This window comes from Streptopelia decaocto, assembly GCF_964273445.1.
Source record: "Streptopelia decaocto genome assembly, chromosome: 6".
NCBI lineage: Eukaryota > Metazoa > Chordata > Aves > Columbiformes > Columbidae > Streptopelia > Streptopelia decaocto.
Window position 1 is genome coordinate 62833671 of NC_138660.1, and position 1153433 is coordinate 63987103.

The window sequence follows — 1153433 nt, forward strand, 5'->3', positions numbered from 1 at the left end:
GTCTGTGTCCCCAGCAGCGCCAGGATGAGCTGAGGAGGTGCCGAAACGCTTCACGCTGCAGCGTGTTGTTATGGACACAATGACTTCTTCGCTGGGGCTGCCAGGATTGTGTGTTTACAGGGTCAGAGCCCATACTGTGCCTAAAGTGATGGGAGCTACTTGCTGGTCAAGTGGTAAATTCCATTTAATTGGCTCTAATAGGAATATTCTAGCTATTTATTATATTTCTTCTTTGTGTTCCAGGACCCAAATCACTTTGCTTCCAAATTGTCTTAAATAATAAACTAAACAAGTCTTACCTAATTACCTTGGGGTACCCCAGTATGAAAATAGCCTTTGGATGACACATGTCCCTGGTCTTTTGGATGACCTTCCACTGCACTTGATTTCTGCATGGATGATCAGAAAGCAGCTTTTCCTGTAATCCAAGGGAAAAGAAACTAAGCAGGTCTCTGAAAGTGAAAAGCATAAGCAGTTCCTTTGCTTAGATAAAAATCACCCAAACTAAAATCATCCACTAAAGAGAGTGGAATTAGTGCCCACCATACAGCCACAAGCTCAGCTGGAAATGAACTTTTGATGCCTATACAGAAACTGGGAAATTTAACTCATAAAATGCAAAGAACAGGGTCACAAGCTTAACTTTTATGGGAATTAGACCTTTAAATATCTGGCCTGTGCTTGATTAGAGCAGTGGGCTGAAGTGCAAGAGATTTTCTAGTATTTTAGTATTCTCTCTTTTCAAGTTCTTTTTTTTTTTCTTCATTTAAATCTATTTCTTAAGCAATAAGATGGAGATGTTGGAAACCAACTATGCCATCAAGCAGTCTGAGTCACAGAAGACTTAAACATGTAATAGAGTGTGCAATTTAACAGGGTTATCACAAAGTAAAAGTTAAGGCTCTACTAAATTCTCACCTTTCCTTTGTTAAGTATTTGTAATTATCAGTATTTTAATGGCAATATTTAACAGCCACAGAAATATGGGGTCTCTTAATATCTGCCACAACAGAGTTCTCAATTATCGTAATTCTGTCCTTAATTTCTGTCATCGTAATTATCCTTCATTACAGCAACATTCTTAAATCTGACTCATCAAAGAAAAATTTTTCCTTGTTTCATTTGATTTGCAGCTCAAACTGGGATTTAACCTCTCAAACAAGTCATTTCACCCTATAGTTTCAATGAACAAAAAATCCCACATAGAACAGTTGCTGTATCAGTGCGGAGGACACACAATACTTTTTTCAAAACTTAAAGCCAAAGGTTGAGTGTTTATACAATCCTTATAATAACAGTACATTGTAGAAATATGTATATTTGCAACAGTCACATCACTGCGTGGTTGACCTTCAGAAAACCTAGCATGTTACAGAAAAAGGGTTCGTAGTAGATAACAACCTTCTTTCTGATAATTCACCTGTCTTAGAAAGAGCGATCCATTTGATATGCTATTAATTACATTAAAAAATACCGAGATACCAATAAGCTACAGGTCTTAATTTATTTAAACTGCTTATATGCAATTCACTTTTAAAGTGCCCCAGTGTTTGCACTTGAAAAATGTGATGAGCCTACAAAAAATTTAGATGTTCTCGGTGTCAGATCTTCTAACCTCCATTGGCTCTGACCTTACTTTGATGGCAAAACCAGGATAGAGTTGTCATCCTCAAAAAATGGCTTTCAAACCCACCGAAGAAGGGTCACGGCAGTGGGCGGTGTGCTGCTGCAGTGGGTTATTCCTGCACTTAGTGAAGTCAGTGAGGATTTTATTGCTGATTTTGTGGAAACACACTCCAACCCTACATCTTTTTGTCAGTATGCTTTCAAAGCCCCTTCAGCAGTGCTTCGTCCAACTCAATAACTCAGTTTTAAAAATTCAGACCAGAAAGACTACAAAACGAATACATGTGTAACAAGTAGGGCATGATTATCATGGTTTAACCCCAGCTGGCAACTAGGACCACACAGCCACTTGCTCATCTCCTCCCCTCCAAGTAGGATGGGGGAGTGAATCAAAACAGGGGAAGGAAAAAAAAACAGCCTCAGGGATTGAGATAAGAACAGTTTAATAGAACAGCAAAGGAAGATAAAATAATAATGGAATGTACAAAACAAGTGATGCATAATGTAACTGCTTGCTGCCTTTGACATCAATAGCCTGTGGTTCCTGAGTGGCAGCATTTGCCCCCCGGCCAACGCCAGATTTTATACTGAGCTTGACATCACATGGTATGGAATATACCTTTGGCCATTGTGGGTCAGCTGTCCTGGCTTTGCCATCTCCCAGCTTCTTGTGCACCTGCAGCCTCTTGGCTGAAAAGTCCTTGAGTTGGTATAAACATTGCTTGGCAAGAACCAAAACATCAGTGTGTTATCAACATTCTTCTGGTACTACATACAAAACCCAGCACTCTACCCGCTACTAGGAAGAAAATTAACTATACCCCAGCCAAAACCAGCACTGTGACAAAGGGTTAGGTACTTTGCTTCAAATACTTCTGCATTATTTCCTCTCTTAAGTCTGTGTGGCAGCCTCAGGCTAGAAAGTTTCTAAATTAAGACTAGAATACAAGACATACTACATTATAAAGCTTTAATATAAAAAAATAACTGCCAATCTCACTGTCATCTTCCGTCATTGCCCTGTGGGAGGCTGTGTGGTGGAAGGGGATGTGTGGTATAAAGGGATGAAGCAAGCCCTGGTCACCAGCTGAGCCTCTGAGTGGCTGTGTCATTTTGGACCAGTCACTTGACTTTCTTAAGACAACTGGAGAATCGGAGGTAACATATAGTCAGAGTGAAAACTGGACATTGCTTATAGCAGTATTTTCTAGAAAAGTAAATTACAAAACCAGAATTTTGTAATAGCAGTTCTGTTCAGTGCTGTAATGCATGTGGTACATGCAAACAGTGATTCTGTATGTACACAGTACAATATAAAGATGTATAAATGTATGCTTTCAGGTTTTGGCTGTGTGTTATACACTAGAGATCTTCTTGTAAGATGTACAGCTGATAAAAGTGCAGTCCATATGCAATTGCTAATTAATCTAACACCTTCTCGTTACATTTTTTAAAGTTTTAATGTAGCTGGTTATTGGGCAAAATGCAGGATTTACATAAAGGCTGCAGTTAGCTCATTGGAAGGGGCTTGAGCTGTCTTCTGTAACACTGAGGTCTTGCACACAGGAGTGCAATAGGCTTGGAAGCCTGGGGTTTTTCTCTCCTGTATGGTAGCTCTCATTAATCTGGTGTTGACTGCACAGTCTCCCCAGGAGGGGATAGAGTCATTTGCGTTAGACCACAGCTAATGTGCTGGTCAGGTCATTAAGGCTCTGCTGAGAGGTCCCAACTGGGACATGTAAGTGCTTTCAGCCTGAAGTGGGGACTAAAATGATTTCTTCGCATTTCCTTGGCGAAAGTGGAGGCCTTTGGGCACTTTGTGCGTGTTCTTGCGTTAATGTGGCTGATATCCTCCAGAGCCAAGCTCTGTGTACCACCTCTGAGCAGGCTCAGGAGCCCTTGGAAATACATTTCTCTTCATTCTCATGTCCAGCCATCTTACTTGGCCCTGGCTGACCTGATGTGTTCTTGATGATCATCCTGCTTCACGCAGGCTGGAGTAGATAACCTTCAGATATTCCTTCAACCAGCATATCTAGGCTGCACTGGTCTTTCCTGCTCAGTAGTGCAAAACCAGTTTAGCTTTGATGGAATCATCTCTGAGTGTGGGCAGCAGCTGGATTGTAGGTGTCTCATTAACCTTTTTAAGAGGCTGTCTTGGGGACGTGGAGATCCTCAGCAGTTCTCTTCAATTTGCATTTGCCCATGAACTCTTCCAGTTGTTCAAGTCTGGATCCAGGTCTTAGTCCTACCTCCTCTCTAATTGCTTTTCATCCAAAACCTGCAACTGTTGTAAAAGGGAGATGGTGGAACATGTTTATAAAAAGAATTGTGGATACTATAAAAGATATTTTCAATGTAAGATGATAGTTGACTTTTAATAAACTTTTCTGTCTCAACTGTTGCTGAGCTGCTGCCAATGCAAGAGTAGCAGCTTGAGAGCGGTTTTGTTTTCCTTTTCAGTAAAACTCCTTCAGTTGTCACAAATGCAGCAGCAGGATAATATTAGCACTGAGATCTACCTTTATCAGATAAATATGATTTCATTTTCAGTCTACATGTAGTCTCTATGTTGCTAGTCCATTCATAATTATGTAAATATTTGTTTTAAACATCAAGTGCAGTCAGAGTGACTGACGATAACTGAAATAATGAATGAAGATGCCAGTAATACCATGTGCATGTGCATAACACCAGAGAAAAAGTAATTACAAGGAATGGCTTAAATACTCCTACTGTAGTGGGAAAGCGGTGCCCTGGTATTATACTGCAATCTAAAGCAAAGATTTGTATCTTTATTCCCTGATGGCATTTTGAGAACCAGCCCCCATACAAGCTGGTGATCCTTAACTTAATACTGTTAAGAACTGTCAAGATTAAAGTAAATTTATGCACATGAAAGGGTGACCAAATGTATGTACTTGAATTTACAGCCTTGTTTTCGTGCAGTTCCAGTGTAACTGCACCTTCTACCCATAAAGTTAAGCAAGATCACAACTCGACTATTGCCCATTTAAAATCTTCAGAAACTATTAGCTGCCTTAGATAATGAGATGAGGAAATGTCATTTGCATGTAAGTGGCCTTTGGACCAGCTTTGTGCTGGAACTCTTGCTATGTAGAAGAATATTTAATTTTAAATAATCTTAGTGATATAAGATAAAATATTCCATCTGAATATAAGGAGAAGCTTCTTTTCTTTGAGGTGCCAGAGCCTGGAACAGGCTGCCCAGAGGGGCTGTGGAGTCTCCTTCTCTGGAGACATTCAAACCCACCTGGACACCTTCCTGTGTGATCTGCTTTGGTGACCCTCCTTTAGCAGGTGGGTTGGACTGGATGATCTCCAGAGGTCCCTTCAACCCCAACCAGTCTGTGATTAGTGCTTTAAAATATTTACTGAATATACTTTCACTTGCACAATGTTACCTGTTACACTTCAGCTTGGATTGCTGATGATGACATGTTGAAAATCAGTGTCGATCAAGTGAAACAGCAGAAAGTAGTGTCCCAAGCTGAAGTACATCTATAAACAAGTTATATCTGTCCTGGTTGCATTCCTAGCCCTTGCAGGTATTGCCACACACTAATCTGGTTATGGACCATCTGCCATTCAGCACGTTCTACTCAACATCTTCAGTATGATGGAAGCAAAATCGTGTCCTTTGCTCAGCCTCTACTGGAGCTCGTTCAGTGGCTCGTGAGAGCTCATTGCCCCACATGGGGAGAGCATCTGAGCACTCGGAGTCTGCTGCATCAGAAAATGGTTGGTTACCTTTCAGAAGTCCTTCACAGCTGGAATTTCTGTTTCATCTGTTGAAACTGAATCAGCTCATTTAATCCAAGCAGTAATTCAAGCCCGTAGAAGAGCCAGGCAGGCAAATTCTACCGGAGAGTCGAAATGTGGCTGTGAGTGGAGACTTGACTCTGGGCTTGAGTTACCTTTGTGAAAACAGGTGCATATTTCAAACTCGGTGAGCACATATGGTATTTGTTGGCAATTAGACATCCCCTGACAAGGTTATTTATCTTCAGAGTCAAAAAATACAGTGTGATTGACCTTCGTCTAGGTAAAGAACAAATACATTGAAGTTACTTATTTAAAATTATTTACTTTATCATTCATAAAAGTCTAGTCAGGATGTCATTTACTCTAACAAAATAATATTAAAAGACCCATGGCAGGTAGGTAAAATGTAACAGCAAAAGCTCAAGAGATTTTCTCTGTATTTTGATTACATTAACTTGCCGGCCTCGTATAAAAACACTAAGGAGAGTGGAAAACATTAATCCTGTTCACTTTTCTGTTACCACAATACTGTTTTGCCTTTTGTTTCCTTAGTGTCTTGTTTCCTCTAGTGTCCAGTGTTCCTGACTTGGAGACTTCTGAAATAATTTGGTAACAAAATAGATCCTACTGTTAAATTTTTCTCCTTTCTCTGTGTTGGTATGCGCCAGACATTTCACTCTTCTCACAAGGAGTGAATAAATAGTCTTCGCAGGGCTTCTTTACTAAGTACAGTGAAAACATGTATTGTTTTTAAAGTCGTACTAAAACAGCATTTGGTTATGAGCATGTTCATTAGAATTTAACTAGTTGCATTTGCAATCTTCGAATCTTTTTCCCTTCTAATGAATCATATTTTTGTGTCCTCTATCTCATATTTCATATTGATAAGAAGTAGCTACACTATAATGCTAGCAATCAAATCTGTTTTTCATAGGCATGTTTTCAAATGAAGCTGTAATCAACACATTATTTTCAACTGATCTTTCTTTTGCAAAAATGCATTTAATATATTGTTAGTTAAATAATGTATAAAGAAAAGCATGCTAAAGGCAACTATGTCAGCAGTCATGGGCTCACCACTCCTGCCCTTGATTGACTGAGGGAAAGCTTTTCTGCTTTGGTAAATATTAAGAGCAGAATTTGAAAAACGCTAATTAATGTGCACAGCCCCTATTGACTCTCAGAAAGACATGACTTTCAAGGTCCCTTAGCCATTTTTAATTATTCCATTCTTAGTCTTTAACAGGAAACTCACATCACCATGGCATTCAAGAAAAAAAAATATGTGCCATATATTAGAAACTGCCTTAACAACTGAAAAATCTAAATCCATTTTAGTTAACTGTTCGAAAGCCCTCATTAGAAGTGTCTTCAGCGGAGACTTGCCTGGGAATTGGGCGGGGGATCCAAATATTCCTTGGATGCTGTTACCTGCTTAGATGGGGAGAAATAAGTGTGTAGTTCCCTCTGATGGTGAATGCAACACCATCAGTCTTCCTCTGGCTCCAAAATAGTTTTGCCTGGGCACAAAGTAAACTGTCATAAAGAAAAAAAAAACATAAAATATGATTTAACTATACACAGCAAATAACATATAATGCTTTAGGAGCAACAGCAGGCTGAGTGACTGCTCATAGAAGAGAAGTACAGTTGTTATGATCAGCATCAGAGTAAAAATGAGTGTCTCAAAATGGATTCCTTTTTGGCTTGTTATTGGATGTAAAAAACACTACCTGACCTTCTCCAGGGAACAGTAGATTGTTTGTTTGTTTGTTTTTAAGGGAAAAAGCCAAAAGGCAATAAAAAGGAATCATACGATCTGCCAGCAGTGCAAACAGTGAAAGCTGAACACATGCATCTCATAATGCTTCATAAACTGACAACTGATACTGATAAATACCATCAGACCATACCTCTGTCCTCTCTCTGCTCATCTTAATCTTGCCTAAAAAAAATGGTAGATTAGTTACGAGAACAGAGATTCTCATCTTGAGACACTGGAGAGTCAGTGATGGGGGAAAACACTCAGCTAAACATATGATTTCATAAAGGAGAAATATTCTTTAATTATAATTAGCATAAGAAGAAAAATGAGTTATGTGCATAGCGAGTGGCTTTTTGTGACTGGAGACATTGAAATTTCAATTAATCCATGTGATGGAGGCTTATAAAATTCTATCATGGAAACATCTGTTGAAATGAACTGCCCTGTATCTTGTCTTATAATGCAGACCAAAGGTCTGTTTGCAGCGCTGCCACTAGAACCCCCATGACCCGGGGTGAGCCACCCACCTCTCCTGTGTCTCTGGTTCCGGCTATGAAAAATGGGTTAATAACACCCATCTTGCAGGGAGGCTGTGAGCTTGCATTTTTCAGCCAGATTGGGGACGGTAGGAAAGCGTGTTGAGGTAATTGACTGATACTTGCAAAGCGCTTTGACTGCAAATATCAACTGGCCTTACTTTATTCAGGTGTTCTTATCTTTAATTTCCCATTTACAAATCAGTGCACATGTGGCAAGTTTCTTAGTTACAAAAGACATTTTTAAGGAAGTTTACAAGCAGTAATGTATCAAAAGATCTGAACAGAGTGGATTTTTTTTTGCTGCTTTCAGATTAACTGTTTACAGCTTTTACCATTGAATTTTCAAAAGCGCAAGAAAAGAGAAAGAAACACCTATTCAGCGTTAAAAGCTGTTGGAAGGCTATAGCATGATTCTGTTACCCCACATTAAAGAGCCTGGTCGTTTTGGGTGACTTTTCTTCTTCCCATTTTTATCTTAATCTTGCACTTTTATCGGTTTTGGTTTTTCACCTTCTCTTCGATTTGTCCCCCTCTAAGTGCACACACTTACCGGCTCTCGCTTCCCAGCTGCCTCTCAAGGTATGAGCTGTTCAGTGCCACAGCTCTTGTGTTGCTCAAGGTCAAAGTCTTGCAGTTCCTGTGGCTTGCCATGTATTTTGTGATTCTTCCTGTGTCCCTGAAAATGCTGCTGCTACACCAGGAGGACACGAGCTGTGGGTGCGAAAGCCTAGATAGCAGCAGAAGTGTCCCATGTACCCCCAGAAAGAGGGCAAAAGGTGGGATGCAGCAAATTCACCACCGCAAATTTGTAGCTCCTACCCCACAGAAATGCTCCCAGGGAGCATCTGGTCTTCTGGTGGCTTTGCAGAGCTGGGAGCATCATCTCCCTCCTTCTTTTCCAAACAGATTGAGCCAGCACCGGTGCCCCAATGCACAGCCCAACCTATGGGTTTTGCTTAACCAAATTACCTGGCAGATCTGGCATTTGAGAGTTGAACCAATTGTGTGTAAATGCGCTGAGGATCTGGTGTGAACCCCATGAGCAGTGGTTTGCAGCCAGTGCTGGAGCGAGTGGCCCTAAAGTTCACCGCGACTTCCATTGTAATTTGTTTTCTAATCTGCTGAACAATCTTCAACATGACCTGGCTGGTGCTTCTGAACACTCACAGCCATGGTTGTTATTAAAACAAATATAGGAATTATTGTTCTCAGTCATCAAATATTGATTCAAGTGCTGTTTCTTCTGGATAGACATGGTACAGTCATGATTACATTTACACAACAAGACCAAGACACATGGATCAAGTCTATTTCCATTCTACAGGCTGTTTAGTTTTCTGAAGGATATAACATTTCCTTTGGATGATCTAAGAGAAACTTCTAGGGGTCTAACCAAGAGGCTTTTATAGTTCTAGTAGTATAAAAGACCATTTTAATTGCCACACTTTTTTGTGACCCTGATTCAAACAGGTAGGTAAAAACCTGTCAGCTGCAATAATAAGCCTTGCCACGCTGAAGTACACCAAGTCTTCATCAAAGTTCATGTTTTCCATTGTCTTTTCAAGCTTCAGAAATCTGAAGTTCTATCAACAGGCGCACAGGTATTTAGCCTTTGATTTCAAATTGTGATGTTGCTCTTGCTAAATGGAAGTCATTTTGAGACAATTGTGTTCCTCCTCTAATAGTCAATGCAGTTGCTTGTTTCCATCGCAGAACTTTCTCTGTGCTGGAGTGATTTGAAGTTTCTTCCAGTTCAGGAGCACTGCTGCAGACAGAGACTGATTAAAAATAATTCTGATATGCACATAATTTGGGTTTTTTTTTTCTTCGTGTCACTAATCATCTTATCTGGTCTTTAAAACGAAGGGTCATTGTGCAGTGTTGTTCCAGAGGCTTCAAAGTCATTGATCAAGAAATATGAATCCATCACAATGTGTAATTGGGTGTGAACTGTCATCCTTCCACAACAGGCACTTTGGCAACATCAGAAAGGATGCACTTTTACTTAAATAGTCATCATAGGAGGATCTTGTCGTCTTGGTAATACGGCTTTTACTAACTGAGATTGCGGAAGATAATTTGACGTAGCTGTTCAAAAAGTTAAGAGCAGCATTTCAGTGTATTGCACAGGCTCTCATGGCACTGCAAGTTTTCTCTGTTATTAAAATAGATGAATTTATGGTTGTAGTGTTGAGCAGGCAAGTACTCACCAAATTGAAATCACAGCACAGTACTCAGAGCTGCCAACTTTCCAGTTTTCAGAAGGGTCTTGGTGAAGGTCCAGCTCTTGTTTGTCCCATCCCAGTGGGTGAACAAATATTTGAGCTGCCCAGCTGTTGGGAGAAAAGGGGATGCCAGGAAAGGGGTATTGGGTGGGGACCAGTCAGATGGGTATTTGAACTGGTTTCTTGAGAGGGGAGTCCACCTGGTTTTCTGAGATGTCCTGAAATGCTGTCCTTTCTGCTATATAGCTTGTATTTCATGGTTTGCTCTTCTTAGGCACACAGTAGAAGTTCAGATGCTTGTCTCACATTTAACTCCCTCTTACACACTCTATTCTGCCGTGCTGTCTGTAACCAGTATGTAAACTCATTCTCTCACTTTATCCCTCTTTGCCTGTGAGTTTTGCAGAGGAGGGATTGTAATTGTGTTCAGAAGGCATCACGCTTGTAGGTAGTGCTACCAAAAACTAAATCGAATAAAAATGGAACAGAGATTATTTCCAAAACCAGATAGGTATACTTTATTGGCTGCCATCAGTCAATAGGATGTGCATGAAGAAGTCATGCATGCAGATGGAACATATATTTGCCTTCTAAACTAAGAATGCTTATAAATACTTGAAGTTACATTCAGCTGGCCTGTGTCCTTTTAAATGTACCTTGAATTCTTTTGCAGTATGAATTCAGTCAAATAAGGGTAGGGACCACTCCTTCCTGTTTTTCACATGATTTTTTTTTGACAAAATGTTACCAAAAAAGCTATGGCAGTGTGTGGCAGGCTCTATATAATAGAGGTTTACAATAGATTTTCTGACGGGCTCTTAGTGCAGCACTAGCCAACAGAGCTATAATAAAGAGCTTTATCTGGGATTAAAGCTCCTGGAATTACTCATTAATTGGATTAATGAACTGTAATTCATCATGCACGTCAGTCCTACTTTAGTCAAACTCCTTCTTCCGCCCTCCATGTAACATTCATCCAAGGAAGACCTCTGTTCTGGGTAAGTTCAAGAACAATGTTAAGATTTCCATGATTTCACATTCATTTTGAATCTCTAATGTGATCAAAGTTCCCTTTATTCCTTCCCTGAACAACTCTACATTTTCCTTATATGATACTTAGAGTACTTCAGGTATTTTTTAAAACCCCTCATTTCAGAGCTTGGGTCTGAATGTGGGGGTTTTTATTAGATTTCAAGGCTTCAAAAGTGTCTTCACTGGGCTTTTTATTTTAAAAAATTAAAATACTGGAAGTGTTTAACTTAGGGTTTTGGGGTTTTTTTGCTGATGAGTTGCAATGCATTCTATTAAACTATTTTCTTGAGTTAAAAAGAAATGCAGCTTAGAACTTCTGATAGTTTGTGGTTAAAAATTGTCTTTGGAGAACATGGGCTAGTCTTTATTTCCTCCCATTTTTTTTCCTATGTGCTGATAAATGATCTAAAATATTAAGTTGGGTTTTTTTAGCTTTTTACCTTAGATAAGCTATTTCATTTGCACCTTCAAAGGGCACTCCTTCATTGAATATACAGAATAAACATTACTCTAGTGACGGCACTCTGAAACAGTAACATTAGCCCTGCTCGCCGTCAAAAGCTGAAAAACAGATTCTGCAGATATGACTCCCCTGGAGTTGTTAATAAATTGCCTCCGAGTCTGGTTTCAGAAGAATATGTGCATGGCAGGAAGTCAGAGTTTGAAATGAAAATGTTTCTGAAGTTTGGAAGTTACCTAATCGCGGATCTTCCCGCTTGCTCTGTGTGTGTCAAAGCCCCTTGGTCTGAAACTCGGAGGGTGAGGAGCTCTCTGCTTTCAGATCTGGGTGGAGAGAAGGAGCCGTTTCATCTGCATATCCCAGCGATCCTCATTTTTCAGCAGACAGAGGTTCCTGAGGGAAAGGAGCTATCTACTCCCATTTATTTGTGGAGTGGAAGTCAAACATGGTCACAGAGACAGTTTAATGTACATATACTTTATGTACAGAGAATTTGCCATGAAACGGCAGGACTTTCCCTGCCTGGAAGTGCGGAATAGACTGAGGAGTGGAGCAAAAAGAGCTGCTGCTTTTTTATGTCAAGGAGGTCCCTCTGTGCTGGTGGGAGGATGCTTTGATGGAAGCAGTGAAAGCATCACCGAGATGCTTTACAAGCCCTTCTACAGGAGGGGACGGTGGAGATGAACCAGTGTTGGGGAGATCTCACCAGCTCCTGCATGTAACTCATGTCTTTAGAGCTGGATTAAGGTGCCTCAAGGGAGTGCCAGGCCTGGCAAATGAACTGGAAGGCAGGTCAAGCTGGTTGCACACTATCTCTGATATTATAATATTCCCTGGCAGCAATGCAGGGACGTAACTTAGCCAAGGAAGAAGGAGAGGGGGGAAAGCGATATCCAAAGTGACATTTTTCCACATGCTCTTTACTTTGTCTGGGGCAATTGAGTTAATGAAATACTGACAATGTTTCTCTGAGTGAATGCATTACCTAACATTAAGAGAAATAACATTTGTAAGGAAAGGTAATATCCCTTATTAAACCAAGTAATATAATTAGAAAACAGATAGGCTTTCAAGCCAGAGTCCCTTTGTCAGTCTGACAAGAAGAACAAAATTCAACCTAATGTAGGTCAGACCCAACAGCTCTTAATTCAGTCTAATTGTGTTAATCACTGTGGCAGTGGAGGGAGCCGGCACCTCAGCACGGCGAGGGCTGTCAGCAGGAGACAGGGACTGACATCTTCGTTTGGGAGCAGTAAGAAGGTTCTCAGGGTTGTAGAGTGAATTGAGAGGAAGATTGCAATGTACTGTAAAACCAGAGCTTTTACAGATTTATATTAATTGGTTACCTTCTAAGCTTTTTGTTCCCAGCCTGTCTTTTGAAGGTATTTTCCTGGGACCCCTGTGAGGATCAGTTTTGAGAGATCAGAGTGGAAATATTCCACTACTGGAGAAGTAGGAATTGTGATTCATACGGCATTGCTGTCTTCTAGTAGGACTGTTCACTCTTTTTTACCCCTATAAGTTTTGCTTGTTTTGTACCCAGACTCAGGGTGGGATTTATGTAATTGAAATTTAACTGCCTTGTATGAGAGAGCCATCACCCAATCAGTCAGGGCAATTACATTCCTTCAGGGAAGAATTCAGGTCACTTACCTTCAGGGCGGTCTGATATTGGAATAACGTAATGCATTTGACAAAAAACATTGGTCATTCAATAGCTATTGGTAATTCAACTGAATCCTACAAAGGGGCAATGACTCTGGGAAGCCCCAGTTGGGGATAGAAACCACCAAGGTTACCCAACCTAACGTGCTCTGGTGTTTCAGATAGATTTTAAGATGGGTTAGGTGATGAAACAGAGGGTACCAGGGTAAGAAGCTTCCACCTGTGCAGCCATCCCAAGCTCAGTGGAATTATATCACTGTTTGTAGATAGGGTTTAGCAAAATACTATGAATCCCAGGAATTCACAGAAGCTGCTCAAGCCAGAGGTAGTTTTCTTTTAAAGAGATAAGCTTGCTATTTGAATCTGACCCTTGCTGCTAACAGTAGGATTTGAAAGATTAAATCTAAAGGCAAGTAGGCGTGGAAGATACTTGCAATAAAAATTATGTACTTTTTTTTTTTTTCTAGAATAATTAAAGTGAATTGTTCTGAGTGTCCATCTGATCCCTGCGTTTTCAAGAAACGTGATGGAAAGTTGCTACTGCTCTGAGTTTTCTTGGCATGGGTAGGAGGCAGAAATGAGCACAGGGAACCAATAGGATCTTTTAAATAGAAGAGACTGCTCTTTTAGTATCAAATAGAGACATTTTATGTTGTGGCTTTTTCATTTGCGATACAAACTGGGATGGTGACACACGGGTTCTTGTGCCACAGATAATGAAGGTAAAGGGAAGAGCCCAGGGCTCCTGGGAGAATTAGGCCCTTGCAAGGCAGGTTCCCCAGCCTGGGGCTTGGATGAAGCACAAGAATGACAGCACTGAGTGTAACCAACTGCTCTCTGGGGTTCAGCTGCTAATAAACTAGGACTTATCCAGTCTCTGCAGCTTAGGTTGCCTAAACATACAAATTGCAACCAGCGAGTTTATATATATATATAATCTATAATCTTGATTTCCCTGTTTGCAAAGCAGAACACTACACCGAATACATGTGTGGTTTGTTCTGATTTATCCGATACGCAGGGTGTTAGACATACGAATTTGTGCCATGGGTTATGCCAACATCTTCATGTCAAGAGCTGACATTGATTTCATGCTAAGGTGAAGCATCGTGTGGGCTGCAGTCAGGATGTGTATGTCTGAGCTGCTGAAGGCCCATGGAGATTAAAAGCTGTCTACAGCTCCCGATAACACTGTCAGACAACCTCATTTACCAGCCGCCTTTTGGAGTCTGCAGACTCCAGGGTATGTCTCTGATACCATCCGCACCAGCAGTGACTTGGTGTGTGTCCATGAAGCAGCCGACTCAAAGCTGCGGTTACCCAAGGTGGAACTCTGCGCCACAACCTCAAAATCCGAGCAATTTGCATGAAGTTTAACACACACGGTTCAGGCTGTGGAATATGACAGCGAGCAAGCACTGCATAGAAAAGCCGCTGCATGTGTTAATATGCTAATAGAGCGTTAGGCTGAACTGAAATGGTATTTTTGGCTGTCATGTCCTTGGGTGGAAACCAGGGTTGCACATCTCACAGCTTGACCCACTTCTCCATCCCGCTTACAAGTGTCCTCTCTTCTGAAACCATCATACAGCCTAAGTACAACTCTTTGTACATTGAGATCAACCTTATTTTCTGTGGCTTGTTTTTCTCTTTATTCAAAGCAGACTTTGAGGGCTTTTTTTAAACCATAATATGCTCTGCAACTATCACAATTAATGAGTGGTTTTGCTCTCCAAACCAGGTAAGCGTTGATCTCATTCTGCTTCTGGATCATGTCTTGAGTTTAGTTTTGTGCTTCACAGAGCCCTGATTTCCCATCCTAAGCATTACTCCAAGCAAATGATGATGCTTTACTTATATTTGAGGATATAGACTGTGGCCTAAAATTGTTTTTCTGAAAAAAAAAAATCCAACATGTTCCACCACTGTGGAGCTTTTCTTCAACATAGCTGACACCAATTCAAATTGAACATTTTTTACGTGGCTGCCACAAAAACAAATCAGGCTCTTGTGTGTAAAAGTCAATGCCTGAACCCCAGGAAACACTGCTCAAAGTATGATTTAGAATGTCAGCACTAGCTATAATGAAGACTGAATTTTGTACTACTCTGAGAAGCACACTTACAAAGGGGTTTGTTTAGACTTTTGAAGATTTTGTGCTGTATGAGGGAGAAAACATCATTACGTGTATATATATATATATATATATATACACGCATTCTTGCAGAAGTACAGATTATATTTCATTATTATTTTATTAATACCTAATGACTGAATCACCCTAATAGGAAGATGACAGTTTCTGCACAACTGCAAAAAAAAAATGTGAGTGTAGCAAATAAACTCTGATTTTTCTAATACAGCACAAGATAAATTATGATATGGACTTTTACGAAAGGGTGAATGGCACAATACTAACGAAAAAGTTTATTACAGATAATTACTTGCTCTGTTTATGCTGTTGCTGTAGAACTTGGATAAACAATTTAAGTTACAGAGATTTATAACTGTTTTCATGAAGATGTATGAAACTAAAAAAAATGCAAGCCTTTTAAATCCACCTATAAATCATTTTATACATTTAATTTCTTCCGTATAAATTTTATGGGTTCTTACATAGAAGTTGAAATTGCTGTATGCTTTCAGATGAACACCTATTGCAATTCTTTTCACCTTTTTAGTATTATCTTACATATTCCCTTCAAGTATAATACGTTAAAATTCCCACAGGTTACTTAATATTTAACGGCTGTGATAATTCTGCATGTAAAAATATTTTTGCAGGGGTGTCAGTGGTGGGCACTGCCTGTGTTTCTTCTTGATAGGACGAGCGGTATATTCAATAATTTGGAAACCAGCGTGGCGGTGAGCGAGCCCTGGAGCTGTCTGGGATGCAGTTGCCAAAGCAAAGGGCAACCAGCTCAGGCATGAACAAGCCCCAGCAGAGCTGAGACTCAGTGCTTTTGGGTGAGGCCCAAGTCTTCTACATCATCCCTTGGCTGATCCCTGTGCTTGAGGCAAGCCCTAGGGGGCTGGGGATGCTGGAGCCGCAATTCAAAGTGTCTTCCAACCCATTATCTCTCTTTGCAAGATGCGGCAAAATCCCGCTTTTGCCAGCAAGAATCTATGGATTTAATTGAAAGCAAGTGGTGGGCGCCAAGGCTCTTTCTTCTCCCTGCCCTTGGTAGCTCGCGGTGTCCTGGTCTCCTCCCTTCTCCTTGTCGCACCCGCGCTGCCGCTGGCAGAGGGTCAGACCTGTTTCTGCGAAGTTAATGGAGGTTTTGATGTCATTTCAGTGGAAATAGGACCTTAAATTGTGAAATCCCCTAAAGGAACCTGTTAGTCTGCAACATGACTATGTCACTTCTATGGCAACGGCATGACATTGTTCACTCCTAATTGTTTTGACTGCTTATTCATCCGAGTGGATTATTATGCACATTTGTGCTTTGCAAGAACTGATTTCTGAAAAAAATACTGGTGAGGAAAATAGGTTTAAAATGTCCTTTTAGGAATTACATTTTGCAGATAGGCCACATACGTATGGAAAAGAGGCAATCCTTTTTTTTGTGTTTTATTTAATAATAGCAGAAGAATGATGACTTCAGGAATGGGGAGATCCAATCATTAAGGTTCCTTTTTAAAGCATAATTAGAATTTTTAAAAGAATTAGAGGCACGGTGGAGATAAGGTGTCCATTTTCCCCAAACACTCTGCAGAGGAAATCCGAAGAGTAAATTTCAGCTAGGGAAAAACCTAGCATAATTTCTAAGTGTGAAAGCTTGCTGGGACATCTTTTCTATTATTTGTACAGAATTCTTGTTTTTGCTAAACAAGGGTACAACTTAATCGTGCTGTGAAGAACACGGGTGCTGTGACTACAGGTATGGCACCGAGGAAAACAGCGTTAGTTGTATCTTGCCACTTGCCTTCCCATTTACGTTCTGTAAAGTGTCTAAGCAGCTCCTTCACATTTCATCTTCTCTTAAAATTGTCTCCTGGGTGTGGTAGCTGGCCTGTTCCCCTCACTTCTTTTGGAATTTTCCCTCTTGTTTATGTATGTGGTGTTGGTGGGATGTGCACAGTATACAGATCAGATAATGCAAGATATTCTTATTTCTGTGGAGGAGCCCTCCAGTTTGCTCCAGGACATCACATTGCTTACAGCTGGTCCACCAGCTTTCCTGTTTTCTTCCACCCTCCAGTGAACTCAAGAGTCTTCGTAGGTTATGTAAACATTTTTTCAAAAGACTTAACAAGGTTATTGCCGCTAAAGTGCTCATATCTCAGAGGACTGAGGAAAAGAAATGTGCAGTTTAAGCCACAGAACTTTACAAGATCTTCTTGGAGAAGAACCCTTCAGACTTTGTATTTAAGCATCTGGGACATCTACCTTGATGATATGCAAATATCATCAATGCACTGCTACATATATTTTAAATAAGACAAGACTTCAATTATAACTTGTTTCTCTATTATTTCAAATGCTAGTTAAGTTCAAGGCCATTTCATTACTACTGTGAAATTTATCTGTGGGGATATTAGAATAAAAAGTACTTATTTGCTTTGTTACTTAAATTGCACCATTGTGGGGTATCAGCTTGCATTTTAAAGCTGTAAATTCACAAAATTACATTATGTTTATAGTTGTCATCAAAATATAAAAAGGAGCATTAATCTTCTTGAATTTAATTTTGCCTGGATTTTAGTTCCAGTGCTTATTACCAGAGGGATTTATAGATTTTTTTTTCTTAATATCTCTGACTTCACAAAGTTTATGGTTCAAAAAAATTATATGCTACAGTACTGAAGTAATTTTCTAGTTGATAGCTTTAGTATTGGCCACTTGTTCTCTAATAATTTACATACGAGTATTACAGTACTCCATTTTTGTCCCAGTTAATAGAAATTTTATGCCTGCAATATTTCAGCCCTCAGCTGAGACACAGTCGGAGTTTCCCAGGTGCGGCACCAACTTCTCACAGCTTTGCTCACATTAGAGGTGGAACCAGGCGCCTTACTGAGAAAAGGTGCTCTGATAACTTCTTTTTGCTGTTAAATGTTTTTTTATTATTAGACTCAGGTTCCTTTTCCAGCAAACTTTACCTTTCCATCTCTTTCTGGTATTAAATGTAGAGCATGGGCTGGGTGTTGATTAGGTTTCGTGCATCCCTCTCAGATACATAACCTGAATGAAGGAAGAGAAAGACCCGTACGTGTCCTCCTTTGGGCAAACAGCATCATTCTCTATTGGTGTAGTTCAGAATAAACATTAACTCATTGATACCATGTTAATAGTTATCCTCTGTTGCCTTTTCATAGGTAAATACTTCAGTGAGCAGGCGGAACTCTGATGCTCCAGTATCATATAGCGTACATAAAATACAATATTCCTGGCTGCCTTGTTGATGCTGATATGAGAGGACCCTATTTCGTCCCACGGTTTTGAAGTCTAGGAAGAAGTAGAAGATGAGAAAGGTGGGTAACAAGGCAGACACACATTTATTTATCTCATGACTAGTGTGGGAACAGCAGCTGAAGTAAGAAGAGGTACTATAAGAAAACTATACTCTTGCCTAGAGCTCAAAATGTGTTTAACAGTTTAGGAGTATTATGTGTTCAAGTGTCTTAATAAATTAAAAAGAATGAACTGAGAAATGATGAGAAATTATTTGCACTGCTCATTCTTTGCTTCGTGGTCACTGGAGGGGCCTCCATGAGATCCACCCCTTCTTTAGTGACTGCCCAAGTTTTCTGTGACTTCTGGGGCTGATTGTTTTTTGCTGGTAGACATCAAGGTGAGGAGGTCAACAATTGCTGAACTGTCCACTGGGGCAAGTTTCTGATATTGGAAATTACCACCAGCATCCAAGATGGGGGGAAAATCTCTTTTACCTCTAAATAAGACACTTTTCATCATTTCCTACTCCGCTCTTCCCTTGCCTGAATTTTTATGGGCTATATTTTAGCTCTGTTGGGAGAACAGCAGCTCCTATATTATGAAACATTTTCATGCAGGGCAGCTTAGCCCTTCATGTATTTTCTTACAGAGTTCACTTTTTCCATTTTGTTGTACAAAAACAGGCAGCAGACCCAGCTTCCAAAAGGGATGGTTCACAGTGTTTGCTAACCTGACTTGAGAGAGGGAAGCAGTTAATTTGGACATGCTCATTTAGATGATCTTTTTACCGGTCCTTGCGGGAAGACAATAAATTACTTGCAGATATTAAAAATCTCAAAAATGCGACTGAGATGCTAGTTTAATAGATGTCAAAACTTATAAATATTCCATGTGCCTGGGATTGTATATTGCATTCCTGCAATTTTCATACCGCTGTTATCTGTTTTTATTATGAGCTTTATTCTATCAGCAGCTCTGATAACTTCAGTAAAAACTTTATTTAAGAAAACAAATCCAAAAAGGTTTTCATTGTAGACTAAGTTAGTGGGTTTTTTTGGACTGTCAGTCATTCTTATTTCTAATCTGGATTTATTGCCTGTTTGTCACTTGCAAGCTACAAATTATACTTATCAGTAAACAAAGACCTGTCTTTTATTATAGCTTATGCATGTCAAGGATGATTTTTGTACTTACCTTCCACATCAGACAAGCCAGTTTCTGAGTATCCTGCACCTCTAGTTTGTCAGTTCATGGGATGACATGACACCCCCATTGTCATTGTTGAGTGTCTAGCTATATTACTTATTATTTACTGTCTAATTCATGGGTCTGTGGCTGAAGGTACAAATGTGAACAAACTGATGGGTGGATTGGTTTTCAAAAGGCCATAAACACAATCAGAGGGCCGGAGCATCTCTGCTGTGAGGACAGGCAGAGTTGGGGTTGTTCTGTCTGGAGAAGAGAAGGCTCTGGGCAGACCTCACACCAACCTTCCAGTACTTAAAGGCGACCTACAGGAAGGCTGGAGAGGGACAAGGGGTAATGGTTTTAGACTGAAAGAGGGTAAATTTAGATGAGATACAAGAAGAAATTCTTCCCCATGAGGGTGCTGAGGCCCTGGCACAGGCTGCCCAGAGCAGCTGTGGACGTCCCATCCCTGCAGGTGTCCAAGGCCGGTTGGACGGGGCTTTGAGTGACAGTGGAAGGTGTCCCTGCCCATGGCAGGGGTTGGAACTAGATGATGTTTCAGGTCCCTTCTAACCCAAATCATTCTACGATTCTGTGATTCACTGAAGTTCCTTTGGATTAAGATGGTTTGGGGTCCAATTCAAACACAACTTTAAGAAAAATGTGGCTGATTTCAGAGTTTCAAGAGTTCTTTTTCTATGGACTATGTGCGAGGGAGAGAAACGAAACAAGATAATTTACCTCGTGTATAAAAACTCATCCAGGATCTTTCTGCTTACCTACCTGCATTGGTTAGAGCAGTCGCACGGTGAGGAGGCGGCGCCTGGGTGGGGCCACATCCTTCATAAGCATTTCAGACATACTAAATAAATAATACACACATTACTAATGTCTCAGTGGGATGATCTTTCACCCTTTTGCTCTAATCTCCAGGAAGCCATTGTAGTTCCAGTTCCAGTCATGCTCTTCTAATTTTTGAAAAGGTTAACACAGTTTTATCTTTAATAGCTGCTTGATCATTGCAGAAGCTAACAAGTCATGTTGGAAGCATTAGTCAGGGAGACAGGGGAATATATCTGGATGTCTCACACAATTATAAGGAGAGTTATTCTCCTGCTGTTATCACTACATTACCATGGCTGGTGTTGAAAAGACATATTTATTAGGGAAGAGTATATGAGGTTCAAGAAGCTTTGGGTGTCTGCCAGCAGTGAAGTGTTTGCCGCTCTCCTCCATCTGGTCATCTAGTTGTCCAAACCAGCTTGTGAAAATAGTCAGGCTATTGTCGCTTCTCTTATGTTCAAGGATCTGATGTTGGCACTATCATTAAAGGGTATCACCAAGATCGCTGCAATAGTGATTTGATTAAATGGCATAGTGCTGTTAAGTAGATAGCCAAAATGTACATAAATAAGCATATGCATCTCTCTGTAAATTGTCTTTGATAAATGAATTGTAATTCTATTTTTTTGTTCATTTAAAAGGTAATCGGGACATTTTTCCCATTTCTTCTCCCTGACCATAACCAGCAGAGCTCTCACTTCACCAGGAACAAGTAAAAACCCTCCATCCCTCCTGCTTTGGGTTTAATCTTCTCTGGATGGTCTGGTCGATCAGGATCCATGCAATGGTTTGGAAGACAATTTCTTCCCTCCTTCCCCAGCTCAGCGTTTAAGGGAAGGCTCCAGTATTGTGTGGTGGTGGTGCGAGATCAGCTCTGCTCTGCTCTCACCTCTCCAGCATAGAGGAGAACAGATACCGAGGTGAGGGCAACACTTGGGTGCATATTGCATGTACAGGATCCCGAAAGAGAAGGCTTTGCTGACACCGCCTCCTGTGTTCAGCACCTGCCTGTGCTTAAAGAAAAGCCTGGTTTAAGCTCTATAAACAGAGATAAACTGAAAAAAAAAAAACAACACCAAATCTGCTGTGATCAAATCTGCTACTTCCAGCCTCGTACCTTGTTTACGGTTACGCTTCTTGATTCCACCTGCACTCGAGCGTGCCATGCACAGAGACGTCGCTCGTTCCCCACAGCTGGGAAACCGTGCCAAAATAAGAAATAAAAAAATAAAACTCGGCAGGAAATGTTGGTTAAGGTTTTGTGGCTTGGATGTTGCATAATTTAACGGCCACACGCAAGTAGGAGAGCTTTTTTCTGCTTTGTGAAGTGGTTGGGAAACAAACGTAATACGACTGTGAAAGAGGATTGCATTTCTAATATATTTGCATGTTGAGCTCCTTGAAAGAGCAGAGAAGCTTGAAATGGCCTGGACAAGAAGCAAAATGACTACAGGAGGGAGAAAAGCTTGAGGAGGAGCTGGAAGAAGCCCCACTGCCAGCGCTCCTTTAGCTGCCCTGAGCTGGACCAGAAACAAAGCGTTTTGCACTGTGCAGATCAGGTACCAGGAGCTGAAGTGACATGAAAACTGGAGTCGTGGGACAGATAGAAACCAGTTGCCTTTCACGTGTTTTCAGCCACAAATCCAACCTCCTTCCAACAAAAGGGATTAGGAAATGTTCTAATTCTTCCCATGGTGTATGTAGCCATGTGCTCTGGGAAGGAGGTAGGTGGATGCAGATATTTCTAAGTTGCTTTTTCACTTGGAGAGAACTATATTATCTTGGAGATCAGCACACTGGTCTAATGTTACTTGGCAGCAGACTAAGACTATGGCTTATTTCTAGTATTGTGATGTATTTTTCCTTGCTTCAGTTCATAAAATATTTTGTAAAGAAAGAGTACAAACAAAACAGTGTTTGGTACATATTTTTGTTACAAAATATATTGTTATCCTACTTTACATACCGCATATGTATACATATGTGTACATATAAAGTCATATATCTGTATTGGTAGACATAAGTAGTTATCAATGTTGATACCAATATAGATATATATCAATATAGATATTTGCAAAAACATTTTGTGTGTAAGAAATAAGTAAAATATAACTAACAATATTTCAAAAATTTCTGCAGTTGTTAACATGGTTACTCAGGTAACTGTTAATACAGAAGTAACACAAAGAGTTTCTTGTATGTAAAATACAGTGTTTTAGTGAAGGCACACATGGTGAGTAGGGCACAAAGAAATTAGTGCAATAAGATCGACATTTGTCCATAGCTAACTACATTTTAGCTGAATATAGGTTAATATTGCAGCATCTTTGGTAACATTTTCACTAAAAGCAGTATTTCAGTGGCAATATTTGTAGACAATTTCACATCAAATGACTATCCGATTCTATTTAAAGTATTTTAGTGGTTTGGTGTTACTGCTGGACAATGCTAGTTAGTCACTGTAATTGCTTAAAGATTCCGTATTACTTTTAAATGGGGAAGAAGAAAGACTAATAAAGTGATATAATTAGAGTAATCATAGCTAATGGTTAAATAAGGCTGTGAATTGCATCTATGGTGCTGTTCTGGATTCTTCGATGCCCTGGGTTTAATCACACTTAGCTGAATCTTAAGAGCAGAAGCTGAAGAGAAATGGAATGTTCCCCATGTAGAGCTGATGACCTGATTGTGCAACAGCTCAAAAAGATTAAAATTCTTGCTGAAAGCCCAGCCTGCATTTATTATAATGCATTTATTGCAATAGCACTTTGATTTTTACTGTATCATCTGAAAACATTTTGGAATTAGAAAAACCTATAGAAGAGGTTGAGGGGCAGAAATATAACTCTTCAGCTTGCGCAGTTTCAGGAGATGTTTCTGCCCTGAGGTCCTGCCTTGTGGCCACCACCTGGTATGCAAGGTGAGAACTGGAGCTGCCAAGCAAACCTATGGCAGGGAGGGTGCTAGGGACATGGAGAACATCTTGAAGATGGTGAAAGTATCTTCCCCAAAACCTGTTAGATCAATGCCACGAGCCGGGAGGGAAATGCTTTGGATACCTGGAGGCAAGTCTGTAATGATTCTGAGCAGTCTTTGCAGCAAACCAAATGGCCACAGCAGAGTCCAGAGAAAAGAAGGTATAAGAGAGATACTTTTTAAACATTTTAAGTGAGCTCAAAATGCCAATTTTTGAGCTAAAAATTAAATGTATGGATTTTTTTTCCTACCTAAAGCACTCTTTTGATTTGATTTATTTATACTGTTTGCACTCATGTATCTTGTAATGTTGAGTTTCTCTGCTGCTTGATGTAAACACCGGGCGACGTCTCGGTTGTCGTATCAAGAGTGTTGTACTAAAAATGAATGTGTCAACATGAATAAACCTAGAAAAATTCAAGATAATTGTACAAGTAGCTTCCATTACAGCTCCAGTTGACTAAACTAATAGTAAATAAGAACACCATGATGGAAACATTGAGCTGTACAGTGCAGAAAATACAAAAAAAAGCTAAATTATTACTAGCTTTTTAAAATTATGGGAGCTGAAGGAGGTGCAGCAAGTGTTGTTTTTCACACAGGATTGTGGGCTTTTAGCTGACTGGTAATGTGTTTTTTGGGCGTTCAGCAGGGCCCTTGGGGACCCGTGTACCCGAGGTGGGTTTGTGTCCCAAGCACCTTTGGCAGCACCCAGCGCCTTCACTCTGTTTTCACAAGGAGAACACACTTTCCAACAGTTTGTTTTCCTCTTTTCTCTGGGATGTTTTACCTGTCACTGCAAACCTCAAGTGCTTCAAAGTACAGAAAATTGGAGCGCCTTCTTATGCTTTCTAACCTGGATAACTATTCCATGTCCTTACAGAAAAACATAATGTACAGAATTAATCATATCAATGACCTTTAGCTACAGTGTCTGTAGTATCTGTGGTATCATGGCCCATGATGTTGTGAACATCAGTGAAGAATCATTGAAAATTTGACATCACATTACAACAGTGAAACAAAACCTGGCTCCTGAAGAAGGAAAATGGAACTGTATCGGCTGAAATTTGTGACGGCCTTTGACCATAATCCACCACCAAAAGTCATATGCCTGTCCACTGAGTTTAACCCTATTGTAACGAGATCCAAACCCCAGCCTGCAGAATCCAAAAGAACAATGAGGGTAAGTTAAATAAAGCTGCTTCTGCCTTTTCCCCCAGGGGCTGCTGGTGCAAAAGTGCTGGAGTCACCTGAACTTCTACTGCAGAGCAAAACCAGGGTTGAGCAGCTCACAGAGCATCGCAAAAACTATCTGTAGCTACCAATACTGTCATTACAAGGGCCCCTTCAACCTGTCAGGTTTAAAAAAAACCACAGGAGATAGGAACAAACTTCCAACAGATGTAGCTGTCATTTAGGATTAAAGCAAAAAAACGGTGGTAAAAAAACCTTATGATATGTGCAATCACGCTTGTTTCTACCAAAGCAAAAGTGGCAACATCTCTAAAATATTTCAGTTAAAAAGTTAAAAAAAAACAAGTTCACCACCAATAAATAAATCAAGACACTGAGTAGGACAATATGTCCACACATACATCCTATAAGCACCTCAAAGCCCTGTCTTCAAGGACCAATATTGGCTCCAAGAAATCATTTACTTTCCTTTTCACAAAGCGTGCTGAAACATGAAATCATAAATCCTCCTTCTGACAAGAGAAAACTAAACCTGCTCTGGAAGTGAGAGAAGCAGGGGACTGGAATGGTAAAGAAAGCCCAGGACATAAAGCAGCGTCGAGTCTGGGCAGGGAGAGCTGCTGGAGTCCCTGGCCTGGGATCAAGCACAGCAAAGACAGTTGTTTTAGGAAAATAACCCCATTTCAAACCAAGCAGCCATCCTACATAGCACAAATTAGTAGTGCTTCCAAAACCAGGCCTCCCGCTAACCTGGAAATAAAGTAATCTTCCCATATTCATCTGTACCGTGTCCAAGCACCGCACGAGTCCCCTCAGCTGTAAATGGTACAGGTAGCACCCTATGGCACTGGGGTGTTTTTCAGCTTCTTGGGACTGGAGAGGGTTGAATGAAGGGGCTATTGCATACACAAAATGGGGATAATTGCTTTCAGGTGAAAGAAGCATACAGTCACATCCAAAATCCACTTGTACTCAAGTAGAAGCAAGCTCTCTACATATATATATGGAGAAAAAAAAGCTTCATGGAAATATGTCTAAACTCTTGCATATTTTCCCTAACTAATAAAAAAAAATCATAACTTTTTTGTTTCATTTAGATTTTTGGAAATTATCTTTTGTTCTACATATATGGCTTTAAACCAGTTGTTTTTTTTAATGTTGTTTTACCTAATACCTTAACACTTGCATTAAAAGAAATGTAATTTTCAAATTACTGCTTCTGCCACACATTAGAATTCCTTCCCAGGTGAGTAAAATCCTAATTTTTTAAGAGCCTACCCAATTATTTGTATTTTAAAAATCATCTTGGCTAATCACTGACAGGCTGCACAGTACAAGAATTCAGTTGAGTGTGTATTTTTTAAAAGTACTATATAATCAAACCATTTAACCAAGCATTTTATATGTCTCAGGACAAAACAAACCCCTGTCAATAAAATTACAAGGCATATTGCAATCTACAACAGATGCTTTATTGAATTTTTTAAATATATTACTCTATTAGCCTCAGTTCATGTCACTGTAACACTTCAGGTGAAACCTTCTTAAATGAACACCAGATAAAGGATGGACCTGTTGCAGCAATAGATTTACTGTTATGGATTTAAGAGGTCTCCACTGTATTCACATTACTTTATTACCATTTAGCACATTCTAATTAAAAAGACTTCTTCCCCTTGCCTTCTTCCCTTGCGCATTTTGAAGTGATTTAATTGTAAAGAGAAAGAGCAAGCGACAGATCAAAAGAAAATGTTAGACTATAAATTACCTGCTTCTCTGGACATATGGACTATTCATTAAGTACGAGGTTGAATGCTAGTGAAACTCCGTGCCTGTCAGATACGCTGATTCACCCAAGCCATTTCGCACGACATGGAAGACATTCCCATGCTGTGATTTAGGGAATTGCTTCTCAAGCGGAAGCTCCGGTTCCCAGAGGCTTTCCAACCGCATCTGTGCTGGTACAGCAGACATAGCACAACTCACTGGGGTCACTCCTGTTTTTAAATCCTAAAAAAAAAAAGGGAAAAAATACTTTGGATCACATCTCAAGAAGGCAGGAGAAATAGTCAAAAAAATTGCATGGAATAGAAATGAGAGATGGATGGACTTTCTCCTGCAAAGACTCAAGTCTAGCTATATGGAAGTAGCACCAGTGAAATGCTGGTTTCCCTCATCTGAAAGTCTCCCAATCGTTAAAGGCAGCCTGTGCCCAGCAGTGGTTTTGTTTCACACTGACAAGGCAGGGAAATTGCATTCATTCCAATGGAGTTGGAGTTGCAGAAAAATACAGCTGTACTGACAGCCTGAAAGGGTGTTAATGGGAGAGGGGGTAACCGATGCACTTTTGTATGTTGGGAATGATCTGTGGTTAAAAGGAAGCACAGAACTGTGTTGGACATACAAAGTTGGAAAGTGCCTATATTAATAATGCTACATTTTATTATTTATTTTTTGCAATATTTATGCAAAATCTGCAGTATGTTAAAACTGTCCTTATTCACGGGTAAAATCCTGAATACTCACTGTTGGCTTTTTTTCTTTTTTTAAATGTTGATGATTCTTAACATTCATAAAAATAAGAAGCCAATTTGCAGTGGACTGATCCTAGCAAAACCCTGCCAGAACCAGCTTAGCCCTCTCAGCGGAGCTGAGTGAATGCCATTTAGCATCCTCCAGCAATCCTTAGCACTTCCCAGGCTTCTTTTCAGCAGAGACTTGCCAGAGTATTTTGAACCACTTGCTTTTTTCTGACTTAGACAAACATCCTTTAGAAAACTAGATTAATGCTACTTCACAATGGAAAATGTTTATGACCCTGTTCATTATTACTACTCGGATCATCGTTCACATCATGAATAAAGATGTGGGTTATTGCTCCTGGAAATATATTATGCTGCTCTTTAAAGCTACCTTTACTTACCAAAGCAAGCAGCTACAGTGTCCGAAATGCAAAAATAGTCTCTGAAAGGTGGTGTCCAACCTGTGCTGATGACCCAGGTCCAACAGTGTCCTTCACTTTGCTGGTGCGGAGCTCGCTTTGCTCGATGTGGAGTTGAGATTGGATCATCATAACTAAGAATATAAGAATACAGATTAATGAGGCCGATTGTACCTCAAAATGTTTTTTTGCTGGGTGGGGTGAAAAGCACACAGTTAAAATTTGTTTGGGTTGTTTTCCTACATAGCTCACTGAAAGAAAATTCCCTTCTGTGATAGAAGAAGACGAACTTGTTTCACAGAATCACAGAATGTCAGGAAGGGACCTGGAAAGCTCATCCAGTGCAATCCCCCCATGGAGCAGGAACACCCAGATGAGGTTACACAGGAAGGTGTCCAGGCGGGTTGGAATGTCTGCAGAGAAGGAGACTCCACAACCCCCCTGGGCAGCCTGGTCCAGGCTCTGTCACCCTCACTGAGAAGAAGTTTCTTCTCAAATTTAAATGGAACCTCTTGCGTTCCAGTTTGTACCCATTACCCTTTGTCCTATTGTTGGTTGTCACCGAGAAGAGCCTGGCTCCATCCTCCTGACACTCACCCTTTGTATATCTGTGAACATTAATGAGGTCACCCCTCAGTCTTCTCCAAGCTAAAGAGCCCCAGGTCCCTCAGCCTTTCTTCATAAAGGTGATGCTCCACTCCCTTAATGTATGTATCAAACCAGTCATTTGGGGTATAATGAAGAATAGGGTGCCCAGTTTTAATTGGATATGCATGTCAGAGAGTAGACTTTAACTACTAAGCAGGAGTTCAGTTATAGAAATAGGGGTTATGACTGTCATTTTTGTGGAAAGCTCTGCTGATCAATCATGTTGTAGCAGGAGTCACCAGACAATTTTGTTAATGACAGTCTTAAGATTTTTTTGCCCTTTTTTTTTCTTCTCTTAGAGAAGGTAAAGCAGATTTTTTGTCTGGAAAACACCGCAGCATTGTTTGCTGTTCTTCAAAAGGCTCGTCCTTCAAGAGAAATTGTCAGATGGTTGAGAACTTGTTCTTTGATTTTTGTCTTCTGTCTTTCAAGGCAGTTCCCAGGACAGAGCAGCTTTCTGGGAACTGAACCGTGGTACGTGGGTTAAAGTTTTCAGAAGAATGCATTATGGATTGCTTGCATATGACTCCTTCCTATTATGAGATGGATGTGCATACGTACAAAGTTAAACTCAGACTATAGCCAGACTCTGCTTCACTGATTTCTCCTCCCCGAGAGCTACTCTCAGAGCCTCTAAGGGCAATTCCAGCCCTCAAATGTACATAACTTATTAGAATGACATTGGCCAATTAGTGAGAGCATAAATCTGAATTAAAAGATCCACTTCTAAAGAGTTTTGGTTTCTGACACTGATTGTGATCACCCTTGCTTTGTCATACCCCAAGAAGGAAATTGTGCTATGGTTTTGTTTGTATATATTTGATAATTTGTCTCATTGACAGTAGGTACTGAAGATTTACAGTGGTTGGAAAGATGAGGGGAGGAGCTGGCAGTTCACACTTCAATAGTCACAGCTACTAAACTTAAAATTCAAGCTACATTCCCATAAACCTGAAATATGAGGATGAAGAAGTGATTTGAATTTATGAAGAGGGAATAATGTTCTCCTCCTCTAAAACTCTCTTGCCGTTTGCTGTAGCTAATGATGGAAAGGTTTGTGAATTTACTTTGTGACTAAAATACAGATTTAACCAATTTCAGAACATCAGAGTTGGATGGCACGCAATAAGATGGAATTGTCAATTATCGCAATATATCTATAAAGACAGTCATTAAACAGCAGTGAAACTACAGATGGTTTGAAAGGTATCTAAACGTTTCTAAATTTAGCCCAATTAAAATAATAGACCAGTGTAAAAAAATAGTGGTTTAGGGAGTCTGAGGGGAAAAAAATGAGAATAGTGATCTAGCAGTCTGCGCTCTGTATAAATAAACTCTAAAGATTCAGAGACAAGAGACGGTAATTGAAGTCCATTAAAATCAATAGAGGAATAAAAACCAGACAGAAATAGAACAGGAAGGAAAACATGCCAAGGGACTTTCAAAGTACTGAGTGTACCAAGGGAGTTTCAAAATATCAAGTGCCCACCTGTAATTTTTACTGAATTAACAAAAGCTGGTGACGATCGAGAACTCAGGAAATCTTGGAAATCTGTCTGCTGATGATTTTTGGCCTGAAGTCCAAAGGACGTTCTGCCATTGACATCGCTCAGCCTGTGACTTCACCCCATCCCTCCGTTCTTTTTTACAAGGTTTGGACTGTAAATGAGTCGTAATGCTGGATCTTCCTGCAGTGCAGTATTATTGGATCTGCTGCATTTGCTTCATCTGAAAAAAAAAAAACAAAACAGCAAAACAACAGGGAAAAGTATTTATGTCTATCCTTAGGCTTGTAAATAAATACTCTGTGAGCACCCAATATCTCTATATATGTAATTCAGAGAATACTTGTTTCCACCCTGTCCTCCTGTTCCTTGTGGCTATGAGGGTCCTGATGGCCCTCACTGAAGTACGGGGACTATATATTATAACAGCAGTGCTGACCTTCCTGTTGTGTATTTGTGAGCCAGGCTTCAGCAGCAAAAGATTTTACTTTTCTCTGTGTTTTCCATCTGCTTTTTCAGCTTCAAGTGTCATTTTCAAGATTATTTTCCCATGTATGAATAATGCCATTTTTCTCATTCAGGAAAATTCATTTTTAAAGAACATGATTCTGTGTTGAAGCATTAAGAAAACATTAACTAGAATGAGATTTGTAAGATACAAATAAATGGGATTTTATTGCTACACCTTAGAGGATATTCTCCCTGATTTTCCTGATTCTTCTATTAAAATAACACAGAAGCAAAAAAAAGAAATCTACAGCATCCCCATGTAGTCATAATCTGAATTTACAGTGCTCTTGTACCCAGTTGACCCATTAGTGATTATCACTACAGCCAGATAGTGCTTATTTCAGGAAGAGCATCATATTTGATTATAAACTGTCAAATATGTATAATTTTAATATGCTATATTGGCCAGATTAACCAGTCCTTCCTCTTACAGTATAAGTAGCCTCATTTATACAGCACAAAATTAAGTTAAAGGAAAAAAAATGAAAGAGAAAATGGGTCAGTTTAATAGTCGGAAGGTTGTACAGCCTGTACCACTCATTCTGCTTCACCCGAGACAGGCTGCTGGGATAATTTTAACTCTCTCTGCCTGGTCAATGATGATGCAAAATACTGGCCAAATGCTGTACGCCTTGCTCATGCCAGCAGTCCCACCGAACACTGTTTTTTATAGCAGTTTCTATATTCCATCAGCCGAATGCCATGAAATGAGGTGGGATAGTCCATTAACTCCTTTTAGTGTAGGACTGATAAGTGAGCCAATTGATGGGCTGAATAGGGGGCTGGGAGGTTAGAAATGCACCTGATACTGAACCTTTGCAAAACAGCTCCAGTGAAAACGTTCGTTAATCAATAAACAGCAAAATGTGGTTTTTTCAGAGAAATATTTTTCCAATAAGAAATCACCCGCTAAAATGGCTGTCATAGGGAACACAAAAAGGCTGGAAGTTTTCCCATGTGGAGTGAGATGTTTGTATAAATTGGCTAATAAACAAAAGAAACAAGATTATTTGGCAGCCACCCTTAAAAGAAATTTTAGGCACATCCAGCAGAGATGATGTGTTACTGTGTCTGTGAGTGCATCCCTGGCTCAGAATTCTCTTTGCTTTCGTTTGATAGACTAATTAATTCCCATTTATGTTTAAGTAAATGGTTCTTCGTAGCATTCACTGCCTAAGTTCTTATAGGGTAAACATAAACAAAATTTATGGGTAACTCTAAACCCAAGTCGTTGGACTGCTGAGAGGACTGTCTTGAGATTTCAGCCTTCATTTTCTGACTTCTTAAGAAGTCCACAGTAAATAATGATGCTCAGTATATCAGCCTGATACTGCCTCTGCACATTAGCACTGCTTAGATGGTGTCCATAACTCTTGCAATGCTGAAACCTGCACTAAAGACAAGTACCATCATGAGGCTTTTCTCCCTCAATAAAAACATTTCCTTCAGTGAAGGCCTATAAGCCTGTATCAAAAGAACTAGTTTAACTAAATAGCCATTTGCTCAACATGCTTTGGGGAGCAGAAAGGCACAAGTTTCAGTGGTCTGACCTGCTTCTCTGTCTTTCTTTGCTGTCCTACAAAAAATAAATGCAAAAGTAGGTAATGCTTGATAAATGGACACACAAACTCGTATGTTTGTATTATCCTCATTAAGTAAACTGTTTTTTCAAACAGGAACGAAGTTTACTTTGGTAACTTGTAAATGCTCATTCTTAGATCTTTAGGCAAGGGCATAAAAATTAATACTTCTGAAAGAAAAAATCACAATTACTTAATTTTTCATCTATCATATCTAGGAATCATGTGCTGCCTCATCTTTGGCCAGATTTGGCCAAGTAAAGTGAGCATGGACCTGAGTAATGAGCACCGTGCAGGTGCAAGAAATCTGTGTAAGAAACAAAAGCAGGCGGGTATTTAAAAGACAGAAGCAAGCAAACAAAACTACATTTTCACTTAGAAAAGGAATTTTAAAAGGAAATGGGAAACAGGCTCTGAAATACCATTTTTTCTTAGCAGCCAGGCAGTTTTAGAGAGTATCCAGACTACAAGGGCATTAAAATTAAAATTAAAATGGAGCAATTTAACGAAGAGAACAAAACATTTCACGAGCACTAGGGCACATGTTTTACATAATGAAGAATTCAAAGAAAAAGGAGGGAGAGAATGAATTTTAAATACTGCTTTCAGTAGAAACTATCTTAAAGTCTCTAATCAAAAAACAAAGCCTTTAAAGAGCACAGCAATTACAGCTATCAAATACTCTATGTATTTGGGTTTTTTGCTCTTTTCCTTTCCTCTGAATCTTTATTTCTCCATTTCTTTTTCTTTCTACCTTACTTTCTTCTCTCTTGCACACACACACACACTCTGTCCCCTTTTCGTTACTTTTTCAGTGTTTGTTCTTTTTTCTTTTATTAAGTTATGTCTAGAAAACTTTAACAAATATTTGAAGTGAATGATGACATACTGAAAACATAAAATTCATTCCTCTTGAGATTTCTTAAAGTCTGTAATACAAACACTTTCTAAAAGTGTGTTTGGGTTTTGACTGTGAATAATTGTATTTAGGGTCTGCTTAGGTAACGTGACAAGGACATACCAAAGTGCTTTGGCATCAGGGTTCTCGCAACAAAATAAAATAGGAAATTATGTAGTTGAAAATCAGTTTGTAGCTGGGCTCCATTTGCTGGGACTGCAAACTTTGAAATGGAGTCTACATTTGTATCACCCTCAACAGCAACGGCATTACACAGGAGGTGTCTAGTACCCTGTTTTCCTGAAAATAAGACCTACCCTGAAAATAAGCCCTAGCATGATTTTTCAGATTTTTTGAGGATGCTCGAAATATAAGCCCTACTCCAAAGATAAGCCCTAGTTAAATCTCATTTTAAAAAGTCAAATTAAATAGTGTCCAGGCAGCTATACATGTTAAAAAAAGGTATCTTTTGGAGAAAAACTTAATATAAGACCTGTCTTATTTTAGGGGTAACAGGGTAATATAAATAAGCCCGTATTCAACCACTTTGCCAACAACAGTTACAACCAATAATTTCAACATCACAGACAGAGCATATAACCCTACAGCAAAAATCTGGGTGGTTTAAAATCATTATTCTTTAGTGTGCTTTTTTTTTAAGGTTTACATAATTTATCATTATAAACAGTTGGGCATTAAATTGCCTACATTAGAAAAGAATGATAAATAAGGCAGAAATCATTGTTTTATTTTATCCCCAGAACGTACTGAAACACCAAAATCATAAAAACATGAGAAGCTTTAAAATATCACCGCCCAATTTACTTAAGCAAAGCACATGAATAGTATGGATGGAAGGAGAAAAACTGCTGTTGCATAATTTACAATGTAAGGAAACACATGCACATTTCACTTTTCTCTGTTTTCCACCTGATACCGTGCTTTGTGAAAGAACACACCTTGCCAGACACACCTGAACGTCTTGACATCCACAAGATTGTCTACAGAAGATGCCGCAATGTCCTCACATGAAAACAGGTTCTGTTTTCTGCTATTATCGGGTAAGATAAGCTTTTTGATACACACTCCAGCTCCCAACAACATCGTTGATCTTGTTAACAGTATAAACGACTGTGAGGCAATGTGAAGCCTCCAAAATGATTAATGCCCATTGACATAATTTCCTTTTCAAGTGAAACCTTAAAAACATTTTAAAAGGCTGATATATTGAGCTTTTAAAAAGGCATTGCTGAAGACTAATTGTCCTCTATCACGTCTGCAGCTTCTAAGTCTTCTGAGCTGTTCATTTTCATGGAGATGTACATCAGAGAGAAAATTAAAGGTTTTAGGTTGAGCATGAAGATTATTAGATTGCAAATAATAAACCAAACGTGAGTGTCTGAATAAACTAAATTATTGGGACTTTCAGACACACCTACAAGAGTGTTTCTTTTATTACTAGTTCTACTGCTTCTAGTAATTCAAGATTTAACCGGAAAGAAAATAAATCCATTCCTTGAAAAAAACTTATTGTAGAATTAATTTAAAATAGAGCTTAAATGTTTGGCAAGAACCTTGGTATAATAAATTTTTACTACAAAAGTATCACTCTGTATCTTCCTCCACTGGGGAATTACTTAAAGAAAAATAATTGTATTGCTTTGGTGTTTTCTCAGGAGGCCTCCTCATTGCTGGTTCTTTTATGGTGTCTAGTGTCCCCAGAAGAGAATCACAGAAAATGACAGAAAAGTGGAAAAAAATGAGAAGGCGTTTTCTTTCCGCTTCTCTGGACTACACTTTACGTAAGATTCGCCTCAGTTTTTTCACCCGGGAATCATTTTCCCTCGGTTATCAATACTGACAATTTCACTCGTTTAGGAAAGACACGATTGGTTTTGACAGGTCATTGCGGAGGACTCACCAAATTGTGTGCGGCTCCCTGACTCTCTGCTCCGATTCCCATCCCAGAACATTAAATCTCTGCTCTTCTAGCAGGTCGGATGCCGTCGTCTTCTCCTGAAGAGATCAATTTCCTTGATGCCAGTAAATGAACGGATGAAGACACCTCTGTGTCAAAAATCATCGCTGGTTTCTGGTAGTTCACGCTAACAAGAGGAAGGAAGGTGGTGAGTGATTCCTACATTTAACCTTCACACATACACAGATGGGCCCAAGCGAAGGAAAATGCCACATAGAGCAAAATCGTAAAGGCAATATCAGAAAGACAAATGTTCCTGGTAGAAAATGATCTTTCACCACCAGGTCATTGGTTCAAACCCATTCAAAAGCTGCAAGAATGAGAAAGGTTAAAGGATTGAAGTTACTGGGAGCCCAAGGCTTTAAAAGAGTGTCCCTGTCTTCTCTATGTACTTACTTAAAAAGAAAAGATAAATAAGCAGCAACACCTAAGAGTACCTGGTAAAATTTTCAGTGGAACACAAAAAATGTCCTTTTCAAAATACAGAAAAATAGCGTTAATATATCTCTCGTATGCTCGAGGAAACTAATTCTAATGGCACGTACGGCCACATTATCACAGGAAATGAGGGAGACAAACGTTGAGTGGGAAAATGAACACTGCTCATAGTAACAACAATATGTAAAATGTGCTGGTAATAATAAATAAGTGGGAGAAGTTCTATTGATCCGCACTCTAGAAGATGATGTGAGAAAAGGATAGGGGAGTGGTAGATGTAAATCAAATGAACTTTCATGATATAAAGACAGTATATCCTGCGAGGTCACCCAGCCAGCACCACACACTTGCCAAAACATTCAGATCTCATTGGCACTCAAACTGGAGTAGAGATGACAATGAGTGATTATCTACCAAAAATAGCAGCCTCAGAAATATTAACACTTTTCAGAAATGCCACTGACCATATACATGAAAAAACCTGCACAGGTACCCACTTAAAATCCTGGAAAATTAGAATATGGTGCTTTTTCTGTCTCTTTCTCTGCTGCTCAAAGTTTACACCGCAACATTCAGAACATGTTTGGTTGTGAGGTAGGTTGTAATGTTGACTTTTGAATTGACTGGGATTGCTACATTTTCTGCACTGCTACGACTGCTGCTTGGAAAAATTGTTACTGAAGCATTCTCGTCATCTCAGAGGAACTTTGAATATGGCCTGGATCATGTCTATGACCTGCATCAGTCTGGGTGGAGCAAGTCATGGCACATTGCTTAAGAAGGAGTTAAGATGCCTAATTATAATTAAATATCTAGGGTCTACACGACTGGAAAACAGTAATCTTAATCACTTTCTCTTCTGTGGTTTTGAAAATTTTGCCTTTTATGGCATTTATAATTGTTGACATGTTAATAGTTTGGGAGAGGATTGAGAAAGAATAAACTTCACATGTCAGATGTTAGTACACAGAGTAATGTATTTCTGGAACACATGCAGTTGGTAGAAAATGAAGGTGATACAGGGGCCCGTGTGCAACAATACTTCTTAAGCTCTTCTCTTTTTGTAATGTTAAATAATATGTGATCCCTACATGCAATAATCTATTCCACCATTCAGTGGGTTGAAAAATTATTAATTTATACCTTTTTTTTTTCCCATTAGTGTGAGGTTTTAATGTTGAATCTTGAGTTTTGATGCATGGCTTATTGGATTGATGACAAAACCCAGCATGGTAATTAGCATACACAAGTACGAGGGAGCAGAGTGGAGCTTTCTGGGCAGCATTTTCTCATTTTCTTGCAAAAACAACCACACCAATTCCTCACGCTGTGTCTCAGAATTCATGAACGTGGAGAAGCCACTGACAAGTTTTTTCCAGTGCGGAAAGTTAATTTAATTTGCTAGTAGACTGGTTTTCATGCAAAAGCACTATGACATCTGACACGGCATGCTTGCTTCTGTGCCTTAAATTGTTTTCACCATTTCTTACGCCACCATTTGCTTCACTCCCCTTAATGGTTCAGTTACCAAATGAGATAGAGGAAAATAGTCTCATATCCCTTTAAAATATCCAGGAATAATTAACCTCTAGAATAAAATTTTGCCCTCCTTTTGGAGGAATCGTTAAGCAATAATGGAAACAATAGACTTTTTAATTAAACTTCACGGGGGAGGCAATTCTGGTATTTGCTGAGCTTGCCAGATGCCTCAGCAGCATTTCACAGAATCCCAGAATGTCAGGGATTGGAAGGGACTTCTAAAGCTCATCCAGTGCAATCCCCCCATGGAGCAGGAACACCCAGATGAGGTTACACAGAAGGTGTCCAGGCGGGTTGGAATGTCTCCAGAGTAGGAGACTCCACAACCTCCCTGGGCAGCCTGGTCCAGTGTTCTAGAAGTGTTTCCCACTTTTGCTGGCATTTTCCTACTTGTTCTCCCAGCCCCTCACTGAAGGTTACCTTTATTTTGGGAGTCTCAATGTTGACAAAGACGTTCCCAGGAAACTGAATTTCCGTCTCGCTCGCAGATGTTTTCTGGCTGCCAGTGTCACCTTGTGCCGCCTTTCTTATCTCAGCCAGGCAGATCAGGGAGCGGGGAGGGAAACATCCATCCTTTAAACTTTGCTCTGGGCATCGTCTCTCTGCTCGTATTTTCTCGTGACTCATCTGAATTCCTGACGTCTCCAGGAGCAAGCCAGGTCTTTGAAGGTATTTACATTCTGTTTCAAAGAGGTAGTCCTGTGAAATTTGGATCACCATTACGGAGCACTGTTCAGGAACTGGGAGGTAGAAAAACAGTGTTTTGAGGGAATCAGCTTACGAAAGGTCTGCAGGGGAAAGGACCAATAGAAGAAACACCATTAAGAATAATCTGTACAAGAGCACAGGCAAAACATAGAGTGAAAAGTGGACCAAAGAGGTGGGGCAGTAAATTAAGATGTCAGAAGTAAGGGAGCATAACGAGTTTATTGAGTCTGTTCTAGACACATGTAATGCTTGAATTATAGGAGAGAAAGTTGCTGGAGAATGACACACAGAAAAAACAGAGTTGTCAGAGCTGGAACTATATTTTGAAATTGGTGAGAGTGGTAAGACATTAAGTTGCAACCTGGTATACCAAGAGACTATAATAAAAGGAAATGACTAAAAATTGTATTATGAGATTATAACAAAAAGTGAGGTATACTGTCCCAACATGCAAAAAACCTTTATAGTTAAAGCTCAAAACAATTACTTACTGTATTATGAAAACTAGTTTCTTAAAATCAATAGGTATTTTAGTTGTCACTTACTTTTTGTGCGGTTATCCAAAAATCTCAGTTCCAACTTGTTCTTTGCCACCTACAGTAAAAATTTAAAATGAACTTATCCTATTCTTGTATTCTATGTATTCTTATCCTATTCTTGTATTCTATCACCCGTTTAAAGAATGACATTCAATTCCGTTATAATAAATACAAAAACCATACAAATATGTTTGGGTTTTTTTAAATTTCATGTAAGAAAAAATAATGTGTTATTTGAAAATTAGTTTTCAAGCACTGAGGCCTTAAATTTCTGACCAGGTGATTTTAATGAGAATCAGACTGGACTACTGCCAGGCATTACATGAAAAATATGCTCCTAAGTGTCTTCATTAAAATTATGAAAACAGTGCAGTTCAGCTAAATCTAAAAAACTTACCCCTAAGTAATCTTGCCATGACTTTTCATTATGGTGCATTAGTTTAAAGCACACATTGAACTCAGGCTAAATCAATACTTGATTTAAAAAGGAAGAATGGTGAGTTCTGTAAGACTCTAGAGGTGTCAGCACCTGTATGTGTCTTTCTTCCAATTACCGTGCATTGCAATAACAGAATTTCTACCCTCAGCTGTGTCACCGAGAAAACATTTGGTTGGTGTTTTCTACAGGCACAAAACCAAGCCCGATAAATAATACCTTAACATAAAATCTGTAAATCCAGCTGAGGCCCACAACTGTGTGAGGGTCATTTGAATAGCAGAATAAATAAGTGACCATTTTCTGACTCCGACCTGTTCATTTCTCAAATCACATAATTTGCGAAGTGCCGAGTTTTCCCTTCCAAATCTTCCATCATCAAAAGTGCACCCAGCAGAGTCTGATCTAATCCTCCCAGGAGTTAATTTCCATTGAGCTGAGCAAAACGTTCAAGACTCCCTATTTTCATCTTTCATTTATAATACGAGATTTTAGAATGGATTTCACAGCAGAAGTTTTTGCTCTGTGTGTTTTTGTAGCTTTATGAATATCTACGAAATCTCACTCAAATATCGCCAGATGAAGTTTTATTTTTATGCCTTTTCCAGTAATATTAATTAAAAAAATTAGCATTATGTTAATGCATAATTAAAATACTAATATTACATAAATGTTAAACAGCTCGATGATTTGTAGTCTGAACTACACCTGCAGCCTTCGGCACTGTTGCTATGGAACAGCCATCAATACCTGGGAGTTCTTGGGAGAGAGTTCAGTTTTTCTTCCTAATTTCTCCCTTACACATTTTCTGCTCTCAGACTCAACTCTGTGGCCTTTTGGGGGAATATTTTCCTTTCTGGACATACACATTTCAGTGCTGTGTCCATGGAAACTGGAGTCCCAAATAGGCAAGAAAACCAGAACAGCAGTTTTTTGCCTCCTCCAAGAGCCAGCACTTAGCCCCAAATCATCTTCTGCACTTTGCTTATCTTCCAGATAATTGTTCCTTTCGAACTATGTTTTTTTTTTCCTGAAATGCTTTAGTTTTCATCTTAGTTTTCAAGTATTTTTTAAGGCATAAAGATTGATTACATTCTCCTCCTTTCTTTTTGGCTGCCATTTGTCACTGTTGTGAAAAACATCAGAAGGAAGGCTACTTCTATTAAATGGGAAACACTATAATTCCCATGCAATCTGTCCTTGTATAAGAAGAAAAAGGAAGAAATAGCCTTTCCTCCATGGCTAGATTTGATTTCCCCACATAAATCCACACCTTCACACACCCCACCCACACATAATTTCATAGACACTACCAAGTTAGTGAAATGCCATGGTCTGCAAGCAAATATTTTAGAAACAATTGCGTTAATCTTGTGAATGGCACCCTCTGATTAGCTCTCTTATAATCAATCACACTGATATCTGATTCACAAAAGCTCATTTGTGCCTCTGTAAAAGCAATTAGATGGAGAACTTAAAAGAACATATTAAAAGGTTTGAATACTTGGAGAGAGTAATTTAAAAATATTAAAAGGAAATTACTTTTTAATTTTATGTATTCATCTATTTGTAAGTTAATGAAATTAATGAGGCAAGAAATGAAATGGAAATTCCACAACTCTGCATTTCTATAGTTAGTTTGCTTGCCAGGAGCAATCCCAGAAAAGCCATATTTACTACCAGTCTACAGCTAAAAATAATAAACAGTCTAATTGAAAGAGTATTTCTATTACATATTTTGCATCTTTTCTGTCATATAATCGACAAATATCCTAAATATCTCCTTGAAGGAGTCTCTGCTGGCCAGCATGAGGCCAAAACCCTACTGTAAAAGTGTATAAAGTGACCTTGGGAAAATCAAGCATTTTTACTAATATTGTTTTTTCCCTTCTGCTCAGCTTTCGATGTTAACATAACTTTGAAATGAATCATCTGAGGAACTGAAAGCTGTGCCCTAAGAACTGTGAAAAAAGCAGTTTTTAGAAGATACCCATGTACTTTGTTTTCTTCCCACTGCTACAGATGAGGGAAGATTTGCTCATTTCATTCACCTTAGCTTGGAAAAATCAGCACAATCAAAACAAATACAAGAAATAGGCTGGAACTCAACCTGTAGTTCCTTTGCAGCCATGGAACATTTGTAAATTTTGATCAAGCACCCAAGCTATGGATTAAATCTGATGATTGATTAGAGCAGGTAGGCTAACGAGATAGCTGGGGAGCATGTCCTGCTGCTGACATCTTCTTGAGATGGGTGGTTCTTGGTAGGCTGCCATCATCAGCCCTTTTCCTTTAAAAAAAATAGATCACAATTCCCTATCCCAGCTCTGGGACACACTAAAACATACAAGGAATTAATACTTACAGACGCAGGTTGGGTTATACTGCTCATAGCTGGTTTTGCTGTAGGCAAGATCACATCTCTGGATGAGGGTGGGTTGTGATACGAAATAGGAGTCTCTGAACAGGCAGTAGCAGAAAGTTTTGGGGTTTTTTATTCCCTAAAAAACATGGGCAGAGAGTGTAGACACAGAGTGAGGGAGTAAAAACTGAGAGCGCTGAAATGAAGCAGAAATGGGAACCACTGCCCTCGAAAATTCTCCTCATAAATGCTAGGAAGGTCATTAAGGAAAACCTTATTCAAGTAGGTATTAATATTTGACAAATATCTGAATATCAGGATCTGATTTGTGTGAACGTACTTGAAATGAGAAACTTGGGGTTTTGTTAAGCAAATTATGACAATTTCTATAAGAGCTCACATGTATCAGAAGACTGGGAAGAAGCCTTGGACTTTCTGCCTATGTCCTTAACCTCTAAACAAGCCAATAATCCAGTCAGAGCCCTGGTGTTAATTGCTTTAATATCGAATGTGTATGTTAGTAATTGTAGATTGCAATTCAGAAGTGGAGAAAGACTAGATTTTTCAAAATTCTTCAATGAGCTTTCAAGCTCATTTCCTGATGAATTTGAAAGAAAAGCAAGTCTGACGCTACTGCTCATGAAATCGGTGGGAGTCACTTGGTTGAACTCCAAGCTCCTTTGGGAACACCCTTAGAAGGAACAGGAAGGGAAACATGTAAAGCACCAAAATCTGGATGATTACATCTAAAGTAAAAGGGAGTCATTTGAAGAAATTGACATCAGTAGCCTTTAGATCTTGATAGGAGCAAAATGAAAAGATAACTTTCGAGAAAAATAGAAAAAAACTACATCAGGGCTGGTGTCCCACACTAATATATTACCCACTCAGAACATATTTTGCTTTTACTGGAAGCTGTGAAATACTTAATTAAAAAGATCATGTTAGCAAGAAGTCTTTTTATTAGTTATATCTAATCACAAGCAATTACTGTAGTATTAAGCAGGCAATATACCAAAAGTGTCATTTATTGTTATAGGATTCTATGTAGATTAAAGCTCAGTTTAATAATACCAACAGTGGTGATAATAACTATAATTAACAAAGCATTAATAGGAAGCTTTTGACACCTTTCCCCCTCTTGTCCTGCCCAGAAGAAATCTTTCTGGCAATTTTGGGTCTCCAATTGCACTGCCAGGACTTGGACAGATAGTCAATAACTAAGTTGCAGCGTTGGGGTCTCACCCCATCAAATATGAATGTCTTCAAACTTCTCTATATCAAAAACAAGGTGGATGAGCAGCTTCCTTTTGCTTTGAAGAGGTTTCCTTACTGAATACTTTGCTGTTGCCCCCCCATCCTTGGAAACCAGGATACACATGGCTGTTGCAGGGGGTCCCGTCAACGCACCTGGGACCCCAGCCTGCAAACCCTCTTTGCATTGATACCTTTCTTTAGGGTGAATATTTAAACTAGATTTTTTTTTTGTTTTCAAAGTCACTCCTCTAGAACGAATGGCTGAAGACAGACATACAGCACTTCAAAAGAAGCCGCCATCTGTCTGGAGATGCTCATTAGTTGCTCTTGCTTTGGCTGGGGTAACAAAGCCATCAATCTGGATTTCATAATAAAAACATGTAGGTATTTCTTCATTTTCTCCATTACTTTTACACATAGACCTTGATCTTAACAGTCTCTCCTGTATCTTGTTTCTTTTCTGTTAAGCAAGTATCCATTATCTCACCTCACCTGTGAGTTTCCTTCTCTTACTGGTCTCATGGTTGATCGGGAGCTACCTATAATTAAAATATCGCTTCTCCTTTTTAGTTCTTTCCTCCAACCTAAAGCTTTTTTTTTAAAAAAATGCCTCACACAGGGATCCTTTATAATTTCAAAGACCATTTAAAAATTATTCCCAGATCACCCTCAGGAGGTCAGTTAAGTGTTCCCCTGTGATTCTGTGCCCAAAACAGCGGGCATGTTTCAGATCTGATGGAGATCCATGTGCCAGTATGGTTATCAAGCTTCAACTATTTTCTCTTATCTCTAGAGAAAACGGTGCAAATGACAGACTACACGGGATGCAGTATCTATCGAAACATCCAATTAATGAACAATTTTAGCCCTCTACCCAGAATTCATAAATTCTGCATAACCAACACTGCTAAGGCAACTGTGAATATATGTGGGTAAGTGCAAGTGCTTATGTAAGTAAAATAAACAAAGCAGCAGAAGACATTATATGTTTAGCAACACTAAAATAAATCTCCAAAGTAAAAATTGGATTTAGTACACATTTATCTGAAGACAGAATTTGGCCTAAGGTGTCCAAAAACCTTTAAGCATGTTGACAGTGCACAGTAGAAAAATATGTATTGTCCCTGTTTGCAGCAGCCCACCAGCCACATTGAAAATATCAGGCCCTGCTCTGCAATGAACTATGAACTTGACTTTGGGAGGGTTTTGGATGCAACTGGAGTCAGTTGCAAGATTAAAAATATTCTACCAAAAGAAATCTATTACTGTATATTTTATATTAGATTTGAAGGATATATCCTATGAAAGTTCAAAACCAGCCAAATTTTATACTTTCTTGATAATCTTTTGTGTTATTTTTACAGGGAGAGATTTTGATGTCAGTGTCTGTCAACCAACAAAATATCTTCATTTTCTCACCCCTGTCATTAAACATAGAGTCATACTTTATTCTTTGATGCATTCTCATTGAAATTGGCATAGGTGATACAAAATATATTGGCATCTACATCATTTTAGGTGCATCAGTGCATCCTTAGGTATTTATTTTGTAGTTCTCATTGCTATCTTGTGTCTTTCTTGGCAGCAGCTTTCTCACCTCTGCTCACATCATTGTCTAATACAATTAATCAACAGGAAGCGCTGGTCTGTACAGTCACTGACTCATAAATATTACAAAAGCTTTGTAACTGCACCCTGACAATATCCAAATAATGATATCAAAATGTATTTCTATTAATCATGCAGTTACTTCTATGGAACCACAAGTACATCATTTTTTCATGGAAAAAAAATGGACCTTTTCGGTAGAGCTTGATTTCCAGAGAAAGAATTCACTGTAACTCTCCATTTTTGCTTGTTCTTCATTTGTGTCATGGATGATTATATTCAGAATATGGAAATTGTAATGACTGAATTTTGTTTTCAATGGCAGTTTGAGATGGAACTATCTGAATCTGCTCAGTTCACAGTAAATAACAAATTAGCTTTGTCTTACAAAATAAAATAAATAACGGGTTCTAACTTTATCAAGAAGAAGTATGGAATGTTTTCAAAATGTTAATTTAGAAAATTGGATGCTTACATTTATTTCATGCGTTTCAGGCTGATCTGCAAGTAGAATCACTTGTTAACCAAAGCAGAACAGAGAAGTAATAAATTTGCAGAAATAATTAGAGTAAACCTAACCAACAAAAAAATACATATTTTTCACTTAAAAAATGTTTAGCAATAGTGGGAGAAGTCCATGTGAATTCCTGTTTTTCTGTTTTCCACTACATTGTCAACTTTTGCAGTGTGGTCTCAGCTCTGCCAAAGTCCATAGCAAAACAAAAAATCCCTCACTGGACTAATATGAAGCACTTTGTGAAAAATGTGGCACTGCAAAAATTAAGACCTTGAAAACTGAAAATACTTTTTCTTTTGTCCTTTTTCTCTTGTTATTACCTCTGTGAGCCCTCAGAAACCTTCAGCTTATTTTTCAGGGACACATTTCTGGCTCTATTCTTTTAACTGTCCACCAGTGCAGAAGACAACACTTACCTTCTTATTTCAAAGCAGAGATTTGGAGCTATTATTTACCCATAAAAGAGACATAATATGGGCAGCAGCAGCCAGTAACTGTTGTCATGATCTGCACATTTTGCTCCAAAATATTCTAGCCTTTGGAATAAAATAATTGCTGGAGCTGGAAAAGCCCTTCATTCGCAATCCCCTCAATAAGACTGAGATTTTTTTAGCGGTCCCTGCCAATAAGACAGGACATTTATTTTGGCCAGGATTCGTATGTGTTGACAAGTGAATGAGCAAAGCCCTCACTCACTTTACACAGGGCATGAAATATTCCTGTCAAAGGGTAACACTGCTAAACTAGGTCTTGGGCTGATTTTAGGAGGTGAAGAATGCTGTATAAGCATGAATCCTTGGAGCAATTAAATCCTTCCAAAGGCAGCCATGTAACAGGATTTAATCTAGAAAAAGAAGTAAAAGACCTACATTCTTGGGTTGCATGAGAGATAAAGCTCAAATTCTGCATTTTTTTTTCTTTTCCCAAGAAATTTTTTGAAGAATATCCACTTTATTCAACTGCCAGGTCTAAAGCTTTCCAAGATAATATAGTTCTTCCTTTGATCCTACTTTGGCGCAGACACAATATGTCTCATTGTAATCCGAATTCTCTCTTTTGTTTCATGTTTAACATCAGACATCATGATGTTTAAAAGTCCCTGTTCCATCCAGGTCTCACAAAAATGCCTTCTCTGCATCTTTTTGTGCTACCTCTGGAACTGGCAGGTCTCACAAGTGGAAGATGCTGAACTCTGAACCTCCAATTTTACTACGTTTTTTTTTTAAAGTTTCCCTGTCCTACAGCTTTTGGGTTCACAAATCTGGAGTTTGAGCCCGTAAAACACTCTCCTTCCTCACCTTCTGAAAAACACCAAATATATGCATGTCTATGATCTGTGTTCAGTTCTCAAACAGTCGCACTTTAGGGAGCAACTTAATTCTGCTAGCTCTGAGGTCAGATAGAAGCTCAGCCTTACCTCCAGAATCGCCCGCTAATACATCAAGACTGTCCAGCTGAGGTTGCTGCCATGAACTCAAGCCCTCAGATTATCCACCCTGACAACCGAGAAGTCAAGCTTTAAATCTAGGCTCACCATCATTGACTACAGCTAGGATTTACGACTGAGCTTCTCTTAAATGCTTGTACCAATGAATCATAATTGCTCTTCCGAGACAAGTTGGGTTTTGCTATTCAGATCTTTCCACCGCGAAATCAGCTGGGTGCCCTTACAGTCACATTTTCAAGAAGTTTCACAAATTTGCTTCATATAGAGATTAAATATTAACCATCTGCAACACAGCAGGGTCCAGTCCTGCCCACAGAGCAATGTCATGGTGCCCAGTAAGGGGTGGTTTTGGAAAAGAAATCCACAACAAACCAGCCCATCACTATGACTGACAGATTCAGATGGCACAAGAACAGTTTTGTAAGTGACTGTGAATTCTTGGTGCTGTATATCTCTTGTTGGAAGGTCTTATATAGACTTATACAGACTTCTAAAGACTCATATTTCTTCTCTCATCATAAGTGACCACAACTATTGCTTAGAGTTGTTTGTCCTATATAGGCTTCAACTCATTGCATAAAGTCACATATTTTTTGTGTTAGCTTGCATTTGTATTTGAGGCAACCAGGTTGAAACCATTCATATTTCCCTTGAAAAGTGGTGATTTAGTTAATTATTGTTCTTATTTCCTTCTGGAGTTTGTTACAGTTTTGTGCTTGGCACGGAGCTTTCTCCCAAGAAAGGTGTTTCCTACCTACGTGAGATAAACAGCTACAGCAGAAAGTTTCATTGCATCTTGGCAGAAAATCTGTCAGTTATATTGCTCCTCACTAAGTTTTGATTACACTTTTATGTATTACGGACTCAGGTTTTTCTGACTACCTTGAAATAAAACAATATAATTTAAAATTTGTTTTTGTTTGCATTTCACTGCAACAATTTTAGTGAGAGTGGACACATCTGGATCGTAGAAGAACCTTTGCATGACTGAGAATCTAACATATTTTTCTGAGTGCAAAAGCATGGCCTGTTTTTGCCTCACTTCTTCAGATGAATATAAATGAGTGGGTCAGATGAGAATCTTTATTCTTTTTTTTTTCAAATATCTACTAATGGAGCAGTTGTCAGAAGGCTGAGTCATAATGTAAATGTGTTTCTGACCAAAGGTCTGACTATTCCATCACACTTCAAAGTATCCAGATAAGTACATATAATCTACATCTACTCCAGGTATTCAGCAGACTCCTGTAATTCTCTCAAGAGCACTGCTGGAAAGAAACAAGCAGACATGGAGAAATTGTTGGTGTAAATTTTGATCTAACTGAACTGAAGGTACTACTTCTATTATAGGAGGAAAGCTGCTTTACAGAGGCCAAAAACAATTACAGTAAAATATACTATAGTATATCTTTGACATCAGAAAGGTGTGTAATGAATATCTATTTTCTGCATAAGCAGTGTCTTCTAAGAGGATACTTAAGTCTATTCTTTTTGATATATAAAAGAGGGGAAAAAAGCCACCAAAGGAAAAGGGAAAAAGTGAAGGAGGGAGTAATGGTATTAGTACAAAGAAGAACCAGGGCATTGGGATGAAAATCCTCAAGTAGTTTACTAAGAAGTAAACTAACAGAAACAGAACTGCAAATGATATATTAAATTATTAATACATAGTGAAATCACACAAGATGCATGGCAAGATTTAGCATTACTCAGTTAAGTACAAAATGTATCAAGAACTGTAGTGTCCCTTCCCTTGGAGAGTATGTATCAGTCATAATTTTTACTCAAATTTAATGGATTCCACATACTTCTCTAACTACATTTATTCTAGATGGGTGGATGAAAGGAGGTCAGAGGTTTAGTAAGTATGTGGGAAGGTATCTAGTAAGTATATAGGAAAAGAAGGGACAGTTAGCAAACAAAAATAACAGTGAGAAAGAAGATGTTAAAAGAGAGAATTACAAAGAGAGGCACTGGGATATTTAGCAGCTTCTGCAAATACAGAAATCATTTGAAAAGAACTTATAAACCTTTTTACATAGGAAAGGTCTATTTGGTCAAATCCTCAAATCAATCTGTGCATTCCTGTAGATCTACACATCTTCCTTCCACAATTTCAAAAGATATTTAAAAAAATAGCCTCAGTATCTATTTTGTTAATGTTAATTGTTGTCAAAGACCCTGATCAGTTTTGACAGCCATGGTACATTTATATGCAGCCTCTCAGCTGGAAAGGAGCTGAAGAAGAAGGAAGGATTTTTCTAGACTAAACTGCTAAGCCACAAGTTTTTGGCTGTGCAAACAGGCTCTGACTCTCAAGTAGGTATGTGCATGTGCTTGCACAGTGCTTAAAGTATTTTTAGCTTTGGATTGCCACCAACTTGTAAACTTTCTGTGTGCCTGTGCACATTAATTCTTTTTCTTACTGTAAACTTCCTCACCTTTGGGGAAAAAAATAGCTGGAGATTATGTTAGGGGAGCAAACACACTTAGCCCTAGGTCTAGGTCAAACATTGACTCGGAGAAGCAATAATTGTGTCAGTAAATTATTTCTGGCACAATATCTGTCACCTGTTTCAACACAGTTGAAGGCAAACATGCCCATTCCTCAGCTTAAACAAACCTGGCCTCCATGCTGCTGAGCTGGCAAGAGATGGATACATTTATTTTCTCCTTTTTTTTTTTTTAATTGAGTTTTAAAAATCTTTGTTGCCAGGTTTCAACAACAGCCGTTATAAGCTCTGGGTTTGGGTGGTTTTTTTTGCATTTGTTTGGTTTTGTTTCATTTTTCCTGACAACTTCTGGTTTCTTCTTTGTTTTCTGAGGGGAAATTCAAGGGCACCCCTTTGCTGAAGGGTCCGTATGTCTGTCTGAGGAGGACTTGGGGAATCATTAGTGACTAGCAGAAGAAATACTCAATGCAAGTATTCGTGTAAACATCAGGAAATTAAAATCCTACGTATTGTTAGCATTATTGTATAGAAGAAGAATAATATTGGATAGATGTATCCCTACATCTGTTCTGGATAGCTCAGCTTATACATATAGTTCAGGACTCGCTGAATGCAGCAGCTGCTTCTGTTGATGCTTGTATAATACCAGTATAATGCTTAACAGCAGAGTTATTATTAGTTTCTTCTCAGTGTGCTTCTCACTTTACCCATTTCTGAAGTTTTTTGAACCAATCTTGTTATTTTCCATCCTAAATGAAGAAGACCAGATGGATAAGATGGGCCACAGACAGCTTTGAAATTTTGCTGTATTCTCCAAGGAAGGGATGAAATCCTGCAGTTTTATCATTTATGAGTGGCTTTTTACTTACACTGCCTCATACCTAGACTTCATTAATGACTAAAAATCAAAGACCCTGTAGCAAGCATTTATCTAAACCTTAGTGAGTCAAAAAAAAAATGTGTATTTCGGAAGAGGAGGATAACAATATCAAATAATCCAGAGTATGCTGCATCGTAAGAGTATCAGCTGTGGATCTGCATATAAATAAGAAGACACATAAAACTTTATAGCAAATGTCTTACTAATATTCTAAATTACCAGCAAAGTATAAAAAATTACTTTGCCTATGTCCTGTTAGCCAAGCAGGCCGAGGTCTAATGTTTTATCTTATACATTTATTTTAAGAATAGACTGTCTTTGAAAAGTATGCCAATGCAAAAATAATGGCTGCATGCAAAACTCTTAGCATAAAATGAAATTAGGCAAGAAATAAGGGAAATGATACAATACTATTTGAATGATTAAATCAGTGTAGGCTGGGGTCATGCTGCAATAAGGGAAGACACTGTATAGGCAGGACTCTATTTTCCCTTCCTTTAGAGAGGACCGAAGTTTATTTGACTCTCGTATCTTAGCAATACAAGTATCACAGTGGAATGTTATCTTTCACTCTCATTTTAGTAGGAAATGAAAGCTGTTCCTCTTGAATGCAAGTCTTGCTACTGCGACCCATGCGTTGAGTTCTGATTATTTGAAAAGGCTACACCGCTCGTCACCTCCGCAAATGAAATTATCAAGGGCAAGCATATCTCCCCCATTTAATCATGGAATCATAGAATCATTTTGGTTAGAAGAGACCTTTAAGATCATCGAGTCCAGCTGTTAACCTAACACTGCCAAATGTTTTAGCAGAAACAAATACGATTTTGTAAACAAGCTCTCCTCATCTACTGGTCTTTTACCCCTTCTCTGTACATATTCCAGTCTGAGTTCACCTTATCTGGACATGGACAACAAGCAATGTATGCAGCAACTCACTTCTGAGACTTATTCAGTAATCTAAATATTTCGTTATCTTCACTAGAAAAAGGCTGCAGTTGCTCTTATTCTAATACCGTACAGAGCCGCCCATATGCAGGATGCAACTGAATACCTCATGTTATATTTTTCCATGTCAAACTGATGGCTTCATCATCATCATCTCTACCTGAACTAACAATTTTCCACATTGTATCAAATCAGGTATTTTGCTGAAAGCCAAAACCCAATATATCAATTTACATTTCCTGTTTTTTCAAAAATATGTGATGTCAAAAAAAAAATCATTTTGATTTAGGTATAGTAAATTTATGGAGCATTTTACTGCATTTCCTCATATGCATTTTTTTTTTTTCATTCCAGATGAGATGGAGATGAGCCCAGCAAATGTACAGCAGTGGTTTCACATCTTGCCTCAAACCTTTTTTTCTCAAGGCCGCCTAAGAGTTGAAAAGGATACATTGAAATGTCTATGCAATGTTTGTGTGGAGTTGCATGTCAATAGATAGGATTATTTAAGATTTTTAAGTCTTTAACTTATTAATTACTTACATAGTTTAGCACCCATTTCAGCTTGAAAAATTCAAAACAAAATTAGGCTAAGAACAGGGTTTTAGACCGTGCATATGCAAATTGTTGAACTCATTGCTCTCAGATAATATACAGGGGAGCAGTTTAAAAATATTTAAAAGGAATGATTAGCCATTGGTAGGGATGGAGTGAATGTTGACTGAACATTAAATAGAGACATAACGAAGCTACAAACCCTTGTGCTTCAGGCCACAACAGTTAACTGCAGTGCTTAGCAGGAAAATACTGTTATGGCTGGGTCTTCCCATCACCAGTGGGATTATTCTAATTTCTTCTCAAACATCAAGCAATGCCTAAAGTGGCAAAGGATACTGCAGTAGATGGACCACAGAACAGTTGTGATATTCCAAAAAACAAACCTAGAAAATCAAACCTCATCACTTTAAACCTCTTAATCTACCCTACCATTTATTCTGCCTATTCTGTTTGTAAACTCCATTAAAGTGCATTAACAAACTATAATACTGAAGGCAGACAAGAAATCTAATTATCCTTAGTCGCAAAGCACCATATGCTTCTTTTAACTTCAAATAATAGACTGAAGAACATTAGTATTTTAAATGAATCTTTGATGAAGTTGAACAAGAGAGAGGAAAAAAATAAGCTAACCAATATATTCCAGATACATTGTTTTTTACTAGATGGGTTTACTTTTTCACATACTTATTTTGCAGCATACTAAAGGGTAAATGAAAACAGGTGACATGGTTAGTGACTTTTATGTCAGACATCATTTTGCTTCCAGCTGTGGCCCTGAGGAAGTTTTTGTTCAGGGTTTGTTTGTTTTTTTAAGTTATTATTACTGTATTTTTGGCATACTCATCTAGTTGCAAAAGCGCCAGATGTCTCCATTGACTTTTTGAATGAACAAGCAAACTAGAAAATAATAATTTTAAACCCCTTCATATATTGAACACACACAAAGGCTGCTCCTGCTCTTTGGGATTTGTTTCCCCCTCCAAAATGTTATACTGCAAAGAAATAAACACCACCCCAACCCACCCAAACAAAACAACCCCCAAAGCAATACCTTGTTGCGGCCGATGTCAAGTGTGGATCCACTGAAGATCCCTTATTCAGAAGGAGTGAGGCCAACACATTCCCTCCATCCTGCTGGGTGTCTGTGAGGCCAAATCAGCCCAGCCCAAGCCGGCACCTTCACCCAGGACATCACACTATGAATTTTTTGCTGAAAAAAAAATGTTTTTGCATAATTTTTTTCTGCTCTTCATCCTTTTCTGCAGCATGAGCCTTGTGTCAAATGTGTGTCCATTTTTCCAGGGGTATCTGCAAGGAGATGAACCCTCTTTACAAATGGCAACACTTCTGGTGATAAAAACAATGGTATGGAAAAATAGTTGCTTTAAATTTTCTTTTTTCTTCCTTCCTTGTTCACAAGTTTTACGTGAGAGTTTCTGAGGGAGCCAATGTAGTTTTACAGTTCTTTCTATGATCTGCAGCTACCAGATATTCTTTAAATGCATGACTAGTCTTTTAGAGTAATCCATAAATAAAACATAAACAAATGGCTGTTTAGAATATTGAAGTTAGACTTAAAAAAAAAAAAAAAAAAAAAGGTCATTCTAGATACTTGGCAAGACTCGTTTTGTCTCCAGCTCGAAAGAAAACAGAAGCCATTTGGCATGTCCGCAGGGGTAATGAAGACATAAAGACATATGCATGGACTATAACGAGTACCACTTTGTGAAGCCACTGCATGCTTTTCCAGGGGATTAATGCAAGCCTGTAACTTTAACAGTGTCCTTGAAAGAAAAGTGAAATAGTTGTGTGGATATTTTGGTGCTGGGCTTCTCTCCCTTTCTCTGTACTTCCCAATCCATTGCTCATTTCGTAACACGTAGTTACCTGTGCTGAAATTGCACTCCTGTTTAGGAAGGTACAGATTTGGTAGAAATCTTATAAATTTGGTAGACATTTCAGAAATTACACTTTTATGTTACTGATGTGGCATGATGTGCTCATTTCAGATGACGTGTCTTTGCCTTTAGGTACAACAGAAACGATGTACCTTTATAGTTGAGATTTAGGGAAAAGAAGAAAAAGGCCTTCATACATGCACACACATGTGCTCTGGTTTTCTTTTAAAGGATTACTCACATTCTTTCCAAAAGAAGTTGGCAATACTTTTTCTCAGAAAGGAAATTAATTATAACAGCAACTTCTGGTTTCCTTAAATATATTAGTAATTTAATATTTGATATTGGGTTAAGATCTGAAAAGAGAAATAAAAGCTGTTAAATCTTTAACACATCACTTCAATTTCCTCAGAAAGTCTGGGAAAGCAATTCCATCTCTTCTATTCATTATACAAAGCAAAAGAGGATTATTTTAAATGTGTTCAGAGACCTTAACTATGCAATATCCTGGTGGAATTTGCATATAGTGAAGATTTGAGACCAAATTCTGCTTTCAGATAAAGCCATAGTAATATCTTTGACTTCAAGACTGGTTTGACTGAAAGCAGATCTTGTCCATGTCCTGCTCTGGCAGGTTTTTTGGGCAATATCTCCTTCCCTGCTCAGAGACCTGTTTGGATGGGTCAGTCCTGCTCCGAATGGAGGCTCAGGGACCATCAGTCATCTGCAATATGTTGTCATTCTGAGCGCAGCGAAGGAATTTGGAAACTCGATAAATAAATGTAATATTGGTTAGCTAAAGAATTTTACTCAAAGCAAAAATCCACACATTAATTTTTTTAAAATGGGTGCTAAGAATGCCTGTTTCCAGTTTCACCCACAGAAGGAGAGGCGTATCTGGCTAATATAATTTCCAGACTGAAAAGAAATATTTTCCTAGCTAAGCATTTCATTTGGTTCCTGACAGTTCATTCGAGATCCTTTGGGTTTTCATCTCTCCACTTCAAGTATATTATTCCAGATAATAGCTACACTATTTGCCATTTTTATCTCCTCCTCTCAGTGGTTCTATAAAAGTGCTTTTTGAATATATTGGTCTAAAGTGTTTCTTGCAGGGCTTTTGAGTGCACTGACAGGCACTCCAGCCAGTGGTGGCTGGAAGTGGGTCCTTAAGACACTTTTGACCTGTTTTGTTTCCCGTGTTATCAACTACAATTTCATGTCCTCACTTTAAGATTAGTCCATCAATACCAGTCTTAATTGCGTTTCTTTATAAAGTCTCTCTCCTGCATCTTCTTTACAATGATTCCTTTGCAGCTGGCCTTGCTTTTTTGGGCTGCATGTTCAATTTTCCTGGACTAATGAACCTTGTATCACGTCTGAAATGTGGAAAACACAGGGACAGTGACAGCATCCCCCAGTGGGGACACCATGGAAGGGACTTCCCTCTTCTGGTGTCTTCCACTTCTTTTAAATGTATGTCTTCTTAAATATATGGTTGAGGATCCAAATAGTTGAGGTGTCTCCTCATTGTACAGTTTTGAATCTCAGATATTTTAGAGAAAGATTAGGATGCTAAGAGCTGAAATTTTTATTTTGCTTCTTTCTTTCAGTTGGACTAGATGATCATTGTAGGGCCCTTCCAACTGAAAATACTCTATTCTCTATTCTGTTCTTTTTAATGGGTTCATTCCTAAGCATCATTTGCACTAGTAGCTCCCCATCCCGTCTTTGGGCAACAGCTTTTTTAAGTACCCTGTCTTCGCTGCAGAGCGATTCTCTGATCGCCAGGAAAGAAGAGAGAAACAGACAGTTTCCCCTGAGCTGTCATAAATATTTCCTGCCAGGAGCCCCATGATAAGATGGAGCTGGTGATTTCATTTTGCAGCTGCATTACAGAATGGCAAAAAGGAATTGTGTGGTGTTACTGCTTACAGAGCTCATAAAGCCCTATCGAGATCTCTGTCCCCACATGCCCATGCTAAAGAATGGATACGATAAAGCTTGGATATCATCCAAACCCTGCTTTCTGTCTCCTGTTTTCTGTTCTCAGCAGCCGAGCTTTTCAAATACATACTAGAATAATGTGAGCTCAGGAGATCTTTATTTAAACAAATAGAATTAGGTTGTATAGCTGCGTTGCTAATGACAGTTCCTGAAACACATTTAACAGCTATTTGATGTTATTATTACAGCTAAGTAGTTTTCATAAGGCCCCAGTTAAATATTTCTCCACTAACTCATCAAGACAAAGAGTTGACCTCAGCTTTCTTTCGGAGTTCATCAATAGAGCTCCTTGTGAAGCAGAGGTGCCGTTTAAAACAAAACAAATACAAGAACTTCCACCTCCTCCTGTTCCATATTAGCTAAACACACTGAGCCTGCAGGGCTGCCCATCCCCTGATGGCTCGTAATAGCCATTTTCATTCTATTTTTAAGGGTAAAGTTCTTCATAAAGGTGGGCTGCCTGCTGGGCTCCTGATGGATTTAAGAACTTGATATTCAGATTATAGTGGAAGTAGCTGAAGAGAAAGGAAAATATGTTCCAGTCTTGCTGTTGTGTTCAACAGAAGTCTAATCACATCAGGCATTTTTTTTTCAAATTAGCATTATTTGTGTTTAGCCTTCATTAGCACAGTTTAGATTAAGTAGTCGGTTACAGTAAACACTACACAAACCAGGACGTGCTTTGTTTTAAATGCCATAATATAAAAATCTCTTAAGCTTCTCTACAAAGGGGCATAAGGGCTATATATATTTATAGAGAGCTATGAAAAGGATGAGAAAGGAAAAAACAAACAAACCTAACCCAAACCAAGACAAAACCAACCAACCAAACAGACAAAACCCCACGTAAGATGAAGCTATTAGGAGGAAAGAAAAAAATTCTGCCATTAAAGAAGCTTCACTGCATTTCATCAGCAGGATGGAAATGTTTTGTAGCCGAGTATTTTCTTCAGAATATGCGGATTGCAAAGCACACCAGCCCTGATGCTGCCCTGGAGTCTGGGCTCAGTGCCTCCCATATCCAGAGGGACACATTCCTTACCGCCATGTGCTCCTCTCAGTGTGGGCACCCCAGAAAAACTGGGCTCATTTTCCTGCCCTTCCTGCATATAGGCTGAGAGAAAACACTGGAAAAACAGACACACATTTCCCTCACAGCACAGCTACAAGAGACCTGCATGGATTTTTGAGGATGGCGTATACATTATTTGGTGCAGGATCCCTCTGGTCTTGGAAAGCGCTCCTGGACCCAGGGAAAGGTTTGGGCTGCCAGGCGGATCTGGTGTCCCAGAGGGGTGGCTAGCAGGCTCTCCAAAAGGTTTCTGAGTTACATTAAGTTTGTCTAATGCCTGGAAAAGTCCTTCTACCCCACGTCCTGCTCGCAATAGCATTGCTGTTCATGTTGATCTGTGAAGGTGTCCTGTTATCCTGGTTGGCCTTATCCACGCCTTCTACTTGCCCTCTATACTTTTAAGCCAGAACTAATGTAAATCTATATTCTCCAAAACGTCAAGGCCCATTTCCTTCAATCTTCCTTTTGTGAGCATTAACTCCCAAACAGTGTGGGATACGTACGTTTTCCTGACTGGCACGCAGCTCTCTCTTCCAGTTCTGGATAAAATTAACAGCGTGAGCTGCTCTTCATTTTATTCAAGGTCGGATTTTTGCACCAAGCCCTTGTTGTCTGGAGACTAAAAAAGTCATCAGACACCTCTGGATGCTGTGCCTGGCTGCTGGTGATCCAGGGACCTTGTCAGCATCTGCCACAGGCTCGTCAGCACATGGCAATGTACCAACAAGCGGAGATGACGCTACAGCAGAACGAGTTAACCCAACACTGGCAGAGCAGGACACTGCTGTGAGAATCTCCAGATGCTCTCCATGATCTAAAGAAGTAACTACGGAAAATATGATTGAGATATGATTGAAGCCCTTCTATGGAAAATTTGAAAGCAACCAAGGGACCATACTCTGAGTTTATAGGCAGGCCACCGTGTACTGCCCGAGAGTGAGTCCTTCCAACATCTGCTGTGTCGAAAACTGAATAAGCAAAATGATGTTTGTCCCTTTGGGGGAAACTCTGAAAGCACTTTTACCTCTTTAATATACCAAGAGGTGTAAAAGATTTTGTGTTACCTTCAGATGTCAGCATCAGATTAGGATGTGATGACAGAGGACATAAGGTATTGCTGGACAGCAAAATGCCTCTGGCCACAAGCAAGCCTGTCGTCGTTAATTTTATCTCAGCCCCATCTCCCTGATTTGTCACTGGTTCTGAATTCTTCAATCCCTTCTCTCCATAAAAATGTCTAGCTGTCTCTTAAATTCATTTATGTCATTGCCTTTTATGACCTTACTTGATAACTTACTCTTTGTGTTTTCCATCCTGAGTAAAAAGCCCTGCCTGAGTGAATTCCCTCATTGCTCTTTATTTCCTAATTTTGAGGTTGTGTGGATGTCTGCCCTGGTTATTCAATTCATCACCAATATGAGCATTATTTTAATGGACGTTTATTTTTTCTCACTAGTAAAAAAATGGTTGTTTTGTTTTTTAAATAGTAGTTAATCTACTAAAAGATCTGTGGTCAGCCTTTTTCACATTTTTATGCCGGCTCTAAGTTTGGAAAAAGTTTTAAGAAACCTTACATTTACACCTGCCCTGGTTTTGGCTGGTATAATTTTCTTCCTAGTAGCTGGTATGGTGCTATTTTTGGTTTAGAATAAGAATAATGTTGATAACACACTGATGTTTTAGTAATTGCTAAGCAGTCAAGGACTTCTCAGCTTCTCTTGCTGCCAATGGGGAGGTGGGGAGTGCACAAGAAGCTGGGAGGGGGCACAACCAAAACAGCTGAGCCCAACTGTCCAAAGGGATATTCCACACCATAGGATGTCCTGATCAGTATATAAACCTGGGGGAAGTGGCCAGGGACAGTCACTGCTGGGGGACAAGCTGGGCATTGGTCAGCAGGTGGTGATCAATTGCATGGTGCATCACTTGGTTTTGAATATTCTATTATTATTATTATTCTCCATTTGCTGTCCTATAAACTGTCATTCTGTATCCCATGGGGAAGAGGGAGCAGGGGTGAGAGAGGCTGTGTGGGGCTTGGTTGCCAGCTGAGATTAAACCACGACAACAACATACGTATATATACTATACATATAGCAGAGGCCTATTACCAGGGTTGGGTATGGACCAGATAAACACAGCCCTCAGCTGAGCATCTAGCTTTGGCAAGTTTCTTCCCAACATAACTAGTCTTCTCCCATTTTCTATGGACTGTATATTTTAAACCATCCTCTGCTACTATGTCAGCCATCAACAGATGAGAACATAGCTTCTACAAAAACATTCTTCCCAGGCTGTCCTGATAATTTTTGCAATGCTTAGTATATTAATAAACTTTCAGAAGCAGTCACAAGAATACTATGTTCACCTCTACTCTTCACACCTCAGCTTGGGTTATTTGTAAAACTCTCTTGTATGCATTTTCCATTTGGAGACTTTGTGCTCCAGTCCAGCTCAAAAGACATTATTAAGACTCGGCCGTTCCATTTCTGTGCAGATTTCATTGTCCGTCATGGTCAATATATCTTGCCTTAATTTTCACAGAGTCCAGCCAGGTAGGTCATGGCCAGATTCTTCTATAATCTTTTTATATATTTAGAGACTGTAATGAGATCATCATCCAGTCTGCTTTTTCTTTCAGGCTAAATATGCTACAATTCTTGAGTATTTTTCTCCTCTATGGAATAAATTTAACTCCTTCCATTTCCTGTGCTATTCTAAAAACTGACAAAAATGTCGAAGCTCTAGGTGGTATTTCAGTCTTTGTAATTTTGAGTTTAGGCATGATTTTAAAAATACAGTGGGTCCAGCTTAGGTACAGTTCTTACACCTTTCTGAAGCAGAAAGATCTGTCTCCAGAACAATACTGAGTGTTACAGAAGCTGCCATTCGGGAGCACTAGTTAAAAACAAACCCAAACCAAACCAAAAAATAACTGCTCATCTCTCTATGTTGGCTATTTCTGCTGGTTATACTGGGGCCTGATGGTTATCCTTACTAGCATCCAGCTCACCAGATAGAGGGAAAGATAAAGGCTCAAAGTGTTCTTGCCCCTTTATTACAAACCACACTGACCAGAGCTTTGATAGGAAATGGAGTAAATCCTCAGCAAAACAACCCACGGTCTAGCCTGGCATACACAGGGTGCCCTCTTATAAAGGTATTTTTCTTTTACAGGCTTATTAATGAGGCGAAACTGAAACACCAAGCCTATGGATTGTGCTACAGCATAAAATAATAATAACCAGTTCTTCTTGTGTTATCTGTGGGCTAGTAATGAAATGACTGTGTCCTTCCTCGCAGTGTTTAGCAATATTAATTCCTATGGCCCTGAGTTATGTGGAAAGCACAAGCAGAGAACCCAGGGAAATGCTGCATTTATTCTGCAGCACTGTCTCATGGGGCTGGCATGGTTTCTACCATGGAAACATAATAATTTGTTCTGCTTGCAAGGAAGGAAAAAATAATTGGGAGGGAGGTGGGGGGGGAGTGATATTTACTGTATCTGTATAAATACGAACATTTTGATGTTGATTTTGGAGGTAGATGTGATAGGAATTGTCAGGCATATAAAAGAGTCATGGAGCTGATGCTCAGTAGCCAGGACAGGCAGCAGCCGCACTTGGGACAAGGTCACACAAGTGCAGGATAGTGGGCTAATGTCTGTATTGCTGCTATTTGCTGCAAGGCTAGCACAATAGACATGCACCATGTAGCACTTTAAAATATTTGTTCCTAGCTGTAATTTTGTGTATGAGCTGCAGCTGCTTTGCTTGGCTGCTGTATGTCCTTTTTTGTGTGTGTGTTTGTATAAAAACGGTAAAAAATTCTAAGCAAAAAAGAACCATATAATAGATCAAGCACCACAGACTTTTTTTTTTAATACTGGCAGATTGGAACTAGCCAAAGATGGTAGTTATCAGGAAAAAAATGGCTTGATTTGCTCAAGTCTGGTTGATCACGCGAGCATAGAGCTATACTTTCTCACATCCGTCAAACCATGCCTAAGATCTATTCCTGAAATTGTATCCAAGTGCTATTTGTTAACAATTTTACCGTGCTTTTTTTTTTAAACATTGCAAATGGTAATGTGTGAACAACACAAGGGATGATTATGGAAGTGCAAGTATCAGCTCTGTAGTTATGAGCAGGTTTACACTTCCATTCAAAGCCATACAGCCTTTTCTGCTCCAAAGATTTGACTGCAGTAAATGATGTGTTTGCTTAAAACAGCAGATGAAAAAAATTGTTTCAGGAATTATAAATCTGGATTAAACACATTTCTGTGCTAATTAATAAAACATCACTTAAGTATCATGTTGTGCTGTGCTTTTATACGCATCTCCCACATCCAAGAAAATAACTAGGGCAGAGATGGACTTTAAGCCTTATCTGTCTCTGCTCCAGGAGCCAAAACAGCAAGAGATATTATTTAAGCAGCCCACCCTGGAGATGGCAATGCTGGCCGGATTTCCTGAGACGATGTGTGTTTTGACTTTGCATGCTTTACTTGAGCAAAGCGTTGGCACAAACCCTGATGTTGGGGTGTATATCAATAAGCATGGAACACCCTGGGGCTCCACGCAGCTGCCTTTTGCAGCACATGGAATAGAATCGGTTTGTCAGCGAGCTCCATGGTTTTAGTAGCTCACAACTACACGATTTTTAAAAGAAAGAAAAATCACATCCAGGGAAAGAAGATCTAAAATGTCTCCAAGAATAATGTGAGAATTTGAAGAGACAGGAAAATGTTAGAATCTCTCCCTAAGATGGGTATGACACCCATTCTGAAGGAAGCAAATGCATCCAAAGAAAGTTACGATGCAGGTTTATATTTATATAGCTATAGTGTAAAAACAAAGCAGGCTGTTTGTGTTATTTGTTACACATTAGCAAAAAAATGACTGTGCCATGTGCATGCACCGGCTCCCTCGGTAATACAGCAGGAGCCGTGCTGTCCTGCCTTCAGACAAACAAACAAGGAGGCCATGTCAGTACTGGCCACATTTGGGAGCTTTTTTGACAAAATGAATTGCCATCAGTGGAGAATAATTTATCACAGCTGAACTTTTTGGGGTTTTTTTTTTTGTAGGAAACACTGGTTGAGCAAACCCTTTTGTCAGGAAATACTTTTCAGCTGCAAGTTCTGTTCAGGATGAAAAATGCCTCCGCCAAAGTAACCAGCAAAATGATAACCAGGACAGACAATGGGGATGTGGGAGGAAAGGCCCTTTTTCCAATGAGTACAACCTGTATGGCTCAACCAAAAGACCACAATCCCTCTCTCCACGCAATGGTCAATAACCCCATGGTGAGGACTTGCCCTTGGAAGGTGGAGGAATGGCAGTGCAAGGACACGAGTGTGTGTCCTGTGCCTCCAAATGCCAGACCTCAGCTTTCCCCAGGAAAATTACATAAATCTCAGTATTTCCTAGGTAAAGAAAATTCTTCTCATGAGGGAAAGGCTTCTTTTTAGGAAGGAAGTGCTTGTTCCTTTGTGCTTTCTTTGAACAAGAGCATCACTGAACTAGCAACATAACCATGACCGCCACTCACTCACTCCCCTCACCCTCACCCCCAAATTGGGAGAGAATCGAAAGGGAAGGGAGAAACTCATGAACTGAGAGAAACACAGTTTAATAAAAAACAAAATGATACTAGTATACCACCACCACTTCTAATATATATAAAATGGAAAACAGAATATAAAATAAGTGATAAACAATGCAATTCATCATGAACTCTGTCCACACCAAGCCGCAAGTCCTGGGAAGATAGAAAGCACCCTGGTCCTGAACAGCCGAACCCAGAGAGAGAGAAAAAGGCAGAAATGCTCAGAGGTCTCTGTAAAATGGCAGGATGGCAAAAGGCTCAACTAAAGGACCTCCTGAACGGAACTCAACCGAAACGGAGCAGAACCAAAATAGCTCTCCATCTCTGGCCCCCTCCTAGCTGGAAAATCCGACTCTCCTTATATATGAAGCGTGATGTTAATGGCACAGAATATTCTCATTGATCAGTCTGGATGTCAGTCAAGCTCTGCCCCACTCTGCCCCCCTCTCCAGCTGCCTCACATCTGTGGGCAGAGCTCGGAGACCTTGGCTCCCAGACAACAACTAAGATAACAGCAAGTTCTTACATTCTCTTTGTTCCAACTCAAAATCCCTGTGAAGTTATTTGAAGGAAAAAAATTAACTCTGTCCCGGAGTGTTATCTTCTTGTTCTCAAACTAAATCCAAACAATGACTGTGCTAGCTTACAAAAAAATTAAAGTTTCTAACTGCATGAAGAAAATTAACTTGTTTTCAGTCAAACCAGCACAACATCCATGCAGCGTTGCATTGACACCTCCCAGCAGAACCGCTTTAGCCATGTGTGTTTGCAGGCTTTCCTGACTCTAAAGTTAGTCTACAGTATCCTAAAAAACCTCTCCAATATGTTACAGCTTCTTTGCAGGAAGAAGGAATTAGCTGAAACTAAATGAAACAATTATCCACGATGCCCCCAACCTTTGTGACAATTGGGCATGAAATAGTTTTCTGGTCTCACCAGAATTGTTGCAGTTTTGGACACCTGGAGTCTCACTCCTGGTTGTGAGAGGGCTCTGAGGCTGAGGGAGCCCTTTGGGTCCAAAGTTTTTACTTTTCTCAGGTTTCACTTCAGTTTTGATCTTGTAATGCTTACAATTCAGTGAGAGGTAACAAAACCATCAAAACTCATTTTCAGCCTTCAGAAAAAAAATAAAAATGGGTTTAGAATAGGGAGTGGAACACTTCAGTAATGTGCAAGTCTTCCTCTCTGAAGTATTTTACATCAATGGCTTTGTGGAAACAAACATTTTCCTGATTTCACTAGGCCAGTGTTTCTCATTAAAATACCTTTCAGCGTTCTTGTCTGTTCAGACTTCTGCACAGATCTCGATTCCCAGAAACCCTCTCACTTTCTTTAGGCTTTTTGTACCCTCCTGAAACAAAGGTACCATTTTCTATTGAATTTCCTGGTATAGAGAAACCTATGGATAATTGTGGTGTTTTGACCTTCCCTGGAATTTTGCAGCAAAGCTCCAAACACAACAGTTTCTCCCCAAGTTCTCCAAACCCCTGCACTTTACTGTTGGGGGTCTAGAAGAGAGCCAGAGACCCCTAATGTCTTTCATCCAGCACTGGTGGTGGGCACAGGCAAAAAGCTCCATGTCATTGGAATCCTGCTCTTAAATCTGTGAACCTCTTTGGGAAACCAAATACATGTCGTTCAAGCTCCACGAACCGAATGAGAGCAACCTGTCCATGAGCCAGCTGCTTCCTCATCTCACTCCCAGCATACTCTTAAGAAGCCCAGTGGGTAATAGAAATCTTGCTTTGTTACCACCCTTCTATGTATGGATTAATGCATTCACTAAAGCCTTTTAGCAAGACGACAAGTGCTCCCCTGCTCAAGTAATAAACTATAATATCCCTGACATTCAGGAGGAAACAACAGAATACAATTAAAACCAGAATATTTAATATTTGCTGAAATAAAACAGATTTCCAATCAATTAAAACAGACTCTTCTTCCAATAGCACCAGACAAATAATAAATTTACAAAACTAATCGGTTCTACACAAGCTGAGCTAATGAGTGTCATTCGGGTCACATCCTCAAATTGCAAATAAATGTTATCATTTATCAACCTAACACATTACTCAATAAATCTTCTGCACCACTGTTCATACTTATCAGCTGTGTCATTTAATATTCCTTTCTGATTTAGAAAACTATTTCCTCTGGTGCTTGACCCCTTGTAATGGAAAACTACTGAAAACAGACAGTAGCTAATTCAAGAATTGTATAATCTAGAGCTAAAGAGAGCTGTGGATTGCCTTGAAATGCTCTAATACTAATTACTCAGCGGGTTTCCTCCCAGGTTGCAAATCGTACAAGCTGTGAGGTAGAAGTTTCATTTAAGGAAAGTCAGACAATGTAGTAGACAATGCAATAAGAACTTTTATGGTGTGTAAAGTCTTGAAAATGATTACACTCTGTCCAGAGAAGGAGATCTGTCATTTATGCAACGGAGGATTGTGGACACTCCCAGTTACAGGCATAGACCCTCCCCATCTCATCTGATGGGCTGCACGCTGCTTTGTGTGTGCGCTTCTAGATTGATGACTTTGGTGATTTCTGCATTTCCCAACCCCTTCCAAGATGGGAATGGAAAAGGGGGGAGCTTCTAAATACTACCCCATCACCAACACCCCTCTCCCCCCAAAACAAGCAAACCATAAGGTGAAATAAGCCTTGTTGCCCCACAGGTGATACCTGGTGGGTCCTTTCCTCTGGCCCAGCCCGCTTCCCCAAAAGTGACATCCCTCCAGGGGTCACTGTAGCTTCTCCGCCTCGCATACACGTAGACCTTTTTCTGACTCGTATCTATTCCAGAACTGAATTGCAAGATTCATCTTCTTCATCACAGACAAGCACAGGCACACAGCCACTGGGACACATCTGAGAGGGACATCTTGTGACTGACCTTCCTAAGTGTGTTTGTTTCTGCGTCTCGAGAGCACGTTTAGATTGAGTGTCAAACACTAAAGGAGTTATGAACTGCCGTGTCCTCTCTGTGCACTTGCTTTACAACACAGTGCATAGCTGTACTCAATATATAGGTACAGGACCACATTTTACCAGAAGGGCCATTACTAGCAGTGCGCCGGGTAGTAAACGGTCCATTTGACAAACTCAGCTGAGCCGGGTGTGTTAGTGGTTGGCTGGCTGATGTTCTTATGTGGCTGTAAGTCGCTTCTCATTTTCAATTTCCGCAGCTCTGCTTGCTGGTATTTTCCCACCTCCTGCCCCACTTCTGCTCTGAGTAGTGCCCTTGCATTGAGTCAAGTCCCCATTTACCATCACCATCACTCCTGTCCCTTCTTCTTTATGGCTCCTAATATTCTTGTCGGCTTTCTTATTATTACTTTCACCTAATATCCCATCCATTTCCTGTGACCTCATTCTGTCCCCCTCCTTCACGTCCCTCCTTTTCATTCACATTGGTCCTTACCCATCATCATTTCAGTCAGACCAGCTTTCGTATCCCCTACCTGCCTCTGGCACCAGTATGACTAAAAGCAAAGGTGAAACAGGATTTTTGTTGTCACTTTGAGCCTTCTTGTGACAGAAACCCCAAAATGCAAGAAGATATGACTGGTCCAGCAGCTGGAGACCCACCATGAGTGATCTGAGTCACCCCTCAGCAGGGGCAGTGGGAGCACAGGCCCTGCACACCAAATGCAAAAGCTCTGCAACAACTCTCTGCCAAGCCTGGGGGGACCCAGGTTTGGAAATGTTCCCCCTTTGGAGAAATTTTTATTACAAAGTCAGAAAAAAAGCACCTCTTTGATGCAAGAGGGCTCTGCTGTTCCTGTAGGTAAAGCTGGAAATGAAATACAAAATAATGGGGCTTAAGTTATGTACCCAAAAGAGTGCATAAGTGTGGAGAGAGTTACGAGCAATTGAAATTAGAGATTGGTTACAGGAACTGTTAGGAAGCCTTAACTTAAACATATCATATTTCTCACTACAGATATGGTTCGCTTACAGCTTACAAAGAAGCCTAGATCTAACGAAATACTCCCGCCTAAGTGGTTTTGCAGTCCTCATGAATTGACCTTAACATTTGAAGTTCTATCTTATCTGATTTCACTGAGAATGTGCAGAAACCAGCGAATCTGCCATTTCTGATTTCCGTATCAACAAAACTCAGATAGACATGCCAACACTTAACTGCTTACCTGAACTGTAGTTTTGATCTTATTGCTTTCAGTGAGAGTACTGAACACTTAACAGTGCTGGAATATCCTAACTGGTATCTGCTGTGTACATCTGAGAGGGAACTTTACACTTGTCCGTTACACTTGTTTTAATGTTTGTTTATATAATTTAATAAACACAGGAGTACTATAGATGGAATCTAGCAATGTGTAAATATCTCAAAAATAGTATGCATAACATTTATGGCACAGGATAGCTGTAACACATCAAGCACTATTAAAAACACATTTACTTGAATTTTAAGGTTGCACTTCACACTGCTAAATGTCTTAGGTATGTTTATCCAGCCATTTCTAATGTAACATGCAACATTAAAGTTAAAGCAAATGCATTTGCAGTGCCTGTTGGCCACTTTAACCAGTTTAATAAACCATTCATAATAAGATACATGCACAGAAGTGTTGCAGAAGTATTGGATAAATCATCATTATTGAAATACTCAGCCCTCCAACTAAAATAAACACCTTTTCTTTGAATGTTAATATGCTGAAACTCGTCTGAGTTATAAAGTCTCTTGCACTTTCAGTAAATATTTTGCTTTGTGAGCCTAGTCTGTGTGTGTTGTGTGTGCGTGAATACTTCAGATGAATGTTTTCTGGCAGTATTTACTTTTCTGTATGCACATCACCTATAATGATAATAAACAATTGATAAGCATCTTGCAGAGCTGTGTCTTTGCTGCAAACCATTTCTTTCCTCTTGCACATAAAGAGCCTGTTTTTTTTTTTTTCCTTAACTAACTGTGTTTCAGCATTTAGAACAAACTTCAGCTTTATAACCTGGAAATATTTTTATTCAGTCACATTACCTACTTTATGCAGCTCTTAGATACTCTCATATGAGATAAACATGCAGGCTATTCTATTTTTGAAAACACAGAGGCCACAGGTGAGAGCTTTCACAAATCGTACTTCTAATATTTGTTATTTTACTCTAGTGTGTATTTCTCCATAGAATTAACAAGCAGATGTCCAGGGGGATGTGAATTTCACACAAATCCCCTGCCTGTTTATTCTGTGAAGATATATACTATACCCTTACTCCTTCACTAAACCATTCTTCATTTAATCACCTCTTTGTGCCACATATTCATTACACCCATGCACAACCAGTTTCCTCTCTTTGTGCTTTCTGCTTGCTCTTCTCCCATTCAATAGCATGCAGAGCCCCCGTCACTCCCTGCATATATCACCCCTCTTCCTACCGCAGCCTCTGCAAAGCCTGGCTTGCAAGCTTAGGATGAGCCAGTCTTGGAAAAAAAAAATTACCCACCATTTAACAAGACTCTGAGCACCAGTCATCTGGATTTACTCTGTGGGTCTTTAAGCTGGTATTTATTGACCACAAGGAGCAACTCTGGAATATTAGGGTTCTGGGCAAATAAATAGGAACAGCAGAGAGGTTGGTTGTTGTTTTTTCACCTGTGCTTCCAAGTATCAAATGCTTCCTTTATGATAGCCACTCTGGTTATAATTCCTCTTTTATCCTAACTTCCTTCTGCTGCTTGCTATTTTCAGTAGAACCTAATAAATAGTTTCTGTGGGGTTTTGCTTTCACGGATAGAGAGTAATGGTTGTAACTTCCCTCAGGTGCCTGTTCACCATGGTTACCACCTCAGGGCTCTGAGAGCTGCTCATGGGTCGAGCTTCAGTCCCAAAGACAGAGAGAGGCTGAAGGATTGAGCCCCTGCCAGGACAGGGGAGCAGCTCAGGGGCTCCTAAGGTAGCAGAGTAAATTAGAGGGTAATTGCTACTGTGTAAGCAGTCACAATCATTATTTATGTTCCAATTTATGTTCCAAAAAGATATGACATCAGAAATTTTAAACAACAGCAACAACAAAAACAACGTCCTTGGAAAGCCAGGAAAATCAACAGATAGGTATGTAAAGACTCATTTCTTTACAGTTATTATTGCAAAATCTTTGACCTTTTCCCCCCAAATTTCAGAATTTTCACTCTGAGCTCAGCCATTTCTGAACTTTACCCTGCTGCAACACTATGTGTTTGCTTTTAAAAAGATTTGCCCATAGCACTAAGCAGAAATCACAGGATGATGAATTTTAAACTTTGATTGCATGCAAATTACAGAGACAAGAACGCTTGAATATGTTACTGTTCTGAGAAATGATTGAAGTCTATTCTCTCATGGTTGTAGAAATCTGACTCGTATAAAGGTACTTTAGGTTTATTTAATTATATATAGAACAGGATGTACTCTATATAGCACAGTGTCTGCTGACTGGTTTTCCAAGATTAGTAAGTAGGCTCCAAATGATGACATTCTGAAAAACATCACCTAATCAGTGTGCTCTCTTGCCATGGGTTTTATTGCACACATTAGTTGGCACCAGAAGTCTGTTTTACTTCAGCCCTGCAGCATTTTGGACTATTCAAACTATTTCATAAAGTTTTGGTAGAGTGCTCAGGGTGTTAAGCACATGTTCACCATTAACAATAACGGGAGTCATGCACATGCTGCTATCAGGACTATGTTTACTAATTACCTCCAAGGTTTTTTTATTCTAAACCAAATCCATTAAGTGCAGCATTTGCCAAAATGCTCTTGAGTTTCATTCATACTTCTGTTCTGGTCTCTAGACAGATCAAATATTCTAATTGTGTCACTCTTTGATGCCAAATTGGATACAAATGTACTCAGATAATTAATCACATTCAGTTCTTATTGAACATCTTTCTTATTACTATATGGGCAGATTTTGCACAGCTTGTAGTTCGTTATCAGATTGCATGACAACAGCTGATTACCTTTCTTCTCATATAATCACATTAACAGCAAAGCCAGCTTCCATTCTCTATGTGTCTTTGACCATGTGAAATATTTCAGGAAAAAAAAGAGCAATATTTCACATCATCCAGGTTTCAGTGACCACTGTCAAATACTGTATGTTCAGAAATACCCAGTATTCCATCCCCATAGAAAGCAAAAGTAAAAGAAAGAGATCCCTTGTGCTGTCACTCAAGTTCAGCAGAAATAAATTCTGCTCATAGTTTCACACTTCTGCCTCTGCCTGGCCATGGTCAAGCTCAAGGAAAGACTCTGTCGTGTTATATATGTGAAGCATCTTTTTCTGTTACAGCTACAATCATTCAACTTTTCTCCATTTAAAAATAATTCACAGTCTATGGTCCCTGGTTTAACTTTTTAATAAGCTTATTCTATTATTTAGAAACATAACTTTGCTGAAAGCTGGCTTAATGTGATTTGGGGTTCACACGAGGACTCAGGGAGAAAATATAGTACTGACACAAATGCAGAAACACACCTAGACTGATCTGTTTACCTTTTTCACTGATGTCATGGGGTTTACAGTGTAAAACCTGCCTGAATGTGATCACCACCTTACCCAGGAAGAGTCACATTCTGGAAAATGTCACTAGTCCAACCTCCTTCCTTGACAGCAACACTCCTGAAGCAACTAAAGGCTTAACACTCACAGGGTACCCTAACACCCTAACATTCACAGGATGCCCGCAAAAGCTTTCTTGGCCTCTCCTTGATTCCCCCACCCAAACAAGCAAAACCAAAACCACCACAAAACCAACCAACCAACCAAGCAACACGAACAAACCAACCAAAACAAACAAAACCCCACCACAAATCAAAACCACACAAAAAGCCAACACCAACCAACCAACCAACCAAGAGTGCAGAAGTAAACTAGATTGATTTGGCCACAGAAACATGTTTTCTGTGAGCCCTTATTGGCATTGTTAATTATAATATTAAAACATCTCAAATTACCATGACCTGAGTTGCAACAAGTCACTGACTTTTACCCTTTATCCCCCTGGGTCTTTGAGGCGCAGATTTTTTTTACCTTATCCAGATTTTGCTTTACTCTGTGTCCACAGTCCCAAGAAAGTCTCTTTGCTCTTTTGGGGCCCTCCTTTGGGGTCGGGTGCTCTTCTTCCAGCCAACCCACAGGTCCCTCTGTCCTTCTGAAGTTGGGGACCTGCCCAGAGCCCTCTGCCTTCCCCTGGGCCAGTCGTCTGTGTGCTGTGAATAAGATGTGGATAGTTACTATTTCTGGAGCACCTAAAAGAGAAGTGAGACCCATTCGGACTTGAGATACAGCCACAGTTGAGCATTTTAATGATAGATAGTGCATAAATAGCTTCACATAAATTCATGCTGCTGATGTGTATTTTAAAAATAAACCAGAAGTGTTACGTGCTGGCTATTATTTTAATTTCAACTTGACAGGATGTATAATTTTTTAGTTTCATTAGATTGCATGAAAGTGCACATATAAGACTTCTAGCTTCCTTTTTGAGCGCACATATTAGATATTTAGCTTTGTATTGAATCTCTATTGTATTATTAGTAATTGTCCCTTTTTATCTGATAACTTCCAGGAAAGGGAAGAAGAGTGGCTTAAATTCTAGAAAGAAATTAAGAGATTTGGTGGCAAAAGATTCACATTGTGTTGACCCCCTTTAGTGTTCTTTTCAAGACTAACATTAAAGCAGAATTCAGCATCTAAACTTCCCCTAAATATGGAGCATTAGCCCATCTCCGATATAGAAAAATATGGCTACTCTTACTAATAGTAAACATAAGCCAGGAAAACTTTCTTCAAGATGCTCTAATTGGCTTGATTCATTGAAAATATATAAACACAAAACTGCTGTTTCCCCCAGAACAGCAGATAAAAATCACCCTTGTTCTTCCTGTGCAGCTTCTGCTGACTTGTACCTGCAGCTCAGCGGATGGATTTTATTCACTCAATATTTCGATAGGAAGGGCTGCCAATCAAGCATTCATTTCAAGGAGACGGATGAATCTGTGCGAGGAAGAGCTGCTGAAGAGCCATGGTTTCTTGTAAGTGTTTATAAGAAGATTCTTCAGTTCCATTCCGTCGCACAGTGAAGTTACAAATTCCAGTTTCTTACCGTACATCTTGTTTTGTTTGAAAAACAGAATGCCTGAGCAGTTAATATGCTGATTTGCATATGGGCATTTTACAGCACACACCAAGCACCCTGTTCCCTTATGTAATTATGTCAGTTCAGCTTTTTCCTAGGGCTTTCTTCTCCTTCTCATTATGCCTTCACCAGCGCTAAACTTCTCTGTGTGTGCCTCTAAATTATCTTCCTGGCCTAATCAGTGTTTAGAGCTTTAATCAAACTGAATTCAGATTCCACATCCTTTCTCATTAGTTTGGTTACACTTTAAAAACTGTAGAGACGAATAGCATTCATTTCTATTATACTTTGGAATTGCTCCTGGGATCAAATTATCTTTCACACCTGGATGAAGCTGTTGACTTCACTGGGATTGTATGAGCAGATATGAAAACAGAATACAACAGGATCATTGGATGCATAATAACATACTGCTTTCAGAAGATGCGCTCTCCTTTCTGCTGGGATAACACAGTGGCACAAAATCAACCATAAACACATATTTACAGTTCTGAGCCCTTGATTATTTTCCCAAAGGTTATCTTTATTTGTCTGTAAATTTACTGGTAGATCTCTCTGATAGCTTATGAAATTTCATAAACCTTTTATTTTCTTATTAATGATTTCCCTCTAACATTTGATAAAAAGGGGAGGCACCCCATGACCTTTATACTACTTTGATATGTCACAAGTATATTTAAATACTTACTACTTACACCTGTGTAGCAAATAGGGAAGGAAAACTTCCAGTTAACTTCTACAGTACCAGATATTCTTTCATCGCTACTTCAGACTCCTATGCTAGAGAAAAGGTCTTCACTGTTAATTTCACATATTAAGCAGAATAGCCTTTGAAACATCTATATTATTTTTGTACATATTTGCTATGAACACTAATGTGTACCATATTTTTCACTGCTAAAATATTGGAAATTTTTCAGATAGCAAATCATCCTCAAGCTTTATCTTTGCAAACAAGAGCATCATTATTTTCCTTTAAAAATATATATATTATATATATGAAAAGAGAGAAATGTCTGCCCTCAGATAATTACCAAGTTTCATCTTATATCAAAAGCAAGCCAATAACTGTGTTGCAACCAAAGATGTAAGCTAGCATAAGTGAAAGGGATTTTAATTACCCCTATCGTTACATGAGATGAAGGTAAAATTAAAACTTCAGGTCTCTGATGGGCAGAAGCTACATCTTCTCGTCTTCTATTATGTTTGTGGAAATCTAGGATGTTTCCAGTTATGCTGGTTTGAGGTATTGCTTTAGATTTCAATCTTTTCCTTCCTTTCCCTACTCCCATTTTTTATTTCTATTTTACTAAGAGCTAGAGTTTAATTTCTTTAGAAGACCAGCTTAGAGCATCTCTACATATGTGTTTGAGTTCATATACTCTGGGGTGCTTTGAAAATATGACATGAAATACTATTGTTCTCTTCTGATATTCCCCAGGACACGAGTCTCTGAGACAAAGACCTTCTCAAGCCCAGACTCCACTATTTGGATTAGCAGAACTTGTGGTATCCCAGGAGGGACACTCTGAAGGCAGCACAGACACGTCCTCCTCTTCTTGCTGCATCAGAACTAAACCCTGGATCAAACATCCTCAAAACCAAACACCCTTGCGACAGAAGAACAGATGGACATCCACAATTTAAAATCTCTCTGGAATTCCCCTGGAATACTTAGCGGTTTTTCTTTTGTTGTTGTTGTTTTATTAAACAGATTAAAAAGTATCATCTCACCAACGAAACTGAGAGTTGTAATGAGTCTTGTGGTCAGGTAGTAATTCTATTAGCTTTCCTTAAAAGTGGATACATTCAAACTCTCATCTAATTATGGTTTCCAAATGAGGCAGGGGAGACAAAGGTCATAGTATTATAGCCAGCATATTTTGTTTTCGTCTGGAAAGAGTACAAGAATAGTTTCAATGGAAACAGTTTGAGATTATGCTTGATAATTTGTAATTAACTCTCCAGGGCACTGTGAGGCCTAATTAATTACTTATTGGAAAGCATTTGGAGATCTTTGGATGAAAGTTGCTATAGTAATGCCAAGAATTGCTGTTATTGTTATCGTTAGGTATTTTCCATCCCCAAATGCAGTTAGGTGAAAAAAGTACCTTTATTACCTTACGATATCTTAAAACCAGGACTAATCTGCTGAAAAGCAGTACTTAAAAGCTGAGAATAATTCTCTCTGCAGTGGGAAGCTGAAGATATTTATTCTAAAACTGCGAATATAATTTATGAATAAGTCAAATACATAAATCGCATTTAGAAGTTCCACAGTAATAACACACTTTATATTCTCCATCTGCAGATAAGCAGGTGCATCTATTTGTAGAATTTGTCTTCTGTTATGAAACTGTCTCCAGTGCTATGAAACTACTGTATCATGAATGCCTCGTTGTTCTGAGCATCCAGCATTTGTTCTCAGGTCTGTACACAGGGACATGTCACCCAAATGCAATTAACCAAAATTAATATAACAATGGAGGGTCATTAAGAGATTAGGACTCCTATTCCAATCAGGATGATAACTCAGTGCAAAACACTCAGAAACTAATCCATCCCAATTTATTTTCCAAAGCACTCGGGTTTGCAGAGTGGATCAGACTCACATGTAAAAAAGAAGGCAGGTGTTACACCTTCTCCCAAAACCCAGAGGAGAAAAGGACAGCTTTAAAACAAAAAATTAAACAACCTTGCAGGAGGCTTGAGCTGGCTACAGTTTTCCTTTATTTCCCCTCAGTTCTTACTGGTTTATGGTATCTAATTCCAAACCAACAGCTTAAACTATGTTCTCTAACCCCTAACTACATCTATGTGTTTATCTTAAGTATCAAAACCCCTTGCAGTTGTGAAAAAAAGGATCTATTTGTGTTACACTGAGGAGTCCCAGGGATAGGAAATATTCCTGAGGTTTCCTTGCTGTGAAGAGCTAACAACCCGAGAGGCTAAAGCAGGAGGCTTTGCTATACTCTATTCAGACAAAGAAAAGCTGAAGTTTGAAGCTAGTTCATGTCTTCCAAACACATACCTACCCTGGAGGAACCCTGCTAGGGCTGTGAAAGTGTGGGTAAAAATAGGCATCAATATGCATGCAATCTATGGTACCCGTAATAGCTATATACAGAAATACGGTTACACTAATAGTAAGTCTTCATGCTTTCTTCACAAGAAGAAAAATCTTACAAGGTATTGCTTTTAATATTTTTTTCCCATGTCATAACACATTTATGAATAAATCTCAACATACTCATAAGATAAACATATAACACTATTTTTTTATGGTGTTGAATGTGTAGTTCCCTCAAGCGTTAGCTGTCTCTAACAAGCAGGTTGTGGTGTCTCTGTGTTTACCGTGTCAGCAGTATTCATTTCTGTTATCACTCTTCTGGAAGAGCAAAGTTTCTAGATATGCCTCAAAGGTGAATATAATTACGCTGTTTACATTTCTATTCCTACAGGGATCATAAAACAGTACTTAGAACAATGTTTACAGTCATCAGCGAGGCAGAAATCACTCTGCACATACCAGAAAGGCAGAAAACAATACCCTGTCACTAGCTAATTACAGATGGGACTGTGCTGTATAAAGATTCCCTGTCTCACGTGTGATCTAGGGGCTGGGTACATCAGTAGCCTGAAGCGTCCAGCAATTACTACGTCCATCAAACCAGAATTTCTCTAAGCTGTTTGCTTTTCATTGGGGCCCTGCAGACAATGTGACCTACCAATTTCTAACTTTGTCTTCAAAGTAACACAATAAATAACCTAAATGTAAGAAAGCGTATTTTAGTTTGCCAACTAAAACTCATCCTTCCTCGATGGAAAACATTTTCTTTTAGGGTTGGGGGATCAAGTAGAGTGAATCCCATAGAAGAGCTTCCTTTGACTTCAGTAGATTTTGGGTCAGACATTTGCAGTGGCGTTCACAAAAAGCAGGAGTGAAGGGGAGGGTGGTTGCTTGTCCTCCCCTCCACCCTGAGCTCCACCTCCTTCTGCACTCAAATGTGCATTGGGAACAGCTACACCAACATGTTTTAAAGTTACTTCTGTAAAATAAACAAGAAACACTGATTTAAGACAGCATAGAAAGGATAATTTGTGCATTGCTTGTAGATGACAACTCAGAGGCAGTGGGGTTTTTAGCACAGAAACAGGTATTCTCCTTATTTCCTTATTGATAATCATCAGTCAGTCTGTTCCATTCAACCTAAGGTAACTGTGATGTGATCTTGTATTCACAGTTTTCCTATTGTAATATTAAGCTTTTCCTGGCTGACACTTTGCATTCATCATTTTGGTGACTTGGTAGTCAAATATCCTTGCTGTTTGCTGAAGGGAGAGCTCAGGGGAGGCATCAGCTCCATCGCACATCCGTGGGAACGTCAGCAACAGAAGTTCAAACTAATCAGCCAACATCATCAAATATGTATCACAACAACCCAAAAGCTATCATTTTGGAGAGAGGAAAAATAATAAAAGAACTACAGAGTATGAAATGCATCAAGGATAGAGTAAAACCAATATTTGTGTGAATCCTTGGACCTTGTCGACACAGCACTGTTGTTTATGGAGGAAATTACGCTGCTATAAACATATTGCTGATCTAAAAGTGCAACTTCAGAAGCCAACCAGATGGAGGACATACCTGTACCCTGGTTAACCTGGGGGATTTTTTAAAATCTGTCTAAGAGTGAGAGCTGGTGAAGTCACTTAGCGCATAACCACGGTTGACAGCGAGGTCAGGGTTTCCACCAAGCTGTGAAGCTTGTTCTCAACACAGCGCTTCCAGCTGCAGAACACAGGCCAAATTCGGGTTACTGCTGTCACATGTATTTAGGAGGTGACAATTATGAAATAAAGAGTCCACTAGAGGTACAGTACATACATTATCAGTTCCATAGACCATCTGTTAACTCTTTATCTCTTTAGACCGATTTCCAACTCAACAAAATAAAGGTCTAAGAAGACAGAGGCATCTTCTAATCACCCAGAAGACTAAAATAAATCATTTTCACATCATGGTTTGCTGTTATCTTTTTATTTACCATTTGTGCAGCCTATTACAGTCTCAATTACTTACAGAATCATAGAATGGTTTGGGTTGGAAGGGACCTCAAAGATCATCTAGTTCCGAACCCTTCCCAGGGCAGGGACACCTTCCACTAGACCAAGCTGAGTTCTGCACTGACACTATTTAAACTGAGATTGGAGTGAAACTGGAGCCGGTGTTGGCTGCCACTGTCTTTACAGTTTCAAGCTAAGAATCTTACCAGGTTTTCAATACTCCAACTTTTCATCTGTGTTCAAATGATTACAAAGAGGCAGTTTTGGTGTTCTTGTCTTTTCAGACATTCATATTATCCTTTGCAAATGGTGAAATACTTAGAAGCCTGCACTACCTCTAAGGCATTGACAAAATCCGTTGTTTCTGAGCAAATTTTTTTGCATATATGGATTTTTAAAATTTTTTCTCATTTCATCTTAGACTAAACTCTCCAAGTTAAATAGCCATTCACATATAAGAAGTCTCATTGATTGTGATGGACTTCTTTCTGTATCTTTTAGTAATAATGGATAAATGGTTCAAATTCATTATGTAATTAGCTACCCTCAATATCATTATATAACTAGATTTTTTTTTAGCCATCTGCATTAACATGATTTAGCAATTAAGAAACACATCAGGAGGGTTAAAAAAAAAGAGAGAGAGAGAGAGACAAACTTCCAGACACATGAAAAAAGCACAGCTGGAAGCTGGAGTTAAACAGACAGACGGCTTCAGCATGGTGCTTCTACTTGTCCCCATTCTCTGGAGATCCATCCTGGTTGGAAAGAATCCTTCATTACAGCCCCGGCCACCCACACACCACTGCTACCTAATGCTACCTAATGACTGTTTTCCTTCTTTTTTTTTCTCTTTCTTTGGGACCAGAAAGGACTCTGGATCGATGCATCCAACCTTCCATAACATGAACACTTGTCTTACACAAAGACAATCTTGATATAAACTTGTTAAAATTAAACGTCATTTCCATTGCTGTTTTAAATGCTATCTTACTTTTCTGAGTATCAACATACGCTTCTTTATTGCAATGATTTTCATTTGTATATGGATAAATTCACTCATGCTTTCTTAGGTGTACCAGGAGGACTAGAATACATTCAAGAAATCTGCTTCTAGGAAGCTCTAAATTACATTAGCAATATATTTTAGTAATAACAATCAAGTCTGGCTCATTTGCTTGGGATTAATGACTAGCTGGGAGAGCTGATGGCCCCAAGTAGTAGTCATTATTTTATTAGAGATATTTTTGTTTTGTTTTTAATTAGACAAAGATTAGAAAAAAATCCTGTCTTCTCTGTGTGTAAGAGGAATGAGAGCATCATGGGAGAAAAAGCACAATCACTCAGAATAGGGAAAAAGTCTCTTTAAAACGTTTTATAACCTTTGGTAAGATCACCAGGTTAATACTGTAACACACCAATATTTTCCATGGGTTTCATCTGTTCTCTCAGTGTTTGCATTTCTCTTTTCTCAGAGGGTTTTTTTTTGTTGATGTTTTGAAAAATGAACCATGTAGGTTTTGAAGAACATTTGTAAATATATTGTGCACTTTTAGAAAATGTTTTACAGCACAATCTTTTATGAAGGGTGGCTGTGTCTGACTTTGTCAACTAGAATGGATTGAAAAGGGGGGAGGAAAAGGAAGCCTGGGAAATGTCAAAGATCTTTAAAACATAGAAAGAGCCAAAACCACCTTGAAGGGGGGGTACACACAAAAAAAGCCAGAGATTTACAAACCAGTCAAACTAACCCCTCTTACCAGGAAAATATCGGAACAAGTGGTTAAATTAACTAGTTGCAAATACCCAGGCAATAGTAGGAAAATGGGTAACAGCCAACACAAGTTCATCAAGAATTGTGACAAGATTCTTCATTGAGAATGGCATCAACTATTTTCTTCTATCACAAGGCAAGAGACTTGTGCTACTTTCATGAAATTTTCTGACGCTGACATGGTTTAGATGATGTGGCTACGGTGATTAGTAAAGAACAGTCAGAAAACCCAACCTGGGGAGGAAGGCGGGAGTGTCAGAAAGGAAGGACCCAGCAAGCAGCTCCGAGAGAGCTGCTGCATCCTCAGTCTCCTGCAAATCCATGTGTCACCAGTGACCGGCAAAGGTCAGGGGTCAGACTTATAAAATTTACACTTAACATGAAGCAGAAAGGAACATGTTGGGGGGAAAAAAAAAGGTGCTGTTCAACAGGAACAAATTTCAAGTTTAAACAGGAGCAATCAGCTGCACAAATACAGAATGGTGAAGACTGCCTAGTTAAGGGTGCAGGAACCACATGTCTTGTATAAGAAAAGACCCACCATGGAAAAATTGTTGTGCAAAGTTCAGATCAGTTTGATCCTCATTTTCAAAACAACTTATAAATTGCCATCATCTTGCAGCTTGACTCTCTCTTTAAATGTGCTATTTGTAACTATAAATGTTATAGCTAAGGAGAATTAGTGCCCGTGACAATGTCATTTTCAGTTCAAGTAGACTCTTGAATGACTTTGTCTTTGTTAACTTATTTGTCTTTGCTTTGTGAAATTATCTGCCATTAACTCATCACGTTCTGCAAATCCTCTGCAGTAATAACTACATGCAGCAGCCCTTCTGTCTAGCCAGTTGAGATTTGACAGCCTCTGTTTGCTAAACGTATCACTTCACTGAGACTTTGGAACACACTTTTCATCTCTCTCCATTCTCATTATCCAGCTAAGGTCCTTATAACATATGGTCCTATTTTGCTAATTGCATTCACTGTTACACGTCAAACCAAGCTAATCTTTCAAAGCGTCAGGCTAATCAGTACAAAATGCATGGCCACTGTTTGCACACATGCTGGTAACAAGAGGGGAACAGGACCTACACAAATCAGAAAATGCCACTGAGTCCCAGCTGGCTTGTTTATTCCTCCTTCATTTCCTAAGATTATCTGAAATGCATCTTCCTTCACAGAGTAATTTTCTCAGCAGAAAGCTATGGGCATTGGTGTCTGATGTCCTACCCAGCCAGATCTTCACCAGAAAGTCTGACTTTGGCTAGTGATTCCCCTGAGACAGATCTTAAGGTGAATGACCAATATAGTACAGTAAGTTATTACTAATCACAAGAAAATACAATGCATTATTTAACCCCCCTTAAGGCAGCAAAAATGTAGAAATAGTCGGTTTGGTAATTACCACTCGCTTGTAGGTTTCTTACTTGGTCAAAATAAAAGGTAACATGCAAACCTTTAATTTACCCATCATATCTGACATAATCACAGCAAGCCAGATCATTCTCCGAAAGGAGGTTAGCTGGGAATGGGCAGAGAGAGATTAGGGGACACATTGGTTAGTACATTTAAACATACAGCTGTAGATGTTAAGATAGCCGAAGAAAAACTTGCTTGCATTTGAAATGTATTTTTGGTATCTGGGCCAACTGATAGATCATAGAAAATTCCATCAAAGCTGCATGAATTCAGTAGACCTGACCTAACTTCTAATGCATCCTCAGTAAATCACTGAATTTTCTTTAATCTTGAGTAAATGCACCAGAAATCTGAAGCCTGAACCATCAGCACTCCCTTGAAGAACCTGCATTAACTAGATGCTTTGATTTAACCAAGCAGATTCCAACAGCTAAAAGCAGGATACACACACAGAAGAAAGGAATACTCATTGGGCCAGTTAGCAAATTTTCTGTTTACAAACTATTTTCCCTAAGTCCTCCTTAAAAATCTTACGGGTTCCCTAATCCAGAAGCCCAGTGGAGAGGCTGCTGCAGCTCCATGCCCTGAGACCCAACCAGTAGTGAGACTGAGCACATATTGCCAACAAACACACCACAGACACACATATACAGGTTGACGCAGCCAGTAACACATTAATATAGATGGTACCAATGGCCTCTTTCTGTCTTTGGCTGATCTGGATGAAGGTCCATGCATGGGAAGTACAGATATATATGCAGTATGGATCCCTCCACGAGCTGGACTTAGACACCTAGTCCACCCAATAGCCACCCCTGGATGTTCCCATCACACGCTGCCTCACACACATGTACAAGCAGGTCTCCCAGCCAACATTCAGACCTTATGGTCTTCCCCATAGCCACTGTGGACCCTCAGGTGACAGGCACCCCTGGCCTTAAAGCACCAGAAGCTTCCAGACAGATGGACCACTATGGTCGTATACACAACCGCTTGGTTGACAGACAAGGACCTTGACCAATGAAATGGTTGAGTTGAGAGAAGTTTCTAGACCACTACCATAAGGGACCACCAGCTCAGATTCAACTATGGTATAAATACTCTGCTGGAGATCGCCATTGAGTTGGTCTTTCTTGGAACAGGAGGTCAGCAGTTGAAGACTCCCCTCCTTAGGTCAGGGATGCCATCTAAGGAAACTTCCTCGAGGACTAAGACAACTTGCTTTGTTGGTGAGTGATTATATTTTCTGGGTTACCCTTGCATGTCCTCATCTTTTGTGAGTGGATAAATACGCATTTTGCATCATCATTCTAACGTTTTGGGATCCCCCGAGTCTGAATCAGCTGTGTAGTGTTTGAATTCCCAATTGGTATCTGAATCTGTGGTGTACAATGTTGTTGGAGTGCTGAATGATTTCTCGCTGGTTCTCTGCTAAACAATTCTGATTAGATTAAAGTCTGCTTTGAGCGTATCACCTGCCTAAATAGATTTTTGGGGTGCTTCTGCGATACCCCATTGCTTCAGCAGCCATCCCACAGACCTGCTGGTCTCTAGACGCAGCCCTGACTTGTGACTTCCCCCATCTTTGACTCCAACCCTAGACATCCCATAATGTGTCTTGTGCTGTTGTGCCCTGGACCCCTTCGAGTGTGTGTAGGGATGAGCCTTTAACCAAACCCACCAATTTTCTAAGTCAGGTCTGCAAGCACATGGTTTGTGCCGTTGAGCATCATTCCTCATGGCATTGCTCCACCAGCTGTAAATGTACCAGAGGAACAGCCTGAGAGCATCTTCTCAGTGGGCTGCATAAGACGTATAATCCATTTTAAATTAAAATCCTAGTGCCAAGGGATGATTGGTTTATAAGATCAGATTCTGAACTATTTTTAAGCATAAGTAAATGTTTCAAATATAATTAGTACAAATCCTCAGAAGCCTTCCTCAGAAATTAGTTTCTGCACAAGCAATTTAGGAGTCACTCCCCTTCCTGCTCCATGGGCAACCTGGTAACACGCTTCTGGTTACACAGATCTGGGGTTTCCTGCTCTTGCAACAGCCAGGCCTGTTTCTAACCCATAACAATGAGCAGCGAAGGAGAGAAAGAACTGTATTTTCTCATATAAAGGGGACAAATACAGAATTCAAGGGTCTTGCTCTCATTTCGCTCACACCTTGCGTGTCTCAGATTTATTTGAAACAGGAATTGTGGAACTGTCTTCTGTAAAAGAAACCTAAGTACTGCTCCATGGAAATGTACGTATTCACACTGGGACCCTATTTAGTGCTTTAGTTTGATCTCTAGTCCAAAGTTGTATCTGAAGTAACATCAAAGTATGATTTTTGAACAGTTTTTCTCACATGTATTACATAGAGTTGGCTTTATACAATTCAACTGACACAACTCAGACTAGAAACCAAGTAGGTAGTTATTTTAATGTGAGATACATAGTAGTGCTAAGAAAGGCGAATAGCAAAAAGGGAAGGACTGGTAGGTATAGGGAGCAGTCTCCATGTTAAATCGGTTGGTATGTAATCTGCTTGGGAAATAGATGGCTGAGGTGGGATGTCACAGGGAAAGTTATGAACAACAGAGAAAAAGTTAATAGGGAGCAATTATTTGGTATTTCTTACCACAGAAGAGTTTAGGAGGGTACACTAAATTAATTTATGTAATTTAAGAACAGGCAAAGGGCAGTGTTTTTATTTTCACACATTCACAATTAAACTGTGAAACTGATTATTAGAGGGTGTTACAAATGCTAAAATAATAAAAAAGGTTCAAAAAGCAATTAAACTAATACAGGGAAGAAACGTACTTCTGGGGCTAATCCACATAAGATACAGGTACAACCTGCAGTTCAGACCCCGCTAAGCTGCAAAGGTGAGAGCAGAAGTTCCAGACTGCAAGGGGACTCTTATTCCTTAGGTGTTTGCTAATAGCCCCTGCCAGAGATGAAACACTGAACTGGATGTCTTTATAGGCAGCACAGACAGCTTCATGTTTTATATTCTGAGATTGCCCTGTACACAGAGGCCTCTTAGCAGGTGGCTCCGACCTTGGCTGCTCCAGAGCAGGAGAGGACACTCGCATCCCACCAGCAAAAACCCCATCGTGCAGCACTGAGCAAGCGGCAACCGCCCAGCGATAATTAAAACTGGTCACGTAATCCATAAAATGACTTACTCCTAAACACATTACTGAAGTTCAGCTAATGGCCGAAAGAAAACAAACTGTAATTAAGAAAATTATGTACTTTGCTGTATTTTTTGAGGCTCTCTGAAGGAGGAAAAGGATGCTTAGGAGCTTGGAATTTCAGATTCAGATAATTAAGTTCTGCGTTAGAGGCTTATTAAAATATCTTGCCCAAGAGACCAGAAAGGATGTAAAATGGCTGGGTACAAAACTCTCAGAGATGGCGAGAACAAAGCTGCAAGGCCTAAATGACCTTTTACTATTCCTGAATATCTTATGATGTTTGAAAATGAAGATTATGAAACAGATGGAGCTGTTAACGAGTTTAAGAAACAACACGGCATACGCTCAGAGAGCTTTAAGAAAAAGCTTGCATTTCGTATGAAATGGCTGTGGGTCAGTTAAGATCGATGAAAAGTAGAAAGGAAAAAGAAAACAAAAAGTCATAACTTTTGTTGTTGTTGTTATTAAAAGCCAAAAGATACAAAGACATAGCTCCAAATCGGGTGCAAGTTTTGTTCACCCAGATGGTGCCCCCACTGGCTCTGGTGGACAGAATAGGTTGTGTATGGCTCAGGTGAAGGGAATTGAAGCTGGCAGGTATGTACCAGAGCTCACTGCCATGGTTTATGCCTAAATAAGTGAAATCACTTAAACCCAGCAAAAACTTAGGGATGTTGTACCAGCAGCCAATGGTTGTTTAAGCAAACAGCACTAAAATTTCAGAATTTTGTTTGAAAACTAAGAGAGAAATTAGCCTGTGCCTTTTCTCAGTGCAACCTTCAAAGCCTCTTTTCCATGGAGAAAAACCAGCAAACTTTATCTGCTGCCACCGGAGTACTAGAATATGTTCAACTTCAGTTTTCCAGCTCACTGGAAAACACAGTTATCAGTATGAAAACTGATCTTAGGCCTTTTTAATTTCATGCTAGCCAGCTGGATGAGCAATTCCCTACCTCTTGGAGCACAGTAGCTTGCTACACAGTGGATTGTCCAAATTGTTGATGTTACCCACTGCTATCATGATGTGTCGTCTCTGATAGTGCACGAAGCTTTGCAAGTAACACAGGTCTCCAGGTCTCCAAATTCATCAGCCCTGTGTCACTACAAAACTCGTGGTTGTCTGTTGCATTTTTGGGGAATTTGAGGAAAACTTCTCTGCTAAGTTTTCAGGCTGAGGAAATGATCTAGCCCTGCAAAATGCATTTCTGGACACCAACCCCCAGAGTGGCAGCACGCTTTCAGGAGATGAAGCCACATATCCTATTGTCCTTCAATAGCCTGACATGATCTTCTATTTTTTCATGATGTTAGCATTTAATTTTCTTGATTCTCTGTAAGGCATTGCTGGCAATTTTATTAACTACAAGACTAGAGGAACCAGGATCATTAACTTATAGCTTGTTAACTTTTACAGCCCCAGATGAGGAAGAACACAGCATTCAGCATTGGTACCCAGGTCCCTGAGGGCAGGATAGGTTTATCCACTATCAACATCTTACTCATTTTTTCCCCCCCAAACTTACCATTTCTTTGGAATTCCTTTGCTTTGAACAACTCAGTTTGTTTTCTGTGGCAGGAGAAATACTGTTCCTAGTAGGAGGTCAGGTGAGGGAGTTTAAGATCCCCAGAAAGCTTGGGTGAATGCTGCTTGTGTGTATTTTATCTATTGAACCAGGTCTGTGTCTTGCCAGCCCGCACCTGCCAAAGAGGTTAGATAAGCTTTCCGTTACATTTCATACCCACCACAGACAAAATATCAATGTTAATAATTTATTAACACTTGTCATTAATATTGCAAAGTCAAGCATTCATAAGTCAGGTTGCCTGGGCAACCTTCTTTTTTGCTCTCTCGTGCACTACGTTGATGCGATTTGTAATTACACCATGACATGCTATTATTTCCTTAGGACCCTTGACTTATATGGTGCACGGATCAGCCAGGGCTCCTTTAATGAGTACCGCTAATCAATATTTTATTTCAGCCCCACTGTTAATTGTGTCGTTGTATCACATTTACCAGCACTATTTAAACATCGTGCTGAGGACAGACCTGCTAAAATCCTCACCGACTTTTAAACCACGTTCATTATTTTCCTAGTTTTGTGTGGAGCGACCATTTGGTCTTCACAACAACACCACAACGACAGGATGGTAACCTTCTAATTTAATGGTAGGAAACTGAGGGGCAAACAGATGAAGGTCAAAACGGTTTGCTAATTTTGGATGTCCAGTCTGGGATCTCCGAGATCTGAATTTTTTAGAGTGCTTAGCATTATGTGACATTAGATGTGTGCAGTGCACCCATCTGATTGCAAGTACTCAGCATTTCTGCACATCACACATGAGGGTGTTGAGCTGCATACCCAGAAAATGTTGCTACTGAATAGGGCCAGCAACTAGTATGACTTAAAATATTTTTGAGTCATCTTCTGCCTTTGACTGGCAAAAAGACAGAAGAACTACCTGAATTATTTGTCCGCTTTATTTGCTTTTAAGCAAGAAAAATCAAATGCTGTAGGACAAGCAGCGGTGTTATGCAGCATCCCCACAATTATGGATATGAGATTTGGGGGAAGAGTCACAGATGTTGGGGCAGAAAAGTCCTCTGTAATTTTTACTCACATTTAATTAGTTGGGGTTTTGCCTTTTGTTGTTGTTTTGTTTTAATAGATGTAGTGGAATATTTTGAAAATTTGAAAATATTTCAGCACTTCAGAAAGAAAACATTTGTTTTGGACAAGGCCTCATTTTTCTTTCCAATTAAAAAAAAAAATAAAAAAGAAAGAAGAACAAAGAGTAAATAATAATAACTTGAAATGCTTCAACACTTACCACAATAGGTTGAATTAAACACTCTTGAATGTCCAAATTATGTTTCCATTTTGTAACTATTTCATGCTATTCAGACTTTCCTTCTCATCCCTCTCTTGCTGGATCATTCCAGAAAGCCAGAGGACTCATCCACTTCTGAAATTATCATCACTTGTGCTCAGGTGGGGATGGGATGGCCTGTTAGAGAAGGATGAAACTGAATTCTTCATTAACAGGAAGAAATTAAAGCAAGCAAAAGGTGAAAAAATCCCACAAATTCTCTTAACAGTGCCCTACTAATTTTTGTAACAGATGCAGGCTTGGCCCGAAAAGAACAATGTCTAATGCTCTGTTCAACTGGTAAATGATCTTTTATTGCGATACTGCAAACAACAATGAACTGATCCATGCGGTGCCCTGTGTCCTTCTCTCATTCCCTTACCTTCCCCCCATGCAGCTAAACAAACTAATACAACTTCAAGGCAACTAAGTTCGGAAAGGACAGTAGATGGTGTATTCTCTTCTCAAAGCCAAAATAATCTACATTTATTGTGGAACACTACCATGAATCACTGTAATCTTTCCTTTCTTGAGATATTTTTTATTTCTTTCTACAAATTCCATCCTTCTTCGGCTGAACAGTGTCTATTCCACTTGCATTTGAAAACTCCTCAGATGAGGGCTTTAGTCATTTACTTTTCGGTGAGTAATTGTACTCATTTTCAGCCAGAAGACGGTTAACCTTTTGAGACAGTCAATTGCCCTCTCTATGTACCTGTCGCTGTTTTTACTGGTAGTGTAAGACTAAAACTTAATAACCTAGAAAAGATGAAGCATTAACTTCGCTCTGACAAAAACTCATTCTAAACGGCCAGAAATTTTCAAGGGAACCTGAAGGATTTGGCTCTCAGAGAACCATAGTTTAGTAGAGCTGGAAACCTGAATAGCTTAGTACTTATTAAATCACAGTCTGTATGACTCAGACAACATCTATTGTACTTTTTTAATATTTGATTGTAATAACTGCTTGAGTTTGAAGACTACTGCTGAAAGATACTGTAAAATATAGGGAATGCACAAATGTGTATATCCCTTTTATCAATTAGAAAATCTTGTTTTGCTTTAGAAACAGAACTGTATGTACTTAAATTAAATGATAGCAATCTTTAACAAACACACAAAAAGAGACTGTGATTATCTATAAGCATACTTAACTCTACATATCTTTGTAAAAATTCCATTAAAAGAAGCATTACATATGCAAGACAAATATTGCAACGTGATACTCTTGGAATACTACATTCGATAGTAACTTAACAAACTCCAAGTTATAAAAGACTATGCAAACACAGGAAAGCAAAAAATCTGCAAATTCTACCCTTCTCTCTGGAAAGGCACACAATTATCCAGACAAAGCTCAAGGTGACCTGTAAAGATGAGAACTGTAAAAATAAAGCAAGGGAGTGGGCTCTTTACCCATGTCCTTGCAGTGTGAGATGGGCTTTAAGCACCTGCATTTCCTTCTGCTTTCTTTCCTTTTTACCCTGGACCGCCACCAGAAGTGCCTTGGCCAGGGATAGGAGACCACAGGAGATCAGAGAGTGATTAGATGCACCCAGCTCTAGTGATGAGCAGAAGGAGGGGACAGGAAGGTGGGAAAGACCAAAGCCTGGCCTATCCAGTTACCCGCCATCAGTCTGGGACTTCTGATGTAGCATGGGCACAGTCAGAAGTTCTGGGAGCTGTTTCTGAGGGGGAGGAGATGGGAGAACATGATATCTGTGAGACCTGGCAGGAGACACAGAGGTGGAGCTTCTCATCTGAGAGTCAAAGACAGGGAGAACGAGGTATGGCTTTGGGGAACTGGTTTTGTTTGCCTTTTATTTCCACCAGCTAGGTGAAGAAGGCACATGGCCTTTCCATTGGGTTTGGATGTAAAATGGATCCGTAAAAATAATTAATCACTGGACAGACTAGTTTTGCTGGGTGGGAATGGTGGAAGCTTTGAGAAAGAAGGTTTGAGAAAAAAAAAAACAACCAAACAAAAACCCCCAAACTGCTTAAGATCTTACGTGTAAAATGTAAATAGCACTGTGTGAAATACACTGAGCTTCTGCCTCTGGCCGAGAACACTAATGATGATGCTGCTACCTCAGAAGAGCAGATGTAAAGCTGAAGTTGCACAGGCAGGTGAGTCTCTGATTAACATACTTCATTCTTCCACTGTGCATCATGAAAAATCAGACTCTGGGAGTCTTATCTACGCTGTTCAAAGAAGATCTTGCAGCTCCTCAGCTACCCTAGTCTTATCTCAGTGTCTTCTAACCCACCACAACCTGGCCACCAGCAGCCTGTGGCAGGGAGCTCGAGATGCCCTCCTGCTCCCACAGCAGGAGAACAGCAAACCCCCTAACTGGCACATCTGTGGCACACCCTCATCCCCATTTGCAGGAGAAGAACTTATTTCTAGAAGCCTATGTGTGGGCTTGTAAAATTCTTAGTAAAATTAATCCTTTTTATAAGCATTCTAAACTCTTAATTCCTCAAATGTTAAGAACATTTACTGCTGAGATATGTTTTATAGAAAAAAGTTTCTTAGTGCTAAATCCATCTGCCTGCTTAAAGGTGAAAACTTACATGCATTTCTTAGCAGCCCCCAAATGATATGTTCTTCTGATGTGTTTGTTTTCAGGTTTTTTGTGTTTTGCTGCAATCAAGATTATGAAACTTTTAAAAATGATAGCTCTGAAATAATATTTTTATGTCATTTCGTTCTTCCTTCAACTGAATACAGAGTCAAAAAGCTAAAACATTAATATTCTTTAGCCAGTCATTATCTGGCAATTCTTAAGCAATTTCCTGGCCAAAACTAGAAAGAAATATCCCTACAAAGATACTTAAAAAGAGACAATACCTGCTTTGGTGATTACTCCATGCAAAGCCTTTGTGAGAAATGAATTTAAGAAGACATACTTAACAGTGGAAGTCTGTTTTTGTTCAAGTAAGAATGAACTGACCTGAAACAGCATTTTGGTTCCTTTTCAAACCCTCAAAACCTTAAAGGTGCAGCACAAGAAACGTCCTGCGTGAAAAAAAAAAAAAAAAAGAAAGATGAATTTTAAAAATATGCATTAATTTCTGCTCAGACAAAGGACACGCAGCCATCAAGCTCAGTAAAAATTATAACCCAGCTGCACATGTTGCAGCATATTAAGCAGTCAGGAGCTGCTCCTGCTGGCATGGCAATTCCATGGAAACACTGGGGAAAAGACAAAAAGGAAGGGAATGAGGATTTTTATCAGCCAGCGCCTGGCAGAGGTGGTGGGTGCCTCATGCTGTGTGATACATGGCGATGTCCCCAGCCCTGGCTCCACCGCGGCAGCGGTGCTGGGACACAGCCTTGCACAGCCCACCCTGCGGCTTTGGCTGCTGCTTTTTGCTGGTTTGGAGGAGCTGGAGTGGACCAAAGCTCTGCCAAAGTCTTGTAATGTTTTTATGGAATAATTAGAGGAGGATGTAAGACAAAATACCATCAGCTTCACTACCATACACTTCTCTCCACTTGAGGCGGGGCTATGCAACCAGAAAGGTGGTGGCAGTTAATCTTGATAAATGCTAAGAAACAATGGTATGCCATTTGCAATTTAAAATTCTAAATTTTAACCTATATGGCTGTCCCAAAACACTTCCTCCAATAACTCCTGAATAATTGTTTTCATTATTTTCTTTCATCCCACAGGGCTTAGCTGAATAATCAGTTTTGACCAGTTCTAAAAGTGTTTACTTGAAGCGGTTTACTATATGTAGCATGGTTCCTGTATTTTTACAGGAAATTTTTCTATCCCTTTATAACCAACTCCAGTTTTATCTGTAACATCAGAACAAGACACTCTGGGGCATAAGACATCGTAGCCTTGTCTCTCTAAGGACACATGGCTGTTCAAGCACTAATCCACTAGGAAATCTGTAATCTTCGGCAAAAACTCTGCAATAAGATTCTTACCAAAGAGGTGGTAACTGATGCAAGGTCCACTTTCCTTCTTTTTATTACTAAAATGTGCGGAGACCAAGGTACCCATTGCACACAAGATGCTTTGGTGCAGCTGTGCAGGGTGTACTCCAGCTGTGGGGTCATGAGAGGAAACAGCTGGAGGGGCTGTGTCTCCTGTGCTGTCACAACCTAGACATGTATTTCTTCCATCAGTTTACCTTCATGTTTCACATGGTGAATTTATTTACTATTTGGCACATCAGTGCTCACTGAAAAACAGTAAAAAAACATGTATTACTTCATTATAATAATTTCTTTTCTGCTTTCTTAGCTACTAAGACAGACAATGGTTTTCTAGAGTGTCCTTTTATTACAAGTCTTCTGTGTAGTCACATTTTTCATCATTGGGTTTTTTTCAGCTACTCCTCCTGACCTAATGCCTGGAAATTCAAGAAACATGAAATCTACTTGATTCTCCTAAGAAGCTTCAAATACTTCTTGAAATTACCAGCAAATCAGGCAATTATTATTATTATACCATTTTCACTAATCATAAAATATTGCAGAAAATCTCCCTTTCTTAATACATTCATGATTTAAGAGATGCAATTATCACTGCCAAGCCTTATTTTAGCGCTGTGGCTTTAACACACTGAGGGTACTGTAGTTTCATTAATAATCAATAAAAGACGCAATAGAAGCCTTCCCTTGAGGCATCCTATTCACCCTGAAGGATTCTTCCAGTGTAAGGCAAAAATGGAATGTGGATGGATGATGACACCATCACTGGAAAAATCTTCAGGCATTTACATGTTTTTCTGATTCTAAAATCCATTAGAGAAGTCAGGCACATTTTGCACTCACTTTTGAGCACTGTGAGCACCCTGAATTTGGTAATAAAAAGGGCTCCAAGTCACTGCTAGTGTAGCGCTAAATGCAACCTCTATTTCTCATAGTTTTTTTTCCTACGTGGCAATCTCGACAAGTCTAGACAGACTTTTTCTCTCACACATTCAGTGAATTCTTCCCATTCTGCGACTGAAAAATTCCAGCAGCTGCTCCAGTGAAACAGTGCAGCCAAAACCAAACAGAAAACCGTGCTACAAGCCTTCAGTCAATGGTTGGGGGAAAATACCTTTTTTTTTTCTACAAAAACTGTATTGATAACTTGAGCATCTTGCTTTTATATATATCCACGTAAAAAATTCATATTCCCTGATGGTATCAGGGGATGGCTTGCAGCTGAATAGATACTTCTAACATTTTCCTGCTAATATTAAGATAGTAGCATTGTAATAGATGTAGTGGTCTTACAATATAGGAGAAACAAGGATTTCAGGGGGAAAGGCAATACCTTTGATTAAAGCAGCTGACGAAGCTAGAAGAATGACAACTCTGTGCCCCTGGCAGAACTTTTGTGTCTGAAAATACCTGCTGGTTTGTTTGTTTTCCGCTACTGAGAGCAATTGGTCTTCTTCCTACAGCCACTAATAACTAATTCACACCAGCAATGCCTGGGAATCCTATAACCCTCACTATCTCTGGCACTGCCACAGACAGACAATAAAGATCTCACTATAAAGCGACATCCAGAGCTTCTCCACAACCTTTGGGGTGAAAATTGTCCAAGAAAAGATGGAGAGGAAAACAGGCAACCTCTGTTCTGGCTTACCTGTCCATGGAGGTAGATGAGACATAATGAGGAATAAACCATACCATAGGAGATCTTGAAAAAACTCAAGAAAGATGATGCACTGCGCAATCTCCGCACCAACGTGCAGACCCAGGCTGAGCTCGATGCAGTCAGAGCTTTGCACAGAGGAACCGTGGACATGTCCTGGCCCCTTGCACCAGCCTTGTCCCCAGCAAACAGGAGCAGGGCTGGTGTGGGACTGTAAGCCGGTCACCCGGGCTCAGCTCCTGCAAAAACAAAGCCAGAACCAGGATGGGGTAACACCACTTGAACTAACAAAGCCTCCCTGTAGGAGAGGTCGATATAGAAAATGACTAAGGGATTGCCTTAGTTGTCAAAAATGCTACATTTTAGTGAAAATGGCAAGCACAAAGTCATTTTTAATGTATTACATGGCAACACTTGTCTTGCAGTCAGGTATCACAGGCATGCTTTCAGCGCCGGGGTTTTAATGAGGTGCTTGATCCGTATGTAAAATCAGCACCACAGCCCTTATCCAGCAAGAACTAACAAGGAACTATAAATGGCCCAATTACCAGGCTGAAATGCCATTCACACATTTGTTATCTCCCACACCAACAAGGAAAAATAACACAGAGACACAGTAGCTGAAGGCAAATTGCAATTACTGTCGATTGAACTAGAACTTTGTGAAGCTCTTCGTGTAATTCAAAGCTTTAAAATTTAGTGTGAACTATATTTAGTTTCAAACATCAGTTGGGTTCGTTGACATCGTGGTTTAGGTTTGCCAGAAGTCACAATATCCTTATTAATAACATTAGCAGCTCCATGTGTTGCCTACATGATACTGCATTGAGTTCTTAACTCTTTAGAGACGTTACTTGGGGGCAGCAGTGCTGGGGATTGAAGATTTTGTGACACATGGTCCTGGAGGTCAGATGCTTTCCCTCCAAGTCCCCATTATTTCAGTGTAAGGCATGGTACTTGAAGAAGGGATTTTGCACGTCTGTCTTTCAACTGAATTTTTCGTCTCAAATCTTAATCATTCTATTCCTAAATCATATGCTGTTAATCTTTGAAAAACAGATGCTAATCCCATCTGATTTAGATGTTTATATTGGCAGTAGTGTAATACTGGAGTGCCTGAATAAAACCATCTTTTCTGGCAGAAAAAGAGGCCTGCTCATAGTATCATCGTCTTTAATGTTATAATAGCATTACAATAACATGAGCTATGCCAGATAGCAGTCACGGCATGGCAGCACCCAGCTCCCCCCAGATTTCCCCAGTTCTCAGGCACATCGGCTAATCCAAGCGGAGCTCAAAAATAAAGCCTTTCCACTTAGAGCTAGCGCAGGAAATTCCCAGCAAGTAGATGTAATCTAAATCCTTCACTGCTTTCAGAAAAATAAGGTGTTTTTTTCTCTTTTCCTTCCTATGCGCTGTGTTACTATTGATGGCTACCTGGATATGTATCAATAGGAGATGACGTGATCTCCCCAAAAGCAGTTGGGATGTAAAGATGAAACAAAGCTATGCGCTGAATGGCTTGTTTCTGAAGCGCTCAGGGAAGCTTCAGGACCTGTTTAGATACCAGCACTGTCAAGTTTAAAAAGCCTGCTAAGAGAACAGTGCTTGTATTCTCCCTTTTACCACGAGCTGTCAGTAAATTCACTAATTGGGGCAGCAAAATTGCTCATTGCTGGTGTTATCTGAAAGGCAAACGAGACAGGGATAAGGAGAAATGGAGGATGCTGTTTTGTGATTCACTTGATTCCAGACAGATCTTCCACAGGTGTAGATCAAATGTTTGTAACATATTTCTGTTGATTTCTGGCCAAGAAATATCAAGCAGATTTAATCACATGTGCTTAAATTTCCTTGCAAGAGCACGCTTACTTTGCACTGCGTATAAAAACTAATTATGGTGATACGTGTTGCTGAATGCAGAGAGATACAGGCACTGGAAAGAATAAACGTGTCTTATCTTCTCACCTCTGTGAGCGATAAGACTTCAGGACTTTAATAGTGAAATAACATTTTTTTACCTCTGACATAACTTGTTCATTCATTGGATTTCACTGAACCTTGGTACAGTGAAAGGACACAGCCTAATTTTCAGTAATTTTTTGTAACCTCAATTTACCACCCATCTTGAGAAAATACTGAAGTTTTTTATAGACAGTCCGTGTTATGAAATGGTTTGACTCAAGTGCATTGTTTACAAATTAAAGAACAGAAAGAAAAACAAAACTTAGGAAAAAAGGCCTGGTTTTCATCCTGACCGCACTTAGAACAAGAATTTTGCATGAGAACAATGCTACAAAGTATCCACAACTTTTTAAAAACAATTTTTAAAAATCCCTCCTGGAATTCTTCTATTTTTTTTTTTCTGTTATTGTACAAATCAGAAGGAGCTATAATACCTATTGCCATTTTTAGGTGTTATCTTTTTCTCTTACATTTTTACTTCTGTCTGGTTTCAGGGGGTGGCTTTTTGGAGGTTTTTCAGGTGGCTGGGGTTTTTTTGGTTTTTGCATTGCAACGACTAGGTTGGAAGGTCAAGATAAATGACATTTTCTACCCATCATCTTTCTCTTGGAGTATCCTTTACATCAGCATTTCCCTCAAGCTAAATTCATGCTTCACCAGTTTTTTAAGCACAACAAGCAATCTCAGGGTTGCCATCTCATAGCAGAGTCAATCGAGCTTGCAGGAAAGGATATTACATCACGCTGTCTACCCTGTGCACATCACTCCCTTGAAAGTACATGCTCCTTTCTGCTGTTTAATAAGGGAAGCCTTGGCCTTTGGATCAAATGTCACTCGCAATACCCATTGGAACAGAGTGTGTTACGGGTTTGCTGCAAAATCCACTACATTATGGACATTTTCCTTATATGGTGGTCAGTGGTTCCAGAAAAAAAATCCAATAAACCACCGATGGACACATCGACAACCACTAGAGTGGACAAAGCTACTGCACTTTATTCCTTTTTAAATATCACCTGAAGGAAGGTGTCTGGTTTTGGCTTGGGATGGCTGGATATGGAGGTCAAGCCAAACTCAACAGCTTCTTTCCTCTGTTGTGTAATGTGCTGCAGCCAAACAAGAATCCTGGCAGCACATGCAGCATGAACATCTGCTACGAGTAACGGCTGTAATTTACTCTCCTGATCCATCGTGTAGTCAGGGGAGCGAGCCACCCTTCTCCTCCTTCTCATGGAGCAAGGTTGGAGGGGAGTCCAACTTCCAAATCTCTAAGTACAGAGCAACAAAGTTTCTTCTCTGTTTTGGGGTTTTTTTTTGGCTTTTTGGTTTTGGTTTGTTTGTTTTTTATAATGATCATTAAAAATTTTGCCCATCTATGATGTTGTGTAAGGTTACACAGCAACTTAGCTGTAATAAAACAAGCAGTAGTGTCTAAAATACATCCCTACTTGAAGTCAAGCAAGAACATAATCCCTTTGCAGAAGTGGTCCCTACATTATAGCCTTACATGTACATTAAATTTGCCAGAGAACAAGAATTTTCAAAGGGCATAGATAATCCTATGGACATCCCAGGTATCCAGAGACATAATTAGTAGCTCCAAAAGAAGCTGGAAGGGAATTTAAACATTTATGTTTCAGATATTAGTGGCCTGGATTGCGTTTTGTATCTTTGAATCCTGAGTTTAGGGAAAGAGCTTCATTAGTTTTTTTTCAGGCATCTCACCGCTGACAGAGACAGATTACTGAAATATATGGTCTTTAGGTCTCATTTGGTTCCTAATCACTGGATCCTGTGATGCAGTCAGGTAACATTTTTCTCTCCAAGCACATTACAATTTGTAGGCGAACTCAGTAATGTTTTCTAAGCTTGTTTAATATTTCTAGGGTGGTTGTCAATTGACTTTTAAAATGTTTAACTTTACAGTGGTTTTTGGTTCCTCTCAGTGAGTTTCCTCTTTAGAAATTAAACCTGTCCATGATCTTGTGCAAAGGTATTGCTGGTTCTGCTGACCAGGAGTACCGAGTTTCCTGAGGCCAGTTTAAAATTGCATTTTGGAATACAAATGAGTTTACTCTATGAAGGAGATATTTCATTTGGATTCTTCCCAACTTTTAATTTATTTTTTAAACTGCATCACCCAATCTCATGCAGTCTATCACAAATTAAATATTATTTTCTGACGGTGCAAAGTAGTTCCTGTGTTGGATTCTGCCGTTTATTATAGTTTTGGCCCTGTTTTGTAACCTGCTCTCTGTGAGGCTGAAGGCCAGATGGAGCAAAGTGGAGGTAACCCAAAGCCAGTTTGACGTGCAAGGTTAAGTTGTGCATTGCTGTGCAGTGATGCTGAAATTGTAAATTCAGTAGTCCCCAACTCGCACAGCTGTGAGTCAAATCCGAATAAAACAGGCAACAAATTGCAAGTGGATGCTAGCTCAGACCACCCAGAGTCCCTCTGATTGAGTAATGCTGTCAAGTGGTCATGGTTATTATTTGAGCTACCTCACTGTGTGCAATTGGGTCAAAAATTTCTGGATTGTTCCTTATTTCATATGACTGTTTTGTGATTTCAAAAGCCCCGTGTGCCAAAGCCCCTCAGCAGTTCAGAAGTGAGATGTCCACCACTTAATATGTGTCCTGCCAGAAAAAAAGGCTGCCACCAATAAATGGTGATTCTCTCCTTGCATTCATGCTTTCTCATGACATTTTCCCATCTTTAACTACTAAAACACACATACATACACTAAGCAAGAGCTCATGAGATCCTTTGGTCCGTCCCCTGGCACTGTGATGTCCTGACCACCCTAATCGGTCTCTGTAAACATCTGAAGAGGGATTTTCCACTTTGTCCCCACATCACTGTGTTGGCTCTTCATTATAGTGTTAACACACTGAATTCTTCTGCTGCCCATGTTTATATCCTTTAAAAATTTCTAATCATGGTTTTCCAGCCAGTTTAGGCATAGATAGCTCATTTTATCTTTCTGCACAGTGCATGCTTTGCTGACCCGCTAACCATTTTCATAGCTTTTCTCTAAACTCCCTCCAAATTAGTCAACATCTTTCTGTTAATGATGCATTCAGAGTTAACCTAAAAGGTGAAAAAGCGTCGCTAAATGAGCTCCTTTCCACGTTAGCAGTGGCTTAAATGAAAGCAAGTTCAAGTGAAAAAGCTGATTTTAATGGTAGTAGCAGCTGAGTAGAAGTCTGCTTAGAAGTGGGGCCACTAGGCAGATGGATGGTTACATGAATTTTAACAGACTAATATGCTAATGTGGAGATGACAATAAACAGAACCGTTCGGATGAATATTTGATGGATTCGGAACAACTTCATAAGGATTTCAATTTCATTTAAAAGGTCTTGGAAATTAGAGAAAGATGGAAGCGTTCTTTTCATGCTGCTTAAAGGTAATTGCGGTGGGTTTTTTCAGTTGAACAATAGGAAATTTTTTAAGACGAGGAATAGTGAGTTTGCAGTCTCTATAGAAACGTCAGTCTTCAGGGAAGGACTGAAATATTGATTCTGACTAGAGCAGAAGGGACATTTGGGGCAGAGGGCTGGAGGTAGAAAAAGTTTTCCAGCATACTAGTAGGAAAGCAATGCACTGTGAATGGTAACTACATACTATTCATCTGTATCCATAGACTACCATGGAATTTCTTTGGTGTTGCAAGTGAGCAGTAACATGGAGTTGTGTGGAGCTGCTCATGTTATAAAATTGTGTTAGTTGTTTAGAGAGATTTGGTTTAAAGTTGAAATTGCATATAGTTCTGTACATGCTTTGCACAAAGCACCTAAGAAATTAAGTATGCAGTCCTTAAAAAAGTCAAGAAAAACAATAAATAGAATGCTGAAAGCTGGAAAACATTAAATGCCAGAGTTTAGATCCACAATTGCTAAAGCAAATACCTAATCTTTTGTACCTTAATTACATGAGTACTAATTCCATGATAAAATGTCTCTGGCTGGGCTAAAAGAAAAATACGAGTAAAGCAACTCAGATTCAACATCAAATCATGAAAAAGCTTCCAGTGCTTCCCACAGCTGAGGATTAAGCTCAGAACATTTATGGTAATTCATAAGAAATTATAACTTCTAACAAAAAGGAAAACAGTCCTTCTAAATTTTTAATATAAACAATACAGACAATTACATTAATAAGATTTAATTACATCATTAAATATTTAGTGTTTTTCTCTATGCTAACTATTATTTTGAACATAGTTCTAGAAAGATTTGAAAGCTTAAGAGACACCTAGAAACAGAAGAGGAACAAGTATTAAAAAATATTTTGATAATACGTATTCATAGTATAGACCAGTGTTTCCATCTTTGCTTAAAAAACTGAAATATTTTAGTCAGCTATTGCATTTTATTCTCTTCAGAGGTAGAGAGATAACATAATAAATACTTGGCACAATATGTTTAATTAATAGAAAAACAGCTCATGCATTATAGATTTCATTTTAACAAGTGTATCACATAGACTACAATTAACATCAAAGTTTTGGCAGAAATGCATAACTATTTATTAGTGTCTACATTTACTTTGTATTATGCCCAGACTAACCAGCCATATATTTACTATCATCCACAGTGTGACTAGCTAATTAATCCACTTGTGAAATACTGTTTCCTAAATTGTATGCTATTGCTGTTTTTGTTACATGGCTCTTCAGTCTAACACTAGATAATTGATGGACGCATGAAAATAAATACTTTATGCATCTAATGTGGCCAACGTTCGATACCCAGAAAGGGTCTCCAAGCACATACCTGGCTTCCAGGTGAGCATAGGGTAGGAAGAGCATCCAGAGCCACATGCTGGGGGCCCCATAAAAACGTGCAGAACGAGTCATTCCCTGGGTTGGCATCTCCTCCTGATTGGGAGTCAGTGCTAGAGAGGCTACTCTGAAAAAAATAGTGATGGGTTTTTGTAAATGGGAGGTCTGTCTTTAGAATCACAGAACAGCTTGTGTTGGAAGGGCCCTTCCCAGCTCCCCCAGTGCCCCCCCTGCCATGAGCAGGGACATCTTCACCAGCTCAGGGTGCTCAGAGCCCCGTCCAGCCTGGCCTGGGATGTCTCCAGGGATGGTTCATCCACCACCTCTCTGGCCAACCTGGGCCAGGCTCTCACCACCCTCTAATTTACATTTAATGCAGTTAATCCAGGTACTGACTCATATCTATACATTTTTTTAAATATCTATATGCATAACATATATATATATATATATTCATATGCACATACGCCTGTCTATCTATATGTGCATACAGACACAATCTATACAGAAACAAAGCCTCCAGCCTCCTCCCACACCAGAAATACAGATTATTCTTATTTCTGGAGGGCATGATCACAATTTGTGGAAGAAAGAGGAGCTTGCAGCGCTGCTTGGCACGGAGGGAGTCCATGCCAAGACAGTCTCTGTTATCCACAGGTGTCTACATGTCGAGGGCACCATGTGATTCAATAGCAACAGGGTTTGCAGCCTGATCCCCTGCAACGATGAGGTTTGACACAGAGAAGGGGGAAGGGGTACGCTGTATATTCAGCCCCAGCACTTCTTAATGTTTTATTTAATAATTTGTCATAGGAGGAGCTGCTATTATTAATTTTTAATACAAAACGAGCATGCTGTTTCACTAGGATAACCTGTTTAAAAGTTCTGCTCGTACCACACATGAATTGTGATTTCCTGCTTGTTGCAAGCCGCCTGTCTGCCTGGTCTCACAGCAGCTGGGGCACCACCACTTCTTCTGAATTTACCTTTCTATTCTGTTTTATGGATTTTCTCTGCTCTTTCTTCCCACCACTTTCTCTTGCTTTTTATTCTTTTTCATTATCTCATTTTTATCACTTTTCCTTTTGTCTATAACACCCTGTGAGTTTTAACTCACTGTATTTCCTTCCACCTACTCTGAGCGGCTGCAGTTTTTATTTGCTTCTTTCCCATTTTGTTTGGAGGCTGATAGAATGGGGAGCAGAGCGGCAGGGAGGCAGCACAAGGGCTGGTGCGTTGGAGCCTCCTGCCTCCCGCGATGCTTGGCAGAGAAAAATTACAGACGGGGAGCCTGTAGCTCCAGGAGAGAAGCTGCAGTAAAACATGGGGAGCCACAGCCTGGCCTTGGAGCAGATGAACAGATAAACCTGCCTGGGGATGAGAGAGAGGACTGCGCAGCTTGCTGCAGCTTGAGAAATCTGAATTAGCCAAAGCAAATCCCATGAGCCAGCACCGACATGCAAGTGCATGGCAGGGAAGGGAGGAGAAGATGCTCAGAAACCCTGCTGCTCAGCTCATGTCTTTGAGGTTGTTTTTTTCTGTGTGAGTGTTTTTTGTTTGTTTGTTTGTGTGTTGTATTTTATTCAGACCCATCTCAAATTGAGCTGGTTTGGGGTCCCATCACATCTGCCGTGGGAGACAGAGACAGGCATGGGCAGAGCTGGTCCCCCAGTTGGCACACAGGGCAATGCAAGAGATCCAATTTTGTCAGATCAGAAAATACTTTATACCTACAATTTCTCTCTCTTTTTCTTTTTTATCTTTTTAATACCTGTAAGAGCTAAGGGTATAAATTCCTCAAAGTTCCACATACTCAGGCACCTGCTTGGGCATTGTGTTACAACTTGTATGCAGTGAAAACTATGGCTTAGCTTTAAAATACACTCCCTCTTTTTATTTCCTCTCTTGCAAGCAGTGAACTGGGCACAGTAGATCTCACCTGTTCTTTGTAAGGTGTGGAACAATCATCCCTGTGTCTCTCTCACCAGCGTTCAGCCAAGTTGTCCCCTTTGGATCAGCAGCCTGTGGGTAGAGAATCAGTGGTCAGCAGCTGCTGCTACAGTCTCTCTCAGGCTTTGCAGTAAATTTTACAGTATTTGGCACCCCGAAATCTTGAATTTTCTTACCTCAGACACATGGGCAGGAGAAGGAGAAGAAACTGTTTGGGCTGGTGCACCATGGTGTTCAAATTTAGGCTTCCAAGACAGAGTGAGTTGAAAATAATCTCAGTTTACCTTGCTGACTTACAAGCTTTTTCTAGAACTCTATCTTTTTTATATAAAGAAAGCAATTAAGTGTCTGTTTTAATTTTCCTGTTCCTTAAAGGAGCTTTCACAGCAGTAACTATCCCTAATGTATTGAGAGATTATTCTCATTGCAAATATACCTGATACTTCAAATAAGAACTATTCTCTCAGTGCCCGGACAACCATTTTAGAGGTGACTTCAGCATCTGGGTGCAGCCTCTAAATACTAATAACACACAGTTGTTATGGTTTTATTTCACGTTCTGTCCTTACAAGCCATCATTGTAGAATCACAAGCTGATGTTCCTCCATCTCAGTCAGAGAAGGAGTCCCCTATCTAGGTCTCAGCTCCCTCTTCTCTGAATGCTCTTCATATTAACCAAAATGTCTTTACACCTAAAAAATTAAGCAAAGCAAAGACACAGACAAACCATGGAAGCAAAGATACTAAAGGCGATGTAACCCCAATCTCCAGGCAGTGCAGAGAGCTACAGGTGCCTCCTGCTGCCCCATGGACCTCTGCAGGGTGGACACCTGAAAGCGGTGGGAGGCTCCGTGGTGGGGTGCAGGGTCAGCTTTGGGAGGCCCAGGCTACTGCCCAAGTACAGCTCATCTTATGTTCTGAAAACAGAAGAAAATGGAAGTTGGCAAGTGCAAAGAGGAGAATTAAAAACAAGGCAATCTTGCAACTAGCAGAGGAGAAACGAAAATAAGGTTTGGCTGGAGATCAGATTTTACTCGGAGGCAAATCCAACAGGCCCTAGTGATAGCATTTAGTTATTATCCCTACAGTGACAGAGAAAAACATCCAAATAGATCATTTCCTTTGTGTCTGAAACAGGCCTTTGTCCCAGCTCCTCACACGTACAACCTGGGCTGGATAATACAACCAGCCTTATCGAGGCACTGATGCTCTGACAAGGAGCTTTGTGAGTAAAGCAGGGGCAGGTTTATCCTCATGGATCTGGTTATCGGTCCTAAGAATACTTTCCATTTTAGTTTGGTCATTAAGATGGATTCACTCAGCAAGTCTTTCCTTAGTGCCAGGCTAAAAATAAGCTGATGCTTTCCCTTCACCCACAACAATTCTGTTCTTTGCACACACTTTTCAAGAGCATACAAAATAGATCGACGCACACACATATATACAAAATGGCATTTTCACACACAAATATTAAAGAAAGCTCTTTTTTTTTTTTTTTTTTACAGCAACATCTGAGAAGCCTGAGATAAAATATGCTGGTTGAATTTAAAATGTTTTCTGCTGCAACAAAAAAAACTTCCAGGGACAGATGCTCAGATAAATCAGCACAGCTCCTCTGAAGTGAACTGAGCCATGACTGTGCATACTCCAGCTACAGACTTTTGTCCACAGCAGATACCTCTGCAGGCTGATCTGATCCTAGCGAAGTCAGCTATCAAATCCCATATATTTTCAATAGGGCAGGATTGGTCCCAGCATATAGATATAGTTGAATTGCCAAAAAGCTGAAGGAAGAAAAAGACATCGTAAAGCTCCTAGTTGGCTAAGCAGATGGGAAAAAGAAGACCAGTTATAGCATAAAGCATCATTTCACTAAAAGAAGTGCGAGTGCTGGAAGAGCTCTGAACAGAGGGGATTTTGCTTTGCCATGTGTAGTCCCTGGGAAACAAAAGGAAGGATGTGACTGAAATGAAGACGGGCAGAATGCAATATTTTCCTTTGATGTGTAAACAGATTTAATGCAACAAAAATCAATGAGGAAACTCTCCAAAGGAGAGTATTTTAATGTGTTATCATATTTCACATAGATTTCATAAAAATTCAATTTCAATTATAGCACAGTTTACAAACAGCGCTGTGCCTCCCTGGAAAACATATGGCCATCAAAACTTCAAACAAAATGCTGCCAAAGTCACTCATAAAAAATAAATAGCCATAAGCCAATGTGTTATTGTCCTTTTAATGTTTGTTGAATGCCTATAATTCTTCTCGAGTCCGCCTCGGCTGTCAGCTTTCTGACACTCGAGTCTCCCATTTGCACACCTCCCCTTGAAGATGTCTTGGAGCAGGAGCTGTATTGTGAGCAGTGCTTAATTATTTTGGATATTATCTTATGTCTCCAGCTGGGCTGCTGCAGAAAGAGACCTGAAATAACTGCACACACCCCCCCAAAAAATAGCAGCACAGCAGCAGCATGGAGAGGCTGAGCCGAGGCACCGGCCAGCGCTGCAGCGGCTGCTGGGTGAGGAGAAATGGCCCAGCCCAGACGGCAGCAAATGGTTTTGTGAGATTTCTGGGCTCCATCCACCATCTCCCGCTTTGAAAAACTGACAACCTGCTCCACGGCTTGGTGTGTCCCCACCAGTGAAATGTGACAGCCTTGCCAAAACGTGGGCACGCAAGGTGGGCAATGCGGTTTGGCATGGGGCAACTCACCTCCATCCACGCTGCAAGAGGTAGGACAGAGCTGGGTTCTAGCCCCATATAGGATTAAAGAGAGAGTTATCCATGCAGGTAGGGACCTATTTTTGTTGAGGGATTAGATCAGTTTTGGACTCGCAGCTGGCTCTTTCCACCTGGGTAGGATGTGTAGGGTGAGTAGGAATGAAGGTAGAAGTCAGGGCAGGAAGGCAAAAGTGGCTTTGAACATAATGCCATTGGCACAGGTGAGCTTTGATGGCAGCGCACCCTGTACCCCGATGACCACTGCCAAGATATGTGTGTGACAAACCTCATGCAACTGGGAAATAGGCCCAATTTTATGGAAATGAAGCATCACTTTCCTCCACCTTTACCTTCAAGAAGAGTCACTACACCTCTCTGTGCACTTTCCAACTGATGGAAAGATGAGCTTCTTCCATTAACAACCGAACTCTACCCCTTTTTCAATGGAGACATTTCTCTTTTGGACTTTTAAGAGCTTCCTGCTGTCGGATGAAGCCCAGAATGGACAAATGAAGGGATGCCTTGCTGACCTTTTCCCTGGTGCAGTCCCATGGAGGGTGCAAGGGTGGCCTTGAGGAACCGCTCTTGAGATAAAGCTGGGGGCAAGAAGGGCAAAGGCAGCATCCAGGGCAGAGCCAGCCTCCACAGCAACACTACCCAGCACCCTTAGATCCTAGATTCATTTGGGAATATGGTGGGGAGATACTGGTTATACAGGTTTTGTAGTGTGCTTGGGCTGGAGAAGGAAGCTGGGGGTGAAGGGAGGTGAATATGGAGCAAGTGCTCACAAAATACCAGGAAAGCAGCAGAAAAAGTGAAAAAAAAAATAATATATATATATATATATGGAAGAAGGATAATGTTATTGATAGCATTAGTGAAGCGTAAGCTTGGGGGAAGAAAACATGGTGTATGCTGGCAAGGGAGGAAGAGCTCACAAAACCGATGTATTTCAGCTGTGAGAGTGAGGACAACATTCAGAGCTATTATTTTTCCTTGGTACACACCTGTCGAGTGAAGACTGTGTGAAGGGATGGCAGGTAGTGGTGATGGCTGCATCTCCATGAGGGTGTTATAGGTGGTACCCACAAATTTTGCTCTGCTTTCTCTGGAACAGAGGACGAACATCCTATATTAATATAAAGAAGGAAAAAAAAAAAAATCTGCTTTCTCAATAGTAGCCTGCACCTAGGCTAGGCATTCTTTTTTTTCAGAAAGGATATGAAATGTATCATCCCTACGCTCCCATTGGCATTAATGTGTTGCCTCAAAATATATCTGAACCCCACTGTAGGATGTGTACCCTTTGGAGTAAGGCTGCACACCCACACATCTGCCATTAGGATTTTACAGGAAGCCATTTAGTGGCAAGGATTTCCCACAAGTAGTTTGTCTCCTCAATAAATGAGCCGTTTTGACAGCTTCTCGACCATCTTTCTAGGTGAACTCTTAGGGGCACTCTGGTATTATGGCTCCTCAGCACAGACAGTCACCAACTATGTGGTTTTGGTCGCTTCTAGAATAATAAAGACAAAAAGGAAAGACTGATTTTTTTGTTGTTGTTGTTTTTCATATTACGAGCAATAGTAACTAACTTCCCAGTAGACATCACAGGAATACTCAAATAATTCCCTAAAGGCCTGAGAAAGTAGCAATGATTAAATATTAAATATAAATGCATGACACTTTCAAGGTAGTTCAAACCAGCTTCATCAAGAAATATAATTTTATGGAATGACGAGTCTCATAGCATCTCCTGAAAAAACCTAAAAATGATGGGAACACTTCAAGTACAATTACAACAGTGGTAGTATCACAGTGCATAGAAATATACATTTCTGCACGTTAAATATTCTCCTTACAACCTACCACCTGACTTCAGAGAGCACCGCCTGTCCTCAGGACAAGGCTGGGGAAGAGGAAAGTGACTCAGATATGTCACCTCAAGTTTTCTAGCTGCTTCTGAAAACCGCAGTTAAAGCAACAGAGAAATACACCCCCTTCCCTTCCAAAAACTCCCCAAGGATCCACAAGAGTAAAATCAGAAAGCCCTAACCAGATGTTTATAAAGAGGAATATAAAATATCGTGCTGGTGGGTAAGCGGTTGGTTAAATCAGCTTGGAAAGGCAGAAAAATGATATGGTGTGTGACGAAACGCTGCTGGGAGGACATAGCAGTGGCAGGAAGAGGAGCCCTGAGGTGGCCAAGAGGGAAAAGCCACTCTTGTCCGGGATGCTGAGGCTTCCCATATGCTCTGGTGATGCACCCGCACCATGGATGGAAGGGAGAAAGGAGCAGAGGACGTGGCTATAGACCTCCAGGCAAGGCGAGGAGGAAGAAATGGCTTTGCAAGACTTAGACAGACTTCCAAAAATTTGCAAGCCCGCAGGGTTGTGCAGCAACCATGGGTATCACTGTGGGGAGCTCCCCTGCACGTGAGGACTTTCAGACAGGTACAGTAACCCCAGAAGAAGCTTGGTTTTGCACAGCTTGGCCCCACGCACGCTCTCCAGAATAGAAGCAGACAAGTTCTTCCCTCACCCTGGCCGAGGAGATGGGAACAATCGCCGTGTGAGAAAGCTGTGATGGACTTTAATGAGGATGCCTGTGAGCAAATGCGAAATGAATAAAAGACAGGTGACGGAAACAAATTATTACTTAAGAGTTCAGTACAGATGTGTTTAAGACACAGTTATGAAAGATGGGATTTAATATCTATTCCAATAAAACCTGTGTCGAATGACAGCCAAGCCTGATGCAGTTAATTAAAGCGCAGCGTTGAGACACTCATGTATAGAAAGCAATAAACAGCTTTCGCAGTTGATTAAGCAGCGTGGGCTGGGGCTTTTAAATTGGCACAGGAGATATTTGCTGTAAGTACACCTCAGAGTCACAGGTATTATTGCTTCAAACAGGAAGGTTTGTTCAGCTTACCTTTCCCAAACCAGGAGCTTCGAGTACACGGGCAAATAAATTATCACCGCAGCGAGGCCTTGGCAAGGGTGGCCATGGGCATGGGTGAGGTTGGGAGGTGGCTGGTGTGTGGAGCACAGGTGAGTGTCTGAAAGCAGGGAAAAGGGGTTTGAAACGGGCATTCATTTCCTTGTGGTTGTTTGGCTTTTCCTCTTCCATTTCACAAACAATCCTGTTGTTTTATAGACAGAGAAAAACCATGCCAGAGCTGAAAAGAAAAAGACTTTGGGAGTGCAGAGGCTCATTCTTAGAGCGTCTGGCTTTTGTAGTTCAGAGCTTTCAGCCCTCGCCCTCAGCAACAGCCAGATGTGCTGTGTGATAGTCTGGATACACAACAGCAAAGTGCCTTACCCCAGCTTGGGTTTATAGACAAAGAACAACAGAAAAGCAAGAGGAGCATTATATGCATTTCACAATACCCAGCCCTTAACAGCTGCCTCCTGCAGCCTTTATTCCTCAGCAAATAGTTTTATTGAACAGTTGACTGGGGCCACTGAGAACTAACGCTGGTAATGGGTGAATTTTTACTTTCCACCTCACTGGGTTCATTAAGGATAATTAACCCTCTATGAGAGAGTGCCACCTGCTGTGCCTTTGGTCTATAGTCTGCTATGCCACAGCCAGTGGCACTTCAACACCAGTAGCCCAGATTTTGTGAGCATAGTTTATATTACTCATTGAGAGTCCCACACTTATAGAATATTTGCATGGATAACACACACACAGACCAGAAGAACAAGGGTGAAATTTTCTTTATGCATTTTCTTTCTAAGTGACAATGTCCTGTTTCCCAGCTCTATCTACATGGTAAGCATTGTAAGAAATCACGTGAGAGAACTTCTATTCAAAATATCAGCTGAGAAATGCAAATATATAACATAACAACATAACATAATAAATACATGCAATGCAAACTGCATACTGGTGTCAGACTATTGATGGCAAAGACGAGAGAAGTTGCTAGATAGAGGGCTAATTGACAAAGCTGATCACCCTCATGACTGGGTAATATATATAAACCATTACTATTTGTATAGGATCTGGATTGCTGAAGGATGACAAAAACCATCTTGTTGTTCCAGGAGAAGCAAAGGGGCAGGATGAGTGGAAAGGAAGGGACACAGTTTTAATGATCTTGTGCTGCTCTCAGCGAACAGCCCAAGCTCTCCGGGCTTGGGAACCAAGCAGGGCTACCTGTCACATCTGTACGGAACTTAAAAGTAGAGAAAAAAGCAACTCAAAATGAGTTTTAGTAATGAAGCTGCTCTTTACTTTCATAACAATAGATTTTTTTAAAAGGTATGTCAAAGAGAATTGAATTTGGATCCATGAATACAGTGGTAAGCGATGCCATTCAAATTAATTAAATTCTCTCTGTCTCTCAAGAAGTAGACTTCTCCTTCTTGCAGCAATATACCCTAGATATTGTAGTCTTAGTTAAATCTAGGCATCCACTTTACTTCAATGTGTTTTCCTAGTGAAAAATATTCTGAATAGACTTTGAATGTATAAAATACACTACTGAGAATGAAGAAGATGGGAAAGCAGGGAGAGTGTGAATCACTTTGAAATTCTGTTGAAATTTTGGTGCATGTATAGGAGCGCTCCTGCCCAAGTCAAACCTGTGCTCGGGGAGATGCGCTACTGCCAGTCTCTCCCCTTTGGATAATACTAATTATGGGACAGCAAAAAGCTCCATCAATACACAAAGGAGTGGGATTGACCAAAGTGTTACTTGCAGCATTAAATCACAGGAAAAACAGGTTTTTCTCCTGGCTTGTGGAGGAGATGGTGCTGCTCTAGCAGGGTGATAAGAGACCCACTCTCTTTTCTGGATTTTGGCCTGTGAGTATCATTTCACATCGAGATGCCCATCAGCAGTGTCCAAATAATGTTCATTACAATTACATTATTATTATTGTTTTTGAAAAATGAAAGCAAACAAGATGCGTGTTCATAACAGCAAATCATAGGGCAACAGGTTTTACAAGCACTTTAAAATACATAGTTTTTCAATGTTTTCACTTGAGTACTCTCAATAGCAGTGTTGTGTGTTCTTACAAGGGCTTCAGCCTGCAGATTGATGCTTTAGTGAGAAGTACACTGCTACCTGCAGCAGTAAACTTGATTCAGGTAAAAAACCAACCCTGTGGTTGTGCCCTGACTGCACAGTGAACCTAAAAATAAAATTTCTATCATTAAGAAGCGGATTTGCTACACAGAATTTTGAGCAGTCTTTAATTTCTGCTGTGCATTCTCATGCACACTAGATGGTGAACTCCAAGCTCGCTTATGAAACATCTAGAGACAGGATTTAAATCCTAGAGCATAGAGAAACTGATATAATCACCTCAGTGCATGTTGATAAAATAGTTAAGTAGATTAGATTAAAATTCGACACTTACCATGTTTTATGAGCAAAGCTGTTCAGTCCTATGGGTGGCATTTTTCTTTGCTGTAGTCTAAGGAAAGCACCACAAACAGCTGCGTTATGTACACTGAATACATGTTACTTATATCATAATAACTGCTCAGTTCTTGGCAAACTCAGAATTCAGAGTACTCATAAAAAGCAGGTTATGCACATATCCATTTCCTATTAGAAATGTAATTATGCGAGACCAGGCTATGAAAACCCAGAATTTGCCTAGACTTCAGAAGTCATCCATGTGTTTCTTTGGCATGATAGCCCCAAATATTCCTAAAAAATACCTTAAAAGGTGAGTGCCACCATGTCTCGTAATGCCACAAGAAATACTTACCGAAGTGCATTTTGATACTCCGATTTGAAGGTGAGCAGCACCGTGAGCAGGATCGAGCAAAGCGGGTCCATCGCCGTGGTGATCGCTGCTGAGTTCCCCCAACCCGGCGTGCAGAATGTGCACAGAGAATGCTTAACAGCATTCAAAACTGAAATTGCAGGAGAAAAGGCAGGATAATGGAGCACTTTGCTTTGCAAGACTGCTGTAGGTTAGGCCAGATAGTACTTTCAATGGAAATAAACAATTTATGTGAAATCATAACAATGAAAACGAAAATGCAAGATGCTGTTATTATAGTAAACTTCAATTTTCCTAAGTATTCTTTAGAAATATAACTTTTCAGGGACTACAGTACTTTCTGAGGTTGTCATGATCCCCTAATCGCCTCAAAGCAAATATGTATCCTTACACAAAACACACAGATAGCCCGTTCAGCCGAGCCAGCTGTCCTTTGTGCCTCATGTCCGATGCACAAAGTAGAAACAAGAGCAAATGCAAAAGGGATTGAGAAGAGAAATGGCAGAATTTCAATTCCTCGGGGGCAGGAAACAGTGAGCGTGGTGCTGAGGGCAAAGAGGGAGAGGAGGGGACTGGAGTGCAAGTTAAGGGCCTCTAAAACCAGCTGGAGAGAAAAAGTGTGATCGTCACGATTACATGAAGACCTAATGCTTTACACAGCTGTAGCATTTACACAGAAGCATTTTCCAACCTTCATGAAGGGAATGTGTGCTTGGGTCCTTTCTGGGGTTGCTCTGCACACCCACGTTCACTCCTCCTGCCTCCTTTTCTGGTCTCTGAAATCCTCTTGTTAGCAGAGAGCGTGTGTGCCGAAATGCTGAGGGGGCGAGTGAGGGGAACCCCAAACAACAAAAACCCTACACCTCACTAGGAGACCTGGGAACATGACAAGACACCAGCTATTTGAACCATCATCCAGAGAAAATCTCTGCCTGTTAAAGAAAAAAAAAGGCCTTTATTCCAGCTACCCTATATCCTGAGTCTCTGAAGCCGATGAAAAATTCAGTCATTATCAGTTGTACAGTAAAGGTAATAAAAATACTTCTTGTTGTTGTTAATGGTACGAATACAACACTATTTTTTATTTTCTGAAGGTTAACAGCGTTCAGCCAGTTCCAAAATACAGCTCTAAGCACAGTTCAGTGGTGCAGCAAACCCCTGGGGTATTTGTTGACTTCCCACCACCAGCAGCCCCAGTGTGTTCAGTAAATACCATGGATCGCTCCCTAACTGCGAATCTGCACCAAAATAATCTACATCAGCATGGGCATTAATGATGCGTTCCTTTTCTTTCATCTTTTGGCTTAATTGTAGCAGAGGGAGGTGGCAGCTGAAGGGGAAACCCATGATTTGGAACCAAAGTGCACGTAGAGGTGGGACCTGGGTACCTACCTCCATTCATAGCGATGTCCCTCGGTTCTCTGTTGGTGGATCTACCATTGTAGTTCTTGCCATCAGTCGTTAGTGCTAAACTATTAATGGACTCTCTCATGTCAGGAACTACAAATGGAGCACATCATTGCTTTCTTGCTGATGAGTATCATCAGCCAACTTAATCACACACGTACTTGTGGCTCTCCATTTAAAATAAGGTTGAAAAATGTTGTGCCCATTAAGCGCAGTGTGTTACATGTGCAAAATATGTGACTTGCAGCTTACTACTGTAGTTTTTATTGTAGAAAATAAAATGGTACTGTTTTTAAATAAAACATGAAAGTGAACTTTACTGGTGTTTGGTGGGGTGGGAGGGTGTGTGATGAATGCTGCACCTCTCAGGAAGTTTCCAACCATGTACTAACTACTTTTGTATTAAGCCCACAGAATCATAGTCCCCATGGCCTTAACATCATGACCCCTAATGTAACATATATAACATAAGACCTACTTTAATTAAATCTTGGCTGAATTACAGAATTATCTGTTTAGGAAAAAAAAAAAAAAAGTTTTGATTTAAAGATGTCTGGTGAGATCCTCAGTAATTTTATTGAATGGTAAATATCCTCAGTGATTGAAAACAAAACCTCAGAACTAAACAAAAATACAATTCTATCCTGAACATCAAATTTCACTCATCTGATTCTAAATTAATCCCATGGATCCCACACTTGTCTATAGTCCTCTATTCTGTCTCATGGAGGGTTCTGTAGACTCTGATCAAATTGCCCCTTAAGCAGTTCCTTGTATTAAGAATTTTGCAAGGCCATTGGTATTTTTTTATCGATGACCCATTCCAGTCTCACAGCTTAGCTATGCCCTTCCTTCAGCAACCCTGCTCAAGATACTCTAAAATTTCATAGGGCTGGTATTCCAAATTATGACACTTAGGAGTTTCATTGCAGTATTGGCATTACTGATTCATTATCTGCGTTACTGACCTGATGCTTCAATAGGTTCAGGCTGCTACCGTGGAACAAGGCAGGACAGGGGCGTCAGCGGAGACCATCCCTGAAGGTAACGAGGCTGAGAGGTTTCTCTGGCAGATATGATTAGGAATTATTTCTAGAACCAAGTATTGTTTTTAAAGCTATAGAAATAATGAAATTAGATACATTAGATACTGTCTACATGATTCTCTGATGTCCAGAGCTTTGCAGAGGAATTACCTCTTGCTTTTTTCAGATATGGATATGGCCTTTTTTTTAAATCTGCTGAAATACAAAGATATTTGCTCACAGTGCCACCTCTGTTTGAGGATTATTTTCTTAGAGATTGTGCCTAGCATCAGCAAGGGATCAATGCTTGTCTTCATTTTAAGAGTAAGATTTATAAGCAAAGAAGTGACAATTTAGAGTTCTGTGTTCATTTGGACTGCAGTAAGGAGGAGACAGGAAGGAAAGTGACTCCATGAGTCCCATGCCGCTCATGGACATCTTCAGATGGTCCATGAGCTGCAGTGAATGACACTTCTGGTCTTCACGCTGCCAACCATAGTCTGGTTGGAGATGCTGTTCCAGCGGGCTCCTCCGTGCTCATGAGATGGGGAGCAGGACTGAGGTGTGCAAACCACAACAAGTTCACCTCCTCTGATTCATTTTAAATCTTCACTTTCTTAAAGGCTGGAGAAAGAAAGATGCTTTGTCCATGATGGATAGGATGGGCAGCTTTAAACTTCAGCAACAGAAATTGAGATGTGTGCATCACCAAAAAAAATAAACAAAACAAGGACAGCAAGTGCTGGAATTGGTTGTTTAAGGACATCGTTGTCACTCTTCAAAAACACTTGTGAGATGTCTATAGAGGCTGTTTTAGCTATAGCTGATGCTATTTGGAAAACACGGAGAGGCAAGGTAGCCCCTCGAGGTCCTCTCATGCTCTGTGATTCTGCATTTGTTATTCTTAATTAAATAGTTCCCTCCCTCAGTGCTGTCTACAGGGATGCTGTCATCTGTAATGAGTGTGACTCTGTTTTTCTGTCATTCAAATCTTGCAAAGAGCCTCACAAGTTTTTAAATTGTAACTCAAACTCTAAAAATACAATAAGTACAAATAAAAAGAATGGTTCAGTACAAAGAACTCTATTTCATATTATCTGTATCCATGGAAATCCAGTTAATTTCCCTGATTTTTTTCAACCTGCCAGTGAACTGCTTCATAGAAAGTTGGAAGTAAAAAACCCTAAAAAGACAAAGAATTGGAAAGGCATTTGAATACGTTGGATAATGAATCAGAAAGGTTGAAAATAATTTAGCAAATATAGATGCTGCTGGTCACTGAGTCCTACAGACCTTCGATAAACATACTCTCTAAAAGAGCTGAAAACAAGAACTAAATGAATCTCATCTGATTAATTTAATATATGTAATATATAACATGATTTACTGGCTAGACTCCTTTTTGTGTTTAAACAGTCCAAGGAAATTGAAATAGAATACAGAATTAGCCAAAACGGGTTAGTAAATAGGCAAGTACTGGGGATTAATTCTGTTTCCACTTGCTGCACTGGAATGCTGTGACTATTTTTAATCTGCAAGCAGCAGAATCCGGGACACCCAGCTCTGGACTCAGCCTCCCTTGTGTAGCCCATCACTACGAGTTCTGATTGCAATCCTTGCACAGAAAGTGACACATCACAAAATCATTGTAACGAGAGCCCTTGGAGGTCTTTAGGGTTCAAGTGCGTTCCTCAGTATTGCTCAGCCTGCTGGTGAAACCTTCTGGATTGCCAGAGAAGTGGCGGAGACTTTGTCCTCTCTTGATGTGTGCATTGAGCCTCTTCATAGGGCTCATGTGTCACCAGTGGAGGTTCATTTGGGTGTTCTGTGGATCCTCTCAAGGATACTCTGTGAAGCGAAGGCAACAGTTAAGAGGTATCAATGGTGCAATTCACAGTTTTGCCATACCTTCCTGTGTGAAGTGCCTGGTTGTTACCTTCTGTGTTGACCTCCCTCAAAGCTCCAGCCAGCAAAGGGAGAATCTGAGCAGAAGTGTTTCTTCGTAACATCGACATTCAAAATAGACCATGTAGTTGCAAATGAACGAAACCCAAAAATCATAGTCTCATTCTTTGTCCTCTTTTAATTTTAGGTAACTTGCATGTAGCCTTCCATGCACCTCCTAGAGTCTCCATCCCTTTGCACACCTCTGAAGCAGCTCCTTTGGAGACAGCCTCTTCTCAGTGAACAACACTTTTTCATGTAGCCAAACATATTTTGCAAGACCCCCACAGGCTTGTCCCAGATTTAATCTTGCTCTCTGAAACTTGCTCTTATAAGATTGCGTAGGTGTTCTTCTTAATTAAGCAGCGCATCATTTCACTTCCTCGGAGACACAACTGTTGCTTTATTAGGTCAAGAGCCTCCTCCTTTCCTGATGGACTAATTAACTGCTCCTTGTCCCAGCGAAGGGTAACGCTTCCTACTCCCTCCCCTTTGGAGAGTCACGGAGCACATCTCAGTGTGAAGTGTCCTCTTCAGTGAACTTCTGCATTTTACATTGCGTTGTATAAACAAACACATTTGATGCAGCATCTTAATGGAGTTTCAGTGTTCGCAGGTTATTGCTCGTTCCTGGCTGCTGCGATAGCAATTAACCACACTGGAGTGACAACGAGTGCGGGGTCACTGACCTCAACATTTTCCTCTTTGGTAGACTGAAACAATTGTTCTGATAATAACGATGTCCATGATGTGATACAGTAATATGTGACAAGATTCAGGTCATCATACTGTATTTATTGGATATGCTATTTAAACAGGCAAAATAATTGCTGCTTTTTGATTACACTGTCATTATGGTCAATGTTTTGCTATTTCATTTAGTGTTAACGTGCTTGTTAACCTAAAATATTTTATACCGTCATTAAAATATTTTTCGATTTTTCTATTTAAAGTTTATAAGACATGAAGAAGAAAATCAAGTTATTTTCAAATATTAAACTTTGTTATTCACATTTTAAAATACTTTTAGCAGTAGACATAAATGCTAATGGATGTACGAACTTCTTAGGATGAAAAAAGGGGTTTGTCCTACTGATTATAGTCCCTTAAAAGTGGTGTGACATTCTTGGTTTCAATTTTGATTTTGCTTAATAAAGGGCACTATTGTCTAGTCAGATGTGATTAATTAAGACTATTCACTGACAAGAAATGCTTTTCAATCCTTTAACACTTATTAATTTTACAGTAAAATGCATGATGAGAGCAGTCATATAGTTTGACAGATGTTCTTAAAACTGGGTGGACAATATTTTCATTAGGTCTATGGACAACAGCATGATTCAGTTTTGGAAATAACAAGTTAAGCATTTTGCTGGTCTACAGAAATGGGGCCAGAAACACTGGTTGTGGTGGCGTCCCCATTGGTCCTTCACATGGCAGAAGGGGACATGACGACCCATGATCTGTGTTTCTTGCACAGTCCTTCAGCGCATGACATTACTTTATAGCTGTCGCCACAGTATGAGGGGATTGCTTTCAGCTCTTCCACTTGCTGTGTCCCAGTGACCTTGCATATTTAATCATAATTGGAAGTCAAGTGACTTTTACGAGACATGACTGTTAATTAGCTTTCAAATTGCTGGAGAGGGTACTTTGTCTGGAGTTCCTCTGATTGTGATAATTAATTAGTTGTGTGAGGTCAGCCTCCTGTCTTGCACAGTTCAGTGAACAGCGTCTTTTCAAATATTTATAAAGATGTTTTAGTACCTATCACTGAAAGCTACATTTATGTTTTAATTTTAAGCAGAAAAAAGGACAAGCTAATACTGTCAGACACAGCTTTGGTAGTATATATAATAGCAGTCTCAAATTAGCCGTTTTATTATGTTTCATATTATTCACATTCATTAGGAATAGGGAAAAAAGATATCTGATTCTGCAATATAGGAAACAAACTTAAAAAATGAATTAAAGCTAGAATTGTAGAATGAGTTACATTAAAATACTCTTCAGGTCAATGAACTATTAGAACTTCAGGAATTTCAAGACGATTAGAACAGCTAAATGTATGCAGAAATTCATCACACATCTCTAACAAAGACTTAACATCTTCTGACAAGTGTCAGATAAGACACATCAAGGCAGTACAATGTATGAACCCAATCACACACAGACAAAACCTGAAGAAGGTCACTCTCTTTTCCTGACAGTCCTCTTTTCAGACTGCCTATTGAACTACAAAACCCTACAGGGTAGATACAGGTTTTTGAACCTCAGTAGCTCATCACAGCCAATTGAGAGGCCATGGGATCTCCAACCAGGGGAAGCACGGGCTGCACACCAGCCCACAGGCTTTTACTGCACAGCAACTCCCATTAATCTGTACAAAGCACCCTGGTATAGTCTTACTATACAAAAGAAGTTCAAGTAACTATCAAGGTTTTATAATTGGAATATTGTGACTCATGCAATAAGGACAGCAGTGCAACATTGCGCACTTTCATACCTTATGCTATTTCAACAAGTGGGCTCTGATCAGAGGAGGATGCACTGGCCATCTTAACACTAACTGGGTGCTACTTTCCTCCTACTATGAAAAGCTGCAAATACAATCAGAGTTTTAAAGCAGAGCATTTACAAGCCTGCGCAAAAAGACCCTCTTCCACCATGTAGGAACATTACTCAAGCATTTTTCACATTGCCTGCTTTTCCTTTTCAAATGAAACTTGGTTGTGGACCTCTGTCACCTCAAATTACCAATGTGGCTCTAGCTGCTATACTTCTGCAAGTTTGAAGCACCTGACTTACAAAATACCTATTTTTCATATTGCATTTCACCAAGCGCACAGAATTTCTGCTGGGCAGCAATCAAACTGATATTGAGCTACTATCTCCCACCTTTTTCAGAGCTTCTGGAATATTTGGTTAATTCCCGTGTGTTATGGGATCTGGCTCCCACAGGAGATGAGCTTTGCTGACTATATTGCAGCAAGTTCTGCACAAGGACGTCAGCTACACAACTAACACCAAAGCTTGTAAAAGACCCAGGCTTCAGCATCAACAAATACATTTTTCTTTTCATTCTAAAGCTCTTACAGTGTCAGTGTATGATTTTAGTATATTTGCTGTGATTCACGCTTGCCAACATGGGTGACTACTGTTTGAAATTCAGGACTCAGGCGAGTCACCAGGAACGATGTATCACCGTAAAAAAGGGCCACCTATGACCCATGTAATGCCATTTGCCAACCTTAGAGGCCACTTAAACTGAGTTATCAGCATGCTGCTGTCAGACACCACACAACAGTGATCACCGTGGTATCACAGGTAAAACTCTCTCCATTAAATCATCAAGATCTCCTCAGATACGCAGTCAGAAAACCACTTTAGAGACTTGCTCCAGCACAACACAGGATGGGACACACTCATTGCATCCGAACAACAACATAATTCCTCTCTGGAACAAAAGGTCATATACCTGGCACTGCTCTTCTTTAAGATGGTTTGCCTATATGTACACTCACACAGGAAGAATGTCTATATGCAAACACTGCAGCCACAGTAGCCATAGGGACACGTCTAAGCTTTCAATGTATTTTTTTAAGATCTCACGAAAGCAAAGGGAAGTAAACCTTCTCTTTTACTCAATGTTTTCTGCACCCTGTTCCTTGGCAGTGAAAAACAGGATGGTGATGCAAATTACATACAAACAAGTCCCAGAAGAAAACCAGCATTTCACATATTGTTATGAGTCCCCCAGGGCAAGGTGCAAGCTGCTCACCTGCATGAAAGGGAAGAGCAGCCTCCCAAAAGCAGCAGCATCCCTTCCCACCTCTGGTTGGAGTAAAACCCATTGCAAGTGTGAAGAGAGCTCCAAGCTGCTCTTCTAACCATCACAAGAACAGCAACATTTTGCTCGAGTCTGACACACAAGCCCACAGACGGTCAATTAGCCAAGAACCAGCCGCTGAGCTGACAGCTCAGTCAGAGGTACAGACGCTTGGTTCTTTCTGAGCACCATGAAAGAAAGGCTGTGGATGACAACGTCCACCACTGGGGCATGAGGACTGGGACACGGGTCACCAGATTTGGACACCAGCACATCTGGGTCTGTCGATGCAAATGGAAATCCATTCCCCCAAGGCTCACGTGCAATCCCTTCCCAACCGCTTGAGCTGTCCGGGTGGCTGGACACTGGTCTCTGGAACAGGCCATCTCTTCAGCCAGCACTGCTGTGAATCTGCATGTGCTTATCTCATTCTGGTAATCTACTAATCATCAAACCCCTACTTTTGTGACACAAGATTGCTGCTTGTGCGTTACCAACATAAAACACAAGGGAGAAAACAGTCCACTACAGAGCCTTTTTTTTTCTGAAATATCTGGAGGTGCCAACTCTTGCAATGATCAGATTTGTTTATTTAAGATTCAGATTTTTTTCCTCCATGTTGAACACTCACTTTAAAAGAGATTAACAGTTATCCTGTATTAATATATCCCTTGAGTTTCCATGGCACTTTCAGACCTTCCTTTTTTACTCACCTGTGAAAATGACATTTTACTCAGAGGAACTATATGTCAGTTCTGATATTGTACATATTGTGTACATGTACATACCTTGATATTTTAAAATTACCTTTTTTTTCCCCCCCAAAAAAATGGATCATTATTAGGTTTAGTAGCAGTAGTGGAGGTAGTAGCATCATTATATTTTTTCCAGGAAAAACTCATTTGACAGCCTCCAGCGGCAACAGAGCAGACAGTTCCCTCTATTCAAGGGTGACTTTGAAGACCACTGTCAGAGGTCACAAGAGTCACAACATGCTCTATGTGATGTGCAGCTGGCATAGGAAAGCAAAAAGATGCTTTATGCTTCTCGGCTCCTTTCTGTCATCTTACAATACAGGCACTAAATTAGAAACTCTTATTTTAATCAGATCTGTATTTCACACACGTGGAGATGGTAAGCATGATAAATTAGAGAACTAAGACGCTAAATCACCATTTCCTCTGACAGCCATACTTCTACCCATCTAAGACCTGAAAAATTCCAAATGTCTCAATATCTTTGCAGAGATGCCCAGGGCTAGACAAACAAGATTCAGTGTTGTTCTGCTTCTTCCACATGAAAAATGTCTGTTTTTAAGGCTGATTACCTTGAGGACCTTTTATGATCTTTGAAATGTCTTTCCTTTATCATCTTCTCATTCTCCAAAAAGGGGGATGCATGAGAAGGCACTTTTTTATTCTGATACATTATGCACTTCTATGTGAAACAAATTTTCTGAAATGTGTTTACTCAAAATTTTATTACATATGTGACCACACCAATTCTGGCCATTACGAGTTGGATAAAAAAGAAAATAATTACTGTTATATTAGAACCTTCTCCACAATCTCACTGACAGAAAACAAACTTAGAAGTTTAAAAGGCATTCCACTACAGAGCTTTCCTTCTGCAAACACTGAATGCTGTGACTGTCTTGGAAATGAGCAAACAAAATTATTCTCAACTGTTCTTCCTAGTTTGTTTATCAACAGGACTATATTCATGTTGGCAATCTTAGTTGTGTGGAACAACCAATCAAAGTAGCAAGAGCATCATTCATCTCATTTCAGCATTTTAAACTTTTGTTGTACTTATTTAGCATTTATGCAAACTCTTGCGTAGAACAAGAGGCCTATCACAAGGCAGAGACTCCACTGGGTAAAAAAAACAGTCCAGCCTCTGTGGAAAGAAAGATCCATTAGACACGGTTCCATAAAGTTGGACAAAAATGCTGCGCTTTTTCTTTTTTCCCCCATATGTTTTGTGTATAGCCTCTGCATTCAGCAAATAATTAGAGAACCTACTTCATGACAGAGCACATCATGTCACCCTTCATGCTTACATGTATTTTTTTCTTTTCTGTTGAATGAAAATGTGGGTAATGAAAGTAAAAAAATATACATAGAGCTGTATCATGGTCACCCAGGAACCTCGAACCACTCCTTCGCTTAAGAGTAAAAAGTGTATTTCATGGTTAGATTTATCAGAAGTTCAATTTCCCTGAATAATATTAATACCTGATATTTATGGAACCCACAAACTGCTTCACTTTGCTAAGAAAAATTATTAGTGCTATGGAAGAAAAATTTTACCCTGATGAATTCAGTGAAATAATGCAGTACTAGCATTTCACATGAAATGTCATTAGTATCTCCAGGAAAGCAACCACAAAAACTCTTGCAATTATACCCTGAAGAGACAGATATTTTAATCAGTTATACAGGCACATTTATCCAAATCCTTTTCTTCTAAGCTTATGTCAACTCAAAACACACATAAATCTGTAGCACTAATAACAGGAAGAAGGTTGTGGGAATGTAGAAAGTTAAAAATTTTTGTTGTTTCTTATAAATATCTATAGAATTTCCTGCCCAAACTTGTTTTACTGAAGCTATGAGGATGCACGTATAGGTTATTGATCAGGTTCTCAATCTTTCACCCTTCAGCTCCCCATGTGTTTTGCGCAGCTACAGAGCCTGGGGATTCTGGGGCTGTTAAAAGATAGGGAGAAACAGTTCCTATGGAGAACCTTGGTAAACTGGAAAACAGAGAAACAAAATCCACTGGGAATTATTACACCAATGTGTAATTTAAAGATCTTTAAGGCATGGCAGTGGTAGAGCTCAATAGCTCCATCAAAACTCTGCCTATAAACTTAAGACCAGATTCTGATCTAATACCTAATATCTAATGGCTCCATTGACATCAACTATGTATTTCTATGACAATAAATTCATCTTTTTTTTTTTTTTAAAAAAGTAATTTATACTTCAGCAAGTGTAAATTAAAGAAAAATGTCTCACTGAAGGGAAACATGAGACATCACAATAAGTAAATTTCATCAAGCCCTTATAAGAGTTCATGATTTCAAACTCATATTAGTTTTATACCCACTAGTTAACATTACGTTCTGCCAAAAAACAAACGATGTTTCTGAAAAGACCAACTACGTATGCCTCATAACCAACTACGTATGCCTAGAATAATGAAAAAATTGAGGGCCAAATCCATCTCTGATGATGTCAGCAGAATAAAGGCAGAACCTGTGGCATCATAGCTGTATGGTATGAAACTATTTAATTCAGTATTTTTATAGAAAATAAAATCATTTAAAAAAATCTATTGACATAATATACAGCTATACACCTAAGTTATCCAAACATGTGCAGAGCTGCAAAAACATCTGAATAGTAGTTGTATAAAAAGCAAAAACTGTCACTAAGAAAAGGAATTTAGCCATTTGTACAATGTTCTTTCCCTTCCATTTGCTCTTCTTTAGTTTTCATTTTATAAGTTAAATTTAAAAATTAGTCAACACACTGAATTAAGTATGTAGATTTTCATTTAAATAAAACAGTCAACATTTTTTTTATAAAGTATTTAACACTTCATTGTAGAAACATAGGCAAAATGACTATTTTAACCAAAATGAAAAATACTGTTCAATTTAAAAAAATGTACTTAAACAAGAACCTGAAAAAGTTTATGATATGCATAACATTGTTCAAGCAAAATTGCACTAGTATTACAGAAATCAGGAGTTTTATAAAGGCCCCAATATGGCAAAGTTTAGAAATAGGTAGTACGCATGCACAATAGTACAACAAAAACCTTTTATAAAACAGCAGTTATTTTTGTAATGCTTGTACAAAGGGAATAAAGAGCAACCACAAACATATTTAATCTGTTAGGATAATATATTATGACAGCTAAAAGTCAGTCATGTCTAGCAGAGGAAGGAAGAGTCCTCCACAGTATATGTGTGAATAAGTCTTTTGTGCCTTTAAAGTTATGTATAAAATATTTCGATTCAGTTCAAACCTGAAAGAAATTGTATTCTTTATTTCCATCAAAATTAAAAAAAGGTGAGTCAGATTTTTCCTCTTAGCAACAACAGAAAGCAGAGAAGGTCAGAGCAAGTGCTGGAAACTGATACTGATGCTTTTCACTTTCGACAATTGGATTTTGATATTTAACCCAGAATACTGAAACGCGGGCTTAGGTAAGATTTCACTAATATGCAATTTGGTTACATTTTACCTCAGCAATATCACAGTTCACCTTCGTTTAAAGAAACTGCTGTGTTTTCTGTTCTTCAGTATCTCAGGACAGGGATGACCTTGTTGTGATTGTCAAAACTGGATGCTGTGATCGTCTGCATGTGCTTAAGCTTTGGGGTTTGTTTTTCTCCCTACTGCTCGGTATGTGTTGGGGAATTATTAATCCATGAGTAATGCATGTGATTAAGTAAATAAACACATAATGTATGTGTAGGCAATGCCCTCTTGTGCTCTAGGGTGGCTACTGTCCTACACGACTGTTGGAGTTCATATGCTTTGTCCCACAGCAAGTAAGGTTTCAGCTTCCAAGATATATTGTTACTATGTTCTATAAGGTTTTAATAAATACAAAGCTTGTTTACATGGTATATATGTTTAGTATATCATGTACAGTCACTGAATTTCTGAAACATAATCATTGTGTTCATGCAGATCATTAGATGTTTCATTTCTATAGTCTCGTTTACTTCTTGGCAACCTAAAGCTAATTTAAAAGCAAGTTATGTTTGTGAAAAGTTATCTAGCTTCATCAGGATCTGAAGAGAAATTCTAATGGGCACAAAGAAGAGAGTAGACCATTCAATCATTCTTTCACCATTTAAAATAAACAAAATTACACACTGTACTACAGCTTCCAGACTACATAATGAAAAAGTGCAGATACCATCTTCATTGATTAAGTAGAACCAAAAAAGTTCATAGAAAATAGATTGCTCATTTTCACGCTACAAACGAATATGCTGTTTGCAATTTTAACAAATTTAAAGGTGTGTTATTTCAGCAGCATTGTTTTAAATTGTACCGTAGTGCAGTTTCTTTTTCATAAAAATACCTTACAAATGGTCAGTCAAAAGTCATCAGCAAAAGAAAAACCCAGAAAACAATCAACTAAACAAAAAACAGAGGTAATGCTGATGCCAAAACAATTATAATACTGTTGGTACATAGAAAAGTAATCCTTATATTTTATACATTTATACAGAGTATAAAAGGTAACAGCAGATTATGCCACAGTCTCCCTTATCCCAATATCTATTTTCTTTGGAAGGAGTTCTCTTCTTTCATCAACACTTGCTAAGGAGTTTCGACAGATTTGTCCATCCATGTATAACTTTGCATATACTGGATTGGCGTAATTTGTTGGCTGCAGAGAAATTAAGCATACATTAGATCACTTGGACTGAACCAAAATAAACATTTATGGAAATGGAAATGGTTTTGCTGAAGCAAGAACAAGGACACATAAAATATAATTGGACACACCAAATAGATACCTGTGTTTCTGCAAACCTGATAATGAGTTATTTAGTTAAAAATTAAATTCATGATGAGACATGCTATTAAAATAATCAATGATGTGACATGCAGCATTTTATGATATTAAAACCATAAAAACAATGACGACAATTAAAATAAAAACCTTGAAAAATGTCTCTGAAGTTGACTTGTCCACCTTATTACACTGGAAGATTTCAGAATAGGTATGAAGAAGTTTATAGGGAAGGTGCACTGTGAGACCATGTGACAAATTTAACAGTAGAAAACTGCAACCAACAGTTTCCATATATTACCTGTTCTAAGACATCAGCATCCCATCAATAGCTGACCATGTTTTCGAATTCTGTGGCCCAAATATACAACATGATTTGACCAAAAATTCAATACTTTTGTTATGTAAATTAAACTTTAATCATAAACCAGCAAAACTCTTAATATATCATAGTAGTTACAGATTGAGAAGTATTTTCTCAACAATTTTGGTAGTTTTGACTGTACTAAAAAAAATCTACTGAAATGAGTGGTACTTCAGTACAGGACAAGTCCATTTTTAATTCTGCAAATCACTTTAGTATATGAGAAATCTCCTGAGACTGACAGCAGAGACCGATGCGTAACATGGATGAAAACTTACTCTCCTATCACTCATGCTGAGGATGAAGCACTCTCCAAGGTTTGTCATGTAAACACCTCCAATAATGCATTTAGACTTTGTACCTTTATTATCTCCTAGAAGACCTTTGCTATCCAACTAGACGTTCAGCTTTTTAACTATAATAATTGGAAAGGCAACCTTAGGGTCAAAATCTTCCCCCCCCTTACATAAATTATGAGTGGAACACCAGTAAGCTATAAAATAGGTAAATTAATTAGTCTGGTGTATGTAAGAAGTAGTTAAAGTTTAAATTACCCAAACCAGAAAAGGGTAGATTTTCTTTACTTGCAAATACCCTGAGTACGTCCTGGGTAATAAGGAATAAAAGATGTCTAGGATCTTAGTTCTTGCTTTCCCTGTTGATCAATACCTTTTCTGAGCCCAGGATTCAGATTTTCCTTAGGCTGGCTACGGCAGCTATTCATTTAGTTAGTTAAAAGCTGCCTATTCCATCTAGTGCACACAACAAAGTGACTGCCTGGCGTTTCATACTATCCTGGAATGAAGGCAGAAAAAGGTCACATTTATTTAAAAAAATAAGAAAGAAGCAGCTACTTTTCTAAATTAACATAACATAAATATGCAATCGACTGCGGTAGTAATTTATGAAAGCAAACTGTCTGTCTTTGCATTTGTCATAATGATGGTAATCAGAAATTTAGGAGAACAGAAATCTAGTTCTATTTCAATTGACAGGACTTTTTATTTCATTGACCATCATTATTAAGGATGATAACCACAACAGAACAGAGACATTTGGCATCTACATGGTGCCTTCTGGCGTTATCTAAATTATATAAAATAGTAGGCTCTGCCTCATTTATACCTCTTGGAGTGGGTACTGATAGTATAATGCAGTACAGTGATGTACAGAAAGTAACTAGAGTGACTTCAATAACAGAAAGAGTTAATGTCAGAGATGGGCATATATTCTACCTTTCCTCATCCATGGTTTTGTGCTCCATCAGAAATATTATACCCTATACAAATTGTTAAACTTCCAAATACAATGTATTACAATAATGCAACAATGCAAACGGCACAAAAAATGAATATATATACTGAGGCACATGAAATGAATGTCATATGTGATGTCCCTTTTTAATACTTTAAATTTTAATGTTTGCAAACATCATGCTAAATTGGAGTCAAAATCTGATGTTTTAAAACTAACTATTTTATGATCAAAATGGATTGAAAGCCAAAGAAGCAAATAACGCATTGCAAATATTAAGAGGAATAGTTCATTAATAAAAGGACTTGTTTCCATTTATTTGGGAACTTCTTTCAGTTTGACAAACTTCATTAAATGACTGTAAATACTTATAAATTGCAAAAATATCAAGATATATGGCTGTGAATACTACCCTAAGCTTATATAATACTACGGAAAAGCATCATATTGCTTACTGGTTTTGCATTCTTTTGCAAAGACACAGTTGCAGTTTTAGATCATGTCACCATAATGGGTACAGATGAAATTTTGTATGCAGAGAGGGACCCTTTATTCCAAATAGAAAATGTATTATTTACTGTCATTCTTCTTGCCATTAAAAGACAAAAACCAAAAATAAACAAAAACAAAATTAAAAGCAAACAGAAAAAAATGCCTCTATTCTAAAATGACACACAAACTTTCTTCAGAAAGGGGCTGTGGTGGAATGAAATGGATTTGAATCGTCATTTCTCACCCCTGTTGACAGTGGTCCTTTCAAGTCAGAGTTTAGGTAGATTGATGGAGCTGTGTGGGGAAGCTTGAATGCAGTGGGCCCTCCCCCTATGTATCTGGCCTGTATAAACAAAAAATTTTAGTTTCTGTGCTAATAAGCATTTTCCACGTGCACTTATCACCACTGTTAAATAGACAGTGCGCTGACTAAAAACATTATTTTAGAATGATCCGCAATTAAAAAAAATCTACTTAGAGGTATTCTTCAGCAAGAAAAATTCTTGTATTCAATAAGAGAATCAAATCCAGCATTTTAAAGTCATTTTTCCATTAAGGATTAGAGCCAGACTTCACAATAAGCATCGGCTCAGTTACTCTTCCTCCAGTGAGTAACTCCATTTTCAGCTTTACCTCTTGTATTCAGCCCACTGACTACGCGATTCAGCGATGACATTCCTAGAGCTCAGAGTAATCCGGTTATTGCTTTGTCAGAAATGCCACAGAGTGACGGCTGCCCTTTGGTGTATGTCTGATTACGGAGCTCTAGGAAAGATATCGCGGCATTACCCTGCTCATCCCATGTCACATCACTCGGGGAGTTCAATCACTGACGAGTGGTGCTGCAGAAGCAACAGCATCTTTTACAAGAAAATGATAATACTTACTAGCTTTGTGTAGACATTTAATCTATCTATCCAGACAGAACACCGAATTCTTTACGCTTTTGGAAGTTTTCATATGTGAAATGAGTTAGCCCCACATGTATGCATACACTCTTTCATGCTTCAAAGAGTAGACTGTGCAGTAATGTATTTCCATTCAGTATTTGTGACTAGACTAAAAAGACTGGTTGCGATTTGGCAACTTAAAGCAGATGAGTCTATGACAAAAAACTCATTCTGTAGTTTAGTTCTAGCTCTGTTTTGCTAAAAAGAAGGCACTAGGAAAAATGTCCATCAGCAAGCATCACACTGCACAACAGCTGTTAACATATACATGACATTTTCTCTAATGAAATCTAATTTGCCTTTATATTCATTAAGTCTAAATGCCATTTTTTATGTTTCTATTAATTACATTTAAAGTCAAAACCTTTGTAAGACATAAAATAAGTAGTTGTTTTGCCACTAGAAAAAGAAAAAAAATTACCTTTTCTGCATTTACGGTAAAATCTGAGGCTAAAAGACCACCTTCACTGTGATCATGGCCCACCTCATACATGTTATATGATGGATTGCCGATTTCTACATTGATCCCTCCATTAATAATGGGTTGTCTTCTGATAGTTTTTGTCCTATAATGCATAAACACACACAAAAAAGCTAGTGACTTTTCAAGTCATTTCTTGGATGCTTCATCCTAAAATAGTACATCCTAAAATAGTATTTTATTTCTCTTTAATCATTAAGACCGAGAGGATGAAAAAGTGTTTCCCGCAGAGACAATCAGAAAATACTTCAATTTTTCAAACAAAGTAGCAATATATGTGTAGATCTCACATAAGCTGGAAGTAGCTTTTTATTGTTTTTCTCAGTTTGACTGTCGTAGCATGAATTCATACCAAGTGCTTGCTCTCTGTCTATAACCCCGAGTTCCACCTATTATTTCCAGAATTCCCTCACTTCCCAAGGAACACCTTGCAAATTCACTGCAGATTCCCTGCAGTAATGAAGATGGAGCCAACATGACTCATATTCCCTCGCTCACTTATTTCACTTCCATTTCAAATCAGTCATCCAAAGTCAGTTGTAATCTGAGGACAAGCAAATGGTTTCATTACGATGCATTAAAAATGTATGAACTTCTCATAGTTCCCGTTTGTATTCCCTGCCAGTGGTTACGAGAAAGCTGAAGTTCAACTTGAATTTTTTCAAACTTTAATAAAACAGAGTCTTATTTTTAACCTTGAATTAGATATCAGCAAAGATAAGTGATTGAGGTGAATTGTTTCAGTTGCTGAATTCATTTCTTTTAGCTAAAGAGGTGATTTTAGTTTGAGCGATCGAAACAACCTCAAGAGGGTAATTTTTCCCAATGCAATATGTTCTCTAGAATTACAAGGGAATAATAGGGAGGTCACGGTCAGGATGATAATAGTAGACTCCTCTTGTTTGGTTGAGAAAGATGCAGTCAGTGTCTGAAATCCAATATACTAAAGGATCTGTATTTTTTAGAAATGGCACGGAAAAAATATTTCCTAAAATAAGCACTTATCTCTAGCGTACAAGTGCTGAACATCTACACCTAGTTTAATACTTGCCAATCTTCTTTGAAGAGATAACAAAACCCTAAAATACATTTTCAAATATAATTTTAAGGAAAAAAAAGGCTTTTATTGAGGTTAGTTCTATTTCTTTACTGAAGATCTATAATTTAACAAGTTATTCTCAATAACTTAAACAATTTACAGACCAGCAACTGGTTTTCAGGATTTGGCTATTACTAAACTTGTTCTTTAGGTACTGCAGCACGCAATGACACCCACGGAGCCTGACAAGGTCATTGTTCCTAACGGTATGGTCAGGGAATGGATTTATGTTCAAAAAGGATTTAAAAATGAATGCTTACTAGTTAGCACCAGAGTCCGCAGGGGAGATGCTATGTATGGTGCTAGATCATGGTAACTTAGAAGATTCTTTTAGTCTGGACGACTGAAATAGTCTAATAAATGTCATATTTGCAAACACAGTAGATTTATCACATGTTTCTAAAGGACTTTACAAAAGACAACATTATTTTGGTTTCAGAGGTGGGGTAACAAGCCCCAGAAGAAAGGAAGACAGCTGCTCAAGACCAGTGAGCAGGCCAACTGCAGGCCTGAAGTAAATGGTTTGCTGTCTGTTTCCCTCTTCAGGTCTTCCCTAACTGGCCGTGTCCTTATTACCAGGAATCTTTCTTTGTTAAATCTTCATCACCACTAACATCACTTTCTTGTTTCTCTGAACACGAGAAAGTTGGCAGCTCTCTGATGTGTCTGCATCCCATAGAAACACTCTTGCTTCCCTTGCCCCCCAACATGGCCTTTGAAGAAATGGCCAAAGCCAAAATGTCTACTACACTCTCTAATGTCATCATCAGTGATAAGGCAGATAAATTAGAGAGAACAAAAGATTCACTGTTCAGTGCTGGAACTCAGCTTCCTATAGAAAATACTATAGAAATACAGTAATGATGACAAGGCTTGGGACTCTACAGTAGATACTTTGAACATTATTTACAACTTCACTGTAACATAAAATTGAAAAGAACTATTCAAAGTAAATAAATAAATTGAAGTGAACTGTAACTAGAAACTGGAAATTCTGCTCAGGCTCTATTTGAAAGTATTTGTAGACAGGAACAATATTAATTACATGGTTCCAATGAAATACATTAATTCTGTTTACTAAGTTCCCTAAGTATCTGGATAAAAGTGTTAACTCTATACAGTTTTGGTAGGATTGAGCAATCTGGATAAGAACTACACTTTCTTATCTACTGTATGTGGAATAAAAGTACAAGTAATAGACATGATTTTTTCAGCAAGAATCAAAATGTAACTAACGCCCTGTATCCAGAAATGTTTGTTGTTTTTTTTTTAAATCTGCTTAACATACATAAAGTGATTTTTTTTTTAAATATCAAAAAGCTACAAATACTTTAAAGATTTATCTTTTTACTCCATACGCCAACATAAAATTACTTACCTTCGTTTTCTTTTGCAAAGGAATAGTCCAATTACCAGAGTAGTGATCAAAGTCACCAGTAAAACAAGAGGAACAATGATTGCAATACTTCCTAAAACAGGAAAAGGAAATTTTATTAAATACTCACAGATACATCCAGTAATTTCTTCATAGCTGTAAAACAGTTAAATTTAATTTAAGAAACAATTTCCCTCACCAACAAATGCAATTTCATGTGATGAGCTTCATTGATTTGAATGTTGATCAATAAAAAAAATAGATATATATATCATTACAGGTAATGATGTAACACACAAGGACTTTTATCAAGAAATCACGAGCTTCTTCCTTCTGGATACCAATATACTTCGATAAACTCCCTGCCCTCATATGCAGCGATACCACATGGAATTGCTGAACAATGTGGACTGGAGTTGCATGGCCGCTGCCTTTAACTGCCACCATCATCTTAGCAGTTTATTTAAGCCACACAACCATTAACTCAGAGTACTGAGTAGGCTTGGCTCTGATTGAAGAATCCCATTATTAGCATTTATATGTATTTATTACTTCTATTTGTGGGGAAAAATAGAAGTAGTCAGAAATATTCATTTCTAGATGGTTGGTGCATTTTACTGCATTGTACTCAAGAGCCAATAATTTTGTTATGTTGATACAGGCAATCAAGGAAACGACAATAATGCTTAATGCCGCAGAAAAACAGTGTGCAGATTAGACAGCGATGTTAAAGGAGGGATGGGAACAGGGAAGAAGAAAATGGGCTCAACGTTATTTTGGCAGATAACTTAACTGAGACTACCTGCAAAGATAAGGTCAGCAATTATAGCCTTATATAATAATCTCTCAACTTTAAGGCATCTTGCAATAAAAGAAATACATGCAACAAATAATTTTATGCTATAAAAAACTAGCCTGACAAATTACAAAATTCTGGTATAAAGCCAATGTGGGATGACATGCATTTCCTTTAATATCACAATCCTTAACTGGTGGATAGCAAAAAGATTGCTGGTTGTTTCACTGGTTACATTTATTGCTTTATTAAAAAAAAAATAAGCTGTTGGCAGTCTCTGCTTTACATTAAGCACAGTCCAAATAAAGAACTAAAAAGACATCTTGAATTCTGCCTGAAGGCTTACTGAAGGTCAAGACAGGTTGTTAAAAGCTCAAAATGAAGTACTAATGAAGAAAAACTTGAAGCATCCCGAGTTCACCTCAGCTCATGAAGATTCAGCTATTTTAAGGTAAACATTTGAGAAATAACTGGATGAAGTTCTACTTAGGAGGGAAAAAAAAAATAATTAAAGAAAAAGGTCCATTTTGTCTTGGCAGGTAAACATTCAAGAAAAAGCCTGGAAAACAGCCCACCAGGCATGAGTTGCCATCGGGTGCCCATGGTGCGACCTGGAGTGCAACAGCATCCACAAGACAAACACCCATTTTCCAAATTGTAGCAGGTATTCCCTCAAAAAGAAATACCAATCTAGGTTCTGGGCTGCTTTTTTTTTTGCCCGTTTTCAGCTTGTAAGTATTATTACCCTTGTCTGAAATATCGGAAGATTTCATCTAAGCATCAAGCTGACCTGAATAGCGGGCAATTCATTCTGCTGCTCCAGTTGGGTTAAATGTTCTTGAGAGATGTACAGCGGGGAATCATCAGCATACTCAATGCACCGCAGGGAACCTTGTCCAGTTTAAACTGCCAATAGTGTAGCGATACCATCCTTTTATGCTTACAGACATGTTTAAGAAAATACGACAGGAGCTACTCTTACTTTCAGGATGATTTTCACAGTAGGTAAAATTCAAACCTCTGCAGACGGCCAATGCAAAAGTTAGGAACTACTTACAACTCTATTTTTGATGCTTTCAGTAGGACTTAAATGGTCAGAGGTCTCATACTAGTTGTCTGCACAGCAGTGGTATCACCAAGGACTTGCCACTTGATACACTTTCTTTAAGAAAAGTGCAGGCTAGCCTTGAAGCAGTGAGCGTATAACAAATTGCCTGTATCCAAACCACCTCATGAAACACCGAACATCCATCAAAAAGTTGAAAGAGATATATATTTGCTTTTTTTTAAAAAAAAAAAAAAAATCCAGGTAAACACCACATTTCATGACACAAACTCACATTCTAAAATATCACTAGGATGAAATTTCTAAACTGAGCCAAATTTGACAAGCGATAGCAGTTATTTGAAGTACTTACTTGTACTGATATTGTCAGACTTGCTGCTTTTGGGAGCTGGCCTCTCACACTGTGTGCCTGACCAGTTGGCTGAACATCTAAAAGGATCCAATTAAGATGGTAAAATTAATAGATGTCAGCTGTTAACACAGTAACCTATTAAAGAGACCACCAGCGTCTTCTCAAGAGCTACATGAATGACAACAGTGATTTTAGAAAATAAACAATAAGCTTCATGGAGGGAGTCAGCAGGATTCTGCCATGACACAACATTCTGAGTAAGTTTTTAGTTTAAAAACTACAGCTTTGTACCTTTAATTCCTGTTATTATTACTGAAATCTTCATGCCAGAGTCCTTCTCTAGAATTCTTGAATAATAAAGCAACAGGCATAACCAATGGTATATTAACATCCTGTTAAACCAACTGCTGCCTACAATGCGATAGTGAAGGAACACTCCAGCTGGATCTGACTTAGTCCAGCAGGGCTTATTTGCTAAAGTACTTTATTTGCACAACATTGTTTTAGGGTCAGCTTTGCTCTAGAAGCTCTAACAGTCACACTTGTATTGCACAAAGCATCTGACTGGCCATACACCGCTACATGCATCCACTAACACACAGTATCCATACCAGCTCCTTCCACAGTTCTGCTGTCCCCCATTGCTCAGTAATACAAAGTTTACTGTAGGATAGTTCTTACAGACCTGGATGTAATAACTTACTTGAACAATTAAGGCCTATCTGGCTAATATTCACAAATTAACTGAAGTTCTCCTTTGCTTTCAGATTTAAATGTTTTCCTGAAAATTCTACTGAACTAGTAGAACTGCTCCTGAAAATTTTTAAAATTTGAACTATATAACTAGATATGTATTTGTAGAAATATATACATGTACATGTGTGTAAGCAGGTGTGACAGTTAAAGCATAAAGAACTGTCCTTAAGGGACAGGAATATCTACTGGCTTCAAAGGGCCCTGAATACTGTTTATGTTCACAATATATGCTTCATGAGCTAGGTGCCTGTGTGAGTACACAGTCATCCTGCTATAATTTCCTTGAGTTAATAACAATATGCAAATAATTCTTCAGTTGGGATTCAGAATGCTCTCCATACATACAACCAACACAAAGAGCCCATGTAAGCAGACTCAGCAAATCCATCAAAAATGGAAACAAATACCTGAATGAAATTATTCATCCTGCTGTAAATGTGATTAACTTTACTACAGATCTTCAAACTCTCCTTGTGGAAACAGCAGGAAGCAGACACTTTTCATCTGCCTTGTATATTGTGCGATATATCATATTTTCTGTATTTCTGAATTACTTACGAATTTTAACGTGGGTTATCTTTAGGAAAAGATATAGAGCATTACATTGCACACAGTTCTAAGAACTATTGTTATCTGAAGGTTTCTGAGAACTTAACAAACTGTAGAATTTAGACTTAACGACTGACACTGTTCTATAACACAAAAAGGTTTGGAAATGTACAAAGTATTCCAGCCTTAGCCAGCTTTGCGGGTGACGCTTTCGACCCTCTTTTGTCTTTGCAGATCAGTGCAGAAGAATGGCTTCCAGCACAATCCCACATTCAGATAAATCTCTTTACTGGACTTGATATTAAGTTTGCACTTTTTTGGGATCTAATTTTATTTTTTGGTAGGATATGTTATGAAGGTGCTTAACTCAAACTTTATAGAGATGAGGCACAGGTGGTCTTTAAAAACATGCTTATTAAATGATAGTTGATTCAAAAATTTTCACACAATAGTAAATTGCATTACAATTTGCTAAGTTCTTAAATTTTATTGAAATAAGTTTGTTTGCTTAAATAAACATGGTAAAAACACACTTAAATTTCCTCACTGCAAAGGAACCTCCAGTCACTAATTAAATACACACATTATGGTTCACAATGACATATTTTAAACCTGAACTCAACTGACATTCCCACTCCTGCTTACTACCACTCTAGCACAACCTAAGCCACACGGAACACACAATTTTAATCTTTTAAAAGATGTATCTGTTCCATTTTATACAGATATCTTTTTAGCAGTTATATAGAATCAAAATGATTACACTGACAGCCTACATTACTAAGATACTATTCAGGGAACATGCTTTTTCAAAAGATCAATATTCAACAAATGACGGCAAAATAAGTACATCCAGTCTTGTAGAGAAACACAAGAAATTTTCATACTTAGAATATCTTACGTGGATCTAAACTGCTGGCGTGTGACAACCATGAAATAAAGTTTTTCAATGTCTTGGTGCAAGTTTGGCATTATTGCTGTTGGGAATTTAGCTCATGTGATTAAAGTTTGTTATGGGAGGCAATTTTCATTTTATATTACACTCTTCAAAGGGAAAGATTTCTTTGAGAGCTAGACATATCTTAACTTTGTACCTAAATCCTCACATTGAAGGTTTCAAATGCTCCTGCTGTATAAGAGAAACATTACTATAAATCTGCCTTAAAACAGTTTAAACAATACAAGATAGTGAGACTAGCAAAAGAATCACTATGAAGAGTGCAAGTGTAAGCTTATGAGAAAATTGTCTATAATGAATAATTATGCTCTTCAAAACCTTACAGCAGATATGACACCACAACAGCTGTTGAAGAAAGGAATCCTACAGCTATATATGTAGTAAACAGAGGAATAAATTAAGGTAAGAATATTAGCAGTTATTTATCTATGCTGGCATCTTAATTGGAAAAGTCAGCAATACTGAAACATTTCTGAGGTATTTGATAAAAACATTGTAAAAACATGACAGCTAGTTGTCACTTCATTTTCATTTTTTCCAAATGCTTGCTGTCTCCAATAAACTTCAATGGGCGTGAAGCTGACGGGATAGCAGTCATTTCCTTCACTACTCAAAGGTAAAATCATTGCCCTTTTCTGGTCCTGCAAGCTAGAAAAGACTTGTGTTGGGCTGACAGAAGAGGAAAAGAATGCCCAGGGGAAAGGTATATTGTCTGCAAGGGAATTTGACACAGAAAATTAGCCATGAGCAGGCACATAAATAATGAAGGGGCTGGGACATGGACAACTGTTCATGTAGGTAAGATGGGCAATGAGCAGGTCTTAACCAGTTACAATTTTCTTTATATACTATAAACAGAAAATGTTCATAATAACAACATTTTCTGGTATTAGGACATTTAAACTCAGCCTCCTCAGTACGTAGCATGGGAACTGAGTCCTGGTTCAATTTGATACACAGTATTTTGGTGAAGGGTCTAGAGAACAAGTGTAATGAGCAGCTGAGGGAGCTGGGGCGTTCAGCCTGGAGAACAGGAGGCTGAGGGGAGACCTGATCACTGTCTATAGCTACCTGAAAGGAGGCTGTAGCATGGAGGGGATTGGTCTCTTCTCCCATGTAGCAAGTGACAGGACAAGAGTAAATGGCCTCAAGTTGTGCCACGGAAGGTTTAGATTAGATAGCAGGAGAAATTTCTTCCCAGAAAGGGTTGTCAGGCATTGGAACAGGCTGCCCAGGGCAGTGGTGGAGTCACCATCCCTGAAGGGGTTTAAAAGACATGTAGGTGAGGCTCCTAGGGACATGGCTTAGTGCTAGAGTTAGGTTATGGTTGGACTCGATGATCTTGGGGGTCTCTTCCAACTGAAATGATTCTATGATTCTATGAAATCATTTGGTACCAGCAGCTTTTGTTCTATAGTGTTGCCAGTTGTATGGTCAGAGAAAAGACATCTGCAGTAGAGGCAAACAAAAAGGCGTTAACAAAACAGATCTACATAAAGCCACTGTTTTCATTGAAGACATTCGTATTATCAAGAACTGTGAAGAAAGAACAGCGGTAATGCCTGATCTGAGCTACACATAAACAAATACAGATGGAAACAGATCGGGAGTGCAGGGCAGGTTGGAGTCAGCTGAGGTGCTACAGTGAACATCTAGAGGTGTGAATCTCCAGTTCCCAACCAAATTGGTTAACAGATCAAAGAGCAACATTACCATAGAGAATTCCAATATAAAAACTGAAAGTAAATGTAATAAAGGCTGTCCATGGTCTGCTGCCATGGTCATTAATAAAACTATGCTACAGCTCTCTCTGTTACAATTCAGATCTACACTTATAAAGAGATGACTGCTTGGGAAACATGTTCCGAGATACGGACTGCCACCGTGATAGGAATTATTTATTTTGAGGAAACAGTATTACAGAAGAGAGATGTTTAAACTTTAAAGTGAAATTATAAAGGCAACCCACTTGTAATAAGTCACATTTAGAATTAAGATATTTATATTTCAGAGATTGATTAAGCTGCGGTTACAGAATCTATTCAGGAGAGAAATTGTCTCTTTCCTCTATTTTTGTATAACCCTTATAGGTCAGTGCACCGAAACACTCTAAACTCAATTATACAGGCACTTGACCAAAAGGAACCATTTGACTATGAAATGGCTAAACAAATAGAAAAAGCTAGAAAAAATGCTAATTTGGTGGTAGCATGCATTTTTTTTTGTTTTGTTTTGTCTCTCTATCTTTTTTTTTTCGTGCCACAGGCAGTGTCATAAAAATATAATACAGCAGACATAACATGCAGTTAAAAGTGCTTTTGTAGGCAACTGCTTTCCAACTCAGTATACCAGTATGTATCCAAAAAATGATAGAAAGCAGCACTGAAAGATTAGTCTACAAGTATATCAGAATCAGTGAAAGAGTCATTACAAAATCGAGGTTGAAGGAGAAATCAAAATGTTTCTTGCCAATTAATGATATTTCTTCATTATACAAAGTATTTTTTTAACTTTGCTTTTCTTTTCGGTCATGGCATAGATATAATAGGAATGTATAGTTAAACATCCTTATGAAAATACCCAGTCTCACTATTTTAAGAACAGTTACATTAAGATTTCACTGGAACTTATTACTATTAGAACTATTTGGAAGACGAGAAGACATCTGGATTATAGTTAGTTACTATCTGTATTAAATTGCATTGAAAGACAGAAATCAAAATAATCCCCTTTTTATCTCCAATCTCTGTAGGATGACTAAATCATGAAATTATTTCTTATAATATATTTAGCAATAGTTTTGGAAGCAGGCTTTCTTCATACAGGGAGCTGATACGATAAAATTATACCCCCAGATAAATGCTCAAAGCTACGAAGAACTTTCTTAACAACGAACGACCAAAAAACCCACCCCAACTTTGATCAACAGCACATCTTGTAGATTCTCCTGTTTTGTAGGATTGAATTATTTTCAAATATTACTTTTTCCTTAATATTTTGTATAAGAACAGACCACATTTTAGTACTTCTGTGTAATGAACATGTCTTGGTACCTTTATAAGGAAAACAAAGGGAAAGAATTTGATGTGGAAGCTCTACAACGTTACTTGAAAATTAAATACAGATTACCCTGAAAGTCATTAAGATTAGGAAAATTGTACAATCCAAAAGCAAGCAAAACTACAGAAAATTACTTTTGAGGAACCCAAGGAATCTGAAATTTACTAACGACATACATGAAAAATAAAATGTGACTTAAATATTAATTTAATTTGTGCATGACAGTACTATATGCAAAACATCATACACAGTTGCTGAATGGTGTTCACTGCAAAGGAACAAGCCTCCAGATGCAACTCAGCCTCTGTCATCCCAAGGTAAGAAAAAGAAGTAACTGAGGGACATTAAATACCATGATATTAGCAATATGCATACAGTATATATGCTATACAAGTATCAATACTAACGGAGTAAACATATAAAAATTAAGCATGTCTAGATGACTACTACTATAGCTGAAGTTACACTGAGCAATAAAGCAAAAGGAAAAGAATAGACTGAGGTGGTAAAAATAAGAAAAGAATGAGAAATAACTGGATCAATAGGTATATGACAAATCCCATTTTCCTCTCCTTGTAGAGGCAAAATAAGCAGTGATGTACAGCAGCAGCTACCAAGCAAGTTTTATCCAAACAATTTTAAACTCATGGATAAAGGATATCTCCATTACAGCCTAGCTAGTTAACGTTCAATGGAAAATATACATACTCCTCTTTTCCAAGGTCATGTCATTTCTTCCTTTGACAACCACTCTTCAAACATCTACTTGCGTTTAATCCTTGAACTAGCACTAGTTAGCACTACAAACTGAAAGACCTTCTATAATATAAAACTATAACCTGCTGATTGTGTTCAAATTCAAGACATTTAAAACAAAGGCATTTTTAGTTTAAAAAAGAAAGCTCTCAAAGAACTAGCATAAAACTGTGAAATTCCTGTTGTCATAGTAATTGGGTAGCTCACTAAATACACCCTAGGAAATCATATGGAAAATATTGATGGCAAGGTACTTGGTAAAATGTTCTGTTCTCTGACTTTTACTCCCTGTTATGGTTCCAGTTGCCTTCTGCTCTTGGGCAGTCTTCCCAATGCTGCAATTGTTCTAAGCTGCAGTAGCTTTTTCTCCTCAGCCTTCAGAAAATGCCAGTCAGGAGATTGCATAGTGCAGCCTCGTCCTTGCCCACAACTGGACTACGGGTGTATCCAAATCTTTTTTTGAACAGAGCTCTGCAGTAGTTCTGATTTTTACATTTACGTATGAAATACGTATATAAAAGGTGAGTGTCATGAGGATGGAGCCAGGCTCTTCTCGGTGACAACCAATGATAGGACAAGGGGTAATGGGTTCCAACTGGAACACAAGAGGTTCCACTTAAATTTGAGAAGAAACTTCTTCTCAGTAAGGGTGACAGAGCCTGGAACAGGCTGCCCAGGGGGGTTGTGGAGTCTCCTTCTCTGCAGACATTCCAACCCGCCTGGACACCTTCCTGTGTAACCTCATCTGGGTGTTCCTGCTCTGGTGGGGGGACTGGACTGGATGAGCTTTTGAGGACCCTTCCAATCCCTGACATTCTGTGATTCTGTGAAATTGCAAGTACTTCACAGCATTTGTGCAAGTCATACACACACTTACACAAAAACTGTTCAAAACTGAAGATTTCTCAACATGAAAGGAATGTCAAGAGGAAGGTATAGCATCACAGAAATGTGAGCTGCAAGGAAGTTCTTCCGTCAAGAAGAATGTACTCTCTTCTTTCCCATTTTCATAACACAAACACACGCACACATGCTAATAATAATTATACAAATAGACCACATCTATGTGCAGATGCAAATAATAATAGTAATACAAATAAAAAGATGGAATTATAGCAACATATAGTTACAGCAAAGATATAAAAGAAAAGGTGTGAGACTGATATTCTGTACTAAAGAAATTGATAGAGCACTGCCTATGTAACAACCAATGATCATCCTTTTCATTGGTATCACACAAGATATAATCTTCTCCTAAATCTTGCTTCTCTTGCATGAATGTATATACAGTTAGATAACTAGTGAGAAAGAAACAGAAAGGTAAATAAAGGTAATTATTAAAACAGACTGTTAGAACAGATGGAGCTGACAGTTTAGGAAATAAATAGATTATTTCCTATGTGAATCTGATTTCCTGTTATTTCTGTTTTCAGTGGATTTTTGAAGTTACTGGAGCAATTCAGACATATCTCATATCCTTCTAGTGTTACACACATCACCCCCCCCAACCATTAGTGAGTAGTACTGAAGATATCCTTAAAGAACTTAGCATGTGAATATGAAAAAGACAGTAACTATACCTAAGATAACATTTCTTTAAAAGACACCCTCAGCGGTACATTTTTCAGAAAGGTCATTGCCTCAAATGTTACCATTCCGATAGTAAATTCTCTCAAAGCCTTTTTTATTTAGCAATAAGGACAATAATGGGGGTGGGGTGTGAATGTTCTTTATATTCCTAAAGTAATTCTAAGAATTAATAATTCAGATTGAGGAGGACCTTATTTCCAAAGAGAAATCACAGTATATTCTGCATCTTTTAGAATCTGACATTGAAACTGGAAACCAAGTTCACAAAACCCTTTTTGGTGGCGTATATGCAGCCACAATGAGGCCTTAATTTCTTCCTAAACTGGTCAGGTGAAAAGCACAACTTCTGCTTCCAGTGCACACCCAATGTTTATTGCATTCAGGTTTAAAAATCTTGAGGTAGGAAGATGAAATAAAAATGTACCCTAACAGTCCAGGCTGATAAAGGGAAAGTATATTCTTCCAAGCTTATAGTTTCTCTGTATAATTACAGCTTTAGGATTGCCCTTTAGAACAGACAGATCTTGTTCTCAGTTGTCTTTATTGAATGATAATAAGGGCTTGATTATAGATAAAGTTTGCATTCTCAACTGATCTGGCTGTGAGAGAGAGAGGAGTTCCTGCTGAATGACAATAAACCCAGCCATTAGCTATTTCTCCTAAAAATTACCCACCCATGAATTGGAGACTGGTTAATAAAAACATTAGCCCTTAGGTAAGTGTCTCTCAGAGACCAGGGACAGATGTCAGACAGCGTGGCCAGATGTGCAGGTTGGAGGGATAAACCATTTCCCCTAACAATGGAGCAGAACTTGGAGAGAAAATCTTTGAGACTCCCATTCCCGACACAATGACTCCTGTGAAGGACGGGATTACTTCCTCCCTCCCTCATGTCTTCTGCTCGCCAGTATCAGCTTGGTAAAATTATAAAGAAGCTCCAGTTAAGAACTAATGTGGTGCCAAATCAACACCAGATACTGGGAACAACTGGACCTTGAACTGAGGTTGGCGAGGAGAACTGAGACATATCGAGTTACACTTTTTCCTCTCTATCACTGTCTTCAACTCCATCAAACAACTTCTGTTTGCTTTTTTTCCCTTTAATCTAAGCCTCCTTGGCTTTGTAAAGAAATAATTTAGAAGATTCTAACAATCCCTGGATGCAGACAATGGTGGCCGTACTAACCCAACAATCGGTCTGAAAAGACAACAGGAACATTAATTCCATCTCTGTTTATAGTCTGAATGTGAAAAAGTTAATTACCTACTTTTGTTTAAACTTCCTCTTCTTCTGATTACCTGTTCTTCTGATACGCTTCCTCACACTGAAGAAAAACTTGAATTTAATTTTCTCTACCACCTTTTTTCTTCCACGTTTCCCCTTTTCCACCTTTCAATATGTTTAATACAGGAAATTCCACAACTGTATACAAATAACCCTTGCAAGGTGAAAGCAAGAGGACAGTTCAGTTCTGCTAAAAGTCATATTACTGATGTGCTTTACTGCTTTTCTTTGTATTTGAGGTAGGATTATTCATGCTACTGTATAGCACAAGTGCCTAATAAAAGCAATCTTGGGAATACTGTCACAGCAAGAGTAAATAAACAAAATAAGTTAATATTCAAAATGTTGCAAATCCTTCCACATATTTTCTGTGGAACACAACCTTCTCAAAAGGAGAAACCACAGCTTTCATCAACATAATAGTCCTTTGGGCATCAGCATTTCACTTTCTGGAAGGAAGAAAATGGAGACTAACATTAATACCACTTCTGAACAAGTCCAGCTTTTCCTTTTTGTTCTGTCTTTAAGCCTTTGTTTTCCACTTTTCCGTAATTATATCTTTCAGAAAGAGTCTCACTTTGTCCTAGAAACTAATACTTTTCCTTGGATTTCTAAACCCTCTTTCATTACATTCTACAGGCGAGTCCAAACTTTGACCAATACATGTCCTCGGCAGGGCCTTCAAATCTAGCTAAAGGAAGAAAGTATCTTCATCTGCCTGGAAGAAGTGTTTGGCAGCACAGCTTTTCAGCATAGCTCCTATTCTAGCAATCCATCTCCACATTTCTTTCAATTACGCAGTTAGAGAAGGATGAAGAAAGGATCTGCAGATCCTACGCTACCTTGTTTTGGTAACATGGATTCTTGCCATTGTTGGCATTTGGCCTCACACAGAAGCTCTGAGAGGCTGAAATTCACGTTATCGATTCAAAGGCTCAGTAAGAGTTTCAAACATGATTTTAAATCATTGGTTTTAATACTTTTTCTCATTTTGACAGTAAATATGGTTAAATTAGATCAAAAGATCATGAGAACAGGCAATGCCACAAAAATAAATATCAATGCTACTGAGAATATTCCTAATTCAATTAACTTTGCTGAAATCCTACTGTCAGTATATATCAGTTTTGATTCCAGTGGAAACAGAAATTAATCCTTATTGGCTACAAAATTTTACAATAAAAAACCCACCACACAATTATTTTACCTATTTTTTCTGTAAAAATCCATCACTAAAGAAATTAAAACAAACAAACAAACAAAACCCCAACAAACCCCAAACAGCAAAAAAAACCCCAACCTTCACAGTTTAATTGTTAAACTCAGTCTTAAGAATTGCAAAAAGAGTATGTAAATCATAAGTGACTGTCAATGCTGTATTTTTGGAGTATTTAACCTGTCAGAATGTTTCACATGAAATTTTTCACCGTTACCTTCTTGAGAGCATTTTAGATAAAAAAAGAAGAAAGGTACTTGCAACACATGACCTTAAAGTCAGCAACACGTTGTTCTTAGGGCTGCATTATTCTGAAAACCCAACTATGATACAGGGAGATAAAACTGTTCCAAACAACCATGTCCCATTCAAATGCTGATCACCAGACCCACTCCATACTCTTCAAAGTTTAAGAAGTGGTAGTCAGACCACTAATCCAGTTCCCAATGGATTTAGGATAGCTTAGGTCATAGAGTTTCATTGCCTGAGAATGCTGACAAAGGAATTGTGATCATATTTTTCGAGAAAATTAGATTATTCACCATACCTAGTCACTGTCATTGCTAACCACCGGACAACCACATCACATCCCCACAGCATTTTATGTTTTTATAAACCATGCCTTTAGATAAGATTAAAGGTGTTCAAGTTTCATATTTTATCCCAAGCCTAGGTCTTTGGCTCATGTAGCTCACATCTTTTTGTTTAACTGTTTCTATTTTACAACATTATTTCTATAAAGTTAACAACTGGACTTAAGAATACAAGCTTAACTCCTGCTGTGGTACCCAAATAGCTCTTCTACTCCTTTCCCTGTACAGATAAGAAATAGGGAGTTATATTTGGACTACAGAACATGTGCAACACCACTGTTTGCTAAACTTTATGCTCTGTAGGATTAACTTGGCAAAATACCTCGAAATGTAGACAATAATAGCCAAGAGGCATTTTCAGTATCTTCAACTTATTTACTAAAAATAAAGTTTTAATTTCTTCCTCCAGTGATACAGACACTCCAACAGTATGTTTAAATATACTCATCAGTGCAACTATCAAAGGGTAAGTGTGTATTATAGAAACGAGCCCCCAGATTGAGTAGATATTGTGAAATGTATGTGAATGTGCATGACTTGAACCAATGAACTGTGGCCTGAAATGATGTCACAGAATGTGCAGCATTAAGTGGAAGGTTAAACCTACTTGCATCTCGGTTCATTAAACGCGGTTAAAGTGCAAATTCCCTCATTCTGACAGTAGTAATCACAAGGGTTCACTTTCTGGTCACAGCGCTGACTTTTAAACCCCACAGAGCATCTGCAGAATTTCAGTAAAATAGACCTATGTAAATATTCTGCCTTTTGCTGAACAGATTTTAAACGCATTATATATAATGATGGCAAGACACACACACACAGGCACACACTCACAGATAACAAAATTAATACTCTTTTTTCATGGAAGGTCCAATCTGACTATACTGAAAAGTTTGCTCGTTGGCATTGATCAAACACTCAGGCCTATATTAACTGATGGGTTCAGGAATCTAGCATTCTCAATGAAGTATTGTTGTCAAATGTACTATACATTCACATTGATTGATCCAGATTGCAATGGTCTTAAAAATTCTCATGGCTATTTTCTTAGCATTGTTAAGAGCGGTGGTGTATGCTGCAGTATTTATGCATTGTAAATCCATACACAAATTAAGGTATGAAACCTTTTTTTTCCTTGAGATGCTATGGTGTTCCACATGAATTTGAAAAAGAATAAGCCATTTTTAGAAGGAAAAAGAAAGGAAAAATCACAAGCTTCCAAAACAGCCATTCTAGCTGTGAATCACCAGACTTAGTCATCATATTCGGGCCTTACATATTACAGCTGAGATTTATGAGTCTCTCCAGTCCACAAAAATACATTTAAGGAGGTACAAAGAACAGGTAAAAAGGGCTAGAGGAAAGAGTGACATAGGCACCTAAAGCACTTACAGCTAAATAAGGACTACAGTGCAGAACTGCATTCCACTGCCTCTAACCCCAAAGCTGCAAACATCTATTGATAACTGCTTTTCCATAGCAAAACAACTACAGCTTTGCCCATTTGCACATCCAGAGTGCTCGAGCTCTCACAGGGAGGAACAGCTGGTCCATCTCTTACACCGGTCAGGCTACAATATCCAGGCATTGCTCTGTGTAACTTCCTTGAGAGTCTGAGTACAACAGGCACTCTCTTTTAAGATCATCTGCCTCATACACATCAACAAAATGAAGGGACGGCTGTATCTGTATTTACCAAGTTGCAATGCCAAATCCCTTTGGAAAATAACTTACTTATGTCACCCTGGAAATAAGCCACTCAAGTCCAATTCTCTCTGCCAGCACCTCATATGTTCCTGGAGGATGCTCTGACCTCCAGATTGCCCTGAGAAGTGGAAGACTATCCAGAAAGAACTTTTCTGCGGTGCAGAAAAGATCGGATCATTTATTAGGCAAAACTAAGAAAAAACAACCCAGAGTATGACTGAGAGCATGAAAGAAATTAATTTCTTGCTACCATGACTACTTCTGTATTTTATATTTAGCAGGTGAAAAAGAAGATACACCATAGCTCTCAAGAAAGGACTAGAAATGTAGGTTTGTCTGACTCTTAAGAGAGTACTTCACTGTCTAGACTACAGAATCACATTTCCTTTGGTATTTGGTGTCTGGGCTGAAGAAAAGCATCCCCTCAACAACAGTGCAGGAGGGAGTGATCTCAACACAGAACAACCAAGCTACTGTGGGCAGTGTGAAGGTAAGGGCAGAAACAAGAGATAAATGAGCATATCCTCAGACCCATAAAGGAAATAAATGCTGACACTCTTCCTCCTATTGTCTAGCCATCAGGTTCCTTACAGGGCTGTAGCACCCTCGACTCTGACCATCTTTCTGGGAGAAAAGACTAAACCCCCTTTTGAGAAGCAGGGCAGGCAACCAACCTGTACATCTGGAATCCATCCCAGAAAAAAGCCCAAACGGGCTTTAAATCTGGCCTGAAATGGTTAGACGTCTCAAAAAATACATATTGTGAATGTATATCTATACAAAGATGTATCTTAGTTATATCTTTCAATACACATATTGCAAAAAGGTAGACAAAGTATTGGGTTACAGAAATACTTAGAAAAATCCTCTAAGTATCAACCGCAACCAGCACATTGTACATCCCAGAGAGAGCAAAAATACAGACACATGCAAAATATTTTAATTATTTATTGTCACATGGATATTTTAATGATCTAAACAGTGCAGGATACTCACAGACAGACAGGTATATTTGTCTCTGGGTCCAGTTGACAGGTACCACCATTGTAACAGTATCCATCACATAACTGACAGGTAGAGGCAATCTTTCCATTAGTGCAACTGTCATGGTTAAAAAAGAAATACAAATAACAATCAGTATTTTATTAAATCTGGTGAATTCCCTTATAATTATCTACATATTAAAATACTGATTTTATGATCTGTATAAGTTCTACTGATAGCAAGAATTCTAGGTTTCCACTTTGAAAAGCCAGCCTAGGCAGTGAGCTTATTACACAAAATGTTTTTAATCTTTCCTTTTGTTAAAATAACCTATTATTATGTCCTCAGTTCAGGAAGGATGGGGAACTGCTGGAGAGAGTCCAGCGTAGGGCAACAAAGATGCTGCAGGGAGTGGAGCATCTCCCGTGTGAGGAAAGGCTGAGGGAGCTGGGGCTCTGGAGCTGGACAAGAGGAGACTGAGGAGTGACCTCATTCATGTTTACAGATATATAAAGGGTGAGTGTCAGGAGGATGGAGCCAGGCTCTTCTCAGTGACAGCCAATGGTAGGACAAGGGGTAATGGGTACAAACTGGAACACAAAAGGTTCCGCTTAAATTTGAGAAGAAACTTCTTCTCAGTGAGGGTGGCAGAGCCTGGCCCAGGCTGCCCAGGGGGGTTGTGGAGTCTCCTCTGCAGACATTCCAACCCGCCTGGACACCTTCCTGTGTAACCTCATCTGGGTGTTCCTGCTCCAGTGGGCGATTGGACTGGATGAGCTTTCGAGGTCCCTTCCAATCCCTGACATTCTGTGATTCTGTGAAAATAATCACTCAGCAATATAGCAGCACATCTTACTACATATGCTTTTTTTCTTAGTAGACAATATCTCCCTATCACTGTCACAGATACTGCAGAAGGAACAAATTTCAACAGTGGTAAAACTCGACTGTTAACTTCATGAAATATTCCAATTTTTCCAAGTGAAGACTCATTCAGACTCCTGCTGCATTGTGCCTCGCCCAGCGAGGAGTGCTCCAAGAGTTGATTTAAAAAGGCAGCAGCCATGCAAAGGAATTGTTCTGATGTGACAGGTTCAGGTCCTAGCCACTGTGTAAGAGATTTAAAGGATAATGCAAAATAATTGCTATTAAATATACCATTCTGAATGCAGTTCCCCCCCACAACTTACTTGCATACTATGTCATTACTGTCCTTGTTTATTATGCACTGTCCCCCATGACATCTGATACACTTGTCCACTTCACATTTTGGCCCTTCAAATTGTACTGGACAGACACATTCTACGCTTCCATCATCAGAAATAGTACATGATTCAAAATTCACACAATAATGGTGGCAAACATCTGCAAGCAACAGGAAAGCTAATTACTAAAAGACATTACAGAGTATCACGTAAAAATAATACCTTGCTTTTCTCTGTTTTAAAAGGTACTATAATAAAAATGAAATTGTAAAGGAAGCTGGTGCCTCACTGGTAACTACAAGAATCAAGACTACCCCATAAGCAGACACATAACATATTAATGATGTAGTCTTGAGAAGTGAAATAGAAGAATAAACTCATAAAGAGTTTCTTCTTTTTCCTTCTAGATGTCTGACCATTTATGGCATCATTCCACATAATATAAAGACTACTGATGAGAAAAGCGGAGTAATGTTAATGTATTTAATGGGACATTGGTTGAATAAAAATCTTTTGATATATTCACATTAGCATTAACAGCATTATGCTAAACTGAAATGGAAACAGTATTTTGAAGTAATTAAGTTTTATTTTTCCTTTATCCACATATTAAAATTTCATGAAGTTTTAATAATAATAATACATAAAGACATAATCCATAAGTTCTACAAAAAACTACATACATGCTTATCTTTATAGACTGTGCAAGACCCCATTATCTTATTTAACTGCTTAAATGTCAGTAGGACTAAAATTTCAAATAGTTCATTCTTTAACTCTTTAGAAGCACCATGAACTGTCTCATTTTTTCCACATCCCTTTAAAAATACCCCAAGTTACTTGGCTGAAGGAGCCTCCAGAGCTGCAATATACTGGTATCTTAACATTTAGGTTCATTTTTATTTACGTGGTAGTGACAACTTTTTTTCACTCAAAGTCTCTAGTTCTCCCTGTTTCTAATACTTTCTCCAGTTCTATGCAGCGAACATGTTGCATTAAGCTTTTGGTGGACAGATGAAATAAGTGATATATGATTCCTCTACAGGAATCAACTGTGAACTATGCACCTGTATTAGCTTAGAGGTAACCTATTCCATATTAATTAAATATTACCTTTCTGTCAAAACTAATAAATTCAAATCCTTTGAAGGTCACGATATTGCTGAGGGTGAATCAGTAGCAGCTGGGAGTAAGGGATTATCAAATTGTTCACTAGAAAGCAGAACTTTGGCCAAATCATAGAATCATTTTGGTTGGAAGGGACCCTTAAGATCACCGAGTCCAACCATAACATAATTCTGCCACTAAACCAAGTGGCAACTTCAGCCTTGAGCCTGGAATGTGAACTCTCCAGCTGGTGTTTGACTGGGGGCACGTTGCATGCGGCAAATTGCAGACTACTAAAATGGATATATTTTACTGACCGTACTCAAGATGGATGATTTGTGGGATATCTCATAAAGTGGGAAACATTTTACTTATGGTGCTCAGTTTTGCCAGACTGTTGGAGGAGTTATTTCTGTTTGATTATTCACTCTATGTCTCCACCTACCTATGCAGGCTCTAGACTCATCTGCTTGTGGAATCACTACTGAGTGACCAGAGAGGCTTAAAGACACTAAATGAAGTAGTTCATTGTTTGCCATACCCCAGTTCAGGGTACAGAATGGGAATTTGCAGCAGGGGGGCTGTTTTTTGAACAAAACCTACCTTAGTTGGAAAGATAATTTTGGGAGATGTTTGACAAAAAAAACATTGCAAGGGAGAAATATTTCCATGTACATTGGGACAAAAAAAACCCAAAGCCACACAAAACAAACCCAACCCAACACTTAGGCATAGGAAGCTCACATTCTAGAACAATTATTGGTTTTTAGTATTGATGGTAGTCACAACCACCTTTAATCTTCTGCTATATCTAAAATGTGTATGCTACATTTGTACATTTGGGCTGAAATGACACAAATATATATATATCTATATATATCTATATATATATCTATATATATATATATTTTCCTTTCTGCTAAAGAAAGGAATTTCAGTTTCAGGGAAAGTAACACCTTGTGAGATCACTATAACCGCTTTGAATGATTGTAACTGCATGAAAACGTTTTCTATTTTTTAGGTTGTTTGGGCCTTAAATGATACAAGAAATGAACTTTAACTAGTCTATATGTCTTTTTTCAGGAATTTAAAATAGGGAGTTATATTCAAATACACGTGTATATAATAACATGCACGATGTTAGTGGAATTCTATGTAAATTCATTCACTTAAATTTATTTCAGCAGTGGCAGTGCCTTGACACGGAGCACACATTTTAGTTATTAGTCCTTATGTGAATTAATCACAGGAGAAACTCTGCATTGGGTAATTGGAGACGATAAGTATGAGGAAAATAAGGTCTTTTCAATCTGGCAATACTGTGAGTAAATGTCTTCTCCCTGCCATAAAAACCACTAATAATATTTTCATCTTGGGAGCATGAGTAAAATACCTCTGCTCATTCACGTATCATCCTTCGCATATGAACTAGTTTCAATCACATCATAGAAAGACTGACAAAGATATTTTAAAGGCAACCGATCTTTGCAATAATACTCTATCAATCTATCCCAACACGCATACAAAGTGCAATTAATAAAGCAAAAAATCATACATATATGTGAATAAAGCAAAAAAAACATAGATGTGAATTTATATACACACTACTAACTGTGAACTTGTATAATTTCATAGAACTGTTATTAGCCACAAAAAATACTCCAAAAGATTGTAGACTTTTTTATTTTAATTAAGGTTTAAATAAACGAAAGCTTAATTTTATTTTGTATTTTATATGTGTTTGAGTCACCCTATTGTGGCATTTTTCCAGTGTCAGCAGACAATCCAAATCTGATAATGAGCGCTGTTTAAGAAGTACTCCGAAATTTACATTTAAATTAATTCTTTTTTAAAAAAAAGAATGTTTGCAGACCCATTCAACTAGAAACAATTTGTTTGGTTTTGGGTAAGCCTCAAGTAAATATTTTTTCTTAATCTGTGTGTCTGTCTGTGAATGATTTATGTACTATACTGTTTTCAAATACCCAATTGTGTTTGCAGATAGTTATTTGTGGATCCATGCAGTTTGTTTAATACCAAGTGGGAGAGAATCACAATTACTGCTGGTTTTCCATTCAAAGGTTTCAATTTATTTCATAGTCTCCCAACTGGAAATGCATTCAGCTTACTTCAGTATAAATCCTGTTTAAGATATATACACACTAACCCTTCCCTTGTTTGACAGACCTCTCACTAAAACTACATACTTCTTTTAATCTTGTAGACAATTCTGAACCAGACCTTTAAAACAGCTAATTTCCTTTCAATTGTATTTAAATCTAGCCTTCTACAGCAAATTCACTGAATTATGTACAAAAGAGATGATGGCTTTCACATTTAATGTTCTATATTAAGCTTGTCTGCCATGAGCACTGACAATCCTCTATTTTAGAGTCTTATAGGCAAAGCAAAACAGTAGAAAAAAAGGAAACTAAAAAGGAGATTAAACAAATAATTCTGATCTCAGGAAAATACCCAGTTTTTGGTTAGGGTTGCTAGTGAGTCATCAGTTTGAAGAGACACGAAGATAAACTATAATTTTGAAATGAGTGACCAAAAGAAGAAATTCAAGATTGCATTTAAATGTCTTGAGTCACTGCAAAACAGATAATAGTGATCCATGCTAAGAGAAAGCATGGAGAGAAAAGAGAGTAAGAACAGAAGGCCTATAGCTTGATAATGCTCTTTTCCCTCCCCTCTGTAAAAGAAGTAAAAAGAAAATTAGAGAAAGTTCTAAAAAGCAAGAAGAGCCTTTCTAAAAGCATGGAAATCTTTGGAAAACAGAGACTGACGGATCAGTGGAATGAAGAACTATGGACAACCTAAGTCCTGAGAATGAACGAAGAGTATATACTTAGAAATCCTGATTTTCAATACCAGGAGGGGGCAGAAACCGTTCTCAAGGTGATCTTAGACTAAGCAAGATGAAGGCATATAGAGGCGTGAAACTCAAGGGAGCTGTCAAAACACCACTTACTGGGGTTAGAAATAAAATTGAAAGGTAAGGCAGAAGTTCAAGACACGTGTTGGTGGGCAAAGATAAGGGACACCAGAGAATTAATTTAATCAACTACTTCAGTTCACTATGTTTAGATATTCCACTAGCATGAGACAACATATATGAGAAGATGGACTAGAAACTATTAACGCAAGTATCTCATTTCTACTGACTCAGTCAGCTGCCTTTTAGAGCTGCATTGTACATATTAATTCACGAAAATACTAAAATAACTAATTCCTAAGAAACATCTTTCTTCGCCTAAACACATAGATGGATACTGCAGTAATATGTTCAAAGATGACTTGAATACATCAAATTCCATTAACTTAGCAGTATGAATATTTTTGGAGCTACGTTTAGCAACGTGTTGAAGAAAAATCACTCAAATCATGTCAAAATTCCGTTTTGTAGATCTTCTATTGTAAAACCATTTTTAAGAGGCTTATCAATCCCAATTTAAGAGTCTGTGAAGATTACTTACAATACTGACACCTGTCTCCCGTATACTCAGCCAAGCAGTTGCAAAAGGGTTGATTCCCAGCAGTGACACTGCAGGTCCCTCCATTTTGGCAGAAATGATGGCAGACCGTCTGATTGCAGTTTGGTCCTGTAAAACCCAGCGCACAGTTGCAGGTTGGCCTCCCTATTTAAAACAAAAAACCAAAACAACAAACTATTTTATGATAAAAATAAACAAACATCAAAACAGTTAGCACTTTAAAGATAGATACATTTATCGTACCAGTACCAAGTTTTAATATATGAACCCAACTACATTTTTCTAGACACTAATAAAACACGCCCTTGCAAACACTGCTTGAATTCAGAACTTTTTGAAAAGCAAGTCAGCAGATATGGACACTGCAAAAACTGCATCCATGCATTTGACATTTGTGCATGTATGGTCATGGACTCTTTATTTGGAAATTCTTTTTAAAGATGGTCTTAAGTAGGAATTTAAGATATGACTAAGATCTTCAAATCATCCTGCCAGGCTGGGTTCCTCCAGTTGCAGAGGAAAAATGTTTGTATAATCAACACCCATGCCTCTTCTGAATACACTCCACTATTCTCAAATCTACAAACCTTTACATATAATCACAAGAATATAGAAATATTTAATGTGCTAATAATCAACTTTACATAACAATCTTTACTAAAACACAAATGTTTGTGCCTATTTTGTTATCCTACCCCTCTCATCTAATAAATGCTGTAATATAAAACTTGCTGGCTTGCATCAGAGCAAAAATGACTGTAAGGTCAATATTCAATATTGGAAAAGCAGTGAACACCTAGGGATCAACATCTGCACAAAATGAACTCCTAGGCTATAGCTTCTTTTTAAACAGTTTTAAAAGAGTGTTTAAAACCTGATGCATTTTCCTCCTATGATTCTTCCCTATTGTAATTTTCCCACTTATTTTCCTTATCTAAATCTCATGTCTAAAGGAGTTATAGCTTTGTTATAATTCCACTGTTTTATTGAAATCTTTCACTTTCCCTGACTTTTTTCTTAAGGCTTAACTTCTTTAAAATAAACCTCTAGATCCCATAAATGTTTTTCCATCTCCTGACTTTGCTTTTATATCTCATTTGTAATCTTCTCTTCAAGTAAGTGACGTGATGTGTCCAACCACCCACCCCCTTCTCACTTCCTAATACTCTATTCTCATCCTTGTTTATCTCTTACTAACTTTATTTTTCTTCCATGCTCCTTTCCCTTTGTTTTCATTCAAAGAGCCAGAGAGGATGGTGTTAATTTGAATTATAAAGCAAAGGCTCATCCCTTTGAGTAAAGTCACAGAAATACCGTATGTCTGAGTAAGGACCACACATGGGCTAGTAATAGTCAAAGAGTAAATAGGAATCAGGCAGAACAAAAGGAATGCCTTGTGAGTAGGAGAACAGAAAACCAAAACAGTAACACATGTGCTTTACATAAATGGTAAAAGTCTAAGAATTAAGATTTGAGAACCAAAGTGTTTGGCCTTGAATGGGAACATAAATATCATTGGCTATAGCAAATGTGGAAAAGGAAAACAACTAATGTTATAAAACTAGTGCACATTTCCTTGGTATCTAGTCTTTGCTGGTGACAGAATAAGGCTACAGGTTAAGTGTTAAAGTCATTCAGATTAGCAAGTTAGCTACATAGTGTACTGTATGTGCAATGCAGAATTTCTTCGGAATGGAATTGCAGGCATAAACAGGAAAATTTGCCTATTAGATTTTATTAGTGATATCCCAATCACAATAATGATATGACTATGGAATCCGAAAGAGGTCAGAGGAAGTCAGGGAATACATGAATAATGAGAAACTCCAATTATGTCTGCATTTATACTTGAAAAACTTCACATCAGAGCGTAAGGCAGAAAAAAACTACTAACATATAAACAATCCTAGTTCATGGATAGGTGGGTTAATGAGCACACAACAGAAGCTTTGCTTGACTTGGGCCTGACTTCGTTTAAAAGTTACAGAAGGGTACGTTTTAATATCCTCTCAATATCCTAAGTAGTCAAATGAAATAACATTAAAGAGTTACTTTTCTATATTAATTATTGCTCACCTTCATACTGATCTACCAATAATCCTTACCGCTGCCTGATTTCCTGATGCGTTATGACCAGGTCCCTCCCTTGCTGTCTTTTGTCTCATTGTTTCCTCATTTTAACACCATGTCTGGCGCAGGCACCCACAACTACTTTCACATTTGCCTTCTGATGTCTCTTCTAAAACTCTGAAATGTGGAAACCTTCTTACCTTTTTAAAAACTTATTCTCTATTTAGTTGGCTGTCTCACTGAAGTAATGTAGATTAAACTAAACATTCCATAAACTCCACAACTCTATGCCTTTCTTTTAATACTACACAATCTTTTAATATCGTATTCGTTGGAGAATTTTTCAGTGCAAGTGAAGCGCTCTCATTTTTTCTACTTTCTCTGATTCATGTAGAACAATTTATTTATTCTTTTTCCTTCACTTACTTCTTACTCTTCTTACATGAAACCCTTCACATAACTCTTTGCTGCATTTTTCTATTTTAAGCTATGCTAATTTAAAGTGTTTTGCAAATCATCCTAAAGACCATGAGATCAGTTAGTCTCTTCCTCTAATGAGTACAGCAGGAACAAAACCATTGACTTAAAAATAGCTCCAACTATTTTAATATGCATCAGCCTGGTTATTCGTATCTGTCCCCTGCGATCTAAACATCAAATCAAAGATGTTGAACTCAGATGTTAGCACAGATTCTTCTTGTTTTTCCCCATGTACACACGTATATTTAAATTTATCCCCCTAAGCCAGGGGGTTTCACATAATCCTTCATCTGAATCAGCGTTTCGATAAATGGGAAAATAAAATAGTCATAGAACATAGATCTAGAGGTCTGAAATAAGTTTTTTATTATTAATATTTCTTTTTTCTTTTAAATGATGGGACAATGATATTTTCCTAGTTTATAGAAAAGATTATTCTATTCTTTGCTAATGTAGGCTTATAAATATGCCAAACTGCTGACAGTTGTATGAAAATTTAATTCCACATAGCCTAAACCCCATTTTTGTCACTCAATTTAACATGACTTCCAGAAATGTTAATAGTTCATTGCCTATTTATACACAGACTACTGGCAACTAAAATAATACTAATAATGACATTTTTATCTGCCCTATTTCATACATTATTCCTGATACAAAATGGTTCCAAGAGCAGTTTAATAAAACTGCAGTACTAAACAATGCCAAACAATGCCAAAATGTTTTGTATCATAGAATCGGAATATAGATTTATGTTTGCAAAGAAAATAGTCACGTTAGACAAGATGTCACATATCCTGACTAATAAACATTGCATGGTATCTCCAGCATTTACATTTCCGTTACATAAGTTCTGCATTTACACTGGTCATGAAGTTTCAGGATTAGAGCTGTACAGACACAGAAGCAAAATGGTCTCTTAATTCCAGATCTTCACCACCACAGAAATGTTCACATGACAGTGTAGAAAATACGAATAAGGAAAGTGGTTTATAGAATGCTAAAAACTGCTTTAAATTCAGCAAACCATCTTTCTGTGCATTTTATGCAAAAATGGAAAAAAAGTTGCTGAAAGAAAACACAAAATAAGTTCCCTGTTTTGAGCTCTTCCCTCTTCAGTGCAGTCCTCACATGGATATACCGCATGAGAATATTGTCTCATTTTCCTCTGCCTATTGCAGATTAGCATTCTACCTTTTACCTCCTTTCTTATTTAGTCTCTTCCATAACGTAATAATCCCATCAAAATACTCCTGTTTTGGTTACCTATGTTGAAAAATGTTGTCAAAAGTGGCAAGGAGGACAAGGTGGCAGCACATTCTCAGCATCTCGTCTGTAAAGGATCCAGTTTCAAAACCACGCTAACAATATCGAGGGAGCAGGAAGTACATCTTTTTTAACAGGGATTTCTCCATTCTCAGTGATTTACAGTAAATGTGGATGCACTCTGCTGTTCACTATCTCTAATCTAATTCTTGGATACAGAGTTTCTCACTTTATTAATATGCAATGGGAGACATGATGCATATAGTCCTCATACAGAGGAGAGTATTTTGTATTTAAAATAATTCTAAATGACAATTCTAAAGAAATTAATTTCAGAGAATACACTGAAGGGCGTCTAGTAAAATACATAAAACTGTAATAAAAATTATAATGAAAAGTCCCCGGGGAAATTATGTACTTCCAAGTTACTCTTCTCTGAAGACTCTCTTTGTAGCCTGTCTCTTACAAAAATACAGATTTGGGGTTTTTTTTGGTCTTAATTCTAAACCTGATAGAACTTGAAGCAACCTTATAAAATTCTCACCTCTATTTTTCAAATGTTTTGCACAGAACTTAGTAAGTTAAAGGACAGTATTTTATGGTGACCCTAGGGCATATCAAGTTCTTTTTGGCAGCAGGACATGAGAAAAATATATGAAGTTTTTGGCACGAAGTTAAAACGCAGTTTCCTCCTCTCTTACAAAGAAAAATCATCCATAAGAGGATGACAGAGATGAAAATCCTGAAATGTTCAATTACGTTTTGATTACAGGATGTAGTTACTGTTAATTTGCCAATTTATTTTGCCAATTTAATGCAAATAACTTTTCAAATCACCTTTGAAAATAGCTACTGGATATTTTAGTATATTGACTCTATAACATAAAAATTATTTCTTTTGGAAAAATAGTCATATATCTTAAACTCCCTCTTTACTTTTTTTTTCAATAACCAGAACTCTAAGGAGATCAACTTTGATTCATGCTATTGCCTAAACAACAGAAAAACATTATGTATTTAGTGTGACCACAGAAGTTATTTTGCAATTTCAATTATTTTAGGAAAATAACACTATTTTGTAAACTTTCTGAAAGTTAAAAAAAAAAGAGATCATCCAGATGAATGCCTGCACCAAGACATCGATAATTTATTTCTTCCAGTCAGTGGTAAATTCACTACCAGCAATATGTGGTTTTAAGTTGTTCTGTATGAATATGCATGTTTAATTAGCATATTTCACTCGCTGTCATTATTATAGAAAACAATGTGGCCCTACAGCAGCCTACTGTAAGTAATATCACGTCTTCTAGAGTAGTTATCACAGTCTGTGGGAATCACAACAACTCACTTCTGTGTGGCTGATGAACCATAATTAGCTTTACTGAACCAACAGCGGTGGAGAGAAGCTGTATTACTGTACATAATTAATAGGTGAGCTGATTGGGATCAGTCCCAACAGATACACATTCTCTCTGTATTGTGAAAGAAAAGAACAATCTCTACAGATATTATTTTAAACTCATATTGATCCAAGCATCCTAATTCTACATGGTTAGACTTACTCTTTGTACTGTAAGTATAGTACAAATATGTATTTATCTAATTTTGGGAACTAGTTAGACCTAGTTAATGTGTTCAGGACATTTAGTAAATTATTGCTCCAACATTTTTACTTTAAACTGTAAGAAGAAAGGAAGTGCACTTTTATGGTAACATTATTTTTCCAAATTCCCCTCAATTTGCCTTACTGGAAAGTGTTCATTATTATACCCAAACTTTTAATTACACGTCTCAGATGTGTACTTTTAATTAACTGATGACATTTTCTTTGTTCAATTATTGTAGTTCAATACAACTGTCACAAACTTATAAATTTTAATTAAAGCTGCCCCAATCTCTAGCTATATAATGTTCACATAGGAATTTGCCAAAAGGCTTAGCAGTAAGTAAACCAACAGTGAATAATCCCTGAATTGCCAGTGGGATTTGTTTAACAAATTAACATTTGTGTGCAGATAATGAGGTTCTACAACTTACCACCATCCAGCAACGATTTAGCACAATCATGTTTGAAAAAAAACGGGTAATACTCTGCAATTTACTTAATTGGTTATCACATTTCTATTATATATTAGGTGGTGAAAGAGAACGGGATTTGCACATTCACTAGAGCACACGCATTCACTAGAAGAGTATTTTATATACTGCGTCATTTTCTTTATATTGGGATATGATGAAAGGCTTGTTTTTGGGATGCCTCTTCCCCGTTTTTGGGCCAGTAGCCAACAGTAAGGAAATTCCCTGAATTCCAGAGGAGCCTCCCAGCATCAGCTCATCCCCCATGAGGCTGATTTTACTGGTGGTCCCTAAGCTTTCCAAAGGGCACATGTGTGGAATGACACTCATTAGATTGGCTGTTTGAGTTGGATGATATACGAGAATTGATAAGGGCAATCAGAGCTTCTAAGAAGTCAAGCAAGCTGAAATTACCACAGGTCATTTATATATTTTGTAGGTAGGATTTGGATTGCAGTAGCACACATGTGGCTAATGCAGCTTCCAGAGGAAAAAGCTTCATAATTTTGAAGAAATATAAATAAAAAAATAAAAAAGACAAAATTGGGGGGATATGTGCAACTTGATTGCATCAGTTAAGCAGGACAGTTTGATGAGCCAATTGTGTAATGGATCAAAAGCATAAATGCTGCTTTTTGAGGAACTGGTTGTGAGCATTGTAGTGTGGTGCGTGGTACGCACAAGTAGTAATACCACAGTAGAAGAAATTAAGGTGCTATTGAGCTGACTTTATTTTGAAATGGTAATTTTATACTTTCCAGAAATGTTAGAGAATTCTCTAAAAAAAAAATGTGCAATATATACTTAATGCTAGTGGACAGGTCAACCTGGTAGGATGTAATATAAATCTAGACATAAGATAATGCTTAAGTTCTACAACCATTAAGGAAAAACTGAGCAATTCCTGGTAATAAGGAACCTTTTTATTCCTACATGTAGCGACGTGCAAGAATAAAGGAACACATACACTAATGACACTTACACGAGCCTGACAAAGCAGATCAGCTCTGCCCTGAGGGCTGAGAGAACGAGGAGGTGAGTGAACACTGTTCTGGTCTGGATTTCACACCCTCTGTCCAAACTGGGATGCCCTGCAGCAAAATGTGTACCCACCGATGCAAGGACCGAATGACATGCTTTGCATAGTGGTATATTTGACTGGAAGAAGGAAATGGTTGTTGCAAAAACACTTGAGGAATTAAGCTTTACTGACTTCATTACAGTTTTCAATGCTTTTGGGGTGCCCCGTTTAGCTTCTCTCTGTAAGATATTTAATGGCTTTACTATATCATGGATTAGATTCAAGTAGGATAAGGGGACATCTCACTGACATGCTAGTTTGTTTCACTAACACACGATTTATGGCCTGATATAGATAAGAAATATAGTCTGATAAGAAATAGAGATTTCTTCTTAATAGAATATTTACAGGGTTCAGGGGCTAGGCATGCAAGTAAGATGAGATGTGGATCAATTCGAAAATTTTATCTGGAATGCCGGATGGAGTCACCTTGATCTAAAAAGATATATGGTCGTTCTTCCACATCTCCAGCACAAAAATGTTATGGCACCGCCTTCAAGGCATGGCTACCCTCATGAATTGGAAATGGCAGAAAGGGAATCTGGCTAACTTGAAATACGATTATAAAAAATTCGATGAAACTGGGAAAGTGGACACAGCACAGCAGAAGAATATTCCTGTTAGTGGGTATGCCCAGTAAGAGTCATCGAAACCAGCTCTGTGTTGGTCTTGGCTCACTTTGGCCATGTGTGGTACAGCAAACTTCAGCTGCAGGTAAAGGCCTGGATTCCCAATTATTAGGCAACTGAACAATGAAATGTAGACTGTGGTGACATCCACGCTGGCTCTCCTGATGCATTTTTGCTGCAGACACATTATCCTGTTTGAGACCAAACAGAAATAGAGCTCATGTCTGTATCTCTAGGCCCTCTGCGGCGGCTGGGGCCACAATGAGCAACTTAGCAGAAGTATATTGTAGAATCTGCCCATATCTCTCCGTTACTCACTGGCAATCAACTCTACCACACTAATATTTCAGCAAGGCCAAGAGATTTCAGCGGCTGGATTTAGCAAGGAAAAAGAAGAAAAAGTATGCAGGTGATAGCAGAGCTGTGTGAGCACAGCAAGTGTCAGCTGCCTGGTAAAGGAAAACAAGAGCTGCTGTAGTTGAGTGAACACTACAGCTACTGCCAAAAGAAAAGGATTAAATAAAACCCCGGGGTCTCTGCAGGATTCAGAACCGAGATGAGTTCTAGGAGCCGAGTTATTAATTTTATGATGCCCTTTAACCCCACAAAATATCAAATAAATGCCAGACATGTAAAGATGTGGCAGTAAACATCCTCTCTTCAGATGACAAGGAGGTTCTACACATCATTTAAATCACCCATTACTTATTTCCATTCTCTTGTATGTCCTCACTAAACACGTATTGATCTCACTACATTGAGAAAAATCCCTGCTTATCATTTGTGTCAGTATTTCCATCAGCTGTTAGAAGCAGTTTCAAGTATGATCAATCAACCTGAAATATTCTCATTTTCTAATATTTAGTAATTATTAACAATATTAACTATGAACAACATTATTAACCCTCAAATATTCAGAACAACAAAAAAAATCCTCTGTTTGGCACACAACAGATTGCTAGATTTTCATTCACTTGGATTTTTGACACCACATCTCAGTAAACAAAATGAGGCTCCAGAGAAACTAGCATAGTAAGAGAAGCTAAATTACTAAACTATATAAGCTTAAGTTAATTAGTAAGGAGCGCTGACAAAAACATCAAGATCTAAGCCCCCTCTGTCACAGAGACGAAGATACGTAATCCTGTATTACAGGGAGCTCTCACTGCCAAACAGTCACAAACTTCTTCTAAAGTCAGATACTGTACTTCTGTTTCACTGACCAGGGTGTTGGTCATTTCATCACATAGTAGAAGATGATCCACATCATCTTCAGCAGCTCATAGACTTCTGAGAAGAGATGAGACAGCAAACTCTTCTCCAGGTCTTCTACTTTGAATCAAATAGTTAAATATTCCTTGGTGCAGAAAATATAATTCAACTTCTCCTTTCTCACATAATTACTAAATTTTAGAGTATTTCTTATCACATTTTTTCCAACTCCCAAACACCTGCATTTTGACAGGAAAATATTCCTCCAGATGAGAGAAGTGATTTCAAATTCCTTCACAAAAACAAAGGATCTTAATTCTGATCAACCAAATCTTCCTGAGAATTAGATTAGTAAAATGCCTACTTCGTGAATTCCAGTAAGACAAAGGTGAAAGACTGAGGTCACACCACCTAAAAATTTAAAGGGAGAAGTGAGATAAAGAGAGAGCAAGATGTCTGGTGTTCTTCCAGATGCAGTTTGACCGGATCTTATGCTTTAGAATTCTATTTCTACATCTCTACACATGCGTCTTTATACTGAATACCGACTCCCATGCTACCTTTTGTGGGATGCAGCTTCATTCTGCTGAAACACAAAGGCACATGGATGAAAAGCACTTTAAAGTATATGTATGGTTTATACTGCTATATTGCACATAGTATGGACAAAGCAAGTAAGTTACAAGGAGAACAAAATATCGCAAACAAGGAATAAACAGAAACATTGAAATTAAGGCAGAAGTAATAGTAAGATACAGCTGCTCAGCAATATTTACCAAGGAGAGAGGCTCCACAGGTTCCTCCATTCTGGCAGTAATTGTAGCAATGGTTCTTTTCACACCTTTCACCAGAGTAACTTGGCCAGCAGTGACATCGGGGATCCCCCTTCTCATTTATAATGCACTTTCCTCCATTTTCACAGGTTAATTTACAGGTATCATCTGCAGCAAGAACACACACACAGAGCCGGTTTTAACAATCCCATGTCATGTAACTGGCAAAAGAGAACCTTGCATCTTAAATAGAACCACAGATCCCCATCAATGAGGAGGAAAAAAATCACTTTTCAAAATAGAGAAAGTAAGCTATGACTTCTGTTTCCACAGTGCCCACTGCGCTGCATTCACCAAATGCTTATGGCACTAGTGCCACTGTCTTAGTGAGGTACGAGGTGACACCAATTCTGATTAAGCCAGATTCAGTCTTTCTATAAAGTTGTTTTGCTTTCCTGTCTTGGAAATACTTTGAAAAATAAATCTCTATTCATATCAGTGAACAAGATATAAAATCATTCAATGACACCAACAAGAAATTAATCCTAGAGTAGCACACATACAATGCTCGAACATCCAAATGACTGTAATCCTAAAGAAACAGAGTAGCATCTTCCCAGCCCAAATGCGTGCTTTCAGCAATAAGACCTTTCATTTTTCACATACCAAAACCAATCCTGCAAAGCCAGATCTGCTGCCTAACTAATCCAGCATTTGAACCTACATGGCTTTTAACAAAAGGGTTACCACAAACCCTGAGAATTCTTCAATAATATATCCACCAGCTGCAGAAGCTTTGCTGGATTAATCTGTTTTAGTTAAACCGCTAATGAAAAAGTTAACGTTCCTGTTTGTCCTACTGAGGTCTAACACTGACACAGGCATGCCTACACCTTTGTTTTGATGTTTAAAGAAATCCATTGCATTATTAATGCAGAATTTAGGAATGGTGGATGTCCTCTAGCTCCAGCACAGGCTTTTGCACAGTTCACTAATAAACTGTGCTTCTGCAGCAGCCTTTTCTTTGGATGTACCTGAGTCTTTCCTGCCCATGTCCGCTCCTCTTAGGCTGGTGCTGACATATAACCTGGGACCAAACCTATTTAAATACAACATCTGGGAACTGATCATCTATCAGGCAATTGCATCTCTCTCAAATTAAGCTAAAACTAGACAATGAACCTATAAGTTATTGTGGTGGGCTGACAGGCACATCATTATTTTGAGCGTTTAACAATAAAAATATGAAATACCACATGCGTTTAATTTTTTGGTATCCACCCTGGATACATCCATCTGCTGTAACAAAGCTTCTTTGTATTTGGGAGTTTGAGGATGCCTCAGTGTTTTATTTATTTGGGTGGTTCATTAAATCCTTTGATGTTCCATGAACCATTCTTCAGTTACTCATTATAGAAGTTGTTTAAAGGAATAATGTAGCATATCTTATTGGGGAGAAGGTCTATTTTTGTTTTGCTTATCTGTTTTACTTATCATTAGTCATGAGTTTATAGAGCAGAACTAGTTAAAACAGAATACATAACACCGAAGTACAGACAAGTGCTCATTTTTATGAACCTTTCTGATGACACATTAAGAACATGTTATGTTTCTCTCCTAGAGCAGTTACGCAGGAGTTATAAAATTTGAAAAGAAAATATGGAAATTAAGACAGACTATGAATCCAAGAGAAAAATAGAGTATCGAAAGGCATATTTAGAACTATAAAACATGAACTACAAACTTGGATGTTACCCTAACCACACCAAGAAATACCTGCCTTTGTATTGTCAAGAAAATACACTGAGCCAAAAATTGCCCACAGTAATGATTTTCTAATCTAATTGGCTTTCAAAGACTGGAACACTCATGACTTATACTTTTAAAATGCAAGGTTCCTGACAAAAAAACCCAAACATTTGTAATATTTTGTATCATCATAGGATTATTAATATCCACATTGATTTTTTTTCTCCATAAAACATTTTAAATTCAGGAGTTTCACCACCAATATGAAACAGAGAAAAGTTACTACAACAATTTTGGACTTTAAATAAGCTAAGAAATAGGATTCAAAGATGTAATGGATAAGCCAGTTTTAAAATACCACGTGAGACTTTAACAATATAGGTGTTTTAATGTTGCTGCTTTGTTGTCTGAAGGTAAACACTAGATTCAAATTACTTCTGCTGATTCACATCAACTGAGTACAAAAGAGGATCAGACGCCTTTGTGTGGGAGACAGGAGCAGAACGGTCCCATAGGAAGAAAAAGAACACAGAAGAGAAACAAAGAAGAATTGTTATAAAAAGGTGAACACTATGCATTCAAATTACTGAATAAAGACCTCTGAAAGAACAGCTGGGAACAGCTCCAGTAAGTACCCACTATTGGAAAAAAGTTCAAAAAAAAAGTCAGAAAAGTTTCTATCTGGAGTCAATTCAATAGTGCTCTGAGCTTGCTGGAACTTGCCCTCAAAGACCTCTCAGCTGCTCTTTTCACTTCTGAAATGACAGAAGTAAATAATTTCACTTGTTATACTTCTTCTAGTCTAGATACTGGCTCTCTCTAACATGAAAGAAAGGAAAGGGTTACAGGTCATGTAATTTTATATATTCTCTCCTAGCCTGGTTATTTAGTCTTCTGCTGCCTTGTCTATTTCAATATTAATATATATTTAATAAAGAATCAAATAACTTTGCAGTTTTTCTTATGTTTTTCTTTCAGGCTTGACTGTGTGACAGAAACATTAATACACTTACGGCTTATTTGCTCCATCTTTGACTCTTTCCTTTACCTGTAAGTAGAAGGAATATCTAACACAGAAGAAACACTGATAAAGCAGCAAAACAAAGCTTTGTGAACTCTACTGGTATTTTTCCTTCACTCGTTCATTTCTTTCGCATCCTATCCCTCTCCCTCAATCACACACATATCTTACATGGGCATTTCTAGAACAACCCTTTCTTTCTTGATAAAAACACAACTTACTTTTTGCTATTTTTCCCCCTTTGAAATATCCACTGATTTCTGGACTAGGCAGTTAAACGGAGAGATGACGCTACGGAGCACAAAGTTAACGAGCTACACACATTCTTTGGGAAAAGAACAGTTCACTCCCCATAGTGGAATATACTCATCTCATGGGGCAAAAAGGTATTTGTTCTTGGTGTAGCTGATTCTTTACAGAGTTGAATGCTCATATTAAAGACAGAGTGCAGAGTTCTAATCTTCTGGTAAGGTTGTATAAGTCTTCCTGCCCCTTCAGACAAGGGTCTTACTATCTGCCAGTTTTCTATTTGCTGAAATGTATCAAAACAAATTGTAATCCCCAAATTTTGACTGAATGCTGTAAAATCATCATCTTGGTTTTCCCTTCTCATTTTTTTTCTTTTTAAATCTGCTTGCTTTACAATTTTAAATGGAAGAGAAAGGCTAAGAAAAGGATGCACAGTGGGAAAAAACTTGACACCTGCTATAACATAACCCATTTTCTTCTGTTCCAGTAAACACCAGTCCCAATGGTAACCCCTTTGCAAATACAGAAGATACTGCGGTAAACAAAAGATTACTTTTCAAACCAGAAGCACATTCTGTGTGATCCCTGCTCTATTTCATATCTAAAAAGACTGAGAGCAGGACAAACCCCAAGAACACACCGTGGGCTGAACTGCCATAGCTCCCTGAGGTAGAATTTGTGGGTGAAACACAGGTATATAGGGATTAACCTCCACATCCCCAGCCAAAGCACTTGCTCTGCCTGTAATATATGTGTGCAGTGGGCACGTCCCCACAGAAATGTGCTGAAGGAAAACACCATGATAAATTAAATGTTTCATCTCTGTTCAGAAGCGACGTCAGATCTGAGTCTTTATCATTTTTCTCAGGCTTTTCATCCAGCCAAGAGAGCACAAGTATTCCCTTCTTAAAATGAAAGTGATAAATGTGCAGCTCCAGAATATGGAACTCTTGGAACTGTTCATTACTCTTGCTCATTCAGCTGTGGTATACACTGTCTTCCTCCAGTGCAAGTCTCTGTATTTTCATCCTCTTTGTATGTTTTTAGCTTCATTGTGCTACAGACAATTAGATACAATAAACCTAATAGATGCAAATCCAGTGGTCTCTTTTAGGTAAATGAAGTGGTATTCTATCCATTTGAAAACTAAAGAGTAGCTTCTAAACTGAAAACGTCAGGTCTGCCATAGGCAATAAATAAACCACAAGAGAACTAGGGTCTGTCAATCATAGTCATCCAGGGAGAAATGAGATGGAAGCTTATCTAAGAACACACAGGAGCTCGCTTTCATGTTGTTATAAAAACATTGTGAATGACATGACACACATATGTTGTTGTAACTTCGGCTTGAAAAAGCCAAATCAAACCCAAAAGCTGTTTCTCATCACTTGTCTGAGACGCTGATGAAGCAGCTGTCTGAAGCAATCTGGATTCAGTCTTACAGAAAACCAAGGAGGATTCAAAATTTAGAATTCCTCACACAGGACTTAGAGGAAAAATCAATTAAATGAATCAAGCCAGTAGCAGTATTATGCAGAATTTCAAGACCTCCAACGATCCAATGAGCCAGAACCTGAGCCTGTTTTGGGATATAGTCACAAGAAAAAGAGCAGGATGGAGATTACTTCCCAGTCACCAACCTTAAGGCAGACTGATGAATAAGCAATTGTACAAGGTGCCTTTGCAATAGTCATGCAAAAAACTACCAAAATGAAGAATGTCATAATAATGTTGAAAATAATAATTATTTTTTGGAAGGTATTTTTCCACAAGAATTAGAGACATAGGCAGTATCAAAATATAATCTTCAAAAACAGGCTCTCCTGTGGGCACCATTCAAGATGGACCAGAACTGGAGACACTTGTCCCATTTTGACTTTGCCAAACCATGGAAATCTACCACTAGGCTCCTAACTACATTTTAAAAGACCCAAAATACTTAAAGACACTAAAAGGTATAATGAATATTCAATATATTACTCTTTAATATTATAATTTATATTGTATATTCTTCAAAAAGAACAGTTTAGTCACACTAGTTCTTGATATCCACAATTACTACTAATTTGTGATACTAAAGACCACGTACATCACTTGAAATAGTTACCATGCAAGTATAAAACAACCAGCACACCTCACTTCTGTTGCTACTTTAATGATGTCTGCTAAAAATAGACTTAAAAAGTTGCATTTCAAGATCTGTACATTAGTGGCAGTGTATTTCTGAACATATAAAATATAATCTACATAAATCACCATAACCTATATACTGTACAACTACTGCGCTGTGATCAAACCAGTAACAAACCCAAAAGAATACATCAGTTAAAAAGCGTTTCACACTCTTGTCTCACATTCAAATCTTCTGAATTTCATTCTTTTATGGACAAAACAGAAGCCAACCAAAATCAACAGGAATATTTTAACTGACTTCGAATCAGAATTTTATTGCATACCAACAAAGAAAATCTGACTATATAACCTCCCTTTGGATTAATGTCAAGCCACAATATATAGGTTTTGACAGTTACATAAGGCAGGAATTGCTGTTTGAGGTTACTGACATCCATAACTACGCCAAAAATGCCCTGAGACATCGAAGACAATGCTAGATTTAAACAAGTTGAATGCATGCAGGGCATTTCATTTTAATTTTCTAGCTCTTAATTAGAAAAGCAACTGTATAACTTCCTAAAGGAAAAGAACCTGGTTTAGAACTTGACTTCCAATAAGAAAAGATATTTACTGATAATCTACATAATGTCTTTGTTTGCAGCCTCTTAGTGACCTATTAAGAATAAGTGGATAGTGAGACAGCCATGAGTTATAAACTTGTATTAATTCAAGATGTTGATCTTCAGGTCAACTCCAAGCTTTCCAGGAATCTTGGATGATCCTTGGAAGCCTAAGTGCAGTGTCAGCATCAGGCAAACATTTAACTTCCATTTCATACTTTATTTAAAAAGTCAAAATAGTGTAAAAACGTAAACTTGTCAGGATGCTATGATACTGACGCTTGTTTTGATGAATAATTTATAACCCGTGAGGCTACAAAACCTGCAATCTACTATTACGAAAATAACATACAAGAAAAAAAAAATGTACCAAAAAAGCCTATTGCTAGACATGGTTTTCTGATTACAGTTATGTTTCAAGTTAAGAAACACTTATTCAGCAGCCCTTTAAAAAGGCATAACAGATACTGTAGTTGTGGAAAGATACTGAAAATAATCAATATATTGAAAATACTTCTCTAGGCATTTTTTGTCTATTCATAAAAATTTACAACCAGCAGTGAAATAACTTTAAAGCCTCTTCAGATCTTTCTCTAATAAAAACATGCTTTCCTGAAAACTCTCCCCCACTAATAAAACTGTGGCATTACTGAAATTACAGGTTCAACTTGCAACCAGTCACCAGTGAAAAACAGTATTATTTTATTTGTCCTTTCTTCAACACAGAAGTAGTAACTATGGGTCATTTGAAATAATTTTTAGGTGGCACTGTATCAGCAGAAAATCTTGTAAAGGTATTGCTGCATTTCTGGCTCCTGATGCCAAGTCTGAGGTAGCCGGGCAGCCAAGGACCCATCTGAGATGAACACAGAGCTGGCACTCAGTGGTCAGGGAGGGAGATGAGATGACCTCTGAAGACAAAGGGCATTTATTCTGATTTCTCTCAAGAGTCACAAACCTTACAGAGTACACCGCTCTTTTTATTACATCTGGTTCAGTGTCATCACTTCACCCCTAACAGTGAAAACTGATGTAAAACAGCTGTAAACTACTTTATAGTTGTATAACTATTATACAAATACACACTGAGGGGGTAGAGTAAGAAAGCATGCATTTGCTGTTTTGTTGCTAGAGCATAGTGTAGTACATATAAAAGTTGGTGCTGTAAATGCACTGCATAAAAAGTACTCCTGCGTAAGCAAAAAACATGAATGGGTTTGTTATCTAGCACAAGTTTTCTAACACTGTTTTACTCTCTAATTTTTTCTTAGATTTCTTAATACAGAAAGAGAAATACTACTAGACAGGACAGCTTTATTAATACCACATCATATAGCACTAAACCAGAGTTGTATTAATTCAATTTTTAAGGACTAGGCAGCATAAACAGGTGAGATTTTCTCCACAGACTGATGACATTTCAGGTAAATGAATTGCTAAACTGAGCTTTTAAGTACTGAGGATCTCACCAAAATGCGCGTAACTCAGATTTCTGAGGCTGGAATTAAACATTTGGAAAAATATCTTAATACATTCCGACTTCTCATACACATATGAAAACCTATTCTGATTTCTAGAACCTTTTAAAATTCAAGCTTTCTTTCCAGCTGTCTGGTCTCAATTAGAGGGGGAAGCTTTAGAGTACTAATAACTTTCTATGGAAAAGATTTTCTTCCCCTAAAGTACAGCCAAAAACTTAGAAAACCAGACTTCATGGTGAAAGAGCTACTGTGCCTTGATATTAGTCATTATGTTACTGAAAGATATAATTTTAGATAAAAATATTTCAGCTGTTTTTTTCTTTTTGGCCTGTTATTTCAAAGTAATTATTATTTGCTGTGTTGCACTTACTGCCTTTTGACTATTGCTGCAGTCTAAGCAGAGGTGTTTCTTGGTGGTTTTTAAGGTTATTTTTCTCTCTTTAATCTGGAATCCAAAACACTTCAGAGCTTTTCAAACTTCTTTTAGTCAATATGTATACACATTTGCTTTTAAATATCATCTCATATCAGTTCAGCTGAGAGCTCATTTTTCATTCTGATGAATATAAACAGGTTTTATTGAATCAGGGATTTTGCTTCTTCATATTTTGTTTCCATTTTAGATAAATAATACGTATACTGAACAACATCACAAACTTCATAGAATCATAGAATGCTAGGGATTGAAAGGGACCTTGAAAGCTCATCCAGTCCAATCCCCCCGCCGGAGCAGGAACACCCAGATGAGGTTACACAGGAAGGTGTCCAGGCAGGTTTGAATGTCTCCAGAGTAGGAGACTCCACAACATCCCTGGGCAGCCTGGTCCAGTGTCTGTCACCCTCACTGAGATGAAGTTTCTTCTCAAGTTTAAGTGGAACCTCTTGTGTTCCAGCTTAAACCCATTACCCCTTGTCCTACTGTTGGTTGTCACCGAGAAGAGCCTGGCTCCATCCTCGTGACACTCACCCTTTGTATATTTGTAAACATTAATAAGGTCACCCCTCAGTCTCCTCTTGTCCAGCTCCAGAGCCCCAGCCCCCTCAGCCTTTCCTCACACGGGAGATGCTCCACTCCCTTCAGCATCTTGGTGACTGCGCTGGACTCTCTCCAGCAGTTCCCTGTCCTGCTGGAACTGAGGGGCCACAACTGGACACAATATTCCAGGTGTGGTCTCACCAGGGCAGAGCAGAGGGGCAGGAGAACCTCTCTGACCTACTGACCACCCCCCTTCTAATACATCCCAGGTACCATTGGCCCTCTTGGCCACAAGGGCCCAGTGCTGGCTCATGGTTATCCTGCTGACTTCTTGACTCGCAGACAGCCAAGCCTCTTCCGATGACAAAAACTGACCAGTTGCTTATTTTCTAGTTCTCACAGGGTTTTCAATACCTACCCAAGAGGCTTTGATCAATGCATGTTCCATTCACCAATGATTTTCCTTCTGGACAAGCACATGTTGCACCAAAAGGGTTGAGTAAGCAAATGAATTCACATGTCAGGTCCAAGCATGGATTAGGCACTGTTTAAAAAGACAAAATATTTAAAATATTATTTCTTAATTTTTTTTTTTTTTTTTTTTTTTTAGAATAACACTGTATTCTAGAACTGGGAAAAAATAATAAAATATAAAAATTCTGACATAATTCCAGTTTCCTGGATATCAAAAGCCTGAAGTCAGTGAACACACTCACTTAAATGGCAGTGCAAGACTCACACCAGGACAGAATTTATTACAGATAGAAAAAAATGTATTGGTAATGTGCAGTAAAAAACCTCATCTGGTTGTGGCTAAAGCTATTTGTATTCAGGTCTCATCCAACTTTTTCATGCTTCATTTACACTGTGGGTACACAAGGCAATCAATTGTGCAATGTCCTTTCAAATGAGAGAAAAGGTACCAAAAAATCTAAATTAAACTTATATAAAGAAATATGACTATATCTATTTTCAGTTTGTACCATCAGGCTCTGTTTTACATGTATACAACTTGGTTACTTCTTCTCGCCCGCCCTTGCCCGCCCCGAAGTGAACTTCTTCAATATTGAATTTAAAGTAATTATGCTTACTCACAGTCCATTTGTTTGTAGCGGTGAAAAACCAAGGCACTTTTTGCTTTATCAACATCCACACTTAGATATTCTACAAGGCTCCTGCCAAATTTGTGTACTCTAAATGCACCATTTTTGGGACCTGCTCCGTATATGTAATCCTCAAAAACGTCAATTCTGTGTGGATGTAGTAGACCTTAAATAAAAAGGAATGAATAAACACAAACATATATTCATTTTCAAATAATAAACAACTTTTTAAAATAACCACTTCCACTGCATTACTGCAACTACCACGTAAAGACATTATTGTTGAGACTGTTTTATAACCACAAAGACCAACTTTTAAAAAGCACCTTCTTAACAGGAACTCTTCCCTACTACAAGCAATTAAAATCTCAAGCCTTGTATTAGCTTTCCACACAATGCAGCCTCAGAAACTGGTTGAATATTGAAAATTAGGGAAAACCCAAAGTAAAACTAGCTAATCAGAAAAATACTTAGGTACAGCACTGTAGTAAGTATGTATGTAGTAAGTAGAAGTATAAGACAAAGAAGAAACATTATTTTGCTGAACATAAAGAAACTATTTTGCCAAAACATTTCTTCAGTTCCTTAACACATTTGAAATGCTAGTTTTTATACTATACTTATTTTAATTCATGACAAAACACTAAGCCTCTACCAATTCCTAATTTTTAAAAGCTGTTGATTAGATCACATACTTGGATTTCCTATGCACAACTGGCTGTCGAATTTCACACATTTACCCATAGAATCTTTTTGGTTGGAAGAGATCCTCAGGATCATCGAGTCCAACCATAACCTAACTCTGGCACTAAACCCTGTCCCTAAGAACCTCGTCTACATACCTTTTAAACACCACCAGGGATGGTGACTCCACCACTTCCCTGGGCAGCCTGTTACAATGCCCGACAACCCTTTCTGTGAAGAATTTTTTCCTAATATCCAATCTAAATCTCCCCTGGTGTAACTTGAGGTAATTTCCTCTTGTCCTATAACTTGCTACTTGGGAGAAGAGGCCAACCCCCTCCATGCTCCAACCTCCTTTCAGGCAGTTGTAGACAGTGATCAGGTCTCCCCTCAGCCTCCTGTTCTCCAGGCTGAACAGCCCCAGTTCCAACAACTGCTGCTCATCGCACCTGTGCTCCAGACTCCTCACCAACTTCGTCGCCTCCTCTGCACTCTTTAAGTATTTCAATGTCCTTCTTATGATGAGCGGCCCAAAACTGAACGCAGAATTGAAGATGCGGCCTTACCAGAGCCGAGTACAGTGGCACAATCACTTCTCTAGTCCCGCCGGCCACACTAGTTCTGATACAAGTCCCCAGATTCCTGTCTGCCACCAGCTTTCCAGCCACTCTTCCCCAAGTCTGTGGCGTTGCGTTGGGTTGTTATGACCCAAGCACAGCATCCAGCACTTGGCCTTGTTGAACCTCATACAATTGGCCTCAGCCCAACGATCCAGCCAGTCTAGTTCCCTCTGTATTGCCACCCTACCCTCCAGCAGATCAGCACTCCCACCCAATTTGGTGTCATCTGCAAACTGACTAAGGCTGAGCTTAATCCCCTCATCCAGATGTTTGATAAAGAGATTAAACAGAACTGGCCCCAATACTGAGCCCTGGGGAACACAACTCGTGACTGGCCACCAACTGGATTTGGTTCCGTTCACCACAACTCTTTGGGCCCAGCCCTCCAGCCAGTTCTTCATCCATCACAAAGCACACCAATCCAGGCCATGAGCTACCATGTAACATGGTGATACCTTCTTACTCAAACTTCTTTGACAGAGATGCATCTCTTCTTGATTTGAAGCCGTAAAGAAACAGAACTTATGATACTGTGATACTGTGTTTCTACTATGATCCCCATTTACTGTAAAAATGTTTTCAATTATCAGCATTTATTTGTTCCTACTGTATTCTCACTCTATCAATACTTGGTACTCAGTATTTTATTTCAATAAAAACATTTATGATTTCTAATTTGTTATTTTATGCTTGTTTAATTACATGGGTTGAAGTCTTAGTCTCATTGCAAAGTAATTTCTAAACTCCCCCAATCTTCCTTTGATCCTATTTCTCTAATTTTTCCATAGTTACTAAAAATGTCAACAGGAGACAAAAGCTGACATCGCTTTACTGATCTTGTATTTCAGTATTAAATGCTAAGTATGAAGGCAAAAAAGTCTTTCCATTCTGCTCTTCCGTTTATAAACATCAAATGTGCTTGGTTTGGCACAATGTAGGATAGCCTTTCCACACTGTCAAATTTTTTGAAAGTCAACAACTTACATGCCTGCTATTCTGTAGCACTGCTGTGTCTTTTTTCCCCTTGAAGGATAACCTCACATTTATTCTTAAAATACGAATGACTATTGAGACACATAAAAACACCATCTAGGATACTGTCAGTTTTCATACCAGCCACAGGCACAAGCACTAAGTATGTATTTTGTGATACATTACAATCTAGACACCACAAAATACTATAAGCAAAGGAAGTGCAAGCAAAGTTACAAGGAGGAGTTACTGTTTTCTATAATTTTTGGTCAGGCATCTGCTCAGTATGGTTCAGTGTTACAAGAGGTTGTAGCCAGATCCCTACACTCAACAAAGTGATCCTTCTTGAGATGACTACTTCCATGTGTATTGATCCATGTGAAATAAAATGCTCTTAAAGCAGAATAAGATTATTTAAATCTGGTCCTGTTCCATTTGGATTTTGGGAGATACTTCCTAGTATCTTCCAGAACCCCCTGGTGAATTCCAGATCACTGGTTAAAACACTCAGTAGCTTTAGATGCAATATCATCCTGATGAAACTCCACTACCAACTGCCCATTAAGCAATCCCTGCAAAATCCTACTTCTAAATATTTAATGTTTCCTCTATTTTCTAATCACATCTCATAAATTGCTACATATGTTATCAAATTGTTAAAGAGCCAACACACAACTCCATAAAAACAAAGTTAGCTTAACCACAATCTCTTTTCTTATGAAAGGAACTTTCCTCATTCACATTCTGTTAGCAGAATTCTGTGATTACTTACTGACCTGAAAGCCAAACCCATTATTTTTCCCTGAAATGATTCAGGTCAACTGTTCTAGAAGCCATACAATTCCTGTGCTGTGCAGACAGCTCTAATTTCTAACTACTCAAGGTCCTCCTGTTGCGTGGTAAGTCGAAATAAGGCCAAGCATAAACATTAATCACAATGTTATTTGATAATACCTAAGCTAATTATTAGATAATGATCTTGGAGATTTGCACATATCACTGAATCTTTGTTCCCCCTAAAGCAGCTTTATCAGATTATCTTGAAGCTTAAATATCTGTTTGTTTAGATAATATCTGAACAATATCAAACAAAGCAATGAATATTAGTTAATAATCACTGCTTTTTGCTTATGTAGTTTCTCTGAATAATGAAGCTTCAGCCAAATAAACTAAAATAGAAAACATGTTATAGAAAAGCTCTTCGTACCTTGTTTAGTGCTCACAGACACAACTGAATTGGAACCATCAAAAAGAACGCTGCCAATAACAGATAATTCAAAATCCGCCCAGAACAAGCGCTGACTGAACTGATCAACTACGAGACCTACAAAGAAAATAAAGTTCAAACGTATATAAAACCTGAAGAAAATTAATCGTTTCATTTTACTGTACGATTTAATAACGTCTCTATTCTTGTGTACACAAAATATGGTGACAACAAAAACACAAGACTGGAAACCAAGGAGAATAAAATATAAAACCTTCTGCTTAAATCTTCCCCTTGAGGCAAATGTGGTTTTTCACTTTTTTAAACTTACTCTTCCAAGGTCAGTACCTTTTCAAACCCATTATCCTCAGCAGGTAGGGATATGTACCAGGTGGGAATTAAATATAGAAGCTAATCCCTTAATTTGCTCTAACAATAAAAAAATCTATTATGTCAATAGATTTCTAAGCGGTGGCACCAGCGTGACCAAGTGTTAAAAACAGGGCACTCAGGTTTCAGAAAGTTTTCCCAAGTCATCCTGTTTCCACAAGAATATAACTGTATTATTTTTTTATCATCAATACTTCATGTGTAGTAATTATTACAGAATTAAAAATCAGATTATTTTCAAGTAGTGTTGCAAGACTTAAACAGCAACACTGACACATGTATGTATTTGCATATATATGAAAAGAAAGCAAAGTGAGTGACTAAGCATAAATGGGAATAAGAAATAGATAACATTGTGACTACCCAGCCTGCAGGCAATAACTAAATAGTTAAATCAAGCAGGCCATGTTTCACTAGAGGATGATTAAATTATTAATATGCCATTTTAGGTCATGTCAAAATCTTCAGCCTGAAAAAATATTTGAACCATAAAATAATTTAATTCTGAGCTTTTGAAGTTGTGGTGTGTTTTTAATAAGAATGGGAAAAAGTATTTTTCTTCCTATTTATGTAAGTAGGTAAGCCAAAAAAAAAATACATCAAAAGAAATTATACATAACAGAAAAAATTCTCCTCTTAAGGTCATAAATTAATCAGCTACAGATAGATGAGAGGAAGTGGAGGAAGTCTGACGCACAGACCGGCGAAATATGTTTACATTTGCAACTCCATTAAAGAAAAGAACTTCCTGTAAAGAAACACTGGCGTGCAGGCATACAGCTAAAGAGAATGAATTCTGGTAAAATATAATCACAATGTGTCAACCTTGTGTGAAACGTAGTGCCTGAAACGGGGAATATTCTAGAAACAGTCCCCAGTCTCTAGTTCTAAATTATTTGCATTTTAATAAGAATATTTAAATATCAAATAATAAATAAATTACATTCTCAATGTATCTTCCGTGGTATCAGAGATAACACAATGTAAAAAGGTACTTGGTTTTGTTTTACACACATAGGCCTCCTGTGATAGTCATTTGTATGCAAATCCTGTGAAGTCAAGCCCAAATGCTCAAATTCTCACTCTCCTTTACTTGAAATAGGAAAGGTATATTTAGTAATAAATTTAAGAGCAGTGAACACAGATGTTCAGTAAAATCTTAAACTTCATCTAAAGAACAGTCATAAAGTATCACGTGGGAGAAAATAGGAAAAATGGCTCAGAGTCTTCTTTTGCATTTCCTCTACAAAGACATGGATCTGTATGAAATATCTGGCAAAAAATTAAAAGACTCCAAAGTTGCCTACTTTCTAGCATGAAGCAAAGGAAGAGAAGCACAGAAAGATGCCATAGAAGTGTTTTCAGGCAGCACGTAAAGGAGAATGCAATACTGTGGCAAGGTATTTGGGAAATTCCTTCTTGTTACTGGTAATTCTGCTAATTTTCTTAATTTTCATTTGATTCATATCCTTGTAAGGAGACAGAGGTCTGGTTAAATGTTTACATGAAACTTTTCTATATAAAACATATCAAGGAAAATTTTATTAAGAAAAGCTCTTGCAGTTGTGCTTCTGGCCAGGGAAGAAGTAAATACTTGCATTTTCAGCTAAGTTTTATACCATTATTACCTATAAAATTCAATTAATTCAATAATCTAATACTGATGGGGAAAAAAAAGGGTTTAAATTCCCTTTAATGACCAAGGAAGTGGTGACTGGTGGAACAGGACATAAACCTGGCAGACAGACTGACAATAAGAGACAAAAAAGCATAATTCAGGCAATTAGAACTAAATATAATTATTTGTATATTCAGTATATCCATCATATTTTACATAAGAAGTTCAGCGAAGAATATGAAAGAATTCTGGTATCTGTTCTCTTTCAGCCTGAATAATCAGAAGCTTCTTACTTAATTTACTATTTACTATGTATTTATTATTATCTTTGCTGTTCTTACCTACGGTGCATAAGCTTCCTCTCCTCAAAGCTTTCCTTACCACATATATAATTGCTTAAGTTGCTGTATTTCAATCTAATCATGTCAACAAAGAGTGTTTCCTCTAAGGGATGAGTGTAAATCTGCATACACAACACCATAAGCCCACCTTAGTGTGGGACTTAACAGCCTCTTAAAATACTATTACTTGTGTCTGCGATAGTGGCAGATTCTGAGACACTCAGATTTTGAAACAGAATCCTCTTGAAAGAAGCCTCTGTTTCAACAGATCCGCGTACCAAAGTTGGACCACCCCTAATTTGCAATGCAATAGTAACAAATCATCATTGTAAGCCTGGAGAAACATTAAATATTGCATGAGAAAAGGTGTCATAAACAAATCATTTGTAGTTTCAAGACAGGATGCTCCTATTTAAGAGAGACACATTTCATCCTGCATTTACAGTTTCTTTTGTCATAAAAATTACTTTTATCCTGGCAATGGAGTCGTAATGGTAATTCATAAGACCTCAACATGTACTATCAAGCTTCAAAATAGTTCTGTAAAATACTGAGATAAATAAGTTGTTGCTTCTTTGAATACCTAAACCTTGTTTTACACTATTTTGCAGTGTATTAAGCAAAGTAACTTGAATAGGCTGTGAGATTTCATATGCGTTCTTAAAAAAAAAAAAAAAATGTATCTCACCACTAACTGGGGTTCCCTTAATTGATTTTGCTTGTTCAGTGTTATTGGACAAATCACATTTTAACTGATTATATATAGTCCTTTGATACTGCTTTGTCAAATCATCATGTTAAGCTTTGTACAGAAGTCAAATTAAGATGTATAATTTGAAAACAGAGCTAAGAATTTTGTTTAGTAACTGCATATGAATAACCAGAATACATATTTTATTTGTTTTACAAACTGAGAAACTGGAATTCACCAACAAATCTACACTGAGGAAAAATGGAAAAGCTGTATACCTGTAGGTCTTTGTAAATTCTTTTGAACCAATATCCTTCTCAGAGTACCATCCATAGATGATTCCTCTATGTGAGAGCGATCTCCAATAACTGTCCAGTACATCATCCTAAAAGTATTAAACATAAAACATAAACTGGATGCCTATACAGAACCTCAAAACACTTCACGGATATTAAATTATTATGGGGCTTTCAGCCTACATGAAAGATGGGATATAACTGATCCTGATTTACATACAGATAAAGCAAGCAGGGAAGTTAAGCAAGTGACTTGGAAAAAGTTAGACATTTGTAGATATAATTTTACTTCTCTTACTCTACTTTGTATTTTTGTTTGAATTACCAAAACAGAGTAATGTCGAAACATACACACCCCTTTTTAGGATTTACAGCAATTGCATATGGTTCTCCTGCCATGCTTGTAAGGAGTCGTGTACAGTTTGGTCCGTTCAATTGACCTACATTAATGGAGTATCTCAGACTAGTCCAATGAGTTGTATAGTAGCTGAACCAGTGCATCCTGGAATGATCAGTCCAATAAATATTTCCAGCAACCCAGTCAACAGCAATGCCTCTTGGTCTTTTGAATTCTGGACACTAAAAAGAACAGATGTTCAAGTTAGATTTTATGGAAATGATCTTTCATAGCAGATTTATGCAAGTTTCTTCACAGATCATTGATGTAACTTTTTAGAGTTAAGTAACTTTCACCTGCAATACAGTGAAACGTGTAAAAAGACTGCATTAGGAAGACAAATTCCACCTGTACGTGGTAAACTCTAAGTGATCTGCTGACAGTTCAATGTAGAAGAACAAGCCAGTGCTTCAAAACTCAAGCCTACGGTTACCCACATTAAAAAAAAATGCACTTAGGCATGAATTACTTCAGCTATTGATACTGAAGCTAATAAATGTTACATACTGTAATTAAAAAGGAAAGGAAAAGGAAGAGTCATTATACAGCTCTTATACTCTATGCAGAATACACAGAACTCTGGTGTGATGGCCCATCCCAAAGGCCTCACTGAGAACAGTGCTTGAGACCATCCATATGTTTATGGCTGCTCTGCAGTCTGCCAAGGATAAATAAAGTCACTGCATTTAGAAAAATACATAAAATTGCCACAGTATTCTGACCAATACTAGTATGTAATGGTAGGGAAATTTTCAGTGTTCCTCATCCCATGCTGTTACCTGCCACTGTGTTCCATCACTGATTAAAACCAGAATTTGTCCAATATTCAGCTTCATATATATGCGGTTTTTCTGATTACAAGTTCAAAATTATAAACTATAACATCTCTATTATGATTTCACAGTTATCATTAAGGCCTATATCCCCCAAAATGGTCTTAGGGATAGAAGTTCACATTGCATATAGGAGATGTATATGAAAATGTTTCACTAAATTTTACTGTAATGCGTGCAGAAAGGATTAAAATTTGTAAATAGGGCTACTCAACTATTTCTTACCTTAATTTAGCATATCATGAAAAATGCAAGACTTGCATGAGCTAAATACATATACAATTGTTTGTTTACCTATAATGATAGCAAGTTAAATTATGAACAAAAAAGTCTGTTCTTTGACAAATGCAGTAACAGAATGCTAACAAACTACGTAACTAAAAATCAGGAAAGAAAATGCTAAAATAACTTGTTTTCCTCAGGTGTCTGAGTTTCGTAATACCACAAGACATTTGTAGGCTATTTTCATCATAAAATGAAGGTCATTTCATTCTCTAGGTGAAATAATAGGACTGTAAGGGTGAATTTAGACAATTCATTGTTCACAAACCTTTAATTCTGAAAAAATATCATGGAATGCATGTTCTAAAAATGTACAGAACCCTGACTTTCTATTTTGATGAGTATTAAAGCAGCAAAATCAATCACTGCATTTACAAAACAGTATTTCTTTAAAACTAGGTGATAGTAATTTTTTTAAAGTTAAACAAAATAATGTATCATAATTCTTTGTTATAAAATGATGATATTGGCAGCTTTTGCATGCAATGTTTTTTTCCTTTGTTACATTACCCAAACAACATTCATGTAAAGGACATGATACCCCAAAATGTGGGTATTTGCTGATAGGCATCATTGTATTTTTAATCCAAACTTCTCCTCTATAGTTGAGAAGAATTAAAAGAAGTGAGATTCCACCATGTTAAAGATCAAAGACACAAGGACATTACCAGAAGAAATGAAAAGCAGCTGTGTAGAGTGAGAGATTTAAAAAAGAGAATAAAAAACCACTAGCGGATGCCGTGGCCATGTAATTCTCATGTTCATTAAGTTCCAGCCTAGGTACATCATATTTCTGATGTCTGATGCACCTCCTCATACTGTCTAGGAAATTTACTTACTGTAAATGAGCTTTTACCTAATAGCTTATTTGGATTATGCTAATTTTAAAGAATAATTTTGCATACAGAATAAGCATGAAAATACAGGAACAAAATCACATCAATATTTTCTATGGTTATTTTAGCCCACTTTGATGCTAAATATGTACAACTTAGTAGAAAAAAGGAGCTTTGAAGCCTAATCGCTTTCTAGCGTGTGATAGTTTCTGCAAAACTACTGACCATGTCAGCCGCCAACTTTTGATTAGAACAGCTGCCTGCTGTAAAATCTGTTTATAAGGTAAAGAATTAAGAAAAAAAACCAACCAAACAAAAGGCACTGGCACCACCACACAAAAAAACTCCAAACAAAATCAAACAAACCACACACAATTAAATAAGAAGAAAAGGAGAGGAAGAGAAGACAGAGGGAGAAGAGGAGAAGAGAGAGAGAGAAGAGGAGAAGAGGAGAAGAGAGAGAAGAGGAGAAGAGCTGCAGTAACAAGTTGGTTTTGGAAACCATTTTGATATAAGGGTACATTTCAGAAAAATTTTCAATCCCTAGAGTTGAGTTTGGAGAAAATATGTTACAAATGCACAGCAGGCACCCATCACCTTGCAATACACAGCATTTTAACACAGGAAAACTAAATTACAAATCTAATTTACATCATAAGCACATGGGAAGCAATATTTTCTCTATTTATTTTACAGATGGTTTTGGTGTAACATTGCTGTGAAATACTGTAAACCAATGATGTGGTGTTCCTTAAAATACCTTCATTAAAAATAATACGTTGTCTAATGATATATTATTATAACAGTAAAAATAAATGAGAAACAAAAATACTAAAAGACTTCTAGACTTTTACTCTCAGAAACAGAAATTTTTCATTGATAGACAAGAACCCCAGTAGGTGCGATGGCTCACCAAACCATCGTTTGTATTACATTTAAAAACATTTAAAAATTCCAGCTAGATGACTGAGACCGAGAGAGTCTCCTAAGTACATAATTAAACCTTATCCATACAGAGCTACAGCTTTAAGGTAAAAACATAAGTTAATGCTATTACGTTTAAGAACAGTAAAAACATTTTTATGATAAAAGAAACTAAAAAAGGAGCGCATAACCTTTTGGAAGCATAATGTTTAAATCAGTGAACAGCTGAAAGGAGCAGTGCAGATGTTCCTTAAATATTCCTGGGCCTGAATACCTGTTATCATCACCGAGCACTATAGAGGAGCTCTCCTGTGATAATGGAATCATGGGGTGTATCTAGACATCCCAAAGTTTGGAACTGAGCAGGAAATGCTTACAAATAATAACTCATTGCCCTTGGAAAACATCTTTTCTATAAGTAACACAGCACGAGGCAAAAAATACCCACGTTGGTTAGATTAATAGAACAGGAGAGTGACACAAAACATTTCTAAGAGTAAGCTGGAAAAAGTTTGTAAACCACACCTCACATTTTATAGATTTCAAATTAGTGTCTACGACATCAGTTAAATACTAAATTACCTACCTAATTCATATAATGTGTATTAACAGAACACATTTAGGCTATGATCTCTTTTAGCTGAAGTTTGTAGAAATTTTAAGTTTGGTCACCTCTTATAAGGCATGGTTTTCAAATATGAAACCTCATATTTTTAGTAAATTACAGACATTGTTGCGAAAAAGGCATATTTAAAGAAAACAATCTAGAAATTGTTTCCATTCACAGTGAAACACTGAATTTCACTGGGCCCTGGGGGGCAAACACTTGGAGTATATTCCTGGATATATCACACAAGTGGTTAAGGGCCCTTGTTAAGCTCTCAGAACAGTGGGGCTGGAGCAAGCTGCAAATATACTCGTAAAACCTGTGGGTTTTTTTCTTCCTGTTCTATGGTACACTTATTTTAACTGTTCAGCTTTGTTTCCTCTTCCATGAAAAACATGAGTTTGAGTGGCAAGTCACTCTGTGTTGAATATTCACCTCAGACAACTTCTCCATCGCTCTCAAAGGATTATGCCAGTAAACAGCTGCCCCAGTTATCACCAATTCACTTACACGGTCTCAACTCAATAGAAAGCAATCCTCTTCTGCATCTGTCAATACACTCTGAAGAGTTGATATTTACTATTTCCTTTAATGCTTCAATCTGTACCAAGCTTAAAACTCCTTTTGCAGAAAAATACAAGAGATACTTAACACTATTCTCTGAGGAAGGCTCTTGATATGCTAATTCCATGGAGCAATTTTAGTTGAGATGGATTTTTGCATTAATGTAATTACCTGAAAATGCAGGTGACTTTGTTCAAGTTTACTGTCTTGATTTACATATCAAAGTCTAGATACAAAACTTATAATGTAACTTTCGAAAACTTATCCATTAAAAAACTTAGGTTAAAATTAAGGAATTCTTAAGGTTTTCAAAACCAAATTTAAGTCACAATATTAAAGTAACACTATAAAACCAATTAACCTACTCACCAGTTACATATAAGGCAATAATATTTGAGTATTAATGAGGTAATGCTGGGAAAATATTCTGAGTAGTTTAGCACAGTGAGAATTAAATGCTTTACAAATATAAATGAAATGCGTCTAAGATATATTCAGATACAATCTGTGCATTTTCCACATACAGATTTATAAAATAGCTTTGTAAAGCTTGGCTCAAGCATCTTCATGAGCACCGACCTGCACTGAAGAGTGAGAGGAAAATGATGTATAAAGAAAAATACGAGTTTTTCAACAACCTTGAATTAAGAGGAAGTGACTAGAAAGTATTCTTGCATAAAGATGAAACAGAGATACAAGAAGGTAAAAATACTTCAGTACTTCAGAAAAAATAACAGTAATTCTAATAACATCTTTTCATTTTAGTTGAAATAGGGAGACAACATCAAATCAGCCAGGAAATTTTCAACCCTGGACTATGAAGAGGTCTCAAGGAAGCTTATATTCAGTTTTATGGACCTGTAAGAACGTATATATCCATCAGAGATGTTGTGGGTCAGCAGACTACATTTACTCCTTACAGAAGGCATCTGCATATTAACCAAAAAGAAATAAAACAGAGAAATCATGACATATCAAGGATAAAAGGCTCATTAGGGGCAGTCAACTTGGCTTCACCAAGGGGAAGTCGTGCTTGACCAACCTCATCACCTTTTATGAGGACATAACGAGGTGGATAGATGATGGCAGAGCACTGGATGTGGTCTACCTTGACTTCAGTAAAGCATTTGACACAGTCTCCCACAGCATCCTTAGAGCTAAACTGAGGGAGTGAGGTCTGGACAATTGGGTAGTGAGGTGGACTGTGAACTGGCTGAAGGAGAGAAGCCAGAGAGTCGTGGTCAATGGGGCAGAGTCCAGTATCTAGTGGAGTGCCTCAGGGGTCAGTATTGGGGCTGGTATTATTCACTATATTCATCAATGATTTGGACATGGGAATAGAGTGCACTATCAGCAAGTTTGCTGATGACACCAGCTGGGAGGAGTGGCTGACACACCAGAAGGCTGTGCTGCCATCCAGAGACCTGGACAGGCTGGAGAGTTGGGCAGGGAAAAATTTAATGAAATATAATAAGGGCAAGTGTAGAGTCTTGCATCTGGGTAGGAACAACCCCAGGTTCCAGTATAAATTGGGGAATGACCTATGAGAGAATAGCATAGGGAAAAGGGACCGACCTGAGAGTCCTGGGGACAGCAGGACGACCATGAGCCAGCACTGGGCCCTTGTGGCCAGGAAGGCCAATGGCATCCTGGGGTGGATTAGAAGGGGGGTGGTTAGTAGGTCAACAGATGTTCTCCTTCCCCTCTACTCTGCCCTGGTGAGACCGCATCTGGAATATTGTGTCCAGCTGTGGCCCCTCAGCTCCAGAAGGACAGGGAACTGCTGGAGAGAGTCCAGCGCAGGGCAACAAAGATGCTGAAGGGAGTGGAGCATCTCCCGTGTGAGGAAAGGCTGAGGGAGCTGGGGCTCTGGAGCTGGAGAAGAGGAGACTGAGGGGTGACCTTATTCATGTTTACAAATACATAAAGGGTGAGTGTCAGGAGGATGGAGCCAGGCTCTTCTTGGTGACAACCAATGATAGGACAAGGGGCAATGGGTTCCAACTGGAACACAAAAGGTTCCACTTAAATTTGAGAAGAAACTTCTTCTCAGTGAGGGTGACACAGCCTGGAACAGGCTGCCCAGGGAGGTTGTGGAGTCTCTTGAATGGAGGCATTCAAGACCTGCCTGGACACCTTCCTGTGTAACCTCATCTGGGTGTTCCTGCTCCAGTGGGGGATTGGACTGGATGAGCTTTAGAGGTCCCTTCCAATCCCTGACATTTTGTGATTCTGTGAAAAAAGCCTCCATACTTTAAATTCACAAGACTTTACAGATTTGTTATTTGTAATGATGGTACAGAGATGTGTCTATCAGGATTTCTTAGGCACAGGTACCTGCCACATTTCAATGAGAAAAATGTCACAGAAGATGACTCCGCATCTTCAAGACATACTTTGGTTCTCAAAGTATCCTTCCCCAAAACATGACATACCTGACCTGCTAGAAATGCTAGGAATAATCTTCTACTTTAGATCTACTTTACATACACTTTCTGTCAACAAAATCTAGATGACTCCCTTCTGCGTTGCAGATGGAAGTGGTGTTTTTTACCGCCTTTTCCCATATATATGCCATGACAGACACAAGGTATATTTAGTGTCCATTGGTGTCTACATCCCCAGGCTTTTGCCCTGCTGGCATCAAAGGTCAGGAATGTCACTTGTTTGCAAAGGAAGTATCCTTGGATGAAAGGTACTTAGAAGTGGTCACAGATGTGTAAGAGTTGAATGATAAATGAGAGATGAGTCTATTGTTGCTAAGGCTGTTTATTCTACTGGGTATATAAAAGAATTCATGTGAGGTAAGGTCATCCTTGTTACCTCTCCAAAGTTTAAGAAAACAGCCAGAGAGCTGTTATTTCTAGCCTGATCTATTATTGGCCAAGAAAACATAAAAAGCTCTCCTCAGCCACATCATTTAATAAAAAGAAAATAAAAAAGTAAATTTACAGCATTATAGAAACATCAGTGTAAAGATCACATTGCTCTCTTCAGCACTAACGCTTCCTTGAGAATTTTGTAGAAATATATTAGGCAAAATGACTATCAAACGGCATTTATTTTATTTTCAAGTAAAGACTACTTGAAATTACTCAAGGCTATAAAAATCCATGTTTGCTGTAAAGTGCAAAATGACATTTATGTTTATTCAAAAGAAGATACCATGCAGTTCAACATACAGAGGAATAAATATTTTTTATTCTAATTTTAAAATCTTTGTCAGAGCATTGCTAGTATTACTGTTTACATGGTCATTATAGAAATTGGGCCGGTCTTTGGCCTACCTACTCTTCCTGTTTTGCAAGTATTTGAAGTTCATGCTTTACTTTAAACTAGGTGTTGCTTATATATGTCTATTATATCCTTTCTTATCTCTTAAAATAAAAAAATCTTTGTAGTACATAGTCTTTTCCAAGCCTCCAGTATACTGCTTATTTCTCTGTGGAAAATTTTTTAAAGTACTATAATTTTAAACTTGTGGACACTCAACCACAGCCTTGAATGGAAAGGCATTAATAGACATACATACCATTTGAATAAAATCATTACCAGCTAGAGCTTTTAATTTACTAAATCAGCACATTATAGACAATCAGAATAGGAAAGTATCTTGAAAGAAACTTGGATCATATAATCTTTAATTTTGCTCACTTACTATCAAGCCGCTGTTACTTTGCCTTCTCTCTCTGTCATGAAGTTTTCTGTAGAAAATCCCTCCTGGATTAAATTGAGTGCTCCAAACAATCATGTCCCCTTGAAAATACGCATCCAATCCAGTTATCCTTGAATTATGTTCGATATGTGATACTTGATGATGAACATCACTGTAGTTGAATGGATATGCAAAACCCAGGATGTCAGTGTCATTAGCAACATAGAGAACTTGATCTTCAGAGCCTAGGGATTATTATAATGAAACAAAAATAAGGTAAATGTCAACTAATGCAAAAATCAGCATTTTTCACTCAAGTAGCTTTTTGGTGTTTATCTGATATAATTTCTTATATTGAAAATGTTTTCTGATTGTTGAAGACTGCAAAAACACACACACTCCAGGCAATAAATGCAACTCTTCATGCTCTGATACCAATATATATTACTTCAATCCTCTCCAAGCTCACATTATGACACGGGGGACTATAATTCAGGAGTATGTAATAGAAGAACGTGAAAACTTTAAGGAGTACATAAAAATAGATTATATTATGTATTAAAGACATATGATTCACTATGCATATTTTTATATGTGTGTTGTGTCTAGAGGGTCCTAAATTTATATATTAAAGGAATGCAAACTGCCACTATGCATTATTTCAAATTGCTTAATTGGAAATTAGAAGTGGAATGATCCTATCTTTATTGAAGGCAGTGAAGATTTGAAGTTACGACACCAGCAAACTAGAACAAAGCTGCTACAGAACACGTGCAGTTGTGCCTTCTATCTCCGCATTTCAGATAGTTAACATTTATAGATACCTGTGAATGGGTGATACTTACGGATACCTAGTTACAGTTGTAAAATATATTACTTATAAGAAAATGTCTCTGGTATCTATTCATTAAGTTCTGAGAAAGTTTCAGATTTGTTGGATACAATAGAAGGCACTTGAAATTGTTTAGATTTCCAATTTATATCCAATTTTTCATAGAGAACCAACTTAAAATAGCATCTGTCCAATATATTTCCTTCTTATGAGTATGAAATACCAAAAATAATTTGTTCCCTCACTCCTTCTAAATACAAGAGGGAAGAGGAGTTCTATTAAAGCACATATCAATGAGGAAAGAAGGAACCATTAAATGTATTACAATCAAAATGAAGCTCGTGGAAAATTCAGATGTAGAATAACAATTCCCACATTTTTGAATTATAAGCCCTCAAAATTGTGTCTGTTTCTATAATAACAAGCCACTATCCACAATTAAGAACCTTGTTCTTTCCCATGTCATAATCTGATTGTTTCTTCGGTAATAGGTAATGATGCTAAATCTTGGTAGAGTCCACATTACTTATAGAGGACATTACTAATGAGTCATTAATATGACCTTTCTGTAAGTTTGCTTCAAAATATGGAAGAAGTGTGTAGATACCCGACTATGACCATCTAGCTACCCAGCACACGTGTACCTGCATTACTGACTGATGTGCTACAAAGAAGGAAGAATTGAGATCAACGTGATAGAAGCCGTTATGGTTCTAGGATGTATGTCCACAACATGTGCCTGCTGGCCATAGGGTTCAGATCGGGTACTGCTCATTCTTGGGCACCAGATACACACAGAGATGTAGAAGGAGCCACACTTTGTAACTTCAACCCTGGGTCTGCACTGAAGACTCCAAGTATAGGTGTAAGTCAAATTCACACTAAAATCTCACAAAATCACAGGGGAGATTCTAGGATCAGACAAGACAGAAATAACATCTATATGTGCATGTTTCTTTACCTTCACTGGACCATGATCTAGGCAGCTGATTTATATGAGAAGTATATTCTTAGGTAACTAAGAAAAACTTCACTTAAATGACTTACGTAAGATTTCTCAACAAGACAAAGCAAAACATGTTAACTCTAGATATTACTTAATTTCTCCTAGAGGTCTAAAACATGCTTCTGTGAAAGAGTTAATTCTTCCCTCAAGCTTCTATAGCTTCACCAGAATGCTTACATGCTACTTTATATAGAATCTCTGTTTTTCTTATTTGTGTGTCTATGTTTGTAAATAGAGAAAGCTGGAGCTAGAAATGGACTTTCGTATTAAGTACATTCATTTACATGGAAGTGATAAGAATTTCCTGCTAAAGGGAACAAATCGTAAATCTGAGCAGTTTGGGGAATTAGTTCTGCGCACTATTCAAGAAACATTTATCTAAAAATAAACTGTATATGGAACACATTTGTGGTGCCAACCACGCACATAACAAACGATTTCGTACTGCCAGTCTATTTCGATTTTTATAGCCTTACCTTTTGCTATGCAACTGTTATTCCTCTCCTTATAATTTTTCTCACATGCACATTTGTATGACCCCTTAATATTATTGCAGTGTTGGGAGCAGGCACCAAATACCATACACTCATTGATATCTACGAGGAAGAGAATGGTAATTTATATACCTGCAGCTTAATACACTATTATTTAACATGTTCAGAACATCATGGAACAATGCAGATGAACAAAAGGAACTTGCAAGCACTGATATATCTCGCAACAGCAAAAGGAAGCCTCCTGCAATTATCGCTACTGTTATTTCTGCTGCGAATTATTTCTCCATCCTTCTTATATCAAACTATTATAATCAGAGCTTGAAATCAGCTTTAAGAATGCAAATGTTCCTTACAGTGATCTCCAACTTTCCCACTCCTGTTACAGCCAAAACTACGCCATCACCCCTTACTGGAAAGGCTCCTGTGTAAACCTTTTGCTTAAGAGCTGAACAATGAAGTTTTTGTGTGCAACTATCTATTCACTTTGATAGTCCCACTGATGTGATCTCCACTTTTTCTGTAAGTTACTGCTCACCCGTAAGAAAATGAATTCACAACCTATTCTTTGGGAAAGTAGATTTATCTTTCTTATCAACTCTTTCATTCTAACAACTATGTCATCCTTTTTTTTTTTTCTTGACCTATGTGGCATCGTATATATTAAGACTACATTTTCTAAGATATTTTACTTTCAATCTGTTTATTTTAATTTCAATTTGTCGCTTTATTCATCTTCGTTACTTTAAGCATCCCAAAATATTCTCATATCTCAATCTAAACACCAATCTCAATTGCTCAGTTAAATAATCTACTAGACCTTAAGTCACCCATTTATCCCTTAAATTACAAAATTATTGAATGCTCTGACCTGGAAGTTTTGACATTCACAATCAATGTTAATCTTTGATACCCTCTCCAGGTAAAATGCATAAATCTACATCCTGTAAATCCTTTCAGTTTCTTTTCTTGATTTCCTAATCCCATAGCTATGAAACAGTTTTTATTCTGTGGAAGAAAGTATGCAATATGTAATGTATATATGTAATACGTATCTCTTTCTCCAGCACAGAAAATTGACTACACAGTTGACTTTTAACACTTTCTAGCAAGGGATGATGAAGAAGATCTGTACCTTCACACTGCCTATTCCTCCTGTTCCTCTGAAATCCAGGTTTACACTGACACAGTATGGATGTTTTTGTTTGATTACAGTATGCATCATCTCCACAAGGATTCACACTATCTTCACATGTATATTCGGTGACACCTAAATATAAACAAAATGTCTAAAAACTGCTGACAAAATATGTTTGAACTGCTAAAAATGAGATCTAAAATAATAACAAATAACAGATTTATCTTAATGTTAAAAGAGTAACAGGTACATTTTAAACAAACATATGACATTGCAGTATTTACCTACATAGGCATATAAACTGACAATATTTAACTGAGATACTTCATTTCATATCAAGAATTTAATACTAAAATTTATCTTGTTGCAAATATAAAATAAAATGCAATCAACATAGAGCTAAACTACTTCAAAAACTCAAGAACTACTCTAAAAGCTACTACAAGCTGAATTGCTATAAAATCTGCCTTCGTCCTGTGGTACATCAAATAGAATTAACTTATTTTAACTAAAAAAACACCCCTTGTTTAATTAACTTCTGTGTTGCTCAGTAGGTTTTGCATGGATGAAAGTCTCAATTATTTCTTTTCTGCTACAATCATAAAAGCATATCTTGTCAGCCAAACTCACTTATTTTGCAGTCTTGCTCATCCGAACCATCTCCACAGTCATCAAACCAATCGCACTGGAGCTCCATTGGAATACATTTCTTATCATTACAAGCAAACTCATCTTTTTTACACGGTCTTGCTTTATATGTGATTTTATCTATATAATTACAAATTAATAAGAGAAAAATAAATCAGTATTTAAGATTCTTAGATTATTTTAGACACATACAAATTGGAGTGACCATGAAGCATTAAGCAACTGGAAATCATTTCGAGCTTAATTTCTTTCAGTTTCAAATTCTGATCTACTAACCTCCAGTTAAGCTTTACTGAAGGCCAAGCAGATTTCTGTAACAAAGTTTGCCTTCAAGTTGTTTTCTTTGATCTGAATGCCTTGAAAGGTAATATCACCTACCGCAGTGATCTTCATCCGAGTTATCACCACAGTCATCAACCTCATTGCAAATCTGCTCGGGTCGCAGACAAACCCTGTTGTTTCTACATCTGTACGGCCTTGTTGGAGGGCACGGAAACTTTACTGTGTATTAAAAAAAGAATTGGCTATTAACCAGCTAGTATTCTCAAACTTTCTTTAATGTCTCCTTATCCAAGCAATAAGCAGGCATGGGGAGACAGCTGTAGCTGACATATAAATGGTACATTATTTTAACTTCTGGTACCTAATAGAATAACACTTCAACAACATTTACAGTAGAAGTTCTTCATTTAGGGAACAAAATTATTTTGTGTGATAAGGGTAATTACAGTTCTGTTTGAGAATCAGTAAATATGACAGAAATAAAAGAAAGGAAGTAGCAAATTTAATGATAATCAGTATTTCAATGTAGAAGGGACTTTTTCCCATCTGTGCATTTCCTATTAATTTCTCACCGTATGTTATCTGAAATTACATGACTGGCAGTAACAACAGAAAACTATATCCCACGTTTCACGCTAATATTTTAAAACTCGAAGAAAACTTTGATGCGCTTGTCCTTATACATTTCTGTATGTTACACGTAATTTCTTGCTTTACTACACGAGCACTGAAAAAATTTCACGTCATACCGCACATTTCGGCAACTTCATCAGAGTTATCTCCACAGTCATCCTCGCCATCACAAACCCAAAAATGTAGTTTGCAGAGGGAATTGTTGCACAAAAATTCATCAGCTCTACATATATTTCCCCCTGGGAGGATGAAGAAAAAATGAAAGAAGGAAAACAGAAAGACAAAAGAATGAATGTCAATTCTTGATAAAACCAGTACAACCACTTATCACACACTATCTGAAGAGAATGACAGAGGTAGTACAACTAAATGAGAAAAAAAACAAATAAAAAGGTTGGAAAGGCAGAGAGAAATATTCATTTAAAAATCCCTTCCTTGCCCATACACTTTTTTCTCTTCCTTTTCATGACTGTTAGCCATTTGTTGGCTATTTGGCCTGATTAGAAAGGGCAGTTATCAAGGACAGACACTGAAAACTCACCATCTAGATATGTTCCCCTTGCACTTAGCCAGGAGATGCCTAAACTACCTTTCTGTCTGTAACCTGCTTTGGTGATGCTGCCGTTCAGAACAGACCTGGCTGGGAAAACCAGTAATTTGTGCTCTCAGAGACCGGTACAAACCAGCCGACAGAAATACAGTCAGACTTGTGAAAGGCATCTTTGGTCCAGGTTTGCTTCACATACATGTCTGATCCTCCACCTCTTCCTACTCCCACTATGAGCCACATCATGATCAGAACAGACAAAGCCATTGCAGTCCCTTCACCATGAGGTAACATCTGCGTCTTCTCCTGAGGAGTAATAGGCTGAGCCAGGCTTGACACTTCCACATCAACTATAAACTCAGTAATTAGGGCAGATCGCGCCATGTAGGCACAGAGTAGATGAGACTAGGTGACCTCTAACAGTCTCTTTCTTGTTTTAACTTCTGAAATGTCTCATTAGGCTGTTTACTGAACGCAGAATGCAGCAAGAACAAATCCTTCCATGTAACTTCAGTATTCATTGAGCTCTGAATCATTTAACAAAATGGAACAGAGGGTGAGAGAAAACGTTTTAAGCTGGAGTGCTCAAGCTTTAAAAAGTGGTTCAAGTTGGATACAGTTTTAACATGCGTAGCAGTAAGAATGTATTTTGTTTCAAAATTATGACTAAATTTTACCACTACCAATCAACAAAGTTATGGAAACTTCTTGAAATTAACATAAAACATTTTTATAGTAACTGGTTTCTCAGTTTCCTGAGAGGAGTAGAGTGTAAAATAAACAAAGCTGTGTACCTGCAGAGGAGGAAACAATGAAATTTTATATGATAACACCAGAACTCTCACTGTGGCTTCCCTCAGTGCATTACACCCACCCTAAGAGTTAGGTCAGGCTCCAGTGGCTTTTTACTGATTATTCAGTGCCCTGTTCACACCACATTAAAATCAACAGAAGGTTTTCTTTTGCTATAAAGGGTTCTGAATGGTTTGAATGTATTTTTTTTCCAGAAAATTAACTTGCATGAAATACCCACTGTGTAAGAGGATATTGTGAACTCTCACACTATGTTACCAACTAAAATTCTCTCCCATTGCAAATATAACTTGTGAACATTAACAGAAATATTCTTTTTTATTATCCAAGGAAAAGGACATAAAATTCAAGTATTCTTCATTATGAAAGACGTGAATATAAATAATTGTGTGTGTAATCACAATATAACCATAATTCTAGTTGTACAATAAGATTGAAAAGAGTTATGTTTATAAATATGTGCAGTGGGATACAGATAAATATTACAGAGATTGTTTTAGAATGCTGTAAAATAAAACTCCATTTGTGTTTGCCAGATTTTCAAAGAGGAAAATATTAGTTATCAGTGAGATAAACTGGTATTTGTTTCATGTGATTGCTCTGCCTGTCGTAATTCCTTTACAGAGTAGATTTTTATAACAGAAATCATAATTGTGACATAAATACGAAGTATTATAGCAATAACAAACTAGGCAAAAGGCTTCTTATTGCATTATAAGCAATTTGCAGTTCACAGAAGCTCCATTACACTATCCAAAGAATAATGTGGGCTTCAGATAAAAAAGCGTGTTACTGCTTACTTACACTTCATCGGTTTTTAAAGAGACACAGTCCAGCTATTTTAAAAGCAATTGTAAAATGGACTAGGAGTTTTTAAAAACTTTGTTATCTCAGTCTTCTTAAGTCATTCTTCAACACTTCCAAATATGATGTTTTTTTTTTTCTCTTTGCATCTAAATATCTGGAACATTTTCCCGTTTTCTTCATATTCTGGTCTCTATTTCAAACTTAATCAGCCCACATAACTTCTTCTTTTTCTTTTCCATAGTGGTAAGTGTTGATCAGTAGAGTTACAACAAAGTAAGGGAAGGAGATTTTACCCCATAATCGCTTGCTTCATCTCTGATTATTATTATTTCTTACTGTACCGCATTTTACTTCTGAAGTTGCACACGTATCAGGTGACTGTAGATGACTAATATACAAAACGACTCATTTTAAAGAAAAGGAAAGGAGGAAATTAGGAAAAAGCCCCAAGAGGTTGAGAAAATATTATTTAATTTGAGTGAGAATATCTGTGTTTGTCACAATTATGGAATTACTTCACTTCTAAGAATTTTGTACAGTTACACTGCTACTGCCTGGTAGCTGAAGACATGTTCAGTTCAAAAAAATCCTCAGCAACTATGAGAATACGATCAAGAGATGTATTTCTCAAAACCACATTTGGAAGCTTAATCATAAGCATGAAAGCCTGAGCACAGTGTTTAGCTTCATGTGAATCAACATGTGCACAGTTGTGCTCTCTAAGGAGAGCATGAATTCAAAATACCTTTTCATAGGTTCTGGTTAGTTGCAACATTTCAGGTCCAGAAAAATAAATAGAAAACTGGGGTTTTAGGATTAATTATTTAGCAATTTTTCATTATAGGCTATAGCTTTGTAATTTCTTGTTGCTTATAAAACTGTAAATTAAGTAGACTTATTACGGATTCCTCTGATGAAACAGAATTTGCTTCCAGTAATAATACAAACTTTCATACAAACAATATGTTTTGTTTCATCCTGCAAATTGCTTGTGAAGCTACTGTACTGTCTTCGCCAAAAAAGGTCATAGAGCTCTCATTTCATCACTCAGAATGCATTGCCAGGGTATCACTAACTTACAATGTGTGTTGATACAAAAAAAAAAAAACAATAAAGGAAGACTTTTAAAGAAAAGCATCTCTTGCCTTGGTCACAGTTTTCTTCGTCACTGCCATCCACACAGTCATGGATCCCATCACAAAGCCATCTGACCGGGATACAGTAGGCCTTATTTTTGCATCGAAACTGATCTTCTTTACATTCTGTTACACAATCCATCTGTGCAGATAGAGATATGAACTAAGTATTACTGGAAGAGAACAACTACACACTTAAAGACAAACCTAACAAAATTTACCAACACTGTTTTTCATTGCCCTGAGTATTTAATACAATAAAGTTGTTCCTGACGATGCGCAATTAAATAGTTTCTGAAGTCTAAATGAAATCGTAACTACACGCTACATATATTCTGATGTTACTTCTTTATGATGTCATTTAGTATTAACAATGGAAACAATGACTAGACTGACATTTCTGAAGTCAACTGCCCTAAGAGAACCAGCCCTGGAAACCTCCAGAGTGGATGGTGGCATTTGGCTCAGGGAGCCTTCAGGCTCTAACTGGCACCTTCATGGCTCTGAGAAATAACACTTATTTTCAGTCTTTTTTCTTGAAGTTATCCATGAAGGTTGATATTTTTTTAAAAAGATACCAACAGTGCAACACATAAAAGATCATGGCATGAAGGCCCACAGATGGTGAGGTGCCTACTAGGATTGTATTAGGTGAATCTAGAGGACAAAGGGAGCCAAATGTGACACAAACTTGTCCACACTGACAGTATGGAGTGGTTCCTGAAGGAAATTCCACCAGAACCATGCTCAGGTTTTGACTTACGGGACACAAGTTTGTCTACTCCAAAAGGTGGCCATGGAGCAAACAAACATAATGCAGTGTAACTACCAGGGAACCGAAATCATGTGGGCTAATTATCTGCCAGTGTTCAATGGATGCAAAAACCCCCAAACATTTGCCCTTTTAATTATTTTCAGATCTAAAACTGTTACAAATTTCATGTCAGACACTGGGAAAAGAAAAAAAACACAAAACCAACAGAAATTTGTCAGCTACCTCATCAGATCCATCAGCACAGTCATACTCTCCATTACATCTCAAAGATGCTGAAATGCATCCTCCACTTGCACACACGTACTCACTTGAAGAGCAGGTTGGTGATGCTGGTTACAAACACATATTTTAGCATAAAAAAAGAGACAATTTATAAATAAGTTGCTTTATAATTTAATGTTTTCACCTGGTTAACATTGTGAGCAAACATGTATTTGAAGCTGACCAGAGCTTTTCCCAACGTTTGCAACCTTTGATGAAATATTTGACAAAACAGAAATGTTGCATCCTAAGTGAATTGTATAACGACAGTGAAAGGATATTTGTGTTTTACCTCTGAGAAATTTCTTTTTGTGTTTTCCTCATGCTTGGTTACAATGGTAAATACACTTATGCAAATATTCATAGAACAAGTATATTTAAAAAATTGTTTTCTTTAAAATAGGCTTAGAGTTTAGCTAAAGCTGTGTAAGTACCTATAATTAAATAAGCTAAATCTATAAGAAACCATGGTTTTAGAAAGTATATGTTATTACACTTTAAAAAAATACATATTAATCAGTTTCATTTAAAATACTGATAGATATTATTGTCACACTTGAAATCAGGGGATTTTTGTCATAGACATCTATCAGTTGCACCCATCTAGATGAAGCTTACAAAAAATTAGCAAAATTCCTGCAAAAATAAACAACTATATTTTCCAAGACAGCAATATGGAAATAATAACAACAAAAATAATAATTTGCTAGAGAAAAACTTTGCATAAGGTCTAATAAAAATTGAATGAATACCACAAAGCCAAAACGCTCCAGAGACACTTTAGTAAAATGCCAAGAATTACAGCTTTTTTCAGAGAAGAATTTTATAAACTGAGTATATATTATCAAATTATACTTCAATAAATTAAAATTAAATACAATTCCTCTAACAAGCGTCATATTGCATACCTGTACCTAAGTGGGGTTTTCAAAATGTGAGTAGGAAGACAAAACAATACAATTTCTCTTTGTTTCATTCTGATTTATTCCTCGCCTCACTTTATTTCTCAGCATTATTTAAAACAATACCTGGTTCACAATTTTTCTCATCATCCCCAAGTTTGCAGTCTTCATGACCATCACATTTCCATTTTGCTGATATGCACTGACCATTGGAACACTGGAACTGATCTCTTGAACAGCCTGTTTCACAATACCTCTGGTGCAATAAAAACAATGCACAAACAAGATTAAGAGATTAATGTAAACACTGATAAATACACAGCTGATCACAGAAGCTACAGGCTGTACACCTCCACACTATGAAATACAGCAATGCCTTGTGAAATAGAATATATTTATAGATACAATTCAGGAAAGGTGGCTGATACCCTCTTAGTAGGTGGAAGCACCTGAGGTCCAGCACTGGCAGGAAAGGAGAAGGGACAAAAGGGACCCGAAAGAACAGAAAAAGAGCAAAGCATCATCCAATGAGCCTTTGCTATGCAACAGTCTATATTGTTTTCTCAAAAAAACCACACACCAATGCAAACCACTCTTGTGTTTAGAAAGAGTGGTTCCCCAACCAGGACACAACATATTTCCAGAATGGGAAGAGGTCCAGATCATTGCTGGGACAAAAAGACATAGACTATTGTTAAACATGGCTTGATTTTATTTGTATGTTCTTCTTTTAAGATAACAATTTCAATAGGTTCAGCTTTAATTTAGTAAAGATATTTTCATATATGCATTAACATGTAGAATTCCCATTGCTGCTTTTCAAAATATTACTATGTGGGAATCCATTCTCCAGCAATATAAAACTATCAATTTCCTAAAGAAATATTTTTTCTGGAAGAAGCCTACCTCGTCTGAGCCATCTGCACAGTCATAGTCTCCATCACACCAGAATCTTGCTGACACACAGTCTCCGTTTGCACAAAGAAAGTCTTTCAAAGTGCACGTCTGAGGCTCTGAATAAAGAAAAGTAACAGCCCTGGGATTATTAGCATTTCCATAAAATATTTTATACATAAACCCGCCCAATCAATCAGTGAATGACTATAACAGAGTCAAAACCACTAACTTGTAAACTATAGATTTTTTTTTTCTGTAAGATTTTGTTTCATGACATTTTATAACTATATTTCATTTACATACAGCAAGATAGTAATGAAAATACTTTCAGTTCTATCAAATTTCTTTACAAAATTAGGTGATGCTGACTATATAAATATTATTTATTTCAATGCACATATGTTCTTACAAGTTTTATGAGCTATGTACCACAGACTAGAAATCACTTTTCCACCTGTTAATAGCCAATGTAATTAGAACTAACCAGATCTTTGACTTTCCATCACACGATAGCATAACATTTATCATATACCTTTTAACGTGTGCGCATCAAGAGTCAGCTTATCCTGCACTATGGGGGGTAAGCATTCAGGTAAACAGTATTGAGATGGTAAATGGAATGCCTATGAGGCAAGGTTTGGTGTTTGAAGAAAAATCCATTTTTCCAGAAATTAAATATGGAAATATGATAATAATCCACCAACTTAAACACTGACAAAATTGTCAATTTGATGGAAAACACAGAAAATAAAAGAGAAGGATAGGGATGGAATTTTCAAGTAATTTTAAGGAAACCAAAGGGAGACGTTAGATAAAAAAGAATCTAAGGAGCTTACAGACAGGAGACAGGAATGGTTGGAAGGTAAGTGGGATGTTTTGTGATAAATGGGTATGTTGCTCTAATCTCTGGGAAGAAACAAAATGCAGAGAGGTCTGAAATCATTATTAAAGGTGGACACAATAAAGGAGAAGAGTAGACACAAAATTAATTCAAGGCACAGGCAAAGCAACGAGGGGAAACAGGGAGTGATGGAGTAATCCTGAGAAGGTGAGATTGGCTGTTTCAGCCTATTTACTTCACTGTCTGCACAGCTCTGTGTTTCCCCTATTGCTGCTGCAAAAACCCTGGCCAGGGGACCAGACTGGAAGATTCCTCAGCAGAACACTATGTGCTTTCCTCCTGAAAAGCAGGACGAATACAAAGGAGATTGGATGGAAAAAAGTTAGTGCCTGGACTTCGGACACAAACAAAGGTAGAGAAGGGTGTTGAGGGGAATTCAAGCAAGGCTTTCCATGCAATTTAGACTGCCAGTCAGAGAGCACTGGGAAAGCAGAACTGAAAAAACAAACAAGGATTATTTGTGGGATTATTTCCATCACAGTAAACATTGCATTATGTAAATAATGTAAAATAAAAAAAAATAAGGATTAATTAGTAAGAGCTTTTCAACAGAGAGATGGGAAAAGAATTCAGGCAAATGGTAAATGACAGTGCATAAATCAACAAAGGGTCAAAAAGGAAAAGGAGAGACTGAGAGCAGACTGTAGCAATGGACAGTAATGGACTGGGTAATGATAAAGGGTCCTTTAGCTAGTTACAGAAGGTGGAAGCAGGAATGCCTTTAAAAACATTCCATAGTGATCAAGGAAAGCAAACACAAAATTAGAGGCGTCCAATTGACAAGAAATCGGTCAAATACCAGCATGACAATACATGAGTTGCACAGATCTAAGGTAAAGTTTAACTTAGTTTTTCTCCCTGGATTTATAAAAATCAAAAACTCTTTCAAGAAATGAATAGTTTTAATAAACCTTTTAGCTGTTTTTGACAAAAAAAAGTCAAAATGATCCTGTTTGAAAGTTTTTAAGAGAAATTTTGTTTTTTCAGATAGGCATAACTTTTCATTTTGAAGCTGTAGGAAAGTCATAATAAAAGCAGATCTACAGCAACTGCATCAGTTCTCCAGCTATGCTATATTTAAGCAAACAATAGGTTAGCATTTATATGGAGTCTTAGATTATACACATACTAGTTTGCATTTTTTTCAAAGTAAAAGCACATTGAGAAAATGTTAGCAAATCACTGACATTTGATTCTTTTTTTTTGTAAACAGGTCAGGAAGAGGAAGTTCAAGATATGATAATTACATCAAGGAAATAATTTCTGGAAAAAATAATTCACATGCAAATAAACGTTTGTCATGTTTCCATATTGATTTGCAAAATATAAGCAAATACATTTTCTGTACTGCTAATGAATTATTTATAAGCAGAGATTCAATTCTGCAAAATGTACACAATAAGCTAACTTATCAATTCTCTGTTTGCAAGAAATATTTCTTCTGTTGCTGGAATATATCGTTTTGATTTACATCTGAACAGAGGAGAGTACTTTCCCATCAGTGCTCAGACTGCTGGTGAAAGGAGTAAGTATTAATAGACTTCTGTATAACCAATGAAGGACAGCAGCTTTCAGCTTCTGCTTTACAAAAACAATGGAACCCCTGAGAAAAGGATTTTTGAATAATTAGAAAGAATTTTATTTGAAACACAGCACGTAAGATGATCTACTTCTTTCACATACTTCTCTGCAAATAATCTGTAGAGTCAACGGACATTTGTCATCAACATAAACGGTAGCAAGGAAAGGATGCAATGAGAAACATTTAAAATCATTTCGTATTTGGGTTCAATTTTACATTTAACTTTCATATATATTGTACTAAGTCATGAATGGAAAAGATTTTTTGGGAGACCAATTACTTATATACAAAGAAAGAGGACGAGAGACAGAGTGCTGGGTCTGTTCAGCCTGGAGAAGAGAAGCTGAGAGGGGATCTCATCAATGTTTATAAATATCTCAAGGGTGGGTGTCAAGAGGATGGACCAGACTCCTGTCAGTGGTGCCCAACAACAGGATGAGGGGCAACAGGCACAGACTGAAGCACAGGAGGTTCCATCTGAATATGAGGAGAAACTTCTTTACTGTGAGGTGCCAGAGCCTGGACCAGGCTGCCCAGAGAGGCTGTGGAGTCTCCTTCTCTGGAGACATTCAAACCCACCTGGACACCTTCCTGTGTGATCTGCTCTGGTGAACCTGCTTTAGCAGGTGGGTTGGACTGGATGATCTCCAGAGGTCCCTTCCAACCCCAACCATTCTGTGATTCTTTGAAGTTACAAGGAAAAACCGTAGCTTTTTTCTTAAAATAGGATATGAAGTTCAAACTTAGAGTGTTCTTTTTCCTATATTTGTACTCAGAAGGGTAAAAGTTTGAAAACTTGTGGGTTGAGATAAAGACAGTTAAATAGGTAAAGCAAAAGCTGCGTGTACAAGCAAAGCAAAATAATAATTCATTTACTACCTCCCATTGGCAAACTGGTGCTTGGCTGCTTCCATCACATGCGACAGCCTTGGGATGACAAATGCCATAACTCTGAACCCCACCTTCTCCCCAGCTTTTTACATGCTGAGCATGACATCAATGGTAAGAGATGCCCTCTTTGGTCAGCTGGGGTCAGTTGTCCCCACTGTGTCCCCCCTTCCGGCTGCTGGGGCAGCATGAGGAACAGGAGAGGCCTGGACAATGTGCCAGCACCGCTCAGCAACAGCTCAACATCAGCGTGTCACCAACCCTGTCTTGGTCATAAATCCAGAACACAGCACCATATAAGCAACGGTGAAAAAAATTAAATTTAGCCCAGCCAAATAAGTACACTTGAGAAAATGGAAGAGGATGAAAAAAACCCCCACCCTTCCTATAATTCTCCATTACAATACTGCTAAAACCAATGACATGGGCCATCCTGAATAACGAATGCCTGTGAGCGTAAGATAATTAAACTGGTCATAGGTGGGAGTCTTTCTAACATATTTTATGTGGCATTAAATGCAAATTTTCTTATTTATTTCCAATAACCTAGCATTGTACTTTAGCAAAGAAGACACTTGTTCCTTTTACTCCAGGCACAGAACTGGTAGGTGTACATAAGAGCAGAAACCTTTGGTACAAGTCACTTTACCAGACCAAGTAGCATAGTTGCCTTTGGCTGGTGTTGACACCTGGCTGCTGTCAGAGAACTGACACTGGGCATCGTCTGACATGCACCACGTCAGCTGAGACTTAAGCAATGGAAAGGATGTGAATTTACAGCACTGTCCACTCCAAATTTACTCAAGCTTAGTTTCTTTCAATACACTGGTTTAAAACGTTTTCACTTAAATATTAAATAACTGGTAGTTCTCACTGCATTTGGGATACAAACTTATCCCAGCACAAAATTAACTAATTTGTTTTCTTGACAACTTGTAAGAGCAATAAAACAGCTTTGAGAAGATTGTCTAGCAACGGTAATATTTTTTACACTGATTGAATTCATGTCTTTCTACAGCATTATTACATTTGCTTTGCTTCAATGTTTACAGTGTATTAAATTTTCTTTAATTACATTCAATAAAACATCACTGGTGCCTTCTTTTCAGCAGGAATAAGACAGTCATTACTATGAAATTTTCCTTTTTTTGAAATTCCCTGAAAGTGAAAATACTATTTTGCTTAAATTTGTTTTTAAAAATCCAAATAAACTCTGAAAGCAAATTACTCCTCCCAAGAGATATTAACTCAGAAGAGTTAAAAATGCATTTGATTTGCTTAGTGCTAACTCAGTACAGACCTATAACCTTCATAATAACTCTTACTTATTTGGAAGGGTCCAAATACAATCTATTGTTCTTTAACTGTAAGACAAATACAGTTAAATAACATAGTTATAATGGGCACAACTATTTGTATTGTACCACTAATGATTTTTTCACATCCATATATGGTATTTTCTAACACACATTCTGCTTCACTTCTGGTAACTTCACCAGGATGCTGTGTGTGAATGCAAAGAAACTACCTAGTGAAATGTGAATAGCTGAGCTGCATTTCTGTAATTCAATGAATCCATTCTGCATTCTTGAGAAACAACTCATTTTCTGATACAGTTGCCTGACAGGCCCTTTGTAAATTCATGTGTGCTATGAACAACTTATCATAACGTGCAATGTAATATATTTTGTCAAATGCTTTTGAAGTTCTAATTTCATGTATATTTGTTTCATTATACTTTATTCTGTAAGTGGCTTGACAGTCTACAAAGAATTTTACACATCTATTTCAAACAACTGCGCAATATTCTATATTTTCCCAGTGCTTCCAAGATTTTGAATTTCACAACTGTGTCAGCCTGCTGTATTTAATTTAAACAGCAGAATATGGAACTCAACAGTTAGGAGTGAAACAGACATTTGACAAGCAAAGGAAGATGAAAACAAAAAGGAATCACCAACTACAGTTCACCCCTCCAGCCTTACATTTGATGCACTGGTTGCGTCTGGGTATTCTCAACTCACTAATTCCATCTGTTACAATTAACTACAGATTTCTTTATCTGAAAGTCTAGAGAAATGCCAAGAATTGAATATATAAATCAATTATTGATGTGAACACAAAGATGGCAAGCTTAATAAATAATTAAAAGAAAAACCTGATGGATGATTGCTCCTAGATTTTTTTTGATTTCTTTATCACTTTGTACTATGATAACCTAAACTTCAGGGAAGAAATTTCTGAATACTGGGTGATAAAAAGATCCCACTTCACACATGGCACATTCCAAATACGATGCTTGACACATTTCATAAATAGCAATAATGTTTTATGGAAACGGTATGTCTTTCTTTGATTTTTACATGAGGATAACAACATAAATAATTTCTTGTTATTTTTAATATAAATGTATGTGGAAAAAGTCCCACTGGCACTGAGAATCAATTTTTCACTAAATTCACCCCAAAAGTTAAGAAAGCTTTTGTGTGTTTACCCCTCACCCCAAGGTATAACAATAAACAGCACTCCTGCTTGCACAACATTTTCAAATCTAGACAGTAACCAAAAGGCAGCCAAATCCAGACATCCTGCTCCTATGGACACCACGTCTCAAATGGGAGAAAGACAGCACTTATGCAGCATGAGAATGCCTAATTTATTAAGCTTTCTAAGGTATTAGCTTGAAGACACTAAATATACGTTCATGATACAAAGTCAGGAATATGCATTCAAGATCATCTACACAACAAAGTATTAATTTATTAGATTTCTAAGAAAAAAAAAAAGAACAGAAATTGCCAACTGATGAGAAAGCACTTCAGAACTATTTGTGGACTTTCCCTCTTGAAGTATGCTATAAAGAGAATGATTATGAGATAAAATCATTAAGAATTTGTCATTTCTTCCTGAGAACCAGACCTACATTAACTCACTGAAAGTGGTTTATAGAGATTTATTAGGCATTCAGGTTCCTCATAGGTAGGAGAGTACAAGGTTAACTGAGCTAATTCCAATAACAACTTATACTTTTTAACGTGATTAATTATTATAGGAATAGACTTTCAAGATACCAAACAAGGAAAGTCATCTCAGGAATATACTGAATATAATGGGCAGACAGTGTTTGATCAAACTTCTTTGTTAACAAATGCTTATCGCTTTATCACCGAGTAGCTTTTATGACTCTTATCTAGAGATAAGAAACACAATATGTAACTTATTGGTAAAGGTAAACTAATTGTAATATTTTTTTAATCCATCAGAATATTGAGAATTCATAGGTCAGGCATTTTTGCATAGCTGATACAGAATTACAGCACTTCATAAGAATCAATAAAACTGGAGAATTTCAGCAAGGAACAATTTAAATTCTGGTCCAGCTGATTTTCAACAGATCAGATGGTGCTGTATAAAAACATACACGTGCAATTTAACAGAACTAAAAGTTTTCCTCTTACGTGTTGCTAAACTGACCCCATCCCTTGTAACATGTACTTAGGTAAAAGTTACTTACTACAGTTTTCTTCATCAGAGTTGTCACCACAGTCGTTTTGGCTGTCACATTTCCAATGGTCTGGAATACAGTTGTTGTTTTTGCACTGGAATTCATGAGGCCCACAAGTTTTTTTATCTGCAATTAAGATAAATATAATTTATATCATTGGAGACAAAGAGGCAAACCTGGAAAACTGTCACCAAACACATCAAAACAAATAACGCTGATAAAATGAAAAATTAAAATACAGACTGTATACTGTCATTCAAAGTAAAATATGTGGAATTCAGAAGTGATCATGAATTAGCTTGAGTAAAGGTTATTGCACATAATCTCAAAAACTGCATTGACTTTTCCTTGAATGTAACCGTAAGGTTGCTTTACAAGAGATCATATCACAAGAATCTATTGTCAAATGTACAAAACATATATTTCTCAAAAGCTATGTTTGCATAGAATAACTTATGACTAATACTTGACAGAAAACTTATATTTTGATTTATATTTTCACATTTTGATGTCTTGGACTGGAATTTTACTTATACAAAGTGAAAGAGTATTAAGCATATAATGCTAAACTGAGATTTGTTTTCTTCCTACAGTAGACATTCAGTGAGCTTTTCTGTTTACAGAGTAGCATCTTAGGCAAAGCCTCTTGGAGATGCACGAACATCCTGAACTCCAGCAGGAAGGAGCTGCCTCTGTGTTTTCTTTCTGTCTTTTATTTCTCAAGTAATTTTTTCAGGTTCTAAGGACTGAGATGAAATGAAGTAAATTAAAAAGATATCAGTGACATTTTCTTTGAGAAAAAAATGAAGATTGCTTTGTGAAAGCTTCAATGACATATTTAAAATTACATGTCACTGCGATGATATTTCAATAGAAATTTTTAAAATTTCCATTAGGCTATTTCATAGCATGTCAGTTCAGACTTCATATTGCTATCATGACAACTCTCTGATTTCTAATAACTGACAGAATGAAGAAGGACTGAAACACTAGCTTAAATCAATCCACTTTGCCTGTGAAATGGAAAGGCTGACAAACTAGAGGTATTAGATTGGATGCTACAGCCAAACTGCTGCTTTTTGTGCTTTGTTTTAGGTGTGGTTCTGGAACTAGAGTGATAAATCAAAACTACATTTGAATATCAAGACAGCAAAGTTAGATGGTGTTGCAGCTCAGTTGCATACACTCAAAAATTTGGTAATTATTATACGATACTGCCTTTTGCATTTGTTCTTTATTCTCTGCCAATATCATGATTATAAGTAGTTTTCTCCCAAAACACTTTTTCCTACAATCTTTCTCAAGATGACAGTGTATGACATTTCAATCATGACATTTCAAATAATTGCACTGGCAAGCACTTAAAAACATTTAAAAATAACTCCCTCCCCTGAAAACAAAGATGGTCTTGTATTTTGTTTCTGTATCTTTGCAAAAGGTGAAGATTCAAACCAGAAATTCATCCTATGTTTATTGAAGTGCTTCTACTAAAGTCTCCAATCTCCATTAACATATTTGCCCACAAAATAAGACCTAAAGAATAATGACAGATTACACTCTATTTATCCTATTCAATAGACATACCAAGATCTAATCAGTAATACATAAACACCAGAGTTGACATCCCTTCATTTCAGCTACCTGCTAGGATGAAGAGAACTTCTTATTCTTCATGAAGAATTATCTACTTCTCAGGGATGCTAAATCCATTTTCTAGCATTGCCTCTTTATAGTTGTGAAGAAAGGTTGGATTTTTTTTTATAATTTATCCATGTATAGTCTAACCTTATGATTACCACTTGAATATGAACCTTTATCTTCTTACTCTATTTTTACCAAACACATAGAAGTAGTGAATTCTTTATATAAAATACTTTGCATGTTTGTAAGGCTCACTCTTGTTCACTTCACTTCTGAAATCTTTACTTTTCCCTTGGGTTGACTCTGATCTCTCACAGCAGCTTAGAGCTGACAATGCCTTTTTAAACCAGATTTGCTTGTCTTGTATTTCCTTCTTCACGTTAATGAGAGATGAAGAAAACATTAGGATACTAGAACTGAGGTATAACAGATGAAGGTTTGGGGAAGTTGTGTAACAAATATCTGATCTTTGAGAAAGATTGATTTACTCAAATAAAATAGTGCAAGGCCTTAGTTTTTGAATCTGGGAACCCTGAAAACAATGCATGGACCCACACACATTTGTCATTGCTGTTTTCAGCACTAAATTGCTTTCCATTTTTATTAAAATGGGACCACGTTAAAATGTAAAAGTTCAGATAAGAATCGTACAAAGAAGTTAGTAATGATAACTCCATCATCATTTTTCTCTCCTCAAATTCTCATTAAGAGATCCATTGGTCTTCTGTAACAGGCAAAGGGCCATTTGAGGTAGCAGCTGGTTGTTGGGGTTCCTCTCTGATGCACAGCAAACTAGGATTTTATTTTAGAAGTCTAAATGAGCATGAAGAAAATAGGATGAAGGCATAAATGGAAAACAAAACAAAAGAAACCCCAAAATACTACATATGCACCCTAAAAGCATTTTCATTCAAGCATCAATCCCTATGAAGTAAAACACTATTTTGCCACTAATTCTACTACATTGCTGTTTGGGGATTTTAATTCCATATATGTACATTTTTGTGCATTTGTGTGTGCATGTGCATCCTTCAAATGCCTCAAGAAACACAGTCATCAGAAAAAAAAAAACCCAAACATTTTGAATCGGCTAAAAATGAAATTAATATTAAAGAAAGTGAGGAAGCAGAAAGCAGTCATACTACTGTTGACACACTATATTCACAAAGACCTGAAATACATATAACCTTTAAAGCAGATTTTAATAATTTTCCAAAACAGCACACAGCTTTCTTCAGATTCTAACTCGAACAGGCCCTTTGTGATGTTAAGTATTACAGTTGTGAGCAAGGATTTCCATAATCTAATGTGTTCTTTTAATTGCCTGGACAGAAAGCATGAATTAACTCTACCTCCTGTTCTATGAAAAACACCGTACACTCATTAGTAAGTGTATATTTCCTAATTCTGCTTCAATTGTCTGAGTCTGAAACTAAATACATTCAGACTACTTCTAACACATTTACTCAATATATCTCCAATAACACATAGTAACAAATGTTGACTAAGCAAAAACATATGATTATGGAGCACTTCAGCAAAAAAGGGATTATCCTTTACACAAGTTTTGCATTGTAAGCATTTTAGATATGAACTATAAATGATAACATGTTAGTATTAGTATCAACATATGCAGATCTTTATTATACTTGGCTTTCAACTTTATAATTTAATTCTATTAAATTTTGTTCATAAAAATAACCATGTTTAAATTAAAAACAGAATAACGCGGAAAACCAAACTGTGTTCAAACTACTGCTATAATAAGGTCACTGAGACATATTTCAAATGCTAAAATTATGGATAACTTTGAGATGTGATTAAACCCATCCTGTTCTTAAGTTTAATTGTTCTCTGAGTGTTCATACTACAAGCGGTACAGAGATTGTGGATTGTTCTGTCTCCTCCAACACAAAAACTAAGAGCATTATACTCAGCCAGCAGGTTTAAAATAAGAACTAAGTGTTTTTTCAGGGAGGCATGTAGTTAAGCTGTGGAACTCGTTGTTGCAGCATGTTGTGAAAGATTTACAAAGGTTAAAGGAGACTGAAACCCATCAAGGGCTATTGCACACAGAGACATATTTGACTCACAATATCTCCGAGCCTCAAATTGTTAGAGGCTGGAAGAGTACCCCAGGGAAGGTTCATTACACCCTGCTTCGATCACATATTCTTCCCTAGACACTGCCTTTCAGTCACTGCCAGAGACAGAATAAAAGGTAAGATGAGTTTTAGGTATGAACCAGCCTAATCAGTTATATATATTGTGCCTGAAAACAACCATTTAATTTGGGATTGCATGCATTGCACCTCTATACTATTTAATTGCTTGAGCAATTTGGACTTTGTTCTTTCTGTTCACTAGAATGATGAATCACAGTGAAGTACCTTTTATAAATCCAATTCCTCCCTTCATAAATCCAATTTTTCCTGTTCAGTGTCAAGGTTTTATTTTCCCTCTTTGCTTTTAAACTTCGTGTCTTAAGAATATTATTAGATGAATTATTCTAAGACCCTTTGCGTTATATAAGTTGGCCTTGCATGGGTTACTCAGAACATGAATCCACAGTTTGGAAGAGTGGCATGCTGTCCAGATTGGAAGACAACGTCTTGTTGGAGATCAAGGTGATGAGGGACAGTGCAGGAGAAAACACTTATGAAGTGGAACAGAAGGTGAGCAGTGCAGGGACACTCCCAGAAGAGCTCAGAACAGGATATAGAGTCTTGATGGCGGTGATTCATCTCTTCTTCTAAGCTTTGCAGGCACAATTTCTTTAAGCTTTTGGACTGTAATTTCACTTGATACAATTAATTAGTTTCCCCTTCTTGACAATTCAAATGATGGTCTTGCATTTTCAGTGTGAAGGAAGAATTCAATTTCCTAGACATATTCACCAGCTCCAGTATTTTCACATATGTGCTCCTGTCAACTGCTTGATACACATCTCTGGAAACAGGGCTATCTTTCAGTACTTTGTGCTTGATTACAGCCTTTAATTTTGTTACTCTGTTGTCCGAGTGGTAGCTTAATAGTGTTCAGACTCATGTAATTCATCAAAACATTTACTGATGTGTTGATGAGTAATAGTCAGCTTTGAATGTTCTGTAAAACTCTTTGTCCTGTTCTCTTCCATCTCAGAACATTCTTCCATCTTTTCCTTTGTAGGCCTGTCTCGAGATTTCCACAAGTTTTTCTGCACTTGGCTAGTGTAGCTCTTCAATTGACATCCATGTCCAAGGATTTTCCAACAATTCTGATTCACTTATTTTGACTTTGATTATTTGTAATCCATTTCCCATGTGGAATACTGTATTGATTACTTTCTTTCATTTACAACAGAAGAGTTGACTCAGTACTTTCCAACAATGGAAGCAATGAGTGAGAACAACTACTACTAATATACACTGTGAATTTTTTTTTCCAAGTGATAATGAATAGCAGGCATACACAACAATATCACATACACACCAATGTGAAAACTGCTTAGATATTTTTGACTTTCTATGAGTATTGTCTTAATAATTTTAACTGTTTCTGCAGAAATATAAACAATCAATCTGTTCTGTCAGTGAAAAACATGCTAAAAACTGTAGAGTTATAGTTGTGATCCAAAAACGTATCTTTAAAAAAGTAATTAAAAATTCTTGAATTCAAAGCTAGTACTTATGTTCTAAAAAATCTGCCTCAGTAGGGGAGAACAGTGTGGTTCTGGATACTGTGTAAAAACTAACAGAAATTAGGGCTTGGTTTGGCAATAGTGCTATTCTATCCTTGATCCTCTAGAGGATCTGCCTCCTCAAACCATCAGATTTAAGTACAAACGTTTCATAAGTATCAGGGGTTCTTGGAGAAGTCCTAAGGGGCTGCCAAGTTTGTGGAGTGGTGTGTTAGGACACAACCCCTGGAGCTCTCAGGCAGAGGTTGGTCATGTCAAGTTGCAACCTGCTCTGGGCCGTTCTGCACAGCCAGTCTTAACTAACGTGATTTGCAAATTATTATATTTTCCACTATTTATTAACTACAGCAGCAAAAAGGACACAGAACACACTGAGGGAAACTGGCTAATAGTATGAGAAAAATCAAGAATGTCACTATATTCTCATTTACTCATTATTCCAATACTCATTACAGTTTCTGCCAATAAAGTAGTAGTATAATATGAAGTTTATAGACTACCCATATAAAGATCACGATTCATCAAGAACGGCATGAGCTACAGACAGCTACCCTATCAGATACGTATTGTCATACATTGAAAGAGGCCATATTAAGTGGGATTATTTCCTTTTGCTACTTTTTTCAAAAATGTCCAGCTACAGTAATATACTGAAAACCACTGGCATACTCACCACAGTTAGCTTCATCTGATCCATCAGCACAATCTGGGTCTTCATCGCATACCCACAATTTCGAAATGCAGTGTTTCGTTGTTTTACACTGGAAATGGTCTGGAGAACAACTGTTCTCAGCTTTAAATAAAAGGATTCCAAATTAAAACTAGAAATTTCTGCTGATATTAAAAACATCTGTTTTAAAGAAAAAAAAAGGACTCAAAATTCGGAAATCGGATATCTCTAGCATCACTTACGTGACATCTCCAAGAAAATGGCATTCAGATTTATATTGTTTATCATTTTGTCTTCTGTTTTATATAACTTTTTATATAACAGCAAGGTTGAACAACTCTAATAAATGAAGTGGTCATTGTGATATTCTTTTAACAACAAATAGACTTAACATCGATGTGATAAACCACTTCAGTGAAAAGCAGTCAGATTTTTAATTTTTGTTTCTAACTTCTTAAAACATGTTATCCATTCTGAAAATCAGCTACTTTGAAGGACTAAGAGAGCTTTCTATGCTTTGATCAAAAAGGTAATCAAAATTATGTAAGAATTTTGGTGAGATTCTGTGCTCTTTATTAAAAGAGACCATGGGGAAATGGTGAGAAAAGTTTGAAAACAATTTCACTTTATCAGTTTAGCAGAAAAATAATTTAATGAATCCTGCAGCGTGATAAAGATGCAAAGACGCAGCTAACTTTCATCCTGTTCTTTCAGGGTGCTTGAAGTTAAAGCTTTAACTGCTTCAGTTTTAGAACAGCCACTTGACAACAAGAAAGATCCTCAGTGGACTCAGGTGATTCTACATCGACTCCCCCCCAACCATCTATGCCAGATCTTATTATTTCTTAAACTCTTATAACTGAGAGCATAGAGGCAAGATCAATACAGAATTTCTACCTGGTCTGTGAGCAATCTGTTTGTGATCAGAAGCTTAAGGATTTCTTTAGAGATAAGTATATGTATGAGAACGTTCAAATTCTTCAAAACTGAACTGAACATAGGTAGAGAACAGTTTGATCTGTTCTCTGATAATGTTTTCCCATATTAATGTTTGTCCCACTTTACCTGGGGAACTCCATAAGGTTTTTAACAAACTTTCCTGTCCCTGTTGAAAAGCAATTTGCTCCTTGATATAATTCTTGTTTCTTGGGTTTGGCAAGATGAAATATTTCAAGTTTGTTAAAAGTTGGTGTGTTATTTCTTTCAGTGCCATGTTTCCATATATAAATTTACAGTGCTAGAAATAAATAGCATGGCTATGCTGTGAACTATATTTATAAAAAAATAATACTGATTCTCAGCTAGGACACCTCACCAGGGGATTTCAAAGTGCTTTACAAAGAACACCAGCATAATTGCCTCTATTTTACTTATGAAAAACCTTCAGTATGAAATACGACCTTTTCAAGGTCACCTGATACATAAAACAAAATGGTGGTAAAGCTGAAAAAAGGTCTTTATTTTACAAATCCTAGTCCTGTGCAATTAGAATGAAACAGATAATGTTGGTGAATGGGGCTGCATCTAGCTGGCGGCCAGTCACTAGTGGTGTTCCCCAGGGGTCAGTGTTGGGTCCAGTCCTGTTTAACATCTTTATTGACGATTTAGATGAGGGGATTGAGACCATCATCAGCAAATTTGCTGATGACACCAAGTTGGGAGGGAGTGTCGACCTGCTGGAAGGCAGGAGGGCTCTGCAGAGGGATCTGGATAGACTGGAAAAATGGGCTGATTCCAATGGGATGAAGTTCAATAAGGCCAAGTGCCGGTGCTGCACTTTGGTCACAACAACCCCCTGCAGCGCTCCAGGCTGGGCGCAGAGTGGCTGGAGAGCAGTCAGACAGAAAGGGACCTGGGGGTACTAATTGACAGGAAGCTCAACATGAGCCATCAGTGTGCCCAGGTGGCCAAGAAGGCCAATGGTATCCTGTCCTGTATCAAAAATAGCGTGGTCAGCAGGACAAGGGAAGTGATCCTTCCCCTGTACTCTGCATTGGTGAGGCCACACCTGGAGTATTGTGTTCAGTTCTGGGCCCCTCAGTTCAGGAAAGACATTGAAGTGCTGGAGCAAGTCCAGAGAAGAGCAACAAGACTGGGGAAGGGACTTGAACACAAGACCTATGGGGAGAGGCTGAGGGAGCTGGGCTTGTTTAGTCTGGAGAAGAGGAGGCTTAGAGGTGAGCTCAGCACTCTCTAGAACTACCTGAAGGGCAGTTGTAGCCAGGTGGGGATTGGTCTCTTCTCCCAGGCAGTCAGCAATAGGACAAGGGGGCATGGGCTTCAACTCTGCCAGGGGAAATTTAGGCTGGAGATTAGAAAGCAATTCTTTGCAGAGAGAGTGGTCAGGCATTGGAATGGCTGCCCAGGGAGGCGGTGGACTCACCGTCCCTGGAGCTTTTTAAACTGAGATTGGACATGGCACTTAGTGCCATGATCTAATAAACGGACTAGAGTTGGACCAAGGGTTGGACTTGATGATCTCTGAGGTCTTTTCCAACCCAGTCGATTCTGTGATTCTGTGATCTGTTATCTGTCTTGTGACTGGAGCCCAAATCAATATGAACTTCATGGTAGACCTGCTTAAAACCTCCCCTTTTCATAATTTCCACAAAGGCAACTGAAGAGTTTTCAGAAGCCATAAGCTAGTTGGTTTTTTTATTATTTTTTTTTATTAAACTATAAACTAGCACACTTAACTTTCTGAAGAGAGAAGCTAATAAAGTCCAGGTAAAACAGAACAGGAATTAATAATGTATATAATTAACATCCCCCAGTCCCTGCTGTGTCTTTGCAGGTGGGTTGACAGCTGAGTTTCAGCCAACTCAAAAGCTTGCTGGATGTCACAGCAGACTGTCCTCTTCCCACTAATCCCTAGGATGTTTTCAACTCCGTCACCGCTGATCCTGACCCTGTTCTTCCCACAGTCCCTCAGCGCAGCTGCGCTGTAGACTCTGCTGCTCTGATTTAATTTCTGTCAGCTACACCTCAAGGTTTTGGGAACCTTCCATATACCACGTGCAGTTCTTTAGAACAATAAAAGCCATCTCCCCTATCTTGCGCAGGAGTTTACTTGACCCTGCTTAATCAGTTTTTCAATACATGTAACAGCAAGCCGACATGTAATACTGTTTGTCAGAGGCTACAGCTCTGCTGAGCTGTTTGGAAGATGGCCATTAAACATGACCATGAACAAAGCCTTTGTATCCTTAGCAACCCTTCCCTTGGAGGAGGTCACATTCTTTGCAGAAATGCAGCATATGCAAACCCTGAGAAAGCTAATTCAGAAAATAGGAATAAGCACTTTAGATCAGCAGTAGATCTGAATAATGAACTGAGTGAAGGACAGAGATGTATTTCAAGACGTCATCATTTTAATTACAAAATGACCAAAGAAACAAGATATTCAATACATTTTCATTCTAAATCTGAAAATGTTTTCTCTGCATATATCTAAGAAATATGGAGTGAAAATAAATTTATGAAAAGATGTATTAAAAGCCAAGTAAATGGAAATCTAGTCACATATACAAATCAATGAAGAAGTCCCCAGACGAAAGGGAATAGCAAAGGTAGAAAACTTCATCCAAGAAAAAAAATATATAGAATGAGCTTTGGATCTACATAATTTCAAATAAAAGACACAGAAAAATATCTTTTTCCATTGAAATGCATTGCTGCAAGGCATGGCAGATGAAAGCATCAGGATGAGTCATTTGTGAGGTGGTTAAGAGTAAAATTTCAGTCTAAATCAGAAACGCAAGTAAATGCTTGAAATTAATTGCTTACACACCCCTCTTCTTTGCAATGACTTTAAAAAATGAAGTTAGTAAATGACATTTTAATTTGTGCTCTTATAAACAAAGCAAGGTACATCAAACTATCTTGTGAATTAAGTGGTTTACATGTTCCTCAAATTATCTTACAGAAAGGACATTTACTGTATTACAAATTACTTCAGTTCCTTTTTTTAAAACCAGAAAAATCTAACTTCTCTAAATATAACTTACGACAGTCTCTTTCATCTTCTTCATCACCACAGTCATCCTGTCCATTGCATCTCAGATTTATTGGAATACACTTCTGATTCTTTGTGCACTTGAACTGACCTGACAGACACACATGTGTGTCTGTATGTTAAAAGAAAAAAAAATAAGGTAAAAAGATTAAAAGATTAAAACATTTAAAAATAGAAATAAGTTTCTTGTCAAAATTTAAAGGATGACATTTAAGTCAGTTCAGCATGTTTCTGAAGTCTGCAATACATATAATCACCTACCACAGTTCAGTTCATCAGAATTGTCTCCACAATCATTCTCTCCGTCACAGATAAAGGCTGGAAGTGCACAAAGTCCAGTTCCACACTGAAAACGTCCTGGTTGACATCTGAATTCAGCTGAGGAAAAAAACAAAACAAACCAAAACAAACTGCTTATCAATATTATTAGAGGAATGGTTAAAGTATCAATAATGTTGTTCTTCCTCTATGGACTAATCAAAAGTATTTTGATTAGAAACCCTTCTATCTGCCTATATAGAGTCTCAATCTGAGTAGATATGAGTAGCTAAAATGTGCACGTACTGCTGCAAGATCAATTTCAAAATCTGAGATTTAAAAATTGTATAACTATAGTTCTACTCTATTAATGATCCAGAGTGCAACGCTCTACAGGCTGATGCTTACTGTTAGCTCAGAGACTTGCAATTTATGATCTAAACACTAGAGCTGGAGTCTACATTTAAGAAACTCACTAACCCACCCTAATTCTGTTTCCCATGAAAGGCCCAACAATGTTCCTGCCATTTGAGTGAATGAGCAATTATGCACCTCTATAGTAATATTTTATATAAACATAGTGTAGCTTAACATATAATCTTATGTGGAATGATTCTGTGTGTTAAAGCTTGCTTCAAAGGCCTTTGCAGCAGAAAAAGAGAACTAATTACAAAATTGTAAACACATGGGTGAGAGATTTGAATTAAAAAAAGAATCAAATGAACAGCTACTTAACTGGAAGATTGTAAAACAGATAGTGGATGCATTTTGTGTGTATAAGTTTGAGGGAAGAAGACAAGAACCATTTGATTTATGTAGATTAATATAATAGTATAAGTAACTAAGACTGAAAAATAGTATCACGAACAGATTTACTGCCTACGAATCCAATACTTTTCTACATAAATAAATTTACAGTCAGCTACCACAGACGCCATCCTTTGGGATGCTGAAAGCATCATCATAACTGACTTCCAGTTGTCTACAATTCAATAGGGGAATACTACAGTAAGCTACTACAGTAACCTACTACATGGGCAAAGGGAGAAACATGCTTATATGCATCACCTTTGGGATAGTGTGTCAAAGTTACATAAGATGCGACAAAAATGTTCATTGCATAAAATTGTTCATGCTGGAGAGGTGAGATTTAGCTCTCCAAACTTTGACAATATTTATAAAACAAAACTGTTTATATAAAACATATCGTGAAAAATACACAGAATTTTAGTAGGAATCACATGGAGACCATTCTTGTTGTTCAGAAAATTGCATGAATAATAATGTGTAGCTGAACTTGTATAATTGCAATGATACATAAGCAAAGAGATTAGAATTCCACATTTCTATTATATACCAAAGCATGCTAAACTGGCAGAATTTTTTATTTATGTATAAAAATCAGAAACCTCAGAAATTAGGTATAAAATAAAAAATCTCTAGCCAAAAAAAAAAAAAAAAAGTAACTGGCATCAAATAAAGGTTTAAAACTTGAAAAACATGTTCTTATGATTTTCCAAAGGCCTTGAAAGACCCTCAGTACACAGGAGTTAATAAAAATATTTTACAGGCTTACAAACAAGAGCCTGCACCCATTGTAAATCTGCCAACAACCAAAGAAAACAGTGCTACAAACAAAAGCTTTAAAAAACCAACCAACCAACCAACAACACCTCTTCCTAACAACTACAAAATATTATATTTGACCTGGGATCTACTGACAAAACCAAGTTCCAAACTCAGAAAGCACTTACGGCATTCTTCAGGCTCGTCAGAGCCATCTCCACAGTCATCGACAGTGTCACATTTCCACCAAAACGGAATACATTTGTCAGTTTTACAACGGAACTGTAAAAGAAAGGAAAGACGGAAGAAAAACTTTGATATTAATATTTCTATATTTAACTTTAAACAGAAATAGTACAGTATATGAAAAATTAGATTCACTGCTTAAGTCATTATTTCATTAATCTACTCCGACTGTTATTTTTTATAAAATTTATTTTTAAAATATTCTTTTTTTGGAGACGTTTTGCACTGAGACTTCTACTGATACAAATCATTGTAGTTTCAACGACATTGTTACACCAAGTTACAGTGCCCCAGTATCACAGAATCACAGAAAGTCAGGGATTGGAAGGGACCTCAAAAGCTCATCCAGTCCAATCCCCCACTGGAGCAGGAACACCCAGATGAGGTTACACAGGAAGGTGTCCAGGCGGGTTGGAATGTCTGCAGAGTAGGAGACTCCACAACCTCCCTGGGCAGCCTGTTCCAGTGTTCTGATACCCTCACTGAGAAGAAGTTTCTTCTCAAATTTAAGTGGAACCTTTTGTGTTCCAGTTTGAACCCATTACCCCTTGTCCTGTCGCTGGTTGTCACCGAGAAGAGCCTGGCTCCATCCTCCTGACACTTAACCTTTGTATATTTGTAAACATTAATAAGGTCATCCCTCAGTCTCCTCCACGCTCAAGAGCCCCAGCTCCCTCAGCCTTTCCTCACACGGGAGATGCTCCACTCCCTTCAGCATCTTTGTTGCCCTGTGCTGGACTCTCTCCAGCAGTTCCCTGTCCTGCTGGAACTGAGGGGCCCAGAATCGGACACAATATTCCAGGTGTGGTCTCACCAGGGCAGAGTAGAGGGGCAGGAGAACCTCTCTGACCTACGAACCATCCCCTTCTAATCCACCCCAGGATGCCATTGGCCTTCCTGGCCACAAGGGCCCAGCGCTGGCTCATGGTCACCCTGCTGTCCCCAGGACCCTCAGGTCCCTTTCCCCTACACTGCCCTCTAATAGGTCATTCCCCAACTTATACTGGAACCTGGGGTTGTTCCCACCCAGATGCAAGACTCTACGATATGTAACACTCATTGTATTTTGCTGCATTCTATAATTTGATCCTTTAAGATCTTATTCAAAACAACCACCTCAATTCTTAAACAGTCTTTGTAGGCTGCTAAAGCAGACTTTGGATCATTTCTCCAGGTAAATTAAAACACCCAGTGTCAGAAAAGGGCCTTAACGTGCAGTTGTACTTCTGTACAGCATTGCTTCTATTGTTTGATTAAATGAGAAAATCAGAAGCTAGGTCTTCCAACCTTTCAAAGGGATAAAACGTTTGTACAAAAAAAGGAAAATCCTTTGTAAGACCTTGGCAGTGCCCTTCTCAGAGCTCAGGCAACACCGTACCTTTGTTCTCACTGAAAGAGGAATGCAAACAAAACAACAGGTAGAAATGATCTGATATAATTTTCCAGGTCTAAATATAAAATCAGGCTTCATTATGTGGTTGAATTTAGGAAAAAATTTGGACAGGCTACCAGCAACTGTTTTTCTTCTGAAATGGTTAACAGTCAAAGTGTTGTCAAAAGCATCGTAGGAACAGTTATGATTTCACAGAAGAATCTGAAGTAGCAAAGTATATTTTTGGCACCGAGATCTGCATCTTATGCCATCAGACTGACAAATTATCAAACAATAAACAGATTTCAAAATTGGAAGAAAATGACTAATGACCAATGTCAACTTGTAACTGTCTGAAGCAGCTTCGATTTAACCCAGCTCTCCCTCCTACAGAACTATCCAGAAATGATAAAATATTGCTCCTGGAGGATTCAAGATGTGATGCTATCTTTCAATTCAGGCTACTGAAGAATTATTTGGAAAGGAACAGAGCCATTCAATCAACTGTCAGCATATACATTCACCATGAATAAGTTTGTAGTGCCATATAACGAAAATTTTTAGAAAGAAAAATAAGTTGCTTTTTTCTTAAACCAAACAAAATTGAGCAGTTAGATATGGCAGAATATAGGTAAGAAATTCCACATTTCACAAGTGTTTTTCACTTTCTTTTTGTTCATCACTTAATGGGAAGAAACAAGTAAACAATCTAAACAGAAAAGCTGTCACACCAATGTCACACCAAACACTACCTCAAGGGAACAGAGGAAGACAGTGGGACAGTTTCTTAAGTAACAGTATTACTTAAACAAAACTGTACATCATTTATTAAAATGACCACTGTTCCCTAAAAATTAAGAGTAAAACCATTTCCTTAATGAGAATAGACAAAATGCATCATGATGTAGAACTCTGTAAGAGGTCATTAGCACACACACAATAGACGGACTTTGAGAAAAACTGAACTACAAGAAAGATTTTAAGGCCATATGCATTTTTACTATCAACTGACTTATTGTCAGGGTAGAACAGTCCAAAGACTTTTATCAAAGTGGTTCTCCTATGAGAAATCAATATGTGCTACTCAATCTACTTTATATTTTAAGAAAATAATCACCAAGTATTTATTTAAAGTACTGCAGAATCCAACTCCCATAATTAATCCAATGTTTTAAATGATGCAATTGTTAATTAATTGTATTAATTAGTTGTGCATTCATGCAAAGGGTTGTCAGGTATTGGAACAGGCTGCCCAGCGCAGTGGTGGAGTCACCATCCCTGGAGGGGTTTAAAAGACATGTAGATGTGGCACTTAGGGACACGGTTTAGAGCTGGACTTGGCAGTGTTAGGTTTACAGTTGGACTCATTGATCTTAAAGGTCTTTTCCAACCTAAATGATTCTATGAGTTGCACTTCAGCTACTTGATTGTTTTTAATGTAACCTCATCTAGCTAACAGGACTGGGTTCATTTTCTTGAATCAATGTTAACTTCATTCATGCATGAATACCCTCAAATCTTTGTTATATATGCTTTGTATTTTTGCGTTTCATATTTTATAGAAATGCTTTTTTCCAAGCATTTCTATGGGTTTAGTAGCTCTATTTGTTCTAGTGACTGGCAGAAACATCCACATTTGAAAGGGAACAACTTTTCCATTGTCTGGAAAAAGGCATTTGCAAGTCTATTTTCAACTAATTGTCTGGAAGATGAAACACTTCAAGTGCACCCCTGAGTAACCCAGTCTTCAGCTCCTTTGACTGATGCTCCCACATTTCATGGGCACCAGCATTCACTATTTAAAAGCCGGTGGAAACACAGTAAAATATACTCTCCACTCCCCCTCCTCCCATACGTATGCACTTACCTGACTGGCAGTACAGTTGGATAAGCACGTCTTGTTGTCTGCAGCGAGGTAGAAGTTAGTGGGACAGGCGCAGGTGAACATCTTGTCAGGGGCCAGAAGGCATAAATGACTGCAACCACCATTGTTTAGTGTACATTGATGTTTAGACACTGTGGGCAGAATAGGAAAAGAATATCAGAGCCTATTATTTCAATAAACTTCAGGATATCTGCTTTATAGAGGAAGAAAAACATACAGATAGTATTTTTACAACGGAATGTCTCAAATGAAAAACCTGTAAGAGGCCACCTTTTTCTTTTGCCTTTAAGCTATTATCTGTTGCATGCGAAAATGAATTATTACTATGGATGTAGATTCAAAACTGCAAGGATGAGAGGAAGAAAAAAGCGCTAGTGGATTTTTGTTTGTTTGTTTTAAAATGAGACAAAAAATTAGCTTTTCTAGGTCAAGTGCCAAATTGCATTCAGTTACAATTCAAACACAGGGAGATCAGACACAATTGTAACACCTACGTTCTCAGATACTCCCTCAGTCAAACAAGTTCCTAAACAACAGTAGACTTCTGTAAAATTAACACTCTCTTTTCAAATAAGAAGATTAAATATTTTCATAACATATTGTTCCTATCTTGATAAGCGGAAAATTGGACTGTAATGCAACTTAATGGTTCTGTGCTTCAAGTCAGTATTTTGGGTTAATTTTTAAGCACCCAAATTGGTATTTTGCCACTGAAAAAGACGTATTCTATTTAATACCAGATGTACTTACAACATTAATCACAGATTTATGTTTAAAAACACTAATTTGAAAACTTCCACAATTTGTAACAAAACAGAAATAAAACCAAATCACTGCAGATGGACGAGCTCCTATTAACTCAGCAACTGGCTACCAAGTGAAATACATCAATGTGTTGTATGGAAAGCATAGGCAGAATAATTACCATCAGGTTGTCTGTAGGAATGGTACACCTGGATGTCCGTTATGGTGTGCCATGAGTTAATCAGCGACAGTCTGTCTGATCCAGAGGTTTTGTGGGCACGGCTGAGCGATTTGGTTTTCCCATCTGTCCAGTAAATATAGTCTTCAAACAACGTCAGTGCAATCACCCCTGGAATATCTTGATTAGGGACTGTAAAAAGAGATGCTGGGATTAATGCTCATTCTTGAAAGACTGCCAGTTAAAATATTCCATACTGCAAGGGCTGACAGATACAACTGCTATATAATGTCTTGAGAATAATTGTCATGACAATATGTCAAGCCTAGAGGGTTCTTTATTACCAGTTATGATAAAGATGGATGGGGTATGAGCTTTGCTTGCCTAGAATTAGTTGGTCCAATCAGTGTCAAGGAAACGAAAGAACTTCTGTTCACAAAAATCACCTCCACGTTGTAAACCAATGACATGTTAAGCTTTAAAGCAGTACATAACGTAAATATAACTTAAACTACTCTTTACAGAAGGCCAATATTAATTTGCTGTCTTAGGGGAATAAGAGTTATTAGAAAATATCCAAAATGCAAGCTATACATGTTCAGATGCACTGTATTAACAAACTTTAGGGCAATTAATAGTATTTTAGTTTGGCAAAATATACTGATGAGACAGGCAAACAAAAAGTTTTTCATTAAAATAAACATAACAGTATGAGGGCTTATTGCTAGCATAAGCAATCATACAATTAAAAAAAATACACCAAGTGATGATAATAATACCCATTGTTACAATATCACAAGCTTATGAATCAGCATCATTTAAAAATGATGGAAGGACAAAAGGGAGAAAAAGCTTTGTAATCTCCTTTATCCTATTCAGGAGTTGGACTCGACAATCCTTGCGTGTCCCTTCCAACTCAGGACACACTATGATACTGTTGTACACTCTTTAATCTTGAACTATTTGCTCTTGATAAGCATAAACTGAACTCTAGGGTTTTGTTTGTTTGTTTTTAATGTATACAGCTGTTATCATGTCACAGGAGAATATCTGACCACAATGCTCAATTTGTAAATTACCATCTTTCATCTCTGAATCACTCTAATTACTGATAGAGCTGAAAAGGCAGATCAGAGCAGCTAAGTCTGCCATTTTTCACCTTTACCTTGATTTCTTAGATAGAAATAGCTTCATCTTGCTATGTGGAATATACTTAGAGTTGGGAAACCTTGGAACATTTAACAGTTTATTGACACTTATGACCAATACTGAGAACATGAAATGACAACGTAGCAAATGCACTTTCATATACAATAGTCTTGCCATTAGTGAACTCCAGTGCAGCGTATGTTGCCTTCTGGCCAAGGGAACCTTGCTTCTTAGACCTGAAATTATTTTCCCTTATGTTTACATATGCCATAGCTACCAGACTGAAATAACAGCATGATATTCTTTTGAAGAGCTTCGTAACATTTCTGAAAAATTAATCAAAGGGTAAAGAAGTCTTGATTTTGGCACTTATTACACAGGTAACTTTGGCGTGGTTCCTGGTTCCTCACATAGTGTAGTAGCCCCAGGAAAAGCTCTTATAATTTCCCCTATTGGTAGAATCACTTCATGAAAAGAGGGTCTACAAACTACAACTGAATCACTCCCAACAGTGATGGTTCCCATCCTGTTCCTCTGAGCGATGAAGGGAAGAGTTCTTGAAGTACCATCTCTTTTAGCTTTGCCGTCAAAATAACAAACCAAGCGTAACAAAACAAGAATACCCTAACTACAATTACAAGAATTTCCATTATACTGATTCTTTTTCCTGTTTTTTTTCTTATTTTCTCACCACTGGCTTTATCAGAATAAATTGCAAGAAAAACCTCACAGGTTTGGGAAAACACCCAAATGCTAGAGCAGGGTTTGTCTGTCCACTGGAAGACCTATACGTATTATCACCTAACTAGATCATCTACTTGCACATTAATTTTATCCCCACTCTGCTCTGGAGGGAGGTAAATAATTCCCTTGGTGGGGAAAATAAGCTGTAGATGATACAATAGTACCCATCCTCACCCTGGATGTTCTATGGAGTGTAGGGGGTGTCTGGTCCTGCAAACAGTGAAATGAACCCTGCATCTGGTCACAACGGAGCTTAAGCTGTCAAATCCCACTTATTACCTCTTTTCTTCTTTTTTTAATATTTACTTTTTTAATATTTATTTTAATATTTATTTTATTTTATTTAATATTTATTTAACATGTGTGATTTTCCATGAATCTTCTTGAGATATTTCCTTAAATTCTGCATACATCTTTGATAATGATGAATTCAACAGTACCGCTTCAGAAAAGGCATGTACCTCTGATTTTAATTTTAAGGAGTGAATGATCTTTAAAATGCTTTAGCATAATTATTAATTGGGAATACTAATAATCATATCCTATGCTTACTACCAGATTTCTGAAATTAATTAAGGAAGCATAGAACTTACACATTCATGTCATTCAGAAAAAGGAAATTATAATTCTGAATTATTTCAGAAACGTTAGCTCATTTAAATGAGTGAGCATGCGCTCTGGAAAAGAAACACCTTTTGGTCTGAATCATTATTCCATATTTCAGTAGATCCCTGAAAAACTGGACTCTCTCAGACTTCCTCTGTTGCCACTCTCCCTAGTCAATGGCTTCACTGAATTTAAGCCATTGAATTACTTTGCTGTGCTGTTATATTTACCATGGAGTTTTGTGTACACCTGGGCAGAATCCATTGTGCTCGCTTTACATACAGAGATTAAGGCATATTGAATTCACTTTTTATTTTAGATAGATTATAAACATTTGCTATTGAAAGTTTTCTTGTGACTTCTATGTCATGTGATTGTGCCATAGCACAAAAATTAAAAGACAAGCAGGAATTTTAGGTACATCTGCAAAACTCCAGGAAATTCCCCACTGATCTTAAAGGGCAGTTTCTAATGAGAAATACAAACCGCACTGACAGAAGAAGCAAAAAAACAGCAGAAAGAGAAACTGCTACTCTGAATGAAACCCTGAACCTATCCATAAAGCTATTTGTTTTATTTTTGCTTGAGTTCTGGAAAAATATCTGCTAATGTAAATTATGTACATTATGTAAATTAATGTAAATTATGACCCTTGCTGCTAACTTTTGACATCAAATTAAAGATGTCAAAGACACTACTTTCTAAATAAAATAAATGTGCTTTTTTTTTTTTTTTTTTCTTATTCTGATCACAGGTAAGATTAAAATCAGAATAAGTGGGCTTGTAAAAGCCTTAATGGACATGAAGAGTATTTACAGAGGAAAAATCTTTTGATTTGTTTGTTTTTATTTTTCCCCACCAATGAAAAATATGTCTAGCTGTCACTTTTTGGCCATCCAGGGCTTATAAGTAAACACCAAATCCTGCATACAGATGTATGAGTAACTGTTCACTTTTGTTTCTATGTATGTTTGTGGGTTGTCATAAAATTCATCACAGCTTCGATGGATTACGCATACACCAGATTCCAGATGAAACTTTATATTCATTAACTAAAAATTATTCAGAAGAATAACATGTACTGTCTGGGTTCTCTCATCACACCTTATTAATAAGGAAGTTAAGTTTAATGCATGGCTTAAAATGTTCAATACTGCACTTAGAGAGCTGTGTTTCAGGAAACAGCTGATGGCTCATCAAGTACATCTTTTTTTTAAAGCTACTTCTGTAAGCACCAGGTTTAGAAGCTTAGTTCTTCCAACTACCTTAAAAGCAAAACTACAATATACAACACAACGTAACAAATATTATATTACATCATTTTTTTAACTATGACAGAGCATTTCTAAAAAGTGGATTTTCCATTATTGCGATGTATTGGTCAAAAATTGAAAATGTCAGTGATTAAAACAGTCGCACATTAGGGCTGTAGTTTGTTTTGCCACTATTTCTGACCTCTAGATAAAGTTCATTCTCCAGAATGACGTTTCAGTAACTTTACAATTGTAATAGGCTTCTGAGTCACAGTAAACTTATCATTAAGTAATTTTCAATGCAAATTTGAGCAGAATTCTTTCAGGTGCTTCCATCATTTAAAGCTGTAAAAGTTAAAGGTATTCTGTTATGACTATGAAACTTAGAGAAAGTTATACTAAAACAAACAAACAAAAAATCAATCAAGGAAGCAATGAATGGACTGTGTTAAATAAAGTAGTAGAAATAAGTAAATGTAAATCAATATACATAAATTAACACACACAGAAAATACGTATAATGTCAATGGATGCAAGTATTTATCATAAAAATTATGCTAAACTGACCATACAACTCAACATATTTTCTTCCAGCTGGTGCAATTGTAAAAACTGAGTGAAGTTTCCAAAAACAGGCATTCAATGGCAGCTAACTCTGATTTCCTTTACTGTTTGATCAATAGTTCTATCACCCCAGGGTGTACTAGAAGCCGCGTGGTTAGTAGGTCAGAGAGGTTCTCCTGCCCCTCTACTCTGCCCTGGTGAGACCACACCTGGAATATTGTGTCCAGTTGTGGCCCCTCAGTTCCAGCAGGACAGGGAACTGCTGGAGAGAGTCCAGCGCAGGGCAACAAAGATGCTGAAGGGAGTGGAGCATCTCCCGTGTGAGGAAAGGCTGAGGGAGCTGGGGCTCTGGAGCTGGACAAGAGGAGACTGAGGGGTGACCTCATTCATGTTTACAGATATATAAAGGGTGAGTGTCAGGAGGATGGAGCCAGGCTCTTCTCGGTGACAACCAATGGTAGGACAAGGGGTAATGGGTACAAACTGGAACACAAGAGGTTCCACTTAAATTTGAGAAGAAACTTCTTCTCAGAGAGGGTGACAGAGCCTGGCCCAGGCTGCCCAGGGAGGTTGTGGAGTCTCCTTCTCTGCAGACATTCCAACCCGCCTGGACACCTTCCTGTGTAACCTCATCTGGGTGTTCGTGCTCCAGCAGGGGGACTGGACTAGAGGATCTCTTGAAACTGTACATGAAACTGTAAAGAAAATGTTTACATCTTATTTTCTGATTGAAGAGTAAAATAGTCTCTCATGCTCTTTATTCTTTGCCTTTGAGGACATAGGCATTTCAAACTCTCTGAAATTTCAGGTGGTGACAGCTATTGATTTATCATAAATATATACAGTAAAAGAACCACCCATTTTCTCTTTTCAGTCTTCCCTTTAATGTCAAGAGAACCTTCACTGCATTAGTGATCTACATCTTCACAAATTACATATATTAGCTGCAATACTAATTACTAATCTCACAGCATATGTTATGGTGTGAATCAGTTTTAAACAGGAAAGCAAGACTAACTGCTCTCCTTTCTTTGGCAAGCACCATGAAAATGGACCACTTTCTGCAAATTCAAAGTAAAGCCAGGTTAGTCATAACTGATAAGTGCCTCTGCTTCCCCTGCATCACCTATTTGGAAACATTTAATCAAGATGTCTACTTGACAATCCATTAGTAGGAAAGCAATATCTGCTGTTAAACATAAAAATTACATTAAACAAGCATAGGGGTCAGATCTCTACCAGCAAATTTGTGGAGAATAGTCATATTTTAACACAAGGCCATGAGAATTGCACTCACTTAGTATTAATTACTTTCCAGAATTACCCATATATTCAATAGATTTTTTTTTTTTTTTTTTCCTTTTAGGGTTTCTCATAACCATTCCAACCCGCCTGGACACCTTCCTGTGTAACCTCATCTGGGTGTTCCTGCTCGATCGGGGGACTGGACTGGCTGAGCTTTCGAGGTCCCTTACAATCCCTGACTTTCTGTGATTCTGTTTCAGAAAGCTGCAGAAAATAGGAGGAATAAATACAATGGGTAGTAAAAGGGAAAAAAGGGGAGGCTTGCAATAGATCAGAAGCAGTGGAATATATAAATTATTAGATACTTGAACGCAAATACAAATGACAGTACATAACATGCTAAAGGGAGATAAAGTGCTGCATGAAGAGGGAAGAAGAGCCACATATCTCCATAAGAGGGAACATGATTATGTAGACAAGAGAAATGTGTGCAGACTTAAAATGTACATCTCTCTCCTGCTTTTTGTACTAATTTTGATCCAAGAATATAAATTCACATGCTGTAAGTCATATCTGTGATAAAAATTTCTACTCTGTTTCCCTTATATTTTCTGTATACATCTACTTAAGCATAAAAAAATATTCATTTGATTTCAGGGATAAAAATCACACTGTGTAGGATTTCTTAACTACAATATATGCCTACAGAAGACCCGAAGCTCAGTGTCACTCAGCTCTTACTGAAATGCAACTATTTCCAAAAGCAAAACAAATACTCTAGTGAAAATTAATTACAACTACAACAAAGTCTCATTGCCAGCTGGTAAATTCCATGTGCCAAGAAAAAGTGTCCTTAAAAAGGACAAATGCTGACTTCTTCTAACCAATAAACTCCAGTGGCATTAGAGCAGTTTCTTTTTAAGAATTTTGGCACCAAAAAGACATAAAATCTACATTGGGGATCAAACCTTTAAAAACAGTTACGATATTTTGCCTTCCACTCTCTGAAACTCTTGATTTTCTGAACTGCAATAAAATAAAACCAAAAAGCCTATCGACATCTTGACCCAAATGGAACCAATGATACATTCTTAGCAAGAAGAAACAATCCTCCAAAGACAAACTGCATCACAGAAGAACACCACTTAACAAGCAAATAGCCATTATACATAAAAACTCAAATAAACTTTGAAATTGCTGATGTTCACTTGTGCTGCAACCACTGGCCCATATTTTCCTCTTTCCATTTGAACTCCCTCGTAACCTTTTTTGCCTCATTTTACATCCAACTTATACCCTCTTTGAAACACAGCCAATACTTTATTTCTTTATAGTACTTCCTACTGGTACTCGCTCCTTTTGATAAAGAATTTGAAGTGCTTAGGCAATGAAATTATAATGAATAATGACAACAAGATTATGTCTATTAAGCTTGTGAAAAAGTATGTAATTTTGATGGATGTAATTAAATTTAAGTATGTTACATTAAAACACTGATTTTTAAAATATATTTTATAATCACTATTACTTCTATTTAAAATGGCACTTTGTTTAAAATGCATTATTTCCTTTATCTTCCAGCACAGCAAGAGGAGCTGTTTATCGTACTGCAACTTTCTTCATTAAAAATCTCCCATTTTTGATTGTGTTGATATGAACAAGGGAGACCCGGTGACACAAAACATCCTGTATTTTACGTTCTCAGTTTTGGTTGCTTTCTGACAGGAACAACTGCACAGAAAGTAATGTCTGTTCTTTGAAATTTGTGATGGCGCATGTCCAGCTCACACAGAAATACACAGTGAATGTCTGCTAATATACAGTGAACGTCTGCTAAGTTCTGAATGAGTATGTAGGAAAATTATGTTCAGAAGTTTATAATCTCATCACAAGAACAGTGGAAGATGCAGAAACAAACCTGTTGGCAAGCTTCATAAACTGAGCTCCATTAACTTGAACACTGTGGAACCTTAAAATAAAGTGTGTGAATTGCCTGTAATAGACATGAATCTTTGTATTTTTCCTGAATATTATCCTTTAAAAGAGACAAAATACAATATAATAAAATAATCAGATTTAGGAAGACATATGAATTGGAGAATTTTATCTGAACAATTATGAAAACTGAATGCAGGATGCAAGAGTGGAGCTGAAGGAATTATCAGGTTTTGCTATCAGTTGTGGTTATAATGAGTAATTCTACAGACTCCTCCAAAGTTGGGCAAAAATTACTGTAATATCAGACCTACTGTTTATTATTCATGTGCTTTGAGAAACCCTCTTTTCAGACTTCTCTGATTTTTGAGCTATGAAAACAGCAGCACAAATCTGGAAGGAATTGGTTTCTGTCATCTCCTAAGTTACTTTTACATTAGGACATTTTAATAAATAATTGTATTGACCCTTTTATAAAACTCTGGTACTAGAATCAGAATTAGACACACTTTCTACCTACGAAGCCTTTACAATTAGCAATTTTTGAAATTACAAGTGCTAAAATGAAAAAAAAAAAGGTTATAATCTCCAAAAATCTTACAGTTGATACTTTAAAACTTGCATATATGTACACTAATCCTGAGGTAATACATTTAAGGTTCAACACTTTTTCATTGCTTCATTTTCATGTCCTTGTAAGATGAACCAACGCAGTGCCCAACTTTTGTTTTTACAGTATAAAACATCAAAGACCTCGACAGAGTTAAGGACTAATCTCAGCTCAGAGAAGCTTCTGTACTTCCTAAACCGGACTATCAAGATTCCACTTTCATAGTTTCATTATGCTGAAATTCTCATCTTCAAAGAGCGAAATGGGAAGTGGTGGTTACCCCTGGGTTTTAAGAGCTCTGAAGGACAGGAAAACCTGCATAAGACAAGCAGATACCTGGGGAACTGCGAAGCTTGCATCTCCTCCGGGCAACAGGAACCAAAAGCAGCCGTTAAGTCTGACAAATTCTTAAATGTATTTTTTTTTAAAGCTCACAGAAGTAAACCAGCTTAGTGCTTAGCCAGATTAGTGCTTCAATGCTTGCTTAATCATTTACTATGCATAACATTTGTGAATGCTGCAGTGCTAAACTGGCTAAGCTCTAAAGACAGTTTACATAATCAAGCGTTAAACTTCAAGTAGATAAGCAAGGTCATTGCTGCCCCTAGTGCCAAGAAGAGCTCCCAAGTACTGTAAGATTTCTGGCCTCATTAGAATGTTTTCAAAGTTCTTTCTAGGACTCTCCTGATAATTATAAAAGCCCGTTTCTGTATTGAAATGTGGATGAACTTTGCAAGAGAAAAGCAGTTGTTCTCATTTCCTGAAAAATCTTTAAGACGTGTTAAGAAAGAAAAAACAACAACAACCACCACAACAAAATCCTCCTTACAAAAAGTGTTAACACTAAGATCTGAACTCTTGTAAACTTCCATTGCATGGAATAAACACTCGTTGGTTTAACACACAGCATATCAATAATTAGCCTAAGATTGTTCTGTCTGTCCTCAAGAAATATTTAGTGCAGAGAACAGAACACTGCAGTCCATCTCATACAATATTATCTCTTTATGATAGAAAATCTGCCCCTTCTGACAAAATACTAATTTGCTGGGTCTTGTGAAATCTCTGTGGCGTTTTCTGATACCTTTTGCAACATGTAATTTTAAGATACAAAAAACATATTCTCAGAAAAAGCACACAGCAAGCTACCCTTGTCCTCAAGGGTCACAGAACAGGTGAAAAAATACTTAGCTTACAATAACGGGCACTTCAGATTGCGTCAATCACATGATGCCAATTGGGACTTTTTCCCATGAGTATCTTTTATATTGTCATCATATCTGTGCTTTTATCCTTTGCCATTGGAAAACACAAAGGATAGAATAAAATCAACCATCCCTTAGTTAACTTTGACAACATAAAGCGTCCATGAAATCCACGTGAACAATACGTCTTCAAGAAACACAGTTATCACAAGATATAAAACAGACCTTTCTCATTTAAGTGCTTATCAACATGGATTACAGTTTCTCATATGAAAGCTACAAGTGATCACAGTTTCACCTCCTCTAAACCCCCATCACTGAATTTCCCTGAGTTTCCCTTATTAAGACAATTAATTTGCAATAGCTACATTTTATCTTCCAGAAGTATTTCTAGTCTTGTGCTGAAACATGAAGACATGCAGAATGTATTTTGTAGTTTGCTCCAGGAGAAGGAGGGATGCAGGGAAAAGGTTCTGATTGAAGACAAATTGATCACTATGTAGGAGCTTTGCAAAATTCTCAAAGCACTCTTTGGAGCACCTAGAGGCATGTTTCATCTGTTTCAGACACCACAAATTCTATCTCTTCTTTGTTAAATCCACAGAAACTTTTCTACAACTTGATTTTGGTTTGATAATCACATTTTGAGTGAGGCTCCTGACAACAGAAAGTGACAAACAGTATTAGCTAAGGAGAAAATCTTCCTTCCCCATAATTTAAGTACCTCAGGATCTTTCTTCCAAAGCATGTTTCTTATTGCTTCAATATTTATATGCCACCTCTACTTAAGACAGACATATCCTCAAAAGTAGTATGATACCAGGTGGTATCCTACAAAGTCACCAGCAATTTTTAGCACTTGCCTCAGATATTAAACTGGTACCAAATTTTTAGGATTTTTCATTAACAAATGGAAATAGTAAAGCTATTAATATCAGGCATGAAAGCTTACAGAATGGAGAGTAACATTTGACTTTAATACTTTCACTGTAATAGCTGGAGAGTCACATGTGTTCCTTGAGCAGCCACGAACACATTCAGCTGTCTAAAGCCAGCAGTGGTGGTGCTTTGTTGAATGAGAAGGAGTTCAGTTCTGGGCCCCTCAGTTCAGGCAAGAGATTGAGGTGCTGGAGCGGGTCCAGAGAAGAGCAACAAGACTGGGGAAGGGACTTGAACACAAGACCTATGGGGAGAGGCTGAGGGAGCTGGGCTTGTTTAGTCTGGAGAAGAGGAGGCTTAGAGGTGAGCTCAGCACTCTCTAGAACTACCTGAAGGGCAGTTGTAGCCAGGTGGGGACTGGTCTCTTCTCCCAGGCATCAGCAATAGGACAAGGGGCCATGGGCTTCAACTCTGCCAGGGGAAATTTAGGCTGGATATTAGACAGAAATTCTTTGCAGAGGGAGTGGTCAGGCATTGGAATGGCTGCCCAGGGAGGTGCTGGACTCACCGTCCCTGAAGGTTTTTAAACTGAGATTGGCCATGGCACTTAGTGCCATGATCTAGTCAATGGACTGGAGTTGGACCAAGGGTTGGACTTGATGATTTCTGAGGTCTTTTCCAACCCAGTCAACTCTGTGATTCTGTGTGATTCTGTGAATTTTGTTCCATGAAAACCTGCTCCTCACTGGTCCCAGCTGTGGTTGTGTGACAAATTTCCTTTTTCTCTAGGTTCACATATGCTCAGGGGAAGACATTAGTTTCAGGAAGATAAAAGCATTTGAAGCTGATTTTACCCACTTGAGCAAGAGAAATCCACAGGCTGGAGACCGAGGCAATGGACACCAAAGACAGCATGATTGGAATTTCACAGATATCTTCTGAAATTGAGTGGCAGTAGGACATTTGCTGAGAAAGATCGATTCTGCAGCTTTCAGGTTGAAAGAGAAAATTGAGACAGGTTTGACCGTTTCCGTCAGGTTAGGGCTAAGAGAGACACGCTGGCTGTTATTTACTTATTTTCTTTGAAAGATTCATAAAGAAGTTTAAGAGGATAATTATAGGAGAACAAAATAGCACAGGGAATAACATCAAGAGGAATATGGAGCTTTGCTTCATCTGTAACAAAAATAGAGCATCAGCAGGAATCCAGCGGGCACTGGGGGATCTGTCTGGGCAAGTATTGCTTAGGCAAGCAGGTTACAATTGTCCTGTGGTCGTTACAAAATCTATGGAAGTTAATGCTGAGATTAACAGGGATGTTTACAGCTCTCACAACTATTGCTGTTGTCCCTCCAATCTGCCACATCAAATAAATGTCACTGTATTGTTCATTATCTATCTATAACTTACTATTCATGAATACAAAGGTTGGAAAACTTTTTTGTTTGTTTTCTTTCATGGTGAAGCTTCAGTTCTGAGGTTTGGGTAAAGCTTCTGGAGGGGAGCTCAGGTATAACTGTTTCATCTCAAAAAACACCCCAAAAAACAACAACAGCACACCAATACTCAGTATTTCATATATTTGAATTAAAGTGAAAGATCTTTAATTATACCATTTGGAATATCAGAACTATTCATCATAGTGTAAAACTTTTTTTTTTAATGCTTAATTGATAAAAGATATTAGCATTTTAATTATCTGTCAGGTGAGAAGCAGAGCATGGGGATAAAGATTACTTCGTTATATAAGTATTTCAAAAGTTATTATTTCGCGTCTATCAGGAAAGCCCCAAATTACATTCACAATACTGGTGTCCTTATTGACTCATGCTGAGCAGACTAATGGGCATTTCCAGGCTTTCTTAGCCCAGAAAAAATGCCACTTTTAGCCACATCCTCACTCAGGGCTCAAAGGACGTATCCCTTCTGCTTTGAACAGCCATGTTACCCTGGCTTTGTAACTTGGTCAAGAATGTGTGTTGCAAATATACACTTGAGCATAGGATTAAAGGGGCTGAGTCTGTTCACACAGTATCACAGTATGTTTGGGATTGGAAGGGACCTCAAAAGATCATCTAGTCCAATCCCCCTGCTGCAGCAGGAACGCCCGGGTGAGGAGCTTCTGTTTTCATTTGACAGTTTTTCCATGCATCTGTCTTATTGCATGTTTAAAAAGTACTCCTATTCATAACAGAAAAGGAATGTGAAAAGCATCTTTTAAAATTCTGATAAAAAGGAAAAAATGTATCAAAGTTGCAAAAATGTTTCAAAGTACAGTTTTTACACAATAACACATAACATGGAAAGCACATTCAATTTGAAAATTTTCCAAAAAAAGAAAAAAAATTCAAAAAGCTGTTGGCCAACCTTTATGTCTATGAGATCCATCCATGTCGGAGAACTCAATGTGATTTTCATCAGCCCAATACAGTCTGTGGTTGACATAATCTATCGTCAGAGCCATAGGTCTGGATATCTGTGTTTCTATGACAACTGATTGACTGGAGCCATCCATACCAACACGGCCAATGTGAGGATACTCACAGCAATCAATCCAGTACAAGTATCTATAAAACAAAATACAATGATTGCTTCATTTGGAGATGCAAAAATTATAATAATAAATAATTCATGTATTTAGTTGATCTCAACAATAAATCAGTAATTATCCTTTAAAGTTTATATCTTTCAGATGGCTTTTCGGATTCGTCCAGACCTGTCTGTAAATGAGAGGGAAATGTAAAGAGGTTGAACAGCGGAGTCCTCATGTTGTGATTTTATCTAATTCGTTATAGATTAGTAAAAAATGCATTTAAATTGCTTAGTTTGGATCCCTTAGAATTTGAAATACCAGCCAGGTTGGACTTCATGAATCTCGCAGCCTACAAAAACGCCAGCTCTACTAAACTTATGGCAAATACTATGCTACATTAAAATAGTTTGACATAAAGGGCTTAAAAATGGGTAAAGCAATGAGAAAGACTATTAGAGAGCTGAGTAGCAATTTTCTCCTCCATATGCTATTTTGCCAAAATACAGAGCATGTGTTTTTTTTTTTGTTTTGTTTTTTTGTTTTTTTGTTTTTTTTTTTTTTTTTAAAAAAAAAAAAAAAAAAAAAAAGAAAAGAAAGAAAAAAGAAGTGCCATCACTTAGAACCTCAGGACAGATCTTCCCAGCTGGGTAACTGATATCTCTCTACAGGCTTTGGACTGGCTCTCAAAAACCCAGATGCAGTTCATATTCTTAATAGCCACCTTGTGTAGTATTTGTGTGCAGGAGAAAATGGTGGCCCTAAAACAAGCTACAGGTATCAAAAAACACAGGTGCGATACGTTGGCACAGAGCCTGCTCGAAAGAAGCGGTAGAGAAAGAGAAGTTTCTGCATTGATTCCAGCAGAAAACTTTATCGTTGGAAACATATCATTACTATTGTATGGCATCAACATTATAATTGATTTAGCATTTCTCATTTGTGAGAAAAAAAACTATGATGAATACAACTTCAAACAATAAGTCTGAATTTGAATCGCAAACACAGGTTTTCTTTCAAGCAGCTTTTCATATTAAAATTAAAATAAATGAACGAGAAAATAAATACATTAAAAAAAAAGAAAATTAAAGTTACAAACTAAGTCTCCTTAAATAAACTCCTTAACTGAATGTATCCTAATAAGTAATAAGTCCAGTTATTAGAATGGTGTGAAAATAGAAGCCTTAATTGTATAGATATAAAAGGCAAAAGCTATCTTCAAATTATGCAGGATTAAACATTTTCTCTGTTTGATGAACATGCAAAAACTATCAGAAAAAAAGGCTTCAAATATGTGGTAACTGAATGGCCCAACCTATTTTCAAAACTGGTAAACACAGAAAAGCGCTAACAATACAGTTCACTTCAGTGAATAAATGAAGCAAAATGTAAGAATTATCTTTCATATAAATATGAACTTTTTGCTATTTTGCAACACACTTCTTTAAGAAAAATAGGGATATTTCTTCAAATATCTGCTTTTCTCCTACTAGAAGAACATTTATGGAGTAGTAAATATAACAAAACATGGTTTAGTACCTGCATTCATCTTTCTATTATACCAATTTGACATGTAACGATGATATAATAAGCATTGGTAATGCATTTTAGACTACTGATATCCACTGTAGCTGAAAGTCAGATAATAAAAAACTAATTAGTGCTTCCTATCTTTTATTCATAGAAAATATTTAAATATAAAATTAGAATTAAAAATGAATTACTGCAAAATGGTTGCTTCATACCCAGCTTGAGGATCTACGGAGAGATCTCTAGGAAACTTCACTCTTTTGCTCACGAGGACCGTAGGGTATAAGCCATTGAGTTTAGACACCTCGATAACTCGCTTTTCCGTATCAGACCAATAGAGATTCTTCCCAATCCAATCAACAGCCAGCGCATTGGGAACAGCTGTATTGTGGACTACCTAGAAAATAAAAAATCACATAAATTATTCATCTAAATACTGGGAAAAGGAACGACAATTCAAGAGTTAACAGTACCAGACTATTAAGAGGGTGTATGTATGACACAATGACATATAACATGTGAAAAATAGGCATTCCCTGTTAAACAACGGCACTTCTGAAGTAATGACACTTTTTAGGTGACTAAGATAATGTGACGCTTTCCTTATAGTAAGGGAGAACGGAAAATGCCCTGATATAGTAAGTACCCAATTTCTAACTTCCCTGTATTATGCACTGCCTTTAAGAATTTTTCATCTTAAGATTCTAATATTCTGTTTGTCTTACTTTAAAAAAAGGAGACTCTTTCCCCTTTCCTACTCCGTTTATTTTTCAGGATGGAGATGAGGCTCTCTCCTCATAACGTGCCCTCAAACACATCTGCTGATTAGCTCACCAGCTCTCTCTCCAGTCTACATCAGCATATATTTCATTTTAATATTGCAGCAGTGCCATGTGTCATCATGAGAGAGAGACCATAAGGGCACCCAACTCAGGCAAACAGAAAAAGATTACTTAGTTGGAAAGTAAACACCGCGCTCTTATTTCCAATATTCATGTAAGAGAGGAACTTTCTAAGAATTAGTTAAATTTCAAAAGGACTAAATTATTAAGGAATAAACTAAGAGACAGAAGCAATTTACTGACCTACTAGAAAATCTATGTTCTACTGACAGGGACACGTTATACTCAAAGGTTTTGATGACTTGAATATTTCTGAGACTTGAACAAACGTCTCTAGAAATACATGATTACAAATTCATCATGATTGTAGGACTCAATCTTGCTTCACTGGGAGTACTTCATGTTAAGTGTTGAGTGACATTTGAATATTCCCAGTCATCAGAGTCCAACAACTTCTAGGTTTATAAATTCTATTCCTGATAAGGTCTATTCTGACCTATTCTATTCCTGATTAGGTCCTGATTAGGTCTGTGCAACTGAACTTAAGGAAAAAAAAAAAATCAGATGGAGCAATACTTCAAAATAATTGAGATTTCTAAGTACTAATAATGGGTTTATTACTGTAGTGTGCATTCTAATTTATTGCCAACTTCATCACTAAAAGCATGTGCACTAGAATATAAACTTTACACATAAACCAGATTATGTATAACTGAATGTATTATTTTTTATTTATTTACCATTTGAAGATACTGAAAAGCCTTCAAGATAAGGAATACTGCAAGATAATTTAAACCAATATTATAGTTATGAATATGTAAAAGTACTCTTCCAGGTTATTACCTTATTTATCACCTCATAAAATCTTTTTAAAATTAAATCCAGGCATGCACCATTTTTTTTAAACACTAATAAAATACTTTATTTTCTAATATGTTAGCACTACCAGCTTCACTGTTTTATAAATGTGTAACAGCAGCAACAGTTGCACTGTAACATGGGACATTTCATGCAGAAATGGATAGCTCTGCAAACTTTATATAATGGTTTAGCTACACATCAGCCCAAGTAATTAGGCTCTTTTCTGATTACTTGTCCTTTGGAGGGTCACTTTAAGCTTATTCCAGTCACTGAGATCATCAATGTGACATTTAAAGGACACAATCCAGCTCACTACAGCATTTTCCTATAACAAACTTCATTTGAATTTACAATACTATACATAAAACTCTGTGCTAATGTTTGAACACCTTCACGTGAAAAAGTTGCATTGTATAAATATCTCTTCCAAGATCAGATACAAAAGAAAAATGAGATGCCATCAGATTTCTCCAACCAAGAAAGCTAGAGCTGGCATGCTAGAAAGATGCTATGTTCTATATCAGAAATCCTGGGTAATATATCAAACAATATCATTTACACTATGAGTATATTAATCTATAGTAAATAGTAAAACAAGAAGTACGAAGCAAATAAAAGAAGAAATGCATACTTCAAGGGAAAAGGTTGTCAACCATAAAAACTCTCATAATAAAAACTTACACAGGTTTACCGGGAAACTAATTATTTGTAACATCAATTATTAAATGTGTAAAGTATTAAAATCTAAGTCAAGGAGACAAAGTTACCATTTGGCACTAGATAAAAGATTACAGAGAGACAGCTACAATATATAATTCTTGACAATCCCTTGCACACATTTTCAGCTTTCAAAGGCCAAATCTGGGCCAAGTTTTTAAGTGAAAAATATTACAAAAATCTAATGCATTTATTTTCACAACTTTTATTTTGAATTTGACATACTATTTGAGTAAAATCTCCATCAAGATGACACTTGTTCTTTAAATTGCACAATATTAATGAAGAAAAGAAGAAATACCCACCATGCCCCCAACCTAATTTCCTTCTAATGTTTGTTCAAATTCCTGAAATTTTACTTAAAAACTGGAATAATTATTACATTCACAGAAAGCAATAGGATTTTTTTCTGTACTCCCCTGCCTGGCACACATAAGAGAATAAGCAAAGAAGAATTCTTTACTGCTTATCACAAATTCTGGAAAAATGCTCAGGTAAGTCAACAAATGTCCTTAATAGTGGATTTGTGAATTTATTCCACTAAAGAGGCAAAACAGAATGTGCAGAAATGGGAGTGAACTTTTACCCTGGATTATTCACAGCAGTTATTTTCATTATCAGTGTAGTGGAGGTGGGACAAAAAACAAACTGAAGACCACAGAAAACTGTATATGAAGAAATAGTATACCAGTCTATTTACGCAACTTACACATAATTATACCTCATTTTTCCTTTGGCCTCCTGTACACCATACTCAGCTGCCAATTCAGTCAATGGGCAATTAAGTCAAAAGGAATATAGCTCATAAATATAGTCCTCTTAGTTCCTACCTCTATTTCAAATAAGACCGAAATGCAATTACATTTTACTAGGACTTGCTACATCTTTCTGTGCTACTATTCTTATAGCAAAATCTGGGTTAAATCCATGAAGGAGCATTTCCCAAGATACTCAAAAAATGTAATTCTGGTAGTGACACCATTCATCCCCACTTACCTTGATGTCACTTCCATTTAAACACATTCTGTTTATGCGACTGCCATTTGGTCTGCTGGAATCAATCCAATAGATGAACTCTTCTCTGTAGTCAAAGTCTATTGCAATCACATTGTTCAGCCCCTAAAAATGGAAGAAAAAAGTTTGTTTATTCAGGTGTTTGAACACAAACCATTTGATAGCATTCAGAATGCAAAATACATTGCATATAATATTCAAGATATTTTATTTTACCAACTGCATATATTTGGACTCTCTCATTTTTCCATACACTACTTGTAAGCAATCATAAGAAGATAAAAATTGTAACAGAAATAAACCTGGTAAAAAAGAACTATCTCACTTCAAAAATGCAGGTGACATATAAAACTAAATGATGCTTCTGCTTTTTTAATTCCTGTTACTACAACTAACTTTAATGGTAAGTACTGTAACTCTTGCTCAATTCCTCTTGCTCAGTTCCTCTGCTAATTACTACCTTTGGCATCACTTTAATATTCATTTTATAACAGTAAACTTGGAAATAGCATAAAATTTATTCTCTTTATTTAATGAAATAATTTCATTATTAATATGACTTAAGCAGGAATCCAAAACTGTGATGTTCAAAAAAGCATTAATTTTAATTCCTGAATAAGAAGGTTTTCAATTCTTAGATATTATAGGTACTGTGTGGATATGTATGTGTATACACACACAGGTAGTATAAACATTAAGTGTGAAAGTGAAGAGATGTAGCAGGCATCTGGAAGTCTCCTATGTCTCCAATTATTAAGCCAATACATTGTAAGAAGGAGCACTGATCAAATTCGACATACTCCTATAGGCTGGAAAGAACAGTCATATAATAATGGCTTTTCATCCCAAATGGCAGATAAGAGAGAGGGATTCCATTCAGATGATGGCTTTTATTTCCTTATCTGAGAACAGGAAAGCCTTGTCCCATAATCTGCTTAACGTTCTGCCATGTAGCAAAATAATTATTCTTAATATATTAATACAAAGATGTTGTTATCAATCAAATACGGAGCAGCAGTGGTAAAAAGAACGGATGCAATTTGCACTCCGTGTAAAATCGCAGGATCGGATAATCAGTTCTGTTATCAGCCCAACGACATTCTACTCTCAGGTAGATCAGCAACCTCCTTTGTTAATGTAATTCACAGTTGTGGAGGGGATGTGCTGGACTAACCAACTCTAAAATACTAAGAACAACAATATTTAATTGCACAGAAAGTGATACATGGCGTTTCTGCCAGCTACTAGAGTATAATACTGTAAATCTATCTTTTAATCAAAATGCAGAAAGCTGCATAAACCATCATTAAAGAAAGTCTTAACCAATCCAGTGTTGGAGGGCCACTCTCATTTTCAAAAATCCCATATCCATGTACACGGGTTTTTAACAGAACCAGCTGCAGTTCTCACAGTCATAACTGTGCCGCAAAACATTTTTCCTGTCTCTTTTTTCTACTAGTAGTGTAAATGCATCTGCAGATAAACCCCCACCCCAAATTCTTAACAAAGGAGACAAGTGCATGAATATAAAAGACTATGACAAATATATAATGTTCTAGAAATCAAGGTCAGTAATTTGTATAAAAATTAGCCATACACCAACATATTCTATAACACTGTATGGTTTTTAAGCATCCAGAGTAATAAATAGAATTGACTCCCTGTAAGTTTTTGGCTTCAAGTGTTTTATTTTGGGTCAGTTTAGTTCCAATATTGATCAGAAGATCAACAGGTAAAATTATTTCTGTTCTTCTCCACTACGGTTTCTGTAATCTACATGTCCCTTTTAGGTCCCCCTAGCATAATTCTTTGTCACTTCTCATGTAATCTGCTTTTAGAAGGAACAGGGTCGCTTTCAGATGGCATCAGCTGCATTAGTCTCCCCTGGTTTTGGCTGCTGTTGTTACACACAGCACATGGTGTCCTAGGCCATGAATTGCTGTCCCTTGGTGCCCCAATTAGAAGAATGCAGGTAAACCCCACAAAAAATGAGGAGGAAGGTTCTGTTCTCTCTATCTGCTCTGTCTATGGAAACCCTAAGGATTTTGATGAGTAGGAGCGAAGGAAATGATAGGCAAAGAACATACATGAGACACAATTTGAAGAGTTGCACTGTATGCAAAAAAACCCAACCAACCAAAACAAAAAAACCCAAACAAACCAAACAACAAAAACAGAGACAAAAGAGCTGGCATGTAACAACTCAGAGAACACCGAACAAGCTCCTACTTTCAGCTCCTTTACTCTGAGTTTATGTGAACAGGTGTTAGAATGGCAAAGCACAGATCAAATACACAGAGAAGGGCGGTTTTGCTCCTTTGCCAGAGCAGCTCTGGTATTTGCCTTCATTTGGTAGATGTGTAAGGAAGAGTCGATCCATCATAACACGATGAGGAGAAAAAGGTGTCCTTATGAGGAAGACAGCCCACCTCTTCTGCTGGTATAGCTCCCTCTTCTGCTTTCAAATCTGGATGCTTTTAAAAATGCCATATTTATAGGATCAAAGGCCAGTAGGTTCAGTAACAGGGATATTTAGTAGCCTAGTTGAGTAATGTGATATGGAAAATACAGATTCTCTTCAACGGCTGGAGCTACACAGTCTGTAAAGCACTGGAGTCCATTAAATTCAAGACTGACGAAGCTCTGAGCCAATCTGTCTGCACCAACCATAAAGATAATTAACTGTTGCTCCCCTCTTTTCACAGGCTTCTATTACTAAATATACCAGCAAAAGAGGAGAGAGGCAGTGAGATGTAAACGAGAGGCAGTCAGAAGGATTTCAGAAGAAATAACAGACTTGAATGCAATGCTTGCTATGCTTAAATAAAATCAATGTTTAATGCAAGATGGTTAATTTTGTAATTACTGTTGTGAAGACCTGAACACCTCTCTTGTGACATTAAGATGCACAGTGTACTGACACAAAAAGTCAAAAAAAGCCTAATGCTATTGACTGGCATAACAGATTTTTCTCGTCTTTCTAATTAGTACTCAAGATAAGAGATGTTTTTATTAAAACATATTTTGAAAGTCTAATCTATGGTAAGTAACTACACTTAGGTGAAGCATAGAAGCAGAGCAGAAACTGCTACAATGACAGCTCTGTACTTACTGGGTGACTTTCTACTTTTTTAGTTTTTCAAATAAAGTGTTTTTCCTTTAAAATAATTTGTGGTAATTACATAAAAAGTTAGATTTAACTAAAGATATTTGTTCATGTATTTTAATACCATAAATCTTGAACTTCTGTGTCTACATCAATAAAAATATATTTGGGTTATGACAGTAAGTAGCTCAAATACTACATGGCCAAATACTTTTTGGGGTTCTTTTTGCAAACGGAAATATACATGTTGTTCAAGACATATTGTGATGGAAGAAGATCACAAACGTGTTTTTTTAGTACATCAGAATGACTGACAAAACAACTGCCTGAGCTTTAGTCATGTCAAACTCAGGTAAATTAGGCAATTTTAGATATTCTAAAAACTGTGGAGGTACTGCAGTTGTTCTGCGGTGCATACAATGCCAATTGTAGGATGATGTTTCTGTCAGCTGCACACTTTAGAAAAGAATAAAAGTATTGAGTTAAACTTAGAGCACGGTACTATGATTATACCTGTTTCAACAAAGTGTAGTTGGATCCATCAGTGCTAATTTTTCTTATTTCATGATGATCAGCCAGAATTAAGAAAGGTTCCTCATCTAAACCCCGGGAGAAAGAATATATTAGACTAGCTTTTACGTTAATTTATGGAAAATCAGGAATACAATGCTGAAATACAGATGGCTTGAAAAATAAATGTTACATGCTCTGATCAATGTTATGGATGAAAGAAATATTTAAGACATTCAAATGTTCCAAGAAAGATCAATGATGCAGTATAAAAATGAACAAAGCAATTAATTAGTATATCTTTCAATGTAATTTAATTTTTTGCCTTTGTAATATGGGAACCATACTGTATTTTAAGCTAATTTATTGTCAGAGATTAAATTTGAAATATGACTTGTTTTAATTTCAACATTCACTTTCAAATTACTAAGACTATTATTTGTCACAGTTGCAAATCCAGCTTGTTTTGACCATTGCTTTTTGAGATTTCAATCCTCTGAAAATTACAGACAAAGAAACAGCTATTCGGACAAAGCTTGATTCTCTAATTCTGAACTGAAGCCAGATTTGGCTTTTTTACCCTTGGCTTTCCAGTTTATTAAAAAGTGTTCCTTCAGATAATCATTCATGCCACAACTTACTTTGCAACATCTCTGATGCTGATATACATAATAGTAAAAAAAAAAAATAATTTATATATAATATATATTTAAAGTTGTCTTTATTTTAGCTCTATTAAGAGGGACTTTAGCTAAAATAAATAAAAAACCCCGCTAATATTTAAAAATGTATTTAAGATTCGTATCTACTGCTCATACACTCTGGAATGTAATGTGTTGTCCAACCTACTCTTGTACTGAATACCTTGTACCACCTTGCTTGCCTTTTATGTTCAACCCAAAGACATTCTCCAGTTCTGAAATGACCTGAGCATCATCCTCGGTACCGGCTGTCCGTGGTTTGTGGAGAATGGCTGTGATGATGTGCTCTGTTGTAAAGAGTTCAAGGCAACTTTTGCAAGAAATCAAGCATCAGGTGTGTTGGCACCTCCTCACAGCACAACCATCCTCACCACAGCACAAAAAGCTTTGTCATGATCACTTTTGAAGTTTGATATACAACAACTCCAACTGTTGAGGTTTGATATATGACAAGTCCAATAAAGTGCACTGTGATGTGCTCCAGCTCCCCTCCTCATTTGAGTGATCTATGGCTTCTAAATAGATGAGTAGCTTGCAAGGCGTGAGGCAGGAGTAAAGCAAAATCCAGACTATTTCTGCCCTCTCCTGTGCTTCCTCTTCCTTTCACTGATCTAGTGAACCCTACTCACTGAAGCACATAAAAATAACATCAGTGCCATGGACGTGGGTGTGAGGAAATAACCAATGTTCTTATATATCTTGAACTTTACTGTGTATTACATATAAGACTGCAGGATTTCATATGTTATAGGAATAATGGATTTTGCAATTTCTATTACTTTTTCCTGTTCTTCTTTTTCATACCAGGGAGTTTGACGTATATTCTAATTATCTAATGTTGAAGACATAAACCAGCAGAAGTCTTTTAAACACTTATCATAAACATACTATTATCATATGACTCAGAAGTAAAATTAAGTGATGTATTTTAACTTTTCTAATACTTTTTCTAATAAAGTTACTAATTCAAACTTCCATAATCCACTGTGACTATTCACTAAAAATTATTTGAGCATAATACATGCTAAAAATAGAACTTGTTATTACATTCAGACATTGAATCACATTCTTATTGTTCATTAAAGTAGTGTGCTTCAAAGTAACTCAGTTTACCTTTCATAAAGGGTAACACAGACCTTGGATTATTTTGGATACAGCAATGAATTAAAAAAAAAGTGATACCTGAAAGGGATTTGCAGCCATGTAGGTTATCAGGCTGTATTTCATACCCATCCGCACACAAGCATTTGTAAGTCCCGTATGTATTGATGCATTGCTGGCTACAGGGAAATCCCGATGAACACTCATCAATATCTACGCAGGTTTTGCCATCATCCTTCAGCCGGAATCCAGGCCAGCATTTGCACTGGGAAACAAATACAAATAGATTCATTTTGAATTACTGATTGATTCTGCTTGTTTTCTTAAGGACTTTCTTCTGAATATGATAGCATTATAACTTTTTTCATGTCGTCTCGTTTTTTCAAGTAACATCTTTCTTACATTGCTTTTTATCCTGTTTACAAGCAGACATACCTACATTTCTTTTCAGCTATTGCTGGTGTGATCCTAAGTACCACTCCTTCCAAAATAACCCTGCAAAATGAGTAATTATTCTTTCTTCTTTAAATGAAGAAAAAGTAAAATAACATCTGACAAACGTGGAAAGGATTCTTTCATGAAAATAATGATGGATGAACCCTTTGGAGTTCTTTCTTTTCAAGTATACACGCGCTTTTTGGTAAAGATATACAAGTTTTAATAATTTTTCTTGAAGTACTGATAACATCTAGCATTCTGTGTAACAGGTACAGTAATATGAATGAGCACTCTTGAAGGTGATTTTTATTGAGGTCTGCTGACCACCATGGCAAGCTTATCACATGCAGTGTGAGTGATGGAAAACACAAATGGGTGGGGAGGTTTGGAAACAGGGGCATATTTTCAGTCACAGAAAACTTTGTGTCATATTCCTTCCTGTATCCTCTACATAATCCTCTGCAGAGACCCATGATGTTTTCTCCCCGATGATGTTATTTCAACAAGGTTTTTGCTGTACCCAACCAAGCCTTCAGCTCTGTAGTCTATGGCCTCCTGACATGGCTTCAGAGGTTTGAACACCTTCAGAGCTAACCCATGTTGGACAAATGTTATTTACTTCTCAGCAGGTCAACATTCTATTAAAAAGATGAAATGATTAGGGGTGAAGTCAGGGTTACTTCAGAGTTAAAACTGTGAAAAAATCTCTCGTCTACTCTCGGCTTCCACTTACAGCTTAGTGCAGCCTGTGGCCAGGGTTTACCTGCCACCCACAAGTATTCCCCTGCACGCCTCCAGGCCAAAGAGCAGATGTAGGTGATTCAGAAAACACCATCACATGCAGACAACTAATGATTTTATTCTGCAACTTAGGCGATTATACTTTGTTTATACATTTCTGTGTCTTCGACTTAGAAAAAATATGGAGACAACTATTCACTCCTATGTCGTCTTCTTTTTCACACCTGATTTTCAGTGCTCTGTACACATCAGTATGATTTGCTGTATTTAAAACATGGTACGTTCTTTTCCATAGGTATAAAATATGCATTTTACTTTTTTTTTTTTTAATACAATTGGCAATTATTTGCTTACTGGAAATAAAATTCTGAATGTCCTTACTATGACAGGTAAGCTGTTTCATTACAATGAAATACAGCACGAGTTCTATTATAACCACACAGTAGTTAATAATTAAGAATTTGCATTACATTACATCACATTTTGTAATTACTTACCTTGTATCCAACAGGAAGATCCTGACAATCTTGAGAACAGCCACTAACTTTCTTACTGAGGCATTCATTAATGTGGCAGCTTTTCTCATCAGATCCATCACTACAATCTTCTTTGTTATCACAAACAGCAGTTTGAGGAACACACTTGCCATTTTTGCACATGAAAAAAGAGCTGTTACATGACTGCTCTGAAAAACAGAAAAAGAGAACACAACTTTGTGTAGTCTGTTAGTACTGGGAATGACTTTTCTCATGGACCGGCTGCAATGCGTGCATGGGAGATGAAACAATTGAGTATTCATTTTTTATTGATAGTTTAATTATACCTTTTACATTTCAGTCTCTTTAAAGGTTTATTCCTCTCCTGGAAAATGTGTGAATACTTCAACTTATTCCCTCCCACACATTTGTTTTCATTTAACTGAGAATCTTCTACCTTATCTCTACACAAAATACAGTTCCATAATTTGCAAAACTTGCAAAGTGTGGCTTCTCTCCCCTGTGGACGCTTGGGTGTTTAGTAACGTGACTGACTGAATTCTGACACATTCCTTGTCTGAGGACACGCATACATGTCTTTTTTTTCCTGTTGGGAAAAACTTGATTATGTCAGCTCAGCTACTTTCAGGTTCTTCATATCAGAATCAGAGCATTTCTTGTTAAAGGAAGATCGTTGCCTTACCTCAAAGCAAATGAGTGATTTCCATCAAAACTGGTATAAAGGACTGGGCTACTGTACAATAAAGTGGTAAGATCTAGACAGAAGAACTGGTCTTTCAAAAAGCCACAGAATAGCACATGATATCCACACCATGACTCATTTTCCACTCAAAGATGAGCCAGAGCTCAGCTAAGTTATGCCATTAGAAAATACCAATATCAACAAATCACATTTTGTCAGTAATTTGCTAATAAAAATAGACCATTTTTTAATATACAAAGAACAACCTAACATCCACTTTGGATGATCTACTTCAGTGTGATGAGTATATTGAACATTTATGCATTCATGAACTAGCAGCCATCTTATGCCAGAGGAACTGATAGCTTGAATTTTGTCAGCTGAGGTTTTGGATGCTGAGAACTGACAGACATTCTCCTTGCAGACATAAGGAATATCACCATGAAAGCACTGGAGATTTAAGCTATGAGGTTTCACATCTGCTAGTCTACAATTCTAAACCATTGCATTCCAAAAGGAAAGGCCTCATGTTACCAAAAAAATTAAATACAAACCTGAACTTTTGCATTTTATGTTTATAGGTGCTTCATCAGAATGGTCTGGGCAGTCAAAATCACCATCACATTGCCACTGGGAATTTAACAGGCACCTTCCATCAGCACAAGTGAACTCTCCAGGGCGACAGTGCCGATACCCTAGAGACACAGCAACCAATAACTTCATACTTGGCTTCATAATTTAAACATAAAATTTTCCATATGTAAGGCAATGTAAGTAAAATAAAAAATAAAGTATTATTATAATCTAAAATAAAAATATTTTTTTAAAGATATTAAAAAAAGATAAAAGTAAAGTTTGCAGTCAAATAAGAAATCTCATGTTTGAAATCTTGATGAATTAGGCTATTAATTTTAACATCCTGACAACACCTTGAAAAGTCTGGTTTGGAATTTGATTCCTACTCTCTAGGAGCAGTTCCCTTTCTCAGAAAAGAATGTAACCCTTTCCTAAAATTATGCTATAACAACTTTACCATACTAGTCACACATTAAGGTGTGTATTTGATTACAAGCTAACAGAAAATTGCATTGCAGCTGTGCAACACACAAATGTTGCTGTAGATTTCAGTTTACTCAGTAGAAATTAAATAGAGCCAGTGCCCGAAAGGCAGGTCCATACTACAATTAGATCAGGAATTTGTGCACCCTCTGCTTCTGTCGCAGTTTCTTCCTTCTGTCTCTTTTAAACTCTGTTAAACCATCACTATTTATCTGTCAGTATTTTAAGGGACCATGCATGTATATATCAATATTTTGCAGGTGTGACTGACCCATTGCATTGCTGCTATTGATACTGAATGTGTAGTTCACTGGTTTCCAATTGGTTATCTGTCATTAATAAATCAATAACTTGCTTTGATCCTGTCTTGGTTTAAACCACTTGAACTAAGCAGTTTTTCCCTACAACAGATTATTGCAACAAACTGCCCCTTTCAAAACTCCATACCGTTTACATAACCCAAAAGCAAATGGAAGGTGTGTTTGTTCCCGTCTTTCTTCAAGGATCTAGAAGTCTATGCTGGTGAGCGGTGTGGAGAGGGAGGAGCAGTAGAATGAACTGGCTGGTAAGGAGAACCCAACACCCTCAGTAGATGCACTTCAGGATTTTGTTTCACACGAGCTCTCCTCTGCTCTTGTGGACTTCACGCCCGCTACTGGCTGAAGTGTATCATAGAATCATTTTGGTTGGAAGAGACCCTTAAGATCATTGAGTCCAACCATAACCTAACTCTAGCACTAAACCATGTCCCTAAGAACCTCGTCTAAAGGCCTGTTCAACCCCTCCAGGGATTGAACTCCACCACTGCCCTGGGCAGCCTTTTCCAATGCCTGACAACCTTTTCTGTCAAGAATTTTTTCTAATAGCTAATCTAAACCTCTCCTGGCACAACTTGAGGCCATTTCCTCTCATCCTACTACTTGTTTCTTGGGAAAATACATACGTAAAAAACTAGAAATTGTAGACTGTGCACCTTAAATTCTGTTACATGTTATAAGCAATCAACTTTAAGTCACTACTATAGCAAGTAATTTGTCATTGTAGCTCCAGTTCCAAGTTAATACCAAGTTGTATTCATTAATGCATTATTTAAAAGTTAACATTACAACTATGTTAAAAATTGAAGGGCTTTCTTTTTCAATAGTGACTGAAAGTAACAGACCTTGCAGAGGGCCTTAGAGTTAACAGTTTGAAATTTTTCGGTTTACTCTACTTTTGTTATACTTGCCACATTCCAGAGATTCATCTGATCCATCTCCACAGTCATCATCATGGTCACATACAAACTGTTTGGGAATGCAGACTTTGTTATGGCACATGAAAGCATTCTCGTCACAAGTGTTATTAGGAGCTAAGGAAAATACAGTACATAAAAATAAATGAAATTGAGAACAGTAGGATTCAATGGAAATAACCATAGATTTTGAGTCATACAAAGATCACCACAGAATTCAACAGCAGAAAAAGCTACTCATCATGACAAAGATAGCTAAAAAAGTAAGGATAGTTAAAATCTCACGTAATCCAGGACAGAAAGGCCTCAGAAGCTGACACTGTCTACAACCAGCTGAAGGTCTGCCTCTGAGGACAAGAACATTTGGGAAGTACAGATGTGCTTACTATGTTACTATGCCTTGAAGAAAGGTTCTTTAAAATCCATAAATACTCAATATACATAACTCAGTCTAGAAATGGTAAGTGATAGAACATGCATTCAGTGGAGAGAATATATTTCAATATTTTTAACATATAACATTATTATATATAATAATAGTATAAAATAAACCCCCTAATGAAACTACTACTGAACTCCCGACACTTTTAAAAGAAATGTATCTCAGAAGACTGGAAGTAATAGTTCATAGGGAAAGAGATGTCAAGATCTGAACAATTAGCTGGAATAAATCGAAAACAGAAGTCTATCTCCCTTGACTTCAGTAAGGCACTTGACACAGTCTCCCACAGCATCCTTACAAGTAAACCGAGGGAGTGCGGTCTGGACGATCGGGTAGTGAGGTGAACGGCAAACTGGCTGAAGGAAAGAAGCCAGAGAGTCATGGTCAATGGGGCAGAGTCCAGTATCTAGTGGGGTGCCTCAGAGATCAGTACTGGGGCCAGTACTATTCAATATATTCATCAATGATTTGGACGAGGGAATAGAGTATACTATCAGCAAGTTTGCTGATGACACCAAGCTGGGAGAAGTGGCTGACACACCAGAAGGCTGTGCTGCCATCCAGAGACCTGGACAGGCTGGAGACTTGGGCAGGGAAAAATCTAATTAAATATAATAAGGGCAAGTGTAGAGTCTTGCATCTGGTAGGCACAGCCCCAGGTTCCAGTATAACTTGGGGAATGACCTATTAGAGAGCAGCGTAGGGGAAAGGGACCTGGGGGTCCTGGTGAACAGCAGGATGACCATGAGCCAGCACTGGGCCCTTGTGGCCAGGAAGGCCAATGGCATCCTAGGGTGGATTAGAAGGAGGTGGTTAGTAGGTCAGCGAGGTTCTCCTGCCCCTCTACTCTGCCCTAGTGAGACCACACCTGGAATATTGTGTCCAGTTGTGGCCCCTCAGTTCCAGAAGGACAGGGAACTGCTGGAGAGAGTCCAGCGCAGGGCAAGAAAGTTGATGAAGGGAGTGGAGCATCTGCCGTGTGAGGAAAGGCTGAGGGAGCTGGGGCTCTGGAGCGTGGAGGAAACTAAGGGGTGACCTTATTAATGTTTATAAATATATAAAGGGTGAGTATCATGAGGACGAAGCCAGGCTCTTCTCGGTGACAACCAATGGAAAGACAAGGGGTAGTGGGTTCAAACTGGAACACAAGAGGTTCCACTTAAATTTGAGAAGAAACTTCTTCTCGGTGAGGGTATCAGAACACTGGAACAGGCTGCCCAGGGAGGTTGTGGAGTCTCCTACTCTGGAGACATTCAAATCCCACCTGGACACCTTTCTGTGTAACCTCATCTGGGTGTTCATGTTCTGGCAGGGGGATTGATCTTTTGAGGTCCACTCCAATCCATTCTGTGATTTTTGATGCACAACCTCTCTGTCACGCAGCAACCTTTTCTTTGGGAAAAGGAATTAACCTGCATAGTCAATAACATGCTCATTTTCATCAGTAGATCAGTTGTATAATGTCCGTGATGTGACACAGACACTGATCTTCAGCTGGTGTGCCTCGGTATATATAAACAAAACCTGAAGATGGTAGTCTGGTTAAAACATCTAAGGATCCTGGTATGTGTACTCACATGTCACCTATCCATCTTTACTGATATTCTTGACAGTATAAAGGTAAAATATTACAGCCATAAAAAACATCTGGATATTGCAAAGGGAAAACTTCCAGGAAAAGAAATATTATACATTTTTAACATGCCAACATACCGCAGCCTGCTGTGGAGAGCTCATCGCTGCCATTCGGACAGTCTCTCTCACCATCACAAAGCCAGTGCCGGGGAACGCAGGCGTGGGAGCCCAAACAACTGAACGTGTCTGCTGCACAGGTCACTGAACCTGAAAAAACAATATGTGAGCCTTGAAGGTGTTCTAACTGATCTCTTCAAGGTAATGGATAATGACTGGGTAAGGTTTTTTTATATTAAAATAAAGCTGAAAGAAGATTTTGTTCTTTGCAGTATGAAAAACCTGCTGGCTAAGACTGTATTATATAGCGTACAATTTTTACAATCTACTATTTCTTCCGCTCTGTCAATTTTTTCAGCTTCCTCATTTTCTGCAAGGAAGAAATAAACAGAATAACTTTTCAAACCCATTTGGTCTTTATGTTTGGCTGCGTGTTTGGAGTGACCAAACAAAGGAACTTATCTTGTAAACGACATAATCCTCCCATCACTATATTCTATCTCAGGAAGCTAAAGGTATTCAAAACTTGCATGTGTCAGCCCCATGTAGAAGAGAACAATGTGTACCAAGTACAATAGTAGTGGGAGTAAGAAAATATCTGACAGTTCTAATGCAAGGAACTCATTGTCTATTTGACCATGATTTCTTTTTCAACAGGCTTTTCTCCAGTTAAGAATATTATATGCTAGGATTACTTTTACTCTGTTTGGAAGTAAACTTTGGTGCTATACATCACTTAATGTATTCTCCTAGATAAGTTAAATATACTTCACTGAAAAGGAGACATTGTATTTTCTATTAATTTAATTAGAAATTAACAAAACAGTATAACAAATTCTTTTTTTTTTTTGGTACTATTTATGCAGGAGAAAGACAACTCTTTTCACTTATCCTTATTTGCTACTTTTTGATACTTCTGGGGTTAAACTCATGTTCAATAAACACTCATCTGGTGAGACTGAAAAATCTGGAGTCATCTTGACCCCTCTTATCCTTGCAAATCAAGTCTGCCTCCTGCTCCTAAGGAGAAATACAGCCCTAACTCCCCTCTCTTTTTACCTAGGATGGATTTTTCCCTCTTCAGGCCTACAATTTAATGGGTGGACCTTCTTGTAATAAGAGATCTACAATGTATTGCAAGTCAAGTTATCAAAAGAAGTAATCCTGAACAATCAATCAATCAATCAATCAATAAGTAAGTAAATAAATAAATATGCTGTAGCAACACTTCACAATTTACTGGCCTTTGTTTTCCCCTCTCTTTTTCTACTTTCTGCCCTAAGTTTCCTATTAAGCTTCAGGCTTTGATGTTTCTTAGGGTTTGACGTTGCGCTGTAATAGTCCCAGACGAGGTGCTTTTCTTCTCATTTCACACCTTCTCCTAGGGGAGCGAAGCAGAGAGAAATCTTCCCTTTCAAACAGACTTTGCTTCCAACTCCCCAGTCCTCAGCATGACTTGAATACTAGGACAAAATAATTCGTAGATTGATGTCAACTTGAAGTTGATGTAGTAATTCATTCATAGTTTGCTGTATTAGAACAGTGTAATTTTGACCTTCATCCATTTCATTGGTTGGCATTTCCACATCTGTGTTGGATTAGGAAACTACTTTAACAAACCACAATGCCGAACATCAGTTGAGGAGATTTCTTCTCAGTCTACTTGACACTTCCAGTTAAGTTATCAACAACATTTTTCCTGTGGTATCACACATGAAATATTGAATAAAATACTCTTTGTTCTATGGACTTTAAGTAAGAGGATTTTTGAAAAGTAACAAATATTTAAGAGGTAAAATCTGAAATTTCTAAATAGCAAATCTTAAAATACAGCACAGGAAGGGTTGGAATCAAAGAATAAAATATCATGAAATTGTGACAGTCTGCCTTGAAACAATGTGATTTTTCTTTTAGAAAGAATTCACTGACACATTTCCACTCAACTGAACCCCAGAATGAAAGGAAAATTTTCAATCCCTTATGCAATTTGAAGGATTTGGGAATTTGAGAGGAATACTTTACAGTAATACTTATGGCTTTATATACAAAAAAAATTAAAGGGAACTGGAGAAAAAAAAAAAAGGAGGGAAAAAAGAAACTTCAGAGTGTTCAGGCACCTACCACTGAAATGTAAAACTCGAACAGCAGGGGTTTTACCTCAAGGATGGGAACTGGAGAAAAGTTTGGTTCTCCTTTTGCCCATGCTGGTGTGCCATTCACATCTTCACTGACAGACCACACACAAATCATAGAGTCCCTGTAAAAAGGTATCTAGCTGTTGGTTGGAGGGGGCTGATGGAAGATACCCTCTAATATCCTGTCCTTAAAGCACATTCTCTTTGGAGATGCTGTACTTGCTCCCCTTCCACCACTTTCTTGGATCATTTGGTCTCTTTCCGTATCCTTGATCTGACACACAATACAGAACAAAAATTATTCTACTTACCACAAACAGCATCGCTCTCATCTAAACCATCTCCACAGTCATCCTCACCATCACAAGTCCATTGCTTAGAGATGCATTTGTTTGCAGAGCAAGCAAATTGATTCCATGAACAAGACGAATCTAGGAATGACATCAGTCACTGCATTTGTCAGGGTCACAATGACACCCCTGTATTTTCTAGCAAAGTTTAAGAATCTCCACACCGCTCCTCTCTGTCCTCCCAATTTTAATGTATTGAAACACGGTATAATCCTAATCTTGGTATTCAGGATGCTATCAGTCTAAGAGTTTGCATTCATCAATATAAAAATACATAACAAATAAATAGTAAAACATTCAAAATGTTTACGTTCAAATATTTTTAACCATTTTGCTAGTTGGATGAGGACAAACACTTTAAAAACATTAGTCTTGATTGTATATTCGGATGTTATAACTATAATGAATTGCTTTATTTTGGTAGTAGGGCAGAGATGACACTGCCTTCCTCTTGGTACTGCGGTATTTAAATGCATCTTTAAAAGATTTCATGTTCTTTTCTCTCACAAGAAAACTGCTGTGTATTTGTATTCTGTTGTCCCATTGACACTTTTGTAGACACTGAAAATAACGGCATGTTTCTGCATTTCAAAATCAGTCTGCACAACTGTTCTTAATAAATGCTGCTATTATGACCTTTCCTGAAAACTTCAAATCATCCGCTTTTCCCAGACTTCTTTCTTTAAGAATAAAATTTATTTTGTTTTATTTGATGACAAAAAAAAAATCAATATTAACAATAAAATAATTTTAGGTAATACAGTCTGAATTTAGAAATAGAGTAACAACTACCTCAAAATGGGTAAAAGCAATAAGGAGAAAAAGAATGTACTAAAGCCCCTTCCCTCTCTCCCACAAAAATTGACAAATATGTTTTACAGTATTGCATATAAGTATGTATGTGTAATAAAACCTGGCAACGTGAACACCGAGTTACACCTGAAGAATGTGGTCAACCCAAAACTGCACAGAGTCCCTAATTTTGAAGTTATCAGATTTATATATACCATGTAAACTGCAAACCAAACACAGAAGCGCATTAGTGCGAACTGGGTCACGAAGACAGTAACATATAATTCAGTCATGTTAGGTAGCAGAGCAAGAAAAAATAAAAAAAAAAAAATCAGTTTTTATTTAAGTGGGGAACGGGAAAAGTTGACACTGCTTTTGCTGGTTGCTGCTACAATTCAATTATAGAATACTCTGTTCAGGTAATCTGTACAAATTTAAGTTAAAAGACAGCTCTCATATGGCAAATCAACTTGCACTGCTCCACAATGAGGTAGTGTCTAAGAATCTTGAAAGATCCAAGACAAAACAGACCATTAACCCAAGTCACAGTTTATTCTGTATTTTATTCACATCAGTTTTCTTTTTACTTTAAATAATTATATTTCTATAGCTTCTGAGGCAAAGAAATGCGTATTATTGTTTCATAAAGGTCTACTTTTGTTACTCACTGTTGGGAGTCACAAGATGTTGATATGAACTGGCCATATCTATAAAATAGTCCTAATGAGGAATTATGAAGAATTAATTAAATTGTGATATACTAAAGCAACAGAAAAGTCTGTATACAGATACACCTTTAGGAGAACAAATCATTTGATAGGGTTCTCATTCTCGCATGAGACAGGGTTAAAAATATTGGCAGCAGGAAGTATTAAAGAGTTGAATCTGAAAATGTAGTATTGAAGACCTTTTTGTATACCTCTGGATTCAATCTCTAAGATAAAAATGCATACTTCTTTCTGTTTTCAAAGTGCATTACTGATTAAAGAACTACAAAGAAGAGAAAATGCTCACCACAGTGCAGTTCATCTACTCCATCCTCACAGTCTTTCTGCCCATCACAAAGCCAGGTGGTCAGAATACATCTTCCACTAGGACAACCAAAATAATTTTCTTCACATGTGGGTTTGTTTTGAACTGTGATAAAATAAAGAATGTAATGTAAAATGGTCTCTACTAGTATGATTAGGAGCCTAAGACATTTCTGCTAAATTTCTGAATACTAATGGACAAAGTGTTTATGTCCAAAAATGAAGAAAGATCTACTTATTTTAATTTTATTTAAACAAACTAGAAAATAGTGATAGCTAAATAGTTTAGTGAGCTGAAATTATTTATGTAGAAAAGAATCAAAGCACAGCTTCAACCTAAATTAAAAGGACCTATAGAGGAAAGTAGTTCAGTTTCTGCGTTTTGAGCCCAGGTAGATCAACACGGCTTATTCTTTTACATCAATTGAAGAAACTGTCCTTCTGATCTATCTGCCAGCATCGACAAGGTAACCTAATTGTGGGAGTATTTTTGTCACATTCACTGTGATAAGCTACAGATCTGATGCATGCGCTGACTGGAGCTGTATCACTGATGCTGGAGCCATAGAGTTACTTTGTCACAAATTAAAAAGTTCTTCTTAGCCTTTTTCATTGTAGAATATGAAAGTCATTTAAGGTTTTACATTTACGCATGCTTAGAAAACAGATATGAGAAAAGAAAACATACCTTATATTTAGTTTCATGATGTAAGCACAAATACTAGTCTAATGAATGGCACAAGCTTTTTGCAAAATCTCAAGCAAGGTCTTTGCCTGGGAAAACCCAGTCAATATACACTAGTTCCAACGTTGGAGATCACTGAAGCTCTGCCAAGGTTTCTATTACTCCTTTAAGGCACTGGAGCTATTAATACTGATTTTATTTTTTCCCCTCTTTTCTCTCTCATTAAGAAAGTTAAAGTTATCATATTTATGGCTTCTACAGCTATATGGATAGAAAATTTAAAAAAATGATAAAGAAAGAAAAGGGATGCCTGTGGTGACTGGGTAAATATTAAAGATTTTCTAAGTATATCCACCCCTAAACGAATATTTTGTCTTAATTTTCTGTATGAACAACGACACTGAGCAAAGACTGTTAATGGGAATTATCATATTTGCAATAGAAACAACACTCAAAAACTTAATGTGCCCAAAATGTTGGTCAGTTTAGAATGAAATGGCAAAGGAAATAACAGGTAGGTTGAACTGGAATGGTATTGCTTCCAAGTAAAGGGAAGAAGGATTCAGGCAATTAGCCATACACTAAAATGATGGAACACTTGGCACACATTTGAAAGTCAGAAGAAAAGTAATACAAATAAACGGACAATGGAATAAAATGCAACATTAGTTCACTTATGTGATATTAGTTTACTGAAGCCATAGCATACTTCCTTCAAAATCTTCTTTGGTATGCAAAAAATAATATACACAAAGGAAATAAAGTAAAACTAAGATAATTCAAACTCAGTGAAGCAGACATAAAGCAAATTCTAAAGAATTATTAGATAATCTGGGGACTATGGATATTAGAACAAAATCTGCAATTTAATATGCATCTGGTTTTATAGGGAGGATGAAAGTTCTTAATATCAAGTTACTTGACATTAGTGCTGAAGGTCTAGGTTCCTTCTAGATCTTGGTAATACTTTCAGCAATAAAGTTAGCACAAAATATATGAGAATTCTGACAGAGACTTTTGGTGACCAAATGAGCTCAACACGCAGAATATTAAGTGGGAATAATCAGATGATGTTAATTGATAGTCCAGCAAATTTGGATTCTAATTAACAACATAAAATCAAACGTTTTGTCTTTACTAACTAATAACATTTATTAAATAGTAAGTATTTTTACTAAATAATAATTCTTAGAAGAAAGAGAAGTAATGGTCAAAGGAAGACAATTACAATCTGGCATGAGTCAATTATGAAAACAAAGAAAAATTTAAAATGTGTTTTTGTTGATACAAGGCAAAAGTTGGACTTCATTTGCTCTACTGGATGCTGGTCTGGTATATGCTAGGGAGATGCAGGTTGAGATGACTAAGATGACACAGACACATATCCCTGTGATGAAAGTAGGAATTCTAAAAGCTTGGGCTTATTCGCCATTGCATGTAAAGAGTAAGAATATGAAAACTGAAGGACTACAAGATCCTTCTCAGCATAACAACAGCTATAAACCGGAATACGTGTAGACTAGAAATTAATAAGTGAATGAGGTTCTGGAAGATGATAGTAATAGAGTACTATGAGCAAAAAGCTCTACTTATTTTTAATTCCATAGATCTTTGTACAAAAGCTCAAGGTGCAGAAGAGGAGACACAGACTTCACATCCCAAGAGTTTTTTTGCCAGAGCACTGTCTTCAGTGATCAGAATTTCTTAGGATGGGCCTAATCCTACAAATAAGTATCAACAAACCTGTGTCCATTAAAGTATTCTCACTCTAAATACAGATTATCACTTATTTATTTATTGGTGTGTTTCATATTGTATTTAATATTCTCAAACTGAAATGAGGGCTTCTGAATAACAAAGGAGCAAACATATCAATGCTATCCTTCATTAGGTTAGAATTAAATACTGTGAGTAATTCATTGGTTAGCATTAAATACGGTATTAAATGTCTCAACACTTGCAGTTAAGAATTGATAGCTAGATATTTATACTCATTCATCATTAAGAATTTCATTTGTACAACACTTCAGAATTTAGGGTAATCCAAATAACCTAAGAAAGAATAGAAAGCAGATGCTAAAACTGTGATTATGGGATAATGAGAATTTCTCAAGACTGTAGAAGAGACTTACACAAAACTATTATACTCCTGCACGAGGGATCTTTCCTTCCATCGCTATTAGACAGGCTCAGAGGGCAACACTATATAAACATTAAAAACTTCATGCTAACTTCCGAAGTTCATTAACACTCCAGTCATTCTGATGAAAACTGCATCATAAAGTCTCATGGAAGTAGAGGCTTTCCTTCAAATTTATATAAGCATATATCTTGAAAAATGTGTTTCTATTGTGTTAGTATTCTGCCTTCTCATGAAAAACTGTCAGATGAGAAAAAAATAAGACTTTAAAATGGGGGTGTCAAACTAATTTTCACCAGGGGCCACATCGCTCCTACATTCATACAGTCTTAAAATTACATTTGGCCCTTTGAAGGCAACCGTGAGGCTGATGTGGCCCCTGCTTCAAAACATCAAGTTTGCTTCTTGTTTCTTCCACACACGATATTTACCTCAGTTCTTGTTGTTATCGGTTCTTTGCTCATCTCTATTAATAAATTTTTCATATGATTCACTTTCCAAGACACTAAGTATATGATTTTTTTTTTTTTCCCCTACATGTCATAGGGTGCAATGTCTTTCCCTAGGAGAGCAGAAAAAGTAAGGAAAACCCTAGAGAAGTAACACAATCTCCAACTGTAAATAGCTCTTCTGCAAGCTGCAATCTCAGCTCTGGGACTGGGACTCAAGTGTACCATGATCTCTTTGTACTGGCTGAAAAGCAGAGCAACCACAAATGCAATAACCCTGGAATCTACCCTGGCAGCCAAGCCAAAATACCTCAATAAAATAAAGGAGAAAGTTTAAAAAGTAAATAATAAAAGAAATATCATCAACGAAAGTAGTAGCTAATGAAAGTTCCTGAGTGATTGTGTTCAAGCTTGATGAGTCTGGCATTTTAATGACTGATGTTTTACTTAAACAAAAATGATTAATGACAGACATAACCTTGAGGAAATAGAAAAACAGACATTAGAGATTTCTTCAGAGAAATGCATTAGTAATATGTAATAATTTGCATAATCTAATGAAACACGAAATAAAGACTGGTGAAAAAACTGCATTCAGCATTATATTAATCTTGGTATTAACTAAAAGTATTGAATGAATAAACATTTTGCAATACAATTAGGAAAAAATATAGGAATATATATATTACATATGTATAGGAATATATTTTTCAAAATGTAAATAATTTTTTTCTTATTTACAGTTACCTGGGCATTTTAGTTCATCTGTATAATCTCCACAGTCATTAGATCCATCACATATCCATTCTGGCAGTATACAAAGTGAAGTTGAATTACAGCTAATAAATCCTGAAGATTTTATTCCAAGTTTATAGAAGTAAGCACAGTTTGTATTATCTGCAAAGAGACAGCAAATTACTATATCACACCTAATAGAGATTGAAAGCCTTATAGTTTGGTTTCCAGGTTTACTCAAGTTTGCTCAGACCATGCAGCTGCTGGTATCCAACTAGAAATGACTATGAAATAACTGCTATGTAACAAGGAATAACCATGGAACAGATGCTACAAAACACAGACAAACACAAACTTACTACAGTTCTTTTCATCTGAAGCATCTGCACAATCAATGATCTGGTTGCACTGCGCTGATTTTCCAATGCAAATCCCATCTGAACAACGGAATTCTGTTGAAGCACACGTTGAATCTGTAACATATGTTCATAAAAGATGTAAATTGCGGTGCTAAACAGACTCTTGAGATGCATATTATATGTATTGTGTTCAAACCTTCTACCTTTTAGGATGAGGCATTCAGACTGTACCTTGCATAGCCAAAAATTCAGTAGAAATATAAGGTCTAATAACCTTGAAAGCATAAGTTTCTAATTTTTAAGTTTATTTTTGAGCCTAAAAGTCTGCCTCTCTAGATAGTTCGACTCAATTTGAGATAATCACAATGTGAGGAAGGAAGAAGCATTTTGAGGACTATCTATCAATCTCTCAGAATTCTTTCATGTAATGCCAGGTTGGTGTTTTTGCCTGTGTGCTTTTCTCCCTACTCATATTCAGCTAAATGATTAAAAACCATGCAGGGCTTTCAAAAAAATTGCTTTTTAGTACAACTACCCAGATTTTAGCCATATATTCTGGAATAATTTCCACTCCAATCTTTCTGAATGGTATCTAAGGATTTGTGTTGTCTGGTAGCTAGTCTGCATTAATTGGCAGATGCATAGATATAAATATTCATGTTTTAAGACAAAAAGAAAAACAATTCTGATATAAAAAGGAGAAAAATTCTGGCAAGTTTTGCAAAGGACACAGATATCATTGTGCATCTGAGAAGCAAAGAAATAGAACACTAGCTACTTCAAAGAAGAATCAGCGCAGCAGATGCAGAGAAGAAATCACCCATTTTCCAACGTTTTCGACTGTGGTAAAGTCACTCTCATTTATTACTTCACAGAAGCAGCAGCTGTGTGTTCTGAGTTTTCTAGAGCCAAAACCCACTCTCCTTCTAGAGGACTACAGGTGTAAACCAAAGTCGAACTTCGTATCAGTCCCAACACGTGCTGTTTCAAACACACCAATGTGCTGTGCAGTTTGGAATTCTAACAAAATGCACTTGTAGTTCCAATAAAGTTACATGCATTTTCTAGCTACTTTTGTGTACATACTGAGTATTTACAGAGCAGCCCAGCATAGGGCAACAAAGATGCTGAAGGGAGTGGAGCATCTCCCTTATGAGGAAAGGCTGAGGGAGCTGGGGCTCTTTAGTTTGGAGGAGACTGAGGGGTGACTTTATTAATGTTTACAGATATATAAAGGGTGAGTGTCAGGAGGATGGAGCCAGGCTCTTCTCGGTGACAACCAATGGTAGGACAAGGGGCAATGGGTCCAAACTGGAACACAAGAGGTTCCACTTAAATTTGAGAAGAAACTTCTTCTCAGTGAGGGTGGCAGAGCCTGGCCCAGGCTGCCCAGGGAGGTTGTGGAGTCTCCTTCTCTGCAGACATTCCAACCCGCCTGGACACCTTCCTGGGTAACCTCATCTGGGTGTTCCTGCTCCAGTGGGGGATTGCACTGGATGAGCTTTTGAGGTCCCTTCCAGTCCCTGACATTCTGTGATTCTGTGAATATTCTGAAATCACCTTGAAAGTAACTGTCATTTACCTTTACAGTCAAATTCATCAGAGTTGTCACCACAGTCATTTGCACCATCACATACTTTGTTACTTGGAACACAGCGACGATTAGAACACGGCGTGAAACCTTTCCGACAGCCTCTGTTTTCTACAAAGTTAAGTTCAAACACATAATTTTATTTAGACACAATATATAATTAAAATAGCCTTACATTCATGCCAGAAAAACATTTCAGAAAAACATTTTAAATTAAAATGCATTTGAAAGTACTGGAAAAATTTCAGAAATTGTTCATTTATCGTCCAGCAAAAGAACATAGACTGACAAACAGATAAGGAATAATACAGGAAAGCACAATGAGGAAGAATGTAAGAATGATAAAAAAAGGAAAAAGGAAAGCCTGATTCCAAATTTTTATTATCTCATGGTATAAAAAGCCCATCTGCTTTAAATGCATTTGTTTAGACACACTTTTGTCAGGCATGTGACAACGTTTGCATATAGTATCAGTAATTCTATCATAACAGAATGGAACATAAAAAAAATTGCCCTAAACCAGACTGGGAACAAATGGAGAGTAAAATATCAAAAATAAATATTAGTAGAAAAGTTTCTGGATTTATGAACACCGATACTGCAAGCGCTCTGCTCAAGTAGGTACACTATTGAAGAACATATGAATTTTACATATGTTGATATGTTTAAAAATCAGGAATTATTTACTAAAGCCCTAACCATTGCAGAAATCGTGCCACAGTAATAAATAAATGACCTAGTCCATGACAGAACCACAGTTCTTCCTCCTTTTTCCAATGTGTAGCAAAAAGTTCAGTATGGCTGGTTTAATTGAGGCAAAATGTATGTTGTCACACTACAAATTAATATAATGTCCTTCATAAAATCATGAAGCAAATCAATGTAAAGACAAATTGGATGTTGCATTTCCATTTTTTTCAGTATTGCAGAGTATAGAATAGTTTCAGCAGCTCAGTAAACCTCAGACTAATGACATACAAGACAACTTCTCCGGAATGATAAGAAAGAGTATTTTGAGATTCCTCACCAGCTACGACTTTCTTATTTATTCCCAGGTGATTTTCTCTCTATTCTTTCAACCTACTCTCCTAACAAAGTAAGAAACTATGAAACTTTAATGTTTCTTCCATGAACTGCGAATGAAATGAATGACTGCAGTTAATAGTAGAGCCAAAGAGGTTTAATCCATATAACAATATAACTGACTGGGTTTTTGGTGGTGAATTTTTTTTTAATTACTTCTTATGTCTAAGCAAGATGCATACATAAATACAAATATATATACAAACACTTAGCAAGCAAACCTAGGAAGGCATTCACAGACATAGGTCCTTTTCTTTTCAGTAATCTGAAGCTGTCACTTATAATTCAAGGGCGATTTCCCCTGGTAACTAGAAGCACTTTGTGTATTCCAGATACTTATTTCCTTGTCTGATGTGTTTTCTTCTTTTTCAGATTCAAACCTCCTTAGTTATCTACATGTAGATGATTTAATGGAATGTTTCTATTCGTTTTACATGTCATGATCAAAGCAATTATCACATAGAATTGTGAAAGCTATCGGGGCACAAACTGAAGATGAAAGAAGAAAAAAGAATACGTAGTAGCAGTTGCTATACTCAGATGTTGGTGTTGATTTTTTTAAGGTAAAAAAATGAGAAGAAAGCTATTCCATTTCTTTTTTATTCCAGTATCACCCTTGGAGCTGGACTCATGGATCCTTATGGGTCTCTTCCAACTTGAGATATTCTGTGATTCTATGAAAATAGCAGAGATGAACTCCAGGAATTAAAGCAGATATTTTAATAAAACTATAGATGTGGAATGTATAAACACAATGGGTGGGTTTGAAACAACGTGGGATTGTTCATATGGGAAACAGAAGGAATACCGAGGCTGTGATATAGATAAACAGAACAAGGTAAAGGCCAAGAGTCACAGGCACACAGGTAACGGGGAGATTTCACTGAACATGCAGGATACAGGAATTCACTAAGGCAGCAGTGATTTACGAGAATTATTGCAACAGTTGTGGTTTAGACACTGCAGCAGGCCAGCTCAGTTGGACACAAAACATCTGAAAGTGATTCAGTTAGTGTTTACAAGAGGAAAAAAGATAAAAGAGAGAAAGACAGAATCCCTCGGGAAAATTGTGAAAGTAAAGTGTAGACAGCCTAGCATCTAACTTGTTGTAAGATGAAAACTGACTGGTGTGAAGAATAATGGTATTATGAACTTAAACAGAAATTGGGTGGAAAGATTTCTTACACAACTGTTTTTGTATTTTATAATACTTACCTTTTAGTGTTTTCTATTCGCAATCAGAGAAAATCCCATTAAATATGGAAAACTAAATAAAAATTTCTAAATTAAAGCTGAAAATACTTCATTTTTCATCTTCAAAAAATTATCTAGCTGTGGTTTTCCTTATTTTTGTTTTAAAGACAGAAATATGAAAACATTTGAAATTCTTTTTAAAAATATAATTAAGCTAATACATGAAGTTTGTGAGGAAAATAGGTTTAAATAATTCCATCTATATTGTCAGGGTTTTTTTTTAACATACAAGTTGCCATTTTCTTGTGAATCTTGGCAAGCAGTTTGTATGAATAAGCAGAAAAGTCACAAAGCAACCAATACAAGCCTTTATAACCAAAATAACAACATGAAGGTGAAATGTCTGGAAATACTTACCACAGTAGAAAAGTTTCTCATCAGACTTGTCCTTACAATGAGCGATGCCATCACAAGTCAGCTGATAATCAATGCATTCACCATTTCCACATTCAAATTCAGAATAAATGTTGCAAGTAGAGTTTTTAGCTGAAAATAAACCATATTAACATGTAATTTTTGATAGTTTTGACTTCTAGTGTATTTAAAATATCTCCTACACCATTTTTGAAAACCTAAGTACAAAAAAACGCACCACAATATCAGAACATAAAACCTTTTATAGATTGGTGACCTAGTGAACTGGCTCTAGTGATCTTGTAGTGTCAAGCTGAGTGAGATCTGCTCGCTGATCCAACTAAAACTAGGTCTAAAACCCCCCAAAATCCCGATTGCAGTCAAGTTAGTTAAGCCATCATTCAGCCACACAGCTGCCATTGCTGATGAAAGGCATTCGGCAGAAGGGAGAATAAGACTGTCCTTAGCAGAAGTACGCTCCTTGGTCCTCTTCAACTGATCACTAACCAACGGTACTTTTTCCTGTTATGAAAAATACCGATATGAAATTACTATTGACTCAGATGTCCCAGGAAAGTCTAATATCATTCTAGCATGAAAAAAGCAGTAGCACGACCAGAATAAGCTCTGTTAGCACAGAAGTAGGTTTGCAAAATAAGCAGTACAGGTGTATCAGTGAAGGACTACATGTCTTCATATCCCACACCAACACAGCCCTGCCGATACAGCCCAGCGGTTTAAAAGTGACTCTATCAATAGGAGAGAAACCACTTGTTAGGCTGTTCAGGAGCAACAGAGTGCTGCAGAAGAGCCTGAAGCGGGCAAACTGTCTAAGCTTCTAGCAGGATGGTAAATCTTGCTAAATCATATCCAAAACTTAAATACAATTTTTCTTGAATGTTATAGTGACTCTACTCTTACGATCAAAAATTTTGATTTAAAGAAGGCAGGTGGGTCAACGCTATGAAACTAAAGCAGCAGAACAAGCATAGTTGCCAGATAGATATGGAAATGGAAAACATCTGAGAGATGGGATTTCTGCCCCACGGGGGTAAAGGTCCAATAAACCACTGGAATTTGGAAGGGCTCTCTAGCTGTGACAGAAGAGCCACAAGACACGTTAACAAAGACATAAGGAACCACACGCTTCCTTCCCAGCTTTCCTTCCATTCCAAATCCAGCCTGCTACACTTGTTGAGGGGAGGAGCACAAAGTCCTGTTCCACACTATGAATGTGGGTCATCTCTGGGGAAACAGCCCAAAACTTTCCAGTTAATTCTCTCCTGGCTAAGGTGCAGCATTAGCAAAGCGACTGAGATTTACTGAAATTATTAGAAAAGCTGGAGATGTGCAGGCTGTGTTTATATATCACATCTTTCCAAAATACCAACACATATTCACATGTTCGTAAACGTCAATTCTGCACAGGGACACTGTGATCTAAAGGAGCTGCAATGGGTGATCACACATTCTGAACCACTTTTGAACTATGAAGAAATAATTCTCATTTTTTTATCGTGTCCTGTGACATGACAACTTATCATAATGTAATACAGAACATTCTCCAACAAAACCAGTCTCCAAGGAGTCTACCAACTTAAAGTGATACATGCCCCAGTTACTAAAACACCAGTTTTACATGATTAAACACAAAAGCTGGTTACTAAGTTACAATTGCTTTGTATGTCTAAGGACATGAAATGAAAATATTTGTACTCAACAAACTGCAAATACAACGTGCTCAGTAGAACACAACTATCCAAGCTGGAATTTAAGAAGAATATAAGTATTAATGCTTTTTAATCCCCCCAAAAGCCATATAAGACATAAAATAATTAAAAGCCTGGTATGTGCTGAATCGCCAGATCAATTTTTACAGTATATAGAAGCAATAAAATTAATGGCTTGAGCCAACTGTCTTTGCTTATGATAGCCAACTGCATTGCACCATAGAAAAGCACTGTCTCAGCTAGTATTACTTACTCACACATCTGTTATCATCTATCAGCATTCTGTCCCCTCGACATGAACAGTTCACTCGTCCGTCAGGAGTCAGAAGGCATAAATCATGACAACCTCCATTCATTTGTGCACAAGGAGATAACTCGCCTGAAAAACAAATGATAAAAGATGAACTCTGCTTTATTAAATTTGCTTCAATGGCCGATGTCTTTGAGAGAGCAAAGATCACCGTATCTCGGATTCATGGGCAATTGATTCAAGTTTTATCAGTCAGATGAAAATGTCAGCATGCCTCAGATGTTAGCACACTGAAGATAAACAAATGGAGTTACCTTGAATATAATAATTTTTAAACCCCACAACACTCTAAACTGCTGATACTTTACAGGAAACGATTTAACTCCTATCAAATATGCACCGAGTCCATAGCAGAAAATGATAATTCAATAACATTTATATACTCGTGGAAGAGGTTATATCCCATCTTTTGTTAAGAGTTCCTACAATAAAAATAATTTATGAAACACCATAAAATGTTTTAACTAATGTAAAAGCAAGTAAAACTCTTGAAAGGAATGATACTGGAGTTAACAAAATAGTGTATCTTTCTTTGTAACTTACAACTGTTAGTATCATTGGCAACAGCAATAATGCCCATTGGCTGATGCGGGATATCAGAACGAAGAACCTTGGTATCTCCTCCTGTGTATTTACTGGAACGCAGAATAGCTCTCCTCACTCCATCTGACCAGAAGATATAATCATCATATACAGCCAGGCTGAGAAATGTACCTGGTCCAGATTTAACAATTACCTAAAATACATAAGTACAGAAGAGCAGCATGAGAAGGAATGTTGCTGCTGAATAAGAAGTTTAAAAGTATAACACAAACTGTGACTCGCATCACTTCATAGTTTGAGACAAAACACTTAATTCTGCTATACTTATACCATCTGAAAAAAAATGAGATAACAGCATTTAAAATGGTTAAAAGGATGCTAGAAGGCTCCAAATTTCAAAAATCTGTAAGTAAAAAAGCAGGGTTTATCTAAATGTGCTTGTGAAAATACTGACTCAACACAGTACCTTCCTAATAGCCTGAACAGAAAAGAACAAGAGGTACTGACTGTAGCGTGGCTGAAAGTCTAAAAACTCTGTGAATCAAAGTAAGAAGCATTTTCTGAACTGAAGAGCGTTCGGTGTGAAACAAAAACAACCATATAAAGACCCTGTCTTGACCTATTTTATCATGTCTAAACTGATACAAAAATTTTAACAATATATGTACAAATTTTAAAAAAATTAAGGAAATCTGAAGAAGATATCCCTACCATCCCTTCTGCCTGAACCACTAGAAGTCAGACTTGTTTTAACACTGAATGATGCCAACATTCAGTTACGACATGTGCTCCAAGTTCGGAATAACAGATGAAAAAGTTTTGTTGTTCTGCTCGTCATTGATGTGGTTGCTTTAATAAAAAGCAAAAATGCATTTCTTTTTTCATAAACAAATCTATCAACCTTGATCTGGAGTATTCAAATTTTACCCTTCCAACAATGTGGTGTTATTAAGAGAAAAATCTTATGACAACTAGAAAAAACAACTGGGGGCAGGGGAAGAGGTTAAAGACAGAAGAAGAAATAAATTGGGTCCTTGAGGACACTTGTGAGTCTAGCAATTCCCCATTGCTGTTTCTACAAAATAAATGACAATAATTTCTAGTCTAGTTTTAAGTTGGGTTTTGTGGAAGAACAATGACAATTACTGCTATACCCTACTAAAAATAATAATGCTTTTTTTGGTTGATATTAAATGTCACCATTATCCTGAATAAAGACTGTTTTTCCATCACTGTCATATCATTAATGCATGAATTTGCTTTTCGTTTACTGTATCTTTCAAAAATACCTTCAGAATAACTTGGAATGCAATCACATAGCAAAAGATACCAAGGACATACAGGAATACCACGGTTACAGAGAACAGTAAGTTCCTATTTCCAGAGAACTGTCCAAGTGAGATGCAACAAAATCAGAAGTGCTTCCTCGTCAAGAATTCATTTTTATTTCTCCATTAAGATATTGAAAATCAAACCGCAATGCTAAATTTGCAGTGTTCCAGCTGCTACTAAGATTTGCAGTTCAGCTGAATAATGTATTAAGCAACTTCTTAACAGGCCTGTACTTTTCAGTGCCACTCAAACGGAAAGCATACATCTATGTAAATTATGAGTATATTAACCAGGTTCTTTGCAACTACATGTCTATTGATGGCACAATACTTATTTTCGACATCATAAATGATGATGACCAACTTCAGCTAATGTAACATTTATGTCCATCTCCTAGAATTTCGTGGGATCCTGAGAATTTATAAATAATCTTGTTCTCCACAGCCTTGGAGATAATTTGTATCTTTTCATTAATTCCTTCTTTGAATTCACAGAGTCACAGAATGTCAGGGATTGGAAGGGACCTCAAAAGCTCATCCAGTCCAATCCCCCCGCCGGAGCAGGAACACCCAGATGAGGTTACACAGGAAGGTGTCCAGGCGGGTCTTGAATGTCTCCAGAGTAGGAGACTCCACAACCTCCCTGGGCAGCCTGTTCCAGTGTTCTGTCACCCTCACTGGGAAGAAGTTTCTTCTCAAATTTAAGTGGAACCTCTTGTGTTCCAGTTTGAACCCATTACCCCTTGTCCTATCACTGGTTGTCACCGAGAAGAGCCTGGCTCCATCCTCCTGACACTCACCCTTTACATATTTGTAAACATTAATAAAGTCACCCCTCAGTCTCCTCCAAGCTCCAGAGCCCCAGCTCCCTCAGCCTTTCCTCATAAGGGAGATACTTCACTCCATCATCTTCATGGCTGCGCTGGACTCTCTCCAGCAGTTCTCTGTCCTTCTGGAACTGAGGGGCCACAACTGGACACAATATTCCAGGTGTGGTCTCACCAGGGCAGAGTAGAGGGGCAGGAGAACCTCTCTGGACCTAATAACCACCCTGCTTCTAATCTGCCCCCGGTACCATTGGCCTTCCTGGCCACAAGGTCACAGTGCTGGCTCATGGTCATCCTGTTATCCACCAGGATCCCCAGGTCCCTTTCCCCTACACTGCTCTCTAATAGGTCATTCCCCAACTTATACTGGAACCTGGGGTTGTTCCTACCTAGATACAAGACTCTACACTTGCCCTTGTTATATTTCACTAATTTTTTCCCCGCCAACTTGAGATGGCACCAAGAATACGTTCCACCTAGGCAACCAAGGCTGGACACCAAAATAACTCAGCAAACAGTCCTGAACCATGTGTTGTATCAGTGTCAGTTACCTGCCCAGCTCACACAAATGTGAGGATGTTATTTTCATTGATTTGGGAACTCCTAAAAAGAAAGCCACTCAATGTCAATGGAGTGAACTCCTTAGAAAATACAATGATTATGCAGAGGGATATTTCACTCTTCTGGTTCTGGTCTTTTCCAGGCGAATGTTCACAGGAAACAAAGATTCTTTTTGATCAGACTTGCAAGAAGAAAACAAACAAACAAAACCCCACAACAAAAACCAGAAAGCTCCTGCTACAACTAACATATTTGTATTGTTGAACAGAGAAAATTAAAAAATCCACCACAACTTCCCTTTTAGTACCATTAATTTCCAAGATTATCCACACTATTCTATCTGCTTTTTAAACACAGAAAGAATGAATTGGTTAAAAGCCTTGAACCTAAAATTAAACTATTGTCACAGTTAATATCATAATAGGGGGAACAGAAGAGGCAAAACATGATTAAATTAAATGTCTAGGTGGTAAACTGTGTGTGTTGTGCTAACAATATCAATTTTTACTAGCATTTCTTGTTTCTCTACTACTACTTCTTCTAGTCTTATTTAACAACATCACAGGGAAGCAGTAGAAACTGATGAAATAATATCTGTATGGAGAGTAGGCTCAATTTTATTTTATTTGTAGACAACCATCCAAGCTTATTAAAACATCTGCCTTCTAGCTGACATTATTTTCCTTTGGGTCAGTTTTCACATCTGATTATTTATTAGTACTAATATATAGAGAGTACAGCAATTGCATTCGGGACCTGCATCTTTTTGTAACCACTCATGTTCAGACCTTAGTGAGAATCTTTTCTAAAACTTATTAGTACATTCTGATTTTAATGGGATTAGACACACAACATTTCTAATTGTCAATATCTTGCATGATTTATCTCTCTTCTGGTTACCACGGCCAATCTCACTTCTATCCTGCCATAGTGAGTTATTCAGCCACTTCTCAAGGTAAAATGATGTCATCATTAATATTATCCAAGAATAGACCAAAAATCAGTCTGCTGTCCTCAGTCATACTTGTACTACAAATAAAATAATGATATGTCTGAAAAGTAATTTTAGATGGCAATCATATATGCGATCATATATGCACAGCCAAACCTTTTAACTTCTACTTCTGCATTTACTAGACTGAAGAACAGATCTGATAAAATGATAACACAAGCTGAACACCAACACCGGAACTTGTTTGATTGCTTAAATACAGAGTTCCAACAGAATCAACTCATGTATTCTAGAAATTGAAAGTTATAACTACTGGAAAGTTGCAATTACACAAATAATATAATTACTGGAGACACCCCTAAACCTATACTCATTTTAACCTGTAGGCTCACAAAACTGTAACTGACACCAAAACATTCCAATCTTGATGTTAGAAAATTACTGGACTTCTGTTTACAGGAAATTAACTATATTCCTGGCTTCTTCACAAATAAAATGTTACAGAACACTCAACACTGAAGAAGAAAAGGGAAAAAAAAATTAAATAGCTCACCATTTATTGGAAAAATAAATCCAAAACACAAAACTTCATTTGATGATGACCCAGACTCTGTGTTCATGAGCAAAATATTATAACAAGAGCACTCAGCAGCTAGAACCAGCTGTACCCAAAATATTAAGTCCAACTAAGGGCAGGAGGAGAAATGGAAGAAAAAGGGGGATGGATTGTGAATTAACAATTGACTATTAAAAAAACAAAAACCAAAAACCAACAGGAAGATCTTACAGAGCAGAACAAAGACTATATCTTAACAAAAGTAACAAAAACTTTATTCCAAACTGAAAAGAGTACTCCAACAACTAAATGCTAGTATTAAAATACCAGCTTAACACAAAATCAATAAACTCTTACAATCCACTTAAGCGAGTCAATTCAATATTGCTAAATTATTTTCTACCCATTCATTGTACTACATTATTGTAGTGAGTAGAACAAAGAAAGAAGCTGCTACCTGGAATAAAATACATTATATTACATTAGCAATTCATTTTCTACTATACAATTTCTACTTTTGTTGAAAACAAGGGAGCATAGACAGTGAGGAAAAGGGTAATCTATTTAAACTGCTTTTGAGTGGTGTTTGATGGACATCGCTGAAACACCCTAAAGAATCTCCGATCACCAAAACATTGGAATGATTATGACTTGTTTTATTCTAATGTTACAGAAACCAGAGCGACTTAATTTTTTTAGTATGACAATCCCCATCTAACTAATGCAAGAAAAAAAGTGCCTTCAGAACCCCAGAAACACACACAATTCTGTTTCAAAGCTCACAGCAGATGAGAACTCAGATCAGTATTTTTGACAAAAGAGTTAGTTCATTCTCCCTCTACAGGCATTGGTGTAGGACAACTAAGAGCAGTACAGCCTTGTATAGGTAACGTGCTTAAGGTCCCAAAAAGCCTTCAGAAGAACATGCTGGGCTCAGCTTATTGTTTTCAGGAACTTTTTTCTTTAATATATTGGGGAAGAGAGTTTACGCGACAAAGCCAAACCAAGAGACAATATACTAAGAAAGCTAGAAAGTTCAATGTTCAATGGCTGTGAAAATTGAGTAACCAGTTTGTCCTGGTGATGCAAAGTGAAAGCCAGAGGTTTGATAAATTGGTAAGATTTGGTCACAGTTTCTGAAAGGAAGACTTCATGAAATACAAGAAATGTAGAGCTAAACATGCAACAAAATTGTGAGCACAAATCAACTACCACCAGTATATTCCAAGTAAAAGGTCTGCTTGAGCTGAAACTAATAGATTGTTGAAGGACCAAAATGTATTATAATAAAAGAGTAATGGACTGTGGTTGAATATATCTGAAAATGAAGAGATAAAAAATAAATTAAAAAAAATATTTATAGAGTAAAACTCAAGCATTATGCAAAAGAAATTCTAGTGCATTCAGGAAAGTTTGGCAGTGGAAGCACAATCATAACCATCCTCCATAAAGCTGAACATATCTCTACCTCTTCTACTGAAGTTACTTCTACTTATTTTTTTTCAAGCTGATACAAATCCTTTAGGACAGTGATATTTCAAGCTCAATACCAAAGTAAATAGATTTTGTGGTGAGGGTCTGCATCTCCAGAAGGTCATCCAGAAACTGGAATGTGTTGAGCAAACAGAGCATTACTTGTAGTACAGAAGCATTTTCAGTTTTAAATCTAATATACAACTAATATTAAGAGAAACTTAAGCAACTAGTGACCTTTCTGCAACATTTCCATTTTAAAGATGCTAACAAATGTAAACAAAGATTTACAATGAATATGTTTGCGAGTTTTGTTTTACTTACATATCTTTGTGATCCATCATATTCACACCTCTCAATTTTTCCCAGGCTTCCATCTGAAAAGTAAAGTTTCTCTGCCCTATGATCAATGGTAAGTCCATTTGGTGTCAGAATATCTGTACTAATGATAACCTGTGCATTTTTGCCTGAGAGGGTAGATCTCATGATGCTTGGGAGCTGCTCATTCCAGTTAGTCCAAAACATTAAGCTGTATTAAAATCAAAATAACAAATAAAACCATAAGATACATTTTATAATTTAATTCTCTATGAAATGAGCAACAGAAAAAACATATACTTTCATAGACAATTATGAATGGTATCTATAAATAATTGTGATAAGGTGAATAAGGAAACATGATTGCCAATATCCTATAAATTATAGTAGTTTCCTAGTTCATTAACTTGTTTATGAGTACAGATTTTTTTTTCTCTTCATGGGTCTATTCAATTCTGATCACATCTCTATGCTAATATACCACTACAGATGGATATAAGCTGTTTAACAATATAAACTTAATTCTGCTAATGTATATATTAGTAATTTCTAATAGTGAAATTAATCTGCAGCTTTTTCCATATTAAAACTGTCATACAGACTGAAGGGCTGGTACGCAGAAAGTAGATAATGGGCAATCAAGTGACCTTAATCTGCTCTGCAAGAGACACAATCAGCCCTTGCTCCTGTTAAAACAGTGTTGGACAAAATGTTATGGAAAGACATGTGGATGTAATTTATACGCTAATTAGAACCTGTGCATCTTCTCATTGCAATCTCCATCGATATTTAGTTGGTTTATTTATGATACCTAAATAAATTGTATCTTACAACACAGCATAAACTCTTAGTTTGCACGAATGGTACGTGAAGTCACACATGGAAATAACCTCCTTAACTACCCCAAGCAACACTGTACGTTCAGCTATCACAAATTAAAAATAGAACATAATAAAGCAGAAACTTAGCCGAGCATCCCCAAAGGGGAGCCAGTTACAAGAAACAGAAAAAACAGTTTGCCTTTCTTCCAGAATTAACAAGGAAGATGAAAGCAACTCAAGATTTTTAGGACACTTATTAGCAAAAGGGTGAAGTACAAATATAAAGCCTCCTATTATCTTACTAGGAAACAAAGTCTTCCTGAAAGTGGCAGGAAGGGAACTAAGTTAGACCTCTTTCCAGGATGTTGTCCACAAGCACTGTAAATGTACATCTCTTGTCATATGATGTTATACAACATTGATCTTCAAAATATACACATGGGCCTATCAATGTGCCACACAAGAAACTCAGATTCCTTTTGGTAAATGCTTATTTTTTTTCTTATTTAAGCAATGAAAGTAACATCTTACAAAATAAATCAGTAAAATGATCAGTCTTGATAATTTGCATTTAGTTCACTTTCCTTAAAACCAGCTTGAATTTTTTAATATTCCAAGAAAATGTAACATTTGCTCTGAAACATAAAAACAGAGAAAATGTTGCATCTTAACTTTGCAGTTGCTTTAACAAAAAATAATATGAACATCTGTCTCCTAAACTCAAAAATCTACTTAACCTTCATAGGGTTCAGCAGTATTAGCTGACTACGAAGCAGAGAAGCATTGCTGTGTCCTTGACATTAGGCAAAAATTGAAACCTGGTAAGAAAGATATAATACATACTTTTGACATTCGTCTAGAGCTAATACGTGTGGATGATCATCTTCAGACATTGTAATCACTGCTTCCCGGTTGAAAGCTCCTCGACGTCTTTGATCGACAGTGTGTCTTGTGATGGAGGATGTGGTTGAACTGGTCCAATAGAGAGTGTCCCAAGCCCTGTGATACGCAAGTCCCTCCACTGACCCAACATCTGCAAACATAGTTAAAGACAGAGCAAATAAAACTCCTTCTAACAAGACATTTTTCTTTTTCCTTGAAGATGATCCTGTAGAATCACAGAATTCAACTATTTCAGCCTATTGACTGTCAATTCTTTTATCGTTTCACCTGTTTATTTTTTTATTGGAATCAAAGTATTTTTACTTTACTAATAAATTTAAATAAAGAAACATAGAGTGCAAAATCACTATTAATATCCCTGTAATATATTTCTCAATTCTAACACTCATTAAATTAATATTAGTACAGTGTCCCCAGATAGTACATTAGAAGTAATAAGCATTTATTCGAGACAGTATTAATTTAGGCACAACTTCAAACATCATTTAAGCCAAGTCTTGTCCATTAATTACTTGTATTATTTAGCATTATCTTTCTATGTATTTTCTAACACAGATACACATTACATTAATAGGGATCAAAGTGTCCTGTTGTTATTAACTGTAGAAGCTTTTTTGAACCACCTGAAAAATACTGAAAAAAGACCAACTCTGAAAGTCTGAGCAGCAATACATCATTTCAATAAGCCACACTAACACATTCATTCTACATAAAAAAACCTGTGAGCTAGAAACAAAAGCAAATATTAATAAGCAGGTAAAGCATATATTTAATGTCCAGAAAAGATAAATTGTATCTGGTTCCAATATATAAAAGTGACAGGCTGTGAGAAATAGGAATAATTATTTCCTACCATTACTTTTGAATTACTACAGAAACGTTTGTTGATTACTTCACTTATTATTTTGTTAGAAAAAAAATGATTTTAGATCAGAAGGTTCATACAGCTTGTTAATGAGCTACAGAAGGAGAAAATCTAGAAATATAATAAGGATTAAATTATGCTGGTTACTACAATTTACATTTGGTTTGCTGGGAGATGTAACTTTTAGCATGCAATTCATATACACAGCACAGAAAGTCCCAAAATAAGCTTGATCACACTGGAAGTGCTAACCCTAAATCAAAACTATGAGGCAAATAAATCAAAACTGTGGAACAAACAATTACATATCAGTTCTTTTATGTTTCTCATCCTAAAGCACTTGGTTAAACTCCGACTACATTTTCATGACTTATCTGAAGCGTCAGTGACTTGCCTTAAAGAAGAAAGAATAGAAAGAAAGAATGACACTCCTTAAAGGGAGGTGAATATACATAAAAACGGCTTTCCTACTTATGAAGGAGAATTTATGAGAAGATATATTCAGCACACTTCCAAGTAACTCAAAAGAGTGACCGAGTGTAACTTTAAAAACTGTATTGAAGGCAACATGAAAATTACAAAAAAACGCTTCTGATCATTGCAGAGACAACCTTTAGATAAGAATTCTGGTTTTCTGAAATATAAGGAGGTTACAAGTATTCCTTCTTCAAATGCAATATTTAGTTGTCTTATTAATTTATTGTGAATTTTAAACATTAACAACATATTGAGATGCCACAATGGTTTTAATTTTTGCTCCAGAAATCACCTACTGAAATCAAAGATAAGCAGTTATTTCAAACATCATGACAGAGATGTGCAAACACCTATTGAAGTCGTTTAAAACTGTTTAGAATATGTCTGAATGCAGGTTTATTAGTAACTATGGTTTACGCCGTTTCTGGGTATGTCTGTCTGTACTATGAACTGAGACTCAGTTGCTTCAGTCTTGGGTCTCGCACCCCTCAGCCCCCACATCACTTTATACCAGGGGAACCTTCTGGAATGAAACAACTAATTCCTTCCAAAACATAACCCAAGTAATTCTTCTGGCAAAAATTCGCTTCTCCTTCTGAAAACCAAAATCTCTTTTGGGAGTATAAACAAGACCACACCAGGTTTTGTTCCTTTTGCCTACAGACACTCTACAATCTCTACACGTCAAACACACCTTAACTTTCTCATGCTATGCTTCAGGACATGTAAAAAATATCAAAATATCCATCTTAGGACTGACATACAGCCAGCACACAACTTTAGGTAGCATAAGCCAGAAAAACTAAACAAATAATATTGGTCACCTCTTGCAAATCTTCACTAACTGAAATTAAATGAAAGTTCAGTGTGATAAATGAGGAATACAATTCTAACTTAATCTACTAATTTCCACTAAAATGATATTCTAAATCCCAATCTACCACTACTTAAAATACTCTAAATTAAAAATCACACTCTTAGGTATAATTTGGACAACGCTCTTAGATAGATGGTTTAACCCTTAAGTTTCTCTGTGTGGAGTCAGGATTTGGTCTCAACAATCCTTGTGGGTCCCTCCCAACTTGGGATATTCTGGATTAATGACAGAAAAAAAAATGACAGAAGATGTATTGACATTTTCTGAGCAATTCTGCACTTTATTTCTAATGAACAAATCATCAGAGCATTTATTGCACTATTTTTACCTTTCACAGCTGTGAATGGCAAGTATTGCCTCATCTCTATTATGTAATCTCATGAATTTCTATGAACTTGAGCTTTGTTCCTTGTCTGAATCTGTCAGGAAATTTGAAAGCAAACTGTTTATACAACATAGCCTAAAACTCTTCTGTAGTAGACGACAGATAATGATGTTGTTCCTGCCACAGCTAAATGTGAGGAACTAGAACACAACTAGAATGATAACTGTGCTCTTCAAATATTAATACAAGATGCATAGGTTTACTTGTAATTTCTATGCTTGCAAGAACTCCATTTTTTCTGCAGGAATCAGAAAATACAGCTTCATGTACCTAAACTGGATCAACACATCACACTGCAAACTCCAAATCAAGGTCTGTAAATAGTGACAGAAGAAGGTTTAATTCAACATTACTATTTATAAATTTTCAGAAAACAGAATAATTGAAAATTATGCCATATATGGAGGCAAGCAAACTTCTAGTATATGGATCAAAAAATGCATCTTCCTCTTGTTTTAATAAAATATCAAAAATGTGCAGTTTTGAAAAACCTTGCCATATATATATATATATATATATATATATGTTCTGACTGAAGCAGAACTAAACCAAAGCATTCAACAAAGCATATTATTTGAAATAGAACAGCAGCAACAACTTTAAAAGAAAAGAAAGAAGCAAAGGTTAAAAAAAACAAATAAACAAAAAGACCCAAAAAAATGAAACCACAAGAAATCTCGATCATAATGTGAATTTCAGTGATAAACACTGTGACTGAAAAAAATAGATAAATCTGAAAATAACCCAGCAACAGAATCAGGTTGTGAAAGCTGCCTAAAATCATATACCGGATATCCGTTTACCAAAACGTTTTATCACAAATAAAACTTCAGGAACTGCTATATGTACATATGCTTTTAAAGAAGAAGAGAGGGCTCCTTAATAGATGATCACATCTTTGAGCAAATTAAGTCTGAAACTATCAGAAAAGTTCAGCTGACCAGCCTGTGGATGAGAAGGCCTTCATAAATACCACACACAGGAAAAGATCACACTAATTTTTTCTTAAATAAAACAGAAAAAAAAAAATCATTCAGAGGACTTCAATTGCCTTATATGACAAGAAAAAAACCCACTAATTAAGTATAAAACTGTCTGCTGCAAACACATGCTGTGTGAATTTGCTTTGCTCCACCAAAAGTATCCATTTTGAAGGAGTTATACCAAGCACTCTCTTTTTGCCAATAAACTTTGATCATGATCCTTACCTATGGAATTGAAAACTCTACTAATGCAGAAGAGAATAAATGAAAATTTTTAGAAACCTGCAAGTAAGGTGGTTTGAAAGTCAATGGCGTAAGACCTAGAGATGAGGTGCTAAAGCAATCCAAGATTTACGTAAATTCTTACAACAGAAAATACAACTAAGTTTGTTCTTATTAGCATGTACTAAGGAGTCACCATCCCTGCAGGCTTTTAAAAGGCGTTTAGACGAGGTTCTTAGGGACATGGTTTAGTGCTGGAGTTAGGTTATGGTTGGACTCGATGATCCTGAGGGTCTCTTCCAACTGAAATGGTTCCATGGTTCTCTTGTACGTAGTACGAGTTGGATGAAATATCATCAGTACGCTACTCAGGCAAATCTTCAGCGTAATAAGTTATTAGTGCTAATATAATATGTTTTGATTTTATATTGGTTAGTGAAGAATCCCCAAATTCCTATAAATCCTTTTCCCAATGATAAAACCGGTGGGAACTGAGGAGAGAAACAGACCTAGAAACGGTGCTGTAGCCACTTTCAGGTGGTTCCTTAAAATTCCATATTTCCACAGAAGATTCCCAAGCAACTGCATTCTAGTATTATATCACTACCAGCAGTTTGCACTGATATTAATTCATACTTATTTCAGACTTCCTTAAAGAACAGTGCCTTTTTTTTAAAAAAAAGTTAATCTATCATTAGATATTCAGTTACTATAAATGTATGTGAAAAATGTACTCCTCCTATCTGGTGCTACAGTTGGGGGATTCAGTTCCAAAATCTACTGAAAGAACGAAAATCAGCAATTTGTTTACTCTCAGCCGCATATTTTCACAGCATCATGTAATATTCTGAATTAGTAAAGCATAAAGAAACTGGAAATGAAAAGAAACACATTTGTTTCACTGACATATTGAATTAAAACACTGATGGCATTAGATGCCTACAGCACTGATTAAATTTATTCTAGCCATGAAGCAACAGTTTGTGATTTTCACATGAATAGCATACTTAAATGAAAGGAACATTAATACAATATGATATTAATATACAAATACTCACATTATTCACCTGCCACTGACATTCTGAATTAAATCAGTAATGGGGTGTATAACTGATTAAATATCTACACAAGAGAATGCAACAGCTTATGATTTACAAAGGCAATGGTAGAGTGATCACATCATTACGTTGCCAAACGCTATCTATCACTTTTACTGAGCTTAACGAAGATGGATTGCATCCCACAGCTGAGACGCAGCCTATAAATATTGTCACGCTGATCTTCATCTGACTTTCCCAGGGAACAGACAAGCAACAAATCAATAACTGAAGAATCCAGATTAAAGCTCCCTCATTAGTGCAAACAGAAAATAAAAATACTAAAGGACACAAAGCTTTAATTATCCAATAGTTGTTGCCACTGACTTTTGGTAATGTATATACTATTTCTCAGTTTCCTAAATTTTTATCTCCTACCTTCAACTTTTAAAACTCTCCAGAAAGTTTACAGTCAAAACTTTTCCAGTTGTACCAGTTCAATTACATTTTTCCTTTAATCTCATATTTTTACCAACTCCTTTTCTTTAGTGAAGTTGTAAAACAAAAACAACTGTCAACATCAAATTCTGAATACTGAAAAGCCATCATCATAATAAAATTTAATATCAGAACTTTGGAGAAGGCCTTAATGTTCAGTACTTAACATGAAACATCTGCTCAAACTTTATTTATTCTCTGAATTGGTTTTCACAATTTACCTTTCAGGATCCAGCCTGACAATTGTGATACCAGACTTGTCACAGGAGATGCTGCTGCTTTCTGGTCTCAGTTTGTTTGTTAAGATTACGGCACTAGATAACAGGTGGTCATCATTTGATCTGAGGTGAAGAGAACCCCTCACAAGCAATGGATACAACCATTCCATAGTTGTTCCCTGCCAGCTTACTGACAAAAACCACATCAACAGAGATGTAAACCTGCAATATTCTGTCCTCCGTTATCCTACATATAACTTACTCCTTGATTATGTTTAGGGACTGTCTCAGGGTCAGCAGGAAATATGTAGCAAAGGAATAATGATGCATCACATGCTTAAGGAAATATACGGAACTCAATTTAGAAATGCAATAGTATTTTGTATAACTGTAAACTATAACCCTTCCAGTATATTAATAGTTCAATATGTCATTACTAGTTAAAAAGTTACATCATAACTTCAAAATAGTTGAAGTATCCACGTAAAAGAGGCTTTAAAAACAGAAAGACTTTTAGAATGGAAAGCTAAGATATAGATATGAAGTATTTTACTTAGTTTTTTAAAAATCCATGATTGTTATGGAAGATTTTTTTTCCTAATTACAAGAGCCCACATTATCTTTTTATACCACTCAGCCTCACCACCTTCAAATCAATAAAAATTAACATTTTCATGAGAATGACTACCCTAAGACTAATAAGTCTCCTAATAAATACACATAATCACAGATCTTTCTTGTTACTGTTGAAGTAAAACCACACAGTGCAGGATATTAGAAACATTAACAGCCGAATAGCCTAATAACTTAATAATATTTGCTGGATCCCGTTGCTCCTTAGAATAAAACAAAGGAGAAATGTCAAGAGCTGTTCCTCTGTAGAGCTTTTTACTGACAATTTACCAAATACAGTTTTGCAGTTTATGCAACTAAGCCACGGCTGTTATGTAAAAGTTTCTATCAGCAAATATTTCCATCAATAAAAATCGAAAGGCAATATGGAAAGTTGAAGCAATCACAAAAAATATCAATTATTCACAAATAACCCCAAGTTTAATAGGCAGAAGCACCTTTCCGAATACCGAGGTAGGGAACGGTTAGGACATGTGGAACTGAAAGATTGGTGTATGGCAGCGTCCATCACAAATACATTTCAGAGTTTCAGACCAGGAACAGCTCAACAAAGCAGGAAATGTGCAGAAATACGTATTTCTAGAATAACAACTTCTTAAAAAAGAGTCAGTAAACTTTATCCACCTCCAGTAAGTTATTTACTGTACAGCTCATAGACCTTACCATTAATGACAGCATCAAGATACATCCAGAAACAATATATAGTCAGAATCTAGACACTATGGTTTTCACTAACAAGGCTGCAATGTTAATAACAGATTTTAGTTTTTGCCACATAAGTGTCCTAGACTTAACAGCCACCTCTCACTTTTACTCCTTTAAAAAGTGAAAATCACTGGACCTATATTCCAATATATACAATTAGGAATCCAATTCATTCATGTAATGAAAAGCAAAACTACTAAAGTATTAATTTTTAACAGACAAAAAACTTCTTTCCTGGAGAAGAAAGCTCCAAAACTAAAGAGACGTCATACAATGTACCAAATTTAATGCTCTGTAAGAGAAATGGGAACATAAATGCCTTTTTGACAGTTAAATTGGACCCATTTAGTTAGAAAGAATAGTAGCACACATTGGAACACCTTTAAAAGATTCAGATTGTAAAAAGCCTTACAATACATCACAGGATCTGACACTTTATGTTAGCAGTGAAAAGACTTTTGCCTTTATAGACACTAGTGCCTCAAGTTCAAAACAGAAGCACCATTTTTTTCACATAACACTTCCTTTTGTGCTGTGAAAGATGTTACACCGGCAAAATGTCTCAGTGCCATTGTTTACACAGCTCATTCAGCTCATCTTCATACTTTTTCCTCTTTTTCATTTGCTTTTTTTTTGCCTTTCCTTCACCTTTTCTCCTCTCTCTTTAGCTTTTTTCATTGGTCTTCTGTCTAATGTTGTACCACTACATTCAACCTACTTGAATGCTGCACTGCTTTTCTACAGATGCATTGAGGCAGGCTTTGGTTAATGAAAATATTATCTCTACCTATCTATTTAAAATAAATAAATAAATAAATAAAGGTATTCCTTGTATAAACAACTTCAGGCAACCAAAAGCAGTCTCCAGAAATGCTATGAGGGAGCTTCTCAACTTAGTCATTAAGCAACATGTCACCCACTGTCTAAATCTTAATTCTTAATCTCTGTTTTTACTGGAAGTTGGCTCACACAGACGGTTTATCAGAGAGATGGTTTAAGGTGGTCTCTTCACTATTCTCAGTTGCTAGATATTTCAGACTTTTTCAGAGCTGATGATACGCAATGTCGTGTTCACCAGGGACAGAAGACGGCAAACAGACGCTCCTCTAGTGCTCTGCTGCTAGGCAGGCAGAGTAGGACGGATGGCGAAGTAGAGAAGTTTAGCAGATGGTTTACTAATCAGGGCTTAATCGTGGATATGATAAAAGAAAAAAAAACCCACACATATGTTTATCTCATTCAATATAATGTATTTTTTGGCTTAATGGGTCAATCCGCGGTGGTAGTCATCTTATGCGTAATATGAGAGAAAAAGCTCATCATGCTGATCCTCATGATTCTTATTTAATTAAGGCTCCCATTAGTTGTTTTCTCCCCAGTTCAAAGAATCTACTTTGTGAACAATATACTGTCTTTCCCTGACTTTCTCTGGGTCAAAATGAGACCTCTAATTACATATGGAAGAAATCTCTATCCAGATCATCACATCACTAAAAATAAAGTCAACTTTCTGTTTATTGGTTGACAGAAGAAACAACAGTCAATGGAGATGTGGTATGAGAGGGGATAAGCACATGCTACCAAAAACTTTATATATCAAATAGATGCTTGCTTCTGTTGAAACATTTTCATTTTTAGTCATTTCAATCTACCTGCATGGAAGATAAATGGAAGATAAGTCTATTTAGATCTATAAAGATTTAAAGTACTTCATATATGTTTATCAGAGTGCTTTTGAAATGGCTTCCAGTTTGAACGCTACAGAAACTGGTTCAGAAGTTTGAAATAATAGAGTAGTTCTGTCTAGAAGTGATTAACGACAAAGAAAATAAGAGTAAAACTCTTCACTGGGCTCTCTTTGAGAGGAGAATAGACCTTATTGCTCCAAATGAAACTGATAACATGCAGCAATTTTGAACAAGTCAGATTTCCAAATAGCCTCTAACATAACTCTGTGTCTTTAACTGCTACTGATTTCTGTTCTTCCTGTCTGCAAACTGCTCCATTACCTCAGTTTAACTTAGATTTTCAGTAACAAATCGTCCCAGAGAGACGGGCAACAGCTCGAAGGTCTGCTTCTGATATGGCTGAACAGAAACCTTTTTTAAATTTTATTCAGAGATGTCCACCCCAATATATGGATTTAAACTCAGTGTCACTTTCGGGTAAATTTGTTAGCTTTTCTACCTCCTTTTGTACTTAATGCCTTCTTTCAATTTTCTACAAAGTTTACAGTCCATTGGTGGCTAAAATTGAATGAAAAACAACTTTCGAACTTGGACCTTGTCTGACTACCAGCTGAGTTCGGATTTGATTTGCTGAGGCATTGGTTTTCACAATCAAAAGCTTCAGCAAGTGCACATGAAATGAAAAAATACTCCTTTTTTGCAGAATGAGTCCTGCACGATTCCTCAAACTGGAAGAACTATGGAAGTATACATTGGCATAGATTTTCCAAATGCAATTTGTGGTGTTGTGTGGATTTAAACCGTACATGATGCCACTGGAATGAAAGCATGAGTGATGCTGAATCGTTAGATAATTCATCACCCAAAAGAGTAATTGTAGGAAATCACAGTCAAATTTTTTAAAACTGGCAATCAAGACACATTCAACCTATAAAGTTAGTTATAAAAATAAGAAATAAAAAGTCCCTACTGGCTGACCAAAGGAAATAATGCTCATTTTGTCAGCAGAGCTCAGAGATAGGAAAGAATCCGCTCCAAAAACCTATGCTGCACAAAAAAATCAACGTGTTAGGGTATGGCATACTATGCACGTGCTACACCGTTGTTTCTTCCTGCTGAAGACAGAACCCTATGAGGTGCTGGGTTCTCGGTGAGTTTTGAATCTGATTTTAGTGAACTGGAACAAGTTAGATAAAGTTGTTTATATGCCGTAAATCTACTTTCCCCAAGCCGAAAATGCGTTAGCTAATGGGTTGTTTATGAGTTGCAAATCTGTTCAGCGAGGTGAAAATTTGTCAGATAATGGGTTGTTTATGAATTCTAAATCAATATTCAGTGAGTCGGAACTATGTTAGATAATAGCTTGCGTAAGGGTTGTAAATCTGTTTTCAGTGAACTGGAAACATGTTAGATAATGGGTTGTTTCTGGGTAGTAAATCTGTTCTAGTGAGCTAAAAACATATTAGATAATGGGTTGCTCGTGAGTAGTAAATCTGTTTTTAGTGAGCTGGAAACCTGTTTAATAAAGGGCTCTTTATATATCTTAACTCCAGTTTTAGTGTACAGAAAAGTTCACGAATGTGTTAAATTTGAGTGGCGTATCTGATTTCAGGGAGGTAGAAAACCATCACCTAATGGATTCTTTATGAGCAGATCTACATTCAGTGAACTAAAAATCTGGGACAACAGTATCTTGTATACAATGTACTTTATTTTCTGTATTTAAGTCAAATACTGAGTAAAGGTTTGCATGATTTGTAGACTTCAACTTAACGAGGTAGAAAGGGGTTGTTAGCACCGCACTAGATATTTCCAATGTGGTTCTGAATCTCTTACTAGTAAAGTAAAATTTGCTAGAGATGTGTACTAATATGTTTGGAGCAAAAAGACAGCAAAATGAATGTCAAATATGTTATTTTTTAATCCTGCACTGAAATATCATTACTAACATCTCTCAGCTGGATTCGATTTAGTAAGTTCTAAGCATTCACATTCAGATAACAGGGAAATTGGTAAATTTTAGATTTTTATGTCTTCCCATGAAGGGAACCACTGGTATCAAGTGGTCTTAACCACTGCTTTTTTCTACATAGGTATCACTGTTGGTCAAATGCTTCCACTATATAAAGCAGCCTCATGAACTGTTTTCTGTTCACAGCGAGAAAAAAGCATGCACAGACTGTGGAAAGGAAGGCTACGTGGTACAAAAATACCAATGAATGACTCAACAAAATGAGTTGAAAACACATGAAGGAGAACAACAAACTAACATATACTGAGATGTGATATCTCTACTAATTTTCAATGAAAAAATAACTGAAACGTTTCTAGAAAACAAACACCACAGTTCACAAATACATCCCAAGCATACACAGTAAATATTTTGCAAGGATACAAAATTTCATCCGACATTCAATTATTCAGAGTGCTGACTCTGCTAATGAAAAATGAAATCAGGCATATTAAGATTACAAGTAGAAACACTTCCTAACAATTTCTTAAAACTATAATTCTCAGCTATGCTTTATGAAACATCTTTAGCTCTTGTACAACAACCTATTATAAAGTAATGTGGAATATGTTATTGTTCTTTAAAAAAAAAACAATTTGTATCAGCATCGGTGCTGCACCAGTATCTTTTTCTCCTCTTTGTCTGTTTTAAATATATAACTTGCAGTTGCTTTTCATGTAATACTTTTAATCTCTTCCTATAATACCAGAGTTAAAACAGTCCTTCTATGTCACCACTGCACATTTCTGTGCATAGGTTTTAATGCTTTCCTGGGAGTAACAAGAACAGCCCGACAATATTTCTTAGTTTCTCTTTACCATATCTTAATATAGATATCATTAATTCCTTTAAAACATGCAGACGTAAAAACTCAAAGTAAAAAGAAGGCTTTGTATTATATTTGAAAGATACTTCTCCGTTCATTAGGGTCAACAGTTTTCATGAACAGAAGTTCAGTGCAGAGGTACATGGTGATAGAATATCCAATGCAGTTGCAGAATAATATTTCATCAAATTAGAACTGTTTAATTTCTTTGTTTTCTAAAAATAGTTTCATTAATATCCATCAGCAAAGGGCAATATGTTCCACATCAAATGTACTTTCATTTTTCCTAATCACTTTCTTGCTATTAAACTGCCTGACCCAAACAAACAGCTAAATGTAGCAGCACCACAGGCAACATAACATATGACATCACAAAATTCAGATGGGAATTATCCACAAAATAAGTAGCAAAAACTACGCAACGTTTGAGACATTTTAGAAAATGCTTAGCAAAATGAACTAAGGCCTACAAAAACACAGGCAGTACTCAAAAATTACAAGGAAGAGAAGAAACACAGTAAATATATGTATCTGATAACTGACTACAGATGAATGAGGTTTACTGCATATTTTAGAACAATTAAATCAGAGAAAAAGGCACAAAGGCCCAGAGGCCTTTGCAAAATGGTGGGATGGCAAAAACCAGAACTAAAGGAACTCCCTAATGAAACTCAACTAAAATGGGTTTCCCCAAGCCAGAGAGCCCCAATCCCATTAAGTACGAGGCATGACACTAATGGTATGGAATATGTACATTGATCAGGATGGCTGTCAGTCAGGGTTTGTCCCACACATGTCCCCCCTCCTCACTGTTTCGCACCTGCAGACAGAAAGCCCAGAAGGACCTTGGTTCCCAGACAAAGGCTGAGATATCAGTAAGTTCTGACATTCTCTCCATTCCAACTCAAAACCACTTTAAAAAGTTACTTGAAGAAAAACATTAATTCTGTCCCGGCTTTTATCTTCTTGTTCTCAAACTAAATCCAAACAACGACTGTACTAGCTATGAAAAAGAGAAATTAATAAGTGCATGAAGAAAATTAACTTGCTTTTGGTCAAACCAGCACAGGCATTTACCATTAAGGATATATTTCTTACACAGCCGCATTTGGACAAACCACAATAACTTTTTATGTACACCTTGTATTAAAGTTACACTAGACTTTGTTGATAAATATTTCAGTGCCAGTTGCTCGGAAGATTTTACTGAGATCTTGGCTGAAAATTATGTTTTCTGTCTTGTTGTGAAGACTTTGATGATGATACTGGTGTCAATTCCTTGATTGCAGTGTCAGGCTTCAAGTATTCAGAGGCTAAAAAAGTGCCAGGTTTCATACAACTCCTACTAGTGTGGTGAGCAAAGGCACAGTAAACATGCAAAGCTACTGAGTAAGCCTCTACTGAAAAAGGAAAAAAATTGCAGGTTGGAATTTGCCTCTGATTCTCACTGACACAAGTCACTTTTTTGGGGCTCACTACAAGAGGGGTGAGTCAACTGGACACACTGGTCCTAGTATTTTATACTGGGGAAGAGGTATCTTACAGTACTTCACCCCCACTACCTAGAAAAATAAACAACCAACCAATAGGTTCTTGTGGTAAGGGGAATTCTTTCATTTCCAAGTATTGCACAATGAGGTTTTGTTTCAACAGTAAAGCTCCTTAAAATCTCAGTAATACAAATTAAGCTCTGTCATTACCACTTCTGTTTTCCAGTAAAATGCTTCATGTGTTGTAAGACTGTTATAGAATGAATAATAGAATAAGTTGGAATTCTAAAGATTTAAATGTATCTTATAGGGAAAAACTACAATAATTGTGTTATATCCTTTAGTATGGTAGAACATCATTGAGTATTTTTACTCTGTAAAGCCAAGTGATTATCAACTTTTCATTTAATCAAGTTTATTGAAATACGTATTTTTAGGAAATAGTTTTTTACTTACTTTCAATTAGCACTTTTCTGCCAGACCAGTTGTCTTTAATAACTTGTATATTTCCAAAGTGTGCATCACTGAAGAATATGCGATTTGTACCTCTTCCTTTCAGGCTATAGTCAAACGCAAGAGCTATCACATTTTTGAAGTACTCTGGATTTTCATATGGCCTTACTGGTGAATTTAGGTTGGTTTCATCTGAAAGATGTATACTTTTTAATATTGTTCTTCCTGAATACAACAAGTAACCTTCATGTCTCAGGCACGTAATTCCATCTTCTGCAAGATAGCCATGCGCACAAGCACATGTTCTTCGTGCATTTCCCCGATAAAGGCAAAGTTGATGGCATCCACCATTGTTCTTGGCACAAACATTAGTACCTGTAAAAAATAAAAATAAATATATATATGTATCTATATTAGAAATCTATCCTTTATAATATTACAATTAGCAACCTGAAATACTGAAATCAAATGTACTGTATTTTAAGAATTCTTCTCTTAAAATAGTTTCTACAATATTCACAAGTCAAAATAGTCACAGGTGAAAATATTAAAGACAGTAACTTTAATCACAACCTCAAGACAACTTTAGATAATAGAATTAATAAGAAAATATAATTTATGTTCTTTTCAATTCACAAGAATATATATTTTATTAATAGACAATGATAAAATGGGTTATTCCTCCATAATCAGCTGAAGACTTATAGACTCCTTCAAGTGCTTTGAAAGATGTCTCTCTTATTTTTTTTTAAAACACCTGTTACTGGCAAAAAGTCAAACAGAGATACCATCAGAATACAGCACTGTAGTACTATTTTTAGCCAATTGCTGCCAAAATGAAACCGTATATATTGACAGGTGCTAAAGTGTGTCAATCCAGTTTCCTGTTTTAAATAAAGACATTTCCTAACATTTTGTTCTAATCTCCTTTTGACTTTAAAAACTTACTTTCTGACAGATGCATACCATTAAGAAATCATTGTCAAATTAGTAGCTTCAATGACTTGAACTACATGTGTTGCAAGCAATATTTAAAATTACAGTAATTGTCAATAATTAGGAGCTCTTTTCCTTTGTCTTTTTTGGACTATGTATGAATTACTGTTATAGTTAGTTTAGATAATTCAGTTTCTGTTTCCGACAGTACTTTCCATATAACAACTCAGCTCCTTCAATATAGTCATTTTCCCATTTCTGAAGGTTTTCTGCATGGTGAAGAGAAGAAAACATTTTAAATAGACTGTTTTCAGATAGACAACTATAATAATTGTCAGGGAATATGTAATGTCTCAAAGTGCTGTTGATTGTTTTCTCTAACTGCTACATTTTAACTGAAGATACTTTAAAAAAAATAATGGAGGAAGACAGTTAATTTTCTCCTAAAATTAGAAGCATTGAGTTTTGTGTTCCTAGGCAAAATTACATGAGACGTACTCCTCTATAGTTATCTAAAAACATTTGGAGATTTAGCTGTACACATTTTTACATTTGGTTTGTTTTAAATATTCTTTTAAAGTTTTACTAGGCTAGAAAAGTTAATATCTGTTTGGAAGGGGTCTGGTGTTATTTTTCGGTTCATTTGGTGTTTTTGTTTTAATAATAGAAGGTCAGGAAGCTAGCTAATTCTTTTTTTTTCTTTATTTATTTTTTAATAGGGTTAACTATTTCTAGTTCAATGAACTTAAAAGTTATATGTAATAGTGTGATACAGAACAACAGTTGAAAAACATTTTTCACCTGTTTTTTCCCTTTTGTCCTCCTGGCTCACTGACAGCCCCTCCCAAAGACATTAACCATTTGTACCCTAGTAAAATTTGAAAAATGTATTAAAAAAAAAAAAATATCATTCAGTTATGTTTTTCAAACTAACAACAAAAGATTTTTAGCCTCAGTAACCACTTTTCCTATTCCTAATGCGATCAAGTCTTTAAAGCTATCAATAAAAATTATTACATGTAAAGAAGCATTTTTAAAATCCAATTGTTTTGTTTTCCTAAGACTATAAGATAAAGCGGCCCTTCCAAGCAAGCAGACATTAACTATTTCTAGCCTAGATTAAAAAAAAGATTTTTTTTTCCTGTGGTTTTTATTTTTATCCACAAAATATGATGCCCACTTTATTCTGAAATTACGTGCAGAAATTCTTGGTAAAATTAATATGTTCAAGTTTGCAAAGTAATGGTTTCCAAAATTATTTAAAATTCCCTTGGGAAAAAGAAAAAGACAGTTTTTCTTATTGATTGTAAAATATATTTTCTTTCAAAATGCAGATGTGTTTTACACGTCATATTTAATGCAGTTATTTAGGAAAGATGTACATAAAAGTAAAAGGGTCTTTGGATATGTAATGCTGTGATTTACCCAAGTCTTGAGAGCTACAAACACAACAGACACATTTGTATTAAAAAGTTTATATTGTATTATAGTAACATTTTTCTCTCTCTCCCTTTGAATATATTTATAGAAAATTTATTCTGGATTGCCTGCTAGTAGTTTGTTCTGAGGAAATCATCATCATTTTTTGTAGACTTATATGCACCATTGCTCACTGAAACAAGTTTTTCAAGGTCTCTTCCAAACCATAATTTTAGGGGGGTAAAGACAACTAAAAGCAAGATTATTCTTAGTCATTTAGTGGAGGATAAAATTTAACCATTGATACCATAAATCACAAGGAGTATATGATAAAACTTTTGTCTTCTGAATTCAGCTAAAAAATCGAATTTAAAGGAAATCCAATTATGCGCAAGGTCTTTTTCCACACAATAAAACTAGGACTCAAAACCAAGTAGTTTCAGAAAATAAATATTTGAGACACAGGCTGGGAATTTTCTGGTTGTGAAGAAAAATTCTGGTTTGCTTTCCAATAGTAATCTGAAACTGCCTGAGATTACTGCTCTTTAAAGCACAGTTCAAGGTCCTTCTCATTCCTAAGACTATTTCAAGAGCAAAAACTTGAGATAAAATCAGCGATTACTTAATTTTGGTATGCTTTAATATACATAAAAAGCAGCAGGTGATATTAAAACAATTAATAGCATCCTTAAGAACAGCCAACCTTTCTCTCGTGCTCTATTAAAGATTTTCACTTCCTTCAGGTTTATTCCCAGGCCAGTCCTCATGGTCACAGCATCCGTGGCCTCATTCTTGTGGCCTCTTCTAATAGAGCCATTTGCATGTGCTCTGCCAAAAAAGTTGAAGATGTCTCATCAACAATCCTCAACTAATCCACACCAAACCAATGACTGAAGGGCAGTGGAGAGTTCACCCAACAGAGGGTGAAGAAACCTGTTCTCATCTATGACACTGATACGCTTGAGCTTTCAGCATCAGAAACGCCCTTTCTTTGGAAATTGCGTATGTTTCTGCGATCTATTTGGTGACCTTGCTAAGGAATGGCTAATCCTACAAAGGTGAAGCACCTGGCACTGAAATAACACTCTGAGACTCAAATACTTATGAAAAATAAATTACCTGTCAGACCAGTAGATGTAAGCTCCGAACACCGCGACTGAAAACATATCCACATTGCTCCCTGACAGCACAATCTCCCGATTCCCTCCACTCTCAAGGTCAATTCTTTCTATCTTGTCGGTACGAGCATCACACCAATATAATTTATTTTCCTAAAGATTAATTTTAAAGGAAATATCAACAGTCTTGTCCAAGTATTTAATTAAGTCGTATTAAGATCACATAAAAGTGGAAGACCAGTGGCTTTAACGAAACATAATAAATACTGTAGATTTTAATATATACTGGAAGACAGAGGAACTAACCTCATAGTCGATGGAAATCCCATTAGGCCATGCAATCCCCAGGCTCACAAGAACAACTTTCTCAGACCCATCTAAATGTGCCTTGCCTATGCAAGGAGTCTGTCCCCACTCTGTCCAAAACAAATACCTAAAATGGTGTAAAAATTACCAATTAAAATTTAGCATAAGTGTTGAAAATATGTAATACTGTACTTTAGCTGAAGACAAAATGCATCATTACCTTTAAATATTTAAAAAACATAAGGCTCATGTCTCTAAATAATCTTAAGAGGTTAAACATATCATAATACTTTTTTCACAGAACACTTGAGAGATTTTTTTAAAATTATATATATGAAGTAATTCTTAAAACTGTAATCTATCCATATGCAACTCTGTGCCTAAAATAATTTAGCTTTGTGTTTGGGAAAATAAAAGCAAATTACAAAAAAAAAAATAAAAAAAGCTACTGGTACAGAAGCTTTCACATCTAATTACTAATAAATGTTGTGATAATGCGAGAGATGTATTTCTAATTAGAAATGCCTTAAATATGAAGCAATGAGGAGCACTGTGGGAAATGTAGAGCAAAGGGATTTTATTGCAGAAGAAAATATTTTTCATATTCTCCCTAATGCTCACAAGAAGAATCTGCATCTTTCTTACCTATTTTTATATTCTGTACACTTACTGGCACAAAAACATCACTGTTTCAGAGTAAAATTCTAGGTTAAACTTCTGCCTTGACCTCCTATTTTTCAGTCTGTTGCTTTAGGTATAGCAAAATGAGGTCGGTTAATCTATACAAAACTACTCCTTTATTGAACAGTAACCTATGGAATAGTTTTAAGTAAATGTCTATGTGTCTAGAAATACATATATGTATTTGTGTTAAAATATATTATAAATACACATGTAAAAAATACATATTCTGAGCAAGAAACCTAAGATAACCTGAGGTCCAGTATGTCACTAATTGCCTGAAAATAAGCATTTTCATAGCAAATATTCATAAGAACACACTAAAACATTGTTTGGTAACATGCTGTACACAAACTGAACAGAACATATAAACCATTCTGCGTCATTTTTTCCTGTGTGGAATGTATGTATCAATCTGTTTCTAAAGATTACAGAATTGTTCTGTACATTACTAAACAATTCTACCCATGAGTCTGAGTCTGGTGATGTGATTATACTAACCTGTTGTTATAAAGCTATATTTGGATGACTGCAGATACAAGAAATAAAGATGGATAAAAACAGGAAAGGGTCCTATAATGAGCTCATCAAATTTAGCTTCTGAAACAATGTCCACCTTACTTCAGCTCTAATTGTAGGGCTTTCTGGCTATAATAAAAATGAATTTGTTCTCATACTTCTTTACATAACAAACAGTAATATGAACAGCAACTGTAGCACTTATACTGCATTAGGAAAATGAACTTCTACATTAGCTAAATTACATATATGTTTTAGAACTTTTAAAATAGATGGTACTAAGCAGCTGGATACCAACAAACACTACTTAAGCTTTACTAGAACTTTAACTAGATTACTTACAGCTCCTCTAAGCAGAACCGAACTTTCCAGCACGTAGTCAGAGGTGCTGTCTTAACCCAGGACATCAACTAAATGTTGACTACAGAAAGGTGGGCATTCAGTCTACCTGAATTAAACATTCCCTGCTCTTTCCTTAGATTAGTCACTCTGAGGAAAAACAAAAACCCACCAAAAAAACCAAACACTAACCCAAACCATAGCTAATATGTTAAATGAATCTAGAATCCTCCAAAGAAAATCCTGACTAGCTGCCAATACTTAATAGTCTCTTTTAGCATTAATGATTATGAATATGTTGGTATATAAACGTAAATAAACTATTATCTAGTATAGAAAACACTGATCTTCCCATGTCTTTCACAAAGTTCTTGGAAGCACCACCTAAAATACTTGTTTCCTGGACTTCTGTAGGTAGCAATACACTAGCAATGCATTTGGAGTATATACTGCAATGTTAGAATTACTATGACTCAACTTATTATGGAACTATCCCATATATAACTTACACAGCTGACAAGAAGATACAAGTGGCAGAAATTTGATGCTGGTCTAGAATCAACTTTCTAAAAAACTTCTTTGAAAAAAATAAAATCAGAGTTTAAGTTCCCCCTTCTCCTTTCAACACAAATGAAATTCCCCAAATTAATTTGAAGGATGTATCTTCAAAGTCTAGGAATTATTTCAGTATGAGCTTAACTCAAAATTCTGAGCTTGATCAGAAAACACTGTTTAACTGGGAAAAACAATATACCTGATGAAGGACAAAGACATTCCTTTGTAGGGTTACACATTCTTAAATTTTTCCCTAGTAATAATAAATAATGTTACCACCCAGCTGAATGCTGGCTGCTTTAAGTCTTGGAATAACTGGCAGATTCAAAGAGGTCTAATAACTGCTATTTTCCTCTCTGTTCTTATAGCTGTCAACTGAAGCTTCAAGAGAAATGAAGAACGTGAAGCCAGGGCAAGGGGAGGGAAGAATACTTTTGAAAGCTTTGCCTCGTAAAGGGAAAGAGAGATGAAAAATAACATAGAGGCTAAAAAGGCCTTAATTTTCCACCAGAAAGGTATACTTGCACTTCACGAGCAAAACATCGCTAACCTTCTTGTGAAGAAATTTCAACTGGAAACATCTCAAGATATCATTTTGTGGCGTGGTATTAAGAAAAAAACAAGTGAGATGAAGCTTACCTGCCTTCATGGCAGATACACGGTTCTACCAGACATGTCAAACAATTACTAATCTGTCCTCTTCTCATCCTATGGGTGTTTTTAAGTATTCTAAACACATCCCAAACCTGACTATAAAACTCAACAAGACCAAAACATCTGAGGAATGATCCACAACATAAGTAAATTCTAACATTTAAGATTTCACTCTTTATTGTTACAAGAGCAATAATTCAAACTCCTCCATATTACATTTCACCCACTCTTATTAATATTTGCTTTTTGGTGACATTGGACTATTCTATTTTAAAACCTAAGAAGATTGTTCAGTAGCATCTCTAGATACTGATTAACTTAAAACCAGGAACAGTTTATTTCCAAAGATTCCTGTTAATATTGTTGGCTTATGTGCACACATTATTTTTGTAAAATAAAACCATGAAGTGTTGAGTCAGAAAGCATCGTGTGAGAATATTGTCATTAAAATTTAAAAAAAAATATCATGGGTTTTATTTATATAATTAATTGTAACATCTAAGGATACTCCAGAGAAACTGAATCTGCTGCACTTAGTCCCCACAGACTTAATGGGGGCTTTTCCTTTGATGTAAGGGGTGAAAACTTATCCATATATGTGTACAGCAAACACATTATACACTGTTGTAAGAGTCGGTCCAAAGATGGAGCAGTATCTGCCTGAACATCGCCATCAGGAACTCAAAGAACTGAGGCCCTGACAGAAAGAACGCGTGGACAATGACTTGGAGAGAGGCCCGAGGAGAAGCATTGTGTTGCACTGGTTTCTCCAATATGGGGGGGGCTGCTGCTGACAACAGCTGCTGTATGGACTTCGCTTGCTGCTTCAGCCAAACCAGCCCCCGCCTCCTGAAAGTGATTGTTATGAGGGTCTCTTCAACCCAGGGACAATAGCTGCCGTCCAGAAGATGTGTTCTCACCTGCAGCCTCAGTCACACCTGTTCCCCAGCTGCTCCCCCAAACAATGGCCAATGAAAAGGAGCATGCCCAGAAGCTCACCAAGGGTCTTGAGGTCACCCAATGGACCAGAGAAAGACCCCTGAATGCTGACCACATAAGCATTGGCAAAAGAAAGCATCAATCTTTCAAGCCTGCGCAGTATAAGCCTGGGTTGCAAAATCAAGGCAGAGAGACTGGCCTCAAACAATGGGAGCAAGGGGGTGAAGAAGCATAAGAGATGACTTCCAAATGGACACTGTTGAGATCTTCCCACCAGAGCATCCCGAACCACAAAGGATGACTGGCAGGACTCTATGGGACTGGAGACCAGAGGGCTGCTTCTGCAGCTCTACTGGTGGTAAATGCAGACTCACTTCCCATCTTTACTTTTACTCTCCCCGTTTCTTTTCCCTTTTTCTTACTCTCTCTCTCTATCATGTACTGCTTTATGGGCAAATTAATAAAGTAACACTGTTTGATTGAATCATAACCCCTTGGCCTTTTTGGTTGCCTTAACCAAAGGCAACGAGTCCATCACCGAATGGACTGTGACAACCATTGAGGAAAATTACCTTGTGCATTAGAAGAATCTTATCAGACTTCTGCACACTTACCTCTAAAATTCTGCCCCCCCCCAACAGAAGAGCACAGCTACTCTGGTACCTTAAGGATATAAGTATAATAATTAATTCAGCCAGATCCTGACTATGATCTGGAGAAGATCTTACTCTGAACAACAGCATTAATCCTAAACTGTTATCAGACACTGCCAAGCAACCAGTGGTGCTAGATGAACACATTTGCAGCAAACACTATTACATTATGCAGAAAATAAAACCCCTTATTGCTTTCACCTTCATTCTTAAATACATTCAGTTGCAATGCTCTAGACTGCAAAATACACACATCACTACTTCTGAATCCTCATAAAGGAAATCATGGCAAAGATTCAAACAGCATTTTGCACCACTGGTATCAATGCGGCCTCAGTGGGAAGTCAGAATTCTTCTTTACTACAGCTGCAAACTCCTCTGGAGTACAAGACTTTGCTGGAAACAGTGAGATGCTGATTTGATTGAATCTGGGGAAAATGAGCCACAGTGTCCTCTCTGGCTTTAGGGCAGGTAGTTGCTCAAGTACTTCTCTTAAGTTTTTGATACAGACTGTTTAGCACTTCTGTTTTAGCAGGGTAAGCATAGCAGTTAAATCCAGAGTCTTATTTAGGTGCCTTTTCCTCAGAAAGTACACTTTGTTTTCCCATGACCAAATAAGAAAAAAAACCAAACATGAATTCTTTGCAGAATTTAGTGCTTCTGTTTTAGTTGTAGGTCTGCTAACAATAGTTTTGGAGCCGGAAAGGGACAGAACATTCTTTATTTCCGTTAATGCTGCAGTGCAGTCTCTACTCTCACCAAAAAGAGCACAGTGTCATTTTTGACGACCATTACTCTCTCATCCACACGCTTCATCTCACATTACTTTCAGCTACCCTGGGCAATCTCCTTGGTTGTTGCAGTGGGATGTTACAGGATATCCGAATTTATAGCTACCAAGGATTACACTGTTCTATTATTTCATCATGATATCAAGGTCTTCATTAGCTAATGAGACTTCCTTGGATTTGCTGGAAACTTAAGAATAGATTTAAGCAGGTTTCCAAGCAAAGTCTAAACTTCGGCTGAAACAGTTGTCTTAGAAAATAAAAACTGGTTTGCAAAGAAAGTAAAGTATGAACACGACTGTAATGACGTATACGGAGACGAGTGAAAAAACTCAGCGTATGATAACACTTCCTTTCACCTGTGCTTAGTTACAGTACAACAGCTTCCAATACAGTTCTTTTGGGTTTTATTAAATGGTTCTCTAGTAGAACAAAGGCCTCGAGCTTCAGTGCTAACATGCAAACTTTCAAAGAAACGCAAGTAGCCATGGTCATGTTACCCTTTTTCTGGGTGTACCGCAATAGATCTTGGCTGGTCCAAACCCTGGGATATAATTACATATCGGAATGAGCCGTTGAGCCTGGCAACTTCAATTAAGTTGAAGCCATGATCCGTCCAATATATGTTACCTAGGAAAAATACCTTGAGGTTACTGGAAAAAGAAAAGACTGCTTGAAAAGAGTTTAGATCTTAAGTTAGGACCAGAAAATAACTGCTGCATTTTAACTTATATGTATCGTATATTTGTAATTTCTAGTCCTATTCAGCCTTCCATTTTAAAGTATAAACTTGTATTAGTGGTTGTCACCACTGAGACTGTCCATCTAAGATATATCCAAGATATTTAAACAATTTTTCTGTCTGTAGCAAAACTGAAAAAAAGCAGTGGTGGTATTTTCCAAGAAGATCTAGACATTTGGAATATTAGAATTAAGAGCTGAAAGCAAACCAAGTTATTTAGTCTTGAGCTGAAGATGCAAGAGGATAGTGTCAGAAAATGCGACAATTCCTGAGGCAGGTGGACACCTACCTGCTATCCAGTCCACTGCAATGCCTTCAACTCTTCCCAAACCATTTGTAACAATGTCTTCCTTCCACGTTTGGTCTCGTTTAGATCTGCTAATTTTGTTGAAACCCATGTCTGTCCAGTAGATTGTATCATTTCCTATAAAATACATGGCAAACATTCTTGCATTATTTTAGTTCCTGCAGTCCAACTACCTATTTCAGTAACAGTAAAAAATTGCCAACTGTAATTTAATTAATATGTCTCGGAGTAAAAAGAAGAATGGTATAAAAACTGTCATCTTTAATTCCTCATTCATTTTCCTTTAAAAACAATATTTAAAAAAAATAAATCAGAGTTCTAAGTTTTCTAGTGTGTTTGCATATATATTTTAATATAATACATACATATAAATAGAAGATAGACAACTTTTTAATATATACATATATATCTCAAAGAAAGGAAAAAGAAGGCAAAATTTACACAGATAACAGCCAATTCCAAGAACAAACCACTTTGGTATGCTCAAGAACTCTACCCACACCGCTTCATATTTTGGCAAATTATATCTGGGCGAAATGGTATGCAATAAAACAAATGACAAATTCTAACTTCAAGTATCCCAAACATATCATTTGACAATCACATCCAGGGGCCATGTTCTTGCTAGCTATTTCAAACGAATAAGAAAATTACACAGATCTTAATACTAACTGCACACAGATTCAGCAATGAGATACTGGTCTACAATTGTATGCAGGGATATGCCAAATGCCCTTCAGTGGAGTGTGAGATACACAGAATTAATCTGAAGTCTTATCTGAAAGCTCATAGTTAAAAAAAAAAAAAAAAAAGCAACTATATACTGTATTTACCAACCAGATAAGACATTCTACAATGGAAACTGATGCATTTCATATTCTAGTTTAATTCCTCTGCATAAAAACACACCACTTTATGTTCATACTATGGCCATTTAAGTCGGCCATGTGAGCAACTCTACCCACAGAACTTCTACAAAGCTCAGTTACGAGAAAACTGAGATCTCTGTGGTTTCAATTCCATGAATAAATGTTAACGTGTACAGCACAAGTGAATTAGTAGTGCTGTTTTCCTACAGAAAAGACTTAAAATGACTATTTCTTAAAACAGTGTTTTTCAGTAATCCAAAAACCTAAACAACTGAATTACCTGGATTTGCTTCCAGATAACAACATGTTAAAGAGAGAAAACCAATTAAAAACAAAATCATACTTCTCTTTAAAATATCATTACACACAACCATTAAAAGTCTCTCTGAATTACAAAATTACTTCCTGTAAAATGCAGCATTTTACAACACAGCTTTGTTTTGTTAATGATCAACGTATTTCCTTAATACACAATATACCTGACCAGAATATAAAGAGGTAGAAACAACTAATGGTTACTGTACATGTACAAACAGGGAGGGTAAGGACATACAAAATCAACATTCCCAAGACAAATACTATAGAGAATACTATTTTTAACATCTGTCAAACTGGACTTTCATTTAGTTGGTAGAGTTCCTGTAAAGTGATCAGAAATTTTAAACAGAACGAATCTGTTCTACAAACAAAAATTATGTAAGTAGTTTTGGGACTGGAACTAATCAGGGAAACTTAAGTAATATTTGCTGTGTTGGAGGAAGTTCAGGAAGCACATGCAGTTCAATGCTTCTAGAAAGTATCCTTACATGTAAATGCTAACAGCTTGAGTACGCAAAAATAATAATTACTCAACCATACAATGATATTGAATCTCGGTTGACACATACTTGCTTTAAAATTCTCATATTCTATTACAGTCCTTCACCTTACTTGCCTACATTATGTATCCTAAATTAAACCTCCAATAAATATAGCTGTAAAATGCATTGACTGTAACATTTTGATATAACTGTTCCAAGATGCTTCAAGGCATTTATTCACAATAATGCAAAACTTTTCAGTCCCTATCTTCTATAGATTACATTGGAGAATATTTTTTAATTTTCAGGTATTTCATGACAGCTTAAGAAAAGAAGCAAGCTATACTCTCATGCTCTGTGGTGTGAAAATATCCATGGAATTAATTTTCATTAAACTCTTAAAGATCCCTGTGGGTTTTAAATACCGATAATACTACAACATTCGCTGAGTTTCAGCTTGCATTTGGATACAGATGGTATGATGCACGTGACAAATCCCTCTCATTTTGCGAAGAAAGCAATTTTTATGGTTTCCTTACTGTTAATAAAGTTCCCTACATCTCAATAAAATGTAATATTCTCTGTAGGACTCAACCACTGAAGACCCATGCCATGCAGAACAAGCTAATAGGAACTCACATTAAACAACTGGCCTTTATTATTATCCCTTCAGCATCTGGTTCCTGAATCATAGAATAGTTTGGGTGGGAAGGGACCTTCCCAGCTCCCCCAGTGCCACCCCTGCCATGAGCAGGGACATCTTCACCAGCTCAGGGTGCTCAGAGCCCCGTCCAGCCTGGCCTGGGATGTCTCCAGGGATGGGGCAACCTGTGCCAGGCTCTCACTACCCTTCCTCATGTCTGGCCTAAAGTCAGTTCTGGCTTCAGACACATGGAAAGAAGGCCTGTACTCAATTTGGGACCTTCAGTATCTATTTAACTATCTGAAGAGAATTACTACCTGGAAATGACAGGCACCACAAAATGGGAAATGACTATCTGCAGCTTTACACAGACAGTACAAGCATTTTGCTAAGTGGTGAACATTAGTAACCATGGCCTCCCATTGACTCCTACAGTCCACAGGCAGCTTATCAGCAAACACTGAAAATTAATTCCATTTAACGCATTAGTATTCTGCCAATAAAATACTGTAACTCAAAATTCACTTACGAAGTATTTGTTGAATATCAGCCTTTTTGCTAGGCCTTGGCAGCTTAGCCCATGAATGTTCAAAATGCTTATCTGAACAGAGAATAAAATCTATTCTCCTGCCACCTACACACACCTGTGTGTACATTACAGATACAAATGCCTGGAAGCACAATGATAGCATGAGTAAGAGCGGGACAGAAAATGAACATAAAAGTGGGGAAAAACATGTGACAATGCCTCTGGGTTCCCAACTCCCACTAAGTTCAGCAAAACTCAACAAGGGACTGGGAAGACTCCGCTTTTCAAAGAGGCAAAAACTCGCAAATCTTAAACTGTTTCTGAGATGAAGTACTGCAGAGCTGAAAGAGGTTCGACAATAACACTGTATTCTTTCAAAACTATCAACAATTTTAACTATTACTTTGCCTTTACAGAGGCTTTTCAGCACTAATGAAAATATTAATTTAACCACTCTGCATTGTTGTGCTTTAAAAAGACAGAAATGCTACTACTCAAGCAGTAGTTTATGCCCTCTAAGTCAGTGGGAATTAAGATAGTGTCTCCTGGGGAACAGGATCAGTTCTTGGAGACATAGTTCTACCCATCAATTTGAAGACCATAATTCTGCCAATAAACATGATGTTCTCACTTCTTCAATTCCTAGAATGCCCTTGATATCTCAAATACAGTAGTGATTCTCTGCCCTGCAGATTCTCCTCCAACCAGACCAAGCTTGAGTACAGCGTACCTCCCACCATGTGAAATCATATTTTCAACTAATGCAAACCAGATACTAAGGTAAAAATACAATGAACTGAATAACATCAAGAGGGAAAAAAAAAAAAGGCTCACATTCAGTTTGGTAAACCTATGTCTTAAATAACAATGGAACCCCACTCCCCAATGACCTCTAAAGAAGTCCAAAGGTCAAAAGTACTCTTTTAGTTCTTTAATGAAAATTTGGAAGTATCGAGACATAGGGACAAAAAAGGTGTATTTATCTTCTATCCCATTTATCCCTACAAAAAATATTGCCATAAGTCTTTTAACTATAATATGCTATACTGCTAGCATATGTTAACATCTTTTTGTCACTCTGAATACCTAAACATTACTGAGAGTAGATCAGAATTTGGGAATGTTTCATGACTAAGAATGAAATACAAGCCACAGTCACTGAGTGGAAAAACAAAACAAGATGAAATCTGAAAGTACATCCACTTGCCTTCTGAATCATATGTGATGTACAAAGTTTTTAGGAATGAAATCAGAAAATTCAAGGTAAGATAGGAAAATGAGAAAAGCAAATGGTTTTTAAGCTGAAAAAATACATTGAAAGCCCTACTGTAACTTTTTATGAGAGAGTTTCCCCTTGTGATTTCACTGCTACAGAAGATTTACATTTATATTTAGCAATGCATTTGTCACTGTCAATCGTATTTACGTTCCCCGTGCTGTAACTGATCATCACAGAAATTGGAGAACATCACTCAATTTTCTCAAATCTCATTCTTTCCAAAAAGCTAAAAAATTAGTACATGCACCGTATTCTTCCAAAATATTAATTAGATGTTGACTAGGGAAGTCGAAACAAAGCTCTCTAAAGCAGGAGCTAGTGTATCTTGTAAGCAGACTATGCTAAAAAATAATCCCCAAACCAAAGAAAACACAAGATGCAAAATCCTCAATAAAATCCCAGTATCAGTATTTTAGAATGAAAAGGTCAAAGGCCAGATTCCTGTATTACACACCATAGTTTTGTAAAGCTTGTAAGACCGCAATTCAAAAATGGTATTTTGTAAGGTACGTTTACTGCAATAAAAAATATAATTCTTGGATAACCCAATTGCATTGTCTTAGTCCCTCTGTCAAGCACATGCATTGATACCACTTCTCTATCATCCTGTATCTTTCCAGACATAGATGAAATCAGCTGTATCATAGTATTTCCCATCTAAGATATGTGTATAAAGGCACTGTCTTTTAAGTGATTTTTCTGTCCCAGTAGACTGCAACTGTACTATACCTATGATATAACGCAAGCTCTGAACATTAGCTGTGAACTGATTTGAAAGCAAATTATAAGGGCACTGTAAAATGTCAAGTGAACTTGGAATTTTACTAGGAAGAGGTACAAGAGCATCAGTGAAGAAGGCAGGCCAGAAGAGAAGGATTTAATGCATTTAACTCCTAACCTCTTAACAAAAGATTAGTGATATTTGTGTGATGAAGTAGTCAAATAGAACAAGCAGAAAAAAATACAGTTTTAATATGAAGGCATATATTAACATATACTAAAGCCATAACTTAGGCTCTCTTAATGGATTCCCAGGTAAAATTTATTTAAAAATGAAAATCAATGGAGTATGACAAAATAATTGTATGTTTCAGGAAGCCAATATATAACATAGGTAACTTCAAATTTTATTTCTAGACTGATAGCTTGTAAACTCAATGAGTAACAGAACAGCTCATGAGAAAATTGGTTTAGAAGGAAGGTTGGTCAAAGAGTTAAAGAGTTAAAAATGTGGAGACACAAGCTATTGTCAGGTCATTACTTGGTCACAGATTTCTTACTCTCTGTAAATTAACTAGAACTTCCTAATGCCTTTGAAGATCTTCAGACACTTTTTACTATCAGTGGGATATGCATCCAACTACTTTTCAGGATCTGATCCTTAATGTCTTCCCACCTTCTTTCGCATGTAGGCAAATGCAAAACCTAATTTCACAGGAAATCTATGAGGATATCTTAACTAAAAATTTTCTATTTATACACTGTGGTGGAGAGGCACCTGCTTTCCTACAGATTTATGACCACTTCCTCTAAAACCAACAGTGTCCTACTCAAGTTCTCAGTGATGTCTACTGAAAACCAGCAGTATTGCTAGTGAAATCTACATATACATAATACACGTTTTTATATTTATTATAAAAAATAAATAGCTAGAGGTTAACACTGTAACAAACAATCAACTACCAATTCCTTCAGCTATAGATGTATTTATTTAGAAGGTTTAAAAACTGGGTTTTTATTTCATTTATAAGAATAGTATACAATATTTACCATACTTACAATAAACTATACATAATATTCACCTGCATGGAAGTCTATGCCCACAGCAAATGAAGTTCCAGATATAGGCATTAGAGCATCCATTTTATCATTTGGATCAAGAGGAATTCCTCTAATTCCTTCATGAACAGAATACATAAGAAACGATTCAATACCTATGGTAAAAATAAAACAGCCAATGAGAGCAAAGTGGAGACTTTTACAATTAACAAGACTTGAGGAGTTAACAAGAATAGACAGTTTTCCAGTACTGCTCCATTGTCTTCCAGAACGATAACTCCATCTCTCTGAAAAAAACATACATGAATTGTTATGGTATATTTCTAATAAAATGGCAAATACAGTCTTATCAAGAGAAAGGAATCAATATCCATTTCAAGCATCACCTTAGAGTAAAGTAATTAGCAGTAATTAAAATGGAAACTTAAGAAGAAAACGTTTTAGAATCATAAGGAATTTAAGAATATTTTCAGTGCATATCTGCACTTTCTGTATATATTCAGCAACAGACAATTTTAAAGAACTTTTAGAAAGCAGGACTCAAGACTCTCAATTGTCTGTCTGAGGCAGGGATTCATTTAGTCACGCACACCTGCTTTAGACAATGGAGAGAAATACATAGTTTTAGTGAATAATGCAGCTGATGCATTTGAAATGTCTACTTTTGTGTTAATCACACTCCAAATAAACCTATTTCTACTAAGAAGGAAGAAATCTGACTGTGTAGGGGTCTCGTTAGGTAGTCATTTGGAGCTAAGATGAATCATGCCTAAGTGTTGACAACCAAAACCAGAACAAATATTTTGTTGCCTTAATATATCAGATCACTTCTAAGTTAAAGGAAATCATGCAGCGTGATGACACATAACTCATATTCTTGAAGTATATTAACTACTATAAACAAAAAGTTCCTTTTTCTTCACATCAGTTCTTTGAAAACTTCTTTCTTTGTAAATAGCTAGCGAGTAGAAGACCCTGAAAATGTGGACTAAACATTTTTAGATCATTACAAAATTTTCTTCTAAGCAAGCTGGCAAATGAAAAGAGCAATGCTAAACAAGTATATGTGTACAGAACAGTACTTGTCAAATTTTCTCCGTGAATATTCAAGACAGAATAAAAATGTTTTTACTCGTGATCTTTTTAAGTGAAGAAAAACAGCCAAGATGTTATGATCCAGAAAACAGTATATCTAACATAAAGGAGGAATACATCTCAAATACACAACATCCACCGGTCTTACCTTGACCCATAAACTGAAAATTATAAATGTCTGAAGAAGTAATTATAAAAGTAAAAAATACTACGTAAAAAAAAGTTAAGAACGCAGTGTTGTCACATACAGAAAACACTGAGGAAGCAGAAAAACCACATTTATGTTGCTTAATTCTACTTTTATGTATACTCTGCTAAATAGAGGAGGTAACAATTCCTCATAGGAATAAATAATATTAAGTTTATATGACTATAAGGCATCTGGTTGTTCCATATTATTCAGGGAAAAATTAAAACTTTGGATGTAAGCTAGGCTTTGAATTTATTCCTGCTCGAATAGACAAAAAATTTAAAAAAATAAAATTCAGGCCTTACTTTATATTAACGACAACACAGTAAGATGAGATACTTAGCCTTTCAATACTGTAGCCTATAAGGTAAGGTACGTGACCCTGGAAATATACATACTGCTATTAATGTGGCTCAAATAGACTGTTTTTCTGCCTAGATTTAAAAAGAAACTAAAAAAAATAAGAGTTTCCACAAAATACTATGCAGAACTAAATAAAGAAATTAAAAGCTAAATTGAAATTCTGTCCTTACCACAATAGACATTTTACTGTTACTGCTTTGTAGACATGTTACTGTTACTGCTTTCTTCAAGCATATTAAATATTGTTATTTAACTTCAAATTAATAAGAAAGTTCATTTAATCATCACAGTGTTCTCAAAAGCCTGAAGTTAGTTAAAATAAATATTGAAATCCATTTTACCCTTGCACGCCATGCGGTTTTTTTGAAGGTTGTAGCCTACTGTACACACACAAGTCCTGGTGGTTTCTGATGTTGGCAAACAGAGCTGGGAGCACCCACCGTTGTTTAACTGGCAGGAATTGCTACCTATACCATGAGGGGAGAAGAGGAAACAAAACTTGAACAGTACAATCCTGACATCGATTTATTAATATTGCCAAAACCAAATTATGTTCAGCTAGCTTCATAGAAAAACTGAGATATCCATAAAATATTTCAAGCTATGCTACTATTCATATACTACTCTATGCTTCACTCTTACAGTATTTTACCTGCTCACTTTTTTTTCCTTAGAATTTCCTTAGAATTTTCCCTTTTTTTCCTTAGAATTTTTTAAATAATACAGTTTTCTGAAAAAGAATCTGCCCGTCTTAAAGAAAAAGCATATGACAAAACTGAAAATACTATAATACATTGAGTTTGTGAGTAGTAATGCTGAAGTATCATTGACATTATTCTAAAAGGTATATATTATTCTAGACCATGAACACATCACCAATCATAGTTTAGTCATTCATCAGATGTTATATTAACCTCATATCTTCATAAACCACTATTTATTTCGTATATGTAAGATACATTCCAATTCGATCTCACAGATCTATGCTCCAACTTAATTAAAACAATATTTACTTTTAAGTACTAGATGAAATTTTTTTAATAAGATAAATTATAAACATTATGCACAGTACAGTAAACACATCTCCGAAATGTGAAGCTTCATGAAGAAACATATGAGTCTACTAAGACATTCAAGGAATTAGTTGATTATGAGTTACCAAGCACCTATGAATCAGAGAGCTACTTGTCACATTCATTCTTGCATTCCTAATTTGGAAGTAGAAAGTACTTCATCTAAAATCATAGATGTTTTCTGAAATCTGTAAGCGCCCTCACATCACATCTGCTCTCATGTGACTTTGATTTAATGAAATGCAAGATGCATACAAAATATGCCGAGATTCTTTTAAAAACAAACAAAAAATCAAATGTAAAGCTGTATCCCATCTACACTATTTAATTATTGTATGCAAAACCCTGACATTCATGTCAAAATATAGACCAGCATATACGACCATACAACTTCATTGCTCTTGTTGCGGTTAAAGTTCATAGTACAGAATGATAAAACTGTTACTTTTCTTGACTTGTATACAAAGGAAGATGTATATTAATGCCACAGACACCAGATATCGTGGAAATTTGGGCACTCAGGATGCTATCTGTATTTCTCCATGGCAGGGAGTTCAAGCATTTTAAAAAGTCAGAGACATTACTGAGTGCCTAAATTTTTATTAGTTATTGTTCCACCACATTTAAAACTAAGGGCATGAATGGAAAACACCTTTGGTTTTTTCCTAGATTAGGTAAAAAGGGAAGTGTTCCCAGAAGTGCTCAGTATGGAATTGAATTAATGTCCTTTGCACAAGAACTACTTATTGTCCATCAGATATCAGGCAGCTCAGCTCCATCCTGGGTTCTTTTGGAAGCTTCTCCGCAAAACAAAATACTTGTTTAATGTATATCCCATCCTTATCCTTTTCAGTGAGACCATCAGCACTTTGAAAGTAGCTGGAATCAGAAATAATCTCTTTCTAAAGAATCTCCCAAGTTTTTAATCTCCCAATTCATAAAACTGTGTGCAGGATCCCAAATTACACTTCTTCATTTTATCTTACTTCCCCCTTTGCCAACTAAGTTTTAGCAGTGTTAGCAATATTCTCCCCATTTTTCTGCTGCCTCCCACTTGATTTATGCTACCGTCACTTCTGTGACTTTTGATGAATTAAACTGTCTCAAAACAAATAGATAATTAAGAATATTAATGAATTCTCCCATAACACTTCACTTAAAATTTCAGTTGAGATGACATTCATACATGAACTGTTTTTTCTTGACTAAAAATGTTAATTGTAGATTCTCTAAAAGAACTTCAAACTTCACCCCAGTGCAAGCGTCAAACTTCAGAAAACATCTGATAAATTATATCAAGCAGATATTCTAAATAAATTATCCTATTCTATTCAGTAATATATTAAATAATAAAACATTTTATAGTATTTTATCACCGAATTACAATGAAGTACATATTATTTTGTTCTAACATGGGAAAAGTCTAAAAGCTGGTTAAATGTGCCTAAAATTTAACATACCTTGCTGTGCTGCTTTATCATACACTTTCATATGTACAACACCTGAAGTTTTGTTTCGCAGGACAGTTGGGTTTCTTCCATCTTTCTTGTTACAGGTACCAATCTGAGCTAAGTTCTGGTCTGCCCACCAAAGCTTTTTATCTGTAAAATTTTCAAGTTTAAAAATTAAGAGGGCCATTAGCATATTATATATGTTTCAAACTTAAGGTGGAAAAAAGCTTTTGAGATTAATTCTCAGATTTCTCAGATCAATTTTAAGGAAAATAATAAATAATATTTTATCAATTTTTAAAAAAAGTTTTGAACTTATAAATTGACTTTTCTCTCTTTACGTCAGAGGTTTTCACATATTATTAAGTGGAAAAACTGAAAGTTATAACTGAAAGTTACAAAACTTGAATGATCTATCATATACTACTATAACACAGGGTTTGTTCTCGAGCTTTGCTATATCCATTCATTATGTATGTGAAGACTACAGGAATTCGGGCTCTAGGTTTTAATTTCTTGACCTGAGTGTTAAAATAAGTATGACAATTACCATAACATTAACTAAGATTCTTGTTACTGTCTTAAAGAAATTATCGAAATTACAAACCTACAATGACAGTAACTTTTTCACCACAATTTACACAAGATTTTAAAATAACAGAAAAAATAAGGCATATTATGCACATACTTGCATAAAACTTCAAACCATCCTCATCAATCCATACATGTAGAATACTTGAATCATAGTATCCAGGATTTGTCACAAATTTATGACAGAGAATTCTCACTTGATGCTGAATTGTAGTGTAAATAACTATTTTTCAAGGGTTGGATTTCAGGTGACTTTAGTCATAAAGATTTCACTTAAATCCAGACAGGATTCTAAGTGACAGGAGAATATAAACACTAAGTTTGTTTGTTATGCTGTGGCCATATTGGTTACTGTAGAATGTAAATTCTAATTTAAAAAGAAATTGAGATACAAATACCAGCATCAATGGAAAGACAATCTTCATAACCATTTAAACAACAGTGTATGATGACAAGCAATTTAAAAGAAATTTCAATAAACTGAAAGGTATACATGAGATGTATATCCTCCACTTCCAGGAAAATGTTATTTTTGAAGACCTATTCACATAATTTAAATAGCAATAGTAGAAATCGCTTAAGTTTTGTTCAGTGTTACCAGGTCATAATTTTGAGACTTTGACCATTACCTGCAGGAATTAATGAAAGAGCCTGTTCAGTTAAAGAGCTTGTTAGTCTTTTATTCATCTAGCAAAAGCGAGTAAGGTGCCTCAATGTCAATCTAATTTATTTAAGGCAATAAACTTTACTACTATTCCTCAAACCAGTATTGGGGTGGTATTCCTACCAAGTTTTGAATATTTCATGTTTCATACCATCACTTGAAACCATGCAAATGGGCTATAAAGAAAGTCACAACAAGCATGAAGAAAAAACCAAAGACAACCTATCAGGAAACAAAGCAAGAATAAATAATGCAAGCAGAAGAAAATAATATCATTTATATATATTTTTGAAAACCTTCCCAGCAGCTTTCATAGAAAATTTCTGTTTCTTATTGCTAAGGCTTGGAAGAGAGAATAGGTTAAAATTAGGGGAAATCAGAAGAAAGCCAGAAATGCCATTCACTCTTTGTATTTCTTTATACCTCATGCACACACTTATTAGCTTTACTGTAGCTCTGAACGATAACATTAAGATCATAGCATTGCTTTCTATACCAGTTTCTGCCCGTGTTTCAAGGAAGATGCTGGGTTGATGCTGGAAAAGCTCCGTACTTGTGACTTGCCATGTGCCAAGTGAGAAGGAACCCCAACACTTAAATTCCACATATGCAGGCACCAGCACCGCACACCCAGGGCAGAATCATTTGTTTAATGCAAACTAACATATTGTGCATAAATATCTTCCATGAAGTACATGGTGACAGTTGAGCTTAGAACAAACTAAAGAATGCACTGACATTTTGAAAGCGTATTTCTGAAAGGCAAACAAACTTTTGTCAGCTTCAAAAGAAAATAAATGTAGTCATGATGTTTATTGTCTTATTTTAACAGACTAAACACTTGAAAACTTAAATGAGCTTCCAAAACAAGGACTCAGCCAACTCATAGTGACTGAATGTTCACGGTGAAGAGCTTCTTATCCAACCAATACCAAGTCCTTCAGCTGTTTCTAAGAGTTTCATTTTTATCATAATTAATTTCAGCCAGATTATTCCCATTATTCATCAGTCTCAATGGTTCCTGGAAGCAAAGCAAATGAGCCCTTTCCTGTCTGGGTGAGACTGCAACACAGAGCATAACAAACATACAGAAACCACGTGGCCAATGCTAACGCTTCATGTCATCCTTCAGACACTGTATAAAATGTTGTTTCAGTGAAGAACTTCCTGACAATTCAAGCTGGAGACAAACAAATCCAATGCAAAAGCATCATCAGCTCCTTCCATCAAGTGTAACAGCCACAACATCCTGTATTTTACTTTTCACAGTAGAGGCATGAGATACTTCTGCTTGGTTTTGCTAACTATTTAAAAACAGAGAGGTAGCAGCCTGTGCTTTGTTTTGACACACAGAAAGTGGGGAATCGAGAGAAAAAAGCGCAAAAATTTAAGGAATACGTGAGAAAAACAGCGTACCGTGATAGCAAATTGTGGAATTGTGAATGGGGAAAGGCTCTACAATGTCTGCAGCAGAGACATCTGCTGTGCAGGAGAGAAACTGGGGTGAGGTCTCAGGATAAAAGACGTGGAGTGTTGCAGTGGAATATTATGGAGAGGAGGCTACAGAGAGAAGCTGAAGGTACCGCATCATTAAGATTCAGGAGATATAATAACCATCTTCACCAGTTACACTTTTGCTGCAACAACTTCTGATTTGAGGCTACTTCCATAGAAAGTCCTAAATTGAAAATGCCTAGTTATATATGGAAATTCTACTCACTTTAGGAAAGAAATTCATTCTCACAAGTGAAAAAAGATTGCTTGTAATGCTAAAACGCACTCTTCATTAAAAACAAATTACAATCAACAACTAAGAAATCATCAAAAAATGAAAAGCAGGCTCTACCTCCCAGTGCATCAGAATATAATTTTAAACCACTTTGATACCAAACTCTAACACTGAAGTCACAGCAAATCTTCCGATTTCAAGTCCTTAACACGAGTTCTCCCTGGCTCTGGAGGACACACAGATGTATGATGAGATGACCTCAGTGTCCCAGGAGGACAAGTCCCACAGTCCACAGTACGTTTCACAGTGTTCCTCATTTTCTTTGAATGCCAGAACACCCTGAGCCCTTACTCCCTTCACAAGACTTAAATAGTATGATGACCTCTTTCCAGCTCATTGTGGGTTCAGTTGCTCCCAACTTAGTCAAGTCATTCACCTCAGGGACCGGCTAAACACCCTGTGGCTCACACCTTCAGAAAAGAATTTACAGATTTTAAATTTAATTTAAAATTGTACTTCTGAAGATCCAGAACCTATATTTGTCCTATATAATAAATAATTTAAGCTATTTTGTTAGTAAAATTTAATCAACCAAATAAAATGTAGTTCTGGTACTAGTTTTCCAGGAAGTCTCAGCAAAGAAACAAAGTTTCATTGTCCCATCTCTGCTGTACTCTCTGAGTTAACAAAACGGTACAAAAATAAATGCAAGCAACTCCCCTCTGCTCTCAGCTTTTTGGAATCACAGAATCACAGAATGTCAGGGATTGGAAGGGACCTCAAAAGCTCATCCAGTCCAATCCCCCCATGGAGCAGGAACACCCAGATGAGGTTACACAGGAAGGTGTCCAGGCAGGTTTTGAATGTCTCCAGAGTAGGAGACTCCACAACCTCCCTGGGCAGCCTGTTCCAGTGTTCTGTTACCCTTACTGAGAAGAAGTTTCTTCTCAAATTTAAGTGGAACCTCTTGTGTCCCAGTTTGGACCCATTGCCCCTTGTCCTACCATTGGTTGTCACTGAGAAGAGCCTGGCTCCATCCTCCTGACGCTCACCCTTTATATATCTGTAAACATGAATGAGGTCACCCCTCAGTCTCCTCTTCTCCAGCTCCAGAGCCCCAGCTCCCTCAGCCTTTCCTCACACGGGAGATGCTCCACTCCCTTCAGCATCTTTGTTGCCCTGCGCTGGACTCTCTCCAGCAGTTCCCTGTCCTGCTGGAACTGAGGGGCCACAACTGGACACAATATTCCAGGTGTGGTCTCACTAGGGCAGAGTAGAGGGGCAGGAGAACCTCTCTGACCTACTGACCACACCCCTTCTAATACACCCCAGGTACCATTGGCCTTCCTGGCCACAAGGGCCCAGTGCTGGCTCATGGTCATCGTGCTGTCCCCAGGATCCCCAGGTCCCTTTCCCCTACGCTGCTCTCTAATAGGTCATTCCCCAACTTATACTGGAACCTGGGGTTGTTCCTACTCAGATTCAAGACTCTACACTTGCCCTTGTTATATTTCACTAAATTTTTCCCCGCCCAACTCTCCAGCCTGTCCCGGTCTCTGGATGGCAGCACAGCTTCCAGTGTCAGCCACTCCTCCCAGCTGGTGTCATCAGCAAACTTGCTGATAGTACACTCTATTCCCTCAAAGTAACTATTTTTAACAGACGGAACTAGTTAACATTTTAATACCTTATCACCTCGGACTTAGACTTGACCAACAGTCTCAAGGGCAACACAGTTTCTGTGTGAATGTTAAATTTAACCGTGAAAGGGAAAACAGACAAAGAAATTACAGTAGAAATTTGAATTCAACTTCATCTTCAGTTTGCCACGTGTATTTTTAAACTGGAACAATTCAAATGACGGTGTGTGGACAGTGCACTTGCTGAGGTTACTAACAAACCACTGCTCTGCAGTGAGTTAACTTCTCACTCATGACCGCATTTAAAGTATTAATTACTGTGAAATACAATCTCGCAGCAATGTTCTACATGAAGAACAAAAAAGTACAAACATTTCATTTTCTTCTTCAAATAGTTCTGTATCTTTTAAACATCTTAAATGAAATAATTAAATGGGGCAAGTCTTTATAATGGCGAGTTTAACATCATCAGCATTTTCATTTAATTTTGCATAGAAAAAGTTATTAGTGTAGATGAACCAGAAGTAAAACCCTAGATAGAAAAAAAAACTTTAAAACTTGAGGAACACTGCCTTTTCAACAAATACTGTGTATTAACTTCATTTCTAGTTCATTTTCTTTTCAGTTGAATGATTTGTTGCCTACGCTGCAGTTTTAATATTTAAATAACTAATTTATAGAGACAGTTGAGTGTTTCATGATGAAAGCTGCAGATTTTAAAAATAATTTCCATTGTGGTAACTGTAGAAAGTTACTGCAAAAAAAGAAAAGCAGCTCTGAAAATATCAAGGAAAAAAGGCAGTTACTCAGTCTTTACAGTAACGAGACAACAATATACAGAATGGAAATATTCTGAAGACTCGGAGACACAAATGAAGTTCTCCAGTGAAATCTGAGTAAAATTTAAAGGAAATCTACCATCTCATGCATTTAAAACTCCTAGAATTGACTGAATGAAAAGATCGTCCTGCGATATCAGCCTGTCAAATTAATAGCGGCTTGAATCTGATTATTATTTTATCAGACCATCCTTAGAACACAACATCTTTGTGCTCAATTTTGGTAGTGTGAATTATAACAAAAAGACAGATCAGAGATCAAAACATAAAAGTCATTATGTGATACAATCCATAAGTGAAATAATGGAAATTGGATTTTTTTTTTTTTTCTGTGAAACTATGACCCACAATAACGAATTATCTATCCTAAAGGTTTAGGCTAACTTTTTCAATGAAGCAATCTGTTGTGAAGAAGTTATTTCAGTCTTGAAATCCTCTATTTGACCACGAATCAGAATGGTCCATTAAATAATTTTGGTAATGATGGCCATCTTGTGCATAGAGTACTAGAACTTACCGATACCCATCCATCAAATATATATATATATATATATATATATTTTAAAGACTGGAGTACAGGAAGATGCAAAGCACAGAGCTTTGTTGTTTTGCATCATTTACTTCAAAGCAGCAATTAAACTCATTAAGGCATTTCTTCAGTATTTTGTGTAAAAATTCACGCTTGGCTATGGTTTCAGGACTTGCCTGTCTCTTTAGGGAAAGGAAATAAATAAAAAATAAACAAATAACCAACTTTGCATATTCTCTTACTGAGAGATGAAAGCATGGCACGTGCTTAATCAAGAATATCAATTACCAATAATTACTTAGACCACGAATAGTTTCCCTTCTCCCATTCAGTGTCAGTGTAGGGCCAAACCATTTCTACATCAACAACCGAATGCTCCATCGTGTGCCTCTTTTGCTCACCAAGCTACTGAATGAGACCAGCGCTGCTTTCACGTATGGTTAATGGTATCTAGAGAATTTCCATCAGTGGTGTCAGACACATAGATCACTGAGTTCTTCTTTCCCTCCCTCCACGACACAAGAATCATCAGAGCATAAACTCATTAGTAGCCCTTGAGTACCTGACTGTGAACACAGAGTTTGAGTAGTCTCCTACACCATCCATTCCATTAAAAAAAAAGAACAAATCACAAGTGAAAACTCAAAATACACTTCATAATAGCTCTTTTGTCTTCCTCTTCCATCTTTGCTAACATGACACCTGGATAAACATTTAATTAAAAATATAACTTAAAAAAACCTTACTGAACTAGTATTTATTTTCCTTTTACGTGGAGGCTTTATGTGGTGTACTACAAGTTTTAGGAAAATGTACGGATATAGAATGGGGAGTTAAATGAGAAAGACAACCTGAAAACTTCAGTAAGGTGAGGCTCATGAAAATCGTGACATTTAAGGTACATATATATATATATACACATATATAAAACTAAACCAAATAAAACAAACAACAACAACAAAAATCAACCAAAACCCAACACAAAACCAACCCCAAACAGAAAACAAACAACCCCAAAATGAAACAAAACCAAGACAATCACGAATTCTGAAGTACGAACATCTTGAGGGGAAACTTCTCATGCCTACCTGCCAAAAACCACGAACTGGTCACAGCTGGCCAGTTACACCCTAAGAGCTAAATAATTTCGTTTTTAATTGCTCAGAAACTACTGGGTGACCGATATACATCACAACACAGTCTCAAACCAAAAAAACCCCAACATGTTACACAGGTATTTTTGACTATGATTCTAAGCAGAAGTTTGGACTATGTATCTCTGCTTTATGAATATATTCTCTCCGTAGATAACTCATCTGTGATTTTTAGCATTAGGATGAATTTAGCTATTTCTATACTCAATTTAAAATAAACAAAATTATTTAAAAAACCCACTTGAATTCAGCATAAAGGCAACTTGCTTTCACAAGCTAGGGAAGAAACAACACTATTTGAAACGTTTAAATATCAAACTAAGGTTAAATGATTTATTTACTTGATTATGCTAACAAGAGTGTTGTTTGATCACTAATTGCAACCTTGTTGCTGAAACTGGGTTATAATATACATTAAAATTGTTGTATTTACCCTTTCTGCTGGATAATTAGCATTAAACACAGCAACATATTGGAAAACAGCAATTTCAAATGCCAAAAATTGCTACACTAGCATTGTGGACAGTCCTTTGGAGATTTCAAGCAGTACTCTGAATGCAAATTTAGATGGGCCATTAGTTTTCATTAATGGTGGTTTGAGTATTTATGGAAGACAACTATGCACTGTACTTAGTCCTGGGCAAATTGCCTAGATATATTTCTTATATTAATGCTAATGTAATGAATGGTGTTATGGCAATTAGAAGACTGATGACTTGGAAAATTAAGGTGTGTGTATTTGAAGTTTCCTGATCTAAGCAGCCTCTTTCACTTTGCAATTACATCGAAAGTCACAGCTCCCACCACTTGAGTCACTAGAAATGTATTCCACTGTTATTTTTGAAACTTTATCTAGGATAAACCAAAAATCAAATCACCAATAAAACATCATTTAACCACACAATGAAAGTAAATGGCAGCATGATTACATTTTGGTAATATGAACCCATATTTCCTGTCTAAAATGAAATACTGTAATTATTACTGTCTATTTTGATTGTTTGATAATACACCTTGGTGACTGTGTTATATACAGATTGTGTGCAAAAGACATTGTTCTAATATCTGCACTCCCATTGAAATGCTATTATATCTGTCCGATTTTGTTGTATTGGTGATTTAAATTTTTTGACATGTATTTCAACAGAAATAGCACTTTACATAGAATCATTCACTATATGAAGTTACTCTGTTTTATAGTAGTAAACAATAACTACAAAACTCCACTATTTAGAAACCCACTCAACCCACTGAGATTCTCTCCAATGTTTTAGCTCTTTAGACCTAGAAAGGTTCTGATGATCAACAACAACTGACCAGTGTGTGACCTGGTGAGACTCCTGTACAAAGGGAGTCTCAAAATACCCAGGTCCGTCTCCTCTTTCTGCCTCTGTGGAAACACAACCCCAAAATATAACATGATCATATACTTAAAAAAAAGTTATAAACTATCCAAAAAACTGCTTTTACCTGGGGAGATACTAAATGTAAAGACAGCAAAAGCCTACAGGACACTAGCACTGAGTGGAACCCAAATGCTACAAAAGAGTTAAGAGTATGGAAACAGATGTCATATATTTGTTTCAGTAATGATGAATTCAAAGGCTAAAAAAAGTTAGCTTAGTATATACACAGAGAAGAAACAATCCAGCTTATGCTGGTTTTAATATGCTTACCACCTTTTTAGATAAAAGCAGTCAAGAAAATTTATGAAATGGACCAAAAGTAATGCAATAAACATCGTAATTACTGTGATTCACCTGCTAAAATTTCCTTTTAAACCTGTGGGCAAACAGATCAAAAAGGGTAACTAAATTTTCACAGATTATCATGTAAAATCTTACATTAGAACAAATTATTAATTCTCCTTTTATGTGTTATTTGTTATGATCATTTCTCAATTACACATCTCTTATTTTGTTTTTTATCACATTGGATTATCTGTTTGGATCCATTTTATATGCACGGAAGCCTGATGTAAAGCCACCAGAACTTGAGGAAAATAGATGGCATTTATGTTCCACAATATAAAAACATACAGGAGAAATGAACAGAGATACTTGCATGTTTTTCAGTCAGCACATTACTGTTTATAAAACTGTATGTTTGCATTTTTCTCCAACAGATTTATTTATATACAGAATCATACCGCAATGTCATGTTGCAGTTTATCACAATCACGGCTCCAAAACAAAGACAAATCCCAAAAGTAAAACAAGCAGAGAAACCCAAACACACTAAGTTTTGTTTACAAATTTGAGTAGGAAGAACTGTCATTGCTCATAAAAACAAAGCATCCCCAACTAGCAATATTAGATGTATATATATTTAAAAACTACACAGCAGAAATACTCGCATCTCCATATCTGCAAAGGTTCAACTACTGTCATGCAAACAAGCAAAGAACACCCTTCTTTAAATGATAGAGATGAACTCTTTATTCCATATCCCAGATGCATCACCACTGTAGCTTCTGTGAATCACAGATGAAGACTCGATTCCACAGAGATCTCAGTGACACTATGGACAAATACTCTTTACAACATCTCACATTAAACACTTCCAAGAGCTTCCTGAAGCAAAGGTCATCTATTCATTCTATTTCTAGTCACAACCAAATCAACAAAAGACAATTTTTCTATATTAACATTCATGACTCCTTCGGACACGATACTGGCCAAAAACACATATAATAAACTACCTTAGCAGCTACTACTTTAAAATAGGACTTAATTTACACCATGTGCATAAAGTGTTCGGACTTCATTTAGCATAATTTTCACAAGCACGCCATCTAAACCAACATTATGTAATTCATTACTCAAACAAAATCATTTATAAAAAAATGTGGCAGCCCTCTGTCAAGGGCCAAGAAATTAAGATGTATATGAGAAACAGTAAATTTGAAATAGTATTCTCATGATATTAAGCAATCTGCAACTTAAAGGCTTCTTGATTTTTGTTTCAAGGATTTTTTCCTTATGTTACCTTTCTTTTTAATTTTTTAAAAATAATTTAGATGCTTTTAAACATTCTAAACATTTCTTATATGCCAAGTATAACAAACAGAACAACTTCTTTTTTTTTAAACCAATTTAATACACAGAGTATTAGCAGACATCTGAAAATCCAAATCAATTTATCCAAATCCTTGCATCAATTCATAATCTAAAGAAGCCTCCAGAAAGTGCAAGCCAATCCAAACTAAGTCTGTTACCTTCATCCTGTGTATATAAATGCAAGACTATATCTAGAAACATACACTTGCATTACAGATTGTAATTCTCTGTTCAATGAAATATAAAAGTGTTTTTCACAAATAAAACCGTCTCACTAGTGAAGGTACCGTATCTATTATTTACATTAAAACAACAATAGCTTCTCCAAACTTTTGCTATTTCATAATTAACTAGCTTGCAATCATTTAAATAACTAAGTTATTAGCCCTGGACTTACCCATGATGGTTAAAGCTGTGGCTTTAGTTAAGTCTTCCTTCATTGACTCTATTATTTCAAGATTACCACCATCCAAGTTGCATCTATTTATGGTTCCATTGCCTGAGCTGATCCAGTAAAGTTTGTTCTCTCCATAATCTATTGATAAACCTGTAATTAATGCATACAACTTTAACTGTGGCTTGAATAGAGAATACACATTTTGTGTTAAGCTATTGTCATAATAAGACTATACTTCAGAAATATATATATACACACAATTATGTTATCTATCCACTCAAAAAAATCAGGAAAACCAAACAAACCTGGCCATTCACAGTGAAAGAAAACGATACTTTTAAATAGACTTCGACCTTTTATTTCTCCCAACACGTACAGAAATCAGTGTCTGACTGATGAAAAAGCTTTTTCTAGCAAGGAACAATTATTTGAATGAACTAAGGTCCTAAGTAAGGTCATTAACTACTAGTAAATGCAAACCAGAAGCTATCATTTACATTATAAAATTATGAATACACAAAGACACAGAAAACAAGCTACTTTCTGTGATTCAGAACTACAGAAAGTTCGTTCTCTCCCTACATGCACAGCCCTCTGCTTAGAATGCTGAAATACCAAACCCTAGCAGTAATTCAATAAATTTATAGTATTAATTTTAAACTCACTTCATAATGAACTGACCTCATGATCAGTTCCTTGAAGTTAGAAGCAAGAGAACTGCAGAAATAAAAATACTTGCAAAATAACCTACTAAATTAACAAAGTATATAATTTTCTGGAAGTAAGAGCAAAGACATAATGTATTTCAGACTTCTAAAATCCTTTTAAAATTCCCAAGTGATCATAGCAGGATATTTTCCCCAGTGAAATATGCTTGGCATGGTGACGACACATGCCATAATAATCTGCTTTGGTACCAGACTTTTTCTCAGAACTCATACTCGGTATCCAGCAGCAAGTTGCCAAAAATCACTGCACTTCACTCCATAGGTCAACCTCTTGGTATTGTACAGTAATCTTCTTCCATCCTGTAAACTGCTTCTCTGCGGAAAGTCAGATCTATTTTCACAGTCCTGACAGGCGAGCAGAGCCACGTGCTGCCACACTTTGTGCCACCACTTCTTCACCCACATTTGACATAGTAGGCCAAAACGCGGCCACTTTCTAAGCTTTTCAAAACCAGCTTTCCTGTTCCTTTGCAGTTATGATACTTTATTCCCCTCTCCGCAAGTGTATCACCCAGAAGAAAAACAACTTTCAAGCTCAAGAGAGGATCAGGATACTGAGTAGCTGCTTCGGGAGAGATTGATCTCGCCGAATTTCTGCACATACGGATTTTCATGCTTGTACAACAAGCATTGCTCAGAGCAAAAAGAGAACTCCCCTGATCCAGGAGACAAGCAGAACTTGCAGGATGTATTAACAGACCTTCCATGGGAAACTGGGATTATGGCTGCACCTTGCTATAGGTTCCAAAGGTAACATACAAGTGTGAAGCACATGGGCGTTTGCTACTCCCCGTAGCTCCTCACTGCTGCCAGTCAGCTGCTCACCCATTCCACCTACAGATCTATTTATGAAGTTGCTGTGAATGCAATCTACACGGCAATTTCCATGTTATCTTGTCAGGTTTCCTACTTCTTCAGATATTAAACTGGTGTTTCTACACACGGGTATTCCAATTACACAGCAGCAACTGAAACAAATAACATTCCATCTCCTTCTACCCAAGTCAAGCACATTTTTCTTCCCGAAGTATTTCCCTGTTGTGTTATTTCACCTATTACTAACCTTTATGAAAAGATTTTATTTCTAATGTACATAGGCCATGTTTATTTTGATTTTTTTTTAAGGAATTGTTCTGTTTTTACTAATAAAAAGAGGTGACTCACTAGCCATAAGCATCACAGGTAATCATAATGTACTCAGTTGCCAAAGTCAACCTGAACGTGTGGATTGTAAAATATTGGTTTCTGTGAATTCTGTTGTTTTTTTTAAAAACAAGTATTACCATGACTTGGGCTATCAATGTTTTGATATGCATTTTCCAATTTCCTTACTTAAATTCCAGAAATACGCTACAATTTAAAAAGTATATCACAAAGGTTATTCCAGCAATGCATACACAGAGGTTCCAATCCTAAAGTTATATATGTAATGAGATCTTAGCTTCCACTACCAGAAAAATCGAGTTAGATATTTTAACTTGGTACATTCCTGAAGTTCAAGGAACTGACTCTTGACAGCATTTTTTGTATACTTACTGTTTAAATGATATATTTTCCTCTGCATTTATTTTTTACCTGTGGAATTGTTCTCTAAAAAGCAGTGGAAGCTTAAGGAAAAAGTGTGTTCCGAGAACATTAAAATGGGTTTCATTCTTACTAGCGAGATCAATTAAATGTTGGACACTCTATTAAAGCTCAGATGAATTATAGGAACAGCCTTTAACTGTTTACGGCTGATTACATTTCAGGTGAAAAAACAGTGCCTAAAATTAGGAAAACCTAAAGTTTATTTGTTTGCTAAAAGCACATGCATGCTTAAGAAATAACTTTTTTAAACAAAACAAAATAAATTTAAGATAAAAATTTCAAGAGCCATGCTCAAGATATTTGATTCTCATCTACAACAATGTTGTTTGTAGGCTGTTATATATTCAAAAGAAAGAACAAATTGGCAAGTGATATTCAAGTAGAGTCAGCCAAGAAAATGAAACAAGAACAGGTAAAACAGCAAATAGGGCTGCACTATAATCACGAGCAAAACAGAAACTCCAAGTTTGTTCAGAAGAAAGGATCAAATCTGATTAAAAACAAACAAAACCAAACCAACAAACCCACAAAAAGCCAAAGGAAAACAAAAAAAACCCCTAAACAACACCCCCCTGCCTATAATTATGGAGTTCTTTGAATACAGCTGAGAGAGTGATCCAGAAAGTTTTTAAACACTTACTCAGAATACAATACTCTACAACTGAATAGCCATTTCCTTAAAAACACAGATGCGTGGTCTGTATTTTTATAGTATTATAACAAACAACTGCTTAACTGAAAATAAGTTCAAGACACCAATAATCAAGTGATCTGCCTCACAAAGTATCAAGTTAAGCACTAATTCTGAATCCCTAAGAGTGCAGTTTAATGCAATTCCAGTGACTAGTCGTCTTTTTCGACTGATCTATATGTGTCAGTCTTTCAGCTTTTTAGAACTGCAGAATGGACTAACAATACCTAAGATTAAAATAACAGACACAATCTGTCATCCCAATATTATCAGTTTCGAAAATCATCAAATTACATAGTCTTCGTTTTAATACAAAATATTTTAATTGGAATAGTCTCCTCCTTTTGATGGAACTCAAACTGACCAAAAAAATGCCCAACTTTCCCTCATTCTTCATATTCTGATATTATGTCTCAAGAAAACTAAGAAAACCCCATCAATTATCATGACATCCAACTCTAACAAGCCATATATTTGTCTTTTCCAGTAATCCACCTGTGAAGTCACTTATTAGATCATTCACCTCACTCCCCAAATGCTCAAAATTAGCACTGCTTGAACTAGAGTTTCACTTGCGGAGAAAGACAGGTTCTCAGTTAGAAATGAAATATTAAATTAAGGTCTTAAGACTGCTGCTCTCTGGTTCATCAGCACTGATTTCATGTTCTTAGCATGGGAATGTCTTATGCTAATGCCAAGAATAATTTAAACCATTAAAACAGGTAGTTTGCGTATATTTAAATTTAGAGTTTGATATTGGGAATTCAATACTTGTTTTTTTCTACAGTGTATCTGATCATTTTCCTTAGACATGCAAGAGAATCTGTTTTCATGTCCACCCTAACTGACAATAAAGCTGAGCCAAGGTGGACTGCGAACTGGCTGAAGGAAAGAAGCCAGAGAGTCGTGGTCAATGGGGCAGAGTCCAGTATCTAGTGCAGTGCCTCAGGGGCCAGTACCGGGGCTGGTATTATTCAATATATTCATCAATGATTTGGACGAGGGAATAGAGTGTACTATCAGAAAGTTTGCTGATGACACCAAGCTGGGAGGAGTGGCTGACACGCCAGAAGGCTGTGCTGCCATCCAGAGACCTGGACAGGCTGGAGACTTGGGCGGGGAAAAATTTAATGAAATAGAACAAGGGCAAGTGTAGAGTATTGCATCTGGGTAGGAACAACCCCAGGTTCCAGTATAAGTTGGGAAATGACCTATTAGAGGGCAGTGTAGGGGAAAGGGACCTGGGGGTCCTGGTGAACAGCACGATGACCATGAGCCAGCACTGTGCCCTTGTGGCCAGGAAGGCCAATGGCATCCTAGGGTGGATTAGAACGGGGTGGTCAGTAGGTCAAAAGAGGTTCTCCTGCCCCTCTACTCTGCCCTAGTGAGACCACACTTAGAATATTGTGTCCAGTTCTGGGCCCCTCAGTTCCAGAAGGACAGGGAACTGCTGGAGAGGGTCCAGCACAGGGCAACAAAGATGCTGAAGGGAGTGGAGCATCTCCTGTGTGAGGAAAGGCTGAGGGAGCTGGGGCTCTGGAGCTGGAGAAGAGGAGTCTGAGGGGTGACCTCATTCATGTTTACAAATATATAAAGGGTGAGTGTCACGAGGTTGGAGCCAGGCTCTTCTTGGTGACAACCAACAGTAGGACAAGGGGTAATGGGTTCAAACTAGAACACAAGATGTTCCACTTAAATTTGAGAAGAAACTTCTTCTTAGTAAGGGTGACAGAGCCTGGAACAGGCTGCCCAGGGAGGTTGTGGAGTTTCCTTCACTTGAGACATTCAAATCCCATCTGGACACCTTCCTGTGTAACCTTCATCTAGGTGTTCCTGCTCCAGCAGGGGGATTGGACTGGATGAGCTTTTGAGGTCCCTTCCAATCCCTGACATTCTGTGATTCTGTGAAGATATCTACCAATTAAAAAGCTTTTCAGCAATAGACAGCTGCAAGCTTTATTTTGCCTTTACATACATACATACATATATATATATCTACACTCCTTACATGTTACATATCCTATGCTTCACATAGCTGATGATTTAGCATACTTTCAGACTGCCAAGAAGAAGGAAAACCAATTAAATCTCCATGGTCATCTTATTATGTGATATGCCTCATTATTATCCAGTAAGAATGTTCAATCTGGAATATAACTTATTTCAAGTTACTCTTACCTGATCTCAAAGATGTTAAAAATTAATCCAATACTATGGAAAGAAAACAAATTATCTAATTTGCAGCTCTGTGGTGAAGTAAAAAAACTTAAGTCACAACTGTCATTCCTGGAAGGGTTCAGGAATGTTTAACTGCATGAACAGTCCATCTGATATCAGTGAGACCACACATGTCCAGGAAGTAAAATGTCACAAAACCCACACAGATTTGCACATGTAGCCTCTGAGAGAACTGACAGACTTAGAGGAGAAACAAAACAAGGAATACTTACTGTTTTACCATGCATTTGGTTCAGTGGCTTTGCTGCTGCTCAGAGCAAACTCAATGACAGAAAACATAATGACTGCAATTTAGGACCTTGTGCCCTATGACCATAGGATATTCAGTGAAAAATGTTGCACACAGCCTTACTTCTTCATATTTTTGTAATATGGTTAAATGTATTTATGCTTCACCTTAAAATTAGTGCATTTACTACTCTGTTTTCACCAGGTAACTCTCCAAGTGGATAGACAGAAAATCAAATCAACAATAAACCAGCTACCAAATAATTTCTAAAAAAAAAGACCTAAAAAAACAAACAAAAAAACCCCTCTGAAATTTAGGGTCTAAAATGCTCTAATGTCCATTTTATTGAATTAGTTACCTAAGTCATCTTGCTTTAGCTTGCTTAACGCCTACAGTTAGGAAAACTCGTAAACGCTTTAAAAACGTAATCACATTATTGATGGGCCATTAATAAGGCAACAACAATTGACACAACCAGTTTAATTCTCTAAAAAGTGAAATTATAAAGAGATCTGAACTAAAAATATATAAACAGTTCATATACTGAGAGGTTTTTTTTTTAACCCTAGGAAGTGGTATAACTTATCATCAACTAATTACTTATCAAATACTAAAACAAAGGCTAAGTCATTATACAAAACGTATTCTTTGAATGTTGCTCTTTTCTTTATGCAAAAAGTCAAGACCCAAATTATTTTTTCATCATGCAGCTGAGATTCTAGGGAGGAAGTTCTACATTTCTAGTCAAAGTATCCTCTCACATATATCCAGAACTTAATAAAACCCTGCTCTCTATGTTTTTTTTACCCATTCTAAATCTTGCAAAGTACAGATGGGTTCTTCTTCACCTTCAGTCTTCACAGCTACTGTAACCCTGGAAGTTAATGCTACTCTGCTTAACCTACTACAGTAGATTTCAATTAGATTGGGCTAAAAATATCTTAAAATATGAAACACAAAAGTACATCAGTGTTTTTAATGTCTTAATGCATGTTCTTATCACAGTTGTATAGGATATTAAAAAACCCATCATGGTATACCTAAATAGCATGTCAAGATAATACCCATATTAAACCACTACCAAATAAAAAAGAAACAGGAAAAAGGTATTTACCAACAGGATCTTTTTGATTCTGAAAGAGTATTTTGCTGTTGCTGCCATCCATGTTTGCCATGTTAATCGTGTTTCCATCCGTCCAGTAGAGCTTACTGAAGAAGAAAACAATTATATTTGTAATGTTGCTTTGTGAACACAGTATTTTTAATGTTGTGAAAACATTAGTAAGTTTAGAAGCAGGCAAAATACACAACTAACAATTATATGATAAAAATCGACAGTAACTTTGGCAAGGAAGCAGAACTCGGTTAAGAAACTCTCAACAAAATATTTCAAATCCGTTCATTTACTTGAAGTTTGAAAGAAAACAGAACGAGCAAACTCAAAATCCGAACAACGAAGAAATCTTGTGATAAGCTTTATCATAGTTTATTTATCGAAACTACAAATATCTTACCCTTTCACTGGGTGGACTGCAAGACATTGGGGTTTATCTATTCCATGTATGACTGAGGTTTTCAATGAACCGTCCAAATGTGCCACATTAATTTGCGTTTCATCAAATTCTGAGCTAATCCAATATAAATTACGTGATATCCAATCCACTGCAAGACCTCTGATACTCTGAATATCTGCAAGAAGTGAAAGCAATTGTTCCTTTGATTTTTATTTATAGATTACCCTCAGTTATTCTGAAAAAAAAACAAGTTTTTCTACAGTTTGTTAAAAATAGTTCAATATTATATTGAGATATATTTATGGACTAGTTGTCAAGAATTAGCAAATCATTATTTTTATTCTTGAGCCTGATACACTTGCAATAAGAACATGAAAACTGCACTGAATATTCAGGAAATACTCCATAAATACTTCTTTAAAAATTAGCATAAAACCCATTGGCCAAAAATAATAATCAGACAGACGCTGTGTTTTTGCAGTGTATTTTTCTACTTAGGCAAGCATTTATTACTCAGGGCACTGTTAAAAAGTGTGGTTTGTTGTGTGTTTTTTTCTTTGAGATGAAGATTTAGAATGAGTTACCCTCCTCTAGGAAGTTCAACAATAACTTTTAATAATCATTAACATTCCTCATGACATAAGAGGAAAGTTCATACTTCTTTAGTTGTGAGTTACAGTGTACATATTGAATATTAAGTGGCTTTCAGAAACAAAACTATGCTGAGTTTAAAAGCCCACTTCCTTCTTCAGCACTGGAAAGATTCAGTACAGAATATCTGAATTAAAACCACTGGTCTACAGCATTGTACTATAACACAGAAGTAGGTAAGTAGTTACATCATTGAAACAGCTTTTTGGTTTTATTTCTGAAGAATTTGAGGACTCCAAGTTATTCCCCTACTTTCCTGGAAATGGTTAAACATCTGTCAGCCGGTGGGAAGTAGTGAATGAATCCTCTATTTTGCTTTCTTCATGAAGTTTATGCTTTTCCTTTTAATCTGTATTTGTATCAACTCATGAATTTTCGCACTTTTACCCTTCTGAGTCTCTTCCACACGTGGGGAGTGAGTGAGTGAGGCTGCGTGGGGCTTAGCTGCCTTTTGGGGTTAACCCACACTACCAGTATTACTTAAGGTACCAAACCAAGAGTAAGATATGATTAATTTGGTAGCTTCACCAGCATCTTTGTGTGTGATTGCCTTCTGTAGCAAGGTACTGACTAAACAAAAAGTTAGTATACATTTATATCTGACTTAAATGCAGGGTATAAAGTCACTGCTCACAATCTAAGCACCAACATTCCACTCTGCCTTGGCACAGCAATGGTTCATACTGGCCAGCATCTTTGTAGATGAGGAAACAGGCCAAGGGTGTTTTAATGATTCCATTCTAGTTCCGAGTTCGTACACTACCTCTTTGTCAACTTTATGTGCTTACTTCCACTGACAGAATTATTGTCATTGACAAATGAACATGGATGTGGTTGTGGACTTTCTTGCATAAACTTAAGATCTAATAGTGACTGGGCATTAGGAATTTTCCAGCTTTTGAGAACGTAACAAAGCTCACTGAATACGCAGCCTTGACCCATTTTAAACTGATCCCCTGTCTTTTTGGTTGGAGGAACTAGAAAACAAGCACTTCATACTCTTAAAAAGATTAATGTATGACTTTGGCATATTTGTGACATTGGTATAAGACTTCATTCAGTGAGAATCCCACTAGTATGTGCTTACAAAGCTTCTTATGTTCTTACAAAGAGTTTAAAAATATAACTGTGAACAAATGGAATAATTTACACATAATAAGTAGTCTTTATAATGTTTTGATGTGCCAGAACATGGTAATTTTGTAAATTTTATATGTAATCAGCAGAAAAAAAACCCCAAATCAACAATAACCAACCAACCTCTCACCACAGAAGCTATTGTAATAAAAAGGATATGAAAGAATGCCTGAAAAACAGGAGCACTCACATATACCATGTTTCATTAAGTTTCTTGACAAGTTTTGCCATTTTTCAATATGTATTTTATATATTAAAACAATGGGGTTTTTTTTCTACTACCATTAAAAAAAACCCCAACTCTGTCTTTTTTGGGCATCTCAATTCATGACGTATATATAAATTCATGATGTAAAGAGCAGCTCTAAGAGGTACTCATCGTTACTGATACTGAAAAACTTCTCCAATTTTTAATGAAGTTATCTCTGAGATAGTAGGGAAAATAAAAAGATAACCACATAAAATAAACTACTTTATCACCATGAACAGCCAAGTGGAGATATTGCCATATTTGTGCAATGACTTCCCAAACATGGTACTCCAGAACAAATTTATTCTATAGTGACACCTGGGGCAGAGCTTTAATTCATTTTCTGGAGTTCCAAAATAATCAACTACAGAAGTATTCTCAGGTTTTTAAAAATTTCTTTTCAAGATCAGAAAAGGTCTGACCTTACAGAAATGAGTTATTTTCTCCTCTTTCCCTTCAAACATATATTTAACAGGTGAGGAACTAGAGTTTTCAAAATGTGCCTCACACAGTATCACAGGCAGAATTGACGGGGTTGGAAAAGACCTCAGAGATCATCAAGTCCAACCCTTGGTCCAACTTCAGTCCATTGACTAGATCATGGCACTAAGTGCCATGGCCAATCTCAGTTTAAAAACCTCCAGGGACAGTGAGTCCAGCACCTCCCTGGGCAGCCATTCCTCCACATAGTCCCTGACAGTTTTCCTCTTTCCAAGCAGATAGTTTTATTACCAAACAGAAGAACATCACGTGTTGGCAGGAGAGGGACTGATAGTGGTCAGGAAAAAAAACAACAAACACAAAAACCCCACCACTAGCAAGGACAACAAATGGTATTAATATCACTTGAATACCGGAGCTACTGCCATAGAGTTAAAGCAATCAGGTACAGACTTTACAGTGCATTAAGTTTCTGTGTTCAAAGTGCAGAGCAAAAATGTCAAAACAATGAAGATGTTAACGGCAGAAAAAACTGCCAGTCACGATTTTCCATTTGCAATATTTTAAGTTTCCTTTTATTGCTCTAAGTGACATACCTATAATGAAAAAGCTCAGTAAAAAGGAAAAGCTGAATTTTAGTATTTTAAGTAACTGAAGCAGCAATGACAGAACAAACCTATAAACGATTCAAAGACACAGAATCAAGATTCCACTTCCTCATGGTATTCAAGTACAATAAACAGCCTGACAGCAATCAGTTTGAACATGACACAACTTGCAAGAAGACACCAGCTAAACGCATAACACCGGTATCACCAAAATTACAAACACTGTGTGTTTCACCAGTGGTGCCAAAGCCAAAAGTGCTACATGGACTGGAAAGGAAAAACAACTCCAATGGACCTAATTACTTTGTGAGGTCAACAGAGATAGCCAAAGGACAGGAAATCCACATGAAATTTTTCAATGCCAAGATATGTCAGGATGCTGTTGTTTTTCTTCTTTTCATCTTTTTTCTTTCTACCATCCCCAGAAGACATTATTTCTATTGTTTCCTACACATTTCAACCTTGTATAAAAGCAATGTACCAATGACATCCAAATTCATTTAAATAAAAATGAATTATGAATCTGTAAAATGAACGAGAAACCTAAACAAAATTGTGCTTTCTTATTGTTTATATCAACACCAGTGAAAGGAACAACCCCAGGTTCCAGTATAAGTTGGGGAATGACCTATTAGAGAGCAGCGTAGGGGAAAGGGACCTGGGGGTCCTGGTGGACAGCAGGATGACCATGAGCCAGCACTGGGCCCTTGTGGCCAGGAAGCCAATGGTACCTGAGGTGGATTAGAAGGGGGGTGGTTAGTAGGTTGAGAGAGGATCTCCTTCCCCTCTACTCTTCCCTGGTGAGACCACACCTAGAATATTGTGTCCAGTTCTGGGCCCCTCAGTTCCAGCAGGACAGGGAACTGCTGGAGAGAGTCCAGCCCAGGGCAACAAAGATGCTGAAGGGAGTGGAGCATCTCCCGTGTGAGGAAAAGCTGAGGGAGCTGGGGCTCTGGAGCTGGAGAAGAGGAGACTGAGGGGTGACCTCATTCATGTTTACAGATATATAAAGGGTGAGTGTCACGAGGCTGGAGCCAGGCTCTTCTTGGTGACAACCAATGGTAGGACAAGGGGCAATGGGTCCAAACTGGAACACAAGAGGTTCCACTTAAATTTGAGAAGAAACTTCTTCTCAGTGAGGGTAACAGAACACTGGCCCAGGCTGCCCAGGGAGGTTGTGGAGTCTCCTACTCTGGAGACATTCAAAACCCGCGTGGACACCTTCCTGTGTAACCTCATCTGGGTGTTCCTGCTCTGGCGGGGGGATTGGACTGGATGAGCTTTTGAGGTCCCTTCCAATTCCTAACATTCTGTGATTCTGTGTATATGTAACAACTTGCAATACTCATACTTTATTATAACACACATTTACCTACAAAAAGTATTTTTACTTCAATGTTATGCTATTTACCTCTTGAAATAATGGTTTCTAAGCCAGTCCCATTAATGAAGGCACGCTTGATGGTCTGTGTTTTCACATCGGTCCAGTATAAGCGTTCTTCAACAGCATCAAAATCTATGACGGTCACATCGTCAATGTCAGGAACAGTGAAGGCTGTGATGAAGTTGAAGTATGGGTTTTCTATGTCCACCCCTCTTATTTCTGAACGCCTTGCATACAGAAGAAATTTCTTCCTTTCTGTTAGAAAAAAGGAAAACATCACTCCACATCCTCTTCACAATATTGCTAATAGAAATCCAAGTCATTCATTTGAGATCACTTTACAAATGTGTAAATAAAGTTTATATGAGTGAATTAACATCTCCAGAAAATCTGCAGCGTAGTGACACTGAGAAATAAAGTATGTTACAGAGCAAGAAGATCACAGGGAAAAGACATTCCTTCTGGACACTGGACAATAAGTGACTACACCGCTACAACAATCTGATCTTGTGCAAGTCTAAGGAAGACAGTTAAATGGTATTTAAAAAAAAATTACTAATCTCAGCTTAAAAAATACTGTTTCATTTGTACATCATAACAGAAGTTAACATTCAGTGTCTCAGGGGAACAGGGTATCACTGTAACAGGGTTTGTTTTGCAAATGTGTAAGTGGTGAAAGCGAAACAGGCAGAAGAAGAATAACCTATTGATTGTTCTAATTTAGAAAAACATAGCTGAAAAGGGGTGATAAAAGCAAACCGGAACTCTATTTTTTTAACTCAGAAGTCCAAATTGTGGGAGCGGACATCTGTGAATGAACAGTAAAGGTAACTTTTTCCATGCAATATCCTTGCTACAAAAAAGCATTATTTTTTTTTTTCTTAAACATTATTAATCAACACTGAAAAGATTAATGTGTTACGAGGTTTTACAGACAATAGACGACTATTTGACATTTTGAGGGCTTTTCTAGCTTAAAAAGTTTTATTTTATTTTTTATAAAACTTGCCTGTGAGAATGCATGCCTAATATTTGCTCTTCATTTCATTTTCTTAATCGTTAAAAATGAAACTAAGACAATTTTAGAAGCACAGGTAGAGATTTAAACTATTAAGTACCTTTTTGTTATTCAGCTGCCCAGACTAATCATTTTCTGATGACACACTGTACATTGTAAATCTTTCTGTTTTGTAGAGATGCTTTACTAACATATCATGCACATGAACAACAGGAAAAAATGGGCGTAGTAATAAATATCCCATATATTGTATAGTAGAATAATTTTTCAGTTCTCAAAAAATAGATTCTCCTTTAAAATGTATCATTAAAATGCACTTTAGAGACTGGTTTGAAGATTATGTATTTTAATTTGTCCGGTTCAAAACCCTAAACCAAATAAACTGTCAAGCTTTAGGAGGAAAACTTACCATAACATGTTTTCTTGTCTAAAGCCAATTTCATCAGATGTGGACAGGCACACGCAGCACTTCTGTTGTGATTGATCAGACACATGTGAGAACATGGACCTCGGCCCTCATTAGCAGCGCACGGATTAGAAGCTAAAAATGAGTAATGAAATACACAAAATATCAAACCACCTTTTGGAACTACGGGTTGTTGAACTATTGCAAACTATACTGGGGAGAGAGTGGTGAAAATTCTGTTTGAAGACAAACCCAGTGCCTCATTGATTGAGCTTCAATTCTAATCACTTTTTCTAGGCTAATATTCAACTCTTGTCCAAGCATCTATTTTTTAATAGGTTTTGTTGTTGTTAGTACAGCCACAAATTTTATCATTGCAACTTCATGAAGCCACTGAATAAAATTTTTCCAACAATTTCTGAAGAATTGAACAGTTATAACCAGGACAAATGGCACAAAAATGTTAATATGATGAGGACCCAACAAGCAAATTCTAGTTGTGAAGAATTAAAGCTTGGATTACGCAATGAATTTTGGCAAAATCAAAGTTCCCTCTCAATTTTATCTACCTACCTGAATATTAGTTGGAAATCTCACATGCAAAAATAATTTGGAAATACATGCCAAAGTATTTCCTAAGTATATTATAGCTTTTTTTTCAATTAGCTTCCTATAGATCACGGATTGAACAAGATGTGCTGAAATCTAGTGATTCAACTTCCCGCATTTTTTTAGCATTCTTAACACTGCTGCAAAGAGATTTCAAATTCAATCATATGTTTTCTAAAACAGCATCTCCTTTAATTTATTTGCTAATCAAAAGCAGCAATTTCAGTGGAACCTCAACCTCTTTGCATGCATAAAACCATCTTTGGCAAGGATCTACGTAGAGCCTAAGAATAATAACCCCCAACTTTTCTTTCTGTGCAAGTGGCACATTATGTTCTTCCCTACCAAAGCTGCTGCTTCAGTGTGGAATTCAAAGAGAGAAGAACATAGAGAAGCAAAAATAAAAGGTGTACTGGTTAATGATCACATTAAAGAGAGAGTTGTGGTTAAAGTGTGCTACAAAGAGGAGATGGTACAAGTTCTGTACTATCTGCACACATCTCAATTCCCTTCATATATCATGCAATACAAAATTAGTGGAAAAAGAAGCGTGACAAAGCAGATGCATTCGTTTCTATGTGCATGCACAACTGGAGGAGTAAACTACCATAATCTAAAAATTACTTATACCAGCACTTGCGTATATATTCCTTCCATATTCATACTGATTTCACTGAATAGCAGCTAATCCCATTCTTTACTTCCTAATAATTCCCTCAAAGGCAAATAAATATGCTATTGCTTTGACTCTCAAAAATTTGGGGTTTTAAATTTCCTTGTGCTAGTTCTAACGCTTTATTTCTACTGTGAATAACCACAGAACGTTTCCTTATTCACCTTTCAGTGCCACTTCTGATTTCACAGATTGCCATCACACAGACGCCTGTCTATAAGCTGTACTTCAAGAAGCACCAGCTTACCTGTCTGCCTTCAAAAAACCCTCCCCATACTCTTGATCGGCCTGTCAAGGTTTCTCACTATCTTTTATATGATCTGGTGCAGCATTCAAGATACAGGGGTGATATGGATTTATACAGCACGGCTCATGGGCTTTGGTTATTTCTTTCTTTCCTAATCATTTCCACCAATCTATTTTCCCCTTGATCACAACAACCCACAGAACCGGCATTTTCACCAACTGGCCAGCCTTTCGTGTTATTTAATTGATTTCCACTGCTGATTGCCTGTCAATCTATTTCTCTTCCAGTACTGAGCACAGACATACATGTCACTCTTTGTCATCATATTTCTTCTTGACTGCTCTCTAAAACAGTATTTAAACAAAATGTTTATTTTTCTGGACCAGTAACCCTTAAATAAAACAACCCATAGACATTCTCTCACCAGTTGATAAATGAGCAGTTACTCTTACAATCTCAGAATATGCTCTCACTATGGACCAACTTTCCCTCCACAGTAGCTTCATATTGAACCTGTTCCTTCTCGGTATCAGGTTTAGCTAGGCAAAATTTTAATTTCACACTTTAATGGCGCGCACCATGATTAAATTCTGCCTACACCTTCAAATATATGCACTGCAGTTAAATCAAAAGGATACCTTTAAATTGCTGATGATCTATTCCCACTCCTATTTAAACCCAGTTATAGATCTAATCCTCTGCTCGCTGTCAATACTTTCTGTAGTATCGCTTTTCGTAAGGCCAAAGATCCTTCTGTCATCTCAGTCAAGTTAAAACCTTGATGCTGCCTGATGATATCTGATTATTTTAGCATTAATCTTTGAAATTCGCAAGCTAGGACTGGTCAGATAATGCATTAGTCCTAAGATATTTATTTCCCATCTTCACTATTTTTACTCCATTTTTTAATCATTCACTTGAAGAATTAGTCAGCATACCACCTAACAAAAATTTACATATTCAGCATGAAACAAAATAAACAAGAATATTATTAGCTCAACGTTAGCACAACTCTTCATAATACTCTAATGTACATGGTATGACAGCTTTGTGGTAATTCGGAACCTCTTTTTAATGAACGTCTCTGTTGCCCACCCCTTCCAGTGTACAGTTTGAGAGGAAAGGACACTAAAAAAATCCCCCCCCAAAACCAACAAACACCAACAACAAACACACACACAACCACAAAACAAACACCCACAAAAAAACAACTGAGAAAAATGCAAGAAAAATGTAATTAATGATATAAACCCAAAACTAAGAAGGTACTACCTGGAATGACTGACCTTAAAAAAGCATACTTACACAACAGGCAGATAACAAACACAGATGTGAAAGAATAACAGATGTTGTAATGCTAGGGTATTGCCATGCGGAAAGGCCAAAGGCAATAGTACTTTTAGGAATGGGTGCTATACTTCATAGGAAACTGGCAAAAAAATCAGGAATTTACTCTTAAAGTAAGTAGCAAAAAAACAGTAATAAAGGATTAAATTAAATTGAAGCTTGAAAAGCTACACAAGAGGTACATGAGAGACTAAGAAATAAAACATCTGATAAAATTCAATACATGTGTAGTAATATACAAGAAAATAAACAATCTCAAGTTACATACACAAGGATAAGCACTGAAATAATATCCATATCTAAAAGATCCTTTTCTAAAGGAACAGATTATACTTATGAAATCACTGTCTAATACTCCTCTTACTACAAAAGCCAGGAAACACTGAACAGAATTATCAAGTATTACGGTAAAAAACAAGCACGACGAGGTACTTTGGCACACAGGGCAGAGTTACGCACCAGAGGCATCTGCCCAAGAGGCTGCAAACATGGAGAGTTTGTCTAAGTTCAAAAGTCAACTAGAAAAGTCCACGCAAAAAGATTCAGTCAAAGGCTTCAAAGCCTTTGAAGCACAAAGACATTATCTGAGATTCAAAAATCATCGAGTTCCAGGTTCCTGGAAGCTGACGGTCTATCCAGGAGGAGCGTGGCTGTTGTATCTTCCCCCATGGCCATATATCCCTGTAGGCACCCTCTGACAATGTATTCCATTGTCAGAGACAGGTTGTTGAGTTAAGAAAAGGTAGGAAAGGCTGCTTTTCTAATTCCTGAAACAAACCCAGAACCTTCATAAGGCATAAAGGAATCCAATTTAAAGTTCAGACAGGCTGTATATATTTTGCCTAATTTACAATACATATACCAATCTTGCTGTTGGTTTTGAAGTACACAAGCAGCTTTTGATAAAATCTCAAAGCAATATTTTTTTTTTAAATCCAATATAATCAAAATAAAACATCCAAAACTTTGCTCATGTGCATCTTTAAGCTACATTTCCATAAAAAGTTACTTATTCTTAAGAGCCAGCTATCCAGGCCTCAGCAGAATACTGTAACCAAACAGTGCCATGAAGTTAAAATCTTTTCATGTTTTACTTAGAAAAGAGCCCAGTGGTACCAATATACTTTACATTCAGCAGTCATACTTCTTGTCCTAATTTTCAGTCTATAAAAATTCAATCTGCAAAAAGCAAAATAATGCCATGACCATCTGTGTGTTTGTTTTTTTCTTTTTTTTTTTTTTTAAATTCAAAGTAATATACTTGACATATACAAAAAACTGGGGAATGTGTGAGGAATTCACAGCTTTCTAACTGTGATCCTTCCGATGCACTATATTTACTCCTCTCATCACTGTCCTCAGTAGTACAACTTCTTGTGCCTACAACAGAAGACCTTATTCTTTGCAGCAAGTGGAATTTTAAAATATAACGGTAGTTGAGAAAATATTCTTCCTAGAAAACCTGTGTTTGCTATGTTAATAGCACTCCTGACACACAGCTTTGATTCTGTGAAGATGAGTAGGTGTCAAACTCACATTCCTGAGATGTGGCATTAGATCATGAAGCCGCCAAAAATCCCCTGTGGTTTACTAACAGAAGAACCTACCATCCACAAGCACACCTTGCTGTATCTTTACTACCTTAAATTAGCATCTGTCCTAGATTAACTGAAATGACGTTGCTTTAGGCTGCAGGTATTTATTTAGCTCTGCTCTACTTTATTTCAATCAAGATGAGTTGCATGAAATACTTCAAAAGCTAATAGCCTTTCACCTACATAGGTGACCCAGATGTACACCTACAGAGCCGAGACTACACAATGTTTGTCCTTTGGTACTGTATTTATACTGACATTTTGCAGTGGAAATCTACCATTAAATTTACCTTGGGATTCTAAACTGTATTTTATCTTGTTTCATTTATTGCAAAATTGCTACAAAATCAAAGGAAAAATTAAGAAGAAATTACATAGTGTCACCATTTTTCTCTAGTTCCAATAAAGCTACATAAGGGACATTTGTAGAAAGAAATTGCTTCCATTGGAAGAGAATAATTTAAAGCAAACCCAGAAAGCCAGTCCTAAGTCGGATTTTGGTGTTTTCCACATCATAAAACAAAAGCTGCAATTACACAACTTGATATTTGAACTTCTTGATTCTGGCAAAGAAGTGCTGAAAATTCTTTTACAACTTATCCCGTGCCTTGAGGCCAAGGTATCTGTGAGTATGGAACACTGATTCCTGTCTCCCTAGGCTACAGTTTCCCTCTAAAGACGTTGCCTGGCCCCAGTCAAAACAGAAAATAGTTGTGTTTTCTGACAGCAAGAAATGGCTAATGAGAACTCCGCTGCTCCTGTGAAACACCAAGTACCGAACACAGCTCCTCAAATCCCAAAGTTCAGGAAGTGACTAATTATAAAAATAAAACAAAATAACAAAAAAAAAAGAAAACTAAACAAAACCACCCAAAACCCCATTACTTGAAAGGGTTGTTCAGAAATGCGTATTTACTTCGCCCGTATTTTAAGATCCTTCTTTTGTCCAGAAGTCAGACAGGTGGTTTTTTTTTTTTAGAATAGTACAGTGGCCTAAAACGTAAATGTACAGAAGAAGCCCAAGGAACTCGACATCCACTGCAAACCAGCAACATTCTTCTTTAATGTAAGTTAATTATTTTTTTTTATAAAAATGTATCCTGACAGCATGTCACATACTGCAAGGCAGATTAGGAGATGTTCACCGTGAGTCCTTATCACAGTTGTCATCATGTTTAGACTCCCAAACTAACAGTGAGTTGCATTCATTACTCTGCCTTTTCTAACGCACGCTATTGAGAGCATTCTTCAAATGTGGTGACAGGGTGAATTTTACTTGCTGGCACTCATTTACATTAAAGCTATATCCATAGTCTTCTATGTATAACTAATGCAGAACTGGGTTCCAAGATATTTACAAAGCCGCACCGAATTGTCAGGATTTAATGTTTTCAAGTAAAGATTGCTCAGGACCTACTAACATAAAAGTCTGAATAGCTTACTGTGCACTAAAAAGCCTGTCTGAGAAGAAAAATAAAATAACATTTCTTAGTATATATTTTTAAAAAGCACACATGATACAAATTTTAAAGCCGTTTCCATTACCATCAACTTTTTGAATAAATTTCAGCTCTTCTGCCAGAGATCACAGAACACTCTGCAACTACTTGGTCGTGATTCTCCAGTGGTATTTGTTACTTTCCTATATTTACATACAAATAAAGTCACCGTCTTTTGTTATATTATTCTATAGTTACCTTGTGGTTGACGACTTGGATGATATATCTGAAGATCAAATGGCTGAGCACTTGTTTTTTGTATTACACTGACATTTTGTCCAGTCCATTTATTGGCTTTTGCAAGTGTATTGGTCCGCCAGTCTGTCCAATATACTTCACTCCCATACAAAGAAACAGCAAAAGGGTGTGAAAGATATTCATGACCACGTATAATCTCTATCATGCTGGTTCCATCATATAACGCAGAATAAATGGCATCTGATCTACAAGATAACCCCAATTTTATGATTACACAAAAATGCAATAAAAAAATCTTACAAGTATTACAACATTGGTGTAAAATGTATAAAAACATTACTCTTACATACTGGTAAGACTAAAGGATGTTTAAAGTGCCATCGTTATGTTCAAAGATGATTTAGTTCACATTATTAATTTACCTAGGGATATGAAATACTGTTTTGTTTGTATACTGGTTTTAAATTCAAATTTACCTCCAGCAGGAAATACAGCAGGAAAATCAGTTTCCATTCAGATGAATTTATGGAAAAAAACAGTGAATTGGGCTCCTGTGACCAAGGGCAGGATGGGTGGGGAAAGCTCCCTGAGAAGCCTGGTCAGGGCCATTACAATCTGCTGGTATGTACCATGAAAAACTATGTGTAACAGTAATGCAATAAAAGAAATATCCATACTTTACATTTGCACACAAGACTATGTACATAAGACTCTCTATGTATATAGTGTACATAACTACATTCCACTTACAATGTAGTTGACATTTCTGTACATAAGAACAAGGATTTATAAACAGGCGAAAAGAATAGTGTGAACACTTTACCTGGCATCTGTCCATACTATTCTTTTTTCAAAGTGATCTACAGTAAGGCCATTAGGCCAGGCTCCAGTATCCATATCTTTATATATGATCTTTCTTTCTGCTCCACTCATGGAAGCAGATTCAATGCGAGGAAAATTCGCATCCCAGTCTGTCCAAAACAGAATTCTGGTGAGAGGAAAGGAAAATAATTATAAGAAAACATTAAAGCATGCAAATAATTTCAAGTGGTTCAATAAGACAATAGTTGGGAAAAAGTTAATACATTCACATAGGAAAAAACATAGATGAATTTGGGTAACTATATAAATTCCTCGAAATAACAGGATAACATGGAGGTAATACTTCCTTTTTAGTCTTAGAGCAATCAGGAGACATACTAAGCTTTTTAAAAACTAGAAGTTAAGTAGCATCCCTTTTTTCACATCCATTAATACAAATAGTAGCTTCTCTTGTCTTCCTTCTATAATTAGAAACACAGCTCATTAAAAAAAATATATAATGAAAGCCTTTGAAAGCAATCTACAGATGAGGAGGATGGGGAGGGAGAAAAGGAAGAAATGTGTTTTGAGGTAGCAAGGCTTAAGGAATGTGCTGAACTAGAGATTTCCATTTCTAATTAAGAGTGGTCCAGTGAAGACCCCTAGATTTTGGTACCCCACTAACAAATCCTATACAGACTAATCTTGCTAAGAAATAGAAAAATTGTGATGTATGATACGTTCTTTCAGTTACAGAATCATAGAATCATTTCAGTTGGAAGAGACCCTTAGGATCATCGAGTCCAACCTTAACCTAACCTAACTCTAGCACTAAACCATGTCCCTAAGAGCCTCGTCTAAACACCTTTTAAACCCCTCCATGGTGACTGCACCACTGCCCTGGGCAATGTACTATTATGTTAGTACATACATACATACATACATACATCAGTAGTACATACTGATTTTTTTTTTTTCTAAGACGGAGAGCTTTCACCTGTATGACCAAAGAAGTTTCATATTAAGTAATAAAAGCAGTGTCACCAAAGGGCCAAAAATACACTCTAACTGTTCTTAGCTTACTAAGTTTTTGATAATACACTTTGCTTATTATTATTATTTGTTAAAGGAAAAGAATATCAGTGATATGAAAACTTTTAATTAATTGTGAAGAGCTAACAGAAGAGAGTCAGACTGCGACAAAACTTTTGACAAGTCACATTAGATAAAACACATATTCATGGTAGTAAGCTGAATCTCCTATAACTCAATTGTGATTGATAATATTCCAGTTTATAGAATATGCCTTACAAATAGGTAGAAAAATTACTGACCGAAGTTGGCAAGCATTAGCTCTATTTTCAGATGGAGAACTGAACACAAAAGATGGGTATACCTCACTCAGCTTTTAGTCTTCCAGTAACATGTAAGCTATATTTTTATAGTCCCACCAGAAACTCTGCCTCTAATTGAGATGAATCACCTTGGCACTAGGTAAATTTGTCCGTTAACCACACAGGAGGGTTAGACCAAAGGTTCCAGTTACTACCATCCACATTAATAGAAAAATCAAATGGAACGATCACAATTTGGCAACAAACAGACCCCCCCAACTCCCAACTTACTTTTTCTTAATCCTGTTTGTTGGAGCAAAACACGTTAATAACAGACTGTATATTTTGCACAAAACCTATTTTCAAGAACTACTAAAAATAAGTTAGGAAATATAGTTCACAACAAAGGAAATCAATCTCACATTGAAACATGCACTTTAAAATACTTTGCAACAAAAAACGTAATGTTGTCATAATTACCCATATCTGGGATCCAACGCAATAGCCCTTGGATGTTCCATAGCTCCTGCTATTAACGTTGTTCTCAAAGTGCCATCCAATTTTGCTACTTCAATTTGGTCCAAATTACTGTCTATCCAGTATATGTTTCCTGCAATCCAATCCACAGTAAGGCCCTCAGGTGTGGCCAGGCCGTGTTGTACTACCACCTCAATGGCACTAACACCTTGAAAAAAACAAACAGGGAAAAAAAAAGATTCTTAAAGAACTAATATAGTCTGATATGATGAACCTGGATATAATGGTCTATCATAGATGACCTCCAGAGGTCCCTTCCAACCCTAACCATATGCTCTTGCAGTGAGTTTTTGGTTAATCTAATGGACGATAATACTTCGTTCCACATGACATTTTTTCCTTACAAATGCAATAGAATTGCTGTAAAGAAGTATACTTTCAGCAATGTACTGATAAACTTCATTCCACAGTAACAGAAATTTATAGTTCTCTGATCATTTAGTAAGTTAAGCTCTGAAACCCTCCCTAAAGGTCAGACATGACACACAGAGTAACACAGGAGATGTACATGTGCCCTAATACCAGGAACCTCTTCTGCAGCATTCTTCACCTCACAGTGACTAGAAATAATAGAGAAAACCCACGCAGCTCTATCTCAGTTCTTTCTCAATCAGAAAAAGAGAAAAATCAAAAGACAGAAATGGCAGGGAGAACCTGTTTGGACTCCACATTTTGAAAAGCTCTATAGTAAATAGCCTTACTTCGTTTCTTCAAATTCACATGGATAATTTATATCACCACTGTCTACAAACAGTTCTCCCCTAGCTAATACTTCCTCTGGAGGGTCTCAACATTTTTCACACAAATGGCAACTACAAAAATACCCTGTTAGCCCTCAGGACTTCCAGGAAGGCATGGTGCTTTTTGCAGATGCTCATCAGTTCTTGACAGCTACAAGACTGAGGGAGTAAATTATTTCTCTTTTTAATACAGTACAGAACTCACTTGGATTCTGATACAGTGTGATTACAACACAACATGACCACAAAGCACTGTCTGACTAGTTTCTTGCGAACACCACAACCATTAATGAAAAGTAGCAAGTCTTTGGCTGTCTTTATATACTTAGCAGTGTATGATATTTCTTTCCTGGTCTAGATCTGTGGATTTAAAATTACTCACAAATGCCATCTACGAAGGAGAAGAAAAAAATCCAGAAAACAAACCAAAAAACCACGTTGGAGAACATATACACGAATGCATGTCAACTTTTACAAAAAGCAAATTAAAGATGCTTATGACTGTTAGCTCATGCAGGAATGAAAGCACCTAAACGCTATACAATTATGGTGAAAAATCTTTCACCTAGTGATAGCGGAATTCTTTTTTTAATAAGGTTAAGGTAAATTACAACAAAATGAAAAAAATAATATTGCAGTCATTGGACCAGGAAGAAATGACAGCCCTTTGCATTTGCCACCTTCTTCCCTCTGTAGCCTGTTGCAAAAGGAAACTTCCACAACTAAAAGTATTTTTCTAGCTCTACAACATGTACAAGCTAGACATAACACCTTTTCAAAAGCAGAATGCCACCCTAACTTCTGTTTCTGTGAATGATATCTCAGTTATGAGATACACCTGTAACTGCAGTTGTTCTTATTGTTAGGAAATTAAAGATGAAATTCATACCTCCAGTATCAGAGAGCTTGCCTCTGAAAATTTTGTCCTCTACCACATCCGTCCAGTACAGTAAACTCTGGCTGAAGTGAAAATCAAGTGCTATTGTGTTTCTTAAACCAGGAACTAAGAGGCTGTAGTCACGTTTGTGAAGGTCAATTTTTCTGATCTCATGTCGAATAGAAAAAATTATGAATGCCTCAAATGGATCTGGAGAAGATTATACATTAAAAAATGATATTGTTACATATTGATATAAATGGCAGGTGGAATAAGAACAACAGAAGACTCTGTCAGGAGAAACAGATGATTAAAACAATCCATTTTCTGATAAGGAGTCTTTCAAATATACTTTTAGTCCCACAGACCTCTCACTTCTCCCTTCCAGCATTATCTTTGATCATAACTAGAGATATTAAACATTAAAGTCAGGAATATCAGACTTAACTATTGAACGGTGTTTTGTAGTTCCACCACAAGGAGTACATAATTAGAGCTTTAAATGGTCTCGTGTTATCAAAATTAAAATGTGTTCTCAAAAGTTTCAGCATGAATCAATTAAATTATGTTTTTCCAAATGCCAGTTAGTTGAAACAATTAACAAAAATATACGTAATGTACCTTTTGAACATATATAATGTATCTCTTGTTTTCAATTGAAGTGAACAAAAATACCTCACCCCAAACTACTAAGCAAGAAAATTAACATTTTATATGCTTATTGATAGACCCCATCACAAATCCAACTACCACTAAAAGTTCTCTTTCCTTATTCAATTAATGCTAGATTATCTGTGCCTGTGATGTTATATCAAATTGCATATAAGTTGTATATAAATAACTGTAAGTGTTCTCTACATAGGTCAACAATACTGGCTTTTTTATTATAATTCTTACATATCCTAGATTAGGAAAAGTTTTTCGAACAAGTAGCTCTGCTAATAAAGCAAAAAAGAAAGACAAAAACTCGATTGTGTAAACTGTTGAATCAACTCATTATATCTACTTTAATAAAGAAATTTTTTCACACCAGTTCTTTTTTGTGGGAAAGAAACTGTTTTGGTTTCCCCCCCCAACACCCAGTTCTTTCTCCCAGACTGAAACACAAGCAATACGGAGGTTTTTGTTTTGCACAGAATTAAAGCTTCTGAATTCCAAAAGGCTGAACATAAACGTGAAATCTAAATATCTTACAAGAACAAATTCTTCTGTATGCTTACTATAATCTAAAAGAGTTCAAGTGCAATGTATCAGCACAAATTATTTTGAAATGTCTTTCAAGAGAAACTACGAAGAAGAGTACGAAAATATACAATTTATATTGACTTTCTATCTGAATAATGGAGCTCTGTAGCATACGTTCAGTTCAATCAATACAAATTTAAACGTGAATGCAACATTTAGTCTTTGGGAAGTCAGTAATGTAACAATAAATATGTCAGAAGAGCAAAAAGCAAACTAGATGAAAACAAGAGATATGGAAAGTGGAGAAACTCTGAAGGAGAAAAACACGACACTTAAAACCTTCAAGAAATGAAGAGAACAAGCAGAAATAAGGGCAAACAGGAGAAACTAAGGGAAAGACATTGAAAGGGACATGGGAAGAGAAACTAAGAAGAAAAGAACTGTTCAATTCAAGAAATGTATTTCTATATATTTATTATTCCATGATTCATACTTCTCTGGTAATTCATTAGATTCCTCTGACAAAAACACTGATTCTGATATGCGATCCACAAAAAAAAAAAATCACATATATTACATTTTCAGCATTCATATTCCCATTAGATTTCTGATGGACACTCATGTAAATGTTTTTAGAATATTTTGAAAAAGTGAAGTCCTGCGTACTAACTTTACATGTTATTGCTATGTACTAGTAAAGTGTTAGACTATATATAGGAAAGTGCAAAAAGATGTAGCTAAGGGCAAGGTAATAATTGTCGTCTGACTAATTTTTCTCTCCTGGAAAAGGGATTATGAATTACTGCTCTAATATAATACATATCTACCTCCGGTTCAAGGCATTTTAAATCACTATGGCTATTTTAAGAATTACTTTGTACCAACTGGTATAGAAGTAGTTTGGCATTTGGGGGACTATTTATCTTTGCAAGATCAATTAGAACTCTACTTGTAATAGTATTATCTGAAAGCTTTTTCTTTATGTTAATTTAAGATCTCACGCACAGAGATGTAAATGCTGTGGACATTTTGAGGCTAAAAGATTCACATATGGAATAATTTTGTTGCTGCTTTAGGCATTAGGATGGTATCTTCACAACTTATAAAGAAAGTTATCCTTTTTCTTTATACCAGCTGAAATCACACGTATGAGATCATATATTTAATATTACATTATTTGAGGAAATCCGTGAAGTTCAGTTTGTAACTTCAGACTCTCATCAACACCAGTAAACACTTAGAAATAGCTCGTGGACTTTTGAAAAACTGAGAAACCACAGTCTCACTTTTCTTACTTCTCATCAGGAGTATATTTCACTTTGGGGTTTTCTCCCTTAGCTTCCAAATACTATCCATTTCTATTTGCTTTAATTTAAAGTTTGTTTCAAGCTTTCCTCCACAAAGTTACTAACACTGTCTTAAATGCTTTTAATCCTTTCATTTCTGCAACCCAGTAGGAATACAGTTTTTCAGTTATTGGAAATGTCCATGCTAAAACAAATCTGATTGATCAAAAGTCCATGAGAGTAAGAGCAAGGTAGTGTCATAAAGTAAGAATTTTAACAGCAATAAAATACCGTTCAGATATACAGAACTAGAGTGATATGCAAGTGAAGCACGTTTTGAGTCTACTATCAGAGTAGCTCAGGAACATCTGAACAACATATGCTCCTGATCTCATAGTGTAGCAGTAACTATTCACATATGACAGTAACAATCATGGAGACACAAGGACTCAATCTGGAGATATTCCAGTTATTCCAGCCTGATGAATGCACAGCACATTCTTAATGAATTTTAAAAAAGGCAAGAAACGTAAATTAAGATAACATCCATGACATGAAACTACATCTTAATTATTCATTATTTTGGCAAAAAGAAACATTATTTTTTTTTTTTTTACACACAATAGATATTTTAGCCATAAGTAAATCACGGGCTCAATTACTACTGGAACAAAGTGTTAAAATTCTGTGTAAATGAGCTCAAACATTGTCAAAGCGGAAGGATTAGAATTTGCCTTTTCTAAAAGATGGACCATTAAGTTGGCTAACTACTAAACTACTTCAGGTGACTAGCAACGGGAAACGTGGGCTTTTATTTCCACCTTACTGATTCAGACTTTTTTCATGTGATCCAAGTCAGGAAATGCTGAGTATCAGCAATAAATGAAGACTATCTTAATAATTATATCTGTGGAATTATGAAACATCCAAATAAATAATAGCCAGTTCAGGAGATATTTCTATTCAGAATTTATAAGATACTATTCAAAGAATACAGATAATAAAGAATAAAAATATCAAATAATCCCAAACAGAAAGTTTGAAAATCTAAGACAGCAAAAGCAATGCTATTTTTAACTCCCTACAGGATGGTTAAAGGCGCGATGACAGTTTATATTGCACGTATGTGATTGTATTTCACACACTCGTTCATGCTGCACTTGACAAAGACACCCCTAACACAGTTTCTAAATCATGCTTCAGTACGTATCAATAGGGAACAACGAGGGGATTCCTCTCTCCCCTTTTGGCTTGTGTTGGTTTTCTTCTTGATTATTGAGCTGAATGGGATTTACTGATGTCAAAAAACAAGTACCAGCATGTCATAGGTGAAAAAACAGCTTAAACTGTGAATGCTAACAGCCAGCAGATAATTGACTACATGTGCGTGCATCCACATCCAGAATTCAACTTCTGAACCCTTAAATAATACTGATGAGTATCATGATGTCACATATTGATCCATTTCTTCAAATACATAGCAAATCTCTCATATTCCATCTATATATATATACATGCTCTATATATTCAAATAACTTAGACATTATTTGGTATTTACGTTCTTAGAAAGTCTTACAAGTAAAAAACTAATCCTGCAATATCCCTTCATCCTGCACCAAGAATAGGGACAGCTTTAATAGATTCTTCAGATTGCTATCAGCACCACATTTGGATAATCCAAGTCTATACTACTTATTACAAAAAACAGAAATAACCTTTCACTAAATGGACATAACAACTATTAACATCTCGAGTATGGAAAATACACTGAATTTCAGCTTACCAGTACTAATGCAATTTTCTCCATCCTTACTGAGCTTCCAGCCTTCATAACATGAGCACTTGATGGTATTTTTATGCTGTTCACATACTTGACTACACTTAAGGTGCTTGGTACAGTAATCCATAATCTCACAAGTTTTGTTGTCTATACTCAGACTGAATCCTGCTGGGCAAGAGCACATAATTCTTCCTCCAGGAACCACTGAACATTGATGGCTACATCCACCATTGTTAAGTGAACATTCATCTGAAATAACACAGGAAAACAAAAGGAAACAAAAACATTAAGGGCCACGAGGGCTGTCAGTCATGTTGCATATTCTTAAAGTCACCAGGTCAACTAAAACTCATAACAGGTCCCTAAGAAGCAGAAACTAAATCTTACATTTGTTAAGCAGCTTTCTATAGTTATTTTAGAATTATCTCATTTGTTAGTATTCAGCATGGTAGCTTTATGCCAATCTCTCAGGATTTTAGAATGCCAGACGTACAATGTATATACGTTTTTACAGACTTTGATGCATGTTATTTCATTCACTTAAGAATTAAAGAGTGTCCATAGTCAGCCCAAAGACCATTGTATGTCAACCACCTTCAGTGGCGACCAAAATACTTCTTTTGCATCCAACCACTTGAGATTTTGTATGCATACCCCAAGCAACGTGCCAAACAAACATGCCAAATAAAGATCTAAAATTAGGATTTATTTCTCCTCCTTTCCCAATAACAGTTACCATAGAATACTGCTTCTGCATTCTCTGTGTCACTGCTCCTACATTATATTCTGCAGGCAACGGAGGATTTGCAAAGCTCTGGCTAAACTGGACTGAAGGTGATTCGTGAAACCTTTAAAGCAGCTGAATTAAAACATGATAATTGTGTCTAAGAAATTCTGTGACCTCGGGGCAAAAAAAGCACAGAACTACTTCTTACCTCATAGTACTATTGATATCACTGGGAAGGCCAAACTAGTCCACTGCTGCACTGGAAACTAGGCTTCACTTTTTTTTGTTTTTTTAATCTATATGTGTCTTTTAGTTGTTTTGTTTGATTCTAACAAGTCTCTGAAAACCTTGCTCATTTGTGATAAGATTTATAAAACAATACTTTTCTACAGCAGAATTATTTCCTTCCCTCTAACATGCAAATGTGTTGCCCAACATCCCATATTTTTCCTTCGCTTTATGCTTAGGTATATTTTAAAACTATACAAATTAATGACTGCTGAAATACCTGTTGACTAATAACACAGAATCTAAAAGTTGTAAAAACTTTTAAAAACCAAGCTTGGCCCTACACAGTATCCAACAGGATACAGGTGTCACAATGGGCTACTACTAGTAGGAAGCTAATTGTCCATACACAGAAATAGCATAGAAATACAATAAATTACCTTATGCTATAATTTCTTTCACCTGGAGTCTAGACAGCATGGGATCCACAGGTAGCTCTCAGAGGGGGTCCTCTGTCTTTGAGCTACAACTTATAACATATTCCAGAGGAACACTGAATTTAAGAGGACCACAGTGTAAAGATCTCTTTGCCACATCCTGCAGCAGTGACCTCCTGCGCTCAGCAATGCAGGTGACTTGGCTAATTAACTTGGTTAATTAACTAATTTTTTCCTATAAACCATGTTTCATTTTGTATCCCTAAACCATCCCTATAGTACAACACTACCGCTCTAGTATTGTAAGTTCTTTTAAAATCTGTTAATTTTATCTTTGCATATATTTTATAAGAATGCAATTAGGTTATCTGTTATACTTCTGTCAGATTTATAAGATTATTTCGGTACATTTTTCACTGAATATAATCCACGCCGTATGATGTGCCATGAAATCCTTTCACCACAGTATCACAGTATGTTTGGGATTGGAAGGGACCTCAAAAGATCATCCAGTCCAATCCCCCTGCTGGAGCAGGAACACCTGGGTGAGGTTACACAGGAAGGTGTCCAGGCGGGTTGGAATGTCTGCAGAGAAGGAGACTCCACAAGCCCCCTGGGCAGCCTGTTCCAGTGCTCTGTCACCCTTACTGAGAAGAAGTTTCTTCTCAAATTTAAGTGGAACCTCTTGCATTCCAGCTTGATCCCATTACCCCTTGTCCTATCATTGTTTGCCACCGAGAAGAGCCTGGCTCCATCCCCATGGCACTCACCCTTTATATATTTATAAACATTAATAAGGTCACCCCTTAGTCTCCTCTTCTCCAAACTAAAGAGACCCAGCTCCCTCAGCCTTTCTTCATAAAGGAGGTGCTCCACTCCCTTAATCATCTTCGTTGCCCTACGCTGGACTCTCTCCAGCAGTTCCCTGTCCTTCTGGAACTGAGGGGCCCAGAACTGGACACAATATTCCAGATGTGGTCTCACCAGGGCGGAGTAGAGGGGAAGGAGGGCCTCTCTCGATCTACTAACCACCCCGCTTCTAATACACCCCAGGTACCATTGGCCTTCCTGGCCACAAGGGCCCAGTGCTGGCTCATGGTCATCCTGTTGTCCACCAGGACCACCAGGTCCTTTTTCGCCTACACTGCTCTCTAATATGTAATCTCCCAACCTATACTGGAACCTGGGGTTGTTCCTGCCCAGATGCAGGACTCTACACTTGCCCTTTCATTAGGTTGTTATTCCCCGCCCAACTCTCCAGCCTGTCCAGGTCTCTGGATGGCAGGACAGCCTTCTGGCGTGTCAGCCACTCCTCCCAGCTTGGTGTCATCAGCAAACTTGCTGATAGTACACTCAATTCCCCACCACCATCAAGGAGACATGTTAACTCCTCCTAGTCATTCCAGTGCATTTCTTCATGAACACAGCTACTGACAGGATTCTATCAACTCAAGCTATTGTAATTTGAGAACTGCAAATTAGCTTAAATGCTTTCATATATACCAGAGCCTTTTAACCTGTTTATCTCCAGGAGTATTTTAAGGGGTCAGGAAATTAAAGACATTCCTAAGCAACTATATTTTCCCTTATTTGAAGAAAACTAATACTTCAAGCACAAACCCAGTGTCATTTAAAATATATATCAATCCTCACACAGGCTACTATGACAAAATTTCAGTAAAATTAACACAAGAATGACTTTTCAACAGCAAGTATTGTGACACACAACAGCAAGAATAAGCAGGAAAATGTGTCTAAAAGAAGTACCACAAAGATCGCCTTCATCAGATCCATCAGGACAATCTCTTCTCCCATTGCAGAGCTTCTCAGGCTGTAGGCAGATGGAGGTATCATTAGCACAAGGGTATTTTGGTGGTCCACACATATAGCCCTCGCAATTATCCTCATCAGACTGATCCTCACAATCAATATCGCCATCACATAGCCACGCTTTGCTAATGCATCTCCCTTGGAGAGAAGAGACAATAAACAAAGGAAATCAGACTGGAAGCAAACTTGGGAAAAAAACCTTCAGCAACATTACACAGATTTTTTTTCTTTTTTAAATTATGCTTTTCTATTAATAGGAATTTTTTAGATGAGCAGAAAGAAACCAACTTGAACTTACGCTCTGAAGCATCGTCCAAATCACTGTTGACAGCCTAATTTTCCAAACACAACCAACTCTAATTATTTTTATGCTGAACAGAACCACATACAGGCAGGACACGTCTTTAGAATCTAAGTTGAATATACCAAATTATACTATTTTTTTTAAACTCTTATTTCACTTCATCACCTCCTTTATTTTCTACTCCAACAGCCTTCCACAGGACCAATGTTTTCAAAGTAAGACATGCTATTGGCATGGTTTTGAGAAACAGAGGTCTTTCTAGGAAGTACACACACTATATTTGCAGATTATGTCAGATAAATGACTATTTTTTTAGGCAAAATAAATCTAGCAGATGAAATTTCTTACGTTATTTTGGTTTTACCAAACCAGGGTACAGAGTCCTTCAGTTCTCGAAAGGGGGAGGGGAAATCCCACTTTTTGGCTGATCATCAACATTTAGAAAGCAGTTGTGAGCTTTAAAATCACCATGCACGCATTAAATTAGAATTGCTCAAGCCAGGGATTTTAAGCCAGAGATTTTAACAGGGAAAAATAACTAAGATTGTGAATGCTACCACTGGGGCGTGTGTGTGTGTGTGTGTGCATGCTTATATCTGAAACTATATTTCAACCTTCAAGCATAAACTTGTGACTTGTTAGCTACAACCAGTAGGGACCAGTTATAAATTTTGATAACACCCAGACTGAACAGAAGTGGCATGCATTTTATTTGCCAATTGATAAAGAGACAAGAGGTAGAACTATGGGTTAGGAAGCTGATCTTGCACTGTGTTTCCGCCCACAAACTATTTAGCTAGAGAAAAATCAGGCTGGAATGTGAAAGGAAGATCCTGGAAATGCACACAACAGAGCAACTGTCCCTAAATGTAACTGCCACAACACAGTAGCAGATTCAATATCCTTAAAAAAAGAAAAAAAAATAAGGCTTAAGATTAGCACAATGCTTTCCATTTGATATTTTAGACTTCTTTTATGGGAAGGGTGCCATCGTTCCCACAGAATGACAATGGGATAAAACACGGTGAAAATAGAACAACAGATATAATATGTTTCTGCAGCACCTCACAGGGCAAGTGTGAGACTGTTTTAACTTTTGGTGAAGAAAAGCAAAAAGTGAAACTTCAGGATCATACACAGTGAGTGTGGTTTCAAACAACAGAACATAATTTTACCAGTGCTAAATCACCTGAAAAACTCAAACAGGGAGTGGAGTCAATTCGAATGAAAAGCTTCCACCATTTTCTATAGTGGTCCAAGTCCCAGATGTCCTACACTGATAAGACAGGACCGCACAAAAAACAAACTTGTGTGCATGATATGTATGCAGCTTACTGTTAAATGCAATCACAAGTGTTTTTAAAAGTGTCCATATTCATTACTATCTTGAAATGATCATTGATTTTATATACGACACAGCAGTAGAATGAAAGTTAATGGAAAATATCAACCTCAGGCAAACTAACCAGATCCCAGAATAAATTGACGTTGCTTTCAGTGGAGGTCCTAATCTGTTTTTTAATGCTTTATACATACAAATGTTTAGAGAGCAAATTAGTTTTCCTGCCTTTCTCTTACCTTAATGAAGATATATTTCATAATGAAAGATTCATCTTTCACTATGATAGCTACGACATGTTGTTAAGTAGAATATACTTTCCAAGGAATTAATCTATGGCAGAATTCTAAAGAGACAGACTTAATGAAGTATTATGACTACCTTGAAATCACTACTTGAAATTCACTGAAGTATTTTTGCTTTATTGCCCCTTATTGAAATTTACATTTTTGGTTTCCAGGAACCTTTTTAGTAAAAGTCCATCATAAATTAATTGCCTCAATGGATATATCTGTTCTTTTCTATAGCTCTTTTGTGTAATACAGAAGAAACACATGTGAAGTAGTCAATCAGCAGTTGTGAAACAATAGATATGTGAGAAAGTCCAATCCAATATTCTCCAATATTTTTTATTTCCTACCACTATTAGTAAATTCTTCAGAATTAAGGGTCTATATACCGTTCAGTCCTTGTTGGGATACTGAGCCCATGAAGTTTCTAAACCATTTACATATTCAGCATTAGGAAAACTACTTTGGTGGAACATTAATTGCATTCGGTTTCCTCTTATAGTTACTTCTTACTGCCTAAAGCTGTAATGCATTCCTAACCCAGAGAATGGACTCAATCTCATTCCCATCAAAATTAAAGAATGTTCTAATCTGACATATTTACCAAACCGTTGTGACAGTCAATGACCTTGCTTGTCTTGTAGAACACACCTGAAACTTAGATTGAACTACTTTGTTTCAAGAATATGGTCCTTTCTGGTATTTAAAAGCTTTTAGTAGAAAGCAGATGTTGATAAATGTCTCCTGAATGAGACAGAAGAAGAAAATTCAGGCCCTGAAGAAGACAGCTGTTATCACAGAAAACAATGATACCTTAAACTGAGAATAAAACTAGTACTGGAACAACATATATAATTTTCTAGTTTACTTGGTGTGGTGGTTTCTATTTAAATTCTTAATGTCAACTGAATCCATCCCTCCAGTCAGAAATTTCATCATTCTGAACCATCATTATGTTCAAAAAGCTTATTACCTCACATCTTCATATCTTGCCTTACACTCCCTATTCAGACAGTACTATCCCTGTTGCTCTCACATCACTGTGATGATTGTCCCTTGACTTTATTTCCTATACACATTATTTTCCATTTCAAAGAAATCCTACTTGTTCTCATATTGTTTTGTTTTTCTCTAGTATATTATTAACATGTGAGAAAAAAGGTACAAAATAATAGCCCACAGAGCAGCATTAAAAATGGTATGATACAAAATGAACAGCTTCTTGAAAGAAATATAAAAAGCAATAAGTATGACAAATATACAATACAGTTACGATCTACAGCTTACTAAACTGAAGTATTCATGGCTGTCTTGCAAACCAAGTACTTGATTATGATAATTAGAGTAATTACATGGATTTTTAAGTAAGGTTGCACAGATTTTGCTCTTGGTCCAGTACTACTAAGTGTAATGTAGAAAAATGGAATAAAAAGCAGAGATTTATGAAGTACATTGTAATTTTTGGAAGACAGAATCAGAATTTAAAATTGGAAGGTGGATCTTGGTCTAATCTAATTTAGTCTAGTCTAATTTAAAAGAAATCTGATCTTATTTAAAAGGAGAAAATAACTGGCTAGAAGCAGCCCAATAGTAGTCAATCTCAATCAGGTAGTTATTGAATCTCGCATCCTACTGCTGTGCAAATGCTAGTATATTTTTCATCACATATCGTCACAAAATACCCCATGTGATATTCTGGAAAACTCTGAAAAATCATTCTGAAGTCTGTGAACTCAGGTGGCCTGCAGCATTGTGGCTGACTTTGGATACTGCAGCTCAAGAACTGCACAGATAGGACAATTCCAGGGAGAGCAACAAAAATCATCAAAGTTTATAGAAATATACATATACACACATAAAAATAGAAGTCATGCAAGGGGGGGTGAAAAACTATTTGTTTATTCAACAAAAGTTGTGTTTAAGGGAGACATACGATGGAAGTCTTTCAATATTCAGAAAAGTTTTACACCAGATAAAACATTAAGACAACTAAGCTTGCAGCAAATATCCAGAAGTCATATTAAGAAAAAACGTTTAACTATTAGAGGTATATTAATTAAAGGCTATCTATATAAGTCAGAATACCCTTTATTGGATAGTTTTAAGTGCATATCAGAAAAGGGACTGGGCATGATGGGCTCTTGTGACCACCATTACTCCAAGCATAAAAATCACATTTGGCTGAAGGCTGACAAACGCTGCAATCACAACGCGACTCTCACGCCTGTGGCATTGTGTCAAATTAACCAGAGCCAACAAAAACTACAATACGGAAAGACCCTGAAGCTCCTATTTACAGCCATAAACCAAAACAGATATAAGTAAAAAAGTGAGTAGTAACATTTCACTATCACTGTTTCCCCCCAAACATCATTTTGCTCAGAACGTCTTGGCTGTGTCACGTCCCCCTCCACACATGTTCCTACCCAGATCCATCATATTCTGTATTAGGAAATCAGATGCCACCACCTCGCAACCTGTAAGGGAAGAATTAGGCAGTTTCTCCTCATACAAACAATCCTTATAAAGGTGGAAGCCAGATTATTATTTCTTTCCAGTAATCTACAGAGAAAATGACGTTTATTCTGAAACCTGATATACTATTTCTCATAAAACCTTTACTACTCATTTGTGCCCCGATATGGAACTAAACAAAAATTTGCTTTTCCCGTTTTGTGTTCCATGTCTCCTCCACAACAGCAGTTTTGCTTCTTCCAGGATGGATGGAAGGAAAATAATGAAATAAAAAAAATTAAGGATGAAACTGTCACAACTGACTCTTAAAGTGATATTTCCACACAACCAACAAGCATGATTGCATTTTCCTCTAAATCAAAGGCATGTACCCTTGAATTTAGCAAATGTTCGAGGTAAATATTTTTTTGCTGTATTTCTATGTGACAGGTGGAGAAGTCACATTTCATCCGTCACTCTGTAAAGCGACCGAGATGTTGCCTTCCTTTCGCATGACTGTAAACACAGGTCCGTGCAGTGTAGTGAGAGAACTTTTCCCCATTTAAGCATTAGGAAAAAGACAGAATCAGGATTAAGCGTATCTCCTGTGCCAGGGTTTCTAGCAGCCTAGTTCAGGGAGCAGACCATTCTATTTAAAGTCAACAATCTTTTTTTTAACTTATCGAAGCTATTTCATTTAACAGGTACTTGTTCTAGATGTCTTTAAGGAAACTGCAAGAACACAAAAGGAAATGTTTGTTTTTTGACAAAATTTAGTATTTTATATTTATTTACCCAGACATTAAAATTTCTGTAAGTTTAAAATCCAAGTAGCAGCAAACCTCCAAGCATTTCTAAGACTTCCTACAGTAGTTCACATATTCAAAATGAACTCTCTCTTCACACTGTAGAATTGATTAAATTATCTCGCTGCATCCATACACATTCACAAATACTTTTGGACAGAGCTCACACAACTAGACTGCAACATTTATCATGCTTAGCTATAATACAGGCATTAGAATGGGTTCTCCTTTTCTGTAATAATTATAGTTGCCTATTGGCAAAAATATTGTTACTTATTATATCCTCAATTGAATTTTGCTTTTAAAAGTTATTTTATTCCCAATATTTCATTAGGCTTTGAAAGACAAATTTAAAAAGAATAATACAATGCTAACATATATTAATTTCTTCCTTAACAGGACTGTCCCTTAAGAAAATGTTCCACCTAAGCATTATTTTGCAAAATATCCTCATGTGAAGATTGTCACATTCATTTTTTAATGAAGCATACTTAGCCAAACTGGATTTTAAACATTCTCAAAGACTGTGCTTTTCTTCCAATATTGGGGTTCAAATTTCCATTGCTGTATTTCTAATTCTTTTAAGTCTTCTAGACAATTAAATCAACTTACTTCTAGGGCCAAAGACAAAAAATAGAAGAAAATACATGGACTCTGAAGAATTATTAAATGCTATGTTTAAATATTTGGTTTGATGTACTATCATGCAGAACATTTTCAGCTTTAAGTAATCTCAAAATCCATCCATTTTATATTGTAAATCAGAAAACAGGTTAGGAGAAGTATGTTAATATTGTTTTCCTGGTATGAGTATGATAAGTAACAACACCTCGGTAGTAAAAAACATTAAAAGCAATATTCAAATAGTAGATATGTGATCAAATCACACAGACAGACACACAATGAGTTAATGAGAGTAAAACATATCTGCAGGCACATACCTGTACTCTTGCAGGAGAACTTTGTTTTTTCATCACATAGTCGTATAGTTCCATTACAGCCCTTTTCATCACTACCATCTTCACAGTCTTTTTCTCCATCACAGCGCCACAACTCAGGAACACAATTCCCATCAGGACTGCACTGGAATTCCTTCCCATTGCATCTTCCAAGAGAGGGAGTTTCTTAGAAAAATAAGAATTACATTGAAGGACTTGGTCTCCTAAGCTTTTTCTGTGCCCATTCTATGATGACTTAGACTTCCCCTTCCCAACCAAAGCCAAAATCAGAGTCCTCAAGTTAAAACTCAAAACTCACTATTCCTTCCTAGCTCAAGCTTCAGACAAGTTCGCTCTTATCCTGCCCACTTCCTTCACCCCCCATCCACCACTCAAGGTAAATATAAGGCTTTTTTTGCACAGCTTTCAGGCAAGAACAAATTTGGAGATGTAAGGAACGCCAAAGCTGATGAAGTTTTCTGGGTGCTTCATAAGCCCTGCCTCTCATCCTCAAGCTACGTTCCCTCCTCCTCCTTCATTCTTCTCTTTTTTCCAACAAGGTCCATCTCCGAGTTCCCAAAACACGAAGGTCACAGCTCTGCTCTGACACCTGCCCGGCTCCTGCTATCACAGCACTGCCAGATTAGTTGTAGCCTTTCCGAATTCCACGGCAATGAACTTCAGTTCAGTGCAGCTATGGAACCAATCTTGAATACTTCAAAGCATAATAAATATGTGATTTTAATTATTCAGCACATACTTAATTCTCTAAGTATAGCCTTGTCAATTTTATCCTTGCCCTCTTTTTCCCAAACTCTTACCACTGTGAATATTGCTAGTATTTCACAACATACTAAAGACAATAACAAGTTAAAGATAAATTATACATTACTGTTTGTACACAAAAGCATTATTTGAACACATTCTTAAAGCACTGTCTATAAATATGTGGTTTACTTTATTAAAAGTTTCCTTCTTTTTCCCTAAGTAATCTGCATTCTTGCATCACATAGCAGATGTGTAATTACATAATTAGAGCACGATTTCCAACTTGACATGGTATTGTATAAAAAAGCAGAGCAGGACTTTAAGCTCTAAGATGTAAACAGAGGGGAAAGTGAGTAGTTCAGATCCAGACCAATTCTTTTGATAAATAATTATTATTTTTGTAAATATATAAAATTAAGGACTGTACACTAGTTATGCACCGCATTCTGCTAATTCGTCCATTTGTATTAGGTCTGCATCTAGATTTAGAATATAAACTCATGAAAGTGAATAAATGAAATGGTCTACACTTTGTTGTGGAAAAGTCACTATGAGAAAAATATGAGAGAAAAATATTACCCCATCCTTATCTCATCATTCTTCATTCTTTGCTACAAGCATGCTCCCTTGCAGTCCCCATCCAAAAAATACAATGTATGTGATTGAAATGGGACTGTAGTTTCTTAAAACCATTTTACGCTTCAGAAACACTATTTGGGGGGCGGGGGGGAAGCAAACCACCACCCCCCCCAAAAAAAGCAACCAAAACCAATCAACCAAAAAAACCCAAGCCACAAAAATGACAAATCAAAACAACAAACCCAACTTGGATCATGCAAAAATGAGAGTGCTACTGCATTAAAAACCCAGAAAATATTGATGGTAACTTAAGGAATGCTGCTTACTGCCTCTTATCTAGGCAGCATGTATCTCTGTAAAAGGACAAACATCACATTTAGCATAATTCAGTAAAGTAAAACCACAAAACTTATCTCAGTGTAATGCCCATTCTGCTTTTAAATGCATTCTTCTTCTGTGATACACTTCTGTATTATCATATTACACTTGACATATTTTCCATTCCAAGCTGTACCAAGGTTAAAAGCATTTTCTCTTTTTCCACTGACTGAAGACAGGTCCTCTGTGTTTATCATGAAGTATTCCCTGTGTTTATCAGCATTACAATGTGGGAAGAAAAAAATAAAACAAACTAACCTTCTTTGCTGCAGTTTGTTTTGGTTTCGTCACTGAAATCTCCACAGTCATTGTCACCATCGCACGCCCAATGACTTGGGATACATCTGCCATTGTAACATCTGAACTGATCAGAAGAACACGAGTGAACACAGCCTAGTTCATCACTTCCATCACCACAGTCGTCATCTGCAAATATTAATTTATTTTGTTATTATCATTAGAAGATAAAAAAAACGTGAATAAGAGATGTGATGAGAAAAAAAAAATCTATTTCCAAAAAGTCAAGAAAAAAATGACATGCAGCAAATAAAACAGTATGTTTACTGCCCACAGGCATATGACAAAATTATTTCTAATGTGAGCAACTCCTTAAATCTAATTTACCAACAGCATTTGACTCTCCGTCATTTTGGAGAGTCTAACCCCTTACACTTACTCACAGCTCCTCCAAACACCAGCAAGCATGAGAAGGCTGCAGATTTTCTTCCTTTCTTTAGTTGTGTGTAACTACACAGGCTTTCAAACACAGCAGTTTTACTTTATTCCAAGCGATTTGTTAAGTTATACAGTTAAGCACACTCACAAAGAGTTTAAAAAAAAAAACACAAACGAAAATCTGATGGTAAAATTTCTTCTCAATAGTATTACCAATGCTCTTCCATGTACTTGCAACATTGCAAGGTGAAGAAAGACAACAGCACATAAACAAGGGTGGAATGATTTTTCTCATTAATTTGATGTTGTAGTCATTACAGTGATCTTAAGGCAATTCCCATAAAATGATTGCCAAGGGAGGGAAATGATAAATATATCAGGTAAGCACTAAAGGGTGTATTTGCACAGAATTTCAGTAAGCACACTGTGAAAATTTGGCGAATCTGTCCATTTACAGCTATGAATTCCTGCCAGCTGTAGTAATATACAATGCTATGGAGGATGAAGAACCAACCCAATGGCAATAGGACAGGATGACAATGCTCCCCCACCCCAAGTTCTGAGAGAAGATTCATTTCAACAGTTGTCATTCAAATATTTGCTCTTTCAGACAAAATAAATAACTACACTGTAAAGTCTTCCTAGTCTTCCCTGTTAAACGTTGCTATATATTAAAATGAACTTACCCACAAGCAACAAAAATTTAGATATTTTGGTCACTGGAACTATTTGGTTTTCTAAAAGCAGAAAATACTTTCATAAGCAACAGCTTAGCTCTTTTTTTTTTTAATAATGAATGTTGACATCACACTTCATTCTACTGAATATACTCTTTGTAACTATTACAATATCCACTGCATTATTTGTTATATGAAGGTTCAATATTGCTGCTTTCCAGGTCAGGTCAGTAATTTAAAAGTACTAGATTTATCCTCTGACCATTTACAAGCCAAACTGGCAAAATCAGTCTCAAAAGAGTGAATATCAAAGCGATATTTATGTATTACCTACCATATTCATTTCAGATATAGAACACTCGATACTTGCCTGAATCACAGAGCCATTTGCTGCTAATGCATCTTCCATTTCTGCATATAAATTGAGTCAGTGGCTCACACGTTGGGAATTCTGTGAAAGTGTTCAAAAAGAAATAAAAAATATTTCAGGTATATCCTCTTTTGTAATATTCTTCCACCTTCCTGTATGCATAAATTCCATAAATGTATTGTATCAGATATTTGCACCTGACAGGTACTTAATCTGGAGAGGAAAAAAAGGTGAAACACCAAAAACAGAGGATAACGAGGCTTTTAACTGTAAATGCTGGACCAAACCCTGTCACTCCTCAACATGGACCAGTGAAATGCATTATTCTGTGTCATATAACATGGTCCCATATTCCCATTGGACCAGGGCTGTCTTTGCCACCAAGCATGCTAATATTTATGACTAATTATAGCTTGATGACTGACACAAACTGTTTTATTCTGTGTATTTATTGATATAAAAGGGTTGTTGCATTGCAAAAGCACTGCCAGTAAAAGACAAGAAATGGAAGACTATAAAATGAGATGGTTAAGTACCAAGCAAAAGACCAGTCAACAAATAAAGTTACTGTTCACTGACATAATAAAATCCAAAATTAAAATGTATTTACAATAATTTCCCCAAGCATTCCAGTAAAAGTAGTAGAAAACGGAGGCAATATCATTTATAGAGACTCATCTAGAGTACAGACAGAGATTTGCTTCTAGAATTTTCTAATATGCTTCTGCAAAGAGCAACTTGAATTTTTTCACACTTATTTTTCTTCTGAACCCAACTACGTGCATTCATACCATTGACATGTTAAACAGCGCTTTGACCCATTCGGTTTGGAAAATACAAGATCTATTTTACAATACCTGGCAATTCATAGGAAACAATCTGAAAACCTAACTTGATTCAAAACAAATACAGAGGAACCTAAATTCTCCATCCAGACCCTCGAGAGAAGATGGCACTTCTCAGTAACTGAAACCTAATGCAAACCAAAGATGACAACGTGACCAATCTGCCTGAACTGCTATTTGAAGGTCACTTTGTCCACTTTCTGGTGGGAAGTTCCTCCATAGTACGTCCTAAATGCAACAGAAAGAAACGTCCAAAATGGTGCATTGTCCTGTCAGCGGCAAAGTTGCCCAAGAGCTGAAGAAATCTCCAAGTGCATTCTCATTACATTACTCTAGCTACTAATACATTGGGTTGTTCTAGTGTCGTTACAACTGATATGACAATGCTAAACTTCACAAATGGCAATGCAATTAGTATGGAAAAGTTAACCAAGAACATCATAAGACTGAAGTGATTATTTGGCTTCAACAAAGAAAGGGTGGGAAGAAGATAACACTGATAAACCACTTAGTCAATTACTCCTAGAAAGGTGGGTTTAATAAAGAAATAAATAAATAAAGCAAAGCTGTTTTCCTTGCGGGGGGGAAACATTACAGTGACAACAAGAAACTGTTCCAAGACAAATAATGGAGATGTGCAACTATGATGGTACCTAGGTACAATATTTACCTTACATGCTTCAAGCAAAGTAGAAAGCAATTTTTAATTTTGCTTTTTAGCTGTTCAATATTTTTTCCACAAATTTAACTCATATATTAAATGTATTTCCCCCCTTTCCACATATGAATGCCTTCATGACCTCATTTTCTTTATGTTCATCTCTCTACCCAAGATCTATATAGAGAAAAGCAAATTGGACTGTGATTATCCTCCAGGTCTTTGATACTTCTTTCATTCCTCTCTTATTGAGTGCAAATGGTATGAAAATAAATTTATAAACAGATGGACACAAAAACTGACAAGTCTTGTTTCCTTTAGAAAACCAGTGGAAAAATAAGGAGGGTCTCTTCGAATTTTCTTCAGGAATGCCATGCTTCTTAGGAAATCCGGTAATCTGGTGGTACGCATCTTAAGAAAAAGCGTATTCATTATGATACTGGCGTCAACCTTCCAGTTCTGCTCACCCCAGCTATATGCCTATATAGCTATGTTTAAGTTCTTCAATCAATAGGAGCCAAAAGTTATTCATTGCTGAAGACTGGTACAGTTAACAATCAGCAATATTGGATAGTAACAAAAAACAAACCATGATTTTACTTTTAATATAAAATCTTGTGAATATGAGAGCACTTTAAAACTGTTTCATAGAAAACAAAAATCTACCAGTAAATTGCATAGGTAAATAAATGCCATTAGCATGACCATTAGACATCAAATTATAAGGCAGAATTAAAAATTAAATACTTGACACATCTGTACAATTATAGTGCTTGAGGATAAAGAAACAAGATTCTAAAAACGCTGCACATATGTAAAGTTTGGCCAAACTGAAAAACAGCAGGTGAGATAAATACTGATTAAATTATCTGAATAAATATTTCAGATCAGCTGACAGGGAACCATACAAAACACATGGGAAGAAATTACAAAGATGACAGTAACATCTGTGTCTCATTGAAGTGTCTGAGAACACAAGGTGCAGCTAATCAGATAAACAGGGATCACCTGTTCTATCTCTGTGCACAACAGAACTTACTTGACTTGAAACATGACAATTAGAAGTCTACCTTACTAATACTCTTACTTTTACTCACAATGATTTTATTTTTACTTTATCAAGTGTCATCTATTTTGAACTAACTGCTCAGATATCAATTACTGTCAATATAAAATTAGGTTTCTTTTTTTCTGCTTTATAACACTATTAAAAGAAAAAAAGGAAGGAAGTAGTAAGAAATAAGGCAAGAGAAAGCAGGTGATTATTCTAGGAAACATAACAACTATTTACATGAAAAAATTCTAAAAAATTCTGAAAAAATCTTGAATGCAGTTATGGAAGAAGGAGATGTTGAGACTCTCATATGGAGGTATTGAGATTTTGCAGAAAAAAAACCCCACTGTTCTCAGTAATAGAACTCCAATAACTCTACTGAAAAGGTTTACAGCAGTAAAAAGCTTCAAAAAAGAAAAAGCAATGTTTTACCAACTACACTTACATAGTCTGACTTGGTTTAAGCAGCTGTATATTTTTGTAACAGTGAATCAAGTTAGAATATCAGCTATATCTGAGAAGAATACAGTCTAACTACTAAGTATCTTAAAAAGTACACTTGACATTTTAATTTCTTTGTGCACAACCTCTCACTTCATGTTTACACAGTTGATACTAATAAAATCATCAGTCAGCATTCTTTCTTGAAAAATCATTTCAGAAACATATCCTATTATATTGTGACACACTTACCAATTCATATTAGTAAGTCAAATATCACAAATATTACCTTGTGAACAAGAAATGCCCTGACAATAACCTGCAGGCAGCTCACTGACCCTGTTGCTCTCAGACTCCCGGCAGTTCCCTGTGACCTGCCCAACAGGTGAACTCAGCAAAACCTTAATTGTTGATTAGTTGATTAGAGAGAGTGCACCTGGCTCTGCAATCCCCCCGTAAAGCACCAGTCAGCACAGCTGCTGGTATTCATCACATGCCCAAGAAAGACAATTTTTTTCTGCAAAATACAACACCTTCAGTTCAGACTTGAAACCATCTGATTTCATTAACATCTGGAATAAGCTGAGGGGGCCCATGTGAAGAGGTAAGCGTCCAAGATGAAAAACAATTTTGGGGGTTGACAGTGTTTGATAACGGGGTGTGAATTAGAAAAGTGTTAACTTAATTGTTCTGCATAGTTCGTATTGTAGTTAAAACTCATTAATAGAGAACGCAGGCTTTGGGTTTAACTCTTAATCAAATAAATTACATTTGCCATTTCAGAAACTGTTATCAGTTCACATAAAAACAAAAAGGGCCCTCATACTTTTTCTATCCATCGGCTCACAAGAAAAGAGATCCTGACATGTTTACCTTTTTATAAAACAATTTTACTTCTTTTCCCAAATAAAATACACTTACCACAGGATGTCATTTCATCGGTTGCGTCTCCGCAGTCATCCTCCCTGTCGCACAGCCATGATGTCGGAATACAGCGCCCATTCCCACAAGAAAATTGGTCAGCCTGACACGTTCTTGCTGTCAAGACAAAACACTCCAAAAATGCCAGGGAAATGGACTGAATCTGTAGGTCTTTTGGTGCGTGTCTACATGCAGATGTCACAAGTTTGGGGGCCATGTCCTCGCCTGCTGCACATTTTACTTGATCTGACTAAACACCCTCCAACTCCTGTGATTTCAGAGAAAACTGAGATCATCTGTAGGACTGTGTTGTACCTCTGTTACATAGAATTCTTAGTGGTTTCTTCAACATATGAGAACGTGGAACTTTATATGTGATTATACAAAACCAGGTAGTTGGAAGAGCATTAATGTTTAATAAAATACCATTAGTGCTAGAGTTGAAGTAAAGAAAAAGCAGAGCATTAAAATGTCTAATCACTAAACGCTTGTTTAGTGTACTCTACTGACAAGCACTAAACATCATTTCTATAGAAGCAAAGGACAGATATGGAACTCCATGATTTACAGCAGTGGAATCAGTAAAGAACCTTCATCGTGATATTTCCTTAAAATTCCACTATACAGTTAATAACTTACAAGTGAAAACAATTTCAAGGCAGCAAGGGGAAACTGAATAAATAATTATGCTTTTATCAGCATAAAATAAAATTTACTAGTGACTTGGCACTCATCACAGCACAAACAAAATTCAAACTGCCAAAAAAGATTTAGCAGGGAGAAGTTTGTACCTAAGCAGTGCTCTGACAGTCAACCCATATGGATAGATTAAGCACTGGATTGCTTTGGAAAGCACAGCCAAGCATAAGGATTAAGTAAAACATAATTTGTATTCCAGCCTTAGTGGCATCAAAATTTGAATTAATTTTTGAAGTGTCAATAATCAGATTACTAGTAGCAGAGTGATTCAGTTCTGAGCAGCCTTGAACTTTTGATGGAACGTGAGTTAGAGAATTGTATGCACAACCAAGTAAAACTTTTACCTGCACAGGTTTTATTTGATTCATCTTCATTATTACCACAATCATTAGCTCCATCACAAAGCCACCTCTTGGGAATGCACCGATTGTTTTGGCACTTAAACTGATCATCAGGACAACTGTGGTTGACTGAAGAGAAAAAACCAAAAACAAACCAAGTATTTTTTCTTAAGAATATAATATGAGAAAAACAGCTGAAAATAATACATTAAATGGTATTTCCTGATGATGCGGTTAGCATGGTTATCCTGTGTATATAATCAACACAATATAAAAACTGCTCAGCAAACAACTCCATTTTTAAATATTGCTGTACTTCAATCATAAATTAAACAATACATAAATTCTCCTATTATACTAGTGTCAATGAGATCCTCTTCTGTAACTAAGTGATAAAAGGTAGCAGCATTTTACAATGTTGCTATTTCCTTGAAGAAAAATGTCCTCGATCCCATTCTATCAACGTGATGAGGTTTAAAAACTGAAGTGCACATAAACAAAAGAAAACACCACAGGGAACAGATGCAAGCTGCTAAGTGCATATCCAAAATATTATAGACAGTGAGCAGGGATTTGGGCACGTTATAAAATGCTTCTAAAATGATGCACATTATTGTTGGTGGCCACATATAGATCTGTTGTTTACTTACCATGAAATTTTAGGTGTCAAAAAGTGAAATATGCAACACTGTAAAACTGACAAAAAGAACTGGTATTCAAGAGCAAACAAGGTATCTCACAAATGTGGTTTTGCTGGCTTCCAAGTCTCATGGAAAGAATGAAGACTGAATGCACAGAAAAGATGTAAATCCTATTGGCTTGCTCTTAGAGCTGTAGTTAAGTATATGTGTTCTGCTACTTTTACGATAATAACATGATCTATTATTAGCTGATTTTGCTACTCTATCTATACAACAGCAGGAAACTATACACAGTTTCAAATGCTTGGTTAAAAATAATCTCAAGCTGTTTTCCACCTCCTCAGCCATCCACGGTCTCTTTTTTAAAGTTTAACATATATCTGGAAACAAATGGTATTTAAAATGAAAGGATGTCTTGCAGGCTTATCCTTGACATTTCAGTAGCTTTTATCTTTGACCTTTCTACCTATTCTTCTATTGAAAACAACATAGAGCGAGTGTGATATCAATAGTACATGAACCCTTCATGAGTGGTTTGTGTGGAGGGCGCAAGAACATTGGAAGTAAAGATTAATTAATGATCTGATTAGAAAGCTATTCCAAGTCTCATAATACTTATGAAACAACCTGGTTTGCAATGTGACTGGAGAAGAAAAACTGTTATCATCAACATAATAAAATAAATAATTGAAGACATAGATACTGTTTTAAACGGCAGTAAAGCATTTGCTCATATGTATTTACTAACATATTCTGTTTGTAATTGCAAATATTTCAGACTAGCTAAAAAAGAACTATTGAAGTTACAACAGTGACTGCTAAAAAGATTAATGTTACACTGGTCACCTAAACTGTTTATCACATACAGATTCAGGACCAGACCATAATTTCCTTTGTATCTGTATAAATCCTCTGAGAATTACAAGCTTTTATCAATGAATTGGTCTATATTACACTAATTTCAATGAGAATCAAGCCAACTCTGCCATAGCCTCTCTGGACAATCTACTCCAGTGTTTGACTATGCTCACAGAAAAAAAAGAGAAAAGAAAGAGGGGAGAAAAGAAAGAGGGGAGAAAAGAAAGAGGGGAGAAAAGAAAGAGGGGAGAAAAGGAAAAAAGGAAAAGTGTTTTCTTGTGTTCAGATAAAATTTCACGCTTTCCAGTTTGTGTCCATTACCTCGTGTCCTGCTAGTGGGCAGGTTCTTCTTCTAAGAAGAACCTGGGTCCCTGTTCTCCATCCCCTCCCACCAGCTCCCCTCAGGCTTACATAATTTTGATTCCAATTTTAAAAATAAAGTATGAGTTGTGGGTTAAAATGTAAGAGCATACATACAGCAAATTTCAGAGTGCTCATCGCTGCCGTCCAGACAGTCATCGTCCCCATCACAGCGCCAGCGATCCTGGATACAGCGCTTGTTGTTACACTGAAACTGTTCAGCTTTGCACAACTGTGGGAGCACCTCTCCATGTTTAACTAGGAAATATTTCAAAGCAGCGCATCTATTTTATCAGCTTGATACATACAGAACACAATCCTAACTCTACATAAATAGATATGAAGCCTTTTTGTCACTCTTCAGAACATTTTTAGTAAACTTTGCTTATCGGAGCTGATTCCACCTGAAGCCTGTAGTAGCATGCATATGGTTGAGGTAACATATTTTTAATAAGTGAAAGAATTCAGAACAGAATGGCACTCAAACTGGTTTGTAAATTGGTGCTTAGATGATGGTGTAAAAATATCAGTTTAAAATATTGCTGTGCCTCATGAACAGTGAAAAGAAAATATTCTTACAGGCACAGACCAAATTCTGGTGCACATTAAAGGGCTGGAAAATGATTACTGAAAAGCTGATTCTTGTATCCAAGCAACAACTCAAACACCTGCATTATGCACTGGTACAGACTTGGCAAAGAAGAAAGGATAAAATTCTGCTGAGGTAGAATTACGTAGCAAGCTACAAGGTTATTGATAAATCCAGAAAGATACATTTCCCAACATAAGGTTCAGAATGCTGAATGTGTCAGCACCACACATCACTCCGTGACCCTCTGAGGATCACCAAAGTCCTTGGAAAAGCCGGGCAACGAAATATGTTGGGGGAAAAAAGCAGGAAATCTGCTTCGTTCAGCTCTGAAAGTGTCTGACCTCTCTTCCTAACGCTTACATTCCATCTTACCAGGGAGAAGCCCACCTTCCAGTATTTTCTGCTAAAAAGAAAACTAGTTTTCTTTAGCAACAGTGATGGCTTTGCCAGCCATGCGTTCGGGTCAAATTCAAGGTAACTGCACGCTCAAAAATGTTCATTACGTTCCTAAATAATCCTTTTGTGTTACTCATCTCTACAAGGGTTATTGTTGGAGACCTATGTAAAGTTTAACACACGACATGGCAAGAAATAGATTAATGAGATTAAAAAAATTAAAAGAGAATTTTGAGTAAGTTGCAAATATCAGGTCTAAACATAAAAAATACCTGTATTATCTGATGAGTTATAATTTTTAATTGAAAATTCCACAATTTATTATTAACACTATTTGTTTCATTGATGTTTCCATGAAGATATCAAAGGAAGAGATGAAAAGAAAGGCAGCAGAAAAAGTCTGTCATGACCTATTATTATATATAATTATATCTGCTTGACATTTTCTATGCCAGATTTCAATTTAAGGTAATTAGTTCATACAAAAATCTGCAACCAGTTTCTAATAGATCTAATATAATAACTTTATAGATTAACTTCTGATATTTCTGATATTCTTTAAAAGAGGTTAGTGAAATATTTAAGTGCTTTATCATATTGGACATTCTGAAATCTTTCCCAATGCATTTTATCCTCAAATATTGTGTACTTAGTATTTTGTCTTTTTTGAAAACCTTTATCATGTTTAATAAACTGTATTTCATTACAATCTTTATTCAAGGAATATTTATTTGTCTTATAGAACTACAAAAAGCCTCTAGGAAACCACACTATCTTGTTTTATTTTCAGATGTGACTTGATCCCTTAACAGTAGCACCAACTCAGATATTCTTTAAGAAAGATCTTACTCATGCAGGTTGTACTGTTTTCCTCCAAAAGCTGATTATCAGCACAGGCACAAACTCTGCCTCCAGGAATGGCTAAACAAAGAGTGCTGCAGCCTCCGTTATTAACACGACACGCATTATCACCTGTGAAAATAAAAAAAAAAAAAGCAACTTTAAAACTAACAGCCATGCTACAACTAGAACATTATATTTAGAATGTAAGCACATGAAGAATTTTTTGTGATGAATTTCCTCTCATTTTAGGGACACGTTATTCTTATACTTTGGTCACTACTGGTTATAATACGTAAACAATTTTTGTTATAGGTTGTAATAACCTGTAAGAATAAAAAACAACAACTACACCATCACCTCCCAACTTTGTCTCTCTCTTTTTTATGAAGGAAACAAATACCACAAAATATTTAATAGGACTCAGCTATGTGCATGCAGTAGTTTTAAGAAATTAAACCATATATAAAGGAAAGTTCCAAAGTATATCGGCGTCTGCGTTTGTTAAAACAAACACAGACTAAGTAAGAAGAGAAAGGAAACAAATTAGAAGTACAATGAGATCTGTGGCAGATAGATTACAAGGCAGATATTCCACTACTCTTTTCTGAACACATCTGCCGTTCCTCTGCCTTCTTTTCTGTTACAGTTTCCTCCCAGAAGCCGCACGCTGTTCACTGAAGATACCGACAGCTGTCAGGAGTTTTAAACCTCCTCCCAAGGGCTGCTGCACCCTCACTACCTCATTCCTTAGGCGAGCAGCCTTAAAAGCCAACTGAAGCAAATTTTACCATTTCTGTTCATGTTACTTTGGTCACGACCCAATTGTGTAGATATGCCCTGCTGAGGACATCTAACTTCTCATGATCAAAACTCTCTTAATTTCAGGTGTTGGTGGTAACTGACTACCATCAGGCAAGCTATCAAACTTAATGTCTGCTGAAAGTTTAGATTAAAACTCCATTTTTCATCTTCCTGTCCTAGTAAAAAGCAGGTGTTCTTTCCTCTGCTGCTCCTTTTTAGGTGTACAAAATATCCATCATGTTCCTGGCTTAAAACAGGCTCCACACAATTCCCTCTCCTCAAAGCACTACTACATCTCTTTCATAGAAAATATAATATTAAGTTCCCACAGAAGTAGCTGCAAACATATATATTAAACTGTCCTGTCAGAGTCATACCTGCATTAGTGAGGAAACATTTTGAAATTATCAAATGAACATCAGATAACTAGCAAATAAATTAAGATTTTGAAAATTTTCAAATTTTAAGACATAGGTCATACATCTTACAATATAGACCTTGAGAGTTTCATAATAGTCTACTCACAGACTGTTTTTTGACACACCATACATCATTTCTTAGAAGCAAATGTGTCTACAGTGCATTAAAACCCCACTGTACTTTCAAATGAATTTGTGTAAAACAATTAATACAGAATGCTGTGGTAATTGTACTTTCAATAGGCAGTGTGTGAGGGAGCTGACAAGAACAGAGTCGTATAAACAGGGAAAAGTGGAAATCTCTACAAAGCGTGAGGGCTGGATCACAAGTTTAGATAGAGCAGCTCTAGCTTGGACTGGACATTTAAACTACTTCATTGGATCTTGACTTCATATTTTAGACTATGACCTAAAACACTGTACAAAAATCAACTCCTTTTTTACATCTTTGCTCACCAAAACCCAAATAATATGAATGAAACATCAAAAGAATAAGAGATGCATTTGCATCTGTAATACTGGAAAACCTCAAGTACAACACTACCTCAGAAAAACTGGCCTTGAAACTCGCTGTATCTTTACAGGGCTACCCACTATACAAATGAAAGAATGTCAGTAACACAGAAGACATTCGAGAAGACACCAGAAACTGCCAAAACAAACAAACCAAAATATAATCTTAAAAAGTGAATCCAAAATTATAGACCACAAGGTCAAGGAAATTTGCAGTGATTTAATTAAAGAATATATGTGAGTTTGTCAGATCACTAATAAAATAATCAGGCTTTCAAATAAAAGACTATTTAAGACAACTATAGAAAACACTTTGAAACCCTGCAACGATTCTGAAGCCCGGTGCAAGCTTAAAATAAATAAAATCAAAATTAAAATACTAGATCAAAGTCAACTGGTCCATCTTGAAGATGAAAAGTTAACTCATAAAGTTACCTAACCTCATAATTGGGATGACAAACAACAGCACAGTAGGTTACTTGCTAAGTAAGTGAGAGGATGACGACAAGGAAAATACAAGTACCCAGAGTTAAGGCAACAAGGTTCCAGATAAAAAGGTTTATAAAGTACGCTTTAAGGGAGCCTTCAACCTGAAGGTGCAATGAAACCTTCAGTCCCATCAGTCTTGCTGAAGAGACTCCAAGGCTAAAATGTCCCTGAAATGCAGTACAACAAACAGGTTAAGTCTTTTTATTGAGTAAGCTGCGGAACTCATTTAGCTACCAAGCATTTATGAAATTAAATTTCCTCGACTGCTGTTCATAACAGCTATTTTATATGGGGGCTCTTAAAATATTACCATTATTCTAAAACTACTTGCAAAGATACAATCACATTTTTCATATTTTGCCAATTTTTAAAACAGCTGCTGCCCTGCCGCTTGCAAATGATTATATTAGGCTGATTCCTTTTTAATTTGCTCAAAAAATTAGGCCAGAGCTAAAACAACAATGTATCCGCATCTGTCATCATTCTCAGAAAAAAAAACAAACCAAAACAAACACACCACCACCAAAATAAGGCAACCATATACACTGCTTTAATCTTGTAATTTAAAATATACTCTAAGTATTTATTGCTGCTTAGCCATGTAGGTTACACGCATGTTTTCATGTGTATTCATTTATGTTTGTAAATACCCAGAAACCTGACCTCAAGTCCTGCTAAAGCTGCGTAAGCCTCCTTCTAGGATCATCCTACACATATGAAGAGTAGTAGCCTGGGGCTTGAGCAGCTCTTCTTTACAATCCTTGCATTAGAAGGTTTAATTTGGCAGAAACTACCCCCTCCTGTGCTCCAGCTTGTCCTCAGTATATTGCTGGGGGCCAGGGGTGGCTGAGCGTGGCTTCTGAATGATGCCCAATGACAATTACACCCCAACGACCTCAAGTCGGGACTCTAAGTCTGATCATGCTCAACAGCCAGTCTGGCATTACGTTGAACTCACACAACCATGGATCTGCTAATAGTGCATGGTCAGGTCGTGGTCATTGAATTTATGTGCTTGCACAGATTCACAAATAGTATAATATATGTCTGAGTGCATCCAATGAGAAATTCTTGCTACTAGATTCACAAATAATGAGGTTTACTAAAACAACAGGTGCAAGTTCTTTAGCTTGCCATTGATAAAATACGCTGCCTGCAAAAACACACTTTAGTTGTAAAAATACATTTTACTTGACACTTTGTTACCAAATATACATATTCTAAGACGACTATGTAGTGCTTCTAATGCGATTACAAATACAAGCTTGACGTCTATGTTTCCTGGGGGAACAATTGGTATAACCAAGTGTGCAAATCTTACCCAAAAGCGTCCTTTTGGGAGAGAAGATGGGCTCAGCCCATTGACTGATCCCAGAAGTCTGCAATGCTGTTTCCTCAATTTCTCAGTGATGGTGTCTTCCCTAACGTTCCCCTATTCTTAGGGTATTTCATACTATCTTCTATGTTTAGATGGATCTTGAGTGACTCTAGTTATACCATACCATTCTTATTGATTGGTGTAAAATCCTCTTGCTTGGTTTTAAAGGTATAGACTTAAAAGAGTTCAGAGAGTATGATCAAGGGCGCACGGAGGCGGGTAACTTTTGGGATGGAGGTGTGTTTTGGTAATATAATGAGATTATAATGAGCAAAGTTCATCCGCAGGACAAATTTTGCCGCAACTGCTAGCTCAACAACCAGCATTTTGGATGGAATGGAGTATTTCTCTCTTATTTGACAGCAGCCTTGTGCACAGTACCATCTAGTTCTGTACCTGCCTCATACACAGAGCCTGGCCATGGTATTTCCATGCTGCTCTAGCCTCTCCTCGGTGCCAGCACACCGAGCTGCCCCCATGCACTAAAATCCAAGAATGCAGGCCAGGTTGGGTGGGGGAAACCCTGCAGAGCAGATTCCTTGCATGATGAGAAGCTGCCTTACATGCCGAGGCTGTGGATATAATTTTATTCTCAATAAGTGTACCTACAACAATTAGTTTCAATAATCTGCCCCCTCAATAATTATTCTAGAACAATCTGAGGGGTTAAAATATCAACTTATTTCAAACGAGGTGATTTTTAACTGCTGCCAATGGACTTACACAAGAATTACTTCCACATGAATAGCAATCTTCCCTTACATAGCAGTGGAAACACCTGCAGGCATCGGCAGGTTCATATGCCAACTAAAGATCCAACTCCTATCATTACCATGTTTCCCATCACCTCCCCATTTTTAAGGTATTCCTGGTACATAGAGACTCAAAGATTAACCTAAGAAAGATGAATTCTAATATCTGAAAGTAAGAAAAAAAATACTTCCACAAAAATATCATGCCCCGTGGGATACAAAGACAGCGAAAATCACCTCTTATTAGGGAGATACCCAAAGAAGCTTAATGTCACTACCCATAGTACTAAACCAAGCAGGACTGGCACAGACAAGTATCCTGTAAAAGACCTCCTAAAAAGTGCCAGTCCTAACTCAACTATGCCAACATGAATTGACATGGTTTCTGCTTGTGTAGACATGAACAATAACAGCAGCATTGAAACAGTAACCTCAAAATACCAGAGACAAATGTTTCCAAGGTATGTGCGCATAATCTATACAATATCACTCATACCACAAAACGAGCTACTCTGGTTTTCTCTGTACCAAGTGATTCAGTCTTGATCTTGTTCTTTTAGAAGAAACACATCAAAAACTAAAACAAAACAGCAGCTTCACTTTCTTTAAAATAAATGCTTATGCTCTTTTGGGGACAATGCAAGATCAGCCTCACTGAGCATGACAAAAAGTGAAGATGCTGAAGGATACAGTTAGCTTACAAAATCCCAATTGCAATTTCAAACAAAGAATGCATTGATGAGCCATACTATCTTTCTCAAGATTTAAGCTCATTCAGCTAAAAATGTCTAAAAGGTAATATTTTAGTTTTATGCCTCTGCTGTTAATTTACTTGGAACCTAATAGCATTTGCATTCAAATTTCTTCTCTGAGTACCAAATAATGCAGCAGGAGTGTTTAAGGCCATCACCACATCCCTCTCTTAGCAGACCCAGCTCGAAGTATTCTGAAATTGGACGAACTTGAGGGTAGATTTGGGGACAGATTTTTGGCCTAAAAAAACCCAAACCACAACAACTAACTCTAAACACACTGTTTTTACATTATGTGGGAAGTATGAGAGAGTACCTGAAAATCAGCTGCAATAAGAGACGCGCTATTACAATGACCTCCACATATTCATATTACAGCTTGGTTCAAGTATTGAAAATTTAGATGTTAAAACATGAGAAAGCAGAAACTTCCAGCATTGCCTCCATACTCATGAAAGCAATTATAAGTTGGCTGTCTGGACCTCAGCACTCCATAATCAAGTATTAATCTCAAAGGCTTTCCCTAAGAAAGCCAAGATGGACATATAAAAATATTATTCAGCAGGAAAGAGACGACTTTGTATTAACCTGGTGTAAAGAAAATCACTACACTTTTCAGTAGGGTCTCTGATGGTTGAGTGAGACATGGTAAAAATTCGTTTTCCCAAGGAAAAACAAATTGGAAAATCAACTTTTAGATAGAGAAGTGTTTGTCTCCGCCAAAGAATATTAAGTACATATCTAACTCTTCAAATATATATTTAAAATAAAACAGCTCTATACATGCAGATGCTACATGCCAAGTATCTTGCCTATACGCATATGCCCTTCCCGTTTTATACTTTAGCACCATTTTGAAAACTAAACTACTTCTTCCCTTTGTAAATCACCGGTTGTTTTTTTGCTGCATGGAGAAAAAAAATGGTAAGACTAGATGGAAGAAAAGCAATAAAAAATATTTAGTATGTATGGTATATACATACTCTGAAATAAACCTATGCAAAATATTAACCCAGTATATATATGCAAAATAGTCACTATAGTTTATTTTCATATATACATGTATCATTTTTGTATACACACAGAGAAATATATATCTACACATTTGGCATATAAATACATGACTATAACAAATATAGAGGCTAAATATTTCTCTGTATCTTTGAGTGCCAAATATTTTTTTGAATATTTTGATTTTATCTACTCTGTACTAGTTTTATCAGTTGCTCTCTAAGCCATTCATTGACTACAAATGACAGAGACACAGCCAAATCTTCCAAGCGCTAAGGGCAACACACTGTACCCACTTCCAGATCTCAAGGTGACGATACCGTGAAAATAAAATTGGGCTTTATGCACAACTTACTCATAATAGGTCCTGTAAACTTTTAAAAAAAAGGAAAAAAAAATCAACATTTCAACAAGCACATTTTAATGTTGTATCTGTACTAAGTAGCATTCGGATAAATGGTGAAATTTACATTCTGTTACTTTTTTAGTTTAGGTACAGAATCAAATGTAGCAGGACTGCCAACACCTTAGTGTCTCTGGTTTTGTATAGGAACTGTTGAACTGTAAACATTCTACTTCTACCTGTCAAAAATTATGACCTATAGATATCAGCAAGATCTATAGACATCCACATTTAATATGGTCATCTTCTAAGTAGTATTTTATTTACAAAAATTCCTGATGTTCAGTTTTATGTTTAGTAGCAGACATTAACCAGAACTATGTTTTAATTAAAGAGAGTAAGTATTCAACAACTCATCTGAATGCTGTAAGCAGTAAATGGATTCCAAAATTTTCTTCAGTAAAACACATCTGTAAACTTACCTGTATAGTAGCAATTGCATTTTCTAAACTCTATCCATGTCTGTGAGCCAATGTGTATATATTACCTGTTCTATTTTATGTCTATAAGCCAATGTGTATATATTATTTATTATATTTTATGCTTACACAGTGTCAATAAAGGTAGTGTAAATACACAGAAGAAATTCAGACAGGTATAATACCATGATTCACTTTTAAGTAACTATGAGATGATCAATCTCAACATCAATGGTTTGAAACTTTGGAAAGTATCCTTCTCAGGCCACAAGTCATATTCTTTTTTTCTATTTTTGCTCACCTAGTCACCTCGGAAATACCAGGAGACTGTAAATATCCTTTTATAACAAACCTTTGGAGAAATAGTATGTTATGAATACCTTGCTGTTTACGTGGATCATAAATCTGGAGCCCAAACAAAGGTGGTCTCTCACTTCTTAACAGTGTCACATTTCTTGTAACCAGATCCAACTGGAAAATCGAACCATTCATATAATCTGTCCAGTAAATATAGTTTCCGTGATGCGATAGTCCAAAAGGATGATTCAAATCTTTTCCATTATACACTACCTGCAATTAATTAGTGGTAGATGAGCATTAGCAAGGTTAAAATAATTCCTAATTTTTCTTAGCGAACACTGCAGAGAACAGAAGACAGGAAATGGGAAAACTGAGGTAAGTACTGGCCCAAACGTAACAATGCAATAAAATCAAACAAAGAACATAAAGCCGTTCTATACACCAGGATCAATATCTAACTTCAAAACTTCATATAAATTCATTTTAAGTGTCCCCTGTCAGACAACACAGAGGAATGCAGGTAACCATGCAACCATTTTGTTCAGTAAATATCTACCTTATTCCCTACCAAGGAAGCGTGGTTGTTTACATAACTTTGAGTATCTGTCAAGTATATCAAATATCTGCTTCTTTTAAAGCAAAGAATAAGTGTGTATGAGTTGCTTATTTCTGTTGAAGTGTGAAGTGCGTGCAGAGATTGCTTATTTATTTCTGTGAGATTCCTCTCTACTTTAGGTTGTGATAACTCTAAAAAACAAACAGAAAACATGCCATAGTTTGTTCCCCAAATAATACAAACTTTCTTCCACGCACCTTCTACTTCTGGTTTATTGACTCCAACATAAAACTACAAATTACACCCAATGCTGTATTTCCATCTTGCCTTGAAAGAAAGAGGCGGTCTATCAGATGCCCTACTTTATCTCTGCTTAGAGACACAAACCCAAGAGAGCAGGGAGATAAAGCCCATTAAAATGCAACTGCTTTGAGGTGACAAACATCATGCCCTTTTGCTCTTAAAATTTTCTACTTGGGTTTGGAATTTTTTTGGTCAAAACTCCTCATCACAATTAACTGCTTTTGAGCAAAACTAATCCATCAGTCAGTTATCCATCAGTTACTGGTAGAATTCTTGTAGGATTTGCCCACCCTCCAAAATCTTTCCTATACTGACATGAAATTAACGACACTATTGACCCAGTTACATTTTGACCAAAATATCCTATAATTAACAACAAATAATTCAACATCAAAAGTGCCTTCCAGTTATTTCTGGCTACATTCATTTTATTCAAATAGTTATGCATTTTATTTAGTTACAGGATTATAGAGAAACACTTTTCAAAAAAGCCAGATTCATTCTGTGACACACTTTGAAATAAAACCTGTAAAGACAGGTGCTGCTTATTATTCACCAGTTCTAATGGGAGGCAAAACCAGCAATTCTCACTAGTAATCCATGACATTTAAGTTTCCTAGATATGTTCTGTCCAGGAGTTCACAGGATGTCTAGCATTGCTAGTACACAAGGATCTCTAATTAAAAAATGTCTTTCTGCCAATGCACTTGGCTTCCTCCTCCCTCCATTATGGGGCCATAATGGGTTTGGAGCAAAAGTAGAAGCACTAAATGTAAAGCCTGACTTAACCACTATAAGAAACTGCAACACTACAGCATTAGTATAGGCTTAACAACAGATCCCTCAATATAAAGGCTTTTAAAAGCAATATTAAAGCAATACGAGCTTGCACAGGGATGAGTTCCAGGGAGGACTGCGTACCTATCTAGTATAGCCATTAGTAACAACTAAAACAATCTCTCTCCATCTTAGCACTTGTTGAGTGCTCCCCCTCTGCATGTTAACACAAATGCTTAAATGGGGCACTGAGATCCATCAACAGTTGCTTTTCCAGTGAAGTTAAATAAAAGCCTCTCTCTGGAAGAACCATTTTTTTTTTCCTCCTGAAAATCTCTTTGTAGTTTTGTGGCTCAAGCAAAATGTAACTCACAGTCACATGAGAAAAATGGATTTAAAAAAAATTAAGAATCAGCTTTTGTGTCACTTGCTAAAGATAAAATTTTAGGCTGTATTATAGTCTCCCCCAGGAGGCTGCCAAAACCGCTTGTTTCAACAGGGATTACACTGGACATGCTGCAGGGTTATGCAGACTTAAAAACACTTTTCAAGCTTTTTAAACATAAGACATTGAAATCCAGAGAAAGAGCATGCCTGTGGCAAAACAGCAGTATTTTTCTTTTACCTTTCTGTCAGTTCCATTCAAAAATATCCTTTCAATATGATCATAATAGGCGTCACACCAATATAATACATTGGCATGATAGTCCAGAGTTAAACCATTTGGCCAGAGCATCTTTGAAGTGACAAAAATCTGCCGACTGTAGCCATCCATCCAGGCCTTCTCAATTCTTCCCACACTGTCATCTATTTCATCTTCTTCCCAGTCTGTCCAATACATCCAGCTACGAAATTAGAAAAATGAACATTCAGATAACATTTTTATCACGTGAATTATACTGTAGACTTCTAGCAGCAGTCCACAATGGTATATCCACAAGCCAGAGTGATTTTGGCTTTTGCTCGTTTCTTTCTGTTGCTATTTCTACGACTGTATTTACATTCCCTGAGTACTGGGCGCTGCTGAAATGACGGTTTTAGGGTGTTTTGCTTATATTGAAATGAATTACATGAATACCAGATGGGCTGACATGAGAACTGAAAGAAGTAAGGCTATATTTAATCACAGCAGAATTATGATTAACTTTTTAAACCAGTAATTTCATCACAAAGTTCAAACTTCTACTTTGTTTGTTTGTTTTGGCCATGTCTACTTTGCCTTCATGATGCAAATCTCTTCATTATGCTTAATACTATCCAAAAAGCTGCAATACATTAATTAATTGCACTCTAGTCTAACAGCTACAGGATAACCTTGACATTCTGTGAACTTCACACCCCCCATGAAAGCAGCTAAATTACTCAAAAAACTATTATGACCACTCTGTACTTCACAAAAATGTTCAGAAAGCTAGACGGCCATAAAAATGATTTGAAAAATAGCTCACAGGCAATTATAGCTTAGTTTTATGGTTTATAGTATAGCAATGTAACGATAATAATGCTGAAAAAATAAGTACCTACGCTACTTTAGAAAAATTAAGCAAGCATTGTAATAAGTCATCTAAAAGTATCAGCTCATCTGAGTTCTTTGTACTGTTCTCTATTGGATACTACAGAACACAACCTATGCAGGTGTTTTTTTTTTCCTCACTCAATAAATCTAATTATCGTATTATGTTACAGAATTTGCTGGTGACAACTCTGATTTCAACAATTTAAACTATACAACTTGAACTTATACAAAAGCAGAGGGCAGTACTTATGCCATCACTTTTCTCTCTCTCTCCTTTTTCCTTTTTTAATTTCCTCAAAGGAAAAACACATTCATGGGAAGAAATACATAGAAGCCTGTATGTAATTTATGAAGTGTCTAAACCATATTTCAGATCACATGATGCACAGTGACATCAATATGCTGAAAACATTTACTAGATAGTAGATGTTTACTTTTAAAGTCAAATATAGAATTTCTATTATTAAGTATTAAATAGAGAGGAAAAACATTACATGGATCTTAAATGGATGCTACTAGTTAAAGCTGCCATGATTTAATTTATATTTATGTGCCTCACTTTTGATTTCACTAGATTTATGTTTCTGGGATAACTTGTGTCACCAAACCCATTTAACCTGTCTGTACTTTAAGAATAAAGCCCTGGAATTTAAACTCTGAATTGACAAAGGAATGAAGCACTGAAAGTGAAAAACAGTTTTGTTATCAAATCTATGTAAATGATGCCAAATCTACTGGTCACAAATTTTATTCAAAACCACTTTTAAGTATAAGCATAATTTGTTTTTTTTTTAATATAAGAAACTGGAAAAGATAAAGAAAAAAATTGCACCATCATTACAGAGGTTTACAGATATCCAAATGTGCCTTTTTTGTTTCTTTTCTGTCACTTTCAAGTCACTTGCCAGAAGGTTGTTTAGGGTTCTTTTAACATATTTTGTAAATACATGCTAAGAAAATAAACTAATTTTTGATCCATGAGGCTTATAAACTTCATTGCACATTTGAGTCAAACAAGACTAGGTTTAATCACAGAATTATAAAACCTGCTAATGTCCTAAAGCTCAGACAGAGATGCAGGTCAGTGTGGTATTTATTTTACTGGAAGACAAAACATATTTTACAAATATTTACATGACTGTTCAATAGCAATTACTGAGCTTTTCTCCATTAACTTTTTGTCTCAACTTATTCTAGTTATCGTGTCATAAGCTAAAACATGCTTGCAGGAACAGACATTTACATTAATGTGCTTTAATTGTATCTCAAAATGCAGTTAATGCTCCTGTATTGGTTAAATCAAGACTAATATTTTCTAAACATAATTACACAATATGTTTATGTATAAATGAACACAAAATGCCATAATAAATGCTATCCCTCAGGAAAAGCTTCCATGAGAAGAATAATCACAAAGGACATGCTATTTTATTAGAAAAGTGTTTTATATAATAGCCCTTTTAAGACAATACATCTTCATACACTATTTCCTGTGTCATGCATTTACTGAGCTGGAAAATTTAACAAAGTAATTGTAGGTATGGTTATGGTTTGTGGTCTGATTTTACATCCTCACTATCTGACCTTAATTAATTGTAGCCTTTCCGTAGTCACTGCCATTCCTCAAAGGACAAGCTCAGAAGTGAAAACCTGATAGTGTAAATACGTTCTAGTATGAGGAAAACAGCCATCAATCCAGCCACACTAGAATTACCTGCCTACATCATTCTCTAGCAACAATTCCCTGAATAAATGTAACAGTGGATTTTCACATAAACGACATCTATACCATACTAAAGTAATGTTCTTTTTAGTATGCAGCCTATCAAAATTAATTATGCTACTAAGTAATAAAAGCATCTGTCTCATTTAGTTTTGTACACGAATGTGTACAAGGCTGTGGTCATAATTAACTACGGAAATTGAGACTTACAAAGAGAGAAATAAAGGAGAGTATTATAAAGTTCACTTACTATTAAAAATACATACAGGTCTGATAAACTCAATTTGTTTGAGAAAAAAGGTGAATCATATTCAGATTAACCAGACAGAGGTTCAGCAGTGACTGGGCATACATATTCTTCTGAAGGCTTCAGGCAAGAATACTGGACAGGAATTACAGATATTATAGGCTACTGTAGAATTAGAGATGAGTATATGACTCTACAAAGCCAATCCTAAGAAAAATTCAATCCCATATTTATACTATAAAAGACAACTGTTAAACAACATGAATTAGTTTACTTCATACCCATTGACAGGATCAACAACAATTCCTCTAGGGTGGGACATGTCTCCCTCCAACAAAGTTTTTCTACTCTGAGCAGCTTTTTCCAGTCTGGCTACAGCAATGGTTTTCCTGTGGCCATCGTTTGTCCAATACAGATTGTTTCCAATCCAGTCCACTGCTATGCCTTCTACATTATCAAGATCTGTTGAGAGAGAAAAAACGATAATAAGAGATTAATATTATACATTGATGTTTTAACACTATCCATTAGTATAAACAATAGACAATATATGGCCCCTATATCATAGCTAAATTAGATTATTTCCTTAAACCTGAATTATATGTGTCTTTCAGAATTAGTCTTTGCTGAAAACACCCTACAAAAGACAAAGACGGGTTACAAAACTTGTGTATTAAACCATAAGCCATCATATGTTAACCATAGCTGGCCCTGGGCAAATCATCATTTAACAAAACCCTACTTAAGTTTAATCCTAAATAGCAATATCACTCAAGTCAAGGAAAGCTTCCAGAATCAGCTCTAACAGTCTAAATTATCTTTTACTCAAATAATAAGTCTCATTCTTATTAAAAAATAAGCAAAATGTGCTCTGTCCAGAAACAAAATGAGTCAATACAGTGTGGAGGTTTCCCAATTTGAGAAGTAGCGAAACAATTCCCCGAGCAACAAGTTTTCCCCCCAAACTTACCCCACACAGTAACTGAGCCCTGCCCTCTCCCACGTGATCCCAATTCCTTAACTGACACCATAAAGTCTCTAAAAGCTTTTCCATCTCTCTTCATGATACCCCTTCTCTTTTCTTTCAGACAGATCTCAAAGTCCGAGTGGGCGGGGTGGGATATGGAGGATTTCCAGTCATTCTTTCCTGTCCCTTGTAGTGTTGTGAAGGTTGAGGCACTACCCGACTTTAATAACAGAGCTGATCTCACACCAGCCCTCTGGCATGTTCCTCCTGGTGGGGTCACTCCCCATCTACAGGATGATCCCGCCATTTCTCAGGTGATACCAGAGCCTCGTCAATACTGAGGGGAGTGATGGTTTCAACATCAGTGACCACCACCTCTTCTGCTCCCTCTCCAGGAGCCCAAGCACCTGCTACTTGCTACCCCCGTTTCCTCCGTCCCTCCACAGCACATTTTGCTGGGCAGAACGGAGCTACTGCTCCATTGACTCCTCCACCAGACAACACAGGAGCCATCCTGAGGCAGGGCAGAGTTTGCAAGTGAGACATGCCCAAATCACCCCGAGCCCCCTCTGAGGCAGCCATTACCATGGCTGAGCCCTCTGGGTTGACCCCCCAGCTCAGCTCAGCGGCCCCAACCCTTCCTGGAGAGCCTGTTTTGGCCACTTCTCCACTCCACTTCCCCGGCAGCCCCACGGCGCCCACAAACCTCCCTGACACATTCACCAGCCCTTTGGCTGTTTCCTCAGAGGCGGCCAGGACCCTGACTGGTTGGCGCCAAAACATGGCGCCCGGTGGCAGCGCCTGACAGGGCAGAGGGGCAGGTTACTGGCTGCTGCCTCCTACTGCCTTTGCTTGCTTTAGTATCCTTTCTGAGGTCAAATGTGGGGTGGAAACATGAATTTTAGTATTACCTTGTTGATCTCGTCACCTGGATTAAAAAAGACAATGGGGTAACAGCATAATAGCTGTGACTCCGGTGGAGTCCACAGAATCTGAGAATTCACAGCACCAAACTGGCGCCTCCCTTTGCTGTGATAAAAATGAGGTTGGTACGGCTGAAAAGGTAAAAAACTACCACCACCACCATTACAACAAAAAAACACAACCCAAACACCACACACACCACAAAAAAAACCACTAAAGAAACCCTCTCCTTACTATGATGCTTCTTGACAATATGTATTGTATTACATGTCATAACTGGATATACAGTTCTACAGTACAATGCCAATGACAGCAATCATCAAGACTTGAAAAAAAAGAAAGCAAATTGCTTTTTATGTTCACATTCACATTGGTAATGCCATCTACATGTAATTGAACTGTCAGCTTTCCAGACAACAACTTCACATGAACTCCTGAAGAGCTGGTTTGGGACGTTTCAGGTTGTTACCAGAATCATTTTTACTGAAACAGCACTATGCAGTTGTGCTATGTTGCCATCATCTAATCCTTCCTTCTGATTTCTCCACCAACATGCCTCCCCATAATACAATCACTAGGTACTAATGGAAAGGTCTTAGTAACATTTGTAACATCAGGATACCTACCAAAAAAAAAAAAAAAGGTGGCATATGCTGAGGGGTTTTCCAGCATGTGTTTAACATTTTTATCCATATTTATGATCAACCTAAATATCACTATAGTTTTATGGACCTATTTTAACTTGTGATCTAAGAAGCGTGAAGGAACCAATGGTATCACAATTCACTGCCCAGAGGTAAATCAAATACAATTGAAGTCAAAATACCCCACAGTAATTAGATATTAAATATATCTGAAAGTTTTAAAATAAAGGGGAATTCTACAGCACAATCCTGTAGACACAGTTCATATTCTTTTTGAAAAGTTATCGTTTAAAGTTCACTTTCATCTGACTGTCTTAAAGCTTTAAATACATTCCTCACTTTTTAGATGAGCTTCACATCAGGAAGTAAACAGGAACAAAATAATGGCCATTCTGGTTAAAAAGAAAGATATGACTACAGTGAGGCTTTTTTCAATGAAGCCCATTCAACATAAGAAGGATGAGGTGAATAAAACACAGTTTTGATCATAGTTCACTTGATAATTGAAAAATTAACATCTGTAATTCTAGAAATACTACCAGCATTTTACAATCAACAGGAGTATGTGGGCTCCAACTATACTGAATATAGGTATAAGATTTTTAAAAACTCATCTTTCAAGAGGCAATAATTTGCCTTAGCCATCTTTGCTAACATTTACAACTGAATAATATAAGACTTTAAGGCTCACAGCAACCTCAAACAACATAAGGGGACAAAGCCAAGTAAAAACCAAACCAAACCAAACCAAACAAACCCAGAGTTTGTGTTTATGTTACTTCAACTGAACAATATTCAAGTCCCTTTAAAATGCCTGGCTTGTTCAATTTTTTTTATTTAAAAAGCTGATTTCAAATGCAAGTTTGAAACTGTAATTACAGCAATTTCTTTTGCTGGTGTAAGTATGCTACTATTGCATTTGTGCCGCCAGCTCTAGGTTTGGCCGTGCTGCGGGCTGTCAAATAGTTATCAATACTACCCAGCAGTTTGTCTCCCAAAGTGAAGAATAAGAAATCACAGCTGAAACTATACGGGAAAATCAACCTCCAGCAGTGTGAGGTGCTCAGCGTTCTCAACTCACAGTCAACAGCTTGTAGGATCAGGCTCTCGTGTAGGCAAACTGTAATTATCTGAGTTACAATGCTGTTTGAGCCAGCATATCTGTTCTCACAAAACCTGACAGTCACAAAAAATGACAACTTCTAATCTGAGAAGTGACACCTACCACAGACAGAATTCCTCAGCACCACGCTATTCAGAGCAAATATTACACCACCTCCTGACACACCTGATTTTCTCTCGTAGCCTTCCACCATGGAATGATTTAATCTGTCCCTGCTGAGTTCCTGAGAGCTGACAAGAATAAAAGCTAAGGCCGTATGGCTGGAGGCCATATTAATTTTTTAAATCATGAAAAATACATTTACAAGTGTTCTTTAGGCACACTTTAAAGTTATGAAACTACACCAAGTTCTAACTAGCAACGTAAACTCCCGGGGAAGTAGTGGGGGGGAGAATGGCAGTGACATTTTTTTTGGTCTTTGTAAGTATAAGGACCACCAATAATACATCATCTGATAATCTATAACTCTTTTGTTATTGCATTGGTATTTTTGCAATATTGTATTTATAAAGAGCAGGAATTCCAGTTGAACATGATTTAAAAGAGTGTCTTCGATTTGCTAGTTTGGTATACAAAGTTTGTTCATGTTTCCATGTTTGATTAGACTACTCCCGTTTGACAGCTTTCACCAAGGATGCTCCTTAGTATTACAATTTTCAAATCTGCATATTGTCCTGCTCCTTCCTCTACTGCACATTTGGATTACTTCTTTGTAAAATAAAATGTGATGTTTAGTAAAAGAAGGTCAGCAATGGAAGTTCCATAATGTATTTTATCCATTTCCATATTAGCAGTGAAACCAAGAATTACCAGATTGACAGCTGAGTATTCGTTATTTACTCAGACAGCTGTGTTTTATTAAGCAATCACTGATATAGGGTAAAGAGCCACCTATTCCTTGCAAATACCGCTGAAGGGATCTTTGTGCAGAATCTGAGGTCAGTGGAGAGACCTTGTACCAAAACATCACTGTATCATCGCAAACTGGAGATAACTTCTCTGAGACGGATGGATTAAAACATGGGTTATGAATGACAGGGAGTGAAAATCCCTGTGCTTAACCAATGGTATTTTAGTTATTTTCATTGTCTTGAGCTTCCATTTACAAGTAAAGGTATTAAGCACTCTGAAGGCCAAGATGAATATTCACACTGCTTATTTTCTTGAGTACTAGAAAATAATTACTATAGAATGGATTACAACTGAGGCAGTCATTATCCCCATCCTCATGAAAGAGGCCCACAAAAGAAAAATAAATATGCGTTGACAAACTGGAGGTTTTATCATTGAAACGGCATTTAATACAAGAGACAACTGTAGACCAGGGAGATTCTATGAAGTGTGGTGGGAGAGGTGGAAACCAGAGAACTGCTGGTATTTTCTCTCATAAATGGTACAAACATCTCAAATTCAGGTTCTAAAAAAACATTTAGGTCTTCCTGTTACTCCACATAGACAATCGAAAATGTACCAGGAAACACAAAGTTTTTTTCTAATGCATTTTCAAGTGCTACAGGAAATCTCACTCTGCCAAACTTCTTGAAGAAGCTTCAGAATCCACATTGTGATACAGACTGGGGTGGAGAATACAGAGTCCACAAGGATATGGGATGGCTCAGTGAATGATTAAAACCCAACCACATTATGGATACTTGTAACAAACTACTGAAAGAATCGAGTGGAGATGTAGAGTTATTGGTAGGTATAACCTTCAATGGACAAAGGAAGAATTCACAACAGAGCAACTTAACCAAACTTTAACTTTCTGCAGTGAAAATAAAAATAAACATGAAGTTGTACAAAAATAAATTTTTCCAACTCTGTTCAAGGTCTACCTTGGGTTTATTTTCCATGGGCGATTTAAATAAAGCTTTATATCATCTGTAAATGTCAGTTCAACTTCTCCTTACTGAGATTCTCTGACTGTCACTATCAGTTAGCATTGCCTACCATCTTTGAGGATTGTTTCTCGCTCTGTGCCATCAATTTTCTGTCGTCCAATTAGGAAACTGGTAGTATCAGCAAAGTAAATGTAATTGGTTTCGGCATGGAAGTCCAGAGCACGAGGATTCACCAGGTTTTCTATAGGGATCATGTATTCATCAGATACTTTGGTATTCAGGTCCATTCCCCGTATTATTCCTGGGCGTCCCTTCCCATAAAAAAGAAACAATTCATTCTTTGGTCCTGCAAAAGAAAGATTACAAACATAAACACCTGATGCTGCCTAATCTTCTTTACAGTGCATAATGTCACTGTTTAATTAACTGGCACAATTAGTGGGGGAGTGGGAGTGTTACTCAATACCAAAAATTAAACTTTCACATATTCCAAAGGTATCTAAACTCAAGAAATCCAGCTAATTATATTGCTTTAATTAAAACACGAATTACTTCAGTGAGCTGCTTACATCTAATTATTTTTTTCCATAAAAATCCACACTGAAAAGCAATCCTACATCACACAATAACTTTGCACCTACTGTGAAATGGACATATATAGCTTCGTAGACATTTAATTTTACAATTCATTAGGTTCTATCAGGGTAATGCAGACCATGACTGAAGTAATCATTAAATCCAACAAGACCATAAACTCCAGGAGACAAAAAACACCAGGTTTTTTTTTCACCTGAAGTTTCCCAGAAACAAACAAGATGAAACATTACAATAAATTTATTTCAAATGGGAAGAAATACAACAAATCAACACACACTGTTCTTTCATACTGAGATACAAAACATGGATACCAATATTTCCTATTTCTGAGATTTTTACAATTTAATCCAAGAGGTTAATTATGAATAACAAAGCTTAATAAGGTGATTTTGTTTCCTTAAAGATACTTATAAATATCCTTAGAACCTTAATACTGTCAATATACCTCCAAAAATTCTGTAAGATACAGACTTTCGCTAATGCCTCTCAGGGTTTTTTCTTGGAATTGTTAGTGAAAACCATGTGAGGTTTGACTGAGGTCACATATATCCATCTAATTGCATGTTTTTCATTGTTTGATCAAGAAACCAGACAAAAACAGGTGTTCTCCCAAACTTTCAGGACTGTCCTGTTGGCTGTAGATGACCAACAGATTGTGCATACCTACTGTTAGGTATAGCCATAGTTTACAAATCAAACGTGCTCTCACAAACTATTTTGAGAAATACCTTGCTCAATGTATACGAATGGCCTGCTTCCAACTTACAAGTTGATTATGTGGGTAGAAATTAGATGTGACAAATTATTTAACAGCATTTCAGCATCTATGTACAAGAGAATGCATAGTATATGAAGAAAGAGTAAGACTGATTTAACTTAAAACTTGTGATGATTTTTAGAATTCTTTCATCATCATCCCAGGTTGAATTTCTCACTTCTATGAATTAAGCCAAATAAAATCCTTTTAAGGGAATGAAAGGAATATACAAAGCGTCAGGTACATGTTGCAAACAAGTATTACCCCCAAACAGTCCACATGTTTTTTATTGTTATAGATGAGCACGTCAAAAAACACCTAGAACCATACCCTAAAATATTATCGGCTGGCAAACTCTTTGATTTAAATAACATACTTTTGCATGACCTGCCATCACTCCCCAAGATGAAGCCAGTCCTGCAGCGACAAGTCCGTGCTTTGTAGTTGCTGCTGAGCAGACAGATGTGCGAACATCCCCCCGGCATTCCATACGGGTCCACTTCACACGCGTGGCTTCTGACTACGGCCAGTGAAAAAACAGCACGATTGAAATCCATTTAAAACAAGATAATTAGATGCATCAGCATGTATAAAGCTTAGACAGGAGAAAAAAGCCATTTTGTGGCTATCAAGCCATACACATTGTTATATGTTATCGCCCCTTTTTGAACAAGTTTGTGCACATGGTCTGCCAGGCAGCACTGCCCTGGGGTAGCTGGTGCTTTTCCCCTTTATGTCTTTGGTTCATTTGGTTGGTTGGCTTTTTGAGAACTGAGTGAAGCCCGTGGAAACACAGTTTGCTATTTATTCAACTCCATTAGATGGCACATTTCTGGGGCAGATACCTGTGCAGAAACTAAAAAACAGAACAAGCCCTGTAGTATTTTTTCCATATTTGCACAGTTGGGACATAAATCCAGCTGCAGAGACCAAATAATTCCTTTCCCTTGACTTCATATTTTCAAATGCACCATTGTAGATTAGCAGACTAATATAGCAAATTCAACTTTTAATTCTCTTTAACTTACATCTGATGAGAAAACAAAACCTACCTTGCTATCCTACATTTACTAAGCTGGCTTACAACAGGCCAGCAGTATTTTAGCTCTAAAAAGGTTTTTCTCTTCTTTCTCCTTTCCCTTAAGCTTTTCAGTTGTGTCAAAAAAGAAAGTAATCAAGTGGCTGAAGGTCGATATTGTTAAAGGTATACAGAAGCTCAACCAAGCTGAGACAACTATTACAGCGAATATTGACAAGCAGCAAACATGTCCATTCAAAACAAAAGTAGTAGCGGAGCGAACAAAGGGCAAGAAGAACAGAGTAATCACAGGATGTAATAAAAGATTACACTGTGCTCATGTCTCCTCTCTACTCCACCTCTACAACTCCCTCAGGGGTACAAGAGGGAGCCTAGAGCCAGGGAAGAGGCTTTGCAGCCTCCTCCCAACACCGACACCTGCAAATCAACGCCTTCAGTTATAAGGTGAAAAATTAGTTCTACATCAAGCTCGAGTTTGTTCCCACTTCAGAAACTTCTCTAAAAGCAGCCTGTCTGTTTAATAACATTGACGTTGATCAGTAGAATTGATGCGCTAGCTCCTCTGTCCAAGCAGTCACTGCAACAATTTATTGCCATCAGCCATATAAACAAAATCCCATAGAGTATTGCTGTAATCATTTAGGATCTTGCCATCTTTGCACAAAGTTCCACCAATCACACGGCTGTTCTGAATGCAGAAATTATGCGATCAGAGCCATGATCAGAGTCACACAGCTCTACGGACCTCAAAAATTGCTATTTTACCAAAAATTCTGAAATGATAAAGAGTTTTTCATTCTACACAAAACTGAAGATTTCACTCGCAGAGGTAGAAAACGGTATTTAAACAAATCAAGGAAAACTTAAGCGATTGCGGTGTGGCAGCCAGGCAAGGCCAGCTGCCCACATCTCGGTGCTTTTTTGGAAACCTCGCAGACAGAGGAGCCTCTCTGGGGGTTTGTCTTCTGTCTTAAATGAGGCCCAGAGAAACCAGGAATCTCTGAGGTCAGAGACCCAAGCATGTGGATGGTACTGAGCGTCTCGCAATTTCAGAAGGTGTTAAATTCTGAATGCGTCGAGTGTGTGGAGCCAGAACACCTGCAGACCAGGGCTCCTTGGTGGTTCTCCAAGCTGAATGCTCAGGAGATGCAGGAGAACTGGCAGAAAGCACGTCCCAAACCAGGTGAAGAAGCAACAGAGTTTTGCCACAATGACAAATTTTCACTGCATTTTCCAATACATCGTTGTGGAAGAACCTTTTTAACTAGGTATCCACCTAAGATCTAGTCTTATGTTTCCTAGAAAGAGGAATTTGGATCTTACCTGCTGTTTGAGTTCTCTTCTGGTACACGCGGATCTCTTTAGCATTGTCCAGTCTTGCCAGAGACTGAACGTCAGTTCCATTATATCTGTTTATTTGTAAAATGCTGAGGTTATCTGAATTAACAGTATATAAATAGTTTTCAAATACCGCCAAACCACGAAGATGCCTAATCTGGAAAAGAAAAAAATTATATTATTTTAGTGGAATATTTTAGGTGTATCTATGATTTGTAAACATCAAACACCACTGTGTACATACTAAACTGTACAAAAGGATTTCTGAATATGTCCGTACATGTTTGTACATATTAACACAAACTACACCACAAATATACTTCACATTCCTGTAGTTGGAAGTGTATAATTAGAATAGCTTTGTAAAAGAAAGGCAGAAAATTCAAAATATTTAGCAATCCAAATTAATTTATCCTCTTAATTTCCCTGTTTCTCTATCTTTTAAACCAAAAATTCCTGCATATTTTGTTATGTGCAACAACTTATTTTAGTATTAACTCATAATAAGATAAATTAATATTAACTAGCATTAACTAGAAATATAGATTTTAAAACCACAGTTTATAGGTGGAATTGACATATTTTTGATTATGCTATAATCAAAACAAGGCAAATAGTGCAGGATATAATCACTGAATATTTTATTAAGTAAATAAAGGAATAAATAAATAAATTCCCTCAGCTATATTTGTGTCCCTTTTGTGTTCAAGTCTCTGAATATGTTTGTGGTCACAAAACACTTGCGACTTGTTTCTCAAAAAGTGAATTCTGCAATTGCATTAATCTGTGGTGTGTCTGGGTACATTAGGCAAAAATTACCCAGTGTAACTTAGTCAGCAAATCACAGCTCAAACATGATGTGTTCAATAATCTAGTGGTTGTACTTGATTTATACATTGAGAAAACATAAAATATCTCACAGATGATTTTGAAAGCTGAACAAATTAGGGAGAATCTGTTGGCAGATGTTCAGATGCCCACAGGCTGAACGTCTCACTAGTTTAATCAATAAACTGTTCACCACAAAGTATTTACTTAGGTTTTTTTTATGCACAAATTCAGACATAAAACCAACAAAACAAAACAAAAAAAAACATAGGCAAAGCCTGTCATAAATCAAACAATATTTCAGTCCTTTTTGGAAACTACCCTGTGGGTGGCCAAATTTTGACATTGTGTTCTGCCCTTACCCAGGGAAAAAAAAACATAACTTGAGAACAATGGAAGTGTTTGATTAAGACCCCACAGAAATTCAATCCAATTATATTAAGATAGAAAATAAAAGAGCTTCGAAAATAATGATGCATCTGTAGCAAATTGTTGAATTCTCCTCTGCATTATAATCCTTTATTGTCTATTTCCATTTGCACTCAGTTTAAAGCTTTATTATTCAACTCCTGTAAGAGCTTTTCTGTATTTACCCTATTAAAGCTATGTGACTATTTTACAATGTGTTTTATAATGACTTAATTCTTTGCATTTAATTCATGCATGTGTTGGTTTTTGTGTCTCATGAAGCTTTACTGCTATGCTATACACGAATGGAAATGTTGCCTTCTACAACGAAGACTATCAATCATAAAAGCCTGTACGTATCACTTGGAAAGCATGTCTTTTGATACACTTGCACTAATGAAATAAACTTCAATCCTTAAAATTTGTTTAAAATAGTTTTCTCGTCTACTGTTTCCTTGGACTAATGAGGAGTAACCTGGAGTAACAGCCACTCTAAATCCTGGCAAATGCTGGCACAAATGTGAGTGGAAAGACAACCAGTGTGCTGCTCCTTTCGTGATGGCAGCGAGACACTTAGAGGCCAAACTTTTTAATACTCATCACCCATATTGAAAGAAAGAAACATCCTTCTCCTTCCTTAGCAAGTTTAGAGAAAAAGAAACCCTGTGAACTTGATAAAGAATCCTCTTTCACATCTAAATTTCAGAAAGAAGAGAATGAACAAGAATGTCCCTCCTATGACACCAGCATAACTTAGTTACAAGCCTGCAAAAGTATCTGCTAGCCACTTCTGAAAATGGCTTTCTTTTTTAAAGTATCTATTCCAAAATGTTACCTGTTCACAAAGTTTACAAGATCTGTTATTCCAGAACAACTGGCCAAAGACTGACAGTAATTTGGTAAAAAAAATTGAAGGTGTTTGCTACTTAGCCAGTTGACCTAGACTGTTTGTTGTCACATTTTCTGTCTATTTTTAAAATGGTAGGTTATGCTAACCAGCTGTCTCTTGGTAATACTTGGAAGCAAGGAAAAAATGACAGCAGAACAGGTAAAATGTTTGTTCTGTCTGTACATTTTTTACACACTGTTCAACTCCAGGCAGATGCAGATGTGCACATGGTACCCACACCAGCTCTCAAGAGTCCAAGTAGCAACCAGAACGGGTTGCTAATTTTCTGTTCATTTACATAAGCCCCACAACCGCCAGGGAATTCTTCCCTTCCCGCTACCCACTACCCGGCTCTCCAAGCCGCAGCAACAATAATCAATTTATATACTCCTGCCGCAAGGCTCATACAGTCTCAGCATTTGTATTTATGACTCCAAACATCTGCATCAATGTGGAAAAGCATCAACAGAATATGACTTAAGGGCACCCAGGTTGGTTTGAACAGGTGAATAGCTTTTGCTACTCTGTTTCTTTCACATTCTTGCACCTGTTAGTCTTTTCTTCATGAATTGGCAAGGACATGTCACTAATAATTTACTGGTCACCAAATAATAATTCTTGTCACCAATAATTTATTCCCCAGTTTTCTTTCCATCACCCCCTATTTTCTCTCCTGAAGTCTTTTACAGTGGGAATGTGACTCGGGTGTCGCATTGTCCGTGAGACACTGCACGGAACCTTGTCCATAGGTTGCAAAACGAGCTAAATTGCAAATAAAGCAAAACATGCAGATGGATCTTTTAACGTCTAATGCATTTGAACTAAAAAGACTTAAAAAAATCTGAAATTACTGTAACTGTTGGTATCATGTTCAGCATTCCACACATTCATTTATTGATATAATTACTTTTACTAATTTGCAAATAAATACCTACTTGTCTGCCTTTAATTATTGTGTGCCTCTTCCTCCCTTGATAGTCAACAACTTCCACACTATCCAGATATATGTCAACCCAGTACACATATTTATTGATGAGGTCTAGTGCAAGAGCAGTCGGCTGTTCAATTTTAGAGTCTACTATCCACGTCCTGTTCATTCCATCCATGTCACATCTCTCAACCTTGGCAGCATTCCCGTAGTCTGTAAAGAAAAGCTTTCTGTTGAAAGAAAACAAGATGATGTAAGTTGCAAAGGGTGTGAGCAGAGTCTAAAGCTCCTGGTGGCTCTGTGCAAAGTAAGTTTGTGTTCTTCATCATTTCAGAGCGTTCATCTCTCGATCACCCATAAAATCCATATTGATAATCATATAACTAGAAAAAAAAATCACTATATCTTCTAACAAATTTGCAATTACACAGAATTTTCTTTCAAACATAACGTACAGAAGTTCTAAATACATTTCCTTACACCACAGATACATAATTTAATAATTGTCTTTTAAATGGATGGTATTCATACATCCAGAGAATACATTGCAATCTCAAATATCTCCTTAAGTATTATTCGTAAAAAATGGCAAGATAGTTACAAAAAGCAGAGTGGCCAAACCACAAAGCACTTACACGGTTTGGAGAATCATTCATTGCACGTAAGGTATAATAAATACCGTGACCCACACTGTCAGGTTTTTGGAAAATACATTTCTAAAGGAGATGCTTTAGTCTGTAGTGCATTGGTACCCAGGCTATGTTTCCACAAATCCAAGGAGTCATTCCATCCAAGAATAATGGGAAACTATCAAAGACTTCAAATTGCTACTTAAACTTCCTAACCTGATAGTTGATTAGCATTCACCAGGTTTAATACACACAAATCAATTTTGATTAACCTGACAATATTTTAACAAGATTACCTATTTGGGACACTAAATTATACTTGCAAGCTGAAGACCACCTTGCCATGACTTTAACATGCTGTAAAGAATAATCTGATTCCAGACTCAGTATTACTAAAACTACTCTGAGAATCAGGATTTCATTTTCTAAATGAAGTGAATTATCTCCTGGTTATTACCACTAATAGGAATAACATTGGATCAACAGCATATAAACCTTGAGATATGTTTGTGTTAACCAGTAATAATTTATAGCCTTGTAACCTCTCATAGAAATTCAGCATTGTAGTATGTTCTAGGCTGGAAAGAATAAATATTTGCTAAAGAGCCAAATGAGACCCGTATCCTTTATTATTACCATCTTCAAATAAATAAGAATATATTTTACATGTAGTTAAAGTGTTTCATGTGCCAAATATGTAAATTAAAATGCATTAAAAGTATTAAAGACAGTAGAATTATCGATAGTATATGTACAGCAGCTGTCAAATGCCAAAATGAATTGATCACAGAATCATAAAACAGGGCTTGAGGAGAATTTGAAAGGTCATGTAGTCCATCATCAGGCCATAAGGCAGAATAAACTTTACCTATAACATTCCTGAGGGATAACTCCTTTCCTGACAGGGATTTCTATTTATCAAAATCATTTTGAATTCCTGTCTTGTCCTTCATTGTAACTCCGCATCCCAGCTGTACTTTAAGAACATTTTAAAAAAGCACATGCTTAACATTCAGGTCCATATAAATCAAAATGTGCACACCACAGATGATGTACAAAATAAAAATTATGTCTGCAAAGCAAATGTTTAATTTGGAATGAAAAGATACACAAACTGTGTGTATATATATGCATATACACATATACATATGTGTATATATGTATGTCATCAGCAATAACAATGACAACACCTGTAAGTTGTTAAAATATTACATATACTCTAGTCTACTATCTGTACTCCTGGATATTTGAATTACGTTATTTAATGGAATTTTGTATCTCAAGACTCATTAATTCAAATAATTCAAATAAAGCTGATTTCGCAGTCACAGAACCAAGTGGGTTTGCTGTGATCAGGCACATGCACACGTGTGTGTATATATAAATATACATACAGTGACCTGATGCTTGACTTCATACTGACTCTTTACTTCATTCCTTAATGCACTTTTCTTATACAAGATTTAAGATTTCTACGCGATCACAAAAAAGACTAAAATATAATTTTGTATGCCAATAACAAACAGATACAGTAAAGAGAATCTAATTTAAAATGCTTCTCCAGCTTTCAGGGATAGGGCATCAATTCTTTGTTTTCTTAATATCTGTTTTACATTAACATCATTTGTGCTAGGAAGATAGCATGTCTTCACCTGCAAATGATTCTTTTCATTTTAAAAATCATTACCCTTCTCCTGACAATAATAAAATTTTATCTTTTAATGTAGAGGTAAGAGACAGAGCAAGAAAGTAGTTGCCTAACGGCTGCCATATGATCAAAGCATTCTGGAAATTAAATCAAGAAAATTAAATGCTCTGCCATGTAATCTTGAAATGCAATTCTGCTTTTAAAGACTAATGCAGATTTCTTAGAATGAGGTTTAAATCAGAAATGCATTTACAACACATGAAGCTGACCCACAATTAAGCTGTATTTCCTTTGCTTTGGGAGTTCTCAAGGATACACTGCAGTAGTATTCATTTCAGCTCAAGATTAATATTCCTGCTCACAAATGGTGCTGAATTTGCCTATCCATTTTAAGCAGAGAATAGTGAAATATTTTCTCAATTCACAGAGCAGTTTTCTGAGGAATAGTGGCCACGTGCATCGCCTGACCAGCCCAAGCACTGTGCATTAGTATTGACCTCAAGGGACCAGCTCGGCCAGGGACAGAGCTGTGCTCATCACAGCATTTATTTAATGAGACTATCGATGAGGAGGCCCATTGAGGCTGCTATAAAAGAGGAAAAATTTGGCACTATAGACTTCTTCATGCATAGAAATCGTGAATATTCTTTTAGGTCTTTGAAACTCTACAAATCTCACGTTCTGCCCATTGCTAACCAAGGACCATCTTCTTCATCAAGTCCAGGTGCTTTGCAGGCATCCTGTACTGCTCTTTTTTTCCAGCTTCTTAAAATCACAAAAGTACCTCGTTGTTTTGACCTTATGTTCATACAGAAGCTCTCCCAGAATGTCTTTATTGTCCCAACAGTTAGGAATCTACATCTAATAACTAATGACGGTATCGTTAAGGCTAAAGTATACCTAAGGAACGCTGCAGCACACTTCTTTGTATTCAATAGTTCTTTTCACCTGTCTTCACCCCAAAAGTATTTCTTGATGGCAATCAAATTCGTTCACTCTTCCTCGTAGCTAAGGATAGGCAAAGAAAGTCAATCTTTCTCATCTGATAACACAGGCTCTTTCTGTTGCCCTTCCGTGCAGCTATTCCAATTTTAGGTCATGTTATTGAACATGTGTGGTCAGCACTGGACGCGCTGTTCCAGAGAGGAATTCGCCGGTGTCTGTACAACAACACTGTAACTTCCCCGCATCAGCTGGCGATTCAGCCATCACTGGATGACATTGGCTATTTTCACAGCTCTATTACACTCCTGATTTACAGCCACCCTCTCAACAGCTATTACACACATCCTCCTCCCTCTGCTGGTTTCCCAGGGTTTAGCTGACTTTCTCCAGCCTACAAAATACAACCCGCTTCATAACTTACCAACTTAAGTCTTGAAAAGTTACGTTTGGAGTTTTTCCAACAGGAGTTTGGTTTCAGCTAGGAAAACAGAGGAAACATTCCCTCTGCATCTGAGCAACAAAAATCTCTATAACATTTTAAGACACCCTCACTGACGAACCTACTGACTACAAATACCAATAAAGTCATGTTTCCAAATAGAACTAATTCCAGAGAAGAATGCCATCACGAGACAGAAGTGACACTGAACTTCCCAGTCCCTGTTCTCATATCAGTGGTCAGAGATGATCTTTCCTTTATTATTAGGCCCCCAAAAGACAGGAGGGCCTCAAAAGGTCTGCTGTTCATCCCCAGCAAAGACATCTGTCCTGGATAGACACTTCCTTTCTGACCCAGATATTGTAGTTACTGTCATAGTTCAGCTGCCAAACACTATACACCTCTCTTATCACCACTGGTTTTGTCCAGCAACTTCTCTCTCACCACTTGCTTTAGTTTTTCAAGCCTCCTGTCACCGCACTCGTAATCCACTTATTTAACTAGCAAAGAAAGGAATACGCTTTCTTTGTAAAGCTATGTTTGGCATTTGGGCGACTGAAAACTGTTAATTTCTAATGCACCTAAGAAGCCAAATACTATATAGCACACTCAGATGTTTAGGGGAGCAAATTTCACAACTCTCTGCCAAAAAAAATCCCACCGCTCATGTATGGAACAGTATTATAAGGTATCATGGAGTAGTTTTCAAGTGCTCCTTCAGTGGAGCTATGGAAGAGGAATGTTATTGCACGGTAACCTCAATCCCTTATGAGGAAAAGCAAAACCCAGTGTCAGGGATGCCCAAATAGAAGAGAGGTACAGAAAAATAAACCTTCATACATCTGACAGTGTAGTGTGATATGAGACCAAATGGAAAAGTGAAGGCTAAATGGACTCAGGTATCAAAACACTTCAATCACAGGTGTGTCCAAATCATACACCCTCCCCCCATCCATTCTATGGGAGGGAAGATGTGGAATCCTATAGACTTACCTAAAGCTCATATGTTAACACTACTGTCAATGTGTCCTAACCAGTGCCAGCTGCCACATACTAATGAAACGGCAATGCCAGGCAACGCCTCTGGTCTTCTCTTATCAGAGATAAAGATGCGTTAGTGTAAGCACTACTTGGTAGGAAAAAGATAAAGATTACAAACGCAGAGACATTTAAAGGGTAGCACCTTCTACTTAAGCTGAAGAACCAGAAGAGATGTTCTTCTGGCACAATCACAAGTCCAGTAGCTTCATCTCGAGAAGGTGGGAACTGCTGGGGCAGATTTTGAAGGGAAGAATGACACAACTTGGCAGTTCTTAGAGCAGAGTCAACTGCAATGCAATATTATCCGAGATAAATTATTATAGTACATATAGAAAGAAGGCTTAGATAAAGTTACTGCCATGGACAAGACCTATCCAGATTTAAGTAACAGGAGCTAACAGTAGAAAGAGCAGTGATTAATTTTCAGAAATTACACTGAAAGGATCATTATCAAGACAGAAATCTACTAAAACTGTTCTGCTGATCTTTGGAAAATGGATGAGTGACAACAAGTTAGAGCTTTTTTTCTAATTTAGAAGAGGGAATAATACACTGTGAGAAAAAAAAAATTCTGAATTGCAGTAACAGAAATGGGGTGCAATTCAATCACTTTAAAACTTAACAAGAAGACCATTGGCACTGAGTGGCACCAGCCAGATGGGCTATAGGACAAACAGTGATCACAGAAAGATGCACGCAGAATAACTAAAATCATGGGCACTCTGGCAAATGGGGAACCTTCTTCAGAGGTGATCAAAAGACCTAATTAAAAGGACTACGTGAAAATACCTGTGAGATTCTTCGCTTGTAAAATTAAAGATTATGGTATTAGGTGATCTACATACTGGATTACCAAAAGGAGACTGCCATGCAGTTCTGTATCTGACTTCTACCACATTTAATCAAAATGAATGTGATTTGATTTAATTTAATTTACACTGCCTTTAATTAACAGTATGCTTTATAGCCTGGTCCTGGAAGATTTTCCCCTCTATTGACTTTTAAGTTGATTTCTGGGCTCAATATTTTTCTTTTTCATCTTCATCTAAAGCAAAACAAAAACCAAACAAATAAAAAAAATCAGCCACACTTGGACCAAGCCCACTCTTGGTACTAAATGAGCCACGGCCCTTACCGAACCAGACAAATTTTAGGTACGTGAACAGCACTACTTGCTGTAAAGCAATTGGCACATTTGGGGCAAAGGCAAAATTCTCCCCAGGGCGGGAACATAAAAGTCATTGGATTTGGGCATTTGGGTTCCCCCCACCTTCTTTCTCGCACAATGCAGCATCCATCACCTTGAGGATAATTTCCCATTGCAGTTCACAACATTTTAGGGCATATAGAAAACATCAGGCTCTCTAGTAACATGCCTTAATTGTTGTAACCGATTTTGGAAGGAAATACTGGACAAACATTTTTTGTACTACATAGGAGTAAAATTGCATAAAAGCTCCTCCGTGATTTCTGCAATGTAAGGGAGGGCAGATGTTCCAAATGTTCCTGGTATGTTGGAACCCTAGCAATGAGTACGTAAAAGTAAAGTAATAATGGTTTCTCCCCAGAGAGAGCTGCAGATTTAGTGCCACACGGGAAGCAGCACAGAGCCGAGCTGCAAGTAAAACCCAGTTAGACAACTCATTTTCAGCCGAGCGCAAATCGCTGCTGGTTGCACAACAGAACACAGGCAAAAAAATCAGCAAAAGCTCAGCTCAAATGCCTCAGGGAGGACATCTGCAATGAAATATCTTTCTCTGTGCACAGCAACCACCAGCTCAGACAAAGGTTTTGTTATGTGCAGTACCAGGGATGGCAGCCTGGGCAGCAAACAGGGTGAGCGGCTGTGAATTTGGGGACGAATTTAAAAAAAAAGAGCAAATCTGGTTCACTGGTAAAGTAGCTACAAATTGTCATGATTTGTGGTGTTCTTATTGAATGGAACAGTACAATATGGGGGAAAAAGAGAAATATCCTGCAAATGTTTTTCTTCTTTTTTCTTCCTACTAAAACTGTCCCTGTACAAAAATATACCTAGTATAAAGCTCAGCTTGCCACCAACAGGACCCCCCAAAAATAATTTCCTTACACACAGAGAAATACATATTTTCAGAGATGTTAAAGTGAATGTAATACGATAATACAAGACTGTGATTTGTTACATTGTTACAATGTTCTACTATTGTTTTAGCTTATTAAAACTAAAACCCTCGTAGAGTTTTTCAGGATTAATCCTGAGGGGATAAAGCCTTCACTTTCTTTTGGCTGAGGAATGGCAACCAAATACATTCAAAATAAAGCTTTTTAAAGGTCATAACAAACCTTGAAATATTCTGTCCCTTCTGTTTTCCACCCAAATCTGCTTTCTCTGCAGGGAGGGAACTGCAAATGACTCTCCAGAGCGCCCATCTACCATCACCGGGTGCAGCAGAAATAATATACGATAGTGAGATGTACAGCAAACTTTCCGTCTTATGATGTCTTTTCACAGTTTCAATTTTCTCTCGCAATCTAAACTTCTTCACACTCAGAGTAAACATGCAGAAAACCCGTATCAGCCCTACCGTATTGTCTGTCTTGCTTCACTTATGAAGAGGTGCGAGTTTCTGTACATGCTAAAAAAATGCACGGCGGGAATATAACACCAATAAATCAAAGACGGACACCCACAGAAATGAAAATTTAATTCACGGGTTTTGCAAGAAAATATTAATAACAAAGAAAAATATTCTTAAAAAGACTTAAAAGTTTGCCTTGCACTCATTCTTGTCATAGTGAAGTCTGTTTTTTTTCCCCTATTGCACAAGATTACAGCTGTGAGATGTACACTTGGAAAAAATGCATCCCTTAATATATATAAGATTTATATTTGCTTATCCTGATTTCTATCTGAATACAATTCCATATCCTTTCATTAAAGCCATATAATTACCTTCACTAATTTTGTGCAGCAATTGCACATTTTCATTGTATCTCTTCTGAACAAACAAATGCCTCAGTTTTGGAAATCTATTCTCAATATAAAATTTTACTAAGTCAAACTTTTTACCTTTTATGTCACTTTTCCATAAATACATGCACAGTTTTAATAGCTGCTATTTTTAATTGAAGGGCATTGCAGATGTATTCATGGATTCATTACGGGCCCTGATCATTAGTATTTCATTTGTCAAGTTATTGCCATTCATCTGAAACTGTGTGGATTTGGATTTAAATCAGATGCAGAAATCTGGGAGTCCTTTCAGACTGTACATGTACGTGCCCACGTGTTACTACCAGCTCATCAGTTCAAATAAGAATGAAGAAACATTGATTATTCCCAGTTTATCACAAACCAGCTGCGTCAAATCACTGTGATGATGCACAGATAAAACTCAAGTGTTTTAAAGACTCTCAAACTGGCATGTAAAATGGTTTATACCATCACTTAAGTAGACTTTTAACATGACAGTCAAATAGTAGCAAGAACTCTTTGTAATATTTTAAAAGTAATATATATATATTACACAAACAGACTTTTATATATTTATAAAATGTGTGTTTACATCGAAACCACACATATTGCTTTTAGCTACACTTATATATATATATAACTCTAAGCCTGGAGAGAAAATGATGATGAATATAGTTCTTAGATTATCCTGAGTAATTATTTCTGAGGACTAGATGGCTAATTTCAACTGCTGTATATTTTATCAATATACAAGATGCAATCATTGAAAAACAGGTCTGACATATCTGTCAAACTCAACTAGACATCTGTATTTTTCATGTAATTTTTTGTATTATTCTGTTTTGAATTATTTCTGAAACAACAAGATGGTGCCACTTGACCCTTTATAATATTTACACAAACCAAAGTACATAGCAGAATAAGCATACCCAAATACTTATTTTCAAATATTTAATTAGAATTGTACTGAAGCTCTTTCACAGAAAAAATAAACACGGTACTTTTCCTGAAGCTATTTAATTTTCACAATATATTATTATATGCAGTCAGACCCTATTTTTTTCTTCCACTTAATAAACAACCTTTTCCTTTAGTTGAACAGAGACAATTTCTGAAATTACTTTTTAAGAATAGGATTCTGGGGGGAGACGGGAAGTTTTCATTATTGTTTAGCACCTGTAGGGAAAAAAACAACCCCTGAAAGTGTGTCTGACTTGCAGCCTGATGAGGAAAAAGCCCAGAACTTGGTGGGTTTAACTTCTGTCCTAAAGCCAAGTTCAGCTCCGGAGCAAATCAGGACGGCACCAGCACTAAGTGGCTTTTTTACAAATGACTGTCTAAACACAGAAGGCTTTTATTTCCCAAACACAATCCCACTTCTCCGATGGCTTTTCTTTCCCAGAATGTGAGACATGGTCCTTTCAAACCAGCCTGAGACACAGCAGCTTTATGGACTGTTTTGACTCTATGAAATGCAAAAAGTCTACCCGCTCAGTTTTCAGATTTAAAATCATGTTTTCTACATCACCTACATCTACCACTATACAGACATCAACTTTAAAATATGTATGTTTTATCTTGAAATTTATGATTTGTTGATCAGCTTTTTCTATTTAGAGTTACAGAGAATGAAAACGGAAGCATTTTTGCCATATTAATTTATTTAAAATTTATTGTTAACGTGAAAAATAAATTATAACAGTTCTTCCGCCTTGGTATTTTACGACCTATACCAGATTAAATGTCAGTAATAGCTGGCATTTGAGAACCTGTCTCATCCATCTTACACAGAAAACGCTACAATACTCATCATTATATAGGATTATATTAAATTAATCTAAAATCCACTGTTTGGAAGCTTGGGGAATCTCAGGGCTCCTCCTTCACCAGTTGACCTGATGAAAAGCTAGGATTACAATTAGAGGTGTACTCTTTAATTCCCCAAAGCTTCATCTCCCTGTTCTGAAAAGTGATGATTTAAAGTCAGGATGAATTAGCAGTGGACAGCACAGACGGGGATTTCTCCTCTCCAGCCGATTCATAGAAGAAGAATATATCAGTGGCTATTAAAAGCAATGAGGTGTCTAACTTTGAAAATGACAATACTGTATACCACTGGAAGCTGGTTTGCTGTGGGAACCACTCCTGTATTATTGTTTTTGTTCTTACTTTCTCATCTAAGTGTTGAATTTTGCCACAGCTATGAGAAGTCCCATACGGGTTGCTCTGCCAAGGGACTGTGTTAGTGCATTCACAGAATCACAGAATGTCAGGGATTGGAAGGGACCTCAAAAACTCATCCAGTTCAATCCCCCACTGGAGCAGGAACACCCAGATGAGGTTACACAGGAAGGTGTCCAGGCGGGTTGGAATGTCTGCAGAGTAGGAGACTCCACAACCTCCCTGCACAGCCTGTTCCAGTGTTCTGATACCCTTACTTGTATGAAGACAAAGGCTCTGCTGCACAAGAATTAATTTGTCAAAAATTACAGTTTATATTTATATTTAATATATATAATTTTAATTTATACAAAAATATACTTTAAAGAAAACTTTACACATGCTTATGATTTTCCCATATGCCAAAGAGGAGCAAATCCATTTCATTTTGATCCACACAAGCAAACACTGCTAACACAATAAACCCTTACTCTAGTTTAAATTGTGCATATGACTATGAAGCGCAGTGTAGAACAGAAAAGGGACAGCCTGTATTTGACAGCAATGGACACAGCTGATATATATCTCAACACACAGCTTTCCTTTGGTATGAAGCGGTAAACTCTGCAGGTTGGGAATTACTACAATCTCATTGATGATTCACATCTGTGAAATGCAACAAGGAGCTACTCAGGGCTCACCAAGGAAAAAAATAATAAGAATGTATCTACTCAAACTGTAACAACTGTGCAAAATGAAATAAAACCCGATTCTCACGCAATGCTTCCATGTTCCTCTTTAGAAACCTTCTTTCTTTAATGTTTTTTTGTAAGGTAATAAATTCCGACGTGAATACTAGAACTTGCCCTACATCCTGAGCTTCTGATCAAATATCTCCTGCTGGGGAGATCAGTTCAGATGCTGCTGCTCCGTGCAGGGCTTGTTAACAGCACATCTTCATGCGGGTCTGTAGAGCCCATCATCTGCCCAGCCAATCTCAGCAACAGCTGAATTATTTGATGCCATGCCTCACTTTGGCATTTGACAACAAGTAAAGAAAACCAGGCCCTTCAGCTGCCCAATTTACTGCCAACCAAAAGTCATCTTCTCCCGCAAATTGTACTTGCAAGTCAAGTTAAGAAACAAACAAACAAAAAGATCATAGACAATGAATTATCATGTTAATAGAAAAAAAAACCCGTATGCTTGTACTGAATCATAATATTTGGAATTAGATTCCAAGTATTGTACTTGCAGTATTTTAGCTCTTCTGAGATCAAAGACTCTTTAAATCTTCGTGATATTTTTTCTTAAGGTGTTGCAAACCAGAACTCAACTAAAGTGACAACTAAATCGGTTGTATCCCAACACCGAGAAGGCCTTAGTGGTTTTGCTGTTGGTATTCTGTCCTTGATCTTCTAACCTTTAAATTGCAGCAGCTAGTCCCCATGGGAAGACAGAATTATTCACAATACTACTAATAATTAGTGCCTAATAAGAAACTGCTGGAAAACTGTGTATCTATGCAGAATTTAAAGCAAACGAAAACAGATTTGGAAAAACAAACAAACAAAAACAACCCACAAACATATCAACAATGGAATTTCAATTTTTACTTCTAAAAGTTGCCACAACTGAGACCCCACTGATGACTTGTGACATTACTGGTTATAGTTCCACTGTGGCAGAGAATTTATACAAATAGTAATCACTCAAAAACATTCATGTGTGCTGCTTTAGTTAGCAAATATTGTCTGGTTTAGTGAATGTTGTCAAGAGCAGAAAAACTTCTCTATACATGGTTGTATCTAATAATAAGCAGATACCGATGGAAGTGCAACAGTAAATTAATGGAGGTTCTGACTTTTGATGCTCAAAGTGATTTTAATTGAGCTGAGACATGGAAACATGGTATCACACATAAAATCATAGAATCATTTTGGTTGGAAGAGACCCTCATGATCATCAAGTCCAACCATAACCTAATTCTGGCACTAAACCATGTCTCTAAGAGCCTCATCCTTATGTCTTTTGAACCCCTCCAGGGATGGTGACTCCACCACTGCCCTGGGCAGCCTGGTCCAACACATGACAGCCCTTTCCATGAAGATTTTTTTCCTAATATTCAATCTGAACCTTCCCTGGTGCAACTTGAGGCCATTTACTCTCGTCCTATCACTTTCTACTTGGGAGAAGAGACCAACACTCTCATGCACCTACATTAGTGAAATGATGGAACAATCATGTTACTCTGACATTTTTTATGGCAAGTGACAAGATATAAAATAACAGCTTCCCCTGGTTGAGAATCGCCACCAAGGTGGATTCCCTGGCTCAGGAGATCAGAAAGGAAGCGGTTATGGTGCTTCTAAGGGGGAAATTGAACATATTGAGACATCTTTTTGTTTCACTACCACTTACCATCAGATAATCATAAATTTAAGGCATAAGTCAGCAGTTCACACAGCTGTTTGGAAGCTGTGATATTGTCAGGTTTGCTCAGCCAAGCTATGATAAGAGGTTATTTTTAAGATGTTATTTTTTGGTTCTGAGGCTTTCTGATACTTTTGAATTCATGGCAATGACTAAATAGACATAACTTCTTAAAGCTGCATTATCCTCTCATTAAAAAGAACGTTTTTGCCTATGACAGTGACCATCAAAAGTACTTTTTCCTGTGAGTCTATGGACACATAAAGTTTGCTTTCAACAGCGTACTGCCTTGTCTTCCCTGAAAATTTTCAGTAGACATTAATTGATTCTTGATTAATATTTGTTGAGTCCCATACTCAGAACGCTAGTATATTGCTACCAATTACATAAACTGTATTCTGACATGGCTTATTGAAGGACTCTACAGCAAGGCTCTTTTCCTAATGACCCCTTACATGAATTAGACACATCAGGGGAACTGCTTTTCATTCCTTTTACTGTGAACAAATATTTGATAAACAAAGATTTGAATATTCATGTTTCACTCATATATTTGTAAATACTAAGCTGTGATGTTTACCTCAGTGTTTGAAAAGTATAACGGCTTCCAGTCCTGCAGAATTCTTATTATATCATAGGAAGAATGACAAACAGTTATTATCCCTCATTTATATAATCTTTATTTATCTATAAGTAAAATATGGTCAGGGGGTATTAAATCCTATTCCAAAATTACACCTTATCACAAGACTCGTATTAACGTCAACTAGTCAGAGTTAAATTTAATTCACTCAGAGAATCAACAGAAAGTATGAGAAGCTTAATAAGGTGATTTCCCCTCTGGAAGAAAACAAAATCTGACTTTTCTTAGTACAATGCTGATTAAGATCCAATATCGACAAACCACAGGCATAGAACCTGACAGTCAACTTCATTTTTTTTTTTTTAATATATTTTTGTTGGTGTTCATAGCTGTTCAATGAACAGCATGTGGACAATCAAATTGTATTCTTATAGTAGTTTGAAAACTGATAAAGAATTGTTACTGTTCGTGACAAACAGGGACACGGATTAACCCATTTTACATCTTTTACTGGCCTTTCCTATCTCCTATTTATTCAAAAACATTTACAACTGTTCCAAAGATGAATGTTTTACAAACTGCTATAACAGTAGTTCTATCTTAAATAGTCTTGAAATATACAGTCTTAGCGATTACTCCAAAATAATTTGTGCAAAACAAACTTCAACCACAATCTACAACTTAAGATATTGCTAAGAAATACATACTGTGGTTTTACAATATCGGCAAAGCAGATTGGTGGCTTCTATTCCCATAGTATTCATAGGCAACTTCTAATCCTGTTTTATCTCGCCCTTCATAAGGATTACAAATACTGCCTTTTTCCTTGTATATTTTGCTTGACAAACAATTAGTATCCAGTATTAATGAATTTGGTTTGAGATTTTCTGGGAGCTGTTAATTGCCATGAGCGCAAGGCATGTCCAAAACTTGAAAGATCTGAAAGATGACTGAAATTTTACTGATATGTACACTTTGGTAGTTGAAATTTCCCATTTCACTTGAGTGGATCACACTAATATATATTTACTAAATCATCTGCTGCTATTTTCCACACAAAGCTGGTCTTGTTTCAAGAACACTAAAGAACATTTTCCTGACGAGACAGATTTTCATAGAAAAGCCATAGCTGTTAGATACTTGCCATACCTGTTAGAGAATTTTGAACACAAGCACCGAATTAAACAAGAGACTACGGGAAGCAACCTGGGAATTACAGGATTAAAGAGGCTTGATCAGCTGATCCAGAGGCACAACATCCACTTCTACCCAAACACACCATTTATTTCTAAGATGTGCGCAAAAAGCATTAGTGCAAAGTTATACATTTTCTTTGTTCACAGAAACGACTCAAGAAATAAAGAAACAAAGACCCACAAAAAGAGCCATCCTCCCTCTCTCCCCTAAAAGAAATGAAATGCATGAAACAACCAGCCAAATAATTTTCCCCAAGTTATGTAACGACCGAAAAATACTATTTCAGGGGAATACTGGGAGAGGTAACAAGAGCACCACTATCTATGTATATCTGGCAGACACTTTCAGCTATGAGGTTGTGACTCCTGCTCCACACCTGCTTGTTCTCCTCTGGGGGCAAAGCACAGTCTGTGACAACATGTTCGGCATGGAAAGAACTACAGAAAGTCACAAACAATTACAGACCTAATGAAACAGAAAACTAAAGGCCATTTTACTGCTTCCCTTCTCCTCCTGATCTTGTCCACTGCTGGGCCTGGCCCCTGCCCACACCCAGAAGGCCTCATGGAGAATCATAGAATCATTTAGGTTGGGAAAGACCTTTAAGATAATCGAGTCCCAACAGTTAACCTAGCACTGCCACGTCCACCTCTAAACCATGTCTCTAAGAACCTCATCTACATGTCTTTTCAACACCTCCAGGGACGGTGACTCCACCACTGCCCTGGACAGCCTGTTCCAACGCCTGACAACCTCTTCTGGGAAGAAATTTTTCCTAATGTCCAATTTAACATCCATTGGTACAACCTGAGGCCATTTCCTCTTGTCATATCACTTGCTACATGGGAGAAGAGACCGACCCCCTCCATGCTCCAACCTCCTTTCAGGCAGTTGCAGACAGTGATAAGGTCTCCCCTCAGCATCCTGTTCTCCAGGCTGAATCCCCCAGGTCCCTCACCTGCTCCTCATCACACTTGTGCTCCAGACCCTTCACCAGCTCCATTGCTGTTCCTTGGACACACTCCAGCAATTCACTGTCTGTCTTGTAGTGAGGGAAATGGAGGACCTGCCCCCATTTTAACCACAGCCACAGGTTAAAAAAATCACCCACCTGAGCGGGTCTGCCCCAGGCTGAGCACATTACCCAGAACGGGGCCACATGGTCCCTTCTCACGCCACATTTCACCTCCTAATCTTCTGTGATCCAGTCCCCAGATTGCCAACTCAAGTAAGAAATCTCAGAAGCAAGTCTGAAGCGAGCACATAGATCTACCTCTCCATTACTTCTGAAACACCAAAAATGTAGAGATGTATCTGCAGCGCTGACTCCTGAGAACAAGGAGAAAGAGGCAGGAGGTCTGGAGGACATCAGTACACCCCAGTGACACCTGCCTACACCACTCCTGTAACAATTCTTTTAAATACAAACCTACCCTATGTAGAATTAGACAGGAAGACAATTTCTGAAAATGACCAAACTGAAAGAATTGCAGAAAAAGGAAACAAAATACTCTTCTGGCCAAGCACAGAATCATACTTATGTGCAAAGTAATTAGATTATGCCAGTATGAACTGATGCATTGACAGCTGAGCTCTACAAGATACCTCACAATTTTTAATATCAGTTCCAAGACAATTTTCACACCCAAGGAAGTTAGTTATGGCTCACGTCATTAAAAACAGATGAAAAATGGGATTCCAGCGTATTTATGATGCCCCTCACCTAGTCTGACAGGTTTTCATATGCCCAACATGTGTAAGTGGTCACTAAGTCACTCTTCCCCTGCTCCAAGCAGCATTGCATTTTAAAGCTAATTAATTAATTAATTAGTTTTATTAACTGATCAACTATTTATCTTTAGGAAAAGAAGAAACTATATTAAAGCAAATAATAATGCTGAGTACACCACATCACGTCACATGTGCAGCGGTGGCAGCAGAAAAGGAGGTAAACACCTCACACTGCGCAGGGAGCCACGTGCACCAGAACAAGATTTATCAATGGAGATATCTTTTATTAAAGCAACTGATACTGTTTGAGGAGAAGATTATCTTTCTGGTAGACAACCCTTCCACCCTGAAAGCATTTCACGGTGTGTCTACGTGTCACGAAGGTTTAACTTCCTTATTTTAAAAGAAAATTGATACACGCTGAGTGTTGATCAGAACACAGCCTTGTGGGTTTTGGAGTGGGGGGGGAAGGGGGATGTTTGTTTGCTTTACAAAATGAATTGAATTGTCTACAGGCTAAATTAACAAAATATATTTCAAGACTATTTTTGTTATACATTATTCTATTTGCTGTCAGAAAAATAATGAATATCTACTTTGCATATTAATTGCAATAGCAGTTAATTTACTCTAATCAGCCTGAGGTGAAGGGAGCACAGATTAACTTCAGGCTTTTTTTCCCCCACTTGGTTCAACATAATTGTCCTTCCCTGACATGAATAATCTTACAATCTCCAGCAGTATTTTAATCACTCAAGTTCTTCACTGTTCTCTGTGACAAGGTGGAAGATAGCCTGGGCTGGGACGTACAAGACACCTCCTGCTGCAGAACAGTTATTTCATTTCTTACCTTATTAAAAGATGTGTTGCTGGTCTTTTCACTTTTTATTGCAAAAGAGGGAAAAGAGAAGAGCAGTAAAGACACTACTTTATATTCTTTAAAGGTGTTCCTGTGTTCAGCAACCAGTAATTGCTTGATGGGACCTGGCAAGGGATGTGCTTACTTGCCAAGGCGTAATGGAGAGGGAGCAGCAGTGACAACCAGCACAGAGCATACGGTGCTCAAATCCCAATGAAACCCACAACATAAAGGATAAGACTTAGTTGTACAGATGATTTTGAGAATTCCAATTGCTTTCTTCTCATGTCTAAACATCTCTAAAATCTAGTCTTCATCCCTGGGAGGTCAGATTCAAAGAAGCACTCACAACACGAGTTATGAACCCCAAGTCCCTGCACAGCGACTAGAGGGAGTGAAGCACTTGAACTAGGATGCACAGTAGCACTATTCAATTACAATGCAAAACCACATCCTTCCTGTTATTGTTGTGTATTTTTTTTTTTAATTAAACTGGTAATTGAGGCTGTCCTATATGCTGAACTCAATTAAATATGCCAGGGTATGTTGAAAACATGCTCTCGAAACTCTGCCACTCAAAATCCCACCTTGAACATCTAATCTGCAAGCATCAGACAGCTGTAAACACGAAAGAGATTACCACCTGAGCATCACGCTGTTAAATATGTTTTGGAAAAAGCAGAACTCATTTCGGTATGTACAGTTGAGAATCTGAGAACAATTCCAAGGGTGAGGAAAAATTCAATCAAAAGAAAGTGGACATCGGGGGGGCAGGACATGTCTTTTATTTATTTGTTACATTATTCCTCATTAGGAATTTTTGCTTAATGTTTTATCAAGCAGTGATTTTGGCATCACACAAAATTTTCTGCTTAAGATGCACTGCAGTGCAACAGATACCCCACAGGCTGCATTAAATCTGCTGCTGACTAGATGGGTTTTTCAAATCTGTATGCACCTATTTCAGTACCTGAGAACGCATACCAACACCTCCTCATGAAGCTTTTGTGCTATTACTAATTAAACATAGAGAGCAAACACCATGAGAGCATGCATGAGAGACAAAAATAATTCTCATCTACCCTCTCATTCAAATTATTTAATTATGCATTGATAAAAAAAGCTTCAATGAGAGAATATCTGGTGACTAAACACTTGCCTGGTGTATTAGAGGAGTTGAGATACCTGAACCTGGAAGTCCCAGACATTATACAAGTATCTCCTGTGGCTGTGGCTGTCCCAAGATGTTTCCTCTTTCAAAGGAACTTTAGAAGTTCACAGATTCACCTCAATATAGAACACAAAATCTTCCCCAGCATAGAAAAAGTTTTCCCCAGCAGCTCTACTTTTGAAACACTAAACTATAAAAATCATTAGGCTTTCTTTACAGAAGTTTACATTACTGAAAACCAAAATGTATCAAAGTACAGAAGCTTAAATCTTTACAATCACGTGTCTGAAGAAGTAATGAAATCACGTTTTATGTTTTCTCATCCATTTCACAGCAAGTGCCATGGAAGCAGTTAATAAAATTAAAATGTAAAATAAAAACCACAAACACACAAGAAATTCCAAAACATCTTGATGCTAGAAATCATAGATACCAAGGTATTCTTAAATACTCTCCATGGAATCATACTTATAGCCTAAACTGAAGAAAGAAGCTCAGAAGGGCAGGTGTGCTGCTTGACACATTTTGTTTCCCTGCTCTGTTAAGGGTATCCAGCTATTCTCATATACTGGAAGACATAAGCTGTTTCAAATCAATGCTCGGTGTTCTTAAGACTGCACACCACCACCACGGATTTATGAAAACATTAGCTATTTATAGAAAAAAAATAATTAGACATAAAGCTGTTCAATGCTCATAACAGATCACTGGACATTAGTGAGGTATTCATTAATCTCTGTTTCAATTTGAATGGGAATGTATTCTGTTTGAAGTGCAGAAATGGAAGCAATAAGAGCAGAATACACATGTGTTTTATTAGCAGTTTTCGGAATGCATTCTCTAATGTCATATAATGAAGTCAGTGATCCAAGAAAACTAAGAAAAATCACAGTATAAAAGGACTGAAAAGGATGATATTTATTAAGCCTCTTTTCAAGTCTTCCTAATAAAAATACTGTCCCTAATCAGTCATTCATAACAAATACTCATTAATTTTCATCCTTCCCAGAGCACTCAGCAAAACTAAGGTATTTTTCGAAGTGGCAAGGTTGAGGTGTACAGCAGTGTGCTCACACAATCGGCAAGTATTAAAATAGCGAAAAAACTCAGGGCTTTTTTCTTTTTTAGCTTTATCCATCTGTTTACAGTTCAATCTTTACAAAACACCAATCAGGCAGCCTGCCTAGACCTTAAACACATCATCAATGACAGAGATGTATTCACATTACCTTGTTTGCTAGCTATAGCAAATATTTGCTTTCATTTCCCCAGCCCTGCATTGCTGTAAAATAATTTATAAATCTATTGTGTATAAAACCTCAGAATTGTATGATTTGGCTCATGCAAAATTAATTTGATGTGCTACAGAAGAAGAGAGGACTCTTCATGGCCATGACACATGCCAAAAATTTATCAACATAAACTAAGTGCTCAGTTCTGCCTTCCCTTGAACACACAGCTACAAAACTTGGTAACAACTCAGTTTTGCTAAGGTTTCACTAAGATCTTCTCTACCTTTTTGGTAAAGGTTTTCAGCCTCTGCCACAATACTGCATAATCACAATGGCAGCTGCTGTAATTACGACAAGATGCTCAGTTTTATCAAAAAGGGGAATGTATGTTCTTTGGTTTCCTCATTTCCCAGACATTATTTCCGTGCAGAAGATTCACTTCAAGGGACTGAGATTTTGCAGCTAAACTGCCTCATACTCACCAGCCCCTAAATTCATTTTTGCTGAGATCCAGTTGCATTTTGCATGCTGGATTCATAGCTCAGCTCTCAAGGACATGCACCTAACAAAACAAAAGATGCACATACTCTCTGTGGGTTCTCCCACCAATCAATTTTTCCATCACTGCCAACAATAAATATTCAGGTGTACCACAGCTCCCACCTGAGTGCTGAACACTTTTAGGCTTAACTTAAAGACTGAGACTGCATCACCTACCTGAGGCTTCTTTTCAAAATCATGGGGTTTCTTTATATTATCTCTTTATATCTACTCCCAGTATAAATGAGATGCACTTATTTTTTCTTTTGGCCCAAATTCCCAACTCTTTCAAAGTCTCTCTATCCACCTATACTTTCCTACTAACACTGACTTACTCTGGTCCTTAACTGGCTGTTTTAAAGTACTGAAAGCCATGAAGGTTGAGCAGCCTCAGCTGTCTCCATTTGGGAGATAAAAGGCTCAATTCTTCCAGCTTGTTTTTAAGATTTTGAGTTTGGCATTCAACATAGAGTAATTGCATATTCTTGAAAGGAGCTCATGTTGCACATAGATAAATTCACTGTATTTTAAACACACAATGAATTTTAAAATGCATATAATGATTAATAATATTTCTTCATTTCTGTCACAAAGCTGTTTAATTTTTTTTTCTTTAATCTATCATGACTGTAGCTATAAATCCACTGATGGAAAATAAGCATTTTTATTCGATTAAGCACTTTTAAGCAGCACTGAGTTTGCAGAACACTGGCTTGAAGCACAAAATGAAAAATAAAATGACACAGTGAAAGGTAAATGTCACCAATCTTATGATTTAAAATACAATTAGAGAAGATGTCAATCTTATAACAAATTCCATGGATTAATTTTTTTCTTTAAACTACACTATAGATGCAAATACGCATGTCACATAGAGAATTTCACCTATAGAGGCCAGGGCATGGTCAGGCAATGACCTCTGACAAATGCTCTGCAAAACTTCCCTGGTTATAACAGAACTGCAGCCTGACCTTTGCTTTATGTATCTCATTCGGGAGAACGGTGTTAGAAACAGAAAATAGTAGTAAAAAATAACATAAATCAGAACTGGAACGACCTTCTCGGTCATGTCTAGACCCAGCAGCAACACCTGCAGGCTTCTCCACAGCGAATTGTCCAGGTTTCTTAAAGTCTACTTTTTGCTATAAACAAATGAAGTAATAGGGCTATGAACGGATGTCTGAATTTCATGACATTTCCCAGTTAAGAAATTATATTTGTAGCCACAGACAAGATAAAATATGTATCTCCAGGATATCAGAAAGGTTAGTAAGTGCGACCTCCCAGATAAAAATTTAGCGTCTTACCTTTTTTCCCTGGTTTTATAGCTTAATTCCTGTCAAAGCAGCTTCCAGGAACACCTAATTCTACAGAGAATCTGAAATTTGAAGTACAGTTTGCCTGGCAATTAGATTAGGGGAATGGAGGAAGCAAAAAATATGGTCCATCCATATATCTCAAAGCTCGAGGGTGAGCTCTAACATTTGCAGCACTACGTCTGTTTAGCACTTCAATAGATTGGACGCGATGGTACCGGCTTTATAATGATACTATTTACTTTCACAGAGAGGCAAACAAAAGATGGAAACTATCAGAATGAGTTCGGCAATGTATACATAATGCCATTAGAGCCAGCCTAAGTGCCAGTTCTACCCAGGCTAAAGGGGTTGCTGAACACAAAAAGAGCTCATTTACCTTCCCTTCTCTTCCATAATTCTCAGTCGCTGGCATTACCCAGCTTGCAGCTTCCCAGAAAAAAACCTACTCCGTGATGGTACCAATTCCAGGAGTCAGGTAAAGCATTTTATGGTTAAAAAAAAGTGCTTGAACAGCTCTCATTTTATTCATTTTGGCTGCAAACAAGTGTGACTGAGAAGCGTTACGTATGCTTGCTTTTCTCCCCAATCTTTCCTAGCCCAAATAGAAATATATTTTCCCAGACATTTGGCACTGACAGCGACAGTCATTACACTTAATACTGAAATACAGTATCATCTCCAAAACTCATAACATCTCCACTTAGAAAAGGCACTTTCTGCAATCTCCATCTCGAGGTTTTCTTACCACTTGGAGAAATCTACACTATATTACAGTGGCAAAAGCTTCCTATCAACACCTGTGGATTTCAAATTGCAAATTAGGAGCTCCATTTCTCTGTGGTATCACAGCAGCAAAATAAAATACCAGCAGGACACCAGATGTGAAAAGCTGGGATTTGGCTCATCAAAAAAGATTTGAGTCCCATCCAAGGGTGAGGGAAAATCAGAGCTTCTACAGTTTTTTAAACTCGGTTTTACATGAAGGGGCCCATTTGACGCTCTTATTATCTCTTTAACAGAAATTGGTTAAATTTGTATGTAGTTCAATCAAAATTATTAAGAAATGGATATTTCTGTCACAGCACTAGAGAAGATATTTTCCCATCAGAGAAATATATTTCTGTCATTTTCCTTTGGGGGTACGGATAGGCACCCATTTAGGAACATATAAACTGTCTGTGTGACTGTATCTAGGAAGACATCAGGTAACCGTGTCATTTACATAGGATCACAGTTGCCTTCTAGCTGCTTGGAAGACTGAAAATATCACCAAGGATTATTTAATACACGCACATTTTATAACTACATGTAATTACATGACAGTAAGGCAGAACTTACAACTTCATAAACGTAGGAAAGTTACTGTCATAGCTTTTGTATCTACCATATTCTCTTTCAGCAGGTAAAAAATGGCCAAATTACCTTTCTCATCCACGGCGAGCTGTTAATATGAGCTCTCAAACCCACCACATGCTGAGGAGAAAATACAGCCCAGGTGCCCCTGGTTATTACTAGCTGTCATGGTTTTTCCTTCTAAGAGGTCTGTAAGACTTCATTATCTGATTTTACAGTGGTCCTTTACGGTTAATGAGTAAAATCCGAGTTAAAAAAGCACAGAGAAATAAAATTGTTCACCCTGGGAGGTGACCGGGCAGCCATCCCAAGAGTGGGACTCTCCACAGCAGACAGTCTGGGTTCCAACCACGGCCGACTCATCCTAAAAACCTGCAAATCAACCCAAACCTGTGCCCTGGGAACAATCCGCAAATTGCATGATTTTGTATGAACACGTGGGATCATGTTTTGTTCTTTTTTCTAATACCTACCCGCGTTGCCTCCATCTGCACCATCCTAGCACTCATCCTGAACATTTCTTCACTTTCTTCCTTCTTTCCTTTGACTGTTGCCCTTATTTTCTTCTCCAAATAAGGTTCCTCAAATACTTTTGTCCCATCTCACCCAGTTTGCTCCTTTCCCATTTTCGCTTGTATCAGTCTGTCTGATCTCAGATTATTTTTACTGCACTGCCTACAACCTGTCATTTTGTGTTGTCTTTTCCACATCTGTCCATACTCATTTTATGCACTAAATTTTCCTTTCTTTTCTACAATACATGATAAAAGAAAGGAATTGGAGCTTTCAAAAGTGATGTTTCAAAACTGAAGAATCAATGGCCTAGAGACACTAAAAACCATACATTTAAACTTGATCATGGAGAAGACACTGTAATTGTGTAGCTCATATCTTTATTACAGTCTGTTTTCCCCTGAAACATCTCTGCAAAGAAATAACATGATAGAATAAAGTACCCATCATTAAGCCCCAGGATGCGTGAATATGGAGGTAAGCCAAAACAGAAATAGATAGCTTATTTGGCTTTTGGCAAGATAATATTTGGCATTTAATATATTAAGTGGTAATCTGCATTGTATTTATTCAGTTGAGCATTGAGGGTGCATTTAAATGCGTGAATGATAAATAGAAAGGAGTTATACAAACTGCAATCAAACTGCACACTATTCTAGGGCTAGGAATTATTAAAATGAGATTTAATACAAAGAGAATTGGGGGGAGAGGGGGTGTTATTATGAAGGATACTAATAGCAATAGCTCTAGGGTTTTATGAGTAGGTATAATATTTTCTTCTCCCACTGGAAAACTGGAGCTCTAAGGCAGCTGTCTTACGAAATCCCATCTATGTTTGGTACAATAGTCTACATAGAAGCTTGCTTATTCACCTTTTACAAACCCTGAGAGGCAGTAAAAAAATTTCTGCAGATCACTGGTTGAAAGCCAGTGCAACAAACACAAACCCCCAAGGTCAGGCACTGACTCAGAATAAACTTGTGATTGTACTACACATTTAAATTTTTTAGTTGTTTTTGCAGCTTTATACTGTCAGGTACCTGTGGCCCAGCTCCAGTGACGTGCCTTCAGATTTGCCCCCCCTCGCCCTATGATTCAACTGCCAGATATTTACATGTTATTTATCATATATCATTATCTTCCGGGGACAGATGTTGAACAGCTGCACAGGTATACTACCTTTTGTATGTGTAAGCAAGGAAGTTTGTATTTCTGCCTTGAATTCTAATCCTTCTCTGAAGGATACCCAACCTTTCTGCAAGATAATATTCACACTTATATATTAGAGGATAATCCACGTTGTATTTGTTTAGTTGTGCTACTTGGAACATAAAAAACCAGGAATGTTTATTCTGCAATGTTCTCAATCGGTTGCAGAAGCTGACAGCAGAATTTTTTGGAGATTTTGACTGCAGCTGTTTCTCTGTTTTGCTTTATGTAGCTTATTATGCATTACAGTCAGTACTACAGCTCCTTTATCCATACATTTACTTGAATGCAAACGCCCAAACTTGTTTGTGTGCATTTTTTTAACTAGCTGATGTTGGACGCAGCTGAGGCAAAAGGAAAAGAAGTGTTAATATACACATCAGTATTGCATTTCTCCAAAGAAAAAGAAAGAAAACTGTCAGCTTGTTGAAACAGCAGTTTGACCTTGTGTGTGGCTAAGGGTACCTAAACTTTGTGGAACTGAGAGCTCTGTTTTGCAGGAGCCTAAAGGTCAAACCTCTGGATGCAAAAGTGGAGCAGAATGTATACTGGGGATGTGATATATGTACAAATTCAGGCAGCACCAGACATGTTTGTGGTCTCCATGACAATGTTTGCCCCACAAGATCACCGCCTTGACGTCAGTGACTCAAACACAGCTGCGGTACTTCAGCCCCTGGCTTCAGGTCTTACAGTCTCCTGCAACCCTATTAACTCAGGAGTTTGTTAGGGCTAAACAATATGTCTTAAAATTAATACCACAACATCTATTCACTCCATATTTAAAGTGCTGTTAATGATTGTGCATACTTTTTCAATGAAATTGAGAAAAAGACCCCAGTACATTCTGAGAGATGACTGGGGCTTGCCTATGGGTGCCTGCAGTGAGTACACAAGTCTCTTTGCTGCTGCCATTTTTAATTATATTCTTGCTATCCTAGAATGCAAGCAAAACTTTCCATTAAAGTATTTCATATGCAGTATCAGTTGCTGCCTTCATCTGTTAAAGCTGATGCCTTCAAGGTGATATAGCTAGTTGGTCTTTGGAAAATAAAAAACCCCAAAACATTTTGAAATAATGATCTCACAGAAAGCAAAAGCACCATCTGACACAGCCAGCACAGAAACCGCCATGGGGCACAGGAGGCACCGAGGGCCCCATCTGCTGTAACTTGTATTGTCAGCAAGCACAGAGCACTCACTCGTGGATTCATTACTGCTTACGCGCTGTAACTGGTCAATGATGTTAATTACAATTAGATGTTCATTGCAGAACTTTATAGCTTGTATGGACAGATGAACACAGACTTGATTAACTAGCTACAGACTAAATGGAAATATTTCCCAAGCTAATGTTTCTGAAAACTATTAACAGAATTTAGTCAAGTAATATTTCCTGCTACTAACAGGCAACAGGGAAGGAGATAATACAGCCATATCTCTAAGGAGTACATGAGATGAAAGATATGAATATCCTTATCCAGTCTCCTGGTTTATGTGTGGATATTCACAGTAATAAATCTCTTGTCAAAAAGCTTTTGCATTGTATCTCTCAGCATCCATACTCCTACTAAAACAAGCATTATCCTGTATGCACTTATTTTTTTTCCTTTCACAGAAGGGTCAAAAGCCGGCTCACACACTATCGTGCTCATCAGCAACCGCTGCCAACTTCGCTCTTCTGTAAGCCGTGGAACGTTAAGGTGATGACAAGCAAGAGTTCTCACTCCCCACACTGGCAGCTGTGCCTCTCTGTACCTTCCAACATCACTTACAAAAATGGAAGTGAAAAGATGGTAGAAATAATTTTCTGAAGTTCTGCTGGGCAGAAGAAAACTTGTCTTTAAGAATAATGAACAGTGGATAATAGACTATAGAATATATCTTGTTTAAAAAACAAAAAACAGCATTAAAATGGAAGAGATGACAAGCAATACAGAGAAGAGAATTAGACATCAGACTGTTCCAACTGAAACAGGAGAGAGTTGAGTAAAGATGTGTAGGAAAATCTGCACGCCCACTTTGATTTCAAGAGAAGCTGCACCAACCCAAAGGCTCACCCTGTGCAAAATCCCCCAGACCCTCTTTTCAATGATTAGTGAATCATCTGCACAGGTACACACTATGGAGCACCAAGCTCAGCAAGAGGTCTGCAGGAAAGGATCTAAAGGGTGGGAGAGTCACAGAATGTCAGGAATTAGAAGGGACCTCAAAAGGGGACCTCCAATCACCCTGCCAGAGCAGGAACACCCAGATGAGGTTACACAGGAAGGTGTCCAGGCGGGTTGGAATGTCTGCAGAGAAGGAGACTCCACAACCTCCCTGGGCAGCCTGGGCCAGGCTCTGCCACCTTCACTGAGAAGAAGTTTCTTCTCATATTTAAGTGGAACCTCCTGTGTTCCCATTTGCACCCATTGCCCCTTGTCCTACCGTTGGTTGTCACCGAGAAGAGCCTGGCTCCATCCTCCTGACACTCACCCTTTACATATTTATAAACATTAATGAGGTCACCCCTCAGTCTCCTCTCCTCCAAGCTCCAGGGCCCCAGCTCCCTCAGCCTTTCCTCACACGGGAGATGTTCCACTCCCTTGAGCATATTCGTTGCCCTGCGCTGGACTCTCTCCAGCAGTTCCCTGTCCTGCTGGAACTGAGGGGCCACAACTGGTCACAATATGAGACCTGGTGTGGTCTCACCAGGGCAGAGCAGAGGGGCAGGAGAACCTCTTTGACCTACTGACCACCCCCCTTCTAATACACCCCAGGTACCATTGGCCTTCCTGGCCACAAGGGCCCAGTGCTGGCTCATGGTCATCCTGCTGTCCCCCAGGACCCCCAGGTCCCTTTCCCCTACGCTGCTCTCTAATAGGTCATTCCCCAACTTATACTGGAACCTTGGATCTCAAGGGAAACCCAAAGCTCCCAGTCCTGTTGGTCTTGACAGCAGCAGATACAGCTTGAGTTGGTGTCGCTCCCACACTGAGCCCATTGCATCTTCTCTGGCAGACGCCTTCCCACTCTGTTTGCGAAGTCACTTCCTGCTTTGACTACGTTCAAACACTGTTTTTAAACTGTGTTTTGTTTATCTGGATTCTTTCACAGCTCTGGTTTAGAGTGTGGCAACACAAACTGCTCTCTGCTCTACTTCCCTTGGCTGAGGGAGTGACAGCTGGAAGGGGGTGGAATAAACAAGTACGAGCAGAAAAGTGTAGCTGGAAGAGGGAAATCAGAATGACTAAATCACTTTTACCAAGGTAACACCTAACCCAGAATCCAGCCCCAAGCCAGTGCTAAGGAAAAACTCAATAAAAAAATAGCAAGTATGATACTGAAGTGTTTTCAACAGGAAACATTCACTTCCTAGGAAAATGGAGACTGAACAGACACTGTACAAAGAACAGCCATTAAATAATCAGAAGTATGGATGAAGGAGGTGCTAGTGATGGGGAATATATGGAAGAGTCTTTCAAGAAGTGACTTTTCTTGGTCTAGAATAAAAGGTGGTCTGTTAATTGTTCTAAAGTATCTAAAAAGTCACTACAAGAGGAGAGAAACAAACTGCTGCTCATGTCAGCTCACAGCACGATTAAAGGCTGGAGTTGTAAGAGGGATGAACGCATAGGCTCATGGAATCTCTTCTCTGAATATTACAAAACTGTTAGACAAAACCACCTCAAGGAATGTTGCACACTAGTTTGTTCTGCCTCCAAAGAAGGTGATGGAATACGTGACCCCTTAACCCCTGACTCTAATCTCTGTTCTTTTTCCTCTCAAACAGGAAAAGGTAGCGCAGGTGTGGATTTATGTAACTTTTCTCCACACTGTGAGATAAGTAAGAACAAAATAAGGACTTGCATCAAAAGCGTTACAAGCACAAATTCACGCATTCAAATGTTGGCAAGTATTACAATTCCTGCGTAGTCTTAAATTATCCCACGATATGCTCAATCAAAATTCTTTGATTACATCCGTGCTTATTATTCTTTCAAAACACCCTGCCTCATGCCCTGAAGAGTGACTGTTGCTTTCTCTCATTATGTGCAGCCTCGTGCCCTACGACACAAATGCATTTTGTTGAAACCCTGCTCTGAATACAAAGCTGTTCATTTCCAAATGGGCACTTTACCAGCGTTCGCACCTCTATCTCCTACCGCTTCCCATATATTAATGAATACGTCTTCACAAAATCCTCCCAAGCTTAAATGAAATAATCTCCCATAGAACTTAAACCCAGAATTTCAAGCCTATCCTAATTACGACTGCTCAACTTAAAACATGTTATGCTGGATACTGTATAGCCTGATTTTTGTCTTTGATATGGAGACATTATTTTCTCTAAACCTTATTCCAAATCACAGACAGTTGAACACAGTTAAAACTGCTGCATTCCAAGGATGCAGGTGGCTCACACTGGCTATTCATATCAGATAATATACATAATCAGTAGTGCTTTGTAGAACATTTGGCTAAAATAAATCACCAGCAACAGGAGGAATCCTCTCCTAAAACGTTGGACAAAGTCCTAAGTAAAAATCAGCCTGTCCCTACCTAATTCACGTCCTTCCTATGAAACAGAGAGAACAAATGAGGAAAGCTTCGTTAAATCTGAGAGTTACTGTGGTCTTCTATGCGCAAGAAATCTGCAGGAAGAGCAATGAATGTCCATGCATGTGGGTTGTACATGTACATCATACACACACATCCTACATCACCAGCTTACCTGTAATGACTCTGAACAGTCTCTGCTGAGAACAGACTTGGTTATGACCTGCTGGCATTCAAATATTTCAAAACAAAGTGTATTGAATGCTTAAACATGCATTTAAGTGCCAATATTAAGACTTCACTTCTGGAAATGTTAGAATGTGTATCAATTTTTGCAATGTGAGCTGCATATGCTATGGTATTGTGATACACTAAAATACTACTATGTTCAGAAAACTGTCTACATGACAAATAACAAAACAATAATTTTATAGGGAAAGTAATACATAAGCAAACAAAGAAACAAACAAATCCTTGAACTTTCAGAAGATGTAACGCTTTCACATCAGTAAACCACGTCAAGCACTCAGGAATACAAACGAGAGCTCGGCTTGGTGTAGTCAACCAATTTCTGTTCCAATTTAAATATTTTGGTTAGAAGTCTGATTTTCTGTTGAAGTCAGTATAATCCCTCTTGGAAAAGCCGTTTGCTTATACTCTTCTCCTTATGCTCAGACAAATGAGCCGAGACAGCAGAAAGTCCCATTTATCATCATTTTGCTGCATAAAATCAGCCAAGAGCTGGGGCTGTACAATTTCTGTCTCTGAAGGAGTCTATAAGCAAAATTGTACATTTGTAAAACTTAGAAAACTGTCAGATATTAAGTGGTTCTTTTTCAGCAGGTAAAAAAAGACAGCGATTCACAAACAACCTACTATTAATATAACGTTCTCATTTAAAACCTGTTAAATATGAATCCCTGAGTATTTTGGTTTGAGGTTTGTAGATTTGCTGTCAAATCCTAATGAATAAAAATGACCTAAATCAAGCTGCAGCAGAGTCAATGAGACCACTTTTCTTCTTGATAGCCTTCTTCTAGACTCCTCTGCGTTAAAAGTTTACATCTTCAATGAGCTAATTACCCATTGATTGAAGGTAAACCTGTTTTCAAGTGCCAGTCTGGACACTGTCCAAACTCATAAATTCTGTAGCTTAGAAACTGAGCCTGAGGCCAACTGCAAACTTGGGCCACATTTTCTGTGTGTTTGTGTGTGTGCGTGTCATCTTACCTCCGAAAATGAATTAAATAGCTCAAAGTAACGGTAATAAGCACAAAAAACCCCACATTTATAGCGGCAGACCATGTTCATTTCAAAACCTAAAGAAAACAAGTGCTCCCCGACTTTCAGTTATTTTTCTGTATTTTTCAATATGATAAAGCAGTGATTGATTCTCCTTCCACCACAGGTTGACATAGTGTCTGTTTTGATAGATAACTTCAGACAATTTATTTAACTGATCAAACGGGAGAAAGAGAAACTTGTCGGCAAATTGGAAATACCCATCTTTAAAGAAAAGCTGCTCATCACCCATCACATCCAAAACCTTCTGCCCAAGGCTGCAATTGGCCTTCTCAGCCACAGCAGGAGAAACCTGTTCAAACTGTTTCATGGATGCAAAAATAAAGTTTGAAATAAAGTTTTAGACTTACAATTCAATCACAGTCTCTGTTAAAATAAGGCAATACTTAAAAGGCAAGGATGCAGCCTGTGAACAGGAACTTTTGCATATGTTCCACTGTACATTTTTTATTTGCGTATCAAAATACTCTTAAGACCCACTTTTTGGTTTCATTTGCAGTAAATCCTACCATCTCTAAAATAAAAATAAAATTTAAAAAAAAGTATTTGTTTTTCCTTTTTCCTTAAAATCTCACCAATCCCTTCAAGTGGAGAAACAAAACAAATCATTACTTGAGTAATGTTTCAGCCATACTTTTTAAATAGCAACACTGAAATGTTAGTTAATAAATGAATTCACATTTATTCGTCTAGTATCTCATTCTTTGACATTATAAGCTTGTAGACCTGTATAAATATACAGCCTCTACCAGACAGACTCAGCCTTAAGAGTTTCTAATGATGGAGTTTAAAATTTTACATGGATCATGTGCTAACATCTCAGCCTTGTAAATTTTTCCTGTATCTATCAAAGTCTCAGCTAATTAAAATCATTTTTCCTGTCCTTTCTTTAACAAGGAGAATAATAAACCACCTTTCAATTTAACCGGTCTTTTATAGAAAATAGATACACATTTTCTCAACCTTCTCTTTTCTAGATGAGACAACCACAGCTTCTGCAAATTTTACACAGGCCATGTTTTTTTTACACCTTTAATTTTTATTATTATCTCCAGATTTCCTCTGGTGTTCCTATGTAAGCAGCCCCAAGAGAACAGGAGTTTCTATCAGGATGTGATCATCCTACTGCCAAGGAATTAACTGAATGGGTTTCATCATTTGTGTGAGTTTGTCTGGTTCTGGTTAATCCAGAAGAGTAAAGCCAAAGCTTTTATACTTCAAACCCTGGCCTATTGTCAGTGAGGAAGGAAATGAGTAGTATGACCATAGCTTATCAGAAAACCTGTGGCTTACAGAATTTTGTACTGCTACAATACAAAGATTGATGTAAAAAAAAAACAAACACAAAAAATGTGTGGTCATCACTAGAAAAAAGGTTTTGGGGAACTTTGTAAAATAATACAATATCTGTGTTAAAGAAATTTTGTTCATTTTATAGAAAAAACCCCTTAAACCCTTTCTCTCTCTCTAAATAAATATGCAGACATATATAGACACAGTCTCTAAGTCCATAATAATGCAAGTACAACTTTAAAAAGATGGGTTCTAAACAGCTATTTTTTAAGGTATTTTTCTGTGTTTCCACTCATGCCATACTCTAATTCATATTACAACCTGTCTTCAACATAAATGACCTTACAGAAGCTCATTAGATAATAAGACAATCAGGTAATAAAAAATAAAATAAAAGGGGAATTCAGATGGACATTAACATAATGTACATGCATTATAGACCTTTAAAATCCCATTTATATTCTCATTCAGAAACAAAGTGGCCTCAATTCTCCCTAGCTTAATTGCTTTCATCTTGAAGAAAATCATAGAGTGATTTAAATCACGTTGCTTTTGCCTGGACATTTCACTTATTTAAAAAAAGAATACATCAAGACTTCCATACTAGGCAGAATAACATGCTGATTTTCCATGTCCTTCACAAATTACAAACTGTAATTCTCAGATTCAGAGAAATTTCAGTAAAAGATGAGCATTTTGATCACAGGCTTAATTAGCTGTGGACTGACGGGCAGGGATTTGAGGACAGGCATAGGAGTAACTACACTAATTACGTAGAGAGAGAGTTGAAAAGCAAGTGTGAGGACACGTGATGCATCAGCTGTGAACTGCCCCGAGCAATCAAACTCATAGAGTTTTATTAGTGTTGCTGCTGTGCATGTGCTCAGCTTGGTTTGTGGAGACAGTTCAAACAGTTACAAACCAAAAAGCACCATCGAAAAGCAGATTTGGGTAAGGAAGAGTCTCTAGTCAGATACCAGCTGAGTTCTTCAGGTGGGTTCAGAGAACCTGCCCCGGTGAGGGACCTGTGATGCTGCATTTAAGGTCCTCTGGACCAATCCTCTCAGTAAGGGTGACAGAGCCTGGACCAGGCTGCCCAGGGGGGTTGTGGAGTCTCCGACTCCGGAGGCATTCAAGACCTGCCTGGACACCTTCCTGTGTACCTCATCTGGGTGTTCCTGCTCCAGTGGGGGATTGGACTGGATGAGCTTTCCAGGTCCCTTCCAATCCCTGACATTCTGGGATTCTGTAACTAGATCACAAGCGAATAGACTTTTACTGACTTATCAGCTATTTTAATTTTTGTAAGTTTGTTACAAACTACAGCTATTTTGTAATTTCATAAGTGCTTTTTAAAAAGCTCATCTATTGAAGCATTGTATTTCCACGGAATTTTTTTCTATAATTATTGAGGCTACTCAAATATTCTTCCCACTAGTAGCAACATAGCAAAAAATCCATTACTGGGCACACGCTACAATGGAAAAAAGCTTATTTAAGTTCACGTTGTGAGAGGCATTTCATCAGTATTACACTAGTTAGCTTTTTATTCTCTGGACAGTAGCCCTGATTATTAGATAATATAATCACCGAGAACATCAGCGGGCTATTCTAGTAATGCTGCCAGTGTTTGCTTCGCCAACTCTTTCACAAAGTTTTATGATCATTGGAAGAAAATATTCCTCATCACTCACAGATTATCATTGCTATTAGTTGTTTTTTTACTTTGGGTACTCAGTACAGTCCATCTTCAAATATACACAAAAGATTGGGTATTAATGGTAGTTATCTATTATTAATTTCAGGAATGTTTGATTAATAAAAAGGCGTGCCCAGCAGCAAATGCCTTCACGTAATTACTTGAAAACATGCGTGTACTAAGCCTGTTCAAGTTTATTCTGTTTTATTGTCTTTATTTTAGTAGTCACTTTGATCCAACTCTATAACCTGATGGTGGTAATGAGTTCCCTGTTAATGCACATTAAGTAAATTCTTGGTATTTTGATTCCTTCAATTTTTTCAGTGACCCATATCATGTTATTTTAGGAGAGACAGAGCAGATGAAGGGATCTCTACCTCTGTTTAGTTTATAAGCAGCAGCAGCATCCAAGGTTCCTAGTGAGCAGCGTTGTCCTGCTGCATGAGAAATAAAGTTTCAAAGGAGATTAAGTTCCAGGGGGAAATGTAAAGGTGACAAAGTTTTATGTCTCTGTTTAGTCAGCAACAATTAAAATTAAAATAAGGAATATTTTGGTCTGATTAAGTACCTTTTCTCCTCTGAGTTGTTTTGGCTCTACTGTTATAACATTTCCAACTGTACACAATGAAAGAGGCTGTGGAGGGGAAGGATTAATAACAAAATCTGAATTCTTAATGCAAACTTCCATATTATGATGAGTTATTACAAATTTTTTCATGAAATGCTTTTTTTTTCCTTTTTTAATGAAGAAGATTCTTTTACAGGTCACCTTTAAAACTTTCTAGAAGTGAGTGTGTCTTATATGTATCTTACGGCTCTTTGAAACTGCTTTGCGACACAAAAAGGAACTGAGCTCTTTTAATAATGGCATGTTATTAAAGTACTAATGATTTTGCTGTTTAAAAGTGAGCTTTAATGATTATAACACTCCTCTTTGATCAGCAGAAATTGGTGGCTAATCTGAGAGGAAACAAAAACAAAGTTTGAAGACTCAGAGATCTCTCCCAAGCCTCGTGACTGCTGTAAAAGCTCAGAAACAAGAGAGTAAAAAAGAAGATAAAAAAGGCAGCAGACAATAAGTGCAGATGTTTTATTTTTATCCTGAAAGACTCCCCTGCCTAAATAACAATGAAGCAAATAAAGAAAAATATATACTGCTTTGACCTCCCTTGCTTTTTGGGTTTCTGCTCTTTTCCTCCCCTGTAAGAAATTCGACCTCCTTGCTGATAACAAATCCCTCGACTTCCTCTCCCTTTTCCTTGTCCAAGAAATCACTCAAAATCCAATTGCCATTTACTGCAGTGTCAGGGAAGGCTGTCAGGTCAGGCTGAAGATGTTTTTCTTTCTCTGTGCCTATGGAGCGGCCCCTTGGGCATCACGATGTCTCCAGCTCCTGTCAAAGATGCAAAAGGCCACGTCCCCATCCAACCGCTTCACTAGTTGGGATGAACGGGAGAAACAATTCTAATCAAAGCGGTTCTAATTAAAAAAATAATTTTAAAAAAAGGTTTAAAATACAATCTCTTGCTGTCTAGATGGGATGGGGATCTATAAGGAAGCCAAAACATCTCCTGGTGCAGCCCAGGATCACGCTTTACTCTGTACCTGTGTTTTGTAACCCATCCATTCACTTACTGTCATGCTTAGCTCAAGGCAAATAAAAAGTCAAAAACCCCACTGTTCTTCATGTCTAAAAGACGGTTTTTGATTTTGGTTTTATGTTTTGTTTTTGTTTGGCTTTTTATTATCTTTTTGCAAGACACAGGTACAGAAAGAAGAAAAACTAAATTACTTTCAGTAAAGTTGGTTGGGAAAGGTCTCCCTCCACCTCCTCATGGGCTGACTTGCTCTTTTCTGGCTACCGCAGGTTTAAAAATAGAGGATTTTAGGCTTGGCCTCAGGCTCTGTCTAGTCAGATGCTCCATCAAAGACTTTACAATGTAAAAGTTTCCCTTTGCCTTTTTCTAAGATCCTGCCAAGCAGGATAGCTCTGACTGGCTTACAAGGCTGCCCATGCTGTCAAACAGTTTGAATTGTCTATATGACGTCTCACAGGTTGTTTTCCATCCTTGGGGATGGCTTTTCCATACCCCAGGCACCCTCTCCTGCGCACAGCTCTCTAGCAACGAAAAATTTTGGTTCAATGATGTGTAAAACCTTTCCCATTCCCTTGGCTTTTTAGTTTGAACTGCTCCATGGATCTGACGATGCATTTCAGTCTGACCAGCAAACGTGAATATCCCAGGAGGATAATCATCCACAGCCTGAGTGAGAATGGAAGAAACAGCAGCTCTGGGTGATAACTGCGTTCTCATCACCAACCTCCAACTTCTTCCGCTTGCACCTATCAGAATTATTACATATATCAAATAAATGTATAAGTAAAAAAGAAATGAAAACTTCAAAAGGCAGAAACAATTGATTCTTATTATTTTTCTATATTTTCTCACAAATAATGGTGTTTTAAAGATGCTGTTTAGCTCTGTCCTTATAGAGAAGACGGCATTTCAACGTGTCATCTTCCCGTTTGCTTTCTCTGGTTTTCTGAAATTTTGAACTGAGGCAAATTTCCCTGCTGTGTTTCGAAAATATCATTATGTGGTTTTAATTATTATTATTTTCATACTGTGGCTTTGATTTTAGCCAGAGAAAAAGCTGTGCTTAGAATCCTTAGAATCCAAGAGAAATTTAATGGAATAATATTTTTCTATTTTTTCCTCAGAATAAATTTCTGAGATAAGGAAGGAGGTAAGTTAGGCTATTAACTCTTCCCTTGTTCACCTCCGGGGACCAGAAAGGGATCAACTGACTGTTATTACAGACTTAAAATGCAATAGAAAATTTTGTACTTTTTTTGCTGTTGTGCAGTTGACACCTTTTTTTCCCCCTATCTTATTAACATTACCGAGAAATGGTACATAACACCATAACACATTAACAGATATTGTTCTTTTAACATTTTCATACCACAATCTCTTCCTGTACACTTTTACAAGTACTGTGTGAAAGGAAAAAGCAGAGCTTGTGTTTTTCCTTTCTTTTTAAATTTCTATAACATAGTAGAAAGAAAAGCCGATTAAAAGATTTATTCAAATATTTACATGACACACACTGTTGCAGTATGGAAGTGTGAGCTTGCTCCTTTTACAAATCTCTTCAGCAGGAAGTCTTTTCTCCCCATTGTTACTAATACAACTTTCAATGGTAGTTACAAGCTCCTGTTTTGACGACTTCAGCCTCTAATTGGGCACCTTCTCCAATTCTTCTCTCCCTCCTCCTTTTCTCCCCATCCTGGCCTGGCTGGTGATCCAGGGAGGACGTGTCCAACCCATCTCCTCGCTCCAGGACTTCTCTGCCCTCTTTTCCGCGCATCCTCCCTTTGCTCTGCGCATCCTTTTCATAATCCCGCTCTACACACCCTTTCTCTCCACTTCTCCTTACGTTTGGAAGAATTTTTAAAGTGGGTTCTAGTTCAGTACCCTCTGCGTTACAAACACTTTAAAATTCATCTCTTTCCATAAGCCTATGAAATGCAGTAGAGAATTACGATCAGCAGCCCAACTGGGATCAGAGCCATCGTTCCAAGTCACACATCACAGGAACCAGGAGCAGCCCTGAGCTAACAGCCCTACCTGCTGTTCCTGCCTTTCCCTGCTTCCTGGTGTTCCCAAAGAAACTGGAAAATGGGTTCCAGGAGAAATTAAGACACTCTGATATTTATATTACTCAATGCATGGAAGGTGTCTAAGCAGCATGGTCAGGATTGAACGTTTCCAGTGCTCCTGTTGGGAGGGAACCGCAGTATCTCCCTACTCCCACGCATTTTTCCTTTGTACAATGTCACTATACATTCTCCGTTCCCACTGTGGCACAGTGGAAGGCAACAATTTACCTTCAACACTGGAGGTAATTAAGTATAGATATTTACAATATAAATATGCAGATGTATACAGTTAGCAGTGCATTCTACAATATCAATTCCTAATGTTCCTGAACGCATCCAAGTATCAGATAACTTAAACAACACACATTTTATGCTCCCTAGTAAATACAAGAGGATGCAGAGACATAAAGAAAGTAAAATGCTTTGTCTATGGACATTTAGCTGGTTTGTGGCAGATCTATTCTCCTGTGAGTTTTAAATGTATTACCTTCCCTATTACATATGTATGGTGATCAAAGTCTCATGAATATGTGTGCTGGTTGCCAAATTAGTTGGAATCCTTTAAAAAGTCATTCCCCACGAGTGCAGCAGAGAGAAAATCATTCTAACTCAGCCGATATTTGTTTCTTGTAACAGTCACCAGCGCTATCATCAATTTTACACCAGTTTCAAGGACCAGTAGGAGTAATACGTTCTGCTTCTTGACCACTGGAGAAAAGAAGTCCCATACAAAAATTTATCAAAACAATGAACTGCGGACATGAGAAGCCAAACATCTCACTTCAAAGGGATTTGATAGGTAATATATTATGGCAAAACTATTTAATCTCCCTCTGTTTCCGATTGACATTTTATTTGCTACTAACACTGTTCTAGCTTTATCTTCAATAGATGCTTCGCTAACACGTCTGGACTCTGAAGTACTCAAAGGATCAGAGGAGACATAGTTTGTCCTGCTGGCAATGACTCCCTACCACAGCTCCAATACTTACACTGGGCTCCTCCTCACTGAAAACTATTTGATGTAAGGAATGAGGATTAGTACTGCAAGACCTCTAACTAGGCAAATTATTAGTTATTTTTTTGCAGCGGATGTAGGTTTGATTTTTTCACTGATTTTAAGGTGCGCTTCTATTAGACATAGTCTGGAATACTTAAAAATTGAATCTCAGGTCAGATTGATAAAAGTGCTGAAATCCCAAACCAAAGTAACATGATAAGATTAGAAACATAAAAAGCATGCTTGATCAAGCGGGTTTTGAATAGCAGAATCTTTCTCCACTCAAATTAAAGTTCAGTTTTAAAAACATAACAAAAGTTCTTCTGTTCATTGTATGATACGAAATAAACTTAGTCATTCACATTCCAGTGTCAGCTCATAGAAGAAAACATAAAACATCACCACTAAACACCTAATAAAACTTGCAGGCACAGAGATGTAAAATTAATCACACTCAAAATATATTCCTGAGTGCAGCGAGGGGAATCATTGAGAATTAAGAAATTTTCCACCGGTGCTTTAGTTGTTCTATTGATAAATGCAGAAGTTCTGGTTCACAGAAGAACTAAACGTATAACAGCACAGACATGAACATGCAAGAATAACAGGGTTTGACCCTGTGCTCCTACAGGAACTTTATCATAGATGTGAGGACTTGTGACCAAGCTCAGAATTCCGCAGCACAGGGAATGGTCTGCTCTGGGAGACTGGAACTTCAGCTTGGAGAACGCTGGGGCCGAGGAACATACTACCACAGCAACACACATGAGAGGAGCAAATACCTTACAATGTGATTACATTTAGTGCCTGAATACGTAATTCTTATAGGAGATAAAACCTCCAAGAGCAGTCTGGGTTTCATATTTATATTAAGAACAACAACAACAACCAAAAAACAAAAACCAAACCAACAAAACAAAACCCTCAGAAAAAACAACCAACCAACCCCCCCCTCAAAAAAAAACCCAAAACCAGCCAACCAAACAAAACTAAAACCACAACAAAATCCAAAATGTGATTTATAATCATATGCTTACAGTATATAAACATCACTGACTTAAGCTACTTAAGAAGCCATTGCACACTGACTTCTATGCAACTCATTCAGTGCTCAACTGGCAACATTTTCTTTCTACAGAATCAGAGAGTCATAGAACTGCTTCAGCTGGAAAAGACCCTTAAGATAGAGTCCAACTGTTTTTTGTGATTCTTTAAATAACATAAAACCAGCAAGTTACCTAGAAAGCAATATCATACTTTGACTTAGAAATATGTCTCAACTAGTATCAGCAAGAAACAGTAAAAAACCAAAACTAAACACAAGACCAAAAAAAAAAGAAGAACAAACCATTTTGAAGCAGCCAGAATGTGTTTTGATTATCTGTTTGCATTCTGTACTACAACCCAGGCACAAACAAGAAGGACTAATATATAAGGGGGGGCTTATCAGTTCAAATGTACGCTAGATATCCTTTTAACAAAACAACATATGTCAGATAATTAATAAAATTGCCAATAAACCCAGTAAAGAAATAACTGATGAAATGCAGAGCACGCATTCTGAGAAAAATTCCAATCCTGAAATAATATTGCTGTGAAGAATCACTCTGAAATACCAAAAACACTTGTGGTCTCTCCTGCACTTAGAGCTCCACTAAACCAGACGCTGTTCCTCTCACAGACGCACTGGAAACAGCGGCTGTCTGAATGAGAACAGTTTGTAGGCAGCAGATCCCAACCGAAGGAAAACCAACCTCTCTTCTTCTGTTCTACCTCCCCCCAGGGAATCAAGGGTTGGGTACAACTCTTCCATCCCCAACAGAGAAGATTTGCTCACAACAAGCTTTGGATTCCTCTAGTAAATCCAGCAAAGAATACACAAGCAGAGGCATAGAAAAAAAGGCTGCTGTTGGCAAGTTTGAGAGCTTCAAGTTGTTTCAGATCAGAGCTTGCAGAAAATCAATTTATGCAAGAATTCTTATTTTTCTTTTAAAACAACTCTTCAGTCAGATCAAGTTAAGCTTACCATCTGCTGCAGACAGAAATACAGCTATATTCAAGAATCACATTATAAAACTTCTTGTAAACTTTACATGCAAGCTGTTCTTGTCAGAATTAAAGTCATAGTGATAATGCATCTTAATATTCAACCAGGCTTTAAATAAAGAGTGACAAAAGTCCACATATGGATGGCAAGCTGTTCTACGGTAAATATTTTTGTATTTTTTGAGAAGGGGCTTATGGCAGTTTCCACTAGGCATTTCAGTCTAAACTACTTACACACTAACGAAAACAAGATAAAAACCCCGTTCAAAATCCTCACCAAAATTTAGATTTTAAATTAACTTGATCCTATTCCTGTTCCTATTTAATTAAGTTTTAACTTCATCATTCGCTTGAAGACTTTTCCCAGCTGGTGGCTGTTACAGAATGTAGAGCTTTAGTACCCTGTATTTTAAGCAAGGCTTTATTCCCAAGTGACACTGAATGTATATATGGAAAAGAAAATGCAAATACAATGTAATTTGACCATTATAGCTGACCCTCTAAGGCAGAGTAAAAATTCTAACACTTTTTTTGTGTAATTAAACTTGTTAAAGCCATTTCCAATGCTCCTTGCAACTGAGGGGACACAGAATAACAAAACATCTCAGAAGTTCCTTTTCCACAGCTTACAGAAAAACAGAGGCAAAATAAAACCTTACGACAAGTAAGAATAAAACTGTGTTTTTTTTCATTTCTGGTTCCATTTTGAGAAGTTACAAGGCACATGTTGCAATTAATATAGTTAACTGGTCACCACAAGTTCATTACCCGTTACTGTTTTGTTATGGAGACTATGCAAACAACTCAATTCAGCCCTGAAAAAGTAGTTTTTTGATCACTTGAATGAAGCAGATGTATAATATGGAGTCACAGACAAGCACACATCATATAAAATAAATCCTAATGCAGATAAATAATCTTACCCTGATGTTGGATCAACAGCTATGGCCTTAGGGTTGTTAAGATCCAGCTCGATGAGGGTAATGCACACTGACCCATTCTGGCTGCAAACGAAGATCCTGTCACTGACGTGATCCACAAAGTAAAAATTCCCGGTGATCCAATCAATTGCTATTTGCTGCACGTCTGCCAAAAAAGGAAAGAACAACAAAATCGCAGAAGTTGAATTGTAATACAAATAACTGACCTGCGAGCTGCTTCCCCAAGCAGATGCTCTACCCAGTTAAAGAGCTGAAGCTGGTTTTATATATATAATGTGGTACAAAATAAGGAATCCAATTCTCAACACAACAATACTGGTTGGAGGGAATTTTTCCTTTTTAAGTACAGAAGTCCGATTGCAACTTCAAGGGCGTGAAAGATACACATTTGTTTGCGGTTCTCTTAAATACTGTCACTGTGAACTTTTTAAGTTGTATATTCCGAAGCAGCATCACTGGATGTTGGGGCGTCTGTGAGCTGGGGTGGCAGATGGCGGGGGGACCACAGCCTCTGCAGTTCCTGCTCTGGGATGCCTGTCACGCTGTGGGGATGCTATATGGATAAAGCTCATGAAAGTTTATTAGCTACGTTTACAGCGGACTAAAACCAGGTAATAAACACTTCACAGAAATGTTTAAAACTCTGTGTAGATATGCATGTCCAAAACCACTGTATGTAATAGAAAAAACACGCATGTGCACGCATTCATTTATATTTAAATTACTTTTTTTCTCATAGTTGTGGAAAATTTGCTTTCTGACTCAACTGCCACAATAAGCAGCACTGAAGTACCTGTCTCTGTGATACTTTATATAGAGGCGTTTCTTACAATGATGATGGGAGTTTTCCTTCTCATGATGCTAAGGTCGCTTCACAACTACGTAACACAGCTGTTCTAAAACAGTCCGTTCTTTTTGTTGTGGGACCGTGGAGCCCCTTTTTGTTATTGTCTTCTATAACCTGCATTTTTCTTACAAGTCAATCCACCTGTCCATACACAGTCTTACAGTTACAGTGAGCAAAAGTATAAAGAAGTGCAAAGAACGTATGTTTATCAATTTAATTTAACTAAGATTTCTCTACTTCCTATTATTTTTGACAGAAGTGTCGTGATACCACCCCGGAAGACAGAATTAAATATTCTTAAAGTAAGAAAAACTCAATTTCTGTTGCAATATTTCATGTCAAATGTTTTCAATGTTAAATATTTTTCAATATGTATTCATTGTATTACAGTGGTTTCAAAATACTCCTAACATGAGTTGCAATTCTTTCATGATGAGAGAAGCCAGATGTGATACTTCACATAGTAGGGTATTTTTGGTTACTTTCAGTTTTCTGTATTTCTATCATGCTTCAGAATTTGCATTTTTAGTTTTTTTTTTTTTTCCACGTTCCTGATTCAGAAAAAAACCTGTAAAGTAAAGTAAACCTGATTCAGAACTGTAAGTAAAGTAAACCTAATTAAAGAACTGTAAGTAAAGTAAACCTGATTCAGAACTGCAAGTAAAGTAAACCTGAGTCAGAAAAAAACTGGGGTCATTGAAGTCATTTAAGTTTTTTGAAATAACTGAGGGCGCATGCATTTGTTAAATACTTAAAAGAAACATCGAGACTCATGCGTCACCCTTCAAAGTGCAGGTATCATAAACAAGATTTACTCCATAACACATCAGGAATAGCTACCAGCTATTGCTATTACACAGTTCACTGCCATCTCCTCTGTCCCAGGTTTCTCCCCTTCCGCTACTTATTTTCCTTTTAATTCAAAGTGAATATTATGCCTCTTCTTTTCCAATAGCTCCTATTACAAAGAAATACTCCATTTAGTCCAGTGTCCAACCTCCCGAGGAGGTCAATGTCAGGTGCACTACGAGCCATATGAAAGCACTAATGGTTTCTAGACAATAAACAAGCAGGAAAATGAGGTTTTCTTCATCATCCAAACAAAATACAGGACGTCTTTTTAAAAATGTATCAGAAAAAACTCTGTCTCTCTGGAAATCAGTTCAAGCATTTTCAATGTGTCTGCTTTCCATTTTCAGTCGGATTAATAAAATCAAACGTTTACAGCTCACTGATTCAATGAGCCCTTTGAAAATGGAAAACAGGCTTCCATGGAAGAAAAGCATCGCTCAAAATATTATTCATAAAGAATGGAAGTTGCAAAAGGGATTCAATTTTAAATAAATGTAGAAATGAAACCAGTAATTAAATTCCTGCAGTGAGAGCTCTGGAAATCTGCTACACATTGGGAAGTGCAGGAAAGGGAACAAGCTTAAGTAGAGACCCACTTGGAGAGGGTCCTGGTTTGTTCTTTACCTGTGGGAAAAGTACCTATTTTTATATAAATGCAATATATACCTGAAAGGCATGACACATAGGGATTATTAGATCCGTTGACATAACAATACTTGCATTAATATTTTTTTTCCCTTAGTTATTCATTAAGAGATCACAAGAAATGGCACTAAATAGGTTATTTTATACGGAAAACAAGGATAGTTGAAGAGCATATTAGAGATAATCATTTGCATCAAGCAGTTAAAACTGAGGTTGCTCAGCAAAAGCGAGACATTGTGAAGTGATTTCACACCATGACCGTTGTGTCAAAGGCTTCAAAAAGCACTGATAGCTCTTAACTCCTATTTGCCTGATTGCCATTCACAGGTAGGTTGTATTTGGGAAGGGCAGAGGCTGTTGGCAAGAGGAGGCTCATTACAGTGTTTCCTTGTAAAGCTGGTCACTACAAAGCATAGCAGACTTAATCACACTTCCAGAAAAAGAGGCACATTAATTCACATCTTTCCTCACAAGCGTGAAATGGAGGAGAGATCTCCCATGATGCAAAGAACACTTCTTGCAAAAATAGACCTTCTGGGGCTGTACCTCACTGTAATCTTGTAATTAGCCTGGACAAATAACCCACAGTAGCATTTGCAGTTAACAGCTGCAAACACGTTGTGTACTGTAGATACCATTGATCTAGCTTGAGTTTTGTCTACTTTGCACCATGCGCTCTGCAGTGAATTGGACACATCCCATTTCTCACAAGAGAAGTAGTTTATAAAGAATTGTTCACGTCTACTCCTCCATAATATTATATTCTACATTAAAAAAATACACTTAGCTAGCAGATAACAGTTTTTATGAATCAAATTTTTAATCTCCATGGTTTCACTAGCAGCTATTCATTAAGCTGTTCTGAATGGCTCTCCAGTTATCACACAATGGAATGCACTGTATACCACAGAGATAAGGGTTTGCTTGCACTGGGGACTTCTAAAATATATATTATTGTACTCAAGAAGTTACTGAATTCATTTCATGCCTATTTCTGGATTCATATATTAAAACCCAGTATGTATAGATGTCTACTGCACTTACATCTCTAAAGTAATTAATCTCTTTTTTCTTTCATTCACACTTTCTCAAGTCTCTGAAGTCTCTATGACTCCCCTTGAAAACACATATATTTATTCTGAGCTCTCTCATATATATTTTTGAAGGTTTTTCCTATTTTAATAATAGTTTCCTTGGAGCATTTCTGCCAAATGTGATCATCTTTCCTTTATTACTTTCTCAAAACTAGGATTTCCTCTTAAGGACTTCATAAAGAATAGTTAAGACATCATATAGCCTAAATTCTCCTGTAGTTAATGATATTATGTAGACCACGGGGACTAGCAAAAGTGTGGCTAGAAGCATACTTTTTCTATTTCTTTAAGCATACAAATATTATTATACTTTTAGAGAAAATATAAATTTTATATGAGGGTGGATAAACCTTCAAAGGATACTGGAAACATATGTCTTGTGGCTAAAACATAGCCTATAAAAATCAGTGCCATTTTGTATGACTGCCTTCTTTCACTTTAATTTTCAAACACCTATCTTGTACTGTCTGCATCACTATATTTATTTGAACTTCAAATCAAGACTTGCAATAAGATTTCAGTTCACAGAAGAGAGGGACAAGCAGTGCCATATTCTTGTTTATACTACTGTTACAATCGAGGATTCAGCACATGCACTGCCTATGAAAATCAACATGATATTAACAGATTTCCTTTCCTCCAGATATTGAAGAAATATTAGAAACAGAAGAAATAGCAAGCTTTCTCTATTTATCCACTTCAGTAAAAGCATCCCTTGTTTTTAATGTGAGAAATGATCTAAGCAAACTACTCAGTGAAACTCATGGTAGTTGGAGTCTTTTTTAGAAACTTCTGAGTGAACTGGAGAATGATTTCAGATGAAATATAATTAAAATTAAAAATGCTCAGTGCACTCTCCATATGCTTCTAGTTAATAATGAAAGAAAGAAAAAACCTCTCTCTATTTTAAGGGAAATAACTTAGCTTCTCGTGCCTTACATGCTTAAAATTTTCCTTGCACTGAACATGACTGCAATGAGCAAATGGACTTGGAAATCCACTCAAGATTCAAGGACCAACAGTTCCATTGGCAATTAGTATCAGAAATCAGAACCATGACTCGTTCTCGCTCTTTTGGTACTAATTTTTCTTCCATAGCCCATATGCATCTCTTCTGAATGACTACAACATCCAGACCTCTACACAGAATGTCTTCTGGCCTTCCTTGGGGAGCTGAGAGAAATGGAAATGATTTACAAAGTGGTGCCCTGATACCCCATGATTTCAGCCTCGAAACCTTGAAGTGTTTTCTCCTTTTACTGCATCAAATCATCAAGTGCTTATTTTATAGAAATATTTCCAGTTTGCAAAGAGCAGCTCAGCGTCGTCACAGGCAGTCAGGTCCGCTGAGAGTCACTTGTTTAATTTATTTGATTACACCAGCACGGTGGTTTTGAGGATTGTGCAACAGTTGGCCATATGCTGGGGGAATAAACGCTTTGGAGAAGCAAGAGAGGATCGTTGTAATAAAACTTTTAGGAGCTTTACTCTTCTGTCATGAGCATCCTAACACATGGAAGGTGTTAGGAAAGTCCCCACCAGCAGCACGATACAAAAGGACAAGTGTGGCACTGCCCAAGTGCCCTGTGTCAGGACATGTCACCTTCTGGTCCCTCTGCCTGCAGAGGCCAGGAGAACAGATCTGCACATCTCCTGGGCATGTTCACACCCGCTTACTCCTCAACCTGTAGTGGAAGTGTTTGTCTCCAGGGATCGCGTTCGCAAACCAGCCTGCAGTAAATAAGAGTTTGCTTCTCTGTATTTTGGCCAAGAAAGCAGCTCCTGCTTCTTGCCGAGTCAAAAGAGGTGAGACAGAAACAAAAAATGGGATTTAATGAAAAATAAGTAAAAAATAGGATAATATAGTGGAGACGTACTGTTTTTCCCTAAGTTTTCTCGATGTTGAAGTTGTATTTTTTCCCTACATAGGCACTTTACTTCTGCATGACTAGAAAGCTTCTTTAATTTTTTGGCTGAAAGCTGAAATTTTAGTCGGTGAGGCTTTGGGGATTGTGTAAGATGGGTAAAGGGTAAAAGTGCCAGGCATGGACAGTCCTGATTAGTTTATTTTATTATCTATTTAGGGTTTAAAAAGAAAAAATATGTATTTGCAAAGAAAACAATGAATTTTATTCCAAAGAACAAGAACAAGCAGCTTGGGCATAGGCATTTTGCCTCCACTTGAGTAAACAGCCAAGTTTTGAATAACAAGACAAACAGCAGCAAGCAGTTTTTTTTCTAAAATAGCCAATAATAGTGAGACCACGTAAATAGTGGGTAAAACTTGCTTAAGTGCCAGGCTCTGAGATGCTGCAGCAGCACGGCCTTTGCTGTGCATCACTTCTGAGAGTTATGGTCCTAATTAGCAGCCCAGACAACCTGATACTAACACTGTGGCCTGGGAAAGTTAAGCTGCCATAGATTTTCCTGTGCCCCTTCTACTGATAGCAATTTGCCTTAATTATGTCTGCAATGCGATTTATAAAACATGATTTTTATTAAAAATATCAGCATTCCATATGTTGGATACGCTGCTGTCTAAACTTTGAAGAGCCGTGTCCTGAGTGATTATTGCATATGTTTAAAAGTGGAAAATCAAATGAAAACTATCCATCTATCTTTTCCAAATGACTCACACTCAGATACCTATATTACTTTGAATTAAAACAGCCTTCTCAGATACTGTTTGTAAAGAGAATAATGGAAAGCCTAAAACATACTAAATTTAAATAAGTACTTTAAAGCATCCAGACTTCAAGTTCCTCAAAAGAAAAGAAAGCTTTTCCTCTTGTTTACTGAGTAACGTAATCTAAATTTCCATAAAATGGGTTACTGTCGAAAATACAGTTGGTATTCTTCCAACCCTACAGGATGTTAGAAGATACTGCTTTAAAAACCCGTAACTGTGAACATTTCACCAATAGCAGTTTCCCCAAGCTGAGGAGTTTTCAAAAATATGAGCCTAATCTAAATATTATTAATACTTAATGAAAGCATCCTGAGGGCTCATGAAGACACCCAGTCTCTCAAAAACGTTTTCTATCCAGTCACTCAGAGATTCAAGAATTCAGCTTCCAACTAGATACAGAAGACAATTCTTCTAGACATTTATCCTTTATGGGTATTCATTGTTGTCTTTAAAGACAGATTTTTATCCTTCAATTGAATGCATCCAGCTTATGGAGAAGAGGAGAAGGAGAAGGAGAAGGATAACAAGAGGAAGAAGATGACAAAGAAGAAGAAGAAGAAAAAGAAGAAGACGAAGAAGAACAAGAAGAAGAAGAAGAACAAGAACAAGAAGAAGAAGAGAAGATCCACCATCTGAAACATCACGCCATTTAGGAACTTCTGAAATGAGCAGTTCCATACACTTCAAAGGACTCCACAAAGACCATGACACAGTCTGGCTTACAAGATCCCTGCCAGTCCCCACATCTATGAATTGATATGTCAGCACTGATGATAAGATCTGGTCACACAGGCTGGTTCTGGGGCCTCTAAAGCTCTGCTCAGCAGACAGCCAACTAAGTCTGCTGCTCAGCTCAAAATACAACCTTAGCGAGACTTTTTCAGGTTTTTCATGGCTTAGTTTCTTAGGCCGTTATGAGCTGTGTTTTTAAGCCAGAGATGCTATAGTACCTCGGCTGAGATTGGACATTGAGCAGGTACTTCAAGAGAAATGGAGATTTAGGGATGAACTTCTTCCTCCCACTGAGAACCTTGGGATCTATAGATCAATAATTATTAAAAAAACCCCACATCTTCCTCTCCTAAAAAAATTTACAGGGCGTTCAGAGGAAAGGTGATGATGGTGGACCCCAGGTATGCTTGGGTCTGTGCCTTTTCCAGGAGTTTTAAAGCAGGGTAGCAAGATCTGGTCCTAATTTTTTTAGCGTATTTTGTCTTTTACTCATGTTAATGCATCTACCACCTGAGTTTCTGGAATTAGTAAAATGAATGAAATTTTCTGTTACCGGGCCTTGAGTCACAGGTAGGATGACAACAGATTAAACAAAGAAGGAAACAGTGTGAAACAATGAAATAAGGGCCTTATGAATGGCCCTATCTTTTAGTCCTGAGTGTTAAGATTTTTGTAAGGAGGGATTTTTCTGACATCAATCTCATGTCAGAAACCAGTAGGAAGAGTTGAAAACCATAAAGTTTCTAATTCCTGCATTACTGAGTTTCAAACACATTGCCCAGTGATTGTAAACTTGTAATGGGGTCCCAGTAGCCTGCATACATCTTGAACAATGAGGACAGATTTATAGAGGTACATAGCTTAACAGCCTATTTATTTTTTTTTTATCTGCACGTTCAAAAGCTTCTTATAAATCAGCTGAGACTGTAAATCAAGCCCAGTTATTTACTTCAAAGCAGTTAAGCCATCCACTGTTAAAATTAAAGCATAATTCAGCCACAATAGGCGTCTCCCATCACGCAAGTGGACTGAGAGAATGGGGAAAATGAGGTGGCTCCATAAGGCTCTAACACTTGCCTTGTGCAACCACTTTCCATCAAAAGCAAAAGTCTACAAGCTTCCACCTTCCTCGGACTGCCTGACACACGTATTATAAACTTGATAAACCATCATTGCACAAAAATAAGGACAGTTAAACATTTACCCACAAAGACACCAAGTAGTAGATTATTACAGTTTTCAAGACGGATCAATAAAATATGGAGTTACTTTTGCAACAAAAAATAATTAAGGAAAATGACTTCCAGATAAATTTTGAACAGTTTAATACCAGAGGTAGGCAGTGGTGCTTAAAGGAAAACTTTTTGGGGGGATAATGTAGAAGTAAATTATCTTTGTCAGCTCTGTATACTGCAGTTTCTTGCAGGTAAAATGCAGGTCATAATTTTGTAGGATAATTTAATTTTGAGCCCACTGTAGTTGCTATTAGCAATATATGTTCTAGACAATATGAATATGCAGTACATGACATGACCTAGTGCTATAAATCAATCAGTTTCTTTTCCCCAAAGGGCATTATTTCATTCAGTTTTAATCAGATGGCAATACTGACCATTGAATATTTCATCCTGATATATAGATATATTCATATTGGTCACAAAAGTCTTTATCTTCATCTCAAACATATTAGGGGAAAAGGAGAAGACATTACGCTTTTCAAAAAAAACCCCAAAACTTTTGCTAAAATAGGTTTTATTACAGAACTTGTTTATACTGTAATTAAAATCTCCATAAGGAGTCTAATTTAAACCCACTTTGAAAATCGCAACTTAAAGAACACTAGAAAATTGAAAAAAATACTTTCAATTATAAAAAATATAATCTCCACAGCTAGAAAAAATATACCTCATTGTTCCACATAATATCTGTAAAACAGAACCATATCATGTTCCTTACTCAATGAGATAGCTTGTTTTTAGGGTTGCTAAGGAAAGAAAAATAAATTGCTTCTTATATTAAAGGGTATGAAGATGTTTTCTTCATGTTTTCCCTGCATCTAACAGAGGAATCACTGTCACCACCTGATGCCATCATCATGCTCCCACTTCTGCAAAACACTCCAACCCACCGCTCAGCACCCACTAATGTCACACGCCTCGTATTGGAGTTTGAGCAAAACAAACAAACAAAACCCTTCACATCTACGAATGCTGACAGCCGACTGACTATAACAAATGCATTCCCATGTAATCATTGCTTCATCCACCCTTTCTTCCTCTCTCTTTTTTTTTAACCATTTATGACATCTTTTCAGTATCAAAATAGTGTTTGAGGAAAAGACTATGATTTATTATATTTAACCAGATCAACAAAGCAGATAACAGCCCAGACTTAAAATACAAGCATCATTGATGCACTTCAAACAAAAAAAAAAAAGAAAAAAAGAAAAAAAGTTATTTTTTCTTGTGAACTTACATCCAGTAAAGCAAGAAATAAAAATAAAACATGGCTTTAGAGTTATGCATTAATTATTTCTCTACCCATTTGTGATCAGGTATCAGGACACTGGTTGTCTTTTTTTATTTATTCCCATCACTAGAGTGGTGGGATCCAGATATTGTTCCGCACGAGTAGTATCTTAAAATGAAATACCACCATTAAAAATCCTCATAAACCCGCCAAACAGCTGTTGCAATGCTGTTGTATTTGCAGAACTTGCACTTTGCTCTCAGAAAGCTTCCATCCCTTTCTAAAACCAGCCACTTCAGAAAGATATGAGGCCATAATCCCACCTCTTCCCAACTACAGAAGTCTCGTGTACTTTGCACTAACTACCGCTACCTTGTGTATCCCCCATCACTTTAACATTTTGTTTTATAAACCTCAGAGCATCCCTGCACTGCATGGAAATACTGTTATTCTCATTTTATATTTAGAGGGGAAAAGAAGAGATTACTTGCTAAATGTCACCCTGTAAGTCTCGGGAAAAGCAGTGGTCTCCTGACTACCAGCACCTCGCCTTCCTTCCAAAATCACTCCTGCTTTCATGTAAACAGGAAAAAGAATTTGTCCCAACACTTGCAAAGAAATACAGGAGAGACGTAAATATGCATGGCATCCCTCCTCCACGTCCCCTCTGCTATGTATGCTCTTCTCTTCCTTGTAGTAATATTTTTTGCCTACCCTAATGTTAAATTATAGTACTTCTGTGTGGATCACAGGCAGCAAGACACAAGGTGTTGATCCCTCCAGCCCACGGTTGGCTCTGACCCGCATGAGGCTCCCAGATAATCTGACAGCTCACACAGAAATGTATTTCGATTCTTTTCAGAGCAGTTATCTTCAAGTATTTTTCTTCTCAGTCTGCTTTATAAAAGAATAACTCTATGTCCAAGTATCTGTTTGCAAAAGGAAAAACCCAAAAAACTCCAACTGTGACCCATTATTTTGGAAGATACAGAACATCGATTACAGTGTATGGATTCGCAGACTGTTATAAAACATGTTTTCCCACTGCTTCATCTTACTTGAGGCGCCTTTTCCCCACGGGTTCATTTCTGAAGCTAATGCGGTGGTTATGACTGCTCGAAACAAATCTGCATTTTGCAACCCATTGAAGAGACTCAATGAATAACCAATCTATCCTTCCAAATCTTAAAATGAAACTACATATTTTCAGTATATTCATAATTAGGAGAGAAACAGCACCGACCTTTTAAACACATTATACTGATGTCCTTATATATCAATATAAAATTACCTCACATTGAAAAATGGAATAATATACTTATATAAAATAAAAACAAATGACATGCAAGCAAGTCCAAAAACAACAAAAAGACTGAGGGTCTCTGGAACTGCACATTGTGGCTGGTATCCCCGCAAACTCTCCAATCAGCTCATTATTTTTGCTTATATAGTGTGACAGAGATTTTAGGCAATTACACATGCAAAGAGTATCCAAACTTTATCATCAGCTCAAGAGCTGTCATGCTGAATGCTGAACCCAACACATCAAACCGCAGCTGTTCTGTGACATGTTGATAAAATGCAGGGCTTCAGCTTTGTGCAAACAGACCAATGCTTTTTGCATATTCTCTCCTCATATGATTAAAATGCTTTTTTTCCAGAACTAAGAAATTGATATACCTTAAGCCTGACTTTAGCAAAAGTGAGTTACACTGCTTAAACGATTTGACACATGTAATTTTTCAATTTCAGAATAAGTGCGTCACTAGAACCATCAAAAATTGTAAAGCAAACCCAAGATTTTATTTTCTTGCAGCTAACTGACAAATAGTGAGAAGCATAGGATTTGTTCTTCCATTTTATTTATTTCATAATACTGACAGGATCCACAAGCTTTTGAGCATTTAAAGTTCTGCTCCAAAGCTGAAGTAAAAAAAAAGTTTTAAATCAAATTTGCTTCATTCTGAATAGAAATCCACAATCAAATTTTGTGGATTGAGAAGACAAAAGTATTCCTATGAACTGGAGAGAATACTTTTCAAGCTGACCATTGCTCCTGCCATTCAAAGAAGTTAAAAACTGAAAAGAGTAATTATATGTTAAACTCCTAAATCAGATGGTGGTTTTAATTTGCCACAACCACCACAGTGCAAATAATAATCACGATTTCACCAGCTACTGCAAACATGCAATTCCTCTTTCCGTAAGAGCTGCTGACAAAGTACCAAGTGCAGAACAAGCCTCTTCTTTTATTCTGATGCAGACAAACTCTTTTTAGTGTGTCCCCATCACTGACACAGCACAGAAACACGCGGGGAACAGTGAGCACCGAGAGCAGACCAGCCCAGAGCCCACGGGACACAGCTCATCCAATTGCTTAAAAAGCACCGATAAAGATGCTGAAATCGTTATTTTTTTTTCTATTTTAGCAGGTACATAACTTCTGATTTCAGCTTTATACGGATTGATGCAGTTTCTTAGACATTTCTAAAAAGCATTACCTTCATTTACCCTTTACCTTGTACAAGGAATTAGATCAGAATATGTGTTGCGAAACACAATTAGTAAAGGCCGCTGGCAAGATCACAACTTGCAATACTTGTGTTTTTTATTACAGTACTCTTTTCCTTGCATAAGATATGTAAGCAGGTTTGTTTTTATTCCTGCTGCTTCCTCAACACCAGACAACAGGCAGTTTTTGCATTACTGTGCATCTGATATAAAGTCACAGAGGATGTGATTAAGTGCCTGCTAATCTAAAGGGGTTGTGCTAATTCACTATCGGATGAACAGTGTTTTGGCTTTATAGTTTTTCTTATGTCCCCTTCTTTCCTATAAAGACAAAACCACTTTTCAAGAATCCACAGACTTTTTAAATTTTATTGCAATGTTGATGCAACTTGCGTTCTATGATCTCAGAGAAGAGTCTTTAGTCTTAATTTTAATAACACAATTCAAAGTAAATTGTGCAAAAAGAAAGGTTGCCTTCACTTGACATCCCCATGTTTTTCGGATGAAGTCTGAATGAAATCTTTGCATCAATAAAGTAATATCTGGAAGTAAGTGGCTGTCAATTAGTCTAATTGAAGCAAACTGGATTAGCATTGTATGTGACATGAATTTGCAAAGAAATACCTCCACTTAGGAAGAAAATCATTAGCTACATCATAACAAACATGACAGTTATAAATATTATAATACAGTAGAAAATAAAAACCATACATATATAATTAGTTGGTGGTATCTAAAACTAAAACTAAAATCATATTACAAAGAACAGTTCCAGCGGGTGCTGGGTAAAAACCAAAATGAAGCCAACATGGTGCATTTGGATGTCAAAGTCTTATGGGAAAATGTGTATCTAACCCCATAAAACATGCATTATTTAATTCCATGTTTCAGAAAAAAGAATAAGAAATTTTTTTTTTTTTTTGGCTAATATTTCCTTATTCCCCTATCTGGGGATGTAAATGCATTTGTAAAATATTCACTACAAACCTGTAAATTTTATATTTGCAGCCACCTAGTTATCTATACATTAGATCTTTGCAGCCCCCACGATTACTTTATTCTATCTTCAAAATCTTGTTAACGAAACACAAATGTTACTGTTTTACAAGGGGTATAGTAATTCAATTTAACAGAGAGGAAGAGTCCCTCAGCATTATGCCTGAGGAAGATAAATTTACATTGTTACTGATACTATGGCAAAGTGCCCATTTTTTTAGTTACAAAATCCTTCTGCTGCTGTGGGAGGTTCCCTGTTTGCTCTTGGGTTTCGTCCCTGGTACATGAGCTTTGGAGCGGTTGGAATGTAAGGAAGACGCACAAAAGATAACGTCATGCCCCACTGTTAGGACAGTAATGAAGCTAATTAAGATGGAAGTCTAAAAATGGTCAGTTAGGAAGCTGACAAACTGGGGAGAAGGGAATCCGACAATGCGGAACAGTGAGGATGTGAAGAGGCATCAGCTTTGCAGAGAGAACATTCGGGAATTCTGTCCCAGGCAGAGCAGGGCAACCAAAAATTTGCACTGAGAAATGCTGCTGAGATAAGACATTTTATTTTCTGTACTCAGTCTGAGAATTAACTGGCCCGGGCGTGACTACTGGAAAGGATATAAAAAGAAAATAGCACGCCAGCTTTGCAAAGAACTGAAGCAGGGCTTTGACAGATGTCAATTAAAGATCCGTTGTGGAGAGTAGATGAGTAACAGAGCTTGAAGAAACAGTAGTATTGTATCTTTGAATGACTGAAAAATTCTAGTCTCGGCAATTAACAAGCAGTTAATAAATAGCTCTTGTGTCAGAGATTATTAAGTGCAGGTAACCTCACTTTGAAGGGAAATGCCACCAATTCAGAGCATCTGCCTTGGAGGCTTGTGCCTCAAAATGCCATAATGTGGCATTACAGGGACGCTACTCAAGGCAGTAGCACAATCCTCCAAGTCAGATTGAATGGACTGTATCCACAAGATGCACCAAAAGCAGACAGATCCTCCACGGGTAACATTTAGAAGCTTCTAATATAGGGAAGGTCCTCTTAGGATCTCTGATATAAAGATTATATCTTAATTTTTGTGTAGATGACATCAAGCATGGAGATATACACCCAAATATATGAATACTATTCATAAAAAAAGATAATGGATTTGCAATACCCACCATGGTCAAAGGATGAGGTCCAGCTGATCATCCTTTTGGAACAGAAAGGTTGAATGGAAAGATATGACCCTTATTCTTAGTAAACCTGATAATCATCAACAAGGCTGTGCATAAATAGTAATCAGAAAAGAGTATCCAGGAGCTAAAAATAGGACCATACTGATAAAAGGAAGTTTCTGTTCAGCCTTGAGTCTCCAAAGGAGTCTTGTCATTACAGGGGGCAGAAAAACTGTACAATTATCAGATAGAGTTGTTTCCTGCACTAAAAAAAAGTCCATACTTCCCCAGGAAAACACGTTATCAAGGCTGTATCATATACTGAATAAAAAGTTCTGTAAGTCCAGGTACACCAGAATGAGGAACGAATGTATGGACAGATGCAAAGATGATGCAAATAAAACATTTCCCATACCAGGCCATAGTGTATGAAGGACATCTTGTGGCTTGCGCTTGCTCTGAAGAGGAATATCTTAAAGCACATGGAAATTAAAACAAAATACAAACATGGAAAAACATGAAAATCCAAAGAGCCATTCAGGAAGTCATGAGGGAAGACTCAGGAAAGATGACAGTGACGGACCCAAGTAACCACCTATGATGGGGGCCAAATCTGGTTCCCCATTGGGCATCACCAAGTCCCACAGCATCGCTCCGGGCTGGAAGCTCTACAAGAAGCTCTACAAGATAATGTTCACAAGTCACCTGGAAGGTGACAAAAATAACAAGGTGATAAAGTCCAGTTATAAAATTAAAGTTTCCAGAACAGCAAAGAGAATGGTCAGATTTGAAGAACTGCAGGATCTCAGGAGACTGAATGACTGTGCACTAAAAGGAGATAGGAAATTCAAACTGAATAAACATGAAATTTATGAGAAAAGTGTCCTAGTTTTGTGTATTTAATGATGGCTTTGTCTAGAGCACTTAAGAATGAGATATTGAGCCTATAAAAACCCCCACCTTTGGACAAAGAAAGGTCACTATCCCAGAAACAGTATTTTCCAGCCTTCTCAGAAATGCAAGAACAGCAATATAAGATCAGCCAGGCTCTAAGACTGCCAAGATTCCAGGTACAGGACAAGTATCCTGTGATATTTCCTTAGGATACTTTTCTCACATCTTATTCTGGCTCCCATTCCTGTATCAGATGCTCTGAATGCTCCTAAAGTGGCATTTGAGGTGTAAAAAGCCTTTGTCATGAAACCTTCTCATTTCTGTTCATCTTCTAGGTCTGTAAGCATGAGCTGCCTGTCACAGAATAAAAACAAAAATCACATTCTACAACTATATGGCAGGTTAAAACGCCTGCCTGGAGACAAGTTTGGGGCAGACTTTATGCAGGAATAAATGCCTTCCCCCAGAACTTCACAGTTGCTCTCCTCCTGAGTAAGCCAAATGGTGCTTTGATTTCTCATGAATATTCACCAGAACTTCACAGAATGGTTGCTGACAGAAGCCTCATCCCCAGTGCTTAGTGTTTCCCTCAATCACTGAGCCTCACCAATGCCAAGCTAAATGGCTGTAGCTATTCTGAAGGGCAGAGCACCAGCAGTTGTGGTCAATCACTGCTAGGAAGTGTTTTAGTTCAAGGAGGTGTAGTGCGGGGGCAATTAAGTAGACAAAAAACAGGGGAAAACTGGAATGTAAGCAGACATTGTTTGATCTTGGCCAAATCCTCTAGGCTCCCTGTCTGATGATCTTCACACCAACCATATCCAAAAAGTGAGAGAGCCAAAATGTTGGCTTTGGCTCATGCTTGTGAGGGCAAGTAGAATGGTGTTGGGTTCCATGAGCAGAGAGGCCAATACGTCTCCCCACTGGAGAGTATCAACCATCCACGTCCATGACCTATTTCCAACCTTGGGGCGACTGTCGCCCGTGCTATGGTAGGGCAGGGAGTTTAAAATTGAATCAGTACAGGGGAAGCAACATGTTTCTTTTCATCCAGATCGGTCCCGTACGTCTGCCAACAGAAAAGCCTGTGTGCCTTCCAAGGTGAGGTGTGATCGACTGTCTGGAGGTATGAAACACCACGAGGTGGCAAAGCCAAACACAAGCATGGCAGGATTTGTACTGGTGTACTGTGACAACTGAATGCCAAGCGAACCTGACTCAAATACCAGCCAAGCAGAAAATATCATGCTGTGAAGCATCATCCCAGAAGAGATTTTGTTATATTCTGCAGAAGAGTAGTGGCTAAAACCCAGACTGTGCTGCCTGGTGCTTGTCTGGAGAGCACATAAGGTGCTTGGTACTTGTAGTGATGAAGATGCAAAATGTTTATTAAGATGAGGAAGAAGGAGGTTCTGTCATCCAGAAGATGCTGCTCTTGCCAACCCCTCAGTCCAGCACACAAAAGCAGTAGTATAGGATTGCACATCATGGCTTTGGAAGGGCAGAAAATTGTTGGATATATTCCACCTTCATGCCATTAAAGAGAATTTTTGCCGGTTTGGTCCCAGAGGTAGCACTTTACATAAATTACGGTTCCTGGAAGTCTTGCTGTACTAACTGGAAGTGAACTGTGAGCCGCTATGAAGTGTCAAGGCACATGCCTGTTATTACGGGCAGTGATTGCACAAACCTGCCTTACATGAGAATCTTCCCTGAAAGCCTATTTGGCTCTGACACTGTCTGCATAAATCTTTCCAAAAGGAAATTTTCCAGCTGCTCTTCCAAAAACTTCCTGGTCTTATAAAGACAATGATTAAACAACATGCCTGTGCCTGGCTTTGGCTAAGACAAGAATGCCTGTGTTGACATTTCTGTGCCTACAGAAACCCATCCTTCCCTTAAATGATAAACCCATCAAGCAAAAAACTGTCCATGATACAATAAATATTATGAACCTGAAACTAGCTTAATAACTAAGCACACGGAATGCCATCACTGGAGTTGCACCCTGTTCTTCCGTGGCAAGCAACACCTGAGTGCAGGATCAGCCTCTCCACCTTCTCCACCATTATGCAGAAGAAGGTAGGGATGCTCCTCAAAGGCATCTGCTTGGAGTCACCTGGGACACACACACCCCAAAATGAAGGAATATTGAACTGTATTTTGAGGGAGAATGCTAGATACTGAAGTAAACAAAATTCAGGGAAGTGGCAGATTCACCAACATTGGACACTTTCAAGGTTCAGCTGGACTGGGTACTGGGCCATCTTGTCTAGGCTGTGGTTTTGCCAAGAAAGGTTGGACCAGATGATCCTGTGGTCCTTTCCAAATAGATATTCTATGTTTCTATAATTCTATGACTGTAATTTATTTTCCCGTGTGAATCCAAAGCTTATGCTCACTATCTAGAGTTGGTCTGATGTGACCAGTAATCTTCATAGTACCTGCTTTCCTAAATGTAATCTTTCATCTTAAAATACGATCAACATTCTTTGTTCCTAAAGACAAGACTTGCCTTCACTAAAACAAACACTACAAATAACTAACAAAAAAGAACAGATTAAAAGACCGGGATGGAAAAATTGAAAATTACACAAACACTGCTAAGAAAACTCTTTTTTTCCCCTAATTCTTTTAGGAATATTCCATTTTTATGTGAATAACTCCATTACACAACCATTTATTTGGCTTGAGCCGCCAGAGAATGCACTTGCACACTTGAAAATGCGCAGGCTGAAATTCCTGACAAAGATTTAAAACAAATGCATTTGCCTCATCACACATAGGTGTGATATAATGAAGAGAGATAGCAGAAGTCACCAGAGAGCTAACAGAAGGTCAAGGGAAGAAAGAATTGACTCAGTTTTGCAATAGCCACAAAATGACCTGTACATGTGTGCAGGCATATATACTAGATACTGTCACACCAGACTTCTGCCATGTCCTTGCAGACCTAACTCCAGATATATGTCTGGAATCACAGAACCATAGAATTATTTTGGTTGGAAGAGATGGTTAACATCATCAAGTCCAACTCTAACCCAACTCTGGCACTAAACCATATCCTTAAGAACCTCATCTACAAGTCTTTTAAACCCCTTCAGGGATGGTGACTCCATCACTGCCCTGGGCAGCCTGTTCCAATGCCTGACAACCCTTTCCGTGAAGAAATTCTTCCTAATACCCAATCTGAGCTGTGACACTCAGTCAATGGTGATGGGCGCTGCTCCGCTGCAGCAACCCAAGGAGAGCGTCTGTTGATGTGTGTGTCTGGAAAAACCATCCCCAGAGCTAAATCTGCTAGACTGTGTTAGTTAGAGCTCCAAACATGACTCCGAGCAATGTTTCTAAAGTCTTCAAGCACTATTTCCAAAATTAAAACTAAACAAGAAGTTGGAACGAGTGCAAACAGTTGATTCACGTCCATGGGAATTTCTATTCTTCATTTAGACAAGACTGAATGATTACAGTGAAGAATATTAGAGACCAACAGGCCGAGGTGTACTAGCACTATGAAAAATGGGTAGCTTATTAATTCCAGGCCCCGTTTTCATTTCAAACCCATCACACAGCCTTGATTTTGCAAACAGATGAACTAATGAAGATCAGAACACCACAGAGATTAGCAATTCTCATCGCATGCAGAGACCAGAGGGAAAGGAACGCGGGAGAGAACTGGTGGAGAACTACAAAATGCAGTGCTAAGATCCACTCTGATGATGAAGATAAGTGGCGGAACAATCACACATACAGTTCGATACAAAAGAAATTTTGCTAAGGGCTGTAGTTAATTTGATTGGTCTTACTAAAAGGAAAAGAAAATAAAATATCAATAACAGAATGAATTAAAAAACCACAATCAAATACTGCCACCAAGATTTTTAGAGCTCTTAGAGATCCAAAGTATGAAAAGCCCTCTAAAATAGAACATTCAAAAAAACCCTCAAATGTGGTTAAGTGTCTGTCTCTTTAATTAATCACTAATATTGTCCCACTACCAGAGAACCATCTTTGAGTTTTATGTAGCACTATGACAGAGAAAAGAAGCATTTTACATCCCTTCTTCGGCTGCACTACTCTGTTTTTGTAACTTATATTTAGTCTATAAACATGCACAACTTTTAAAACTTTGCATAGATATAAATATTGTAACTCATACTGAAGATAGATAGATAGATAGATAGATAGACAGATAGATAGATAGATAGATAGATAGAAGTGAGAAACATAGAAGTGCTCCAGTATGAGTTGCAATATTTAATGCCTTAAGACTATTTTCAACAGTGAGCTACAAAATACTTCTGAAGGCTCCAGACACCAGCGTTTTACTGAAACCCTGTCAAACACTTACTGTGAAGGTACTGAGCAATGTTGATTATCCACTCATCTGTTAACTCCCCAGTTTTCATTATCTTGGTACACTTGAGCTGACTCGAAAGATCTCTTGATTCGATCCAACAAACTGTGTCCTCTTTGTAGCTGTAGTCCAGCGTCAAGATTGAAGATCCCTTTACAGGAGTTCGGGTAGACATTTTGCTTCCATTAAGATATAATACCTCAATTGTTTCAGAGCTTGCAACCAGAAGAAGAGGAGGTCTGTCAGCAGGCTCTAAAAACAAAGTAAAGAAAATTTAAATGCTTAACAGACTGTCTATACCATATTTATCTGCTCATTTTTAATGTAGTTTTTAACATTTTCACCTGCCTGTTTTAAGAGATATAATGAATTGGTTTTGTTTTTATTTTCATAACTATCATATATTCCAAATTACTAGTCTATTTTATCCTGCTGTTCTAATGGTTCACATCATTAAAGAAAATTAATTACCCTAGCCCCACAGCTTCTGTTTAATTCCAAGTATCATTATTGCAACATTTTTCATGCCTAAGTCATAAAATGAAATACAAGTTATGCAAATTATTTCTATCCATTTCTAAAAGAATGAAGGCCAGGAAAACCTGCAAAACTTATGAATACAGATGAAATGGCAAAGTACTTTTCATATTACAGTGTGTAAAATAGGACAAAACCTGAGGAGTGGATGCTGCTTAAAAAAAAAAGGATCATCATGTATTCTTTCTAAAATTGATTTTGTTTATTCTTTTCCCATTGTTTCTTATTCCATAGTGTATATTCTACCTTGTAACATACTTTTTCCCTCCCCAATACACCCCATACTGTCATCTGCAAACCCACGCTTCTGTAACATTACTTTCCTGACTCACTGACTGTCCCCATCTTCTCTTCCACCAATACATCAGTTTCAGAAGATATCTAACAACTGAAGGGATTGAACTTATTCGTGAAACATCCTCTTGCATGTAAGCCATGAGTGAAGCTCCCTAGTTTTGCTTTCTCCAAAAGAGAAGGTGGTGAGGTTCTTATTAGGCGATTTTATTTGAAATCTGCTGGGTAGGTTCACTCGCAGTCAATAGGTGGCTGGTGTATGTAAATATCTCTTTCCTCCCTTTCTTATAAACTTCTGCTACCCAGAGAACAGAGACAGACTAAGAACTTCTACCTCTATCACTCTCTCACCCCAGAGAGTTTCCAGACTGGTACAAAAGGTGTTTCCATCTGCATCCTCCTCAGTTTGGGGATTTTTTTCTTCCATCTATTAATAACAGCTCTGTGCTCAGCTTCTCCCTTCCCACAAAATAATATCACTGCTTAAATCTGGATTCAACCCTTCCTTCCCAAACAGCAGCAGTGTGAAAAATCCTTTATTGTTATTTCTACTCTTATATTTTGTGTTAAGCAAGGTATTTCTACTCTCTGCAATCTATAAAGCCTTCAAGAGGAGGCAGCTCCACAGGAGCTGTTTGCAGCTCCAAACCCACCACGGTTGTTCCATTGTCCCAGGTTGCAATAGAGAACCAAACCCTTTCTTGCACTGCTTTGAACTGACCTATTGAAAACTGTAATGAGGATTTAATACCTCACTAAGCTCTGGAGAAAGGTGGTATTTCAGTATTAATATCTAATAGACATAAGGGAATTCTGAAAAAGAATTAGCGTCGAACCTCCTGAGCAGCAGTTGTAATCAAACCTGGCTGCAAACACAGGAGGGACCCGCGGCACCGCTAAGAGGTTCTGCTCAGCAGGCACAATTAAACATTAAAAATATGTCTGTGTTCTGGCAGAATTTATCCAGAAACTAGATTACTGAGCTTGAAATTGTATTTTTCAAGCAGCCCATACATGAAATAATTCAATGGATTGAATTAGTTAATCATGTTTTTTCACAGTAGGGTAGGTAACCTGCTTAGTTCAGTGTGGCTCAGACAAAGGCTGATTTCATAACTACTTATTAAAAAAAAAGTAAAATTATTATTATTATTTTAATGATAAAACTATAAAAAAAAGTTCCTACAAAAAAGATATTTAAAGCATCTTACTGTACTGTATAATGCAGATGAAAAACAAAGAAGATGCTGAAAAAAAAATCATGCTTACTCCCTCACAAAAACTGCTTCTGTTTCTCAAGAACAAAATCTACAAAGCTTCAAAGTTTAGTGGACAGATCTAGGATGAGTTACAGTGAGCTGACAGCAGCTTTTCAAATAGCTGGACATCACATGTGTTATTTTTTCAGGAGTTTTCTTTCTTTTTCCATTTTTTTTTTTTCTCATTTTATAGGAAAGATAGGAAGTGAAGAGCTCTCTAATCCAGGAAAGTTTTATGATTCATCCCTCTTGACTAAAACGAAAGCATCTTCCTTTGAATTATGTTTAAGCTAGAGGAGTGGAAAAGATGAAAGACTTGTGCGCTTCCCCCCTCCCTGATCTTGTCTAAAATACAGATCAATAAGGGATGTCACAACAAATCAGAAACGAAGGTGTTTTGCTCTGCCAGCAGCCCCACTCCTCCTCTGGAACAAATGCTTCAGCAATGATATAAAAAGGATAAAAAACTGAACTCAGTGTTTACAAGCAGTTTAAACAACCTTCTCCTGCGGTATCAATTGTAAATTACAAGTATTTTGCACTTACTGATACATGTATTGTGGAACAGTCTGAACAATATTTAGTAGTATTGAATAAAATGTAGTCTAATTTTATTTGGAAAATTATTTGTTGATGTTTGTCCACAATACACCCCAGAAATTCGCTGCTTTATTGCTAAAGCCTCAAAATTTATTTCTGTGAGATTTTTGCAAGAAAACTGTGTTGTGAAATCAATTTAAGAGTGATGAATGTTTTATAAATATCAGAAAAAGCTTTTTTGCTTTAATCATTATCAGTTTATCCTGTTTTATCTACATGACAAATGTTCCTTGTCACGTGGCATTTCTCTCCAGACAGGCTATGCAGATATAAAACATACCAGACGCTTGTTTATTCCTCAGCTAAAGATTTCCAATTCTGTCATTTCATTTCCTTAAATATTCTTTTCATCAAATGCAGGCCTTGCAATATAGGCATAGCAAGCTGGTAAACAAAGTTCTAAACTCTGTTCAGCAAAGGAGTATTTTGTTTCATTTTCACCTCAGAAGAAGGCATTAACTGCTGCTTTACTCACAGAAGAAAGTGTGGTTAAAAAGTGAGTTAAAAAACCCATGGTGTGCCCTCAGCTGTTTTGATACTTATTTTAACATCCCTCCCGAAGGTACTGTGCAGCTCAAAGTTTCCAGCTCCAAAGTTATTTAAATGAGCTGTGGAAGAAAATGCAGAATTTAATGGGGGATCCACCTTAGCACCTTCACAGCCAAGCACGTGCCTCCCCGAAGGGCGGGAAAAGAGTCGCTTCTGTGAACTTCTCTGCTAATTGTACCATTCCATGTGCGGAAAGCTGGTTGTGTGTGATGGGCTCCGAGGCTGTACAAGAGCTTCTGGTCATCTCCAGCGGCCACCACACACGTCCCTTGCCCCATGGGAGGGCTCCTCCACACCCTGCTCACAGACATGTCACCTGTTTGGACCCTTTCATAGCTGGGGCCTCCATCATGTCCTCTACTTCATAGAATCATAGAACAGTTTGGGTTGAAGGGACCTTCAAAGCTCATCCAGTGCCACCCCTGCCATGAGCAGGGACATCTTCACCAGCTCAGGGTGCTCAGAGCCCCGTCCAGCCTGGCCTGGGATGTCTCCAGGGATGGTTCATCCACCACCTCTCTGGCCAACCTGAGCCAGGCTCTCACCACCCTCAGTGTAAAAAATTTCTTGCTCATGTCCACTCTGAATTTTCCCTCTTTCATTTTAAAACCATCACCCCTTGTCCTATCGCAACAGGCGCTGCTAAACTTGTAAATATTCAGAAACCTCTCACTCAATTGGCAGAGACAACTAAGATGTTGGTCTTGCATACTGTACCCTATCTAGGATGTCTACGTGGACAGCAATTCATAGTCTCAGCAGATCTCCTGTTATTAACATTCAAAGATTTACATGATGCCTAACCTAACCTAAACCTCTACTGCTGCTTCTTTTCTTTCATAGCTTTTACACATAGAACAGAATATTACTTAGCTCACTTTCTTTATCTATTTGACGACTACTTTTGTCAAATGTAGACAAAGCAGAGAGCTCGCTCTTTGCATCCTCATTTTCTTTACACTTTTCAAGGTAAAAATTGTTGATAATTTTTCTAAGTTTTTTCCTTGAAGACCCCTGTTTATCCTGGATTCTGTTCTACTGCTCCACATCTGCCTTGTGTGATGCCCCTCACTGGATGTTGCATCCCATCTGAAAACTTTCCAGTGTAGAGTAAGTACCAGGACTACTTAATCTGTTTTGGAAGTAACAATCCTACCTATGCGTACCAGGGTAGTATCTCTCCTCCTGTGCAACGGGATGACATGGACTCATTTTTGACTTGTGACCCACTACACATTTTAGATGCTTTTCACCAGTCTACATGTGCAGGGCCACACTTCGCTTTTCTCCATGCTCAAACCTTATTCTACGAGGCAGAAGCCTGTGAAAAGCAGCTTGTATGATCAGTGAAGCTACGAACGTAAAGGTAAGGGTGCAGGAAAGCAACTTGCTGGTATGGGGAAACGTCACTATTTTCCACACTGTAAGTCAGATTCAGTGAAGCGACAAAAGCCATTGCAGGTCACTGCAGCTCTTGCAGAGCTCTGCCATAAAAGCACCTTCATTTCTCTGCCAGGCGTCTTTTCGACCTCTGTGCTCTATGAAGTATTTGGCGCAAATATTCATCATATTGATAATTTAATTTCAGCATTAATTCCAGTAAAATTGTGTTTACACAGAAGAAAATGTAATGAGCAACACTGATTTATTTGCAGCACCACGATCTTGACTTGCACTGTCCTGCAGTGACATCTCTGATTAATGACTACTGATTCCCTTCTGAAAATAACAGAAAAGATGAAAACTACTGTACAATAAACATGATGAAGTGTTAAGAAACATGGAAGAGTATTTCTTCTCTGTTAATCTGATTCATCTCATCACCACCTCCAGGACACTGGCAGCTCACTACAACACAGTTGTTACACAGTCTGCTGGATCCAAGAAGAGAAACTCAAAGGCTTATCTCAAGCCCAGTACTGGCAATATGAGGATTTTCTGATCTAAAATTGCATTATTGATTTTCCTGTAGTGGAGGAAGAAGAATATTAAAATATTTTTACTGTGTATGGACTTTCTTGTCTCACAATATTTTGCTGTGGATTTTTTAAAAATTGCTCATCTCTGTTGTGTGGATCAATAAAAAACCTGGTACAAGCAGCAAAAACCCTGTAACTCTTACTGGTGCTTAAGTCAGAACATATTTAGCAATGTTCTTTATGTGACGAGGTTGCAAAAAAAAATAGCAGACCTTCCTATTTTCTGATGGCAAAATAACTACTAAAAGGAAGGATCAAAAATATATAACAAACACAGCTTTATATTTGGGTGTTGAGCCATTGTGGATGTTGAATAATTGCTTAAGAAACTTTGGGGATTTTTTTTCATATAAAAGCATTGTTAATTTAATACACTGAGTAGGAAAATACTGTGTACAATATCGTTTCATTAAACACAATTCACTAATTTCCTCAAATACCCAATTTACTAGTACTAATGAAAACATGCACTAAGTAACAAAAGCCTAGTGTGAATACGTGTATAATAAAATCCACCTCTTGGGATATTGCAAGGACAAAGCAATCTCATGTCTTTTTTTATCCTAAGGGTACAATTACCTCACGATTATTTCCTCTGTCTTCTCACCATCTCCATTTGTCTTCCTTGAGTATTCAGCCTGTTTTGTTTGTGTGAGGAATATCTTTGATTCATTTATGAAAAGGGAAACTGGGAACTGTTCTCATCTTAGTCGAACTGAGTATTTCACTTTAATTAATAATAATCATATAATAACTTCTAATATTTTCCTTGGAGTATTGTTGTAATACGTGAAAAGTTGTTCTATGATTGTTCTGGCTTTTTTTTGCAGTAAAGTGAAGGAAAAACCATCTCTCTTGTGTTTTTCTCTGCCTATCTCTTTGTATCTACCCTCTATACATGACCAAAACACAAGATATTTAAATTTAGGTAAAAAGATGTTAAAACTTACCATTTTTGGCCTTGCAGGACTTGTTATCAGGCTGCAGCACATAACCCTCCACGCAGCTGCATGTGTATGATCCATCTGTATTTACACACATCTGGCTACAGCTTCCATAGGTATTACATTCATTCAAATCTAAAGGGACATAAATGAGAGCATGTTTAAGGATTAGGAAAAAAAAAAATAAACAAAAATCAGAATTCTAAGAGAAAAATTAAAGGCCCGAAGTCATTATGGTATGATGCTTTATGTTTTCTCCCTTCTCAAGCCATGACCTTATCATACAAGTTGGATGTTGAAGTTACTCCAATAACCACAGAGAAGGCCAGGAGTTTTCAAGTTTAATAGCTATTCGTTTTGAAAGATGACACGTTCATATTTTCAAGTAGTATCCAATGTCTACGTGACGTTAGGGAGACATTTGGGTTCTTGTTAGTACCAGAGACCACTAGTTATCAGGGTTGATGAAGGAAGCAACATTTCAAGACAGGAACTAACTGATTATCCTGATTATCTTCAACCTATTTATGGTGGCAATGTCTTACAGCTCCTTAAATGAACTGTCACATCTTCTACATTAAACCATCATCCACTACATCAAAACCTATGTATTTCTCTAATAAATTTAAAGAACAATTTTCTCAGCTAGGGTATATAGGCATAATACCATAAAGCCAAGATATGCTATTAAACAGCGGTTGAGAGTTTAAGTAATAAATTGACATTTTTAAAAATTGCTGTTGAAATTATTTCCTCAGATATATTTTCAATCACAAAACATGACAACCATAGAGCAAAAGAACTTATAATAAATTATATTTACAAAGAATCTGGCTTAGCACTATTATATGGAGAGAGGAGTAGTGAACACATATGTAAGGCAACAGAACTTCAATCCGCTTGTAAAAAGAGAAAAAAATAAAACAAGAAACAAATACCTGGATAGAGAATAACAAGGCATCTACTTCAAAAATGGAAAAGAACACCAATTTCAGTCGACAATTAATTAAGCCGAAATAACATTCCCAGCTAAGTTGTGTGATCTGGAGTGTTCATTTATCAAATTCTCATCATTATGAGCATGAGGCAACACGCCACAAGTTCTCCAGGGTCTCCTGGCAGCGAGGTCTGGAGAACGGCTCACAGGAATGGGCTGTGAGCTGGTCTGAGCACCGGGAAACGCTCCCACCTGCTCCAGTCTGGCTAAGGATGCTGCTGTATCCCAGTATCTGATCCCTTCCAGTATCTGACCAATGGTCACTGCTGGGGAACAGGACAAAGAGCCCAGCACCAGCCCCACCATCCACCAGGGAACCAGCAGGATATCTGGCTTTTAGTGTTACAGCATTTTTCTTGTTTACCTGTGCAGCTCCTTCCGTCGCTGCTGGTTTCGTACCCATCGCCGCAGTAACACCTGGTGCCGTTCCTGGTAATGGCGCATTTGTAGCGGCAACTCATCTGTTGGCATTTGGGGAGCAATTCTGAAAATGATATTAGTTAGAGCAAAATGTCACTAAATATCTGTATTATTCCCGAATTGCAAACTTTAGAAACTAATATATATTTGTAAATGCATGTCTCAGGAAGGAAACACCACCACTATTTACGTGAGCTGTTTTTGGAAATATACTTATGACATGTAATACATTGCAAAACGCTTGCTTTGAAAATTGCATTTCAGCAAGTTAATAAACAGAAATCAGCATTTTACTTCTATCAAATGTTGTTCAGAAGTTTATTATCACGGTATACTATTGCTCTGCTTCACCATCCATTCTTTGCACATCAGTCATTTTCAGTCAAAGCAATGGTTTTGGGGGAAAAAAAAATCTCAGAACATAGTTATAAAAAGCAGCGAAGGTTATGAGGAAGATTTCAACCTCTATGTCTTTCCTATTCCTCATAACAGTTGAGTTTCTATCTTTTAAAGCTTGTTTTGATTTACTGATACACATTTAACCTTCTCAGCAATCAACGGGAATACATTCTGCCTCAATAATTTAATGTTAGACACATTATGTTGGATAAACAGTGGACATAGTATATATCATTACTACTGAAGTCCCTCATAGAATCTATTGTTTGAATACATACCATCAGCACAACATATGATGCTAACAACGAGAGGAAATATTGTAGAAGCATACACTGCAATGATTTCCAGCATGAAAACAAACTAAAAACATTCAAACACTTCCCAGCCTCAAGCTGTATGACGTGTATCAATAATTTTGCTGATCCAAAAATTAGTATTTTAATGAACAACAACATTTTTTTTCCTCCAGGAAAATAAGAAAAGGAGTGAGGAAAACAGCCTAAACTGTTGATATGAGGCTGTTTTTCAAACATATATGCAGAAGGATCAGAAAATAAACCACAAATGGACAGAGAAAGGTTCTGTTACAGGGCTGGCTGAAAGTGTCTGGGGTAGAATGAAAATGAAAAATGAAAATGAAGAAGAGTCTGTATCAGCATCAGAGCACTGGGGATCCAATTCTGGAATGTTTGCCAGTGTCAAAATAAAGCTGACATTTTGGGAGAAAAGTGGATGTGGTTGGCACCCAAACTTACTACTTACTATAGTGAAACCATTTTAAAGTAAAAGAGGTTACACAATTATCTCAGGGCATTTCCTAGAACTCTGTAATCCACACAGTCTACAGACTGACTAGAGGCTGATTAACCACCCACTGTCTGAATCTGCCCATTTTCTGAGTGGTTTGTGAGTTATTTATCTGCCTTTTGTACCCTTGTGAATAGGAAAATAACACATTTTTTGGCCATATCTTGCTTTTTTGGTTTCTTGTCCCTAGTCCAGTCCTTAAATCTATTACACCTTTACAAGAACAAGTCCCACTCATTAGGTGGTATCCGTTTATTTAATATTTCTCTCTGAACAAGACCAACATATACATTTCATTTTCTAGGCAAACATGGATCAACCATCCTTTACAACCCCTAATTTCCTTCCTCAAATATTTGTCTGATGCTATAGAGCCAGGAGCTTTCACCGGGTGGTAACTATTTGACTCTCAAGCAGGACTTGGCTTGTTCGCATGCTTTCCCTAATGGAGCAGCCAGCAGCTCAAACCAGAATAGCGGGACCTGCACACAGCCAGGAAAGGCTGCTGGAGAACAGCAACAATAAATTAGCAAGTCAGATCCAAGGGAAAATTAATAAAAGCAGCCTATCTGCTCATATTTTTTACAAAAAGTGTTGTGTGCATTGATTTTAAATCATTGCAGTATCGTCTGGGTGGCTTTCAACAACAAAACGGTTGCATTTTCCTTACAGTGAGTACAACTGAAGTGATGCGGACAGACCATTTCTGCCAAAAATATTTCTTGCCACACATCTCAATCCTTATTCTTTCCACAGTTCCTTATTTTTTTACGCTGTCTCATACAACTTTGTTGGTGTCCTCATCCTATCTGCTACGCTTTTAGGAAGTGCTTCTCCGAGGAGGTATTCTACTTATACTTCCTTCTCTTATGCATGTCCACACACTAAGTTCATTATGAATAGTCTTATCCTGTTGATCAATTAAAGAATTAATTTCAAATTTGTTTTCTCAAAAGACATATTTTATGGTTCACTGTCATGAATGGTTTGAGACAGTTAAAACTGGACCAGTGAGAAAAACAAAAATATCTTCTCTTATTCTAGCCAGTTAGGAAAAGAAGTAACTTATCGCTTGCCTTAAGATTTACACTAAAAGTACTTTTCCCCGTTTCCCTTGAGGAGATGGCTGGCCAGGCAGCCAGCTGGGAATCCTTCAAACACACCAGCCTGTCCCACAAATCCATTTAAGCAGCACTGCTGCCCGCCATATGCTTCTGACTTCAAACTAACCATTTCCCCCCACTAAATTATCCGTTAGATGATCACAACAGTAATTGGCTCCATTCACAGCTCCAGTGACGAGCTTTGTTATTGCCCGCGAGAGAGACACCTTCATGCCCCAGACCATTTTTGCTCTGTTGCTGATCTGCTAAACCTGTCAGGGGAATCCACAGGTGGAAAAGCACAAAATACAGCAACAATGTTGAGGGTAAGCATGAATAGAATAGAATAGAATAGAATAGAATAGAATAGAATAGAATAGAATAGAATAGAATAGAATAGAATAGAATAGAATAGAATAGAATAGAATAGAATAGAATAGAATAGAATAGAATAGAATAGAATAGTTCAGTTATTGAGTTAGAAGGGACCTACAGTGATCATCTAGTCCAACTCCCTGGACACTTCAGGGCTGAACAAAAGTTAAAGCATGTTATTAAGGGCATTGTCAGAGACCCTTAATAAACAGAAAAATATTAAAATCGAAAACGTATTTTCTATTTTACTAAGCTGTATTGTTTTCTTAATTTTTCAGTAACAGATCCTGAAAACCTTTGGAAGAAAATCGAGTTTGCTTGTCTCTGGAAATGTTTGACGTATCGCAGGACACACTATGGAAAGCAGTGTATACATTTATGGATTGATTAGATTTATAACAGGCTACGTGGGAAGAAGCGAAGAAGAAGAATCATCAAGGAATGAACACTAATATTTGTTATGCTCCAGATGGGAAATTTAAAGAGATGGAAGTCAGCGACCCTCATTTCTTCTCCTTCCTACCTTGCTTTTGGAGTAAAATGCTGCACCCACTTTAGTCTCCCTTTCTCAGCATGAATGGGTTTACAAAGTACATAGGCAGTGAGGAATGAGCATCACTCAGCTTTCCACTTTTATCACAGCTACAGAACCTCTGAATTTGCCAAAGCGTGGTATTTCTGCTGCAAGATTTAAAGAAAGAAACTGCACTGAGGGAAAGCAACAGGAGAGGGCTTTATAGCTCACAAGGAAAGTCACAATTCAAGACACGGAGCTGCTGAGCAAGCCATGAGATCTGCAGAAATACAGGGCAGCAGAAGTAGCTGTGAGTGCCTTTAGGATGATCTATTTTCTCCAAGCCCAGGGAGTACTAACAATTCATCTAGCTCTGATTTAGGTCATTTTGTTCAGTGTTTTCTTTCCACCACAGGAAACAGGAGGGGTAATGGTTTTTTCTCCCCTATACCCCGATGAATCAGCCTCTCTAAAGTTGTGTTCTAGCTCTGCCACAAAAGCCCCTGCCTTCTCCAAGACACCCATGGCAATCTTATGCTTCCCGACTTTCCTGTGCCTCTAACTCCCAGGTGTGTGGTCCCAAAGGAGGGTTGTCCATCAGGCAAAGATGCTGCTGATCTCATCTCCCCTACACTGATATACCTTCAGCAGGGACTCGGAGGAGTTGTAAGCTTCTTGGACAAACTGCTCCCACAGGACTTCATAGTCATAAAATCCTGACTTCATTTATTCCTGCTGTGTTCAAGGAAATACACTGCTTATCATAGTTCATCCAAGATGAATGATATAAGGAATTATCATCTATTGAATGGCTTTTTAATGAAAGGATTAACCAATTGATCTGACTATCTTTTTTGTCAGTTCCTCCTGAGCTGACATGAAGTTCATCAAAGGTTCACACAGGTTCTCAAGCTCAGATGTTTTGCCTGTTTCTATTAACAAAAAAAGCAGTTCAGCTTGCAGTTTCTTAATATCATAATTTTTTTTGGCTCTTGGGGACTGTCGAGCTGTCGAGTGGATTTATGAAGATACCTCAGTTTGCTTCACCTTTCCTGAGAGGATGAAAGAGGAACAGATTCCCACCCAGCAAAATGCATTTAGGTGCAATTCTGTTTGAGCCACTTGGATGACAAGAAGGCCTTTTGGCCACAGGGAGTTCCCAATTATGTTTCTTAAGTACATCTGTAAACCCCATACAGTTCTTTTTGTAACGATAATATATGCTGGAGAGTACAGACACCTTTATGGTACTCTGTAAAGTAAAATTTACAGAATACATAATCACCAATGATAGAAATCTGGCATAAATAAAAGAAACTGGATGAAGTTTAACTGTTTAGAGTGCAAGATAATAGGGAATAATAGCAAAGCTTCTGCTGGCAGCTTGGGATTTCACAATTTGAAACAACAAAAGTTCCTTGTCAAATAGTTCATCAGAGAATGCCCATGAGGTACCAGTGCAACGTTGCCTGGGAAACAGGGAAATGCATCACTGGGAGCACTGGGATAAGTATTTCCAATGCAGAAAGTGTTGGTATCAAGGCCCAAGATGCTCGGGAGTCCTTGTCTTCCAGGATCAAAGAATGGCCTCGGATTAGCAGGGGAACAGAGAGCTGCAATTGGAGGGGACATTGTAAGTTTTTGTGTTGATTAGTGCCAGGAGAGGCAAATTAAGAGGAATTATGACCGCTGTCTATGAATATATCAGAGGATCAACAGCAAAGACAGAGACAATTTAAGCTAAAGGGCTATTGGCAGAAGTACAAATGGGTATAAATTGCCCATTAATAAATTCTGGCTGAAAATAAGAAGGTTCTTAGCTATTACAGTAATCAGGTTCTGGAACTCTTCTTTGAATGGCAACAGTAGGAACAGAAAATAAATAAATGCTTTTGACATGGATCATGATAGATTCACATTCGACAGCATATGGAAAGGCCCCTAAAATACCAGAAACTGTGTTCATGACCCACAAGGTTCCTTCTACTACTCTATTCCTCAAGCAACACACTCTCTTATGCTAAAACACATAATTTTTCATTATGGAAATAAGATTAATAGTTTTTCCTTGTCTCTGGAACATACCCAAAGGAAAACTTGGGGGTGCTTGTTACTGAACTAGTTTTCTAATTGTACTCCATACATATTCTTATTTCCTTTAAATATTTGTATTCTTTCTGGCATCTTTGTGTGTCATGAATTTACTTGATCTTATCACTGTATTATTCATTCAGTTTTTCTGATTCAATATTCATACACTGATGTCTAGACTACTCTTATCACACATATGCTGTAAGCCTTATTTTTCTTTTCTAGTTCATTTTCTGACTTTTTGAAGTACAATTATTTTGCAGATTAGACTCTTTAATGTAATCTACCCTAAGTTTTTTGTTTGTTTGTTATTGTCGATGTTACATCCGCAATATAAAGCTCTACGGTTTGCTTCTATGATAGAAAAGGGTAGCTTGATGGACAAAATTCAATTGCTGGATTGAAATACTGCAGCATGTTTTTATCTTACATTTGTTGGTCATTTTATTAGTTTTGACTATCATACCATAAAAAAAGATAAAAAATGTAATTAGCTTTGTCACACACCTCGGACCATAACTCTGTTATGGTAGATATACCACCAAAAAAAGGAGATATGGAAATCAGAGATCAGATTCATAACTGCATCCTCCTGCTATGGGTGACCTCTGTCAAAGTTCAGCAGAGAAGCAGAAGGAGTCAAATTTTAAAACAAAAACAAGCAATAAAGTAGGTGTTTCCACACTGGGAAACCTGGATCCCTAACACCAAGTTTTATTTGCAATAGTAAAAGTGTCTCCTCAAGGTAAGCACTTCTCAGCACAAAGGCACACGGATTGTACTTCATAAATTACACCCCATGTATCTCAACCCTCTGCTGGATCTTTCTAAACATCACTGTCTATGTGTTGGCAATCAGTTACTGAACAACTTAATATTTTAAATAGACATTAAAATGTATTTGTCTATTTTATGATTACAAGGAAATTACACATCTTGTTTAATGTACCTGTCAGTCTGCTCAGAACCAGAAGTGTCTCACTGTGATTATTGTTCAGTGAAAATGGGCACGTCTTGCTGAGTAAGTTCAGGCTGGCTGTGATTAACAAGATATTATTTTTAAAAAGACAGGGTTTTTTTCCTATGTATGTTTTGTGTGGTTTTCTATCTTTTTTTTCCCTGCTCAATCTAATGAAGTCAGAAAGAATTAATGTTGCAGGAAAAACAAGCTTAAATAAGCAAAGCAAATATTCCAAATCCACACCCCAGTCAGCACTCCTTTTCAGATGCAAGCATATCCATTTTCAAGATATTACCTAACAGTATCTCCCTAACATGTTCATGGATAAATTTATTTTTCAAGGATGTACTATTGAAATTTCTTCCTGCCCAAATCTTGACCTACAATATTTGGCTGAGCTTCAAAACAATTTGTTTTATGTGGTGTCCTCAACCATAGCATCACAAAACACTTAAAAAGACGAGATCAGCAGGTAGTAGGCATGTAGTAAAATATTAGCTTCACCAGTGGAAATGGCTCATTATTTTGACCTTTAGCTGTTTTAGTTATACCCTGGCTGCCATATACAAGCATAAGCATAAACTAAAGAGAGGTTCACATGGGAAAATTTGAACTGAGTAAGTGATTTCATGGCTGAAGAGAGTCATTTATCTGGTTATTAATCTGGATACAAGATATAGATTTAAAAGAACAGATATCCTTCATATGAGAAGAACGCCCATGTTTATTCAACTTTATATTAACCAGTTTATAGTTTTAGGTATTTTCACAGTATAGAATCCATCCTGAAGCAGGTTCACTGAGTTAGAGGGAGTCAGTGTTAAATTGTGTCTAATGAAATATGAAGCCTGATAATACTGAACATGTTTTTAATAATCCAGAAGTGAGATCAGTGACTAATAAAGTCTGTGAATGGTGATGAAGACTGGCAGAATGGATAAACTAGAGAGAAGACCGGCAGTCAACAGGAATAGAACACCTGGGCTGCTGAGTAGTCTGGACCTAGTAATACAAAATGCATCTGCAGAGTTAGCTCATGATTTCTCAGGCTCATAAGTAAATTGCATTTCAGTGCCCGAGGAATGATTAGAGAGGAAAAATGTAATGTGGTGGCAGGAGCAGAGCAGGGTTTGGTATGAATAAGGTTCAGTTATGTTTTGGTGGGGGGGTAAAGGATGTTGGGAAAACTCTCAGGCAGAGCTCTGGAAATCTAAATACAGTTGAGGAGTTGAGGAGTCTGTCTCCTCTTCTGGGCTGTCCTTTTACTAAGACTTGTCCTTAATTAGTCACATTCCAGAGGTATGAACTCCATTATCCGTCCCCCACCAAAAAAATCTTTCTGGAACTTCCACCTGAACAGAAGACAACACTTTTTCACCATGAGGATCTTATCAATGCTTACAAATATCTGAAGGGTGGATGTAAAGAGCATGGAACCAGACTCCTGTCAGTCATGCCCAATGACAGGATGAGGGGCAACGGGCACAGACTGAAGCACAGGAGGTTCCATCTGAATATGAGGAGAAACTTCTTTCCTGTGAGGTGCCAGAGCCTGGACCAGGCTGCCCAGAGAGGCTGTGGAGTCTCCTTCTCTGGAGACATTCAAACCCACCTGGACACCTTCCTGTGTGATCTGCTCTGGTGAACCTGCTTTAGCAGGTGGGTTGGACTGGATGATCTCCAGAGGTCCCTTCAACCCCAACCAGTCTGTGATTCTGTGACGGTTGCCCAGGGAGGTTGTGGAGCCTCCATCCTTGGAGATACTCAAAACCTGACTGGACACGATACTGGGCAACTTGATCTAGGTGACCATGCTTTCAGCAGAGAGTTCATCAGCTAGATAGTCTCCATATGTCCCTGCCAACTTCGGGAATCTGTGTACCCTATGCTGTCCCTTCCTTGCAAAGACCTTCCACCATCACTTCATCCCGTAGCACCCGGAAACGCATGATGGGGAAGGGGCACAATTAAATGTCATCTGCAGTGGGCAGGTGGCGACAGGAAGATAATAAGGTCAAGATGGAGACCTGGGGAATAGATGTCTCTTCCTCTCCCTTCTCCTGCAGGCAAGACGCTGGGGGGAAGGTAGATCGGGCAGTGATTGCTCCCTGTGGAAGCTGCTAGCACCTCCCTCTAACATCTCTTCTAACTCCATCAGTGAAAGCTGCAGAGGGCTGGCAGGACACAGGAGGCTGCTCCTCCTTGCACAGTAAATCTCCATTTCTTCAGGCAAAGCATACAGCATGTCACCTTCGAGACTTTTGCACTAGTCAGCTATCTACTTAGGCAATAAATAAAGCCAGCTCCTGTATCTTAATTCAACAAAAAGCAAAGTCACACAGTAGGGAACAGGAACCGCATGCTATGTTCACCAAATGAAGGGAAAAAGGGATTGAAATTTCATCATTGACAGGCACACGAATATAAATTCCCATCTGCTGCTGTTCTACGCTATCGGACAAGTGCTGTTGTAAGACTCTGTACGGTTAACCTTTGGATGTGAAAAATAGCAAGCAGTTGTGGAGGAGAAATAACACACTGACAGGACCAACACGGCACACTCATACAGCCCTTGCACTGGCTGTTTTTTAAAACTGAAAGTAATTGGAAGGTCTGGACATTGTAATGGGCTGTACAAGTGCTCCTCATGTGCTTTGGTGAGAGGTCAAACAAATTAAGTTCCAGAGACTTCTGTCTAAAAAAGTGAAGTTATGAATTTTAGAAGAGGTAATACATAAGCTTTCTCTCTGAGGAAACAACATCTTCCACTTCAGCTTCTTAAATATCCCTTACTTTGACCATCAAGTATTTCAATGACCTTGTTCACTCTCATATTTATATAGTCAGCCTTATTACACATTCTGCTGACGGTATTTTTAAATGTGCTCAAAGGTATCGCCGTTGAATCTCTACAACATTCATTTTTTATTAATGCTTTATACTTTGGGCTTTTTTGTTTGTAAAAAGATATGCGTATGTGCACACATACCTACATGTCACTAACTTCAAACATTTACTGAAGTCATCTCAGAAGTAACACTTTAAGCATTTTTTAATACAACAACCTCCAACTAAAAGCTACTGAATCTCCAAGTGCTCCGGAAACATTAAGTCATAACTGAAGCCCCAGAGTGTTCTGTTGTAAGAGTTATCCACCACATAATTAGTGTAAATTCACCCGTGATGCACCCTCTTGTATATGACTCTACAGCTCATTCAGCCACTGGACATCAAGGACTTCTTGGGGAAGAAGTGTGACTGTTACCGTAGTTTTAGACATGTTTTCCAGCTCTATTTAATGGGAAGCCAGCTCACAGTATGTCATCATCACTGTTCAATGTCTCTCTTAAAAGAGGCTCTTGTAGATGACTGAAACATCCGACTGCTTCATGCAGATCTTCTCATTCAAAGACATTTGCAATTAAAGTCTATCTACATCAAGCTACATAAAGTTCATATGAATCTGTTGTATAAAATAATATATTATACCTGCTACACCACAGGCCCAGACCATCACGAGAGTGCTCAGTTAACCAACCTCAGCCCATTTACTTGCATAAAATGCTTCAGCTGAAACTATTAAGAATGCAATTTTCAGTATTGCAATCTATATCTAATCAAAACAATTCAAAGTGCTTCTTTCAGTCCTAGTGGCTGTTAGGCCTGGACCTTACACCATCTCTACAGGCATTAATATTTCATTTTCTACAACCTGGGAGCCCCATATGAGGTCACTATAAGTCACACAAATCTTCTTAGGTTTCAATTGGCTCATCTTTGCCTACATTATAGAAACATCATCATTAGTGGTCATTAATGCATATCGATTCCCCCCAAATCAGGCACAGGTAATTGCTTCATACTCCTTGGCTTCTTTTTAGCCTTTCAGCCACCACTGATCACATTTTGATCACCTGTGCTAAGACACTGGGAGACAGTGGTAGACTAGGTCATATATTATTTTACATGGATACAATTTACAGAAGCATAATCTATATGGATAATAGTGACATGTCTTGAAGACTGTTACATATTCATGCTGTGGGGCACTTAGTTGGCTTGGGTACTCAGCTTAAGCAAAAAGATTAAGTATCCATTAAGCAACATATTTTAAGAAAAAAAAATATATATATATATATTTTTTAATCTATCTACAGTGTACTGGCTTCTAAGTGACCAAGATAATTCAGAAATGCAAAAAATGCTAATATCCCAGGTTATTCTGCGTACATGTGCTTTTGAACAGTGGAGCCCAAGAGCTCTGAATCAGCTCTTACAAACATATATGTCCAGTTCAGGTATGATCATGCAATAAATCCATCTGGACAAGAGGAGATATTCTGCTCCCATCTCCTAAACCTCTGTTCTCTGTTTGCAGTAAATTGTCGTTCAGTCTTTATATTCTGAATCAGAATAAAAATATTTTAAAATATCAAGCCTCTATTAAAAATAAAAACAGTGAGACTGCTCCAGAACACAGACTGCTGTGAAATGGTGGTATTGACCTGCGCTCCTTCTCGGTAAGAGCCCCGGATTTGGGAGAAGGTGCATGGAAGGAGTAGAGGGCTATTAGTTGGCACTTAAATCCACTACTGCAAGAAAGTGATGGCGGTTCTGCCAGACTGACTCTTACATGAGCAAAGCAGGATCCAAAGGACATTTCACACCGGCTTTAATAATGTTGGGGAACATAGTGCGTGGTCACAAGTGCTGTGTGGAGTGTAGGAGCTGGCACGTGCAGAAGCCCCTGGGCCATCTGACAACGTAAAGCAAAGAATTTGTGTTTTTATACAGTGATATATTGCCAAGTGTCCAGACCAAGGGCCCAGGACGTTCATCTGATAATCTCTGTTGTGCCTCAGGCAGCTCCAGCCTGGCAGCTGCAATGTCATGTTCCCCTTATGCAGCACAGCAAGATGTCTTGGTCCTCTTCTGGAATGACAGTTTGCAGAGATAAATGACAAGTTTAGCCTCTGTCTTTGTTCTGCTGCCTCAACTAGTGCTACAGGTATATTGGCACAATAGAACCATAGAATAGTTTGGGTTGGAAGGGACCTTCAAAGCTCCCCCAGTGCCACCCCTGCCATGAGCAGGGACATCTTCACCAGCTCAGGTTGCTCAGAGCCCCGTCCAGCCTGGCCTGGGATGTCTCCAGGGATGGGGCATCCACCACCTCTCTGGCCAACCTGGGCCACGGTTTCATCACTCTAATTGTAAAAAACTTCTTCCTTGTGTCCAGCCTGAATCTCCTCTCTTCTAGTTTAAAACCATCACCCCTTGTCCTGTTGTAACAAGCCCTTCTATAAAGTCTGTCCCCATCTTTCTTACAGGTTCCTTTTAAGTACAGAAAGGTCTCCCCAGAGCCTTCTCATCTCCAGGCTGAACAACCCCAACTCTCTCTCATAGAACAGGTGATCATCTTGGTGGCTCCTCTGGTCCCTCTCCAGCAGGTCCATGTCTGTCCTCTGCTGAGGACACCAGAGCTGGACACAGGACTCCAGGTGGGGTCTCACCAAAGCGGAGCAGAGGGGCAGGATCACCTCCCACCACCTGCTGGCCATGATCCTTGTGATGTAGCCCAAGATATGATTTGCCCATTGCCAGCTCATGGCCAACCTCTCATCCACCAGGACCCCCAAGTCCTTCTCTGCAGGGCCACTCTCAATCCCAATAGAGCTGGGAAGGGTGCGAGAGTTTAAAAACATTCCACAGAGGCCAAATGATGTCTACTTTTCTTTTCCTGATATTGGGAAAATCAATAAACAAATAATAAAAAGAACTAGCATCTTTATTTACCTTGCTTAGTTCTCCGTTATGTGGGAAAAACATAATTAAATCATTTTGAAATCATAAAAGACACCGATAATAGCTTTTTCCAACGTCCAATTTCATGCCTCTTCATGGAAATAGTACCTCAGAAATTGCTTCTCTTCATGAACACAACTTCACTTGACAGATAAAAATCCTCTAAAAAATTGCCAAGCAGAAACCTCAGGCTCACAAGGCAGTGCCTTCCTGGAAACTCAGCCAATAACTTGGAATCAATTATATAAAAGAGTTTGAATAACAAGGGATCGCAGAGAACCAAACGTGTGATTCGGTAATTGAACTTTTTTCACATCTGCAACTAAACCCAGTGAAGGAGAAGAGAAAGGACTTTACAGTAGAAGAGAATTAAAAACTGGTAGAAAGGAAAAATTATACTGGAGAAATAAAATTATTATTCAATTGCTTGGGTTTTTTTCCTTGGTAGACAGACATGTAAGACTCCTGAACTGTGGCAGGGTCTAAACCAGGTGATACATTTTTTCACAAGCAGCATTTACAGTGTCTGCAGACTAAAGAGACTGAACGTTTAAATTCTTCCCTGCAGCAACATGGGCTGGATTGCAAGTTGGCTTCTGCAGCATGTTTGCCCCATTGGGGTGCACAATTCATGACAAATTCCACTTAGAGTTGTATATTGCTGCTGGTGCCTCAAAAGACTCGCAATTGCCAATTCTTAAACTACTGTTGCAAGTGATTTTCTTAACAGCTCGCTTATCGGAGCGTTAGGGATCCGAGTGTTGTCTCGGATGGATGTCAGTATGTGTGAATGCAGGCGTTCAGAGCAGCTACAAAATATGACCCTTCAAATCCCAAAGCCTAGAAAATCACTGTGATTCTCTCCCGATGTCTGGGAGGACGCACCTGACTGTACACTTGGTGATTTGTCGTCATCCCACCTTGCATCCAGCAGTGACTTTGCTGGCAGAACTAAATACACTTAGAGCACCAGCTGAAAACGTGATCAGCAGTAACACTGTGAGGACTGGTAATATTTGCTGCCATTTTACCATGACTCATCTTTCCTCATTGCTTTTCTTCTATTTTACCAAAATAAGGAGACTTTAGCCTTTGGCAATGTGTAATTGATTCAGTGCTGCTGAGTTTGAAAGCACCAGAAGCACAAGAATCGCTTTTCAGTCATTGCTGCATTTAGTTCTCAGTCAGTGACCTATCCAGAGCAGCAGCATTGTTAATGCCCATACGTGCTACTGTCACAGGCACAAATAACACAAAGGAAAGCTTAATTTTCACTGAATATTTTCCATAGAACAATGACATTATTTCTCATTGTGAGTTCCCCAGCTGTTGATTCAGTATTTTTATTAAAAGCACTTCGAGGTTCTAGATCCCAAAAAAAAACCCTCCCCTGAGTCCATCCTATAAATCAAACAACTGGTAAATTGCATACTCCAGTGATTAATATTTTCAACCACACGTAGTTTTTATGGCTTGGTAACAGTTATATATTTGTGCAGCTCTATGTACCTTTGCATGTATTAAAAAAATGCAGTTTTTCACAGGAGATGTCACTGTCACATTTTATTAGTGGGGATAGTGTGAATAAATGTCATCCTTGTACCCTGCCCCTGTAACTTCATTCTCCAGGGCATAAGCAAAAAAGGCTGATAAATAAGTTAATAAAACATGATGTAAAAATCCTCAATGCCAATCTCAGCGTGCCAGAGCCTGAGGTTATGAAGGGCACAGCTGCAAAGGATAACACCGAAAATGAGCGACTCAGGTGATGTGCTTTAGAGGTCAAACCCTACTACAAAGATCAGCCCTATTTCGAGCCGCCGAGAACAAATAAAGAATTGCCATGGTATTTACACGAGGGCTGCAGGTATTACTTCAACATTTGGCTACCACATTCTGGCACGTCAGAAATTAACCTGGCGCTTCCCTGGCTTCTGGAGGGAGGGAAGAAAGCAAAAAGGTGGAGAAAAAGAAGCACCTGTTTATTTTTTTCTCCAGTTTCCTTTTCTAAAGCGTCTGATTTTTTTATTTCAGAGAACAGTCCAACCTGTGCCAAGTGCTTGGCTTGAGACAATGAATATTGTGACAGGTTTGGTGGGGGCTGCTGCTTTTCTCATACTCTGTTTTGATATATTCCCTCCACAAAGCACAGCAAAATTCTAGTATCTCTCAGTGTAGCTTTTCACAATGTCTTCAAGTAGAAACACAGGAGATGGATGTAACTCCAGTTGCTCTTGGCTCGTTCCAAGCTTGGCAGAGAACCTGACTGTTTTCTCATTAGAGAACTATTATGCTCCAGCTATGGAGGACTCAGTAAGGAGAGCCACCTACACCCAAATTAGGAAGTTCATAAATAAATCCATAACCTTGGTTTATGTTTGTAGCTATTTTCTGCATCTCAACATCGTAAGAATGGGTTTTTGCAAGACTAGATTACTCAGAAATAAAATTATTCAACGTGTCAGTATAACATTAGCATTACTGCAATACTATTCTCTCTGTATTGTATATAAGTAAAACTAGCATTTGTAGTCAATCATTCTAAGTAACTATTTGTAAGGAATTTTTAATGTAAAATATTGCTAAAATACTGTTAATTATGTATACATCTAATTATATTCTACATATGAAATACAGAATAAATACTGTATAATATATAGGTAACAGTATTTTTGGAAGACCTAAGTTAGAAGTTTCTCCTACCTAATATTATAATCGGAAGTTACACATCAGAAGAAAAACATTTTATCATCTGGAAAAATGAAGAATATATTCATTTACTTCTCTGTAAATGCTTCTCACAGGAGATTGTTTTGAGCATGCTGTAAATTCTGCATGTCATTTGAAGACTTTCATGAGGAGTAATATGGTTAATTTCGAGTAATATGATCATGTGGTGTAATCAAATACGGTTTTGAAATTGGACAAAATGTCTCATTATTAATGCATTTTCTGTATTCCTCCCCAGATCAAGCAACAAGAAGCAAACTTTTCTCCTGAACCCTGGTTGTTTGTTGGTAGGTTACTAGTTGTGCGGTCAAAGAAATCTATAGCAGCTTTTATCACTGTCAAGAGTAACAAAATCCTCTTCCTGGCAGAGCTGTCTGAAGGCAGGAAGCCTTTTACAGCCGTGGAACGTCTTTAGTTGGGATTAGATGTCTTTTTTGCTTGACTTAGTAGCAGAACTTCTTAGAGGATGCTCAGACTTCCAAAGAGCTTTTTCAACACAGAGATAACTACTCTCGTAATTTCTAGAAAATTTCATCATGCCATAAGTTTCAACAGCAATTACAAGAAATTCACCGTTATAGAATCACCTATTTTTATTTTTTTTTACTTGAAAAGTAATATTAAAATCAAAATGGGAAACAAGCATCTTGCCCACAATATATTTGTGTTATTACTACTTGTGCCTGAAAAGTTCTGCTGTTTACATATAGGTGACAGCTATGTCCTTATGCCTGTATCTGAAGAGACAGGCACAAATGTATTTATAAAATATCAGTGAAACAAACGTGATCCATTACACATGGCTCTTAAGTACTGTCTTGCTATTCCCTGTTACCAAGCATAGTGGAAAAGTGGTTTTACTCAAAGTTAAAGATGAGATTGGAGTGGATGAGCAGAAAATTTTAGTGACTTTTAATAGAAGCCATTAAGTATATGAATTTCAGTACAATCTGTACAGTAGAAAATCTGAATAGATGAAGACTAGGAAAATAAAAAGGCAATTAAAGAGGAGATGATTTAAAATAGTTGCCGTATAATTAAATTTTTCATGAAGAAAACAGAAAATGAAAATTAAATTGGAAAAGCATTTTCAGCAGCAGCTAAATTTCAGTGTGTACAGTTCACCTCCATTTTTTCCTAACAAACAGGATATAACAATTCTATTAAAATAGAGAAAAAGTGTTGCTTTATTTTGTAAAGCCTATTTGCACAAAGTATTTTTTTTTCTGTTCTGAAGTGCTGGGCTGCCCTGATACTATATAGAAAGTACTAGAATTCATCTGTCCATCATTGCTGCCAGGTAACTGAAGGGGATGCTCTATGTCAACAGCAAAGCAGCAGTTCTGTGCTTGCTTTCTTAGCAAAGAAGCCCCAAACACACCCAGTTTATTTGGATAATGTGATGTTTCTTATGTCTAGGAAACATGACCTTATAATACTGCTTCTGAGTAGGAGATTGGCTCTGAAGCAGTTTGAGTTTCAACCCTGCTCCTTGAATTCATTATTCCTGCTGTGCATTTTCATCTCCTGGACTCCTTTGCTTTCAGTTTATTTTGGCTATGGGTCAAATTTTCCTTCACCTACCCGTGACAGCTGCTGAAGACGTGTTTGTAATTGAGTTATTATGGCTTGATTATGTCTATATTAGTCACATTAAATAACATGATAGTGCAATACTATATGACAAATATTATATGTGACATATATAACATATATATAAATAATACAACTATTATACATTTATAATCTTTTATATATTATATATTGATTTCCTAGAACCACAGCTGAATCTTTTTCTGCATGTGTTACAACAGACAGGCCTTGTTTTCAGCCAAGGATTGGAGATGGAGTCTAAAAACTTACAAACACAATTTCTAATATGGAGTCAGCTATTACTTGTGTTCAGCAACAACCTGCTAGTTGCCAAACAAGATGCAAAATAAAACTTGCAGGCCTAACTGAGGGACCTGAATATGTTTTTTCAATAATTTTCCGTGACTTCCAGGTCTTGTCCTTGCACAGAACGAGTCCTGCTCTCTTTCTGATATCTCCCAAGTTCTTAATTTTGCTGCATGACCCCGGGTTCTGTCTCCCCAGTGCTCTACCAAAGGTTCTCCATTCTGATCACATTCAATAGTTCTCCAAAAAGCACCACTTTCTACTTCTCCCAAACTGGTTAACCATCCTCAGCCCAGGATAGAGAACAAAAGACACTGGAAACAAAAGGCTTTTCTGTCCAATTGACTCTGACACACACAGTCTCTCCAACTCAAAAAATAATACACAATACTTATACAACTGCTAAAACAATTTCTACTATCACATTTAAAAGAGTTTTCAGAACTCTCTCACCAAACTCAGAAGGAGATAACTATTTGTTGGATGCGTCTTTCTTTTAATAAGAGAAAAATAATTCTCTGGGTGGTAACGAAAAGGTTTTCTACTCTAGTCCTGGTGTTAACTTACTTTTTCAACTTAGCTTGTCGTTTCCCATCCCTGAACCTATCCATCCTTCCTGTTTTTTTCCCCACAGTTAGTTACATGCAAACACAAGTAAGTTGTATGCCTAGAATCCAGGCACGTACCATCTCCAGAAACATACCACAGGAACCATCTGATAACAGACACAAACGTTAGGAGAACACAGTAGATGATGAGATTAATTTGCACTAAGAGGACAGCAATAGAATGTTATGTGGTTTTTTGTTTGTTTGTTTTTTTCCTTGGCTTTTATATTTGTAATAATGCCTAAAATATCACAAACCAATCTCCATCTCTGTATAACATAAAGCTATACTTCGATGATCCCAGTTACAAAATCATGCCGTTTACTTCGCCCTACACTACACGGTGTAATTTAAGAACTGTGGTACAACATATGGTCTGGTTGTACTGTGTAAAAACAGCTGTTTAAACAGAGTTTAATTTTATGAAGATTTGAATACACATATATTCATCCATACATATTTAACACACAGTTTCGGAACTCCTTTCCAAGCCTTACCATCTAATGCAAACTCATCCTCACGTTTGCCTGATGTAACCTGCAACGTCCATAGAAAACCTAAAGCAGAACATGACCCAAACAAGACGACAGTGAGCACTCTGGCAGTCACAACCAGTTTCAAGTTATGTCCTTTAAGTAGCTGATGAATGAACATTATTATAAAGAGGTCTATAAGACAGGTCTATCAGACGAGCCCCGAATAAAATAGAGACTTCAAATACCATTAAAATTAATGAATTAGGTCAAGCCAGGTAATTCATCACCTGACTGAACTGGAATCCAATCTGAGGCATCCTTTAAAACAAGACACATTGAAATGAGGCAGTGTTCACAGGGAACTTCGCAGTGAAGATAATCATAATTTAAATGAGAAAATGCCTACATAGTTTTAACAAAGTCTGACAGGGATTCTGTGCAGAAGCAGCATGGTAAGCAAAGGCAAATTTCCACAAATTAATTTGACCTTGATGAAAGCAACATATTTTTATCAATCAGACTTAACAAATATTGACTTTAGGCATTAACCAAAGGCATACACAAACATGCAGGTTGTTAAAACAGTTGTCAAGCTCATTTTCCTTCTGAAATCACAGTTTGCTGATAAAGATATTGCTGAACTTAACCTCTTTAAAAAACAAAACAAAACGAAACCGTATTGCCTCATAAAGCAGGAGTCGCATGGATTAGTCTTCTCTGCCTATCAAATGCTAAAAAAAGACATGTCGCACAGACAGACTGAAACCTAAAGCCAGCGTGCTGGCCAGGACAGACAGACAATTGAAAGACGGTAGGATGACAATGACAACAGCCCCGTGCCTGTGGCCCATTGAAAGACAAAACAACGCTTTAATGGTACTTCATACTCTCCATTCTTAGTGGACAACTGCTCCTTCCCAAAAGGGAAGGATGGGAGCTCGTCTAGAATGGTGCTGTCTTCTTTCAAACAGTTGAATGAAAAATCAACCATCCCTTTGAGAAAAACAAGGTCCCCAAAACACATCCCGCTGGCTCGCTGGGAAGGTGTAAGATCTGAACTGCAAAGCAGGACAGGAGCTCCAAGCAAAGAAACACCTCGAGGCATTTCCTGACTATGTTGACATTTCAATTACACTGCATTTAAATAGATTTGGTTGTGCTGAGTCTTATTTCTCCCTCAAATATTTCCCATTCCAAATATAGATTCAAAGAGTTATTTACTAAGTCGAATTCCGACGGGGAACATACCAAGCAAGCAGCAAAGCAGAAAGTCACAGTATTTGCTCCCTATTTTAAAAAATTCTTTCTGTCTCCCCTCCTTTTCTCATCTGCTCCATGACTGGAGGTTGTGAAGAGGGCACTGCAACGACAACAGCCGAGCTCAGAAAGGAAGCCTAAAAATGGGTTTGACACGAGGAAAGACAAAAGAAGGGGTTTTCTTCTCTGCATCCTCCAAGAACTGGCTGTTAAGTGAGCTGGAGATCAATCCATCAGCTGGTGTGGCCAAAAACGGTGCAGAAACATAAGAAATCTGTGAACAGCCTTTTAGGAAGCAATATTAGGAAAGAACTGGAAGACTGAAATTGCCTGTGTAATTTAGCAGCCTCTGTGTAACGACTGATCGCTCTCCAAGGCACACAAATGCCCAGGCCTTTGCTGGCAGAGTTTGCAGAGCAATGCTGAGCAGCTCATAGGCAACAAACCCTTAAGAACGTGGGGGTTCCTAAACCATCTAATGCTTTCCGACCCTTTGGAGAAACAAGAAAAACTGAGAGTCAGTTCAGTTTCATTAATTGCTGCTCTTCTGCCTATTTGTGGCCAAAGAAATCAAAAGGTGGCTAATTCCAGACTCTCTGGGTATAAAGCTTTACATTAACATGTTTCTAGCTCAGGCTGTGCATCTCTGTTGCTTTAGCTGTTCTGCAAGTGACAAGTGTTATAGAGCTCGAAGATTTTCCTAAATGTATTTTTAAGATTTGTACTAACTGCTGTTTATCCAAAGGAAGTAATGGCTTTGAACCCTGTCGAAAAATATACCGCAATATTGGCAAAGTTTTTACTGAATCTGGTTTTATGAGAAAGAATAAAAACAGTGTGCATAGCCATTCAGCAATATATGCTACTCGCTTTTTTAATGCGCCTAGAAATCTTTGAGGGAAACGTGAAGGTGATCTCTTGAGAATATATCCAATTCCCACTGTTACCCTTAAAATCCCGTGCTGAAACATCATTGCCAAAAATAGCCCCCTGAAGGTGACACTTCCATGAAAGATGTCACAAGTTGCAGCAAGAGCTGCATCAGTATATAAGCCATATTTACAGTGCTACTATGATTTGCACATTCATTGCATGTTTTCCTATTTGATATTCCTTTTCCAATTTTACATGAGATGTTTTTGGGTTGGGAGAATGTTTTTAAGTACATGCAGTTATGCATCGAGCATGCTTGAAAAATCTCATTATTACAGGGTTGTGAAACATATTTATAAAATAGTGGTTTTGATCCAAAAAAAAAGGAATCTGGAAATCAAAGAGCAAGAGACCAGTGTTGTACACCACACTGTTATTTCATAGAAAAAACAAATTACAAGGCAAAGAAAGGAAATATTCCAACCAAGAATATAATTTAACACAAGAAGTAAAAACATAACCATTTCCCACATAGCAGGTAAAAACAGATGTTAGCACATCTGCTCACGCACAGGGTTTCACCTCTATGAACGTTTTACAGGTCAACAATACATAGGACTATTTACATGAGTTCTCATGCACATAGTCACTGGATGATGAGTGCAGAACTGACCTCCCTCCAGCTGCCTGCCTTCCCCAAACCACCCAGGCACTGGCTGAAAGAGAAGAGCAAGTGAAAACAGACCAGGACAAACCCTTTTGAAAACTCCCCAGGGGTTGCTGGTTGTCCCAGCCCAGGCAAAGCCCATCTCCAGCACCAAAACCTGCCCAGGAACACAAATATCAGCATATTAGAGAGCTCATTGGAAAGCAGCTTAGAAATGGTTTTTTAAAGTCTCAAGTCCATTGCAAGACTTCAGTGCAGCATCTTCTGAGAACAGGCTTTTCCCTACAGAGACCACCTGCTGCTGCACCGATTTGTGCTCTTCTTAGTACCACTTAGGCTCTAGACCTGGCTTAGATTTTGGCTTATCATATCTGGACAGCGGTAAAACAGTAAAATCCTATGGAATAGTTGAATAGAAAAAATAATAATTCTATTCAGGTGACTTAAAGGTTGGTGTGGGACCTAGAAGTGATGCTTATTTTAGGTCAAATTGTCAACTATAGTAAATAGCTTCTTTTATTTTGTATTTTATTTCACTTCCATTTGCTCTACTTGTCTCTGCAGTAGGTGATTCAGCCACAGGATGCAGATGAGCTGCAGGATCTCAGCTACTGGTATGAGAAATATTTCCATGGTTTTACTATAATGCTTCAGACTAATTTCACGTTCATGACCATTACTATAAAACATGGAAAAACAACAACCCTGAATTGTTAAATCAATAAGAAAGGAGTTGTATACATTAAGCAGTATCAGCATACCCTACTCTTTTCGTGGGGAGGGAAATAGGATTTTTTAATAGCTTTTACTATAACCTCAGAAAAATTACATTTAAGAAAAGAAGCTTGAACAAAATACTGAAGAAACAGAAATTCTAGCTTTCCTTCAAAAAATTTGCTGTATCAATACAACATAACTATGATACTCCTAGAAGTTCCCCTCCCCAATAAACAGTTCTTTCTCTTTTTTGTTGAGATAATGGGACATTGATTAAAAATGTCAAACCTAGCAAGTTTTTCGTCCTACACTGATTTAAATTCAGTGAAGTTCAGAATGGCTACCTTTTGCATAAAAGCAATATCTTCACAACCTAAGACTGAAGGAGGATTTATCCGCATCCTCTTGACTCTGACATTAAAGTTGATTAAAAATAATCAAGCTCTTTGTTTTTCGCCATGGTTGGTATAAAAACAAAATGTATGGATTGTTCTGAGGAGACCCAAGCACCGCAGTGATGAAGGGAGAAACAACCCGCTGACTGAGCAAATTAATATGTCCTTACACTTTATTGATATGCTACGGTATTAAAATTATTTCTGTTCACCCTGAGCTTAGATTGCGACAGTTTATATGCTTTGTATGTGTGGGGATGTGATGTTGTTAGCTACTCTCTATTGCAAAATATATATAGGAACAGACTATCACTTTCATCAGTTTACTGAAGGATCAGTAAAGGACACGTGAGGTTTGGGTTCCCACCATTTTTAGAGAAGAGGCACATATTTCAACAGTTCTCTATTGGTAGAGGTCTCCCTGTCTCTAATTAGTATAGCAAGTTGTTTGATAACTACACAGGCATGGAAACTGGCTTTGTGAAGTACTATATCCCTACTACAACTTGTTACTGTGCTGCTCTGACCCGCTCGGTTGATAAGGGAAGGACCTTGCTTGGCTTCTAGGATTCACTCAAATATATTTTAAATAAATTACTAATCACTATAACAATATTGTCTCCTTGGAGTAAGGATAAAATGGAAAAGAAAGTCAATTTCCTTGTGAGAATGAGGCGCAGTATCCAGCAGAGCTGTGCCAAAATTCAGACTTTGTCCTTAAAGGCAAAACCAGATATTTATTTCAATACAAATGAGAACAAAACTGGGATTATACTCTGATGTAAGGACTACTTAGAAGACTCCCAATTAAAATCATACCAGCCAAATCCAGCAATGTATCAAGCAGTAAGAAATCCAATTGTTCTGCAGATCCCAGCTGTCTACCAGGCTTAACTATCAGAAAAATACATCATCCAAAACTATTTCCAAAAATTCGTATGGAGAACTTTTAAGGGACCAGTATTATCTTTACTGACTTTTCACAATGTATAATGCTCTCTGAAGTGCTTTTATTAGTTCGTTCAGGGTTTTAATAAATTGAGAGACCATCCAGGATCAGAGATTTACTTTCTTTCAAGCAGTACCTCCAAAAACCCTTCCAACGTTCAGAAGTTCAAACCAAATGCTGACTATCACAGTGTGCTCTTCCTGACCTGAATATTTCAAATTCAGAGTTTCCTAATGAAAATCTCCCATCAAACATTTTTTTTATTGACAATGGCCTGCTCTTCAGAACAAAGAGAGCTACACCTTGCGAATAAGAAATGCGTATCTGCAACCCTCCATATTTTATTGGCTACAAAAGTTCTCTGACTCCATGCTTTCTCCATACAAAAAAAAAATGGAGTGAGAAAGCTGTGCCATTAAAATCATACAAGAATCAAGAGTGCACTAAGAGCCCATTATTGCTGCTAATGAGGCTGATACCGCTGCGTCGAGTTGTTCTTTTGCTACCGCAGCTCCACGATTCCGGCAGTCGTCAAACATCAAGAAAGCGGCGCGGGAAGGTCACAAAGTCTGTGCAGCATTAGGCACATGGGTAAAATCAGAAGAAGAAAGATTGTTTAGAAAGCTACGAGCACGCAAACGCCCTGTCTTTGCATTGGCACAATATATATTGAGCGTAGGAGACTATTAACAACCTGAACGCTCCCGCGCTCCACCCAGGCAGCTGCAGTATATTCCAGTATATTCCACAGCCATTGCAATGAAACTGAAAAAAATGTGTCACCACTTTCCGTGAGCAACCTGAGATATCACACACACACAAACAAACATGCATCCACATCCACGTGATTTCTGCAGCTTCCAACTCGGCATAAAATCACGCACTTCAAAACATGGCAATCATAATGTCACATTTTCAGATGGTACCATTTGTTACAGGATGCTTGTCTGCTGTGTAGTTTATCTTCTACATATGAAAAATTTATAGTCACTCTCGAAAATGTTTCTGAAAAATTCAAGGAACTCACTATCAACTTTCTGTATAAAGCAGCTCACATAAAATATCTCTTCTCAGTGGCACTGACACGTTAGTGCTGGGCGTCGGAAAGCAGGGGTCCCAAAAATGGCAAATGACTGACTTAAAATGGCACACAGAGAGTAAATTAACCAAAGGGGGCATAATCATATAGGAAAGGCTATATTGAACTCAATATTCCTGTTTTAATTGAAAGAATAAGACAGGAGGCAGAACATTCCAAGTATTGCTGCATCAGACAGGTCAAGGGACTAATATAATGGACTACTGGACCATATGGACTATAAAAATGTATCTATTTATATGCAAAACATGATTCAAAACTGAAAAAATAATCCAGAAATTTATGAAGTCTGTATCTAAGATACCAATGTCTCCTGGACTTTCGGCAGTCACTTCACATTTGGTTGTATTTTCCACGTTTACTTGGCCATGTGCTGTGTACATTGATAATCAGGTCTCTATCAGCTACACTTACCATTTAAATCCGTATTTAAGTGATTTAAGTTCAGATGAAATTATTTAATTTCGTTCTTCAAAGAAGGAGACAGAAAATATAAAAGCTGGATATCGATAAAAATCCGTGGAAAAGCGACTGAAAACTAGAAAAAAATTAATAGTAGAACACCAAAAAATAACTAGAAAAAAATTAACAGTAGAACACCAAAAACCCCAAGTTAAGAGACCTAGTGGGATGACAATTACAGCTGAAAAATAAAAAGCTAATGTATTTTTATGATCTCCCATTTCTTGCAAGAATGACTACATCCCTAGATAAAAATCTTTTCTTTAATGAAACGACATTCAAAAAGCCCTTCAAGAAGAACAACTGGCAGCAGCTGCAATATCTCCTTTAGATTTTTAAAAAGGGAGAAGATGACCCGATTGAAAAATGCTGGTCAGCAACAATAGCTTTGTCCCATCTCTTTTTCTCTTCTTTTTTTTTTGCCAAAGGAGAGAAGAGCTCCCTGACCGAGAAAAGAGTGGGCAGAAAGTATGTTCTCCTAATCACTCGCAGGTAACAGGCCCCAGCTGAGCTCTACCCGGCAACAAGCTCGCTATTTTCTCTCAAAGAAAGGCCGCTAGACCTCATTTAGAGAATTTAGAAGTTGGATGCTTTCTTCTCCCCCCCCACCCCCTGCTTCATGAATAGAAAAGGCTGCAAAATGGGCTGACTAATGCTCTTCACAGCCACATTGGTTTTATTGTGCTAAAGAAGGAGAACTCGATAGCTCTTCTGTGGGAAATAAATACGCGTGGATATCCACAGGCTCTTCTCAAACCGGCCGGCATTCCTAATTCTACAGCGAGTATTCATATACCTGTATTTTGATCTGTTAAGGTGTTTATAATAAACAACCAAAGTCTTTCAGAACAGATGAGAGATACAGTGCAATCCATATTTTAAATAACAAAAGTGTTGGGTTTTGTGTTGTTTTTTCTAATTTTTTTTTTTTTTTTTTCAAATTAAAAAAAAAGCCAATGGTATAATTTGAGCTCATTTCCTTGACCCTGGCAAGTAATAACACAGAACACATAGCCTGGGGTTAATCTGAATTTCATAATTTAATGGATGGAGCCTGTCAGAGAGGAAATGTGTTAATAAAATCAAAGCAGGTACAAGCGGGGATTAGAATTCCTTTCTCTGCATGGGACTACGGTGGCAAAAGGCCATCGTTCCGAATATTAAAACTAAAAGATGCTGATAAAACAGCTTAGCATGTTGAGTAGCTGGTGCACAAACACGATAATCATTTCCACACCGAGCACAGAATCAATACAGTGAATTACTTGCAAATGCCTAACGGAGTGTTTTCAATGTCACCAAGGAAGCTTCTGTCTCCAACTTCAGTCTTTATCTCTTTCCAATACATCTCCCACTCACTTCCCCCTGCGACACTTTTTTCTTAGCTCTGAACATCTTCTGCCTTTTCTAATAAACAAACAAAACCCAAACCCCAAACCAAACAAAACTACTTTCAAAATTAGTTATATTAGACTTAAATAACTTAATTTTCTTTTCTTTCCCACTTCCAATGTAATATATAAATCCTGTGGCCAGTTTCTATGTCCTCTCTCTCCAGCTTTATAATTCAGTGCTGCTTTCTTTCATAATTCTGTCTTCCAGTACTTTTTTTCCCTTTCCTTTTAACCTTCAGTGCTTTGTAGTTACTAACATATCTTCTAGGTCTTCTTGGTCTTTTGCCTTTCTACTAGTCTTTTATTGTCAAGTCTTTTTTTCTGAGTTTTTAAAGAATTTCTATAAAGCTTTTTCATATATTTTTTTAACTGAATATGCTGCCTTGACAAATCTACAACTCAGTGTTTTGTGCATCTCAAAGCAAACACAACCAAAACCCAACATGTCAAACAAATAAGAGCTGTACTAATTACAGAGTTAATCTACACCGAAGTGTTACATGAACAAAATCCACTTAAGAAAGACCAAGAAATAACAAAATGAGCTATTAAAAGAGAATGAGAGACTGAGTGGAGAACACCACTGAGTATCTATGAAAAGAAAAGCAAGCGGAGAGAACAAACAAGAACAGATGAGATCAGGCACAGTAAGATCTCAGACAGAAAGCACACGAGAGGCTTCCTGAGCGATGGACTCACAACAGAACAAGGTGGAAGAAATCGGTTTTATGTTCCACTGTTCTTTTCAGTATCATGAATTACGTTCTGCTGTCTTCTGTGCATGCCCCTTCTTTTAACATCCTCTACTTTTTTTTTTTTGTGATGAATTTTTGTGGGCAATAATCTGTATTTTTTTTTTCCACTTCAACCCAGTTTTCACCTGGTTCAAAATTTTTGCTTCTATATAAATGGTGAGATTTCTATCATGTACTTTTCAGTCTCCAGAGCAGCTCCCAGATCACCGATTCCCAGGTTGACTGGTAGAGTCCTACGGTTCACTGACAGTCACCATTTCACCTACTAAATGTTGGATATTACTTACTGCATATTTCTACGTCATCACACAAAGTCTACCTGCAAAATATTTCTTCTTGATACAAGCAATGTGTTATATTAAAATGGTATGATTAAACTGAATCCCTGAGTCTGGTGGTAAAGTATTTATGGTACCTGGGCATGGATAAGGTGCAGACACCTGGTACTTATATCTAACACTTTGATAGCAGAACTACCATTATCCGTATTTCATCCTCAAATAAAAAAAAACAACAACAAACAACAACAACAAATCAAAGAAAAAAAACCCTCACCTCTTCCAACCTGTGCTTCAATATTTAATTGCCAACTCTAAACTATTTGCAACAATTTCTTCCTTAACTGAACGAGTAAATAAAACAAACTAAACCCACATATACTATCAGGTTGCAAGATTAAAATGTCTTTTTGAAAATGAGATATAATTGCTCATAAAAAATCTTTAAGGGTACTAGATAACTCTAAGAAACTCTTCGCACACCCGTATCTTTTAAATGTTAAGAACTTATGTTCTCTAACATCTGAATCTCACTGCAAACAATCCGCATACCATTTTGTGTGAGTAGCAAAGAAAATCTGGAAAAAATTGTACAGAAAACCAACGTGAAGAACAGTATTTAGAGGAAAAAAATGTAAGCTCTGATATATAGGTTTGAACATACTTTTAAAGATGAAGAATATGTTGGCACCTGGTAAAAAAAAGCATCTAAAGCAAGGAAAACTTTTAAGTAAATTGATCATATTTGTCCAACTCACTTATTAAAGCCAAACTAGGACCAGTATTGACCAGTTTTTAAATCAGGAGTATAAAAGGTCCAATTTCACAGCCAGCAGCTTCCCTCTGTTTGGAAGTTTGCAGGCTCCTGAGCTTTTAACACCAGAGATTTTGAAGGTTCTGCACTGTAAACTCTCTCATGAGTCAAAGCAGACAGCTCATGTATTTTCCAAAACATCTGTAAATTCAATATTACTTTATGAGAATGAGATTTCAGTAGTCTTTTTTTGTCTATCAGAACACCCTACCTTCCAGCTGCACGTGCGAGTCGGAATATTGTTACAACACTAAAAAAATGAGAAGTTGGACAAGCCTATGGAAAACACATGGAAATACGAGGTTGAGGTAGAGATGGATTAGGACTGGGAGAAAAAGGGACTTAGGGGATAGAAAGGTCAACTTGAACAATTAAAAAAAATGCAGCTGGCAAAGGACACATTTTATATGTAGATGTAAGGGCTGTGTACACTATGCTGTACTGATAGTTGTTCGAATGCCTCAATGATATGAGCGTATCATAAAGAACATCGAGAATGATCGCAGGAATCTCCATTCTTTTGATGTTCAGGTTTGGGACAGTAGGGGTGCTCTGTGTGACAGCTTTGTTCCTCCGGGAGCTGTGCAAAAGGAAAACCTTGAGAGACGAGCAAATTGGCACGGCCAGGAGCTGGTGCTGAGCCCACCTGCAAAGCTACACAAGTTGCATAATGCAAATTAAACTAAAAACCACAATTCCTGCAGAGTAGCTCTTTTCTGTATCTTGCTGCTGATTGTCACTCATCCTGATGAGAACTGCTACGCTCTTCATTGCAAGCTGTTATTGTTTTTTCGCCGTGTATTTCAAGCATGCTGAATGCCAAGTCTTTTACTGCCTAGCTGCTGTTGTAAGGATCTTATCCTAACTTTATGTTTTTCTGCCCATTTCATCATTTCTTCATTGATGCAACTGGCTCTAGCACAGACTCATGCCCTGTTTTTCTAACAACTTGCTTAGTTTTGATTAGGTGCCTTTTTCTGCAGAGTAACAATTCTGAAATATGAACATTCATACTTCACACTTGATACATGAAATCCTGGAACAAACAAAAAACACCTGCCCTACCCAAGAAGCAGCAGGTTGAACACACCTATTATTTCTAGATTGTTCAAAATATACGTTTTTGATCCAGGGAATAGGGAGAACAGTTTCTTTCAAGTCTAATTTTGATACTCATAAGAAAATTAGATAATAAAACTTGGAAATATATCCCCAGATCATTTAATCCTGTTTCTACAATTTGTAGGATTTGGAAATCAGTTTGCAGGGTTTAAGAGCAGTAAGTCAAAGACATTAGTCCTACCAGCCGTCCTGAGAGAGCGGATCAGGAATTAGACCGAAGCGTTTCCAAGGTCATGCTCAAAATCTTCCTCTGAACAAAAAGGGACCACACCATATAGATGGAACAAAAAATGGATTGTTGGTCCAATTCTTGCTTATAGAATAGAAGTCCGCTAGCCCAAATTACGTAGTTTAACACAGAAAAGCCTCAATAATAATAATAGGGAACTTCAAAGCTAAGCCAGGTCAGGTGATATTTGCTTTGTACAGCCCTGTGTTAAAATAGCATTTGAGCTTAAAAAAACCCCACAAAAATATTCTTAATATTCTTTAAAACACTACTATATCACGTTAGAACTCTTTCTCACTAGAAAATATTTTGCTTATATTTTTCTGTGCAGTAAAATATTTTCCCTGCTAGTGTCACTAGAATTATCTTCTAATGAGATAACTACCTTTTGTTATGAGATGGTATTTTGGTTTGAAACTCAATAATTAATAAAATGTGAGATACAATGGTCACAGAGTTCAAGGGTCTCACATTAAGGTCTGAGATACTGTAGTGGTTAGTGTAGGAACCGCACCAGCACAAAATGTATTTTCCTACCAAAGAATATTATGAACTTGTTTTCCACATTTCTCTGGATTTTAGTTTGTACTTGGATACTAATGAACACTTTCAAAAATTAATTCTGTAGAGTAAATATTTTAAAATGTGTAATCTGTGCTACCCTGTGGCTACTCAACATAAATATAACCTTATTATACAAATTATTATTTTTTGCCAGTAACTGACGGGAGAATTCCTTATAACTGTAATTTACCCATTTTCTTGGTGATGCATGAACAGCCCAGTTTCTCTTTCTGGTTCACACTGAACAAATAGGAGAGATGTGCCTCTATTAAAAAAAGCTGCAGCCATTTTTTTCTTGCCTGTATTGAACACAGGTAGGTGGCAGATTTAATGTGTAATCAGATTCTACTTTTACACACTGAGATTTGAGAACAAACCCTCTTTTTAAGTTGGTGCTATCTGATGATGCATATTGGATCGGCCAAAAACTGAAGTATTAGAATGTTAATTAAGAAAGGCAATGTTAATGAAAAAATAAATATTCTAGTGGCTTAGTGATAAAGGAAATTACTTTCAGATCAATTTTGGATCATGCTTGACAGTACTACATAGAACTACACTGTAAAATTGCCCTTCTGCTTGCCTAGACGTCTGATCCTAGCTTAATTAGTAGCTTACAGTGAGAAAGCATAATTTCTTATCCTCTTCTTACTCACATTTTTTGAAACATTACTTACATTAAATGTTCTTTCCTAATTTGCTGTTTGGACCCTGGAAACTGAGAACTTTGGCCAAAGCCCCAAATGGTTACGACTAAAGATGAGCGAGTAAAACAGAAAGAAACACAAGCAGAAGAAAACCCAGTAGGAAAGGGGACAAGGTGCATCTTTTCCTTCTTTTCTTCTTTCTTACCATTCACACAAAAAAACAATGAGACATAAAAAGAAATCATAACAACAAAGAAAAGAGTACTAATTACTGCTGAGTAATAAGACAAAGTTGCATCAAACAAGTAAATGTACTGCATTTCAATTTCATTTCATTGTATTGGAAGAGGACTGCCTAATGACACTCTTTAGGAAGGTCTTATGTTAAAAAACAAACAAAGAAAACCACAAAACAAACAAAGAAATGCACAAACAAAAACACAAAACAAAACCAAAACAAACAAAACCCCAACCAAACCAAACAAACTCACAAAACCCAAACACTTTGCTAAAGATTGTAGAAATACATGTATAATCTTGTTTTTTCCTTTGGCCCATAATAAATAGTGGAAAGCGAAACCATTTCAGCAAGTTCATTTTTCCAACTGCTACAATTCCTGCTCATATTTTACCACCTAAAGGAAAAGTGGTGGTGTGTTTTTTTTTAATATACCATTGATGGTTACTTCATTTTCAAAGGGAAGTGGTGGAAGGCTCATCAAAACTGTAATACAGGGAGCAATCCTAAACTAAAACAGGGATGACCAGACGATATAATTATTTCTTCTCTCATTCTTAGATTCACTGATAACTCTGTGAGTTGATCACAGTAATTATTAGAAGAGCACTTTATAATTGATAAATAGACTGCTCACTAGCATTGTGCCCATAATACAAGAGTAAAAATCTCTCCACCCTTAGATCAAAACCTAGAAATCAGTTTACACTTAATAGCAATTAATAGAGAGAACTCCAGGATCACACCCTACTTGTTCAAAACTGGTCATTACCACTTAGAGTGTTCCAGTGAATAAATATTGACCTCTGTACTGGCTCTAGGAAATTACTGGATGAAAAACAAAAAAAGAATACTTGATCCATTTCATTTTTAATTGAATATTCATTTTGCATTTTGTCCAAGTCTGCAGCACATATACTATATCGGAATTCATGCTGAAGTTCCACTGAGTGTGCCTAATTGATAATAACATCTAATTAAATTTACAACTTCTATGCATATTAATTCTCCATTTTTATTTTGGCTCTCTGAAATTCTATCAAGCTTCAACTAATAAAGAATGCAACCATTAATATATAGCTATCTCTGTTGCTCAGTATACATCTGGAGTTTCAAAGCACAGGATGTACTACTTCTAATAAAAAATACACCTTTTGAACTCACTTGGAATATGAAACACAACCTCAAAAAAGCCAGACTTATCTAAACCTGTACAGATCAAAGTTGCGATTTGTGTAGGAAAGATAGCTATTAGAAATTTCTTAGATCAATATATATATATCATCATAAATTAAAAGCCTTACAGATCTGTTTTAATGCACAATATCAACTTACACTTTCCTTCCCCTGCATAATTTGCAAGAAAATATAATGCACAGTTTTATTAGCAGTTAATGATAGAAGCTTTTTGGATTGATCTAACTAAAATCAACACATTTTGCAAATTTGCCCTCCAGTGTCTGTCCTTATGTGATTTTTACTCTAACTTTTCATACCACGTGATTTGGAAAATCCTCCTAATCTGTGGATTTGTCCTTAGAATGCATGCACAGGTGTTAGAATTATATTTTTCCTTATTGATATGAGGCTTCTTATGCACACAAGAATTTAGTGTATTGTTCTAGTTGTGACAATCTCTCTCATTTTGCAGCCGCTTTCATAGCTCTGGTTACATAAGATTCTATTGGGTAAAAATAAAACACTCCTTCAAAAGCTCACACTTATTCGCTATCAGCATCATCTCACACCACCTTAAAGAAAAGTAAAATAACAAAGATGAGAAAGAGACAACAAATTCTTGGGCTAAGAGCAGTAGCACGACTCCCACCAATGCTGTACCTATGTCCAACCACCAGCATATTCCAAATCCAGGATTACATCACCCACGTGAGTGTTTGACTTATGAGACAGCAGCTGAGGAAAAAAACAAGTTGTAGGGTGAATGGGAGATCAATTTTCCTTAGAATACTTTATTCTTTGATTTATCTTTATATTTCAAGAGAAATATATTTTCTGTGCAGTTTGAAATGCAGAGAGGTATTTTCAAAACTGACTTAGATTATTTCATTCAATAAATTATTTTAACTGAAGTCAGAGAAAAATGATTTTGACAACCAATAACAAAACTTGTACGTTGCAGAATGTTGTGTTAGTAAGACTTGAATTTGACGGACGAATTTCAATGATCTCACCGTAAAACTTTTACATTATGTAGATGTCATCAACAGCACTCAGGAAGAGTAAATGCGCTTGTTGAAGAAGGCAATAAATGTTGATACATTGGCATTTATTAGCATATGATTGTTTTGTGAGATTACACGTTTATGTTTGAAATCATAATAGAATTCAGGTCACTGATAATAACCACCATTCACTCATGAAAGATGTTTTTTTAATGTAATCCTAGTGAACTTATATTGCTATCTATTCTACACTCCAGTTGTGTGCCACTAAATAAATGAAATTTACAGCCTTCAGGAGTAATTAGTAAGTGGAAAATTAAAATTAATAAACTATGTACTTTTCTGTATGTTAAGCTATCATAGGAAGACTAATTATTGCTAAGACTCACAAAAATATAGCAAAATAGATGACATTGTCAATAAAAGCTGTCAGTTATTGCTTACTTTATTGGAAAGAGTCAGATCTACCCTGTGTCAGTCCCTGAATTAGACAGTGGCAATAAGTTATGATATAACCTTCTGAAGACGGCTAAAATCCACTCTTCCACAAGCAAGCCCGCATAAAGCCGAGGCCAACAGAGGAGGAGAGTTTGGAGCAAGATGCTCGCGGCTCCTGTGGACCTTCCACAAATTGTCCCCAACCTCAGAGATGACACCAGGGCAGAGCCCAAGGGTTGATCTCACCCACCAAACTCCATCTATCAGGTTGAGCGGTCTTGAGTCTTAACATACAAAGTCTGATGGAGGCTGAAGATTCTTCAGCTGCAAAGAAGTTTAAGACCTGTAATACTCATCTCCTCCACGCCTCTTCTTGTTATAATCATTGATTGTATCGCAAGGAACTAAGAGCTAAGTGACAAGATTATGGCCACACTGTTACGAAGGGAAAAGTATAAAACATTTCAAAATAGGTGAAATAAATTCATAAACCCAGGCAGAAAAGGGTGATCCAGATGCAACATGACTCTGGAAGATGCTCATCTCCCCAAAACTGAGGGTACACACACCTGGTCTCTTTACTTCTAATATTTTTCCCAAGCACTGACTTCTGGCAGAGGCCAGATGGACCTTTGCAGAAAAGTTCTTTTGGGGTCAGAATTACAAGAAAAAGTTTCTCCTTTACCTTCTAATCCCCCTTACATTTACCTTTCTCAGTCACAGTACATAAAACTATTGAATTAGCCAATAAAGGCCAAGTATTAAAGCTATTATTTCTGCACTTTTGAAGTTACACTTGAGAATAGAAGGCTTGGAAGAAGTTCTGTTCGATTCTTAGGGGAGAAAAGGCTTATTTATAAAAAGTAACAGATGTACCTAGATGAAAAGACACCAACCATACCAGCTTAAAAAAAATAATAATACTTTCTTCAGCAAAAATAGATAACATGCAGTATGTGAACACAGTATTACAATGCTTCTGAAATTTTCAATCTAAGAAATGCATTTATTCATAAGTAAATCAAATTATTAGGGGAAAAAAAAGAATAATCTTAAAATAACTGAATGACTTGTGTAGGATTTTTCAGAGAATCATGAACATGGAAGGCTGCTCTAGTTTTACCAGTAACTATGTATTTCTTTTATTCTTCTAGTATAATTCTTACCTTCATTAAATGAGCTTCCGATGTCACAATTTACATTTGAAAATGGTTATTCTGCACCAAATAATTTGCACTAGTAGGCCAAGTTAGTGCATGCAATTCCCTAATGTGCCCTTAGAAGACATGTACAAGAATTTCGGCTGAATTCCAATACTGGGGAAGACAACAGAATGACACATGAATGACAAACGGTTACAGTCCTGCTCTCTGTGCAAGTTTACAGCCAATTTGAACACAGAATTCTTTCTGCACAGGGCTATACAACCATCACATGGTAGTACCTTCTCTAACAAGAGCACTGTGGCTTATAAACCTTAACAAATGAGGTATATTTTAATTCTTTCATCTACAAGCAATTCTCCCAGGTGGCTTATAAAGACCAAAATAACTTATATTTGTGTGACAGAGAAGCAGAGAGAAAGTGCAATATTTTATTGATGATCTGAAAAAGTCATCAGCATGCTGCAATTTGTAATCTAACAACCCTGCTATCCTGAACTGTGTTACCGCCATCCCTTAAAATGCCTTATCACCCAGTGAAAATTACCTTAACTCTTGTTTCGCAAATTCTACCGCAGATTCATACTATGTAGAGCTCAATGGGCCTAACCTAACACTATTTTTGTTAATAATCTGGTGAGTAATACAGACCTAATTCAGAACAACATCATTACAGACTGTGCTGGTGGAAATTCACAGTGCGAAGGATTAAAACAGAATGACAATGATTATCATCGAGATGTGTTTTGTATTTGCAAACTGCTTTTTATGTTTATCTCCTTATAGGAATAATTAAGCTTGTTCTTAGAAAGACTGAATAAAAGCCAAACAGGACATAAACATAAATACATAAATAGCTGTGGGTTGCAATTAGCAGCAACATAACAGCTATCTCACTTGATTCTTAATAAACAAAAACATGTTGTGCAGCAACAGAAGAAAATAATATGAAGTAATATCAACTGCAAAACCACAAAGTTGAGAAAAAAGTCTCTTCCATTGCTTATTTCCGGGATGCTCAAGCACAGCAAATGTTACTTATGCTGTCTTCTGTGAAAGTAAAAATCCATTTCTATGCATGGAAAACCCATATGCCTTTCAGTAGCACTTTTTTTTTTCAGTAACATAACAGAAGAGCATGAAGGATACTTCAAATACAAACATCCTAAAACTTCACAGAGCAGCAATGTCACTGTAAGTCTCCAGTTTCAGTTCTGGTCCATGCTCTTCAAAAGTAAAGAAACAACCCAACCTTTGGCTTAAACCATTCCCACTCTGAGCCTTTCTAAACAGAAGGGCCCCAAGGACATTATTAGCACAAGGTTTACATTTTTCTGTACAACAATTACTCGGAATTTAACATTTTTCTTTTGCATATTTACAGTTGATCAGGGTGCTGGATGTTATTTTCTTCTAGTATAAACTAAATAAAAGAGTACAGTATCAGAATCTACACCCAAGGGAATAACACCTTCAGCAGAGAACCCCAGGACCAACCATCCATTTTCTGTAACAGTTGAACAGGAATGATTACTTAAAGTAATAGGCTTTTTCAATGTTTTCTGAGATACAGCAGCAGTACTTCAGTACATTATTGTGGTGTTTGGTTTTTTTGGTTGGTTGGTTGGTTGTTGTTTTTGTTTTTGTGGTTCTTTGTTGCTGTTTTTGGTTTTGTTGTTTTGTTTTCCATTAGTCATTCTGTATGGAAACAGGTAGGCAGCAATAATTCAGTGTATAGTTCCATTTACACATAGATCTGAATGTGGAATTGAGACGCCTTTGTATAATTCGGGGCTCTGGAATTGTCACATTCAGTGTATCTCGCTAAAGCCCTGTATTATAGTCCGCAAATGCAAAGCAGCTGTTAAGTTTCCCATCCCTGGGAAAGTGCATGCATTGCAGATTTGGAGCTCTCTGTCTGCAGGAGAGAGCCAGCCAGAAGTTCTGTGCATCAGCTTTTCTCTTGGCCAAGGAAAAAGTGACCTTGTTCCCCGCCCTTCTTACCAGGTTTGAAAGACACCAGAGAAACTGCCTGAGAAGGAGCGAGAGAGGAGGAAAGTGGTTCACAGAATCACACAGAATCACAGAATCGACTGGGTTGGAAAAGACCTCAGAGATCATCGAGTCCAACCCTTGGTCCAACTCTAGTCCGTTTATTAGATCATGGCACTAAGTGCCATGGCCAATCTGAGTTTAAAAACCTCCAGGGACAGTGAGTCCAGCACCTCCCTGGGCAGCCATTCCAATGCCTGACCACGCTCTCTGCAAAGAATTTCTTTCTAATATCCAGCCTAGATTTCCCCTGGCAGAGTTGAAGCCCATGGCCCCTTGTCCTATTGCTGACTGCCTGGGAGAAGAGACCAATCCCCGCCTGGCTAGAACTGCCCTTCAGGTAGTTATAGAGAGTGCTGAGCTCACCTCTAAGCCTCCTCTTCTCTAGACTAAACAAGCCCAGCTCCCTCAGTCTCTCCCCATAGGTCTTATGCTCAAGTCCCTTCCCCAGTCTTGTTGCTCTTCTCTGGACTCGCTCCAGCACTTCAATGTCTTTCCTGAACTGAGGGGCCCAGAACTGAACACAATACTCCAGGTGTGGCCTCACCAATGCAGAGTACAGGGGAAGGATATATTATAGGTTATATTATAGGTTATAGGTTATATTATGGGTTATAGGTTATATATAGGTTATATTATCCTTTTGGGCTGTAATGCAAATATGCTCCATAAGACTGTAAATATATGTGTGTCTCTCTTCGTGCCTTTTTTTTTTTTCCCCCATATTATTTCACATTCACTTTCTCCGTCCTGCCTTTCCTGTCAGGCAGGCTAGTACTGTCTATCACCTCGCCATGGGACCAGGTGGCACCAACACATCATAGAAAGCAGCAGCAGCACTGATAAAGGATATGGGAGCCACAAAAAAACCCCAAAAATATAATTATTTGTGGAGGAGCAGCAAAACAACTGGCACCCAGCTCCTCTGTGTCTGTCAGCACGTGCAGCAAGTATCCGTGAAACTAAACTGCACTGTGGGAATACAGGGGGTGGTTTAAAAATAACCTGTCAATAGACAGAAAGTCTATGCAGACTTCAATTTGCTTATCGGCTCCAGTTGCATTGTTCAGCTGGGCAAGCTTTTATGTGGTAAGTGAATTAATATATATTCATATTCACATACACACACACATAGGTTCATGTAAAAATATGCCCTATACCTTGCACTGATCTCTACTGGATGTAAAATCAGCTTTGTCTGCATCCATGTGTCTAGGTCAACCTCCCGTCCCTGAGTCCCGCAGAGATGCTCTTGTCCTCTCTAAAAATACAGCTATCTGAGCAAATGTTGTGTGTCTCACTATCTCCAGAATCAGAAAGCATATATAAAAATATGCAAGAGAAATGCTGGGACTTGGCATGACATCGTTTTACAGCAAAGCCATCAGACACTCATTTTTGTTCATGTATAATTCAAAGTGGGAATTCAACCTCAAAGGAACACATTGTATGTGCAAGTTATGCACTCACAATAATGAAGAATTTAGGAATAAAGTTAAAAAAGAAGAGCATTCCTCTTCAAAACACAGCTACATTTTTTCAAGTGTTTTTCCACTTGAACAGTCCGCTTACAGTTTTTGAAGCTGTTGGCCTCTTTCAACCAAAATGAAGGTTGGGAATTTTAGAGGTATTAAATTCTGACAAGATCTGTGAAAATCCATAGCTTAGCAGGTGAGAAACTTATTTCCTTGCCTCCCCTATGTGGGACAGCATGGAGGAAGGACAGTACACGGGGGTGGCAAGGGGGTGACCAGCGAGGGGACATGTGGGGGTTTGGGGACACTGCAGGGAGCTGGAGAGCAGAGGTGAGGACACAAGGACGGCAGCAGAGGGAGGTCTAGAAGGAAAGCTGGGGTTGGTGTAGGATGGGGAATGATACACTTGGGGGTTTCAGGGAAGCATTTGGGGGAATGGGTGAAAACTCAATGATCTTGAGGGTCTCCTCCAACCAAAGTGATGCTACTATTCTAAGATGCAACACACGATTCCATTTTTTTCATATAATTTATGCTTATAAATCAAGTATTTTTCTCTTGGTCAATAAGGATCTTTTCAATCTCTGATTCACTACTTTCTTGACCTTTGCATTGTTTCCAACAGTTGAACCCTGTATTTCTTCTCATTGCCTCCAGCTTTGCAACCTTCCAATCCTCCTACAGAGCCTTGATTCACATCCCATGCTCCTTTCCCTGGTTTTCAGAGTCCTGGCTCCCCATCCTGCAATACCCAGTCCAGGCATTTCCCATTCACCTGCTGCCAAGCCCAGGCATCCACTTTTCCAGCCTCTTCCCCACCATCTATTTTTTATTTCCATAGCACGAAAATAAAGACAGAAGCAACATGGAGCCCCCGTCTCTTTGTCTGACTGCAGTTTAGAGCCACCTCTAGCATTTTGCCGGTCATCAAACTTCTTGAATACCCTGCGGCTGTTTTTCAACTGCTTTTACAAATGTCTGGAGGTGTTAAAGTGAATACAATGTGCTTCAGCCTGGATGGCTTGGAATCAGTTATTTCTCTTCTATACCAAAAGGCAAATGTGTATTTGATGTCTGTGATGGCTGTCTTTGTTCAGGGATCTATATGTCTCTGCTTGTAGACTGCTGCAGCATGATAAAAACCTAAGAAGCATTAAAAATATTAGCCGTGTTTCAACTGGCAGCACTTATATCTCAGCATTAACCATGAGTATATAAAGAAAATCAGCTTGTTTTCTGAACAGGCTCTGCTGCAATTGTAGTAATAGACCCGGCGCTATTAAAGAGTGACAGTTTGTTGCGTTTCCATTACGACTGTCAGGTTGCCGAATTGTACAGACCTTACACGGCTGCCTCTTGCAGCGCCACGGCCACGATGCGCACGGGAAGCAGAGCGGAAAGATTAACTGCAAATCAAACTAAACGAACTACACAGGTGAGGAGAAGTTTGTAGAAGGGTAATGGCTCTGTGCTCCTGGGGAAGATACAAGCTGTGAGGGAGAAAGTCTGTTTTTCTAGTCCAAGATGAGATCAGGAATGTCAGAGATTAAACTGCCGTCCTGCAATATCTGTTCGCACAAGCTATTAACTTCCAGATACTCCAGCAGGATGTTGTGAAGCTCGATTAACATTTGTAAAAATTCTGAAAATGAAATGCTAAGAATTAACCTTGCTATCGTGAAAATCAGTGGGAATTATGCCAAAAACCTCCTTTTCAGCTATTCATAATTTCTCCCATAGATTATCTTCTATAAAAGAGTTACAATCACTTCTTGCTTGTGATAGCCTATTATCCATTTGCCAGCTCCCTTTTAACAAAATCTTCTTAGCAAATGCTTCTGGTTTTCCCTATTTAAAACTGCTAATTCTTATCTCTCTCATGTTGTACTGCACAAATCCAAACCCCAATTAAAAGAAAAAAGGTAATTGTGTTGAGAGATTATTATCAATATTTTTAAAGGCAAAAAAATACTCAGAAATAACTACAAAGTACAAATGTTGTTTACAATTAAAATGCTAATTCTAGGCCTTTAAGCTGAAACTCAGTGCATGGATCCTGTGTGACATAAGCTGGTAAAAAGCGATATTACATTTCGTTTATCATTTCACATAAACAGACAAGAAGAAACCGGGTAGTCAAGTCTTTCCCTCTCAGATGTATGAAGTATTCTGCTGAGATCTGACACCCGTCAGGACGCCCTACAGAAACGTATTGTACTGCTAAGAATGATTTATAGCGTGCTATGAACGTTGTTGTTTCACATGGTGAGGTCTTGTTAGAATGCTGATGTATTAAGACAAAGTACGATCACCCCTAAAGTTAGCTGTGATAATATATAAAACCTGTCTTGGTGGCCACCTAGCTTCAGCATTGCCATCCATAAGAAACAGTATTTTTCATCTCTGAGGAGCTTTTCCTAACACAGCACCTTCCCTAAGAGCCAACAACTTCTGATCAACCTTCAGCATCCAAAACCACATCAAGGAAAGACATCTCGTACCTTCAGCACTAAACAAAATCACCCCCTCACCCCACCACTTAAACCAGCGTGTTAGTCCAATAAATGGTTCTGGTTTTACAGCTGGTGGCATTTCAGAGGCTTCAGCAATCAGAACACATAATTCTTGTGTTGTGGCTCTGCAGGGGTTTCACATCTGATAACTAATTTTTTTATTAACTCGCAGAGCCTTAAATGTAGGGAATTCCTCTTACGGCAGTTAAAACTACATAATACAGCATTTTGGCTCATTTGCCTATTTGAATTGTATTTTCGTTGTGGTTTAAAACCACATAATAAGATGATGTAAAAGCAGAGTAACAAACTATAACAAAACATTACATACATACTAATCGCACTGCCCAACCAAACTTCCCTTCTCTGATCACATGCATCTCTGATATTTCATAAACAACTAAAAACTAACATAAATCTCCCTCTGAGGCACACAGAACAATCAGAGATTTCAGCTTCATTGCATACCAGATATCAGAACGCAGATCAGAAAAAACCTGCAGAATTGCATCAAGAAAGAGTGAATTTTATTCCCAAGAGACGTTAAATCGATGCGAAATGTAGACCCGAATCTTTGTCTAACTGATGTACAGGCTTATGTCTTAGCCATGGAAACTCTATCTGAAAAAGCTGGTAGGAAAAAAAGAAACAGGGAAGCAGTCAAGGTGCTGCTTATATCAATTAGTACGTTAATCAAGGAATACGATAATAAGCTTGTTGTTTTGTTTGAATTTAGCAGACTGCTACAGCCTATGTATAAGCATATATTTAGCAAAATTAGCAAACAAAGTTAGCAGCCAAGTAGTGGAAAGAGATAATCCCGTGCATCCAGTGAGTTTATACATGAAGAAGATGAAGATGGGGTCTCGGGGTCTGTCTGCATTGCAGCAGAAAGGCTGTGGCACGGAGAGAACTGATCACCCAGCTGATCAAAGGAGTGGCTAATTGATAAGGAAGTCATCTGGGTAATTATGATTTGGTTGCTCAGATCTTCTGCATTTTTAGTTAAATAAATCTCTGCCTTGACAGATGGACAGTAGCCTGGTATCTCTTGAAGCTGAAAGGGTTGTATCTGAACAACTAATTGGAGGTTATAGAAGAGAGGAAATAATGTTCCCATCTGTAGCTCTCAGTCACACAATGGAAGCATTAAGTATCCGATATCTCTGATACAGAGCAGGGTCAAGATTCATTTTTCATATGGATGAACTATTAATGGATGAACTGTTGAGCAATATTTCCAAAATCCCATGATTTGATGAGAATGAGGTTGACTCTACCATTAGTACCCTTTAAAATAGCTGATGAAAATGCTTTACTGCCAAAGTAAAGTAGGAAATAGAGGTATCAATATAGGATTGGTTCTAACAAAGAAGAGAAAGGTTATCGCCAGTGGATCTTGTAGTCACAGGGTAAAAGGAGACATAGCTGAATACTTTCACTACTAATTAAACTGGTATCTTATATGACTATTAAATTGGCATCTTACATAACTATCTTATGACTATTAAAACTACATGGATATCTTGCAAAAAAAAAAAAACCATATTAGCACAGTTAGGTGGAAGTTTTACAAAAATGAAAGGAAATTCTGAATAAGATGGAACCTCCATCCGACTTTTGTTAGACTGCTAGCAGTTACAGATGGAAAGACTCGAGGGATATTTTCCTGTTCAGTGGTTAACAGAATGAAGGGATTTCTCTTGAATATAAGGGGGGGGGAAAGTGGACCTTTGCTGACTTTTCCAGAAGAGAAAAAGCTAATTTCTAACTATTTCCCTTTCTTATTTAATATAACTTCATCCAGATGCCTTTCCTCTATGAGAGCTCTTTTGAAAGGCCTTGCAGCACCTCCTTAAAATTCACCAAAGTTTCCTTTGCCCTTCCAGCTGCTTTCAGTGGAAATTACAGTTACTGTTGTGCAGGATTCGACCCACTTCGACTCGCAATACTTGGGGAAAATACCATACATTTCTCCCTAAAAGCTTCTGAAGCCTTGATTTCCACTAGTTTTGATGCTACGATAAATAATGCAATAGCAGACAACTTTACGAAAAGATGCTATGAAACATGAAGTGCAAAGAAAAAAACCAACCAAAACCAACCCACCAACCACCCACCCCACTTGCATTGGGATTTTGATCCACTGAATGAGTATCCAGATTTGAACTGACCATGTTACAAATTCCTAAGTACAACCTATTTTTCTAGCCAAAAGCATAGTTAACCTAATTACACAAAGCAGCAGGAATTGCTAGTAATTTTTACATTCAACAAACATGTAAGAAGAAGAGTTTGGTTTAGGAGAAGCTATAGCTGGGTACATGACTATCTGCTCTCTATATTCTTACCCTCAGCAAAAAACTGTTTGTGTTAAAGAATAAAATTTAGTGACAAATGCTCTATCCATAGATATCCTATTTATTCTCTGAGGATTGTAGTTTATCTGTTTTTTAAAAGAAATGTATGAGGTAGACTGTGATCTTTCTCAGATGCAGCAGATCTGATCGCTGTGTTTCTACAAGGCCAGGGAGCTAATACAGCTTTAATTTAAGGCCACAGTAAACTAAATAAATCTCGTTATTGTCAGTTAATGATAATCTTTTATTTACTTGGATCTGACACTAGTTACAGTAGAGCTTTCATAGCGATAATATCTTCTAAAACATTTAGTAAGGACAAAATAACAAATACTGTAATAAGACACTGACTTTGGGTCAAATTCTATTAATTTACGCTGATATAAATAAAGATTAATTCTTTGAATTTATACCATAATACAGAGAAAAAAATATGTTTTATACTTTATATTTTGATGCTGTGCCTCTTGAATGAAGTTAATTTAGACTCCATTGTACATGTCCAAGTCTTTTACGTGTCATTTATATTATTTAGTACAGAGCTAATAAGCATTTCCACACACATCTCCAGAACAAAACATTGCCATGAAACAATAAGGAAATCAAGGTCCTTATTGTTTGTTACCGAATGCTTCAAAATGTCTTTTGAAAATGGCATGGTTAAGTACAGCCAATAGATCTGTAACAAAAAAAAAAAAAAAAATAAAGCAAGCTTATGCAATTGTATGAAACACTCAGATTTTTAGCTGAATGTGCTGATAACAATCTGGCATTTCTCAACCCTCTCCTTGTCAGATGGCCACCAGGTGTGCTGAGATACACAAGCCGGCAGCATTTGGGACAGAAGCTTTTCGTAGGGAACAGTCTGATCACAATGGGCTGTTCCATCTCTCACATCTGGCAGGTCCCATCGCCAGTGGAATCGAAACCTCTGGAGCGAGATTTTCACGCCCCCTTGAACCGCTCTGTCTGGGTGTTTAGAGCAGAGAATCTGCACTAGGACATGCTGCTTGAACTAAAGTTTAAATAATCGTGTTACAAATGCAGAGATTTATGATGATGATTATTATTATTATTATTATTGATAACATTATTTAATATTTAAATAAAATATAATATAATGATTTTATAATTATAATATTTATTAATTATTTAATATCATAATAATGATGATAATGATAATAATGATAATAACAACAATAATAATAATAATACTGCTATCAGTATTGTGAACATTTGCTGAGGACGGTTCTAGCTGGGCAAAGGTGAGGAGACGTGCTGCTCCCCCTGACTCCACTGTTAATGTGGCTCAAGGTGCTACTCCCTGTTCCAAAAACGGGATTTTTAGGCAGTTCATTCCAATATCCCTTAGAGGTGCATTTCCAGGGGGTGCAGGGGCAGCGAGAGACAGTGGGCAGCAGGTGGGCAGGTAACCCCAGGCTGTGGGCAAGCAGGACAGGTAACCCCAGGCCAGGTAACCCCAGGGCATGGAGGCAGGTCTGAAGAACCTACAAGCAGATTCAAGAACAGAAAGGCTTTACCTCCCACTTCACCATGAGTCTGTTATCACACCTGCTGGGTTTTGTGAACATCTTTTTAAAAGACGTTTTAAAGGCACGGCCAGCCCTTCCTCCCCACTTCTGTCTGTGGCATCAAACTGACACGGTACAACCCCAATACTGTATGTTGCAGCAATGCCTTTTTAGAAATGCGTACCTCACTTCTTTGGGGTTACGTGAATATCTTATTTTAATCTCCATTTGAAATAAAAACGTACAAACTTGAAACAGGAAAGTATCGCTAAAGGCTATATAGTCACTATGCACTATGCTACAGCCACTGAAATACAAACTAAGAGATAAAGGCACAGAAATAAATCAATGAAGGTAAAGAAAACATACAGGTACCATTGCCCTATGAAATAGCACTTGTCTAGCATACAATGCAAAATATTAATAGAATGAGGCCCTTAAAGTTTGGGGTTTTAAAATTCATTAAAACTGCGCTATTTTGCTACAATGAAAAACATACAAATGCAATAAAAAGTGAATGCATCTGAGGCTCTTCAAATCCTAGTTGTTTTGTTTGTTTTTCCTATAGCACAGCATGCAAATAACTTGCACTGACTCAAAGCATAGCAACGTAAAGAAGAGTATGCACCAATATAACACTGAATTCTTACGGATGACTTTGCATTATAGCTCCCACTTCATGTCGCATTTTATTTTTCTGTACAAATGCACTTTTGTATTCCCAATTCCACAAATGAGTAACTCTAGTTTGCTTTGTTTTGTTTTTCTTACTTTGGAAAACTGGATAGTACACATCAATGGCACTTTGTTTGGAGACCAGCCATTAATTCAGATAGTAAGCATCCAATTTACATTTTTATCAAAATACAAAAAGACAAGAACACTGCCAGCAATTTAGCAGATCCTCCTGCTCCCAGCCTCCTTCTCCTCTCCTGCTGCCCTTACAGACCTTTGCCGAGCACAGCTGAAATTAGCCCATCTGTATCCACAGATATACACAACATCCACAGACATCTTCAGAGCTTCTAATTCGATTTTTATCAACTCAACAGGGAAAATGTGAATCTTCATCCTGCCTCATTAGGGACCAACCAATTACACTTACTTGAACTCTCAAGCAGAGATAGATAAATAATTAACAATTTACTAGATGATTTAAGATCTGACTTTTACTCATAAGTAGATGGTCAATTTTTTTTTGCAAATATTTTTATTATTGCCTTTGGAAATACCCTGTGAATTATTTCTGCAAATAATTCTTGGTCTGTCATTTCTACATCTGTTAGGGATCCTCTGGGGCATTTGTCATTCAGCATTTACAAGCTGAAATAATTGTCTGAAACCACAGATCACATATTATGTTTCTGTCGTGCACTGGGATGACTGCAATAACTATAATTATTTTCTGATGTGAATATTAAATTCCCTCATCTAAAGCAAAATTTTCTGCAATATTATTTTTAAAACTGAGTTTCTATTAGCATTCTTGTCACTACAACCGCTAGACGGTTTGAATCTACCTATAAACATGTTCCATTTGAGCTACTAAAATCACGTGTGTAATGGTGGTTTGCAAATCTTTCTGCAATGCCATTGGAGAGTAAGATATGAAATAGATGTATTGCTGTCTTGCTGAGGGTTGGGTCTGTTCTGTACTCCTCCAGCCTCAGGGGCAAGAGAGTCAAACACCAGCCTCAGATCTGGAGCTGGAATGGAACGAAAAGGGGAAAAATCTCAATACGCAAGTAACCGGAGATGGAATCGGCAGGGAGGAGTGAGGAACTACGTTAAGAACAGAAGAAAGATATGGAACTGACAAGGAATGAAAGAAAATATCCTCTGCTAACATAGTGTAGAATGTTTAATGTTTCTGTTCCAGGACCTAAACAGCTCTCTACATGAATAAAACATGCACCTCTCTGTTTCAAACATTATTCTTCCTGTTTTTAATATTTTTCACCAGCCTTCAGTCTGTCCAGAAACCAAGGAAGATAAGAGGGAAATAAAGGTGTGGATATGAAGGCATGTATAAGTTTGAAAATATGCACATATATAAATTCAGAGAGGTTTCAACTTAGAAAGCAAGACATTAAATGAATAGATTTAACCCATACTTAATTAACTCAATATTTAATTATTAAAACATCGCAACTATAGCTAAAAGAACAGCTGCCTGGAGACTATCCTTCTTTCCAAACTGTATAATTACAAATTCAACAATACTGAACTCATCCTAATACTGCCAAAAACCATATTTCTCTCTAACATAAAATGTTATGAATATTGCTAGAGAACTGAAATTGTACAAAACTATTCACTTATGAAAAGAATTAGGAAAATATTCACGTACACAGCTCCCGTTAAAGAAATGTGGAGGCATACAATTTTTTCATAGAGGAAAAATACCAAGAAATAAAAAGATATACTAAGACATCAAAGGAAAAACACTGAAATCCTTCTGGAGAATAAACAGTGTTAAAAAGAAAGGCACAGCAAAAAAAGTCCTCCTTTTTAAGACAAGCTTTTTTCCCCCCATTTCTATACCTAAAATTAGAGGGGAACAAAATCTGTGGTAAATATACATTAAGAATGAAACTCAGCAATTCTTTCAGCTTCTCAACATTCAAAAATAACTCTGTTTTAAAGAATTCTCTAATTTCTTTGAACAATTCCTCTTCTGCAGCCTATTTATAGTGGAGTTAAATACTCCATAATCCAAAAGTGAGCTGCTTTGATTATAAGCTTTCTATGTTCTGCTTCTTGAGTGGATGATAGATCTTAGAATTAGCTGTGTGAAGTCATTAAAGATACCGGTGAGAAGCTCGTAAGTTCCTTTGTGGAACCAGGTAGCTGAAACAATTTGAGATTTCCTGAAGACTCTGGCAACCGTCACTATTCACCTTTATAGGATACGCACAGGATGTTTGGGAACAAGAGTTTCACTGAGGATTATTCTGTGACCATTTTTCTGTTAATGAGAGACAAGTAGGAAGGCCAGTGAAGCAGAGAAAGAAAAAGCTGCAAATAAGCCTGGGGCACTGCCAAAGAGGTTCTGGAAGCTCTGTCTTAAAAAAACCCAAACAAACACACACAAAAACCCCAAAACTAAGAAGGAAAGCTACTGCGCGGAATGCTGGAGAACCAGAGATATCTGTGTCACAGCTCCTGGCCAACGGAAAAGAGCTCTAGATGCTCTTTGTGGCTAAATAGGATTGTGTAAAAACAAACAAACTTACATCATCATTTTTTTCTTCCTTCCTATAAAGAAAAACCCTGCAAGAGCCAGACTCTGGTTAACTTCTTCAAGAAAATGTTGCTATGTAAATGTTACATATAGACTTCAGTTTCCCAGGACAGTAGCTAGGAATTGATCCTCATGATGATCCATGATGGAACAGTGTAGGTACTTTCATAGCTCGTTGATGTCTCAGAAAATGAAAAATATGATTTAAAACAAGGGCTGGACACATAGAAATGAATTAAAGTAGTGTCTGAGAGGTTTCTAGAAAACTGCTGAGGGATGTCTTGCTTTTGGAGATCAAACATCTGTTAAAATAACAACCAGACCGTCTAGACAGATTATGAAGTCCATTTGTCTCCCAATGGTAAGACAAATCAGGACGAAGTGACTAGTAATGCAATTACTACTGACAAAAATATTTTTCATGGTAAAAGGGTAGAGAAGTTAAAGGAAACTTGCAATTTCTAAATAGAAAAGAACCGCAGCGAGGACTTCAGCACCTGAGAGAGGACTGGAAAGACTGCAGAGGGCTTATTTGCTAATGTTTGGAATACTGACAGAGAAAAAAGCCCAACCCTATTTCCAGCAACCAACCAAGGGTGCTAAAGAACTTAGAACTTAACTCACTAAGGTGGCTTGGTTATCCCAGTTTAGTGTCTGCTCCTTTTAAAAGGTTTTGTTCCAGCCATTAGTCAGAGATGGGCAAGGTACAGCTGAAAGCTGAAGGAGATATAAAGAAACTCTACCCAAGTTGACAGAGGACCATGGAAGACTTGCCTTCTTGGCATAACAAATTAACTGCTCCTAGGATAAACCAGAAATGACCTGATTTGTAGCTCCTATGAAATTTGTCATGGAACTTGCAGTGATAAGCAGGAGCTGAAGCATCTACCAAGGCAGGGAGAGAAAGCTGTTCGCAATTGTCCCCAATACATCCTGGTGTCTACGATATCCATGGGACAGAGGGTTCTCATCTGCTCCATGACATTCCTGAACAAATATGATCAGTTTGTAAAATAAGAAAAACAAAAAGTAGTGGAAAAAATGGAGGAAAGTAGCTCAGGGAGATACATGTAATACCATACTGGCTCAGTCACAAAATCCATCAGCTCACTGTCCTGTTTCTGAAAATTGCCAGAAGCAAATGCTTAAGGAAATAAACTACCAAGACATGTGAAGAGTCATCCTTCCTCTGGTTTATCTTCCCAGTACTGACAGCCAATGACCAGTGAACATCTCAAATGGATGGCTGTATCAGGTACACTAGCGACTGATCAATATTAGTACCAAGAATGTGAATAATCTCTTTTCTTCACCTATTTTTTTTTGAGTTGTTGGGATAATTTAACTATGTCCTGAGGAAAAAAGTTGTGAAGAGAATCAGCACAAAACCCAACACGCCCCACAACTATTAAGAAGTTCAGTTACACTGCAGACCACGTAACAAACATAAAATAATAAAATAAACATTAGTTAAAAGTCACTTTCCTGTTGCCAGAAGAGGCAATACAACCTGGAGGCTCCACTCTCTAAGTGTTGTTTACCTCTGGACCTCTGTTTTCCTTTGCTTACTGCAAAGTAATAATAACATTAGTAATGCAATTATGCACAGGAATAGTAGATATTTGCTGAGCCTTAATAGTTATCAGATCAGACATGCTGAGATAGCCTGGAGAATACTAGCTACTAGGTCTTGTGGATGTGGAGGAGGAATGCCATACCCACCCTTGCCTGATGAATGATCTAAATGGCAGAAAACGGTAGAGAAGGAAACACTGGGGCAAACCTGAAGCAGAAGCACTAATAAGAACTGAGACAGAAGAAATTACAGGGCAGAAGCGCTTCCCTTCAAATGGGCAACTCCATTTACAGGACACTTTCCCATTCGGGATAGCATTTGCTCTGTTCAATAAAAACAACCTTAACTGGTCTGACCAAAATCTGAAACGTGAAGAAACCAGAAGAAGTACTTCCATTGGGCTCTACCTGAGCCTTTAGTAAAGAAGGAAGAAATGTTCCAGGCCCTTTGGCCATTTATCAAAGGTATAACAGAGGCTTGGACCATTTTGTAATTTCCACCAGGTTCCAAAAACCCTCCCAATCCTCACTCAGGATACACTCCAAGGGAGCAGATGTTATATGTTGATCTCAATAATTGTATGTATCTAAATACCTTTTACCTATACTTACTGATGTATTATGGTGTCTAATTTTTATTTGGTATAAGAGTCATTCATTTATATATGATTTATATATCATATATATATATATATCATTTATAGTCTGGGTTGGAAGGGACCTTAAAATCCCATCGAGTGCCACCCCTGCCATGAGCAGGGACATCTTCATCAGCTCAGGTTGCACAGAGCCCCATCCAGCCTGGCCTGGGATGGTTCATCCACCACCTCTTTGGTCAACCTAGGCCAGGGTTTTATCACTCTCATTGTAAAAAAATTCCTTCCTTGTGTCCAGCCTGAATCTCCCCTCTTCTAGTTTAAAACCATCACGCCTTGTCCTGTCATAACACGCCCTTCTAAAAAGTCTGTCCCAAATCAGAATCAATGCTTCTTGTATTATTAACTTATCTGCATAAATTCTTACACTTGTTTTATTTCCTGACCAAAAGTTTAAATAACCTGAGTTATACAATAACTTGTTTATATCAGCATTCCCGCAGTTCGTTCCACTTAAGACCATGCAGGAAAACTCCTAATTAACTATGTCTCTCAAGCACCCAAATTGCTCCGCTTGAATTTCTGCAGAGCTAAAAATCTCAATAGGGTCAACATCACTGTAAAGGATTCTTATTCATTAACATCCCAGATGCAATAGAAAGTTCAACTGGTGTTTCCAGACGACATAAAAGGAAGGAATTGGCAACTGGAAGTGGATCGGAAGGAGAGGGAGAGATTATTTGCAGAGCAAGCCAAGGCCTGTCGTAACTTAACATCACGGTCCTTGAACCATGTTGAAAAGGCCAACAGTGGTGACAGGCCATGACCTGCCTCATCAGTTCATTTGTTACACTAGGTGAGAGATTATTTTCTGTTGCATGCTAAGACCTTTGAAATGTATGAAAAGATGTGCGAATAATTATGCAGAAGGATAATTTACACAGTGAGCATAAGCCATGAGTGAGAATTTCCTCTCAATTAATTAAAATGGAGGCACTGTAAAGGTGTGCATGGTCAGACACTGAGGTAGTGTTAACAACTCTGTTCTTAAAAAAAAAAAAAAGGAAAATATTGTCAATTTATTGCTTTCTTGGTTAAGATAATATATATATTATACGTGCTGAAAATAATTATATTTTAAAATCTGCTAAGTTTTGACAATATGACAAAATTTGCCATAAAACTATACAAAGCTTTGTCAGAATAATAATTCGCAATGGAGTACAGTACAACAGTAGTGCAAATTTTTAAAACTACACAGGTAAGACAGTTTCCATAGACCTCTGTGAATGGAAGATGAGGTCAACTAAACTACATCTTTTAGCTAAGATCTGATCATCATAAATCTCACCCATTTGAACATCTATTATAAAGCTGAACTGGGCATTGCTTAGCAATACACAGCGTTTATTACAACTGTTTTCCTAAGTTATGCAGCAAGGTTATAAATTCCAAACTTCTTTTCTTCCAAAAGACCATATTCAATAATTTTAAGAAATACACCGCAGTGGCTGAACACACTGATATTCCCAGCGCTACTCGGATGATGAGTAGTGCCTCACTTGCCAAATCCAAACATGATGAAAAGGTCAATTAAGAAAGGCTGGGATCTTAAAATAAAATAGGCAAAGGTGTAGTATATTTAAAAGGCAAATAAAAGGAGAAATGAAAAATTAATAAAAAATACAGCTGATGGAAATTTATTACTAGAAAACACAGTATTTGTTTCCCTTGGAGGACTCAGTAGACCCTGTAAGTATTCAAAGCCAGTGAGCACTTGCAACGGATATTTAATTTAGTGGGTGATATCCTACCCGTTGAAAGCATTAAGTTCAGATGTTATACGTTCCACTGGGATAAAGAAAACAAAATGCTTAACCACATACACATCTATTCCCAAAGTTCAGTTATATCTGGCCTATAATATGTATTTAATACAGCGACGCTCTCAAGAGAGTTCCGGTGACTAAATACTACTTTATAAAGGAGATCACATTTCATTTATATTGTGCACTCCTGAAAAATTATGTGCTTCTCTCACACAACATAAAGGTCAAATCATTAGCCCAGAAAATTTCTGCATTCAGAGTCAGACAGTTGTCTGATGCTTTCTTATTCAATGTCTATTTAAAGGTTTGGCTGGTTATTTCATAGGATATCTCAGATATCTTCAGAGTGGTGATATGTACTGCTCAACTTAATCATACAATGTTCTCAATAATGAAATTTATGTGATTCTTATTTTGTTTGCCATCAGAAGTTTTAGGCTAAGCTTAGTTTCTCTGTTTCAGTGCTATGAACATGTCTTTCTATATTGATTCTATTGATAGATTATGTATGTACACTGATTTTGATGTCAAGGTCAATTAAGTGCAGGGTCACTGATTACTTGCACCTTTTTCTTCTCTTAAGAACCACACCATTTTGACCTACCAAGAATCTTCCCACACCTCATTTCCATCAAATCATCTCAGCAAGAGAAAAGAAAAACAATTCTGGCTGAATGGGTTCTGTCAATTCTTTAAAATACTATATCACTCTCTGGAGTGATTTATGTGGCACATCAGATGAATGGGACCATATATCAATTGTGTGATCTATGATGCATATGTGTCATCTATTGTGACAAAAAATTGATGGAACACTAAAACGTAATAGGTGCAGTCACAACAGACCAGTATTTTTGTTAAACATTTTAAGGAATACCACAGAGAAAAATATTTCACATATTTTGATATTTACAAAAAAAAATGAAAATGTGGGGAAAACATAGACAGGAAATCTTGCTCCCACTTAACTTTCTTGATGTGGTGACATATTTAGGTGTAGCTTACTTTATTTTAAATACTTTGCATTTTTCAGGGTGGAGAAGGACTACCAATATAAGAAGACTTAATTCCTTATCTGCCAAAATCAGAAGCCAGTCAAGGCATATCGTATATGTTCAAGTTATTCAAATAGCTTGTACCAGCACCTAGTATCCTATTTTTTTAGGTTCATTCTTTCTTAGAAAAAGAAATAGCATGTATATAATTAAATGGGGATTACATAAATCATGCAATATCACAAATATAAAAATATTTCAACAAATAAATGAGGTACACACACTAATTAGTGGATGAAGGGACATGAGTATCCCATGGAGACAAGCTACAGATCAACAGAGATAAAGCACTTTGGGTCCTTACGATAAATGATTCCTGTAATAACAACATATCTCCAAAACAAATTGCAGCCTTTGCGTAGGGCGGGCACAGCTGACAAGGGATCTGTGGGATGCTCCTGTCCACGTGGAATAACAGCTCAAGACTGGGTCTCCTACAGCATGTAAAAACTGTCAGACGCTCATGTTTAATCCTTAAGTCTCTCTCTTAATGGTGTGTGGATTCTCTGGGAGCCCACAGAATGTTCACAGTGTATACACATAAAATGATATAGAGTTTTGCCTTTAATAAAGTGGTCTAAAACTCCAGTCTTGCATAACTTTAGTAAAAAGCCAACCTCATATATGCAAATTTACACCACGGAATTAGTATTTATTATTTCATTGCAATTTAGACAAAGCAACAGGTACAGTATTTTAGTGTAATTTGTTTCAATCTGAATTTCTGTCAAATAATATATATATATACATATCTGCTTTAATTTAATAATCATGTAAGATCTGGTCAAGATCTTTCATGATCAAAAGCAAAACAAATAAAGAGGAACAAAACTAACTTAGTAGTTGTCTCATCAGCTCTGTGCACTACAAACTGTACATTCCCTACCATTTTTCCAGATGTTTGAAAAATCCTATTCTAGAATTCCCGCAGTCATCCATAGGGATAAATAAATGGCTAAGAAGAAAAATAACTGGTGGTGATCTCAGTTCCTTCGCAGCTCACGCTTTAACAGAGCGTTTATTTTATTAAGTTTCCTTAGCACTGATGACTCCGTTCCTGCTCATTTCCACCAGCACGGCTGATGCTCAGGCTGGGGTTGATACTACAGCTGAAGCTGATCCACTTCAGCTCAAAGGAGCCAATGCTATGGGCTCAAAGGAACATTTTTCGAGCAAAACTCTCAGAGCTGCAGAAGCAGTTGCAAGGTCTGAGTCTTTAGCCTGTCTCAGTATTTTAAATATCTAAGATTGTTAGGTTTCTAGAGGAGTCTGGATAAGAAGAAAGAAGCCAACTAATCACTCAAGCTCACGAATTTGTTGCTACAGCATGTAGATATTTATAGGATAACTGTACACTCTGGCTGGAGCTTGACTATTGTTTTATTTTCAGAATTAATTTTCTTCTGTATCTTGATTACACCTCTGTGTATTCCCTTAATCTCGCTGTGTAATTTGGAACATTATCATTTCCTTTGAACTGGCTTCTCCCAACTGTTTAATGTCTTTAGCAAACTTCAGCATCACGATGCATTGTTCTCTTTAGAAATTAAATGCAGAAAAGAAAACCACATTGTCTGAAGACATCCTTTCAGTCACTATCTCGCCTCAGAAGACCCATCTGTCATCAATATCTTTATCAACTGAAGTTTTTCCCAGTTCTACTCTTGATATATTCAGTAATTAGTGTTTTGCATTATACTTTATCAAAGCTTTCCAAAGCTCAGATCAGGCAAGTACATTTACGTAAATGTTACTGACTGGAAAACACACTTTATCATGACCAGCTCATAGGCATCTTTCCTATGAGCTGTTTTCTAATTTGTTAGTAAGAGTCTCATGCAATCCTCTAAGCAGTTAACGTAGCTACACACTTGGCAAAGAGTAGCTACACACTCATTCTGCTTGAATGAATAAGAAGGAAGAATCTATAATGGTTAAAATTACGGTCCCAGTGCTTTATTTTGGGATAAAATACACAACAGTATTATAATGAGAAGATTTAAAACTACTCTCAAGTTCAGCACTTATTTTGTCACTAACACTGCAATTACAGGAAATACAGAAAAAAAGAAGAGAGCAAGGCATAAATTGACACATAAAACCATGGATTATATCATGTTTGACACGTGTGATAGAGCTTCCCTGAACAGGAATCAGAGCGACTCTACAAGCAAAACTCCCTGGCTCAAGCTGAACTAACTGATGTCCTAAGTGTGCTTTTATGTTTCAGTGTAAATTAGTACATAACACACCTTCACAATTTAAGATCATTGATCAGGTGTCTTAGCACATTTAAAACTTTCCATTATCCCATTTGAAAGAAAGTTAGACTAACATTTAGTATTTTAAATAGATGTTGATTTTATTTATTTTTTTCAACAAGGTGGAAATCACTATATTTTATCTACTGGGATTTTTAAGAGCTGAGATCTTGAATGCCAAGCATTGTAGTTACAGTGAAAATGCACACACATGTTTAATTATTGCATTATTAGGTGTGCTGATATGATAAAAACAACTTCATGCATCCTGTGATTTTGCCCTGATTGATTTGTGTCAGTAAGTCTCGTAAAAGCAAGGGGGGGGCACAGCGTGTTCTCCTGGTCTCTAGATGGCAACACGAGTTGTGGCCATTAGATCATTCATGACCTGTGTGCAAAACAGGCATCAGTGTGTGCACAAGCTGAGGGATCCTCTGGGACACAGATAATTGCTCCTACGGGTCTGTATCAAACTCTGGCTCCGCTGTGTGGGGTTTTTGAGCTTCGAAGATGAGAGATCTTTTCATTTGTGGCTTAGGAATGATAAATGGTGGAGTATGCTCTATTTTCTTTCTAGAAATGAGATTTATTGCTAATCCGAGGATAAAATAAGGATGATAAAACAAACAAACAAACCAAAAAGAAAACAAAACCCCCACAACAACAACAAAATAACCACACACACAGAAATAATCACAATAGAACCTAGCAGTATAGTAGTTGGAATAAGGCCTAGATCTGACCGCTCTTGAAAGAAAATACATAGGAAATTATGTGTCTTTCTTGTGACCAACATGTCTTATTTATTCATTAATACACATCTGTGTGTGGAAACAATAAGACTGTAAACAAGTTTAAATGAGGCAACTGTGACTATAACATTTTAACCGTATTTCCTTCACCTAATCCCTTGAGCAAACTGAAACACAGGAATTAAAAACATGTCTGAGTCAGCCAAAAATGTATATTCTCAAGTATTCGTTCACTTGTTTTTGGCAGAACCAGCTTTCCTCAAGATAATTTCTGATTCAGAATTAACAAAGCATTTGGCCAGTGGTGGCTCCAGCTCAGTCACTAACAATGACCATAATTGACGTCCAGGGCAGAGTAAGAACAGGTCACTTATGTGACATCTCCCCTTAGCAGCCTCTCAGACTCCAACTATACTCAGGACAGGGATTTTCTAAGGAATCTTTATTTGTTACATATTCAATAACCCTCAGTGGATTTTCCTACAATACACTTCTCCAGTTTGCCCTTCCAGCCAGCTAAACTCACTCATCTACAACATGCTTTGGTGAAGAATTTCATAGGCTTCTTATCCAACATGTTGAAGAAATACCTTCTACTCATTGTTCTGAAACCTGCCACCCATTGCTTTACTCTGAACCCCCATAATTTTTTGTTCTACAAGACATTCTGAACAAAAATCCCTATCCATACCACTCATGCTTCAATAGACCCCTAAAATATTCCCACATGGACAATAATTTTTGAGGATGAAGAGTCTTAGCTTGCTCCATTATTCCTAATTAAAGAGTTATTCCATCATTCTCATTAAAAAAAAAAACCACACTTGTTGCCCTTCACTAATTTCTCTCCAGTCCTACAAGTATTTTATTTCTATCTTGGGCATTTTTAACTAAATGAACCAATAAAACTTAAGGACAAATTTAGACATTTATTATTAATCAGTCATGAAGAAGCTGTCTTTCATTCCCTAACTAGTCTTGTTGATAACCAGTTTGTGGGAGACTGAAACAGAGATCCCACTTGCCTGACTTGAAATTATGTCTTCCCAGGAAAAAAAATCTTGATTAGGATGTTTCATTTTAAGAAGTTAAATATATAATAAATAAATAAATAAATAAATAAATAAAATAGATAGATAGATAAATAAATAAATAAATATAATTACTCTAGAATTCAGAGTTCATCCTCCCGAAGTATACACCTAGGTTCCTTTTTTTTTTTTTTTACTAAAGCATATCTCAGTAATTTAATGATAAATAAGTGTCAACAGAGATTGAGAGCTGCCCACATAAAATAACTTGCAGCATGTTGATCCAGAGTAAACTGTGTTAAGTCAAGCAGGGAGAAGTTTGGGTTGGCCCAAGCAGACAGACTTTCAAAGTATCTCTTGCTTCTTGATGAAATGATTTAAACACAGATATTTTAGTTAGAGTAAGGGCCCTTCCCCCCAAATTCTGTTTATCTCATTATAATATGTTCTGAAAATGTGATTAAAATTCACCATCACTTTCATATTTTTCCATAAAACCTGAAATTGTAACTAAAAAGTCACCAAAAATATTCACTGAATCCTAAAAAAATATTCACTGAATCCTAGTCTACTACCAGCCATTATTTTCCAGAAAAAAAACCCACTATCTTTTTAAATACAAATCAACTCAGTAGATTTATTCCCTACAACATTTCAGACCTTTACACAACTCAGTAACACGCAGCATTTCTCTTTGTGTGCAGGAATGTAATGTTTTCACACGATGTATTTTGCAAGGCAGCCGCCAAGTATAGAGTATGCAAACAAACATGCGCCCGCAACCTGAACAACACATTCAATCTGAAATTCAGAAAGGGAATAAAACGTCAAAGTTGATTTTTTAATAACGTGTGTCAAAGAACTGATGGTTGGAGTGAGCAGGTTAGGCGGTAATTACTTAGTGATGAGTCAACTGAAATAAGGAAATGAAGAAATATTATCACTAAAATAGAGGTAAAAAAAGGGTTTGCATCGAAGGAAGCATGGAGCGCCAAGTCTCCCATTGCATAGGTCTGGGTTTTCAATTTTTCACTTTTCCTCTAATTAGGTTAATAGCAAACTGACAAGTGCATCTTTGTAAGGCAGAAGACAAGTGTATCAGTTTTAAGCTGTAGGTTTCTGTTCATTTACCTGTATCTGTTCTGCATGTCAAACATGCTGCATGCAAATGGATGAGGAAAGTCCCAGAGCTCAGCAGGTGTTCCAGGTCTGTCTGAGAAAGGTATTCCCATGGTCTCCACAGCCAGTGAACAGTTTCCTTATGTCACGGTTTGTAGATCCTTGAGGACAACTCTCTAAACCACTTAAATTACTTAATTTCCTTATTTCCTCTTCTGACAGGAGGAATATTCTTGCAGTAATTTTGTAATCACGAAGGAAAAACAGCATTTAATGGCATTTTCAATTACTGTTCTTCCCAGATATTTTCAAAATTTAAACTCAAAAGTAAAACTTATTTTTTTTAATATTATTATATCTCTAACAGCTTATTTTACTGGTAGTAAGAGAGAGAGATCAATAGCTGGATTCCCCAACTCACATTTAGAGAGTCCCTGTCCTGCAACACTTAAAATTTCAATGCATAAAAGAGGCAAGGATTAAGAATATACATTACCTCTATCTTGCCAGTGGAGGGAAAAGTGCATTGAATGTTTAAGGGTTGTACAATAAACCATAATTTTATAAATAAGAAAAGAAGGGAAGCTGTTGCAGTTAAGGTCCATCAGTGGATATGGGGTCCTCGTCAGTGATTTAAGTGATCTGACTGCAATCCTACTATAGTTCATAGGAATCTTTCAATAAGAGATAATTAATTGTGTTGATGTCTGGTTACCCAGCAATAATCAGATGTGTCTTTCTACAGGTAGGTCTATAACTATAAAATATTACATATATATTATTTCAGTTGTGTTATCATTAAGAAGAAAATATGAGTTTATGAGTCAGCTTATCTCCAGTTTGGAAGCTGAAGAGAGTAAAAGACGACTAATAGAAATAACAAATGTCTCGGATTTTGCCTAAGTAGGGCTTTCAATTGGTAATACACAGTTGTTTCTGCTGCCCTTTCAGCTCCTCAGCAGAAAGATGCTGTGAAACGTTCTGCTGTTGTTATGGCAAAGGTCACCAGATGGCACTGTTAAACATTTAAAGATTTAACTGATAAAGATTTATTTTTAGATAAGCAAGGTTTTAGTCTTAAAAGAAAATGCTGTTGTGCTGTTGCTGGGACAGGGAATCGTTGAGGAAGCTCTGACAATTAATTAGGAAGTTTTCCGTCCATCATGATTCCTCTGACTAGAATCAATAACTGAGGACGAGTGACCTCCTGGGATCTCTGGTCCAAGTTCTCCAACCAGAGGCAATTGGCCATGTGGCTGCTTCTGGCTTCTTTGTTCTGAAGACCAACATACAGAGGGTAAAATCACACAAAAAGCATAAAGCTCTGGTTGTGGAGCGCTCATTCTTTTTGGTTGGAAGCAAGCCACAAAATTTTGATATTTGGTACCTATTGTCAAGAAGGGGAAAACTATTATTTACCTTGGAAAGGGGAGGTGGGGAAGGTCCCCCCAGTCCATAATACAAATTGCCTTCTGCTTTTCTCCATACTTACAAGTCCTCGTATTTTTTTCTGGAGTGACTAGGGAATCTTTTGTAATAACGGCTGACAGAAACTTCTTTGCAATGGTTTCTACTAATTGATACTGAAAAAACACAGTCATAATCTCTCAGGATTACCCTGTTCCATGGGAAATTCACAGTCTACTCAACAATGAAGATTTCTTCTTCCCAAAGATCAGTGGAGTTCCATCAATTTGTCAACCTGAAATCTTTATTTTCAAGAACTGGAAGATATATTGATCAGCATTCTGTACAGGATATATATATATCAGAATTGTCTACTTAGATCTAATAGCAGTGGAAGGAGTGGGAATGTGTACAAAATTGCACGTAAAATGATAAACAGTATAGTCATGTTTGACATGAATTTTATCATCTGGCTAGACGCTGAAGAGATTTATGAAGACAAGTTCTCTAACTGGACCCAAAATGATACATAAAATCTCACTGGCTGGTCACTCAGGCAGGGAAAGCTCTGAGGAATTTTAGACCACGCTTTTATATTTAGTGAATTTTCTTGTCACTTAACATGTTAGTATAAATAATACCGTATTTTTAAAACTTCATCCTCAGGAGTATAAAACTGTCAGCATGTATAAATTGTTATAATAATATATGACAGCACAGTTTGTGCGAGTCAGCAAAACTGTATTTAGAATTAACCCAGTGATTAATTTCATTGGCACCAATTGAAAAGAAAGTCAGCAAATACACTACTTTACACAACCATAATAATACAGAGAGGACCTATAGCCATGTATTTTAGGTGCTTTGCAATTTAATTTTATTTTCTTGTGAGGCAATAGACTTCCTGATAAGTCACTTCAACTCTTTTGCTTTTCCTCCTTACCTATAAAATGGAAATAACAATATTGTCTGACACCTTTTTAGCTGTCTTTTGAAACTATAGTCTGACTATTATCTCATTCTAGTTTACGACAATACCAGTGAGAATAATTCAGGCATTTGAGTCTTTAGGGTAGCACTATTTTCCTGTGTTTTGTGGGGAAGAGGAACCGAGAGTCTCTAATCCCTTCTAACATAAAGCAGAAACCCTTCTGAAATCTCTAAAAATACCATCAGAACATTAACATGACCTCTTGCACTGTTGATGCCTCTAGACTATAGAATTAGTAAATAACATTACCATAATACCTTCCGTGTTCTGGAACTTGCTGTCTCCTTTTATATAAAAACACAGATGTTCTTTGGGGAAAAACAGAAAAAAAAAAAAGTATATTTCCTTCATTGTAAACTTAAATTTGTTAGAACAATTAGTCTACCTATGTTTGGAATTCCATTAAGACTTTGAAGAAAAACAGCAAATACAATCAACTGAATATTACAGTACATTTGACCACAAAATAAAGCTTCAGAAATTGGTCCAGAAAAACAACAACAGGTAAGTCCAGTTCTTTAAACTAAAGGTTCTCAGAGGCCTCTGCTGTCAGTCTGAAACATTTATACATTTATTTTCTAAGTACCTGCAATCTTGCATACTGTAGGTCACGTTGTACCTGCTGTCCCTCTCTCTTTGCATAACCAGGGAGACAAGTTTGTATACTGGATTGTATTTTACCGAAGAACTCATCCAAAGCTTGTTTGGTTGTGTTCGGAAGCCAGTTCTGACAATTATAATTGAAATAATCTCACTGATATAAATTGTACTACACTGATTCAAATTTAAATTCTGATAAAATTTAAGAATCACTGAGACCATTACACTTCAACTTCTATCCCTTGCAGTCTTCCTGTGTATGATTGATTTTAATCAATGCATGGCTAAACACTAACACCTAAGGAAAGGAAAGCAGGAGAAGCTTGGGAAGACAGAACACTATTTTAATCTGTTGATTCAAAGGAGATGTCTGTATTATTTTCCTCTGCATCTTTAGTCAGTTAAATGACATTATAATAACTAAAATGCACAGACTTTTGGCTGGAGAATACTTGTCAAAAGTGTAACATCTCTTAAAGCTGTGGAAATGAACTAAATTTAGCTTGTATACCTGTAAATGGTATTTAGGGGGGGGGAAAATCAACCAAACAACCAAAATAAAACAGCAACAAAAAAACCCAACCAACCAACCAACCAACAAAAACCCATACACACCCGAAACCTCAGATACTAAAATAGAAAATTTCTATGCAGGATTCTTTTGTTGTTCTTGTTCAGTGAGCTTCCTTACTGTCAGGTGTGGTATTTATTTATTGCACACTAATGGGAATGAAAAAATAATTCAAATGGAAAACTTTGCAGGTCTCTCAGCCTTGGTTCCACAACCAAAGTTGTGCAATCTGTTATTTCACATTAATAACTGCATTACATACATATTTGTTGCCTCCCTTAAATGAATTTACTGCTACTATTGGCTCTTATCTCCTTCTAGTGTCAGAAACTGGTTATTGTGGAACAGGAAAAATTCTGGCACATGAAGGAAAGCTGATTAAAACAAAACTCTAAATATATGAGGAGGAAGACCAAGAAGAACAAAATGTCACTGGAATATAAGGGAAAAGGCAAATCTGCAAGAAAATGTTTGTCTTTCTCACACCCTGAATTTAATTGAGAGTAACAGTAGGAAAAGTGTCCCAAGTGGTGGTTATTAGCCAAGGCATCATGCCCATGCTTCATATACACACAGACCACTAGCAAATACAACTTTGACTTTGAAATTTTGTGCCAAGCTTGAAAATATCACTTATTTCAAATGGGAAGGTAAAGCACCATGTCTTCCTCCTACCCCCCGCTCAAGCGAGCACAGCTGAGCCAGAACCCAGCAGCTTTTCCAGACTCAAGGTTTTGCGTGACACAGCACCCCTGCACACAGCCATGGCCTCTTCTTCAGGTCCGTCTGATCTACCCAGCAGAAAGATCAGAAGTTCTTTGAGCAGATCTCAGATATAAGAAACTACAGAACACAGGTGCACACATAAGCCAGCAGATTTCCCACTGACTGACCGTCTGGAGGCTTAAGATCTGAGAACCATGCCTGTGAGCAACTACGCGCTTGGGTGCTTCTGGTGACGTTTATCACGACAAACTAACGTGACACGTCCTCTTGTCATATGTATGACAAGAACAGAAGAAACACATCCTTTCCAGGAACTTGTTTGATGTTTACCTACTTCATCCCCTAATTCACACAACTCAGAAAAGCAATTTGCAACCAGACCATTGGGTAGAACCAGAAGAAAATACAAAAAATATGAGAAGTCTCTCAATTCTGTCTTTACATCATCACAAGTCTCATATATGACTGGAATTCTACTTCTGGCCATTGGTGATTTTAGAGAATGGAGCAAAGCGGACAAAAGGAAAAGACTCAGAAATTGCCATGACGTTAAAGGTCAGTTTATAGCAAGTATTCTGCTGTTTTCAGTGGTAGTTAATGAGAGACTTACCAGGAACGGTCTAAGAAGTAGTAAGACTCTAAACAGGTTTAAATGGAGAGAGATGTATCTACATTAATCCTCAGTGGATTACAGTCTAGAAGCTTCTAAACTGTGAACCATTAGAGCTCACCAGGAAAGAGACAGGACAACTTAAAACGTGGTAAGACAAGAGGATGATACACTTAAAAGAGGAGAAAGTAAACAAAACAGATTAGCAGGTATTGAAGTTGGGACATTCTTTAGAAAACATGCAATTTCAGTGCCAGCTTGAACATACTGCAAGGGTCATATAGACTTATCTTTTTTCTTTTTTAACAATACATAGCAAATAGTACCACTATAAACAAAAAGGAGAGGTAAAGTATTAATACTTGTAATAGGACTGATTACACAACCAGTTATTGCATGGGTAATACACTGGATACACAGAGCCGATGTATGAGAGGTAAAATTCATGTATGAGAAGTAAAAAGAAGCACTCAGAGTCTTAGGATGCTGCAGTAAGAGGTTAGAAAATTTATTAAAAAAAAAAAAGAGTATAGCACAGTGACTATAGCATTGAAGAACACTCCAAGTGCCATGAAGTGCAATGAAGATGATGCTAAAAAGGACAGGGCAGACTGTTTATCTGCGATGCAGTCAGGACTAAATGAGAGTATATATAGATGTTCTCCGTTTACTCAAATGCACTTTGGAGTTCAAGGGTTTAAGAGACTGAGGGGAACATCAGGAGTCTGTTATGTGGACTTGGATTTAACTGACAATGAAAATTATGCTTTAAAGTAGTTATCTGTTTCAGGGCAGTGTATGTGCCTAAGTGGTAGTGCTGAGGAAACTACTACAACCTCCAGTTAAAAACAGCACTATAGGTTGTTGTATGTACTCCCACACATGCACTTACACTACCTGGCTAAAGCAAGTCACTTCTGAACACGATAAGAAAGCACAGATCAAACACATGACTAGGAGAGAGACTGGCATTTGCTTATGATTTAAATACACAAATCTGCCTTGTAAGCAATTGGAAAAGTTAAAAAAGTGTATTACAAAGCATTTTTCACTGTGAGGAAACACATTATCCACCATTGTTTGGCAGGATGGCCAAAAAATCTTCAAATCAGAATTTCTGGACGGGCAGCAGCCAGCAGGCACCACCTGGACATGTGAAAGTAACACCTAGAATCAGTTTCAGACCAGAGATCATGGACTGAGAAAACCTCTTCCTTTTGGACAATGAACCCAGCATATATAGCCTAGTAACAGAATAGTTCTCTCTTCAAGAAGATGGGCATATGAGCGTTCTTGATAGTGTCCATCCTCCCATGGGTTTCCCTTAGCATGGATAACAGATTGCAATTCTTCCCACATAGGAGGAAAATCAGTAGCAAAACAGTTATAATTTTCCTTCTAGAGTTCCAGCTTTATCGACTAACCTGTTAGAATCTGTAACAGAAAAGACCCTGCAGCTTGTCCTTAAAGAAAGAACATCTGATATGAGTAAGTGTTGGGGTGAACGCAAGAAAAATGGAACATCATTAAAACGGATTCTAATTTTGTGCAGTATGGAATATTAGAGCAGCACGTTCTCCGTTTGTTCTTGCCTTTGTGCTGGAGGGGTCACTCCCAAGGTTAATGGTCCTGTGCAGGACAGACAGTGGCTGCCGGCTGGTGTCACCACGCCAGGGCAAACGCCACAAGTATGTTGGTCACTCAGGGGCAAAGAGGAGTCAGTGTGAAATATTTAAGAATTTCCTTTGGAAAGCAAACAGCAAGGAAGATTGACAAAATCAATATCAAGATCCTCAGTTGCTTAACGGCTTTTCTTACGGCACGCAAGTGTCTCTGGGAGACTGAAATGCTTTTACGGTTTGTCGTGTCACCTTAAATTTTGGTGAGTCAAGCATCATAAATGACTTCCCTGAAGTACATAAAAACCCAGCAGGAACAGCAGAAGTAGCTAGTGAATACCTCTGGATATTCAGCACAATTTAGACTATGAAATATACATTTTTTTCAGTGCAACTTATCCATGGCAATAACACGCTGATATTTACAACAATACACTTGATTATTTCTGAGTATTGCATTAAAAATGAATAAAAAAAATAAAAGAAAATCAGGCAATCTGACAGCAGAGTGGACAGTGGCTGCTTCTGATGCCTTGGCTGCTCTCCACAGCCTTCATTACGCAGCTCAATGGGGTGCAAGAGAAGAAAGTCTGATTCCACCTGCGGGCCAGGGCGGCAAAACTCTAGCAGGGTGCATTGTTCTTAGGGAACCGTGTGAGCTGTAACCACAAACTGCAAACCCCTCTGTCGTAGAACATTATTATTCTTCCACAAGTCAATACCAAGGAGGAGGAGAACACAGGAGAAGGGACAGAAGCACAGACAGCGCAGTAATGAATAACGATTTTGTCTAAAAATTGTGTAAAAACGGCCTACTTTCATTCATTGTCTTCTTAACATGCACAGTTGGACTTCTCTCATATTTATACATTTTTGCCGATATCAACTTATTTCCACTGAAACAGTACATACCTTTCTTGTACTGCTTTATTTTGGCAAGAATAATCCTGTGCACTAGACTAAGTCAGAAAACAAATAAAACCACCATAATAGAAGTAATTTATTTTCTATTTCATTTCCATGCAGAAGATTTAAATGTGTTTTGAGAAAAAGGACTGAACAGACATTGAGAAGGAAATGTGCAGCAACCTCTGAGATCTGCAGGAGAACAGCAACCTTCATGCCACAGAAATCCACAGGAGCAATGTATCAGCCTCCCAAAAATCAAAGCATGAGCAGGACATTAGGATTTCATAACCCTTTCTCATAACCACTTCATACCACAGCACTTTGGTGTGGGAGGTTATGCTTTTTTTCCTGTTTTGCTTCAAAGTGCCAAGCACTTGTATTAATGCATAAGAAAAATAATCAGTGTCAGTGCTGAACAGTAATAATCTTCCATGCAAAAGGATCATAAAGTAATTGCAAACAGAGAGTCCGCCTCAAAGTGGAACTCATCCACGTCTGGGATGGAAGGCAGGGAATTTGTTACAGCAGCCCTAGTCCTTCTAAGAGTGATAACTCAGGATAAAGTAAAACACAGGGTCTACTTAAAGTTAAGTCTATACAGACCTCAGAGAACGAATATAGTCAAGATAACAAAGTCAGCACACCTGAACTTTGGAATAAAATACCCCAGGAACCAAGTGCTTTCCTAACCTGAGACATGTAGGTCTAGTTCTGTTTTCGACACATGCAGAGTACTTGTGAGGCAGGAGGGGTGCCAGGCCCATCACTTGGTTATTCCCGAGGCCTTTGGCACGACCATTCTTCTCTGGTTTGACTCATTTGTCCTTCATTTTCACTTTTAGCCCATGGCTGTGCAGGAACACATGCGTTTTGTTCCCCTTTTGAAAACCAAGGACATTGACGCAAGTTACACAAGCCTAAAACTGGAACATGCATGATCCGGTGCCAGGCAAACTGCCCTCCGTGTGACACAAAACTCTCTGTAGAGTTAGAAATAGATTGTATAAAATGGACTGAATCTGGCTAAAGCTTCCACTGTATAAATAGGTAAACGGTTCCCAGACTAAGCACACGAGGATCTGCATTGGCTCATCAACATTCATCACTTCTGCCATAACATAAAGGAGATAAAGCACAAACAAGCTCCGAAAAGAAGATAAAAGAAAAGCTGTTAAAAACAAGCATTCTTCTTCCATTGTGCAATTAATTTTCTCTTTAACAGATCACATTCCCAGTCTACCCCGAGCAAGGCAATCATCTCAGCCGTGGTGCATTTTGCAGCTCTCCCAGCAGTCGCACACAAAACCGCACCTATATAGGACACAGCTGCTTGAAATTCCCAGGCAGCCGCCAGATTTGTTTTCGTTTGGGAGGATATCCCCTCAATTGATGCACAGATGGAAAAGGCAGTTAACTAGCAACAATAATAATCATCCTCCATGACAGGCTTGGAGCTGAATCCAAATATAACGTGAGGAGCTACGGGAGATTTAAGGTATGGAATCCATGCCCTGATGGTTGGTGAGAACCTCAGCACATGATGCAAGATGTTTCGGTTGGGGATGGACTCTCCTGTTTAAGCCTTTAAGCCCAGACAGAGCTATTAGACAGAACCATTTATTAAGAGGCAGTACAGGACACAAACCAAAGAGAAGCCACTGTTTCAAAGAGCTATTAACTGTGGTGAGCAGGTCAATTCTGTCATCATAAAAACATGTTATCACAGCACAGGGAAGGACAGTCTCATCTCCTACCCCTCATGTGATTCCAGTTTAAATGATACAAAATCCCTCAGAAATAAAAGGTTTTGGTTTTTGGTTTTTTTTTTTCTACAGTCGCATTATCCCAAAGAAAAGTTAATCACACAAAATTTAGACCCGTCATCTTATTATCACTACCATTATCATAATATTAGTTTGGGGTAGAAAGACTGATCAGTTTGGTCTTGGTTTAGAAACACATGCCAATATACAAATGCTTAGGAAATTGAATTTTCAACCTAAGATGCAGTCCTCCGAGGCAGGCTTTCCAGTACTTCTGGCTCCACGCTAGTGTAAAATATGAATAGTGGGTGAAAATTATATCAATTCACCAGAGTAACCCTGAGCACTGTGTAAGATTAGAATCCAAATGTTTTTGAGTGCACCAAATTCTTGTTTTCAGAACGTTACATCATCATTTTCCCTAAGTACTGGAAACTAGGGCATAAAAATGTTCCCATCCCCCCAGTGAATACCTAATTTATTGTATTATTTTTTTAGTGCATGGAATGCTCTAAAAGAAAAATAATCTTGTACTTCGAACCTGTAGCACCAAATCAGAAGAGGAAACGTGTTGCAGAGATTTTGCAGTTAAACAAAGGCCAATTCATTTTGCTGTAAATAACTCGTGAAGCGATAATATATACATATATGCAACATATCTGGCTTACTACTTTTAAAACAATTCAAATTCAAGAGTCCCAGATTTATGATGGACCATCAGACATTTTGGAGATGTCTAGTTCCCCACGTTCCTGGCCTACCCAGTAGCTCTCCAGGTTGGACTGTCCCATTGTGTTTGGTCCCTTGCCAGAAGTCACGGCTGCAAACACAGCAGAAAATCAGCTAAACCTAACTGAGATTTATGTGCCACAAAAGTTTGGATTGTTTCTGTATTTTATCCAAATGGTTTCAACCGCCCTTACATTGCAATTGTGTGAGCAAAGGACAAAGAAGGTCAGCGAATAATGAAATTATAATTCAGCGACAAAATAACAAGCAACAAATGAATGCATTGGCAAATCAAGCCCAACAAGAGAACATTAGCCAAACAACAACAACATGATTAATAGATTCAAGTATTCCTGTCAATGATTAAAATACCTAGCTCTTGTACTTTTAAACTTCTTCATTTTTTCTCTGTACCAGCCACATGGTAATTGCTGCCTTCTTTAAGTCACTAGCACCAATTTAATGTGCTCAAAGTACAGCTATCACTGCTTTAAAGCCATGCAAAATGATTGCAACCTTTTTTGGCACCTATCAATAAAAAATGGGTTTGTGGCGATATTAAAAGATGAAAATCACTTTCTTTTACTCACTGACATCTCCTTTTTGAAGTTAACTTTATGACTAAAAAGAGAACAGCCACCTTTTGTCACTGTTGAAAGATGGATGGATTAAAAGGCGCACATATCAGTGCTGCAAATAGGCTACAGATCTCCATCAATATAAATCCACAAAGCATTTGACTGTACCAGGGAAACATATTCTGAAATTTTCATTCCATGAGGAGATTACGGGAACTTAAAAGGCAAACAGCCATTGATTCTTATTACACAAACTGTTAAAAGAAGGAAAAAAAGCAAACATTTATACTATTCCTTAAAAATCTCTTCCTTGACTTGTGATTCTTCTTTCTTAAATGCTAACTACTGTTAGCAATTTTGTGAAGTCTGTGCTATGTTTTCCCCCTTTAGCTTTCTTTTAGTTTGCAAATCAATCAAATTGCATAGAAACTCATCTGGTTTGTGTGTTTATTTGTTTCATTGAGGTACAGCATCCAACATTTTCTCTACTCTTATTAGCGTATTTTTCATTACAAGGGCCTGTTGAGTGTTCTGAATACAGCAGTTAAGCTGTTTGGATTTTATGCTATAGTACCCTACAGGCTCATTGATCCTGACTCCATGTAATAACCAACTGGTTTTCCCTTATATGCATTCTTATGCATGTAATAATCGTATTTGGAGTGACTAGTTATAATTATTAAAAGGTAATAATTATTACCTTAGTACCCCGGAGCTCAAGCCACAGAGCAGACGCTGTCTGTCAAGTCAGAGTTTTCCCTGTGACAGAAAACTTCTAATCTTTGACAAACCAGCTATGCAGGGAAATACGAAGGGAAACAATGACTGACAGAAAATACGATGGTCAGTATGAGAGGCAATAATCTAATGTGCCAAGGACTCCATTTCATACAGACTAATTAGACCTTTTTGTATCTTTCCAGAACATCAATACATTTCTTTATTTTCTCAAACATGTCAAGTTCCCACAATTAACACATTTTATTTTTGTAAACCATTTTGACAAGAAATATGAATGAAGATTATGAATTCCAATTATCTTCAAAAGAGTAATAAAAGCTTTATGCTGCAGTGTTTTGGATTTTGTACCTCTTTTCTCCCTGAAAACATCCATCTCCAGATGACTCTCTGAGGAGCCTAGAGAAATTTTAGCACTATATTCTAAAAGTAAATTACACTGCAGCTGGTGACACACATCTCTTTGAAAATAGCATATATAGGCTGAGGTAAAAAGAATTTGCAAGCCTCTTTACAAGGGCATGGCTATTTATTTCAGGTGCATCAGATGTGCTCTCAAACATTCCTACCAGCCACGCTCATATATCAGCATTAGGAGTTCTCTCCTGTCCATGGGATGGAATGTCCAAAACAAACAAGGGGAAGATGCCCCAGGAACAGCAATGATGCCCCGGAAGAAGATTCCTCATGTGAACCCAGGGATTTGAGGTACTTGATCAACTGTTACGTTTTCTCAAGTTCATCAACAAACTGTGCTTTGCAAGTTCTGTGATAAATTCAGAGAGTCAAGGCACCTCTGATCCAAATTCAGGAAATCTTCAAATTCTTAAAATACTTGGAATTTTGTGAGATCTTAATTTCCAGTGACTATTTTAAATTTTTGTCACAATGAACAAAATCTATTTTTCAAAACTTCTAGGTTCTAATTCTATAATATATAGTGTAATCTCTCTCTGAAGTAAACACCTCTATGTACAGCATGGAGTTATTGAAGGTTTCTTCAACTCTCTTCTTAAAATGCATCCGTATGGGGAAAAAAAAAAAAAAAGCCCCATATTCTTAATATTTAAAAGGACAGAGTTTCTATGATGTTTTACTAAAAAGCTAATATTATTGAGACCAATCGTTAACCTAACACTACCAAGTCCACCTCTAAACCATATCCCTGACACCCTCATCTATGCATCTTTTAAATACACTGGGTTTAGTAATGGCCACACTTTCAGGTATGACAGGACTTCCCAGAGTGAGAGGCAATGATTAGAGGCTTTTTAAAATTAAAACTACATTTCAATGCAGAGGTCAGTGAAGAATAGAAAAGTAAAAGTATGAAACAAGTTCCCGATATACGTTCAGCACTACAATCAACATTTCCGAGCTGCCTGCCAGCAGAACTCATAGCGCTGAACATCAGCATCGTCAGCTCCCTGGAAACCTCTGACATATTTTACGGAGCCAAAATAGACTTCTCATCGGCATTAATAATCTTTCACACAGGGAGACGAGCTCTTGAACAGAAAGTCAGGACAGAACGTGTATCTAAAGAAGAGCTGGTGAGGGAAAAGCTATTTGGCCTGTGCTGGCTCCTCACCTTTCCCCATGTTCAGGAGTAGGGAATGACCCTGAGAAAACTGCACCTGGATGTGTACAAAGTGGGAGAGAACGAGCAGAGTTAAAAGCTGCTCGTGTTCTCTTGTTTAGATCTCTCGGTTGCAGAAATCATCCAGCCAACCCCAAAAATGTGTCCCGCAAGAGGCAGTAATGGCAATCCGAGAGCACTAAAACTTGTGGCAATGAACGAGAAATGACAAAAAACAAACACACACTTCAGTAATTCCTAGTTGAACTAAATGTTTTCACATTTTACAGAGTCTGTGACTTGCTCATCCAGACGTCAAAATCAAATCGAAATGTCACATAAATTCTGGAAGGTGCAAATATTTACTAAATTGCTACACCTTTTCTGTGCTTATATGACCAAAAATGCCTACAACATGAGACAATAATAAATCTCACCAAGAATTAGTTGTTAATAACAACTCTTTTTGACAGCAGATAAATTGTGGAAGTCTAGAACTCCTAATCACCCTCTTTGTCAAGTCCCTAAATACACAGCTGTGCCTTCATTACAGGGGAAAAAGAAAGAAGTGAGAAGCACTTTCACAGCTGAAGTCAGAAGCAAAGCTCTGCAGATGTCTCCATTAACAAGAACTGTATTTCATTCACATCACTTTTTACTTGGAAGATGGTTGCAACGTGAGCCAACAGCAATTTCTACTTTCATTTACAGTCCATACATTGAGGAGAACTTGCTGAATCTTCTGGTGAACACTGATCGTGGCTTTATTAAGACCAACAGACCGACTTTATGCAAGTACTGGAGAACTAAATACTTAGAAAGCACTACGGTTCCTTTTCAACCATGTTGGGGTTGACACTGACACTTATAGAGCTGTGATTCAAAAATGCCCAGTTGCTGGGTGGTCCTATGTGAATTTACATTAGACGCAGCTTCTTTCCCTTGCTGTATACTGGGAACTGTGTTTTACGTCCAGCCTTAGGTGGGTGTCATGTGCATTATGGATACCCATACGTATGTAGCAAAGGTTCTTTCTGATGTGAAGCATTTCGCAAGTGGCTCCTCCCAGCTGTAGACACTTTTGGCAGCAGGAAGGAAAAATTTCCTACACTGCCAGAACAATTTTTTTTTAAGTTAAATATAATGTATGGACTTTATAAGGTACGTAAATCATAAGACTGCAAATTTCTGCATTTAACAGGAAATGTTTGTTAGTCCTCACATCCCACAAATGCAGCAGTTTTAGCACTAGAATGATTCATGTTTTTGCAACAGTTTCATCAGAAACTTGGCACATGTTGGTGGACTTCAAAAAGTTTTCAAATAGTAGAAAGCCTGATTTTCCATGAGGATCATGTAATGGCATTTTTTTGTCTTTCATCTCATTCTTTTTTGTAAACCCAAGCAGAACACATACGTGGAAACCAGTAACCCTTTCAGTAGGAGAGGAAGCATCCATTTACTTCAAATAGTAATCCATGTTGTCATTAAAAGATAGGTTGCTATTTAAAGCATTTTCCCATCAAGCTCAAGAGGAGGAATTAACAGTTTGAAGATCACTGTGTTTTAACCTCTCCTCTAATACCAGGCATTATGACCAACATGAGATTCAGTTTGAATTTGTGTATTCTTCCCTTCTATAAAAATCAAAACATCCAGCTCTCATGTTAAAGGCAGGAAGAAAACTCAGGTTTTCCTGAAGGGCAAGAATGGAACTTTACATTTTTATTCATCACAGGTCATTCCAATTTACCGGAATGCGTAAGTATGGGCCCCACACCATATTAGCTTAAATTTGTAATTCTCTGATTATTTTATAACATAAAACATTAGTGTCAGTTCATGGCAGAAAGCAGAACAGTTGTGCTTCGTAAGAGTATTTCTAATTGCAATGTACTTTAAATGCAGGTACTTAGGATGGCAGAACAGTTTTGGTTTTATGCAACTTTTCACATTTTATGTAACAATTTGCAAAACAGAAATTATTCCTATCCTGTCGGATCCTCCTGATGCCACCATGTGCCATTAGTTGGAGAATTTAAAACTATATCCACGGCTTTCCTGTAAAAAACAACTCTTACATCTAAAAATTATCTGCACATAAATGTTTCATGCCATCCTTCTATCACTTCTTTGTCTTTCAATGAAGTAAAGAGGCTCAAATTCGCTAAAAAACGAATTTGCTGCTTCTCTTTTTAAGCTACAAGTCTATGTCACCTTCAACAAGAATTCCTTGATCCCAGATGGAACTGTTCTCCCATAAATAATTAAAAATGGAAAATAAGAATGACTACACATCATTTTTATCTTTGTTCAAGAATTTAGTTTAGCAAGTAAATCAAGATCTGAATGCTCATTAAATGAAGATACTTGTTTTTTAATCAATAAATTGTAAGATCCAATAACAAAGAACGCAACTAAACAAGCTATTAAAAAAAATGATGACTAGAGATCTACCCTAAAAACAGGGAAAAAAACCAAACAGACCTAAAACCAACCAAAACAAACCTGCAAGGAAGAGTTTCTGGATAGGAAGAGTATGGTTCAGATTCCCAGAAAAAGGGGGTAGAGCAATCAACAGCTCCTGTCCTTCAAGCTGAGGGCCTTTCTTCTCTAAAATACGCCTTTCAGAAGGCGTCACAGCTCCAGTGTCCCCCCTCCAAAAAAATCCACTGGGACCCCGCCACCTCTGTAGTTGTGTTACAAATGTACGTAACTGATACAAAGAGCCGCCTTCACTTCTGCTGAAAGTCTAAGAGATGCACATCATTAAAAGAAGGAAAAAGCCAATTAAACAAGTGGCAAGTCCTATACCTGATGCATAATTTTGAAAGAGGCTATCAAATATGCAAGACCATTAGAAAATAAAAAAAGTGACTTAGACAGCAACAAATTGTGCTGAACTGGCTGCTGGTAATTAAAAAGTGCATTTGTTTAAAAGACCATATCTAGTTCTCAGAGAGCAAGGATTCTGACCTTCCATAGCAGGGTGAAGAGATGTGTTTGGGGCTCAAATTACTATAAATGAGTCTTTTATTTTAAAACACAGACATGTTCTCTCTGGCTGATCTGGCTCTGGGAACGTGACATCAGCTCCTCTGGAACCTCACACGAGTGTGGAAAACAAGCTGCACCACAAAGGGGTCAGAAATGTGTCACTGTGCTTCAGATGAACCTATTTTTGGAATCATAATCTGATCTGCCGTTAATTTCTCCTCTTTTTTAATCTTAGTGGTCATCACGTCTTTGAGAAAATGGGAAGGTTGACAATGGTCCCTTGTTCCATTAATCCATCCCATGTATCAGATATTTTCCAAACAGCATTTTTAATACTTTGCTACATGCAAATGGATTTTAAGAATGACTGGATAGACAAAAAATGTTTTAGAAAGATGTTACATAGAGTCTCAGAAATTTTGATTTCATAGAATATGTTCTACCACGTGATATCCCACAGAGATGCTCAGACACCAGCAACCATTGTTTTGCACATAGTGGATCCTGGTCACATCCTGAACTTTAAATATGACTCATACTTCTCCAAAGGCAGCATTTTTTCCTAGAGTTTCTAAAAAAACTCCAATCAAGCAACAAAAACCACAACCAACAATGAAACAAACAAACCCACAACCCCAAACAAAGTCCTTTTGCATATGTAAATACTCAAAGAGCACCTGAATACAAATGATTAACAAAATCAAGTGCGTTTTTTGTTTGGATAAGCCCAGTCCAAAAGTCTACAATACTGGGAATGTTGTAATTGATTCCAGTAAGATTCAGGTCTTATCTGAACTATTTTTTTTATGCTTACACATTTCTTATTTTATTTTGTTTTTTTAAACAAGTGTCTTCACACTTGAAAAAGTTGTTAATGAACTCAACTTCAGAGGGCATTATCTGCACAGAGAACAGCAAATTAGGTCTATATTTCCTTGGCATGTGTTTGGTTTAAAAAACAATATTATTAGAAATTACTAATCTGTCTATTCTGCTACACGCCAACAATGCAGAATAAATTATTCACATGAATTACAATTTTACTACATTTACTTAGCAATCAGTACTGAAGTATATATCAGTATCATTTTATATCAATTGCAAATTTTCTGAGCTTCAGTTTCAGGTGATTTTCGGCCTTTTCGAATTTTAGAGAATGGAAGTTTGTGGTATGCAGAATGAAAGTACAGGGTTTCTTCAATTCAAAATCTGCAAGAACATAATGACAAAGCAGAACTTCTGACCATTTAAACCTATGTTGTATACTATCTTGCATACTGGTAAGACAAGTGGTATGTGGAGCAACTATGGTAAAATCTGGGGTGTTCTGGAGGACCAGGACCAACTGTCAGAGACACAAAAGGGCTGAGGGTGTAACCACCTCTAAGAAATGATGATAAACCACAGAAACTGATACTGCTGCATGCACAGCAACAACCCTTTCGATACACCTGTTTCCACCAATGAGAAAATATTCTTAGATTATGGAATCTCCTAGTAGACTCTTGTTTTCTTAAATGAGTCAGTGCAGGGGAAACACGCTCCTACACTTTGACATGCACATTTCCAAAGAGAGAACTCTGATTTAAAGTAAGTCTGCTTCACTAGCCCTCATATAAAGGATTATACTGAACATTTTTGTTGTCTGGTTTCTGTATTTTCCCAGTTTTTATTCTTACTTGATTGCTTCCAGTCATTTTTCTTACTTGCTATTTACTGTCTGTACTTTCCCATGGCACCACTTCTTTTCTTTCTCCTGCAAGTTTTAACTCTTTCCATTTCACCTCAAAATATTTTAATCTGTACATTTCACAGATAACTCAAATTATAGGAATTACTTCTGTGAATTAAAGATTAAGTCACACTTTCTTGGTACAGATTTTTGTGGAAGAAAAGATGATTGAAATCTTCCAGAGGCGATATAATGAATTCTGGAAATCAGTGTTTAAATGCTCTGTGCATCTTCTGGCTTCTGAGTGGAAGACGAAAAGTTATTTCTCAAAATGTGAAGGTGAACCTCTTCACACCACTGAATATTATCAATCTCACTTAAGATTGCCGGTGACATCTTGACTTGTTTATCATAGTCTAAGAAATGATGGTAATTTATAATTTTTAAATTATATTACATGACTAGAAATGACTTAGACCTTTTGATTGTGTAGTTCCATGAACTTAAAACTGCAAAATGCAAGAAGTGGGCTGTTGGTGAGAAATTTAGGTCCTTGTCAAGAAGAAAAAATTAAGAGTTCTCTTTTTTCTGGCTATAAATGATATTGTGTGAAAAGGCAGAATAAGGTTTATCACTTATCTACATGGCCAGGTTCTATAGAGATATAAGTATTCCAGAAGGGATGACACCTTCCCCAGCTCCCAGAATTTACCCAGTTTAGTTAACAATACACAAATTAATTGTTGAGATGGGAACAAGTGAGAGACCAGAATTGACTCTTTGCCGTGAGGATTACAATGAACACTCCTGGAGCTTCAAGTTTTTGCTCTAATAAATGTTTAACTGTTTATTCCACAGAGAAGAGGACCAGGAGGAGTAAAAGCACCCCCCAAGCAGAACATGCGGTAGTTTGCTCGTTTGTTTTTCCACCTTGGGAAGAGAAGGAGCGGGGAAGACAAATCCCTCAGGCAGGGAGTGAAAGAACTTGAAACCAAGTCTCATAATTCAGCTTGGCTGAGGACTCCTGGGGCAGAAAACTGACAACTGCGCTTCTGACAAATTACGTGCTGCTAGCCCTGGAATTTGCTCTTTTCTTTCTTCTTTCCCATCTTCAATTTGATGCCATTCCGATAATTTATGTCGACTTTATAAATAGGTTTAGAAGGACTAAAACCATGTTTTTCTGCACGTATGCTTTTCACTTAATTTTCTTTCTCACTTCAAGTAACAGGTTGCTTAATTATTTTAAAACTCTGTTGATATGAGCAATGAATATGCTAATAACGTCACTGGAATAAGAGGCCATGGAAATCTAATAATCATGTGTTTTACTGATGGACAAGTGCCTCGGATGCATTCTTCCTCACCGGATATAATTTTACTATTAGTTAATGTAAGAAATATTAATTTAATTCTTACCCTGTAGATCTAAGTTTGAAAGTTCCTGTATAGTCTGAAAAGGAAAAAATGCTCAAAAGGAAACTGCAAAGAGCATTACTCCTTCTAAATAAGACTTCAGTAAACCTAAGCGATCCCCTGCACCTGAATATTGGTGACAACAGCCGAAGATAAACTTTGTGCTGTCGTTGTCCCTACGCCTCAAGGTTACAAGTGTTTCATAAGCATTTGGTGTCAGGCCCTGGTCTCCCCTCACTGAAAAGCTGTCTCCGACGCCTGTATATTGAAAATGCAGTTAAGAGATACTCTGTGACGTGAACTAATGAGACTCAGGCAGCAGATACAATTCCTGCTTGTGGGGTGAGTTTATGAGTGTCGGGTTTTTTGCCAAGTGAATATATCTGGAACTCCTGCCACAGAGGTTATGCCCAGAATATTTATCTTCATAAAAGTACTTCGAAATTTATTTGTCGAAAATAATCTTTCATTTCTTACATAAGAAAATTCCTCAGGGAGTTTTATTGTCTGTAACAGGGAAAAATAATCAGGTAACTATACACCCTAATCAACAGAAAGAGAACAAAAAATGTTGAATAAAACTGAAGAGGGGACGTTCACAGGAAGAGCTTAAATGTTTGTTTTCTTTTCTCAATAGAGGGCAGTCTCAAAGCAGTAACAGCAGGCAACATTAAATACCATTTAACCTAAGTCCCTGGAAAGTACAACAAAGGTTTCTCAGATCGTTCCATCACATCCCTCTACCGGACAGACTGTGGCTGTTTCCATCAGTTTTGTGTAGCCCTGAACAGGAGCCAGTTCAACCATCACCACAACTAACTGGCTCACTTAACTACCATAACCTTGTTCTCAATATTACATAGTAGCACGTCTGGTACACTTTCTGCATTTTATTAGGTAACAGGATCATAGAAAAAATGAAATATTGGAGTTACAATCTTTAATCCTCTATCTCATCAGGAAGACTACAAAGAACTCCATGGTGTAACCCTTCAACACTACACTTCCTACAGTAAACATGGTTTCCATGACCTTGAAGAAAGTGAATGTATTTAAAACACTTGCACTAAATAGGAAAACTAATCAGTATTTGTATTTAGGAAGGCCATAACTGACCAATACTTGATTTCGCCAGTAAGGAACATTATCCACCATTTTCTCTCAGGAAAATGAACTCAAAATGGAAGCACTGATTGGGAGCAGACAAGACATTGCCCCAGCAGTGGATAAGATCACAACACTCTATACAAACCATGTACTACATAATGATCTGTTATCAAATATTATCATCATCTATGGTCAAACATTACAGTTCTACATTTAATTTGCCATGCAGACAATGCTGATACCTTAACAATGGTGTTCATTTTGTGCATTCTGCCCTAAAAAATCTCTTCAGCGACAGCCCATAAAAGGTGGGATGAAATCACATCACTCAAATGTCTTCCACTGCTCTATCCCCCTGCCAGACACCTTTAATTTGCTTCACTGCAAGAGGACTTTGTGATAGAAAGTTATTAAATCACGAAGCCCAAGACTTCTTCGTCTTGACAGCAGAATAGACTAAATGACCTTGGCTAATTTCAATGAGCCACATCATGTTCTATTAAGGCAAAAAGATAGGAAAGAGAATAACAGACAAGAAATTGGATATTTGGATGGTGAAATGAGATGGAGAAATAATAATAATAATAATAATAATAATAATAATAATAATAATAATAATAATAATAATAATAATAATAATAATAATAATAATAATAATAATAATAATACTACAAACAACCAAAGTAAGCCTTCACCCAGACAAATGTAGTTATGTACTAGCAGTTCCGTTCCAAAGCAAAAATACCTATGATCCCCTTATTTTAGTGCCCTCACTTTTTTCTCTTTTCTGTCTTCTAAGTAAAAAGCCTGATGCAGAACACAGAGCGGCTGCAGAGGGAATAATTTTCCATGTTACTTGATGGTTTCAGCAGCCCCACTGGTACGTCAGGAGCACTGTGATATTTCCTGGGGGTTCGAGGTTTCCATAACCTGATGTGACACTTCGCACATCACAGGCTTAGAGAATGACTAATTTAAAGCTAGTCAGGATAAACTAAATGAGTTTACAGCGATTTCTTTTGCAAGTAGGTACTACTTCCAGGAACAGTCTCGTGTGAAAAAGGTGGGAACAGGAATAATTCTATACGATTTTTGATTTCCTTTGTTACCTTGTTACATGACTTCATGAAAAAGAGAGGAAGAAATACAAGAAGTTAAGACTAGAATGTAAATGTAGCTCCATAACTTTTAGTTTTATAATTCTGTCTCATTCTTGAAAGGCCTGAAGTTTCCATATAACTCCAAAATTTGTATTTTCCCTCTTGGTAAATACTACTTAAAACTTCTCAGTGTTCCCTCTGTAGAAGTGCCAGAACAAAAACATGATTGAGTAGTACCAGCATTTACTTTTGCCTTATGATAACAATTCATTCAAAAAGCCTAAACAGAAAAATAATACTCTGATTATAGGCTGCTACAAACATAACAACTATTCAGTCAACTCTTCCATGTGTTTTGCAGCTTTTTAATACTAAATCATCCAAATTTGTCTTTATATATTATATTGACTAGAGATTATGTCTCTGATCATGGTTCACAAAGATCCAAATAATCCAAAGGCTCAGCAGGTTTCTATGATATTTGTTGAACTGAGTGAAACTTTTAATTTTAATTAAAAAAAAAAAAATCTCTCTCTGACTATATATATATATCTCAAGTAACCTCTGTGAGCTCTCCTAGATTTTCTTAGTCTTAACCTAAAAATATGTTGGGTTACATCTGGTTAATACATTAAACAAAAATTTGAGGTTAGTTTCCTAAGATATTTAGTCTTCTGAAGGTAATGCAGATGTTCCTGTATAATGCAGATGTTCTAGTATATCCAGGCTCATCCTGTCAACAGCGCTACATCAGCAGACAGGTAGGCACACAGGCAATTAATTACCTTCTGCATGGGGACTCGCCTAATAGCAAAGGGCTTTAGTTGCTGTTGCAGCCTTGCTATTGTTATTAATTTCAATATGAGATAGTATAAGCAATCTGAATAATCAGTTTTTCAGATAGGAAAAGATAAGAGTCACGTTTTTCATGCAACTCTGACCTCAGTTGGGGGCTGCTGTGATTCAGAGCCAGGAACAGCATCATCTGGAGCTCCCCTGAGCCCCATCCTGCATCTCCTGCACGTTCCTGAGACAGAGTATTGGTGAGATACTACTGGAATTAGAGACACTGTCCTCAAAAACCTGCTTGCTCCTTTGCACTTCAGGAGTTTAGCACAAGTAGAGAAATCCAGAGAATCCCTATGGCATTCCTGCTTTCCCTTCCCAACGCATTGGCTTGTCTCTCCCCAAATCAAAGAAACACAAAGCACAATCCACCTCAAGGCTAGGACAGAAGACTATGGAATAAGATCCCAACGTACCCTATCGTTAATGTGTGCATTCAAGATGAGTACATGCAGACTAATAATATGATTTTGCCTTGTCAGCTAGGATGGATAAACTTGCTGCCGTATTCCCACTGCATAATACAACACAGTCCATAGCAATGCAACGGATACTGCCGTATAATGTAAAATATACTCCAGCTTTAAAGTCAGAGCATGAGTGTATAATTAGCAGCTTCACTGGGCTCTTACCTGAGACTCTTTTAATTCTGTGTCAGTTTTGCTTCTCAGTAATTATTCCAAAAATGTTCCATTCTATGATAAAATAGGATAAGCCAAAGATATGCAGAGGACTTGCGCTGGCACTTTCTTTCAGTATTCTATTAGTATTTTCTAGCTAGAATAATCACAATTTTAGCATAACTGTTCCTACAGTTATTAATAATAACTTGTCCCTTAAATTACTTAAGTGAACAAGGACATTTCTATATTATGTAAAAGTTCTAGTTTTCTACAGATCTATCGTCAGAGAAAGACCAAAAACTAATTTTGGCATATCACCTTCAATTTTTTGCCATATATATATAAATATATATATATACATATATATACACAGTTCTGATTTACGAAACTGTGCAGATCACCTCTGCAGCCCTACAAAAAAAACCTTTTCTAAGATTCATGGGAATGTGATTCTAATTCTCCAGAAATTATCTTAAGGATATATCTAATCCTTTACCTACTCAAGGCCAGGTTACTCCACCTAATCCTTGATGGATATTTGTGTAAGCTGTTCCTAAACCCTCCAGAAAAAAAATAAAAATAAAGAAAAGAGGTATTTTAACCTTGAAAAGACCACAAGATCAGAAGCTGAAGCAGGCTGTAGCCACATAGCACCTGCTTTAACTGACCACAGCCCATCCCAGTCCTATACCTGTGATGCTCATGGATATGGGACTAGGATGGACTACAGAAAGGAAAGACTTAAAGCTAAAGAGTTTAATTTGCAATAATTCAGCAACTGCCTTGTGGCAGAAGACTTCTTATTGCATGGCTGAGCTACAAAAATGCAACTGAAAGGAAGACATGGCTCTCAAACCTGAAGAACCGTGTTCAAGAAAGGAGTTTAACTGTCCAGAGCAGCTCCATGTTGGTCTTCTACCAGAACTACTCAAGGCTGGGTTTAGTTTTGGCACTAGTAAATCTTACCTGAGCCTTATCAAGCCTCCAAATAGTTGATGGCACCAACTGCCCTATTCAGTAAGATTGGATCATGGCAAAATTATCTGATGAAGCTCCGAAAGCTGAACAGCCCTAGCCTATGCTTTCCTGTAAAGGTTAGTATATACTTTGATCCCTTGCTTATTCAGCCTCTCTAAAGCATTATTTAGTAAAAAAAATAGCAAAGAACCCAAAATGACCAAATACAGATGTCTCATCACTGTTATACACTGTGAGTTTCCAAATCAGTGAACTATGCACCCCTCTCCGCTGAAGGACATTGAAACACATAATGTGAAACAACCATACATAATAAAACAATTTTTTATTTCATATTGTCACAGCCCTCCTGAATTTATGCATTATATCCACCAGCGAAAATGCATATGTGCCTGAAATAAAAGAGGATGATACAGGAATGTCATTGTATTTACTACTATTTCCTTGAAATCTCACATATAGTACCATTTCACACTGCAGATGTGCTCATATTTTTGCTTGCCAGGGAAAGGTGGAGGTCTGAATATATCTCTCAAAGATCATAATATAACTAATTAACATAAGAATGTTAAATTTAGAGGTTTAGAATTAAAATGAGAATAATTCCAGTTACTGGGTGCTTATAGTCCATTAGTTCTTAAGCATTATTAGAAGCTCTCACCACTGTGAGGTTGTGACCCATACACTGAAATGCTCTTTGATGTGGTCACACACCCCAAAATTCATATCACAACTTATTTTCCTGGTGCATAGACAGTGACTTATTTACACAGTGCTGCCAGTGGTACTTGCAATGGGATATTTTAGCACAGTCAACTCTGTGACCAACTGAGTTGTTTGCAATTAAATATTAAAAACCGATATTGTCTCTTTGATCCATCAAAAATTTCATCTGAAAAACGTTGTATAAAGAGGAACACACTTAGAATGCCCTTTTTATTACTAATATCGAGAAAAAGTTAGCTATTTGGATAGGTTTCTGAAGCAACTTTTCAGCTTTTGGCCACACAGATGATGGAAATACAGGACCTGTATATTCAGGACTTAGAAAGGACAACAACAGAATGACTCCACAGTCACCCATCCGTTGCTCTGATATATAGATGTATAAAGAGAATAATCACAATTATACTGCATTGACACCAAATATCCAATACATATGAATTAATCATGACACCTTAGTATGAAGCTACATGATTGTGATGCAAAGTTACTGTTTTTCATATTCTTTCCTTTTTTAGTAGAAATGTGCCCAATAATAACATCAAGAACTGCCTCTAATAAGCAAGTCAAAACATGCAATTGCTACAAAAATCAATATTAATGAGTTGTTAACCATTTACTTGATGAGGTACTTGGAGACAACTGTAAATTATTATTGTAGTATAGAAGAACTTCATTATCCATTTTTCCTGTGTGGTTTAGACCAAATGTTCGCTGTAGTATATTTTACTAAATTCTATGGGAATTTATTAGATTAGACATTAATTTTACCATAGGGGAATATTCATATTAATATATGATAATAAAGGAGTTGGAATCAACATGAACCTTACAAGGTGTATATGAGCATAAATTAAATGGGCATGAATAAAGATTATGTATTTCATGTGCTGTCACATTGCAAAGTACAGGCAACATGTACAAAATGCTACAGATGAAAACCAAACATACTTAATTGACACTAACATAGGATTTTACTTTTAGTCTATTTAGTTTTTTTCTGATTCCATTAAATCTCCTCATTTAAAGAGTTAAAATGACAATAAATAAAAATACCAGAGAGTTATAATACAGTAATTATTCAGCACTGAAAATTTTGATCCTCTGCCATTTACTCCAGAGTAATTTATCCAAATTTATGAATTATTGAGGAATATACAGTTAAACAGTGCTTAATGGATCCATATCATTCACTGAAAAACACTCCTCTGCAACTTTAGGAAGTTTCAGTATGGGACAAATAACTGCTGTGGCCAGTTGAACTTTGGGGGTTTTTTGGATGCTGGGATCAAAATCCATCTGCTGACACAATTTTTGACTTTGTGCAATGCTCATTGAACAAGGTCTATACAAACATAGAGCCTTCAAGAAAAGAAATTATTCCTATCACTGTGAATAACAATTGTCATAGATTTTAGACAGCCTGTATCCTCACCTGGTTACATAAAAATAACTATTTGCAGTTTTGTGAAGTCAGCGCTATTAACATTGATTAATTCCAGCTGGCACTTTTTTCCTTATTTAATTTTTTTTTCATATGGCTTATTTTTGGTATGGGCTTAGACTTGACTATGACAGGTCTGGAAATCTGTCCACATGAACTTTCAAATTCTAATTTTACTTTCTGAACCTTACCATTAATTGTATCTTTTACTGCATATTGTCACATTGGATTGTAGCAGAAGCCCCAGGAGCTATTCCTGAGTTTCTGCTTTTGAACATGAGATCTGTTGAGGATCATCAACAATCATTTGCCTACCAGTATAGTCTGCTGATTGAGACTAACTGACACATTAATGACTCATTGTATCCAAGACTTGGGCTTATTATGGCAGCCTTGTAACTATCCCCAAGGCAGAGGGTAATACATTTTCTGAGTAGTACAGCCGAGATATTAAAAACCTTCACCACCACCAATTCCTGCCTAAGATTTCTCATCGCCAGAATGTGGTAACTACACTCTTGAAGAGTAAATTATTAGAATAAAATCCCCACAAATGCAAATCCCAAATGCAAAATAATGCTCATAGCAAATCTGATGTATTTTTCAGTGGTATTCTTTGGCTTTTTTGTTTAAACAGAAGATATAAGGAAAAAAAAATATATTCTGTTAGACACTGCTGCCCAATCTTTGCTCCCTAAGAACGGGCTTCCTCATCTTTTGGTACGACCATTTCCATCATACAAGGTTAGCAATTGTTAAAGTCCAAAGACCTGTATGGGCTTTTTACTTCTATTCACTTCACACAAAACATTTTTAAAATGAACTTGAAACACACATAAAAATATGCCTCTATCAATCCACTTTTGTTTTATATGTATTCCCAAGATAAAGAAAGTCCCAGTTTTTTTGAACTAAATATACATGACAAAGACTTCAGGTTAAAGCATTTTTTCCTCAGCAAATTGACTTACCCCGGCAATGAACTCCTTCATCGTACCCATCAGAACAGTCATAAACACCATTGCAGAGCTGGGACAAGTGAATGCACTTGTTTGTACCGATGCAGTTAACGTAATTTGGGGCGCACTTGACATCTACTTCCTCAGGACCTAAAAAAAACACACAGAAAATTTCTTATAGGTATTTTTCTATCTACAACAAGGCAAAGGAAGTTCTACATTGCATTTCCATTTCAAAGCTAAGGGCGACACTCCATGTATTAGTCCATTTTGCAGATTTTCAGTGCATTGTCACTGCATTTAGAAGAATTAAAATCATCAAGAAATTATTAGTGCAATAAAAAGGAAACCAATGGGGCAGAGAGGATTATTTCCCCAAAATACAGGTGTTTTACAGATGTTAAAATTAAGCTTTGCAAACATTAAAAACTATCATAAGATTTTCAATTGTCTTGTGAATACCATATTGAGAGTAACAAGTACCAATATTACATTCAGTGTTGTGCTATGTAGATAATTCTAGATATTTATGAGATTACATATAAATATTACATACGTATGGCTGCATAAGATCAGATAAACTGTTCCTCCAGCCCAGGAATCTGCCTCTGAAACTGTGCAGTACAGGATGGGAGGGAGAGGACAAGGATGCTGTGATTGTTCCCTTTAGGGTACCAGCCTAGCTGCAATCGTTCTGTGGCCCCTTATCTCTGAAGTGTCACGTACAGGGACTTTTGAGGAAGTTTAGGGGTTTTTGAGGATCTCTTTTGTTTATCTCTTAGAGAAAGTTCTAACCAATAAAAGATTAAAAAAAAAAAATACACATGATAAAGACTTAGAGATTTTTAATGCACTGCAAAGAACATTTAGAGGTCTGAAGGGCTTAGTTCATTTAGAGGATGAATGATAATTTATGGACAGTACATGAAGCTCCTTGTTTGCATATACTGGAGCCTGAGTCTGTGCTAAACTCTTACAGCTTTTAAGAGTCCTCAAGGGAGACGCACCCCAGGACATACTATGCTCACGTGAGATTTGCTTTCACCTTCTTCAAGGCACTAATCCAAGCCAAAGGAGAGAAATCACAACCAGTAGCTCCCTTATAAGTGGGAAAATCTCCACTTTGGAACATCTTGTCTCTTGAAGTCAGCAGGACAGAGCACAGGAAGGCTCTTTTAAACAAATACATATAGTATTTTTACTTAGCAAGCTGTGCTAACGGCTAACTTAGAAAACTTGTCCTGACCATAAAACTTCAATTACAAATTTGCACTGCCTTGTTATTATACATGTCAGGGAACTGTCCACCTCTCAGAATGGGCACAACAATTACTAATTCTCGGCAGTTCACAATGCATCTGCCTGTAGAAGGTATTTGTCCCACCTCTGACCCTTCCAGCTTCTCACCTGGCACCAATGGAGCGACACCAAATATATCTTTGATGTATCACCGAATAACAGACACATAGCACACTGGTGCTATGGGGGATAAAACGGCAATGGATATGGCGATAAATGTATTCTGTCTCAAACAATTTACGTGCTTCCAGGATAAGAAAAAAAAACACAACACATTTTTTATTATGATGATACGGTACATACAGTTTTTCAAGAAAACTTATTTCCTAAGCTAAGGATGCGGGATCTAAATACCCTTTGAACTCAAAGAAAAGAAACAACTCTTTGTAAAGGTACTCAAACACTTCACGAAGAACACATTTTTCCTGTATTTTCCAGCAAAATATGTAAGGAAATTAACAAGAGGAAGTTGAGAGATAGTTAAAACTTATCCTAGATACTAGGATTTGAATACAATGGTTCTTAAAGACATGGTTTAGAGGTCGACTTGACAGTATCATGTTAACAGTTGGACTCAATGGTCCTAAAGGTCTTTTCTAACTAAAACAATTATATGATTCTAATAGGAATCAGAGAAGTGTAACCTCCTGTAGATGTTACTGCACCATGTAAGAAAACCAGAAGTGGGGGCAATAGGGCTCCATGTCCTTCCCACACAGCATGACCACTGGGTGGGGGGTTGTTTTGTATTGTTTTTTGCTTGAGATTCTGACATTTTACTCTTTTTTTTTTTTTTTTTTTTTTGGGGGGGGGGGGGGGGGGGTGTAAGACACTTCATCCCATGAAGTGTCCTATGCACACAAAGCTCTGGGAGTGCCAAGTGTTCCTCCAGGACAGGTTTAACTCTGAAGAGCTTCCAAAGAGGAATGTAAATAAAGCAGCTTAGGACAGCCAAGCACTCAGGGTCAGGTAGGGCATATAAAACTGAGAGGATTTATTTGATTCCAACTTCAGTTGCATCAGAACTTGAAAGCACCTAACATTTAACAAAACCGAGCTAAGTTTCTGACTTGCCATTTATAGTTTGCTTATTCGTTGCATTAGGGCAACTCTGAATAGAGTGTGAAGAGTAAAAGCATTTTTCTTCTAAATTAGAGGACATACATTGAAAAAGCCCCTTACATCTGTGAAGCATGTAAATGACAGTGCTTGCATTACTTACATATAAATCCAAGATTGCTAGAGAGCTTTCAGCATTCACAACTTGCCAAGCAGAAAATGGAGCTCTGTGACTAAAAATATATAAGCATGTATATATACACCTTCTAAATTCAATGAGCAAAAAGATTGAATCTCTTGATTAACATCTACAACCTCAATAGCACTAGTCTGATATGCTCCTGTCTAAATATTTGGGGATTTAATTTTGATTTGATGCTTCTTGCTTTTAAATTCCAAGACTGCTTCAGGACACAAACATCCTTCAATTTTAAACTTGTTATCTAACTTAAAATACTAGTGGGGGAGCTTCATAAATTAGATGCCTTTGATTGGGAACCGTGTATGAGGGAAAACTGAAGTACTCTCCAAGAAATATTAATGACTTTGTTTTGTTTCCAAGAGAAATTTTGTGCACCACTTGTGAAAACAAAAGGGTTATGATTAGAAGCAATTAACTTATTCACACGGTTAAGACAAACTCATATATATTTTCTGTTTCCTTACTAGCGTGATGCTTTGGAAGTCAACTTGACTTGAAATTGAAGAGAACTTCAGACCACAAAAGCCCTATTTTATAGGACTTGTGACCTATTTTGGCTGCAAAATGATTCTAAAGGGTTACAGGTCTCAATCATCCAATGTCAGTGGAACAAGACAGCATGTGTGAGACAGACTCCCCGCTCACAGTTCCTACCTCCTTCATCAAATAAAAAAATTAAGCTAAATGAAGCTGCATATCATGATGCCTTTGAAGCAGAACACGCTTTTCCCACTGAATCCTACCCAGCTGCTGCACTTTCTGAAATGTCTAATGCAAATAAAGATGAAGAGCTTTTTATCTTGTTTATTCCTCCTCCTTCTCCCTTTAACAGAGAGACACTTCTGGCAGCACTACCAAGTGAACTTTGGGAAAAGGACTCTAAAAGTCCTCCTTTTCAAAATAATCTCAGTGTATTTTACTTTAGCGTAAGAATGCTAAGAACATAGAAGACGGGTGGTGTCTTTTCTTCCCTTCAAAAGATACAATAATTCCTAGCCTTGCCAGTTGGTGGAAAAATAGTCAAAACTGCTGTTTGCAATTATGGTAATACACCACCTTGATGTTTCAAACACTCACACCAGGACACTGCTTGGCAGGTGAAGAGGACGGGAGCAGCGTCGCTCATGCAGCACTGTGCGGCTCGAGAGACGCTGGCTCAGGAAACTGAGTCTCTATGCATCTCCTGGGGATAAGCACCTCTAACAGATGGATAAATGAGAAATGGAAAAAAAAAAAAAAAAGAAAAAGCTGAGCAAGGGCCATGGGGGAAACCCCTGGGGATGGCATCCCACATGGGTGGCCTGGCCTAAGACATCAGGCATCTCCATGGGGATGAGCCTTGATGTCCACCCATGGGTGAGGGTCAGGATCAGGTGAGGGTACCAAGGTCAGAGGCAGCCCTGGGACGGACAAGCAGGGCCACAGGGATGGGTCACTGCTCCTTAGGCTCTTAGGGACATGGTTTAGTGCTAGACTCAGGTTATGGTTGGACTGTATGATCTTCAGGGTCTCTTCCAACCACAATGGTTCCATGATTCTCTCCCCAAATCCTCCAGAAGACAGGCTGTGCCCAGGAGCAGGCAGGCTGAAACCAGGAGGACAGAAGATTTCTTTGGTTTTTGAATTGACCAGGACAGCCATTTCTGATTTGGTCACACTGTGTCTGCCAAGACTCACTGGACTTTCCCAACATGTGAGAAAGCATGGAAGAAAACTGCACCGTGTTTTAGCAATACCCATGCAGTTTGTAGTGAATCCAGCTCAACTCCCTTCAACCAAAGTGCCCTTACTTGAGTGGAGGTTGAGAAGAGGAAAGAGATTCCTCATGATATCCTCCAGCAAGAGACAATGAAGAGACAACCTCTGGTTTCCCACTAAAGGAACGTCATGAGAAAGTACTAAAGGCCACTTTCAGAATTAGCAGTGACATTTTACCATGCTCTTTCGAAACGTTACCTGTCTTAAATTTGTACTAAATCAAAATGGTACCTGTCTCACTTCAGGCTCATACCATACTAAATTTCTAACTACAGAATGCAACTGAGACTCCACAAGCTGATTATTTCCATTAGTTTTTGTTATCATAAGCAATATATAAGTCTTTATTAGCAAGAATTATGGATCAATGTTATTTCATTATGTATGTTTTCTTCTTCTAGAAACACTCCTCTTAATTCAATGTAAATTAAGATACAACTTTGTGTGCTAAGTTTACTAAGCAGTTACAAAGTACAAATAAAAATATTTGCAAAGATTGTGGAGATAGCCAGACAAAAGAAGACATGCTATAAATCCAAGGTACACAAAAAGTTACTCAAGTACAGCAAAACACACCCCCCTACTTCTTGCAAATTCATTTAGATGCTCATATTTGATGACTGTTACGAAAAAAGCTCCAAAGCTGCTACTTCTGAGTTCATTTTTCACCTTTGTCTTTCTCAGCTATGTTTTTGCAAAGTGTTTTTCTTTCAACATCTCAGGTAAGTAGTTAGGCAGTAGCTTGCACTTTTAAATAAGAGACTTGGCAGCGAAACGTGGACCATCCCTTTTACATCACTGCATCCCATTTACTCAAAGACAAGCGATTTTCCAGCAGCCCTAATCCTGTGCTGTCCCCAGGCACAAGAAACAATTATACCAAACTCTGAAATGCCTTCAAAATTCACATTTGTGTTGTACTTCAATGATTCAGAGATCAAGTCTGTTCTCCCAAGTGCCCAACCTTGTCCACAGCGAGTGGTTTTCCTGAACAAACCCTCATTCCACTGGTTCAATGGACTTTGAATTCAGCGTGGGTGAGAAACCTGCAAAAGTTATTTGGTACCTTTTTGTACCCGGTACAAAAGCACCAAGAGTGCAGTGGATGGAATCTAACCCAAAATCAGCAATTTTGATGCAAGTAACAGTGTTGTCAAAAAACAAGTATTACTGTTCTGACTGCAGCACAAATTCCTCTAGAGAAGTTTGGTATAGCAACTACCCAGGTCTTCTCTGTCATATTATCAATGAAATTCATTAATGACTGTAACTAAGACAAAATAGCCCATGGTTTAAAAAAGAATAATCCATGTAACTTTTAGGATATCTCTGGATAAATATGTGCTTAAATGAAAATATTCCACTGCGGTACAATACAGTATCTGGCTTGTCAAAATCACATATAAGATTGTGAGACCTGTTTCTCCCCATTAACCCCCCCTGCCCCGTAGCATCACTGTGGACTCAGAGCACAGCATAGGATATTTAAGATTGCAGAATTGATTTAAGAACTTAATATTTATTCTTTAACATAGCTCCTGGCAACAAGAAACAACCTGCCACATGCAGTCAAGGCAACATAAAATAGCTGATACAGTTTTTGAAGTGTGAGAAGTCATACTCACATATGTTTTTTGAAATTTACTTTTTGTCCATTTCATCGACAATAACCAGGGATTTTAAAAGTGCTCATCTTTTATAAAACTTGAAATCACAACATCTTAATGTTTCTGACCCTGCCAAGCAGAGTAATACTGTACCATAAAGATATTTAAGTTTTAGGGCTAAATTATGGTCATTAGAATAGATTGTTTCTGTGGGAAAACGAGAGATTAATGGGAAAAAAAGAGATTATACTTCTATGATTAATACTTTTGATGTTAAATCTTTGAAAACTTCCATGAGGTTGGATACCACATATTCATTTCTGTAGTTACAGGTTAATATAAAGTGTAAACTAGGCACACGTGGTATCTCATGGTATCATAATTGCTTTAAAACTATTTTTTCACACAGACTAGATGCACACTTTTAATAGTAGGACTTTTAATCATTGGGTAGATTTATGGAAATTGCCTAAAATCTTTACTCTTTGGTATCTTATATATATGCAAAGAAAGGATTTCATATTTAATGAGGATTTATGTGTCTTAAGTAATCCCTTATTCGTTGCTACTTATAGTCATACGCTTTATTCCACCACATGGAATGATAATGAACGTAAGTTTGAAGTCACCTTCAATTAAATCAGGGATTCACCTGCCCATGAAAGAAGCGGAATAATAAACATGGTAGGACATGGTCAACTGAAAATAAAGAAGAAAGCAGGTGAGATATTGTGCTGTTCCCAGCACAATAAAAGCTGTAATCTCTGACCATGCAGACACAGCTTATTGTCACCAAAATATTATTTCATTAGAGAAAATAAAACTAATGGCAGCCAGTAGGTCTGTGAGCATGTGAATGAAGGAATATACTTCAAGTATGGCCTTGTGACTTAGGAGCAAATGTAAGAGATGAGCTAAAGAATGCAATACTGAAAAAAAAAACCAGAAACAAAAGAGAGAATGAAGAACTTTAGAAATCAAAATATGGCTTTGAGTCACCAGTTTGAAAAATCAGCCATCTGCGCTGATTCACAGCCCTGACGAGTCTGGTGTCTCATCTCTCCTCTCTTTTCATAAACAGAGGAGTGCAGACAATATCAGCCCTGGGGTATCTACCTGCATTTCCTAGAACAGCCTTTGGTTCACTGGGCTTTGCACAGGGAGAAGAAACACAGCTTTCCAAGCCAAAGTTCCTCAAATCCAACCAAGTATTTGCATTGATCTAAGTCGGTGCTTAGACTGCCAATATGTAAATTTAGTAACTCAAAAACTCATAATGAAACTTAAAAAATAAAAATTAAAAATAATAAAAATTAAGAAAACTGAAATTTACTTTGGAAGGATGGTTTCCAATTTTGTCTGTTACTGCAGACAAAATGGTTCACAAGGTTACCTCTCTGTACAGCTTAACAGGCCTCACAGTGTCACACAAACTCCAATTTCTATGCTGCTGTGCCAGGTTTTTAGCATTGGCACTAGCGCTATATCCAAATTAACTCACAGGTGCAAACCAGAGCATATGGAAACTGGTGTCTGATGTTCCACAGGTGCCTGCCTGTTCCTCTTCACGTGTTTTCTATAAGTACTAGAGAAAAGCAAACAGCAGACAGCCCAAATCTAATATTATACAATAACTTTGACTGTTTAAATACTTCTTTTTGTTTAAAAGCATGAAAGTTGTTTGCATACTACCATCATGAGAACTCTGGTTGAGCAAACACCCTCCCTTTGGCGATCTTTTTCCCGATCGCTGCTTTCTGTGTGTCAGACACTTGCTCATCTTCACAACACAGATGTAAATAATTAACGGAGCCGCAGGACTCATCTCTTCTATTGTAATGTAGCTGGTGCCACTGGAGAGCAGCACAAAAACTATGCTGATGGTTGCACAAAGGCTGACAATGAGAAAAAAAAAGGTAGGGAAAAAAAGAAGAAACCTTTCTAAAACAGCTCAGTTTTGGATCATTATCCAAAAATAAAACCCCCTGGGCACAGACAGGCTGGGGTGAGGACACAGATCTTGGGGTGATCAGCCCAAGAGCAGCCAGGATGGGGACCTGGACTAAAAGTGGGGTTTATGCAACATAAATCTACTTACTAAAGTTGTAAAAGCTTACGGTAATCAGGCTAATGAGAGTAAAATCAGCTCATAACAGCAAAATCGACCTAGATTCCTAAATGCAGTTGGACATTTTGCATCCAAAAATTACCTCAAATTTTATAATTCACCCAAAGTTCTACAAGACTGGAATAATTTTTCACTGAACGGATCTAAATTTAACCATTTCTGGATTGAACAGCATGACAATGTGATTTTGTGTGTGTATATATATGTATATGTATATATATGTATTTGTTGTTGTTGTTGTTAAACAAGGGTGGTCCAAGACATCAATGGACACAAAGGAAAACCCAAATTTTATGTGCCCACCAACTTTCCTGCAGCCTCTTTAGTTACAGAAAAAGAGCAAAGTACAAATGATGGCAGACGCAAAGAAAAGAGGAGAAGAAACAAGAGTAGAGTTTCCTGGGGTGTTCCAATATTCTTTCCAAATAATTCATGCACTGTGTCAGAAGATTGAAGTAATAAATCAATTAATAAATATATAGTGCTTAAAGACTGCCACACTGTATCAAAAGGAAAATTAGTTTAGGGCAGAGGGTTAATGCAGATACAAAACTGCACTTTATAGAGGAACTGACAGGGACCTAAAGTCCAAAAGATAGATATGTTTTAATGTGATTTTTTTCAGATGTCAGTGAAAATGTCTTTACTGATACCATCAGCAAGGCTGTATCTTTATGCAAGAAGGCAAAAGAGTGTACTCTGCATATGACACATTTCTATGACATTTCCATCCCTATAGATCACATTAAAAAATTGTGATCCTTACTAAAGGTAAGGTAAATATCTTTTTGCCTATTGCTTAAATTAAAATCCGCTATTCTCTCACTGCTTCATTAGATGCTACCATCTCATCTTTTCTGCACAAATAATCTGACTTCCACTGTCTCAGATTTAATAACTCTCCTTTTTTTTAACAGACTCTATAATACATGCATACATATATATAATGTCTTAAAAAGAACATATATAAGCTACTAGTGTGTTAGTATGGTAAATCACACTTCCCATTCCCCATTCTGTAATACCCTGGAGTTGTGAATATAATTATTGGAAATGGATCTCACATAGTTTTCAAACCTCTGATTTTTCTTAAATATTCCTAAATTTCACCCTTAGAGTTTTGGTTCGAGTTTGTCATAAATGGAGAAACGTAACCTTGCAAATTATATAGTACAGAAAAAAATGCATTATCTCATACGAACGACCAAAATCCCCCTCTTTGCAGTCAGAAAATACTAATAAAACATGTAGCTGTAGAGAAAACAGATTCGTGTTTGGAAGCAAGAAGAATGAAGATCCCACAAGAGGACACACGTATCATGAACTTTTCTCAAAAATCAAGTCTCTCTCTTATCTTGAAAAAACAAAATCAATGTGCTAGTGGTGTTTGATTAAAAACAACAATAAAACAATTCTCACCGTTATAATCTTCCATCACAACTGCCCGGAATAATATAGTTACGCATCAGTGACTTGTAGTATTTTTATATATGTGCTCATTGACCGCAGCTTCAACTTGTGCAACAAAACTTACCATATAGACAACAAGAGAATTTATGTTCTTTGCTACAGTCCCTAAAAATTATAAAGCTAAAACACAGTTTTATTAATCTCTTCATTGTAGGATGTATCAAAATCAAAATAAAAAGGAAGATCCTTATATGTACTTATACACAAGCAAAACGCTTGCAAATGTATATTCCGTGGTTATTTTTGGAGAATGGATTTGCAAACATTTGTCAATGAATACTACAGGAAGAGGGGAAAAAAAGCTCTTGGTTTTCAGGAAGCAAAAATAATTAATATTCTTTGTACTTGCAGAGAGAGAAAAGCTTTGCTAATGGTTTTTTTTTGGTGATTTACTATAACACAGTATAGCAATACTTCACAATCAATGAAGTAAAACATGAATATTGTCTCATGTAGATGGCCATTCCTCATTAGTTATAAGGAGCCTATTTTTAATTTGGAGATTTTTACTTTAATTAGTGTCACACATCTCAAGGCTGTCTTGTGTCAACTGTTGTAATGACTCGATGTCTACACGCAATACAAAATGGGCTGCTAATAGACTCTCAGTTTGAGAAAAATGATAAATTAGGTGAACAAAAGAAGTGTTAATTACTTCCACAATTAAAGTTTCTAATACCAGCAATATCGTAACACATCAACACTTATGTTATAGGTACTTACATATCCAAAGTGTATAAATGTCAGTGGAAAAATGCACGTGTAAGTTCTTTATAGAAAAATAAAGTGGTGTAATAGAAGGAGCTGGATAGAACACAGAAAATGAGATCTGAATCTCTGCAGCACATTCACTCTATTAGACATTATAAAAATGCATTTGACTATATTCACACACATCATCCATCTATTATTTTCCAGTTGGCTCTTCATTAGGCTGCAGAAATTCTATTAAAATAAGGGAATAAAGGAGTTATTTACTGGATCTTATCTGGAGCAAGCTCTGGACATTCTGATGGGAATCCTTCTGTAGCACCTACAGAGAACCTCAGAAATGACTATGGGTTGAGACAGAATTAACTCAGTTCATGTTTGCATCAGGAGAACCGGAAAGTTCACAGGGTTTGATGAGATTCATAACGTAAGACACAGGCGTTTTATAAACAAAAAAGGATTACAACATACACTGATACCTTGTCTTCTGATTTTAAAGAGCAAAAAAATGAAATTTTCAGCTTGTCTGCAATATATTAAAGCTTTTCCGATGCTAACCTCATCTACTAAAATCATGTGTTATTTATGATTTTGGGGTAGAAATTCACCATTAAAATGCGTAACTATATTCTATAACCCCATGAAAATTTAGCTTAGGGAGCCAACACTTCACAAGTATTTGAGCTTTTTTTAAAAAAGAAAATGTTATTACATCTGCATTACTTATTCATTTTAAATATTAACTTATATGTTTAATTCAACTTTACTGCAGTAACTTAGAAATACATCTCATGCATTTTTAAACTGAGCTAGGTACTTTGCAATCAAAGTTATTCATTTTTATTTTGTACACAGACACATTAATGTAAACTACAGCTAATTAAAATAAATTGTGACATGTTTCTTCTTATGCAGTCACGCACTGAAATGATTGAGAACCAATTTTAATTGTTCTAAGTACAAAATTTAACACTATAAAAGATTTAATCAGGTTTGTTAGAGTACACACTGCTTCAGAAAGGTAAAAAGCACAAGGTTTTGTATTATATAGACACTGATGGTCCTGTTTGGTTCCATATTAGCCTGTAACTATAAACTGACTTGGAATGCTATCAATTCCAAACAAAAAGCAATATAAGTTTTAGTGGATATCAAAGTAAAGTTTCCATCTCTGACAATAAATCCATGGCCTTACTTTCTTAGAAAGAAATATAGAAAAATACCACCAAAATAGAGAAATATGACAAAATTAGAACAGCTGGTAAGAAATCCTGTATTACTTACAGGAAACATTTAATTAGTAGTAATGATGAACGTTATACTGGTGTTATATATAATTTTCTACAGTTTAGAACTTATTACTCCATCAGATTCAATGTGGAATTTTTGTTCAGAACCCTTTTACTGTTTTGTCCTTAATATATTGTGACTCAATAGTTACAGTAAGATTCAATATAGAAATAAACATTATTTAACACTGGGTCTATATTTAGCAAACAACCTAAAGTTCTTGAACAGATCTATAAACAAATCCTTCACACTTAGACAAGGAAAGCATACAATTGTCTTTGTAATTTCATGATGATTAAAAAAACATAGCAAATCCTTTATGAAGTGTTGAGTAGAGGAATATTATCCTTCCCACTGATTTACTTTCAACAATACAGACCTAGGCCATTTTGGTATGCATGCATTTTCTGGTATAAACTTGGTATTTTCAAGTCTATACTGAGCTTTAAATGCATAGGCAAAGAATCCTGCCCTTCAAGAACAATGGTGACATTAATGACATCAAATTAATTATTCTTTTATTATATTAAAAACAAACAATCCATTTTAACCATTTAACATTTTAACACTACTAGTGAATCAGTGTTCAGTAATTTGGGCTGAGAATGAGCAGTATCTATCAAATGAATAGGTTGACTTGCAGCTCTGAATAAGTGCTGCAATTTAAGTGTCTTTTGAGTAGGGACATTTATTGTTCAGTTTAAAGAAAAAGTGGAAATTTTCCAGGAAAGTGATGTCACATAACAGATATTGTTGGGGTACCACTGCTCTTGTTTGGATGGTTGGGTTTTGTTTCTTTGTTTAAGTCTACAATAATGAAAGAAGGTATATATCTGATAACTGCAGAAGATGTATTTTACCTGAATATATTCCTAAGGACATTTAGGGCATATACACTTACAGATTTCATTTACAGACCGCTGCACTGACAATGTTATCCTATTAATCTCAACAGTTTCCCTTTGTGCTGTATATTTCTGGGTTAGGACCTAAAAATACCATAATTGTGTTCCTTCTCTTAGCATTGCTTGGCTTTCATCCCTGTTCAACTCCTATTAACCTTAATCAGCTTCCACAGGAGCAGGATGGGATTTTAGTCATCATACATTCATATTTTTAATCTTCAGTTTCTTATACCTCAGTGTCTCTTTATTTCCTTCCAAAGCAAAGCAATCAATGGCGTCGACAGATATTTTGCTTTAAAAGCATTTTGCAAACATTTAATTTTTTGTCTGTCCACTACCTCCTATGACTCCGCAAGTGCTGAGTCTACATCTAGAGCATGTAAGGCATGTAGAGTGAAATTAGGCAAAATTTAGACAACTAAATTCAATCTTGAGAACTGGAAAAGTCCACTAAGTCGAAAAGTCACTTCAGCGAGTGCCATCCATTGACATCCATTTTCATTTCCAAGCAGCCCTATGTAGAAACACCTGGGATAGCCCAAAGCAGGGGTGTTTGCACAGCACACTGAAGCATGGCAATAGAGTTGCAAGCTCAGCTGCGAAAAACAAACTTTAAAACAATTTAAATTAATTTACCTTGATGATTAACTGCAGCTGGGATCAACCTGGGCTTTCAGAGCTGCAACTAAACAAATGCTGGTGCTTATAGCCCTAAGGCAAACTGAATATTTTTTCTTATTTCCAAGCCAAAGACCTGAATTGCAAGTTAAGGACTGGAGTTGCTATAGTACACAGAAGAATTTGTATTGTCTTTTTGTGTTTTATTGGAGAAAGATGGAGTTAGGTACATTAGATGCCTTTTTGAGGGCTGTCCATTTGCTGCACAAATGCTCCGCAGGGGTACACGGTCTGAACACGCATAATATTTTAGTACAAAGCCTGTAGGGATCCAACATTGTGCCAAACTACCCATTTTTACTTTGTTAGTTTTGCTTAAAAAGAAAGAAAAGAACGTCAGAACCTCTCCCTGGTGAAACCTGCATTTGTTCTCTGACTAAAACCAGAGATTAAAACCAATGGTGTTTGTTTTACTGTCAATTTGTGGTAGTTGACTTGCCCATTCTACACAAGAATTTGTTGATGTCCTTCTAAATCCAAGAAGATCAGTAGCTAGAATGACTTTCTATCCCTGCTTTCCATCTTGCTATGTAAAAAAAATGTTGTTTCATTCTTGTGCTATTAAAATTTGGTTCAATTTTAAAAGAATGGAGGAAAATTCTTTTTTTCCTTCTCTTTGACCTTTACGTCTCAATTATAGAGAGTATAAGTAAACAATGGAGTTGGAGGGAAGTATTTTAAATGTAACTTCTATTCTTGCTCTTTCTCACAGAAGCTTTTTGCTTTTTCTCATGCTAGAGATGATTAAAAAAAGAGACGCCCACACCACGAAGAACAGTCTCAGCCTCTTCTTAACTATGTACAACAAATACTTGAAAAGTGATGTTTCCCTTTCTCTCTGCTATTGTCCCGTGGATGCTTTTAAGCAAAAAAAAAAAAATTCAACATGCTGTTTGCGGGATCTTTCCCCCATCTTTTGTTATCTCTGCCTACTGGTGGTCTTTGTTTCGAGTTTTTATTTAAAAAAAAAAATACCACTTTCAAGTGCTTTTTTAGTCCTGACTCATTTTCTGCCATACACATTACTTTCTCTGATTTCCTTTCTCTGGTTTTACCCTTTTTACACATAAAAAGAAAGGTATTGAAGCTGAGATCACAATGTAAAAATATTTGCCCCATTTTTCGTTGCAAACATACTGCCTAATTTTCAGATCTGTTCTTTGGAATCTTAGTCCTCAACTTCACTTGTATCAGGTTTGCTTGAAGGTAATTCTCCTTTATCACAAGAAAAATACCAAGCAAACCTCCTGGCCTGTGCACCAATATCCAAATAAATTTAAAGGACTTTATTTAACAGCTAAACAGAAGTGCTTTTCCCATTTATTCTCCAAAAAAAGTTGTGGGGCTCCTTGCTCCCAACGTGTGCCTTGGAACACGAATATTAGTTTTAAAAGTTTCTCCCCTCTCACTGCCTACAAAGTAGCTATAGAATCAGCAGTAAAAATAGATATGAAAGACAAATAAATAACAGAAATGGTATTAGTGTAAACATACCTGCATAGTCAAAGTAACATTGTAAGTATAACCCAGGATCAGAGACAATCAGTTAGGTAACAGAAATAGGCAGTAAATGGGGAAAGAAACAAAATTAATAATAAAAAAAAAAAAATCAAGAACTACATTTGCTATAACATTTTTGTGCACTTCTTCAAGACCTACAATGTTCGCTGAAAAGCTTTAATTGATGAGTAAGAAAATACGTTTTTCTTAATTTAAATGAGTTGAAAAAATAAGGTCTTACGTGTATCTCTATAGATTCAATAAATGTATTTCCATGTCTACAAATAGACACATATTCACTTTATTAACTGTCATTGAGGAACCTTTATGTGTAGAAAGACAAACAAGAGGAACATTTGTGGAGCTCCATAAGAGTTCCAAAGCCTCATCACTGCTTGCATTGTTTCCCTGGAATATTTACCGGTATGCAGACACAAACAACTATTACCTGAAAGATTATCGCTTGGAGCTCTAAGTGAAGCCACTCAGTCCCCAGGAAAGCTCATATAGAAATTGCCACGGTTTCTGAACAAAGTCCATAGACTTTGGTGCCTAAACTCCGGAACCTTTTCTTTTTTTTAATACCTAAAGTCTGAGACATTCTGGGTTTCCAAAAATCCTTTGTTCTCCATGAATTATTCAAAGTTTAAATTTTACATCCACAAAATATCAGAGTATTGCAATCCTGTCCACGCACTGCCAGGATTTTAACTGGTTCAACAAGTAGATTGAGTCAGGCGCAGCATTTCGTTCATCATTCAGCTTCTTTTTCAGAGGCGTTCCATTATTTGATGACTAATTGCTGTACCGAACATCCTCTCTCCTGTTGCACAGTTTAACCTGTAGTTTTTGGGCAGCGTGCAGCGAGCTTTGCTGTCAGAACCATCGAGGGAATGGAATTCACACTTGGCCTATTGGGCCAATTCTGCTCCTGCACAGCCGGTTCATAGAGCGACTTTTAGTTCACAGGAAATCCCCTCCCTTTCTGAACACAAACTACAAATCATATAATTAGTGTCTTTTTATATCTGAAGAAAGAAATCCAAATGTTAACTAAATGCATTTTTTCTTGATGCGCCTTCACAATGGCACCTCAGTCTTCTTAGTCCACCAGCCATACACTACTAATAGGGTTGTTTTTTTTTTTCCTTCTGACTTCCCATTTAATATCACTTCTAAAACAGTATTTACCACCAAAATTTGATTTTTCTGAGCACTTTTGCATCTTTTTTTGTTTTCATTAGTTTCAGTTAGTCCCTGTGCCATAGTAATTCCACAGAGACTGTATATTTTACCAACTTTCTCTTATCTTCTAGAGAAGTAGATTTCCCAACAGATCTCAATAAAAGCAAAAAAGATTTCTGAAAAACGTAGGCAGACTTTTGAATGACCCCTTTCATCACTTACAGAGGTTTATGCTTTTCTTAATCTGTCTTTATTATTGAGATTTTCTCTAGGTTTCCTATTCCTGTTCTTCATTAAGTGTTTTGCTACAGCTTACTTTTTCCTTTCTGAACAGAAATGGAATACGAAGAAGAAAATTGGTTTTGTTTTCTGAAAATGGTCCCCAGAATGTTGTAACCTCGTTGAGATTTCTCAACTGGAGCAGAAGAAACACATGAATTCAAATTTTCCACATCTTTGACCAATACTCAAAACACTGGATTATTCTGTGCTCTCTGATTTCACAACTTTCTCAATAACTTCTACTTAAAACTGATACTGTCCATGCAGTGGGTGTATTTCAACTTTCAGCATCTCTCATTCACCAACCAAGTCCATATAGTCCAACATAACCACATACCTCTTCACATAACAGCATAATTGTCTTGCATCATTTCATATTTTCATGACGATACCCCAAGTGTCTGCACTGTTTATTTCTGCAGCTCTCAAACAACATCAGTGAGATCAGTAAGTAAAATAATTTTGCTTTGCTTTGTTTTTAATGGGAAAGCTGAGACTTCTTCAGCCTGTAGCTTAAATTGTTCGGCATTTCAAATACCATCTGGTTTGTACTGGACACACGCCATCGACAGACAAACAATTACAGAAAGAGACTCGCTGTTATTGCCACATTCATCACTTGCCTCTGTCTTTTTTTTTTACACTGCAAGTCTTTCCTGGTTCATATTTACTTACATTTGCAGGAAATCATCCTCTTTTAACAGGCTACTTTACAATTTATTTTAAATACGAACTGAAGAAAACAAATCATCAGTTTTCATAAAGGCTGAGAATCTTCTGCTACCTCCCACCGCTTCTCATCTGGACTGCGGGTGGTGTCACCAGGTGGGCAACTCAGACCAAGCACAAGTGATGCACCAAGAGCTACTTCAGCCTTCACAGACAACTCCACCCCCTGGCCCGTCACGCAGACATTACCTTTAGTGAAATGAAAAGCAGTTTTCAGTGGGGAAAAATTGATTTTGTGCCTGTATTGAACTTGGCAAAACTGCCTCATAAAGAAAGGAGTAGATTTTTTTTTTTTTTAAGTTTTGAAAATTAGTTAAAACACTTTTTTTTTCTTCTGCCGTGGCCCTCCAGGTTTTATGGAAGGATCGTTCTTCCTATCAAAGACTGTTTGAAAGTTGGAGGCACAGTCACATGTACACACTCCCAGAGCTGGCAATCAAATACCTTATTTCTCCTTAGGTCTTCTAAGAGCTTCCCAGTAGAAAGTCATAGGTAATTAACCCCCTTCTCCCTCCTGTATGCAATTTTGCAAGCACTATGACTACTCTTCTGTTTTATTTTCCAGAATAGGACCAAAATCCAGTAACACAGTGTTGCTGGGATGTCAGTGCAATCTCATTCATCCCTTGAGCGTGGAAAAGTTTGATCATGTTCATCCTGAACGCAACAGTGTGCTGCATGTTGTAGAAATGGATTATCACTTCTGATTCCTGTAAGCGTCACCTACTCAGCCAAGCACGCCATCCTTCCTACCTGTACCTTTTTTCTGGTTGCAATGCCGTAACCACTAGTTTAATCCCTCGGATGAAAATTTCTAAAGCCAGACTGCTTGTTTGAAGGCTGCGTTGTCACAAGCAGCTGCATTAATTAAAGTAGAAATTTCAAATGCTTTTATAGTCATTCATGCTTTGAAGGAACTGAAGATTTTACAAGCTGCTTTTCCAGCTGTTATCTCACTTTTTCACCTCGCCCTCCCTGTGCTTTCTCGCAAGTGTTGGGGTTTTTTTCCCCTTGACCTAAAGTGATTTTCAACTTATCTACATTCAACAACCGGGAAGACTGCTTGAGTGACTTGACATCTGTTTCCATAGAGCTAGAGATCTCTCTGTCACCCTTGATCTGAGGACAGTTGTTGAGATGCACAGAGATTCAAATGATTGTCAGATCTGACTGTAATCGGCCTTTTGTAGAGCTTCAGTGAGCTGCTGAACAGAGATATCATCTCATGAGGACAATCGCCTCGGTGCACACGAGCTGACTGACATTTATTCTTTAGGCCAGCACAGCAATCAGGGTTTGACCCTGTTTTGGTGCTTAAAACAAAAACAAACGTAAAAGAAAAGGCAAAGGGGAAAAAAAAAAATACTTGCCCCTCTCCAATCTAAAACCTACACTCTCATCAACGACCAAACAAAGATAAATAAAAGTAAACTAAAAACCTACAAATTAGCTCTATAGATAAAGTAAATTCTACCTGACTTCTCAGTAAGGCACAATTCTCCCATTCTATCCAACTTCTTAGGTAAGTCGTAATCCTCTCCAGAACTACAATGTTTGATTCTGATTGAGTTCATTATCCTAATTTCATCAAAATATCTCTCCACCTCCTATGAAATGAGTAAACCAAATGTTAATCCTTCCAAACTACAGGGTGTAAGTGAAGGCCAGGATGTCGCACTGGTCTGCAGGACATGGACTCAATCTTGTCCATTCCGGTATGTCAGCAGATAAATAGGTGGGCAGATTGGTAGGCAGGTAGGTAGACAGATGGGAGATTTTGCTTATTTGTTACATTATCTGATTTTATGTCAGAAGAACCGACATTATGAAAGGAAGAGAGAGCACAGAGTGAATAGAGAAGTGTACCCATCATTGATTTTTCTCTTCCTGCATTAGATGAGGCAAACTGAAAGCATGTGAAAACACCATTTTACAGTGACAGAGAGAGCCTTCAAAAAGAAAAAGGCAAATGTCAGTAAAAAGATATAAAATAATATATGTGAAAGCATTTTAAGAGGATGACAAACAGCAAAAGCAGGAACGATGAAGAACAGTAACTACATTTATCACAGAAAAAAGCTTTGCAAGCTCTGGGTTTGAGAACTCTTTTAGTGGATACGCCTTCAAGAGCAACAGATGCTTTTATATTATTGACCCTTTAATGAAGTGCTACCAACTTTTAGCCAGGAAATCTTTCTGAAAACCAAGTCACTCAGCAGAAGCCACTCCTCACATATCTGTTAGATATTTATACCCTGATCTGGGTATTTGGTAGTAAACAAAATCTTTAATCTGAGCAAGTAGCTAATGTAATCAATTGGCAAGAGGCACTAGCTGCAGAAGGGAAAGAAGAACCAGATGAAATATCCAAAAAAGCCATAGTGGTAGCAAAGAGAAGACACAGCAACAAAATACAGGAAAAAAACCCAAAACTTACACAAGAATCTGATGCAGGTCTGCTGCAAGTAGAACTACTTAAAAACATCTAAAAATCTCCAGTTTGAAGAAACTTACCTAATGACTTGACAAATCATTAATGTACACATGTTGAACACACAGACAAGTGCTGAAGACTAACACAAACACAGCTTTATATAAAATATTGCTACTAATTACGTAGTATGTATGTGTAACTCACAGGTACCCTATAATAGTCTCTACATAACATAACCCCTCTATACTAACCTCACACAAAAAATAAGAACTATTAATGCAGTCTAATATAATTATGATCTTCACAGTCACCATTTACTTCAAATAAAAAAGGTTTACTGTACTATGGGACCCTGTGATTCCCTAGAAACACATATATTTATATAAATCAGCAAGAAATATTAATGTAAAAGTGTGAAAGATTGATTTAAATAAAATCTTCAAAAAAAGGTTCGGATCAAGATTTCAAGATTATTTTCATCCCAGTCCCTGAATTCCAGGAAGATTTGTCAATATTGATATGTCCTCCTCATTTTTCTGAAAGACATATTTAGCTCCATTTAAAATAACTAATGAGGCTTTAATTTGAAAAACATCATATCAGGGTCTCGAGGGTATGTTGATGGAGAGACAGTATGTAAATTATCAAATTCAAGTAATCAAATATACAAGAAATGCAAAAAATGCATGCAAGATCATGCATAATTGACTACATGCTAAGTGTAAGCACAATACATTTTTTAGTAATTTGTTTATTAGACCCATAATTGAACTTTTTCTTCTATTTGGAGATAATAATACTCTCTAACTTTTCAATAAGGCAGCTGATGTTCTTTATTTCAGACTTTCAAGTGTGACTCTAAGTGCCTAACACAGCTAACATCTATATAATTACAAGCAGATTGCGTGGCTATATTAGTTAATACTTTTACATTATTTGTTTATAGCAACATAAATCAAGAATAAGTTCACAGAAATCAAGGATATTACAGGGCTATAAAGTGGATGACTGTAAAGATGACCTGCCCCATTAGAATAAATGTTCATTATGGCTGCCTTTCAAGTAGGAAGAATTGATTGATGATGGGGGGAAATATTCCCCATGCCCAAGAGAGACAGAACCCTTTACCTGATAGGAATGATCACATTTACTCATCAATCAAGATCAGATGAATCATTTATGCAACACACTTGACAGCATAAGTTCCTTACTAGCCATTTGACTATTAATGTATCTTGTGATACTACTCATTTGGTTTCTGAATTCCAGTGACATTTCTTCCCTGCTTTGATTTCTCTTCAACCAAGCCAGCTACGAAAGTTATTCCACAGATGTATCACAGGTGTATCAATTCCTTTGCACAATGTTGTGAATAAAAGTATGTTTTTATTAATGTTGCAAGGAGAAAAAAGGTCTCAGGAATTTTTTTAAAAATAGATATCTATTCTTGCAACTTGGACTGGCCATTTGTAATATTTCCTCATGTCTAATTGCTGATATATCACGACATTTTTACTTAAACTAAAGATCAAATCAAGGTTACATGCAGTTCTAATTAAAGCTGTAAACCCTGAGTACCAACTGGGTGAAACACAGACTGTACTGCTGGATGAATTGGCTTTCAAACTTCTCTGTGCTGTTTGTTTTTACCTCTGTAATTCCACAGCAGGGGTAACCTGTCCAACATTAACCTTGAGTTTGAGACTGAAGAAAGATTCTATATACTACTATTCAGATTAACAAGAAGAGATGAAAGAAGAAAAAAAAAAAAAAATCTATCCTCCTTGCATCCCTGCTGCCTTTCCTTTCTCCTAAATTTTGTAAAATGTATTACATATGATAATCACAAAGTATCATTGAGGAAATAAGAAAATTCACACTATTCCAAAATGGTCTGTCTCTATTTAAACAAACTCACATGAGAAGGATATGAATTTCCCAGAATGGAAAGAACTAGTTTTGAAACATTGCTAATATTTAATCAATGACGTTTGATCTCCTTTATTCACTGAGGGCTGAACTAAAACATGAATGCAGACAGAGCCTGGCAGAATCATTGCTGGCTCCACTGAGCCAAGTGGGCAGAAAACTAACACAGGGAAAACAAAATTGGTAAAGATGTACACACTGACATGAGATTCATCAAAGCCTCACTTATTTTTTTGGAACCAAATTACAGACACTAAGACAGGAAGCTCTTTCTGACACCAGTAGCTGTCAAAAAACTTAACTAAACAAGAACCTGGGAGACAGTTCTGCATTTTAATTTCCATCAGATTTCAAAACTAGATATTTTTCAGTCCTACAGGCAAATTACTTCAGAACATGATGGTGAAAATGTACTGTTGTTTCAGCTTTCAGCTACTTTTTCCACTCCTGCACTTAAAATACTTTGGCCTTAGCCTTTAGCTCCTGATGCTTTTGCTAATATTCTTTTGCCCGCTATCTTATTTATGTTTCAGATTTTCCTGGTTTGGTCACCTACTCTGAGATTTCATGGGGCTTTTTCACCTACTCTGAGATTTCATGGGTTTTTTTCACCTACATTTATTAATTATCTGCTTTCTTTAATATATAAGCAAGCATGGTTTCTCACTGTAGTTCCTGGTTGCTTCTTACTTTCTTTTTCTTAGCTTCCAGTACGATTTTTAACCCAAGTCATCACAATAGTTTGCACACTCAGCTTAAATCTCATGAAGGAAAATATTTCAGATATCAGACTATCCCTGTCCAATTACAAGGTCCTTTTAAAGATGGTCCATCTGAAAGAACCTCCATTGCTGGTTTCTTCTGAGTTGACAAAGCAGTGACTTGGGGACACGCTCCACAGCTTGAACACAGACTGTTAATCTAATATTGATACAAATTCCATTATTATTTGTTACACGGGTGCAGGAGAAATATGCCATATGTAGTTCTATTAATTATCTATTAATTGAATTATATTTTAAAGTAGTTCGAACATCATAAGAGTTCAACAGAAAATTCTTCACAATACAGGCCCTTGCATATATGTCTTGACTTCTACAGATAAACCTTTACTGTATCATTCTGGATCAATAGAACTAAAAAGAGATTTAAAAGAAACTCTATAAATTTGATATGTCAGTACTCATGCCTCATTTTACTACTTTTTCCCCTTAACCTAAATAGTGTTTGGTTTCCATAAGTGTCTGCAGAAAGAAAAACTTTTGCATCTTTTCAGTGTTTTCAAAAAAATTAAGATATTCTTTATCTTCCCGCCATTTGTAAAAATGCAGGATTTCCCAGGAATTAACAATCTATTCACAGTTAATTACGTTGCAGACTAAGAGCTTTAATTGGTCAAATAATTATTCACTAAGAAAATTCCAGCGAATTATTTTGAAGTACGCTGGGGGCGGAGAGGGGGGTCGTATTAGTCAAGAGGATGCAGCTGCAGTAAACATTCCATGAAACCATAAAATAATCTGTGTCTGGATAGGCTGAGGAACACTTTTTTAAAAAAATTATTCTTTTCTTATTAAAGGGGTATGGAAGAATCACTATGCCAGCTCTCCCTTTCATCCAACCTCCTCGATAACTTCTAATCTTTCAAAAAGTGCCCTATGTGGGAATCTGTCCCTTCTCACAAGTAAGAACCACAAATTCCATTGGGGCAGATAGAGCTCTACATGAATAGCAGTCGTATATCCCGGTGCAAAAGCTGAGAGAAAATACTCATTTAATTAGCGTGTCCTGCAGTACAAACCAGCATTAATTACACCCCAGCTTCTAGTTCCTGTATATAAGACAACAAAGAAACTCTCAGCAGTCTGTTACAAACAGACTTGAGTTTCTTTAGAGTAGGATCTATCTACACCCAAGAATATAACCTTATCTCTGCAGCTTTGTTTGCTTTTCCCATTGATTTCGATCCAGAAGATAGAACTTATTTCAGTGATGAACTTCTGAACAATACAGATGCGGTATTTATCCTATTTTGTGCGATCTTTTCGCAAACTCAAAGCTTTTTTATTACAATCACACCTTCGAAATATTACTGATTTCCTGAGATGTGTCCCTCATGGTGAGTGTGTCTCACTTCATGAGACATGCAGAATTATAAAGCTCAGTTTTAAAGAAAAACATGTAAGTTTTCAACTTTTAAAATATTAAGATCTTGTCAAAGAATAGTAGGGGGAAACCAATCAGAACAGTATATAATAATTCAGAAAGACAATTTGCCAATCATTTGCTCTACTCTGAGCTTCTGTGGGGAAGTTCTCCCAAATGACAACAATTTGACTGGCAAATTGTAGAGCTGCAAAAGCTCATCTTTGGCATCTCCATTAAAAGGCTTTCAGCTATTCCTTAGCTTGCTGAATGTAGTTTTATTTTGTTTACTTGTTTGGCTGTAATTGCATGCAATTTGTAATTGTGCCTTCCCCTGTAATTACATATGACACTTTTCATAGCGAAAAAAAATGATGCAGTAACCACCAAAGCATGGCAGTATAAAGATACATGGGATGAAAATTGATAGATTTTCATGACTACGTATGTTTTTAATGCATATACAGATCATGTAAAAGAATGAAGACCTACTCATTTCTGTTGTGCATACATTTCAAAGTTCAAAGCTGCACCAATTTTTCAATAGAAATCTAAACATGCATTAATATTATTTTCATCTTATTGATCACAGTGTAATAAATACTTTGCTAAACTACAATCCATTCATTGTTTTACACCTTTTTTTCGGATAACTATACAACACTATAATTAACTGAAATACAGATATTTTACAAACTTCTGTATGGTATCCAGTGATCCCCGAATGTTATACAGTGCAGCATTTCACATAATATCTAGAAATTAATAAAATATATAAGTCTAAAATATAGAAGTCTTTCAGTAACCAAATGGATGCTTTTGATAAAGATAATGTGTTTGAAGAACACATTGCCTATACAGAAATGGAGACAAAGTATATATAGCAGAACTGCACAGTAAAGGAAACTGATGCCAATGCAGTTCACTGAAATGAAAATCTAATCCAGAGTTTAAGAAGTCCAAACCCAAACAATTCAGAGTTCAACCCAGAACTGAGTAAGGATATTGCAACCATGGATATGAAATGATGAGAAACTAAAGAGGAAATTCTCATTGTCCTTCTCCCCACTGATGGTGAGATGAAGAGGAGACAGTACCAGCTGTGCTGGTTGTTTCTCTCTCATTACAGCCATGCTTAGTTTAATCTCCTCCTAACAAATCTTGAATCTAACAGCAAAGTAGAATCCACAACCAAGAATTAAGCACTGAAGTCTCTCCATCATGCAAAATACGATGCTCACAAAGGACTTTCTGAACACATGCACAGGGAGCAACATTGGCTACGTATTAGACATCTTTTAATCGGAAACTAAGACTGAAACAAAACTGAATCCCCTAGTCCATAGCCTGTGGGGTGGGTATGAATCCTTCAGAAAGAAAAGGGTACAGAAGTGCCCTGACCTCTAGGCCATTACAGCTGAGTGGGATGGCAGGAACACCACGAGTTCTTGTATGTCAAGCACTAAGTCAATAACAGTGTCCCTGAAGTTTTAATTAACACACTATGTCTTACTTGTGGACTAGATCTGCTAAGCTTAGATGAGAATTTGCCCCTAATTCCTCTAGCTAAGGTGTGTTTCAGATGCACAGAAAAGCAAAACCTGGTATGCTTTCCTCTTAACAAGAGAACAATCCCAAAAACTTCAAGAGCCTCCATCTTCAGTGGGGCACTTGGCAACGGATCACACAGGGATCAGCTAATGATGGCATGATCAACTTTGCTTTAGTGCAGAAAATGGCAATTTTTCTCCTATTGCTTCAAATACATGCCACCAATAGGAACTTTCTGTATGGAAAAGCACATTGCATCAGTTTACCTAAGTATTTTTGCAGTATTGACAGAACACTAGCAAAATATTTGGATTCCTTTAGTTTCACTATTAACAAAAGCAAAGCGAAGGAGTAAAACATCCCAAGCAACCAGCCACAAGTGAAAACATTTTAGTCACTGAGACAAATGGCTGCAATTCCAACAGCATTACTGCCATTGCAAAAAAGCACGTGCATAAAACCCACTAAGTAGCAACGGCATCTGTGTACTGTGGTCTATACGCTCTCGTCTGGCATAAGAACACCCACATATGGTGTATGTCTGTATATTTAGAAAACATGAATTACAAACCTGGTGAGGAGTATTACAGCTCTGCATACGAATCATTGGTCACGTTCACGTGATGACAGTTAAATTATAGTTTATCTATCAAGTCACAGTCATTACCTCTGTGTGTGAATGTATGTGTCTATGTAAAATACACTCCATTTCCCAAGTATAATGCACATGGGTTAAGCTATCACATTTTATTTGGAAACAAGATGGAATACTCATACATATTTTGCTGCTCATTTGACAAGCAATAACTTCCTGAACTGTTGCCATTTTTCTACGTGTCACTATTCTGACCGCTCCACCCAGACTTCCTATTATACTCATTTTACAGATAAAATAACTGAGACTTTATAGTAAATTAGCAAAATTATGATAGATAAAAAGTTCTGATCCTTCATTTCTAATATGCCCTTTCTATTTCCACAGACTTCAAGATACAGTCAGTCTTCAATAGTCTTCCATACTTGACCTTTTTCAAGTTATTTTTTTGGGAAGGGAAGGATGAAGGAGGAAAAGCCACATTCAAATGCTGTGGAAAATTTCCTCTGAAACACAACCCAAATCTATTTCTCCATCAGTGTTCCAACTGACCTCAGAGGCACAAATCTATTTCTTACTCCTCCGAAGGAAAAGGAGAAGAACAGACCTAACGGACACTGAGTGTTTCTCAGTCAGGCTGGAGAGCAAAGGGATGTTTTCTGGTGACCTGCTCTGCTCTATCCCCACTTCCCACCCACCTGTAGTATGCAGCACCTGTTTGTGACCCAGGCACAATCACAATTGCAATACTTACGCTCTGGAATTCAAGTAGCAACTTACTGATGAGCAGGTTTAAGCATTAAGATGTTGCAGAGAGGATGCTGAGATGGGCTTCTGCAATGCAGCAGGTAAGTGATGACTGTAGGTAAGGGCAGCAGCAAGCAAGCATTGAAGCTTAAAGAACATTTTTAAAATAAGCACCAGGGCCTCATATATGCTCTGAAACTGTTTGTTTTACTTTCAGGGAATACTGTTCAATTTAATTGTACTGATTGTATTGTAGCAATGACTTTTTGCTATGCTCTCCCCCAGTTTGATGCACTTTGCACCAGACCTGGCTCAAACATCCTGACAGTCGTTGCTGCTTCAATGCTGTTGCTGCCCACTGGAGAGCGCTTGGTCAGCCACAACCCTGGGTTTGTGATGAGGGACCACACCTCTGTGCACAGGTACTACTTATCAGCTGTTTAAATGGCTGCTATCTGCTTCATTATGTGCAAAGTTTTATTTTCTGCTAATGAAAACCAGAAAGCACAAAGTAAGGGATAGGAAACAGTTACAAAAGCTGCACATGACGGTACAGCTGAAAGCAAAATGCAGGCAGGAGAATTGCAAATGCAAGGCCTGGAGCTACACAAGAGTGAAGGCAGCTCTGGGAGCACACAAAACCCTTTAACGTGTCAGTGTTGTTGTCTCTATTACTGGTAACTCCACAGAGGCCTTTTCCAGCAGGGTGCCTGCACAGGAGAAATACTCATCCCCTCCTTAGTTTGTATTAATCTATCTTAAATGCTCTTAAGGCACATTTGCCTTTATTCTTCATCTGGTACTTATGCCTCAAACTGAATAGCTAGTCACCTACATTCTAAAACTAACATTATAATTAAAAAATCATGTATGAAGCTACTATTCCAATATAGCCAGTTTTTATTCCATGTACTAGCACCAATCTAGTGCACCTATTAGCAAAAGAAACCTTTAAAACTTTGAAGAATCAAACCGATTACCATATGGTATCTTGACATTGAGATCAGTATAGAGAAGCTCAAGTTATATTCACAATAATGTCAAATATGCATCAAATCATGGGTATCTGGCATTCTAACCTTATCTGCATCAACCGTGAGGTCTTTGTCAAACCATTCTTGGGTAAATTGTGATTTTGCAGATATCAGACATGTAATATATGCAAGATTTGCATATATATATTTCCACACTAGCAAACACCTTCTGTGATGAACTAGCTCTTCTCCAAGACATTCTACTGCTGCAGATTTCCATAATCTATTAAAGATGCCTATTAAAAAGAATAAGTTTGCAGAAGCAATAGCTCATGGTTTAATCCATGTTCAGATTTCCTCCATGTACAGATACACGCAACAATAGTTGCAAGCGTAACAGGGGAAAACAGGGTTGCAAGTACTGTATGTATTTTTCATTTGAACTTAGTAATTCTTTAGAAGGCTTATTATGTCAAAATAAAAGCGTTAGTATCATTTGTATCCTTCTGAAAAATATATTACCTTATATATCAAGATAACTAATTAAAGTCAAGAACATTGTTTTCTTGCTCTTTCTAAATTGTACACAACCTTTTTATTGGCACAGTGAAATTGTCCCTGGTTGAAAGTGATGATTCCTTCAGAGCTAAACACTTAAATCTTTATTTAACAGTGGAGCAAGCCCCGAAGGAACAATATTCCCATGTGTCGAAGTGGTATATTTTTGAAAATACAGCCTTCTGCAGAACCAGATTTCAATTACAGTTCTCAGTGCTTAAAATAGTGACCTCATTGACTAATTTTCTCATTTAGTTTATACCTATAGAATATACAAAAATGTCTATATAAATGCAGCTGGCCATAACCAACAAAAACAGTATTTACTTGAGAAATCAAATGCTACATTGTAAATCATTGCATAAATGGACTTTCTACACTCACACATGCCACTAGCTCCAACCATGCCACAGCAATGACAAGTTACTATGGAAACTAATGTATAAATTATGTTTTAGAATAATTAAAGTGTGCATTTACTTCAGTGTTACAGTACTTATTAGAGCCACGTAGAAAATAAACCATCTTGCCCAAAGGCATCCACAACCCCAGAACTGACTCCTGAACCCCATGGAACTGAGAAAGAATGTACATTCCTGCTAATGAATACTCGATAGTTAATCTAACAACACTTGTCCTCTTTGAGAGGAACCATTATCTGTGCTTTGTATCTCCATCAGGCACCAGACTAAATGTAGAAATCAAAACCTGTGTACTCAGACGTTATTTCTCACAGACACAAGGACAATGCAGAGTTGAAGAAAGAAGCTACAATCATTTGGGATGCTCTGAGTGTTAGCAATGGAAAATATTTCTGAAGTGGATGTAGATCTAGATACATCTTCCTGACCTTCTACGTCTTCGCAGAATGCAGTGGTGTAACTAGTCATTTTCCCTCACATGTTAAACACAACGATAAGCAAATGAATAAAAATAAAAGCACCTTAGTCCCCAAAGAGCAAATCCTTTGTTTTGCAGAGCTTGTCAGTGTATCTCTGGAGGGATCTGTGAAAGGGATGGAGTTAATTGCTTTGTGAGTCCAATGCACTGTTAATAGAAATTCCTTCTGAATAAATAATGTGGAAATAGGAATATTAAGTAGTTCATGATTTTCTAATTTACCTTAATTTGCGCTCACTTTGAATTGCTGGAGCAGAACGTGTTCTGCTTCTCAGCTAAGTTAGGAGTGCAGAAAACCTGCCGTCCCCACGGAGCCCCCAGGAGGTGAGGGCTGGAGCAGGTGACCTCCTGGGCTGCTGTGACCATGACCTTGACCTTCTACATCCCCCATCCTCCCCTGGACGTGACACACCTGAGATCACCTATTCATGAAGATGTGAGACAGGAGCTCCCATAGCTCAAGGGTGGAAAACCTGATAGATTCCCAGATCCTGCCCCAGGACTGAGTGGGCAGGGGATGACTTCTCACCTCACAGCTCCTTCTGGGGGAAAATGGTAAAAAGTGACATTTTGTGGCACTGGCTTCATAAACACACCTGCAGTGGGACTTGACTCTGTTATTTTGGGTACTGTCCCAGAATCACAGACTGGTTGGGGTTAGAAGGGACCTCTGGAGATCATCCAGTCCAACCCACCTGCTAAAGCAGGGTCACCAGAGCAGATCACACAGGAATGTGTGGTGACAAATGTCTTCCATGCCTGCCCCTTCCCCATTCCACTTCTCATAACAATAAAAGGTGGAAATTCAAATCAAAAGGTCAACATGTAGTAGAAGAATTCAAAATAGTTTATAATTCAGATTTATTGTTGCTTTTCGGAAAACTGTGGACTCTACGCCTATATTTTTTCTGTTTTGACTAAGGAAAACCCTGTTCGCTAGCAAAGCTCTGAAGAGGAAAATAAAATAAATAAAAATAAAATAACCCCAAACCCTAGCTCTTTGTTCACATTTAAAGGTTGGCTGACTGCAAAGGCATCAGGGGAACCCGAGCCCAACAAAGAGATCTGTTTGCGTACTGGAACACCAAGTTGCAGCTTGGTTTTGGTCTCCTCAACAGCCACCTTGCCCTGTGTGCCAACCTCACCTTTTGTTGGCAATTGCATGTGCTCTGCTGCTTAGACTCTGCATCCATCACATGTACCCCAGCACAGGGCCACCAAAGTGACATCCTGATAAAAAAAATCTGCATCCCCCAAAGGTTTACTCACATTTACTCATTGCTCCCCAACATTTACCTAACTGAAGTTAACAGAATAGTAATTTGAGTAATTTGAGTGCAGAGTTAGCTATTTCCATGTTTTTAATGTAAGTTTCTTTGTTTTTAATAAGGTATATATGCCCAGTGATTAAGGGAGTGCCTGAAACTCAGGATTGCCTGGGTCTGCTCCTATCTCTCACAACATGACCTTGAGATAAAATACTGGTTTTCCCAACTTTTGCTTTTCCTTAAAATTACTTATAAGTTTATAATAGTAATCTTTGAAAGCATAATTAATTATGTGTATATAACATTTGAACTCCCCCCACTGGAAAGTGCTATATAAGCATTATTTAACCTCGAGTTCATTATCACTATTAAGTCTTATAATTAGAAGAACTGAAAAATCTTATTCGTACTAAGTCATCATCTACATATTAATCATTCAGAAGGTTAGAAACATTATTAATACCATTTTTTTTTTATTCGTTAGAGAACTTACATGGATTAAAAAAGAGGAAAAGTATACATTTTCAAGAGCAGTATAGGTTTTTAATTCCCCCCACCATGACCAACTCAAGAACACAGAACTGTGTCTTTGAGGCACCACACGGTGCCATTCCAGACAGTTTGTGTCACCAGAGCTGCTGTTTTAGAATGTGTTTCAGTGACAGAAAGTCACCATTTGACATTAATCTGTAATTTCTCACTGCTGGGAACTTATTTGAGAAAGACAATGTATCAAAACACACTTTTTAGCTTAAGCTAAGTAAGTTTCCTAGCAGTAATAAAAGAAAACATCCAATTTTGCTATTCAAAACACAGTACTATTCCACTGCTGAAATCAAACTTGAAAATTAGCTCCTAGAAACACCAATGGAAAAAGTTCTTTAAAGGAAAGCCCAGCAGGACTTCCTTCTTCCCATTTTCATGGGGTCTGCAACGTGTCATATTTAACTATTAAAGACTGAATTTTCTTCATCTTTCCCCCCACATAAGTTGATTACGGAAACTTCATTAAGAGATGGATCGAGATTTTCTAAATGAGTTAAAATTCTGTTTGACTATATTGCTACATTTAATCATGAAGGCTAAATTTATATAGAACAACTCTTCAGAGGAAAGTCATTTCATAATGTGAGCTTAGGAAAAATCCAGATTAAAAAAATTGCTAAGGGAATGATTTTATTTTTTTCCCATTCATGTAAATGAATAATCAAAATAATCAGAAAATCCAGGTTTGGACATAGACTCTTACAGCATCAGCTCAGGCATAGACAATTGTCTTAGTTCAATTGTCTTCGTTTTGTGCTTAAAAGGAATCATCACCTTGGTCACTATTGCTTCAGAAAACAGGAAAAAAAAAAAATATATATATATATAAAGAGCAGATAAAACTGTTCAGATATTCATGTTCTATACTACCATTAATCTGTTCTTAGCTGTCACAGAAACACAGAATGTCAGGGATTGGAAGGGACCTCAAAAGCTCATCCAGTCCAATCCCCACACCGGAGCAGGAACACCCAGATGAGGTTACACAGGAAGGTGTCCAGGCAGGTTGGAATGTCTGCAGAGGAGACTCCACAACCTCCCTGGGCAGCCTGTTCCAGGCTCTGTCACCCTCACTGAGAAGAAGTTTCTTCTCAAATTTAAGTGGAACCTTTTGTGTTCCAGTTGGAACCCATTACCCCTTGTCCTACCATTGGTTGTCACCAAGAAGAGCCTGGCTCCATCCTCCTGACACTCACCCTTTATATATCTGTAAACATGAATGAGGTCACCCCTCAGTCTCCTCTTGTCCAGCTCCAGAGCCCCAGCTCCCTCAGCCTTTCCTCACACGGGAGATGCTCCACTCCCTTCAGCATCTTTGTTGCCCTGCGCTGGACTCTCTCCAGCAGTTCCCTGTCCTGCTGGAACTGAGGGGCCACAACTGGACACAATATTCCAGGTGTGGTCTCACCAGGGCAGAGTAGAGGGGCAGGAGAACCTCTCTGACCTACTGACCACCCCCCTTCTAATACACTCCAGGATGCCATTGTCCTTTAATACACCTCTGTGCCTGTATTGCAAACACAAACTCCTCCATCCCTCTTAAGAAATTACAACCCTCAGAGCAAAATCAACACACCATAAGAAAATAGAGTATTTCACTCAATTTCTTTTGCTTCTTTGGACTGATGAATAACCTATATGTGACAGATCATGCTCACATCCCTTGAAGTATTACTAGTAGGTGCAGTATTACAGCAATTAGTATGTTATTAGTATCTACGTAAACCAGACATAAATTGGTATAAATTCAAAATGAGAGTTCTAATCTTAGAAAACAGGTGGAAATTGTATTAAAAAAAAAAAAAAAAGAATTAAGAGACAGATAAGAGAATTAATAGGATACATACAGAAATGGTTAAAATAGTGTTTAAGTACCCCTCAGGTCTATACGAGACCATTGTAAAAGCAAGAAGCTTCTGGAAAGCAATAATTAATATAAACTCTGTCTATACGACAATGTTTTCTGCTAGTGTCCTTTACCTAAATATCTTAAAATCGCTATATCGTCAGAAGATAAGAGAGAGGGCCATCTTATGAATTAAAGATTCTCTAAAAGATAAAAAGGATATGGTAGAATTAGTTTACATACATACCTAGATATAAGAGGAGATGTAGGTTATTTCAAGGATCAATGCTCAGATCTGTGATATTCAACATTAAAGTAAATCACATGGGAAGTCTGAATGTTTGTACCTAAGTTTGATTGAAAATGCACGGCCAATATAGAATGTTTGGTGATGAAATGGTAGATAGAGCGCCCAATGGCAATGAGCTGCACACCAGTAAAAATAACCCTGCCTAGCGCAACAATAGGTGTCAGATAACACATTGTCATGTACACAAGACATCTGGTGTCGTGTCAGACAGTTCTCTAAGTGTCAGCTTAATGCTCAGTAGCACTCAAAAAGGCAAATAGAAAAGTATTAAGAATATCTCAAAAGCACTGTTATGCTGTTGTATGAATTAATGATATATACCACGTCAAGAAATTTTCCATGCAATCCTAGACTTGCTACCTCAAGAAGGACTTAGACCAGAACCATGGAAAAGTACAAAAAAAACCCCAAAAAACAAACACAAAACACTGTACAGAAGTTTCTAAATAGAAATAAATAAATTGAAAAAAAACACAATTAGAGTAAAATTTTTCAGTCTGATAAAGGAAGAGAAACAAGACCACATTCTATAAAATAATGTATCATATTATGAAGTTGAAAAACAAAAACAAACAATATTATTTCACGTGTGTCACACAAAACAAGGAAGATAAATTTAAAAAGAAAAAAAAATGTTGTAAAGCCACCATTTCAAACCACAGTTTTGCAGCACACTGTTGTAGGATTTGATGGAAGTCAATGGGTTCAGACCCAGGTCAGGGGCAGAGTCCATCATCAGTTATGATGGCACGGATACAAATTCCAGCTGCAATTAAAATTCAATTCAAATTCCAGCTTCCAATTCAAGTTCCTTTCTTTCCTCCTGAAGTCAGCAGTTAAAACCTGTGAGGTATCCCAAGGTTGGGTACGTCCCCATTTCTCCTCTACCTTTTATGTTTCCCTAGTGGCCGCTTTTCAAAAGACACTATGGAATTGGTTGGGCTCTTGGTATCTGTGCAAAGGGGGAGCGCTGAGAGCACCCTGTGCAGTGTCAGGAGTGAAACAACATTTAACCCAGTGCGATCCTACTGATGCACAACTATTAGCTAACCGAGAGCTGAAAATCTGCTCAAAATTTGCTGTGCTGCAAAAAGTGGAAGACAACTTAATGGCAAAGGTCAAGCACTGAAATCAACAGAAACAGATTCTGCCTGAGCCATTGGAGAGTATTATCCAGTATTTTTCTCTACAACAACAACAAATTGCTAAATTCCTCCCGTTTGAGACATGCACCAGTCAGACAATACATCAGGATTGCAGTCCCGTGGTGGCTTAAAATACCTGCTCCTGATCTCCCGCTCTAACCTGGGCTCAGCTGTGCCCTCCTGTGCACCAACACCAGCGCCTGCACAGTCCAAGCCTGCTGAGAAAGCTGCAACGTGCAAAAACTCACCCTGTTAATCAAAAAAATGAATATTCTGCAGCCAGATCAGCTCCCAGCACGGTTCACTGTGCAGATGAACAGCAAAGAAGGAAACAACAGAGGAACCATATGCAAATAGTCTGATTCACTCTGTTTCTTATCATCATTATTATTGTTCAGTGGAAAACAAGAGCCTGTACTTCCATAACATCTCATTTCCATGAAAAAAGTCCTTACTAAAGAGGAAAAAGTGGGAGTTTCCCTCATCTTTTTAGATGGTTGTTCGCTTGTCTCTAGAAAGATATTTTTCTGAAGAGATTTAAAATTCTTTCAGTCCCGTAGAAAAATACCTTCCAGTAGTACAAGGAGATCATAACTGATCAGCATTAGCAACATGTTCAACTACATAAAAATGACTGAACTGGTCAATGAGCAACTGTCTGCTACTTGTGCAGCGGCATTAAGAGGGCACAGGAGAACCGCAGGAACACGTTGTTGTGAAGGTGTCACGTCAGGTTTTGTAGTGTTAGTATTATTACCAGACTACCTCTTGTTAAGGAACATCCCAGCTGTCAGGTAGCTAAATACAATGCAACAGCTAAATATGATGTAACGCGGTTGCTCCTCATGCATTTCATCCACGGTACGTTTTGGTGGGATGGGATTCAGACTGAGCAATTTGAGATTGAGCTATAGAGCTCTATTGTGAAATGGAAGAGATGACCCTTCACTGAAATGCATGACAAGCCATGGGATACCACAGTGAAGAGTAACATCCTAAATCCCTTCACTTAATAATTACAGAAAGCCACAAACACAGGCAGGCAGTTAAACCCTTGCAAGGCTGTGGCAATACCCTATCACAGCAATTTTGCTATTTCAAAACCTGCAGTTGTTCTAAGTTGAGTAAAGTAAAAAGCGTTCTGAATGGTTACCCAGTACTGCGAGGCTGAAATTACTCATTTCGAACTTATACTTGCACTCCTTGTTTTCAGAAACCATCTGTGTGTCTAGGACAGTCTTTGGGAGGAGTAAACACCCATGACAGCCCATGCTCGGGGTTCTGCTCTCCACCTCTCCCAGCAGCTCATCCAGGACACTCAAACACAGTTAAGTGTCGCCAGCACAGTTCTTGCTAACACGGTATTTTGGAAATCCCTCCTTCCATTCCCCTCTTCACCCAAAATATCAAACTGGCAGATCCCTGCAAAATATTTTGGCTTCATGAAGCCAGCAAGCTCTCCATATAATCTTTGCTGTTGTCTGTCGTAGCAGAGCAGCAGATCTGTTTCTGTACACTGCACAGCAATGGGGCAGCAAACCCAGATGCTCCCCTCTCTTGCATCAACCAGACTGTCAGTCACAAATACAATATATTAATCAAATCCAAAAACACTTCCCAGATACTAATGAGGCTGAGAAAAAAAAAAAAAAAAAAACAAGAACACTTCAGAAAGGGATGCAATTCTTTTAAAAAATATAATCATCTCTCAAAGCATCACATTTCAATAGCTAAGGTTTGGGATTACTTTGCCAGTTCACTAGGCTTCCAGATTTCCTTTTGCATCTGCTCATATCCTACATCTAGTGAATTTTATTTAACTTCTCCAAAGGGAATTTATGTAATAATTTAATTAAGGCTTCCCTTTGTTCGGCTAGCCAGCCTCGGTCAGAGGATTACAGGGATCCCAGGCCCAGGCAGGATGAATCCGTGTTCATGTGTAAGCCATACTGATGATGAATTACACCACAGGGATAGGAAAAAAAACTATTTAATATAGGGAGTGTATGATATCACCAGGCACTTTCCATACTTTTTAAAAATCTCTTTAAGTAAGAATGGTTAAAAATTGAAAAATAATTTTGCTTTCAAAAGAATGTTTGTTCAATAGCACTAAGAAATGAAGATAATTGAGCCTGAGGCTCAGTTATGAGGTGGTCCTTGGTGTTTCAGATGTTCGACAGAACCTTCTATTAAGACAGGAGATTTGAAACTCAGAAGACTGCCTCAAATTAAAGATTTATAGCATTCCTCATACTCCCAAGCACAGCACAAGGAAAAGCTTGCCTTATGTTATTTTCAGCAATTTCCCCCTCACCCTAAAATCAGGTCACGCACCAAAAGTACACGGGTCTGTATAAACAAAATATAGTATCGCTATGTTAAGCATATGGGTATTTGGGAATATTTAACCATATTTGCTTCCGGCTTACCTGAAATTGTAGTCTGGGGTTTACTAATGCTCTTGTTTTATTACCCTGTCTACTCTCCAGACAATCAGAATTTATCTAGTTTGATAGAGTAATGCACACTAAACAATAGGATAATTAAAAGCATATATAACAAAAGCACGACCATCTTGAGGATGAGCACTAGACATAAGATCGCATATCTAAAATCAGACTTATAACACTTATTATTTATAAGCATATGAATATAAGCATATTATTTATAAGCATATGAACAGTGAGCAAACTCTGTTCATTTTTATGTGCTCATAAAGGCAGCAGCAGAGAAGAAATAACATTTTAAATGTGCTGAGAAACTACACTTAGAACATTGTATAGGATCCTGTCAGAGATATGTTTTAATAAATTAAGCCCTTAAAACAAAACTGAATTTGGCATAGAATTTCTAAGTTAATTCTATATTCAAAATTAGCACTTCATTTCCTAATGCCAGTTTCTTATCTTCTCCCTACATGATCAACTGCTAATTCGTCCCGTTACTGAAAAGGACCTCTTAATTCTACACCAAAAAATAACAAAAGATAATAATAAAAAAAAAATCCTTGAGAATCATTTTCTATTTCATTTCTTCTAGCTGTAGAACTCTAAATCTCTAAATCTGGTTCTATCAGGATATTTACAATAAACTGAAGTAGAAAGTTGAGAAATTTTTATTGAAGCATTTAATCTCTTTTTGATTTAAGAAATGAACATATATGGACCACTTCCTCAAGGAAGATCAACTGTAATGGCTTCATTTGCATTATGGAATGCTGACAAAATTTCAGTCTTCTCTGTCCTATTTCATTATCCTTCCTCAGTTTTTAGCAACATATGCTTTGTCAGCACTCTTCATTTATAGCATAGTGCTCTTTTCTCTATGACTGTTCTACGTTGCTAAAAATAAAATGGGGAATTTGTCTTGCATAACTCTGGTATAGGGCTTGTTCTGTCTTTCTTATACTCTTCCTTGCCTTTCCAAAAGCCACTTACTGTCATTTCTGTCTTGAAGCTTCCCAAAATATATACACTAGTAAGGTATATACTGGTCTTTCTTGACTCTTGCTACTTCCTTAGCTTGATAAGGATTTTCCCTGATCTTACAGGCAGCACTAGCACAGCCAAAATTTGCACATGGAACTTTGTAATATGTCTCTGGCTATCAGAAAATTCCACATCATTACAATTACAACAGAAATGTTATAAGAGAGACTTGCATATTTACCCATACTGCAGTGTTTGGAAATTTTTGGTGGAACAAGTTCCAATGTCCTCACCGAACAAAGCTCCCGGCTCTGTAATTCTTGAATGTTTTGTTGGACAACAGCTCAGCTGGCCCCACAAATACACCAACACTGTGATGATGATGATGAGGATGAGGAGGATGACAATCCTTCAGCGTAAAATGGAAAGGATTGCTGCAGTGAGATAGTTCTGTAACTAAGGCTAAAAAAAAAAAAAAGGTTTTTAATTGTCCGCAACTTAAAAATTCAGCCAAAAGCATACACCTATGGTTTCAGCCTTTAGCTATTGTTATTGGTTTGAATGAAAACTACCCCTTCCCCTCTAATTTCCTATCAAATTATTGTTCCATGCAAAAACACAGGCTCTAACTTTCACTTCTACATTTTGGACAAATTAAAATCTTTTTGTTTCTTCCAGTTTTCCATAACAGGGAAAGCACACAGACTTGCCATCTTTCCTGGAAATAAGCTTTTTACGAGTATTGTTTAAGTTGTCAACACATGCCTTGAGCTGCGGACAGAGCTACATGACTTTCTGACAGTGTTTATAAATGAACAAAATTCAGAGTTACCCTTTCTCCAATCCTACCTGATACATCTTTTGTACACACATGAGGAGATTGCACGAACTCATATTTAATTCATTTCCATCAAAATAACAGCCTGCAAGAGTAATGACTTCCTAGGTAGGATGTTTCTTTCTGAAAGTGTGACTTTAATAAAGGCATGGCTCTTCTTGCATGCTGCTTGCTTGCACACAAGAAATTGTGGCCACTCTGAATCTGACCAGTCACTATTATTATTAACCGCATCCCCAAACCCTGTGTAACTGAAAATTTTATGACTACTCCTTTTATATTTATTACATGCAATAAAAAATGTTAAACAGCACAGAAAAAGAACCTCAAATCATATCTGAACAGTGACACCAAAATTGTTTTTAACAAATTTGTTTTAAAATACACCCGTTGCTTATTTTTAATTTACTGCACCATGTTGTTTTGCTGTTCTTCTTAAGGTATCATCTGCTATGGATATTTTTGCCAAGGCACGGGACTAATTTCAACATCTTTGTTTTATCCATCAAGCTTTTAATCTTGTAAAAACCAATACCAAGGTAGCTTGGTAGGATCTATTTTCCATCAGCCGGTGTTGTTAGCCATTAATTACATTACCTACCTTAAATTTTTATTACACTATCTTGCATTAACTACTACATTCTTTTACTCCAGATCAATATCAGGATAACAGACCAGCAATCACCAGGACTGCTGAATTTAGTCTTTTTAAATACTGGCACAACATTATCCTTCTGTCTGGCATCTGTATCTTCCCCAGATGAGTTATTTTAGTTATTGCAAGGAACAGTTCTATAAAAGCAACAAAAATGCCATTGCCAAAGTAACTTAATTTGACATTTTTGGTATGAAACTCTAGAATACATTTTCAAGAAGCCTTAGGCATCTAAACACATAAACATTAAGAGCTTATATCAAACTTTCTTGAACTCATGGGTACCCAGAGCTCCTCTTACAGAGCAAGCACAAAAATGAGGTCTGAAAATGTTCAATTTTATGGTCAAGACCCATCAGGGCAAGACTACATTCAGCTCTTTCACTTTGTGGGCTCATCGTGTAGGTAAATCCTGATTATTTTAGGAAATAAAAAAAACAGAACAAAACAAAAAAGGTGCCCCCTTGCCTACTACTGTCTCCTCTGCTGAGAAAACATTCCCCAGGGAGATCCAACTCCATATCCTTCTGCAGCTGAGGAGACTTTAATCCCCATTTCACACCTCCTCAGAGGGTTCCCAACTGTTACGCTGTCGGGAATTACGGAACTCCATCTGTTTCTGCTCTCAAATTTTGCAAGGATTATGTTTGTAGCCACTGAGCTAAAAAGAGGGGAAAATAAACCCGACTCTGCAGCATGGGTGGAGGGCAGGGCTGCGTCTCCTGCTTCTCCCACCATTCCCTGTTTCGGTGGCATGCACTGATTGAGGAACACAGCGTCAGATATTGCCAAAAAATATTGCAGATCACATAGTAACAGAAAGCTATTGATTAAAAACATCCAGAAGGAAAATGTTCCTAGAGTTTCTTAAACTATTTTGCATACCTACATTCATATATATATTCATGTATTCATATATCCATACACAAACCCACATATATATTTATATATTTAAAATAAAGACTGTAGTGAAATAAAAACTGACATTCCTATAGAACATGAATTGAGTTGGAAATTCTAAAATAAATGAAACGTCATTTCATTTTCCTTCTGGATATTATACTGCACTGTGTTACACAGAATGAGCACCCATGTATCTTTTTTACAAAAACAGATGTTGTTACAATATATATTTAGCTTCGTTTATGCATCTGGATAAGTGAATCAAAATTATGAAGAAAAAATGAAACGTTGCAGATGTCAAGATGAAAAGTTTTGACACTACCAAATCAAAACGAGGAGCATACGTAAAGCTACTGTAACTGAAGACATCAGTGATGCAGACGGGAGCTAATAATTTAGTTTTAGACCTTGAAAAAAGTTCATACTCAGGTCAAAAACATTGTAAAGAAAATTGGTATAACTGCTTTACTATTCATATCTCTTGTGCTACTTTTTTTTTTTCCCAAAAATACTTCTTTCTGAGAGGTAAGCCGCCTTCCACAACAATACAGTATTTCAAATCAGTGCAAGTTATCAAACTTTTTCCCTAAAATGTTAATGTCAGTGACATAATTACAATCATTCTTTTATCAGCAAGTTGTTCAAAATATGCAATATCACTTGCTTACGACATTCTGTTATACAGCACCCAGCAGATTTTCTCTTTACAAACCTTTTGCAGCAGCAACACCAGTAGACCAGAGTACACAATACCCACAGGAGCAGTTTCTGTTCACTGCCTTTCTAACTTCACCACTACATTTAACCATATTCTTAGTTACTGCTAATCTGTGTCTAATTTTTTAATTATTTTTTTTACTGACAGTTCACCGAAAACAGTAGCAAAAAGTATAATAACTCTCAACAACATGAAATAATGCTCCGTACTGGCACAAGAAAAATAGCACCTTTGATACTTGTACTTTTTCCAACTCTGCCTCAGAAAATCTCAAAGAAACATCGAGTGAGTCGGAACTCTCCCTGATATGTCTTTCAAAGTAACGGCACTCTGTTTGTTTTCTAAAAAATGCTCTGTAGCCTACCAAAAAGGAAAAATCTGCATTGTCTCCAACACTTTTATTCACCCCATTTAACAATGACAATTAGATGTTTGCATTTAAGTGAATATGTGGCACAACGTATGAATTCTACATTAGTGAGCTCCATGCGGTGTTAAAATGGCAAATGCTCGTCCATTTCACTCACTGCTACAACAAACACACATAAATAATACATAAAAAAAGATCACAATATCCAGATTCTCCACAGAAACCCCATGTTAACTGTTTTTTTCTATTAATTCTTAATGCACAACAAAATGGCTGGTTTCTCACTGAGTGCTTTGCCGGAGCACAGCAGCTGATCTAAATAAAGGGAAAGTCACGTCCTGTACCAGAAACAGGATGATTTTCACAAGCCAACACGGAGTGGATTAGCTCTTTTCTCTGTGATATCAAACCACAAACAAATACTTTCTAAATCTTTTGAACAACTCAACCCTTCCTCCAAACCAAGACCAGTTGAAGCCATGTCTAGACCACACTGCTCTCATAGAAATAATAATACTTTTTAAAAAAAAATCAATTACATGATTTAAAAGGATTAGAAAGTAGAGCTAGGGGTTTGGAAAAAAAAAAAAAAAAAAAGAGTGGTGGGGGGGAAATAGAAAAAGTCATCTAGTCAATTGATTTTTAGCCACAAAGAAATACAGGAAAGAAAAAGGGGAGAAAAGAGAAGAAAATGACTTATTCCAAAAACCTCTTATAGAATGCATATAAAGCCAAAAAAGCTATAAGACATTCCTTAGAAACATTGGTGTGGTTTAAATTAACCAAGCCTACTTGCCCTAATCCTATATATAATTTATATATGAAATCCTGTAGCTTTTTCAAAAGAAAGTACTCTTATTACAACAGTAGCCTAGAAGCTTACTGCTAATTATGATCAGTTATAACTTTTAACAGGCTCTGGGAATTGATACGGCTTAAGAAAAAAGAGCTCAAACACCCATTAAAGATGCTCCAAACCTCTCTGATCGGTCACATTTTGTTACAGCCATTTTGTGGCTGGTTCCTATGGATGTACCGCTCGCGTTGCCAACCCACAGCTTCTACCCCACTGTGTTCACAACATCTATATTTGAACATTTTCATTGAGTCTAGTCAGGAAAGGGCCATATTCCATTATGGTCCAAAGCAAACAGTGACTTGTGGACTCATTATTGCCTGGTTTTAACTAGCATAACGGGTTTGTAACAGATTTTCAGAGCACAAGCTATTAAAAGTAAGTAGCGCGTGCCAGACGTGAGGGTTGAAGTTCCTGCTGTGAATACCAGATCATTTTGTGCCCTGATCTTCATTTCCAAATGCTGGCTCACACACACACATCCTGAAAGCAAGATACTTCACCATCCGCCATGCAGATAAAAGAGAATAGTTAATTGCTGTCTTTTGTTAATTGATCTCCTACCCTTTTTTAAAAAGCATGGCTTGTCGCGGTCAAATTGAGGTTGGGTAACCAAAATAACTTCTTTAATGCTCCATCACTGACAGGGAAAAAAAAAAAAAAATATATATATATATGTGTGTATACATATATATATATATATATATATATATATATGTATATATCTCAAGTAATTTACTGTATTGCCACCTGCCCTACAAACCTTGGGAACAGCCACACTCAGTTCTTTCTCTTTCTTGGTGACCTGTAAATAGAACAGGACAAAACCAAACCTAGGGATGGTGCTCTAAGAGGAAGAATCAGGAAGACTTTCTCTTACTTGCCTCGAGTTTTGGAAAGGTAAGATGTTCAAGAGAGCAGAGATTTAAGAAAAGTTTACCTTTTACCTCCCCTCCATTGGGAGAAGGTGCTGCAGGAACCAAGACAAGGTTGGTCACATCCCAGCTCCGAGGTGACCATGACCCCTCAGCACCTCCATCCCATCAGCTGCCTCTTTCTTAGGCCTATATTCTCACCATGTTGTGATTATTTGAAAGCTTGGATATATGAGCCTTTTAAACTAAGAAGGTTATTTTCTGAAGATGCTGACTAGCCTTTCTGGAACAGGTGGAGAGATGTAAAGAACATCTCCATAGGCTCTGCCAGACACCTGCACAGGCCAACCTTGATACAAACACATTGATGGTGACAATGTTCCATCTGGGCAGCCTGTTTGCTCAGTCTGTCCACTAAAGCCCCTATTTCTTTGAAAATATCTCCATTTACTTACTGCCAAATAAACAGCTAGCGAGCTCTGGGAATTCCAGACATTTGTAGCTACCCAAAATGATTAATTGGTTCTTAGAAATCTTCAATCAGACTGAGGACATCTGAGTTTCAAAGGGTAGTTATATGTCTGAAGTAAAATGTGTTATACGGAACAGTCGCTAAAGACTACAGTAGAGGACTAGTTTAAAATTAACAAAAAGTACAAATTAAACAGCTACTTGGTAACATGATTTTAGTAATTAAATAGCACTATAGGAAACATGTCACAGTTTGATTTCAAGGTTTTTTTCACAACTCAAGAAGAAAGTTTTAAGACAATGAAATTTCTTAAATACTGCTTTCCAAATGAGAAATGGGTGGGTTTTGTTGGTGTACTTCTTATTCATTTGGACTCTGATACAGGTTCTATATTTTGGGGAATTCAGAGCTGGAGGGGAGAGAGCAAAGACAAGATGGAGAAAACAAAACATAAATGAATCCTATTAAACACTAAGTACACTTCAATGGAAGAAAATCACAGAAAATTAATATGCCTTTTATCTGAATAAGCCCTGCGTAGCGGAAAAGCCTGTAATTTGAATTCTTTACTTAATAATTATGTACAATTATAACCAGAAACGAGAAACAAAGCTGAGATGAAGTTTTCTGTTCTCTTGCTTCAGCCACTTTTTCTTTCAAAGAGACAAAGTTTGAAGAGACCTACTTGCAGTCTTGGTGGCAGCTCCATGTGCTGCCTTTTACCCTATAATGGAGCACTAAACCATGCAAAATAATGTATACACAACTTTCAGCCAGCAATTAGTGAGGTTTATGAGCTCGCTCCGAATGTTATTCTGTGAATTGATGGAAAAAAACCTGTTATTTCTTTCATGAGCAGTTGACATTTGTGAACAACAAGGCAGCAGACCATCAGGTGGCTAATTTAAGCATTAACAGTCCTTGGCAAGAAAGACAGCCAGACTGCATGCAGGCATTTATGACAGCATTTCTAAATGTAGGTTTTAGTCTGTAATCCTATAAATGAACATTCTTTTGTGCAATATTTTGACAAATCAAGGGAAAAAATGCCAGGAAAAATCCAGCAGATAGTATGAGTCACACCTTTCCTAAGCCACTTCAGGCATCTGTTACTATGGGACCATATGGATACAACAGAAGACACAGGTACCTTTTTCAGTCACAAGTATTCTGAAGATACGCATATGGGTAGGAAAATGTTAAAAAACAAAACAAAAAAACTGATTTAATTGCCTGTTAATACTATGTACTATGCTTCCAACAGCTTTTCTCTTATCACTGTTACAGTTAATTGTTATTCACTGCTGCTCTTTACACTCTGACATCCAAGTGCCAAAAACAAAAGTAAAACATTTCACTTCTAGAGTGTTGCTGTTGGGTATTTTTGTTTGTTTGTGGGTTTGTTTATTTGGTTTTTGTTGGTTGGTCCTTGTTAATTTCTTTTTTGTTGGTTGTTGTGGGTTTTTTTCATTGGGTGGGGGGAAGTTCTGCGTCCAACACTATGCTCCTCATTCCTCATCTGTAATTCAAAGTTATTTTACTACAAGCTTATTATACTGTTAGAAAATGAATTAGTTCAACAGAACAGGCTGGAATTGTATTTATTTTCCACATATTAGAAGGTCACTGGATGATGAATGTGAAAATAGCTTCGATACCATGGATTAATGGACCATCACCTACATTTGCATAAAATGGACTTAATCATCACTGTTCTTTCATTTTATAGCCAAAGAAGATTCAAGAAATACCAGCACTAAAAAAAATATAACAAAAAACCCTCACATATATTAAATACTATAAATAATGTTTGCTTAGCACATGTATTTCTATATATGGATTCCAAAAGATTGGCAGACCTACAAAGAACCAAACCCTTGGAGGCCAGATAGCCCCTGCTGGTATTACTTATGTCCAAATGCACCTTAGAGAGAGACGCCACAGCTAAAATCCCATTTTTAAACACAGATTTGTGAATCAAGGCACAAGTCTTGTGACGGTTATTCATCTTCCACATAAACAGATCATAAAAGTAAATTAACAAATTGCATAATTGTTTACTATTACTTTTTCTGCACTTAATCACGGTATGATGTATGAGCTTAAGATTTCTGAAAGTACCTGCCAGTTTTACTGCATTTTTTCCATTTTGGGTATCAAAAACATTTCAGGAACAGACCGGTAAGAATTTTTCAAGCTGTTCTCAAGGCGTGAATGCGCTTGAGCAACTTCCAAACCACAGGAATTAAAAAATTAGGGAACAGTGCCATTTTCAGGCACCTGAAGAGCTATCAAAACTAGAAAGCAAAGTCTAAAATAATGAGCCTTTTAAAAGGCAAAATCACATAGAAGTAGATATAAATCTGTACGTCAGTTTCAAGTCAGCTGGGCTTAACTGACTGCAGAAGGTAAATTAGAGAGTAACATTAGAGGAATTTGTCACAGTATTTTGAGGAATATTCAAGTCATAAAAACTATCACTATGTTGGGGCTTTTTCATACATATTTTTCCTTAAATAAGTGCTGCTGAAAAAGTCTTCTGCTTTGCTTTGAACTGGATTCCAGTTCTTTGATTTGTATGCATCCTTTTGGCCCTGATGCAGGAGTCTGTGCTGGTTTGGATCCAGCAAAAACACTAACATAGTCAGGGATATTTCCTTTTCTTCTCTCTTCCTTCCATCCTGAAGGTTTTTAAATATAGTATTTCCCCTCCAACTTCCTTATCAGTAAACCATACGCAGTGCTCATCATGAAAGCCGTGTTATCACCTCTGGTCTTCCTATGACAGTTCTGAGAGAAATCAGCTTTAAATCAATTACAGCATCAATCAACCTCCATGCACTTCCATTTCAACAGGACCTTGTGTTTGAAAATATCCACTGGAAAGAGGGTCTGAAAATATACACAGATGACTATCTTCTTTCTCTCAGTTGCAATGTCTTTTTATCATAATGATAAGCAATGACACTTGAAATAAAAGTGTTTGAAATCTGAATCTCACAGCCTGAAACATGTTAGTGTCTCAGGACATTAAAAAAAGAAAAAAACCCCAAAATCGAAACCTAATGCTGCCTGTTTGATCTTCTGTGCTTCTCCCTGTCAAGTGAAATAAAAGAGCAAATCTACAGAATACACAAGGAGTATAAAATGCTCTTTCTTTCCCTGCACACCCCTTGCTGTCCTGCACTGAAGGTAATTGCTGTTTAGTCAGGGATTGCTGGAAAATAAAAGAAGCTGCAATAGGTAAGTGCAGCTGTAGGGATAACACAGAGGTGACAAGGGGCCAACCTCTGAACGGGCTCCATGGCGAGCCAGCGGGCTCACATCTATCCTTGCCAATCTAGCTGGAAATAAGGTTAATTATCTGTTAGAAAGCACTTACAGATCCAATATATAAATAAAGCTTCTCTATATTGACATGTGTATTTATTATGTGTCTCTGTTTAAGTTCATATTTCACTGAAATTGTAGTTCTATATTTTTTCAACTGTTAAGTGTCCCGCCACAGTATCGCTAGCATCATGCTGGCAATCCAAATACTACAGAGAATATTACTAGAGCTTTGCATGATCGTAACAATCCTCTAGTCATCCTTCACAAATTGCTTTTATGATATCCTTCTTTGAGATTTTCATGTACGTAGTCCAACACACCACAGAGTAGATTTGAAGCACATCTGAAAAATGATAGTATCAATATAGTATTGACAAACACCCTAATAAGCATATGGAGGATTATTTTAAGCTACTTGTTTGCCAATGAAAATGAGTGGGGCTTTTAAATCAAAATAGATCAGGAACCATTATGCTGCTTCCTCTCTTTATTTTGTCCAGAGGAAGGAATCGAGTTCTATGTTGGAAACTAAAGGATATAATATTAAAATTATTCTACTAGCTATAATTAGAAAATAATTAATTTTCAGTTTTAACTAAGAAACTTAATGTGTTCTTACTGAAACATCAATTACATGTAATTTAATTATAACTTTGATTTAAAAAGTCCTCTCAATAAACCAGTAAGTTACATTACTTTATAACAACAGACTGCAGGTCACCTGCCCATGTATAGAATCACAAAAGACTTTGATACAAAGCAAATACATAGATATTTCATACTGAGGAAAAGAAATGGAACAAAAATTGAGGCCCAACTCTTGGTATCTGTCTTATAATAAAAATATTTAAGAATTTTAGTTTTTACAAGAACAGGCTGACCTTAAACATGTGCAAGTACAAGTAAACAAAAATGCTGCTAAACAAATTAAGCAAACAAATACTGGTAAGAGCCTATCTCAGTTCTTTCTGGTGGACTTGGCAGCGTTAGATTAATGGTTGGACTCCATGACCTTAAAGGTCTTTTCCAACCAAAATGATTCTATGATTCTCATTCATGGTTCTATTCCAAACCAAAATGGCAAGTTCAGTACAATAAATAGTACAGAAATGTGGGTTCATTTACCCAACTCCTTGGGTGCTTAGAAACTGTCTTTTTGGAAATTAGTATGAAAAGAGAATTCAGTGTGAGCTTTTGACCCAAACCAAGTCCCAACCCAAAGTGAAGGTTTTGTAATACTTCATTTGGAATAAGAAATCATACTTTGTTCTGTGAAATAACTTTTTTTTTTTTTTGAGTTTACACATTCCTCTATATAGACCACAAACTTCAGCAGTCATTCATTGTTCATTTAACAATCTATAGTGTTTGCTGACAAGATTTTCTCCCTTATTTTAACCCCTGTGTAAATATACCGCATCTCTAGCACACGTTCCATTCAAGTCAGAGGCAAAGGTGAGTGTACTGTAATAAGCAAAAAGCTATGTATCTTTACACAGATGCATTAGAAGATCTTATAAAGCACATTATGTCCTTGGGAAAGGCACCATGTATGGCTCATTATCCTAGCAATCTTTCTTTAGTGATAAGTAATATTTAGCCATGTAGTGTATTTAGAGCAAATGAGCAAAGCACATAACTACATTACTATATTTAAGGATGTGCCCAAGTCCTTCTCTACTCAGCACAGGCCACTGACCCCCATTCAACAAAGCACTTACGCATTTCTGCATCAGCCTGAAAGCACACGCACCTTTGAAAATAAACTATACAGATAGGAAAGTGCACAGAAGAACGTAAAGTATGAGATATTCTGGATTGACAAGGAGTGTTAGAATTTTGCTCTATTTCTGCAGTCCATCCCAGAATGCAAACCTCACTGGAATATGGTTCAACATCTAACAGTTAAATGGTTAAATGCATTCACTACTCACTCTCTTGGCTCTGAAACACCTGAAGCAAAATAGGCAACTTATAAGATACACTCTGCTTCACGTGTTTGTGTGCATGTTAGAGAGATAATAAGTTTAGATTAGAAAAAACAAAACAAAGTTACTGCCCCCTACCAAAGACACTGACATTGAAGTCATGTTGTCCTGTCAGTCCTAATTCTCCCAATAAGCACCAGCTTTTAAGAGAAAATACAAAGAGAGGAAAACAAGCACAAGGTCTGGCTAATGGTTGTGAATGGAGCCTGTAAATATCAGAATGACAGTTTTGACCTTTTGGAATTTGCTGAAGGACAAAGATTTCTGTAAAGTCTGTATTTTGGTTTGGGGTTTTTTACATAACTTTCTAGAAAGACAAGAATCAGAAACTGATTGTATACACATAAATTGGATTATGCTTGGCTCAAAGCTCATAAGTTTGCAAGTGTTACTGTGATCCAAAGTATGTTTACCAGACTTTTCTTCCATCTCCCACCCATTTTTTAATACTTTGGATGTGGTTTTTTTTTTCTCTGAAGTTCTTTCTTGGTAAATCAATAGATCTTAAAAATAAAAAAGTCTAAGGAACTTGCTTTGAAGAATTACATCAGTAAGTCACAAAACACAAGTAAAACCAACTTCAAGCACACAATCTCCCAAAGCCACTTCTGGGAAGACAAAACCGTACTTAATATCTGAGGTTATTCTATAGAACACCCTGGAGAATTACGCATTTGCAAATCATTTGAATGCCATTTTATGAAGGCTGGTTTCTGAGAGGCAGTTGGCACCTAGAGGCTCTCTAATATTAACAGCAAATCACTCCTGATAGTGTGTTTTGATTCAGAAGCAAGAACATGGTTATAGCATTTTGATCTTATGCTAAATATTCATGTAATGGCCACAGGGGTGAATAGTAACTATTCTCCAATGAAATTATTTTTTTGTGTGTAGGTGTAAATGTCACAGAAGCCAAAGATTAATCTTCCCCTTTGGTTACTACAGAAGTGCATGGACGGGACGGATGAGTTCTTGAAACTGCCAGCTCAGACTCCCAGGTTTTGCCTGATCGTTTGTATCATCCTGCCATGAACCAGAAAGATCTCGGCTCTACTGGATGCTAAAATGCTGCATTGCTGTTCCAACTTTTGTCCATTTGTTTCAGCGACTACAGTGAACTTTTCACTTTTTTAATATTGAACTAACATGACATTCGGTAGAAGGCAGAGATATATAAGGAAGCTATATCAAATGATTCCATCATAAATAGTTTTTTCCTCCCCTTTGTCTTGCTTTATATAATGTACAAACCAAATAGATCCAGCCTTTGCTAATCAACCACTAGAACCAAAATGCTTCACCCTGTTCATCTAATATAACCATCCTGATGAGATAAAGGCTGCTGCCATGGAAAATATTACACTAAATTAAACCCAATATTTAAGGCGTTGTGCAATTATGTTTGACTAACGATGACTCTCCTACCACTAGGGAGAAAGCAGAGTGTAACCTTAAGCTCTTTATTTATCTGTATCTGGCACATATTCTTTCCTGTGATGCCTGGCAGAGGTACACCCACTATGCTCTGCTATTCCCTTTCTACTGTTTATTTGCCTTGATAAGCGTTTTGACCACAACCAATATCTGCAACACATGAATACACCTAGAGCTGAAAGAAGAGAAATGGTGAATGAGAAGTGGCTGGTTTAGGGCTTAAACTTACTTTTATTTTAACTCTTTTGGCAGGCATCATGCCGTGGTGAGCCGGGATCAGATACCAACTGGCAAAACCATGCGGCAAGGCTGGAGATGCACAGCGAATGCAGAAGAAAAGGGATGCAGCCAGGATCACCAATCTTCGAACCGCCAGCCAACAACTTCTGAAGAGAACAACAACCCTAAAAATACCTGAACAAGACTAAAAGGAATCTTTAAACATCTTCTGAGGTGATGTTAAAGAGAATTAAATAAAAGGCTCTGTTCTTGAAACAGTTCATACCCCAAAGCTAGCTTGCTTCTATTTCATGCCAAATAAAAGCTGTATGAGTCACATAATAAAATGTTATGGCTGCTGGCACTATTAATTAGAGATGGAGGAGAGCACAACTTTCACCTCCAAACAGAAGCGCCATATTAGAAGAAAAGCTGTTCAAATATTGTGACCATTTCTAACTGATTCAGTACACAGATTAAGAGATGCTAAGAAAATAGTAATTTACAGGAATTAAAAAGAGTATGTATCACTGTAGCATTCCCACTACATGGTAATTTTTGTAAAAACACCTTCTGGAGATCATATTGTGATGGTGGTGGAGTCAGCACTTCAGATGGCAGATCTCTTAATTGCTCTGCTGCTACTTATGGCAACGAGAAATGCAGCAGTATCTTCATGGGCCAATTAAGTCCACGGGACAAAAAACTTCCACAATTAATACAGTAAGCACTAAAGCCCACCTTTATACTCCGAATATTCCTTCTACACTTCAAACAATTACACTCCTTTGAGCAATTTAGGAACAAAAATGAACTCAAGAATCACTCAGGATTGCTCAAGATTGATTCCCTAAATGAAGAATTATTCAAGATTGCTGCTGCAACATAATCCCCAGTGTGTATTTTATTTGTGGCCGGGTTCATAAAGCACCATCTTTATGTAATTTGAGCATGTGAAGTCCACGCACTACCTGCTATGGTGACCAGAACTGCACAAAAAGCCAGGAAATCCCCTAATAATACAATGAAGCAACAGTTTGGAATCAATGAGAATAAATACAACATTTTTCAACTACTATTTAGAGCACGTTATACCATACGTGTCTATTACATGCACCTACAGTTCCATTTAAACTGACAGAGTTAACGGTGCAACTGCTTAACCTGAACAAAAAACTTGAAGTTCTTGCCCTAAGTTTCACTTCTCTGAAGTCACATGGATGGTTGGTTTAGGAGAAATGTAAAAATAATAGTACTCAAAGAGTCACCAAAAAAAGTCAACAGAGGTCAAAACATACTTTCTATTCACTGAATCTAACTATGACCTGTCATCGCTATCAAAAGAGACATGGATTTAGGATCCAAGTTTTTGCCAAACGAGGATTAACCTGTTCATGTCCCACTCATTTTAATCAAGATAATGTGTCAAGCTGAGCAGCATGTCATTGTGTGACCTAATGATGACAACCAAGATGTCAGCTGGAACCGCTGCTATCTGATTATGTCAATTAGCATACATACTCTTTTAGAAATACTCATATACACAATGCAATTCAGCAGAGTTTGGGGATCCAGCTTTGCCAAAAGCAGACAATTACACAAGAGTTCGTTTAAAATCTCTCTGCACATTTCACTTATAAAAATGTCCATTTAGAAGACCAAGAAATTTCAATTACATGTAATTACTAAACATCTTCAAACTTTGTTTTGGTCTTTTTAAGGTTTCTCTAAAGACAGAGATGCCGTTCGCTACAGAATCTAGGAAACTTTCTTTGAAACAAGCTGTTAGTAAATAAGATTTTCCTTAGTCTCATATTTCGATATTATGGTTTGTATGGTTTGTTGGGCAAGAGTAACGCTCCACTGACCCAATACAAATTGCAACACTACACAGATATACATGGCAACACATTTCTTTCTCCACCAAACCTTATTAACAACCATGATTGACAAGAAGCTCTGTGTCTCAGAAATGAAACTTAGCGAGGTTTGCTTCTGTGTTGTCTGCCCACAGGGAATGAAGAAAGAGATGTATTCCTAGTTAAGAGTTTTTCCTCCTTGCATGTAAGAGCAACCAAGTTTCCCCTAGGTAGACATCCTTCTATGTTTACGAACAGATGTAGGAAGGAAGCATAGTTTATGGTATACTAGTTTTAAATTGACTCATTTGTGACTTCATTAAAATGCAGAATAAATTTGATATCCCCAGGCAATATTTCCACAGAATTCTTTAGGTTAAGATTTTCTGTTGCTCTAAAAAGAAAAAGAGATTTTGTAAAGGCTTGCTGGTTTCATTAAAACTGCTGTTGAAAGAGTAAAGGAGAAAAAAACCACCAAATTTCATTCCTCAGTGTTCTTCATTACTTCTTCAAACCACATCTATTTCATGAACCTGAGAAACCTAGGCAGAAAGTTTAGGACCTTCCACTTGCTGAGCACCTACGCAAAATCCACACAGAGTAAATGCTTTCATATACACTACACTTTTGACACCTTTGTATTTTCCTTCCTTTGCTATTAAAGGTATTTAGTCTGGATTAGATTCACCTGATTTTTTATGCAATAAAAACTGAAAGAAAGAGAAAGGTGTTGGTATGAAGTTGCATATAGCAAGAAACTACAATTTGTTCCCTTCACCTCGGGGGCCTATAAGATATGAATACAAAAATGAGTGACAGCCTTTGAGAAGGTGATTTCATTAAGATGATGGAAATGCTGGGAGCGGTGATCAGCCTGAAACTATCACTGCTACCACTTTGTTTTTTAAATACTGATCGGTAATACATCCTCATTATCACTACCTTTAATTAGGCAAATATTTGCATTCTGAGTAGTGGTAGAAACTTGGAGGGAACTGCAACTTTGAACTGATCACACCTTAAGAAGGTGCGACAGGCTGGTTTGGTGGCACAGGAATGTGGTATCACCCACCAACAGCAGCACCTCCCTCTGCAGAAAGCAGATGCTGGGGAAATCAAAACCATTCCATGCTTTATTTTCCTACATGACCTTAAAATACCGAGTGGCAGGCTGAGGGCACACGTCAGTAATATTTAGCTAAGGCACTATGGAAATGAAGAAAAGTGTTTGTTGTGTGAGATCGTGCCCCTTTTCCTTAAACTCAAAGACCAGAGATTCAAGTTGAAAGTGACAGTTAATAACAAACCTCAGCAAATCTCCTGCAAAGGTACCTGTGAATATTTCCTAAATTCTGTGACTGACCAAAAAGCCTCTACAGTGTAGCTTACTGCATTCTATGTACAATTTAATCTTACAAACTACTTTGATGATGAACTTTGACGAACAATAAAAAGCTTTCATGTACTTCTGGTTAAATATTCATTAGACCCAGATATTTTTTATCTTTCATGAAATGTCTAATAATGTCATTCAGGTGCATTAGTGACCCTATGAGCTATCCTTAGACAATTTTTGAACTAATGCTTGAAAATTTGGCAGGCACAGTATGCATCTGAAATGCCAAGATGAAAAATCAGCTCGAAAATTTTGTCATGGGAGATTTAGTCACAATCAATTATACTGAGGTTTTACACAGGCAGGCAAAGATAACCCCAGACCTGTACTGCAGGTGATCAAGGGGCATTATAATCTGCAAAACAGCCATTTCTTCAGTTCCAGCCACGGTAATTAGCCAAGATAGTGACAGGTACATACCCTTGATAAAGTAACCAAGTCTCACAGCAGAGGGTATGGTTTCCTTCAGCTCCAAGCTTGTGTTGGACTCCTGTTATTAGCTATTACCTGTTTATTCTTCCTGGCAGCAGTATTCCTTACACACTACAATGTATGGATCTGTTGAACACACAGATCTTAGTACCAAGTGTGAACTCTGTCAAATTCAGAACATCGTATTAATAGCTGGACTTTACTTCAGTACCAGAAATCGTTTACCAAATGTAGGAATTGCTGCTTAGGCAGCAGACATAATATATAGGTCATCTGAAAATGTTTTCTGGTCAGTAAAGCCCTAGGGCAAACAATACAATACAGTATTTTTTCTACTGTATTTATGATGAAGCTACAACAGAAATGTAGGAAGAAAGAAAATATAAGGTAATTCTTCAATAATGATTCCACCTTAGAGATTCATCATTACAGATACTATTCTGCGAACAAAGTACAAAATCTAGTCCTGAACATTTAAGTAAAGTTTTTGGTATAGTGACAGAACCAGATCAGATCTGTTTACTTCAAATAATCTCACTGCTCCTTCAGCAGTTCTCTTGTTTGAGTAACACCAGCCACATTGTAAGCAACCTAACAGACTCTTCCACAAAACCCATTCTGACAGATTAGAGGTTTTAACGTTTCTTGGTCTAACATACTACTACAAAAAGTGGAATAATCCTTGCATAGCATTTTCTGGTAATGTATGGTGCTTACTTATAAACTGGCAATTTGAAATTCCTAATGTTTGGATTGCTGCAAACTATTTCTTCAATATGGACAAAAGAAACAAAGACTAAGGGAGAAGGAAGGTCAAGAAACTGATTCAGAGTTCACTCCCCAATTAATCTGATCCACTGGAAGTCTTGAGCATTTCTAAAAATTGGAATTCAGGAGGAAACATGTAGCATCACCTAAGTATCTGTGACTGGCCTGATTTATACTGCGAGAGCTATGGAGACAACCTGACAAACACTTCTCTTCGCTGCATAACACAGGAAAGAAGTAATGTAAAAGAAGGCAGCATTTCCCAAGCGGCCACCAGACGGTAAGTATTGCGTCTGAGGTTTTTATTAATGCTGTCTTAACTGCTTATCTTCTGACAAGCTGTTTCTCTTTGAAAGAGATGAACAGTTCATTGCAAAGTTAGCGTGAGAGGTAAGTGTACAGACCCAGCGGGAACCTGAGGTTGGAAACAGGAGGCACCATTGCTAAGTAATAAGCCCTATTTACCACATTAGGGTTTTTCTTTCATTCTGGGTTTGTGTTGAAAAACTAAGCGAGGGGGAAAAGTCAGTGTTCAAAAACCTTAATTTACAAATAGCCTTCTGCTCTAGTCACGGGGTGGGGGGGGGCAGTATTCTACTTGATTAGGTTAGAACTGCTCTGAGAACAATATAAATGGAGTAGAAAATAAGTGTAGGCTATGGAGAGGTGCAGGGAGGAGGAAATCACAACTCTGATGCGAACTTCCAATTTCAGCTCAAGTACATATATTTCTTCCCATTAATAAGTACGTATCTTTAATAACTTGTCTACTTATCTTAACAGACTTAGTTCTTCTGTAAATGGATGTTATACCAAATATTTCAAGAGTCTATAAAACTAAACTCAGCCTCTGGAGCATATCCACAGATCTCAGTTTCCCTCGGTGCTTGCAAAAACTGAAATTCTTGTGCAATTACCTTTTTCTATATATTGTGCATTGCTCACTTCCTAATCACGCAGGACTAATTAAACATTTTTTACTTTTGCAAGGTTTCAGCTCTGACTAGTTACACTGAAAGGCGTATGTGAAGACTAAATATCTATAGGCAGAATCTGCTTATCTAATAAGCAGATTAATGTATATCAATTTTGATTAAGAATATCGATTTACCAGGTGACCTTCCCTGGGATGACACATAAGACTCTGCTTGGATTTCTCACCATATTCTTGAATACATTGGATCTCAGTTTTCTGCTGCTGGACCAGAAATCAACTAATTTATTTGGCTCAGATCCCCAGAAAGGAGCAAAATGAAGGATTTAGAGGAGGGGCCACAAGCAGCCTCACCTTGTCTACTGCGCCAAATACGGATACAAGGAACGACTATACTTGTGTATTTCATAGGTAGGACCAAGAAAAGAATTATATATAATCTCAACAACACTTCTTAAATGCAGCCTGAATAAAGAAGGTCATGGATCACTTCAGAAAACCATGGAAGGGTAAAGGAATTTGAGAAATGTGTCTTTGCTTGATCGAGTCTTTAGAGCATCTCAGTGAAAGGCTGTACCACTTATATGTAATCCCCAGCCAAAAGATGTATTTTCCCTTAAAGTCTCTTTCTCTTAAATACTGGACATATTTCGTAGACTGAAATATCCTATTATTTAGCTTAGCTCATATAACTGACATTGAAATTTCTGCCAATATATTTAAAGTTTAGCAGAAGATAAACAACTGAAAATCAGCTTTGATATGGGGAGGCAGTAACAACCTCAAATGTAACCCCTACTGCAAATTCTTCCAGTAACAAAGCAGAGTTTTTCCCATAACCTTCCAAATATACTATGGTAGATTAGTTTAAAGTCAAACCAATACAAGTAGTAGCCTCCTAGCAAACTGTGAACCTGTTTGTCCCTGAACTTATCTGCTCATGTGCTGCATCTTCTGTGGTAGAGCAGAGCAGGAGCTGTGACAGAGACTTCTGACATCTCTAATTTTTGCTTAGAAGAGTAACAGGAAAATTGGTCTGTCTGAAGAGTACTCCATCCAAAAAGCAATTTACATAACAAAACAAAGTACATCATTGAATGTACTTTTAAAACAGAAAGGGCACTTGCAAACAAAGTATTCAGCAGCATGTCTATTTTAATTATAACTATATACACAAAACATACACCACAGGCATATAAATGGATGGCAATTCTCTCTCATTCTCCATCCTTGACCTAATTTCAAAACATTAGATAAGATGTCAGAAAACCACTTTGAGGGACAGTGAATGTTTCCACTTCAGGACTTATATAATATTACTTTCTTCAATATTTCATCTGCCTGTTCTATGCCTTCTTAGTTGGAATGTCCTTTATTAGCCTTCACATAACAAGACCAAGTGCCAAAAATGCAAGCACTCTAAACACTCAGGATATTTCTCTTTTTAAAATGGTAAGTATAATTGAATACCATTTGCCTGAGGAGATTAGAGTTGCAATATGTCTTATACATCCTAGTTGATTGGATAATATACTTTATGGAACATACCTGGGAAGATGAACTGCTTATCTGGCCGTAGCATATGTCTCCAGGAAAGATAAGATACTTGACTTTTTTTCCGTTCCCAACTGATAGTTCTTGATAATTGACTTGTTTGTTCATTTGCATATGCTGCTATTTTATAGAGTCTGATACACCCACTCATCAAGAGTAAAATGCAGAGAGGAGCAGCAAGTGAGCAGCAGCTGCTCTGACATCTCCGAGCCCCCCTGACCCCCTTCACCAGCAGCTCTCCATGGATAAAGCCGCAAATCAAAAGACCTTCTGCACACCGTGTGCTCTGGAGAAGGGAGAAAACAGCAGGAAAAGCCGCTGCCAAGTGAGATCAGTCACTTGCAAAGGGCCTGGCCTGCCCTGTTAGCCCTTAACCCCATGATTAAGCATCCTGGCACGAAGTTAAACGTACAGATCCCTCATCACTCCGGAGCCCTCGGCTGCTTGTCAGCCACGGTCAGAAAGACACCTTGTACTTGCTTTTACCCCAACTAAAACTTCATTAATCATCATTACTACCTAGAGTTCACGTTTACAAAAACCTGCCTCACAAGCACGACCAGAAAGGTAGACATTTTCCTAACCCTTGATTCAAGGTTGGTAATTGTAATGTCTCTAATTTCAATTGGGTATAATGAAATTCAAGTGGGGGGTTCACTCATTTCTGCCAGAGCCTGTTACTGTGCTTTAGCCAATAACCATCTCAAAAACAAATTCTCAGCCACCAGCTATTGTTCTTACTTAACAGCTCATAATATATAGCTTACCAAAAATATCTTTTCTAGATAGAAAGCCTTGTTGTCTACTCATAATTGTGCTGCTTTAAGAAACATTATCCAAGTACTATGGCAGTAGTTTTATCTACTGGCATATCCCAAAGTCATCCCAAACACATCACAGACCAGGTAACGAAGGGACAATGTCTCCTCAGTCCTTTAATCAGATTTTAATCTGGAGGAGGCAGAAAGAGTAAGGAAACCAGTAACCTTATTTTATAATCCTTCTTTTCAGCAAACTGTTTTCTTCACTGAGATGAGAGCTGTTTTTCCATTAAAGGATCCAGCACACCTCCTCTGTAGCTACTTTGAGTTGCTATGTCCCAGATCTTTACTGAAAAAGTAAAAAGAAACTCAGCATTGTGAACAAGGGACAAGGTGGAAATGGTCCTGGGTAGGTCAATCTTTGCTTGGAGAAGGGGCTTTTGGTCCCAAGGAATCTAAGTGGGGTCCAGCTCTGGATAAAAGCTGCTGTCTGGTGGATTTCCATGGGAGGTTCATAGAGGACATGTCCTGTTGGGCTCTGAAATGCAGGTACGTGGGCGCTCATGAGCAGCGTGGCGCTCTCCCAGGCAATAAAAGCAGCATTTGTGGAGAACTGAGACAGGAAACTTGCTGACACAATAAATACCATTTCTGAAGCCATTTGGCAGAGTCATGGTCAAAGTCAAGAAACCAGTCATATGAAAAAAGGTCTACAAAACCTTAGAAATCCTGATGATTCTCAGGTGCATTTTGCTTTACCACATGTAAGTCCTAAACTGCCTAAGCCTCCAAGGATCAGAGAAGGGGGCACATTTACTCCTCTAAGGGCTCAGGGTTCTCAAAGTTCTACTTGAGAAAGCAAAAAGGCTCCTGAGAAAGATTATGACAAAGTACAGAGAAAGAAATTGGGTTTTGGCAAACTCATTTTTACTTACATTACTAAGGAATGGGAACAAACGCTTTTTAATGCCAACAAGCTCGCTACCCAGTAGCTCACAAAGAAATTACTTAATAGATTTGATAGGTGAATCATTTCCCGTATTAAGTTACCAATAACTATAAATATAGTTATGACAGCCAAAGTTCCACAGTCTTGCGAGCAGGTCACCCTAGGGCCACGTTTTCTCATACCAGCTGGTTCCCGATTTAAAGGTCAGTTTTAAGAGCTCAACTTTAAGAACTCACTGAGTCACCATCAGCACGGTAGAAACAGTTCCTGGCTCATGGACATTATATCACGTAAAATTTTTGACACTGCTTAATACTGAAGGAAAAAAAAAAATAGTTAAAACAGACCAAAAAGGAGTGGTAGAAGCTTTCTTGTAGCCCTTTATTTAGTCAATGTAGATGTTACTGCAGGTTGAAGACTCATTGTAGAAAAGAATGTGGGTAAATCATTGTAATCCCTCATGAAACTCAACTCTTCTCCCATTAGGTTTGGTAAGAAAGGTGTAGGAACTGGATTTATACCACTCAAAAACATTCCGATACTGAAGACATTCAGGGAATGCACTCCTGATACTCAAAATACTCCCCCCCTTTTATGCATTTCAAAAGCTTTCCTTTCTATTTGCTGCAAGCTATCAAATGTTGTGAACAAAACAGTTGTGTTAAGCTGAATACAAGATCCAAAATATAATCTTTTTCTACTTTTAATACAGGTCAGTCTTTTAGAGCAGGATAGAGCCTATGAAAAAAAAACCTCTTTCTGTGCCCCTGGTCTTACTCTCTGTTGTTTTTCTTTTCTTTTTAATGGTATTCCATATAAAAATCTAACAAAAGAATTGTTAAGTTTTATAGTCTAGATCTAAAAATGCCTTTCAATAAAGTGAACCTGCAGATGGGAGTAACTATTCCAACTCTGACAAAATGATACAATTTTATCAGCATCAATGATAAAGAACAAAACCAAGAAGAACGGTGAAAAGAAAGAAAAAACCTCTACCTTGAAACAGGTAATTCTGGCACTAAAGATGAGACAGTAAAAGAGAAAAGAAACAGCATTTGAGGGAAGGGGAAATCTACCCTACCATGGCATATCTCACTTGGACTGATGTGAGGAATTAGAGGAATTATTTCTGAAAATTAGGAGTTTGAACAAACTTTCCTGGAAGACTACTCTTAAAAACGTGGAGCAATTTTGTTGTTGTCTGTTTGTTTTTTACTGGTTAGCAACATGATGCAAAATAGCAGAACCGATACACTGATTCACACAAACCTCTTACTCAGAGTCCAACAGAAGGTAATACGTACTTCAACATCAATTACATTTGTGAACAGAAAATGAAAATTCTTCAGAACCAGCCAAATTGATACACAACACTGATACTCCTAAACATTCACTGTTAGCATAAAACAGACACCACCACACTAATCTGTTTTAAAACCCACAACCAAATTTCACCATGTGAGTGTGGCCTCTCCTCTATCTAAATAGAAAGTTAATTGAAATGCAAATTTTAAATGAAATATCCACGTGGCACAATAAATAATAAAATAATTATAAAGTTCTTTGAAGTAAATTTGATCCGTGTGTTTGCTCAGAATGGTCAGCTGTATAAGCAACACAACTCAACGCTTGCCAATAAAGCAGTCAGAATATAAAGTGCAATACCTGTGAATGCTTTCAGCCTTGATGCATGTATTTCCTAGAGCCTAAACTACAAAACTGATTTATATTTTCCTTCTTCCATTTTCCACAATAAATCCTCAAAAATGTCTTAAGGATAAAAGTTCAAGGTCCAGCTGCTCTCACAATCAACTTTATCTTTCAAAACCGTTGAAACAAATTAGGATAAAATGATTATATCAAATTTTACTGTGGTTGGGGAACATGCTGTTTCCAAGCATTCTGATTAATTATGTCCGTTTGAATTTTCCTAGGCCATGCTGTGGTACACGTAACCCATATGTTCTAACAAAGTGTATTTTTATAAGGAGAAATATGCTAACCTGGAGGGAAAAAATTACATCTGGAAGAGTGAAAGCAAAAGGAAAATGAGCATAAATAACCAAAACGCTTCTGCTCCTTTGACTGTGAAGCATGTTACCCATTTGGCTTCACATCTTTCAGAGACCACAGAAGAAACATTTAGGTTTCAGTTCTGGTCTTTAAGAGGAAGAATCAGCAGTTTTGATTTTCATCTAGATTTTCCCTTTCTGGTAAAAAACAGTGAGATCACATGGATACATGTGTCTTGACAGAGATTTTTGTGTAAATTAAACTCATTTGGATGAGTTTACTTGATTAATCAAGCCTCAAAATATTTCATTTTGATGGACAGAAAAGATAACACACCAGGCTGTGTGAGTGAACAAATTTGAGCATGTGTATGTGAATTAGTAGATATTGCCCCTCCCTAATCCAGTGGCATGTAACGGTGATAAAACACTTTCCAAAGAGTTGCCATGAGTGAATTTTTTCAATGGTCTACCTTTAGATACACTATAAATTGTAAGAATTTTTATAAACTCTCAGCATTGACCTGAGTTTGACAAGAAAACATGTTAATGACTTCAGATGAAAGAGAAGTAGGCCAGCACCTGAAATCCCATATATATTAGGTTATAGTAAGTGGCAGCTCCCATATACTCATAGTGAATAAAAACATAAGTTATCTTCATGACAATATTTTTAAATCAGTTTTGATTATAAGTAATCACGTAATCTGAAACTCTAAAAATGAGAAATTAATGTTATAGGCTAACGTGGAATATTTCAAGATCTTCCATCAGTTTAGTGTGCACATCCATATATCATTGACATTCATATATAATTTATGAAACATTCCTGCACATTACCAGATTAAAAACTGTGTTTCTGCTTTTGTTCTTTTTAAAAAAAAATCACAATGAGAAACACTGAAGGACTTGAGAAACTGCTAAGGCAAAATCACAGAACAGCATTTGCTAGAATAACCAAATCCTACCTGCGAAATCCAATCTGACTGAGCAGAGTATTTGTTGGTTTGCTGCTAACTTGACAGGATACACCACACTAATAGACCACGACTCCAGAAACCTTCTCATCACTTGTCAGCTTCGTACAAACATCAAAGCTTCACGGCAACATATAAAGTGGAGGAAAATGATAGGGGCTATCAAAAGTCACAGCAGCTTATACAGCAATGCCTATAGGAGCCCCAGAATGATTTAGGAGCCTACGTCTTCGCTTTTTAGTGATGCCAGCAGGTAAACCTTTGGTGTTAATGTGCTTATTGAACACCTACCCATGATGGTATACACCTGCATTCTTGCAACAGTGCTCTAATCATTGTGTTGTTTTAATTTGCTTACCAGACTTTAAATAATTTGCTTCTCTTTTTCACTGTGAGCCTGATTAAAAAAAAAAAAAAAAAACCAAAAAACAACACAAACAAACAATAAAATAAACAAACACCTATTTCAGCACATGAAAAACTTTAAGCACATCTGGGTTCACTTAGTAACTCCCAAGGGATTACTGTTAATACCAGTATCAACCATCATTTGCAGTAACAGATATAAAGAGGCAGGTAAAGACAGAGTTATCTTCAAGATACCCAGTGGAAAGGTTGCCTCAGTTTGAAAATACAGCAAATTTGAAGTTTTGGCTTTTCATGGAAACTTGATATATGTTTGTTGTAATTACAGCTGTAGGGGTTACTACAGTTGCTCTTTGTGCTGTTAATAAATCACAAGAATGAATATAAACATAATGAGAATATTTACAGAAGTGTGCTCATTAGAATAAAGTCACCCTTCCTGTCAAAATTTCACTCTTCTATGTAATAATTATAGCTCAAAAAACAAGGTTAACCTGATTATACGCAGCAAACAACACTCTTAAGCATCAGCACCACATTGCTCCCAGTAGGCAGCTCCAGGCAGAGTACGGACCAAGTCCAGACTATCAAATGGCAAAGGAAGGGGGAAATGTAAATAAAAATGACGTGAAAACTAAACCTATAGTGAAAGATCGGTTGGCCATGATACCGTGATGCACACGTGATTCACATATGCTCTCCTGTTTTTGGAATAAAGGCACCAAAAAGAGGGAAGATGGATGCAGGGCCCTTCTTTTTGCCACAGCACCTCTAGGTGATTTATATCAACCTCCTGGAAAAACAGCCTGCAAACCCCTTGGGAACAATGAGCAGCCCCGAGAGGGGGCACAACTCTTAGCACAACCATTTTTCTTATATGCCAGTTGGATTACAGACATTTTGGGACAATTATTTCTTTTGACTTATGCTTGCTCGCAAAGTACCTCTCTAACCTCGTATTGCTGTAAGGAACACCTGCATACAAACCCTGTCAACAAACAAGTCTCACACACTGCTGTTATTTCTGTTTTGAATTTTACACAGCAAATTACTAATGTAAGATGTAAGCTGTTTTTGCAGTAATGTGATTTTAACCTGTCTTTCGAGGTGGTTTTTTTTTTTCCTTGATTAATGGCAATTTACTGTGAATATTCAATGTATTTTAGCAGTCTACTTCTATGTATTAACATAGATAATTATAGGTAATTCGTTTTAACAAAATAAAAGTTTTCACATGCGCAAATTTCAGCCCAAAGATGATTTGCATTTATTCCAATACTAGTACAGATCCTGGAAAGTTGCCAGTATTTCCTGATTGCCAGTGCACTCCAGGAGTTTTACAGGGTTTTTACTTCATAATTTTGAAGTCCTTTTATTCAACTTCCAAACCAGAGGAACATCTCAAGTTTTTGAAATGAAGCCCAACATCATAAACAATCAGCGCAAGTAATTTCTGGTTTAATGAGGCTGTACGTATCTGGCATCCAGCAAATACCCTTGGTAGACCCTGAAGGGGTAGGGGGATTTATAAGTTGCCCAAATTTGCCGTGTTGATTTACAAACAAGCTGGCACCGGCTGCCTAAGTGACTATTTCAGCATCCTGTAGGACCTTCCGTACCAAGACATAGACTGGAATAAAGCCATACTCTGGTTTTCTGCCTTTTTTTAAAGTTTCTCTCACATTTGCCATTCAGTGTGAAGACCTGACCTTGCCACTGATTTTTTGCACAGCACTTCCCCATTGATTTCAGGTGGATCGATTGAAAACGCTAAGCCATAACCACACTGGAGAGGACATGGAAGCCTCTGAGAGGCAACCAGCAATTTAAGGGCACACAACAGAGTCACCTATATTACCCACAACGTTTAAGTTCACCTGCCAAGAGTCTTCACCACCCTGTCTTCCTCTATGTGAAAGAAATGCAGCAAAGAAATCAGTCATATAAATAATGGGGCGAATAAAAGTTGCTCCTGAGGAGAGACTTGGTGGAAAATAAATCCTTTAAGGCCTCCGGCTATTTTTATTTTTACCATGTCATTAAGACTCACATATTTCTGTCTTGGATTACCTCAACACAAATACATACACACCTGCATATGTCATATTGAGTGTATTTTATTTGTCTGGGCTTACCATGGAGCACAAGAGCTGATCTGTTGACCCACGGTCATTCAAGAGCAGACCTGGGTTTTTCCAGTCTAATCAAAGCACTGGCTCTGACAAGTCTACAGGATGTCTGGTCTGAAGTTTTCCAGCTCAGCCAGAGAAGATATTAATCAGGAAAATAAACATATTCGGGGAAATTCAGACGTGCAGTGTTCATACTTCTGCCAAACCAGAATGCAAAGGAAAAAAAGATCTGCCTTCAAACAGATTTCTGCTGGGTAATGTCAAATTGTACTATGTAATTTTCAGCAAGCAAACCAAAGAATCAAAACCAAAATCAAGAATAAGAAATCGCCGAAGAGGATAAAACACGACAGATTGAAAAAAAAACATATACATGAAATAATTCTCTGCCATGAAATATAATTGAGACAGGTTGCTCAGTAAAATGTGGTATAAGTTTAGACATCTATATTAATCCCTAAAAGAGTTAAGTTATCACCACTAAGGGTGGTTAATTTGACAGAACAATATAAAAAATGTATATAGTCAGTAAACAAATTTAGTTATTTGTACATACTAGGAGAAGCAAAATAAATGAGATTTCATTACAGACACCACAATGCCCTTCAGCTATCAGTTAGAAAATTATTTATTTCATCAACAATCAGCTGTGAAGAGAACACACTTTCTTAGGAGTCTCCAATTCAGATGGACTGAATTCTGGGTCACTTCCTGGCTTTTCCACACATTTTTGCTCTGCAATGTGTATTTCGGTTGTCTCCAGATGCAGCAATTGTTTTTAATGCCCACTAAGACAGTTCAATGGGTCAATACCGGGCACCGGTGCCACCACCTTCTCTGGTGACATTTCCCTCTGGTGCAACACCAAGTTTGACTTTACTAATCAATCCTAATTGATGCTATCAACTCATTTGGAAAGAAAACACACAGGCTTCCAAGGGAAGTCTCAGCCTTGCTAAATGTATCATCTGTGAAAGAATCTCCTAAGGAATAAAAGAAGTGACAACCTATTGTTTGGGAGCGTTAAAACACAATGTGACAAAATCCATTGTAAATATATCACCTGGAACGTTATTGCCCTAGGGGGAAGATTAACTTCTCTGTCTTCTCTCCAGCAACACTAAGCTTATTTGCTATGTATTGAGCTTTGCATCATCTGTTATTCAAAGCAACTTTGAGGCAAATCACTTATCACTAATTGCTATCTGTTCACTGTGCTATGAATATGTACACAGCAGTTTTTAGGGCACTTTTTCCTTATTTCATTTGTAATTTGAATTGACTCTCAAGTGAATAGGAAACATCCGTCTTTAGTTCAGTGACATGCTCTTAATTATTTCTGTAGTTATAAGAGCTATAAAAATCAATGTTGTTTTTATTAAGACAAATACTTTTTATGTAAGGCACAGAAAATACAGTTACAGGTTAGCTCCTTTTAAAACGTATCTTTTATTTTCTTAGTATTAAAAAAAGTCCTTATATTAAAATAAAAATTCAGTACATTCATAAATCGCAAGCTACCTAGGAAGTTTTCTAAGTGAATCAACTACACTTCAGGAAAACCCACAGATTCAGGCAATGAAAGTGGGGGGTGGTTTTCAAGTGCAGGAAAGCCATGATTTTTTGCTAAAGCAGAATTTATCTGCACAAGTTTGACTAACACACAAGCTGTGTAAGAAGCAAGAGAAGATCCATCCCCACAAAACACATTTCTGAGATCAACCCCCCACTCCACTCATAGAGTTAACTCAAAAAAATGTTCCACTGATACCTTTGAATATTTATGCAACGATGAGCTGCCGAAAAATCACTAACACTCCATTCACTATTAGGAGTTGCCTTAATCCACTGTGGTACTATGGACTAGAGGAAAAATTAGATATATTCTACCCCATATTCTCAAGAACCAGTTCTTTACACCCCACTTTCACACTAATACACCCACAGTACCAAGGGAGCCAGGCTGCACTTGCATTCTTCCTGCAACCTGAAGAAATAATGAATAACAGAAAACTATAAAAAGTAGAGTCTAAATGAGGTGGAAACAGAGAAGACAGAGCTTTGAGAGACCAGACTGAGCCATCAAAATCTGTCCTAAACCCTCACCCTTGGCCAACGCTGTCATTGGAGATGGTTGATCCATGAGGCTGAAGAGCTTCAGAGGAACAATTTAATGTATTTATTCATTTCTTGGCAAGGTGCAACTCAAAACCAAGTTCCTAACTTCCCGACTAACTGGAGACTGAAATAAGGAGCTGATGTACATTGGGACTTGCTTTCCTATTTTGTTGCCTCATTGTCACATTATCTCCCTTGTTCTGTTACAATTTAAATGTAAATCTATCGGGGTGTTTTATGCTAGTAACTCTACAATTTAGCATTGCAACACAGAGAGTCCATTTTAAGCGCTAAGTGCTCCCAAAAGGTATCTGTCATACTGCCACATTTTATTACGCTCAAACATCACTGGAAGGAGGGAGAGGACGAATGCTCACACATTATGATGCTTTACATTGACATTGTTTCCCTGGATGTGCAGGAAACTGCACAGCTGTGCAGTTTTGGATGAGCTCTCTATTATATTGATATAAATGCTCATAAAAAAAAAAATGTAATTTTACTTTTAGGGTCATTAATACTGAAATGTAAGGGATTTGATTCAAGCTACATCCTATTAAAGAAGCCCAAGTTATTTAAATGGATCTCTAAGCACCTTTTCATGTCCCAAAAATCTCCATGACACTGTCCCTAAACTCAACATTTTCCAGCAGTACATTGTACAGAAAACCAACACCTGGAGGTAGCACAGCCTGGGTCAGAAGGGTCAGGGTCCACTGGCCAAGAATTCCTATTATCACAACCAGCTTTTCAATAGTGATTTTAAAACATCATCAGCCAACAGGGCTATTTCAACAATATCTCCTTTGACCAACATCATCTGCTGCTTTGGCTGGAGATGACTCCCCTGTTCCACGTAGCATCATCACAACAGCTGCCCAATGATCAACAACGTCCTTGCCACAGAATATCTAAAATGCAGCTTTTGTTAATAACACCAAGCATCAGTGAAGTATTAATATGTAAGCAGGAAAGCATTTATCCCCCTTGATATGAACACAACGTTCTTGGGAATAAGACTCCATGTGGAAATTTATAGTTAAGAGAAAGCTGAGTTCTGAAATTTCTCCCTATAACTGAAAATTCAATTGATATTCCCTTTGGTCCACTTTAAGCATATGCTGCAAATAAGTGCTTCTGTACCAAATACACAATCACAAAGCAAGTATAAAAAAGCGTTTGAGAAAACTCAACATATACCATAAACTGGCAGATAGCAGGGTGAAAGTAAAGGAAAACTTGGGATATCTATGCATCTACTTTACAAACAAAATAAATAAATAAATCCGTTTTGCTTTTACCTTAACATTTGTTTCACGAAGGTCTATTCAAAACATCAGGTAAGGCAGCATTACAAAATATATTGCAATAATAATCGACCAGTATGATTAATTTTTCATAAAATGCAAATAATTTCTTAAAGAAGAAAAATCAATCATAATTTAGAACAGGAAAAGAACTCAGTGTATGGTCTTACGACTTCCTTATATAGCATGTTTGTCCTATATACAAGTTATAACCCTCTAAAGCCAAGTTTGTTTTGTAATAAAAAAATCCCTGTGATCACATGCTGCGCTAAATTGTGTGAGATGACCAAGAACAGCAGAATTGCTATTGCAAACCAGTTCAGTTTGCATGTTCCTTATCATCTACAGGATGGCAGATAAACTGATACTCTTTTTCTATACAAATATTGTTGATGACATTATTATTAAAAGGCATTTGCTATTCTGAATTCTTTCCGTCCAACCCAGAGTTTTATGCCTTCAGTAAAAACTCAGTAAAACAAAGCGATTTCTGTAGCTGCCCAGACCACGTCTCGCACGTTGGGCTGAGTTTCCAGCTCACTTTTGTTTAAGTCGGATTTAGGTGTTTCAGTGCTCTCACAGCTCTACGCAATATCTTCTCATTTGTATGTGTCTGACCTAATTTGATTCCATTTTCTTTCTAAACCTCAGAGGTAAGATATAAATGTCAATACAAATTAAACTCTGGTCAATGTAAATCTCTTTTTAAAAGCAAACAAAAAAGGAAGAAATGAAAGAAACAAAGAGAGAAGCAGGCTGCAATCTCCTATGACTTCAGTTTGAAAATCACCATTCAACTGAAAATAAATAGTATCCTGAGTTCAAATAGCTATATTGCCTTCCCCTAATTGGTAAATGTGAAAATGGTGAAAATTATCATTAATGGTCTTATGTGCACAACTGACATTTCCCTATTCTATGCAAATTCTATCTATGTCTTGTAAATACTCAATCCAGCTTCTCATTTAATGTCTATTGCAATATCTTCAAATTCAATGAACCTGTGGAAGAGATTTGTAAAATGGAAAGTTTACAATAACAGTAGATTCAGATCCTTTAATAATGTAACTTAATAATGTAACAACATCTTAAAAAAAATAGATTTTCTATGCAGCTAAAAGAGTAAGCTAGACCATTTTTCAAGGTACCCATGTATCATTCCAGCCTTCGCACTGTTTGAATGAAACAGAAGTGAGAAGAATTAAATATAAACAGAAGTAGACAGTTTTTCCCAATTCTGAGCAACGGAAAGCCTGTCCGTATCTTTCTCACCACAGTAGTCCATAGCTCTGATTTAAAAACACACGGGATGCATAATACACATTGAGACACTTGTGGGGTTTTGCTTGGTTGGTTGGGTTTTTATATCACTTCTTCAAATTTTTGTTCAACTTCCAAAAAAACCTTTGCAAAAGAGCCAGACCACGACAGTGTGAAATTTGGGACAAGTTCTATTCTCATCTTGCATCCTCTTTCTACTTCAATCTGCCAACCAGACACGTCCAGTCTTCAGCATTTATTTCTTTTTATGCTTTTTTAACAGCTCTTTGCAGTAACTTTTTTTTTCTTCCCCAAGAATTTAATCACACTTCAGCAGACATTCAGCAAATGTCAGCTGCCATATGAGAACTGAAGGATATATTATAGGCTTTTTATCTTCATAAAGTTCTATAAAAGCTACATCCCAGATTGCTGTCTGCCTTTTCCAATCAGTGCTGATAAATAAAGAGGTATAAAACAACTGCTCGCAGCCTCTGAATCTCCTAATGAATGAAAATGAAATGGCCGTGTTGGCGAAGGGCACAACCTGCGTTTCTCACCTCCCTTGTCTCAACTACAAGGTGTAAACCTCTTCTGAACCATCCCAGCGGTGAGTACCTGCTCAGGGCACAGAAATCCCCAACTCCATGCTCCTGAAAGCCCCTAATCCTCCCGTTTTCCCCCTCCCCTCCCAGCTACCTCTCCACATGGTGTTATTTTTGCAAATAGTTGTATTTCAACACTAAGTGCTGCTGTGCATCCAGAACCCCACACAGTTGAATATCAGGGTTGGTCTTCATTCTGGATTTACTCACGACTTTAATTTTTATTTCTTGGCACTGGGGGAGGAGGAAAGAAATGAAAGGGAAGAAAAATACATTCTTAGCAAGAGATTTTTTTAAAAAAATACATAAATAACATTCATTGCTCAGAAAACATTAAAGAAATTACATTCTACAGCAAACTGCTCGGAGTAGCTTGAAACAAATCCTGCTAATTGTACTTTTCAGAAAAAGCCCTGCGGTTCAGATAACTAATCAGCTGGGAATATTGTAATCTAGCAAAGAAAGCTGTCAATTGAAGGAGGAATTTTTAGCAGGACTTATGAGCCAGAATTAGGACAGCTACAAATGTTTCACAGCATTTGGCAATATTTGAGGAAAGGCTGAGTTTAAAGTAGGTTAAAAAAAAAATCAACTCAAAACTATCATCAAGAAAACAAGACAATTGGGAGAAAATAATATGTATAAAATATATATTTTTACCACTACATATATATAAGCACTATATAGAGAGACACACATACATACTATACATCTATTTAGTGCTAAAAAGCAGGACTCCGATGTTCCATTATTCTCATTTTCACTGGAGAAACCACATAACCACGTTGTGCCTCAGCATATCAGCTGAAAAAAACAAGGATAATAAGTGTTTATAAAACTTTGAAGTATACTGGGAGACTTCAGTGCCTTGAAATCCTCAGAAAGCGAGAGAAAAAGCAGCTGGCAGTTAAAACAAACAGCTCAGGAACCGGCACCTCCCCTGATGTGACCTTACACTTAAATCTTTTAATAAAATCCCTACTGCTGTTTTCTTGTCTCAGGTCCCAGCTCCTCCGTTCTGTCCCATGTCCCATTAGAAGCAGATGGGTTCAAATTGGTCAAAGATTTAATGATTTTTCTGCTCTGTTATAGAGGAATAATAAAAAACAAAACAACAGCAAAAGACAAAAATACAAATCTAAAGCCAGAAAATACTTTAATCTTTATAGGCTAGCTTCATAAAATATAAAGAAAACCCATATTTTTATAGACATGCCAAAGAAATCTCACATTTCCCCTCATACTCTCAGGTCAGTTAACATTTGTCATTACCATACTAGCAGTTCACAGTCACTGTAAATGGCAGAATCTAGAACACTAGGATTAAAAATCTACAAAAAAAAGATCACTAGAGGATGAAACCATTTTCACATACACACACAGAGACAGAAATGATGAACGTCTGAGAGCAGACAGAAGAAATACAGAAAAGTTCTACCAAAACTCTTGCTCGCTACCTCGCTTTTCAAATGACAAGTCTCTATATAGAAGTATTATCATCCACATAACACTGTATGTTCTGATTTATCATTTTTATATAATACATTATTATGTATCATTATCTGTCATGAAATATCAATAAAGTGTCCCTGGACCATGCTCAGCCCGTGCTAGAACAGCACTTACAAGGAATGGTACAGGGTACATTCTAAAGACTTGAGAGACAAAATATGTATGGAAATGCCATACCTTTTACTAGACTAGTCAATATAATTTTTGGGGGAAAAACGCAATAAACTATATATTTATATATAGTTTACATGTGTATATAAAAATATCTATAAAGTGTAACAAACAATATATATATAATATATAGTGAGAGTGTCACTTCATTTTCCTTCTTGTGAAGAAAAAAAGAAGACTAAAAATATCTCTGGATAAACATGCATATTTAAGGAGTTCCACAGACTTTTAGTTATTCAGTGGGATATATGAAGTATTTGTACTCAAGGCTAATAAGATCATCAGGGGAATAACCGCTAACGATTAAAAGTCAGAAAACAAAATTTACAACAGTGAATGGCACTCAGGCTTAAGTGATCTGGCACATTTAGGAAAGATCACATACCAATTAGCTAGAATATTTAAAGAGTTTATGGAAATGTGCAGTTTTGCTTCTTAAAGGGCAATAAATAAATTTCATGGGATTAACAACTGGTGTATTTGCCTGTGTACATTTTATATTATCTTTTTTTTAAGAATTACTATCAGATCTATACCAAAAACTGAAAGACTAATGAAACACATCTATAGCTTCTATATTAAAGAAAAAAAATCATGGATAATAGATGAGAACGACAACTAAAAGGTTGCTTTATGTAAAAGATTTGCATTGCTACAGTCATAAAGCAAATGAAGAAATGCACTTCAATTTACTTGACTTCAATCTAAAAGCAGCAATGTGGATCCATCGAAACAAAAATGACTCAGGCTGGAGTGAGGGCCCTGCCAAACAGCACCCGCGTACAGGGAAGCGCTGATTAAAGGAGGAGTACGAAGGTCATGTTCTAATTGAAGACTAATTGATGCTGGTCCACTGGAATCAATGAACCCTTTACCGTGGATCACAGTGACAGCAAACTGCAAAATCTATCTGTTGGAGCTGCTGGTAAGACACCGAAGCTCCCAGGCCTGCAATGGGGGTTTCTTAGGGCTGAAGCGATGACAGGGGTGGAAAGCCAACTATAAATGACACGCTCCTCGTGTATCACACCATGTGGTTCTTTATGCTTGGTAGTTTGACTCGGTAAAAATCACAGAGCTGTGAGCTGCAAACGTCCTGTCAAATCCAGGATATGGCACTCGTGTTGTAGTTTTAAATGAAGAAACTACAGAATATTTAAAAACAAAACTACATGTGCTAGCATAAACAAAGAAAAATAGGTGATTCAGTAAATAAGGAATGATTCATTGACCTGGTGATCAATGACATCAATCTGATGATCTATCACAAAAATTCAGAAGTTATCTTTGATGCAAGATGGGCAATTTTAAGAAGTGCCTTTTAGAGGATTTATTTTTATTCTGGATCTCCCATATATTAGCATGTTCTTGAAAGACTTAGTTTAGTGTTGTTCATAAAGAAACCACTGGTCCCTTCTACCCCTACTACCAGAACTGTTACACTTTTTTCCCCCAGCATAATGACTGTACAATCCATCTCTTGCTCTTCCTTGTACAAGTGCTGGTTCAACTGTGACTCAGTTATTTTCTGAACACATAGCTGCCACTGAAATGAACCATATGGATGAGCTTGTTGCTTTTGTTGCCTCTCTCAGTGAATCCACTTTATTCTCTTACTTGATTCCTGGGGACAAATTGTGGTGCAGCTGGAGCTGTTTTGAACCATCACCACAGGACTGGCAGCCCTTGCACTTCTAAAGAAGATCATCTCCAGATTTCAAACTCCAAAGGGAAACAAACCGGGCACAGACTCTTAGGAACTGCCCACTGACAATAAAGTTAAGACTGCACTGGACAAGAACTGTATTTCACATTGCACAGAGGGACATCGGAAGCCCTTGGTCATTACAGGGGAGTTCTACACCTATCAGTGCTCCATCCGTCAATGGAAATTATATTTACTGTATCATTGTGTTTTATCAGTTTCTGATTTTCTGTCACTGCAAAAAGAAGTTGCAATAAAGGCTATTCCAGATCCACACTCAGAACAGGGAAAAGTGCAATTTCAAAAGAAAGACAAACAACCGAACAATAAAACCCCAGCACTGCATAACAGCCATCCCAAGCTGAACCATTCCCACCCATACAGTCTCCAGCCTCTTCCCAAAAGTGCAATCATAGAATCATAGACTAGTTTGGGCTGGAAGGGATGTGTGTGCGTGCATCCACATTTCAGGTCAGCTCTGTTCAGCACAGCCCTTGGCATCCCAGGTTTGCATGGAAAAGGCTGCAGTGCCCCACGGGCTGGTAGAACAGACTGGTTGAAACAATAACAAGAAGCTGATGAAGCAGGTGCAAAATAACAGCAAAATCACCAACCTCATGCACAATTAAGTAAAGAAATTTCCAGCAAACTATTTTAAAATTAACATGTTGCTAAGCAATTCCAAAATATCTGTATAGGGTGCTATGAAACAATCAAAAGAGGCGATAATATGAACCATGGATGTCGTGTTTATACAAAGTCCACTGTTCACCCTCCAAGAGCATAATAATTTCTAGAAGGACCAAGGCACGCAAATGTATGAACTCTGATTCCAAAACCACAGCCAGATGTTGCAGACTTATCATTAACATCACATGCAAAGGCACTGTTTGCAAAACAATTCCATTCTACCGTCTCTTGAATGACGCTTGAACACAAGACCAGTTGCCAACTGGCAGCAGGTTGGGAAGGCTCAAGCAAACCAGCATGGTGCTGGTCTCACCCCCAGGGCAAAGGGGCAAATCTAAGATTTTTCTGGAAACAAAATCATTTAAGATTTCACTCCAGTCTGCTTATTTCCACCACTGTCCCTCCAGTGTTCCTCCTCAGTGAATCACAAATTCTGTATACGTTACAACACGAGGGTGGCTGTTCCTAATGTGCAGTGTATCAAATCTCTGTGTTTGAAAGCAGTATCGGCCTTCCTACTGCTATTCCACAGCTTTCCCTGCTTCACTTTGCCTTTCAGCAGCCAGTGTTTTCAAGTAGCATTAAAGCTTTCCCAGGCCTCTGTGGACAGCAGCTGAGAAAGAACGGAGAGTGGAACCTGCTATACTTTATTCTCCATTTTTTTTTCCTCCCGCATCCAACAATCAAACCATATGACCCACAGTCATTAGAGAGCAGGACTTGGGTTTTCAGGACCTGCTGCCCACCAGCAATTGTCCCCAACAGAGATGCTGTCGGGGTCCACAGCGGCACCGCAGCCTCCACGGGGCTCCCTAAGCAGCAGCTGTGCTGCCCAAACTATTTGTGAGCAGCTGAAGTTCACATCTCCCTTTGGTCCATTCCCAACCCCTCACCCTGGCAGGATGAAGGGGGAAGGCTGAATCAAAAAATACCTTCATTTAAAGTTAAAAGATGCTAAGTCTGTCATAGCCTGAAAGAAAAATAGCAGAAAATGAACCGAGGTGCTGGAGAGGGTGAAAGGCCATTTATGATTAATAAGATCTTGTATTTTTCATCTTTCTATGTCGTTAATTAAAACACAAAAAAGCAGATATGAAATACAGTCCTTTACTTTATGGGATTAAGATGAAATCGTGTTACTGCTTTCATTCACAATTCCGTGCCCTAACCACACCTCCGCAGTGACTTCTCTTTGAAAAACAGTCCCAGACCATCTCAGAAGGATCTAAACAAGCATCTCCCATTTCTCCCACTCCACACGCTGCCTTACGCAGCATCTTTGAGCCACATGCAGCAGGCAAGCTCATTCTGCTGGCCGGCACTGCTCCATTTTATACATATAATATCCATTGGGTCAGAGTCAGAAGAACATTTTGAGTCAAAAACTGTATTCGAGAACCAGCCGGTCAGGACGTGGAGCCAACAGCAACTGCTTCACTTGCAGTCCTGCCCCAGCAAACACCAACTACTTAATCTACAGCTGCCACCAGGATTGCCCACCTAACCCGATCTGTCATGCACACCCCGCACGGCAAAGCACAATTCCTTGGAACGCATGAGCGGCTGGTGGAAGCTGCCAGATTGAGTGGCAGCCGAGCTGCTTGTTGAACATCTAAAGCCCAGACTTGCGCTCCTTAAGTGACAGGCATCTGTTTTAACTCTGCAGATGCAGCCTTTTAATTGTTCCGCTGCCTGGCAGCCCAAGCAGACAAGAAAACGGCCGTGTAAACGTCCTGCTCAACCACAGCACGTCGCCACCGAACACCAAGCTGTACATGAGGAGTTGGTGATAGGGATGACATTGCGAAGCACGGCTTGCCGAGCATGAAACAGAGAACTTCAGTGCCAGCTTCAATTGTTAAGCTGTACACAACGTAAAAAGCAAATCCTGTCTCTACTAGAAGCAGAGGAACAGCTCAAATTGCAATTCTGGTAGGAAAAGAAATCCAAAAGCTCTTCTCTGGACATAATGCTCTCCCTACTGCTCCCCTTTTATAGCTAGGGAGATAAGGAACTTATTAACACAGCGTAAGAAAGAGAAATGTGCTAAAAACCTGAAGGTAAATGTACAGAATGCAAACATGTCAGGACACTTAGATCCTACAGCCCATTATGGTCTCATGCTACAAGCAAAACATCGCTTTTCCCATTTCAATCTGCTATTCTGGAGTCAGGACACAGCTCATAATAAAAGGCAACTTCTGCAATAACTTTCTTTTCAATTACATTAGCCTTTGTTTTTCTTCAGTAGAAGAAGAGTGAATGCCTTGATGATACAGGCCAATTTATTTTGTGAACCTGAGGTTTCTTCATTGTACTTTGAACACCAACACCTGGGAGATCTGCATAAAAAGTGCAGGAAAAATACAGTCCCTCAAGGGAATTTGGATTGCAAATTACTGATGCGCTAATACGATTCTTTATGTGCGAACATGAATAGAGAAAGAAAGAATAAGGGCAATTTCAGTAGGATACATACAAACAGACAAAATTAAATAACGTTGTAGGAGTAATCCTCTGTAAAGACATACTTTGGGGCACTTAATTTCTCTCCACTTAGTTAAACAAATGGATTGGCTAATAGAAAGTCAGAATTATGCCCTTTTTTTCCCAATTTAACTAATGTTTCATTTTTTAGAAATTGCTTAGAGTCTAATCATTCCAAAAGTACCTATGCAATCAAATATGCTATAGCTACAAAAATTCATCTGAGCATATTATGTTAGAAAGTTCTACAGATATACAAGATAAGATTTCAAAGCTAAAAATATGTAAATAAGGGAGGAAATGCTGCATTTAATTCCACTGAATCATGCGGTCTACACAGAGTTACTCAAGGTGCTGAAAACCTGAGAAAAAAAAATAGAAAAGTAGATATCTGCCCTTTTTTACTCTGATTTCTCAGCCTTGTTTTTTTTTTCATTTTAGTTCATCAAACCTGCTCATAATTTGTTGTGGCTTTATATTAAGAATATCTACTCTTATGATATCACATGGGCATAGGACAGACACCTATTTCCAATCTTAAGCAGCACAAACCCTGCATACACTTGGTTCTTCTGAAGAATATATTGCTGGGATAGAAATAATGATGAGAACAAGTTCTACTTTGATAACTGAAAGGAATTTCAGACAAAAATTATTTGGAAAAAAAGGAAAAAAATCACAGCCTGGAGTTAACACCAGGTAGAATCCAATGCACAAGTTCAAGGGTTTCAGGTGCTCCAAATGCTTGAGATGTTTCATCTTGCTGTATCCAAAGTGTTCCGTGTTGTCACTTTCAAGTACCATTAAGCATTTTCTATACTAAACATTATCAAAGATAAAAAGCTGACAATGTGGTTTGTTTCTTGTGTTTTGTTTCATTTTCTTAATCAACACAGGTAATTTGGGTTGTCTGCTTGCATCAGAGAGAAGAACAAATATACAGTGGTCTTCTTGTGATAAACTCTTATTTTCTTCCCTTTCTGGAATCACAAGAACATTGAACCAGAAATAATGGGGAAGTTGATGACACATTTCAAAAAACTCAGAAGAGTTTTGGTTTCTGAATTGATGTTTCAGTCACTGGCTGTTACATGAAATCCAACCTGCCAATTCTAAGAGCAGTGAGAAGTCTCTCTTTGAAAAAAGTTTTTCTTCTTTTTCCATATGATTTCAATGTCTTCCTTCTTGGAACAGTGTAACAATGAGTGAGAATCTATTTAATTGGAAGTTTAAAAAGAATAGATACATTTTATATGTTACATAAATCAGAGCAAGAGATAAGTTCTCCTCTACAAGACTTTTTCCCAATTGCCAAGTGCTTGAAAAGATGAAGTTTTCTAATACATAAAAGTTGTAGGAATCACCTTTGACTAAAGACTTTTTTTAATCCCAGGAGATTTTAGAAGACAAATAACTTATTATAAGAAAGTTAGCACACCATTGCACACTAAAACATGGGCATACAGTCTTTCATAGCATCCAGAAAATCATCACTTAAAAAAAAAAAATCCTTCTAATGCTTAGAATTTGTAAATATTTGCACTATCCTTGAATGTATCGTGCACAGAGTTAAATGCACCTTCACGTTTTAGGGTTTGTTTTGATCAGTTTGTTTGTTTGTTGTTTTGGGGTTTTTTTGTTTGTTTGTTTGTTTGATTGGTTTGGGCTTTTTTAATCTTAATCTATTAGACATCATCATGACTACAAAACAAATTGCCACCAAGTATGATGGCAAATGTTACTAAAGACCCACAGCGATATGAAGGGTCAGCCATAGTAATGGTAAAGAATTTGTACCATATGTAAGAATCTAGTCCCAAGTATTTTGTTGAATTATTCTAATTGGACATCTGAAAATGAAACGTGATTGCAGGAATTAACCTCAAAATCCAAGTTTTCTGATGACAACCACTTTCCTTCCCAGTCCTCCCTTTTCACATGCAGAATTAATCTGGGTGCTTTACATAAAGATGCTCTACCAGACCCATTTCTTACAAACATGCTGCACTTTGCTGTTCTTCTCTATATACTCAGGGCTGATGTGTGGGTTTATTCCTCCAATTTACTGCTCCCCCAAAAAACCTTCCCCCCCCACCAAATCACCTGCTAATTATGGTGAAGTACCTGTTGTTATTTTCCTGTGTTCCACAAGTCTGCAACAATTTGTAGGCTCATACCATTGCTATTAATCAGTCATAATAACAGCTTATGTAAGAGTGATTTCCTTTAGATACCAGAGTTGCCAGCTAACTAAAGGTTATCCACACCATTGCACACAAATACACATTTTTGGCTCCTCAACCAAATACTGTAAATCCTCCTGCTTTTATTCTCTAATAAAGAGCAATTCTCTTGGCAGAAGGAAGTCATCCTTGGTAGGAAACAGACTTCAAAGCCTTGGAAATACCAGTTTTCTGAATTCACAGCCTTAACTTCATGCTGCACTGAAGATTTTTTTCTTTCAACTCCTCCCAAAGCTGGGTTCCTTTTTTCTCTTTTCTAGGCTCTGGAGTATCCTCCCATTTCAGCATCCTGTTCTTTTAATACCTTTATTTTTTGGAGGAAAAATAAAAAAATAAAGCAAGGCAGCAGTGGAACTTCAACAGTTACTAAGCACATGAAATAAAAAGCAAGCAACAAGCTGAAAGTGGAAGAGTTTTAGTATTTGGCTCCCCAGCTCCTTGGGACCAACTGTTGCTGCTGTTGGTTTGAAGAGCAAGAATTTGCCGGGGCAGCTGGTGGTGATGGGGAACCCGAAGCTGCACATTCTCTTGAGATGCTCCAAGCCACAGTGCACTCACAGACATTAAAGCTTGGCAGGATCTACAGAGGCAGCTGGGGAGCCACATACCAGCTACACAATTGTGCATTTGCTTCCCTTGTCCGAGCTCAATATCCTTCACTCCATGCAATATTACTCCTCTCTATGGGAACGCTGAGAACATTCCCTGTGATGGGACACCAAGGTCAGCTTCCTGTCCTTATTCTTGAAATGAAACTTAGTGTTCACTTCCTCTGACTTTTCATGGGACGTATTATTTAACAGGAATTTTAGAATTAAATGGTACTCCCCAAGGCTCTTCCAAAAAGTCGAGGAGATTGAGGAAACAGAAGACTAAAGCTGGAGGTATTAAAAGTGCCTTTCAGGAAAACCAGCAGGCTATGTGTCTATCTGCACAGTTATTCAGAGAATCAAAATTTCTCATGTATTTTCCATTCTACTACATAGCTTTTGTGTGCAATTTGCTACATAATTAAGAGATCCAAACACACCATGTCACTGATTTCAATAGAACTTAGTTCAAAACCATTACTGGACAAAGTATCTATTATACTTGATAACAATACACCACCTTCTATACTACAACATATTGTAAACTATGAGAAGCTATAATTAGCAGATGAATGTCTAGATATGAGTCAAAATTAATGTTTAGTTAACACGGCACTGTGGATGATGTATCACTGCACATGGATTATAGTAACTATTGTTACAAAAATTCTGTACCGATCAATTTAAAATAACCTTGTAAAGTTTAATTGCTATCTACCAGGAGTAATGAATTGAACAAATGTCAGATCCTGGTAAATGTGTCTTTTACCATAAATCAGTATTCCATATACAATAATTATTCCATTAATGTTAAATGAAATGCTTGTTGAGTGTATTTAGCACGCACTGTAAGTGGTTGAAATGACCAGGTATAAGTACTAATTTCCTGACAGACATAGTTAAAAACAAAACAAAAAAATCACTTTGAAAGGTAAATCATACTTGTTAAATAAAGGTACTATACAGAAGATAACTTTTGATAGAAGCAAAGCCATAGTCTCCTATGTTCTCTCTAATAGTTCCTGAGTTCAATAAATAATAGTAAAAAAAAAAAAACAGTAGTAACCTCCAGCATCTTCCTAAAGCAAGAAAGCTCTGTGCTTCAGTTGGCTATTGTTCTGTCTTATAAGATAAAGAATGGAGAAAAAGTAGTTGCCAATTTATCTAACTTAACAAATCCCAGACTTGCCAAGTATGCTGTGATTAATAGCTTTAACTACCTTCTGCTCATCTTTTTTATCGCAGGACATGATAAAGGGATTTGTAGATTAAGTCTCCAACTTAATTCATTATATTTTACAGAAGCTGAAAATGGTACTTAAGAGGTTTAGTGTGAAAAACACAATTAAAAAAGATAAACAAACAGCAAAATTATATTTTACATGGAAAATATCTAAGGTGTTAGAAAAGCCTTTAAAGATAGCTCAGCGTTGTTACCACCACCGAGTAATGCCATAACTATCTAAAGTTTTCTTGCTTCCTTTCTGGAAGATGTTTTTATAGATTGTCTACCTGAGAAACACACAAGTAAGGACACTACTGTCTCCATCTGGGACACTGAGGAGACAAGTCCTTTGCTGTCATATGCAAGGGGAAATTAAGATAAATATACAACTGTACCAAAAAGCCAATTCAATGTGCCCCGCACAATGCTGCTCCAGCACTCCAAATTCCCAAACACAAAGAGTCTCATGGTCAGATTACAGGGACACCATCGAAGCTTTGGTCTGCTCTTCCCTTTCCTAAACTCAAATCCATCATATTTTTCCTGTGTAGGTTTCAAAATGAGAACTCACCTCCACATCTTTCTCTTTTGGCCAATAACTACGGCACGAGTCTTGCACCTTTTTGCACCAGTTTGCCTGCAGGCCACCAGAAACATTGCAACAGCTTCTTTTAATAATTTTATGCTGCTGTGATCAGTGAAAGAAATGCATTCATCTATATTTGCTACCTTGTAAATAAAATACTTTCTAAAGAGCTTCTGAAAGCTTAAGTGTGTGCCCTCTGGTTCATTAGCAATTTATGCGCACCAGTAATAACCATTACAATTAAATCATTATCATTAATGGTCCTCATACTCTATACCATGTTAACCAACCATGCCTCATGACAAAGAAGTTTTGTCAACTCTTCCAATAGAGTCTGTACAATATATCATGTAGGTCACTCATGCTTTCTTACAGAGAGGAAGGAGTTGTCCAGGTTAGTAGGGAAACTAATTTCTTACCTTTTACAGACTCTGTTTTCCAACAATCTAATTAAAGTAGCAATTCTTAGTAGACAGTTCTAACAACCCCGTATCCCAAGAACTGTCATGTGAATCTTGAAGTACATAACGATTACAAGAAAAAGAAATATGTTGACTGGAATATTAGTGAATAAAGTCTAGTAAATTGTGACTGAATTCCTAATAAGATCAAAAGTGTAATCATCATATCATTCTATCATGAACATGACAGAAGCCTGGCAGTCTCAAAGCCATCGTCTAACTAATTGCTGTTCCAGAATCAACACAGATTTGATACCCAGAAAAAGAAACCCAACGTGTTTACATAAACCTATAAACAAACATAGATGAGATAGACACCTGACAAATACGAACTCACCACAGGCGCTACTTCTGCCCACTACTTCTGACACTCAGTATACTTTGTTCTCATCCTACACGTGTTTGGAACATTTTGAATACTGATTTATAGGGCACTTTATAAGCTATGACTGTAACCTTTTAATTTAAAGTGTGAAATAAAAATACTTACAGGAAAAACACTGGCTAACTGTTTTATTGACTATTTATTAAATTTTCAGGGAAAAAGCCTTAAAGGCTAGCACTGCTTACAGCAACAGTATAGGAGCAAGATACCTTTGTACAAGAACCCTGTACAAGGAATGGAAATCGTCCCTGTTTGTTGAGACAAGGGCACGTTTTCACTGCTGATTTCCCTGCCTGGGTTCGCAGACCTCAGAGCTCCCCCCAGAGCTGCACTGCTCACCCAGGCTATGGGGATGGGCAAATAATTTCATCTCTTTTAAAATCCTCAAATATCTAATTTGTTCAAACAATTAAGTGATTGTGACCTACTTGCAAAGTAACTGTTCACCAAGAGAGAGAGTTCTCCAAGCTGTTAGTCCACAGGTTCAAGCTCAGGAGCTGCTTTAACCTCAGTGGTAGCTCAGCACGGGTTTTACTCCACGCTTTCTTCTTGGTGTTCCACCGCAACTGTGCTCTCACACCACTCAAAGCACATTTGATTTTTCTAGCCACAACACCGACTATGTACTTCACTTGTGGTACCATTATAAACCTTCTGGAGAATCATCCTTCCACTACAAAAGTTATTTTTATATACATACATATGTATAGCGCTGTGTATATGTGCATATATATGTTGATCTTCATCTGCATTATCGCCTTTAAAATCAGTTAAAATTCTTTACCTTTTAGCTACATCTACCATGTGACATCTGTGACAGACAGAACTCCAGGGGTTAATATAACTATAGTTTTTATTTAATATGAGAATCTTTTCATATATGTATATCTTCTCCAATAGATATTTATCAAGTGTTCATATGCTGATAAACTGATCATCTCACTATTCACCACAAAAGCTGATGTTATTCTTTATTTCACCTTACTCTTTAAAACAAAGAAAAACCAACAAGAAACGCAAACAACAACAACATTGAATGAAGACAATCCTGGAAATAATAAACTATCATATCTCTCTTAAAAACTTCCCTTCTAGCTAGACCTGTATTCTTGATGTGCACTTTGCATTTTAAAAATCAACCAAAGTTATTTTAGTGCATCTTTTTACCTTTCTTGTTTCCTACCCATGTTACAACACGTGTCATAGTGGCCTTAGCATGTGAGAATCTCTGTATTTGGAAGTCTCTGGAAAGAGTGTGAAAGTGGTTGTTATGTTTTGCCAAAGCTAATATTGCAATATACTGGTCACATTTTTATGGCCACACATGACCAACCTTTCTTCAGAACCATAACGTCTGAGTGATTAAAGAATAACATTTGTCACTGTATTGCTTATTTTTAATGAGAGAGCTGAAATAGAGTCTGTTACAGGCTATACTGTCTCCAAATACAGCGTGAAAATTCTGTTAAAACAGCAAAAAGTTTCCAGGTGACTCACATTAGAAAAACAAACCATGGAACTCAAGGACCACTGCATTCTACTTAAATATGAAAAAATCGTGAGCTATATTTCTCCTGTCTTGTGGAATACAAAAAGAAAGTATTAGAATAGAAGAGATTCAAGGTAATGCGCGACTGAAATGAGGAACCACACTCCTCATGAGTTTATTAGCTCTTAAATCATAAATAAACAAATAAATATAAATAAAACTATGCCAAACTTAGGGACTACAGTTCACAGTTCTTTGTATTTATTTATGATTTAAGACAGCACTGATTAACTGGAGGTGATATAACGTTAAATCAAGCTACGCTGAGTGTAAGGCAAAGCCTGTGTGCCCAAAGCCTTTTTGCAAAAAATAGTTTAAAAAAAGAAAAAAGAAAATAACTGAAATTGCATGGCTTTGCAGGAGTTTGCAGGGCACAGTAAAGATCACAGCCTCACCTCCTCAGAAGACAAATTCTTCACAGAAGTAACAGGCGATATTACAGCACAAAATGAATAGACTATTAGCCTTCAGCAAATGAGGTATTTATTGTTTTTAAATTGTACATTAGTGCTCAAGCAACAATGATATTTATACTGCACATCAAACTGGAAGAATAAGGAACAGTGAGCTGCAACTGAGGACTTAGATTAGTGGTCTTGTGTGCCCTGAGGGAGCAGGAGATCTAAATAGATGCACACATAAAGTAAATAAGATACGACGATGCTGGGGGAATAATGCCAACTGAGTCAGCAATGTGAAAAAGCTGCTGTTCAGAAACGTCCAACGGACAGACTCCAATCTCAAAAGACAGTCTGGAAAACTGAAGGGATTTAATTAAAAGAGAACAATCCTGAAACAAGAGTAAGCACAGAGCTGAGAACACCTCTAGAAAAAACACTGACTCATCCTAATACAGCACCATAGGCAGAAAGCAGCATATATCCCTCCATACACAGCAGTTGAACTGAGCTGGCATACACGAGAATACTCTGTCTTCATTTTATATTTTTGTCTTCAGAAGTTTTCCTCAGAGAGAAAGCTGAAACATCAACATATCAGTATTAAAAACTCCTGTTTTCTTCCTGCAGCTTTTAAGTTGCAGATATTAACAAAGATGAAGTGCTTATCTCTTCAAATAGAAAGGAAATTTTGACCTCAGCACATTAGCGTAAAAAACAAAATGTGTTGTTTTGATATTTACAAGATGCCAGAATTAGCTGCACTTCACCATCAGCCTCATTCCATCCGCGCTAGAACAGCCTTGCAAAAGCCCCTCTGGAGGAGGAGAGAGGGAGGAAAATAACAGATAAACAGCAGATTTCGGAACCTAACTTCAAAAACACCAAATTGAGCACTTGAGCTCTGTGGACAAAGGATTCATGGAGTCCACATTCACGCCAAACCTTTTCCAATGCCAGCTAAAGAGCAGGCAGCGATGGCCCGAGCTGCTGCAGAGGATGGTTCCGCCACCCAGGTGGCACTGAAGGGTGCCGTGTAGATTAATGAGAAGTCATTAGTTTGCACGAGCCACACTGCTCCTCATTTGTCCCACGACCACTGCATTTGCATAGCAAAATATGAGACCAAGAACTATTAATTTGGAATGTTTTGGCCTCATACAACTGCTGTTACACAGTTTATTAGTGAGGCACAGGGAGCACTCGGAGCTTGGGCACTGAGCAAAGCAGACATGCAAAAGTGACTGGGTTTAACTCATGTCTGAATAGTTATTAATAACAAGTAGCGGCAGCACAGTAAGCCCTGCGGTGGCATCGGTGACAGGCTGTGCTGCCGGTGCTCCCGAGCTTTTTATTTCTTTAAACATCTCTCAGTAAATACACCAGTAAAAGGTCCTGGACAGCCCTCAAGGATTTCTAATTTTTATTTTATTCACCCCTTATTTCAACACCAAAGATCCCACACACTTTTAGAGGAATATTAACGATGCACAAGACCCAACCCTGAACTCTGTGAAAGCCATTACAGCTCACCGAGAGTAACTGGGGCTGATGCCAGCACAGGTTATTACATCGCTTTTGTTTGTTTCCCTGAAAACACGACGCTACAGTGAACCAGGGGATGTAAATGTATATCCATGCCATGCTGCATTTGGTTTTATTGCCAGAACTCCGTACTTAATACAGATGATGCCTTCTACAAGGCTAAGACATCTTAATGGGGTCAGCACAGCCGTGCACAGGGGCCCACATCAAAGATCGTCACCTTGTGAGCACTTCATTGGGGTGGGCATGGATCATTGTCCCAATGTTACTGCTAGCTGCAGACTAACTAATGCAGTTTTAGTTTTAGCAAGATGTTGATAGCTTGTTAATCTCTCATTATAAATAAGTGACAGTAAAGTGGGCACATGTTGTAATATGTTTACCAAGGCCATCACAGGGTGGTGGGAATTAGCTTTGGTGCTGGGCTTGTTTTGATGCTGACAATGGTTGGGGGTTTTGCATATACTTTTCATTCTGGCAATTCCAGTTGCTAAAAAAGATCTTACTGTCAACTTGATGCATATATTTGGTATAAGACAAAATCCATTCAACATCTCACTGTCATTAAATCATACCAATAATAAGCCTGTGCCTGAGAAGGATTCCTGCCCACCCCTGTGCACTGAAACAGCATTACCCAAGCAAACCCTCTGATCTAAGCCTTTAAAAGTACATACAGCACCACATCAGAGTGGTACCAGGTCAGTACTCAACTGACCTGCAGTGCTATAGATGGTTCATGTACATATATAGCTTTAACCAAGATGTGCTTCCCGAGAGACGGGATTCAGTTTTGGTCCAGCTCTTCAGGCTTAGACTGAACCCAGGCGCTTATTGTGCATTTACAAGTAAAGAGCTGCTTACGTGCTATATACAAAGTAGGAATGTTATATAAACACGAAACCCACACACACACACATTTATGAGAAGGTTCTTTCCCACTGCTCTGCCAACAGAAAGCAAACTTCAAACTCAAACATAAATAAAAGTATGTCTGATGTAGTGCTCCCCCACGCAGCCAGAAATACACAAGAGTTCAATCACAGAACAGTCCCCAGCAGAAACAGCCATTGAGAAGCACCTTAAATTCAACACCACCTCCTGCTTTGAGTAACTTTTACATTGATTTTTTTTCAAGCACTAGGAGTTTTATTAGTAAGTTACCAAGCCCTTCCAGTGAGAGTCACACACACAAGTCATCCAAATTTGGATTAAAAAAAATAAGTTTGAAGTAATTATGGGAGCTGCCTCACTGCTTTTTCTACACAATTGACTCTTCAGCCGCAGTTTTATACATCTCTCAGCATTCTTCTGCACAATGGAAAAGGAATATTCCCCTTGACTGTGCATGAAGTTCTTCAGCTATTTGTTGTCATACACAAATCAGATTTAAAAAAAAAAAAAAGTCAAATTCTCTTAGAGAATCTCAGAGTACTTTTTATGCATTCAAAATTTTAAGCCTGCTGGCAACTAAAATGCGGCCACACATACAGCTGAGTCATGGAAAAGCAGAATAAACATGCCGTGATTTATGGTTTTATGATTTGCCACAGAAAAGCAACTGAGCTGCCTGGATCACTGCAATTTTATCTTCTTTCCGAGGCTTGGATCGCTCCCAATTAGAACAAAGTATTGCTATTTCTTTAAAAACAAAGTAATCTTAAAAAAAAAGTGTACAATGCAAACAGGACCACAAGATAAAGCTGTTTGTAAGAAAAGGAGCTGAAAAGCGCTTAACACTCAGTGACTAAGCGTCTGGCAGATCGGGTAAGGGCAGGTGAATCACAAGCGTGTGTGTCACTGTTTGGAAATCTGGGCTGAGCTGTCAAGGTCGGGCGCTTCGCCCTGACCTGCGGAGGCTGCTGGAAGACTCAGGAACTGATTAGATCCTGTTGCTCCTCCAGCTACAGCTTCCCCACGCGAGGCCAAGGGCTTTTCCTCAGCCGTTTGTCCCATTTTCCACACCAGCAGCAGATCCTCGCACCAGCATCAGCGGTGCTGCCGATGGTACCGAGCGTTACAGATGCTGCCTGTGCAGCTACTGTGTGATCTCATCTTTCTGGGAACCATTTCTGACAGCAACAAGCCAAAAAACAAAGAGACCAGGTCTTAAAGGTCAAGGAATATTATATGAATCATTTCAACCTATCACCAGCTCAACAAAAAAAAAAAAAGCCAAGCACCAAATCCTTTTTTCTTTAAGCTTAGCTTAGTTGAAGTTAACCTTGTTCTAACTTATTGAGAAACATTTATCTCTTTCACATCTTTCCAGTACTTCTAGGGAAATGTTCAATAAAATGTTTAAATCCATATACATACTTGAACCAAATACCACCATACTTTTTAGAAACAGTGAAATAGCCAAGTCACTTCTTCCAGACGCTTAGTCACTGAGTATTGTTAAGCGCTTTTCAGCTCCTTTTCTGACAGAAAATAACAGTGCTATGAAACCGCTTCTTTTAATATTCTTGCTTATCTGTACGACTATTGTGAACAATGCTCATGAACAATGAAAGTGATGCTTGGAAGGCAGCCCTGTACCCAAACCCAGCACCAGGACTGTGCTCGTTCTTTCGCAAGCAAAAAAGTCATTATGAATGGTCTTTGTACTCATCTTCTGCACTAGTATGCATTCTGCCTTGCTTATATATGAATTCATTCTCCCTTGCAGCGATCTCCCATTTTTCCTGCTTTGGTGACTTGTCCCCGATAAACCAAGCTGGAAACTGCAAGGGAAATTCTCATCTTAAAAAAAAAAAAAAATAAAAAAATAAAAAAAAAAAAAATCAGTGGGACTTTTAAATATTGACCCCCAAATTCTAAAAGTGTAGAAAATGCACTGCATAATATTTTCTGCCAACAATAGTAGAAGCATTTCTAATAGAAACAATTTGTAGTATATTTATTTATTGACAATTCAGATGACCAAACATTGCTATTACTTGATCTTTATTATATTCTGTATGATTTGGTATGTGAGCAAAGGTTAAAGACCATGCCTGGCCCATTTTTAAGCTGTCAGCAACTTTTCTTCATAAGTTCGAATCCTGGGGTTGAATATGAAACTTAAGCTGAATTGTTACAGCACAAATGCAACAGAACAGTAGCAAAAAACTCTGGTTTTGGTCAGTACACAAAGCTTGCAGAAAGGGACAAAGCACATAGCTAAATCTATATCAAAGTATAAATTAATGATAACTTAACCCCCAAACACATAATTTAATCCTGCAATATATACTCCAAAATTTCAGTTCCAACCTCTAACAAACACTCAGCATGGTTGTAGAATTTTTCTGTCTCACACAACCTTGGGGCAGTTTTGGATGGGTAATTCACAACAGCCTGTTCCTGTGGCCCCGACACAGCTCAAGTGCCGCAGACAATAACTTCAAGGACCAAACCTTCATGCAGTCCCAGATAAAATGTTCTTAATGTCTTTTAAAGGCGGCATTTTTTTCTATCAAAATTAAAACCTTTTCAGGTTATTTTTTAAATCACAAAAAATTCCTTGCTGACAGTACTAGTAATATATTAATTATTTAAATGAAATAAGTGCATCTGTTAATGTGTTTAATTAAGCATACAAAGCTCTTTTTTTGATGTTATTTGTATTTAAGATTTCCTGTTTTCCCCAAAGTATTTATTATCCAAGGCATGATTCTTCTAATCTTAGATATACTCAGGGACTGAAGTACTATTTTATATCAGCGTTTCTCAGCTGCTTTTATAATGAGTAGATATATTACAAACCATGTTAATGAGCTGTTTAGTATTCTCATATTAGACTTTTCCTCATTTTATATGGAAATAATACTATAAAAATTCTAAGAATACTAGTTTTATGTGCATGATAATGATGAGAGCCAAAGCAAATAAGAAGGAAGAAATCTGTGGTGGCAGTGAATATGAAATGGATTAGTACATCGCCAATGTGCTTTACATTGGTATAAAATTATTAGGCATGTAATTAAGGAGGATCAATTGCACTGTTTGTTTTGGGGGTAATGTTTTAGCTATTTTAGTTGTTTCATCTTTAAGAATTTAATTTCACACTGTAATGATGATCTTGTAACTTCCTCCTCCTGCTATGAAGTCCCATAGTCAGGATATGCATGAAATCCACTACACACCAGTAAGTGACTGGGGCGGAAGGCCAGGCCAAAGTCACTGCAAAGGAAGGTAAGAACAAGGCAAATTAAATAATTTCATAAATACAAAACCAGTTCAGTTCAACTGACCTTATTCAGATGCACTCAAATCCCCAGGATTGTTAGCAGGGAAGAAATTACATTGCTACTTGCAGCAACAGCGGCTTTGACCTGGCTGACCTCAGAGACATCTCTGGTGTGGCTAAAGTGAAATGAGATTTCATGTTATAGGAGCCTAATGAGTAAAACTGTCAGCCTTCAGTACACTTACATCTGCATGTGGGTCATGGAAATAAATAAAAAAAAAAACTAAAAACCCAGCTTCAGGTAAGGTGGAAAGAGAGAAGACAGTTCACTATCTTGTATAGAGAATTTTAGTACTGCGTTACTGAAGAAAAACCCAACTGCGAAAGTAAGTCTGTTATTAACCTGAAGTGTTTTATTTTGAACGGGGAATTGCAAAGCAATGAAACAAAGTCTTTGTTATTATGGAAAAAGCAGCGGCTGTGGAGGTTCCTTTATTAATTTTTTAGGCTGTCCCTGCGGTCCCAGCTCACCGTGTGTGCTGCTGGAACGTGGAGACAACTTAGACTAAAGACAAGACAGATGCTATTTATTTTACTGAAAATATAGTCCGAGAAGATAGAGTTCAGTAAGAATAATGTATCTTTGTTATTGTACTGAACAGGTAGTATACCATATCCTTCTCTCTTCATAGTCGAGCACATATCTATTTATACTATCCATTATTTGTACCCGGTTTTTGTACTTGAATCTACTGTTGGCTTTAGGTTATGAAGCACAATTGTAAACTAAATTACCTCTTACAACAAAAAGCTAGAAAACCAAAGATGGCAGCACAGAGATCTACCTCAGACAACTTTATATGCAATAGTTTAAAAAATTCCCTCAAATATCAGATAAGCCAGTATAGAAGTAGAGCAGAAAAAGTCCGAATGAGTTAGAAAATGCCATCTCAATATTCTCTATAACTTGAATGTAAAGGCAGCAAGAGACACTCTTAGTAGCCTTGACATACTTATGAACGCTAAAGAAGAAACATTGAAGGCGTAATTTTATTATGACAAAAAAAAATCCACCTAGATCTTGTTTCAACACCTACATAATGAAAAACAAGCTTACCACATCTTTACTTTGAAGTAACTCATGTTATTGCAAATACACCATTCACAGCAGTATCTTCCAAGATGCTGTGCCTTTAATGAGATTATAAATGTCAGATGGTAAAAATTCATTTAGCATTCTCCGTGAGGAAATATATACACAAACTTGGGTCCTAACCTATAAACGCCTGCTCTCATGAGTAGAACTAACTCAGAATTATTTCATCCTGGGCACATCCAAGTTTTACATACAATTTAAGACCTACTTCTTGAGGACAAAGCTCACATGGATGCTGATCCACCTTTGAGTAATGCGAGATGAAGGCGTTGAGCAACACGGACTTTAAAATGTCTCATTGGGCACAGTGAAGGTTCACCCAGAAGTACCGGGCATGAGTTACAGCTGCCAAAACATGGACTTTCTAGATTAGATCTGTACAGCCATAAGTTAAACTAAATCCTGAAGGATACTTTTGGAAATGAAATCTTTCCCATCATTTCCTTTTCTACTTTATTAAAAGGCTCAAATGTAGCAGAGCTGAACCCAGACTGCTGGCTCCGGCAAGTTACGCTCCTTCGTCATAGTTACACATTATTCTTTGTGAGCAGCGGTTTTTGTCTTGTGTTATTTCTCCATCCATAGCAAAGCGGCTTCTTTGCTGACTAAAACTACCGTGCATTTTATCGCTAATAACACATCTACATTCTTATTTTAAATCACAGCCCTATTTTCAAAAAGAGCAATTCTACTTTTCCTCCAGAAAGCCATCTGCTTGCTAATGAGAGTTGTTTTCATCAGTAATTTTGAGAAGAAAAATGGTTATTACATTTTAGCACTTTTTAAGTGACAAATAAAGAATACCATCCAGCCCACTATTGAAATACACTGCATTTCTCACCGTACAGGATCCACAGGCCAGATGTAACAATGTAATTATAAACATTCGTAATGAGTCTCCATGAAATTGGGCCGACAGTGAAGTAGCATCACCTCAGATAAAAATATTTTAACAAGAAATTTCATACATAAGAACACTGTAATTTATAAACCCCTGCATTATCAAAATTTACCTTTTTATACCAGCAAAGCCAAAGAGGCTTTTGATGCTTTTATGTACTCACATCTTGTTTCTGAATATGTTTTTAATTTTTATCAATGCCTAATCAATACACAATGCTGAGATACAGTGATTTCCTCACTTTTAGCAAAGCTAGTCCTGGTAGAAAGTGCAACAACAGCCTAACAATCGTTCTCACAATCATCTTAATATTCAGCTGAATTACCCTGCTTAAGGTGCATTCCCCAAAATACTCTTTCCCTGATGTTGACTATGGAAAAGCAGTAGCATGACAAGACAGCAAGAGACCAAGGACTATTAATAGAAGAGAGAAAAGGAAGGAATAAGAATTAGGATATCAGTGATAAGGATGAAACCTATGAGAAGGCAAAGGGAATCTGTTTAGGATGATGACTGAGGAAAAATAAAGGAACACAGGGGATGAAAAATACTTTTCATAGTAATTTTAGTTTTGTCAGCAGAAGAAAAAGGTGAGAAAAAAAGTGAGAAAATAATGAATAAAGCAACAGTGAGGATTAGGGCTAAACAAACAAACTGTGTGACAGTGCAGAGCTGGAGTGAAAGAGACAACTCAAGTACAGAAAGCCCTGAAAGAGTTTCAAGGACTTTGAAAGAAAATAAAATAAGTAATAAAATTGCTAAGTTGTAAGAGAGAATGCAAATTAAATGGATTACAAATAAATGCACATGGAAATAAGAACAAAAAACATCATGGAAAAAAGTTCAATTCAGTATACATCAAACTAAATAAAGTACATCTCAAGCCAAATAAAGAGCTTCTAAAACAAACAAAAAAACACACCTGTGTCTTATTTGTGGTCAAATACTATCAAGAAAGTCAATGCTAGAAAAAAAATAAGTCATTAGGTTAGGCTTAATAGGCAGCAAAACCTCATGAAAGAGAAACTGTGCCAAGTCTTTCCATCTCTTCTTGCCACGTGTGCATTTTTTTTTTTTTGAGAGTAATTTATAGCTTAGCTATGAAAATAAAATTGCTTTGGGTTAAAAACTTGAAAACAAAGTCTTGGTCAAAGTATGAATTACTTTTATAGGTTTTTCAAAAGATTGATCTTTTCATTTTCTTGTCTTATGAGTATATATCCCATTAGATCTGCTTCTGTGTAGGAAATGCAATTTTAGCAAGCAATTAATCCATAAATGAGCTGTTTCAGAGTTTTAGGTATTGGGCATCATCCTTCAAAAGCTCTGTCCTGGCCCTGTATTATACCTACATGTTTCCACGGACCTTAAAAGAGTCTCATTTTGTCAGCAATCACTTAATTGAATTCCCCATGAACCACTTTTGGAAAATCCTGCACAAGATGATCAGTCATAGACCAAAAAAAAAGGTAGTATTTCTAATGACCGTGTCACTGAGAGACACAGTGACCTTTAAGTCCTTTCATACTGAATGTCTTGTTGCATACTTTATTCCAAAAGAAAATACACAGCCAGAGACCTACAGATATTTCACCAATTTGAACCTGGACCTCTTGCCAGGGATGCTGAGTTTGTCCAATAACAACACAGACCAGAAACTCTGCAATTTTGACACCACCCTCCCCAACTTCAAATTCATAAATAAACATTTTGAAAACTTTGCCCCACGTGGAAAGGCAAAATAAATTTAATGCTGCCTTTTATGTACTCAGATGGTCACATGCACTGTAGCGCTTTCCTGAGCAAAGGGAAAATCTTGTCTAAATATCTTTTCATATTATGAGCTCTACAACTTTAAAAAAACAAAATAATTCTACTTTCTTAAACTTTCCGTGCACAAGGAATGAATCTTTACTAGTAAACCAGAAATGAGCGAGCCTTACAAAAACCTATTGATCTATAATAAAAGTTAATGTAACTATTTATATTGGTAGCTTCTAAATACTTGTTTAAATATCTGCATATATAATACTTACACTAACTTCATTATGATAATCAAAATCTATCACAAAGTCTTCAAGTTCCTTTTAAGGCAATTATGTTGGGCTCAAACAGGATTGGGTGTATGGACTATCTAAAGGACAATGTTAAAGAATATTCACACTAGAAACCAGAGGAGAAATGAATACACAGAATAGAAAATAAACTGTTAAAAACAAACACAAGTTATTGAATGCTTTTAAGTCTTTAAAATGATTTAGATAAATTTTTAAAAAATAGCAGAAATAATTCTATTCCCCAGAAAATTCTGATGTTTACCTGACTGTAGCACGTCATGTAGCATAACTGATCAGTTATGAAAACATTTTTTTATTCACAAAATTGAAATTGCAGCCCCCTACAAAACAAACAGTGCTGGAAGCCAGGCCCCTGTTGCCAACCCCTTACAGACCAGCAGCACCACCGATAAAGTCACCAGGAATGAGACTCACTATAACGCTGATACAGCTGGACAGACTCACACCTTGCTCTTGCAAGATCCTTATGTTCAGTACAGTGCAGATTTTAAATTCCTGCAGTGTTACCCGGCTGACAGGGTATACAATACATACAATAAGTGTTCTGTGTACCATGGCATTGCTCAAGCACTTTGTTATCTATCCTTTCTATTCCTTCTTGTAGATCTGATCTTCCTGTCCTACTCCAGTTCCCACAGTTATCATGGACACAGTCAGCTTTTATTACTAAAAAAATATAAAAGAATTTAAAAAAAAGTGGGCCAAGCTTAGTCATTCCATATTTCAGATGACAGAATGCAATGCAGCTCTAAGCAAGAGACTTAGAACCTCCTTCTGGTGGGACGTGTGTTCAGCACTATACCGGCACTCAGTGTTACACCAGCACTTTACTTGGTTTTCATCCCCTGCAAGCTTAGAGCTGTATATGGGCTGTACAGACACAGCCCATACAATACTGGGGTCAGATACAGTCCTTTGGTGGGTTGGCTGTTGCCAGATGCCCACCCAGCCGCTCGCCCTCCTCAACAGCACATGGGACAAAATAAGATGGCAAAGCCCATTGCTTGAGATTAACACAAGAAGATGACTCACCAGTTACAGGCAAAACACACTCCAATTTGGGCAGACTAATTCAGAGCCAGATTGCAGGACCTGTCAGAAGAACCTGCTCCAGCTTGGGCCACAGTTCCCTCAGGAAATGTCCACCTGCTTCTCCTCCTCCTCCATCCTGGGTGTTCAGAGGGCTGGTTCTTCCCTCACTCCTCAGTGCCCAGCAGTGTTTTACCCTTCCTTAAATATGCTTTTCCCAGAGGTGCCACCAGCATCACCACCAGCCCATACAAGTCCAAATAACATTAGGAAGAAGTTTCATGGCAGGGCCACAGCCAGATGTTTAATCACACCACGTATTCAAAGTCACACTCACACAAAATGAACCTACTAGTTTTATTCAAAGAAGGATAAGGCACGTATTACAGTAACGTGACAATGTGCTTATGTCTCAGAAGTAGTATTACTGTCTGTTGGGAAATTACAAAAAGGAATTGCCTCTAAATGTTCTCTAGGGCCTCAGTAACATTGCTTATTCACTGGCTGTGCAAAAACATAAAGGTTATTCCCTGCTCCAAGACAAATGCTCCCCTGCACCCAAGGATGGGGCAGCCCAGAGGGAAAAGAGCAGAATTAATGGTGAGAAACACAGGAACATCCCCAAAGTACAAACCTGCTCAGGAAGACAACTGGGCCCCATCAATACCCATTCCAGACACCACAGTGGAACAACCTGAACTCCTCCAGATCAACCTCAAGGCAGGGTTAGTCTCCATGGGGTGCTACTCCATAACCTTTCCAAACGGCTTGGAGGGCATGTGCACCACCAACATCCATCCTTTCCAGACTGTTTGCTCTAATATTCCGCTAACTACCAGAACATCAGCAAGCCCACCAGCCCAGCAAAACAACCTTTCCATTGTAGTTTTCCCAAACGACATAAGGAGAAAGCAGAGGTGAAAAGCTGAAGCCCAGGGAGCAGTCATGCAGATGTTCCATGGGGAAAGAGGGCAGAGAACAGAAAACGGGATCAAGCACAGCAGACCTGACTGGCTATAAGCCAGAAAACAAAAACACTAGCTATAATAAACACATCTTTGTAGATCTTTTCTTTACCAGCGGTTACCAACCCAGTATCTTAGCCAGAGTAAACCACAAGTAGATCCTTCAATGGGAAGCATGTTTTCTTTCACAACTGCAAAAAACAATATCATGCAAATTAACCCTACTTCAAAATATACATCTTGCTCTGTCAAAGTCACTTCTTTTCACCAGCTAACATAAAAGTGTGGCAATATTGTTTTGCTGCATTAAGCATTTAACTTAATATTATGTAAACCAGCAGCAGTTTCATAAGATTTCTTGACATTCATCATTTTGTTGTGGTTCATTTTCTACTAGATCTTTAGAAGTTAAGTTTTACATCACTGGTGTGAAAGATCCCGATTCAGAGAGAAAAAGTGAGCACACATTCATCACCTCAAATCAGTTTAAATTAATATGACCACCAACAAGGTCTTGCTGAAGAATAGGTGTGAGCAGCTATTTTGTTTTAGCAGATTCCTTGTTCATTAGTAACTGCATACAGCAAAATTATAAACAAGTCAAAACACAAGACCACATTTTTCCCTCATGTCCAGAGTTTTCATTATTCACCTTCAACAGCCTCATGGCAGCTCATCTTCGATGTATCTAAGTTATTTATTGATCTGGGATTTTCCAAATATACTTAGGAGGTGTTTGGAAACCCAGCTTCTACTGAATTTCAATGGATCTACTCCTAAAAGAATTAGAAGCTTTAGAAAATTTTATCTTTATTGTTTCATAACACAGGAGCGAGATGGCATCCAATTATCTTATCCTTTGCTGGTAAAAGAACTACAATTGAGGTACTCAATTAACAATTTTTAAGCTTGTGAAATTAGTCTCACATAATTAGCACACAGAATGAAACAAGCTATTTTAGCAAACAAAGTGAGACTCAAGCTTTTAAACAAGTTATTTCTGGTTGCTGCCTTTCTTTTGCTGCCCCAACTTGAGTTTAATCACGATTCTAGAAGACAATATTCTCTCAAAATCCCAGAGAAATATTATCATCAGAGATAATTTCAGCACGTTATGATAAGCTGACATCTACTAAAACTCAGAGATAGGGACCATGCAAATTTGATGATTTGCTAAGGGAAACTGGAGTTCTTTCCATTCAGGACCAGTCAGATACAAATACATTGTGGTGTGGCATGTAAGCAAACAGTCGTTTGGATGCCATTTAAGAAAGTTCAAATACAAGAAAAACAGTGCCAAGATAACACAAAAAGTGCAGTTGTGGACAATGAGACAGAACTGCAGCCTGGCAGTGTCAAGTAACTTCTTCTCAGAACTTTATGCTGCTAAAACGACCAAATGTCAAGTGCTTTTACATCTTGGTTGTAGGAGATCTCAAATTGTACTGTGGTTTGGTTTTTTTTTCCCCTCATAAGATATTTGTGATATTCAAGTAATACTCACGGTCACGGATGGTTCTGCGTGCTGTGACAAAGCTGTGCTGCCTGCAATGTCCCACAGAATGGCACAAAAAGAGCTCGGGGTCTACTTGTGCCAGACCTCAAGCCTCTCTTCATAGGGGAAATATCAGGGAGTGTTACCACATCTTTCTCTACTTTGTGGCAAAGAGACAATAAACCAGCCCTTGCTGGAACTGCTGCTGCACCAAGCGTTGCAAAAAAGCGAACAGAATCAGTGTGTGCAGGTCCAGAAAGAAGCTACAGAAAATAAGCCATTTCTTGTCCTGCTCCTCCTCTGTTTCACCTTGCCTTAGCACAACCCTCTCTGACAGAGAGGAGTTTGTCAACTGAGATTAGAAAACAACATGCAAGCCAGACAAATCCCAAGGCTGCAAACATGGAAAAAAAAGAAGTCTTTAAGTACTAAATGGATGGAGTCATTTGCCAATATAACTTTTAGATCTCAACTCTGTTAGGAGGAGGTTGAAGAGGAAGCCAGACAATAGTACATCAAATCAACTGTCTACATTCTAGAAGCCATCGATATTCCTTAGGCAAACACATGGTTTATTTAGATGAATATGTTATTCAGAGGTAGAACCGTGGAACACAACACACACTGGTATGTCAAAATGACAGTGTTTTAAATTGGAACTTTGAGATACAATTAGTGACATTCCCTACTTAAACCCCTATAAAAGTTGCTGAGATAGGTAAATGTTTACAGCCCAAGAACAATACTAGTGGCAAAATTAGCAAAAAACCCAGAACAAAACACACACAAAAAAATCCACCACACACACAACTGTATTAATCAGATGCTTCCAAATACTGAGTCCCTAAATCACACAACAGTGAACAGACACTAGTTGTTAGACAAGGTTACCACCATTTTTGTTTTTGCAACTCTATGCCTTTCAGCAGTACGTTTAAACTTTTGTAATTATCCCATCAAAACAGTTTGGCAGATGAGTCTACAGTTGTGTTTGGTTGGGTTTTTTTCTTTTTACATAAGGAAGTCCTCTAAATATTCGCATCAACCTCCAGACCAGCAGCTATCTGTACAAGTCACACATCTGGCCAGATTCTGGGGCATCCAATAGAGTTCTATTGATTCCAAGTGAGCTTGCTGAAGAACCAACCATCATCCGATTAGGTTAAGTAAATTGATTTTTGAATCCTGACTATTTGCAAATCCTTATGAACAACCTAGAGACTTACAATCCAAGAAAGGGCAGAAATTACTTGGTCAAGGGGTTTATTATTTTATTTTTTTTTTTTAATCAATTTTCTCACAAACAACTCACTAACAGAAAAGCAACAAAATTTGTTCACTAAATTATTCATCACAAATTACCAAGCCAGGTTCTTTGGTGCTATAAAAAGCAGCAGCTCCACTAAGAGCAGAAAGAATTACAGCTGCTAAGAAACAAGACAACAAAGGTATGGGCGCCACAGGAATTCACTTCTGGTTTGACAAAGCGATTCGTAAGACCATTTAGTGGAAGACGGGAAGTAAAAAGGGAACAGGCTGGTGCTGGAAGCTGTTGGTCCACTCAGAAGAAAACAGGCAGTGACAGGGCACTTCCATAATAAAGGGACTAGACTGTACAGTTTCAGGGGGATTCCTGAGGAAATTAGCTGATAACAGCCACATTATACATGTTTGTACAGGTCAATAACTTTCAAATTCTATCATAAAACCTGGTTAAAATGACACCAGGAGAGAGGCCACAAAGATATTTAGTTCCTAGAAGTTTTCTGCAAACAGTTGAGTGATGAGACTAATAACGCTTTCCATATTCTCACCATGGGAAAAGCCGCAGAATGGGAGCTTCTCTCCTTTTACACACCTTGAAATCCCCACAGAAGAGAACTTCTACTTGCAGGAAAAGTTTTGATCAATGTTTGCATGTTATTAGAGCCCAGAAAACCCTATTACTAGGCACAAATCCACAGAAAAATCAATCAAACTTCATTTGTTTATGGCTATAGGAACAACTGGCAATATCTGTCAGGCTACACCAAATAATTAATCCTACGTAAGTCCAGCAAAGAGCTCACAAATAGAGGCTGCATTCATCTACAAACAGACAATTCTGTGCGCTAAAATCGGAAGGTGCTGCATCCCTGACATTAAAACCACAGACTCCTCAAATATTTCATAAGAGTATTTTTAAGGCAATATACAATTCCTTACAGAGACTGTGACGCAAAGCATCAGCAAGAAAATTCAGGAACATTATATTCATCTCTAATAAGACACAACCTGATGAAGCTGGAGTTCCTATACATATTTCAAGAAATACTATATTTGACATCACATTATGTTGAGTACACACAGAACCATCAAGACCAAAACATAATCGTGAGCAAACACGTAAGAAAGTTGCACGCGGCATCCCAGCGCTGTCACTTGGTTTTCATGCTGAAAGAATGAGATGGGGCACCAGACCCAACATCAGTCCCAACAAAATGCTAATCCCTACCTTTGACTTAGGACAAGCCTAAGCAATGCATCTTGCAGAAACCATTAGCGTTTGCATAGAGCAAGATGTTTCCAAGAGGACCAGGCTGGTTGATGTCAAGAAAAGTGTGGGCTTCCTTCCCCACCCCATTCCCCTTTCTTCAAGCCATTGATCAATTTCAAAGGTTATGTTTTTAATATGCTGTGACTTTGAATGACATTACTGAACACAGATTGTCTGGTCCAGAACAATAAACATGCAGAGTTCTTGGGAGGAAAATATCTAGGCATCCAGCAAGCTGCTGTGCTAAATATCAGGAGGCAAATTAAAGCCTCTGGGTGTCACCATTTTTTGTGCTCTTATCACAACATTCATCAGTTAATCGAAAAACTTTTAACTGCAGATACTAACAATATGCTTGAAAATATTACATTAGAGAAGACAGTGATCAATCATTAGTGCCATAATAAAATCTTTACTGTATTTGATGCCTCCCAACTACGGTATTTTGTTTTTGAGAACCCTGAAGTGTTTCAAAGGTGGTTAATCAGAGCACCCTCACCACAGCCCCGGAGGCAACTTTCCTGTCTGTTCCCAAGAACAAACGGTGGAGCAGAAAGGCTGAAATCATCGGTGCAATGTTTGCCCAGGCAGAAATGCTTTCCAGACATCTCGACTTTCTGTCCCTCATTTTAAATATCAGACTCCCAAATACTGTCTGATGTTCGGTATTTTATTTCCTATTAGCAGTAAACCACATTTCTAGCCTTCTGATTGACAGAATTGCTTTGATATAAAATACATGGTGCTTCTCTTACATTGATTATCCCAGGGATAAAAACCAGGAAATTCCCTCATTTTTCTCAGAAAGGAGGAAACAAGGGAACATTAAGATTTAATATCACCTCATCAGTAGTCTGCAAGGCTGATAAGAAAAAGTCTGTAAGGTTGCTACTCCGGCCTTCAGAAGCTCTTAGCCACATCAAAAAAAAACCCACACCAACAAGGTCTTTTATTATATTTGAACATGTTTTAAAGGTTTCCCTCATTTTCCTTTCTTTGCTTCTTTCCCTCTCATAGTTTTTACATCTTTCTTTGCTCCCTTTGATGTTTGTGTGCTTTTCATACTTCCATTGAACACATTTTGCACTATTCATTTCCACCACACCTCCCCCTGTTCCAGGGGAATACAGTTTTTCCTGCGTCTGACTTTGCCTCTGCCCTCCACAGCTCATCGACAGCTCCGCCAGAGAGGGAACAGATGCTTTGGCGACAGCGTTCATTACAAAGTGGCACATGAACAAAACACCTTCCGTCTCTTCCATTTCTTTTGTCTCTCACCTACACAGGGAATATAACCTGTCTCCCTTGATATGAAGTTTCACTCAGGATTTATATATATAAAAAAAGACAAGACTCCATCCTTTCGATTGTATAGTTAGTACAACTAGAAACGTTACAGTTCAAAGGAAGATAAAATAAGATTGTGTCCTTCTTTACTTACACGTGTCTAAGGACTCATCTGAATCGTCGGGACAATCCGGCTCTCCATCGCACAGCCAGCGCTGGGAGACACAACTCACGCCATCGCGGCACAGAAACTCTCCTACATCACACAACTGATGTTCTTCTGAAAATGAGAATGGGTTAGAATGAAGTGATTAAAAAATGAAGGAAAATAAAGCAGCAAAATGAAAATGAAACAGGGAAATAAAGGGATTTTGAAATCCGGAATCAATGTGAAGTGATAAGTTAATGATACCTAAAGCCCCAACAGCTGCTGTGTTTCAGCAGGAGCATCCCATAACAGTTCCAACTAGACATGAACAGCATTAGCATTAACTATCTCTACAAAACAGAATTTTAAGAAATTCTGGTTTTGTCCAACTATTTTACCATGAAGTTAGTTATCTACCAGATAGAAATGAACAAGCTTTCATTTTGTATTATCAGCAGGGAGATATCTCATTCTCCTCTTCTGCCCCAGCAAATACTTTCAAATTGTTGTTTCAAGTAACTAGATTTTCTAAGAATGTATTTTCATAAACAGTCAAAGGTCTTTTTAAATAAACATATATACTTTTCTCTAGGCACATATTTTTAATAACCAAATCTTATCTCAGATTTATATAAGAATTTTTATATTTCATGAGACAAAGTTGCAAACAAACTATTTTGTTATGTGAGGTGCCTTGAAAACAACAGCCTTAAAACTATGGCAATTTTTGAAGCCTGGCACACCCAACGATCTGCTGGATTCAACTACCAAAGTCTGATGTCCTTGAGATCCAGACTTAATTAACTCAAGACTATTCCATCATTAATTAATGTAAAACTATTCTAGCATTAATTAAAGCTCACAAAGCCTCTGTGCAATATATCAGATTCATTTTAAAAATATATAAATTACACTAGTGCCTTCCATAAAGCTGCACTGCAGATTGCTGAGTTTCTTGAATATTTTTACACTGATACAAGTGAGAAATAAGTGGTGCCAACACTGTCACAAAGATATTAAACCAGGTATAAATAAGGAGAGAATTAAGCCCAGTTGCACTTGTAGACCTGCACATCAGTTCAGTTCATACCAAAAGCCAACAGATACTGTAATTTTTGTTCTTATCACCATGAGCTTTTCAAGAAGCACAATATTAATTTCTTGGTCTGTTATGTCATATGATCATAGGAATCATAGAATCACTTTGGTTGGAAGAGACCCTCCAGACCAAGTCCAACCCTAACCTAACACGCGCATTAACCCACATCCCTAAAAACCTCGTCAGCGGTAACAGCCTCAGTTTCAGACAATTAAGAAAGAACTGCTTTTGTTGGTTGAATTCGGTCTAATAATGTCACTCATCATTCAAATGCACAAACATCTAAAAATGGAAGTACTTGGAACCAGAGAAAAAGAGCAACATATATGTCAAAAATAAGCCTTAAGCAATTCGCACTATAACAAAAACACACCGATCCTTGAAACAACTCAACTGCCCTTCTGAACAAAATAACTGTTTTACAGACACTATAGAGAAATTGCATTGCTTAATGACTTTAAGATGTGTTTCTGGACATGCTTGTAAAGCTGACTTGAGTTTCCAAGCAAAACTCTCACGGCACAGTTTTTGTGACATTTATTAGTCTAGGATACAACAATGGGAACTCATTGTTAAAATGATTTAACCTACCATTTTGTATGTTTACACCTCATCCTCAGGATCAGCTGCTAAAACTATTAATGACTAAAGTTCCAAATGAATCAAAGTTACAACTATTATGTAGATACGTTTCATATTGCTTAACGCAGCTACAACACAACTTCTATAATTGCAGGAATCAAAGCACTTCTGGTTATATTCCAATTCCTTGCATTTACCACAACAGCCAAGAGCGCTCAATTATTTCAGCTGTTTGTCTTCGTAAAAAACGAGTGACTGTGTAACTAAAAGTGTAAGTTGACACACACACAAGTGGTTTTCTTATCTTTCATGGAGATGATTAAAGGTCCTGCTTTGATAGTGCTTCTCAAAAACATCTTTAAGTTAGAAAGAGCAAGGGAGTTTGGCAAGTTTCAGCACCTCAAATATCTACAATGGGATGAGCAAAGGCTGCATCAAGAACTGTTTAATCTTTGTTTTTATAACATTCTTGAAATCCACAAAAAAATTGCTGTTTATGGAAAACTTGTACAACAGTGTGAATTGTGATTTTCTGTGTATGACATATGTTTGTAACAGACTTGAGAATATTAAAACGACCACAAAACCAGTTGTCTACCACATCCACTTATCACACTGAAGAATTATTAAAACAGTTGAAATGGCTAATGTCCTGAATTAAGGTTCATAAGATTAAACTCTATCAAATTAGGTTTTTTCTAAATGTCATTTTTTACAGATTTCTGAACTGACAACCAAGCAAATAAAAATTGAATATAAAAATGTAAAGTTGTGAAAACACTTACACAGGCAAGTTTAGACAAGTGACTGGCTCTACATGAACCTACTCAATCACCTACATGCAAAATACCCACAGAAAAATAAATCTTGTTTCTTTCCTAAGTCTTGTCAATAATTGGATAAAAGGAGAAATCAATGTTGCCATTTATGCTAAACTGTAGTGCTTCAAGTCTAATGATGTACTGCAGCAAGCACACTATATCAGGTGTGTTTTCTACTTCATTTTTTTTTTTAATGAAAAAATATACCTATTTCCAAGCAATTAAAAGCTTGGTTTTTATTTTATGCAACAATACAGAAATTATGGAGCTCTAAGCTTTTTGTACCCCCTCTCTCTCAAGGAGAACCTAAGAGAGTGAAAAAAACACTTACTTATAAAACACTTTGAAAAAAGATCTTGTTCGGAATAAAGCAGCTTAATATTAGCTCAGGGTTTTATTGCCTCAAACTGCTTTTTCAAACAGTTTTCTTTTGTGTATCTATAGAATTATCTCTTTTTTTCAGCTGTTATCTCCACAAAATGAACTGGACCAGTTAATCATAAACATACACTAATTAGTGTGGGGTTTTTTTATTCCAGTGACACCTCTCCGCACGCTGCTTCCTTCTGTATTATGTGCGCTGCACAGGCTCCCAGCAGATAACAAAACTCACATTTTTAACATACCAGTTCTTTGAGATACAGAGCAGATGGTTAGAAATCATCTCTCTATGGGTAAATGAAAGCTTCGCCTCCCTAAGGACAGCAAACCCACCCTGTGTTGCAAGCACCTGGCGATGCCTCTTAGAAGGAAAGTTTCAGAAAATAGCTGGTGCCTTTGTTTTAAAGGCAACATTTCCAGAGCCAAGTTTTCTTTTTTTTTTATTTTTTTCCAAAAAACATGCATATTTTTAAGAGGAGAAAGCTCAAGATCTCCATTAAAAAAACTAAATGCAATTATAATTTATGCAACTATGCTAAACTTGGAGAAACAAATTCCATTTTCCTGTTAAAGGACAAGGTGGAAATAAAAGGCAAACTACTAACAAGAAAAAAAAGAAAGGAACAGGGGCATACAAGGCAGCAGCCAGTGTCCGCCTACAACAGGAATACTCCTGGTTTAATCAGGCAGGTGACTCTGCAAACACGCATTGAGCTCCTGAATGATGAGGGATAAAGGCGACCGTCCGTCACCACATTGATGGGTAGAGGCTAAAGGTATCTGGAACTTTCTTATTTTTACAGAATCACAGACTGGTTGGGGTTGGAAGGGACCTCTGGAGATCATCCAGTCCAACCCACCTGCCAAAGCAGGTTCACCAGAGCAGATCACACAGGAAGGTGTCCAGGTGGGTTTGAATGTCTCCAGAGAAGGAGACTCCACAGCCTCTCTGGGCAGCCTGTTCCAGGCTCTGGCACCTCACAGGAAAGAAGTTTCTCCTCATATTCAGATGGAACCTCCTGTGCTTCAGTCTGTGCCCGTTGCCCCTCATGCTGTCATGGGCACCACTGACAGGAGTCTGGTCCATCCTCTTGACACCCACCCTTGAGATATTTATAAACATTGATGAGATCCCTTCTCAGCCCTCTCTCCTTTTTAGCGAAGGCAATTATGAAAAGCAGGTCAACAGGGTTCTTGAAAAAACTATACAGGAGATACCATTTATATAGTTGAGTGCTTCTTCAGTTCTATCATGAGAATGCAAATCATTCACTGTGAATCTAATTAATATCTGCCTTCATCAAGGAACCACGTGCCCAGAGAAGCAGTTGTACTTCTAGATTTGTTTTTCACCTGCAGACACCGGCACTGTCCTCACTTTGAGAAGCCCATCGCTTGGGCTCTCAATGGATCTGCCGGGTGACCCAGTGGCCCACTCAGCAGTTGCTCCATGTGCCACCTTCAGAGAGCTTCCATCTCCATCTGCTGAGAGCACCTGAGAGCCCCAAAACATGAACCTCCCATATGGCAATGCTCTTCAAAGTGAAGAAAACTCGGTCTAATAAAGTCTTGATCTGTTGTAGCAGGGAGTGTGCTCATTAGGCTTTCGCTAAAAATTCATAGAAACCACATGTGCAAACTAAGCAAAAAACCGCATTCAAACAGAGGCTTTGAATGTGATATAGCACTATATGAATTAATGTTTAGGGGTAAAAGATCATTGCAACCAATTTTTAAAAGCTCTTATAAGTAGGTTAAGATTAACTTGAAGAAATCATGTTTCATTATACAATTTCACTAAATTTTGCACTCAAAAAATAAGAGATATTACTACCATGGTTCAAGTGAAACAAAAATTGAAATTTTCAATTTCTTCTCCTTTTCAAGAAAGGAAAAGGGCAAGAAAAGGCATAAATAAAACAGTGGGGTGTGTGTGTAAATATGCTCTCCTTTTCAATTTGGGAATAGCAAGATCAAGGAAAGAACCATGAAAATATAAACACCCACAAATGTTCAACTGGTTTGTCCCCAACTACATACCCAGACAAAACTCCCAGGAAAGAGGGGAATTTCCTGCCAAAACTGCACTTTTCTCAAAAGCAAAACAGCAGGAAGACTAAGAAACAGCAGCAAAGCCAATAGAGGTGGTCAGAAAACTGTGATTGAGCTGAACATTTCCATCTAGATCCACTGGTGATGGCATCACCTGTCCACACAACCAGGAACTTCTAGCAATGATAAACCCATTCCATTATGTTTCAGGGACATTATGCAACTAAAAACTTGTACTTTAAAGTTCTTAATTAGATTTGCTTTGATTTTAATTAAGTTATCTTCATTACAAGAGCTTAAAAACTCAGATTTCCACCCCCACCCCCACCCCCCCAAAAGCATGTTTTCCATTTGGGATTTTCTTTGATCTCTCACTGAAACATGGAAGGGTTTGCAGATTAGTGTCTGCAAAATTTGCTCAAAAGTTGAGAAGTATATTCCAGTAGTAATTTATGATAGAATTCATCATATGCTAAAACTTAAATTACTGTAACTGAAAGGAAGATGGGGAAGAAAAAGCATGCACAGCTCTTCATACTTATGACTTTTCAGACTTTCGTATAATCCTTCTCCAATCTTTTACAGGTTTAGAGTTAAATCTACATTTTTAGTGCCCAGCATACCGTACAACATTTACATTTTGGCCACACTAAACACAGACAAAAATCCTTGAAACACATCTTGGAAAAGAGAAAACAAGAGTTTTACATTCAGAGTATAAAAAATAAATTAACTTTTATTTCTGCCCTACCTAGTACAACACAACACTGTGTTCTAAGTCAGGGAGAACAGTTTTATTCACAGGATCCAAAAATCTCTCTTCAAGATCTACCAGACCCTGATTTGCACTTCTGCGGTTCAAAGGGGCTTAACCAGTTGTGTATATGTTCAAATGTATATAGAATTCCTAAACAGGTGTATATATATGGTTTATGTGCATTTATTCAGTTCCTGGGGTATTAATTATCGCTGACTCCACAGTTACTGATCAACTAATTACTTCATCCATAGGCAAAGCACATGAAAAGGCACCAGTCACTAAAAGCACCATATGTCCAGTTTATGCTACATATCCTTAAATACCACATGCAAATCTTCACTCTGTCTGCACATCTTTTCCCCAGCAAGGTCACAGACAACTTGTTTATAGTCCGGTCAGTCTCTTAATTGACATCAGACATCCTACTTCTCAGCCCATCATCCACTCCATAAATATTCACAGCCAAATTCCTTATACATCACACAGCTACAATAATTCTTCATATCTTTCAGACTTCCTCAGCGCTAATATAACTTATGGATCAGGCTGAGTAAATACTGTTAGAGACGAATATTAACAAGAAGACTAGAAACACACATCGCTTTGTACAAATTAAGAAGTATTTTTGGAGGTGGGTAGGGGGTAAGTCCAGGGGCAGCCTTGTTCTTTTCATTTTTACTCTTTCTTCGACAAAAAAAGTATTTCCATTAAGGGGGCTGACCCTGAGTCCTCTCCTGTAGATTTGAACCAGAGAAGGTTGTTATTCAGCCTTAATTTGCCACGCTTTATGGACAGAGAAGTCTAAGAAATATTCAGATAATGAGAAAGACCCAAATATTCCTGAGAATTTTTACCTAATCAGTGGTGGGTCATACAATAATATGTATCATGTCATTTCATAGTTTGCAGAGATACCCATGTTCTCTAATAACACAAAAATACTACAGAATAGCCAGGTGCTGCCTCTAATACAATAGAGAGATATCCTAATAGAAACACATTATCTGTAATCTTGTTATTTGCCAATCCCTGCTCCTGGTAGCCCTATACAGAACACAAGTTGAAGTCCCAACAAGCTTGCTACGAGCCAGTTCTTCACAATTATCTTTTTACCTCCTTGAAAACTGGAGGGAACATGCAACCCAAGCTGTGCAGGGTGAAGCTGTCCTTCTCTCCCAACAGCCAGTCTTCAACTGGATGATAATGTCAGGATGGAGGGTCAAAGTGACCATCTCTTGTTCCCCTACGGATGAGGAATGACAAGCCCTGTGACAGAGTCAACATCGTGTTCTTTCAGCTGCTGACAGCGAGTCAGTGCCAGGGTGAACGTGAGCAAAACCAGTCTCATTTGTGGAAAACCCTCAGAGGTTTCCACTGAAACATGTCTTCTCTCTTTCCCACGTTACAGAAAGAAAGATCTTTGAAGAAACCATTTATATGGAACGTGAAAACCTCTGAGCCTCTCCACCATGTTCTGTTTATTGTAATGTATTTATAATACTATCATTTAATTAGCTCTGGTGTAAGTCTTCTCATCAAGAGGAAACGGTTGCAAGAGAAGACTTTAAAAAATGTACATAAATAAAAAATTAGTCTTTACAAGGAATGGTGAAGATCTTGGAAGGAACCTTTAGAGGACACCTTATACACTATGTCCTTCCTAGTCCAAATATATGCCTTGATAAGCAACATAAACTTTCACATGTAAAAAAATTCAAGGAGAGATAACTTGCAGAATACATTTGCTGTACACATTCACGCTTTCTGCTTCTTCAGGAAGATCAATGGAGCAAAGACAAAGGCTTTCAGCTACTCCCAGGATCAAATCTCAAACAGGTCTGAAAGAAACTCCTGAAAAGCAGAAGGAATGAGCAGAAGGATTGGGACTGAGAATAAGTCACCCTGAGCCCATTTCAAACCCAGTTTGACACAATGTGCCACTTACTGAGCCTCCAAGCAGGACTTCAAATGAGTCTTTTTCATCTACTATCTGTGCTAGCTCTTTCAACTTAGACATTTCCAAGTTGCACTCCTAATTTCACCAGCTGTAAAGCTTCCAAATTAAATTGTAATGTTTTCAGGGCAAAACTGCTTCTTTTTCTTAAAGTAAGATGGAGATCCCGACTTGAGACAAATTATTAACATAAACGCCGTAGACAATATTTTCTCTTTTGAAAGCTGAAAACATTCATTACCTAGCTTATTACAATACCTCTAAGTCCCCCGTTGCGCAGATGTTCTATGATTCTGAATTTTCACATGCTAACATTTTTAGCAAATACTGAGAGATGATTAATATTGATAAATTTAATATATCAAAGGGTAATCAATGATGTAATTGTTTTAATTCAGTAGTTTTATTACCATTTATTACCATAACAAACCCATTTCCTTCCAATTTTTAAAACTCTAATAGAATGACATCTGCCCAACCAAGGAAGGAAAAGCACGTACTAAGCTGCTGCAATATTTTATGATACTGGGAACATGGTGGGAATAAAAAAAAAAAAAAACCCCTGCCCTGTTTATCATCACTTTGAATAAAAGTGAAGTCTACGTTTTCATTTAAAGCGTAGGTGCCTTCACGAAGGAAAGCTATGGCCAGGTAAGATGTAGTTAATTCAGATGACTCTGTAATGGGAAAAGAAAGTTATACTTTGAAGAACAATAAGTTATCTTAAAGGATGAAAAAAACCTGAAGCAGTACAGAAGAAACTATAGAGTAGCTGGACTGGATTGAACCATCTTCTTTGCTTTCTTTTTATTTCCCTGGAGGAGGATGTTGAGGCTACATTATCATTGAGTCTTAAACCAAACAAATCAGCCACCAAGGATAACTTGTGAAAACGTAATTTTTGGCAAAAGGAACAATCTTGTACCAGAAAGTTTAATCCTGAAACTGTACAGTCTTCAAGCAAATAAACAGTTTGTTCAAGAGAAATCCCATGAACTCACATACTCTATAACTTCTGGATTCAGTAGGCATTTCTCCCCTCCCACCCATGAGCCTAAGGAGCAATGGGGAGTCACCAATGACTTAGGAGACCCTCCAAAGACACCAGATCACCCCGTCCAGCCCCTTCCCAGCAAACCACAGCCTCATTTCCCAATGCCCATCCAGCAGAGTTCTCAACGCAGTCCTTAAATCCTGCAGCGAAACTTCTGTCCTCCTTAGCTCATCCATCCCAGTCCTCAGCTCCTCTTATATTTCCCGTAATGGGCAGCCCAGCTGTCATTACAGCAACCAGATAATGTTCACCCGCTCCGAATGGCTCACATTTGAGCACAGGAACATGGGGCTATGCATCTTCTCCATCGTTACATTGCCAATCATTTAGCACTAACTGCCCTGCAAACCGCGATCGGTGTCACGGAGATGGGGCCGAGCCTGATGGATAACAAAGCTGGTTTCTATCACACGGCGATTAATGTGACGGGCTGGGCAAGACTTACGGGAGAATCCACAACTTACGCGCAATTTAAGTTCATGAATACAGTACCTGATGACACAGAAGGCGGCAAGGCAGGAGAGAGAACCCAACTCCTGGACAAAATCTCAGGAGAAGACAATAAGCATTAAGATATTTTTGCAGGAAGCCTTGTCCTGCCGTGCTCCCATCATCAGGAGCGGCAAGCCTGCTGTCACTGAGCGTATCTCAGAACGATCCTGCTTAAAATGACATGAAATGATGATGAACAGGTTTCCATAGCAGATGGAAGTCTATTACATAATTCAACTTTAATGACCACAGAAGCCTTAAAAAAAAATGAAGGTTTTGTTTCGTGCAACGAGAGATTTATATGAAATGAAACAGCTAAATCTGCTACTGTAAGCAACTACATATGTTTAATACGTGTTCATTTTATATTGGAATAATTAATCTACAGGGAAACAGGGTTAAAGACTGTAAGAAATCCTTATACTGAACTCAATGATTAGAAGGATGAAAGAACTGGAGAAAACCAAGCTAAAACTCCTTTCTAAATACAGTCAACATAAACAGCTAGAGGGAGAGTCTTATTACCAGAGTTAAGTATTGAATTCAAATTGGATACTGCATAACTTCAATACCAAAAAAAAAAACCCAAAACAAATACTAAAAATGTGGTAGTAACACTAGAAACTTACAATTAAAAAACCAACACGTAAATCATTATAAAATTGACTCCAGTCCTACAAATGGCTCCATATTTATGCTAGACCCCACTGAAGTCACAGCCTTTATTTAAAATAAAATCCAATCAACAGTTCTAAGCTAAACTGTAAGAATTAAGTCAATAGCGCACCAAAGGGTCACCTTATATAGGCTTAATTGCAATTTAACAGTCTGGAAAGCAGTTCAAATCGTGATCTTCTGCAGTTCAGGTCTGACTTTTTTTGATAGCATGATCCAAGACTGATAATTTAAGGTATAATTTTGAAACGTATTCTTTGAATAATAATTTTCACACCACTAGAGAACAACATATTGTGCCTTTGGCTGCTGCTGTCAGTATGTCTTGAATGTGAAAATCTAAGCAGGATAAAAGGGAAGCAAAGAATCACCCATCTCTGACGAGAGGTCATGTCTTGGGTTGCATTCTAGGGTCATCATCAGTTCATCATGCAAGGAAAAACAAGTGCTGTCACTCTGAATTACTTAAGTTATACCAAAAAAACTCCTAAGAATCTATTTATTGAATGTTTTGGGATATTAACTTTTTTTTTTTTTTACAATCGTTTATATAAGTTAAGTATTGAATTATTTAAGGGCAAACCAAAACCAAAGAACTATCAGTCTAGATAATTATTTCTTTATCTTATTAAGATCAAGTTCTATTGTCATGCCTAAGTGTTTGTATTAAAAAAAAAAAGAAATGTAGAAAGACAGATATCAAGAGAGGTGTAAGGGGATATAAAGACAATTTTTGATAGAATATTATCAAGCAATGTTGGAGATATAATTTTTTAAAAGTTCGTTGCCACCACATATAGACACTCCACAAACAAAAAGAGCCCCCTGTCCTTACAGAGGAAACATGTAACTCCAAGGCAGCGTTCCTGTGTGAAGGCTCACATTAGCTATTGCTTTTTTAGATCCCTGCCATCTTTGGGGCTATTTGTGTCACACAGGATGGTCAAGAGGATGGAAACAGTCAACTACAAAACTAAAGACAGCATCAAGAAAAGAATCAATGTGACAACAGGATGCAGAATCCCACACACATGCAAAAGGTTTTAGCTGTACAAAAACCAAGGGTGAAATAATTTCATTTTTAACATGACTGCTTTATTCAAACTGTCCCGATATCTAAGGACTGAAGGGTGGCCAAGGCAATCCTAACTTTAAGAAGTTAACACTGCAGTCACAGAAATCAGGCTCATAAACGTGATGTGCTGAATAAGGAGTTAGTGGACACCTGAATAAATACGACATTCCACAGCTTTTGCAGGGGAAGATCTAACAACAAAACAGACTCAAGGAAACCACCACAATTATAAACACAAGCTCCTCTCCATCCCCAATCTCTTCTGTCCAAAAAATCCTTAAATCACTTTTGAGACTTCCCAAACGTGGGGAACAATAATTAAAATACAAATGACAACTGAGGAGACAGTAATCAAGAGCTTCAAGTTCAGGAAAACATGGGCAGCTTCATAAAAAATCAAAATACATCATCAGGTAGTAAGCACAGGATGAAACCTCATCATTTTAGCAGGTCAATCAATGTTTAACCTTTGTTAGCAACAACCAGATCTCACTTCAGCAGGAGGGGTGCCAAGGATTTTATTCCCAGCTTTGCTGGCTGCTGAGATTGCGCTAAGGAAATTACGCCTTGGTTTTACTGCACAGAATGGGGAACAAAGACTCCCTTTGCATTGAGCTACTTCAGCTCTAGATCCTTATTACTTCTTATCTTTAAGTGATTTCATGCATATCGAGGGGGAGCTGTGCCGTATACTGTAAAATAGGTAAAGCCTTGTAACCTGCCACTTTCTTGACACTGTCGCCACAGTTGTTCCCAGCTACCTCCAGGTGATGTGCAAACATATGCTTGAACTCTCTCTGCTGGGACTTATTAAACAAACAGTATGTTCTGTAGATTAAACCATAATTAGGTATGATGTCAGGATTGTAAAAGCACGGTAATTACACCCCCATTTGTTCTCCTAATTTCCTCAGCACTAAAAACGTAAACTCTCACCGGCCAACATGAAACTGGTCGTTCACAGTTCAGAAGCCTCCTCTCTTCTGATGGGTACAAATACCTCTGTAAAACTAAGAAAGCCAGCAGGTTCCTCTGAATATATTTATTTAAAGACTTCATGAGACTTTGAATCAGGCCCTAAACAGGAGCTCTCCTATGTTGTGTAGCATGGACCACTTAACAGAGCTAAGCAGCATTCATCTTTAGACCATCTCCTCCCTTGAGGATAGATTAATAGCAGATGCCTACACAGAAAAAAAACAATATTGGGAAGCATGTATTTTTAGCAAGTTCAATTATATTCTAGCAGCAGGAAAGAAAGAGATGCAGAACCGTACGACCAGGCAACTCTCCCCAGAAGACAGACGCAGCTTTGGAGCTTTGCAGCAGAACAATTTCACTTGCGAGTGATTTCAAGTCGGGGAATTCCTGAGAAGGTTGTTTTTCTGGTGCTGCACTAGTTACTCTTTGCAGATGCTCTATAGAACCTCAGTGACTGAGCTAAACCACCAAAGTAGACACAATCCTTATGATTCCTCAGAAACATATATCTATCTACGCACATTGCACAAAGAGCTGGTTTGGCCTAACCTATGATCACAGTAGTAACAGTGCAACATGTTTCTACATTTCCGCCAGCTGGAGATTCACGAAGAGCAGCTCGTGGTACTTCAGGACACCAGAAAAGCAGTTTTACCTCTTGAATCCACTGCTGTTGAAAAGATGCAGAACTAAATGCCAATCTAGATTGTGCAATATTTTTAATATGCATCCTAAGCAACTGATATTCCAGCCACATAATGGTCAAAATAACACAGGGAGATCCAGATGAATGGGGATGTGGAATATCTTGGCTGATGAACTCAACTTCATTCAATACACTAACAAAGCAGTTTTTCTGGGCATGGGGCTGAAGGAAAGATACAGGACAAAACATTCAAACCACTACTACTATTGATCACACGTGGTCACTTTTTCATTATACCTATCACTTTTGCTGTACGCAAGGCATGACGTATAATTTAGATTTCATTTAAATGCAAGTGAATAAAGAGCTTCATCTTATTCATAAATGACAGAGTTTCCTGCTGCAAAGTCTGTATCTCTCATTGAGCGGTGCAAATAAATGCAGAAACTGATAGAAGCTCAGCTTAGGAAATATTTACACCACAAAGGTAAATGTTTGGTTTGGTGGTTTAGTGCTGTATTAGTTATGGGGCAAATAAAGCCTCGTATGTTGACTATGAAGGGAGGAGTCTATGGAGCTGCTTTGCCTCAGTAAGAACCCACCACAGCACCAACTCAGCAAGGACAACGGCAGCTCCAACCCAGGGGCTGCTCTCTAGTTTTTAAGATATAATGATTTTAAACCTGTAGTAGGAAATTACTGTTGTAGCAAGCAATAAAGCATCCTGTGCACGTTGCATTTTCAGGCTAGATGCTGTTGGCGTAGACAAAATTAAACCTAGACTAGAGACTTTGTATTGTAGAAATAAATAACTGGTGAAAGAAACCCTCACTGAGAACAATGTCACTATACAGAGCAGCATCTAAATGCATGAGTTTTACACCCCCTAGTAAAATAAGCCTTAATAAAACCCACACACTTAAAGCACATGAATATACACTCCTGCAGGTGTATCTGTTATGGCTTTGAGAACCAAGACCAGAAGTAAACACCCCCAAGCACACAACCAATTCCAGGAGAAGACCCATGATGAAGGGGACACAAGAGGTTTTTGCTGGAGTGGCTTGGAGTTCGGGGTTATCTTCAGGGGAAGCATCCATGAAGATTCCTTACCACTTAGAACAACATTTTAGGCAAAACATATAAAATTTGAAGCCTGGAAATCAACACCCCAAGCAGAGCTCTCTTGCACAATGGTTCTCACCGTTTTATAAGGCCATTAATGCATCCTTATACAGTTTGACGCTGCAGGACTGAACCTTGACATGTTCTTTAATAATCCAGGGGGATTATAACGCTGACTGAGAGTTCTTAGCAAATTAAGGTGTGCTCACTTAGTATTTTTTGCCTAAAACTCTGCTCAGGTACACATGCTCTGCTATATTCGGTATGACACCCTTTGTACATTACTACTGGGGACAGTTCGAGTACTGGCTCTTATGAATCAGCTCTTACAAATTTTTTTAAACAGTACTTATTTTACGCTAATAAAACCATGTACACTATTAACGCTCTAAGCCATCATTTGAAGGCTTGTGTAATAAATATTTAAAATAATTTATTTCTTTAAAATAATCAAATTAGCTCCTATCATGGTACGGCAGTCAAAAAATATTAGTTTTACTTTCACTTACTGTATCTGCAGAACAAATACCAGCCTGAATTTGGGCTCATGGAATGGAATATTTAGATTGTACAATCTAAATATGTCTCCCAGGGAAAAACAATTAATTATCTTTGTTACTGCCACTACTGCTGAGAACAGCTGCAATTCCTGGCTTGCCAAGTTAACATCATCGAGGGTTATTCCTATTAATATCAATTAAGATCTAAACTGTTTGAGTCTCCTCAATAACGATGCTCAAGTAGATTTAAAGTGTCATTTCAAAGCAAACACACCTGTAGCAGAATGGTGGCACCTACAGACCATCACTGCTGGAACAAACTCCTCCCTTCCCATCACAGCCCCGATTTTCATCCATCTCCACCAGGAGATCAGCAGAGAAATTAAATCCTCTCACCAGAAGTCCATACTTCCCCTCACATGGCTTGCAACATTTGTTTCAATGACGGTTTTAAGTTATTCAAATATGTTTCTCATTAAGTCACTGTAGGCTGATTAGTGTAAAGAACAATTATTACGTTGCAATAGTTTCTTTAAACTATATGCAAAGAAGTTCAGATACCAGAGGACTGTTATTGATTGAATCAAGTCTAACTAAAGGCTTAGGAATTAGTAAATTAATATATATATGGGTTTTTTTAATACATATTTTTCCTTCCATTTGAGTGATTAACAATACAGGACTATTTTTTTCCTCCATCCAATCCCACTCTGCTTCAAGCACACATTTTTAAGTAATTTTTTTATTTCACATTTTAAAACAGTATTAAAGAAAAAAAATAAGCAATGGTTTTGAACGTATTTCTGAAGACCACATTATGAGACTGAAGTAATAAACGACAGATTAGCAGGAAACATTAGGTAAGATCCAATAACATACACAGGATGCTTCGAAAGCCGCTTTGTGCAAGTGCACAAAGAATCTCTTTTTCTGTTTTTTGCTACCTAGTAATGATCACTGTCAAATATAAGGAAACCAAAACAAGTCTTCAAATCCTGGAAGGTACAAATACCAGAAAAAAAAAATCCAAGAGATTTTAAGGGCAATTTGACAAGAGAAATAAACCATATGTTTCATTGTGAAGAAAATCACATGTTATCACCAAGGATAAAAATAGTATTCCAGGTAGGAGACATGAATATTGAAGACCTAAGATGATGAATGCAGCTGAATACACAAGGGAAGTCTATTTTTTTTAAACTCACACCACCTGTATAAAGTTATTTTTATGATCCCTTGAGACATGCCTTAAAATGACTGGGTACTTGAAGTATTTTGGAAATCTGCCATTGGAGGATATAGAAAGAAGATGACACCATAATACTGCAAACAGTTGATCAAAACATACATAATTTTGAAGCCCAGGATAAAAATCAGATTAAAAATAAGATAAAATGCCTTAGTTGTACAATGCTTTATTATATAGAATGAGGATTTTCTTTAATCATTATTATTAGAATATAACAGAGAAGATGGTAAGTCAAATATCATTGGTCATGACTTTCCCAAAAATCTTCAGCTGGGAACATGAATGTGTTTTGAGCAGTGGCTGGAGGGGACAGAGCAAGGATGTGCCAGGTCATCTCCATCCCATAGCCAAGTCCCTGAAGATTCAAGGTTCTGTTCAGATCTCTGCACACCATTCCCATAATCCCCACAGACTGACACATAATCACGCAAACTATCCATGTTAGGCTTCACAAAATAAATAATTCTTTAAACCATCTTGGTCATGGGCCTACATTTTCCAGTCGGATCACTCCTCTTTCCATCTCCTGGTGTGTTTACCTCAGCCCAGAGCTTAGGCAGCACTTGTCCTCTCCTTCCTTCAATCAGAAATATCACACTGAGAATCCATTTGAGCTAGAAGGGGCACGACACAACACAGTCTGAGGAACAAGGAGGTAGAGCCAGGTCCACAGTTTCCCTCTTTTGGCAGACATGTGAGGGTTTAACCTCCCACGGAGATTTACTTGCCATTCCAAATGTATTTCACTGCCTGCAGCAGAAATACTTTTGCGTTCATGAGAACTAGGGAAGAAGAATTAAATCTCTCACTTATCACAAAGATGGACAAGCTACAAGTCCATGCTTCCACAGAGATTCCAAACTCCACTAACTCTACTCCAGAAAAAACAGGTCTTTAAGACTTTAACTGGACACTTGGATGAGAACCACTTCTCAAGCATTCAGTCCTCCACCATGCCTGAGCCCAGCAAGGACAAAGATGCTGTTTGGTCCATGTGGTTTTCTGTATTGATCCAAGCATGTCACTGGACACCATCTCCCCTTCCATTTCTACCAAGTGATGGGACTTAATGATGCCCCAGAAAAGGCACCAGGAGGAAAAGAGTCTCACTTGAAAACAGAAAAGGTCAACAGTATCATGGGACTGCTGTTAAGGAAGCAAAACCAAGATAAAATTATGTTGGAGACAAAGACAAGAAAGAGATGAAAATAGAAACAACAACAAAAAAAAACACACACTAAAAATCATCAGGATGAAGGCAAAACAAAGGGTAGCCCAAGGAGTTACTCATTTGTGTGAAACATCTTCTGTACGCTTAGAAACCAGACCTCTGTACATCCAAAATCCACAGAGGAACTGGGTGAGTCAGAAGGAACTTGTCATCAGTGCTACACTAAGTTTGCATTAAGTAGACAGAAAAAAGAACCTTTGAAACTCAAGTCCTGTTCATCATTCAAAGCCAAATGCAGTATCACTGCTGTTTAACTCAATGCTGCTTCTAATAAAGCGGTTTAGACTCACTTTATTGGGTTACAAGCTCATTTTTATTCCAATCAGATTCACTGATAGACACCGTTGTGCTTCCTCATCTTGTCGAAAGAACACAGGACAATCTCAAGGCTGACATTTTAGTACAGAATAGAACATTTATCACTCAAAAGCAAACATTTTATTTAAAAAATATCCCAACTAGCATGCTATGGCAGGTAAAAATCCTTTTAAGTTTTTCTAGTCCTGTTTCGGTCAAACATCGCCAACATAAAAGAGACCACTTCATGAAAAATTCCTATTTTCCACCCCATCCCTGAAGGTAAATGCTTTAAGCACTGCATAAATTAAAATTACACAACACTGAACTTAACCTAGATAGTTACTTTACATAACTTAGAGGTGCTGAATAAAACAAATCTGCAGAACTACACAGATCATAGGAAAAGTCATTTTATGAATGTTCCAAAAGTAACAACCTGTTGGTACAAAGTTGCGTTTCTATTTTTGTGTTGCTGGATACAAGCAAACACCTCCCACTTTCTGCGTTTTCTATTATTTTTCAATAGTTCATGAGAACTTTGGTTATAATTTTTGGTCAGGCTTTTCCTCTTCTAGGCATGCAATTATATCATTAACCTAGATAGACACTTTCCATGAGTTTTCTGGTGTGCTTTCCACAGAAGGACATGAGAACACTAAGCTCTGTTTCTCCATGCAGTAATGTTGGTTTGGTATCATACAAATATATTCGTATATACAAAACTAATTCACGCACAACATGAAGTATAACCTTCTCCTTGAGTATTAGTACACCCACATAAATAATTAAGAATTCCAGCCTGCTGAAATACAACCTGGGGAATAAAGATCACCAAGAGAAAAGATCAAGTGAAATGTATTTATTCAGCAGAACAAAACAAACGCTGGAGGGAATATGTTCACCATCTATGAAGATGTTAGAACCACCACTGGAAAAAGGAATGTTTATGCAGGTGTCCTTCTGCATTAGAATCTAGACTGAACATGATTTAATGTAAAGAGGGTTAGAAAAGCTAGATTTTGAGAGACCTTCCTTAGGGACCAATAAAGTAAAAAATAATTAAAAAAAATTAAAGTAGAGCTTAAAGAAAGTTCTGAATGGGATATAAAGCTGTTATATAAGATACGTTCCCAACATTATTAATCCATAAACCAGACGGTATGACCAATACTCACCATAGTCCATACTAGTGAGCATGTTTATATTTTGTTTATTCAGAGCTTTTATCAATAGCTTTTTTTCAGTGTGTTACAAACACCAGAAGCTGACATCCATAAACCAGCACGTAAAAACAGCAGCCAAAAAGGAAGTGTAATGTTACCATGCCGTACCCCTTTAAAAATCTCTGTCCTACACTTAAGTGCAATGACCCCAAAGTAATAAGCATTTCCTGGATCACACAAAGTATTCTTTTCTGACAAGGGCAGAATATATTTGTTTCACAAATTAGGTGGAGCCCTACAGATGTTGGCATTAAGTGTGCTGATGGGAATCATGATCATCTGTCAGAAAAATGTAGAAATCCTTTGGGCTCTATAACAAGTTGATGGCATTCCTGTGAAATACTAACTAGGCACAATGCAGACATTGACATTTAACTCTGTATTTCCACTGGATCTTTTTTCCAACTCATCATTGCTCTCTCCAGTTTTCTCAGGCTCCGTATTTTATAGAAATGACCATATGTTTAGATTTGTATTTGATGACATAATTGCAAAACGGCAGCAAGCAAGCAGCTCGAGCTCTGCATGTTCGCTGTGCTGTGGCCGCAGAGGTGAAGAAACCCTCTGCAATGCAGTAAAAGCCACAGTAACAACTTCCAAACCTTTGCAATAAAATGGGTATTTATATTGTCAGCTACAGTAGAAGCCTAAGACCTGGCATCCCTTCATATAAGCTCCCCCTCCGTTACTTTTACAAAAGTATTAGAGAAAATGGTAAATTTGAATCTAGGATTCTGATTTCTGCAAAGAAGAGGAATTGGCCTTCCTGTAGACCTATCATCGTTTACAATACAGCAATACCATAAGAGAAACTTCATGAATGTTTCATGAAGTTGTAGGTGGTAGAAAACCACTTGTTGCTCAAAAGAGCGAAATCAGAGTTAGAATCTTTTTTTCTCATCAAGAGTTGCTCCATGAACCCAAGGACCCTCTTCTTCATTAAAAGTTTCACCACAAGTGGTAGGCTTTCCACACACATTCAAGATTCCACTTTTTGACCAACAGTGCTTTTTTCTGATTAAATCTACTTAATTGAAAAGATTTCGAAGCAGCAATTTCTGAAACACTCAAAAGATAACATGCTCAAGGAGCAACAGCATGAGATGGACATAGGGCAGGGGGTATTTAACAATAACTGCATCTGTCCTGCTGTCTCATGTGCAACTCATTAAATCATCCCTTCAGAAGAGCTCCAGAAGATAAGTCATCAGATGCAGGGCAATATTTCACTCTTGAATCACAACACAGCTTCCTAAAGATTTCTGCTCTTGACAATCTCAGCTGAGGATGCAAATTTAGTATTTTCGGGGCATTGAAGAAACCCTGAGCATCTTCCCACTTCAGGTTGATCTCCAAACTATGAAAGCAGAAGAAAATAACTAAAACAGAGGCACTAAGTGAAACCCTCTCCTGCAGCTGCACATTATCTCCCACTGACTTCAAAGCTCCATCCACTCCCCGTGCAGCAGCTCAGTTCAGATCCACTGGCGCCACACTGCTGAAATCCTGGCCTGACCAAAGAGGGATCCCACTGAACCCAACAGTGCACAACACCACACAAAAATGAAGTAATGAAAATGAAGTGCCTGTATACATTAGTAAAATTTACTTGGGCACGACTCCCATCTGGGTGACTCTCTTGTCAGTGTAAGGTCATAGAATCATTTCAGCTGGAAGAGACCCTCAAGATCACCAAGTCCAACCATAACCTAACTCTAGCACTAAACCATGTCCCTAAGAACCTCATCTGTACATCTTTTAAACCTCCACAGGGATGGTGACTCCACCACTGCCCTGGGCAGCCTGTCCCAATGCCTGACAACCCTCTCCATCAAGAAATGTTTCTTAATATCCAATATGAACTTTCTCTGGTTCAACCTGAGGTCAAGATCCTCAGAACTACCTTGGTACTAAACCCTTTACATAAAGACTGGTCACACAAAACTATTACCTCACAACATATAGTGCTGTGGCTATGGAAATGCTTCCCAAAGTGGGGGGCATGTAGGCCTGGAATGCTGTTTGGCCAACTCTTTGGAGCTGTGGACTCCCAGGGATCTCTAAGCTGTATTGGAAAGAAAGCATATATGTTCCCCCATGCAGGAGATGGCTCCACGCAGTACTTGAAGAACTTGCAAACTGTTGCTTGAATTGCTTCTCTTTTTCTGTAATTTTTTTTTTTTTAGCACTGTTAATAGGCTTTAAGACTACAACTGAAATCAAACTAAGCACTTACCTTTACCAGAGCTTTTAAATATTTCTTTATACATTAAACTAGGAAATGCCTGATTTTATTCAAGTGCTACAGAAAGTCAAACTTCAAAAGTCTTTCATGGGACAAAATTTCTGTCCTCTGCATCCTTCTGATCAGAATATTAAGGTAATTAAAACTCATCCAATGGAGGTAATTATCATCTCAACAGAAGCAGAGCCAAGATTCAAGAAGCAAAGTGCTATTAAAAAAATCCAAACATACAGTCAACAAAAACTTGTACTCTCTAGAAAAACATAATTGGTCTAACTTGATATAGATGTACATTAGTTCTTGGATGCAAAAAGCAAAGCTTGATTACAGCAATAGAGAAAGCTACCATGATTATCCTAATTAAAAATTTGCCAAGTTATTTATAGTATAATACAAGGAAATGACATTCATTATCCTATAAACTATTCAACAAACCATTAAGCACTGCAATAAAAGCAATTGGCAAAAAGAGGTGCAATTATGTTTACACTCATGTAAATTCCTTCGTGAACTAAAACCAGAGCATCACTCAGTCCCAGCATTCTTTACACAAGTAGTGCAAAGGTGTTTGAGGGATTTTAAAATATTAAAGTACCTCTTAATTAACTGATTCAACAACTGTTAGCATGCTAACTTCCAACTCAGTAGCCAATTGCCAATTACACATCAGGTTAGCAGAGCACTGAGTTCAGAAGAAATTCTAAAAAGCAGTTACCACTCAACAAAACATAAGCCTAAAACTATTTTACCACCTTTTAAAAATGTGTTTATTTATTCTTAACTGATGAAGCAGCATTCTGAAGTCTTTCTCTCACTACACACACAATTAACTCATAAGTAATCAAGGAAATTAGAGGAAAATTAAAAACAAGGTTGTCATAAAGCACTGATCATCTACACCTGCAATACACACCTGCTGGAATTTAACTTGCATTATCAACTAGACCAGCCTGCCTTTTTTTTTTTTTCACCTCTGTATTTTGAGTTCAACATCATCCACAATCCAGATTGCTTAAGTTCAATAAAATAATTGCCCTGTAAGTCAACCCTTCTGATTTATTTAACAGCAAGAACCAATTTAGATGAACTGGAAGGCATCTCACAAAGGTACATGTGAATTCACCAGAAGTTGCCAACACTTTTTCAGTGCCAATCCTATTTAAGCCCCTGTAGAACACCATCTCTACTGCCCTATCAATTTCTCAAGCTAGAAAATAAAAGTTCACCCCTATCTCTATCAGCATTTCCTATATCAGCTCATATGCCCAGCCTGGGACTGATTTTTGGCTACACTCATGCAGAGCCACCTCCTGCCAGGGTTTGCTCCAGCGTAATTGCCAGAGAGTAATCTCTCATCCATTCATTTGGTATGAAGTGCAATAAAATAGTATTTTTTTCAAGCTCAAAGGTTGGTTAAGGACCTGCAAAAACAAAATGAAGTTCTGTGGGTTTGCCAACACATAAATATGTATATATTTTTGAAGAAGCAATTAATGTCTTTGAGGTAGCATGTTAGTGCAATAGCAACTCTCACACTGATCTCAGTGAGAATGAATCACAACTGGAATTCACCAGGGTAAATAAAACCAGGAGACTGAGCTCACATCCATCTCTCCTACTGCAGAAAACAAGAGATCGTAACTGGAACTTCTTCACAATAATGTATATGATACTGCAGATTCATCCTTTCATCTCTTAAAGTGACAAATAAAATACAAACATAGCTATATTTCATTATTTCTAAGTAGCCTGTGTTTTCCTTCTTTTCTTTCCAAGAGACCTTTGACAAATTCCATTTCCAAGAGCAAGTATAGGAAATGTTTGTACCATATCTTATGCCTGCTTAATCCTTTGAATAAGAGATGCAAATTAATTGCATGTATCATTAAAACCTCCAACTCTTACAGATTTGCTAGAGACTTGGAGATGAGCCCTACCTCCAGTGTATGTTTAATTTACAAAACCCCTTAACTACACAAGTAAGTCTAACATCCTGTGTTGAGGGTATAAGACCCACAAATGCCATTTCTCCTCACTTTTCTGCCATGTCCTTCTGCATGTACCCTGCGCTGTACAATCCACCAGCACGGCTCAGATCCAGCGCTAAGCAGAAAGGCTGGAAATCTGCATTCGAAGCTCACAGAAACAGCTGTTTTCTCCCCGGTAATGTAGAAACCGAGTTTCACATCACTTTCTCTCTCGTGAGAAATATGAGCAATGAAAAAATCCATTTTGTCCCTCTGCTTTCGGTCTCCAGTTGAGCAAAGGGACATCTGTTCGGGCTGAACACCCTCTGCCAGCTGACAAACCTTAGAAATGCTCAGAGATGCAAACAGCAAATTTAGATGCTTTCTTTCCCTCTTATTAATATTTCTTCCCTCACAATAGGTTTATGGGTTTTTTTTATTCCCAGTGTAGGCTGAAGAGTCAACATGAGGAATCTGTACCCATATTAGAGCAGAGAAAAAGAAAGCAAGCATACCTAAGCATACCTTCCCATTTAGCTGTGATGTCCTTCAGGTGTACAACATAAGTAATGATGTATATCTGTGCAGACCAGCAACTAGAGGCAGGGAAACCATTCATTATAAGAAATGGAGGCACCAGATTTTAAAACCAGCTGTAGGATTACAAGTAAAAACCAGCAGACACCCCAAATCCACCTGAAACCCCCAGGTGAAGCTCCTCAGCCAGCAGCTCCCCATCTCCTCAGTGCCCTGGCAGACAACTCAGCCACACAGACCCACTCACAAATCTGTTTTCCTTCCAGAGGAGTTATGGGTTGTCCACTAGGAATTACTGAACAAGTTCTTGTATTTACATATATACACACATTTATATTAGAGCTGAGGGAGGTGACATAGTTCATTTGGAAGGGACCTACAAACATCCTCTCATCCAACTGCAGCATAACAAGACCATGACCAGCTGGCCTTAAATCTCTGCGATGCACAGCCAGTGTCGTCCTCAAAGGAGCAGGATTTGGCCCTTTTGAGTGAATCAGTGAGGCTTTGTATTTCTTGCCATGCGTTTTACTGCATATATTTCAGCTTCGCATCATCTCATGCGCTGACAGCACTATTAATCTCAGCTGGAGAAAGACAAGGCAATTAAAACATTGACTTCCTCCCTAAGCCTTCTGGAAATTGTGAGCAGTGCCACTTCAGAAAGAAGAGGAGAAAAGTTCAACCTCACTCACTCTTCCTCTCGCCAGCTTCAAACTTACACATTTAATATCCTCAGTGAATATAAATGAATGTAATGGCTTTATTAGACAACGCTTCATGGGGCAGATACTATGCAAAGCCATGTGGGGAAATAACAAAGACACAAATAAGCTCAAAGTGAGAGAATCGGAATTAAATCTATTTATTATTCTGCTTTTCCAAATGGACACAGCATCATACAGCCCAGGAATAGAGGCCACCAAGGCAAGGCTGGGGCTGCTGAGCAAAGAGGATGGATTTAGGGAACACAGCTATGAAATGCTAGATCGCCTTTTTAAAAAGCCAACTTAATTTTTAATAGGTTTTAAAAAAATACAGGAAAATTTAAGAGCTTTATGCAAGGAAACAAGACCTCCATCTAAAGAAATTAAAACACTTTTCTTGTTTAAGTAAAATGCTAGAGTGGTGGCAAACATTTTTAGTTCTAAGAAAGGTTGACAGCATTTTGTTTAGCATCATTGAGAGAAAAGACGAAGGGGAGGATGAAGAGGAGGAACGTGGTATGTGATAAATTCAGCGTGAGAACACATTTAGAGTGAAAAACCTCACTTCCCTCCAAACTCAATTTTCACAATCCAGCAGACATTCGCTATTTTTGCCCCACGCAAACTTCATGTCTTGTTTTTAAACAACTGATGACCTGTTTGCAATTGCAGCCATTTGTCATGAGCCACCAAAGGGATCGCGTAATGTTTTCTCAGAGCAGACTCAGGAAGGGACTTTCATGAACTATAAAAAAAGGATTAAACCCCCACAGTGCTGCTAGCACACATTCCTCCCATTTGCCAAACCCAAGCCTGCCCCCGCTTTTAATTACTCAAGTGCACAAGGACAAAGCCATGCAAAAACATGTTTTCCTCTCTCTTTGATTAATATCATCCTACCAGAGGGGCTACTTCCCTTATCATATATATTCCATGTTTGCTGAATATTATTCCCTTCTTGCTTTTCCTCTTTTTAGGCTATTTCAGTTTTTATTCAAATAGAGGCTAAGGTTTTTTATTATTATTATTTCAAAAAAAAGCCAGCTCTTGTTAGACATCCTTATGAAGTGACCACATTTTTCTGAAGGCTCGGTTTGGTAATGGGAACAGCTAGGGGCTGAAGTTCTTCAAAAATGTAGACCCCAAATTACCTGCTGCTGTCTCTAAGCCTTCTAAGGAGATAAAGAAAATGAAGACAGGGAAAACATTTGATCTTTCATGCTATCTCCTGGTAGAAATTCCTTCCTATCTTTTAAACACATTTAAGGCAAGTCCTGGAAGTAAAAGTGTATAAGCAGGTGAAAGTAATTGTATGATACTGCTGCACAAGATCTGGCTCTGAAGAAAATTGGAATTCTTCACCGTATAAGTAGTACATGTGCTACGTTTTGCCCAAAACTTGTGTGTGTAGTGAGGTTTAGTCAAAGTCACAGAAAAAGGTTATTTACTTCTACGGTCTTGTTGATACACAGAAGATTTAAAGGCTGAACAAGTCAATGGCATTTTGCCACCAACTTCAAAAGGGTTGGGATCTTCCCCTTGGCAAAATTACACATAAAAGAACCACCGAGTTATTACTTTTACAAAACTTGCATAGGATTAGCATAAAATAAGCAAAGAGCTTTGCTCAAGATGACATTTTGCCATCTCAGTCTCTGCTAGTGATACAAGGGGCACTGCAAAAAGGGTGTAGAGCAATGGAGATCCAGATACAGGGACACTAGAACAGCTCCAACACTGGTGCTCAAAAGGTCTGCACATTGTAGAAAGAGCAGCCTAGGGCTGTTCATGAGAAATACTGCCCATGTGGGCTTGAAGTCCCAATCCTTCTGATTGAACACACTGGTATGGGCCTCCATCTGCACAAGAGCCACAGACTGGAGCCCTCTACTCAAGGATCATCATCATCAACATATCAATATCCATTAGACAAGTAACAAAAAAGCTCTACTGCTGTTCTTTCAAACCACGCAGAAGGGACATATCTATAAAGTCAAACACCAAGAGCAGGAGTGTCAAACTCATTTTCACTGGGGGAAACATCAACCTCATGGTTGCCATATGTGATTTTAGGACTAAAATTACTCTGCAAATGTAGGAGTACTTACAGTCCTAAAATTAGAGGAGGCCCTGTGAAGGCAACCACGGGGCCAATGTGGCCCCTGGTGAAAATGAGTTTGACACACCTGCCTTAGAGAATATACATCAAAGCCGCTGACATATCTCACACTCTTCACCTAAAGAGGATGCATAACTCAAAACTGCCATCTCCCAGGACAGCACCCAAACTAGAACCTTTGGCTAGTGACTCTTCAACTCTCCTGTGAAACCAGCTTCCCTGTATGAAAAAGGAACATTTGCACCAAGGAGCCTGTCAGACCTCAAACCAACTACCAGGACCAGGCTCTGGCCTCTGTTTAGGGTTGCTCAGACAATTTTGCTTTGAACAGTTACTGAATATCAATAAAAATGACCCTACAGCTACATTGAAAAGTCCCACATGCTTTCCAGTCACACCTCTTTATCATCTTGCCAGGAAGATGCTCACACCACCCTGAGAAAAGTTAATGCAAAAGTTTAATAAACCTGTGAAACCTATCTGGAGAAATCACCAAGAATTAATTGCCACAAAAAATAATCTTCTGTTAAAGATGGAAGGGAACAAATCACTTACGCATGACATTTATGGACTTTTTGCAAAAAGAGATACTTGATTAGTTCTTTCAGGCATTAAAAGGAGTTAAACGCTAGCAATAGCAAACAGTAACGGAATAAAACTCAACAAATACAGTATACACTTTAAAAAAATTAAAGCAGCTTCCACAACAGCTCCGCAACTCAGGGACAAAGGTTTTGAGGAGGGAAACAGCATGTTAAACGACAGCAAGATCATGAAGTCCAATGTATAGGGAGGTCCGGATTATTCCCCACCACCAGCCTCTTGTTACATGAGCTCTGCAGCTGAAGCGTCAGGATTCTGAATTCAAAACCTTAATAGTTTTCATTTGCTAATAGGCTTAGCACACACGCAAGAAAGAAACAACTCCAAGAGAAGCAAAGGCAAAACTATTGCATTGGTACAATGATCTTGGGACCATTTTACCCATTCTGTTTGGGTTTTTTTAAACCATATCTCACCTGGCCTTTTCATAACTGTCTTTTACAAAACAAATTTTTAAAACTTGTTGTAGCAGTTTAGCTGGTAGGAAATCTAGTTAAAGCTTTCTAATGTAACAGAATTACATGTTATCATCCTGGTTGTAAATGCCACTGGATACAGACCAGATAATCAGGATTTTAATTAACAGCTAATTAGAGACATGGGCCTTCTCTGGGAGACTCCCAATAATCTCTAGGTATCTCTAAGGTGGTTATGACATCCTCCACAACAACTGCTTTTGCACAAATTGGAGCAATCCTTTTTCACTTTTAGTGCTCCACCTTGGTTTTCTTGGGCACATCACTTACACTAATCACATCAGTTAAGTAAAGTCAGATGTGGCCTAAGAAATCAGGCTACTTCAAATTAAAGTACATGGAAAACATTGGGGGGTTGCCTAAAATTTAAATATTTATGTTTCCATCTACTGAAAACTGGGGTTTGAAAGTGTAATAAACTCTGTTTTTGAAATAAAGATACAACTGTATTTGAAGGATATTTCTTTGTCAACAGTGCACAAAATAAATAACTTTACAAGTTTTCAGATATTTTGGTGAAGGAATGCTCAATTACTTGTGTGTGTATATATATATATATATTTAAACAGTTGAACTTCCTTAAAAGGAAGGAAGTGCTCAATACAAACCTCACCTTCTCCCTTGGGCAAACACATTTTTGATTAGCCCCAACCTACAAGGCTTAGCACTGAATAGCAGAGGTAGAAAAAGAGAAGAGCAATTTAGATGGTTCTGGGACTCCAGGAAATGTGACAACATCCCCAGACATTAACCCAGGGATTTTAAATTGCACATTATCACTGTGGCTGTCAGTCAGCCCCAAACACCAGACAGTGCTTCTCTGTTCATATTAACAAGGGATCCACCCCGTGATGCTGATTAGACTCATTTGTTTTGTTGACATTGTCAGGATGTTTATTTTAATATAACAGAGTAAGTAACTGAGCAAATTTAAGTTCGACCTTGAAAAAAAAAAATTACACAACAAATAGACTCAGCATGCAGAGATATATACAGAAATGCAAGGAAATACAGCCAGTTCAGCTGTCAACCAAAATATTCAGCCATGGGAGTCAACATGATTTACTCCCAAATTCAGGATCAGGCCCAATGTGTGTTCCAGATTGACTAAATGATGCTATTTCAGCATCTTCTTTGCCTTCCACTTTCCCTCTACTCCAAAATAAAAGGAAATATGAGCTAGACATTTGCTGGAAATTTGTGTAGTTATTATCTAGGTGTGCAGATACAGCGTACTGTGCCTGAAGAAATAATCTATCTTTGCTTTTCAAAGTGGCTGCATGAAGCCTCAGGAAACAGAGAATTGATACAACCCAGACACACAAATCACTCCCAAGTAGACAGTCGATCACATTTCTCTATCCATTTACATCCACGAACATAAATGATTCTCCTCTGCTTTGACCAGGGATATAGGCTGGCTTGGAAAAAACGCTCTGACACAGCAGAACAACACGCACAGGTATTTTTCAATATAAGTCACTCTAAAAATCATGTTTTATACAGTTTGTTCCAAGTGACAGACAGCATTTTTTTTTCCATAAGCAGCCTTATCAATATACAAGTAAACTTCAGAGCCAGTTCCATGTCATACAAAATCCAACGTGCTTTAACAGCCGACTTCAAAGGAACCATCAAGAAGCATTTCTGAGGTTGCAAAACTAATCAGCTCTGTGAGGCTTTGTAAGCCACTTACATAAGCCAGGATCAACACCAGCTCTAGTCCAAGTTTCCCCAGTGACATCTGGGCAGGCTTTTTCTTTTCCCTTTTGCATATTTAGGTGTCTCCAGTTGTTACTGTGCTGCTATGCTTCTGTGCAGCACTCAAAAGTCACAGATCAACTATGGCTAATATTACAAAACAGTCACATTGTGTATCTAAGCTTGCTTGCACAGGTCTTCCATAAAAATACACCATTCCCTTATGCCTCCATCTCACCCCCTCCATGCATTTTCTCTCTTCTGGACCTTGAGTCAGCAAATAGCAAATTTCTCCTACCCACAGATCTGAACAACAAGTTACTGAAAATAATCTTTGTTCCTCCCCAGGACCTATTTTCAAGAGTAATTTATCACATAGGCAGTATCAGCACACTAAATTCTCCACAGAACAACCTCCACACCTGAGATCACCGGAGCCCCCTTGGCCCTAGGGCAGGAATGCTAGACACCTGCCCCAGAGACAACATTCCCTTTCTTACCTTTCATATTTTCAAGAAACATGCTGTTCTTTCAGTGTAATCACTGCCCCAACCCTTCTGTAGAGAAGTATCCTTTCCCACTTTTACTTACCAGCCTGATCCTCACCAAGCATAAAAAACAACACTCTCTAACCAGACCCTAAGCTACCCTTAGTTAAGACAGCCAGCTCCTTTCACCCCCAAAACTGTACATATTTATCTAAATCACAGAAACATTTTGGCTAGAAAAGACCTTTAAGAACATCAAGTCCAACCACTAACCCAACACAGTCACTAAACCACATCCCTAAGAACCTCATCTATGCTTTTCACCTAATATCATTAAGCTTCTGCTACTCACCCTGATCATTCTGCACAGCTCCATATCCCTGATTATCCATTCTTCCCACACCAGATCCCAGAATGTGCTGCTTCTTATAACACCACAAAAGCTGCTGCTTTGCTTTTTCAGTCTTTGCCTCCTGAATCCTTACAGTGCTCAGGTGTTTTCCATTAAGTCCAACAAGGAGGCACCTGATTAATCACAGCTGACCTGAACTCTGCTCCTCTCTAATCACACCTGACCTGAATTTTTACCAGCTTAAAAAATTTTGAAATCCTGCAGGAGACTATGCAGCTTTATCTATGGCCTCCTAAAACCTCTGTAAAATAACATAAATACACATGGAATAATTAAAACTTGAACTATGAATTCAAATGTAACTGTTTCTAGATTACAGGACTGTTGGAGGAAATCACTGCTTTTGCAGGAGAAGGGGCAAATGAAACAGTTACTGGCAAGATCCCAGTACCTGTGTGTTTTATAATGGTGTGATCCCATTTTTATGTGTTTCATAATGCTGGGGGAGTTTTATCTCCACTTTGAGCCAGGTACATCTTTCAAGAATAGCAAGAGGCTTCTGCAGATCTTTAGATGTCTGGGGAAGCTTCAGCCAAAAAATCAGCAGATGAAGGGCGGCTGTTGGATCTCAGTTCTAGACCGAGAACTTAAATGCTTCATAAATCTCACATTAGTGTCTAGGTCTTGTGGGGAGGATCCAGTGATGGAGTTTATAAAGTTATAATCACTGCCATCAGATGAAGCTTACAAGAAAATGATAGATGTGTTCAGGCTCACCTGCCAGTGGGGCTATTAAAGAACAAAACAAACAGAACTGGAAATTATATTAATGTATGGTTTTAAAACAAAATTGATTCTAAGTCCATGCAACTTTTGTGTAGTATTGCCTAATGCAATGTCTTTCCTGTGCTGCTTTTCTTACCCCAAGAAAAATGTTTTTAAGTAACATGTCAAAGTTGCACATCATCAGGATGGGGTATCATGGTTCTGAAAATTTAAAGAGCAGCAGGTTGCTAGAACCCCTGGTTAAAGACTGGTTTTCCAGTACTGTTTTTAACATCACTTACCACCTATTGGTATTTCCAACACATTATTTTTACACCACGGCCCGTGGATTCATAAAACCAGGGATGCACATCTCAAATTATGAGTTGGACATACTGTTTTCTTCCACATGCTAATTGTGTGCTGGCTACACTCATTCTGTGAATATCCTGTACAGCTGTCTTGAAATTTCTTTTAACTAATTAAAGATGGATTCTAAATTAGCATCTATCTAAATACCTTAAAAGTTTCATAGTTACTGAGAAGTTAAAGTTTACAAATAAATACAAATATCGTAACAGCCTATTTATGTACTACCGCTGAAGGCAAACGGGAATATTATTCTTAAAAACAATTTTATGTAAATATATTGCAAAGTAGTAAAACAGAGGAAATCAGACAAACTCACACATCTGAGTGTCAACGTGATCTCACTCGTGATAGAAAAGCAATATATAATAGAAAACCAATATACAATAAACTAATGCTTTCCAGGGACATTACTGATACATTTCAGTTGTCCAAATAGCAGGCCTGCAGTGGCTGACCCAGAGGTCTAAATCCTTTTTCCAATATTCATTTTTCCTTCTCTACCTTTCTTTCGCCATGGTTACAGTGAGTAATGATTAGGGTCATTGTTATTTTTTCCATATACTTTGTATTTTCCAGACGAATAGCAAACATCATATAGCAAGTAGTGTATATACAACATAGTGAATAGGTTACAATGTGACATCATAATTTTGTATCATATTTCCATATTAATGGTGCTGATGGGAAGAGCAAATTGAAAGCAGTTATTAGAACATGTAAGCTGAATTTTCTCGCATAAGCCATTTTCATATCATGTCACCATAAAAAAATTGTGATGAATGTTCCCCCTGAAGCTGACAAGTTACAAGGGCTTGTACTAGGGGAATAATAACTTCAAGATTCATAAAAACGGTAATTACTTTATCAACCTTCTAGTCACATTGCAGACACATACATTGGATCACTCCAAAATAACACTGACATAAAAATTAGGCTTTATATTGATATTACACTCCTTACCTAAGTTTCCTTTTAAAAAATATAGGTCAAATATATTACTAATTACCCTGGAAAACAAAACAAAACAAAACAAAACAGGTTTATCTCAAAACACCAAAGTAAGGCTGGGTGGGATAGGAAGAAAAAAGGAGTAGACACCACGAGGAAAAAAATATTCAAGTTTAAGGATGACATTGCCAAGGAGTAAGTTACTATATATTCTGTCTAGGAGTAGCAAAGGTTAAGAAGTTGACAGGTCCTTGTAAGACAGCGTTATCTTGGACAGCCTCCCAGGAAGGAGAGCAGAGACAAAACGACACCATAAACCAAATCAGCTTAAAGAGGAGTTTGATTAATTAATAAAAGAGATTATGTGGTCATGGCGTGATCCAGGTAGATCTCCCCTGTCCCACATCCCTCTCAGCTTTGTCCATCACCACACCACAAACGAGCCTGAATGAATCCTAAAACAGCCTTTTATTTCTCCGATGAAACTGCCCAAAATATCTGCAGCTGTGCAGGTACAGAAATGATCAGAAATAGCCACACACATTAAAAAATTGAATTCTTGTCTCCAGAGGTAGACCTGACATGCCTTTTCAGAGCATGCCTGGAACCCACAGAGATGAGAGCAGAGAAAAGAAGCGATATCTGCTGTAAAGAAGAGAAAACGCTAATTGCCATCGTGGAATTCATTACTGAGCGAGGTGGGGGCATCCCCACACTCAGCCCCCCAGCCCTGTTTTACTGTAAAACACCTGCAAATGGCAGGGTCCTGCTGCCCCCTTCTCCTTCACGCACCAATTTATTCCTCAGCAGATGCAGGCGGGAGCGTCGCCGGCTCCATTCCAGCTCTTAACTCTCCTCGGGCAATCGATAAGGACATTAAACATTTTCCTGGGGCCTGTGGATACTGAAGGATGGTGGGGTGCTCTGCTAGTGCCGTGCTGAGCTCTGCAGCTCTCAGGTCCTTTTCAAAGCCCTTAACAGTTTGTCCTTTGTGGTGTTCAATGTCTTCATCGGCATCCCAGTGAGATAAATAATATTAACGTCCAGGACGGACAGTAGAAGGATTCAATTTGTTTGCTTGGAGCTGAGGGGATAAGCAGCACTTGTTCTGTGTTCCAGTAACAGGGTGAAACTGGGGGGCAGAAAAGAGGTGCCCCTTATTGCTTACTCATTCCATTGACTCACTATGGGCTGAAGGGCTACGAGTGTCCCTGGGCTAGAAATAAAAGGGATGGTATTCCCTCTATTTTTTTCTTTTTTACCAAATTTTAACATGCAATTTGTGTCATCCAGCAAACCAGAGTTTACCTTTCTCTAGATTATTAGGTTTGTGTTCTAATAAAATACAGCTTTAGAGACTGGAAGATTCATGGTGGTTCTTTTTTGTTCTCACTCAAAGTGTCGCTCAATTCTCCATCAGGGGAACATTCGGCCCTGAAGCAGAGATTCTGTTTGGGGAGGGGAGAATGGGATTAAACATATTTCAGTGCATAATGTCCATTGAAGTGCATGGGATTAGAAATGTATAAAATTAGAAATGTAAATACGATTAGAATTTTTAAAGGTTACTCACAAGACTGAGGCAGAAAACCATCCTCAAAATAATGCCGAAATTTTTCTGTCTTGAACTATTTTAAACTATTCATCACATTATTTTCATTTCTAACCAGTCCTTATGTCAGGGCAAAAATACAGCTGGACATTTTAGCACTTTAAGAGCCTCTTGCAGATGGAAATCTCACTACAGAGTGACTGTGTCCTCCCTGTGAGCTCCCAGGCTGAATCCAGCCTGTAAAGAGGCAATAGCTCAGCCTTTGTTGCAGTTCGGTCCTTGACCTCCTTGTTTACAGTGCTAATGGGGACAGCAGTCACTCAGAGTCAAGACGGCATTTTTGAGATGTGAATAATCACACAAGAGAACAGCCCGAAACAGTCGGTACATTCACATCGCCTGTCTAACCCGGCTATTAGCTGGTTATGATGTTCAGCCACTGCCTCTGAACTATACGGGAACGGAGACAGTGGCCTGTAGGAAATACAATCCGCACCCCATTACCAACTCCCTGAGACATTTTTTCCTTCTAAAGCCCAAGTTTTTCAATGGCATCCTTCTAAAACGACCCTCTTTCATGTCACTTTTATCATTCTGACCTTGTTCCAGTGGGAATCTCAATTCTGCCCTTTGAGACATGCAAACGATGCAAAATTTCACTCTTTTCTTGCTGCACAAAGACCCAAAGAGTAAAAACTCCAGCTCACGATGTGGACTGGGACCAATGTGTTCTCCCGGTCAGGATGCCCGTTCACATCATACGCAGCACCAGCTATACTGCCAAGAAAATGCAGTATAGGAAGATTTGATACATTAAATAGATATTATAAACAAACTGCATTTACAGAACTTGCTTTTGCAGAAGCCTAAATTAACTCGTTTGACAATATAGTCTTTACAAGCGGAAAAAACGCAACATGCACAAATAACTCTTAGTGTCTCGCTTGGCAATCGAAGTCACAGATCAGAATCCTGGAGATTTTCATACACCTCTTCACCAGTCCCCTGTTATGCTACTTGAGTGAGCCTAAAACACTCCACATTGAACCACAGTGGCCTGAATTTCCTTAATTATATTGGAATAAGACGAAGATTTCCCCAAAGCACGGCTGAGACTCAAACGCACTCAGGTTTGCCCAGCTCATGGGGACGAGCCCTCTGCAAACACCAGGTTCACAGGTACCACGACTCCAGGGCCATGGCCTTAAACACAACGCACTCGGCAGAGTTGTAATTATAACACTTAAACTAATCAGAAGACCAAAACCATGCATTAAGTAAAACCGGCAAGTATAAAATACTGTAGGGAGAGGAGATTGGTTGCTAGAGCTCATGGTTTTAAGCTTCCCAATTCATAAATTTTTCGTATCTCGGTGCCAGTAAAAGGAAAAAAAATAGAAGCGTATCTGAGGAGGTGATCACGGCTTTGTTAAACTGAATTTCTGATGCCCCACTCCTTACTATTCTTTATTTTGGCTTTGAAAAGCAAGATCCTTGATCAGTGGAGGATTCTCACCACCAGTGTTGGGGTCCTACACAATGACTGGAGCATAAGAAAAATAATTTTAGGATAAGGAGTTCAAACACTTGCAACAAAAAACAGGAGATTAGATTTTTTTTTTCTGTTCTACTTTGGTTTTGGGGCTTTGATCAACAAGCAGCAAAATTTCCTAGAAACCTCAGAAAACACTCCTCTGTACACCAGTGGAATCACAGCCCTTTCTAACTCGATTCAAGTCATTATATGTTCAGTCATCTGTTTTTCCAAGTCTCATTTGAATGTGGGGAAAAGCCTAATTTTGATTTACCAGCGTGGGAAATGCAGAATGGTAACATGTACAGCACATACAATAATCATTGTCACACAAGAACTAACATTTCTAGCTCCCTGAATTTCACAGATGAAGAGAGGAAAGCCATTCTGCCTAGTGCAGCTTTTAAGAGGCTTGTGAGTGCTACATAAAAATCTTAAATCATATCCACAAGAAAAAAAGAGCCTCTGCTTCGTTCTCAATTCCCCTGTAATTTCAATGTATTTTATTTTCAGATTAAGTTGATAGAAAGAAAAGTGACATCACTAAAATGCTATTAGCCATCTGACTTTCTAGGCAGAGCTGTAGCCATGAAAGATTACTGGAAATCATGTGGTTAAAGCACCGCAGTACATGTGGAAAATGTAGCAAGTAAGGTCAAACTTGCAAGCAAATTCACATGATAAGAAAGAATTGCTTTGATGATTTTTAAAACATCCTTGTCATAATATATTGGGTCATCCACACCAGCCTGAATCTTTTTTAAAGTTATAATAAATTGCAAAATCCAATTTCTTGGATGAAATATTTTTATTTTTAAGTCAAATTCAGGCTTGATTGAAATGTGCTTGCAGGATTTGCAAAGCAAGCCAAGTCTGCAAAGCAATCAAGAAATTTTGATGTAGGTGGCTGGAACAGCATCATACGTGATCTCCAAGTTTCCGACACGAAGTTTCCCAGCAATGTACAAGGGAGGGGAGCTCAGGTTCAGTGTATCTGCTACCTATAGTCTGTGCTGGTGGAACTGATGTGTTTAGTTGCTAAAGCTAAACCAAAAGATTTAAAGGTATCTTTGAAAACGCATTAAAAAGTCTCAAAGCTCTGTTTCTGATCGGAGAGGTTGAAATAAATTAATGTTTCAAACTTTCAGGTAACTTTCAGCAATTCATCTGTTGTTTCCTATCAATCAATAATCCATTAGCTGCTCTGCAAACTCTAATTTAAGCAGATAATAGTGATTACACCAGTAATTTGGGCCTGAACAAAGAAAACTCTTACATCTATTTCACTGATCGAAATCCAGGAACGGGACACCCTGTTCTGCCTACAAGACAATGATAATACACACCAGTTATTTGCTGCAAAATACACTTTGTTAAGCCTGCCAGTGCACTGCTCTGTGTGCACACCAGCGTGTAAAATTTCATATGACTATTTGATCTAAATCCAGCTATTTCTAAACTAAATGGGCGATCTAACATTTTGCCCTCTAGTGTCAATCGGCTGCTCTTTGAGGATTTTTGGATGTCGGCGTACAACCAGTATAATCAGACTTTTTCCTCCAGAAATAAAAGCATTTTTCCTCAGTCTCCTTCTGGTTGGAATGCGATTGTCAGGCCAGGGATTCGGTGTTATTTTAAAAGCAGAATGGAGATATCACATATCTGTTTCCTTGATAGACTTTTGCAAGGTTTTGTCTTTGAGAGTGTGTGAAGCTGCATTTCCCTTGGATCTTTTGCCACGAAGGGCTCTGACCTCGCTCTGCAGCATCCTCTGTGCCCTGTGCCTTGAAAGGTGGCCGTGGCACAGCATCACAGAACCATTTTGGTTGGAAGAGACCCTTTAGATCATCAAGTCCAACCCCAGCATCCTGCAGCCCTACCCATGGGGTGTCTGAGGCCAGACCTGCACGAAAAAAAAATACCTTGAAGGTTTAGGAGCCTCCCCACAGAATTATGGGGGGATGTTAAAATAGAGAGCTGGGCTAGGGAGGGATTTAGAGGGTTATTTCTGGGTGAAACTGGAAAGAGCTTTTGTTTCTGTCACAGTTGGCAGAGCTGCAGCTCGCTGGCTGAGAAACCCCAGAGCAGGAGATGAAGTTTGGGTAGAGGCAAAGCTCATGCAGAATTCTTATTTTCCACAGTCTTCTTGAAGAGAGAGCGATAAAGAGGATCATCCTCCAAAGAGACCCCAGTGTACTCTGTGCTGTTCTCTGAAATAACAGCGACCTGTTTTCTGTATTATCATAGGAAGATGTAAAAAACAGCTGAGAACTTGGAGTACTTAGTCCTGGACTACACCCTGGTTGCTCCCATCTCCTCTGCTTTACCTGTAGCTGAGGTCCAGCATATACATCATGTTGCAGCACTACAGCTCCCTGCACACACCCAGCAATGGTAATTTATGATACAAAAAAACCCACTTCAAATGAAGTATATCTCTACCAGTATCTTTTCTTTGGATGGGGTACCTAAGGACAAAGCAATTTTAAATAAATCTTTCATGTCATCAAATAAACCCTCATATCATTAGTCATTTGCTGCAACAAAATATACGCACATATTGCTTGAGGGGAGCTTTTCTGTTCTTTTACTGTACCTGTAATAACAATTACTTCCAAAAGTTCAGAGAAATGAAAACTTAGTGGAGCTCATGGCAGGTATGACATATACACCTTTTTACAACAGGATCAATACAGGCTCTTCACTGCTTTTTATCCTTAAAATTATTTTAAATTGGCTTGTTGGGACCAAACTGATTTCCCCCAAACCGTGTCTCCAATTCCGCTGTAACGTTGGAAATGAGATACTGGCAAACATGAGAAAATACCCGCTGTGCCCACAGGCTTTCTGGAAGGCTTGAAGCCAACTTCACTGCTAGAAACACCACCTCTCACAGGCTTCCTCAGGTTCCTTATTTTGATCAGTGCAAAATCATTCTTCCACTGCACATACAGGCTCCAAATTGGAAACTGCGGATACAGGGGGTGCGTGAGGGTGGACAAGGGGACAGAAATGTCCCTGCCCCTCCCTACACCCCCCAAACTCAACTGCTCCCAAGAGGGAGAGTCTTTCAGGGAAGCAGCTCAATGGGATATTTCTCACATCTTCATCACTCCACAAGGTACCCAGGGAAGGGAATATCACATGCAAAGCGCATCAATATGTGGGCTTATTCTTAAATTGCCTGTCACGCCACACAGGTGATGTTACAATTACTGGCATCTCGACGCTAAGCTCTGTTGTATGCTGATGCGCATCGCTGCAGAAGGATTCGCTTAATTCTTCCTTAAAGTAGGGCATTACAGAACACTTTCCCTTTAAATATCCTAATTCTAGATGCATCTGATGCAAATATATATTTTTTTTAAATATCTACCTGCAGCTTTTTCTTTATATTTCAATTACACAACCGCTCCCAGCCCCTGTCATTTTTTGTACTCAGACACTTGCACCAATAACAGGTGCAGAATGAGCTCTGTAGTGATACGAATCTGCTATGAATCTGCAAAGGCAGATTTTCTTATTCAACAGCAGCTTTATTTGATGACCTGGAGGGTACAGCAGCATGCAACTGATTTCCCTACCAACCACACCGTCTAGCAAATAGGAAAAACGTGACGGCCCTGCACCTAGAACATTCACTAAATCAGGAAAGTATGAGAAGTACAAGTAATTGTATCAAAAGGGAACTAAACTACTTGGACGACGTCACCAACAACTTTAGAAATGAGCAAATTCGAATCAATAATAAACTCACACCAGAAGAAATAGTAAGAGAATAATAATGCTACCCCTGAGTGAAGTGGGTCGCTAATAGCATCGCAGAAATGTTAGCAGAAAATGCGTATGCATATCCGTATCGCCAAGAAGATGCAGAATCTAAAACTATGAGAGCTCTTAGTGTGGAAAAAGTAGGTGACAGATGATTACTTGGTTGCTGTAAGACAGCAAAACACAGGTATTGAAAAGCCTACTAAAACAGCAAAGAGATAAAGGAAATGTGAGATAATGCACATCAGAAACAAAAGGCTGCTGAAAGAGGTGACCGGTGTCTGTAACCCTGGAAAAGCCAAATTATTGATAACTAGAATACTTAAAAGATCAGATCTCATGTCAGTCTTCTAAGTTTTGACTTGAAGTGCAAAAATTTAACACTCATATACGTAATTAAATAGAAAGTTAAAATTCTTTTTAAATACAAACTTGTAAAGATGTGCCTTCGATACAGTTTTATTATACTGCCAGTACCTAATTGCAATGTACAAGACTTTCTAAATGGGGGACACTCTAAATCTCCCCATCACTAAGAGAGGGAACACTTAAGGAGAATTTCTGATTTAGATGTCCTATTTCCAAGTAAAAGCCCAGAAACTTATGAGTAATGGACCCTTGTTGAAGACATAGGGCATTTGAACAAGTCCTCCCTATTTAAAGGTGGCTCCTGAAAATTAAGTTACTTTTTATATTTTGGGGGGATATTATTGCATTCTTCTACCATGATCCTGTCTAGCACTGAGATAGGTTGTAATGAGGGACTAGAAAGCTTCTACACTCAACAAAAGGTAACAAATTTGGCAAAGCAAAAGCTCCATTATCACCTGTAGTGAAAAGCTCTATTTTATGATGATATGATCTCCATCGAGATAGAGAAAAAGCGAGCTAAGATTCACCAGGGCAGTAAAAAGACAATTCAGCTGTTGGTTCCTCAAGTAAACTCTGTAAAAACGTAGGTAATACATTTCAAGCAGAAGGACTTCATCCGAGAACGCTGTTCTGACATTTCGCTGGAACCAAATGTGTCTGAGTTTGGGATGCAGGGCAGGTACATTAGTTCTGGCAGCCTTTTAATTGAATCTCTTCCCTGGCAGAGAGGCACTTCTTGTGTGTGACAGTAATGTAGATTTATGGAAAATAATAAGGTGATCAGCTGCCCTGCAGAGTTATTATTTTGTTTCATTCAAAAACAATACGACACTAAGACTAAACCTTGATGTACGCAATGACATGCGGTACCCGTTTCATAATTCAAACAGTTAATGGAAAAACTCCCATTGCCTTCACTTACGAATCAACCAGCAAGTATAAAGACAAGGCAAAACAAAACCTTACAAAGAAAAAAACATAGTGCTAAGTACCAGAACAGTAACCATTTTATAAACAGCCAGGTTGCTAAAAGAATTTCTTTTGACTCCATTTTTGCCCTTTTGTGTTCCCTGGCTTTCAATATTCTAGCACATTTGTTTAAGGCAAGATTAATCATTGAGCAGTGAATTTAAAATTAATATCCCAGAACATGAACAGAATATCATTAGGACAAAAATTTTAAATTTATAATCTTGTTTATGCAAAACTAATTATTATTTTTTTTCCACTCATCTACCTCCTGATAATAATCTCAACCTAATAATAAAGTCTGTCAGTTCAATAGATGTTCTTTTCATTGACTTCAGTGGGCACGGCAGTAGACATGTAACCAAAGAATAAAACATATTCCATGATCCAAGTAACGCTGCTTATATTTCAAATATTAAGCTACAAAACCACTCAACATTTCTCACACACTACCTGTCCTCTGCAAAAAATCCCTGGGAAAAGACTATACAGGAATGAACACTAATGACTAAACTCATAGGGTAGAAATTAAAGATGAGGCAGTTACACATATATATTCTCATCTTTTCTGGTGGTGTACAAGGAAATATCCAAGTTGGTAACAAATGCTGGAAGGCAAAACCCTGTGTTGAAATCACAGCCAGACACAACACTTTGTGTCCTTCTTCTTCTTCGGTGATCAGGCCAGAGACATTGTCAGGAAACCTGACATTTTCACTTTTTTAATTAATATTTCTAAAACTTCCTTTCATGCACACAAAATTGCTTGTGCTGAAGTAGCTGGAAGTACCAGAAGAATCCAGCTGGCTTCAGAAATATGAAACTCTGGTCTTCACCAAACAGAGTCTCAGCTAAAAAACACCTTTAATTTAACCACAAGCAAAATATCAGAGTTGCAGGCAGATCAGGTTGAAAAGAATGTACTTTTCCACCAGGATACAGACCAGATGGAAAAAAAGATTCATCACCTTGTGTAACTAGAACCACCAAGCCAGTTCTCTGAGTTGAGCTCTTCAGTGCTCCCACCTCTTTTTGCAACAGGAGTCCCTCAGAGGAGACATTTCCATCGCTCCTTTTCAAACTCAGTAGCTCGATCCTGAGCCTTTACAGCACTGCATGATCTAATAACAGCTGTCAGCTTTCATACGGAGACTCGGAGCAATTGCGAACCATCCGAGATGCTGCTCAGGAGCAGAGAAAACATGGTGAGGTTTCTGATTTACCTCTAACAGGCCTGAGTGCATCCTCGCAAAACCCTGTCCCACCATCCGAGCCCCAACGCGGATCAACCTACTGGAACCGGCGCAAAAAATAAAGTACTCGCTGGTGAAGCAGATGCTACAATAGATGCTTTTCTCGCACTGAATGCTAATGTCCTTTTAAACCAGAAAAGCTAAATTTTGCAATGTCCTCTGAGCTTTTTCATAGACAGGGAAGTTTCTAACTTGACAGAACAATCCTATCAGTTCTCCATCTGATACTTCAGCTGGCTTGCAAAGATCTTCTTTTTTTTTTTACTTTAGGAAACACATCCAGCACACTTACTGTGAGTTCCAACACTGTTTTTTTATAATGACATTGGTTAATCATTGTAAACTTGATTGGGGCAGATAAGACAAAGGCAAAGCAAATGAAACAGAAGGGTACCAAGCCAGCTAATGGTTCTCACGATCCCGCTGTCAGAGTTGTACCAATTTACCTCTCGAGATTTTGTCCCAAGTCTTGTCCGACAGCCCAGTTTGATGAGCAGGGAGGGTGTTTTACTAATAACGCAACTGCAGACTGTGAGACCACATGAGTGGGATGGAAGAGCTGTCCTGTTCTTATTCCCCCTTTCCTTCAACTTCTGTGCAAAGCTCTTTCCTGGGGAACAAATCCATGTGAAAGCATCTTTGATGGACCAAGGGCAGTAACACACCGGGGGTAAGCGGTTCCTCTGAGCACACTGGTACATGAAACATTTTCCTCCTTTCTTTGCAAATGTAACTGGAAGTAAACATTTGGGATTGATGTCTCCTTAACCTCCTCTCCGTAACTTTGATATAGTCCCTAGAATCAGCAAAACTCTGCTGTTGGTACTTAAATACTTTGCTTCATGCAGCAAGTCGCATGACACAAGTATAAAGTTTCTCATTTTCCTCGTGGCGACGACACTTGGAGCGGCAGAACACTTTCTTTTATTCTCCCTCTTCATTAGGCCTTTGAGTTCCAACCCTGCCATTGATCAGCTCACCAAACTCCAAGTGACTTCAACGCGAGTTCATCTGTAGCTCACCGGAAAAGTGGGATTTATTAACACACGGCTGGAGCTCGCAGGCGGCTGCTGCCGCCTTATTGATTGGATCCTGTGAAACAGCATGTCTGCCCGGGGAGATTATGGATAGAACCAAGTACGGGGCAGCAGACTGACTGATATTTTTACAAATTTCATATTGCTTGTTATTTTCCTGGCGCTGCGTGTGGAGAAACAGAGGTACTAACAAAGCAGGAGGGAAATAATCTCTAAAAAGTGAATATAAAATGAACTTAGGAAAACTAAGTGGCATTTACCCCAGGCAAGAAAAGATTTTAACTGGGTCTTATCAACAGCGCTTTTCAAGGTATCAAGTTCTCACAATAGATCTTGGGTTTGGGTTTATTTTTCTCACTTAGCTTTTAACTTTCCAGCCAATCTAGCCCTATAATTTTTTTTTCTGATAAAACTGACATTGGCCTGGGCTCTACCTAACTATTCTAGGATTTAGAAACCGAGTTTGCTTTCCCATTTGATATGCCTGAGCTTGAGGGTTCAGGTAGACTTTAATCAAACGCACATTGCCCTTTGCTTGATCCGAACAATCAGCTCAGAAAATTTCTCATTATGGCTTTTGTAAGAAGAAATAATAGCCTGTCCTATTGCGAGCAAACACAATTTGAATGAACAAAATTAATGGCTGTTTCTCTTAATTTCTTCCTCCTACTGGTGTGATAGGTTATATATGAGGTGTAATTACAATAATGTCAAAGTCGCTGTGGAAAGAGTTAATCCACTAGGAAAAATTCCCACCAGAAAAAAGAAAATAATCTATGGTATGCAGATGAAGTGTTTATTTGGTAGCTCTTCTGTGATCACAATGAAACTAAGCTGAACTGCTGAAACAATAAAAGTAAATTGTTACTTGGGGTTTGCAAACCTCAATTAAATAAATATTATGCAGTAAACAACATTCTGGATTTTAATTAGGATAAAACAACTGAAAAAGAAGTTATCAGCCATTCATGTTTATCTCATAGTAACCTTCAAATACTTTTTACCGCAGAGCATATAACAAAGAAGTTTAGCTTAAAAAAACCACACAAAACTCTAGTTTTACTTCCATCAGCTTCAAAAAGTCATCTTAATATATATTCCCCCCCCGAAAAGTTTCTGTAAAACTTTAAATTAGATAAATAAGGGTATTGATGGTGGTTTTCTGGTCCTACCTTTTGAATTACTTTTCAGAAAGCAAAGCATTTTGAAAATAATGTGATCAATTTGTTGCACTTGCTCTAACAAGACAAAATAGCCATCCAATCACCCAGCCAAACAAAAATGTACGCTAACCGGGGGTAACAGATTTTAAACGGCAGGTACCAAAATGGAAAATCATGCCTCATGTTGCATTTTTTTCTGGTAGGTATAATACAACACAATACAGTATTTTCATTGCCCACTTGTGCTTTTTTGCACCAGAGTGGAATTCCTTGCTGAGTTACGAGATTCCAGTGCGAGTTTTGCAATAAGAGTTAAAGCAGATTTCTACAGAAACGGAAGATACGATCCACGGTCTCATCCCTCACCAGTTTGCTCGAGCCCTGCAACTGGTTTCCCACAGCAATCAGCAGCTTTTTCATCCCAGAGCACAGAACGTCACAATTAAGCCGGCTTTAAAAAGCTGAAATTCTAGCCTCCTTATAAATATTGTTCCGTTATTCAGCAGCAAGACTGCACGTTCTCACTAGAGACAAAATTATTGGTCTAAAAAGGAAAAGTTAAGCTAGTAAAGAACTAGCAATGACACTTCTAGGGGCTGACATTTCTGCACAACATGGTGAGCTATTAATTTGCTAATTACTCACGTAACACTACTTCATTGCATACTTTAAGCAACAATTTCCATTGAACCTGAATATTTTAAAACTTGGCCTAAAGGCTTGGATTTCTCCATTTTATGCCACGATCTCTACAGTGAATTAACAAGTCCCATTTTTGCGTGGCTGACTCAGAAGAGGTGAGAACCAAGATCTCGCATTTGCGCTGGAGCAACAGTCCCAACTGCCATATAGTCTCCTCTATACCAGCAAAAAATATACATTTTTCCTAACTTTTGTATTCCAAATAACACCATCTCTGTCCAGAAACACAACTGGTTTTTGCTATTTCTCTCTATTTCTTAGCATGCTATTGGAACACCCAGATAAGGCACCTGCCTGGATGCTCTCACTCCTCTGTGTTATCCAGATGACAACTCCTGAAGGTCCAAAGGAAAAATTTCCACCACCCTTACACACATGGCCTTCACTTCCACATGACCGACAGCTTCCAGGTTCACAGTAGAAAGACTCATAGTTCTGCAATGTGGAACATCAAGCTAAATCCAAGCTAATTCATTTAAAAGAAAATCCATCTTTTAACGTTTCAGTCGGTTGATTTTTTTATCAGCGTAACGCAAAGCCCATAGCATTGCCAAATTCACAAGTGACATTGGGGCTATTTTTTTCTCTCCTCGTTCCCCATATATCAATATTTGTTTGGGTAACTTGTGTAAAAAAGAAATTAAGAACAATTAGGCACCTCCAAGTTACCTGGCAGGACACTACATTGCACACTCTCTAGAAATCAGCTCTTCTTAAGTTCTTAAGCAAGCACTAGAAGAAGAAAATCCATATTTGGATGATTCAGAGCTCTTTAATTATTACTTTGTTATTTCTTGAGGAATGTCATTTCCCATGTAAATTATTTGTCTCCACCACGTGAGCAGAGGTGTAGGTGTCCCTGTGCCGACACATGGGCAGAAAGTAATTGGTCACCTTCAAAGAGAGGGTTCAGTGGGCCATATTTGACCAATCTCCCCAGCTATACTGCTTAACATAAAGCTCACCTCAGTCTATATGGATCCATATATGTCTGAGTGCATACTCACATAATGTCCACACAAAGAAATTTAAGCGGCTTTGTTGTGCTCATCCCCAGACTCACTGACTACATTTTCTTTCTGTATATACATGTTTAGGGTACATTAGAGAATAGGATGCATATGACTAAACCCTCCTCTGTCCAAGCTGTTTTCAGCAGGTCTAAGATGCCTCCACTGCTGTAAGTTCTTGTCTAAAGAGAATTTTTTTCATAAGGTACCAGAAAGCTGAGACGTAGTGAGTTGCTATTGGCTGGCTAATGCCTTTTCACCAGACTTCTTTGCTGCAGTCAAACAGAAGCTCACAAAAAGACATCTTAGCCAAAAAGCCCCTGTTCAGAGTCCTGCAAGGCTGACAGCAACAGCCTCTGCAGGGCAGGATGCACAACCCTCCTTTATGGAGATGAAAAGCAAAGTAAGCGAGTTTCACATCAGATGCGTATAAGCAGGCTTGTAGATAAAGCAAGATATTCACAAAACCTAGCCTATGAAAAATTAATGTTTAAGACAAACACTGTGATCTCGTGTGAAATGGGAAGGGTGTGTGTCTGTGGGTACAGAGAAACAGGAAAGATGGGAGTGTGAATCTCGGAGAGCGCCAGTACAAATTTATAGGTAATCACTGAAAGCTCACGAGGCTGCACTTAAAAATTGACTTTCCCCCTCCGTCTTTCAGTAGATCTTGCAGTGACATCTTTTTGCTGCCAAGTGAACAAAGAAGCCTTGAATATATGGTTAAATCACAGACAATAGCAAACATTAATTAATTGATATCTGAATAGCGTTCCGAGAGCGTAACAGTTGTACAAGTGGGACTGAGGGAGCGTTCACTCAAATTTGACATCTTTGGTATTCTCAGTTCTCTTTTCAGCTCCCTGGTGCGATGAGTGCTGTGATTTGAGTGATACACAGTGCCTGAGGTTCCGGTTCCTGCAGCTGGGAGGTGACGGTGGGGATGGTGGTGGCTTTGTCTTCCTTGTCCCTGCTCTCTGTGTACAATGTACAAGAGTACTCGTGCTCCCTGTTCACAATGAGAAGATGCAGATGATCCTTTACTTCTGAAAGTCTCAAGGCATGTACATTTTTATTCAATTTTCTGAAAGGTCAGTACCATCCAGATCACTTCTCAATGATACTTCCTTGCTTATGTATCATTTTATACCGTGGCATCCATTTTCCTGGTTCAACAGTCAGTTCCTAATAAAAGAGGACGACGTGCAATAGAAGTGAAAAAAAAATAGCTGTAATAATAGCACTCCAGTCCTACTTACTTGTCTCAACCTCTTTCTTTCAAAGGCTCCCACACTGCAGCGCTCAGAAGAAAGTTACCTTTGAATTATCTACCAGAAATCTATTGGCATCTATTGCTGCCTTGGTGCGGCAGCACACAAGGCAACAATAACAGATAAATCCTATCAGATCCCGGATCCTTGCCCCTCTTCTGTCTCAAAGTACGGGTCCAGAAACAAAACCTGTTGCAGACACCAAATATTTTTTAAATTAAGCTCCCAGTTTCATACAAATATCAGCTGTGATTGACAGTTCAGCCCCCCAGGCCCCATTGCCCCCCGCTCCACACAGGGCTTATTCTGAGGAAGCAATTCTACAGATTTCTCACTGATCATGAAAGGCAAATAAACTAAATCCCAGAAGTAAAGGCAAAAGCATCAATACAGTTTTCTCCAGCAGCCCACTGCTATTTATACAGGTGACTGTGAACATTCGCACATCCAAAAAAAGAGTGGTATTTTGGCTTATCTTCCAGGAGTGATTGTCTCCCTAATGGATAGCACAGTAAATATGCTGTCCCTGATGAGGAAAAGATGCTTGAATCACTGCAGCAACAGTCTGTAATGAAAAGGATGCAGACTCAGTTCTCTGTCAGATTTCCCAAAATGGGATTTTTTAGAAATCTCACAGGTACCTTTGGATTTCAGTACAAGGATCTAGGTGGCTTTTAACGCCACAATTAAAATTTCTGTGCTTTTCCTAACTTCACAGAGGAATTATCCAGATTGATACATTAAAGAACAAGAGACTCACTAGGGAGCTGGCAGCACACAGCTTTGGTATTTAAAGTGGATGGAAATCGGGACGGGGTGAGCAAAGCCTCCAACTTAAAATCTGAACCGGTTCCACAAACGATGGGTTTGACAGGGCAGAGGAATGGTTGTGTTCGGCTCCCTTCCTATGGCACAGCAGCTATAGAATTGCTGAGCTACACCCCTGTTCCCTAAATCCCCTCTGAGAGGAACCCAGAAAACTTCCCAGCAGACGGTTGGGTCTCTCTGCATAGGGCTCCCATTGTTCTTGCTGCCTTTGCAGCAGAGGTGGGACAAATACCTCCATCCAGTGTTTTCATGGATCAGAAAGACAATTTCACATATATATATTTTTAAAAAGCACATCTTGTGCTGATCTTGCAGCCCAGGTGTTTGCACTGCAATCTGTGCTATCGCATTTCGAAGATTAAGCAGTTAAATAGTCTTGGCCTGGTCCTTCTTAATCACACTAACACTGCTTTTACAATCATTTGGGCTGAAAGGTTTAGTATTAAGGACAATCACCCTCTTCCTTTATTACCAGCCAATGCTCAGTCACTGCATTTAATAAGAAAATCATTGTGTGGCTTCAGAAAGAATAAGATCAGGGTTAGACTCCTGTTGACATGGAAATACGCAGAAATGTCTATTAAGAAGTGTCCCAAACACTGAAGTTCCCTGAATTGCTCACATCTCTCAATGAAGACGCTGCCATAAGTCAGAATTTGGAGCTCGTCTTTCTGTTGAATGTTAGTGCAAATAATAAATAAGAATTGAGATCGATTAGAGTCATTTTGGCACTAAAAAAGCTAGTGTACTCCATGTCCTTGCTAGTGGTCCCTGGTGTATGTGATAGGAATAGCTGCAAGGACTGGAGAAGCAGTAACTTTTGGAAAGTACTATATCTGCTGCAGAAGCATCACATTAAGCAGACCGTTTCCAACAAATCCCAAATGCTCATGTTCATTAGCTTTTTGTGAAAGCAGAATAGCATGTAAAATGCACATTGCACAGCATGACTTGTACTAGTGCCCTCAACAGCGAAGGAAGTCAAATCACATCCCCAGATTAAACATTCACAGGAAAAAAATTATCTGAGCAAAAGAAACATTGTTCTGTAGAACTGCAATCGAACAGAACTGGGAAGACTATGATTTCTTTATACAACAGCATGAAGTACATGTATTTAAAATCTGCTAATATCTGCTTTATAGACCTATCTATTTTACTTTAGATAAACAGTGCATGATGAGTCTGGAGTCTTTGTTCAGTGTGGAATAGGATATTAAACAGCAAATGTGTCAGTTATGTTATTAAATCAAAATAACAACATTTACATATTAGCCTTTTTGTTTGTTTGTTTAACCTGAGAGACAGCGCCTTATATAAACAATGGTCTATGTAAGTAAGGGACTATGGGAGCTGATGCTGAAAGCGGCAGACGTGATCTCCAAGGTTTTGCTTAGATGCAGGAGCCTGGTAGCAGTTCCCAGTTTCTGGGATGGATGTGGCAGGATGAGGCCAAAATGCATCCTCTGGGCTGCAGTTAAAGAAACTCTCACCGTGTGGCCCATAATGACCTCCAGCTTGGACACCTGCTGGGAAACTTTGTTCTTTGGTAAATGTGAAGTATTTCTGGTTTTTACACAAACAATTCAATGTGTCAGACATCCAGGGCTTCACAAAACAACACTTTGAACCATAAAGAGATTGAGTTCACTAAAGTGGATATGACAAATGTCACTGTTGACTGGAACAATTACTGGTTTTCCTCATGTCTTTATAAAAAGTGCCATCTGTCTCATAGCTAGGAGAAGCATTTTTTGCCATGTAGGTGAACCAGACCAAAGTAAAGAGTGGATTGCATCTGGAATATTCACTTGTTTTTATCACTGTGATCGCTGTCTAGATTTTGCATGTGGCGAGCATCAGGATGCTCTTGATTACCATGTGCTTATTGCTAGTCTTTTTTCTTCATTTATATAAAAGTTAAAAATGAGTAAAAATATTATCTAACTCGCTGGGGAGTTATGAACTGTCATCGTTATTGATAACAACAGGAAATGAGATCTGTGCCTGTTCCCCTGGCTCAGCATTGACGTGGTAAAATCATAAAGCAACTGGAAAATGCAGAGCCCGTGTTTCTAAGTGCAAACCACGGGACCAGTCTCAGCGCCGTGACACCTGGTGACACCGGGTCTGACATCCCTGTGACTCCAGGAATTTCACTGAGTCATAGCGGAGCGGTGAATCAGACCCCTGCGGCAAACCCTTCTTCTTCATCTTCCAGCTCAACAAAGAACCTTATCTGGGGCAGATCAGGGACACATTTTTACATGTCTCTGGCTTTAATAAAATTTTTCCTTGTCTGCTGAGCTCTGGTCGAGATGCATCACTATATTGTAAAGAAGATGTAAATAATCTACTTAATCAAATCTGAATGGAACATAGCCAAGGACAAGTGCACCATAAGAAGGTAGAGTTTGCAAAAGCACATTTAAATTTGATTTCAGATTAGAAGTAATGCTTTTATTGTGGAAATCTGTTGTAAATTTACCTACAAAGATAATTTCTTAATAATATTTTTGAAGGAGTTATGAATCTTTCCTAGTGGAAGCCCAGCAGCGGAATTCTCTGTGAAGATGGTGCTGACCACCAGGATGGTCCAGTGCAGTTCAGCATGGCCAAGTACGGCCCAAGGCTTCTCCTGCCTGAACACCTCAAGGTGACAGGATAGCCCCTGTCCTTCCAACAGCCACCAGGATGACAGATCTGGAGAACATCCCACACATTCCTAGTGTGATTCTCCAGGGATGTGATGGCAACATCTCCTTGGCCCCTGGAGAGCACTGCAGGCCCAGCAGCAGAGCAAGAAGAGCAACACAGGAGAGGATGGTGAGGGAGACAGGTATAATTTTGGGGAGATGAGGAAGCCAGCACATATGAAGAGAGAAGATGCCTGTTGAGCCTTCAGGTGACTCAACTTATCAACATGAAGAGCGAAAATGAGCGGCTGCTACCCAGGACTAAAGACTCCACTCACACAGGGTACTGGCCTAAGAAAACGCCTCAAAACAGCAGCAATTCCAGGGCCTCAGTGCCCTGGAACCGAAGGCATATAATAAGTTAGTAGAAAACTGAAGTAATTTGTCCTGGACTACTGGAAATACCTGACAAACAGCCAGGATTATGTCATCAGGACCCAGAGAAAGAAGCTTAACAAGACAAGAGCAAGCTCAACAGCATTTAATGTTGAGTCCCTTTAAGTCCTCCAGCTTAATCATGTTCTTGCAGCAAATGCTCTTGCCCCTAAACACTTCAGAGAAGAGCACCTTCCCTCGGCTCGTCAAGGCCAATCACCTAAACAAGATTCATGTCAGCCCATGAAGTCAGAGTGACAAAATTGTCCTGTGCTGGAAGAAAACGCTACAGCACAATCTGTGGGCAACAACCCAGGGCAAACATCTAAAGATAAAGCAGTGCCCAAAACCTTCCCTAGCCTGCCAACCCTATCTCTCATTATTTCCTTGACCCATTTGCCTTGTGACCCTCTATCAAGCTGTAGGCCTGCCATGGGAAGAAGAGGTTGTGCTTCTAGGCAGAGCTGCAATTGCTCCTATCAAGCATACATCCTGACCATAAAAAAAATCACATTTATCCCCAAATCTTGCCAGAGGACTCCAGCCTTCAGCTTCCATTCAAGAAGGCTCCTCATGGACCTCTCAAACTGATCTCAAGCCCACCACCTGGATACCAGTATATGGATGATATAGTGGCAGCCTGAGCTCAGGTGTGTGCAGGTATTGCCATCCTGCTACAGAGGCACCAGTTTTGCATGGCAGAAAGGCAAGAACTTTGCTTCAAGTGACATTATTATGGAAAAAAAAAGTTTGGAAAGCTGTGCTGCCAGACAGCTCTACAAACACAGCTTTTACCTTTTGTGTAATTACAGAAATTTCTGCAGCCAAAGAAATAAATGAAGAAATATGGATAAAATGGAATGAGCACTATAGGTTGAAGATGTTCTCCAGTGTCACCTGGTTCTAAGCACCGCCACTCCGGTGGGCGCACGGGTACAGCATTGGGCAGTTTTCAATTCGCAGGGTCCTCAAAACCACCAGAATAATCTTCAACAAATTGCTGAAAACGGTAACACACAGACTACCTCTCACCCTCTCGTAAATCACCCCACACCTGCCGAATAGTTCAGATCCACACAAGCGAGGGAGAGGCCGCAGGTGCACAAATGCTGGTGTTGCCCCCACGTTTTGCCCCGATGCTGGAGCTGCAGCCTCGGCCTCCTCTGCCCCGCACCAGCGGGTTCCGTGGACGAGTTGCCGGGTTCTCCAACACGTTCCGCAGCATCAGGCTATCGGAGGACGATGCAATGGAATTTAACTGCTTGTTGTCATACGAAATGTTTGCCCACATCGCTGGCGTGAAGGAGAAGCAATGGTATCCAGTTCTGGGCCCCTCAGTTCAAGAAAGACAGGGAACTGCTGGAGAGAGTCCAGCGCAGGGCAACAAAGATGCTGAAGGGAGTGGAGCATCTCCCGTGTGAGGAAAGGCTGAGGGAGCTGGGGCTCTGGAGCTGGACAAGAGGAGACTGAGGGGTGACCTCATTCATGTTTACAGATATATAAAGGGTGGGTGTCAGGAGGATGGAGCCAGGCTCTTCTCAGTGACAACCAACAGTAGGACAAGGGGTAATGGGTACAAACTGGAATACAAGAGGTTCCACTTAAATTTGAGAAGAAACTTCTCAGTAAGGGTAACAGAACACTGGAACAGGCTGCCCAGGGAGGTTGTGGAGTCTCCTTCTCTGCAGACATTGCAACCCGCCTGGACACCTTCCTGTGTAACCTCATCTGGGTGTTCCTGCTCCATGGGGGGATTGCACTGGATGATCTTTCAAGGTCCCTTCCAGTCCCTGACATTCTGTGATTCTGTGATTCTGTGGTGTTGCTTCTATCTGTACTTCAGCCTTTTGAAATAAAATATCGCCTCTTTGCTTTTCAATACAAGTCACCTCAATGAGCCCTCAGTTCTTCATTTCCCATCGAAACCACAATGTGCACAGTGACTCATGCATAAAAGATGGGTAGTAAACTCATGCAACGCTTGTATAGGTATACTTGATGAGTGAGGCTAGAGATTTCCAATTTGTAAAGTTATTATTCCATAAGCACATTTTGCCATGCAGCAACTGTAAAATTCAGAAATATTTATTCGGATAAGATCCGATACTGATCTTCACCAGACTTCCATTATAGCAGATATTTTTAAGGACCTCACCAGTTATCTTCTCCCAATTACAGTACCAGAGCACCACCTACAACAAAGCAAATCCCTACTATCCTTGCAAAAGCACAACATGTGATTCTGACTTCCACATTAATTCTTGAAAAAATGGATAGTCTATGCACTGTTAATAAGGCAATTATCACGCAAGCAGCACATTTTTCTGTGATTTCCTAATTAACATGACTATCAGCTCTTTATTAATAAAGCAGTTTCCTATGCTTTGACTTGCAGCATATTATAAACAAATTTAAGATGCCATTTCCTGCTCCATCATTTACATCACACTGTTAATTCACACTTGTATTTGTTTTTCCTATTTGTTAGTGCATTTCAGAGAACACTGTACATCGTGATGGGGAAGAAAAGCAATATTCGAAACGAAACTACAAAAAGCAGATTGGAGAATTATTTCCTATTAAATTATGCACCCAGGGAATTTTTCACAGTATGCAGAACTACTTGCCTGTAATCTGGACAAACTACCTCCTCCTGAATCACTATTTTCTTTGTCTTTCTCCAACAGATGCTACTGACAGTTTACTAAATGGCGCACTGCTTAAAAAATTTAGTAGAGGAAAAAAAACATTTATTCTCATAGATCATGCATGAAACTACATTAATTGCAGCATTTTGGGGAAAAAAAAACAGGCTCCATTCCAGTGGGGAAACAGGATTCCTCCTCTTTCTGATGTTAACACCAAGCACCTTCCAATGCAACACATTCATCTGATTTGCTCTTTCCTGTAAATGCCATCCTGTGGCTAAATTTTCCAGCACGGCAATTTAACTATCCAGCCCTTTGAAATTACATCTCTTTGGGATGCAGCTGTCTGTGTCCAAGCACAGTATGACTTTGATATACACGGTGTTATACTAAGTGGTGTTTCTATATATATATATTAAAAAAAATAAAGCAACACACCTCTGCACATTCCTTTCTAACTGACTGTATAATGTGAGAAAATGCTTCCAAGTGAACTTCTGTTGAAGGTTGTGTGAGCATTTAAAGGCTGGTGAAATCATTTTCTGTGGTATATAACCTGCACCACCACAGGCTGACTAATGAGTCGGGGAGTGCTGAAACCCTCAGGTCCCATAAACATCCACTAATGAGATGAAACAAGATCTAAAGTGCTCAAATGTTGATAAGTACAGAATGTAGCTCACAATGTACTCTTCACAAATTAGTGAAGGGTTGCTATGGCTCCTTAATGAAATGTTATTATGTTTTAAAACTGAAACCAGACATCTGGGGGAGGTGGGGGGTTGGGAGGCAATGGGAGCCAGTGTTTGAACACCGTTGTCTGGGCTTCCTTTCATCAGCCAGCTGAATTTGCTTACTTGTCCTGAATGAGTGGATCCATTTCTTCAGCTGGTGCGGTGCCTCGCAATAAAGCCAAGCAGTGTGTGTCGTCTTCCGCTCCCTGGGAAGCTGAAATCTGTGGTATGGGAGAGGAGGCTTCTGTAGGAAAGACTATATGAGCTGCTCTTTCCTGGCTGTAAAAGTCTCCTGTCCTCCCTCAGCGACAAGGAGCATCCGAAGGATTCGATGCAAGCGAACGTGCCAAGGTATTCAGCACATTCTCAGAATGGCCAGCGAGATCTTAAAAAACTCTAAGCCTGAAAGTGTAGAGAATCACTTCCTTCAAGGGAAACTTGGATGTGAAAAGATTTATTTAAAATAGTTCTTTATATGAGACAATATTGATTTCTTTCCTTACCAACCTTGATATATATGTACAGATAGATGGAGAGACAGACAGATAGATAGATAGATAGATAGATAGATAGATAGATACAATGCATGTTTCAAAAAGATGGACATGCTGCCTCAATGTTGGACACGTTGCACAGGACCCCAAGACTTGGTGCTACACTCTTGGCGTCCAATATCCCTAGACATTAGACTCTGCGAATTTTTCTTGTGGAAATATGTCAAAGACTGTGTTTTTTTGCCACCATTAGGGACTAATCTGGATGACCTCAAAAACAGAACCACAGCAGCGGTGATCTCAGCAGAGGAAGAAACTTCGAGAGGTGTTTGGGACGAATTCAGCTATTGTCTCCATATTGTCCACACAGCAGGTGGAAGGAACTTAGAGCATGTACAAAAAGGTTACTAAACCTTGATAAACCATGACACCATTTGTAAATTTCTGAGTAATTGTAACTTGTTGCCATCATAAAATATACTGTTTTGAAATTGGGCCCATCTTTTTGAAACACCCTGTATATATATACACATGCACACATATATATACACACAATATTTGAGTGAGAGACAAGGATGGGTCCAGCTCCAATTACAGCAAGCCCTAGGATTTTCTACCTCCTGGTAAGCGCTGACTTTATAAACTGTGCTCAGCACACACACAGCTATTTCCCTCCACAGTTACAGAGCAATCACTGTGTTATGAGCTTCAATAAGAACTAAATACTCCAGCTCTGGCACTGGAGGCGACTCTAAAATCACTTGTCTGGAGAGTCACAGGTTAAACTAAACCAGGGAGACACCAAGAAGCACACTTTCCTTCCTCCAGCGAATCTCGAAAATGCTTCTGTAAATGCATTCTTTTAAACTTTCTTTTCAGAGGATGAAGCGAGGGAGGCGCAGGCTGACAAAGACAAAATGAGCTGACGTTGACTCTCCAGCAGAGCCACCCCACACAGCCCCTGAGGGTGGCTTTGAGAACCGATTCCATCCCTCCTAACAAACAAGCACACAAATATACACCCATTTTAAATCTGATTCAATTTCAATCAGTTCCATCAAATTAGTTTAATTCTGCTTCTCCGCTCTTCTGCCATAACCCGTGGCAGCACCTCCAGCCTGAGCCCCCTCTTGGTGACATGGCTTGAGATTCTGCATCACCAGCGCCTTTCGAGGGTCCCTGTTTTCCAAACTAAGGAGAGCTTGAATATTTCACACCACCTGCTGCTGGCAACTCTAGAAATAGCTCTCAAGGGAAAAATTTTAAAAATGGAGAATAGAGCCGTACAGTTCAGATGCCCGACAGCTACTCGTGGGCTTGGCAGGCCTACAAACGACCCGCCAGGGCACGGGCACCGGCTAATGACTGTCAGCCTAAATTGCAGGACCGGGTTCGAATACCTCTGTATCAATCATTCTGGCTGCTGAATCAATTGAATCGATACATCAGAGCAGAGGCACGACCCATTTCTTTAACAAGAAGTCAGTGAGATATTTCTTACATCACTGAACTTCCCCTACAAATACTTGAACTGGACTCAAAACGTGCAGATGACTTTCGGTGGCCCGTATTTTCCTAGATGTTGTTTTAGGGGACTCTGGTGGCTTCTTTGACCTTAAAAACTTGAGTGTGACTTCACCCTTTAAACATAAATGTGAAATTGTAAAAGCTTGCATTCACCCTCCTAAACAAGACCTGGATGTCAATTCAAGGGCAGGAACCCACCAGCCCTGCTATCTATGAGATAACACAACATCTGTGGAAGAACAACAATCCAACATCACATCTGATGAGACTTGAACATACAGCTTCCTGCGGGAAAAGTTCTGCATGAAAACAAGCGCTTCAGTATACAGAACAAGGAATAAATATCGCCACTCAAACTAAACATCATGGAAAAAATAATAGATTGGATTCAAATCAGCTTTACTCTTTATTACTTACACTGTTCTCTTCCTCTAATCACAGTGTTCAACTCATATAGTGCTAGACACACATTTGCAACATTTTAAAAGAAGGATAAAGTTTGTGTGTATAGGGTGTTGTTTGTATATATATGTAAATATATATACATGGTCTAATTATCATTAAGTCATTCAAATACTGATCTCAATAACCTGGTACTGGGAAACCCAGGTTGATTCTACATCTCTGCAATCAATATTCCCAGAGTAATTATTTTACACTTCTATGAGGGGGGGGGAAGTGATTTTGAAGTAAATGATTCATATGATATATTATGTGATTTCTGTTTACTACTACCCACTCTTTCTGATTTTTAATACCAACAAAGAGGTCTCAGGACAAGATTTCCAACTAATTTGGTCTTCTTCCATTTGGCAAACATTATGTCTAACGAAGCCTGAAATTAAACTGGCTTTTTTGGTTACTTGCTGCTTTGAAAATTCCCAGCACTGATGATGGGCTCTCAATGAATGAGATCAGTAGGAGCTACCACTTAAAAAATTGATAGAACTTAATAGTATACAGTATTTTGATTTCTGCTCTAAGTAGAAATGTTTGTGATTTATCTACTTGACTGCCTATGCTGGGGCAAATGCAAGTAATAAAGGGCCACTATAAATGACAAAGCAGTACATGTTGTTATCACCTCACTTGGAATCTGACAATTTAGTCTCGGAAATCCCTGTCTCACTAGATTAGGAGCGCATGTAACTTAATTAAAGAGCCTTCTTCAACTCTTATTGAGTCTTTCAGTCAGTCAAATAAATGCACTCACAGATCTGTTTGTCTTCTTCTTCTTAAGGGTACTTGATCTTTTCCTGCACCTCAGAATCTTTTTGGACAACCTAATCTGCTCAGCAAGATAAGCAGTTACACAAGACATATATTTGAATGTCCAAGAAACACTTGACAGCCACAACCTGGACTTTTTCTTGCCTATTTGGGAAATTGCATATGTATTTAAGTAGGAAGTTACTCATGCTGAGCGCTTAATAGATCAGTCTTCAACCAGACTTTTAGTTTTCACCTCAAAAGTAACAGTAATATCTGCATATACATACCAGCTGCAGCTACAAAGGGTATTTCACTTTGATTTACAGCCTGGCAATAGAAAAAGTTCTTTACTAATTTTTCCATTTAATTACTCTGTGCCGTCTGTTACTTCTGCGTGAATTCTTCATTCCACTGCCTCCTACATTGCAAGTAGTTCCCCCTTTTCCAGGACGCCCCGTGGTTTGGCGTTGCAGAGGGGCTGGGTTTGGCCAGAGCCATCCCTTACGGAGAACATTCAATCACAGAACTGACCAGCTGTGCTCTTTCAAACCACACAAATCTGCTGTAGGGGAGTGACAGATCGACATTGTCCAAGATTTATGCTCTATTTTCCAAACAGTTCCTGGGAGATCATGACCTTGTTGTGGATTTTCTTTGGGGAAAAACTTAGAATTATAAACTTCACATGATATGTAAATACATAGATCACTGCTCCTCTCAGCAGATGATTGCCAGACTATTCAATGAGTGCTTTTTTTTTGTGAAAAAGATACCGTCAACTCTCTCCTTCCCTGAAAATCTCCTCATAAATGTCTCCTGATGGCAGATCGTTAAATGCTGAGCTGTGGCATTTCCCTGAAGATATAATTATAAAGCTGTGGGAGGAAAAGAGACAACTCTTTAGACCACACTCTTCTTTCTTTTATGGCCACGTAGTTCAGTGGCTAATGTGTATATTGAATTTAATTTAATCACTTCTGTTATTTCTACTAGTTAGATAGCAGTCATTTCATTCAGACATATTATTAAATTATTTATACGGGACCTTCTACTAGCTCAACTTCATTAAGACGAGTTAAAAGTTTATAAGCTCAAAAATAGCATGGCTGTCTGAGGTCACACTAAGAAAGCCGCAGTACGAGAAGATTAAATTTCCATACCAGCACACGTACGTCTGTGTACGAGGCAGATGCCTCAAACCCCATCGCCACTGGAGACCCAGCTCACGCAGGCAGAGGAATCTGCAGAGCCAGGCGATGGGAGCCAGAGCCGAGCTGCTCCCCAGGGTTCATCGGCTTTATTGATCAGGTCTCCGCTGGCACAGCAGATGAGGCACGTTGGCTGCATGTAGATACTGACATTTAAGTTAGTCTCGTATTGAATCCCACCAGAAGAGCCCGGAGTTGAGTCACTCCTTAAGAAGTTTTGAAAAGTTTTTGTTGTTTCTTTTTTTTTTTTCTGGAAAAGAGTCTACTCTTTTAACCGAATCCTTCTGAACTTCTTTTTCCTGATATTAACTTGAATACTGTTTGGATCCAGCAGGAGTGTCTGAATACCACTGTATTCATTTTTGCTAGGAGCATCACAGTTTAGTTTTAGAAGCTCGAAAAGAAGCCAGTGATGCTAATCCAGCGATACTAATCCATCCCTCTTCCCTCTAACACACAATTAATATAATGCAGGTTCACCAATCTTAACTATTCAGCCCAAAACTGAACACAGAATTCGAGGTGCGGCCCTCCATTTATTTTCACTATATGAGCAATTCAATAATTATCTGTACCACAGTCATGTTCTTTCCCAGCACTGACTTGATAAAATATATGTGCAGATATCCCCACAAATGTGAACTTTGTATATCAAGTTTCCATCCACAGACCATGGGAGCTGTGCAGCAATATTATTATGGAGCCAACCTATTTTCATTCCCAAATGTGTAACTACTGAAGACAATCAAGTTACACCCGGTTACCAAAACAAGAACAAAATTCAGAGCACTGCAGTTTGGATTTCAAAGACTGAGGTATTTCCTAGGCTTTTAGCTGACGGGACATGTGGTTAGTTTCCATGATCTTTAGGTATTATAATAAGAACTATTTTTATTACAGCAAACTGCAAATATCTTCTTTCAAAAACCTGGCCATCTCCCGCAGGTGCCCAGGAAAGAGCTCAAAAGTTCTTGTTAAATTATACCAAAACGTGTACCATAATATACATAGTCATAACAGATTATAAGAACAAGGGACATGTGAAAGAGGAAGATAGGAAAAGAATGAGGGCTTATCTACCCCAAGTTGTTATTTGACTTAGCACAATTTTAAATTAATCTAGCTAAACTAGTGAAAAGACTTTGTAAACCTTTTAAGCCGTTTTTACTGTGGTTTAAATCAATTTTTTAAGAAAAGATTAAAGTCTTGGACATAGGAACTCGTTACCATGAGTAACACATTTCTGCACCACAGGCAATCTGCGGTAAAGTAGAATATGTCATATAAACTGAAATAACACTGTCTGTAGAGACGCTTGTTTTAATTTATCTGAATCACCTAAGCCTGAATGCAATTGAGATCTCCTGTAAAAAGAGACCAGGAGAGGCAAAGCAACAAATGGGTAAGAAAAGAGCATGATAGTGTTGCAAATTATACACTATATGCATAGAGGTCATGAGATAAACATTAATGTGCTACGAATTTATAGCTCTGTTGAGGACTTTTCATAACATCACAACACCAGATGAACAAAGCTGGAGTGTTCTGCTGTCAAAATGGGATTTTCTAGCACTTTGCTGATTGCTTATTTTTATAGAACATAGAGTTTATTTGACCGGTTTCAGCCTTTCTGCACTGCAGCTTCTGAACCCAACCTGCAGGAACAACAGCATTCGAAAACATGGTTAAATATTGCCAGCCACATCAAAGTCCATTGTAGCCAGTTGAAAAATCGCTATTAACCTCAGTGATCTTTTGCATGTGTGCTCTCTGCGTTCCAATTTCCGACATGTAAAGACGCCACTTTATAAAACACTTTGGAAGATTAGAAAAAAAGAGGTATGAGAACTGAGCTGCTCTCCAGCCCAAAGACAGGGTCTTTGCATTGAAGATAATAATATCTACTGCTAGAGGTGGGCAAAAAGCAATCAAAGTGAGTTACTTATTTAATGATCAGAAGTCTTCTGTAATTCTTTGTAAAGTGTCACTAAGATTGTATTAAAATCATACTACTGATAGTCTTAAGAATGACTGAGCAATTCAGTTCAGAAGAAACTCAGCAGCCTACACAGCATGCACAAATATCTTGGACTGCTGGATGACTCTCATTTATTTCCTCTGCTGTTTATATTCTTAATTTATAAATAATACTGATTTACAAAATCTGTCAGCTCAGGTGCCTGCTGTTCTTTCCACTTTTTAATTGCATGAATCTGAAAAATTAGAAATAATTGGCATAACATAACAGGGCAATGCCAACATATTCCACTGCAAGTTTTCCTAAGCCACCTCTTTTCCCCCCTTGCCCTAAAACTACATAAAAAATTAATCACTAGGAATACTATCACAGCAGGTTATGTCATAAAAAGAGTTTGCGAATATTTTTTCCAGCATCCCCTTAACTACACTTCTAGCATTGACCCCAATTGTCCAGGGAGCTCAACTGGACTCCTTTGAAAAAAGGATTGCGTGTAATTTTTTTAAAAGCAAGTGAAATTTTATGGTCTGGCTCCCTGCCACAAAAGCAGGGACATTGAAAATTAAAAATGACATTCCTGGCTTTTATTCACACTACCAGTTTCTTTCTCAATCTTCTGCAGCAGCCTTGTTCTGTCACTGACCTTTGTGGTGCTGTAAGAAGAAGGAAAGGTTTGACACTATAAATCATAATGTCACTTCTGCTGTAATTGTATAATACCAGACTTTCTTTTTTCTTTAATCAAGGTGAAATATAGGGCTACCCTCTCTTTAGTAGGCTCAAATAAACCCTAAATCCCAGTAAAAATTAATTTTGTTGTCCTAATCAAATCCCCAGTTGACCTGGGCTTGTTCATGGCCAAATATAGTTTGGCACAATAACACGCAGAAAATTGGGTTCAGGGTACATTAGAAAACGAGCTAAAACTTTGCATTGCTTTAGCACATATACCTGCAGCAAAATGCGTTTTTAAATAAGCCCCTTAAATACTTAGTGCTACATTACAAGCAACTTCATATTCAGCGTGGTTGCTCCAACCCGTTCTGAAGCGCATCACCGGATTTCTGAGTCACAGCTCTATGTTAAGTCCCAGCAGAATTTCACCTTTATGGGGTTAAATGAATTGGTGGAAGGGTTGGGACCAGGACTAGATGCTGTTTGTCCTTAATATCTTCTTAGGTCTTTTATTCCATGAATATTTCATCTAGAAGAAAAGCCTTATTTGTGCCTGCCAGAAAATAAAGGTTGCGAGGATCTGCCATCCAGCCAAGAAAAGAAGAAAATCTCTCAGGACTCTGCACCAGGGAGGAAAGGGGAAAATGCAGCCCCAGGAGCAAGAGTCTGAATGACACTTGATACCGTTTCATCCTCCCAAACCTACATCCTCAGGTGGCAGAAGAGCAACGATGATGCTGCACCACCACCAAAGCCTGAGAAGATCAGCAGTAAGTGGGCAATTAAAAACACTGTTGTGTTTAAGGGACTTTTGTCACTTGTCTGTACGTAAGTTTTCAAAATTGGGTCTCTGTGCTTAAATCATATGTGTTTGTTGAATTAAAAATAGACGAGAAATAAGAGCTTAACTTCCCCTATCAGCTGCCCAGGGAATTCCTATAGACGGTGAGATCAAAGTATTTGAAAAAGGGGCAAGAAGATAATGCTAAAAAAACCCCAAAGAAACCAGGAGCAGCTGGAAGAGAAGAGCAGCGCTGACAGCAGAGAGTTTTTCACAAATTCACTCAAATGGTCCAGGTTACAACACATTTTGCACAGGTTACTTCTGGCTTTCTCAAATTTACTGAAGTGACTTGGTTTATATTCCAACCTGTGTAAAGCCAGAAGATTTAGCCAAAATTCAAACTCTGGCTTGTATAGTTCTAATCAAAGTCCATCTTCTGATGGTTTGTTTGAGATAGACCAAGGCCAAAAGATTTACACTTAACTGTCATTCAAAAGACTCAAAACTCCCAACAAATTTGTAACTGACCAACTTTGTTTAAAGAATATTTCTAATGCCGCCAAACACAAACATTACATCAAGGGCAACGGAGCAAAGGAGAATAAATAATGGTGAAAGGATGTGGACGTCAGATTGCCTTGATCCCATGTTATAAATTATATTTTAATGCAAACTTTTTACACACCTGCTTCAAGACTGAAGTCAGCTGCATGCATGGGAAAGGGTGTTCAATACTCAGCAGTGATTCCAGGTCTCATTAATCTGATCCTGTTGCGATACTTAAATGCTACTACAGTATTCTCACCTCCCCTTCCTAATAAGCATAAAATAAATATATTTATACTTATTAGTAAGGGGATGCGAACATTTATTACACATTTTTGGAAGGCTATTTATATATTTGCAAAACCAACAACCCCTATCATTTTTTTTAATTAATAATGTGTGTCACGGCCTTGATATTTATAGGTACAGGTTTTTCGCAAGAAAATGTTAATTATATTCACCAGCCATGAGCAGAATATATAAGAAGCAATTTATAAATTAAACACAGTAGTTTGTAGTTAAAGAAAATCAGAGCTAAACTGAAATTATGTATAGATTCATGGATCAGAAATATGTATGGATTCACTATAGCGTATCAAAACATAATCAACAGATGGCAGAACAGTAGTGGGGTTTGGGGGTTGTTTTTTTTTTCTTAACATTTATCTACATTAGATTTATAAGACAACAGTGTCAGAGCTTAATAAGGATTCATGAATAAGTGTGTGGTTTAAAAATGTGTCAATCAGAGCATAAAAGAAAGAAGAAAGAGGTTAACCCATGGACATGGTGACTGGAAGAAGAAACTTCTTAGATATGGGGGTAACTCAGTCCCAGGCGGGAGGTTCAGAAGTCGCAATACGAGATTGACTTTCAAATTAAAAACACTGGCAAATAAACAGTGAAAAAACCTGAAGCAAGGCCTGATTCTTGTCCACACTTCCCTCACTCAGGGAATGTAGCAGAAGTGTACAATGAAAAGATCTTTGGAAGAAAACTCTCTCCGCTGAGGCTGCAGCCGGTACTTCTCCCCAGTCCCATCGTGAAGCCACATTTCTAAGACAATACTGCTGGATTGGCACCTAGTAGATTTTCTACCTTCAACCCTGTCACATGAAACAGCTAAAATCTCACTAATAAATACACAGACATCCACATACCATATACATCTATACATCTGTGCTTCCAGCCACCCACCCGAGCTGCACCACTGCAGTCACTGGAAATGCCTTAAGCCACAACAAGAAGCACGTTCTTGGATTCAGCAGCTGAGTTGTTCCATATTTAGGAATAAACACCCATGAAAGTCATATCAAATGGTTTTCTATCCATCTCGTGAGCCCAAAGCTCAGAGGTTTGGAAACGTCACCAGGGTGGGTGACATTTGTGGAGGCCATGTGCAGGTCCCAGAGACTGAAGGGTTCCCCTCTCTTAGGGAGATCCACGCTTTGGGACCTGGGGTTCGAAAAGAACATTTCCTAATGTTAGCAAAGATAGAAACTACCACACTTGAACTTCAGTAGGTGTCTGGATGAGGTTAAAAGAATTGGAGCAAACATGAAATCCTGAATCTGAAAAGCTGTTCCATGGCAGCAGAACATCATCACAAACTTAGGAAAAACAAACAGTGGTGCTTGAGGAAGCAGAGCTAAATCTCTCATCATATTTATTGTGAGGGGGGAAAAGAGAAAAAAATAAAAACAAAAATAAAACCATATATATAGAGATATATAGATATATATAAACCCACCTGCTTTGAACACAATCGCTACCAGAGGGGAAACTGCAGGTAAACTGACCTGCTCAATAGGAATGAACCAGAGAGGTTAATGAAGAAAACCACTTTTTGTCTCCACCTATTTTGGTCCAAAGTCAATTTAGCTGCTGTTTGGGTATGTATTTTGCAGAACTACTGCAGAAAGGACATCTGTGTAGCGAATACCCCAATATCCCCATCTTTTTTATCTTGTGATGAGCTTTTTTGATGTCCTGGAGCACATTCTCCATCTGCCTGATAAAAGCCTTTTTGTACAGAATGCAGGTGTCCAACTTCATTATTTGCTCGTAAGGCTGCAATAATGCAGCAGCCTCTGATAAACCGCATTCCTCCCTGAGAAATAAAGTGTGTGCCTTTACAAAAGGAGAATATTATGGACAGTATCATAAACCAAAGAGGTAATTCGGGTTTTTAACTAAGCACAGGAGTTAGAATAGCATATTGACAGTATCATCTTGATTTCTGGTGACCTGGAAACCAGAATCGTTTTTTTAGTGTAATAAACATAAATGTAAAGGTCTGAACTGAAAAGAAGTAATGTATTAGGAATTCTTCGGTCAGGAAAGAGCATTAGCACTTCAGGAGTGAAGGCGCAAAGGGAATAAGTAGCTATTTAAATGTGAGCAGCATCTCTTTCTTTTTTTTTCCTTATTTTTTAACATTCACATCCACAACAAAACAACCTGTATGCAAGTTAATATTGGCACACTGTCCCCGCTCAGAAAGCTGCATTACAAAAGGCAGCTGGGTGGCACAGCAAATGTGTCATTTGCTATTTAATATCTCTGTGACCTGGATTTAAATTCGCAGTCGCACAGAATGAGACTTCAGTTCCCTCGGAAGGCTATTAAGGCGCACACAGAAAGACTTGTGAGGCATCCAAAGGCAGCAGGGACGCGCTCCCCGCGCCTGTGACACCCTCCGAGGCCACGGGGGAAGAGGGAGCTGGATATTTTTTTATTACAAGGATGCCTTCAGTTTGGCAGAAAGGCACTCAACTACTGTGAATAAATCTTCTGTTTATTTAAAAGTTTACCCACAATGCTTTAACCTCCCCGTGAGAAAAGGCATTCGATATGTCGCTGCCTATCCCAGTGCTAATCACAGAATCACAGAATGTCAGGGATTGGAAGGGACCTTGAAAGATCATCCAGTCCAATCCCCCCATGGAGCAGGAACACCCAGATGAGGTTACACAGGAAGGTGTCCAGGCGGGTTGGAATGTCTGCAGAGAAGGAGACTCCACAACCCCCCTGGGCAGCCTGGGCCAGGCTTTGTCACCCTCACTGAGAAGTTTCTTCTCAAATTTAAGTGGAACCTCCTGTGTTCCAGTTTGAACCCATTACCCCTTGTCCTACCATGGGTTGTCACTGAGAAGAGCCTGGCTCCATCCTCGCGACACTCACCCTTTACATATTTATAACCATTAATAAAGTCACCCCTCGGTCTCCTCTTGTCCAGCTCCAGAGCCCCAGCTCCCTCAGCCTTTCCTCACACGGGAGATGCTCCACTCCCTCCAGCATCTTGGTGGCTGCACTGGACTCTCTCAGCAGTTCCCTGTCCTGCTGGAACTGAGGGGCCACAACTGGACACAATATTCCAGGTCTGGTCTCACCAGGGCCGAGCAGAGGGCATGGAGAACCTCTCTCAACCCATTAAACACCCCACTTCTAATCAGAGAGCTTTATATGTCTAATTGTTTTGCTATTCACAGAGAACAAATAAGAGAGCTGTGAAAAATTCAAAAATGTTATATTCTCTCCCTTAAAGCATCATTACCCACCGTCTACCGCATAATACTCGCAGCCTTGCTGGTGCATCTGCATATGAGAACGATTCGCCTGCCTTACCTTTACGAGGCAAGAGAAGTGCTTATGATGAGGCTTATCTTTAAATTAAGCTCTAAACTCTCCTTTTTTATTAGTTTTACATCCACCGCCTCAAAAAAATATTAAAACCTCAGCTTCGGCATGAGTCACTTTATCTTTTTCTCTTTTCTGGGCCCCTTTATTACATTTTTGAGAGCTGGGCACCAACACACAGGTGAGCTGACACTTCTCTACCGCCACATACAACGAGTGGTGTGAATCCAGCACCTCTCACCCATCTCCTGTGCCCACCATCACATTCCCAGGCTGGGGACACAGTTTAACCTTCACCACACACCAGCCTGGATCCCTGTAGATCCTTTCTTTTTTATGTTTTTTTATTTTTTGGATTGATTCAAACAGGTTGATTCCTTAGTTCCCTGACTACCCCTCAGGAGCCCACAGTGGTGCTGGCACAGAGAAGGAGATACAAAGATCTCATCTATCTACAGACTTAGATTAATCCTAAACAAACCCCAGAAACTCAGCTCAAACCAGAGCTACTTGTGAAGTTTCCAGGTAAATAAAGTTTACATAGAGTTCGATTTTTTTGCCACCGTTTCCTTGAAAAATGGAAACAAATCATTTCATTGCAGATGCCTCAAGTTTAACAAAAGCATCTCAATTTGTCAATCTAAATCAAATCATTCAATATTAATGTACACCTGCCTGAATCGCCAAGGGGTCTTTCCATTTTCATTAAAAAATAAAATATTGTGAAGCGTTTCTAAATGTGATGAAGAGAATGAACTGAGGTGTGAGGAATACTGTTCTTGAGAAGGGAGCAATTAAAAACACAGCTACATTTTTCAGCATATTTCTAGAGGTCCATTTACTCTTTTATATGGAAGATAAATTCAAAAGAGAAATTTCAGCAGGATTTGGATACCTGTCTGACACGTGCCAGACCAATATTAATTCTTTACAATCCCCTTGGATTCTCTGATGTCTGTATCTCGCAAAGTACCGATGGCCCCACCAGCTTTCGCTCCCTGCCCTATTGCTGCGTTGTCCATTTTTAGCATGAACTTCTTTCCCCAAAGGACCTTACCATTATTTTTCATATGATATGAAGTGTCCCCTGCAGTTCAGACAGGTCTCAGTGTCCCCTGAGCTCTGGGAGCACCAGACCAGGTTGTGCCCCAGCTGTCCCTGCTCCCCATGCCCAGGGATGAAGATGTCACCTACACCATCAGTCTCGCTCCTGCTCTCCCACATTCCTTTCCTATTTTATTTTACTAACCCTTGTAAAAGAACAGCTCTCAGCAGGAGACCCGGTCTTCAACCTTTGGCCACACCACGTATTTTCTGTTGGCAGCAGATCTCACACCCTATGGACCTCATGTGCACCTGACCGAGGCTCCCGCGTCTCTCCATAGTTTGAGTTTAAACACATATGGAGTTAAATCCACATACTTAGTCTATTTACATCCTCAGTTTTATCTGTATTTTGTCACTGTCACCAAGAGTTACATGTGCTAAGACACCTATGAGCCCCAGGTTTCATCAAGGATCTCTTCCCTTATTTATTTCCCTGCAGAAAACTCTCGTTGGGATGTTACCCACTGCTTTATTCAATTCCAACAGGACTCTTCGGGACTAGGGAGAAGTACAAATCAAATGCTTCAGAATAAATCAAAGCATAAAATTACATTGTCTCTGGCAAGAAAAAGATTTGATTACCCGCATTTCCGTACAAAGAAATTACGGGAGAACTTGCATTTGACTTTAAAGGCCTGACTTGTTCTGAATTGAAATGTAGCAGGCAAACAGATACGTCCCTCCAATCTTATCCTGACAGGAATCAGCTTGAACTGATTTGTCCCCTCCCTGGTGACAGGGAATGAATGCAGAGCACTTGGTATTGCAGATGTCGGCTATTTCAGTCTGCGCAGCAAATCGGCGGGGATTTTATGTGTTGCAGGAATTGAATTGTACATCTCTCCCAAATGATGGGAAAATCACTCCCCATGAAGGTGAGGCTGTAGAAGGAATCAAAGTACAGTACAAAGCACACTATAAATAAAGGTCAGCCTCCCTCTATATCTTCTCCAGAGAAACACTAAACTTGGAGACACGCTGAAAACAGATAATTGCATTGTCTGATGCATATTTGTGGTCTATAAAAACTTGTATTTCAAAAATATCATCGAAGCTAAAAATGGGCTATATAAGGATTAGCTATAAAATTCAGTAGTTAATGATTCACCATAATACATGATTTAGCTGTAAGCTAGAAAAACATAAAAATAGCTCAAGAAACTAATTTCTTATGCTGTTTCAGGCATACAGATGATTTAAACTCAGGCATTTCCATATTTTTCAGATCCCTGAGCAATGGCATCTGATGAGAAACCGATCTGTTTAGACATTCTCTTTCTAGGGTAAATAATGACACTTTATGGCATCCTAGAAAAGATTGTGTAGTTCTATAATTGGTAATTTTGTACAGCTTGCATGAGGTCTGTGTCATCTCACAAATCTCACAAAGCAACTGCTCTGACTGGGGTGCTATAATTGATTACACAAAATTGCCAGGATAGAGAAACGAGCACACTATCAATTACATTGATAGAAAATTGGTGGGACCGAAGAGCGATTTACAGCAGCCAGAACTAAACTCCTAATGGCAGGGGCAGGTACAATACTCACGTCCTGGGCTCCCTGTTAAGTTACAGATCATGTTGGAACTGATTCTGGATAGACTGTGCCAGCGGATCGGCCCGGGGTGATTTCCAGCGGGACAGCACAGCTTCCCAATGTGTATCACAGGGAAAAGCCAGAGCTTGGTGCTGAAATTCCTGCACTTCATGCCATGAAGCTGCATCTGAGATGTTTCCCTGGCCCTCTGCAAGCGATGCTGGCCTGATACCAGCTTCTTTACTCCCCATGTCACTTCATTTGGGAGGAACATCCCTCCATCATCGGACAAACTTCTGCAAACGCGAGATCGGCTTTTAAATTCCCGAATATTGCTCCCTGTGGGTGCATGAGATTTTCAGCCTTCCAGTTCCGCTCTTGTCAGATTTGTCTCAGACTGAGCGGAGTGCTTGTGATTTCATGGGCTCAGGTGATGAGGCTCAAATGAGCTCAAATGATTTTCCATATGCTACACTGAGAGAGGCTCTATCCTGCCCTTACTATCTCCCCACAGCAGCTCAAATCCTGCAAAGAGTCTTTCTGCTTCTCAGTTACAGGAATGAGAAGACCGGATAGACAATACAGCAACAAACTTTCAGCTCTCCTCATGTTTTTGGATGAAGTCTGCATCTAGATCCAGTATTTTCCTAGCATCAGCATGGAAAAGAGCAAGATTTTTAAACGTTCTTCTGAAATTTCACCATCTATTACCAACAGAGGATCAAGAACAAAAGATTTCCTACACAAATAAAAATGTACAGTCTAATTCCTGTCTAACCTTTCAGACAGAAACACGACTCCATGTGTCAGACCATGGCCCTTGCCTCCTTCCCTTGCCATTGCTGGGAGCCCTCGGTGTTAATTAAAGCCCTGCTATTGCAAAAGCTGCAAGGTAATTAATGAGCAGAACTCTGCTGATAAACTAATGAAGAAAAATATGAACAAAATTATTATATGTGTATAAAGTGTAAAGACAGCTACATAAATATATACTTTATATATATATATATGTATACTTTATATTGGTGCATCTCAGACTGATGTCGGCAGGAGCTGTGCCAGTTCTTGAACTCAGACCCCGGTGTTTTTGTAAACACCACAAAATAACTGAAAGTGCTTGTAATATCAAATTCCTACATCAAAATCTTTTATGTAGCTTCAGAGCTTCCCATAAAGACATTAGGCACAGTTATAAAAAACAACAGTCTTCCAGGAACTACACTACAATGACTTTTTTCCGACAACAGTCATCAGAAAATCTCTTTTAGGATGTTCGATGTGGTAAAATATGTAAATGACATACAGTTGCTAGGAGATAAAAAACTACATGAACTTGTGAAAACACCGCAATCTGCTGCCTTCGAATCTGCAAGGTCAGCTGTATTTTTCATGATGATAACTTATTTATACTGTCTCCATGCTAAAAATGAGTTTCTATGCGGGTTACCTCTTTACTTAATGCTAGCTGACCTACTGTACCTATAAATTGGTGTTTATTACAAGGCTGGTTAACTTCCTTGTAGAGTTTACAGCCCTTTAATTACGTTTTGCCAGACTAATTAATAAATACACTGTACACTACTCCCATCTGCTGAAACAAGCACAGGGTCTATATTCAACACTTCGGTATCCATTTATATATTTAAGCATTTCATTAAATGTTAGATATGTCGCTTTTTAATGAAAAACGCTGGAACATGAGAATGAAAGTGTGGTTTACTGTCCAATTAACCAATCTAGTAGCTCACTCTGTCACTCAATGAATGATAATGCATTGCTCATAAATCAGGGATAGAACTACTTAGGCATAGACCTCGCAATCAATGCCGCAAGTGTTGGCTGCTCTCCACGTAATCCAGCGCTAAATGTGCAGCATGATTTTATTCCAGTAACGCATTAACAGAATGTACAACCATCCTGACTTTTGTAAATGGTCTATCGGCGTCGTGACAAAAAGCATTTGTCCCTTTTTTTAAAACGAATGTACGCCGGTGACGAATGGGTTTAGTAATTTTAGTGATGAACCAGCGACATGAACTAACGATGGCCTTTTAGTGCTTTTTCATCCCCATGTTTCAGACGGGCTCTCCACCAACCGAGGCGCACTGGCTGGGATTCAGTTTTCATATGGACTTTAACTGTTCTGCGTTTCCACGGATATCCTTGGGATTCCTTTGCTTCTGTATCTGCAGAGGAGGACACTGACTCTACAGGCAGCATCAGTTGCCTTGTTTAAACATTAAAAGATCACCAAAATGCTGTAGGTTGTTGGGGCAACGGTCAGAAGGCTGAAACATCATTGTGACAGAAATTTCAGAATAAAAACAGCACTTTTCCCACTTCCATCCTCACAAACGACTTCAAGACACTGTCCTGGTCTGAGGATTTGACACTCCGCTGTGGAAAGATGACAACATTTCACTTCTTGGGCTTAGATATAAACTTTTTCTGATGTAAAGTTGTTGCGTTCTGAATGCTTGGAGGATACCAAACAGGGTAAGTGCTAAAAGCATTTGCAGGAAATGCAACACAAGAGCACTAAAAGACTTCACAAATATATCACCAAAAAGCAAAGATACGCAGCTGACGTCCCTTTTTGGTTGACGACCCATTTTTGCTGATGCAGACGCTATAAAGAAGTGAAGGAACTGGAGACGCCAGTAAAACGACACGTGTTACTGGTGTGTCAAACATTAAAGCCCGGTGAATCCAGCCATTTGTTTTTCTAAAGTGAGCTCACTTATTTGCTAAGCAGCTTTGCCTGAGATTTCACAGCTAGCGCTGCGGAGTAACAGTAACTGTATTACGAAAGATCCCCCTGGGAGATCTGAAAGGGTGAGAAGGTTCCAGAGTAGTGGAAGAATAAATCCTAATTCTCATCCGAAAGAGAGAGAATGGGATAATCATGAAAATATTAGTAGGATCAGCGTGTTGAATAACAGCCAGAGGATCTTTACCAAAGTCATCCTAAGTAGGATTGAGGAAACACTGAAATTAATAATATGCGGATTAGTACAGTTTCAGGATGAAATGGTGTTTATGTATCAAATCTTTCCAATCGCACAAAATGAAGAAATAGAGGGATTTTGTGTGACGTTTCTTGCAAAAGTTCCTTCACTTAAATAAATTATCAAGATATGCAACAATGGAAAATTTCTGCAAGAAGAGAAAACAGGTTTGACTGACTGTCCTGCTGTACTGTCTACACACGTACTGAAGCAGATAATTTAGATTGGTTTAGAAATACAATGGAAATATAATTTTTTCCTACTTTCCTCTCTTCCAGGAAGAAGTAATGAATTTCCTAAGGGAAACAGCTGATGTGCTGCCACGGTGATCTTGGCACTACAAGGAAAGAAGAATCAATGCATGTTATTGTGAAAACTAATGGGAAACGGGAAGGCAGAGGAAAAGAGATGTATCTGAAATATATCTGAAAGAAATATTAACAGAAAAAATAGACATTCTGTTACAAAAGAAAATCTGATTATTTTTGAGACGATGTGAAATGGAATCAGAGGAATTTCACAACAGAAATAAATGAAGAACTGATGCAGGACGGAACCTTCCTTCTGCAGCAGCGGAGCCGTCACTCAGACAGACAAACCTACCGGGCTGAAGACAAACCGGAGCTTTTACATTTGTTCAAGCTGCACCCAAACAAGACTTTAGTTAGTCAGGAAAGCACATTTTCATTGATGTTTAATATTGCTATGACTCCAATTGCCTCTTGAAAATTAACATCTCTCCCTAGCAGCAGTGGGTGTAGCAAGTAAACATAAATGTAAAAGAAGAATCATGCAAAGACTGATAGTGAAGTAGGAGAGCGATTACTTATCATTAGTGGATGAACATGTATAAAGTAAAATACAATCTTTCTGAAGTGTTTTAACAGCTCCGATGCTGTATGAGTGTTAGGGAATTATCACATTAACAGCAATATGCAGGTATCTGGTCTCACCTGATCTCACCCTTCATTAGAAGTAGTTCTGGTTGAAAGGACATCATCATGAATTGCAATGGATGAGCCCAACCAGCACACTGTGTCAGAAAACTAGAGAGTTCTTGGGAATGAGTCTCTATTTGTCTTCTCCAGACTGTCTCTGCCACTCTCTCTTCTCTTACCCTGTCAAAGTGTCATCTCGCTGCCTTTTGAAGTGTCTTTGCTCTTCAGTTGCCATATCTGATGGACATTGCTGTAGGATGAAGGTTTGGTGCTACCTTTCTGCCTTGGACTACTTTTTTTATTAGGGCAAATAAACAATATAACCCAGCGTGGGTGGTTGATTCAGGCACTGGTGTTAATCAGCTGCAGTTTCCAGTCTTGCTACTGGATCTCTATGAGAAGAATACATTGGAACTGAAGGTATTTGCAACCAGTTATCTCAATTTCATGGAACAGCCAAACAAAACTAGTCTGAATGGTAAAACCGGAACAAACAAAACCCACCAAATCCATTTTAATACATCCCATTGGGAGTATCATGAACACCAAAACCAGGGGGACCACATGGATAACACCTGTGTCAATGGCTTTCAGCAAGGTTATTGTTGGAAGCATCTTCTCCAGTGCATCACATACAGAATCCAACTCACAAAAGCCGTAGTGTGCAATACTCGTAACTGATCGCACTACAGGCCTCTGCGGCTTGGACGGAAATTAAAATAATACATGAGAAAAAGCTCCTTAGACCTTCAGAACTTGTCCTTCCTAATGACCTGAAGATTCGTGACCTCACCTCTGATTTCACAAAACCATCTTTGCCTTAGTCTGCAAAAGTCTGCCAGAATTAAGACGTAATTTCTGTTTCCCCCATTTTTCCACTTAAAAATTTCACTTATGAGATTGAAATAGGTATTATATGTATAACTACAAAGCCTTGTAAAGTTTTATGTAATTATTGTACTTTTTAAACTAGATTCTTCACACCAGTGAAGTTTTGCATTGCTGCACCTACCTTCCAGAGCAGGTCTGACTTGGTTTTCTTTCTCCTATTTTTAAACAAAAGGCAGATTTAATACTTTACCTAAACAGACTAATTAGTTGGTTAGATGCTTGTAGGCTGACTGCTGAAGGAATAAGTAGATTGCATTTCATTAATCAAAATCAGCTTTAAAACCCTATTACTCATAAAACATTTACATTTTACAAATCAGCTGATATATTCGCACACTATCCATTAGAGGTTTGCTTGTGCTTATCTAGGATTCCACTTCTTACTGAGGTTGCTCTGTATCTAATGAGTACAACGTGTTCCAGTGACCCCCACGACGCAAAAATGCTGCCCTTGTTTAGACACAAATTGCTTTTCTCCATTTTACTTGGTGAACATGAAAGTGGTTAACACGCTATTGCACCATGCATAATTTAACATTACATTTATTATTCTCCTGTTCTGCTTATATGGACTTGGGGTGGAAAACTTCTAAATTGATGTACTGAACTCAAAGATAACACTAGAATAAAAGCCATAATACAGGCATATTCAGTAAGAGAAAGCTGTCTTTGAACAGTAGTTGTGGGCTAATATATAAGGAACGAGAAAAAAAATGTCAAAGGACTTAAAGTTTTTCATTATTGAACGCCAATACCAAATATTTCCAAAGAGCAAAGGCAGAAAAGGCACAGCTTAAAAAAAGCACCATAGTTAAACTGCAGCCAACAAAGTATCAACTGGATTTCTCCCTTGCTTGCTAACAGCTCTGCCTCCGACTGCCCGGGAGCCATTGCCCAAATTGCTCGATCTCTCTAAATCTCGAAAATGAGAATAATAACAATTCTTATCTCCTACTCTGAAACGCTGTGAAGGTCTCTTGTCAGGTGTTTGTGCAAAGACTTCCACAGTGGCTCTGAGCTCAATTGAAGTCTCTGGACATTGCTGAGATTTAAATAAAATTATTACTGGCGACTATTACCGATGATCACCATCTCGCAAAAGTTAACCGTCAGCTGCCATCTGAATGGTCGGTTTGAACATGGCAATTGTAATTCACCCTATTCCAGAAGTGATTTCTATCTATAATTTATATGGCTATAAAATTTAAATGATTCAGCCCTTCCTCCTCCGAGTTTGCGATTCACCTGAACGAAAAAACATGGTACGCCCGACATTGAAAGGATGTTGTTCCACCTATGTAATGTAATTTTTTTCCTTCTTTCCTTTCTCCTAGGACAGGGTTTTATAAGGATTTGATCCTACTCCCAAGGAGCTGTGCCGCTGTTCTCAAAGGGTGAAGGAGGAGGTAGCTCAGGCTTTATCCCCATCAGCACAGGCCAGATTAACCGGTTGAGCATTACATGCTACTGCTACCTGATATATGCACGATTCCTCCCTCAAAGCCAAGCAAACTCTGAATTCATTTATTACGTTCAGGTTTTCCCCACTTGAAATGCTTTTTCACTCACCTCGCTGCCGGCCGCATTAACTTGGTGCAGTTTTGCAGGGAGGAAGAATAAATGCATGAAGGGCTATTTTCCTGCAGGTCCCCGGTCTGTACCCTCACACGCTGCACACACACACAAGCATTTTCGATCCCGTCTGCCCTCTGTGCTTCTTAGACAGAGAACTTAACAGTTACTATGAATTTCTTGAATTATGTCGCTGAAGAAAATTATTTCTGAGTTATAAAGAAAGAAAAATGACACAGAAATAATATTAAAACGACATTATTCTTTCTGTTAATTTAGGGCCTAGCCTGCATTTTAGTAACAAACACTCAAAATAAATAATTATTTAACTTTAAAAATAAATACCGTTCTCCTAGCACGCGATCCAATGACCAAAGTACAAAATCACACAGGTAAGCCTCAATGTGCTTCTGGTGGCTCATCAGGGCCACTGCGCTCAGCGCTCTACTGATGAAAGAACCACAATTTGCCAAAAAGAAAGACATGTCGTCAAGATGTCATCAAGTATTACTAATTTTAGTGAGGAAAACCGTGCAAACCAAACCCTCGTTGCGCATTAAAATTACAAAGGGATTTAATGTGATGATCATTTCACAACCAGCCCTGAGATCCCTATTCCACCAGCACCCCTGCGTGATGTGCACTCCTCCTGCCCCTCCTGTCCCCACCTGTCACAGGTAAATTAGGAAAGGAGGGTGTGTTTTTATGTCGTCCCCAACTCCAAAAACCCCATAGTCACTGAACAGAACTGCCAGGTTTTGGTAATACGCTGCTACTATCAACAAGGTCCCCCATGGCATTAAGACATCTCCATGAGCGTTAAGTCCTGAAGTTTTAAGGGAATATTTTCTGATTTATCTTGGTTTGAATTTAATTGAATTCAGTTATTTATAAACTACGTTAGCCTCCACCCTACTCAACACTACTGTACCACAGCTCTGTTGATTAAAGATCCATCCATTTCATACCATGGTCATCTCACCCATGAAAACTATTTATGTATGGGATACAAGCTCAGGACATATTGATCCATAGGATGAAGAGAGATCATAGGGCAAAATACCCTGACTATTTTTAGTCGGGCTAATTCTTTTCTTTTCTTCCTATCAGATAAAAGGAAATGACTGCTTTAATGCATTGTGCTGGCTCCCTTACTTTTCAAAGGAAAAGCCATATATGTCTGTATGTGCTGCAGTTTCGCCATCAGGTTTATGATACTACAGGCTTTACATCAGCAACATCACGACAGGAGCTGAACACCGGCCATTAGCTCAGATTGATGGGCCGTCCTCGGTGTGCTCAGAGCGGCTCTGAAATTATCGGGGTGCCAGCATGAGTGCAGCACCCAACATGCAAAACACCTGATTTTCCCAGCACTTCTCTCCTTGTGAACTGCCCGGATGGGCTTTTGTGGCTAAAAATCCAGCATTGTGGTAAGACAGAGGTATTTCTACCTCCTAATGCTTTCAGCCCTGGACTTTCAGAGATGGTTTGGTTCGTGATGTTTAAATGGTATCTAAAAACCATCTCCAAAAGCTACCCAACCATAGGGTGAAATCGTCTAATAGAAAAAATATATTTAGCAAAAAGCTTCAGTTCCGCAATTTACCTTCTGTTTGCAAATAAAAAACACTTCAATTTATTTGCTGAAGCATTTCCATAAAATATTAAAACAACCACCAGCATAAATTTTTCTCCTATTGCATAAAAAAAAATTGCAACTCTATACAACTCCAGTTAGAAAGCTTTTATTGCATTTATTTCCATAAGATAAAATCAGAATCTGCTCTCTTCTACAAATCTGATTGCTTTTGCCTTCTGGTCTGCTCTATCTCTTTAATGTTTATTCTTCCAGTCAGCACTTTGCAGCACTGATTGCTTCAGCTTTTTTCCCCATTAGACAAAACTTTTTCAGAAGTCACAAGCTCCAAGCTGGGCTTGGCGCTAATACTAGTTTTTATCTGCATAATGCAGGGCTGCAACACCTTCTACTCATAAGTAATGTATTTCTTAAATACCTTGTCATATTTGGCATTCGTATTTATAACAGCATTTTTCTCTTTGGTGTGCTTCAACATCACTGAGCTGTGATAGGCAGCAATGTGAGGTTGGTAGAGAGGTTGGTACCACAAAACGGGTGGGAACATAGGGCTATGAGGGTTCTGGCTTTGGGATGGGGGGAATTAGGAAAGGGACTGTCAGATGTAGCATGATCGAATGCTTTGGGTGAGAAATATCCTGTCGTGCCACCTTCTGTTTTCCTCTGTCTGGTTACCTGCCTGTGTGGGGTTAACACTTCACTCCCGAACTGCTTGTGCTGTTTCTTATGAATCCGCCAGCTGGCATGAGCTGAAAATTAACCTGAAAAAGCAATCTTGGAGAGCAGCTCCACCACCGACTAGTCAGAAGAACAGGTACAGACAAATTTTCAGGCAGGAGGAGCGGTGATTTTATTGTCAGCCCCCAGGCCCACTTGTTTCCAAGCTTTCAGGCAGGTAGCGTTGAAGTTTGTTGCAGATATTGTTTGATGCTCTGCAGAAAACATAGCAGAGGTTTAGATTTCCTACAAGCACCTTGTTTTAGAGAAGCAGTAAATGCTGTTTGAACCTGCACGAAGGAAAAAAGTAAAAGAGAAATGACTATCAACAACACTGCACTTCAGTATTTTGGTCCAGGGATGGCTGAGAGGTAACTGGAGATGGTATCATCTGCTTACTAGAGGCTGCATGCAAATGCTCTGTGCCTTGCAATAATAAAATCCCCACATCTTTCCCACAGTTTAACCACCTAGAGGCCTGGGCACATGAAAAAATAGTGCATTGCATTCAGCACAAATACAAATACTTTTTGGCCTGACAGAGGTGAAGCAATTTCCTCTCCCTACTTGTCCTGAACTATAGTGTAGCTTTTTAGGGAAACTCTTCTAGTGGTGAAAGGTCAATTGTCTTTTCTGCCAAAAGCCCAAATGAAATTAAAAATAAAAGTTCTTGAGATGTTAAAAACTAAACGATCTGTGCTCTTTATGCTTATGACAACCCACTGCTCCCTCTGCTCGGAGGGAGGATACGGGAGCTGCTGTCTGATCTCCATGGAGCTTGTGGAACAAAGGATGGAGATGGATGGAGTGGCTGGTGCCCTCTCAGCAGGGACTGATGACACTCAATGCGAATCAGAGCAGTCCCCAAGTTGTGATAATCTTAGTTCATCTAGAAATGGGTTAAGACAAAAGTAAGAAGTGTAAAACCTTCCATCAAGTCTCTTAAACGCCACAGGAACCACAGAAGAACTCGCTTTGGTTTCTGAGTATAAAAATGCCCGACACTAAGTAGCTGAGCATCCACAAAGGGAAAGCCAAAGAGCATCTCTAATGCTCTGCTGTGTTATGTATAACGAAGCATTACAGGCACCTTTTCCCATGCATCTGTTTTGCTTATTAGTATAATGAATCCTTAATTTAAAACAACACAGAACAATCCAAGTACATGGCTTCCTTCGCACTTGCAGTGTTAAAAGCACCATAGCCCGTGTACATTCGGTATCAAAGCTCTCGCTGTTCTTTGTGAACTTCTCTCAGAAATCATCCCTTGCATCACACAGCCAGTGATCTTGATGCAGAATCAACACCATCTTTGAAGGATGTTTTCATTTGTTTTCGTTCTCTCCTCTGCGTGGAAGAGCTACTGCTTATAGATGACTTGGCACACACCGAGTCATGTTTGACTTTCTGTACTGTCGACGTTGAAGCTCCCGCTCGTACCACAGCCTTACAGAGGGGAAAAAAATCAGTCTGACAAGATTATGCAGAAGCAAATCGAAACAAATACATAAACGTGGCAAATTGTACCTCGCAGCCCATGACTCTTTGCCAGAATCAAACACACATATATCCTGCTGTTTAGAAAGGCCCTATTAACGTTATTATCTTTATTTATGCCTTCCAGCCTGATTTGGAACAAAAAGGGGATGAAATGACTGCATAAGTATCACCACAGAGCATTTCAGTCTGCGGCTGCATTAGCGAAGAGCTACCAGGACGAGGTGCATGTATGCGCACATGATTCATAAAAACACTCCTGAACAACTTGGCCAAATTCCCCCAGCAAAACATACAAAAATAGGAACCGCTGATCTCTCTGATAACTGCAAAATGAAAGATAGATACGTTTTCTGCTACAGATTGTGCCAGGACTCGCAATCTGCTCACAGGAAGCATGAAGTCATCGGATGGAAAGTTCTTCTGTTATTGTATCTGCATTGCCCTCTTTCTGTCATAACATTTCTGAGCCACTATGAATTTACTAAACTCTAAATTCTTGCTCCTCTATTACCAGCCATAAAGAGCTTAGCTCCATTATGCAACTGTAATTTTGCTTAATTTTTTGAGACTTCAACATAATTTTCTTCATGCAGAATAAGAAAAGTTATTGAAAATGACGACATTTTAGTTGGGTTGAATGAGCTTATCTCCATCGCTCTGCTAGAGTTATACTTTTTGCTGCCTAATGTGGAAACCTACCTGGTTTCTATCCTAATACAAAAGGAAGGGACATTTACTCTTGCTTTTGTGTAGGTATTTGAGGTAAAATAACATGAAACTTTCTATGAACGCTCAGGTCTTTTCAAAGTTAATTACAAGCTGATTTACTGTTAAAATAAGTAAAAAACTTTACATAGATTTTCTAGCAATTTTAAGAAAACCTTTAAGTATTTTTGGAAAGTAACATCTCTAGTGTTTAAAAAAATAATAATGATTGTAATAGGCTTCGGTTATTTGTGGGGAGACTTAAATTTCAGGTAGGCCTGGGGCCCACCCAGGTTATTTAAGCACCATGGTCTGGGTATACAGGGCAAAGTGAAAAGCACAGGACTGTCTCAATCCATCTTTTGGCTGGTTCTGCAGGAGCCACAATTCATTGTGCCCTGGTCTGCAGGACGCTTTTAAGGTCTTTTATGGATGCTCCATGCCACAGGTAGAGACAGCTCCTCTGTCACAGCACAGGGTGCAGATCTGGCCACAAAAATGACTGTGGTCTCTTATTTTGATTGAAACGGTGCCTTGAACCTTGAGCCCGCAGCTCTGTCAAGCTCGTCTGTAAAGATGAGCATGAGCTGATTAACACGGACACCTCTTCTGATGTCAACAGAGTGATTTTTATGGGTGAAAACCTGCCATGAGCAATGCTGCACAAACAGCCTCCAAGCCTGTTCATCTTCCCCAAGTCTGGGTGCAGAGTTATCAAACGCTCGCATCGCACAAGCGCAATTTGCAGGAGAGGACATCGGTCAAAGGGGGATCGGCTTCAGCCAAATGAGTCGCCGGTCAAACTGGGAAACTTGTGTTGACCTGTGCTGAGGACACCGCAGACAATCCCCCAACAACGTGCTGCTGGGACCCCAAAAACACAGCGAGTCATCTCGGTAACCAACCCATCCAGTTACGGGGAGCTGACACCTAAGGGAGACCTGAGGTCCTAATGTAACGTATCGTAATTATGAACGTCTCCTCTGTTTTCCGCTGCTAATGACACATGCAAGAAAATGGAGTTTTGTTGCTTAAAACCTCATTGCTCCTGATATTTTTTCCCCATGTCTTTTAATTAGAAGCCACGATTGTTCAGTAATTATCATTTCCACAGCGCAGGGCTACAAGTAAATACCAGCTTTTCGGAACACAAGCATAAGCAATGTCCTAATGCTTCCCAGTGAATACAGGAACATACTGGAAGCATGTTTCATAAATGGAATATTCCCTAAAGTCTTAATGCTTGCTGTTTTATTTTTAACTTGTCCATTAGCAGCTCTTAAAAACTCCTGAGGCTTCACATGCAAAAAGCTGCAAACATGCCCCTACAGACAAAACATTAAAACATTTTGAGCTGGGAAGAAGTCAGGAGGGCAAAAGAGACACGTTACATTGTGCCATCCTCTCCATTTCCGCATATTCACTTCGTTTACACAGGCAAGAAAACACACTTTTCAAGGCTAAACAAAAGAGTAAGAAAGAGTTAAAGTAGGATGGGATGTACAAAGCAAGATAAAACAACTCCGTTTAATGAATACTGTTGAAAATTAGGGAACTATCTTAGAAAAAAGGAGGCAAATGAAGCTAAATTGTTATTCTCACAGACTCTGTGTGCCAGCCATGCCTTTCCCTCCCACATCTCCAAACCGTTTCTAATCTATCAGACTAGATAACCAATGTTCCCCTGTCTTCAATATATCTTTTATTTTTCTTCTGAAAAAGACAGACGATACATTTTGAGTAGGTAAAGTCTAGAATTTTAACTCCATTCGTCTGCTCTGTTTTTTGAACTAATATATTTTGTGTGAGCATTATCTATGACTATGCTGGTAAATTGAGACAAATTACTTTAACAGGCAACAGAAGGGCTGGGATATTGGACCTTCCTTTTCAACATCCTGCGTCTCTGCAGAATGCATCTGAAAATGTGGCAAGAAGTAATTTAAGTGTACATAACATGCTAGGTAAGTTGCACTTACATTTTATACAAGTATTTTACTATCATTATTAAATTAAAAGCATTTGTTGTTTAATGGGTTTTTATTTTAGATTTTATAATGTACCGTTTGTATGATCTTGTGTTTGTATAAATGTAACACAGGCTTTAATTTTAACGCAATAAAAATGTTCTTCATATGAATCCTCTTCTTCCAAAAATATAAAACATGGGAAATATTTGTTTTACTCATCAGAACTATTTTAAGTTGTTGTTTGAAAATAAGCACGAACACTGTTTAAAGTCTTGAATAGCAAGCCAATAAGGCAGCAGCTGGACCTGGTTTTGCTTAGTCTATCCATCTGGCACAAAGCATCAGTCTATCTGGTTCTTCTTCACCAAAACTCTGGCAGCTTGGAATTTCAACTACTAAAACCTTCCCAAGAATGTAACTCTTTTTGACTCTATCATGTGCCAACATGGGATTCACACACTCCAAACCTGCACACGTAGGAGTCGGTGGCTGCTGGGTACCAAAGGAGAGAGACAGCTGGTGCGGTTGTGTCTGAAAAACACCTGCAGCAAGGGGAGGACCAGGACAAAAAGCCTTAGACCTCATGCAGAACCAGCCGCTTCTCCAGCTGTGAGCAGCCCATTGCTGGTCTTCAAGACCACGGCAGGACACCCACAGAACAACTGCTAAACATCCCCTGCTCCTCCTCCTCCAGCCCTGGGAGGAAGGCTGCTCTCCATGCAGACCTCACAAACCACGTCCCCTGCAATTATTTTGACTGCATTACGAAAACTTGCTCTATTGCATGAATGCAAGTTTGGCCTCTCAAGTCCATTATGCTTTAAGCGTGGAATAGTTGCCAGTAGTCAGCATTTGTGAGCAATTAATATAAAGCACTAAGATTTGAGGTATCATTATTCTTCCTTCATTAGCCTTATACACTTGTGCTTGACAAGTCTATGGTTGGCAAAATCTGACTTTTAAGAGCTTCTACGGTACACAATTTTACCTTCTAGCATGATGAAATGTCCAAAGTGCATATTGAAAAAACAATACATCAATAACAAGGAGCATCCTCGCTATCCTGAAAGGATGACTCAGTGAGCACGGGGGGGTGCGCAGGCTGCACTGCAAAACCTGACACACGCAATTAGGACAGTCCTGGAATAAATACTTGCTGGTAGGAAACACAAAAATGCCATCTCTCGCAGAGATGGATGGTTCTGAAGAGAGTAGATTAAACTTTAAAGGTAAAAAGTCGAATAAAGATGCTCCTACTAGTATTTCATATATATCTATATACCAATCTATAAAGTAAAGATTCACAAGTGAACACATACATGAGTCCATCATTAGTGACATGGAAAAATGTCTTTGGGAAGAAAGAGACACACAGCAGGAAAGGGGAAAGAATAAACACTTGTCCATTATTCATCCCCATCCCAAGTAGTGGCCACAGCAGCAAAAGGATACCAACATACCATGCCATGTTCACCCAAAGCTTGCAATTCTAGGAATATTATACTTGTTATGCTCTTGTTAACCTTCCAGAACCAGTATGTTATGATTAACGATTAATGAAAATTGGTTGAAATACGACATTCAGGGAGTACAAACACTCTAAAAACTCCATTCCCATCAGCACATCCATTCTTTGAAATACATGATTATTTAAGATAAGAATTCATGGTACATTCACAGGTCACCGTGCAAATGGATACAATAGATTTTATTAGTTTATTTTTATTAAGAAGTGAAGGCTTTAGTTCCAACAGATAACACAAGTGGCACTGTAGCAATGGGCAGTCATTATTTCCATGTCAATATTCATCAAGCGTGATGTCTCACAGAAAGGTGCTGCAGATCTACAAGGAAAACAAATGAAGAACAGCTACTTTAGGAATGTGCATTTATTGCCATGTCTTTTACTTGAAGGAAACTCTTTCTAAAAAGGGAAGCATAACACTCAAAGAGTTGCAAATCAGCAGAATTCAAAGTCTTATTTAATTTTGAACCACCACATCCTTCAAGTAACAGGCATTAAGGCTGCAAGGTCTGAGCCTGTGCAGGGGGATGCAGAACGGAGTATCAGGCAGAGAGAGTGAGGAGGAGCGAGCCAGATGCTTCTTATGTGATTGACGACAGTGACGACAATGATGTGTGACCTTGAAATAATGTCCAGAAAGCTCAAATAGCTGAAAGAGCAAAGCATAACCTCTGAATGTTAGAGCATGTCGCTGGGCTGCTTCATAACACAGTTATTGACAGAGAAGAGCATTTTTACATGCAAAATTAGTCCCTCCTGTTCTTCCTCAAAGTCCTGATGAGAATCTGTGCTACTGCTTAAAACGGATTTACATCCATCCTGCTACCATCTGCCCCTATAGCCACGTCTGTCCCCTCTTTTTCTCTGCAATAAGCATTTGCCTGAAAACATGACTTCATTTATTTTGCTAAATTAACGCAGAGGTGGTCTAGCGGGTGTTCATCGTTAACGAGTGACAGTTTATCATAATTCTTCATCTCCTTTCTGAAAGACGCGTAAGCGCTTTACAAATTTCGCAAAGAGGGATCACATCAGAAAACACACGGTCCCGACAGTGAGCAACTTGGCGGGTTTGTAACTGGCACAGTGACACCGCGCAAGGATGACAACAACAACAACAACTGTCTGTACACGTTCCTGATGGCTTTATGTAGGCAGAACAACAGTAGGAGTTATTTTTGGCTTTCTCCTGCAAATATGTTTGTATTATTATGCTCTCCTTTGAGGCACAGATAGATTATGATCAAAGAGGGTGTCAGGCGATTTCTGCCTTTATACACCTTTCCATTTCATCCCTTATAATAGAGATGCCCATTTGTCCACAGTTGAACAGGGTTTTGTTGAATCACACTAAGGCTGATCAAACTTAGTCTGAAGAGAAGTATTAGGGATAATAGATCAGTGCCTCCTTCCCCATCCCTGAAAAACTTGATGTTTGAGATAAGAGATGCTCCTCATCTCATCTTAATAATACTTGGCACTTTACAAGCTCTGCTTCAAAGCGTTACACAGACATGAATTGTCACAAAGCCCCAGTGAGACAGCAAGATATTATCTTCATGTAAAAGATTAAAAAAAAAACCCAAAACTAAAAAACCCACACCCAGAGAGCTTCAGTGACATCTCATGATGGACAGAAACTCTGGGTCAGAGCTGGAATTAGATCGTGAAGGTTCTTTGCTGACAGTTTAATCTCTAAATGTAATTTTACCCCATTTACCTCCGTTGGATATTAACTATTTATAGAAGTATTGTCTCCTCCTCTCTCTACTCAGATTCTTCATTGTCAATGTTACTAGCACGATAATTACACAAAATTGAACTATTAGCACCAATTTCTATACAAATCCATAAACTGTGAAGCATAGCCTCGGTGTCACATTTTCTAGAAGAGGAAAAAGGGCATGATTTAATTGAATATGACTTTTCTTCTTTATCTAATTCATTTCATAACAACCCCATGGCACTGGTAATACTACTTCTCCTTAATGGGTGGAAAAAGCAGCAATTCCTCCGGTTTCCCCCGTGTTGCGCTCTCCTCTTGCAGCAATAACCTCATACGTGATTGGGATTATCCAGCCAAACCACAGCGATGGTCCCCAGGGCCCGGCAGCAGAACAGAGAAGCTCCAGGACCTCGATCCCACAGCTGGCCCTGCCGGCAGCATCTCACATCTGGAGCCTTGCCTTGGCCACCAGATTTATTGGCCGTGGGGAAGAGAGCAACGGGATGATACAGTTGCCCAGCCATCTGGCTCTGGCGCTGATTTTCTTAACCTTGTATATGCTAAACAGCGTAATAAATTTTGAAATAAGACTTTGAGATGGCTCAAGGGATCCTTTATTATGACAGGATGAGTCTGTTAGGAACAAACACTACCAGCTATCTCTCACGTATCTCCAGGTGTACCTGCACGCTGTTATTTTAGCTTGAGGTTTTCTAGGTTAGTATCTATTTTTGTAAATTTTTTTTGGTTGTAACCCTGCTCTGCACACTCAGAGCTACAGCTGTAAAGTAAATTTTATCAGTCTACATCATATACAGAGTGCAGCCTTCTTCGGGAGCTGGGAAACTTGGAAGTCATTGTTGCTTTCCTCACTGATCTGACCCTATTAGTTCAGCAGATGAGAGAGCAAGTAAAATTAATTCCTCTGCACGGCAAGACTCTTGTTTTGGGACAAGGTAAGCGGGGAGGCTGTGCCATGAATTCCTCCAACTCATCAGTGCCAGAGCTGTTCAACATGGGCTCCGCGGCATCGCTGGGGCTGTGACAGTGACGTGGTGCTTCTGGCCCCCCGCTTTGAAGCAACCAGGTCAGGACTCTGAGCTGAACCACCATCTCAAACATTTTGATCATGCCAGACAGGAGGTGGAGAGAGAGATGAGGGAGAGAACAGCACACCCATATGAAGGCAGTGGCTTCTGGGTTTGTTTTTAGTCCTGCCACTGACTTTACCCTTGAACAAACCACAGAATCACAAACTGGTTGGGGTTGAAGGGACCTCTGGAGATCATCCAGTCCAACCCACCTGCCAAAGCAGGTTCACCAGAGCAGATCACACAGGAAGGTGTCCAGGTGGGTTTGAATGTCTCCAGAGAAGGAGACTCCACAGCCTCTCTGGGCAGCCTGTTCCAGGCTCTGGCACCTCAAAGGAAAGAAGTTTCTCCTCATATTCGGATGGAACCCCCTGTGCTTCAGTCTGTGCCCGTTGCCCCTCATCCTGTCATTGGGCACCACTGACAGGAGTCTGGTCCATCCTCTTGACACCCACCCTGGAGATATTTATAAACATTGATGAGATCCCCTCTCAGCTTCTCTTCTCCAGCTGAACAGACCCAGCGCTCTCAGTGTTTCCTCATCTCGTACCGTCTCCATCCTCCACCTCTTATGCTGGTGAGCGGCCCGGGTTAGAAACCATCTCAACATTTGCCCACAACAGTTGTGGTTGGAGCTTCTTGGAGCTACCTGAATGCTAATAAGCAACAGTCTCTTCAGAGGACTGAATTGGAAAGAGGAAGAGAAGACAAAAAAAGTGATCCCAGTCCCTCCCAGTGACTATCCCAGTCCTGTGTCTGTACTCCACACCACAGACCCTTCTGAGGAACCACCCAAACCAGACAGCTCATTTTCCAAGATAGTTCTTCTTCTTCTAGAGCAACTGAAGGCTAAAAAAAGAGCCTTCTATTCTTTCTATCACTGATTCAATACCTATTTTAATCTAAAGAGAAATTCCCCAAAACCAAGATTAAAAACTCATTTAAAGTCACGCTTTTTTTTTGGGGGGAAGCACATGGGTACGTTCTTATTCACCATGTCCTTTGCAGAATTGCTGGTCTCAACTTTCCTAATGAAAACATTATGTTCTTTCCACCACACCACACAGCTCCTAAATTAATTCTGTGCTGCAATTATATCTGTAAATTGTCTGAGTTAAGTTTCCAAAGTGAACCTACCAAGAGTGGAGTTAAAAAACACATCTGCAAGCTCAGGATTGTTCCATATGGGTTTTTCCTTGTTTCTTTCCTTTTTTTTTTTTTTTTACTTTTTGGTTTTCATTATCAAATTCAAAGCTACTGTTCATTGCCACAGTACTTCACAATTAATTGCAATTAATTAACCTTCGAGAAAACCTGTAAATGGCTTTTAAAAGCTCCTTTTTTCCTGGTCTGCTTTTCTCATAAGGCTGTTTTGGGGAGATGTTGGGCTAAGAAAGGATTTAAAAATCCTTGATACCAAGACTGAATACTAATTTGTTTGAGGTTTCATCTGAATTGCTCAGCTTAAGCTGCTGTCCTTCCTCTCACTTAAAGCATCTTTCCCCCAAAAAGCACTATCATGAAGAAAAATAAAGGAAATAATTTATTTTTGTTGATTTAATTATTCCTTAACTATCATAACGTTATGGTTTTGCAGTACTGCTATAACTACTCTTTTCTGGAGATAGACCCTAATCAGCAAATACAGACTTGATGGAAACCTGGCCAGGAGCAGAGATTTGAGGGAAATCGGTGCCACTTACACATTACGGAGCCCACAGGGAGAAATCCTCCTCAAGGCAGAGCCCTACAAGAGCCCCTCTGAAAGTGGGACATGACCTCTCATTGCATTCGTAATGCCGTGTACCAGGCTGCTCTTCAGCAGAACTGCCTGTAGATCCTCAAAACTATTGCTTTTCCAAAAATCGACTGTTCTGCCCATCGGTGGCTTCATGAGCTCGCCCAGAGTTCACCTGTGTGCCCAAACCGAGGCACACGATGGGTGAAAACACATGGGGTTTAAGGCAGGCTGGGTCCTTCGCAGCATCGATGAGAGGTGAGATTAATCCCGTAACGGGTGCTCTCCTACAAACCCTAATCACAATTGGCATTAGTCAGCATCATTACTTACTTCTGCTGTCTATGAGATTCCTCTGGGGAAAAAGAAAATCTCCTGTTCTTTTCTTGAAGGGCTCAAACCTGCCTGTGTGGTCCCCACCGGTGACATCTCCCCATCAGTGACCACATATATCAAGAGGTGCACAAGATTTTTTAAAGCACTGGAGGGCCGAATACAGTATCTGGACTCCAGCATTCCCAAGCCATCTCTGCACTGGTCTGTCAACAGACTAAGCTTAGAAAAACAATTTCATCGGAACGGGGAACATAGGAAAATGATCCGTTTTCTACACTAAGATGGCAAGTGGGGACACTTCTCATTTGTCTTTCTGAAAAAGATCCTGGCTCGCTGCAGAACAACAAGAGCTTAAGGGCTCCCAGACATGTTTTTTATGTAAATCAGACTTCATGCATTATTTGAAGACACATTTTGGAATACAATTTATTAGTGGGTCATTTTTTCCTTAAAGTTGAGATTCTATTTCATGGAAGACTGGCTTTTGTCAAAGCCTTTCTATGTATCTCAACTTCCACTACTGTTTTACCCCCCTAATATGAACAGAAGGAGATGAAGGCTCATTAACAAGCATAAAGAAATTACATGAGACAATGCTATCAGTTTTAAATTCACCAGCCATTTCACTAACCTTTTAAATTACAGTAGCCTGCAAAGTATGCTTCAAAACCCGGGGGAAAATAGTCGCTAGGTACTCACAGATGCACAAAGAGAAAGGGAATGATCACTGGCTCAAGGACTATCCATCATCACAGCTGTACCTGCCCAAGACATCTCCATGAGGCTTCCCAAAGCTGTGGAAGAGTTAGGATGAGAACCCCAAAGTGGTTCCCAAGGAGTCTCCTGAGCTGTGCGGGGACCACTCCGCATCTCAGCCATGTTCCACAGCTTTGAGACGTCATTGCACAACGCATGGGACCAGAAATAACCTACAGGAATAACCTAAATGGGAGAGAGAAGTGGTTAAAAGCCCACAGAGCTGAAGCACTGGAGATACGTGGAGGGCAACTGAGGAGGGCACAGAAATAGTGTTTCTCTCTGTAAGTGAAAGGCATAGAGGAAGACAGTCAAAAGGGAGCTTTAATTGTTATAAGAGCTAGCCTGACCTTGTCGATATATTTGTATGGCAGCAACAATTAAAAACTCTGGTTCGGGATTAGGACCGTAGTGCTGTATGAACAGTGATCCCAGACAGACAATCCCCACAACACCCATTTCACAACCAAAGCATAAGGTGAGGCAGAAACAACAGATGGGCACAACAAGAACTCAAAGCCGCTCGCCAGGCCAGCGAAATGATGGTGATGGATGCCATGGTCAGCACCTACAGCGGGCAAACCATGGCTGTTATCGGGGATGCTCCAAATACCGCACCAGCGGCAAGCGTGAGGAAAGGACCCGAGTGTGAAGGCCCCACTGTGGCAGAAGCTCTACCGAGCAGCCCACAAAATAAGTGGAAAGTTCCTTTAAGAAAATCTGAGTAAGCCTTCCAGGTAATGAGCTATAACTAAATACATAGGTGGTGGCAAAAAAAGAGACAATAACAGCACATGGGCAGTAGGAGAACCCCTTAAAGATGAATAGTTGGTATCTGGTGACTCTACTTTCCTCTGCTGTCAGGCTGTCATCATCCAGACACACCAGCCCCTGCTTTCTGATGTCATTTATCCGTGAGGTTTTCAGTGGAAAACACACACTTCTTCCAATATTCAAAAGCGAGTTGCCACTAATAATAGAAAAGAAAACCTAACTGCTCTAGTATATTGGTTGCCATTCTTTGAGGCTCTCATAACACCTGACTAAAAATCCATCTAATAGCGACGCCTTTTAGTCCAAAGGAGGCTATAATTCCGTATAATCAGTGTAACTGTGCTTAGAACTCAGCCTGTCAATATGGGCTTTCAAAAGAGCACTTCCAAAGGCTGCTTTCAGACTGAAGGCTCTGGCACTTAACACGTATATGTTTTTCTGGAGATTTTTTTCCAATCGTAGTTCCACGATGCAGCCTTCACACGTATAAATCACGCGTTAATCTACACGCATCTGCGGGGAGTTGACTCCAGCTCTTGCCTTTTGGAAGGGACAACAATTATGATCTTGGGGGGTAGGAATCTACATTTTACTGTTTTTTAAATAAATGACAATCTTTACCTACAATACAATGACACATGTTTACCTACAATAGCTATTCTCTTATCCTGCACACATACAAATGTCACATACTGCAGAAAACAGAGCGACCCATCAAGTGGCTCAAGTTGCCAGTCTCTGGGGCAACTTTGGAAGAAGGTAATTTCCACCTCTTGCGTATTTCACCTTCATGTATGTGTTCTTACAGGGAGCTTTCCAACTGCCTTTGCTCAACCAACACTTGATTCCCTTCATGTTTCTCTAACAGCATTCTAAACAGCATTTATAGCAAATGAGGTGACATCTAATGTCTTCAAATGTCAAGTTTTCTGCACATGGAAAAGCAGGTATCCCTGCACAGGTAACTTCTTACAAACCCTGGGGAAGAAGTCCAATGTGCAGTGGGATGAGAGCTGGGAAAATCATCTCGACATCCACGGACATCACAATCTCCCAGCAGCACATCACGAAGGGCACAAAGAACATCCCCAGAGCAGAACTGCTCTGTCAGTCCCTGGGCCATGGCAGAGGAAATACTAATTCCTATCTTAGAAATCCACCAAGGTGTGCGTTCCCAAAACTAGTTTGATTACCCATTACAAAATTCAGACTTCTTGAATGTCTGTTTTGGGGATTTTTAAGGCATGCACTGCACAATTAACTCGATCAAAATAGAAATCCACTGTTTTAGAGAAGCACCCTCACATCTTCTGTTCAGCTAGTGAATTGTGGTGAACCAGGGAGCAAATTCATAATCTAGAGTGGATTCCATTTCTTCGTAACACCTACAACAAAAGAATTACAGTCAAGTGGCTGCTTTCTGATCATTTAAGACAAGAGCTGAAGCCTCCTGAGATTAGTGAGCATCCTTCCACCAACGCTGGACACAGCAGAGACGACGGGGGAAGACACAGAAGTGGCCACCGGTGTCCAAGCCAGGCAGAAGGGGAACACGGATCTGATGTTGAGAATGTCTCTGCTCCCAACAGTGGACAGACCAGGGACAAAATCCTCTGTGGCCACTCACTGTATTGACATTAACTGACAAGTATTTGTCCAATATGAAATGCGATGGCCTTAGATTTTATTTCGGACAAAGGAGCATTTAGCCTTTGAAAAACTACAAACAACTTCAAGAGGTTTTTTTATCTGTAAGAGTGTGAATACAAAAGAGTGCTACCCTTACAGAAAACTCTGCCCATCTCTAACAAAGATAATCACCCCACTCATTTGGTAGGATGATGCCGTGTACAGAGGTACCAACTTGCTCTTTTTCTCCCAGAAGTCACTCATTTAAACCCTCACCTTAGCCAGAATGGAGCCACGAGAAGATGCATAGCCAGGGCTAGAAGTCTGAAGACACTTATTTATAGACCTGCCACATGTCCTAGGTGAGTGACATGAATTTTATAGCCCTGGAACGTTCTTCTGCAGAAACTGATAAAAAGCCACACGTTCGCTCCAAAAGCCACTCGCCACAATACCTTCAACTTGATCACAAAGGGCATCGAGGTCCAGGTGAAGAGACCTTGAGTTATCATCTCAGCTCTCCTACTGACTGCCTGCAAGATTTCTCTGGTCTTTATAATTCTTAATAACCAAGGTCCCCAGTCCCTGCCAGGGGACAGGTCACTGTAATTTACCAAATCTATGGCCATGGTGATGGAGAGGTTGGGCAGGCAGACATGGGAACAGAGTCCACTCTTATCTGCTCGGTCTTTCCGGGGCAGACAGAAAATTATCAGCTCACGGAATGGCCGTCTGGCAGGTCACCTAATGACCAGAAAATGAGATCACGGAGGGAGATTTGCAAGTCCAGTCATTCATATTTCTGATATTATGCACTGTACTTGACATCCAAGGTTTTTAATACACATTCACAAATATTTATACAATTTGGAGTAACATAAAGGATGAGCTTCCTTGCACTGGGCGAAAACCTCAGAGGACAGGACTACAGTGCATGTTGACTAATCACCCAATTAGCAAAAAATTGCATTTAAATTACTTTGATGCACCAGGGGAGGTGTCAAAAGGAGCCAAAACTGCAATATGAGCAACACCCAGGTGAAACTGGAAGCACGTGCTGAAAAACTTGTCCTGTGCCACGGCTGATGAAATTAGGGAGGACGCGACATGAGCTTTTATTCTGTTTATAGCAAGTGGAAGCCTGCTTAGGATGGCTTGAGAGCAGTTACGATTCAACCTAAAAATCGCATCTCTACAGTGAAGATGCCTCTTCCCGGAAAACATAACAATAAAACTGGTTAGAGAAGCTTTTGCATGTCTGAATGCAAAGGCCTGAGTCCAACCCAAGCAATTAGGCAGTAACAGCCATGGCCATCAAACAGATAATTCCTGACTCCAGTAAGAAATTAACTGTGGGTACATTCACTTATTTGCAGAATTAAAATAAATAACTCATTAAGCTAAGTTTTAAGCGGAGACAGGACCACCACACAAAGCATTAGCAGGAGGCAATGCAGAATATTGTGAACCACTCTATATACCTTGGTTCGAAGAAGTACAGCTAAGTCTTGGTAGGATGATTAAGGAGGAGGAAATTAAAAAGACCTTGGTTTGTTTAGCCTAGCAAAATGAAGTCTGAGAGGGGATACATTTATTCTTTATAGGTACATTTGGAAGTAAACAGCAGGGAGAGAGAAGAATTATTTAACTTTAAAGGCTGATACTCCTACAAGACCGAGGGGCTATAAATTGTTCATGAATAAATTTAGACTGGAATTTAGGAGATTTCTGACAATTTGCAGACCTCCCAAAGAAGCCAGTAAAGGCAAATTGATTTGAAAGGAAGCTTGATACATTCTTGACAAAAAATCAGATAGAGCAGATATGATCTTGGAGGCAGAAATTAAAGTTTTTGATACAAGATTCAGGAGTTTGATTTGCTGCGATTGTTCAGATTTGGCTAAAGCAGACTTGACAGCCTTGTGTGACCTTTCCTATGAAAGTCCCTGATAGTTTGGTTTTGTCGACCACACAAGTCTTCTGGAATTAGTGCCACATGCTCAAGATCAAGAAACAGTTTTCAAGGTGAAATGCTGTTTCTCAGAAGAAGGTGGCAGGTCACTTTAGGGAGTGATGTTTGCTGGGGTTTAGTATCTATGCCTCCTATCTTCATAAAGACAGGATTTTTATCTACTGTAGAAGAAACGCTTGCTTTTAGTGATAAAAATAGGCAAACCAGACAGTTGCGTAGTGGTCGTTTGTGGATCAAATGTTGAGGGTTTTTTTTTAATATATGTTTACATGCCCATTTTCCACAAACATGTTACTTAATAGATGGAGCTCAATAACATTGGCAAATGTTACATTTGCCGCCAACATAATGCATGACCTAAAGCTCATTTACTTTGATCCTGTGCTTCGTTCCTTTCTCATTTCTAGATACAAATTGTACATGAAAACTGATTTACCTTCCTACAAAAACATCTGCATGTATAATGTTCACTATATGTACTTCTAAGCAACTTATTTTTTAAAATTTACTTACAAGCCCTTTAACTACCTCCTGTAAAGGCTTTTCTATGTTAGAGAACCACTAAGGTTTTTTCCAAAACACTGTTCCACAACACATTTTTTATTAAAAATTACAAAAATTAAACTGTAAAAGGGATTCCTTTGCAAAAATGCATATTTTTTTAAGCTGAGTAACAAGTTTTGATCCCATGACCTACACATTTGTTTAAACTTACGCTTCTTCCTAATATTCCCATATCTGTTCTAAATCCAGCGCATTTCACCAAAACACCTTTAAATATTCTCGCATAACTTTGCACTAAAGCCGTTTTCTTTTCCAACGCATTTCAAAATGAGCCATTGCCACAGCGAGGATTTTAGTGCAATCCATCAATCTCACTACATTATGAACATCAGTAATGACAGAAAAACCTCCCTGGAGTTTTTCTCGCTTATTTGGAGAGGGAATTTGATTAATATCGTGATATTTTTTGAGCAGAGTGATCAGGAACTGAATAATGTGGCTGCAGGTACATGACACCCCCTGTTAACATCTGGAAGGGCTGGAGGACCGATCCTCAGCTGGTAGAAATCCTGGTAGTGCTAATGCAGTTGATGGGTTATTCTAATTTATATAACATGAGACTCCTCTGTGATTAACCCTGAATAGGCAAACACAACAAAACCTTTGGAAGAGCAGGAGTGACATTGATTTTGGGCCGTTCTCCCCTCCTCTAGCAAGAACGTGGGTCGCATTGGTCTGGAGGAGCCTCCTACATGAGAGCGTGTGTTGGATCTAACACCCATCCGTCTTCTCAGGTTTACACAGTCGTCCTCTAGAAATCTTGCTCTTGAATTTCTTCCCTCTTTTATTCCTTCAGCTTATTTAAAAAACGCAGAGGCACATAATGATAGAGATAACTCTCCTGCAACCTCCGCAGCACGTTCAGTAGCTATCAATGTCAGCCTGCGTGTGTTCCAGGTCTGCGGCGCAGTGATTGAATAATGTGTCTGCTAACATGATCTAAATACGAAATTATCCATCTATCTACCTAAAAAGATAAGCGTTAACATGTTGATAGCAGAACCTGACTTTTGCGCCTATTATTATAATGATAACATTATATGCTGCGACTTAAAAATGCAGGCAATGCCTGCACGTTTTATTTACAGACGTCTGGAAAATGCACAGACTTCTACAATTATTTTTAGTACGGTAAACCAGATACTATAGCCTATGAATTTAGAACAGAGTAGAAGAAAAAAAAGTTACAGTTCTAACTTTTGCTTTAAATGAGGTACAGATGGATGTCAGTCTCTCATCTGGGGTACAGAAGAAGATACATTCAACATCATTTACTCCCCATTGTAGGAGGAGAAGCAAATCAAATGCAGCAGTAACAACATTAAAACTGCAACAGTTTCCAAGAACTTATCATTACAGAAAGTGCATTCCTTTCAAGTGTCAGCCCTCCAGCACTCCAGGTCCTTATATCACCCTGTTATTACCAACCTCTCATCCTCCAGGATTCAATGGCACAATAAAACAAGCCAATTAAGTAACAACGGATCTATAGATTTTTTTTTCCCCTGCCATCGTATTAAAGACGTGACATCACACCATCATTATCTGATCTCCTTGGCCCTATACACTTACTGGAGAGAAGAGAGTTTCCCCAAAGGCCTGTGACACCGAATCCTCCAGGGAGGATCACAGGGAGGTGGAAAATCCAAGTGTTGTTCTACCTACCTGACCAGATTTTATTCTACCCAATTCCATTTCGCCTTTTTAGTATCATTAATATTAAATACCTATTAAACCAAACGGCAGGAGCTGAGACTCATTTCATTTAGAACAACCACTTACAAAGTTTTGCTCATTCTGTGTAATTATTAATTACTCTTGCAGAGCTGTATTTGAAACTGCACTGATTATCAAGCTTACAAGGAGCCTTTCCGTACTCCATACATTGCCTTAAAGGGCTGAAACTGTCCATGATAATGGGAAGCAGATAAACCCACACAGCTCTGGCCAAGGAAAGGAAATCCATAAGGAGGGTGGAAGACATCCAGCTATCCCCTTCATCAGCAGAAAAAATTAAAGTGTGGTAAACATTGGTTTTCTAAATTTTCAAGTCTAACCCGTTATTTTGCAACTAACATTCTGGAAGGAAATGTACCCAGGGTTTCCAAAGCCAGGCAATGAACCTCTATCTGAATGCAACGCCCTCCCCACGTTCATTTTATCCTTACAGCACAACCCTACACATCTCGTCTGTGTCATCAGTAGTAAACACCAGTTGTGAAAAAAACTACTCAGAGCAAGCACATTTCACTGCACTTTGAGAGAGAAAAAGAGAGAAAAGAGGAGCTCAACACTTAAAGCAGGATCAGGATTTATCAATGTGATACAGCTCATGTTAGCGAGAGCTACACAGCTAACGGCTGCAAACCGCTGATGACATTTACCACACGATGTTTAGAGAAATACTGAAAAAAAACGAATTAAACTGAACAAGAAAACGACTGGTTAAACGCACAGTTACCATACAGGAAAAAAAGTCCACCTTTGTATAACGGGATCTTGCTCACAGACTTAAGAGCAGAGGCCTGAGATGATGCTTCCTCCACAGAACTGAGAATTCAAGGTCGTATTTACTCACTGAAGAAGAAAACGTCTCTTTGTCGTGGCACCTACAGAAAGTCCTGAACATGGTCAGAAGGGAATGACCCCATTTTGGAGGGGGCACAGGAGCAAAACCCAGGGACCTGCTGCAGCAAGACCCGTCCATGTCCTGCCCCTCCTTCCCAGCTCCCACCCCTCAGGTACAGCCAAAACCCAGCTCTGGGATGCCGTGTTTGCCGTAAGCTGTCCCCGTGTCCCTGAACCTCATGAGGACGAGGAGCCATGACAGCCCATGCAATACTTGATGCTCAAATTGCTCGCTTCTCTGCCAACATAACCCCAAAATAAGAGGAACACTGAAACACCATGTGCTGGCTCCTGCTAGATTGCTATTTAAGGAAGCACTTAGGGGGTATAAAATCTGAGGTTTTGTCCCACGTCATCATCCAAGCATAACTACTCAGTAGCAGGTAATCCGTGCTCAGAAGTTGGATCTGTTCACAGGATACTAGTTCTCAGGAGACAGTCTTTGGAAAAAGCAGCGGCTACCCAAATCACAGCAATTCATCAGTCACTGCAATACTACAAACTCCCATCACTAAAATGTTGCTGAGACACACCGCTAGAAACCACAGGCTTTTCATCAGACTTAATATCATATCACAGACAAAAAAGGCATTAATCTAGAAATGGTTTAAAATGGGTAGGACTATAGGATCTGAACTAATGATTCATAAAATCATTTGCAGCTATTAGTCTACAAGGATAAGTGCTGCCAGTGCTTTTATTTCAGTGCTTGGTGTGGTACCATCAATTTAAAATCTATCCGATACGCTGTGATGGATTTATGTATGCTGTGGAACTCATAGAAGCCTTGTCAGGTTTTTAAAATCTAGATTGCTATATACAATTACAGGTGTCACAATACGAAATAACAATCGAAGACACTTAGAGGAAATCTCTGAAAACGCCATCCGGGAAGGCAGTTGTTTAGTATTCCTGTATCGTACCGTGATTATGTCACTTGATGGAAGTGATATATTTTTACATAACTTATCTAAGGTTACATCTCTCCTGACAATGATTTGCAGTCTTGAGATCCCTGAGGACAAGGAAAACTAAGGGGGATATTTTTAATGGGCAGATGTCACTTCTACGAACATTTCACCAGCTGTCAATACAAAATCTTTCGGCTGGACTCTATCTTGAAAAATCAGCTGAAAAGACCTTAGTTGGCAGATGTTTTCATTCTTAACCTTTTTCTTGAGTAGCAAAAAGGCAGAAATATGCAGTGCTAGGCATATCTGGAAGGGTTCATATTAATATTACGCTGGTGAAAACAGTCACCAAGCAGAAAGGAGTGAGGTGGTTTAAGGATGAGTCTCTCGGAGGATGCGCTGCGGTCCCTCTGGACAGAGATTGGGTCTCCAAGACCTCTCGGGACACAGGAGCTCAATTGCTCCTTTTCCCCAGTGCAACCTGAGAGCAGCATTTCATTTCCAGCCGTATAATAAATTAGATAAAATGGCTGAGGTGTTGGGAGACTCACGAGCCCAAGGGATTGCGACCTTGATGAAGACTTTATTTTTAGGTCTCTAATTGACATGCAATCATGGGAAGAGTAATGAAGAAATCAGAGCTGTCTGGAGATCTCACGGGGCTCACAGGCACGTTCAACCCATTTTTGTAGGACACACATGCGAAACGCAGTATCACAACACACATTGTTATACGGGGCAAGGGCAACCTTTCCAGGAGAGGGATTGAAGAGGTAGAGAGAGACATGAATCATTTCAGCCTTTTCAACGTGATGGCCATCCAACCACTAAGGGCAATCACTTGTCTTACAGTAAAAGCACTTGACCCCTTCTTATAAGTACAAGGGGCCCTCACTGAGGTTTGGGGTTTATGGGGGGCTGTTCCTACTCCCTGGCACTTCCTTGTACTGAATACACTGAAAAAAAATTATCTCCAGTGAAGATGGAGAGCGTATGTCTGGCAGTATAAAACCAGTAAGTGTGGTTTCTGAGGACTTTAATTTACCGATGTCTAAACTTAATTAAATTATTTGTACTGTACAATTAATTATGCTAAACTGCCTAAGCCTTGAATGAAAGTACTTTACCTTTTAATCTAAATAAAACACATGCTCAGCAAAACAGCAACAACGGAGAAGTCCACAGTTGATGCTAAGACGAGCAGAATTTGAGATTCACGTGACCCTTCAGGACCAACTCTGAAAAAACATACAAACCAGCAAATAAAACCCTAAGAAACTGGAAAGGGCATAAGACGTTTTCTCAGACTAGAGCACCTTGTTATTCAGTCACCAGGAGAAGTAAATGGACTCTACTGGATACCTGGAGCTACCTGGGAAGTTTTTTCCACTATCAGGTAAAGCAGCAGTAAGGAAACCCCAAGTTTCATTTGAGGTTCATCATCCCTGTCCCTTCTGACTTGGCCAGTGAAGGAAACCCAAAAAGACAGACCTATTGGGCTGCCTGTTCTAAATACCTGGTTTGCTGGGAACGAGCCACCAGTGATACAGAGTTTGGCTGGACTATAACAAAGGCTCAGTATTAACTTTGGGGCATACAAAAGATTTGGAAAGTCTCCTGTTTTATTTTGAGCGGGAGGAATGAAGCAGTATCTACAGGTCTGTATCAGATTTTAAATTACAGAAGAGCTATATACACATACAACCTCATTAGCCTTTTACAAGAGTAACTGTCATTTTTATTCAAATATTATGACTGTAGTGCTGTGGCTGGTTAATGCTTCTGATATTTAATCACAGAGCACAAACCATAATTGTTCTACTTTGAATATGTCTCCGACCTCTGCCCTCCAGATGATAAACCATGCAACTGGCTTTCAAAATACATAAATGTCTGCAGATTTTCACATACATTTACTTAGAATAAATATTTTAAAATACTGTAAGAACTTGCATTAAACACTTGTATTATGATGAAAGTGTTTGCAAGATTTTGAGCAATACATGAAGACATTACTTCAAAATTTTTAAGACTATTGGTAAAGAAACAAAAATACCATTTGCATATTGAACTGTCCATTTCTATAGAGGCAGTTAGGAGATGATATCAAAATGCTCTCTTATTGCTTTAAAACAGACATCAGCAGGTTTAATCTAAAATGTTAAATTCAAGTAAAGTTTCATTTTGGATCTTGCAACCAGCATTGATTCAAGTGTTTGTGTAAAAAACCTCTCTAGCATCTCATTCACTTGATAGGTCCTTTGGGGCATAATATTGTTCCTTCTGCTATTATGGACCATTGCCTTCAAATACTCTAACATCTGTGGTACATGATTACCAGCTTCTCGGGCCAAATTAGTCCCTGATGTAACTTCACCAAAACTGATCGCATTATGTCAGGGTGAGTCTGACTCTTTACCATGCCACGTTTCTTCTCAAAAGTTAGAGTGGAAATGTTGCGATCCCTCACCTTCTTGTTCTAAATTCAGTAAAATAAAATGCAGGATTATTACTATTATTATTATTATTGTCATCATCATCATCACCCTTTTGTATAGAATTCCCAGTTTTCTATATGGGAGCAGTCATCATTAATTTTCCTTATCTTGGAACTTAAAGCAGAAAAAAACCCAAGAAGTTTAAGACTAACTGAAACTTGATATTTCATTAACTCTTTTGGAATGAAGCCTAATACCCCAGCTGTGCTTTCAAGTGCGGATTCTTTGGGAGACAAAATGAAGCACAGAAATCCAGATGGGGAAGAAGAGGAGACGCTTCACACATCCTTAGGGAGTCTTACACGCCTCTTTAACCAATTCTTTGGGGAAAAAGAAAAGAATATATTTGGAACCATACAATAATTTAGCTTGTCAGGAGCTCAGGAAGTCCAGCCTCCTGCCTGGACAAGGGCTGACTTCAACACCAGATCAGCTGGGAGATCTTTGTTCTTGCCATTTGATCCCATCCTGGGGTTAGCACTATACAGAGCCGACGTATAGCAGGAATCCTTAATGGGGTTATAATCGTCATTACTTGCTTTATAGCAATGGCTGGTTCATCAAGAGGAGAATTTTCCACAGCTGGAAAAGCGGCAGAAAATGTGAGTTATTGTAAAGGTAAAAACGCAAAATCTGTGCCCCGGGTGCAATGAGAGCGGATCGTAGTGGAGAGCGGGACAGAAGAAATACAGCCTGGGGCCAAGCACAGCCTTGAGTGGTACAGAACCGGAGAAAATATGAGAGCCTGAAGAAGGCAGCATTTATCCAGAGGAAGGAAAAATGAGAGAAATAAAGCACGGCGGAGCAGAGAAATTTGTCAGAAATGGCAAAGAAGGATCACAGAGGAAGAAGAAAAGCATGGGTGTGATGGTGAGAAACAGATTCTCTGCTACACAACACGCCCCAACTCCAAGTTTCTCATCAGTTCTGTTTTCCACAGATTTACAACATCAAAGTAGAAAAGACAAAGAGGGAAACCCAGGACATGAGTAATATGATTAATATAAACGTACATATGTATATGGCAAAAAATGTCAGACTAAAGCACTATCCCAGGCAATCATAAATCTACCCAACACAAATTGGATCTTTTTAAGAAGCCATTTGTGCAGACATGTACAACCAAACACATACCAAAAGAAATATAAAAAAACTTGGCATAGGAAGAATATGAAAGTGAGTAAATAGGAGGCAGGGAAAGGGAATCCAATTGCCCAGGAGCTCCCGAGCTGCCACCAGAGCCCTGCGACGTGTGTGGCACTGACATCTGTCTGGAGATAAATGGTCTCAATTGCCGTGGGCATTGAGGAACTGTCCTCTGTCCCTTCTCCTTCCACCAAACCCTTCCGAACGAAGTTACAAATGAGCTCTGCTGATGAAAAAGCCAGACTGATAATCAATAAGACTCTTCCTTAGTGGGCACAGGAAAAAGGCTTATAAAATTCACTCATACCGCAGTTTATTGTATCATGGATTAATGTAATGATTTTTTTCAAATAAATACATACTAAACATTGCAAACTGTGCAATATTTGAGAAATACATTTTTCCAGCAAATAATCCCCACCTTTTTTCCAGTAGATACAATTTGTAATGCCTATTTTTGCTATAAGATTCAGGGTTCTCTCCTCTGGCTACTACGATATTTTAAGTACTAACATAAATTATTATTGCTCACAGTCACTGAGAAGACACTCGCTCCCTGTCATTTCCTAAGAGTATCCTATCCTACCTATATTTTTTAATGCTGTCAGATACTTTCATGGAGGACTAACAATTACTGCATCCCTATAATGATGGATAAAAGTAAGCTATGATTGACTAGGAATTACAGAGTTATTGATTAAATCAGGCAACTGAAATCCCGTGATTCATTTTTTTCACAGTATGTAGAAAATTTAACAGTCACGCAATCTTGTCTTTTTAATATCTGTAGCATAATTTAACTTTCATTGTTCACAGGTATCTTCAAGAACGGTTTATGACCTTGGCTAGCTATAGCTAGGAATAAAACTGCTTAATAATTTGTTAGAATTTACATGCTTTTCCTAAAAATAGAATATATGCTATATAACACGCAGATAATATATGCTGAAAAAGATTAAGTAACTTATGGAGAAGAAAGTGAAATCAAAGAGGAAAGACTATGATTTTAAAACAAAACAAAAAAAAAGTGGAAAAGATTGGCTTCTTAAAGATATGGGACGTTGAATAGAGATTCATAATTTCCTTATGACTTTTTTTTAACCAATGCCTCCATTAGTAAGGTGGATGAAAAGGAGGAAGGACTCAGAGGAAAAGAGACAGAATCAGTTTGCTGAAAATTCAAGTGTCTTCCAAACAGCAACAGCACTTCCATTCGCTTTAGCAGGTGCTCTTATTTTTTCCTTTTTACTATTCTGAAATGATTGTGCCTTTTAATATCATTTTTTAGATCTAATTTCATTGGCAACAAGTAAGAGTTAACAGAGTAATTCTTATAAAAACATTATGCATTTGCTTAAAATACAAAACTTTTTCATGACAAGCAGTTTGTCATACTTTTGGCAAGGTTATACATGATTGCCCTTTTATTTTTGGCTGTTACAGAGGCTAATGGCATACTAAAAATCTTCTTTCATGTACAAATTAATTGTGTCCTTTTGCAATTCATATTAGCCTGCCTTACTTTCCATTCCGAGGCTTTTAAAAGGGTTATATGGAACCAATGGATGTTCTCATTTATTGTGCGCACCACTTCAATTACCCACTTTGCACTCGTTGAAAGCAGAGAGACTGTAAAAGCTGGATACAGCCCATTGTCAACATGTGGTAATTTGGCAGAATTTTTTTTTTTAAAGTTCTCTTCAAAATAAAATTTTTTAAAAATACATTAAAAAAATTGAAAAGCTTTGGAGATTGTTGGCAAATTATTTTTATATTTAGCAACTACAAAGAAGCATGTGCTCCTTGATGATGGAACTGAGTGTCTGCAATTTGCAAAGCTCCCAGTTTCACTCCTGTTTCTGCAAAAAACACATTATCCACTCTGCCCTTGCTGGTACCTGAAGTTCAGCCTTCTCCTTTCTGCACACTGGTTTTTGCAAAAGGGAAAATATTTTCTTTTACACATTAAAAAGTCAACGTCAAGCCAGAGCCTCATCAAGCCCAGCTCAACAGCGCTTGTTGAACACACGGCGTTGGCCACTGGAGCTGGGAGATGTGATGGACACGTGGGGATTGACATTCAGAGACGTTTGTGAGGAGCTTGAGATTCCTGGTGCCTTTTAGTACTTCAAAGGGGACTATGGAAAGATGAGGACAGACTTTTGAGCAGGGCCTGTTGCAACAGGACAAGGGGTCATGGTTTTAAACTAAAGTGGGGGAGATTCAGGCCAGACATGAGGAAGAATTTCTTTGCACTGGGGGTGATGAGAGCCTGGCCCAGGTTGGCCAGAGAGGTGGCAGATGAACCATCCCTGAAGACATCCCAGGCCAGGCTGGACGGGGCTCTGAGCACCCTGAGCTGGTGAAGATGTCCCTGCTCATGGCAGGGGGGCACTGGATGGGCCTTGAAGTTCCCTTCAACCCGAACTGTTCTATGAACCGACAATTTCAACAAGTAGGCAGCAAACACAAGATATGGCACGACACAGGACAACAAAGAAGTTTGCCAGCACCAGCAATTTTGAAGTCCTGAAATTTTGATAATTTACCTCAACTTGTCCCATCTAAAACACCTGCAATCATTAAACCTTTTCGCAGACTTGGCATCTTTGCAGGCTCACTTCTAGCACTGCCAAGTATGAACTCGTTATCAGGCAGGATGAAAACAACCTTTAACCTGAAATACTGCAGCTTCATAAACAAAGCTAGAAAACCTAACAAGAATAAAAAAATCTGTACTTAAAAGGCATTTATTATTCTCCTTGCATTCAAAACATGAACTCTTCAGGCATATACTGGCTATACTTTTTCCTAAATATACTTTCTATGGTCTAAAGAATATGATTAATTTTTCAGTGGTTACAGTTTTTTCACATGTTCCATAATACCAGTCAGACAGAGTTGCCGTGAAGAAAGTTGCCGTTCATTGAGCCACCATTGCTACAGATGCATCAACAGGAAATTTGGGGAACTGGATTCATATGGGTAGAAGGAGCCTTGCTGATCAACCCTGGTAATTATGTGTCAATGCATGAGATCCTGAGTAAGAGATAAGTGTGATTTCAAGTACTGCTATATTATTATCAGCTAGTACTGGCTTGTCTCGTTTGCTATTCTTTGGGAATTTCAAGAAAAATTCTTCTGTAATCAAAATGTAAATACATGCACACGCTGCTTTCCTTTTACCTTCATGAAAAATATTTTATGTACCACAATGTTAACATTTTTAAGGAAGGAAAAAAAATATTTTCTGTTTCTTTCCCTCTTAGCATTTCATGCTTTGTGCCATTTGATAATATACATGACTAGGTTTAATACTCAATCGTTTCCCAAATCCAATTTGACTACCTAACAGGGTTTAATTTACATGATGATACAATTTCTCACACCAGAAAGCATAGTAACCCTTCTTCTTTGGAGGTTAATGGTGATCTAGCTTAAAGCCCAAAAGATAATTACAAGGAATGTGCTTCAGGTGACAAAGTACTTTTGACAATCCCAAACTGTTGATAGCTTTTTAATTATACTTCTTCCCACCATAGGAAACAGTGCACTTTCTCCTAAATAGTTTGAAGGCATTTGGGGTTTATTTATTTATTTTTCAGTAAATTGCTATGCACTGTAATCAATATTTTAACTGACTGTTACTGCAGGCTCTGCTCTCTTCCTTTCTTTTATTTGGAGGAGAGATTAAACTTTGGGTTAATTTTTTCCGTATAAAATGAAATACAAAAGAGCATCAAGAGAAGCACACAAACATTTATTGACTTGCTTCTTGTCTTCTGCACCCATTTGATATTTTGTGACATTTAGAAATTGAAACTTTGCAGGATTTTTAGGTGCGAGCTTTGCTAACAGAGAAGGTCAGGCTCTTAAGCAACAAGGCAGTTTATGATTATTAAATATGACCAACTAAGAAGGAAAAAAGGAAAATCCTGCGGATGGTTTTGCATATTACTGGGTTTTCTGAATATTCTCCTGCCCTGACATTATTCTGTGGATTAAAAAAAGGGCTGTTTTGGTCACAAGAAGAAAGTAATTGTTGTAAATGAACGTGGTACACAGCAGGAGCAACAACGTGCAGGGGTACCCTTTTTCCATTTACTTTATATGCAAGAGTTGATTGGGTTTTATGCCACTGAAATTAGTTTCCCACTAGTATTTATGTGTCTTACAACAAATTGTTTGTCACTTTCCCTGATTAAATGTGCCCTTAATAACACCCAACTTTAAAAGTCTTCTCAATTTAGAGCCTACAGTTCAATCATGACGCCCGCCCCTCCCAGCACCTCTTACTTGTCCTTAAATAAACACCTCTATCATTTCACGAGAACGGCAGAAAAGTGAAAAATGAAACCTAGATGTAAGTGCTTCTATAAAAAGAGTCTTAGAATAGAACCAAAAAAGCAGGAAAACAATAATTGCTGTAGAAATGTATTAAAAGAGTAACACTACCTGCTTCCCCCCAAAATTCAATGCATCTTATTAGTCTCCCTGCATGACGTTATTAACATGCACAGAGAAAACAAAGCCCTCAATCAGGGCACATAGGAACTGTAAGAAAGCAAGCACAAAGTAAATCTTCGAATGGTCAGATTCAGGCCAAGGATTTTCTCACTTCTGACATACGTTTTTCTTAGTCCTGTCTCTTGTTTAGCTCAGATTCAGCTGAATTTCCAAGCCTTAGAGGAAATATGGACCTTTAAGTTAACAGCAGGAATTGTTAAATCTGGAATAATACATCTGCAATCTGGTTTTGTGCTGTCAATTATCAATCTATGTAATTAATTCTCGGGGTAGCACTAAGTACCCGAGCCCAGCAGCAGGAGGGCGCTATAGGGAAGTTTTCTATAGGGAACTTTTCAGGGCTTTGCAGCTCCTGTGCTGGACCAGCTCCCGCTGCCCAGTCTTGTCAGCAGCAATTATAGCAAAGCCTCTACACAGCAGTTTAAGTTATCCTAGTTTTTCTATATATACATTTTTTTTTTCCCTCCCCAAATATAGCTCATATAGCAAAATAAGTGTTCCTATAAAAAAATAACAATAAAACCCCAACCTCCCGCCTCAAAAAACAACCCATAGCTAGAGCAGCTGCCCTTGTGCTAGGGATTGCATAGGATCAGCTTAAAGAAGCTGCAGATTGCGTGTGGTTTTGCAGACAAAGCAAACAGGGAAGAAAGGCTTAGACATAGCATGAAATTTATGAAGAAAAATGTTTGTTGATAAACAAACAGCTTAAGATATTCTACCCTTACTAAAGCTAGACTGGAACGAACTCGCCCAACAAACTTCAATGCATATCTTTGCTAAGGATTTACCATATATTTACATTCTTGTCATAAATGACCTTTTATTTTATTGTGTGATGTTTGCCCTTATTAAAGTCTAGTGACAGTGGAAGGTAGTATTTTAAAAGCATGTCATAGTTATTCATAGATATTCAGCATTTCTATTTCTTTTTTTTAAAAAAAGGAGCTTTGCATACAGATCATACTTCAAAAGATGTGTTATTGCCCAGACTGCGGTTACAAGGAAGTACATTATCACCAATGCTACATTTTAATCTGAAAATAATTTTTTAAAAGCCTGTAAATACATTGAGTTACTGCAGTGAGAGCCCTGCTACTTATTCCCTGTGAAACCCTCCTATGTGTGGTGCTGGTAGAAAATCAGAGTGGTCTTATTCTGTCCAATTTATTTGAAGTTTCAAGGACAGTCCAAAATAGCAAATGGCATCTTAGATTTGCTATATTTTTTTCCCAGTATAGACGTATATAGGTTAATAGATAGAGCAATTGGGACTGGAACACATTATGTAAGTTTAAAAAGTACTGAGTATGGGGTTTTTTCAGGGCCTCAACAAAAGGCACCGTACAGATGGCTGATACCGGAGTTCGCTTTTCCCTCCTGACTCTCTAGGTCAGAGTAGCACCTCTGCAGTAAGTAAGGCTTAAATTAGTTCCTGCTAATTTGCAGTAACTAGAGTAAATGAGATCAAGTTTAGGCCAGGACACTGAATCACATTGTTTTTCTTCTTCTCAGGTAGCCCTTGGATCCTCCAGCAAGCTTTTTTTAATCACTAGTGAATCTTAAAACAGTCTAAATTAATTATGAGAATTTGAGGAGTCATGAGTATAGATTTGGTTTTGTTTTTCCTTAACCATTCTAATCTAAAAGTGTAAAGCCAGAATTATAAGTATTTTCTAAACTCCTTCCAGTTCTTCCTTTCTTCTGCCCTTCATCTAGATGTTGTTTCCTCTTCAAACTATTTGACAATGTGATATATGATGTGGTCATCACAGGCATTACATCTGATTTACTTCCCTTCAACAGTTTATTTTCTACGCAAGTCAATGTTTTTACATTTACTTCTTCTGTCACATTATCAACATGTTTTCAAATAACTTAATAACAGCATATTCAATGCATGATTTTGCTGCATCAAAAAACCCTCCTGAAACAGACTTCAAATATAATGGCTTTCAACGTCACGTCTTCAGACACCAGGCAGTTGTGAAATCTACACGAGATTTTTTTAATTCTCTCTAGACAGCCATAGAGTTATGAAGCTACATGAACAATCTGGGCCAAAGCACTATGTAGAGAATTGTAAGAATAATATAGATTTCTAGCTGCAATAGCGATTGTAATCTATAGCTGCTCTGTGTTATTTACATTAAAAAAATATAATTTGCTTTATCTGGGCTGTGCCTATTAAAAGATTCTTAAGATTCAGTCTTGAAGGTCCTGCTGCAAGCTATACATTGGGCTCAGCACAACGACATACAGCAGCGTTCCCCTTCCAGACCACAATTCCTCCAACCATCTCCAACTCCAAGCTTTGCTTCCTAAAGTTTCAGACAGGTGACAACCTGCTCAGTAAAGTCTTTACTAAGTACTCCTACTACAATTTGTGCAGGTTAGGACTAGGAGCTGTATCTGTCATTACAAAAACTGTAAGACAGAGCTGCAGTCTTATCAAAAACAGAGGAGCTTGTTTTATGGGTGACCAAATAGCAAATGGCAGCAGAAAGCAAGTGTTCCGTGCAGGAAAGCTGAAGAAACAAAACTCCTCTCACCCAACATGGTGGTAATAAGAGGCAGCTGTGCAAACTTTAATAAAGGCTGATTCATATTTTCATTCCTATTTCAAATGTAAGGATCACATCTGTTGAGCCACGATCCTCACAAATCCATCAAATTGCACCCTTTTTTTTATTGTTTTCTCTGCCATACACATAATGACACGGTGACAGCTGAGAAGAGGACAGGCTGACATGCTCATCTCTGTGATGGATGGGCCTCCTGTCATCTCAGCGGTGACAGGACGGTCACAGCCTGAAGGAGGCTAATGAATGAGGAAGGATGGATTTTGTCCGTCCTTAGTGAAAAGCTACAATAACGCCCCTTTTTCCACTTAATGCAGCGATGCAATATTACAACAAGCATTACTGCATGAATACGTACCCTCAAGATATTTAGTACCTATTTTTATGAAATTGAAGACTTCAGTTAAACAAAAGCAGCATAAGAAATTTCAGGCTGCACCTTAACACAGGAGAAATGTATAGGATAAATACCTCAAAAGCCAGTTTTCACCCACGTTACCTAAAAGGCCAAGCAAACCATGCAATGATCCCCCATTCCAATGGCAAATTCAAACACCCGTTTCTTTTCAAGGAAACCCTTCCCAGGGCTATTAAAGCCAGGAAAAGGTCATTTGTCAAGGTACGATCCCATCATACATCCCGTCCCTCCAATAAGAAGGATTCTCTTCTCCTGTGACAGCAAAAGAGAAACAGGAGCATTGAGCTAAAATTTCTCAAATTGACAGTAACTATGACTTTTATGGGTGCTCAAAGAATATGATCTATACACTTGTAGTAGCTCATTTGGTACTGCAGAAGGTCATTCTTTTCCAGCTGGAGTCCTTGTGCATACACTACTATAACTGTGCATTTGTATACATATGCATTTTTTGTATTTTATATGTACAATGTATACGTATCACACATAATAGGATTTATTGCCACCGTCAATGACTCATCATGTGTGGCTTCACACATAAATCATGGCTAATTTGTGACAGTATAGGTTGAAAAGACAGTAGGAATTAAAACCATATATTTCCTGATAAAGCAGACAATTGATTCCTACTTCAAATACAGGAAGGTTCAGAAACGTTGCTAGATGTACGATCTCTTTTCATTTCAGTTTTTCAATTAAGTAGTAATTCAATCCTAGCTCTAAATGACAGAATGACTGTCGATGTATGTCACACATGACCAATGATTTTTCTTCTTCTTGATCAAAACCACTCAATTTACATAGCAAATTCAGTACAATGTTAGAAATATATAATAAAGTGTTTTATTGATTTCCTTGGTATAGCTTGTGCATGGTATCATTTGGATTCAGCATAGTTTAATTTTAGTCAAATCAGATACAAAGCACTCAACCAGTACCCTAAATAACCTAGATACCTGAAGTCTTTCATTTGTTCCTTGAAGTCTTACATTTGTTCCAATTCTAGACAAGCCATAAATCTTCAAAATGTCCATAAATGAACATTCTAAAAAAAAATCATTTATTTGAGATCAGGCCTGTGCTTGTTGTGTTATTTCATCTTGTAAATGCAAAATAAAGCACTTAACAAGAATAATTTCAAATTAAAATCCAGAATCCTTTTCTAAAAGAAGGCTACATTAGCTTTTTATAGGGAATACATGACAACTCCTGGCTGATCCTAAACTTCTCTCTGTAGCTACCAGCACGTTAATCATGTGTGAGCACCTTTCCTAAAGTCTTGCTGAGGCTGCCCAAGAGAACAGTGCACAGTGCAAGGGTCACTATATAAATTCAACTATTCCACTCCTAGTATCTAGAAAACCTGCTTTCAGAGTAGCTTTTAGCAGTGGAGTGAAATTAAGTAGAATTAATTATACCAATTATTTAGGATATGAGTTTAATTTTTTTTACAGCTCTTAACGCTTGGTAGTTTTTCTCATTTAGCATATTCCAGGACATGCAGTACGGATTCTAAGTTCTGTACCATGTAAACAGTACTATAAATGTACATACACTGTGCTTCAATATACAAACTATTATCTGGTGAGGGGTCTGGAGCACAAGTCTGATGAGGAGCAGCTGAGGGAACTGGGGGGTTCAGCCTAGAGAACAGGAGGCTGAGGGGAGACCTTATCACTGTCTACAACTACCTGAAAGGAGGTTGGAGCATGGAGGGTGTCGGTCTCTTCTCCCAAGTAACAAGTGACAGGACAAGAGGAAATGCCCTCAAGTTGTGCCAGAGGAGGTTTAGATTGGATATTAGAAATGGTTTCTTCCTGGAAAGGGCTGTAGGGCATTGGAACAGGCTGCCCAGGGCAGTGGTGGAGTCACCATCCCTGGAGGGGTTGAACAGACATGTAGGTGAGGTTCTCAGGGACATGGGTTAGAGATGAACTTGGCAGTGTTGAGTTGACAGTTGGACTTGATAAACTTTAAAGTTTTTTTCCAGCCAAAATGATGCTATGATTTAAAGATCTGAAAACCCAAGCCCACCCCCCCCCCCCATTTTGCAGCTGTTTCCAGGGGCAAAAATGCACCAAATGCAAGGAATTTCAGTGGGAACATGGGTACAGTGGACCCTTGGGAAATTAGTCTCTAGCATTGTAGTGTACATTGCTGCTTTAAGAGAATGAAATGGTGGTAAGCCCTTGAAGAGATGAAATAAAATAGACAAATCTTGTTTTGCAAGAAATCCTAGAAAACCTGAGGATTTCGGCTACAAAGAAGTTACTTGCAGATGTGAGTTTTAAGAACAGAATTATAAAGAAGAGTGGATGAGGGCAATATAATGCTCAATCTGTAAATCACTTACGTATACTTTAGTCACCACTACATGAATTGTGCAATTAAAGAGACTTAAATCACTTCCAAGCTTATACATACAGTCTAAACAGCCCATGTATCCATTGTGTTGAAAATGCCAGGGATTACACAAAATAGAAATGTGTTCATCGTAATTTACACCTGCATGCTAATTCTACCAAGAATTGCAGGGCTGGATGCTGCCACAGCCACCAGCCTTGGTCCTCACACTTGGAATGGGCTGTTTTGCAAACCTTTAGCGTGGCAATGACAAACAAGTTTTAGGAAAACTCAGAAACAGGTTGGCAAGCCATTAATTTTTGCTGGAAGACAAACTATGATATTTAATCACCTTGTTGTCTAAATCTGAATAATTATTCCCTCTCCTAAGCACCTTTACATGCAGCAGCCAGAAAAATCAAGGGTGATGCTGGGGACCTGCCCAGGCTCTTCTGCTGATCTGCAAGGAAATCTGTGAGCAAGCCAGCAGAAAACAATCAATTCTGTCTCAATTCCATCTCCGTTTTGTTGAAATCAAATTATTCCTGCTACATGTTTCCATTCTGACAATTAAGTCATCTTCTGCTATTACAAAACACCCAAAGTGAATAAATTCCCAGCTGTATTTTTGCCAGCGCTTCGAAATCTGTATGATGTGGAAGTTACCTTTGGGATTACACTGCTGTTGTTTTAGTATAGTAATTAATTTAAAGTAATAAATGTGCTTGGCAACCAGTATTTGGCATTATGAATAACCATTGCTGGCAATCAGGCCTGTGATAGCAGAGATTTGTGGGGTTTTTGAGAGTTAGTCCTTCGTTAGGTAGAATATTGTGAATTACATGGGGCAGCTTCCTCAGGCTCAGACATTCTGCACATATAAAGCAATATGGCAACTTCTCCATGGGTATTAATATTCTACATCAGTCAATGATTTGCTATTTTTTAGAATATTAATCAATACATTGATTAAGTCCAGGACTCAATTTGTTTGGGTTTTTTCTTTGTTTCTGGGGGTTTTGTTTAGTTTTGGTTGGCTGGTGTTTTGTGTTTGTCTGTTTGGGGGTTTTCTTTGGGTTTGGTTTGGGTTTTTTGTTTCTTTTGTTTGTCTTTAAAAAGGAGAATGCACTTTTGTCTTTGTCATTGTTAATCCCTATCTTCCCTAATCCTTCTTGATAGATAGAAGGATGTTTTCACTTTTATTTGCAAAATACTGGTAAGCGACCTATCTGTACAAAAAACAGCAAAGGGCACCTTTTAACAGGAGATGTGAACTGTCAAAAACAAAAAAGCTACTTGGTATGAAAGATTACACTGCAAACATTATATGATTTGGTATACAAAGTCCACATACCAAGTGCGTGAAGCTGCAAATTAGGACATTTGTATTGTATTGTATTTTTGCATACAAGAGAAATTAATAGTATAATATTTTACACTTTTTATGTTGTTGTAAAAGCCAATAAAGGCAAGAGATGGCCATAATTTTAGAAAGTTTCTTAAAACTTCACTTTCATGAGATAATGGCCCAAATGTTGATGATACATGTACCTGACTAAAGTTATGAGATCTTGAAAGTCACAGGTTTAACAGTACCCAGAATCAGTGTTGTTACACACACAGCTGCGAGTGCATAAGGTGGTGAGGCAGGTGAGATGCAATCTTTTAAAAATCTGATTAAGAAGTGTGGAACTCGACAGCAGATGTGATGGAGACAATGGAACAAAAGCAGCAATAACCATTATTGTTCAGGCTTAGTAGGAAAATATGAAAGTCTCTTCTCTTTCCACACTCCCTACAAAGACTTGCAAAGAACCTTTGGCATAGCACTGCAAATTAAGCCTGTTAACAAGTATGTATCTTAGCTCTTCTTCCTAATTAAATGGAAAAAGATTTCCTCAGGAAGCAAAGAGCACAAAAATGCAAATGGAAAGAACTGACAAATAAAGCTAATACCCTGTTTCCACAAACATCAAAGAGTTTCCTAAGTGACATTTTGTACACTATTGAGATTTTGTGCTGGTTATATCCGAGTTTTATTACTGTTTCTTGCCGTGTTTTAGGTACAAATCTGACACTTCCTATAATGAAGAGCAGAAAGTCAACAGGCCTAACTTGCAACCAACACAATTCAGCCATTTATCAGATCTCTGATAAAGTTTTCAACTAGTAGAATAACATTATATTTGCAGTTTTCTACAGAGCATTTTATTCCCTTTTGCACCACTACAACAACAAATCTGTCCATTTCAGATTTAAACTCTTAATTTGGCAATTTCTGGTTTGTATCTAAAAGAAAACCTCTTAAAAGCTGACTACCTTGTCTTTAGAAAGTACTTTTTTTTTTTAATGGTTAAACATTAAGTAACGGAATTTTAAAAACCCAACTTCAAAGTACTATTTTTAAAGACACTGTGCGCTTTGTGAGACTCTCCATCATTTTGTTAACAGCCACTGTCATATTTGATCTCCATCCTGCACACAAGCAAAATGGACCAAAGCATTTCAGCCTTCAATGAATTCTGCTATACAGGCAGCAAACCTCAACCCTTGCATGCTAATCATCAGCTTTGATTGACAGTTCTTTAAATTAACGGCATTTGGACAACAGTACTGAAGATGATCAAGTTTAAAAACAACATAAAAATTAACTGGCAGAAAGTTCAGCCTGCTGTAAAAACCCCTAAGTGCCCCATAATGGCCAGTATAAACTTCTTTGCTTCTGCTGGTGTTTAACTAGCATGTTAATTTATAGACCGTTTTGCAGCATGGTGTTTTGGCCAAGATCTCTCTCTTCATGGCTTTCCTTCCATAGCATTTCTTATTTACCATATAATAAAACAGCTATAACGTTTGACAACCAGAGGCCTCTTGGAACTTTTCTACTGCCACCAAAAATTTCCTCGGGACCATCACCTTTGCCATGAAGGTAGAGAAGAAAGAGCAGAACGAAACCTTTCTCACCGCAGCAAATAACCACCACCCGAGATAAGACAACCACCCTGTAACTACTAAGAGTGTAGGGTCTGCAACACGCAGATGAGTCGGTTTAACATCACCTTAACTCTTCTGAGGGAGCTGAGTCTGCAAGACTCGGCATTCAGCATCCTCCTTCTTATCTAGACTTGAATTCTACACAGAAAACAACTAAACACCAAAGAGCCCCAGCACCTCTCCAGTGCTCACCAGGATGGATCAAATCTGTAACCCGCCTTCGACCTTCAGGTTGCAAGAAACTCTTCTGTTGTATAAATGCCATTTTACATTTGTCCTTCCCGATCCCATCGGTAGCACTGACCGCACGAGTCGTTCGCTAAAGCTGCTGGGGTCTGATCATAAATACCATAAGAAGCAAACCAGGAGAAACAACATAGACCAGTAGCTCAGCAAGAAATCGGGTTTCTCTTCAAGTCCTTTGGACTGATGGGGAAGAACAGCTTATTTTATATATATATATATATATATATATGTGTGTGTGTGTGTGTGTATGTGTGTATATTTATTTATTTATTTATTTTTTACCTAGTTTTTATCTAGTTCATCGCCATCCTAATCCAGCCTTTGGAATTTTATAAGTAATTTAAGCTCTCACTCCTAAAGGGATTTTAATTTTTAAAATTTTACAGATGGTTATTTGGTTCAGACCTATCAAATCATAAACAATTTTTGAAATACACGGTTTACAGTTTATTCTAATTGTAGCAAGATCAAAGAGGAACAGGCCTGGTTTTTTTTCCTAGCTTCAGGCAGGAAACCTTTCCTTTGAGCTCTACCTTTCAGCCTTCTTAAAACCACCTGAAAGGTAAGAGAGTTAATATAAATCAGAAACACTTGCTACTTGAATTGTAGGAAGAAAATCTATGTGCTGCTAGATGTGTCATATTAAAGTTTACAGATATTTTGAAAATATAACATCTCTCTCTCTTTTCCTTGACACCAACAGGCACCTGGGTTCATTTTTTTTAATTGCAAGTGTTTTCAGCTTAGGTGTCAGTGTGTAGGTGTGAGTAGCAATCAAGAGCATTATAGCTTTTCCTAGAGAAGTTCACAACCACGCTTCTTCCACTGACACTCCACACCTCTCCCATTTTTATTGTATTTGAAAGTAACGCTGACCAGGAGACAAACGATCCAAGAATGAATCCATTATAACATGCTAATTGTATCTACACTCATTCCAATTTTTAAAGTTTTTATTATTTTTGCTGAACTGATAATATCTTAATTAAGTGGGAACACTTACAAAATTCTCCTTGGGTTCAATCTGTCCTACCACAGCTGCCATTATTTGGTTATTGCTCACCAGGGATGACAACCAACCAGCTGAGGCAAGATCTGACCATGATGATTTATGGCCTTTAATGCTAAATAATCTTTTACTTCTTCTGCTCTTCTTGGCGAACTGTACCCAACTTCTTAAATGTGGCATTATTTAATTTCCATTAAATGGAAATGTGTTATCCTTTAGCCAGCAGGCCTCGCACGTCTAGCTCCTGTTTGGCATAGGGGCTGAGAACACAGAATTGGGTCTTTTCACTGTGAAATGCACTCATTTATAAGCATAACTTTGCTTTTCTGTAGCAAACACCACAAAGAAAGAATCTTCTCACAGAACACTTAAAAAAGGGCTTCCCCCACAATTAATTTCTTCTGCCCCAGCCCATCAGCCTCCCTTGGTCTTGCACTCAAAATGACCATTCTGTGCTGAATCTGAGCACTTAGTCCCATCTCCCCCTTTCAAGTACATTCACAATTTCTATTTCTTCACCTTTTTGCAGCCATCTCCAACCCCAGGATCTCCACAGCTTAAACAAGAATTAGTGATGGAACCTATTTAATCTGTCTGCTGGGACTTCTGAGAGCCTGAAATTTTCCTAGAGAAATTCTGTGCTCCATAATTACAGCACTTTCTTTTCACACTAATTCAACGCTCTGTATTTTTAACTGTATTTCATACATGTATTACCACGTATGTTAAAAATACACACATAGTAAGATACCATCAGCACTTTTTGCAGTGAGTCACCAGCTTCACAGTTGCTGCTCTGCAATAATATTTGTAAGCTCCAGTTTTTCCAGCTGTGTCCACACAAACCACTGTTCCCGTGCTGAAATCCCTTCACTTTAATGGGCATTGTGCTCATATTGCCATCGGGGCAGACAGCGGAACAAAGTCTCAGTCTGGCTGCCTTTTGCATGTGTCAGGCTCTCATGGAGCTGCAGAGGTGAAAATTGAGAGAAGTAGGAAAAAAATGACATTGTTGACACCCCAGGCACAGATATAACACCTGAAAGTATGTGTGAAGTGTTGTAAAAATATGATTAATTAACTGGATTGCAGGCTGGTATGTCCTAAATGTCTGAGCATCTCCTCCTCTACCAAGAGCAAGTGTCTGTTCTCATTTCCTTCCCAACAAACTTGCAATTAAGAAAAAGTTGAACACAAAGACCATGTCTGCCCCTCTCTCTTCCTCTTGCAGAGGATGAAATACATTACACAATAAAAGCCAATGAGCCTGCGTAACACAAGGCCCATTCCAGCGCTATCTCAGGGGGGTTATGATTGACTGAGGCAATCAGAGATGCTGATGGCAGAAGCTTATACAGTCCACTAGGAATATTTACTCTCCGTTTCATATCTGCCACAAAAGCCTTAAAAGTTGTTTGCTGAATGTCGCGGTTTCAGTTCATCAACACCCAACACAACGATCAAACTCCACTCAGCGGGGACCCGATATTTCCTCCGCCTTCCCTCTGCTGAGCAGCATGGGTTAATAAACTGTGAAATGACTCATTACATCCTTTAGATGAATAATAATCTCTTTGCCTTTTAAAATTCTTAGTTTTGCAATTGAACACAATTATTTAAATAAATCAATATTCACTTGGAGGTGTAGTATTTCCAACCAGGTTAAAATATTCCTTATTTTTCACTTTTCCTTCCAAGTCACCAAACTTATTAGAAATTATCTAAAGCAGACTATTTCAACACCTGACTTCTGAAAAAACAGTGTTCTCTCTCCATTTGTACAGTAAAAAAAAGAATACAGATATGGACTCCAAATAAGCTAACTAGAACCATTAAAATGTCTTCTGGTCTGTAAGGAGCTCTGTGATACCAATGGTTAAAAAAAAGAAGAGTTTAGAAGATTAGGTATTGCTGTTTTATTTACAGAGTTCCCTTTATTAATTGCAGTAATTATTTAGGGAAACCTGCAATTAAAATCAAGCATTCTTGAATGTCTACTGAAAACAGGGTGATGTGGCCAAGAGGGTTCGTTGTACCAGAAAAAGGCTGCCCTTGGGGGTGCTATGAATGTGTTTTATTCACTGAACCCCACTGCCATTACTTCACATGCCATATCAAAATAATGTTATTAATTGCATGTCTCACTCATGTTGTCACTGCCATTTCGTTTTAATTCGGGATTTAGTAGTTACAAGCATGTGTTGCTGTCAACAGCCCCATTCTCCAATGCTATTCTGGTCCATGCTGGTGCCCGTTCAATATCTCAATGCCAGAGGAAAAATCTGGGGTTGACTGCCCATCACCTGCTTTTTGTTCTCCTACAGTGCAAGGGTTCCTATCAAATAACCACATGCAGGCAGTTAAATGGGAATACAATCAACTTTCCATGAAAAGAAAGAAAAAAAAGACCAATTTATCTCAGCATAGTAAGCCTATATGGACCTCTTCATAAATCTGGGCCAATTTAGGGCATAGTCACCACCGTAAAAAACGCTGAAGGCTTCCAGAGAGACTCCTGAGGGGATAGATGCTTCAAAGCAATGATAGAAAGGCCCAGCAAACAGCTTGGCAGCTCTGGCTCTTGGCGGCTCTTGCTCCAAGGAGACCCAGACCTGGAACCACCACAGCCCAGAACCAGCTGAATTGGCAGAAAATGAAAGAGATGGGCCGAGTGTGTCTCGTCTCCATTTCTACATGCATATAGTGCTATTCCAGCATGTTCCTCCCCAGTACATACACAATTTCATGGCCTAAAGGACATACAGCTCTTAACAAAAGGAGGAGAAAGAAAAAGAAAATACATGCACAAAAAACAGCTGCAATTGCTGACACAGCACAAGCTGGAACCACTTGAGCCACCAGTTCTTCAAACAACACAATGGTGTTTCCCTTTGCATTAACATCATCTTCCCCATCGACACCTGAGGCTGGTATTTATTAATTCCAGCCTTAAGAGGAGGTTTAAAGGCCCTGAAGTCTCAGTCCCCGAGCTCCTACCCTGCTCTGCTGGGCTGACTTGGCACATCCCGGTGCCACGGGAGCCTCTGCCAAAATCACGCTGTGTCCGTCCCTCTCCTGGTGAGAACCCTTGAAGAGAAAAGGTAAGGAAACCACAGGGGCCGTGCTAATTGATTTTCCATATAAACAAATAAGCCACTAAAAAGCAACTCAGTGGTTTTACTCACATGAAGTTAATAGCTAAACGCTCAAAAGGAATTACACTTAAGTCCTGGTTAACTCTCAAATCTATATATGTTGCTTATGCTGCAAGCTAACATACACTAGTCATGAATAGCTACCGTAAATAAAAATATTTATTTCCTGTGTTTATGTGAAACAAAAGCAAATGGAGCTATTTGTCATAACAAAACTGCATGTTTCAGAATAAACAGAGCCAACTGCTCATAGATTTACTAGGGGAGGTGTCTCAGTAAAAGACACACTGTTTTTCTATACTTACCATGTATAAACTCCGTTTTACATGTGTAAAAACTTACAAATTAAGCTAAGTGTAGGCAGCTTTATGAATTATTAATATTCTGTATTTACTGCCCCAACCAAACCTGGGGAGTCTCCATCGATGGCTCGATCTATTCACTGCAAACATGGTCACACCAAACCGCTTTTCCTCCCAATCTCTCCTTTCAGTCTTTTTCATCCCCATCATTTTCTAGCCTCTCAATATCCGCAATTCTAATTTTCTATGCTCTGCAATTTTTATTGCTCTCAGCGTCCAAGATTCTCTTGGATAAACTACAAACCCAAAAGATACTAAAACCACTGCTCAGCACAATGTTTTCCTACTAAATGCTTTTCTCCTCCAGGCCTTAGGCTATTTTAGTTTGCCATGCCATCTATTTTAGTTTGCAATGGCCCCTTCTATCCTTTCTATCAACCCCAGCTCCTTCATGCAGGTCCAGCTCCTGCTCTCCTCACAATGAGCATCAGCTTCTCTGACCAACTTTACTCCATTATTTCACCAGCAATTATTTTCTTTAACTCCACGTCATCCCAACATGATGTCTCTGCCAAGATCTCAGTAACAACTCTCTGGAACAAGCAACAGTTTTGCTCTTTCTTCGTAGGATTACGGCTTGTAAAGGAACAAACAGCAGTAAAATATGCAAATATTAATAATTCATAAAGCTGAGATCACCACTGCCCCAGTACTACTAAAACTGCACAACTACGTTTCCCGCATTGTCACAATTTAGAAGACAAACATGTTTTGGAACTGCAAAAGACAGGCACAAAATATGAATATGAAAAGCAAAATGTTTCTTCATTTCAGCGTTAATAATGTTTCTAATAACCGTTTTCATTTTAAGTATCTCTAGATATTAACTTTTACACAAAACTCATTAATTTTATGAATTACAAATTAATGCAATGATTTCCAAACATCTACCTTTCCTAATTTCTACTGTATTAGCACTTCTGCATTAACTCGAATATATTTTTTTCATTGACTGCAGCACCAACAGGTTAAGTTTATAATTTTTTTAAATACTGGGTACTGGATTTAAAAGAACTAAAACCTAAATAAGTATCTTGGGAATACTGATGAGACAGCTGCTTGGTAGAGGTGACACTCAATGGCACCAGGCTGGGACAACCTCAGAAGGTGACCAGTTATTGAGAGATTTCATAGAGGTTCCCCAGCCCAGAGTGATTTTTAGACTCAATGAATTCATACAAGAACACTTGTTTAAGCAGAATGGAAACTTCTGGTACCTATGGTTCACCCACCATTGGTCTCAACACTTTTCAAGGATGATGCTCTTAAGCAATCATTAATTTGACAGGTACAGTCTATCTTGTATTTTCTAGTAAATGCTGTAATTCACAGGTCTTCATATTCTTGGTAAAGAAATGTTGCACGAACCTTAAATAGACCTTTTCCTTTTTTGGTCACTTAGTGCAAAAACAGGGGAAACACACATTTTCTATTTCAAAATTCCTATTAGAGGACCGGCACTACAGCAAAAATAGTGATAATATGTCAACTTCAGCATGTCAACAATAAAATTCAAATTCTGTTCTCCTCTGAAATCCTGTAGTACCTAAGTGACCTGAATGGCAAAATAAGATCCATGAAGAGAAGCATAAAAAACAGGGGTGTAAATTACAGTTTAATTTATTTAAAAGTCTGTTTTCTATAACAGCCTATAAACTCTGGTAAAAATTCTATAACTTTGCTTCTGCACATTTTTTTTTCATTAGTTTTTAGAAAGACCATGTTACATAGAAATTCTAATGAATTATTTTTTGGTTGATTTCCTCTGTTACCTATCCTAGATTTTCTGGTTATTAGGTATTTCTCTTGTGTGTCAGACCTTTCCTTTTTAACGCTCAGAATGATCAAGGAGCCTGATGTTTTGTCATTTATTTTAAAATTAAGATGACCGTGAAAACTAGCTCACTTAGTCATTTCTGTATAGAGGTTTCTTATCATTAAAGAGGCAACATTTTCCCAACCTCCATAATTAACCTTTTTGTACAACGGAAAGCAATAGCAATCTATCCTTTGAAAGCCCTTCTGGGATTACTTAGCACACGTCTCTCACAACTAAACAGAAATAAGCCAGCAAAGAAGAAATCAAAAAAACCCAAACCACCCTGCTTAGAATAAAATTAGATACTGTGTTGTATATCAGTCATAAAAATATTATAAATCAGAATTAAAACCTCATTTAACTTTTCCCCCCCCCCAGGTCATAAATGCTCTGCTTTATTTTTTTATCTCTATGTACCCATCAGTTACTGGTAAAATGTGTATTAGCCAATTGCTTTCAGTGCAAGATTATTATCCCTTTTATGCAATTGTTTGCTTCTACTCACTCTTCGAAAATCAATTTTCATTGATCCAGTCAGTGGCTGGCACATTGTTTCCAACAAAAAAAAGGAAAACCATGTCATGCAAACTCAGGGCACTACAGAGAAGCAAGCTCCATGACCACATCTGCCCTGCTTTTGCAGAAAAGATATCTTGTATTTTTCTGCTTCAAGCAGGGAGAGAAGACAATAATACACACAAGCTTACTTCATAGAACCGGGTGTTGTACTACAGGAAAAATTGCAGCAAGAGAACTTTGGCTTATGACAACAGGCATTAAAGCAGCAGCACTGATTTAGCCCAAGAGCTTCCCTCTCACGTATAAAGACAGATGATAAATACAACTTTACTGGCATTATTGTCCTGAGAGCTAACTGGTGGCTGGGATTGCAGAAGTCTCATAAATGACAAAGCTGAGACGCGGGCCGAGCAGCCCGTGTGTGTGTCGATAAGACGCTCCAGTACCGGCCTCTTTGGAGAGACTGCAACATGAGTGAAATTATCAGAATAATTCTAAGTTTTCCTCTTGGAAAACAAGCCACTGCGCATGAAATATAGAAAATTATGTTTATCTGGTACATAAAAAGATTGCTAAAGTCAGTATTCAAAGACCTGCTTTTTTATAGTTTGGGGGCAAGCCTTTGTTTCTCTTGTTACAGAGAATGAAAATATCCAATATATAAATTTGCCACAGTGGCAGAGATGAAACCCTTGTTTGTAGGAGGAAAAGGCACAGAGGTCTTGGCAGAAGGGATTGTGTTTGTTGTTTGCTGTTTTCATTTTTTCTGGCAGCTACCTGAAGCAGTTCAAGAGTTTTGAACGATGGAATAAATGTCAGCGGAGAGATAGCGAGTAAAAGCAGGTGAAGCGAACAAAGCTGAAATTTAATCACATTTCTATTATCATCAAATACGTATTCACAGTTGTGTACAACATATTATAAAAACACACAATGAGCTAAACTGTGATTTCAGCAGCGTAAATAGCAGAGAAAATGCATTGATCTCAGGAGAGTACTTTTGGCTTCTCACTGGTATAACCAAGAAGAATTCTGAACAACATATGCTAATTATATACAATATAATCTGGCAATCTGTACAGCCATTGCTGAAACTCAACTTTGATCACTCTGCCAGAAAACTCAATGGTCTGAAACTCTGCAGCAGAAAGAAATATAACCCTCTTATTTTTATCAGGCAGCAAGTCAAACTTTGAGTTGTATTAAAATATGACACCTCAATACACAGGTAACAAAATATCTACCTTCTAGTTTACCTTCCCAACTCAGTTCGTGGGTAAGTTATGATTTCATAACATAGTAACTCACCAGAACTGCAAAGAAAAATATCCTGCAAATTTATTTTTCCGTTCCCAATTTTCCATAATTTGCTATTCAATCAGTAGAAGCATGTAATTAAAAAAGCCCAGGTAATTAAATTAAGAAAGGATTTCTTTCTAAATTGTATTCCTCATGACTAAAAGCAACAAAACTCAGCCTGCGTTTAGAGGGAATGACCATAAGTAAAAGCACATTAATAAAGCAGGTCTGTCAATGTAGGCAATAGACCCAGTTCTGAGGGGTTTTTTTGGTGGGTTTGGTTGATTGGTTGTTGTTCTGTTTGTTTCTGTTGGTTTGTTTGGGGTTTCTTGTTTCGATTTTGTTTCTGTTGGTTTGTTTGGGGTTTCTTGTTTCAATTTGGTTGGTTTTTAACATTTCCAATCAGAGGTGATCCTATACACGTTGTAGGGTTCATTTCAGCCATAATACTCACGTAGTCATCACTTACCAAGTGCTTTTCTTCAATAGGCACAAATAGCCCGAAGATTAATACTCTAACAGTCACCTTTATCTCCTCGGTCCCAAACTGGCTTTTATCACACTTAGCAAAATTGAGTATCTTGTCTCATTTTCATCTACTCTAACTGGAATCACCGTGGTTTCACTGATACATGAAATACTTTAAAATCTGATTACTCTTACATGTAGCAATGAGAAGACCATGGCAATTCTCCTCCTGCCCTGCCTGGCCAAGAGCCCAGTGAACAACATGAAAACTGTCCCTCTGCTTCTTAAACTCACTGGATAGGGTTTTTCAGGCTTAATCAAAATCCGAATATCAACTCTAATTTTCATGTTCCCAGGATGAGCGTGGAAAACCATCTTGCAAACGTTTTGATGCAACACCTGTTGACTTGGATGAGCATTAGTGGTTTCCCCTACAGGTAGCTCTGCAGAAAGTACTACTTTCCCCATACATATTTTAGTATCTACCCGATGAACTCTTCCTCAAAATGATCTGGTCTGAACCTGAGGTTACAAGTAAACCGTAGCACACACGATCATTTGTTGCTCCTGACACTTTCCCTTTTTTCCTCACTTGAAAAATTGATCACCTTAATACCAAAGAAAGTTTGTATTAACATAAATCTATTCCACTTAAGCACTGGCTTGGACAACGAATTATTAAATCTTGACAAAAAGAATATTTATGAGATACAGAAGAGCCTTTTGACATAGAGAAATCAATATTTTTTTTCCTCAGAATTCTCGGAATCATCAAAAAGATAATATTTATACAGAAAAAAAACCCTAAGGCAATGACAAGCATGATATCGTATTTTTCTCAAGTCAGTGCAATAAAATAAACAAGAGGAGAAATTAAATCTAATGAAAGAGCCTATAATATGTCACAAGGATATATCATTTTATAAACTAGGAAAAAAGGGAAGAGTTCACACAGTTCCAGAGGAGACGCTGCGACAGACGAACCAAGTTGCATACGCACCCACAATTTTTTAAAATGCGTTTCAATAGGTCATGCAAAACCTTTATTTCAGGATTTATATCACTGTGCTTTTTCACTGGACACCAGTATAAATCCACACTGTCGACGTGTATACAAAATGACCTAAAACCCCCTCTCGTTACCAGCAAAATCTTTAAAACGCGTCGCCTCACGTACAGCCCGCTGGCTGAGATCTGCTCCGACATCAAACACAGGGAAGCCAAAGCTCCGGTTCTGCATCCACTTGTGCTGTGTTAAGCGGGGGTGAGAAAGCAAGATGCCTTCAGTGATAATTTGATATTTCCTAGTGGCATCCTATAGGGAACAACCGCACCCCAGGATCTGAGGACTTGTCCTCCCTCCATCCTCAACAAGACCCTCGCATTTCTTGAAAAACCCAACCATGCTTATCTTCCTATATCCCAATTAGCCCAAGCTCTGGAATGGTAACAGCATTATTTTTTTCGTGTTTATTTTTAAAGGTTAATTAATGTTTGTATACTACCTTGTAACATGCTTTGATGACTAAATTCCATTATTATTGATTTCCTCATACATCAGCGCACAAGACAGCATGATTGGCATTTTTTTGCTTCAAACTGATGCACTACTGGAAGCAAAGGGTACTGATGGTCATGGTTGAGATGCTGTAGAAGACCATGTTGAGAACCGCATATATTACCTTCCTCAAGTAAAGCTGACCCCAGCCAGCACTATTGATCCTGCATTAAATTCACCTGTTAAAAAATCAGAGGTGAAAAAATACCCAGTTTCGCCACTTCTAATTCATTTCGCTCTTATTTCCTTTTGCCTATTGTGTGGTTTAATGACTTTAAAAGGTATCAGTTACCCAGATTACGGCCATTTTTCAAACTCATTGATTTGTATATTCAGGCAAACTTAGCATGACTTCCATTTGGGAGATTTGGACCTCTGCAAAATGAAGATCAGCCCCCCAGGCACCAACCTGCTGGGAAGGGCAACAGCGCCTTTGGGAAATGACAAGATAAATCTAATATCGGACAGTCTGTGATATTGGTAGTGTTTGGACTTGAAGGGAAAGAAAATTAATTTCTGCCATTTTCACATACCAGAGTGAAAGCATTCAGTTGCTCTGCTTACAACACCTCGATTTTATTCCTAGATTTAACCATTCATCATGTTTCTAACCTGGGATTAATGAGGACAGAACCCTGTTTCTAACACTCATAAACCGACATAATCAAGCCTCCTTTAATATTATAATTAGTTGCAATGTGTAATAATTATTTAAGGAAAAACACCTGGAGATCTTCAGGTGAGAGGCACTAAATACCAGAAAGCATTATTATTTCTTACAGAATTTGAGTGCATTCATTGCCTTCCTTTCAGGCAAGAAAAGCTCAGAGGAGCTCAGCTGACCCAAGTGTTATATATTTCCCTTTCATGCTCTGTGGTTCTGTTCAGGTCCGTTACGTAATTTAAACGCTAGTTTCCATTGTTCAAAGGAAACTATACCTCTGAGATACTTCTGATAGGAGATTATTTCCATTTCATTTTGTGATAGTTTGAATTCTGGTCAATCTTTTGTGTCTTTTCTGTTCAGTACCAGCTGTTTTGTGCATTAGCTGGGAGCGAGTTTTACATTCCAGTGTTATGGGAAGGGACTGCAAGAGAAGATCATCGTCCTTTTGTGCTGCAGAAGGAAAGGTATTTCATTTGAGACAAAACAAATGCACTTTCAGTCAAATATCAGTTGATATTGTAGCATAACATCCACTTTTTTTTAGACATGTACAAACCATGACTCTGGGAACATGCAGTACTTTCCATAATACAGCAGTAAATAATTCGGCACTGGTTTACGCTAGGCTAATTTAATGCCATGCTATTAATTTAAAAAAATATTGCTACTGCATTCACTAAGAGACTGAAGAGTTGACAAAAGTATAAATGATCTAAAAGCCATTCAAACAAAATATAATGAAACAGAATAGATTCCTTTTAACTGGATGTGGAATTGGATAAAGAATAGCACCATGACAATGCACCTCTAAGAGACAACGGAGAAAAGAAAAGTTTGGTTTTGGTTTTTGGGTGTTTTTTTTAATCTGTGCCCTGCTCTCTCTTTGAAAAAGGTGGATTTTTCTTTCTATGACACGGGTAAATGTTTACAATTATCACATGCTCATAACTTCAAATATGCTCAAATGAGAGTTTCACTAACTTCAAAAGCATTATTCTGGCCACGACATTAAAAAACCACATTAGCTTACAGCCAGGCACCTACCCAGGGTAGCAGGTTACCCGACCAGACAGCCATTCCCATTTGCTTAATTAACTTTCTTAAAGCTGCTACAGGGTATAGCTGCTCTGTGCCCATTTGGGGCTTTAAAAAATTTTCCCTTGGAGATCATGCACAGTTGCTATGTACTAAACAGTTTTCAAAATCCAGCCATCTATCTTTGAATTAAAAATACCCATATGCATAGAAGAGATCCCTGAAGAGAAACATCTGTGAAATCTTGACCTTCTGATTTCATCTTCAAACCTAGACTTGGGTAGCAGCAACAACTCCAAAGCAAGCACTGGATTGATAACACCCTGAAAGCCAAATTTCTGTTCTTTAAACACTTTGATGGAGCCACAGAACAATCCACTTTGCCTCCTCTTCCAGAATTTCATACCAATACCTTGCAAAGAAATTCTGTTTTATCATAACCATATGCAAAGAAAGAACGTAAACGCATTTCTGTCAGTGATTTTGAGGCTATGATTAAGATGTAGCTTCTTGAGTTCATAAACTGCTGCCTTTTATACATCACAACCCTTTCTCTTTAGATGTCAATACTTTCAAATATTATTCATACAAAGTTTGACATTGAAGCAGACAATCACAGATCTGGGGAAGCAGCAAGAGAGTCCCTCTGGCCCTGGGGAAATCCAAAGATGCTTCATGTCATCCAAACCAGCCAGGACCCCTTCTCCTCTGCCTCACATCCCATGAGCAAGAGGAAGTTCAGCTGCCTTGGAAAGACCATTTTGGTCAGTATATCAAACTGCTAATGTGTGAGCACGTGAAAGTCAGTTATTTAAAAATTGCCTTTTCCCATCTAATTTGAGTTGCATTAAGCCACTGCTGTTTTGGTAATGGAGTTTAACCAAACTGGCCTCTAAACTCAATAGTACATTTGGATGTTTTTATTGTCAAACATTTTTGCGTGGGCCATAGATGCTGCAGATGAAACATAGACCAAAAAAAAATCCCACCATTCACCTGCATACACTTAACCACAGGTGTCTTATTTGGGCTAGAAACACGGTTCAAGGCCAAGAGCACAAAGCTGTTTTTCTGAGTTTGCTTTACTTTGCATTAGAAATGGTGCTTCTAGAGCACAGGCTTTGGCTGGCAGGGTGGGGATCTGCACATCTCAGATACAGAAGCCTCTGACGTGTTCAGAGGGTGCAGCTACTCTTGGCATCACCCAGCACCCCTTCTTGGATCCATCAGATACTAAACAATACCCAAGATTACACAGCACAGGCACTTGAAAGGAAGAAGTATTTCTTGAAAGGCGTTCTAAAAACAGTAAGAAAAAAATGTTTTCTATTCTCTCATGAAAAGCATCTTTCCCGCGGTGATTAACATAACTCTGAGCACGGTCAGCAAAGCTGGTCCAAGGGCACCAGACTCTGATTATTTCTATATCAGAAGCGTGAAGAGGAGTGAATATTGCTACATGAAAAATTTTACTGAAGCTGCGAACTCTGAAGATTCCAAGGAAAGCAGCACTCGTTCTGCATCAGTAAAACCCCGCAGCTTCCTTGAGCTGCCCCTAATTTACACTTGGGGAACTGAGGGAAGAAGCAGAATTCACTCCGTAGAAATTGTCTTGGCTCTCACATCAGAGGTGTAAGAACATATAAGATTCACGCTACTTCTGGCACTAACACCCCCCAAAATGGCACAGATCAACCCCCTCTAGCCTCCTGCTCCTCCTTTCCAGGCTGAAAGTCAGAGCTTGCAGCTTTATTCAGTGCCTGCAAATGACAGTTAAATGAGAGCTTTCATTTATATCTGCCCCACACAACATAACTGCCTTAAAGCAAAAACATCTCATGCTGGTCACAAAGTGCTGACAGATTTCTGTAACCAAATGTGACCCTCACTATGAAAAATAATCATCACAGTTTTATGTGCCATTTTGTAAGTCATATGTTAACAGGCAGACGTATACATGGTGCGTCTGATTTGAAGGTAAAACAACAAACATTTCAATAATGTGAAATAAACATCCTACATTCATACTAAGCTGACTACAGAAAAGTTGTAAGTCTTCCTGAGAGTGAGCTGCTCTTCTTCAGGAATGTTTATAAAGGATTGACATAATGATAATAAAATAAGAAATAAAAATATCCCTCATCCATTCCATTACAATCCTGCAGACGTGGCAGCTCCTGACCTCTGTAGCTACAACAAATCCTTTTAGTTGTTTTATTATAACACTGAGTACAGTTGCCACGACACGGGATCCCATTTTCTCCCATCCCCTCCTGAATGCTGATGGCAAGGCTGTATTTTATAAACACTTCCCAATTATTTCCCTTGGGTTAGATGAGACACACACTGGCGAGCACTTAAAAGTTCAGCGTTTTCTCCGAGATGTGCGGCGAGTGCCTATGTGGAAGCTCTCTCTGCAGGTCACGGTGTATTTGAAACACAGATTTCCTCGGCTCCCCGCAGGATCCCACAAATATACATCTTTCCGAGGAACTCACTTCTGCACAAATCGACCACATTTACATTTGTCTGTGAGGTCCTCCAAGTGCTGGTGGTCACATAAAGAAGCAGCCCTCAGCTATATCATTATGACACTGAGGCCTATACATGCCTAAAAGCCCTAAGCAAACACTCTACTCCTTGAGTATTGTAATAACAATCATCGGGTGCAATGAATAATAATATGCTATGTGGACAATGACCCTTGAGAGAAAATGGACATTTGAATCTATGCAACACCCTGTGCTCGCTGCATCCGTACTAGAGAAGGAAACGATAAGCACACCCCATGTAGGCATTTTGGCAACGCCGTTCCACCCGAGCCTCATATGCCTAAAAAAATATTCAGAGCTGGAAAACTATGGCATACTGGGGAGAAAAAAAAAAATGCTGACACCTGTCTCATTTTGCACTAGTAATTCACATTCTGTTTTTGCACTGCAAGGTGATTTGATGAGCCAGAATAAAGCATTTTAATAAGTCTTCTCATGAAAGCTAAAGCCAGGGAATAATTTTCTTTCTTCAAAAACTCAAGTACTCCAAGAGCAGTCACAGACCCACCTGAGGAGAAAGTGACCTTGATGCTCCATTCAGCCATCTCCGATTAAGTGAAATAAGTGCTGAAACCCATATATTGTCAAAACTTAATAAGAAAATGTCTGGGAATGTTGGGAAATATTCACAAGCACCCAGTCAGGTCACATACTCTGTTTGGAAAGGTAGCATGCATCTTGCTAAAATAAGTGATCTGCAACAAAATAAAGCATTTTTTTCAGTTAAAAAAAAAATCATAGAAAAATCTGTGAAAAATACCACCAGATTGTAATGTGTATATTTATCTCCAGAAAAATCAGGTGCCAGATGAGAGAGAGGATCTAACTGTAGAGATTGCTGTTAGAGCACCTGAGTTTACTACAACAAAGAAATCGGCAGTAATGTTATATCGCATTCTGGGATTCATTTTTTGGGCTTGCTAATTATCCTGGAGCGCTCAGTAGCCAGAGTTCAGACCTCGCCTTTGATTCTTGCAGAGATGAGTAGCAATTGTACATTCAGAACAAGTACAGCATATGCACAAATTTGTCTTCATTATCGGTCTGCTTTCAATGACCAGAACAGTTGAAACACGCCAGATTTTCATCTTATTTATGATACTCATGAGGGTTCAGATATGCAACTAAATACTCACATCCGTATCGCTGAGACATCACTAACTTCATTTTTACAATTGTAAAATGGGAATAATAATGCTTAGCAGTCCACATTGCTCATTTAATAGAATAATTAACTAGAGACAATTTATGTTCCAATTTAGATAGCCCTTATAACTACAGCAGGAATCAGAGAGTTTCCCAGCGAGGAATTTGTGGCATGGTGCCCTCAAGGCCATTTGGTGTCCCTGGCACCTGCTGGGGCTCAGTGCCACAACAGAGGGGCCACCGTTCAGGTTGGGACTTCAAATCTGCACATCAACAAAAAAAAGCTAAAGCACATGAGTTCACACCAAAAGCTTTTCACATTTCCGTGCATTCAAATCAGCAGAGGCTAAAATTTATGCAGGAAGTTTAATGTAGACTCAACTCATTTTGCAAGCTCTACAAAGCTCAGCCTGAACAGCCAAGTTATTGGACACTTAATGTTTCACACTAATCAACAAGTTATCTGTAATCAATTATATTTCTAAAGGTCTCTGTAGAGTTACACATCTCTGCAAATATAGCTTTTGCCTTGGGAGACTTATTTTAATGTACAGTGCAGTATGGACAGGCGTATCAGAGGCAGGAGAGGCTGCAGACCCCCAGATGGGCTTTGTGCAACTGCTGGTGGGCTACCAAAAAACACAAGCATTAAGGTAAAATTACCCTAATTGCAACTTATGAAAACATGGTACTTACTGGATAAAGGCTACTGCTCAACGTTACTTCTACTTCAAGCTTTCAAGATAACCCTTTCAAGCATTAAAGAGCATTTCCGTGCACATTTTCTTCCTTCTAACAGTCAGTACTTTGCCGACGGTAAAGCGGAACTCAGTCATTTAATGATTTATGCTTCAGATTCTTGGTGAGCCACTTACAGCTACAAACTTTAACACAGGAGTTCAGGGATATTTCAGGAGCCATTAGCGTAACAATCTCTTGTTAGGATCCTCAAACGCTACAATTCTTGAATGGCCTTTTTCAGTTGTAAGGTCAGAATAAACATGCAATCAAATTGCTCAATAATGTCACGTACAGGAACCGCACATCTGTGTTCCTATGGAAACTGCTTCAGTTATGTTTGGCGTTGACATTTATTCATTTTTCTATTATTTTACCATCTTTCAAAACTCACCGGTTCATCCAAAATTTTCATCTTCCAAAGGCTGATCTCAGTTCTGAGAACGCTTTCTTTGAAGCAGACTTAGGAACAAAATGGCTTTTCATTCATGACTACTGAACGAACAGGGCTTTGGTTGGGATTACTGCACATGTCAGAATCTGAAAAGAAACTGAATGCCCAAAGTTGGCAATTTATAAAATCTCAGCTGAGTGACTCTTGTCCTTCACACTTCTCCCTCTACACCTTCAAAAAGGATACTGTGCTACTTCAGCAATCAATTTACACAGTCTTCACTTTTCTTATTTTTATTGCAACTTGACTGCTTAGCTAGTATTTTTCCCCTTGATGTACCCATCTTGTCTGACTTTCCTTGCTACATTTATAGAAGAGCCCATAGACATGTTATGCTTCACAAAGCTTTTTTTCTACGTCTAGGAATTCATATTAGTGTAGCTTGGGAAGACTGAACCAATTTAGCTAAAAACAGGAACTGACCCAGAATACTGTCAAAAACTTAAAACCTGAATTTCTTTGATCTTTTAGATGAACATACCAATTTAATGATAAGCGGCATTCTTCTGAGCTTCTGTATCACATTTACAGAGAAAAAGAAAATAAAACCTGTTCATAGGAGACCACAGGTCCAAAGTGAGGAAACCAGAGCAACCATGGGCAGGGTATGGCCATCACTCACTAAACAGCACAATTTAATACAATTATTTTATATTATCAGAGATGTTACCAAGATTATCTATTTAATGGCTATATTTAAATATTTTTCCATGGCTATTAGAATAACAAACTATGATAGGGATGTCTAAGCAAGAAAACAAACACTTTCAAAGGGATGAATTCTGTGATTGGAAATATTAATTGGGAGATAAATGAATCCCCAACTGCTTTTTAACATAAAGAAGAAAAGAAGTCAAAACAAGGTTGCTGCTAAAGCCAGGCTATTTGGGAAGAACATAAAGCTGATATTTTTTAACCTCTACAGACTTTGAAAGAAACATTCATTAAAAATTGCCCCTCTCACCAGCTGTCTTGCCCTGGGAAGAGTGCTGTAATTTACAGACATTTTTCCACATTACTCTCCATTCCTAGACAAGCGTTTCCTCCTCCAAAACCCTGTGGTTCCTAAAGCAGCCCCTGCAACTAAGCAGAATTGTCACCTGTCAGCTTTTCAGTATCTTACAAAGATTTATTGAGCCTCCCGAGCACTATTTCAGAATAGTTTGTTTTTACTCTGAAATTGCTCTTTTTATTTTCCCTCCATTAAACCTCAAATCAATTAATACCACTGGTCCAACTAGAAAGTCAGAGAGACCTTTCAGTTTTCCCTTCTACTCCTGCCTTCTAAATACTCACTTTTCCTGTATTTTTCCATGTTACTCCGATAATTTATTCCACCAGCAATATAAACCGGGTGTACTTGTACAGCTCCAACACACATTTTTTGACCAGTTTCTGATTACTGCTATAGTAACCAAAACAGCCTTGTCCCACACCCATAAATCAGATTTCCCCAGAACAAGCAGGATTTGTAACCTTTAAAACAAGCCATTTGGATCCAGACACGGAACCTATTCGAGCCCCCATGGTTGTTGACCTCATCACTGTGTTAAACCACCATAATTCATACTTCTCTTAATCTTCATCACTCAGAGCCACTGCAAAAGCTCAGCATCTGTGAGACTTGACTTTAATTCTGGTTTTATCTCCTCACAGACTCTGTCCCACCACGTCTGTGTCTTTGATAGTTAAAGTAAGAAGGAACCCATGAGTAACTTGACTTAACATGGTCTCTTCGGTGCATCTACACAGGGATTTCTACTTCTCACCACAACATTTTGTGAGGATTTCAGTCCTCAATTTCCATCTAGAGTCCTGACGCCTCTCAGCTCTGCTCATGGCTAACTTCTAGAAGTGATGTTTTACAAATTTGATGGCACATATGGTCTGCAACATAACCAGTGAGGTTGTTTCTTAACCCAGTGAGCTCCATAAACACATGCCACCACTTCAAAAGGTTTCTCCCCGAAACGTTTGCACCCCACAGAGCAAGACAAACACCCAGAGGAATGACCGCTGGTGTGGGGGCAGCCTCTGGGACCGGCTCTGCTCCACCACATCCAACACTGGCTTCCAAATCATTGCAGAGCTGCTGAATAAGTTCAGAGGCTGTTTGCACTTTTATACTGAAGGATGGCTTTCCAACACAAGCTGGCATTAGTCAGAAGACCTCCATCTTCCACTCGACAGGTCCCTTATGTATGAAAAGTTCCAATTGCCTTGTCCAAACAAGACTTTTATTGCATTGGCTCAACTATTCAACAGTTGTCCAAGCGCAACGAGACTGCTACAAAGCCTTTAATACGCAGCCAGCACATCATCTCCTCTGCCTCACATTCAGTCTTGACAGGTCCAAGTCAAGGCTGCCTTTACCTAAGGATCGACACCACTTTTGACACGACCAGGCTGAAGCCAACTTTCTGAAGCTGAACCTTCCCTGTCAGTCTTGTTTCCAGCTGTTTTATGTCAGCAAGGCTCAGAGTTCTTTCTGAGATTTCCAGGTATCATCAGTGTCACTGTGCAAAGCAAAACCTGTCTTTCTGCGCTTTATCAAGCTTGTTCATTATATCCATCTTAACCAGTTTTGCAACCCAAAAGCTGGTTTTCCTTGAAAACCCACCTTTGAGGTTGACATTACCTACAGCACCATCACTGTATTATCAGGTTCCCTACATATCCCTTAGCAGTTACTGCACTGCTTGGAAACACCTGCTCAGACAAAACATCTTTTCTAAAGAAAAGCCTTTTATATTCTGAAAATTTCCTTTGCAAATTTACATAGTAGCTCCATCTTGAACTTTTGATATGTTCTGCTAACAATAATGGCTTGCTCAAATACCATAGCTTTCACAAATCTTTTTGAAATCAACCATTATTGAAGCTAACTGGAAATACATGGATATAAGGCCTCACCTATGGGACTGCCTCTTCAAGAAGCCTACTATTTTGGTAAAGTTTTCAGGTGAGTTTTAAAGGTGTTTTCCACAGCCCCTGCAATTCCAAGTGACTGATAAAGGTGCCTTTTAATTTTAAGTACTTAACTGGGAAGGTGGCTCAAAATCTTTGAAGACTAAAATCCTATTTGGACCTTCCCAGTTTGGAAATCAGACACCACCACGAGCTGGAACAGATCTCACAAGGTTTGTTGGTTTGGGGTTTTGTGTTTGGTTGGCTGGGGTTTGCTTGTTTGTTTCTAAATGAGACCACATACATGTTACCAACTCCAATGTGGTTATACCAGGTTCAGCATGAACCATCTCCCCCCTGCTGCTCTCTTTGAGAGAGACTGGGAAAGCCCTTAATTAATACTTTTTTTTTTTTTTTAAATGAGCTTTTTCCTGATTATTACACTGATTATTCAGAACTTCTGAAGATAATTTGAGGAGTGTTGACATGCAGTGGCAGAATGACCATTAACACTGCCAACATAAAATAAGAACAGACTCTGCAGGATTTCTAGTACCAGCAGCTGGGTCCATGATACACTGACAATTCATGACCAAATGCTGCAGCATCATCTGATACTGCAGGTACCTTCCCAGACAGACAGACTGCTTAACTCTATTGACCTGGCTTAAGTGAGAATCTGGACCAAGATTTTAAAGTCAGAACCACCCCTAGGCTGCTACATTCTCTCTCCCTGAATAATAAGCAGTTCTCATCTGACTTTGTCCAGAGAACTTTGGAACTCTGATGATCAAATTGCTTATTCTGGTACCCAAGCGTGAATTCATATGCTAAGCTTTAGAATAGCTTTCTGAAAATCCAGGCTCCAGGTCAGCCTCCAGACTAGTGAATCAGGTAATAAATCAAGTAATCTAGGTTAATGCAGGAATAGTCAGGCTGGCTTGGGGTGTAAACACAGAACATTATTCTGTCCAGGGTTAGAAAACAAAAAATTGAAATTTAAAACTCCATGAGATGTATTATAGAACAGCAAAGATAACTTTGCAATTAGCATAAAAGATAACAATGGCTCTGAAAGCCATTTGAAATGAAAACAGAAGCACAAACAACATAAAAAATATGCATTATGATGCTCAAAGCATCATAACTTTCCACACTAACATACATAAGGATACGTGTTTCCTTAGGATTTAAAATTAACTACTTGATGGATTGAAGGGAGTAGCAATCTGTCGTACAGAAATCTTTTAAACAAGGTGCATATGCACTGTAATGCTTTAATTGTACATCTCTGTATTTTAGAAACACATCTGACCTTCTGCATACTAAGAATTCATTGATTTTCAATAACTCTTAGTGCTCAGCAGCATCCTTGATTCTCCAAGCAAGCAGACAGCGAGTATTTGTAAATCTGTCTCTTAAACTGTAAGTGCCTTAACAAAAGGTGTCTGAGCCCTTATGTTTTCAAAATACAAGAAAGTTACACATACATCTGTCACTATAGTGCTCAATCCTTCTGATTGCAGTGTCATGAAAATAGCTAGGTAGTCACCCAATTTCTTCAATAAATATGAAAATAATTTTATTTTTATCATTTTAGGACCAAGAAGTGGCTTAAACATGAGGGTTATTTAAATGAAGCAATGATGGAGTTAATAAATTAAATCAATTCAGCCATATGCATGAGCTCCTTGAATCACACTGAAATATTTCTCAGGATCTTTGGGTTGTGCATCACATCACCATGCACGTGGCAAAGGACAAATAACATCTCAGTTCTTGCCAGCTCTGGTCCGGCTGGTGGAGTTGAGCATCAGCAGGATCAGCTTCCACCTTCAAGTCTGGTCATTCCAGCCCTGGGGGTCCCTTGAGTTAAACAGGCACCACAACCACAGAACCGACCGCTCTTACAGACACTGGGATGACTAGAAAGAGACTTCTTCACAATTAAGACGTCAAAATACTCCCCTTATTTTTCTGATTTTGCTTACCATTCCCTTGATTGCTTATATCAATCTATCATTTGTCTTCCCCTTGGTTTGACTGACCACCTATCACATGCCCCTTCAGTTTTTAGTCTTCTAAACAAATTATTTTGCAAAGATTTTTTTCAGACGAATTGCATTGGATTTAAAGACTAGCTAGGTTTTATTTCTGAAGGATTCTCAGTTCTTGCTTTACATATTCTCTTTGAAGTGTTATGTTGTGTTCAATTTTTTTTAAGTTTCATAATTGATAACTTTTTTAAAGGTACTTAGCAGCCTTTTTCTGTAATCATACATCCAGAGTTGGAGCAAACGCTCCGCAGTGAACAAAACAGACTTTCCCAACCAAAATGAAAATAAATGAGATAAGAAACACCAGGTCTGGGCTGGAAGCTAAAGGACAGGTACATGCTTCAACATAGAATTTTCCAGCGGGCCACAGCACACACTGCTGTCTCATCAGTAAACACATCTTGGCAGTCACTACTTCTTCATTAGTAAAATACCACATTTTTCCAACAATTAAGAACCTTGTTATGCATTTCTTTTTAAACCCTATTTATCTACAAGGACAAAGAAAAAGCACAAATATTCTGATACTGAAAAACATTCTAAAGAAATTGAAATTCTATGCTTTTTTTTCTTTTCCCTCTCCTTAACAGCAGCATGAATTATTCTTCAGCAGACAGCAAATAACATCAGTTAGGAACAGAAGCATGATGTGCTGCTATAAAAGGACATTATCTCCCCTTGGCTAAAATGACCTTTTTAAAACCAAGGTAAAACTTTTAATTAAAATCTGAGTTGCTTCTGTGACTGCCTTAAAACCAGGAACTTTTCATTAAATTGAGGTAATCATGGAGTACCAAGCACGTCAGAGTTAAAAGTACGTTATATATGTATCACCTATTGATTCATACAGGCTATATAAATTTGTATAACAAGCGGATTGATGTATGCATATTTTATTTTAAAAGTGATAGATTAAATCTAGGTCCATTTGTTTGTTACATATTGGTTTATGAATAAAATATGTTGTGGCATGTCTATTTTATTTGCTTGTATACAAAATAGGGGTTCATTTACAACAAATTGATTAATGTATATAATATGCTGGGTTGCAGTTGCAGAATATTAAACGCAGTGGAATTGCTTTTGGTTTTGTAAGTCATTAATTTGTCGATAGCCCTACTAGTTGGATTTAAACACAGAAAAGTCTGTTTGACTGTTTAATGTGGAATAGCAACCATTACAGTTGATAGGACTTCTGTATGTAGCAAGATTCTTTCAGCATTTAAAAGATACTCTTATATGAATTAAAGGCAGCCTTAACAGAATTTGACTATAAATCTAACTTGCACAGGATTTAGGGATCACTGAGCAGCCAGATGCAAGAAAAATAGTTAAGTTCATGAAACAGATATATGTAAAACAACAATTCCATAACAGGTATGTGTTGCACATGTTATTCACAGGTATTCCATCTTAATATTAGACACTCTCATAAATACGTTGTTGTTGGCTTAATGATGTGCATTTTAAGCAACCTTTGAGTGTCATGTCATTCTCCTCATGCTCTGGGCACAGATTTATCAGGGGAAGGGCACTTGGCAGGAGGACCCTCCCCAACCTGGCCAGACAGCACAGTCCACAGCCACAAAGGTGGATTTCTCTTCCAGAAGTAATGGCTTTATAAACCATTTCCACCATACCCTGCTTGCTCCATCTGTGTTATAGCTGGTCACACCCATTGTGGAAAAGGACAACACAAAAAACCCCATAAATAATACATTCTCTTTATGAACCCAAGTCCAGACTGCCAGGCGTTGAGCAACAACCGTGCTGCCCAGCCAGAGACGCAATTTCTGTGTTGGCAACGGAGCAGAGGTCCATCGGAGCTCCATCTGCTGACATGGACAAACAAACTCGGCCAAAGCTCCTCCGGAATTATCGCATCCATAATTGCCATGGATCTCTCATCTCTGGCAGGGACCTGTCAAAAATCTGGGCTAGTGACTAGTCATGGAGAAGGGACTAAGAAACTTTTCCTGATGGCAGATACCAGTGGAGAAATACAAGGAAGGGGGGAAAGAAGGAAAAAGCAGGGGGAGAAAGACTCCCCCCAAACATCAGTCAAAGCCTTTTCCATTTATTTCAAAGTGGGAAGGGAAAAATATGGGTCTACGCATGCATTTAATATACATGTTTTTTGTATATCTGTATACATATTTGCTAAGGAACACAGTAAACAGTTTACATAATGGTATACGAGGAAGATTAATTTGGTGAAAAAGCACCACAGTCATTGGTGTGAGCTTCTATACATGATCTCAATTGTGGTTCAAAGGCGGTAGTTTCTCATGCAAGGGGTACTGGTTTCTAGTACTGGTACCAGTGAACTTCACTCTGTGTACTGGTTGACTAAGTTTCAGAATCTCACAGCGCCAGATTGCTCTAGAACTTTGGAATGCTTTTAAAACATGACTATTTATTCTTCAGCATGCAATACGGGAAAGAATTCCCATTTTAAAATGCAGAAAAGGAGGCATGGAAGAGAAAACAATAACTTCAGTCTAGCAGAGGCTTTGGAGAGGTTAGAGCTCGCTTGGTAGAAGTGATGGAAATCCGTTCAAATCAATAGGTGCAAGTGATTACCTGCTATCAGGGATGATGCTGATAGCACAGCTTCAGACCAGGAACTCGCAGGCTCTTCTTTGATGACAGGTTAAAGACACCGCGTTCGCATCTCACTACAATCACATCGCAGGGATAAGAAATTAAATAGTCATTAGGCAGCCAACCTTAATATCTCCGAGTTAAGACAGAAATCACCAAACACAATTAAGGCAAATACCACATTTCACAAAAGATATACAACTACACACACTAAAAATATGATTAATAGAGTAATATTAGAAAGCATTCCTTCAAGCATCACAATGTTTTACACATTAGAAAGAACGACATGTTTGAAAGTATGATGCCTGACACATTGATGTCCATTTAATCTTTTCAAATGTTACATTTGCCTTTCAATAGAAATGTATTTGCTGAAACACAAGAGCTCTGCTGAATCCAATGCACTCCTAACCAGAACAAATGCATCCACCCCGAAGCCCAAATATTTCAGCCAAAAAAATCAATACATTTTAACACAAGCCAATAAAATTACATCTAAGATGAAATATTCTTATTGTAACCAATACATTTCCCCTGCAATGTATGTAGCATTACTGAAACCTACATTGAGACTTTGAAATTTTAAGATAAACGTGGTTAAAAGACTAAGGAGGAAAAAAATATAATACCAGTGCTCCAACCCTTGCTATGTATCAGAAAACACAAAATATTTCTATTTCTTCATCACCACTCTAACCTCATTCATCTTATACAACTTAATGCAGCATCAACAACTCCATGTCCCTGCCCAAAAGATATTTTAGCAATCTCATTTTAGCCGGGCAATAGATTTCCTTAATAATACAGAAAGAAGGATGGAGAACATAAAAAAATAGAAAGATAAATTAAGAAGATACTATGTATTTTAGCAATTCCATGAAATAATCTTCCAGTTCCTATCCGCAGTGTCTGGATGCTGTGGGGTTTGTGAGGTTCTCTGTGATGGGGCAAAGAAAACACTGAGCCCTGGGGGAAATGTCAGCTCAGCAGAAGAACAGGCAGATGTTGCTGGTTCTTCGCTCCCACATCCAACCATACGGCTGTACTGACTGAAAAACAGTATATGCCTCAAATCTGCCTATATTGCCTTGCCACTTTGTGCCCAATTTGTATTTTGAACTACACTGGAGAAGACAAGGTACCACTCTTGCATCCTAGAAAATGTGAGAAGTATTCTTTTTATTAGAGAAGGGTTTTTTTTTTAAAAGAAACGGCCTTTATCTTTTCCTCTGTTTCCCCTTGAAAAGTGACCTGAGATATACAAACTTCACTAATAATGTCCTATATATATATACACACTAATAGTATTTTTATACATATATAGAGAGAGTGCGCTAAATATTGTTGCCTGATTAGATCATCCCGGTTTGACAAAACTAAAATTTCCAAGTTCCTAGAACAATCTGTACTCCCTCTAGTGTCCACAAAAAAAATCCACTTCAAGTGGATACAATCAGTAGTAAGTCATATCCAGTTTTAAAATAAAAGTGTGTTGAAGTTAACACACAGCTTGAGAATTAACAGACACTGAATTAAATCTCACCCATTCAAATGTCAAGCAGAAGCTAAAGATTTATGAAGAGTTAAGGCTGAATATAGACCTGGACAGGAAAAGACCCATGTAAATGGGAAGAGAGGCACATTCCGCTGTTTGGCCAAAAATATATCAGCTAAATTTCACTTTGGTCACAAATCAGTACATTTAAACTGATTTGTCTCTAAGAAAACAGCTAACACTATAAATTCGCAATAAGATTAAAATCAATTATTTAAATCAAAGTTTTCTGCTTGTTGGTTTAAATCGGAGCTAAATCACTTGGATTTAAGTCAATTCACCTAACTGAACCCTTTAATCATTAAGTCAATGACAAAGCTGCCACTGAATTCAAGAAGATGGTTTAGGGGGAATTCCCTTGGGCTGCACAAACCAAACTCTTACCTGGTTTTGCCAGAATGACGTTTAAACAGCTACATCTGATAAATTTGGGGGTTTAGACTGACACAAAACAGCATCAAGAATTGCACAATTGCACTGTAAGCCTAAGGAAACGCAGCCAGAAAGGTTTCCCCAGGTCATCCCCCCATATTTTGCTGGTTAAAACCCAACTTTGCTTCTTCCTCAGGCAAATTTAAACCCAGCTCCAGCAGCACATACTGTTTAAACCAGCACAAAACTCTGTTTACACCAGACCAGGCTCCATTTATCCGCTCACAGAGGATATATTGGCAGATCGGGGCCTAAGAGCTTTCTGCACTTGAATTGTTCTCTTCTGGGCCATAATTAACAAATGCAGCGTTTTTAATAAAAAGCTGGCTAATGTTTTACTGCCATTGCAGTGAAAGAGAAGGATCCTGCATTCATTATTCACAACTCTCTCTGAAGTCATGGCTGGATTTTGCCAACACATTAATTCTCACTATTTTTCTGAAGGGAAAAAGATCTTTGGAAGGGAACCAAAGTAGTGAGCATACACAACAAGCACACACGCAAAGCCAAGGCAGAAAATGTTTTCAGCTATAAAACGATTGTATATAAAAATAGAAAGGCAATTTAAACAATGAAATTAAATAATGCAGTTAAAAAACTACTTTCTATATTCCCATGGGTGTCTTCACGTGTTCTAATTGTAGGACCGAGTCAACTCAAATAGTATTACTAATTTAACATAACGACATCATGAGACTTGCCCCCTCCCCCAAAAAATGGCTGTTTCACTAGATATCCCATCTTTATATATTTGAATTCTTCCTTTCTTAATAGCCATTTCTGAGCATCCAAAGGGCTTTGGTGACTGGTTACAGCTTTCCGGGAACTGCGTGGAGTTCTGATAAACACTGATATAATAAAATCAGAATCTACCACCCATAATGAGGCAATTATCTTCCAAGCTAAAAATAAATATGAAAAAATCCAATTAAATTACTTTATTCTCACGAATACTGACCAGTTGTTTTTCCCTGCACGTTTTACTCAGAAAACATACACAAGTTACCATGTAATTTGCTGCTGTATATTTGTATATTTGCTGTGCATTTAGAACCTAATTTCACATCTTATAGACACATCTTTAAGAAAACAGAGTCCTAATTCAATACCGCTTTCACATTTTCTTCTACTCTTTTGGGAAGCATCAGCAACAAGAGCATTACCATATCCCAAAGGCAGTCAAGAAATCGGTACCTTATTACCTATGATCATACCAAATTGCAGATGAATTATGTAATTTGTCTTCACAGGTCACATTACAGTGACTACACTTGCATGGGGTGAATATTAACACAGAGTTGTCCCCATGGTTACACCTTGATTAATTCCTGTATTATTTGGAGAACTTTAGCGTAAGCAGCTGCTGGGCAGAAACCCAACGTAAACAAGGTACCCTGCTTAACTGGGATATCCTATTGAATTATCTTTTATTGTACCAGCAGAAGGCTATTAATAGTGACATTTTCAATACGCTGGATTTCTGAAAGTGAACTAGAAATCACCACAGTGGGAAGGCACTTAAGTTATTGCCATACCACTGAAGAAACAGGAACACAGTTATTAGATGTATTTTTAAAGGGAGACCTTTTTCCTATATGATTTCCTACAACTGTACTCAGTTTTAGGTCTTAAGGTGCTGCCTGAGCAAAACAAGGGTTGTGCAAGGCAATTCAAAATTATTATAAGGGTTTATAATGGGAAATAAATAGCTAAGCACAAAGAGAACCACATGGGACAAAATAGGTGCATCAACACAGCCCCATGGTCCAGAACCAACTGCACAACAGTAAGAAATGGGGTTTTGTTCACACAGAGCTTTCCAGCCATAAAACTACGTATGTTAAATTAGAAATGGATCCTTTTTAAAGCTACTTTAAAATATCTATGGCAAGATGACATGAAAATAGGGCTCATACCTGAGACACCTCTACTGTCTCAAACTTCTCCTGCACCAAAAGCATATAAAGGAAAAGTGGGGGGGAGTAGGGGGTAGGCAGAGATAAAATAAGCAAAGAAAAAACAAATAGACTAAATCTGATGGATGTTTTCCCAGTCTTGCAGCAGGCTGCGCCCTGCATCTCTGCACAATCAGATACGTGGATTTGGGCCAAGAAATACACAGTTATGATTTTATTGAACGATCTTTATTGGAGGAGAGGGGTTGTTAAACTTTCACTTAGTTTTTTTTTAAAGGTAGTTTAGTGAAAAGGTTGAAGCTCTGGGGACGGTTATTGCAAGATAAATGAGAGAGCAGTTACAGGCCCAGAGTGAATCTGCTTATGTAGAACAAAGAAGGAAAAATAAAACAATTCTTCAGAAATTAAGGACACCTCCTACTTTCATTTGTCCTTTTCTTCCACTGAACTACCTACCTCACCCTAATTTTATTTTGCTTCAAATCTTAAGGATTCTTCTGACCACTTTACCCAGTAAAAGCACCAGAGTCAGATCTCCCATCCTTCCCTTTTATCATGCTAACAGAACCTTTGTTTTTAAAACACCTACTCAAACTGTTTTCCAGTCAGTTCACCTTTATCCCCCTTCCCACTTCATCACCAGCTAATAGGTGGCATTTGAAGCCTGGCAGCTCCTCAGGCTCATGGAGTGGATGCCCTGATCAATTTTGCAGAGAAACTTTGATTTATCTGCATGCTTTCTTCCTCAACCCATCCAGATAACCCTTGACTCAACACTCATCCAATATGCATTTCATAATTTTTTGTAACTGATCCTCCACTTTGGAAAGAACTCAATTCTGCAGGTTCAAGAAGAATCGGCTTGCAAAGCCAAATTAAGTGAAAAATGTTGCTATTCTTGAGAAAGCAATTATTATATAACCCCTCGTAAGATTATTCACTGAATAACAACTTCGGGAATATCTTGTGAGGATCAGTTTTATGTGTCTATTAGTTCATACACCCTTGTCAATCCCAAACCCTATCAACTCACCCTGTTCTCTCATGGAGAACTGTTGAAAAAGCAGATTTGTCTTTAGATTTTGTTAGTCCTAGACTGAAATGCAAGAGGAAAAGAAAATAACTGCTCTGTCTAGCTAAGAAGAAAATAATACATTTGAAGCACAAGTGAACTTGCTCCAGAGCTCCAGGTCCCCACCTGTGTTGAGTAGACCAGACATTAGGAGACCATGGGCAAGAGCAGCAGCTTTCAAGCAGGTTGCAGAAATAATGATACAAGGTGGTAGGACAGCACATTTTCACCAGAAAGCACAAGTTCATATTTATTATTAGAGATTGTTTAAGGACTCAAAGGCAAAGGCAAGAGCTCCCCCAGGAGCCTGGCTTTGGGCTTGCTCAAGCTCTTCTGGGAAGGCTCTGTTTGGCCCAGTAACACATCAAGAACACCTCCTCACCTTGAAAAATGGTGGAGCTTGGACTTTTTTTAGATTTATTCTGGCCTTGTAAGGAACCAAAATGAACGCAATCTCCAGGCAAGCAGGCAGACTGCCTCTCCTGGTGGCACCGGCCAGTTTTCTTGCCCAAAACCAGGTTATAAATAGCAGTATTATTCATGCATCAATAGCAGATATTCAAACACGTCTCAAAGACAGAGCAACTGTAAACCAAGCCAAAAAAAGATACATACAAATCCATATCGCTCCTAAAATAACGTCTCTTTTGTAGCTCTTAGCCAAGGAGCGGCTGCATCCTCCTGGTGCAGCAGAAATGTCAAAGGCATCGTCCTCTTTATCCACGTGGATGAACTCACTAAGAGAAGCCGGGCTGCTGGAGCAAATGAGGTAGAGTTTCAAACAGAGATTAAGTGACTTTCACAAGTTGGAAAGAACACTGGAATGAGGCGAATGAAAGGGAGGAAAGATTAAAAGAAAGGTGAAGAGGTGACCTCCTTTGATGAAAAAATGAACAGGGTAAAAAAAAAAAAAAAAACCCACACCATGAAGAAAGAACATCCAAAGCCCAAAAGCTCAATCCTTTCCAATGGTTTTCAGATGAACCCCAAATAGGAACAGATTGTTAAGATTTCTAGAATTAAGAGACATGCTTTCTGTTAAATACTATTTAGTGATAATTAATATTTTGCATGTATTTTGTTTTTCCTTTCAGGTTTTAGGGAAAAAAGCGGCTGTTTCTAAAAGCCTAGCTATTAGTATACACTTTGTATAAGTGAGACAGATTTATGAAAATTATTTTCTAATTAAATAAAAATCAACAGATGGCACTCTATAGATGAGTCTGTTTTCCACATTTAATACACAGCTTTGACTGAAAAAAATCTTCTGTGCTTTGAACACAACTACTCTGAAACATTATTAAATTGTGTTGTCCCTAACAATGCCATTAATGACAGATGAAAAAAATACATACGAGCCAAGAGATCTGAATGAACTAATTTCAGAGGTACAAAGCTCTATATGCCGTTCCATTCAGCAATTAAGTATTTCCTAATATTCTACATGATTAACAAATTTTCAACCACAAGGATTGTGATTATCTTGTGTTAACAAGATGATTTAACTCAAGCCCCATCCACAAAGACTCATTGGCCACATTTAGACGTGTGACTTCGCACAAGGAATCACAGGATTATTTGCTAAGTGTGAAAGGCTGGAACTTCACTTGCTTAATACAGAGTATTATAAAAAAAATAATCTGTAAACTTAGCTACACACAATTGTATCTCAATGATGAAAAGCAAAAGCAAGTCTTCCTCTCTGCAGCAAGTTTGCAGCCTTAATGCACTTTTTACATGACAAGCACAAAACTTCCTTCCTCCAGCTGACTTTACCTTCTGTAACCCCTGGCTGGAAAACAAGACTGACCGGGTCTGACTTCTGAAATCCTTTACTGAGACACAGAGGGAGTTTTGTTCCGGACAATGTAAGAGACACGATTTCGGCCGAGGAACCAGCAGAGGCAACTTTGGCCACAGCAGCGCTGGCAAAACCCATTATGCGCAACAATTCCCCTAAAAGAATATTCCAGGCCCTACTTTGACACAAGTTGGAACTTTTATCTAGCACTAAATTAACTTTTTTTCCCACCTCTCCTTTTTCTGGGGGGGTACATGGTAAAAGAACTCAATAATATGTTTCTAGGTGGTTATCACAGATGCAGGACAACTACATCGCAATTCAGATGAGCAGATTGCCATGTAATTGCACGTTTTTCATCCTTGTGCAAATAAAGCACAGTTTACTGTAGGCTGAATTTTCTATGTGTAATATCTGGATTAGCAATTAACATTTTAATTAAAGATGGATTAACCAATATTAGGAAAATTATGTCTGGAACTGTTCAATTTAAAATCCACCATATATATACAGATAAACATATCTTTAAGTGCAAGTAATTTTCTGGTCTGTGTAAAAAATGATACGATTTACCACTTTGAGAGACAGCATAATAATTTGATATTATTATACATGGAGATAACTACTGAACAAATATAATACATGGGAAAAATTTTTTTTTGAGAAGCTGTATAATTACCATTAAATTAAGTGTTAGATGTTCATTTAGTGCAAGTTCTGAGTGCAGATCAAGAAGCTCTGCCTATAGACTAGTTTAATTTAGCCATGTTTAAACAGAGCAGAATGGCGAAGGAGGACACACTGTTCTAAATGTAAATTGTATTAGAAACAACATATTGAGATTTCTGTACTACTTGTTCCATTCGCTGAGTTTTTTTTGCCACGAGAATAAATCACAGCGTGTTTTCTGTTCTTGTAGCAATCTTTGTAGCAAGAAACCAGAATCTGCACCATGTGCCTTTCACTCTGCATCTGGTCTCCTTTTATCAATGCATCCTGGGTGCTGGGTTTGCTTTTTCTGACAAGTTGGGGTTTTTCTTTGTTTTTGTTTGGGGTTTTGTTTGGTTGGGTTTTTCTTGTTTGCTTTCTGTTTTTTCTGGTTGGTTGGTTGGTTGGTTTGGGGTTTATGTTTTGTTTGGGGGTTTTTTGTTTGTTTTGATTTGGGGCGGGGGGGGGGAGCTTTTTAGTTTTGGTTTCGCCTTCTTTCCAAAGGGGACAAAATGATCACAGAATCGACTGGGTTGGAAAAGACCTGAGAGATCATCAAGTCCAACCCTTGGTCCAACTCCAGTCCATTGACTAGATCATGGCACTAAGTGCCATGGCCAATCTCAGTTTAAAAACCTCCAGGGACGGCGAGTCCAGCACCTCCCTGGGCAGCCATTCCAATGCCTGACCACTCTCTCTGCAAAGAATTGCTTTCTAATCTCCAGCCTAAATTTCCCCTGGCAGAGTTGAAGCCCATGCCCCCTTGTCCTATTGCTGATGCCTGGGAGAAGAGACCAATCCCCACCTGGCTAGAACTGCCCTTCAGGTAGTTCTAGAGAGTGCTGAGCTCAGCTCTAAGCCTCCTCTTCTCCAGACTAAACAAGCCCAGCTCCCTCAGCCTCTCCCCATAGGTCTTATGCTCAAGTCCCTTCCCCAGTCTTGTTGCTCTTCTCTGGACCTGCTCCAGCACTTCAATCTCTTTCCTGAACTGAGGGGCCCAGAACTGAACACAGTATCAGGGAACAAGCATCACTAATGGCCAAGCAAGCCAAACAAACATATGAATAAAGTGCGGAATATGTGAACCTATTTACTGGTCATTAAAATTATACAGAAATTGCACTTTCAGTTCAGTCACAGAAAGAAACCAGGACAGGCACACTTACAACAAACAGTATTATCAGAACCTGCAAAAACCTTAAATGTTCTCATCAGCATCTTTTGAACCAATATGGATACAGCTGAATGATTTTGCATTTATGAAAATTTAGTATACTTGGAGGCCTAGTAAGTAGCACAATAAATACAATGGAGCATTGATTTATATAGCCAGCCTTTTCACTCTTTAGTACCAAGGTTTTCTAGCTTACAATAAAACACTCAAAAAAATAAATCCAGATCTTTATAGCACACCATTTCTAAAGTAGCAGCAAACAAACAAACAAAATCTTTTAAACCAATTAACTTTAAAAAGGCAAAGCTTTCTGGGGTTGAATAGATAGTTCCTGGGCACTTCCCTGGGTTTAATTTCACTGAGATGAGCGGTGATAAAGGAATTTGTTTCCATCAGGTAGTGAGGTGGCCGAGTGACTGCAACAATTCACAGCCAAGCAAACAAAACTGAACACCTATGGGAAAGGAATAATGCTTTTCATCCAGGCCAATGTTTAAGGCAATATTTATATAGGTCATGCCAGATGTGAGTACGACTCCTTTCTGTATGTCAAAGTCATACATTTAGAAACTCGCTTTCAAAGACTGGCAGGAAGGGGAGATTGAACAATGACATTACCCGTGTCCACAAAGAAACTGGAAAACACCGAGGCAGCAGAAATACATTTCAGAGCTGCTCATTTGAGTCTAAACATGACATTTCACTATTTCATAGGTGAGCAATAACAGGAAAAAAAAAATATTAACAATCCTGACTGCTTGCTTTGCCACCATCCTTCCTACAGATGCCAGCATCAGCATTATTCTGGACCATACTGAGGTTCAGAACCTTGGGTTTGGGACTACCTTACCCACACTAAACCACGCAAAAGTTGGTATTAGACAAGAAAGAGACATGCTTCTGTATTAACCTCTCAGGCTCACACTGGAAGTCTCCCTGAAAAATATAACTGCGTGATTTAACGTCTTTGAGATAGAGAGATGTTATACATGGCACATAGACTGCAGTCAGCTCCTCCGAAGAGGCAAATCATTGCACCCACTTATTCAGCTGCATCTTAATGGGAACACTCATATTCCTACCAGTTCCCACAGTATAAACTATGTCTACCCATTGAGAAGTTCTCTGATGTGAACTTAAGAAACACAGGCCTTGTACATTTCCACAGTAAACACAGCAGTGTATGTGTTTGTTCATTCTGTAAATCTTTTGACTCAGTCCTTAGAGCATCCTTTGAAATTGTCACGGAGTTAACTCATTGTTTCTTTAACTTGTCAAACCATGCACTGCTATTAACATTTCAGAAATAGAAGTAAAAATAAACAGCATAGACTGTCAAAACCTCAGCTGCGCTACTGGGAGAATAAAAATACGAAGTGCTGGTCATAAATGCCACTAAAAGGGAAGTTTTAAAATCCGCTCACAGAAGTTACTGTAATAGTTGAGGGGAGAGAGGGTATTTCAACATGGCACACGTGCCACCTGAAGCTGAGCTGTCATAGCAACAACCTCATTAAAGCTCCTCTCTCGGGAGCACTAACCTGTATTCCAACGGTTGGAAAGATGTCATTTATAATGGGACTTAATTCACTTAAGAGTCAAAGTACAGTAGACTCACAGAAAAGTGAAATTGCTAATTTAAGGAATTCACAAAGGAGCATGAACATGAATACCATATCAAACGTCTCTGAAAAATGTGGCTTTTGCCCTCGTCATCTTCCATTCCCTGAAAGCACCACCACTATTTTAGTCTTTTAGGCCCATGATTTGCAAGTTCCTGGCAATTCCTCTTTCTTCCTCATCATCCCTCTAACCAGGGCTACAGATGCAGCTCTTTTATCACCCCTACATACAAGGCAACAGCATCTGATCTATTCACCCCAATATTCTCCAGCTCTCACACCAAGGTGCTGCCCCAGCAAGTCCCAACCCACATCCCATGGGGCTGGATCTGCTCCTCTCCCTACTCCACCATCCACAAGGTTCTTTCTTTGGTGTCCATCCTTGCCCCAGAACCCTTACAAAAGGGGTATCCAAATGCACACTTCAGCCCTTAGAAATATTTGCTGATGTCCAGAGCTGCCTTGACACTATACTCATCACTTCTGTAACACAGCAGCTACACAGAGACTGAATATATTAACGTATACCTGGATTTCACTTTTAAGGATCTGTGATTTAATAACTTTAATTGACAGCAATAGCACATAAGTACAGTATGTTTTGGAAGGGTCTTTCAGTTTTTAGAGGAGTAGAGACAACTGTAAATGAGAAATGAAAGAAAACTGCACCGCTTAGTAAATGAGTCGTTAACCTTTCAACCTGAGAGCTACTGCTGGAAGCCTGACCAGAGGGACTGCAAGAGCTCCAGCAAGATATAACACATCTCAAAGTTAACTCAGTAGTTTTACATTTCTTTTAAACTCTTCCAAACTCCTTCTCCATCTCTCAAACACATCACTTGACGTGGCATTAATATGTCATCAGACAGGTCAAGATTCCCCCCACCCCCGCTTGGTAGATGTTACAGAAAAGCTGAGCTTGACATACTTTGTGCCCACAAAATGCTGTCTGCAGCATTTTAAGCTAAAAACCAAACTGTTCACTTGATGCCAATGCTTTGACCTTGAGTGACAAATCCACAATTTTATTTTTTTAATGCTACCAGCTCTCCGAACAGCGGGTGGGATCTATAAAAGGGGCAGAACTCAAGAGAGGCCAGTAGAGGGACCATGCCCAGCAAAGACCAGAAACTTCTAGTTTTAAACTTCTAGGGCATCCCAGAGAGGGAGTGAGGACTCAATTCATACTGTTCTCTTTCAGGACTGCTTAGACAAATTATATGAAAGTTTATTTAAATTAGGTCTCCAAAAAGACAGTACACTCTTGTTGAGGGTTTTGATTGTGGGGTGACAATAAAACCCTGGCAGATATATTGTTAACCTCCTCTCCTCCCCGCTTCCCACTCAGGACAGGCAATCGGGAGGAAAAGAAGGACAGAGAGAAGAGAGTTGGAAAAATTAACAATGTTTTACTAATGCTACTAATAAGAACAGAGAAAATAATACAAAATATACAAAACCAATCTTGAAAGCCTCAACAACTGCAGAGCTGGCACCCGAAGTCCTGGACTGGACTGCAGCCAACCGGAGCTGGATTCAGTCTGTCACTAGGCCTCAGTTCACAGGGACGACTCGCAAGATCCTCTCCTAAGGTCGGCCATAAGCAGAAGGGACGAAGAAGGGCAAAGAGGGCAAAAGGGACGAGATCCTCATGATCTCCCACTTTTATATGAAGTATTCACGTGAATGGGATGTTATACACAGTTGGTCGGTTTCTTGGTCACCTGTTTCTCATTGCCCCTCTTGCAAGATGTCCATCCATGCTTATCAATAACTTCGCATTCCATTGCTATGTTTACCAAAACATGTATCTAGTTCTCCAAGAAAATGCAGCTAATATAAAGGCTTTAGCTGACAGGCATATTCACTAAAAGAAACTTGTTTTTTAACAAAACCAGGACAACTCTGTATATTTCTTTTATTAATATTCTAAGGCATTAAATCCACAAACTTGATCCAAACTCTCGTAGAAATTTTAAGACCTGCAGCTCCTGTATTTTGATCACAGCTTGCGGAGTCACTTAGAATAACAAGATAATACAGAGAATAAGTCATAAGAATCCCTATGCAGTGTTACTTGCATAAAATAGGTTATTTACATCAGGTTACTAGTATGTCTTAAAAAGAAAACACTGCTTATATTTGCACTGATGTCCTAGTTATCCCACACAGACACACTTACCCTGCTACATACTTAGAAAATAAATACTAACGTTCTTCTAATCACTTCCTTTTAATTACAAAATGAAATTATTATATTCTGGAATGTCACAACAAACCATCTCTGCAGTTTAAGGTATGATTTTGTCTGATGCACATGGAGCTGAACAAGGCTTTCTGTATTTTAAAGTGTTTATTTGCTAACTGTTGGCAGAGTTGTACAGGAGAACGCTCGAAGCCAGTTGCAACTTACAGATTTTTCAATAAAAAGAGAGAAATATTGGCCAGATAGTTAATTAAATGGCACTGGGACATTTTTTTTCACCTTTCACAAATTCCAGTTAGTATTCCAAACCTGCATTAGGTGCCCCAGTGACATCAAAAGCAGTAAAACTTCATTTGTTGTCAGTAGATTTCTAACCTGTTTGTTCTAAACAGCATGATGGGCACACCTTAGCAGAATATATTGGCCATGCCAATTTAATGAGGGGGACATTGATGGAATCTTTCCTTTTGTTCCTCTATATGGGGAAGAGCGCAACTGTGAGCACCCAGGGAAGGAAATCCCTTGGGCTTGCCTTCCTTCTTCAGCAAGAACTTGCCTTTTTCTGGGACATAGTTTCTCCTCCCCAGGCTATTCCAGACAGCCCTCTCCAGATCTCTGCCACTGAAATTTAAGAGCCATCTCATGCTTTGCAATCGCCCACCCAACACCACCATGGAAAGAAGAGCATCCTCGGCCCCAAGTGCTATATCGCCACCTCCAAGGTCTGCTCAGGTTTCCCCTGGTTTACTCCTTGTTTGGTTCAAAGCAAGCATAAATGGTCACCTGGGCATGACAGATCAAGAAGTCTGAGGTTGGGCACCCTCTGCTGGGCAAGAGCCAGGACATGGCCCAGGTGGGGACATCACAGAGGGACATCACAGAGGCACATCCCGGACCCCACACTCCAGGCACAGCATCAGCAGCACAGAAGGCATGTCTGCACCAGATTATCTGGCAATCAAAACATTGTTAAGAGCAAAAAGGGAAAGAAAAAGGGAAGAGACTTTCTTCCCTACTCTATAACACTTATCTCTGCTATGAAAAATGCAAATGCTTCCTTGAAGAGCACGTATTTAAATGCAGATGATGAGCACAGAACTAAGTCATTCCTGATGCCTGTCTCCACACAATAAGCTTGAAGAACATGCCCATGAGCAACCAGGTTCCACCACAAGCACAGCAGAAGCCCAACTCCAATCTTTCCTGCAGTGCTTTACCTGGTCATAGAATCGTTTTGGCTGGGAAAGACCTTTGAGTCCAACCACTCACCTAGCACTGTCAAGTTCACCTCTAAACCTCCTTTTGAGCCCCACTGGTCTAGCAGAAAGTAAATGTTTTAAGTGCTATTTTTCCGCCACAAGTATGGGTACGCATATTGTTACCAGCTAATGATATTCATGTGCATACCTCCTACTAACCGCTTTTGAAGGATATCCTTTTGGATGTTTTGTGGTCCATCAGACTTTGACAGCTAGGACCGTATTAGTCTGCTTTTTATTCCTCTTGTAATTAGAACTAATGTTCAGGTTATTGAGAGAATTAAGAAGATCAATATTAATGAGCTTTTGGACTATGTTATTAGACAGTTTCAGCCCACAACTGTAAAGTATTCTGGCTTAGTTTGCCAGGGTTTGGGTTTTGTCTGTTGGTTTTAAACACTAACAGATTTCTCAGACACAAAAAAAGTGTAGGTTGTCGTATGCATTCAAAATGGCCAATTTTGAAAACTCAGTTTTTACCAATAATTATACACTCTTGCTCCTAAAATAAAAAACCACACACACAAGAGAGCTCTAAAGATGAGACTAGTCCACAAAACACAGTTTTGAGAGATGCACTAACATTTAATATGATCAGTTATTTTAAAGGGCAATGATTTCCAAAGCACAAAGTTCACATAAATTTCCCCCCAAGTCCCAAATGCAAACACTATCTGCAAAGTCCACACGCTTTGTATTTTACAAAAGCTTTGCAGAATACATTTAACATAAGAGAAAACAGACTTAGGTTTTACTCTTCACTCCATCTTTGACAGAAAGGTGTCAACAGAAAGATGCTGACAAGAAAACTGTAGCCCATGCAACTTTATTACTGAAGTATAGGGAGATTACTTTGTGTTATTACCACTGCCTTATGCTGACTTTCTCTTTCCCTACAGCGGCAGCAATTGCTATTGGGATGAGCTGCTTTAAACCTCCAGTTATTTATCAGTTGCAAAAAAATATAGTTCTTTAAGTCTAGAATGAGGCAGGTGAATGTAAAATACACCCACGCAGACCTGAAGTCCCACAGCATGCTACCATTCATTTCTATAAAAATTAGATAGGGATCATCCACGAATTCTTCACTAATACATTCATTCCCAAAAGCAAGTGCTTCAAGGAGGCTCCTGTATTTTCAGGAAAGAAAGAAGGGAGGTTGATTTCCCCATGGCTTATGAAAGACAATACTTGCACATGCCAAGCGTTGCTGCTTATCTCTTCACCTATTAAGAAATACAAGTTCTTTTTGGTGGAACCGTGGAAACTGTTGGGATTTTCTCTTTTTTTTTTGTACTGCACATGGCCTTTCTTGCTCCCCACCAAATCCAATTTAACCAGTAACCCTCCCTGTCTGTTTGTCTCCCTGAGGGTGCAACCCCAAACAAAAGCAACATTGAACAGGCACCTATAACACTAAAAGCTGCTACTCCCTGATAAGTTCTGCAGCACCTGAAGTGGTAAGAGATTTTCCAGGCATGTGATCTTTAAAATTTGATAGAAAAAAAAACAAGATATCCTACTTGAGGTGCCAATGTGAAATCGGAAGCAAACAAGTAGGATTACCACTCTGCTTACCCACAGTACGAACACAAAGCCCATGGCCAGCACAAGCTTCTCAGGTGTCACATGAAATACAAATATTCAAAGATTTCCACTTAGCTCAGGTAACCTCTCCATACAACATAGAACAGGGTAGCAAATGGAATAAAGTGTAAAAGGAATTTTTAACACCAGCACAGGGAAATTACTTGTACATGTGAACGATCAGGCAGTGGTGACCACTTCAATACGACCAACCCCAACAGACAGGTATTTCCTCCCCAAAAAATCAGAGTCATTAGCTGGCTTCAGGAGCAACCACTCTGCAGTGTTAATTTACTCCTAGGATCACCAAGGACATGCTGTGCTATCTTTAGAAAAAAAAAAGGAGGAAAAAAACTGGTTACTGTGGGGCTAAACACACTGTTGATCTATTACGCCTTGACATTTTTCATTAAGATATATAAACTTGTAGAAGTCACTCTCTTAAATTTGCATATTTGCATCATGCTTTTCATGGACACATAAACAGCCGTTTATAACGCATTTAAATTACCTTGAGTTGCTGGATTGTCAAGCATCATACATAAGCAGAACCCAAGCCGGGCCATACCCACCAGCTCTTTAGCGCTTATTTTATGTGAACGCTTTCAGTTATACTCCTAAAATTCACAGCCATGTATTAAGTCCTCCTGAATTTTGAAGCCTTTCACTGGTGGTCTTTGGAGCACCAGCAAACAACAGATTGGCAATCACAGGCAATCACTGCCAGCTTAGGTGTATTGCAACTATTTGCAAGGCACTTTTGCTGCTGTGAGAAGACAAGCCATCAATTAATGTAAATCAGCGCGGTTTCATCGAGGAGCATTTAACAATTTCAACTGACACAAAAGTCATAACATCATTGATAGTGTTTTACTCATTACTGAATACCGCTAATTGGTTAGGGGAGTTCTGCCGTTTCCAGTAAAAGAAACAATTTGTTATCACAGAAACATATGAATTATACCTAGAATACTCCACAGCCAAGGTAGAAATATAAGCAGGTTTTTTATGCTCAAATGTGCTTTAAATACTGAACCTCACAGTTTGCATTTGAGCACAATTTCACAATTTCTGTCATCATCTGTTGACAACCACCTGCTTCAAACTTCTCACCGCCCTAAGAGTGGCCAAAATTGGGTATTGACAGACAGAATTTCTACACAGAAAGGAAACTATTTACAGGACAAAGTAAACGACCAAGGCTGGAGACCTGGATGTACACGCCTGGAAATCTGAGGGAAATAAATAAGAAAACTACAGAAGCCCAGATCTGACACTCTCCTGTGATATTACCAGAGATGCAGTTAGCAGGTCTCCGTGAAAACACAGAAGTGGCAGATTAGCTGACACCAATTCTCCAGAGGAGTATAATCTACAGAGTAAATGGGTAATATTGTGTACTGTCAACTCTGTTCAAGTCACAGCCGTTCAAAACCCACAGAAAGAATGTAACATAGTGAGTATGAGCCCAGGAATTCATTCAGATGGGTCTGCAGACACACACTGACCTGAATAGCGCGCTCCAATTTGAAGAAATGTGATAATGGGCCGCTTGGGTCAGGGAGTAAGATTTTTGTCTGCTTAAAAAAATCCCTGGTACTCCTGGCTTTGCTGTACTTAGAGTACTTTTCATGGCTCTCCATACATATCCAGGGTTTTATATACCTCTGTATATGCAATACATTCTCATAGAAGTGACCTATAGCAGCCCTATACCATCAGCTGCTGCAGCTTAGGTTTACCCTTCAAGACACCACCCGCAAAATATCTTCTTGCTCCAATGTACACTTGCTCCATTTCTATCCAAGGCATAAAAAGCAATTTAACCTGACAAGCTGTAGGCACGGGACAGTGCTTTAGTTTTCACACTTTTGTAGTGTCGACTTGCTTCATCTCCCTTGTATATGATTTAATACTGCAGCATCAAGTGTTTTGCCTAAGACTACGATAACAAGACACTACGAAGAAACTGTTCCCTGTTCCTTCTGTAATCTGAATATAAGAATAAACCACTTGGGCTTAGAACGTGGGACCCAAGAAGAATTAGTTTAGTTTGGCAGCCTTCTTCCCTTGCTTCCAGTCCTTAACTCCCGCTACCTGCAAACACCCTGCAAAAAACAACTTCAATAGAGTTACACGAAATAAGCATATTGTAAACCAAGTGTTTCTGATGAACTTGGAAGTGAACCCAGTTTCCCTCCAGGTGGTAAATGAGTATCATCAGTACTGTAAAACACACAGGCTGGACCCAGCCCTGGTTATTCTTTACAAAATACAGCTGGGGAAAACAGTTCTTTTAAGATAGCTCTCAAAAGAAAGTCAAGTGAACTCATCCCTGGATATGCCTGCAGAGATTCACAGGGATCCAATGTGCTGCATGAGAAGGTATCACCTTTACTTCCCTTCCAAATCACCAAAACCCACCAAAAGAAAGACAAATTTTCCACAATGAAAAATACAATGCTTCATCAAGAAAACAGACTGGCAGCTTCATCTGTATTACAAAGAACTAGTTTTAGCTAACCTAGGGACTTGGAAGTAGTAGACCCTACACATCTTAGCAAATTGATTCTTGAAAATGAGAAATTATCAATTGATCATCTGTTAAAAATAAACAATGTATATAACAGCTCATCTTCTAGAGGATTATTACAAACTGAGAAATGAAAAGCAATTAAGACTTTGATCCATATATATTAAAATTAGATGTCGGAAATATCAAAGTGGAGTCAATATAAACAAGTCAGGCAAAATTGAATCAAACTTTGGAATAAAAGTATTGCAAGAAATATCTACTTCTTGCATAAAAGCAACTGGACAATACAGACAACATACTTGAATAAAAGGTCCTCTAAGACTTTTCAGTGAAATTTGAATAAAATGGTCGAAACGTCCCTTACACTTATATACAGACTGACCCTATAAACACCAACTACAAAATGAAGAATTCATTGACTTCAGCGGTGTAGACTCAGGTCTGATCTATTCTGTCAACACAGTAAAACATGAACAAAAACCATCCCTCTCTAGAGAAGAAAGTGTCTCATTGGTAAATGACATACTTTTATTTCATAAGCACACAAGGTTTGACAGAAATACCAATATACTTTGGGTAAATCAGTGTGCTTGTGTAAGAAAAAGACCATCCAGGTAGCTGTGATCTCATATCACTCTCTCTTCTCAGTATTTGCAAGAAAAAGAGGCAGGTGTTTGGGAAAAACCTATCTATCACCTAGAAAATGACTGATTTTTCACCATCTTCTTGCACTAGTGCAACTTCTTTAAACTTTTATGACTCCACAACATTACAGCATTTCTCTAAAAAAAGCATATTATACAAGAATGTATTAGAAATGGTAACATGGTGGTACTTCCAGTGCCTTGAAATTAATTAGAATGTCCATGATCGAGGAAAAAATACTTGCCTGCATGTCAAGGGACCTATAGGTGGAAACCCATCCTCTCCACCATACCTCTGAGAATAGTTTAAGTAGCAGCACCAACTATTTGACAGTATCAGAATTGTACGTCAAAAACTGGTGACAAGAGTATTTTGCCAGTTTGCAGGTGGGTGAATAAAAATTGTAAAACATTATACAAAAGATGGATGGGTATCTTTTTTTCCCTACAGGAGTGTGTGTTAACAAAACAGAACTCCTTGACAGAACACTTCGTATGAAAGAATACGGCACTTGCCAAGCATTGCATCAGCATTTGTCTGCACATTTATCACTAAAAACACCAATATTGCACCTTCTCATTCTCCAAGTTTCCTTTGTTCATTCAAGGAAAAACAATTTTGTAGCTTATGAACTGCTATTAAAAAAAAAAAAAAAAAGCTCCATTGTGGTGAAAGCCTTGAGGAATTACACATATTCTTCTTATTCTCAAAGCTTAACTTTTGTCTTACAGCACTTGTCCTATTACACCTGAAGCACAAGTTGCTTAATAGTGTCATGAGCAAAAACTACCAAGGGATGTCCTACTTGACAACCAGGCAATAGATAGTCCAAAATACATTGATATTATGAAGAAAATGAAATAGATACATTTGTATTTCTGAAGGAAAGAAGAGTTTCAACAGCTTGGCTCCTCTGGAAGGCCACATCATTCTACTCCAAGCAGTACACGAGATGTTCAGGAACATCCATCGGGTGTTGAAAGCACGTTTCAGGATTCAATGTACTGTATCTAGAACTCTTAATACTATAATCCCTATTTTTCCACCTCGGAGAATTACACTGAATTTCTAACTGAATGGGAATAAAAATCTCAAAATGTACCTCACTTACAGCCTGGCATTACAGCATCTTTAAAAAGCCCAATTACTCAGTGGTACACTCTATATATTGCAGTGTTTTGTTATTAGTACACAATTGAAATTTACAACAAAATGGTCAATAAAAACATGATTGCTAAAGAAACATACAAACCTTATTTCTAGCATCCAATTCTATCCTCAGATGGGTAGGGTTTATAAACACCATACATAGAGCCCAATTCCAAATCTATATTTACATACTGCTTGGGAAGCAATGACATAGATAACAAAATATAATAGACCCACATAACACTTTCCAGGTACACAGAGAGATCTTATTCTTGCTACAAGGATCTTACAAATTCAATCATATTAATAATATAGCATACATATTACTAGGAAGACTATGTGTTTGTCTCTCTAACGATCCTTCCCAGTTCCCATTAAATCTAATTAAATGGTATTGACCGAGTTTTATTGGAATTCCATTACCAATGTCCAGTCCCGCTCTCACACACCCGGTACCCGTGGGAAACGGCCCTTCCCGAAGCATCCTCAGATGCACAAAGAGAAGGATCCCGGGCCCTTGGATCACACACAGGTTCAACAGCTGCTTTTACAACTACTTCACTTTACCAACTATCTAAATGGGAACATTCCACTTTCCAGCACTGGGAAGCTTTGATACATCTTGGGAATTCTTCGCATTGCAGTCAACAACTGACTAACTAGCTGGAATAAAACTACATTTACAAATATTTTGATCTATTCGATAGAATTTAAGGGCAAAAAAACCCCCACCCAACTTTAATTAGAAAACAAACTAGTAGGTTGGACAGAAGGTGCAGAGTCATTATTTGAGTAATTATATTTTAAAAATCCAATTAGTTCCTAATTGCACTTACAAATTTAGGATCTAGTTCTGCAGTGTCTACACTTAGCCCAAACTCACACTAAATACAGACTCGATAGTCTGCATGACTTGCATAAAAATAGCCAAGTTGTGATATTTTCATCTTCACTGTTCATCATTAAGAATGTTTTGGGAAAGTGCAATTAAAATGAGTTCTCTAAGCAAAAATTTAATTGCATTTGAAGGATCGAGACTATTAAAGAACAGATTAATATACAAAAACTAGGAAAAAAGCAACAACAAACTGGGATTCAAAGTATGCCACTGCAACAAAAACAACATTCTACTATCTGAATTAGTAGCATTTCTACAGATAGCCATAATTCTAAATTCACAAATTCAAATTACATACATCCTTTACAGTCAATAAGATAAAGAGAAACCTATTTTCTTCAACTCCAAACAACAGATAAAAGGAGCAGTAAAAAGGCACTAGAGGAACGAGCACTAAGCTGCAGACTTGTTTCACAGAAGTCAATGTGAGTTTTGCAACTTCCTTCAAATGGAAAAACAACTGGGGTCCATATGAACCTTAACAGTATGACATATGCTCAGATTTACATAGCGGCAGTCAACACTTTAAAGAGCCACTGTCAGAACTAAGAGCTTTTTTCCATGTCCTTGGGGGAAAACTACCTCAACCTGCAGGAGTATCAGCAGAAACTTTATGGTAAATTAGCCAAAGGTTTCCTACAAAACAAGTTTACACACAGTCTTCTCACATCACAAAAAAACACACAGTTTGCTCAGTCCCCAGAAGTGTCAGGGGTTTGTGCATGGGATCACATACTGAACTGAGGACATACATATATCAGCTGCCTATAAAACCAGCCACTGAAATGGCACTTGTGGGCATCTCCCACAATATGTCTCTAATTACCTCTTACCATGCATCCTTCTAACTACTGTCTGAAATTCCACCCTCCTCTGTAATTTTTTCCACTCCAACGATAGGTAAGTTCTTAAGTAATATTGTTCTTCGGAATAAACAAATAAATGCCAATGCCACTGTGACCTTAGAAGCATTTATTTTGTATATAAGACACTAATATTTGTTATCTGAGACATAACAGACTAAAGGACAAGAACAGACACCTCTGTAACACATCACAGAAATAGTTTGCCTTTTTTTCTGAGAATACTTTCCAACAATGGCCAAGCTGGAGCTCAGTCTGGTCAAGTACACCTGGTTTCAAATCATTAAGCTCTAATAACGAGGTAGTTGTAAAGCCTCCTCACTGTCACCTGCTGGGCTGCCTTACCAGGGAATGAAGGCCACCAGCAGTCATCACAAGGAGACTGATTTATTTCACCTGGTTTGTGTTTCTGCTACCGGGGTGAGTAATCCAAACTCTCATCAGCTGAACCTTAAACCTGAGAATTCTATTTCAAAGTCATTTGTTTCAAGCCTTCACTTGAATATGGTCAAAGGACCCTGAAAACAATAAATTATCTGCTAAGTGGAATAATGACAGAAGTTTTGAAGTGTTTGTGACTCCAGAGAAGAGTAATGTTCATGAAAATTTGTCTTTCCTTCTTTACAACAGCTTAAGAATTACAGGAAAAAGAAAAAAAAAGATTAAACATGTGATATGCCATCACTCAGGGAGCTCAAGTTTTAAGTTTCCTGACAGCATCTTCCCACTCGATATAAAATCTACCCTTGCAGGAGGACCCCTTGCAAGACTTTGCTGACAAGCTGTTTCATCACACCAGCGCTTGAACACCGAACCCGAAAGCACTAAAACCACACGTGAAAGTCCGCAGTGAGACGACACATCAGCGCTGTCGACAGGAGGGATCCGCCAAAGCCAAACACAACCCACCGCCAGCCCCACCGCAGACAGCAAGTCAATTAATAACGAGCCGTGAGCTCACTAATAGACATTGCACTGACAACATCGCACATCCGTGAAGATTATCCAAATCCAGCTCCTGTTATCTGGGGCATCCATGTAATTTGGATAACCACTAGATAACCATGCCAATTAGTACAGTGCATTCACGTACACAGCAGCAGAGGCACAAAAAACAAATGGGTATCACAAAAAAAAAAGGGTGTAGGAGCTTCGGCATGAAGCCAAAGTGGAGTTTTGAGGCTGCAGAGCATCTTTTGCTCAAGCGCTCAGGAGGTGGCAATAGGACCTGTGAAGTTCCCCTGCACATCTTCAGGGAGAGCAGGTAACAAATGTGGTCTTCCCAGCTGTTAGCAAGGTTTTCCTCAGGTTTCCCAAATTCATTTACTGCAACAGGATAACTGCAGGGGAATTGGAGTCTGTAAGCATCCTCAGGACCAGAAGACTGAAGCCTAAGAAAAGGCAATCGTACCTCTTCATGGGTTTGATGGCACAGCCTCAACTGCAGGACTCCTCCCTTATCCACCACCCTCCTGCCTGGATCCCCTTCTCCACCTCACCATCTCCATACAATTTTATCCTCCCCATTTTTTATATATACACATACAATCAGGAGTTGTAACCTGGCTGAGGGCAGACTTGATAGACTGAAAGAATTTTCCTATATTTCAAACCCAGTGAAAAGGTTGAGAGAGCTCAAACTTCAGGGAGGTTCCCCCCACCACTCTTGGTTTTTTTTCCCCCCAATGTTATCCACTGGTCTAACAGAGGGTGTTACTCTCCCTCCAGCACCTTACTAATATTTTGTATTACCATGGCTACCACAACACTGCTATTAACATAACCCATGACATTTTCCCAATTCTCTTATTACCAATGGTGAGCCTCGGTGCATTCCAAATTCCAGTGCCTTTTCACATACATTAAGCTTAGCATGCTCCAGTGACTCAGAATTTCCTCCTGTAAAGGAAAATCAGCTTGGTATGGTCAATAATTTTTGCAGTGTATCATAAAGTTTATCTGATGTGCAAATGTAATTCTCCTTCTAGATTCCTCATCCTGAATCCCTTTTAGTTTCAGACCACTTGACATTTTTTAAACAAAATGCCTTTTAAGTCCTAATTTGTACTCTGCTCGGTTTTGATAAGACATGACATTATGATATGATGAGTTAGTTGATTCTAAGTAAATTTGATTTATCCCACTTTTTGGGCTGGTATGACTTACAAGGATGTTGCCTTTTAAGATGGGATTGATTTTAATGTAAGCTGACAGCACATTTTTTTGTGTGTGAAACACTACATCGGAGCAAGGTAACTATGAAAACAAAACAAAGGGAAAATGAAGCAAAAATTAAACACCAGAAATTAATATTCATTAATAACTGGCATCTGCTTATCTCCATCAAGGGAGACAGAGTGACAAATCAGCTTCCAGACAATTCCACAAGATGTTTGAAAGTTTGATTTTCATTCGTAAGATCAGATGCACGCCACAGCTGCTGAAACGTAATCTGACCATTTTGTGAATACCATGGAAAGTTCTTGAAATATTTTCCATCAAACAAGCACTACCACGACCACAAATGTTCATGTATCAAAGTAAAAGCATATGTACCCTTCATAAAACTGCAAAATTTTTCTAAGAACCTTTCCCATCTGGCTGTTCAGGTGCCATTACATTGAATACTACCCTCATTTCTTTGCAATATCCTTGTACCTTATGATGCAGTGTTTTAAACATGTAAGTTTGTGATGCTGCAGCAATACTTTTCTCCCTGATAGGTAGTTATTTCTCATTTTTACAGCATGAATCACCTCTAATTTTGACAGCTACGTGGGAAAGGGACCCGAGGGGTTTGGTAGTTCGACTGAAGCAGAAATCTGTACCCCAGACAACCTAGAGGCATCTGCCCTCACCCAAACGAGTTGTAAGCAGTTAGTAAACAATTTAATAGGCAGCAGGTACGTGATGGAGAGGAGAAAGGAGAATTTGATGCTTTACAGAGTTACATTTCAACTGAAATCTAGCAAAATCCTCGCAGACTGGATACAACAACATTCAGTGTGGTCTCATTCATGAGACCACGCAGTTTGAAACTGAAGGGCTACAGACGAGCCGACAGACGATTTTCTGACTAGCAGCGTTTTCTATAGCGGTAAAAACCTGAGTCAGAGCAGCACCCTGACATCCCTGCACCTGAGCACAACAGAAGGGAGGCTTGGTCCGTACTTCAGGAAATAGTCAATTTAAAGATTTCCCAGGAAAATGAAAGAGGTCTGGCAACCACCCAAAAAAACACGACAAAAAACGCCGAGACTAACTCCGGCAGAAGAACCGCTGCCCTCTTTGATAAGAGACTTTTTAAGAAGAAAAGAGTTGCAACTCGTGAGGTTTCCCACAGCCCGGCTGAGGGGTCCTGAGCTCCCGCTGCCTCTCCGGCTGCACCAGCTCAGCACCCACCCCGCCGCCGAAACGCAAAGTTCAGCTATTAAGCGGGTGCCAACTCAAGCAAATTTAAACCAAGGAACTTTTGCAATCCTCGGGAAAGCGGAGGGCGGTCGCCGTTCCTGCAGCACATCGCCGGGGCTGGCTCGGAGACCCCCCGCCCGGCTCCGCGGGACGCGCCCGAGGCACCGGACCCCGCAATTACCGCCCGCGTTAATTCCCTGGGGCGCAGCGGTAATTTAGAGCCGGGTCGTTCAAGGCGAACCACCGGGGCGGGGGCACATCCCCCTCCACATCCCCATTGACTTGAGGGGCACATCCCTCACCCCCACTGACTTGTCGCCGCTCCGGGGCTCGCCCCGTTCTGGTTCCGCCGAGCGCCGCAGCCCAGCGCGACGCGCCCGGCAGCCAAGTTCGCAGGGAGCGCTCCGCGGCCGCGCAGCGCGGAGGGGCAGGGAGGCGCGTAAGGCACCGCAAAACTTCCCGGGGAGAAGCCGGTACCGGTGGAAAGTTCAGCGGGCGGCGCGCAAGGACGAGCGCCGGCACCCCACGCTCCACGGCCGCGCCTTACCTCCGCGGGCTCCCGCTGCCAGCGCCTCCGCGACGGGCGGTAATCCCCAGAGCGTCGCCAGGGCCAGGAGGAGCGCGGACATCGCGGCGAACGCGCCGCGGAAGGAGCCTGCTTGTCTGTCTGTCTGCCGTCCGTGCGTGGGTCCGGCCGCGGGTGCGGAGCGGCAGCGCCGCCGTGTGCGCGGAGCCTCTGCGGGAGCCGCCGCCGCGCCGTTCACTTTTCAACGCGGAGCGCGGCTGCGCTCGGCTCACGCAGCGAGCGGGCAGCGCGGGGCGCCGGCGGCCGGCACAGCGGCGCTCCGCCCCCCGCCCGCCCCGCACCGCCCCGCACCGCCCCCGGCCCGCTACAGGCGCGAGGCCGCGTCCTCCGCGCTTCTCCTGTCTTTTTGTTTTTTGGGATTTTTGTTTGTTTGTTTGTTTTTGGTTTTTAATTTGAGGTATTCTTGTTTAATGTAAGGCAAACCTCATGCAGGCTTGGGTGGTGCGGTGGGTGAGTCAGCAAAATCCCTCACAGAATGTCAGGGGTTGGAAGGGACCTGGAAAGCTCATCCAGTGCAATCCCCCCACCGGAGCAGGAACACCCAGATGAGGTTACACAGGAAGGTGTCCAGGCGGGATGGAATGTCTGCAGAGAAGGAGACTCCACAACCTCCCTGGGCAGCCTGGTCCAGGCTCTGGCACCCTCACCATGAAGAAGTTTCTTCTCAAATTTAAGTGGAACCTCCTGTGTTCCAGTTTGTACCCATTGCCCCTTGTCCTATCACTGGTTGTCACCAAGAAGAGCCTGGCTCTGTCCCCCTGACGCTCACCCTTTACATATTTATAAACATTAATGATTAAAAAAAAAAAACAACAAACCAAATCGTCGCGCGTTATGAGTGTGCAGGGATGGAGGTGCCGTGAGACACCAACACAGTGCTGGTGTCTGCAAACACAACGTTGGCGTCCAAACCGCCCTGCCAAACCTGGCTTGGGTTAATGGTGCTTCTTCAAGTACATCTAAGCAGGCAATGGGCTCATGTTTCGTGTTTGTTTCCTGCCTCGTGTGGCTGAATTGTTGCTTTTAGTTTACATAAACATATTGTCACTTTTACTTTACGTAGACACATTGTAACTTTTTTTACATAAACATTATCTTGAAATTGACACGTAACACAAACATGGTTTGTGTTTGTCACATCTTCACATGTTATTTTTTAAAACCAGGCCCTTTAACAGACGAAAGGTGATAACGCTTTTACATCACCCTCAGATATTGGTTTTCTCCAGAGACAGCACGGTGCTAAAATTGACTGTCAAGACCTTTACATTTCAAGGGCAAAGCCTCAGTCGTTTTTAAGTTCGTGGTTATATTCCCCAACACAGAACCTCAATACCTTTTATTTGAAGCGCTACAGCCAAGAGACTTCCAGGGGCAGAAAGACCAGGTGATGCTGAAGGACAGAATAATTCACAACCAAGGAGAAAACTGAAATATTTAACTATTTCTGTTGAAGTGGGAGAAAGATCCTGGAATAAGGTTTGCCCATGAACTGAAAAGCCCAGCCAAGGTCCCAAGGATTCCTCTGTGGTCAGGGGCTGGCAAGACTCCCAGGAGGTTGCTGGTATCTTTGTTATTGCAAATAATTTACAGCTGAGGGGAAAAATCCAGTTGGATCAAATTCTGCATTCACCTACTGACTATAAAACCTGTGTAATTCTGCGGTCAATTCCTATTTACATGGCCATAACTGAGCAGAATTATAAATCCCAGTGTAGAAAACAGAAATGGGTAGAGCTGAATCAAGGTGAAAAGATTTGGCCGTGGCCACTGTCTTGGAAATCAGTTGCTTTTATAACCAAGATGAAGTCATGCTGAAAGTCACACTGAAACATTATTCCACCGCGTGTACAGGTGAGATCGCTTTGGGTCTTTCCTCAAGCCACCAGAGCCAACTATATGCCTCTTACGCATCAATTATCGTTTTATTTGAGCAACCTTTTACATTTCCAATATGAAAATATGTAGATGCCGAAGCCAAATGAGAAAATGTGTGAAGGAAAACCAGGGAATTCCGAGTTGTGATGAACTCCTGCTTAAATCAGTGACATTTCCCACATGCCAGGACTGTCACATGGTATAAAGAAACACACATTTGCAAGTGAACATGCGGTCCCTGTGTTCCTGGGACGTGGAACTATCTTTACAGAATAGTTTTCTTTCAACTTCTTGCATCTTCTGCAATGGCCTCAAGGTCTGCAAGGTGACACGTGGTCATGCTTTTCCCCCAAACTTTATCTGTTAATTGGCGTGCTGCCCTTTCGTGCCTCCTCACAAAAACACCTCCACTAAAACACCTGTTTTCAACCATTTGATGCTTTATTTCTGATTTGCTCCTTTTCAGTCTTATTCCATACTTATTTAACAACAGTCCTCATCGCTCCTCTTGAAGAATTCCCTTTAATGACAAGGTGCAATTTGCTGCCCATTTTAAGCATTAGCATTTATAAGAGTCTTTGAAGAATTAATTGATCTTGCTTTCAATACTGCAGATCACATGTGCGCCTAAACTTATTAAAATACTTAAATAATATTTATAATAAAAGTCGATGGCCTCCTTGTTTACAGGAAATAAAGTGTCAATATGAAGTACGCAGTCACAATTATGACTAAAAATTCAATTACCTGTAAGTAATCATTTCTCAAATTGCTGCCTAAAAATGTAGCTGGCTTTAAGATAGCGCTATGAGGCGATAATTACCATGGAAGCCTGGTTTTAAAGTACAGGCTGTTGAACAAATACAAGTTGACCTTTGATAAATCGTTCACCTCAGCTTCATTTCCATTAAACATCACTCGCTGTGAAGTAATGGGATGATGGGACATCTCTATATGATGGGATGGGACGACTTCAACAATACAGTAAAAATATGTAGGAGTAACCAGCGTTCTTATATCTCCTTTCCACCTCAAAGAAAGGCAGCAGCAAGACCTGTATGGACGTTTTAATGTACATCTGCTATGAATAAACCTAAAAATGTGTGCTGGAGTGACCAGAGATGGAAGCCAACCTGACGTCCATGTGGATATTATAATTCAAACTCTTTAAGCAATCTCCTGTCATATAAAATGTGCTTCCAGCCTCCCCGCTGTTGTTTGTGTGCACACAACTTCATCACATTTCTGCGTGGTGGGTGAACATCGAGAGCTGCAGAACTGGTGGCAGATACACAGATCAGGAACCAGATCGGTCTGTCAAATATTTACTGAAGTCTCCAGCCACTCCTATTGGAAACAACTGAGCCAGAAGCATCAGGGTGTTGAACTGAGAGGGCATACAGAAGAGAGAGACAACTGAGCATATAGGATTGAGCATATAGAAGTATCTTTTCCTCACTGCAACCAAAAAAAAAAGTAATTTAGTAGGAGACGAAGGTAAGTACCGCTGGACAGAAAATTCAAAGTTAAAAATGCTGTGCTTTGCTCCTATGGTGCTTTATAACTTCTTCCTCCTAATCAGAGTTATTAACACTGACAGGTTAAATAAATTAATTCATCAAGCTATAGAATATTATGAAAACTCTTATTGAGATAAATTAAACAAAGGAGAACCAATCATTTGTACTCGCTGGTGTAACACAACACAGGAATATTAATTATCAGCCAAAGGTAATTCTGACATTAGTGACTGTGAAACCACCTTGATTGCATCACTGAAAGCTGGGTTGTGCCATTACTTATTTGTTATATATGAGCCATAGCCTTCGGGTAGGCGCGTAGGGAGGGAGGGACGGTCACATCGATGGTTCCCCCCACTGCCCGGTGTGACAGGGGGTGGGTTAAGGGACATTCTGGATGCGGGGCGGGAGGTCCCAAGGTTCTGTCGATGTGTGCGGCCCTTTGGAGAGCATGGCGGGCGCCCGGCCGGGTTGCTAGGGGATGGTGCTGGCAGCCGGTCTGAAGGCAGTCGGGTGCCCTGCCCTGTCCCACCAGATAGAGAAAAGTTGCCAGGCAGCAGCTGACACAGGAGCAGAAAGAAGGAAGGAAATATTTGAGGGGACCGAGAAAGGAAGAAAGACCAAAGATTAAAAAAAAAAAAAGAACAAAAAAACCCCACCGTAATGTGAATTCAGGGGTTTGCATTACAAGCTGTCCCTCCTGGAGGAAACATCCCTAAAGGAATTTTTCATTACTGCAGTGCAACAGTGGTTTCATTATTAAAGACTTTCTGAATGTGCATCTTCGACAGCTGCTGGAAAAGTTCTTCATGTGTGAGCTGTAATGTGTATATTTGCATACCAAGTGCCACGGGTGGAAACTGCTGCCTGGCATTCGAGATGCTTTGGCATGGCTTTAATACATAGACTGCAAGGTATTCAAAAAACACATGAAAATGGATCAGTGCGAAGATCTGTCTCACAACTGCAACAATAAATGGGGCAAGCAAAACCCAAAGTCCTAAACCTGGAAACCAAGATCTTGAGCTATTCCTAATCTCCACCTTCTGACTATGGTAAAGAAATTCAGCTGTATCATTTTGCTTGTAAACACTTGAGAGGTGATGCTGGACCATACGCCAGTTCAGGGGAAGTGCAATGAACTGACACAAGTCTGTTACAGGCACGGCAGCTGAATGTCAGCTTCTGGTACCCAGACATCTGCTTGGGACAAGTGACATTTTGCATTTAACTGGATATGCTTTAGCAAAGACGTAAATGGGAGATCTTAATTCTGATTGCAATGTTTGCTTCTTATAAAAGTAGGCTCATAAAAGTGATTAGAACAGAAAAGGACTCATCACCTTTTGAAGCCTGTTTAAAGGACTATTCTGAGAAAAAAAAAATCTTTCAAAAGTAACTTTCAAATTATTTTATTAACCAATAAATTAAGTTGCTTCTATAAAACAGGCCAGTTTTCTCATCTGACACCTTGCTGCAGTCAGAGATGCTGCACCAACATGTAGGGAGAGGTCAAATTTATTTCCATTAATTGTAGCAGAAACTACTTGTCAAAAAAAAATAATGGTTATGGCCAATGCTGAGAAAAAAAATTAATTACGAATAGTAGAAAAAAGGGAGAAAATTACCCGGTTAAATCTGTCTCAAACTGCCATGGTGAAATTTGCGTCAAGACCACGGAGCATATTAGCCAGTTCAAATTACTTTTTTCTTCGGTTTATCCCAAAATAAATACACTCTGTAGCTCTGAGTGCCATAATAAAGTTACCTTGGTTTAATAAAATGTGATTTTGCAGACTGTGGACACTATGAGGTCATCTCACAAATACGCTTGAGCACATGCTTGAAGTTAAGCACAAATGTAATTATTCTACATCATTAGTCCTGAAGGTCCAGTTACTGAAATGGTTGAGATTTGGACGCTTAAGTACCTCTACAGTATTACAAGGGGTGCCAGAGGTAACCAATCCTACCAATAGTAACTTTGGATTAATTTCATAGTTTATAACATTCACGTAGGACCTGTTCAGGAATCTACAGGAAAATTGCCCAAGGGGAGAACTCATCTTTTTTTTATTAGATCTCAATGCAACTAATTTATGAAATTTTCAATTTCATCCCGCAAATGTTGTGAAGTAAAGTGTAGAGCTTTATCTACCTCTTTTATTTCCTAAAGGCGGCATCAGGAATAGCCTAGTGGGACTTTTCTTAGTGATAGTGAATGATTAAAATAATAATAATACATAATGCATAATGTCATTCGACAGAAGTCATTATCCATTTCCACAATCTTCTATTAGGTTTCCATATTTTACTGCTCTCCAGGAGCATATATTTGCCATTTGCCAGAAGTGCAGAGACTAGAAGTAATATTTACAGAAAAACAAGTGTTTTTTTAGGACTTACATCTGGTGGTACTGAAGTGAAAGAGAATTTGTGCCACTTAATAATTATTGTAAATGGATTCCATTATGACATATATCAATCGTGTGTTCGCTATCATGCAGCATATCAGGAAGAAAAAGCTGGTATAGCACACAAGTAGATGTGTCTCTGCTGAAAAACCTGGGAAGCTCATGGTTATCTTACATGCCCTGGAAATACATAAATCCCTTCTCCTTGTGACAATAAGATCAATTATAACAAATGCATTTATTATTTAAAAAAACAACATTGCTGCCATCTGTTCTATATCAGCTCCACATGCAAAAAATATCTCAGTTTGGAGCAAAGCAATGATATCACTTTGCATTATTTCCTGATTTTATATAGCAGGTGCTTTTCTCAGGGGAAGCGCTCCCCTTCCATCCCAAACGTACCTCCACATTGCCTGATTCATCAGTTTTATATACTCATAAAATTTCTCCTTCTTAATAAATGTTGGGCATGTGCATTACTGAAGAAGCCTGTGCAAACACTTTCCTTCCGGCACAACTTTTTATTCTACAGAAAAGCTGCATTTTTCCCGCTTAGCTGGGGTTTTGCCCTATGGCTACGGGTGCATCGTATCAACCTCTTGCTTTGCAGCGGCGTCAGTGCCGCCTGGCCGGTCACGAGAGCTTGTGTGCAGAACTCTTTACTACCCAAACTTCCTTTAACGTCTCCTTTAGGAGAAATTAGTTGTATTTACTGGTTCGAGATATTTGGAAAATTACCCTGCTGACAGCTATTATATTCACTTTTACAGTATCTTCCTCCAGAATCTATCGGAACAAAAACTTAGGGGTCTGCACTGCAGCATTTTAAAGACTAAACGAGCCTCCCCTCCCCTGCTTCAAAGCAAATTGTGCCATAGCGGGGGTTTCATTCTGGTTTTGGGCTAAATCTGATTAATCATAGAACAGATCAAATAAAGGAACATCTGGTACAAGGTTTTTGCCATCAGATAAAGGCGTTCCGGTAGCAGTCCAAATGACTGCTGTGGCAAACAGCCACAACTACAACAGTAGGCAAAATTTTCCTTCACGGCAAAAAGAATTAATATTTTCAGAAGTAATTTGAATAAATAATTGTTTCGCTCCATAAAATCAAGACCAGAGTGTGCGACTGTCATTAAAGTTTAAAGCAATCCCAAAAACTCAGTAGGCGAATAATAATTGTATCTACCATTGAAACATAATGTACAAGGTGCCTTGTTTAGAATTTTAAAAATGCAGACAAGCTCACTGTGCTTTTACGCTTTTAGCACAATCAGGCTCTGAATGTCATTTAAATGCACCTTTTAATATCGCTTTGTCTTTCATCAGGGAATAGGAAGGCTGCGACAAAAAAAAAAAAAAAAAGTTTTAGTTTATTTTACTCCTTTTTGTTCTCTATATAGAAAGGTAATGGGAAAATGTGCCCCCGGGTCTGCCCCATTCCGGAGCAGCACACGTTGGCTTGGGAGGAGCAAGAGCTGTTTGCGGTCCTTGAGTGCCCCCCATAGGCTACTGCTCAAATAATTCTTTTAAACTACGCATAAAACGGAAAATCTTTCAATCTTGGGGAAAAGAAGCCTGAAATCTTAAAAGCAAATAGCTTCCTCCCAGTCAAGATACAGCTCACAAAAGAAAACTACAGCGGCTGATGTAGGTCTAATGCCAATCACTCTTTACACTATATTTTATTTTTGAGAGCTGTGTGTACAGGGGAGTTCAGACTTCAGTTAATTTTAAATATAACATATTGAAGTGTGGCTATTTAAATTGACAAATTGTCTTCCTTCAGAGTTATGATGTATTTTAAAAATCAGAATAGTTACTTTTACAACAGCATTAACAAAGAATTCAAGGTTTATAAGAATAGAAAGTGCAGAAAGATAATGTAACTTGCAATGACAAAGTTCTCAAAATAAGAGAATTAACATAAATTCATATTTCCTATTAGACAAGAAAAAAAACAGAGTTAATTATGATGTGTACTTTAAAAGTAGGAATTTTGAAGTTATGTTAATATTATCTTTTTTATAACTGCCTTCCACTTATCTTTGGCTGGACATTAAAATACAAGGTGTTTCAAAAAGGTGGACACAATTTCAAAGTAATCTCTCTTTGAAATTGCGTCTGTCTTTTTGAAACACCCTGTATGTTGTCCTTTTATGTGCTGGTTGACGTTATATTAAAAATTGCGCTTTGTAGCTAATGAAACTTCACGGATATGACCTTGGGGGTGTCAAATAACTCCTTGTCAAATACCTGCCTAGCTTTGAAACATCTTGCATCTGCATAAATGCACTTACAGAGCATGAAGAAGGAAGGTGGTAGAAGGGACAAAGAAAAGTCCCGGAGGGGTGGGGAAATCAACTGTGATATAAAGCCAAAGAAGTTCAAGAGGTGCAGGTGGTGTGAAACGTTGCACAATGGAACGGAAACCCTCCGAGGGGTTAACTCCCCCAGGCTTATTCGGCTACTGCTGTTAGGGAATCACAGCATTTACTCTTTCATGTCAATAGACAGAATAACAATGAAACTCAGAAATTGCTACATGGAGAAGAAGGAGAGTTCGAAATGAGAAAATACAATGAACGGTGCTGAGTGAAACAACAAGGTATTGAAAATTCAAATTCAACTTCTAAACAAAGATCACATTCATCTCTATGTAACTCTTCTTCCTTATAGCAGAAGCGGATAGATCTGCAATCTGTGCGAGCGCACAAATGAGAATAGCATGGTCCTGGTTGTTACATTTAATCCCTGTCCTAAAACTGCAGAGTGACTCTTTGCATAGAATGGCTTTGACTCTGCTGGGTTTGAAGCCCACTCATTTGCTGGTAGCCCTCCCTTGCAGGGAGGACTTGTGTTCACTTGGACATGGCTTATTTCCCTTCTCAAGCTCTGGAGCAAACCCTGAGTAGTTCTGGAAGAAGGTTCCTTAAGTGAGTTGCTAGGTAGGTCTTCATTGGTAAGAGTTTCCCAGCCACTGCTTAGGGCTTTAGTTAAATTTCTCTTGAAAAATGTGGTCATAATTCAAAATGCTGATTTGCTCCTCTTCCCCTCTTCCTCAATCCATAAAGGGTGGGTATCTTGCTCCTCCGGACAGTACAAACTCTGCCATGTTCTTTATCTGGCCTGAGGATACAGGCAGTGGTAGTGGAGGAAAAGGAGACAAGTAGAGAGCTGAAAGACCGCTATGACAAACTGATCCCTTGTTCCAGTGATCCCGGTTCATATCGGTACTCACTTCAATAACCAGAGAAGCCCTTTCATGGCCGTGTGCTACATGCCTGTCTAAAGAGAACGCAGCAGCAGGCCGTGTGCTCACACAGAAATAAAAGGGCACTCAATATTAGGTAATATCCAATGCCGGTTATGTGTGCAAAATAACTTCAAGGGCTTCAAAACTTTCGTTCAACACTGGAACAGCAGCAGAAGAGGGCAGGTGATATCGAAACGTACAAGCCGAGAAGACATCACTTACATTGTGGTTTACACTTTGTCTATCTTAATACATGCAGAAGCCTTGTGTACAGCACTGACCCGGTGCTCTTCCTCTGAATAAGAATGCGGGAGGTACTGAAGGAGAGTGAGTAAATGATACAGGGAGCAAGAAAAGACAGAAAGGGTAACCCAGAGAATGAACAGTAAAGAGAAACTCGCTGGCAGCTGGACCAGTTGGGAGTAGCGGGCCTGCTAGATGCCTTCTCCAGCTGATCTTTAAAGCTTATTGAAATTAAGAAAAAAGGGAAGGGGAGGCAGGAATGGGAATGACTTATCTGGCAGAAAGAACTGTTAAACAGCCAGTGACCCGCAGGAAGATATTTAATGAAGGGGTCCTGCAGCTTTCAAAATCAGAACTTACTTACTTCTTTATCAGTAAGTCTTTTTCTTTGTAGCACTGTGCATACTGAGGCTGGCATTTGGCCAATACTTTAAGACAATGAAAATAAAATTACAATAACAGATTTCCCCCATCAACTTGTACTGAACGGTATTTCTTAGGCGTATATGTGTGTGAAAAAAACAAACAAAAACCAAACACACACACACATGAAACCACAAATAAAAACCCCAAACCAAACCAACAACCAAAAAAACCCCAACAACAACAAACCTCATGCCAGGGAGCATATTTGTACCTTTTCTCGAAGTAAATATAAGTATCTCTTCAAAACCATAAACAGGGCAAGAGGCAAAACACTCATATTAAATGCACTTTGATAAAAAGCTTAATTCCTTCTTCCTGAAAAAATTTACAAAGACAATGCTATAGCAGAATGAGTGGCTGGGATTACTTGAAATGAAGGCAGGAAGATCTTACAGTGCCCTATGGCAATCCATCTGGGGAAGATTTCAGAAATAACCAACACTTACTTTAATATAGTCTGTCCCAAAGGCAAAACTATTTGCTTTTCACAAGCATTTTTATGAGCTACATCTTAAAAGTAATCACTGGCAAAGATAATTTATTGTTAGCCAGAGAGGATATTGAAAGGCAGGGGAGCCATTAATCATCTATGCAGATGTGGGCGAGATCCTGGCCCTATGGAAGTCAATACTAAAATTCCCATTGACATCTCTGAGGCCGGGTTATTACTCTGTGCTGGAGGTTTAAGTGTTTGCTCTACCTACTAGGTCAAGTTTCTCGCTTGCATAATGCTGCTGATTTACAGAGTTACATCACAGTTTGACCGAGGAAATATCTTCAGTTTGCTGACACAAATGTTTTTCTGCAGGAGTCACGGCTTCTAACAGTAATAATAGGAATTGTTTCTGTATTACAAGTAGGATCCAGGTACGCTGTAAAAATCCAGATACAGAAACACTTTGTTTTTTTTAATGAATTGTGAGGAACCTGCGGTTCAGATTGTGTTGGTGAGATACTGTCACACTGTCTTCCTGGCAAGTCCATCTGTATTTAATTCTGCTTTCCCTGGTAGAAGTTCACAATAGAGCTGTCAACTATTACAAAACAACAGCAAGTCCAATAAACAAATTCAGAAATAGCCACACTTGAAATGCTTGTGTAAAATTACATAAGTCCTTCAGAATAATCTATGCCTGTCATGTAAAGTGGGTACATGAGCCTCAAGAGTTAACTCTGCAGCAAAAAAAAAAGCAAGCCAGGAAAGAATATAGAGTTTAAAGAGAGCTATTCCCTTTTCTGTTGGAGATTACGGTATGTTTCATAGCAGATCACTTGGTGACATTATGCCACTTAGATGTCGTGATCAACACACTCTCACTTCTGCTCAATATTTGGATTCTTCGTGAAACGTGTTGCCGATACTTGATACAGCTCCATCTCCTCTGCAGCCATAAAGGACGTGATCAAATTATTTCTACCTGCTTGTAGACAAAGTGCTCTGGAGGCATCATTTTTAGTCTCAGCCCAGGGGAACAGAAGTGATTAAACAATTGCTGTTTAAAAATAGCATCACACATCACCGACAGTCCATCTCAGAGTCAGCTGTGAACTAGCAGCAGCAAAGATGTTTGTTTTTACCCTCTTCTGGGCTGCCATGGCAGCCAAAATATTCCCTTTCTCTGAATTGATTTGTTCTGAAAGCCCAAGTATATTTGTTTTCCTGAGCAAATCCTTATGATTAATAATAGCAGGTGAGAGTTATTTTGTGTGCTTTATTTTAATGAATAAAACCTAGAGCACAGGGAGGTTTGTGTTGAACAAAATTCAGTGAGGGATTTTTGCTTTTCATGTGTCTTTCGTTTGGGGTTCAGGATTCAAACCTGTAGCACCACACTCCAGATCCCTGTACAGGAAAAGAAGGGTCTGACCCCAGCGATGGATTAAATCACTCTATCAAGAACACTTGGAACTGCTACGTTTTGTTTAGAAGCATAGGGCTGATGTGAGGAATGATAGCTTTATCTATATATTTGTTTTCATGTATATTCCAAACAGGCTGAAAAGCCTGATCTCTTATAATTAAATCATGAATAAATATGAGATTTCCTTCCTTTAAAGCCCAGCCTGCTGCCTGAGCTCAGACTGTACATACCGGGCAGTCTGATCCTGCAGGTTCAGCTCGCTGAACCCTGTTGTCAGCAGCTCGAGTGTTACGCTCAAAGTGTAAGATCTGGTCCAGCGCATAGAGAATCAGATCTATTAAGCAAAATCCTGGCAGCCTAGAGCCTTAAATTCAGATTCAAGAGACACACTGGCCTCCTTCCAAGGGCTGCAGGACATCAGCCCTGGCATTCAGCACCATGATCCCATTTTCCTGGAATCCATGTTCCTCGTTACCACCTCAGGAAGAAGCGTGTGTTCCTGTCCAAGGAGGTGGTGAGGTGCAAGGTGAAACCCTCAGCTTTGAGGATCATCTGAGTTTTGTAGAGACAAAGCCTCACTGCATTTTTCCCTGGGGGAGTGACCCCATGGAGGAACCAGGTCTGGCGCAGCAGCAAAATCCACCAGGAGCACACCCAGACCTCGGGAGATTTTGGCATGTGTTGTTCTCCCCACCCTTTGGTCCTATGCATGAGCTGCGTTCTGTCGCTTGTCATACTGTGGCTGGCCACCCATCCATCCCAAATTTTGGAGGGGAGATGCTCCTGATGACAGAGCATATGTTGCGCTTCCCTGTGCAGTGCGGACTGCAGCCAGCACAAGCAGAGGTGGGTGGTGGATGGCACAGGAAGAAGTGAGGGGACAATCCAGGAAACGAGGTTTATGTTCGGCACACAGAGAGGCATCGGATGCAAAAAGCATCTTAATGACATCTGTTCAAGACAGAAGCAAAACTGCCTTTCTAATTTTGCAGAGCCTTGATAGGAAGCACACAACCCGCTAAGGCGGTAGCACAGATGGAGCTGAACTGGCAGTGATAAGGTCATTCAAGGGGGCATGTGGATGGGGCGATACCTATGGGTCATGGTCCTGCTCTTCCACTGGATGTTGGTTTCATGCTAAAATTGCCAAGCATTGCCTTTGGTTTACCCCCTCATTTCCCAGTTTCTCCAGGAGAGGTCTAAATAGCATGAAATTAGTCTAGTGAAGAGTAGGCATCAGTGGATCAAATATTCTCCATTTGTTCAAGCTTTCTTAAAGAGCAGCTGATTTTGGTGCCTGCGTGGCTCTGTAAATTAGCTGTGGAGGGCAAGGGCTGCAGTGGTATGTTCCTCTGGCTTTTCCGTGCAATGCACAAAAGCCTTTTCCACTTTACCCAATATCTATATCCCCAGCAGGGCATCATAAGCCAATATTCATGTCAACTTCCAGAGCACAGCAATTTCCTTGAAGAAGAACGACGTTTCCCAAGGGAAGTGACTAACCCTGATTTTCTAATCAAACAGCAGAGAGAGTTAGAAAAGCAAACAGATTCAGATGCCAGCTTCACGTCCCACTCCTTGGTGTGTTAACTCTCAGAAACACCTGACCCGTCCACGGGCGGCAGAAAGAAGGACCGTGCTGTCGCCTGCCTGCACTGCCCTCCGCTGTTGAAGACAATGCTCATCCCGCTGGGTGGTAGAGAGCGGATTTGTGAGCTTGCCAGGAGCCTATAAATGCCAACACCTGAGCAAGAACACTAGGACAGATTGAAGACGACACGATGACAACTTGAAAAAAAAGGACTGATTAAGGGTAGCAGCTCCCTTTTTGAAGTGGGTGAATGCACAATGCATGAAGAATAGGTATAATTTTGAAGTCAAACCATTAAACCCATGCTCTGCCATTTGCTACGCCGATTTCAGGCATGGTGTGGAATAAGTGTACGTATGGTGGCGTGTGAGCATGCATCTGTACAAATGCAACGTTTGGTAGAAATGAAAGCAGGGAGTGGGGGAACTAGCTAAACATAGATCTATGCTACACTGAAATTCCTAACACAGGGAAATCAAGGTCTTATTTTTTGTATGCATTCTTCAAGTCCAGGCTACATTTAATGGCTGAATTCAGATTTATTTTTTCCCTTCACTGTTCCTCTGTGAGAAATCTCATACACTTCTTGTAACAGATTACATAATGGCTTTATTTTCATGTGGACAGAATTACTTCAGTACTTTGAACCTCAACCCATCCTCCCATTTCACTCTCAGGTAAATATACATGTTGTGGTGGTATTTTCTACAGTAAGCTGTATCCATTAGGCCAATTCAGGACACTCACTGTCAGTAACGCAGTACACAAATTTCAAATAAGTTTTCAAAGTAATCAACAATTTATCATTTATTCATGCATCCTTTTTTTTTTTTTATCTAGCTTAACACTTAAGCATTAAGATAAAAAAGAAGTCTTTGAGTTTACTATCGCATTTTGCTCTGTGTAATTAAAAGTATGAATCTTTTTTGTTTGATATATAAAAGTCTTGTGATGGGGTATAACTGAGCTAACATTTCTGCTTTTAGTACGTCTTTATTCCTGTATTCCACTAAAGCATGTGGAAAAAAAAGTAGATGTGTGTCATACAGTGCTCTTTACATTATGGAATTCATAACGCTCATAGGACAATAGCATAAATGATGCATTGTCAGGTTATGCATCATCTGCTGCACATACCTGACACCGACGGAAAAGCAGCTTTCCTGAATCATCCCTCCACACGGTCACACTGGAGGGGCTCTGCTGGCCCAGGCAAAACTCCAGCTTTCCCAGTCACCCGTGCAAACGGGCGCTGTGTGTTTTGCAAGAGCTGCTCTCCAGACTTTTAAGTTCACCCTTTCCCTGTCACCCACGTTACATCTGCTTTTCAGAAGCAAGGCTGCTGCCATGGCTATTTTGTCTGAAAATTGAAAAAAACACTAATTCCATGCTTTGCCAGTTATTTTGTTTGGTTTTTTGTTGGTTGGTAGGTTGGTTGGTTGGCTTCTTTTAGCATATCCTGCCCACCCCACTTCCCATTCCCATCCTGGCTCCCGCTGGCCCAGCAGAGTCGAACAGCATCCCTGCTGCTGTGGAAGACGAACGCAAAGATTTCCCACCCTGCATAAATCAATCCACCTGAACATGTCAGGCAACCAAAGCTGGTCCTTGTCCCCTACAGTAGGAACCATGAATACTCAGTGCTCATCGGAAACACTGCCTTATAAGAAAACAAAAGCACAACAAGCACAAGTGATTTGCTGTATATATTGGTGGCTGTTGCTTGACAATGGAGGGATTACATTAAATTTAGAAATTTTGAAGGTAGGAGGTATCTGGAGAGAAATGAAAACCTTGGCCCTTTTACAGGTTGAAAAAAAAAGGAAGAAAAGAGATCATGGAGAGCAATATCTAAACCAAACACCTAGGAATACTGGGTATTAGAGAGTTATTTGGTGATGGAGAAGAAAACTTATTAGTTATGAGTTCCAGTAATAGCTTTCTATAGCAACCACAGAAATATGAGATGTGGGCTAAAGGAAAAAGAGAAATATATTTCTTTTGCCTCTACTGATGAAGACAACAATTTTTCCTTGAATAACGCTGGAGAAATTTATCAAAAGCCATTATTCATAACGTGCTCAACAGGGGAATATGAAAATATCTTACAATGCAATAAGCAGGTGTCTTATTCTTGCCCAGTGTTCTCTCCTCTCCCACCTACTGATGGTGAGAGAAAAATTGGTTTAATTATGTGTTTTACTTCTTTGCGGAATAAAAAATGGCTTACTGAGAGGGATTTGCATTTTGGACCGTGCTAAGAACTCAATACACACCTGTACAATCATATACTGAAGGCCTTAGATGAGAAGATTAAAATGTGCAATAATGTCAAGATAGAATTTGCATGTTCTGATCCAATTATATGCTTTTTCTTTACCAAACCACAAAATCATATATCCCGAAAAGTGGATCCAGAAGAGTAAAATTTGATCTCACACCTCACCCAAATTAAACAGGGAAAGTTTTTTTTCTGCTAAGAGTCTAAAGATGCTTAAATAATAGCTGTGTTTTGAGATTTCTATTCAGAGATATACTTGGCTTATTTTTGTGCTTCCTACATGCAAAACTTATTTAGTTTGGGTCTGATGATTATTAGTTAAGTTCTATTCAAACATATTTTACAATTCAAATAAATTAATAGAAGGTACGAACAGAAATATGAGAAAAAAGAAATCCTGAATCCCAAACTTGGACCTGCCACTTGCTAAATGCTTTGCACTGATTGCGTATTGCTCTGATGTGCAAATTTCCTGTTTACCCCATCCTGCTCCCGAAGGATCCTGCCAACTTCCTTCAGCCTCTTCACCTTGGCACCTCTTTTCCTACTTTTCTATCGCTGCCCCAGCCTGTCCCCATTATTCACGTAGATCAACCCTTACTCAAACCTAGAGAAAAAAGATCACAGCCTAAGAGATTTGTTGACATCTTAGTCTTGTCTGCCATGTCCTCCTGTAAATTCATGTACTCTGTATTTGTGCCACGGTTAGCATCTTGTTCAGGTCTTCAGATGCCACTAGTAGTAGACATAAATACTGACAGTAATAACGAACCACAGTGTACAGAAAAACAAAACAAAACAAAAAAACAAGGCTTTTTCTTTTTTACTTTGCCATTTGAATCTCTGCTGTAGCCAGAAGCAACAAGGGCTTCGGTTTCCCAAATGCACCTGTCTCAGCCGAAAAGCAGCATTATATAAGATTTATACATTGCAATTATAAAGTATTATTTTTAGACATTTTTCCAGCATTACAACATTTCAGCCAGAATCTAAAGTTGCATAAAAGAGCACTCAAAATATAAACCTTAAAATGCAGTTTTAATAGCATCCTCAGCTTGGCAGCAACCCAGCATAGTATTGCTCCACTCCCATACCAGTAAAAGCAATAAACTATGTAAAAGGCTGTGGGTGGGGGAACGCAGTCAGGAAGCACCTATACATAAATACTTGTTTCTGCTCTGCCTACCAGAAGTACCAAGAACATCCCAATCGCGGGTTCTACAAGTCAAAGCTCTGATCCTGCAGATAAGGCTTTAATCAACACCCCAGTACTGGGGTTCATCTTTGCATATGTCCAAATTAGCTTGGTAGGTTTCTTTAGACCTGATGAGCCAGGAATTACTAGATCTGAAGGTGGGTTGTGGTCAAGGTAAATATCATGAGTTAGGAGGATATTGGCAAAAGCACCTTTATTTGAAGAAGAATGGCAACCCTGGCATAGGAATTCTGATATAATCCCAGCACCTGCCTCTCACCTGAGAAACGCCAGGTGAAAAACTAGAGTCACCACAGCCCTGTCTTTCCCCTCCCTAAACACCTCCCTGTCCTCACAAATAACAATATTGAGAGGAGAATAAAAAAAACAATACTGCGAGTTCAGATCTGAATTCCTCACAATTTTATCCAGTATGTTCTGTGCTGCAGAACGTGCTCGGGTATCAGTTAGCCCATTCATGCAGAATTAATAGACTTTCCTTGCAAGCACCCAAGTATTAGTGAAGAAAACAAGTCTGCTAGACATCTCAAAATGTCATCTTTTGTATTTTTTTCTCTTATGGTTATGTTCTCCCCTGTTATTTCTGATAACGCTCTGTCAATCAGAGTTATTTCCATGTATATCCGATAGCTATTTATAGTATGAAGAATAAGACGTATGGGAGCAAGACATGGAACCCTAAGTGCCAAAATGTCTAACCCGAGAGTCCTAAATGTTAAATTCAGAAAATCATGTTCCACCCACACCTAGAGGGTGTCCCTGCAGCCAGGCACCCTCTGACACAAGGGCAGAGGAGTTCACGTCTCCTTAGGTTTGGTCTAGAAATGGGTCTTTTGGTCAGAAGCTCTGATGTTGTGCATGGGTCAGTAGTACCTCATCACTACTGGATTATAAAAGGAGAAGGCCCTACCTGGAAGGACAGCAATGGGCAGGTACCTTGGGTTCTGTTGTTTCTCACCACTTTTAATTCTAGACCTAAGTGCCTTGTGGATGTTTAGCAAGATGTAATTGCATTTCCACAGGTGGTAGAGGGGTGTCCATCCCCCCTCTCCATCCCAGGAGAACAGGCCTCTGCATTGTGGCAGCGTTCAAGAGCACTCACAGGTCCCATGTGTTTGCATGTGAAACCAGTTTCTCTGAATTTAATTCTGCTCCTACATAATGGCTGCTCTGCCTACTGCGGTATAAAATTAACTTCAAGGTGAGAGCTTAAACTGTGTGCATCGGCACAAAAAGAACCCACCCCAAAGTTATCAGCAAGAATATATTGCGAGAGATTATGCTGCAGAAAAATAGCTGCTGCTGCTCCTTCCATCCCATTTCTGATACAATCTCATTTTGACTCATGTAGCTCAAATTTTTGAAAGGAATAAGATGAAATAATATTGCAAAAGCGATATGCAGTCATTATTCAAGTTACACCTTTGTCTTCTGCTCATTAAGAAAACCTGAAAATGGTTAGCAAATTATTACTTCATTAGCATGGATTCAATTTTATTGACATATTTTAAATTTATGCAAGGTCTTGCTACTATGGACCTTATAGATGTCACCCCTTAATAGTAACATTAAATTCATATGAGTCTGAGTTTCAGGACAAGACCAAAACTATGGGATTATATTGGTAGAAAAACGTTAAATTTAGAGGTAGGGAAAAATGACCCACAATTGTTACACACATTTTTAGTACTTCCCCGGACAGGTTGAATATGTGCAAATGGAAAAATAGGTACAATAACGGTGATTTTGAAAAACCATGACTGTGGTTTTATAGAATTATAAGACGGTACTGAGCGATGTCAAATATAGCTCCCTACATAAAATGTTGTTTGTCTTGTCAACCTGCTGATGCATGTACGCTATTCCATTTGGCATGAAGGGAAGCTGTGGGTGTCTTGCTGGAGTAATAGAGCCACAAGTGAATATATCAGCAATTTTAGAATGATCATTTTTGTTCTCGTACTCTTTAAAGTTCTCTCTGTAAAGGCTTTATGTTTCTTTGAACTTTTAAAAAGTTGACTGTTAGGACAATAGGGTTTTTAATCTACCATCAGCTTCATCCTTCTTCTTTCCCCTTCCCCTCTTGTTTTTCCTGTCTATTAAGCAGAGATTCCAAGACATTTTCTTTTACCACTCCCTTCTGTTTGTAGTGAGTTTAGAAGAAACTCCAAATCAAAATAATCATACTAGCTAGGCTAATAACTTTGTGTTCACACTGCAATGGACATTCAGAATTACAGCAAATTTACTTCCAGTAACAAGCTACCTCCTATAAAACTCAACAAATTTGAAATGAAATACTGGATTATTTTACACACATTTGATTTGAAAATGTTAACAATAGTAATAAAAATGCAAACCTAAAACAATAATTTAAGAGCCACTATCAACACACAGAGATTGCTTCCTTAGTTTTGATTTTTAAAGCCTTTCTGTTTTTACTCCAAAATATAATTCACACAATTTAGGAGTTATCATAAAATAAGTGGTTAATAGATTTTTATTTTCCCTTCATTTAGTGTGAAATAGAGAGCTGTGGAGCTAGTCCATTAAGCCATGATGTCTGCTACATGAAAACTACAGATATTCTGAAGTTTCCAAAACAAACAACCCCAAATCTAAAAATTAGCTTAAAACCTCAGAAATCAGCCTGAGGGAAGCTCAAGGAAATGAATAAAAATATCCAGAAGGAATTAGAATAAACACTGGAGAGGCAGTAATTGCGCTGACTTTAGGCTAATTAATTCACGCACTGAAAGTCTAATGATTTTGGGGGTGTTTTTTGTTTGTTTGTTTGGGGGCTTTTGTTTATTTCAATGTACTTCTGTCTCATTCTTGACCTTACTAGAGGGATACGACTTATGCTGCATTTCTCCTACACTGCTTTTTCTCATTGCAAGAATACATACACATGCATTTATGTATGTATATGTATAGGTAATATATATATATTTCCAAATTTATATGGAAAATACTTTCTTTTAAATGGAATACACCACAGGCAAACCACTGCAAGTAATTACTGCCCAAGGTAGGCAGCCTGCAGTCCTGTGCTCATATGTGACAGTTCCCTGGCAATTGGGTGACCCAGGAGCAAAAACTTCCCCTTCAAATATGCCACTAATGCCTCCTTCTTCACCATTACAAAGTGAGTTATGATATTCAGCCTTTTTAGTGAGGAAAAGAGCGTACCGGTGCAGTGTGGCTAAATTCAGAGCATTTAGCTCAAGGTATCGTAAAAATAAATTCACTTCAATAAAGTAATTTCAAATCTACACTAGAGTAACTGAAAATAAGTATCTTTCACTTGAACTTCCTAGCTCAATTGTTTGAGGAGATCCCAGATTTTCACCCAACACTCATGTAGAGATACTTTTTTCCCCCCTTTGAAAAAATAAAAACTTCCCATGCTGTATGAACTACCTAGATATTCATACGCTCAGCACAAATTACTGGGATGAGTCTGCCAAAGAGAGGTGTGTTTGCAGTCAGCAATCTCTTCTCCTCAGATGGCAGTGGTCATATCAAGAAAGGAAACAAAATTAGAAATTACACTGAAAAGAAGAATAACGGCAGAAAACTCAAGTTTAATACTTCCAATAAAATAAGAGCTCACCTTCCTGGGAAACTTTCTGGGCTATTTATGTAGCTTTTGCATGACCAGAGGACCTGACCCTACATATATATATATATACGTATAGCTTATTGGTCCTCGTGCAGCCAGGGCTTTGCAGAAAAGCTTATCAGTGCTGTCTTAAATAAGAAACAAGATCCAACTTTTGACCAATTTGGCCAAACTAATGGGGGAAGTTGGAGGCAGAAAAATAATTTGCACCTCGTTTTTCTTAATGTTGCCATGAGGGAACACTCTGCAGGACATCTGGAAACCTGTAAGGAGAAGAGGAAGAGGCAATATTGAGAAAACCAAGCTGGAAGTTATCTTTTGCAATTAAAGAGAACATTTGTTCCCCAGACAGGCTCACGGAGTAAACTTAGAGTTTACAGACTTGGATTTTCTGGATAAAATATGTTCAATGAAAGCTTCCGTTTGAACTCCCATCCATTCAAATTACTACATTTCTCCAGATTCTCCTGTGAAGCAATATCGTACCAATGCAGAGTAATATAGTGTGGCCTCTGGATTGCTCCAGGAGCTTTCACAATGATTATGAGCCAGTATTTCTGCTCCTGTGGCCTGTGAGAGTCAGGATCTTTATCAGCTTAGGTGATTCTATGATTGCAAAAGAACAGAAAGTACCTCTTAAAATCATTACAGTTGCTGGTGAAAGCAAACGTATCTATTTTAATTCATTCTCTCAGAATTTTTGAGTAGTGTAGTGGAATATCTAATACTCTATTTGGCCATAATGGCAGAATGAAAGGCAAACAAAATATTAGGACATCTTTCTGCTGGAGTTTTTACTACTGGAGAGGTCACAGTATCAACGAATCATCTCAATGGTGTGGCCTCACCTGTAATTATGTCTTCAATTTTGATTATTTCGTACAATGTGTAACACTAATAAAGGGATACACTGAGCTAAGATGCAAACTGTAAAAAAGAGAAACCTTCAGATAATTTTGATTTTATATGTGGATAGGTGGAAAATAATAAGATGATTTAACTTGTGCAGAAATGATAAAAAAGGAAGCAGTAAGTAAAATACTAAGTGCTGTATATTACTTACCAGTAAGTAAACTCTGAGATCATATAAACTTTCCTAATGTGAGAGGGATAAAACATTCAATAAAACTGAAAGCAAGTAAGAAAACATAAAATTATACATCATCTCTGCCACCTTCTTCTCACACTATTAACCTCTGGAACTCGATATTAGTCATAAGGGTTTGTATAGACAGCAAGAGCATCCACCATCAAATGTGTAGTGACAACTCATTCCACTTCATGTAACCAGCCAACCGCATACTGGAGTTAGAAAAAAACCTCTCTGGGCAGCCTTGTTGTCCCTTCTGAGGTGTCCTTGAGTCTTTCTTTAAGTGCTAGGAAGGATAAAGTTCCTGGTTTTTTGATCATGCCAAGGTCCACAGTGAGATTGTAACATCTCCTGAAGCACAATAAAAGTGATTTTGATTTTTTTCTACATCTAAAGTAATTAGCATAATTGCACAGTGTCCCTGAACCCCTATGAATATTAATAATTTCGTATTTCATGGAATTCAGGTCTTCTGTTTCACCTCTCACTGGAGGTAGCCAGGACCTTCTCTTTGCAGATGGGAGGAAACCCACAAATCAAGGGGAGATGATGTGATGTTTGTTTGAGTTTGGTTGTGGTGCTGTATCGACACAGTCTCTTTGGCTTGCACACGGGTAGATGGGTCATTCACTGCTCTCCAGAACACATCATGCTACATTCCCTGCAAATAATCCCCAGGTGAAATAGTTCTCCACCAACTGCTGGTTTTGCTATCAAACCTTATGTGTGCTGAGAGCAAAGGTCTGCGTAATGAAAATCCTATAAACACTCCTAAAAGGCAAGGTGGGGAGGAGGAGGATAGTTCATGTTGTAGTTAAACGGCACTTGCTATTGGATCATTTAAAGATTTCCTAGTTTTCAGGAGCTCATAGTTACTGTGGTTCAATATGACATGATACATTGGCATACACCAGGTCAGATCCGCCAAAGAAATATCATGTCAGTACTTGCAACATCTGAACGGAGAATAATTTGCTGATGTCGTGTAATGAAGTATTAGGTTGCTCATGCAGTGTGAGGATGCTGGTGCCGCAATGATGTTGGTGTTACCTTTTCCTACCATGGGGGGACGAGGAGAAGTGGAACCCATCGGGTTGCAGGTTTCCCCTCCATCCTCCTGCCAGCCCTGCAGGATCAGGCTGGAGAGGGGACGGATACAGGGACATCACAGAAATGTGTAAATCTCCCGGAGTGCACCCCAAGGGACAGTCCTCTTTGCTGGAGAGGGCTGCACACAATTTATTTTCATCCACAGCCTTTTCCTTTCATGCTAGGAGATAAGTAATCTTCCTCTTCTCAACTGCATCCTTAATTATAGTAGACAGAAGATTATTTACCACATTGCGATTTCTTTCAGATCCATTAGTTTGCTCAATGTACAGCTAACCAGGGCATTACTTTCCTTTGACAGTGTTATTGTGAAAGGGTTTGCTAATACACAAAAGCAACACGTTGATGTAATAACGCTCAAAACATAGCATCTACGCTAGCCGTGTTTCAAAGGGTTAGGGAGGCATGATAACAATATCACTTGAATTTGCACTATCCACCCAACAGGACCATCAGAAGACTTTAGCAAGAATAATTGATACAATAATCTCAGAAAGCACTTTTGAAATGGGACTATATTAAATTTATTATCCTGTAACAGAACTATATAATAGGTCAAGTCATTAACTGGAATATTGTTACAGACTGAAGAGAGAACTTGATTTTTTAAAAAAAGTTATTCCATTATTTTTGCTTTTACCATTATTTCAGTCACCAAATGTCAGTTATAAAATGTGCCTTGAAATATTTGAAGCTGGATTTTATAATCCATCCAAAGTAGACACCAATAGTAGTAGTAACCAATAAGCTGGTTACTTTCCCATCTTTCCATGCTCTTATCTATAGCCTTGATGCTTAAGAAAAAAGAAAAAATGATGAACCAAACCTGTTTTGTTCAGTTTTTTCATTTTAAAAGAAATGCTTTCCACATGTTTCCCAAAAATGAGGCTTTTAAGCCAGCAACTATGAGAGTTCATATCACTTCATAACAAGCAACAAAAGATGGATATAGTGGACAAGGAGTACCCAGGCAGTGCACAGAGGTAAATGGACTATTTCAAAGGGCCAGAGCAGGGTGGAAGAAGAGGAAGAGGAGTGTGAGAGGAAGGTCGAGCACTCAGCCTCTGCTGGGTCATGTCATAAGGTGAATGAAGGAGAGAGGAGGACGGCGGCTCCTCAGGTTCTGCTTGTGCTGTACCACGCTGCCAACAGCAATTCCCCTTCAAGCCTGGCAATCAGATGTTCTGAGTTTTTGTATTCCATTTATATTTTCAAGACATCTTCTGAATGTGTTAAAAACTCAAAAAAATCGTGCTAAGAACTCAAAACCAAACCAAACCCCAAACATACCAATAAGACACCCTCAGCTTATACCTTTTAAGATTACAAGAAGAAAGCTGCAACAACTTTTGCAACCTCAGGAGCTTCTTCCAAGCAGGGCTCTTTTCTGCTGCCCTCAGACATCCCACAAGATGATTCCCAGGTTTCAGAAGAGAATTAAGGTATTTTCACATAAGGGCTCACTAGTGTTGAGTTTTTCCCTTAGGAGAAACAGTACAAGGGTTTATCTCTTTCAGCTCCCAGCCGGGTGGTGAGAACACCCCCCTGCATTTCTCCACCTCACAGCAATCCCCTCCATCCTCCATCCTTGCTGTCAGCAGAGGACTTGGTGCCTGTGGAAGGAGATTTTGTCTCTCAGGGAAGCACACACAGGCATCCTTAGAAAGACAAATAATCCCTGGCAGTGTTATGGCATGCTGCAATGCAAGGCACATCTGTCGGCTTTTCCTCATATTCAGCATTGAGTCTCCCTTGTTACTTATGTTTTTCTTTTTTCCTTTGCAATGCTGAAAGAAATGCTCGAGCAAATTATAATAATTTGATTTTTTTTTTTGTAAACCCAGTAATATGCACTTATTTTTAAATACAAGTTTTGATCGTGTATGTGACAGCAGTTCAGGTTATAGATTAGTTACTGGTGTAGTGAAATTAATGAAATCACTGCTGTTTAGTCTAATAATAACCAGAATATGGCCAAAGGGGAAGTGGAGTTTGAATGGGAAAAAAAGAACAACATTCAGTTACAGTAACAATTGTGTTATATATTTTTATATTGATTTGAAAGTCACTGTTTCTTTAGGTCCCCACACATTCAATTCTCTGCCTGTTGTTACTCCAGGGTCTGGGATTTAACAAGCCTTTCAGATGAATGCTGCATTCCTGCTTTTCACAAACACTATTTCAGACTTTGAAAACTCAGGGATATGTTCCTGTAGCATCTTACCTTCGGCTAGCTTTTTCAAGCTCTCCTTTGTAACCATCACGATTAGCAGTGCAGCATTTCAAAACCATAATGTGAGACTCCAGAAAATTATTTCATAGTAAAGAACAGTTTTCCATGCAAATTCTGGTGCAGGCTGCAGTCAGGCTTTGCAGTATTCTACTAAATATTTGTGTTTGCAGCTTGTTCAAGTCAGTAAGGAGACTTCAGGTGAATTCTGCAGACTGTGTCTCAAGTATGTATATATTAGCTACATGTATGAGTGGCCAGCTCCTACTCATGTTAGTCCTAGATCCCCTGATCATATGCAGTATTTGATAATTATTGACTCATTGGTTAAGTTAAACCTAAGTCTAAACTTATTTCATCTAACACCTTAATCAAAAAAGTAAAAAAGGTCTCTTTGAAGCAACAACTGCTGTTAAAACTTTGAGGCTAATTTTCAGACAGGGTTTTAAGAAAAAATATGCTGGTGTTATATCTGATTTCTGATTTTTCTTTTTCTTAGCTTACTTTTCAAACATGTCTTTCTTTGATAAGCCTCAGAGCACTAGTGTTAGCAGACGCTCTGAATCAACATATCTGTCAGTGGTATTTTTTAAATGAAGCAAATAAATTAAAGATCAAAATGAGTATTGGAATAATACAACACATTTCTTCACATGAGGGAGCGACCTCGTTTGCCACTCAGCTTTACAGGATGATGTGCCAGCAATGCTAATAAAGTGCTATCAATTCACACGCTTTCTCGGTTAAATACTGTTGACTTCAAGACGTGACACGTCTTAAATTGTGTAGTGCTGTATGATACGCGATGTACACAAAACCCTGTGTGATATAGTGCTTGCCTACTCAATACAGTATTGACCCAGGCATGGGGGCTGCGGCTCTTTGCTGAGTGACACTCTGGCTTTGTCCAGAACCGAGTTCCTATATGCAGAGATATATGGATCAAAATGTCATATTAATGACTCATGAAAGGAAAACTCATGCCCATCATGCTCAGCCCCCTGATTGCTCAGGTAATATAATCTGTGGGTGCGAAATCTGCATGACTGTGGGTTTCCTCTGGCTTTTCATCTGTCTGACACGTGGACCCACAGCCGGGGAGAAGGGGCAGATGGTGGGGTGGGTTTCAGTGTGAACTGGAAGGTTCAGGCTACCAGTTGCTCATCCACACTGGATTGTTTGTCTTTGTTCCTGTCACCAGTGACTGCTAAAATAGAGTTAACCTGAGTACACCTTCTTTGCTGAAATCGTAACTTAGCTTTTCCATGTAAACACCCATTTAGTATCTATATCTTGCTCCCACCTTTGAGAAGTAAAATAATAATATTCCTTTGCCTCATTGGGTGTAATGAAGTTTAATACATTACACATAGTGAGGCACTAGTTGCTATAGTAATGGACTATTTAAATAACTAAGAAAAAAAGTAACAGAGAGAAGTGTTTCCACAAATGCAGTGTATTCAGGGCCACTTGTTTTGCATGAAAGATCTTTGGGATGGTGAATACACCACGTGGAAAGTCTCCAAGAGGCTGCTCAGGAATGGAGGCTGGTGAGGGCAACGAGGTGCCCAGTGGCAGCAAACAAAACAACCAACTGGGTTGATCATTTGTACAGACACAGAAGCCTGGAGAGCAGCTCCCTTCCCCGTCAGAAGCAATTGAACTCCTCTGCTGCTAGATTAAACTGTCTTTGGAAAATATCTTTGGTCCTGAGATCAGAAACCCACGAGTAGTTTGTAGTGAAATGGTTAAGGGACTATACTGTGGGGCTGGAAATGTGGGCTTGAACTTCCCCTGGCAGAAGGTGAAATTAAATATATATCCTCCATTTCTCGGGCGAACGCTGTAAGAAACAGCCAGCATATATAACACATAAGCACTACTACCAATCATGCTCTCGAGGGCCAAGTTTTAAAAATAAAGTGACTTCATCTGTATTCTTCACATGTTTGTTGGCTGTGATCTGTGAACAGCTATTAGATCAAATTCCTCAAGAGATTTAGGGGGAAAAAAGAGGCTGATTTCAGAGTCCAGATCAGCCTGAAGTTGGTACCACCCAGCCGAGAGGGGAGAAGCTTTGGGCAGCAGAGGAGGCCAAACCCTACATGCCCAGGAATGTACCTGGAGCCAGGAAGACATTTTAAGCAAAAGCTTTCACACAGATGCTCCAGTTTCACCTAAGTCACACCTCAGGAACTTGCATTGTTTTTACATCTCATCTACAATCACGCTGAATAATTTCCCAAATCAGGCCATACGTGAAAGAAGAAAATTAGAAGACTACACCATTCTGTAAAGATGCTCCTCAATTACGAAGGCAAGGATAATCATTGTCATTCTATTTCTGACTGCGATACAGAAAAGATGAATATGACCAAAAAAATGAGAGGTCCTTATGAACATTTTAAAAGTTGCATGTTTTCTAATTTGGCTTTCAAAGAGAAGGATTTTTTTTTTTCAATAATGAGAGTCTTGATTCCTTTGTAAAATTTTGTTTGGATTAAAATGCATGGATAGAAATGGAGAAAATGGGTGTAAATGTATCTTGGTAATAGGTCAAATGCAAAATGTATAACTAACAAACCAAAGCTTAGAGGAAGAGAATCTCTGTTGAAATCAATAGGGGATGAGACGGCTGACTGAGCAGAAGGTGGGAAAAACAATAGTTTGTTGCTTCTCTGCAGTGAAGATAAGTCAAGTCAGTCCACCATGACCTCAGTGTATAGCAGAATTTATACTTTAATGCCTTATTTTACATATGGGCAACAGTCTTCTAACCCTGATTCCAGCATGTGCCAAATTCCAATAACAGCATTACTGATGGAAGGAAAAATTTACAGTATAGTCAGACAGGATTTTTTTTTAACAGAATGTTTTAATCAGGAAATTCTGACTCACTCTAGTAAAGTGTTTCATGGGAAAGTACCAGTTTTGAGAAAACTTTTGCCTCAGATGTTTTAGAGAACGAGGGTGAAAATTCTGATAATATAGAAAGAAACACACCTCTAGATATTGTCTCTTTTTGTCTGATGCAAACTAGAGACTTGAACCTCCCAAATATGATATGATACCCTTGGGGTATAGTCTCTGTTTTGTTCTGGTTTTTCCCATTCCAAAATAACATTTATACAAAGAGGAACCACTATGATAAAGACATTCTGAACAATTTGTTATGGTGCCCACCTGGGAAAAGGATCATGTCATTGTTTAGAGTCAAATAGTTAGTCGGTCTCCTTTCCTCACCCTTATACATCTACTTGTTCAAAACCTATTTATTTATCCATGAAAAGTAGGCTCAGCCAGGAGAAGGACAGCACAGGGATATGTAATGGGCTGGCAGGCACCATCTCCAGGAGGAGCCCCAGACTGCCGTCCCCAAACCAGACGGTGGGACAGCTCAACTTGGCTGGGACAAACCTTCAGTGAATGCCTCCAACAATGAGGTTTTATAATTCTGCTTTATGGTGAAAACTTCTGAAACCTCTTGGTTATACCTCACCTCAGAATGGGACTTTTGTAACCTGAAAATGTTTTATGGGATGAGGAAATTGCTTCCTGTCTTGGGCTACTTTTCAAATTGGATCCAGAGAACCATTATTGAATAGTTTTTAGGTTGTCCTGGCTGATAACTGCATTGACTCCATCGTGATGAAGCTTTTATACCTTTTTAGAAAAACTTTTTGGCAGTAGCTGCCTGAATAAACTGCAGGGAAATTCAGGCCTTGAATACTCCTATATTCAGTGAATTGTAGGCCCTTTTTTTTTAGCATTCTGCAGGTATTAATCAATTAGGAAAGAGCATTAACACTTTACTCACATTCTCAAAAATCTACTCATGCAAATCAATATCTGTTCACACAAATCACTGTATTGATCTCCTTTTAGCATTTTAAACAAACAGTTAACAAAACAGCTTTAATAATTTTATGGTCCTTTATGTCAAGCAAGTGTTTGCCATGTTTTAGAGGAAAGTGGTTGAGACATCATGGGGTAAAATTAAATTATTTGACCAAGACCACAGAAAGGCACTTTCAAAGCTGAAATCATAAAGCAGCAGACTTTACTTAAATCACCTCCACAGAGATTTAAGCTAAAGTGTTATGCTTGTCATTGTAAAAAGAAAAAGCCCAAACTATGTACAAAGTCAGCCGCAGTCACTCAGCTAATAAGTGTAATCTGTTCAACTGCTGTAACTCAGCCATGTGCGATTGTGTGCACAGCAGTGGTGGCTCTAATGCTTTTTAACTGGTGGGGTTCTCAGCAAAAAAAACCCCTTGCAGTGGACGTGTGTGTGTGCATGTGTGTGCGTGCAGCGGGGAGCTGAGAGAACAATATTGTAGGAAAAAAACCCATTGTAATTGCTTGATTTTTAATCTAATTTGAGCAAGACAATAATATTTCATTATATTTGGGGAAACAGAAGAAGAAGACTATTTTTTTTAGTATTAATAAATATCCTTGCAACCTCCTTCTCTGCAGCTCTTTTTGTGGGTAGATGAAGCTGCCACATGTGCATCCCTGCAAGACTGGGGCGGCACATGGAATCCCCCCGAGGGCTGGTGCTCAGTGCATGAAGGCATCAGAATCCACCAATGCATTCACTGAGCTTGTTTTCCAACACAAAACTTCATCCTAAAAAGGAGCGTTCAAGAGCACAATTAATTTGTACAACTGACCACTCAAATGAAAACAGGATTTAAAGGTACCTGAGTTCAACACCCACCTCTCTAACCCATGTTCTCAGAAATCCCGTCAAGATATGTTTTTTCCTGAAGCAAGGAAGACAGGAGGAGACGGGGGACTGCTCATGTCCTCCTCAAGCTTACCAGAGGTGAAATGACTCATAGCTGATATACTCTCAGAAAATCGAGGTGCATAAGGTTGTATTTTTCAAAATTTCAGAAACGTTTGAGAGCTAATCTTAAGTGTAAGTGGTAACTCTGACCTATAGCAATCACTATACATAAAAGAAGATAGAAACTTTTTTAAAAAATTCAGATTACAATTGACGTTTCCAGGATCCATATGTCAAAGGCAAGAAATTGCAACTACTAGTTCCTGGGCTTGGTGGAGAGCTGAGTGAGTGGGAGTTTGACTACACACTGAGAAAAACCTCAAAGATCTTCAGGATTTAATGATATATAATTAGTATTCAAAATACACAAGTACTGAGAATGCATGAAATTCCTTATTATTTTGAGTAACACACTTCTGCTTTTGAAAGGTATTCAGGAAGATATGGAAAGTATATATACATCTACTGTCATCTCTCCTGCCTCCCACCTGCAAGGAGAGGAAGATAAGAGCTGGCATGATAACACAGAAGAGAACAGTCTGGGTGCTTTTATGACCAAGATGCAATCTTCTTCCTTCTGGAATATTGTGGAATGATTTTCTGCTGAATTTAAATATCTGCAGAATCATAATTTTAATATAGATAATGTATTTTGTAAGTTTTTCTGATTTAATTTCCTGGCACTCTTTTGTGCACTGTAGTCTTTGTTACATAACAAGCTCTAGATGATAGATAAAACCAGTATTATAATGAAATGTGAATTAACACTAATTCAATTTGGTGGGTTTTGGAGATTACGACTGTCGATATATGGATTTTCTTGTTCCAAAGGAATACACAGTCAATAGCACTAAAATTGGGATTGATCAAATGAATTGTCTAATTCATGTATCTCCTTTCACAACTCATAATTTTCCCCACAAACTCGTAGATTTTAAGGATAACAGTTATCATAATAACTTAGCGTCAGCCTACGTTATTGCGGCTGTACTTAGAGTCAGCAACTCGTCTCAGACCTTATCGTAGTTTCCAGTGAGCACCAGAAATTGTCTGAGAAGGGCAGGAATGTATGGATGGGGATGGAAAAGAGCATGAAAACCAGAGAAGGCAGGGAGTAACAAACCCTCATCCCAGGCTTATGTTGCCATCCACCGCCGGGCTCCAAGCTGAGCAGCTCAGCTCTGGGTCGCATTGATGGCAGCTTCCCCAGACTGGGAGATCTGACTTGCTGCATAATGCAGAGCAAAGATCAAATAAAAATGGAAGATCAAATAAAGGTGGAAGATCAAATACATGTGATAGCACAAGTCGAGCTGTTTTGTTGAATGTCTTCGCTATGTGCGGTTACAAATTTCTGTCTTTAATATATCAGAAATGGTAGCCAAGCCAATTAAAAAACCAAATCAAGCCAAAACACCACCCCTCCCCAACCAACCAACCAACCAACCAACCAACCAACCAACCAACCAACCAACACACCACCCCCCGCAAACCAAAATACCACAAAAACCCCACAAGAACCAATTAAAAAAATCACCAACAATTTTTGGTAACTGATTTTTGTATCACTGATGCTGGAAAGTAAATATCATTCACAGGTTAATGTGCACATGAAAGGAAATCTTCCAAAATAGGAACAAAAAAAGAGAAATCAGTTGTCACAACGTATTGTATAGTACATTCATACTTTAAAAAGGTTCAAAGTGATTTAAAGTATGCATTTATCTATGAAGAAAAAACATAGTTAGATCTAACTCTATCAGCTGCAACAGTAGATTATGAATAAAAGATCATATATGCCGTTTATGATATCTTCACACAGGGAGTGCCAAAATGTGCTTCTAAGATGGCAGAATGATGTGCTTCAAATTCAGGATCATTTCCAAGGTCCTCTAAAGTCAGATTTAAAATAATTCCTCTAGAATCTGACTCTTGCTTGAGTCACTGTGGTAGCAATAAAAAAAGAAAAAGAAAAATAAATTAGCACTTAATGGTCTACTTAAGAACGACATGCAAAGCAAGAGAAGCATGTTATGATCAAGGGAACCAAAACATTTTCATTAAGAAGACCATGCCTCCAGCATCTTCAGGGATAGAGAATGAAGGAGGAGAAAGAAGAAAAAAAAACACTTTTTTTTTTTTTTTGGTGTTTTTCAGTGGAACCCAAATATCTTTTACAGCAACAAAGAATCTTCCTTTTCTCAGAGCTCCAGATGGTGAGAGGCTCCAGAAAAGGAGAAGCATCCCACCCCCACTAGTAGCTACGCACACCAACCTATTTACCTGAACCTTCATCCCCAAGATAACTTGGGCAATTACTTAGGAGTCATTAAAAATGTAAACAAACTCCAAACTGATTGAACAGTGACACTGAAGGCACCTGTAAAATGATTAATTCAGTCCAATTGATGCACCATATTGCATTCAGCTCAGAGGTTTAGCACTGTGGGTACCAGTGCTGGCCTCACTTGGGGTTCTCGGGCTGGACATCCCTTTTACCTTGCCCTTTTTGACTGACAGGAGCCAGGGAACAGCTACTGGGAAGAGGAGGATGGCTGATGAGCTGAACTCAGCTCCCCGTGCCCTCCGCAGCTTGTGGCTCAGTGCTGAGCTGCAGATGTTGCAACATCTGGCCAGGGAGCGGCCACAGCACTGCAGCGCGGGAACTGCTGGCTCTGGGCAGAAAGTCTATGAAAATTATATTCTGTTCATAGCCCTATTTCTTCTTTTTTCCCAGTGGATGGGGCCAGAGAGCTCCTCCCCTCCCGTTTGGCTAACGGGCTTCTGAAAACGGTGCAGTTCTGCTGGCTGCAGCATGAGGCTGGGAAAGAGGAGGAACACGGGGCTTACATACACTTCTTATCTTTAAAGGTACACTTTTTCATGCCTCTCCTCGTCCAAATACTTTTCTATTTTTTGGATGATTTCCCAAAGTTGTCTCAACAAAGGAAAGGCTTGAAGGGGATTTAAATGAGGAGAGGTTTTCTGCCAGATCAATACAGGGCTGTCATTCAGTATGTAAGGGGAAAAGCACAAGTATGAGACACTTGTGAGGGAACTGGGCAGGCAGTTAGTAGCTGAGGGGATAGGTAACAGGATAAGAAGTATTTAATCTTGTAACAGATGTCCCCGTCTTTTTATTTACAATGTACTATATCCTAAAATTGAAGAGACCTGCCAAATTGACGAGATCTGCCAAATTGACAGCTATGAGAAAGGTTTTAGGTAATCTCAACTTGATTGACTTACAAGAAGAAAGGCAAAACTCTGGTCACTCCAACGCTTATCTTTTTAAAATTAATAGCAGCCCCAAATGGATACCCATGTCCAATCCTACATACGTACAATTCACTTAAGGTCTTGTTTAAATCTGGTCACCTCTGTTGCTGAGAGGAAGCTTTCGTTACCCCATCCCAGTTGATCCGCCACGCTCACTGCTGATGTTCACAGCCTGTGTTATGATGGAGAGGTGTTTACACCAAATAATCACTGGTGTCCAGCCTTGCAGAAAGGGAAAAGGCAAGAATTTCATAGCTGAAATTACTTTCTCTCTTTGAGATGGATCCCATCAAATCAATGTTGTGAGAGCTAAAAGAGTTTGGGTGGCCTTTCAGTGTCACTGAACAAATTGTTGCTATTCTTCGTGGTAAAGTGACAATGCCATCTCCAGGGCTCTCAGTTAAGGCAACATTGTTCCCAGACACTGCATCCTAATTGTCAGATTTCTTTATTTTCTTTTGAGGTAAGTTGCTGACAGTGAATAAATAAGAGACCAAATATGGTAATTGGGTTAGTAAAAAATGTATGTTAAGACTGTAACATTTCCACAAGTGGGGAAAAAAAATATCAGGCATTTGTCAGACTGTCAGATCTCTTATGAGCTGATTTGAGGAAAAGACCTTCTAGCTCATGCTATTCTCTCCAAACAAAAAGGAACAGGATACACACCTGGTGCTGGGCACAGAACTCCAATTGTAAATGCACCCCTCCCAGATTTATGCATGCCATTAGTGGCTGTACCCTCGCTAACCTGCAGCAATGACCAGGAGCAGGTCTCCATAGTGGAGCTGTAAATCCACCTAAACTGAGGTGGAGGGTTTGGTGCAGAAGGCGGCTGGACTAGATCAGATTAATCCCAGTGCTACTGACTCATGGCCAGCCCTGAGTCCCCAGGGTGCCCACTCCTGCTGGGTCCCATTGCAACATGCAACCAGAGACACTCTTGAGATCAATTTTCAGATTAGCTGAATACTTACCCACTGCAACTGATTATGAGTAGAGGCTGATTATAGTAATTTTTATATCTCTGAACAAGTTTTAGATGTCTCTGATGAGTGCCTATCCCTCTCCTTCCAGAAAATGGAGGCACTACAAATCAGTGAACACTTAGCAATGTTGCATATCTTCTCTTTTGTAGTCTGTTTTTTGACAAAAGCTTTAATGCACTATTGTTTCACAGAGATGCTGACAGGATTAAATACAAACAAGGACCAGACCAGAACAACGCATCAAATGAGGCTGCAAAGAGCCTCTGATATGACTCTAAGGCACATTATCAACTTATGTGGGTCAATATTATGTACAGGTACTGAGATTTTAGGAGGATATTCATGACTCAGAATGTCTTCAGCTTCCTAAATAGCTGTAATCTGTGTCTCCCAGAAAAAATTTCCTTCCTAAGTACTGACATTTTGTTATAGAATATGAAACATTTGGCACACACATAAAAACCCAAAACACCTTTTTAAGCTTTGATCCAGATCCATCACAATCCTGCATTTACCAAAATAATAATATGTCATTAGAAGCCTAAACTACATTGTTTCGTTATAGATTTTTATGTCCACTAGACTTTGACCAGGCAGATAAATCATAGCATAATTTGCACTGTGCAAAAAGATTCTATCAGGAAATAAATAATGTATTCTTACTCCCAAAGCATCTATACACGTTACTCTACATCAAAAACTAGTTCTCAGTCAAACACACTTTACCTCTTACCTCCTCATAGGAACAGAACATTCTCCAAAACTATTCTGTCTGCAATCTGTAATGGCATGTTGAGGAAAAATATAAACAGTTGTTCAGCTGAGAATAAGGTGTGAATCCACTACTTAAATCAAGGGTTTGCTAAATAAATTTGGAAAATCATGTAGAAGTTCAAGATTTAGAATTGCTTTAAAATTTTGAAGTGGTTCTATTTTTTGTGCTGGATTATTGATGCAAGTTATGGTGCAGAATGACAGGTTTTTGAAAGCAAGGAGATATCCTGTTTATTAATCTAGGTCTACCTAAGTCCAGGTATTGACTGCTGATTTGCCATGCTCCCTGAAAAAGATCTCTGGAGATTGAAAATATAAGGATGGACTACAAAATTTGTAATCATCTAGTATTGGACATATCCCTGATTAATGAGAAGATGTCATGATGACTTCTAAGCACAAGAAATCAATGTTCTATGTTTCCCCTCTCTCCTGCCCCAAAAGGAAAGAAAATTATGTACATGACAATACTCAACTCTAACAAGTTTTGGAGACATATAATATATGCACAATGGAAATAAATGGCCAGAGATCCCAAATATATTTAACCATAAACATAGTCAACTGCACAAAACAAACAAAGAAGGTTTTCAGTCTAAGTTTGTTAATGTTTTCTATTTTTTCTTTTATTTTGTTTTTGTCTGCATTGCTTTTGAGAATGATCCTTAAAGATTCCCATTACATTCTCTATTACACTTCTATTTAGATCAGAAATAATATTAGATGTATTATTAGATGTATAATATATTAGATCTATTATATGTAGTGGTTAAATTTACTCTTTCAATAGTTTGGGTATAAGAAGTGACCATTAATTCCATGAATACAAAACTAACTCTTTTTTTCCTTTATATTCTTGCATTTCTCTTAGATCATTTCATTATATCTACAGAATTGATGAAAACAAGCTCTTTACTTTTCCTTTTTCCAAATACATCTGTTCATATGGAATTGTGAACCACGTTTTGAAGAAATGATCACAACATTTCAAATAGCTGGGTTTGCTTCTTTCACCTAAACTAAATTTTTTAGATTTTTTTTTTTTTTTTTTTTTTTTTACTATTCTTGTACCATGTTCTACTCTGGAGATTATTATAGTTCATCTTGCTTATCAAAAGCTCACTGACATTTATTGAGCTGGAAATATTGTTTGCTATTCACTGTCAATCAAAATCTTGACTCCTACTTCTAGCTATCCATTCTGCTTTATGGTTCTGATTGATATTGGAAAAAAATCATTACTAGATGAAACTTAATGCAGAAGTAACTGGTGGATATGGTGTTGTGCTGAAGAGACAGCATGTGTAGCACCTACTGTCAGAATTTTGAAAAAGTCGCCCAAAAGCAAACTGGCTGTTACTTAAATTCGACTGCCTTCCATTAAGAAAACTTAATGAAAACTTAATGCTAGAAGGGAGTCAAGGCAAAAAAATCTACAAATAATTGGCCGAATTCACCCACTGCTGATTTTTATGGTCTCGGCGAAGCATCCCTTGGCTTCAGTATCAACAGCATCAAACTTTCTCTTTGCTTACATTTCAGATATGAGAATGTCAGAATAGATAAGGAATAGTTCAGAGGTGTTGTAAAGAGTCAACAGCGACAAGGTGGGGGGAAGACATAGTCCTTCTTTCCAAAATCAGAAAATTGGGGTGTAATGAGTAGCTTATACCATTTATATGTGTGGCAGACGAACTCCCTCCTGCCCCCCACCCTGAAAGCAACAGATACTTCTGGGTTGATGGATCGCTCTGGTCATGCACGCACCCCTTGGTCAACAGAGAGGGCCCTTGGCCAATGAAATGCCTTGGTCGAGAGAAGTTTCTGGACCACCACCGTAAATGACCACATCTTGGATTCAATCAGGATATAAAAGGAACTGCTGGAGACTCCCTTTGGTGTCCTTGGAGCAGCGGGTCTGCAGTTGGCGACTGTCCTGCTCAGACTGGCCATCTCGGTAATGTTCCTCAGGGACTGAGACACCTCACTGACCTGGTACCCTTGAGAGTCCCCACTTTGTGAGAGGGAGAGGCTGCACATTTGCCTGGCTTGGAGGATGAGGGGGACTGGTGGAGTTAGAGAGCATATATTAACTTAACATGGTAGATCAAGACATATTTCTCTCCTCTATAACCACTCATCAAGAAAACAGAAGTGCTTTTTGTGGGAAAGGCATATATTCGGTTGGAGATGGTCAATTTAAAAATAAATTGCCAGTCTGTGAAGGGCTCCTTAGCTGTGAAAAACCAGGACCTTATTCTTTTTCCAAATCAGGCAGCTTTGTTTATGCAGCTCGATTTCATTACCACTGGGGTGACTTTCAGGGTCACTATGAGGAAAAAAATCCAACCTAGCAATTATATTAAATAGGAGAAGAAAAATAAAAAACCTGACTGTTCTGTTTACTTGAATCCTGCTATTCTGTCATTCCAACATGAAAACTGTCCTTGAAGTCTAGTACAACCTACAAAGGCAAACAGTGGAGCTAGTTTATATAAATCAAATTGGTGTCATATGATCTCCAAGCCCTGATGTGTTTCTATAAAGTGAGAAGCAAACTCTATTTTAGTATCAAAGGACTATGTACTGTCTCTTCTTTTTGTTTTGTCATTCACCAGGAGCATGCATCTAAATAAAAAGAATATCTTTATCAATACAGGCATTCTCCGTATGGTGATGTACAGCCCAGGCTAAACTCAAACAAACGACCTGCTCATAAGTCGTAGGAAAGCGCAAAGCCCAAGTGATTCAGTTGTCACACCGACTCTTGCACTGAGTGACACTTCCAACCGAGAGAAAAACAGCTCGTGCTTATGGTCTTGCAAAGTACGAATCCTGAAAACTCAGCAGCAAAACTCCCAGTGCTATTAGTGGAAATGGGCTTAGACCACTGTTTCTATTACTCCTGCTTTGTTAGCAGAAAAAAGCCCAACGAACAAACAGTGTAGAATGGGTGCATTTTTTTATCTGGAGGGAAAGCATGCAGTGAGAATGGGGCAGCAGATGGTTGTTCTGAAAGGGCAAAGAGACTTCTATTCTGAGGTGAATATTTCAGGAATCTAAATTTGAGGTGGAAGAAGTAATAATAATGAAAATAAAAAGAGAGGACAAAGGAAGACTATTTTTGTGGTCAGTTCCATTCTTCTCTTGTTCTATCTCGTGATCCCTTTCTTTGTTCCCTTTTCCCTTTCAGCTTTTTTTTTTTTTTAGACATAAAAACATTATTCTTTAAAGTTTCAATTTAAAAGAAAACAAACAAAAACCCCACAGACACACACACACAAAACCAAACAACCAAAAGAACAACATTAAGAAGCATAAGTAATTATTATTTCTGAATCAAGTTATGTCCTTAGATATAAGTAGATATAAGTATCCTGGCAAGAGAAGTAGAACCACTATTCTTTAAATTTTTCTGAAAAACAAACATTCTGAGCACAGCAGCCTATTATCTGCTTGGCACTAGTTTCATTATCTATAAAGTTATGTGACCTTGGCTATAAAAAACCTATAATCTGAACTGCATTAAAAAAATCCCCTTAAACAGGTTTTATGTGTTGTTCTTGTAGCTCATTCATTTGTACTTTCTGTTTCAGCATCTCTCTAATAAGTCCTTTGAGATGACACTCTTGCACACTGAGTGCACTGGTTAAAATTCACAGTTGTTTCAGAAATACTTAGAATTAAAATACACAGTCATATTCATAGTGTTGTAAAATATAGCTTTTCTTTCAGGAAGCATCAAGTTCTATCTCAGCTTTAGTATAAATAGTCTTTGCTGGTAACCTTTCGGTTACAAAGATTTCAGCATTCAGACCTATCAATCTTTTAACACAGAGCTGCCAAATCTCGTAACAAAGGAGTATTTTGTTTGAAGGGCAAAGTAAATTGACTTGTGTTTCCAATAACTGTAATGTCCGGCTTTTTATCAGTATTAATAAGAAAATGCAAATTGCATCCCCGTCAAAGAACTGAACAAAAAGTTGAAATGAGCAGTACAAGCAGTAAATTGCTTGTAATTTGCTTTTATATTCAGATTCTTATTTTCAGCTATACAGTAGTTTACTTGAGGTGAGCAAAAAGAGCAGTCAATGTAAAAAAGGACAAAAACGTTCCAAGTCTGGTGTTTAAATATGAGCAAACAGAAGAACATAATGGATAATTGCACCAGAAACAATAACACATATCAATATGTAAATTGTAAGCAAGTTAACTGTTAATCTATTTACTGAGAGTTTTATTTAAAATAAAAACAAAACTACTATTAAATATGCAAGATTTTAGAAATTCTGAACTAACCCTGGAAAATAATCAACATTTAGTGAATCAATTTTCTGTCTGCTTTGTGAAAACAACTTCTGCTTTATTGCTTTTTGGAAACAAAATTAAAGTGAAGCCTTCTAAAAGCTATTAAATGAAACAACCTGTGGCTTGCAAAGTGTTGCCCCCTCTGACTAAACTATATCATTTTTGTTTCTCATTTGATTACCTAATGTTATTCAGAAAGTGATGGGCTTACTAATTTTTTGCTAGTTCAAAATAACTATCTGGTAGGCTAAAATTCAGCTTTTTTCTCTTCTGTGTTTGAAATGGCAAGAAATGACAGTGCATCAATATTGTGTATAAGGGTGACATACGGTCCAAGTGTAACTCTCATTAATGCCTGACGGGGACCTGGGGATGTGTAAGCAAAGGGCAGGTTAGAGGTTAGCTTTATAAAGTTTATTCTTTCAGTGAATAGATGGTGTTAAATAAAATATTTGGTCTATTAGACGTTCATCTTCTTTTCAGAGTAACCTGCAATTTAATTTACATTAGTCATGACTATCCTGCTTTGCAAATTAAGGAGAGAATTAAACATCCCTAAAATACCTTTCTGGTATCGACATTACTTACTTTGACAAATACAAACCAATCAAGGGGATCAGTGTTAGGCCATGCTATTTCCTGCGAAGAGTAATATCTAGGTACATTAAATGTTAATAAACATGGAAATTATTAGAATGTTCTAATTTGAATGTGAGCACTTAAAGTGACTTTTGAGGGGGGTTCTACCCTCAAGGAGATGCTGCTCGGGAGGAGATGCAGCCTTTAGATGGAATTCAGGAATTCATCGCTGACAAAATTCCACCCCAGATCCAAGCCAGAAGCCCTTAGAAAATCTTGTACAACACTGATATCATTTGGGAGCTCATGTGCCTTCTACAACTCCATTACCAAGTAGACTGAAGGTGCATTTGCATGAGGAGCACTTTAGGGCAGGGATGTCAAACTCATGTAGGAATAGGTACATTTACACAGTCCTAAAATTGCATTCGGCCCTTTGAAGGCAACCGTGAGGCTGATGTGGCCCCCGTAAAAATGAGTTCGACACCCCTGCTTTAGGGGAACCTAATCTCAAAGTGACCAAGGCAGAGAGGTTGGAAACCTACATCTTCCTGTTTACTAGTGAGGAGAAAGTGTGAAAAAACAGAAATTCAGGCCACAGAGGCCCCTCCTTAAATAATTAATCAGACAAACTGACTATTTAAATTCTGTTCAAGATACGGTATGGATTTCTGAAAATTCACACATATCACATCTGCTTTATATGTTATCAATTATTTTGCATCACACACACAAAAATAAGTATAATAACTAACAATGCCAACACTCTAAATGACACTGGACTCATGCTGTCATCCTTTGCCATGAGTAGAAGAAGAGCAAAAAAATAATCTTGGCCAGACCACAGGAACCATCCTGTTTTTTTTTTAAATCTCTAGTCATTTTCCTTGAACTCTTCCATTCTGCTACAGTGTTTGGTCAGGATGTGTGTGTACTGTGGATTTGTGCCATTGCACAAGGCTGCATGATTTTGCTGTTTCACTTTCTGCGCCTTCCCTGACACGCCCTGGTGTTTTGTTTGCTTTTCTGGCTCTGAGTGAATTCTGACTTTCCATAACACTTGTACTGAGAGCGCTGGGTCTGTTCAGCCTGGAGAAGCTGAGAGGGGATCTCATCAATGTTTATAAATATCTCATGGGTGGGTGTCAAGAGGATGGACCAGACTCCTGTCAGTGGTGCCCAATGACAGGATGAGGGGCAACAGGCACAGACTGAAGCACAGGAGGTTCCATCTGAATATGAGGAGAAACTTCTTTACTGTGAGATGCCAGAGCCTGGAACAGGCTGCCCAGAGAGGTTGTGGAGTCTCCTTCTCTGGAGACATTCAAACCCGCCTGGACACCTTCCTGTGTGATCTGCTCTGGTGAACCTGCTTTAGCAGGTGGGTTGGACTGGATGATCTCCAGAGGTCCCTTCAACCCCAACCAGTCTGTGATTCTGTGATTCACCTATGATTTCTTTAGCTATTTTATTGCTCTGTTACTCAGCACTGTGAAATCCTTCCTTGCAGAAAGCATTCAGGTTGCTCAGGTTTGCCCAACCGTGCTTTCACATTTAAATTGACAGCTCATACTGTTTTCAATTTCCTTTATTTATTAAGGATCTCTTATTCTTTCTAATTAACTGCTGTGCAGTGTTCTTTAACTAAGCTGTATGATTACTATTTTTCTTGACCTGTCTAAAGATGTTTTTTGCTGAGGGGTTGCTTTAAATCAAAAAGGTGGAATTTTGTTTCTTTGGTTGTTTTTTTTAATGCTCTCAGTCTACTGCAAATATTCTGTGGCTTTGATTCCCCTTTTAGCAACTTCAAAGAAAGTTTTTCTCAACTTTCTATATATCATACATTAATTTGAAAACTACTGTATAAAATTTAGGATGATTTATTAAAAGAAGTTGCTAGCACATCAGTACAACTAGACTTTCTATTACTCAGTGACAAAATCAATAGTTGCTTGTCCTTAACTAGCTAATCTATAAAATTATCATTTAATTTACATAGAAATGTAATCTGAGATTAATCTATGAGAATCAACTGAATTCTCCCACTCTGCTGTTCCCACCCCCCTGGTGATCTGCTCTGGGTTGTCAAATTGGAGGCAGAACTGCTCCAAAAACTGGAGTCTCTGAGAACCTGGTGGAGATGGTCTCTCTCCTTCCCCTGCTCTGTAGCACTGTGGCTGGTGGCCCATCACTGGAACTGTCACCTCTTTGTCCCCTCCACACCTCCAGTTCAACTACAGCAGTCACCGGGTCTCTGAAGAGCACGAGTTGACTGTAAAATGTGTTGGCAATCAGTTCAGAAATCCTCCTGCATGACTTTGTCCTGATTTTTGTTTGTGTTGTGGAGATGTGCTCATGGCTTTTGATTCTTTACTTCCCAGGTGATTCATTTAGTGTCTTTTTTTTTTTGTGTGTTTTGTCTCAGAAGGATAGAAGGCTCATCCCTCCATTTGAAGCATCTGACATATGTTTGAATTCATAAGGCCAAAAGGACCTTTACTTTTTATGAATAAATTATAAGTACTAGTAACAAATCAGCATTTTCCTTAGTTGAATAAAATGCTGTGTGTTATCATAAATTCTTCTTTGACACTGGAATCTCCTGTCTTGGTTGAATTATATACTAGATAAGATTATTTTTACTGCTTCTTTGTTTTCTGAAATACATATGGAATAATTTTCTAGAAATTCATGCTGATCCAAATTAGAAGTAAGCAATTAATTCTTCCCCTAATTCTATCTGTAAGTGCAGATAAGAAATGCTGTCAGACTTTTGTAAACATGTGAGCCCCAAGCCTTATCTTGTTCATCCACTGGCCAATTTTTATGCATGTCTAACTCACCCAAGTGAGGGATTTCTAAAATCCACTCCAATTGAACCCAGTTTCACCTCAGAAAATGAACCCAGATGGAAAGCTTGGGAAACTTTCTGAAACTAGACAAGTCTTTTTATAATTGAATAGTTGAACTTGAATGAATTAATTTATCCTCCACTCAATTTTTATTCCTTAACGATATCAGAATATAGTTGAAATCTTAATGCTTTTGAAGTCAGTGAATTTAAGTGTGATGAGGATTTATTTTATGTCTTTGTTAAAACAGCCTAATGTTAACTGAAGTGATAGAAGGAGTATCAGAGAGTCACAAATAGTTTAGATAGACCAGCTTTTTAATTCTCTATGTCCTGCGCCTTAAAGTAGATTTTAATGAAGAAGATAGAACATTTTGATATATATTGTCATATTTTCTCATCTCTTGTATATTAATGACTTTAAAATGTTCAGATAATTCATTTCTCAGTAATCAAAAAAGCCCATGAAAATATCAATCAAATTATTCAAATCTCCTGTAAAATTTCAAAAGTATTTCCACAGTAAATGCCAAAATTAATGGCAACACTTCACAAGAAGAGGTTAATCACAGTTCGTTGTTTTACTATTCACTGCAATGACAACACTCATTATAAATGCCTTTGCTATACATATAGATGTAATATGCAGTTTTCATAGATCCACTACTCAGGTATTACAGCAAAATGTTTGCAGTTCTTGCTGTTAACTAGTTTTTTGCAGAAGAACCAGGTACTTAAGAGTATCAAATGCTAGAAACTACAGCTACAGTGGGTCTCTGCACCCATGGCAATAATTTTTGAAGGCTAATTCCTGCAAAACCAGACAGTGTGAAGTGTTAAGCATGACTCAGGGAGGGCCAACATTCTCAATTCCATTTGAAAATAGAATTTCCTTCTTTGGATGCTTGGAGATAGCTTTTGAGAACTCCATGGACTGCTGTGGACTCGCATTTGTGAACTTGTCAATATACTGAGTGTTTTGGATACTTAAACATAGCTGAATATCTGGGATTAAACGGGAATTTACCTTATTCTGTAAGGGTAAAATCCTCACTATTAAAGGCCCATGCAAAATATTTGCATTAATTTGCACCACTTATCATGTGAATAATAAGACCTATAGTTCTCTCAACATTGGGGTTCTCTTAGCAAACTTAAAAGAATTCATCGCTCTCTGAATTCATCAAATGCACAAAAATCCTCCCCTCACTTTGATTAAACAGACTGGTCCAGCAGGACTATTTGCTGTGCTTGTTCACACACCAGCAAGTCTAGTTCCTGCAGCCTTGAGAGTGAATTGGATTTTAATTTCAGATTTGATGTCTGGACCCCTAGTTCTTGTTTTATATGAGTCGTAGATTACACTGGCCAAAATATTTGCTGCATCCCATTAATTCCATTGACAGGATTTCATTAAATACACTGCAGTCACTGCTTCGACACTCAGAAAGAAAAGGTGAAAGACATTGCTTATCTTACAAGAAGGTAATTCACAACCTACAGCTTTGTGTTAGATGTTCTAGTAGGACGTATTTTCAAATGGCACATAAACTTGGGACACAGTCGTGAGTCAGGCCGTGTGAGATTACAGTGTATTTACAACTGCAGAGTGATCCTTTTAGCCAGTCTTTGTCATAAAAATAGCGGATATTCTACAGCTGAGCATCGCTTTGACCATTGGTGATCTTTGTAAAAGAGACCCAATGTCTTACAAGGAAACAGCACTGAGGCTTGTGAAGAAAAACCTAAATAATTCTTTTGTTCTGCTTCTGTGCTGCGCGGTTTGGAAGGACCACATTTCACCTACTTTAGCAGCTTTCTGACTTCTGCCAAAATGCCCTGTCAGTGCAAACGGCAGCGGGCAAACTGCCCTGACCATCCTGGTGACCAAGGGGTTGTGATTGATTACCCAGAGAGAGCACAACATTAGGCACCGGCCACAAATATCTGTTTCCCTATAGGGAAGAGGAGGGAGAAGGTGCTCTTGCCAGAGGGGAGTCTATCTACAAAATAATAAAAAAAACAAAGGAGTATGACTCCTTGGTACTGCTACATTTTTTATTCAGTTGTCTTGCAGAAAAAGTCTCAGATGTCCTCAAATATTAATATTAGCAATTGCATAAATCCTTTCCACAGACGGAAGTTTCAGCCGGCAGGATCGCAGCCGATTAAAGATATTGTTCCAGCCACGGTCACCTTTACTTATGCTGATGCCAGGTGCTATCATCCAATTTAGAAGTCAACACAGTCTGTGAAATATGCCTCTCTGGGGGGCAAAATCTGGCTTATATTATTCTTGGTGTACCCGCGTGGTGGGTGCGAAATGAGACATCACGGGACAGGAGGATGAGGGTAGATTGCGGCAGGGAGAATAAAAAGGCTCCGTGAAACCTTTTAATACATTTTAACTTGGAGACTTGGGGCTGTATCTTGTTCTCAATTTCGTATTGACCTTTATGGGGTTTTAAAAGAGAGCAGAATTTCCCCGTTCTTAATTTATGCCACTTACCAAGGATCCCTGGAGTCAAATCTGTGCTAATTTGTGCAATGTGCAAATCCTCTAAAGTCAATGGGTTGCAGTATAAATCAGAGCATAAATCAGGCCTGAATTTGGCCCCTGATGCAGAGCCAAGGAAACAGTGTTGCCCTAAATGATTCAAAAGAAGCGGTTAAACCTATTGATTTTTATTTAAATGAATCACATTTGGATTAGATCTCAAAAATGTTATTAAAAATTGAAACAGAATGATCTTTATTCTAGAAGATGAAAGTATTTAACACTGCTACTCGTTTGGGACCTGAAGGAAAAAACCTGTACTGATAGCAAGAATCAATTCCTAAACATTCCCTGGAAATGAAAATATTCCATGAATGACAGAATCAAACTTCGGTACTAAATATCTAGATAACTTTAATGCTAGGATCTTAATGATTTGCTACAGTATTTTTTCTGAGGCCCTGGATTTCTTTGCTATCTCCACATATTCATAATACATCATTTTAGATCAAATTCATGGCTACTTTTCACAGGTGCAGTCACATTAATTTCACACCTCTGAATTTAGCTCTTTGCTGTGTATCTGGAGACCATTCATCAATATTCTCTGGAAACTGGCTTGGTCCCTTCCCAACAAATAACCATATCAGCCTCTGATATTTTCAGCCACAACAAATTCTTCTTGGTGGCTTTCATTTATATACATATATTATACTAAATATAGGAGATATTCTTGCAGGTAGAAAGCAGGGTGTATATGAGCTTCTATGGCAAACTTTAAATAAATCAGGTTTGTGAGGAGTCCTTCTCAGCTGGTTATTACATCAATAAATCAAGAAGTATCAAATGCGGGAACATTAATCAGATTTTGATAACGTCTTCTAGAGTCATTCAGAACAGCTGACATAAAATGGCTATAATTCCACATTGTGGTATTGTATCGTGTGTTTCATATTTCATAACATTTATTCACAGCGAATGTCTCAACAGTCTCATGTTAGTAGAAGACCATTATCCTTTGACAATGGCCTATTTTTCTATTCTACTGACATTAACTCTTAATTATATATTTTTTTCTTTTTTTTTTTTCCACAATAATAAATTAATGTCAATGAGGATTATGAAAATCCCTCTGACTAATACCCAGTGACTGTTACCTTAAATGCTTAGGGCTACAAAATGGAGTGTGTATGAGCTCAAAGAAGCTATTTACTACTTTAACATTTTACAAGTCATACATTAACATTTAGCAAGTAATAAAAAATTTACATCTTTAAGTGATTTGTACTTAATAGGTTAGCAATATGCATTTTATTCAGGACGCTGGGGAGAGAACCTATAAAATGAAGGCGTTTTGCATTGTCTGCAAATAGTTTACACTGCTGGTGGAGGTACCATCAAACCCACAGAAAGAGTCTGGTGAGCTTCTTCTGCTGTTCTCCATGGGAATAATAATATGTCTGCACTGGCAAAACAGTACAAACTATCTTAAAGTTATTCGGCTGCTAGTAAATCAGTTGCAATTTAAGGAAAAAGACTTAGATTAATACAGTGACCACTATGATGAAGTGATGGACATGGGTCATTGTGATTAGATTGGAATAAATATTGCTGTGTAATGTCTGCGAATACCTGCCCTGTTTATTTTCAGTACGGAACTGAAGTTATTTTGGTCACTTTCTATATACACCAAAAAGACCAGTTATTAAGGATATGAACTTCATCTCAGAATCATGGCAACCAGAACTCTGTACATTAGTTACATCCCTTGTTAACCATATTGGTGCCACTAGGTGGTACCCAAGAATATGAAGCATAGACAGTCACTTTCACAGGATTTCCCTTGTTTTGCAAGGGAAGAAGTTTCCTTTGTGCTTCTGGAAAAGACTGAATTCATCATCATGTTTTAGGTGGATATTAGAGGTACAGAGAAATTAAAGTGAAATCCCTCGGAGACATGATGCTCTTCTCCCAGTTCCCATGAGCAGCACTGGGTGCTGGGACAGACGTCTTTTCAGACACGGGTTATTAAAACCTAATGAAAAGATATTCAAGATGAGCCTGTGAGCTGAAAATTCTCCATGCAAAACCAGAATGTGAATGAATTGATGTAAATTATAAACTTCTTTCAAATGTCCCCCTAACAGAAGAAAATAAAGTTAGGTTTTCCAAATACATGGTTCCTATCAAATTATTTAGTCTGCTCTACTCATTATTATATTAGCCAATTTGGACATGCTGCTATTTTGCTATTTGCATGTGTTTGCCATTAAAAACTGAAAAATGAATAGGATGACAGCACAGAATAGGATGTTTAGACAGCAAAGCACAGCAACAATAGCCTGTAAAATGTTTCATTCAAAATAGCCACCTGAAATATTGCAATTTGTTTTAAAAGAATAAATTACAGACATGGCTCCTACTTCTGTAAAGTTTCTCTCTTTTACAACGGAATTGTGTATTTTTTAGCCCTTCAACAAAACACATTTTAAACTCATGGAAAGTCTTGAATTGGGCTCCAAAGGTTAGGTTGGCTTTTCCTTTGGGAGGTCTCCTGGGAAGCAGGTTGGTGTTCCAAGACCTCTTCACCATTTACCCTGTGGAGCTGTTGTCTCATTGCGCTGCTGTGGAGAGAGCTGCACAGCACATCTAGCACGACCTTCAGCGTGGGAAAGTGTAACATTACTCTGAAAACAGGGAATATGTGCTCCAATCCTGATGCTGTCTCAGGGGGGACAGTAAATAAGTCCCTGATAGAAATATTAATATCTTCAGGTCATAGACTTTAAGAAATGCTTTATTTTTTGCTTAGTAATATTAATGCTTTTGAAAAGAAGTTTTTTTAGTTAATCTTTAAAACACAGGTATTGATTAGATCTTCCCACATCTCCTCCAAGACAGGGCACTTGGATCAAATCTGTTCTTCCCCCTCCTAACTTGTCTTTCTTACTAGTCATTCTCTTCTGTTTAGTCCATCTTTGGAGAGGAAAGGAGAAAGGTATTATAAACACTGTCAATTTTTCCTTCTACTTTTGCCTCCTCTGTTCCACAAGCATCCAAACATGGAAATATTTCTAAGATCTTGAACACAAATGATGCTGTTGATGCATCAATTTTGTCACACATACTGGGTCCTTCCTATCTCCCTTCCAACCCTCCCTGCTTTTCAGCATGGCATGGAGCACGAATTCCAGCCTTTTTTGAAATATTCCTTTTATTTGACTGGTACTATTGCTATTTCAGTGCTCAGTAACTGAAACAAATACTATTCTAAAATGTCTGAAAAGATCTTTTCATCCCCTCTTCCAGTTAGAAAGGAAGCTTTCAGATGTTTTGATCCTGAGCTAGCTTTCCAACTGCTGAGTCAATATATATGCACTAATAGCTACAATTTCTTTGGGGATTAGAAAAGTCTTTTGCTTGGTTGATCATTTTGAGCATGTCCTGAAGCACATACAAACCCAGGAGAAAAAAAGAAAAGAAAATAAATCGTGCAAGATCCTATTGCGAAGGACGCTGGCAGTAGCACATGGTGATGTCTCCAGTGCCAACACTTCTTGGGTTTGCTTTTTCCCCAGGGTGTCGTCCTCTCTGCCTCCTGAGCGGTGACAGAGTTCAGATCTGTCACTCTTCCATCTCCAACAGGTAATTCAGCACCTGGAACTCCCAGTTTAAAAGACCGTGGGGACTTGGAGCAGCTCGCAGAGGAAGGAGAAGTATCACAGTTAATGTTCCAACTGATTTCAAAGCACAGGAGGTTAAACCTGCTTGTATGGGTAATGAAGCAGCTTGAAGACAGGTCAATGGAAGTTTAGAAAATCAAAAGCTGTACTGTTTGCTGGGTTTTTCACTGTGGAAACTCCTATCACAGAGACCTTAGACACCTTTCATTAATCCCTGCTGGCACATCGGGTCTTTGAATTAAATGCTCTGCACATTTGTTCTATTTTCACTTAAAATCCAAGAAGAAAAAAAAACAAAAAAACCCCCAAAAAATGAATATGAAATGGTCATGCTACAATTCATAATTCTGTTGACTTTTCATTATGATGCTTTTATTAAATTGAATATAATTTGAAATGTTGGAATAGTTTCTCTGGCACTGGGTGCTATCAACATTTCACATCTCTTTGTGAGAAACAGTGGGGGTGAAAGAGGTCACGAGAATATTATATTTTGCTTATTTTTAGTAACACATTTTAGGATAGTCTGATTGTATAGTCTGGAAAGGCCGTAGCTGGAGGTTCTATAATAGGTCAGGCCAGAGGGGACAGATGTAACTACCCTGCATATCTACCTCAATTTAATGACTATAGTTGGAGAGAGAGGAAAGAAACAAAATTATTTTCAATAAATTTTACGCATAATTTCACATCCAATCAAGTGCATCAACATTAGCAATTAATTAGTAACTTAATGTATAGCTTTGAGTAGCTGTAAATTACTAATGGCTCTTAAGCAAACCTCCAGAGGAGGTTCCGTTTTTTCACCAATAAAGCAGCTAACAGCATAAAGCCACAACAGGGAAAAATGTTCAAATTAACTTAATCTATTTCAATTTACAAATACACAAATCTTACTTTGAGTGAAAATAGCGACGACAAAAGCAACACAATCTATCCAAGTATCTCTGGATGATTTAGAATATTTCTCATTGATATTACAGCTCGGAAGATACTTTTCTCCATCTCTTTCCCTCTTTCATCTGCAATGTCTATCACTCCAGTTATGCCTGGAGACTTCTGTGGATTTTTTTCTGTTTGATTCTGTTTTCCCTTTGCACTAAAACTGTAGCATATTTAAGTGATAATAACTCCTTTACTTCCCCATTCCCATAAACTTGCTTCATTCTCATTGAAGTCTCTAAGAAAATATACTATGAAAAATTGCATTAAGCATTTTTCTTTATTGCTTTTCAGCAGCTCTGAGGCACATATGTTTTGGAGTCAAGCATATATCTGACAGACTCCTGGTGATCATCGGGATCGTATTTGCTAAGTAAGAGGATGTGATTTTTAAGCCTGTTGTGAGCTTTATCATCATTAATGGTACATACTTCACTGAAATTTTCTTTAAAAGCATTATGTCAAATGCTGACTTCATTGTATATATGTCACGCACTGATATCATTATTATTAGTCAGGTCTTACTGGAAAGAAGTTGGGGCCAAAGTACTTAATTTACTTAATTAATTGGTAACTGTTTGACCAAATATGTCTTCCACAGAGAAGATGGGAGTACAATGAAGTGAGTAAAATTTCACAAGGCTTTAGATGAGGCATTAAGTTATATCTTTTGGAAAAAAGGAATGTCATCTAATACGGAACTTCTTTCCTTTATTCAAAAAATTTGTTAATGTTCTTGCTTATGCTACAAATTGAGCAAAAGTTCTTCACATAGACATAAAACCTTCCTTTTCCTTGTATTTCTAGTATGCATAGTTCATCTTTTAAATAGAATCTTTTAGAAAAACATCATGATATTGATAAAAATTCTACTAACTTGTAGAGCAGGACAGTGAAATCAGAATGAGTATGCTTTGCTGTGGTCCTAAAGAGAAATATCAGGTGAGTGATATCCCTGTTCTGCAGGTATTTGTACAGAGAAAGTAATTCTACTCAGAAGAGGAGTCCCATTCAATATTTGCATTTATTCAGGCTGTTTACTGACAAATAGTGAACTGTGATTGTGAATATGTATTTATGTCTATTTCTTTCTCTTGTCCTACTAAATAGCCATTATATCCGTCTATCAGAGTCAATATTAGTTTATTCATATATTCTTTACTTAAAATTAGGAAGTGGAAGAGGACATTAGTCTTCATTATTATAGTTTACAATGGTTAAAAATATAAAATTGTAGAAAAACACAACACATAGAAAGATAAGAAAGTAACAAAACTCTCCTTCTGCCTCTTCTATTGAATACATATCCTGCCTTCCCTTACAGATTAGGAGCACAATGATGTGCACCCACTTAGACTTCACTCCAAAAAATGCCACTGCTGAGACACATTGATTTGCTTCTTTAGCAGCTCACCAAGGATCACAGGAGGACAATGTGGGTTTATGTAGGTAGTTTGCACAACATCTAAAATGCGTTTGGAGCCAGTTCTTCTTCTCAAGGCAGCAACAAAACTTTCTCTGCCCCGTAGCTTGCATCAGTATGCAAAAATATGGATATGAGCCATTGAGTGAGTTTATCCTGGGAGTTCTTTTGGCTTCTCCAGTGGCTGCTTCTCACTGTGCTGGCCAGACAGGCTGCAGCATCAGGGGTGTGGGCTGCTCCTCAACCATCTGCCAGCATCTCCCCAACGTTTCTCACTACTTCTTTCAGTTATTTTTCTGTATATAAAGCTGTATAAAAGCTCTACTTACCAAAATCTCCCATGCCTTTGCAGTTGAAGTATAGGAAGTTTGCCCGTGTTGTGTAGCCCTGTTGAAGTCCTCTAATCTGATGTATCAAGAAGAAATGGAATTAAGAGCTGAGTCAGTCAGAATTATACATTACATTCCCAAAAAAATAAAACATCCCAAATCTCTATGTTACATATAAAAAATACATTAAAAGAATGTTAAGTTAGCAAAATCAAACACTTAGAAGCTTCGAAATGCCATAAAAAACCATCACTACCTCATTCCTCTTCAGACTAAGCCTCCGTCTGCATATGAAAAATAATCACGTCTTTAATAACAGCTTTTTATACTTTTTTCCACAAAACCTTTCCCTTGCTCCTTAACAGTATGTCTCCCTTTGACTTATCTCACCTGTCCTTAAATCTTCTTTCTTCTTCATTTACCTCTACTTTCCTCTCCTTATTTCTTCCACATCCCTGAAACCACCAAAATCTCCTCTCCCACGCTCCTGTCCCTCTCCATTCCATCCACCTTGCCATCCTGCACCCACCTCCCATAACTCATGAATGTTTGCTGACCTCTCACACTGCCATATAACCTCAAACACTCATTAGATATCTGCCTTTCTAATATCTAATGCAACTCCCCCAGTACTAGTGGAAGAATTAATTCCTGGTAAGTATCAGCAGGTGTGGAGTTGTTGATCAAGGGCAGGGTTCAAGCTATGGAGACTCAGAGAGGATGTGATGGCAGGCAAGGGGTGCAATGTTGAAGTTAACTCTTTGCCTCTTGAATTAGATCTTTTCAACCGGCACTATTGAAAGTCTGTGCGATAGTTTTTCCTGTATTCAAACTTGCAGAAGAGTAGAACCTTGACAGGCAATCACTTAGGGAAAAAAAAAATCTGTTTAAAGCTAAAAGGTTTCCACTGCAGCCTGAGTCCCATGTGGAGACATCAGTGCATGTCATCACGGGATCTGGCCTGGGTGAGTTAGGAAGAAAACCAGTGAAATGGATGATACCCAAAATACTGTCAAAGGACACATTTTCTCTCTAATGCCTTTCAAGTATACAACCTTAGGGCTCACTCCTAACAACAGAAGGTAAAAGATTTTTAAACAGACGTGCAGTTTTAAAATTGACAGTGTCCCTTTAACAACTTCAACAGTTGGAGAGTTTTATGTAGGTGGGAGAATTTGATGCTAAATAGTTAAACCTGTTTTAACTAAGAACTTGTGACTTCCAAAATAAAATCTTGTCTGGAGAAGAAAGTAACAGCAATTGTGAACAAAGCACAAAGGAATTGGTCAGATTTAATTTATGCAGGTTCAAGGAGGCTCATGTACATGCTAGATTTTTTTTTAATGCGAAGAATTAAGTTCAAGTTTCTGATATCTGTCTCTGTCAGAATAGAATATTTCCACTACCGCAGTTACTTCAGGCTCTCATGGGTCAAAGATGATGGAAAAAGCCTGAGAACAGAGCACATAAGAAGCACATAGGAAGCCTCACTATACTATAACAGTACATTTAATTTTTTTACTAAATTCATACCACCTCTCCTACCAGCTTGTCCTCATTCGTGATTTTTAAGGATGACTTCATATGGTTGCTCTTGTGTGCTGCCTATAAAGGGTATATCAACCCCCTACATTGCACAAAATCTTCAACTTCTGAGACGACAGCTTCTGCCCACTAATGCTTCTTTCAAGTCAATGGCCACTCTTCAAATCCACCACCATTTGTCCTTCCAAAACCCTTTTAATCCATCATTTGTTCTTTCAGCTCATCTTCAAATCTGTTTATTTTTATTTTCCACCATGAACAGATCAGAAACAAAATATATATAGCTATTAATGAACTAGTAAAAAGCCACATCAGTTTGATTGCCACTAAAGATGCAAGTTCTGCTGCTGTGATTAGTGATTTTCAGTGAGGTGCCCAGCCCAGCGCTCTACTGGCATGAGCGGCGAGATATAGTGTTGCCAAGCTCTTCAGTATGCCAAACAGATGAGCACTGCACATGTGCAAGACTTTTCTATTCTCCAGATGACATGACTGCAATGCATCTGAAGACCATTTGTCTTGCAGTACCTTAGAATCAGAGCTGATCCACAATCACTGTGAGGAGATGCGGGGCCTCCAGCACCAGGTACCTACAGCCACTCTGCATTGACCAGTGTGTCCAGTGCTCCACTAGCACATCTGTGTGCACCGTGTAAAACCGCTGTGGGCTGTTTCTGGGCTTGCAAAAGCTGATAGATCTGCAAACGCAAATATATTCCCATTAATTAGAATAAATGACCACATGGTTGCATGGTTAACTAAGTTCCCAAACTCCCAGGGAAGGAACCTTTTGCACTGTCAAACACTGCAGAATTTGCATCTAAGGGAAACAATTTAGGTTTCTATATTTTACCAACAACTAAAGAACTGAGCTGGAGCTTTCCTTGCACATTTACAATTTAAATTTAACTTTTTGGCTACCACAACATATTTCGGTTCCTGTCTTGTAGATTGATACACAGGGATGGAGAAAGTGACCTTGGGTGTCATGACGACAGGATTTAGAAGAACAATTAGTTACACTGCCTTGCAAAAATTGTTTGGCTAGTGAGAATAATTTTTTGGGCAGCCTCTGCCACTCTACAGCATAAGGCAGTATTAGTTGTGTCTCTGTGTGTAACCAGACGTAGAGGGGAGTGAAGCAAATGAGCCAGGCCAGCAAAATGGGTGAGGAAGCCATGAAGCTTGTATTCAACTGTCTGCAGTCGTCTCCTCCAAAGGAGATTACAATTAAAACCTGGACTGAATTTTCACATGTCACCCTGTAGTGAATCAGCCAAGGGAGGCTGGAAACACAAACAGCCTTCTCCTCCTGGGTCAGAAACAAACCGCAGTCTAAAATTTCGAAAAGACTTCCACAGTCACCATAATCCAATATTACCACAACCAAGTCCACTTCTTCCATGTCCAAAAAGGAGCCCCTACTATTGTTCATCCTTGCACTGGGTACTTGGAGAATTACCGCTGGCCATGGGGAAATGCCAAGAGAATAAACAACCACCGAGTACAGTCATGTTCCTAAAACTGGAGAAAAATCATCCCCAGAAAGGGATCTGGAAGAACCTCAACAAACGGGAACTTCTTTACATCATCCTCTCTTTATAGTGCTGCAGGAGTGCTGGTCTCCTTACAAAGCATTAAGCCCTTTAAAATGGACTGTGTTTAATATATTTAATAGATGGACTATGTATTTATATCCAACTTTTTAATGTTTCACCTCTGTGAGAGTACTGCATCGAGGGCTCTCACATCCACGCTGTTATCGTGGTACCTGCAGTACCCTTGTTATTGCATAATTCAAAAACTTTAAACTGAACTACACAGAAGAAGTTTTATTAGAAACAGTTTACACTTGAGAACTTTAAAGCTAAAAATGATTTTTGTGTCTCAATCAAGATCATTTGTTGCACAGACTTGTGCTGTGTCTTGGTAAAGCCCATTAACAGTATGTGGCAGATCTGTGGAAATACCTAATTAAAAATATGAAGGAAATAAATTATGTAGATTGAAATATTATGGATTTCACTGTGACGCTGTTTTGAATCTGCGATGTGCCAGCAGTTTTCATGTAGCCGAGATAGTATGATTTTAAACCTTCCATTCAGATCAAATTTAATTTCTGGATTTCTCGAGCTCCTTTAATCAGGATGGCCACCAAATCTTCCCCCTTTCTTGGAAGTCTTGTAACAACAAAAGCCATTGCTACATTTTAAACAAACCAGATATATAGACTCGTTAACTTATTGACGGCTGTGGTGATAGTTATACTTCTTGTTAGCAACATTTTGGAATATTGCATTACTCTTTCAATGTAATGAAATCTTTGTAACTCATTGCATCACCTGCTACATAAAATTTTGGTAGAGAAGTATGAGATGTCCATCTGAAGAAGGGGAATGCTGCTGTTGGTTTAGCTCTGTTACTATGAGAATAATTTAATACCAATATTAAGTGTACATCCCACTGTAGGGATCTTTATGGAGAGACATGAAAATAATGAAAAAGAAGCTTCAAGCCGTAATCCTGCAGCTGTTTCAGAGGGCCAGGACCTGTACTGTTCCATTTCCATGGAGATACTCCAGTCCAGGACAAATCTGCACAGAGCAGTTTGGCAGGATCAGACTCAAAGCATTAGTAAAAAAACAAAACAATTCCATGACAGTTAATAAAAACCTCAATTATAAGTCACGTCACATTAAAAAATATGACAGGAAGAGAAAACAACTCATGAGACACCTATTATCCAAAGGTATTTCCAATTACAAGTTGCAGCACAGTTTGAGCACCTGGGTTGTTCACGTACATTATCCCGAGAGCTGATTACAACATCATGATACGAGTGATACAATGACTAATACCGTATCAGTACCACCATCTCCCACTCTATTCTTCCAATATCATGTAAGTGGAAAGTGTTTAATTAGAAAGCTTTCAGTATTCATTTTCCAGCTTAATAGGCTTTTCTGGTTGATAACAACCTTATTATGGGTTGGGAATAGATGCTTAGCCAACCCAAAAATATCTTTTTCTCCCTTCTTGTCTTTTAAGAAAAACAAGCAAATGTATTTCCTGTCCATTGAAATGCTATTATTAGATTGGATGCATTTTAATAGAGCTGTGTCAGTTCAATTAGTGTAAGGGCAAGAAATCTTAAATTATATTCTAATATTGTAAGTGTAATATCATGGGTAAAACAGGGTAATTCCAGGCTACAGATGCAATTTTGCAGGTGCTTTATGGTAACTCTGGGCAAATGTATAAGTCAGCAAATCTATCTGTAAAAATTCCTTCCTGTATATGGCAGCATTTAATCAAAGTTTTAGCATTTTGTCCAAATGAAGTTCTTGCATTACCACTCAATATATGTACTAATTTATTCTAGTTTCAGCAAAGTCACTGGTTCCCTACCTGGTACCTCTTGAGTAAGTGTAAAGTGTTACACTAAATTATTGGAGGATTTTATGCCAGAACTCCTCTTTTTTGTTTGTTTGACATGAGAGTTGAAAATAATTATGCCATATAGAAATTGAAGCTCCTCATGCTCTTCAAACATAAAGATTATTTTCTGTTCCAAGGAAACTTGTAGTGTAAGTGATGGGGTTTTGTATCCTTTATGTTGCAAAAGCTTTCATTTGCCTTTCTTAATAGCTATTGGGAAGAAAGAATTTACCTAAAAGGGACTCTTTGTCTTGCTAAGTATTAATTAACATTTTCCTCAGAGTTGCCCTTCAAGATATGGGCTTATTTTCAAAAGGGAAAAACTGGGGCCTACTTTGGATTATCCCTCTAGGTACGAAGAGACAAAAATATTATCATTATTTGAGAAGAAAATTTTGCATACTATATTTTTTAACATTTCAGGAGGGGTTTTAGTATTTAGGTGGGTTTTTACATAACACTTGAATGACTTTTGTTTGATTTAGTTTTATATGGTTCTAAGAAGCTCTGGGATGTGTAACTTTAGCTGCAAATCTGATCCTTGCCAAGTATCATCACTCTTATGCTGAACATTTATTGCATAATATACTTTAGAGTGGCCACCCAGTAGCGATGATTCCACAGCTGATACCCAAGAGTATATATCAAGTTTCAAAACAGGAGAACAGATTTGAATTTAACGTCTCCTTTATCCTAGGATAATTATCCTCAAATTTTGCATTGAAATGGTAGGGAAAACAAACAAACAATCAAAACCAGAAACAGAAACAGAGAAGAAGAGCCCTTTTAAGAATGAGATTGCTTTTCAGTTAGTAATTGAGAAGTAGAACAGAGATTGTTTTGTTCGTCTTAAATGCGTAGTTTAAACTTCATGGTTTTCTCCAGGTAGAGTCATGCTTCTGGCTTCCTGTGTTTTCTAGTTGGGAAACTGAATCATGCTCAGCTTCACCGGGGTCTCAAACAGATTGTCATGTTTTATCTATGTTGGATTTTTTGGGCAATTCTATTACATTAAAACCAAACTGTTATCCTTTCGCCCATAGGGTCCTGGAGGAGTGTGCATATTGGAGGCTGGTTCTTGTCTGGCCTCCTGCATCACCTCCTCTCTCCTCATCCTCATACATCATCCTTCCTCCCACACCCAGCTCCTTTGTGACTCCTCTTTTGGATCCACTCAAAGAATTATCCTCAGTATCTGCTGCTACTCTGTGTTTTTGGGGGAAGTTTTGTGTGTCTCCTCTGTCGGAGATGAAATATTCAGGTTGCGGTTAAAATGTTAAAACGTAACTTTATGCTGCAGTGGGATATGTTCAGCTGTAACTCTGTAAGGTAAAAAAAGAACCTTAATAAAATCTTAAAGCATTCCTGCCAGTGCAGTGAAAGCAAGTACAGTCATTAGGTTTTTGTGTGCAGTTTGACTCCTCGGAGTGCTTTGCTTATAAGAAATCCAGGACAGTAATGCTGAAATGTTTAATATGTGATCTACAGCTATAAAATCAGAATGCAGAAGGATATTTCTTAAAGTTTTCTTCTGGAACTACTTTTGTATTCTGCTTTCATCATCATTATAAAGAAGGTAAAAAATATAAATATTAACCAGCACTTATAATGTTGCTCTTACCTGACATGAGAAAAACTGGTCTTTAAATGTTTAGAGAGCTGTTTGATCCTTTATTTTCAGTGTAAACTGCCGGTAGGTCAAGCTGCCAATGCCTTTCCCAATAAATAGATTTATATTTTGATGTCACCTGTAGTATGCAGCAGTAGATAGAATTAACTGTGTTTTACGGTGTTCTGATTCACACTGAGTGTTAAAACCAAGGTGCTGAGTACATGCAGGGACTGGAACCGTCTCGATTCTTCTGGTTGGGTTGTGAAGTAAATAATCTTGGTGAACAGGACATAATATAACTAGATTTCCTGAGTACTAATTTTCTGAGTACTAATTAGTACAAAGTTCCTTTGTACTAATATGAAAAGGTGTAATATTCTTATTTTTGTGTTACCGGATAGTTTCTGTCTCCTTACGACAGTACTGGGTAAATGAAAAGAACCCTTGCAAACTCCATGTTGCTGATTCTTTCCTGTTTATTGTTAATCTTGTCTCAGTTGATATTCCCCTTAAATCTCCCTTATGAGCTATGGCTAGTGATGAAACTCTTCAAAAGGAAAAGAATAAGAAAGAAAAGGGTAGAAATCCTAATTTTACCTTGTGGCGGAGAAAAGCTTGAGAAAGATATCTCTGTGATCCTAAAGATTTGACAACAGAAGTCAATTGTGAGAACTCCCATTTTTTTTTAAGTCGCTGTTTTCAGGCTAATCTAATGATCATGCCTGGTTTACCATTTTAGCAGCTGCATCTTTCCTGACATCTGTAGAATTATTCATAAGACTGACGTCAGACTATGCCAAGGTAAGTAACATTGGTGGGATTAGGCCATTATGAAGCAATCTTATGCCTACTGGAAACACAATTTTGCTATTAGTACGAAAGTTATACAGATAGACATTTTGATTACATTTAAAATATTCTAGTTTATATTTATAATTGGGTTTGTGTGTATTCTGCTTTGTGTAAATCAGATCATTTTGTCGTGTCTATTCCTGTGACTGTGAAATATGCCTTTATAAATGAAACATAATATGTTGTTTTGAACGCATAATGGTAGTTTGCATATTGTTCTGTAGGTTTTAGATTTATGTAAGTCACATTGACTATTCTTATGGATTCTTTTGAATATATTTAACATATTTTATTTTGTATAAGAATCCTGCTTTTTTTCCAAATGCTATTTTTTTGTTCGTTTCTTCTTGTTTTCATCTGTATTGTTCTCCGCTTTGCTGTTTGACTGATATCTGCATGCAGGCTCTCTCTGAAGGCAAATAGCTCTGGCACACAGCACTGGAAGGCTACAGACGAATAGCAAGAGACATGTACAAGACATACGTAGCATTGCAATAGAGGAAAAAAAAAATGTGATGCATTATTATCGTCTGCATGACCTCCCTCTGAAGCAACGCACAGCACCAGCTTTGATATAATTACTCCTGAATGTGCCAAGGCAGTACTTTCCGAAATAGCCCCGGTGTCAAACATGATGAATGACCAATTCTGTAATGTCAGTCCCAGTGGTAATTCCAGCAATGACACAACCCCCAAAATCCTTGGTTGTCTGCAGAACTTGCTGGGGAGAGGGACAGGAGGGACTGTGGACATTGGAATTCCTTGGAACTCCTCGGCTTTGGTCCTGCTTCAGTTCAAAGAGCAAGAATCCAGTCTCTCTGTTCAACTCATACATCACATTGAGCTGCTTTTATCACCTGCCATCAGGTGATACTGGTATTTGTCAGACTCATCAAATGGCAAGACAAGTCATCATAGAAGTAGATTATATTAATATATGCATTTTCAAACTAAGCACCAAAATGTGAAAATGTTTGAACGCAGTTACAAAAATTCTATTTCTCTTAGTTGCACCTTTTCATGGTACTTTTAAAAAAATGTATGAGTATTTTAAGTCATAGAACCATATAATCATTTCAGTTGGAAGAGACCCTCAGGATCATCAAGTCCAACCATAACCTAGCTCCAGCACTAAAACATGTCCCTAAGAACCTCGTCTAAACACCCTTTAAACACCCCCAGGGGTGGTGGCTCCACCACTTCCCTGGGCAGCCTGAAGTTGATTTTTGTGAATAAGTTTACATAAAGTTTAAAATTCTGTATGTGTGAAGGTCATGTTCAGTAATTTATCTGGGTTATAGAAAGAAGGTGCTTTCCTTGTTCAGTAAGAGCTTCCACTTCTGCCACTGAACACCGACTTCTGCAGGGTCCCGTCACCAGACGTGCTGCATCCCAGGAGCTAAATCCGCAAGAAAATCATCTCGGTGCTGCAGTGGGAGTTTCTGACAAAGCAAATTAGCGCAGTGCAGCACTTTGCCTCTCAACATGCACCTACCTGCTGCTCATCAAAGAGGAGTCCCACAGGGTTTAAAAGATGAGGTACTCATGTTGATGACCCACCTTCATTATTTAACACACTGTATCAGTACCTATGATGTCACTAAATTTGTTTTTTTTCCAATCTGTTCTAAAATCTTGTGTACACTGTTTTTCATTCCAGCATTACCCCATTTCCCTTTTACTTCACCTAGAATAAGTCTGTACTTCCAGCTAAACATATAGAATGTGTAGAACGTATGGTAGCTAGCAGGTTTTTGAAAAAAAAGAAGAAGAAGAAAAGAAAAAAGAAAAAAGAAAAAAGAAGAAAAAGAGAAAGAGAAAGAGAAAGAAAAAGAGAAAGAGAAAGAGAAAGGAAAAGGAAAAGGAAAAGAAAAGAAAAAGAAAAAGAAAAAGAAAAAGAAAAAGAAAAAGAAAAAGAAAAAGAAAAAGAAAAAGAAAAAGAAAAAGAAAAAGAAAAAGAAAAAGAAAAAGAAAAAGAAAAAGAAAAAGAAAGAAATTCCCAGTCTTGTCTTGGTGTTTACTTTGAAAATGTTCACTTTTGGTTCTGTTTTTAATAAAAATCAATCCCAGTCATGAAAGTCATTCATCTTTCTATGCTGTCTTATACAAATTCTTCTAGCTTCAGATTTCATATGAACTGCCACGTAAAGCATATAATCAATCATAAATGATATATTTAATTCAGATAAGTTTTCAGATAAGTTTGTTTTTCTTTCACTAATTAACTCTTCCAAAGCTCCAGCTTAGGATACATACCAAAAGGCATTAGCACTGGGGAACCATGATTATAATAAAGCTTTATTTGGGGTTTAAAAGCTAAAACTTTTCTGTTCCTTAGGTCTAAATGAGAAATTATTCCTTCCCTTTTGCTTACATATCCTGTTTGTAAATCTCAGCCTGCAAAATGGCTGTTCCCTCCGCTGTTCCCCTCCCACTCTAACCAATGCTTGGGGACCATTTTTAAACTTCTTATTTAGAGGTTTTATTCAACAAGTGAAAACCTTTCAAGGATTACTTGTGGTAAATATCAAATTTGAAGGATGCCAGTCACATTCAAGATTGAATATAATATCTCAATCTTCAGCCATCATTGTTTCAAAGAACAATGTAATTTATTAGAGTAACAAACCAGGCTATAATGGACTCAAATCAATATAATACAATTAAACCACATAAAATATGCAGAGCACAGTGGCATTTTGGCTCTTCTAACTGCTTTATTCTCGTGCTTATATGCAGTGCTGTCTCAAAGCACAGGCCCATGGGGACCATCTCCTGGTCCCCTAATTTGAAAGAGATCCTGCAAGAAGCACATAATTCCTAATGTATACGCATCAATGCCCATCTCACTTCTCTGGTACCCAGTGAATAAATGTGGAGTCTGTACAAGAGCTCGGGATGCTCAAGAGATCCGCGCTTGCTCATATAAACAGAAGATATTACTACCTTGTTCTTTAGAATAAATGGATTTAAAGTGGTTTGGCAGGTGGATGGGAGGAGAAATACTAAAAAAAAAAAAAAAAGACAAAACCCTTCACAAACGGTACAAAAGCAATTTTAAAGGCTTAAAAAATAAGGTTAATTATTTAACATAATTCATAACAATTGCCACCATCAAAATCCTGCACAAAGCAAATGGTTCATACACAATAACGAAATGCAGAATACCCTTATCTGATTACAAAAGGTATTTGAAGCATTTAATGCTTTTAGGCTTTGGTCTGGGAAGGTGCATAACACCCACATGTGCTAATAACATATCAATATTGAGGATCAATCCTTTAATGAGTTTTTCCTCAAATTTTTTTCTTTAATTCCCTTATGATTATTAAGACATTTTTCATTATGCATTTTACTCCTGGAGTCTGATAACTGCTGTGGGTTTTTCCAGTATGAATAGCTTTAATTCCGTCAGTTTAACTTTATACTCATTATGCGCCAAAGTCAAAGATACAGTATTCTGTTATAAACCTACTTAAAATATCTGACAGCTTTCAGCTTTTGGCAATTCTTTAAAGTTTCTGAGAACACAAGAACCTTCTACCAGCTTAATTTTGCAACAGATATTTGTAATCGATGGTAAGTACTTTGCAAGTATATTACTTTCTATTTTGATACAAAGCGTGTCTGGACATTTTAAAAGGAGAGGCTACAAAAAATTGTGCCTGAGCCTCCTTTGGGAATGAAGATTAGCAAATAAGTTGTTCATGGTGGCTTCTAGTGGTGATTCAAAGGTCGTAGGGCTGTGTTATGTTTCATGACAACCATACAATGGAAGTATTGTGGCCATTAAATATGAAGGACCAGAAAGTACATGCTGCCCAAACAACTTTTGCAGATTTGAAAAGAAAGAGCTATTTCTCAAGATGAGGGTCTCAATCAAGTATCATGTTTTCATGAGTTTCTAAAGGAAAAAATAAATGTCTTTTGAACCGAGCCTTATCTTCGGCTGGCGGAAAGGTCCACTCATTCGGTGCAACACAGCTGAGTCACTATAAATGACAGAATCACAGAATCGACTGGGTTGGAAAAGACCTCAGAGATCTTCAAGTCCAACCCTTGGTCCAACTTCAGTCCATATTGACTATATCATGGCACTAAGTGCCACGTCCAATCTCAGTTTGGTGAGTCTATCACCTCCCTGGGCAGCCATTCCAATGCCTGATCACTCTCTCTGTAAAGAATTTCTTTCTAATATCCAGCCTAAATTTCCTCTGGCAGAGTTGAAGCCCATGCCCCCTTGTCCTATTGCTGACTGCCTGGGAGAAGAGCCCAATCCCCACCTGGCTAGAACTGCTCTTCAGGTAGTTCTAGAGAGCGCTGAGCTCACCTCTAAGCCTCCTCTTCTCCAGACTAAACAAGCCCAGCTCCCTCAGCCCCATAGCTCTTGTGTTCAAGTCCCTTCCCCAGTCTTGTTGCTCTTCTCTGGACCCGCTCCAGCACTTCAATATCTTTGCTGAACTTATGTTCATTAATACAATTTCCCAATGTACCTAGTGCCCTAACAGAGCGTGGGACTTGGGTCCCAAAGCCCTGCATTTTTTTTTAGTAGGACTGATATTTTTCTTAAGATTGTACTCTTTTCTTTAAAGTATGTGATTCTCAGAACATTTAAGAAGGCGTTCAGCTTGCTTGGGGTTTGTTTGTGTATTAGGTTTACTTGCAACAGAGTTTTTAAATTTGGTTTACTTGGAATAAATATATTATTCAAAAATAGGCTTTTACCAGGAACCCTGATGCTTCCTCTCAGGCTTGGTGGGGGTTTGGTGCTGGGTGGTTTGGAACAACTATGACAGCATGCCTGATTTTTATTTTTGCTGCAGTGTTTGGTTTGAAAGGGACAGGTCTCCATTGCATGAAGCCCAGTAGCATCATGCTTGGGCCTGTGCCAGGGAATTTCTTGCTGTGTTGACACTCAGGGCTTATGTGGTTTAGTTTTTCCATGGTGTTAACTTAAATTGGCAGGTGACCAAGCTGAAAAGTGATCTGTGGCCTCTGGGGGTGATTAACCCCCTTGAGCCTTATTTCCCAGTACCAAACCACCTTTCAAACTGGGACTGGCAAAGGTGGCTTGGCCCTGAATTTCTTCTGCTCTCCAAAGGGTTTCGCAACAGCAAATGGCTTCAGAACTTCTCCTGCAGACCCGAGGGCTTTTGCAGTGTTTATATGTAATTTGTTTATTCATTGGATTTCTTGTCACGTGTGTATGCAAAGTCCCTTTTACTACTGGCTCAAATATCTGTTTACTCCCAGTGATTGCTTTTGTGGAATCTCTCATTATTCTGAGACCTCTGGCTAAAGTGTCTTTGTCTTGGATGGAGCAGCTAAGCCCCCGCTGATACCTGTCTGTTGTTGCTGTACTTAATCATGGAATTTGTGCTTTGCTCCAGCTATGTAAGATAAATTTCAATCCCTTGAGTTATTTTTGTTGTATGTGCTATTTGATTTTTATTTTTTTTAATAAGAATATTGGTCTTTTTTCAGCTTTCTTGGGAGGTGGGACAGCAAACATAGGGCTCATGAAACAGACAAAGAATTAGGGAGTTTTCAAGCAATTTGAAAGGCAAAACATTTCCAAGAATTTCTTCGGTTTTAGAAGTCTTCTTTTTGTTGCACTAAATGTGGGGATGCCTGATTTTTAATCTTCTCATATCTTGAATTGTTTGTTTACATCTCTTCATTGTTATATTACATGGTGTCTATATACATTTTGCCTATACCTTGCATCTTGCTAGCACTTTTCTGCCTTAATCCATACTACATCTGACACCCTCAGGGTCGGGAAAATCATATTGATCAGCTAATTGTTCATGATCCCATTAACATTACTGGAATTACTTCATTTCACATTGCATCTTGTGCTCTAAGAAAAAAACCAAGCAAACAAACAAAACCCATATAAATATGTTCTACTTTAACAAGTCTGCAATTAGAATTGCATTCTGCTTGTGGTAGAATGTTAACATATGTTAGCTAACACGTGAAAATAAATGTTTTCCCTTGCTCGGATCTGATTGTCAGATTTCTTTCAAAGTAGCAGAGGGTTTTCACACCCATTGGGCCCCCAGAAGTGGTCGGCTCCTGCTCGCTGTGTGCAGAAGCTGACTCTGTCTTGCAGATCAGCTCCTGAGAAGACTCGCTCATCAGCTCAACTGGATGTAATTCCCATGGAAATGAGGAAAAAAAAATCAACAGTGAGTGACAAACCAATGTCATCTAGGCAGAGAAGGCTTCTGCTGATAGTATTTGTGTCTCTGTACCCTGGGTACTCGATGAAAGTGAATTAGACTGAATAGATACACAAGGCAGCTAAAGCAGATTATGCCCAGTTTATACATGTGGAAGCTGAGACAAAGTAAAAATTAAGGAATCTGCACCAGGGCTCAACAATAAATCTGGGAAATGGTAGTCAAGAAAATGTGGCCTTGGCCTTTTGCTTTACCCACATTAACTTTTCTCCTTCCAGCACTTAAGTTATGCTTGTGCCATAAGAGCTGCTGCCTGAGACAACCCTTCCCTTTATTTTACTAGGAAAGATCAATTCTCAAGAGATAAAGCGCTGGTGAACTGTGTTTGGCTTGCTTTAAGCACTGTTGTAAGCACAGTTTACATCAGGGTGACATGACAGTAATTTTTCTCAGTTCCCTTACTTAAATAAAATAAAAATAAAATAATATTCTCGATAAGAGTTCATAGAATAATGATTGCTCTTTGTCTTCTTCTAGTTTGCAATATTACTGAGCATTTCCCCAAGTATGGAATTTCAAATATCTTCCTATAGAGAAAACTAAATGCCATTGAGACAGCAGTATTGAGGTTAACATCTTGTGCTGAGGCCAGGTAGCTCTCATGCTTCATTAAACAGTCTCTCTTATAACTTTTGGACAATGAAGAAATCTGCCCAAGCTGTCCCACTACACGTTATTAGATTTGGAGATATGAGATGTTCAAAAAAAGATTTCCCTTTTTCTTTCTCTTTTCCTTCTGTCGAAGTGGCTCGCCGAAATATGGGATCAGCTGGAATCAGGCCAAGAGCACTTTGTGGCCATATATTTATAATGGTTTTGTTATGAAGAATAGCATTTGGCTAATGGATCTATACAACTGCTAGAAGAATATTGATATACATTCAAATCACAGGTCTTATACAAGGGGATAAAGATGTGAAGAACCTTGCAGAGGCTAGTTTGTTGTGTTCAGGCGTTTTTGTGCCATTTGTCTGTTTATTATATTTGCTATTTTAAACTGAGTTCAATAACATAGCAGATATGTACTATATTTTCCAAGATCTTTCCTGGCCACTCTTTTGGTACAAGATACACTTATAGCTCTGTCATCCAATTCAGGCTTTCGTTGAAATGTATTAAACCTTTTCACTGAATTCACTTTCTCTGCCAAGGATGCTTCTGTGAAGTACATTTTTCACACTTTTTCCACTATGGCTCTTCGCAAAGATTAGGTCATTTGTGTCAACTTGTAAACAGTCTTTTGGCTTATAATTCTCTTCTGTTATTATTATAAAGTGGTTTTAGTAGCACAGTGCTGTAATGTTGAAAGATAATTAGAATGTCCCAGTTTCAGGAGCATAGAAATTATTATGTTAAGCCAAAGCAATGCTTAAAGCAGGGTTTTGACAACCCATAGCAGATGCTTCAGAGAAAGGTGGAAAAAACCTATACAGCACAGCAATACAATAGCTAAATGGGAAGTTTCTCGTTATACCTATGGGCTGGGAGCTTGAATGCCCTCCAGCATAATACATGGAATGTTTGAATTATTTTTTTATCTGCAGTTGTTTTTATATATACTTAAAAACAGGTGTGAATCTTTACCTTGCCTGTGTATTACAGTGTATCTGTCATCTTTTCCTGGGAGGCTCTTAGTGCTCTTAGAGACAACTCTGAAATACTAAGTAGTCACATATATCCTTTGATTATTCAAGAGATTCTCCCTTCTATGTGATTGGGAACTATTTCCTGCTTTCGGCTTGTACACGGAGAGGATATAGGACACACTACTAATGTGTATTTTGGAAAAGTGTCCTAAAATGTAGATTTAGTGTGGTTAGAGATGAAACTCTAACACTGTATTCTCAAATCCCAAATTCAAACTCTCACTGCTTTGTCTGCTTTATTAGGGCATGTACTCTGCCTGGGCACATAACTAAAGCCCCAACAGTCTGATACAAATGTCTCCAATCGCAAGGCTTTTTTGTCCAAGTACATTTGGTCCATTTTCCTGACAGATTGCTTTCATTTCTTTCTAATTTTTTGTAAGTGGTACTTCAAGAGAAAACCAGAAGGGGAATGTTTGGAAAATATTTCAGCAAGTTGGTTTCTGTGCTCATGGCTAGAATATTCAGTGAAGAGCTAGACACACTGACAAATACTCATGTCAAGTATATGCATTTCATAAAGCAACATGAAAGCCAAAAACATATTCAATGACTGACAAAAACAATGTAATAAGTGACATAGGTAGAAAGTACAATGTAGGAAAAAAGGTCGCTAGACATTTGGAAGCACTATCTGCAATTATTTATTCTCAAATAATTTAATTCCAGCTGTACTGGAGAGCAAGAAACAATATAAACCCAGAAGCAATGTGAATACAGGCAAATAGTACTGATGTATAGTAAAAATATTCTGAGATAAGTGAGAAAATTTAGGCTACTCAGAAAAATCCAACAAGTGGAATATATATTGCTTATCTGAACGTGTGGCTGTTGCGCTCACCAATGTGGCAGTAGGATGATGGAAGGTGTGGGGTTTATTGAATATACCGTATGTACACCATACAGCTCTCAATGTGAGAGCACCATCACCCTTTGCTGAGCCTACTGAAAGCACACACCTATTGTAAGGACTCCTGGAGACCAAGCAAGACTTCATCAAACTTCCATCCTCACTTGCATCCCAAGAGCAGCTTGAATCGCAACTGAAGTATAGGCTTCTACCAATTCTAGTAAAACGCAGCAGGAGGGAAGCTGGAAACCCTCAGAACAAAGTAAAATGTCTATTGAAGGTCTTGCAAACCTTCTAGTTTTTTGGGTAGGTTGTCTTTGAATTCATCCACTATTGCTCAACAAAGAGCAAAGAGAAATGACTATTCATTATCAGTTTTGGTGGGCAGACTGTCTGACCTACGCAGAACAAATGTATTTGCTCTTTGTGACTTCTGACATATTGATCTTCTCGAGGTGTGGAGCCACTTGACAGTGTCTTCGAAGAGGCCTCTTATGGCATGTGTGCCTGTGGGGTCCAGGAGCTCTTGCAGAAGTTCTGTCCTTGGAGGACTTCTACTTCCCTTGTAGTCTAAGAATTCGTGTCATTCTACCTGCGAGGAGAACAGAATGGAGCATAGAAATATAATAACAAATTCCTTTAATTCTTAGAGAGGTCTCCTATGCAGGGCATGTACTGACTTCTAAAGGACTGTGCTGACAATCTAGAAAATAGACAAAAGCATGAAAGGAGTCTGGTTCCTTCCTACTATCCAGATGGATTTGGTACAGACACAATTGTACGCACGTAATAATGCAATCTGAAAAATGTTACGAGATACAAAAATGAATTTTCAAGAGTGAAGAAACAAATAATCTTGGGCACAGGTGTCCCTTCTGTGACCTGGGAGGTCAGTGGCTTTAGAAAATGAATCTTTGTTGAGTTATACAACTTCTGTCCCCAGCAAACATTTGTGTGAAATACAAACAGCAAACATTAGCAACAAATTTGTATCAGCCAACAGGGAGCTTTAGCAAAAGCATCAGTTAGCAGAGAAAAGAGGTTTAGGGAAAAATGGAAACTCCGTGTTGTACATGGAGTGCACAGCTTCTCTGTAAATAGTGATCACAATAAAAAAAATAATTTAGCTTTAGAAACATGGAGTCTTTTCAGGTTATTATTCAATGTGTAGTATGTGAAAGAGAATCTTCAGAGGGAATTACAGCATAATGTTTGAATTTGGTTTTGAAATGCCATTCATATGGAGATATTCTTGCCTACAAACCCCTATGAATCTGTATAAACTCATCTGAAACGTGACATCTTCTCGTTCGTGTTGAGATTATGGAAGTATGCTAAAAAAAGGAATAAAGATGGGAATGCCTTTTTTTTTTCCTCTATATGTCTTTCACAAGAAAACAAACTATAAATAATAAAAAATCCCTCAGCAGTGGTATAAATCTGGGTTTTCTGTGAGACGTTGCCTGAAGAGTCATTGGTGGGCTTGAAAAGATAGCTGAACAGTTTCTAAATATGAAGGATTGTGGTTATAGCACTTCCAGCAAGTTTCTGATTCATAATCCTTTCTTTTTGATTCAGTTCCTTTTTCCAAAGCTTTAAGAACATAAGAAAATCTATTGGTAGTTTAGTTTTGTAATTGTCAAGTCCCCCGATTAATTAGGCATGCGATATAAATGAGTAGAACACAAAAGTAAATGTGTGGGAGGCTGATGAGATCATACTTCTACCACAGTTAGTTTGTTTAATTCTCAGCGAGTCTGAAGTTTGTGGAGCTGTCAATTTATTTTTTTTCTATCAGGTCAAGGATAAAAAGAAATTGCTGGGATTCATACAGAAGAAACCACATAACTGAAGTCTCTCACTGAAACTTTGTGTTTCTGTTATATGCTGTATGGACACTATAGGCTCATCTTCCAGAGAGTAAATGGACCGTGGCCACTGGATGTGAGGACTCTTTTTCTACCTGCTGGGCTCTCTCCAGATAGGAAGGGCACAAAACAACTGGCACAGATGCTCAACACTACTGCATCCAACCTAATTTCGGCTTCAGAATAAACACCTGATGGCCCAGGAGAGGGGGTGGAGTCCATCAGCCTGAGCAAGATAGAGAGACCCCAAGAAAATAGACACCTTGCACCATTTCAGTGCTAAGGTGAAGTTCTGCTCTGTCATTTACTTGTGTGGTACCTAATGTGAACCTCAACAGTAATCTCAACAAAATCGATAGACTAATTGCAAAGAAAAGTGTTGCCCAATGGGAATAATGATTGGCAGAATTTTGCCCTTAGAATTCAATTAAAGTTATTTACCAGATTGCTGTTTTCAGCATCTTGCTTATGAACTAATTTCGAGAAACAATAGCAATTACATATCTGTCAAAAAGTGTGATTTTTTTTTTCCCCAGAACAGTAAATAGCAACAGTTTCTGTGCCCTCCTTTACACACCTGTAGGAATTAATTCAGCGATTTACACTGTGAAGGGTGGGATCCAACAACCTGCCCCTGCCGTGACTGATAGAGATGTGTAATGTTCACCTAATACTTAGCAAAATTTTGATAATTTATAACCTACCTCGTAAAAGCTGTTTTTACTTGCCTCAGCTGAATAATGCACCAAAAACCTCTCCTTGCTAATTAAACTGGCTTCTTCGGAAGAATTCCTGGCCGTTTGGTCACATCCATTCAATACAACACACAAGTGGAAATCTCGTTTAAGTAACTCATGATTATGGAATTTGGGTGAAATCATTTAAAATGAATATGTGTTTAAAGAAGTGATTAAATACTGAAATTGTTCAATGAAAATTCCATATAGCAAATGGTGAGATATAATAGCTATCTGATCTGTTAAAAGGAAAAACCTTTTAAACTAATCGATCTTCCGCACAACAATTTATGTCAGTGCCTTTTAAGATGATCCCTTCTTAAATGGGTAGCTGACAAAGAAATATATCTGATACAACTGCTAAATGAATAGATTTGCAACGTGCTAAGGCAATACATTTAAGAGGTCTTTCATGTATTTTGAGAAGAGGTTAAAAATCCTGGCAGCTCTTAAAAAGTAGATTCTTAAGTGTTGTACGTTTTGTGCCGTAAGATTATGACTGAATCGAATAACATGGTTACAGCAAAATGTGGTTTCTCTCCCTCTTCTTCTCAGGACTTTTATTTTCAAATGAACAAGGCAAAAGTATTGGGCTTTGTTTTTACTCTGAAAAAAAAAAAATGAAGCACATTTTAAAAAGGGACAGACTGTCTACAGCAGTTTTACAAAGCCTGGAAACGGCACCTCGTTCCCACTCATTCATCTGCCCCATCATGATCTTGTCCAAATTATCTAGTCTCTGGCTGGCCTCCAGGACAGGCTGATGAAGGTTTTGTTTGCATGATTTTCTTTGGCATTCCATCATCTCTACATGTAAAGAAGTATTAAAAAATATTGGAGCTTACCGCTTTTTTGTCCTTAAAAGAAAAGGTGATACCATCACTGTTTCAACAAGAGTATTTTAGTCAATAATATATTGTAAGTTTTTGTCTCTAAAAAGTATTGCAGTGATGCATCGCGTGTCTCCTGTCATACTTCTCCAATGCTAGTTATTATGAAGAAGGGTGTGAGATGGGAAAACAACTACAATTTTTCATCATAAAGTTTGCAGACAGTGACTGGTAAAAGGTGGGGAGTCTTGTATCACTTGTTCCTGCATATTCAAGTACATATGCTACACCTTACGCAGTAGTGAACCGGGATACATGTGTCCTGAAGAAGAGGGAGAAAAATAATCGTCAGAATTTGTTTCCTTGTCTACTCCCAGAAATAAACATTGAAGCACAACCCCTTGTTGGGGGCAGACTGTGAAATGCTGGTATCATGGGGACTGGCAGGTATATTTACCTCGAGGTAAATCTTATCGAGGATCTATACTTTTCTCCTGTAAAAAATGAGCCAAGGCATGGCTGTAACTCAAAGTATATCTCTGTACTTAATGAGGAACCACATGCTGCTCACCAGTATGTCTTCATCCAAGTCTGGGTGCATCATCTTTTTACAATCAAAGAACGGTTGAGATTTAATGTTCACCAGTAAATTTCCACTCTGCTCCCTTTAGGAGAATGCTTCCAATTCACAGACGTATTTATATGCCTATGACTCTTTCTTTTTACTGTCACTGTATTACCTATGAAACCTCATCATAGGGGTGGGCAGCTGTCTAAATAAGGTGAGCATGCAGGACTAAAAGATGATTTTCTAATCTCAAAGTAAGACAGGCAAGAATATAGAAATAAATAAAAAAGAATGGGTGAACATGAGAAAGCAATGAGGTAATATTGATTAACATGGTGTGTAGTACATCTCAGTGTACCCATAGTGAATGAAAACCAAAGTCATTTCAAGAAAAGAGAGTTTTGAGAGGCGTTCTGGAGGAGGAGTAGTTATTTTTTCTTATGTTTATGGGAAGCTCCTGCAAAGAGGGAGTGATAATATGGGAGAAGGCATGAAAGTGCCAACTTGAAAAATGAACATTTTAAAAATGGAGTTTAGCAATACAATCTGGTCAGAGGTGGGGATACAACATGACTTTGGAGGAGGAAACAAGAAGTTTGTGTTTGACATGACAGAGAGAGCAGGAGGAGTAATATGAGCAAGACAAGAGTATTAAAAACACTGTTCTGCTTGAGGCAGATGTGTATTGATAATCCTTAAGAGGAGAGAACTGCAGAAGCTGAAATAGTGAAGAAAGTCTGAGTTAATTTCTGACTGTTTTGATATTTATAATTATGCATTCTAGATGGGCTGAGCAGAAAATATCTGCAAGATATTATCTGAAGAAGGGCTAGAAACTGATGAAATGACAGCATGGTGGTGTCATGCACAGTGCTCACGGAGAAGAAAGCTTTTTATTAAAACAAAGCCTGTGTCCAGGGTAGGTCATACGAGGCCAGAAAGTGTTAAGTGTTAATAGAAAATTAGTGACAGGACATAATGTGTGGCTAATGTGGTTAATGCCAAAATAAATTGTCGGCAACCAAAATACGAAGAGCGTGGTATTTTTTCCAGGTACACCCTAACGAATGGATGATGCATTTGGCAGCTGCTGACAGGGTGAGCTTGTAAAGTTAAATTTATAGGCCTAGTTTTTGCTGCTTATCACCTGTTCTGTTGGGTGTTGAGGTTGCTCGCCCTGTGAGAGCGGTCGAGGGGCTGGAGTCAGGAGGTGACATTGGCCCAGCATCACTGCCCAGTTGCCTCATCCTCTGTGCTGTCATGTCTTGGCCAATAATAGCAATGCAGGTGATCGTATTTAAATCCATGGATAGGACAGATGATGCAGCACTTTGAAGAGCTAGGAGTGCTTCGCCAAGGTTGCAGTGACTTATAGACTGGGGGTCAAGTCCATAGATCACAGATATTCCACATAGTATGGAGCATGCATGAAATGCAGATAATCCAAAGGACAGAGTTGTGAGTGATGTTTCTCAGAAGCAAATTGACAGAGAGATGTAAAGATGGCTTATCTGGTTACCATATATATTTCCAACTTGCTTGTGAGAGACACTGTAGAAATTGAGATACAAGATAGTCTGACTTCAAGTGGTAAGTGAATGTCATTTTTTATTCTTCAAAGTAAAAATCATGGGTGATAAAATTTCTCAGTTTACCTTATGCATCCCATTTTCTAATAAACTGGCTTGCGCAGGATAGCTGTGCAAAGGATTTTCCAAGTACAGAACACAAAATACGATCCTTTCTCAGCAGAAACCAAGATTTAATTAACCATTAGTATTTATCACTCTTTTAATGGATGTAAAGTTTTCCAAGACCTCAGTCAAGACTTAAGGCCCAGCTTTGACAGATACAGAAGAAAACAACCTGTCATCTAGTTAAATCTTTTCACTGTGAGAAATCATGTAATGCACAGGATAAAGTAATTTCATTATCATAGTTTTTATCATGTAATTGTCATCCTCATGTGCCCATTAGGAGGTGAAGTGATGTGGTAAGTATCTCCCCTATGTGACTGTGCTGGGTGCAGAAAGAAAATCTGTTGGATCGATTCTGGAAGGAGTGATGCACAGACACAAGGCTAAACTGGCGAGGAGGTAGGGACGGTTCATGGTAACCTTTAAAAAGCAGGACATCTGTGCAGAGTGAATAAATGACACCTTGGCCTCTCGAATGGTGTATTGAATCGAGGGCAGTAGTAGATATGCATGAATAGACATCCTTGTGTATCTGAGCGTGCCCATGTAAGGAACCACATTTCTTGCAAAGAAAATTGTGTAGGCTGTTACTGATTTCTTCGCTTTAAAGAACTCAGCTCACGTTAGCCAACAAATATTAATGCTTTGCAGTGAATTGATGTGATAGAGCTGAAACAATATATATTTCTAGTGGTTTAATCTTGATAATTGTCTTGAATGGAAAGTGAAATACGCTGCAAACTCAGGAGTATCTGATGTACGTAGAACATGCCAAGTAGAGAGGTAGGGCATCATTGTTCTGAAATATTTGTCTAACATTTTATTTCTTAAATACTGCATTACATTAGATTAAATATGGAAATCGAAGTAGTGTCTGGGTGTATCTTTTTAACATTCTAACAAAATCTAGCTTCTTTTGCAGATGTACATTTTTGCTAAATATTTCTTTTTCCACCACTAGAAGAACGGCTGATACCATGTTTAACATATTATTGCACAGGCAGGCTCATTGTGTAGGCTAATAGTTGTCTTCATGCCAAAAAAAAGAATGGATGAGAAGTCTTGTTTGTTTCCATGGGAGTGTTTCCATCTTGCAGCCATATGGAGATGTCACTTTGGTGTCACATTAGGCAAGGGAAGATCTTCCCCAGCCCCAGGATGTTACACCAGTTCTGGAACCGACCCTCTGCTGCCGTCTTTGGAAGATGCGATGCAGAAACGTGGTTGGAAAATACAGGTTCCCAGTGCTCGTTTTGCAAATTCTGTTGTGGGCCAACCTCCTGAGTAACCTGTTTGTATGTAGGTATGTATGGATGCTCTGAGGTGGGACAGAATGTCCCCCCGTGGCTGTCACCCTGTCACCCCATGGTGCTGTGGATCCCATCTCTGGGCAGCTTCAGCAGGAGCTCTCAGGTATTGTCTCTCCTCACAGGAATCAGACTCAAAAAGCCCACGTATGAATATTTAAACAAAAGGCATTAACAAACCTGCCTGCGAAATGCAATAAGAATGTCTTTTTGAAGAAAATATGCTACCAAAATGACAGATAGTCACATTTTTCACCTCGTCAGTTCTAAGTGCTCTTAGTGTTAATTTGTGAATTATGGTTCCTAATGAAAATAGTACTCCATGCAGTAAGGATGGTATTATATTTTTTTAATCTTTTTTAGAGGAGCCCTTTTGTTGTTCAGGCTGTTCTTATTTAAAAGCTAAGGCTTGTTTTGTTTTTCACTGCCTGTCGCCAGCTTGCTGACAAAAGTAAAGGCTATGAATTTGTTAGACCCTACTTTATAATATATTCTGTTTATCATCATTTCTTTTTCATTATGGTGGTGTTATTTTCACCGCTGTACTGGAGGTGCTGTCAAAATTTCCATTATAAATATTGTTTCTGAGGGCTTTGTAAGTCTAAGGTTCTGTATTAAAATTCTCTCTGGCTGAAATTTGACATGCAAGTCTCGGTAAAGAAATGTTTTCTTTACATGCAGTTTAAATTGGCTTAGTCATCTTTTTAAAAGAAATTTGCATGTAAGTATCAGGAGCCACACATATATAGCACAGCCTCATATATTTAAATAACAACAAAATAAACATCTATTTATACAAAATGTTTCTGAATTTCAATAGGTATCAGTCTACTACCACTAAAAGACATGGAAGAAAAAGCCCCGATAAAATACACCCCCTCCATAAATACACATTGGCAATTTTATGGCTTCTAGGTTGCTACAGTAGATTTATAAGGTAATGAGTAAAGATGCTGTGTTCAATGTTTGACAGAGATGCGATGCAAAAATGTGGAAGTCGGTAATGGAGGAATAGATCTATCATCACAGTGGCACAAGACGGGTGCTTGTTTTTGAAGGGATTCTGTTGACACAAGCAAGAGCAATCTCTTAGTGACCTCTCATTTCGTGAGACATCCAAGATGCTTAGTCAGAGTTTCTTTACATTTTAATTTATAGAACCTAATTTGTCCTGTCATTTCTCTGCTTTCCCTGACTTCTCAGGGATAATACACCTGTCTGATGCTTGCTCCTGTTGTAATACCATGTTACAGGCTCCTTCTATGGTTCAGTTCCCCCAGTTGCCTCAAGATCTCATGGTTACTGCTTTTCCTCCTCTAAATTTCAATAATGTTACAATGGCAAAAAAAAACCCTAACACCCTAAAAGATGATAGAAGAAATATTTTAATTAAAAACGTGCAAAATATGAAAAAATAAGCGTGGGATGTGCATCAGAGAACAACTGTTACAAAAAATGAGGAAACAGATGTTTCTCACACTTTGATTTCTGGCAGTGTGCAGTTTTCTTAAAATAAAGGCATAGTGAGAGGATTGAAAGGGGGTGATTTTGTTTTTATTCTTTTTTCCCCCCTCAGTTTGTTTTATGCTTCTCCTGCCCAAGACTGAGCCCCAAGATGAAGAAGTTTGGGCACCGCCTGCAGTGCAAAGCACTGACTCCTTTCAGCCTTGTAGACTAAATACAGACCAGAGAGCATCCATCCAGGGCTGCATTGTGCCATATCCTTCTGAGAAAAGGCAGCCCTAAAGATTTCTAAACATATATCTTTATTTCACAACAAAGAAGTAGTTGAGATTCAGTGGAAAAAGGTTTTGGGTGCCATTCGCTGCCATGAGCGTGGCGCAGAGTAACCTCCCCATTGGAGCATCGTGAGCTCTGGGTTTTCTCAATCAATGCTCCTCATGGCCTTTCAGAGACCTCCAGAAATCTTCATAAACTTCCTTCTGAAGTTTTGACAGTTTGAGATTCTTGTTGTTTTCTTTATTTTTTTCTTTAATGGTGATTACAGCTTCTATAACTCTCTTTGGAGACTATGAAGTTTCCATGGCTTGGAGCATATGCAGTATTTTGCCTGACTGGTATCAGTATATATATGTGTATGTGTTTGAGTCTCTTTTTCTTTAAAGATCGTTCATTAAAGAAGAAATCCCTGGTGACTGAAGTATGTAAGAGATATTCTGTTTTTTGAGGGGAATATAGTGGCAAAATATGGGAGGGCTGAGACTGCTCCCCTCTCTGTGGTTCCTCTCCCTCCTATTCTTCCAGCCCCCAGAGATGCCCAGAATCTGGAGGGGTATGGGTCTAATAAATCCAGCAGCCCACTGGGGAGGCCAAATCCTGCTCTAGGCTTTTGTGCTCACTGAAGCAGACCCAGAAAGCTCTGTAGTGACAGCAACGCGGCAGCAAGACACTGAACTCCTTTTTAACGTCCCCAGCTGAAATGCCTACGCAACCTCCCAGGTCCTTCAGTCAAGTAATAATTCACAGGGCATGAAGAAGAGTGACAAAGATGATCCTTCAGTAAAAAACCCCACGAACCACACAGCAAAGGTACAAAAATGCCCATTTGCTGAGTATTTATTTAAGGGAGAGCAGTTCTATATGATGATATCATAGAAGTGCATTTTGCTTCACATATGTACACAAATCACTGTACTTCAGCGAACTTTTCAGGTGAAGCTTCATCTTTCTCTAGAACCATTTTTTGTAATGACTGATAGTTTAATTCTCCCCCCCCCAAATGTCCTAAACTTAAAAAATAGGTAGCTGTATGCACTGTCTGCAAGGTAAGCTATGGTGGTGCCCTTTTTATGGACTAGATAATAACAGAGCATTACAGAGTCTTTGAAGTTCCTTCTCCTTCAAAAGCCTTTCTATATTAACATATTTTACAAAAAACCAAACTCTTACATTTTAGAAACTACATTGTAGTACTGACTTTCAGTGAAGAGCCTGGGAGTATAAATAGAATTGTAACGTTGCATGTTGAGTAGTAATTTATGTAATCTTTGAAAGATGTTGCAGATGTTGCATACAGGAATATAGTAAGTAAAAAAAAAAAGAGAGAGCAAATGTGCAGATCTAAGAGTAAAATCCAGAGGGATCAGTGTAGAGCTATAGCTGGTTCTCTGCAGAATGCGTCAGGCTCATGGGAATGACACCATGTCAATAGAGCATTTCTTTGAGTTGTTTTTAATTTTCAAGAGAGGAATGAAAGAATTCAGATAAATACTGTGGGATCATCTCTAGGACTGAGATTCTACTGATACATGGACCTAAATCTCAAGATGTTTCTGGAACTTTGCTCCTGTAATGGTTAATAACCTTCCAATTTCCAGTTCCATTTCTTTATGAACATTTTATCCTTTTTTGTTTCACTTCTGTGCCAATATTGTCTTTAAATTAAGCAACTCTTCTTCCTTCCCAGTGTTGAGCTCCATGCCGTATTCAGAAAGGAGATCATGTCCCCTCTCAACCTTTCAACAGTGATAAATTGTTCCATTCGGTTACTCGTGGGCATGCTTTGCGCAGGAGTACAATGACCTCGTCCCTTCTTTCCAACAAGTAGCTTAAAAGTTGGCTGCCTGCCACTTGTCACTCAAAAAAGAAAATGCAAGAGTGGTTGAAATTCACAAATTTCTCTAATATTGCTCAGCTGGTTGTTTTGCTTATCTCTCTAGTGACCACACAGTAACTCCTGAGACAACTCAGAAAAAACTGCAGTACACAGGAAAAAACAGGGCCAAATGTAACATTGTTACACTGTTAGGAAAAATACTTGCACTATTTCTACTATTAATCAAAGTAGACTTGCACCCAAACACTAATTATCACTTTTTTATTTCTTGTAGGAAGCCAAAATTTCCATTTGCATGTTCCTTCAATAAAATATCTGAGTGATGTCCAACACACTCCAGTACTGGAGGACCCAGTGGAAGGTGCGGTGAGTATCATTTTAGCCTACTACAAGACAGACATCAATATCTCTGTTTCTCTGTCCGGATTGCAATTTCCTTCATATGACACTTTGGGGAGGTTGCATTACTCATTCCCACGAAGACACAGGTGCAGCAGGTTCAGTGCCAGTGAGTTCAATACGGTGCGATACGGCAAGGCAACTAATCAATTTTGGATGAAACACACAAAGCCCTCCAAGAAAAATAGAACCCAAATTTACTCATTCGTCATCACTATCAATTATATACACAGCATGTTTAATATTAATTGCTGCTGTGAATATACCAGCCTTCTTTTTCTTCATAAAACAATCTGTGCTCCCCAAACATAAAAGAGTTGACCACCAAAATTGTTGCTTTGCATACCGATACTTTCATGTTTAGTGGACCAAAAATCAAGGATCCGTATCTTTCAGATGGAAGTTTGAAAAGCAAATCCAAAAGAAACATTCTCCATGTTCCGCTGCCCTTGCCTGTTACAGGGATGCTTTGATAGCGCCAACCTGGATTCAGAGCTTGAGTTCAGATCCAGGCTTTTGGCGTGAGACCATCTCTTAAAAGTAAAAATGAAGCAATCCCAAAATATACAACCTCAGTTTCTGCCACATGAGTTAAAGCAGGAGAGAATCCTCTCTAGTGCCCCTGACCCAGAATAAGTGTGAGCCTGCTTAAAACACTGCTTTACCATTTAGGAAAATTTATGGCACTGTAAGTACTGAACATTTGGTCACAGCACTTTCGCTATAGGTTTGCCTAATGAGTCTGTAATCATCATCTTTTTGCTCAGGATTTGCATCCCGATAGGGTTGGTCTGACATTCACTGAGGCTCTCGCATTTGTTAGGAGGAGGAATCCACAGCAAAGAGGTGCCGGTAGCAGCAATTAGGAAATGCTGTGGGGGGCAGCAGCTGGGACCCTCTGGGAGGGAATGGCGGGCTGGTGTGAAATGTCCTTATGCTCATATTGCTCACTTTTAGACTGTATATTCTGAAACTGGGTCTATTGTTTCCTTTTGAAAACTGCATAAGTTTAGTGATAACTATATCCTGTTTAAAGTGCATGTACCCTTGCAGTTGGGCACAAAAAGAGTATTTAAACTGTGAGGTTCGAAGACGGTATGTGTATCTCACTTGCTGTTTCAAACTCCTGACTCCCCTGAGCTGCTGCAAATGTATTCCAAATACTTGGAAAACAGCATAAAGTTGTTGAAAGAATATTTTGTAGAAAGGTGACCTCAAAAGAAAACTGTGCTATGGGCACAACCATGTTACCAGGAACTCCTCAGAGAGAGGGGTCTAACTCTTCTCTTTCTTAGACTGGGTTTACACCAAAGCATCTCCTTGTATTGAACTGTGATTCACACCAGGGAAAGATGTTTATAAAATAAGAAACCCATGTCTCTACCTTCTTGCATGGACAGAAGGGCAGACAGGGAAGGCAGCACTCCTGTGGGGCCCTGGGACGGCTGCAATGTGCTTGTGAACTTGGGAGAAATAATACCCTCTAATTTTTAAAGAAAAACAATTGTCTTGAGCCTGCACTGCAGCTCACTCTAGCCCTTGATGGTGGAGAATATTTTAACATTATAATTCTGTTAGGGAAGCAGGTAGGTGCTTTAAGAAAGGTTTTTAAACCTTAAAACCTCTTTTCTTTAAATATCTGTTGGCCATGTGCACTTCCATTGCACAACAGTAGTGCTCACTAAGATGTTATGATATTGTTTCTACATTGCAAAGTACAACACAAATCTAACTGCTTGTTTATAAAATTTGTTCAGCACAAGCTCCTCAGAGAGACCAAAGCAAATTTGTTAAATGTTTCATGGTTGCCAAATTTGATTCCCACCAACTCCCCCACTCAAAAAAATCCCTTCCTGTCAAAGCATTGTCATCCAGCTGTCAACAGATGTCGCATTACATGCAGGAAAGGAAGAGCCCAACTTGAAAAAAGAAATCGTATCCAAATTTGCATCAGCTTGAATCTTAGAGGAAGTAGAAGGGAAAGAAAAATATAGTTTCAAATAATTTCCATAAAGTTTCTCTGAGTGCAGTCCCACAGCCGGCACAGGTTGCAGGGCACGGCCTGCGTGTGGTCCTTCAGCTCCAGCAGTTCGAGTCGCATCTGCTCCCGCTTGGCCAGTCCTGGGATATTATATCAAGCAGCACCCAAAGGCTGTACATTGCTTAGAGTATATTATTAGAAAAAGTCTCTTCAGTGGTCATCCAACCTATATTTTATTTTATTGTGTTCTTCTGCAGTCTGCATCAGAGGAAAGCTCAAGATCTATGGGTTAGGCTAGAGATTTTGAGGGTAAGCTACGAGCTTCAGGCCACTAATTTTAAAGAAAATCAAGGCATGTAAGATGTTGCTGAGGTTCAGCTCGTGGGCAGGTGCTTGGGAAGGGAGCCAAGGGCTGAGCAAGCCATGCAGAGAGGAGATGGCTCAGAAAGTGCCAAAACCTTACCTGGGATGTACAACACCCCTGTGAAGAAGCTGTTATTAATCCCATTTTTACAGATGGGAAATTATTTTAGGTGTGACTTTTTTCATTTGCTCACAACATTAATTTCAAGAAGAAGAAAAGCAGGATGAACGGTTGTGACTTCCCGGCTGGAAAGGAAAACAAATAAACACCTGTGAGAAAACAACTTGCAGGAAGAACGCAGCACTTGCCATTTCTCCGGTTCTGTTTCAGAAGCGACTTTCTCAATGGCGGCAATATATCCTGGGAGCCCCAGTGGTGAAGGTAAGGAAGGCAGTCAGCATATTAGGAATTTACGGCTTCTTCTTTCTATTTATGTCCTCTAATATCCTGCCCCAGTCCAGTCTGTGCCCCTGATGGTTTGTCTTTTGGGGTCATTTGTCACATGGTGTTGAAGGATTTGAAAATAATAATAATAATAAAAATAATAATAAAAAATAATCAGTAATAATAATAATTATGATGATGATGATGATAATAATAATAATAATATCTAGAGCCTATGTGAAGAATAATCCAGAAAGCATACTGGGCTGTTGGAAGGTGAAAACAAGATGAATCCAATTTTCTATTAAAAATATACTCTTGGATTAGTTGTTAATAAACAACTAAGCTGACAAGTAGTTAGGAGCTCCTGAGACTATCCCAAGTAATAGGAATTTGACACGCATTACCACAGTGGTGTCCTGACCCCTGCCAGAGCCAAATAGAATTCAATATTAAAATGTGACCTTGAACAATAGAATGAGATTTGGGTCAAAAATACTTCAAGCAGAGTTTCAGAGTGGTCCACCCTTCACTCCGTGGTACACCCGTTTCAAAGGATCGCAGCCACAAAGGGGGACCTCCACCTCACCTACAGTCTCATGGTTCCTACAGAAAAGGAAATCTCACCTGCTTTTCCACTCCTTATCAGATTTTCTTTATTATACATAGTTAATCATTCTTTTATTCAAAAACACTTCCTGCCACTACCAGGCTTGCTAAGGAGAAGCATTTGTCCACGCTGCTGCTGGGCTTTTTGTGAGGTCATCCTAGAAATTCAGCTTTTATTTCTGCATATCAGGGTAAATTATTGAGACCAAATTGTCATCAATGCGATAAGTTTGTTACTCCATTTTTCTGTCTTTCTCAATATCTAATGGAAAGACGCTGTGATTCTCAATACTTGTCAGCATTCTGATTTTGCTTTTGTTTTTCATTCAATACAATTACCTGTGTCAACTTTCGATTGTTTTAAAACTTTGGCTGCAAGATTGACACAATTACCACTTTTGTGTCCTCACAGTGAGTGGAGCAAAATATTTCCCAATAACCATGGAGCTGTTGTATGATCAATCGCTCTGCGTCCTTTTCCTTGAAGTCTAATTGCATCCTACCAGCAGGACCCTCCTTCCTCATTGATTACCTCCATCCCTTTATTTCTTACTGATTCATTTCTCCCATTCTCAGCTTTAATTAGCAGGGATTTATCTTCTTTTTCCAGACATTCAGAAACTCCTCGACAAGCAATGAGACAGCTACAGTGCATCTGTGATCATGTAAAGAGATAATAGCCCTGCTGGTATAACTTTTTGCAGCTGAAATTTTTTAGCTTTCTATTAACCTTGCATATGTGTGTGTGTGTGTGTATATTTTTAAAGCACTTCTAGAGAAAGCTTTTTATCTTTTCAAACCAACAAGCGGTCAATGAAATTCTTTTGCATTCTGCAGCTGCAATCTCCTTAGCTCTCATAGAGCGGTAATCATTTTGCTCTCATGACTGACTCTTTTTCTTCAGCTTGCTGGAAAAAAAAATGTACTAACAGCTTTGCCCTTTCTCTTCTGTTTTGGCTCTTGGCAGTGGAATGGTGGCAACTGAAGCACTCTGTCTCTGGATGCATTTGTGGATGCAGAAGCTTGTTGGATTGTAAATATGCCGCGAGGAAAATGATATTACCAGTTCTCACAGGGTATACGAATGTTACTGTAGAAATAGCATGGGGAGAAAATAAAATAATTAAAGACATATCTGACAAGAGTTTTGAGTGAACTCAGGTAAACCTGAACGCAAATACTTGTGTTTGACACAGACTTAAATCTTACAGAATTCATATATAAACGTATTTAATTTGAGACAGTATTTATTTTCATATCGGTGTGGGGGTCTGGAAAAGTCAAGGCTGATCAAGGCTTCAAGGTTGGATGACTTGACTGTGATATTTAGGCAGCGTGGGGATGGCAAAGAAAAGTTAAAAGGTTCCTTTAAAAGAAACCATCCTTCCTTTTGGGTGTGTAGGAGAAGGTTATGGTGCTCTGTGTCACACAAAGCTGTAAGAAGCAGAGTCAGAGACACGTGATTCCTCGAGAAGCTGGTTTTGCCGTATTTCTGAATAGAGCCCAGCTCTTCGTTGTTTTAGAAGCTCTTTCTTTAAATGCGTAAGAACTACATCAGAACTCGATGAAATTCACAGCTGTGCAGATAACGAACATAAGAGATACTTCCATTCTACTTAAGACCTACTTGAAATTACAGGAATAGAAATAAACCTCCTTATATGCTGGTAACAGCATTTCATGTCTCGATTGTCAGCTGGTACAAGACCCTTATGTCATATGTCCTTTGCCTCAGGGATTACAACATCTCCCAGGTTAAATATAACTTGCGGTAATTTATGCTCAATTATTAACCTTTCTTGTTCACACATTCTCTGTTTACCCATCAGCAACATGCCACCGGTGCAGCAGTCTGGTACAAAGGCACAGTGTATTGGAAGATACCTCACCATTCTGAGGAAAATGTGAAAGCAGATTTAGAAAACGCATTCTAATTTGTCATAAAAGCAACATTATCGCTGTTGGCATGGATACTAATATTTGGATAGTAAGTAGTTAAATTCCTTTCTGACTACATTGTCATTGAAATACTGCATCTTCAATAGCAACCTTATCTGTGGGAAGCTGCCAAGTCCCTGAGAGAAAAGCCGAACAAGGTAAATAAGAAGGTTCAGGGAATGGCAAATCCGTTTTAAAACAGCGCAGTGAGAGAAGGAACAGGAAGGGCAATTCAGCAGACTCAGAGGGAAGTGACTAGTGATGGAAAAGAGCCCATGGAGCTTGCATTATGTATGGGATGCAGAGGCAGACAGCTGTTTCAGACTGCATTAGTTTCCAAGTTCAAGCATAATATCCCAGCCCAACCACAACATGCAGATGATTGAGCAAAAACTGCAGAGCATCATTTAGTCTCTAACTTTGCAAGGCCTTAATGGGCTAATTGACCCCACCAAAGCCCAACTTTTCCTACCCAACAAGTATAATATGTCAAGATACTGTGCAGTAGTTCAGTTTTTGAGTTACATTGTTCCTGGGTTTACTCAAGCGATACATAATACAACAGGTTTTTTTGTTCTTGTGTAAAAGATGTCATAGCAGAACAGCTCCTGGAAGCTGGTCAACATCCCTTTGATTTAACCCCTAACAAGATGGAAACGGACCATAGTTTCAAATACATCCTTGCTACTGAAGTCATACCATCCAAGTAAAAAACAAATACAACTTTCCTGGCCTCATTTAACCAAAATGTTTTCCAGAGGTACCTTCTCTACCTAGTCATGATGTCTCATATCAGCTGCCTGGACTTTTTATTCTCTGGGCAACATTTTCTCCCTTGATCTTTCAGAAATGTGGACTACAATATACCTTATTGTACAACACTAAGAATGATAAGAGCTTTCAAGTTTTGTTCCCTCACTATGCATTCAGGTCTCCTGCAACAACCCCCAGTTGTCACATGTGTGCAGTTTAAAGGGAAGGAGCCTATTTCACAATGTACAAATGCTCACCAAGAAGCGAAACAGAGAAGAGAAGCAAAGACTAAGCTGAATCTCTCAGGACAGCAGTCAGAAGGAAAACTGAGAAGCAAAATTATCCTTGCTGATTCCAGAAAACAGCCTTGAATTAATAAGAATCTTGCCAATATGGATCTTTCCTTCCTGTATAGAGCAGTCAGGCAGTCACAGTCTTTTCCTGTTGATAACCTTTTCTCTTTGTTTTGTGAGACAATATGTACATCATCTACAGTTTGACAACTTTTCAGATGTAAGATTCTCAGTATTGTTGCACACTGCCAGTCTTTTTATGACCTGGCACTGTGGACTCCCAAGTGCCCATGACAACAGTCCATACAGTTGATCTACCAACACTAAATTAACTGTGCAATATTAGCAATCAGAAGTGACAGACTTTAGTTAAAGGTCCAGTAATGATATCAAGTTGGTGACTGGCCACAGGTTTCTCCACCCTTTGGCTGGGAAGGTAGATTGTCTATAAAAATAATTGTGCAATCTTCTGTTAAGCTCTTCCCCTGCTCCGATCTGCTGTTGCCATTGGCACAGCACCACGCTCCGGTATCGGCTCTGCTTTGCCATTTCGAGTCCCAAATCACAATCCAAATATTTCCTCTCTGCAGTATCGGAATCTGCTGTAAACCCCACGTTCCAGGTGCAAGGCGCAGCGTGCACGAGGCGTTTGGCAAGGGATGCTGATGATCTGAAATTTTCAGGCAGTAAGCAAAGCAATCCTGCGATACTTCTGACTAAAGAGGTTTTAATTACAAAACAAAAGTTGAGATAATAGGCAACCTGGCACTATCAGACTATGGAAAAAATGACAGTCTGCTTACAGGACTGTTCAAGTACCCACAGTGTTACACATCTGATATCGATTCGATCCTTTATTTCTTGTCATTAGCTTTCCCCTGCTTAAGAAGAAGGAGGAAAAGAAATGCATCTTTTTTACAATTCTGCCTCTTTTTATCTCCGTCTATGACAGGAAATGGATTCTAAAAAGCTGCCAAGAAAACTGTAAAAATGACATTCAGAAGTACTTCTGTACAATTCTGATTACACTTTACATCTGGTGAGAAGACATGAAGGCTTCACTGATATCAGAACAATCCATCAGCTTTCACTCTGCATAATTATTCCTTGGGAAAGTGGTGCTCAGGGAAGAGGGTTGGAAAATGCCCTTAAGTTCTTATGACCTCCAGCTGTGGCAAGTGTTACTATCAGTGTTAATAGCGCTAGCAACTGCTTGCATGAAATCCTGGTTATAATGAGATTAATTGCAAGACCTAACAGACAAGATTTCTCCTAATATTATATATTTGTTTTTTAATGAGATTATTTGGATTACACTTTCTCCTACTCTTAAGTGTGCTATTGGCTAAAGATGAAGTCAGGCACCACCAGTGAATGTTCAGTGTGTAACTCTTGTAATGTTCATATCCATCTTCGTGCTCACTGTTATTTGCTAGGATGTACTGTCCAGAGGGAAATGGAGATATTTCCAGAAACTGTGTATTAAGAATGAGCTCAGGGCTCACCTGGTAACCAGCAGCTCATGTTCTGAACATCTCAATGGCTACTGAAGAGTGAAACGTTCCATCTCAGCCGCAGCTCAGCTCCAGACAGAGATGCTATGTGAAAACATCAGCGTAGTGCTCCACAGTTGTTATCAAAGGTTTTTTTTTGCAGTGCACCAGTTCCCTCTGCTCTTCCTCCCCATTGGCCGGGTGTTGTGTTATCTCTGGGGTGGGAGCAGAGCCTGGCGGCATCTCTGTCCCACCTAGACATGTGTGGCTATTCATATATTGAATGCAAGGATGCTCGTTCTAAATTTCAGGTCAGTGAACTCAATTGCAAGAGGGATTTTTGTGTTTTAATAACATTCTTCAGTGTTTTCGCACCAGCATGGTCTTAATTTCATGTTCTAGAAATCTTGATGTGATCAAAAGACATTTAACACGTCATCCCACTGAGGGGCTTGTCCCACTATGTAGCTGCTCCTTTCCCTGGCTCTGATTGTGGAGTGCCTGCTATGAAGAAAAGCTCCCTGTGGTCATAATTTTGGAGCCTACGTGCACATTAACAGAAAGATGATGAGAAAGATGGTGAGAAAGAAGTCTCCTCAGATTAGAGTTTCCATGTTTAAGCTATATTTACCCACATATATTTTATACACCTCCCCCTACAAGTGTTTATATACATATGTGTAACTACAGCACTTAACATCCCTCACTGACCACCAGTTGTCACTGCTCCACAAGGCAAATATGGGTTGTGATTCCGTTCTTAATAAGTCACAGTATAATAAGAATAAACCTATACATTGTCAGCGACCTACCAGATCATTGGAGGCCATTTCATTTTGACTGGTGGAAGAACTGTATTTTCTAGGCTTACTGGGGAACTCGTGAGTTCCTAGGATTTTATTCAATCTAGTTTTAAAAAAAATTTTATATTAATATCCAGTGTTCCTTTCTGGAAAATATACTAACACTGTATTATGACTTTAGGAAAAACAAAACAACACAAACAAAAAAACAACAAACAAAACAAAACTCCAAACAGAAAACCCTTAGCAAGTTCATTCTACACATTTCCTTATTTAATTATGTAATGTTACAATGATACTTAAAGCCTTATTATAGTGTTTATTTAATCTGATTAAACTACACTTGATATGTAAGCTATTGCCCATGAATTGTGATGTCCCAGGCTCTGGCACTTTTCACAACATTCTCTGAATTCAATCGGTTTGTCCATACCCTGTTGTTAACATAATGTTTTTCACTGAGCATCTTATTTAAAAGCTCTTTTGAAGCTCAGTGCATTGCATGAGAAAGCACATTCCACAAGCAATAGATCTTTCTTTGTGTTAGCATTTTATTAATTGCTATCCGGTTATTGTGGTCTTCAGTGCGTTGCTATTAAGTATTCAGAAAGAAACAAGGCATCTTTCCATTATGTCGGGAGTTTTTTCCTTTCCAAGCTGTCTCAGGTGCCTTGTAGGGATTTCAAGCATCAGATGCAGTATCCATTCACACATTATTCTCTTTTGCTCTGGGAGGGGAGACAGCTATTTGTAAATATTATACCTACACATTATGCAATGTATAGAATAGGGAAGGGATCAGTGTGATTTAAACAAAACTATGATGTTTTAGATGATTCTAAATCCGCACAGTTGCTGGAACTGTTGCTATGTTACGTGGGGACATTTTGTGGCACCAGAAATTATTGAAGAGATTGAAAATCTATGCCAGATAAAATGCGATACAATTCTAGCACTTTATTTTTTTTCAAAATTTGGGAAGATTGTTATAGAAGTTTCCTTCAAAGTAGAGAAAAATCCCTTGCTTGGAGCTTAATTTTGAGAAATGTAAGTGCCAGCATATTCTCTAAGGGTTATTTTTCAGTTGTTTGGTTTTAAATTTTTTTTGTTTGAAACAAATGAAACACTCTTCTTCTAAATGTTTTCATCAGCCATGCTGACACAATTTACTACATACTTAAGAAACCTATGAAGCTCATAGAATGATGCTACTTAGAGAGTTTTTCAGTTTCCCAGTTCCTACTTTTTGTGTGTAAAAGTCTAAAAGGCAGGTTACTGTTTTGTTTTTCAAGTCGAGGCATCTCAGGAAACAGTCAGTGCTATTAAATTCATGCTACTCTGTATTGGAGAATACAAATCTTGAACACTTGAAAGGCATATTTCCATAACAGCTATACACAAACAGACACAAAAATAACTGTGACATTGCATTCCTTCTGTGTCTGCTGATGGACCTGAGCTTGTGAAGTCCATCTCAACGTGATGAATCTTTAAGGTGAGCAGAAGAACAAAGAATTTTCCTTCTCGGTTGCAGAGACTGAATGGAAAGTTCCTGCTCTGTAAGGTCCCTCAGAAGTGACAGCAATAGATAAATGATAATTTCTTTATTTGTTGGTGTTTGGTTTTGTTTTATGTGTTAAACAGCAAAGAAAAAACTTGCTCTTGTGTGGAGGAAAAGCAGGAAAGCTTTTCTATTTAGCAACAGTGAACCTGTTGTTTAAAAAGCAATGTAATAAGAAGAGCAATGCAGGGAGAGATTTGCCTATAGATTTTATCAGTGAGCTCTGGTGAGACTGTCAAAAATCCATTGTATAATAGCTTTCAGATTTCCAATGAAACTGGAGATCTCCTAGTAGAATAGATTACTTATAAAGTCATTTTAGTGATGATAACCTTACTCTTACTACCTAAGCACAACCTATACATAAGAGGTTAAATAAGAGCTGTGACAGTGACTAGCAGAAAACCACTCAGTGATTAAAAGGAAAAGGATGTTCATCACAGGACCTGATTTAAAGCTGTTCTCACAGTATTAATAATTTGGTGCTGTGCCAGTCACCAAATGCTCCAGGAGCCAAATACACGAAGCTTCTCCCCATTCATCCCCGAGATCGCTGCTGCATTCCCCTGCAGCAAACTGGATGGAGGTAAATATAACAGCGGGTTAAAATGCTAAACACCAGGAAAATCCACTTTTGCCGAACTCCCAGGAGAAATCTGAAACCATCTTACAGTGCATTTCAATTTCCATATGAATTTCAAATGATATGAGTGAAGGGATGAAATTTGAACAATGCAGATAGTCAAATAATTGGGCCAGATCTACGTAAAATGTTCTAGTCTCCAGAAGTTATCCATAAATTATATATCTTGATTTAGAAGGAACATGTGAGTGTCCCAGCAGCGCTGGTGAAAGGCTCTGAGCCTCATACTGATGTCAGTAAGTTTTGGAGCTGCCCAAGAAACCAGAAAATTCACCCATGGCTGCTTAGACTTGAGAAAAATGTGGTACCCGACAGCACAACACAACTATAAGCAAGGACCTGAAAACCTTCTTTATTGCCATCATCAATGATATACCTTTTGCAAATAAAGAGGAAGCATCATTTTTTTGCAGCTGTATAGGAATGTACAGAATTCAACTCATTTTCTTGGCTTAGTAGTAATAAGGACTTTTCCCCTTATAGAAAACAAATAGCTGCAATTCAAGCACACAGGTGGCAGAGACAAGGTGAGAAGAGTGATGTCAGTCTCTATAGATTCTTGTATAACCTCTCCGTAGGTGCAGAAAGATTAAAACAAAAGTTGTGGAGATATATATATATATATATGTATATATACATATACCCTTTGTGGGCCAGCAATTGTGGTTTTGATATTGTTCAGATTTACAGTGCTGCTTGTGAGTTTTGTTTGTTGTGCTGTATTTCTCAATGATCGACTTGCTGCAGTAAATAATTCAGGAAATCATCCTGTACTCTATTGTTTTTTTGGGCATATGGATTTTATTTCTTTCTCTTCAAAGCTTGAGTTTCTACTGTATGTTGAAAATTTCAAAGCTCTCCGAGGACCTGAATACAGGTTTTGTAATTATAACAATTTCTAGCCTGGCACCTGTACATCTGCTGTGTCCCTTAGGGAATAGAGCAAAACAAAATGTATCCATTCCCCCTGGATAAAACGTGACAGGATTTCCATTTTCTGTTTTTCCAGACAGCCTAGGCTTATTATTTTTAGAACATTATGGATTGTTGTTAAGCAATAGTGAATTGTTGTGAAAACACAGATAAGATGCATAGCATAGGCTTTCTGAACAAAACCAACTGCACGAGTACAGCTCCTGCTTTTGCAGTGGTGCAACTGGATTTTCATGGACTGTAGCACAAAGAGATATCCAGGACTTTACAGTATCAATCTTTCATAGAAAGATAGCTTGAGGTCTTCAGCAAGAAACTACTATTAACTGCTTTTTGTCACAAAGAAAGGTCTTTCAAAAGAAACGTTTTAAAGGTGTTCTAGTCTGATAAGTGTAACAAATACTGCAAATTTCCACTTCTTTTTTTCTTTTCCTGAAATAAAACTTAAACTGTGTATGCACATATGCATAGGCAATATAAACCATTATATGCAATTGAACTTTATGAGATGTTTTTTATAATACCATTCTGTATCGCTGTGCTGCATACATATTAATTCATGTAAAAGGAAATGCTGAAATAGTGCATTGAGCTATCAAGTAAATATTATGCTCTAACATTAAAACATCATTTTTCTAGGGGACAACTTTCTATTACAATTTTTTGAAAGCATGATGCAATGCAGATGATCTACTTGATTTTTAGCTGTGTGGCTCCTAATTCTATGATTCTATGATAATAACAAAAATTAGGACAGACACCTGGGAAGGTATTAAATTTGTAGGGAAAGCCCAGTTAAGCTAATGGCAAAAATCCCATTTCATCTTGGTGCTTTCTCAAATCACCTCTGAAGATTGGTTACCTTTCTGCCTCCCTTATCATTTTAATTATGCTGCTACTGTTTTTTAATTATATGCACACATCGGGCTGCATCCCTTGTGCTGCTCTGTATTCCCCCATTCAGGCTTTGAAAGCTGGAGAGGAACACCTGATTAGAGTGGATATTTGAGTATTGTTTTCACTGATCCAACTCCAGTTTCTTGAATGTTTCAGTGTGAGGGTGCATTGGGAACATCAAGTCTTGCTCTGATCTGTGCTGCAATGATGCTTTGCCATTGCTTCAGCAAGAAGAGCATGAACATGGGCACCACACAGTTATATCAGTCCCAAATATAGCGCTCTTCCACCCGAATCAGCCCAAGATGAGACAAGAATGGATCCAATTCTTCATGATATGTGACGGCAAAATTTTAATTGTTTAAAATTGTATTTTATTGCTGCAGAGTAAATCTGAGCAGGTCATGGAGGTGGTGAAGCATATACATGCTCGGAGTGTAACCAGAAGACAGAGAACGCCCAACACAACCCATAGACAGCAGGGCGGCACCCATGAACCATTTCTGAGACACTGGAAAACAGGGACCAGCAGACCAAGCCCTTTTGTAATCCACCACAGTGATAACAAGGGATGGTGTCTGTGATTTGCAGTCAAATATTTGAAAGAATTTATGTTTTGTGAAAACTTGATTAAGGGTATAAGGGATTGTAGACATTTAAAAGAGAACTCCAAATCTAAATTTGGGGCAGGATACATGCAAAATATTATAAAGTCTATTTCAGACAGACCCACAATGTTGTAGATGTTTCCTAAAGAAAAGATGGTTGCGTGATGCTTAATTCATACAAAAATGAGTGAACAGCCGAAAGTTAGAAGAAAAAGTGTCAATCTAATTCTTATAATTGTTACCAAGAGAGCTGTTAATAATTTTCACCGTAACATCAGACTCTTCACAGCTGCTACCCCTCTCAGGCACTAGTCTGCCCGTCTTGGACCAAAGAGATGGCATTTTCCAATGCTGAATCAGGCTCAGACCTCACCTGTCTGTACAGAGGGACAGGAGGAAGAAGAGCAGCTGCATTTCATCCAGCTGTGCTCCCACTCTTGAGGTCCTGCTCCCTCCTTGCTCCCCCTTGGTCCTGCCCTCAGACTCTTTTCTTTAGCTATTGCACTTTTATTTTCTTAAAAACCAGGGAATTGGCCTGAGCTGTTTCTGAGCAAGATGCAGCTTGGACAGTGGATTGAATGACAGAGTCATAAAGAAACAAGGAGATAAGAACACCTAAAAGCTAAGAGGTGTCAAGGACAGCCTTTTAAAGCTCTCCTCAACTGTAGGTGGCAAGCCTGTAAAGGGCTCTTCCTAATTCAATCCAGTTTAGTTTAAATGATGGCTGAAGAATGGTTTAAACTGCTCTGCTCACCTTTGCACTGAGTGTCACTTACACAGTCAATCATGGCGTTGCTGCTGGAAACCGTGGGAGCTCAGGGCACGGCCCAGACTGGGACACATCTCAGAGCTGCCATTAGACCCTCTATGCAACAGCACAGAGACCGGCTTAATTACCCTCCTCCTCATAATCCAGTCCAATGTTTTCTTTTTCATACAAGACACAGCTTAGAAGTTGCTGGCTTCCTATTTCACCACAAAGCCCTGGGGTCCTGATCACCCACCTTGCAAGTACCTTGCTTTGCTCCTATCGTCTCTTCTGCAGCTCAGGTTATTTCTTGAACTGTGCAGACATGCACACAGTGAGCTCAAGTACTGACTTGGACGCAATAAAACCTGGTCGCTATGCTTGTGTGGACATGCCACGGCTAAATTTGCCTTATGAATGCAACCTCTTTGGTTACTTTAATCACGCCCTGAAACAGTCAAGGTTCATAGACACTTAAGTCCTCCTATAAGGCAGGAACTCTTTTGGGGCTCAGTCAAAGCCATTTGTAACAATATGTTGCCAAGCATCACCTCTGAAAGAGATGCAATCATTATCGTTTAGTGTTCCCAAGTGAGCAGGATTTTGTGGGTAGGGTTGCTGCAAAGTCTAGCACTGAAACAATGAAAAATAATTTGTCGGTGTTTTTATGTGTATTTTAGATATGTCATATAGCTATGCAAAGTACTATTTTTATTGCTTTCTCCAAAATTCCCTACAAATTTTAGAAACTGTTTTTTTTTTTTTTTTTCATTTTAAAGTAACATTAAATATTGGATTTCCAGATCAAGAAACAAGCTCCCATTTCCTTGCATAAATAATGATTAGGGGAGATCATATTGCTGTCTACAACTACCAAAAGAAGCTTGGAGCATGGAGGGTGTTGGTCTCTTCTCCCAAGTAGCAAGTGATAGGACAAGAGGAAATGGCCTCAAGTTGCACCAGGGGAAGTTTAGATTGGATATCAGGAAAAAATTATTCATGGAATGGGTTGTCAGGCATTGGAACAGGCTGCCCAGGGCAGTGGTGGAGTCACCATCCCTGGAGGGGTTTAAAAGGCATTTAAAAGATTCTTATGCACATGGTTTAGTGCTAGAGTTAGGTTAGGTTATGGTTGGACTCAATGATCCTGAAGATCTCTTGCAATGGGAATGATTCTATGATTCCATATACCAGACCCAATTTTACACTGCTTCGGTGTGTACAGGTGCTTTGGGCAATATGGACAACATATGCAAATACTTATTTGCCCTCCTACAAAAAATCCAAGCATACACTGACTTGTTGGCTTGTTTCCCAACTCACTCCAAAGCCCTCCTCTCTGCACAGTCCATATTATGAGCATCCTTGTTTCTTCCCGTGATCCCTCCCTAGCTATAGAAGACATACACAACCCATGGGAATGCAAACCAAGTGCTCTACAGTTTAGACCTGGCCAGTCTGCTCCAAGGAGCAATAGCTCTGCACACTGTGAGAATGAGGTTACCTACCTGCTTTGACCTGAAGGTCAAGGCTCTGTCCTTGACATCGTTTACCAAGACAGGTAGAAGTAATTTTCCTTTTCCTTCATTGAAGGGAACTCCAGGAACTAGCATGGGTGGTGTATTATAGACAGCAATTGCAGATTAATGCAAATAGAGACTTAGGGAGATCCTGGGTATTAGTAGTATTGTTGTAGTCAGCTGGCTTGCAATCTGGAGTATGAAAGAACCATCATGTTCTCTCTGTCCAAGGCTTCACAAAGCAACTCTCTGCCTCAGAGGACATTGCGCTTGGACAATTGCTTTCTAATCTATGTTTTTCATATCATTCCTGACACTTTGACATTTGGAATAAAAACCCAGGGTGGCGTAAACAAACCTTTTAGCTAAAAGGGATGGCTTAAAGGGATTGATAGTATCAAAAATAGATCTTGCAATGGTGCTCTTTTCTTTTCCCTTCCTCTGCCTTATAGCCCTTTATCTCTTCCCTACTTAGAGCACAGAACTTCTTAGTTTCTGCTATCTAAATTACAGGTCTTTCTGCAGTTTGTTAAATGTAAGGAAACGTGGGTCTTTTGTGTGGTTCAGTAAAGTGCTTGTTTTGTTAGTTACTAAGTCAGCACTCACAATACACTGTTATTTAGGGTTTTCTCATCCTGTATCACAATGTCTGAAGGCATAACAATCACAGCACCAGAGTGTAGAATGAAAAACATGACCTCAGAAAATCAGCTGGGGAGGGGGATGTTTGAACATTTGAACACAAACTCAGAGATGTTTTTAACCTTTTCACTCATTTTGAAAGGTTTGTCATAGATACGTGGTCCTTGACAATAAACAGAAGGGTAGTGCTTTGGAGAAATGCATCAGATCAAGAATATGACTTATTGCATTGACAAGTTAGTGATGAAAGCTTGTGTTCTTTTCAGAAATGAAATATGCCTTAGACACCCTTTGCCATGTTCTACTAATTGAAAGTATTTCAGAAAATGATTGCCTTCTGAAAACCTAAATGGAGAATAATATTTGTTTGTTCTGTCTTGAGAGTTCAGCCTGAAAAATTTGCTTAAAAGAAGGAGGGGTGGAGATGGACCTTTAACTCAAGGTTAGAGAAAACCATGAGAAGTGTAATTCAAAGTAGGATATCAAGGGCTAGGTAATGGCGCTCTGGGCAGACATGATCTGCAGATTAAATGTTGACATATTTTGAAGGTTTTCTTAGTCAATTTTTCTTCTTCTCCCTGTCTTGTCGGTCGACACAAAATAAACAGTTAGAGGTAATGTGGGAAAACAGCCCCCAGGTCTTCACCAAGAAACAAATTAAAATTGCATGCCATTTCTATGTACATAAAGAAGAGAGGGCAAAGCAGTTCTTTGCTGGATTGTATTTGCAGCAAGTGGATGACAATTTCTCTCCCTTTCTGTAGAGGATGACGGAACTTAATCTGCAGTTCAGAAGTTCTCGGATAGTTTTAAACTGATTTTCTCATTCTGAATGCACACAATGCTCTGATTATAAAGCACATCTTACACAGACGGGCTTAGTGGTTGAGCATATACACTAATGTTCAATCAGTGCTGGTGTTCCAGTTTTTATTAATCATTTTCCCTGCATATTTTCAAAATTGTACCCTTTTTCAGAAATAGAAGAGTCGATAATTCTCCTGTTGGGGTTTTAAAATGAAAAGGACTGCATGGATAGTGTTTTCTAGATGGTAATAAAGGAAAGAAAAAGCAGAGTATTATGCTGAATTCTCTTCTGTTTCTTTGGGTTTAAGAGTGAACAGAAAAAATTGCACAGCCAGGAAAGAATGAGGAAAGTCTCTGTTTAACTCTACCTAAAACCAAGAAAAGAAAAATCTCCAGTTTAATATCTTACTTAAATTTAGTTTGATCATGGTAAGTGTGGTTACAATTAATTTTACTTAGCAAGTGCAGATGGAGCCAAAATCACATCGATTCATCTGAAGATAAAGCTTGACTTTCTATACTAGGAGAAATAATAGTGAAATTGCCTTGCCATGTTTGATAAAGTCACAGTGAACAGTCTGGAGTACAGAAAATAACTTCAGACTGCTTGGATTTTGGTGGTCAAATGATAGAACTGATGCCAGCAAAGAGCATTTCACATTGTTATTTTTACACACCGGATTATGAAGATGAACACTTAATGAATAAATTCTCAGCATTTATAATTTCTTTTCAAAGCCCAGTGGAATATATTAATTGAAATTTTTAACAGAAGTCAAGAAATTGAATTCGTTAAGCAATTACGTAGGTCCCATTAGTACTTATGTATATATTTTAGGCTGTTGAATAACTCCACAAAGCTGACCCTAGGTCATTTCAAAAACTTGAGTTGGGGCCAAGGGTCTGTGGAAAAATCCACTTTGATTCTTCTCTACATGTTTAGTCAATTGAATAACTTAACAGGTTTGATTGTTAGGCACTTCTGCAGAGTTTAGCCTGGTTTTTTTCTGTGTATCGAATTATTTGTCTCATTCACATTGATGGTCCAGACCGAGTTACAAACCCATTGAATCATACGTGTGTTTAAGATTAATAAACTCATTTCTTGGGATCACACTCCAAATTTGTTGTGCTTTCTGCCTTTTCCTCTGTTGCTCGTCGGCTGTTTGCTGAACTGTGCAAATGTTTCTTCTCTAGTAATGAATACTTATTTTTCATTGACTTCTTAGAGCAAATACTCCCATGTGCTTGTTATCTATTTTTTCTTCTCCCTGCTCTAAAGATGTTTTTCTTATATAAACATCCTGTATTGCTCCAAATCCTTTGATCTGGAGATAAAAATTCCCACAACAACGACTCTTCTGATTTCCCTCCTGATTTTCAGGACCACACTTCTCCCCTCAATCATAGATGTTGCTAAGGATTTTTCTTCCCTTCTGTAGTTTCTGCATCTATGAACCAGAACTTTGCAGTCTGCACCAGGGCTTATCTCTTCTCATCTGTAAAGGACCTGCCAAGTCTCACTCACTTTGAGTGAGAGATGTGTTCACTCTGATTTTAACATTGCCTTCAAATTAAATGGCTCCACTTCAGTGGCAGGTGATTGTGAAGTGTGTTTCAATAAGACATTTGGAGTAGTGCTCCTAATCCTCTGAAATTTCGTCTATTTAAATTGTCACATTTTGAGTCTTGTGTCAGGCTCTCCAGGTTTGGAGCCAGTAATAAAGCACCATCTCCTCATTTTGCCAACCTCCTCCCTGTTTGCTGGCGATTGTGAAGAAGAGCTGTGGACAAAACTGTGCTAGTAACTTTGCCTTTTTTTTTCTGCAGCATGGATAATTCTTGGTATTCCACGCCTCATCCTTCATGGTTTAAGGTGTTCTCAGAATTACACTGTAAAATCAGAAGTGAAAACCATGTGCTTTTCTCTATCTGTCTTTAATATGGTGAAAGAAAAAATGGCGAAAGAAAGATGAAAAGTGAAAAAAAAAAAAGTTGGCATAGAAATTTGCCGGTTTTTTCTTTCTTTTATATAGCATTTAATATGTTGTTGTAATCTACACAATTAATATGTTTTTTTAATCAGTGGATTCTCAACAATCTAACTAAACTCAAGATCTTCTCTTAATATCTACTCTGCTTCTTCCATTCTCTAGTGCATGCCCTGAAGATGGAACTCCACTGTTTTGGCAAACCCTGAAAAAGATTAAGCAGGATCCAGAAAAATCCACACTTCATGTATTGACCCCCAACAAAATTGTCTTTACAAGAGCTCCCTTCTATCTTCCTCACCAGCTTCTAAAGACTAGAGCCTTTCAAACTTCAGCTGACTCCCAGAGTTTCACCATTATATTAGCAAATGTAGCTGAAGCAAAATGCAGCTTTGCACTAAAAATGAAGGGAATTGATGGCACAGAAGGCCCAAGATCAGCAAAATGTTTAAGATCTCTTGGCTTTGCTGTGGTGGACCAATGATGACAATCATCACACTTAACTGCTGATTTTACCAGTCTTTTTAAAGAAAAAAAAAAAAAAAAAAAAATTTCCATAAGGCTCTAGATGAGAGGTCAGTATTTAGGCAATGGATTTTTTTTTAATCCTAAGGAGTAACAAAATTAAGAAGAAGGAAAATAATCCATTTTCTTTCAGCTTTCTAAAACCAAAACTCACTATTGGGAAGATTTGGGGAGAACCTACTCATAGTTTTCTAATGCTTGTGACTGTTAGTAGTGAAGATTTTGCTGGTCCAGTGACCTCCAAACCTTCCCAGAATGGGAATGGCTGGGACTGTTGCAGCTGGGAGCTGCAGTACTTCAAATAATCCCCATTCCCGGGGTCACAGCAGCTCTTCCCCCATCAAGAGACCCAGAGGTTTCCAAAACCCAGAGCATTTTTATTGTGATTTTGTACAAAAAAAAAAAGTGAGGATACCAGAGGATTGTCCTCAGCCAGCCCAGCCTCAGAGAACCACTGGAAAATAATGAGGTGCTCATTTTTGTCAGCAAATGCACCATTTGAGGACATGAGACAGCAATGAGATTCCTTTTCTTTAAAAAAATAAATTATAATAATTATTTTGAAATAGTTTGAACTGGGAGAGGCTAAGAGTTCTAATTTCGGTAGCAAAGCTGATAACTTTGAATATCTCATGCTACCAGGATAAGCCACTGCAATGCTAATTACAGGATTAAAAACCAGACATTATAAACCCAGGGAGATAGTGCTCTCTATTTTTTTTTTCCCCAAGGAAATTAATTAGATTAGGTGCTAACTTCTCTAGAATATTAGCAGTTAGCTGTATGGTCTGTGGATAACTAGACAGTGATCTGCAGAATTCCTGCTGGTTATCTATGGGCTTAAATTATTCCAGCTCTTGGAATGCATTAAAAGGCCAAATGCCCAGTAGCTTCCTTAGGTAGTTGTTATATAAATGAGATTAGTGTTTGTATCAGGGATAACAGTCCTCACACAATAAAAAAAATAAAGGCATACTATGATTAGATGACATTCTGAAAAGTTTTTTTTTTATTATTTTTAAAAGTAGATTTTCAAGGAAAGTTTAAATTAAAAAAATGAGGTACAAATGCAGAACAGCAGCAAATATATAGACATATGGATCTTGGATGAGTTTTGTTCATGTCTGAAAGATCATGAAGGATACAAAAGAGAATTGCGACATATGGAGGAAACAGATTAATTAATTTGAAAACAACCTTTGTACAAGGAACAGCTTCAGCTAAAGTAATTAAATTTAAAACGTTGTGTAGTTGTCAAGGTTTGTGTAAGGAGAGGGACTCGGAACTGCTATCAGGTTCTGAGGGAGTGAGGTAAAACCTTGTAATCTAATAAGGCAAGAAACACTGATGTGTAATACTTAGTAGCCCATTTTACCTGCAGAATTATTCCACTTAACCAAGAACAAACATCATTCTGCCCACAGCACATGTGCTGGCTATTATTTACTGTTCCCCCTCTTTGCCGTGCTGTAAGTTCAGCTTTGGGGAATCTTGCCTCCCTTTCTCTATCATCATAATCTCTGACAGCGCTTTTCAAATCCCATTTTCTATTGCTGATAGAGTAAAGCCGTGTTCTACTCACTGGCTGCCACATCTGTCACAGCTGGGGATGTACTTGCCCAGCGAACTCTTGTCAGACACCTTGCTCGACACTGACAGTGTTATAATCACCTCTTTGCATATTCTGCAGTTTCATGACTTAATCATGGGACTGTAAATAACCAGAGAATAAAAACCTATTATTTTAGATCTTCTTGACCATTATTTGTTTTGAGGAAAATAGCCTCGAGCCATCTAGTGAGAAGATAGTCCAATAAAATATTAAGAACTATTTTGTCAGTGTAAACTCTGAAATATTGAGTGGGTTATGGTGTGGTATATTATTTTCCATTGTGAATCTCAAATGCCAAGTAACCCTTACCTGAAGCGAAGAAAGAGCAGAATGGTAGCCCAGACACGGCTCTTGCCGTGTTAATAACGGCCTCTGTCTCACTCCTCTTCAGCAAAGTGAGATTTAGGTTTTGCCCTAGGTTTTCAGGGAAAATCCAATGCCCTATTATGCAAATACTGACAGATCCTTCTCGAACACATCTAGAAAATCATTTCAAGTTACATTAAACAGTAGAGTAATTTAGTCTGCCTGTGAGGGAAGGTAAAAAAGACAACAATTTGTGTTGCCTACCTTGCTGAGCAAAAGCAGGGTTTAAGATCACAGACTTACAAACCTCTTGGGTTTTGTGTTAGGCACGTCTTTGGGTCTTCTTGAAACTAGTGAACCCATCCCAAATGAAGAAAAGAGAAATTCCAAAAAGCCAAGTGTCTGAATGCAGTAAGTACACCTCCTCCAAATTCCCTGCAAAAGTCACTTCAGTCATCAAACTCGCACACAAACGATATGAATGCATTCTTACAAGCAATTGCCTTTTCCTTTCAAGTATTCCTGAAGAAAAAAGTAAAGTTTAATTATGGAGAGATAACCAGAGGTGTTACCCTCAGAATTTAATTATTATTTGATTAAATTTCAAAAAACACAACTACGCCATGGCAGGGGCAGGAAGCATAGTAAAATGGTAATTACAAAATAGGAGATATGAATTAAGATAAGTTAGGAATAATTTTTTAAAGTATATGCCTGTGGCAAGGGGAATAAAATACATGAATGTTCTCTCTTTCTTATAAAATATTAACATTTTGAGTTACAAGGTGGATTAATTGATGCCATCTACTGAAAGGATATGGAAACTATGCTACTGCTTATCTTCTGAAATATCTTTTTGTGAGAGAAGTGAGGTGCTAAAGCTACAAACATGGGTTTGGCTGCAAAACCTGCACCCAGTGTTTCTGGTGGGGGGTGTCCTACCAGCACAACAAAGAAAATCATAACTGGGTTGTGCAGACGTAGTTCAGCCTCTCTGAAGACAGCAGCTTCTTCAGGAACTGGCCATGAATATTGAACTAGGCAAAATTTGAGAATAAAAGTCAAACAAGTACAGTGGGATGCACCAGTAATGAACCAATGATAAGAAAGAGCGAGCTTTGCGCCGCGGAAGCAGGCAGACGTATAAATCAACATGGTTCTATGATTTACTCTCAGAGCCCTGCAGTCGCAGTTAACGCTGACATATTTTGAGCAGCTGGAATTTTAGTCTGCTGTTTCCCCGAAGACAACAAAATTAAACATACTTCTAAGGCTTCATGTTAATGATGGATAGTCTTACCCGCTTCTTTAAATTGTCAAGCTGTTTCTCGATGTAGAGAACTGCTTGCTTGCAGTGTGGAGAGCTGAGAAGTGGAAATAGGGGAGCTGAGGTTTCGTACTTTTGAAAGTATCTGCGGGATTTGGAAAGTATCTGGGGATTGCAGATCTCGCCATCCCTCCCTGGCACAGGGGAACCCAAACCCACCTCTCAGTCCAGCTGTCCATCCCACCTTCCTACTCGTGCAAATAATCACTGTGCAGTCTTCAGAAACGACAGCAACTCAATATTTATCTCTCAAGACTTGATTTAAAGGTAGTGACCCAGGAATGTATGCTGAGAGCTCAATCACACAAATCTTTACACAAGCAATAATCCATCCACATGGAATATTCACTCTAAAATTGGGATCAATGTCACATAAAGTCACATAAAGGAAAGCAAACTGGTTTTGTTAGATTTCACTTCCTAAAGAGGTCTAGCCCCTCAACTACGTTCTTATCCTTATTTCTCAACTGTTTAGCACTTTAACTACTTTCTCTTTTCTGCATTCTGGTGTTATGTTAATTTTACTTCCAGATCACGAAGACACATCTAAGGAAAGCATCTGATCCTAAAGTCAGTTAATAAATCCATTGAAACAATGATTGGGAGAAGACAAATACTTTCCATGTGTGTCTGCTGAGATTCCTTTTATTGTCCTTTAATTAAGGATTTAACAGCCTACAATTATCCAACTGTCTTTTCCCTGGGTTAACTAGTTGTCTTGGTTCCCTTAGGAAAATACCCATTTTTGTCCTCCTAGCACACCCAATGGGACGTTTCCTTGGGTGCAAAGACAAACCTGCCATTCGGGCTCCACCTTTATTTTTCCAGAAGGATGCACAAGTGCTGCAGTCTTTCGGTATGATTTTAATTTAAATCAGAGATGAGTTCTACTGATACCTTGTGTTTCAGTGGAAATATGCTGCTCTTTTGCTAACAATACTTTCTTTGTTAAGCACTGTGCCTTATTTTTAAAGAAATAGGCTTTTATACGCTGGAAAGTACAATGAAAAGTTGCATTTATTCCATTGTGGTCATATTTCAGTTTCACATATAAAAAAAAATGTATAAGGGTGACACTTTAATATTCAAATTTCTAATCATATCAGACGGGAGCTCAAACACATATTTACACATAGTTTTCTCTAACAGTGGAAATTATTGCATATACAGCTGTTCTCTGTGCAGAAATATACATTAAAAAAAGAGTCTCACCTTGTTTTTCTCACTGAATTGCCTAGAAAGGTATAGAATATATCCTGAAAATCTCCAAAATTGAATCTGGCATCCTTTAAGAAATATTTTAACCAAGTAATTACTGTGAATTTCAAATCCAGTTGCTAGAATTTCAAGAAATTACTTACTTTTCTTATTTCTATCATGACTACAGAAGCTTGGTAACCTGGTGCCTTATCTCAGGAATATATATGTGAAGTGACTGTATGCCAGAGACCTCGGTGCACATTCATAAATGAGAAAGTAAGAATCCTAATACTTGACACCACGCAAAAACACAGAGATGTTTCTCCTATGGCAAAGTATTGCGGTCTCCCTTCATCTGTTGCTAGGAGACTTGTTTAAGAATTAATCAGGGAAACATCACAAATGCTGCTAAATCATGCACCACACTACAGATTGAGCTGCTCCAAAGAGATGAGAAAACTTGCTTTTTCTGTTAACCCAGCACAGACTGGTATGCAGCACCAACCCCTTCAGTGAGTACACTGCTCTACAAGCGCAAAATATTTACACTGTGTCTCCAGCAAAGTTGACAGTTATGTCTAGCCAAGAACTACTTGTACAACAAGGACAAACACAAGCACATTAGAAACTGAAGATGGAAGAATACGCTCAGCCAGCTTCAGGGCATGCTGGAAGTTCAAAGTTGGACTAGTGATGACATTTGTTTTTAAAAAAACCCTGGAGACTATAAGAGAGGATTAGTGTTCTCTGTCCAGTGTGACATGGGGACTGAGAGATGCTAAATGTGGCAAAAGCAGAGGTTGAGTTGTCATGGCAAGGAGCGATGCTGCAAACTGGAAAATAGCATTGGGATTGACCAGAGGTTGCACCACTTTACCTATATTGGTGTAGGTCCAGTTATTCCAGTGCAACTGTGCTTTTTAAGAGCATCCCAGTTCCCTGGTAGAAAGATAAATAATCCACTCCTGTATCAAACACTTTCCAATCAGGCTGGTGTGTTCCTGTAAAGGAATTGTGCGGAAAAAATGTACCGGTTAAAACACACACACACGCTTCAACCAAATGCTTAAACCGTTGCCAAAAATGGATTTAGAACAGACATGAGATTGGGGTTGGCACAGAAAGGAGGGAAAATCTGGCGCTTTGTGCACAAACCGGGACCCGGGGGCTTTGAAAAGCCTGTTAAGGAGCAGGACTCTGAGAAGTGCTGGAGTGGAGGGTCAGACACTCCGTTCTGCATTTCACAACATATGTTTCATAGCTGCTCAGCCTCCAATTGTAGAAATTGGATCAAAAGCCAAAGTTTTACAAAAATAGCTTTTCTCATGTGAATACGACCATGCCTTAACTGAGGAATAGGTCCATCATGGTTTTAGACTTAGAAGTGTGGTTGTGTTCTGATCCAAGGGATTTACACCCCAGGTCTAGGTCCTAATTTTAGGATATACTTAGCTGGGTTTTTATTTTATTTAGAAAAATTTAAATTTAAATTTTATTCAGTCTATGACTATGATGGAGGCTGAAATTTGTCCGAGTACCTTTTGCATAATGAAAACGAGGCCTTGGAGAAAAGCCTGTGCATAGACTTCATGGAAAGTAGAGCAAGCTATTTTGCTTTTAAAGCTTTGTGCTGCATTCTGGGGCATTTCCTATGCCAAGCACAAAATAAAGAACATTTTTTAGAAACAGACGGGAAGTTTCAGAGCACTGGTAACAGAACTGAGAAAATCTCAAGTTTTCATTTAGTCCTTGGAGGTTACCAGCTTGAAGTCGGCACATGGGACCGTGACTGCTGCTCTGCTGGTGGCCTTGGTCACATTGCCATTGGACAGATGTCTCTCATGCAAACCCACCGCAGTAGCTGGCAAACTGGCTGGAGATTTGTTTGCTGATATTCATAAAGCTGTTTTTATTGTGCTAGTTAAAGGTGCTATTAAATACAAAGGAGCAGAATTAATCTTAGTGAAGGAGCCAAAAAATGAATTGGTGTGGAAAGCGAATTACTTGCACTTCTCAATATGTGGCCTCTCCTCATCAAGACGGGGCACGTTGGCAGAATGAACAAGCAGAGCCTGCTGCTGCAGTTTGTGCTTTTGATCTGGAGAAAGGATTGTTTTCTGGGTCTTGCAGCCTGATCTCTGAAGTCACTGAGTTCATTTTCCACTGAAGAGAAAGGAAGCTGTTCCAAACCAGCCTTTCCCCCAGCACCCAAGTTCAGCACACCTTATGTTAGTGGGTACCTTCTGTCAGATCGTTCTTTTGGGGGTGTTTGGTAATTAGACCAGATTAGACTAGACTAGACCAGACTAGACTAGATCAGACTAGAATAGGGTAGGATGGGATAGGATAGGATAGGATAGGATAGGATAGGATAGGATAGGATAGGATAAGATAGGATAGGATAGGAGAAGGGAAGGGAAGGGAAGGGAAGGGAAGGGAAGGGAAGGGAAGGGAAGGGAAGGGAAGGGAAGGGAAGGGAAGGGAAGGGAAGGGAAGGGAAGGGAAGGGAAGGGAAGGGAAGGGAAGGGGGAGAGAAGAATAGGTGTAGAATAGATTTTCAGTTGGAAGGGACCTACATGGACCATCTAGTCCATTTTCGTAACATTTATCCTGGCTCCATGACACTGTACAGGAGTCTCTCTACATGGGTAAAGTCACCAGGGGACAAGGAAATGGAATTCTCTTTTCTCTCCACGTGCCCCAGAAAGCATTCTACCACGAGCCAAGCAGGGGGTCTCCTTGCTGCCTTATTTCACTTTAACTGGCAGGTAAGTGGGAAGACGAGCATGCCATACCGAACAGGAGCGGGTAGGAGAAGCAAGCAGTTCTTTAAAGGGTATTTGGAGCTACTGCAAAACTTCTCCTCATCTGTTCCCACCGTTTCCAGCCCGCTGTCTCGGAGAGGCTCCAACAAATGCTCAGATCTCGCTCGCTCTTGCTGTGCACACCTCAGAGTACGCGGCTTTGATCACGACTTCACGGCACTTAGTATAAAGCCGTAAAAATCCACACCTGCAGGATCTCCTCTTCTTCCCACATATGTCACCGGCAGCAGCTCCCCTGATGTCAACGGGAGTAGGATCAGATGTCTGTGCTCCAGGTTTTCAGAGAAGTTTTCAGATGCTTTATAAGCATCTTTTTTAATGTATCCTTTTAGGTAAACATACTGAACTGCAGTGACACCAGCTCAGCCTTACAGCTGGTAAGTAGTAAGCTTAGTAAGATCCAAAGACGATCAGAAAAAATATTTGAAATAAAACAAAAATACCCCAATAAAATATCTGCAGTTACACTGAGAGAATGGAAATATATGAGGGTCATAAATCCCCACACAGGTGATGTTGTCTGGTTGCTCAGCGTCAGGGTGAACAGGTCCTATAGACATATCCAGGAACTGTTTGAATGGTATCAGACATCAATATTGACCACTGTAAAATAGAGAGATCTTGTGCTAGATTAACGTGATCTGGGAAGGTGAATCCTGTATTCCTAAGCCTATATTCTTAATACTCATAAAATAAATACTGGCTTTTAATGTAAAAACCCTCAAATCTAAAGTGAACTCCCTCAGGCTTCGATATGAAATCTATCCATTTCCATTTGTTAATCCCTAAATTGTGTTTGAAAACAGAATGCTAAAACTGGCAAAATGTCTCTGGCCATGCACAGCTGAGGAAATCCTCCTTCTTCCATCAGGAAATCCAGACGCTCTGCTCCATCATCATCGTGTCTGTCTCCAGCACATGCTCCACTCCCTGCAATGGGGTTCGCTATGTGCCTTGGAGAAGGTTTAGCTGGTATTTTTTGGTCTCATCTCTTGATTTTCCTTTTTCTCTTGCACACTGATCCAGGGAAACAGATGCCTCGAACACCTTGGACTATGCCCACTCTCATTCCTGCTCCTCCCTCTTTCCAAACAGTAATTGTTCCAGCATCCAAAGAGATAAAAAGACATTAAAGGTAATGACCCTTGTTCTGATTTCACATACGGCTGGGCCTTACCCAACAAAATCCTAATCCCTGTTTTACAAATAATTATGTATCAAAAGTGATAAATGTTCTGTGACAACAATACGCTACTAGAGAATACTAAAAGCCTGCTGTATCTGTGAGTAACCAGATGTGTTTTATGCAGTATTGCGACAAACACACATCTAATGCAATGTTTGTATAAGTATTTCTCTTTTTGGAAACGAGATAATCATTTTGTTTAACTCTCAACTGAAATTTTGAAGTCAGTTCTGCGTGCATTCAGCACAGTTTAATTTTATAACAACACGTTAGCCTTGAATGTCTATTAAAAAGAATTTGTAACTGGTTAGATGAGAAATGGCTACAAAGATGGTGCAATGCTGCTTTGAAATTATTGATTAGTTCAGTAAAAAGACATTAAAAGTAAGCATGAATATCAAGCTTATTAAATTATACTGCCACATCTCCTTTGGCATCAGTTGCTGAAGAAACTTAAAGCAATGTAAAATATATTAACACAATACTAATTTAAAAGAGAACACAGCACACACTTTAAATTCAGAATGAAAGCTGATCAAAATTAACAGGGCCTGGAGGTCAGAAACCAAAGGATTCTAAATGTGAAACCAGAGGGAAACAAGGAAATTAATGTCAGTTATGCAATTATTTTAGCTTTTAAAGCTCTTTAACAAAGCAGAGTTCAATCTGAGAAATTATTATTTTTCCAGAAAAATAATTGACAACAATAACTTCAGCATATTTAAAGCAGTTTGAATCCAATTAGCTTCTCACCTAGACTTGAAGGAAGGCCAGTGCTACTTCTGTAGTGCAATGTAATCAAAATCACATTGAAGTATAACAGGAACTATCCTGATACATGTTGGTTTGGTTTTTTTTCAAGTTTAGAAACAAAATTAATTGGACAAGTCGAGAGAGAGAGAGTCAGTCACCATACGCTGGGTTCATCAGTGGAAAAATCCTTTGTACAGCAATTCAAACTCCATCCTTCAGCCAATACAAAGCAACTTTTTAATAGGTTTAACTTATTATTGGATTATGCATTGATGTGGGAAGAGAATGGCAAGTATCCAAATAAACCCTAAGGGCTGGATTAAAACCCATTAAAAATTACTAAGATTTCATATTCAGTTCTATATACGGGCATGTGAGTGTTTGGCTCTGGGAAAAGCTGTGCACTCAGTTCTCTGGTTGTGTGTGCAGACAGTGATTTCACCTCCAGGACAGATGTACACTTCTGCATTGATCCTTTTCAGAGGATCTGCATTTCTGAAGATCATGTCAGCTATTATTCTTGCTTTTTGGCCATTCGATCTCCCTAGTGCTGGGGCTTGCTAGATCCAGGGTGGATATCGCCCCATCGCAGTTCCATTCTGACATGAATGGGAGTACTGCTTGCAGTCTAGGAGAAGGCTGAGACCATGGATATGACAAACCACCGGCTCAGTCATCATCTGGAAGGGCTTTTGCTACCAGGCTAGAGCCACTGCGGCCACCTGATAAAAAGCATAATCCTGGTCTGAACCCACTCGACTGATTCAAATGCGTTCAGGAATTTTTTTATGAGTTAACTTTGTCTGAAGAGACATCATGCTCATCATTATCAATGGATGTTGGGACATCCAATATTTGTCTTTCTTGACAACCAATGATAAGACAAGGGGTAATGGGATCAAACTGAAACACGAGAGGTTCCACATAAGTTTGAGAAGAATCTTCTTCCCAGAGAGGGTGCCAGAGCCCGGAACAGGCTGCCCGGGGAGGTTGTGGAGTCTCCTTCTCTGCAGACATTCCAACCCGCCTGGACACCTTCCTGTGTAACCTCATCTGGGTGTTCCTGCTCTGACAGGGGGATTGGACTGGATGAGCTTTCAAGGTCCCTTCCAACCCCTGACATTCTGTGATTCTGTGATTCAATGTCATAACACTGACATAAAATCCTTTTTGTGTGCACTGGTTACTTTGAGAGAAATGGAGACAGCAGGTCAAATCTGGTGTAAAGATCTGGTATTAATAGTGAAGGTCTATGCTTGACAGGACTCAGATTCCTTCATCACTTGAGGGATCTATCTTGCCACCCAGAGTCAAACCTGTGGGACCATCTTAGGTTATGAGATTCCCCTAGGTGCTGCTCAGGCTGCAGTATTTCACATTCATTTCTCTCCTGAAATGTTTGCAACTCTTTTTCGTTCCACACAAACGTATCTAGTTACATATGCATTTTTGCTTCAGCTCAGACTACCTTTCCCTGCACAATGACATATGTCTTGAGACCGTTGATGGCAATGCAGGACTGGAAGGGAACACCTGCTTCCTACAGACCAGGCTCCCGCTTCCACACACTGACAAAAAAACATCTTAAAGAAAGTTACACTTGCGAAAAATAAACTTTTTTTACCAAGTGAGTCCATTGAGGAGCAGTTCTTTGCACAGATATCACGTTGCAGCTCCCAACCCACTTACAAAAAGCACCGAGTTTTTGGGGTTGGAGCGTCATATCTTTACAGGCATTTGGGCAGGCAGCAAGACGAGACAGAGCTAGATCTGGTGTGAAAACAAACCAGAAAAATATAATATGTAGATAAAGGGCAGCTATAATGCTTCCTAGGTGGTGGGGATGCCCAGGAGGGCTGCACGGGACTTCTCCTGCCCCATGTGTTCCTAATACCCAGTGCCAGTGTGGGACTGGTGTGTCCTCTGCCCTGGGAGAAACGAGACTCAGAGAGATTCCACCAACAGGAATAAGTTTGGTGGGGGTGGACCTCACTATCCCCACGTAAAGAGCTGCCTCTGCTACAGACCATATCTATTTTAAATGCTGTTAGTCATGTGTATAGTATACATTTGTATACTGTATCATATCTTGGTGTTATGAATAAATATGAAGATATAAACAAGGTCATTTATATGAAGCCAACAGCAATATTAGTGCTGGAGAAAGACATATGCAAAAATGGAAAATAAAACTTCAAGTGTAGTGGCTAGAGGATGTTGCTAATGAAGAAATAAAACATATTTTCTTTTCCAGTATTGTCACTGATGCTTTAACTTCTGATATCTTAAACATATCTTCCCTTGAATAATATTTTCACTTTCTGAAAACAATTTGTTATCCAGAAAACATTAAACACTTGCAAAATCAGCCTGTACTGACTTTGATGCATTATCTACAAACCTACAAAAAGTATGGGTACTCAGGATGTCAGTAAACAAAAATATGAACCTCCATGCAAAGAATGAAGCTTTTTTTTTTTTTTTTAAATAAATGTGACATTGGATTGATAAAAATAGAAAAACAAAGAAGACCAACCGGAATGAGACACGGAGCTTCCTGCTAGGAGTTTTGTGCCAGTTTGACAATTAATTGATTCAGACTGATTGGTGACTTGGCAGGTACCATCAACACAGTTTCCTGCAATCTGCCAGTCCAACCATCCAAAGGATGTTACTGGATTCTGCCCCACTCTGTTCTCGCTCCCATCTGCTGTGTTATGCAAGACGAGACACAGCAGTCCTAAAGAATTTAGAAAGTATTATAGATAAAAGAAAAAACATCTTCCACCTTACACTCAACATAACATTGTAGGATCATGATACATTGAAAACTAACATACAGCAAGGAAAATTTCTGCCTATTTTCTGAAAACTTAGGGAGCTTTTACCACCTAAAAATTGGAGGGGAACAGCTGCACATTTTCAATGTGATAATCCAACATTAATGCACTAATCGATTTTATCAGATTCTCTATAGATTCATTGTGGTTTCTTAGTAGAAACTATACTTTACATGCTAAAAGTGCATTAATAACCCAGTGTTCCTAAGGTAAATAAGTATCCTCTGCAGTTCATACACAATCACAGATTTTTAACACCATTACGATGAAGTACCTGTCCTGACTTGTGAGGGCATCCATGGCGTTGGTAAAGATTATTCACATCCTTCAGCTGAGAGGAGCAACTCTGGACCCAACACAAGGGTGTGCCAGTAGATGTACACATTGAGTTCTCCTAAAATATGATGTGCCTGAAGCCTGCCAGGAACTACCATGGGATATCTAAGGCTTACCAAACCCATCTTTGCCAACCGCACAAGCTTGCAATAAATCTTCTGAAAAAGCCCCAGTAAGTGCCTGAACATCGCTGCCAGATCCAGCTGTTGGATGCTGAGAGTCTGCTCCTGTTTTTGTGTTACTGCCTGGGTAACACCGCTCATGGCCTGCTCATGCCACTCCAGACAAGTCAGCCTCGGGTTCTCCAGCAGGCCAGAGCACACTGGGGTTCAGGAAGGACCATGGCCTCTGCAGCTGCCAGGGCAAGGGATGGGTTGGGTGAGTGTTTCCATGCCATATGCTTCATGAAGTCCGGCCATAAAGCTGATAATGGCTCTTTCATGACAAATAACCTGTGCACACTCATAATATGAGAGAGAAAACATACTTTCAAGTTGTGAATATTTTGCACAGCATCATGTCAGTGTAAACAATGTTGGCTCTTCCTTGCTCACCACTTGGCACCAGGCTGGGGGTGTAAAGTATGAGAAAGGGCAGTGGTAGAGTCACCACCCCTGGAGGTGTTTAAAAGACATGTAGGTGAGGTTCTCAGGGACATGGTTTAGTGCCAGGATTGGGTTCATTGTTGGACTCAATGATCTTGAGAGTTTTTTCCAACCAAAATTATCCTATGATTCTATGAGAACCCACCTGCAGACAAGCTGCTGGAGCACGTTGCTGGTTGGGGAGTCTCCTGCACCCAAGCCTGGTGCAGATGTGATTTAGTATGGCTCCCCCTGGCAGAGAAGATGCTGGCCACCACACTGAGCATGTGCATTAGCATCAGCTGAGCTGGTGCAGCATGGGCTCCTCAAGTGGGAATTGCTCTGCAGTGGCTTGTGCTCCCACTGGTGATGGGAATACCAGGCAGAAGAATGTGGTGTGTACTGACTTGCAAGAGTCCTCAGCAATCATGTGGTACATGTGAATGAAAAATACCTGACAAAGTGGACAAATCAAGGTGCAGTAGGCAAGGGACAATCCTGCTCAGTGTCTGTGGCAGTGTGGCTGCTCCAGTAGTGCCCCAGCTGCAGTTCCAAGTGCATTTACTTACCTCATGGAAAAACCACATTGACCTCACCTCATCTCCTCCTCCAAATATGTAGAGATACATTGGATCTAGGCACTGAGACTTCATTTAATGCTGAAGCTCATAATCGGGAGAGCATTAATGTCATGTCTCTTGAGGAAAGGGGGTGATGTAGGTCTGAACCGTGGTTCAGAACAGGCTCCTGCAGCAGAGTGGCTAGAAGGATCTAAAGGAGCATGTACCAAAATGTTGCATGATACCTGAAGCATCGCGTGCTGTCTCAGTGCAGTGCAGAGAGAGACAGGACACCCCAGGAGTGACCTCGATCTTTGACACGTGGGGATGTTTGGTATCACAGCCTATCCTGCCAAATGATGGGCAGCACTTGGGGGTGCCATTGAACAGCAGAGTCAACTTAGCCAGTAAGACTTTCCATCAACTTTTATGGATTGGTAATCAAACATTTTTAATATTTGCATTGGAGGATTTTGTAACAGTCTAGAAAAGAGACTGTAACCATCAGTTGCAGACTGATATTCCAGCTGTACAGATAATGGAGCTGAGGAAGGAAGAAATGAACTTGGCATTTGATTTTGGCTAAAGTTCAACATAGAACAAAGATCAGTTTAGAGCAAAATTCAGCTTACTGATCTTTGTTATTTCTTGCCTGTCCTTATCAATATTTGTCTGGAAGGTATTTTCCACAGACAGTATGTCTAAATATTGTCTTTGAAAGCATGAAACACTGATGTTTAAAATTATCTGCAAAACAGCTGAAAATGTTAAAAGAGAGAAATTGTTCTTCGTATACAGGATGGCTTGAATGAAAACAAGAAGAGTTTGGGTGGATAGGCAGCACTTGCATCACAGGTGAAAGACAGACCAGAAATCTTGGAATCCAGCGTGAGGGGAGGAGAGATGGCTGCTCTTAGAAGTCCTGCTTTTATCCGCTCATTCATTGTTTTCAGTAGACTTTTTAGCATCTTCAAGAAGTTTATTGAAGCAGAAGGGAACCGCTGAGGCCACCAAGGTGCCACTCTCCCAGCCCTGTGATGACACAGCCTCTCAGCTTCACAAGAAGCTCAGCTGCCGAGACACCAATTTATTCAGCAGAACATGTAGAAGATTGAGGCAACTGTTCCCATAATTACTCAATTACCCTACTGAATAGCAGCTCCTTCATTCAGATGGTCGCTGTGTCTGCGTGATTAAGGATCACAGAAGAACTTCACTGAGAGCTGCTTCTTCCTACAAAAATTTTTAGCTTGTAATTCTGTACTTCTGATTCCTCCTGAATGGTTTCACACGTGTGTGTTCCTCTTTAGTTATTCAGTTGCTGAACTTGTTTGCTGACTTTGCTAAACACATATTGAGGCATAATAAGCTGCAGCAATCTTGCTGCTAAACGAAAGGGGATAAAAAGAAAAACTTGCTATTCCATGTTGTACATCCTAATGGACAAACCCACCATTTACGCTGCCTCCCTATTTTATGTATTTGTAATTTTTGTACAGAATTTTCAAAGTCCATATGGATAAGAGGCAGACATTTCAGCCAGTTAAGCCACTTCAGCCACAGCTTGCCCAAAGCTTCATTTAATATTTAGTTAGATAACTGGGTAGTTTTGGGGCTTGTCCGTTTGTCCAAAGAGCTTGTGTGCAAATGACAGAGATGAAAAGCAGGCTATGTCTTAAGTTATGAAAGTTTTATACACATATTAATGGCTGCAGATCCACTAAGGCTTGAGAGAAATACAAATTTCTACCCCAGACCTGTGGACTTGAGTTGCAGAGAAAACCATGGATCAAATCTGTAGCAGAGAGGTGAAGGAGCAGAAGGTTCAAGGAGAAACTAGAATGAATATAAAACAGGCTCACAGGTAGATTTTGAAGTTTCTCTATGCTCTTAGTGGAGCTGTGCTCTAAGAAAAAATATTTTGTTGTTTCAGCCATAAATGAGGAGGACTTAAACCTCTGTATGTCCAGGCTCCAATTATATGCAGAGATAAGCTTAAAGGTTCAGTCTAACTGAAAGTTTTCTAAGCATTTCCTCCCTAGTCTGCACATGAATTTGTCTGCTGATCGTAATACTTTTTCAGTGAAGTATTTTATTACCCAAGGAAAATTAATGTAAGACTTAAATGCCATTGAAACATTGTTTTGTTTTGCTTTTACTTATCACCTCTCTGGTGTTCATTCCTTCAGATGAAATTGCCATTTTGCTTTGTTGAGAAGGTTTTCTCACATAGATCAAATCCATCATCTTTCTTCTCAAGCAGCTGAAAATCCACCAAGGGAGAGAGATTATCGTGCCAGAAATTAAATCAAGCAACACATTGCTTAAAAAACTTCCATGCCAATTCCAAAAAGCTGAGATAATTGTTCCTGATGAAGCATTTCACCTTATCAAAGACAGGTGCATTTTTTTTCCTTGCCTAATAAGACCAGAGATTGATTCAATAGGACATATGGAAAAACATAGCTACATTTCCATTATTTTTTACTTTTTGCAGCATTGGATAACTATTTTTGAGATGTTCTTTCTTAACGAGGGTTTAGTACTTTACCATCCATGTTCAATGTATTGAAAATAGTGCCTTTGACTTGCGCAAATCCAAGAAGTGTCACAAGAATTGCAGCACACAGTAGAGGTACATTTTCTGCTGGAAAAATCCGTGTTGTTCATAACAGAAATTACCTTAAGAATAGTTGTTCTCTCACAATCTCATCATGCTACCATTAGAAATTTACCTTAGAATGGTCTGAATTTTAGGCTCTGCCTAAGAAGCACAAAGAAAAAAATGACCTACATTCATATCCAATAAAAACCTCAGTTCTTCAAAGATGTTTTTACCTCTAGTCTGTCACTCAATAGGAAACAAATAAAATTGTTATGAATACATGAAATCGAACCTCACTAAAAATTTCGAAGGACAGCCGAAAAAAAGCTTCCAGCTAAATCTTCCGTTTTCTGACAAATCTTCAAAGCCGCACAGCTGAGTTCTGAAACTCATCCCTTTCAAAAAAGAAAGCAAGGACCATATATTTAAATGAGGCATCCTAAAGTAAAAAACAAAACAAAACACAATATCCCACTATGCATTTATGTCATTTCCAGATCAAAATCGCTCACTTCTCTTTGTTTTTTTCCTTGTTGACTGAAATGCAATATAGAAGATTTGCATGTTCCAGGGAATACATTTGGGTTATCAGGAAAGGGGCTGTTGTACCACCCTATGACCCCAAGTGAGACACCTTTGAGCTGGGCCTGCTGTGGTCTGTTGAGCACCATTTGTCTTCTGGCCCCAGTGTGACCAGTGGATGGAGATGACCACATTCTTGGCTGTAGAAGGCATTCCAGAAGACTAAGTTTATTTCTCAGACATGCCTTATGTCTGAAATCCCAACCTAGAAGTGAAACTATGGGCTGATCTGGGTCAAAGCACCCTCTAGCTCTGAATCCTGGTTTCTGTAGTCAGTAAGATGATGCATGACCTGAAGAGATGTTCAGAGGCAGAAAGGCTCAGCAGAGACAATTCTGTGCTCCAACCCTCAGCATTGTTTTCTTTCTGCATCCAGTTATCATAATGAAGAGCAATGCACAAAGTACCGTCTAAGCATGGACTTGAACCCAGTTTTCCTGCTTCTTGACGGGCAGACTATTCACTACATCTTGAGTTTTACATCCCATCTTGCTAATTCTTTCTGACTCCTGAACTCCTGCATCCTTTGCTGTGCAGTGACCCCACAGCTGTGCAAGCACTGCCTACCTGTAATGTTCTCTGAGGTGAAAAATGCATGTTTTATCTGCTTACCCAGAGCAGGGAATTGAGTCATGGTACTTACACTAGGCTTTTGCACTCAAGTTGAGACTTTTGCAAAGTTAAACTTTTGAAACTTTTTATTTAAACCCTTGGGAATGTACTGCAGGCTGTGGAGCCTGGAGGGAACGGGAGTTCCTTTTTTCCAACCTGATTCAGCCTGGCATTTAATCTCCAGAGAGGACTGAGACTTCCAATACAGTTATGTGTTTAGCATTTCCTAATAGCTAGCTCCCAGTAATGCCCCACACAATGCAAAAGTTTATTGCATTACTCTTAGGTGCTTTAGATATCTAAACTCTTACATTTTGATTCTTCTTTTTATTTTTAAAGTGTGTTCTTAGGCTAATTTCTTTATTTTTTTTTTTAACTTACATCTTATGATATCTGACTTAGATCAGAAAGCTTGTTTGCAAACAGACCTTGGTCTGCTCTGATGAGAAGTCAGCTTTCAAACTGAAATAATGCTTTTTCAGAAAGGTTAACCTACTGCTTAGTCCAGGCCAATCTTACTGACCAATTGATTGCTCTTTCTACTTCTAGGCTGTTTCTATTCAAAATACTGCTTTTTGAACATTCCTGGATAAAATCAGTGGTCCAATTCAAAAAACTTCCACTGATACTGCTTGTGTTCATAAAAAATAAAATAAAATAAAATAAAATAAAATAAATAAAATAAAATAAAATAAAATAAAATAAAATAAAATAAAATAAAATAAAATAAAATAAAATAAAATAAAATAGGAATTCTAGATAAAAGCTATTTGGATTGCAAACCAGCACGCTTCTTGTAAACATAGTATTCCCAGTTTGCACTGCTGGAATTCTGAATCTAATGTCTGCTTAAAAGAGTCAATTCCTTGCCTACAATCTCCAAAGAGACAGTTAAAGAGATGTTATGTGGTGTAAGAAAGTTACTCTTCAAATGTTTCAGAGGATCAGAGTACTATACTCTTAATTACTTAATGATCACTTCAATTTTAGGGGCTTAAACAGTGATTTGCAGCTTCAAATTACTGAATGGAAAACATGTCAGGCAATCAAAGCTGGAGTTGTTAATAAAGTACCTGAATGCAGTAGCTTTCCAGAAATCGCTGTAGCTATTTCAGCAAGATATTTGCCCCAGAATACCATGTGGCAATGTACAACCTTTACAGCCTTTTCCCTTTCCCCTTTTACACCAGGAGTGGCTGCAGAAAGTTCTTTAATCTCAGCTGAGCTATTACTTCTCTTGTGCCCATCGTGCCTCAATATCGCCAGCAATGCTCCATGGAAAACCGAACTTCCTACAAAATATGACTACATTCTCTGTTTTCTTTCAGAGTAGGTGGCTATATGTCCTTTCTTGCTTGTTGCATATCATGGAGAGCACTTGCCCAAGGTGAAAGCAACTTGTTGAATTCCCAGCTTTGCCTGGGAAGACCTGAACTTGCCTCTTTTCACAGCACGTAACATCCACCAGCCTACGGACTATGCAGGCTGAAGACACCTTTCTTCTCTCTTTCTCAAGCTGCCTCACTCTGCATGAAGTACTTCAAATTATGCTGGGAGAAGGATAAAAAAAACACAAAGAAGAGCTTTTGTAGGCTTGTGGTTTGGATGCTAAGGAGCAACGGGCCTTGGAGTGTAGTCCTTGCCTCAAAGACCAACTATTTGTGCAGTGGAGTTGCATGTAAACTGTATAATCGTTCCCCTGAAGCAGAGATTCACATTCCGGACTAAACTAGGACACAGAGTTGTAACAGCCAAGTGGAGGCCTGGCAATATGCTGCCGTGCAGGTGATTAAAATGATTGAATGGCATCAGGACCGGGATGTGTCTTCCACATTTTGGGGAAGTGCTGTAGCCACAGGTCTCTTCAGGACGATGTGTCATTCTAGCCTCAGTCTGCGGTTTTAACGGAAATTATAATGTGAGCTTTTTGCTGTGTTCCCGAAGGAATCCAGCTGAGGCATCTGCAAAAGAGTGTGTGACATTAATGACACCAAACAGGGGGCTCTTGCTGAACGCAGACCTGAGTGCCAGCCCTCAGGATGTGCCGCTTCTCCCTCTTGGCAGCTCTAGTCTGAGGGTATCAATTTTAGCCTGCTCTCTTGTGCTGGCTGTTTTCGACCCTAGCAAAATACTGCTTTAGAGAGGAGCAGCCTGAAAGTTATTACAGCACCAATTAGATGCCTGCGGGTGCATTTCCACGAGGTGGTGAGCTGACATAAGAGCTTATTTCCACTGGAAGGGAGAGATCCCACTCTCCTCATCCCCATGATCCCTGTTACGTGCTTTTCAACTGTGTATTTTGCACCAGCTTTGCTGCCCATCAGACCCCTTCGTGAGCTAATTCAACTACATAAGCTGGTGGAAAATGCACCCAGCAAAAAGATATATTCCCGCTAGGTGATACAGATGACCAGGCTCACAGAGAAGCCCAGGGAGGGCAGAGCTGGCAAGAGATGAGGGACCACTGAGGAAGGAAAGGCCAAGGAGACAAGATCTCCCACCTGGCAGCAGCAAAACGTCACAGCCTGTTAGTTTGTCTGCAGCCGCAGCCCTTAGTTTCTTTTAAAAATAACACAGGATCTCATAAACGGTGATTCCAAGCACTGAGCTAAAATACTGGTAAGTAGGAGAGAGGAAAAAACCCGAGAGCCCAGCACAGCCCGGCAGTGATGTGCACACAGCAGCGTAAAGGCAGCAACAGAAAGTCAAGGCGAGTGATAAAGCAATTGCCAGGAGTCAAAAGAACAGTAACTGCAGATGCTTTCGTTACAGATCCTAATGGGTTTTATTGAATTGCTTCGTGTTTGGGAGGGCTCAGCTCAAGTTCGGGCAGTCTGGACTTGCTTGCCTGTATGAAAGCTGCACTTCTGAGCTTACAGGAATGTGTTAGTAAGGATTTTGTTAAGAAAAAGAATTGCAAAATCATTATCCTCTTTGGATGTCCAATACATTGCTTTTAAAAGCAGAGGTTTTTAAAAACTTCTTTCAAAGGTTAGTTAGCTTCATCAGTTGTTGTTGTCCTGAAGCTGCCTGTTTTACCCCATTACAATTTTATACCCTACGTTTGAAAAGTAAAAGTACTTTCTATGGGAAAAGTGAAGCTACTTTACTGACTTGGGTGACTACCACAAAATTAAAAGACCTATTTTTGACAGTTTTTATTTAAGTATGATCTGATTCTATAAGAATCTCTCAAGGCAAGCCACTAGCTCAGCTGTAGCTTATTTCTTCTTCAGCAGTTAGCAACCAAACGTATGATTGCTCTCATATCACTTTATGACTCTATTAAACTTGTTCTAAAGTCTGTTGTAGTGAATGGGAAGATGGACATGAGTAGTTGTTAGATCAGGCTTTACAGTGAAACAGTTGAGACTTTCCAAAATAATCCAAGGAGCTGAACTCAGCAATTTATTAACTATCCTATTAATAAAGAAATATAAAACCAAATCCAAGTCCTTTCAGGACATGAGGTTGAAGGGAATGAAATTGAAATACTGGACCTCATAAGCTGTAATTCCTTCCCTCCAATATACTTCTAAGAATAATGCAGGGGAAGCTGGCTTGCAAACAACTTCACAGCTTAACACAGGCAAAAAAGCTTAAGTTAGGTGGATTACAGCTACTTTCTCATAGTATTGTATTATATTATGTTATGTTATGTTATGTTATGTTATGTTATGTTATGTTATGTTATGTTATGTTATGTTATGTTATGTTATGTTATATTATGTTATATTATGTTATGTTATGTTATGTTATATTATGTTATGTTATGTTATGTTATGTTATGTTATGTTATGTTATGTTATGTTATGTTATGTTATGTTATATTATATTATATTATATTATATTATATTATATTATATTATATTATATTATATTATATTATATTATACTATATTATATTATACTATATTATATTTATTATATATACAGATTTTCATACTTAAAATGATCATTGTAAAATTCCTATTTCCTCTCCAGTTGAGCCCAGTTCTAGGTGTTCCACACATTATCTGTGGAGTAGCAAAACATGAGATAGTGACTTCTGTAAAATTGGCCACAGAAGCTGTATTTCCTAAATGTGACTCACACCGGTATAGTACTGTGCATGTAACATTAAATTTACTGATGCATATATTTTATTTTCTCCAAAAAGAATTAGAGGATTTACAATGCCAGAGACGACTCCTCAGAAATTCTGCGTTCTCGCTGGTTTTGTTCTTTCTTTCCTGCTAGTGCTGCTAAAAGATAGATTGGATAGGAAACTGGAACTCAAATTCCCTGTAATGCTTGAATCCTGAATGTATCAACACACCGTCAGCACTGAGGTGTAGTATTTTATTTGCTGATTGCACGAATGTTATAAATGCTTTAGTGTGTGTTGACAATTGCCAACAGCAGAGATAAGAAACCCTTATTTGTGAATCTGTGTTCATAGAGATACCATTGACACATCACCACACAACTCTAATCACAGAATTTGATAATATTTCTACTGTATTTCCGGGATGGGTAGAGATAAAAAGACCCTTAATGAACCACATGCATAAATCACCTACATAGCATTTTAAACAGCTCCTTTGGAGTTTGATTCTCTACCGCTAAAGTCAATGGAATTTTTTCCTGTTCATTTAGGTAGGATCAAATTCAAAGCTTTAATGTCCCACTGTGTCACTTTGGGGAAAATCTCTCCTTATTATAAGAGAGTCCTGTAATTTGGTTTCCAGCTGTAGAAGATTACTTCTTTCCCTTTTCCCGTTGTATGCATTTTATGACAGAAATAAACCACGGCACAATCACAGTGCAAAACAGACGCCCAAGGGCATCTTACTGACACTAGTGGCTCCTTAGGAAATCTTTAAAATCTCCAAAGCCACTGTGATTGCTTTGTAATACTTACTAAAGAACACTTTCCCACAACTGGTAAATAATATGATATTTTGAAGTGTATTGAAAACGCTCGCAGAAGGTCAGCTGCAAACACTCGCTCAGAGTCAGTCTTGTTATAATGCAATAGAGATATAGTGGAAATATTACAACTTTAATAGGCAATACTTTATGGAGGGATGACAAGTGTATGTGCTGTCCCAGTGTCTGGCTCAAAAAGCATTTTGTGTGTGTATCTGTTTTCCTTTGTTTACTTGTAATCTTTACTAAAATCCCATCTGGGGGGGGAAAAAAAAAGACAAAAATTCTGCTGTAAATATTTAGAGCTATATAAAAAAGCTCAGGAAATACCCTAAACCAAAGCAGATCAAAACCACAGATCCTCCCTTTGGCGGGGCAGCAGAGGGCTGAGATGGTGATGGCTGTGAGGACGGCGGCTTTTGCAACTCGCGAGTTGGCAGCGCTGGCGCGGGAGCGGGAGCCACATCAAGCCAGGTAAATCATGCATAAAACTGACATCTGCAGGAACAGATTGGCTAAATCCTATGGATATCACAGAGCTTGCACAGAGCCACTGCGTCCCGACAACGGTTCCTCCCTCCTCTTAGTGCTGGCACTGTGGCTGTACATTTTCCCTCCCCCGCCTTACCCCATCATGCAGGTCAAGGAAATTTAAAAAAGGACAAAACGAACATTGTGTAGACAAACTTGGCAGTCTCCATTGCTTGCTTTCCCTCAGACCCTTTTTGTTACCCATGTTTAGTCCTGATAACAGAAGACGCTGTGTAGTACTTTCATTTTTCTTCTTAGAGATGAAGGTTTCACATGCAAACCTCATTTTCGGAACATTCTAGCTTTTAAAAATCGAATGTTTGTTGAACGTTGTTCTAACAAGCAGTGTACATAAAGCATATGTATTTGACAGGAAAAATAATCTCTTCTTCCCAATCAGAGACAATTTGCATAGCTTATGTTACATGACATCTCAGAAAAGCGCATTCTGTTCTTTTACCACATTCACTCCAGCAGGATGGGAAGCACGTTTACCATATGATATCAGCAATTCAAGATGGGCCTATAATGAGGTATATACATATATGATGAACTTCGAAAGATAGATAAAAAGCAAGGCTCAGGACATAGAGGAAGAAAAATAAGAGAGAAGTTATGAAAAGGAGAAGGAAGAGAAGTGATGCAAAGGGTTCATTTATCATTCAGATAGTTCTGGCCATGATCTTCATCCTGTGGGAAGAAAATGCAGAACCAAGGGGTTCAAACTGCTTCCAGTAAGGGCAGAATTCAAGTTCAGTCTGTAAAGTTTGCACAAATTTTATTGGGAGCAGTAAAACATACTACAGTGGAACTGTGAATATTGTGTCCCTGGACACCACTTGTAATAGCATGGGTGTTTCACTGAAGAGAGGAGAATAAAAAAGAGGTTTAACTGATCAGACGGTAGCCAAGAAATACATTCCTGGAAGGAAATAGCTTATATTGATATTTAGGTTCAGCGTCTCTGGTATTCACACTAAGCTAAGCCACATAAACTCTTTTCCTTTCTGTTCTTCCCTCTGCTCTTTGCCCAACCTGACCTATGTAGTTCTGTGCTGCAGCGCCAGGTGTCCAGATGGACCAAACATGCTTTTTCTCAGTTGATGGGGTACCCAGTCCCTCTGCAGAGGCTCAGGCTCTCTGTCCCTTGATGCAGTGGCCAGGAACAGGGACTTCCCATGACCGTGACCTGCAAGATGCTCTTGCAGTCAACAGTTGGCACAAAACTCCTGTTTCATCTCCAAGAGCACATTGGATGTTCCAGAGTCTCTTGCCAGGATTTGGCAATGTAAATACCATTCATGACTTGCAGTGGACTTCAAAATTGCTCCTGATAAGCAGGAAGGTGACATGCTGCTCCTCCAGATCCCCGTGAGAAGCTGCAGGGACAGATGGCAGCAGGGATGGCCCTGAGGACCTTCACCATTAGGAGCCCAAGTTCCTCGAACGTGTCACTTGGAGCACTGGGGTTTCCCCTACTCTGTGGATTCTGTTTGCAAACCTACAGAGACTCAGACACTGCATGGCAAACAGCCAGGAACTCCATGATTTGGGTAATTTCTTGGTGCATTGGATGGACCCCATGATGTGGCAGCGGGGATAAATCTAGTTATTTCTCTCCAGTACCCAGGTCTCCTCTACTAATAAGGTGCTGGCACCTACATGCCTACCCTGGCTCCATAAATATCTAAGTTAGAAAGTTCATCTTCTTCATCTAAGATGGATTTACACAATTTATGTAACACAGTTAAGAAATTTCCAATATTTGGTTCCTTACTCCATGAGCTATATTCTTAGAAAATTCTTAGAAAATGAGTATCATTACCTGATACTCATAATAGAAAATATTTATGGCTTTCATCTGGTCTGTCTCATCTATAGAGCCTGTACTCAGCATGTGAATAGTGGCAGCCTAAGATAGATGCCACCTTTTTGCAACATAACATATAATGGAGGCTGAGGGTGGGCCAGGCTGCCTTGTAGCACAGGTGGGAGAAATTACATATCTAATTGCAAGAAAAAGCATAAATGAGCAAGGGAGCACACATGGGGGAAGCTACTGGGAGGAGAGACCAGAGCAAACCTGGGGTCAGGAGGTAGGTCCATGCACAGGGTTGGGGATAGGGGGCCTCCCCCGGAAAAACTGCACAGACTTTGTTTTAACTCAGGAAAACTGGCTATACAGCGTCTTTATTGTTTTTGCCTTTGCTGTAAGGCAAGCCCTTCTCCAAATGGTGGCTGCTCAAAGACATTACAGTCAAGGTTGTGTTTGTCTTCATCCTGTCCTTGGCTCCTGGGTGCAGCTGGGACTCACTGGGCTGTTGCAAACAGGCATCAGCTGCATGTAGATCCTTGGTTACTTGGCTCTTCTGTGCCTTTATCCTCTACTTTTTGCCAGAGGTGCTTTTAAGAAAGAGAGTCTTATGATGAAGCTGCATCAACTAAGTATATTTAAATCAAAAACTCCAAAGGACCAAAATTTTCCTGAGGAAAATGCTTAGTTTGCCAAGTGATTGAGTTCACCCAAGCAAACCTCTACAGATACTGCTTTGCTTGTGTCTTGTGTTGCCTCCCACTGAACCTGTCATTACCTTTAAAGATTTATTTAAAAAAAAAAAACAAAAAACACTTTCAAAATGTACATCTATGCATTGTTTTTATTTAGCAGAGAAGCTGGTTGCTTGTTATAAAACTTGGTTTAGCTAGATCAACATAATAAGGTCATTTTGAATGAATGAATTGTTCCGCAAAGTATCCAAGTTTAAGAATTAGTTGGTCTGCGTGGCTCTCAGTCAATTCTCCTCTAATGAATTCCTATTCCTTTCTTAACATTAGCAGAAGTCTCCAGCCACTTGCAGCCTGGCCAGCTGAACTTGGACTTGGCTCACAGTGATAAGGACAAACTTTGCCTCCTCTGTGGAGTTAAGTGTATGGAACATACTGCATCATTTTCCAGTGCTCAAAAGTACAGATTGGCTGAGAAAAGCTAATTATTGGTTTCCCTGTGGTTCTGGAAGAATGCTTAAACCCTTTAAGAGCCCTTTGGAATTCCCAATTAATCCTTTAAAGAGTTCCAAATTTATTTCTTAGTGTATGGGTATGAACTTGCCAACTGAAACGTGAATATTTCTATTTCTTTTTTTTTCTTGCAGATCCATTTAGTCACAGGTCCCTCACTTAAGAAGATCTGAGGCACTTTAAAGCATTTGGCACAGGTTTTTTTCCGAATTTTCTGCCTGATTCTCATAAGCCGTGACATTCCGCTTGGGGCAGGGCTGAAGAAGAATAGGAGAGTCTCTCTTCATGGAGAGTCTCCAGGATGTCCCTGGTCACAGTAGTGGGTCTTCTGCTGGTTTTAGTAGCTTGTGACTGCATGTGTTATTTGTATTTGCATTGGTTTCTTTTTTAACACACTAATAGTTAAACCACAAGAAGACCAGATTTTCAGAGATGCTAGTACCTTCATCAAGTGAAGCTGAGAGGTCTTAACTGCCTTTGAAGATCTGTTCCCTTCATGTAGACACCTGGCTTATACAAAGGAGGCTGAGCAACATAGAAAATATGAAACACCACAAGCTTAATTACTGGGTGATATTTTATAAGTGCACATTAAAAAAAAAATGGGGGGGGCAGAAATTTTATAATCTTTCCCTATTTTTCAGAAAGTTGTATTTTACTGTTGCTGTTACTGGAAAAAAAGTGTCTGATCACTTTAAAAAAATATCATTTTAAACTGCAGGAGTCTTATGCTGTGAACTTACAATACCAGTGATGTTTCTATTCTGAGAGGTTTGGTGCCTTTTTAAGATGAGTGCCACTATTTTTCATACTCTCCCAGGGATTTATTCTTAATTGCTGTTGGTGTTTGTTGATGGGTTTTGTTTGTTTGGTATCGGTTTGTTTTTAAAATATAGTGATGTGCGATAACTTGTGTTGTCAAATACTAAATTTACAGACTAGGAGTTTGAAGTTTTTTTCTATACTTTTTTAATGGCTGCTTGGTCTGAGACACATGTGAGCTCCCTAAAATCACAAGGGGAAACAGAGGCTACTCCAGATCATACAGGTTTTTGGGACAGAGCCAGAGTTACAAGCCGCCTTTTCCTCAGTCCAACATGTTAATGTTTTCCTCATCACTTGTCAAACGAGTCAGAAAGCTGAGGCTTTCTTTCCCTTTTCATAAAGAAGAAAACCTTGGATAAGACAAAGGTGAAATAATCTAATTTAAGAGTGAGGAGAACTTCCCTTGTGCAATTCTGCCTCTATTATCACAATTCAGTGTCAGCTATTGACACTCACTCAAATTGCAACCTTGACACCTATTTAGGTATGGCATGTTATTTATGACCAGGCAGAAACTCTTCCCCTCAATATTTGTAGCTTAGTGCCATGAAAATCTCACTCTGCTAATACACATATGAATACAGCATAAACTAAATAAGTGGGAAAATGGATTGGGTAGACTTGGGAGGAGAACTTGTAATCTTGCCCAGCATGAGGAGTCACTTCTCCAGCTTTGATTAAGAGAGTCGGGTCGTATGTCACTCTTGTAGCATCGTTGCACTGGCTGCTTGTGACTGAAAGTCAATTGATTAATTTCAGCCGCTCTGGCTCTTCAATATCCTTCCAGATATAGAGCACCTTAGGGGGGCTCAAAACAGCCACCTAAATCCTGCCTTTCTTCACCCAGCCTAGGTGTCCCTAATAGTAACTTCTTGTATTTTTTAAATCTACATTGATTTTTTTTTTTTCGTTTCCTCTCTGTAATTTCCTTTCATTGCCTTGACATGCTTAAAGTAGAGTTGCTTTATTTTTTTCCCCTTTTCTTGCATTGCTTTCCCAATTTCTAAGATTTTAGTGCTTTTGCACCTACTTGCTACATTTCTGAGGCCAAAGTGTAGCATGGCAGTGCATCGCTACTTTTTATTATATTTATTTGAGGCACTGTAGATGCAGCATGGTATTATAGAGATGCCCAACAGCAACTTGATATTAAAGCGAAGTACTTTTCCCCAGTGTGAACACCTTTTGTGTGAGATGTAATCAACTCCGTGCTTAAACAGAGCATCCAAGGTCTCCTCCCATGGGAATCACAAGCCTGGTGTGTTTTGTGAACTAGTCTCTCTTTCTTTAGGTTTGTTTTTAATCTGTGTTTTAAAAGGCTTTGCAGCCACTTTTTTAGATAGGGGAAAAGCAAGAATAATTAACCAATATGTTAATCCATTCTTCAGTAGTGCCAAAGAGGGATAATGTTTTAATGAATGAGATTCCTGCAAACATAATGACGGGAATGATTGCTAATGTAAGGTACATTTTGCCATGTGTCCAAAAATGCATTATTCAGTGCTCGCTTCAAAATATCATCATGTGAACTTTCAGGTTGCAAGAGGCAATCCTTCCTCTCTTGGTTTTCAACTGTCTGACAATAAAAAAATACCTATCTATTCATGTCCACTTTGCAGAATGGTTGTACCTGTTTTTTTTACCAGAATGTGGTTTCTCACAGAGCTGGGGTCAACCTCAACCGGTGCGTCTACCGCAAGGGTCAAGAATTCACTGCACCATTTTCTTCTCTTGTGCCTGTTCTAGACTAGCTTAGGTCACTGATACGAAGAAATTACACTTTTTTCTTTGGGGGCAGGGACTAGTTTTTTGACTGATTTATGTTGTCAGTCTTGCTATGTAGCAATGCAGAATAAGAAAAGCACTGAATATATCTGGTGAGAAGAGTTGGATTACCAGGCACAGGCATGAAATGGCATGGTCAGAAATGCATTCTTCCTTTCCCTGTGTCTGTTCTTTTTATTTGTAGATTTAATTACTCTAACCATCCACATTGGTGTGAACTTGACAGATTCATAAACTACTCTTGTTGAAAACAGACTCCCCTCTCAGATAGAATTTAACTCCTTGATCTGTTGTGTTTCTTTTATTAGTGCATTTGGAGTAGTTCTCCTATTACTTCATTTTTTCAACTTAAGTAAGGGCCTCTTTCTTTAAAAAAAAAAAAAAAAATCCATAAAGTATAGGCATCTTCCTTGGCAGCATTTTATATGGACAACTCCTAATGTAATCAGAAAAGACAGCTGATTGCAGCTGTCGCTTTCAAAAGTGTAAGAGAAAGGCAAAAATATACGGGGTTAAGGGTTACTCCTTGTATTTTAAAAGCTGCAATATAGTAAAATAATGTAATGAGACAGTTTGAAAGCAAAGATGCTCTCTTTTTTCCCACAACACTTCACAGCAATTGTGTGTGGAGAGCTTACTGCAGAACCCTTAATGCTACCTCTCAGTTTCTTTTCTCTGTAGGTTTTTAAGTTTAAGGTATTTCTTTTCAACCAGAAACTATGCAATACCTATTGAAGTATTACACATTCCCTTACCAGTGTGTAAATGCAAATAAAACTGTAGAGGGAGGAACGAGGCAAAACAGATAAGAGTTTCTACTCATTATCATTGACTCTACCCTAAAGATTAGTTTCTGCTGTGGTTTAACCCCACTTGGGATGTCTCCCCCTTTTCCTCCTTCTTCACCCAGCTTTATACGCTCAGCATGATGTCATATGGTGTGGAATGTCCCTTCAGGTGGGGTCAGCTGTCCTGGCTGTGTGCCCCCTCCCAACATTTTGTGCGTTCCCTGACTTCTTGTTGCTGGGCCAGTATGAGAAGCTGAAAAGTCCTTGACTAAAACAGTGTGTTATCAATATCATTCTCATATTAAATCTGAAATGCAGCCCTATACCAGCTACTAGGAAGAAAATTAACTCTACTCCAGCCAGACCCAGGACAGTTTCCTAGAGAGGACCACAAGAAGATAGACGTTAACTCTGAAGGGTCAAACAGTTTATCAGGAGCAGTATTATCTAATTGGATTTTTAGTAAATAAACCATTTATTAGTTTGATTTTAAGAAAATCCAGTGAGGGGGAATTTGAAGAAGAGATACAAGGACAACCTGAGTGGGTACCTGGGAAAATGCATAGAGGAAAAACATTCCTTGACTTTTTTTCATCGGTCTCTGACTAATAAAACATCACCTTTTCAGAACAACAAAGTTTTTTCTGAGCATGTTGGTGACAGGAGAGTAAGGGTTTATTTGCCTCTTGTTAGAGTAACTTCAGGGGCAGCAAGTCCTTGTAGAAATGTATGCAGCACAGCAAATGGAAAGGAAAGCGTGGACCTGACTTGGTGACACAGCTGCTTATTTCCAATACTCCACTTGCTCTTTGTGGAGAATAGTTTATTGATTATGTCAGGGTAAGCTTGAAATGCCCCCACAAGGCTACAATTACAAGTTGCTAGTATGCCCAGTGAAACAAGGCTGGATATTTGACCAGTAACTTGGATAGAAGTGTTAAGTGTTCATCTTGAGAAAGTTTTGATAGTCGAACCAACTCCTTGTGATTCAGAAAATGCTGACTTAGAACACGCCTGTTTGCATATGCCTAATTACTGAGCTGTGACAGCTACTGTACCTGAGCAGAAAGAGCAAATTAACTCAACCAGCCAGCTGATAAACTAACTCTTCCAGCAGAAACTAATATGTCTAGAAAAGCAGAGTAGATCTATAACTAGCTATTAGCCAATGGCAATGTGCAGACTTTCCTAGGCTTAATAAAACATATTTCATGTTAGACTTACATGGTGAAATGGCTTGCTTAAAATCTAAGCCACCAGTTTCTCTGTTTTTGATAACATGAGTCTTCAGAAATGAGCTCAATTTTCTGCGGAAATCCATTCTGTATCAAGAAGGAATAGCTTGTATACATGCTTGAAGGACCTATGATATGAATACACAAATGCATGAAGTCAGGGTTTTTTGCTTTGTATAAAATACCCCAGTAATACTCCAGAGTTTGCTTAGGGATTTTGTGTTACTCTTTACTTCTGTAGTTTTATTCTTGTCATGTTTACTACAGACAGTTACTAGATTATGACTTGTATATATATTTTTATCTGGAATCCCATTGTGGACTGCCCCAATTGCTATTAGCGTAAAAAGATCCCCAGAGCCCACTAGTGTGGCTCATGGCACGTAAATGAGCAAACACTCCCATTCTGTCAAAATTCTTAATATCTTACTGCCATGAACTTTTTTACACATTCTAATTTTCTTACGACAATTACATTACTTGGTTTGGTAACATCCAAAGACAAGGGTTAGACATCAGCCTTTTTTCCCAAAAGTGATTAATCAAGAATTATTTATTATATAAACAGGATTAATGTTAATCTGTTTCTAAAGTATAGTAAGTAAATACTAAAGTCTTTTTGCACATAAATATGTATTATGTCCCTGGCTGTCTGGAAACATTCAGCACTTAAGTTTGCATATGGTGTTAACAGATGAGAAAGAGACTTATGGCTCAATGGGTTTTCCTAGGCTTAATAAAACATATTTCATGTTAGACTTACATGGTGAAATGGCTTGCTTAAAATCTAAGCCACCAGTTTCTCTGTTTTTGATAACATGAGTCTTCAGAAATGAGCTCCTAATGAGCCATTTAAACCTAAAAAATAATGGCCTGCCAAAGTCAAATTCATATTTCCAAATAGGTGAAGTTTTGAAGGAAAAACATCTGCCTGAACAAGTCAAGGGTAGAACAGATGATGTGTGAGTGAATCCACAAGTGGACAGCAGATCTGGCTGAGGGTTATACCCTCAACACAAAATTTGTACCTGTGAAAATGATCCTGAGGATGTGGATAAAACTAGAATTCTGGCTGCTTAGATTAAATATCAGTCTAAAGCTTGGCTGTTAGATTCAGAACAGAAAAGTTCTTTCATGTTTAACCTTTGGGTAAGTGTATTAAATGAGCTTTGCCATATTCCCCATCTGCATCCTTCAAAGCCTTTGTTTTTGTTTGGATATTGTAAAAAGGATGTCTTCCTTTGTCCCAGCCTTGTTCAGGTAGAAACAAATACATTTCGGAGTGTTCAAGTGTTTTGATATTAAGGACCAAAATATCTGAGGCAAGTGTGTAGCTCTAGGGCTTGTAAGAGCTGCTCCTCAGTGTGAGGATGCTTCAGGAGCTGGAAGCACAAATGTGGGAGTGGAAGAAGTGGTTGCCAATGATTGGTGTACAGATACTTACACTCAACAGCATCAGGGTAGTAGGGGGAAAATGCTGGAGCTCTGAGCTTCCCAAGGGGCTTCAGAAAACCCTCTTCAATTCCTAAGCTAATTGCTGACAAACATGCCACACAGCTACTCTTCTAGAGCCATAAATAATTTACATAATCTACTTAGAAAAAGCATTTTATTATGGAATTTGTCAGGGTTGACTTGTAGAGCATTGTTTTCAACTATAACACATTCTCAGTTGCTGCAGGCAGTTCTGCTTGCCACAGAATTTTTAGATGAAATGATTTGATATGTCTGTTTCAGCTCAGGTAACACAGCCAAGGTGCAACTCTAAGGCTGGAGTCACCTGCTGACCTCTTCAAGAGAGGTTTATGCTGGAGCCTATCAATGTATTTAATTACTGTAAAATACGAGTGTGGGCTGGTGTTATATTGATATTCAGCATCTTGGAGAGCAGTAGGACCAGGGTATGTCAGAGGATGCTTTGGAGGGAAAATTTTTTGTTTTGTGGTAAAATGTGTTGGGGGATTGTAAGTAAGAAGCACAGGCAACTCAGGCTTTTTCTTTTTTAAAAAAAAGGTATTCCCAGGCAAACGTTACAATGTCAGCTTTCACTATATGATTACAACTTGCTAGAGTAAGAACATCACTCTTTCTGTATCCAGTCTGGAATTTGCTTTATAACCACTGGTTTTGTGCCTAAGAGCAATTAATAATATTTTTCAGAGGCTTGTTGTTTAACATTCGCAAAATTGAGTTAATGTACCAGTGAACCATATCTCTGTATTTCATATATTGCATTTCATGCAAGAGAAGAGAGAAACCACACTGGACAGGGTACCAAGCAGGCAAATGTAGCAGAACCAAAGGAATATGAAATAACTTTGATAGTTACTTGCCTAACAGATGTACATAATAATGCACTGAGTGCTGGTATCTGAACAACTGTATGATTTATGTATTGTGGAAAAGTATATGACTGAAAGCTTTCATGAGCCCATCTTAGACTTTTTTTTCATTGTTCTTTTCCTTGGTGTAGTCTGAAGGAAATATCCTGACAGCATATGGTACCTTTTGACATCTGACCAGTTGAATAATACAGCCATCAAAAAGAAAGAGATGTTAAATGAATGATGTGAAAAATGGTTCTGGAGATTTGCAATATGCTCATTTAAATTGGGTCAGCCCATTATGACTAGTAAATTCAAAGCAACCCACAAGCTTTGACTTCTTAGGAAACAAAAACCTGAACTGAAATAAATTATTCAGTATGCATCCTATGCTTATCTTTATGTACATAATTTTCCCTGTTCAAATTTTAACAATTTAAAGGCCACACTCGTATTGCTGTTTTTAGGACATCATCAAATTTTTTACACTTGGTATACCAGTTAACCTGCTGTGCTTCTGATGAGTTTATCCCAATAATTTAAATATATGCCTATAAATATGGATTTAGCATCTTTACTGCTGTGTGTTTCATCCCAGGTAGCTATGATAAAATTGGAGGTGGTTCAGCATTTATGTGAACCTACCAAATAGTACCATTATTATCAACTTGTCTGTAGCTTCTATGACCTTATAGAGAGTATTGTGCAAACATATGGCAAAGCCCCCTGCAAAATCTAGTTATTGTTCCAAAGTGCTTCATAGCAGGTGAATTATGAAGAGTTTTAAAGGGGAATAATGAAGTACCTTCACAGGTATTTCTATAAGTGTTTGTCCCAAGAGTAAGAGAGAGCATGAAGGAGCCTGTTTGGAAAACCTGAGTGATGGAAACCAATGTTGTGGAGTGAATGGGGAAAGGCTGAGTTGATATGGAGGAGGGATGTTAGAGCAAATGTTATCTTGCTAAGGGCTGTGAAAATAGATAAATGACTTGTTTGATGTTTTTAGGGAGGGATGCATCAGGAAAAAGGAGCGGTGTAGCCAGCATGTTGGGTTGGTAAAATGCTCTTTACATCAGTGATGTGAATGTAGGTCAGTGGAGCAGGATTGCTGTTGTTGGGGCTGCAGGAGAGTGGGCCTGTACCTGAGGCCCAAGAGCTGGGACCGTGGCCTTAAGAGAAGTCACATCCCCAATATATCTTGTGGATTAGCTCTTCCCAAACATCTTTTGAGGATTAAACTCTGAAAACTCCTTTAAGATGTATACTGGGCTCTCTGTGTAAGTGACCTGCAATGCCATCGCTCTGCAGTTCCTGTTTCTGCCAAGCACCCCACCATCTACAATGGACAGTAAAATAAATTGGTTATGCTTCATAAGTCACCTTTTTTATTATTCAAAACTGGTTTTAACCAGTTTTCTGATTCTGTTGGTGAACAAAGACTACAATCAGCAAAGTAAATCAAATGCAGAGTGGTATCTTGACACTGAGAAACAATACTGTGAAGTCACCTCTTTTATTTATATGCATGATAGAAATGCAGACTTAGAGATTTATCACCCGTCTTGGATGCTTATGATAACTGTACTCCCATTATTAATGGCTAATGAGTTATATTGCGAGTACATAGGATTTCTCATGACATCAGTAAATTGGTGTGAGTAAAAGATATTCTAAAAATGAGAAGTTCAAAATAGCACTGGTAGCTGGTATCAGAGAAAGGATTATGGCTATAGCCCAATTTGGACAGTAAACATGTTTTTTTAAAGGAACTTTCTAAATCAAAATAGAAAGTTCTTAAACTAAAGGGCGGAGCTGTTGGGTTAATTCAACACCGGTGTAGTTTAATAGTTGATACAAATATGTGAACACATTAATGCATGTTTTTAAGTTATTTTACATCTTTCATGCTCTGAACTGTTGCCCCTACCGGCGCTGGCACAGGATTTTGGTAACTGAGTATGAAGCATGGGGATGATGGTGGTGTCAGGGGATTACAGACTCCAAAACCAAACTTCCCTTGAAGAAATCCCTCTAAGATGTTGGGAAAAATAACTTTCATAACGTCAGGAAGATTTAAGAAGACCAATTGTTTCAATAGCTCCTTTTTTTTTTTTTTTTTTTAGTGTAGCTAAAACTTCAGAAAATATTCCATGCTGGTTTTGTAATGGAAGAAAGGATATTTATCCAAACACTGTAATGTAACACAATTTTTTCCTTGCATCTCCTAAATATGGTATCACTACAGGAATATTGTGGGTGTAGCAATCAAATAAACCAACTCTTTCCTTGAGGAATAGCGTGGCTTGATACCTTAGCTAATTCTATATGTTTTCAAACACTTTTTAACATGTAGTTATCCAAGCCTACCAATTTGCAATAGATACTTAACATCTGAATCAAATGCTTACAAAACAGCAACAAAAATAATTCTGGCAGTAAATGAATAGAAGACGCTATTTTTCTACTTTAAAGTGAGATTAGGAAAATATCAGTTTAATGAAATAACACAACGAGAGTGCTCTAAAGTACCCTCACTTAGAATCAATATTGTCTGTCTGTAACCCCCACTGACACTTGAGCTGCAAACATTTTTCAAAGTGGGTAAGGAGCTGATTAACAGTACAGGTTTATAGAGACGAACTCATGTCAATTAAGCCCCAGGAGGGACCATCAATTAGTGTCAGTCAGGAAACCCTTTTACCACTTAAATTAACATAATGAAAAATGTTACTCAGTCATTTAAGGTTCAAGAAACTTTTCCCATCCAAAAATACATTCTTTTGGAATAACAGTCTTACAGGCACAAAAATATTCTTGTGAAATAGTCATATGAAGAATCAGATTTCTTCATTTTTCTTGGAGATCTATTATTTTCCTAAACAATTTTTCATTTTTATTAATAACTTAAGATAGTGTTCAAGAAACCTTGACCATTCTCTTTTAGTGTTTTTTACTTGGTTCTCCAAAGAATTATTAGGTTGTGGTGATAGGATTAAAGCAAATAACCTGGCAAGATGAAAAAAGGAGCAATTAGACCAAACTGTTAGCACCTGCATTTAACTGGACCCCAATGTTTTGAGGCTGCTCAGTATAAATTATATAGTTGAAAAAAAAAGCTGTGCTTCCTCTGTCATCCTCCCAATATCTGACTCTTTCCAAATGGCTGTAAAACTGGTGAAGGTCAGTTTTGGATAGGAAGACACTTGATAAGGAGTTGACCATTGCTTATGCAACAAGTCCAGCTAAGTGTTTCGTGGATCTTGTTTGATAAGTCCATGATATATTTTTAATTTATGTGCAATATTGTGAGACACAGCTGTCAAATTCTGATTCTTCCCTGCAAATCGCATGCACTGGGGGATTGCTTTAAAAATCAGATGATTGCCAAACAGACAGTGAAGATTGTTTTGCATTTTCTTTCCATCCAGTAACAGGATGAAACCTTGGCAGTGTTGTTTGAAACTAGTCCCCCCAGTGACAGTGATGAGAGGTCAGAAGTGCAGAAGGTAGAAGGATCTCTTAAAGTTCTTGGAAATGGAAATTCTGCTTTTTTTTTTTTAAGTGTTAATTTTTACTTTACACTCACATTGTTTACTCTTGGAAGATATTGTGCTTTGAGGAAGACTTTATTCCCCTTTAAAACCTCATTGCTACAGTACAGAAGCGGCTCAGTTCAGATGCTATGGGCACCAGAGGCTCCTGAGCTCTCTGGCTAACACAGCCCTGAGCGCAGCCCCTCTCCACAAACACATCTCCATGCAGACATCACTGATCACCACCTTCTGGGCTGCCTGGCTTATCTGCAGGGCTGCAACATAAGAGAAACTTTACTCTTTGTCAAAAAGTTTTTTCGCTACTGAGTTAGCCTATATCATTGTACACTGATAGCTGAGCCTACAAGGGTTTTATTTATTTATATTTTTTTAGGGGAGATATTATGTTTTCTTATTCTTTGAAGACACTTTATTTTTAGAATATCTATCATTTTATTGAACTGTGTTACACTGAAAATGTTTACCTGATGTATATTGCATTCCATGCTGCAGCCTGTGGCGAAGGCGCATATTAGTAAGCATATTGCTATCGATTCTGCTTTGTCCCCTTTTTTCCATGTGCATATGGAGTCGAAATATTTGCTTTGCAATCTGTGATGTGTTTGTGACTTCTGTGCTTTGTGAAAGCTGATTGTGCTTTTGAGGCATGGGAAAGAGTAATTTTTATTATGAGACCACTCTTGACTTCAGTGAGCTGAGTCACAGTTGAGGGGTGATGATTTGGTACAAAAGAAAACAGCTGAATTTGGGGTATGTGAGCTAGTTTGAGTAAGAAAATTCACTGTATATGCTGTATACTCTACTTCTTAGTTCCTGGCCCCAGACTGGAATGCAGAAATCCTGAACTTTGCATTGAGGTCTCCCATAGAGCAAATATGAGAGAGCACACACTCCTGTGAGCCCCAAAACGCTCCTGTTATAAAAGAGAAGCTTCTCACCAGGAGATGGTAAGCAGAATTTTGCCTGGATATCTGTGTTTCTGTAAGTTTTGTACCCAAGTTATCCAAGCCTCTGTTTACCATAAGGGTACATGCTTCAGCAGTGGTGATACCTATCCACTGTAATTAGCCCCAAAGCCACCCAAGCTAATGCTTGTCTTCCCCTGGTCCTTAGTGCCTGTGGTCATGTAAATGTGGCATTAATGTGTCACTCCTAAAAATGTTAACAAATCTAGTATTTTCTGCGGAGCTGTTCCACTACAAAGGTTATTAAGTACCATGCAGCTATCATCAAAACACTTTTTGTAATTAGGTTCTTCAGTGCTGTATTTAATTACAAGCACTTAGCCACAGGGAATGTTTGTCTGGTAACCTCTGAATGAGAGAATACACAAGCTATAAAAGGACATGACAATCTACATATGTGTGAAAGGCTAAAAGTTTTTGCACATCGAGAGCTGTGTTAATGTCACACATCAGAAAGCAAGACCTGAAGAAACACCGTTGAAGAACCTCTAATGTGAGGTGCCTGAGCTCCATATGTGATTGAGTCGCAGCATGTGTTTGTCTCAAATTATTTTCAGGAAAACACAGGCAATAGTAGACCAACTTACTTATTGTGAAGTAAAAATTATATTCGTGTGAAAGTGCAAAATTAATATTTCTTTTATTTCTTCAAGCACTTTTTTGACCCAGTAATGTGTGGTGGATGATGGGCCTTTAAAGTGTGTGGCACAAAAAATAAACAGCTCTTGGACAGCTTAGTACTGCGGCTGCAATGGAAAGTCGATAACAAAAGCTGGCAGGTATTGTCTCAATAAAGAAGCAGTGGATAATGTTCACTGCATGGTACTAACCATATGATATCATATGAAAATTTCTCCTTCCAAGCTATATAGGACAATCTATTGTCTTTTTAAAAATATGACTGACTCTCCCTGTACCAGTGTGGTTTTGAGACCCATGAATAAGAAAAGTAACTAAGTGCACATGTATGTTTGCCAATGATCAAGGTGTATAAAATTTTTTCCCCACCTGTGAGGGTGAATATAAAAATGACTTCTTACCTTTTCTCCTTTTACTAAGTGTTTCTCCACCTTGACTTCTGTAAGGTTTCTGAAAGCTTAAGAACATTATTGGCTGTAATTTGAGTCTATTTTTACCAAGATACTGTCTGTTTAATGGTAGGAGGTAAATATGCTTAAAAAAAAAAATAAAACTCACACTGACTATTTCTCAGTTTGAAACTTCCCATTTTAAATGGTGGTGGCAGAGGTTTCAGAAATGTATGGCCTTTCCGAGAGGGCTCCTGGGCCACAGCCAGGTATAGCACTGATTATGCAGGAGGCTGAAATATACTGGCGAAGGCAAGCAAAGTGAGGCTTTCCTCATTTCCTTCGTGGCTTAAGATTTGTGGTGTTGTATTGGAGTCATTAGTCACAATTTAGTGAGCTCGGGTGGAAGAGCGAATGTGGAAAATGTTCACATCAGGTTGTGTTTCCCAAAGCCAGCATTCAGAGGGGCACACGAGTCTTATATGGGGGTGACAGAAATAAGAGGAAAAGCACTTCTGTGCAAGTGATTTCTCATCCTCAGAAGGCATTTTCACCTACACTGACAGCTATTAGGCAAAGTGTCTCTGAAGCTGCAGAAACAAGTAATCTTTTCGGCAGTCCTGTTTGTCTGCAAAAAGGTGTGTGGTCTCTGCTTCTCCAAAGCCCTAAGCACCAAGTCTGGAAGCTGTCTTGCAGTGGACATATTCTCCTCTTTCCCCTAGACCCTGTTTCAGGGTTTTTTCAATATAAATAGTATACATTTCATGACACTTTAACTCCTTGGCTCCCTTTTCAAGGCAGAAAAGCTCAGCGGGACTTCTTGCGTACATACAGATTTTCAGAGTAGTTTGGGAAAGATGTTTTACCAGCATTCACTAAAGTGCCTTGGTTCCACTTGCCCCCAAATTCCCCCAGATAAAGCTGTTTGATTGCTGCTCTTGCATCTAAGCTTAATAACAACAACAGTGAGCGCCATTTCAAGCACTTACCAAACCATTAGCCAATTTGGTTGCACTCAGTTCCTTTGAGATGTATTTCAGTACCTCTTGAACTTGTTGGTCCTCCTGAGATATTGGTACTTCTTTGAGACTGCATTTATTCAGATGGAAAGTGCCCTTAGATGCAGCCATTTAACCTGTTACCAATGCTGGCCATGTCAGACCTTCTCAAACAAAATGGGAGCTCCATTTGTCTCCTTTGAAGGATGTTGTTGCTGGTTCTTCGGTGCCTGTACACGAGTTGAACAGTTTTGCTCACTTTCCTCCAATGACCAGTGGTTGCATCCCACTCTTGGGTCTTTTCTTCCTCTCTTAATGAAGAGACTTTTGGAGGCTGTTTTCTTTTTAGCTGCTGATAGGTTGCAGAATTTCTTTAGTTTTCCCTTTGTTTTCCCCAGTGAAAAAAACACATATTTCTGTGGTATGCAGTAATTCTCAAAAGTTACTAATGGTTACAGTTGCTTAGCTGGCTTCTACTGATATAATGATTTTAATGGCAAATATTAAATATCTTTAGTGTGTCAAAATACTGTTGGACATGAGGTTGTATTTTGGATGGCATTGCTGGTCTCTGCTACCTGTAGTAAATGACACACATTGAAGTTCTGTCTCTAAGATCAGGAAATTGCCTTACCATGTAGTTCATCTTCTCCTGTCTCCCAGAGTGTGAATGTGCTCGTACATATTGTTTTTTAATTTTATGGTCTCTTCAAGCAAAAGCTCTGAAATGTTTTCATCATGAGCTTGATGGTTTTTTCCCCTCTGCATTGGACAATATGAATCTCTCTTAAATAATAATTAAGATGCAAATATTTTCTACCACCTGATGTGTTGTTTGCATGTTGGGATAGCTGTTATATTTACATTTATTGAATGAGTATCTGTGAGAAGTCCTTTTTCAGTCTTTTCCTTTTTCCAGGTTATATTCAACAACATACATTCTTACTCTTTCCTGTTATTCACTTTCTCCCCACCTCACCTATTAGTCTACCTTGCCTTTGAGCTCCACTGGAGACCCTTTTGAATTAAGTGATGTTGAGTGTGCAAAGCTGTCTCTGCTGGATGATTACATGTGGGAAAAGTAAGTGCGCAGTAGGTATAGTCTGTCTTCTTAAATGGCAGGTTTTTTGCTTTTCACTGGTGGAAGTGGCCAGGTGAGGTGAGACATAAGATGGATGAAAACTGAGCTCCTTTTGTTCAGCCACTGAGTAGAGCAGGTTTCACACCTGATACAAATCTAAATTTTTCTATGCACCTCTGATCAGGAGGGAAACTCCACATACTCAGTGCAGTGTTTCACTGAACTGTGCTGATGGATGTTGTCAGAGGAGCCTGACTGGCAGCGATATCAGGTTTAATTCAGGTAACAGAGAAGTGTCTGAGTCAGCCTGGAGAAGTGGAGTTATCCAAGATAACAGACCAGAGCAGAAATACAGCCAATGTGAGTAAAGGCACATACACTTAAGCATTGGCCTGGAATGCTGCTGAGGAGTAAGTCCCAATTTTTTTTTTTTTTTTTTTTTTTTTTAAGCCCTTCAAATACTGTAAAAGCCAATAAGGTGATTAAAAACATTATTATGGAGGTTTCTGCATGGAGTCTTTGACAAACTGCAGCTTTGACAGCATGCATGTTTGAATATGTGTTCCATAATTCTTGTGAAGCAAATGTTAAGAAAAAGCAGGAAAGGTTTATTTTCAGTGCTTTGTTTAAAGTGCGTTTGGAAATGCTTTTTACTTCTAATTTTTCCTTTCTGTTTTTAAACCTGTAAAAAAAACACAAAACCCTCAAAGGTGTCTGTCAAAGCAATATTTCAATGAAGCTGAAATTACGTTTTTAGAAAACACTGACCTTATATTTCAAATCAGAACTTGGTTAAAACTTGCAATGACCAATCATTTTTACTTGCTTAAGAGCCATTTAACATCCATACTATTTCAGTTTTGCACCAAACTCTGCTGTGTAATCAATTTCCTGTTAGAAAGATCACCTGCTTACCCCATTGCCATGGATGAATAGTTTAGAACAAAGTTCATCCTTAAACCACCAGGAATAATCAAGAAGTTGAACTCCTACATAGCAGAAGAGAGCTGGCTGAAAAGGTCTTTTCTCCTGATGTTATATACAGACTTTTCTGGTTCATCAACCCAAGTGGAGTTGCGAACAGGCTGCAGCAGTTTGCTGCGCCTACCAGGATTTGTTTCAGTAAACTCTTTGTTTCTCCTTTGCAATAATTGTGAGTGATTCCCTGAGGCTCCAGCACACTTCACCCTTTTCTGTCTTCCTCTAAAAAAGCCACTTTGTTGTAATGCTGCCAGCAAATACAACACGAGACTCGCGTGCCCTGACACGCACAGCTGTACATAGGCATGGCTTAACCTGTTCCAGAAGAGCCATAGGGCAGGAGCTCCTCTGGAGTGAGCGGAGGTGTTGAAAGCAAGTATGTTAGAGGGAAAAAAAGGAGAGTGAATTCAGTACAGTGTTTAAAACACCTTGCGTCACTAGTTTCTTCACCAAGGCTTGCTTTCCCGTGCAATGTTTGTTCTATCTGGATATACTGGCATTGTGTTGAATTCTGATGAGAAAGCTTGAAACCCCAGGCATGGCATATTTGTTGGAAGATTTTTTTCAGTGGAAAAGGACCCCTGTTTGTATTCAACTTACTGTGTCTAGTCACCAGTGATAACACTTCTTCCTTTAGCAGTTGAGTACATTTAGGATGAAATCTGAAACTATCGTGAACCGGAACTGCAGCTGCTGCATCCATTGGTGGCGAGAGCAAACCAGACTCATCAGACTAGGAAGAGCTGCAGAAATTCAGGAGTGTACTTGGGATGTACTTGTAGCAAGGTGAAGCTGTTGCATTTCTAAGAGTTTCTGAACAGAAGCATGTGCTCAAATGCATGGTCAGTCATGCGCAGTGTGTCCAATGCATCTGTGGTGTGGTGTAAATGTCTAAATCCTGTACTATTGGGGCTTTTCAATAGTACAGGATTTAAAAAATGAATTTTAAAGCAGGCAAGCAGTAGGCTGGACACCCCTCAGTGGCAGTGAGCATGTGCTGAGGGGTTGATCTGTGTATGGTGGAGAGCAAGCAAAGGATTTCTGGGGAGTCCCAGTCCAGACATCTCAGATGAACCTAAAGAATCTATATTTCAAAAGGGCAGAAACAGCCACCAGCCATCCTTATGGCAGCTGTACAACAAAGAGCACCCTGGGCTCATTTGACTCTCTGATTATTGCATGAGCCCCATCACTACCTGGTGTGTTTTCAATGATCTTCTACCTATAAGTGGACATGCCTTGTGCAATGGGTTAATTATCCATAAATGACAGTGAGGTGCTGAAAACAATAGTTATTGTGTGTAAGGAATTTCTTAGGGGTTAGTTACTAAATCCAGTTTAGAAGGGGAAGATTTCCAGTGGGAAGCTTCAGTGGTGGGCAACAAGAGGTTGGCTGGAGATTGTCTTTAGCATTTTGGAAATTCTTATGTAGTTATACATATACAACTGTTTTTAAGGCAGATCTATCTGGCAATACTGAAGTTTAAAGTTATTACCCTCCTCTTACAAGTAAAGAAATAAGATACAGAGACAAAACATAACGAACAAGTCAGTCAGTGGGTAACTAACGTGGTGGAAAATAACTGGAGTTTCTCTGGAGCTGGTCCAGGAAATATTTTTTTCCTTGAGTAGGACAGATTACAATTAATTCTCTATTTGATTCAATCTATGCTTGTTTCAGTCTATAGGACGAAATTGTGCAGGAAGAGACAGTGGCAAGGATTAGTTTATGACACCATTAAAGACAAATGGGGAGCTGCTGTAGATAAATTCATTTCTCACATATATGAACACCAATGTAATCATATGCTCCTTCTGTATAAAGCAACTTCAATGTATTTCTTCCCACATTAACTGTGAAGGATAAATCACTAATCCTATTGAGTGCCCACACCTGTGCTTCAGCAGGTGTTTGACATGACTGAGCTTTAAAAGTCTGTTTGAGGAGTGTCAGAATGTGGCCTTGATGAGAGATCTGCAGTTCGGAAGGTGAGGAAGACCACCACGAAGTGCTTTTAAGAACAGCTTTGAATCTATAAAAAGCTAGTGAGAGCTCCTGGGCAGGTGGATGAAGGGAATATGTAGCTGTTAGCTGATTTTTATTTTCCCGCCTTCAAAGTATGCTTCATTATGACTATTGTTTATAATGGAAAACAAGAAAACACTTTGGAAATAACAAATACCAAAGTAGCTTGAATATCTACTAAAGATCCCTGGTCCTTGAATAAATGTCTACATGACTTTTCTGCAGAAAAATATCGGAGTACCGCAGACAGATTTTCAGCCAAGTAAACAGATACAGATGGGGAGGGAGATGCAGAAAGCTGATTTGGAAGTGGATTTTAAATATCATTAGCACTTTTTAACTTTTACCATTGAGAGTATATCTGCATAATGATGGCAGCGGAGGTGAGCATAGCACACTGTACCGTAGCACTGGTGGAGCAGCAGATGCATCTCCATTAGAAATATAGATTTTCAAGGTTTTCTTCTAGGCGTCAGACCTCTGTAGCTCTTCTTGGTTTGTAATTCAAGGCTGTGCTCAGGAGGGAAGTATATTCATCTTTTTCTTAATGGGTTTGCACAGTTCCCATAAGTGTTGGTGAGAATTATAAATGAACTTTGAAGGAAAAATATTCCTTTTAATGCTGTATTGTAGTTTCAAGTCTTGGTGCACAGCGGGATCTGTGCATGTGTGTCTGTGTATACAATGCCTGGGGGACACGGCTTTGAAACACATTATTGCTTGGACAAAAAAGGATGGTGACCTGTCTTGCCACTTTGTATTAGAGTTGTAGTATTTGTGAAGAAGTGGGGTAGAACTCTGCTTATGTTTCACATTAGAAGTCTGGTCTTATTAAGGTTAAAAGATCCTGTAGTGACAAAATGAATAGTTCAGGGGGTAACACTGATGGCATAAAAATAGAGTATTTTAGGGGAATAACTTTTCCTGTGGAGTCAGAGGTCCAATGAGTTTCTGGAAAACACAGGTGGTTAAACTTTAACCTCTTAACCTACCAATCTATTTAAGACAAGAGCATTCATGCTAAATATCCTCATCATTCAGTCAGACTTGGGAAGACTAACCTTAATTCCACATGAAGAAAAGAACTTGCAGAAAATACTTTCAGAGAAGCAAAGAGACAAGAGTCTGATTTCTTCATTGCTGTTCTCTTTCACAGCTATCATGTGCTCATACCCTCATTGGCTTGCTAAGACCACAGGTGGAAAAGTAATAGCCTTAGCCTTATTATTTATTTTATGTTACTTTATTTTTGATTGGTTGTCCTGTTGCATCACTCCTGTTCCTCAGGCTTAGAGTCAAAGCATCTGCAAGCGTGAGGAAGAATTCCTTTCATCCTGTTCTTCATGTCCCTCTATCTGAATCTCATTTAGCTCAATATGCAAGACTGCAGCAGCTTTTTCATATGCAACTATCATATCAACAATTTAAATTTACTGTATCATGCTTAGTTTTATCTTCAGTTCTGCTGTCAAGGAGTGTATTCCTTGAATTGAGTATTCTTCTGGGTCAAGCCATATTATGCATAAAAGTATCTGTAAGCACCTTGGAATGAAGAGGTACGGAGTCTGTCTCTAACACTACAGGGCCACAGGGAGAATTTTCTGTAGATCATATTGAATACTGAGCCATTCAGAGTTCATCAGTATTATTTATTTCTTTTTATAAAAAGGTCAATACTGTAGAGTGTTGTGTGGTGGTTTTTTGTTTGTTTTGTTTGCCCAAGAAAAGACAGTTGTAGAGCTTGTCTGCTGTACTTTTTTTCAGTTATTGTGACTGGTTGATCTTCTGCTACTTGTGACTTTCAAACTTGTTTAAGATATTGAAGAGGCACCTTGATTTCACGAGGGAAAGCATGTTCTTTATCTGTTTTATGTGGAAAATGGTGAAGGAAATCTAACACAAGTTACAATATTTTGATTTCTGTAGTCTTGAACAAGGTGTGTTTTAAGTACAAAGAGCAATATTGCGCTACCTAGATAACATGGGCTAACTTGTCCTAAAGGCTGGCTGTTTCTCAAGAAAAGATGTCCTTGTGTGGGGAGTGTTGCACTGCTTGGTCAGTTATGGTGGGAAATGTAAGCTGCTTGCATTCCCGAAGTCTGAAATAGGGTTTTGGATCCAACTGCTGCAGAATGGTTGTTTCCTTGTTATGATTATTTTTTACTTCTCCCCCTGAATGAGGTATCAATGCAACTGCATTGTTAGTTTTCAGAATGGACATGGATTTGAGCTGATGATAAAAGCAGCATCCCAAGCAATTTGTAGGTAGCTTTGCCCCCCTGGTCTGGAGGAGGAGGCTGTGCAGTCGCTCAACCACAGTGACTGTAACTAATGAGGAAGCCAAACCCCTTTATCTCGGCTGATAAATCCTCATCTTTTATATCTGTCTTCAGCACTGTCACTTGAGTGTTTGGCTCTGCTACCAGATTTCTTCCAGAAACAGGAGGCAATCTTAGACTTGCTGAGCACAGTAACTACATACAGCATTTCGTGCAAGACAGCCTTTACAGAAATGTCTTCAACATGATGTAACTGTTCCCAGTCCTCTAGCAAAAATGCTACTCTGTTATCTGTTTACTACTTTAGGACCACTCAAATGATCAAATTTGTGCAAACATGCTTCTCTTGCTAAAGAGCACATTATCTCTCAGAAAGACCCATGAAGAAGTGCAGTCAATTCCACCACCTCACAAAATACAAACCAGAATGAAGTCCAGGAAAGGCCTCCTGTGGAAAGTCCCTGGAAACATCCTCCCATTTTATCTGATGATCAAAGGTAATAGCTTTAAGTGCTATTTTTAAACCAGCTGTCTATAAACTTCATAATAATAAAATTTAGGCTATATTTCCCGAGTTTACTTATTAATCTTGTGACAGCTAATCTTCTAGCTATCAATGTGCCTGCACCTTTCCATGTGCTTATCAGGCATCAGGAATATCTTTTTGGTGACTGGGTTAATTTGTTCTCAAGACAGTCATACAGTCTCTGTTCACGTTTTTGTCTCATCATTTTAAGCACTGTTCTAATACACTTCCAGGTATAAAAGCAAGGTTGACTGATCTTTAAATCTTTGGACCTTCCTTCCATCTTCTCTTCTAAGAGTCGGTGCTCTGTTTGCCCTTCCTCGGTCTCCCAGGATTTCCCTGTCCTCTGAGTTCTCAAAGATAATTGCTAATGGTTCTTAGATGGCTTAAATTAATTCCTTGAGTACTTGAAAGTGCATTTCATTTGTCCCTAAAACTTGACTTTGTCTAACTTAAATATTCTTCAACCTGTCCTTTTCATATTCCTGTCCTACGCTTTTATCTCCCAACTAAAATTAATTGTTCAAGTATCTGGCTGTAATTAACCTCAGTGAAAACCAAAGAAAGGAAAGCTTTGGGTACTTGATTTACTGCATTTGCTGTTATTTGTTTGACTAAAATAAGGGAAATTGATGTTTCTTTATCTTCTGTTATGGATGATGCATTTATAGACCTTCTTGTTTTCATTTACATTAATAGCAGGTTATAAGTTACTTTGCCTTTGCCTTTTCAATTCTATGCCTACATATGCGTGGTATCCTTTTACACTCATTCTTAATGATATTTCCATTTCCAGCATAATTCCACTTTAAATACAATTTACTTTTGGTTATTTGAATTGTTGAAGATGTTCTGTGTCTTTATTTCTTCCATTTTCCCTGCATCAGGATTATTTGGTATTGTGTCCTTAACAGGCTGTGCTTTAACACCAGCTGTCCTGCACTTTGAGTGCTTTTGTGTGTGTTGTGGGGGGTCTTTTTGATTATTTTTTTTTAATATTTTTTTTCTTTTAACCCTTAGGACTACCTTAACTATTCCTTCAAATTTGCTGACATTTCCTTTCAATGTATGTTTTCCTTTTTCTGTTCTATTGGAATTATGAACGTAATTGTTCTGTGAATGTTTACATCTTCTGCTTCAGATTTGCAGCCAACAACTCTTATTATCGTTCCTTCATTTTCTTGCTGCTGTGAATAAATAAAACCAAAAGACTTGGGGCTGCCAATTCAAAGTGTGGAAGCTGAGAGTGCTAACAGTGTCATTCAAGACTTATTTTGATGGGCAAGTCCATCTGCAGTTTGGTCATACCTATTCACTGGTATAAGTAAAGAAGCATCACTTCAGATGTTTAAACTGGCTGTGCAAGAACCACAATTGACACAGATATTAACATGGGTCAGCATTTATAACATATAAAAAGCTGCTCTTTGAGTTCTGCAAACAAGACAGCCTGTGCAGTGTGGTGTTATGCTATATAGTTGTGGGTAGATGTGGATGGATTTATGTACATATATATATATATATTTTTTTTTTTTAATAAGATACTTAATCTCTCGGTTATATGCAGGTCATACCCAGCACATGTGTGGAGGACTGTGAACAGATCAAACAGAGAGGTGAATTTTCCCTCTTGGCCCAGGTCTGAAGAAGATTTCTTAATTCATTGAAGTATGAAATAGGGGCACAATGAAGTAAAGTCTCTGACATGCACCACCTCTTCTCCTGGCTGCTTTTGCTGATGTGAAGTGTCCTAGTCCTCCCTGTGCCTTTCCTGCCTGTCCCTAACCAAGTTCTTTATGCTGCAGCTGTTCTTCATCCCCTCCTTCCCCACCTCGGAGCCCTCAGCCAGCACAGCCAGAGCTATTTCAGTAACTGCAGCTGTGCCACTAAATTGTAACTTTCACATTTCTATTGGAAAACTAAATTGAGAGATGCTTAATGATCCCTGGAGAAGGATCTCCCAGCATAGCTTTATCTAACAGAAATTCAGAGCGGCAGTCTAGTGGGGGCAGCAATTGAAGCAGTGCTGGAAACCCACGGTTGCAATAACAGCTCAAATATAAAACATTTCTGTCTCCCTGTATCTGCATTTCACACTGTTATCAGTATTAGCTTGTTCTGTAAGCTTAGCTGGCTCTTCTCTTCCTCTTTAAAATCCCTCCCAGAAGCTCCTTGCTGCAGCCCTATTTGCCAATTTGTTCTGCACAGTGACATCATTTTAGGAAAATTCAGCACATTTTTCTATTTTTCTCTCTCTGGGACTGAGCTTCCCCACTTTTGTCATGCTCAAGGATGTTCTCTGTCCGGCCAGGACCACAGTTCAGCTGCTTCCCACCCTAATTGTATTCCAGGCAGCCGGGCAGAGGCGAATCAGTCGCTTCATCATGGGCCACTCAGTCCTTTGTCATCCCACCACTATAGGGTTGCTCTGCCCTGGGGATCTGGGAGAAATGCTTCCATACTGATCCTCAGCTGAGGTTGTCTCCTAGCAGCTCTGTTCCATCAAAGTCATAATGCTGCCTCTTTCCTTTCTCTCCTTTCATAAAAACCAAATCGACAAAAATATTTTGCTTCCTCACTCGCGTGGAGCTCCACAAGATGCAGAAAGGAGAACTTCTTCTGAGGCAGCATGGATTGCATGGCTCTCATGTTTTATCTCGGGAGTGAAATGGGGATGGAGTCTTGTCTTTCCCTTTGGTCATACTGGGCTATTACGTCTTTGGGGTCTCACGGAAGAGAAGGTGCTGAAGATGAAAGCAGTTTCCACACATGTTTTTGTGCACAAAAGCTCTTCCTCATCTTGTGCAAGACCACCTTTGCGTGCATTGACTCAGAGGCAACTCAGTCCAAATAGCATGTAGCCAATTCTGCTGGTGTATGGGGAGAAAATAGCTGTGCAAGATTGAAATAAACGCAGTTATGCCTATCCATAGCTTTATGGTCTGACCAGCAGGGAAGAGTTGGACCAGATGGATGGGGAGGAGAAATCACTTGTAAATTGAGAGTGAAAATGTTTTAATCTCTATAGGTTTTTCACAGAAATAAGGAAAAAAAAAAAAAAAACCAACATTTTTTTCTTCCTTTGAAAGGCAAAAAAAAAAATCTCTTCCCAAAGTATATAAAATTATAGAGCAAACCATATATTCTTCTGCATTATGCAATACATTCCTTTCTCTTCTCTTTCAAAATCCTCAATCCAGTGTCCATTAGGCCAGCTTCCCAACTGGGTTACTGATAGGTAAATTTGTAGATGCAATCACTTGATGTTGAAATTATCTTGTTTTCTGCACCTGCATGGCATACAGCCACATCTTTCAGTAGGTTGCTACTGGTAGGCTTGTATCTATAATTTGCACATTGAAAGATGAAATGGGGAGATGTTTAATGTTCCTTGTTATTTTTTTTTAATTAAGAAATGAATGTGATAAGCCAAGAAGATCTTGAATACCGCATCTGTGCTAAATAGAGATTCAAATAGAAATTATTTTTGATTTTTTTAACTGTGAGCAGTGTCTCTTTCCCATTGCTGTCAAACAGACTGTCCTGGAAACACTAATGCACCTGAATGATTTTACCTAGGTGAGTGTGGTTTATATTGATTGGGACTGGCACTGGATTAATTTGGAGGCTCTGGAGCACTCAGGAGTTCTTAGGAACTGGAAAAATATTAGCTTACACTGAGTTTGCTCTTTGGCAAACTGATGTAGAGGAACTACATTTTCTACCACCCTCCTAAAATCCAGTGTTAATGTTTTTTGTTTTTTTTTTTTCTTCAGGCAAAGATAATATTTTGAGATGATAGGACAACATGGTTTGGTGTTCTCTGCATCTTTTGTATGTTTTTATCATATATTTACATTGCAAAATGACTTTTTAAAATTTTTTGTCTTTGCATAGTAGTAAACAAGTAGAAAAAAAGAAACTTATGACTTGTTCCAGTATCTGTTTATTGCTTTATGGTAGAAATTGAACTGCATGTATTCACTATGGTAAACAAAACTATTGGGTTCAGTGTCTGCAAGTGGAACTATACAATATAAATTTTGGAGTATGGATATAGAGGCAGGTGAACTGCATGCATGTGCAGTGACTGAGTTTTCTAAGGAGACTTTCTAACATAGGTGGCAATTGTCATTATAGATGACAGTGTAGTGACAAATAGAACCACTTAAGCCTAGAAGTTGGTATTTTTAGCATATTTAAATTATTCAAATCTAGTTACTTCTAACTTTAACCTGCTGCCATGGCAATAGAGCTATGTATTAATAGGCTTAAGCTTGTGTCTGAGTAATCAGCTGCAGACTCTGCCTACAGGGTACAGGGGGTTTGTTCATCTGGTTCTTTCCATGTTGCAAAGAACATTATGGGGACATCCAGGCCAGTTCAGCCAACCAGATGGTTGCTTCAGCAGTCACGTGAGTGTGTGTTTCCCAAAATTTGTAAAGGATGATTTCAGAATGGCTTGTCTGAATATTTAAAAAAAAAATCCTCGACTATGTATATAGAGCAGTTATTAATGCTTTTCACCTGAATGGGAATTACTTTTACATGTCTGAGTCTGGTAACATCAGATGAGATGTTAGAAAAGCTGGAGGTCTGTGTGTGCAGCTTTTCAGGCCTGGATTCCTACCAGATGGGGGAACTTGGCTTTTTTTCCTTGCTGAGTTGACCCTTGCTTCAGCTTGGTTGGTTCTGCCCTTTGGGATGGGGTCCTGCTCTTGCAGAACAGTGGGGTCCTGCTTGGTCTGTAAACTGGAGCTTTGCTGTTCTCAACCACTGCTGATCTCTACTAACCTGGATTACAAGTAAAGGGCACCTTTTACAAAGTCAGACCTTTTACTGACGTTATTTTCAAAAGGCTTCGTCTCTTAAAGTGTCATATTTTGGATTAGTATATAGAAACACTGGCTCTGTGATTAGATGTTGCATGTTTAACACTGATGTAAGGCTCTGCAGTCCATGCTTGTATGACTGCTGACAAAGAACTGTCCAAAAATTAAAAAAAAAATAAAAAGGTTAGAGCTAAAGTTGACCTACTCTATGTAGTGCTTCAGAGAAAATAATAGATAAAAGGAGGTTTTCCTGAAGGAACTTCTCTTAGAATTGATATTACCCCCATCCTGGGCCAGGACTTTGAGAGCTTACTTGGTACAGTGTTTGTAACTGAGCACTGAAATGCATATAACAGGTAACCTATATACCTGTGTGGCTCATTGCTGGATCTCAGGACCATCACTTAAACAGTTCTTCATAGCTGGAAACTCAGTACTCCATACCTCATCCAACAACCTTGGAGAAAGTTGCAATGGGCCTTGATTTTTATCAGTTGGGGGACAAACAATACCCTTCCACCTTCTTCTCATGCACCGGTCGTATTTTTTTATGGTCATATAATTTTTAAACAACCATGGAGACTGTAAGCTATGTGGAAGAAATTAATTCCATCTCTGACCTTGCTTAGTTTTGGAGCAGAGACTTGGAAATCTGAGCTGCAATTCCATCTCTTTACTGCCAATTTACTTTCACAGGTTTCTGAAATATTAATGATTGCGAGCACAGTTATATTTAATGTATCTGTCCACTAAATAAGTATCTGTCCTCTTGGCTATTTCTATTCTATTGTAATACCTGTAAGAATAATTCCTTGTGTAGCCCCAATTAGTGTTAACATCCTGTCACCATCTAAATAACCCTCAAGTCCCCTTCTTCATCAGAAGCACACCATGCATTTGGGAAAATCATAAGACACCCATCAATGAAAGCCTGAGAAAATAGCTAAAACTAACAAAATTTTTCAAATAAGAAAAAAAACCCAACACTTTATTTTCTATACAAACAATTCCCTAAAATGAAACCATAACTTATCTGAAGTCAAGAGATTAATAAAAGACTTGACCTTGAAGTCTGAGGTCATTAGTTGAAAATCATCTATGCTGTACACTACTCTAACCTTTCTTCCCTCTTGTCAAAAATAACAGATCGGAAGGAGTGAACTGTAGTCCTTAAAACAAAAATCATCCAATGATTTACCTTGTCCTATAAAAGCTTCTTATTCACAATACTCAATACAAGCATTTGTCAAGTGAGCGGAACCAGGAACTCTTCTTTCCAAACTATGTGAATAATAATTAATTACTGCGAAACAAAAATGTCAGTATAAAAGGTTTTTGGAACCTTTCTAGCAGTGATCAATATTTATGTAATCCTGACCAAAATGAAGGCGCTAAGCAATCTCATTAGCTTAGACTGTCCAGGGTGGGTAGAATGAGGACAACGTGAATCCGTATGAAGGAAAAAAGTTGAGGGCTGGTTTCCAAACACCACCTCTACCCTCACCCCCGGGGAGCTTTCAAACCGCTTGACTTCTTATCTGCTCTGCTCCTGCAATCTGAGTGTATGAGACTATAGTCTTATTTACTTTAATAGGACTTTCATACCAGCACAGATAAAATTTATGAATCAAGGCATTAGCTGATATTTGTGGCTTCTCTGTGAATTGATTTCTTGCAGACCACAGCCAGATCTGGTTATCCTGGGAAAGGTCAAGACAGCTCTGATATTAAGACATTTCTCTTCTCTTGTTTGTTCCAGTGCATAGCTGCATGACTTTCTGACAGCTGCTGCCTCCGAACTGCATATTCATATGTTCAAACAGCAAATTCTACACCTCGGATTAAAATCTGAAGACAGTTATAAGGACGCTCTCCTCTGCCCAGCTAAGGGATGAGGTGAACTGAGCATTCACAAGCCCCAGGTTAGGCAAACTTAAAGGTGTTTAGGAATGAAAATACAGGTTCTGTGACTTGATGTTAATGACACCTTTGGTAGGTGATAGCAGTAGACTGTATGTCAGAAGACGGTCCTGATGCTGAGTCACAGCCATAAGTGACTGTGCTGTTTTTGCCCTAGTCTGCTTTCTATATGCCAACATTTCCTATAGCTGCCATAGGGACACACTGCTGACGTGCATTTTGAGACTTCTGCAAAACAATTCCAGTCTTTCTAGTATTTATGTTAGTTTTCAGTTGAATACATTGACATTTCTCTTCCCCCTGCCTCTGAACTTTTTGTAACACATAGGTTTATTAATGATGATATTCACCAGAATAAAACCTTTGTAGATATTTAGCAATACATGTGTGTCTCTGGGATTTTTGTTCTTCTGCATTCGGTACAGGAGCCCTAACTCTGAACGTCATCACAACAAAACAAGGGAACAGATGCCTCTTGTGCTTTCTGCATAAGGAAAAGAGCTGAACTCTAAGTGAGTCAAAACCTATTCAACTTATTGTATGGAAAATAATTTAAGAAGTTCTTTAAGGCTCTTCACAATATCACTAATTTATTGCCTATGTCAGTAAGAGTAGTAGCCTTTGATTAAAAAAAACTGCATAGCCTTTGGACACGAACAGCCCAAGGAAACTGGCTGTTCTCTTTGCTGGCAAGTGCAGAGCCATGGCTTATGTTCCTCAGCGAGCATTTGCTCTGCTGTTGCTACAGTCTGAAGCATAATAAAGTGACCTTTTATTTTTTTGTCTCTTCTGCTGTCCTGTTTCTGTAGGTTGTGTTTTTTTCTTTAACCTTCATCTTATGGCACTGATGCTGAATGCAGATGAGCCCATTGCTTGGATCCTCTCAGTTTTTACTTTCAGATAATTAACTGAATTCTCAAATAAACATTATGGAGTTTTGTGAATGTTTTGTGCAATGGATCTATCCTTGCTTCGGTTCTTGATCACTAAAAAGCTGCCATACAGTTGGTTCTGAATCAGTATCCTAGCTTCTTTTGGCTAGAAAAAAATCTAAAACTAAAGAATTTAGATTAATATTAATGAAGTATCTGAATCTTGATGCAATACAAGTGTTTGGTGTAATTATTACTCGTAATGTGGTAGCAGCAAGTATAGAAGCAACAAGAAAATTCTGTTAAGGGATGTTTGACTCCCTATACAAAACACAGGTGAAAAAATGTTGCTAATTAATGCCTATGAAGTATTTACTTATAATTATATCTGTCTCTAAAGACTGCATTTTCATTTTGCTTTGCAGCCCTGGCTCTGACTCTAGGAAGGAAGGGAAAATGTGCTCTTTATGGCTAAAAGTGCTTTTCTAAAGTGGATATTTAGTGGTGCTCTTGACAGGAACTTATTCATCCAGAGAAAGTCAATAGGACAACCGCAACAGACCCAGCAGGATCCTTACACTCAATACTAATGGCAATAAGGCTTAGTTTGGAAAAGCAAAAGCACAGAAAAGCCTCTCTAACATTAGAGTTTACTTGCACTCTGGTTTTGAATTTTGCATTTTGTCCCTTCTAAATCCCACTATACAAAGGTGAATGCAATAAAAAGCAGAAGCAAACAGAGAAAAAGAGTAATGAGCATAGAAAAAACTCAAATGTGTCAAAATTACCATTACTGACAAGCACAACTGACAGTTAAAGGGGCCTTTCATTAGGGAGTTGTGCATGTTTTTGCTAAAAAAAAAAAAATAATCTACAAAATACAACTTGAGGTTTTATTCAAATGCTCTTTTAGAAACTGCTATTGAAGAAATCACTCTAGTTTTGTTGACTTTCCTTACTGTGCCCTTTCCAGTTACAACTTGGCTTATTTTTCTTTTCTGGGTCTGGACATACAGGAGGGACATGGTTGAAAGCTGAATTATCTATTATTATTATTATTATTATTATTATTATTATTATTATTATTATTATTATTATTATTATTATTATTATTATTATTTATTGTTTATTTTCCACGTGCTTGTGGTGATGGAGCTGTGCTCTGCTCACAGCTTTGAGAACATAACCTAAATGTGAGGTGCTCTTGTGGTCTGCTTGTCGGCTGCATAATTTAAACATTAGGAGACTGGGAGGAAGCAAAGGGTCAGAAATCAATTCTGCAGGCAAATGGCTCGGGGGACTTCGTTTCTCTGGAAGAGATAAACTACTCTTCCTGCTGTGGGGCTGGCATGGAGGGGAATGCTCTGCAGAGGAGAGTGAAGGGGTCTGGAACTTTATTGCTTAGGGAAGAAAAAATACTCAAGCACTCGCATACCCGGCTTATCTCTGCTCTCTTCCATATATTTCTTATTTCTGCTCTAGAGCGGAGTTTTTGCCTTTTTTTTTCAGCGGGTTAGAATGGCTCCTCACTCCCACAGCCCATTGGGATCAGCTTGTCTCTTGCTGCTTGGGGACTAATTAAACATAATGGGTCTGAGTAAGGATGGTCATAATTTAAATACTGCAAATTTTGTTTGCAGCAACTTCTTATGTGTTTCAAGAGAGTTTGTGCTCCAAAGGGAGTGGGGTAAGTGGCTCAGCACTCGTAATGTGGCACCAAAGTTGCCCCTTGGAGCCCAGAAAAAATGGGGAGAGGGAGAAGGAGGAGAGTTGGAGGGATGGAGGCAGCAGAGCCGAGTGCAAAGATAATGGGGAAGTGGTTTCCTTAGCAACAACAGCTCTTTGGATGGTTTCAGACAAGAGTACAACTGGGTACAAAGTATCTGATTAAAATTTATTGCAGGGGATAGAAGCAGTGAAAGCCATAGCAGATCCAGTGTGTGTGCGGAAGAGCAGATGCGGGAGATGTGAAGTGGTTCGAATGATTTCTGTGTTGTCTGGGGCATCTTCTGTGCTCATAGAGAAGAAAAAAAAGGTTTGGGAAGTGGCAGGTGGGTGAAGGTGGCATGATCACACTCTGGAGGCACAAAAACCACCCAAAATAAAATGCATGACCTGGGTTCACACTTTGGGGAAAACATAAAGCTGCCTCACATAGAAAAATTTCTTGAGGAATGTCCTGTTACAGAAAACTACAAAAACTGTGTTTAGCTAGGAGAGACATATTTTTTTCTTCTATTAAGATGGACCAGCTTTTAGCAATATTAGTTGCTAACTGTCCTACTGTGTTTCTATTTGTTAATTGATTTTTTTTTTCTTTTAATTTACCAAGGTGATAAACAAACATCCCAACCACACACTCTTAAACCAAAAATAATTTCTTCTCTACTACTAGGTCCAGTGGCAAAGGAACTGCTATTAATATCTAGACCTCTAGTTTTCCCCTAGGGTTGCTGTTTGAAAATTTACCTAGTAGTTGTTGTCTATTTAGAAGTCTTTTAATTAACCTAAGATGGTAAGTTATTTTTAGTATTCTATATTTGAAAACTCCTGTTTTTGAATTGGAACAAGATGCACATTTCTCAATGTGAATACTTAAGCCATCATTTAGATGCCTGAGAGTCCATTTTAGATATTGAAAGTAAATGTCAATTTGATAGTCATGTACTTTGCTCTGTGCTTAAGTTTCCTCATCTGTAAAATGTACCACATTTCTATCTCACAGGGATGTTGTAAGGCTTATTACTGTACGAAATATAAAATGTTTTGAGTTGCTTGTATGTGTAAGTATAAAACACTGTTACAAGGAGAACTTCAAAATTTCAGATTTTTGTCTGAAGTCTTGAGTCTTCAACACTGGACTCAAACTAATGACAATGCCCTTTAATGCAGTATTCTCATCAGATTTGCATTTTGTTATTGTGCTGTGGTGCATAGAAAATTTCTGCAGTGAAATGTAACTCAGTCATACATTACTTGGTTTGTTTTCAGATCTTGCAGATATTGCAGCCCAGAGCAGATATGATGGGTAGATAGAGAACTCAGTTAGTCTGTGAGTCATGAACTATAAAATAAAGATCTTCTGAGGACTTATTGGACCAAATTCACCAGGAATTGTAGAATCATAGGAAAACTCTTGGTCTTTTTAAGCACTTAACATTCAGAATGAAAGGAAGGGGGTTTTGTAATTATGTCCTTAATGTAAAACCATATGTACTCAGATGAATACAAATCAGTGGGAAGTTCCCATGAGTTAAAGTCAATAGGGTGCAAGAGCCCTGAGCGACCACCATCCTGATGAGCACACATTATCATTTCCAACCAAAGGCAGCAAGGACACAGCCTGAGACATATGGACAGGGCCACCTGTATAGCCCCTCATGCTGTCCCACTTCAGGTGCTTCCCTGGGGACATTATCACTCTTTCCTTTCTGGTGGTGATGTAGAAAAACAATCTCAGATAATGAGGATCCAGTTTAATGGGTCAAAACCAACATGGAATTTTACTAGTTGATGTTGAGGCAAGCTTCTGAATCCAGAAGTACCAAGTGAGAAATACATCAGACAGAAATGTATAATAGTAATAAAATAGCCAGGTTGAGTTAGTCAATTAGTACAGCCCATATCTGAGTGTTTTCAAGGTATATGACTTTGATCAAGCTGTTTTTGTTTAAACATAAATAAAATTTCCTTAGAGTTACTGTTTCCTCATTTTACTAGTACCAAGAGCTTTGAAAACAGCTGCTACTTGGCTTTTTTAGTTGTTGTTTAAAAAAAGAAATCTGTTAGCATGATCAAAAATGAGTTAACAGTATTGCAGTTTCCTAAATTAATATGATAATCATAAACAGAGTTCAAAACAACTAGCATGTCAGCAGCAGACTAATGGGGCGTTGGGCTTCACAATCTTGTTAATAACAATAGTATAGGAATAGCTAATAACTGTAAATATTCCCTAAATTTGAGGAAACATCCTGTTCCTTACACTCCCCAAAGCAAGCAGAATGGATTGGCCTGATCTCTGGCACTGTCAACGTCTGTACCATCATGTGAATCTGATATTCTTCGCTTGGCTTTGTTGGACTCCTTCTAGACTTACTGGACTAGCTGGTCTACCTGCTGCATATTTAGATACTGTCACTGAGTTGCCCTTATGAATACAGGGCTTGGAAACCTGGCTGGGGAGTGGGGAAGAGTTTAGGAGAAGCTTTTGGTAAATATTAAAGGTGTTTAAGCCACCACAAATGCATGGAGAAAAGTGGCTTGTCTGGTTTGCAAGCCACTTCAACCTGGAGAAGACTCCATGGAGACCTTATTGTGGTCTTTTAGTACTTGAAAGGGGACTATGAGAAAGATGAGAACAGACTTTTTAGCAGGGCCTGTTGTGATAGGACAAGGGCTGATGGTTTTAAACTAAAGGAGGGGAGAATGAGGCTGAACATGAGGAACAGGTTTTTTACACTGAGGGTGGTAAAACACTGGCCCAGGTTTCCCAGAGAGGTGGTGCGTGAACCATCCCCGGAGACATCCCAGGCCAGGCTGGACGGGGCTCTGAGCAACCTGAGCTGGTGAAGATGTCTCTGCTCATGGCAGGGGTGGCACTGGGGGGGCTGGGAAGGTCTCTTCCAACCCAAACCATCCTATGATTCTATTCTGTGATTGTACGAATACCGACATTGGTTTGTGGGTGCCACTTTTCACAGTGGAATGCCCACACGAGGTCCGCCCTTCCCACTTGCACAGAAGTTGTGAACTGTCACTCCCCTACATCCTCCACTGTAATTCCTCTCCTGCCCTCAGCCACCACTGGGCTCTGTGCAAAGATGAGATGACTTTCATAAAGCTTTTAGTGTTACTGCTCATTGCATTGTACTACCATGTATGATAGATTGATACAGCAGGATTAAGAAATAATTTATTATAATCTTCATCAATTTAAAGTCTCCATTTGATTTAATGTCTTGAGAGTTTATCGGAAAAGCTTTTATCCAGGTCATTGACTTGAGTTCCCTTGGCCTGGCTTCTGGAGGAGATGCACTCTGATATCTCGTTTGACATCAGGAGAAGTGGTACAGGTCAATTATTGTTTGCATTTCTAACTAGGGAAAGTAGCAGGCAGGGTTGTGGTATGACCTGTCTACTATTTATCTTCTAGATGTTTTTTTTTAGGTGTATGATATAGGAGATAACTTAGTCTGTTGGGAAGGCATTGGTATTTGAAGAGCTGAAAGAGGCATATTGAAACCCCATCTTTACCTAGATAATTGCCTAGACTATCTTGGGGAAGTTAATTTTTTGTTAACCTATTTCCCCCTAATATGATGAAAAAGAAAAATAAAGGAGCATTTAAAATCATTGCCTTGTAAACCAATTTTTGAGAGCGTGTCAGTAGATTGACCTGGTAGAGGAGACATGCATATCACGAGTTGCTTTGTCTATATGCTTCATCATTTTAAATGGTAAAGTCCACTGTACAGAATGTCAATTTTAAATAAGGCTAGCTCTAAAATTTAATATAAATTAAGCTTTTAAATTAAAATTGAGTAGCTTTAACTTTTATATAGTGGCATAAAGCATCTGAGACAAAACTAATCTTAAACTGCTAAATTATCTTATACTTAATAGTTCATTATATGTAAATGCTTTTATTTTGGGTAGCCACACAAACAAAATAGAAAACGAAGAGCAGAAGTTGAAAAATATTGAGATATACCAGAAAAGTTGATTCATGGTGTGTGTGTGTGTGTGAAAAATATGTACAAAAAAAGGTAGTTATAAGAAAGTAAAAGATCCTCAGCATGAGTGTTGCTTACATGCTACATTATTGAAGTTCCATTTTGGATATAGATCTCAAGATACTGGATAAAAACAATGGATGTTGTTTAAAATATACCTGAGGCTTTCCAATACATTTTTATTAAATTTGATTCTTAGGTGAGATCTTAGCTATATTATACAGTTAAAATGTAAACTCTAACTCCACAAGTTCAACACCTTAAAAATTGAAGATGTGTTTCTATTACATTGGGCATATCACACAGTTTAGTCAGCTATTAGAACTGTGGTGGTTTTTGTTTGGGTGTTTTTTGGGTTTTTTGGGCAGTTTTTTTATGGCTTTTCTTTACCACTGGATTTAGTTATTTGGGCTTTCCAAAGATGTTCCATGGAACTGCGTTTTCCTGCCTATGTGGTCCAAGGGGAATAGATGAGAAAAGTGTATTTTCCCTTCATCAAAGCAGGAATAAACTTACATGCTCCAGCTTGCACCACAGGTCTGTGTTGCATATTTTATGCATCTCTCTACCGAAAATCTGTAGAGAATAGCAGAGGTGCAGAACATATAGCAGAGATCCAAATTGCACTTGAACATGGATGAGAAGGAAGATTTATCCTTGTCTATGGCATGGTTACTGACGGCAAATCTAACAGTGGTTTTGGGATGGTTGATGCTGATTCTTCCCTCTCTCCAAGTACAAGTGATATTTGGTATTAACGTTCTTTACCACTTCTGATTATTGTTGTTTGAAATGCCAGACAAATTTGGTGAGTGTTTTTTAATGTGTAGGAGAAAGGGTCCTATTTAAATTTGAACAAGGTCTCTCATTCTTTAATAGGTTGCATGAAAATATTTGACACAAATAGTTTCCTGTCTTGGGAAGACTCAATTTAAAGCAAAAACATACCACCCCTGAGTTTGCACCACAGAGAAGATCCTCTTTGATGTTTGGGGACTGGGGTTATTTAAATGACTCGTTCAGGGAATTGCCCTATATTGACCCAACTGGGCGATGGATGTGAACTGGAGAAAGAGTGTCCAAGGAAGGTGGTTTTTGGCAGGAGAGGAGGGGGATGAGGGTGCAAAGCAAGAGCTTGGAGAGAAGGAATCCTGCCAAAATAACCAAAGTTTTTCAGCAGAGCAGAAGAAATGACTCGTTAACAGAGGATATGCAGAGCACCTGGCAACGCAAATAGTGATTAGGGCTGGCAGCTGAAGGAAAAATCCCTGTGCCAGAAAATGGGAGGTGCCCGGGATGCAGGAGGAGGGTGACCTGGGAAAGCTGGGGGGTATCTTGGATACTTTAACTCCCACTTTTATTAATGCAATGCAATACAATCTTACTCTCTAACATTTCTTACATGTACGTGTGCCTGTGTATTAGATGTATGCATATATATTGCCTCCTGACTAATTTCCCAAGGAAAAAATAATTCTCAATTTCCAGGGAGGATTTATAATATTTTTAAAAGGTAACTTGCAAAATAAGTTTGATGCATCTTCAGGCTCTCTCCCTTCTGAACTAAATGGAAGATGTCCTCCCTATACAGCTAGTTTTGTGTGTTACTGTAAAGTTCCTGTGAAGTGAGGGAATTCAGCTTTCAGGGTGTCACCACCATCAATAGTCCTAAATATTGAGTGGTTTATTTATAATTCCAGCATTAATCCTTATATGAAAGCAGCAGTCTAATGTACACCAAAATCCTAAGGGATAGAAAACAAAGAAATTTTTCATGCGACTAGGAAGCATTTGATATGACACATACTTCATAAAATTAGAAAAGCCTTATCATTTAAAAGATGAATCACATCGAGTTGTAACTGCCCTGCTGTGCTTTGCATTCTGTTGGCTGATATCTAGCATTTCAAGTGCATATATCATCAACCTCCTTATCTGTACTTTACAATCTATTTTTTTCTTTTTTAGTGTTGTTACAAAATTTTTGCTGATCACTCATCTTTAGATTTAGTTTTGAAAGTCTTCAGTGGTTAATTTAGAGTATGCTTAAGGTAACATTTAAGCTCAAATTGCTGTTCTGGGATTTCTGGGCAGTGGGGAGGAAAACTTTATTTTATATACTGCCTTTTCCTCCAAGAACACCAGGGAAAAAAGATCTCTGGTACAATCCACACACATGACAAGAAAAGATACTGTTTTTTCTCAGTAATTTATCACCTTCTGTATGATGGAAAGCCTAGTTTTCCCAAAGAAATATGAGGGAGAAAAAATACCCTGAAACAAACTCATATTCAATACAGGTGAGAAACTCCATGGCCGAGAGACAAGATTATTTCCTGTGTTTCTGATGGAACTCAGTCTACTAGTTACAAATTATAATGGGGATGCTAAGGTATGACCCTGCTGTGTAATTGTTGCCTAGTTTGCAGTGGGTTTTGGGGAAAGATGTTATTCCCTGAAAAATCTGTTTAGACATTTCATAACACATCTCAAATGAACACCATTTTCTAGCGTGTTTTCAACCAAGCAAAATGTGATATGTCATCGTGACTGTAACAGAGAACCATATTTTTAAACAGATGTCATTTTTCTTATGATTACTGTATTCCATTATGAATCACCTCTGTTGGAGGGGGAAAAGAATCCATCTCTAAATGTTCAAAACCTTGTACCTGAAATACACTGTGTTCTGGAAACTGTAATAACAGGACACTGTAGTCCTCCTGGGTTGGCCTCAAATGCTAGTAGTTCTTTAGAGAAAAAATGCTGAAGTCTTGGAAGATATCACTAGGTATTATACACATGAATTTTTATATGGAAACCAGCATGTTGCAATACCAATACAGCCTTTCAGTATAAACAAACATAATTGACAGTGTTGGGTATCAAATGATCTATAAAGTACTCTATTTCATATAAGATGGCTGCGGAGATTTAATAGGCAACAGAAAGTTGCTATAAAATGCCATAATGTTGCACATAACAGAGCTGCTAATTAGAATTGTCAATCAGAGATTGATCACTGCCTCATAAACTGCGTAAGATGCTGCTGCATCCAAGTGATTGTGTTATCTTAAGGGTACAAGAGACTGCAGCGTTCAGCTCCGAGCTGTCAGCAGGATTTCACAGAGCGAAGGTCTGTTCTACCACCGCAGTCTGTTCAGCAGCCCTACCGAGAACACCTAGGGCATCGTGAGCTTCACAGGCTGCCGACAGAAAGGAATGCTGTGCTGTAATGTAATATATATCTATCGGGCCTTTTTATTTTTTTTAATTTAGAAAAATGTAGCGTCATGTTCACTCTCCCATTTTCTTGTTTTGTATATCAGCACATAAAAGGAAGACCTTAATGAAGAGGTTCTTCCCACTCTTTGTAGACATTTCTAAAGTTTATATATTGCTTTCTCTTAGAATCACTTTGGCCCTCGTGTAATTTTTTTTCTTGTCAAGGAATTGTGCATTCTGTAGCTGCATATCAACAGGTGAATAGTTGTATTGTTTGCAGACTGTTCTGGAATCATGAAGAATAAAAGGAATATATCAAAAGGGATATATTTGTATTGAGTCTTGTAGGAAGTTTGCCTGCTACTTTCAAAATGAACTGAAGCTTAATTTTATTACAGATTGACACAAGCCTGCTGTTACAATGTTCTTTCCTTTTCGAATTCTCAGTATTACCTGTTTCTTCATAAATTGTGTCCTCAGAATATGAAAGTATCTCCCCAGCCACCTGCAGATATCCACAAAGAGACTGGTTACAGTTTGTTGTAAGAGGTTCAGGATGGCAAGACCATGTAGCTGCAGAAGGGCATACAATTTGGAAATAATTGTATCTTAAATATGTGTATTTCCACATCTGACATTCTGCTATCAATCAAAGTACTTGTAGAATGTCTGGACAGAGGGAATTCTAGGAAATTTGTTTTCTCTCTCCAGAAAAGCCTGGTGTGATAGGTCATCAGAAGATGTGCTGAGGGGGAGAGAGCAGAGGCCAGGGTTGTAGTTAGTTTGGTGAGAATGCAAAGAATACGGCTCTGCCTTAAACTTGTTGAGGATCAGGGAGCCTTGGGCTAAGACAAGGCAGGCTCAGCCCAACATCTAAAAAATTAAATGGTGGAATATTGGGTGCAAGTGGACTACTTTTGCATCCAAGTGTTCCAGAGTAACTCTGATCAGACCTCCTGCCCCAGCAGGGTCAGCTTTGGGGTCTGACCCATCTGCTCAGGGACTGATCCACTTGAGTCCTGCAAACCTCTGAGGCTGGACATGTCATGACATATCTTGGCAAGCCGCTGCCCTGCTTGGCTGCCCTCGTGGGGAAAAAGGTTTTCCTCATATCTGCTCTGAATCACTCTTTAGTTTTGAAAGATTCGTGTGATAAATGAAAAGACGATGGTGATAGAGTGAGTCATTCATGACCAAAAATAAAATTACCTGAAGATATTGTCTTGAAGAAAGACAACAAAGCTCATCCAGATCACAGATTTATTTTATAGCAGTTGTGACTAGTCATGGGAAACAATGCCTTGCACTTAAAGCTTGTATGCAATGTTTTGCAAAGTGATTCTCAAACTCTGAGTGTTAGGAAGGTTAATTTAATACAGAATTAATGAAGAGACTCTATAACTCATCCTCCGTAATGCTAATCATTCAAAACATCTTCACTTGTTAAGTGACTACTGTCAATTATCATCTTTAAGAGATGCTGAATAGGTAATTTCTTGTATACTGATTCTTGTCAGTATTTTATAAAACAGTCAGTATCTCATTCAGAAAGCTTGAATTTGGAAAGCACAAAAAACCCTGTCAGAACAGATGGTTTTTGTGATTGACGCCCTAATGCACAGTTTCAACTCTGTCTAGTCACTTTAACAGGAAAGTGTTTTAAGGATTCACCAGTTGGTTTGTCAGGGACCAGTTTGGGTGTAAAATCACAAGCATAAATCATTGGGTGACCTGAGGGTGGATGAAGTATTAGCTAAATGGAAACTTTTAACTTGAAGAAAAGCCTTTGCTCTGCTCTGATAACATCATCAAGCAGAGATTGATCAGTTGGGGCTGACCTCTCTTGTGTCCTTCTGTGCTGAAGTCATGGAGGCACCTACTGCTCTTACCATGAAGTAGTGGCTGGGCTAAGAAAGGATATTTGCGAGTCCTTAATGCCAGGGTCTGATGACACCATGAGTCAACTACTGCTGGGGTTTTTGAGTCCTCCTTAATGGAGGGCTGTTCTGAAAACCATGTTTAACTAAACTGACATGACTGGTGAAATAACATCTTGTAGTCAAGTACGAATAAGTTAATGAAGTCTAACAAACATGCGATCCTTTGTGCTGTCTCCATCACTTTGTTCTCAGGAAATTTGACTTCCATGTAAAAAAATGCTTGGCCTAGGTGATGTTCTGTTTATGTGTTTTTCTGTGTGTGTAGAAGGTCTTTAGTAGAGAGGGTGGTCGGGGAAGATGTGGTGAACCAACTACTTCAGTTCACTGCAAAAAAAAGATATATTTGCTTATTTACTCGGTACAATTCTGCATTGCGAATAGTGCCAGAAGACTTCTCTGAACAGAATAAGACCTATAAGAAATTCTGCCTCTTAGGGGTTGTGGTCTCCCAATTCCTGCTTAATTTTGCAGAGAATACTTTTATGCCAATAATACATGACTGACACAAGAAAGTGCTGTAGAAACCGGAGGGGAAAATAAAGTCGGGGAGAAGAACAAGAAGGAAAGAGCAAGGATAAAGTAAAAAAGAGAAACAGTAAATAAATAACAAGAGAAGGGGAAAAGGGCAAAAAAGAGAAGTATTTCAAGTGGTTGAAGATAGAGGGATGAGTAGGAGGTGGCAAGTTCAAAACAAACAAGCTATAAAGTGTGGTGGTAAGCTCTGAAACTCCTGCCACAGGATGTTGGGAAAATTTGTACTCTGTCTCTATAGCTTTTGCAGTCAATATTACTTCAATATGCTGCACATGTTTAGCTTAGATGTCTTTAGTGAAAAGAATAGAAAGGCATAGTAAAGAGACTTTATGTTTGGGTAGAAGCTAGACACGTTAATTGAAGAAAAAAATCCCCAGTGGGGTAAGTTGCTATTTGGAAAGCATGTCTGGTGGGTGCTGAGCTGTGGGCAGTGGGATGGGCAGGTACAGGCTTTGGCTTTTTCCTGCTGTTAGAGGCGGGACGTGGGGTCTGGCACTGCTGCTCTGGCCCTGCGGGGAAAGAAAACTTTGCTGGCAGAAAGGGACAATCAGTGCATGCTGTGAGGAAATGTTTTCAGACTAAAAAAAGGGTGCAAGCAGAGCCAGAATACTTCCAAAGGGTTAATATCTATCTTCCCTTTGCTTTTCTTGTGATATGTGACTTTTCTGGCTTTCAGCTCCTTCCCTTCCTCCTGGTGAGGTGGCTTCCACTTGTCACCTTTATGACATTGCTGAAACCCATCACTCTCCTTAAGTACACTTTTGTCCTTATGGCTCCCTAGGCAGGTATTATTTCTCACCACTCAGTATTTAGACTTACACTGTGCTCAAGTATAGTTCGTGCTAATCTCCTGCACTCTGAGGAATTCCTAATATATATATCTGGAGCATATGCAAGGTTTTCTTTGGAAAGATGAACATGAGGTACATCTCTCTGAATTATATGCGTTGATCAAAAGTGATTAGAGTGAAAAGGGCCCAACCTGTGATGTTCTGAATCATGTGGGGTTTTTTTTTCCTCCTGTTATAAGACCAGTTCCCTTTGTGTACGCTTTACTAAGGACAACACCATGGTCCAAGTCCTTTTTTTTTTTCACCTTTTTTTGGCTTTCCTGGGTGTGCAACGTGTTGTCTTGCAAGTGATGAGCAAGCTTTCTTTTGACTCAATTAACTTTTTTCTTTGGTGGTCTATGAAGAATTAACGCATCACATTTAAAATTTAAAAGTACTGTTATGGTGCACAAATGCTTTGCAAAATGTCATCTCTGCTTAGTCTGAGAGTAATTATTTGAGTTTTGCATATGTGTAGGAAATATAGTGCTCCAAATACAATGAAATGTATTCCAAAGTTCCATATCTAACATGCAATCAAAATGAAGAGATTATATGTGCCTATAAAACAGAAATACTTTTCTCTGCTACTCAAAGATAATTATATATAATTTAACATATATAGAATATAATTATAAGCTTGGTGTTTAATTTCAAATCTGAAGAGGTAAAACCCCACACAGTTTTAAAGTGAATAATTTGTGTGAGTTTGCAATCCTTTCTAACCAGTTCTTTGAAGCAGTATTGCATCACAGACAATGTTTTATCATCCATTGCACAAGGGAATCAAGTCACTTTTATTGAAAGCATAGGGACTGTTTACCTCGGACAAAATTACAAGGTAATAAATAGGAGTAATGTCCAAGTTTAACTATCCAAACCGTTGTTAATTACCCATTTCTAGGTGATTATTAGGAGAAAAAAAAAAAAAAAAAAGATTTTTATTTTTTTTTTTTTTAAAAAAAAGCTGTTTCCCTGCCTGAAACGCTTATAACAAACTTTGGGTGATAATAGTATAAGAGTGCCTCCAAGTGGCACCTATCTAAATTCCACTTCCAAGAAAAAGTTGAAGTATGCTTACAGAATTAGTTTGGAAAAACAAGCTATACAAACCCTAGAATTTTTTTTCTCTTCACCCATTTCATTCCTTATGCCATTATACACATTTATTTTGTCTACTAATTAATGGGACTTGCTGTGTGTTATTAAGAAACCACAAGAGTATTTAATCTAAATCAGTGTTCTTAGAGAAATGTCTTTACCTCCTACCTTTGCAATGGTCATTGGACTGATTTTTATGACTAAATTAAGCTTATTGACACAGCACACCCCAGGTTTGCTCTCTATTTGCAGAAATTATGTTTTCCTTTGCTTTTGGGGGGGGTGTCCCATTCTCCCAGTTGGCATCCGAGCAAGGGCAAAGCGCCAATGTCTGATCCACACCACGTGTGGCTTTGCAGGTCTCTGCCATTGATGTCCCTGCAAGGAGTGAGGGCAGAGTGTGCAACAGGGACACTCTTTGCCCTGCGGCTGAAGGGAAATGAAGTGGAGCGACTAACTGAAAGGGAAAGATCTGTGGATTCAGTGAGCTGTGATGTGGTAGTGCTGAAAAGACTGGAAGAACCTCTGTGCTCGCTGACACAGGACGGTGGATTTTGCAGGCACGGTCGCGTGCTGGAAAACCACGGGAAAAGAGAGAAATGTGCCGTTCTATGCTCTCTGAGGTCTGAGCTTTGGATAGACCAAAGGAGCTTTTTAATATCAAACTCCGCCACGTTCTGAAACTCATTGGAAGTAGAAGAATCTGTTCAAAACCCAGCAGAGAAAAGTACCTTTTTTTCTTTTCTGCTGTAGAAGTCAAGTTCTGGAACTGTCTGTCTCAGGAGGTTGTGGAGAGAGACAGCATCAATCTGTTCAAAAAAGGATTAGGTAAATCCATGGATAGCAAGCCCATGAAAATATACTGGAGGAAGGGGTCAGGCAGAGATGTCTGCACTAATATCTCTAATCTGAGAAATGTGGGTCTTGGAAAAGGCTGTGGATCATGGCAAGTCATTCAGGCTCTCCCAGCTGAGGTAGACAGACCAAGGGCCTCACCGAGCAGGGAACTTCTTTTTGCCATTAACAGAGATTATACTCCACATGTTGAAGAGAATTTATTAGAGAGTGGTTTATGCACCTCTTTTTTCTTTTCTCTCTACTAGAAAATCTGCAACTGTAGTCCTGAAGTTTTAATCACCAAAGGTGAAAATCACTCTTATAAAGACCTTATGTGGAATTTTAGAATGACACAAAATGATACATGGGAGCAAATCTGCGAGTTCCATGAGCGTCATGTGTTTGAAGTTATTGTATCATTTTAAGAAAGAAAGAACTTGATATCTGGGAGAAAATCACTGTCTAAGAAACCTACCAATTTAAATAATCTTCTGTGATCGAAAGGCTACAACTCCCACAACTAATACGTAGCTACTTCATGGCAGACTTCACAGTTTACAGATAGATTAAAAGAAATGAGGGAACAGGTTCTGACTTTAGAGTGAAATAGTATAGCTTATATTCAGCCTTCCTTTGAGTAAGCAATCTGTTTGCTAAGAAAGAAAAGCAGATGATGATATGCATTAGAAGAAAAACAGAAAAGATAAATACCTTTTGCACTTGTATTACTTTATGTTTTTGTAGAGCTCTTTATAAAGACAGTAGCATTTAACAACACTTATTTTTACAAGTCTGTCTGCACATTGAAGAGTTGGGACTTAAGTTTAGGCATGAAATGAATAACACCAACAATACAGCCTGGGAAAACACAAGTGCAAATATCTGGTGTTTATAATCTGAATAGAGATTTATCTTTCCTCTGAATGAATGATTGTGCTTTTTGCTGAATGTTTTCTGTGTCTATCTTAAGACTGTTGTTTTTTCAGTTTTTAAAGAGAAATCATGTTTGGCACACTTCGAGTTTTATGTGTGAAATACCTTAGTTTCCCTTCAACAGGAATTTGCAGTTTAGTAATCCTTGGAATGGTTTTGTCAGAGGAAAGAGCTCTGTAGGACATCAGTCTTCAGGAAACAGAAAGAAGATTTAAGAGACCAGCTAAAACAGTGAGTAAATTTGGGAAAGTGTGTCTGAACAATGTATCAGAGAAGAAAAGGAAACAATAAATGAGAAAACACACTGACAGAGTTTTCTCAGATTATAGTATGTAGTTTGCACAGCTGTCATGTAAAGATCGAGAGCTTGATCCATAGGCAAGTCAAAGCAAGTTGAAGATGGGTAGGCAGAACTGAGCTGGCAGGAGCTGAAGGTCATTGGAAAAGTGTGTATTATTTACACTGGCATGGATAATTATTGCCCCAAATGGCAAGCGTTTTAAAGTTATTTTCACAGACAAAGTGTTGGTAGGCTCCTATTTTTGCCCATAGGCTTTCAGTACTTTCAAATACTCCTCAAAAGTTGCCTCCCTGTCTTTAAAAATGACTGATTTTGTTTCTGTTTCTACTGTGTGGGGTCTTTTACTCCTCCAGGACCACAACTGACCTGTTAACAAATAAGAACTAATTATATAATAATATCAATATAATGTATTTTTCGGGAAGATGTAAGCATATGTAAGTTGCGTAGTGGCTGCATTCTCTATAAGGAAGTGCTCAGTTTAATAAAAAAAAGGAAAGAATAAGTTCCCTAGCTGATGAGCTAAGCCACCTTTTCAAAATTCACCCATTGAAAGCACAGCCACGTATCAGCAGCTTAGTGCATGGAGGAGAATTCAAATGATGTGTAGGCACAAGCAAACATGCGGTGAAGTAGGGATGAAACAGCTGCATCCTCAGGTTCGATGCAGCAGGTGTTTTGCAAGGACAATACTGTTTTGCTTACTAATTGGGAAATAATTTTTTACTTTTATTTTTCTTCTCAAGTCCTCTTTAAGAGGTGTCTGATGGCACCATCCTGTGCTCATGACATAGTGACTAGCCAGAGAACACACTGGAGCCAGAATGGTGACTTAGCTAATGGTAGTGGCCATGGCAATGGTTTGACATTTTAGTAAAAACCTTTAAACACAATCAATCATAAGAGTTTTGGGCCAGATTCAGCCCAGCTGATTTAAGATAATGTGATTTATGCCTTCGTCAGCTCTTATCTCTGTATGTCTTGGAGGACAAGAGTCTTCTGCTGGAGTATTGTCTAATTAATATTACTGCAGATAGAGAATCTGTTGCCCAGTGGTTAGAAAACAGAGGGAATACAGGCCACCCATGTTGAAGCATCTGGTTTGAAGCAATCAGACATCTGCCCTCCAACGAACTGTTGTGGAAGAGGGAATCTCCTACTGCTTCCCTGCCCACCAATGCTGGACCTGTGAAGTAGCCACAGCCTCCTCACTCTGCTTTCTGCCAACATTTCCCCATTGCATTAATTTGATTCTCAGTTTTGTTCTTTTTATCTTTCAAAGAACAAAAAGTGAAGAGATTTTTTGCAATGGTTATACTCCATCTCCAGACACTGAGAAGATTACTCTTCTGGCTTTTAAATCTCTTTATTTCAAAAGATTATCTGCTAACTACCTATATCTCTATAATCTTATCAAAAAGCCATTGTTCAGAAATGCTTTAGAAGGCATTAGTGCAGAATTAGGTAAGTCTTTAGAGAACATCTCAAACTCACAAGTATATAATGAGTTTAATTTTTTTGTAGAAAATTAATCTTAGTTCGTGGTTTTGTGAAGGGACTGCTCGTAGCTATTCTGCTAGAAAATTATTAAATAATATTGCCAGCATGAATCAGCATTAGTCAGGAGCATCACCATTGCCAAAATATATGAGTCAGGCTCTACCATGCATTCCAGTTACAGAGGAGATGGACCCATATGCTAACTCTGAAATACCATTTAAATGTGCAATAACCTCACCTGACATTGGAGTCAAAGCCACTTTTTGTTCCCCAGTCAAATAAAATTGTAAAGGTTTAGCTAGCAGTATGAAGATAGAGTTTAAAGTATTATTATAGACAAATAGTAGCCCCTTAGTAATTCACATTTTAAAATGTTATTTTCATAGCCAGGATCAAGGCTAAACTCAAAGTGTAGGAAATAGCAACAGGAGGTGACCTTTCCTCCTGATTTTGTTGTTGTTGGTTTGGTTTTGTTAACTGCTCTTTCAGATAAAGAGAGAATCCCCATTCTTCTGCTAGAGAAATCAGTCGGATGACTTGGCTCTTCTACCTGGGTTTTCAGGCATGAGGTTTCTCTCTAGCAGTGTCCTCAGCTTGACTTGGTCTTTTCCTTGTCTGTTCAGCCCTTCTGCATGTCCTATACAATGGTTAGTGGCTTGGAGGGTGCCCAGAAACCTGATGATTTAACTGCTTTTTCCCTCAGGAACCTCACAGGGATGACGTGGGTAGATATTTCCTTTGCAAAGGTAGAAAGAGTGGGTCTGGCAAGGTCAACTGTGCTTTGTGCAGAGAGTTTTGGAGACAGTGCTGGGAACCAGGCTAATCAATCATCTCTCTTTTTGAAGGAATTCCTGATATTTTAATAAATGCTCAAAATTTCTTTCTAGGTGTTGTCCCAGGTTCCAAGCCTGTAGAAGACAGAAGGACTCAGAAAGCATCTTCCCAAAGAGGGGAACTATATTGTACCAGTTTAGCTAGAAATTAAATAGTCCCACACATCCCATGCCTTCCCATATTATCTCTGGTTTACCTTTGAGTTTGTGACCATCTGCTTGAACTGTCTGTGTCTATGTTTATTTGCGTGCGCATATATTGGTGAATGTATCTCACACAGGCACCTTTTCCTTAAGTGACTATCCCAAAAACATGGCAAGAAGCCTCAGTTGTTGAGATGATTCTCACTCACCAGTGTGGAGGAAGAACTGGTCCTAGCCTGTTGCTATAGCAATTTTCGGAGGTGTCAATGTGGCTTAATAGTGTCATCTTGGAGCACTATAAATCTAAAGTAATGCCTTTCAAACTATTACATTCTGAAAATTCCATACTCAGGGAGTTAATAAAATTGATATGTGTGCAAATGGCATTTATAAGTTGCACATTACCAATAGTGTGCTCGGTCCCATTCCAATAAAAATCAGTTGCAAGACTCTCGTTGACTTTCTGGTGCTCAAGATGAGGCCCAACACCTACCTGTGATTAAGTATGCAGTCTTGACAATTCGATGAAGAAAAGATAAAAAGCAATGATCCTATGGAGAACAAAGCTTTGCATCTATTTATCAACAGACACATTCAGAATCTTCCATCATTAAATTATACATCAATAATATTATAAAATGGAAGGGGGAAAAAAAGTAAGTGTCAAACTAAAATCTTTGATGTAAGAACTTGTGTGAGATGATGAAAAGCAAAGCCCAATATAGCTGTCTAATAAAATCTGCTAGGTGTATAAAATATATGTACCTTTACTCTACAATATGACTTTATAATTATGTTAAATCATTTATTGTTATAATTAGAAATGGTTAAATAATGATCTTCAGCAAAATTGTGAAATACTTACTTACAACTCTTCTGCAGTTTTCATATATTAGTGTTATGAGACCAAAAGTTCAGTGCAGGTTTTAAAAACATGTTCAGCCCATGTCAGTTATAAGGCAAATGTAGATTGTTTAGAAACCAATCATATCATTGGCTATTGTGGAAAAGGGACAATATTAAGGGAACAATGCATTAGTCTGCCATGGTTTCAGTGAAATTGCTTGTAGAAGAGATCCGTGGTATTTTTTTAATAGATAATGTATGTTAGTACTTGTTAGACTCTTGAGTAATCTGTTTATCTGTATTGGGTAGGATTTCTGAAGTTGATAACTAAGAAGTTCCATGTTAATTTTTCTTCCTTATGAGTTTGCTGTTACTCACCAGTGTGCTCCCCAGCATCTTGCTGTCAAGGTATTCCAGGACATGCTAAGGCTCTGTAGGCATATGGGGACAGGGAATACCTGGAATTAATGACTATTTTCTAAACTGCAGCTTTATTGGTAGAAAAAGTTGTGTTATTTCATGATATGCTTGGTCGTGTGTTTCCACACAGTAAATATTGGTATGTCACCAGACAAACTTTGCTGGTTATTTTATGTCAAGAATCCAGGCAAATGTAATTTTATGCCTTTTCTTTCAAGCACTCTACTCCACATTGCAACTTACCTGTTAAACTACCAGACAACCAACACATTTATTATGTATCAAGGTCATTCTTTATTGCAGCAATCAGACTTCAAATAAAAAGAATCGTAAGACTGGAATATTGTGAACAGATACTTTTTAATTATATGAACCTGATTGTTTCTGTTAAAATTCTGTACAGATTTACATAGTTTGTACTATTTGCTTTTCATGGGATAGGCATTGAGGATGTGATTCTTCCTGCAGTGGAAAATAAATCCAGAAAAGACCAGTGCAAGGGAAAGGGCAGAAATACTGTGACCACTTCACCAGGGAGGTCCAGGGTCACCGGAGTGATGGTGTCTGCAGCAGAGAGAGACTAAATTCCCCTCACAAACCCTTCAGAGCAATTTCAGCAGGAAATATCTACCATATTGCATGGTTTAGTTTATTCTACAAAGTTCATCTGAGAAATAAAAAATAGCACAGATTTGCTTTCACTTTGTTTTCCCTTTTCCTCCTCTTTCTTCTCCACTAAGCATGAACCTCAGTATCACTTTCTTTCTCATGAAAGGGCTGGAGCTGGTTTCCAGCAATTATTCAGAGGTAAAGCGGATCAGTATAGCAAAGTTAAAGCAATAAAAATAACAGTACAGACAGGAAAAATATTACATGATGGATTCTGATCTCCTGTGTTTCAGCATTAATCACAGTATTGATTTTAACGTGGATGACTTCTCAGCATACTGACTGTATTGCTTTTTGTCCTTTCTATTTTACTGCTGCTGATTAGTATCTGTCCTTATATGTCCAGTGCAGAACCATCCTTTGAAGACAGCACTTTCAGAAATACTTCACTTTTTTCTTTAGTAAAATAATTATTTGAAGAGGTTGGACATAATAACTGTAGTTGAGTCATCTTATGTTCTCACTGGATTGTTATGGAAAATTAAGATATTATATATATACTGATTTTGCTAAGAGACCATAAATTATACATTATTTCAATTCAAACCACTTTGAAAAAAATCTCACTGGAAAATATCCGGTTGTGGGATAGATACTTCACAGAAGTGAGAAAGCTGCTTGAGAAAAGCGATGTACCAACTGGTCTGAAGGAGGAACTAATACGTTGAGCCAGTGAACTGAATAAATAATTCTTTGTGATTAGCATGTTCCACAGTAATAATATTTGAGTTAATCTGTTGTATTGGACATATAATTTCTGGAAATATGCAGATGTACATGTACAGCATGTATGGTGTATCCCAGCACATCATAACATTCCTCCTCTTTGGTGTCCTGTTAATCTTCCTCTCTACAACTACATCTTTGCACAGGCTATTTCCCATGAAAGGAATAGTTTTCTTCCTAAAGTAATGCCTTCCAAACTATTACATTCTGAAAATTCCATACAAAATTCCATACAAAAATCCCATACAACATTCCATAGCAAAGTCATTTTTCTGTTCATTCCTGATCCTTGTTAAGACTTTGTTTGTTTGTTTGTTTTTTGTTCTCTCAGAGCTCTTTCTAGGAAATATTAGAGTCTCAATTATCACTGACTTACTGACTCCAGTGGTGCTGCTCAGAAATCAGATTGTTAAAAAACTTAATATTTGAGCTGTAGTTAAATACCCAGATACTGCTATCTGAAATTTTAGGTGCATCTTTACTTCTGCCTCCCAGTATTTCCCCATTCTTTGCACCTTCTTGCTTTGTAACAATACAGGTATTTGCTGACACGGCTCAGCAGGACCCCTTGGGGGTGGGTGCCACAAATCGGGTACCAAAGGATGTGGGATGCAGGACATAGTGATAGCATGACTTACTGATGTACATCAGGGTAAGTTTGTTTAAAAAAAGCTCTTAAACACAAAAAAAGAAGTGGGAGCAGACTGGAGCTTGCTGCAGAGATGGTGTGTCAGTGGGAATTGGGAGAGCTGAGAGGGTACATGCAGCTTTGATGTGGTTAACAGTAATTCTGCTGCAGCTGCCTCTTCTTTTAATGTTTACATCTCTATATTTAGCATAGAAGATGACTATGAAAGTGATAGTTCTTCACACATAAACTACTAACATTTCCTGTCCTTTACTATAAGAATGACTGCAACTGACTTCAGCGCAATGTATTTTGTCATAATTAAGGCTGCCCATCTTTGTTAGTTCTTCTACTGCCTAATTGCCACTCTAAATATTCCTGCAAATGTGTCTTGGCTTGCTTGGACTGGTACTTTAACCTCTGGGAAACTATTTTTCTTGAACTAATGTGCAATTCTCGTTCAATCAGGGGTGGCTGGGCTTGACTTTGTAACCTCTTGAATGCAGTAAAATCACTAGAGTAATGCTTAATGACACACAGGGCTGAAAATATATTTTAAGATTTGCAGGGCTGTTACTTTCTCAATTTCAAATTTATCAGACAATTAAAATAATTAAATATTAAGCCTCCATTTAACTTAACAGAAATGCTGGGCCTACTTAACAGACTTTATTAAGCTCATGGGTCAAAATTAATTTGTTAAAACTACTTAAAGCAAGAGATATTGTCCTGTATTACATGTTTAATGATAGTCTACAAGGAAGCCACCTACCAGATTTCTAATTCAATGCTTACTGGTCTTTTGAACATTGTTTCAATCCATTTTACTGAGTAAATTTGACTGTGACAAAATCAAATAACAAAGACAAATTAGTTGCATCTTCTGTTAATCATTGATTATAAATTAGACATGCTAACTCAACTGGAATGTCTCTGAGGATATGAATATTAGAGTTAATTGTTTAATTTAGAAAAGAGGTAGAAAGTTTGTTTCCATTTGTACTGGTTGTAGTTCTTTGAGATTAATGTATTTGGACTGTCTCTTTACTTAATAAATGACACTGTCTTTCAAATACTGACTCTTTTAGATGGACCACTGTTTAGAGAGCAGCTGGTACCTGGACAGCCAATGTATTTGCTTCAGTGTAATGTTGACTCTCATTTGTTGGTGTGTTTTCCATGATCACACTTCTTGTGTAGCAAGATTACACAGTTTATCAATATTTGTAGAGCTATTTAATAGGACCTGATTCAAGTAATTAAGTACAAGCTTAATTCCAATCAAGTCAAATATATTAAAATTAAGCTTTTGCTGAAGAATTTTCCTAGGAAAGCAGAATGATAACGAACTATCAGCTCACAGAAAAAATGCTTAAATATTATTTAAAGACATTCCACTCATTTTTTTCCAACCACCTTTAAAGTTTTTTGTGGGAAAACTATCCTTAATTTTGTGTCAGTGTAATTCCTAGCACAATGAAAATCAGGTTCTTGGCTGATAGTCCTGGGTTATAAATAAACAATTTAAACCCTATTGTGACATGTTTTCCTGTAGTTTCTTCTTCACAAGCCTAGTCAGACTTGCTCCAACCTCTTCATTACTAACGGAAGGCAAGAGGGCTTTTAGAAACACTACTGGATGGATGCTGAGCATTCTTCCTTAATATTTTAATGACAGGAGTCATAGTCAACTATGAAAAAAAAACCCTCTGAAGATATGGTGATGACTTTGACTCCAGAGCTCAGTCAGGAAAAGCAGAGAGAGTGTTACATCAAAATGAGGGCTATCAACAATTCAGTGGTGAACTGTTGGAGCAGTCCTTTCCTTAGCTGAGGAATTTTACTGGGAGCAGTTGGCTCTGTGAATCCCAGAGGAACAGTGTAAAAAAGAGAATGCAGAGCTCAGAAAGGAGAACAGCGCGAATCAAGAATATTATCTAAATGAACTTTACCCCTTGGTAAACAGCAAAGTTTTCTCCTTTCCCTCAGCTGTTTATGGTGATGTTTAGATGGGTGTACGCTGTAGGTTGACATGTCATCTGAGCGTGCCAGCCTGCCAAGAGGCATCATTTCTAACTTTTGACAAGTCACATCTCTATAAATGCCATATATTCTTTGAACAGCTGTATAATTAAGACAAAGAACATTTGGAGCACCATTTATTCTAATGTATAGCTTCTGGCATATGCCATCCATTAAGCCTGGGGGAGAGGCTCTGCTGTGTTTGTGAAATGCAACAAACCAGTGGATTTCACAAAAGCAACAAATTCTGTTCATTTAGTTGACATCAAGTTTAGGATTTTTCCAATTATTTTTCTGTTTTGCAAAATATAGCTTCTGTTTTACAAGTGCATCTTAGACTCAGTCTATAGCATGAAGAAAAATACTGAAGCTAATAAAAACACATTTTTAATAAATTATGTGTGTTTTCATGAGGCAAGAGGGAGCCGACCCTGGCCAGGAGCCCTGGGTGACAACAAGGCCAGCTGCAATCGATAGCTTTCTATAAAAAATGCTGATATTGGGGTTTCTAAGCAGAAGGCATTTAAGTGCATTATTTAAATGCTTTCGTGCTTTCAGTAGATGCTCAAACTCAAAGTAAGTATGTGTTTAACTCTTATGCACAGATGCTTTCCTGAGCTGGTGCCTAAACCTGAAGGGAGAAAAAATTCAATGGTGCTTCTAATGGCAGAAAATACTGTCTTAATTAAATCAATATAGGCATTTATCTTGCCATTTCAAATTAGTGTAATGATCAGAGTGAACAAGAAGTTTAGAAAGTATAACCTATCAGTTCAGTGATAAATTGGATGGGCTTCAGAATATCTGGTCAGCTTTCCTGGTGATTTATGAACGTCAGAGGCTTAATAACTGAAAAAAAATTGCTTGGGTCTTTCTATCTTACTGTCCGTGTTTGCTGTGCTTTGTGTTTTAAAATAACCTGTGAGAGTATTTCTATCAGTATTATAAAACTTTGAGCTAAATACAGAGAGCAATCTATGTTGATGCAATTTACCTTCATTTCTGGCTACTTTGCACAAAAGTTACTCCAACTCAAAACCCCATAAAACCCTTCTACTGGAATACAGATAGGTTTGCTTTTGTATTGTATTGTTTTTTCTTACACATACACTTCTTGAAATGTACATTCCACTTTGATACTCTAAGTAGCTCTAACAAAAACAGAAGTTTATCTATCAAAACAAGTATACCTGATATTTAAAAATTAATATAAAGGAGAATGGACACTGCAGTTAGCTGCATCTCCTCCAGTGTATGGGCTACTCACCTCAAACACAAAATTGGATAAGTTGAATTTTACCCATGCTGTGAATGATAGAAAATAATTGAGTGGAAGATGTCTCTGCATTTCTGATAGTCAATATCATAATTTGTGGACATTATTCAAGATTTAATCACAGAATCTAAAGGTTTGCTTCTGCTGTTGCCTTTATATAACCTTTCTCTGAACTGCTGGAGGAATCTTTCAATGGAAGTTCTGCACTTCATTGTTATAGTTTTTGCATTTAAATTTTAATATGATGCTAAGCAACATTTAAATTATATTCAGTCTACAGTGCTGTATGGTGCAGTAGAGTGCGAAACATTAGGCACTAGCACTTAGACTAAATTTTCTCTTCATAAATCCTGAGAAGGTGGAAAATCCTTTAAAAGAAATATTAAACAGCATCAGAGAAGGGTTAGTTAGGTCAATTTCACCTGTTGTAAAATTGGACTAATTCATAGTCCTCTGTCCAGCTTGGAAAATGTCAGTAGAACAGGGCTGAGCCCTGCAATAGAAAATTACATCATTACAACTAGGAGACATTTCAGTCTTTACAGTGTAGTTGTTGCAAAATAACACCAAAAGGGAGGCTAAATCTAGTGGCAGTATATCTTCTTTCCTACTTTCTGAATTTTGAGGATTTTACATAAAGTTTTCATTATTTTTCAAATATTCCTTATAACCTGACATGCTTTGCCATGCTGGCTCTTATCATGAAGTGAGATTATTTCTATAGCCTCCCTAAGACTGGTCTCGTATAGTCATGCCAAACCACAACAGGTTTGCATAAGATGTGTCATTCCCATTTTTCTGCACAAAGTTTAAGCTGATCCCCTCCCTCCTCAGTAAATTAGATACTAAAGCCTTCAGGAAATCAAACTGAATAATCAAACACTTAATAAAAAATGCATCATGGTATGTCAGCCTATGTTACCAACTTGGAAAAAAAGCAGTATAAAAATGCTCAGGCAATAATGATTTTCATGAATATAAACATTAATGCTAAATTCAACCTCATTGTACTTCTTAGATATTTAAACCCTTTTACCAGATTGTTGCCTTCAAACCTTTTTCACAAACAGTACTTAATAAAAACCACACCATTTGATAAATTATTATGAATGAACAGATTATGAATATGGAGTGAAATAGGTCATGTCAAAGATATCTGTACCAAGCACATTTGTAAATATTTATCACAATCCCAGCACTGTCACTGGTAACTCCCACTGAACAAAGTGGCTCCAGATCTTCCTGCCTCCACTTGTGGTTCATTGTTTTAAACAAGAAAAAGTGCAGGACATAATCTTGTTAAGTCTTTTCACCTTTTCAACAGACGAGTCTTTCTGTATTTCTTCCAGATACAAAGAAGAGGACAAAGTATTTAGAGTTTTAGGTGGTGATTTATGAAAAATATATATTCGGATTACTTTGGTAGTGACAAGTGTAACATAAGTCATTGGAAAGTGATATTGTGCCATTTTAAATGACAGAAAGGTCACATGTGAATTGTGAATAATAGATTGTTTTATATATATATATATACTTTTATATATATATATATACACTTTTATATATACATATATATATATATATATATATATATATATATATAATCCCCTTAAACTATCTCTCTTTAGTATCAGTTTAAGATTTTGACTTCGGTTCCCTTTATTTTGGACCGTTTATGAAATGACTGCAGCTTTATCCGGTATGTAGTATGTACCTATACGTATAATTTAGATATAAAAAGCATTTATAACATGGAAATATAAAGAATAGTCACGTGAGCAACAACAAATTTCTCTTTTTATTTGCAAAGTAAATATTGTGTTTTTATAATATTTACCTTCTATCTAATACTTTATTGAAGCACAAAGTTTACTGTCCTTATCAGGAAATGGCTAAAAGTATTTCTAATAGAGGAAAAAATTATTATGATGATGCTTTGGGACACTGTGAGAAGTTGCTATGGAATTAACACATTTTTATGTTCTGTGTATAATACTTACATCCAGCCTGTCCCATGGTGGCCCGTAGCCTTTGCTGATCTGTGGATAACAACTGCAACAAGGAACAATGCATTCAAATTTGCATTTCAAATATTCAATAGTGATGGCCAACCTTAAAAAAAATATATGACTCATGTGCTAGAAGGTCATTTTCCTCCTTAATGTGAAGTTTAATTTTCCTATGTTTAGTCAAGCCCGTTTCTCAAAGGTGTCCATGGAAGCTTACTCGTAGTGAGGATCTAAGTTGAGTATGCTCATGTATAATATTCAGTCTTGCATTTCCTTTAATGCAGTATTTTATAGTAAAGTTGTTTTACAGGACATCATTTAGTTAATGTGTTAAAACATTAAGTTAATATTCTACTCTTCAAAATTTATTATACAAATGGTTTTGTTTTGTTTTTAAAGTCACTTTGCAGGGACAAAATCATATGAAATTTGAAATGCCTAGCTTGGTAAATACATTTCAGATGCCCAAGTATCAGTTGCCATCAAATGACTGGTTGTAAATGCTGCTTTGAAAATACTTGTTTTACAATGAAATGTTGTTTTCTAATAGACTGTTGTACCTAAAAGCACTTTAAGATGTCTGTGAAGCAACCCATTATAACAATAACACCAATGACAATCTCAAGTGAACAAGTACACCATAAAAGTACTAATAAAGTTCCCCTATATTCATTAATGTACCTTGTAATAGACCAGTTAGAAGACAATTTGTTCTTTCTTTCATGCAAATAGTTCTATTAATGGAGCAAAGAGAATGATGAAAATTTAAAAGGTACACTAAAACACTCTGATGAATATATGGGCTGACTCGTGTTTCTGAGGAAAAATAGAACCCTAATGTGCTTGGTATTACCTTTGCTATGAATCAGCTCAGCCTTGGGTCCGGATCAGTTTAGGTATTTAGCAACAAAAAAAGATCTATATTGCCACACACACAAAAAAAGGTTCTACTGTTACTGTATAGCTCCACAAGTGATTTGAGAATTAATACAGAACCAAATAGAGATGTAGTGCAAATGGGTCTTAACTCCACTCGGTTAAATACATTTGTACCAATGTGAAAGAGTGTGGGGTTTGACACGATGTTTTGCCGTTGACTGAGAATGGATTCACCATGTATTTCAGATTCTCTAGGCATTGAACTTAGATATTTTAGCAATCCAAAGCTGGGAGCCTGAGTAGGCTCTACGTGAAAGACAGTTATCTGCAGATAGTGATTCAAAATACCTCCATGAGATACCAGAAGTTAAACCGTAGTTACAGGTTTCAAAAGTATGATAGCTGACAGTGAATATTCCAGTCTCTAACCCAGCAGATCACTGAAGCTTTTACTTATCTTTGAATATAATTTTCTAAGTACTCATTCCAAGTCTTCCTATTGTGAATTTATTAGTAGTGAACAGGAAGCTTATTGGAGAAGTTATATCTGTGTTTTATAGATTAACATATACCCCAATCTGGAAAGGGATTTGTGTACATAATGTTAAGCTCATCAGATTTAATAGAACTATTTGTACACTTAAAATTCAGCACAGGCTTTATTATCTAGCTAAATCAGGATTAAATGAATCAAAGTCTAGGTTCTTACTGATTGTAGATAAGGTTGGATCAGGACCTACACTGCCATCATCACTCACATTTCTTGAAAGGTTTTAAGAGTATCACTAAACATAGAAATTAAATAAGAATAACTTTGTGGTGCTCTTAGTGTTGTTAGTGTTGTATATTTTGTGAGTCATCAGCTCATCGGAATGTGCCATTACAGAAGGAACCTTACACAGCTAAAGCTTTCAAATGGCGATAGAATTATACAGTCTGATACCGAAAACATGCAAAAAAAAAAGTTGTGGAAAAACCTAAACCACTTTGCTCTGGGATTTCCTTCCAAGGAATAAATAGAGAAGAACTGGTGGCCCCATGAAGAAGCTGTATCATGTACTTGTTCTCTGAAAGGGCTTGAGGCAGCATAGCACTTTCAGAACTTGCTTTGGAAATATAGCACCCAACAATCTCAAACTACCTGGAGAAATAAGCCCCTCAACATTCTAGTCTTTCCCATAATTTTGATATCGTTTCCCCTTTTGAAGCGTGATGGACACTCTGGAAGAGTCGTCTTCAATGAGTCCTTCAGGAGGGAATTCCTCCTCTGAGGGCTGAGCTTTTCCTCTGCACTTACACTTCAAGGCTCCGTTCACAGCTGCAGCGATTTCTTTCCTCCATCAGCCCTTGTAGGATTTAAGACAATCTACTAGGAAAAAGCAAACAAGCTTTTTGCCTTTTTAAAAATAATTATTAAATTCTGTGCCCTAGAAAGAAAAACCCAAGGAGAAATTATCACTTTCTATTATATCTGATGGTTCTTAGAGTGATTTCTGTGGACTCCTATTACAGTTTCATAGTGTTCTATTGATTTTGTTTCTCTTAAGGGCTTTCACACCAAAAGATTGTATGTAATATAAAGGACAATAAAAGAAATTGCTAAGCACCAAGGATTGCTGGTTTGCTGGTGTACCAACTATGTGAAGAAAAAGAAAAAAAGACTGAGACAGTGTACTTATGACTACTGGGATTTGTAGTTTGTCCAGTGTAAATGTATGCTGACCTCCAACCATCTGAGACAGTGAAATCAGTAATAAGAAACTCACCCACCTTTTATAATACTGAAATTGTTATGCAGGATATATATTAGGAGAGAATGTTTCATCTACAGAGTGTACTGCATCATGTTACATATCTCTACTTCTTTGAAAGCACCTATCATATCTGTGTGGATATTATATTACTCTGGCATAATCGCATTGCACTGGCAATCCAAATTCAGTATTTTTTTTTCCTACAGGCTATATTTATGGCCAAAATAGCCACAATTTTCTTCACATAAAATATGAGGTGTAATCTAATCTTTCTTTTCCTGACAGAAGAGTATTGTAATTCTATTCTGTCTTCAGCCATTCTTTAAAAAGACTAACGATGGAATTTTGGAAAAAATACAATAATTTATTTCATAAATAAAAGTGATCCATGTTTTCTTAGTTATGGAGGAAATGGTATTATTGTAACAAATATTACTGCCACTTCTTCATACTTTTTTTAGTCAGATGAATAATTCTTGAGACGATATCTCACTGGTCTTGGATCTGATGAAGATTTTGTGTTTCTTTTGCAACAAAATCTTGCAGGATAAGAACTCCTTGAAAAGTCTTTCTGTTACTGCACAGTATTGATGATTGATGGTATTGATGAAACTTAAACTTTCCCAATGTCACACAAATTGACAGACGTGAAGGTGGTACCACTAACCCATCAGCAGAACTCAGACTGACATCAGTGACATCAAGAAAAAGCCTGTTATAGCAGTTTGGATTCTGAAAATTGATGAACACTTTGAATGTTAAATAAGACCTGTGGATGTCCTCCACAGATCCAGCAGCTATAGTAATCATTCAATGACCAAATAAACCAAAATAAGTAGATATTTTTAATATATTGTTCTTAGTATGTAGCTAATGTTTATGACAACATCCCTTGGGTACAATGAAAAAACTCATTAAATTTTGTTGTGATGCATGTGGCTTTGCCACTTTCACACATCTGAGAAATGGAATGTACAATGCAATTAAATAACACAAGGAAATACTGGAAAAAGAACAATATATTCTTTTAATGAAAAGGAAGTGCTACATTTGCCTAGAAACTAAAAATTGTAAACCCCTGTGGTTATTAAAAACATTATGATGTACACAAAAGTTGCCTTTATAGTTCCTCAGAAAAGGAAGTACAGATAATATGGGTTCAGACTTTAGTATCCAGGGAAAGGAAGAAAAAAGCAGTGGAGTAATAACAAGATGACCTCATTTACCAAGATAGAAATGCACTGTTTTCTGTTTGCCCTTTGATGTAAAGAATCTCCTCCTTCTTTCAAATAAGGAGTTATTTTTTATTTCCAGGTTTATGAAGACGGGGACTTAAGGAGCGGGCAGAAAATTCAGATATTATATAACAGAAAAAAATCAAGAATCAGAGGCATCAAGATATTGCTATGGATTATACTTGTTTTCTTAATTTATTTTTTTTTTTAAGTTGGGTAATTGAACACATGCTGTAACCAAACTGGTATAAAAGGTCAGAGCATGAATTAGTCTCCTTTTGGGACACTTTACCTCGTGTCCTTGCAGCTCTGAAGGATGTTCCCACTATGTTTAAAGAAATAGAGTGCAAACCTGGGCATCGACCATTTATTTTCAGTGGAATCTGCCTCCTTGATTTGTCCTTCACAAAACAACAGGAAACCCAGGCAGCCATTAGCCTACAAAGGAACTCCAATAAATAATGTTTGCTGAATGTGCTTGTTGTAAGCAGGCAATGTGTAATGAACAAACTGTACAGAAAGGGAAACCTTTAGAAACGAAGATTAAAATATGGTCTAAGGTTAATGATATATTATCCAAAGTTTCTTAGCTTCTACTAAGACATATCTTGGCTTACACACATTATAGTTATTGAAATTATAATAGAAGAAAATATTTTGGTGGAGGAATTATTGCCAATATTTAAATTTAGAGAGAATGTGAAGTATAACATGCAATTTAAAACTCATTAAAATTATCTGACTAGTTATTTCTTTTACAAAAGGATTTGTACTGGATTAATTATATCATGACCAAATGTAGAGAGGTCAATGCAATGTTTTGCTGATATTGCCCTTTATAATTATATTATAACTCTTGACTTCTGCTGCTCTGTATTCATCCTCTCTTCAAGCTTTTACTTTGAATTTTTGTCTTAGTTTGTGTATGTAAAAATGTTTGTAAGTAAGAACTGACTCATGATTACTACCCTTTTTGTAGGAAAGAGTTATGAGAAAGGCAACACATTTTTATTTATTGATATATTATTCATGACAAGAGTGTTTCTTCACATGTAAAACTTTCTTCAAGTTAAGTTTCTTCACTTGAATTTGAGCCCCTCCTTGGGGATTTGGATAACATAGAGAATTTTTTGAGTATCAGAAGGACTTTGCATACTTGTTAATGAGTTTTATTGTATCGCTGTATTATCATTATTATTATGATGTTTGTGTCATTAGCACTGTATTATCATTGTATTAAAAAAAGGAGGAAAGAGAAGAAAAAGCATGCAGTCTTTTGGTGTTGCTGTAAATGCTGGTTCTTCGGTGTAAGGAATGGAAACATGACTTGAGCTCAATGGCCAGCAGAGGTTTCTGGAGAAGGTGGAGTTGAGGGTGAAGCCAGGAATTCAACCCATTTTATTTGCCTGTTCCTGCTGTCACAACTCAGAGATGAAGAGCCCAAAAATTTTAATGTGTCAAAATCTTCTATTTTTGTTACCTATCTTGTTATTCAAAAAGTATCCAAATCTTAAACCTGAGAATAAAGTGGGTTAAAAAGAGTGGGAGAGAGATGAGCTGTACGTCGGTTTTCACATGCAACCCAACCAACACAGATGACACACTGTGGAATTCTTGCAATTTTCTGCTAAACAATAAATTATTACCTTAGCTTTCTCTGGAAATGTGGAAAAAGTTAGCTAAAAGTGTTGGAGAAAAATAACACCTCCTACCTTTTTGCTGCATAATAATAGATGTAGCTATCTTAGATAAGTATTGTCATGGTCGGTCATGGTGGGAACTGAAGAAGCAACATCAATTCAGTATTGGATTTAAAATAAAACAAATTATTCTAAATAAATATGTTTTTCCCACATTTGGGAATATTTTCACATACTCCTTTCAAGGTAAGTATTTTACAAGAGATTCAAACTGCATGAATAAGTAATATGTCATAATAAAATGTCATTAACTTTATATTTGAAATCTGAATGGAAAAAAGAAACTAATGCTGTTATTATTCAGACTTAAGTTTAGAAAAATAGAATTTAGGAAAGTGAAATAATCTAGCACTGGAAATGGAAATGTGTAATTGGTTCAGAAGCCCATGAAAAATTTTCATAGTAACTTTAAATACTAATGAATTACTTATTTGCTGTAAATATATATATATATATAACCTTATGATATGACAGGAAAGGGCCGTTTAAAGGTTTGCAAAAAAATATTTTCTTTGGCAAAGTTTTACCATGAAGGCTGAAGTCTTTTGATCGATGATTTAATTCTTCTTTTTCAATTTCTCCCTTCCTCAGCTTGATTTCTCTCCCTCCTGCTTTTATAAATATATTTTAAAAAAACAGCAACAACAAAAAGGGAATGAAGGAGAAAATGGAAGAACCAATATCTCAGACTTCTCACTTTTAAAAAGTAACACATTTCAGTTTTCTGTTACATGTGAAAGTCAATTAACCTTTTTGAGGATTCCAGTTTCCTCTGGAAAGTGCGTGTAACTTTGCCAGCTCAAATCATGATACATTTAGTAAATATACATCCACATTTGCTGCTTTATTTTTCCAAGTGGACAGACTTTTAGACCCACTGGGGTAATTTCATCCCATGTCAACAGGGGTGTTGAGTAATAAGTACATCCCCCACGTTTTGTGAAATAGGCTGGTGGATGAGGGAGAAAGACATAGTGAAACACCTTCTTAGACACCATCTCCACCATTCAGTTACAATTTCTTCCCACCTGCATTCCCTGGTGACTTGCACTGATTTGTGTCTGTCAGTAAGGCAGCCTGACGTCTTTCCCCTTGCAGACTCCGGCATAGCAAGACGTGAACCACTGATGTAATTCAGTTAAAAAGCCAACTCCTTGCAAGACACAAATCTGTTTCTTCAGGTGCTCATGACCTTCTTGCACTACAGATGATCTACCAGTGATAGAGGAAACCGTGGGAGCCTTTTGCTGAACAGGAGCTCTGTGGTGTAGAAGGAAGGACACAGGGGAGGAGATTGACTCGCTCTGAAAGTAACCTCATCCAGTTCCCAACAAATTTAGTGAAAAACTCAATGCTGAAGTCATCAACACTAAAGATTATAAGAAAACGAGGAGGAAAAAAAGAAAAAGACACTGACTTCAAGGATGGAAAAGTTAGGCCCTGGATCTTAACTTTCAGAGTCTTGCCCTGGATGAGTAAAGAAAATCCAGCGTCAGATGCAGACACAGCCGCATCCTCAGCTGGTGCTTTGCCACACTGAAAGCCTCTTGAGGATCTGGCCCTCTGAGCATAACTAAAATTTTGTGAGATAAAGAACAGGACATTGGAGAGTGACACTGAAAATGTTTAAAAGCGCTCAAAGTGTATACTGAAGGCTTTAAATAGTTTTTAACATTGTCAGGTACATGCAATTAAAAACTAAAATGTATAGAAGTTCAAAAATATCTTGGTTTGTAATTTTGTGCAGGTATATTGGAAAAGCAATATATGCGTCGTCTACTATTAAGAATATTGATGATTACAAGGTAACTTACATGTGATACAAATATTTGTGTAAAGACTGAGTTCAATTATTATTCAGCACATAAACTAAGCATTACAAAAAAAATGCTAAGCAAACCATATTGAACATCTGTCTCAAAAATGTTTAAATCAATAGTAAAAGCAAACTTCATTTGACTTGTAGTCACAGTCTAATTCCATTCCCAAATTTTCCACAGGCCAAGTAATTACAATTAACCAATGATTAATGCTTTAACTAACAAGAATTTTGTTGAGGAACTGAAAATACCATACTTTCACAAAATCATGGGAAAAAGCAAGTTAAAGGAATATTTCACAGACATAGCCACAGACAGATCTATAGAAGAAAATAGATTATTATTTGATCACTTCTGAAACTTTTCTTTGATTTATGACTTTATAGTTTACAATTTTAGTTTATTAGGTTTTGGGGTTTTTTAAAATCTTCATTCTCATAGACAAAATTACTTTCTCGTTTTCTGACAGTGAAAACACAAGCAGTTCTATCTGGAGCTGATGGGAGAAGGAAATTTCTTCTTTGGAAGTATTTCCTGTAGTAACTAATGTATTCTATTTTTTGATTATGCAATTTCATTTCAATTGGTATGACACGTGTTCTTTACAGCTACAGTTTCTTGATTTTTTTTTTTTTTTAATTAAGAGTAAGAGTAATCTCATGAAACTTTTGCAGCATCTTAAGGTCACAATTCTTTTAAAATGAGGCTGAGAGTCTCCCATTTGATTCATGTAAAAGAAATCTTAGAATCCAATTGTATGTAATGGTATCATAAAAAAAAAAAAAAGTTATATAAGATAATGGATAGAGACGTTTCAGTGCATTTGACCTTATGAACATCACTGGGGTTTAATTATTTTCTTTCTTTTTATGTTTGTACATTTGGGCATTCTGACAAAATGTTACAATTTCCAGAATTGAACTTTTTTCAACACAAAAGCATTCTCATTAAAAATCTCAACTGATTCTACTGCCTTCTTATAGTGTATCCCCTGTATTAACCTGCTTTACTGTATTCCAGACACAGAAAGCACTCCTGGGTGTTCAAGAAATGCTCATGTTGGTAGTTTACCTGATCTTCTAGCCACTTTGAATCTCTTGATACCTGCCAAAATTTTTTATTCATCCTAGAATGATTCACACTGGCAAGAAACGCATTACCTAGAATACTCAGCACCTCCACCGTTCACAAAGGAAAAGTAAGGGGAGGCTTCCTTAGCCATTATCTCTGTTTCAGGCTTTGGACTTCAACATTTAATTATTTGAGCAATCCACATATGGCAAAAGTCCAGAGGGGAGTGAAGGACCAGGAGGATCCGTTCCATATGTACAGAGTCAGACACACATGTGGACAAAGCAACGGAGGTGGGATATTCTGACACTGGTGACTCAAGTCAACCTGTGATATCCCAAAGAACGTCAAAGGCCTCACACGACTTTGTCTGGACCATCATCTCCTTGGAGTCTTCAAGTTAATGTGGCTTTTTGAAACTGGGAGTTAGTCAGGCACACATAATCAAGCTAAATTTAAAAATACATGGATTAAGCAATGTGACCTTTATTACACAGGAGATCAGACAAAATTAAACCCTGTATGTGGTCTGTTGTACATTTGTACAGATATTGTATGCCACAATGAAATAACAATGGTTTCCAGTAGTGTGGAATGTTTTCCTTGTCCACATAGAAAACCTATTGTGTTTTTCAATTTTTTTAGAGCCTACTACTACTTCTGAAACAGTTGATAGATTTTACATTTTAAGTTCAGTAGTTGCTTAATATTAACTTGGGGTTTTTTTTTGTTTTTGTTTTTTTAAGTTCCGTACATAATTTGAAAGTTTAATCAGTATTCTAATGAGTTTCCAGGTTGCTGATTCCTCTGTTACAGAATAACTTGCAGTAGAGAACTTAAAAGGCATCTCTAATTTCTGTTACTGTCAAAGACCAGATAGGTCCAACATTTTACTTTGAAATGATGTTCTTCTTATGAACTGCTTATTAGGCAATTATATGTGCTGTTTAAGCTAGGACTAGCTAGAAATTGAAATAAAACTATTTTTAAAAGATTCAGTGGCAGTTCTTGTTGAAAGGCAGTTATGACTATGTGGCTGTCAGATAGGGTTTAGAATAATAAGACACACAGGTAATCAGCATGAACTGGCAGGAACATTTTTTCCATGATTTCATTCCAAGGGGACCTGATTAGAAAAAATATTGCACTTATTACTTTTGAACTAGCATTTTAAGTAGGCTTGGCTAGAAAGAGAATTACATATGGCATTACTATTTCAGGCATCTATAAACTGTGAAATATGAGGGAAATGAGGAAAATCAGTATTTCAAGGATTATCATTTTAGCAGGTCAGCAAGACAAATGTTTTTATTACACACAACTTAAATGTGCTTCTCCTACACTGTGGCTAACATTCTAGTTGTGACAGGCTCCAGTATTTGTGAATCAAGAATCATACAAATCAAACAGAGGGACTAGGTATAAGGGATCCATTTTTGCCCATGGACAGGCTGGTGTCTTCTTGCATATTCTAAAATGTTCAGCCTGTTCTTTGGTTATCATTCCTCATTTACAAGGCTCCCTTCATTTAAGTGGACCTTAAAACCCTCCACGAACCACTTTGTGCAATGAATCTTACTTCTCTGATATATTAGGAAGTTCTTGTTAATTTCGAGAACACATTAAACTGATTGATGTAAAACAGAGTTAAATAACAACTAGGAAGACATCTGAGTTTGTAATAGTGTGAATAGATTACTTTAGCACAGAGTAGGGAAGATGGACTACTATGTTCCTGCAACCTCTTGCTCCCGTTACCACTTGCATGGCAGTAGAACTCAGAAGTCCTGAAGGAAATCTGAAATATAAATGGAGGGTGAGAGAGGAATTAACTCAAGAACATAGAATTATTTCAGCAAGGATAGATCATTAGCAGAACTGGAGGAATAGCTGGGACCTCTTGATTCAGCATCTGTTGCTCTGAGCGCTGTCAGGCACCCATGGTCATGGATATTATGACCCAGACGTGATTCAGCTTATGCTGCTGCAGGAATGCAGAGCTATTGCTCTTTTGATCCTGAATGCTTTAGAAATTGCTTTCCTTGGTTTTTGTGCGTGTAAAAATGAAGTGAAAAGGTAAACAAAACTGAAATATTAAGGCTAATGCTTGAGCTAATGATTGCCTTAGAAGATGAAATTTTTACATCTTTATAAAATCCAGTTTAGGTTCTGTGCTCCCCATTTTGCATTACTGGAGCCTGACGAAGTACTAGATATTGCTTTATCACCACAGTAGATCCAGTCCATAGGCAAATATAATTCACACTGATATAATAAAGTCTGATCATTCCCTTTCGACTTTGCAAAGAAAAAACGTACAATGTAAGGCATCACCAGAGCTCCCACAGGTTCTCTTGAAGGAATAAAGAAGTCAGTGACGACTTTGGAAACAGGATGCTGAGCTACAAAGCCCTATCCTTTTTTAAATCTGTGGATGTAGCTCAACAATGCTTTTAAAATTGAAATTATAATTATAAACTAAAAAAATCCAGCTCACAAAGGGGAAGAAATGTGCAGTTCGACATTAGCTAGCTACCTGGAGTCATGAAAAGAAGTGCCATCGCTCATTCTAAGACATAATGAGATGCCGAAGTTGAAGGCATAATGAGATGCCAAAGTTGAAGAATATTTATTTGGTAGTCATCTCCTATATGCTTCCCTATTAGTTTAAGCTGAATAAACTCAACAGACCAGCATTAGTAACAAGCCAACAGAGCGTCGGGTGCCTGGAGCATCATATGGGTAATGGATTATAAAATGCATCTCAATAGGTAAATCTGTTACCATTCCGCATTTTATCTGAGTAAGTTTGTAATGCTATTGGTAAGGCAAAGCTGTTCTTAATACAAAATAAAAGCATTTTAAAATGCTGCACCAGGCCTCTGGGGAAGGAAGGAAGGACGGTAGAACTGGGACGCTTTACCCAGTGGACTATATGTAAGAGAATTTTCAGACCCCAGCATCCCGACACACCAACCCCAAATGAGTTGCGCTCTGTCCCTGCAAATGAACATGTCTGAAATCAAACAAAAGAATATAATGCCTTGTGGCAGCCAGACACAGGTAGGACTATGTGGAGATTGAAAACACCCCTATAAAACGGTAACTGTGCCCCTGGCCAGGAACGGTTGCGTTAGCTTGAAATGAGTGCTGTGTTCTTGAGCGGGGAGCACACTTTGGAGAGCGAGGAGGGCTGCTGACATCTAGTGTTTTCTGCTTAAACAAATTGTCTGCTTATACTATTAAGGAGCAGAAGTGTCTGTATTTGGTTACAGCCTCTGGGTTGCTCAGAGAGCAGAGTGGAGGCTCCATGACATCATTTTAGTGAGGGGGTAGCAGAGGATGCAGGCACGAAATTCCCTGTTTCTGGTGCCTGTCTATATTAGCTGTGTTTCTAATATTCCTGTCCATTTGCACTCCTAGGCAAAGAGGACTGCAGGGGGACCTGCATTTGAACATTTACTTCCTTTTCACCCACTAGTGTCTTGAACCAAGAAGCAATCTCTAAAACCAAGATCATCAATCAATGCAAGCAAAAGTCAGGAAAAGACACTAGGAAAAGTTTTGCTTCTCTGCTTCACTTTCTAAAACCAACAACAATCAAGTTTAACTATATTTGCTTTATGTAAAAACAAACAAACAAACCAAATCAAAAATAGCTGGAAAAGAATGCTTTCACAGATATCATAGATGCAGTAAGAGTGCATAAATATTGTATGTCCTCACTGTGATTGTCACTATGCTTCCCTTTAACCAAACATAATTCTTCTATAATAGTTTCATTGGAGAAGATGTTTTGCTTCCCCATGCAAGTTCATTCTCTTTACTCTGTCTATTTACAGTTTGTGCACACTGTCTGATTATGTTAGGACTGTCATTCTGTGCTGTCATTATTATCTGGATTGTTTTGTTAGCTCTGTTGCTATTAGACTCATTATTTTCAGCCTGCTAAATGTCCTGACCTAGATTTGATTGCCTACCAGGTGACTCATTATTTAAATTAACTGGAAGATCTACATCAGGCATCACAATCTAATTCCTTGAATTAGATTGCCTGCTGATTCTTCCTCTCCAGATGATTGATAGTTTGAATGATTGTCATTTATGAAAAAAACAAACCAAGCTTTTATATATGAATCCGTCTTTAACCATTCCTTTTCTTTTATAGCATCAGGCTCAAATTTGGTTTGAGGCCTCAAATAGATGTAGGGATGTGGACTATAATGATTTTACAGTGGAAAACATTGAAAATTTAATATTTTGCCTGTAATAATCTTTACTTAAATGTTCTAGAAAGATATGTTTTGCCTGCAGTTGAGGCTGTCTTTACTTATATTTCAGATACTTGGACACACCAGCTGCAGGGAGACCTTTGTTCTAAATGCAGGAGGAGATAGTAACTTCCCTGAACATCTCACGCAATCTAAAGGTTACATTGAGAATTTCTTTTTTGCAGTGATGGATGACTGCCTGCACAAGCTGGATCATTATTTTCTATGGAACAACTAGTGCGAGCGCTACTCATCAATGAGAATAACTGGTTCACAATCTGTCTCTCCAAGATAAGACACGAAAAGGACATAGACCTTGGAAATGACTCCCAATATGTTACCTCAACCGCAAAACCATTCTGACGAGGACATCAGCTTTTCTTAATGTGTTTGTCTAGAGAAGACACTTTGCATAAAGAAATGAACTATTTAAAAAACTTTATAATCATTACCCTCTATAAAATTATTTTTAAATGCATCGTTCTTGTATCACTGTAATTAATATTGTTTCCAGCTGACGGTCATTTTTGGCTCCGCAAGGTCAGCTGTTAAATCGCTGCAGTCACACTAAGCTCTAAGCCTGTTAGTGTTTCATAGGGCAGCAGCTTCTCCCCTGAAGTTTCTGCTTTTACAGTGGAAGGGGTGAGATCTCCTTGTTGCTTTGCTAAAGGTTGCTTTCTCTCTTCTTTTTCCCCTAGAGCATTTATTCTCTTGGTGTTACTTTGACAGCTTTGAGCAAGGTTAGAAGAGTTCATCTTGTTTACAGCTTCTCTGGATAAAAGTAATGTATGTATATATTCATGTACTAAAGGTGCGAAAGGTTTGGATATCGAGGATAGTTTGCTAACCCTCTTGTTGAGAAGGCTTGGTCTCTGTACATCATCACAAGGCTCTGAGAAAAGTAATGGTATTTTTATTTTTTAGTTATATCTATATTTATTTTTTAGTTGAATCCGTGAAAAGAACAGAATCCATCATTGCCATAAACCTAATAGAGGAGCCTCAGCACTGCAAACATAGCAAGTTCTGTTACTCAAAATGAGGGTAGGTGGGGAGTAGGCAAGCACTCAGGCTCTCTGCTGAATAGTCTCAGCTCAGTGAACATGCAATCACAGGCCTAATTGTAATCAAATAAGTAATCCAGGTCCCAATCCATAAAACACATAAGTGTATAATTAACATTAAACAAGTGCCTAGTCCTATTAGATTTAATAGAAGGTAAGCAGGGGCTAATGTTAAGCATACACTTTGCTGAATCAGGACCTGCCCAGTCTCCATATACCTCAGAGTAGCAGACTTGAAACTCTTCTCAAGTAAAAAGGGTTTTTGCTTAGGTGTGGGCTTCAGCAGGTAGGAAAACCTGGGGTGTATAAGAAAAGTATGTGTGTGACATATAAATGTAGTTAGAGGATATGAAAAATAAAGAGATGCATTTAAACTAAATTAAATTCTCCTGAGGAATGTGAGTCAGTGCATAAGGCAACCCATGTTTTATTTTGTCCTATAAGAAGCGTGAGAAAGGGTAAACATATTGCTTCTGCTTCTTAAAACAAGAACAATACCTGTGTGAAGGTCTGCTCTGTGGGAAAGGAGCTACTCAGAACACCCAGGACTGATTGGACTAAAGCCCTTGGTGGCAAAGGACAACCCACAGAAGCAAATAAGCAGAATGTGTCCACAGGTGTTGGATGATCTGATTCAAAAGCATCTTGTGAACTCCGGCATCCAAAGCATTTCCACTGCTGGCTTTCAAAAAAATGGGCAAAATAGAGTGGGAGAAAAGGGCAACTTACTATCAGTACAGTTGAGAATACAGGAATACGTGTTAGCTACTGATTGCAAAAGACATAAACTATCAAGCTGTTCTGCACAGCCAGGGTAAAGACTGCAGAATTAAACATTAATGCTAAGCTGCTTAAGATGAATGCTGTGACTCCAGACTGTGTGTACATTAGAAAGGTTGACAGAAGACTAATTTCTAAAGGAGAAAATATTTTAAAAATTAAGCACAGCCATCAATAAATCAGCCAAGCTTAAAATAAAAATAAGGGTTTGGATATATTCTGACATTTGAATATGATATAGCTGTAAGAATAAAGGTTTTACAGAACTGTGTTCCGAAGTAGTCAACTATTTCTTACACTTAATGTCTTTATGCTGGAGATTGTGTTTAAAGAATTGTAACCAATGGTATAGTTCATGGATTTGTATCAAACTTCATATGGTACTAACACTGCAATAATGATTTCTCTTAGAATATATATACCAGTGCAGATCCTCGGAGTGCTTTACCAGCATTATTTAATGACATGCACAATAGCCCTTTGAGGTAAGTATTGTAGAGATGGAAAAGCTGAGACACGGCAAGATATTTCTTAAAGCTATTTTGTGAATAAGCGGAAGGGTAAGAATTAGAATTTAAGAGGACTTAGTTCCTCAAAATGACTAGGGATCGTCTCTGTACAAAGGTTTTCAAATGTGATTAAATTATTAAAACGCTTTCATTCAAAATGCAAATAACACAAGTGGGCTCTAGCCCACTCTGATGTCTTTGGCCTAAACTACTTCTTTTCACTGTCGAGGGCTAGATCCTCAAAGAGGCTTTGTAATCTGGTCCCTTTTAGCGAAGTTCTTACATCAATAAGACTACACACGTACAAAGTTTAAGTACATGCATTAATGCCTCTGTGGATTAAAGCCATATGGTTCAGCACCTTAAAAGACTGAGCTTTAAATTTACATTTTAATATCATATACTGCTTAAGGCAATTAATTTTTAATAGCAAAGGCATTGTTTTTTTCACACTTCCTCCAGCATAAAAATGAAGATCTCAGTGGTCTAATCCTTTTGCTTATGGGTTCATTCAGTACCCCCAAGTTTGCTCTGTGTTAGGCTGCCAGCTCTTTATTTTGGTATTTTTGGTGGTTTTGATATTTTGGAGCATCACACAAACAAAAGCCACCTTATGGCCCTTCTCCAGCTACCCTGAACTCTGTCCCTGGATGCTGGGGAAAATCCTGAAGATTCTGGTTACTGGGGAATTACACCTAAATTGACGCAATTGTTCTCTCAAAGCCTAAAGGTGATTGTGGGGGCTTTGCTCTTCACAAAGGACAACAAAAGAAGAGGAATGGTGGGATGATGGGCGATTGTGATACCACGAATTTCTTATTTGTCTCATTTATGGGCCTTGACTCCAGGTGGCAGTTCCAGTGAACTATGATGAACTATAATAATGAAAGCCATATACATACATGTGTACATATGTATATTCATTAACTTATCTGTTTTCATATGTAAAATGTTTACATTGCTATTTTACAGTTAGCCCACCAATATTTCAGCTATATACGTCTATCAGTGTTTCTTAGGCAGTTATCAACGCAGTATGTAAGCAAGCATATGGATTCTAGCAGACAATGAGAACTGCCTCAAAAGCAGTCAGTTCTGTGCCTTAAGTTTTAATTGCAGAAAGCAGACGTTATTTGTGATGTTTTGGTTGAATTGTGTTTTTAATCATGAACTGTTGCATTTGATTATGGTTTTTGTTTTGCTTCTCTCTGGAAATGAAGAGGCAAAGAAGTGTGCCTTTCCATCTGACTTGCAACTTAAGGAATGATTTTATTCTTTCCTCTTTTGCTAAGAATTTTTTAGAGCTTGTAGCTGGCTTTTGAGAAGACTGTACGTCAAAATTGCAATACTCTTTGGCTCCCAATGCAAGATGTCCCAAGTGTGACAAACCTGGCATACAGGATGACAGTAGCTGTCTTTAGCTCTCCATGGAGATAAAACTAAGATAACATGAAGTCATTCTGCTTTTCAATCAGAGATGAAAAATGTGATTCAACAGTACATGCATTTGAACACTTCAGGGATGATTTTATTCACTGGCTCGTCTGGAGGATGATCAGCTGTGTTGGAATTTACAAGTTTCTTGTTTAATATTCAGCAATTTAACATTCAGTAAACTCTAGTCTAATTTATGCTTATTAGCATAGCTGCTTTGGTGAATAGATCCTGAGTTTAATGGGCTCCTTGAGCACTCATGTAGATGGTATTTACAGTGATCCTTACAGTAATCACTAATATTTGATTTTGAAAAACAATGAAGTTTCTCTTTTGATCAGGGATTCATGCTCTTCTAAGGAGCTGTGTTTCCATGTCAAATGCAAAGGGTTGGCTTTTGACTGATGAGCAACTTTTTTTCTCCTGTTTTGTGGTAAATTCTTTGTACATGAAATAAGCTCCAAATCAAAGTGGAAAAACAAATGCAAAAGTTGAAGCGAAACAAAAAACATTGAAGACCGTCAAATAGTATTACCACTGTATTTCAAAAAAACATTGATAATATTATTCCAATGTATTCTATTTTTATTCATATTCCAATATTGTACTAAATTTGCTGTGCACAGAACATGTTAGTTCTTTTACAGACCTCTGTATGAGTCTGATGGGGTCCAGTGCATTTCGCCTGTCACAGTCTGGAGGAGAGTTATTAACAGTCGTCTTCTGAATGTGGAAACTCCTCTCCTGGGACCTTCACCTGGCACATATGACCTGCCATATGGTCATATGTCCAGATGATCTCTGTGCTGTGCTTGGACACAGTCAGGGTTTCAGGATATCAGTTTCCCCATGTGAACTGCTCTCCTTTATCTTTTTCCAGTGCAGGAAGGTAAGAAGATGAAGTGACAGGCAAGACTTACAGCAAGATTCCCACTTTCCCTGTCTGTTCCACACATTTATGGTGAGCTCTGGACCATGTCTTCTTGTGGAGCTGAGGCTCTCTCCTCAACAGTCCTCTGAGATGTTCCCAGGCACAGTCCCTGATTAGGTTAGGTATAGCTACAGCTATACCTACCTCTAGTGACATATAAATCAGTAGAAATGTGACCAAGTTTCCAGTTGTGTCCTGCAAATGGTAGGACAAGGTTCAGACACTCAGCAGCTTTCCTTCTCCTGACCCAGTTTCCATGGAGGGAAACCTGCACACACAGTTAGGAAGGGATTAAAAGAGTGTCCTGCTCTATAGTTTAAATGATGAGGAAAGACAGATCTTCTGGTATGCTAGGGCACAGCAGCACTCTCACCTTGGTAGTGACTTTTGTTAGTTCTGAGGTCCCACAAGCCAGTGCTAAAGCTGTCTGTGCTCTATAAAGGGGTGTCATCTGCATCATCCAAAAGCAGCATGGTGGGCTATGTCCTAGGTTAGGTCCAAAATAGAGACTTATGCTACACAGGCATGCTAAGGATAAAACAAAGCCTAAAGGTTGGCCCTTATTTTCTGGGCTGTATCTGGCCAGTTCCTGATACCTTAATCTTCTCAGGAATGATGTCTGCAGTGTCAGACCTGAATCTACCAAATGAGATGTTGTCCCAATATGTAATATTCTCTATAAAGGTCTCTACCATCACAAAGGAGTTTTAAACACATGCAGAATATTGAAGGATTTAGGAACAGGGCAGATAGCAATATTTCAAAGAATTTTTTAACATTTTCTTATGTATTTCTTCTCAGGTCTTAATCTTTCTGTAGGATCTGCACCCGGTAGTGTAATTAGTTGAAGTCTGCAGCAACAGCCACTTAAGCTACCAGGTTTCAGAAGGACTGAATATTTCTCAGCCTCCTCAATCCATTTTTGCAAATGTGCAAAAATGGGATTACTGGGAGGCTTTGTATGAGTTGCTTTAGCTGTAATTCCCAAGGAGTTTTTAGAGCTGCTAATCTAAGAGCTCGTCTCCAAGGTCTGATGACTCTTAAATCTGTTTTACAGATTTAAATACCTCACCCTTAATATCCAGAGTCGGGGTTAGAAATGCCACTTACCCTTTCCATCCCCTCTCTGCTCTCTGAGAAGGATGCTAAAAATTACCAGGAGAGACAGATAAAGATGAGCAGAAGGGTTAGGAAGAAGGAGAAAGGCATTTTTCCTTGCTCAGCCCAGCTTGCACTCTAACAGGTATTTACAGTCTCTGGCTCGTGCTGCTTGTACTCAACTGTGTCAATCTGCTTCTATCTGCAGGCTGACTGTAGCTAGGAGCAAGATAATTTATCTTTCTTGCTCTTACCCTTGCCTGTGTCCCCACACATTAAGGATGTCTCTCAGGCAGCACAAATATGTGTGAAATCTCTTGATTGCCTTTGCCCCGTGTGAAAAGGCACTGTACGCTCTGTCCTTGACCAGCTATTGTTATGCCTTTATAGCTGGCTGCTGAATTCCCAGAGCACAAGCACAAGTTCTGATGGACTGAAAAATAATAATAATAACAAAAAATTATATATATATATACATATATATATACATAAGCTCTGTACTGGAAAGGCATAGCTCTTGGTGACATTGCCTGCCAGAGAGCGACCTGGAGCTCTGTGTGCTGGATTTTCATATTCATGGGCTTCTTTCTTAGCCACAAGTCCCAGGTGCTTATGGACTCTGTGCATCTCTCCTCTGGCTTTGCAGATTAGTGCTTTTGGGTGAGGGAGGAAGGTGCTGTATGCTGCTGCTCTTCGTAAAGGTCACTGCTCCCAAAAGGATCAGCAGCATCACTGGCACCATTACCCTTGCACAAGGTATTCCCAATTCTCCAAAACATAATGGTTCACAGTAATTTCTTCCTTGTCAGCTGCAAAGATAAAAATCTGTGCTTTTCTCTCTTTTTTTTTTTTTTTTTTAAATGTGTAGAATTTCTGTGAGCATTTTTTCACAATAGCTAAAGATTTTTTAGGAAAAGACTGAATAAAGGACTGGGAGGGGGAGACACACATTATTTTCAAGTTATCACGTTCCTTGTTGCCCATTTAATACCAGATAAAAATAGAGCCTTCCACAGATACATGGTGCTGGTAGACTGCTCAAAAAGCAGAACCATGCAGGTTGCAATTTTATATTCAACATCTTTCAAGTGATAAAATACCATATCTCCAGTTTTAGGGCACAGTACTAGTAATAAAACAATATAAATTATAGAAGAATAATCTGTAAATAAAAGTATGACCTTAAGTCACCTTTGGGAGACCAATACATCATTCTGGCATTGCCTCAAAATATTTAATTGTTAATATTACTGTGACAGTTTGTACAATGGAGCCCAGCTATAAATCCCCCTTCTTCTGTCCCAGATGCATTGGCAAAAATATAAGATTTCTGATTCATCTAAAAAATGTACTGAAAATCAGCCTCAATCTATGATTTTTTAGCTCTTGAAAGCAGTTATTTAAACCAAAATAGCTCAAGCAAAATCAAAGATAAGAAATAGAAAGCTTTTTGCTTCTTCTACGTCAATGTCAATAGAACAGTGCAGTTTTGTATCAGGGGAACATCCGCCCATAAGTGATTCCAGATTCAAAATCCAACATTTGACTAAATCACTTTTATTTCAGGAAAAATGTCTGTGAAGTATCACATAGGAAGGCATTAGTATGCATTATGTCTCTGATATCCTCATTTCTGTCTTTTTCGAATGTATGGGGAAGAGCATTATAGATTTAGTCCTAACACTGTCTTCAAGAGAATTGTGAGCCAATTTGTATTTTACAACTGTAGCCAACAGAGGCCTACAAAGATAAGTGGAAATACTAGAGACATATTGCGAAGTAGCACAGAAACACTTTTGCAGATTGACAAAATTTACAGGAAAATAATATTGAGGCTGCATAAATTCACCTCATATTTCAAATTCTTAATACAAATAGTAAAGTTTTAGCTAGGAGAAAGTCTTATAAGTTCTGTGCAACTCTTTTGATCTCTGAAATATTTTTTTCTGGCATAGAAGCTTCTTCAGAAGGCATATTTTGAGAAAAGTTGCTGGGAATATTTGCCGCATGCATTCCCAGCAAAGCGTTTTTGCAAATGTACAGCCATAATCCAAATTAAAGATGAAAACAGGGCATAATTAATTCCAAAGTGAAAGCGGAGGCATCAGGAATATTTGGAGTGCCATTTTTAATTCATATGGAAGATACACTCCTCCCTTTCGACCCCCCAAATGCAACCGAAGCTTCTAGACCAATGGACCACTACGTTCATGTACACGCCCCTTGGTTGACAGACAGGGCTCTTGACCAATGAAAAGCCTCAGTTGAGAGACCTTTTTAGACCACAACCATAAATGACCACAGCTCAGATTCAACCAGGGTATAAATGAAGCTGCCAGAGATCCCCACGGATTTGGTGTTCATGACGCTGTGGGTCTGCAGTTTAAGAGTCTCCTCTTTAGACTGACCATCTCAGGAACGTTCCTTGAGGTCTGAGGCACCTCATCAAATTGGTACATGGTCTGGGCACCCTTGAAAGTCCTCACTTTTCACATTTTGAATCATGACTCTGGAGTTTTGGAATGTGATCCCTTGGGTTTGGATCGGCTGTGTAGTAATTATCTCATAATCAGTATCTGAAACTGTGTTTTATAATATTGTTGGAGTGCTGAATAATTCTGGATAACAGAATTAGAATAAAGATTAGAATAAAGTTTGTTTGGAGCATATTGTTGGCCTAAGCTGACTTTGGGGTTGCCTCCAGGACAATTAAGCAGTGAGATCATCAAATATATGGCAGCTGAAGCCCAAGGAAAAAAACTAGAATAAGAAAATACTCATGTGCATTTGGCAATGTAGCAAAGAGCAAACAGATAGGGTAAGGTCAAAGAGAAGTAGATGAAGAGTTCAGGTCACCTCTGGAACCTCTGTTATAGGGATGTGAAGGCTCAAAATATGAAGGAAGTCCATGAAGTCTTGCTTTTGACTTTATCTACTGCTGTGATCTTACAGGAACAAACACGCACCCACCAAATTGAGTGTTTTCCTATAAATCAATGGGAGTCTGATGTAAGCTCTGTGTTTACTGTGATGCATCACTGTACTGGTTCATTAGAGCTAGATGGATAATTACTGTGTTTAGATACCATCAAGACATTATCTGGAGGTTGCTCACATGCAATAAGATGCTCTCAAGGCATAAAAAAAGGACATATAACCCTGGCTGGATTTAAATTCAGCTGGAAGGTAATCTTCTCCATCTGTCTGCCAGCATGTGCCTGAGGTGTGTGTCTTCCAGCCACTACTTTAGTCAGGTTATCACGTGAATTATTGTATTTCCCTATGGAATATTATTAATAGGTTTAAAACTCTTGACACACCTCATTTATTGGTCTGGAGAATGTAAAAATTCTTTAACAAGCAGGAATATCTTGCTGTAGGGTAGCCAAGTTGAGTGACCTAAAGGATGCTGAAGTCTTTGCAAGTATATATATATATGTGTCTGTATATATGTTTTTGTGTATATGTATTCCTCAGTGCAAGTGGTAAATGGCAAAGCAAAATTTATGGCAGACCCACACAACTTCAACTCCCCCATCGCAGACCTCTGGAGAAACAGCCTGGTGCTTTGTTTTTTCCCAGACCAGACCTGAGGGCAGGAAGACTTTGTTTATTTATGAAGCAGCACGAAAGGGAGGGAATCACATATTTCCACCCTAGCTTTTATATTACTTTGGGAAAAGTTTGGCCATGCTAAAAGTATTTGAGCCTCAATTCGTATTTTCAATTTTTATTATAACCTAATGCTTTTTTTTGTTGCTCAGAATTGAGCTGTTTCCCTGTCACCTTATCTGATGTCTGTCAAAAGCATGTGTTGGCTGCAGATGTATGTGCAGCTCCCATTGAATTCAGTGGCAATTCTTAACCACAAGGATTCAATTATCTGCTGTTAATGGCCCATCCATTTTGAAAACACCTATTGCTTTCTCTAAGTATTCTCTTAACTCATGCTAGTATTGACTAGGTTTATCCGGAAAAGATATCTGCTGAGCCTGCTGTCAGGATACCACTTTACCAGTGTAGCCTTTTCTTCAAGTGATGTTCTGTAATTCTTAATTTAATAAAATTATTACGTTTTCTAACGTGGTGCATGTACCGCTGTCCTTCTGTCTGTGCCTGATTCTTAGAAAACTATGCAAAAAATTAACTTCAATGTTTTATCATAGAAAATTTTGGCAGAATTTGAAGTCATATATGGGAGAGGCCAGGAAGGTTGTGGTGACCTCCAGCTTGTAACCAAAACGCCACCAGGTTTTTAACATCCAAATGGAACAGATGTGATTCCCCATTTTAACATTTCACTCCAAAGGACATCAGCACTTACAGCACACAGCCTTAAAGTTATTTCTGCACCAGAAAGGTAAAAACTGAGTCAGTGCTGCGGGAATATTTAACTTTTCAGTTTGAGGAATCTGCTGCTATCAAGGTGGGTGCCTGAACCACAGGTAAAGAAAACCTGTGAACTTCAAAACAACCCTGGCTCTTCCGTCAACAAAATAAACCAAGCCGTGATATTTTCCCCATATCTTGTGTTAGCAGCAGCCCCTCCATGTGGGCACCGAATGGCTGCATCCTCACACCGTGCATAAAAAGTTGAGTATCTCATATATTCAAACACCATGGAGCGTTGCTGAAAGCCGTACTGGCTCCCCGATGGCAGCAGCTTAAGACAAACAGCACATCATTTCCCTGCTCCAAGCAGTCTACGGAAAATTGAAGTCTTTCACATGTTCACCTTGACAGATCTGGGTTAGCAGGATCCCCGGCAGCCCGGCTGGCTTGAGTCCCCATGTCTCTATTTGGACACAGACAGCAGATTTTAGGAGGGGCAGAAAGAAGAACAAGAGCAGCTAATTTGCCCTTCTGAAAGAGCTCTGGTTTTAGGAAATCATGCCAGCTGAACGCTGCCACACTTTCTGATGCTGCCTTGTCACTGTCAAACAGGTCCACACTCCCCATCGGTAGCTGACAGCCTGAGATGTCCCTTTTTCTTCATTTACATGTTTCATGCATTTGCTAATTGCTTCAGAGCCTAGTTAAATTTTACTTTGCAAACCATATTATGCAAGGTGTTGTTTTTGTCTTTGTTCCTGGCAAATGTAGCGTGTTTTTTCTTTTGGTATATAACATCATTGGTGGCCTCAGTGTGGCTGTTATAATTTATTTATCACTTCAGTGACTTCACAACATTAAGGCAAATAAAAGGTATTGTCTTTCACCACAGGGGACAACATTGCATTTGAATGCTTTTATTTACTGATTGATCCTTACTAATATAAATTTATAGGTTTTAGTCAGAACATTTCCCCATTGATTAAAAATGGATGGAAAAAAAACCAGATTGCACATGGCACTTCAAATCAGAGTCTTTCCAAAGCAGAAGTTTTTATGGAGTATTTATTCATTTTACAGATATAAAGGAGCCCCAGACCTCAGGTCATGGTACTCTCATGCATCACATGAAGGGTAAAACTGAAAATTCACACATGCAGACTACTATTTCAGTTGTTCATCAGTTCAAGCAATGGGAATAGGACACTCTTCTTCCCATTTCAGTGTTATGCACAGGCATGCTCTGTAAGCAATTAACAATGTTTATAAAATCTAATTTTGCCCTGCCCAAAGTTTTCATAGTCAGATTAACCAGGCATGTGAAATTGTCCTTTGGCACTGCTGGCACCATCCCAAGGTGAAATGCTTGCACAGATACAAAAGTGCACGCTAGCACTTCCCACAGAGGAATAAGCTCTTCCAGAACACATATGTGGCAGCTCCTGTTTGCATTTTTCTCTGCTGTTTTACATTCCTTTACAAAGGTGAGACAGAGCCAAGTGCAACTGCTGGAGGGAGGGAAGGCTGGCTGGTGTCTGCAGGGATGAGGCACTGGGGGGTTCAGCAGGACAGGGACCCTGCTGGGAAGATCTGGGAAGCACAGAGGGTAAGGTTTTGGGCTAAAGACAAGCACATTAAGGACTGATATAGATGTATCTTTAGCTTAACCTCAGTGGAAATATTGCACAGTCTATTTTTTTTTTTCCTCTAATTGCTGTAATATATGGAACTGAGTAAGTCTACTTCGTTATTCTAGCATGAAGTACTTTTCACATTAATCATTGTGTCCCTGTGGCCCACTGAAGTCCCTATGCTAATTTGAATTAATCACTCTATTCTGGGCAGGTATCTCACTGTATAGTCTTTCATTATTCCTATAATTTGTTTTGTGTTTCTTTTCCTTCAAATGTATGGGAGATGCCAAAGAGAAGCTGGGCGTAAACAGGCAGCCATACAGCATACATGCATTAATTTCTCAGCTATGTTTACAGATGGTCAGATAACACAGAAAATGCAGTAGTGCAGCAACCATAATGCAAATGAGATGGTGCACAGGTGTGTGGACTCAAGGGGATGAATTTCTTGTCTGCTGTTCCAGTGGGATGCTCAGTCTCCAAATCTGCTGGAGAAGGAGGAACACCAAAGGGGTGAGATAAAAAAGTTATTTATATTCTTGACAGCACTGATCTGAAATAACTTACTGGGTGATGCGAAATGGCTGAGATCACAGGTGTTGACTGGTGAGAAAGAATGATGACACAAAACTGCTCACTGCTGGTTGAAATTAGGTCCAGGAAGGTCTGTTTTCTTAAAGACCTTTGCTGAGCTCATCTGTGTGTTGTAGCAACAAAACACTGACCTAAGACTTCACCTCAGCATAAAGTAGGGAGTTGGTCTCATCATCTGAAAAAGGGTTCCTGGCTGTGTCAGTAGGAAAATTCGTGTGTTTAGAGATCCCAAGTGGGTATAATCAGGTAGGAAACTAGGTGGTACCCATCAGCTTTTATTGATTTGTGGCATGTAAGGTAGAAGAACCTGGTGGGCAACACCAACTCGGCTCTGCAGGAAATTACTGCAGGGCTTGTGTTGCATCTGTTCTCCTTCAGGTGGTTCTTATAGAGAGTTCTTGAGTGAATCCACATGGAAATATAGAAGGGCCCTGTTAGAAAAGCAAACTGCTCTTTGAGTAGTGTTCTCTAGGTGGAGGACACCTCTGTCATGCAGAGCTCTAGCAAGCAGCTTCCAAGTCCTGAAGGTACTCACCACCATGTTTCATACCTTGACTCTCCGGGAGTATTTGGTGAGTTAAAATACAGACTTTTACAGCTGTATTACAAGGCATTTGCCTTGAGCTTAATCTCAATGTCTGTTCTGAAAAGCTTTCATAGCACAATCTGGACTATTTACCTTGTAAATGAAGAGTAAATTATATGCAGTTACCAGTGCATCTTTTCTGCCCCTTTCTACTGTTCACTTGAGGAAAGGTGTCTGTCCTGTGACGTGTTTTATTTGTAGACCATTGTAGCTGACAAACTTGCAGGAAGGCTCAGGAGTATGGGAGCTGGAGAGGCAGAATGAGCAGGAGCAGCCAGGAGAAGGGCAGGTGGCCTCATATCTGCAAGGGAATAAGGCAACCGCATGGCAAATAAGGGTATTCTACTGCTTAAACACTCTGGAAGAGGAGGAGATCAGATGCCACATGTCTGGGAATGAGTGTCCACATCGATATTTTTGTATAACATTTAAATCTGGTGAATCATACAGTTAATGACCATGTAGGATAATTCTGGATGGTGTGGGCTTTGAAAGCCCATGTTTCTAAAAAATCTTATAGCAACAAATTCTTATGTTGAATTAACTCCTACTAATTATTGCATGGGAGGAAGCAGTCTGTCAGAGAAGCATCCAGTCAAGGGAATTCTTCGGCATTTATTCACTTGTCCTCATAGAAGTGGGACTTAACTGGGGTACCGCTGAAGCATAATGTGAGTTGCAGAAATTAGGGCTGAATAAAGCTCTTTTTGAGCACTTCACCCTTAGCGTGTTGGGTTCATCGCCCTTTGCACCACCACACTTAGACCACACGGTATATGAAACCAGTAAGAAGGTCTTTGAACTGGATGTAAACCGTGTACTTTGGTTAAAGACAGTTTTATACCTGTATGCTCAAAATCTCGCTCAGAAAGGTCTGGTAACTGTGATTAGACCTCTCTTTAAAGGCTTTCAGCTGACAAACACCACGATTTGCCCCATGATCTTTTTAAAAAGGTTTGTTAAATAGGGCATTGCACTTGCAAAGCCTTTCTTGTTCTGACATTTCTGAGTAATTCAGATGGAGTTTCAGTCTATTGGCCTTACTTATTTGCATTTCAAAGGCCCAGATAGTGAGCTGCAGAGCCAAACACTTCTTGGGTTTGGGACTTAAAAATAAATAGTAAAAACTTTGTCAGTTGTTAGCTGAAGTGCTGACTCAGCGGTGATGTCCGGCCTTTGTAACCTGCCTTGGCTCTAATTAAGGATTTCTAAAATGAAAGAGGATGCAAAATGGAGAGGAGCAAGGAGAATTTGTCTGACAGGAGATTAGCAAAGGACAGGGTTGGATCTAAAGGGAGCATTATCCTGAAACGCCTGACTGAGGATCAGAGCGCTGCGGGAGTGTACCTGCTTGTTGGGACCATTTATGAGCACACAGCATTTATAATAAACTGCCAGGTCTACCACATCTTTCCTTAGCTGACTGGATGGTTTTTTTGGTCTCAAGTGAAGACTACACAGAGCTAATACCCTGCTAACCCGCATCCTGCCTTGGAGCTGGCGATAAGCTGCCAAGACTTGATGAAGGGCTACAAAAACCCATTAAGCCTATGTTCCAGTAAGGAAAGGAAAGGAAAATGAGACTAGAAAATTATTAATTTGTTTCTTTTATTGTTTTTTAAACTTGCTAAACTGAGCACAGTCCATCACCGAGTGTGGGTCCCTTTTGATCTCTGGTCCTATGCCCAACCCTTGGATTGTACCAGTTTTATGTGAATTCTTGAAATAGCTGTAGTGAAATAAGTCACCTTTAGATACTGCTAATGATGGAATATTAAACACAACCCTTTATCTCTGTATTTTATTATTTCAGATACCCTCACTGACAAAGGAAATCAAACATACTTGAATTTCCCAGTTTAAGTGTCTAATGAGTCTAATTATTTGATATCAGAGTAGTGTTGATGAGCACTTTTTGCTCATGGTAATGGTTGTTATAGAGTGATGGTGTATTGTATTAGTTAAACCCTCAATTTTGGTGTATTAGATAAGTAGATTGAGCCTGGAACCAAAGGCTAAGGAGCAGAATTACACAGATGCTCTTGTGCACTCTGCTAAAATATAGACATGATGGTTTTTGTTCAGGTTTCTTATGGTCATTTGGAATATCTCTGGATTATTCTAATACTATGTTATACTAATATCATAATGGTTATGGCAGTTGCTTTGCCAGACATTTAAAAATTCCAGTGTGGAACTAATAAAAACACCTCTTTTTCTCATTATCTTGATTACTACAGAAATGAAACCATTGCTGTGTAATTTTCAAGAAATTAAAGAACATCTTTATCCTAAAAATATTAGACAAAATAATAGCTCTCAGAAGAAAAGTTATTTTCATGAACTTCAGAAAATGGGACTTATTTTCTTTTAAGTGTTTACCTAAAATTCATGTTATACAGCATGACTAATGAGTGGTTGTTCTTTCTTGCTGACCTATAATTTTTTCACATTTCTCATTGAGATGAAAATTAAAAAGAGCCAAGAAAACTTACTTCTTATTAAACTAAACTTTTTACTGTTATGCTTCTGAGCTATTTATTTGGGATTTTCTGGGGAGAGAGTGAGTTGGGCTTTTTAAATTCCCATGTTACAACATAAATTTTGACAAGTCATTTGAAAATATAAAACTGAAAATGTAAGGAGAAAAAAATACTCTTTTCCTTATTTTAAGTTTAATAGTAAATTATATAAAGAAATTAATCAAAATTTACTCATTTCCAATAAGTGTTTTCCCCTTGATATGTCTCATATTGGAGAAAATATTTAAGTATTTAATAATTCTAATGAGCTGTGAAGACAAACTCAGTGCATTCTTATGTATGGATTTTCCTGAATCACATTCTGTAGGGTTTGTTTTGCGTTTTCTCCACCTCATTTGGCATTTGCTAATGAGGGTGCAGACTCAGCACTTTGCAGCATTCTGACTGGGAACTGATGGAAATATTTCAAATGAAACACAGGTGGAAAACTGCTGGGCAACTTAAAAGTTGAATTGAGGAATGAAACTGAAACCATGCTACAATTTTAAAGCAGTTTTGAATCAGTTTGTAGAGTTCACAAATGCAAATTTTGACTAAATGCTTGTGGCTAGGTTTGGCAAAAGTCAAGATAATTCAGTAATCAGTAACAAGATCTTTCTTTCTTAAAAAGAAAACAACAGAGGTAATGACTGTGTTAACGAAATCTTCACTATTCATGTGTTAAAAAAAAAGTCTGTGGGACAGAATTATAAAAAAATATATTCCTCTATGGCTCTGAATACTATATTTTTTTTATATATATATATATTTTTTTTTTTTTTTTTTACAATTTGTCATTGTTATTTCCAGTCTCAAGTCCTAAGCTTGAACTGGAGGAAACTGAACTTGAATCAAAGATCTATGGTGGTTAAAAATCATTAATATTCATGACTGAAGAGGTCTGGTTAAGGAGTTTATAATAATTAAAAGAACATTCCTTTCAACTAAAAACTGTAACTGTTTCCAACTTAACTTCTTGATTCCCACTCCTGTGGGCTCCACCAAAAGTCATTTCTTGGTATCATTTTTGACTGTCTGGTTCCTTCTCAGAATTTTGGCAGTTAGCAAGCTACTTAAGGAGTCTGTTTTGTTTTTTTTTTTTTTTTCTTTCTTTTTACATTGAAATGATTGCTTTTACTCACCTCTTTCTTCTTCCTGAAACAATATCTTGGCTGGGTCTCTGCAATCACTTGGGAGACACTAGGGCCACAGAGGGGGAGATGCTGTTGGAATATTCTCTCACTACAATCATAGTCAGCAAAGCTTCTGTCTGACCTGTGCTAAATTGTACTTGTGTTATTACGCACTTGGAGTCCCTAGATCTCCGACAGATACAAACATATTTGCCCTGATTCTGTTCAAATGCATTTACATTTCCATTGATCTCTTGTACTTTTCAGGAACTACCTGGAGAAATACAACTTAATGATTTTTTGTCTACACGTTTCTTGCCTAAAGCACACAAAGTTTTATCTAGAGTCTCACAAGTTCAGGAGGTACTTTTCATACTTTTCAGGAGACACCACTGTGTCCAAGTCACAGAATACATCTGATTTTATACAGTAACCTCTATTTGGTTGTTTAATTTCTAGAATATCCAAGATATTTTTTTTACGTACGAATGTATTATTAATATTAAAGGAAAAAAAACATCAGTATTATGTTGACATAGGAAAGATGAGTATTATGAGGAAAGTCTTAATGAATTTGCTTAATGGTTTTGCTGTTACGCCTTTTGGATTAGGTTGTTCTCATGGTGGGATTAAGAGACATACATTGAAAAAAAGGGCAGGAGTATCAGATTAATATTAACATAATTCAGATAGCACCAATTGCTTTCCCTATGCCAAAGCCCTAGAAAGCCAGGCTTACTGCTTCTGCCATGTAAGATGTCAAGGTTTATGCAGTATAAATTACCCATGAATCACAGCCAGGCTACATAAAACACACTAAGAAATGAAACATATTAAGAGCTCCTGCAGTGGTATGTGTAGGATGACTGAAATGTTTTATTTATGTGTCTCAATCATTAATCATATTATATTTTTCATAGAGGTTAAATAAAAATTTGGAGAACAGCAACATTGATTTATCAGTAGGTCAGGTTCTTTGCCAGGAACTCTCACCTTGGTCAAGTCCATCTTTTATTCACTTATTTATCTTTTGTAATTTATTTGAGGAAAATATGTTTTTTTTCTAACAAATTTAATTTCTTAGTGTTCTGTAAACATAATTCTTTTTGCTTGAGATGAGTGTCTTTGTCTTATACACTGCGTTACAAATTCAACCTAATCTTATATTTGCACATATGACGGTTCTCTGAGAAAAATGAGAATTTTACTTATCTTCTCCAAGAAGCAAAGTGCTGAAGAAGAACCACTTTCTGAACTTATCTGAAAATATCCCCAGTGTCACTGAGAATCAATCTGGATTTGGTCTTTTGAGATCTGACTTGGCTGAGACAGGTTTGCCATGTAATTCAAGGCTTTTCTTCATACCTCCTGCAAAATGGTTAGATTTGTACTAAGACCTTATTGCAGCTTTTCAGCATTGAAAAGGGGCCTACAAGAAAGATGGGGATAGACTTTTTAGCAGGGCCTGTTGTGACAGGACAAGGGGTCATGGTTTTAAACTCAAAGGAGGGTGATTCAGGTTAGACACAAGGAAGACATTTTTTATGCTGAGCGTGGTGAGAGCCTGGCCCAGGTTGGCCAGGATGAACCATCCCTGGAGACATCCCAGGTCAGGCTGGACGGGGCTCTGAGCACCCTGAGCTGGTGAAGATGTTGGGTGGTTGAACTGGATGAGCTTTGAGGTCCCTTCCTACCTGAACCATTCTATGAGTGTATATAATAGGAAAATAGAGCCTTAGGTTAGCCTACATGGGGATGTTATTGGAGGAGTTGAAACATGAATATAAAGAGTCTTTTCCCTCCCTGGCTACACCCTGCAGAAGCGACATGCTTGACCTTGGCTTTGTGCTTTCAGTGCCTTTACTCCAGTTCTGGTTAATGCACAGGGATCAGAGCGGGCACTTCTACCCCGGGCCTCTTTGTGCTCCTCATCCATTGTAACCACGGAAAAGCTGTGCAGGAAGTAAGGCAAACTTGTAACCGCATTTTAAATTCATAACAGAGCTTGTTCTGCGCTGACCTCCCCATGTAGACGAGCCCTTTATGAGATCATCTGCAGTTTTGATGATAATGGTGGCTTTATTTTCTTCTATTAGGCCTTAGGGTGCAAGAGCTATTGTAAATCCTCTTGCACTTTTGCATGCTATTTCTCTCTAGTCATATCCTAATTCACATTTCCTATCCCCTAGACCAAACTACTGATGTAAATAAGCTTTTTATTTTCATTTTTCAAAGTTATAGCTCTGCACAGTGTGACGCAAAAAAAAAATCTACACAGTTTAATCTTTTTTAAGAAAGGTGTTGTTTTGTGTTCTTTTTTTCAGGGGAGGCTTTACATAAGAAAGGTCAAATGCTCCCTCTCACATTTGATTCATTTAATAGCAGGATGCTCTTTCTGGCCATCTGCTTATTGTTGAATTAATTGTCAATTAATTGTCTCTTAATTGAAGCATTTGTTTCCAATTTTCAAAGATTAGCAGGGTATTAAACAAGAGAGGTCAATGCAATTTAGGAGAATGTTTTAAATTTTGCATATAGAAGCTGGGAATTGTAGCTTTCATTAAACATCACTCTGGTATAATTTGTGTCATTAAAAGTGGCAATTTCAGCCAATTACTGCAGCTGTTTTGTGTTTACTTGCTTGAATGATTCCTGATTCCAGGACTCAAGAATAGCTGAACTCTCACTATAGCTTGCCTCTGCTGTATCTGTTTAAAAATATAAGAAAATATAATTAATCATGTAAAGAAACCTAGAAAAGTTTTGTTTTTTTGGTGTTGCTTTTTAGTTTGTTTGTTTTTTGGAAGATATTACTCTCTAATAACAAAAAGAAACAGATGCTAATATCTGATCATAAAGGCAGACAAGAGACCCTAAGAAGTGGCTTTTAAATTAAGCCAGACTTGTAAAAGGAAAAGGCTGATGGTTGTGGAAGTGACAATCAAGCCCAGGCTCTGCACGAGGTCCGGTGAAATGCTCCCATGTGCTTACAGGTGATCTGTGGAAACCAGAAACCAGTTACAGTGGATGGAATTACACTGGGCAACGTATAAAGTGCTTAAATGCAAAGGGCCTGAGGTCTGAAGGCTATGTGGGACCCTTAGACCTGAACCTCAGCTCTGCACTGGGCATTGAATTTATCATCAGCAGTTCAGGTGTGGAGCCCTGCAAGCTGGGTTTGACTGATGAATGGTGTCCAGAAAGTACCTGATTAAGCCTGTGGTGACTCAGGACTGCTGATAGCCATCCGTTTATCTTCTTACATCTGTTTTACATTCCATTAAGTAATTTAACTGCTTAGATTGAATAAGCCCTTGGTACCTTAATGTGTCTGCTTTATTAAAAGGAAATATTAGTTTTGGAAGATATTTTTTTTTGAAACAACTATTGTGTTTTATTCCCCAGAAAGTTCCATACTACAGGAAAAAAAAGAAACATGACTTGGTTTAATTCCATCTATAACTCTATTAATCCATGATTCAGCAGGTTCTGGGGGGAATATTTTATTTTATGTGTGAGATTCAATATCATATGTCTTTTTGTACTGAGTAATTTTAGTAGAGTGGGTAAAGCAAAGCCTGTTCCCTCTAATTTGATGTTACTTTAACAGCTCACTGCCTTCTCCCTAGATTTTTGGGATGCAGACCAGAAGGGATCTGGTTTTCCCAGTATCAATCCCCAGACATCGGCGGCTGTGTATGTGAACTGATACACCCGCTCATTTGACCACATTATGTCCACTATCTAATCACAGAGAAAGATCTTCCAAAGGCCAAGCTAACAGAGTTTAGGAGATCAGAAATATCAGTGCTTGAGTAGATAATACTAATTGCTTGAAGAATACAGTATGCTCTGTCTTATTTGATAGAGATCAAACTCAATTTGATTTTGATGTTTGCATGCACTCTGCACAAGGATGAATGTGTATTTAACTGTCACCAAGTAGGAAAACTCTACAAACTCTACCCTTATCCAGCCCAGACAGTCTATTTGTCTCTTCTTCGTCATGTAATATGTTCAGAAGAGCCACAAGGAGAGACAGTTTATATCAGATAGTGTGATTGCCATATTTTACAAATAGATAAATAAGACAACAAGAAATGTAAGATGTTTTTTGGTGCTGCCCTTCAACCCTGTGGCACGATGTCTTGCGGCTTTTGTCTCAGCCCTGCTGATTCACGGGACAGTCTGTAAAGGGCATCTCTGAGATAGACGGTGGGATAAATGCAGTGGAAAAGAGGATCAGGTATTTGAAGCTGCTCAGGGTTGGAACCTTTAGCTTAAATCCTGAAGAAATGAAGCCAAAAGATGAGGATATATTTGTCCCTGGAGGTTTTTAAACTGAGATTGGACATGGCACTTAGTGCCATGATCTAATAAATGGACTAGAGTTGGACCAAGGGTTGGACTCGATGATCTCTGAGGTCTTTTCCAACCCAGTCGATTCTGTGATTCTGTGATTCTGTTATTTAAATAAACACGAGTGGAAAATATGACCTGATTGCTTTCATTGAATACTGTTGTAGAGGTGTATTATAGTACGGTAAAGGTAATTCAGTGGTTCTACATCAAGGTCTTTCCAAAAAGAGTCAAGATTTTGTTAATGGTACCTACAGAAACTCACTAGAACAAAAGCACTGAAATGGAGGGTATTATTTGTTTTTAGATGATATGCTTTGCAGAGATCATCAAATGCTGTGCAGAATAATCTTGCAGCTAAAAAATAAGGATTATGTAAACTGGAAAAGCATATGTTTTCAGTTCTGTTGAACATTCATGAAAAGTCTATGTTTATTTTTTTATTTATGTAACGTGAAAATAATTTTAGATTTTATGCATCAAAGTTCAGGACGAGGCTTCTACTATGCAAACTTTAGGTTATTAGGAAACTGAATGAATCAATTATCAATGTTATATATTTGCTTCTGGACTTTTTTTCTCCCTGAATCCTTTTATAGCTGGGAATGACCTTTATCAAATGCTTTTTAAGTAACATTTTGGTACATTAAGAATTAGACCAGTACTAATCTTTATCCACAAAACCTGTCATTCTCCCAGAAGTATTTGGTTCAGAGTCAAGGTTAGTTCAGATGAGACAGACAGGCTTAACTGCATACATTTCATTGACTAATTACAAAAATTATCAGGTTTGCTGTAGAAAATCTAAAGAATTGGTTTGCACCCCATGTACTAAACCCCAAGTCACTGAAGACAGCAAACAAGATGAATATTGGCTCTTTTGCTTTTTTTACTTCTACAACTTTTTAATGTGGTCTGGTACGTTGAGATGCTGTTGTGTCAATAGTTATAGCCCAGGGAAAGCTCCAAATAATTACTCTCAGATGCTTTCATTAACTATGCATTCTTGCAAGCACATCTTTGCCCAAATTACTCTTTTATATTTTCCTCAAACTGAAATCAGCAATTTTCATCTTATTAGTGAAGCTTAAGTATGAACATAGTTTCTAACAAAGGCAATTCCTGCAGGTACCCTAAATGTTTTAAATGTTTTGGAATATAATTGTTTTCCTTTATAACTAACAGGTAAAGTTATACAGACTTAGATTAATGAACCTCCCCCATTCATTCCTTTATGTCAAGCAAATTTCTGCAGCCTAATTTTTTCTTCTTGCAATTTGGCAAAACTTAATCTTTCATAAAATCAATCCGTATCTCAGCTGGTTAAATGTTGCTTTTTCCTGACATCTCTTTGAATTGTCAGACTGTTCAGCAAGATACGGAGCCACATGGGGTGCCTTTTCTTTAAGTATTTAGAACCTCATTGCATTTCTTGGTAAATTGAACACAAAAAAATTGTGAGTTTTACCCTGGATGATATTAAATAGGTGCCTTGTTCCCACTGTGAGTGAGACCCTTGCAGAAGAGAAAAATGTGGGATGTGCGATGTGCTGCTGCGGTGTAAAAATTGTCTGTCTTGTGTTATGAATGGCTTTATCTATTTCAAAGCCATTGAAGAACAAAATCATTTTAAATTATTGTGAAGTAATGTTGTAGCATGTAAAATTAGACAAGTGTCAGCTACAGACCGCTGAAGGTAACAGGTGACTTGCTCTTGAGACATCTGTCAGTAATATTGGGGGAAAATGCTATGTTGTCAAAGAGGACTTCAGTTTGAGTGACATAATACTGGTGGCCTCATGCTGACAATTCTAAAATGTCCTTGAATTTTATAGGAATTTGCCATCAATAATATTTATAAAAACTGTTACGCTTTGAGGTATTCTATAAGAAATCTCATCTTGAAAGAGAAATAGATGCTCCTCACAGAAATAAAAACTCGTTTTCAAGTTGCTGAAAATAATCCTGATTTGATTGCCTTGGATATGTGCAAAAAACTTCAAATCCTTATTACTGTTCTCAGACACATAGACTCGGTACATCGCATCATAGGCATCACTTTTCACAATTTGGGATCAGTCGTGAGCCTGATCAAAGCAGGACACAGAAATAAAAAATAAGCATTGAAATTAATGGATTTACACATAGGGATTCTCAGATCCACTGGCTTCATTTAATGAAAAACAAAAAGTATTTTTGAGATGCTTGCATTGATTTTAGTACAGCAGTTCCATATATATTCATAAAGCATATAATACATACAAAATAACTCTTGGCTAAGCAGTATTTTAATTGTGAATTTAAGCACTTTAGAATTAAGAAATTCTGAGTGTGTAATTGTCTGTACAATTTTATCTTCTTTCTTTTGCATGTCTGTCCTAGTCTCATTATCAAGTTAAAGAAAAAATATCGTCATATTAATTTGGCTAGAGCCAAACAAGGGCAGACCTGAAGAAGGGATTTCTTTTTTAGCTATTGTGATTGATTGTAAGCTATGCTGAAGGAAGTGCCTCAGTTTCCTTTGTTCGGAAGTAAACGACCACATTTCTATCCCAGAATCAGCCCTGTGCTACAGCACTGACTTCATTTTTGAAGTCCTCAGACAGAGAGCAACAGGAAAGAGGAGGCGTGAGACATCGTAGATCTTTAGCAGAATCCTTTTTATCTCTACTGAGAGCCAGGCAAAGCAATTTGTCGGAAGGATTCAAAGACACTGAGAGGAGGATGGTTCTTAGACGCGTTCAATAGTTGCTTTTGAAACTCTGCAAGAAGTTTCCACCGAGGAGAGCAGCCTCGCAGGTTCCTCGTCTGAACCGGCCAGAAGTGGAGGTGAGAGGAGAGTTACAGTCCGTGTAGTAAAGCTGTTGTAGAGATGTTAGCCCTTCCTTTTTCAATGATCCACTGGGAAGGCTGTATCTTCATACATGCATCTCCCTGCATATCTTTGAGTATGAATTACAACACTTCTCCCCATGGAAACCAGGGAGACAACTGCAAGTGAGGGATCTGACAGCATCTTCTCAATATTTGCTGACAGGATTCTGACTCAGAGGGAAAACAAGAGTTCTGGAGAATCCAGCTAACATACATAGGCTCTTTTAGGGTCATTTAAAAACCCAGTGCTGTGGGATGATCATAATAAATCAACATGAATATACTAGATGTGAAATATGCATATACGCTTTGGAACCTCGCAGAAAAATATATGTCAGCAGAGGTTTTTATTTAAATACAGAACAGCAAAGATTTACAACCTGGGAGCTTTATTTAACAAATTTTAAAAAATGAATCCCAAAACATTTGAAAATATTTAAGGGCAAATTGAATATTATTTCGCTGCAGTAAATACTTTCAGTACTTTCTCTGAGGCTGCCTGGCAGCTGGTGCTATTGTTTGCTTTTTTTTCCGGTTAATGTTAAGCCCAGTGAGTTCCCTTGTGCCAGTAAATTGGAGCGTAGGGAAACGTGGCTAGAGGCTCCATCCAGCAATCTGTGTTATCCCTTGCCCAGCTGTCTGGCACTTTGGAGTCCTGTCTGCCCAGATTTCTCAGTGCAGTAAACCAACATGCACTTACTTCACACACAAATAGCAATTTAAAACACAGAAAACAATGTATGAACCAGCAGAGGACTTATATGCAGGAGCAGCATTAAATATTTTGGATAGTTTAACCTTGGTTCTGCAGGTTTGGCAGATCGGAGTTCTCCGCATGCTTTTGGTGAGACCCACCCATTGCACTGGAAATGTGAATTTAGAAAGATGAGGAGTTTGCTCTGAGTGTGACCAAGTGAATCCCAGCAGTACACGGGTTGTGGTTTTGCATTTCTTCTCTGCCTCTTGTCAAGAGCTGATGAAATTTCTTGGAGGTTGGACCTGCTTGGGGCTTTGTTTCTCCTTTTTCTCTTTTTATTTTCTCAAGGGTATCCTCAGCCTCCTTGTTGGAGATATTTATCATTTAGCAACCAATAGCTTCTTTGTGCTTCTCTGAGGGTCCTTGGTGTCCTTCTCAGTGCTGTTGTGCCCAGTCCTGCCTCAAAGTCTTCTTCTCTCAAACCTGTTAGTAATTTATCTTGGTGTCTTTGGGCTGGAAAGCATCACCCAGGTGAAGCCCAGTGGATGTGATATTAATGCAGTAGGACTTATCTGGTCCTGTAATTTTGTAAAGAAATGCATCGATGGGGAAAAAAAGTGGCTATGCATAAGAAGTGGTATAAAAAGTGATTGGTCTCATCAGTTAGTAAGGAAAGGACATGGTTACTGTGACCTTTTATTTCACTATTATTTGCAAGACTCACCTTGGGAAACACGTATTAGAGGAATACGTGTGCTTAAAAGGCACATCAGATGGTAGTAAATGCCATGCTGCATTTTGTAAAATCATTTGTGGTTTATTTTTACTGTATTGCTTTCTCTTCTCACACAATAAAAATTCTCTGTTATTTTTGGGGGGTCAGGGAAAACAAAACAGCCTTTCTGTGAATTCTAAAACTTCTGTGCAAGCAGGGATTGTGATATAAAGCAAAATGTGATGTAAGTGGCTCATACACAGCCAGTGAAAATCAGGGGAACACTGCATCTTTCTTTCCTCCTACCATTTGGATATTTTCTATTGTGCCCTGGTAATGCCAGAATAGCCTGTTCAGACTCTATTTTATAGCTTTGTAACTAATGTATTTTGTCTAATAAAATCACTTTAGTAGAACATGTTACTTCTGAGAAAAATTAAATAACATTTTCGATGCATCTTGAAAAAAACATCTCAGCATGTATCTCCAATAGGTGTATTTGATACACCTTTTCGATACCAGAAAACAGGAGGACCGTGTGAGTAAGCTATGTTGCAGATATATTACCATTGTTCCTGCAGGGTTGGTGATTGTAATCTTTTATAGTAAATTTTTAAAAAATGAACTGCTCCAATAAATTTCATGGTTTACAATGAACACACTCAACATGTTAATCTTTTATATGGTTATTGTCCAGAAGAAATATCCCTGTCAGATAGTTAAGAGATCCCTATAAGACACTATGGCAATATGCTTTCTATTTCAAATTAGAGTAGCCAAGCAGTTTTATTCTTTAAGGCTGAGGTAAAACCTTATCTAAATGAAAGGTACTAAATGGCGAAGTTATATAAAGGTGTGTTTCATTAAAATGTTGCTGGAAGGTGATTCTGTTTTTTAACTGTTAGTATATTTCTGAAGGTATAGTGTAAAGCTAGGGAATTTATACTGGTGCTGAACAAGTCTTGCACATTTATTGCTTAATTGAAGATAATTGGCCTGGCCATAGAAGTGTAGACCTTGCCATTCCAAGATCATGACTTATAAAGGTTAAGTATCACTTCCAGTAAAATCTTTTCAGGGAATTTAAAAGTTGCAATGCAAAGTTTGGTAAGACATCTAATTTTCTTGCTGACTGCAATTTTTCTATTTTTTAATTTAAGGTTAATATGGCATTTGAATTTATTTATAACGTGTGTGTCCTGACCAAAAATGATTATTAAAGCACTTAATGTTACTTTAATAACTGCATACGTTTTTGGCATTTTTTTTTTCTAAATAGCTACTGAATTGTTAAAGCTATCTCACCATAGCATAATTATTGTGAAATAGAATAGGACAATAACGATATTCTTCTATGAAAACAGAAATAATGGAAAAAATATTTAATATTTCCATCTGCAAATTAATCTGCTTATTGGACAAAGCAACTTGTGAAATAAGCACTATTCAAGATCAGTACACTAAGAAACTCATAAATATTTAGCATTGCTACCTCAAAACTGTGTGCTGAAATTTAATGGCAATACAAGTGTGATGTAATATATTTTCTGAGCTGCTATAATAAACACTATGAGTGAGTTACCTCTCTGCTGGGGCCAGGCTGAACTTGGTTGCTGTAGGTAAGCTATACTAAAAACTAACATCATAGGTTTGCCATGGAGACACATTGGGTTTTCTAGTACTATGTGTGCCACCCAGAAATGAAATATATTAACTTGTATCACATTTCTATTAGAAAACAAGATTTTTAGATATTTATGAGTAAGATGTAAAGCTTGTTTCTGAGTGAAATGCAGAGACTTTCATTTTCTCTAACAAGTTTGCCTCTCCCCTTTCCAGACAGAACCAATTTGTTTTATTATGTTGTGCGGTGTTTGCGCTGCGGTTAACACTTACAAACACAATGTGAGAGATTGCATAGGTCTTAATGTAATATGGACATCTGTGCTACCTCAGATGCGGGTGAATCAGGATGCAAGTTTGCAACTAGTATGAACAGGTCCAATTCATGTTAGCATTGAGTATATCATCCCTTCATCCCCTCTTTGTTCTGCGCAAAACATCTGGGCACCTGCCACGTAAGCCAGTGGTCCTACTGCTGAATGACCTTATAGTGACCTGGATCAGGAGCTGCAGTGGCTGAAAATTAAGATACGTTTTTTAAAAAGCAAAAAATAAAAGGATAAAGAAAATAATTTCTCAACCACATGATTATTGGTGCTGGCACAGGAGAGGTGCTGGATGCGTGTGGCCAAGACAACCGAGGATCTTAAACCTTAATAAAACTGTGTGTTCAATTTTATTTCTTTGCCATAGCGAGGCCAAAAATTTCATTTTGAGGGAAACAGGGAAGGATTTGCACTATTTTCTCAATGGCATGTACTGTTCATCTTCAGTTTTCATCATGTTATGAGCTGCCAGAGGTCATTTATAGCCACATGAATAATTAGAAAATGTTCTTATGCAGGTGGATGTGTTCTCTGCTAATCACATTTGTCCTTCTAAAGTCAGAGGAAAAAGTGGAGTAGGGAATGACATTTTTTACAACACGTTGTTAATTAGTCCAGCATGTGATATCAGACTTTTAAAACTGAGCACCACTTGTTAGTGTGATGGTGTTAAAACACTGATTTTGAAAAACGAACTTCTATTTCTCTGCGCATATATGTGGCTGTTCCTACCATGAGTACCCCTCCAGAATTCTTCTATTTCCTTAGATATTGCTAACATTCTTCTTCAGGACTCATTTTCCAACCAACCCCATGTTACTATTGCAATTGCTTTGGACATGCTGCTGACTCCTGATGGGAACCAGTCCCTCTGCAAGGCACCATCTTCTGCAGGAGATGCCACCTGGCTTTGTACCTCTGCCATGCTCTGTGCTCAGCAGCCACTTCACCCCCAGCACAACCACCAACCGTGTTGCCATTGCTCTCCATAATTTCTGACTGATTCCATGACTAGTGCTTGTTATGGTACTGAGGTTTTTAAGCTGTGTATGTATGTGTATATATATATGTATATATATATATATATATATATATCAGATCCTGTGTCTTAGCACTGCTCTGAGAGGCTTAAAAATAGTAATATTTTATGTGTGATACACAACAAAATTAGATATTGACTAAAAGAAATCATGATAACCTGCAGGGAGGTGCTTTTCCAATCAGCTTCTGAGGCATCAAAATTATGGCGTTGTCTTTTGTAAAGCTGTGATCAAGCTCTTCCACACTAAATCCTGTTTACAGGCATTTGTAATAGAGTGTAGAGGAATAACGGGACATTTTGGGGTCAAGTCTGACATACAGTAGAAATACTTCAGCACCTATGCAACCAATTTTTAAGTAGCTGAACTGCGATTTTATTTTTTTTTTAATGGGAAATGCGTTGAGAATTGCTCTGGGCAGGTATTTTATTCTTAAAGATAGGTTAATATGTTTAACAGACTGGGGCAGTTTGAAATGCTGACCAGAGCGCCAGCACCTCTGTTAATGCAATCTATATATATATATATATATATATTTTAAATTTTTTTTTGGCAAGTATTGGGTTCCTTTTGTATCACACTCTGGACATCCATAATGAAAAGATGCACCCAGCTGCAAAAACTTTAAGATAAAGTTTGTTTTGCAACTGACTGAAGTCATGGCCTCATTTTTTCAACAGTATATGGGAGAAGGATTGTGGGGAGCTCACAGATAAAGCTGGTGGAAACTCATAAGTAAGTGAGTCCTTTGTTCTAAATTTTTTGGGAACTGTTTCCTCCAAGGTCAAGTACAACTTGTTTTCTGTCAGAAATGTGCAGCCTGTACCACTGTCAGGTAACATAATTTTTATGGGCTCTGTTTCTCCATCTCTGGCTGGTGTAAAATTCTTCAGCTTACACCAGTAGGAAGCGCGTTAAGCCTTTGCTTTGTTAAAAACCCAAATATCTGCAAATTCCCTTCCTGCTCTCTCTTGGCACTGCAGGATTCACATATGATAAACCAGGATTAACAAAGCGGCAAGAAGCTCCCATGTTGATATAGGTCTAGTTCCAGCAAAGCAATTGTACACATACTTGACTGTAAGCGCTTGTATATTTATGTTGATTAACAGGGACTTACATGGATCAGCCTGCGTGTTTAAGTGCTTTGCTCAATCAGAAATACAAATTTTCCACCAGGAGAGGCTTGTTACTGGTGGGACCTCTGCCTTAGACCTAGCCACGCTTAAGCAGGTCTTTCAAGTGTGTGAATAATCCCGAAGAATGACTTTGAAGTCAAGGCAGGCCTCTCGCTTCCATTCAGCGCTGATGAAGGGACGCTGGTGCACAAGTACCAGCTCCCTCCTGGCTCTTGTGGCCCCTCTCACACATTTCTATGCCGCAGAGAATGGAAATGATTAAACGGGTTGAGATCTACTGCTGTGGTACAACAGCATAGACGCAATACTTGCGCTTATGCTTTCCTCTGAATTGTTTGTTACGATGGTTTTATTTGATGTATTACATTGTTAGGAGTGATTCTGTTTTCTGAATAAAAAAACCTTGCTTTTCTATACAGATAACATTGGTTTGATATGAATTAAAATGAGCTAGAAGCAGCAATATATATACTTTTTTATATTTGTATATCTTAAATAGAAATAGTTTTATTTAAAAATCCCCCAAACTTCTGCATTTAGTTTTTTTGCAGAACATTTTAAAAAACCTATTGTATCCTTTTGTATTGTAAAACTGACCTCCTCCCTTTAATGACTCTTCACAAAACTTCAGTGCTACAAACTCTAGTTTTAGCACAGTAATTTCATGTATTTCTAGCATTTTCTTTAAGTTAACAAGCAATTTTCATGCAATAGATGGTAGAATTGGTGTACTTCTTTGTAATTTACCAGTAAATTGTATGCTTTCTTAAAGTGTGGGACGAGTAATTTTTCCCACACTGATATAAGAACAAAAAAACTTGCAACTGGATTTTGCTGTTTTGGCTCAAATTCTGTCTGAAGTCAAAGGGCAGCTTTAAGAGTTGGCTCTTCTGCCAAAAATTAAGTCTGTATTGGGGAACTGAGTGATATCTACTATCAGAAACTGTTTCAAATTTCAGAGATATTGCTATAGAATTCAATATATACCAATGTTTTTTCCATTGAGGATATACTTAGCACACCAAATGTTTCATCTGTAAGTATTTGGTCTATAGAATAATTTTAAGGTCTTTATACATTATATGTGAGAGGTTTTTCTTTAAGATCCAGAATGCTGAGAAAGAAACACCATGAAATTTGCTTGTAGAAAACATTAAGGACAGTGTGTGTCTTAAATTTGCCTCATTCCTTGAGGACTCCTTCCATTGAGTTGCTACAGCCCATGAAGGAACCTGAGATTTTGCTTTTCTAGTCTAAAACCACAGGAATTTACCATGTGAAAAAAATGAGTTGTTTGTTTTTTTTTTTAAGAGTTTTTAAATATGTGGACATCACTGTACTGTGATGTATTTGCTCTTTATTGGGCCAGATATTTACTTATGTCTTAGTGTTGCATGGTTAAAGTCTGTGTGTTCAAGAAATGGAGATGGTAGCCACCCCTTAGGTGTTATAGTGGTTAATTTAGGCTGCAATACCACAGACAACTGATACCTCAATGACCCTGCTTTGGAGTACCTATCCATTCTTGCAGTTTTCTCCATTTGAGTTCTAGCACCCCTGCAGATATATGGCTGAAAATTAAGCCAGTAATTCAATATATATAGCTGCAGCTCGTGATTTGGTTATAGAAGTGCTAGCGCTAGCAAAAAAACGGGGTGAGCATTAACATGCAGTTTAGACAGAGATCAAACCTGTCAGCAGCAGCCAAGTCTTGTACCAACTGGAAGTGACTGTGGAACCTCAACCTTTTAGCTCCTTTCTTCAACCTGAGAGATGCATCTTACCTATAAAGCTTGATGGAATGGTGAGTGAAGTGCAGGGCACCGTGGCGGGTGTGACTTTGCTGCAAAGAGGCAAAAATAATTAATAAATGGAGTCAAGTCTGGCGCAGTTGGGTTGAATGGCACTGACCTTGCGCATCCTGAAATCTGCTCTCACTGAGGCAATTAGTGGCTCATTCAAAGGGCAGAGAAAGCAGCCAGGAATTGAGAAGGTATAAGACATGCCACAGTCCCATTTCCTCAGACCGGAATGCTTTTCCTACTGCAGACAATAGGAACAATGCAGGAAAAACTGGGACAAAACAAACAATATTCTCAACAACAAAGTGGGAATATTCTACTTACTACACTGAATATTCACATGTGTTTGCATGATATTCCCATAGACAGCTATTTTGGCTACAGCCTCTGATAAAATCGATATAGTAATTATGTCATGCACTGTTATTAGCTTAACATTTGAGTAATTCTAAATAGCACCCTGTTCGGTTATGTCCTCACACCAGTAAGGATTAAAACATTAAGAAAACTGTGGGAAGTGTGAAAAAAACTTTTTCCCTGGTGTTGCAGAAAAAGTAGACCAAGTAATTTCAAGAATTGACTTTAACTGCAGCAAAAAGCACACAGCATAACTAGTTATCCATCATTTTGATTTATATTCAGCAGAATGTCACAAATTCAAAGCGGAAGAAAGGTAACATATAATGTAAGGGTGATGGCACGCTTGGCACCCCTTCCCCATCACAATTTTGTGTGGAAAGGGTTAAGCACTTTGTTTTGTTCTGGTGACAGTGCCAACACATGTTGCAGGACCCTAAGCTCTGGTCTCCACAAGTTCTAGACTGTTCAAGGTGCTCGCATGGATTTTCCTACATTTTTTGCATTCACCTCACTTTTTGTCAATGAGGATCACCCTGGTGTCCCTCATATTGCCTTGTCTTATGGCCAGCTGTGGAGGAAACCTCTCTCTGATCTCCTGCTAACCGCTCTGCAGGAGTCCATTGCCCGAATTCACACCTTCCTATGTCCATACTACGCAAGATCCACTAACCAGCAGGGGTTGTCATGTGCCACAGGTATCACTGACATATTCTTTAGTGTTGACAAAGTAGATCGCTGCATCCAAGTGTGCATGTTTGGTAAGTCTTCATTATAACAGCAGGTAAGCTGCTGAACAGTAAGGGACAGAGTTGGTGAAAAAGACTGAGAGCTGTTTGTTTGTCTCGGGTTGCCAGTACTCTTTCTCACAAGCAGTGATAGGTTTTAATCAGAATATCTCGGGGTTAGTTATTACTCAGGAGGCATTTCTGTTTAAAGCAGAGTTATACTGAAAGGTTTATGGCCGCAACCTGTGCAGAAATCTAGTTCAAATGATTCTGAACATGCCTGGGGTCATCCTGACCTACCCCACAAAGGATGGGGCCTTGCAAAGAGAGAATGTCACCTACGAGAAGAAGAAAGTCTGTATCCGCTTTCAGGATACACCTTACCGAGGAATAAAGACATAAAAGAGTTTTATTCTGGCTTTTATTGTGTAAGAAAGGTATCTCACAATGGGAACAGCTTGGTTCCCCAGAGTGCATCTATATCTGTGTCTGCTGTCACCGAAGAATAACTGCCCAGGCACTGTGCTTGGACTTGCTTCCTAAGAAGATCCATGAGCAGGTACTCAGATGCCCACAGCCCCGTGGACAGCTTGTGTTGTGCCCACCAAACATTTATCTCCTTCATAGGAGACAAATGGCAAGTGTGCAAGCCCAGGTTAACAAGCTTTACATCATGAACAGATGGCATTTCCTCAGTGCGTGAGAACTGTGCCCTGGGATGGTCACGATGCCTTCACAGGACAGCTTGGCCGCTCCTGCTCGTGTCCATGTTGTCACGGCTCAAGATGCGCTCCCTAAAGCTGGTGGCTTTTAGGACAGTTTTAGAGGGGACTTGCACAAGCACTTCAGCTCTTACAAGGATGAGCATGTGTTATCACTCCTCCCAAGCCACGTACTTTGCACCTGCCTACGCAAAATGGGTTTCGGCAAAGCTCTCCTCCCCTTGTGTTTCTCAAAAATTCCTGTTTGCAATCCTGCAATCCAGGTGTATCTCCTCCCACTATCATCTAAACTGTCAGAATGTACAAATATACATGATGATTTGGTCAGTGATGGCTTCTCGCCCGGACAAGGTAATGCTGAACAAACCTCTGGTGTGTTTTTCAGCTCACGTTTGGAGACCTTCCTCTGACACGGGACGTGATGCTCTCCATACGGTGGCAGGGGAGCAGGTGCTGGTGCCCAGCATTTTCTACCCACCAGCTGGTCTAATCGCCCTTCCTGGGCCTGTTGTGATGCTGCCTCCCACTCCAGATTTCAGATAAGCTCAATTGTTGGGGGGCCTAAAACTCAGGTGCCTACAAGTTTGATCTAAATCTAACATCAGAGCTTAGGACCCTGCCCCAAATCCTTACAGTGTGTAGGTTATTCACATATTTTCCTTTCTTGCCATTTCTATTACAAAACCTTTCCTATAAACATCCAAATAGTTAACAATGCCCACCAGCCTTAGTATATTAAAAAACAGCAGCTGTGGCAGCTTCGATGTAATTTTCTGAGTTAAGTTACCTTCACTGTGTTACCTGTTCTTTAAAATATTTGCTATTTTAGCTCTAAAACCACTTTAAAATGAAATGTCCAAAAAGCTAGCAGTTTTCCAGAAGTCTTTTTTTTTTTTTTTTTTTTTTTTTTTTGTGGTGCAGGAGAATATACAAAGAACCTTGGCGAATAATTAAACATTCTAATTTGAGATAATCTTTGATTAATGAAGGAGCTGCTTTCGAATGCTCTTCTCTGTCTCTAATAATTGATCTCTAATTGTCCCATCTAAAGGTTATATATTGCCTTTCCTCATGATTGTGTCCTCCTAATGCCTTATAAGTCAGATACAGCTATTAGCAATGTTCATTAATTCCTCTTGAAAATGCTGTGAACTTTCCAATTTGAAATAATGCTTTATAAAACCAAGTTTCGTTTTGTAGCAGTTTTGAGTCTCTGGAGAAAACCACACCAAGAGATGTCACAAAAATGATGTGTAATTATTTGATTCTAAACTATTTTAGAATTTATAAACTATTTCAGGATGTTGGACAGAGCGGGTGTAGGAGGATAATTTAATTAAAAATAATGGCACAGGTGCTTTTTGTTCTCTTACTGCAAGTAAACAGCTGACGGATTAGCAATTAAGTGTGTTCTGTCTAAGTGGTAAATGCATTTATGCAAAAATTGGAAAAGTATGGAATTTAGGATCTGGGGAAATGCTCGTGATGATAGAAAACTTCTGCTTGTTTCAGAGGGATTTTACTGGGATCTCTAACAAGCTGGAACAACTAAACATATTTACTTAATTGCTTACCTAACTGAGAGATGAGGCTTCTTCACAGCACAAGTTGTTAAGTCATTCCTGTAATAAGCTGCTTTTAGCCTTATTCTATTTCAGTAAGACAAAACCTTTTAATCTGTTGCTTGGCAGGCTTGTCTGAACTTCTCAATTTTTCCTACTAGACATGCAATTATGTACCCCAGATATTGGTGTGTGCCTGGTGCTTGACCATAGAACTACAGCACCAAAGCCTTGTAATTTCCCAGCACATTTTCTATTTTGATATTAAAAAAATGCATAAGGTGCTTGCTTGAGCACAGATATTTATAAATATATCTAATTAATACAGTTTGAAAATGCTTTTTCTTCCCTTTACTCCTGAATTTTTCAGACTAATTTCATTAAAGTGGAATGCTTATTTGTGTGCTGCTTTCTCCAATTTTGGCTTAATTGTTTCCAGTCTGTACAGCCCGGCTGTCTGGAGATGTTTATTACTGAGCAAATGTATTCTGGAAGGAGAGATCCTGACTAAATTGCTGGAAAGAAAAATTCTACAATCTGACCTTATCAAGACAGGATCCAGAAGGTTCTTATTTTTCATTTTGACTGTGGACTGTTAGCAAGGAAAAAAACAATCCAAGGAAGTTAACTAAAGTCTATCACAACAGTCATCGGTGCTGGGAGAAAAAAAAGGCGCCATAAAAGGCTTATAATCCATTCTGCAGAATTGCAGAAAAAGTGTTACATATCTTGTAATGATACCAAGCGATTTTCTTCTGTCTTTGGAAAACACAAATCTATTCCACGCAAATGCGCTTGGTATTTAGGGAACCTTCTAATATACTTTAAGTATATGATAACACAGAATGAGCGTACGGCATCGAAGTATGCAATAATATATTTTGAGTGATCTTTAGCAACTCTCCTGAGCATTTACGACTTGCCAGAGGGAAATGCACTTTTCAAAGTTCATGTGCAGTCCCTGTGGAGACTTGTAACCTTCCTCAGAGCAATTCACCACAAACTGATAGGTCTGATCGCAGCACAAGTGAGACAGTCAGTTTAAAACGCTCTGGAAATGCTCTGAGAATACTAATAGGAGCCCTGTGACTGCTGAGTCACTGCCTGGAACCAGGGGTTCAAGCAAAGGGTTATTTGGGGATTATAAATAGCTGTAGGAAGTCGGGTATTGGCAAAAGCTTCATTCAGAGCTTGCCTGTCTGGTCCATGGTCTGTTTTGCTGTATAATCAGTTTATTAGTGAATCAAAGAAAGATAAAATCTTTGGCTAGGAAGGACTGGCAGGTTCAAATCTGGGGCTGGGGAGGGAAGGGGTGGGTGTATGGATATTAAAAAGCTCTGAGTGGCACAAGAATCCGTATTTGTTCTTCTAGAAAGAGTTTGGTACTTATCTGTCATTCCCACAGAACCTGCTGGGCTTATGACTAAAGGGCAAAGTTTTGTCCTCACCCCTGTCCTCTTGCAAGAGCAATGCTGTGCCCTGGTGGCCTTAATGTAGGAGCTTGGTGGTTTTCTTGTGTTATTAGATATTAAAGTATTTTTCAGAAATTTTCAGCTTTGCCAAAATATCCACCATTGTTTGAATGCGTGCTTCTAAATCCCGTCTGATAGAAAGCTGCAGAATGGACTTCTGATCACAGAGTGTGCATTAATATATCCCCTTCCCAAGCCACCTCTGGTTCTTTATGGTGGCCTCCCCAGTGTGTCACACACTGCTTTGCTGCCTGTCACGATCTTTTGTGTACTATTGCTTCCTCTGCTGCTTCCAGGCCATCCAGGACAGCTAGGCTATTTAAATCAGGCGTAACCCTTTGCAATTTCAGCTATTGTAGGGTCTGGATCATTGTGGTGCTTCTTATTAATCAATACTATGCTGTGTGATGGTATGAAATGCATCATAAGAGACATAGTACACAAATATTTAAGAAAAAAAGAAAGCTCTCGTATTGTGGGAAGCCTCTTGATAACGTCTTGTTGTTATAATCCCTTTGCATCTGGCCTGTAGCTGGTTTCTGATTCCTCGTTTCTCAGAAGCTCTTTGACCACAGGCAGGAAACACGCTACAAGAAGATGAAGAAGTTGGCAACTGTTCTGTACTGTGAAAGTCCAGACACGGACCTGGTCGTTTGGTAGGTGAGGACCTGCAGATGAAATGGTCGCTATAGAGAACAGAGGCTGTGTCTGATACACCAACACCTTTACCTTTCTTTGGGAGGACCTTGGAGAAAGAGTAGTTGGGCGATTTTCCATAAATCCACTCCCAAACCACTCACATTTATTTTTAAGAAGATTATGCAAAATGTAACAAGCAGCTGCCATGAGAGAAGTGGGTGCCAGGTCCCCCATTTTGCTTTAGGTCTCTCAAATACCCCCTTGGCTGTTGTACTAGTGACCCCTCAGATAGGGACACACACATCCCCCCGTCCTGTCCCTGCATTTGGTAAAAACAGCTTAAAATGTCCTTGCTGTCCAAAGCAAACGTTAACATCAAATATTTGACCAGGGGGATGGAAAGCTCTTATCCTTTGGAAAACATTAAGATAAACAACAGCGATAAACCATTCCTTATAGCAAGAGGCTTTTCAAACATACGTGTATGTGCTTGGAAATATGAGGGAGGGCATCAGAATATTTTTCTTAGTAGGAGCTAACTTGGAGAGATACAAGGAAGTTTCATCTATTCAAAAGACGTTCTCTTGCTGTTGCAACTACCACGGAGTTATCAAAGCTGGGCACAGTTACTGTTCTTGGTTTTCTGTACATGGAGACCACTTGACCCGGATTCCCTTATTGTCCCTCTCTGGGAATTACTATTATTAGTGCTGTGGAATAGTTCTCCCTAAATGTAATTGCAAAAAAGTAAACAATTTCTTATTTCTATTCTTAACTTTTTTTCCCCAGAGACCCTATTTTAATAATAGATTTCAAAGGACAAATATTATGTTCGAAGACTAAGAAAGAAATGAAAGTGATAGCTGATACAGAGCCTGAAGAAAACCAGTATTAGAAGCAGGTCACATAACAGGGAAAAAGCCCTATGTATTTAAGGAGGCATACCTAACAGATCAACTGAAAAGAAAGTGGGGAAAAGTGCTTCAGATCAGCAAAAAGATTTCAGGAGCTTCCTTTGTCCACCCAAAAGGCAGCCAGCAATTTAGTAGGAAATACTAATAACTGCTCCATTAATTAAAAAAGGAAACAAAAAAGAAAAACAATCAAAAAACCCACCAAAACAAAACCAAAAGCACAACCCAAACAAACCAACAAAACCCAAACCAAACAAAAAACCCACAAACAAACAAAATCACAAACAAAACATAACAAAGCCCGGCAACAAAACTGGATCATAATTACAGAGGGTTAACTCTCTGTAAGGTAAAACTTAATGGACCGAGTGAGGGTTTTTTTCAGTCTTGACCAGAAGATGAAATTCAGAATTGCACAACCAGGGTAATCCAATGTTGCAAATAGACCAAATATACATTTTTGCCTCCAAATCACTTCAGAAGCAAAATATCACTCTCTAGGGTTTGGGAGGGAGGAGATCAAGGTAAGAGCAGGTGTGGGGCATCCTCATCAAGGAGGGTTTAAATGTGGCCTGAGGTAAAAAATGAGCTTTTCAGGCAGAGCCTGAAAGTGTTGATGGGGTGGAAAGAAAACAAAACTGATAAGAAAGTTGGTGTAGCAAGCTCAGCAGAATAAAGAGGAAGGTTTTATGCTGTTGTTTACCAAGCCATTGCTGTTGGGCCTGGGGTGAAATGCATCATGCCATGGTGAGGTGCAGATGGCATGCTTTAAAAAAATAGCTGTGGGGCTAGCCTTGTAAATACAGCCAGGCTGGATTTTCCAAAGCAGCTGTGTGCTGAGCAGGGCTCTGCTGCAGGTGCAGTGTGTGCTGCTTGGCCTTGCTCCTCCTTTTCAGGATGTAGAAACCACAGGGTTTTCCTGCTCGAGGGTCTTCTAAGCCATCTCATCCTGGGTAAGACCTGCCTTTCTTTTTTTTGTTGGACAGAAACCTTTGTTTGCTGGATCATTTTACACTCCTGACATCGAGGTTGCTCTGGGCTAGCAGTACCAAGGCAATGACCTTATGGACCAAGTGTCCTGGCACTCCATCTGCCATGGGGTTGGTGTGCTTCAGGGCACCCTTGGTTGGTTGTTGCTGTCATATGTCTTGAGAAGAAGGCACACATTTTGTGTGTTTATTACATGTTTTATTTGCCTTCCTGTGGAAAAGCTTACATCATTTCTTTCAGCCAAGGGACAAGGCTCCTGTGACAAGGGCTTGAACGTGCTTTGGTGAGCCTGGGGCTGGCAGTGCTGGAAGGCAGACAGGTATGGCAACTGGTTAGGGTGAAGGATGAGATGAAGCAGTATCAGCATGCTCACAGATGTGTCTGGCAGCGCATGGCTTAACAAGGTTAAGCACCTCCGAACAAGCCAGAGAAGCTGCTGGTATGAGAAATGCATTTGCCTGTCCACCCCTTGATTTCTTCTCTGCCTTCTGTACCCCATAACTCAGTTACAAGCAGGCAGAGCTTGTATTACTACAAAGCTGCATGTCCTTTATATAAAAAAAATACAGACCGCTAGATTAGTTCTACTAGTTAAAAAAGGTACCAAGGAGAAACGTTTGCTGATTTTTGAGCCTCAAATTTAAGGGCAAAGGTTTTTGTATTTTTTTTTTTTTCATTCCATCTGAAGAGTTGGGAAGGGGTCAATATTCCTACTCTCATGAAAGTCTACAAATGTATGGTCTTTGCCAGCACAGCTGCATTCCTGCCCCCATTGACAAGGATAAAACTAAAGATGTTTTTTTCAAATGAAAACACAGTGGGAAAATTTTCACTCTACCCTTTGTATGGTTTTATTTCCAAAAGCATGATGAAAAGCTACAGTGTATTTCAGCTTGACTTGACATAAATGGCCAACCAAACCAGAAATAAGTACCTTTTGGGGGTGAGTTTAACACTGGGATCCCTCTTGCTTCAATAGCTGAAGTGCCTCAACCTCCTGCTTCTCTTTTTTGCCCCAAATTCCTGAGCAAATTTCTTGAACAGCAGTCCAGTTGTCTTGCTGGTGGAGTAATTGAGACAGCTTAGTGGGAAGTCCAAAAATCATTTGACAGGGTAAAAATACTGTAAGAACTGATGGATAGAGGTTAGCATTATTTTGGGTCAATATTAAGTGCTTTGTGTGGTTGTGGGGGTTTTTTTTTGTTTGTTTGTTTTTCCTAGCAAAGAAAATGAAATGTTACTGTTCAAGAGTGTCAAATATATTGGTGCTTACTGAAAACGGAAATCTAGATAATAAATGCATTACTGCAGGGGTCGTGTATACAGAATATTGGGATGGACTTATATTTCTAAATTATATTGTTAGTCCACAGCTCTGACCCTTTGCCCCTATGTCTCTGCTCACTGTTTTGTTGTTGTCGTGTTGCAGATGTTTTTTTTCCCCTGAAACTTCATCAAGAACCTATTTTTGTTGCTTTCAGATGACTATGTTCTAGCTATGTGTAGGGATGGGTGTTGTTCAAGCTTGAATGGAGAGGACTGGGCTAACACGTGGGCTGGTCTGAGATAATGTTTATGGAGAGCAAAGAGAGATATCAGCTCTTTTCTTCCCTAATTTCACTTCTAATTCTTCTGCTTTCTACCCTGGCAAATCCATGCTCTGTGTACATCCCCACCACTCCCTCTGCCATATGGCTGTGCACATTGGTGGCTTCTACCTGTTATGCTATTGATCTACTCCTTTGCTAAAAAGTTTGGTTTAAAAGCATTTTCATTGTAATCATGTGTGTATTTTTTTTTGCCTATAAGGGAGAAAGGTGCCTTCTTAATTGAGCCAGAGCTTTAAGTTTTGCTATGGTGACAAAGGGGGGAATATGTGTGTTGTTCAAGCTTGAATGGAGAGGACTGGGCTAACACGTGGGCTGGTCTGAGATAATGTTTATGGAGAGCAAAGAGAGATATCAGCTCTTTTCTTCCCTAATTTCACTTCTAATTCTTGACACACACACTTCTTTGACACACACACTTCTTTGACACACACACTTCTTTGACACACACACTTCTTTGACACACACACTTCTTTGACACACACACTTCTTTGACACACACACTTCTTTGACACACACACTTCTTTGACACACACACTTCTTTGACACACACACTTCTTTGACACACACACTTCTTTGACACACACACTTCTTTGACACACACACTTCTTTGACACACACACTTCTTTGACACACACACCCACCCACCTACCTGGTTGTGGTTAACCCTTGGAGGTCATTTGCTCAGTCACTGTGCGGGTCAGAGTCTGGAGGAGCCAGCACGTGACTGTGGCTGTTTCTTCATGCAACACCGAGTATTTGCACAAGAATTTCATCATCCCCCCTGAGGAGCGGCTGCCAACCACAGGGTAACGTGGTTTCACTCTGGAGGGGAAGAGATGAGTTTTATATGTAAAATTACTTTTAACGCCAAAACATTTCTTGACATGGAGGTCAATATGTGCCTAAATTACTTGAAGTAACTGAGTTTATTATAATTCCTCTCTGTCACATTCCCTTGCTGCAGCTGTGACACTGTGCTGTGTAACTTATTTAATTATACACTTGTGTTTGCTGCTGCGTGTCTGTAGCTGGGAATGCTATGAATATTTAGATTTTTCTTTCTCTGCAGTTCTGTAATTTCAGCGAATTCACTGAAGTGTATTTAACCTGAAGTAATCTAGAACGTGTGTTGCTTTGGGCTGTGCTTTTTTTAGGAACTTCCTTCTGCAAAAATGTATTCACAAAAGCAATTTCATTTGTGTAAAGACGGGAAGGAGAATCAGCCCTTACAGGCTGTGCATTTCTGTAGTTTTTTCTTTGTTTGTTTTTAAAACAACTTCAATTCACAGTGCTATTGGTGCTTTGGGTGGGTGTATTTTGACTCAATTTTCCTTCCAAAGATTTCATTTGGACACTAACTTGGAAACGTCAAAGGTCCAGGGGTTGAGCAGCATTTAGCAACCTGGTAAACAGCTATTGGAGGGCAGAAAGTGCACCACATGCTATTCCCATGCTTCAACTCTTTTTTTTTCTGAGGATATTGATACAGCTTTTTAAGTAGCGATTCATTGTGTGCCTGCCAGCACTGTGCTGAGTAGAAAGACTTGTGAGTAACATCCTGGAATATTTTAAGAAAATGATTAAAGGGGGCGAGGGGACTTTTTTTTAATAAAAACATCAAGATACAATTATAGATGCAGGGTAGATCTATAAAAAATATTGTAAGTGGATCTAAAAATAGGATAAATTATCATTCCTATAATTAAGCCTAATGGACCTTCCTGTGTAAGTTTGATAAGATGGCTTGTTAATGTTCAAACTTTTTCTATTTAGCCAGTAAATATGCATAAAGGACAAAACAGAAATAATCACACAGATATTTGTGTCACTTGTGTTTAATTCTCATTCATTGTCTTTTATAGTTTTAAAATGGGAGATGAAGTAGTGGGGCTGATATCTCTGCTGATAAAATATGTAATAATGACTGTTTTCTTAATTTAAGTTACATATGCTCTTTTTGAAAATGAAAGATTGCCAGTAGTCAATGGTGAGCTCTTTGCATTGAAACAGTATGCAGTAGAGGTAAATGAAGTCAAATAGTGCAAGGAAGTTTCAATGACAGGTAGAAGTAAACACCTGAAGGCTTTTTTCAGAGTAGGTGGTGAAGGGAAGTTATTTATCTTAAAATCTTCATTATTTTTACTCTAAATAGAGAGTATTTGTTACGTATGCTGATTATTTTTACTTTAAGTTGTATGAAAAAATCCTGGTATGGAATCATTCTTATCAGAGTGGGAACTACGTTTTGCATTGATGGGCCTGAATTTTAATTTGAAGAGGATACAGAATATAGTTTTGAGTTAAATTGAGGTAATTGAATGGGATAAACGTGTGCTGTTCTTATACAAATGTATTCTTTTATACCTATAGAAAGTAACAAATTATTGTCAAGTAATTGCATGGGACTCTATTCTCCAGCAATTAAAAAATTTAATAGTGCCGCTTGGTGTGGAAAAGAAAAAAACCACAAACAAACAAATAAAAAACAACAACAAAACAAAAAAACAACACACAAAGATAACCAACCAAAAAAAAGGTGAAGCAATTCTGGGGTTCCCTCTCTATGGCTCCTAATTCCCATTCAAAGGACAAAAGTACTTTCTTATTCTGGTCTCAGAGTTGGATCTCTGGGATTTCATTCCTCAATAGGATTTTGATTGATTCTATTTTAGTAGTTTTATCTTATTTCATAATGTTTGTATTAAATCAGATACCTCTGAGCACTTAATCATTTTTAGCTTCTAGATCTTTGTATTTAATATTATATTTGCTGTCAAAATTTAATAAAAATAAGAATCACAATAAATGTAAGTCATTGATCATATACAGCAAACTACAGCAATGACAGGGAACCAAAAGCCTGATCCAGAAGTCTTTGTCTGTAATAGAGACTAGTATAGACTTCAGTGGATTTGGGGTCAGGCCTTGAATGGAAACAAAATGGCCTGGAATATCATAGCCATTAATCCACTGCAATAACCCTGTGTCATTATTGAAAAATAGTGACTAGCAAGACAAATGGGAAGATGCTGCACTGTGTTCATCTGGCATGAAGCAGAGAAGCTACAGACCAGATGAGAGGGATCTGGTGTATGAAACCAAACTGTCCTTCAAGCACCCTTGTCATCCATCTCTTGATCCTAAATTGCAAGGGAATTATCTGGTGTTGCCTGAGTGGGTGACAGGAGACAAAGGCTGGAGGCTCCCAAACCTTCCTCATAGGCTGCATCCAGGAGAGAACACAGGTGATGGCAATGCCAATGCTGCACCGTCCCCCTTCTAGGGACCGGGGGAGCTGAGCATCACTGAACAAATATCCCTGACTCAAGTGAGTCATCTGTTTACAGAGATTAAAAGGCCCTTTCACTTACGTCAGGAGCTTTGTCACTGGGGAGTAAAAAAATTCCAAGCATTAATGTGAGAGGAAAGGAGCATGACTGGGTAGAAAAGATTACACAGACCCTGTCGTCTTTACATCTGGAAGGAGACAGTCATAAAGACCTGATTTCCAACTCCTTTTCCAAGGATTGTTTCCATAATTTGCATTAAATGCTCATTATTAACAATAGAGAACTATATCTTGATTATGTGTATATGTACTGAACATGCTTTGGTAATGCCTTTGGGGTTGGGACGCCTGTGCTAGTGTTGTAAGTCAAAGAAATAAGCCTTTGGAAACAAGAAGTGTTCCACTTCTCAACTGTTGATCCCAGTACTGCTTGAAAATAAATCCTGATTTACTGATTAAGTTGGATGTGATGATTCTAGCCAGCTCAGCTGCTTTAGCATCACACCCAGCTACTTGTCCAGGTGAAGCCCTTTGTCTTCTAGAAGCCTTGAAAAACACTCTGAGAACCAAGCTGCTAAAGTATGTTTTTTCAACCATTTTTGCCCTTTTATTTTCCTTTTTACCAGCTAAGGGATGATTAGGATGAATGAGTGGGAATGATAAATTTGGTGACAATGAGGAGGTGTGACCACCCTGTGTGGAGATAACACAAAACAAGGATATCTCCAGTACCTCCCAGGGGCTGTTGAACATTAGCTATTGAAAACTACTATCTTAAAAAGCTCTACTGACTATTTATTTATTTTATTTATTTAAAAAAAAAAAAAACTGTACATGCTGGTGGGAGAGGAAAAATTGCTACTGTGTGAGCTATCAAGTCTGAAAGGGAAAAAGAAAATGTTCTCGTCATAAACTAAATGACAGCCTATTAAACCAGGTAACTAGCATCCTGCTGGCCATTTGGCTAAAGTATAAACAGGTTTGGATTAATTGGCTGTAATGAGGTTGTGCTATCTAGGGGCTTATATTTAAATATCACTTTTCCTTCCCGTATGTGTTGACGAAGCTCTTCTGGATGGTTTTCAGGCACTGGCATAAAAATTTGATAAAAAAACCTAATCTGTATTTATGCATTTGTACCATAAAGAATAAAGACAAAAGTCTCATAAGGAATTTAATTTTTAACAATGTCTATAACTGGGAACATACCCTGATGCTGACTCTCAGAACCGCAAAAGCGCAAGCTTGGTTAAGTGGGAATGAATGTAAAGCTCAGCTGGCTGCAACCCACATAATCATGTGTTGTTCTCTCCACAGCTTGTTTCTGGATAACTATCAATAATATACTATTGGTTATAAGAAAAGAGAGCTGGTACTTATGGAGAGTACATACTTTAAGAGTTTTCTTTCTCAGAGGGAGAACACTATATTTTCTAGTGACTCTATGTATATCATGTGCTAAATTGTCCTGTTTCTACCTACGACCCTAGAGTTTCTCTGTTGCACCAAAACTCTTGGGGGTGTTAAAAAGGCAGATAATATTGTGTGGTCTAACTATGGGGTTCCCACCAAGTGACTGGTGAGCCTCCTGCAACAAATCGCAGCAGGCAGCGCCAGCCAAGTTTTGCCCTCAAGTACAGAGCACGTGTCATAAATTTTCTTTGCCGATGGATCTGTAAAGCCAGGTGCACAAATGCCGTGTTGAATGTACCTGTGTCTCTGAGCATTACAGTTACAGGACTATTCTTCTTAAAAAGATCAACCAGCTTGTAAATTTTGCAGATACATTTTTGGATATTCTGTTAGAAACTGTGGTCTGTCATGTTTGCCGCATGACTTGGGCTTCTCTCTTTTTGCCAGACAAATGGAGCTATAACACCAGGATATTCATTGTAGCTAGAAGGAAATATTAATTCAAGGTTCTGGTGTTCAAAGCTCCATTTTAATGGTATGTTTGTTTGCTCTGCTCTGGTATGTGAGCATGGCTGTACACAAACACTCTTCCTATTTCAAAGAAAAGCTGAAAGATGCTGAACCTTGTACAGCCTGGAAGCAACCTCGGTGTATCTGTGCACCTGCTATTTTTAGGAGCACAGACTGCAGAAACAATTGCGCTGCCTCTGGCTTTGAGATCTCAAAATTGTGAATGACACTTCAGGGTTTGTAACTGCTGCCGGGCTGATGGGCGAACTTAAAAGCTGCTGATATAGCTTAAAATGGGAACAGCATTGTATCGCGGGGGTGGGGGGAGATGCCTTGGAAATACTTGAATTGATCAGTTTTGCCATTCTATTCAAATACTTCACTTTTTAAAAGCTTCACATCAAGTCAGTTTGGGTCTTGAATGATGCAGCTTTAGTGTCTGCTTATCAGCCACTGGTGAATATGCAGACTGCAGAAGCTAAACTATGGCATTTTTCATTTTTAAGGTGAAATTGAACGACCTGAAAATGGATTCATCTTCTCCTGTGTTACCAGCAAACATTTTAGAACAAACTGCCTTGCGGCTAGGATGCAGTCCCACAGACAAGGAACTTGCTTTTCACTTAGATGAAGAAGATGAGTTAAAGCATCTTCGTCAATGTTTCTTTATCCCAAAAGTCAAGGATCTGCCTCCAAGTAAGAATTGTAATTACAGTGGGGAAGTGGGTGGAAAGGGTGGGTTTTTGCATCTTCCATGTGTGTTTATCACAAAACCTTGGAAATCATTGTCACTTATGAGATAATTGAGCAATTGCAGTCGCATCTGAACACAGTGTGTCCCTGATGTTGCTAAATCAATCCATCAACTTATTCTAGCACCAGAAGCTTTATGCTCTCATTCCCATCCTGAATAAAATGTGAGGATACAGTACTTACACAGTGCTTATGCTGTCAGTCAGCTGCTTTGAACAATATAGTGACTGATTGAAAATTACAGGCAGAAGCTTTTCTATCTAATGGTGTGAAACGGCAATGTAGCTTACAATAGTTCAAACTAGTTGCTTCCTCAGTATAATATAGTTTGATATTATTTATCTAGTTACAATTATTTTAGTTAATGAAAGAGATGGTACATGCGCTATATTAGTAATAAGGCATAAATGTTAGTAGTAGAGAATATTTTCTTCTGGAGGCTGAATAGAAGACTGTGCCTTAGAATGAATAATTGATCTGAGTAAGTAATTAATACTGAAACCTTTTAGTTGAAGATCTTTCCTAATTTCCTTATGAATTGTCTATGAATAGATAACTGTACACAGCTTCAGTGTGGCCGTGCGAAATGGCTCTCAAAATTTTCCCCCTCGTTCAAGGTCTGTAGGTTGTTTTGAGGATGCGGTGGCATGCCTGGCCATGGGTGCAGGGATGGCTTTGATTTATTTAGAGAGGACCTGGTGTGCACTCCCAGCCCAGAAAAACTACAAAACATTTCCATGTAGTTTTTTTCTATACCTGCACCTGCTGGTGTGTCTGGTCAGAATTACGCAGAGAAACCTGCTGGGAGCACCTGTGGAGCCAGCAAGGTCCTGGGATCTTCTCCAGCTTCCCAAGGCCTGTCTGGGTTTATTTTCTGCTCACATGTCGAGTACACGAGGAGCAAAAGCTGCGCCTGCTCTGCAGTCCCTGGTCATAGCACACGGGAAGCTGAAGAAATGGCATATTATTGCCTTAGATGGTGAATGTATATAGATATAGGCTTTCTCCTTTTATTTTATTTTATTATTTTTTTTTTGCCTTGACAGAAAGCATGTATTAAAAATTAAAGGAAAAAAAAAGTCATAGAACTTATTGCAAAACGTTTTCATCTTCTAATAAATGCAGATTCAATTTTCTGCAGATATTTTTTCTGAAAAGAACAGTAGTGGTAGTACGTGAAAAATTACAGGTACTTTGACCAAGTTATATCCAGTAAAGATCTGTGGTAGAAAATGGTACCAATTGCGTGAATTCCTGGACATCTTTTGAAAGTATCTTTGTCTTCAGTATGTTTCTGCCTAGCAATGATGAATGTTGGGAATGCAGCCTGCTCATGCCTCTAGGACACGGGGGTGATAAATCTTAGTGCTCTATGGACTAGTGATATTGGCTTATCTTTGTTCGCATTTAAATCCTTGGGTTTTGCTATTTATATTATTCAGAGTGGAACTGGACACTTTACAAATATTTAAACTAGGTGCTTCCTTTGCACGAAGGAGGTTTTCTCAGCCTGTCTGCCAAAAAAGGGTTTTTTTTCTCTCTTTTTCCCTGGTTGCTTACAAGCATTTCTTAAACCCCATCTGTTTGTTTATGACTATTCTGTCCTGAAAATCAGTTCTGCTGCCACTGTGTTGCTGGTGCACAATCCCCAGTGCAGTGCAGGTACAGGAGATGCAGAACATCCCTCAGAAGCTGGGGACAAGTTGGACTCCAGCCGTGTCTGTGGTTCTAGCGTGTCAAATGTCTCTCAAGAATAGGAAAAGTCACTTTTCAGTGTGGTGTCCCAGCAGCTTCAGATTAAAGCATCTATCTTCTGAGAAACATATAGAGGTTGCGGTGCCCCTGTAGCAGTTATCATTGCTTCCCTTCCAACTTCCATTATTGTTTGTTTTTCCATAACTATAATATTTAGACCCAAAGACTGCTGATATTTATTTTTTTCCTCCCAGTTACTATAATATGTAGTGCCGAGACTGTGGATATATATGTTTTAGTGAAGATAAGCAGCCTACAAAGTTGTACCGGTTGAATAGCACAGAGAACCCATCAATCCTGTGTTGCCAAATTGAGGGTTTTTTGCCTTCTCTTTTTCCCTTGTCTCTGTTCTCTGTGCTTCAGCTGTCATCAGGAACAGCTTACCCACTGAAACACAGCAGGGGTGTAAATATATATATTTATTTATGTTGTGTGTCTATACCATAGAGGCAGATCTCCCATGACATTTATCTGAGCACAGGAGTGGATTCCAGATAACGTGCTTCTGAAGATAAATGTCATTACAGATATTAGCCATCAAATATTCTTTATGTATTTACATAAAACATTACAATAAGGTTTTAAAATGAAGCCTTACAAGAAGCAGATGAGAATATCCATAGGAGACAACTGTAAGATGATGTACATAAAAATATTTAGAAAGTCATTATAATAGTTTAATTTAGTTATCAACTTATTAACTGTCACAGCTGTTTATTTGTTATATCAATCAAGTGGAAACCACTAGCAGACTAACTCTCTGGTAAATCTTTGAATTTTTATGCTCAAGCATGAGGGACGAGGCTCAGGTGAGCAAATAGGAAAAGATGACAGCAGAAGATTTAAATAGGTGTTTGCATCTCCTCTCGCTGACAACAAAGCTGCTTTAATGCTTTTTTGGTGCACTGGGGGGAAGTAGGAACGACTGGATTGCAGCTGGGCACCAAATCACCAATCTGATTAAGGCTATGGCTTGTGCTTTGTCATCTTGTAAAGGAACAGAACATTGTTTGGGTTTCTTGGGAATAAAAAGGTGTCCCAGACTGAATGTGTTGAGCTGTATTTCCCTAAAGAGATGGTTAAAGGTAGTGGTTAATCATGAATCTGGCTCTTTGTTTGGAGGGCTTGTGAGGGGGCATAGGAAGGTGTGAAAGAGGTGATCTTTTATCCTTCAACAAGGGATAGAGCTCAGATAGCATATAAATAGATTTAGTCCTGCCTTTCTGGTTAATAGAAACTTTGTGTTTTTCCCTTCTGTTTGGACTGAATATTTTTGAAAATTAACTTGCTTTTTCTTTGAGGTTTAAAAAGTATAGAAATACATCCTTGATGTAGGTGAATGGGTATATTTAGTAGGCAAGTTAACGTATGTTATAAGAACTGACTAATCTGAGTAGGTGTGAGAATAATTTATAATGTATCTAATTAATCCTAATGTAAATTGTTGTTCCTTTTTTAATATATATTTTTAAAGCTTTTAATCAGGCTACTGTAAGAACATGTTTCAATAATTCTCTCCTGTTTTGCACCAGTCATTATTCCATCAATTGTGCTTATTTCCTATTAGAATATTTCAATATGTATTCAATGTCAACAGCAGCTCCTCCAGAAATAAAAAGGGCCAATACTGTGAGAGATGAAGGTGGCGTAATTTGGGGAAAGACAATTGCAAGGCTGAAGAAGACAAAGGCTTTACTGTAAAGATTATCACTGTGACTGAGAAAAGTGTTGGAGCACAAGGGTGTGTTGTGCTGGTCAGAAGTTGTGAAATGATAAAGATGCTGCAAAAAACAAACCTGTTTTCTGAAGCAGCAGTAGTTCAAAATGAGTCTTAATGATGTCAGAGAGGGGGAAGTAAAAGGCTTTTTGTGAATAGGGCAAGATTACAGCCCAATACAGAGTTGATAACATGCCAAAAAGAAAAAAATATCCAAAATAACAGATGTAAAGGTAAAAAAAACATATTGAAGAGGTAATGTCACTCTCTCCAAGAGTGACCCAAGAGGCATTTTTACTTAGAGAGGATTGTGGTGCAAGAAAAAGCTAACTTGTAATTCCTTACCTGTATGAATGCTTGATTGGAGCATAAAGAGTATTAGTGAGATTTAGAGCTTTCAGATTTGTGCGCAAAGGTCCTACTCACTATTCCCAATGAGACAGTATTATTGTGTTTCTTGATAGGAAAAGAACTGTTAATAGAACCAATTTAGGAGCATGGATAATATTTATGCCTCTCTGTTTTCATTCATATTAGAATAGAGATGAAAACCAGATATAGTATCTGTAAAACAGATTAGGCTCAAATTGCTCCCTGACTTATGCTTTTTAAAAGCTTCTAAAACTTTAATTAAGAAATTACCCATGTTGTCTATATGTCTGAAAAATCTGTTTCTGGTGAAGTTCAATGAAGTTGGCAATTGTTCAATTGTTAGTGCAAAAGGTAGTAAGAGACCTTTTCCAGGCATCTAATCTATTTTTCTACAGCCCTAACAGAAAATTTTCACAGATGGCAATGCGATCTTATAATTCATTTCTAGGATGTATCTTAACATATTCATTAATTTGATCTGTCTTCTGAGGTATATTGACTATATTTAAGTAAAATATATTTAACGTTACCTTTTGGGGCATTGCAAGTATATGTATAGATAACTGTATATTACTTACTACTTCTAGAAGGTCACCATCACTTGTGCCTCCAAGAATCTCTACCATGAGAAATAATAGAAAAAGGCAATATTTGGATTGATAGATGATGACATGGGGTAATTAGATTGTTCAGAACCTCACTAGAGCTATTATTTATAAATTTCTACTGCCTTGCTTTTCTCCTAATCATTGAAAGGATTTGTCAACATAGATTTACCCCTCCTCAGAGGATGACATGAAGTGCAGCCCACAATATATGCTGACAAGACAAGAACTTTTGAGGCTGCCTTAAAATATTCGCTGCAATGACTACGTTTTTTTCTAAATAGCGGTTTAACCATGCAGGAAGACCTTACATGAAAGACACAGATTTACTTACTCTTAGCTTTTATTAAATGCGTGATTCAAGTAGTTTCACGACTCGGAGTAGGAATGTATTAATGATGGAATAAAAGTGGATAGCCTGGTCAGGAAAATGCTTCCTCTTCGCTCACTGTTGGTTACAGACCTGACAAAGATCAGTGCCAGCTGCTGCTTCACACACAGCCCCAGAGACCTAGAGATTTAATAATGCCTGAACTCACATTAGCTCCAGAACAGGTATCGATGAGCTAAGCCAAAAATTGCAGGAGGACAAGGGGAAATATCTGCTTGCAAATTGCTTGTCTTCCTCCTTAGACTGTACTGGGCACTGGTGAGGTTGCAGCTCAAATCCTGGGTTCTGTTTTGGACCCTTCATGACAAGAAAGACCTTGATGTGCTGCAGTGAGTTCAGAGAAGGGAAGGGAGCTGCTGAAGGGTCTGGAGCACAAGTGTGATGGGGAGAGACTGAGGGAACTGGGGGGTTCAGCCTGGAGAACAGGCCTCACGTTGCACCAGGGGAGGTTGAGGTTGGATCTTGGGAACAATTTCTTCCCAGAAAGGGCTGTTGGGCATTGGAACAGGCTGCCCAGGGCAGTGGTGGAGTCACCATTCCTGGAGGTATTCAAAAGATGCATAGATGCCTTTTTAAGGACATGGGTTAGTGCCAGTGTTAGGTTGATGACTGGTCTCGATTATCTTGAGGGTCATTTCCAACCAAAATGATTCTGTGATTCCCTCCACAGCTGATCTGAGCCTGGTGAATGGAGAGGAAAGCTGCATATACTTCATTGGGAATTCTCTTGGGCTCCAGCCAAGAAAAGTTAAAACTTACTTGGATGAAGAACTGGACAAATGGGCTCGAACGTGAGTGCACTGCAGGGTATGCAAGATGCTGACCTGTGCTTTGGTTTTATTTTGGGATCTGTCTTGGAAATGCTGGAATAGAAGAATAGAGTGTTAAAACCACCACAGCCCCAGAGTAAAACATGTTCAGTGTTTCACTACTGCTATTTATATCTCCTTTAAAGGTATGAGCAGTAAAGCAAACAGAACACTTCCAGCTGTGATAATCTGTGCTGTGAGGAAATATAGGGAGGCAGAAGAGGCAAAACTGATTCTGCTAACTGGGCAGCCTTGTTTCAGTAGAAACAGTCTAGATGGAGGCTTCACAATGTAAATGTGGAAACTCTGTAGCTGCTGATTCCCTTATTAATATATGAGTGCTGTGGGTTAATAAAAATGGCTTAGTGTTTCCTATTTATTACTTTTATTTTTAAAAGTGAGAAGGTTAAGAATGAATGGGAATGAATCTGAACTTTGGGAAGCACTCGTTCCTCCTGGTTATTCATTCAGCACAGCACTACAGTTTCTCCAGTCATTTGAAAAAATTGCAACCCCGTCCATTTCTGTTTGATTATCGTACTTTATCAGGGAAACAGCTGAGCTCTTTCAGAAGGTAAAAGTCAGATAGCGCTCTTATCTGTTAGAGTGATGCACTGGGAGTGCAAACATATCTCAGCTCCTTCACTGTACCTTTGCACTGGTTCACTTCCATTCTTATGTTTGTCTTTGCTATAGTGAAGGATGTTTGTTTGTTTGTTTTCCTCAATGATAATAAAAAAACCAAAAGAAAAGAGTAGGCCTTCAGTAGCTGTATCTAAGGGGGAAATGTGGCTGAACATGATTTTAAGACCTGAGGAAAGAGGTATCAAATCTAGAAAGGCTGTTTGTTAAAAATACAGCACAGGCCCATACACCTTACCCAGAATAAATCAGAAAGTTTAAAAACAAAACAACCCAAGCCCCAAACTAAACCCAATGAAAACCCACCACAAAATCCTGCTAGCTGTGGATGTGCCTCAGGCAACTGAGAGTCAGGATAAGGTCAGGTTAATTTTCAACAGAGCAATGCATGTTTGAAGATGCTGACATATAAGGTGCTGGTGGCTGCAAAGGAATAGATGGTTGAAGATGCACAAATAGATTCCGGTCAACAAGGGCAGCTCAGTGAAATTCTGTCTAAGGTAGTAGTTGTGATCAGCCAAAGCCTGTTCAATGGCTCATGTGTTGCCAGTCTGGAATTTAGTGTCTAAGGCTTAGATAAATAAGTAGCGAGAATCTAAGAAATGGCATGCAAACTAGGTACATCCTTCAAGTCAGCAATGATATAGATTCTGACTCTCTTATAAATTGGTTTATCGCATTTTCTGTTTGCTCTGTCTGGGGACTCATCTCAAATAGCTGCTATACTTGTCTATTTAAACGTTTTTCAGTGCATATAGCTGATGGCAAGAGTGAAAAGGACGATTACACAGTGTCTGTTGTCAAGGGCAGGGAAGCTCATAGCTTTAGCTCTGTGTGGTGACAGGAACTCATTATAAGGCCTGGAGAGAACAAACTCTTTTCATGCATTTCTTTCTTCTTGTGTTCCTTCTTACAGTGTCACTGTCCCTTTTCACTCCTGCACTTAAATGGTGGGTTACAATTTTCTGCTCTTACATCTGCCTCCCACATACCTGTTCTGTCTTTGTGTTCTTTCCTTCCGTGTTCCTCTTTTTTTATGCTAATGTATAAAAATTACAAATTCAAGCCACTGGCATTCTTTGCATGGATTAAAAAAGAGCCTTTGAGACTTCATCTTTCTTTCTGTTTTCAGCTAAATCCAAGATTTATTGAACAAGGGGCAAAAGGAATGAAGAGTGGTGTCTTCCATGCTTAACCTAGAGTAGCCAATAATCCATTTTTTTTAAAATCTAGAAGTGAATTTTTGGTTGGGTAAAGGCCAATAGGTGCTTTGCAGTGTCTTGTTTTCTTCTCCTGCCACAACTATTTAAGCAGTTAATGTGTTTTATAGAATCATTATTGCATGTGAACATACTTGCTGCAGCGGGTGATGTCTCTCACATCCAAGTAACTCATTAAAATGGAACTATTAAAACATAAGAGAGCTGAATGTAGCCAGTTGTCATGATGAAGGGCTGGTGGGGTGACTGGGGAATGGAGAACCTGCTGGATGGAAGTTTGGAGGATCAGAGTTGTTGAGTAGAGGAAAATGAAGACTGAGAGAGGAAAAATGGTTGTTCTCTGTGAGTGTATCAAGGGGTAAACAAAGGGGAGGATAAAAGGAGCCACTTATGTGAAATAACATGCTGGCACAGCAAATATAAACAAGGAGTGAATAAACTGAGCCTAGAAACTAAATACTAACTTCTAAGCATTGAAGCAGTGTGACAAAAAGCTTCTGACAGGAATGTGGTAGACAAAAAATTCCAAGTCTGTGACAGGCTTTATAATATGGCACCTGCAGCAGCAAAGGACTGTTTTCAGAGATTCCAAAGGTGTCTTTTGGTTCTATGTGCTGAACGAATCCTGCAAGATATACCAGTCCTGCAAGCAGGAGTGCAGCTTGGCAGGCTGGGTTATATTCTGTTTGACAGACCCACTTCTCCTGCCATTCGGCAGGTGTCATCTCAGCATTTGTGCCTTTCAGCAGGTTGTATGTTAGAGCTGTAAATGTCTGGTTTAATGCCCTGGGTTTTTTAGTTTTGCCTTCAATCTACTGCTCCATACAGTTCTTTTTCTTTGAATATGTCTCCCTTTCTTTTGGCTATTTCTTTGCTCAAAACCATCATCAAACTGAAGAGTCTGTATTGGCTCATTAAGTACCTTGCGTCATTTTTGGCAAAGAAACAAGAAGGAAATTTCTACTTGAAGAAGATTTGGATGAGCGCAGAAGATTCCTGAAACTGGCAATTAATTTAAATCCCTTTTGTTACCGCCTTTGAAACCCTGGGATCACATTGGAAAATGCGTTTCTAGCTCCCCTAGTGAGCTTTAAATCAACCAGACCTCAGTGAATAAAATGTGGCATTGTGATTTCTTGCCAAATTGAAAATAAAATGGTAACCGACTAAGAAATTAGCTGGTGTGATGGGAAAGCCTCACAGTTGTTTAAGAAATAGTTCTGTTTGTATGATGCTTTATGATTTGATGGGCCATGTTTTGTATTCATTAATTTAGGTGCCTTGATTTAAGTCTCTCTTGCTACCTAGGGTGCAGTGGAAACAAAGTGAGACGTAGGTTCTCTATGTCTGAGGGGAATGCCAGAAGCACTGCAGTCGTGTCCTTAAAGATTATTACCCCCCGTGCCTACCAGAGCCGAGAGAGGGGTGGCATAATATACAGAGACATAAATTCTCTGAGGCAGAGCATAGAATTTTACAACCTAAGTGTAATAGGATGTATTGTGCCATCAGCAAAGGCTACAGAGTTTCATGTGATTAAAATTTTAAAAAAAAGGGTCCAAGAATATGCCTTTAACTACCATTTTAGCAGCAATAATTTTTGTCGCTTGGCATTTATATTGGCCACCAAGAGGGAGGCAAGCTGTAAGCTGTGCCATAATAATAATAATATGAATAATAATTAATACTGGCTCTCCCCTCTTTCAATACGCTTAAATGTCTATGTTTTCTTTTGAAAATAAAATACTCTTGTGCCCAAAAATCTCATATCTGTTTTCATGACAACTTGGAAATTTTGTTAGTCCTGTGTGCTGGTAGAGAGAACTTTCATCAGTAAATTCCCATTAGAAAGGACACTAATGGCTATAAAATCAGAAAAAGCTAATGAAAGAGAATCCCATAGGTAGTTAGGGTTTCTTTTTCCCATCTTATTACGCTCACTATCCTCTTTCAGAAATACAGATCCCCTCAGGCTGGGAGCCACTGAAAATCTTTGTATTTTTTTTTTTAATTTATTTTAAGTGTCTGTATTATCCAGAAGTCTCTTGATGACTATATTACAGTTAAGAATAAGAAGGGAAATTAGAAATAAATGTCTTGCTGTTTGTGAAACACATACCACTGTCTTCAGGGAAAGCAGCTGCGTTACGGTCTGATAGAAGGAAGGAACTTTTAGCACTAATCCTGCCCCTTGTAGCGTCTTCTCCCCTACCCACCTACTGCCTTTATTCCTCCTCTATGAGGAATAGTTCTTGCAAATGAGTGCTATTTCACACTGCCCGCTTTTCTGCTATCAAGGTCTCATCAGAGAGCAATTCTAAAGAGGAGAAAAGTGGTCAGATAGGCTACCATGACCTTAAGTAAACTAAAGATTGGGGTTCTCCTTGTCTGTGTGGGGCTGGACCTGTTGAACATAGGGAGGATATATTTATCTGAGAAGTCCAGCGTGACGTCTTTCAGCTGTTGACCTAAACCAGTCCAAAAGCAAATGGCATTTCGTAAAGAGGCTTGAAATAGTTAATACAAATTGTGCTTTATGCAGCAGTTCTTTTCTTTAGGACCACGGTTCTTGTGGAAATATTCCTAGGGGGTGCCACGTCATCAGAAAGGATCTGAGTGTAAAACATCCAGGTAATTTGTGTGGGAGATAGAACAAAATTCTACTTGAGAAGGTAGGAGATAGATAGGGAAAACCAGTCTTTTAAATAGCCTAAAGCATGGGGGTCTAGCTGGCAGTGTCTCGTACACCCTCCTTTCTCATGTCTTAATCTGCCACAGGTCTTCTCATGATTTTGAGTAGACATTGTGTATCTGTTCTTCTTTGAAAGATTTATTACTTGCTCTTTTTTTTTTTTTTTTTCTCTCATCACAGCTTTTAGGGCTTATTTTATTTTATTTTATTTTTTTTCTCTACCCAGTATCCTATTGTTTTTATCCCTGTTTTGAAGCTGGTTTATACTTGGTTTGCCTCAGCCACATGCAGCCTGGCATTTCTGACTCTACAAGTATCCTGTGGTGCTCAACAAATATGAAAATCATCCAGTGTGAGATGGAAGCCCAGAGCAATGTTTCCCTGGATTAGCACCATTATGACTTTGGTCAATCTGCTTTAATTTGCATTTAAATCTGTATGCTATATCTTGCATGTTTGAGAAATTTTGCAACTTTATGTACGCACAGCGACTACCTCAGAAATCTGCTTCTATGTCACATTTGAAGCAAAAATTAGTGCAGAGCACTTAATCCAGAACTGAATGTACATACCTGTCACTTCAGGGTAGTGACACATTCAGGTTTAAGGTGCCTGTATGATCGACTGCAGACAGGAACACTTTTGCAAAATAAAGTTTTTAAATGTCCTCTGTCAAACTAAAAAGCTTTATGCACACTCAGATGTAGAACGATTTGGCAGGAAGAAGAGCAGTTATAAAAATTAGCAAGCAGCAATGTTTGAGCAGGTGCTTCCCTGCATATACATTAAGTATACCTGCTGGTATATGCAGAAGGGTGAGTACAGAAATTGTTTCTGACAATAAATATTCCTTTCAGGGAGCAAGGCAGTATTCAAGTCTATCATCCTCTGCACTGTACAATGTTCAGCTTGAAATGGAGTAGCTCAACAGGGTGGTCTCTTCTTTCTGTGTGGTTTTTGTGAACTAGGGTTAGCAAAACACCACCACTGGGCCCTTTCCTGGTGTGCCTTTCTCCTCCTTCTCCTCCAAATGTGGGATCTCCGAATCAGATATGTTTCCTAGGACTGATCCAAAGAGAGCAGCGGATGTTTAAATTGTTTACTACTTCTTTTTTCAGAGGTGTCCATGGCCATTTCAATGGTCAGCGCCCATGGGCTTTGGCAGACGAGTGCCTTGTGGACCCGATGGCTGAGCTGGTTGGTAGGTGTGAACTGCGAGGGAAAAAATCTTTCTCCAGAAATGAATACAAATTTGGTTTCTTTAAAGACTGAAAGTCCCAGAACTCTGTAACCAGAATTTAGTTTCTTGTATTCTTTTGTTTCAATAGTAGTTTTTCTGGATGCCCTGTGTGTGGACTAATACTTTATTTTAAGGCTGCAAGTGATTTAAGATATGAATGTATGTGATAATGTATAAGCATATGCATGTTGCAAAACTAACTGCAGCAAAGGTTTCTTGAAGCATCATAAACCACTTGGTCCAACGCATGAAGCCCTTTTAAAGGGCACTTGGCATTACAGATTCTCAGTCTCTCTCCTAGAAGCGAACCAATGAACTTTCCCCTTTGAAAAACTATTTCTATCAAGACATTTTCTGCTTTTCCTCCTTCCCCTGCCACTAAATCCAGCCTCATATTTGAGAACTGCTTATGTCAATGAAGCAGATAATTGGGGCAGGACCTGCTATTTGTAGGTTCCCATTACCCTGCTGTGCCCCTTGAGGAGCCTGCAGCACTGTGGGACCTCAGCACTAAATGCATCTGGTTATTCTGGAGATTAAAAAGGGGCCCTGGAGACTTCTGGTGAGTTTGCCAGCCATGAAAGCAGTTGTCTGAGTCTGAATGCAAATGTCCTCTATTGCCTCTTACTCTAACCTGTGTATAGTTGATGAAATAATCTTTCACTGGGATTTTCTTCAGAGTTCTTGCTGCAAGAGGGGGAAGAGAAATGATCTTGGCAGGGTTTCTTCACAGACCCCTTTTCTACCCTACAGCTGTTGTCAAGGCTAGGTTAGTAGATTCTGGTGGGATTTGGCCAGTATTTCAAATTAGCTGTTGAAGGCAGCTGTCGATACTGCCTGTCTGAACTGAATTATCACGTATTAATTTGTACCTTCACTAAGGAAAAACGCTACAGATAAGTTGACCTAGTGTATGCTAGCTATTGTCTTGTAATTTCTCCTCCAACTATAGACAAGTGTTCAGGGAAAAAGTTATGGTTTTTTTCTCCTTCAAGAGAAGTGGAGTCCAAACAACTGGAAACAGACATTAAGAAACACTAATTTATATATTTATAAATAGTTACTTCCTGACTTCTTCATGAAGTTTCCAAATAGCCTAGAACAAATATAAGAAAATATTGTCTAGTTGGTCTATCCATGATGTAAGCACTAGGTTAACAGGAGTGTGGGTACGCTGGGAATTGCTGGATGGAGTGATCCCATCTGCGTAATGAAATAAAAACCAAAATGCTGATTGGTTGTTTTGATTTTCAGAGTTGATACTGTAGTACTCAGTATTGCTCAGGAGGTTAAGAAATTACTTTTCTTGCTTTCATTACCTTCAAGGGCAAGTTCAGTACATCCATCCATTAACTATCATATAATATAAAAATTTGAGAATATGAAGGGGTGGAGGGTGTTGAAATGCTGAATGCAGCTGATTTAGGGGTTGACCAATGTTTCTGGCAAGTTCCTGTTCTGGAAGGGTATAACTGGTAAGCTGTGGGCCAGTAAGGCTTTTCAATTGGAAACTTTGAATTTAATCAACTGGAGGATGGAGAATTTCTCCTATGTCTTATGGGAATGAAAGAGTAACCACACTACAGACTTCAAGGCACATAAATTAGTTGAGTAACAAGGTAAGACCATTGATGCTCTTCATATAACCATAAGAGAGAAGCAAGAGCAGGTTGAAGCACCTGAATTATCATTCTTCTCTGCATCATCTTCTGGTGAACGTTTGCAAATCGTGGGCCTCCATGAACAATCCTCAGGGTGATGGGGCGGGCTCAGCACTGACCTCCTGCCAGTGCTGGGATTAGTTTGGTCTCGGCTTAGGTTAAGACTCACTGCAGAAAGCAGGGACTCAGACCGAGACTTTTTTTTCCCTTAGCCATCTGTCTTGTAGAGGCTGCCAGCTCTGTGTGTATTACAATATTTGTTTAACTAAAAGATGTGTTCTGGCTGTAAGGAGAAGGAAATGAGAACTTTGCTTAAACTTCATCTAATTGCTTGTCAGTCTATTTTTCTTCTCCAATCTCTGTATGACTCTGGTGCTTTCTTAATCACAATGGCCAGACTACACTGAACTTACTGCTTTGTTAATATTTTAAACATATATTTTCAACTTTGTTATAAAACAATTATGATGACTGAGGTCACCCTACCATTAACTTACTTATGTTTTTAAGATTTTTTGGGGAAGGGTATCTTAGCCCTATTTTCTTCAACAGTAAAAGGCATGTCAACATTATCAGATTGGGTTTTGTTCTCCAGATTTTTTGGACTTTGTTTAATTGAACTGTAAAATGGGGTTTGGGCTCAAATCTGGCCCTCAGGTTTGCATGCCAGCAGAGTTTTATGTATACAGTATCCTCATAGCATTTTTCAAGACCCAAGTGTGGGATTCTTGGAGTGCAAACTATTTAATATTTCCCAAATAATGGCTGCATCATAATTCTGATTTTTAAAATTGTAGGTAATAGTGAAAAGGCTAAGAGAATAAAGGCAGGAAAAATGTTATGTTAAAATGCTCTCTTGCAGCGTGCTATTTATCATTAAGCACTGTTTTCCAGCAAGGTGTAATACTGAGTATGCATGAGTTGAGTGTAATCTGAATTTTCTTTTTTAGTTAATTTGATGTAATAACACAATAGAATTTTACTCTGTTTTTTATTCAATACTTAATATGTTGTGGAAAAGGAGGCAGAGTTGTCGTTTCTCATTCTAATTAGTAATAGCAAGTTAAAGTTATTTAGTGAGATTTATTCAGGAGTGGACTAAAGACTGTAAAACATCATTGTCTGTTTAATGGTTTATAGTGTTATAACACCTCGCTTATTAAACGCTGTCACATTTTCTTGTTCAATAAAAGTTACAGTAGTAAATACATTGTGAAATGCCAAGTCAAGGTCAGTGGAGGCCAAAGCCTTTTTTTCTGTGCTCACACCGAGGGGCATAATGTGGTGATGGTAACCTCGGCTTCTCCTACCAGACTTTATTAAAACATTACAACCTTGGCAGGATCACCTTCTGATGGAACAAGATTAACTATATGGCTGCTGCTGTACAATGGTCTCTGTTGAGGGAAGACCGAATGCTGAGCAGATTTGTAGTGACGTTGAGTGATAAGGACTATTTGAAATAACGAAACTGTTTTCAGAATCGAGGCCCTCGGTCTTTTTTCTATCATTTTACAAAATGCTTTTTGCTTACCCTGGTGAGGATCAGGCTCCCACTGCAGTCAGAGAGGAGAAGGATGGCAGTGTCTGCCTAACGCAATCATAATTGTCTCTGAAGTTCTACTTTGCAAATGCTGCTTCCTTTTATTAAAGAGGAGATTTATCAAGCAGAACATACAGGTTTTAGCCTGTCTTGGAGATATGGTATAAAGTTAGGAAATAAAGAAAGCAAACATAATTTTGTCTCCTGTGTGCCGGGTCTTTGAATATTGTAATAGGTTAATTGGATCACAGAAAGGTTGTTTTTCTGAAACGCAGTGCAGGTTATAAAGGATAACAGTTTTCCAATGACACGGATGAGGTTTGTTTTGTGGGCATGAAATTCAATAATGGAATGCTTTTAATAAATATATAATTTACGGAAGACCAAGACTTACATGACAAATGTAGTGTCATATTTAATTTGGGATGCTAGCATGCAGCTAAAAGTGATCTACAGATTAACCATTTGTTCTATACGGAATCGGTACAGCAGGCAGAGGATTGCTCCTGCAGAATTTGCTGTGAAAGCCACAGATTTCACGGAAGGAGCAGAGGGAGAAATAAGAACAATACCATTTCTTGATGCTATCCCTTTTTTCAGCCTCAAGAGTTCCATAGAAATATTAAGACCGCAAATAATACTGTTTTGAGCTGCAATCACTCTCTCTAGCTGTCTTCTGTATCTGCAATAGAACAACCACAAGGTGACCCCTTCCAGCAGCATGGAGCCTGCAGAGGCAATGCTATCAGAGGGAAGAAAAGAGAGCAAAGGAGGGGTGTTTAAGTGAGGAAAAGAGCTTATTTTCCACTATGAAGAATTAGATCTGTTTATATTTCTTCCCACAAACTTGATGATGTTCCTGGTGTCTGACGGATGGAACTTATTCATGACTTATTTTTCCTCCTGGCTCACCCCCTGGACAGGTCCTCCTGAGTCACTGACAGTTACTGACAGATCTTTCTGTCTGATACAGGGAGATTTCAGCAACACAAAGAAAGACCCTTGAATACCTCTGTCAGAATTGTTCTTGGCTTTTCCTTTGGTGGCAGAAGCTGAGGATTGCTTGGCCAGGATACGTGAATAAACCTCTCTTATTAAAAGTGCTCTTGCTGCCTTTCCCCTGTGTTGGTTGGGACCTTGTGTTCCCTCCAAGGCAAGAACAGGAGGAGCCCAGGATTCCACTCTCTTGTTTCTTGTGGCTCATCCTTTTTACCCCAACATCCCTTTTTCCTTTCCTATTTATTGATCTCAAGAGTGGCCATTACTCTCCATGTCTGCTTACGATTGTCTTCATTCCTCCCTGTCTTCAGCCTCTTTCCACCTTTGGAGAACTCCACTGCTGGGATGATACCCAGGGCAAGGTGCACGAGCGCATCTTCCAGCTGAAGAAGACACTCAAAGCACTGATTTTTGTCGAGGATGAATTACTGCTTTTCAACAACAGACATCAGGCAAAATGGAAAGAAACAGGAATTGATATTTTCCATATCTCAGTAGTGCCCTGCCCAATGCATAGCCCCTCGTCCTGCCTAGAACCTTTCACCAGTGGCTGATAAGGACTCAAATATTTCTTACTAAATACTTTGTAAGAACAATTAGTTCTTACTCCGTTAGCTCGGCCTGTGATTAGCTGTAGCCAAAAGGCATCTGTTATAAGCCTCCTTGGACCAATGTTGGTATGGCTGCTTCTTGCTAAATTGCTATGTTAACAATAGTCTGCTATATTCAATAGTCCATTTTTGCTAGGTTTTTATTAGGGATGAGATTTAGCTTGACATTACAGTAACCACTTAAAATAGATGATTGTCTCAGTATGTTTTCTGCCTGGCTTTACTTAGAAGCTTATGACAAAAATAAGCCTACAAGTCTTGCTTTATGCACAGTCTTCTGACCTGATTTTTGTCTGAGGTATTAATGATAATAAATCCACCGGTGGTTTGCCGGGAAACAGAAATACTTCATTGTTTATGTTTTCTGTGGCTGACCTGAAAAAATAAATATTTTCCTGCCACTGTGGTGTAGTGAGTCAGACAAGAAATCTTTTTACTTCACTGTGATGACACCTCAAACGTTTGTTTGCTTTCCAGTCTTTAGAGAGATTTTGACAGAAAGCATGCTTTTGCTTCTTAACACTGTACTAGATTTCTCTGAAATTATAAAGAAAACCGTTAGCCGGTTTTTAAAAAAATACTTATTTTTATTTCTTTCTTATTCCAGGGGCTCAAAGGCATGAAGTAGCTTTAATGAATGGGCTAACTGTTAACTTGCACCTCCTGATGGTACGTCTGGATGATGTTTATTTTCCTTTCTTTGTAAATGTAAGCAAGTGCTTTCTGAGGACCTCACAAAGACAGCGTTGGGAGTTGTATCTTGAATGATACTTCGGCTTGTGCAAGGCCTGGCTCCACTTAATATTACACAGAAAAGCCAGACAGATAAATATTTTCAAGGACTCTGTGGGGAAAGCTTGAGCTGTTCTTGCATGTGTTGCATGTCTGTCCTCAGAGAGGAAATGTTATTACTTAAGAAATGTTTACAAATAAGTTCTCGAATTTGAATTTCACAGCAAATGTCAAAGTTTAAGAAATGAGAGCTCAACTGTGAGGAAGTCAAAGCTGTCATTTCAGTCAAGGTTAAAATGCAGTTGCATAGAAGAGATGGCATTTTGAGTTATGCTGTTTTATATATGCCTTAAATGTGATAAAAATGTCCAAATTTGATCCTTATGGCATAGTAGCCATCAATGTGGTTTCCTCATGCACAGGTCTTTCTGTGGTTACATACAGCCTGTCTCTGGTTCTCTAGTACTTCTGAAGATTCGGTTTAACTGAATGAAGATGCGAAGCTTCCTTTTGTGTAGTTCCCACAAAAAGATTTATCACTTGGATCTGCTCCTCTGTAACATGTCTCTGACCTTTGTTAAATTAAGAAATCTATGGCAGGGAAGGATGGGGCTGAATACAAGCCAATTGGGGGCAACATGAGCAAGAGCACTTGTAAGTTTTCTCCTAATTCTCTCAGCATGGTGAAAAGCCCAACTTGCCTCCACCCAAGGAGCTGAGAAGGTCATTCACCTAAAGGTGCTGAGATGATGTCTTTTCGGAAGGCTTAGTCTTTTGATCAGGCTTGTTTCAGAGGTGGGGATGACTTAATAACCAATGTTTGAGGGCAGGAATGGAAATCCAGTTCATTTGCACTGTTTGCTACTTGCTCTTCAACTGCTGCTTTTGCCTGTGGGATGGAGCCGGGAGAAATCCCAGCTCCCCTGGCTGCAGTCAGAGCTTTGCCATTGATTCTTCCAAGTGCAAGTTTTCACTGCTGGATTTTCGTGGCCTTTGTTATGGATATATGAAATACAGTGTGGTAACGCTTTCTTACTTTGATAAATGTTATATGGACAAAGAAATATTTGTAATTTCTGGGGAATTCTCTGTAGTCTGCATGAAAGTAAAACAGTCTTTATTAAGTTATATGCTGGGAGCATCTCTCTCATCTCTGCTTAGCTACATTTCAACTTTTTTTTATTTTGTTCTTAACAGTTATCTTTCTTTAAGCCTACTCCAAGACGCTATAAAATTCTTCTAGAAGCCAGAGCCTTTCCCTCTGACCATGTAAGAAATTAATATTTCACTGTATTTGTATTATTAATCATATTTTTCCAAAGAGTATCACTAGCCTGATTTGAATATTTATTAGCTCATCTTGTCCAAGTAACGTTACAATAAAAAAATCTGTCAGAAGCTTTTGAGCTCAGCATATTTTACAGATCGTAGCTTTATTCCTTTTGTTCGAATAGAAAATGTTACAAGAGGAAAAGATTGAATGGGTACATTGATTTATTAGTCTTTTTAAAGACATTGAGCAAACTACTGGCCTAAATCAACTGAAGCTGTAAATGTTTTATTAATTCTTGTTGCTGTTTTACTTTATGAAACCAAATCAATACAAACTCACAACATTAACACTTATATATCCCCAGACAGAGATGGAAATGTTTGTTCTTAGCACTTTAGATTACTAGTTCAAACATAATTTGTCTGCTATAAAATAGGAGACAATAGCCCATGCATCACAGCTTAGACCATATTAATCTTTGGGTTTGTGGCCCACTGCTGCTTTATCATCAATGCTGCAAACTTGTGGAAATTGATAGCAAATTTGATCTCTAAGGTGTGATAAAAATGACTCAAGCTACTGACAGGCTTATTTGTAATGAAGATGGCGGCACAGATATATAAACCTCAAATTGTCTTTATTCTAATTAATGTCATATTAATCCCACGTTTGTTCCAGGTGCATTTGGACTCCATCTTCTTAAATTTCTATGGCCCTTGAGTAATAATCTGTGCAACTGCCATCACTTTAGTTCCTGTGGTATAACTTTAAACAATATTGTGCTATTATTTGATTATTTTTATGCTATCTCCGGACCAATTATTGATAAAATTAATGGGTGGGAGTTTCAAAATATCCTGAGGAAATGTTCTGCACCAAATCAAAGATGTGAGAATAACATGGGACATCACATGTGTGCTGGCCAAACCTCGTTTGCATTGATAGCAGTGCATATGAGATAGCCAGGGATTTATTAATAGCATGTTCTATAAAGCAAATTGGGTATCCAGGGCCCCTGGAGAGGCAATGTCCAATCTTCTCCTTGGCTGCTATCCATGCAGGTTTTGCTTGCTGATATCTATTAAAACCCATCCTCCACCACATTTTCACCCTAATTCTGCTCCGTGAACTGATCCTGTAGGATTTAGCCTTTGACTTTATCCTTGCTGTCTGACGATGTGAATTAAATTCTGATCTTTTTCAAATCAAAGGAATTCTCTGAAGTTTTCTGTGGAGTTAGATTAGGCTTTCAAGTGTTAATGTTAGTGAAAGGCAAGGCACCTGAATGCCTTTTCTGGAGTTCTGGTGCGTTTGACCATTTTTCTTTTAGTTCTTTTATAATACAAGTGCACTAACATGTTCTGCATGGAAATATCTTCCAGTACGCAGTTGAGTCCCAACTTCGACTTCACGGACTCGACGTGGAGAAATCCATGCTCATGATACAGCCACGGGAGGTTGGTGAGAAATACATTAGCTCTGCTTGCCATCGCTAAGGGCAGAAGCATATTTCATGTGAGAGCAGTCATATATTCTCAAATATTCTAGCGTCTGTCTGCAGAAGTTATGATCTGTTCCTACTAGCACTTCTAGGTAAAAATTTTTAAGCATGTGTTCTGTTTCTGTGTGTATTTTTTGGTACTAGAACCCATTTTATAATTATCTGATTCAGTTAATTGATTTTCCTTGAAGAGCAAAGCAATGTTATTTTCCCTATTTTTCCTATTTGCAAGAAACTGAAAGCACCATCAGACCACTGCAAAATATAGTAACCCATTGATAAACCCCAATGTCCTTCTTATGTCCTAAGGTAAAAGATTGCCATAACACGAACAACACTGTGTCTGTATCAGCACAGACCAAGGGAAAGGTCTGCTTTCAGTAATATGCAATTCAGATTAATTTGAAAGACTGCCTTGCTTCACTTTTGTGGTATTAAGAACTTTGCCTCCTAACTATAAACCGATGGTGACCTTTTGCTTCTGAAATCTGAGTCATCTTGTGAGTAAAGAGCCCAACCCTGAACGCTTGATAGATTCGCAAAGATTGTTGAGATAATAACAGTTACTTGCAATTCAACAATCTTGCCCAAGCTCTTTTCAGTAACAAGTCTAATTTAATTCTAGGTTTTCACTGCTTAATTGATCCCTAGGTGGTGGTATGTTTTACATGATCCCTTGCTAGGAAGATGGGAGGAGGATGGGGCAGCAATTTTCCTATAAAAAAATCAAGAACAGTTGTGTGTGTGTGTTTTTTTTTTTTTTCTTTGTGGTTGAAATTCCTCTATATTTAATGACCCCAGGTTTGGGGATTTTTGTGCTTTTGATGATGTGAGACTCATTGGTTTTGAAACATAAATATGGCAGGTTTATAATAGCTTCCTGTGGGATTTGGAGTTTATTAGAAAAGTACAGAGCAAAACTGATAGACAACTTTCAGGTCTTGTGGGTGTCACAAATTTCAGATGCCACATAAAAATAAAAAAGATGCTGTTTGCACTAGGACTTTTTTACTGTAAATTAAAACTGTCTGAAATATTGAAGAGTATGAAGCATGTTAGAATATGAAGTGAACAGACTTTTTGTAACTGGCACCTTCAAGATCAATTTGCTAATGATTTTTTTTTTTGAAGTAACTTACTTATAGGCTACTTCATAGAACTACCTTTGTATATCATTACCGTGCTAAGGATTTACTTTTTATCTCCTTATGCAAGCAGCACGGCTCATGGTAAAGTATAGATTATGAAATAAGAAATGACAGTTTCATTACTGCCAGAGTTGATACAAAATGTGTGCTTTAACTTTGTTTTAGGGGGAGGAGACCTTGAGGATTGAAGATATCCTTGCTGTAATTGAGAAGGAGGGGGACTCTGTTGCTGTCATTCTGTTCGGTGGGGTGCAGTACTACACGGGGCAGTTGTTTGACATCCCTAGAATAACAAAGGCTGGCCAAGAAAAGGTAGGATTGCTCCAGACCCATCTTTTTAACACCAAGTTTAGATGAATTTTCCTTGTGGAATGTTTTTAATTTCTACTTTTTTTGGAACAAAACAGAGCACATATGGAAACCTGTGGGGCTCTGATAAAAAGTAAAAGCACTCTGTGCCCAGATCCTCTGGGGGCTTTGTGTTGCGTGAAGAAATAGCCCTGTGAGAGCAATCTTGCAGGTGTGACTTAAACTATACGGTGAGATAATTCATAACTATTAACTTCTACAGGGCTTGTCTTGAAGGACAGAATTTCAAGAGGTTCAGTGGGGAAAGAGGAGGAGGTAATCACAGCTCTAATCTCTCTTTAAAAGTCAGTTTGCATTAGATTTCTAGGTGTTTTGGGCAGACTTTCATTATTTTCCTCCTTTCCCGCAGCCACGCTGTGGCAGATTTTGCCCCCAGTGAGGTGAGCTCCCCATGGAGCCAGCAGCGTTTGGACTCGGCTGATCAGTTTTCCAGAGACAGGCACAACATGGAGCACATCAAGATCACAAGATGACTGTATTTTAGAGATGAGTCAGCCTTTCGGAGCTTGCAGACAGTGTGCTCTGCGAACATCGCTGCAAAACTTCCTTAACCATCTCAATTGCCTTAGGAATCCAGGAGAAAATAGTTTTTAATTAAGTCTTCTTATCAACAGGAGGCCACCAGACTTTTCCGTAGGGGCAGTTTTTTACTGGATGTACCTTATCTCATTTAAGATTAAACCACTCAAGGATAAACTCATTTCGTATCACTGGATTTTGGCAAACCAGCTAACTATTTGTATTTGATGTTTTTACTCTCTGGAGAGGTTCCTGGCTCACAACAGGCTCTACATCTTCTGTTGCTTTAGGTTTGGCAGTGGAATTTTTTTGGGAGGTCAGGGAGTAAGTTATGTTGCTGGAAAGTGATGGTAAAGTCTCCCCTGGGAGAGCACAGCAGGTGTGAGAGCTCGTGCAGAGCCCCTGGGATATTAAAAGGGAATGTTCTCACACAGCAGCACCTGGCGACAAAATTGGTCCTGAACACAGTACAAAACAAGACTGACTTCTCACGTGGAGGTGTAAAAACAAGGAAAAATAGAAATGGGGAGAGTCCGCTGCAGGGGGAAATGGGTCTGTGTATCAGCTCCGTGCAGCTCTAAAAGTAACACCTTCACGCTGCCTTCCTTGAGGGTCTTCCAGGACTTTGCTGACCACAAAGAATCAAAAGGCTGTGCTGAAATGTTTGAGAGGGTTATTAACAGGACGGTGCCACCCACTGCTCTGCTCGTTCTCACTCTTGGTGGCAGCACAGCTTTTGTTCAGCTGCCAATGCCCGTGAGCCTACAGTGCTGCTTTCCCAAAAGCTGCTTTGTGGTGTGTCTGAAAGGTGCCTGAGAGAGAAATCTTTCTTCTCTCCTGTAAATATGAGCAACCTGGGAAAAACCTCCCCCTTTACTGCCTCTCTAAAGATGCTCTCTGATCTGTGGGACATGTGCTGGGATGGGTAGAAGTGATGGAGTTTCACTGAAAAGCTGTAAACTACCCCAAAGTGGCTGAGAACCTGTGTTCTGGGGAAAAGTACTCACTGCTAGTTCATAATATGGAGCAAAAACGGATTTGATGTTTGTATTATATGAGGAGAAAACCAGGACTTGGTGGAGAGAGCTTAACATTTCTATAAAGCAGTGCAAATAATAATATTATCTCGGGTGTGTATGCTTCCATATGGTGGATATATACAAAAACACTGCACACTTTTACAGAGACTGTATCCTGTTACTGAAGAGGAGAGCAATTTCTGACAGCAGTTCAGTACTCCAGCAGGCACAGAGAGATGTCAAAGGCCCGTTTCTACCTGCATGCCTGTTAGAAATGCCATGACATAGAAGGGAATATCTTCTTCCAGAAAACTTTCAAAAGGAGAAAAAGATTAAAAAAAAAAAAAACAAAACAGCCTCTTTGTGGTTAGAGCACATAGGATTGGGATCCAGGTAAATTCATGATCAAAAATGTTAGAGTATTCAAAAAGAAAAAGTAATTCAGCCTGAAGAAGTGCTAGAGTACCCATAATGCTTGAAGAGCAAGAGCCAGCCCTGTTTTTGTTTCCCTGCTGTCAGATACACTCAGCTCAATGTCCTTATGGATTCCACCCCCTGGGCAAAGTGATATGTATCTGTTTATACAAAAACATGATGTAACATGCTGTTATACCACACTTACATATCTGCATATGGCAAATATTTCCTTGAACAGCTTACAAAATCAGTGAATTTGTGAAGAGTTTGCTGTCTTAATATTGGTAAGAGGTAGTCCTGCATCCTGCTGCTTCTCTTGGTCTCAGGGATTCTGCTTACCAAAAAGCCTCAAATTTTGGATCTTCAAGAGCAATTGGCTCCTCTCTTCTGTTCCCAGGTCACAACTGACATCAGGAACTGCTGTTGGGCTAGGGGAGGGGGAAAAAAAACCCAACACCCAAAACAAAACTCACAGCTACTGAACCAGTCATTAGCATCTATGTAATGGGTATGGGTTTAATTTCTGCTTAGTGACATCTGACCAGTCGCTGTCCCCAGGCTGAGAAGCTTTCAGGACAGTCAGTGTGTGGACTTAAAAGATTGTATTTCCTTCAAGAGCTTCTGGACCTTATGAAACCAGCAGTGGTTAGAATGATTGGTTTATACATAACATATTATTATATCACAGAAAGGTTGGAAGTCCTTTAAAATATGCATTAAAAGAGGATAAGGCTGAGGGGATATGTTCATAGCAAAAATCTAAGGCTTCTTGTCCTGGTGATGAAGGGTGGTGAATGACCCCACGCTCTTGAATAGAAAATATGTTGGGGAGAGCTGACAAGCAAGAAAGTCAGAAAGGGAAAATACAAGGTGGAAGTGTCATTTCAGAAGGGGAGGAAAAATATCACTTGTCAGCCAGTGTAGCAGAGAGAAAAGTCCTACGCAAATGGTCTTTATAATTCTTTTAATGTACAATTTAAATAAAATCCTGCAGTGTTGTAGCTTATCAGGGCTTGGCTGGAGATTTGAGCTGCAAGCTCATGAGGTCTGGAAAGCGTCCTAGGATCCTTGAGGTCAATCATTTATGAATTAGGTTACTGATTTCCTTCTACATTTTTTTTAAGCCAATTTCCTAAGATCTCTACGTATGTTAAGATTCCTCCCAGAGTGAAAGCTCTGCACATAGACAGCTTCATTAAGTCATTAAATATTAAATGAACTAAATTAAGCTTGAAAAATTACCTCAGGCTATTTTTCCATCTTAGGTCTCTCAGATAAATCAAAATTACTACATATTGTGCAAGAGACTCATCAGCAGGCTGGAGAGGATGTAACAGTTTTTCTTGTTTCATACTTTTGTGCTTGCTCTGGAGGATGGAGGAGGTTGAGTTGTTTTATTCTTGTACAAGTGAGGAAATGGCTGACTTTTAGGAGACTCTAGCTTTCAAATGCAATTTTAATTTCATAAGTTATACCGTACTTTCCACTGACTCTGTACCATATGTAAAGTGTTTTAATCTCTTGAGTCCCAGTAGGAAGAGCTTTAAGATCCTTCATCTTAATTTCTTTTCCTGTCTCTCTTTCTGAATGTCCCAGCTTTGCTGGTGTGAAGCTGTCATTTCTCTCCCTCTCTCCAAATGTCATTGTCCATGCTGAGTTGTTACCTGCTGGTTATCAGCAGCTACCCAGACACTTTGCAGAAATGACTTTTAGATGTCGGAATGAAGCAGAAGAGGCAGGGGAGAGCACATGTCCTCTTCGTCTCCCAGAGCAGATGGAGAGCTCTGTTTTCCCCCAGCATGGGGAAGCGACGTTCCCACGCAGTCCTCATTCTGCGTGGTTTCTTGTGCAAGAAGAGCTGCTTCAGTTTGTTTTATTTTAATTTTTTTCTCCCCATGCAAATCTGTGTGGCTAAACATTTGCTGTTTGTGTGATTCGAGTGCCAGACGCCTCCCTGGGAAAGCAAACTAGCACCACCCATCTCGCAGATGACGACTCAAACAAAATGGTACGAGTAGGTGTTTCCGAGTTGATGCAAGAAACCTGCCAGCATCAAACCCAGATTTTCAGGCTGTGACTCATTAGTAAGTTAAGTAGTGCACGGTAGGATCTATCAACTAATTTCAAAGCATTGGGGAGCAATTAAAGCAGTTAATTAAGATGGCCCATGGGTGGCATGCCAGTGGCCCTCCTGTTTGAGGGCTATGAGCACACCGTGTAGGTGCAACCTGACCTGTTCTATCCAGTGTCAGTGCCCAAGGAAGTTTGCACATGTTGAGGTTACAGGTATAGATCACAGAATAGTTTGGGTTGGAAGAGACCTCCCATGTTCATCCAGTGCCACCCCTGCCATGAGCAGGGACATCTTCAGCAGCTCAGGGTGCTCAGAGCCCCGTCCAGCCTGGCCTGGGATGTCTCCAGGGATGGTTCATCCACCACCTCTCTGGCCAACCTGGGCCAGGCTCTCACCACGCTCAGTGTAAACAATTTCTTTGCCATGTCTAACCTGAATCGCCAATCTTCTAGTTTAAAACCATTGCCTCTTCTCCTGTAATAGCATGTCCTTCTAAAAAGTCTATCCCATCCATCTTATAGGCTCCTTTTAAGTACCGAAAGGCCACAGAGCCTTGTTATGTTACTGTGACTGCGATGGCATCCATCTGCTGGTGTCCTAAGGAGTCTTGTTCCCATCTGCTATCTCTTCATAATTTGTCATCTCGCGTTTGAATATATATATTTTTTTATAGAGTTTATTGCTTATTGCCAGGGAAAGGACAACTGAGTTTAACCTAAGACTTACCATATAATTAAATTTTTTACAGGCTTTTTAAATGAGAAACTGCTATTCTTTCATTTGTTTTAATTTTGTTAATTTACTGCTGCGCACATACATTCTTCAAGACTCTCGGCATATCATGTTATTCCTGGTTTCCACTGCAACTGATGAATCTCTCATAGCAGTTCTTCAAAAAGGTTTCTGTGGGACATATGTACCTGTAAATGCTTAAACTCAGTCAGCTGAAGTTTTGAAGTCCATGCCTTTAAATCCCTATAAAACCCTTCTCATTCAAGAGTAGGTTTGCTTTAGTTTGTTGTAGGTTGTTTCACTGAACCAAGGCCATTTTATCTGTGAGAGCATTCCCATGGGCATTCGGAGTGCTGCAGCTTCTCTGCATTCCCTTCACCATTTCAGCTTATTTGTCTTAACTCCCTTATGAGTGTCCCTGTGAAGAGAAGCCACCAAGGATGTGAAAGCTAAACTATTTATTGGAACTCTGTTTCTGTTCAAGAGCAAATGCTATGGCCCTAAGTTTCCTTCCCATCATTTTGGAGCGACTTCTCGAGCTGATAACTTCACTGGTGCCTCCATTAGACCTAGTGTGTCACATCTCCTTAAAATGCTGCTTCATTTAAATTGTTAGCTAGTTTATACAGAAGATTAAATATACCAAAGTACTGTTTAAATAATTTAGCCGAGGCTCCCTTCGTGCAAGAAACAGCAAGAGATTCTTAAAAAAATCCTTTGTTTTATTATTGGACGTTGATTTTTCTGAAGCCTGTGCTCTCGCTCTTATTCCTACCATGCTGCTTGCAAGCAGGCTGTTAGTGTTTTAAAAGCAAAATGCAAAACACCATTTAATTTGTAGTCTAGGCACAAAAAGCAGTTTTATTTCTTTGCGGTTAAATAAATAGCGAAGCTTGGTAGAACCTTTTAGTTTAAAAATGCTGCCATCCAGTGGTTATTTTGTGTAGAGCTGCTACCTTTTCAATCTATACATCCGAGGTCCTTATAAGCTGCTTTCTGTCTTTTTTTTTGGTTTCTTTTTCCTGAGTGCCCTATGCAAATTGTGGTTATGACAAGTACATCACTCTTCACAGAGAAATGACAGAGGGCTTTTGTGAATTTTAAAGACAAGTATCAAAGTTCTTAAAGGTCAATGTGTTGAATAGGCTGCTATCTCGCCCATTTTGATTCCCAAAGAACAAGATATCAGGGACACCTTAAGTATATACTGCAATGTAATTGTTTATGAGTTACATTATTATATGCATTGCTCTTTTGTCTATGCCTAGAGCTTGTCATGCTATACAACAGTTTGAAATGATGCATTTGTTCTGAATACTTATTTCAAGTGATTCCAACTTACCACATGAGAAAAAACTTAAGAATCTGAACCATATGCAAGTGTCCTTGAAGACAAGACCATGAAACAATTAATGACTTCTACATGTATCTATTGTGTAGAAAACTTGTTCTTAGTTGTAACTCAAAACAGATGGGACTTGATAACATTCCTATACAGAGAGCAAATAAAGCTCTAAATATGTTTTTTCAAAATAATTTTGTAGAGATGATTATCTTGATGAGTAGTACATTAATTATCTCTTTCTTGCAGGGTTGCTTTGTTGGATTTGACTTGGCTCACGCTGTTGGGAATGTAGAGCTTCATTTGCATGACTGGGGAGTAGATTTTGCCTGCTGGTGCTCCTACAAGGTAAAATACATTTATTAGTTGAGACTATTTTCCATAATGCCACTTATATGATGGGTCAGCAAACAGGTCAGATGAATAAGAACTGCACCTGAACTGTTGGTCAAGACTTGGCTAATCTTTGAACCAGTCACAACAGGGAGATGGACACTGACTTCGATGGTGGCTTCGTTATGTGAAGTTCCAAAATATCATAATGGCAACAACCTGCAAGGTCTTGTGGATGTGAGGTGGATCCTAGTGATGGGTTTTTTTTATTTTTCACACCAAGAAAGTCATGTGGTTACAGGACTTTATTAAGTGGTCCCTAAATAAGAGAATATTCTTGCCTAAACTTAAGTAATTTCAGATCATAGAACAAGGTATCTTTAGTTTCTACAACTTCTCCTCAGATTAAGAATCGACAGACACAGCCAGATGAATTGTTTGACGACTTTGCCATATGTATTTTGACATGGGACTGTTTCAGCTGTGTTTCAATTTTCTAGCCTTTTGTCTGCTAGGCTTAAAATATCATATGTAAGCCAAGAAATACATTTTTAGAACTAATCTGAAAAAAATACATTTGCTTTTACCTACATCAGGACTTTGAGACAAATGCTAAGATCTCCAATTAGAAACTTCCAGAAATACTAAAATTGATCTGTTTGACAGAGTGAGGAGGGGAGAAAAGCTATACAGATAATGAGCATGGCATGTATATGTTGATTTATCCTTTGCAGTATTTAAATTCTGGAGCAGGAGGCCTAGGTGCTGCCTACATTCATGAGAAGCATTCCCAGAGTATTAAACCAGCGTAAGTATATTTTTATACCCAAATTAAAGATGCTGTGAAGGTTAAATTGGAAAATACCTTCCCTTTGAATTGAGATCTGAAAGTGAGGAAGTGTATAGATTCGTAGTTGTGGACTACGGACATGTGTATATATGTATGTATAGATGCAGAAGAAATTCCCTGCTTCAAAAAAACCTCATTGGGTTAATATTTGTTACTAACTTATTGCATTGCTCAAAGTTGTAGCACAACTTTAGATAATTTGATTATCCGAGTCTTTTACCTCAGATGGATTGTTTTATGTTAATTTTAGTAAATTTTGAAATTGTTTATGTACACGCGCACATCTTAAATGTATCTCCTCCTCGAAGTCTGCTATCATTTCTAAAATAAATATTATCATAAAAGAGAATGATTATGATATTAAAAACAAGTAACCTAAATCATGCCTATGAGACTCTTTAATGTAAAGAGAATATTTAACATATTCCTTTTAAAATGGAGACTTGAAATCGTTGAAGTCTTTGGTTGGTGAACAAAATCAAAGGCAATTTCAACTCTGTTTCTAATAGCTCTTTAATGCTGGCATGTTTTCATTAAAATTATATCCACTGGTAAAGCTAGGAAGCATTACATGGAGATCTGTGTTCTCAAAGACTCTATAATCCATGAAAAGCTCTGCTATCAACTGAGGTTAGCTGCATTAAAAAAAATACCTGTTATTTAAAATGTATGTATACTAAGAACAATAGGATTAATACTTTCAGTGCATTGACAAATGTAAACATTTCTTTCTGGCTATAACGCTCGGAAAAATTTTCGGCATTTTTATTTTAGCTTGAAGAAGGCAAACTGAATCAGGTTTTGGAGAGAAATAATATTATAATAAGCAGCTTCACTGCACGATGTGCTGGTTTCAGACTGTCTAGACTCTCAGGAGATAACAAAATAACGCTGATAAGTTCTTCTCAGTCACCCATAACAGAAAACTCATTAGGCTGATATATGACCTGTTGTGAGCTGATTTGATCCTCACATGTGAACACTGGCAAAAATATTCCGAATATCTGGGTATTTCTTCCGGAAAGCTCTTTTTCCGCTGCCCTGTCTACCAGGTGCAGACATTGCTCTCATGGCCAAACCCCTCGACCCTGGTTATGGGGAGCTGGGGAGATGCTGAGCAGTGAAAAAATGTGTGCCAGCTAAAAATCACAGAATAGCAATAGGAGGAATGAATAAAATCTCAAGGACTTTGAGGTTTTTTCCTCCTTGATGAAATTTTGAAACTTCTGTGAGGGTGCTAGCTTGATATTGTAGGTAAGAGCTTAAATTAGTTTTTCCTGAACCAGCTTCTTCATACATAGTCATTAACTTGTGTACTGAATCTGGATGCTGAATGTCTTAAATACAATTGCCTGTATGAAATTGGCTTTTTCAGCCTGGGGCCCAATTAAGGATATAATTCCAAACTTCCTGCATAGACCCTTTACATTATTCAATCATAGTTATTTCTTATTTCCTGAGATTTGATAATCACTCATCAAATTGTTTGTAGTTAATATGCCCTGGTTGCATTACTTTTCTTTCTTTTCCACATCAACCAGCCATTTCTGGTCTCTAAATAAGGCAGTGAGACAAAAGAGAATTTGTCTATGTCAAAGTATTCAATTTTATAGCTGATTTAAATGCAGAGCAATTTGCTGTATGTTGTACAATCAAATAGAGTGGAATTTAACTGCTCTGGAAGTTGCAGGTTTTATGTTCTATTTAAAAAGTCTTTGGCTGTCATCTGAATCAAGGATGACACCCAGTGGCCAGAGAACTTCTTTCAAACACAGAAGCACCGAACACTTTTGTTACTTGGCACCTCAGCCCACATATAAGCTGGTAATTAAATTCCAATCCAGCTGATATACTTCTGTCATTTAAACTGCCTGAAATATTGTTTTTCACTCTTGGTCAATATTATGCAAGTCACTTTAACCACCTATATAGATTTCCTAAATTAACATCCTTCATATTTTCTGCAAGCTATTGACCGGGTAGTTATTTTTATATTGAAATCATGCGTTGTATTTTAATATAAAAGTGTATGTTCTGACTGTAATTCAGAGAGGCACACCCAGAGCATTTGCCAAGTGCCCTTGCCTGACTGAGACTGGGACAAAAAGGACTTCAGGTACTTATTGAAACAGCTCGGTCCAAAATTTTAATTTGAAACCCCCAAGACCAGGTATTTCCCATCATTTAGGGCATTTAGATATTTTGTTTTAACTTCCCTTAATTTCATGACTATGTTTTTATCCATACCTGGAATCTTGTTAATAAGAGCAGTGCAAGCAAATAGGTGCTTGCATTGTAGCAATGTATAGTTACAGAAACTGGGTTCCCCTCCAGCTGCTCCCCATGGGTGCTGCCTCATCCAGAGCCTGCCCTCTGGACAACAAAACACTGATTTGCTGCTGCTTTCTTTTAAAATACAACTTGAGAAGGAGCTATTAATTTATTTAACAGCCTTACCACCAGCAGCTGGGGCCATGCCAAAACTGCTTTCGGCTTGGAGTCTGCAGACCCAGGTTGTGGCAGCCCAATCACAAACCTAAATAACCCCAAACTGGGGATACTCAGTAATGCTGCATCATATCCTGGCAGACAAAGGCAACATCACAGTATCACAGTATCAGGGTATGTTTGGGATTGGAAGGGACCTCAAAAGATCATCCAGTCCAATCCCGCTGCTGGAGCAGGAACGCCTGGGTGAGGTCGCACAGGAACATGTCCAGGTAGGTTTTGAATGTCTCCAGAGAAGGAGACTCCACAACCCCCCCGGGCAGCCTGGGCCAGGCTCTGTCACCCTCACTGAGAAGAAGTTTTTTCTCAAATTTAAGTGGAATCTCTTGTGTTCCAGCTTGATCCCATTATTCCTTGTCCTATCATTGTTTGCCACTGAGAAGAGCCTGGCTCCATCCTCGTGGCACTCACCCTTTATATATTTATAAACATTAACAAGGTCACCCCTTAGTCTCCTCTTCTCCAAACTAAAGAGACCCAGCTCCCTTAGCCTTTCTTCATAAGGGAGGTGCTCCACTCCCTTAATCATCTTTGTTGCCCTATGCTGGACCCTCTCCAGCAGTTCCCTGTCCTTCTGGAACTGAGGGGCCCAGAACTGGATACAATATTCCAGATGGGGTCTCACCAGGGCGGAGTAGAGGGGAAGGAGGACCTCTCTCGATCTACTAACCACCCCCCTTCTAATACACCCCAGGATGCCATTGGCCTTCCTGGCCACAAGGGCACAGTGCTGGCTCATGGTCATCCTGTTGTCCACCAGGACCCCCAGGTCCCTTTCCCCTACACTGCTCTCTAATATGTAATCTCCCAACCTATACTGGATCCTGGGGTTGTTCCTGCCCAGATGCAGGACTCTACACTTGCCCTTGTTAAATTTCATCAGGTTATTCCCACTCCTTTATGTTTATGCAAGGGTTTTAAAAGTTGGCAATTCATTAGCTTGGCAAAGGGTTTATCCCCAAGAGCAAGGTTTGGTCCTTAGGTCTGATGACTGGCAGGTAGAGCCTATGGACAGTGTGGACTTGTATGTCCCCTTCTTGTTTTGCGTCACTGAAAACACAGTCCTGCATTCCCTAGCTTAGCTAGGCATAATTCTCTAATTCACTGCAAGGGCCATGGGTCTAAAAAGTTATATATTGTAACCATCCTAATTAACATCTGTACCCAAGTGTGTCGGGTAGTCCTTTGCTAGTCCCCTTTCTTCCCAGAGCAGTAAAACTGAACCAGTCTGACATATATGGGTCCAATATATCTCTCTTCTCTCATGATCTCACCTCCTTTGAAGTCTCTCTTAATACTCAAATAGCTTTTTTTAATACCTGCTCTATATATCACAATGCAATATATGCTTGGCCGATTGTGCTAGAGTGGTTTCTCTATGGGAAGGTTTCAAATAAAACAGAGACCTGAACAGAGTAGAGCTATGAAATGCTACCAAAAATGTATGGTTAGTGTAGGCTAATCCTGTGCCACCAGGTTTCCACATACATGCAGTTACATCGCGGAGGGGAGGTTTCCAAGATATGGAGTGACCTACTAATGCAGAGATTTTACTTAACTAGCTTTTTGGGCTTCAGAATTTTTTTTTTTTTCCCATAAATCTTTATTTAGATAAAGAAGGATAACTAAAATCTACCAAGCAAGTTAGGTATGTGGAAATGTGAATGTTTGTGAGCACCTGGGGTAGAAGGTACAGGACAAGTGAGATGTTCACAGCAGAGTATCTGCAATTGTAAGTAAATGTGCAGTGAGTTCAGCTCTGTTGTCAGTTGGCATTAGGGACAGGAGAAGACAAATTCACAGAGTCCTAAGATAGGAGAAGAAAAAAAAGTTCTAGTCAAATCCCTGTAAGAAAAAGTAAGGCACAATTTAAAAGATGAAAGGGAAATAAATGTATGTAAAGCAGCAAGGAGAATAATAGATAAGCCTTGGCAGAGGATTAAATGAAAATTGTACACAGTCTAGTGTTTAAAATGAAAGGATTTATCAAGACTTAACTTTAGCATAGACTAGCAGCAGGTAGAGTTTCAAAATATAAAGTTTGTGTGATGTGAAGAAATGCTGCATGTGCAGGAAGCAGCCGATGCCCAAAGAACATGTCAGCTGTTACTATAGGATAAAAAAGTATCAAAGAACAAGAAACAAAAAAGTAACTATTTCATAGCAGCTTTGAGAAACACAAGGTATCTTCAGACAACTTCTTCATAGGCAGAGGTGAGATATCAACCTTTTCTCTTAGATTGTTTTCCTTTTCAGCGTCTTGATTCCAACTAAAATGTGAGAGCATAAATGGCTTCTCGCTACTTCTTTACGGTGACCTGCACAGCTATTTAGTATGTGAACTTTTACCCTGGCACAAGATAAAGAAAAATATGCTATTCCAGCTCCATACATCTCCTCCTTCCCATTTTTCCCGGGTGGTCTGTGTCCCCATCCTGCTCCAGGGCAGATGCTCTCTGCACAGTAACTGTTTTGCAAGAGGTTGCTCAACCTCTTCCAGGGTTGGTAGCTCCAGCTGAGTTTTTCTCTAGTTATTTTCTTGATGCATGAGGAGATACCACATTATTCCTTTTTGAATTACAGCCACATAACCCTTAACTGAAATAGCTGAAGCTTCAGTGAAAATGCTGAAAAATAACCTAGCTTTGGAGCAATGTGAGTTGGGAGAAAAGGAGAGTCGCAGAAAGGTTGGGAAGTCTGTATTGTGTCTTCTGCATTGGAAAGACCTAAAGCTGCTCTTGTTTAAAATGCTTCTAAGAATAATAGACTAAGATGGTCTGATTCTCACTGACCTTTGGAATCTACCAGCTCTGAGCATCAAAGCACTACTGAAAGTTTTAGCAGCACAGAGCAGCCTGGCCGGGCCAAAAAATGAGAAGCAATATAGACATTTCCAGGAGGATATTTCCAGCTTTTCAAGGTGGGATGTTGGTGGTCAGAGATGGAAGTGTGCACACTGCCCTGTGCAGAAGGGTTTGTCACTGGTCCTAGTGGACTCAAATTGTGGACTTAACGTATGGATAAACTATTCATGGAGTGCAACACATGCTCCCCCAAGTGCATGAAGTATCCTATACTAAGGTGGCGATGAACTGTTTCTTTGCCAAGGAGATGAGAGCAATTTAGCTCCTCGAGCTAATTTAGAAACCAAAAGTTAAAACCTCTCCTGGGAAGAGACTGTTTAGGAATAAAGGCATTGGCTAATTAGGCTTAATTGCGTTGTCTGGGGACAAGTGATTTATTAAGCCAATCTAGATCCATGATAGGCCTGCAGGGGTGTGTTCTCTGATCCACCAACTGAATGGCAAATATCCAAGAGCATTTTTTAACTTTGGAGTGAGTCTTGGGGAGGAAAAAAAAAAAAAAAAAAAGGGGGAAAAAAAAGGAAAGAGAGAGGTTAACATGCATTCACATCATCTATTCCCATTCTCATTTCTTCAGGTCTGTACATCCTTTTATGTGGTTCCCATGATTGTCTCCTTGTTCTCTGTCAAGCATTTTCACTCTGTCTTCCTTCAAATCCTCCCTTGTAATTAAGCCATGTCTTCAAGCAATCTTGCTTCTTTTCTCATTATAAATAATCTTCTCATTCTTTCCTCCCTGAAGGTCCTCCCCTATGTTTTGTTGTCTTTGCCCTTGCTAGGTTTGAAGGTGTTTGGGAGAGGAGCTGTATGCCTCCTTGTAAACTCAGGGGACTATGTATGAATAAATGTGCTGTATATCAAGTCCGCATTCCTCATAGGAAAGTTGGAGTGAGTGTGAAAGTAACATGCTGTTTTCATTCCCTTTGTGTACTCCCATGCTACCTAGGCACGCACTTTCAGTTTTGAAAACTCAAACCTTAAAATGGAGCATGTGGAAAATCAGATGCATGGTCCCTGTAAAGCGTCTCAAATATATATAAAGTAGTGTTTTTAAAAAGCAGAGTGATGGACTGATTCCTAGTTTTTGTGCTTGATATCAAGGCATCAAAATACTGGGGTAAGTGGAAATAAACAAATAAACAAAAGCACTTGGCTTCTATGAATCGTATCTTTCCCAAAATATTATTTATAGCATAGATGTGTTTGGCTGCAGATATCTTGGGGGCAGATTTGTGGATTTTATGTATATTTAAATCTCTACCTGAAAACTTGCTCTTTCTTTTGTCCAAAACTCCACCAACAATATGAAGAAATGTCACTTAAAGCATGATGCTTGTCACAGCCCTGTTTTTTTTAAAAATATTATTTTTATTTTAATGCAACAGGTCTTAAATTGTATTTGTTCTTCAGGAATCAATCATTAAAATAGTGAGTTTACATGTTAGATCTGAGCAGATCCAAATTTCTCATGTATCCCACCTTCTGGATGATGCTGTTGGGACATACACCAGTCAGTCTGCTTGGCCGCAGCCCTTTCCTATTCCCAGCACTGGGAAGCAGAGGGAGGTGGATGTGTTCCTTGTGAATGCAGTTTCCCATCTGCTGCCTCTAGCTTTTCTCTTCAGATGGTGTAAGACACAACTGTTTGAACACATGAAAGGAACCCAACAGGCTTAGCCTGATGGAAAGGTGAATGTAGCCTGGGGGCAACTCTTGCATCCCCATTAACTAGCAAGGAAGAGAACCTGAGGCTCTTCTCTGAGTCTGTATGGTTACTGTGATTTTTTTTTTTCACCCCCTACTTCAAAGGACATGTGTTGTTAGCTGCCTGCTCTTTGTGCCTCAGTTCTCCACTTTGAGACAAGTAGTTCTGAAAGTACTTTCCTGTTGTGCCTTGTTTTTTTCCCCAATAAGAAAACACAGTGAGTTTGTTTCCTTCCTGCTGAATGAGCTTCCAGAGATGCGATATTTGAGCTGGTGTCACGCACCTCTAGCCAAATGGAAAGAAAACCTTCTTTGCCTGCCTTTTTAATAAGTCACAGAGATGTTGTTTTCCCTCTTATGTTTACCTCAATTTGTATATTTCCATTTCCACCTCACAGAATCTTTCTCTCTTAGGGAAAAAAAACTTTATTTGCAACAAAAAGCACTGAGTAAATCTGCTGTTTCCACTAGGGTTCTCCTACATCTGTGCAGAAATGTGCTGGAACTAATGCAATTTTGCATTTGGGATTTTCTACGAGATGTTGACTCACTTTTAGGTATTTGATCGTTTTTCACTTTTCCCATTTCAGATTCCCACTTTTGTTACTTTCTATGACCCTTTCCTCTTAAGATTCTCATTTCAAGCTGTAGTCTACACATGTCCTTTAAAAATGCGAGTTGCTCATGCTTTTGTATTAGTTCATTAGCCCACAGTGGGGAACTTTTTCTATTTCTTCCTTACTGAATGTGCTTCAAGATCATGGTATGCCTCGAAATTGCTCTAAGCTGAAAGTACCAGCAATAGCCATTATGCTTTTGAGCCATTAATACAGTTACCTTTTTTTTCCCATTTGTGTCCTCTGGAGTGTATTCCTGTAACTGTCAGTTACTGGTTCAGATGGGGTCTCCTGCACTGCATGTCTCCCAGAGCTATTCCTGTCCCTGTCCTGGCTGAATAGTTCTCTGGCTTTAGCCACAGCTCTGGGATCACGCGTACAGCTCATATTATGATTCATATCACAGCCAGCACCTGATTCAAACCATAAGCATTTTTAAAGGTAATTGGAAGGTCATTGCCCAGGTTAAGGAAATAATTCAGCCTCTTTATTTCTTGCAAAGTTGGTATTCTGTGTGTGTGCACCGAGAGGATATGATGGGCGTTTTCTTTTTTGCTTGGTGTACCACTTGTGCTTATTTGTTTCCACTTTTTCATGGGGTTTCTGGTCCTTGTCCTCCCTCTTTCTCCTGGCTGAACCTTCATGTCTCCAGTGTTCAGCTATGAAAAGATGGTCTCATCAGGGAATACATCTTCACATTTTTCTTTTTCCTTGGGCTCCATTATCTTTACCAATTTTGTGGGCAAGCTAGATGACTTATTTTGCCTCCATGCCAGCTCCTTTCTTGGCAAGTCCAGTGAAGTTAGTCCACAACCTGCTGTCCTTCTTGCCCGTCACCACACATCTTTGAGTCAGGAACTTCTTAAGACACCTTCATGACATATCTTCTTGCCCATATTAACATCATTATCTGATGGCTTCTCAGCTGCTTCTGCAGTGAGAGGAGCTTGGAGCCTCCCAAAACCAGTGTGGGACCTTGTGTCAAACATTTGACATAGTTACATTTGACCTCTTGTCAAACATTTTGACCTTGTGTCAAACACATTTCGGGGCCCCAAATACTGTTAGTTCAAATGCAGCTGGAAATTAGGGCATCTACAGCTCTTTAAAGAAAGTTTCCCCAAGTCAAATTTCTCTCATGTTTTCTGGTCATGCATGAAATTTTAGCTTTTTGAGGAGAGACACTTTAAGATAACTCCAAAGATGCTCATTTGGTGTTTTCCCTTAATGAGTTCATGTCTTAGACTTCAGCTCAAACTCAGTTTGAGGTGGTTTCTCCTTGAGTATCACTTAATTTCACTAAATGTTTTGTAACACAGCTGCTGGATTCTGTGGCAACTCTGCTGACACAACTTTTAATTCAATTAGTTCCAGCCACTGACATTAAAAAAGAAAATCATCTTATGTGGCTTACTCCTTATTTCAGGCAAAGAGCAGAAGTGATAACTCTTACGTTTTAGCTAAATAAGGATTCTAGTATGATAAAGATCTTGCATTACTATTATGTTTTCTGTATTCAAAAACAACAAAGACCTGGGGAAACGCAACTTCCCAGATCTTAAAAATTTTATATTATAGTTCAGTCATTCATTGTATTATTTACCAATCTATCTAGATATCATCCCCTCAAAGTTTAATTCAAGGGACTGAGGAGACAGTACTGTTCAATAAATGCGTCGTAATAATCAAAACCATCCAAGTCTCCTTTAAGTCGGAATTCACATTTAAAAGCAACTCTAGGAGGGACTGTTGCTTTTGCTTCTTGTTTAATTTAATCTGTTTGAAAGAGCCTAGAAAAAAATACTGAATTCTTAAAGAATGTAATATGCTTGGGAACTATTCAATACTTCATAAAAATCACTGAGAAATTTATTAATATCTCTCAGTAAATTGGCTCCCTGCTTGATTTTTAATTTCTGGTGCTAGGCAGCATATTTGATTTCCCTTTACTAAATGTGCTAACATACTGTTGGCCATATTCCCCCTTTTCATATAGCTGATATTTGGCTAGTGGAAGTGATATATGAGCACTTTGTGATAATAGCTGTTCGTAAGCTGATTTAACAGTTTTTAATTCAACTTCATTAGCCTTAGAGGCATTGTTGTTTTGCGAGATCTTTTTCCGGGATTTAATTTAGCCTCCAATTTTGTCTGCTGCTTGATCATACCTTGCTTTTGCCCGATCGTGGCGAATGAAGTTATCATTCCTCATCGCAAGCGCCTTAGAGGTTTGTTGGAGAGCTCTGCGCGGCTCCAAGGGGCCCTGATTGGATTCACAGCATCACAGCCATTTCTCTTCCTCAAGCCACGATCACAGCGACTTGTTTCCTGCTACAGAAGTGAACTCAATCTCCTTTTGTTTTGACCTGGAGGGGTAATATGGAGGGACATGTTGAAATTGGTGTATTCCCACTTGCGTCGAGTCTAAAAAGAGTAACAAGGAAAAAATCAATTCTAGAAAAGCGTGTCTGCCCTTCCATCTTCAGATACCTATCAGCTGTAAATCACCTTGCACTTGATTGACCAAACAGCCTCGGTTTTTCACCCTACAGTCTCTCTAATTGTGGCAACAGTTACGTTAAATTTCCCACCTTGAAGACCAGCAAAGCTCAGGGAGCTGAGATCTGCCTGGCCACTTTTGGAGAAAGGATGATGACTCAAATATAGAGATTTCTTAATTTCTCCCACCATAGTTGCATAGTTCAGTAAGTGTCATTGTTTAGACTATGAAACTGTTTTTCAGAATGTTGGTCTTTGCATCTAAAATTTGCTGCTAGGCAGAAAGTGAATTTATCTTTCTTTCTCCTCAAAATAGCGGAGAAAAAATGTCTCCCTTTAGATGGTACTGAAAATGCAAGCTACTTAACAGAAGAAAAATGTCATGCTATTAGCCTCTAATACAATCATATTACTTTGGTCTTTTGACAAAGTAAAGCCTCATTGATATTAAATATGAAAAGTTTCTACTTTCGCAGTAGCAACTTTTCATAAGGAGTTTTGATTTTTTTCCACTGAGTTCTAAGAGACTGGTCCATTAATAATGTATGGCATCGCTCACAAGTCACATATGCTTAATAATTAGGAAACATTTGTAACGAGCTGAAAAGGGTAAGGAGAGTCCAAAACTACAGAAGTCTGAGGCTAATAATTACCTGGGCTTCAAAAGCTTTTCAAATTCTAACAACAGATCCTACTTAAAGTTAATAACAGACATGGCACAGAAGAGAATAATGAAAGAAGCCCAGTCTTACCATTTGGGATAAAGGATATCTAAATAAGATATAAGGGAGGGGGGAAAAATGGCTTTAAATATAGCTTCTGGCAATCTTAGAAAGGTTTTCTGAAGGAGACTGAGAGTTAGGTTTTCAAATATTGCTAGAATCTAACAGGAGCTGGCTGCTGAGACCCTTAATCCCCCATGTAAATCTTAGCCTATATATACATATATATATATATATACTATGAAGTACACTTCATAACTGACAGCTTCACTGTATATGAAGAATTTCACCTACACAGGAGGGTTGAAATCTTTGAATTCTGCAGTTCGGTGATGAAACTGAGAGTCACTTTTCAATTATTCTTTGTTTTGATTAAACAGACCCCTCATCACCACACCGACTATGGTTTGAAATACATATTTTTATTTCCCTTGCAGTGAGCTGTCAGCAGGGGAGCCCTGGGTCAGGCAGGACCTTGATGTGGTGCCCAGTATAGAGAGGATGGAGTTGCAGTGCAATAACATTGTCCATCCACTTGGGCTTCAGTTTTCTTTCAGCACAGCTGTAAAACACAGTGTGGAATTAAAGAATATATATATATATATATATATATATATTTATTTTTTAATTATTATTATTTTTTTTTCTTGATTTAAGAGCTGGTTAGGTGACATGGATCAAGAAAATATCAAATTCTGATCTCAACAGAAACTTGACACTGGAAATGACTTTTAAGCCTGACAGGATGATTTGGGGAAAGGCTCAGAGGAGCAAATGGCATCAGCCTTTACCTTCAAATCCCCTTTCCCTTCCTATATTTCAAAAAAATCCAGTATAAGATACTCCAAGGAAATCTTTTTCTCCATTCTAACATGGTCCTCATTACTAAGTAACTGAAAATATTTTAACAAATGTATTCTCGCCACTCCCCAGAGAGATAGGGCAGTACTGAGCAGCATTTCTAGACATGAGGGCTTGAGGCATGGAGAGACTAAATGATTCATCCATGATCAGACAAGTTTGTGATAGCAAAGAAAATTGAAATTCCTTCTCAGACTCTAGTCAGTGAGACAAAAATATGCTATGTAAAGCAATGAATATTTTTTTCTGTTTTCTTGCTGGGGAGGATCTTGTAATTTTTAATATTTATTCTGAATTTTGGAATCCAGAGCAGCTTATGTGTTTGCAATAAAAATGAAATTAAAACATACCAAAAAATTGCAATTAGAAAACCACAATACAATTAATGCAGAGTAGAATGCAAAGACTGCGCCCCAGCTGTGCAGCCTTTGCTCAGTTTGTGGGGAACTGTTAGTAAGTGTGGGTCAGGATAAGGTGGCTTTGAGGAGGTGATACAACTGTTCATATGAGTTTGGCTTCTGTGAATGACCTTTGAGTGCAGCAGCGTTAGGAGATATTCTTGTTCAGGACCTGAGTCCTGGCCACAGTTTCTATCTCTGTTGTCCTTTGTAGAGCTCAGGGCACTTGAGAAGTGTACTTCCAGGTTTGGAACTGGATTCTCAGTTGAGCTGGAGATTCAGAGATGGATGTAAGGTATGTTAAGGAATAGTTTTGGTCCTTGGGACCTGGCTGTAGCATTATTGTTTTAAGCTGCCTTTTGAAACATGAAAGCTGAGCGGAGCTGGACTCTGGATGTGGCACCAGTGATGTGGTACCACCACGTTCTCCTAGGCAGCAGGATGATGATCAAACATGGTCAAACCACAGTGACTAAGGCTGGGTGTAGTTTGTCCTAATTTCAAGCTGGCTCTAACCTCCAGGCTTTCTGTATTCTTTTGTAGTCTAATTCCTAAAACTTTGTGTGTCCATTTAACACATTTCATGCTAATGGATTGATACTGGAGACACAGTTGAGCTCTGATCTCTAGGCTTGTGTCACGTTGCATTGTGCTTTTTGATTGTTTGTTGAAGGTCTTAAAGGTTCTTGTGAGATGTAAACACAGGGAATGGATGTGCTATGGACGTGTTCTTCAAGCAACCAGTCATGTCATGGATGTATGCAACTGCAAGAAACTGAACTTAATGATTATTGTTGGCGCTTTCATTCCTTTTCCTGTGCCAGGTTGCCTTTGCAGAAATAGTGTGATATCTGCTTCGGTTCTGTGTAATAAACTTTGGGAGCAGAGACAAGTCTCATTGATTTCTCAGAGCTGATTCTTCCTCATAGGTAGAACACCAGTATGAAAACTCAAACAAATCCTTGCCAACATCTCGTAGTTTTTGCAAAAATAAAGTGTGAATTAAGATCTTAGCTGCCACCCAGCAGCTACATCAGCTGCTTTGCAGGCACAGTCTGACCCAAAACTGCCTGTTTATGATTTAGCTAGATCTATGGTTTTGTAAACATAGCATACTTTGCTGGTATATGCTCCTAACATAGGTACAATCTAAGTAATTAACATGAAATTTCTAGATAGCATTGGAACCTGATAACTGAGAGAAGACAAACCGTTCCATGCCCAGTGAAGTTGGCAAGTGTAATATAAAGTATTACTGATTTCGTACTGCATTCTTATTGTAGCTTTTCAACTCGCTTTCTCACAGACGTAAAACGATTTCTCACACAATATGATGACAGGATATTTCCAGGGCACTGCCTTGGATTGTAAAAATTGGGCCACATTAATAGTATTTCCATGTTTTCTGTGTCACTGTTCAAGAGTTCTTTTTTTTTTTTTTTTTTTTTTAATTCTTATTTTCTTGCCGAGAAGGGAAAAGAGACTCATGTTGCTTCAGGCTGTAAATTATAAATGAGTAGCACGATCATCTGTAACTTCGAAGCAAAGGTCAAAGGATTTTTATTTTTTCTATTTTATTTTTTCCTCTGTTCTTTTACTGACTCTTCTTTGATGTTTACACTGCACATACATCATGATCATTATATCTCGCACTCTTGCATTGTTAATGTAACTACAAACGAGATGACTCAGGTTATGAACAATCAGCGCTTCAGTCTAGTGCAGGCAGATATGAAGGTGGGAAATGAGCTAAGTAAAAATACTTATTGAAGGGATTGTTCCCTGGTGTAAATGCACTTAAAGAGAGTATGACTAAGTGAGAGGAGACTGTCTTTATGGAGCTGCTTTCTAACCCACTGAATCTTTGTTTATTGATTTGTAAAATAAGAGAACTTTTTCAGGTAAAAATAAGGATTTTGGAAACCTTTCAGGAATATTTCATTATATGCCTACTTGTTTCATGAAACCGAGCTGGTAACAGTTTGCTTTAAATTTTGTGTGAGGTGTTTAAAAATTACTTCTATGCATAGACTGTAAAGCTGCAGAATTCTCTGGGAAAGTCTCGGTGTTATCAAACCACGAGAACACGTGTTTTATTTGACATATGAAGTAGAACAATTCATTATCTATTTTAAAAATTCTTATAGAAGTGGGTTTGTAAGAACATGAGCATCTCACAGAAAAAAAAAAAACAAAGAAACACATAGCTGATTCGGCACTAATTTACTCTCCCTTTTTGGCATCATGGCAATGAGTTTTGTGTTTGTTTTGCTGCTTTATGGAGAGATGTTGGCTATAGAGATGGTCCAAGAGCACCTCTGCTGAGCAGCTCTGGGAGGCTGCTGGTCCCTGGGACCGGCAACACCTCGAATCCTGGGGTCAGTTCTGGGCCTTTCACAACAAGAAAGACCTTGATGTGCTGGAGCGAACTCAGAGGAGGGAATGGGGCTGGTGAGGGGTCTGGAGCACAAGTGTGATGGGAGCAGCTGAGGGACCTGGGAGGGTTCAGCCTGGAGAACAGGAGCTGAGGGGAGACTTACCAGTCTCTGCAACTGCCTGAAAGGAGGTTGCATCATGGAGGGTGTTGTTGTCTTCTCCCAAGAAACAAGTGAAAGAATGAGAAGAAATGGCCTTAAGTTGCACCAGGGAAGGTTCAGATTGGATACTGAGAACAATTTCTTCCTGGAAGGGGCTGTCGGGTATTGGAACAGGCTGCCCAGGGCAGTGGTGGAGTCACCATCCCTGGAGGGGTTTAACAGATGCAGAGATGAAGTTCTTAGGGGCATGGTTTAGTGCCAGTGTTGGGTTAACAGTTGGACTTGATGATCACGAGGGTCTCTTCCAACCAAAACGATTCTATGATGCCATCTGGGCACACACTGCGAGCTGGCCATCCCTGGGGTAACCAGCTCGATTAGTGCTGTGTGGAAACAAGAGCAGTGCTCAGGTTGGATACATTGGTGTGTAAAGGACAGCGACCAGTAAAACATTGTTCTCAAAGATTTATGGTGGGACTTGCAAAATTAGACCCTTTTCTCCCAAGACAGATTTTTTTTAACACACTTCACAAAACGGGTTTTGTTTGCACTGAGAAGGATGTAAATCTAGGGTCCAGTTACTAACAAGTTTGAGGTGTTTTTAAACACAAGGACATCATATAAGGCTTTTCAGAGCCTTCCCTGTTCTGCATTTTGCAAAGGTTATGGTTTGGAATTCAAAATCAATTTAGATCTTGGTGCCTTAGTTTTTGAAGCAGGAACAGTCAAAATGGTGACTGCATTTCAAAACACTCATTTTGCATGTGGAGTAACAACTCTTTAATAAGAAATTTTACTGTGATATCTTAATGTGCAGTTTTATTGCCTATTATTTTTAGTGAGCATTTATAAAGCCTTATGTTTGAGGTTTAACACCGTAGCTATTTCCCATCATAACAGGTTGAAATTTGGCATAGCGGTGGCAACCCTCACTTCAAAATTTTCACAGAAAATTGTAAACAGCAAATTGCTAATTTGTAAAGTTTGTTTTTTTTTTTTTGTTTTTTTTTTTTGAATTTCCACACTTTGAAGCCTGTCAACTTAAATGTCAGATAATATGACATCCATATGGACCATTAGATCAATGGGAGTGTCAGACCAGAGCTGCCTCAAAGTGCACATCCTGTAGTGACACCTCTGAAGTTCTAGAACAGCCAAAAAATAAAAAAAGAAAAAAGCAAATTGTCAAAGTTATAGTAGGGAAGGGAAAGATAGCTGAAAGTGTCTTTTTAAAAAAAAAAATCCTTCATTCTGTCATTTTGGAAAAGTTCCGAAATTTCAGTTTCCAAGTTGCAAACATGGCGCTGCAGCAGAGGCCTGGTTTTCAGCCAGCTTCAGAGTTAGCAAGGTTTGAGCATCCAAAATTCAACCAGAGTAACTTCCATCAGGCTCTTCCTGGGTTATATTCTGGTTGTTGTTTATTTTGCCTTTGGCTTTAAGTTGTGGTCTAAATAAAACATAGTATTATTTTTTTCCTTGCTATAGAGTAATCATACAAATGTTATGTTTTCTGTGGAATCTTTTTCTGTTTAAAACTTTCAGAATTCATGGATTGTGTGCGCCACTGACATTAGTAGTTTGTAGTAGTAACATAAAATATTCAGGGTTTATAGTAAAACATTCTGTATATATTATATAGTTGATATTAAATAGCTGGAATATCTTTTATGGTTCAAAGCATCAGTAACGGAGTCACTTGGCCAGAATATGCGTTATACTTTATTTGAGGTATATTCATTTTAGCAATGTAATATCTCATTTGAAATACATATATATTGCACTATTGATTTTCATAGGTCTTAGAATAATAAAAACATCACACAGCAATAAAGAAAAAAACATGCTTTTTCTGTATACACTGTGTTTGGATGCAGCTCAGAGGCTTTCACAGAAGTAAACATAAAACCTATGTTGTTATACAGGAGTATGAAGTACTGTATTTTACACCATGGTGTAATAGTATCAATAGAACAAGTCTTTAACACAAATATGGTCTTAATTCTGCAGAGCTAAGCTATTTTAAGTGTACTGCAAAGTAGTGCCCCTGCTTTAGAGAGGGGCAATGCTTTTCTTTCTCCTTGTTTACTTCCAGGAAGGCTGGTTCACTATGAGGTTTACTTATAGGTTTTTTTTCACTATTACAAATTTGGAATATTTGCTAGGCTTCGCTCCTAACAGCTCTGCTATCTGGCACAGAGAAAGCTGAGCAAAGCCTTGGCAGAAATGGTGTCCAGTATGTCCAGTCCTGGAAACCACAGGCTCTTTTCTGACCTTCTAACGTGGTGACTTCTTACTAGAAGACGTATAGATGAGGCTCTTAGGAACATGGTTTAGTGCCAGATTTAGGTTATTGTTGGACTTGATCTTAATGTTCTCTTCCAACCAAAATGATTCTATGATTCTATCAAATAGCATTGATACAGGAGAAATTTAAAGTAGTACTGATGTTGTTAGTCACCGATACTACCATGTACTGAGCTAAGAAGTACAGAACCCAAGGGAGATGGGGAGAGGGTCCTTGATTTCTTAATATTGACTTTATGTGCAGTGCTTTGGACGATAGGTAATCCAGTGCATCCAGCTCCTGTGGAAAACTCTTTATAGCTATGTCTTTGACCATATTTTTTCAGCAAATATGAAAATGTTAATAATGTAATATAATCCTAATTTAAAGCCTTAGATAAGTTTAGATCTAAAAAAGCTGTTGTTCTGTTTTTGTTTGTTTTTTCTTTTTTTTTTTTTTGCATTAAACTGGTTTAGTTTTTATTTTAAAGGAAGTTTATTTTAATAATAAGCTCCATTTAGGAGAAGAAAAGTTTACTCCATATTCACATTGCTTTCTCACAGTAAGGAAAAGGAAATCCTTCCTTCACCACTCCTTTGTTTGGTGGAACCAAGTCAGATTTTATAACATCTTTTAGCTTTCAATATTCATTAAACTAAGTTTAGAGGGGGTAGAATTTAATGCCTTGGAGAAAAACAGTGGAAATATTTCTATTCTAATTTTTGTTTTATGAAATGAATTCAGACAGTATAGGTATTGTTAGAAATCATTAGTTGATGGAAAAATGTGGTACATTTTATCATTAATAGTTAAAAAGAAATTCACTAGTAATAATAAGTTTTTAGTGCTAGCTATTTATAGAATTTATTGCATTTTTATGTCGTTGTAAGAAATACAGTGTTATTAGAAATGTATATACTTCTTAATCTTATATATTGCTTAGCTCTCAAATCTAAATTAAAAGATATTATTCCAAGATTGCTGTTAATTTACTTTCTTTACAAAATCTTAGGCTAATTGGCTGGTGGGGTCATGAATTCAAAACACGATTCCTCATGGACAACAGTACGTATTTTACACTTTCAATGTTACTCTATTTGATTTATTTATATATAACTACTTTCACTTTTACAGTAGTTTGAGTACAAAAGATAGAACTTTGCATTTCCTCACTTATGTTAAAGGTATTAAGCTAAACTCAGCCCAAATATGTAAGGTAGTGGAGTTAAAATAAATGTGTGAATAAATTTGGTCTCTGGGCATATGAGTCTGACTCTGCTTTGCTGAAATACCTTCAAAGTGCCGATGTAGAATATGGATGAAACTTTCAAAGTATCTCAGTGAATTAGACTCATAAGTCTCTGAGGAGCGAGGATCTGCTATCATTCATTTGGATGAAATCTTACTTTAGGATTAGTTTCCTTGGAATTAATGAAAAACTATATAAATGAAGGTACAGCAACCTGACATAAGTCATGAAATGCCACTTATGTTTCAGCCTTTCCAAATCCCTTGCACTAGTAAAGGACAGGTTATAAGACAAAACCAAACCTGCTCTGAAATAGCTAAATATTCATTGTCCTAATATTAAATGAGGTCTCCTTCCCAAATCTGACGGCTAAACTGTTCAGCTCCATTTTAAAGTATGGCAGAGAGAGTATTTTGAGGGATCAGGAGGTGAAAGAAGCTTTTTGTTTTGTTTTTAATATGTTTTTAACTTTCTGTGGCAGCCCCTACCGATGTGACTTTGGCTGGAGAATGCCTCTCTAATAACCTCAGTCTGCTCTTTGTTTTCCGATCAAATGTAAGAATGGCACTATGGCAAACCAGAAGGAGACACAAATTGCCTTGAAATACTGCTAGGAGAAGAAAAGCGTGGTTTATTCATTTCCATGAGCAGTTGATAAGGGAGAAGTTGGGCAACAATCATCACGAAATTAGCCAGTCTGTGCGTGAAAAGCATTTTCCTCCGCAGCATCCTCTTGCTCTGGTGCTGGAGCATGAAATATAAATGGTGACACGGAACGTACAGCGAGGCTTTATAGATTTATTAAATAGATTTTTGCGAAATTTCACAGCCTAAAGTCTATGCAACTTCTCTGCGTGGCCTGAAGCTACACTTAGCTGCATATGCAGCCTCCCACGTGTCTCGTCAGTTTAATAAAGTTAAGGAACATGATTCCCTGCTCATGGCAGCGTCGCTGCTCCTCACGACGGTTCCTCTGCTGACTTGGAATTTCTTCTGGTTTGTGCCAGTGTTAAAAGGGATTCAAGTGTAAAGGTGGTTTTAACACACGCCATTTAAACAAATTAATTGCACTTCTCTAGTTCCCATGAAGCTGCTAATGAGGTCTTCTGCCGGATAAAATTGGGCTTCTCTCGAAGTTAAAAGTATTAGCTGTGAGTAGATTACTATTGCTTTTTAATGACTGATTCCTACAGGCCACATTAGTGAAATATTTTATTGCGTGAGGATGGACTTCAAGATAAGGTCTGATCCATTAAAAGGAAGAAATCAAAAACACTAATATAACATTCATTTTCCAGAATTACAACTAAGTAAAGGAATTAATGGATTTCGGTTATCGAATCCTCCAATTTTACTGGTCTGTGCTCTGCAAGCTAGTTTAGAGGTAAGTAATTGCTTTACTTTGAGCCTGAATTTAAGAGTATAAAAATGTTAAATGAATGTTGTGTGTATTATTGCTGTCTCCCTTAAAAAAAGTGCAGAATAGTTAAAAAGTGAAGGAGGGGAGGAAGAATGAAAACTAAAATAACCTTACAGCCCTGAGACACCAAAGCTTTTAATAAATATACTCCTCCCTTCACCATTCTCACAAACTTTGCCATTGGACTTGATATACATGAGGTTTGCACCTCCGAGCCTGACTACTAGTGTTGTATTTGTCCCTTTCTTATAAGGGAATTTGTGAGTGTGGTATGGCTCTGGACTGGGTTTTGTTTCATCTCTTCATTAGTTTTTTTGGTAGGCAAAGGAGCAGAGCCCCATCCCTATAGGAACTGCTGTGGAAAGGGCCATCCTGCTGTACACAGCTCATCCCTTCCTGGCTAGGAAGGGGTGACCCATGTGCTGAAAGACCTCTGGGCAGCCTTGGAGAGCACAGTTCAGCCCTGTCTGAAGTAGTTCAGCCCTGTCTGAAGGAGTGCAGCTGTTCTCCAAACACCTTTTATCGCGCTGCTTTTCATATAAAGACACAGCTCCATTTCTCTTGCGGATGGTTCACTCCTCAAATGCAAGACTCTAGGTCTTTGCAGCTGAAAAGGGTCATTTTACATAGATTTCCCTACTTTGTGCTACATATGCACATATTACTTTTTTTCCTAAGCTGATTTTCAAGCCCGTCGTGGTTAGCAAGGTTTTGCCATTAGCATAAATGGGAGAAATTTATTTCTGTTAGTGTTCCATTAATGTTAGTGTAATGGCAAAGCTGATGCTGGAACAAAGAGCGATGTCCATACACTCTAAGTCCCTCTTTATTTACTGAAAAAACAGTATGTTAAGCAAACAAAGTCAGAAAATTGCCATTTGTGCTCTCTCCAGCTTACATGTAACGCTGGAGGACTGCAAAGGGCACAGCAATGCTTCTTGTTCCGCCTGACAATTTATTTTGTTAGCCCTTAAACATCCAATATATTTTTTTAAACTTTATGTGACCTTCGAGATAAGCTGAAAGCTATTCTGCTATGACCCAGATTGTCAGTGCTCCGGTTTGTGTGGGTTGATGTCATTTAGCCCGCTGCAGGGAGCCTCGAACAATGAGGGCTGAGCAGTTTCCATGGCCTCCCCTTTCTGTGCCTGCATTACCTTTTGGCACAGCCAGGATTTCCCAGTGCTAATTGCTCTAATACAGTGGGAAACAGAATAGTTTTCATGTCTGGCAAGAGATGGCTAGTGAAATTGCATGCCACCTTCACTGGGACACATTAAGCAGAAGGCAGTGTTTCCAATGGAAACAATGAAAACTGCAAGTGTTAATGCACGTTATTCCTCAATAATGCTTAAAGTGGCTGTTATGGCAGTAGCTGCTCCCTTTTATGGAAAAAAGGAGAGCGCTCTACAGCCACATTTAAAAGATCTTTTCCAAAAATTTCACCCAGGAGGCCAAATATTCCTTGTGCAAAGCCTGAGCAAACAGATTTTTGCCTGCAGCCTGAGGAGATCCATCCCTCATGCTGCTGCAAAGCCCAGAGGAACAGGAGGTGGGTCTCCATTTCACCTCCAGTCATGTTCTAAATAGTCGTGTGCATGCTCTGCCCGCTTGTGTGGTGAGGGAAGCCTCTCCAGATTTTTGTTGCCCTGTGCGAGTACTGAGTGCTGGTGGCTCTGGCCCCTGTCACATTCATTGCTGTGACTGCACTGTCTCTGTGCAAGGTGTGTCCTACAGCAGCTGTGTTTTGTTTCATAGGAAAAAAAAAACAACGTTGAGGCTTTCAGGTTTGTGCAGCATCTTGTGGTTGTGATATCAACACGGAGCAATACTTGGGATGTTCTACAAAAGAGTGATTTCCAGGTGCTGCTGGAAACCAGACTGTTGTATTTTGAGTAGGATTTCTGTTTCTTCTTTATACACTCTTCCAGGTTATTAAGTGTTACTCCTTCAGTGTGGAGCAGTGATTTCTTGAGAGCAAAGATCATGGGTTTTCATAAGGACCTCTACCTTGCCTCTGATTTTGCAGTTGCAGTCTGTGGAGGCATAATCGTCCACGAGCAGCAATATTGCATTCATGTGCCAGAATGTGATTTGAAGTGACTATATTGGGTACTTGCATGTCTATATCTTGTCATTTTTCCCTGGAGCTACTTACATGAGAAGAAGAAAAGGGAGGGTTTGAGGAAGGCAGGGGTAAGTTGTTTCTAGGGTCACATTTTCCATGATTCCTTGTAACTGAGCCTTTCCGGAGCACAAGCAGAAGCTGTCGTGTCTCTCTGCTCCCAAACTATTCTGCCATGTTGTTTGTTCTTGTTTGTACAGCAAAGTAAAGCTGCCATTTTTAAACAATTACTTTTGCACATCTCATTGTGTTTTGAGTTTCTGCAGATTATTAATCCTGGTAGCTGTGTAAAAGCATAGATCTATTAAATCAGAATCAAGGGAATATCTTTTCTTCATGCAGGGACAGAGCCTGTACAGGACTTGAAGCAGTAAAGTCAATACGTTAGTATAAATTTTGTGTTTTCAAATACAAGAATTTGTAGATTTGGCATGATATTTCAGTCTTGACCTTTGTTTTTTCTTACTTGATATACATACCAGGAAAAAAAAATTTATGGGATTGTGAGTTTCATGCAGCCCTGTTGCCTATATAGAGTATTTATGGATCCTTTTTCAGATACGCAAATTAATGCTCTCTTAGCAAACTGTTTTTGTGCACAAGTTCATTTACGCAGGCATGGATGTGTGTAAAACTTCCTAAGAGAAAAACTTCCTAAGACAAAAATGTCTTTCATTATCTGAAGTAATAACAATAACCTGTGTTTTCAAAAGTCCAATCCTGCCATGTTTATGTGTAATGTCTGTCTGATATTACTACTTGATTCTATTGATAATGTGTAATCTGCTACTCTTTTAGTTGTCTTTATTTCCCTTTAACCTTCTGTAGTAATGCATTATCCTTCTAACAATTTAAAATCATTATAGGTTTTTGGTCAAACAACAATGAAAGCATTGAGGAGGAAATCTATTCTACTCACTGGTTACTTGGAATACCTGATAAAACATTACTTCAGTGAGGAGAAAACAAATCCAGAGAAGCCCTTTGTAAAAATAATCACGCCGTCTCAGATTGAGGAGAGAGGATGCCAACTCACACTGTCTTTTTCCCTTCCAATCAAATTTGTGTTTGAAGAGCTGGAGAAGAGAGGAGTAGCTGTGAGTAAATCAAATTTCATCATCTTATGCACTGTTTAGCGAGCCTATGCCATAACAAAGTAATGATTCTGCATTTATTCAAGTACAGTGTCACAGAGGACCAGAAAAGACTGAGAATGGTGAAAATTGTTTACATAGCATCTTCCGTCTTTACTTGTGCAAATAATCAAATAAGTAGAGCTATTTTATAAATTAATCGTAGGTCTGCATATTGTCATTTCTGATTGATTTATTTCCAGTAGTTCTGAGAGTAGCACCCAGGAGTCCCCACTGAGATTAGAGCTGCATTATAGTGGGAGGCATTAGGGTTTTGAAGCTGATGGTCTGAACAGGAACAATAGGAAACCTGAACCTCCACCAGTCCCTTTCTTGACCTGCAAATGGCCAAGCCCTTGCTCTTTGTGAGGAATTAAATGCTGTCATTTCTTTCGATATATGTTTTAGCCCTCACAAGAAGACAGCACTGAATGGCAGTGCCATGTAATGATGTGGTTACCAGTGCACATGTCTCAAAAAGAATAAAAGCTGAAATTAAGGCTATACATTAGGTGATTTAGAAGTTCTGGGAGGTGAGTTTGATAGCGTAATGCCGTATAAATGATAGATGAGTTTTATTTCTGCTGGTGGTTTGTGTCCCCAAAGGGCAACACTTCTAGGCTAAATATGCTGCTGTTTCGGTGCTGCCAGGGAATTCCAGGAACTGCTGCTTTTAAGAGGGCACGGGGCCTTACACTGTTGGCTTGTCTTCCCGATGCAGTAATATGCTTCAAATATGAGAGATTATTCTATTCAGCAAAAAGTTCAAATTCACAAGGGGGAGGAAGAAAAGTACTGCAAGCCTTATGATGTTACCTGTACCTGTAGTACAAGAGACTCTTTCATACTGCCATGATTCTGTTTTGTGGTGGGTTTTTTTGTCACCTATGTGTCTTTTCAACTATAGGTTGCTAGAGGCACTGAGGTAAATTATGGGGATATGTAGCTGGTTTGGAGGCCCTCAGTGGCGCTGCTAGAGTCCTGCCCATCCAGAGGCTTGCATCCTTTTCTAGGCAACACACTACTCTTCTTGCTATGTTCCTTGCAATAATTCTCCTCACACTAGTTTATTGGGGCTCTCAAAGTTTTTACATGTGTCTCCTTGTTGGTCCGGTCATTCTGCCTTGAAGACAAGGATGACATTAATTTAAAAATATAGCCTGACAGATAAATATGGAGTGACCTGAATTTACTAAGCGTTCCCTTTTCTGTTTTGCAGTGTGACATGCGAGAACCAAATGCTCTTCGTGTTGCCCCAGTTCCTCTCTACAATTCTTTCCGTGATGTGCACAGATTTATTGAAATCCTGGGATCTGCAATTACATCTTCAAAACAAACAGCAAACAATACCGCGCTATCTGCTTCTTATTGATGGCTCAGCTGTATCTTTTAATCTATTCCTGACTAAGATACATTTATCCTGCCGAGCGATTCTTTGCTTCAAGTAGACTGAGCTATATCCCATGCAATTTGCAAAAAAATGACTGTGCTTGAATAGTTATTTACAACAGACATAGTTTTATTAAAGCTCATATTTCCACTCTGCTTTGACTTTGACTTCATGAATTAGTATGCTTTGTATATTTTAATGGGGCTTTTCTTAAACATTTTATGTAGTTTTATTGCATTAGCTTTCAGAAGCATGGAAGAATTGCTGTCAACTAGAACAGGAATGAAAAAAAGAATCCCTTCTTTATTATAAAAATGATGCATAATAAAAAGTGGAAAATAGACAAGTCACCAACAGTTAAAAGATACAGTTGAATTTACATTTTTAATTTATCAATTCTATTTAAAGTACATGGTATACTTGAAAAGTAGAAGTTGAACAATTAGTTCTTTAAAAACTGTTATCTGCTGCATACTGATTTCTTCAAAGGGCCCAACATTTTGAAATTCTGCTTTAATTAATGATTTAATTGAAGAATTAATTTACATTGCAGTTACCTTCCTTGGTGTGATAGAATTGGCTAAAACAAAACATATACTTTTTATATTTCTAGGTAGTCATCTTGAAGATAATATGCTTGAGAAAGCTGAGAACAATTTTTAATTTTGTGTAAGCCAATGTGAAGGGCTGTATGAGCACTTATTGCCATTTTAACAAGACTTGCTTTGGATTAGGCAAAATGAACTCTGAACTGTTTAAGCAGCAGCAAAATATCTCATTGTTAACTTAGTGTGGTTCAAATTTTTACAGAGATTTGCCCAGGACAGCTAAGAGTAATGAAGAAAAACTGCTTACATTTAACCAGTACTTTACTTGGAGTTCTTTTAAGACATAAATGACACCTTGGCATAAATGGCAACTAAGATCTGAAGGCTGTAGTTATTCAGTGGCACCTTTTTTCAGGAACCAACTGAAACTTTATCTCTGATGATAATCAACGTGTCTGATTTTTTTGTATGAAACACTTCCAAAATTACTTCTGGCAGTACTTCTTTTTATTCCACTTCAAGGATCGGAAAGGATTTGGGGGAAGAAGTGAGGGCTACTCCATTTTGGCTCAAGGGCATTTTTTGCTGGTTGAAATGTTCACACTCTCTGAGTATCTCCTGCTGCACAGGGAAACCCAAGGGCTTTTGCAGTTTTTACTTGTGCCCTAAAATTCTCCCAAAATGGGTGGTTTTAAAATGCCTTCTGCAGAAATACGTATTTCTTTGGTTGTAATGTGTAAGGGAAAGCTGGAAGAACCACCAATAAAGCATTTGTTGGCATTTTTAACAACTGCGAAGAGTAAGAACAGCTTCTTAAAGCAGAATATTGTCATAAAGAGTAGCACAGGAGTCTTAAGCAGCTGGAAAGCTCTGGCTTGCTCAAGAGGTTTTGATTATGTTGGTATCATCGCTCTTGAATTCAGCTGAGTCTGTATCACTGTATTGCAGACCAGCTATCTGTATTCTGGTGGCTGTGGTTTTGTTTTCATACTTGTGTCTGCAGCGCAGCTACTTTCATCTGTCGAGTGACACCGTCTTAGAAAAGAACCGTTCTCTATAAAGTGACTGTTGATGAAACAAGCACTGAATATAAAACTGAAAAGGATTTTAATTCACTGCCAGTGCCTTTGAAGCACCTGCGCTGCTGTACAGCTCTAGCTAACAGTCACTTATGTCTTGCCTATAAAGTTAGGCAAGCTTATTATAACCTAGTGTAGTATCTGGATTTATATTATAATATACCTTATTTTGATATCAGCTGCACCTTGGTTATGTGACAAACCCAGGAATAGTAAAAACCTCAAAATCTTTTATTAAATAGCTCCTGGACACCAGGTTTGGATTAGCTGTCTTGGAAGTTACAGGAAGGTAAATGGTGAATTTTGGGGTTGCAGTTTGGCATCTGCATTAAATTCAGAAATGGTGAAAACAATCCCTTGTGTCTCTGATTGGGGAAAGTGAGCCAAATAGGGGAGGTAAAGTAGATACTGAATCTATACAGTCCAGGTTTCAAAAGATAATAGACTATTAATACACGTTTAATAGTATTTTGTCATTCAGCAACACTTCAGGCTACAGGTACAAGTATTTAGTTTATAAATAAGCATTTGTGTTCCATATGATGGATTTGATTAAATTCAGTGTGTCAGACTTCACTTATTTCAACTTTTCTGTGTTACTCTCTACCTTTAACCTATAAGGGGTGAAGATAAACATAAAAGCTCCTTGCTCTTATAGAAATATATATAAAGTCAGAAAACTATTTCTAAAAAGTGAGGGAAGACTATATTGCATTTTACTGAAAAAAAGTCCAGCATAAGCACCAGTTTTTCATGCTCTTTCCCTATTTGTAGTAAGTTTTGCAAAATGAATAATACTGAAAGTTAACATTAGGTGTCAGTATTTTACATATTATTTAGGGAGAGAATATCAAGTGAAAGAGCTTCTGTGAAAAAAATAAAAGATAGTATTACAGTCTGCTTTTTCAAATGCTCTAAATTATCACAGTTAGAGTAATATCAGGAATAATTATGTGTGAAATAATTAATTGTATATACCCCGAATGCTTCTTGCTAGTTACATCTCTGATTTAAAATTCTGTATTAAGTACTACTGCTTTCTAATTGTGATAACATTTAGTTCTTGTATTGTCTGAAGAAATTACATTTTTCAAATTAAACTGCAAGACATGAGTGTCTGTAGATGACAGAAAATTGATACTCAGGTAGAGTAATAAAATGCCTATAAAATGAAGGGCTATAAATATGAATATGTAGATCCTTGATTGTATGTGATCTTGCTCAGCGCAAGACAATTTAAGACTGTACAGGTCTCTTAAACTCACTGCAACTGTTGGAAACATGAGGGAAAAACACTATAGGACCTATTGGTGCATTTTTTATTCTGTTTTGCCATGGAAAGTCTAGAGAGCAGGTGAAGTCTTCTTCCATAAGCATAAAAGGATGCTTATCTTTTCCAAAAAAATAGTACACTCTGAGTGGAAAAAGAAAAAGAAAGGTATGACTTATAGTTATTTTCTCATCTTTGCTGGTTGCCTGATTGCGAATGGGAAGGACATGACCCATTTGAAGAACTTAAGATACAAAACTTTGGGAGCCCTTGGTTTGACTACTGCAGAATCCACCTTGCTCTTGTTTTGTCAGCAGAATATTATACATTAGTAGATTAAGAAAAAAGAGATTAAAAGAGAAAGAAAGCGAGAAAACGACACAACCTAATCTAGCCCTGTAGCACGTTCAGTTCTAGAAAAAAAGAGCATGGAAGATAAGAAAATAATTAACTTTTTAAGCAATGCCACATTATGTTGTGGTCAGGTTCCCGAATAAAGTGGGTACAGGTGGGAATTCCAGTTGGAATTCTAACCCTGGTGTAGGGATGGGTCTTGGTTGTGTTCAGAAATAGGCACCCAGAGCTAAATCCCCAGAGGGGCCTTACAGGATGTGTAGACATCAAAGCATTGGCAGCAATCTAATGAAGACGTGGCCGAGGTAGGTGTGTTATTTCATATACCCACTTCTAAATTCTAGATGAGATGAACACGTCATGATCTAAGATATTTCCGAGGGAGCTGACCTGCTCAGAGACCCTTAAAAATCTCAGCAGGTTCCCATCTGAACCTCTGGGCACCCAACCTGATGAAAATACGTTTCTGAAATGCAAGTCACTCTTTATGACAGGCTGAGAGATAGTTTTGCATTGTAAGTTTCAACTTTTGTCAATATTTATGAAATATATTTAGGAGGCTTATTCAGAAATGAATAAGTTACAGATCAGTAATTCATACTTTTTATATTCCAAGTTTTTATTACCTAAACTTACTCTTCTAAGCACCATTTTAGTTTTTTAGTTAAATATAAGTGAGAATTGATTGGGGTATTTCTCAATGGAATTCTATCTTTATTTCATCATAATTGCTTCATATTTGAATAATGACAGACGAACTACTTCGTTCAATTGCAGTTTAAAGGCTTTGAAGTCACAATAGCAGCAAAGGATTTAAATCCTGAAGCCATTATTATGGCAGAGAAGACATCAGGGAAAAGGAAAACTTATGGTCATGTAATTTTCTAGACAGAAAAATACTTCTGCGGTTACACTTCCCCACCCCCCCGACATTTTACTGATGTTAAAAGGAACCACCAAACTTCAACGAAATGAAGTAGCTGCAACTTCTAGCAAAACAAATGGCTTCCATCTACCATGGAAGAAGACATTAGAAATGCTGAATGAGAGTCTATGCTGTAAGTAAACTTTTGTAGTTATTTTGCTTTGGAGCTGGTTACAAAACCGTTTAAAATTCTAGGCAGCTGCAATACTGTATTTCACCAATAAAGAGTTCATTAGATCTTTTTTCTCACTGACATTTACATCTAGTCCTGAGTACATGTTAATACTCCAAGGTATGAATTTCAAAGTTCCCTTTATCTTTATGTACAGTTTTAAGCAATTAATCAAATGATAAAAAATAGCTTTAAAAATAAGAAACGAATTGTGAATTTAAAGCATATGTTCAAAAAGTTGCTACATTATAATTTGCAGAAGACAGGGGCTCTTAGCAACTGAGCTAAATGCAGTTCTTTTTTTTTTTTTTAAACTTACATTTTATTGAAGGATTTTGAAGAGATCGTCAAATTGTTAAAACATGACCAAGTGGTATATCCAAGATAGTTCTTTCTCCTAGGAGGTTACATCAAAGTGGGAGAGACATAGAAAAATCATTATTTAATACGTTCAGAATGACTCCCATGTGGGACAAGATTTATACAGGCTTCTGAAATAAGCATGGGGGGGCGGCAAGCAGCACTGAAAACCCTTCATTTGAAATAAAACCAGATGGCAACCTTGTCATCACAGCACCAGGTATAAATATCAAAATATGTATGAAAACTTTTCCAGGTTTTTATTGGTAACAAAGCCCATTCTGAATGAAAGACAGCATCTGAGCGTGAGATACCACTGCAGCTTGAAAGGAATGATGCCTTCTGGGATGTCATCCATGTGGTGGAGTATAGATTGTGTAGATAACCCCCTAGACTGGAGTGCAGCTCATGGTCTCACCTATTGCAGCACAGAGCAAGTTCCCTGCTACTGGGGAGATTGTCTTTAGTGACGTGGATGTTACCATGTGTTTGTGGTAATTGAGCACGAATTAAGCTTCATGGGTCCAACTTGCAACTTTGCTCCTTGGTAAATTTTTCTGGTGGCTTGGTTTGCTACTTGGTAGATACCATGATGTGAGGTGGTCATTTTAAGTGTAACTGGGAGTGAACATCTGCGAGGTTCATGATGATAATTGAGTACAAGGTACTAAGAATGGGGAGCTGTTAAAATTTCATTTATGAATCTCAACAGAAAGAGGTCTGTAATATGTTTTCTATTTTAGCAGAGAGGTGTGTCTGATGTACTTCATGTATACTGATACTGTGCTGCTTTTGGGTGGTGACTAGGTCAAGAGAGGTTCTCTTTCCCCTCTACTCTGCCCTAGTGAGACCACACCTGGAATATTGTGCCCAGTTCTGAGCCCCTCAGTTCCAGAAGGACAGGGAACTGCTGGAGAGAGTCCAGCGTAGGGCAACAAAGATGATTAAGGGAGTGGAGCATCTCCCGTGTGAGGAAAGGCTGAGGGAGCTGGGGCTCTGGAGCTTGGAGAAGAGGAGACTGAGGAGTGACCTCATTAATGTTTATAAATATGTAAAGGGTGAGTGTCAGGAGGATGGAGCCAGGCTCTTCTCAGTGACAACCAATGGTAGAACAAGGGGCAAGGGGTTCAAACTGGAACGCAAAAGGTTCCACTTAAATTTGAGAAGAAACAACTTCTCAGTGAGGGTGACAGAGCCTGGCCCAGGCTGCCCAGGGGGGTTGTGGAGTCTCCTTCTCTGCAGACATTCCAACCCGCCTGGACACCTTCCTGTGTAACCTCAGCTGGGTGTTCCTGCTCCATGGGGGGATTGGACCGGATGATCTTTTGAGGTCCCTTCCAATCCCTAACGTTCTGTGATTCTGTGAGTGTTTCAAATGAATTTCCACCTGGGAGGTGGAAGAAAATGTTCAGAAATATTAATCCTTCAGATAGGACATAGAAGCAGTTTTAATGTCTTAGCATTTCATAGAGCTTTGGTGAGCGAGGACAGGCAGGTAACATATGAGCTTCAACCAGGTGTGCTGCCAAGAGTGCCAGAGCCATTGAGCCCAGTGGGAACTGGCAAAAACATTGAGACATTTTTCCCTCCTGAATTTAGGATAATTCTGCTCAGTGCAGGGGTTGTGGGAAGCCCTGCTGAAACCCACTTCCCTTCACTGGTGGTGCAGCCACCTTTGGGATGCTTGACTTCCTCCCAGCCCAGCAAAGAACCTCAAGACACAACTTGATTTCTACGGTTCACCATCCTGGTGTCAGGTATCTCAGATTTACTGATTATGAAGTCTTGGTAAAGTGTGTTTTGAGATTTCACACTTGGTTTCTAGAATCTAATGGTTGATTATGCTTCCTGGTTTCCTAGTTCATGTCCTGTTTAATATACACTTGTGCAAAAATGGCTTATTAAGATAACAGCATATATCATGTATAGTGGCATACTAAAAAGTAGTGGAACTTGACTCTTAAATTGATGTGAAAATCCCATTCGTTACCATTGTTTATGGCTTCTAGCTTGAACATAGTTCAGTGGCAGATTAATTTAATGAATTTATAAGCCTCTTTATAGCATCAAAGTTTCATCTGTTTTGCAATGAACTTGTTAGATGAGGTAAACTCATTGTCACCCAGAGCAAGAGTGGCAAGTACACTGAATTTTGGAAAGAAATTACTCTCAACTCCTCAAATTTAACTAGTAAATCAAAGACTATTGCTCTGTATCAGATGTGGATGAAAGATAATGCTATGAGTCAATTTTTGGAAGATCCTAAATTCTGTGGAAGTATGAATGTAGCATATGACTGCTTCATTTTCATTAGAATTCTTATTTTATTCAAACTTTCTTACTTCAACTAAATATTAAAATTGAAGTGATAAAATACCAGAAAAAGTATGAATCACCAAAATTACATGCTAAAGTCTGTTATCTTGACATTTTTCTGAATGAATATTGAAAAGCTTAGCAAAAAAAAAAAGATCTTGAAATTCCTCCATCAGTAATTAGACCCAGACTTTACTTGAAAAAAAAATCCCTTTTACATTTAGTTATGAAAAGCATGTTCTTAATTATACTGATGTTCATTAAAACAAATGCCCTGAAAGACTACTATTTTCAATTCAAAGGCTCTTCAAAAACATCTGAAAATAACCCATAATCTACAATAAATCTATCTTGGAAAAAGATTAGACAGAAAAACATACCACTTCAATGTATATTATATGTGTATATGTACGTTTACATGTGTGTATATGTGTGTTCTTCTTCAGAGCATCAAGAAGTTTGCTTCTGTCTTCTATTTTTTTTCACATGGATAGAAAGTGAAAGAAGGGGTTTAATTTGATGAAATCAAACATTCAATGAAAACAAAGGCATTAGCTCTGAAATAAGACATCGGTTTTGTGAGGCTGTAGATCCTTTGAACTTGGATGACATTGTCTCTGAGGACAAGATGTTTGATGAATTTTAGACTTTAAAGCCTTTAGTAGGAAAAATTACTCCAGAATCTGTTCCTGTAGGACGGGGAAAAAAAACCCTGACTCTTCAAAAGATCAGGAAAAAAAAATTATGTCATTTTCTATTTCCCTTAAATATCTTTCCTTCAGATGCTTATACTGGAAGAGGCTCAACAGCCATGAATGTAGTGGTTTATACTCCTAGAGATCTGAGCATTTGTCTTCTCTGCACAAAACATTGAGGAGACATACAAACATACAACAGCCAACCAACCAACACAAGAAAACAAACAAATCAAGAAAAAACTCAAAACCTTAGAATATAAGGATAAAGGGATCTATGGGTAAGATGGTCTTAAAAACATCTCTCACTATTTTTGATCTATTAATTTAATATAGTGAACATAATGATTTGTGTAAAATTACATTACCCCTGTTGTATGCCAAATCTGTTAGCAACATCTGCTTTGTATTCAGCTTATCTTAATGGCATACACTGAAGAGTTATAATCTTTAAATTTTTTTCATTAAGGTCTTATTTTAGATTTGCAAGCTTGTGCATGAGAGGAGAAGGGCTGGTACCTCCATCACACTATTGCCATTAAAGGTTACAAAAAACCTCACCCTCTTGGCTCTGTGAATAAATGACTAATAAGTGCAAGTTGGTTTTGCAGACCCTCATCCAAGAAAAGAATAAACCAGGATTAAAATGTCTCATAGAGAATATGTTTTTCCCAACAGGCCTAATGTTCATCAGTTTTTTGTTCAGAAGAACTAGCAGGGTGGTGATGACTGAAGCTTGAAATAAAGGTGAACTGATAACACAGGTGAGGGTGTGGACTAAAGGGACTATAATTAATTGAGTATTTATAAATGTTCAGAGGCTGTAGCAGAGGTGGTTCTGTTGATGCTCCTGTCCATGTACATGACCAAGGAGTGGGGGCTGCTACCCGCAGTGCCACAACTAATGTCATTAACTACCTCTCTCCCTCTTTCCTAAATCCAAAATACTCCTAAAAACATTCCTTTAACCCCAAATACCATGTGCCTTTTGAACTGCTAACGCTACACTTTCTCCTATTGTAGAGCTTATCTGGACTAATAGAAATAATGGATCTGAATGGATGCTTTTCACTGCTCAGAAGGTGTAATTCTGGCTGATAAGAATTCAGCATTTTGCTAAACACACCCCCACATCAGTCAAGCGTGGAGATGATGTAAAACATGGCACGAGGCACCTGCTATTGCAGCGTAAAGGTGATTGTTCTGCGATAAACTACATGGGTAACTACGGCATTGGAATATGACAGTGCTGTGCACCTGCTTTAGGAGAGTCCCTGTTAAATCTGGCAGATGTAGAATGAAATGGGGCTCATAACAGCAAGAGTACAAGCATGAACCTGAGGAAACGGAAGGACAGAGTGGTTTTGAGAAACAAGGGAAAAGGAAGTGTATGACTTCAGAGACCACGGTCTATAGAGATCAGAAGGAACTGAAAAACTGGACCAATCTCAAAATCTATAGAATTAAAGCTATCAGTTTTCTATTTTCGCCTGCTTGACGCAAGCTGAAATTAAATCTGTTTGTGAAGATGTGTTGGAGTGGCCTGAGTAAAGACCTCCTTATTTTCTCTAGGTGGCTGCTGTGAAGAAGTCTTCCAAGAAATGCAAACAGTCAACATACCTAATACTCAACGTGGCAGCTCTTAGAAATGCACCACCAGTGCAACTATTTCTTTTTCCTCCTCCAAATCTGGATACCCCTGCTCACCAATAACCAGTAAGATTTGCTGACATCTCCCTGATCATACGATAATGTACAAGAGCAATTGCCTCTCAGCAGGAGGGAGCTGGGGTAGAGGGCAACAGAGTACATGTACAAAAACTAGAAACATCCTAGTATTAAATGGGCAAATAAAATCACAGGAAGCAATTGGACCTGACATACTGAATTACTTAATTCAACTAAATGCTTCAAGTTTTGATAAACTCATTTTTTTTTGTTGTTGTTTCCTAGTCCATTTTAGGCATCATTAGTCTTCCCTGAAAGGTTCTGGACATGAGAGAGGACAAATATCTGTCTGCAGAGGAGTTTTCCTTCCTGCATGTGACTTTCTCTTGTTTTTTATTGACTTCTTTCTTCCGGCATAACTGCCCAAGCAGTTCTGACTCACTCTGCGATGGCAGCGTGGGAGGGAGCAGAGCGAGAGCAGAACCTACCCTGTGGATAAAAGCCGTATTAGCAAGAGACAAGTGATGACTTCAGCAATTCTTATTTCTACTAGATTTGATGGGGGCCACGTTATTTTTGTGAATGCCCCGAGTTGCTGTATGCTTGTGTTTTATCTTTTTGTGAATGTGAGATTTTTTGAGCTGTTTCTTCCTCAAAGGCTGAAGCTAAAGAAGAGAATATCCCAGAACATCTCAGCTTTCTTCTGCGTTCATCCTCAGTGTGTGATTTACAGAGCTTGGTACTTTCCCCACTGTTATTCGCTGTGCAGTTGAAGCTTTTTAATAGAGGTAGAAACAACATTGGCTGGCGTAGAGTATCAGTTTTATATCAAGGATGGCCACTTCACATTTCCTTCACTGTTGAGACATAGACAGTTTTTGGAACATCTCCAGTCAACAAGCTCTTAGTGTGGAGAGTTTTGGTCACACCTGGAGCCAGTGGTGAACACCAAGAAGAGAATGGCTTTGTGGAGGATTTTGCCAGCACCACTTTGTGACAATGACTCAATCACGGGTGCATAGATTAAGATACTGTCACCCAAAATACATGAGTCATTTGTCTTCTTAAGGTCCGTTATTCTGTGGTGTAAAACCACCTTTTTGGCAGTCTGGTATTGTAGCACTTTAAACACTTAGAGGCCTAGCGCTCCAGAAAATGCATTTACACTGCATTTAAAGCTTGCATGTAACTAAATCCTGTCAAGGCAAGTCTTTACATAATGCATCAACATATGCTGGGTTTTTGTCTTTTTCAGTACAGTATAGACATACAATGGGTTGGAGTTGCTTTGCTGTGTTGTTAAATATAGCCACAGGCATAGCTGGCCCTTAAAATAAGTGTCAAAATCTGTAAAACACCTGGGAAACAGAGAGGAAAGGACCAGCTTGGTTTTACATAGAACTTTCTTACCTAATAGTTTTCATTAACATGAGTGTTATTTATTTATTTATTTATTTATTTATTTATTTATTTATTTATTTATTTTTAAACAGTGAAAAATTACATTAGGTGGGCTTGGAAAATAGTGTAAAAATGAAGAAATATGTTATTTCCATAGTTATTAATATTTCTAAATCAAAACCTCATTGTAATGTAAAATGATCTTCATTAGGAAGTAGCTGTCCAGAGGCTTGTGTCCTAAACTTCTCTGCTGCTTTGTAATGTATATCTGTTTTCAAAACCTCAGCAGCTTAGCTATTAAGGGATGTTTTAAAGCAAGACCATTTGTCTCCTAAAATTTGAGTGGGTTTTAGACCTGAAGTCACAGTGCATATGTTCCTTCCATATAGCCAACGTTACACTGCTGGAGAATCTTTCAAGATCTATTTTCTACCACCTGTGACAATTTTTTTAAAAATATCTTTTGCACTTTTAAGACTGGGGTGAGTAAAATGGATTGTTTAGGGGAAAAATCAGCTCAGAGTAAAAGGTTTTGGAAGATGATACCAGAATCTTTCTAATGCATGTTATGGTTGAGAGGCTTGTGTGAGTTTAACTGTTACTGTATATTTACATTGACATTTACATACAAGATCCTACATAATAAGCATTTATTGCCCAATCAGGTAGTATTGGAGACTGCTGTTAACTTGAATATAAATTGGAGCTGTTGCCTGGCTATATGCATGGCCCTCTAGATACGTAAGAATGTGTTTTACTGGGATTAAACATTCAAAGTTCTTACAGCAAAAAAAATAATGGCTACTGAATGGACATCATCTCTCTGAGTAAACAATTGTTGTGAGCAAGAATATGAATTATTGTCCATACAGACGTAATTCTTTGTTCTTTTTAATTTAAATATTTTAAAACCTACTACAGCTGTTAAAGATAGCATTTCTCTGGTGAAGAATGTGGAAAATAATACATTTTTTCTTCATTGTCATGTGGTCTGATAGTTTCCTAGGGTTTTTCCTGGTTAATTGCAAAGGTTTGGAACTTCTTCCATCTTCATGAGTAAAAAATGATTTTCCTCTGGAACCAGCCATTGCATGCACAAGTTGTTCTTGTGCCTGCATGCTCTTCAGGCTTGTATTGTCTATTATGGCTTGATTTACCTGCTGGATTAGATTTGTCACTGGATTTCTCCTATGCAACCTGGACTATGGGCTGCCTGTCAGTCATCTCAACAGAGAATTAGGCAAAAAGAAACAAAAGCCAAGTTTTCTTCCCCATCAGGGGTCTGCTGGTTCAGAACAAGTCCTGGAATCACCCTTCAAGCACCTGATGAAATTTATGATACTTTTTGAACTTACTAGAACTGAGTTGGTAGTTGGTATTCAGCATCCTCAGTCAATAGTGATTTTTAAAACTTCTGGTTTAGCCCTAATGTTCTGTGCTCTCAGTTATGAGATGTGGGAAACTGGATGCTCACCAGCTCGATGACATGTCTCATGAGCAATGACGCCATGAATCACTGAAATAGGGACAAGAAATCTGAGCTTTGGTGATGATGCTCCACCTTTAATTTGCACAGCAAACACACAAAGACCAACCTGTTGAGCAGCAATCTGCTCCAGGTAATATCTATGCAGTTTCTGTTTCCTGTTATTTTTACTTAGATTGAGCGAGCTTTTAGATTTTGCTATTTTTTTTTTTTTTTTCACATCTGAAGTATTTTCAGCCTTCCAGAGATCACACAGGAAGCTTGTGCTGCATAAGTTTAAGCAGTATGCAAAGCTGCCATCCTTTTATAGAATTTTGTCACTACTGACATACTGTCAAATGCAAAGGAAATCAGACCGAATATGCAACTTGACTTGAAATGTTAGGTGTACAGTGAATGACATTTTCATAAAAAATGTCGTGTCCCCAGTAACTCAGCTTTGGACAGGGTAACATAGAGAAGTTCTGCTGCAACATTTTACAAGTTTATGAATGTTTTTTTCACATTGTAATGATGAAGTTCTGTTGTCCACACTGTTTATAAATATTTCCAAATTGTAATAATGCTTTTGATGGTTTTGTTTGAAGAAAATCCTAAGGTTTACATGGCTACAATAGATTTTTCAATTAGTGGTTCTCTAAAATGTATTCTATATGACAAATTTCATTGAAATACATACTGCTTTTAAAAGAGCTAGCAATTAGTGCTGCTGCAGGTTCTTCAAGCGCTAGCAGTTGTTAGTTTACAGGAAAGCATGGTATTGCTTTCTCACTTCCTCACACCTGGCAGAAACACCTCATCGTTATTCATATGCAACATCCAAGTTTTCGTTCCAAAAGTCCACCTTTAAAATTAAAAAAATCCCTAAAATGCAGTGCCTACAAAGAAATGATATTTTAGTTTAGAACAGTAAAGACAAGCTGTCACACTGCTCAATTCAGTCTCCTGTCTGTACATCTGTGATACCTCTTGGCAATGTCGTAAGCTTTTGGGAACAAGGACAGTCCTGGTTCTGGCTTTGTACGGCCTTTAGCATAATCGGATCTTTGGCCATAAAATGAAGGTTGTAGAAGTTCTTACAAAATCAATAATAATAATGTCAGGGTCAGTCTGTAGCCTAACGGCTTTGCCATTCCTTCAGCAGTGCTATATTCCTACATTCCTCCTTTTTCTTTCTGGTATTCTTTAATCCTTGAAGCTCAATGCATGACATACTAAAGCTGTTCTCTACAAGAATTTTCCCGCCTTTTTTGTTTGTTTGTTTGTTTGTTTTTTGCTTTTTGGTTTTTGTTTTTCTGCAATACAAAATGATCTGCCTACAAATCAGTGTTTTTCTTTGCATCCTTGTAAAATTTGTCATGATCCCTTTCCAGGTCTTCCTAAGCTCTACTCCAGCCTCAGCCCTCATTTCTTAACTATCTCTACCTTTCCTCCTAATGTCATTGATTGTCTTTGTATCCAAAATACTTAATTCAGCCTTTGAAAGTATTTAGCTCTTCACTTCAAACTTCTTCCTTTCAACTTAAGAAAAGCCGTCTCAGCATAGGAGATTTACCAGTGTGCTGATAGAAGATGTGCAGCTGAGGATAATTTGCAATTGCCCCATTCACCTGGGCATTTCATGTCCCTCTCTTTTGGTTCCCATATAAGATAGACACGGTCCCAGTTTTCCATAAGGAGAGAAGGAGATGGAGACAAAAAGATCCAGAAAGACCAGGGGAGACAATGGGGACAGACAGGGTGGGTGACAAAGCTTGCTGGATGAGTCCTGCGTGAAAAGGAGGAGGAGATGATGGGAAAGGTTAAACTAGAAGTAAGTACCTGTGGGCTGCACCCTGAAGCCTGTACTGCTGATCCAGGCCAGTGCCTTCTCACTCTTTTCCCACTGACACTAAGCTGCCAACATAATATTCTGCCCAAATCCAACTGGCAAATAACTCCCCTCAAAGACTGGAATGTTCTGCTTGATCCTTCTATAGGGCACTCAATGGACTTGCTGGACATCTGCACAGCTGTAGCACATTTTCTTGAGGAGCTCCAGTGGCAACCCCATCAATAGGGTTTGTACTACTGCTCTGTTAGAACAAATCCTTAAACTTCAGGATGGTCTTGATTTTTCTCAGTTCGTATGGCAGTTCTTTGTTTTATTTTGGAAGACAACGACGACAAATTCCCCCAATTCTGCCAAAGCATCAACAGAGGGCTCTGCAGTCTGACCAGCGCTGTAGCGGTCCTTGCACAACCACCCTGCCCTACAAGGGAACCCCTGCTGCACTGCGGAGATGAGCCCTCGTAAGTCAATCTAGAAATACCAGAAAGATAATATAATTTCTTGCTGAAAAAATAGACCATGAGGGAAGGTGCTGGTGAAGCTGTATGCAAGGAAGGGGCTTTTCTAGAGCCTGAAGGCACAGAGCTGTGTCTGGACCTGCTGGTTCGGTGGGTTCCCCTTCCTGAGAGGGACCGATACGGTAAGAGATGCTGCGGGAAGGGAAGTGAGGCAGCAGCTGTGTGTGCCCAGGCTTCTCCAAGGGCTGCTTCATGGAGAAGTGTTGAAACAGAAAATCAAAGAAACAGAAGCGTTTATCAGGGCGACCTTCACCAGGCAATGGCACAAGTGATTTTCTTTTTTCTTTAGTAGCAAACTCCCTGGCTAGAATTTGCTCTTTTACAAATCTAAAGTCATAGTATGGTAAGTCTCACGTTTACTAAAGCTACGTTTCAAAATAGCAAAGCAGATTTGTTGCAAGCTATTTATTTCAGTACTCAGAGGGTTTGATTGTAGGTAAGAAAAGGGAAGTTGTCTTGAGGCTTAGAATCGTAATTCCTTTCAGCATTTCCTTTTAAACCTCATGTTTACCTTCTGCAAAAACTAACCCTCCTTGTTTGTTGTAATTTTAACACCAGAACTGCTTTCGTACCTTAAAATTTGGCTTTTTTATCCAATGCGGAAGAGTTTTGCATTAGACCTGGGTGTAAGTCTCTAACTGGTAAAATGGTTGGCTTCTGCTGTTGCAGGAAGTGGTTTTATTTTACTTTTTTTTCCTGCTTTCTTTCTGTCTTTACGAGCTGCAGGAGATTAACCCAAATGCTGTCTATAGACATGTGACCTAGATGTTTTCCGTTTTTTGAAATAGTTAACACTGTTGCTGGTTGATGGCAGTTTGAGATGAGACAACGACATCTGTGAGGCTGTAGGTAAGGAGTCTTAAATTCATCTTAATGCAGTTTAGGAAACCTGTTGCTATGATTTTAAAAATAATTATAACTGTATGTATTTGGTATGCATTCAATAGAGATTGTGTTAGTTACTCAATATTTTTTTCTGTTGGTGTTTGAAAGCGATGAGTAGCAACGTAGACAGTACAGATGTGAAATGATGTTTTAAAAGAAAAATTACTATTCAGAATCTGGCAAAACTGTTGCATCCTATGCAAGAGGCAACTGTATCTGACCCAAACCACTAATCACTTCTCATATCTCTGTCAGTACTAACTATTTGTCCCCAAAAGTTAGAGAAGGCTGGTGGCACCGGCTGGGAAAAGAGATCAGGCCACATTTTGCAGTATTTGCTTTTGTTGCATTGCTTGATTAACTGGCTTCCTTGCTGGTGTTGAGATGATTAGTAGCAGTGGATAGTGTAAGACTTAGTGAGTGGTAAGAGTAGTTATCTCGGTGATACTCGATATCACTAATGACTGAAGAGATCGACAGAAGGATCCCTTGCCGTGCTCGGTATCAAAAAGTTTGGTACCACTCTATTATTCATCAGTGGTGCTAATAGGAATAAGACACAGAGTGGCATAAAGAACATTGTACAAACACTATCCTTGGTTTGTCCGTGGGCACTGTGCTGCTCCTCGTGGAGCTGCTCAAGGGAGATGCCATAGTAGCATGTTTTCTGCATGAGGCGGTTTCAATCCAGACTTATTCCTCCTCTGCTTTGGAGTTGGCCAGAAAAAGGTTGTGTCCCCTGGGTTCCTATCTCACTTGAAGCTTTCTATCAGAAAAAATCGCTTTATGTTGTCATCAGTGGCCAAACACTTCTTTCTGGCCTTCAGAGCCTTACAGGGAAATACTAATTTAAGAAGATGTCCAAATAATGCAATATAATGCTTTGTTTGTGGGCCAGAATTAGCAAGATTTGTTTGTTTTGGTGAAGGTTTGTTTTCCTGGTAACATGTAGTTTGCTGCAAACTTTGTGACATGTACTCATGTTTGTAACTGAAAGCCTTATCAGGAACAACTTGTTTTTCTTTTGGAAATATGGGTCAGAGTTGAAAGTTATCACATGTGGCTTGAACCTCATTTGAAACTGTGCATACTAATTGCAGACAGATTTTAGTGTAGCATTGTAAGATTACATTTCAAATTTTCAGTACTTTTTAGAGAAAATAAAGCTGTCCCGCCTGCATACACAAATCAGCACAGACAGGGAAATTGTATAAAAAGAACATGTTCTCTTCCTGGGCTGTGTTTGTAGTGGTTTTTATGTTACTGCTGCAATGTCTTAAGTCGTTTGAAATGCATTTTCCACAGAGCTGTGAGATTTGGTAAAGTAGTTTGAATTCTCAGAGTTATTTTTCTTTATTTTCTCCCTTCCCTACAACTTACCTCTTTGTGTCCAAAGGAAATTCATTTAAAAGCAGCATGTCTTGTTCACTTTACCTCTCAATCCAATTACATCTGTAACGTACATTTGTTCATTTTCTTTTCCAAATAGAGCGAACAGCTGAAGCACTCTCTGTATTTTAAAGCTCCTGCTGTACATTTTTATTGAATTTACAAAAAACCTTTGCCTTTTTGGCAGCATTTGTTGTAGAAACTGCCTTTTGCTTTGATACAAGAGATGCCCTAGTGTGGAAGAGATACTCCTTCTTCTTCTGACCAAGCATGTGTGTGTGGCCCCTTGGTGGCCCCTCTCACCAGGGCTGGGATGATCAGGGCAGCAAAGGAGAGATCTGTATCAGACCACGATCTCGGGCATGTTCCTCCTCACATGGAGTGAGGCAGGAACCACAAACTAAAATGGTGACAGAGACACAGTTTGATTCTTCTCCCAATTGAGTGGTGCACTGAAACAGCTGGAAATGGCTCTGGTTTGGATTTCTGTACTTCTGGCCCCAGAAGTTATCACTTCTTTGCAGTGATGAGTTTCAGACCAGGCTCTAAAAAGTAACATCCCACACAAGTGGGACGGGGCAGCCATCGTGGTCTCTAGTGCAGTGGTGGGGATGGCTTTTGCTGTGCTGCTTGGTTCTCCGCTAAGCAGTCCCACAGACTTTTACCAATGGGAACTGTGGTATCATGGCCTGTTTCTACTGAGTCACATGGGGCTTGGTGCATCATAGGCAGCATCTTATGAATTTTTGGGGGCTCACAACGTGTAATTCTATTAGTTGCCTATTTTGCTTAACATTTTTATTTTGTTTGAGATGCCTCTGCTGTGTCAGCTCAAACAGTGTGAGCGGCTAGCAATTTAATGAGCTGTTAAAACAAAAAACTGACAAAACAAAGCATCATCTGAGCTCTAGCTAAAGTCTCTATGTTTCATTTTTCTCCTAAGTAAGACTTCCACATGGATGCATCAAACCTATTTCTTAGTGCTACAAAGATGCTGCATACCATCTGTATGAAGATGCTTTGATAGTTTTCCTGGTTTCATTTGTTGATAGCATTAGTCCTGAAGAAAATGAATGGTATAAAATTTTGGCCCAGCTTTTGACTGTGCATCTTGATAATTCAAGTACCATTCAGAGCAAAACAACAGATTTCTTTACCTGGTTACACAACCTGCACAAAACTGTCCCTTCTTCCACCCTCTGGTGGCTTCCAACAGCTTTTGACAGCATCAAAATAATTGCTATAATTTCCTCTTAGTTTTAGATGAGGCTGAAGGCCCTGCTGTCCTCAGCTCGCTCACAACACATTTGGGTGTGCATTTGGGTACCTGAGAACTTGGTGTAGGTCAGGAGACATTGGTGTTACCTACTTTTGAAACCTTCTTGTAAGGTTGTTCTCTTTCTACGATTAATTTCGCTGATGACTCTCTTACTGACATCTGAAGGACAGAGGTGGTTGTTCTTTTGCTATGATGGATGTCAAGACTGTGCCTTCACGCACTTTGCATGCCTCTATCAGTCTTCCTTGCTTTGCGAAATACTATAAAAAGGTTGTTTTGGAGACTGACTACAAAACAAACACTGCTAGCTCCTCATTTGCACATGGACTTCCTCAATCCAGATCTATTTTCATCATAAGAGTGAGAGCTCTTATTGCAGAGTCTGTGGACTCCTATCATCTTTATTATAACTTGAAGAACTTTTGCACAGAAACTTCTCGGTCGGCTGCAATAGGAGCAATAGAAATGGTTTGGGATTTTTATTTTTAAGAAGGTTGACTGAATGAGAAAAGCAGACAATTATTTTCGGGGGATGGGTGTTTCAAATTGACCATGGGGAAAATCTACTCATGCTAGAGCTCAGTCTGTGGACACAGCCAGATCATTCTGGAACAGATTTTTGGTGCATTATTGGTTCATGCTGAAGTCACCCAGAAGTGTCGAGGTCTGGCATGTGTAAAAGTGAGGCCTGTTTGCCAGAAACTAATAGCATAAAATTCATTCATGCTTGAAAATTTTGGTTTTTTTCTCTCAATTTCTCTATATTTTCGTTCGCTTTACTTAGCGTGAGAAATACCTGTTTTGGTAATTAAGTAGGAAAGATATCGAAGGATTATTTAACAGATATCAGTATTCTCCAAATTAGCTTCTAAACTTCTGGGGTTATGCGGAAGTCACATAGTAAAATACTAACTCAGTGCACAGATACCTACTGAAACATTTCTTCAATAAATTAAGCAAGTTTGATATTGCCATGGTTAGTTGTTAATGGTCATTTAAGAGACAATACAACGCTTCCTGATATTTGAGATTGACAGGTGTTAAATCGTTCACTTGTAGTTAAGCTGGGTATTGTGGGTTTGTACTGTGCTTTTCATGAATACTCCTTCCAAAGCCTGTGCCTGATATACTAAACAGGTGCAGTCCTCAAGCAAATGAACTTAAAGTGACTTCTGATTCCTCCAAGACATCCATCAGTTTTCAGTACAACTGCAACAAGTTAAGAGCACGGGGGTGGAGAAAGGGAGGAAGGAAAAACAGAAGTGAATGTGGCTTAGAGCTGAAGGGATGTGCTTTGAGTATGTACTTGCTCTTTATTTCTTATTTCTTTTCCTGCCACACCCTGAGCAAAGCCACCACTGTGTTTGGTGCTGAATCAGATACCGAAGCTCCTCCTAGGCAAGGCACTGTGCTTAGCACCTGGACTTGTTTGTCTGCTGCTCAGGATGTTACTAAACTCTCTTCCTTTGTGGGTGAGGAGGGAAATGACACAGAATTTTTGTGAAGACAACTGAAGTTCTGGAGTTCTCTCTCCAAGAGAGTCACCTCCATGGCTGGTGGGTTCATCACCAGCCTACTGGCTCTCAGGATGGTCTCAGCATTTCTGGTGTTGTCTGCTGCAGCTGTGCCCAGATGTGTCCTTAGGATGGTGGATTTGGAGGAACTGAGCAGGCCGTGGTGGTGGAGCGGACCCAATGCTGGCAGCAAGTACCACTGCTTGGGGTATCCCCAGCCCACATGGTGATGCTCACCCGTAACACCATGAACATCCACAGCAAGTGCCAAGAGAAGCCTTCCTGGGCTCTCTCAGACAAAATGCATTTCTAGTAAATGGCTTTGTACTCAAATGAATAAATATTTTCCACTAGGAAGTCATTACATCAGACTTTCCAGCTGGCCGAGTTGCTCTGACACGTGCTGCTTTTTGTACTTTGGGCTGAGTAGTGCTGAGCCTTGATCTGGAAAGATAATGTTTCTATTATCAGCAGTACATTGAATGCTTGGTTACTTTATTAGCCAAAAAAATCCCCAAAAAAACGAAGTATAGCAACCAGTAACAATGAGTAAACAAATTCATGTGATGATTTTCGGTCTAGGAGGTGGCACTAATCCATCTGCTCTTCTTGGAGTGGCGAAGGAAGCGGAAACAGCTCCAGTAAAAGCATCTCATTTCCTCCTCATTCATTAATGCCTAAGTCCTGGTAAAGCCAAGGAGTATCTCCAGGCTTAGCAGAGGTTTAGAGAAACTGGCCTCTTCAAACCATTTTGGAATTTCCTTTGGACAGTCTAGCACTGGTTCTGGATTATTATGTATTTATACTGACCTGAGATGTTCAGAATTGCTGCACAGATATTTTAACTAGAAAACTTTTCTAGTTTTAATTTTCAGCTAACGTTTAAATCTTTTTGTAAAATCTTTCCTGGAGTGTGAAGAGAGGAAATCTATTAAAATGTGGAGCAAAAATTGCATAAAATAAAAGAATGAAAAAATTAAATGCAGAGATTTCTTACCAGACTTACATCATGCACCAATATACAGACGTTAGGAAATAGTGTTGATACACTGGAAGGACATTTCAACCCAAGTACTTAGGACTGCAAGGTCTCACTTGAGCTGAGTGCAGCAATTTCACCCATCAAGGGATTTGAGGAGTCCATCATACCACCTGTTACCTCGCTACCTCAAAAACCCACAGCCGACGGCAGAGGTAATGCTTGTTGAGTATTTTTGCTCTTAATGATGTTGAGGGCAGATGAATGGCTGCCACTCTTCTCACTATGACTGCTGATGTTCGCAGGTGGATCCGGTACCATGGCAGTCCTGCTGTTGCTGCTGACTTTGCTCCTACCAAATGCAGCATGTCTGTGGTGGGACAGGTGGTACAGGTGGGCTCTGGTCTCCCAACCTGCAGAAAGCATGTGTACAAGGTTTCTGGAGTTATCCTCAACCAGCCTAGTGAAACAAAGTTTTCATCGGTCCTTCACAAAACAGTGTGCATTTGTGGTAATAATTTTAGATATAATTAACAGAGCCTATGCTCAAACTTCTTGCATAATCAAAGAAATTACAATTTTGACACCACAACACCCTTGGTATTTCCCTTTTGCTGAAAGCAGACATCTTAGCTGCAAACTGTGATATCAGATAGAATCACATAAAACAAACGCCTTTGTCTTCTCTCCGCTTTGCCTCGTGGTGCTGAGGAGCAGCACGGTGGGGCAGGTTCTCCTACTGGCTTATGCTCCGCTCTGGGCCACAACAGAGGTGGCTGGTGAGGAAAGTAAGCCAGGGGCCCCACAAAATGCAGAACAGGGGCTTGCTCGATGCAAGCCACAAAGAATTTCCCCATCTAGTTCCTGCTGTAACTTAAAAGTTTTCTCCTAAAACTGTAGGTGCCGGCTCTGCTGCATTTCACAGCAGCGTCGCTTACAAGAGCAGCTCTGGTAGCTCTGCAAAGGAAAGTGGGGATGGCGTGTAGGAACAGATTAAAAGCGTCTGGACTTTTTTTTTTCCCTCATTCAGATGGGAAGTGGGAGCAGTGAGAAGTAAGGGAGCAGCTGCAGGATCACAGCACAGAAACTGCTGCAGATTTATATGGAGGAAGATTGAGAGAGGGTAGGAGGGACTGTTTCATATGCACAGCACAGGGAACCAAACATTATCCTAGGGAATTGGGAGGGAGGGGGTCTTGCTGTCCAAATAAGGGACAAGCCTCTTGTAGACACTACTGAGGCGAGTAGTGTCAGAAAGAAATAGTTTTATTATAGGCTTATTTTATCTTTTGCTTTGTTTTCAAAGTCTGAGAAGTTTTAAAGCCTTTCCTATTCAATAATCTCAGCACCTCATTCTGACAGACATGTCTTCTGTAGGATGATGCATACATGGAACCACAAAATGGATTAAGACATGGGAAATGTGCGTTTAAAGTACTAAGTTGAGGGAATATAAGATACTCTTCAGAAGTTAAAACAACTGCCACTGCTTCACCAAAAGCTTAAGAGAGCTCTAGAAGGCATTTTTTCTAGTGAAGGGGATGCTGCTGCTGCAGGAACTAAGGACCAGGAGGCAAACCAAGTCATGACTTAAAACTGCTCCAAGTGTTCAGTAGTGCATAACTGATTTAGAGGTAGAGTGCAATAAAACTAGTGTACAGTCTTACTCATTGATGAATGTGAAGTGTTTCCTCCATTGTGGATCAGTCAGTGGAGCACCTGCATGTACATGAATGTGCTGAAGGTCACCAATGTGCTCTGACATCCTACCCAAGCTGGCCCTGTGATAGTTTGTTTTTACAGCCGCAGTCAAATTGAAACCAAAATTTCTGTTGGTAAAGCTCTCAAATTTAGAGCTTATAGGGAGTTTGCTTCTTTGTCTATTTGCACCAAGCTTTCAGGTGTTTAAAAATATTTTTCTAATACATCAGCTTGTCTTGTGGTACTAACTCTTCCACTTTTCCAGAGAGTTTGGGCTGTTCCAAAATTACCATCACCACATGTCTAGTTCAGGTAAGCATGTAAATTTTGGATGAATATCTGAATCTCTGTGAGAAGTTCTGCAAAACTGAGCTGGAAGTATTTCAAGCAGTCTTACTTTGAAGCTTCTGTCACTTCTGCTTGTATCTGTAAATACTGCAAGAATAACCTTTCCCATAGTATCTCATCACTTCAGATCTGGCAACATTAAAAGTAACAACACTTTTCTGAACATTTAGGCTATAGGAACAGATTTCTTTCAAGCACCAGAGAAAATTTGTGATTCTTATGTGATCTTCCTAGAGAAAACATTGGATTCTTTTTATACAGAATTAGACAGCTTTAAACTAAAAAGCTAATATGCGACAGGTATCATATGCAGGTGTAAAATGAATTTACAGGTGGTCAGTCTTACCTGTGGTGGCTGGAAAACATGAATCTGATCTGTACTTACTTACAGTATGTAAATGTATAGCAGAAAGGAAGGAGGTGGAAGGAAATTATCTTTTCTTCACCTGGGTAGGTGAGGGTAGGACAGGAATAACGAAGCCCCTGTAGAACTCCTTGGGTTTTATTTGGTGTTAAATCAATCAAATTGTTATGAACTTTTTTGATGCTGGGAACTACTTGCTGTCATTGGTCTAATGACTAAACCATACTCATTCTGCTACTCGGTGTTGTAGGATGCATTAGAAGTGTTACATATTGGATGATATTCACAGTTTGTTTTGTTTTGTTTTTTTTTAAATTCTGTGTATATATATATATATATATATATTTATATATATGACCAATATTCATCATTTGAAAGACTGTAGTCTAGCTTGCACACATGGAAAATGGAGGCAGGTGTTGCAGATCAGATGCACTTCAGAAAGAAAAAGAATGTGCTGCCAGCAGGAAGACCTAGAAGTAGCAATTCTCCCAGGCATGTTCTTTTATATATTCAACTGAATTTCTACTATGGACAACTGTTCCTAGAATACATGCAGGCCAAACGGTACACAAAGGATACTTTTAGCTTCAAGGTCTACTTGAAACCGAGATATTAAATTGGCATAGGAGGTGAAAATAGATTCCATTATGCTATTCCATATGATATATTTGGACAGACACACTTTTGAAACAACTGTTATCTCTGCTGAGACCTTCATTTGTAATATATCTGAGAAACTTAAGTAATGCAAGAAGAGACATGACCATATGCAGTCACATGTTGATTGGAAGAAGCTCTTTTACCTGGATGAATGTGTTTTTATTTCCAGAAATATCCTAGGGGTATTTCCTAGCAAGCTTTTATTTGTGCAGGGAAGTCCTGTAGACAGCAGACCATGGGGGATTACAGGATTAGAGTTGGATCTGTGGTCATTAAATATGGATGTGAAGAGTTCATAATTGTATATGTCCAACTTTGGAATAGTAACTGCCTCCCATTCTCCTCTCTTTCTAATTTTCACACCATTTCTACCCAGATAGGAAAGCATTTCCAGAGATAGCATATCTCTGCTCTATAGGGTACCAGTAGCTTTTCCAGATCCCTGTTTTTCTTTGCCATCTGATCCTGCTATTTTTAAAGGTTTTTGTGTTGCAGGGAACAGACCCCGGGGCTGTTCTACAAAATTTCAGAATGATACAAAGGAGAACCTTAGCTCATGGATAACCACTGCCCAGCTCTTCAAATCTTCTGTCTTCATGTCTCTCTTTAACCAATCCTTCAGACAAATCGAGCAATAGTTTGTAAAGGTTAATACTATTTCCACTGAAACTGTATATTTAGTTAAGATGTTTTTCTGCCATCTGCTAGAAAGTGGGACCCTATCATCCTTTTATTCTTTTATTTTATCTTTTAAATTTTTAATTGTGTTTAGTGCTATTACTAGTTGAAAAAATAGAAAAGAATACACTACAGTCAATCTTCATAGCAATAAGCTATGAAGCATGTTTTTAGCACTGCGGTAGATGCACAGGAAATCACCCAAGTATTAAACTGTAGTAGTCAGTAAGATATTGTGTGGTGTAGACTCAGCACCCATGTGAGTCTGTGTAAATTACAGTTGCCTGAAGAACTCTGCGGGCCATTTCTGCATTTATTTGCAGACAGTTCAAATACTAGGCTAGAAAAGAGTGACTACAAAGTCAGCAATTAGACGGATGAGGTAAGATGACGTCCATGATACTTGATTAGTGTGTTGTCTGTTCTGAGAGGCGCCATCGAAAGTCTAATATGGCTGCAACAGGTAAAAAAATTAAAAGGGGGTGTGATAATTAAGGCTGATGAGCGTGGCTCTTGTAGGACTTAGGATGTATCAACTAAGTCAGTGATATTTACTGGTGACATTGTGACTTTGGTTGATAAAGGAAAATCTGCTGTTGAGTTTAGGACATTTAACATTTTACAGCAGGCTGAGCTTGGCACAAAATTCTGTTTTATTGTCTATATGATATAAAAGGATAAAACTGGAGTAAAGATCCAGGCAGTGGTGATGTAGTGTCATTTCTGATCTCCTGCTTTGACTAGAAATATGACTGACGGTTGAAATTAATGCTTCTTCCTAAGTATAAATTATTCCAGGCTGGATGACATCTTTCTGAAAAGGAAAAGGCATAGGAATGTTACAGCTGCTTTGTATTCGCATTACAATGGATTTCTCTGTTTTTCTAGTACTCAGATAATCTGGCTTCAGGACTCTTCTGGGCACCAGCCCAGGACACCATATCCCTCAGCAGCCTTTGCTGTTCGTGTCCATGCCCTGGGTGCAGATGTGTGACGTGTCGGCTGTGAGAGCAGCACCGTGGGGACGGTTAAAAAAAATACAGGCAGAGTACAGTGCAGATAAGAATAATTGAAAAAAGCCATGTGGCAGTTTACTTGTTATCCCCTCTCTTTACCTATAGTTTTTTCCTCAGTCCCTCTTTATTTCCATCGGTTATATGTTTAAGCACTTACTGCCCCTGTGCTGTGCTTCAGCAGAGATAACAAACACTGCAACAAAGGCCAAGAGCAAAACCCAACAGCAGAAATATTTACGTAGGTGTGTTGATTTTAAACACTTTTTTTTTCTTCACAGACACAGCAATATGTTTTCTCCTTTACAAGAATGTTCTGACTCACCACGTGTGTGGCATTAGCTTGGTTTTTCATTTGTTAACTCTTCACTTCCTCTTCCATTTTTATGGTTCTTCAGGCTCACAGATCAAGTGTTACTGGTGAATCTAGTGCTGAGTTTTATTCTTCTCTAATATTGTTGTATTAGGTTTTAGTGGATCCTCTTTATGTGCAGTATGCTCTTTAGCAAAATGGAATTAGTGAATATAACACGATGTGCTTTAATTTTGCAGTGTTTTCACACTACTATGTTGAGCACTTTCATGTTCATTATGCTTCTGACTTGATAGTGGTGCATATGTCACCAAGAGTGAAGTTGGTGGAAATGAAAAGCTTTCTTTTTGATAAATAGCAAAAATAAATATAAAACATTTAAATCTCATTATCCTGAATAAAAAATGCAATCAATTATATTAATAATGGATAGATGCTTTTCCTTTTTTTGGATAAAAGTACTTGTTACAACTGCTTGGTGCAAGTTGCTAATGAATTAACATTTTTATCCTGTCACTGTATGTAGCTGTAGGAGACATAAGCATGGCTCAAGTCAAAATTTAGGAATACAGCTATTCTCTTGTTTCTTGAAGAACTAACTCCTTGCTTTGTAGCAAACCTACATGCTAACTTTTCTGGTACTGTATCAAAACTCATGAAATAAAGCTCTTGGGTAATACTGGTCAGTCTGCTCAGTATTTGATCACTTTCTGGACAAAGCAACATGCCAATATGGATTAAAAACCTGATAAATGGAATATGAAACATCCTCTAGCTCCATCAGCTGCTGTAGGAGGGAATACTTACTGACTGTCATTGTGAGACAGAAACCATAATCAAGCTACCAAAGATATAAGAATGGCAGTGAGATGAACAGTTTACTTTCTGAATTCTTTCAAAAAGCTAAGAAGTATATATATATATATTTTTTTTTTCATGGAAATTATAAATAGCAAAAAGAAGTGATTGTTATGTTTTGTTTTTTATTGGGAAGTTAAAAATGTTACTTTGTTTCCTTTATCATCTCCTTTTTCTCTTTGAAGAGAAAAGGCAGAAAATAATTTTTCCCTGTCAAAGGAAAACGAGAGATAAGTATTTCTGCTGTTATCAAACATCAAGGTTTTGTGAAAGCACTGTTTTTAAAAGGCAGAAAATGTTCTTAAAAATAGTTTTGCCAAGCCCCAGCACTTCGTGAGGAAGCCCAAGATCCGATCTCTGCAGTTTGTTCTGTTACTCTTTTAACTTGGGCCTGATTCTCAGAAACAGGATGGCTTTCCTCTCTCTGTGGATTTGCATCCGAAATAACCTTTCCATTTCTCACCTTCATAATACTCATTACTTCAACATCACATGTTTGAAAGTGGACTATGTAGAAATCAGGGTTTTAGGATCTCAACCCTTGATCTGCCAGACATGTCAAATGCCACTTGATTATTTAGCAGCCACCTCACACCTGTAGCTGGTGCCCGAGCTCTGGCATCAGTTCAACTCGATTCACCACAGTGATGCTGTGCTGCTTGCTGGAGCAGGTTTGTCTCCTCTCCGAGCATCCCAAAGTCATGGACCGATTTGTGGGAAAAATGACTGCAAACGTTGACCCACTTAGGCTGCAAATTTCATTTAAAGTATGAACCACTTTTTCCTTCAGTGAGAGCTTTTGAACTCCAGAGGGTGTCTCCAAAAGTGGCTCTCCGTGTAGGACTGAATTGATTTTGCTGTCCCAGAGAGAAACATTGTTTTGTCCCTTCAGCTCAGGGGTGTTTCTTCCCCCATAAGTAAGATGATCTACCCACTCTCCAGAAATTATTCTCCTTTCTCATATCCACTGTAACCATTTATCCCCACTCTATGAATTAGTTTTCCCTTCCTGTATCATCCATCCAATCTCATGTCAAGAATTTTTCTTGTAACCACATCGTTCCCTGACTTTTCCCACCCTTATCCAACCGGCAGCTTCTGTTCCACAATGCCCCAAAACAGGTACATCCAAGAGGATTTTTCAGGGTGTTCCCCTTTCCCCCTTCTTGTAGCTCAACGCCTTACAATTGTGCTGCACCTTTGGTCCGGGAACCCCATAAACAACGAGAAGGGGAGGGGCGGCTGGAAAGTCTATCTTGGTTTAATGCCTTTCTCCAGCAAATCAACCATAGGAGGTTTCAAAACTGAAATTTATATCCAGATGCTAACTATTTGCCAAAAGGCAAATTAGCTAATTATATAATGAACACGGCGTGCCTCACAAGCAGTTGCACAGGGCTTGGCAGCTCTGCCTTCCAAAGTAAGGGAAATGAATTCCCCTGCAAAACCAACCCAAACTTGGCCCTGATGCTGCCAATAACAGTTTGGAAGCACCAAATCATAAAAGCATCAGATACAATCCTTTTTCTGTTAATATTTCATATGTTTCCTGACTGTCTCCCCCTCTGCTGTTTTTTAAAAGTTTAAGACAATAATTAAAAACAAAGAAAAAAAGAGGGCAGGGTATAAGTATTACAAAATTCTTGCAAAATCAAATGCGAGGCCGATACGTTTGTGGAGCTCATATTCAGGGTGCCATCTACTGGCATGTACGGCTGATAACGCTGTCAGGAATCTTAATGGATTATGTGCAGAAAAGGATTTCTACCTGGAAATTCTAAGGGAGCAACTTTTGTGACTTGTTCTTTCCCTTCATATTCTGCAGGATCTCACCATCCTCTGCACTAAGACAAATAAAATCTGATGTTGCGAATGTTGAAGTTTGGGGTTTTTTTTCTTTTATGGTGGTTCCTGTAATTTTGCCTTAGAAAGTCTCCTTGTAATACTCTGATATGTGTGAATTAGTTCCAGTTTTTGGGCAAATTAACAAACGTTCAAAGCTATTACAATAAAAATTTCCAGAAGTCTTTGGAGACTTGTCATTTACTGACTTATTCCTACTTGAGATCCAGGGCATGGCTTTGTCATACCATTAAACTTTTTTAAACCACGTCATGTGCTGACAACACCAGACAGACACTACCTGATTAAAACTCCCGGGAAGAGATATTTCAGAGTTTTATAGGTGGGAGATTTCAGAAGAAAATGTGAGAGATGTTCTCCAGCCAAACATTGGATCGGTGACAGAGCCAGTGTTGCTCTCGTCTCTCGAGTCTGATCAGCTCTCCAGCCTGGAGCCTACTGAAAATCTGTTGAGAAGCAATTTTGACTTGATACCAACATGGAATACAAAATGGTTTGACTCTCCAAGTTTAGAAGGAGGAAAAAAATCATTTCCTCCTTAGAGCTGCTGCAGACCTTACTGCCAAAATGGCAAAGCGTCCCCGAGACATGGGTTTTAGCGGCAACTACTGCTGAGGGTGATGAGGGGTATTTTGGGGGAAAAAATATTCAAACTCACTGAAAATATTCAAAAGCCTTCTGGACATGGTCCTGGGCAACCACCTCTAGGTGGTCCTGCTTGAGCAGGGGGTTTAAACCAGGTGATCTCTAGAGATCTCTTCCAACCTCAGCCACGCTGTGACTACATGACTTCTTGTTATTATTCTCTACATCTAAGGCAGTTTCCCATAACACATTGATTTATCAGGGCCAGGAGAGGGTGAAACTACAAGAGCTGTGTCCTTCCACCAGCACAATGGCTGCGGTCCTGCCCAGAGATATACAGTAAGGCTTCTCACCTCCCTCTCCCACCTTCACACTGGTACCGTGTCTCCCTCTGCTCTGATGCCTTCAGAGAAATAGACTTCATTGAAATCTGGGAATTTAATCTTTTAGTGTCTTCAGAGTCTCAGGAGATGTTGCTAGAAAAAAAGTTGGGCTTTTTAAAACCATTTTGAAAATGCTGATTTTCAGCAGTTTAGATTATAACTGCACCTAAATGGATTTCTACTTCCCTGGCTCCATAGCTGGGAAAGGAGCAATTCCAGTGTCTCTTTCTCAAACATTTTCTCATACGGTTACATAGCAATATAAATAGCAAGTTTCCTTGTGATTCTTACCATATTACTTCACCCACAATCTACATATAGTAGTACCAGGGTGAACTAGGGAGGAGGAAAATACAGTAAGTGTTGTACATCACTGTCTTGATGTTTCGTACAGGATATATAAAGCAACTCCTGATGATGAAAAATGTTTTGGGAATTTGAGTAGCTAGAAAGGAGTTTGTTGAATTGCACTAACACCAAGACAGGAGGTTGAAGAGCAGAACTGCTAAACAAGGTGATCACCCTGTACAAGTTCCCCATGGTCCTTCCAAGGGTTTGAGAGCTGACGTGCTCAGCCATTTGTTCATTTCAAAATTTTAAGAATTAACAGAGAAATAAAAATCCCATCTGTGCTGTCAGTAGAATTGTAAAAATTCAGAGAAATTTTATTAGACCTGGGTTTGAGTCTAAGACACCCGCAGGGTTGCAGCGTGGTCCTCTAATGCACTTGTAACATGCATATATGGGACTGTGGAGGTAAGATATGTTAATTGGCTTCACAGCCTGTCGTTTTCCTTTGCAAGATTTAAAAATGTGTAGTGTGAGCAGGGCCAAAGACAAAGTGTAGTGGCTGCCAGCTGGACGTGACAGGGACTTGCAGGGAGATTACGCCGTAGAGGAGAATGGCTTTTGAGATAAGGGTAATCTTTTACATAAACTAACTCTTCCAAGGCGGTTTGGATGGGTGAGTGATAAGGACAATAACAAAACTACAGGCTGACGCAGCTGATCCTGGTGTTCAAAGATGATCAAGATCTCGCCAGCAAGATAACTCAGCTTCTTCTCCTGACCGCAAATAGCTGGCACTGATACATTTTTGTATGAAGGGTCCCTAGATTAATACTCTTATTTTATATTCTTCAGGTCAACCCAGTAACCATGGAAAGGTCTACAGCTCCTGATACGTCCTCTGAAAAGCCTAATCCTTCCCACCACGGTACAGGGGCTGTTCAAATGAGGATCAAAAATGCCAACAGTCACCACGATAGACTGAGCCAAAGCAAATCCATGATTCTGTCCGAGAACGTGAAAGTCACTGAGCCTGTAAGTAAAGTTCTACTAATATTTTCTAACTCTTCCCATTTTTTAAAGCCTACAGAATTATCTTAAGTGTGGTTAAGATATTAATTTCATGATCGTCTCTTGCAGGGAGGGATTTACTTGCACTATATACATTTTTAGGAGTATGCCTAAGCACCGGAATAATAATTTTCCTTCAGTGAAAGAATTTGGCTTTGGTGGCCAGGATCATAGTATCTACTCAGCATTGCAACTACCAAGCGTTACAGCACTTAAGTATGGCTGCTGTAGAGAATAGTACTTATAGTATCATATGTATGCCACGATTCCTCAAAAGGCAAAGGCTAAAACCAGACAAAAGAAAATAAACTGAAATTACAACTCTGTAAATAAAGGACAACTTTGTCAGTAACAAAAATAATTCTTGCCCTAAGAATGAATTAATTGTAAAACTCAGGCACTGAAGTTATCTTATTATTTTAATAGTTGACAGAGTTGAAAGAGTTGAGTCATTTTTCGTCCATTACATTTTTTTTTTTTTAATTAAATAGTTAGTGATGAACTCTATTGCCAGTTGCATCCCTGCCCCTGTACTCCTTCCGAGCTACTAAACAAACTGATTGGTATGAGTCTCCCCTGGTTAATTTTCTTCCATAATGGTGGCAAGTTGCAGCTGAGGCCATATGATGTTACAAAATTATTTATGCAATGTTAGCCACTTTTTGGACTCCAGATCCATTTTGTTCTCAGAGAATGCAAATGAGGGTGAAAACTCTGCTAGCTAGGGACAGAGTCCCAGGTCTCAGTCACTTCACACAACCATGCCAGCCATTCATTTTTTTGTTTTGTTGATGTAATGGATTCCTATGAAATATTCAGCTTTCTAACAAAGTTATTAAATGGAGGAAGGCTACAATAACAGCTGTATTTTATCCCCTTTTTACTCAGATTCAAACTCAAAATTCAAACTTATTTAGAAATACATTATTTTAATCATTAATTTGTCTGGCATATCTTAACTCATTTCACCTTCTATTTCTGCGAAGAAAAATCTGTTTAGATCTTAGCAGCTGATAAGATACTAATTTACCTTCCATTTAAACGGTAATGTTTGCCTCAGACACAACTGTACGTGTTTCTTCCTTTTTATCTGACATGCAATGTTCCTCCATTACAAACCTGAAATGATGCTTACAGTAATTTACTGGGAATACTATAATGTATTATCAGGAAGAACTGTACCTTTGAAAAAGTTTAAAAGTTAAGTATATTTAATGATGCCTAACATATTTTATTGGCTGTGTTTAACAAAAGGCACTAGGCTGCAGTTGTTTTTGACAAGCATGAAAACATCACAGCATGAGCCTGCAAAAGGAATTATGTAGAGAAATTACAAGTGATCCATCTCTCAATGAATTATCCACCTCAATAGCCTGCAGAACTCAGCTACCAATTAACACCTACTTTATTACATGTTGGGATGTACTTAATAACTTTCATGTGTTTATGCACTATTACCTTGACTGATGCCTCTTGTACAATTAGGCATAATTGGCATATCAATATGCAAAAGTTAAAAGGATTAACCCTCTTAAAACTAATGAGCATTTCTGTATCCAGCTGCTAAATGAGACAAAATTAGCATTTTTCACTTTTGGGCAGGATTTTATCATGCAGTTTCTCATTGTTGATATTACCTTGTTACATAACTTTAGTTTTGGGGATAGTACGCTGGACTGTTACAGGGCAAGGGCTCTAAAAAGTTAAATTAGACATAAATATGCACCACTGTATTCCAATAATTGTAGCAGGTACAATATATGTTCATTGGTTGAGAGCTGAAAAGTTGCTTTGTGTTACATTTGTTTAGTAGCTAATTATATAAAAGAGGAATTTTACTGAGTATAAGTCATTTTACCAAGCAAACTTGGCTCCGACATAATAGATTGAAAGCTTGCCATGCTACTAATTTCCTTTCTATTTCGATTCTTTTCATCTCTTTCTGCCATGCAGAATTTTCTGACTAGATATTGACAGACTGGAAGTGTTTTGGTGTATTTACTTCAATAAGCCTCTTAAAGTTGTTTGCTAACACCCAAACCAAAAGTAAAATTCCTAAGGATCCAAACATTTTATAATACATGCTTGAAATACGGTAAGATTGAAGTTAAAAGACCAGTGGAGTATCAATTGCATATATCAATGCATCCTGACATATCTGAATCTGTGCATGTGACTTGTGAAGGATTTTGGGGAAAGTAATGGAGGCAAGGAGGTTCTGTCTGTCTTGAAAAAGCTGGGTCCAACTGATATACATGCACATACATATATATATGTGTGTATATATATATATAAAAATATACATATATATATACATTCAGTAATTGCGTTTTAAAATCCATGACACTCTATTCCAGTGCCCTTACATACACAGCTGTCACTTTTGCCTTTAAAGGCACACAGCGCCCTGCTAAAAAATACATATTATCAATGTGTTAAGAAAAGCTACTTATTTTGTGCTAGAAGAGAAAAAGGATCTATCCTGAATTCTCTGTTTGGAAATTTTCTGTTTTTCATGGTCTGCCTCTGTTTAATCTATAAGGTGTCCATAGATTATCTTTATTTTCTATCCTACATAGACTGAATATTTTTGTTGTATCATCAGAGGTTTTTAAACACTAGAAATAGCTGAATAAGGAACTCTATACTACTCTTCCGTGGCCAATATTTGGCATGTGCACTATACCTTACGTTTTATTAATAAATGGGTCAAATTCTCTTTATCCACCTTATGCAAAACCTACTGACTTCAGTGGATTAAGGCAATCAGCATTTGACACATTCTGAATAATCAATAGATATATATATTTCTAAATCATATTTGGGAAAAAAAAAACAAACAACTCCAAACAATAAATGACAAAAACCAGGCACAAAACTAGAAAGATCACTGGTGACTGATAGAGAAGAAAATACATAATTTTCTCTAAGGGACATGTTGTATTCCAAAGCATTTGCTGTGATGCTTGTAAGCACACCTGGGGCTATACATTTGAAGGTGGACAGATTATTTTCTAGTGTGACAAAGGATATGCATCATACATCAGTAGGGCCGTATGCACTTGTGCATTTTATAGTAGTGAAGATGCAAATATGGAATGCATAAGTTAATTGATGCAAAAGCTAAATACAGATTCTTGGGGGTTTACATTATTTATTTGGGTGGAAATGCTTGTGCAAAGGTTGAAATTGGTATTAATGTAGAGTTTAAAGAGCATAAATCACGAAGCTGGACACAGACTATGGTAAGCTAGGGCTCTTTCTGTGCTTAATGTTAGTGGCTGAACTAACAATGTAAATGAATATTTGCTGTTTTCATCTGTTAGACCCCAGGGAAGTGCATTTTGCTTCATTCAGAACAACTTCAAACAATGAAATGTCTTTTTTCTAATTATTATTATTTTTTTTTTAATTGGTGTCTGTATTAAGAATTAGAACCTATTTAGTCATTCCAAAATGTTAATGTATTAGAGCTTTTTCTGATTAGGTTAAACAAACTGGTATGTTTATTTATCTCCCTAATACATTATCAGGGAAATGGGAAGCAATCTTCTTTTGTTTCTTACTCCTGTGATCACAGAACACTTGCCAAAGTTACGGCTAGCCAAAAAGACAGAAATAAAATTGCTAAAAATATAAGCCTTCTGTTTAGCAGAGTTTTTGAGCCATATTTTGAAATTGCAGGGCTTGTACATGTTTACTTCAAATCAAGCTTATAGTCAAGTTTGAGGCTTTGTTTGTATAGATTGTCCTGAAGTAGATCCTGATATTTAATTAAAATGACACTAAATCACATTGAATTGATAAGACTTGGCATCTCAAACAAAGGTAATTGCCCGTATTGGTTTTGTACAAAAATAGAGCTGCTTGGAAAATGTGCAGCCAACACAGACTGTCAACTCCATTTATAGATCAATATGTGAAAACCATTGATCAGGCAGGCATGTGTAACAGTAACACTTTGCATTTATTTGTTGTTTTTATACCATGTTAAGGCTTACAGGATTATCGGCTTCCCAAATATTTTGACTTCCTCATAAATATGTTATCTGTTTAATGTTAATTACAAGACAGACTCCAGCCCTCTTTTAGAGCATTTTCAGTTTCATTGCTGTGGGTAGTTTTAGCTGAAAATGGATTATTTCAATCTCTGAGAGATCATCAGAGCTTCTTTTATGGTATAGTTTATTTAGGGAAAGTTGTTGAGGGTTCATTTTCTTTCCTCAGTTTACTTTGTTTTCCTGGAGGTAAAAACAAATCTTCACAAAACGTTTCTAAAAGCAGAAAACCTTCTTCTATCTTAGATTTGTACATTTGAGGCAGAAGGGGAAAAATATTCTCTTTATTGTGTCCTAATAGTGACTTCCTAGGCTTTATTCTCTGCAAATTTTATCATCACATACTAGTCCTTTATAGTTATATCTGTTTCGATCGGTGTAAGGAAATAGCTGTGTTCCCTTCAAGGTGTTACACAAAAGATATAATAGTATTGGGACAGATGTAGAAAACTATAGGAGCTTCCCATGACAAGTGTGGTAATTGTTAATAAATGCGAGCTTACACCTTGTTCGGTCCAAATATTTCAAGGTAGGTATGAAAGCAGTGAGTGCATAAACACAGTCCAGCTTTACTTCTTGAACATGAATATTGTCCCCTCCGCAAAGATAAATAAAAAAATCTGTTGAGTAGCATTAGTAGTTCTCCTTCTGAGTGCAGGAGAACAAAAAATGAAGTGTGTCATACATCCCCTTACTGTATTCAAACTAGTTTTGAGCTTTCAAAACCTAGACTGGATCTCTGGTGTGTGTTGTGTTTGTAGAATGACTCATTTGGCCCTCGACTCATGCGTTTCACACGCGTGTCCCTTGGTCCCCACCTGAGGAGCTGCTCCAGCTCCGGGACAGAGACCTCGGCCTGCGCTGGACATCACTCCCAGACATGCCCCGACATGCTCCTGGGTGTTCTACATACCATAAACCCCTTTGACTTAGAGACTGGAAGGAGAATATAAATGCATTAGAATATTTTAGGGTTCAGTTTACCCCATTCAATAAAGAGTTTTTCCCAATAGCTCAACGCAAGTTGCCTCCCAACCTTTTCTCAGGATCGGCATTTAGCGTACAGGCATTTTTTCAGACTCAGAATGAGCCTTTTGTTTTTCTGAATATTCACCCCCCCATCCTGTTGTTTTTTTTCCTTATATATGCCCTGAGAGAAGGTATTCTTTATCGTATATTTGTATTGTAGCACTTCAACTGAAATAATCTTGGCTAAAAAGTAGAAAGTTAATTTTATTGTTAAACTCCCCATTTATTTCTCCTCCAAACATTTTCACTGTACCATTTCAGCTGCGTAGCTTGATAGGCAGCATCATAATGAGATCGTAGAAAAAAGAAATAACCAGCACCTATTTCTTCTTAAAAGCGAGGATAAATTCATTTCAGCTCTATTAAGGGAGTGGTGAATGTAACTGGTTTGGCTTCCTTGTTAAACCAAACTGAAGTTCAGAAGAGATATTATATGAGTCGGAATTGCTGATTTTGACTTTTACTCAGTGTGACAGAAGGGTAGAAAAAAGGTTCAAAAACCTCCAGGTTTTTTTTGCAATCTTACATTATCTCATGCTGTGAAAATCTTTACTCTATTTACCAAGCACAAATTAGTCTTGCCAAAGGTTCTGAAAGTTTGCTACTTCAGCTTAGATCCTAAAACTTCAAAGAGACATGCAACTCTACAAATTAGTGTATGTGCTCTGCCATGGCCATTTTAACGTGAACTTAACTAAATTCGTTTATAATTTAGTACTGATTGAACGCTGCCATAAACGTACACGGGATACATTTTTTAAAGTTAGTCCTCTGATTACTAATTTGAATAAAAAACTCTAACCTTGTTAGCATCTGGACTTATTTCCATAATAACAACCCCTTCAGAACCTACAAAGTAATGAATAATTGACAACAAATGAAATGTTTTGATAGTTGTCGGCACAAAGCATGTTTAATGTTTTGTGTTGCTTCCTAGCTAATTATGTAGATGACACATTTGTCAGACCTTGACTGCCATTAGAAACGTGTTTCCAGAGGGGAGAAAAACAGGCTATTCATAGAGTAATTAACTAGAATGCTCAATGACCTGTGAGAGATTCAAATGGCTGCCAGTTCAGACATTGTTTTGTTACAGAAGCAGAGGGGTAATTAAAATTCCAAATTACAGTGCTATGATGAAGCATTTGTTTGTTGACAGTATACTCTTACTCTAGTTTGTTAATTCTTTTTTAAATTGCTTCTAATCCATTTTATAGCTTTAGGAGTTCCGTCTTTGAATTTACTGACAACTAATATTATGGTAAATTGTTCTTCGGCAGAGTACTGCGGGCTTGGCAGTTTCATGGGAGCACAAGGTGGGTGGGATAGAATTGCTTGTTCTTTCCCTAAACTGACATACCATGTGCTGTCATCGAGACGCGGCTAACGCGGCACATCTTGTGAAATGATATGTTCATAATTCTGCGTTAGGGAAGATGTCTACTTAGGGGAGGAAATGGTTCAGATAAAGTAATAATAATCAAACAAATTGAGGAAGATGTCCTGAAACGTTAGAGAAAAATCCTTGATCCGGTTGGGATGAGGATGACGGTGGGTTAGGTAAGCATTTTGGGAAGCCGAAGTCTGCTCAGTAATGGAGAATTGGAGGACAATCGTGTGCAGCAAGAAATCAAGCACAAAATGTGAAGAATGGGGTATTTTGTAAGACTTGACTGTATCTTTGCCAACGCCCTTTGTAGGCAGTAATGGACATGACAGGCTAAGATGTCTTTTCCCGTATAAACGGGGACTCTTTGCAAGTCCAAAGTGTTAAAGTTCTCTAAACAATGAATTAAATACAAGCCCGAGTGAAATACTTATTTACTTTGCCAAAAGTGAGAATACGGTTTTGTTAAAGAGATCTGACAGAAGGAACATGGTGTTTGATGCAGGAGAGCTGACAGCGGCATGGAGTGAGCGCTGATTATCCTGAAGACACTGTCAGCTGGGATTGATTTCCACTTTCTCCGTTTATGTAACGGTTCCTGTAATACAGCTGACCCCCAAATCACGTTACCTTGTCATTTCTCTGCATGGATCAAGAAGAGACGAGCTGAAAATAGCTAGGCACTGACCTTGAACTTGCCGGAGAAGTGAGAAGTGACAGCGGGGGCTCTGCAGGCTGCGGTCCCCGCACCGCGGAGCGGCAGCACAAGGGGGCAGAGCAGCACCGGAGATCACAGGTGGAGCAGCTGATGCTGCACAAGCACAAGTCTCTGCCAAACAGCTCGGCTTTTGGTTTTATTATTATTATTTTTTTATTTATTTTCCCCTTTAAAAATAGAGGAGACGCTAGCTAGAAGAGCCGCTGACTCCAAAATGTTGATGCTCCCATCGCTTGAAAATACAATTATTTGAAGCGATGCTTAATATTGAAATACCTTCCTAAGCAAATGCATTGCTAAGGAAGTTTTGCATCCTCTCTATGAATATCTCCTCATTGTTTTCCCAGTATTTAATGAAAGAATGAAACGTTTGTATTAACAGAGCTGTCTACAATTTTGGGGGTGCTTAACGAGATCAGTGCATTCCTCAAAGCCTGCAAATCCCTTGGAGTTTCATAGAAAGCATGGTGTAAATATTTAAAAACTATTTTAAAGCTAATAGGACAAACTAAAAAAAGGGAAAAAAATTAAAAGTGTTTTTTTGTTGTTTTTATTTATCTTCAGATGCGGCAGTTCTCTCTGTTGTAATGTATATCTTCAGGGGGAAAAAAGAAAACTTGGTCGTGAAAGTATATTTAATTTACCATCTAAAACCCATGCTCCACTTCTTTTGTTTCAGCTTTTCATCTGTGCTTGCCTCTTAACAGCCCTTTTTGTCTCTGATGCTGGCAGTAGCTGTGGAGACATGAGAGGCCAGTGCTGTCTCTTCTCAAGAACCTGGTGCTTTGGGGTGTCATCAGAGGTGTGAGACCTTTGGGCTGGACCAGGAACCCTATACTCACCCTTTCAGCTGTCTGGCCAGAGTTCTCACCTTCACTGGGTGACACCAAGGCATGTGTGCCTTCTGCAAAGGTGATGTTGGGCATTTCAGTCCAGACCCTGCTCTTCTGCCTAAATATTATTGCATTTTTTTTCACCAATGAGTCTCCTTTTTTTTTTTCTTGTCCTCAAGACATTTAGAGAAGTAAACCGTGGGTTTCCAAACTGGTAGAAAAGCAGATAAAGAAACGCTCAGAAAATATCTGCTAGGGTTGTGTTAGTAGTTCTTCAGAAGACATAGGGAAATGCAAGGAGTAAGTACATGTTTCTTTTGAAATTATTTGGTTTATTGTAATCTATGGAATAGCAGTGAAAACATACAGTTATATCAGTTTTTTAGCCATATTACAGAAGATGTGGTGGCTTGTTTAAGAACAGGGTACAGGTGCAGACAGGAGTTTTCCTTTCTCAGAGATAACTGGTGACTGGGGCTCCGCAACCAACAAGAATTTAGGAGAAAGGAAAAAAAGACACACCTGCCCTTCATTCTTTCAATCAAAAACATGCAAAAATGATGAATTGAATGTAAATTAGGTGAATTGTAAGAACTCCAAAAGTTTCCCTCCTTTGCCTTAGCTTGTTCAAAGCTAAAGGACAATCATGGGGTTGGATCAAGTGCTTGTTGCCCACAACATGCTTGTTCTAAAACTCTACAAAATGAAGCCTTTGATCTGTCCTGGTAAGGAAACTGAGCAGACTAAGAAAACTGAGGGATCAGGTTTTAACTAAACAGAACACCTTAAATTGTATTATTTTCTTTAATTTAATGTCTAATTCAAACTGATATGATCCCAGCCCCTTTGTAACATTTTCATTATTTCTTAGTCCATTCCACACATCTTTGTGTTTTGTTTTGCTTGTATGAAAAACATATTTCCTGTGTCTGTTCTGAATGTGCTTCTCAGACTTCTAATTTTTCTGCTATTTTGTGCTGTAAACGGTGTCACTGAAATATATAGACATGTTAATGACACTGAAGTTACCACCCTGATGCCGAATGTCCCAACTCACTGTAAAGCTGCACCTCTGCTTCATGAGTGAGACAGCGACATGGTGTTACGGAGACAGTATTTTATATATGTAATATTTCACTTGACTTCCATGATAGCCTTCTGTTCTATTTATTTATTGCAACCAAGTGGAGAAGGAGCTGGACTGGAATTTGCCATGTTTCCCTGGTCCCAGCTTAAACATTGGTCTGCCAAGAGACTTTTATTATTTTTTTCTGGTTTTCTACCCATAAAAAAGGAGTGAGGACGATGCCTATCTCATTCACACCCACTAGAGACTCTGCCTCAGAGCTGGGTCGACTGTTATGTTTCAATCATGTTCATTACGTAGATAATTCTATTCTCAGCATATTAACTCTATTAATTGAAATAGAATTATTCCACAATTATGCTAGTGTAACCGAGAGGGGAACTTGGCCCCAGGTCCTGTACATTTTCCTTATCTATATTCTCTATGCTTAACTATTTCACTATTTTTCATCAAAAAAAAGTCTTGTTTTGGCTTTGTCATTAATCAGTTCTGTTCCCTTGATTCTATACCCATGTGCTTTTTAGTGGCATTAGGTTTCTCTGGGGGCTTTCATGTTTTATAGTGTATATTTCAAAAAAGGATGCTTAAAAATATTGTTTAAAAGAGTCTTTGTGGCAATATGTGTCAGTGCACACCATGACAAGGAACATAAGCCGCGGAATTATATTCCTCTTACGTTATCTTTATTAAATACTGCATTACGGCTAAATTGTGGCATCTAACACGTTTCCTTTCAAAATGCCATAAGATGTGAAATATGTAGGTACTGAAACTGAGATGATAGCAGACTTCCCATAGCTAGTCTTGGGCACCTGACCTGCATAGTTTCCCACAGGGGAAAAGTAAGCTCCATTTCTTTAAATTTCCAATGAGAAGGGACATGTGTCTCCTTGCATTGAGTTGCATTATATCACATCATGTGACGTGGAGTGACCCAATGCAACCTGACAGGAGAGGTAAAGAACCAGTGTGGTTTTTGTTTGTTTTATTGCTGCAGTGAAATAATTATGCTACCGATGCAGTGAAATGGGGAACAAATTATTTTGTGCATGCCCTAAATACATGTGCTATTGTACTATATATGGACATGCTTACTTAATGTTGTTTAATGCACTGAGAAGAGATTTTAAAACAAGCAGCAGAGTGTCCTTGTTAGGCAATGTGCCTATTCTTGGACAAATAGTTGACAGCAGCATTCTCCTGCCCTAAATCAGATCAAATTCCTTTTGAAGTCAGCTTTTTCTCTTTTTTTGCAGGAGCAATAAGTGCAGTCCAGTCATGTTAACATGGTAATATTTTGTTCTCTGATTTCTTGCTTGGTGAGGATCGTAGCCTTAATGGAAATAGGGCTTGATCATCTATGATTCTGCGTTTCTGGGTGTCCTTGCATCCACACACTATGAACTCACAGCCATGGCAATACTGGAATTCAAACCTTCCCCTTCAAAGAGCCAAAGACGCTACATTTGGGAGAAACAGGGACCTTCATTTTTCAGTATACAGCCAGAGGAAAAAAAAGTCTTCCTTTTCTTTGTATTTCAGAGATTGACACTACTAACTTATTTTTCTTACTTTAGGACAGGACTGAATATGCCTGAACTTTGGAAACCATTATGCCTTTCTTTTCATGATTATTGACCACCTGAGCTGCCACGTATTCTGACAGTTACAGTAAAAAGTTGCATTTAAGAGTACATCCAAAACCCAGATAAAGCAAAAAAAACCCAGAAAAAGTGCTCTCTTTTCTAATGTCTGAATCTTCCTACAGTTTTGGAATCAAATTTGAAAGATTGTAAAATACCCTATCCCATTTTCCCTTGCTTCCCCTCACTCCCTAGAGCTCTGCAAGAAAAATTGTCTTCCTGGATATTCCATCCATGGCCAGAACTGGGAGTGCTGCAGCTGTGATGAGCGAATCTGTTCTCATGACATCTCTAGCCCTGAGGCAGGTAGAAAACCCAGATGAGCATCCAAACTTTCGTGTGTTTATTTGGACCAAACCTGAGGTTTGGAGCAACTGAGCTTCACATCAGCAGTTCTGTCATCCTTAAGAGCTCATTCTTCTTGATTGTGGTCCTGAAGTCAGACTCTTAGTTTATAACCTCATTACACACACAGAAAACCAATGTTTAAAAATTAAAGTGCCAGGTGCCAACCCTTTTCAGTTGGCTACTTCAACTTTGAGCTTTCCATTTTTTATCAGCGAATGATAAACTGTAAATTCAGTGTTCCCAGTTTAGGTCTTTCTCAAAATTAAAGCGTAAATCTAAAGTGGCCACCTGTAAGCACTAAAACCTGAAGACATTTGGACACAAGTTAAACAAATTGTTAAAAAAACTGCCAATTGCTTGCGTCAGGTTTTAAGAATAGGGAAGATCTAAAAATTGTGTTTTAACATTTCCAGGCCTGATTTTTTTTGAGTGTTGTTTTTTTTTGTTTTTTTTTTTTTTTTTTTTTAAATCAAGTAACTGAAGAGCTGAGAAAAGAAATAACATGACTGCAGATAAACTGTTGCAGAAGAATAAGGTTGACACTACCACGCAAATCTCAAAAACGTGAGAAAGGTGGCGGCAATAGGCTGGTGATTGTGAAAGGCATTGAGTAATTAGGAAGCTGTGGAACTTGGAGGCAGGTGGGCTGGGAGAAATGGGGTGGGAGAGGTGAATTTGGGGCAGGTGTGTGGAGCTGTGGGCTCTGGCTGGAGAAAGGGTTGTAGTTCTGGTGTGTAGTGCTGGTCCTTTGCTGGCGACCTGGGAGAAAACTCCTCATTAATTCTGTGGTTTAACCAAAAGCTACACAATGCACATGCAGGTAGGTGTGGACTTCTCCATATGGTGGTTTGTAGATGATCTTTAATCACACTGAATTTGGCTGAAACTCCTAATGCTTTAGTCTTTGTGGGCTGGATGATTTTCACGATGATCTAAACAAGAGGGATATCCCAGTATACTCTGAGCACATTATGTGTCCATGCACGATCAGTTCCTTAAAAACTACCACTGTTTTCCAATAATTTATTTTTATTTTATTTTTTTTTCATGTACATTCTTTAACAGTTTTATGGGAAATGAGCATGATTACATGAAAGTTTACCTTTAAAATACTTTATCATGCATTTTCCTTACCTAGAAAATCCCAATGCAGCCACTGCTAATGTTTGATAAGATTTGTACCTGGTAGATTCTAAATTACATTAATGCATAAAGCCGGCAATGCCAGGCTCCCTTTTGTCACAGTTATTAAAGCTGTAACTGAAATGATATCTTTCATATTGATCTTCAGCTAGCAGCTCTTATCCAGAAGCTTTGTTTCACATTAAAGACACTAATGATTGTCTCCACAAAATGAGCAGCTTAATAGTTAGAAAAAGTTAAATAGGGAAAAGAAAAAAAACTTTGATAACCACCTTTGATAGCTCTTCGTTCCAACATCTCTCATAGCCACAAAGTGCAAGCCAAGCATTAATAGACCTTTTAATAAAATGACTTAAAAGAAATCAATGGGATTTCTCACAAAGCCTAATTTCCAGCAAGATATGTTATTTAAATGTTTGTATTCCTTCTGAACAGCTCATGTCCTCCTGTAGCTGCCAGAGCCTTTCCTGGAATGTCTCAGGGTATCTTTGTAGGGTTTTCACTTTTTATTTTCAGGGGTCTGGTTTTGATTTATTACCTAATTGATTTTTTTTTTTTTGAGGAAATATAATTCCTATACTTTTCCAAGGCCGGCAACATTTTCTGTACACATAGGAACCACAGCAAAGTGTCTGTTTGTGGGGTGGAAGGGGAAGACTATTTAGATACACTAAGAGCCTTTTTGACTAGTCACAGGTACTTTGATTCCTTCATGGACTATAAGAAATCTCTCTTTCCTTGCCTGGAGGCAAAACGGATATATCCTATCAGTACAACTCTCCAGTTGCAATTGTGATAAATGTGTCTGCAAGACCTGAGGCTTTGACTTAGGTTGGAGTTTGTGGGTGAAGAGAATATTATTTCACTTTTTTTTACTGGAATTTTGGGTGGGTTTTCTGTTAGTTTTTAGTTTTCTTGTTTGTTTTGGCTCAGGATGCAGAACAGCTGCTGCATTTCTTTTTCTATTTAACCAGACTTTTTTTCCCTCCCATTTTTGTCTACAGCAGAGTGTAAGATAGGTGTTTTCCATGAGGTCATGTAGTGTAAGCAGAGAAATACATGCAAAAATTTAGGTTCTCTGAGCTCATTTATCATACTTGATACTTGACATACCCTTAGCTTTGATATAAGTCTTAAATAGATACTTTTTTTTTTGATGACAAACAACAAACCCCTGGAAAAAACAGGTCATGTTAATTATTTTACATAAATAGAGGTATAGTATGCTGGCGAAGTTGAATATAAGGTATCACATTAATTTGCATTGCTGTAAATTGTAGTTCAACAGAGATGGTACCCTATGTGTTCACTGTGGGATGGCTTTTCCCTGATAAGCTCTAATCAATCTACAGTAATGATTAAGTCAAATGCTTCATGTGTTAAATGTTCATATAAGAACCCATGGGGGTGAAAAACGAGAGGGAAGGGAAAGGAATGAGAATCATGTTGAGGAAAAAAACATAACAAAATGTCAACCAAACAAAAACAAACCACTAAAAAAAAATCTAAACAAACAAAAAAACCCGAACAAAAACAACATCAGAAAAGAGGAGACTATGCAGAGGTCCACAGCTAAAAACATGTCCCTCTTCTCTCAATGCCACGTGGGGATTCAATCCTTACTCCTGCTTCGCTTTTCCCAGGCTCCAGTGGAAGTGCTGGGATTAAGCTGATGCAGGGACATGTTTTGGCCGCTTATTATTTATTACAATTTTAGTTCCAGGTTTCAAAAACAATTAGCGGAACTGCTTAATAGGAAAATGACTCTAATTACTTGTTAATTGAGGTTATCTGCTTCACATTATTCAAAACGTAAATTGTGTTGACACTTGTACCCAGATATGATTACTTAATAAACAGACTGAAAATGCATCATGAATGCACACACCCCCAGAAGGAGGCATTATGTTTTTCGACTCTAGTTTGCTCATCTGAAAAACATTAAAAAAATATATATGATTGGCATTTAGCTCACTTCTATCATGTTAGTTCAAAAATATAAATTATACGCTTTGAATTGTGAAAAGATGAAGTACTGAGATTTAAAAATGAAAGGGATTATTAGGCTTACATATAGTGTTTTTGGGTAAGGTTTGCACACCATAAGAAACTGAGTCACATCAAGAATGGTAGTACCTCTTAAATAAATAATTTAGCTGATAAATCAAGTATCTGGATTTAAATAAAATAGCAATGTTAATATTTGTCATCTTAGTATTTACTCTTGTGTTTGATTTTGAGGATCTACAAAAAGAGGAGTGGTGTTATTTTTTGGAAAATAAACTGATTTGGGGATGAGAGAGATTCTAAACAAGGTTATATTCTCTAGAACCAGACAATTCTATAGTGTGAGAATAAAAACAAAGTAATCCCCTTTTCCTTATATATTAGTGGGTCCTGGGACCTCTGTTTTTTTTAATAGAAATACACAATCCTTATGTTTTAAAAAGTCTTAGGCCATTAATTAGATTTCATAGTAAACTGAACAGCTAATGACATCCAAGACCATGATTCCATATGATGGAAATCTGTGTATTTGCCAGCCACATCCATGTGGGTAGGATCAACCATGTTTTATTACAGTAAAAAAAACTATAAGAAAAGATGAAATTGAACATTTTCATTTTAAAGTCATAACCAGTGAACCTGTTGGCTGGAGATTTCACATGTGCTTCACCTTGAATTTTTGCTGTTTGAAATGAGAGAAAGGCCTTGCTTATAGGAAGCTGTCGGATTTATAGGAATTATAGGCAGAGAAGTTGTGATTTCAGCCTCAGAGTCCCGTTCTGTGTCTTAGACTCAGGAGTCTCCATTGCTGAGGAGTTTTTGGAAATGTGGATGTCCGCAAGTCACGGTGGTCAGGCAAGGAAAGGGAAAAATCAGGAAAACAGGGGAGAGTGGAAAAAGGTTAATTCTTCAGATAAAGCAGCTCTGATTCCACACTTCACAGGATCATTTGTTTCTTAATATGCAGACAGAACTCTTCCACCTTGAATTTTCAGGCTTGTATTTTCCTTAGCTAAATATAATTTTAAGCCATTTTCTGCAGAAATACTATTACTCTCTTCTGCTTCAGATTTTTTGCCAAGAGACGTGGGGAAAGTTGCAAAGCCCACAAGGATGGAAGTTTTAGAACTGTGTTTGTGCCCATTAATTTATCTTCTATGATATTTTCCCCGTTTTCACTCTGTTTGACATTGAGCCTGAGCTTTGTTCCTGACTTGTAGCCTATGGCGGTAGAACGGGGAGATGAGACATCAAGGAGATGTAGAGCACACATAAAAAGAGAAGATGTGTAAAAACTGAAATGACATGGCAGCTGAAGCAGCTTGTTGCTCAGCTTGGTTGCGTGTTTGAGTGGAGCAAGCGAGGTAAATTGTGATATGTAAGAGAATAACACTCGACAGGGTGTATGGTTGTAAGGTATATGGATGCTCAATCATGTGGTGAGGCAGAAGGCTAAAGGACAAGCGCCTTCAGTATCTGCACAGACTGTAGATATCCGTGTGACCTACAAAACAGAGGGTGTTGGGCTCAGAAAAAATATCACTTACAAAGCACATGCGAGCAATTTTAAGGAAATAAAAGTCCATCTATACAATTTAAGTACCTCTTAATCTTTTGGTAATTAGCAAAATGATAAAGTTTAGGGAGAAAATTCAACATCACACTCTTCTGTGTGCATTTGCACCGTAAGTAGATGAATTCTCACAGTAATATATACACAAGCAACCATTTCTACTTCCCGCTGGTTATACTTAAGCACCTATTAGAGTTACATGTGTCTTTATACTAATTTTTCTGAACATTTACAGCAACCTCTCTCTGTGCATGAGTGTGCTTGTGTAATAAAGCTGATGATTTTAAAATCTGGAGTAGGATTTTTTTAATGTTTATCTCTATTTAAAGCATTTTGCATATTTGAGCGGGGAAGAGAATGGCCCTTGGTATGCTGACATTAGAACATTTCACAATGTTTATACAGAGCATCTTTTAAATTTTGATATTTCTAGAGCTACGTAGAAAGTAGTTTGCAAATTAGTTTCTATAGCAATGTGTAAGAAATTACTGAAGGAATTATAGTTTACAGGGATTTATCTTCCATTTTGTTCCACTTTAACACACACACACACACACACACACAAATGCTTAAACCTGCAAGAAAATATAAGCAGATATTTTAGAAATCAGCATGACACAATATGCCAGCTGAGTGTATGTGCACCTGTAAAAATGAGACTAATTATCCCATTTTGGTTTGGCGACTTTCCTTACAGATAAAGGGATGATTGTATAAAATCACTGCAAAATCAACTTCATAATTCTGACATGTGGAAATTGTAGATTCCAGGTAGTTTTGTTCTTTCTGTAAGACACTGTGCTGCGCACTCACCATTTTACAAATCTATAGTCACTGAATCTAGACGGTGAAAAACTGAAATATATTGACCAATGGACTCTTTTTTGCAATGCCACCCATTATAGAGATAGGCCCCTTACACAGTGAAAAGAAGCCAAACACTAAACAGTGTATAAAATCTTCCCTGTAATAAACTTCACCCCAGATGCTTTTCCTGTAGTTCTGGAGTTTTCAGAATTCTCTACGTTTTCAACTCTTTGTAGAGCAATAATTTCAAGAATCTTGTTTTATCTCTAATTTTAAGAGCTTAATGTCGTTCTGTTACAAGCACACTGTTAATATGATGCAGCTGTTCATAATCACACAGGAAAGACAGAAATAGTCAATAAATATTTGTCTCTTCTGTTTTAATTTTGTTTTGGTGATGTTTTATTTATTTATTTATTTTTAATCAGGTCTGATTTACTTACAAGAAACTGGTGATGAACTTTCCATGCTTTTAATGACTAAAAAGATACTGGGTGGCTTCAACCCGTAATGTTAATTTTAGAAAAAAATTAGCAAAATTTGGGGAATTTTAGGAAACTTAAATGAATGTCGTGCTAGAGCCTTAAAGAGTTTTCTGAGGTGGTTCTTGCCTGTTGATTTCAATTTTAAATAAATACTGGGTTGTGATGGAAATTACAGAGGGTTCAAAAAGGGCAATCATCATGCCAATACTTAGAAAGGAAAAATGGCATAACTTGGAAAATATTATAGGCAGATTAACCTAAGAGAGTACTGGGTCACCTAATGGAAAAGTTGTTGCAGGGTTTTATTAAGAAAAAACAACCTGTGAAGTTAGGAATGTCGTTACTATCAGTCATGATAACTGAAAAACCAAAGTTTAAAAACGAAACAGCATTATGTTTTTATGCAACTCTCGTTGTAAAAGGCAGCCATATTTGTGAACTAGACTGAAAGTTTGTAAGTCACTCAACTTAATAGTATGTGACATTCTGATTAAATATTAGCTATGTGCTGTATCAGTGAAGCACACGTTAAATGGATTAAGAACTGATTAATTTACACGTTTCAGAAAGTAGTCCCTGGAGAATCATCATCAACTGGGTGAATTTTTAGAGTTGTTCTCCAGAGACTAGTACTAAGCTTGACACTAATCACTCTTTTTATCCATGATGGGGAAGTAAATAGAACAGTTCTAATAGCATTTCAAAATAAAGCACAGATTGATGGACTGGCAAATAGATCTGGGTAAAGGCAGTTGTGGAGAGTGATCTGGATTGCTTAATGGCTGAAAGTGCATTTTAATTTATCCAAATATATGTACATATGGGAAACACAGACCGTGCTGTTACCAGAACTAGGAACTGCATTCTGAGATTTTTACTGCAAAACACAGCTCCTATGAGTGTTTTGGTGTCTAAGAGTTTGAGCTGACCCTTGTGTGTGATAACGAAGTGAGACAGCAAACATTCATTTCTGTCAGTGGCACTGAGGAAAAGGAAGCTAGCGATACTAAAAAATGAAAATTACACAAAGAGACAAAAAAAAAGGCATTGGAGGTTAAGAAAATTATCTTGCCACTGAGGGACTTACAGTCCTCAGCATGTTTCAATTATCTGAAAGAAATTGAAAGGCAATTGATTCCCTACTTACCTATATTAAGGGACAACACTGGGCACCAAATAGTTCTTCAAGATAGCAGAAAAAGGCAACATAAGATGAAACACCTGGAACTTGGAACCGCCCCAAAATAAAACGAGAGTTAGAGTACATTTTGCAAAGGCTAGTGGGAAACTATCAAGGGGATTGGTAAATTCATCATTTTTTCATGCCTTCAAAGAAGACATGGATCCCTTCCAGGGAGATATCAAACAGAAATTACCTAGGCTAAGTCCAGTGTAGTTTGGATAAAATATTTATATAAACACTTCTATAGACAGTGCCATCTTGATTCCTTGTCCATGTCAAGGAGTAGAGAAGCAAAGAGATCCAGTGGCAGGTGCTGTTTGAAAGCCTTCACTGGACCAGGGATGAAAAAGGAAGACACCCAGCACATAAGTGATAAATCCTTTTTCCCTCTTCTGTGTCTTCATGACTTTGCTGATGGTGTGGTATATAAGTATGTGTAGCATGGTATATATGTGCTGAAATGTACACATTTTTTTTAATAAGTTTGATGACTTTTCTGGCAGTGTGTCCAGAGTAAGTACTGCCTTTATACCCTGCCTGCATTTTGGAAGGCAGAGGATGATTCCCATTTTCTTTCGTTGAGGGTTTTGTTTTGTATGTAAGGTAGATGACTTCTCTATCAGAACAGAATGAGCAAAATAAAATCAGGGGCAATTTCCAGTCTGTCTAGATGCTTCAGAAGTTTCAAACAGGATAATTCCATTTATTTTTGTTCTTTATCTGCTGTAATAATGTTACATGTTTTGCTGTCAATGTAATGCCACAAAAGTAAAGCTGAGAGATTCAGTGTGCTTGGATCGGAAATACGCACTTCCCTCTCCTACGTGTTATCTTCAGCTCATGGACCAGTTTGTGGAGTGAGCACAAGAGAGTGTTGTATTATTTGGAATTTTTCTTTGTCTATAAAGGGTAAATAATTAAATAATACTTAAGCAATGCAGTCAACAACATTTTGCAATCATAGTTCTTACTTTGCCAAGATGCAAGTGGATGATATTTTTTTTTTCCTCCCACTTTTTAACCTGTGTGACAAAGAATAAAATCAAGAACTCTGAAACTCAATAGAAATTTGAAGAACTAATTTTGGTATTTAAAAGATCCCAAATAAACCCTAACCTTTTACATTTTAGTACTTTTACTGTTTCAGCAGGTTTTGGTAATAGTGCTAGGATACTAATTTTGTGTGAGATAAAGGCAAATTGCAAGTGAAGAATCCCAGAGCTGGGTAACAGTATTAGCAGTCACTGCTGTCCTACCTGGTTTGTTGCAAGATTGTGATCAAAAACAAAACTGAGAAATTTCAAAGGAAAAGTGAAGAATATTTATGCCTCTAAATATTTTCATTTTTTCCTGGCTGAATATCATGATGTCAAATAGAATAGGAAGGAATCATCCTGCTAATTGACCTTTGCAAAATCACCCATTTGCTTAAAAAGCTACTTAAAGTACATCAGTTAGGATCTTGATTGCTTTATTTCTTTCATGTTAGTGTTTATAATGGCAGCAGGGAAAATCTGTTTGAAAACTTTGCTTGGTTCTTTCTTCTGCTGCATATGTACTTTGCTCCTTTGAACAATGCTAATAAGCAATACTGAATTGTATTTTAGATGTTGCAAGTTGTGATGATATGGGAGACTAATAGGAGCCAACAGGGCTGGGGAAAAAAAAAAATCATTCATGAGCTTACTTGTGTTATTAGTGCAAAGGGAAGGGAGAGCAGGTGGCAAGTTAGATGGCCATCTAGATATTATCAATCTGACAGGTATCCAAGTGGTTCTGTATTACAGCCTCTAATTTTGGTCTCTGAATAGTTTTTAATAAGATTTAGCTCTGGGGCTGTCAGCCGTGACCTGTGTTAGAATCACATTAAAAATGTACTTTGTGAAAATTCCTCTACTGACAAAAACAAAGGACTTTCCATTGGAAAAGCCAGAGTTTTACCTCTGTTGCCTGGAATCAGCAAGCTAGAAGTTTTAAAGGATGGTGTCTTAGTGGTTTTTCCACTTCAGATTAAAGAAGCTGAACTAAGCTTAGAAATCAGAGCAAAGTAGATTTTATTCAGGTTCTTTGATATTTTTTTTTGACATTTTTTGGCTTGTGTTCCTTATAAATCTAATTTCATTCTGGAGCCAGGACTTTTTCGGCACTGCTCCTGTGGAACTTGGACACAAGGATCTGACAATATGTCCAGACCAAAACAGATCAAGTCGTCACACATGACTGATTTGGCTGAGCATGCTCAAAGACAAGACTGATGTCTCTGTGCAGCAAACAATTCTCTAGGGTAGGGACCGTGCTCTCAAATCCAGTCACCCCAGAGTAAACACTAAGTTAGGCACAGCTTAAATGTGCCTTCCAGCACAGGCTTCTGCTGCTGACTCCATGAGAGCCCCAAGCCAGGCTGCAGATCCAGCCACGCTGTAGCTTTTATATCTCTTTTCAGCCTGCTAGCAAGTGTCCGTAATTGTTAGAGCACTATCGGGGTGCACTTAAGCAATTTTGTGAATGTTTCATAGGTATTTGCAACTCATTTTATTAATTTTCCATGAGTGTTTGCAACTTTGATAGTTTGTTCGCCAGAGTGTTGGCAGGAAGTCCTGGAAGACTCTGTTGGAAATATTCTCTTCTGCAGAGATCTTCTTGTTTTTCTTCTTCCTTCTTTTAAAAGTTTTGATCATCTAATCAAAGAGTAGAAACTATAGTATATCACTTTTCTAGCAACTCCTGTATGAAGAATTATGAATGCTTTATAAAAATACCATGGAATTTATATACACAATAACTTCACTTGAATTTTTAATAAAAGATATTATTTTGGAGTGGTTAACAAATTATTATTTTTTAAGTAGCTTATTATTTGAAGTAATAAGATTATTATTTTATGTGTTGATTTGCTTTTACTCAAACTAAATTTGGGAAGAAAATTATATTTTAGTTTTAACATTGTTACTTTTCCCAAAAATATCTGTAATTAGGTTGGCTTTTGGACTTAAAAAAGAAAAAATAATACAGAATCTATTCTTCTCTACTAATTTCTGTAAAAATAATACCTTGTTACCAGGCAGGGTTTTGTCATTATTTCGAAGAGCAATGACATAAGTTAAAATGGATTTTTGTTAAAATGACAATTTTGCTATCTACTGGTGCCATTGTTTACCATGAAATATTTACTGCAGTATGGTCTGTAAGGAATATGCATTAAAGGTAAACAACTTTAGACAGGTCTAGATTTGGTTCGCACTGGTTTCTGTATGGTCTGCCTTCGATTTTCATTCACTATGGCCACTGAGTGACGTGTGGTGCCCAAGGTAGTTTTAGGCTAAGTCGGGTACCAGAAGCCTGGGAAGCAGTATGAACTGGGCGGTTCTCTGGTTCGTGTGTCCATGGGAAGGATGCTCTGATGCTTGAGCCAGTTTATTTTCAGTCAGCCCGAGTGTTTCCCCGTTGCCATTGACAGTGCAGAGCATATTCTTACACAAGAATCCTTGCAATTTCCTTGTCTCATTCCATTTTGTATTTTTTCCCCTGGTATATTCCCCCCTCCACTTTGCGTTTCTGGCACATATATGTCCACAGGTGTTATTAAGTGTAGGGTAGCATGTGGTGTCCATGCTTCAGTGCTATCGCAGAGGAAGGACTTCCTACAGGAAAAAAAAAAAATGATCACTTTCAGTATTTTGCAGGCTGCCCATCTAAGCCCATCATTGCCTGGCATCTACACACTAAGGGCAAGGATCCAGCGAACTTGTGAGTGGGCACCATGCCATCTGAACAGATGGGCATGGAAGTAGGCAGCCAGTAGACCATGTATGTGCATCAACTGTGGGTGTTGAGGGCAAGATTCCCAGTGGAGAATGTCCAAACAGCTGTCTGGCCTGAGCCAACATGCCTACGACCAAGCAAAAGTGCCATCCCTAAATCCTGCTGAGTTGGATTAACCTTCAAAAATAAAAATTGCTTCTGCAGTAGCATAAGGTGAGTTTTTGGCTTGTTTAAATCTGAGAGAAAGAATTAGGTAGGCAGGATAAAGAGATGTGCTAACGTACAGTCCACTAGAGAGGACTGAGCATTTGTCTAGGGATATTAATAATAATTTATACAAGGGTATTTATATGGTATACATTAACTGATGACTTGCAGGAGTCTGACATCAATGTTCATTATGCTCTTTCTGTTAAGACAATCCTTTCAAGGGAGGCTGAGCTTTTGAGTGCATTTTGATTGTAGTGTATGTATTGCATGTGATTTTGTAAAGGCAATTCTTTTGGATTTTTCTGCACATTTACTTACTAAGTTTTAATGGTTGTATTTTTGTTTGGTTGGTTTTTTTCTTCCCCTCACCCTAAGAATCTTATTCTGGGGTACAATTGCAGGTCAGAGTTGCTGACACAGTTTGCTGCCATAGCTGAGTTCTCACATTTATTGTCTTTATTTTTCTAAGATCCAAAGGGGACATGAAAAGATAATCTATCATTACTCTCTGTTTGTATTAACATTGATTTTTACCTTTTATAGACATAACATCAAAGAACACATTTTTGCAGACATAGATGTCAGAGGCAAAAAACCCTGGAATACTGATTTCTACTGCATTTTTATTCCTGCTGTTTTTATTCCTTATTTTCTATATCAATTGTGCACTACTCATCTGTAATTTTACCAAAGCACCTGCAGTAGTTAAGATTAATATATGCTGATATTGTAGCGAACCAAAGGTAACAACTGCATTATGAATAGAAAATCTGAACAGGAAACTTATCAAAATATTTTATTTCATAATATATATTTTTATGTATAGCTAGATGAATGCTGTCACAGTGTGCACATTGCCGTATTTTGTTACACATTACAGGCTATAACAGACAAAGCTAGTACAAATATATACAAAAAGCCTCACTTGAAATGTTCTTTTCTTGAATCAGTGAGTATTGTATTTAATACAATTAAAGCATATTGAAGCTTTGAGACCAGGTTCCAGTTTGATTTCCAGTTGGGAATCCTGAGGATTAGAGGCAGTGCAGCTGTTGGTCCCTTTGTGATAGTTCAATCCACAGGTACATGAATTTGAGCGACCCGCAGTGAAATTTAGAACAGCCTTAAGATTTCTTGAACTTCTATGGGTGGTAAGAACCTTTTTGTGGCTGTCTCCTCTTCCACATATGGTTTTGGCAAATCTCCTACTCCTGAAAAGGCTAAAAATGAAGCCAAACACATCAGCTGGGACTCCCTCAATGCAAGGGTCAGTTGGACAAATTTCAAAGTCCATTTGAGTAGCTGGAGAGGAAAAAAGGGGCTCCTACTCTAGGGGAAATCTGGTCCTAGGAAAGATCAAGCTGTTAGTGTAGAAAAGTACCTAGTGCCTGATGTAGGCCTGTCCTTGGAGTTAAAATATTAGCCCAAACTGAATACTCCACATTTGGAGCTCTCCTTCAGCAATTTTGGGAAAAAGGTAAAGTAGTTTCAAACAGACCATGCTTTGTAATCAAACTCATGATTATTTATCCTCTAATCGCAGGGAATCAGTTAGTCTTAACACAGGCTGAAATTTAAACTAGAATCTGAATAATTATTTTGCCTTTATTTAATGAATGAAGTGCTGGAATAAATCGAGGTACTTCTACAGTAAAAGTGCTGCAGTGCTTGTCTGCAGCAACTTCTGAAGCCAGGGGGCACGCCCACGTGATTAAATTGCCTTGATATCAAACCCCTACCTTCACAGGCTCCGACACGAAGGAGGACCCTCGCACTGTGGGAAAGGTCTATAGGATTCTGATTTATAAGGGACCAGGAGGTCAAGGGAAGCAAAACCATTATCATTATTTTCACAGGCTCTGGAGATCTGAACTGAATATAGAGGGCAGTGTGCTCAAAGGGAGACACACAGGGGAAATGCAACACAATCCTGCTTTTTCCCCCCCCGCCTCCTCCCTACTGACTTCAGTCTGCAGATTCTGCTGGGAGTATGTCGCATGTAACAAACTCAAGCCTGTAAGGACTGTGAAGTGGTTTTCTTATTAAATGATGCATAGAGAGATTATCTGGTCTGTAGCCAGTGCACAAAAGCTCCATCCGTACGAGTTCCTATTCCCAAGCAAAGCGTTTGGTCACCTGCATAGTAATGAGTTTTCTGGGGATGGGGAGGGAGGGTGATGAGCAAATGATGGCTGGTGGGGGCAGGACTGAAACTGCACTTTGTGCCCCTCTCTCTTCCCTGCAAGCATTAGAAAAAAGAAAAAAAGAAAGTAAAGAGAGTGAATGTCGTGTTATACAGCTTTGTAGTCTCCATTACCTTTTCTTCTGAGGAAATCTATTTGCAGCAAGCAAGGGGGGGAGAAAAAAAAAAAAGGCAAGCAAACAGACCAAAAAAAGACCCAACAAACCATGTGGTTCTAACATAACCTTCTGGAGGATGGTGTTAGAAGGGCTCCAGAGCAAGAAGCCAGGAGCACCAGTGGGCACAGCTGTGGGCATGGAGCCCAATGGGACACAGGAGCTTACTCCAGGGCTGAACAGGGTCTTCTGCTGAGCTCCAGTGCACCAAGAGCATCTGCAGCAGCAAGTCGAGGGGGAAGGGGGTTGCTCCTCCTGTTTCTTGACAGCCTCCATTACTTCAGGATGACAAATAAGCGTCTCTGAGTGGGGAGCCCCTTGGGATTTTCTCAGTGCCTTTCACAGCAAGAGAGAAACCCTATCATAGCAGAGCTGTTTCCAAATAATTTCTGTAGATAATAAAGGACTTGCCATACTGCCCAAGACTGGATCTTTAAAACAAAACAAATCACTTTGAGCATAGCAGTGAGTGAAAGTTCACAGGGTTTTCCCTTCTCTTGCTGTCACCTAAGTGTCTTTCAAGGGATGGAGCCATTAAGAAATGCTACAATATATTTTTGCTAAGTTAGTCTATCCAAACAATTATGAGCTGTCACTGTGGTATGGCAGTGACTGGGAATGAGATGACCACAGACACGACTAAACTCAGTTATCACCCCTCCTTCTCTATTGAGGGAATGATTCTTCACAAAAGTTTATGTGACTAGTTTGTGCTTTTGTTGAAAACTTTCAAGCTGACACCAGTAAGTTCGATCCTATAAAGAATGGAGTGTTCTGGCCCTGGTCCAGAACAACACTTAAACCCATTGGAGAGTGGTTTGCTGGATTGGGCCCAAAGCAGAGGAACATGCAGGAGGAAGCTCTCAACAGTTGGGGTTTTCTCTCTTTTTTTGGGTGTTCATAGAGCAATCTCCAGATCCATGATTGCAGTGTGGTTGGCATGAAGCAAAACAATAACTAGACCCATAAAATGAAAGGTTAAGGCATGATGATGGTGACATCTTTTGGTAGAAATCCAGTAAAAGCTCCGTGAGGACCTTCTTGGTAGAGCAGTGCAGTGACTGATGGAGAAAACAGCAGGTAGATGTCATCCTAGGGTTTCCTATCCAAAGCAGAGCTCTGCTGCACCAGGTGCTGCTTGTTCCAGCAACTATGGTTTTCCCAGGTTTCTCGTAGGTGACATTTGTGAATAAATAATCTGTGGTCAACAACTTATCTGGTGATTTTTGGAAACCACTATCTGTATTTTGCATTAGAGCAGCCTGTCTGGGCCTTTTGAGAAATGCTGGTTGCTTTTGTTAGGTTTGGTTGAAATCAAAAAGCAGCATGCTGCTTCTCATTGACTAGATGGATTAGGTCAGAAATACGCTTGTAATGGGAAATAAAATCCAAATCAGTCCTCCAAGTCTCTTTTAAAATCAACATCATGTTATTTAAAGAGAGTAGCAATGAGTCATGATGAATTCCCTCAAAAAAGAGAGAGAATTTAAAAAACAAATGGGAACACAGAAAGAAATGAAATTAAACATCAGGTTATTGTATTTTACTTCACCGATGTTAAAATAGCAGTTGTCAGATGGTTGTCCCTTCATACTGGGATACCAGGCATATGTAACGGAGGCTTTGCCTTTGTAGGAAGGATGATGATGGATTAGTGCTTAGATGCTGGAATAACTCTGGTAGGAGATGGATACCCTTTAGCTAAGGGAAGCGGGGGCTGCTGATGCTGAATTTAACAAAACCAGACTTGCCCACAGACTTGCAAGCGCTCACAGAGTGGATTTTTAATGCTGCAGGTGACATTGTTGCTGACTGAAGAATGTTCATCAAATCAGAAAACTGCTGATAAGCCGCCTTTCCCAAAAAGGGATCTCACGAGTTTCTCCTGTAAATCTCTGCCTTTCATCATACCCTGGGAGGTGAGGTAGAGGGCTTGTGACAGATCTTATTTAGGTTTTTCTTCAATTTATTTAGGTAATTGAATGGAGTGACGGAGGAAAAAAAAAAATCTCAAAACATCTCCTTAAGGGTCTATTTGTTAAAAACTGATTGAAAGAATGAACATAATTGAGCCTACACTTCCCTTTGAGTATTTTTGTGCACCAGTGAAGATTGAGAGAGCATTGAAACATCAGTATATTGACGACTGTTACCCAGGTTCTCCAGCTAAGAACACTTCAACACTGAACTGAATATAAAGTAAAGGAAGTTATGTGACTAACTCATTCAGCAGCGTTTGCAAGATATATTGAAGACCAAATTCGTATAATGCCTACTGAAATGTTATAAAATCAGTTTTAAAAAATATATTGCATCGGTTGTTGCTGATTTTTTTTGGAAACTGTTTTGATTCAGTTTTTTAAAAGTTCCATTCCTAAACCTACAGGCTGGTAGAAATGAGTCAAAACTTTGTTGAAGTTTTCAATAATTCCATTTGCAAGCCAAATATTTGGGGTGTTTTTCCAGAAGAGCTTGATCTTGGCTTACAATAGCTGTGTATTTTGGTTGTATTTCTGTTACTAGATTCAGACTTTAGGGCTTCAGAACTTTCTTGCTTGAGATTGTTCATCGATGGACGACAAAGTAATGTAATTTTTCTCTTATAGGGCGAGAATAAAAGAAACGTTTGTAACAAAAGTGTTGCATTAAATAATCAAGAAAGAGATTTATTTTTCTCCTTGTACATGTGCACTTTTCTTTAACCTTTGCTGTATGCAAAGCAGAAATAGTTTTTAAAAGCATATAATATCATCTATAACTGGACTTTTTTTTCCTTCTCCTTTCATATTTCCTGGAAATTTTACTATTGTCTCTTTATTATACTACCACTAATAATTTGCTGATACTACTAAAACGGTACTTTTTACTATCTGCTTTCTTCATTTTGTTGTGGATGGATTTAATGCTCCTGATCTATTACTTTTTGCATGTGTCCAATGTGCAGATTTCTTTTGCTAATGTTCTGATCGCTGAACCAAAGCCCAGCCCAAGAGCTCCGATCTGTGCTCTGCACTTCACAAAGTTGCATATAGGGCCCCCAACAGATGTGTAGGATTCCTGGAGGGAGCAGCTGCATGTTAAAATAGATACTGTGCGTAGTGGTGTGTCTTGTTATTTAATTTGAATGAGTGAAAGATATATTTTCGAAAGCATCGCTGGGCAATATGCTCTGCTGTATCTTAAGGAATAATTAGAATGGGGGATCTGGGTAAGAAAGACTTTCTATGACCTAGACCTGAATAGTTTAGTTATATGTCTCGAGCACTATAGAACCTTCAGAGTTGTTGAACAGTAAAGATAAAGAGAAAGATAAATTGAATTAATTTATTTTGAATGTATATACATGCCTCTGACTGCATTAATATTAAGTTCCATCCAAAATCTAAATCGAAAGACTGTAATCTTAGAAGTTCTCTCAATAGCATCAGCAAATCATTCTTGTTTACCCTACATGCTAATGAAACAGGAACATGACACTCCTGAAAACAAGATTGCAAAATACAGAAAATGTGGTCTGACATTTTTTTTCTCCCCAAAGGAGGGACTGCCACTAACTAAAGTATTTCTTATGAAAGCTCGATTGCTTAAGATGCAGAATATTAAGAGAGAAAAACACTTTAGGACACAGCCATGTCACCAGCTGTTACTCACCCTTAATGAAATTGTTAAGTGATATTCTTCATAAATAGGTCAGAGAAACTTTTGAATTGTGAAGGATGTTTTATCTCTTTCTTTGAAATGTTTGTATTAAATTTAGAACTGGTAATTCATTAAGCTCATTAGCTCTGACTAGGAGAGCAGAGCAATATCTAGGATATAGATTTCAAGGCTTAAAAATGTTAGTGCTTACAAATAAACATGAAAGCAATGTGTGGAGAAAAAATATGGGATCATAATATGTTTAACTGTTTTTTGAGCACAGCCCTCTGGATTAATTAAGAACATTTTCTATATTCAGACACTTAAATATAAACAGAATACATTATGACTTTCGGTTAACGCTGCTTTAATAGGGAAAAAGAGAATGCATTATGATGAATACAGTGGAAGCTGGTTGAGACTATATTTTTTTGTTTGCTTTTTGGCTTCAGTTAAAAGAGGAGATAATAACTGAATTTTTCAAGATCCTAACTTCTAATTATATTGTTATTGACATTGAATTTAAAGAGTAAAAGGTTTTAATATACACACACACACTTTTTGGTGACCTTTGTTGTAGATTTGTATGGAAGTAAAGCTCTGTTGAGCTCTGCAAACCCTTGACTCGTGGTTTTATTTAGTCTTAATAATACCTGGTATGATACAATCTAATAATTTTCTGGAGTGAAGTCACAGATGGTTATAGTGCCTTCTTACTGGAAAGATGGAAGTGGAGGTAATCAAAGTCTCAGTACTTGGGACCAGTTGTTGAATCAGAGTCCAGTATTGCTGTAGCCTTCCAGTCGTGGGGAGTTTAGAAATAATCCTTAAAGTAGTTTAAATGTACCAGATACATTATGCTGTTGTTCCCAGTTATATTCTAGTTTCTTTGTTGACTTGCTTTGTGGCCTTGAGGTTATAGTTAGCGTCTTTGCCATTTCTGTAAAATGGGTTTAAGAGCACCTAACCAGTTAAGCAATTTTTTAGATTCCTGATGGAAAAATCATAATTCTAAATTATTATTATCAGTTGGTGAATTTTTAGGTAAATCTGCCAATGTGACATCACAAAGAAAACACATTTATACCAGAGATATTGAGACTTTGGTAGCTGTACATTTCATAGACACAGGGCTCAGAGGAACACCAGTTTTCACAGAAAGGCAGGACTGAAAAAAAACAGGTTTCCAAAACTACATGAAATATGTGCTGCACGTATCCAGTAATTAATTTTGTTTTTTTTAGGTAAATCGTCATAGAAGAAATCATTCCCAACATAACTTAACACTTGCAGACATCATTAGTACACAGGACCACACGGTAAGAAGTTGCTCTATAGAACTGATAAATCATTCTTGTTATTCTAAATGTTCATAATATAAATGTTACACATGCTTTACTAAAGAATAAATACATGAGGCTTTGGATGCCTCAGGATGTTAAGGTATTTGAGAGACTTCGATTAATCAATAAAAATAACAATTTTAGAAGATACAAAGCAATTTATAAAGCTTGACTTGCTGTTAATTTAGTCGTATTAGACTGATGTTTCATCAGTATTAATACTTGGTACAAATGAATGTGACCATGTCTTTCTCCTGTGCTTGCCTGTATTAAGGTGTTTTTAATATTAACATAAATTTTTATAAGTAAAAGTGATCACAATATTTACCAAAGTTTTCCTTGATATTAAAGCAATCTAAGGGGAATGAAAAGTACAGAGGTTTTTCTCTTAAAAGAAAATGAGTATGTAAATACAGATTCATCAAAGAAATGTTGGTATTA

General features: G+C 38.2%; 3 protein-coding genes and 1 long non-coding RNA gene across 17 annotated transcripts in view; 3 read left to right on the forward strand and 1 right to left on the reverse strand.

The window, feature by feature from the left end:
* The first annotated feature begins 24392 nt into the window (after positions 1-24392).
* Positions 24393-59697, forward strand: LOC309441776. Of its 7 annotated transcripts, none has more exons than XR_014184463.1 (10): positions 24393-24692; positions 28725-28856; positions 33738-33846; positions 34462-34587; positions 34781-34911; positions 40322-40620; positions 42283-42422; positions 42836-42974; positions 50250-51821; positions 52094-54355. It is a non-coding gene; the product is annotated as an uncharacterized lncRNA (long non-coding RNA). The 7 variants fall into 7 exon arrangements; XR_014184466.1 differs by lacking the exon at positions 34462-34587 and having other exon boundaries at positions 50250-50365; positions 51759-51821; XR_014184462.1 differs by lacking the exons at positions 34462-34587; positions 52094-54355 and adding an exon at positions 58611-59697.
* A 59204-nt stretch (positions 59698-118901) lies between these two features.
* LRP1B (LDL receptor related protein 1B) lies at positions 118902-802819 on the reverse strand. Its single transcript, XM_082055474.1, has 91 exons — positions 802609-802819; positions 639473-639598; positions 538890-539027; positions 454731-454850; positions 453376-453504; positions 447202-447459; positions 427949-428111; positions 387532-387754; positions 384457-384628; positions 382471-382614; positions 380850-381086; positions 375523-375703; positions 372381-372600; positions 370200-370389; positions 362889-363011; positions 361169-361309; positions 359196-359321; positions 358153-358269; positions 354234-354314; positions 352770-352937; positions 350786-350972; positions 344593-344789; positions 341437-341682; positions 337195-337392; positions 335509-335713; positions 333717-333881; positions 332894-333138; positions 326729-326860; positions 325329-325556; positions 320831-321005; positions 320431-320525; positions 313844-313993; positions 303251-303391; positions 301059-301184; positions 299093-299224; positions 293153-293287; positions 292622-292751; positions 286994-287120; positions 286689-286840; positions 286273-286397; positions 283218-283589; positions 269787-269976; positions 268129-268333; positions 262105-262297; positions 261505-261630; positions 259525-259653; positions 256822-256941; positions 255240-255353; positions 254893-255042; positions 250855-250977; positions 249010-249129; positions 246585-246713; positions 244424-244546; positions 242691-242831; positions 241455-241642; positions 239860-240043; positions 237980-238065; positions 234343-234465; positions 231142-231323; positions 229234-229433; positions 216680-216868; positions 215737-215885; positions 212440-212533; positions 210689-210805; positions 210420-210539; positions 206416-206535; positions 200432-200548; positions 193556-193662; positions 192776-192905; positions 191709-191815; positions 190721-190853; positions 187525-187647; positions 186872-186994; positions 186476-186613; positions 185843-185977; positions 184690-184809; positions 182379-182620; positions 174633-174856; positions 174260-174366; positions 170942-171058; positions 167451-167624; positions 166774-166899; positions 158148-158312; positions 148540-148701; positions 143936-144110; positions 142758-142862; positions 129292-129368; positions 127081-127171; positions 124544-124688; positions 123417-123515; positions 118902-120936 (listed from the first exon to the last, which is right to left on the reverse strand). Exons 1-91 carry the CDS (start codon positions 802688-802690, stop codon positions 120796-120798), a joined length of 13800 nt encoding a protein of 4599 aa, XP_081911600.1. The 5' UTR covers positions 802691-802819; the 3' UTR covers positions 118902-120795.
* Positions 802820-1031861: 229042 nt separating this feature from the next.
* Positions 1031862-1092749, forward strand: KYNU (kynureninase). 7 transcript variants are annotated; one of them, XM_082054904.1, is made up of 14 exons: positions 1031862-1032093; positions 1039459-1039648; positions 1045216-1045336; positions 1051027-1051109; positions 1056570-1056631; positions 1057892-1057963; positions 1059350-1059424; positions 1060782-1060928; positions 1067338-1067436; positions 1068156-1068229; positions 1086278-1086330; positions 1087813-1087898; positions 1090926-1091156; positions 1092412-1092749. In XM_082054904.1, the coding sequence occupies exons 2-14, from the start codon at positions 1039480-1039482 to the stop codon at positions 1092562-1092564; spliced, it is 1425 nt and encodes a 474-aa protein (XP_081911030.1). In that variant the 5' UTR covers positions 1031862-1032093; positions 1039459-1039479; the 3' UTR covers positions 1092565-1092749. The 7 variants fall into 7 exon arrangements, with proteins under 7 accessions (XP_081911030.1, XP_081911034.1, XP_081911036.1 ...); XM_082054908.1 differs by having other exon boundaries at positions 1057907-1057963; XM_082054905.1 differs by lacking the exon at positions 1031862-1032093 and adding an exon at positions 1034438-1034546.
* A 14688-nt stretch (positions 1092750-1107437) lies between these two features.
* ARHGAP15 (Rho GTPase activating protein 15) overlaps positions 1107438-1153433 on the forward strand; it is a 323931-nt gene continuing 277935 nt past the window's right edge. Inside the window, exons 1-4 of one of the 2 annotated variants that reach the window (XM_082056895.1) lie at positions 1107438-1107548; positions 1107994-1108054; positions 1123164-1123343; positions 1152894-1152968. In XM_082056895.1, the coding sequence (XP_081913021.1) occupies positions 1123179-1123343; positions 1152894-1152968 (240 nt within the window). In that variant the 5' untranslated portion in view covers positions 1107438-1107548; positions 1107994-1108054; positions 1123164-1123178. Of the gene's footprint in view, positions 1107549-1107764; positions 1107832-1107993; positions 1108055-1123163; positions 1123344-1152893; positions 1152969-1153433 lie in introns of those variants that run through there. The other variant, XM_082056894.1, reaches the window with a different exon arrangement.

Coding starts and splice junctions, on each gene's coding strand:
- LRP1B (XM_082055474.1), bottom strand. CDS start 802,690: ATGTCCGCGCTCCTCCTGGCCCTGGCGACGCTCTGGGGATTACCGCCC. Junction 382,615..384,456: donor GAAGAGAACTCAAACAGCAG/GTAAGATCCAAA, acceptor CACTGGCCGTAG/TCAGAAGCCACGCGTGTGAA. Junction 283,590..286,272: donor TAATAGAGCACGAGAGAAAG/GTTGGCTGTTCT, acceptor TATTTTTTACAG/GTACTAATGTTTGTGCCAAG.
- KYNU (XM_082054904.1), top strand. CDS start 1,039,480: ATGGATTCATCTTCTCCTGTGTTACCAGCAAACATTTTAGAACAAACT. Junction 1,059,425..1,060,781: donor TCATGATACAGCCACGGGAG/GTTGGTGAGAAA, acceptor ACTTTGTTTTAG/GGGGAGGAGACCTTGAGGAT. Junction 1,067,437..1,068,155: donor CCTGCTGGTGCTCCTACAAG/GTAAAATACATT, acceptor TATCCTTTGCAG/TATTTAAATTCTGGAGCAGG.